The 947,778-nt window shown below is 37.2% G+C and overlaps 8 protein-coding genes, 5 non-coding genes and 6 pseudogenes across 19 annotated transcripts; 12 read left to right on the plus strand and 7 right to left on the minus strand.

Annotated features, from left to right (window-relative positions):
• Positions 1–29,385: 29,385 nt before the first annotated feature.
• CRYZ (crystallin zeta) lies at positions 29,386–54,329 on the minus strand. Its single transcript, XM_045802012.2, has 9 exons — positions 54,191–54,329; positions 49,205–49,321; positions 47,642–47,794; positions 43,699–43,862; positions 38,824–38,875; positions 34,944–35,093; positions 30,308–30,409; positions 30,110–30,205; positions 29,386–29,683 (listed from the first exon to the last, which is right to left on the minus strand). Exons 2-9 carry the CDS (start codon positions 49,313–49,315, stop codon positions 29,519–29,521), a joined length of 993 nt encoding a protein of 330 aa, XP_045657968.2. The 5' UTR covers positions 49,316–49,321; positions 54,191–54,329; the 3' UTR covers positions 29,386–29,518.
• A 10-nt stretch (positions 54,330–54,339) lies between these two features.
• Positions 54,340–68,457, plus strand: TYW3 (tRNA-yW synthesizing protein 3 homolog). Its single transcript, XM_045802013.2, has 6 exons — positions 54,340–54,627; positions 57,348–57,428; positions 59,100–59,198; positions 59,415–59,486; positions 61,840–61,973; positions 67,996–68,457. Exons 1-6 carry the CDS (start codon positions 54,454–54,456, stop codon positions 68,213–68,215), a joined length of 780 nt encoding a protein of 259 aa, XP_045657969.1. The 5' UTR covers positions 54,340–54,453; the 3' UTR covers positions 68,216–68,457.
• Positions 68,458–178,548: 110,091 nt separating this feature from the next.
• Positions 178,549–181,051, plus strand: LOC123794910 (nuclear nucleic acid-binding protein C1D pseudogene; annotated as a pseudogene).
• Positions 181,052–197,607: 16,556 nt separating this feature from the next.
• Positions 197,608–198,646, plus strand: LOC123794909 (14-3-3 protein zeta/delta pseudogene; annotated as a pseudogene).
• Positions 198,647–351,080: 152,434 nt separating this feature from the next.
• Positions 351,081–376,402, plus strand: LHX8 (LIM homeobox 8). Its single transcript, XM_045801363.2, has 9 exons — positions 351,081–351,271; positions 353,248–353,334; positions 353,739–353,900; positions 357,738–357,859; positions 359,876–360,096; positions 360,599–360,702; positions 365,279–365,374; positions 371,323–371,506; positions 375,738–376,402. Exons 1-9 carry the CDS (start codon positions 351,191–351,193, stop codon positions 375,812–375,814), a joined length of 1,134 nt encoding a protein of 377 aa, XP_045657319.2. The 5' UTR covers positions 351,081–351,190; the 3' UTR covers positions 375,815–376,402.
• A 46,558-nt stretch (positions 376,403–422,960) lies between these two features.
• On the minus strand, positions 422,961–805,724 carry SLC44A5 (solute carrier family 44 member 5). 6 transcript variants are annotated; one of them, XM_045802007.2, is made up of 24 exons: positions 805,263–805,724; positions 756,026–756,170; positions 597,504–597,539; positions 563,523–563,571; positions 521,771–521,844; positions 497,215–497,299; positions 476,828–476,912; positions 470,070–470,198; positions 469,177–469,237; positions 465,616–465,739; positions 464,167–464,250; positions 461,565–461,677; positions 453,811–453,942; positions 450,611–450,710; positions 448,418–448,510; positions 447,879–447,966; positions 446,901–447,163; positions 446,283–446,377; positions 433,673–433,776; positions 432,567–432,640; positions 431,883–431,953; positions 431,676–431,764; positions 430,294–430,378; positions 422,961–424,589 (listed from the first exon to the last, which is right to left on the minus strand). In XM_045802007.2, exons 2-24 carry the CDS (start codon positions 756,084–756,086, stop codon positions 424,483–424,485), a joined length of 2,202 nt encoding a protein of 733 aa, XP_045657963.1. In that variant the 5' UTR covers positions 756,087–756,170; positions 805,263–805,724; the 3' UTR covers positions 422,961–424,482. The 6 variants fall into 6 exon arrangements, with proteins under 6 accessions (XP_045657963.1, XP_087722133.1, XP_087722132.1 ...); XM_087866007.1 differs by lacking the exon at positions 805,263–805,724 and adding an exon at positions 695,783–695,859; XM_087866006.1 differs by lacking the exon at positions 597,504–597,539.
• Positions 524,130–525,101, minus strand: LOC148109161 (cytochrome c oxidase subunit 6A1, mitochondrial pseudogene; annotated as a pseudogene).
• LOC123795444 (U6 spliceosomal RNA) lies at positions 680,225–680,331 on the plus strand. The gene has a single exon (XR_006780493.1). It is a non-coding gene; the product is annotated as a U6 spliceosomal RNA (small nuclear RNA).
• On the plus strand, positions 727,953–728,025 carry TRNAK-UUU (transfer RNA lysine (anticodon UUU)). Its single transcript has one exon. It is a non-coding gene; the product is annotated as a tRNA-Lys (tRNA).
• On the minus strand, positions 794,539–805,256 carry LOC148109162 (small ribosomal subunit protein eS21 pseudogene; annotated as a pseudogene).
• A 131-nt stretch (positions 805,725–805,855) lies between the features above and the next one.
• On the plus strand, positions 805,856–827,942 carry ACADM (acyl-CoA dehydrogenase medium chain). Its single transcript, XM_045802004.2, has 12 exons — positions 805,856–806,012; positions 809,195–809,282; positions 811,446–811,543; positions 811,672–811,741; positions 812,343–812,443; positions 813,196–813,276; positions 815,365–815,495; positions 817,892–818,000; positions 821,734–821,874; positions 822,436–822,531; positions 825,599–825,847; positions 827,112–827,942. Exons 1-12 carry the CDS (start codon positions 805,983–805,985, stop codon positions 827,181–827,183), a joined length of 1,266 nt encoding a protein of 421 aa, XP_045657960.1. The 5' UTR covers positions 805,856–805,982; the 3' UTR covers positions 827,184–827,942.
• A 10,171-nt stretch (positions 827,943–838,113) lies between these two features.
• Positions 838,114–846,624, plus strand: RABGGTB (Rab geranylgeranyltransferase subunit beta). 2 transcript variants are annotated; one of them, XM_087866009.1, is made up of 9 exons: positions 838,114–838,209; positions 839,265–839,372; positions 840,462–840,659; positions 841,254–841,359; positions 842,207–842,259; positions 842,343–842,453; positions 843,574–843,699; positions 845,496–845,649; positions 846,029–846,624. In XM_087866009.1, exons 1-9 carry the CDS (start codon positions 838,141–838,143, stop codon positions 846,163–846,165), a joined length of 1,062 nt encoding a protein of 353 aa, XP_087722135.1. In that variant the 5' UTR covers positions 838,114–838,140; the 3' UTR covers positions 846,166–846,624. The 2 variants fall into 2 exon arrangements, with proteins under 2 accessions (XP_087722135.1, XP_087722136.1); XM_087866010.1 differs by lacking the exons at positions 838,114–838,209; positions 839,265–839,372 and adding an exon at positions 839,379–839,518.
• On the plus strand, positions 838,990–839,068 carry LOC123795472 (small nucleolar RNA SNORD45). Its single transcript, XR_006780520.1, has one exon. It is a non-coding gene; the product is annotated as a small nucleolar RNA SNORD45 (small nucleolar RNA).
• Positions 839,679–839,762, plus strand: LOC123795471 (small nucleolar RNA SNORD45). The gene has a single exon (XR_006780518.1). It is a non-coding gene; the product is annotated as a small nucleolar RNA SNORD45 (small nucleolar RNA).
• LOC123795473 (small nucleolar RNA SNORD45) lies at positions 840,811–840,882 on the plus strand. Its single transcript, XR_006780521.1, has one exon. It is a non-coding gene; the product is annotated as a small nucleolar RNA SNORD45 (small nucleolar RNA).
• Positions 846,625–848,476: 1,852 nt separating the features above from the next.
• Positions 848,477–925,892, plus strand: MSH4 (mutS homolog 4). The gene is made up of 20 exons (XM_045802001.2): positions 848,477–848,751; positions 852,085–852,267; positions 857,642–857,802; positions 859,364–859,474; positions 862,410–862,525; positions 863,548–863,721; positions 868,483–868,655; positions 881,398–881,465; positions 894,369–894,443; positions 900,739–900,803; positions 901,948–902,117; positions 903,899–904,035; positions 905,053–905,156; positions 906,684–906,808; positions 908,903–909,103; positions 912,076–912,194; positions 913,544–913,672; positions 920,752–920,926; positions 922,276–922,364; positions 925,696–925,892. Exons 1-20 carry the CDS (start codon positions 848,520–848,522, stop codon positions 925,885–925,887), a joined length of 2,799 nt encoding a protein of 932 aa, XP_045657957.2. The 5' UTR covers positions 848,477–848,519; the 3' UTR covers positions 925,888–925,892.
• Positions 915,933–918,116, minus strand: LOC123795405 (endoplasmic reticulum membrane-associated RNA degradation protein pseudogene; annotated as a pseudogene).
• LOC123795404 (reactive oxygen species modulator 1 pseudogene) lies at positions 919,136–919,375 on the minus strand (annotated as a pseudogene).
• Positions 925,893–931,098: 5,206 nt separating the features above from the next.
• Positions 931,099–947,218, minus strand: ASB17 (ankyrin repeat and SOCS box containing 17). The gene is made up of 3 exons (XM_045801362.2): positions 946,818–947,218; positions 932,602–932,881; positions 931,099–931,305 (listed from the first exon to the last, which is right to left on the minus strand). The coding sequence occupies exons 1-3, from the start codon at positions 947,216–947,218 to the stop codon at positions 931,099–931,101; spliced, it is 888 nt and encodes a 295-aa protein (XP_045657318.2).
• Between the last annotated feature and the right edge of the window lie 560 nt (positions 947,219–947,778).

Here is a 947,778-nt window from a genome sequence, read left to right on the forward strand (position 1 = left end):
TTGCCCTGGGCGCGGGTTCCCCAGGCACCTATAATCTGAAAGCAACATACGCACACACACACACACACACACACACACACACACAAACACACACTCACACACACCTATTCAGGCTGGTGTGCTTCCTAGGCCCTGGGGAAGGAAGGGCTGGTGGTGGCTGCGGGTAAGGCAATGCAAGTCCGGAGCTGCTCCACCGTGATGCATGGGTTTCCAGTCGTAAAACAGTCCCTAGACTGCAAGTTCAAGGGGGAAGAAAGAGGTCTTTCTCGATCTGGTTTGGGCTTTGATTTTGATTTTGATCTCGAAGACATGGCAATTGCTTCATTTCCTCTTTGGGAAATCTCCATCCTTGCTCCTACTGAGGACCCCACTCCTGGCAGGCAGTGCCGATAGTTCTAAAGTTCAGGAGGTGGGACGGTGCAGTTTCGCAAGGAGAAAGGCTAGACTCGTACCTGTATTTGAATCCTGCACAGAGAAGGCGGGGCTACGTGAAGAAGCCTGGATTTACAGGAGACGCTTAAAGCACTGGACTTCGATGACCTATCCCGAGTCCTGTTTTGCTTTGTCGGGTTCTTTGCTTCAGGACTTGATCTCTGGCCCCAGGACTTGGACACATCTGTGGTGACGGAGCCCTTCAAAGATCTCCATTCTAGCTCAAACACACTTACAGGTGGGATGGGCATCAGTTCACTAATGGCATTCTGCTTTCCCACACATCATAAAGACCCACGGAGCGTGTCAGAGTCCAGTTTCCTTCACATGATATTCGAGGTCCCTCATCACTGGACCCCTGCATTCCTCATCAGTCCCACCGTGACCACCTTCTCCCCCTCTGCTACCCTAAACTCCAGCAAAACCAAATCTAGCACTATCCTGTGGATGGGAACGTACTTCTTCCCTTGACCACTTGACAAACGTCATCTTTCAACACAGCTTGCACACTGCCTTCTGTGATGTCCCCAGGTGTGTTGATGATTCCCTCATCTGGGGCCCTGCTCTACATACCTCTGTTTTACACTCACACTCTGCACTTGCTGCTGGATGGCTTTCTTTCTTTCTTTCTTTCTTTCTTTCTTTCTTTCTTTCTTTCTTTCTTTTTTTTTTTTAAGATTTTATTTATTTATTTGACAGAGAGAGACAGCCAGCGAGAGAGGGAACACAAGCAGGGAGAGTGGGAGAGGAAGAAGCAGGCTCCTAGTGGAGAAGCCTGATGTGGGGCTCGATTCCAGAACGCCGGGATCATGCCCTGAGCCAAAGGCAGACGCTTAACCGCTGTGCCACCCAGGCGCCCCCAGATGGCTGCCTTTTCAACTTGAACGTGAGCTCCTCTATTTCATGTGGTACATGAATTTTATTTCTCGGTCTTAGAAGCAAACAGCAATTTAACAAACATTTGGTCTATAAGTGAAGGAAATAGATTTTTTAAATCTCTTCAAAGTGGTAGTATTTTTATTGACCGCTTACTCAATGCTCTCCTCAGCCTTTTATGAGAACTTACTAGCTGTTCATTATCTCATTTAATCCTCCCCTCTGTGAGGTAGGTTTTCTCCTCCATTTCACAGCTATCCAAACTAAGACACAGAGGAGCTAATTATGTTGCTTGAATTCTACAATAGCTCCTAAGTGGAAAACACCAGGATTCCAATCCAAGTCTGCCTGATTCCAAAGCCCACGTGTGTGTGTGTGTGTGTGTGTGTGTGTGTGTTAAACAATGACAACATTCCTTCCCCCATGATTCCTGTGAGTTGCTGCAGGAGTCAAATTCCCTCCACTATCAGAATTTTCTGACCTGAAAGATCAGAGCCATCCCAGCAGGGGGAAAACAGAGTTCTAGTTCAATAGCTTAGATCCTGAGACTGAGGACTCAAGGCTGCTTTGGGGACCAAGGCTAGAGCTAGAGAAAAGCTGTCAAACAGAAAAGATGTGAGATGTGAAAGTCATCTTATGCTTCAACAAGGAAATTCTACAGATACGTAATCACTGTGCAGCCACAAATGGGACTTGAGCCAGATCTGCCCCATAGATGTGTACTCCCACTGCCTGTGATTCCTGTTTGATGGTGTCCTAAATGCTCTCTGTTACTACACTTCACCTGGATAAAAACTGGCCAGCATGGAGGGGGTACTAGAGAAAGACATTATAATTTGCCCAAGTGCTGCCAACCCCTAAGGATGGTGTAAATAATATAATCTCATACAGGTACTAGTTGTTACGTATTAATTCATTTGTGCAAATAGAAAATGGTATTCGCTCACTGGTGGAATGAGAAAGGAAATTAAAATACACTATGTAGATACTCAGGATTCTGTGGAAAAGAATCCCTGGCACTCAGCAGACAGCAAGGTACTCTCAGCAGCATGTATTAATTCATAAATGGGGTTCGAGTTCTCCAACCCCTGTGAGCTGCACAATTTCACATCCCTGATGAAAACTGCAAGGAAGCTACTAATTTTCACTTCAGAAAATGCTCACTGTGAAATGTATTGGGAATTTAGCCAGAAAGAATTTTTATGTTAATTTCTAGCATGGAGATAGGGAAAGGGGAAAAAAGGAAAAAAACAAACAAACTAAATTAAACTGTTTCAGAGACCAAATAGTCACTGGAGTGATTTTCATTTTCTCACAGGAAAACAAGTCCCCAGATGTCCCCAGTAGAACCATAAATTTATAAAAAGATTTTTGTTTTGTAGAAAGACCTGTGGACTTGGGGTTTGGGGGCAGGAGACAAGCAGATCTCCACTTTAGTTGAACAGGAGCTAGACTTAGGAATCATGGATCTGAACTACCAGTGACCACCTCCTAGGTCAGGGGTGAGAGATCTATGGCTCAAGGGCCAAATCCAGCTCCCCACTTGTTTCTGTACAGTCCACAAGCTGAGTTGCCACATTTGTAAATGGTTCAAAAAAATCAAAAGAATAATATTATATGATACGTGAAGATTACACGAAATACACATTTCCATATCCTTAAATAAAGTCTTACTGGAAAACAGCCCCATCCATTTCTTTATGAATCATCTATGACCGCTTTGGTGCTACGAAGGCAGAAGTGAGTAGGTACAACATGAACTCATGGCCCACAAAACCGAAAATATTTACTATCTGGCCCATTACAGCAAAAGCTTACGTTGTTACTGCAATCAGAAAGGTAACTGACCTTTATGGACTCTGAGACCAGATACCGCATCTTTCACCATTTTATCCCGAGCACCTATCGCAGGGCCTCTCACAGAGCATGGTTGGGAGGAACACATCTTCCCACGGGTTTATCCTTCTCCCACAAATAAAGGTGAAGTCATCCAGACTTCCTGCCAGATATAATCAACATGCATGATGACGTGGTGTCACCCAGGGCTACTTTCTTTTATCAACCCCATATAAAACCACAGTAAGTAAGGTAAACACTTCAACAGGTCACAATTGTGCAGATGGCTCAGTTTCTAAGAGAGCTCCCTGATACCTTACAGCTTCCTGCATTAGCGTAGGTCACTCAAAGGTATAGCACTGAGGAGCTGGAGAATGAAAAACACCTGTACAAGGATTTAACTTCAAACCTGAATTGTTTTCCAGCCTTCCCTAATAAGCTTCCCTAATTAGCCTAATTCCAGTGAGACACTTAGTGAAGCATGGTGTTAGGGATAGGAAAGGCTGAGAGGGCATGTACGACAAATAGAGTGATGGACTTAAAGGGATATCCCTAATTCAGAGTTCTGAGTAACCCAGACAGGCAAGATGTCTCCAGATCCTTCTATCCCTATCTGTGAGTTGGACTGAGTCTGCAGACACATCAGTTGAATTGCAGTGAATGAACTTATTTGGTGGCCATGGGAAATCAGCGGTATTTTTTACACCCGAGGTCTCAAAGATGATCAGAACCCGTCTGCCCTCAAGCTTGAAGGCTATCGGCTCGATAGACATGTGAGCAGAGAATGGCAAAGTGCTAAGTGCTATGACGGAAGTATGCAGAAGTGCGGTAACGGTGCCTTCTGACTAATGCTCCTGCCCTATCCTCGTTCCCACCACTTCCAGTCATGTTCCCATGCTTTGTGATGCTGAATATCACTTCTCAGGAGTCACATTATTATTCGCTCTAGCCTGGACACCCTGATTCTTCCTCACCACCCTCTCCCAAGTCTTCTATACCAGGAGAGGGAAAAGATTGGCCTTGATGGAGTAGAGAAAAAAAAAGAGAGAAACATAAAGCCTATTGGGGAGGCATAATCACAAAGAAATCTGCAAGAAAAATAAAGGATTTTCATTATTTTTCGTGTTTTCAAGTAATTATATTACTGATAAATACATTCTCCATCCCTACCCTAAAAAGTTTCTCTAGGGAAGTCAGAGAAAAACTCACGGAGGAGACGGTTCTTACGGTGAGCCTTAAAAGCTGTGTAGGAGTTGGCCAGGTGGATGGGGCCTGGGGAGAAGAGGTATGCCTTCCCCAAGCTAACACCTCCCCGCTTAAGCTTCTCGAGCCAACAGTGGACTCAGTCAGTGTCTACAGACCCTGTTCTCATTTCTGTAGCCCAAACATTAATGGAGGTTGTGACTTGGAATTGAAAATAGGAAGAGGATGAAAAGAAGAAAAGGTAGGAAGGTAATGGCTTCATCAAGGAAATGGGACTTGAACAGGGCTCAAGTGTGTCAAGACACAGCCGTGGGGTCACCTCCCCTTCTGACGAGTATTGTCTGTAGGGATCATGCCACATATTCATACACAGTATTGTCTGCATGTGTGTCTTAATCTCCTGTGCCCCCAAACTAAGTTCCTGCTCTCTCCTTTAGTGCCAATCACATTGCCATGATTTTCAGAAATACTTCATACACATTTGTTGAATAAATGATATAAGAAGTGTAATCCACATTTTCCTGGACACTCCAGTTGGAGGAAAAGATGAGAAGAAGTTGACATACTAAGAGTCATAATCAATGATTTCCCGGCATGAGTGAATGTGTCAGATGTTAAGGAGCTCCCCATATCTATGCATTTGAAACCAAAGGCATGATTTGGGGACAGGAACCGAGCAGAGCCATGTCAATGGCCTGATGAAATGGAAGACTGGGTTTGGTTACTGTAGCATCGAAGCAGCTACAGATGACTGACACCACTGTCAAGAGAGCCGGGAGCATTATTGGAGGACACAGAACTCTACTTCGGCTCCACTTGGCCTAAGATCAGAGAATATCCACTGACGTTACTGTTATCAGGCTCAACGCTTAGTGCTTCACTCACTGAATCCTCGTAACTGTAAGGCAGGTGTTATTTTAATCCCTGTTTTACAGATGAGAAAGCTGAGGCTCAGAGAAGTTAAATACCAGCTGGCAAGTGTCCCAGCTGAGATTTAAATCCCATTCTCCGTGACTCCAGAACCCGCACTCTTAAACACTTTGCTCGATTCCTTCCCCCGTCCCAGAGGCAAGGAAGCATGACCACACAATGGGGAGGGCAATAACTATAAGGTCACTGATCCCAAAGGAAAACTGTTCTCAGTTGTACCAACTGTTCTTCCAACTTTCTCTAAGAACAGTAGCTCAATAACCTGACTGGCGAAAAGAAACCAAAGAGCAGGAATTTCATTTATTACCGCACATCTGTTTTCCGACAGAGCAAACAGAACATTCCAGATTCTCTAGCCTTTAAGAGCACCCATCTCTAAAAAGCTTTACAGCTTCATTTGGTTTAAATGACAATGGACTTGGCTTTTCCGCGGAAGCAGTACGCACTGGTCTTCCAGAATGCCTGCATCACAAACTGCTGACTGAATTATCTTGTCCTCCTCCCCTCTACAGCTAGAGGGAGAGGGGGAACTGTAACTCCTTGCACCGGGTCGTATAAACAAAGCTGCACTTTTTTTTTTTTAAGATTTTATTTATTTATTTGACAGAGAGAGAGACAGCCAGTGAGAGAGGGAACACAAGCAGGGGGAGTGGGAGAGGAAGAAGCAGGCTCCCAGTGGAGGAGCCCGATGTGGGTCTCGATCCCAGAACCCCGGGATCACGCCCGGAGCCGAAGGCAGATGCTTAACGACTGCGCCGCCCAGGCGCCCCAAAGCTGCACTTCTTAAACTCAGATTAGAAGTACATTCGCGGCTTTGAGCAGATGACTGGGACTGTTCACATGGGTGGTAGGTGATAGTCAAGGTCACAGAACAAATCATCTGAATGAGAGTAACTGTTTTAAAATAAAAACATAACTTTATTACTTACAAATTCATACTGTAACTCAGACTAAGAAAGTGCTACCTGATAGGGTCCTGAAGAAATATTGACTAGATAAAGATTTTTTTTGGTAATTAATGTATTAGTTTCATGGAAATAAACACCCCTAAAGGAGTTTGAGTATGCTTTCACTAATGATTGCTCAAGCCAACAGTTTCTCCCTAAGAGTACAAAAGTAAAAAAAAAGGTTTCATCATTGTTGGAGTGATCACAAATTCTGAATTAATTAGACTTCCCTCTGGTGACAAAAGAAATGGAAGTATGGATGAAGCATCAAAGAACAGGCAAACAGGAAAGCCATTCTGGAGAGGGGGCTGGAGACAAAGATTATCCACCAGTTAACTGCAGGAAAACCCAATGCGGTGAAAAAACAGCTCCTGAGCTGTAGAAATGCATTCGGAAAGAAACACTTGGTGATTCCTTGGGAGAGGTACAGTTTGGTAACACAGCCCCCACAGCTGCCCCAAGATCAGAATTGTGCGATTCCTCCCTTCCTTCAAGTTTCTTTCTTTCTTTCTTTTTTTTTAATAAGTTTTTCTCTCATTCAATAAAGGCCACTTCAGATTCCACATTTTGGTTGAGGAGGAGGAATCAGAACTGCAGGGTTGATTGTCGGCACCTGAGCAGGGCTGTCTCCACGGGGAGCTTTTATCCCTGAGCTACATGGCCAGTCGGGCAGGCATGCGGGAGAATGCTCTTTTGAGCCCAAGTTCCACAACGCTGGAAACAGAAGCACAAAATGTCATGGCCTTGTCCCTCTGATGTGCTCTATAGTCATACACAGCAACTGAGGCTATTGCCTCAGCTATAGGTCGACGGGTGGGGGGAGGGGAAGCAAAGTTGCTAACACTGGGGTCTGCCTTATGTAGGGAAGCATTAGCGAGCGGGGACAGGAAGTCAAGAGGAGGAAATGCAGCTTTACCGACTTAAAAGGCAAACAAATGACAAAGAAAGAGGCAAAGTCTTAAGTGGAAGGTACTACTTAGTTCCAGTTATCCATAATCACAAAAGGAGAAAACCCATAAACCCCCTTCAGTCTGCTCGGCATCATGCCTTTCACTTGGACTTGAATGGTCACACCTAGGTGATATTGCAAATTGTGAGAATTTTCTTTAGATGTACCAGTATGGCCATGTTATAAAGAACAGGTTTAAGAAGAGGTAAGAGGTTTCAGCTCCCCTATTTTGTCCATATTTAAGCCAGGGACCTGGCTTGGAATTGGGAATCTGTCACTGTGGAAGCTGTTCTTATTCACCAATGTCTGGTTCTTGTCCACTTCAGAATACAGGAGAGGCTGACATGTCTCCATCACCTTGAAGTTAGGCAGGACCACAGGACTTGTTCTGGCTAATGAAATGTGAGTGAAAAATGATGTGTCACTTCTGGGCAGAATATTTTAAGAGCTTGTGCCAGATTCTCTTTCTGCCCCTGGGCCCAGCAACCAGCAACCTTCCAGATGGTCTCAAGTGAGGACAGCATGGAGAAAAGCTACCCCCTCAAGCCCCAGGCGGGCAGGAACACAGATGAGCAACAAACCCTTGCTATTTAAAGCCACTGAGATCTGGGGGTTATTGGTTATCACAGCAAAGCTGGCCTGTATGATTAATAAGCTATATAATAGTTACGTGACTTTGGGAAATCTGCTGATAGTTGCTATTCCTCGGTTTTCTCATCAGAAAATGAGGGAGGCCTGGGATATGGTCAGTACTGAGAATATGGTAACTTGTTCATCCTCATAATAACCTACACTTCAAGAACTGCCTACACCGAGCCAGTCACTATCTTCTCTACACATACATCCTCTCTCATCCTCAAACCAATCTTATAAGTTGGGTGTTACTGATCTTTTTATAAATCGTGAAACCAGGCCTCAAAGAGGTTTACTAGCTCAATGAGTGTTAATCAACTTGTAAGTGGAACCAGATCTTTCTGATCCAGAGCTCTTGCTTCCTCCCCTAAAAGTAGTTATTTCACTTCTAAATAAGTGAAAACTTATTAGTATATTAGTAATTAAGATAAACGTCTTAGATGTAAAGAAACAAATAAGAAAGGAAAAAACCATTTAGAGTTTAAAATCATCATTTTCTTCAATACACATAACATCTTTCCTGCTGAATGATTCGGTTTTAATGATCCCGGCTAAAGCCATACCTGGCAATTCCTAATCTGGGGTTCCCAACTCCTATGGGTTTATTAAGGTAATAATATGGGTTTGCAAGCTATTCTCGGGATTTCCACAGGTCTAGAAGAAATAATATATTTACAGTGGGCAAGAGGACCAAAGCTAAATAAAAATAAGTTTTCCCTTTTTTTTTCTTTTTTATCAGAATTTATAATGGGTCATTTCATTGTGGTACATTTGTACATTGGTACAATCTATAATATGCTTTGGTCCATTTACGATGACCTACAAGGGCCACTATTGATGTTTATGAATCAATGAGAAAAAAAAGTAAAGAGAGCTAAAAAATGTTATGGTGTTAAGCCATAAACTCAAATCTTTGGATAATTTGGGAAAATAAATTCAAATAAAATATTTTTGTATTTATGACATTAATAAACTGCATTTTATATAGATTTCTGAATCTGTTTCAATAAATATTTCTACCAGTACAAAGTGGGAAAAAAAAGTGTACAAGAAACTCTTGGTTATATAAAGGTTGTTAAATACTGCTACATCCCAAATTTTGAACTGTGGCCAGGACAAGCCCAAATTAACCCTTTTCTCTCTCTTTGCAACTTATCTCCTAATAACCCAGGCTATCCTCTACAGTTCAGAGAGGTTCTGGGAAGCAGCACAGCAGAAACACAGATGACTTTTTAGTTAATTCAGTAAAAGAAAGAGCTGATGAATGAAGTAAAAGTGATTGAATCAAAGTAACCTTGTTACTTTGGGGGACATAGCACACCTCGAATTTTGGGGAGGATACATCTCAGAGGACTGGCAAGAGATTTTAGTAAAAAGCGTGGGTCAAAATGAATGAGAAACCAGCAAAATGGCATTCTGTGGGCGTTCCTCCCTTTACCTCCCTCTGCTGGAAATCAACCAATCATTTTCAGACTAAATTAAAGGCACGCAGTTGTCCTCAGAGCAAGCTCAGTGGTCAAGGGTGTTTCAAAGAGACCTTTTGTTCACATTTCTGGAGGACAGTTATAGGCCTTGTCATCAAAGAAAATAAGAAACCCTTATAGTTGCAGCAGTAGTGACAATTTTAAAAGTTACTGGACACGTGCCATGTTCCAGGCTCTGTGCTAAAATACTTTAAATGTCATGTCTCACCTTATACTCAAATACTATTATTTCCCCCTTTTTACAGAGAAAATTTCTGAGAAGCAAAGGATTGAAGTAATTTGCCCAGAGTCACCTGCTTGTTGAGTGGAGGCACCTCCCTAGCAATGGCTCTCAGCCCCTGTGTTATACTGTCCCCTGCAGGGTGTCTGGAAATGATACAAACTGAGGGTGTCATCTTGGAGGCAGAAGGGAACCATCTATGGAGTACTTCCAGAGTGCTAACAATACATTCACATGACTTCATTAAATTCTCATAATTCGGGGAGGGGGAGGTGAGGAGGTACCGTTACTCTCATGGCACAGATAAGAAAAACAAGGCTTAAAGAGATTAAGGGGTTCTCCAACAAAGAAGACAGTAAGATATAAACCAAGGCATTCTAAATCCACATTGAATGATCTGCCTCCGTAGCAAGCTGGTTCTGATTTAACCTCAAAAAATTATTTGCATATCTAAAATATCAAGATACCTAACTGAATTACAGTCCGCATGAGAAATACCTGGATGGTTGCTTGGAAACTCAATATAAGGCAATTTGGAGATCAAGGTGATCTCAAAACTAAAAAGATCAATGTGATACTGGTTTACACGCTCAGATGTGCAAGTTCTTCTATATTTTGCTTTGATAGGATCACATCTGGAACACTGAGCTTCCATGAGTCATAGCTCAAGATATATATCATTCCCTGCATTTTCCAAATTCAGAAGCGAAGTCGAGGCTCTCTGAGGTGTGCTCTGAAAGCCTTTCTCATCTGGTTTAAGGTAAGGGGAAAGCATTTCTCATATCCATGATAGGTAGTTGTGGGAACAGGGAGAAATAACACACTTACAGCTCTCTCCAATGAAATCCTCACCACCAGCTTCTTCCTTCTTGCAGTGAATCGTCCTTCTTACACTCTGGTAGTAAGTGATGGGCTAACACATACGTGCGTGTCCAGCCCTTCTCTCTGGGAAGCATCTAGAACTTTCATGCTGAGTCGCACAGGGTATACTTGCAGAACTCCAGGGTATACTGCTCACGTAGACCATGACGTGAATGGTGCCCCCTGCAGTTGTCCAACTTGGCAGCCCTACCGACACCTGCTGCTTTATTCTCTGCTTATGGAACCTCTGCTGAAACTAAGAGAGAAAAAGCCTGTTTCACTTACTCCTGGGTATTACAGTCAACATTTCAAAATAAAAGAGTTACATTTTTAAAAATGCAATTATCAGGAAACAACACTTGTTGGCGAGGATGCGGAGAAAGGGGAACCCTCTTACGATGTTGGTGGGAATGCAAACTGGTGCAGCCACTCTGAGAAACAGTATGGAGGTTCCTCAAAAAGCTAAAAATAAAGCTACCCTACGAGCCAGCAATTGCACTACTAGGTATTTATCCAAAGGATACAAAAATACTGATTCAAAGGAGCACATGGATGGAGCTAGAGTGCGTTATGCTAAGTGAAGCAAGTTAGCCAGAGAAAGACAAATACCACATGATTTCACTCATATGTGGAATTTAAGAAATGAAACAGAAATGAACAGCAGAAACAGAAGGGGAAAGGAAAAAAACAAGAGAGGGAGGCAAACTGTAAGAGACTCTTAACTATAGAGATCAAACTGAGGGTCGCTGGAGGGGAGGTGGGCAGGGGGATGGACTAAATGGGTGATGGGGTAGTAAGGAGGGCACCTGTCGTGATGAGCATCAGGCACTGTATGTGATGAATCACTAAATTCTACTCTGAAATTAACACTGTATGTTAACTAACTAGAATTTAAATAAAAACTTGAAACATTAAAAAAATAAATTAAAAAGCTTAAATATTTGCAGAAGGTAAAAAAATAAAAATGCACTTTTCAAGTATAAGTTTATTAAAATGGGGAACACCCCATAAGTCATTTTATAGAAGAAATCATTGAAATAACTGGTGACATCTAAATTAAGCATGATACGAATATGGAAAGCATCAGCGCCATCAAATGTTTAAAAGAGCTTGATGCAGAAGAGAGAAGAGACTGAGAAGTTTCATGGGAGATAATTAGGGGAAATTGTAAGATGATTTTTGGCTCAGTAAAAGAACTTTCTAAAAGCAAGCAACAGAAACTCTATTCCAACAACCCTATGAGTAAGGGCATACTTTACACCCATGTTATAGAGAATGTTTCCAAAAATGGAATGGGCAATGTTTGATGGTAGGCAGTTTCTTATCCTGAGAAATGAGCAAGAAGGGGAATCAAACGTCTTAGAGGAGACCTTCACATAGAGTTATATTGAACTAAATGGATTACAAGGTTTCTTCTAGGATAGAGACTGTGACAATTCACTATGAACCTCAACCAGCCCCGGAAGAAGGAAACCCTTTCACTCTCCCCCTGAAGGAGGCTGAGGCCTTATATAAGGTGCTTGATCCAACCCTTACAATGTGAAAATTTCAAATCTCCTATCAGGTCTTGTGTAGCTAAGCAAATAGCCACAGAGAATATATGGTACAGTAAAGGACCTGTTTTGTTTTTTATTCCTTCATGATCCAAGAACCACAATTTAAAAAGGGAGTGAGAATAGATATTAAAAAACCCCTAGCACTGCCCTGTATATTAATGAGTTCTGCCAATTCCACTGTGAAAGAGATGTTCAACCTAGAATGCTTTTGTTCCTCCTTATGGTTTTAAACCATGAGTCCAAAACTCAAAAAGAGAAAGAAAAGGGAGTGACAGGCCTGTGCAGATGAGACTGCATGGCAAGTCTAAGAGTCCAGTCTTACAAGGCAGCTGCTCCCGGACTCAGCTGCTCATTGCCTTCTAGAAATGCTTTCTAGAATTGCCATATCTGATTTTTCCAAAGAAGCTAAAAAGCCAGATGTTTTTTGGTGAAATTTTCTAATTTTCAGAACATTATCAGGCTGGACAAAAATTATCTGTGGGTAGAAATCTGCCCACTGGCTCCTAGCTTCTGGCTGCAGGAAGGCTGATCCTTCACCGAAAGGTGGTAGGAAGGCCGTGCTTGCATTTATGTCTCCACGTGAGCCAGCGGACATCGACTGCACAACTGAAGATAAAGAAAGTACGGACAACTATGTTGGTGGGAAGATCTAAGGGAGACTGGATGAAGCTTTCTGCCCCCACATGAGGCTGCTCAGCAGGGCCTGAAGGGTGAGAGGCTGCCCCTCTCTGTCCTGCTGGAGTTCCTGGGTGTCCCTTTCTCGGCATCATCACAGACCTGGGAAGGCCACTGGATCCTCAGGCAACTCCAGCCCCAGTAGAAGGGAGAAGATTATTCCCAAAGGGTAAACAAAAATTCTCAAAGCCAAAGAGGAAAGAGAGAGAGGCATTCTTAGAAAGGAGCAGAGATCTACGAAGTTCAGCAAAGACAGAGATGGGAAGACCACCTGAAGACCCTCATGAATGCTTTCAAGCCTCGGATTTTTCCCCTCAAACTGGGGGCAAGTCTTGTCGACTGTATACTTTTCTGTCTTTTCCTGACTAAGGTAGGAACCTTCAGTACACAGTGCATCTGACAGCAGCCCTGTTTTTAGATGCAAGCCCCGACAGCTTGTTCATACAGATTTTAGTTTTGATGTAAGTTTGGTGAAACAACAGAGCATTAGAAGCACCAGAAAAAGTGACAGGCACAGAATGATTGTTTCACTGTGTGGGGAAATGTGTTTAAAAAGAATAAATGGACAAAGAACAGAGTTTGAGATATGGTTGGATTGTAAAGGTGATGGGTGTAATATATAGATATCATAGCAATATATTTTATAATCATGTGTGTTTCCTAAAATTACAGACAAGTCACAGACAGGCAGCCTTTACAATTCTCTTAGGTGGAGAAGACATGTGATGAGGAACAGCAGGGTTTATACAGTGTGTTTTCCTTACTTAGCTAATGCCTGACACACTCTGCTGTTCAGAGAAATCCATCAAAGGGGAGAACAGCCACATGATGAAACGGCTGGCCAAATCAGGCCAGATGGCGCCCAGCCTGAACCACCCCTGCACACAAATGGGTGTCAGACAAGGTCACCAATAGGCCCTAAGCCATCCAGCTTTTCCTGCGCTGAGATGGTCAGTGATGCAACAAGAATGGTGAACACGTGGGTGAGGAAGTGCTGCTGAGCCTCCCCAGAGCTCTCTGGTCTCATCAGACGACTGGCCTCCACTAATGTCTTTGGGGGCAGGCCAGCCCTGGGTGACTGAGTGCTAATGACTGTGAACCGGAAGGTCATATACCGGAGGATGTAGACCCAGCTGTCAATCATTTCTCAAATGTGGCACCTCTGTACAGGCTGACAATTAGCCTGAATAAAGCTCAGGTGATGTTTTTAGTTGCCCCAGGCAAATCAGGCAAGCAACCAAAAATTACCATCGATGGCATGGAGTTAAAAGCCATATCCAATTCCCACTGCCTATGTAGTCCGCTCTCTAATGACAGGTCCTCTGCTCTGCTTTTCTGTGGTTCTTTGAGCAACCACCAGTAGTGCAGCTCATTATCGGAACAAGAAGTAACAACCCGTATTAATAAATCCAGCTTATTTGGGGGAACTTGACAGACAGGATTTTTGGAGATAAAGCATCTGATTACAGATAAAGACCAAAGTGCAAAGACTGCCCTGCTGTCCGGTCTCCTCGGTGGATGTGAAGTTTAGTTCATTACCATTGCCTCCTGGAAGAACATTAATTCCACTGTGCAGAAAACATCAAATAGCAACACTGGTAAACTTGTCAAGGAGTAGAGCTACTAATCAGCAATTGACATAATATTTGCCCTGCCTTTTAGTAACTGGCGATAGTTTCAGTTCAACAGTCACGGAAATAATGAAATTTTGCAGAAGTGAACAAGAAAATCTGTGGGAGTTATAATCCGTTGCATAGATTGCTAATATTCCAACAGTGTTTATGTGATACTGATCCAAACTCCTACGATTTTTTTAGGATGTAAGTTTAATTTCTTGCATTATTCGGTTTCTTTTAGCAGCAAATACCTCAAATATAACCTATTTATATAGGTTATAAAGGCTAAGGACAAATAAAAGGATCGAGTTGAGGACACATACTGCTGTAGGGTTCGCTTTCTCCACCTTAAGCTGAGTAAGATCTTGGAATTTCCTTACTCTTTCACTATTTTATTTATTTTTTTGCTACTTCTTTTTTACCCAGGCTACATGATATTCATTAGAATAATAACCCTCTTGACTCCAGTGCATCCAAAAATACGTACAGGCAAGAAAACCTATTTTGCCTGTCCAAATCCAATTATTTCTGGAATGGAAATCACAAACTACTAAACAAGTTATAATTCTGTCCATGTATTGAAACCAATAACCTTAGAAATACAGATTGCTAATATTGTCAGGTATCGGGGCTAATCTTAATTTATTTGGTAAACATTTATTGAGAGCACATCCAGGGCAAGGTTATTCCTGCTGTATCAAAGTGCTATCTTCCAAAATTGGTTTTACCCTGTAATAGAAGAAACCTTTTCAGGAAAAACAGTCTCATCTATTCACCCGATAAGGTCTAAAAGGCATATGCATTCTTGATCTGATGGCACATTCTTTTACGTCTTTTTCCTTCAAAAGAAAGCTTCCACCAGGCATTTGTTGGCAAACACAGCTAGAGCTTTCTTAGAAGCACCAATTCTAACTCAGCACCACCACAACACCTGGAAGCCAAAAACTACCAGTTCTAATAAAACTCAGCCCTTGTGAAGATGCTTCAATGTTTAGGGACGGGTAACAATAGCCATGATTTCCCTACCTAAGGGATATTTCCTGGAACAGGGTGACAGGGCCAAGAAAGAAAGGGGACATGGGCAGGAGAGGGCTGTGGCTGCAGCTCCTTGACTGGGAGAGTCTCGCTCCACTGGAAGAAATCGAAGGCGTGTTTATGTGTGTGCCCAGCACTCACCTGCCACAGGGAAACGCTCAATACACGTTACCTTCACTTCTCTCCCGTAAGCCTGCTTTACGTTAATGTAGCATTTTAAAGAACACGAATTGTGTTCACAGGCGTTATCTTATTTGACACTCACAGTGGAGATAAGCTTTATGTTTGGAAACACGGGTGGCCTGAGAGGTCAGACCTACGGGGCCCTCGGTCACACGGCTAGTACATCTTACAACCCGGATCTGCCGATTCCAATGACTCTCTACCTCTCTTATTGCTCTGAGCTGCAAGTATTCAGTGACGTAGACTTGGGCACCTTCTATCTTATTTTTAAAAAAACCTCTCTTCACTTAACGTCTTCGTACCCTCAAGAGCATTTATCACGTCCTCACGTTTCCTCTCCTGTTCGCTTCTCCGGCTCCTCCGGTTCCGTGTGTAAAAGCGCTGCGTGTGTAATGTTCACGGATCCATGATTAAGAGTCCCTTACGCAGGATCTTGAGCTCTTCAAAGTTAGAGAAGCCCTACAAACAAGGCACATTTCATTCCGGGCCTTGTTTTTCCTTTCAGCACTTTTGCTCAAATACCGAACACAATTTGCGTTTTGCTTGAGATGGAAAGAAACAGTCGTGTAGCTGTAGCTATTATCGGGCCATTACCATCCCGAGGTGTTGATTTTGTGCTTCGCATTTTTCCTGTGTTCTTCCCTTGATGCCCTATCTTGAATTTTTATTTCACTCTCATCATTTTTTAAATTTGAAGTCTTCCCTTTTACTTTGGCAATTTCAGTTGGAACGCTGGGTTTGGAAAAAAACGTTCACAGAAAAACTGAAGGTTAAATCAGTTTTATTCTGTAAACAGTGCCTAAATTATCATCTCCTTCCCATAACAACCCAATTAATATGTTAGAGCAAAGCTGGAAAGCCAAAAACGGTGCTGAAAACGTAGAGTTAGTGTGACACCTTCTGGTGAGGAACGAACTGCATATCGTCAACAGCAGCAAAAAACGGATTCAGACAAGGGCCCTCCAGAGAGCTTTTATTCCAACAAACCCATCTTTTGTGAATACCTGGTGTTGCCCCAGGCTCTGCCACAGGTCCTGGGGCTACTGACGCGGGGGGGGGGGGGGGTCCTGATTCTTACATTCAACAATCTAACCACCTCCTGGGGACGAAATCTCTCTTATCTTCACACCTATTTATAGAGATTACAATCAAGGATGTCAGCACTTCAGAGTGAGGTTGGGTGTTCCTGAAGATTCCAACCCACCCTCGTGGATCAAGGACGGCCTCACAGAGGCAGGGATGCTGAAGTCTTGAAGGCTGAGCAGTTTTTGTGAGGCAACAAGGTAGGAAGTGGGCATGCAGTGGAGACGGTGCCGCACATGGGAAAGGAAGGGGACAGCAGGTGTGCAAGGCTGAATGCGTGTTTCCTGAGCAGGGACCTGGAGAAGACAGCACAGAGAGAGCTGTGGCTAGAGACCACATGGGACCTCAACCCAAAAGGGCTTTGGAAGCTCAGCTTAAGGTGTGGGTTCGATGATCCCGGCTGCAGTTACCCACTGGAAGATGTAAGCATGACGTATGTGATAGGATCAGATTTTCCCACTAGAAAAATCAGCCTGGCTCCAGGGTGGAGGGAGGGAGGAAGACTAGTTAAAAGTTCTGGTCAAGTAGGAAGCTGTTAAAATTGAAGAGCACCTGAACTGGGCAGGGAATGTGGACGGGTGGAGTACAAAGTGTTTAGGTGAGGGCACCAGCCAGTAGGAGAGCACGTTTAAATGTGGACTCTGAAAAAAAGAGAAGGATTATGTTTTATGCTTATATGGCCCAAAATAAAAGGAATATTTCTTTTCCTTAAACAAAGAGAGAAAGCCTCACCTTTTAATGTAGATGTCTTCCTTCTCTTGGTATGTGGTCTTAGGAAAGAGTTAAAATATTTCTCAACATAGGAGAGGATAATTGCTCCACAATCCAAGCATGCAATTTTACAAACTACATTTGGAGACTTTCAAAAAATATTGATCGCACCTGAAAACATTTAATGAATGCAATTTGGAAACAAGGGCCCAGAGACACCAATTTGTATCAACAGTGCTTAAATACTCCCATAAAAACACACCCAGGGCCTTGGGAAATCTGGATCACTATAATGTGTTTTCAAAGGAAGGTTTGAAATTTTTAGATGAACAGCTATAATTATAAATTGAAATTAAATATAATGCCAAAGAGGCCATGATTTCCCTTGCTGTCAAAATAAATCTAAGGAATGCACTGTGTCCACTGACTATCAGACAAGGGCATACACTTACTCCCTGTATAAACTACATTCTGCTTTAGGTAGCAGAGCGTTTTTACTTCTGTATCCAAATGCTAATGGATACATTTTTTCCATCTAACTCAGATTTCCATCTAAACACATCCACTGATCTGCAAGGCTCCCTGTTACCTTGCTGGTGTTAACCTCTGTTACCCTCCTACTTCCTCATTCCACCGCAGTCAGAGCACCTTGCTCTTCCTGAAACACACTCCAGATGTTCCTCCCTCAAGGCTTTTGCACCTGCTACTCCTTCTGCCCGGAAAGCTGTGTCCAGATATCTATCTGCCCCACTGACTCCCTCATTTCCTTTAGGTCCCTCGTTCAAATATCACCTTCCTAGGAAGGTTTCCCTGACCACACTACATAAAATAGCACCTGCTCTCAATATTCTCTTGCCCTTTACTCTGCATTAGTTCTCTGCATAGCTCTTATCATCACTCAACAGTCCATGTACTTAACCTGTTTATCATTGCCTCTCTCCACTAAAATCCAAATGCTATGAAACCACAGGCTGTCACTGACGTAGAAGCAGGCCGTGGAACAGTACCTGGTTCAGAGTAGGGGCTTAACAAATATGTTAAATTAATGATGTTTATTTGAAGTATTTATTAGGTTTTTAGTCAGATGGGCAAGCTAGAGGTTTCTAATCAATTTACCAACCACATACTACGTGGCAGGTACTGTTCTCTACCTTTCAAGAACAGAAGACCACCCATGGATCCCTGGATAAACAGAGCAGTGGGAGTCAGACAAGTCAGCTGATAATTATTGTCAATTATAGTTCAATAAAGCTGGAAAAAACCCACAAAACTGTAATCCATCCGTTCATTCAACATATATTTATTGAGTATTTAATGGAAGGGAGCTAGGTTTCTTTGCAGGCTTTTTATATGCCAGCATCATGCAAAGCACAGAAAGATGCATCTAATATATTTTTTAGAACGACCAGTAAGGTAACTATTATCCCTGATTTAGAACCATGAAACTTGAAGCTATGAAGGCCCAAGGTTGTCATACTAGTGAAAGAGGAAGACTAGACCAGGTCTAGGTCTGTCTAACTCTGTATTACTTATTCTGCTAAAGGAACTCAGAGAAAAGCCATCTAACCTATTAGTGGGGTCAGCACAGCCTTCCAAGTAGAAGTAATGTGTTAGAATTGGGCAAGAGTGGAGGGTAGGGCGTGCTAAGCTGGATGGATAGCACGACATTGTACTTTCCATAAAGAAGGAAACTTCTGGGCCTTTCTTTTTGTTAATAAAGTAGGTTAAATTTTGGCTCTCTGGATTACTGAAATATAATAAAAAATACAAACACACACATATACACCCCACTATGAACAATAGCAAAATCAATTTAATAGGTGATATAACTCAATCATGCAATGCAAATAATCAGCATGAAGAAATAATATAAACACAAGATAGAGGGAGATCTAGTATTCCAGATTTTAACAAAAGAGATGTGATTGCCTATAAACAACATTTTCCATTTATAGCATATAATTAAATAACTTACGTGGCAATTAAATTACATGCCAATTAAACAGAATTGCAAGCTTTAATAAAACAAGTTAAAAACAAGTGGAAGTTATTACTGAAGCACATCGATTGCTTTTTTCCTACTAAGTTGAACTGACATTTAAAAATTAATACTTACCTGTGTTATGTACTTTCTATATTTAAAATATAAGTTTAAGAATTAGGCTGTTAAAGGTTTTTAAGCTAAAATCAAGTAAGGTTTAGAGGGTTGGATGCTTGTTTCATTCAAATAAAATAATAAAGGTAAACAAACGTTTTAATTGATCGGTTTTACTTTTATTTTCTTTAAAATTCCATGTTTTTTTCCTCTTAACCATCCCAAGTGAGATTTTCTTTGAAGCAAGATGGCAGGTGCCAGAGCTGAGCTTTGACAGTGTATAAAGCTTATATCAAGTTGTACGGATCCAAATGTTAAATCTGCAATTTACAGTTAACGCACCAAGATGTTTACGTATCTCTGTGCGTTCTTCCGCGATACAGTTTAAACTTCAAATTAAATAGATATCCATAATATACATTATATATATATCTGTGTGTGTGTGTGTGTGTGTGTGTGTGATACGTGGGACACAGCATTATTTGTAATAATACTTGATAAACAAGTATTATTTCTGGGAGATGTGCTCCAGTCTTGTTTGTGGTTGCCCAGGGTTATGTTGCATAACTGGGACTTCACACGCCTCAAAGAGTTTAGATAAACACTGGCCAGGATTACTGGAAGTTAAATACACACACACACACACACACACACGCACACACATTCATATGTATGTGTGTGTATACATAAATGTATATGTGTATGTGTACGTGTGTGTGTGGTATGGAAAAGCAGGCACACAGAGCACTTGAACTCCTTTGTACCTGTCTCGAGAAAAAATATAAATAGTATACTAAACCTAAGTAAGGCTATTATAGTCAGGTTGTTTGAAGTACCATTTCCCCCTCCTCCTGTCTTTTTTCCCACTTCCCAATGTACTCAGGAAACAGAAAAACTGTAATGGATCAATTTAAAATATTTTATTTTCTAAAAGCCTTTTTTGCCTGTTTTAAGGTGCAGAACCCTTCTCCTTTGATAGGAGAGACAGGTAGTTATCTGAATCCAGTTTGAAAAGGTTATGTAAAAAGAAATTGTAATGAAAGGGATACTCTGCTTTCCAAATCCTCATTTTCTCTTAATCTATATGTAAGGTATATCCAAAATAGATACGTAAAGAAAAAAAATAAAAGTTGTCTTTATGGGAAAAATAAAAACATTAAAAAATATTCATAATCAATATAAATGGCACTATCAGTAGACCCTGATATAGCCAAGTTTACAGGTAGGAAAACCTAACCTGCCACTACAGTCCTTCACACCTCAGACACTTGAATGTCTGTGCTCTACAGCATTGCGTTAGGTTTTAATTCCCCACCTCAACCTAAATTCTATTTAAGCAAAAAAGTTAAATCAAAAGATGAAAACATTCACTCCTCCTGATTAGCAACTTCTTATCACACTAAGCTTCAGCCACTCCACGTTCCTCCCCATCATGTGGTTTATAGCAATTTGCTTTCATTAATGGTTTGAGTGACATCTGATTCATTGCTGCTCCCACATTCTACCCACCTTCCAGAGGGAAAAATGCCTTGCTCATCTTCCAAATACTTCACCGGGGATATATAAAGATCATCTTATAATTAATCAAACGCTTAATTTCTGAGTGTATCTGCAGAAAGGGTAATAAATGGGGCATATATGGCATGGAGGAGTACAGGAAGAAAGTTCTGGGTTTGAAGGGCAAATGAGAGAATGCTCGGCCGCAAATGCTACATTTGACAGGCTAGAGCTTGGGTAGATGAAGTGAAGTGGTGCCTGTAAGGTTGGAAACTGGGGGCTGAGTACAGGTTTGATGCAGGGTTAGGCTTCACTGAGTGATTCTGTACAAGGACGGTGGTTCCCACCACTTCAGGGTATTCCAGTGACCACCTAGGCCTGGTGCAATGTGAGGCCTGCTTCAGGCTAAGGGCCTGAGCAACAAGGGATCAAATGAACGGAAGGACTGAATGCAGTCACAGAGCAGTATAATCAAAATTTTTACAAAAAGGACTTTAAACTACCTCTGATCACTTGAGAAAGGTGTGTTAACTTAAATGTCCCCAGTCCTCATCATAAGGGGGCTGGGAGTAAAGCAAATGAGGTCACAGTAATAGTAATAACACATATTCGATTATTTCAGTGAGTCTAATGTCTGGTCTAGGGCATCCAGCTCCCTGAAAACTCTTCCCCAATATTTCTGGGGGATCCAGAGCTGTCTAGACCATGGCTCTTTCTCTGGTCTTGTGGCTGCCACTTTTCTTCTGAGCACCCCTGTCCCCCAGTCAGCTTCTGACAGGCCTCTAGCAAAAATGGGCACAGAGCTAGGACCCACTGGTTGCAAATTCCCCATTCCTTGGTAAAACCTCAGAATTTTTACTTTACAAATGCATTCTGAATACGCTGTCATGCAGAAGTTAAGGTACATTCCACAAATCAGTGCATAATAAATATTTATTAACTTAGTCAATAAATGTTTGCTAAGTTCCCTCCACCAGTGAGGCCCAAAGACAGGTTTAGGAAATGAAAGACAGAGTCCCTTCACTCAACAAATACACACCACTCTAGTCAGGAAAGCAGGCAAATAAATAGTAAATTGCAACAGTGTGAGGTGTGCTTTTTTGTTTCTATGTTTGAGTGCTGTGTGTGTGTGTAACCCGTCTTCTTCTAAAAAGAATTTAATACCCTAAGCAGGGTGGCAAGCGTTCAGATTTATTCTAGGGGCGGAGAGGAAGGGTGCCTAACTCTGATTAGGGTGGTCAAGGAAGACTTTACTCTGGGGGGTTATCGTATTTAGTAGGGCCTGAAACTCCATGTGCTGTCTTCACACGTTTGAGACTCACGAGATCCTGAAGGCTTAGCTCTGAGCTCCCTACTCTTGGCATATATGCCCTCCCCCCCCCACCCCCTCCCCCAGTGGGAAAGGCTCCCCCTGCCGCCCCCCCCCCCCCAGCTAGTTCCTCTGCCAGCTGGACTAGCTGCAACCCATTCTGTCCTCAACTTAATCCCACACATTAGGAGATTTTAATCAGACATTTCACAAAGATCACTCTGGTACTGTGTGGCCACTTTGAATGGCCCAATGGATTCAAAGTAGGGCAAGAATAAAGGATAAGCAGCCAGTAAGAATGCCATGACGGAGACCAAGCAGGAAGCAATGAGGGCCGAGACCCAGGCACTGACATCGAGTCAGGTTCTGTAGGTACACAGACTAGATGCCATTCAAGTTTGTGGCCAACAGGTTGCAGTACTGGGGATAACGGAGACGGAAGAATCGAAAATGACCGCTGGACTTGCGTATCCAGGTCCAAGCCGTCATCATTCACTGAGGTAGGGAAGAATTCAATTCTGGACATACCAACTCTGAGATGTTTGTGGAACATGCAAGCACTGTCCAGTGGACGGTCCATATATGGGCCTCAGAACAGGGTGGAGAAAAAGGTTTGAGGATACAAAGGAGATATTGATGCCTGGGCTCTGATGCCAGTCAAGAGTAATGTACAGAGATAATGCTAAGTGAAATAAGTCAAACAGAGAAAGACAACTATCATATGGTTTCTCTCATCTATGGAACATAAGAACTAGGAAGATTGGTAGGAGAAGAAAGGGATAAAGAAAGAGGGGGTAAACAGAAGGGGGAATGAAGCATGAGAGACTATGGACTATGAGAAACAAACTGAGGGCTTCAGAGGGGAGGGGGGTGGGGGAATGGGATAGACCGGTGATGGGTAGTAAGGAGGGCACGTATTGCATGGTGCACTGGGTATTATACTCAACTAATGAATCATCAAGCCTTACATCAGAAACCAGGGATGTACTGTATGGTGACTAACAAAATATAATAAAAAATATTATTATGAAAAAAAGAGTAATGTACAGAGAAAACAAGACCAAAAGTAAGGCATGCCGACATTTTAAAGGTGAGTGGAAGAAGAGAGGTTAACATAGGAAACTAAGAAGGGAGCAGGGGTATCAGGAGAACATTGTTTTTAGAAGTCAGGATAGGAAAGAATTTGAGGTGTTTACATGTGTAGGGAGAGGATGAAGCTCCAGGATTCGGGGAATACTTGATGGAGCAAAGCTCCTGAAGAGCCCAGAGCCAAGCGACCCAGAGAAAACACAGAGGAATGAACGCTTAATAAGCAGGTGGTCATCACGTCCAATGAAACAGGAGATGAAGACAAAGGATTCAAATAAATTTGTAAGTATAAACAGCTTAGTGTTTTCTTCATTGTGAAATAAAAATTCCAGAGAAATTGCCTACCACTGGGTGGAACAAAACTGGAAAACAGGGCTCCTCATTTAGCTAACCAGCAGGCTGACGATAAACAGGCAAAGAATTCTAGCAACTTCAGAGTTTTCATTTATGTGGAAATGTAGTTTGACAGACATAAAAAAGGAACATAATCTGAGAAGCACTTAGAAGTGATAGTGATAGGTCTATAAACAAGACTATGTGAAACCAGCTAATAAACTCAAACCTACTTTAGGATAAAAGGAACTGCAAGACATGTAAAAACCCAAATTACATGGATAAACTGTGAAACAGAATTGCAGTGTTAATTCCTAAGCAAAATAATATTTCGCCAAGTAATACATGGGTACAATTTTGTTAAAATGCATTTGTCACACCTACTAAAAGTGCTTTGATTACGAGTGATGCTTCCAATTGGATTTCAAATGTGATGCTGCAAATCAAAATAAACATCCAAGACACACTGATAAGCCAAGTTCATCTTGGGTTTTTTATTAACCGTAAGTTAGATACAAGGGTTCATTACCAGACATGTACAGAGCTTTCGCAGGATCAGATAGTTCTCATCTGAAGAATAATTTTTAAAACAAAATGGAGTATTTTCTGAAGACAATTTATTACTTCAAAAACAAGAACAAAATAAATCATTATGATCCACTTAGTACAAATTTAAACACATGCACTGCCATAATTTTTTACAGAGCATGTCATAAGAATAAATCATAAATTACCAACACAGATTAAAAACTAATTCTGAATATGCAGACATACAATTGCAGAAGATTCAAGATAAGATATATATATGTACTCTGAAACTTAATTAAGTCATTTATTTTTATTTTTGATATTAAACTCTTTAGATCCTAATATTATTTAAGGAAGCATGTCTTTTAAATAAAATTTTGCTGCCGATTCCCCAGAAATAACTTTTGCTAAAAAAATTTGAAAATGTTGAAAAAATGCAAGTGTTGGGGGAAATCTTTATAACTCTACTAAATCAAAACCTCTTGGTAAGTATTTAACAGGCATCTCTTGAAAGGCACAGGTAAACACAATGAAATAGAACTGGAATTATACGTATTTTGTATCTGCTTCTCAAAGTTAATATTCTTAATACTGTGCCCTGAACATCTTCCCATGTTAGTAGCTATGTATCTACATGATATCCAATAGCTACATCATGTTGCACTGTACAAATATATCAGCTTTTTAATCACTTCATTGATGAAAATCTGGGTTGTTTCCAATATTTTACTATGATTAGCTAGGCTGCACTGAAAGCAATCTTGACATACGCCTCCACAGACATGTCCATGCCATTAGGATAAATTGCTTCAGTGGAATTAATGTGTCAAAGGGGATCCACATTTCAAACTTAAAAGACATTGTCTATCTGCTCACCAGAAGAGAAGCAATTGTATACTTCCACCAAAGTCCATGGGTGCCCATTTCTTGTATTACTAATGAGGGTGAACAATCCTTTCCCTAAGTTTGTTGGCTGTATGGATATACTTTTTTTTTTTTTAAGATTTTATTTATTATTTGTCAGAATGAGAGAGCGAGCATAAGCAGGGGGAGCAGCAGGCAGAGGGAGAAGCAGGCTCCCCACTGAGCTGGGAGCCCGATGTGGGACTTGATCCCAGGACTCTGGGATCATGACCCAAGAGCTGAAGGCAGACACTTAACCGACTGAGCCACGCAGGTGCGCCTGTATGCATCCATTCTTGCATGGATTATCCACTCATTTTCACGTCTCTGGTGGGGTGTTTATCATTTACTAATTCTAAGAATTCTTTTAAGATTATTAATCTTTATCTGTTACTACAGATCTTTTTCTACTTTTCCTATTTTGCTCTTTCTTTGGGCTTCTGAGTATTGATATCAGGGGCTGTATACCTTTCAAGATTATAAAAAAAATATTCCACCATGTTTGTGTTTTATATAATTTATTATACTTAAAATTTTGAACCACCTCAAAGTCTATTGATATTATATGTGAAGTAAGATTCCAGCTTTATTTCTTTTTTACAAACGGGCAGCCAGGTCCCTTAATAATTAACTTTTTTCCCCACTTAAAAGCCATATTTATCCCCCCCACCAAAGTGAGAAACATTTCTAGACTCTCTTTTGTCCCATTGATCTTGGACTAATATTTCAATAACTCTAACTTGGGAAAAAAATTTTCGTATCTGCTGAGACTCATTCCAACCCTTTTTTTTTTCCCTTTCTGAATTGTCTGGCGGTTTGTCCATTTTTATCCCACAAAAAAAGCTTTAGAAATATTTTTTCAAGTTTTTAAAAAGTCCTATTGAGATTTTGGTATAAATTACTTTGAATTTCCGGAGTATGAGGGGAAAATCTGTACATGAACCTGACCAAGGAATCTTTGAGTACTCCATTATATCCCCCAGGAGTTTCGCAGTTCTTTTTAAGGGTCCTGCATGTTTCTTGTAAATTTGGTCACTTATATTTCACTGCTTTTTAAATTGGTAATAGTAGCACTTCTACTGTGAATAGATTGTTTTTCCATTTTATTTTCTAACTGATCAACAGGTTTATATTAATCTTTGTGTATTTCTTATGCAATTAGCTATCTTTCTAAACCCATTAGTAGTCTTCCCATTTGTTCTCTTGAATTCTCCAGGTCTTGAATAATGTAACTGCAAATAATGATTCTTCTGTTTTATACTCCCTTCCAACATCTGTGTGACTCTTAAAAATTTTAAAGGATATGTCTTATTACTAGTTTTCATTAATTTTGCATAGACCTAATAAAAACCATCAGTAAATAAACTTAGCTCTTTGGGGTATTTCAGGAAAGTTTTAATTATTGCTTTTTTCATTTTTCTGTTTTCTTTGGGGTGGCACAGATATAATTCAAAAATTGTATTTTTCTTTCTTTTGTTTACTATATCTTAATTTTTTTTTGAGAGTGATCAAATTTATCCCTATGACCTATGAAGTTTTCAGTAGTGTCAGTTATGCTGATTTGTTCCTCCTATGGGAATTTGCTTTCTTCCTTCTTTATGGCTAATAAAAATGAAAGTAATTATTTAAACACTTCTTTGTGCAAGACAGAGCACTAAGTACTTCACAGACTTTAACCTGCTTACTTTCTATAGACACTGAGGCAGATACCACTCCCATCATGTGTGCGAGGAAACTGAAGCTCTGGATGACTAGGTAATTTGCCCAGGACGCTCCAGCTGGTCAGGAGGAGAGCCAGGATTTAAAGCCAGGCCTTCTGCCTCCATAACCCATGCTTTTAACAATCCTGTGAGGAGGTTTCACATGCCCTTGGGCCTCCTCCCTGTTCACAGGAGAGTTCAGTTCCTTCCAGATCTGTATCTGGAATGAGGTGGCCTCCTAAGGGCCTGGGTCAATTCCAGTGCCTGCTGGACTAAGGAGCATCTTCTGCTCCAATTCTTAGATAATGTGCTTAGATAATTGCTGCAGTCAGACAAATGTTCTTTGAACAAGTGTTACACACTCTCACCATTTGCTACAATCTAGGGATCCTCTACCCTCCATCCACTTGCAAGACTTCTTTGTGGTGACTGTATACCCAGGGGTGCAAAGTGCCCCTCACTTCTGAATCTCCCATTGTACCAAAAATTGAAATCTGTAGTTTCTATCATGCAGGTGAAAGAAAGGGGCTGAGGAATATTGAGGGGGTGGGCACAGATCTCAATTCTAGCTAGCTCAGAGGATGTCCAGGCAACAGGGACTTGATTTTCTAGGTTGCCCTGTGTTAGTGATTGAGTTGGGGCTTTTTCTTAACTTCTCTCCAGCTAATTTGGATCAACTAATCAAATGATGGCACTGGAGTTAATTCCCAGTGGATTTTGGCACAGGGTTCCCTCTTCAGTTTGTAGTACTGTTACAATCTTTGTGGGTATTTTTGCATGAAGCTGGGAAAGGATAACCAGGGGTTGCCAACCTCTGGCACGTTTAACAAGTTTGACAAGCATTTGTATCACACAGTGGGTTTGGGATTTAGACTCACTCTTAAGAGCATACATAAGCTGTCCCCATCAACACCTAGCAGTCTGACTCTAGGCCAAAGTGAATCTAGATTCCTTTTTATGACATAACATTTCTGGGCTCTTTTCTTGGATGGAGGAAGTTCCCAAAATACGAGCTATTCCTAAAGCCCTATGGATTAGTAAAATTATCCTACGACAATTTTCAAATGATATATTTTTTAAAAAGTCACTATGCTAAAAAATGGTAGTGTTGGAAAAAGAATTCAGGCTTGAGCTGAGGTGTTTTCCTGTTGGTGAGATATAGCTGAGGAGGCAGAGAGAGCCAGGTCAAAGCGACCTGACTGGTTTTACTATTCTTGAGTGTTATCTTGCACAGAACAAATGCTCTTGACACTGTGGATTGTGGAAGCCGCTTGGCACGCATAGAATTTCTTGCCTCAGGAAAGCTAACCTGAAGACATTATAAAATGTTACCCCCCCCCTTTTTTTCCCTCTTCAGAAGCATGCATGTTATTTTGTACTTGCATGGCCGAAGCTACTGTGGATGGAGGCACCTAACAAATGCATCAAAAATACTGAATGTGTAATTGGGAATCCCAAGCTACGCTAAGTGTCCCTCCTCTGTGTCCCTAGGTCAGCTTCTTGTGATGACTGGTTTTATGTATGAACATAATAACACCGTGTTTTGTTTATGTATTTGCAAAGATCACCGGGTGACTTTAGGCAGATTATCCTCAGTAATGCAGGTGGGCCTCAATCAATGGGTTGAAAGCCTTCGGAATGAAAGCTGAGGTTTCCCAGAGAAAGAATTCTGCAATATAGAAACCCTGCTGGCCCACCCTATAGATTGAGGCTTATCAGCCCCCATAACTATGAGAAAATTCCTTAAATCTCTTTATACCTACATGTGTGTATGTGGGTGTATGTTTGTACATACACAGCGGCGATACGCATTCGAAGAAAGACAAGAACAAAAATAACAATCAAACTTGATTCCCTTGCACATAACACTGATCGCAAGATTTCTAAGTAATCATCCCTTTATTCAGTTTCGATAAGGACTTCCAGCACAGGACCCTGTTAGAAATTAGCCAGAGGAACTATGTGCAGGAGATGTAAGGTGCGGGCTACATAAAGACCAGACAGATACACACAGGTGTTATTTTCCTACAGGATTTACTGCAGGTGACCACGTAATGAAGACAAAACCAGATCACTCTTTATGTGTCAAATGTGTTTAGTAATTTAAATAAAAGCACAGGACTCCCAACACACAGATAATTCTAAATCTACTTCGAAAATCAAATCAATCAAGAAGCATCTACTGGGAGACTACGTACCTACCTATCATATTACACCAAAAGTAAGGCTGCTCTCTTCACAGAATAAGTACATGGATAATGAGTAATCAACCATCAACACAGATGTTCTAATATTTGGGGAAATAGTGGAAAACCATTTGTTAAAAAACAAATTTCTCTGGACACTGTTTATCTTGCCCTTGCAAGGGACTTGTAGATTCAGATGAGATTAGCTTAGAAAAGGGGTCATATTTAGTCCAGAAAATCTTTAGAGTCCAAAACAGTTCTGAGCTAATCAGATGCTAAAGAACCTTTACAAGGACAGGTGGGCTTAGAAATCACACAGCCTTATTTCGTATTAGTTTGCTTTAGTCAAAGGTATAGAATTAATGATCACGTACCAGGAATTTCTGTAATGCACCCAATGCCAAATGACTACTGACATTCTATTTCCTACTATGATGACTCCTTGATTGGAGGTGGGTGGGAGGCGTAAAGACTACTGTGAGCTATAGAATAAATTGTACTCCAGTGCCCAGATCTCTAAATTATAAATCTTGTTTTTTAATATAAGAAACTCACTGAATCACATGAATGCTGATTAAAGCAAAGGTAGTGTAGGTAAAACTGGGGCAGGAAACTTCTAATTGCAGAGGAAATACATGAAAGAATTAATCATTCTAAGAGAAGAATCATTTTCCCACTAGTCCCACTGTTATGGATGATATCTTTGTGAGCCTGGGCCACCTTCTCCAGTGAATACTGAGAACCTATTACAGGTCGCAACCAACCAACTTCCATTCCAGCTTGAATGGCCGCTGCAAATTGCTTAAATTCCTCCTAAGGGAAAGAAAAGGGTCTTTTTGTAGAACACAGGACTTAATTTTCAGAAGCATTAAAAATTTTCAGATTCTAAGAGCACACAGTTCCTTACAAATACGCGGCTTTTGTCACTCGTCCAGAACTATGGAAAAAGCTGTTTTCTATAGAGGAACCATAAGGCCAATTTGTCTGAGGCAGTGTTGGTTTCCAAAAAACCCACTGACCTGAAGTAAATACTAATAGTATGTCCTTTCTCTCTCAAAAGTGTCTTGCCTTGGAAAATAAATGACATCATCCCCCTAGTTATCTTGTAGTGACTAATCCTTAACATACCCATCCAGTCAGATAACTAAGTTTAACATCTCCTGGAACTTTTAGCCTGCCTGACCAGGCAAATTGTATCAATGTTTAAGTTATCAAAATCAGAGTCACTTCTTTTCCTACCTTAGTTGATGAATAGAGAGCAACTCCAATTATACTACATTCCTTTGGTATGGTGTCCCGTGGGTCTATTTCAATAGGACCTCTGCTGCCAACAACCTAGGATGAAAAACAACTTGACTGTAGTTATAGATTACTGCAAAACAGTATTAAATTATGGTATAAAGCTTCAAAGTGGTAAGAAGAAACCAAAATACTTACCATTACTCGTCCTCCATAGGACAGAAGATTCAAATCATTACTAAGATTTACATTAGCCAACATTTCAATGATCACATCAATTCCTTTTTCACCAACAGATTTCTATGTAATAAAAAAGAATGCAGAGTAAGATAAGAAAACAAGTAAAAAAACTGTAAAACAGTTATCACAGTCCCATATATTACAGAAATGTGTTTCAAATGACATAAAATGCTACATTTTTAAGACTAATACTACAAATTTTTAAATGATCTAATTATACAGTGTTGATGTAATTCCAAGGTACCAGTTACAACATCTAAAGTGATAAAGATTTATACTAAATAAATTTCAAGTGCTTTGACTCAACTTGACTATAAAATACTTTTTCCTCAGTTGAAAATTTTCTGTCTTCAAAATGTATTTTCACAGAGACACAAACAACAAATCCCAAATCCCAAAAAAGCTTCCACTTTTGTTTAAAAAACAAAAAACAAAAGAAGAAAATCATTGGCTGTTTGGTGTTGCAGAATTTTTTTTTTTTTTTGTACACTCAGTTTTGTCCCAGGTGGTTTACAGTCAGCTTGGCACACTACTTCTTTTCTTTTGGGTTTTCAGAGATGTTGGTTTGCAACATCCAAAACTGGCTCTTCTCTTAAATAATACCCATTTTATTTAACAACAACAACAAAAAACGAACACCTGTGACAGGCATTGTTAAGTACTGGGAATTCAAAGATGGACACAGCGAGCTCAACACAAAGCTAAGCAGAAAGACGGAAACATACCGCAGTCAAAGCTGTGATGGGATGGGCTAGGGGCTGCGCTAGTGGAAACAAACTCTAGGTTATAGAGAAAAGCAAAGCTATAACTCTGATCACCTGTGATGATCAGAGGAAGTTCCACAGAGATGAGGACCCGGGCCCTGAGGAATGAACAAGAGCTCTTTAGGCAGAAAGGAAGGAAGAGCGGCCAGCAGAAGCTACTCATGAGGCGGAAGAAAGAGAAAACAGAAGAGCTATGGAATGCGAGTCCGAGTCGGGATTAGAAAGTAGCCCAGTGGGGGCGCCTGGGTGGCGCAGTCGTTAAGCGTCTGCCTTCGGCTCAGGGCGTGATCCCAGCGTTCTGGGATCGAGCCCCACATCAGGCTCCTCTGCTATGAGTCTGCTTCTTCCTCTCCCACTCCCCCTGCTTGTGTTCTCTCTCTCACTGGCTGTCTCTGTCAAATAAATAAATAAAATCTTTAAAAAAAAAAAAGAAAAAAGAAAGTAGCCCAGTGGAGCTGAGGCATGTGTTTGGGAAGCTGGGGTCGGGGGGGAGTGGGAAGAGGTAGAGAGGCGACTGTCCACTGCTATGGACTGGGCACACGCATTGAATACTATGTTAAACATTTCAACTTTTGGGGGGCAGGTGTTCATTAACAAATTTTCACGCCAAACCCTGTTTTAGACACTGAAGGTGCAGCAAAGAACAAGAAAGACAAAAATTCCTACCCTCATGGAGCTTCCATTTTGGTTATTTCTGGAGATTTTTTTTTTTTTTAAAGGATAAACAAATAACTTTGGAAACTGAAGACAGAAGGGTCTACTAGGTCACTTATAGATAACAGACAAAGCTGGAGAAGATGAGACGAACTAAGTCACAGCAGAGATGAGAACAAAGAGGGAGACATATTTGAAAGGCATGTCAGAGTCGAAACTGACAGAGGGAGGTGACTGACCTGACAGGCAGGGAGAAGAGCAGTGATTAAAAGACACGAATAAAGAATGAAACGTGGGTCTGTCTCGGGTGAGCAGATGAGTGACCACATCCAGCAGGATGACGGCATGAAGCAAGGGAACACAGGCCAGGGACAGATCAGCAGGATGCGGGCACAGACCGAAGCCATGGGCGTAGACGAGATTGACCAGGAGGAAGGTCTAGCACCAGGGAAGGTACGACCCAAGGGGAAAGCCTAAGGCACAGCAACCTTTAAGTAATATGAGGAGGCAGGGGAGTGAAAATGAAGTCAGAGAAGTAAGAAGAGAACCAGCTTCTAGGAGATGTGGTCAGGGTCAGCTGTTGCCCCAAAATCACACAGCTAATTAGGAGCTCACCAGTGACCTCCGACAAGCAAAATGCAGTGGACGCTGATGGGAGGTAAGGAAGTAAAAGGAGTAAGTACTCACTGCTTTTTCAAGAAGTGTGGTAGTAGAGGGGGTGACAGGTTTGATAAGCGGTTAAGGTAATGATTTGGAGAATGAGAGAGACTTAAGCAGAAGGAGCTAGGAGAAGAGAAAGCAGCCACAAGACCTCAGGGTCTTAAAGTTAGATTTCTGCGAAACAAAAACATATTCTTAAAACAACTGGCTGGGGCGCCTGGGTGGCATAGTGGTTAAGCGTCTGCCTTCGGCTCAGGGCGTGATCCCGGCATTATGGGATCGAGCCCCACATCAGGCTCCTCCGCTATGAGCCTGCTTCTTCCTCTCCCACTCCCCCTGCTTGTGTTCCCTCTCTCGCTGGCTGTCTCTATCTCTGTCGAATAAATAAATAAAATCTTTAAAAAAATAAATAAATAAAACAACTAGCCATTTTTCATCTTTGTAAATACTTCCAGATGATGGTATCAGGAGTGAATATTCAATTAATTCTAGGTTTCCTAGACATACACAAAGGAGTAGCTTTATCAGTTTTTTGGCAAGATGATTAAGTGCTAATAAACTCACTCATATGTTCCTCAATTTGTAATGGCTGAGGTTACACAGTAATCAGTACCTGGAAAATCCTAAGTCTTTCTCAACATAAGCAAGTGATTTGAGGTTTAGCAAACTAATCAGTGTTTAATAAATTGCTACTACAGTACGAACAGAGAACTTCAGAATCTGCTTGAATTCTGCTCTAGCAAAGGAATATATGCAACAACTAACTAAAGCCTACCTCACTGCTCTGGAAGAGGTAACGATTATTCCTCCATGGCATCCAATTAACAAATAAACTGTCTTCCCTAGGCTAGACAGATCCAGTTTGTAATCTATAGGTACCTCACCTTCCACTGAAAAATTACACCAACAGAAATTACATTAAGAAAACCTCGTGGGGGGCGCCTGGGTGGCACAGCGGTTAAGCGTCTGCCTTCGGCTCAGGGTGTGATCCCGGCGTTATGGGATCGAGCCCCACATCAGGCTCCTCCGCTATGAGCCTGCTTCTTCCTCTCCCACTCCCCCTGCTTGTGTTCCCTCTTTCGCTGGCTGTCTCTATCTCTGTCGAATAAATAAATAAAATCTTTAAAAAAAAAAAAAAGAAAACCTCGTGGGTGTCAGAGGCAAGCGGTTGGAACTGGGTGAAATGGGTAAATATAGTCAAAAGGTACAAACTTCCAGTTATAAAAAAAATACGTCATGGGGATGAAAAGTACAGCATGGCGACCATAGTTAATAATACCGTATCATAGATCTAAAAGTTGCGGAGTAGATTAAAAGTTCTTATCAGAAGGAAAAAATTTTTGTAACTATGTATAGTGATGGATGTTAATGAGACTTATTGTGGTGATCATTTCACAATGTCTACCAATATCAAAAAGAGGTGGGGGCGCCTGGATGGTACAGTCGGTTAAATGTCTGACTCTTGTCAGCTCAGGTCATGATCTCAGGGTCATGAGATCGAGCCCCATGTCCGGCTCCATGCTCAGCATGGAGTCTGCTTGAGTTTCTCTGTCCCTCTCCCTCTGCCCCTCTCACTCCTCTGCCATACTCGCTCTACCTCTAAAATAAATAAATCCATCAACAGATGAATGGATAAAGAAAATGTGGTGTATATATATACAATGGAGTATTACTCAGCCATCAAAAGAAAAGAAATCTTGCCATCTGCAACGACGTGGATAGAGATAGAGGGTATTATGCTAAGCAAAATAAGTCAGAGAAAGACAATTATCATATGATCTCACTCATATGTAGAATTTAAGAACAAAACAGAGGATCATAGCAGAAGAAAGGAAAAAATAAAACAAGACGAAACCAGAGAGGGAGACAAACCATAAGAGACTCTTAATCATAGGAAACAAACTGAGGGTTGCTGCAGGGGAGAGGGGTGAAGGGATGGGGTAACTGGGTGATGGACATTAAGGAGGGCAAGTGATGTAATGAGCACTGATACTTAAGTATTATATAAGACGGATGAATCACAAACCTATACCTCTGAAATCAATAACACATTATATGTTATTGAATTTAAATAATTAAAAAAAAGCAAAAAGCAAAAAATAAATAAATCTAAAAAAAGAAGGAACACCTCAGGACTCCAAATACAAAGCTGTGACTTTAATTAAAATGTGACTACATTAAAGAGTATCAATTTTTATAGCTGTAGGACTCTGGAAAGGCTAGGTTTTATTTGATACATATAAATATATGTAATAAACTTAAGGTTCTTCTAGGTCCTACCCTATCCTTTAAGAATTTTGAGTCTAAATGAATAGCTAACTTTCATTGAACAGATGAGCGTAAAGTTCTGAATTAGACATCTCTGCTTTTCAATTTATTAAAACTGTAAAACCCACATAAGCATAAAAAAAAGAAGAAAACTTTAAGAGAGTGGTTGATAAGAAAAAAGAACTTACAAAAAAGTAAGTCTCCAAAGCAATAAAATCTACTTTTATAATACTGTAGAATAATTTTACCTTAATTTTATCAATATAATTAAGTTCTCTGTGATTGAAGACTTCATGGGCTCCATTTTGCAAAACAAGGTTTTGTCCTTCCTCCGTACCAGCTGTGCCCAAAACCTTTAAGCCATAAGCTCTGGCAATCTGGCATGCCGCCAGTCCAACCTGAAAAACAGAATATAAACGCCTAGTTCTAGATTCTTTGCATCCCTGCAAATATTTATTAAATATATGTAATAAACTTAAGGTTCTTCTAGGTCCTACCCTATCCTTTAAGAATTTTGAGTCTAAATGAAGAAATAAGAACAATAACTTTCATTGAACATTTATAATGTGTCGAGTACCACACAAAATACTTTCTATGCATTGCTTTATTTTATCCTCACAATAAACCTAGGAGGTAGATATTATTATTGTCCATATTCCGTAGATGAGAAAACTGAAGCTTATAAAATACAAGTAACTTGCCCAGGTCACAGAGATGGGAACACAGCCAAATCACAGAGCTGGACCAATTCAGTCTGTAAAGCTTGAGCTTTTAACCACTGTATCAAAATGCTTACTTAGCATCTACTTTGAGCAGAAGGGAGAGGGTTTAAAGATATTCAAAACTTCCTCACTGATTTCATATTTTAACAGTATATATAAAATACTAAATGAAAAATGTGACACTATTTAGGCGGGATAGGTATATGAGCAAATTAATTCATTCACCTTTAGGATGACCATTTATTGAGTGTTTACTATGTGCTAGACATGGTACTTCATGTAGGAAACTTATATTCTGAGAAAGGGGGAAAATAATAAACACACAAACAAATTAAATGAATAAAGTAAGTTCTGAAAAGAAAAAGTGCTATGAAAAAAAACCCTAGCCTATTGGAGATAGGGAGAGGGACTAGTGAGGTCACCAAGAAAGGCCACTCTGAAGAGCTGAGACCTGAGCGAGTGAGGGGCGAGCCGTGTGAGGATCTGGAAAGGCTGCTGGAGAATGCTGTAGGTAGAATGGCCATGGCTCACCTGGTGACATGTGAATGAGCTTGGGGCATTCAGAGGACAGACAGAAGGTCAATGCGGCTTGAGGGCAGGGCACATGGGAGATGGTGCAATATGTGGGCAAAGGGGCGTGCAGGGCCTTGCAGGAGCTCACTCTGAAAATGCTGAGCTGTATCGCTCACTTAACTGAGGATGTGCGGCAATTAGCTGAATATGCACGTAGACTTGGGAGCGTCCAGAGTTGGAAATATAAATTTGAGATTCATCACTTTATAAATGGTATTTAAAGCCACGGATTACATGAAATCACTAGATCACTACATACACATGCTTAGGATAAAGGAGAAATAAAAGCATATAAGGAATATAGATAAAAGCAGTTATTGAAATTGCAATACTAGGAAATCTATGTTTGATCACATGCCACATGAATGGTACTGTAAGTGTCACATACATTCAGAGCAGGGCTTCTCAAACTTAGCCCTGACACTTGGGGCTGGACAATTCTATGTTGTGGGCGCTATCCTGTGCTTTGAAGGGTGTTTAGCAGCATGTCTGGTATCTTCCCACTAGACCCCAAAACCCCTCCACCTAGTGACAACCAAAAATGTCCCCAGACACTGCCCCAAATGTTCAAGGGGGAGGAGGGATGATGCCAAAACACCACTCATTGATAACCAATGATTTAGAGGAAGGTAAAATCATTATGGATTGGGAAAGATAGAAAAGAATTAAAATGAAAAATGATAGAAACTGATTAAAATTGTAACAGAATCACAGACTCCGAGGCCTGAAATAAGACTTTAAAGATTGTATGGCATATGGGAGCGATGAGCCTGAACTCAGCTGGGTTTTGGCAGGGATTTGTTTGATTTAACCAAAACAAACAAACAAACGCCTGGGACTCACTGTCTCATGAGTCAGAGAGACATTCAATTCCAGGAAATACAATATACTCCATAATATAGCACTATTGATTTTTGCTACTTTAAATTGAAAAAAAAAACAGGCCTCTAATAAAACTACATCTAAACTAAAGATTTAATGTAAGTATAGCTCCTTCTGCTCTACGTTAAAGAGGCACTTAATAGCTATTCCGAAGGTACTGTCTATGCTATTCTTGTCAACAATTATGCCCGCAACAGTGCTTCAATAGATTATATACCATTATGTGTCAACTATTTTTCTTCTATTTACTTTGCTGACACTAAAATAGGGCACTCCTCACCAACATATCTGGCTAACAGCTGTGTTCATAAATTCCACACCATTTTAAATACACAACATAATCCCAGAGGAATCTGAATTAAATGAGGACAGAAACTACAAACAGAAGCAAGACAAAACCCAGTGCTATTTCCCTCTGGTAGGGAAGGAAGGATCAGAAGCGCTTCACACACCAGGCCGCCAGCCTATCCCTGCCAGCCGAGGATTTAACAAACTCAGCCAGCTCAGAGCACAGTGTGGATTTTACCTTAAAAAAAAAAAAAAGAAATTTAAAAAATCATGGTGAAGTGACTGGGCTTTTTACAAGAGGGTAAAGGGAATAGAGAGAGATTTTCTTTAAATTCTTCTCTCCTCTTCCTACTGAAACCTCTCCCTTTTATACAGAGCACCAGGTTAGCTCTCTGAAAGCCAAAGCAATTTAAATAAATGCAAGCTTGACAGATCCTTTAGTTATTTTGGGTTAAATTTAATTTAACCCAAAAATAGCCTCTTTGGTGAAGCTAGCAATGGAATTTTTGACAAGGTATATCTGTCATATTTTCTCAAGCCCCAAAAAGACAATCTCAGCCTTTTTAGTACAGACTCTGATCTGTGAAACCCTTCAGAAACGATCTGTCTGAGGTAGAGGGGAGGCGAAGTGCGGAACCTTGTGCTTCATCTATTTGAAGTAACGGAAACACAATGGGCCGAATGCTCTGTATTACCTGGCCACCTTTAGAGGTAAATTCACATTTTCAGGATGCCACTCATTATTCCAGGAACAATGTGCCATTTAATAGGCTACTTCTTTCAACTGCTGGGCGGAATACACGATGCTCTGAAAGGGTTAACCAGCTTCCTCAAGGTGAGCCATCTCGCCCCAGGCCCTGTATTTTAAAAATGTGAAATCTCATCTCCAAAATTTCTAAAGCCTCTACATGTAGGATAGAGGTCATGCGGATTTCTTGTTAAATTCCAACCTCCGAGCTCTAACTTTCCCTCTAAGCTCCTCAGAGGCAGATTGACAGCCGGTTTCTTGAAGAAGCTTCTGACAGCCCTGTGTTGGGTTATTTCACCGAAGGGCTTATATTAAAGTTCCCAGCACCCCCCCCCACCCCCATTAGCATTTTAAGCCATGGGTTGTGGTGCTAAGGACACAGCTATACACTGTGCATCCCATGAATGCCATCAAAGCGCAGCAGGCAAGCCGTGGAAGGGAGATAGAAGGGTCTGAGAATTCAATGCGGCTTTGCAGCGCTGTCTGGGGCAACACAGGTAAAGCTTTAATGAGCCTTCGTCTCCTTATCTAAGGGAATACGGAATTAATATTAACTTTAAAAAACTGTTTAAAATTCTAAATAAATACTCTTACGACATATGCTACTTGAAGGCAAAAACAAAGCCAGTTTATTTTGGTCCGCACCCGAAACAAGTGGAACACCTAATACATGCATTTTTAATGGGGTGATCTGTTGAATTTATTATCCAAGAAATGCTAAACTAATGACAAGGCATCACCTTCACAAGATAGCATTTAAAGAAGATTTACTACAGAAAGGAATATATTTACTGAATACAAATACTGACTATATTTATTAACTTGGCTTTTAAAAATGACTGAAAAGAAATATAATGTGAAGCCCCCACACATAAGCTCCTTTAAACATAAACTTAAAAATAAAGCAATACTTACCCCTCCGCTAGCCCCATGAACCAGGACACTTTCTCCAGCCTTCACACGGGCACTGCAAAAGAAGGCAAGGTTCGTCATGTCACTCTGAAGGTAATGAAGCTCGGTGTGTGTCATTCTTCTTCAGGAAATTCTACCCTGAGGGCAGCTAACACTTCCCCAAACAGGAAACTCATTCTGCTCTACAGCCCAAAATACTCTCCAAGCTTCACAGGATCAAAGGAGGGTTCTTCAGGACCACAGACAAAAGAAAACATGAAAGTCGTCTGTTCGTTCAACAAACGTTTAATGGGACCCTATTATGTGCCAGGCACAGTGCTGGATGCTGGTAGCACATCTGGGAGGCTACAGAATTTGGAGGTACGGGAAGCGAAACAGCTGGACCTAGAGAACTGGAGTCTCTCATTCCTTCCCAGGGAGAGTGTGTCAAAACAGGCTTATGATGGCCCAGTCTTGATTCTGTGACCCAGGGTAACGCCCAAGGAAACACAGAAGTTAGATGATTTAAGAACACGTTTCCTTCTCCATGCCTTTGAACATCAGGCCGCGCAGCCTCGAAGCCCCCATTTCAGAGGGCAGTGCTGAGTCTGCAGTGGTACGAGAGCAAAAAATACAGTCAATCCTGTCACAAAGGTTTCCACGCCACACCAAAATATGTCTAGATTCTTCGGTGAGACGACATACTCTTTCTACTTCTGGTTCATCTGACTACTTTTCCATTATACTGAAAGTAAGGCATACGCAACAAGACAGATAGGAAATGCTTGATTATTCCAGATGGACAAGTGCTAATGTCCCAATCTGCAGCTCTTCTGTGATCCAGACCTGACTCTCAGGGAGGGTCTCTTACTTCCCAGAACAACAGGGGTGGACACACAGTACAGACATGATGTTCAATCTGGGAGTAAGAACACAAGGACCCAGACTCGTGCTCAAGGCTGTGTACCAACAGCGGACAAATGGCAATTATGAGCAGTAAATGAAGCTTCTTCCAATACTCGTGTGTAGAGATAAGAGGACCGAGGGCAGTGAGTTAAATGGAGACTCTGAAATGATAAACTAAGGTAACTATTACCACAACACTTTGACATTTTAAAAAGTAAAATACAAATGTAAGGGAGTAGGATTACTAATGTCATACTACGGGATATGAAATACTTTCCCCAATAACGGTTCTTTTGTTTTTTTTAAAGATTTTTTATTTATTTATTTGACAGAGATAGAGACAGCCAGCGAGAGAGGGAACACAAGCAGGGGGAGTGGGAGAGGAAGAAGCAGGCTCATAGCGGAGGAGCCTGATGTGGGGCTCGATCCCACAATGCTGGGATCACGCCCTGAGCCGAAGGCAGACGCTTAACCGCTGTGCCACCCAGGCGCCCCCCAATAACGGTTCTTTTAAGAATCTTACAAACAACCCCTCGAACACTAAGAGCACATTCTCCTAAACCACTGGGCCTGGGGTGGGTGGTGAAAAACCAAGCCAATCCTCTCCCAGACCCCACTGCTCTGATCCTTCTACCCTTGCACAGAGTCATTGTGATGGTTAAATTTTATGTGTCGACTTGGCTGGGCCATGGGGCCAGGATTTGGTGAAACATTATTCTGGATGTCTCTGTGAAGGGCCTCATCCAATCAGTTGAAGGCCTTAAGAGAACAAAAACTACTTCTGGAGAAAAGAAGGGATAATGCCAGTAGATTGGCTTTGAACTTGAACTACAACTCTTTCCTGGGTCTCCAGCCTGCCAGTTTACCCTATCAGACTTCAAACTCACCAAGCCTCCACAAATCAATCTCTCTCTCTCTCTCCCTGTACATATGTATGTATGTATGTATGTAATACGTACATAAGTACGTACACATTCTCTTGTTCCGTTCCTCTGGACAACCCTGACTAATACAGTCATCTACCCCTGGGGCTCACGGCAGGGGCTCGAGCCTTGGCCTGGCCTTCCATGCTGCTGTTCCATACTTCTTCCCAATCACTGAAGATTAGTATCTGGCACACAGGCTTTCTCTTCCACCCCAAAGCTAGCCCTAATCTAAAATATTTCAATATTCCCTGGTTAGAAAACCTTGAATCACAACTCCTGAATTCTCCCTTTTAGCCACTCTCTCCCAAGGCGGAACCTGGTTACCACCCCCAACCACTCTCCTTGAGAAATGTCAGACCCTAATAACTAGTGCTATGACAGTAATCGCCTATCCTCATTCTGTAAGCCCATATTCTCTCAAAATCGTTCCTTCAACCTCCCACAGATTGCTGTCTCTGGATTGCTCAATTTCTGCCCACTTGTTGCTGCTGGCCCCGTTTCCTACACTAACCAGCCTAGACCCCATGGTAGGTTACCCCAGCTCCTCTCTCTTCCTCTTCTGTGCTCTCATTTCCTTCACGCTACTCCATTCTGCCACTAACACTCCAGCCCTGGATTAATGTAACATCTAACTTCCTTGATAATCTACCCAAATGGCAAAGTACTAAAAAAAATAATAATAAATAAATCACGTGACCATGCATTTTGGTGCCACTTCAGTTCTCTCAAAAGATCACTTTGCCTCCCATTTAAATTATGAAAGGTGAGGCAATCTCATACGTGTTCCTTCAACACTCCACCTCACTCTACCCACAAACTTCTTCATAGTTATACCATCTTTACCTCTCCTAGGTTTAGCAGACGAGCTGTCCTTTTGATATCTGAAGCCAGTCTCTCCACATATGTCCTAAGTCTTTCCATCCCGCCATTGCCACTCCATCCTCTCTTCTAAACCTTCCATTGCTCCCTCCGCTAGATCTTTTCCTCAGCTATAAACATATTCAACTCCCGTCCAACCTTTTGTCCCCACAAACTCCTCAAGTACTCTTCTACTCCCTCCTCCCTAACTACCCCATTCGAGGAACCAAATTCTACCTCCTTCCTCAGCCCACTCCAATCAAGCTTCTGCGTCACCACTCTACTGAAAGTGACCTGACTCAAGTTACCAATCGCCTCCTAATTGCTAAGCCCAACTGTTCTTTTTCTTTCCAAACACACCTCACTGCTGCATTTGACAGCTAGCTTCCCTTCTTAGAAGCAACATCAGCTACTGCCCCTAACACTGCCAACGCCAATGCAGTACTTACTCTGCACCAGACTCTGCACTGAGCTTCACAGGTACGACCTCACTGAATTCTCACCACACCCAGGAAGGAGGTGCTATAAGCATTCACGTTTTTCAAACCAGTAAACTACAGCTGACACAGGGAAGTAACTGGACCATGGTTATACGGCTGGTAGTAGGAGACGACAGTACTGTAACCCAAGTCTTCCTGTCCTCAAAGACCATGAACTTAACAGAGGTTTAACAAACACCATGACCTCTAGATGCCCTTGGCCTTGACAAACGCTGCCTTTGGTCTCTTAGGACTCTGTCCCCTACCTCTGACTACACTCCTACATGGTGATGTTCTCTAACATTCTATTCTCGCTCCACTGTTCTTCACTCCCTGATGGCTTTTAGTCATTTTCATCCAGTCAACTCCCACGCCCAGGCTAATAGCCCCATGTTGACATCTTTAGCCTTTAGGCTTCAGATTCTTTTACCCAACAGGTTGCTAGTCTTCTCCATCATGATGCCTATCTTGGGTTCAACTCCAAAACTGGACTAAGCTTCCCTTTGAAACTTTTTCCTTCTTTTCTTTGTCACAGTTAAACGTTATCCAACCTAAAGAGCATAGAAGTCTCCATAAGTTTGTCTTCTCTCTCATTCTCCACATGCAAACAGTCACCAAACAGACCTGATTTTACCCTCTAATACCTGTCCTTCCCTTTCCGCTTTTCTACCATGGCCCTTGCTCTGGCCCTTAAGTATTTTGCCTAAAAGATACTCGTTTAAGATCTCTTTCTCCATTCCTGTCATCAAATCCATCATAGCTGATAGGTGATCTTAATAAAACACTCATATGACAGTATCACTCTGCTGAATAAAACATTTCATGACCCCAATCCCTTAAGGAACAGTGTGAGAGCTCTATCATCTTGCTTTTTACAATCTGAAACCTACCTATTTCATGTGACAGCTAATATTTATTAAAGGATTACTATATTCCAACCTAATTCTATGCAACTCTTTGCCTTGAAATCCTCTATCCAACAAAACCAAATTGCTACAGCTCTCCTTAAATATCATGATTTTCCCCCCTCTGATACCAGGCTATTCCCATTGTCTAGAATTTCCTCTCCCCTTCCAGCTATCCCCCCCAGGATAACTCCCTCATTAAAATATAGATTCTCAGGGGGGCGCCTGGAGGGCTCAGTTGGTGGAGCATGTGACTCTTGATCTTGGGGTTGTGAGTTCAAGCCCCATGTTCGGTGCAGACATTACTTAAAAATAAAACCTTTAAAAAAATATACAGATATATAAATTCTCAGATCCCAGCCATGGAAACTGACCAGTGGGTCTAGGGCAGGGCCATACATGGTATTTTTGAATTGCAGCAATTAGTTTCTAGGGCTGGATAACAAGATTTTTGAACCATGACTTTAAAATAATCCAAGCCTTACATCTTGGCAGGAAGCCCTATCTCAGCACCACTGTTACATCCCTTATGATGCCATAAATCCCTACGTGCATCTACACCACTGTACTTTCCACATTATGCATCAATTATGATTATTCTTATGTCTGTCTCTCTTACTAGACTGTCAGAATCTTAAAGACAAAGACAGTGTTTTGCTCTTCTTTGTATCCCCAGTGATTAGAATAATCTTCCAAATTAGCACAGTTTCCGCTCTATAAATGCTTAATGGTAACTAAACAGTAACCCAGTATGAGAGACATGGACGCATGGTAGGAAGGCAGGCAATACTGGCTGTATGACTGACCGACCGTGTGTGTCATTACCTGTGGAGCAGAGCTCGATAAGCAGTAAAGTATGGGATACCGATGGCAGCTCCTTGCTTAAAGTCCAGTTTTCCCGGCAGTGCGTAAACAGTGTGATCTGCTGCGAGAGCGTACTCAGCATAGCCCCCAGAGATGGTGCTGGTAGTGAAAACTCTGTCGCCTTTCTGGGGAAAGCAATCAATTGACAAATGCACCAGGGATTAAAAATGATGCCAAATGGGTATAATCCTATATAATGCAACTTTTATAACAACAAATGAGTATTTATATATTGTTTTCTACATCTTAGGGTCTCATAAAAATATCTTCAGCATACTGAACTTTTTTTTTTTTTAAAGATTTATTTATTTATTTATTAGAGAGAGACAGCCAGAGAGAGAGGGAACACAAGCAGGGGAGAGGAAGAAGCAGGCTCCCAGAGGAGGAGCCTGATGTGGGGCTCGATCCCGGAACACTGGGATCACGCCCTGAGCCAAAGGCAGACGCTTAACGACTGCGCCACCCAGGCGCCCCAACATACTGAACGTTTTTAAATATTTTATTAATAGAAACCAAGAAGAAAACTTAAGGAAAATAGAAAAAAAAAAAAGGAAAGGAAAGAGAACCTCCAGAATGGTATAATGAGAAGACAACACACCTTTATTGAGAGAGCTTACTGTGCAAGACGCTGTATTAGGTGTCTAATGAGTATTGTCTAATTTGATCTTCTCAAGAGCCTATGAGGTAACTACATTTATTATCACCACTTTAGATTAATTCCACTACACAAATGAAGAAACTGAGGGACAAAGAAGTTCAATAATTTGCTCAGATTAAGCAGTTAGTAAATGGCAGTTAATACAACTATTTTTCTCTCCAAAATACTAGGAAGAAGAAACACATAATATGTAAGGTTTCTTGCACATGTCAAATACCTGTTCTAAATCCTTCCTCTAAGTTTCTTCACCCCTGCATTCTCTCCCTCATTTTTTATGCATACACCAAGAGCAGGTAACTATGCCTGGATCCTGACAGCAAGATGAACAGGGACAGGCTTCTTCACTTGTTACAGCACCAGAAACACAATAAACTCTCAGTAAACTCTGCTGGGTCCTTGCTAGTGAAAAGCAGATGCATGACTGAAGGTGAGGTAAGGCACGAAGCAAGAGTTAGAGCCTGCCTGATACGACCTGCACGCCAGGGAAGTCAGACTGTCTCTACGAACACCTGCCCGAACTCTTCTTTCTTGAAAAAAATGTAAATATTCCTTGGAATAAGCAAAACATTAAGGCAGTAACTCTCAGGATACTTAAATATGTCCTATAAAAATATCTAAAAAAAGTAATAGCACTATATGGTGGGACAGAAACTAAAAAGATTCAAAAGGCATCCAGCAGTCCAAGACAAGCATCACTGCTAAACAGTGCCACTCGCAAATGGTCAAATATGACTGTGTTAAGATTAGTCCAGTTTTTACAGCTTAAAAAGATGTTGCACAGATTGAAATATAATTCAAACATGTTCTAAGAATTCACTATGGAAAGCAGGACTTTCAGGTCTGTGATGGATATTAATAACAAAACAACTTCCCCCATCAAAAGCACCTTAAACTCTAGAAGAGAGAAAAGGAAAGGATAAGAATAACTACAATGCAAGAAAACATGACAAACCATCAAAGATAAGTACCAGGAAGAGAAAGGAATTATTGCTAAGTTGAAGGAATCAAAAATAGCTTCATTGAGAAGCTAATATTTAAGGTAGGTCTTGAGGCATTGGACAAGATTTTGAAAACTAGAACTGAGAAAAGTCGTTATGAGTGAAGGAGACAAAGCAAACAAAGGAGCAGTGGCAGGGGTAATGCTGAGGAACCACTAGCATTTGTGCCCAATGATGAACTAGTCTGATGTGTTGAAGGTAACAGTCTCAGAGATAAAATGAAAAGGAACTAAAAGCTGGAGGGTAAAAGTCCCCGCACCTATGCTTCTAAGTTTCAGTTGAATTCTGCCGAGCAGAAGAAGCAATATGAGCAAAGACAGAGAAGGAAGTGCATGCGGTATGCGGGAAGAACAGCATTACTAAAAAATGAACTACAGGGAGAGCAGGAACGGAGATGAGAATGGAAGGACAGTAGAAAAGAGCAGGAAAGCGTCTTCTCTCACCACATAAGCACTCTCAGCAACCCTCCGACAACTAATGTGACAATTAAACTATACAACAATCAATTACATTTTAGAAAACACCCCTTCTGGAGCAAGGATAGATTCGGGGAGGAAGGAGGGCAGGGTAAGTTAAGTACCCGTTACAGACACCCAGGTAAGGGACCAGGCAGAATAACCTGAACTCCAGGCAGTGGGCACAGAACGAGAGAGAAAACCATCCTAGCGAGGGAAAGCTGAGCGAGGGGGAGTGAAACCTCAGACGTCACCAAGACAGTCACATAAGAGAGGAGCAGATCTGATATGACAAAAGGTAAGCTCGGTTTTAGACACACTGAGTATGAGGTTACCAAGCGTTGACTATGTGGGTCCCACACAACTTTCTGTGATGATGTAAATGTTCTCTATCAGCACTGTCCGGTAGGGAAGTCACTAGAAACAGGGGGCCTAGTAAGCATCTGAAATGTTGCTGGTGTGACTGAGGAACTGACTTCTTTATTTTACTTCAAGTCAATATGAATTTTAAGTAGCCACACGCGACTAGTGGCCACCTTATTAGACACACAGGTCCACAGCTATGTAGATAATTCTAAGCTGAAGGTATCACGTGATCACGGAAACCATGGGGGTGCACGAGAGCATCATGAAGAAGGCACAGAATACCAAAAGCAGAGGTCTAAAGAGGGTCTGAGAACACTGGCCAACATGGAAATTTGAGGCGCATTCTGAGAAAAAGAAGTTCGTAAAACAACGCCCAGGAGGAAGTGGGGAAGAGGACAGGAGAAAATGATGTCATAGAAGCTGAAGAAAAAAAAAATTTTTTAAGAAAAAGTAAGTGGCTGAGAGTGTCAAATGTCACCAAGAAGTCAAGAGAGATAATGACATAAAAGGGCCCATTAACTCCAGCAATAGAGAGGCCATTAGTGACATTAGCAAGAATCATTTCAGTGGAGCGATGGGGGCAGAAGCCAGACCGCCGGGGGCTGAGGAGAGCAGAGCTGTAGGAGTCTGACTGTCTTCCCGCGCAGAGGCTACGTTAATCTTCTGTCTCAGTCCAATTTTGGTAAATGTGCCGCCAAAGTGGAGCAGGTCAAGGAATTATGAGGAAATATGCTAGAACATGAATACGCTATGTTTTAGATTTCTTTTGGCATATAAATAGCAAAAGCCCCGATCATAACATTTGCATTGACTCAATCACCTTGATCCGAGTCAGAGCTCTAAAAATGTATAGTTGACCTTGCGTTTTCATCTTTTACTTATTATTCAAAAGGATTGGCCTTCCCTTTATCTTATGAAACTAAATTTATAAAAGGAATTAAACATTATGTTGGCTTATGTATTACTGAGAGTTAGAAAAGAGTATAATTTCCTTGCCTATTTTCTGTTCTTACATATTTTTGCTACATCAAAAGGATCACAGTTGAAATCTGTGAGGATGTGAAGATACGGAATTTACCCAGTGCTTGTGCCCAACAATGGAAAGGAGGAAGGCCTCTAGATAAAAGGCAATCTCTTTTTTGAATAGAGGAGTCCCCCAAGTGGCAGAAATTGTGTAATGGGACCTTTCATTTTCTTTTTAAGTTTTTATTTAAATTCCAGTTAGTTAACAGACAGTGTAATATTAGTTTCAGGTTTACAATGCAGTAATTCGACACATATGCAACAGCCAGTGTTCATCACAGCAAGGGCACTCCTATCTGTAACGGGGCCTTTTAAAGACTTAAATAACGACACATTTTAAAGCTATGTTACAATATTTTAAGAAAAATATTAAGCCAAAACGGAAATAATTTAAAATGTAATACCTTGAAAGTAGATACATTATCTCCAACAGCTTCTATTACCCCAGCCACATCTGATCCAGGAGTATAGGGGAGGGCTGGTTTTCTTCTGTAAGTACCAGAACGAATATATGTTTCCACTGGATTTACACCACATGCGTGGACTTTGATCAGAACCTGCAGTGACAACGTATTTTAGTTCACACAGAACATTTAGGCATTTATTCAGCATTATGCTAGGACTCTACTGATTATGGGAATTCTAAAAATGGAAGGGAAAACCTCGCCTTAAACGGACTCACATTATAGTTTTGCAAACCAACATATACATAAAAAAGATAAGACAGAAAGGCTTATTACGTGCTATATTAAAAACATTTTAGGAAAACAGTAGCGGAAATACTTAAGAGGATGTGGGACACAAACCTGTATGTAATGCCTCCCCCTCCCGCTACATGGGAAGAGCATTACTTCTTGGTGCCTTAGGATTGAGCCTTTGCCAACAGAATGGGAACAGAAGTGATCAGAGCCACTTTCAGGGCCCACAAAGATGTTGCAGGCTATCCACACCGTGCCTCCACCCTTTCATAGATGTGACCTCAGAAGACAGAGGCGTTGAACGTGGCCGAGCCACACGATGGAAGAAGGCTGGGTCCATAAATCACTCTTAGAGAGTTACCCACAGATGTTTTAGAATTTTGGAATTTAGTGAATGAGAAAGAGTTTTCTATTGTTGAACCATTGAGATTTTGAGGTTACATCTACCACAGAAGCTAATTTTACCTTACATAATACATAATGATTACTTTTGCTGTTAGAGTCAAAGAAGGCCTTACAAAGAAAGTAGCATTTGAGCTAGGCCCTAAAAGAAGAAGAGATGCTATTTCAGAATGGGAGAAAAGGATATTTCAGGTAGAAGGAATAGTCTGTGCAAAAACAGAAGGAATAAAAGGGCCTCTTGTGGAAACCATATAATGCTGCTTGTTACAGCACAGACGATTGAGAAGGAGCAGTAAGAAATGAATCTCTAAAGTTAGGTTATGGCCAAATTGTAAAAACTCTCAGAAGGTTGAAGGTTCGTTAAGGAAATGAGACTTGGGAGTCATGGAAGGTGCAGTAATAAAAATACATAATTTTTAATGAGAAAGTATATTGTTAAAGTCACTGGAAATGATTAAACTCTTCATTTAAATTCTCTTAAATCATATATAGAAGGGCATGTATGCAGAAGAAAATGATTTTCCTACTGTGCACAAAATAGAAATCATGAAAGTTTGTAATAGAATAACTTGTTCAAAACTACTTATGACTCCATGCAGAAAAATTCAATTATTGCACTGCACAGACGAATGTCAAGCTCAAAAATGTTCTTATAGCAAGATATTTTTCGTTCTCATAGATCTACCTCACTGTTATAATTATGCTGGCTCTCTTTGTCAGAGCTCACATATATCATCAGTATAAACTTTGTCCTAATTCAGTGTCTCTACAAATTATTGTGAGTCTGCCTCTTTTGAACAGTAACCTGATGTCCTGGAGACTCACACTCAGTGTAATTATTATCTGTTTTTAGGTAATTATTTCCACCTGATGGTCTTTCGGAATTGGTACAGCAATATCTGAGTGGAGTGTCAGCACTTCTGGTCCACCAAATTGAAAAACTCGAATTGCTCTCATCAACTTCTGTCCAGTCGCCATGATGATCTAGACACCAAGAAAAAAAAAAAATACTGTCATATGGTATCTAGGCTGTATCACTATGCTTTTTCCCCTGGAGGGGGCAGATCAAACAATTTTTCAAACAACAATTTAAATCATGAGCTTACACAGATCTCATTTCATGTTTAAGGACCTTTCATCTTACAAATCCTTCAGCTACAAAGCAAAATACTTGATATTACTTCCTGCAGGGATTCAGTGTCCTTCCACAAGGGAATCAAACATGCAAACAAAAACATCTGGCTAGACATAGCATGATACAGTATCTTAGGTTTCTTTTTGTGTAAGCTTGTGCTGCCACATCTTAGAAATTTGTTAAGTTTTATTAACATCAGAGAAATAGACCTTCTGTTAGATTATGAAATATTTCATATATAGAAAGAAACATTAAGAAGATAATGAACACATTTACCTGCCACCCTGCTTTAATAAATCTTAACATTTTAAAAACCTAGAACATTACAGGTATCATTGAAGCTTTCTGTACCCACCCTCAAACCCATCCCTGGCCCACCCTTTTAAGAGGTGATTATTACCATAACTCAGTGCTCATCATTCCCAGGCACGATGTCTTACCACTACTTCACCCAACAATATGTGCTATTGTGTTGCATATTCTCGAACTCTATTTAGATTGGATCATACTGTACTTAATTCTGCAACTTGCTTTTTCTTTTCAACATTAAGTTTTTGAGATTTATCAACGGTGAAACTCTTAGCTTTATGAAGTTCATTCATTTTAAGAAAGGAGGAAAATATTAAAAACTAAAAACACTGCTTTGTATGTCATCTTTTATAAATTACAAGGGTCATTTACAATTAATTGACTTTTCTGTCCTACCATTGTTGTTGTTGTTTTACCACTGTTATCGCTGAAATGAAAACTCAGAGTTAAAATAAACTCTAGGAAAAGATAAAGAACATTTGAATATAAAAATAGCTAATTATGGAAATGTTCCATACCTACAGTGATGTAACAAAACGGTTTTGGCTGTTATCTCCATAATTCTGCTTGTGGGTTATCACAATTTCTTGAAATTAACCACACCAAATAGTTAGCTAGACTCTTCCACCATCCAGAACATCCTTGCTAACTTCTGGAATAATCATATTCATCAACCATGAGTAGGAGAAAGATCAAAAAGAGTTGCAGAAACTAGGACTTGAGATGAAAGAATTCAGACTTTTACTATACTGAAGCTCAACACAGGGCTACTCAGAACAGAGCATGTGCGAACTATAAAATGGCACTCCAAGTACAGGGGGTAATCGAAAGCATTTTGACAGTGTTTTTAGTGGAAAGTTCCTGATATAATTAATCAAAAGTTGTATCATTTTAAAACCCTTTATTTTAAGCGATGCCATGTAGTACCCAGCACAGAGGAGAAAGTAAATTGTCCATTGCTAGAAGGCTGTTTAGCAATGACATGTCCTGAAGGGCAGACCTCAAATACAAGGGGCAGAAGCAGGCAGAAGACATAAACCTAAGGTCACTTAGAGCAGCTGGGCAGTCCCTGAGGGTGACAGCTATGTGGCATGAGGACCAGGAAAAGGCAGTTACTCCATACCTACCAGCAGTCTCACTACTGAATTTCTATCTAACTCTTCAATTAGGCTGGGTATTTTTCTTAGACAATAAAGTGAAACTATAAAGACAATAAAACAGAAAAAAATGCAGCAACAACAACAACCACAACAAAACAAGGTTGCCCAGCTCAGACTTTTCCATTCTGGAAATAAGAACACAGCTTTCTTTTCCCTTTTTGTTGTCAGTACGTTGTTATGGAAAGAGTATGGGTTTTGGAATCTGACAGCTTTTAGTATGAATTCCAGCTCTATTATTTACTAGCCAGATGGCCTTGGGCAAGGCAGTCAACTTTGTTGTGCTTCTCCATCTGAAAACTGGGCTCCCACTCAGGGCTACAGTGCTAGAGACACAGCAAGCATCGAGCACTGAACCTGACGAACGTTTACTCCTATATATAGTAGGTACCATGATTCCTTTCCCCTCTCTTTTCTCCTTTCCAATTTCTTATTCATTAAAATACTCTTGATTCTATAATTCCATAATCACTTTTGATTTTATGTAACAATATTTACAGGATTCAGATTATAAAAACAAGACCTTGGGCTCAAAGAATTCAGTATGGAGAATCATTTAAACAAAACATTACTATCAAACTTTGGTTGTTATTCACTCAGCATGTATTTTTTGAACATTAACTGTAAGTGAGGTGCTGTGCCAACCCCAGAGAACACAAAGGGCAAAGAGTAATGCCCCAGCCCCTCTCCTAGCTCCTGTTCACTCCGCGCTCTCATTCCCCCACACAGCTACACACATCAGGTAAGATCTGTAGCTCCTTTTCCACTTTCTGCCTATTTGCTACTTATTTATTTCCTCCAAGCACTTGCATCTATCTTTTCACCAGCAGACAGCATTATTATCCTCAAAGAACTGTAGCAGTAAGAAAAGCAAAATTACCCTGAAATAGGATCTGTCAAAATTATCTAACACATACACCCCTCCCCCATATTTTGATATCCGCTAAACTGGGAGAAAAGAACAAAGGAGGATTCTCATCCTTAATACTGGATTTAGAAGACCCTGCTACCTTGCCTAGTACTACCATCTTATCCTACAGAGCGTGTGAGGAAAATGGGCATAATCTTGACAGCGCTGTCTTCTACTTTGCTTCTGTCCATCTCATTTCCCACTGAGCCTTTACCACTAGATCGATCAGGCTCCAGTTTGCACAAATGGTCTTTGAAAACCCCTTCAACTACCCACAGGATCATCATCTGCTTCATAATACATAATATATAAGGTGATATGTCAAAAGGAATAATAAAAAGAATAAAATAATACAACACACTAATAGTAATTATAATTCTTAAGCCCCTAATACCTTGATTTCTTCTAGAAAGCACATCTTTTATGTCCATTGGTATAATTATTTTCACAATAGGTAGAAAAGCAACCGTTTAATCGTATGCAGAAATGGAAATAAAATCGCCATCCATTTTATGGATGCGAAAACATTCCCAGAGGTCAAGAGACTCACCAGGGTCACACAGCAGCAGAGCTAGAACCCAAGCCCTCTATCTTAAATGTTGATCGGTGATTTTTTTCCCTTACTATACAATCCTTTTCATCCTACCCTTTGAAAGGTTGGCATAGAAGACCCTTAACTTCTTAAAAATATACCTTATAATGATGATAGTGAGAGAGGCTGAGCTAGAAATATGAAATTCAACTGAACTGCAGGTAGGATTACATATTTTATGATTAATGCATCTCCTCAGAGTGTGAAATTTTCCAAATGTCTGTAAGTTAGGAGGATCCAGTAGTGATACACAGGACATGACTCTATTAGGAAAACTAGTAATTTCCTTATCTGTAAAATGGGGCCAGTACTCCCAAGCACAGGATCCTTGGGAAGATTAACTGCAACACAGGGTGGGAGTGCTTCCCAGCATGGCCAGCATGCAATACCCTCTATTATTCAGGCTAAATCTTTGCCTGTCAGCAGGCCTGCCACCTTGCTAGTGTTTTTAAACAGATTTTTCTATTCGTCAAGTATAAACTTTAAATTAGAGGCCCTGGATTAATTTTTGGTTATACTTTTGACCTATAAAAAGTTGCCAAGCATACTTTGGAAATGTAGGAAATACAGAATTTAAAATTCCTTCTCAAACAGTGATCTTTTCTATGCTTTGTTTCAATCTGTTTGGTTTAAATAAAAACTAAAGGGATAGGGAAAATGTTAGAACTATATTTTAATATAGAATGAAGAAATCAAGTCACAAAGCCAAAGCAAGGGCACCTATGAGAGAAGAGCATAAATAAAATTAAATAAGAATTTCTGGAAAGACATAAAAAAAAAAACGTGGAAAGAGAATCATCATTACGAAATGTGCTGCTGTTGATCAAGAATGACTCCTGTAAGCCTTTTTTTTTTTAGCCTTAAGCCACAAATGGGGAAAAAAGAAAAAAAACCAAAAAACTAAAAGTAGCCTAAAAAAGTCTCTTCCTGGCTGTGTGACCTTGTCAGGTTATTTCCCTGGTCTGGACCTCAGTGCCCACTTCTGATAAAAGGGGGTGGTGGAGGAGTAGTTGAATAGATAATTCTAAACCCCTCCAGGTTCTTGGATGTAAAGATTGGATGGAATTAGGCCGGCAGCTCTCCACTGCTCAGGAAGAGCTCAGAGGGATTTGCTGCTGCTGACCAGACACACGGTGCGTGCCAGCGGCTTTAGTGGGAATCGCACAACCTTTCCACTAGCAGTCCAAACTTCAGCCTTTAAATCGTTCAATCATTAACGCATTCTCTGGTCGCTGAGATAAGCTTCGTCTTGGAACTAAGTGAACAGCTAACGTGTTTACGCAGTGTTTTGTAATTTTTTTTCCTTTGAAAATTATTCTAGGTGGGGTCCCCGGGGTAGTTGTGTGTGTGGGGGGGGCGGTCAAAGAAACTAGGCCTTTCTCTCCAAAAGTAAGACAGCAACTCTGATGGCAGAGGCGACTTAAGACCGGGCGGGTGGAGCTCCGGAGCAGGCATGCCCCAGCCCAGGCTCGGCGGCGGGAGCCGGGCGCACGCGCCCTGCGGCCTGCAGCCGAAACCCAGACCTCACTGGAGACCAGGCCTGGGAGCTCGCGGCGGGCAAGTGAAGTCCCTGCGTGATTTACGGATGAGGAATTAGCAGCCCCTAGAGGGAAAGGTCTGCGGCCACGAGCTCCTTTTTCAGATTCTCCAGGAGCGAACGCGACCACAATCAAACGCAGCTGCTGTGTAGACAAGCGGCGGGGAGATCCGCTGCCTGAACAACTAAAGGGGACTTTTTAAAACCACTTACCCGGTTCTAGAGTGGAGAAGCAAAACCTGCAAGGGCTCACTCAGATTCCACAAAAAAGGGGACGGACCTGGGCCTCTTCTACATTTGCTGGCTCCGCCTCGCCTTCGCATTTCTCAACACCCTCAGGGGAGGGCACAACACACTCCCAAACGCGGAACTTAGAGGAAGTTTGGGCCTTTCCGGCCACCACCCGCTCCAAAATGGCTTCCCCCAGGGAAAGGCGAGGGCTAACGTCAAAGTATAGACTCTGAATTCTTCCTCGCATGGATCATACCGCAGAGTTCAGGAGATGGAAGGCGCAGTGTCTGAGCAAAGCGGACCTCAGCCGGAAGGGTAGTGTGGACGAGGATGTGGTAGAATTTGTGCAGCTCCTGAATGAGCGAGAACAGTACTTCACCACCAGTTCCTGCGCTGGGCGCATCATCCTCCTGGACGGGGTGAGGCCCTTTTGTTTCAGCTCTGGCCCTGTGGTGTGCAACACCAGGAGCCCTGTACCCACCCGGTGCAGCATCCCAATCCAGCCTGTGTTTGTCCTTCTGATGGGTGGTCTCGGCTTCTTTATGAAACTTAGAGGATGAATTAGACCAGTGCTTCTAAAACTTTAATGTGTCTATTAATCACCGGGTGCTCTTTTATAATACAAATTCTGATTCAGGAATTCTAGGATGGAGCTGATACTATGTATTTCTAACAAGCCCTCAAGTGATGGCGAAACTGCTGGTCTGAGAATACTCTTGAGTTGCAAGGATTAGAAAATTGGATTCTGAATACTAGGGGGATTTAAAGACTTCCCAGCAGGGCGAGGCAGCTTTTCTCTGCAATCGCCCTACGAAATCAACTACTTGACAGAATGTCTCCAGGGTTAGGGCGTTTACTGCCTCCTAATGGCCCACTCCGTTATTACAGCTCTGGTAATTTTTACATTACGCAAAGTACAATAGAATGTGATGTACGGATTAGTCTGAGATAGTGGTCAAGCCCTCAGGCTTTGGAGTGATACTGCTTAGATTCTAAGCTAATTATGGGACTTACTGGCTATGTGATTTTAGGAGGGTTATCTAAACTCAGCCCCTCCCTGTTCCGTGAACTGAGGATAATAAGAGAATTGACTTCATAGGGATTTTGTATAGTAGAAATGGGATAATTTGGAACATTTAGCATCACGCCTGGCCCATATTAAGTGCGCTATAAAAGTTAGCTGCATGTCAATTTTAACATTAGGATTGGATTCAGAGCATGAAAGAGCACACTCATAAGCTCATTTTTTAGATTCCTCATTGACTGGTAATTTGCTGGTCCCCCAGGTTAGCAGGGCCTGCATATTTTTATATTGCCACCATTGCCTCCTGAGCAGTGACACTCTAGCTGGGCTTACTCTCTCTCTTCCCCCATTTCTACTGCCCTATTTTACCTGGATTTCTGCAGCGTTTTCCTAACAGATCACTGATCTACCATTCTCTCTACCCAAACCATGTTACATACTGTTAACAGGCTCACCCTCCTAAAGACAACTCTGCACATGTCACTCATCCATGCTGAAATCTTTTATTACACATTTTTCCAACATCAGAAAATCCAGACCCCTTCTCTAGTATTCCAACCCTTCTGCTGCTCCCATATTTTCTATTTCTCTTCATGTTTATCTCTTTACTAAAACAGAACTATTCTCTTTTTCATCTTATATTTACCTGCCTTTGTCTTTGTTCGTATTTGTTTTTCCTAAAATGTTTACCCCCATCTCTGTATATTTGAGACTCTCCAAACTCCCCTCTCCCATCTGAACACAAACATACACACCCACTTATAAGTAATGACTGCTCCTTCTGAACTGCCTTAGGACTTTTTGAGAACCTCTTTTCATTTTATGTATATTATTTATTTTCATTTAGCCTTATTTCAGGAAGGATTTGCATCAACTTACAGAGAAACAATACAAGAAGAAAAACTAAAAGTGGAAAAATCTGAATGAAGGGAATATAGATCAGATGAAGCTAGAGATGGCATTAGTTCTCACACAGGCCCCTAGATTCTGTAAATTTGCTAGAGGTGAGGCACACCTTTGGCTCTAACATTTAGAGCAGCCAGCATAAGATCAGATAAATGTCACTGAGGTCATTCAATGAAAGCAAGCCAGTTATTTAGGACAGGCACAGCTCTTCCTCTTTCCAAAGCTAGACAGCCAAGTCTCCTGTGAATTCATTATAAAAATAGTTACTTTGTAGAAGTATAGTGATTTAAAAGTAAGTGTGGTTTCCTGCATCCTCTTTCCAGCCTCTTTGAGGGTAGGATCTGTTTATACCCAAAAAATCTAATAGAACTTTACAAATAAACATTTTTCCAGTTAATAAAGAAAACAAAACAAAACCCTGATGTTAAGTTACTAGCTTCTTAAAGCTTTGACCTTGCAGTCCTAGCTCTACCCTTTGGGACTGTATATAAAGTCTAATCCAGATGTTACAAATGCATTAGAGATGTAGAGATATTAGAAACTAGAGATGTATTATAAGGGTGTGAACAGCCCACCTGTCGGTGAAAAGTAATAGGTCCTGTGTGGGACTGGGACAGTGCTTTTTTACAAAGGGAATTCCAAGTTGTTTTGTTTGCTTGTATGCTTTCTTAATATTGTGCAAACCAAGGGGCACCTGGGTGGCTTAATAGGTTAAGCATCCGACTCTTGATTTCAGCTTAGGTCATGATCTCAGGGTTGTGGAGCCCGCTTTAGATTCTCTCTCCCTCTCCCTCTGCCCCCTCCACTACCCCCCCCCCCCATCACTTAGGCTCTCTCCCCTCTCTCTCTCCCTCAAAAAAACAATATTGTACAAGCCAAGTAAAACAACTAGAGTTCAACTCAGGGCTGCTAGCATAGAACCCCTTACAATAATCCCTTTTCTCCTGACAAAATCATGACCATATTTCAGAAAATATTAAGTTTTCATATCTTAATAAACAATTTGTTTTCTTTCTATCTCAAGTAATTTGGTTTCACTTCTGTTTTGGGTTAACTTTACCCAAAGCCTAGTGAATTGTTCTCAGCAAACTTAAAATTAGCACTTGGGATTATTAATCTAAGAAAGCTTACAATTATGCTATGTAATGTACTTATTATTTGTCTAAATATTATATGATTAAATTAAATTATGTTTATTTTTTATTTTAGGGTATAAATGGTTTTGAGGTTCAAAAGCAAAACCGTTGCTGGCTACTGGTTACACACAAACCTTGTGTAAAGGATGATGTGGTAAGTTTTTATATGTAAACTTAGAAATAAACTTGTAATTCACGGTCACATTAAATACATAAGAAAAGAATAGAACATTCAAGGTGGATTTATCTCCTTAGTTATAATGACTGAAGATTAGAAAGCCCGAGGAGAATTCATTACAGTGGCTTTTTTGATTTGGGAGCTAAAACTGTAAATATGAATATAAGCATTACTTATTGCTCAATGAAACACGTCCTCTTGGACATAGAGAGTTCATGGATATTAGACACATAGTAAATCGAAAACTTGAATTTCAGTTCTACCATTTGATAATTCTGTAACCTGCAATAAATTATACAAGGAAAAGGGAGCTTGTTGAAAGGGATTAGTACTATCTATATATTACCAGCATACTGATATAAATAAGTTATACATTATTTGTCTGGATTGCTTCTTGGAAATCTTCCTGTCTGTCCTGGATTATTTCGTTTCGGAAATCAAAATGTTTAGGTGAGTTCCTATAAGTTTGTATTAGTCAGGCACTTTACATTACTTGTTCAAGTGCTCAAATGTTGTCTTAGGGTACTCACTCATTCTTCATCTCCTTCTTTGGGTAGTGGTTCTTTCTGCATATTGGCCCTAATTCTCTTATGCTGCAGACAGTCTTTGTGGCAGGAAAAATAGCTGCCAGCAGCCCCAGCAGAAAAGGACTTCTTGCTAATATCCAGGTATTATTCCCAGAGGAGTCTGAGTCATCCTGCTTAGGTTAGATGTTCTCCCCCTGAGATCACTTACTTTTTCCAGTAGAATGGAATATTGTCCTTGATCAGACCTAGGCACTTGGCATCCCTGAGATTATGATAGCAGGAGTCATGAGTGATAGGGTCATGATTGACAGTCCCACCGAAATCAAATGGTGTGAAAAAGGGAGGATACAGCCCAACGATACTTGATGGACAGAAGTAACAACCACCGTGTATAAATTCTAGCACAGACATACATGCATCTCAAACTTCAATCTAGTAACAAAGCATTTAAACAGACCTTTCTTTTTTTAAAGATGTTTTATTTATTTTTGTGCGTGTGTATGGAAGCGAGAGAGAGAAGGGGGGGAGAGAGAGAGTGCAAGCTTGCTAGTGGCGCGGAGGGGCAGAGGAAGAAGCAGACTCCCCACTGAGCAGGGAGCCCATCTGGGACTGGATCCCAGGCCCCAGGATTATGAGCTGAAGGCAGATGCTTAACTGACTGAGCCACCCAGGCGCCCTAAACAGAACTTTCATACCATATTCCTTTATTTGTTTTTTAAAGTATGCTCTATGCCCAGCATGGGGCTTGAACTCATGTCCTCAGAATCGAGAGTCACGTGCTCTATGGACTGAGCAAGCCAGACACCCACATACCATATTCCTTAATGAAAATCTGTTATGAGTTAAATAGAGTGGTAGTTTACTTTCCAAGGTAGGGCTGGAAAGAATGACAAAAGAGGTTTATGGGAGAATTAGAAATTAGGTCTTTTAAAAGAATAAGCAGATTAATCAGTTTTTGGAGAAAGAGGACCAAGAAAGCAGAGTGGAAAGTTACTGCAGAAAAAAGATGCTGGATGATTGTGAATGTTTCTGGGAAAAACTGAAGTTGTATATGGTAAAGGGTCACCAGAGAAAAGGATCATATATTGGTGTCTGATGCTAACGTTTCTCCTTTATTTAGATGGCAGCTCTGAAGAAAGCAACTGGTGATGCCATTTTGAAATTTGAACCACTTGTTCTTCATGTGCAGTGTCGACAGTTGCTGGATGCACAGATTCTGGTAACATTTTATGATTATCCTTGAATTTATAGGTATGTAGGTAGATTTAATTCTAAGCTTTAAATCTACCAAAAAATAATGTGATGTTAGCTCAGTTAACTAGTTTTTTAATTTAATTATAGATTTGGGGTTATATATGTTTCTACAATTTTTAGAGCTAACCAGTGTATTTGATTAGCCAGATTATCAGAATTTAACCAATTTATTTTTTTACAGCATTCAGTGGCAATAGATTCTGGTTTCAGGAACTCCGGCATCACCGTGGGAAAGAGAGGAAAGACTATGTTGGTAAGATAACTTTTGGCAAAAAGCAATTCTTTGGGCATGAAGTGATTCAAATTATTGAAAAACCTCATTAGAGGTTTTTAGTCTTTAGTCTTTAGTCTCTTCCTACTTAAATCTTGCCATTCTGTTGCTCAGAAATCTTCAGTACTTTACTCTTTCCTACAAAGCAAAGTCTAGATTTCTTAGATTAGCCTTTGAGCTCTTATTTTATAGTATCTTCCTCTACTTACTTTCAACTGGATTCTCTGCGCCCTTCTCGTCCTAAATAGTCAAAGCTCAGTTTCATCAGCACCATGATATAGTAGAGAGACTCACAGGCAGGGGGTCTCAAGTCCTCCGCACGGACACTGGCTGCACCACAGCTGTGCTGTGTGAACTTGGGCAAGCTCCTAATCCCTCAGGGTCTCAATTTTCTTGGCCATATCAGGGGTCCAGCAAACTACTGCCCTGGGACCAAGTCCAGTCCACAGGAGGTCAGATCCCACTACTCCCACTTGATAAATTCCTGTCTCAGGTTGCTTTTGTGCTACAATGGCAAAACCGAGTAGTTAGGACAGATACTATATGGCCACAAAGTCAGAAATATTTACTGTCTATCCTTTTACAGAAAAAGTTTTCCAGCCCTGGACTAGATGATCTTTAAAGCCCTTTCTAAGCCTCCATCCTCTCTCAGTGCTTTCCTGGCTAAGTCAACTCCTAGTGATTTTGCCCTGTTATGATCTTCTATAGTATTTATTAATTGTAATGGTATGTATTCTTTGCTTTTGAACTGTTTCAGGTTTTCTTCCATTTTAGCTTCCTAGACTTTCCTATTTTCTATCTATTTTTCACAAATTGCCCATTTCCCAGATAGAGATGGCTTACAAAAGAAGACACCTATAAAGAAAAATGCCTAAATAGAAAGTCAAAGCCCACCATATTGGTTTGTGTCCCTGTCTCCTTCCCATACACTCCATCTGGTAGCCCAAGCAAGAACAGAACTGTTCATTCACTTTCCATTCCTTTGTCTTCCATATTCAGTTAGTTATAAGTCCTATCACATCTGCCTCTAATTTCGTATGCCCAACTCCACCTTTCCAAGCCCTCTGTCACTGTCCCTACTTAAGCCATCATGATCCCCAGTTTTTGCAATGGCTTCATGACTTATCTTCCTGCTATCCATCTTCTTCAGTCCCCCCAAGCCAATACTATCAGAATCCCCCTTTTAAAAAAGTCAGAGTCTCCATATATTTCCCCTGGTAGTCAAGGCTGTACCCATTTCCCTTATTTAAGTTTCCATTTACCTTATTTAAGTTCCCTTCCTGCTAGCATACTTCAGCTCTAGCCAGATAGAAAACTATTAGCTGTTTCCCAAATGTATCATGCTGTTTCATGTCTCCATGACTATAGATAAGTCGTTCTCTGGCTGGAATGTCCCCTGCCTCCATTTTTACATCTGGTGAAATTGCACTTATCCTTAAAATCCTAACTCAAATGCTACCTTTCCCATAAAGCCGAGGCCTCAGTCTCAATTAGTTGTTCCTCTTCTCTGTTTCCTTAGCACTATGTGTGTCTGTGTCTGTGTGCATGCATGGACACGTTCGCACATATGTGTGTGTCTCTCCTGGCATAGCACCTATGTTGTCTTGTCATTCTTTGTTCACTTGTTTATTTCCTGCTTTAAAGCATGAGCTCTTAAAGGCAAGGATCATATTATATTTATTCTGTGTCTTCCCACCTTTCATGGGGCCTAGAACACTGTGGACGCTCAGTAAAAGCTCACCGAAAGAATTTTTATTTCTCATACTAGTTTTTGTTGCTGTTCTTAACCAATTTCCACTGTTTGGATTGACTTGGAACACATTGACTGTTTCATCAAGAGGTTTACTAAGATTGGCAACCCTAAAGCATGGAGAAAGCAGCCACTTTGTGAGACAGAACACGATGGTTTATTCTCATAATCGCACTCTGCTCAAGCAGCACTAAGAACCTCTTCCACATCCAGTCCATTTTGATTTTCCCTTGAAGCTTCTGTTGAGATTTCATTTATTTTTTTTCTTTAAATAGTATATTAAAGCTTTCTAAGCTTTAGTGAGACTGAAACTGTTAAAGTGATTGGATTTTTGGATATTATCTGCTTTTCTGAAAGACAATGTGTAGAATGAGTTTCTTAAGAAATAACTTCACGTGATGGGAAAATCTATTTAATCTCCTTCGATTTCAGTTGTGTTTAGCTGAAGTATATAAAAGCATAAACTTAAATCCTGTAGTGGAACCAAACTGTGTTTAAACACGGCCCTGACTGGGACTTTTCTTTACTTATCTTCAGTGTCCCTAGTACATAAGTTGTCATATCTAAATTGGTTGTTCCTTGTAGGCTGTCCGGAGCACACATGGCTTAGAAGTCCCATTAAGCAATAAGGGAAAACTGATGGTGACCGAGGAATATATTGACTTCCTGTTAAAGATAGCAAATCAGAAAATGGAAGAAAACAAGAAGAGAATTGAAAGGTATATTAATTGGATATTTCTGTGCCATTCTTTATGTCTAGGTCATCTTTGAAAATACTTCATCTTCAGTTTATACTCCCAACTGCTTTTCTATTTGTAGTCTTATCACAGATTATAAAAACATGATCAAAGTAATAGATGAGAGTAGCCCAGACAGTAAAGGGAACTAAATGGAGTGTAAAGGGGAAGCTCCATGGAGGATAGTGGGACGTGACTGCCAGCTACAGGCGTAAAGGGAGAGAAACATCATCCCTCAGGTGAGAGAGCCCAACAGCAATGGGGACCATAACTGATCAAGTTGAAGGCAGCCAGGGGAGAGGTACATACTGCCCCCTGGATGTGATCTATTGGAGATTATCTAGAATTTCCTTTTGAGGAAAGCAACCTGGTTAATTTTAGCCTAATACATATTTTACATATGTGGCTGGTTCTTACGGATTAGATCTAGAATTGCCATAATTGTCCCAGGAGGAAGGATCATGACTATCAATTCACATCTTTATACTTTCTCTTCTTAAATTTTACCTCCTGGTAAATAAAATTCTTTCTTTTCAACTTTTTCATAAAAATAGAGTTTTTGACATAATGAAGTGACTATGATGCCATCTTTCTTCTATGAAAGGAATGCCGGTGATCTGCCGTCAGCAAGATGTACGCTTCTGAGTTCATCAAGGAGCGATGGCCAACTTGTTGTCATTTATGGTGTCCTTTCCCCTTCTCCCCACCTCCTTGGCTACCTCACAACGAGTCACTCACTGCCTAAATAATTCTTAAATCATTCTTCTCTCCCCATGTGTACTTTCACTTTCTTATTCAATACCAGTGCAATAGCCTTGTTAGCTAGTCTCATAGTAAAATGTTTCTAGTGTGTCTCTCCCAAGCCATTCTTTACGTCACCATCAGAATCCTGTCTGTAAGTGCAAAGGAATCCTTTTGTTTAGCTTGCCTGCTTAAGGTTCTTTAATACCTACAATTTTTTTGGAAGTAGCTAAGGCTGTAAGTGCCAGTGTAGCAGTGTACGACGGTGGAAAGAGGTAGAATTTGGCTCCAGAGGCAGAACTGAATTTGAATCCAGGTTCCACCACAACTTACTCAACGTTCTTGACTTCATTTTTCTTCTATCTTACTTGGGAGAAATACCTGTCTTAAAGAACAGTTTTAGTATAAATAGCATCTATATAAGGACTGGCCCGATCCCTGTCATGTCATGGATTCTCAGGGTAGGTAGCTCTTTTCCTTCTTCATTGACACATAGAAAATAAACCTATGATCACATCATTATAAACTATCCAGGCTTTCTTAACCAGGACTCCTCACTTGAACCACAGAATTCACAAACTTATTCAAGTGACTGTTTCTCAGTTCTTGCAACAATGGTATATATCTTGCATTCTAGATACATTGGAGAGAAGTTAACTCATTACAAACAGTGGATGTCTTAGGGCATTGGAGTTTAATTTGCTAGTAGAACCCTGGTTGAAAAAAGCTGAGGGGTTACCTGGCTACCAGGTGCTCTGAGCAAACATTCTAAACGAAGTGATCATTTCAATTAAGTACTGAGGAGCACCCAGCCACTTCACCAGACTACAGAGTTTGTACTCCATGTAGGTACTTATTGGTACCATTCCACAAGTTTACTACCGGTTCTTAGATTGTATTCTAGTGAGGCTCTTTGCTAAAATGTAGGAAGTAACAAATCAGTTTCTCTGTTTCCTTACTTGAATTTCAACAAGATTATAAATATAGCCCAAGAGCAACTAACTATACACCTGGTGAAGTTAATTGAGCCATGTTCACCAACTATAAAATCAAATTATACTTTAAATCCATTGACTCAAAAATATGTTTTGAGATTATAGTATGCATGCTGCTTTCAAGAGAGCCATGCTCATCGTATAAAATCAGTGAAAAATTAAAGAAGGGTAAAAAGTGTCTTAAGATACTGATTAGAAGATTACTTGTGAATTCAGAAAGGGGAACAAATTAGAGAGCTCCTTTGGGAACAGCTCTACATTCAACCAAATGCAGAGAAAAAGTTACCCTTCTTATGCGGAAAAGTGAAAAAAATAATAAATACTGGAGGTGATAAGTTCTGCAATCAGACTTTGAGTGCTAAAATTGGTTTGTCATAGGACCAAAGTTTCACCATTCAAATAACTATAGGAGAATTTTTAAAGTCATCCTAAACTGAAACTTTGTACCCATTAAACAATAAATCCCCATTCCCCAGACTCCCAGCCTCTGGTAACTACTATTCTGTTTTCTATTACTATGAATTTGACTATTCTAGGTCCCTCACATAAGTGGAATCATAATACTTGTCCTTTTGTGTCTGGCTTATTTCACTCAGTGTACGGTCTTCAGAGTGTATCCGTGTTGTAGCATGTATCACAATCTCATTCCTTTTTAAGGCTAAATAATATTCCACTGTATGTATATGCCACATTTTATTTATCCATTCACTCATCAATGGACGTTTGGGATTTTTCCATCTTTAAGCTATGCTGCTATGCTGCTTTGAATACATACGTACAAATGTCTGAGTCCTGCATTCACTTCTTTTGGGTGTATACCCAGAAATAGAATTGCTACATCATATGGTAGTTCCATGTTTCATTCTTTGAAGGACTGCCATGCTGTTTTCCACAGGCTCCGTGACATACCTGTTTTTTAATAAAAATGCTAGAGTTTAACCAAGTTAAAATATAAATACATGTCTATGCAAATAGGCTTCTTTGTTATTTGCGAATAATGGAAGCCTAAATGGGAATGAAATTGTGGCTGGATTTCATTAATTTTACATTCCTATTTTGGAAGTTTTAGAAATATCAGCTCTTTATTGCAAGTGGTCCTCTAACTGACCTGAAAAACAAGAATTCATTTTCCTAGAGCTGGTCTGAAAAGTTCTGTCGTGAAGAGAGCTAAGTGCAAGTTGCCCCGTGGCATGATAGTCTTGACTGCAGAAGTAGAGAACCGTAAGACAATTTGATTTTCTTTGAGGGTGGGGAAGACAGTTGCCTGCGCATACATTTCCCTATTCTGAGTTCTTTTTGTTGCCTGTGAGAGCTGAGAAAATTGCACTTTGGGAATTGGGCTTCAGAGTGCTGTGTAAAGGGGCACCGTATGAGGGGAGAGCATGTAATTGCAAAACAAATTTCTGACTTACTGAGAAAGATAGTTTCCCAAAGAACTTTTTAAAAATTCCCTTTAAAAAGGAAAAGGAAAAAGTATTTGAAGTATTTATTCTTGGCTTTCAGACAACGGGGTCTTTGTTCCATTTTACCATTGTTTTTGGTACCCCGAGGATGTAGCTTTGAATTCTTAGGTTTTTAATGGAAGATTAAAGTAAAGCACCTGCACCTGTTCCTCTTTAATTACTTTTTTTATGTGATTGACAAGATATTTTACACAAGCTATGAATTCTCTGTGACCGTAAAAGAGCAATTTAATCTTATCTTTAATTTTCTAGGAATAAAGTATAATCCAGAAAAAAGACTTGGTGACCTGAGTCTAAAGTTCAGGGTTGGGTGGAGAATGGTAGAAAATGGAGTTGCACATCATGGATAGCCTCTTATGATCAGATAGGGTGATCATACCACTTTTTGGCATAAAGTTTTAGACTTATGTTTTAGATAAAAGGAGTCATTCTATTGGGTCATTTTGTTAAGCTATTCTAAATAGGCAGTGTGGAAGATGAAAGGGAAACCAGTCATGGAAGTCACCCGGGATGATGGTAAGACCTGGAGAGAAAGATGTGCCAAGTATAGAAGTTTTCATGAATGTAGGAGACTGAACAAAATATCGGTAGACGGCATGAGGGGCAGATGAAGGTGTTAGTCTCGTGAAGTATTGGTGAGCCAGCTCAATTCGGACCTCGTCCCAACGCTGTGTTAGGTGGGATATAGAAAGAATAAGCATCTCCACTTGAGAGGAGTACAGAGCAGACAGTGTCTTTGTGGGGGAACCAGGTTTCAATGAAGTAAGGATATAAGGAAGCATTAAATTAAAAGGTTGTTACCACAGAACAGGGTCTAAAAAATTATACATCAGTATTTTTCAAAGTCTTTTGCTGTACCTCCTACTGTACTATTTTTCCTTGTACTGTACCTCCTTTTTGAGATTTATTCACCAAAGAAATATCTATTGAGTGTCTATTATTTGCCAAAGATGGTGCTGGGTATCAGGGTATCCATAACTGGTGAGTACATAAATTCTTGAAATATGGACAGGATATGTTGTAATCATGTTAGGTACATATTCGACTTGCGTGGAATATTTGGAAACAGGTGAGTATCTTGGGCTTTTTAGGGCAGTTTTAGAGCCTTTACAAGTAGAACTTAGCCTGTTCATTGAATTAAAGAAGAAAATTGATCCAAATAGCAATCTATTCCATAGGTGTCAAAAATTCCCTGCCACACTTTGCCATTATAATAGAACATAAAAGCGTGATGAGATCCCCACAGTGGTGAGGGAGTTCTCAACTTCCAGATGACTCTGCTTGGGGACCTAAGATAACACATCCATATTCACCTTTTTGTTTAGTGGTTATTTGTTCACTTATTTTTACCAAATGACTCAGCATTGTATTGCATGCTAGGAATGTAACAGAAAACAAGATAGATGGGGTCCTTGGTCTCATAGAGTTTATATTCTACATAAATGGTAATACTGAAAACGTACTTTGTGCCAGGTGCTGTGCTAGGTACTTACATATATCTCCTGTAACCTTCTGACAACCCAGCTCGGTACAGGATAATGTCCAGTTTTGTAAATGAGGAAACCGAGACCCAGTAAGGCTGGAATTAGCCTACCTTTAGCTTTCCCAGTGGAATGCGCTTGAAGCACATGCAAGACACCATGCCACCTCGCTGCCTTCCCACACGTGCTGAAGGCTACTGTGTCAGGCAGAGGATTGTATTAGGTGTAAACATGGGATTAGAAAAGACATGAAGTCCAATTTTTGGGGAACTAACAGTTTATTGTACAAGATTAACACTAAAACTAAAACAGAAAAATGAGGAAAGAAAAAGAGTAATTTACATTTAAAAAATCAAGATAGCTGATAAACACCTGAAAAACAATTTCACTTGCAAACAAAAAATGATAATTAAAATAATAAGATACCATTGTCACTTTTCAAAGTTATTTTTAATGGTAATATTCAATGTATGGGTGAAGTGGTCTTTCAAGTACTGCTATTAGAAGCATATTTTTTTGAAATTCTGGAAAACAGGTAGTATTTATCAAGAGCTTTATAATGTTTATCCCCTTTAACCAGGTAATTACATTTCTAGCGGTCTGTCCTAAATAAATAGCTAGAAACTCAGATCACTTTATTTTTAAAACTGTTTGTCACACGTTGTTTGTATTAGGGAAAGTTTGAAAATAAATTAAGGCCAACCTAGATGACATAATGTTGTACGACCATTTAAAAGTGTTATTTTGTAGTTTATTTAATGATATAGAAAATGTTTTCAATATATATTAAATTTGAGAAAACAATGTAAAACTATAATAATTCTGTAAAAGACAGTAGGTCTATGGGTACATAAATAAATACATTAATTTGGAATACATTAATAAACTGGAAAGAAAAAAAATGTTGAGAGGTTATTTCTAGGTAGTTCTGTAGAGGTAGTGTATTTTTAACCTCATATATTTGCCAAATTCTCTAAAGTGAGATTTTATTACATTTATGATTTTTTATAAAGAAAAATAATTTCTCTTCTGGTTTTTACCTTTTTTGTTTGACTCCTACATCTGAAATAGAAATTGAGGTAGAATACAAGTTGTCAAGAGGTATTTCCAACCCAGTTTTCAGGAGTGTTCTTGAAGAACCGAAAACACACTTCCTAATTAAGTGATCATATAAAAGCAAGAAGCATATTATTTCTCTGCTTCATTTTATATTTTAAGGTTAATATGGAACATTATCAAATGTATAGAATTTATAAGTTCTAGATGTATTTCAGCCATTCTGTTTGAGAACACAGATACAACAGTAGTACTTATTTCTTTACAGGTTTTACAACTGCCTACAGCGTGCTTTGGAAAAAGAAACTATTACTAACTTACATCCCAAAGAGAAAATCAAAGACAAAAATAATTCATCATATACTCGTAAGAAGAAAAGAAACCCAGAAGAAGCACATGGCAAATGTCTTACTGAAGAAAATGATAAAGAGTGTGAAAATGATGATGACCCAGGAATCAGTGTTAGTATCTTCCCTGAAGATTACTAAGATTGTGTCTTGGTAGAATAATGTTTCTAATAGATATCACAAAGCTGCTCTTTACAAGAGTATTTTAGTTTCTTGAGTGTATGAGCCATTCAGAAAAGCAAGATTTATTCTTTCTCTATATTTTAGAGAAATCCTTAGCTTTTCAAAATAGCTGTGTATAATATTTGCTCATTAAATACCATCTGTTTTAGTCACATAGAGATTAAAATTGCAAAAATAAAATAGACTTTTTAATGCCTCTCTTTTTTGAGTTTCAATTTCTACTTCTGCAAAACAGAATTATAATATTCTTTCAAGAGAACCTTAACATTGGGAATATTTGAGTAAAAATCATCACATTTTCCTTTTTTTTTTTACTTTGAAATCTCCAGCCTTTATAAGGGGATGAGTTTGCTTCTTGTCGCCGTGGAGTCCAGTAACAAGCCCTTCCCTTTCTTTTGACTTTGTGGAGAAAACAACTGCTACGCTTTTTATTCAGGACAAAATACCTGAACCCTCTTTTCTCATTATTTCTCACAAACCAGAGCTTGCCACTGGCATGGTCTCTGCCACACAGGTGGGCCTGGTTTTTCACTAAACCTGGTCAGAAATGATAACTTAAGACCTAGGAATCTTTATAGAATCTTTATATACTATTTTGGAAAGTTTCAAGGAATCAAAAGACTTGGGTCTGAGTTCTGACTGCTGCACAGAAATTGGGGAGGTCCTTGAACAAATCATTGTTTCCAAGGCTTTCCAATTCCTCTTCTGCATAATAGTTCTGACACCCGCTGTGTTTACATGACAGGAGTGCTGACAGCATCACGTTAAATAAAAATGAGAAAGTTATTAATAGACTTTTGCATATGTGTTCCTATTTATTTCTCATTTGTTTTCATTATAAAATGATGCTTTCATACTGTATTTTCAGAAAGTATCAAATCATAAAAGTTATACTTAAAGAGAAATTATTAGTCCTAGAACTAATAAACGCTAGGATAAAATTACCAGAATGTCAAGAAAAAAATTTTACAACATTGTAAACATTGAGTTGTGATTATGGCATTTCCTAATATTTTTATAATTTGTCAAAGTTTTATTGTAAATTTGTATAGATTTGCATCCCAGATGCTTGCCTTCTGACATGTCATTTTGCACTCTCATTTTAAAAACAGATGGACTTCAAAAACATCTATTATTCTGTAAATAAATTCATCAGGCATGATGTCCAAGGAGTTTTAAAGTTCTTGAGATTTTTCTTCACTCCCTTTTTCTATCATATCTCCAAACTTCTCTCTTTTAGGCCTTTATTTTTTTTTAATGATTTTTTATTATATTATGTTAGTCACCATACAGTACACCCCCGGTTTCCGATGTAAAGCTCAATGATTCATTAGTTGCGTATAACACCCAGTGTCTTTTAGGCCTTTAAAATGAGATTCTAATACTTACTTTTCTAATTTCTTTTAGCATCCCCGCAACCCTTAGGAAGTCTTCCAACACAGTCTTCTCCTTCATTATTCCAGAAAGAAGCTCTTTTGAGTCCTCAATCCCCTTGCCACCAGCAGCATTTGGTGCTGTTAATCACCTTGCACCTATGAGCATCCCAAATGCTTTCTTCTAAATTGCCCTGATTATGGCGAATCCTTCTCAAATCTTTTTCTCTCGAAACTTTTAACCCTTTTCAATATTCATTGTACCTTAGAATCACTTTAGAACTTTGGAAAAATACAGAAAGGATCTGAGACTCCAGGGAGGGGCAGTAAGCATGTGTATTTTTTTTTTTTTTAAAGCTACCAAATTGTTCTCTAATTGTAAACCAAAGGGCAAAAACGTGTAGGCATTCCCATATTTCTGTCTTTGGTTTTCTTGGTATTTCTCTCTTCATCCCAGCCATCTCATCCATTCCAGCAGCTCTGACCTCTGAGACAATAACTCCTGACTCCTGCCCTGACCTGCCTGTCTGCTAAGCTCCAGCCAACTGCGGGGCTTCTCCAGTACAGTTGTTAATTTCTAAGGTCTCTTGTTACACCGTTTCCTGGTTCCTCCGCTGGAGAGAGCAGGCTTTTACTGGGACCTCTTTTTTTTTGGTCTGAGCCCACTGACATTTCTGGTTCCCACTTTTCCAGTTCCCAGTCCAAGATACGTAAGGTAAGAAGAAACCCCAGAGAACTTACCACTGTGTTGTTCTTTAGGTCCTGAGATGCCTAGCCGGTCCACCTTCCCCTCTTCACCTTTCAGTCTTCTTATGTTTGCTTTATTTATAATGCCCAAAGTTTTTAGTTGCACTTAGTGGAAGGAATGGGAAAAAGCATATCTACTCCATCTTCCAGAATCCGAAGTCTAATGTATTTTTAAAATTATTGGTAACATCACATTGTCAGAATATTGTTGACACCTTTGGAACCTATCCCAATAGCCACGGTTCCCTTTATTTGGGGCTGTGCCTCATCTCCCAGCTCCAATGCTGTGCTGCTCCTGCTTTAGGCTTCTTGAGCCTCTCCACTCTAAGCGAAAGAAAAGGCTGGAAGTCTGTTTCCTACCCACCTCCCACCCTGCTGCCACATACACACCCACTGTCTTGTAGCCAATAATGACAAGTGCAGAGCTTCAAAGGCAACTCTGTTGCCCAGACATTGGATAAACTTGGACATGCAATTGCCATTTAAGCTCCCAGCAGTGTCAGGCTGAGGCTGGGACGTCACCTGAATCCTATCATGTTTTTCCCATTTCCTTACCCGTTTCTCCTGGGAGTGCCTGCTTAATAAATCCCTTGCACTAGAATGGTGTCTTCTGTAAGAACCTAACCTAAGACAGGTATTGAGATTACTTCAGATCTATTTTTTTTAAGTGATGACATACATTTAATATAAAGAGTTGATGTTTTACGATGTTAGACATTATATCATTGGTAGTGATTAAAACTTATGATGTAAACATGATGCAAATAAACTTATGATGTTAAGTACATAGTTTTAAAACTTATTTTGGGGGAGTATCTGACCAACAATTTTTGAAGATCACTTCTTTTTAAAAAAATTGTTTTATTTATTTGAGAAAGAGAGAGTGAGCAGGAGGAAGGGCAGGGGCGGAGGGAGAGGAAAGAATCTTAAGCAGACTCTGCGCTCAGCAGGGCAGGGCTGGATCTCACCACCCTGAGACTGTGACCTGAGCTGAAACCAAGAGTCAGACGCTTAACCCACTGAGCCACCCACGTGCCCCAAGGATCACTTCTAGAACACAGACTGGAGACAGGAATAATTGATTCTAGGTGAGGGAGCATTAGAAATCGAATTCAGGAGGATGCCATTTTGTTTAGGTCCTAAAGGTCAAGAAACAAGTTCACTTGGCTGAAAAAAATCCAAGAAAAACTCTTGAGACAGAAAGAATGTGTAATGTAATTGAGGCACTAAAGAGCATTGTATATTCAGTGATGGTGAATATTCCAGAAAGGCTGAAATGCAATATTCGGTGTGAAATGAGTCAAGTTGGTTGAAGCCCAATTGTGAAGGGCTTCTCAGTCCACCACGGACACAGACCAGTGCTGCCTAAACATGACTATGTGTCCGAAATGCCAGCCTAGCAGTGGCTTTGCGGGGCTGCTATTTATTTATTTATTTATTTATTTATTTATTTATTTATTTATTTTTAAGATTTTATTTATTTATTTGACAGAGATAGAGACAGCCAGCTAGAGAGGGAACACAAGCAGGGGGAGTGGGAGAGGAAAAAGCAGGCTCATAGCGGAGGAGCCTGATGTGGGGCTCGATCCCGGAACGCCGGGATCACGCCCTGAGCCGAAGGCAGGCGCTTAACCGCTGTGCCACCCAGGCGCCCCCAGGGCTGCTTTTTAGAACACGCACTCCCAGACTTTACTTGAGACCTTTCAAACCAGAATCATCAATCTGGAGTCCAGGAATCTATTTTTTAAACCCATGTAAGTGATCGTGATAAAATCAGCCCAACACTTTCAGAATCCACTGGTAACAGACTTAATCCTAAAGGTATTGGAGAGAAATTAAAGATTTTTTTAATGAAAAAAAGTAACATGATCAGATGTTGCAATGTACCTATGTCACAGATTTTATGTGGATACATTGTAGGAGGGTAAGCAGGAAGTTCCAATATATTAATTAAGTCACCATCCTTATCCTTAGGTATAAAGCCAGGAAGAATGACAGTATGTTCAGCTGTGCCTTTGAACTCTGTTCAACTCCAGGAGGGGGCATTCCCCACAGATGACACTATGAAGAGCACCCCTTAAAGGTGTGCAGTGCACATTCTTATCTACTAACATTATATAGCAGTCCTGCCAAAGGGGAATTTGGACAGGCAAGAAGTCTTATAGTCTCAGAATGTCTGGAACATTTCTTCTAATTTAATGAATAAAATGTGGAAATACCTGCCAGCAGGTAGATGAAAAAAGAAGAGAAACAATTAAAAAATAAGCCCTAAAATAAGATCTGTAGGAAAAAGGGGGGTGCGGGGGGAGAAACGGGGAGAGGGATCTTGCGGTAGAATAACTCTGCATTCTGTTGTTAAAAAATATCTCTAAAGAACTCATAATCCATTGGTTTTCATAATCCTTCACTCATTTAAACTGAGCCCATAGGGACTTATGTATCCAAAAATTTTATAAACTGAGTAGATATCTAGAATCAGGAAGAGAGCAGCTGCCTCCTAATCCCTTTATCGAAGGTAACAGAACAATCCTGGACCTCTTAGATTAGTAGAGAGCGTCCAGGTGCTGCCCATAAGCCCAAAAGGACATTGAATCCCACTCACTCCTTAACATGGTGTATTATTTTATATTCAATTCACATGCCCGATCAAGAATATTAATAACTGCCGCCGGGAAATTAGTAATAATTTAATATGCAAGATAACCTATTGAGAATTACCTTGTGGTTTGTCTTCATTGTTATTGATCCAACCAAAACAAAGAGAATTCTTTCTCGTCCACCAGGATGGAGGCGGGCATTTATTTCTAAGGCCTGGATTCATTTCTCCTCATCCTCTACAAGTTAACCAACCTTTTGTTCTAAAAGAGAAAAAAAAATTGTTAAGTTTACTGAGAAATAGGAAGGGAATTTTAAAAACATGCTTTTGTTTTTAATATTCTGGGCCAGAGGTCATAAGCTAGTGATGCAAGTATGGCCAAACAGATGTGTTTTGGCCTACACAGAATATATTTTTTCCTCATTGAGCCAATATTTTAAAATACAATGAGGTTTTTAAAGTACATCTCTAGTTTTTCTTAAAAAATTGGAAGATCTGACTCTACTGGGCCAGTGACAACACCTAGCAGACGCAAGGGCTGGCTGCCCAAGGCTTTCTGCTCACCGCAGTTGCAGCGCCTCCTGCTGGCTCCCCTACTCACCAGCTGCAATCTTTCCCACTGGTGCTTGTCCCTGTGGGCACCAGCATTGGTAATCCCTGGTTAGAACTTCAGGGAGAATTAACCTGCATAATGATGTTAGTTATGATATTACACAATAAACAAGAGATCGGAGCAGGACTGGCTACACAATTTGCAGAAGACAGTGCAAAAATTAAGAGGGAAAGAGGAAATCTTGTTGAAAAATATTCAATGACAAAATGGCAACTACAGAGCATAAAGTCAAGCGAAGGTACTTCCAAGCATGGGGTCCCATGCAGTTGCACAGGTTGGACACCCATGAGGCTGCCCTGGATCGAGGGTGTTTCTGGAGTTGAAGAGGGCAATGAGTGTCAGGGTGTTTATCCCGCCTCTCCCCATTAGGAAAGGGGCAGAATGCTACAGATTGTGGGATGGGCCCGCTGGAGGTGCCCGCTTTCACACAACAGCCTTAAGGTGGTGGGACCACATTAGCCATTTGGGAGCATACCAGGACTGAATACTCATCACTGATGTTTTGAAAGGCAAGGCAAAGGGCTCAGTGACTAAACTCAGATCAAGTGAAACGGAGCCTTTTCCAGAGCCACCTGATTTCAAAGGCAAAGGTGGTGAGGAGCACCATGTTCTGAAAATAAAGGCTTTCCCCATTTTGACGGGAGTTGTGGAAACTCATGGGTGAGGTGCTGAAGAACCTTGAGAACTGGCTGCTGTCATGCTTCTGTGAATACCACCCCCCCAACTGCTTGAATCTGGTTGGGGGAGGGGGAGTAAATCTAACACTACTGTTTAGGCTGTGTAATAAGGAACAGCAATTTCGTTAGGATTTTTGGCCTTTAAAAATGGGCTCTGACCCTCAAGCCTCTCTTTTCCCTACTCTACCATGCTGCCCTCAACATGCAGGTTTCTCTTAGTGCAAAAAACTGTAATACCCACAAATGCTTATGTTCTTAAACTCAACCATTTAATGTACTGGGTTTTTATGCATTCGGTTCTTGCTGAGAATTTATCTCTCAGCCCTTTTTCTTTTTGCCTTTAAAACAATTTGGTTTAAACTTTAATTTTAACTCTGCACATGTACTTATTTATTTTAATAATTACTTTTAATCAATTTATTTTAATAAATTTTATTTCTTTGGAGCAGTTTTGGGTTTACAGAAAAACGAAGAAAGTACAGGGGTGCCTGGGTGACTCAGTTAAGGGACCGACTCTTGGTTTCATCATCTTGGTTGATGATCTCAGGGCTGTGAGATTGAGCCCCTGGTCAGGCTCTGCACTCAGTGTGGATTCTGCTTAGATATTCTCTTCCTCTGCCCCTTCCTCCCTCATGCTTGCATATGCGCACGCTCTCTCTCTCTCAAATAAATAAATCTTTAAAAATTAAAAAAGAAGAAAGTACGGAGAGTTCCCATACACTCCCCTCACCCCTGGCCACCCCACTTCAGTTTCCCATTTATAAAATCTTACATTTGGGTGGTGCTTTTATTACAAGTGATGTGCCAATACTGATGCGGTATTATTAACTAGACTCCATAGTTATGCCGCTCCTCATTGCTAGTCTCTCCTTTTGAAACTGAGTCATATACCGGGCCTGCTTTATCTATCCATTCTCCATATCTTTCCGTCCACCCTCCCCTCCGTCTCCTTAGATTTCTGCACTTTATTCCATGTCATTTATTCAGATTCTCTGCCCGCAAACTCATTCTCATTTCAGCTCTGTCTGATCTGTCTAGCTGGCCTGCTGAGTTTTACATTTCAAAGACTGTATTTTATTTCTAGAAATTCTGTTTGGTTCATTTTCAAGTCAGTGGCATATTATTCAAAGGTTCCAAAAGTTTATTTCCTTTTCCATACACCCTTTCCCAGATATTTCTGTCAAAGGTATTAGCACAAACTTCTCATACATTTGTATAGCATAGAAATGACCTGCTTTCTTTAGCTATGCCAATGATGATTAAAAAGAAACTCCTTCTTCTAAATATAAGTCTTGCAAGAGGAAAGTGAAATCCTTCTCAATGGCCAATTGTTTACCTGCCCTTCATATGTGTATCCAACAATTGCACAATAGTTACTTGACAACTATGTAAGGAGTGCCTAACTATGTGTCAGTCACATAGAGACAAGACAAAGCCGCTACCTGGCAGAGCTTTCCACCTCATAACATTATGAAAGACTGTGTCGTGGACGCCTTCACACGGCTGCCTAAGCTCTTCTGTGCTAGGTTCTACTCATCAATCCAAGCCCAGTTCAAACGTGGCCTCTTCCTAGAAGTTTCCTGACAGCCCATTTCAGAATTAACTCCTTCCATCTCTGCTTTCCCATAGCACTTTCTGATGGTTATACTTACATAGCACTTTGTTTATAACTCTAGAATCATAGATATGAAGGAGTAGCTTGATATTTGTTAATTGCACACATATACATCCACCAGCATCACCCTATTAAACTTTGACGACTTGAGGAAGAAAGGTGTATTTCTATCATTTTTCTCTCTCCGATGCCTTGCCTATTGTTGGTTTCTTTTTTTTTTTTTTAAAGATTTTATTTATTTATTTGACAGAGAGACAGCCAGCGAGAGAGGGAACACAAGCAGGGGGAGTGGGAGAGGAAGAAGCAGGCTCCCAGCGGAGGAGCCTGATGTGGGGCTCGATCCCATAACGCCGGGATCACGCCGTAAGCCGAAGGCAGAAGCTTAACCGCTGTGCCACCCAGGCACCCCTATTGTTGGTTTCTAACAAGCACTTTCCTTTATTTTTTTTTTAAGATTTTATTTGAATAAGATTTATTGAATCTTATTGAATAAGAATTGTAGATTATATACTTAGGTTATATAAATTTCAGATTTCCTGATTTTTCTATTTATGTTGATATTATATGAGACTGTCCTGTTCTAAGAAAATATGCATTGAAGTATTTAAGGATAATAAAGCATGGATTATTATCCATAATAAAGGATAATAAATATCCTAAAAGTATTTAAGGATAAATAAGGCATTTAAGGATAATAAATACCATGCTTTATTGAAGATAAATAATATTATCTTCACCTAACCTTTGAATAGTTCAGAAAAACTGTTTATATTTATTCAAATTTCATCAATTGTCTCAATGATATGCTTTTTAGTCATTTGTTTTTCTGACCCAGGATCCAACTCAAGAACTTATATTGCATTTAGTTTCTATATTTCTTTAGACTCTTTTAATCATTAATAATCAGTTATCAAGTCTTTATCCTTCATAACATTCACATGTTTGAGAAATACATGAAGAGGGTTTTTAAAAATAGCTATCAGTTTATATTTTTCTCATATTTATTCACGATTAGATTCAGGTTATGCATTTTTGGCAAGAAAACTACACAATGAGGAGTTCTTGTCAGTGTATAATTTTAGGAGGCCTGTGACTTCAGGTTCTCTTATTGGTGACATTAACTTTATCATTTGGTTAATGTGGTATCTACCAACTTTCTCCGTTCTTAAGGTAATATTTTTTCCTTTTATATTTAATTAGAAATTTGTAGGATGCTATAAGAGTGTGTAAACAACCTGTTCATCAAACTTTCACACGTCGTTTTAGCATGATTCTTGTTTGAATCAGTTATTACCATGATGACTGCAAAAGCGTAATTTGTCATTCCTTTATTCCTTCTACATTTACTAGCTGATATTCTTCTTCAAGAGAAAGTTTCCCCTTCACTGTGTGTGTGTGATCTCTCTCTCTCTCTGATCGATATGGATTCAAATATTTTTATTTTAGTCAATGGATTACAATCTGTTGCTATCATTCTTTATTGTCCCAGATGTGAACAATGGGAGTCACTTCAAGTCAGCTCCGGGGCTCTTTTCACATGTTTCCATCAGGTTTTAAGTATTTCCTTATTATTTTTCACAAGAAGATGTTCCAGGTTCATTGTATGCTGCCCCCAGCCATAGAATCAGCTGAAAAGCCCCAGTTCCTTGGCATTTAGAAATTACGTTCTGAACACTAGGTGTGCTCATGACAGCAAGTTTTTTAAAAAAAAAGCACACATATAATTATGGAATGATTCATCAGTGTATAATAATCAGTTGGTAAGTGATCATTATTCAAAGGCTGGATCTTGTAGTTTACATCATCCATGAGATGTATTGACAGAAATGACATTTCAAACTGTCTACTAAGTTTATTTCCCTGTAATGTAGCGGCAGGAATGTTCACAATACTACACAGAAATGTTGTCTCGTTATATTCATTTAATGAATTCCTTTGTTTCTCAGTTTTTCATGACTTACTATGTGCCTCTACCTATTTTCCAGGGTATGGTGAGCCTTAAATAAACTATTTTTAATTCCTCGCATAAAAAAGCACTGTGCAGAAATCAAGAAATTCTGGCTAATTTCATTTCACTTAACAATTGCCAATAACTCAAACCTCCTGTTAATCTTGTGGCTAATGTGTACTGATGCTTTGAAATGAGGCAAAAGAGAATTAGTAAGTCCCTTGAACTAGCCAGTGTTTTCCACAGCAACAGGCATATTGTCAAATTGAAGTTTAATTCGTTAGTTCTATAAAGGGGAGGGTAAAGAAAGAAAAAGAAACAGACCACCCAAACACACTGTCTAGCGTTTTTACAAGTAGCCACCAGGTGGCAGAACACTACACACAGTGGACAACAGCCGCTTGGGGCTCCTTTAAAACTGAAATGGGGAGCGTGGGCTTTGGTTTGTTTCCTTTTCTTTATAAAACCAATTCCAGAATATTTTGATGTTTTTATTTTTTAAGAAAAAATAACATAAAAAATAACTCTGCCACTTATTCTTCTAAAAATGAAATCATGTAATGCCAAATGATATTTGGCATTTTAATAATAAGAGCTATGTTCTCAGAAGTTTCCACCTTTGCTGTTCTGTATGCCATTAAAATTATGTCTACAGCATAATATGAAAGAAATATTGGGAACAAGTTTTACTTCAAATTTTTAGTCTGCTTGAATCTAAAATCTACATGGTTAGAATTTTAAGACCATCTTCATAACTTTAAATATTTTTCACACACACATAAATATATGTGTAAAGAATGGATAATCAACATCACTTGGTACAAATTCAAAAGATGAATCTATATATTTATAGATGACTCTATATAGGCCTCAAAGGAAATTGCTGTGTCTCTCTGTATATTTGTATTAAATCTACAGATATCCTCGAGAAAGAGCGAGTAATTATAATTGCATTTATTTGGATTATAGATTTCCATGTCAATTTTTTTTCTTAAGTCTTTTTAATGTTACTATTCCTCATGAGGTCCTGTCTATTCTTTATGTTAAATGTAAGTTCAACACTTAGACAGCAATTAGTTACAAAATTTAAATATACAATCACCAAGTCTATAAATAATCCATTGCTATTGGTTTAGAAGAATCATTGTAAAATGGAGGTTCATTGATTCCTGATGACTTACTCTAGACAACACACTCTAGATCTTGTACAACCGTTTACAAGTTTTTTTGATCCCTTTTGTTTTGAGGGGCTTTTGTGACACTTAATTTTCTCTGTGATTGCATAGGTAAAATGTAAATAGTACACTTTCAATTTAGAATGTAGTGCAGAGGGTTTCGAAATACAGCATAACTGGGTAGTTAGGACTGTAACTGTGGTTTGGTGGTAAAAAGTAGAAATAAGAGAATCTGAAGGTAAAGCCCAGTAAGAAATAGTGTTCTTAACTCAAAGATAAAGACAATCAAGTGCTGAGAAGTCTTCAGCGATTTGTCCCCTTCCTAGTGCTATTGTTCAGACTAGTCTCAGCAATGTCTGCTTTAACCCTGTGATCTCTAGTTTACACTTCGTATTTGAAAAAACAAAGGAGCATTTTTCTTAAATATTGCATTTGCATTTTCACTTACAAACTTCTGGAGGTACTTGGCATGTGTTCTTCTGTGAACTTACATTTTTGCTTTCTTGCCTGGATCTCTTTTTTGGATGCTACACTTAACTATTTCCCCAGACTTCTCTATACTCCACTCTAAGCGAATCAATCCTCGAAGTGGGAAAATACTATTTGAGGGGACACTCTTTCACTCAAGGAGTGAAGAATAGTTCTTTAAAAGGGTTACGTTTTATCAGCCATTTCTATAGTCACTTCTTTTTTTCTGTCTTTCCATATTTTTAAAATTGTAAAGCTACACATGATGCTTTAACTCTTGGTTGGTCGGTCAGTGGACTGCTGCCCTGTTGAAGTCGAGCAGCCTAAATATAGAAATGAGCATATAGCTTGCATCAGTTCCAGTATCATGCCTTGTTTCTATGGAAAAGACACGATTCAACTTAATGACATAATCTGTCGTTCTCTAAGACAGGGCTTCCAACAGGGCCAAACAATTCTAAAGCGAGTTCGTCTCTTTTTTAAAGAGGGCTAATCAGAAGGGATTTGTGATATTGAAATCACTAAGAGGTAATTATAAATGATTTTGTGCAATTCAGAAATGAAAAATTCCTCCCCAAAGCCCGAAATCTTTGAGTCTACTTTGTTTTAAAATAATGGAAGTTTGTTTCTTCACTTACCTGTCACGCTGGTGTTGTGCATGGATTTCTTAATGCCAAACATGAAAATATGTTCCTATAAAGAAAGATGAATGGATTCCAAGTGACAATAAGCAATGACATGTAATATACTTCTGGAAGCCGAAATTTTCACAATGATGAAAGACACGGGAATTTATTCCATGAAAATAATATTAACGATGGGTTTCAACACTGTTATTTTTCATTGTTTCTTTACAATCAGAGAAGAAAAACATTTTCCAGAAAACTTTACATAGTCTGTTGACATGCACATCAAATTTTGCTATTAAAGTAGAAACTAGTAATTACATTTTTAAAAATGACATGCTGGTAATTATATATTTTAAATATGAATCCTGATGTTTAATTAGGTCATATGACTGTAATATCAGCTTGCATTAGCAGCAGATTATCAAATCCTAGCAATTCATCCCATAGGGAAATACAAGAAGAAAAGGCTGCTATAATTGTGAGATTTAAATAGAATAAACCATAATGCAGCACAATATTCTTTAAATATTTTAATGTTTACTAATGTTATTGAGTAATGAAGTTTATCATCATGGCATATTCTTTGTAGATAATTACTATGGTAGCAATAAGCACATAGGAAGAAACTTCGTGTTTTTTTTCCTCCAAGAAAGCTTTCCAATTAAGCTCAGAGCCGAATTCAAAACATATATTTGAAAATGGTTTTATATATTTTAATATGCATATGTATGTGGTATTAATTTTTTCTGAAATTAATTACATTGTGCTTGGATGTTAGGTTTAACAATTTTTATTTTTTAACCTATATCGTAAATCTGTATTTTATTAGCTCTTACTTTCACTTTTTTTTCTAATTGTCATTGATAAATAATGCAGTGCAGATAAACCCATTTTGAACAGAAGTATCTATCATTTACAATCAATAGTTTCTAAAACGCTTAACCATATGCCTATATTTTATATAATGTTTCATTTGCATTTATTACAATAAATGCAGGGTTTTTATTGATTTTTGTTCTAATCCCTGCTTGCTTCTCTGAACCACATTGACTGGTATTTACTAGTTTCATTTCTTTGCCACAAACACAAAAATCATAGGAAAGTTTAGTCATTCATTATCGAATCTTAATACAACCCTCTTTCGGTTGTGTTTTTCTTAGGAAAGAGATATCTTTACTACGTACATGTTGCACTTGGGAACTGTGGGAACTGTGTTCCTTAATGTTATATTTTCCCTCCAAAATTTGCTCTTCAAGATATAAAAATGAACTGTTAAGTGGCTACCACAAAATTCATTTGTGCAGGTTTAATGAAACAAGTGCTCTTAAATGCTTACACATTTTAGCATCTCCTTATAATGTGTCTAATGATTTACACAGCTAAAGCAACTTGAGTACTTTTCCATTTAGCCCATAAAAGCTAGGATTTCCCATATATAGGTAACTTTACTATGCAAGAAGCCTGCCTTGAAATTGTTCCACACATTGTCCTATATGATGCTACCAGAATTTTTATTAAAAAGTCTTGCCTTTTTTTCTCCTTGTAGCTACCTCTGCTCTAATTCATAGCTATAAATATGCATTTCCTAATGAGATAAAAGGTCTTTTCTGAATGACAAAAATCTAAAACTGCTTCAGTGGATCTGAGGATAAGATATTCTTTATGGGCAAGAGGAAAGAGATTACTTTATCGCACACTTTGTGTCTTTGTGTTGACTAAAGCAACACAATTGTTACTATTCCAGGCAGTGACAAAATGTGTGTGCTAAATTACTGTGTGCATAACACTATTTGGTGCTTATGATTCACCCTAAAGAATCTATTTCCTAACACTAGGGGTCATTTTAGCTTGTGTTAATATTCTAAAATATTAGTTTTAATAAAACAGAAGGTTAGGAATATGACACTTCCTAGAAGAGTGTTATCCTTGAAAAACATTTTCCTGGGCTCAGATCCTTAAGTTTTTCTCTTACTGGGACTGTGAATAGATTCTGTTACTTTATCTAACTTTAAAACTATAAAACAAAAGTATGCTTTGAGTTTCTTATCTAAAGTTCATTTTTGTTAATTCTTCAAAAATATTCAGGCTACATTGAGGGCATGGTGCTTCATCTTATGATTTTGCCTAAGGTCACTACTTTAAATTTTGTCAACTTTTGGGTTTGCTAGTCCTTTTCTTTAAGCTTTTACATTCTGATCCTACTCAGCTACAGTGAAAGTCATACTTATTTTTCACTAATTTTCAAACATCTATGAAGTATGGCAAATGCATCCATTTGAACAGGGTTTTTCCTTCCCATAACAAAATGAATACTTCCCATTATAATATCTGATTTCCCACTCTTAAAAGTTTTTAAATTCCAAGCTCCTTCCTAAAAATACTTTGCTTTTGTCTCTAGGACTTAATAATATCAATTCTTTATTTCTTTTTTTAAAAAATCACTTTCAGGTCATGGTGGTGAACATGAGAGATGACAGGAAATTTTTTTTTCAGAGTAGCATTATATATTTTAGAATGTGCTATAGATTATGTAATATGAATTACGATCCTGTTTATATTGAATGGAGTGGGTAATTGCAAGCTATAAATCATTTCTGGGTATCTGAAAAATTTAGCCTTCTTGCTCTAGTTACACACATAAATAAAGATAGTTATATTTGTTTTTCTAAATCCAATTTTTAGATCTGCTTAAAATCTGTTGTGCTTCAAACAGCATAGCATATTATGTTTAACATTTTCAATTTAAAATAAAAATATTTCCTTTGGGATATATTTTCTATCCCTAGTATTTGCTAGACATATGAAAAATACCAAAAGAAAGTTATTTTTCCACTGAAAATGAATAAATAATAAAAAATGTTCTTTATGCTTACGTTAATTCAAATGACAGGGAGTTCTAGTCTTTCTAACTTAGATTCAGAATTACCGCCTGGTTTTCCGGACATGTCAGTTGCCTCGTGTATAGTTACAACTGCAGAGACCTACAGTCCGCCCACAGAATTCTGTTGGTTGCCCACCTGAAGAGAGAAATGAAAGAACAATACTTTGTGTTGGTTCTGCTACTCATTGTCGATTCTATTGTGGGCAACTGGTCTTAATTTGGGAAATAAAAGAGAATGAAATATATTTTCAATAGGTGACATTTTAATCTTCTCATACCCAAGGACAAAAGGGTTCTAAACTACAGAGAAGTTTCATTACAAGGTTCATGGAAAGAGGTGAAACATGCAGAAACAGTGGTATTGCTCACAAAAGCATATTCTCTTACAAAAATCAACGATGTCTATACTAGATGAGGCTAACATGTCCTGTTCCTAAAAAAAGCCCCACATAACTTAAAGCCATTTGGAAGAATGGATATAATGCAAAAGGTGTGATGGTGGGAGTAAGGATATCCAGGTTTTAATTTAATTTGTCATTTACTAGCTGTGTGACCTTCAGGAAGTTACTACCCTTACCTGGTGTGTGTTTCCTCATTTGAATAATAATTAAGAGGCTGAATAGGATGGTCTCCACTATCTATTCAATATACCCTCTGTCCTAGACTCTTATCAACAAATTTTCTATTGCAGAAAGCAGCATGATCCTGACCTCTTTCATACAATATTACATTAGATATGTATGATATGTACGCTCAGCTGCTTTGTGAAGAGACTATTATATACACACACATATGTATGTGAGTGTTTTGCTCAGTAGAAAATAATTGCATTAATCTCCAAACTAGTACCTATGCTGTATATATAGATATATCTATATATATCTACATATATATATATTTCATTCTAATGTAGAAATACAAACATAAGAATGTACAAGATGACTCTATGCATTACTGTACTTTTAGTAACAGAAACCTTGCCTGAACCAAGTCCACCAACACTGCAATACTAAAGGAAAAACTCAGTGGAGCATTTAACAGTATTGTTTTTTTATGAAGTCAAATTCTTCAAAAGGTCAAAATCCCTTCTAAAACAGTGATACTCAAGGCGATTCACTCAAATGTATTTGGGAATACTATAGGTAAATGCGTACAGAAGAACTGACATCTCCACTTCCACCCTTTTTCTTTGGAGACCCATAACTTTGACCATATTAAAATATGTAGCATGGCATAAAATATCCCCATTAAAAAAAAATATTTCCAATATATATTCGTTGCTATTCTAGCATGGAAGCAATGGGATTTGATGTCATAAAAATGGTAGCCCGTAAGAGAAACACGTTACAAAAGCAACTCCTTTCTCCCCATCTCCCCTCCCCCTGAAATAATAACAATTTGCTAAATTGTTGGGAAGTTGTTATAATTCCTTTTCCAAATTATTACTCGCCCTTTAGATTAGAAATGAGGCCAGGGTTAGCAATCAGCTATAAATGGTAGGATTTTTCAAGTAAGAAGCACTTGTCTGATTGTGAAGTGGAGGCCATTACTGCCTTGATTGGGTCTTTTTTTTTTTTTTTCAGTTCGCTTGATTTGTGGTTGAGAGCGCATATTCACTCCTGTACTGCGAGCAATCAGAGCCTCTCCTCTCTCATTTTTGCTCAGCGATTTAGGGTCCACTACTTTGGCACAGCTGCCACCTTTTAGCCTCCATCATGCAGAATATATACTTTTAAAAAGGTGGGGGGGGGAGTGGAGGATGGGAGCAGGTAACTCACGTACATTTGGCTTCTTAATGTGCCTATTTTATATTTTCAGAGAAAACTTTTTCACTCAAAATAACAATCATGTTGGAACTTGGACCTCTACACTTCATAAATAAGTTTGGACAGAGACCTGAAGTTTGCGAGAGCATACTTCTCATTTCTTTATTTATCCCACCAGAAAAAAACAGGTGTAGGGGTACAAGCTGACACTAAGGCATTTAGCTTTATTTCGCACTAGCGTAGTCTTTGTTCTCTGGGAAATGATATAGAAACAAGAACTTTCTTCTTTGCCTTTGTTCTGGAAGGCACTTCACAAGTATTTCACCAAATTTAAGGTCTATAGGAAGATGCTATTAAAAGCTCTTGAAATTGGAGTCCTGTTTTGTCAGGTTTAAAATTACTTAATACATCCTCTAATTTAAGACAATCTCTTCTTGTTGTCAACAGTCAGGAAATAGTTTTGTCAGGAGTTAAGTTCAGTGCACCTTTCTCCTTGAAACTCATTAGAGGATCCCTGGAAGAAACTGGAGTTTCAAAGTTGGAATTAGCTGATCATTTTGGGCACCTTCCTGGATCCTGTCAGTCATCATCAAATAACAAGCCCATGTAAGAGCACATGTCCTATCACCCTGTTCTGCTCCTGGTTCCCCAAACCAAATGCCCAGATAACTCCCATAAAATAAATACAAAACTTGCATTTTTCTAAATACACTGACCAAGCTGGGTCTTAATAAACATGTACAATGAAGTGAAGCCCACCAAAATTAAGAATACCATCTGATAAGTGGTCGTTTCCCTCAAGATCTGGGTCAGAACTCATAATAATTTTTTTCATCAGCTTTATTGAGATATAATTTATCAACCATAAAATTCACTCACTTTAATGTACAATTCAATGAATTTTTGTGAATTTATAGAATCTGATTTTAGAATGTTGTCACCATCCTAAAAGGAAACGTTGTGTCTGTTTACAATCACCCTCAATTTCACTCCCAGCCCCATGCAACCAATAATCTACTTTTCGTCTCTAAATGTTTGCCCTTTTGGGGGGCATTTCATAGAGATAGAACTTGTGCTCTTTTATGTCAGTCTCTTTCACTGAGATGTTTTAAGATTCAGAGGCCCATCCACGTTGTAGGGTGTTATCCCTTCTTTGATGAATAGTATTCTATTATGTAGATACACTACATTTTAACTATCCATTCATCTCATGAGAGATAATTGAGCTGTTTTGACTTTTTGGATGTTATTACTGATGCTGCTACAAAAGTGTGTACAAGTTTGTACATGGATATATGTTTTCAATTTTTGTGAGTTAGAGTAGAATTACTGAGCCAGATGGTAAATCTATGATTAACTTAAGAAACTGCCAAACTGTTTTGCAAAATCACTGTATCAGTTTACATTCCCACCAGCAATGTATGAGTTCCAACTTCACCACATTCTTGCCAACACTTGTTACTGTCTGTCTTTTTTATTATAGCCATTCTAGTGGGTGAAAAATTGGTCTCACTGTGGTTTTGACTTGTATTTCCCTAATGACTAATGATGATGATGACAGTCTTTTCATGTGCTTATAGCGATTTGCATATCTTTTGGGAGAAATGTCTATTCAAATCCTTTGCCCATTTTTTAATTAGGCTGTTTTCTATTTATCGACCCATAAGAGTTGTTTATGTATTCTGAATACAAATGCTTTATTGGATATATGATTTGCAAATATTTTCTTCCAGTCTGTGGGTTGACTTTTCATTTTCTTGATAGCATCTTTGAAACCCAAAAGTTTTTAATTTTGAGCAAATTTCTTTTGAACTCTCTTTAAAAAAAAAAAGATTCTATTTATTTGACACAGAGAGAGAGAGCACAAGCAGGGGGAGCAGTAGGCAGAGAAAGAGAGGGAGAAGCCGGCTCCCCCGATGAGCAGGGACCCCAAGAGGGGCTCCATCCCAGAACCCTGGGATCATGACCTGAGCCGAAGGCAGTCACTTAACCAACTGAGCCACGCAGGTGCCCCTCTTTTGAACTCTTAAGGGAACACAGTGTTCCATCAGTTCTGAATATAATTGCTTAAAGAGTCAGAGGAAAAGGGAAATAAAAGGTTAAAAACAAAATCCTTAATTATACTTGGGTCAGTGTAAGGAAAAGAAGACATGGCTTGCTAATCCATTTTATTTTAAAATAATCTGAAACTTTTCACTTTAAAAGAACAGGTTTGTGTGTGTGTTTGTTGTTTTTAAAACCCTTCATTGCTAACTTTATGTGGGTCATTTGAATCTTTTCTTACCTAGGGTCACAGAAATTAAAAATTCAACCCTGCGCAGGTCACAAATGAGTGGGTTTGAACAATGCACATATAAAAATGAACCTGAAGCCACAAACTCGACTCTTTGTGCTTCTACCTCTGAGTAAATGAAAGAAGAAAACTCAGGATGCAAAATCAGGATGCAAGAACATTCAGGCAGGAGACCCTGAACTCTGTGCTCTCAGGCTCCCTGCATTCCTTTATTTTTGAACTGTCTTCTTCTCAGGTACACCCACAGTGGTGATTAGTGGCCACGGCAGCTTTATAACCCCGCTAAATGCCAAGTTTCCCAGACAAATTTGGGACGTGGATAAAACTTTTGGCAACAAATGTATCTGATTAGAAGTTCCTATGGGAGAGAGATAAAAAAGGAAATAAAAGAAACTTGCCTGTGAGGCATACCCAGAACGTGTTTGTAATACGCATGGCTTATCTTTAGTGTGGCAAAGGTGCACATACCTACCGTGCTTTTAGCAGTGGAAGTGGCAAGCATTTTAATACTTTTCAGGGCCTACAATTTAAAAGTACCCAGCAGCAAATGCTTTAGAAAATTAAATACTAATCAACTGTTAATAGGCCTGCTTTGCAAGTTCAGATTTTTATCTGGCATTTGTTATGTGTGATAAACAAGATACACTCCAAATGCAGTTTGGTTGCCCTAGATGTGTCACTTTTTCCCCCACCTTTGTACTGGTATGGATTTGGCCATAAATACTCAAAAAGTGCATACACTTGTACAAATATTGAGGAGTACCCTTATTTGACTTTATAGTAAACTTCAGAGTGTTTTTTAAAACTCAAACTCTGGATACATGCAACTAAGAATTCGGTAACTACCATTGTTACATTTTATCTAATAGATGGAAGAGCTGTTGCAAATATAGGGTTAAAAATCACACAAGGTCAGGCATCTAGGTGGCTCAGTCTGTTGAGTGTCTTGACTCTGATTTTGGCTCAGTTTATGATCTCAGGGTCGTGAGATCAGGCCCTGAATGGGGCTCTGTGCTCAGCGTGGAATCTGCTGGAGATTTTTTCTCTTTCTCTCCCTCTCCCCCTCCCCCTGCTCGTGTACACACTCTCTCTAAAATAAATAAATAAATAAAATCTAAAAAAAAAATTGCATATGGTTCAAGGCTTAAATATTTCCAGGAGATTCCACTGCACGGAAGTAGAGGGAAGTCATTTTCTGTATTATCTTTAGACTCAGTACTATATGTCACCTCTATTACCTTTTTTTTTTTTTTTTGGTATTACCTTTTTAAAAAGTGGCTTTCCATTGAGCCTCTGCTAATAATGTAACTGAGTCTTAGGGACACAGTTAATCCATTTTTGGATTGACTATTTAGCCATTATTAATCCATTTTTGACAGGGTTGCATACTTGTTCAAATCAGTATGCTGAAACCTGAACTGAAGGCTGGTTAAGTCAAAACTACTGATGGTAATCAACCTAGTGGAGTTGAAAGGCAGTGCTAATAAATTAATTAAGGTAGAAAAGATCTATTAAGTATAGGCAAGTTTCACCAGAAATAAAAACAGGTGAGCTGAGAATAAGACATTGTCTAGATAAGTGTCAGGTAACTAAAACAGCTCCTAGTAGCTTTTATAAAATGAAAACAGAAAAGGCCTCACACAATAAGCTGTGCTCTGGGAAAAAAAGAATGCCAAACAAAAGGAGAGAAAGACTGTTGATTTCTCCCAAGAACAAATGGAAATGTTAGTAGAACACCTGTGGTTTAGATCAATAGGACTTATACTAAAACAAGGTGAATATTCTTTGAACTCTTAAGTAAATGTGTTATATCAACTGAGCAACTTTATATGCAGAAGGAAATAAGCTTCTTTCCCTGTCATGAAAGTTCTGGAAGAAAGGAAATTGATTTGTTATAATTTATCAAAACCTGAGTTCAAGCAGGCCTCATCAATCTCTTTTATAGCTTGCATAATATTAACAGTAATCATCCGGGTATCATTGCTTTTTGCCTCCATGTGTTCTGCAAGACCTCAGAGCCCTGCAAAGTCCTCAGTACATGCTCTTGGGAGTCCCCAAAATATACTGTATTTTTATGCATAAACTGAGTGAGTGATCTTGAGATGTTTGCTGTTCTGTTCCCATGGGGTGTTAGCACATTCGATGACCTTCACTGCTGCTTCTATTAGGCATCATAGCGTACCAAACATCACTATTTCTCCTTCTCCTTCTTTCTAACTTAATCCCTCTCTGCATGGGGATTGTTTGGGCATAAATCTAAGTGCCAAGCACAATACATACAGTACTGAGATTTACTCCTCTATCCTAGTTGTGGCTCTATTTAATAGTTTCTATGCCTTTGCTTACATTTCTCATCTCTTCATGCATGTTTTTTACCTTTTCCATGAGATCCTTTAGTATTTGTATAATTGTTTTGTAAAGTTCTGGTGGGATAATTCCAACAGCTGGCTCATTTCTGAGTCTGCTTCTACTGACTGCTTCCTCTCTTAAGCACATTTTCTTGCTTTTGTATCTTATAAAATTCTATTTTATTCCAGATATTTTTTTTTTACTAAAAGAATAATAGAAAATAAATAATATTTTCCTGCCAAAATGCTTGAGTGGGGATGGGGTGCTGAGTGATTCTGAGCTGTGGTCGAGGTAGATCTGGTCTTTTTTGCAGCATCAGTTTGATTCAATTCACAACTGGCTTTAAAAGTTTTCAGGATGGGATTGAGATTTTTCCATCATTAGGAGATAGGCTCTGAGCGCTGTTGAGACTCCTGAGATCTCTTTATGCCTTACAACAATGCCTTCAGCTTTCTGAACTATGGGAGCTCTCTCTCTGCCTACAGCAAGGATGTCAGATTTTGGAATTGTTTGGAAGTTTTCTTTGTTCTCTGGTCCTGCTTCAGGATTTATGCACCTGAAATCTCTCTCCTCCCTCTTGCCCTGCTGCCAACTTCAAAGGATAGCTGCTTATACTCTCTGAAGGTCCAGAATGCCTTGGAAAGTTTTCTCTCGGCTCTCTTGCCTCACTCATCAAAACCTAACTGAAATTGTTGAATGCCTTGCATGGGTCTCTTCAGTGCTCCTGCCCTATTCCTTGTTCTCCACTGGCTGCCTGCCTTGCACGCTCCCAGCTCTCCTGCTCTGCCCTCAGGCTTTGGCACACTGCCCCCAGCAATGCCTGAAGACCTCAGAGAAGGGGAGGTGTGTGGATTCTGATTTTGTCTGAGGGTGTGGCTCCATGTAATTCCAACCTGTGATATCTGCCTATTTGTAGCCATTAAAAGTTCTTTAAAAGTTTGTTTTCTCCTTCTCCTTATCTCTGGTAAATTCTTCCTCCCCCCTGCTTTCCAAAAGGCATGAGACCAGCCATGTGTCTCTTCTCTTCTATGAAGGCATGTCATTTTCTGGAATATGGTTAATTTGGGTTTCTTTGTATTCTCAGCTCCACAGTGGTTTCTAAATCTTACCCAGCTTGTTTCTGGTAATTAGGTAGACAGCAATGGTTTCTCACAACCTTTTATATCCAAACCAGCGATCTCCCCCCCTTGGTTTTCAGAGAACAAAAAAATGCTTTATTTTCATATTTAATAGGTTTATATAATATTCACTTAAGTTAGGTCATTCCTATAACCATATAGTTGCCATGATCAGTTTGAAGACGAAACTAAATCTGAGTAAACACAGTAGTTAACTGGTAGAAAGAGAAATGCAGGAGCACTATTAGCTTCAAGTACTTATGACATGGCATCTGCAAATAAGTTTTAAACTGGGTTGTGGAGAACTCTCAAACAGCCAAAACAAAACAAAAAGAACAAAACTGTAACAAATTTGACTCTGTAGAATACTGACATAAAAGTAGTGCTTTAAATAAATGAAAACTCTCCATCAGGAATGCTAATTATGTATAGTACTCAAACTAGCAAACAAAGTATAAAATCTTTACTGGTTCAACTCAATTGTTAGTTTATACTGCAAACATATTTATACTTTCTATATTGCTCAGTCGTTCTATTTGGCTTCTCTACTGCTAGGAAATTGATTATCCATATGTTGGATTGTCTTTCTCTGTCTTGCATACCTATTAATTAGGTATGTAATTGCTTTAATCTCTTTTTTATCTGTATTTTTTATCATCTTAAATAATTCTGTTATGTTAGCAATGTAATTTTCAGCAATTATTATTCTATTCATAGTCCTTTATAGTTACCCATTGATTTCACAATAATGTTTTAATTATCACTTTCTTTCTTTAGGTAATGAATGACTCTCTTTTTGCCCTTATTCTTTAAGTTCATGACAAAATCACTTAATCTCATGACACACACACATTGATATATACACAAATACACACGTGTATATTCTGATGCTTGTCAAATTTGTATCTCTAGCTCAGACCACTTCCATATGCAACTGCTTAGTTGACTTGACAACTCTACTTCAATGTCTAATAGGTGTCTCAAACATGTCCAAAACTTAGCTTCTTATCTTTCCCACACACCTACCTAAAACTACTCTCCTATAATCCTCCCTAACTCAACTATTGGCAATTCCATATTCTCAGTTCTTCACACCAAAAGAACTTGGGATTATCCTTGACTGCATTGCTTCTCTCATACATCCAATCTTGTAGGCTCTACCTTCAAATTATATCCAAAATTTAATCATCTTTCAGGCTACCATCTACCATCTTGATCCTGATCTATCTATCTATCATCCGTCTCTCCAGTTATATTTGACCATTAGCTCTTTCCTGAGACCTTATCAAATTCCTTCCATAGAGATTACTTGGAGAGGGGATTTGCCATTCCTGTGTGAGAGACACCCTCAAGCTTTGGCTCATTACGGTTTAGTTACTGAAATGGTCTTTAAACAGGGTAGGAGGGGTGTCTGGGTGGTTCAGTCGTTAATTGTCTGCCTTTGGCTCAGGGCATGATCCCAGGATCCTGGGATTGAGCCTGCATCTGGCTCCCTGCTCTGCTGGGAGCCTGCTTGTTCCTCTCCCACTCCCTCTCCTGTGTTCCCTCTCTCGCTGGCTGTCTCTCTCTCTGTCAAATAAATAAATAAAATCTTTAAAAAACAAAAACAAAAACAGGGTAGGAGGGTGGTTGTTTGGGAACCAAGGCTTTTCAGAATGCAGTTCGTATTCACAGTTTCTAGATTTTGAAATTTACTGACCATTATATTTGGTTGTATGGTGGATTTTTTTTTCCCTTAAGGGACACATTTTTCTGGTACAGCTTTAACCTACTACCCTAAACTTGTAATCTTCCTTTGCTACACACTTTGCGTGTACTATCCTTTGAAACTTCACAGCAACCTTGTGAAATAAATAGCATTATTCTCTTTTATGAATGTAAAATTAGGCTTAGAGAAGACCCAGTACTCAAAGTTAGCTCTTCTGATCCTAAACAAGAGGGTTTTTTGCTTTTGCCATTTCTCCATACTGCATGCATGTCTAAAACATCCTTTAAAGGACCAGCTGTCTTCAATGTAGTAAGATACCTGATACACAAGCTGTAGATCCCAATAATCCTTTGTTGGTCAGAAAGGGGAGAGTATGTTCCTCAGTACGGGGGTGGGTCTGAGAAAGATGACTCTTTGAGCATGTTAAAAGTTTGGTTCAGACAGAGGGTGAGATGAGGTGGAGATTGGGGGGGGGGGAATGATATCCCAGTGTAACATCTTGTCATTCCTAGAGAAAAAAAAAATGAGATTGTCAGAAATATGGTAGAATATAAAATTTGATACTGTATGAAATCAATAATGTATATTGAGAACCATCACTTCAGATTAAAAATGGTGCCTTGAATATACACATTTGGATTCAATTCTTCCCTGAAACCTATTGAGTTGTTTGTTTTTAAATAGACAAATTGCAAAGACAGAGAGAATGGGAAAGAAGGCAGCAACAGCAACTTCAGAAGCTAGAAAACATGCTGATGAGTGGTAACTGACCTTGCAGATTTGAGAAAACAGCCCCTTAAGTTATCGGTGGGAAAAGCTGAGAAGCAACTTGATTTATGCCCAGGAAACCTGAAGAGTCTCAGGAACTGGTTAGCACCCCTACCTCTGGAAGTGGGGATGAAGGTGGGGCTAGAATTGGGGGACATAACTGAAAGCGGTGAGTTTGTCAGATTCCCTCCTGCCCTCCAGTCAGCTGAAGGACTTGAGGTTTATTCTCAGAACAGGGGGACACCAAGTACAGTTCAGGGATCCGGTGTACATTTACTCAATCTTGAGGTCTCTAAGCTTCTCCCATCTCTCAGCACCCCAAATGTGTACAGCTAAACATATGCCCTCCACACACATGATTGAAAGAGTCTTTTCTGGAACTGATCAGGGCAAGAAAATAGATCCCAAAATGCTAACAGTGGAAGGGGCATGAAAGCACCCAGTGAGATCATCTTACAGAGAAGAATCAGTAGCCAAATCCCACCCACACTCACAGAACAGTCACTCAGCTTTTTAATTCCATACTCTTAAATACAAGTCAATAGTTAATGATCATTAGATCTTGGAGGCAGGCACCTAATCTGGAAGAGTGAGACCCCAAAAAACAAATAAAAGGAACTTAGAAAAACCAAAGCTATGCAGGAAGGAGAAATATTGAAAAATATAACAATTGTTAAAATTCTTTGAGGTAAAAAGAGATAATATATCCATAATACATGCACAGAATTCTGTAAAAAGGAGAAGGAATATTCAAAGAAAAAAGGCCCTTGGATATTAAAAAATATGATGGAGCCTTAAAAAAAACTTTCTGCAATCATATTTTAATTTAAAAAATGCAAAAAATTAAATTTTAATTTTAATTAGAAATTAATGTAATATAATTTTTAAAAACTTCAATCATATGCTTAATAGCGAAGGCCTCTTTTTATTCTTTGAATGTCTTTTCCCTTTTTATAGAGTTCTGTACATTTGTTATTTGGAAAATATCATGGGTATTTTCTATTTGTCCTTCCACTTCCATTTTCTCTTGCCATTTATAGTGGACAGACCCTAGGTTGACCACCATCCAGTGCTTCACACTATATAATCCCCAGCTTTGAGTGTGAGCAGGTTGTTGACTTGCTTCTAACAAATAGAATACAGCAAAGGTGATGGGATGCTACTCCCATGATTAGAATACATCATATGGCAAGGATGATGGGCTGACACTTCCTTGAGTAAGTTAAGTAATATGGTAAAGGTAATAAGATGTCACTCCTATGTTAACTCGATAATTCGATGTCACATTATGATATAAACATACATATATATCTTCATCTTGTTAGCATGCACTAGAGAGACTCTCCTGCTGACCTTGAAGAAATCAGCTTCCATGCTGTGAATTGCCTATGGAAAGATTGACACAACAAGGAATTGCAGGTAGCCTCTTGGACCAGAGAGGCTTACACCAGCCAACGCCAGCAAAAAGCCAGATCCTTCTGTCATACAGTCGCAAAGAAATTTGGCCAACAAACCTGAAAGCCCAGAAGTGAATTCTTCCCTAGTCAAGCCTCCACACCAACACCTTTATTGTAGCCTGCTGAGATCCTGAGGCAGAGAATCCCGCAGAGAATCAGCCTGACGCCTGAGCCACAGAAACTGTGAGATAATAGATAGGTATTGTTTTAAGCCATTGAGGTTTGGTAACTTTCAAGTTATTTTCAAGTTACCTCAGCATTAGAAAACTAAGGAAGTTTTACAGACCCGCCTCAGTGTTTAAGATGCTGGTCTCTGTGAACAACTGCCTGAGTTCCAGATTCAGTTCTACCACTTACTTGAACAAGTTACTGAACCTCTTTGTTCCTCAGTTCCATCCTGTATAAAATGGGGATAATAATAGTACTTTTCTCAGTGAATATCTTTAAAGATTAAATGAAGAAATATATGTAAAGCACTAGAATAGTGCCTAGCACATAATAAGAACTATGTGTTTGCTATTATAATAATTACAATGATCAACTAATAAATATAAATAAGTAATACAAATTAACATGAAATAATAAAATGAAAGTAAATAAACATAATTAAATAGTTGTGATAACACAAAATAAAAAATAATTAATGCATTGCTATCATTATATCAATTAGGATGGATGAGGTTATGTAGTAAAAACAAAAATCTCTAAATCTGAATGACTATAAACACAAATATTTATTTCTTGCTCACATTAAATGTCCACCGCTGACAGCAGCAGTCTCTGTTTGCTGTATTCTCATAGACCCAGGCTAATGGAGCAGCTACCACTTTCAATGTTGCCAGGCACTGTATCACAGTGAATAAAGCTCTGGAGAGTCTCACCTTCATAATTAAATGCTCCAGCCTGGAAGTGACACACCCTATTTCTGCTTACAACTCATTGGCTCCATCCATCTTCTAAAGGAACCCAACACATGCAATCCTATCATGCATTCAAAAGTGGAGAAAAAAGAAATGTTTGGCAAAAAGGCTACCACTTTTGTTATTGTCAGTGTTTGACTCTTTATTCTATGAACGTGTTTTGATATATAAAAACTAAATTTAAGAAAGAAAATAATGTGCCATCTAGACTCAAAAAGGGTTATAATTATTGTTGTCCAAAGGTTGGTTCAGAAATTGGACTCCTCTAAGCCTCATTTGGATAGAAGTTATTGGAAAACAAATCACTGACTTTCAACATATTTCAAATACACAAGATACCTTTGCATCTTAGTACTACAGACATTTTACTAGACATGTTCTTTTAGAAAATTAACCTATTGCAATTCTACTTGTTCTGCTGCACACTCAAAAGCATAGATTTTTATTTCCTCAAGTTAGAGACGACAACCAGGAAAACTCCAAGGGCCATCATGTGGAAAGCTTCATCACTGCACCTGGTTGAGCTCCCCAAACTGTATAGTCATACTCTATTTCCAGAGCTTGACAACTGCTCCTCCTGCTCCAAGAAACGAGGCCTATAAACAAGGCACATACTGGCTTGAGGGAGATCCTCAGAGGCCAGGAGCAGAGCAAAGTAAGCCGAATTCATTGCACTTTTGTTGTCTTCTGTGACTAACATTGGACCTTCACAATGTGATTTTCTGAGAAAAAGCTATGTCCCTACTTTACACTGTATACTTAAATAATTCCAGACTAAATAACTCTTAAAACATATAAATAGATGAATATATATAAATAGATGATCATCAGGTGGTAAAAGCTTTTCTAAACTTGACTGTAAATAAAATAAACACATTTGACAATGTAAAAAAACTGAAAGACAAATCATAATTGAGAAGGTTTTGTTTCCTAAGAATAATGAAAACGTAGAAAAGGATATTACCACAGAAAACAAGCAAAGAAAGGAAAATTTCCAAAAGAAGAAATACAAATGAGTAATATGATGTATAATCTACTTAAAATTAAAATGAAAATTAAAATGATATTTTGTTTGGACTCTTTGCTAAAAGATAAAACGGTTTATAATAATCATCATCTGTGAGCTTATGGAAAATGGGCACTAACGTTTGTTGAGTAATGCAACTTGGTTCAACTTTTCCAGAAGATAATTTTCAATATGCTTCAAAGAACCTAAAATTATTCTTCAGCTTGGCAATTGTATTTCTATAAATTTCCACATGGAAATAACCAGAAGTGAATTGAAAACAACCTAGAAGACTCCAGGCGGAAGACTAACCTCCTTCAGGGCTCGGAGCCTAAAGTTAGTCCAACAGTGGTCCTTTGGCAGTCTTCATCCTTCAGTCTTTCTTTTAGTCAAAATGAGTGATAAGCCAGACCCTGAAGTGAAGAAGTCTGACAGATCGAAACTGAAGAAAACTAAAACTGAAGAAAAAAAGTAATTTTCCCTCAAAGGAAACTATCCAGCAGACGAAAGTGTGTTCAAACACTATAAAATGGGAATCTTCCCTCAAGAGCAAATTTCAGCATTGCCTGAGTATTTTGGTTTTTGACTTATTTTTTGTAAACCTATGTGTTTGTAGAGATTTTAGGCACCTTCTGTTGCTTTCTCACCCATACTTCCTGGTTAGGAGGTCAGAAGGAGCCAATGTTCCCTTATGTTCATTTTCAAACTTTCCTTTGGTGCATAAACTCCACCTGGCAAATACTGTCAGTAATTTCACCCTTGATGAGTTTTGTGTGAGAAGTCCTTTAACCCCCTATAGGATAAGCCACTTAAAAAAAGGGGGGGGGGGTGCCTGGGTGGCTCAGTTGTTAAGCGTCTGCCTTCGGCTCAGGGTGTGATCCCAGAGTCCTGGGATCGAGCCCCACATCAGGCTTCTCTGCTGGGAGCCTGCTTCTTCCTCTCCCACTCCCCCTGCCCGTGTTCCCTCTCTTGCTGGCTGTCTCTCTCTCTGTCAAATAAATAAAAAAAATCTTAAAAAAAAAAAAAAAGCCCCAATGTGGGGCTTGAACTCATGACCTGGATATCAAGAGTCCCATGTTCCACCCACGGAGCCAGCCAGGTGCACCTAGGTAAGATAAGCCACTTTCTACAGTGGGGGCCACAATTGCTCCATAATCATCATGAAGTGCCATGTGTTTGCACCTTCCCACAGTTAATTTTCATTTCTACTGTAGCAATAAAATAATAAATATAATTTTAAAAAAGAAAACAACCTAAATATTCTCAAGTAAGAGACTGGTAAAATAAATTGCTATAAACCAAATAATGAAACACTAGCAGACATTTTACATTATTTACTAACAAAAACATCAACTGAAATGAGAAAATTATCATGCTTATTGTTAAGTGAAAAAGGAAAACTAAAATATTAAGAATGGTATGATTGGCTTAACTAAATAATAAATAATAAAATAATATTTAAATATATACACAATATATACATGTGTATGTATATACTATATATATATATAATAATAAACATATATAAATATAGGAACAAAAGCTGGAAAGCTATAAACCAAGGTTACCAATGGTAATACATCTCTAGATGAGGAACTATGAAGTGACTTTTGTTCTCTTCTTTTAACTTAAAAACTTGTATTTATATTGAAATAGTCTTAGATTTACAGAAAAGGTATAGGTGCTGTGCAAAAATATTTTATTTCCTGGACCATTTAAGAGTTACTTGCCAACATGTTGCCCAAATACCCAGGAATACTTTAGTGTGTATTTCCTACGAATGAGAACATTCTTTTTTTTTTTTATAAAAATTTTTTATTATGTTATGTTAGTATTCTTATACATAGCTACAATAAAACTATCAAAATCATGAAAATAACATTGATGCTAACATCTAATCCTCAACCCCATTCAATTTCCACTAAATGTCTCCAAAATGCATACTATAGCAAAATAAATCTAGTTCAGAATCACATGTTGCATTTAATTCTCATGTCCCGTTAGTCTCCTTTGTTCTGCAATAGTTTTTTGGTCTTATCTTGACTTTCACGATCTTCACACTTTTAAAGTTTATAAGCCAGTGATTTTGTAGAGTGTCTCTCTATTAGTTTTTGTCTGGTATTCCCTCATGATTATATTCTGGCTAAGCATCAGTGGCAGGAATATCAAAAAGTGATTGTGTGTTCTCCTCATTGCATCACTATCAGGTAGCTCATTATTTTGTTTTGCCAGCATTACAAAGGTGTTCATTCTAATCATTTCATTAAATTTGTGTCGCTCAGGTTTGATCAATGTAAAGTTACTCTTTCCTTATTTGTAATTAAGAAGTACCTTTTTAAAAAAAGATTTTGTTTATTTATTTGACAGAGAGAGCCAGAGAGCACAAGCTGGGGTGGGGTGGGGGGGATGGCAGGGGGAGAGGGAGAAGCAGGCTCCCCTGTTGAGCAGGGATCCCGACATGGGGCTCCATTCCAGGACCCTAGGATCATGGCCTGAGCCCAAGGCAGACACTTAACCAACTGAGCCACCCAGGCGCCCTTAAGAAGTACTTTTATAGGGAGATACTTTGGGACTATGTAAACATCCTTCAATTTTTTAATCTATATCACTAAGGATTCATGGTTTCCTATTTTATTTTAACCATTAATAATATTTATTTGGGTGTTTAGTTTATCTCCTATTTGAGCAGTAGAACCTAATTCATGCTGGTTTCTGTGTGTGTTTTGGCATGCTCCCACGATTCACTGAGTACTTCTTTGATTTCTGTCACAATGTGCTCTGAGCTCATCTCTTATTTTCTTTGCCGCAGTCCTGGAATCAGTCATTTCTCCAAGAAGCCCTGGTTCTGGGGCACCTGGGTGGTTCAGCCGTTGGGTGTCTGCCTTTGGCTCAGATCGTGATCCCAGGGTCCTGGAATCGAGCCCTGCATCTGGCTCCCTGCTCGGCGGGAAGCCTTCTTCTCCCTCTCACACTCTCCTTGCTTGTGTTCCCTCTCTCACTGTCTCTGTCAAATAGATAGATAGATAGATAGATAGATAGATAGATAGATAGATAGATAAAAGAAGCCCTGGTTCCTTTTAATGGAGAACGGTACGTAAAAGCCAAGATCTTGGAGGTAGATGGGCTCCTTGTTACTGGTATGTCATTGTTCTCCAGCCCTCTCAGTGTACAGAGCTGCAGAAGACATGTACCTGCATCTATATCTACTAGTAGATCTATCTATAGTTATTGAAATCTATGAGTGTTATATAATACGAACCTAGAAAAGAATTCTGAGAGGGTGAGACAATGGAAAACTTTGTAGAGATCAAGCAAAAGAGTTTGGATTTTATAATAGCTAGTGGATGTTTACTAATTTAAAAATGGGACATGAGGAAGACTAATCCAGCAGTGATTCAGGGGATGAAAAATGAACTTAAAGCTAAGAGCTAAGAAGTGTTTGCTAGGGCCTAATTAGAATAGAAATTAGATAATAGAAACAATTAGGTCTAATACAGATGAAGGAGGACGAGTCAGTGGGACTGTATCAGCAACATACAAGGAAAACATATGGTGGGGAGAAGGGTAAGGGAGAGGAGGAAAGGAAAGACAGTAAGATACAGAGATGGCTAGGGAGTGGGGTGGGATTTTGTTAGATTCATTTACATAATGAATCTCCAAAAATATTCCCTCGACAGGCTGTAGCCACTCATGCTGAAATTTTAAAAATACTTGAGCTTAAACTGAACATCACACTTTTTGTATCAAGGAAATGAAGCGGAATAGATTTGCCTAAGACTACATTAATTTACTACATTAATTTAAAAGCCTCAAAAGCTAAAGAAGGGAACACCTGAAGGTTTGGCAAGAAATGTATTTAACAAGGTATTGACGTAATAATGAACAAGTTGGTCTCTTGCTACATTATTTCCTAGGGATCTAGGAGCATTAGCCAGCCTTAACATCTCGATACTCTTCCCATTGTTTTTCCAACTTCATATGTTTGTAGACTTCGAAGCTCTTTGGCATCACTGGTCCAGGATTCTAGCTTGTTGGTGAGAATTGCTCAAGATAAAAAGTTTGTCATTTACCTTTTCAGAACTATTCTGAAAACTGTCACAAAATTCTCAATGATCCCAAAATTGGGCGAGGAAGTTTTGGCTTATTAAAATAAATCTGTTGTAACAATGGCATGATTTGGTTTTTAATGTCAGCAAAAAATTAGTTGTGGATCCCAAGCAAAAATTATCATAATGTGGTGACATAACACTTTGAAAAAATAAATTGTTTGTTCTTTCTTTGCTATGGTTATCCCCTATCCCACCTGGAAGAGTATGGCCCTACGATGTAATCTATACCATGGAATCAATTGTCAAAATAGAACTATAACATGACAAAATCTTTTTAATACTTAAGAACAGTGAGCCCAGGTGTGAGAGAGAAAGTGTCAGAAGTAGCAGCAGAAGTGTTTTTTATCCTCTCCTGTTTCTAGTATTGGCTCCACTCCCTTCTTTAGGACAGGACATCTTTTCTTATTCCTGCTCTATTACAGGCATGGAGCACAGGGCCCAGCAATTGTAGCTGCTAAACAATGAATGAACAAATATGTGACCTCAGGTAAGTCATTTACCCTATCTGGATCTATTCTCAAGTTTCTAAGTAACATTCTTACTTTAATTTGCTGGTCTTATAAAATGAATTTGGGAGTGTTCCCTCCTTTTTAATTTTTTGGAGGAGTTTGAGAAGGATTGGTGTTAATTCTTTTTTAAGTGTTTGGTAAAATTCACCAGTGAAGCCATCTGGTCCTGGGCTTTTCTTCATTGAGAGATTTTTAGTTACTGGTTTAATATCCTTACTAGTAATTAGTCCATTCAGATTTTCTATTTCTTCCTTAGTCAGTATTGATAAGTTGTATGTTTCTAGGAATTTTTCCATTTTTTCTATGTTGTCCAGTTTCTTAGCCTATAGTTGTTCATAGCAGCTTATGATCTTTCGAATTTCTGTGCTACCAGTTGTAATGTCTCCTTTTTCATTTATAATTTTGTTGATTTGGGTCTTTTCTCTTTTTTTCCTGGTTAGTCTAGCTTTAAGTTTGTCAAATTTTATCTTTTCAAGTAACTAATTCTTAGTTTGGTTAATCCTTCTATTGTTTTTCTGTTCTTTATTTCATTTATATCTATTCTAATCTCCTCCTTCTCCTTCTTCTTCTTCTTCTTCTTCTTCTTCTTCTTCTTCTTCTTCTTCTTCTTCTTCTTCTTCTTCTTCTTCTTCTTCTTCTTCTTCTCCATCATGAACTTTGGGCTCAGTTTGTTCTTCTCTTCCTAGTTCCTTAAGGTGTAGAGTAAGGTTGTTTATTTGGGATCCTTTTTCCCTCTCAAGCTAGGTGTTTATTACTACAAACTTCCTCTTTTGCTGTATCCCATAACTTCTAGTATATTGTGTTTCCATTTTCATTCAACTCAAGGAACTTTTCTATTTCCCCGCTAATTTATTTTTTGATCCATTAGTTGTTCAGAAGAGTGTTGTTTTATTTCCATGTGTTTGTGAATTTTCCAGTTTTCCTCTCTTGTTGTTGATTTATTTTATGCCATTGTGTTCAGAGAAGATATTTGGTGTGATTTCAATATTCTTGAATGCTAAGACTTGTTTTGTGACCTAATGTATTCTATTCTAGAAAATGTTCCACATGCATCTGAGAAGAATGTGTATTCTGCCATTGTTGGATAGAATCTTCTGCATGTATCTGTTAAATACATGTGGTCTATAGCATTATTCAAATCCACTGTTCTCTTCTGATTCTCTGTCTGGATATTTTTCCATTGTTGAGAGTGTGGTATTATAGTCCTCAACTCTTATTGTATTACTATTTATTTCTCTTTTTAGTTCTGTTAGTTTTTGCTCTTTATATTTAGGTGCTCCAATGTTGGATGCAAAAATATTTACAAGTGTTATAACTTTTTGATGTATTGACCTCTTTATTATTATATAATGATCTTTTTGTTTCTTTTTACTATTTTTAGCTTAATGTCTGTTTTGTCTGATGTAAGTGTAGCTACTTCTGCTTTTTTTGGGGGGGGGAGTATTATTTCCATCCCTTGACTCATAATCTATGTGTGATTTTTAAGGCTAAAGTGAGTCTCTTATAGACAGCTTATTGTTGGATCTTTTTTTTTTTATCCATTCAACCATTCTGTGTCTTTTTATTGGAGAATTTAATGTTTATGTTTAAAATAATTATTGATAGGGAAAGATTTACTCTTACCATTTTGTTAACTGTTGTCTGGTTGTTCTGTCAATTTCTTGCTCCTTGTTTCTTATCCTGTTGTCTTTTTTTGCGTTTTGATGTCTTTTGGTAACAGTATGCTTTGCTTTCTTTATCATGTTCTCTTGTGCAATTACGACATGATTGTCCCTTATGGTTACCATTGAGGATTACATAAAATATCTTAAACTTATAATACCTTGTTTTAAACTGGTAACAACTTAACTTCAATAAAATTCATATACTTAACACTTTTACCTCTTCTCCTCCTCACATTTTAAGTTACTGCTATTACAATTTACATGTTTTTTATATTGTATAATAACAGATTATTGTAGTTATGGTTATTTTCACTATCTTTTTAAAATTTTTTCAAATTAAAGCTGTAAGTGGATTATGTACTATATTACCATATCACAGAATCTAATATATACTTACCATTATCAGTGAGATTTACACTTTTTATGTTTTTATCATATTAGTGCTCTTTAACTTCTACTTAAAAAACTCTCTTTAGCATTTCTTGTAAGGCAGATCTGGTGGAAATGAACTCACTCAGCTTTTGCTTTTTGGGGAGAAAGTCTTTACCTCTCCTTTGTTTCTGAAGGACAGCTTCACTGGATATAGAATTCTTGGTTGCCAATTATTTTCTTTCAAAATTTTGAATGCATCATCCCATTCTCTCCTGGCCTGAAAAGTTTCTGTTGAGAAATCTGCAGTTGCCTTATGGTGGTTCCCTTGTACATAACTTTTCTTCTCTCTTCCTGCTCTTAAAATTCTGTTTTTGACTTTGACAGTTTAATTATAATGTGTCTTACTATAGTCCTGTTTTGGATCCTCTTGAATCATGGATCTGGATGTCCATTTTTCTCCCAGGTTCAGGAAGTTTTCAGCCATTATCTTTTAAAATATACTTTCTGTCCCTTTCTAGTTCTCTTTTGCTTCTGGAATCTTCATAATGTGAATATTGTTTCTTTTCATTGTGTGTCATACTTCCTATAGGCTTTCTCCACTCTTTATCATTTTTTTTCTTTTTACTCCCCTGACCGGGTAATTTCCAAGGTCTTACCCTCCAGGTCACTGATTATTTCTTCTGCATGATTAAGTCTACTTTTGAAACTATTTATTGAATTCTTTAGTTCACTTATTGTATTTTTCAACTCTCAGATTTGGTTGTTTTTTTTTTTAATGTTTGCAATTCCCTTGTCAAACTTCTCATTTTGTTCACACAGCATTTTCCTAATTTTGTTTAGTTGTATATCTGTGTTTTCTTGTAGTTCACTAAACTTCCTTAAGATGGTTACTCTGCATTCTTTGTCAGACAGTTCATAGATCTCTGTTTCTTTAGGGGCAGTTATTGGAGCTTTATTTTTTTCCTTTGGTGGTGTCATATTTACCTGATTTTTCATGATCCTTGATTCCTTACATTGGTATCTGCATGTTTGAGTAATTGGGCTCCTCTTTAGACTTTACAGATTTGCTTTGGCAGAGACAGTTCTTCAGTCAGCTCCGTTTGGGTTTCTGGATGTATCTGCTAGTAATGTCCTTGGGCAAGTGGAGCCTGATATTGTTTCTTTGGGGTGAGGCAACTGGTCAAGCTCTGAGGACAGGGATGCAGATGGTGGTGCCACTGGCTGAGAATAGTTGGATAGGACTACTGGCTTGCTTCCCTACCAAAGTGAGGTTGTAGGATGGGTTCTGCAGTTGCCTAGATTCTGTGGTCAGTTTTACTAGGTTGTCAGGACTCGGTATTATATTCAGTAGCAGATGTAGCTATGAATTAGCTTCCCTGCCAACTAGGACAGCCAGGATGGGACTCAGAACCTGCACAGTTCATTGTTTGGGGACCCAAATCAGGCCACAGTGTGTACTGAATTCCCTGGTCAGGTGAGACCACCAATTTTGCTCCACAGATGGGGGAAGCCACAGGCTGTGCTTTCTTTTTAAGTGCTACTATATGTAGAGCTGTTGACTGGTCTATGCAGCTTTCCATGTGCTCTGGTTAGGTTCCCTGGTCAGACAGGCTGAAGGCTGTATTCAACAATAAACAGGGCCATGAATCAGATTCCCCGTTTGAGTGCAATGGAAGAAGCAGCTCTAAAGCCAATAAGCTCTTTTTGCCTCCACTCAAGTCTACCTCCACCTCAAGTTCCCTAACTGAAAAGGGACACTAACTGCTCTGCAAACCATCAGCTCTGCCCACCCAACTCATGGCTCAAGTGTCACTGAGTCACACTGCTTATGCAGTCAGATAGGGCTAGAAGACACTTTCCACAGTGAGTGGGGTTGTGATTCTGCTTCTTGCCTGGGTGGGGGCAAACTGGTCTCTTAAGTTGGCAGAACTCCTCATTTGAGGATCCAAATCAGGCAGATCTGCATCCCACTGAATTTCCTGGTCAGAATGCATCCCCAGCTGGGTTTTGTAGATGAACTAAACTACTGGTTGGGAATACTACTTGGGCTCTGCCAGTATGAACTCAATCTGCCAAGATCTGTATGCTTGCTGTTGTAAGCCCTTCCTCTCGTCTCTGTCACAGTCAGATTCCCAGTGGTTGACCAGGAAGATTCCCTTGCAATCCCCATGGTTGGGGATCAGAATAGGGGCTCTTAGAAAGTGACCCACAATGCTGGGGTGGGGGGCATGGTGCTGGTTGTCCTCTCTGTGTTCTTCTTTCCCACTGAAGGAACCCAAGGCTCAAGGGAGACCTGTCCATATGTTGCTGCAATAGTCTTGGGGAGGGGTAAAGTGGTCAACAATAGCTGCTTCTTTTACTCTTCTAATGCAGTCTGTCTTGGTCTCTGAAGCAGGGGGGTTCCTCAGCCTCATCCCTGTGTTCTAGAATTCTCTCAGTGGTGTCTTGTTTTTGAATAGTTTTTAGCTGTTCTTCATGAAAGGGGGAGCAAAGTCAGGAATGACCTATGTAGCCATCTCTCTCTCATTTTAATTTGATACAAAGAGATAAAATGTGCTGTATCAATATTAAGTCAAGAGTGACGTTGACTTAATGTGCTGAATAGAAAATGGTATTGTGATATCCTGAGATTTCTCTGCACATTTCTTCTTTTACATAGAAAAATATGGACCCTTGGCTATCTGGAGGAAACAGAATCAAAATGTATAAAATTCTGGAAGCAAATCTTTTTCTGTAATTTAGAGAAAGAATGATGCTCAGGTCCCAAGATAATCCCAGACCCAACATTCTTCTGGATGGAGGAAAGATGAAGGACACAAAAGGAGAAGGGTTGAAACATTCAGTTTTATGTGACAGAAGAGGCCATTAAAATTCTTCAGAAAAGGTAGGGGCAAGAATGCTAATGAACTGGCTCAGACGCTTGCTTTGATGCTTAAGTATAACAAGGAAGAGAGCCCAAGTACCCTATTCCCAGCCCTGTGATACAACTCCTTGTCGCTTATTATACATATTTCCTTTTTAATGAAGTCTAATTCAAGTGTCTATGTCAGATGGGGATGATTTGGAAACATTTTAGGGACCTGAGGCTTATCAAAGTACTTAAATGGCCATGGAATGATTAAAAGGAATGTGTGTGTTCAAATACAAATGAAGAATGATTTGAAGGTTGGGCACAAGGGATAGCAGATGGTAACTATTAATTATTAGCCAATTACGAAGGCTTCAGTCCAGTAAGAAAGAAGGTATTCTATGTCTGACTCATCATCATCTACCCCTTGTAATGCTTTGATTTCTCATAAGAACAGTAAAGGAAGACATTTCCTCCCTCTGTTGATACCAAGAGATCTCTCTGATGTTCAAAAGAGTCAAATTGTGTGGTCATTGATAGAATAATATCACATTAAATTCCTGTACATACGTATCAAGGGCTCAATAGACAAAAAAGGTCAGAGACATTATTACTAATGCATAGTTCTTGAGAAATTATTTGGTATTTCTTATTCCTAATTAATTCAGTTCTACAAGACTGAGCTGGGCACATGGGGATCTAAGACCCCTCCCCCAGCCTTGAATACATTTAGGTAGCACATAATAAGCATGCAGTCAGTTTGTGCCCTAGTCAAGAGCTTTTAATAAATCCCTACAAGCATTTCAGATCTGAAGCCAGCAAGGGTGTGTGTGGGGTAAGGCTAGACATGAGTTGAGTCCAACTTTATGAATGAAGTGCCTACATGTCATTAATGTTTCAATAGGTCTCCTAACAGGGGTAATTGGGCCTCCAGGGAGCTTCTCCAAGCCTCCAAGTTCAATCTGCCAATGGTGAGGATGCTCAGGCCTTGAAGGTAAGCGGAACCATTCCCGTTTTACCCTGAACTCAAGGGTCAAACAGGCCTAAGGGAAATAGTTTGGAACTGTCATCTAACATTATCACCGACATACACTGTGTTTCCAAGCAGCCTGCAAAGGGAGCCAGCGGCGTGCGTGCCTGCCCCGAGCTGCAGGGTGGTAGCATGTCACATGTCTGCTAACAGAAGGGGATAACCATCCCAGTACAAACTTGACATATATAAATTGATTACATAAGTGGGCAGTGGTGGTCCTTTCAAGTACACTCCTTTTGTTTGAGCTTTACAGTAAAATTACCAGCAGCAGTTTACAATTAAGGGGAATAATAATAACTGAATATGCTTTCATCTGCACATACAATTACAATGAACTGCATGCCTTAATAGGATTGTGAAAAATCTGCGTTTGACCCATACAAAAAAGTAAACATTCTTGTTCTGGATACTATATCATTATCACAACAAAGAGAAACTCCTGAAATCTGATGATTTAAACATCTGGAGAATGTTAATCACTTCAAAATGACGGATGTTTTTTATTTCAGCTTTTGACAGACACACTCCTTTCATAGATAGATGATTATTTACATAAATTACATCATCAATGTGAAAAAAATCAGAATAACTTCAAAGGACATAATGCTTAATTAAAAAGAGACTTGTATTTCTATTTTTCTCCCTTTCTCTGTTTTTCCTTTAAAGGAGGAGTAAAATATCCACTTACTTGGAAAAGCCACCAGATCCTTTGTAGGTAAATAAAAAAGAAATTGTCTTTTTGAACTGCTTCATGTAGAAGGCAATCACCTTTGAGAATAAATTACTCTGTTTTTAGTGCCCTGAAACCTATTAATTGCTTCGAGTCCACTTCTAACTTCTAAAGTTTCCCCTTTCGTAAAAATGACAATCTGGAGTTAACTCCAGCACTCCAGTGGATGAAACCAAACAGATTCAACCTCAAGCTGAGTCTGAGACTCACCCTCATTTTCCATTCAGACTCCCCATTTAGCCTTAGTAGATGGAGGGAAATAAAGTGCTTTCAAAGCAATTCAGCTCTGAAGCATTTTATTGCTGATTGGGGTTGGGTGGGGGAGAGATAAAATCCTCGAGCAGCCCAGGGAGAACGTTTGAAAGTCTCCTCTTGAGAGAGCAGCCCGGCCGTAGGGGCTGCGGTCCCTCAGGGCGGGCCTCTGACTTGCGGCGTGCTGCCTGATGCTGGTGGGTAGAGCTGGTGCAATTTGGCTGATCCACTACAATTTCCTCCTACACTCGGAGCTGATCTGCAGGCTGACCTTAGACAATTTGTCTTCTTTCAGGGAGAAATGTCACCCGAAAGGAAGCTATTAAGTCAAGAAGGTAATTCTCTCAGAACAGTCCACTGTATAAACAGAACTTGACCTCAGGTAATTTATTGCTGGTCCCTAACAAAGAGACCTAAGATATAGGCCTGATATAGTTGAGATCTGAATCTGTCAATAAAAAGGGCAAGCCAGAACCTCAGACGGTTTCTTGTGAGTGGCCGTATTTAGAGTATAAGCCACATTAATATATTCTTCGAATAAGAATTAGAGTGGCATTTGGTCGTTTAGAATGAAAAGTTTGTTTCATTAACAAATCCGAAGTTTGTGCTTGAGCAGTCAAGCCACTGATTGTCTTGTTCTTTAATATATTCTCAATCATTCGTTTGTTAGGCTAACATCTAAACATGATATAAAGGTTATATTTTCTTAAAAACACTGAGTTGGATTCAGTGCTCAAGATCCAGGTATGCCCCAGATGGCTAAGGCATTGATTTCCTGTTTTCACAGAGAGTGGAAAATGAAGAGCTAAATTTCTTTTTTTTTTTTTTAAAAAGCTAAATTTCTTAATTGAGTGGAATGAATCGTGTCACTTGGTGTCTGAGAGAACAATGGGTGACAGACAGCATCTCATGGTTTAGGAACTGAGAAGGTGGGACTACTGAGCTGTCTCTTGACAATACATCATGGACCATCTTTAGTGGAGAGTGGAGAGGCTTCTGAAAAAAGTGGGAAGGAAGGAAGAGGAGAAGAACAAGGGAAGGAGGGGAAACAAAAATATCAGAAGTGGTTAACTCACTTTAAAACTCCCTGCTTTGTGGTTACTAAGGTGAATTTTCCATTTCCAATGCCCAAAAGAGATCTTCTGCCTTTTCTATTTCAACAGTAAATACCAGCACCTTAATTAATAGTTTATTTTATGCCTCCCTCTCTAAGGTCCATATTTTCCATGCTGACATCAAGTTTCATCAGGGAAAACCTTCCCTACCTCCAGCACACCATCCAAGTACCTTCTTCCCTGAGTACCTCTCTCCTTTTTCAGTCTCACCCAATTCACCAGCCAGCTCCTCCAGGGTCTGTAGCCTGGAGACCACCCACAGCCTACAAGTGGAGAAGTGCTAAAAACCTGTCAGCCACAGCTGACACAGGGGCCATCAGGTTAGATTCTAATGCTGTGAAAAATTTTCTGAAAATTTTCCACAGAGTATTGCTTGGTGTTGACATTTTAGGTCTAAGAATAGCAGCTTATACTTTGCTTCTTGACTGGCACTAACTTCCAAAACAATGGGTACAAAATTCTGAAACTCCCTGGAATCTCCATTTGTCCAGTCTATAAAATGGAGCTAATGCCACTGCTGAATTCCCTGGACTAATTTCAGTGCTTCCCTTGAATGCATGAAGTGCTTTGAGATCCTCATGGGAAAATTCTAAAGGAGGAATTGGAAAGTATAATGATGTTTTTTTAAATTGAAAGTGACAACCAGCATTTAGTGGGGGAGTCAGAAGATAGAATTGAGGCAGGAAGCCTTATATTCATTACAACAGATGGTTTAGTTTTCACTGAATGATGAGGAAGAAGCTGAGTGAATGAACAGCGGTATGTCCTTAAAAGACTGAGCAGCCATCCAATTACCCAGGAACAATCTAACAGTGACTAAAGACTTGGACTGGTCTGTATTATGCAAAATGAAGCATCCCTACTGGGTTTGACTTTAGCTGGTTGAAGTCATAGGCACAGTGTTCCACTACTAAATAACACTGGTATAATTATCACTGGCATGGCTTTAAAAAATAAGATTTCATTCAAATTCCTAGCACAAAAATAAGTCACATAGCAAATCTGTAATAAATGCTTGTTGAAAAAAATAGGGAATGATTTTCAGTTCAAGGAATTGCTTTCTTTCGCTGCTTTGTCTTTCTTTTAACTCTTGAACACCTCTGCTTTTTTTTCCCTTTTAAAAAAATTGTCTAACATTCCATATGAAACACAAAACATGCAGAAAAGTACAGAATGCAATATAACAGACCTATTTTTTTTTGCCACCAAGATTTAGCAGACATTAGCATTTTTCAATATGCCTTTGATCTCTCTCTCTCTTTATAGACATGCAATATTATATAGATTTATCTTCACCCTTTCATCTGCATCCTTCCTCAGAGGTAAAAACTTATCTGAAATTGTTTTGCATCACTTTTGTGCATATGTTTGTACTTTTACTATATAAGTGTGTGGCCCGAACACTATGTACTACTATTTCATTGAACTATTTTCATACATGTCATTATGTTGTATTTATCCTTTTGCAACCTTCCAATTCACACGTTTTTAAGATTTATTCATATTGATACATGTAGATTTAGTTCATTCATGTAACAGTAATATAGCATTCCTTCATGTATACCTAACGCATTCCACTTCTAAGGGATCAGTTCAAGTTCAGTAACTGTTGGCTGGCCTCATTTAATAGGATGGCAGGTTGTTTTTTTCCCTAATTGAGAATTTTTATTAGCATACATATACGTATGAGAGTTCATAGAAAAATGTGACTCCTGATGGCAGGTTTTTGTTTATTTTTAACTATTACAAACAACACTGAAATGAACTTTTTTGTACATGGAGCCTTGAGGGGAAATCTAGAAGTCAAATTGCTAGATCCTATAGAATGATCATCTTTGTCCTTACCTGGTATTGCCAAATTGTACATTACCATGCTTCTAGCAGTTTACATGCCGTCAGCAATAAGGGTTGTTCTTTCTTTACATCATCACTAACCCTTGGTGTCATCTCACTAATTAATTTTTGTCAATTTAATGGTTGTGAAATTATGTCTCATTGAGGTTTTAATTTTAATTTCCCTGATTACTAATGCTATTAAGAATATTTTTATCAACTCTTTACACTCTTTCTTCTGTGAGTTGTCTGTTTATATCCTTTACCCATTTCCTTTTGGCGTGTGTGTCTTTTTCTTCTTACTGGTTTTTAAGATACAGTTTGCAAAATATGTCCCTGTCAGTCTTTTTGCTTTATTTGTGATGTCTTTTTCATGAAAATGGCTTTCACATTTACAGTGCTCAAACTTACCGATCTTTTCTTTTATGGCTTTTGCTTTTAGTATCCTGCTAAAGAAATGCTTTAAAATGCGATAAAGGTATTTTCTAATTATTCTCGAATATTTTTTTTAAAAAAAGATCTAGCTTCTCCTTTCATACTATTTTAAAAATTTATTTGTGCATAAAAATCGAATGTGGGAATCTATTTATAGCTTCCCCCTGTGCCAAGTATCAAATAATTTATCCCTTACCCTATTATTTGCAAGTCGTCTTTCTAACAGAAAGCCTAAAGCTTCCATGAAAAGCTGAAGGCCTAAGCTTCTAAATATACATGATTTTTTTTTTCTAGGTTTCTCTCCTGATAGACCTATACCAATACCATACTGTCTGATATAATGTAACTTAAAATTCAATATGTGGTGTAGTAGGCAGAAAAATGCCTCCCCAAAGATGTTCACATCCTAATCCTTGGAACCTATGAATACGTTACTTTGCATGGCAAAGGAACTTGGCAGACGTGATTAAGTGAAAGCCCTTGATATGGAGAGGTTATTCTGGATTATCTAGATGGGCCCAATCTAATGCCCAGTCCTTAAAAGGGGAGAACATTTCCCAGCTGAGATCAGAGTGAGAGAAAGATCCGACTATAGGAGATGGGGAAGGCACAACAAACATTCTTGACTTTGAAGATGGAGGAAGAAGGCCATGAGCTAGGAATGCCAGCAGTCTCCAGAATCTGGAAAAGGCAAGTAAATTACTCCTCTAGAGCCTCCAGACATGAATACAGCCCTGCTGACACTTTAATTTTAGCCTAGTGAGACCTGTGTTGGTTCTAATCTACAGAAATGTAAGAAAATAAATACATACACATAATATGTAATATATAATATAATATTTTATATCTGTCTATATGTATATCTGTATCTATATGTATAGATATCCTTTGCTACTGTTTCTTTGGAGCACTCTAACACACATGCTATATTTCTGTAATTATTTGGGTCATCTTTTCTAATGTTTCTCCATATAGATCCTTCGTTTACATCTTTGATTAGATTTAGTCTTGATTGCCATATAGGCTTATTGATATCATAAACAGTAGCTTTTTATTTCATTTTATAGTTTGATGTTTGAGTATAGTTATTACATAAGTGAATTTTGAATATGATCTTATTTTCGGCAATATAACTGAGCTCTGCTATGGCTGGGAATACTCTGTCACTTCTCTTGGATGTTCTACACAGACTACCACATTAGCAAAACTTAACCATTTTATTTCTGCTTTCCAATCTCTGTGTGCTACTTCTCAATGTTACAAAGTGTTGGTAGTGTGTATTTGTGAAAGTAGGCTGAATGATACAATAAATGTAACATTTCAGTGGCCACATAGAGAAAGAGAGCATTTACAAGGTTGTATGGAAGATTTCTTTATAGCTCAGGTCTTGAGGTGGTGAACATCACTTATTTCCACATTTCATTACCCAGAATTCATTCACATGAGTCTACCTAACTGCAAAGGAGACTGAGAGATATGAGCTGTGGTCCCAAGAAGAAAGATAAATAGCAGTTGTTAGTGGTATCCCAGTCTTCTTGGGTATCTATTTGGAATGAGAATTGCTGGGCCAAAGCAATGTTTTTATACTTTGATATTATTTTAATGCTTTATTTTTGCATACAATATGATATGGGGATATGGATACAACTTCAAGTTGGCCTCAGAAACTTTATAACAATAATTAGGATTCATTTAAAAAATTAATCTAACTCCAAAACTGCTATCTTCTATGAAGTTACAGCAACAGCCTAGTATTTCTTCTATCTAGAAACAGACTTTTAAGGGAGAACATTGCTCAGGGGCTGATAAGGAGGTCATCACTAGGGAAAAACAAAAAACAAAAAAACTGTACCACCTTCCACATTCCATTGGAAACATCTGTATATTTATTAAATCAAATGACAATAAAAATGGTGGAGAAGAAAAGTCATGAAAGAACATAGTGAAAGTCTGGGTGAAGAGGAGAATGTCTTACTGGTCACAGACATGGTAGAGGTAAGAGTGTCGGGATGCCTATGAAGTAAACAAAGGCCACCGGCTTTCTCTAGCTCCTACTGCAAGAAATTCCTCTTTCTCTTCCAACAGATGCCTCTCTGATTCTCATCCAACTCCACTGAAAGTCATCACATAAATACACAGTCTTATATATATGAAATGTTAGTACCGAGAAGAAAAGCTCTCTCTCATTGTTTTCACTTGTGCTCTTTAAGCCCTCACTTAGGCATTTCCAAGAAAGCCTCCATACTGTTGGGCAACTAGGCACTAAGTTCTTTGTGATGGGCCTCAAACACTGTTAGGCTGTAGATTTAACAAAGGAATGCTGGGCTTATAACAAGGAAGAGTTCTAGTTTCAACTTATTCTATAGAAGAATATAAACCAGGTGTGATGATGTATTTAGAGATCAAGCATCCAGATTAGAGAGAGTTAGTTGATTAGTTACCTAGGTAACAAGTTATTAACAACAGGAAAAGTAGTGACCTGATGGTTTGTATGTGACCAAATTTAGGTTACCAACCAGGACAACTGTCTACAGCCCCTATTTCAAGTTTTTCAGGTCTTCCCTGTTATTTGAGCTCTGTGGGTTAGTCAGATTAGGAAATCTACAAAAACACCAGATGGGGGTAATTTTGTCATCCTATGGCAAAGTGCTGCAGCAAAACATCTTTCTCTGAGAAAAACTGTGGTTTAGCCAACACATTGCTAGCTGAAATTCCTACCTGTGAGAAAGGGTAGCAAATTTGCTAACTAGAATTGCAAAGAAGGTAGAAACAAAGTGAGAACTGATTCTGAAGGCTAATTTAAAAATTAGGCTGTGGGGACACCTGGGTGGCTCAGTCAGTTAAGTGGCCAGCTCTTTAATATCAGCTGGTTATGATCTCAGGGTCCTGGGATTGAGCCCCATGCCGGGCTCCACACTTAGTCTACTTGAGATTCTCTCTCCCTCTGCCCTCCACCCACTCATTCTCTCTCTCCCCCTAAAATAGATAAATGAGTCTTTAAAAAAATTTAAAAATAAATAAATAAATAAATAAATAAATAAATAAATAAATAGCAGGCTATGCTAATATTCACCCTAAAATATACTTAGACCCTCCTCACATTTTTTGATTTGTCTCTGTGTAACTGTGTACCTCTTTTCCCTTTTTGCTTTCAAGTCTGCTTCCATCTTGTATTCTTATATTTCTCTCATTTTCCCCAATATTTACCTTTTCCCTCTTTTTTCTTCTTCTCCCACTCTTTCTTAACTTCTTTACCTTCTCTTTTCTCCTCCCACCTCCCACTTTCCACCTCCCACCTCCTACCTTTTTGTCATCTCCTCATAAGTAATGACTAATAAGTGGGCCTTTATCACAGGAGTAAATATATTTTTATTATTGGCCATTAATGTTAAAGACAATTCTGTTTCTTATTTCTTGGTCTTAATACAACATTCAAATTCACTGAATGTTCCAAATACAAATTCAAGTTACCTGACCTCATCTGAACACTCAGTTTAGAGTGGGACCGAGTCCTCTCCATTTTTACCAAATGCCTGCAGGTGATTCTGTGGGTGTTTTATAGATTACACTTTGTGAAATCCTGCTTTCACTCATCTTTCACTGCTCTCAATACTACCTCCCATGCTGCCATTTGAAAACCTCTGCTCTTCTTCTTAAATTCCAATGTCCTCTATTTACAGATAACCTTGCATATTACTTTACAGAGAACAAGGTAATAAGGTGAATTTTTTCAGTTTTCATCTTTTGACAATCACTAAGAATGTGTCTTTTTTCCTGAATTTGTGCAACCCTTCTTCTATCAAGGCTGACAGTGTTCCCTGCAATTCCATTGTTCAGAAGACAAGTCCCTCCATTATTCTTTCTCTTTACCTTTCTCTCTCCCCCTTTCCTCTTTTGCTCTCTCCCTTCCTCCTCTCACACTCTCTCTGCCCTAATAATTCCTTAACTTTTTTTGTCCTGTTATTTTTACTACTACTGATATAAAGATTTATCTCTTTTACAAACTTCTTGAGGATAGGGTCCACATAATCATCTTTGCATTCCTACAAAGCACCTAGTTCTATCTTTCAACAAGTATTTGTTGAACAAATGATTACTTGTTCTTTTCCCTAAAACAAAACAAAATTGAATTGGTCACTTTGTCCTCATGCATATTCCTCAACTAAGTGTTTTTCTGAAATGTGGAAGTGACAGTTCCCAGCCTTGTACTAAGGAATAGCTATTCAGAAACCAGTAACATTCAGAAAATATAATAAACTTTTTATTCATAATGGCAATTAAATCTGAAAATATTTAGAAATAACTTTCTCAAGTGTGTTATTTATAGGTAGGAAACCACATTTACTGAAACAAAATGAAACTTTGAATAAATGGAAAGACATATTTATCTCTCTGGCAATTGAAGAATGAATATTGTAACAACGTCACCTTTTCTGAAATTGCTTTATGTTTTTCTGACCCATTAAACACCCAATCCAGAATATGACAATACTTTTGATTTCTTGGCCACAGGGATGGGGCAGTTTCAGAAGCTGTCATGTGGTATTTGTCACTATGCTATCCCTTATCCCACAGGCCAAGGAACCGAGGAATCCATGGGAGGGTTCTGACAATTACTAAGCATGTATATTTCAATTATACACTTGAGACCTGGAGAGCTGGCCACTGGGTTTGTGAACACAGACAGGAGAACCACTGTGAGCAAGACCAAGATTAGGATTCTATTTAATACTGGACCCCCAATGGCTCTAATGGGAGGGGCTATGGCTATACTTCCTTTATGTCAACTTGTACAATCGTTTCAAATAATCTCTCAATGTTTCAGTACTCCCCTCTCCCCAGTGTATAGTCACCTAAGGGAAGGACCTGAGTCCCTTTGGAGAAGGATAAGGGAAATCATTACCATAAACAGCTGCTGTTCTAATTCCACCCATTTTGCTTCTGATGGTTACATGCTACCATTTTGCCTCTATTACCTCAGAATTCCTTTATCCCCATTGCTATTAGGAAGCCTAATTGTGGAACAGCCCTGGACTCCAGAGGAAGCCACCATTGATCTCAGTGATCCTAATGCCTCCTTCACCAGCATATTCCTCACTGCTTTGACAGAGTGTCTTCTGGATAAACATAGTTGACTGGTCCTCTAGCTGCTCACCTCTTTGAGCCTTTTAATCCCTTCTTCCGTCTCCCTTTTCCCCCAAGTTTTCAACAGCCATTCTAGAAGCATAGTAGTGCTGTCTTCTGGGGTCCTTGTCAGGACATTAAATCCTATGGACTGGGAAAATGCTCTTCTACAGATAAACTCCTTTCTCCAATTTTATATTCTATCTCCTTGATTCAGCATTCACAGGATCCATCCCATGTATACTTTCTTGGCTTTTATATGAAAACTGTCCCTTCAGAGAGGGTAACCTAGGGCAAGGCAGCTCTCTTTGGTAGAGGGCAATTTTAGCATCCATGGATGATTCTTGACAGAAACAATTAGCATTATGATTGCTGAAAGGATGTTTTCCACTTCCTTCATTCCTTTAGTTTGTACATCTCTAACACCCCAATAAAACAGAATAGAGAAAATAATGACAAGTACCATTTGAAAGAGAAAATATAAATGATCCCCAAAATGAAAAACATAATTACCTCTCTAATGATCAAATAAATGTGAATTATGACAAAATACAATACTACAAAGTAGTTTTATTTTTGTTTTGTTTTCTTGGTTAGTACCATACTCATTTTCTCATTTTTGGTAAGGATGCACTAAAATATGAATTCTCATTTCCTTGTAAGAAAGGAGTGTAAACTTGCACAATTTAACTCTGTGTATCAAGAAATAGGTAATTTCTTCTCTAAAAACACTCAATAATTCTTTTTGCCTCATTTTAACAGTTTTCTTAGTATCATGTCATCTGTCTTAGTCAGCCCAGGCTGCCATAAAAAAATGTCATAGACTAGGTTGCTTAAACGATAGTAATTTTTTCCCCTCACAGTTGTGGAGGCTGGAAAGTCCAAAATCAGGATGCCAGTATGGTTGATCTCTGATGAGGGCTCTCTTCTGGGCTTACAGATGGCTGCCTTCTTTCTATATCCTCATATGGCAGGAGTGGGGAAAAGAAGGGTGCGGTAGGGGTAGGAGGGGGAGGAAGAAGGAGGGAGATGGATGAGAGGGATGGAGGAGAGAGAGAGAAAGGTCTGTTTCTCCTCTTATAAGGCTACATTCCTATCTGATTAGGGCCACACTGTTATGTCCTCATTTAACTTTAAATACTTTCTAAAGATCCTACCCCAGATCCAGCCACATTGGGAATTAAAGCTGTCTACAGCATCATCTCTTAAAATAATTGTCTTTAAATATCTTCAAAACATATGTCCATTTCATCTCTTCTCTTCATTTCCTCTGTTAATGTCCTTTTCTAAGCCAGCATCATCTATCAACTGGATTCCTACAGAAGCTCTCTAACAGATCTTTCTACTTCTATTCTAGCCTCACAGCATTCTATTCTCACTGAAATTCTTTTTAATACTGTAAATAAGTAATGGTGCATTAGTGAATAAATAAATAAATGAACAACCTTAAGAGTTAGATAGGACTGATATTAATGTATACCTATTTGACAGATAAGTAAATAAAAGCACCAATCTTCATCTCAGGTTTTATACAACATTGTCTTCTTCCAAAGAAAATAGAAACAGCTTACATTACTGAGCTCTTACCAAATGCTAAGCATCCTTCTAAGCACAAAGCATATATTGTATCATTAATCCTCCCAATACTCCTATGAGGTAGGTACTATTATTTTCCTCATTTACTGATGAGGGATCTGTACAACTGAGTAACTAAGAAACTTACCCAAACTTACAAAGCTAGTAAAGAGTGGATCAGAATGTGATCTGATTTAGGAGCCTATACGCTTAAATACTACATTAAATCTATTAAGTTAATTAATAAAGGTAAACCACTTAATACAGTGTCTGGTACATAAGTGCTATGTTAACTGGATATTAGTATTATTATGTTGCTTTGTGGTGAAATGCTTGTTTAAATATTTGCCCATGTTTATTGGTTCTACCAGTTTGTGGTTTGCCTTTTTGTTTCTTAGTGAGGTTTTTCAAAGAGCAAACGTTTTACATTCTGATGAAGTACAATTTATCACATTTTTTCTTTTATGTTTTAATTTCTTTGTCTTATCTAATAAACTTTGCAATGCCAGAGCACAAAGATTTTCTATTTTATTCTAGAAATTCTAGAGATTTAAATCAATACTCATATTTTCCCTTGAAGTTATTGAGTCAATCCAGCACCATTTACTGAAAAGTTTTTCCTTTCTTCCATTGAATTGCCTTGGCTCCTTTGTGGAAAATCAGTTGACTATATTTACATTGATCTATTTCTAGACTTCTCTCTATTCCATTGATCTATAAGTCTTTCTTTTTTATAATACCAAACTGTCCTTATTAACGCAGTCTCTTATGGTATGTCTGCACTATTCAAAACAGTAGCCACTAATCTAGCTATTTAAATTTAATTAAAATAGAATGAAATTAGAATTTCAGTTTTTTAGGTTCCAAGGGCACATTTGAAATGCTTAATAGCCATATGTAACTAATGACTACTACATAGTGCAGTACACAATTATAGAACATGCCAACTGTCATAGAAAATTTTATTAATTTTCTTGAAAGTCTTGAAATTCAATAGAAGTTTTTTTCTTTTAAAAATTGCTTTGGTTGACAATTTTATATACCTGTAACAATTGTAAATACCTATGCGCCAAACACGGGAGCACCTAAATACATAAAGCAACTATTAACAAACATAAAGGAAGAAATTAGCGATAATACAATAACAGCAGGGGATTTAACACTCTGCCTGCATCAATGGATAGATCATCCAGAGAGGAAAGCACAAGGAAACAGTGGCTTTGAATGACTTATTAGACCAAATGGCCCTAACAGATATGTTCAGGACACTCCAGCCCAAAACAGCAGATTACACATTATTTTCAAATGTACATGGGACTTTCTCCAGGATAGATTTCATGTTAGGCCACAAAATAAGTCTCAGTAAATTAAAGAAGATTGAATTCATATCATGCATCTTTTCCAATCACAACATTACAAAACTAGAAATCAATCATAAGAAAAAATCTGTAAAGAACACAAATATATGGAGGCTAAATAACATGCTACTAAACAATGAATGAGTCAACCAAGAAATCAAAGAAGAAGTTAAAAAATATGTGGAAACAAATGAAAATGAAAACACAATGGACCAAAATCTTTGGGATGAAGCAAAAGCTGTTCTAAGAGGGAAGTTTATAGCAATACAGGCCCACCTCAAGAAATAAGAAAAATCTCAAACAACCTAACCTTACATCTAAAGGACCTAGAAAAAGAATAACAAAGCCCAGAAACAGTAGAAGGAAGGAAATAATAAAGAATAGAGTAGAAATAAACAAAATAGAAACAAACAAGCAAACAAAAACAATAGGACAGATCAATGAAACCAGGAGTTGGTTCTTTGAAAAGATCAACAAAATTGATAAACCTTTAGCCAGATTCATCAAGAAAAAAAGAGAGGGGACTCAAATAAATAAAATCAGAAATGAAGGAGGAGAAATAACAGCCAACACCACAGAAAATACAAAGAATTATAAGAGAATATAATTAAAAATTATATGCCAACAAATTAGACAACATAGAAGAAATGGATAAATTTCTAGAAACATATAACCTTCCAAAACTGAAGCAGGAAGAAATAATAAAATTTGAACAGACCAATTATTAGCAGTAGAATTGAATCAATAACGAAAAAGCACCCTACAAACAAAAAGTTCACAAGTGAATTTACCAAACATTTAAAGAAGAGTTAATACCCATTCTTCTCAAACTATTCCAGAAAAGGGAAGACAAAGGCAGGCTTCCAAATTCATTCCACAAGGCCAGAATTACTCTGATACCAAAAACAGATAAAGAAAGACACTACAAAAAAAGAAAACGACAGGCCAATATCACTGATGAACATACATGCAAAAATCCTCAACAAAGTGGGGCACCTGGGTAGCTCAGTTGGTTAAGTGTCTGGCTCTTGATTTTGGCTCAGGTCGTGATCTCAGGATCCTGGGATCAAGCCCAGTGTTGAACTCCGTGCTCAGCAGGGAGTCTGCTTGAGGATTCTTCCTCCCTCTCCCTCTTGTGTTCTCTCTCAAATAAATAAATCATTTTTTAAAGACTTTATTTATTTATTTGACAGAGATACAGAGATACATGAGTAGAGGGAGGGGCAGAGGAGGGATAAGCAGACTCCCCGCTGAATAGGGAGCCCATCGCAGGACTGGATCCCAGGAGCCCAAGATCATGATCTGAGCCGATGTCAGACACATAACTGACTGAGCCATGCAGTCACCCCAAATAAATAAATCTTCAAAAAAAAAAAATCCTTAACAAAGTATTAGCAAGCAGAATCCAATAGTACATTAAAAATATCATTCAACATAGTCAAGTGGCATTTATTCTAGGGATGCAGGGGTGGTTCAATATTTACAAATGAATCAAAATCACATAAATAACAGAAAATATAAAAACCATATGATCATCTCAAAAAAATGCTTTGGTTATTCTAGGGTCTTTGTACTTTCATATGAATTTTAGAATCAGTCGGTTGCTACAACAAAGCTACTAGAATTTGGTTTAGGATTGTTTTGAGTTTATTGATCAATTTTGGCAGATCTGCAAAGCTATTGAGTCTTCCAATTCACAAATATATCTCTCCATTTATATAGGTCTTCTTTAACTTCTCCCAGCGTGTTTTGTTGATTTTAGTATATAGGACTTGAACATCTTTTGTTAGATTTGTTACTTGATGTATTGTTTTTTGGCATGATTGTAAACAAAAGTTTTAATATTTTATTTCCAATTGTTTGCTGTTAGTATATAAGAATTCATTTAAAAAATTTATGTATGTATGTATGTATGTATGTATCTAAATGAGATGATGGATATTAAGTAAACTTACCGGGGGTAATAACTTCACAATATATGTAAGCCAAGTCAACATGCTGTACACTTTACATTTGAACAGTACTACATGTCAATTATATCTCAATAAAGCTGGAAGAAAAAGAAAACATTTTTTGTTGTTTTGAAGTATAATTGACATACAATGTTACATTAGTTTCAAGTGTATGACATAGTGATTCGTTAACTCTATATGTATGCTATGCTCACCCTAAGTGTAGCCACCATCTGTCACCATACAATGCTATTACAATACCACTGACAACATTCGCTATTTGTATCTTTCATCCCCATTACTTATTATTACATATATTTATATGCTTATTTTATAAGTTTTTTATTTTTGCATGTCAATCTACTATCCTTTGAATTTGTTAAATTCATCTATAAGTTCTTAACTGCTCTATAGATTTCCTAGTATTTTCTACATAAATAGCCTATCAACTGTAAATAAGGAGAGTTTTATGCTTTCCTTTCTGTGCTTTATGTCTTGTAAGTCTTTTCCCTGCCTTGTTACAAATCTGATGCCTCTAGTACAATGTGGAATAGAAGTGTGGAAACTGGGTATCCTTGTTTGTTCTCAATTTCAGGGAGGAATGCCCTTTAAGGTAGTTTAAGGAAGTTCCTTACTTTCCTATTTTGCTAAGGGTTTTTACCATGAATGAGTGTTGATGCTTTTTCTGAAAATCTTGAAGTAATCATGTGGGCTTTTTCTCCTCTATTCTGTTGAAGTGATTAATTACACTGATTGATTGTTACACATAAAACCAACATTGAGTTCCTTCTGAGATAATCCTACTTGATCACAGTGTATTGTCTTTTTAAAATATTGCTGAATTTGTTTTTGCTAATGTTTTGTTAAAAATTTTTACATCTTACTATTGAAAAATATTGGCCTATAACTTCCAGCTTTTTGTAATATCTTGTCAAGTTATGGTATTATGCTGACCTCATGAATGAGTTGGGTAGTGATCCTCCATCCTCTATTTCCTGAAAACACTGTGCAAGATGAGACTGGACTCATTACTTTATCCTTACAAACCTTAAATGTTTGCTAGAGTTCACCAGTTAAACAATATTAGGCCAGAATTTTCTTTTGGGGGAAAGGTTTTGATAATAAGTTCATTTGGTTAAATACATAAAAGTCCATTCAAATTTCTCTATTTTTTCCTTGTGTCAATATTAGTAAGTTGATTATTCAGGAAAATATTTTATAAATTAACAAATTTGTTGCAAGAGGTTATTCATATATTCACATATTATCTTTTTAATGTCTTCAGGATTTATGGTAGTAATTTCTTTTTCATTCCTGATATTGGTAAATTACGTTCTCTTTTATCTTGGTCATGCTACGTAGAGATTTGTCAATTTTGTTGATCTTTACAAAGAATCACCTTTTGGGTCTGTTAATTTTTTCTATGCTCTGCTTTCATTTTGTTGATTATTTTTCTTTATTACTTCCTTCACTCTGCTCTTTGGGTTTACTCTGTTGATTTTCATCTGGCTTCTTATAGGGAACAATAAGTCATCAATTTTAAATCTTCTTTTTAAATATAAGCATTTAAAGTGATGTTTTCCTCTAAATACTGCTTTGGCTGCATCCAACAAATTTTAATATGTTGTATTTTCTGTTGTCATTCAGTGCAAAGCATATTGTAATTTCTCTTATGACTCTTTTTTGACTCATGAATTATTGAGAAACATGTGGTTTATTTTCAACATATTTGGTGTTTTCCTAGATTCTTCTTCTTATTATTATTATTTATAAATACTTGATTTATGGTCAGAGAATACAGTGTATGTAATTTCGATGCGTAACTTTAGTGAGGCTTGTTTATGGCACAACATATCATTTATCTTGCATTTATCACAGGCACTTGAGAAGGATGTGTATTCTGCAGTTGTTGGATGTAGTATTCTATAAATATCAATTAGTTTGTTTCTGATTGTGTGGTTCACATCTTCTGTATCTTTACTGATATATCTTTCTTCGTGGTTTACACTTCCCTGATGGCTAAATGTATTGGTTCTTTTCATGTACTTATTGGTTAGGTACAGTCACTTTGGAAAACAGTGTGGAGGTCCCTCAAAAAGTTAAAAATAGAGCTACCCTGTAACCCAGCAATTGCACTACTGGGTATTTACCCCAAAGATACAGACATAGTGAAAAGAAAGGCCGTATGCACCCCAATGTGCATAGCAGCATTGTCCACAATAGCTAAACTGTGGAAAGAGACAGGATGCCCTTCAACAGATGAATGGATTAAGAAGATGTGGTCCATATATACAATGGAATATTACTCAGCCATCAGAAAGAACAATTACCCAACATTTGCAGCAACATGGACAGGACTGGAGGAGATTATGCTAAGTGAAATAAGTCAAGCAGAGAAAGACAATTATCATATGGTTTCACTCATTTGTGGAACATAAGAAGTAGTAGGGAGATCGGTAGGAGAAGGAAGGGAAGAATGAAGGGGTGGTAAACAGAAGGGGGAATGAACTACGACAGACTATGGACTCTGGGAAACAAACTTAGGGCTTCGGGGGGGGGATGGGCTAGCTCAGTGATGGGTATTAAGGAGGGCACGTATTGCATGGAGCACTGGGTGTTATACACAAACAAGGATTCATGGAACACTATGTCAAAAACAAATGATGTGGGGCGCCTGGGTGGCATAGCGGTTAAGTGTCTGCCTTCGGCTCAGGGCGTGATCCTGGCGTTATGGGATCGAGCCCCATATCAGGCTCCTCCACTATGAGCCTGCTTCTTCCTCTCCCACTCCCTCTGCTTGTGTTCCCTCTTTTGCTGGCTGTCTCTATCTCTGTCGAATAAATAAATAAAAATCTTAAAAACAAAAAAAAAACAAATGGTGTACTGTATGGTGACTAACAAAATATAATAAAAAATTAAAAAAAATAATTTTTAAATGTATGATATGAGTAAGGATTGAGGTTCTATTATTTTCCCATATACAGATTAAACTTCTCCAGCACACCGTGTTGCAAAGACTTTTCTTTCTTCGTTGAATTACACTGGCAACATGTAGAACATCAACTGATTTTATTTGGGGGTCTGGTTCTGGGTTATCCATTCTGTGCTCTTGATCTATGTTTTTTTCCTTAGGCCAATACCACACTGTTTTGAGTTGTAGCTTTACAGTATGTCTTAAGAGCAGATACTGTACATGTATCTAACTATATTCTTATTTGGTAATATTTTACATATTCTAGGTTCCTTGCATTTCTATATAGATTTAAAAAAGAAGTTTGTCAACTTCTATCAAAAACACTTGCTAGGATTTTGACTGAGATTGTGTTTAATCTATAGATGAATCTGGGGAGAAGTGACACCAATATTGAGTTCTCTAATTTACAAACAAGGTACATATTTAAATTGGCTTAGGTCTTCAATTCCATTATTATTCACTAGTTTTATTTTATAGGATTTGTACTATTTTATTAGATATAGCTCTTTATGTTTCTTATGTTTATGCTATTGTAAATGGCACTTTTTCATATTTCAATTTTAAATTCCAGGTTTTTAATCCTTGTGTATGGGAATACAATTGGTTTCTGTACGTTGACTTTGTATCCTATGGCCTTATGAAACTCATTCATAAGTTCTAGTAGCTTTTCTTTAGGTTTCTTAGGATTTTCTGTGTACCCAATCATGGTGCCTACAATAGACAGCTTTATTTCTTTCTTTCCAATCTGCATGCCTTTCCTTTCTTTTACTTGTCTTAGCATACTGAGTAGGAACTCTAGTACTATGCTGAATACAACCCTGGAGGAAAGCATTCAGTCTTTCACTCTTAAGTATGATATTACCTGTAGGTATTCCATAAATACACTTTGTCAAAGTCAGAGAGTTCCTTTCTGTTTCTAGTTTGAGGAGAGCTATATTTTTTGTTTGTTTGTTTGGTTGGTTTGGTTTTTTAAGATTTTATTTATTTATTTATTTATTTATTTATTTATTTATTTATTTGAGAGCAAGAACACAAACGGAGCGGAGGGGCAGAGGGAGAGGGAGAACTGACTCCCCGCTTAGCAGGGAGCCCGATGCAGGGCCTGATATCAGGACTCTGAGATAACGACCTGAGCCTAAAGCAGATGCTTAACTGACTAAGCCACACAGGCACCCCCTATTTTGTTGTTAAATCAGTCATGGAAATTGGATTTTGTCAAGTGCTTTTTCTTTATTTATTAAAACTATTTTTTTTTCTTTTTAAATTCAGCTAATAGGATGAATTATATGGATTGATTTTTAAATGTTAAGCCACCTAATCATGATATAGTATTTTTTATGTATTAGTTTTTAATTTGCTTATATTTATTAAGGATTTTTGAGTCTTTGTTCACAAGAGATTATGCTTTATACTGTTCACACCTTTGCCTCCTTTCAGATTCAAGGTAATACAGGCTTCCTAAAATGAGTCAGGAAATATTCACTCCTCTTTGGTTTTCTAAGAGTTTGTGTAAGATTGGTATTACTTCTTCCTTAAATTTTTGATAGTGGGGTATTGTTTTAACAGATGTCAGAAACCAATGTAATGAAATACATACTACATAAACATGTAAATGAAAAATAACATTCCAATTATATAATATAAAGTATAGATCTTATATCTTTTAATGTAGTAAAATAATTTTTATTCTCATCAGATATTTTCTGAGATCAGAATACAACTTGTTCCAATTTCTCCTATAATTAGAGGAGGCCATTCCACTAATAGGAGATACTCTTAAAAAATTACAGAAAGAGGAAGAGAAGGAAAATCAACAGACCGCATTTACTATTCCGTGGCCCTATATACATAAACAGTTATTTTTATGTGCCATTCATACCACATTCAGGTGTGAAAGGGAAGGATATTTCAGTGAAATTGTCCTAACTCCACCTCCCCATCATGCCTCCTATTTCAAATATATCAAGACTATATAAACAGAAAGATTATCATCTGTCAAAATTAATAATGAAAGCAGAACCAGGGATGCAAAAAAGGATGAACATATGATCAATATTTCTTATAGGTGATTCTTTTTCTATTTTATGCAGAAAATGAAGAAGTGTACAGAGCAATTAAGGAGGTTATATATTTGGGGTCATTATTCAAAGAAAGAAATTTTTATTATTCTAGTTTATTACAATAATTTCTCTGTCATAACTTAATACTTCTTTTGTTAATTTTTTAAATTAAGTATTGAACTTCTAACAAATTATGTCCAAATAACTAAGGCTGCTATTAATAGAGAATGAGTGCTGGGATAATGTGCTCTTGAAGAATATTTTATAATTCCATCCCAAAAGAACACTGGCTATTATTATTATTAGTTTTATTTCCTTCCCTTCCTAATATCTACAAGTAAATAAAAATTTCTTGCAGGTTTTTTTTTGGGGGGGGAGCGAATAGTGAGGCAGAGATGTAACTTTTATAAAAAAGGAAATGGCAGAACAATAAACCCAACTTCAAAATTTCCTGTCAATGTTGAGGCTTCCAGTAGGCTTCATATATTTGCTGGAAAGAAACTGACATGCTAGTTTTCAGAGCCTTAGAGCTGGCAAAGTGCTCAGATGGCAAATTTCGTGTAGAAAACTTACATCTAATTTCTGCCTGGTGTCCTGCCTCCACGATACATTGGAGCCATACAACATTATAACACAAATGTCATGCAAATAGTTAGGCCAGCAGCTCTGGGAAACAAATCCTGTCTTATAAAACAGTACACCCTGTATGCTTTGATTGTCATTCATTAACATGGTTTCCAGTGAGAGTGACATTTCCATCTGATGCAGAGCTGAAAGCAGATCCTACATGAAATCCCCTTCCCGTTCTGCACCTGGTTTCCCCTCCCCCCATCCCTGCCAGCCCCTCCACAGTGAAGGGCAGTCCAGGCCTGGTTCCTGTCACTAGCCAGGCTACAGCCTCAAATCCCAGGTCTGTGTTCTGGTTTCCCTCTGGGTCTTACTAGAAGTTTATCGACGAAACACAGGCTCCTCATAATCTGTTTGAAAAGCCCACTGCGTTCAACAGGAAGATATGATCATCCTATAGTGGTGAAGACCGTTCTGTGTGTTGTCATTGTGGAGAAAATGTTCTACAAGTGTGTGTATGGAGAGAAGAGGAATTGGGGAGGTGGGATGTTTTCACTCTACCAGTGAAACAACCTCATCTCTGCCAAAAACCTAAGATCCGGTCCCCTTTGGGGAACTCTCTCTCTAGGTTTTACTTTGGAAACCATCTGCTCTGTCCGTGAGTATTGGCTCCCCAGGGAAATTCAGGCCTCTCAAAGTTTTGGCCTCATGTCTGGGGGAATTCCATACCCAAGCCAGCCAAGACTTGGCTTGTCCTTCTAGGAGAGAAGATTTTGTGGATCTAGCATTTGCATGTGCTTATCCTTTGGGCCAAAAATTATCCAGAGATGTAACTGAGCTTTCTAATTATGCAAATAAATACCAAATATTCTTTTTTTTCTCATGCACTCTCTCTTTTTATTCAAAGAAAGTCATTATCATAGTGTGAATAGTTCCTCAATTTGTTTCAGTTCTGCTAATTACCACATAACCTGGGACAAGTTGTAGATGAAATCTAGATACTGAATGGGCTGAATTCAATAGGATATGAGCAAAAAAAACAACAACAAACCAAATGAAATGACTTTTTCTTGTTCATTGCTCTCTTCAAACTTATTCTGTGGGCTATATCTTGGCAGAAACTTTCCAGTATACTCAGATAACGCAAGTCATTTTTATGCATAATCAGAGTCTCCTCACAGGACTAAAAATGTCATAATCACCGCTCCTTATTCTTATTACTACAACCAGACCTTATCCTACCCTGCTACCTCAGCTTGCTATTGCTCTAGGCCTGGAACAATCGTGGGAGGAAATCTTAGCTTTTCTCTTTACCGTATTTTTCTCCTCCTTTCACTATTTTTAGGACTTCTCTGGGTCCATTAGGGTTCGAGGTGGAAAGTAAGAACAGGTAAGCCAAAGGAAAGATCTTACTTCACTGGCATGGATGTAATCTGTGATGGAACTCTCCGAGTGTGGCAATGTGCCAAAACTGATTCTTCTTCTAATGGGACCTTTCTGTGTGTTCCTCAATGATATCCCCAATGGATCTCTCCAACTGCAACTTCCTTGATGCTTACTTGTTGCTTGTTGCTTGCTGGCTGCTTAAAATTCTTCCCTCAGCCTCTGAACATGTGACAGTCTTCACTTTCACTGGGCTCACATCTCCATCCATGCATTTCTGTTAGGTGGAACGTGGAATTGGAGCTATCAAAGTAGCTCCATATTGCCTCACTCCCATGTGGCCTGTATCTGATCCACAGGAAAAATTCATCCATCCTTGTCCTGTCATGATGTTGGTGGAAGAGTTTTTTATTCCCAAGGTAGTCTTCTTTCACTCCGCTCTACTGTATTGGGCCAATCTACCTCCAGTTTCTCTTGCCATCCCTATGCGTCCAGACTGCATGATACTAGGTCAATCCTAGGTCGATCCCACCAAGTAATTCCCTTGAAGCCCTCTTTCTTATTTAGATTAACAGGGAGGAAAAAGTAACCCTCTTACTCCATAGGAGTGGAAATCCAAAACATGCCAACAGCTATCTCCAGAGTAATCCTCTTTCCCAGCCATTTCAGCTTCAACTCTTTATATCTTCAAGGTGGATGATGGCTCAAGATCTGAAAATCAGATCCATATAACTCCAAATCTTGTGCTCTGAATAAGCAGGTAATATATATTACATCATTAAAGATTAATAGAACTCTATAGCTCTCAGAATGGAAATTACAATTGATGGGGAACATAGCCTTATGATTAGATTCAAGTTAGGCATTTTTGGCAGGTAGGCCACAGAAGTAATACTGTATCCTTCTCATTGCATCACCTCAGGAGGCAAATGATGTCTATTTTCCCTACTATTGTGGAGGTTAACTTTGAGTCCTAAGTAATGTGGGCCAGGTTTCTTCACTATACAGTTTTATTTCTTCATCATAATTAATAAATTTCATGTGGGAGATATTCTGAAACTATGTAAATATCCAATTTCTTGTCAAACTTTCACTCGCTAATTTCAGAATCTATTGACGATTCTTGCCTAAAACCATTATTTCTGTATTAGTTGCCAAATAATGATAAATTCATATGTTTTTAATAAATTAGTATATAAAGTAAAGAAGTGACAATATAAGGGGAAAAAAGGAGAAACTGAAAAAAAAAATACCAGGAATATTTTAAAAAGAACCAAAGAGAATGACCAGAAATGGAAGATAGCATCATTAAAATTAACAAGTTAATGGATGTATTAAATACGTATTAAATACATATTAAATACAGCTGAAAAGAGAATTAACATGAATTTATTCAGAATCCACTCCATTGAGCTAAAGAGATGGAAAATTTAAAAGCAGAATAAGGAGACTTGAAGGGTAGAATGAGAAGTTACCATTTAAGTTTAGCAGATGTTTCAGAAGGAAAAAAATGTAATTTTCAAACAGACAGTGGGTGAGAATTTTCTAAAATGAGGTGAATCCTCAGATTTAGAAAATGTAAGAAGTAAAATAAATAAAATTAAACCCACACTAGATAGACCTTAGAGAAATTCAGGACATAAAAAACTAAAAGAAATTTAAAGGAAATAAACTCTTAAAAAGGGATGGGTTGGCTACAAATATTGAAAATTCAACTGACAGCAGACTTATAGGCAACAACAGAAATCAGAAGACAATGGAATAGTATTTTCCACCTGAGAGAAAATTACTGTCAACATAGAATTCTATATCTACTAAACAACCATTTAAATAAGAAGTTATGTTATATAAAGTATTTAAGTAAGAAGTGAAGTTATATAAAGACTTTAAGACAAAAAATATTACAGATTTTACTGTTTATAATTTCTCCTTTAAAAAATCTTTAAGTCTATGGAAGGCAGAATTCTAAGATGGTGCCATGATACTCTCCCTGTTGTACCTTCTACTAGTTATTCAATCAAACAATAATCTAGGAACTGCTGTGAAAAGATTTTGCTGATATATTGACCTTCCAAAATCAGTTCATCTTAAAATAGGGGGATTAGTGCATAAGTCATTTAAATCTGGGCCCAGCGGGCAGAGACAGAGGAAGTCAGAGAGAGTCAAAGTATTTGAGGGTATATAGAGAAGGCCACGTGGTAAGGGACTGTGGACAGCTTCAAGAGGCTGAGAGTGACCCCTGGTCAACATTTACCAATAGAGTTGGAATCTAAGTCCTGTAACCATGAAGAACTGAAATCCAACAATATAATGAATGACCTTAGAAGCAGATTCTTTCCTAGAGCCTCCAGAAAATAGTGCAGCCCTGATTTCAACCTTGTAACAAACAGAACAGACGTCCAAACTTTGACTTATATCTGGACTCCTAATCTACTGAAATAGATAATGTATGTTGTTTTATTTTATTTTTTTTAAGATTTTATTTATTTGAGAGAGAGAGAGAGAGATAGAGAGAGAGAGCATGAGCAGGAGGGAGAGGGAGAAGCAGGTTCCCCACTGAGCAGGGACCCCAACGTGGGGCTTGATCCCAGGATCCCAGGATCATGACCTGAGGCAAAGGGAGACGTTTAACTGACTGAGCCACGTGGGCGCCCCTGTATGTTTTTTTAAACCACTAAGTTCATAGTAATCTGTTACACTTCCATGGAATAACAATCAGTATATTTTAAGAAGATGGAAACTCAAGATATAAAAAGCAGTAACTCTAAACAAGCCCTGACTGTGTTAAGAAATATAATAGTAAAATGGAACCATAAAAAGAGGTTGGAAATAAAATATTATAAAAAATTATATTTGAAACAAAAAGATGATCAGTCAAAAGCTGGAACTAGGTTTTGGAAGAGGCCAGAGACACCGGTTAACTTCAGATTATGTAAAGTCAGGTACTCGTGTTAAAAATATAAAGCAGCCACTAAAAATCATAAATAGAATATATAACTTTTCTTTCTGCTGCATTCTAGGTAATTTCTTTCATTTATTTTTCACACTACACATTCTCTCTTTAGCTGAGTCTAATCTGCTTTTTATCCTTAAAGACGTTTATTTTGTCTTGTTCACATTTTTTCTTTGCACCATCTAATGTATTTACCAAAGAAAGATGTAGGGTGTGTTTACTATTACTCTATCATGATGTTTAATAAAGAAAACTATGGATACAGAGAAAATCACAAATAAATCAACTGCCATAATTCACCACTATTACCATTACTATATCCCTGTGTTGGCATACATATATGTTTAATATGTTTATATATATTTATACACACACACACAGACACACACACATACCCTTAAATAGATATAGAAGTATTACTTTTGTTAGGTAGTATAGTGTACTAGTTAAAAACATACACTTTGAAGTCACAGAGACTTGAGTTCAAGTTCACGTCACCATTTATAAGCTATGTGTACTTGGCTAAATTATTTAACCTTCTGAGCCTCAATTTCTTTATCTGATATATGAAGAGGATGATAATAATACTTTCCTCAGAATGGTCACTAACTATTAAATTTCAATGACTATTTTTAATTCCTAAAATGTCCTTTTTCAAATAATCTTGTTCTTATAGTGACTTGTAATTTCATAAAAATCCCTATTTCCTTATTTTGTCTCTTTAATCATTTTAAATATATTTATTTTATAGGGTCTTTTGGGTAGTTCTGACTTCTCAGGTTTTTGTGCTACAAATTCTTCTTTTTGTCGTGTTATTTCTCTACCCTCTAATGGATAGTTTCTTTGTATAGTCTGCATTTTTTTTTCATGAGTAGATTTTAGGTCCTTTTTCTAGGTACTAGATGCTAGGTACTCCTGGTGCATGGCTTCATGGGCTCACTTGAGTATCATTATGGCTACTGTTCACTTTTTTTTTCTTTTTTAAAGATTTTATTTTTTTATTTGACACAGAGAGAGAGTGCACAAGTAGGGGGAGCTGCAGAGGGAGAGGGAGAAGCAGACTCCCCACTGAGCAAGGAACTGGCTTGATCCCAAGACCCTGGGATCATGACCTGAGCTGAAGGCAGATGCTTAACTGACTGAGCCACCAAGATGCTCCTACTGTTCACTCTTAATTCCAGCATATGTAGGGTTTTTTTTTTTTTTTCTTGCTTGCTTGGCTGTATATTTAAGTTATTTTATCCTTCACTTCTATGTGTTTGTGTTATCAAAACTATAGGCAGTCATCTCCATTAGTAAAATTTTAGAAATGGCTACCAAAATTAGGAAAAAATTTAGAGTAGACACTTAACTTTGCAACACTCTCATGATATCATGTAAGCACCAATTGTTTCTATCAAAGTGAAAGGCTAGCCTCGATTCACAAACATGCTAAGTGATCAGCTCCCCTTTCCTGAATCAAAAGCGTACATGTCACTATACTAGCTAAGCAATGCGTTCTCATTTATTATAGGAGCTGCAGGGAATAATAAGGAAGGGACTCAAGATGTTTGTAGAGGGCGGGAGAGAAAGTATAGAGCACGAGCCGACTATCATTATAGAGTTCTGACTAAATCAAGAACTTGTGGGTAAATGTGCCTTTGAGCTTTAACATATGACATATTTCCCCTGACTCTTCCCCAGAGAGCAATACTTAGTGAGCTGCTAAGGGAAATGATCAAAAGTATTAGAATCATTTTGTGACAACATGCAACTTTACAAGATACTTTTGTACTAGAAATGTGTACTAGTGTAATAACTGTATTACATTACGTACTAAAGAACGACCCAACTGTTGACCAATAACAAAGCTTTCTATGATGTAGAAACAAAAAAAGTAATATAATCCACATGTACTGGACAGTTGTAATATTACAATACAGACAAATTACTAAAAAATCTTAAATCATGAATCTGAAAATTAGAGTGCAATTCAAACAGACATTTCAGGTTTACCCTGAGCCTGAAATAGTCCCTAATGGTGGTATTTTGTTCTCCAGTTTGCAAACACGCCTCATCGCATCATTACCGCATGCACATTTCAAGTTAGAAGCCCTTATCTGGAGCACAAAAATTACACTGAAGACTTTAGACAATGAATCCCAGACATCCCAGAAAGACCTTTTCTTAGGCAACATTAACATTAGACGCAATTACATAGAATCTAATTTACTTTCTAGCAAGATTGGGAAATGATCTGGCTTGGTGGAAAACTTGGCTGTTATCAGGCATACTACACTTAGTTTTATTCCCCTAAAGGGCCTTGCCAGGAGGTCAAATAGGAACAGAACGCATTTTTTACCAACATGTTAAGAGATCACTTTTTCCTCCCCTCCTGGTCTGCCAAGATTCAAACCCTAACTAATACTGGCACATTACTTAACCTCTCTATGCCTGTTTCCTCACCTAAAAATGCGAATATTACCTGTGTCATGTGCTGACTATGAGGATTCTATGAGCTAAACTATAGTTTGCTATGATCATTATACTATGATGTATATCATAGTATCATTTTATCATTTTAGAGCCTCTAGAAAATATTAGGATGATAATGGTAATAATGAAAAATTACAAGAGAGTTTCTATGAGATGCATCTATTGGGTACTTACATAGTGTCAGGCAATTTATATTCATTATATCTTGTTTTCCTAATAATACTCTAGAGGAAGTACTTTGATCTCCATTTTACATATGATGAAGGTGTGGTTCAGAGATATTAAAGAACTTAACTCTGAGCACACAGCCAGCATGTTGATTTGAAACGAAATCCTTCTGTCACCAGAAGGCCTATGCTCTTTCTACTATTTCTACGGATCCAAGGGCGACACAAACTGAATATGGAAAGGATCCTGGCCACTTCTATTGCCCTGAAAGGAAAGCAAGTCTAATTGCTTTGGAGCAGGGAACCTACATATAGCTATTTATTGGAAAGGGGACTGGAAGGAGTTTCTGCTCTGCCCCTGGCAGGCTGTGTGGTTTCTGTAGTCATCTTACCTCCTTGATCCTCATGTCCTCACCGGTGGAAAGGGGAAGTTGGGCTAGACTAGTGTACCTATCCATTTCATTTCTCTGACTCTCAGTTTCCTTGTTTATGAAACAGGAATATAAGCTTGGCTGCCCAGGGAAATTTGGGAGATAAAAGTGATTTTTAAAGTGTTTTCTAGTTATCCACTGCTGCAGAAAACACACCAAAAACAATTACTTCAAACCATAACCACTAATTATTTTGATAATGAATCTGGGTTTTGATAAGACCCAGTCAGACAATTTTTTCCTCAGGGTCTGTCATGGAGTTGAAGTCAGACAGTGACCAGGGCTTCGATCACCTCTACAGCGTCTTCACTCACAGTGCCTGGGCTGGAATGAATCCAACATCTGGTGAGTGGAGGAGATGGGGCTGTTTCTTTCTTTCCATATGTCATCACTCCATGTAGGTGCTCCACAAGGCAGCCTTGGGATAGCGGGGTTTCCTACTTGGGAGCTTAAGCTCCAACAGTTAGTATCCTAAGAAAACGACCTGGGAGCTTAAGCTCCAACGGTTAGTTTCCTAAGAAAAATTAACAGAAGAGGCACAGGCGTGTCTAACCTAAACCCCAAAGTTACATAGCATCACTTCTGCTGCACTGTATTCATTAAGGCAGTTACCAAGTCCTCCCCAGGTTCCTAGGAGGGGACACAGGCTCCACCTCTTCATAGAAAGAGTGTCAAGGAATTGCAGACATCTTTTAAAACCACCACAAATTGCTATAAAGCATAGGTATTGTTATTACTAATTTTAACCAGCTGCAGCTCATTCTCTCAGGGGATTATTAACAGCAAATGTAAAACATTTCATATCGAGCGCATTCTAAAGCTGCCTTCTCCAAATGTGAAATTGTTGTGTTCTCAGGAAACATCCACCAACTTTTATATCAGCCAAAGTAAAACACAACCTGGAAAGAAAATTCTCATAAAAATACTACTAAGTGTGATGCTATTTCAAGCCAAGTGCATTTTTTAAAGCCCATCTGCTTAAAAAAGATTATTTTCTATTTTTTCCTGTCTGTTAACATGGATAATAGAGAAGTGACTGTAATAAGCATATTGGGGCATTTGGTAACTTTTGCAAATGTTAGCAGTACTTTGATCTATGCTAAGTGATATAGGCCTTTTAGCTAGGAGGTATGCAGCCTGTGGAGCAAGAAAGGTGTTGTCTGGTTTCTCCTAAGCTAACAGAGTCTTAGAAGGATAGCAGTCCCATCACTCGTGAAAGATGAAGTCCTGCTGAGAAGTCTGAATGACTCACTCAGGCTTTCAGGGAGTTATCTGTTTATCCAATACTGAAACCCAGGTCTTTTAACTATTTCAGTGTTCATTCTATTATTATGCAGTTTCTCAAGATCACTGCGAAGCTTGTGTGATTTTCTACTTGGGTATGAAATGCGTTGAGAAATTGCATAGCTCTGAATAGTGATTACATAATAAATGCTAGGCTGATTAAGCCCATTCCTATCAAACTGACATACCTTTTCAATAGTGGCAAGTTCTTATATCTGAGAAGTAAATAAATCAATAAATATCCCCCAATTTCTTTCATTCACTACTATAATTTCCTTTATCCTAATTCATAAATTTATCTAAACCCTTCCTGAATCTATAGTTGACTCTTAAAAACATAGGGGTAAGGGGTGTCCACTCCCCACATCATTGAAAATCTGTGTATAACTTTCGATTCCCCCACAACTTAATTACTAATAGCTAATGTTGGCCGGAAGACTTGCCAATAACATAAGCTGTCCATTAATAGGTATTTTGTATGGTATATGTATTATATACTAGATTTTATAGTAAAGTGAGCTAGAGAGAAAAGGAAATGTTAAAAAAATCATAAGGAAGAGAAAATACATTTACAGTACTGTAGGTATTGAAAAAAATACATTGTTTGGGCGTCAACTGTATTTATTTTTTAAGCTTGTATAAATTCTAGGGACAATCACTAATTCTAGGACTCCATGTTCTTTAACTTAAACTATTTAAAGCTACAAGCGTACCTATAAAGTTTCTGATGGCTGACTCAGCTTCTCTCTCTCTCTAATCCATAGAGATAATATAAAAAGGTATAAGTTTCTAAATTAGAGATTCTGTGTTCTTAATTATTTCTTCAATCCATTCCAACTACAAATTTTCTTTTTACATACATCCTGTACAGAAATGTATTTTCTTTCACGTTCTACTTTTGTATACATCACGATGCATATAGAGACAGCACTACATTGCACAGGTATCACTCTTCTCCCTTCTCCCTTTCCATGCTCCATCATGTAGCCCAAACACTGTTTTACAATCCTTCTCAACACAGTGCCCTAAGTATCCACTATTAGGTGACTAGAACAAGCCCATAACGTGAAGCCCCTTTGAGACTTCTGTATTGATACTATAGAATGGCCTTGTGCTAATAGCCTCAGTCTTTGAGTCTCTGATAAAATAACAGTAAAGCAATTAAAAAAAAATACAACAGAATAATACTACAAGGATGGAGAGAAATGGTACAAAAGCCATGAACAGCTGAAACTTGTTAATAAAATTTTTGGAAAACATAAAATAGAGACGTGGTATCTGAGTATGCAGAGTAGGTGAAGTGATAGCCTAGAGTACACAGAGACAGACAGACAGTGAGAAAGCAAGTCCGTGTTCCTCCAGAACACTGGAGAGGCTCATGACTTGGGACTTGGAGCTGAAGATAAAGGGTACTGATTTAAATTCTGTGTATGATGTCTTTAACCTTCTATACCCCCATGGCACAGAACTCCCAGAAGCTAACCATTGCTCTTCTTATTCCCTTATTTTCCTTTTGTGAAATTTCAGAACACCAAGAATAAAGATCCTGAACACTTCCAGAGATAAACAAAAGAAAACTATAAACGATATGGAAAGAAACTGGCATCAGAATTCTCATCAGCAGCAACAGATACCAGAAGATATTAGATAATGCCTTTAAAAGTATATATCCAAATACAACTCAAGTCCAAAAGAACCAACGCAACAAGGGGCATCTGGGTGGCTCAATCAGTTAAGCGTCTGCCTTCAGATCAGGTTATGATCCCAGGGTCCTGGGATCAAGCCCAGCATCAGGCTCCTTGTTCAGCAAGGAGTCTGCTTCTCCCTCACCTTCTCCCTCTGCTCCTTCCCCTCCCCCTGCTTGTGCATGCTCTCTTTCTCTCTTTCTCTCTCTCTCTCTCTCAAATAAATAAATAAAATCTTAAAAAAACCCAACACAACAAAATCATAAAACAAGAGAAGAAAAATTACTCTCAACCTAGAATTCTTTACCCGAATACATCAAGTGCTAGATTAAAATAAAACACTTGAAATTAGAAGTTCAAACTATGTACTTGCCACATACCTTATCTTAAGAAGATATAATGTTCAGTTAAGTTGCAGGATACAAAACCAATAAACAAAACTCAGTTGTGTTTCTATATGCTAACAACAAACTATCAGAAAGAGGAATTTAAAAATACCATTTACAATTGCATCAAAAAGAATTAAATACCAAGGAACAAATTTAACCAAGGAGGTGCACTGTGTACTGAAAACCATAAGACATTGATAAGAGAAATTGAGTATACAAATAAATAGAAAAATATTCTGTACTCATGGACTAGAAGAATTGATATTGTTAAAATTCCCTACTACCCAAAGCAATCCACAGATTCAATGCAATCCCTATCAAAATTCCAATGGCATTTTTCACGGAAACTTTAAAAATCCTAAAATTTGGGGCACCTGGGTGGCTCAGTCAGTTACGCATCTGCCTTTGGCTCAGGTCATGATCCTGGGGTCCTGGGATCGAGTCCCACATCAGGATCCCTGCTCGGTGGGGAGCCTGCTTTTTCCTCTGCCCTCCGCCTGCTCTGCCTGCCACTCCCCCTGCTTGTGCTCTCTCTCTCTGAAATGAATAAATAAAATCCTTAAAAAATAAAAAAATTAATAAAAAAAATGAAAATCCTAAAATTTGTATGGAATCACAAAAGACCCTGCACAGCCGAACTAACCTTTAGAACAAAACTGGAACAAAACGCTTCCTGATTTTAGACTGTATTACAAATCTGTAGTAATTAAAGCAGTATGGTATTGGCAGGGAAACAGGCACATAGATCAATGAAACAATAGAAAGACCATAAATGGGTCAGGCAGTCAAGTGTCCAACTCTTGATTTCACATCAGGTCATGATCTCAGGGTCTTGGAATAGAGCTGCACATCAGGTTCCTTGCTCAGCGGGGAGTCTGCTTCTCCCTCTCCCTCTGTCTCCTCCCCCCTGCTTGTGCTCTGTTTTTATCTGTCTCTCTCTCAAATAAATAAATAAAATCTTTTAAAAGATAAATAAATAAATAAATTGTCCTGGGAAAACTGGACAGCCACAGGCAAAAGAATGAAACCGGGCCACTATCTTACACTCTATACAAAAATCAACTCAAAAGAGATTTAATATTTGAACATAAAACCTTAAACCATAAAATGCTAGAAGAAAACATAAGCAATAAGCTCCTTGACACAGGTTTTAGTGATAAATTTTTGGCTATGACACCAAAGGCAAAGGCAAGAAAACCAAAATTAAATAAGTGGGACTACATCAAACCAAAAAGCTGTTGCACAGCAAAGGAAATCATCAACAAAATGAAAAGACAGCCTATAGAATGGGAGAAAATATTTGAAATAATAATCTGATATGAGGTTAATATCCTAAATATATAAAGAACTCATACAACTCAGTTACAAAAATAAAAACAAAAAACAAACAAAAAAACCGCACCAAACAGTCTGATTAAAAATCGGCTAGAAGAACTGAATAGACCTTCTTCCACAGAAGATATACAAATGGCCAACAGATACACTAATCATTAGAGAAATGCAAATCAAAACCAGAAAATAAGATATCTACCACTCACACCTGTTAGGGTGGCTATTATTAAAAGGAAAAAAAGAAATGTTGGCAAGGATGTGCAGAAAAGAGAACTCTTGTACACTGGTGGGAATGTAAACTGATGCAGCCACTTTGGGAAACAGTATGGAGATTCCTCAAGAAATTAAAAATAGAACTACCATATGACCCAGGAATCCCACTTCTGGGTACTTATCTGAAGGAAATGAAAACAGAATATTGAAGAGATGTCTGCATTCCCAGCTTCACTGTAGCATTACTCACTACAACAAAGATAAAAACCTTTACCTCCATCCTCCACATTAATAAACTTGATTAGCTCTCGGGCTCCAGATCATTCTGATGAATGAGGATTTCCACAGTTATGCAGAGGACTGGAAGAAACATGGATTTCATCTGGATATTGCAGAGCATTAAGTTTGATAAGGAAATAAAGGTATATAAAAGTATCTGAGAAGTCTGTCTTTCGCTATTTTGGCAATTCTATCCCAGGTGTGATCAAAAGAATCAAAATAGGATCTGTCCATACAGGGTAATTCTCTAAGTATGGCAAATCCAACAATTCACAATGAGGTAGAGAAATGAAAAGTGAAAAATTATTCATATAACCCAACAAATCTCACCAAAAAGAAAAAAAAAATCCCCCACCAAACACCTTTTCTAGAGCAAAGAATGGGGTTTGCACTACATTCATTAAACCAGACTATCTTGCCACGCTCATTAACCCACCTAGGTTATTCTTCATTTCTCAGCGTTGAATATATAATATGTAGCGTGTGATAAGGTAATATGAGTAGAAAAGGCTTCATTCCAAGTTTTCGAAACTCTGATATCTTTTGTGGAAAGAACTAAGCAAATCATGCTCTCTTCTGTGCAGGGCAGAGGGAATAGTGGCCCTCACTCCTCATCATGTGCTGAAGGCTGAAATTAATCACTTCTTAGATCTACAAAGCTTGTCCAGCACTCAGACAGCCTTGCCCTGCACATATATGCACTTAATAAATATTTCTGGATGATGTTTAAAGCTCCTAAAATAAAGTGCTAAATAACAACAATCATAGACCTTGGCAGCATGCCCTGTTAGCACATCTTCAACTGTTACATGAGGAGCGCTAAGCAAAAATTAGCTCATGGGGCCCCTCTAACTACTCTGCTAAAAATAAGCTTCATCATCTCTCATTTCAATGTTTATGAGGTCACAAGCATCTCACACACTCCATCCAAGTGCTGGTCATGTCGATTCCTTTGAGCTCAGGAAGTTGGCATCTAAAATAAAATGCCAATATTTAGATCCTAATGAATTCCAGGAAATATATTAGGTTTTCCCTTCAAGACTGAAAAACACATGGAGCTTTCAGCTTTTTATGCAAAAATCCAAGTATAAATCAATATAGTAGGAAGTGTTTAGCAATGATTTTCTCTTCTGATTTTTTTAAATCGCTTGCTGGCTACCTGCTTGAAGCCTTAGAATGGAGCCTTGTGTTTGATGGAGGTTTAACACACATTTGTTGCTATTGCTATAAACGCCAGACAGACCCCATAAGCAAAAAATTAGAAAGGATCTAAGACATGCCCATCTCCTAATATAGTTTTGAGAGTTAACAGAAGTAAAATGAGTACACAGTATAACACATTATAAAGTTCAAAATATTAGCTGCTAGTACTATGACCTGTCATATCCCCAAAACACTCATCTCTCTCTTTTTTTTTAAAGATTTTATTTATTTGTGTGACAGAGAGACAGCCAGCGAGAGAGGGAACACAGCAGGCGAGTGAGAGAGGAAGAAGCAGGCTCCCAGCAGAGGAGCCCAACGCGGGACTCGATCCCAGAACGCCGGGATCACGCCCTGAGCCGAAGGCAGACGCTTTTAACGACTGCACAACCCAGGCGCCCCAAAACACTCATCTCTTAATGATACCTTTGCAGTATTTTGGTTTCTCAAAACATTTTTTTTTCTCGCGAGTAAGTCATTTAACTTTCTCCAAGTAGGACATTTTAGCTTCCCTCCAATGTCTAAATGACCACGCCTGAATTAAACTTCCTTCCCTTTTTTCTTAGAACATGCCTCCACTGTAGGGATGGCTTGGAATATCAGCCCTCAGCAACCCCAGGCAAATGCTAACCTGATTCCTTGGATGATAAGTAGACATCACTGGCACATCAGAACTCATATATGGTCACATGTCAGCATTAAGTTCAGTGGTTTGATGCCAAAGGCTTCCCAGAAAGGGAGTTAGAGTGTCTCATCTGACTCATTCCAACCATGTCACCTTCTTTCGTTAAAGTGTCCTAAGGACTTCAGTACCTTCTTTTCCATTATTAATGACCCATGATTCATCAGTCTCCAAGACCTGTTACTAAATTAATCTGAATTAAGTTAGATGCCCTTAGTTAACAGAGGTCCCGTAGGTCCAGAGCTGGTTTGAGAAAAAGTAAAATATCAATTCCACATTCTTATAAATATTCAGGTTCACATATTTTCATCTACAGTTCATCTTGTTAATGTCAGCCTTCATAATTTATTGACCACGTAAAAATATTTTAGCATGGAAAGTGGAGAAAATGAGTGAGAATAAATCATTCAGTGCTCTTCCACAAGCCACAGTCCAGTCCAGAAGACCTTCATTTTTAATTTTGCAGTCAAGTGCCATTTGGGACAAATTGGTTAACAGTTCATCATGGGAGCAATTCCAGAGCTCATTCATTTAGACTCTAAGGACTTTTCAGCATCACTAGAGGCAGCCAGCACATAGCTGGTGACCTCAGGAAGAACACAATACTTGGAGATTTAGAAAAACTACAATATATGCTTCAGTCCTTAAAATTCATCATCTAATTTCCTCTATCTCCTTTCCACTGGGTAAGAAACATCTGTCAACACATGTGCCATTGGTCTGTTATTCTTCCTAATGTGGTTATTGAGTTTGACTCTCTACACCCCGACAGAGAGGAAAGACATTCTGACACATACGCAGGCACCATGGGGTAATGTAAAATATGCACAGGTTAAACAATCACTTACCCCTTCCCCCCATCCCTATGACTCTACCTAGAGGGAAAACTATGCCTTGTTTTAAATAACACTACCCTTTCCCATAATCCTGTATACTAGGAATTTACATTATAAAAGTTCGCTTTGTTATTTTTTCTTCCTAACAGAACAACATATGTTACGCTTACATTTGAAAGCAATCTCGGAAAATAGGCCTGCATGTGAATGCAATTGGCTGCTAGTTCACGTTTCCCTTTGACAAAACTGTGAGCAAAACACATGTTTTTCCATCTAAGTTAGAAGATGGAAAATGATGCATTGTTTTTTAGGCTTTTGTGGCATGCACTTTAAAATCAATGCATATTTCTTCATGCACATTTTCACAAATGTCAATGCTGATACATCCATCAGATCTGATGTGTTCAATCCTTTCAGCACCTGGAGAACTTGCACTCTTGAAAATATTTTTTCCTCTTAACTTTTCAATTTGCTCCTGAGAATTGTAATTCTTTTTGGCGAGTGATAAGTGAGAAACAGAATCCTCCATCTTCGTGTCCTACAAAGGTGTAAGACCATTCTTACATGCTCGCTCTTAATTTCAGGTACGTCAAAGAACGACTGTTTCGCTCACTGGTACACAAAGTAATCTCACCAGGTCCTCACAAAACTCAAGAAAAAACTGAAGCTAACTTGCCACTAACATGTTATAGGTGACCGCAGATAATGTGGTACAAGCAGGAATGACCCAATCACAAATACATTGCAAATAAACCAGAAGCGATCATTATTTAGTCAGAAAAGTACTCTTTTCCCGTTGTGGTTAGTAAAAAAAAGAAAGGCTTTTTCTAAAATTCCATTTTTTTAAAAATAAAATTTAGCTAGAAGAGGGAAATTGTAGGCCCTCATTTTAGCTATACACATTTAAGAATAAGGTTACCGGGAAGCCAATCAGACACTGATTGGAAAGGAGAGAAAAAAAGGACATGCCCCACGAGTAAAGTAATCTATTCAATATTAGGAATGGCAGGATGCCAACAATAGATGTGTATAGAGTGACTTCCCCCGATTTATGAAGAAGGGATAGAGGTAAGCAGGCCGTATACTATTTGCTGTACGTAAGATGTGTGGAGTTTTATCTTTACTTTTTTCAAGTACATGATTGATTTTGAAACAGGATGGGCAGAAAAGCTATCCACTGAGCTGAGAACATAAAGAAAGTTGGAACATTTTATTCACTTACTCAATATCTGAGTAATTTAAGAAGCAGTGGCTCTTAAAATCAAGAGCAAAATTTTATTTGGTAATATGCTGTCAGAATCAATGTGCCTTTATTCAGCTCTTTCTGCATATCATTTCTCATGCCTTTGACTAAGACCAAATGTAGCATTTGTAAGTTAAATGGCATTATACACATTAGCAAGTGACTTAGCTTAGAGAGATAGGTATTATCTTGAGGCCACAGCATCAGGGTGAAGTCTCTTGACCTAAAAATATATGAAAATTTGTTCCTTCTCTACTTCAGATTAAAGGATGAATGTGCTTTCTTTTAACCACAAAATAGTATAATGCATGTAAAATAGGTAAATAAGTTAAACTTTATTTTAAAATCTATTATAACTAAAAGGAGCACTGACATAATTAAGTCTCAGTAGTGAACAGAAATAAGTAGGTTGCATAAATATAAATATTTACTCCAATGAGCAGCTTGGTCATCAGCATTTACTCCAGAGTTTTCAGAGCATGAAGTAAAATGAAGTTGGTGGTAAACTAGCATTTCAAATGATAAAGTTAATGTTAATCCTTTTTTGAGCATAAATATAGAGACTACAAATTTCAAATAAGATCAAGTATCTTTCTTTAACAATCCCCACAGGGGTTCTTTTAGCTTGAAAAATGTGTAACAAAAACAAAAAGATTAATTCAAATGACTTGAATCCTTGCTACAGAGTGAGGAATATACAGTTCACCAACATTTAACTGAAGTATAAACAATCACAATAAATTATAAATCACACACAGGCACACATTTGGTGTACCTATCGATCAATCCTCACTAGCAATTGGTGAGGCTCCAAGTCTGGGGTGACGGTACGTTCTAATTCTGTGTCTAGGAATGCTTCATTGTCCTAATGCCCTTGTTATTTTCAGAAGAGTCATGGTTTATATAACATACTTTAGAGCTACATTATCTAAGACCCAGGTGGTTGATACAGTGTCTCTTAGTAGGACTTCTCTTATTTTCTTGTTTTCTATATGTCTTGTCTCCAGCTGGGCCATACAAGTCTGGCCCTCCGGAGTAGCAATGTTAATATACTCAATACACTCAACTTTAATATACTCAATAAAGAGAATGAGAATTTCTCTGTGTATAATTGCTTGAAGCCCAATCCTTCAAAAAGTCTTTATTCTTTTCCGACAAAGAGCTCACCAAGTACACGTCTTATGCTCTTACTATTTCTGTTACTAATTGCTATCACTTAGATGTGTGTAACCTAATTTCTTCCAGATGTGAAAACCTCTGCAATGCCTTGAAGCTTCCATGATTTGGGACTGCATTTACCTGCCCGCAGACTCTCCACCATCACTCAAGATATCTTTCCTCTATTTGTGCTTTTGTTTGCAATTGTACCCCATTCCAGGGCATCAGTAGCTATATAATTATATATTGTTAAAACTGAACATGAAGGGTACAGTACAAAGCTACCCATCTAGGATAAATTGCTGCATAGATGAGGCCTTTGCTATTTACTTCCTCCTGGGCATGGTGGGTTAGTTATACCTGGGTGTCAGAGAAGATATTTGGAGGCTGAAATAATCCTTTGGACACCATGATTAAGATTTTTGGGTAGAAGGAATCAATTTGAGGGCCTCAGACCCAATTCTTGGAAATGGACCCATTCAGGGACACGAAGTATGTTCGTATACAATCCTGAGTGGTGTCTTTCATACAAAATGTACCCATCCAGCCTCTGGAAACTCCTCAGTAGAGCCCTAAAATCTAGAGTTAGGATGGCCCTCTAATCACTGTAAGGAGAGAGGTTTCCCTGGCCGAGAAGATCCAGGTGGTGGAAATACCAGGAGTCATCGTGATAAAGGCAGCAGCAAGAAGTGAAGTCTTGATGACAAATGCCATCAGCAAAGCTGACAGCAATAGCACCTGAGGCATCAGAGCTGGTCATTTCTGACAGGCTCTGACAGCAGCAACAGCTGCTACAGAATGCAGTAGCCAGGGGTGGATAGAATGGAGACTCCACCAGCAAGAGTAGCCAGAAATCATCAACTTTCACTGGTGATGGGAAGATGGCAGGGGATGGAGAGTTAGGAGGATAGAGTGTGGAGTTAAAAACCAGTGTGTCAGATCCCTATACTCTGTGGTCACCAAGCATGGTGTGACCTATAGAAATAAGGATAATTGGGATAATGATCAGTTACCTATTTCACTTACAGCTCTTAGGCAGACACAAGCTTTCGGACACTCACAGTAGCAAGGACTCCCTGCACATGGTAGCCAAGAGAATCATATGTTTCTATCTCATGATGGTTAAGCAACAACTGAAGGAAAAAATAACATCTGTTGAAAGCCTTCCCATAATTATGTAATTTAATCCTTACACCAACACTGCAAGTTCTGTAATCACAAAACCCATTTTATAGATGACTAAAATGGGTCTCGGAAAGATTTAAATGATTTGCCCAAATACATGCAAATAAGGACATAGCTGAGATGTGAACACAGACCTGACTAACTTCAAAGCCAATGCTCTTTCCATTAGACTCTGCTGCCTCCGTGGGAACCTGAGACAAACAATGGAAACAATCACCACAGACACCCAGCCCTACTCCCAGCCAGTCTACCTCCCGCCCCCTGCAGAGGGAAGCAGATGTGGAGCAAAATATCCATGGGCTCTGAAAACTTCCATTTCTGAAGCTGAAATCCAAATGCTGAGAAGTTGCTGACACTGCTGCTGCTCCCTGCCAAGTCCCTTGCTCTGAGGGCAGTTTGGTGTAAAGAATGTTGATAATCACTGTAAACGGAGGAGTATGACTCTCAACCCGGGACATGAGGGTAGTGCATAGTTTTGGCAGCAGCATCTAGACTGTGGTACTGGGAGGTACACGCTTTTCACATAGAAAATAAAAAATAAAAATAAACAGATTGTCTGGAACTTTTCCAGCAGCCCCCCATCTGACCCCCAGGGCTTATAACCCAGTGTTCTGTCCCAAATGTGGTTTTCCCTGTTAAATGCTTGCAGACACCAGGTGAGGTATTCGTTGCATGGGTAGATAGTGATTATATCCCGAGAGTACTGGTGGGACACCACGAATGATGGGATTTGGGTTGTTGCGAATCCAAAGAGGGAAACGAGGTTCTTTCTGAGGCAAACAGCACCAGCAGTTTCACATGGAAGATGGATGTCCCAAAAAGAGCTAGCCTTTCGTGGAAAGGAAGATATGGTGGAAAGTCTCGCTGATGTCTAACAACGAAGGAGAATTTGGAAGAATCATGAGCATGGGGAGAGGGTCAATTTCACTCTCTAGTTGACCAATAATTCTTTTAGATATTTGAATTGGCATCACAGTGATTTTCTCTAATGTCAACACGAACAAAGACTGATTTGTCCTTAAAATGTCATTACATTGAAACTACAGAGAATATTCCTAACAAGTGGGAATCCATTTCTCATATATATATTTTTTTGCATCTTTTCATAGTTGAGTCTGTGAAAACAGAAAATATTTCCATGTTGGCACTCACCTGTATGGAGCATCTATTCCTTTCTGTTCTCTATGCTGGGCTTTAAATGTATTATCTCAGTTACTTTTCATAAAATACATGCGAAGTATTTTACAGGTCATAGTCGACATATATTGAGCATCTACTCTGCATCACTATGCTATTTATATGTATTATTTAACCTAATCCTCCATAAAGTACACGTGATTTTCTCCATTTTATAGACAGCAATAGAAATTATAAGGAAGAAGTCTAGATATAATAATAACTTAGGGGCGCCTGGGTGACACAGTCAGTTGAGTGTTGTAGTCTTGGTTTCGGCTCAGGTCATGAACTCAGGATTTCGGGATCAGGCCCTGCATCAGGCTCCAGGTTCAGTGCAGAGTCTGCTTAAGACTTTTTCTCCTTCTCCCTCTGCCTCTCCAACCTGCACTTGCTCTCTCTCTCTCTCTCTAAAATAAATAAATCTTTAAAAATAATAATAATAACTTAAAAATTACTCTATGACTGGCATTGTTCTAAATACTTCTCCTGCGTTAAATTACTCTGTGAAATAAGTACTATTATTACACCCATTTCACACTTAAAGCATTTGGCTGAGAGAGTTTAAATAATTTGCCCCAAATTATGCAGCCACTGAGGCTTAAAATCCAGTCTGTTGGATTTCAATGTCCATCATTTTAACCTCTGCATAATATTTCCCCACCACTTAGTAAGGTGAGACTCAAGAGAAGTTCAATATCCTACATCAGATCATACATTTATAAAGAATAGACTGAGCCAGGTCCCAGGGTTGTATATGTTTGTTTTTGTTTTTTTACTTCAAAGCCCATATTTTTCCACTTCATCACCAGGCTGCCTTTGTAAATAGTATTTCTTTGGCAGTGAGATTCTACCACAAGGCCCACAACATAAACTCTTAATTATTAACACCCATTGAGTTCTTTTTGTGAGACATTCCTGGACGTGAAGACTTTGCCTGTTAGGCACACTGAAAGGTTGAAGACGGTACTTCAAAGTTAAACAATGAAACTGTGAAAAGGATTACAAACAGTGAAAATAAAGTCAACACTTCTGGCTTAGGCAAAGATAATATAGCTTGAAATAATTCCCTCTCTCTCTCTTTTTTTAAATCTAAAATTCACTGACAGGATATGAAAACAAAATCTGGTTATCCCTAAGAAACAGTATTTTCTAAGTCAGCTCTACATTTGAGCAGCCAAATATTTGATCCATCCTAAAGTAAATTTTCAAATGATTTATTCCAGGTATGTATTCCTAATGATGACAAAATGAGTGATCTGTTCTTGCACGTATTAATATGCTCATATTCATAGGCCTGGGATAGATCCAGAAAAATATATCCATTTGTATTAAAACATTTGTAAATGGGACTTTTAAACCAAAGTAGGCAACATACTGTATCACTTACACATTTTGTTTTGGCATGAATCCACAAGTCATCTTTTATTAGGGGAAGCTTATTCCAAAGTTTTATTGATTATTTACATCTCTTAAAACTGATGAGAAAATTTTCAATGTAATTTATATACCTTTATCATTTTCCTTTCAATCCTTCCATATTATTATCTGTGATGAGCTGCAGTTAGATGTAAGAGTAATTTCATACAGAATACATAAGCCGTGCCCTCACCCTATTGTGAAACAGATACAACACCAAACCTCCAAATAAACGGAGTTTTATTTTATTTTAAAGATTTTTTTATTTATTTGTCAGAGAGAGAGCAAGGACAAGCAGTGGGAGCAGGGTCCCCCCTGAGTAAGGAGCCCTGTGGGACTCAATCCCAGGACCCTGGAGTCATGACCTGAGCCAAAGGCAGACACTTAACCGACTGAGCCACCCAGGTGTCCCCTAGGTTTTATTTTAAATGAAGGCAGTCTTACTAACTCTTAATTCAATCTAGGCCAGAGCCAAATGTGAAATATAATTTTATAGATGGATTTCTTCAGAACCATACTTTCTCATCACACTACCTGTAATTGACATTGGGATAGCTCAGAGGGGGAAAAACCACACTGTGAGAGAATGAATCCCATCTATATCTGTATCTGAATATCCTGTATACTTCTTACCTGCTGTATCACTCTTAATCCATTTCCCAAGGACTTACGGGCAACCACTTACCCAGGATTATCTAGGGTGAACAAATTAAAATATTTTAGTCATGCGTGCAACTAACACACACTGCACTGTATTGTAATTATATGTGTACATATACTTATATTCCTTATTAAATTTTAAGACCTTGAAAGGTAGAGGTCAACATCCTAAGCAACTTTGCATCTTACACGGTACCTAGTGCAGTGCTTTGTACACAGTTGGTCTTCAAATGCATGTTAAATTACTGGATGGTATTCATTATTTGGAATTGGATTTGACTGGATATAATAAAATTCTAAAATTAACAGTGGCCTAAAAAAAAAAAAATAAAAAAATAAAAAATAAAAATAACAATGACCGGAAGGAGATAGATGCATATATCTTTTTCATGTTATAAAGAGTACATAGGTAGGCAGTCCAAGAATACTATAGTAGCTCTGCAGTGTCGTTTTCCTTTGTCTTGGTCCTTTATCATTTACAGTGCATTGCCTCAAGACCTGGAGTGGTTGCCTGAACTCCAACCATCATATCTGTTTTCCATGAAGCAGAAAGAAAGAAGGGAGAAAAGAATATCATGACCTCCTTTTTAAGGAGGCTTCCAAGTATTCCTGTACCACACTTTCATTTAGATCTTCCTGAACAGAACTTCGTTATATAACCACACCTAACTACAAGGAAGGCTGGCAAATGTAGCCCAATAGCTAGATGTATTAGTGTCTCAAATAAGTTTTTTTTTTTAAGATTTTATTTACTTATTTGAAAGAGAGAGAGAGAGAGAGAATGAGCACAAGCAGGGGGAGGAGCAGAGGGAGAGGGAGAAGCAAGTTCACCTGCTGAGCAGGCAGCCAGATGCAGGGCTCGATCCTGGAACTCCAGGATCATGACTTGAGCCGAAGGCAGACACTTAACTGACTGAGCCACCCAGGTGCCCTAGTGCCTCAAATAAGTTTAATTGATATATTAATGAAATGACTAAGATGGACTCTTAAGGAAGACATATATCAGTATGTCACAAGTACCCACCCAAGAAGAACAAAACCATTTCTAATGGAATATAATATTGAGATTTGGAATATGTTCTCAATATTTATATGAAAACCTCTTTCAGTTTATTGTCTTTCAGCACCAACTTATTAACCACACACTATATGACAAGCTCTCTTCTTAGCACTAGAGAGTCTTCGTTTGAGGAATTTAAAATCAGAATAGTCAAAAAATTTTCTATTGACTTTGACAGAAACCCTATTCAAATTAATGTCTGTTGACATTTTAAAAATCTATCTACCATCTATTTATCCATTCATCTAATTTATCTATATACCTCCCTATTTACTTATCTTTAAAGCAAAGAAGGGAACAGTTCCTCAGTCAAATATGCTTATGAGCTATTGAGACAAGCAAGAATGGGTCACTTATTGTGCCATTTTTATGAATTTATGCTTACATACCTGGAATAAACCACTTGAAAATTTAATTCAGGATGGATAAAATATTTGGGCATTCAGTTGTGTTGTTCACTTAGAAAATAGTATTTCTTAAAGAAAACAAGATTTCATTTTCATTTCCTAGATAGAGGTAAGTAGGTAGGTAGGTAGATTGATAAGCACAGATTTTTTTTTTAAAATAGCATGCATGCGTATTATGTAAGCATAGTTCTAAGTTCTTGGTTTAAACTCACAACAACACTATCAAATAGGTAACTACTATTCTTACTTTATAACTGGGGAATTAAGAACAAAAAGATTAGTAAATAATGAACTTGACGTCAAATTCAGATAGGCTGGCTCCAGAGTTCTCCTTTGTAATAATATGCTATTCCACTTCTTGGAATGAATACCTTCTAAGCAACATACAGTTAAAGAAAAAACAACCATCAAAATAATTCTAAATATAAAATAAAATGTAAACAAAGCCTATTATCACCTTTTATATATTACCTTTTTACACATTTTTTATTAACTTGCTTCTTTTAGGCAACTATGAATGCTTGCCCAATCCTAGATTTTACTTGTTTTGATTAATCATAATTATTATTAACTTTGTGATGCTCAGATTGACTGGTGGTAGGCCCCCATTTGGCTCCTTTATATTTTTAACACTGCTTTCCGAATCATTGCACATACACTTGGTTTTTGACAAGAGGATATTCTAGACCCATCCTGAATTTTCCAACCTTTCCGTTAAATGAAATAGGAACTTGATGGCTAGAGCTTAAGCAGCCATCTTTTGCCATGAAATATAAACTGATCTTGAGGATAGGGGAAGAACAAACTAGAAATCTTAGTGTCGTTAGCAGCTACCAAACAAGTCTTAGTCTGCTTTCCATTAGACTTAATTTATTTGAAGAAAGAGAGACATTGACCTTGTTTATGCACTCTTATTCTGATTTTCCACAATTTGCAGCTTTATCTAATTCTGTTACACTGGGGCCAGAGCAGTTGGAACTCACAGTACAAATGTGGCTGCTAAGACCTGGCCCTTCTGCAGGGCTGATGGTTAGGAGCAAGTACCAGAGAAGGGGTTTTGGATGAATCCTTTGTTTCTAAAAATCTACTATGTAAAATGATGTACCCTGAAGTGTCTTATCTTGATCAAGCATCAACTAGGTTATTATCCAGGATTAAGTATATGTCAGGATAGTTCCAAGGCAAGATTTAGAAACTACTCTGATTGTTGCATGTTGTGTTCCTATTCTGGCACATATATCACATATATATATATATCACATCTATCTATCTATATATTACATACATGCACCATATATATATACATATATATATATGTATATATATATATAATAGGCAATAGACCAAGAGTTGGCTAGTTTACACTACTACTGATAGTCATTTGCTTACTCAATCATTAATTCACCAAAAATGTGTTTAGTGACTATGGTGCACCAAGCACCATTCTAAGGATGCAGCAGTAAGTATAACAGATAAAAAATTCCTGCTCTCATGGGCTTAAATTATAGTGGAAGGAGACAGAAACTATTTAATCAAAATAAGTAAAATGTATACATGTCAGAAGGTGATAAGTACAAAGAGAAAAATAATAAAGAAGGGAAGGAGAATAAGGAGCGTCAGGTGGGTGACAATTTCAGATGGCTCGAGGAGAGAGACCTCACTAAGAAAATGGCATTTGAAGGAAGCAGGTGAAGTAGCAAGTCATTTGAAATTTGTATTAGAGCATTGTAGGTAGAGAGAAGAGCAAGTCCCCAAGTCCTTTTGGCTGCTAGGCTGTGAATAGACTAGGCACAGGGCAAGAAACACAGAGAATAGTTAATTCAGGAGAGAGGTGATGGTGGCTGGAACAGGGTGGTAACACTGGAAGTAATGAAGAGTAGCCAAATTCTGGATACCTTTCACAGACGGTACTGACAGAATTTGCTCTGAGGGGTTGGATGCAATTTATGAGTGAAAGAGAGAAATTGAGAATGACTTCAAGGTTTTTGGCCTGGACAAAACCTGGTGATATTATTTACTGAGATGGTAAAGACTTTATGAGAAAAAGGCACTGGGAAGAAGATCCCAGTGTCAGGGAAATATAGAAAATTTTCAACTTTTCTGTTGATATTGTAATTTTTTTTCTGAAGCCAACAGTCAAGTTGACCACTTAGACCCCTTCACTGTGTCCATCCTTTAGGGGGCCCTGACTTGGCCCTCCCCTGGCCATACCCCTCTTCACAGGTAAGACTTTCAAGGAACTAAGAGGATGTGTCACTCAGCCTCTTCTAGATCATTCTCCATGTAGGATTTTGGGATTCCCCATCAAATGCCTCAATCCCACTTCCACAGTCTACGTAGATGTCCATTTTCCAAGAGTGGGCCAGACTATCAAAGCATATGCACTTCTAGGCCACATGGCTGAATGTGAGTAGGAGAGGTTGTAGCTAGAGCTTGGGGTGAGGTGCCCACTCTAGAGGGGACCCTGAGAAGTAGGGTCAGGACTGCATTGCTCTACATGACATCATAACTTTCTCTTTTGTAGTAACAGGCATGGATTTATTTTTTCAGATGAGACTTTAAAAGGAGTACTCTCTGAACATGCTCCCACAGCCCTGAGCTCGGTGTTGACAATCTGTGCCACGCGTGTTGAAAAACTGCCGACCGTCTCTATTCTCAGTTTCTACACCTGTAAAATGGGGCAAACACCTCAAAGGCTGCTGTGAGGAAAAAGTGAACAAGTGAAATGTAAAGTAAATAAGAGAAATGCTAAGCATACTGCCTCACAGATAACAAGCATTTGAATGATTGTTGTTCTTTTCTGTCAAAAGAATATCTTACATTTCCATGCACTCTTAAATTCTTGAAAAATATACGTGAGGGCAGCGGTAATGGAAGAATTTATTTAAGTGTTTTTCTAATGCCCACTGAATTTTCTTTTGCTTGAAATCATGGGACAACATTTAGATGCAGATTAGTAACTCCTGTGCTCTGTTTCAGGAGCTAGTGCTGTGCTTACTTCTTGAGTCAAATACAGAATTCCCATTAGTGTTGATGGTAATTACTCCTGCAGAACAAAGCATGATGAGTGGAGCCCCTGCTGAGGAATTACTTTAATGACTGTGAACTTTAAGAAAAAAAACTTAAGAAAGCTACACATGATGACAACCTCAGGGCCTGAACTCCTGCTGCCTCCCAAACTACTATTTTCAATTGGTGGTTCTGAGTAGGTCACTTCTGGGGCATGTTGTTCTTATGACCAAATAGTGAGAAGCATGTTATAGACAAAGTGCTTTGAATTTGTAGCTCAACGTATGATGGCTGAGAGTGGTACAGGCTCATCACCTACCATAAAAAGTCCCAGCTATCAACTCAAAAGTCAATCTATATTATCATGTAGTATTAGTGATAGTGGTAGCAGTAGTAGTAGAAACTGTATTAACAGCATCCACCTATATTATTATCATCACTATAAATTTCTGATCACTAGCCTAAACTGGGGCCTCAACTCTACTTAGCATCTTTGGTATGATCTTACTGTTTCTGCTGTGATTTCATTCTCCTGCTTACAGTAAAAGTATTTCTATCTTTTATAACTTTTACACTCTTCATACCTTTTGTTGAACCACGTGGGGAAACAGACCATACAGGTATACAAACAAATTCCCAATACATTAAGTTAAATTATACTAAATAAAACTGCCAAAATTAAAAATAGAGTTATCATATTATCCACCAATTCTACTTCTGGGTGTGTGTCCAAAAGAATTGGAAGCAGAGTCTTGTATTTGCACAGTCATGTTCATAGCAACACCATTCACAATAGTCAACAAGTGGAAGAAACCCAAATGTCAGTCAGTAGGTAAACAGATAAACAAAATGTGGTATATACATACAATGGAATATTATTCAGCCTTCAAAAGGAGGGAATCCTTCATACGCTACAACATGGATAACCTTGATGACATTATGCTAGGTGAAATAAGCCAGTACAAAAAGACAGATACTGTGTAATTACACTTATATGAGATCTAAAGTAGTCCAATTCATAGAAACAGAAAGTCTAATGGTGGGTAAAAGGGACAGGTGGAGGGGGGAGGAGAGTTGTTTAATTGCTAGAGAGCTTTATGTAAGCCAGATGAAAGAGTTCTGGAGATCTATTTCATAACAATGTAAATATTGTTGATACTATTCAATTATATACTTAAAAATGGTGACGATGGTAGATTTTATATATGTTTTTACCACAATAAAAAAAAAAAACTCTGAAAAACAAATAAGCAACACACATACACACACACACAAACAAACAAAAAAACCTCCACCTTTTTGTGTTGTGTTATAGCTGTTCAACAAATATGCTCATGTGCTTATTGTATACCATACCCTGTGCAGGTTCAAAATTTTGGCAGTGTGTTTTGCCTTCCTCTCTGAAAGTACAGTGTTCCTATGAAATCTTTTATAAGCTGAAATAGGGTAAAGAGTATCCCTGGTTTTCCAAAAGTGCGTTTTACCACTTTACTTTTATGAAAGACCTACATTAATTAGTATAGTAACGGCTCTTTTCGTAAAACCAAGAATTCTCTTCGAATTACTTTTGGTACTGATGTAAGTCTTTCATGAAAGCAGAGTAGCTTAAGGAAAACCTTTGAAAAGCAAGGGATATCTGTATTTATTTGGAAATCAATATTAGGGAGTTGAGAGTGTGGCAGTATAATAAAATTTAGAAATGTAGCAACATAATTCTGGGTATTTATCCCCTAAAAAATATTATGTGAATATTATGAGATGCTCTCTATTCCTGGGGAAATCTGGTGCTGATTTCTTCCCCTTTCCTTTATGCCCACCCTCAGTTTCAACACCTTTCTTGATTCTACAAGGCCAAAGCTTCTATAAGAAGCACCAATTTTTTATATAACAAGAGGGATTTTAAATCGCCTCTCAGGCATTCCTTGGCCTAAGATCACCTGGACAATTTCTATAAGGAAAAACCAGTTTGGTGTTTACCTATGTACAAGAGCAGTTGTGTTCCTGAAAAATTGCTTTAAATGCAAAATTTTGAGTAGCAAAGTTATTTTCTCGCTTATATTTAAAAATTGGAAAATTGTTTTTCTAGAAAACGTATTCATCCCAAGACATAAGTAGTGTTCTAATTACGTCAACATAGGCAGTTTTTCAAGAATGCTTCTACTCAGTTGGCAGAGCTCTTCACAGAAAGGCACAAACTTAGAAATTCTATCAGCAAATTTGTTGGAAAAGTCATAGGATGACTGGCAAAATTCCTGGCAGACCTAAAAAGTTACCAGTGAAGTCAGAGACTCAAAATTTCTTAACTTGGACTTCAAATAACCTCACCAACTTGTGTGTGTATGTGTGTGTATGTGTGTGTGTGTGTGTGTGTGTGTGTGTGTGTGTTTAATTGCTGTTGTTTTCTTTTTTTCTTTCTTTTTTCTACTCCCAACCCCAGTACCAAGATATCACGGATCTGGGTTGGCAAACATTTTCTTAATAGGCCAGAGAGTAAATATTTTTAGGCTTTTCAGCACATACAGTCTCTGTTGCAACTATTAAATTCTGCCACTGTAGCACTAAACCAGCCATAAACAATAAGTAAATAAATGAACATGGTTGTGTTCCAATAAAACTTTATTTACAAAAACAGGTGTCAGGCTGGATTTGGCCTGTAAGCTATAGTTTGCTCACCCCTGTTTTCCGTCGTGGTCAGGAAGGTGGATTTTATTCTAATGGCAGTGAAAGCCATTGTGTAGTTTTAAAATAGAGAATGAATATGATCTTATTTACCCTTTAAAAATATCACTTTGGCTACTGAACAGAGAATGGATGGAAGAGAGTGGCAAGAATGGAAACAGGAGTTCAGGCAATATATAAGGTAGCTTGAACAGAAGTGGTGGCAGTGAAAGTGAAGTATAATTGAGTTCAGGGGAGAGACCAGGGTTGATAATAAAATTTTGGAGTCAGCAGCATATTAATGGTATTTAAAGCATCCAGTTTCTATCACAAATAGTTAACTCTGTCATTGTAGCTCAAAAGTAGCCATAGACAATATATAGATGAGTGAATGTGGCTGAGTCCCAATAAAACTTTATTTATAAAAACAGGTGGCTGGTATTCTGGCTATAGTTTGCCAACCTCTAACTTAAAATATTAATCCTCGTTCTTCTCTTTTCTAGACTTCCTTTTATATGATCCTTCCTCTTGTTAGTCAAGTTAGTTATAACAATGAAAATTGTTATAAATGGGATGCAAAGAAAAAGAAACTGACAATATTTTTTATCTGCCAAAATGGGTTCTTGAGAATTAAAACAGAAGTTTCAAAGGGAGAAAAGCAAAGAGTTTATGCCACAATGCCAGAAATAGGAAGAGAATAGAAAAAAAGCCAGATAAGCCCACATATACCTTTTTCATCTTCCTTGCCCTACTTTTACCCTTACTCCTCAAGGAAATAGATGATAATCACTGCCACTGAGGACATTAGGGAATTGGAGATGTGTTATCACCTTGGTCAGGAGGCTGGAAATAATAAACAAGGATAAACACAAGGAGAAGACAAGAGTGAGCATTAGAAGGCTCTGAGTATAGCCCAGGGCCAGTGCCAAGGAGACCAACAAAATCTGTGCTAATATCTACAGACCATGAATCACCATTTGTGGGAGCACCATTACCTACTCATTTCATATCTGTAGGGTAAAGGACTTATGTTGACAGCTTTGGTATATTATTTGACATATTATTATTATTTACTAGGACATTTACCCATTTATAGCCTTTGCTGAGCCCTATCTGCTTCATGTGGATATTCCCTTTCTTCAACAGCCAAACACTCTTAAATTGTCATCTGTCAAAATAGACAGTGGGATCCTTGTCACTTGGTAAGGGGCTAATGATATAAGGAAAGTCTTAATGGATGGTTTGGGAGAAAACTGGAACTGTTGAGACCCACTTCTATTATATAAAACTATCCCAAATAGATTCCAAATATATCCTCCAAATTTAGTAAAATAAATCTTAAAAAAAAATTTTTTTTTTGAGTGAAGTAGTACCTGACAAAGATTCAATTATGTCCCATAGATCGCCAGAATTTCAAGTTTGGATAAGGAAATACTCTTAACCAGTTGTGTGATCCACAATTGCTGATTTAGGGATTCAGTTTTCTTAAACCTTCAATGTATTTAATTTTCTGGTAGTTTAAAATGTCTTTACTATTTGCCTGAATCTGATTCTACTAGTTAGCATATTTATTTATTTATTTATTTATTTATTTATTTATTTATTTATGATTTCTTTATCTATATTAGAGAGAGAGAGAATGAGCAGGGTGAAGGGCAGAGGGAGAGAGAGAATCTCAGGCATACTCCCTGTTGAATGTGAAGCCCAACTCAGGGCTCAGTCTCACGACCCTGAGATCATGACCTGAGCTAAAACCAAGAGTTGGATGCTTAACTGACTAAGCCACCCAGGCACCCCACTAGTTAGCATTTTAATTTACACAATTAATTATTATCATTTAGACATCCTGCAAAATTTTTTATTCTATGTCAACCATCTGTGATGGCACCTTGGGAGCACTATTAGTCACAGAATGATGAGATTATGGGAGCTGCAAGAGGATGGAAACTCATCTGTTCCAACGTCCACATCTTACAGCTGAGGATACTGAGGCCCCAGTGAATGAAGTAGCATATCAAACATCACATGTATGGAATGGAGACTAGGATTAAAGGTTTTTCTGACACTACTTCATATTCTTTCCAAGATTCTATGTCACTGGTGATGTCATTTAGTGCAAAAGTCTCCTGTAAAGATTGAAATACGTCTTAATAATTATTTGAGATTTCCTAGGTGTAGGAACCCCCACTTTCAACACAAAATAATTTTGCTAAATAAATATAATCAGTGACCAACTGTGACATTCAACCAACCTATTCAGATGTTGCCAAAGACAATATAACTCAACATTCTTTTTCTTCGCGGTCAGGTCCCTTGAACTGATTTAAGAAAAAACTGAGCCCCATTTAAACTGACCTTAGTAAAAAGAGATTTATTATGAAGAATCAACCATATTCTCAAAACCCTGGGGAAAGAAACTCAGCTCACACTTTATCAAGAACTCTCTAGAATGCCATGGTTTCTCACCTCTTCCATTGATCATACCTGCCTCCATTCTTCTGTTCTGTTTTTGTTGTTGTTTGTTTGTTTGTTTTAATTAAGTGGGTGTCCTCAGGACTTGCTCTTCAATATATACAGTACAAAAATTGCTGCAGAGAAATAGCAGCCTTGGTCCCCAAGTCCACATCCCTTATAGGTAAAGTACTTCTTCTAAAAAAATTTGTGGGAGCATAATAAGTTACTGAAATTTCCAATGCAACTGAGTGTAGAAATAATACTCACTGTGAAAATTCCCTATATAGGTATAAAACTAGAATTTTTTAAATGCTTCCACATTCTCTTATGTTTACCCCACCTTAATCCCATAGAGGAGGCAGCCAATTGTCATTAATCTCATTTTACAGCTGGAAAAACAAACTCAGAGACTTTCAGTCTCTTACCCAAGCAGCAAAGTCAGATCTTGAATCCAGTTTTCTTGGCTTCTAGGCCATTTGCCCTCTCAATACCCACATCCAAAGTCACTGGCTTATGAAAGGAAGAAATAGTGGTGATACCATGGAGATAATGACAGGCCAAAGATGGGTGAACTGAGTAGCCACCTGACTATTTTAAATCTTGGTTTAGAATTCTGTCATTCTGTAAGCTGATTATTATTCTTGGACCCAACGGTACCCTTCTTTTTTCCTGCTCTTCCATGTGACTACGCCAAATTATTTAAATCTGTGTTTTCAAATTTTGCTTAATGTTTAACTTCCTGTAGTCTGACTCCTCTTCTGATAGTGAACCAGAAGTGACCTGAAATACTGGCAGAAAATAATGTGGATGATGATAATAACGGCAATAACAACCCAAGGCCAGGCATCTACAGGATTTGAGTTTCTTCTGAAACTGAAGAACAGCACACATACACAAAAAAATGTGAAGGCAAATGTTAAATATCTGCCACTAGATTAAAGAATTCCATATTCAGTGATTGGTATGAAGTCTGAGGAACGAACTCCATGTGTTAAAACAGAGCGGAAAACATGAGTACAAAGGTATTACGCAAACAAAGCACAGCATTTCCATGTGTATTAGTTTAACCGGGTCTGGCTGTAGTACGCTCTGGGGCACCTTCCCTAACACAGACAAGGGCATCTGCGATTTGTATCTAAAACATTTTGCATGGTTAGATCATTGTTTACATAAATGTAAGGTGGTAGTTTCCGGTAGGGTATCCTGAGTGAGAATCTGCTAGCGAAGAAAATATGGGCACAAATTTTAAATGTTTCCAAGACATATATAAATAAACACAAGGTTAATATAGGATGATAGCATCAGGCTACGACAAGGAAAGCAGATCACATCCCCATGGAAGGTTTGTTCCACCTAGAAGTGTGCCATCTGAGAACACCAGGGATCAAATCTCGAGGAATCAAGTTTACATTCTAAACTTAAAACAGAAAAATCTATTCCTATGGCTCATATACCCAGCCCAAAAGAAAACTGTCTGTAGCATTTTTATTCCAGTGGAAACTACGACTGATCCTGCTTGCTAAAATGTTCATCTACATACCTTTAATTGACCACTATAAAATGGATGTGTGCTTTGTGCTCCTTATAAAATGACTACAGTCTTGAGTGATGTCAATTACTACACAATACACAAGAAGAAAACAAAGTAATGTCTCCTTGTATGTGAAGAACACTCTTACAGCAACTGCTAAACTTCCTTTCATTTAAAACTTCCTCTTTCACTCCGCAGTATACATAACTCTTCCCGCTCCTGATCACTATTCCACCAAGTCTCTGTTCTCCCAATTCACCTCTCCCCAGGCTGACGCACTAGACTATAAGACTAGTGGGAAACAATGGATGAAACAACCAATCCAAGCTATGGGGATATAGGAAAATTGGTGGCCAACAGAAATCCAGTCTTTGAACCCTGAAATTCAAGGTTTAGAATTTGAAAAGAAACTGGAAGAAAGTAGTGAATCCTATGGAAGAAAACAGTGAATTGTGCAGGTGAGTGGCAATGAAAATAAGTATGGTCCTGTCCCTCCTTTACCATAAAGATCTCTGCAGGGCGTGACCAAATCACTTAATTTCTTTTTGAAAGCCAGTTTTGTCATTTGCAAAAAATACAGATGGTCCCTGACTCACAATGTTTCAACTTTGGATTTTTCAACTTTGTCATGGTGCAAAAGTGATATGCATTCAGTAGAAACTGTACTTTGAATTCTGAGTTTTGATCTTTTCCCAGGCTAGTGATGTGGTACAATTCTGTCCCGCAGTGCTGGGCAGGGGTAGTGAGCCCCAGCTCCCAGTCAGCCATGTGGTCACCAAGGTAAAGGATTGATACATTGACAAGCATTCTGTGTCTCACTTTCAGTATTCAATAAATTATATGACATATTCAACACTTTATAATAGGCTTTGTGTTAGATGACTTTGCCTAAATGTAGGCTAAGTGTACTGAGCGTGTTTAAGGTAGGCTAGGCTAAGCTATGATGTTCAGTAGATTAGGTGTATTAAATGCATTTCTGATTTACAATATTTTCAACTTACAGTGGGGTTATGAGGACATAACCCCATCGTAAGTAACGGAGGATCTATGCTTAACCCTGCCTAGTTCAAAGGGGTGTTGAAGGAATAAGTGTAAAAGTTACTTAGGAATTTATTTTGCCCTATAAAGCACTACATAAATATGAATGTAAATATAAAGGGATCATAATAAATTTTTACTGATGGGATGCCTGGGTGGCTCAGATGGTTAAGTGTCTGCCTTTGGCTCAGGTCATGATCCCAGGGTCCTGGGATCGAGTCCTAAAAGGGCTCCTTGTTCAGCGAGGAGCCTGTGGCTCCCCCTGTTTGTGCTCTCTCTCTCACTCTGACAAATAAATTAAATGTTAAAAAAAATTTGCTGTTGTTTATGCCTCTTTTCTGAATCTCACGTTTTTATTCTAACTTCTCATTAACATTGTTTCTTCTTTCTTTAGTCTGCATTTAACTCTAAAATGTGAAGGATTTTCCTTGCAGTTCATACAGAGTTGAAAGACCACTTGGCCTTACATAGTACTTCAACTCCCAGAAGTGGTGAGTTCTGCTCATGCTGGCAAGCACAGTGTCAGATCTCTGCACCAGGGGCAGGTTGAGCCTGTCTTTCACCATGTCTAGCTCATGTGCCCAGTCAAGGATAGGTAGAGTATTTTAAGCCCCTTTTCTTCTGGGTTTAGTTGGTGCTCAAAACCAACTAAAACTCCCCTGGTACTACATAAAGTACAGTTAAATCTGGAAAAAAGTGGAAATAATTATGGTTTTTGGGGTCACTTTAAAAATACAAGCATCTTTTCTATTATTTTCCTTTTCTTTTAAATAACCCAGAAGTAATGAGACTTCCCAGGGATTAACTTGCTCATCTGACCAAATCTGGCTCAACATCCTGACAATGTCTGGTTAAAAGATGTGACTACCACAAATATAGCTTCTCATCCCCTACACCATGTTTTACTCATTACCTGGCAAAGGTACAAGCCAAAATTCTTGTAAACCTCCTGATTTCCCGCTCATAATTTGGGGATGTAAACCATGGCCGAGAAACCACATGAAGCACCATTAAATGAACCTAAATAAATGATATCTCTGCAAATGAATCACTGCTTACCCAAATTCCATGCACTGCAGAGAGACAGGAATGGTCAATAAATACCAGATTCCCAATAACCACAATGCACAGACTTGATCTCAGGGACAACTCCATCCCAACTGCATATAAAGAGGAAAAAATATCCACCATTCCTGGTCACAGCTTGAAGTGTGCTGCCTTCATGGGTCTGTGAGACAACTGCCTTACGTACAGGATAAATTAGAAAAACTGAGTTGGATCATTCAAATGGATGCTGATTTTAGATACAACAAAGAAGAAAAGATTTTAAGGACTGAGGACTGCTTTGAAAAAATGCACAAAAAGCAACTTAAATTGTGCAACTTTTGCATGGTCACAATGAGGCTATTTTCTTGGCAAGGTTTATAAGATTACTCTTTATTCTTAAAACAAATGTTTCTGGAGTTCTTATTGTGTTTCAGGGGCTAGGCTACATGCTGGGGACATAACAATCAACAAGATATATTGCCTACTGTTATGGGCCAAATCCAATCCACTGCCTGTTTTTCATAAATAAAGTTGTATTAGAACACAATTATTTGATCACTTGTTGTCTACGGCTGGTTTGCTATGGCTATGCCACAATGCCAGCATCAAGTCGTTGTGACAGAAACTGTATGGCACGCAGAGCCTAAAATATTTACTATGTGTTCCTATATAGAAAATGTTTGTCAAGCTCTGGTGTGGAGGGAGAAATGGAAAAAAAATATAGGAAATTATAATACTGTTCACTAAGAGCTATGATATGGGAATTTTGCAGTTCCAAATCAGGATCTAAAGAATCAGGGAAGACTGAGGAGGTAACATTTAAACCGAGACCTAAAAATGAGCAAGTGGCTAACCAGTTGATGGGTAGAGAAAGTATCCCAAAGGAAGGTCACATGCAATGACCAGGAGGCAAAAGCGAGCATGTCTCATTCAGAGAACTGAAAGTATACTCTGTCAACTTGGCTGGAACAAGGAGAGTAAAGGGAGGAGGGAGGGAAATGATGTCAAAGAGAGAATCAGGACCCAGATCATAAATGTTCCTCTCTATCAGCCTAAAAAGTTTTGAAATTATTCTGAGGGTTTAAACTGTGAGAGGAAATAATCAAGCCATATAAATCTGTATACATTGGTATTTATGCAAGATTTATAAGTCTCCTCTCTGACATAGTCACCAGGAAAACAAAAACAATGAACTTGGAAATTGAGATTCATCAGGAAATGCTAACATTCAAATTAATCCATCCCTTCAACTGCTACCAACCCATGGCTCTGGGATTAAGTGGCTGTGTACAGTATAATACAGGCATACTTTGCTGTATGACACTTCACAGATATAGCACTTTTTACAAATTGAAGGTTTGTGGCAACTCTATATTGAGCAAGTCCATTGGCACCATTTTTTCAACAGCATTTCGTCACTTCGTGTCTCTGTACCACATTTTGGTAATTCTGGCCATATTTCAAACTTTTAGATTCATTATGCTGAATCTATGATGAGTGATCTTTGATGTTACTATTGTAACTGTTTTAGGGAACCATGAACTGCACCCAGATAAGACGGCAAATTTATCGATAAGTGCTGTGTGTGTTCTGAATGCCCCAAATGCTGTGTATGTTCTGAATGCCCCACGGACTGGCTGTCCCCTGTCTCTCCTTCTCTCCTCTGACTTCCCTATCTCTGAAACACAACAATATTGAAATTAGGCCAATTAATAAAACTACAATGGCCTCTAAGTGTTCAAGTGAAAGCGTTGCACATCTCTCAATTTAAATCAAAAGCTAGAAATGATTAAGCTTAGCGAAGAAGGCACGTCAAAAGCTAAGATAGGCTGAAAGCTAGGCCTCTTACACCAAACAGTTAGTCAAGTTTTGAATGCAAAGGAAAAGTTCTTGAAAGAAATTTCAAGTGCTACCCCTGAACACATGAATGATAAGAAAGTAAAACAGCTTCATTGCTGATGTGGAGAAAGTTTTAGTGGTCTGGATAGAAGATCAACATTCCCTTAAGCCAAAGCCTAAACCAGAGGAGGGCCCTAACTCTCTTCAAGTTATGAAGGCTGAGAGAGGTGAGGAAGCAGCAGAAGAAAAGTCTGAAGCTAGCAGAGTTTGGTTTATGAGGTTTAAGGAAAGAAATCATTCCCATAACATAAAAGTGCAAGGGGAGGAAGCAAGTGCTACAGGAGAAGCTATAGCAAGTTACCCAGAAGATCTAGCTAAGATAATTAATGAAGGCAGCTGCACTAAACTACAGATCTTCAGTGGAGACAAAACTGTCTTATATTAGAAGATGTCATCTAGTACTTTCATAGCTAAAGAGGAGAAGTCAGGCTTCAAAGCTTCAAGGGACAGGCTGACTATCTCATTACAGGTTAATGAACCTGGTGACTTTAAGTCATTTACCATTCTGAAAATCCCACAGCCCTTAAGAATTATGCTAAATCTACTCTGTCCATGCTCTATAAATGGAACAATAAAGCCTGGATGACAGTGCATCTGTTTACAACATGGTTTACTGAATATTTTAAGCCCACTGTTGAGACCTATTGCTCAGAAAAAAAAGATTCCTTTTAAAATATGACTGCTGGTTGACAATACAATTGGTCACCCAAGAACTCTGATGATGATGTACAATGAGGTTAGTACTTTTTCCATGCCTGCTAACGGAACATCCATTCGGCAGCCAAAGGATCAAGGAATAACTTTGATTTGTACGTCTTATTATTTAAGAAATATATCATAAGGCTATAGCTGCCATAAATAATGATTTCTCTGATGGATCTGTGAAAGTCAGTTGAAAATCTTCCGGAAAGGATTCACCACTCTAGATGTCATTAAAAACAGTTGTGATTCATGAAAAGAGGTCAAAACAGCAACATTTACAGGAGTTTGGAAGAAGTTGATTCCAATCTTCATGGATGACTTTGAGGGGTTAAGACTTCAATAGAGGAAGTAACTACAGCTGTGGCAGAAATAGCAAGAGAACTAGAATTAGAAGTGGACCCTGAATATATGACTGAACTGTTTCAATCTCATGATAAAACTTTCATGGAGAAGTAGCTCCTTATGGATGAGCAAAGAAAGTGATTTCTTAAGATGGAATCTATTCCTAGTGAAGATCCTATGAAGATTGTTGAAATGACAAGAAAGGATTTAGAATGTTACATAAATTTAGTTGATAAAGCAGTGACAGGGTTTGAGAGTACTTACTTCAATTTTAAAAGAAGTTTCGTTGGGGTAAAATGGTATCAAACAGCATTGCATGCTATGGAGAAATTGTTCATGAAAAGAAGAGTCAATCAATGTCGCAAACTTCATCGTTGTCTGATTTTAAGAAATTGCCACAGTCACCCCAACCTTCAGCAACCACAACCTGATCAGTCAGTAGCCATAACATTGAGGCCAAATGCTAGAGGCATCAGCAAAAAGATTATGACTTGCTAAAACCTAAGATGATGGTTAGCATTTTATAGCAAATAAAGTATTTTTAAAAGATTTTATTTATTTGAGAGAGAGAGAGCAGGAGTGGGGAGAGAGCAGACTTCCTGCTGAGCAGGGAGGCCGACTCGAGAGTCCATCCCAGGCCCCTGAGATCATGACCCGAGCCGAAATCAAGAGCTGGATGCTTAACCAACTGAGCCACACAGGAGCTCCAAGCATAAAGTATTTTTAAATTAAGGTATGTATATTGTTATTTTAGACACAATGCTATTGTACACTTACTAGACTATGCTATACTGTAAACATAACTTTAACATGCGCGGGGAAACCAAAAACTTTATTTGACTTGATTTTTTGCAATATTAACTATTGAGGCAGTCTGGGACAAAACCCACAATATCTCTGAGATATGCATGTACTACAAGTTCTTATAACACTTAGGTCAGTGCCTCACTCCAATTTGTGCTGACATTACAACGAAGGCACATCTGAAAAGATGGTCAGTGATGGTGCTGAAGAGGAAGCCAATCTTCCCTGCCTAAAAACTGAGGACAACTGAAGCAATTTAGGTCTGATTTCTGCCTTTCCTAGAAAATGACTATATTAATCAACCATAGTTTTCACCCTACCTCATTGGCTGCTCTCAGTCTTACTTCCTTGTTCTTCCTCTCCTCTTAGACCTCTTCACCTTGGCATGCCCCAGCACTCAATCTTTAGACCTAGTCTCTAACACCAGCTCATTTAGCGAATGAATACAGTCTGATTGCTTGAAATACCATCCATTAGCTAGTGATGCTCAAAAGTATCTTTAGCACAGGCTTTTCTCCTGAACTTCAGTCTTGGGTACCCTCCTGCCTATTTGACAACCCCATTTGGATGTCCAGAAGACATCACACACTCAATATGTCCCTCACCAAACTTCTTCCTCTCAAAATTACTCAGCCTGTAGTCATTTCCAACTTACTTGACAGTAACTACATTATTTCCACTCTCCAGCTCAAACATGTAGAATTCATCCTTGCGCTCTCTTTTTCTCACACCCCTCTTGCAATCTGTGAGGAAATCCTCTTGGTCCTGACATCAAAATATACACAAAATTTAATCTTTCTCAACACCTCCATTGTGGCCACTCACTAGCACTACCTCCTACTTGAACTGCTGAAATAGCTTCTAAACTGCTTTGCCTGATTCTATCCTTTTCCCTTCAAATCTATTCTCAATGTAGGAGTCAGAGATTCATTTAAAATATAAGTCAAGTTTTGTCATTCTTCTGCTTATAACCTTGTATTGACCTCCCATCTTACTCAAATGGTTGTGCTCTCCCTCCTTCCCCCATTCACCATTACTTTTCCAATCTCAACTCCTACTACTCTCCCTCTCACTCACTGCATTGTAGACCTACTTTTCTCCTTGTTGTTTCTTAAATATACCAGCGATATACCAGGGATGTTCTTGCCTTAGGATTTTTGTACTGGCTGTTTGCTCTACCTGGGATGCTATCCCCCCAGATAGGCACATGGCCAATTACTTCACCAACTGTAGTAGATTGTATTATTGACCTCAATTCTTCATCCTTCCCTACATCCACACTCTTGCCTCATGATGAGTACAGTGTGTTTCTCTGTCCCTTGACTTTAGACCTGGTCATTTGACTTCCTTTTGCTAATGGTATATGGGCAGAAACAACGGTAGGTCAGATTTTAGCCTAGCCCTGAAGAGGTCTGCTCCCTTGAATTTTTATCACCATGAAAAGTCTTTCCCCTACCAGGTAGAACTACACAGGTTATTCCCTAGAGTAAATATACATGGAACAGAACTGCTTCAGCCAATCTACAGACCATTAACCAACAATAAAGTATTGCTATTTTAAACCAGGGATTGGCAAACTTTTTCTGTAAAGGGTCAGATAGTAAATATTTGAGGCTTTATGATCCATATAGTCTCTATTATCTTAACGACACCATTGTAGCTTGAAAGCAGCCACAGACAATATGCAAATGAACATGAAACATGTCTGTGTTCCAACAGAATTTACAGAAACAGGCAATGGTGAATTAGGATTTGAACTGGGTCTCTCTTACTGTCCACTGTATCACTATAATATCATTTAATTTTATTTAGGTCAGGTGTCTGGAGAAACCTGTGGTATTTTGTTTAAGAAGTAAAAACAACAATGACCAATAAATATGGTTGGTAAAATACACATCCAGCTAGTTTAACTGTTACTTCATTTTTTTTTTTTTGCCTGACAATAATGTAGGATCACTCAACCCCTTGTTCCTTTATGTCTTGTATATGATTATTAATTTTGCCAAATTATCCTTAATTGAATTAGGTCTTTTTGGCTTGTTTCATACCCATGTTCCTGACTCAATCTATGCTTGCCTTGAAGCTATTAGACCAAACATCCCTAAATTAATCCAACATATGTAAACTCTAGCTGGTATTTGTACTTTCTTGGCCTGCTACTCCACTTGATTTTGCATTTGAATTACCTCAGCATGTACTCAATCATTGCCAGTACTCAAGAGTCCCATTCCTCTCTAACTAACGCCCATTTTTTGCGCTTGTCAGCCTTAGACCATATGCAATGCATTATCAATATCTCAATTTTTGAATGTTCACTTTCACGAGATAGAATTAGAACACTGCCAGTCACTATTAGTTTCCATCCCCTTCCCATTTGCAGTAAACTAAAAAACTTTAACCTTCAGCTTCCAGGAAACACAATTTTGGGGTCACTTTTCTATTCCTTGTAGGAGGTTAGGTAGACCTAACAGAAGCCTGAATATACCATTCATACTTGGAGGCTATCAGTGTTCTTCAATGAAAGCCTATTCTATGGAGGCAGGTAGATCTGCCTTTAGATACTGGTTTCACCATTAAATAGGTGTGTACATTTGACCAAGTTACTTAATGTCCTCAGCTTCTTTATCTCCATAATGTTTTAACGAAACTCACTTCATAGGGGTATTTTTTCTCCTTGCATTTTCTACTTTAATTTACTTTCAGGAAAGTTGATGACACCTCTACACCCATTATTGCAGGGAGGGACATGTGGTGAGGGTGAAAACAGAAAGATCTTATAAGGATGACTGGTTTTTGCTTTAAGAAAAAAACAACTTCTAAGGAAAGGGGTTCATGAGCATAGTTAGAATATCTTCAAAATACATGAAAGCAAAATGGTTTTCAGCATAAAATATAAGGATTCCCATGTGCTAGGGAAGGAGAAATAAGGAAAAAGTCTCTGAATCTCAAAGCTAAACAGGATGTATATCCTGCTTCTGGCAGTACCACTGAGATTTGGCAAGATTCCAAAATATTACATATGCCTAGTATGTCAGGTTCATGAAGGATTATAATGAGAAAAAAATCTAGGCAGGTAGCTCAGGGTCAGATTTTACCACCTTAGAGAGTTTACACTTTAACGGAGAGTGACACGTTTTAAGATGAGGTGAGACTTCATTCAAGAGCTATTTTAGGAAGATTAATCTGAGGGAAGTCAGAATTGAATGAGAGAGAAAACTGAAGGAGAGAGAAATCGGTGGCAGAGAGATTAGAGGGAGAGATAGGAATCAGGGTTTATTGTAATAGCCGGAGCCTGAGGTGATAAAATCTTAAACTTGTATTGTTTGAACCTCCCAATTCTTGGACTTTAAAGGCTGGGTGTAGAAAGCACGTTGGCCAAGATTTCAAGATGCTCTTGGCCTTGCCAGACACAATTACAGCCACCTGTGAGCTAAGCTGGAGCTTGAAACACAAAAGTGCTCAGAATCCCATTTAACCTGGCCTCTCTATGCTAGGAATATTACGGGATGGACCTTTTGTCTTCTCTTCAGCAATTCACTTAGTATAACCTCAGGTCTGAGAGGTAGGAAATTGGATGCTACTGAAAAGGGCTACTGAGAGAAGACTGAGTAGCTCACTGATTGTAATGGCTCCAAAATCAGGCTTGCTGCACTCTTAAAGTCAAAGAGAGTATGTGTATGGTGTTTTCTTTTACACAGCACTCCAGAATCTTCTTACCTATTTGAAAGATCATTATTGCCATTTAAAATACAAATTGGACTTGCGTCGGCATTAAACAACATATAGCACTAAGCTTTGACAGATGCCAGTTAGGCTTAGAGAAGCTTTTCACTGTTATTGGAGCTATTTTCTCTTCCCAATAAGAAAGTCAGAATTTCCCTGGTTATAGTAAAGCATTAACAGTAATACTACCTACTGAATCTGCCTAAACATTTAGTAACTGTTGAATATAGAAATAAATATCACCTGATCTGTTATCCGGTAACTACAGAAAGTAGTGCTGACCTAAAGATTATTTACCTAATCTCTATTTTACCTTGGAATAAAATCTATAGATAGGATTATAGTTGAACGATTTTTACTTAAGGAATAAAGGAAAAGAGAATCACATCTTTTGAGAGACTACTATGTTCCAAATACTTTACTAGGTCTTTGGCATACATTATTTCATTCAAATCTTATAACAACCCTATAAGCTAAATATTGCTAGTTCATTTTACAAATGAAAAAATAGAGCCTCAGAGAAGTAAGATCACATGACAAAAATAAAGCACATAAAAATGTATAGAGGCTGGGATTCTACTCCAAGTTTGTCTCTCGAATTTTAGAAAAGAAAGTGGATTTCTAATTTCCAAATGTAATATACAAGAATTACTGATTAGCATTAAAAGAAGAAAGGAAGAAAGGTACTTCAACATGCAAGGTACATCATATCTGCTATATCATTAATATTAGTCCCATGGTATAGGTGTAGAAATCAAAGAGCTGGAACTGAGCTCTGTAACTGCCAAACTCCTGCCATCCCACCCTGCATAGAATCATGGAATGCTGGAATAAAATTTTATCTTATCTCATCCAACATCTTCGTTGACCAGATGAGTGACTAGAGGCCAATATAACCTATTGTGATTTGTCCAAAAGCAAACAAGTTCTCAGTAATCAAGAGTTGTGTCTGCTTCTGAGGTTCTTACTGAAGCACCAAGACCCATTGTTATCCTAAATTATGAGGACTGTCACTCAAGGTCTATCTTTGTTGAACTTTCACTAAGGGTTCTGTCATCTTCAGGATTCCTCCTTTGCTACTCCGAATGCTTGTCTTTCACTACATCTTTCTTCTCAACCTCTCTAGAACAATGATCCCTAATTTCAGGTTTTTAATACTGTTTTGTTAAAACTGCTCCTGTTCCATTCTTCTCCATTTCTGTGCATCCATGTGCCTCCATCTACCTGGTTGCTCATGATAGAAAATGGAAGCCATTCTCTTTCTATCTCATCGGCTCATCCAATTCATCCCATGGTCAATATATACTGCCTTCAGAATTATGTCCCACTTCATTTTGTCTCCACTGACTGCCATTAATCTGCTCCAAATCACCATTGTCTCTCACCTAGCCCTATGTAGTAATCTTCTAATGGATATCCCCCATTGAAAAACCCCATCTCTACTTTTGTTCCTTTGTAATCTATTCTCCGCACAACCAGAAGTCAGAGAATCTTCTAAAAATACAAATCATATATATTTTTTTAGATCTCTTTAAAACCCTTCAATGACTTCCAGTGTACTTACGATCAAATTTTAAAACTGTAACATGGCCCTCAGGTGCTTGTACCATCGACCTGAGTCTACCTCTTGGTTTTGCCCTGTTCCACTCACTCCTTCTATCACTAATTCTTCAGACATACTGGCAAGCTCTTGTTTCTCAAGACACCTTCAGCTCATCCTTCCAGTATGTGACCAGTTCAATTGTAATTTCTAGAGAAGCTTTTCCTGTTCTCTCAAACTAAACTAGGCATTCCTTTAATTTTCAATTGTAGAAATCTATTTTTCTTCTATTGCACTTATCTCAATTTCTAAATACCTGCTTATTTTTGTGGTTAGTTGTTTACTGTTTTTCTTGCGTCTAAACTGTAAAGACTGTAAAGGCAGGAGCTAGGTCTATTTTGTTCTCTGCTAAATCCTTTCTCTGCCTTATCAAAGTGACTTATGCATAGTAGAAACTCATGAAAATTTGGTGAAAAGATGAATGCCTAAACACTCAAGAATGACCCAAACACTTTAAGTTTGTATTGGGATTCTCTCAAAATAAATTTATTTAAATGGATTTACTTTAATTTAAAAAAAAGTCAAAGTTTTTACACTGCTCTTGATAGTGGCAGGGCGAGAATGAAAGAAGTATTAAAAACACACAAGTATAGATAGAAATTAACAGATTATATATGCCTCAAATGTTAGGGAATTAACATTAAATATGTTTTGCTTCCTGAAAGGTATTTAATGAATGACCACTCTGTCTGCTTGGTCCAAGTTCAGTTTCTTTTAAAATAATGAAAAGTAAGAAAGATCTGGCCTTAATCAATTTTTCCCCCAATCTTACTATTCTCTGATTAAACTTCATCCTGGAGATGATAAAATATCCACAAAGTGAAAAAGGATTCCTGGCTTACATGAATAAGGGCAGATGTAGTAACCTAGTCAGAACAAAGGATATATGTATATACACAACAAGATGTGACATCGGACTGGTTTTATATACATAAAACAGAATGCACTGATTCATCAAAGGTATCTGACAAAGAAATACATGACAGCAAAGAAATTAGAAGTTCTGGTCAAGTATTTACTGACTGACAGACCTCATAATTCAGTTGTGTGCTGATGGAATATCCCTGACAAAATTGCCCGACAAATTTTTTTCTGCTACTCTTCTGTCAATGAACCACTAATACTGAGCACAGTAAACAGGAAACCATGAAATTCAGGTAATTCAAGAAAAATCACATATATATATATATATGTCAATGCTACTGACACAAAAAGAATAGTCCTTAACATCTTAAATTACACACATATTCTTCATGTACTTTTCCCTCTATAGACATAGCCACTATAATGTATATTATAGAAATTCGACTCAAAGAATACAACTAAATCAACACTTAGAGCTAATTTCACTATACTTTTGACAGCTTTCTAAGTAAAAGACTAGTTCTCAATCAAGTCTCCTACTTAACTTCTCCAGTTCTTTTATGGAATGAGGCAGAGTAGAAGTATTTAAATAAATAAAATAACCTGCTAACTTTATATTGTTTTATGAATGTTATAAATGGGGTCTCCACTAAAATGCATATATCATTCTCCCTTGTGAGTCTCAACCAGGCTTCTGTTTACCAGATGGAAGTAAAAAGTGACAGTATATGCAACATGTGCTCCAAATCCTGCTGTCAAGACTTTCAAAAAATGATATGTCTCTAAACATCCCACCATAGTCCAGATGTGTTGGGCCTGATCTTAAAAAAGTAAAATAAAATAAAATAAAACAGCCACAGGTACAGGCAGGAATCTGTTCCAGCTTCTTTAAGAAAAATGCTTGGAACTTCTCAATAATAGTTAAAATAAAAGGCCATACAGAGCACAGCTAGAGAACATCAGGGCCTGCCCTATGCTTGAAAACGGCTGGTCATTCTAAGCTTCAATCATTGTGCCCTGGAAGTTAGGTTAAAGAAAAAGTACATTCATTAGGTTACAGGAAACCTCCCGGCCAGCAGAGGGCAAGATCAAGAAAATCAGAGAGATTGCCTTTACATTAATCATTAACAAAGCACTTTGATACACTTTCTGCTATGGTTTGAATGTTTGTTTCCCCCCCAAAATTCATAGCTGGAAACTGAACCCTCAAAGTGCTGGTATTAGGAGGTGGGTTCTTTGGGAGGCTGCACCCTTATGAATGGGATTTAGTGCTCTCATAATAAAAGAGGATCAAAGAATTCCCTGGCCCTTTCTCCCAATTCAGAATACAGTAAGAAGTGTGTGCCTGGAAGAGGGCTCTCGCCTGATGGTGCTGGCACTCTGGTCTGGGACTTCCAGCCTTCAGAACCACGAGAAGCAAATTTCTGTTGTTTATAAGCCACCTAGTCTGTAGCACTTTCTTATAGCAGCCTCAACAGACTAAGACACTTTCTTCAATCTAATTCTTACTGCAACTCTATGATAGAGGTATGACTGTTCCATTTTGCATGAGGAAAATAAGACCTTGAAAACTTACACGATTTGCCCAATATCATCAATGCTGTTAACTGATAGAGTTGGCTTTTGCATACGGTTCTTCATACACAAATAGTGCTTTTCCCACAATATCACCAGCAAGTTCTCTCTACTAAGCTTAAACTCCTAAGGGGTGTTTGAATCTTGCCTTTGTTCTCACAGATTGCATTTCTTAGTTCAGATCAAGTTCAAGCATCTCTGTTAAAACTATACAGCAGTGTGAGTGTGAGTGGTGGACAGCATGGTGCCTGATAACTAATTGAATTGTCCTTTGTAGCGTCTCCAGCCCTGAGACTCTGCCACAATGGGAATATGGCCTTGAATGAATGAGTGTTATCTCCTGAACCCCTTCAGGCAGATGCAATTTTTACTTTTGTTGAATTCTCTCTTTTTTTTCTTTGACTTTCCTAGTCCTGTTCTCTTATTGCTCTTTCATTATTAAAATCTGACCTGTTTTCTTAAGAGACAACACAAGAGAAAATAAAACGAAAACCCACATTTTAGCTAATAGTGACCCACATTATTTTATTTTATTCTAATGTCACAGTCTTTATTTCAATCTGTCCTTTAGGAGTCAGATACAGTCTCAGATCTGTCACAAAACCTTTTCCCAGAACTCTGATCTTCCAAGGATTAAGGAAAAAAAAAAAAACCCATCTCTGCCTAAAGAGATGGTATCAATTGAGCATAACACCATTGCGCAAGAGAAAATATTCTTTTCTCATTACCTCTTCTAACATGTTTTGCATTATATACCATTGTGTTTATGTATTATTAAGGAATTTTTCCAAAGCTTAAAATAAAGGAAAAAGAGACGACATATTCTTTCAACGTCATGTTGCAGCGTTGTCTAGCAGGTCCCCCAACGATTATTTGGCTATCAAAGGTGCTGTAGCATCATTTGACTGTGGGTCAAGTGGCTAAATACCAAAGTTTCATGTTACTTTGCAGATTTTTTTTCCATTCTGTAACTGGAAGTTTGCACCTCTTAATCCCCATCACCTATTTTACACCTCTTAATCCCCCTCCCCTCTGGCCACCACCAGTTTGTTCTTTGTATTTATGATTCTGTTTCTGTTTATTTGTTTTGTTTTTTATATTCCACATATAAGTGAAATAATATGGAATTTGTCTTTCTCTGCCTGACTTATTTCACTTAGCATAATACCCTTTGGGTTCACCTGTGTGGTCATTCTTTTTTATGGCTGAGGAATATTGCATTACACACACACACACACACACACACACACACACACCACATTTTCCTCACCCATTCATCTATTAATGGATACTTAAGTTGCTTCCATATCTTGACTTTTGTAAATAATGCTGCAATAAATGTAGGGATGTACTTATCTTTTCAAATTAATGTTTTCATTTTCCATAGGTAAATACCCAGTAGTGGAATTACTGGATCATATGGTACTCCTATTTTTAATTTTCTGAGGAACCTCCATACTGTTTTTCACAATGGTTGCACCAATTTACATTCTCATTTTCTCTGACACAGGACCAAAGAGTAGCAGAAGGGGAGTGAATATCCATAAGCAAGGTGCTCTTTGTTACTATGGGTTCATATAACATGGACTATTCATTCAAATATTCACTCAATAAATACTTATTTATTGAGCATCTACAAAGTGTCAAGTCCTTTGTTGACTGGGAGATGATAAGCAATCAGTGGTAAAATGGTAAATCAGGCACAGATTCTATTCTTAAGGAAATTATACTCATGAATAAAAATCACTTCAGAGCATCTCCTACTCTATGTGCCTTGAGGACATCTCATTATGTCTCATTATGCCCTTTATCCCTGTTTAGCTAAATCACCACAAGAAACTCAAGACTCCTAATTCATCCTGTATCCCCCAGACTTTCAATACTTTTGGCTTTGTTAATTTTTGTATCTGGCTCTATTTCATGCCTTTACCCAGCTCTGGAGAGATTTGTCCAATCAAATGTCAAAACATACACAAAGTAACAGTAATTAAGAATTGCAGTATACAAAAAAAAAAAAAAGAATTGTAGTATAATTCAAGTTAGAAAAACATTAGAAAAATTGATCAATAAAAAGTGCAGAAGCAAATCCACACGCCCATGAAAAGAGATATATTACATAGATGCCCTTGTAGATACATCATTAAGGTAGTTATTAATATTATTCAATAAATATGTCTTTATTTTCCTTCTAGGTACATGAAAGAATTGCAGTTTCCCCCACTCTTTGATGATGGGTGTGAACTTGTGACTTACGATGGTAAAAAAAAATGTGAGTATAAGTATGTCACTTCTTGAAAAAGCTTCAAAAAGCAGTCACTAATTTGTCTTTCTCTTTCTCTTTCAAAGTAATTCTAGAAGCTTATGTCAGAACAGAGCCTCCATAAGCATGGGGACCTGAGTGGCAATGATGAGCAGAGTCCATGTTGATTTGTCCCATACACATAACATGAACCGAGAAATAGACTATGACCATGTTATGTCACAGGAATTTTTGGGTTGTTTGTTATAACAACATAACTGAGTTTACCTAACTGATGCAGTGGGGACAAGATGAATTGTTTAATAACTTATTCTTGGTCAAGTGAGTATTCATATAGGAAAAAAAACGAAGTGTGTTCCTTACCCCACAGCATACACAAAAATCAATTCCATGTGAATAAAAAATTTAAGTTAAAAGCTTTAAAACTTACAACAAAAATGTAAGATGACGTATTTATGACATCAGACTTGGAATTATATCTTAAACCAAACACAAAAAGTCTTAGCCATAAAAGAAACATCGGTAAATTTGACATTAAAATACATGTTATAGATACAACACCAAAATCCTGATGCATAAAAGAAAAAATAATAAATTGGACTTCATCTAAGTTAAAAACTACTTTATGAAAGAGAATAAAGACAAGCCATAGACTGGGAGAAAACATTTGCAAATCATCCACCTGATAAAGGACTTGTATCCACAACATATAAATAACTCTCAAAATTCAATTATAAGAAAACACAGAGTGGGAATGCATTATTTACAGTAGCCAAGATATGGAAGCAATCTAAGTGTTCATCAATAGATGAATGGATAAAGAAGATGTGATATACTTTATCTAATATATACATAATGGAACATTACTCAGTTGTGAAAAAGAATGAGATCTTGCCATTTGTGACAGCATGAATGGACCAAGAGGATATTATGCTAAGTGAAATGAGTCAGACAGAGAAAGACAAATTCCATATGATTTCACTTATATGTGGAATCTAAAAAAACAAAACAAATGGACAAAAAAAAAAGCAGAAACAGACCCATAAATACAGAAAACAAACTGGCGGCTGCCGGAGTGGAAGGGGGTAAGGGACAGTAAAAATGGGTGAAGGGGAGTGGGAGATACAGGTTTCCAGTCATGGAATGAATAAGTTACAGGGATGAAAGGTACAACATAGTGAATATAATCAATGGTATTGTAACAGCATTATATGGTGATAGATGGTAGCTACAATTGTGGTGAGCATAGCATAACGTATAGAGTTGTCCAATCACTATGTTGTACACTTGAAAAGAATGTAACATTGTGTATCAACCATACATCAATAAATAAATAAATAAATAAATAAATAAATAAATAAATAAATAAAATAAGGAAACAACACAACTCAATTTTTTAAATGGGCAAAGATTTTTTAAAAGATTTTATCTATTTGAGAGAGAGAGAGTGAGCAAAAGAAAGAGCACAAGTGGGTGGTGGGGGGAGCAGAAGAGGGAGAAGCAGACTTCCCACTGAGCAGGGAGCCTGATGTGAGGCTTGATTCCAGGCCCCGGGGATCATAACCTGAGCTGAAGGCAGACCCTTAAGTGACTGAGCCACCCAGGCACCCCTAAATGGGCAAAGATTTAAATTGACACTTCACCAAAGAAGATATATAGATTGCAAATAAGCTATGAAAAAGTGCTCAGCATTAATTATGATTAGTAGCAGTTTTTGTTATTACAAATTAAAACTAAATTGAGATGCCATTACACACTGTTACAATAGATAAAATAAAATAAAAACTCAGATTATACTAAGTGTTGGCAAGAATATGGGACAACTAGAACTCTCATACAATACCAGTGAGAATCTAAAATGGTATTATCAGTTTGACAGTTTGTCAGTCTTATGAAGTTAAACATATCAACCATGTGATTCAGTCATTCTATTATTAGGTATCTAACCCAAGAAAAATGAAAGCATATGTACACACAAACACCTGTACATGAATGTTAATAGCAGCTTTATTTGTAAGTGGTAAAATCTGGAAACAGTACAAAGTATGCAAACAAATAAATAAACTGGTATATTGGTATAGAACACCACTCAGTAATAAAAAGAACAATTATTAATATGTATAATATGGTTGAGTCTCAAAATAATTATGCTGAGTGAAAGAAACCTAGAATTCTATCCCCTAAAACAGAGTATGTACTTTTTATTTCATTTATACAAAACTCTAGAAAATGCAAACTAATCTATAAAGGCAGAAAATAGATAGAAGTGGTTGCCTGGAAGTGGAAGGTGAGTGAAGGGATAGGAAGGGGAATTACAAAGTTACAAGAGGAAACATTTGGGGGTAATTAATTGTCTTAGTTGTGGAAATGTTTTGCAGGAATACATAAGTCAAAATGTATCAAATTGGGTATCTAAGTATGGGTTGTTTTCTTTATGTCAATTATACATCCACACAGGTTTTAAAAAATTAAATTACAAAGAAAGCCAGAGTCTGTCTTTGCTTGCATGTTCCTTGATACTGATATCTAGTTCTTCCTCTGTCTGCAGAGCCACATGGCCCATGCTACTCCTGATTGCTCACCTGCTCTGGACACCATCCTCCTAATCAACTGCTACAAGGTATGTACTGATAGGGAGTCTCAATCCTTGAAAGAGTGAAGAGTGAAGCCGGAGGCCCTTGTCAGTGTTCTCCTGGATAACATCCCTAAGAGGTAAACCTTCTCATGTCAAACACACACCATACAACAGTTAGCTCAGGGTAAATCTGACTTGATGCTCCTGGAGATTTCAGGCTTCAGTGAATAACTGAAATCAGAAAGTGCTGAGGATCCAAGATAGAATCCTTTGGTGGCATGGTATGAGATGCCCCTCTGCCAAGGCACTCCTGACCTGGCAGAAGGAAAACACCTGTAAACCAAAAGAATGCATATACTTTAGTGTCCATATGATGAGGCAAAACTATGGATGAAGTGAAACAGATCATAAATCTCAAAAAGTTGTAAAATATTCATCTCAGATATTGAAGCCAATGTTGCTAAAGCCAAGACAAAGTTTAGGGCAATCCTGAAAATTGTGGGCAACCCTTTGGTTCTGCCCTGGGGTAGTGGTCCTACCTACACTGTTTCCTGTCCCTGCCTCCAGTATATGTTATTAACAGACTTGAAGAAGGGATGTCGGAAGAAAGATCTCCCTGAGTGCTACAGAAAATTCCTTTTGGAGAGGAAAGAAAACAAAACTGACCTTCAAAATGATGGTGCGTGAAGGGGTAAAGCAACCTTTCTCTAATGAAAAGTTGAGAATTAACTATAACACATTTTAGGAAGTTTCTTTCATGCTGTAACTGGTGAGGAAAATAATTTATCTAGTTCCACCTCTTTCTCCCCAAAAATAATACAAGCAGCAAGACAAGGGAGAAGATATCTTTAACAACTATGATCAACAAAGGAATAAGAATTATTATATATTTAAAACAGAATCTTTCAACAATAAGAAGACACAAAACCTAATAGGTAAATGGGCCGAATACATAAACATGCATCTCATACAGAGGAAATAAAACTGGCAAATAAGTATGTAGTAAAAAGCTTAATCTCATTAGTAATTTTGGAAACTAAATTAAGACAACAATAAGATGTCATTTTATACCTACTAGATTGGCAAAACAAAACAAAACAAAAGCAAAAAACAAACAAGAAGTCTGACAATACCATATAGGTGAAGATAGGAAATAACAGGAACTTTTCCATATTATTAGCTAGAGTGTATTGATTTAATCACTTTGGAAAACAATTTGGAATTTTCTTAAGTTTGACATGAGCAATTTCACTTCTAAGTGCATTCTCTAGAGAACCCCTTGCATCTGTCTGCCAGCATTGATTCCAACAGAAAAAAAAAAAACCACAAAATAATCCGCAGCAGAATAGGATGATACATATTCCTACAATGGAACAGTATGTAACAGTGAAAATAAATGAACTATATCCTCAAAAACATAGATTCACTTTAGAAACCAAACTTTAGATTTTTAGGACTAGCAAGTCCAAAAGACTTAGTATGAAGTTACCTTATAAAGTTGAAAAGTTATGTAAAACTAAAAAAATATGTAATAAAACAATTTTTTAAAGCAAGGAGAAGATGATCCAGGATGCTGGTTCTCTCAGGGAGTGGGGAGGGACAAGAGAAAGGAAGAGCAAAGCGTGATTCTGTAGCATGGGCAATGTCTAGTTCTTAAGCAGGGTAGTATATTTACAGATGCTCATTTTTAGCATTTTAGTATGAATAAAATGCAAAAACTAGATAGGAGAAAATATTTTTAAAAAGCAATAGCTGAGAATTTTCCATAACATAAAAAAAATTTCTCAGATTAAAAAATGTACTTTCCAGAGACAGGAGTAGAAGACCCGTAAATTGGTCATAATAGCAAGTAAAGAAATTAATGAAGACTATCCAATAGAAATTCATGAGTATTGGGGTGCCTGGGTGGCTCAGTTGGTTAAGTGGCTGACTCTTGGTTTCAGCTCAGGTCATGGTCTCAGGGTCCTGGAATCAAGCCTTGTGTCAGGCTCTGCACTCAGCAGGGAGTTTGTTCAAGGATTCCCTCTCCCTCTCCCTCTGCCCCTCCTCCCGCTAAGGCTCTCCCTCTCTCTCAAATAAATAAATCTTTAAAAGAATTCATGAGTATTTATCAACATTTGAGAATTCTGTTGGTGCTATGGATGAGATGCTGAAGACCATGATGTAGGTTTCTAGAAATGAGTTGTTGCAGAAGTTTCATTTCTTTGAACAAGCAAAAGTTGATTTAGTTTCTGCTTACACATTAAATTCAATGCTTTGGGTTTATTTGGCAACTCAGGGAGTTAATCCTCAGGAACATCCAGTAAAGCAGGAATTGGAAAGAATCAGAGTGTACATGAACAGAGGCAAGGAAATAACACACAAGAAAAAGGCTGGCAAGCTGGCCAGAGGGGCAGCTTCAAGATTTGTAAAAAATGCCCTTTGGGAACCAAAACCTAAAAATGCATCCAAAGTTGCCAATAAACGAAAAAGTAAACATTAAAAAATGCACTCTCCAAAAGTAATGCAGTATAAAAGTAAAAATAAATAAGTAAATACACACACATATGAAACTTGTAATTTTTTAGAAGCTTCCAAACAGAAAAGACAAATTTTAGACACTCTTCAGGCGAAAGATGAAAGATGTGGGGGCACCTGGCTGCCTCAGTCAGCAAAGCACACGACTCTTGACTGCGGGTTGTTAGTTCAAGCCCATGCTGGGCATGGGGCCCACTTAAAAAAAATTTAAAAATTTAAAAATTTTATTTATTTATTTTTTAAAGATTTTATTTTATTTATTTGACAGAGAGAGACAGCCAGCAAGAGAGGGAACACAAGCAGGGGGAGTGGGAGAGGAAGAAGCAGGCTCCCAGCAGAGGAGCCTGATGTGGGGCTCGATCCCAGAACGCTGGGATCACGCCCTGAGCCGAAGGCAGATGCTTAACGACTGTGCCACCCAGGCGCCCCAAAATTTAAAAATTTTAAAAAAAGATGAAAGATGAGACATACAGGAAAGAATGAAAAATAAAGTAGTAAATACAAAGTAACTTTGCTATATAAAGCAATAATTATAATAGCATGTGGACATTTTAAAAATTGAAAATTCACCACACTAATAAACTACAACAGCAGTAAATAAGTTGAGAGTGAGATACTGAAGTTAAAGTGTCTTAAGGCCCTCAGCTCTCTAGGAGAATAATAAAAATACTGACTTTAAACACTGATTAGTTAAGAAATCATGTAATAACTTCCATGGTAACCACTAAAAGACTAGACACACTGTGTATAGGTTCTAAACTAACCAAAGGAAATACAAATTGAATTTTTAAAAATTTAATCTAAAAGACAGCAAGAAAAGAGAAAAAAAGAAACAAGAGAAGCAAATGCTGTTTACAAAAGATCTCTCTAAAATATGGAGGCACAGAAAAATTGGAAGTAAAAGTATGAAAGTATGCCATGGCAACATTCATGAATAGAAAGCTGGTATAGCTATATTACTATCAGTTAAATAGGCTTTAAGTTAAAAGCCTTCCCACGGTATAAAGAAAGCTATGTAACAATTCTCAATTCTTATATACTGAACATAGCCTCAGAATAAATAAGGGGGAAAATGTGACAGAACAAAAGAAAGAACTTCATAATCATAGTGGGAGACTGTAAAACGATTTTTTCAATTATTGAAAGAATAAGCAGACAAAAAATTAGTAAAGATACAGATTTCAACAAAATAATTACTAAAAGTGACCTAAGGGGCAAATATTGGATACTGCACAAAAGAAGTGTAAAATATACATTTTTTCCAAACATTTGCAGAAATTAACCATTTAATGGCATATAAGACATATCTCAGGTCATTTCAAAGGAATGAAATTATATAGACTGTGTAAGTAAACACAAATAAAATTTTTAAGAAGTAGAAAAAAAACTATGTTTAGAAATTAAGGTACTTCTAAATAATGCATTATTAAAAGAAAGAATTATAAACATAAGAAAATACTTTGTATTGAGCAGTAATAAAAGTACTGGATGCCAAAATGTGTGAGATGCAGCTAATTAAATACATATATGTATCAATATGAAGTATTGATAGTTAATGAGCCAAGCATGTATTATAAGAAGTCTGAAAGATTCATCAGTATTCTGGTGCCACTATAATCCACTGTTCACTATAATACACGGTTTGAAGATACCAAAAATATAGTTACCTATTCCCTTTCAGGGAACATTTGGGATTTTTCAAGCTTTTTCTGTTATTATGTAGCTACAGACTTTACTATAAATATTTCTGCAGTGAAAGCTTGAGTTTCTCTTGGGTAAATATTTAAGAAAAGAACTGTTGAAATGTTGAGTTTATGAACAACTGAAGTTGTTATAATAATTTATATTCCAATGATGAGTAAAAGATATTCCACATCCTCTCCAGCACTTAGGTTATTTGACTTGTTAGTATTTGCTGTTCAAGTGAACGTGAAATGGTATCTCACTGGGGCTTTGAATTGCATTTTCCTATCACTGCTGAGGTTTGAATACCTCTTCAAGTGTTTATCAGCCACGGTTTCTCCTGTTCATGGTTTCTATTCATTCTTCTATTGAGTGGTTTATCCTTTCCTTACAGTTCTGTTTTTTTTAAGATTTTATTTATTTATTTATTTATTTACTTATTTATTTATTTATTTATTTGAGAGAGCGATCAAGAGCACAAGCAGGGGGAGGGGCAGAGGGAGAAGGAGAGGTAGGCTCCCCTCTGGGCAGGGAGCCCAACACGGGGCTCAATCCCGGGATCCTGAAATCATGACCTGAGCCGAAGGCAAATGGTTAACCGACTGAGTGACCCAGGCTCCCTTAGGTCTTTTATATTCTTGAGTTATAGTTGCTATAAATACTGCCTAGTTTATACCATGTATTTTTTAATATTGTGGTAAATTACACATAACAACTATTTTTAAGCGTACAATTCAGTAGCATTACATATATTCACACAGTTGTGCCAGCATCACCACTATTCATCTCCAAGACTTTTTCATTATCTCAAATTGAAATTCTGAACTCATTAAACAGTAACTCCTCATGCTCTCCTCCCCTCTGCTTCTCCTAACCACTATTCTCCTTTCTGTCACTATGAATTTGCCTATAAATTTATCTCATATGAGTGGAATCACATAATGTTTTTGACTACCTTTTTTCACTTACCATGTTTTCAAGGCTCATCCACAGTGTACAGTAATATACCATTGTATGTACAGACCACATTTTGTTTATCCATTCATCTGCTGATGGCCATTTGGGTTGTTTTCCCCCTTTTAGCTATCTTGAATAATGCTGCTTTAAACATTGGCATACAAATATCTGTTCAAGTCCCTACTTTCTGTAATATTTTTTTACCATATTAAAAGTTTCTTTGATGAAAAGAGATACTAATTTTATATAGTCTTAATAAAAATCATTCCCTACACCAAGATCAAGAAGGTATTCTCCCATGTTTTCTTTCCACAGTAATAAGAATGAAGTAATGCAATATTGGTTATAAGTACAAGAATATTATATATGATATAATATCTTTTATACAATTAAAAGAAATTTAAATGAAAATATTCTTTTAAAGGAATACATATGTGTGTTAAAACAATATCTTGAAACATTAAATAAATTATTAAAAACAAGACACAGGGGAGTAGCTTGAGAGGGGATGGGGCAGAGAGATGGATTAGAATAGAAAGACACAGAAAGGTACATGTTAAAGGGATTGGCATGACCTCGTAAGATAATTGAAAAAAAAATCTAAAAAAAAGTTGGAATTAATTAGCGTTTACAAGGTTAGTAAATTTAAAAAAATCCATAAACAAAAATCAGTTAGGTTTTATACTGGCAACAAAGTTAGAGAATGATATTTATAATAAATACCACTTAGCACGATACAAAAATATGACATACATAGGAAGATGTGCAAGACCTTTACATAAAAATTACAAACTTTACTGAAAAACAATAAAAAGACTCTAAATAAGTGGAAAGACATACTGTGGTCATGGATTAGAAAAACAAATTATTTTAAAGATGTCAGTTCTCTCCCAATTGATCCATAGACTCAAAGCAATCTTAGTCAAAATCTTAGACTGTGTGTGTGTGTGTGTGTGTGTGTGCACGTGTGCACGTGAATGCACAAATGCAGGACTAGAATAACATATTCAATAGTGTATGGAAATTCATAGGACCAACAATAGTCAAGATCTACCAAAAATGAAAATGTATTATAAAGCTATAAGTAAGACTGTATAGGATTATTGCTTAAGGAGTTAATTATATGTTAAGAGATGATACAAAAAATACAAGCTATTCAACTTCTGTCTTATTTCTATATGCTCTTTAATGTATCTTGATTTTTCATACGGCATTCAGCTATTTTCCTGTTCAATAATGATTAAACAAGTAAGACAAAAAGTGTTGATATCGGATATCAATTTAAAAGGAAGTTATGCTGTAGGACTCTGTCCCTGTGCTTTTTACATTTAATATTCTTTATAAAAAACATGAAATAATGAAAGTCTTAGGTTTCAAAATTATCTCAATAATTATTTTCTTTAAATTTGCATGTACTATGCATTTTATAAAACACATTTTGTAGACATTATTATATTTAATCTTCATAGCGAACCTATGAAACAGAGAATTTAATTTTGGGTGGAATAAGTTGGAACCCATTATTGCCTAAAGCCAACAGGATTTAAAGGCCTTATTTATTTATTTTTAAATACTTTATTAATCTATTTGATGGGGAAAGAGAGAGAAGAACACAAGCAGAGGAGTGGCAGGCAGAGGGAGAAGCAGGCTCCCTGCTGAGCTGGGAGCCCATTGTGGGGCTAGATCCCAGGACCCCGGGATTATGACCTGAGCTGAAGGCAGACACTTAACCAACTGAGCCACCCAGGCACCCAGGCCTGAATTAATTTTAAAAAATGACTTATGAAAATATGGATGGAGGGGATCTAGTTTAATGGCAGTTTTTAAATGGAGTTGTAAAGGAGTCTTAATATGAGAAAAGATAATACTAAACAGAACCAAAAATGTTTTAGTCTGTTTAATAGTAGCAAAATATAATTTCAAGGGAAGTGATGGCAAGTTGTACTCTGCATTGGTCAGATAATACTAGGAATCTGTGTTCAGTTCTAGGTACCATATTTTGAACAACATTAATAAACTAGAGAACATCTGCTGAGGAAAGACCAAGACAATTAAAAAATTAGAACTGTCATGAGAGCAATGGTTGAGATTTGCCTGGAACATGAAAGCTCTCATCAAATATTTTAAAAAGCATCCTGTAAAAAAAAAAAAGGAATTATTTATAGTTGGCTCAGAGAATAGATATATGGCCAACAGATGAAAATTATAGGAGTGCATATTTCAACTAAGTATAGGAAGAACTTTTCTAATCATTCAAAATGTTCTACATAACCTCAAGGTTTGGTGTTGTGCAGATTAAATTCCAGCTAAGTGCTGATTTTTTGTTCTTATTTATTGAGGCATACATAATCTGCATAGAATCTGCATCGATCTTAGTGGGGTTTTTCAAAAAAAATTTTGAAGATTTATTTATTTATTTTAGAGGGGGGGAGGGGCAGAGGGAGAGGGAGAGAGTGTCTTAATGGCACACTCTGCACAGAGCGCAGAGCCCCAATGCAGGGCTCAACCCCACTACCCTGAGTTCACAACCTGGGCCAAAATCAAGAGTAGGGTGCTTAACCAACTGTGCTACCCAGTTAACCAACTGTGCCACCCAGGTGCCCCTTTTTAAAAATTTTTATGTAGGTAAACCACCATCCAGATCAAGACAGAGTACATTTTCCAGAACCCCAGAGATAAGAGCTATGTGGTCACGGAGTTTGCAATCTAGAGAAGACAAACATTAGATAAGAACAATATAGTGTGACAATGGGGAAGTTCTGAAGCTGCTCTAAGAGCATCTAATGGGGAATGGAGCCTAATCTAGGGGTAAGGGAAGATATCTCAAGGATATGACATTTAAATTGACTAGAGATGAAGAGAAGTTAACCTGAAAAAGGATGAGTTTGTTGGGGAACTTTCTGTAAGGGGTACAGTATGTGCAAAGTTCTACCCTTCAAAAAGCAAAAGAGAGCATGGAGTATTCAAGAAACAGAGACAACTATGAAGGGAAACAATAAAAATTCAGATAAGCAAGCACCAAGCAACTGCATTATTTTCCTTTAGCTGATCCAAAATAACTTCTACCATCTTCATATAATATTGATGAGAAATAAACCAACTGACTTGAACAAACAAACAAAAAATATGGTAATTTTTCTCCTCTTGTCTGAGGTTCCCAGAGCCTTCTGTTTAGGCCAAAGGTCCCTTTCCTAAGCCTGGTCCTCTTACTTTCAGCCCAGGCTTCCTGTGTTTTATTTCTTACATTTTGTGGTCTTCTTACATCTCCTGATCTTTCCAGTTGCTTATTATATAAATGTTTCTCTTGGGATTCAGTATATTTTAAGGCAAAAGACTTGACTCTTACCTCCTCAAGGATGAGAAAAAAAATGAAAGAAGCAACTAATACTTTGTTAGGAAATATCTTTATGGAATAAAAAGTACTAAATTATATCATGTGTCCCAATCTAGAAAAAAAGTCTCATTATAGTGCTACTAACTATAAAGCAAAAAAAGTCCTTATTAAGAAAAATATTAATAATTACTATAAATTAAAACATCAAAAGTTTGGGGTAGTCTTTTCAATTATGTCCATGCTTTTTGTGGCATGCCCTGATTATACTTTTCTGTGAATTGTAATAATATCTAAATTCATTGAAAGCTTACTCTATTCTAAGATCTTTACATGTATTTATTTATGTAATTCTTGCAACAACATATGAGGTAGCTACTATTATTATGACCATTTAACAGAAGAGGAAATTACCCAGAGTCACATAGCTAGTAAGAAACAGAGTCTAACCCAGGCAATCTGGCTTCAGATCCTTCAGCCCTAAAAGAGTGCTTGTTAATGATGATGATGAAAAAATTTAACTGAAAGAAATACATGGTTGGCAGAGATTCTCCTATACGTCATTGAGGCCACTCACAAAGTACTGGTAGAGTGCCATATATCTTTTCTTTCGCCTAAATAAGTCCCATGAAGAATTACTAGAAAAGGTAAAAGTCTAAATCCCCTTTCTCAACAAACCTGTATTTCTCAACATAGAAGAATGGTATTTGGAAAATATCATGGAGCCCCTTAGGAGCTGTGGCAAGAGGAGACTTACTGTTCTTATAGCCATGAGCAATCTTAAAGAGTAAGGTTGGTCATAAGATTTCTACCTCTGTTTTTGCTAACTTGCTTCCTTTTAATTGGTTCCATCTCTCTCCTCAACTCCTCCCCTACCCAACCCTGGGTGCCCAGTGTGCTTGACTGCCTCCCTCTTCACCTTGACCTAAAGCACCTTTTCAACCTCTCCCAACACTGATCCACTAGCCTGCCAAACTATCCCGTGTATTAACTAGTGAGCCAGTAGTCTGTTCTAGCCTTGCTGTAATGCAATAATAAAAACATTAGATTTGGAGTCAGAGGTTTCCACCTGCCATTAGCCATGACCCTAAGCAAGTTATATAATTTCTCTTAGCCTCAGTTCCTCATTGCTAATAGGAAAATGACAGTGGCCCACAAAATTATCTCTAAAGAACTTTGTAAATTATAAAGTATTGGGGGAAATACTAAATTATTGACATGTGAATCAAAAACTCTCTAAGGGAGTTTTATTTCTAGATATACTGTCTAAACTCATAGGGTGAATTTTTATGATAATGTCAGGTGATGCAGGTAACTCAAACAGGGGTTAATTTGGGAGCTGAGAGGATCTTTCTGTGTCCTTTGAACAAACATCAAAAGCAGGTGTCTTGTCTTCCCACATAACTCCATATAGTACTCAGGTGCACAATTTAAAGTATATATATCTCCCATAATGAACATTTATCCTCCAGTCTATTAGCAGGGTGAATTATTGGGACATGCAAAGGACTAGGCTATTCGTGACTGCTTTGGTTTTGTACTATCCTAACCAGACCCCTGAATAGTAAATTGTTCTGCATGCACATCCTAATGAGCACCAAGCTTCAAAGAGGTCCCACAGACATTTCAGCAAGAGGCCTTCATTCGGTACAAACTCCAGATTACTGCTGGAAGGCTGTTTTGTGTTTTTGAATGGCTGGAAAATATACTACCTTTTAAAACTGTAATTAACTATTGTTTTCTTAAGCATAAGTCATTGAATTTGGTCATATGCCACCTCTGGATTTGTTGATATAAATTTGTATGTGGGAATATTAATAGCAAAATATAATCTACAATCCTTGTCCACACAAATTGCAGTAAATTACAGTTCACCAAATTGCTGTACTAAGAGGAAAACAGAAATGGTTGTGGATTTCATAAAGCAAACATAGTATTCCAAAAATAATTACAGAGTTGTCACCTTAAAATATCCAGTTGTTCCTCAAAAGTGATCAGTATTAAGTAAAGACACTTTCATCCATGTTAGATTTCATTGACTTTACAGTTACCAATCCTTCCCCTTCTCCATCTATTTTTTGGTATTTATTTTAGAAAAGTTGGTCCTTTTTCTTTGTTTTTCTGAGGAGAAAAAGGTAATGTATAAAAAAGAATACAAAAACATTTACATGGATACACAAATTTCATTTGCAAAAAATTACATGCCACGGATGTTATGTGACTTATTATCTAATATTGTAATTCATTAACTATAGAGAATTTGCTGTATTTTAAAAGCCTAGAAAGCAAAGTCAGTTTTTTATTTGTTTTATTTTGCTTTTGAAGTAAAGCTCTTTAGAGCAAACTGAAGTTATTAGGAAACAGGCCTTTGCAGCTTCCACTGTCCTATGCAAACTTTGGTTTTAAATAAATTACTCCATGTATATATAAAGCATATGTAAATGCTCACATAATCACAAGTTTCTTATATATTAAGTTTATATTTGAAAAAAAAAAGAAACACATCCACTTCTCAACATAAAACTAAAAAAAACAACTTTAAAATCTATGTTTAGTCCTGAATAACAATGAAAAAAAAGATGACTGAGGAGATCTTGGAACCCAACAAGTACACAAACATGGAAATTAAGAATTGTCCTCTAAAATAAAATTGTAATCAAAATGTTTATCAATAAAAGTCTACAGGTCTCTATGTTTTAATGACTTTCAGAGCTCAGAAGTGATTCAAGTTTGATTCCAAATCTTTTACAACCATTTCATACCATTATACAACCAAAATAAAAGTTCACCAAAAGCTGATGAATCCTATAGTATAAGCGATTGTTTTACGTAAGATCAACTCAGAGGGGAAAAGTCACAAGGGGTTGATTTTTAATGCTAATTTTGATTTCTAATGCTTACAATAAATTAAGTCAACCACTTTCTAAGTTCCGGACTGCCACACATGATCTAAACTGCTCTATGGGGATAAAACACTTTAGAAGCTTATAATTCCTACAGAGTGTTTTGATTATTTTATACAAACTAAACTCAAACAGCAAAAAATTTCACAAGGGAAATTGTTGTGTGGTTTAAGGCCACATAATCTGGTTTCAACCCTTGTCTTTGCCTTGAGTTAAAGGCATACTCATTAACTTGAAACAATAAACTCAAACCTTAACATTTCTGGAAAGAATTCAATTCAGGACTTTGGCAGTATCAATGGCAAATATTATACACAGGCTCAACGTGATCTTATACAGATATACAGGACATGTAGATAATGTAGGCAATGCCAAAGTTGTAAATGAGCAACAGATATATTACATATAATTGCCTTATATGTGGGCATTGTCCCTTCACACACACGCAAAATTTTCTAGCTTTCTCATACTGAATTAGAAGCTGAGGTTATAATTTAAGTATTTATTTAGAGAGGAAATGCAGAATGGAACTGGCGTGGTATTAATTATATATCACATTAGAAAAGCTGATCAATAATAAATTTGAAAAAGAAAGAAAAGTTTGGGCCACGCAAAAATAGACTAAAAAAATAACTACCCACTTAGGGTTTATAGTCAAAAAGGAATGACATATGCTAAGTAAGCAACATCCTAACACCTTAGCTAAATGTGATGGAATTGGATTAGGCATTAACACAGAGAAAAGAGAAAAAATGGATATTTTAAATGGGTAATAGGGTTTTTTTTCTTGTTTCTTTTTTTCTTTTTAACTCTTTGTGAGTTAAATTTAGGTGGAAGAAATAACAGGATGCAGCACATTAAAAAGAGAAGGAAACATTGTAGGAATAAGTAGAGAAAAAAAGAAAAGACCTAGAAGGCAGAGAAGCTCAAGAAGGAAGAATTATGTACACATGTCAGAACAGTCTATATCTTAGCACATATTTCACTATGAAGTGTCTAAAACAATCAGATAGTTTAACTCACTCAAACATAAAATAAGACTCTGAACAGGCAAGAAAATAATGGAATGTGGTGGTTCCAATCAATTTTTCAAAGTCATAACTCTCCCACACTAGCTATGCATTTGCCTTTGTAACAGCAAGGTTGGAAATCACCAATTCATATGGAACTAGCCACCACATATTTTTTGAAGAATTGTCCTATATATTCACCCTTTGTTTTAAAAGTTGGAGTACTATAACAAAGTAAAGCCATGACAAAGAAAATTCCATTTAATTAAAAATAGGTTTGCCGAAGAGAAGACCATCATCACTCTATCTTCCCAAATTTTACAGACTATTTTCAAAATTTTACTGGAGTGTAAACAAAATATCCACTGCTGCCTCTACCCTCCACCATGCTAGCCCCAACCCCAACACTATGAACTTTGAGAATATTTGCAGAGTAAGCTCTATCTATATTATCCAAATATGGTATACCTTATACCACATATGTACCATAAGTTGCACTATCTATTCAAAGCCTTCTACCTTCTACTTCTGTACTATAGTTTCATTTACTTACTCATTTAGTTAATCAGGATTTACTGAGTTCTAGACACTGGCACTGTCCTATGTATTATGTTCCAGACACTGGCACTACAATTAAAACATTCATGAAATCCGATCTTGAGGAATCAAAAGCCTAGCAGGGTATTTCGACAAGTTTCAATATAATATGGTAAGTGCTAGGATAAGGGAAGTGCATATTATTATAGGAACACATAAGAGAAATACCCAAATGTTGTGGTATAAGACAGAGAATCAAGATAGGCTTCCTGAAAGCTGAAACCTAGAGGCTCAGCTCCACCTATGTAGAAGACAAGTGAAAGTTAATTTCTAACTTATTTCCTATACCTTTGTAAAATCTTATGTTACTAAAAGACTCTTCACATATTCCTTTTGCTTAATTAAATCTTTTCATGGTACATTCTGCTTTAAACCCTTGCTATTCTGGTCATTATCTCAATGCTCTTTATCCATCTAAAAAAGTTTACCATTGTCCTTTGTCTTTTTAATTTAATTAATTAATTTATTTATTTACTTACTTAATTTTTGAAGGAAAATTATTTATTTATTTGAGAGAGAGACAGAGAAAGAGAGTGAGTGAGCTGGGAAGAGGAGCAGAGGAAGAGAAAGAATCAAAAGCAGTTTCCACCCCAGCATGGAGCCTGACTCAGGGCTTGATCTCATGATCCTAAGATAATGACCCGAGCCAAAATCAAGACTAAGTTGCTTAATGTACTGAGTCACCCAGGCACCCCCTTTTGCCTTTTTTAAAAAGTAATATCTAACATTTATTAAATGCTTACTGAGGGCTGGGCACTCATTCTATGTATTTTAACCTTTTTATCTCAATAATCTTCTTGACAACTTTATGAGACAGATAATATTACTGTCTTCATTTCACAAATGAGAAGACTGAGGCTTAGGGCATTTTAGTAATTTACTCATGGTCAGCTAGCCAGTCAGTTGTAGAGCCACAACTTCTATCTGGGTCTCATTTGAATCCTTGGCCTGCATTCTTGGCCGCTATCATCTACTGCCTTCTTCTCTTTTACTACTTCAAAGCCCAAGTTAATCCCATCTCCACTGCGCATCTCCTTTCTGCAGAAGTTGAAGTGGAATACTTCCAGGCACAGGAAGAAAATAACACTTTTCAACCAAAACAAAGTGAAAGAGCCCTACACTAGCATCACCCTCCTACCAAAACCAGACAAAAATATAAGAAAACTAAAAATACAGACCAATAGAATTAATAAGATTGATAAACCTCTGACCAGACTTATCAAAAAGAAAAAAGACCCAAAAAAATAAAATCATGAATGAAAGAGGAGAGATCAAAACCAACACCGAAGAAATACAAACAATTATAAGAACATTTTATGAGCAACTATATGCCAACAAATTAGGCAATCTGGAAGAAATGGATGAATTCTTAGAGATGTATAAACTACCAAAACTGAAACAGGAAGAAACAGAAAACCTGAACAGACCCATAACCAGCAAGGAAACTGAAGCCCCAATATTGCTAGAACTCATAGAGCAGTTCAGCAAAGTGGCAGGATATAAAATCAATGCACAGAAATCAGTTGCATTTCTATACACTAACAATCAGACAGAAGAAAGAGAAATTAAGGAGTTGATCCCATTTACAACTGCACCAAACCCCATAAGATACCTAGGAATAAACCTAACCAAAGAGGCAAAGGATCTGTACTCAGAAAACGATAGAACACTCATGGAAGAAATTGAGGAAGACACAAAGAAATGGAAAAATGTTCCATGCTCATGGACTGGAAGGACAAATATTGTTAAACTATCTATGCTCCCTAGAGTGATCTATACATTCAATGCAATCCCTATCAAAGTACAGTCCACTTTTTTCACAGAACTGGAACAAATAATTCTAAAATTTGTATGGAACCAGAAAAGACCTCGAAAAGCCAAAGGAATGATGAAAAAGGAAAACCAAAGCTGGTGGCATCAGAATCCCAGACTTCAAGCTATATTACACAAAGCTGTGATCATCAAGACAGCATGGTACTGGCACAAAAACAGACACACAGATCAATGGAACTGAATAGAGAGCCCAGAAATGGACCCTGAACTCTATGGTCAACTAATTTTCAACAAAACAAGAAAGAATATCTATAGGAAAAAAGACAGTCCCTTCAACAAATGGTATTGGGAAAATCAGACAACCATATGCAAAATAATGAAACTGGACCACTTCCTTACACCATACACAAAAATAGACTCAAGATGGATGAACGATATAAATGTGAGACAGGAATCCATTAAAATCCTATAGGAGAACACAGGTAGCAGCCTCTAAGACCTCGGCCACAGCAACTTCTTGCTAGACACGTCTCCAAAGGCAAGGGAAACAAAGGCAAAAATGAACTATTGGGACTTCATCAAGATAAAAAGCTTTAACACAGCAAAGGAAACAGTCAACAAAGCCAAAAGATAATCTACAGAATGGGAGAAGATATTTGCAAATGTCTCATCAGAGAAAGGGCTAGTATCCAAAACCTATAAAGAACTTATCAAACTCAACATCCAAAGAACAAATAATCTAATCAAGAAATGTGCAGAAGACAGGAACAGACATTTCTCCAAAGAAGGCATACAAATGGCCAACAGACATATGAAAAAATACTCAACATCACTTGGCATTCGGGAAATACAAATCAAAACCACAATGAGATACCACCTCACACGGGTCAGAATGGCTAAAATTAACATGTCAGGAAATCACAGATGTTGGCAAGGATGTGGAGAAAGGGGAACCCTCTTACATTGTTGGTGAGAATGCAAGCTGGTGCAGCCACTCTGGAAAACAGTATAGAGGTTCCTCAAAAGGTTGAAAGTAGAGCTACCCTATGACCCAGCAATTGCACTACTAGGTATTTAACGCAAAGATACAAATGTAGTGATCCAAAGGAGCACCTGCACCCCAATGTTTATAGCAGCAATGTCCACAATAGCCAAATTATGGAAAGAGCCCAGATGTCCATCGACAGATGAATGAATAAAGAAGATGTGGTATGTATATATACAATGTAATACTACAGCCATCAAAAAAAAAAAAAAAAAGAAATCTAGCCATTTGTAATGACATGGATGGAACTAGAGGGTATTATGCTAAGTTTAATAAGTCAATCAGAGAAAGACAGTTATCATATGATCTCACTCATATGTGGAATTGAAACAAAACAGAGGATCATAGGGGAAGAGAGGAAAAAATAAAACAAGATGAAATCAGAGAGGGAGACAAACCATAAGAGACTCTTAATCATAAAAAACAAACTGAGGGTTGCTGGAGGGAAGGGGTATGGGGGGATAGTACAACTAGGTGGTGGGCAGTAAGAAGGGCATGTGATGTAATGAGCACTGGGTACTATATAAGACTGATGAATCTCTGAACTCTATCTCTGAAACTAATAATACACTATATGGTAATCAATTGAATTTAAATAAAAAATAATAGAAAAAAATACAGACCAATATCTCCCATGCAGATAGATGCAAAAATCCTCCAATAATGTATAAAAAGAACTATATACCATGACCAAGTGGGATTTATTCTAGGCATGTAAGATTGGTTCAACATTCAAAAATTCATGTTAATACATTACCTTAACAGGCTAAGGAAGAAAAATCACATGCTCATATCTCATATGATTGTAGATGCAAACAAAACAAAACAAAACAAAACCTCTCAGCAAACTCGAGAGGGAAACTTCCTCAATTTGATAAAGAACATCTACAAAAAAACCTCCTGCTAACATAATGCCTAATGGTGAAAAATTAGAAGCTTTCCCACTAAGACTAAGAACAGGGCAAGGATGTTCCCTCTCACCGTTGCTTTTCAACAGTACTGGAAATAATGGAAGTCCTAGCTAATGTAATTAGAGAAGAAAAAAAAAGGCATACAGATTAAGAAGAAAGAAATAAAACTGTCTTTTTTTACAGATGACATGATGGTCAGTGTGGAAAATTCCAAAGAATCAATAAAAAACTCCTGGAACTAATAAGTGATTACAACAAGGTGGCAAGATAGAAAGTTAACATACAAAAGTCATTTACTCTCCTATATACTAGCCGTGAGCAATTGGAATTTGAAATTAAAAACACTATATCATTAGCAGTTCCCAAAATGAAATACTTAGGTATAAATCTAACAAAATACATATAAAATATATATAAGGAAAATTACAAAGCTGTGATGAAATAAATAAAAGAACTAAAAATTGGATAGATATTCCATATTCATGGATAGGAAGACTCAATATTGTCACAATGTCAATTCTTCCTAAATTGATAAATAGATTAAATGCAATTCCAATAAAAATCCCAGCAAATTATTTTATAAATATCTGACTTATGACATCAAATAACCAACACAATATTGAAGGAGAAGAACAAATTCAGAGGACTGACACTGTCCAAGTTTGAGACTTACTATAAAGTTACTATAAAGTTAATTAGTGAAAAATAGGCAAACAAACCAGCAGAACAGAATAGAAAGCCCAGAAATACACCCTCACAAATATAGTCAACTGATCTTTGACAAAGGAGCAAATGCACAAAACAAAATGCAGCAAAAATTCTCTTTTTAACACTTGGTGCTGGAACAACTGGACAACCACATGCAAAAAATGAATCTATACACAGACCTTGCATTCTTCGAAAAAATTAACTCAAAATGGCTGATAGATTTACATGCAAAATGCAAAACTATAAAACTTCTAGAAGATAACATAGGAAAAAATCTAGATGACCTTGGGTTTGCTGATGACTTTTTAGATAAATCCCAAAGGCCAGATCCGTGAGAGAAATAATTGATGAACTAGACTTCATTAAAATTAAAAACTTCTGCTCTCTGAGAGACACTGTTAGGAAAATGAAAAGACAAGGCACAGAATGGGAAAAAATATTTGTAAACAATATGTCTGATAATGAACTGATACGCAAATATAGAAAAAATTCTTAAAACTCAACAAGAAGTAAAAAAACCTATATAAAAATGGGATCTTAATAGAAACCATACCAAAGAACAAAAACAGATGCCAAATAAGCATATGAAAAGATAGTCTACATCATATGTCATCAGAGAAATGCAAATTAAAACAACAATGAGGTATTATTACACACCCATAGAATGGCCAAAACCTGAAACCCTGACAAAAGCAAATGCTGGTGAGGACGTGGAGCAATAGGAATTGTTATTCATTGCTGGTGGGAATGCAAAATGGAACAGCCACTTTGGAAGACAGTTTGGTAGTTTCTTTTAAAATTAAACATACTCTCTTACCATATATTCCATCAATGTGCTCCTTGCTATTTACCCAAATGAGTTGAAAACTTTGTACACACAAAAGCCTTCACACAGCTATTTATAGATGTTTTATTCACAACTGCCACAATTTGAAAGCAACCAAAATGTCCTTCAGTGGGTGAATGGATAAATGAATTGGTAAATCCATACAATGGGATATTATTCAACAGTGAAAAGAAATGAGCTAAGCCCCGAAAAGACATGGAAGAATCTTAAATGTATACTCTAAGTGGAAGAGCCAATCAGATACATACTGTATGATTCCAATTATATGACATTCTGGAAAAGGCAAAAATATGGAGATTACAAACATCAGTGTTTGCCAGAGGTTGGGGGGTAGAGGGTAGAATAGGCAGAGCACAGGGGATTTTTAGGGCAGTGCAAGTATTCTGTATGATACTACAGTGGTGGATACATGTCACTGTACACTTGTTGAAACCTGAAAATGTACAACTCAAGAGTGAACTCTAGTGTAAACTATGGACTTCGGGTGATAATGATGTGTCAATGTAGATTACCAATGATAGCAAACCCACCACTCTGTTGAGTGTTGGGGAAGCTGTGAATGTGTGGGAGAAGGGGACACATGAAAACTCTGTACTTTCTGCTTAATTTTGCTGTGAACCTAAAACTACTCTAAAAAATTAAGTCTATTTTTTAAAGGTATAAACTCCTGAGAGTCTCAGCCTCATCGCTACTGCTCAGAGAATGCCAAGCCCCCATCCATCCAGCACCCTCCCCTCCAAAACAGAACATCCAGTCATGGGTAGAAAGGAGCTGGTGCAGAAGGCCAAACTGGCTGAGCGCGCTGAGCGTTATGATTACATGGCAGCCTGCATGAAGTCTGTAACTGAGCAAAAAGCTGAATTATTCAATGAGGAGAGGAATCTTCTCTCATTTGCTTATAAAAATGTTGTAGGAGCCCATAGGTCTTCTTGGAGATTTGTCTCAGGAATTTAGCAAAAGATGGAAGGTGATGAGAAAAAACAAAAGACGGCTTGAGAATACAGAGAGAAAATTGAGACCAAGCCAAAAGATGTCTGCAATGACGTACGGTCTCTTTTGGGAAGTTTTTGATCCCCAGTGCTTCACAGGTGAGCAAAGTCATCTATTTGAAAATGAATGGAGATGACTACTGTTACTTGGCCGGGGTTTCTGCTGGTGATGATAAGAAGGACATTATGGACCAGTCACCACAGCGATACCAAGAAACTCCTGAAGTCGGCAAAAAGGAAATGCAACCAATACATCCTATCAGGTTGGGTCTGGCCCTTAACTTCTCTGTGTTCTATTATAAGATTCTGAACTCCCTGAAGAAAGCCTGCTCTCTTGCAAAGACACCTTTTGATAAAGCCATTGCTGAACTTGATACATTAAGTGAAGAGTCATACCAAGACAGCCCTTTTGTAGTGTCTGGGTGGCTCAGTCGGTTAAGCAGCTGACTTTGGCTCAGGTCATGATCTTGGGGTCCTGGGCTCCATCCCTGTATCAGGCTCCCCACTCAGCAAGGAGTCTGTTGTCCCTCTCCCTCTGCCCCTCCCCCCACTTGTGCACGCACGCATGCTCTCTCTCTCTCTCTCTCAAATAAATAAATATCTTTTAAAAAAAAGAAAAAGACAACACGCTAATAATGCAATTACTCAGAGACAATGTGACATTGTGCACATCAGATACCCAAGGAGATGGAGTTGAACTGAAACAAGAGAAGGAGGGGAAAATTAGCTGGCTTTCCAACTTTTGTATTCCTCATTCTAAAATTTACACAGTGGACCATTTGTCATTCATGCTGTCCCACAAATAGTTTTTTGTGTACGATTTATGACAGGTTTATGTTACTTCTTTTTGAATTCCTATTCTTCTCATGAGAAGAGATCTGTCTTGAGATCTGTCTTTTTATGTTTAATATTAGGGAAGTAGAGCTAGCTAACATTTAGGGAGTTACCTGTTTTCATCTTGGGGTGGCCAATATGGGGATGTGGAACTTTTATACTAGTTATAAATGTTTGGCATAGTAATTGTGGCTTCACAAAGGCCAGAGTTGAAACTGGTCCCATGTCTAAGCAGAGAAAACTGCCTACATATTGGTTTGTCCTGGTGGGGAATAAAAGGAATAACTGGTTGCAGACACAGGTACAGTTATTGTGGATATTATAAGTCTGGAGCACTTACAAGGCTGCAGTAGAAATGGGTATCCTGTGGATATTACAGGTTGAACCACGTGTATCTGTGGAATACTCACTCTCAATGTGCACACCTTTGACTACAGTTGCAGAAGTGTTCCTTTCATTGTGACCCAATTTCCTCTGGATAAGGGCAGAAATGGTTCATAATCCATTATTTGTAAAGTTCCCTGCTGTTTGCTTTCATTATTTTTGCAACACTCATTTTATTTGTATGTAAATGTTTTAGGCAACCTGAGAACTAACGTACAAGTAAAAATGCAGTAAAGATGAATTGCTTGATACCCATTACTTTATGTTTATTAAGCACAACAGCAAAACAAAAATCCCATCGATTTAACTTTTTTTTGGTTCTTTTTGTTTTTTGCTTTTGTGATTTTTTTTTTTGATACTTGCCTAACATGCATGTAGTATAAATATAGTTAACAGGGAAATAACTGGAGATGATGACTAGCTTTGTTTAATGTCTTACAAAATTTTCATGAACAAGCCAAGCATAATTGTAGAGTGCATGTATTAAGTTCATGTAAGTTGAATAAAGGCTCGTGAATGGAATTTTCAACTACTTGCTCTATAGTTTTTTATGTAAATTAGTCCTTTGGTTCTGAAACTTCTCTAAAAGAAATTGTACATTTTTAGAAATTTATTCCTTATTCTCTCTTGGCAGCTAATGGGCTCTTATCAAGTTTAAATACAAAGTTATTGTAATAACAACAACAACAACAAGGTATAAACTTCTCAGGACAAAGAGAACAGGAAAGTTTTGAAAGATAGAAAAAAGATGAAACAAATAGCAACTGGCTCAGTAAGTCAGAGAAAGTTAAAGCCCAACTACCTAGAAAGGGAAATGCCAATGAAAAACCAACACATTTGTTCTACTAAACTCTAGAAAGATTCAGGAATTAGAGGTACTAGGTGACTTTGAAGACTAAAGGGCGAGATAGGGTGAACACAAGAGGATTGATTTTTGAGTCTGTAATGGGAGCATTCAGAGTTTAGATGTCCTCTCCCAGCCTACATCCTCTGCCACCAAGAAAAAATAAGACATTACTGTAGGTGGAGATTGACTCAGAAAGGCTCCAGTTTGGGGAACATTATGAGAAAAACATGCAATCCAGGATATAGGAAGTCTAAAACAAAAGAAAGTATCACCAGGATAGGGATGAAGACAGATCTCAAGAAAACTATGGTATAGTTGATTTAGAAAGCAGTCAGTTGTATTGGATTGGGAAAATGGAGAATTCAGGAGAGATGTTTTTAAGGGAAAAAAGTGGAACTTATCTATTACCTGTGAGGTTTGACAATAACAAGAGGAGCTTCAGTGCTTGGAAAGAAAGCTTGGGCTGAATGAGCAACACGTGCAAAGAAAACTAAGCAAAAATAAACAACATGATAGCTGCCTCCAGGAGAAACAGTGAGTTGTTTTATTAAATGCAACAGATTATTATATGTGGATCAACTGTGATCAAATTTATACAGTCCTAATAATTAAATATAAAATTATGTAACCAATAAATTAGGAGAACGAAAGTAGGAAAAATTTTAGTCACAAAGTATAATAAAGTTAAAGCCTGAATTCCATAGTAAAAATCAATAGCTAATATATAAAGTCAATATATTGAGAAATTAAATCAATATAAATATCTAAATCAATATGATGGAGGTGCCTGGGTGGCACAGTAGGTTAAACATCTGCCTTCAGCTCAGGTCATGATCCCAGGATCCTGGGATTGAGCCCCATGTCAGGCTCCCTGCTCAGCAGGGAGCCGGCTTCTCCCTCTCCCTTTGCTCCTACCCCCTGTTCATGTGCTCTCTCTCTCAAATACATAAAATCTTTAAAAAATAAATCAATATGGTAAATATCAAAATCAATATAATATCTAAAATTGAAAAATAAAACATTTACAGGATACATGCTATTTGGATAAATAGTTCTTAATACAATTCCTGAAAAAGGAGCTCACAAATACAAAATACAAAATGAAAACCAAAAAAGCAGCAAAAAGAGTAAAATTGCCTCTAAGGAGCAGGAACTGGGGAGCAAAAGATACTGAAAACAAGGAAGGAATGCTCTTTTTCATCATAAATCAGGTAACCATATATCCCATTTTTCTCAGAAATGTCCTGTTTTATTCCTGTTTTCCCAGTGTCCTATCCAGTTAGCAAGCCTTTTTCATTTTCTAAAGTGCGTGACAAATTAAATGTTCAACCTAATTACAAGATTTATAGAATTACTTTACTTCTAAACTATACACATTTATTACTATTATAAATAAAAAATTTTAAGTGCGGCTTTGAGTTGAAGTTGAAATAAGTAGGTTTATGTACTATTTATGCCTCCTAATACTTGATGATTAGTGGCTAGTTCTGTAACCTCTCTGTGCCTTCTTTTGTATCGCATCTACAAAGTAAGGATTATAAAAATTACCATCACATAGATTTGTTATAAAGATTGAATAGGCCACTTTGCACAGTGTTTTGCACTTACCTGATGCTCAATAAACATATTATTGTGTTAAATGTCTATGAAATTTGAGTTGATTCAGAATGAATCTATTTCCTCATAGTGGATTCTCATCTAGGCCTTGAATGTTATAATTGAAAATTAGTGAAAAGTTTAAAGTTACATTCCTTTTTCTTAAATCAATGGAACATATTGAATAGGCTGTCTGCATGATTGTTTGAAGAAAAGGCCAAATTTGGAACTTTTGATTACAAAGTAAAGAGCCAATAAAACTACAGCCATTTAGTTCTTGTTTTTTTAAATCTTCAGATCATAATTGGAAAAATAAATACGTCGCTTGTTTTCAGATCATAATTTTCCCTATATATTTGTCTATTAATTTTCATTTACTACTTGGGAGTACTTTTTGGACAAATAACTGTGTATAATCACAGACGTCTAGCTATTTTGGAAGTCTGGCTGACTTTCCACATGCTATGGGATCCTGGGAATACAGCACCATAAGGGATCTACAGTCTATGAGGTAATCAGACATGTAAACAGTCTCAAGAAAATCCATCTAAATGCCCTAGGCAATGTTTCCAACATTATTTCATGAGCCTCCTATCAAGAGCTAGCACTTTTTTATAGGTCAAATGAAGATTAAATAGGTCATTTTTGTAACGTTGGTTAGAGGACTTTTGTAACATCACCCAATATCCTTATGGTTATTTCAATAAATTGCTTAATTTAAAGATAATGTTTAATTAAGCTGCTCCTGTGCTTTAAACCTTACATTCTAATTTTTTATGTTCCAGTTTCCCAAATTTTATTCATTTGAAGTCTCACTTCCCCATAGTCTTTTGCAGGAATTCCAGTTTATACAAATCTCCCTTCCTTGAACTCAACTACCATTTTAATAGTTGGGGATTTTTTTTTTTTTTTGGTTGTATAATAGATTCTTTCATAAACTTTTTCCAGTTTTATTGAAGCACAACTTACAAATAAAGTTGTAATATAACTGAAGTATACAACGTAATGATTTGATATATGTATATATTAGGAAACAACTTTCACAATCAAGTTAATTAACACATGCACCATTTCACATAGTTACCTTTTTTTTTTTTGGTACAAATTTTTTTTTCTTTTTTTTTAAGATTTATTTATTCATTTGAGAGAGAGAGAGCGAGCACAGGGCAGGGAGGGTCAAAGGGAGAGAGAGAGAGAAACTTCAGCAGACTCTGTGCTCAATGCTAACTGAAGCAGGGCTTGATCTCATGACCCTGAGATCATAACCTGAGCAGAAACCAAGAGCTGGACGCTTAACAGACTGTGCCAACCAGATGCTCCTTGGTACAAATTCTTAAGATCTATTCTCTTTTAGCAGATTTCAATGATACAAAAAGTATTATTAAATACAGTCACTACACTATCAATTGGATCCTCAGGACTTATTCATTTTATAACTGCAAGTTTGTGCCCTTTTACCAACCTCTCCCTAGTTCCCCCACCCTTCAGCCCCTGGCAACCCCAATTCTTATCCCCTGTTTCTTCAAGTTTGACTTTTTTTTTTAGGTTCTACATATAAGTGACACCATGCAATATTTCTCTTGTTATAATATAATATATATAATAAACATAAATATATAGTATACATAATATAATAAACAATATTTGGTTTATTTCACTTAGCATATAATGCCCTTCAGATTCAACCATATCCCAAATGGCAGTGTTCTTTTTAGAGCCTGAATAATAACCCATTGTGACACATACACAGCACACTGACAATTTTTTTATTCTGACTTCAGTCTTTCTTTAAAAGTTTTATATGTATGATTTTAATTTTAATTTTAACCTAATGTCAGTGGCCTTGTGTTCATAGCATAAACATAAAATAATGCAACTTTATTTTTGAACAAGCATTCAAAAACTTAATACTCACAGATGAAAGTTATGTTCTTTAGTCATGTTGGGATTCAGTCCCTGTTCAATATTGTTGCCATTTTTAGTACTATACAACCTATAATACATTCTTTTGTATAGTGACAGTAATAATGAATTTTCTTTCTCTGAAGATGAAATGTATTTTGCAAATCAGCAGTTATTTGTCACTGAATCTAGCACCAAAGCAAATAAGTAGAGTAGTATTCAGACTGTCTTATAACTTAAATAGTTTTGAATATAATTCCTGAAATAGGAGCTCCTCAATTTTTTTAAATGTAGTAAGCTTAAGTCTACTATTGTTTTTGACATTGTCGTAGTCCTTACTTATTTTTATATATCATTTTAGGATTGTTTATTTGGTTTTAGTCTCGTATCCCCCCCTACACTTCTCAGTATTATGTAAAATGAAGACACATGATGGGCACTCAACCAATGTCTATAATATTGAAACTTCTCTGCCCTTCGTTCTGCAGGAGGCAACCAGCAATCAGAAAGAGACATAATAAAAACCACCTGGGCAACTCCAACCAACTCAGAGCCCCCAGACTGAAATTAGTGGTTCCATTTCCATCAAAAAATTCTGTTTGTTTCTTTTCTTCCATTTTTAGAAGCAAAGACACCCATTCAAATACCTGGGGAAAAAAAATTCTAGACAGGTCTGGGTTTCCAGTTCCAGAAAACTAAGATAGAGCTGCTGGAATATTACGCCCAAATTCTCTTGGCTTTACCTCCTATACAAATAAATCCATCCACTGCTGTGCTTGGCGAGGTGACAAAAACAGCTGCAGGGGAGGCAAAACCTCTCATGGCACAGGCTCTGGGCCGATTTCCTTCGTTAAGGACTCTCATCTTTCTAGCACGTGGGCCCTCTCGGCTGACAGGACAAAGCAAGGCAGCAGTGGGTGGAAGGAGAGGCGAGTCAGGCTCACTGACCCTTGATTGAGCTTGGCTTCCTGGCTTCCAGCTGTCCCCAACTTCTGTAAGATGCTAACCTTTTCTACTCTTGCCCCAGAGATTCCTGTGGAATGGTAGAGTTCCTGAGCCACAGTCCTACAGATGAGAAGAGATGTTATAGGCTCAAATAACTCAGAGATGGGGGGGAGGGAGGAAGAGAAGGGAAAGAGAAGAAAAAGAGGTCAAGAAAAATGAAAAGAAAAAGAATCAGATAAAAGAGGCTATAAAGGACAGATCTGAGATCAGGTAACTAGAAATGAGGTAGGTGTGTGTGTGTGTGTGTGTATGTGTGTGTGTGTGTGTGTGTGTGTGTGTGTGTGTGTTTTAATTGGGAAAATGTCTGAAAATTCTGGAGAATTCTGCCAGTCACAAGAAGATTTTTCCAACCATCTTTTATTCTCAGCTACTCTCAGGGTAATGTGTCCACACCTGTGCCTACGTTAGGGCTTAAGAGCACAGACTTTGGAGCCAGATTTCCCTAGATCTACTATTTCCCAGACTTATGACAATTATTTAATACCTCTGTTTATAAGTTTCCTCCTCTGTAAAATGGGGATGCTTACAGTGCCTACCAAATAGATTATGAAAACTAAAAAGATTAATGCATTTAATACAGGTGTTTTCTGCAGTATATGACATATAGTGCACACTCAAATTTCCTTTTGACTGTACCAATGAATAGCTTCTGACCATTAAGTCACTTGGTGGAGGCGACCCTACTCACCAGGCATATTCATTTGTTTATACATATTCATTATAAGTATTTATTTATAAGTATTGCTCACTTTTGCTATCTTGAAATACCTGGGTTTACCTCTTTATCTCAACCTATCTTTAAGCACTATCAGTTTCACAAATACTTACTGAACCTCCTCCATGTAACCATTCCTGATCTCACCTGTGAACTCTTACAACATTTAACATCTGTAAGTTTGACACTTAGCGGTTCACATACCAGCATAACATACACAGTATCTTTCGTAAAGCAGCGACAGTTCACTGGTAATAGCTACTGATTAGCTTCTCACAGCTTGCCTTGTATTAGGAAGGGAAAAAGAGAATGGTCAAAGAATATATGTAGTGACTCCACGCCAAAGTATTTCTTATGTCTTTGTCCAATGCAAATTATACAGGTCTCCAGTGCTGAAAGACCCTCCCTTTTTTGAGAATCTCTTGAGGTATGAATGAACTCTCTGAATGGTGGTGGGAAAAGGACTAAGTGATCTGGTACAAGTTGCTGAGGAAGGCAGAAATATCCAGAATAACTCAACTGTATCCTTAGTCTGTAATTATAACTTAAAAGATGTCACCAAATGGGCTTTGAAGTCAGAACAGGGGTTCTTCCTTGGCCTTCTATTTACTAGCTGCACAATTCTGGAAAATTTATGAAGCTATATATATACTTTCCTCACCTGTAAAGTTAGGGTAACAATATCTTCTTCATAAGGTAGCTGTGACTTTTGAAGAACTTACTACGGTGCCTGGTCAAGTATGCATTCTACAAATGTCATTTCCTCTTTCCAAGGGTCAGTCGAGGCAGAAAACACCAAACCATTCTTGAACCAAGTTATGTCAACTATTCTATAGTTAGTTTTTCACAGTGTGTCTTTGTAAATTCAAAGAGCCACAAAAGTCACATTAGTCATAGCTGTGACTAAATTAGATAATATTCTGAAGGATCATGGTCCCAAGAGCATATTATCTCAGCAGGCAGAATTAAAAATCACACCCACAATAGGTTGGAGGAATAAAAGAAATAGGTCACAAATAGCTTTATTTTCTCTTTTTAAGCTGTTGTCATAGTTTGTTTGCTTACTTGATTTTTAGTTGTTTGCCAAGCCTTCGATGAGTTTGGTCAATTTTCATCTGTTCCTTTTTGCTGTAAGTGTATCTTAAGTATAATGGAAGAGAAATTAAAAATTTGAAGTTCTAAAACATATTTTTCTAATGGGAGGTTCTTTCTGAGCTGGAATTTATTTCTCACGTCATTTATTGCAAGACACTTGTGAACTAGAGAAACACAAGAAACTCTTTAAATACAGTGTTAATGTTTCCTGTGGAAATACTATTCATTATAACTTTCTGTTAGAAAGCTAATACTTTATCATCCAAAATGAGGGTGGTATATGCATGGTCTTTTCCATCTGTAGATGGACAAAGTTAATACTTGTGGTCAAACTTAGAGAAAACTGTGTTTAATAAAACTAGTAAGTTTCAAGATATGTGAAAGTCAGTGCATGGCCAGCATAGCCCTGTAATCAGACTGACAAGTATGAACCCTATAGCCAGAGTGGTCAATGTGAGCAAAATAAAATGGTTAAATGATTGAGACTGCGGCCAGGCAAAGGTCCCTTAGAAGGGACCTGTGATCTATGCTTACGGGGTATGTATCTGAAAAAGATACAACCTTGACAGTGGAAGGGAATGAAAAGGGATCTATAAACATAATGCATAAATGTGTGGATACTGAGACAAATGAAAGAAGCATAGTAAATGTGGGCCAGAAACAAGAGCAGCCACACAAGTGCTGCAGGAACAGAAAAGACTCAGAGAAGTGTTGGCCCTATAAGAAGAGAACTTTCACTCACCCATTCATTCATTCATTTATTCATTCACCAAATATGTATTGAGCACCACCCTTGTGTTAATGTAAATAAGGCTACAGAGATGAAAAGACAATCCCTCAATGATGTACTATATGGTGACTAACATAACAATAAAAAATAAAAAAAGAAAAAAGAAAAGACAATCCTTGCCTACAGTGAGGAGAGAAACACATCTAGTGTGGATTAGAAGGAAGGAACCCTAGTCTGCCTAGGCTAACGTTGTATTTTTACAGACACTAGATGTCTAAGGAGTTTTCTTGGCAGACAATAGAGAGGTGGGCTCTAGCAAGAAAGAACAATATGTTCACAGTTTCAAAAATGTAAAAACGTCATCGATTTGAGGAGAACTTAAGTTGGTACATAATGGCTAGAATATGATAGTCAGAGGAGTTATAGTAGATATTAAGGCTAGACTGAAACATAAGGGCTATAATCTGAAGAGCCTTAAAGGCCAAGCAGAGAAGTTTAGGTTTTATTCTATAGGTATTGAGGAACAATTAAAATTTTCAAGCAGAGGAGCAATAAGATCAGATTTTTATGGTAGAAATGTCATTCTGGTAGAAGTGGACATAAAAAAAGAACAAGGAGGCCAACAAGGAGGTTATAACAATAGTAGAGGGATGCTAGGTATAGAAATGTTGAGTTGAACCCAATAAAAAGTAGAGGGATGAGGATGAAAAAGATAGATTTTAGGCAACAGATGATAGTGTATATGTGTAAAGGAGAGTGAAGGATCTACAAAAAAGTCCACATTTTAGGCATGGGCAAATGGTGGCAGCTGGGGCTGTTCCCCAAAGTAGGAAATACTGGAGAAAATGCAGGTTTCAGGAAAGGCAATGTACAAGTTTAATTTTCAATACACTGTATTTACATGCTTTTGTGACAACTAAGTGGAAAGGGCATATAATTAGGTCTATGCAAAAATAAATCTATAAGCCCCCTATATGATACAGAGAGGGGTGAGAATTGAAGGGAACCAGATAATGAAGATACTAAGGATTGAAAAGAGGATAGAAATAGATTTATCTATACAAAGTCAGAGTTCTTACTAAAAATGAAACAAAACAAAATGAACAAACAAAAACAAAATTCACTAAATGCACTCTGACTAGATAACACTGACGGGGGACTTAATAGGTTATTAGGTGAAGGATGCTCAAGGCTGAAGAACAAAGCCTGCCAGTTTCTCCATCAAACTCAACCACCACATGGAACTTGACTCTACTGCAATCACTGGTACCACCATTGCCAGTGCTACTCATGCCTCCGAAACACAACCCTACAAATACTAGAAAATCGTCACCACTCCTGCTCCTACCACTTCACCAGCAAAACTGGAAACTTCATTTACAGCATTTTCACCAAAGAGCCTAAATCAAAGGTAACGAGCGCAAGGGAAACTTGGAATTTGAGTTGTGACATATCCCTCGGGGAAGAGGGAAAAAAGGGGCTCAATCTGGACCAAAACGAACAATAGAATAAATGCTTCAGAGACAGAACAAAGGGATTGCATCTCCAAGACTAGAAAGAGATTTTTAACTCTATGGAGAGGAATTAGTGAATATAACAATAAAAACAATCTATTCAATCTATTCAATTTGATTCAATCTAATCAAATCTATTATTAGTTTAGCAACTATTATATGCCACACACTGTATATACACTACTTCTAAACTTCATAATAACCCTCTATGGCAGGTATTACTATCTCCATGTTATAAATGACAAAACAAGAATCCAGATGTGAAATAACCAGTCTCACAGAGCAAGTACAGGAGTTCAAGGCTTGAGTGCAAGTCAGCCTAATTCCTTACCCTCCCCATGCTCTTCTTTCAAATGCTATCAACATACAATACCTATAGTTAGGTAAGCATTTCTCTATGAGTAGTATAATAAATTTATTTATACTTTAACCGTTAATTTTTGTTTTTTTTTTCTGAATAATTGCTTTGATTCTAAAAACCACAGTCAATGACATCTGTCTCAGGTACTGCTGTAAAAATGTCTAAGCCCAAGTGAATGCTAATGAACAAGAAGTCAACAAATGTTACCCTGGCTACAGGGTACAGAATGTTACACAGGTGACTCTAGACATGGAGGAACATGGAGATTTGGCCTAGGAAGGCTATGGATGTACATCCTGCAATAAATGGGAACACTGGATCAGGCCATCATCCCACCCTTTTGTTCTCCTACAACAAAGAAGGTTTTTTAATATAGGGAAGTGTTGAATATATGGTTTTTTAATACATGGAAGTGTTGAAACACTATATTATACACCCAAATCTAATATAACACTGTATGTTAACTACCCTGGAATTAAAATTAAAAAAAAATAAAAGCATACCAGAGTAATATATTTAAAAGGTAAATTGGATCATGTGACTCCCTACTTAAATCCCTTCCATTGCTTTTTTAAAAAGAATCCAAACTCCTTGCCACAGTGAAAAAGGCCCTGCATGATCTGGCTCCTGCTGACCTCCCTAACCTCTTCTGGTATCCCACCATGCTTTAGCTATATAGGTCTCCTTCTGATTTCTCAAATGCAGCAGGCCCTTCCCCACTCTAGGCTTTTATACTTATTGTCCCCCCGCTTAGAGTGCTCTTATCCACTTCTCAGCATGGCTGCCTTTTTCTTAGCCTTTGGGATTCATCTCAGATGCTGCCTGCTCAAAAAGCCCTTTCCTTATCACCTTATCCCTAATGATCTACTCCGTGTCCCTTAGACATTTCTTACACTCTCCATCACTTAGACATTTCAGCAATACCTGGATGTTTCTCCTGCAGTACATATCTCAATAGATTTATTTGTGTGTTTATCCATTTATCGTCTGTCTCACCAAGTAGAACATGGATCCATGAGGACAGGGATATCATGTGTTTCTACTGCTGTATCCTCAGTATGCCTGGCAGGTAGCTGTTACTCAATAAAGTTTAACTCATGGAATAAATGAAGCAGTGGTGGAATAGGATCAGTGTGGCCTGTGCCATCCACCCTTCCTTAAAGTTTTATAGCTTTTTCTTTAAAGATTTTATTTATTCATTTGACAGAGTCAGAGAGAGAGGGAACACAAGCAGGGGGAGTGGGAGAGGGAGAAGGAGGCTTCCTGCCGAAGCGGGGCTCGATCCCAAGGTCCTGGGATCATGACCTGAGCCGAAGGCAGACATTTAATGACTGAGCCACCCAGGCGCCCGAGTTTTATAGCTTTTTATTCCATGTCACAGCTTGTTGTCCTAGTCATATATAACAAATTCTCTTATAGATCTTGGTCGGTTTTTAAGCCCAGCTTTTCCAATCAACAAGAACATCTGTACCTGGTTTGACTCCCTTTTCTTCAAGGCTTTCAGCTCAAAAGCTACTGAGTCCCTATGCCATCCTCAGTTGTTCAGAGAATTGGAAGCTTATTCTATGGCCCATCCTTTATGCCAGCTAGAATGTAATGCAATCTGTGATGTGATCTCTTACTTCAAGGTGGCTATTGTTAGTCATTAGCAAAGCAGTAAGTCTTACCCAAAGTCATGGCATACGTGGCCTTGGTGCCAGAAATATGTCTCAGGAATACTGAGGAATGATTTTAGAGGCTCCTGAAAGCCATAGATTTGGGAGTACCTTGTTTATTTATTCTGAATAAATTCGTTCCTTAGGATATGAAATTATCTAACAATGAAAATAAAGATTTATTCATATAGGTAAGGATTTTTTTTTCAATAGCTGGGCAAGGAAATTCCATTTCCTAAGTCCCACTCCCTTAAAAATTAACCACTGTGCCCACAATACCAGCTGTGAAAATTCCCATCAGGTAATTATAGCTTTAAAAACAAAAACAAAAACAAAAACAAAAACAAAAAACCTCAAATGTGATGAGAGAGTGGCTAAACAGTGCAGAGCAGAGATTGGCGAGTGTTTGAGCATTCTTGTGCATGTGCTTAAAGGCACTAGGGACCTTGCTTTTCATGTAGTATAAAGCTTATTTCCAAAATAATTTCTTTAATTGTACTTCTACGTGAAGGGATAAATTCTATTTGATAAATGATCTTCTTGTGCAAAAATCCCGGGATAGGTATTCAATATCGTATAACACTCACTCTCACTCTCATGGCACGCACTCTTTCCAAAATAGACTAAAACAGTATTTGAAGGAAACACTTCCTCATCATGGCTAAGAGTGATTTTAAAATGGCTATCAGACAACTGAAATCTCTCCTTTCCAAAGAAACTCAGGTTTTCTGCATTAATCTATATGATAAACACTAAAAGTTAATGAGAGGCTACATGTTCTTCAAATACATACAATCCACATTTTTACTGAAGTATGTTTGTAGTGGATAACAAGTGTTATATATTTTACTGTTAAAATATACAAAAATGATTTCCAGTGCTGTCACTCCAAAACATTCCTGTCCTTAGTCTAGCTTCTGTGAAAACCCAACATATACCTCGTCTAAAAACTAAAAAATCCCCTAAGGCCTTTTGTTCCTCAACCCCCACATGTCCCCAATCATTTACTGACCCCTTAATCTTCCAAATGCAGTTGTAATTCTGAGCAGAGTGTGTGTGTGTGTGTGTGTGTGTGTGTGTGTGTGTGTGTGTGTGGTGTCTGGCTGGATAATGATGAGCTAAGCTTAATTACATCATTAGGCAGGAGGCCGCAGATCTCCTGCTGCCTTAAGGGACTGATTGGAATTTTAAAATATTATTTTCACTTAGTGGAATCTAAATTAAATAAATAAGTTCCATTAAAAAGAATGGTGGTACATTTGCTGTTGATTTTTGTCCATTTACAATTGTGCTAGAGGCTGAGGTGCCCAGAGGGGTATACAGTCATCTTCTTGCAAACTCCTAATTACACCATTTAAAATATAACTGACAAGACTTTTTCTGTTGTACCAGAATATACTTATTTTTTTAAAGTATCTTCCTTTTTTTGCACCTCTAATATAGTTCCCTAACAACTATTCTATACCTCTCAAATTATTGTTTAATGTAAGTCATTACTGTATGATGAATAAGCTTATGTTTTTTTACATTTTTATATATTTATTTCATGGTGCCATTTATAGCTCCACCCAGCCAACCACTGCAATATGAGGAACAGAGACCTAATTTCTTTGCTCTGAGTTACTCCTACCTAAGCTATGAGGAAGGTGAAAAGATAGGAGAACTTAGAAATCTGATTTTTGGTCCTGAAAAGCCGAAAGCATAAGTTCCCTTAGCACTCCTATTCAGAGCCAGGCTACTTCTCCTTCATGTAAGCAAGGTTATAAGATTGTCTCTATCCTTCCTAATTAAAGACCTGAGAAACATGAATTTTAGGTTACTCAGAGTCAGGGTCGGGTTTTGAGGCACCACAGGCCACCCAAGGAAAATCCAGCTGCATCGCATTTGAAGCTGTCCTATCATAGTCTGGAAAAAATGTTCCAATCTTAAAAATACGTCTAGACCACTTTATTTCACTCCTGTGTGACTCTTAGGTGAAGTGGGAGGTGGGGTGGGGGTTGATGGGTAGGATGAGGGTGGCAAATGGGCATTCTACATGAAAAGTCTTTTCTAAAAAGAACCCATCAGGAAGCTGATTTACAGTAAAAAAAACTGACATTGCAGATCCTGTGTGTAAGCCCTTCATCAGTCTGCGGTAGGGAGTTTCAGGCACTGCCTACAAATAAAGAGCACGCAAACTGTCCTCCTGTATCTCATAGACTCAAGGCATGGCTCCAGGCATGTCAGGGGCTGAATGTCTTTACAATGGCCTCACTTCCTGTAGGCATGCCCCTCCTTTCCAATCCCTGTGCTCCTCTGATCCTCAGATCTTTAGATTCTACTGTGCAGCGTTTGCCTGGGTCTGGTCTCCACAGCAAAACCACCCCCAATTTAGGATACAGCCATTCTAGAACTATGATCTCTTAGGAAAACTTAACTGCATTCATTTGTGACCCTACTTAGATAAATTTTTAACATTTCTGTTTAGGGGCAAAAATGGGTCTTAGCTAAAAATACTTTAGGATCTTGGATTTTTGTGGAATAGGGCCTCCAAGGTTATTTTACAGATGATAAAGCCAAATTCCCAGAGAAATTGTCTAATTTCCCCAAGGTCACACAGCTACTTAATAATTTAGCTGGGACTAACACCTCTGTTTGTCAATTTCTGATCCACTGTTTTTAATCCATGGCACCAAGCTGCTTAATGTTTCAGCCTTCTAAAGAAATCTTATCATCTAGACAGCTTTTCTAATTCCTTGACCAAATGAATAAGTGAGATGGGAGATTTAGGCTCTGATACACACTCTTAAGAGATAATATAACCAACCCTCTGAGAATTGTCTTTCTTAAACAAATCTTCACACCCCACAGCTTACTTAAATGAATTGGTTTGCCTTCCTGCTCATTTGTGGCTGGCAATGACATCCCTTAATCACAGGAAAGGAGGGACTGCAGGAGTTTCTTCTAGAAATACTGGCAAAAGTCACTCCCCTGAAAAGAAGGAAAGAAACACTGACTCTGGTCTTTGGTTAAGTGGGTCCCTTAATGGAGGAGGTAGGGACTGCCTAGATATCCCATTAACACACAAGAGTGTGCATGAGTGCGGGAGGGTGTCATTAGGGTAAATGAACGGGGTTTGGGGATTAATGCTGTTAACACTGCTGCCTGCTGATAGTAAGAGAAGGCAATCTCAACCTGTTAAACAGCCTACCACCTGGGAAGTTGAACTGCCCACAGTCAGCAGAGACCGGCATGGCATCAAGAATGAGTTTCAAAAAAAATTCTGAGCCACAGGGATAAAGAAAGGGATGTAGAGAGATTTTAAAGGAAGAAAGAAAAGATGGGAAAACCAACAGAATTAACATGTTAAGCTATTTTATGAGATTTAGGAGTAATGTGGTGTGATTGATTTGGTCCTAAAGAAAGTTTTGGGTGCAGATGTGAAGTATTTTGGCTTTTCTATTTCTATTATATGATTTTCTAAGGTCAACCCCTTGTTTAGGGGTTTTAAGTAATTTTTAATTAGCAATTAATTCCAAAATATCTTTGTACTACCACTCTTATGAATATATTCATAAAATATACTTGTGGCTTCCCAACAAGATAATATACCAGGAGAGTGTGAGGTCCTTTCCCCAAAATCAACCCTGGAGAAACTGCAGAGCCAAACAGGGGTCAGAGCAAGTATTATAAAAACAATAAGGAAACTCCCAGGGAGAAAGCTATAGAAACTAGTGTATAGGGTTGCAGCAGCCTGGGGCAAAGGCTACTGTGTCACTGCATTAAGGACTGGTTTAGGGAGAGTTTTAAAACCGTTTCTTATCTTTGGATCGTCATCATCTGCCCCGTCACCAAAGAATCCACAACAACAGTTCAGGTCACTGCCACGGGATAATATAAGGGCAAGATAAAAGTCCTGCTGGAGTGAAACTATATTCCCACCAACCAGTCCCATGCCACGAATCACTCCTACTTCTCCCCTGTCTAAACTCCCTAAGGGGATTGTCCCTGCCCAGGAATATAAAGCAGATGCATGGTGGAGTACCAGTTAACCAAAATGATCTGTGAAAATAAATCCTAATATAATAGTGATTATAATAAATTTAAGTGGGTTTGATACTACTTGAAAGACAAGAGATTCTCATACTAGTTTTTAAATTAAAAAAAATTTAATAACGTGCTGTTTATCAGAAGTACCATTTAAACAAAATGACACAAAAAGGATGGCAAAAAGTAATCTGGAAATTGTTCAAAATTCCAAAGAAAACTGGAATTGCACTCTTAACATCCAACAAGATAAAAGTTCATGGGGAAAAAAAATCATAACAAAGAGAATAATTATACCTTGATATTGGAATAATAGAGCAAGAAGATTTAGTCATCATGAACATAAATGCACCTAACAGTATAGGTAGATAGCACTGGGGGGTAAAATAGGTAAATCAAAAATTGTAGCTGAAGACTTTAACACACACCTCCTAAAACTGGTCGATCAAAAAAAAAAAAAAGATTAACTCCTTGCTTCTTAATCAGATTGCAATAAAACTAGAAGTTAATAAAATTTTCAATCCCATTTGTCTTAAATTTACAAGATATATACTAAATAGCCTGTGGAAATCATAAGAGAGATGACAAAGTATTTAGAATTGAACAATGAAATTCATACTATATGTCAAAATTTGTGGGGCACACCTGAAGCAGTATTTATGGAGAAATCTGTAATTCTGAATACACTTATTAGGGCACAAGAAAGATTGAAGAAAAATACAGCTAAGCAAGAAGATGAAAAAAAGAAAGAACATGTCCTCCAAAAGGAAAGAAATAATTTTCTAAAAAGTAGCAGCAGAATTCAACTAAATAGAAAATTTAAAAGAAAATAGAGTGGATTGGTGCCTGGGTGGCTCAATTGGTTAAGTGTCTGCCTTCGGCTCAGGTCATGATCCCAGGGTCCTGAGATCGAGTCCCCACATCAGGCTGTCTGCTCAACGAGGAGTCTGCTTCTCCCTCTCCCTCTGCCCCTCCCCCCTGCTTACACACACTCTCTCTCAAATAAATAAATAAAATCTTTCAACAAAATGGATAAGCATCTGAAGAAATATAAAATGCAAAAGTATATACAAGAAGAAATAGAAAATGTGAATACACAAATTGGTATTAAAGAAATGTAAGTGGTGAGCAAAGACTTTCCAAAAAAGTCTCAGGCCCATGTTTACAGTTGAGTTCTACCAAACTTGCAAAGATTAAAGTTACTCCTGTAAATAGAAAGGGAAAGAAGACTGATCAGTTCATTTTATGAGGCCAGTACAATCTTTATTCAAAACCTGGGTAAGAATAATATAAGAAAAGAAAATTATATATCATTCCACTTTTAAGTATGGATGGAAAAATTCAAAATAAAGTATTAATTCATGAATCCAACATAGTATTATTTAAGTGCAGCATTATCAGGTAGAGTTTACTCCAAGAATGCAGTGATGCTTAACAGAAAAAAAAAAATCTATCAGTGATATACATAAACCACGTTAATAGACTAAAAAATACAATAATGGATTTTTAAACAAAAAAAAATGAAGGTTCAACACCTTGAAAAAGGAATTAGCAGAAACTTCCTTAACTAGGTAAAGGTTATGTACACAAACCCTTCAACTTTCAACACATTCCCTTGAAGTTCAGAAAAAAGACCAAAATACCTATTGTCTCTGCTACTGTTTAACATAGTACAGTAAAGTATTCAAAGGGAAGAGATAAAACTCTCACTATTTGAAGATTTTCTATATAGGAATAACAACAAAATGAACATATAGATGATACTCTTGAGGGATTTCAGCAAAGTGGCCAGATTTAAACTCAATCTACACAAAATCAATAGCATTTCTCTATATCAGCAATAAGCATCTAGAAAATATAATAAAATGAAGATACCATAAAAGTAATAAAATCTATAAAATTTATATGCATTAAAAAATATCCAAGATTTTCAGAGATAAATTTAGACTCTATTGAAAACCATTAAAAATAGAGAGATAATTCTATACACTTGGAAGAGATAATAGTTTAAGGATCCAGTTCTCTTTCATGGTAATTCAGAAATTCAGTACAACTCCAGTCAAAATTCTAAGTAGATTTTTTAAGGCAAAACATTTTAAAATTGGTTTCAAGGAATAAAAATCTTTAATTAGTTTAAGGCAACTGTGAAAAATTAGACTAAATTAAAAAAAACAGTATGATACAGTATGGGACAAATAGACCAATGGAATATAATAGAAAACTCAAGACAGACACAGAAAGACTCAAGACAGAACGTTATACATGATAAAGTTGAGCCTACAAATTGTGGTTATAAAAATGCATAGATCAGAATTTCTATTGCAGAAACATAGCTGATTGATGATCCCAGATGCTCTCCCTCTGCATCCACAACCACATTCATACCAAGGCCACTTCCTGCAGGGTGTTCCCAGCCAATGACTGAGCACATGGGGGTATTAATTCCCACAAGATGTGATACTCCTAGGACAGCAACTTTGGTTTGAGGATTCCTCACTGGCCTGGCCAAAACTTTCTTAGAACTGCACTGTAGTTTGAGATTCTTCCTATCCAATCCACCTTCTGTCCTTCTCTCCTTCACAGGTGTCAGATGTATAGGAGTGGTCTTTTAGGCACCTCCTATATCCTTCACAGGTGTTTCCCCCAATTAATCTCTTGCGTGTCTAAATCCATTTTGACATCTGCTTATAGGATGACCTGAGTAACATACAAAAAAATGATGAAAAGATAGATTGTTGCATAGACATTATTGGGAAAATTGCCTCCAATATTAAGAAAAATATAATTGCATCCCTCTCTCATACCATAATTGCAGGTGAATTCCAGATAGATCTAAAATTGTATAAGAAACATATAACTAAAAAGTAAAAGAAGATAGTCATCCAGTGGTAGATTACTTAAACAAAACTCCAAAAGCACAAATAAGGCAAAAGTAATAATCTGAGAATATTGAAAGTTAGGATTTCTGTTCAGTGAAGGCCAACGTGGTATGATGGACTGCTGTCTCCCAAATTCACTCTATCACTACACGTAACAGAATTCCTTAATTTTTGGTGGGAGCATGGTCACCTAGGTAAAAGATTACATTGCTTAGCCTTCCTTATATCTAAATATGGCCCTGTGACTGCTTTCTAGCCAATGAAATGTGATCAAACTTCCAACAAATGCGTGTGGCATCTATGTCATGCCCTTAAAACAAAGGGACTTACTACACTCTTACCCTTTTTGTCTCCTTCACAATGGCTGACAAGAACCACCTTGCTGAGAAAGGCAATACCCTTGAAATGGTGGAAGTAAGACAGAAGGATCACCTCCTCCAAACTGCTACTTGAGAGAGAAATAAACCTTTCTTGTTTGAGCCATTGTTAATATGGTGCTCTATCACAGATGCCAAAGTTACCTCCTAATTAATATAAACACCATGAACAAATTAGTGGACAGAGGACAAATTGGGAAAATACATTGGCAATGTTTAAAATCAAAGAGGTATTTTAACTAAGATATAAAAAAAAAAAACTTCATTCAACTAAGCAAGCAAAAAATGAAAATCAGAAGTGTTCAAAGCTATTAACATGCACTAAGGGGACACTCAAAACACTAAAAAGTGTATTAGGAGATAATAAATCTTATTAGTAAATAGAGAAATTAAAATTAAAATAATTACATCACTTACACTCATCAAATTGGCCAATATTGAGCAATGCCAAGGATTACGGATATAGGTAAATAATATAAGGATATAGAGATATTCCTGCACTCTTGGTAGGAATGTAAATATACCCATTCTGAAAAGCAGTTTGATAGAGGTTAGTTAAATTAGATATATACACATGTCCTTTGGTTCAGCAACCTTGCTCCTAGGTAGGTAATCAACAAATCCTTATGCAGATCCAGAAAAAAATACATAAAGGACCGGTTCATTACAGGCATTTCTGGTGGTAGGGAAATGGAGATATTGTAGCTCTCCTAAAGCCAATAGGAACAAGGCATATCTAATACATACAGCACATAGATACTAAAAGCAGAGTGCTGAGTAAAACAAGGAAGAAACAATGAGAGTTATAGCGCTAGAACATTATATAAATAAAAATGTAGGAAAATAAAAATAATCTAAATAATACACATTTATAATAAATAGATAATAAAATAAATATATATTTTATAAACACACACACACAACAAACCACATTAGAATGGATAAGGAATAAGGTTGAAGAGGAGAATAAATAAATAATATGAGAGAGTATTGGCATAGACTGGTGATAGAGCAATGGTATAGACTGGTGATGACAGTGTACCATGAACTAATATAACTAACTCGTAGTCTTCTACAATCTAAGTACCAAAAAACAATAATAAAACAATACAAAATGTATACAAATATTTTGCTACAAAATTAAGTCTGCCTTTCTTTATTACGCATATTATTGCTACCTTTGTATACTCTTCGAAGTATTTTTCTAATATAATAAGCAATCCTGTGAATCTTGTGAAAATTAATTTTCACAGGTATATAATTTAGGAAGTTGACCAGAGTAGGAATATGTGGGATATAGAAGAAGGAACTTTAAATGTTATCCATGTTACTCTGAAAATTTGAGTTATTCTAATACTAGGTCCTGGTATTATCTTCCTTCATTATCTTAGGCTCAGTAATACAAATCTTTGTTTCTAGTGAACCTCTCCCTATTCATAATTATCAAGTCAAAAAAGAAATGGAAATGAGGTTGGGAGGAGAATAAGAAGAGAACCGGAAGAGATGAAAAAAAATATATGACTAGTGAAATAAGTATCTGGTTCTTCCATTCAATGTAGATTCCTTCGTGTTCAGGGTTGGGAGAATAAAAGTAAAGAACTGAGTGCAGAGCTTGATCTTTCCATCAATGAGACACCCAACCATTTAACAGAATCCCTTTATGTTCTATCACCTTAGCCAGCTAACTCTTCTGCTCTGTAAATTCTCAATGGCTCCAAGCCAAAATTGGTTGACTTCCTCCATGTTCAACAGTACTATTGCTACTTGTACTTATTTCCTATCAGAAATGAGTCCACAGTTGTATTTTCAAAAATAGATTTGGCCTTATTTGCATTTCACTTTGTTAATTTCTTACTCCAAAAAACTGAGCTTTGGCCTGTTAACAGGACACCCTCTAGGGGATCTGTGTTCTCCTACAGTGAAAATCAGTTCTCCTATAGTGAAAAGTGTTCTATCTGCCATCTTGTAAAAAGAAATTAACTAACGCATGCTTCAGGTGAGCAAGCACTAATGTTCACTCTACTACAGCAAATGTAAAAAGTAAACAACTACGACAACAACAACAACAACAACAAATGTTTAGGGAAAGAAGGTCAAGGCCACAGTGTGATATAAAGGTCTAGTATATTTTCTTTAATAAAATATATCCTACATCCAGGACCAGCTTCATGGATCTGCAACTCATGCAATCTCATAGGGTCTCATGCTCAGAAGGGCCCTGCTTGGGTTTAATATTCTGTGCTTAGGTTTAAAGCTCTGGGGTAGCTGTCTTAAAATTCTCCCAGCTCTGGCCCTCCACCACTGCCACCCTCTGTCTGGGGTACAGTTTGAGTTGGCTGAGGGAGGTCACATGTCCAATCACCCTCCCTGCTCCTTTGCATGGAGTTAGGTTCAGGATGGGTCTGGATCAAGTGTGCACTTGCTGAGTCTTGGGCTGGCAGAGAGGCAGTGCCTTTAGTGGGTGACTCCGTGGGATCTCTTTCCCAATCCCACAGAAGTATCAAGGAGGCCTGGTGCTGGACCCCAACTGCAATAAATTGGGCAGCAGCAAGTCTGTGTGAGGGGGAGATTGGCTTTCCTGCCCCTGGCTGGGGCCCCGCATTTTCATTTTGCCCCCACATTTTGCCATTTTCCCTGGGTGCTGCAACTTACATAGCCAGCTCTGCCTTAATCTTTCCAGGATCAGTACTGAAAAGAAACTTTCCTGCTGGGAAAAAGCAGCTTACCAAGTAATATGACCCTGTTCCTCTGCATCTGACCTGGGTGAGGGTCTCTCACGTGGGGTCCTGGTGTCACCATCACACTGGCCTCTGGGGTGCACTTCTCACTTAACTACTCTGCAGATTCAAGTAATCCTCTTTATGCCACTTTATGCAGCTGAACCAAGCCAGAAATTTCAGATAGTATTTATTAAATAGTAAAGAAAACAAGAAGGAAAATAAACACATGGCATACAAGGAATAGAAATAACTCATCTGACAGAATAAAGAATCTGGTCACAGTAGAGCAGACTTACTCTTAGGAAGCTAATGACTCAACCATCCCAGTCCTTTCTACTCCCTTTACCTCCCAAACTTTCCCTTTAAATAGTTTTTACATCTTTCAGACAGTCTTCGTTTCCTTTTAGAGAGACCTACCTCTTCCCTGGCTGACTAATACCAGGAATTAAGTCATACTTGAAAGGAAATGCTACCTTCTCCACAAAAAAGAAAAAAAAAAAAGTAGGCCTACCAGAATGGCCAAATCTTAATAAAATATATAAAATTATTTCATTCCTATGCTGGGAAATAAGTGATATAGTAGCAGGGACATCTTTTTCTTTTTCTTTCTTTTTTTTTTTTTTTTGAGATTATTTATTTATCTATTTATTTGACAGAGAAAGACAGCCAGCAAGAGAGGGAACACAAGCAGGTGGAGTGGGAGAGGAAGAAGCAGGCTTCCCAGCAGAACACGGAGCCTGATGCGGGGCTAAATCCTAGGACCTTGGTATCACACCCTGGGCTGAAGGCAGATGCTTAACGACTAAGCCACCCAGGCGCCCCAGGGGACATAGTTTTCCAATGTTGAAAATGTTAGGACATTTTTTTTTTCACTTTAAATCCTTTCTATTCAAACACTGATGTGTTCTATAGGTTTCACTAAAAAAGTAACATGGATTATTAGTGGTGATGGAAAGAAAGTAACACGTTTAAGCTTCTCTCTAGAACTCTGACATTCACTGTTTCTAAAAGTTTCATCCTATTGTTTTAATTTCTGATTATTTTTTTTTCTAAAATGTATGACATAATTCTAAGAGCATTTGATGATTGTTTTCTTTTGGGTGTCACAGCTTGCTAATTTCCACCCCCATATTTCTTCCTCATGTAATTGGTTGACTTACAGCTCTCATAGATTTTTTGTACCAGTTTAGAGAATAAAAGAAAAGTTCTGCTGACTAATTTCTAAATTCTCTTAAGCTAGCAGATGCTTAACTTTTGGATCTCACGGGATACTTTTAAAATGAAAGTGAAACCCATAAATGATTGCCAATTTTTTTTGTTTTATCAAGTAAAGATCTTTAAAAGTAAAACATACTAACCGTATTATTTCATAAAAGAAAGAACATTTTGATTCTAAAGAAAGTCCTTTACCTGAACAAACTGAGCAATGAGCTCACTATATTCTCTTTTCTCCGCGGAACACTTAAGAAGAACATCAAGATCATTACCCGGTAACCTCCTGAATTAGAGGTTGGCTAAATTTTAAAATCCTTAATAAATATTTCCCTGCAAATTTTTCAACTATTTTGAGTATTTCTATGAGTTTTATGAACTTTTATGTATGACAATATATTGAGATTCAACAGTATGCACTCTGTGGCTTTTCAAAGTCACCCTAAATTTAAAAACCTTTGAAGCAAGCATTTCATCATGCTTTTTTTTATGACTAAGAAAACTAAAGAGAAACCATTGCAAAGTGCCATTGTCTTCTCTTGAATTGCTCTTTACACCCGAACTTCCATTTATAAAACAACAGAATGCCACATATACCATGGGTTATTTTTAACACCAAGGACGTTACTTTATAACTGATAGCCTGTAGGCCTACATTAGTAGTCTTGTCACTTGATATCAATATAAACATCTTTACTCTTACAAAGCTCTCTTCTGTATCTACTTCCTCTTGGAAAACACGCTTTAGATGCATTCACATAGATAAAAATGTGTTAGGAATTTAAAAAATTCTGACGAAGATCTTTGCTTAATAAATGTTGCATTCCTACATGTAGTTTAAGCATGGCTGTTTAGAATGTTTTCATTACCTGCACAGAAAGCAGAACACTATATAGAATTAATAAACTCGAACTTGACCCTCACCCTTCGTTGCATAATAATCAATGTAAGGATGTTATAAGGAAGTATTTATTATACTAAAACAAAGGACATTCTTCTGATAGCTGTTGGGTCTAAAATGTAACATTTGACTTTCAAAGCAAGTAAATCAGCAGAGTTCCAAATAGGGGGACTCAACCAACAAAGGATCATAAAGTTAAAAAGTCTCTGTTAATCAATGACAAATTTAGTACTTGTTGCTACAATTACAAAGATAATAGTTCCTTTATGTCAGTGCCTTTGGTTTTGCAGCTGTAAAATAGCTTTGAAATTCAGCATTTCAAGGAATAGAAATTAATAGGAGGTCATTTCTACCAGAGAAATTTTAGGGGCCCATCCTCTCTAATCATCATTAAAAACTAAATCCGTAGGAGAAGAGGCACTTTACTGATTGTCAAGTGGAAGCTATTATTCATTTGATGAAGCTCTTGGCACCGTGCCATTGATTCTGCACTACAGCCTGCTGCTTGTTCTCCTTCATCTCGTGCAATCAGAGTTGTTTCTGCCTGCCAGGAGCTATTTATAGAGTGGGGGGGGGGGGCAGAAAAGCTGATATGTTCTCCGTCTTGAAAAACAACTTTCAAACTTTATAAGTACAAATCTGTTTTTCTTGTCATCAGACTGTCTGCTTTTTCCGTCAATGCAGAAGATAAGGAAGCTGACTTCAAGACAACTGCCCTTCCTAATAATGACTATGAATTTGGTGGAGTCACAGGCTACAATCACACTGCGTCTGACTCCCCTGGATTAATAGTCCTCAAAATTACATATACTGTCATATGTCTATAGTGTAATTTTCTCATTTCTAGACTTCTAAGTCCATTCCAGTTCTGTATCTTAAAATTTTCTAAGAGATACTCCCTGCTTTCCTATACATATTAAAAGCAAATATACCTTGCAAAAAAAAAAAATCCAAAAAACACTAAAAAGAAAAACTTCAAAATATAAGTATAGGAAAATATTTGGAGGGCTCAATTATTTAGGAGTTGGTTCAACAATTCACTGTTGGTGAAATTGTTTTTCTTACAATTCCAAAAGAAGTTGGATTTTCATAAATTTTACTTAAAAGATTGGTCATCCCAAGACAATAAAAATCTTTATGTTAAAAATTATCCACGTGATATGAACATGGCATTCTCAAATTTATCTGCAACTCTTAATGTCTTGAGTTGCAGCTGTGAACATATTTCAAAACCCAAACTATTCAGAATCTTTATTTTTGGAAAAATTTCAGACTTTATCTCAGTACTTGCAAAATCCACTTAAAATGTTTTATCCTCTAAAATAATAGAGAAAATAAAAATAAAATAATAGCATATATTTAAAATCTTAAGGATAGCAAGAGCAATACTTCTGGTTGCTAGAATTTAATATAATGGAAAGGAATTCTATTTGTTGGAATACAAAACAACAAAACCAAAACCTGAGCCTTAAAAAAAAAAGAAAAAAAAAAGGAAATAAAATCATATGGCTGTGAATCGCCTGCTGTAATTTTTTTTGAGAATTTTACTTCATGATCCAATCAAATGTTGTTTTAATAAAGTGCAGTTTTTTAAAAGTAACCATAGAGCTAGAGCATTGCCAATGAATGTTTGGTCATAAATAGAACATCAAAATACAACCATAATCATTTGAAAATACAATAAAGGTCAGCTAAAGTAGTTACTTAACAGAACAACTTGAGTTAGCAGAGTGGAAAAAAGACCATGGATTCGTTTGTTTTGTTTTGCTTTAATTTCATAGAGGACCTACTTTTCAGCACAGCTTTTGGACTGTGGTATTTTCAGAGCCCTGGCTTGCAGCAGAAACCAGAAAGGTATACTTACTAGGGAGTCTATAGTATCTTTTCTCCTGAAAGCTACATGCCTTACCGCCAAGACATTTACCTAGAAGAAGTTAAGATTAGATGAAATGCTCTGTTTCAGACAAAAGCTATAGAATACGAAGTGAAATTAAGTATCATGGATCCAGGTATTTTAGAAAGTCAAGTAAGAAAATTAAAAGTCCATTTGGTTCTGAATTGCCCAGAATAACTCTGCATAGTCTGACCTTCTAGATAATTCAGATTTTCCTCCCCTTCACTTTTAGCTTTCACAACTTTCTTCATATGGTTTTTCATTCCGAACAGTGAAAAAATTGAGGCATTTGTAGAATAGTATTTTGAAATCTCTGCCATTAATTTAACAGATTACCACTGGGCTCAGAAAGATAGGTTTGTGTAGCTTATCCCCATCTTAAACATTCACTAGTTAACTCAACAAATATTTATTGAGTACCTATTACATGCTGGCACCATCCCAGTTGTCAAGATACATTGAGGAATGAGAAACATGCCAAGTTCCTATCTTTGTTTAATTTGTATTCCAATGGAGCTTCAGCGAAAACAAAACAGAGATCAACATCAAAAAACATCTTTCTTTCATGAACATAGTCTTATATTTCTCAAAATTGCACAACATTAAATTGAAGGGCAGCAACTTCTTAAGTTACAATTTCAATGCTTGAGCACTGACCATATATGCCAGATACTGTGTTGAACACTTGTTCGTGCATTATCCCATTTAATTAGTGCCTATCAATCTTAATCTTCAAAAACATCCCCATAATACAGATAAATGCATACTTGGAAAGGTTAGGTAACTTATTAAGTTTACACAGATAAAAAGTGGCAAATTAAACATAGGTCTCTTCCAACTATAAAAATAGTAATTTCAGACAAGTCTACTGAGGACTTGGTAGCATTCATTCATTATTCATTTGGCATTTATTCAACAAATATTAAGAGTGTCTCATATGTGTCAGGCACTGTTTTAAATACATGGGATATATTAATGAGCCAAAGAGGCAAAGATCCTTGCCTTTGGGGAGCTTAAATCTCTGTGAGAGGAGACAGACAATAAAAATAAACATAATAAATAAGGAAATACATAATAAATTAGGTTAACATCAATTCATTGGAAAAAATAGAAAGTCTAACATTTTTCCTAACAATTTGAACTCTTAAGTTAGAGGAAATGCTACAGCCTAACAGTGTTGAAGAACTGACTTCATACTGGGGAAAATGACACCTGTTTGCCACCACTGTAGAGAGTTGAATTTGTTGTAAGTCTTTGTGATTTTGGTCATGAGATGCTTGGAAATAAAGGGCAGAGCAGGGCATCAGTAATTGCCCATCTGGAGTACAACAAACACACGTAAATCACTGGAAAATCACGTGCGGTTTGATGACATTTATCCACTTTGGTTTCCACTGACTGGTATGCCAAACCCCAGACACCAAAATGACTAAGGTTGGGGAATAAATACCCATCATTAAATTTCCAGTGGTTTAATAATTATCCCTCTTCCTGGGGACATGATTAAACCTCACACAGCAGCAAAACAAGAAACTAAGTTGCTGGGCATCAGAAGTGAAGAGAAAGTAAATGAGAAAAAGAAAGAGAGTGAGGGTAACAAGGGAAATGAGAGAAGAAAGGGGGAGAGGAAGAGAGAGCACAGAAGGGAAAAATCTCTTTGGTGGTTACTCTCAACCATCCTTGGGCTTAAGACAACCACCCACAGGCACTAAACAAGTGATTAAGCTGCAATCTGGATGTGTACCTCAGTCTCATAATTCCAGGGGATGGGGCAATTTGCTCCAGTGGGAGCAGAAAGTACAGTAACACAGGAAACGTAATCCCACCCAAGGCCATGCTTTTCTTCTAGCGGGATGGCTGAGCAAGATCCCTCGAACACAGAAATGGTGAGTCTTCTCTCTTTTGGGAGTACTAACTGGCTTTGGTCAATATCGCTTTCTTAAGAGGGAAAAAATGGAATCTTTCTTTTAATAACATGTTAAGTGGTCCCAGAGTTATAACTGACCTAAACCTTAGTCAAAATTCCTTGTAATGGCTGAAAAACCCAGCATACCTTCCTATCCATGGAGTTTCCAGGCGCAGCCTAAGAAAAAATTCCCAATTACTGACTGGAACTAAGGGAAGTAAATTGGCTACAAGATGATGATAAATCCCATTTGAGATATAATACCTAGGATTATATGTTAACTGAGATCAAAGTCAATATTCCTTAAGTAGTTTCCTTCCTAATTTTTCCTATTTATGAACTGAAAATATTCTAGCAGGCCAGCTCCAGAAACCGTGTCTATATTACTCACCTCGTATCTCCTGTACCTGTACAGTACTTAGTAAATAATAGCACTCAATAAACATTTTGACCAAAAAAAAAACCAAAACGAATGAATGTATTGATGAATGTATTATAAATACATGTATTAATATATTAATATTATTAAATAATATTAATGTATTATTATTTTTGATAAATGAATGTATTAATATTATTTTTTAATTGAAGTATAATTGACACACAATGTTACATTAGTTTCAGGTGTACAACAGTCATTTGATGACTCTATACATTATGCTATGCTCACAAGTGTAGCTACCATCTGTTACCATATAATGTTGTTACAATACCGTTGACTATCTTCCCTATGCTATACCTTTCATCCCTGTGAATTATTCATTCCATGACTGAAAGCCTGTACCTCCCACTCCCTTTCACCTTTTGCCCATCCTCCACCCCTCTCCCCTCTGGCAGCCATCAGTTTGTTCTCCATATTTATGGGTCTGCTTCTGCTTTTTTTGGTTTATTCATTTGGTTTTTTTTTTTTAGATTCCACATATAAGTGAAGTTATATGAATATTTGTCTTTCTCTGTCTGGTTTATTTCACTTAGCATAATATCCTCTAGGTTCATCCATATTGTTGTAAACGGCAAGACCTCATTCCTTTTTATGGCTAAGTAATATTCCATTGTATATTTAGGTACCACTTCTTCTTTATCCATTCGTCTATCAATGGACACTTGGGTTGCTTCCATAGTATAGCTATTGTAAATAATGCTGCAGTAAACACAGGAGTGTTTACACAAATATCTTTTCTAATTAAAGTTTTTTATTTCTCTGGGTAAGTATCCAGTAGTACAATTACTTTTCTTTTTTCTTTTTTTTTTTTTTTTTAGGAATCCTCAAACTGTTTTCCACAGTGGCTGCACCAAGATACATCCCCACCAAGAATGCACAAGGTTTCCTTTTTTTGCACATCCTTGCCAGCACTTGTTATTTCTTGTCTTTTTGATACTAGCCATTCTGACTGGTGTGAGGTGGTATCTCATTGTGGTTTTGATTTGCATTTCTCTAATGATTAGTGATGTTGAGCATCTTCTCCTGTGTCTGCTGGCCATCTGTATGTCTTCTTTGGAAAAAAGTCTATTTGTTCTTCAGTTTTGAGTTATATAAGTTCTTGATATAGTTTGGCTATTAACCCCTTATGAGACAAATCACTTAAAATATCTTCTTCCATTCAGTAGGCAGCCTTGTCATTTTGTTGATCATTGCCTTTGCTGTGCAGAAGATTTTTGTTTTGGCATAGTCCCAATAGTTTGATTTTGCTTTTGTTCCTATTTTTCTATCTTACAAGAACATGGTAGCAATTTATATAAAATTACTGGGTTCCCTGACTTAATTAGGTACCCTACAAAGTACAAAATTACTCTTAAAAATTATTATACTTGTATGCTTCATTATTTACTTTTATATATTATTTTATTTTATCTTATTAAACCAAAATACCAAATTACTCTCTGGCTGACATATGACAGGAAGGAAAAGTAACTAATATTTAGTAAGGATTCATTGAGATTGACCTGTGCAACATGTCTTTATTTGCATTGTCTCATGTATTTCTTATGGCAGTCTGATAAATTAGACATTATTAATCTCCTTTAGCAGTGAAAGAAGTATAGACTTAGAAATGTCAATTAATTTGCCTAAGGTCATACAACCAGTAAGCAGCAGAATGCAGATTCAAACCTAGGCCCTTTGACTTGAAAGTCTATGCTCCTTCTTTCTATTATATCAAACTGCCAAAAGAAAACATACTCAGGGGCGCCTGGGTGGCATAGCGGTTGAGCGTCTGCCTTCAGCTCAGGGCGTGATCCTGGCGTTGTGGGATCGAGCCCCACATCAGGCTCCTCCACTATGAGCCTGCTTCTTCCTCTCCCACTCCCCCTGCTTGTGTTCCCTCTCTCGCTGGCTGTCTCTATCTCTGTCAAATAAATAAAATATTAAAAAAAAAAAAAAAAGAAAGAAAACATACTCAAACTGCAAAAGCAAGCATCTATCTGTCAAAAGATAAAGAACATTCTCTTCAAGCTTGGGGTGTGCCCATACTAGCATGGGTGTGTTTTCATTATGATAAACAATTTTTTAAATAAAGATTTTACTTATTTATTTGTCAGGGAGAGAGAGAGAGAGCACAAGCAGGGGGAATAGCAGGCAGAGGGAGAATCAAGATCCCCACTGAGGAGGGAGCCTGACGCAAGACTCAATCCCAGGACCCTGGGATCATGACCTGAGCCAAAGGCAGTTGCTTAACCAATTGAGCCACTCAGGTGCCCCTATAAACAATTTCAATAAAGGAGAAAAGTGTCAATTGAGTCCAAACACCAAAATATCTTTTATTTAGAGATTTTATGTTACAATCATAGGTTAAGAAGTTATTCTTCTTTTTAAGGAGTTATTTCATTAAAAAATATTTATCTCCCTCATGTGTTCTAGCTTGATTTACCCTTAGTCAGATCAATCAGGAAAAATGTAATTCAAAGAAAGTCACAGATGGAAGCAAAAAACACAGAAGAGAATTGGGAGAGACCTGAGCATCCCAATAAATTCACTGATGTCCACCAGGAAAGACATGAAAAGCAAACCTTTCTTGATGGATACCAGTTTCCTGGAAGGGGGCAATTATGCTCTTCTCTTCCAGAAAGTTACTTAGAAAAGCCAGCATGACCTTTGCATAAGTCTCCTGTGAATAAGCTCTGGAAGACATCCATGAAGTGCAATCCTATATAAAGCTGAACAATCCTATGGCAATTAGATTGATAGTGAATTTGGTCTTAGGGGAAAGTGTCATACACCAGTAAGTGAAGTAAACAGTGCTGGTGTCTTAACCACTCATATTACCTGCACATGTACACTGCACGCACCACTGAATTAATAATTACCAGAGTTCAAAACTAAGGACTTCAGTCTGCATATGTCTGTGTATGTCTCGAAAAGAGAAAAACAATCCTGAGGGAGGAAAAATGGCTCATTTTTCAACTGACTTAATATGGAAAACTCCCTGCAGTAAACATGTGTTGAGTTAAATAGGAAATCATTCAGCAAAATTTATAAAGAAAAAACAGTTCCAGAAACTTCTGGCAGCCTCAAATTCAAAGTACTCTGATTATCTAATCAAAGTTTCAGCACTGAGTATTGGAAATCCCTATAAGTGAGACTGTCAAAAGCAGATATTAGGCCATAAACATGAATAATCAGAATCATAGCCTACCAAAAATTGGCTTATGTTTTCATGTATTATACTAGTACCTCAGTCTGCCCTCACCCTAAAATAGAGTTTGTAACAGGTAATTCCTGTATAAAAGAGGATATAAACAGCATCAGTTTTATGCATAAGAACTGATTATGCATATCCTTATCTTGAAGGCTAGCAAAAGGTTCACATGTCCCCAAAATGTATCATCCTTTCTCACACACTATTGGTCTCAAACTAAGAAATTCACCATTAATGACACTTCTTTGGACTAGAACATAACATGTTAATTATCCATACACAAACATACCCTTTCCTTTAAGAGTAGAGTTTGAAGGAATAGATGGAAATGAGGTTTATTTTATAGGGGAAAGAGAACAATTTGGAACATCTATGGAAAAAAAACCAGACCACTAAATGCCAATAAGCAAAGGTGCCAGAAGATATGACAATAGAAAGTTAGAGTGAAGGTAAATTTTTCTAACATAATAACATAATTCCTCTAGCTCACCTTACTCAGGAAGATTAAATAATGTATGCAGAGCTCTCTGAACTCCTTGAAAAAGAAGCACAGACATACGGAGAATAATTATAGCTGCATTTTCTAGTGCCTAAACAAGTCTTGGCTGAATGCCCCATTAGGTCATGCATATCATCAGACTACCATTAAGTAAGCCAAAAGAAAAACTCCTACATGCTAGTCAGGGAGCCAAAGAGTGAAATGCAGCCTTCAACAGCTCTGATTCCAACTAGAATTCAACTTGGGCTCCAAGTATAAGAATCTGGTTTACATATTTTTAATGGGCATCTTTCAGATACTTAAGGAAGAAAGAAATTAATAAATTCTCCCCAAACCTTATCCCTAACATGTAAGGAATGAAAACTGCCACCTGTCTAGGATTTGAGTTTCATAGGCATGTTCACTACATCAAAGCATCAAGGGACAGGCTTTGAGTAAAGGCAGACAAGATCAAGAGACTTGCATATTTTAAATAAGACACAAAAATTACAACATAAAAAAAGATCAGAACCCCTCTTTATTCATCCAGAAATCTGAGGGCCCTTACTGGGTTAGGCTTAAATTTACTATATGTCCTAGAAAAGGTACCCTGTTTAAAAGGAAGTTTAAGGGGGAACAAATGTATTTCATGGGGTTTTATAAATTAATGAAAGTATTCTGCAAGGTGCTTTGAGATTCAGAGATTAAAGAAAACTGTGAAGCAATATAAAGCATTCACTTTCCCCAATGCTGTGAGAATATGAGTAGCTTTTCTCAGCTGTTGTCAAAGAATTTTTCCATATTTATTCTTTCCCGATGCTATCTATACCAGTAGCTATACCAACAGCAATAACATCTTATATTTAATTAAGATTTAAAAATTGAAAAGGAACACTAAATATGGCATCTTTTTTTGATTCTTAGATATATTCTGGAGACAGTTATTTTTATCTCAATTTTACAGATAAAGCAACTAAGTTTAAAAAAGAAATTAGTGATTTACTCAAGGCTACACAAGAGCTAAGTAGTAGAACTGATTGTTAAATCCATGTCTTTCGACTCCAAATCCATGACATCTCCTCCCACCAAGCTAGATTTTCCTACCAGCTAATGATATAGACAACTCTTTTTTTTTCCACTGCTAATTTTGCAAAGAAGACCTTCTAGTCAGACCTGTTAAAATAGTTAATCTTATTATTAAGGCAATATTATGTTAATTTATATCACTGAGTATAGCGAGGGTGCAGACTACAACTCTTCTACATGATCCACACTAAACAAATAGACTGGAGACTTCAAATTGTTCTTGGATCAACCTAAATGTGGCCATCTTGCTGATACAAGGGGATTTCTTTATTATGGACCTTAACTTGTGAAACTGAGTCTCCTAAGTGTTGATGCAATCCACATGTAGTGTTATGAAAGTCTGCCTGAGCCATGCCCCAGGGGCAGGTGGTTCGTTTGATCTTTATAGTTGTAAAGCAAACATTTGGTAATCAGACTAAAAAACTACCCTAGAGAAAAACAGGAAGGCATTTGTACAATGACATGAAATTCTTCTTTTTCTGCCTAAATCTCATTCTGCCTGCAGTAAAAGAATCTGAAGAAGAAACCTAGGAGAATAGAAAGAGCTTTAGAAGCAATTTTTCGAGTGGTTCTGGCAATAGCAATAAAAATAGAGGTAAAGGAAAAAATCAAGAGTAGCTCTTTTTTGACATTGCTTATTACAGAAAGGCTACATAATAGTGTACTTCAGTTAGACTTTGCTGGGTAACAAACCACCCCTAAACTTAATGGCTTAAAAATTTTTTATTACTTTTCTCTATTTTTAGGTGGTTCCTATTCTGACCTCACCTGCACTTATTCATGTGCTGTATTCACCTACAGCATCAGCCATAGTCCAGGTGGGGAAAGACTCCATCTGTTGATAAGAGAAGTCACACTGCAAAAGTTTATGGACACAGGGAGGCATAATTCTTTAGGATCCATTATGACCCTAATCAATTACTCTGGGGTCTTTAATCCCAGTTGTACACAGTATCATCTGGAATATTTTTAAACAAATACAACTGACTAGGTCTCCTAGAAATTCTGATTTAAGTGGTTGGAGGTAAAGCCCGGTCACCAGCATTTCTTAAAACCTTTCCAGGTGATTAAAATTTAGCAAGATTTAAGAACGACTATTTTGGGGGCATCTGGGTGGCTCAGTCTATTAAACATCTGACTCTTGGTTTCAGCTCAGGTCATGATATCATGGGTCGTAAGATCGAGCCCTTCATAGGGCTTCACACTCTGCATGGAATCGGCTTGAGATTCTCTTCCTCTGTCCCTCCCCCAACTCACACGCACGTGTACACTCTCTCTCATTTAAATAAATTTAAAAATCTTTCAAAAAAAGACTTTCTATTCCTATGATTGAATTATAGTAGTTGCAGAATGAGTAAGTGAGAGTACTTTGTAATAAGAATTTCATACTAAGGTAAATGATAGGGGTAATATAAAATAGAAAACAAAAATAGAAGACAAAAAAGTATTGGATCACAGTCAATAACAGAACCAGAACAAAGACACTAACTCAGCAGAAACTAGCTATGGGTTTTTCATCAATACCCTAATGAAGGGAGATTGGTAATTAACAGCAGAAAAAAAAAAAACCTTGATGAACTATTTAACTGTTTTGTATCTGTAATTTGTTGTATACATATTTATAAATATGCTTAACTATTTAAAACTCAGTACACAGTTTACTCATTGGTATTGTTTTAGTCTTCCCCAATTGACTCTTTGCATTTTTCTTCTAACACACTGCTTCTCAACACAAATTGAAGCTAGAATGGTTTTAAAGAATGATGCCCAAACCCGAGTATTCTGATTTAATTGTCCTGGAACAGGACCAGGCATCAGATACCCAGGTGATTATAAGGTGAAACCAAGCTTGAGAACTATTTCTCTAAGATTTATTTATTTATTTATTTATTTATTTATTTATTTATTTATTTATTTATTTATTTAAATAAGATGTCATTTTAAACAAAACTTTACAAGTATTGTTAAGGAGAGTTTGGCATTAACTCTGAAGCAACCAGTCAATACATTAGTCTCCCTTAGGGTTGAAATTAATTCTCTGAGGGCAAGACCTACATCTTGTTCAACTCTGTATACAATCAACAGCATGGTACATGTGTGGTATAAGACATGGACTCGTAACTCTCTTACAGAATGAGCACCCCAACCTACTGTTGTGTGAATTTGGGTGAGAGCTAAATACACTATAGTTTCTAGGAACATCAAATACCTTGAATTCATTAAAAAAATATAAATACACAGTGGAAAAGCACTGTATATATATTCATTGTATTAATACCAGGGCATTGAAAAGATTTTTTAATGCAACTGGCAGTTATATCTAGGGTAAGCTAGTAACTAGAAAACCTCATATTGTTTTAATATCCCCAAGGATTATCTGAAATAGTCCTCTCTATCAGAGACAGAACTTAAAACAGAGCCAATTAACAGTCAATATTCTTACATTCCAGAGCCTCTAATACAGTAGATTGGCATCCCCAGAGACAACAGACTTGGCACCTCTACTTAATAGTGGACAATTATCTTTTAAACTTCTGATACTCCTATCTCCAGTCCTTGCTCTTCACTCCCCTCTGTTCCTGCATTTATCCAACTTCTAAATCTTCCTAGCTTAACCCTCTTTCCTGACTAAACATTTTGCCTTTGGAGTTTGACTTTTCTAGTTTCAACCCTCCATCCTCTCTAGAACACAACTTAGACTGTCTCTGACTTTTCTTATTCTTACCCAATACCAAAAAATCATGTCAGTGGAGCTTCAGCCATGGGCTATCATCCATGATGTTCCACTGGCCTATGCCACATGTAGGCTTCTCTCTCCTTCCCAATCCACATGCTTTCAGGTCAACCACACACTGGGACTGGCCCTCATTCTACTGGTTGGATGTCAAGAGTCTTCAGGATATGTGGACTGAGGGGACTTCAGAAATCAGAGATCATAAACTAATATTGGGCCCTATCTTAGAGAGAAAAAAATTATATAAATATGAGAAATGCTGGGTTTAGCAAAATCAAATAGATTTCTTTAGTATAAGTCTTCATAAAGCTTTTATGTACACTCTATTTCTAGCACTGGTAACTTGAAAAATTCTGATAATTCTCACTAACCATCCCAAATTTAGAGACAAGTAAATTGAGATGAGATGATACCACTCCTCTCTCTCTCTTTCTGTCTCTCTCACTCTCTCTCTCTTTTTTTTTTTTCAAGATTCATTTATTTATTTAAGTAATCTCTATAACCATGTGGGGCTCAAACTCATGACCCCAAGACCAAGAGTCACATGCTGTACTAAGCCAGCCGGGCACCCCTCTTCTCTCTCTTCTGATTAGCTTGGAAGAAAGGCACGGAGAGGGATGGATTAGAGACTGGTGAAATCAGAGAAATTTTTAGGGCTATCTATTAGAAACAAAGGCTCTGGAGCTCGACACTGAATTAAGAGAGTTACTTAAAGCCCTAAGATATCTCCTCACCATGGGAATGGGATAGGTTCATAATAAGGTAAAGTGAATTTTGATACAGTATAGTTTACAATGTCTCAGGAGAGTAAAGCTCAGATTATTACAGTAAAACTTCATACAATTTTGTCTCACTTCTACCAAATTCCAAACACAACCCCATACTCTTAAGCTACAGAAAAGTAGATGGAATACAAATTTCCCATCCCCAAAATTTAGCTTAGAGGGAATGATGAACCAAATCAAGGGAAATTCATCATATTATATCAAAGCAAATAGAATGTCTGGAAAAGTCATACCTATGTTAAACATAAACAACATTTTAGGGAGGAAAATGGTATAGCAACTATAGATACTATAGAAATAAAACTGGATAATAATAAGGGTGTACAAAATGGGATTCACTAGCCTGTTCTGAACAAAAATGTAAATAATGGAAAAAATTCATTATGAATGCATTGTCTAGAAGAGCATAATAAAAAGATTAAATTTAATAAAGTAAGCTCTTCATCAACCTAAAAATGAAGCAAATACAATGATCAACAAAAAGATATACCTGGTAGTTACTGAATTTCAAAAATAAAGAAAAAATTCTTCAGGAGTTCCCTGCAGGGGAGAAAAAAGTCACATTGGCTTCAGGTTTCCCCAAAACAATGATTTCCAAAAGCTGTTGGAGTAATATCTCTAACGTTTTGAGAGAAACAAAGTATGATCCAAAAATATTGTATCCAGCTAAGATATCTTTCAAAAATTCAAAAAGATAAATATTTTGAAAATGAAAAGCTCAGAGAATACAGCATCCATGAACTATTTTTTTAAAAGAAAACAAAAAATCTAGATCATTAGGATAGAAATATTAGAATAAATATGTAAATAAATACACAGACTAACTAAATAAATAGAAATATTTATTTGAAGTTGAGGGGGCAATAGCATACAGTTGTGCAGAATTTTCACAGCCCAAATTCAGGGAGCACCATTCATATTATAAATTGAACAACTGAATGTGGTGGCTCTAGAGTTTCAACTTAGATTTTCTTTCATGAAAATCAAGTAAGACCAAAGTAAATTATCTTATTTATAAAAACATGATATTTATGACCATTTTATTTACCAAATTATTTCCATCTGTCTGGCTATCTATGCCTTTATCAATAAATATGCATAAGATCTATCCTTATGTTCACCACTCTTAAAGATTATTATTAAAGAATAGCTGGATTTAACTATTCAATAATGATTAATTTAATCACATATAGATATGTAGCAATTTACAAGTAATATTTGGTAGTAAGAAGAAATGATGTGATTGTCCTAGTCCTGGATTTCATAACATATCCTTTTTATTTTATAACATATCCTGATTATTTGTCATCCATTTTACCCTTTTAACATTCCATTCTGTCCACATCTGTCTTAATCCTGGGAATAACCCAGCCTAGATAGGTGTTCTGAAGACATCAAGTCCCACACATCTAATTCTTTTTTCTGGATTTAATTTCCCTCTGAGAGAGCCTGGAAGGATCGTCCCTATATACCATATGATCCTACCACCATGGCCACATCTTGTTAGAGAAGAATGGACACCAGTTCCAAGACCAGTGCTTTGCTCAGCCACAAGTAAATGAAGAATAAATAGAGACTATATAATTAGTGATAGGACTTGAATTAGACAATCAGGGCCAGGACAGTCATATTGGACCATATAAAAAATTAATAAGAGAAAAACTTGGTTGCTACAAAGAGGAAATAATTAATTAAACACACTTAGAGAAGCAAATAGAAGTATATGCCATTGCTCTAGAATTAAAGATTCCACCTTCAATTTGGGGGAAAGAAAATAAAAGGAATAGATAAGGATTTAGAAAATAGATGAGGACTTAAGAAAAGGCAGCAAGGGGCCTCATTTTGGCCTTAGCCTCAGCCAGGTGCCCCAGCTTGGTTCAACCTGTATTTAGGGGTACATAGTACTTACAGAGAAATCAATGTATTCATACTTTATTCCTCACTGAAGTGTTATTAACTCTGTATAATTCCTTTGGAGAGAAGAATAAATAAGCAATAGGCTTCAGGTAACTGAATCCTTTAATAAGAAATAGCCATGGCCCCTGACATTTAGGGGGTCTAAAAATTGGTATGCACAAAATTAAAGCCTTCCTAAATTAAAAAAAAAAAAAAACAAGGGGTGCCTGGGTGGCACAGCGGTTAAGCGTCTGCCTTTGGCTCAGGGCGTGATCCCAGCGTTATGGGATCGAGCCCCACATCAGGCTCCTCTGCTATGAGCCTGCTTTTTCCTCTCCCACTCCCCCTGCTTGTGTTCCCTCTCTCGCTGGCTGTCTCTGTCTCTGTCAAATAAATAAATAAAATCTTTAAAAAAAAAAACAAACTATGGTATAAGAAAGAGGAAAAGGGGTGCCTGGATGGCTCAGTCAGTTAAGCGTCTGCCTTTGGCTCAGGTGTGACCCCAGGGTTCTGGGATCCAGCCCCCATTGGGCTCCCTGCTCAGAGGGGAGTCTGCTTCTCCTTCTGTCCCTCCTCCTGCTTGTGCTCTCTCTCTCTCACTCACTTACTCTCTCTCAAATAAATAAACAAAATCTTAAAAAAAAAAAAAGAGGAAAAGTGTAAACTGCATTTTCCCCCTATGTAAACTGAGAAACCACAAAAAAGAAAAAAAAGAGAGAGAGAATATGTGCATACAGAGATAAAAAGAATACCTCTACCAATGCTAAGACATATGAAAGCAGGCTGTTTTTCATTTCTTGTTACTAAATGTTCCTAGAATTACCTGCTATATCCTCACAACAACTCTCCTTTACTTGGGCTAGCTTGAATGGGTTTGTTTCTTTACAAACAAAAGAGTTTTGTTTGGACAAGTAAAGCATCAATCAAGAAAGTCTATTGTGGGGGCTCCTGGGTGGCACAGCGGTTAAGCGTCTGCCTTCGGCTCAGGGCGTGATCCTGGTGTTCCGGGATCGAGCCCCGCATCAGGCTCCTCCACTATGAGCCTGCTTCTTCCTCTCCCACTCCCCCGGCTTGTGTTCCCTCTCTCGCTGGCTGTCTCTCTCTCTGTCAAATAAATAAATAAATAAAATCTTTAAAAAAGAAAAAGAAAGTCTATTGTGGTGTTTGGGTTCTAAAAAGGCCTGTGATGATTAGGATTACTACTAAAGGCAGTGAGGAATAAGTAAAACAGAGACGTGAATCCAAGCCAAAGATTTTAGGAAGTGTGAAGATTAAACCAGGAAAACCAAGATGAGTAGACAAGATTCAAGTGCAAGGACAGGCCTAAATATGAGAGGGAGTTAAAGAGCAGGACTGGGACTAGGCAGAACTGAGTTATACTTATAGCAACAGCTGACCAGGCTGCTTAGGTCAACCTTACTGCCAAGAACAGCTAGAAAAGAGGGAAACAATTTTTAATATCCATTAGAGAAGAGACATCCAGTTTCTAGTTTCAAATGTAAGGAGTGTGGAACTTACCACTCTGTCCTAACAACAATAAAGGCTGAATGGACTGAAAAATCAACAACTTCTTGGATCCCCACAGAGGGGAAAACACAGAACAAACTCTTGTCCCAAGACTGAAGAGACAGGCAAATACAGGTAATCACAGTTTACCAGAGCAGAACTCACAAGCAGAAACTGCCTCAGGAACCAGTATGAGGGTAGGAAACCTGAACTGTAATTGATGAACTATTGAAGGCTAACTATAGACAGCTCTGAGAGTTAAAAACCCAGGGGGACGCAGTCATAGGAGGGCCCCCACAATATTGTGAGATTTACCTCCAAGAGTTCAACCAGATTCCCACAGTAAATATTAGAAAAATTCCCTTGGGTTCTGGCAGGGGAAGGGGAAAAGGAACCGTTTTGGAATACACCAGAGTCCTTCGTTCTCAACAAGGCCTGCCCTCTGGAAACTAGTTAAGCAGAGCCTCACCTGATGGGGTATTATCAGAGCCTAAATGACCTGGGAGAAGGGAAATACCCAACTCCAACTTATTGTAATCATCCTGTCTTACCTAAAGGGGAAGAAAAAAGCAGAAGCATGTGGTGTTCACAGTCCAGAAGCACAGAATCACTGAAAAATTGAGACTTAATCATAAAACTATAGAATGCTTCTCTCCCCCCACACCTCACCACTAAATTACTAACGGCCTATTTATAAAAGTTCCTTTTACCCAATACATGTCTGGCTACCCGAAAGAAATTAAAGGCCTATCAAAGGGCAGAAGACAGAGTTGCAAGAGACAGAGCAAGCATCAGAGCCAGACATGGCAGGATGCAGGAATTATCGGGCTGAGAATTTAAGCAACTATGATTAATATGCTAAAGGCTCTAATGTATAAAGTAGAGAGCATGCAAAAACAGATGGGCAATATAAACAGAGAAATAGAAATTCTAAGAAAGAACCAAAAAGAAATGCTAGACACCAAAAACACTATAACAAAAATGGAGAAGAACTCTGATGGGCTTATTAGTATACTGGACAGAGCTGAGGAAAGAATCTCTGAGCTTGAGGATGTATCATAGAAACCTCCAAAACCAAAAATCAAACAGAACAAAGACTGGAAAAAAAATAACAGAATATCCAGGGACTATGGGACTACAAAAAAGGTAAAATATTCATATAATGGAAAAACCGGGAGAAGAAATACAGAAAGAAACAGAAGAAATAACTGCAATAATAATAACTGAGAATTTCTCCAAATTAATATCAGAAACCAATATATTCAGGAAGCCCAGAGAATACCAAGCAGGATAAATGTAAAAACAAAACAAAATAAAAAAACTACACCTAGGAATATAATTTTCAAACTATACAAAACCAAAGAAAAAAAAATCCTTAAATTAGCCAGAGGAAAATAAACAATAAACACCTTACCTACAGCAAAACAAAGATAAAAATAATATCCAACCTCTCAGAAACCAAGTAAGAAGAAAGTAGAGTGGAATATTTAAAGTGTGGAGAGGAAACAAAAAAAACCCACCAGCCTAGAAATCTTCACTCTCTGAATTTATCCTTCAAAATGAAGGAGAAATAAAGGCTTTCTCAGACAGACAGAAATTGAGGAAATCTGTCACCAGTCGACCTGCCTTTCAAGAAATGTTAAAAGAAGTTCTTTAGAAAGAAGGAAAATAATATAGATCAGACACTAAGATCTACATAAAGAAAGGAAGAACATTAGAAAAGGATTGATAAGTGAAGATAAAAGAAAAACTTACTTCTCTTATTCTTAATTGATCTGACAAATGAGTTTGTTCAAAATAATCATAGCAACAGTGTATTTGATTATGTGTGCATACACACACACGCACATTAAGATATACATGTAAATATATTTATATCCTAAGATAGATATAGGTATAGATATATGCAATGATACAAATGGCAGGAGGGAGAAATTAGGATTATTTTGTTAATAAGGTACTCACACTACCCACTAAGTGGTACACTGTTATTCAAAAATATCATTGCATTAGTCATAAATATATATTGCAAACTCTAGGGCAACCACTAAAAAAGGTTAAAAAAATAAAAGAAGTGATATGCTAAGAAATATGATAACTGATATACTAAGAAGAGAAAATGGAATCACTTTAAATTCTCAATTAAATATCAGTTAGACAGTATTAGAGACCAAGGCAGTGAGGATTTGTGGGACAATATCAAGAAGAAGAGCGAAGCCAAGAAAACGGAGCACAAATATGAGAGCTGCTTATTCTCTGAGGTGAATATTAATATCAAACAGCAGCACAGTGGCTGAAAGGCTAAGAAGCTGAGCAAAGATTTCAGCAGTTTCATGACTCACATGGCCAAGTAATAGTTCAAGGACTTTCAAAGAAGCGCAGCCCTATTAAAACACCTCTAGCGTTTGGTTAGGAATCTGAAGGGCCACATGGTAAAGAGTAAGAGGTAGATCAGTCCTCAAAAAAAGCCCAGCTTTGAATCATTTCAGTTTTTGCTGGATTATGGTGATCTTCCCAGAACTTGATTGTCTGTCAGAAGTAAAATTAAACTGTATCTGGAAGAAGATATCATCTAGAGATTAAACTATGTTTGTAATTTTTCATGCACAAACAAACAGAAAATAGAAACATACCCATAGGATATGTAGATACTGATATGTTAGATACATGCTATAAAATCACTATGATTAATATGTTCAAGTAATTTACTAATATGGTGGAGAATTCCATGAGATAAATGGAAATTATGAAAAAAGAATCAAAAAATTCTAGAACAAAAATTAAGCATTGGAAAACTTGGTGATGGGCTTCAACATAGCTGAAGAGAGTTTCAGTGAATGACATAACATGGCATAAGAAAAAAATCCAGTCTGAAACACTGAGGGGAAAAAAAGAGACATGAAATACAGTATAAAAATCTAATATACCTGTGACTGGAACCTCAGAAGAAGAGAAAGGGAGAGAATGGGAGCAAGTGAGAGAAGAGAAAGGGAAGAGATAAAAGCAATATTTCTAGACATAATGTTCAAGAATTTTTTTGAAATTGATTGAAGATATCAAGTTACTGATCAAGAAGCAATCCAAAATCTATTCAGAATAAAGAAAACCACATCCAAGTCTATCTTACTAAAAACCAAACATTAGAAGAAAATCTTAAAGGCAAATGAGAAAAAAAAAATGTTATTACTTTAAACAGCAACCATAAGACTTAAAATAGAACTTTTAAATGGAAATAATGTTCAGTTGTTTGTGTTTTCTTGTAATTCACTGGATTTCTTTAAGAGGAATATTCTGAACTCTCCGTTAGACAGTTCATATATCTCCATTTCTTTAGGGTCTGTCATCAAAACTGTATTAGATTACTTTGTTGATATCACCTTTCTTCAGTTATTCATGATCCTTGTAGCCAGAGGCCACAGGAGCCAGCCTGGAGTCTAAGTCTGTGGGGCATGCTGCTGGGGCTTGCCACAAGACTGGGGCCACAACAACTGGCTGGGTGCGAGGGTGAGGAGCTCACAATAGCTAGTTTGGAGTGTAGGTCCATGGGGGCCAGCCTGGCACTGGAGTGGGCTGGAAGCCTGGAGCCATGAGAGCTGCCTATGACTACAGGAGGCAGTCATGCATTGGTGTGGACCAATGCTGTTAGGCACTTACTTCACTCTCCAATCCCCCCATGGAGAGGTCATTCCTCTCCACACTGGGCTGCCCAGGCTTGGGGGAAGTGTGATGGGGTAATAAGAAACTGTCTTTTCTACCTTCTTCAATGCATCTTGTCTTACTTCTATATTCCATCCAGCTTCTGTTAACCCTCACCTGGAATCATTAGCTCTTGTGAAGGTGTTTTCATGCCTGGAGAGTTATTCAAATTGATGTTTCTGGTAGGGGAAGAGCTCTAGAAACTCCTACACCATCATCTTGCTGATGTCACTCTCAATGACTAAATAATTTAAGAAGAACTAGGACTCAATTCTAGAGAAAGTGGCTCACTGAAACCCAATGAGGAAGTTAGAATCTCCAGCCTCCTGGCTAGGATTTAAGGTTAGACTTCGTATTCCATGAAAGAAGAAGCAAAGGGAAAGTTGGTAGAATATCCAATTACCAGAGCCCTAGCAAGGGTCAATTAAGCAGACTAGTCATAAGTGATGGAGGTTATGGAAGAGACTTCTAATGCATTAATCACTCTCCATGTCCTTACATAACTGTAAAAAAAAAGGCTAGAATAATCTCTTTTCAGGTCCTATTAGTAAGTGGACAGAGAGACTCTAAATCTCATTGGACTGTGAACAGCCTGCAAATGACGTACCTAATTATAGACCATGGGTGGAAGTAGGGCAGGCAGGTCCTGACCAAAGTAGTATTTCTTCTGGGCTAAGTGCTACCTGGAAGACTTTCTCCTCAGAACTTGAAATTCTTTTTTTCTAAGGTGGTTTCTTGCCTCTTATTTTCAAGTTTTTCTTAACCACCTCATCCCCAGCTGAGCTCTCTTCTTTTTAACCACTTCATGTCCACAACTTATAGGCTACAGAATTTGTCTGTGTTAAGGCTGAGAAAGGAGGAAAAAAGAGAGCTGAACAGGCTGTAAGCATAAGAATACAGAGTCCAGAGAGAAACACAGATTAATTAGCAATCAGAATTGGATAGAAAGAAAAATAGGAAGTGACCACAAGGGGATGAGGTGGTGGAAAGCTTGACTATGGAAAGGTGACAGATACTGGAGATATAAGTGCATATCATAAGCTCTAAGAATTTAGCAACTGGTGGTTTATTTTGGAAGAATGATCAAGAAAAGGAAAGAATGCGAAAATTGTCTGGACTTATACCAGTAAGTCTAATAAGAATCAAGAACTTTCACATACTATTTAGGAATCCATGGTTATGTGGTTAGAGAAATCTTAAAATGCTACATGTCAGTCATGTGAAATTTTGGATAATTTTTTCCTGTGGGTAGGGAATTTAAGTTCAAGCTGAACTTTTGTGAGGAGAAATTGGCTGGAATTCTTTACCCTGCAGCCAAGAGAGGAACTTCAAATATGCTACTCAGTGATATATTTGTGAAAAATATGAATCTAAGGAATTTTAGCCTATCATCATATGCTGAAGTCACAGATAGAGCTTAGCTTGAACAAAAAGGTAAGATTTTGTGTTTTACAACCTCTCACTTCTTGTATGTCTGTACCCTATCTCCCATTACATTTCTTCTCTATCCTGGAGACCCAGGCATTTCATACTTCAGTTCAAAGCTGAATTTTATAAAGGCCTGGATTCCTTTCCAAGTGTCTTATAAACTTAGGTTCTTATCTCTGCTTTTCAGGTGAAAAAGAATGCTCAGAGTAGTTAGTGACTAGCAGAAGAAAATACAGATTAAAGTTGTAGAGCTAATTTCTCAGTATTTTGACTTCTTTCCATCTTTGGTGAATCCATTATTTTGTTTATTTATTTCTTTAACAAATATTTACAGAGAGCATTCTATGCACAAAACACCTAACTTTTACACAAAATGTCATAACTTTTCATCTATACTTTTCACTTAATCTCCACCGTAACTCTCTAAGACAGGTAAGTTATTAACCCCATTTTACAGATGACATGGTTAAGGTTCAAAGAGGCCAAGTAATATGTCTTAGTTTACCAGGTTTATTAAGTGTCAGTGCTATGACTTTCATACAAAGTTCAGTGAATTTCCCCTTAAATAGTGCTAATGACATAAAGATGCTAAAAGAATATTTTTCCTACCTTCACAAATTTTATCTAGTTGAAAACGAATAACAGAATAAAGAACAACATAAAAATATAGTTACTACAAAACAGTGTATTAAGTGCCAACTAAACTACGTAGGCATTAAGTGCCAAAGATTCATAGAAGGATCACTGATAACAGGAATCCTGGAAAGCTTCACTGAGGTGGCCTTGAAAGTTTAAGAGGATTTTAGGACTCTGCAGAAATCTTCTCAGGCCACTTCAGGTCTCCTTCCACAGGGAACCAGCAAGAACCTTGCTAGTCCCATGAGCCCCGCCCCTGAACTCTCCTGTGGACTCACCTACCCCTCTAATACGCCCTTGGTGGAGCCCATCTAAAGCAGTACCACAAACCTGGCAGTGTGCCACAAGCTGTAACAGTGGCCAGCACAACTCCAAAGTGACTCCTGCCCTAAGAAGAGAGGAAGATAACCACAAGCACCAGTCTGACTATAGCCCGTACAGCATGCTGGGGGTAGACTTAGGATCTGAATGCAGGCCCTGCTCACCAACAAAAGCTTCTCAGGGGACAATATAGGGAAAATGCCCTGAAATTCCATGGTACTGCATTTTCATCAAATGCCTGTCTGATTCAACTCGAGCCCAGGGTGGCACCAGACTGGCCTACAAACCAAACCCTGCCCACAATAGGTAAAGAGAGCCATTGCAGACAACTGGACAGAAGCCAAACATGGCTCAGCCACAATAGTAGGACGTACCCAACACATATAGGAGACACCCCTGAAACACCAGGTTCTGGTGTATAGGGGACATCACATTGCAGGGCACAACAGGACCTCTTCTTCATAAGGCCATTACTTCTAAGAGCAACAGACATAGCTGATTTTCCTAATACATAGAAACAGACACAGAGAGTTACACAAAATGAGGAGACAGAAGAACTTGCTCCAAACAAAAGAATGAGACAAAATCACAGCAAGAGAGCTAACTGTAACAGAGATGAGAAATATATATTCCTGATAGAGAATTTAAACTAATGGTCATAAAAATACTTACTGGACTTGAGAAAAGACTAGAGAACTTCAGGGAGACCCTTAACAAAGAGACATAAAACATAAAAAAGAACCAATCAGAGATGAAGAACTTAATAGCCAAAATTAAAAATACACTAGAGGGAATAAATAGTAGCCTAGAGGAGGGACACCTGTATGGCTCAGTCAGTTAAGCATCTGACTCTTGATTTCAGCTCAGGTCATGGTCTCATCATGAGATCAGGCTCATGCTCAGGCTCCATGCTTAGGAGGGAATCTACTTGAGATTCTCTCCCTCTGCCTCCACCCCACTCTCTTTCTCTCTCCCTCTCCCTCTAAAATAAATAAATAAATTTTTAAAAAAATAGTAGACAAGAGGAAGCAAAAGAATGGATCAGTAATCTGGAACACAGAGTAATGGAAAGCAATCAAGGTGCAAATAATAAACAATGAAAATAGACTAAGGGAACTCAGTGACACCATCAAGCATAATAACATTTGCATATCAGGATCCCAGAAAGAGAAGAGAGAGAAGAAAGCACAGAAATTTTATTTGAAGAAAGAATAGCTAAAAACTTCCTGAATCTGGAGAAGAAAACAGAAATCTAGATCCAGGAGACACAAAGAGCCCTCAACAAAATCAACTCAAGGAGGTCCACACCAAGACACATAGTAATCAAAATGGCAAAAAAATAGTGATAAAGAAAGAATTTTAAAGGCTACAAGAGAAAGAAAGACACTTATATACCAGGGAAAGCCCATAAGGTTATCAGCTGATTGTTCAGCAGAGCCTCTGCAGGCCAGAAGAGAGTGGCATGATATATTCAATAGGATGAAAGAAAAAAACCTGCAACCAAAAATACCTATCTAGCAAGGGTATCATTCAGAATAGAAGGAGAGAGAGTTTCCCAGACAAACAAACGTTAAAGAACCACTAAATCAGCTGTACAAGAAATGTTAAAGGGGACTCTTTGAGTGGAAAGGAAAGACCATAAGTAGGAGTAAGAAAAGTAGGAAGCACAAAGCAGTAAAGTATATCTATAAACATCAGTCAAGGGATCCACACAATAAAAGGATGTATATAAAAAAAAAAACAACAACAATCATATACCTAAAATGTGGGGAGGAGAGGAGTAAAGCATGGGTTCAAACTTAAGTGACCATCAGCTTAATATAGACTGCTATATGCATAACACATTATATACCTAGTGGTATATACCTAAAGGTAACCATACATATACAAAAAAGTTAAAACATGAAAAAAATAAAGAAAATGGAATCCAAGTGTATCCCTAAAGAAAGCCAACAAACCATAAAAGAGAGCAAAAGAAGAAAGGAACAGAGAAGAACTACAAAAACAAACATAAAACAAGTGACAAAATGGCAATAATTACATACCTATCAATATTTACTTTGAATGTAAATGGACTAAATGCTCCAATCAAAAACATAGGGTAATGGAATGGATAAAAAAGGAAGATCCATTTATATACTTCCCACAAAAGACTCATTCCAGACCTAAAGACACAAGCAGATTGAAAGAGAAGGCATGGAAAAGTAGTCATCATGCAAATGGAAATGAAAAGAAAGCCAGGGTATCAATACATGTATTATCAAAATAGACTTTCTGAGAGACTGTAAGCTAGAGACAAAGAAGGACACTATATAATCATAAAGGGAACAATTTAATAAGAAGATATAACAATTGTAAATATTTATACACCTGACATGGGAGCACCCAAATACATAAAGCAGCTAATAACAAACATACAGAAAAGAATCACTACTAATACAATAATAGTAGGGGACTTTAATACCCCAGTTACATCAATGAATAGATCATTCAAACAGAAAATCAGCAAGGAAACAGTGGCTTTGAATGATACATTAGACTAGATGGATCTAACAGATTTATTCAGAATGAATAAAAAACCTTAAACCAGCAGAATACATGTTCTTCTCAAGTACACATGAAACATTCTCCAGAATGGATCACATATTAGACCACAAAATAAGTCTCAACAAACTCAAAAAGATTGCAGTCATGCCATGCATCTATTCTAACCACAACACTACGAAACTGAAAATAAACCAAGAAAAAATCTGGAAAGAACACAAATACATAGAAGTTAGATAACACAACCCAACAAATGGGTCAACCAAGAAACCAAAGAGGAAATAAAAAAATACACAAAGACAACTGAAAATGAAAACACAATGGTCCAAAATCTTTGGGATACAGCAAAAGCTGTTCTAAGAGGCACATTTATAGCAATACAGGCCTACCTCCAGAAGTGAGAAAAACATCAAATAAACAACCTAAGCTTATATCTATAGGAACTAGAAAAAGAAAAACAAAGCTTAAAATAAGAAGGAAATAATAAAGATTAGATCAGAAATAAACAAAATAGAAACTAAAAACAAAACCAAAAACCAAAAAACAATAGAACAGATCAGTGAAACCAGGAGCTGGTTCTTTGAAAAGATCAACAAAATGGACTCATTTTGGACTTAGCCAGACTCATCCAAAAAAAGTGAGGGAACTCAAGAAAAATCACAAATGAAAGAGAAGAAATAACAACTGACATCACAGAAATACAAAGGATTATAAGAGAATATTATGAAAAATTATACTCCAATAAATTGGACAGCCAAAAAGATATGGATAAGTTCCTAGAAACATATAACCTCCCAAAACCAAATCAAGAAGAAATAGAAATTTTGAACAGACCAATTACCAGCAAGGAAAATGAATCAATAATCAAAAAACTCCCCAAAACCAAAAGTCCAGAAGCAGAGAGCTTCAGAGGTGAATTCTGGCAAACATTTAAAGAAGATTTAATACCTATTCTTCTCAAACTGTTCCAAAAAATAGAAGATGAAGGAAAGTTTCCAAATTCATTCTATGAAGCTAGCATTACCTGATACCAAAACAGATAAAGACACTACAAAAAGAGAGAGAGAGAGAGAGAGAGAGAGTACTACTGGCCAATATCTCTAAGGAACATATAGATGCAAGTATCCTCAACAAAATATTAGCAAACCAAATCCAACAATAAATTAAAAAACTCATTCACCATGATCAAGTAGAACTTATTCCCGGGATGCAAGGGTGGTTCAATATTTGCAAATCAATCAATGTGATACACCACATTGAGAGAAAAGATCAAAACCATATCATCGTTTCAGTAGATACAAAAAAGCATTTGACAAAGTACAACATGCACTCATGATAAAAATCCTCACTAACATAGGTTTAAAGGAAACATACCTCAACATAACAAACTCCTAGACTATGGAATTCATATAGAATATATGAAAAACCCACAGCTAACATCATACTCAATGGTGAAAAACTGAGAGCTTTTCCCCTAATATCAGGAACAAGACAAAGATGTCCACTCAGCACTTTTATTGAACATAGTATTAGAAGTCCTAGCCACAGCAACAAACAAGAAAAAGAAAAAAAAAAAACATTTGAATTGGTAAACTTTCACTATTTGCAGATGACATGATAGTATATATAGAAAACCCTAAAGACTCCACCAAAAAACGAGTAGAACTAATAAATGAATTCCATAGGTGACAGGATACACAATCAATATACAAAATCTGCTGCATTTCTATACAGTGAAGTAGCAGAAAAAGAAATTAAGAGAACAATCCCATTTTAAATTACATCAAAAATAATAAAATGCCTAGGAATAAACCTAACCAAGGAAATGAAAAACCTGTAGGGGAAGAAAAAGAAAGAAAAGATGAAGAGGACTTGGATAGAAAAGGACAAAGAACTTTCCTGGAATAGTGGATGATATGAATATTAGCAAGGAGGTAGAAATATGCATAACACGTTAAAGGACAGTAAATAGAGTATTAACACAATAGTTGCCATTTATTGAAAGGTAACATTGTTTAGTGATTCAACGTATGGCCTCCAAAGACAGACTTCCTGGGTTTGAAATACACTACCACTTATTAGCTGTTAACATGGTAAGTTAATTAATTTCCCTATATCTTAGTGATCTCTTCTCTAAAATTAAGATAATGATATTACCTATTTTGGAGGCTTGTAACAAGGATCAAATGAGCTTACAAAGTGTTTAGAACACTGTCTAAACACTATGTAAGATGTTGAATTAGCTAAGTGAAATAATAAAAGTATTGTAAATATACTGTTCTCCAGGCACTGTACTAAGCACATTATGCTATTTCATTTAATCTTCATCATCTTATAAGGTATATATTATTATCTCTGTGTTATTGGTGAGAAAAATAGAACTAAGATAGTTAAATTTTTTAGGATCACACATCTGGTAGTTTTTAAAGCTAGGATTCAAGCACAAATACAAAGCCTGTGCTCTTAACCACTAAACTATACTTTCTGAGTTTAGGAAGCAGTGGGAAAATAAAGAAAAGCAGGGTGAGGCCAAATTATGGAAACCTTGAAATCATCAGGCTAAAACAATTAAATCATATACTATAGGCAGTGAGAAGCTGCTGAAGGTTTTTGGGCAGTGGTGTGTTTTAGAAAAATTTATTTGACCACAGAATTCTGGGTGGATTAGAAATCTCTGGGCCATAGGAGCATCAAGTAGACACAAATATACCTCACGTGAACCTGCAGAAAGTAGGTCAATTTTTCTTGTTCTTCAAACTCATCCTTAGAGATTCATCCATATATGCAACCCTATTTGATCTCTAAACTATAATCAATAATAGCTTCAGCACCAAATAATGAAAGAAAAGTTGGGACTTCTATTGGCTGATTCCCAAATCCACCCAAACCCAACAATAGTGTTCCATTCTACTGCCTAAATGTAGGTGCAGACATTCATGTATATCCATAGTCTCTTTGTAATCTACAACTGAAAGGAATTTAACAACTAGAAAATGAATCACACGTGTAATGCCTCTTGATTTAAGAGCCCAATTCAATCCCCCAGATGCTATTCCCAACTATAAAGCATTGCTGGAGAAAATCACAAAGCCAGGGGTGCTGCTACTACAAATTCATGATCTTCAACCTTAGCTGGGCCTGAAATACTGCCAGGCAGCCTTAGTCAGACATCTCTTCTATTCCCCTCAGTGGCTATTCCAAACTTTCACCACTCTTAAGCCTTTTACACCTCTCCCCCATACTACCATCACCAGCACCTTCTATTCCACACACACGCTCAACAGATGATTTTTTCTGTATTTTACTGAGAAAATAAATTTAAATGCAATCATGTAGGAATTCCTCAGCTCCTCACTTGCCACCACCATGAATTTGTCTGTAAACCCACTTATTTCTATGTCTTTCCCTCCTAGATCAGTAAAATGTGTCCTTCCCTGTGTCCAGAGCTAACTGTTTCATCTGTACTCTGGATTCCCTGACAACTCGTCGATATCATTCTGCCAACCTGTTCCTCTCATTTCTAAATGTTCAACCTCCCTTCTCTACTGGTTCTTCTCCTTTAGCACATTCCCACAAGCAGCTCTATTATTTAAAATTCTCTTTTAATCCATGTCCTCCCTCACCAAACCCTCCTTCTCTTTGTCCTTTCAAAGTCAGGCTACTTGAAAAAGGAACTATGAGTTCTTTCCTCTCTTCACCCACTCTTCTGATGTTTCTTGGACCACATGTTCATAGAATAGGATTAGTCATAACCTTTGGTTCATGACACACTCATTACTGCTTCTTGCACGGTCCACTTTTAATAATTTAGTTGGTCAGACTACCTGTTCTCTTCCCTTCTCTATACTGCTTCACACTTTCCCTTACAGGTTTTTTCTGAAGAAGAGCATTCCCTTAAAGAAACTCATGACCTGAAACATCACCGAAAACACAGCTCCTAGGAAACCTGACTGAAGACACTAAGGATCATAGATCAGAAAGATTAAAAAGAGACTGAAGTGCCAGTGAAATCATGGAACTATCACACTAGTCCTGAACTACTTTACTCTGGACTCTTGTTACTTAAAAAAAGAACTATTTTGGTTAAGTTCCTGTAGCTGAGTTTGTTAGACTTGCACTTGAGAATAGTCCCTAAATGATCCACTCCTAAACCTAGCTTCTCCAGTCCAGATCATTGTCCAAATTCCAGATACACACATCTACATACTTTAGTAACCTCTCCACTTAGTACCTAAATCCCAACCTGCCCAAAACTGGACTTCTAAATTTCTCCCAAAATAGATACTTCTTTCTGTATCTCAAACAGTGAATGTCACCTCTAACTGTTCATTTACCCCAAACAAAATTCTGAATGACAAACAGAGCCCTGCATCCCCTACCAATCTTTTCACACCTCTCCATTATCATGTTCCCCTGTACCATTGCCCCAGATTGATTTAGTCACTGAGTCCAGTCCCGTGGATTCCCTCTCTTAAATATATCTCAAATATATTCTTTTCTCACCATTCTTACCGCCAATGCCATTGCCTTACCTCAGGTCTTCAGCATTTTGCTCTCTGATAATAGCTTCCTACCTGGTCTACTTGTTTCCTATCTTGATGATTTCCAATTTATTACTTACCCACACTTCCAGCAGACAGACTTTGTTTTTGCAAGAGGCAAAAAATATTTTCCTGTCTCCTCACAAGTAGTTTTCATGGCAGAATAGGATAAATTTAAAATGGTTGTTCCCTGAAAGAGAAAAAAAACAAAAGGATAAAAGTAACTAAGTTCTACATCTGGTTTTACACAATAAAGATTAAGGAAATGTGCAGGATAAGAAGAGAATCCATACATTAAGCTAATTCAGCAGATGCAGACACTTTGAACCAGAAAGGGCTATGAAATCCGACAGCCCCCTTCTCTTCCCTGGTCTTCAACCAAATCTATAGAGACTGAGAAGCACAGTTGTGGTTTGAACTTCAAGCAAACTTCATTTTACCCTCAAATGTCCTTGTACCTCGCTGACTGCCGAGTTACTGCCCAAATCTGGTATCATTCCTCTTCTTAGAATTTTTCAATGATTTTCTACTACCATCAAGAAAAATGTGAACTTCAAAGTCAAGTCTTATGATCTGGCTGTATTAAACTACCCAGAGTTTGCGACACCAAACTATCCAAGTGACTATTTTCATGCTTCCATGCCTTTTTGCATGCTGTTCCCTCTCCCTGTCACACCATTTTGTTCTAACCTTTCCTCTTTACTGGTAAGATCTATTTACCCTAGATGATGCAGTTCAAGCCTTTCCTAACCTACTAAGTCTAAATACCCTACAGCTGGACTTCAATATCACTCTAGGTGAACTTTTGTTGAAGCATTTCTAAAACTATATAGTAATAATGATGAATTCCTTAGGGGCAGAGACTATAACTCTGTAACCCCAGAATGAATCTGGGCCTCATACATAGTAAGAACCCCCTCTCAAAGTGTGTTTAGTGTGATATTTTGTTGTTTTGTTGTTGCCGTTGCCACCATTAACTAAGAACTTACTATTTTTAGGTTCTGTAATAGGAGATATTTGTGCATTTTTAAAATCCTCCTCAAACCCTATGAATTATGTACTATTATTAATCTCTGTTTTATAGATGAGGGAAGTGCTCACATAGAGCTTTAGTGATATATCCAAGTTCACGCAGCTAGTGACTAAGCATGTGATGGCAATCTACATCTCTATTAACAATAAGCATTTGCAAATGCTTGAGGTAGAAATGGCTATATGAGAACACATACATGTAAGCTAAAAACTATGCTCATTCATTTATTCAACAAATATTTAATGAGGAAAGAGGGGTAGGAGCTGGAAAGTCATGCAACTATACTTCAGTTTCTCTAAGCAAGTGTCTTAACCATTTAAAACAAATTCACAAAATAAGTAAAATTATTAAACTCCTTTTCCCCTCTAACATCCGTCTGATGTCTTTCTTACTTCCCCCCTCCTTCCTTTTTCTTTCTTTGTCTTTCTTTCTTTCTTTCTTTCTTTCTTTCTTTCTTTCTTTCTTTCTTTCTTTCTTTCTTTCTTTCTTCTTCTTTGCAGGGTGTATCGCCTAATTTCCTTTGGACTACCACGATTTTACCCAGTCTCTGGGCATACAGGTGAAAGATAATGCACATATCTCAACTGATGTTCTGCATAGTTTTTTGGAAATGAGATAATCTTGTTTATTTAAAAAATATAAGATGCTTGATCAAGAAAAGGATGAAAAAGGGAAAAATACAAAAAGAATTCATCATGCATGAAATATTTGAAAAAAATAAGTAACCATGTTAGTTTACTAACAAAGAGAGCTAGAATAAATTAAAACCGAAAATAATTGTACCAAAATAAAAACCAGGTAAAATTGAAGCTTCAGGACCCTAAATCCACTACTAAAAATAGCCCGACACCAACTGAAATGGATGTCCAGTCCAAATATACGGCAAGAAGTAGGTGTATTCAAATAGCATTTAGTCTAAAGCTGAGTGTTCATTTGCCAGGCAGACAGGCCATTAAAAAACTGTGGTTTTGGGTGTTTTCGACTGAACCTGAATTTTCAGATGTATAAATTAGTTTACCTCCTTGGAAAGACATGATTTCCTGTTTTCAGGAGAAATGCAGGCTTCTAAAAGCTTATTTAAAAGGTTCAAAAGGCTACTTAGGCATCAAATAACTATTAAAAACAATATTTTGACTATTTAAGTGTAAACGAATCAGAAACATATGGATTAAATTTCCCTTAAATTGCACATGCTCCAAACTGAAGAATATAAGCATGGGTGAAACCTGTTTTGGATTTCAGTGAGCCCAAAACATTTGAAAAATCATCTGAGATGTTCAGTGAACTCAAGAGTACAGCTGGATTCACCCATCCCTAATTCATCCCTAACCTATGCTTCTGGTCTTAATATAAGGAAAGGTGTAAGTACACAAGTAGCTTACAGGTAAAATGTCTATATCTAAATTTAGAGGTGATTAAAAAAGATCTTTATAAATCTTTTAAAATCCTGTGTTTTAAAAGAAAGTCTTCCACTTTTAAAGAAAATCTAAACTAGTCTTTAGACTCTTCGTATAATTTTCTTTTGAGTCTCTTCCTAATTAATGACAATTTATATGAGTCTAGGATTGAGAATTAAAAAAACAAAAATTTTTTGAGCTTCCACTATGTGCCAAGCACTGTGCTTGGTATTTTTACACACATTATTTCTTTATTCAATCCGCAAACCAGTTTCAGTGGCTTATGCACAAAGACAACGCATCTGTATTTCACTCAGTTTTATATTCTTCATCTTGATAAGTCAGCCTGTTTACAATAAACAGCCTGAGTCTAATAAGTCAACTAAAAAAATACTATATTTTCTCATCGAATTAAACTGATAATATTAAGAATTAAAGTCCTTAGCTACCAGATGAACTACATAAAATTAGGAGGCAGCAGAAAAAGTGATTAAGAGCACATGTTTTTGGATAAAAAATTACTTTGTCTTTTTGTACCTTCTTTGTATAACGGGTAATAAAACCTACCTTATAACATCATTGTGAATATAAAGTATGAAGTTGTATGTAATAGGCCTGAGAGTAAAGAGTGCTCAATAAATATTACTAAGAAATATATGTATACTGTTGTATGTGCTCAAAACTTCTTTTCTCCAACAACCAGTCAGGTCCAGATTGTGACTGCCTATAACCATTACCAAAATGAATCACTCTGATCTCTCTCCAGACTCTCTGTGATAAACACGTCACCATTCACCCAGTAGATAATGAATGGTCCCCATACATCCTGAAGAGGGTGCTTGGAAGCACCTCTGTCATGAGTTACAACTCTTCACAACATGGGTGGACCTAGAGGGTAGTGTGCTATGTGAAATAAGTCAGACTGCAAAAGATAAATACCATATGATTTCACTTATATGTGGAGTCTAAAAAACAAAACAAACAAACAAGCAAACAGAAATAGACTCACAAATACAGAGGACAAACTGGTGGTTGCCAGAAGGGAGGGGGTTGGAAGGATGGGTGAAATAGGTGAAGGGGATAAAGAGGTACTAACTTCTAGTTATAAAATAAATAAGTCACAAGAGTGAAAACACAGTACAGGGAATATAGTTGATAACACTGTGATAACTCTGTATGGTTGCAGATATAACTAAACTTATTGTGGTACATAATTGTTGAATCACTGTGTTATACACCTGAAATGAATACAATATTATATGTGAACTATACATCAATAAAAAGTGAAAAGTAAAACAAAACAAAACAAAAAAACAAACGAGTTACAGCTCTCCACCTCATAGTGCCCTGTAAAATGCCATGCCAGCTACTTGAGGATTGAGGCTATCCCCACACTTATCAGAAGTTACCTGTGTCAAATAGCATGAACTGCCATGACCCAGCCCCTGCTAACTGAGGTGTATCACACCGTTACAGGAAACTCCCTTTCCCCATCAAAATCCAGGGGCTCCTCTACCATTAGTTCAGGGAGTTTACTGGGCTCCAAGAAGTCATAGTTCTTTCTTGGGTATACCTCAGCTCCAGCACTCTGGCAACCACTCTGTCACCACTGGAGAAGCTAGCACAACCCAACGTGCAGGCTCATTCAGTGTAGCTCCAATGTTCAGATACACTACCTTTGCGAAAGAGAAGATATATTGACAGTCCCCTTCCCACCCACCGCTCATGCTTTCTTATCTGAGGGTCATGCCCCTGCCTCCCTATGACTTCAATTTTTGCTCAGAGAAATGGAAATGGGGTGGCTAGGAAGAGTTCCCAGAACCATACCACAGTTCCACATAGGAAAAATGACCATAAGACATTTTTCTTTGACTGTTCCCCCCACCTCCTTGCATGCTTTTTCCCCTCCTTGGGAAAAGTCTGATTTGCCACTATGGCAGCCTATAAGGTTTTCAAAAAGTCTCTGTGAAGATTTTAAACTTCTGAGTTATATCAAACTTTGTCAGATTTGCTGGTTATTCAACTTTCCATTGTCTGTCAGCAGTGAAAACCTGACCAGAAGAGGTGTTCTGGCCAGCAGGGATCTATGAGTCACTTATCTCCATGAGGTTTTAATGAGCTGCATTAAGTCAAGCACTCTGACAAATCTGTACATAAAGTAATTGGTTTTAAATGCTCTGTGAGAGGCTGCACATGGAGCAAAGGTACTGAATGTTGTGTACTCACCACAGGTAAGAATTTTAAGAGGCAACCTAATGGCTTAAGAGCCTTCTAATTCTCATTAGGTCTCTCTTTGGTTGGGTTGCTCTTTGTTTTAAGTGTACAGGACCAAGAACTAGCTTCAGACCATAGCTAAAGTGAAAGTGACTGGTACTTAATCGAGGGCTCACCTTTCAGCTATGTGAGAGAGAGAAGGGAAATAATGGGAAAGTACAGTAATCCTCCCTTATCTGTGGTTTTGTTTTCCATGGTTTCAGTTATTCATGGCCAACTGTAGTCCAGAAGCAAATGACTCTCCTTCTGACATATCACCAGAAGGTTAATAGTAGTCTAAAGCTACATCATAATGCCTACATAATTCACCTCATTTCATCTCATCACATAGGCATTTTATCATCTCACATCTTCATCATCATAAGAAGGGTGAGTACAGTACATTAAGATATTGTGGAGAGAAACTACATTCACATAACTTTTATTACAATATATTCTTACAATTGCTCTATTTTATTATTAGCATTGCCATTAATCTCTTACCATGCCTAATTTATAAATTAAACTTTGTCATAGTTATGTATGCATAGGAAAAAAAACAATATATATAGTGTTCAGTGCCATCCACAGTTTCAAGCATTCACTGGGGGTCTTGGAATGTATCATTTGGAGATAAAGGGACTACTGTATACTCTTCCTTATTGCACCTCCAGTGATATTCCATTTTAGTTCATCTGCCAAAGGTGGGGATAAAGCTGGCAAAGTAGAATTTTGGGTGCTGCTTGAGCTTCCATGCCCCTTTATCCACAATGTTGTCACTCATGCCAGTTTGGGACAAAGCTGCAGGGTTGTTGGCAATACTAGGTTACCAAGGAAGGAAAAATTCATTACTGGAGATGCTGGCCTGCTAATAGAAGGTAACTGAGTGAAGACATAGGTCAAGGTCATGCAACATTAGGCATAAGACTGTCAGTACCAGGGGTACATTTGTCAGACTTAGCATTGCAGAAAGGTATCTCAGCAGGAATTTACACTGATGTCCTAGTGTGTTGTAACTGTGATCCAAGGAATTCTATCCATATTGGAGAGGTCTCCAACCAATGGAGGTGGGGACTATGGGCTTGTTTCCAGGGGCACAATTCTAGCCATCAAGGAGACAAATGAGATTTTCAGAACACTGCAACAGTCTGAGTTCAGGGGGGATGTTAGATCTCTAGGAGACCTGACTGGAATACTAGGAAGGATAACCACACAGGCTACCAAGTAGGAGATGAAAGCTCCCAGACTCCTCTTTTCCCCATATTTCCCTCTCTTGTCACTGGCCCTAATATCTCACTCAAATGCCCAAGTCAGAAACCTAGGCACTATGCATGATACTTCCCTCTCCCATCTCTTCATATCCAAATCAAACACCAACCCTTTGTTCCACATTCTTAATGTCTTTTGTCACTTCTCTCTATCCCCACTGTCATTACCTTAGTTCAGGATACCATCATCTTTCCTCTAGATTACTATAGTAGCCTCCTAACTATTCTTCTTGCCTTCCTACCAATTCCCATTTCCTACCACTACATCCCTTCTACTCATGCTCTGGCCGTCCCTAATTACTTGCAGCTCCTTACATGTGCCATGCTCTCTCTTGTTTCTAAGCTTTGTATGTCTTCATTTGGCGAAGTCTTACACTTCCATTTCTCAAAGAGGATTCCCAATTCTCCAGGACTGGGCTCAGTGCCCCACCCCCATGGTACTACAGAACCCTATAAAAAGGGCTATGAATACCGTATCACAGCGCCTCTTTTCTTGCTTTGGTCTTTTTGATCACCTTTGTACTCCAGCTTTTAGTGCATTACCTAACACACAATATGCAATCAATGAATCTTTAATTAGTGGACTGGATTCTGTAACTTGGGGGCTACATTCATCACATACCAGATTGTGAATCTAAATGATATTATAAAAAAGAATTAGACAAAATATTAAAAATAGAACTACCATATGATCCAGCAATCCCTCTTCTATACATATAATATATATTATATATATTACATTCATATAATACATATTATATACATATAATTATATATATTTTTATATATAATTTATATATATATATCCCAAGGAAATTAAATCACTACCTTGGAACTCTCTGCACCCCATGTTCACTGCAGCATTATTCACTATAGCCAAGACATGAAAACAACCTGTGTCCATTGACATATGAATAGATAAGAAAAATGTGGTGTGTATGCAATGGAATATGATTTATCCATAAAAAAGAAGGGAATCCTACCTTTTGCAACAACACAGATGGCCTTTGAAGGCATTACACTAAGTAAAATAAGTCAGAAAAAGATAAATACTTCATGATATCACTTATATGTGAAATCTTAAAAAGTCAAACCCATAGAAATAAAACAGCATGATGGTTGCCAGGGGTTAGGGGTTGGGGAAAATGAGATGTTGGTCAAAGGGTATAAACTTTCATTTATAAGATAAACAAATTCTGGTCATATAAAGTACAACATGGTGACTATAGCTAACAATATAGTATTACATACTTGAAAGTTGCTAAGAGAGTAGATCTTAAATGTTCTCACCACACACACAAGAATAATTATATGAGGTGACAGATATATTAATTAATCTTATGTGGTGATCATTTCACAATATATACATGTATCAAATCATCATGTTGTATACCTTAAAGTTACATAATGTTAAACATCAATTATATCTCAATAAAACTGGGGGGGAATTTAAAAATTTCAAACAGACATCTAAGGAACATACTAAATCCCAGGAATTGCAGCTATGTCTCCAGATTCTGAATCTGAGGAGTGTGACTATACCTAATGAAGACATTAATCTTCTATTAATTTTGGTAGAGGGGCTACATGAGTAGTTCATTGATCCGAGAATGGACAACTAAAGAAGCAAAGAAAAAAGCAAAATAAAACCAAACCACCAGGCAGAGGTAAAAATACCTCCACATCTAAAAAAGAGCTCCTTGAACTTCCTTTGGTGACAGGAAATAGTAATTTTTCAGGAAAATCCTCCTATTAGTCATTCTAACACTGAGTCTAGACCAGTATTTGCTCCAAGCTGATCATAAATTCTCTTTGCATTCCCACCTCCATATATAAATCTCACCTATCCCAAATTGAGGCTACCCCAGACACAAGGAAAACCAACACCCAAACTTGATAACAAGTATTAAGATGTTATTTTGCTAAAATGAAAGCAAACATTTCTTGCACATACCCCCTTTTGTATAGAAAGTTGAACAAGTTGAAATAAAACAGCAATTTTAAATGATAATGTGGAAAAAAAGGCAAGGATCAGGGCACAATAATGTTGCATCTAAGATTGGTCAGAAAGTAAGGCTTCCTAATTCTGTCTTCATTAGTTAGCTAATCAAAATACTTTCTCTCGATGCACTTGATACTCTCACACATTGAGATTTGCCAAAATCTGCTAATCATGGTCAATTTCATGTACTCTCTGTAAAGCCTGGGCGTTATCCTGTATGGGTGCACAGGTTGCTCACCAGATAAAAAGGCCCACCTAAAACAATGACTAGAGTCTGAAATCAAGCCTGAACTCTGCTCAACAAGCTTTGTGCCCTCACTTGGGGCTTGTATCACCAAGAGGACAGGATACATTTTCCTAATCCATACAAAAGTACTATATGGGTAGTAGGGATCTTGCTTGAAAGGGTTAAGACTCAGCATTGTCACAGCTCTCAAGTAACCCTAGAAGATCAAACTTCTGAATTATATGTTCCAGAGATCCCAAAGGCCTTCATCAATCTCAGGATATACCATTCTGCCCTCTAATCATCATGACTTTGAGCCTGAACCATTAAATGAATCCACTCAACTTCTGCCCATCAGGACTTCTGCTTATAGTAGAAACTGCCAGACCTTTAAACCATGCAGAACAAACAAAGGCTATAAAAGTCAGCTTGAGGCTAGGGAGTAAGCAAAATCCAGCCTTCTGTTTATATTTCAGACCTGCTTGATTCCAAGTGCTTTGAGCACACTTGTGTCTTTGGCTGGTAGTACAATATCTCAACTTTCTTGGAACCCCATCTTTCCTGGGACTCAGCCCCCTAGATATCAGTCTTCTGACTGACTTCCTGGATAGGGTTTAGGCCCCTGGCTCTGCCTTTCCAATCCTACTCTCCTCTGAGGCTGACCACCCTTTCCACTAGTGATGAATGAGATCCCAGGCCCAGAATTCAGCCCAATATAGATATTGATATGGCCCAAGTGATGAGGTTAACAATATGGTATATTTCATGGGCTCCAAAATACCAAACTGCACAAAAGTGGGAGTTTTCCACATATTATTTCTTTGTCTTCCTTCACTACTCATCATAAATATCTCATCCGGTAAGACCAAAATGTCTCATCTTATCTTTATCTTTATCGGCAACAATAAAAAAACAACAAACGTCCACTCTGGTGAAGACCACAGAGCTAAATTCTAGAGCATAAAATTTTATGAAACCCAGACCATATTCTTGAATGCTGCCCATCAATACCATATTGTGTCTCAGAATAGCTCTTATCAGTGGAAAGTTCTGGTCATAACCAGGATGCCAGAGGAACTGCAGGAGGACAGCAAGATTGAGAAAGCAAGGGTAGGGTTCCTGGTACCTGTTGAGAGCAGGATAGCAGACTTAATTCTTTAGGCCCTAGTTTTTCTGAAGGCTGGCTCTGTTGCTGAATCCTCTTCTTCCCTTAGTATACCTCATCTAAAATCAACCTAATCTCTTCCTTACTGTCCGCAATCTTCCCTCTCCCACATCTCTCTGTATTCTCCTCTAAATGCCACATTTGGTCTCTATGCATGCCTTTAAACTGACCCTTTTTTAACCACAACTCTCTTCCTTAAGACCCAGAACGATTTATTTTATTCAGGATCAGGCTCTAAAGTCTCTACAAGCTTTTCTGGGACCCTTTAACAAACCAAGAGTTTTCTAGAGATGATGACCAAAACTCAATGAATTCTTATTACAAGTATAGGCTTGCACTACTCTGGTGGGGCCCAGGAAGGTCTGAGTTTTCTGCCACTACAGCCCTGCTGTCCTTCCAGACAAACCTAGGCTGACACTGGTTGATGTGTCTCTGGAAACCAAAATCCACACTGACATGACTTACTTTTCTTGACGTCACTATTTTTGGCTGTGATCTCCATGTCAATATCATTCCTCTTCCCCTCCTGTGATTCTGTTGGTCTCATAACTCAGTTACAGTTTTTGTCATCTGAGGGAGGAGGATGAGGAAGGTAGAAATAGCTTTACAATAAAGTTGGTGCTGTGGACAGCAAAGTGAAAGAAGGGAAAAAACCTGGGTCTTTGATGACTTTTTTTTTATTATTGTGGTAAAATACACGTAACAAAAAAATTGGCCATTTTAACCATTCTTTTTTTTTAATTGGTATAGGGTCTTTATTTTTTAAAAAGATTTTATTTATTTACTTATTTGTCAGAGAGAGAGGGAGAGAGAGAGCACAAGAAGGAGGAGCAGCAAGCAGAGGGAGAGGGAGAAGCAGGCTCCTCACTGAGCAGGGAGCCCGATGAGGGACTCGATCCCAGGACCCCGGGATCATGACCTGAGCCAAAGGCAGACACCCAACCGACTGAGCCACCCAGGCACCCCAGGCACTTAACCATTCTTAAGTGTACAATTCAGTGGCATTAATTATATTCATGATGTTGTGCCACCATCACCACTATCTATTTCCAAAACTTTTTCATCACGCAAACAGGGACTTTGTAACCATTCAGCAATAGCTCCCATTCCCCAGTCTCCCCTGGCCCTGTGACCTCTAATCTACTTTCTGTATTGATAAATTTGCCTATTCCAGATATTTCAAATAAGTAGAATCACATAATATTTGTTCTATTGTGTCTGGTTTATTTCACTTGGCATAATGTTTTCAAGGTTGAAGGTTTGTGAAGTATGGCACCCATTTTCAACAGTGTACTCATGATTCAGTTCATATTTTGTGTATATGGTTATAAATTTTACACAGCATTTATCTTATTGCTTAATATAAATCCATTTGATTTGAATAAACACGCACAACTTATTTTATTGCATTTGGCTTTATTGCATTTCACAGATAATGCATTTTTTACAAATTGAAAGTTGGTGGCAACCCTGTGTCAAGCAAGTCTATTGGCACCATTTTTCTAACAGCATTTGCTCACTTTCTGTCTCTGTGTCACATTTTGATAATTCTCACAATATTTTAAACTTCTTCATTTTTATTATGTTTGAATTGCTGCAGTCTCATGATAAAACTTTAATGAATGAGGAGTTGCTTCTTATGGATGAGCAAAGAAAGTGGTTTCTTGAGATGAAATCTATTGAAGATTCTGTGAAGATTATTGAAATGACAACAAAGGATTCAGAATATTACATAAACTTAGTTGACAGAACAGTGGCGAGGTTTGGGAGGATTGATTCCAATTTTGAAAGAAGTTCTACTGTAGGTAAAAGGCTATCAAACAGCATCAAAGGCCAGAGAGAAATCATTTGTAAAAGACAGTCAATCAATGTGGCAAACTTCATTGTTGTCTTATTTCAGGAAATTGCTGCAGCCACCCCAACCTTCAGGAACCACACCCCGGTCAGTCAGCAACCATCAACACTGAGGCAAGACCTTCCACCAGCAAAAAGATTATGACTCACTGAAAACTCAGATGATAGTTAGCATTTTTTAACAATAAAGTATTTTCTAATTCAGGTATATACATATTTTTTAGACAATGCTATTGCACATTTAATGAACTATAATATAGTAAAAACAATTTTTGTATGCACTTGGAAACCAAAAAAATCATTTGACTCACTCCATTGCAACACTTGCTTTATTGTGGTGGTCTGGAACTGAATCAGCATTATCTCCAAGGTACATCTGCAATGAAGGGTAGTATGTGTATGTGGTGTGTGCAGACTTTAGTTCCATGAACCTTGGGAAACTGGTTCTACAAATGTCATAGAGAGAGAGACCTAAATGTATAGCCTTCTTTTTTTGCAAAGTGATGCTATTCCTCTTATTTATAAAATGACTGGCTTCAGTGTTATGCAGACCTATTTGCAGATCAATTTCAGAAAAGAATAAAAATATTGTGAAAATTTCAGTTTCATAAATATTTATATTAAAAACTTCAGAATTTTGTTCCTTTTTATTGCTGAATAGTATTCCATTCCAAATATACAATATTTGTTTATCCATTCATCTGTTGTTGAACACTTGGATTATTTGCACCTTTTGGCTATTGCTAATAATGTTGCAATGAATACTGACATACAAAGTATCTGAGTCCCTGTTTTCTACTCTTCTGGTTATATACTTAGGAGTAAAATTGCTGGCTACGGTAATTCTGTCAAGCTTTTGGAGGAACTGCCAAACTCTTTCACAGGGGCTGCATTTTAGATTCCCCTGGCAACACAAGAAGATTCCAATTCCTCTACATCCTTGCCAATATTAGCTATTTTTTTTAAAGAAGTATATTATTATAGTCCTCCCAGGAGATACAAAGTTGTATTTCACTGTAGATTTGTAGTTTGGGTGTGCATTTCCCTAATTCCGAATGATGCTGGTATTTCCCTAATTTCTAATGATGTTGAGCATTTTTTCATGTACTTATTGGTCATTTGTATTTCTTCTTTGGAGAAATGTCCATTCAAGTCCTTGCTCATATTTTAATTAAGTTGTTTGTGTTGTTAAGTTGTAGTAGCTCTTTATATATTCTGGATATAGACTTTTATCACAGATATGATTTACAAATATTTTGTAGATTTTCTTTTCACTTTCTTAACAATGTCCTTTGACATACAAAAGTTTTTAATTTTGTTGTGGTCCAGTTTACCTATTTTTTCCTCTTATTATTCTTGCTTTTGGTGTCATACCTAAGAATCTATTGCCAAATCCAAGGTCACGAAGCATGCTCCTATGTTTTCTTCTAAAAGTTTTATGGCATCAACTCTTACATTTAGGTTGTTGACCCAATTTAAGTTAATTTTTGTATATGTTGTGAGGTAGAGATCCAACTCATTCCTCCGCATGTGGAAATCCAGTTGTTCTAGCGCCTCTGTTGAAGAGAAAATGCTTTCTTTATTGAATGGACTTGGTACTCATGTCAAAAATCAAGAGGGCATGAATATATGGGTTTGCTTATGTAATCTCAGCTCCATTCTATTGGTCTATATGTCTATCTTCATGCCTTTCATGACTTTTTGAGTTGCTTGATTACAGAAGGTTACTTCATTATCTATTGCTGCTATAACAAATTATTACAAATTTGGTGGCTTAAACAAAAACAAATTTATTATCTTAAAGCTCTAGAGGACAGAGTTCCACAGTGGGTTTCACTGACATAAAACCAAGGTTCCAGCAAGGCTACATTTTTTTCTGGCAACTCTAGGAAAGAATCCATTTCCTTATCGTTTCAAGATTCTAGAAGCCACCCACATTCCTTAGCTTATGGCCTTCTTCCATCTTCAGAGACAGCAGTGGTAGGTTGAGTCCTTCTTACATTGAATCACTCTGACTTTTGCTTCATCATCACGTTTCTGTCTCTGTCTCTGACCCCTCTTTTGCCTACCTCTTTTACTCTTGTGATTATATCAGACCCACTCAAACAACCCAAGATAATCACCCTATTTTAAGTTCAGTTGATTAGCAAATTAAATTTCCCTTGACATGTAATATATTCACCAGTTTCAGGAATTAGGACATGGACACAGTTAGGGAACTATTGTACTGCCTTCCACAGCCATTTTAGTTCTGGACTCGTAGTCATTTGATACAATAAATTTCCCTATAGTTAAAGCCTATATAATTTGAGGCTGGGCCTGATGTACTCACTGGAGTCTCCCTATCACCACTCACCACAGTGCCTGGAATATAGTATATGATTACTATACTATTGAAAAATATATTTATTGATGCTAAATATATTTATTGGGGCGCCTGGGTGGCAGAGCGGTTAGGCGTCTGCCTTCGGCTCAGGGCATGATCCCAGCGTTATGGGATCGAGCCCCACATCAGGCTCCTCCGCTGTGAGCCTGCTTCTTCCTCTCCCACTCCCCCTGCCTGTGTTCCTTCTCTCGCTGGCTGTCTCTATCTCTGTCGAATAAATAAATAAAATCTTTAAAATATATATATATATATTTATTGATATATTTAGCGCCCAGATCATTTGTGCCAGTGATTTTCAAACTAGGGCCCGTAGAATTCTAAAGTTTCATTCCTGTGCTTTAGGAATCACTTGAGGTGGGAAGGAGAAACTGCTGAGGAAGGAGTTGAACCTTGCTTCAATCTAAGCAGTTTGCCTTTGTCTATTTCATATTTTGAGGTTCTATATAAAATTATATTTATAAGAAGTCTACTGATACAGGAAGTTAAAAAAGAAAACACTGGGATTAGGTCATTGACAATACAGCACAATTCCAAAATGTTTGCTTCATGAAGATGTTGATTTTATAAGATAAGCTGAACCAGCTGTCTAGGTGAGTTACCCTTGTAGAGAGAAGGACGTGCTTCACGTGGTGCCCAGCTGAAACTGGGCTGAGTAGAACTGGAGCATGAGAGAGTCTCTTTACAACTCAGCATTCTAAATATAGTTTCCTGTTCAATCCCCAAATATTTTCTTCCAATTAAGCAATTCCCTTGGCCCTATAATTTCAGAAAACTCCTTGGAATTCAGTTGGAAATGAAGAACTGCCTTTTCCAAGCTACTGAGAAAAGAAAAGCAATAGTGAGCATGATTAAGTGCTTACTCACTCTGTGCCAAGCACCATGCTAAACCATTTACACACATTATTCCTCATGTGTATGCAATCTTTGCCATAATTCTGCAAAGTACACAGTATCTCCATTTTACTGATAATAAAACTAGGACAGATAAATATTAATCTGCCCAAGGCCATAAAACTTGGTAGGAGATCTTTTAATATTTCCCTCATACACTGGACTCAAAGACACCCATAAGAATAGGGGTCCTTTTTCCTTGCTGTCCTTAAATGACCCTTTCATTTACACAGTGTCCAGGGCATTCACAGAGATTTCAGATGTAGAGTTATGTTTAAGTGAAAAGTAAGCTATATGCAGTGGGAAATCTGCCTAAGACCACACCTTCACTAAGACACACATTTCTGGTTGATTTAGGAATAACTAGGAAGTTATCTGTTGAAATCTCCACAAGAAGTTTAATATGCTTCCTGAGTGAAGCACAGTAAGCAGTTGAGTAGAGGCCATTTAGCAAAGATTAACAGCCTACTCTGAAGGCAGCCAAACTTGGGTTTGGGTTTGAACCGTGGCTTCAACTGACTGCATGCCTGTGCGCAATTCTTCACTCTGGTAAGCTTATGTGTTCTCATACTTTAAATGGGGGTGGTAATAGAGGCATGGAGAGGATTAAGCAAAATAATGACAATTGGAGTAGTTGAAATAGTCCCAGTTATAAAGTAAACAGTAAATACTGGCTTTATGAAGCTTTTGGATATGAATTTTACATATCGGTTTTCATGTAGTAGCAATAATAATTAGCAGCAATGATAATGAATCAGTAAAATAACAATAATAACTGCTCCCTCCCTTCCCTGATGGTCTATTTTTCCCTCTACAGGAATGGTCCTGCCAACATCAAATCTGCTGTAATACATGTCATCATAAAAAACAACTCTCCTGTGTATCACATTTCCCTCTAGCTATCACCCAATTGTTATGCTCCCAATAAAACAAAAATTTTCCAAATCATGTTGATACTCACTGTCTGTACTTCCTTTTCTTCTATTCTCTTTCAAAACCACACTAATTAGGTTTCCTTTCCAACACCTCTTTGAAAACCTCTTTTGTCAAGATCACCAATGACCTCCTCATTGCCGAATCCAATCCTTATCTTATTTGTCCTCTAAGCAGCATGTGACACAGATGATCACTTCTTCCTTTTTGAATCATTTTCTGCACTTGGCAACCATACCAGCACTGTGTTTCTTCTATTCTCTCAGTTCTTCTTTTCAGTCTGATCTTCTGGTATCTTCCAGAATTCTTTTACTAGAATGCCCTTGGCATCAGGTCTCTCTGTCCTTTAGCTAACCCCACTTTCCAGTGATCTTATCCTGTTCCATGCTTTAAATATCATATATAGGCTAAAAGCTTTTAACTGTATCTCTCTAACTGCAGGCTCTCCTTTGAATTCCAGATTTGTATTCTAATTGCCCATTGGACATTTCCATTTGGATGCCTAATAGGTATCTCGTATATAACATTTCCCAATCTGAACTCTATTTTCCTATTTCTACTCTCCACCTCCACCCTTCCTTAACTCTATAAATGGCAACTCCATTTTTTTTTTTCAGTTGCTCAGGTCAAAAACTTTTTTGACAGCCTCCCCCCATGATTCTCAGCCACACCCAATCCAAGCAAGTCCTATTACCTCTACCTCCAATCTGACCCCAGTCTAATAATTTATCCTAAAATCTAAAAACAATCAGAGTGTTCCTTATTTTAAAATTTACACAGGGTAGTGTCACTCCTTTGCTTGAACATCCTATAATGGCTCCCATCTCATTCAGAATAAAATACAAAGTTCTTACTATGGTCTACAAGGCCCTTCATGATGTTATCCCTATTATTCTGATTTCATCTTCCAGTATTTTCCTTCTGTCTCACTCCACTCTAGCCAAACAGAACCCCTTAGCATTCTTGAATATTCCAAAGCTTTGCACTAACTTTTCTTTCTACTTGAACCGTTCTTCCCACTTATTTCTATGTACCTTGTTCCTTCATTTACTTGTCTGTTCAAATGTCACCTTATCAGAGAAATCTTGAAATAGTCATCCCATCTCTATCACTCTCTATTCCTTGCCTTGCCTCATTTTTCTTCATAGCAGTCATCACTACTTAGAATATAAAATTTTTTTAATATGTGTCTTCCTCATTGTAATATAATTTTCGTAAGTCCATGGACTTTGTCTTTATTATTCATTGCTATAGCCTAAATGCATAGAACAGTACACAGCACATTGTAGAAACATTCCTAAATATTTATTGAATTAACAAATCATTTGTTAAGGCCCTACTATGTAACCATTATCTTAGTCAATCCTTACAACCCCCTGGGGTTAAATGCTTGGGTGCTATGTCAGAATGTCACAAGTCTGATGTTCTACTAGTTGTATCAAATTGGACAAGTTACTTTGCCTCCCTAAACCTGTTTCCTCATCTGTATAATAGGAAATAATATCCATTTCAAGGTATATTGTGAAGATATAAAGGAATAATATGTGAAGAGTTTTGCATAATGCCTAAAAGATGTCTAATATTAATATAGGTAAGAAAAGTAAGAAACAGAAAGGTTAAAATCTACATATGTTATAAAATCCACAGACAGATTATAAAAATAGAAGCAGAGGGCTGGATAAGGAATCTAGAGCTCTGATGCTGGAAAATTTGTGTTTACTTTACTGTTCTTGAAACTAAATCTAGACAAACAGTTTTTCCCTTCCCATTTGTTGCTAAATCTAAAGAGCAAAGTGAAGCCTTTGGGGTTTTTTTTTTTGGTTTTTTTGTGTGGTTTTTTTTGTTTTTTAAAGATTTTATTTATTTATTTATTTGACAGAGATAGAGACAGCCAGCAAGAGAGGGAACACAAGCAGGGGGAGTGGGAGAGGAAGAAGCAGGCTCATAGCGGAGGAGCCTGACATGGGGCTCGATCCCATAACGCCGGGATCACGCCCTGAGCCAAAGGCAGACACTTAACCGCTGTGCCACCCAGGCGCCCCCAAAGTGAAGCCTTTGTTTTCAAGTTTTATGAGATCCTGCTGAGGTGTCCTGTTTTCTGTAATAAGTATTAACATTTTTCTATTTTTATTTATTCACACAACAAACATGAATCAGAATTTATAATCTACTTGGGAATATAAGCCACATGTTTTGATGACAAGGAAATTAGGAGAACTGAGGGAGTGCTAAGGAAATTCAGGGTAAGAGGCATACCTTTATTTCTTTGTAGGTGAGGACTCTCCTATTCCTTCCCTCACTCCCAATCCATAGGTCAGTTTCTTTGTAAACTCCTTGCTATGTAAACACAATACATGAGACATACATACATACTTTTCTCCTAAGTGTTAAGGATTCCTGTTTAAGTCCTAATATCAATTTCTTGAAACAAAAATGCACAGATAATTTTTGGGGGAGTTAACCAAAGTGTTTTCTATTCCTCTCATCTGGTTTGCACACATAAATGGTGCCTCTGGGTACATCATAAAAAGAGCTTTAATTAAGAGCAAACACACTTGGGTTTTACTTATCTTGGGTCCACTAATCAGATTCAAGATAAAGAGTTCCTTGCAGGGAGAGGGTTGTGGGGCAGATACTTGTTTTTCCCAAAACTTTCTGTCTACTTCTGCAGTTATATTTAAAAAAAAAAAAAAAACCACATATATTCTGTAGGATTATTTACGACCTCTGGAGACAATGAACACGCAGCATTAGTGTGCATGGATACTGTCATGTGTTAAAAGAAACACACGTGCAGTGGGCCTGTAACTACAGAATTCTGAGGTTGAATTTCAGGGTTTATTGGGGTAAGGGAGTGATTCATAGGGATGTTGATATTTTAGCATTTTCTATTCAACATGGGAATTCAGAGATTATCCTAGGAGAAATGAAGGGGAAAGCTATATGTCTCAACTCTTATTTTTAATGAGGATGAATTTGCAGGGATGTCAAAAATTGGATAGTCTATCTGCCAAATCTCTGTTTTACATATGCACTTTTTTTTTTTTTTTGCCATCTTATTCATGTCAAAAGGTATTGCCAAGAATCATTCCTGTCATGGTGTTTTGTGCCAGCACCGTCCGAATAAGAAGCTGTTCAATGTGAGAAAGAACTGGCTTCAGAGGCACAGATGCTGTATTAGTGTTGGAAGTATTCCTGTGTGGAAGCTTCTCCCCTTCACACTGAATAAAACTGTATGATATTTACCACCATTTAATCCAGAGACACCCCTCCCTCCTTCTACTTATAGTAACTGCACTGTGTTGTTGTTTTTTTTAACTACATCTGGACTGCAAATACAAAAAATGCATCAGCTGCAAGTAGAGTTGTGACAATAAGACAAAATTCTTGCCATTACTGCTTTCACTCAAAGCCCTGAAACTCTTGCTTATGATTCTATCTCCTAAAGTGAAACCCCTCAGCAAACCTCTCTAAGCCTCAGCATCCACACTGGAAAATTAGAAATTATAATACCCTCCACTCACAGAAAAAAGTTGCCAAGACTTAAAATTATAACCTTCATATGCCATTTAGCACACACAGCACAGGAGACATAAACAATAAATGCTATTGGAAGGGAAGTAGGGTGCAGAGGTTTGTCAGCAAACACACCTAATTTCTATCCTGCTCTACTACTTATAAACTGTGTAACCTTAACCTTAAACTGGCCGACATAATTTCTCTGAGCCTCAGTTTCTCAGAATGAATCAGAATGATATATTACCTATCTCATAGACGTGGGATAATGAAATGTGATAATACATCTAAAGTGCTTACCACAGTGCCGACACATTCTAAATGCTCTGTACATTAGCCATTATTATTAATTCATTACTTCTTGAATGTTTGGATAAATAACATATTTTAGCATACTTTCAGTAAAATCTTTGTGAAATAAGTGCATTCATAAAGACTGATATGGGACCTTCTATATATAAGTAGAGAATTATACAGCTCTAAAAAAGAGTAAATTATAGAGTACTCCTAACTTGATTAGATCATTTTAAAATCTTTCAGTCTGGATATATCCATCCTTGCATAGAGGTATACATACATTCCTGGTCCAAGTCCTATTGAGAAGTCCATAGGCTTTCTGAGCTTCCAGCTGTGTCTTCCCCTGGAACAAGCTAGATATCCAAAGGACAAGTAGCTCTTATCTGGCCCTCTGGAGTCTCGGCCTCAGCTAAACTGATCTCCTAAATCAGTTCTTTTGGCTCCTTGCTCAACAGCTCTTTGGATCCCAAATTTCATGAACTTAATCTCCTGCTAGAGCTAGGCTTTTGGTCTCTAGTTCTCCTGGAATCCAGAGTCATTTTGTCTTATATACATGCTTGTTTTCCTATTTCCAGTTAACTCTGAATAAAAAACTACAGACATACAAAAACTATCCATCATTCAATACAAATACACAGAGACACTCCCACCAAAAAGACCTAATGAATGCAGTCAAAGCAATGAGAAGTCAGTCACTGAAAATGCAGTTGGAATCACAAACCTTTCAGCACCAACAGGGTTTTATGGTTGTTCCCATGTTCAGTGAAGGATGTGACATTCTGAAATTTAAATAAATTATATATATATGTTTTTGCATACACATATATTTAATAAATTTAATTTAATAAATTAAATATATATATATATATGTTTTTGCATACACTACCACATGAAAATCAATCCAGAAATATTTAAGTTCTAAAAAAAAGAAATATTTAACTTCTAAAAATTTTTTAAAAGACATTTGGTTCGTTAATTCACTTTTTCAAAAAATGTATAGAAAAGTAAGAACACTGGATAACATTTATTGAGCATTTTCTGTGTCAGATACTGTTCTAAGCACTGAATAATGATAATCATAATAGGAAGTTAATAATCACAAGATCTCCTCCACCTTACTAAATAAACTGAAGCACGGAGGGGTTAAATAATTTGGCCAAAGTTCCAATGGCTAGTAAGTGATAAAACCAGGTACTTACCATGTGCAAGGCACTTTGCCAGAGGCAGAGCGTACAAAAGTAATAATATCTAGTCTCTGCTTTCACGAAGTTTATGTTCAAGTGAAAAAGTCAGACAAAAAGAGTAGACAAAATAATTTCAAATAAGCACTATAAAGGGAATAGAAAGTAGGACTATGCTATGTTATGAACTGAATGGAGTCTCTCCAAAATTCCTATATTGGAATTCCCTAGTACCTCCAAATGTGACTGCATTTGGAGATGGGGCATTTAAAGAGATCTCTAAGACTAAATGAGGTCATATCATTGGGGCCCTAATCCAACATGACTGGTGTTGTTATGAGAAGAGAGGTTGGGATACAATCAGACATAGGGAAAAGAGTACGTGGAGACATCTGAAGAAGACAGCCATCTACAAACCAAGGAAAGAGGACTTCAAAAGAATCCTACCCTGCTGACACCTTGATCTCAGACTTCCAGCCTCCAGAACTGTGAGAAAATAAATTTCTGTTGTTTAAGTCACCCAGTCTGGGGTCCCTTTGCTATAGGAGCCTTAGAAAATAATATAGCAATCAAAGAAGGCCTCTCTCTGAAGTGAGAATATTTAAAATTAGGATTCGCAGAATAGAAGAAAGTCCCAGACAAAGGAAAAAGAGCAGAGGCCTTCAGGGGAGAATTAAACACTTTGAACATTCTTCTGGTCTCAGAAGTCATCATAGCCACTTCATTAAGTGATTACTCACAAAACACTTTATAATTTGGGAAGTGTTTTACAGCATTATTCTCAATTAATCATCATAACAGTCATAGGAGGCAGATATTAATAGATTCATTTTGCAGATGGAAACTAAGGCACCAGAGATGCCAAGTGACTAGAACTTGCACCTAGTTCCTTTGATGTCAAAACCAATATTCTTTTCATTATACTGAGGTTTCCTCTTAACCAAGACCATTCCAATTTTGTATAAAAGGCTCTAGTAATCGTAAGGCCATATCTCACAGGGAAAGACGGATTAAGAGTTGAGAAATTATAAACAGGGTAGAGTTCTTCTTCATCTCTTCATGTTTCGCATCCCAACCCCCACACCCTCTTCTTATTGTCCTCAATAATGATGGTGTTATATTATGGGTTTTATTGGTTTTTAAAATCTGTTTTCATGAATAAGATATTTTAATTGCTTTAATTGCCCCCTTCACTTAGACTGGGTAGACCCATGAATTCTCTTCAAAATGGCTTTGAGTTTAACTGTAGCCTTTGCAAAATGGAACCTCAACAACTACCTACAGTGCCTGCCAGCAGGACATGGGGAAGTAGTGCAGGCAAGGGAGATTTCCATATAACACATGTGTTCTAAGTACAAAATTACAATAATTAGAGATGGCAAAGACTGAGAAGTCTATCTCCAGGAAGGTCAATGAAAGATTATAAAAATGTTTAGTCTAGGCTGGTCCCATTCTCTTAATGGTACATGAAGTGAGCAAACCATATATGCTTTCTCTAGCAGACTATTACATGATCTAATCAAATGTAGTTTTAACATATTTGTACAATGTCATGACCCATAACTCTATCATATTTCACAATTAGTTTTTCCCACTGAAGCTTGTGGGAGTCAGAAAGTATAAACAAAACACACTGATTATCTATTAAAAGTTATTCAATAAATATTTTTGAGGATCTATTTTGGAGAAGACCCTCCATTGGTACTGTGAAGGTCATAAAAATAGTTAAGATTAAGACAAGCTCGCAAAATGAATGTAAAACTCTAACAGAAAGATGTCATCCTTACTTATACCTATAATTCAAAGGCGGAATTTGTAAATGGTAGAGGAAGCATTGAGAAGGGAAAGAGGAATTCACATCTGATTGTGAACATTAGGGAGCCCTTTATGGAAGAGAAAGTATTTAAACTGGGCCTTGAAAGGTGGTTGGGATTTCAACTGGTACAGATGATAAAGGGCCAACTTTCAGGTAAAGGGAAAAAAACACGAGCAGAAATAAGAAAAAGCAAAGCCAGGGGCACCTGGGTGGCTCAGTCAGTTAAGCATCGGTCTTTTAATTTCAGCTCGGGTCATGATTTCAGAGGTGTGGAGCCGGCCTAACATTCTCTCTCTCCTTCTCCCTTTCTCTTTCTCCCCACCTCCAAAAAAAAAAAAAAAAAAAAGCAAAGCCATGTCAGGGGATAATTTGATGAGAGTTGGTGTATGGGAATGATTATTTGTAAACAATATAGAGACAGCACAAGCGTTTAAGTAAGGGGGGATCTAACAGTGAATGCCTACCATGTACCAGGCCACAATCTGGACTATTACATATGAGAGTTTATACTTCAGCCCCCAAACCCAAACACAACACACTAATGTGGAGAAACCGAGGCTTAGGGGATTCAAACAGAGTCAGCAATGGGAATGACATGAATAGAACTGTGCTCCAGATGATGAGTCTTACAACCATTTAGGAAGAATACCTATTTATTATCAGAAACAAGGAAGTGAAGAAAAGATGATTTAGGATCAGGATAATGACATCCTGACTTTGAAATAAGTAAAAGACAGGTAAGTAGAGATTTCCAAATAGTAATTTTAAACTTAAGTATGGAACTGATTTGAGAGGTCAGAGCTAGATATAGATTTGAAATTCAATCTTACAGAGACAATAGTTTAAGTCATGGAAAGCACAAGATAGCAAAAGGAAAAATTAAAGATGATGGAAGACACAACCTTGGGAAACACACTACTGGGGGCAAGAGGAAGAAGGCATGCCAGTGAAGCAGAGAAAAATGAAAAAATGAAAGAAATACTAAGGTGGAGAATAGCAAAGCTCAAATTCTCATCATATAATAATCATAAATCTCTCCACAAAATTGGAGATGAAGATGAAAGGGATGAAGGAAGAGGAAAGGAGAGTAAAGAGGCTTGAGAAAAACACAGAAGATTTTGAAAGGTGTGGGAAATGGAACAGGGAGTCAATCTGACAGGAATGAAAATATTGCCAAAAGCAGCAATGAGTTCCAGCTAATGTTAAAGCAAGGATTTGTGGTGGAGTCAAGAGAGGGGATACCGGGACTTTGTCTAGGAATACGGATAGCCTATGAACAAAAACAAGTCATGAAATAACAAGAAGTCAAGGGGAAAGGAAAATAGATGGTTGTAGAACCCATCGTGGAGCCCAGAATGAGAAGAGAGACAAGTAAATTCTGCTTTTTCCCTTTGTCTCTGACATTCCCAATTGTGGCTGAAATGATTTTTTTAAATGCAAAGATCAATGACATTCAAACTTTAAATATTCAAAATAAGCCTCTGAACCAACTTTGTTTCCTTTGGGAAAACAGGTACATCAGCCATACTAAAGGAAATAAAATATCTATACCGTTCAACAGTGTTGAATTTGACCAAATTACCCCTTGTGATTATCAAATTCTGACTTCATATAAGGCCTAGTGGCCTTCACATTTTTCTGTATGGAAGGCGGCATGATCAGGTAGAAAGAACTCAAGTTTGGAGTCAGAAAGATTCATAAGGAGATTCTTTGCATTATCATTTACTAGTAATGTAACATGAGGAAGTTATGTTTCCACTGTGAGTTCATTTACTTAGAGATAGGATTTAAAGGTGCACTCACTAGATATATACAAACTGAACAAATATGTACTCCAATGATATTGATTAAGTGCCTTTAATATGCCAGATTTATGTAAGAAACTGGGATTTAAAAAGATGAATAAGACATCAAAGAACAATTCTACATACAAGGAACTAGCAGTCTACAGAACAGGTATTTAAATAAATACAATGCAGTAACAATAAAAATATGCAGAAGATGCAGATGAAATATAGAGGTGGGAATGAATATCTATTTTAAAAGGTGTGCAGGAGGTCAGGTGTTTAGGAAAACTTCCTGGAGAAAGTGACAGCTGGCATTTCCAAGTACTCCATAGATAAATGTTCCCTCCTCCTTGTATACAAATTTATAGATAGGCCTTGAAAACCTAAAGACCATTACTTCCAAAAGATTATTTTGTGTTGCTTGAAAGCTGATCATAATCTTCATGTGTTTTTCTCCTCTTTAATCTCCTCTAGACTCCTGGAATTTAATTTAATTTTATTTTTATTTTATTTTTTTTTAAGATTTTATTTATTCATTTGACAGAGATAGAGACAGCCAGCGAGAGAGGGAACACAAGCAGGGGGAGTGGGAGAGGAAGAAGCAGGCTTCCAGTGGAGGAGCCTGATGTGGGGCTCGATCCCAGAACTCCTGGATCACGCCCTGAGCCAAAGGCAGATGCTTAACGACTGAGCTACCCAGGCGCCCCTAGACTCCTGGAATTTTAAAGATGGAAAGGGCCATAGAGATCCCAATCCAAATCTCTAATTTTATAGGTGAGAAAACCAGAGCCCAGAGAGCTCCAGTGACATATTTGTCCATAATTACACAGGCGGCAGGGCTGAGCCCAAACTAAGATCTCTCTTGTTTCCACTTCATAAACCCAGAATCAAGTGCAAAAAAAATCTCTTTAGAAATGTTTTTGACACCAAATGATAATTATCTTTGGAGTAGTGATAGCACTGCTTCTCTCCCTCCGAAGGGTTGCCAGGCCTTTCTTTTACTAAAATCTTGTTATTGTCCACTCCCAATGATATCTCATCTACTCTGAACTCCTTCTTTCCTCTGTCAATTATCCCTCAGTTTTCTAAGGGATTAGGTTAAATAATACCAATAGGAAATGATGCATTATCAATCTTCGTTAATACTGATGATAACTACTGTCTTCAGATTATGTTCCCTTTTTTTCATAAATCCTAAACATGTTCTAGGCAGTACAGCAAATGGCACAAATAATACCTTGACCTGTAACTGACATAACATAAGGAGCAATGGAAGCACTTTCCGTGCAACATTCATATATTTTTAAAGCATAGGAAAGTGCTGAAGCCACTTAGATTTTGAAGCCTGACACATGGGGAAAAGAGACTGTTTCCGTCAATCATTTGATATCTGAGATACCTATCTCATTAAAATCCAGGCTTCTTTGATGATCCTATTCACTGAGTGAAAACATACCCATGGTACTCTTAGGGAATTAATATGAACCAAGAATGTTTTTCATTTGGTCTTTAAACTTTGCTTTCTAGATATGCAAAATATCTTCCTTAAAGTCTTCTTACTTTTGTCATCTTCTTCAAGCACAGTCTTTAATGAAAATAGAAAAAGGCTTATTCTGATTTTGCAAAGAGATATGAGGGAATCAGGTAAAAGAATTCTAGAATTTTAATTAAGTTAAATAAAGTGTGTGTTTTTTTACGTATTTGAATGACTGACGTTTTTGTTTTTGAACCTGGCCAACACTGGTTTTGATAGTCTGCAAAGATCCAATTTTCTAGATATTTGCCAACTCCACAATTCACTTTATGTAATAAATATTTACCTAAAATCACACATATAAGTCTTCTGAATTTGCATGACATATGTATTTTTGAACAGTGTAGATTCATGATTGAAAAAAAAAAAAGAAGAAACCACTTGTGCTCACATTGGTCAACAGCTCTCCTTCCATCTTTCTATAAGAAAGGCCTGAAAACTTGAACATCCACTTTATACTTATCTCAAGAATTATTTTAGAATAACTACTTACAAACCCCCTAGTACAAGGAATATACAAATTTATATATTTCCAAAAGGGATGGGAAGGATCAGAAAATGATCTTGCTATCCTCTTGCATGTTTGTAAATGTTCTTTCCTAACTGCATATGTCAAACAGTATTCAAAGCATTATAATAAAGTGCTCCTTTACCTATTTTATACGGAATGATAGTTGCTTACCATATCCTAATTGTTTCCAAACATCCCACCAGTTTGCCATCCAGTAATTCACTAAAAAGAATTAATGGAGAAGAAAAAATCTGGTGCTCAGTTACTTAAAACACAAGCCACGTTATCAAGAATGATGAAAGATGGCTAAGAGAAAGTAAGACATGCAAATGTCCTCTATTAGTACAAAAGAAAAAGAATGCATATTTCCTCAATAAGGGGGACAGTCAGCTACACTCAGTACTGTCTAATTCAGGGCTATCTGAACTTTTTGGTCCTTTTTCCTACTCTCATCCCACTTCTGGAAAAGAATCTATTCATAGTGGAGGATAAAGGTTACTGAATAAGACTATTATAGAAAGTATATAATTTAGAGTCATTATATCCTACATCTGTATAATTTCTATAACTGTTTAGTATAAATAATAGAAAACACTTCAGTATGTTGGCTCTGTGTGTTTCCCCATTATACCATTTGTAAGTTACAATCATTCATTTTTAGCCTAAACTTTTCTTTGTACATGGTATTAAAAGCCACAGTCAAGTTAGATTGTTGGGATATACTTTATGCAAGGGTCATCTAGAAGATTAAGTACACAAACACAACCAACCCTCAGAAGCTAACTCATGTAATTATTACTTTTCTAGCTTCCATAACTTGTGACTGGCATGCTATTTCTTATCTCAAAATTCTGCTAAAATCACTTGTTTAGCAACAAGAAAATCTAACAGATGTTTTAAGTTCTGCAAGCGTACTGTTCACATTCCTATTCCTCAAAGACAGATCTACAGCCAATGAAATTTAAATACACTGTAAAAAGCCTAGCAATGTGGAATGTGATTTGTCACCATTACATTCCATATGACAGGCAAGCTGACTGCATGGTGAATTTTGCATCAGCCAAGCAAGAGACTAATTGAGAGAATACATCAAGTTTTAAAAGTCTACTACAAATGCATATGTTTGTCAGTCATATTCTAAGTGGAGCTTAACTCAGAGAGAATGACATGGCTATTAGGCTTTATTGGGCTGGATTACATAATGCAAAGAGAGCTGGATCTACAGCCAAAATAATTGAGTTTGAGTCCCTCACCATTGATGTGCTGTGTGGCCTAAAGTAAAACTTAACTCTTAACCTCTCTGTATCCTAATTCTTCATCTGTTTTTTTTTAATTATCAAATGAAACTAACTTACAAATAAAATAAGGTAGGTGGAGAGCACTTGGAAAATTTGGACACTCCATATACACACAGATAATTGCTATTGTTATTATCCAGACATTTCAAGAAAAGGATTCTTGGCTTGTGTTGTAGCTATTGGCTACATACATATTTATAGACAATTCAATAATTTGCTCATTTGGGATTTGGAGTTTGAATCATCTGAATAATGACAGACTTTCACTCTTCTAAGACCAGTCTGTACAACACAAAACAGCATGGAGCATTTGTGCATGGGAACCTCTAGATAGCCAAACTCAAGCCAAGCTAGAAAATCTCACTGTCAAGTAGCAATGACTCTGAAAGTTTAAGTTCTTTGATCATTGCTTCAAATATCCCATTAGTTTAAGAAACCTGGCCATAATTGTTCTGGTAATTCTCATCCTGATTCATTTATTACTGGGAAACTTGGCTATTGTCTTAGTCCACGCAAGCTGCTATAGCAAAATGCCACAGACTAAGTGGATTATAAACAATAAAAACTTATTTCTCTATAGTTCTGGAGACTGGAAGTCCAAGATCAGGGTGCCAGCATGGTTAGGTTCTGGTAAAAGAACTCTTCTGGGTTGCATATTACTGACTTCTCTCTGTATCCTCACATGGTGGAAGAGGCTAGAGAGTTCTGTGGGTCTCTTCTTATAGCCCCATTCATGAGGGCTCCACCCTCAAGACCTAATCACTTCACAAAGTCCCTACTTCCTAATACCATCACAGTGAGTATTAGGATTTCAATGTATGAAATTTGGGGAGACACAAACATTTAGACCACAACACTTTCCAAATAAATTGTAGTCCTAATGAAAAGAAAAAAACTGAATGTCAAAATTTATAAAAATTGAGTAACTTAGAACAAGAGACATAGCTAAAGATGCTGTCCCCTCTTCTTCCTATTCCTAATATCATCTGCTAGCCAATTTTTCCAAAACTCAGTGTCTGGTCGTATTCCACCATCCAACTACCCAGCAGAGAAAACACCTGCTATGGTTTTACAAATACAATACAAAGGAAAATTAAGAGGTTGTAACTAGCCAGAATATCTTATTAGAAACAGAAAACATTTTGATATCCCAGGAGGTACTTCAGTGTTCTTCACTGCTGAATAAACCACAGTAATAGCCCCATATTATTAGTTATATATATATATATATATATATATATATATATATATATATATATATATATATATATAAATATATATAAAATATATATATATTTATATATATATAATATATATATATTTATATATATATAAAAATACTGGTAGGTCTTCAGTGGAAGCTCCATATATGATTAAAACCCCAAGAGAAGTATGAGGCCTCAAGCCCAGTGTAATATCAAAGTACTGCTCCAAATTCTAGAATGCTAGAAGTAAGCTAACTGGCTTCTCACACAAAGCTAAAAAAAGAAGGTTACAACCTCTTCTAGAACAGCAAGCATTCTGCTTCTTCTGTTTGCCTCCTTACACCTAATCTGGAGGTATATTACAAATTTACTAAATGGCTATTGCTCTGGCCTGAATGTTTGTGTCCCCCCAACATTCACATGGTAGAATCCTAATGCCCAATGTGATGATGTTATGAGGTGTGGCCTTGGGAGGTGATAAGGTAATGAGTGCATAGCCCTTATAAAGGGATTAGTGTTCTTATAAAAGAGAACCCAGAGAGCTCTCTAGCCCCTTCCACCATGTGAAGATATATGAGAAGTCTGCAACCCAGAGAGGAGCTCCCATTGACTATGCTGGCACCCAGATCTCAAACTTCCAGCCTCCTGAACACAAGATAAATTTCTGTTTTTTATATATGATATTTTGTTACAGCAGCTGAAGTGAACTAAGATAGTTATTGTTTGACTAAAGGTTATAGTAAACAAGATTTCTATACATATTAGAATTAACGTCATCTGAAATGGAGTATTCTTTTTAAAAAATTTTTTTTATTAGTATGTTCAATTAGCCAGCATATAGTACATCATTGGTTTTTGAGGTAGTGTTCAACAATTCATAAGTTGTGTGTAACACCCAGTGTTCACCACTACAAGTGCCCTCCTTAATACCCATCACCCGATTACCCCATCCCTCCACCATCCTCCCTTCTGTAACCCTCAGTGTTTCCCAGAGTCCAGAGTCTCTTGTGTTTTGTCTCCCTTTCTGATTTCTTCCCATTCAGTTTTCCCTCCCTCCCCCTATGGTCCTCCACACTATTCCTTATGTTACACTTATGAGTGAAACCATATGACAATTGTCTTTCTCTGCTTGACTTACTTCACTTAGCATAATCCCCTCCAGTTCCATCCATGTCAATGCAGATGGTGGGTATTCCTCCTTTTGATGGCTGAGTAATATTCCATTGTGTATATGAACCACATCTTCTTTATCCACTCATCTGTTAAAGGGCATCTCAGCTCCTTCCACAGTTTGGCTATTGTGGACATTGCTGCTATGAACATTGGGGTGCAGGTGCCCCTTTTTTCACTACATCTGTATCTTTGGAGTAAATACCTATTAGTGTAATTGCGGGTCATAGGGAAGCTCTACTTTTAAGGCCTTGGGGAATCTCAAAACTGTTTTCCAGAGTGGCTGTAACAGTTTGCATTCCCACCAACAGTGTAAGAGGGTTTCCCTTCCTCCACATCCTCGCCAACACTTGTTTCCTGTCTTGTTAATTTTGCCATGGAATGGAGTATTCTGATTAATCAACAGCTTGGACACAAAGTGAGATGTATCTCATATAGTTAACACCATTTGTCAAATATTAGAATATGTTAGAACTTTCCAGAACAAATTGAATTTTTATTTGCCAGATACTATGTTAAACCCTTTATATGCATTAACTAGCTTAAATCTTTTTACAACCTGTGAGAAAGATACTACTATCCCTGTTTACAGATGAGAGAACTAGTCAATAACACTTGTAGGTATTGAAACTGGGATTCAAATCCAGATTGGCCTAACTTTGCAGCTGATAATTCTATTATACTACAACCTCCTGCTTTTATGAACCAATGTCTTTGAACACCAATTACTATTTCAATGTCTTGAAATGCACAGCAGAAAAACACCTGAAATTGACCTGAGGGAGTACACTTTACTGTTCCAGAGTCTGTCCCCAGAGTTCAAAGGCTGGTGCAACACCCACAGGAAAAATCTCTGGTTAAATCTGGCTAAATGAGGCAAAGTCTGAAGCACCTGACAAGGCTGCAATCCAGAAAAATGTTGATCCAATAACCTGCCTAACAGTCTATAGCAGCTAATCTTCCAGCAGGATTAGCAGACTGCAACTCTGATGTGAAGCAGCTGTGTAAGGTTGCTTCTGGGTAGCCAGATTTCTATTATCTCCCTTTTATGGAGGGCAGCAGTAAACCGCCCCATGCTCTAAGGTCAACAGCAGTCCTCAAAGATATTTCTAGCCACTTCCAGGCCAACTGGCTGGGGACACATGACTAAGAGCTCAAACTAAGCAACTTGAACACAGGCTTAAGAGCTAGAATTTGTTGCTAAAAGAATGCACATCCACCAGACTTCCAAAACAGATGTGTAAGCACAAGACCATAATACAAGGATTGTTTCCCTCTGTTCTGCATGGTGGCCAGGCAGAAGAGCATGGTTGCCAACAACAAGCCAGCTACCACAGGTGGAACGTCCAGTTACTCTAATCTGAAGAAATATTTCAGAACATTTCTTTCACTGTTTGGTCCCTTTCCATTAGTTATTTAGAAGCTGCTTGGCTAAATCTTCATGGATGCCTTAAAGAAAATGTTATTAATACCTTCATCCATGATAAACTGAACATGACCTTAAAATCTCTGAGTGTGATTTACCTTTCAAGTGGAAGGAAAAATAAGGACATCAACAGGATAAAAAATTTAATTCAAAATACCACTCTTTAAAATGTTAAGTACAGCTACATGATATCAATGCTCTCATTAACGAAGAGAATATAAGTTTGTTTGTTTCAAGAATATCAGTGTGTACATACATATAATAAGAAATAAAATTTGCATTCTTAAAATTTTTATTTATTTGTGAGAGAGAGAGAGCACAAGCAGGGGGAGCAGCAGGCAGAGGGAGAAGCAGGCTCCCTGCTGAGCAAGGAGCCGGATGCAGGACTCAAATTCAGATCATGACCTGAGCTGAAGGCAGACGCTTAACCAGCTGAGCCACCCAGGCATCCCTTTTTTTACTTTCTTGAGCTTGGAAAATATGTTTCAATTCAGTTCTCCAAGCTATGTAAGTTAACTTTATTTCTTTAAAATGAATAAAAACATCATATGTACATAAATATTTTTATATGGCTCCCAGAGTACAGCATTTTTACCTAAAAAATTTAAATATGATTGCATTTAACACAATAATTTCAAGCTGAGAAATCTGTGATTATAAACATCACTAAAAAAAATCATAATTTTCTCAGGGAAAATAAACAACTTAGTTATAACCATTCCAACACAAAATCCAGAAAAATATATTTACCTTGATTTTTAAAAATTGATTGTTTAAAATATAAACTCCCTATAAAACATTTCTCATTCTTTCATCCAGTATACTGTTATGTAAAAGGCATATATGTGGCATTTTAATTCTCTTTATCCAAAAATCACTATAATTATTCTACGCAATAGAAATATTCTCAGCCTACAAATTCCTCTTACTTTCATCTTTACATTTAAATCTCAAAAATAACTTAATATGACATTCTGTGTTCCAGAATGTCTGCTTTCCCTCTAACTGGTTAGCTTAACAAAGCAGCTCCAATTCTCATAATTTCTCATAGTGGTACTGAATAAAGGATCAGCAAAGGTGAAGAATATACACTCATGGTGCCAAAAATGTCTCCACCAAGAAAGTCCCTCAAGATTAATTTAGTCTGCCTCCACATTCCAAACTCTTCCATTTTCTCATTCTCTGTGAGGTAGAAATGAGCAGAATGTAGTCACTGCACATGTCTCCACAGGGAGACTTCCTGGGTACCAGGTTTGCTACTTACTAGCTGAGTGACCTTGGACAAGTTGCTTGACCTTTCCAACTTCAGTTTCCTCTGCTGCAAAATAGGGCTATCAAAAGTACCAACAACATAAAGTTTTTGTGAACATCAAATAAAATAATGCAAGTTAAGCACTTAATAAAATTGCTGACTAGTAAATAGTGACAACACTTGGATTTTATTATCTCTATAAGATGGCCCAGGTGGGTTAAGCAAGGCATATTTACATTAGTGAGAACTAAAGCAGTTCTCACAAGTTCTAACGTTTCTAATGACATACAGTAAGTACTCTTGAATAATGTCATACAAATATGAATTCAAAATAAAATTCTCTGCTCACAAGAAGACAATCTGATGTTCAGATCCACAAACTTTAAAAGCATTTCTGGAAAAAAATGATGTGAGGCAAATGGAGCTAGGAATCCTCAGGGGGGTGCATTTTTCCATTAGTCTTGGTAAAACTTAACAGAAAATAATGCAAAAGCAAGCACTTCTGGAATGGTGAGGAAAGACCTCAGAAAATCCACTCCCCTGTAAAAGAAATGCAAATACTGGCAACAATTGCCAAAATCAACTTTTTCAGAACTCTGGATATTAACCAAAGTCTTGTAACAATTCGAAGAGAGTTAATTTTTTTAAAAAGACAAAACTGGATTTCCTTGACTGTTAACCCAACTGAACAGAGATGTGAGTGGCCGCATATAATAAATAAAACAGATTTTAGAGAATTCTTTCCAGAAAGTCACTTAGCAAACAGAGATAACAATAACCAACAGCAACAACAAGTCCTGGACAGGAGAGAATCTGATCTCAAGAGTTGTCAGGTTGTATCATTTAAAATATCTAGTACTGAGGAAAAAAAATTATGAGATATACAAAGAAAGAAAGTATGGCCCATATAAATGGGAAAAAAGCAATCAATAGGAATTATGCCTGAGGAAGTTTAGATATTGGACTTACTGAAAAAAGACTTTTAAAAAACAATCATAAATATGTTCAAGGATCTAAAAGAATGGTGCCTAAAGAATTAAATAAAACTATGAGAACAATCCCTTACAAGTAGAGAATATCAGCAAAGAGATAGAAATGATTAAAAAGAAGCAAATAGAAATTCTGGAGTTTAAAAATATAATAACTGAAATTAAAAAATCCATTAAAGGGTCTCCGTAGAAGACCAAGCATACTAGTCACAGAAAGAATCAGCAAACTTAAAGACAGGTCAATTGAGATTATCTAGTCTGAAGAACAGAAAGAAAAAGAATGAGGAAAAATGCACAGAACCTCAGAAACATATAGGACATCATCAAGCATACCAAGATATGTATAATGTGAGGAGAAACAGAAAGCAACAGAAAGAATATTTGAAGAAAAAGTGGCCGAACTTCCCAATTTGATAAAAAACATTCATCTAAACAACCAAGAAGTTCAATGAAGTCCAATAAAATAAACTCAAGGAGATCGGGGCCTAAACACACCATGGTCAAAATGTTGAAAACTGGAAAAAAAAAAAAAAGGAGAGAGAGACTATTCAAAGCAACAAGAAAAAAAACAACTCATCATATCCAAGGGATTCTCAATAAAATTAACAGCTGACTTCTCATCAGTAACTATGTAGCCCAGGAGGGGACATATACAAGGACATATATAAGAAGGACATATACAAAGTACTGAAACAAAAGGAAAGGAATGCCAACCCAAAATTCTATAAATACCAAAGCTATCATTCAAAATGCAGAAGAAATTAAGACACACCAGATTAAGAAAAAAAAATATATTTTGTCACCAGCCCTACAAGAAATAGTAAAAAGAGTCTTTTGGGCTAAAATAAACGCATGCTAAACAGTAACTCAGATGTACACAAAGAAATAAAGTACACTAGTAAAGGCTAACTACATAGGTATATATAAAAGACCATAAAAATATATGTTTGTAACTCTCTCCTTATCTTATTCAAAGGACAACTGTATTAAGCGATAGTTATGTGCTGATGAGCTTATGTATAAAAATGCAATCTGTATGATAAATAGCACAAAGGAGCAGGAGGGAATGGAGCACTATTGGAACAAAGTTTTTGTATACTACTAAAATTAACTTGGTGTTAGTCTGAACTAGATTGTTCTACGTTAAAATGAGAATTATAATTTCCAGGGCAACAACTATGACAATAACTCAAAAATATATAAATAAAAGAAACAAGTAAATTAAATTGGAATACTAAAAAAAAAAATCTATTTAACACAAAAGAAGGTACAAATAAAAAAAATAGAGAAATAAAAGAGGACACAAAACAGAGAGCACAAATAGCAAAATGTCAGGCATAAATACTATTGTAGCATAAATTACATTAAATACATGTAATTGAATTAAACACTCCCATCAAAAGGCAGAGATCAGCATAATGGTTTTAAAAAAAATCCAAATACATGCTGCTTAGAAGACACATTCTTTAAATTTACAGACACAAATAAATTGCACCTATAATGACTGAAAATTATATAACATGCAAACAGTAACCAAAATAAAACTAGAGTGACTAAACCAAGATCAGACAAAACAAACTTTAAGATAAAAATGGGATAAACTCTACTTGCTGATTTTTAACAAAGAAATCCTCATAAATGCATCAAAAAAACTATGGAACTAAAAAGAAATTTCAGTAAGTTATTAAGTACGTGATCAATATATAAAAATCCTTAATTTCTAACAGTAAGCAATAAAAAGTCCAAACATGAAATTCAGAAAACAATTCCATTTACAATAGCATCAAAAAGAATTAAATACTTAAGAATAGATTTAATAAGAGAAGTGCAAGACTTGTATACTGAAAACTATTAAACACCGCTGAAAGAAATCAAAGAAAATCTTAAGAAATGGAAAATCATCCATGTTCATGGATCTGAGGATTTAATATTATGATGGCAATATTTGGTAAATTGATCTATAAGCTGATCTACCTATCAAATCCCCAGCTGCTTTTTTGCAGAAATTAGCAGACCCATCCTAAAATTTATATGGAAATGCAAGGGACCGAAAATAGCCCAAACAATCTTAAATAAGAACCAAGTTAGAGAATTTATACTTCTTAATTTCAAAACTTACTACAAAGCTATAGAAACTGAGACAGCATGGTACTGGCAAAAGAACAGACAATAGATTAATAAAATAGAATTGAGAGTTAAGAAATAAACCCAGACTTTATGGTCAACTGATGTTCGACAAGGGAGCCAAGACTATTCAATGGGGGAAAAGAATGGTCTTTTCAACAAATGGTGCTGGGTCAACTGGCAATCCAGATACAAAAGAATAAAGTTGAACTCCTATCACATGCCATATACAAAAATTAACTGGAAGTGCCTGGATGGCTTAGTGGGTTAAGTGTCTGCCTTCGGCTCAGGTCATGATCTCAGGGTTCTGGGATGAAGTCCCACATCGGGTTCTGTGCTCAGCGGGGATCCTGCTTCTGCCTCTCCTGCTCCCCCTGCTTGTGCTTGCCCTCTCTCTGTGTCAAATAAATAAATAAATAAATAAATAAATAAATAAATAAATAAATTCTTTAAAAAAATTAACTGAAGATGGATTATAGACCTAAATGTATGATCTAAAACTATAAAATCCTTAGAAGAAAATTTAGAAGTATTTCTTCATGACTTTATGTTAGGCAATGGTTTAAGAAAAAATACATAAATTAGAAAAAACAAATCAAACACTTTTCTCTAAAGGACACTACCAAGCAAACAGTCCACAGACTGGAAGAAAATATTTGCAAAGCGTATATCTGATAAGGGACTTGTACCAAGAATATATAAAGAACTCTTACAAATCAATATAAACAACCCAAGTGAAAAAAATGGACAAAGGATTTAAATAAACATTTTTTTCAAGAAGATATGCAAATGGCAAAAAAAAAAAACACATGACAAGATGCTCAACATAATTTCTGTCATTAGGGAAATGAATGTCAAAACCATGAAAAACATTGCACACCAACTAGAATGGCTAGTATAAAAACTGAAAAAGACATACTAGTGTTTAGAAGGACTATAGAGAAATTGAAACCCTTGTGCATTGCTGGTGAGATTATAAAACAGTCCCGCCTCTTTGGAAAACAGCTTGACAGTTGCTCAAGATGTTAAACATAGAGTTACTATATGGCCCAACAATTCCAGTCCTAGGAATATATCCAAGAGAAGTAAAAATATATGTCCACACAAACACTTGCACATAAATGTTCATAGTAATAATATTCATAATAACCAAAATACCGAAACAAGCCAAATGGCCATCAGTTGATAAAAGGACAAACAAAATTTGATATATCCATACAGTGGAATATTACTCAGCAATAAAAACAAATGAGTACATGTTATAATGCATGCTACCACATGCATGCTACAATATGAAATATGCATTCTACAACATGGATGAACTTTGAAAACACTATGCCAAGTGAAAGAAGCCAGTAATAAAGACCACATATTTTATAATCCATGTATATGAAATATCCAGAATAGGTAAATCCATAAAGACAGAAGTAGATTACTGGTTGCCAGAGGCTGGAGGAGGGATATGAAAAATGACTGCTAATGGATGCTGGTTTCTTTTCAGACTGATGAAAATATTCTAAAATTTGATGGTGGTAATGGTTGTACAACTTTGTGAATATACTAAAAACCACTGGATTGTACAATTTAAGAGTGTGAATTTTATAGGATATAAATTTTACAGGATATAAATTATATATATAAAGCTTAATAACACTATTATAAAAATAATACAATGAAGAAATGTAGCTGTCATAATAATTTCTTTAAAAACCGAATAGGCACAATAAGATATCACCTCACACCTATTAAAATGGCTATTATCAAAAAGACAAGAAATAACAAGTGCTGGAAAAGATGTGGAGAAAAGGGAATCCTTGTGCATTACTGGTGGGAATGTAAATTGGTGCAACCACTATGGAAACAGTTGGAACCTTCCTCAGCAAATTAAAAACAGAACCACCATATAATCTAGCAATTCCACTTCTGGGTTTTTATCTGAAGAAAGTAAAAACACTAACTCAAAAAGATACATGCACCCCTACGTTCACTGCAGGATTATTAATAATAGCCAAGACATGAAAACAACCTGTATCCAGTGATGGATGAATGAATAAAGAAAATGTGGTAGAAAAAAAAAATATATATATATATACACACACACACACATATATAGACAGATATCTATATCTATTTATATCTGTGTATAAAAAAGTGTGTGTATGCATGTTAGGCAATGGTTTCCTTATGAGAAAAAATAGATAAATTAGTCATATACAAATAAACACTTTTCTTCAAAGGACACTACCAGGAATAAAAATATAGCCTATATAATATATATAATGGGATATTATTCAGCCATACAAAAGAATGAAATCTAGCCATTTGCACCAACATGCATGGACCTTGAGGACATTGTGCTAAGTGAAGTAAGTCAAAGAAAGACAAATACTGTATGATCTTACTTACGTGCAGGATTTAAAAACATACCAAGCTCATAGATGCTGGGAAAAGATTGGTGGTTGCTAGAGATGGGAGGTAGGGATGGGAAAGATGGGTAAAGGGGGTCAAAAGATACAAACTTTACTGGGGCACCTGGGTCGCTCAGTTAGTTAAGCGTCTGCCTTTGGCTCAGGTTATGATCCCAGAATCCTGGGATCAAGTCCCTCATCGGGCTCCCTACTTGGCAGGAAGACTGCTTCTCCCTCTGCCACTCCCCTTGCTTGTGTTCCCTCTCTTGCTGTCTTTCTCTGTCAAATAAATAAAAAACATCTTTAAAAAAAAAAGATACAAACTTACAGTTATAAAATAAATAAGTCATAGGGATATAATGTATAGTGTGGTGACCATAGTTAATAATATTGCATTGTATATGTGAAAGTTGCCAAGAGAATAGATCTTAAAAGTTCTCATCACAAGAAAAAAATTTTCACCATAGATGGTGATATGTTAACTAAACTTACTGTGGTGATAATTTTACAATGTATACAAATATGGAATTATTATGTTGTACACTTGAAATTATGTTATATATCAATTATATCCCAGTTTTTTTAAAAAAAAAGTGAATAGAGTGTGGTTTGCCTTTGAAAGCGTGAATAGATGCCACAGTTTGTTTTCATTCTTGGCCCTCTTTGACAAATAGACCTATGTAAGTCAGGTCCTAACTTGACAAAAACAAGCAGAGAGAAGGAAAGTAGGAGGGTTGCACTTGAACGAACCGCCAAAAGCATCTCCAGCCAAAATCTCAATCATTAGGAGCACTCAACAGATTCAGAAAACAATTTCTGGATCCATCCAAAAACCTGGAACTGTCATGAGAAAAATTTATCCCCTTTACCTTTTCCTAAGAGAAGTTCTGAATGCAAGAAAACCAGATTGTTCCATACCAGAAGAGGTAAACAGACTGTCCTAAAAAACAAGATTGAAAGTAGCTCTAAAAACAGATCCAGGTTGTCCGGAAAGGTTTAGTGCTTCTGCTTACTTCAAAAATCTCCTTAGCATCCATTTTCCGATTTGAACTTATTGGACCCTCTTTTCTTAGCTCTGTTAGTGTGTGACTAACACAGCTGTGTGACTAGCAGAAGTCTTTCAACCTCTCTGGACCTCAATTTCTTCATACCTAAAATAAGGATACACAAGGTCTGGTCTGCCTGTGAAACCAGGTGGTTTAAAATTAAAAGACAATATATGGGAAATAACTCTATAAATTATTAAATTCCACATAAAACAAAGTAACTAATACGAGCAGTAGAATTAGGCTGTAGCTAAGGTATCTTGTGAAATTCTGCACTTTGCTTTAGCGAACAAAGAGGAGAAGAGGAAGGAAATTTTGCTAATCCTGAAAGAAACAGTAATAGAGGAGAGAGAAGAAGGCAGCAAGGAAGCTCCTTATGGAATTATTACCACTAAACACTGATGTAAAAATTTTCCCCCTGAGATTCAAAAGTCATATTCTTCCATTCCAAAAGTCAGGATGTTTAATTGTACATCTCTGAACTCCTTTATATTACTAGGGAGGATATAAATCTAAAATATTAATAATTGTTTGATTTAGAATTTCTAAATCTATGTTTTCATAGATTATCCAGTCAGCCAAAATGGACTTCATAGTCCTTTAGACTCCTACATGTATCATGAACCTGTGACTCCTCATTTTACAGTGAGATGTTCTAAGAAGGAGAAGGCCATGGTTGAAGGAACTAGATGACGAGAGGAGACAGGGAAATGTGATCATAATTTGCTCTCCAACCTTGGGTGAATCACATAATCTCTTTGTTTGAGTGGCATTACTTGTATGACAGTAGCAATTCTATCTGCCTTATCTGCCTCACAAAGTTAGGGTAAAAGCCATGTGAGATTTTATGTGAAAATAAGTTCTTTAGAAGAGGCAAATAATTAGGAAAATGCTATGAACTAGTATTGTATGGTTTGTAAGTAAGTGAATGAGTGAATGAATGAATGAAATGGCAAATATCAAACATCACTCTGTATAAGTTCTACCCATGCATTCTTTCCAGGGCAATACAAAATACGGTATCTTCCACATGATAGCTTTTTATTAATTTGCTGTTCAGACTTTTATTAAGACATGCAAGATATGTTCCTTTATAGAAAATGGAAACAATGAGCTTTGAGAGAAAAGTACCCCAGTGAGCTGGAATTTCAGACGTGCCATTGTGTGACTTTGAATCAATAACAGAATGTCCGTCACGGTTACCTCTACTGAAAAGTGGAAGGAATACCACCCATTTTGCAAGACTGTTGTTGCATCCTAAAGGAGATACTACATATAAAATTGCCTACTAGAGCACTGTAGCTATAGAACAGTTCACTAAAAGTGGTTCTTATTATTATTTAAAGCATGTTTTTCCATTTCCTCCAACTCAAGAATTCTTAATCTAGATTCCATGAACCATGAACCTTTTGCAATTTCATACAAAATTTTACATATATATATATACAGTGTATATTCTTCCAGGAGAAAGCTCATAGCTTTCATCAAATTCTAAAAACGGTAAAAACAGTTACTACAATGTAACCCTTCAAAATGGCGATATCCAGCATAGAACACAATATTGTGAAAGGTGACCTACCAGTGGGTAAGGCTGATGTTGTTATCTCTCTTGGTACCACTCCCTCCCACACTCATATAATGCTAATCAATTATTAAACTATTTTCCATCGAGCACCAAAGCAGATTCACAATTCTCAAAAAATAGCCCTAGGCAGATACTACCATTATAACAGAAGAATCTCTAAAGGTGAAATTAACCTGATATCTGATCTGGAATCCACCTAGACTTTTCTCTTCTTTTCTTTCATTTAGTTCATTTTGGGCTTATGGTCATCTAAAACCCTTGTGTCTTTATAAGGAATTGCCATGCCTTATAGCCCCCCCAAACTTGTCCTTCATCCTATTACTTGGTATTAACTTTTTAAACACTTATTAAAATGTCAAAGTTGGCTTGAGTCTTTTGAGATCTTGTTAAATGATAATATAGTTATCCATTCACTTAACTATTCATCCAACAAATATTTACAGGAATAACTACTGTGTGCCATTACTCACTGTGTCACTCTTAGCCAGCTCTTCCAGCTTTAAGTCATACATAAATTTTATTTATATGCCTCCAAGTCATTGATAAAAATATTAAAATAAAATATTTATTGTAATCAGTATGTAGGTGTGAGGCAAGACACCCACAAAATTTCTAATTCAGGTTACTTACTCAATGTAGAATTAATAGAAATAAATATGTAATGGTTGGCTTCCAGTTACCAATTTATTGCCTCTCAGCTCCAAATCCACCCTCCACTGTCTGCTCTGCAACCTGTAAATATTTCTCCTTTCTCAGGTGGCGCAGTTTAAACTTTGTCAGCAGAAGACACTAAAGGAGTTTCTGTATCTGGTTCCAGTGTACTTCTCTTGGAAGGGTCTGCAGTGTGCAGCGTGAGCAGCCACTGTAGCATCCAGAGACTGGTACCATGGGACACATCCCCATGAATGGCTTCCTTCAGCGCCCTCTAAGGTGACTTCCACAGTGCTTAGCTCCTGAAGGACATGAGGCTCAGCAGTACCTGGAGCCAACAGCACTTGGCACCACCTATAATGGCAACCTCCTAGGTACCTCCTTGGATGGCTTTGCAATGATTTCTAAAGTATGAGACATCTCTTTGGAAGGCTTTCTTTGGCATCTTTTGGGAAGCTCTGCAGTAGGTTCTGGGGTGCACCACCTCTCCACAGATAGCCTTCTCCAACAACCAGAAAGCATATCCTCAGTGTGAACTGCTGGCACTGTACCTTGGCAAACTCCTCCATTACCCAGTGAACTGCACCCTTTCTAATAAGATCTGGATCTCAGCCCAGAGTGGTGGGGGGGGGCTCTTCGTTGATGTTCTACCGCAGTCTTAGAGGTAGTAGCTATTCCCTAAGCCTGCTGTTCCAGTGTCTTTAGAGTTCTCTTTACTGAATTCTAGTCATTACTCCAACTGCGTGTTAGAATTATTAATTCCTTATGTGAAATGTCCCCTGTTCACCATGTGGTTTTGGTCTCCCGACTGGACCCTGCCTGATATATAAGTGAAATCACAATTGGTCCAGGAGATAGACCTACACAGATGAAACTTAAAAAAAAAAAAAAAAAAATCTCACACAGCTCATAATGAACAGGCACAATATTTGGTGGGTTACCTTGGGTTCTGAAGGTAATACGTCCCATATCTGGGTGTGATTTTCTAACACAGTCACCAAATAACCCATAAGGTTGCAAACTGGAGTAGGTCCCTTAACACTTCTGGGCTGGTGCAAACTTTTCAACCATCACATATTTATTTCTATTAATTCTATATTGAGGAAATAACCTGAATTAGAAATTTAAGCCACTTGGGCTTTTTGACTCCACGTATCCAATGGTATTTGAAGTATCTACGTTAGATATACGCATATTTTATTATTCCTCATGACTCTGAGTCAGAAATTTACAGGGCATAACTGGAAAGGCTCATTTCTGTTCCACTTTATGTCTGTTGGGGCTGGCATGTCCAAGATGGCTTCTTCATATATATTATCTGGTGCCTCAGCTAGAATGATTCAAACAGACTGAGAGTAGATAGAATGACTCAAGTGAGATTATTCGTCTGGGGCCATGGTTCTCACAGTCACCTAAGGTAATCACTTTTCTTCCATATAGTCTCAGGACCTCTTCTTCCCATGAGACGTTTCCAATAGGGCAGCTAAAGTTCTTATGTAGCAACTCGAGGCTCCCAAATATTTAAAACTAGGGACTGCCAAATCTTCTTAATGACTAAACTTGGAAGTCTTAGACTGCTAACCCACACTATAGTCTTCAAAGCAATCTTTAAGCCAATCTATAGTCAAAAGTGTGAATACCAGATGGCCTGGTCCATTGCTGACCAACAATGTAACAGACTACTAACTCAACCTCTCTGCCCTGATGATTCCTCTTCCTCCCACAAGTAAAATACACTCACTCACTTCCATTACTTCCAAAATCTCACCCCTTACAGAATTGGGCTCTAATTTGAAGTCCAGGATCTTATCACTTAAATCAGGTCCAGGTGTAAACAGGGATCTTCACTACAATTCTTTCAATCTGAAGACCTAGGAACTTAAAAAAAAAATTATCTTCTTTTGCATACATGTATATACTTCCTTGTATAACTGTATACACCCATATACGAGAGAGAGAGAGAGAGAGAGAGAGAGAGAGAGAGAGAGAGAAGACGACCACCATAGACACTCTAATTCAAAAAGGAGGATAAAAATGAGAGGTATAAGACTTTCAGTTTCCAAGTCCACATGTCAGGGTCTTAGAAGTAGCCGCTCCATCCTAATAAGAAGTAAAAGCTCAACATACTAAAAATTCAAAAACTCTTTTTTAATCCCTGGGAGAGGGAAGACCCAGGGAAATCTGCTGCCCCAAGACTAGAGACATAGATAAGCTAATACAGGAAGGCACAGCTTATCAAAGCAGAGACTCACAAACAGAAACCACTACAGGAACCAGTGCCAGGGTAGGAAAACCTGAACTGTAATTGATTAATTCCTGGATGCTCACTGCAGACAACTGTGAGAAGTAAAAACTCCAGGGGGACCCCATCATAGAGGTGGCCTCACAATATTATAAGATTTTCCTCCAGGAAATATCAGAAAAAAGTTCCCTCAGGCTTTCAGCAAGGGGAGGGAAAAGGAACCATTCTGAAATGTATCAGAGTAGTTTTTTCTTCTCAACAAGGCCTGCCCTCAGTGGAAACTAGTTAACCAGAGCTTAACTGACCTGGGAGAAAGGAAATACCCAACTCCTATCAGCTCTAGCCCTTCTTGTAGAAGGGAAATACCCAACTGCAACCCACTCTACCATCCTGCCCTTCTTCAGTGGGGGAAAACAAAAACAGAATTATGCATGATGTTCACAGTCCAGAAGCACAGAATCACTAAAAAACTGAGACCTAACCATACGACTATAGAACTCTTCCCTCTCACCACACCTAACCACTGCATTACTAACGGCCTATTTACAGCAGTTCCTTTTACCTGATACATAATGTCTGACTATCCAGAAGAAATTACAAGGCCCAGCAAAAGGCAAAAGACACAGGTGCAAGAGACAGAGCAAGCATCAGAACCAGACATGGCAGGATGCAGGAATTATCAGGCTGGGAATTTAATCAATTATGATTAATATGCTAAAGGTTGTAATGTATAAAGTAGACAGCATGCAAAAACAGATGGGTAATATAAGCAGTGAAATGGAAATCCTGAGAACCAAAAAGAAATGCCAGAGATTTAAAAAAAAAAGACTATAACAGAAATGAAGAATGCTTCTAATGGGCTTATTAGTAAACTGGACAGGGCTGAGGAAAGAATCTCTGACCTTGTGGATGTATTATAGAAACCTCCAGGGGCGCCTGGGTGGCACAGTCGTTAAGCGTCTGCCTTCGGCTCAGGGCATGGTCCCGGCGTTCTGGGATCAAGCCCCACATCAGGCTCCTCCACTGGGAGCCTGCTTCTTCCTCTCCCACTCCCCCTGCTTGTGTTCCCTCTCTCACTGGCTGTCTCTCTGTCAATTAAATAAATAAAATCTTTAAAAAAAAAAAAAAAAGAAAAGAAACCTCCAAAACCAAAAATCAAAGAGAACGAAGACTGAAAAAAAACAGAACAGAATATCAAGGGACTATGGAACAACTACAAAAAAAGGTGTGACATACACGTAATGGAAATACCAGGAGAAGAAAGAGAGAAAGGAACAGAAGAAATATTTGAAATAATAATGACTGAGAATTTCCCCCAAATTAGTGTCAGACACCAAACCAGAGATCCAGGAAGCTCAGAGAAAACCAAGCAGGATAAATGCCAACAAAAACTAAACTTAGACATGTCATTTTCAAATTACAGAAATTCCAAAATAAAGAAAAAATCCTGGAAGAAGCCAGAGGAAAATAATATTTTACCTATAGAGGAACGAAGATAAGAATTACATCCAACTTCTCCTCAGAAACCACACAAACAAGTAAAGAACAGCATGAAATACTTAAAGTGTTGAAAGAAAAAAACCCACCAACCTACAATTATGTCTCCTGTGAAAGTATCCCTCAAAAGTGAAGGCAAAATAAAGGTTTTCTTAAACAGACAAAAATTGAGGGAATTTGTTGCCAGTAGTCCTGCCTTTTAAGAAATCGTAAAAGTTGGGGCGCCTGGCTGGCTCAGTCGTTAAGTGTCTGCCTTCAGCTCAGGGTGTGATCCCAGCGTTCTGGAATCGAGCCCCACATCAGGCTCCTCTGCTGGGAGCCTGCTTCTTCCTCTCCCACTCCCCCTGCTTGTGTTCCCTCTCTCGCTGCCTGTCTCTCTCTCTCTGTCAAATAAATAAAATCTTAAAAAAAAAAAAAAAAGAAATGGTAAAAGTTCTTCAGAGAGACAGAAAATAATATAGATCAGAAACTCAGATCTACATAAACGAAGAGCATCAAAGAAGGAATAAGTGAAGGTAAACAAAAAACTTTTCTTTCTCTTACTCTGTATAATTGGTCTAACAGATAACAGTTCGTTCAAAATAACAATAGCAATAATGTATTTGTTAGATATGTTTATATATATATCTCTTCTGTATGTGTGTATGTGTGTTTATGTATATATGCTTTTGTATGCTTCTATATTAGTGAAATGAATGACGGCAATGAGACAAATGAGGGGAGGAAGGAATTAGGATTATTTTGTTGATAAAGTACTCAAAATGCTCAATTAAAACCACAAAAAGCAGAAAATGAGTGGAAGGCAAAAATAAGAATAAAAACAGGGGCAACAAGTAGAAAACAGTAATGAAAATGATAGATACTAATCCGATCCAATTACACTAATAATCACTTTGAAAGTGAAGTAAAATAAATCATTCTGAGAAAGACAAATACCATATGATTTTACTCATATGTGGAATTTAAGAAACAAAACAAATGAACAAAGAAAAAAGAAAAAGGCATACCAAAAAACAGACTCTTAACTATGGAGAAAACACGGATGGTTACCAGAGGGGAGGTGGGTGGGAGTGGGTGAAATAGGTGAAGGGGATTAAGAGCACACTTACCATGATGAGCGCTGAGTAATGTACAGAATTGTTGAGTCACTATATTGTACATCCGAAACTAATATAACACTGTATGTTAACTATATTGGAATTAAAACTTTTTTAAAAGGCCCAGATGCATACATACGGGTAATTAATTTATGACAGAGGCAACACTACAAACCAGTGGGAAAAGAATGAAGAAACAGCTATCCATATGAAAAAAGACAGGTTTTTTTAAAAAAAGCTTTCTTTCTTTCTTTCTTTCTTTCTTTTTCTTTCTTTCTTTCTTTCTTTCTCTCTCTCTCTCTCTCTCTTTCCTTCCTTCCTTCCTTCCTTCCTTCCTTCCTTCTTTCTTTCTTTCTTTCTTTCTTTCTTTCTTTCTTTCTTTCTTTCTTTCTTTCTTTGACAGAGAGAGAGAGCCAGGCGAGAGAGGGGAACACAAGCAGGGGGAGTGGGAGAGGAAGAAGCAGGCTCCCATCAGAGCAGGGAGCCCGATGCGGGGCTCGATCCCAGAACGCTACGATCATGCCCTGAGCCAAAGGCAGACGCTTAACGACTGAGCCACCCAGGTGCCCTAAGATAGATTTTTATGTATGCAACTTGCCACACAAATAAATTTTGGATGGACTAATATCTAAATATGAAAAATAAATATTATAAAAGCCTATAGAAGACTTTCTTCCAGGCAGAAAATGCTGTATCAGTCAGGGTTTCAATCAGAGAAGCATTAGGATACACACACACACACACACACACACACAAATATTTGTTACATAAATTTGGCTTTGGGTAATTGTGGAAGTCATGTAAATCTGCTATCTTCCCACGTGATGTTGGAGCGTTAAGCTGGAAGGGCAGAAGGCAACATAAACGTGAACTGGGAACAGAAAGAACAACCTGGAACTCAAAAGCATGAGCTGGAGCCAACTCGGAACAGGCTAAAATCTCTTTTATTTCGTGGTGCCTCTGACCTTGTTGGAAAACATGCCCTGCAGAAACCAGGGCTCTTCTTCACAGAGCTAAAACCCACACATCCGGCCAAGGTGTTAGAGAAGCTAAAGAAGGATCCAGGAAAACATATAGCAATTACAGCCTGACAGCTGCTTCCTGCCAATGAAGTGATCTATCAGATAAATGATAAAAATGTATGGGCTACAAAACTGTTGTTTAACTTCAGCCCTTTAAATCTCACAGAAGAATCTCTCTCTTGGCCTACCTAGCCACAGAAACATGCAGAAGGAAATTCTGGGAAGTATAGTTCAGCCTAGCAGAACTGACATATTAGAAAGCCACCACAATTAGGTAAGAATTTCCTATGACCACCAAAGAAGGGCATAAATCATATGAGAAAAGACAGATCAACATGAAAATTATAAGTTCCATATGTCAACAGATATAATAAACAAAATGAAAAGACAATCTTCATCCTGGTAAAAGAAATTTTAAATATTTTTAATGATAAAAATATTCATATTCAGAATATTTTAAAATTTCCTTCAAATCAGTAAGAAAAATGCAAGCAACCCAATAGATAAATAGACAATTCAGAAAAGGAAAATCTATAATGGACAATGTAAGGATGATGAATCTCACTAATAAATCAGAAAATAAAAATTAAATAACAATACTCTCCAGATGGGCAAAATGTAATAAATCTGAAAACACCAAGCATTAGTGATGATCGGGGAAAGTATAGTTCTTACAGATTGCTATTAAAGTACATAATGGTACAAGCAGTGTGAAGAGGTTGTAATTTAATGCTATGTAGTATATGTGAAGGCATATATACTAGAGAACACAGCAATTTCACTTCTAGTTTCTATAAAAGAAACTTGTGCATATATGCAAGAAGACATGAAAAGGGATGTTTATTGTACAATAAAAAGTGACATCAATCTAATTAGTCTCTCAGTTAGGGACAGAAAATAAATTGTGTTTATTCATACAATGAAATACTATTGTTAAATTAATTAAGCAAGGAGGCCATTAGTCTGAAGTGGCTTTAATACTTTAGCAACATACTAAGCAAACCAAAACCTAAGCCTGAAATGCCTTAAGGTTAAGAAATAAAAAAAGGGTAACCAATCACAAACACTCAAATAAAGCAACCACTTAAGCTATAGCCAGTCAAAAAATTTCCTTGCTTTGCTTCTGCCTTTTCTCTATAAAAGTCTTTGCCCTAGCACCTATTGGTGGAGAGTTCCTAACCACTCTGGCCTGATTCAAATCAATTTTTGCTTTAATAAATTCATAACAATTTTAATGTGCTTCAGTTTATCTTTTAACACTATATAGCAATCAAAATAAATTAACTGTAGCTAACTGGATAATTTTTTAAATAATATTAATAAAGTTTCAAAAGGGTATACAGAGCAGAATAATATAAAATTCTGGGTATGTATCAATAGCAGATATATGCATAATATCTGCATGTATGCATATATATTCTGGATACATACATATGTAGTGGAAAATATGCATAGAAATGATAAATTCCAACCTCAGAACAGTACTGTAATTTCCTCTGGTGCAAGAGAGAAAAGAAAGTGCTAAGGAGAGGAGAACTTTCTGCCTGGTTCCCTCATTAAGTGAGTTAAATTTTTAATACGTGTTCATTTTTATATCTATAAGAATCATAACTTTAGGGGCGCCTGGGTGGCGCAGTCATTAAGCATCTGCCTTCAGCTCAGGGTGTGATCCTGGCGTTCTGGGATTGAGCCCCACATCAGGCTTCTCTGCTGGGAGCCTGCTTCTTCCTCTCCCACTCCCTCTGCTTGTGCTCCCTCTCTCGCGGGCTGTCTCTCTCTGTCAAATAAATAAATAAAATCTTAAAAAAAAAAAAGAATCATAATTTGATTTTTGTTAATTATCTTTTAGGACATTGTAGAGGGGTATGTCAAAAGAGCAGGAGAAACAATTCCTTTAGGGCAAACTTCACTTACTGTAATATTTTACTTGATAGGAAGATTTCCTGCCCTGCTATTCCAAGGAATATTCTAGCAGTGTAGAAAGCTCAAGTGTCAAGTTCAAAGACTTTCTTTTTTAAATATATCAACATGAATGAAGGGGAGATATCTGAGCAGCAATCTGGAGAATAATCAAAATTAAAATTCAAAATCTTTTCTCTTGGCCACAGGGGCACTGTCCAGTTGATCCAAATACTAGTTATATAATATTCACAGGCACAACCTAAAAGCATGTTTTCTTTTCAAATTCTGAAATCTTAACAGCATTTGTTTTCTTTTAAGATTTTTGAAACCTTGGCTCATTTTTAGGAGGTTCCTTCCAGATCAGCTTTCGCTGTACAGCTTAGCATCCATTCACAGGATTTGGGGGGCAGGCTGTGTATAGCAGACTTTCCAACTGGGAAGGTTTATGTATGCCATCAAATACCTTCACCCTACACTCCCTACCCAAGCCACCTACTCCCAAGCCACCAGCCCCACCCCCACCACCAAATTCAAGAATCTTGTTTCTATACCAAGGGAATAACAAAGGCATGGGGTGTTTCTTTGGTTTCATACTAGTATGGCAGTATGACAAAGAACCCACTCCCATAAACATCGTTAACTAAGTCACAATTTTATTTAACACTGACCTAGCTGCTTAAGATAAGAGAGTAAAAGATACCTCAAAATAATTTTTAAAGAAATATATAAACGATGCTAGTCCCTGGGTCTCACAAAGTAGGTATCTAATTAAAGTTTTTTTAAGACTCCTCACACTCCCATCCCAAACCTACTTTGTAGAGTTACTTTTTAACTGCAGAGCTTTCACAGCGAATAGAAAAGAGAAAGGAAGAGAGGATTTGTAAATACACAACCACAAAAGTCTGAGCTCATCCTCAGTGACTCCTGGGCACACTCTTGGAGAGGGGCTGGGCCAATTAAGGTGATTGTGGAGGTCATAATCACTATGAGCTTGTTGGGAAGTTCTTGTGAATATTTGAATATCAATGCATGTAATATATGCAGAATGAATTTTCAGAAGCCAGACTACATTGTTTACATAGCACTAGAAATCTCCTCACTGCCTAGCTTGTGTGCACGCAGTTCTGAATTCAGAAACAAAAGGAACAGTTAAGATCATATTTAATGGGGTCCTAAAGGCAAATTTTCAATGTGAAGCAGTCATGATAAGAAAATTAGCAATTTGCTCTTGGTATAAGTAATATTTTTTGCTTTTAGATTCTCTTTATCTCCCCTTTCAGCTACTCATTCTCAGAGATCATTTGGCTTTTGAAGTTATTTATTGTTCTTTTTAAAACTAAACAAAATTAACTTGGTACCAGGAGTATCAGGTGCTTTCACATTTTATTCACTTCATGTTTTGGATGAGAAAATTGACCCAGAGAAGGTAAATCACAGGTTGGTCCAAGGTCACAAATGACAGGGGTAAGGTTTGAATTTACATATCCTGACTTGGTTTTGTCTGTCAGACAATTCCCTAAAGTAATTTTGTTGGAATATCTTCCGTATTCTCCTTTTAGAGGTATTTGTATTTGGAGACTCCTACGCATTGCAGTTTAGTATCTTTCCACGCCTACACACAGGCAGCTGCATATTGCTCCAAAATACATCTCAAATTACCTTATTTCAAGATAAAATCATCTTATCTGAACTACTACAACAGATTTTTAACTAGTCTCCCTGTTTCACTTTTCCCTTCCCTTCATGGTTTTTTTCTTTACCTTAAATTGGATTCTGTAATGCTACTGGTAAATTCCTTCATGGATTTTCCACGGCGCTGAAAATAAAATTCAAATTCGTGACCAAGACTTACGTGATTTGACTCCTGACCCCCTTCTGTATTACACCCTACTTTGTATTACTCCCACCAGCTATTTATACTGCAGTCATACTGCCCTTCTTTCTACTCAGTAAATCATTAAATCAACTCTGTCTCAGGGCCTTTGCACTAGCTGCTTCAATTTCTTGCCAATTCAAGTTTTAGGTCAAATGTCACCTCAAGGATGTCTTCCTCTCTACCAGAGTTCCTTATTCTAGTTTCTTCATGGTGCTTATTACTATGAAATCTCATTCATTTGTTGCTAATTTATTTTTTGTCCTCCCCTTTTAGAAATCTGTCTTCACTGTATCCCTTGCTGATGGGAAATTCAATAAATATCTGTTAAATACATGAATGTGTGAATAAATGAAATTAACTTGTCAAGGCCCAACTGGTTAACATTGCACAAATAGTCATATCTATTGGTGGGGGATGGACATCAAGGAAGAGATTTTTATTTTTAACTAGGAGAGTGGCTTGTCAGAACCCTCTGAGAATCTGTTTATGTACAAAATTTTCACAGACAATTCTCTGAATTCTCTCATCCATGACTCCCTACAAGGCCATGGAACCCAAGTTTAGAACTCCTGTTTCAGTGTATTGTTCAAATACATTATCTTGACTTATATGATACGAACAATTTGACTTTTGTTTAATGCTCCCCACCCTCTTCCTTCAAGCTACACTGGATTATTTTTAGTTCTAGGCTCTTACTAGGATTGCACTTGCCTCTAGACTTTGCTCTCTATCTGGAATCATCTCCAAATCCCCAGCCCTCACTTTCATCTAACTTTCACTCATTTTAGATCACTACTTGATGTCATTTTCTCTGGGAAGTCCTCCCTGATCACTATGTAGGAGTTGGGAGCCTTAAAGAGCTCCCACAGTTTATTCTGTACTTCTCTTATTGAAACACTTCCACAAACTACTATGATTGTCAGTTTACATTATGCATACCTACAAGTTCAGGGTATATGTCTGTTTTATTCACCATGGTATCAACAGCGCCCAGTATAATACCTCACATGATGAAGAGCCCAACTAATATCAGGGTTAAAATAAACTCATTTTTCTTGACCTCCTATTTATTTCTTATAAATGGTGGTTGTTTCATATCAGAAAATAGATGTTATTAACAATCACATTTTCTAGGACTTTCAAATTAGAGGTTCCAAATATGCTCACAAATTTTCTTTCTGACTTTAAGGAAAATCCTTTCAGAGACTAATACAGGCTGTGTCAAGGTTTAAATTGTGTCTTTCAAATGTTTTGAAATAAGAAAATAAAAGGTAGTAAAACAACTAGTATGTTTAGTTGCAATAGAACATAAGTTTCTCCACTATCACATTCATATTAATAGCAAATTTTCCTGCCTGTGGGATATCTATTGCCATTTAACAAAAACCTAAGAGGCTGTATAAATTACTCAGTCTGCCTCTAAACTCAACTAGCTTAAAGATTTTTTGTGTGAAAGTTGAAATAAAGCAATACTATAGCATGAATGTATACTGGATGAGGCCAATGATCCTAATGAATTAACAGTGTGATCAGAAGGTAGAACTAGCAAGGAATTTAGGGCCATAGTAAATGTTGGTACTAATCTCTACGTGGCTTCCTCTGTGTTTTCATAGCAGCAAAAACACTTTTAAAGGCAAAGGATTTTAATACTCCAACTAAGAAAAACTCCTAATAATACTACACTCTTCTAGCCCCATTCATCTCCAGACAGGCATAAATATACTCCCCTTTTCTCTTTCATATATCCATGGGGACCTCGACCAAATAGTGACTCACAATTCCCAATGCAAAAGTTCTAGTATTATGGAGGGGAACCATCATTTTGGAAAAACATGTGTGATTCCTAAAACAACTCGTTTTTTAGTTTATATGAGAACAGAGATGAAATATGAATATGAGCAAAATAAGCAAAATCACAATTCAGAGATATGGCTTGGAAAAACAAAATAAAAGGATGTGTTTACATAAATTATAAGCACTCCAGGGCTGGGATATTATTCTTTCTCCAGCACTGTCAACCATTTATATAGCATTGTGTACACTTGTGGCAATATAGAATGAATAATAATAATTAATACAGTATGTTTATCCTGAATCCCACAGACTTTTTCTTATCGGATTCTTGCAGCCTACTTTTTTTTTTAAAGTCAATTCATAATTGACCATATGTATTTCTCAATCCTTGCCTGTTAGGCTTCTTTCTCTCTTATAAACCCACTAGTGATTATTTTGGACAAATATCTGCTATATCATTACTAGTAAGGCATGGACTTCAAAGAGTTCAACTTGGATAGTGTTGAAATGATTGGAATGTTGGCCAAGAGCTTTAACCTCAAAGGGGTGTGATTTCAGTGATTTCTGGTTTCAGAGGGCTCAGAAATAGAGAAAAGAAAATGGAGAATGGGGTAGGGGAGTAAGGAGAAAGAAAGGTTAGAGAAATTAATCATGAAGCCATACCAGTATTATTTAAAATACCGAGAGATCAAAATTCAAAGGTATCTATTTTGACCTTAGGCATGTATCTGTTGAAGGAATCAACAAATGAATGTGGAGAGTCCCTAACGAAACAGCTTTTTAGCTGGTTTCCTGACCGAAATCTTTTCCCCCCTTCAATCTATCCCACGCACTTCTGCCAGAATAATCTTCCAAAAGTATAGTTCTAGCAATAATCTTTCTTTAATTTTTAAAGAAAAACAAGCTAATCACTGCCTGTACAGTAACTCCTTGGCATGACCCTCAAAGTGCCAGGACGACTTTTCCAGCCTGATCTCCTTCCACTGCCCTCCATACATCCTACGTGCCCACAATATTAATCCTCCCTGAGTTCCCACAAACACCCCCACTCCTCAGTAACCAGTGCCTTTGTTTCTGTTACTTTATAACACTCCTCCTAACTTTGTGAACCTAGAAAATTTAGCACTTAAGATGCAGAATAAACGTCACTACCTCCATGTTATCTTTCCTGACTCTCCTCTTATTAAGATAGTTGCTTCCTCCTTATCAACTCTTAGCCCACGTTACAAGCCACTAAGCACATTTGCATGTTATATGCTTTATGTGGTAGTCTCCTTCAATAGGCCAAATTTATGGGCAGAGATCATCTTTTTGAGCCCTGAGTAGAGTTGATCTGATTCAGCCCTGGGTCAAGCATAGCGTCTGACACATGGTAAGTACTCAGTAAATATTTGTTTAATAAAAACACGGAAATAAAATACGAAAATTATATTTTCTTAGCAGGTAATACAATGAAGTTTCTGGCAATGCAAAGTACTCACTGTCCTTAGCATTTGCCTTTAATCAGAATAGTAAACAAAAAATGTCTGGTAGAAACAATTAGCTTTATAGCAGGTGTTGGCTCAATCCCTCCACAAGCTCTATATAGCGGTTCCATTCTGGGTTTCATTTAGTTTGTGAAGCCCAGAAACGGACTGCCACCCCCACTGCAGCAGTAGGCATAAACAATACCAAGAGCTAAATCCAGCAGCCTCTAAGTGCACTTAAGTCTCATTCAAAGTCAAGGGAAATTATGCATACATGAGAAGTAGAAGGGGAGGGGAGGTAAGAAAGATGGCTTGCTGCTTCTTGGAAAACAGTCAGGAAAAAAGACCACAAAGGTTCAGTTCCTGAGAAAATTGTCACCTATTTGCTGTTGCTTTTTCATCTTCATAGGAATTTATTGGATTAGGAAAGACCTTTGCTACTTCACATTATCCCAAGCTCCCAGTTGCCTTTGCATTAGTTAATATCTGAGCTTCCTGGTTAATTGTGGCAGGCGAGCAGCAGGCTGCACAGATGTCAGATGTCATACTCTATCAGATGAAGAGGTTCCTGCCTCAGGCTGTTTATATATGACCTACCAGGATTTCCTGCTGCATGATGAAATAATTAGGGGGCCGCCATGCAGGGAATAATGTTGCAGCTAAGTTGTAACAGCATTACATTAAAAAATGAAAATGAAACATTTGTCCTTATCTGCATCAGAATCTTCCTAAGGTTTGCTGTGAACATGTTGTTCCTTATTTTTATAATATTCACATGGGTACTAATTTTAATGTTCACTGGAGAACACAATGAGTTTAGTAAGGCTTTCTTTAATGCTTGTACTGCAATTTGAGTCAAGAGTAAACAGAGTTGGGAGATGTCTTTTTTTGTGTTTTTCTAAATAAAGTTTGTCTTTTGCCTCTTATAACAAGCCAATTTTACAGACTTAACAAAGTCTGGATGATCTTTATAAGAAAATAGTAATATTTTCTAAATTGATTAATTCTTAAGTCTTACTAAATTCTAACTTCTGACTTTCTGACCCAGAGAATAAATGTACATCCTGTTTATAATGTAATATTTTAAAATATTTTTATCCATAAGAGTATATTATAAGACTATAAGCTCTTATCCACATACGGTTTCCATGAGTCAAGGGAATTATCACATATACAAAGATGATTCAAGATTAAGAACAAAAATTCTAGGGGCGCCTGGGTGGCTCGGTCAGTTAAGCATCTGACTCTTGATTTCAGCTCAGGTCATGATCTCGGGGTCATAAGATCGAGCCCCATGTCGGACTCTGTGCTCAGCAGGGTGTCTGCTTGAAATTCTCTCTCTCACTCTCCCTTTACCTCTCACCATACCTCCCCACCCCCACTCTCTTTCTCTAAAATAATAAATAAATAAACCTTTTTTTAAAAAGAAGAAAAATTCTAAGTGGCTTTGATTGTTAAAAGATTAGCAATGCTCTCCTGAATTCTAGCAACACAGCTAGATAAACAGGACCATTCAGACCAAGCTATATTAGCATATGTTCCACTAACATCCTATGCATCCCACCGCTTTAGTTCTTAACACCTTCCCTAATAAGATTGTTAATTCCTTGAAGGCTGTTTTCTTCATGCATTTTTTTATTTCCTGTTCCTAATACAGTACTTAACACAAGTAAGTACTCAGTAAAATTTTGTTAAACTGAATTATATTGTGTATAGTGAGAAATGGAGAACAAGGGATTAAGAAAAAGATAATGATCATGATGATTCCTCACCTGTCCATATTGTTTTTCTGTGTAGGCATGATATCATCATTCTTCTCCTCAACATTCCCCCTGCTGCAATCCTTCTAAAGAAGTTAATGATTCCGAGCTCCCTCATCTGAATAGTGGAATTCATACTATCTGCTTATACACAGAAATATAATTAATATCATAAAGTACTAAAGAAAATGAAAATCCATCTGACCATCATTGCTTAAAGATCATATACACCTGAAGGTGGCCCAGGTGGATTCATGGGGAACCCAGGGCACACAGTTTTAGAGCTGAAGGAAGGTTTCACCTCTAAAAGAAAAGGTTTAAGAAAAACAAGAGACCTCTGTGTGATGTACAAGAACAGCAAATAGTTTTCGTCCCACGTGTCAACTCTGATCCATTAATAATAGCTACCATGTAAAGAGGTGGCATCCAGGTTGTGTAAGAAAGTGCAGTCATTGACTAATTGTGTCTGCCTTGGCCTTGGAACAAGTGACAATGTAAGTACTAGCTATCTTTCATAGCAGCACCTCTTCTTATTAACCCAGAAGGTTGTGGTTATTTGGGGGGAAAACTGGGGAACAAAGAGACATTTGAACAAGGATCTTTGAAGCAAAGCAAATGTTCATTTAGGTACCACTATACCCAAGTGTTACCCTCTTTGTCTTGTTTAATAAACATTTATCAGGCATTTATTTGTCCAGTAATGTTCTCTAACCTCAAGGAATTAATGGCCACCTGTAGGAGGCAGACAAATAAATAGGAAATTTTAATGCTATGTGACTAATAACATAAAAGGCTACAAATAATGTTAAAGGAGTTCAAATTGAAATGGATAACCCCGGCTGAGTTGAGGGTAAGGATGGGGATGTCAGGAAATGTTTCCCAGAGGAAGGGATCATCTGAACAAGCCTTTAAGGATAAGTAACAATTAACCAGGCCAAAAAAGAAGGAAGAAGGAAGAAAAAGAGGAGGAGGAGGGGGGAAGAGGTAATGGTCATAAAGGAAAGGCATTTGGGGCAGCACATACAATGACATTCAAGTAAATGTCCAATGTTGCACAGCATAGTTCAAGTTCAGGTAGAAGATGATTAGAGATAAAGCTGGAGAAGTAAAGAACAGTCAGAACTCAAAAGATTTTGTATGTCAAGCCAAAGAGACCGGAGAATTTTGGGCAGGACAGTGGCTTGCATCTCTTTCTTGGACTGTATCTACTATCCCTTTTTTACGTCTCTGTTCCCTCAATATATAAACATACCAATGTCTTTCCTCCTTGAAGAAGAAAGTCGCTCTTGACCCTATATTTCTGTGTCTTTTCCTCTATCTTTCCCTCTCTTCCAAACCAAGTAGCCAAGCTCCTGAAAATAAGAATCTATACTTCCGGTCTCCACTTCACATTTACTGCTAAAATCTACTGCAGTATGTCTCTTGTCCACCAGACTTCATGAGAAGTCTTCAATTAACTCTGTTGTCTCTTCTAATAGACCTGAGCTTTAAGTAGTGACATCTGACATGGCTTATGAGCCCTCCACTGAAGCTGTCTTTCTTAGCTTCCAGGACTCTGGACTCTCTTGTTTTCCCCCTTACCTCTCAGAACTCCTTGAGCCTCCATCATGAGCTCTGCTTCCTCTACACGGGCCAGATGTTGATAACCCCCAGAGCTTCAACCTGTTCCCTCTCTCAGTACAGACTGCTCTTTACTGAATTCCTTTCCATTCTTTAAGATCCAAAATGCCATCTCCTCTGTAAAGCCTGTTCCTGAAGGTCTTTGTCTACAACATTTATCACGTTTTGTACATATTGTATGTCAACCCCTCCCAGTAAACAGGAAGACTTTTGAGGGCAAAGGCCATACGTTATTCAGTTTATATCTATAGTGCCTGACTCTTGATATGTCTACAATCTTTCCTTTTTACAGGAAGGAAAGGAGAGTTAGTCAGTGGTAACTTTTGCGTAGAATTTTCATCTCTTAGACCTCTAAAGGGTAGTAACCCCTCATGCTACAAATGAGGAAAATGAGATTCAGAATGGCCAAGTAGTTGACCTAAAATTGCAGAGCTCATCAAGGACAGAATTTCAAAATTCTACTTTCTAGCTCTTTCGCGGCTTGTCTGCTCCATTTAAAAAATATATATATATATATATATTTGGGGGGGGAGGCAGAGGGAGAGGGAGAACCCCAAGCAGACTCCCTGCCTGATGCGGAGTTCGATCTCAAGACCCTGAGGTCGTGACCTGAGCCCAAATCAAGAGTCAGTTACTTAACCAACTGAGCCACCCAAGCACCCCTTGTCTGCTCCATTTTAAGTAAAACACACAAATGAACAGTTTGAGAATTAGGAAAAGAGTATGAACGTGACCGTTCTGAATTTATGAATGACAGAATCACAGAGGAAATGAGAACAATTACTTTGTGTAGACTGCGGTGGCTTTTGTTTCTCAGGAGTGTTAAAGCTGAGTAATATCCTACCCTGATACAAGTTTCTATAAGGAACATTCCCAGGAGCTGCAGAAGCCTCTGCGAAATGTGTTTAAAGCAGTCAGGAGATCCTCAGAAATGCAAATTGCCCTCTTGAAATAAGAAGGCACCTATAGTTTAGCCCTGATTGCCTCTGCAGGCCTCCAGGCGAGGGGAAAAAAATCCTCGAAGGAGGAGGCAGTCTAAGTAAACTGCACACATAGAGGAAAAATAAAAATGAAGCCAAACTCCAACAGGGCTTCCATTTATCATCTGCTAAGCAAGCAGGGCTTATAGAGCAAAAACCATTTAAGGTTCTGAATTCTTTATAACTTCACTTTCTGTGTTCCTTTTTGGTTTCCCCTATTTTCTCATAGATGTTGATAAATCTGAAATCTTTAATGTGTCCTGTAAGCCCTACCTCACCATCAATGAATGCATAGATGAGAACAATTAGAGATTTCCTTTAGTAATATAAAATACTTTATACCAAGAGAATATACTTACAGCAATGGGGGAACTAACAGCTTTCACTTTTTTCCTTCATTTAGACATGTCCTTGTTTAGATTTTTTGTTCCTAACTTGCTTCTGCAAGTTCTGTTCTTTTGCTTTGGAGGGAAATATGCTGATTTTTAAATTTTATTCCTAACTTAATTTCTTTTTGTAGGAAAAGGCTTAGTCACAAAGAGAAAAGAAAAAAAAAAGAAAGCATTAAAACTTTCAAAGTCTGAGTTTAAAACAATGAATCTTTCAGGAGAAAATAAACAAGGTGCCATTTTTTAAAAAATAATCTTCATCTAACCTGTTTTCCAGCTGAGAAATAAAAGACGTGGTATTTAAATTTGGAACTTTCTTCATCTCTTTATCCCATCTCCTTTTCATCTTTATAAACAGAAGAAAGTCTATAATTACTATACTAACAAAGAATACAGCTGAACTGTACACAGGTTAAACCATTCTAAATAAAGTCGAGAATAATAAATAATAGAATAGTCAAAGGAGCTAGCATAATAAACACACGAAGAGTAACACCACATCCTACAATGTAAGATGTCTCCCATTTCTATGTATTTTAAACTTTCAGAGTGGAAAGTGACCTTAAAAAGCATAAGCTAACAGTCTATTCTCATAGAAACTAGAGAGATCATAAAGTCCAGCTTCTTAGCTAACTTTAAAATTCCCATTAATAATAGTAATGACAATAATTGGTGATGGAGGCGATGGTGGTTGTGGTAGTATCAACAATTACCATTCATCAAATATTTACATGGTGTAAGGCACCAGGCTGAGTGCCATACCCACATTATCTCATTTAATCTGTATAACAATCCAGTCGAATGATTATTAGCTCCACTTTACATGGGAATATACAGGGACATTTCTGATTAGCGGTGAGCTAGCTTCTGCTGGAATATTTTTAGTGTTAGGAAGTTTATTACCCAATAAGACAGCCCTTTCTATTTTAAAACAGTTGTGGTTGAAAACTTTTCCTCATATGGAGCCCAAATTGCCTTCATGAAAGCTCCAGTCATTCATCTTAGTTCTATCTTATAGAAATAAATGAGTTCAATAGTTCTTCCAACTGACAACTCTTCAGATCTTTTAAAACTGCCATCATGAGGTCATTTCGGCTACCAACCTGTTCGGTGCCCCTGCAGCTAGAACTATCCCCAGAGCTACTCTAACCACCTGAGTCCTCACTTGAAAGCTCAGTTTTGAGCCAAATTATGAGACAAAACTAGCTAACAAGCAGAGGTGAGGTATAGAGAATGCCACAGCCCTTCCCCTTTATCGCAGCCAGTTAACCCTAACACTGCCCTTTCTCCAGTTTACCGCTCTGGGGCCTAGGACAAATCCGCTGCCTTAATTTCATTCTACTCTGAATCCTGGAGTGATTTCTAATAAGAAATGTAAGGCATTAGTCAACTCTACAGGGCAAATAATTTGAGGTATTACTCTTAAACTCTTTAAATAGTTTCTTGCAGGTGACGCTCACTGTATTTTAAAAGAACTGGAGGGCTTACTATTCTAAGCATTTTTCATATATTAACTCATTTAATCCTAGCAACCACCCTATGAGACAAGTACTGTTATTATCATCACCTTCATTGTGAGGAAACTGAGGCACAGAAAGACATTAGCTATCTTACCCAAAGCCTTATGGTCCTGTGGGAGTTGGAACACAAATCCAGAAAATCAGATTTTAGTACTTTTAATCACTATGTTATGCTGTCTTGCAGTAGAGGCTAAACTCTTCCCAGGCTGGGATCTGGGAATTGTTTCCTGTAGTTTCCCATGTTTCCTATGTTTTAGCAATTTTCCAGAGAAAAGAGAAAGAGCAGCAAAGTGCTTTTCCTGGGCCTTACCACTTCCTCTTTTGTGAACTAATGCGTCTTTCTGCTTATAAGGGTGGCGCTGAGTGGGCTGGGAGCAAGGACACTGACTCAGCATTCAGCAATCAGGAATGCAGGCCGACCAACAAAAGACTCGGCAGGAACCACGCCTTCATGAGAAGTAGAAGAGGAGGGATGCCACAGCTTCCTGTGGTACTAAAGACACTAAAGACATAGTTTATAATATATACTACTGTGGCCACCACGGCCACAAGCAGCTAGGCTCCGAAATGAAAACCCATTGGCCAACTGTATCTGTATTTGGTTCAATCTGTATCTTTTTAGATCTGTCTCCTGTCAGTTGTAACCAGGAGATTAGGTCTGCTTTGCAAACTCATTGTTCTGGATCTGAACATTAAAAAAAAGCCAGTTTTGCTTGGAATGATGCCCACTTGAGTTCTATAGCCTTGTTCCAAGCCCAAAACTAGAGGGAGTAGAGTTGTATAAACTGGAGATATTTAACCTTATGGCCTTTCTTATCTCAACTGTGAGGATATGATATAAGAAGATAAACTCTGCCTTTCATATTCAACACAGATATGGAAATTGAAGAAAAGAAAAATGACTCTTTATAGGGATTTGTCTGTTCATTGTAGGCAAAAAAAAAAGTAAATGAAAAATAAGACTATTTTTAAGGTATTTCTCCTTCTCTTTAAGTATAATTTTGTATCACACTCAAATGTCCCCACAATTATAATAACACAGTATAATAACAATCTATCTGTATAGTTAAAACTCAAAGAAAAAACTTAATCTACTTTGATCAACCTAATTATAACTGAATGACTGGTTCAGCTCTCTCAAGAGAAAGTTTATAGTGAGCTATCCCACATACAGGCAATTTTAGCATAAACCTTCTCTCAACTCAACAAAGCAGTGGAGATACTTATTTTAGAATGGAATGAATCTTCCAGATCTTGGCTCTGTTTTTCCTTCTTGGCTCCCTCCTAACTATTTGCAGCCTGTTGTTGGTTACTCTCCCCCCTTCACATCCTTTTCTCCACTCCCACTCAACTCTAACCCCAAAAATACAAATCTTTCTTATACATCAGTCTCCATTTGGCAAGCTAGATTACAGATTTAGGGTTTTTTTTTTCATGACTTGAAAAATCACTTATCAGTTATTTTTCTGTCCCTAGATCACTATGCTGTGATAGGGAAAATAAGGAAACTTTATTCTTCCATTATCTTTTTAAAGAAAACCATGCCTAGTTATCCTACATGTGTATGTATGTACACACACACACGGCACACCCTAAATCCCACAATCTGCTCAAGTTTCAAATGGACAATGATTTATTTCTTGAACAATACAAATATATCTTCACTTTAAGAAGAGATATGGACAATTTAACCACATGTATCTTTGCTGCTGGTGAAAAGAAGATGAAGTATATTGAGAATTCAAGAACTTTCTCCATTTTTGTTATGTGATAATTCTTAGTCCCCAAACAGTGACTTTTTCTCCATACACATCTGTGTCCTAGCTCTGGCTACATATGTTCTTATATTTTTTTCATTCAATATATCATCTTCCCAAATAGTTTCTCATAACCTATTAGCACTTCTCCACAAATTTTAGCAGCCCACAGCCCACAGCCCACAAAATATTCCTAACCATCACAGTAGTTGGGTTTTTTACCCAGTGTATACAAGGCTTACTCATCAGCATTTCACCTTCTGGGAAACAGAAAATAGAACAATTTCTCTGACCTGTAGGATAGAATTACGTTTATGAAAACCTGTCAAGATAAATCCACCAGCTTTATGGGAAAAGGCACTTAGTAGTGGACAGTATCAATGTTCACCTTCCCAGCTTCTCCATTCTCTGGTATACGCAACTTTATTTGGAAATGGAGCTTGCTTTATTCAAAAATCCAGAAAAAGTTTCGGTCCCTTTTTCAAAGTAGAGAGATGTGCTGAAGGTCCTAACTGCGAAAACCATCATTTTGGCTACAAAATAATCTTGAGACAAAGCAGGGCATCTGCCTATAGCTGTACAACTGTGCACAATTGTGCCCAGCTAAAGGAGAAGTGGGGCTCAAATCCAGCTTTATTCAGCTGGACAAACCCTGTGTCCCCAGACTGTGACAGCTGAAAGGAGGCACTTTTTACTAATTTCTGCAAAGGTACTCTAGAGAAAAGACTCTATCTGCCTCATCTACGGCCATATCTTCAGCATTTAAAATAATGCATAGCAGATAAAAGCAACTTAATAACTATCTGAGGAATGAAGGGAGGGAAAGGAAAGAATTGTCTATGTGAAGTGCCAGTAAGTGCAAAACTCAAGCAAAGAATCTGAAATAAGTGCTCCTTTCTTTGGCTCTAGAAGGAAAGTCAGACAGAAAAGAAAAATGAACATCATACATCGCTGTTATGTTCTTATTCACAGATCCAAAAAATCATGACAAACATAAATTGTATTGAGGTAAATTAAATTACAACCTAGTTTTTATCATCCTGACACATTTGCTAATCTAGCCAAATTTTTTTTATGCCAAGAGTATATAAGACTCTTCATTATTTAAAAAAATTGAGAACATATAACCTTACAAGCCTATAATGCATTTCATCAAAGGCACAACTGTATACTTTCCACCTGTAACCCAATACTGAAAGAAGTACCAAGACTTTTAAGTTGGGGAGGAAAATAAAACTTCTGCAAACCTATACCTACTGTATTAGTTTCCTGTGACTTTTGCAACACATTTTGCAAACTTAGTGGCTGAAACAACAGGAATTTATTCTCTCGTAGTTCTGGAGGTCAGAAGTCCAAATCCAGGTGTCAGAAGGCTGCACTGTCTCTGCAGGCTCTGTGGAGAAACCACTCCTCGCCTCTTGCAGCTTCTGGTGGCTGCTGGCATTCTCCAGTTTGCGGCTGCATCTCTATCTCTGCTCTGCCTTCGCATTGCCTGTCCTCAGTGTGTGTCTTTTCCCTCTCTGTTTAATTCCCTTCTGCCTCTTACAAGGACATGTGATTGCATTCAGGGTCTACCCGATAATTCAGGATAAGCATTTCCTGTCAAGATAATTAATTTAATCACATCTTTCACCAAATAAGATAATATTCAAGAGTCTGAGAATTATGAAGTGAATATATCTTTTTCTGTCTGCCACACCAAATGTTATATTTTACTGTATATATATTTTTTACTGTATATATTTTTATATATATTACTGTAAATACTGTATATATTTACTGAATATATCTTTGGTGAGTATATCTTTTTCTGTCTACCACACCAAATGTTATATTTTACTGTGATTATATTATCTGAGTAAATATTTACATTCATCCTAGTTTTCATAGTACTGGAAATAAATTACAATAGTTTTAGGGACTCTTGAAATAGCAAGGATTCCTTATCTAAGATATCAGAATTTCTCATCCAAAACCTGAGAGTCCAAATTCAATTACAATGCTTAAAGAATGTTTCACTTACATACCGGGAATCTCCTCTACACATTCTGAACTAAGACAACTTTGTACAATTCTGAAATATTTTCTTTATAGATGCTATCATAAATTGCTTTGTTACACAGTTATTGTTGAGCCAATGACTCCAAAATACTAGGCAAATACACAATTTGACAAGCCAGCCCTTGCTTTGTCAAATTCAGCTCACATCTCAGAAAATTTTTATGAGCTGAATCAACTAGTACTTTGCTATTGCTAAAACTGTGTGTTCAAATTAAAATTTTATCAAATAATGGTGATGGTAATAACTATCTACTCACTGTATTGACAACTATAGTATAATGCTTTCCAATGTTTAGAATAAAGTTAAATGAGAGATTAGGGAGGTGTTAGCTGTCCACAGATATTTTTAAAGGGCTTATCATGGAGCGCCTGGGTGGCTCAGTCACTTAAGCACCAGCTCTTGGTTTGGGCTCTGGTCATGATCTCAGGGTCCTGGAATCCAGCCCCACACGGGCTCCGTACTCAGCACAGGGTCTGCTTGAAATTCTCTCTCTCCCTTTCCCTCTGCCCTACCCCCTGACTCATGCTCACTCTAAATAACAAAATAAATCTTTTTTAAAAAATAAAAAAAATGAAAGGGCTAATCACACCTGTATCTTTACACCTGAAAAGGTTATTGCTTGGTATTGTTTTCAGCGCACTAAAAGTTGAATAGGCTAGCTAAACTCAGAGGCTGATTCATAAAGCAACCCATTAATTTACAATGAGGAATATGTTTTTTCCAGTGACCATGGACACAGGTCTGTCTCTTACTCAGAGAAATTGATCTTGCAGGTCAAAATACCTGAAAGACTGACTTATTAACTGGAAAGTATCTCTGTAAGCCAGGAATCTGAGCAAATTGAGTTTGGAAGGATATTTTATCTAAACTATGGGTAACTTCAAACACACAGTAACAGTTTTTACAGATGGCTAATCTCTTGACAATTCTTACTTGCCTTACATTTAGAAAGTAGTCTTATTTTCAAGTTATAGGGGATCCTCACTTTGCTCTAATATACTGATGACACCTGAATTAGTTGGGCTGCAATCAAATAATGGAGTTGGGACTTTCTTATGCAAGAAATGGCAGCATTAACAATAGTTCCTCAATGACCAGAACAAGTAAGTAGATTCCACTGAAGGTTAACATCAAAGCTAAAATCACCTCACACAATAAATAGCTTCAATGTAAAGTAAATCTTTTATCTTTAACATTCATTCTGTCAGTTACTACAAGCTTAATAAAATGAGGCTAAACCTACCTATACAATAAACAGTTTTAATAAATTCCAGAAAGTACGCAGATGATGTAGTAAGAAGTCCTCATTCTGAACCAGACCTAAATCTAATGATTCCCATATGGAAAAAAGAGGTGGTGTTTTGTTTTGTTTGCAAGAAGAATTACCCAATTCTATGGCTGACTTTTATAAGAATAAGAATAAAGAGGCTATCCTTGTCATGGGGTCTTTTTTTTCAGTTCATAGGATTGTTTTTGCTCCACTTTCCTTTCCCACTGGACACAACATACTTTTCCTTTTCATGATTTAAAAAAATGCCCAAGGCATTAGAGTAGCGCTCGTTCAACGAAAGACACACATTGTCAAGTGGCATAGGGATGGTTCACTAATTTGTTCACAAATTTTTTTTTCAAATTTTTGTTTAAATTCTAGTCAGTTAACATATAGGGTAATATTGGTTTCAGGAGTAGAATTTAGTGATTCATCACTTACATACAACACCCAGTGCTCATCAGAACAAGTGCCCATCTAGCCCACCCCCCCCACCTCTTACGGTTTGCTTCTCTTTTTTTTTCCCCCTTCCTCTCTGTTCATCTGCTTTCATAAAATATTCGAAGTGTTGGGATACATTTTAAAAAATAAAAAGTATTGGGGGTGCCTGAGTGGCTCAGTTGGTTAAGCGCTGACTCTTGGTTTCAGCTCAGGTCATGGTCTCAGGGTCATGGGACTGTGCCCCACTTAGGGCTTGGTGCTCAGTGCAGAGTCTGCCTGAGATTCTTTCCCCTTCCTCCTCCTCCCCCTCTGCTCCTTGTGAGCTCTCCCCCTCTCTAAAAATAAATAAGTAAAATCTTTAAAAATAAATAAATAAATAAATAAATAAAATAAAAGTATTATTTTCCACTGGTAAGGTAAACTTGCAATTTTAAGAAAGGAACAAATCCAGGATCTAGCAAAAAAGATATATATGCTGAATTGAGCCATATTCATTCATTCATTCATTCATTCTTCATTCAACAAATATTATGTGCTATGCAATTTCCCAGGTGCTAGGGATATAATGTGAGTAAAAATATATAAAAATATATAGCGCCTGCCTTCATGAAGTTTATAGTCTAGTTAAGGATTAAATTCAAATTCTATCAGCTTGAGTTTTATCTGTATTTCCAAGTCATATTTTGGGACTGCTTTTACAATAGCACAGTAAGGCAAAATGAAGTCCTAAAGAAGTAGATAGTGGCAATGAATACTTTCTGTGAATAGCCTGGATCTCAGTATATATGACATGGAGAAGGCAAGATGAAGGTAGATATTTAAGGACTGCTATGTAGAAGTAAAAGTAGATTAACTATTTGGTACTCTAAAGGCAGAAATAGATGGATTACAAAATGCTGTATTTTGACTCAACATAAAGAAAATTAAAAAACTAGAATTGCCCAACAACAAAAATATTCAAGTAAAAGGTAGACAGCTACTAAAAAACTGTAACATTATTGTATAGGATAGAAGACTATCTCACTGCCAAAGTATCTTTCAGTTTTAATGTGCTAGGCTTCCATTGATTCACTTTGTTTTTGTGGATGAATCAACAAAGGAAAATAGTTACTCAAAAATAATAACATTTTTTGTAATACCTGTATATTCCAGATTGACTATATTATAAACCCATTTCATCCACCAGAAAATACCTAAACTCTACCTCACTTTTGTGTAGATTCATACTATGTGCATTAACTCACTGTTAAAGCTTTTTAAAATGGCTTCAAGTTCCTTTTCATGCTCAGTTTTCTGCCTAAATTAATCTTTGATGGAGAATTTTTTTAACCCAAAGATGAATTTTTCTTAACATACTCTTTCACTAAAATACTAAAATCCAACTTAATTTCTTCACGCACCATTAAGCTATTCTTCATCATTCATGATTTTTAGTAAAAAACAGAATGTTTTCTTCCAAAAAGAATATAAACCTTGTTTTCCACAGCTACCCATACCCTTATGTCTCAAGATCTAAGGCTATATATCAATGAAACTTATTTTCATTCTATGGCAGTTTTGGTTCAATATTCTGTCAGATTCCATTATTGTCAACCTATTTCTAACGGTCACTTCTTTTCTTTTTTTAATATTTCATTTATTTGAGAGAGAGCGAGAACGAGTAGTGGGGAAGGGCAGAGGGAGAGAGAGAGAGACAAAGAAGCAGACTCCCTGCTGAGCAGGAAGCCAGATTCGGGGCTCAATCCCAGGACCTCAAGATCATGACCTGAGCTGAAGGCAGATCCTTAACCAACTGAGCCACCCAGGCACCCCTCTAATGGTCATTTCTATTATTCTATTAGAATTCAGCAAAGGTGATTTATATCATTAAACTGGAGTTGACCTGGATGATATTGAAGAAGTAATAGTATGTAACTTCTGATGCTAAGTCATAAAAAGCATTACAGCTTCCACTTTAGGTCCTTGGCTCATTAGCTGTGGGGAAAGCCAGTCATCATGTCCTAAGAACAGTTGTCCAGCCCTGTAGAGAGGACCAGGAGGGGAGGAACTGAGTTCTCCTACCAATAAGTAGGACTAACTTGTCAGCCTTTTAAATAAGTCACCTGGGAAGTGAATACACCTTAGTAAAGTCTTCAGACATCTTAACTACAACCTCATGACAGAGCAGGAGCCAGAACCACCAAGCTAAGCTGCTTCTAAATTCTTGTTTGGGAATAATCATGGGGGATAATAAATGTTTATTGTTATTTATGTTTTGGGGTGATTTGTTTCATAGCAATAGATAGCTAATACACAACATAATCCATATCCCACATATATTTGTGCCATCATTAATACACAGAGGAACAAACATTGCTCACTTTGTAAAGTCTATTTTATGATTTTTTAAGTTTTTATTAAATTATCTTTTTGTTTTTATAAAATCCAAATTTTGAAAATTAATTGCGTGAGGAAATAATTCAAGATGACTAAAATCAACATAATATGATCAAGAAACAATACTAGAAGAATTTCACATCAGAAATGAAGCATAAATGGGTGGCTCGGTCAGTTAAGCATCTGACTCTTGATTTTGGCTCAGGTCCTGGTCTCAAGGTTGTGAGATCAAGCCCCACTTCAGACTGTGTGCTGGGCATGGGGCCTGCTTGGGATTCTCTCTCTTCCTCTGCCCCTCCACATCCTGCCCCAATCTCTCTCTCTCTCCCTCTCTAAAAAGAAAGGAAGAAGGAAGAAGGAGGAAGGAAGGAAGGAAGGAAGGAAGGAAGGAAGGAAAGAAGGAAAGAAGGAAAGAAGAAGGGAGGGAGGGAGAGAAGGAGGGAGGGAAGGAGAAGGGAAGGGGGTAGGAAGGGGATGACTGGGTGGCTCACTTGGACTAAGCATAGGAGGTTATACTTTTTTTAAATTATGAAATGTTAGGAATTAAAAAGCTTAGAATAAAGTAATCATTAGAAATAGAACAATGGTGGCCACCATTTACTGAACTCCTGCATATATCATTTATCACTCTAGGCACTATAACTACATTATCTATGAATTTAATGAGGAAGATATTACTATAACCCTTGTCCCCTTTATATATAAAGAAACTGTTTAAGTGACTTTCCCAAAGTCATCCAGGTTGTTAGTGGTACAGCTGGGATTCCAGCTTAATCAGAGCTCTTTCCGTTTATGCTATTTAATACCTTCTTAATTTAAATAAACAACTCTCTCAAAAAGCAACCTATTTGATATAAACAACTATTTTAGACATATAAATCAATCTGACATTCTAAATTATTCTATTGGTTTTTCGGGCATATATAAATTGTCATCATCCTGAGAAGTTTTCTACATTTCAGATAGATAATGACACAAACAACTTAGCTAAGTTCTTCTACCTGATATTTCTTGGTCATCATCAATACTGTTTGTTTTGCAACCATTCCTATAAGACAAAAGGTATCAACTGAAATTTATTGATTGAATGCATAAATTCTATCTTCAGCTTTTTAGTAAATAGTATCAAATTAGAGTATCCCATAAATATTAGTGATTATTGTAATTACTTCAATTAAAAAATGCCAAAAGAACTAATGAGGTTTGGGGAGCTTTTTCAAGTCTAAAGGTTTTCAAACCTTAACTTCAAGCCTGTTACAAATATTTTTGAGTTGCATATTGCTGATATCTTTCTATCTCTATATTCAGAATTTTTTTACTAAAGCTATAGGGCTCTTAAATGTATTCATTCTCCAAGTACACTTGAAATTCTCAGCCCATGTTTTCTTATTAGATTAAAACTATGACTTTTTTTAAACTTCTTTACATTATGATTTACATATTTTATTGACTGAATCTGAGGAATAGTGAGTTCAAGAGATAAACTTGCTAGAAATTACATTTAAAACTACTAAAAACAGCGGTGAGAGAGTAAATCCAAGAGATTTTTCCAGGTCATAGAATTGATTTGACCAAAATGTTGGAGGAAATCTATTCCTAGTGGTCCAATTAATAAAATAAATTTAAAGACTAATACTTGATATGTCAAGGGCAGGCGAGGGTAAAAAAAAAAAAAAGAAAGAAAGAAAGAAAACTAGCCTAGAGGGATTGAGTCCTCTTCTTTTTCTAGCCCCCTTTAAGTTATTTCTGGGAGTCCATTACATCCCAGATTTTGTTTGAGTTTGTCTCAGCTTGCTTCATTCAGTATATCTCCAAGTCTTTCCTTGATAATAATTTTATTCCCCTGTCTGCCTTCTCTTGGCAACAGCTGACCTGGCTATAAGCCCAAAACATGGTAAATGACAAATCACTACCAGATGAATCTGCAAGTTTTACATAGAGTGCTTCCTCCAGGCTCAGAACACTTTGAGGCCCAATAAAATTACTGGAATGATTCAGAATCACAGTGAGATCCATTTTTTCGTGGAAATCCTCTAGTTCTGCTAGACAATAAAGCACTAATGAAGAGTCCCATTAATTTTCAAAATCAGAATATAGAAAATAAGTTATGACAGTCCAAGAAAAATTGTAATGGTGACTAGAAAGAAAGTTACTAAACAAATGATATCATGATGAATTATCAGCTTTTAAATTATTTTCCTAAGCAGTTGGTTTATATTTTTAAAAAATCACTGTAAAAAATTATGCATGATAATTTTTTATTGAAAGAGTAGAAACTGACTTCTCAAAAAAAGATCCCACAATCTGACCATTAAAATGTTTGACTATATATATGTTTTAAATATTTGTGATGATGCAGCATTGGTACATCATATGAGTTTTTAGTTTTTTAATTTATTCTTTCATGATACTACTTTTTAAAGTTTTACTTTTTAAGACTTCATCATTGGGTTTATGGATGAGTTTTTAAGGAAAATTTTTCTAGGATGTAATGAATTAAAAATAAACTAAAATAGAAAATTCAGTCTATAACTGAATCCACAATAAAACCTATGCATTTAAATCACAAAGTAACTCTTCTGGATATTTATAATATGTAATTTTTCATTTCTTAGGACTCTTAAGAATCTAACTTTCTTAGTCCCCAGCCATAAATTTCAGATTTAAAATTTTACTTTATCCCTCATGCTACAAAACTTGTTCTGAAAAATAGCGGGAAACCACCTCTTAAACATATGTGGTATAATTTGGGGGAAATGTTTATGACATATTGATGGTTATGTATACAAGTAAAAATGGCAAGATCTATCAAAACTGAACACCTATAAAATGGTTTGTAAGAGAACATTAAAAAAAAGTTATAAATCAATTTGTGGGTGTTTAAAACAATGCTTCCTTGCCTTGTGCTTCACAGATTTGATCTGTTCTCAGACTTGATGCTTACAATAGGTTTAGCCATTGGCAAATCTCAAGAAACCAAATAATGCCCTTCTCCCTGAGGTATCCTCATTAAATTTTGGTCTACTGGCAAGATCCTGCAATCAGAAGGCGTAGGTTTTAATCCTTTGCCTTTTACTAACTATGTACATTAAGAATGTTAGGAAGCAGAAGCCTCAGCTTTTGTACCTTGAAAAATGGGAATTTGGTAATGGCTACTTATGATTGCCTATTTAAGGATTATTTTTAGGAACAAAATTGAAGTGAGATTATATATAGGCAAAATGCTGTTTTAAACTATGCAGTACTCCATGTGATCAGGAGTACTATTCCTCGGAGTGTTCTCTCTGGCCTAGCAATATTTACGCTGCACCATCACTTCCGTTTTCATGCCCCTTTGATAGGAGTTAATCCAAAATATCATCCTCCTAAATACTGGAACTCAATTCAACTATGTGATCATAAGAGACCTAGAGCATTACCTGAGAAATGTAGGTGCTTTTCTTGGGGCTTTCTAAAATCCCTTTTCCCACCATGTTGTCTAACTTATTAGAAAGTTTCCCCATTGGAATTGAGGCAGAAGAACTGTAAAGCCCTACCCTCAAAAGACTTCTGCAAACTGACTACTTCCATATTTTCCCTGAAACTATAACTCAGACAAAGCAGATGTGAATTTAAAGTGAATAGACCTTTTTCCTGCAGCTGGAGGAACAAATGCAGGAGAGTTGCTGACTTAAAACAACAAAATGGGCATGTAAAGTGAAACACTGAAGTTTATCTTATTACCAGTAAAAGAAAAAATCTAGAATTACAATGCCACTCCAACTCTATCCCCATCTTCCTTAACCCTCTCAAACAGTACAGGCTGTGAGACTAACTCCTAAAAACTGTCATTTTTTTCTAGGTGAAAGTCTGAAAGAGTTTCAGGGTTTATTAAGGTTATCATTTCTTTAATGTTGTACTTAAAATGTACAAACCAAAGAAGATGTTAAACACAGAAATATCAACCCCTTTTCCACGATCTACTATATCAATTGGAAGAAGTGGGTACATTACAGGGATGAGCATTTTTCCTAAAGTGACAATATTTTTTGAAACTTTGCCCAATGTACTAATATCAAGAGAATTTAAATATATTGTTTTATGGGGGCAATGTAAAAAGAATAAAGCTAAAACAATGCACACTTTTTAAATTAGTTAAGAAACTGGTTGAAGCATCCTTCTTTTCTGTCATTATTGATTATTAACAGGTTTAAACTGCAAATTTGTAATGAATGCTCTGTTCCTCAGAAAAACAAAACAAAAAAATTACTTTTGCATGACTGAGATAAACTCCCTTGGACCTTCCCAATTTGCAAAGTTCTCTTCCTAGCTTCTCCCTGTCTTCCTCCCTGGCTTGAAGCCATTGCCTGGGTACGGGCCACCCAACGCTGACACCGAATGAATTCCAGGCAAATTTCATAGGCCAGGCTGACTTTTTCTCCAGTACAGTGTACAAGAGTAAATCGTTATAATAACTAAAGCAGCATTGTCCACAGGCTCTGAGTGTTTAAGGTTGATGACCCTCCAAAATGAAATTTCAGTGAGCTAAAGATGGAAGTAAAAGAAACTTCAAAGGGTCACGTCTAGACGACACCTTCCTGTCTCAGGGAATTGCCTGCAACCTCCACTCAGATACAGATGAGAGAGAAGGAAAGCCTGTCAAACCTCATTGACCATAGGTAATGGTACAGGGTAATTTCTTCTGATAATGTCACCCAAAAAGGAAATCCTACAGACTAAACCGATTAAGACCTCAAGGGAAATATCATATGAACAAAATTGTTTTTTGTTTTTCGCTTTTGGGGGATTGTGGGGAGGCAAAGGGGGTTGTGGATGGGATTTTTAAATTGACTGGGGTCTTTTTATGTAGTTGGAAAGAAAACGGAACTAAATTTGAGAAAGAAATTATTGTGATATGTAACAACAAATACATCTTTTACAAGTTCCCCCATTAGGTATTTATGAACTCTTAAATCTTTGGCTCTCCACAATCAGAAACCACGTGCTTTTTCTAAGACAGTTATTACTTTTAAAAGAAATAAAGTTGATTTTGGTAAGATGGGTAATTTAAATCTTACTGTGTGTTTCTGAAATGAGATAGGAAGATATGACTTGTGAATGAACTGGTTTTATGTGAATATATATTTAATATGAACACGTGTTTATAGTATACATGTATTCATCTACGAACAGAGTGACCAAAGAAATTAGTAGGAATATGGGACGCTGGGTGGCTCAGTCTGTTAAGTGTCTGCCTTTGGCTCAGGTCATACTGCCAGGGTCCTGGGATTGAGTCCTACATCAGACTCCTTGCTCAGCTAGGAGCCTGCTTCTCCCTCTGCTTCTGCTCCTCCCTGCTTGTGCTCACTTTCTCTCTCTGACAAATAAATAAATAAAATATTTTAAAAAATAAGTAAGAACATTTAATTCTAGTATTTTCAAATTATTATGTCTTACATGAGTAGAGGTCTTAGCGTATTATGGTATTATGCATTTGTATGTGAAATTGATTTTTTAAAAGAAGACAAAAACTTTGTTTTAAATTATTTCATACTCTCCTTTTGTCCAAATTTCCCTTCTAAAAATAGTTGTGACTATCATATGTAGGTCTTATTTTACAGAGAAGTACAGTCTCCTGGGGGAGGTGTAGAGGTGGCTATTTCACTGTCCTAGGATAACACATGGATGGTACCTATTGCAGTGTCAAACTGAGTGAGAAGAAAGGTACACCAAAGCCTGTTTTCAAACAAGGCAGGATAGTGTGGGGCCCACCCTGGGGAACAGTTAGGAAGACAGACCCACCTGACTAACTACCATAGGTCGTAGCTAGCCACAGAGTCTGAAAAATGTAGATGATTCTCTGGAACTGTGATGTAGTGAGAAGCATGAAACCATACTGTCAGTCACATTTGCTAGCCTTTTTGATCTGGTTTTCTGCTTTTCTTTGAGTATGTTTTAGAACAATGTGATTCAGGTATCAACATTTTAATAGACCATCAGTTATTTGTTACTAATGAAATTACATGTTTAACCTCCTTAATTCAGGTTAAAAGAAGAGTTATTGCCACTGGTAAAAATCTGATTGGAAACTTCAAAGCTGTTATTATTTTTAAGTTACTACTTTTCTAGCTATTGCTTAAGTTATAAGTAATATATGTTATTAACTAATTACTTCAAGGTTAACAAATTTTACCCAGGAGAAATCTCTTAAAAACTTGCTTATTAAAAATTCCTGTTTTCCTGACTGTAAAAAATAATTTGGGACACATTTTGAAAAAATTTGAAAAATGGAAAAACATTTGAAGAAGAAAATAAAAATCATTTGACACATTTTATTCTATTCTTTTTTTCTTTCCATAAATTATTTTGCATATGGTTGAGATCACACTTTATATACGACATTTTTAAACTTATTACATAATTTTTTCATTTGAAAATCTCTTCAGAAAAATTACTTTAATAACATACTATATTTTAATGATTCACCTATTTTTAATATCTTGCTTGTTCCAAATAGCATGCTCTTAAAAGCAACAAAAAAAGTTGCACTCCTTTTGCACAAATCTGCATACATATTTAAAATTATTTCTTCAGGATACATTTCTAGACAGACAGCTGAGGGAAAGGGTATGGATTATTTTTTTAAGGTCCCTCTTCCCTAATTCAAAAAATAAGATAATGCTCTTTGTCAGTAGTAACAAATAAAAAAGCAGTAGGAAAAAAATACCCATAACTTCCTCCTTGTGCAACCACATTCTTCCATATTTCCTTCCAGTCTTTTTTCTTTCATTTGAACATACTTGAAATTATTTTCTATATATACTTTTGTATCCAGCTCTTCTAATCAAATGTATCAGAAGTATTTTCATGTAGCATTAAAATCATTTACACTTATTATTAATGATTGCATTATGCTCCATCATTTGAGGGAAGCATGATTTACCTAACCACATCCCTGAGAATGTAGATTATTTACAATTTTTCTTTGTTATAAAAAAGGTCATGCCAAATACCTTTGAGTATAAACCTCAGTGAAAATTTTATATTATTTCCTTGCATAGATCATTTAAAAAGAAATACTGCCTTATAAACATTTTATAAAGCTTTTTTGCTACATATTGTTAAAAGCTGAACCAGTTTTTACTCCCAGCAAGGGTACAGATGACCTTCACCCTCACCAGCATTAGTATCTTTTATGATTTGCTAACCTGATTTGAGTAATGAATAATCTCATTACTCTATTATTTGTATGCTTTCAGAAACTATTGTGGTTGAAAAATCTTTTCATATGTTTCTTAGCCATTTGTAATTCCCCTTTTATAAAACAGTCATGCTTTTTGCCTATTTATTTATGAGATTTCATATTTATCTTATTGAGTTGTAGGAGCTCTTTAAGAACAAAGTTATCAATTCTTTGTCATATTTATTGCAAATTTATTTCATCCTGTTACAAAATTTATTGCTTAAATAATACACAAGACAATTTTATTTAACATGTCATAGTTTATATATAATACATAAAAATTCTCTGAAATATTTTAAATATTACTAAAATAATATTATGCAAATTATTCATGTGTATTCTTTTTTAAGAAAGGCTAACTTCCATTTATATGATTATCAACTCTAAATAATCAGCGTTTAATTAATAAGGCTTTTCTGAAAGTAAGTTAAGTGTACTACCTATCTTTTGTTACTTTAAAGACGAGGGATGATTACAAAATAAACGATAATTTACACGCTTGCTTGTTTGTTTTTCTACATAGGAAAGCTGGTGAATGTACAGAGATACTACCAAATCTGAACACTCCTACAGGGATTTCTTTTACAGATATTCCTTTACCTTTTCTTTCTTTCTTTCTTTCTTTCTTTCTTTCTTTTTCTTTCTTTATGTGGGAAACTTTAGACTTGGGTACATCAAATAAAACCAATTTCTGAGGGAAAAAATAAAAATCCGTAATACGAAAAAAGAAAAGGTTAATACTATCTGTTTAAGAGAACCCAGAGATTATATTCTTTTAATTGAAAAATTCTAGGTGTTCCATAATTGGCCTTTTGATACAAAATGACCTATTAAATTAGCAATTTGTGGTTCTCAGTGTTGAGGTCTGTAGGACAGCTAGGAAGGAGCATAAACGTATTTCCATAAGGTAAAAAACAATGTAGATATAGCATCAACTTCAGGTCCTCCACTGTATCCTTAATTATGAAAGAGGAAAATAAGCAAACAAGTTTTCACATAATGATTTTTTTTAAGTGGAGAAAAATCTAAACAAATTTGGCAAAGCTCTTCCTTTCATTACATTAATAGTAGGAAATAAATTTCACAAAAATACTATTTAATTCACTCAAGATTATAAAGAAAGTTATTTTAATCAAAAACATAGATATTAGGTCAATATAGGCATTTATCATGATTCAACAAAATTCTCAAGTAACAGATTGTTTTTCTAGCTTCACAAAGTCTTTTTGAATATCTTTACTTAATTGTATCATACATTTTGAAAACTATTTTGTAAATTCTAGAGAGCTAATCGAATTATTATTATGCTTCTTATTTTGATGTTTTGGGGGGTTTACCAAATTTTGAGTAAAAAAATTACATTTTAAAATCTACTTGGGAAAGGAGTTTGAATCATTCATTTTATAAGTAAAATATACTTATTTCATTTTATTAGGACCTAAGCTGGCCAATGAATGAGTTTAACCAAGCATACATATTAGAATGCATTAGGTAAAACCTTGCGAAAATAATCTAGATTATATTCAGAAATAAAGCAATTCCAAATTGATTTACATCCTTTTCCTAATTGGAAAAAAATACGATGCAAATTAAAGCTAATTCAGATATTCTCTATCAGTAATAAATTGGAGGAAGGGGAATGGTAAAAGGTCAGCACACATATAATCTAGTTTCAAGATATGGATCTCCCTAATTTCAAAAAAGATTGGAAAACATCCATGTTTTTCCCTCACAAATACGCTCATATATTAACATTTTACTGACTGAAAGCACAGCCATTTTTCTCATTAACAATGAAATCAATGATATGCATCTTAAGAATCTATACTTTTTCCATAGGATACAACAAAGGAAACAAACAACCTTTTACTATTTAAAATGCATCCCAGTCTGCATGTGAAATACTGTGTAGGTTTTTTTATTTGTATGTTTAATATTTTAATTTCACAATGAATATATATATATATTTATAGTTAGAAAAATAGTATTAATTTTTAATTAGCCCCAAAACATTTTTTTCTGATTTACTTTTGTGAATAAATAAATAAAATGTTTCTTAACACAGCACTACATGTTTATATCTAATAGGGGAGAAAATGTTAGCAGTCCTAAAAATGAACCCATGAAGTCATCATATCTACTGTTATAATTAATCGAATCAAATAGTTAAGAAATAACAATCTGGCTCAAAATTACACTTTTTTTGAACAATTGCTATAACTAGGGATCCATGTATGGCTTTCTCTTCAAGCATATTTGAATTATCTAAGCACTTCATGATCATTGCTGTTCTTTCCTCCAAAGTAAGTCAAACATAAAACAAATCTACCCTGATTCACATACATACAAGAGCTTTGTGTCTAATGATTTGGATATCATGAAACTGCTTGAGTCATGCCTTTGACAAAACAGATGGAATGCAGCTAAGAAAATAAAAAGTAGTTTCCAACTCTGAATACACTGTTACTTTGTCTAAACATAACTCATTATTTCAAATTATAAATGTAAAAATATATCTAGTGTTGGCATACCTTATGAAATGCAAAAGAAAACAAAATAACCTAGGCTCTTCATTGCAGTGTCTTTGTAGTTTGATTGAACACATCAATTATTTCAAAATGCCTTTGTCAAGGTTTTTAAGTTTTTGTTTTTTTTTCCTTCACACTGGCTTTGAACATTTTGGAGCAGATTCATTTCTTATTTGTGGTCACACAGAAGAATTCATGTAAAAGTAATGCCTAAATTGTGACCCAAAATTTTAATGCCAAGATGTTGATAATGACCTATAATCTTCATTATTGAATATGTGTTATATTTTTGTTAACCAGATATAAATATAATTAACAAAGATTAAAAATATTATCTTTATAATTCCACCTACATTAAATATTTTGTAATCTTATACAACTTAATTATAATTATTTAAGTATATTGATTATGAAGAATGAAACTGCGTCTTCTAATAATTTTTTAAATATAAAGTAGTATTTTAATTTTTATTGTTACTTAAGAAAAGTTTAAATTTAAGAGCATTGTTTCCTTAACTGTTCAATGTTGCTTATCAGAAGAGAAATAAACTGCTATGATTTCTACTAAGTCTTTATTTCTTTTTATTTTTTATTTTTTGCAATTTCATTTTAGTAATGACTTCAACAGTCTATACACAAAATATCCAAAGAAATACATGACTATTTTTAAATGGTTGTTTTAATATCCTTTTTTCCTGAAAACATTTTACTATGCCAGCTCAGTAAAACGTTAGTCCTCAAGACCTAATACTGTATTTCCCTTCACTATAATAACAGTTTAACAAAGAATAAAGATGTTAAGAAAACAACAAAAAATACTAACTCCCCTTGCTATTTCATCTTGAATAATGGCTCACTTTCCAAATTCTTTATCAAAAATAAAGAATAAGAATGTACTTGGAACAAAGAGTCAATTAAAATCTACCTTATTTACACTGTAATTCTGATCAATTATTTTTATACTCATAGATAACAAAGTTAAGGTATTACTAATCAATCTTGTAAAAACACTTTAATATATTTCCTACAACGTTGTTGTTTTGAAAACCTTTTCCAAATAGAATATCAACCCTTCATTTGGGTAATTTAAATGAAATTTCAGTTATTCCTGCTATCATTTTAGTCATTCATAAATCTCTACCTAGCATTTCTCTTTGATAATTTAAGATGTTTTCTGAACAATATTATTTTAAACATTTTCTTGTTTTCCAAGGAGAAGAGAGAGAAAAAAAAAAGCCCTAAATGAGAGATGTTTTACTTGAAATTTAAATTTTGCTGAGACTTTGGGCTTAGTGCTCTCTTAAAAACAAAACAAAATAAAACAAGGCATAAAACAAACCAGCTACATTTACCAACAGATACAACAGCAAGGCAATCAAAATAAGTTATACTTCAGTATTAAGAGTGTTTTTTTATTTCCCCTTTCCAGCAGACGCCTAGAAGTCCTTTCTAAAGACAAAATGTTGATTAAACTATAATATCCTAGGTGGATCTAACAGTAGCATTGGCTGAAAGATATATAATGAGACTTTACCCATTACATTTTTATTGAACATAAAAGATACAAACTGGGTTCTTGTGAACATTTTAAATGCATTAGATAGCATATGTACATAAAAACTGCTAGATTTGTAATGAAGCATTTTCTTACACTTAAAGATTAACGAGGAAAAAATGAAAGGATACTAGAGCTCTAAACTAAAAAGATTAGCAGTGAACATGTTTAAAATTGCATGTACTATACATTAACAGCTTACTTTAAAGCCACCAATATTCTGGAAATATTACTAATTACTAATACATAGGCCTTTAGTCAATTACCTGTTGCCACTATGACTGCTGACCATCAGAGAGACTAAGAGGCTGCCAATTGGTAAACCTTACAGGAGCAAATAGTGAAAAGAACCTGAGCCTAAATAAATAAATAAATAAATAAATAAATAAATAAATAAAATGTGCCATATAAGTCCAGAAAAGTTCTCTACCCTAATTGTGTGCTCTAGAACTCAGTCCTCATACTAGAAAACTATAGACTTTTCCACTTAACCCGACCATTAAAGATTTTTCAAAAACCAGAGTTCAAGCCAAAAAGAGGCAAACACCTGAAAATAGAGGCATTTGTTATAAAGTTTCTTAAATGCATTTCCCCCGCAATTAAAATAATGAGAAAGGTCTAGATGAATGAATATATAATTGTTAGAAAGTTTCAACTATCAGAGCTGAAGCATAACTCATTCTAAATTTTTGGCTGGCAAATATCAGCAAAATATATTTACCTCCAGGATTTCATCATTTTCAAAAGTGCTCAAGTGAGTTTTTAATTTCCTCTTGGTTCTGTTTAGGGCAGATGTACATGTTAAGACACATGCACAAAAATAAGAGATTACTACGCTTTACTTTAAAACACAAATGTCCGTGACTTTTCTCTTTACAACACTAAAATTTATGAACACGTCAAAATTTATTTTAATATATCCTTTATTTCTTAAAAACTAGGAGAAAGGAACCAATGAGGAGTATTTGCCCCATGTAAATCCACAAACTGAGAAATATAAGCAAAACAAGTGAACAGTAACTCAATAGAGAGAGGAGAGGCTATATACCCCAAAGCAAACTCCCAAAAGCATTTCGGAAACAGTTTACAGTCCAGCAAAACAGAAAGACTAAATTCTTTATCAGACACTGAATTAACGACTGAGCTGCATACCCAACAGCTTAAAATTATTTTGTAAAGTAAAAAATGGTGCAATTGCTTACTTGATGAAAGTACTTTAGGAAGTACTTTCCTAAAACTGGAAGCTTCAGATGCATCATGATAAACAAGCCAGTTGGACTATTTATTTTTCTCTGATCTAAATGACTAGATGAGCTAGTAGCCAGAAATAATTGAAAGATGTGAAAAACCTCTTTGCAAAACAGCTTGGTAAACAGCATGTTTGTGCTGAAAGCGAGATAAGTAGTAAATACTTAAGATTAAGCATTCTGAGATTTACAACTGACTCTCAAACCAGCAACTTCTAAATAGTGTTTATTTGCCTTTGAGGTTTTTTTGGGGTTTTGTTTTGTTTTTGTTTTTGTTTTTTTAAATTCATCCTGCCCTGTAGACTGTAAGGTTTTGATATTACTGTTCGTTCTTTAAACTACACTCATCAGCTCTATAGGGTCATGGCCTGTAGGAGGGAAGTAAAATTGCATTTTTTTCTCACTGCATTTCCACATTCTTCAGGATCTGACCATGAATTTATTCATTTATATAATAAATAGTTATTGAGTACCTACTAAAAGTGAGATAAATAAGAATAAGAAATAAGTAACAAGAATTATGTTTTAGTGGACTTTTTACCTTTAAAAAATCCACTAAGATTTAAACTCAAAAATTTGTAAGAGTGTTTATAGTTAAACTATTTATTATAACTTGGCTTTGTTTAAAAAAAAAGTAAAAAAAAAAACTTGGCTTTGTTCTTAGTTCTTTTGCTTTTTAATTATTTGCTTTATTTACTTGGAGATATTGGAGAATTTTCCTGTCTACTTTCAGGGTTGAATTAAATTTTAAATCCTTAAGCACTCAGACTTAGTAGTAACCTTGAAGAAGAAAAAGAAGTACTTTAAAATTTATTTTGAAAGATGTAACAAAATTCGTTTGGAGAGAAAAGATTGGAAGGACTATACTACTCTACATTAGAGAATAGGTTCCTAAGTATTTTCCTATTATCATCTATTCCCAGGTATGGGAAAAATTATTTGCAAATTGTTTAATGTCTTCATCAGCAACCTGACTGTAAGCATCAAGGGATCAGGAAGGACTATGCCTGTTTTGTTCATCAGTATGTCCCCAGTGTCTGTCACAGTGCTCGGCACCCAGCACGTACTCAATAAATATTTTGATAGAATATCTGCAGGCCGTTCTTACCGTTCTCCTGCTGCCAGAACCCAAGGTCTACTGCTGCTCTGCTCATCACTTAGGTTATCTATACTCTGTTTTTAAAAACAAGTTCTATCTATCTACTTCCCCTTGGGGGAAGAAGAACCTAAGTGCCACAGCTTTTTCCTTTCCCATAGAAGAGTTTTAGGCTTTACCTTCCTAAGAGCCTGGCTGTGAAGGGAAGACCAACAATCTGCACAAATCTGGGGGGAGAAATGTAGTTAACCCTTAGGTATGTAAGCTTCTAATTCAAGCAGAGTCTGAATGCATTTGCTATTCCACCAGGACTTCCCAATGAGTTTTCTCTTAATAGGAAGTCTTTTTGGACCTCATCTTATGAACTCTTTAGAAAGTCCCAAGTAGTTTCAAATCCTTAGGTTGCACACCAAGTACCAAAATCAAGTCATTTGAATTTAGATATGAATTCCAATAGAAACCACTATCAGACTTCTTTGTTTATGTTCCCTAAGTGCTAATGAGCCCTTATCACTGTGGCTCTTTTTATTTGCACTCAGAATATCCCTCATAATATATGCTTCTACAAATTCATAGGGTTACCTAAGAATTGTTTATTGCTATACATTTTTTTTGAAATCTCTGATACATTATCTTCCCAATGACCCTACAAGTTAGTCAAAGAAGTTATTATCTTCACTTTCTAAATAAAAAACAGGCATAGAAAGGTCACAAGGCTAGCAAGTAGTAGAGCTGTCTTTTAACTCCAAGTTCAGATTTTTTTAAAAGATGATCTAATGCAGGGATCCCAAACTAGCAATCTTCTTAAGTATCTTGACACTCAGTTTTTAAAATGAAAATTAATTTCTATGTGCCTAAGCAACGTTATGTCACAGGCCTACCACTCCTTTTCCACATTCATGTTACTACCCAGTCACTGAAGTTATTTGCATTGAGATCTCATCAAAAAGAACAGCCATTCATTTATTCAATGATCCATCCAATTGTCTTCACAGTACAGCCATTATTTGAAATACTAGGAATCTCAAGTTTCATAAGACATGATCACCGCCCTCAAAAATTTTCAAGCTAGTGAGGAACTCAGATAAGCCCACGTGGACAACTGGGTAGCAAACAGAGGAATGGACAAAGTGCCAGGCCAGCACAAAGATCAGGTATTTAAATCAGAATGTGGGGATCAGATCATGGAAGGTAATCACTGTATGGCTAGTATAAGTCTCCATTATCTCTCTCACTTAGGTTTTCAAGTGGCAATCCAGACTGCAACTTTTAAAATTTAAATTCTCAGTATTTATTAACATTCTGTCATATAGAATGAAAACTACAGACATAGCTTTAACCTAAAGCTAAAGTTCAAATCGTTACAGATTCTTGTTAAATTTTGGTAATGTTTTGGAGGAGAGCCCAAGGCTACAGTTCTACCATAGATACAGAAATTTTAAAAATAGATCTTCAAAATACAATGAAAAGACAGGTAAGAGACATGCCTTATTTCTGATCAATAAAGGAAATTATATTCAATATTGTTGCTAGCTTAAAGCCACCTTAAATGTTTCATCTAGCACTATGTATACCACTGTGTTCTAAGTACATATGATCTTATACCAAATTTAGGGAAGGTAAAAAGCCACATAACCAAAATTTACCTAAAAGGAACATATCCAGTTTTCTATGTATTATTACCTAATACTCGCTAAGCTCCTGGATACAGAAAAACTAAATTATATTTTTAAAACTATTTGTTGATTTGTTAAAAAGGGCTCTGGCCCAACCACAACATGAAAACTGTTTAGATTCCACATATCTTGGAATTTTTACCAAAAACCCTAATTCAGTCAAAGATTGTCATGTGATAGTTTTATATTCAAGTCTTTAAACTCTTAGCTTCAAGAATCAGTATGTATAGAGAGAGAGCTAAAAAATATGCTAACTGTTCTTTGCTATAGACCTTGAACCATTCTCAATGTATCATTTTGGATGCCCTTGGTTGAACCAAAAACACCCAATTCAAGATAAACCACAGGAGTAATATAGAGGCACAGATTAACACAGAAGCTGTTTCTCACTCATTTTCCGAGTTTTGCCCCCATCTCTCCTCCCTGTGTCAGTTTCATCCTTAGGCGTTTCCTTCATGGCCACAAAATGAATACATTTGCTATATGCTTCCTTGTTTATATCTACAGAAAATAGGGACACTCTACTAGTCTAAGGATCAAACAAAATTCCCAAGGATCATTTTGATCAATCTTGTTTCATTCATTCAACAAATATTTATTGATCACCTACTGTATGTCGGGTACTATTCTTGGTACTGGGAATATAGCAATGAACAAAACATATTCCCTATTTTCGTGAAGCTTAAGTTCCTGTAACCATCCCTGAATCAATCACAGTGAGGACTGGTTTACCCCCATTAGTTTGGCACTTGTGGACTTAGGGTTAGGATCAATCCTAATCAAAGCACATGGCTACAACACAATGCTCCAAGGAACAGATGTTGGTAAGACAATTGCAATGTTCATCACTCAACCTGGTAATATTTGGCAATGGATATTAAAAATATTGAGATAAACTAATACACAATTCTGTATGAGTTGAAAAATACATATACAGAATTACTTTATATGGAAATAATCTATACCTTGAGGAGAATGGAAGTAATCTCCTGCAGTTGTGAAATGTGTTGCAAATCCCATCCCCAGGATGAGACTTCTGTTTTACCCAGTTACTACCAAGATGTCGGCCACCTAAAAGAAAACATTAGCCATGCTAGTGTTTTTACCACCATGATTAATGTCAGGAACTATATAGTAAAACTTTTTTAAAAAATGTGTATTTTTACGGGGGCGCCTGGCTGGCACAGCGGTTAAGCGTCTGCCTTCGGCTCAGGGCGTGATCCCGGAGTTATGGGATCGAGCCCCACATCAGGCTCCTCTGCTATGAGCCTGCTTCTTCCTCTCCCACTGCCCCTGCTTGTGTTCCCTCTCTCGCTGGCTGTCTCTCTCTCTGGCAAATAAATAAATAAAATCTTTTTAAAAAAATGTGTATTTTTAGTAAGTAAAATATCACCATGCTCCAGACCAAGCCTACAGTGTTCTAGTTCCCCCTTCAGTTTCTTCCATGGCCACAGTCTTCATCCTTGTCCTCCCCCTGAGGGGCCTGAAGAGAGGATGGCCAAATTCATTATAACCACCAAAAAAACCAACAAAAAAGTTAGTGTGTGACATGATGGGTAAGAAGTCTTCTTGAAATAAAGGACACAAAGAAGAATATGTTGAGCTTATTAGCAAGTGACCTATCAGATCATGTTACCAATTTTTAGCTCTGCCTCATCTGCATCATTAGCAGGGTTTACTTACAACAAACTCTAAGGCTGAATCACCAAAAATAAGATGTCAGAGCTATAACATCAGAAAAATCACATTCAGCTGTGCCTGTAGTGGACGTTCATGAAACAACCTAGCAACTGCCCAACTTGATGAATATGGTTACTCCAAGAAAAATCACCTCCAGTTGGGATGGAAATGCTTGAGAAGGCAGCATTTAAGCTAGGCTTTAAAGATTGAGGGAGGAGCACTGGGAGACGAAAGCCTGTTTGGGAACAATCTCATTTTGTTAGATCTGGATTCATACTCTTGGCTGGAGTCAGCTAACTTTTCCTAAGATAATTCTGCCTAGCTTTGGAGAAGGAACTGCTGTTGGTTAGAGATCAGAGTTTAGTCTCAGTAAATAAACTATAATATGATGGTACTCTTAAACAGAGGTATAACCTGAAGAAAAGTTTCCCTCTGAAGGACAGTCATAACTAAGATTTCAAAGCTGTTTTGAGAAAAGCTCTTGAAAATCTGTGAACAGTAATTTACCATTAAAAACTAGAAAGATTTTCAATGATAAGTTAGTCTTATGACCCTTATGCCCCCCCCACCAAACTGGTGAAACTTGGCTCAGAAAGGTAAGTGATTTGCCCAAGGTCATCACACAGCTAAAAAATCAAAGGGGCTGAAAGTGAACTACAGGTCAGCAGACTGTAACTGTAAGAGCTTTCACTTCTGCTGGAGTGGAAGCAAGGGACTGAGGAAAATGGAAAGAATCAGAAATGAAATGTGTGACAAAACCCAGTAGGAATCAACTGATCACATAAACAGATCTGTGATTATGGTGAGGCAAAATGAGATGCAATATCCTCTAAAAGGAAAGCATAATACAGACTTACTCCAAAAACCATGATTAAACAGAAGACAATTAAAATGCAACGTCTCCTCAAGGGTAAAAGGCATTCAATTAATTCAATCAAATGATTGCTCCTTTCTCTCCTGATATTTTTCATCAATGTATATAAAAGAAGAAAATTATACTCTAAAATTATACTCTAAAAATTAATCTCTAAAAGTATTACAGAGTAATTAAATTTAACTTGGCTTTAATTCTTGTAAGTGCTAAAGAAACTTTAAATATCACTTTTTACTCTAAATTCCCAATAAATCTTTTTATAAACAAAACTTTTTTAAAAGTCTGCTAAACAGTTAATCCTCGTTTTGTTTGTGTGAAAAATAAACCCAGCCTTGTAGTTCTAAGATAATTAATTCTCAAAGTTAGCAAATATATGTTGGAAAGGATAGCAAATTGACTTAAATGATAGTCTTTGCAGAATCCTCCTTTCCTTTCCCAACTACCTATAAAAGTTTACAGTGATGAAAATATAAAATTATTTTGTAGGAGAGAGAGAAGTGGTAAGAGGAAAAGAACTATTTAAGAATTAAACAAAATAAAAAATTTCTAGCTCAATACAGTGCCCCACCACTATTCTTTCCACAGATTTTACAACAGACCCAAGAAATAATTGTGATGCAAGACTCAAAATAATTGAGATGTCTCAGGAACAAGAAGTTAATACAGTCTCCTTCCTATACCTGAAAAAGTACAGAAGATATAAGTTATCTCAGAAGCCATACAGCCTTCAGGGGATAGTTTACATTTGTTCCACACAAATGAAAGCCTTAAAAATGTTTTAAACATATACAAAGTGTTGTGATGGGATCATCTACTTTACCAATTCAGAGCCCAAGGAGTAGATAGAAATCATTATAGAATCGTAGGAATGATTTAATTATATTTTTGTCAGTCTCCTTAATAGGTTGGAAATTTTCTGAGAGCAAGGACCACCCATGTCTTTCTCTTCTTTATACCCCCAGCACTGGTACATTGTCGGTGTTTGATAAATTGAACTCACAAAGATGTATACAGTGTTCTTTCAATAATTATTGACATCCATTTTGAGATCATCTCCCTTTTATACTGCTGTAACTGCAGAAAAATTTTAAGGAAATATATCTAATTATTCTTCTAATCCCGGGTTTTATATGAGTATAACTATGAACTAAATATGTGTAGGAAAAGGCATCAGACCTTAAAGAAGCACATAGAAAATTGGTGATGCAAAACTCCAAATTGACTAAATCAGGTTTGTTATTTTATCCATTAAATAGTCTAAGCAGATTAACTGGAACCAGACATGTGAAGATTCATAAGGTTTGCTTTTTTCATAACATCAGTTATTAAAAACAAAATTATAGGTTGCTTTTAGCGCATCTAACTTAATAGTTTAAGGAAAATACAGATCTTGATAAATAATTTTCTAGAAGTGTACATAGGCAGAAATGCTATAAGAATGGTGCCTTTTTCTACAACCAAGTGACAAAGTACTGAATTCCAGCAATCTTAACATAAATAATGCCAATTACTGATATCACCACAGATATATTTCATATGCAAATTACTGATATCACCACAGATATATTTTATATGCAAATTAAGTCCAAAACAAAGATTCGTTTTCCTAAAAAACCAACTAGAAAGAGACTATATACCTCTAAGCAGTTATCTAATAGGCATAACTTTAATCATAGCATCTGCAATAAAAGCAGTCTCTCCAGGTAACGACTGAAAGAATGTGACAACCTGTTTTGGGTAGATTTCAGTCAAAGAAACTTCTCTGTCAATTGAAGAATACTGATTTCCCAGAATGAATGTCAGAAGCTTATTAACCCAAATGTCAAGACATATATTTCTGGGCTTATAACTAAAATACCATGTGAAACTATCTTTAAAGCTTTACACTAGGATATACACATTCAGTGTAAATAAAATAGGTAATGTATCAATAGAAACGTTACATTTTAGAAAAGATTTTGAAAACATGCAGCCAGTATTCACATTTTCAAGCCAATTCCAGTCTTGTAATTGTGCCATTATTAACTATATATGCTTAGCCAGCAAATATGATACTTGAATACTTTTTGAATTGTCACAAATAGCTCTACTTTCAAATATTTCAGAAGTGGGTAACATTGCCTGTTAGCTTTTGATAATGCTGTGTAAAACCTGTATGAGTGGCCACAGGATAAAAAGAAAAAAACACCACTCTAGTTAGGCTCAATGATTGTTTATCTGCATGTGTCACACTTAATATATATTTGATACAGTCACATTACAATGTTATTCTACTTTATTATTTAAACCAGTTTACACCCTTGGTAATAGTGTCAAGAACACAAATTCCTAGATTTTATATATATATATATATATACATATATATATATATGTATATATATATATAGTGAAACATGTATATATATATATTTCAGAAATACATAAATCATCAAAACTATACATTAACTCTCAATAGCCACTGTGTCCAAATGTGTGTGTGTGTGTATGTGTGTATAGCAGTTGTTTATTTTGGTGATTATTTGATTTTAATTTAATAGTTTTGTTTCCAAATATTTTTGTTTTTAACTTCTTTACTATTTTAATATTGTTCTTCCTACCCAACATTTAGCTAAACTGCTGTTGACCTGCATAAATGTGTTTCTGATGTCTGTCAGCAAGTATAAAAGCATAATTTCATTAAAGTGCATTATATATGCTCAGGACTGAGAGAACATTATAAAATGAAGAAGTTTGGCTAAAGTTCAACTGGGCATCAAATAGCACTGGCAAGAATTTTCTTAAACAGATGGTGTAAAATCTTGCTAACACAATAGTGTGTGCTTAACACAGGAACGATATCAGAAACAGATGTGCCGCAAATGACCAAAGTACCAAACAGAAACAATAAACATGGATATATATTAAAAACGCTGCCCTTGCCAACTTAAAAAAAAAGAAAAAAGAAAAAAGAAAAGAAAAAGAAAAACAGTGAACAAATGCATTTCCTTGTCAAATAAGAAATGCTACCGATATTTTTCCACACCAAGGTTGGCACACACATACTTCTTGCTTTGGTTTTCCCTTATGCATTGATATTTTACCTACTGTCAGGGTGGCCAAAATTAAGAACATAATTTTATTAGACACATTAAAAAACCTAATCATATTAAAAGAAAATAAGAGAAATTTAGCAGATCTGTGGCTCCTAGCCATCATTTGAAACTGAAAATATTCTCATCAGTCCAGAAATCTCTCTCCTTCTCTCTCTCTCTTACACACACACACACACACACACACACACACCCCTTTTGGAAGAGTGTATACAAGTGCCTGGTCAGTTAAAATTATTTGTCCAAGCGTTACACAACAGTATTAAAAGTACTAAGGGCCAAGCAACCACGACTGGCACAGAAACTAAAGCCAAGTAGAAGAAACTCGAATCCCTGCACAGGCCTTCTGAGGCTGTAATCATTTCCCCACTGGGTTCAGGTCAGGCCTAGTGCCCCTAGGACCTGGAGAGCCAGGCCTGCCTGAGTAACCTCCGAGCCTGGAGGCAGGCTCGTCCACAAGGTGACCTGGAATCCGCAGCAGGTCTCGACCCCGATGCGGATCCCTGTGTCTCCCGCTCCAGCCTGCGTAACTGACTGGGCGTCCTCAGCCTGCCCACTTTACTGAACAGCTCAGACAAACGTTGTTCTGGCCTAGTCAGGCCTTGTCCCATTACTTTCTTTGTTGTTGGCTTGGGGTTTTGGTTTTACCTTTTCATTTCACAGCTTTCTGTGGGGGTACTAAGATGAGCACTCGGGGCTTTTGAAGGCTTGAGCAAGAGTTACCTACCTATTTACAGGCAGATACGGTGAGGGGAAGAAGGGCTTGGGCCTTGGGTCTCCTCCAGACGCTGACTTTCTCAGAAAAGTCCTAACATCCTCTGGAAGCCAGAACTGATTTCAGGAGACGAATGTTTCGCATTTGAAACCCAAGCCTCCGCCCTAGGGTCGCCCACGGTAAAGGGCGCGAGGAGGGCAGTGGGCAAACCCACCAGGGCGATGAGACTGCCTCGGAGGCTGGCCTGGGCCAGGCATTCTGGCGCTCAGAGCCGCGGCCACCCTCCGCCCCAGTTTGGATTAGTGAGGTGGGGGTTCACGTAGGGTCCCCGCCTGCCTTTCGGAGCAGAGCACGTTTCTGGGCGTTTGCCCCTGGCGGCGCGCTGCGCCCACACGCCGCGGCGCTTCCCGGAGTGCACCGCGCGCAGAGGACGCTCCCGGCCAGTCCCGGGCTGCAGGCGGCCTGGGACCGAGACCCAGGGGGCTGAAGGACCGGGTCCTGAACGCCGTGAGGACCTGCATGGGAAGGTCGCCTCCAAAGGCCGCCGCCGGCGGGAAGGGCCTCACCCCCACAGGAGGCAGCCTGCAGGCCTCCGCCTCAGGCCGGGGGGTTACCAAGGAAATACAACAATATTTATGACCAGCAGGCGATGAGAAAGTGTTTTCCCAGCACGCGATCTACCCCCATCCTCCGTCAACTTCTCATCCCTCTAGTCCGTTTTCCCCACGGGCTCCACACGTGCGTCTGAGCCTTACATAACTGACCACAGGCAGAGGTCAGGTTCCTCCAGCCGTGTCCCCCCTCCCCCGCTCCTAAGAGAAATCCAGCTTCCAGAACTCCAGGAGAAAGGGAGGAGCCACACATCCAACCAGCCTGGAGTGAGGACTTCACTTTATACTCTGCAAGGCTCACACAATATCCTTTATATAAAGCACAATGGTTAAGACCTTGGAATAGGTTTGCATCCATACCCTGTCTCTAATTTGCCTGACAACTTGGCCCTTCTGTCTGAGCTTTGAGTTCCCCATCTGTGAATTGGGCATACGAATATATACCTCATAGAAAATTGTGAGGAATATACTTTACAACATATTTGAAATCTGGACGATGTGAAACAATAAATGGTATTTCTTATAAAAGGGTAGTACATGCATATACACATTCATCTCTAAAAATTCAAAGTCTTTTTAGGAAAAAAGATATCTCAGCTGCGAGGCGAGCAGTGCAAATAATCAGATGTTATGACTTCCTTTACTAACTGCTTTTTTCCCCCCACACTGACCTTTAAAAGACAGATTTACGTGGGCTGATGCGGATTTTTTTTTTTAATACCAGAGGTTTTCCCCACAATATCCCTAAAATTAATTATTGAGGCAGGGCAGAAGTATTCTGAAAGGACAACGAGGAGGAAACCTTGAAAAGAGACCACGTGTATTAAAAACCTCCAAGAAACTGCTGCCCATTGTGTCCAGTGACTTTGAAACTCAGTAACAAAGGCAAACTATAAAGCGCTGAGGCAGGTCAAGGCATTATTCCTGAAAGATGGTGCAACATGAAGGTGCCCTTTCTAAAAATGACCCTCTGAGTCCCTCCAGAGGAAGGGGTGGCTACTCAAAGGAAATTGGTAGGATTACACTCTTTTAAAATGATTTTTGACACATTGGTATACCTGTAGCAGCTGTGACTCAGTTGGCAAACTGTCTTGGTGTGTCTGGCAAGAGACTCAAGTCTTCAAGATAAAGCCCTAGCGTTTTCCTCCCTTAGAGTCCAGGTAAATTCAAGACCAAGGGGGACAGTGCAACCATCCCAGGTCTAGAGACCTCTTCCAGCTTTTTTCCAGGACTCCGGGCTAATTTCTGAGTCCTGGGGCTACTGTTCCTGCTCAGGACCTGTTCCTGCTTGAAACAGGGTAGCACTGGGGAGAGACTAGGCCAAGCCACTCAAGTACCCAAACACATGGTTATGACCTGGCACAGAGACTGGATCAGTCCTGTTTCAGACTCCACCTACAGCCCACACGTCTCCTCCATGTTCTTCTGCCTTGTTGCAGTCTGAAAACAGGCATGCATCTTCTTTCCAGGCCAGGGAAGTCTGAGAGCACCAGTATCTGGCTCCGCATGACCTCAGCTCCCATCCTGACTGTCCACCCAGGCCCCCTTCTGGTTCCACGGCAAGCCCAAACTTATGCTGACTTATGTCTGGCCAACACGCACAGCGTTTCCATGTGTGCAATCAGAATGGGTCCATGGAAGCTTACCCGGCCACTTTCACAATATTCAGAAGTTTGCACAAACTGACAGGAGTCGGGATGTCATGGAGACTTCTGAGGTCTAAGTCGTTCCAGCTCTGACTCCCAATAGCCTCCTTCTCTATAACTGAGGTTCAGACCTGGATGGTCTCTTAGGCACCCAGAGTAGTTTTCCAATTTAACTGAAAACATTGAGGTCTGAAGGACCCTCAAGTAGGGTCAAAATGAACCACCATGCCATAAGATCCAATGGAGGCTGCAAGTCCTTCACCCTAAAAGAAAAGTGAAGTTCAGGAATTCGCTTAATTTAAATTATCAGGATCTCCACCCCTTCCTTGCCTCACTCTTCTAAGGGACTAAAATATTTGAGTTCTGGACAAGAAAGTGCCAATGTGAAGAAGTAGCAAGCTTGAACTAAAAATACACAGAAAAGCTTGAAACCCTCCGTACCTGCCAGCACATACTTTCGTTCAAAAAGCCATATTTATTGCCCAGTGCCATGCACTGAACTAAGTTCCAGAGCCAGGAACAGCCCAAGGACCTGCCTCCAGGGTGCTTACAGCCTGCTGGAAGATCTGGTGGGGTCAACTTTATTCACCCATTTTGTGTCCAGGAAAACTATTTCCAAAGACTTCTCTGAAGTGGTGAGAGAGGGAGCGAGAGGGTGCATCGAGATGACCTGTGCACAGCCAGAGCCGTGCACCATGGCCTCTGCCAGACTCCATGCAGTGACCTGAACTGTGGTCCAAGCCAAAGGAAAGTTCCAGAAGCGAGTGCGGGCCTTTGCAATGCAGGCGATACAGAGAGCCATGTTCACATGTTTAATCCAGGCTTTGATCCACTCGTTGATGATTAGTCACTGGATTCTGTAATTCGCAAGAAGAGAGAGGTTTTACCACCAAGTTAAAGGCTCCGTGGGCTCCCTTTCCCGCTTTGGGCTGGTTTGACACTTCAAATCCCTATGCTATTTAACCTCCGCACAACGAGAGTGGAGGTAGAAAGGGGGCGCTCTTTCCCACTGGATACCAGCAGGGGAAAGCCTGAAGCTCGGCTGGAAGCCGGTGCCAGCAAGAGGCCTGTAGCTGGACCACCTGTGCTGAAGCTGCAACCCAGGTCAACTGGTCTACCTAAAGAACCATTTGAGATGGGTAAATGAATCCATTAACTGAAGGTGTCTGTTTTTTAACTCACCGCAAATAGGGCAACACGGGAATGGTTAAAAGGCAGCCTCAAGTCTGGCCTCTGGGTTTGAATTTCAACCCACTTCCCACTTTGGTGAAATGGCCACAGGCAAGTTACTGAAGTAGGGTTTTACACCTCAGCACCAGAGGGGCATTTGACAAGTAATAAGCAACAACTATGATTACTGCCACTTTCACAATATTCAGAAGTTTGCACAAACTGACAAGAGTCAGGGTGCCAAGCATTTAAATGTGCCAGATTAACCCCCAAATAAACTAGTGACAAAAGAGGAGGAAAAGGTTTTCATTGTGCCTCCTTGAAACAAACTGCCATGGTAGAATAGCTCCCAGCTTCGAGCTCTTCTCCAGTCTCTGCAGCTCTGGGAGGCTTATCTGGCACTGGCCACCGGATCTGTTGAATTCCCAGAAATAGCCAACTGGAAGCCAGGTCGGTGCTGAGGAGGAACATTGGCCTGTCCCCTTCAGCTAGGGAATGAGGCCTTTGGTGACGCCTTTTCATCTAGACCTCTCTTTGAGCAGCAAAGGAGGACGCAGGAGGAGCGTAAGATTGAGAATCTGCGCATCAGTGAACGCATTTCAACATCAGTGCTGTCATCTCCATTTTCTGGATGAAAAAACCGAGGTGTTAAGTTGTTAAATTGCTCTGAAATCCATTACAGGTTTGACTAATTTCAAATCTCATACTCTTACTCTAATAGCACGTTGCCTAGCTTCTTAAACCTTGAGTTCCCTCTAAGGCAGACAGGCAGTCAGGCTAGTAGGGAAGAAGGAAAGGAGGAAGGGAAAGGGGAAGGAGAAGAAGGAAAGGAAAACACTGCCAAAGTTACAAGAATCAGTCTCCTGAAGCGGAAATCCATATAAAAAGTTATTTAACTTTTTTTTAAAAAAATTATGTTTCAACATTATTCTGCAGACTTTTTTTTTTTTTTTAAGCATCATTTTACAGGATACATCGGTAAAGCAACGACACATCATCGGTAAAGCAACGACGGGATGTGTCAGTGTTGCCGGGAAGATGTTACCGAGATTGTGGGCGGGACGACCCAGGTTTGCTTGGGGCACATTCACACCGGCTAATAACCCGAGCTGTGTGTTCCCTTATCAAAACCGGATTGAAGCCGGCGAATAGGAGGCTCACACAGCTCCCCGCCACCACCACCACCCCTCCCCACTCCACCCGACAAACACTCTCAGGCGCCCGTGTTTTTACACTCAAATCAAATTTGGCTTTTTTGCCTCCCTGGCCGGGTTTTAGTGCGCCTCTCAGGGATTCCTGCGGAAGAGAAGGGTGGAGGAGGGGAAGTCCGCGGGGCTAGAGTTTCCGTCCTCCTTCTAGATTAGTGAGCTCCACTATAGATCCGCCCTGTGAGCCTAGTAGGATGTGTAGAAAAACCCAGGGCGGGGGGAATTGGGGTTAAGGAACCGTCGGGTTTTGAGTTGTTTCCCAACAACCATCCACCTCCTAGTTCGGTTTTTACGGAGTTGTGTGGGCCGAGGTCTGCAGAAACAGGTTAGAATCAGGTTTCTCCTGGTCCTGCCGCGTTGCTTATTCGTAACGATAAAATGCATATAAAATTAGCAGCTCTAAACCACAAGTGTGCTTAAGGCGAAGATTGTGGGCTTGGAAATGTCACAATGGGTAGATAGTGTAGTGGACTTTCGCGCTTTGCGCAGTAGCATTTAGTCTGGAGCGTCCCAGACTGCGTCTTGACTAATTTCGGGCTCCATAGGGCTCCCAATTCTGTCATTCGTACTACCCGTCCTATCAGGCGAGAAACGCTTCCCCCTTCTCCTTTTGCAGAGGACTGGGCAAGTTTACTCGCGTTCTGGCGGGACAAGCGCACCCGCTGAAAAGAGACACCGAACCCACACGTACGGCTTTCTCGGGCAGGCGCAGAACGTGGTTTTCGGTTGTTGGGTCTCTAGAACCGCTGGAGACCGCTGGCCCCAACAGACGCGCACCACTGCAGCTAGCGCAACAGACGCCCGGCGGGGCGGCATAGGCCAGGCGGTGCCTGCGCGCCAGTGCGTTCCCGGCTGTCCCACGCTGAGCACGGTAGCCTCGCCCGGAAGTTTAGTGAGCCTCGGCTCGGCCCGCAGTGGGGCAAGAGACCGGGAGGTCCCAGGCGGAGGCCCTCGCCACCTTTGGGCGTCCTCCACTGGCGTGAATAAACACGTCCCTCCTTTTCCCTCAGAAACTGAGAAGGAGCCTGGGACCGGTAAGTCCCAAGGTGAGCGCGTTTCCCGCTGCGCTCTGAGGGGTGACGCGGGTTCTGAGCGGGCAAGTTGGCGGGAGAAAGCCTCTGGAAGCTATCTCCTTCAGTCTCTTTCCAAATTAGTATTAGTAATGGTTAGACGGGGTGGGCAAAAATCAAAGGACACACTCATAACCCTGAACCAAGTGTGACCTTCGCAGTTTCAGGGCGCTCTTGGCTGAGATTTTACCTTCATGCGTAAAGAGGCCGCCACAAGAATCAGCCAGAAGTTGCGCTTTTTTTTTTTTTTTTTTTTAATCCGCGCGGAGGTCTCCCCTGCCTCACCTTCCGACTGGGCTCTGGCCGGCCCCCGGCGCGGGGGTCGCTGGCTGGGGGAGGGGGGGGCGTAGCGGTGCCGCGGCTGGCGCTGACCCTGAGCCTGCGGCCCCAGCTGTCCTCGCCCAGGTCTCCACAGGTCTGACCCGAGCGGGTCCTCGAAGGCTCGTGAAAGGGCTGGGAGCCAGGGCGCGCGGATTCAGGAAGCGAGATTCCGGAGGTTACTTGAGTATTGCGGAAACTCCAGGTTAAGTTCCCTCAAACATGTGGTTACTCACCGCGAGGAGCTCAGAGGCAAAGGGTTCAATAGTCAAGTTGGTGGAGACTTTCCCTACTTAAAGTAATAATTTGCTAATTCGGATCTATTGCTTTTAAATATCGAGTTCCAGAGACCTTTGTCAATGCAGGCTTAATTTCATCCTACTGATGAAGGATGTTTATAAACGGCTCCTGTGGAGGAAGCCGAGTGTGAAAATATCAGTTTTATGCCTTTTGATAAGAATTACCGAGGTGGAAGGCTTATTAGGCGATTACAAATCTCGCAGCTGCTCGCAGCCCAATTAGGCAGCTCTTCGCGGTGAGTGGAAACTGGAGGGGTCAGAGCGGGTTGGTGTTCCCGCTCTCCGTCCCTGGACCTCCAATCAAGGCCTGGCCCCAGGGGACCCAGACCCCTTCCCTGACCTCCTCCGGCTTTAGGGAGACACACCCAGAGCCTCCTAACTTGCCAGGCCGCCCTCCCAAGTCTCTCTGGGTTTCTTCCTCGGGCCCTGCAAAGAGCCTTTGCAGTCCAGGGGTGTTGGTTAGTCCCCTGGGTGGGCTTGCGGTCTTCGATTTTCATTTAAGGAAAGATGACCATCTAGAAATTTCAAGTTAGTAGGTAGGAATCGACCCGACGTGGGCGATTCCTCTCCCACCTGCAGAAACACAAGATGATGTTTTTTGGTATCTCCTCCTTCGACCAGAATTGGTTTCAATTGGAGTTTGGGCCAAAAACCCTTATTACAAAGACAAAAAGAGCCCTGATTTTTAGCACAGGAACCCAACTCTGCGAAGCAGCGGGTGGACTTTTCCTTTGCCCTAGCGGAGGAGGAGCGTGGGTAAGAGGTGTGACGCGAGCTCCAAGAAGCCGGGCCACGTTCAGGAGCAACCCCTCGGCGTGCTCGCCCCTGACAAAGGGTCAGGAGGTCCTTGGGCCCAGCACCAACGGGACGCTCAGCCCCGACACTCACAGCAAATACCTGCACAACCCCCTCCTCCCACCTCCGCACACGACCGCAGCCAAAGGCTTACAATGCAGAGGATACAGAAACAGACTCACCGCCGGGAGGCCTACAGAGCAAGGCTGTGTGCGCACAATCACACCCCGGGAAAAGGTCCGCGTCCGGCAGTGCGTCAGCAGTAAAGCGAACGCCAGACCAGTGTTTTAGTTCTGAGGTCTGACGACCATTCTTCTTCCCCATGCCCAGAAGCCTCTAAAAATGATCATTTCCTCCACTGATGCAGAGATAGGGGCTCTTAGATCAAGATTAGTATTTTGAAAACCTGATTGAGAGCCGAGCCGACTGATTAGCCGAGGGTGGGTGAAAAGACCGCATAAACGCACGCGCCCCCGCCCTACTTTCCCAAAGCAGTTCCTGCGCTCTCCGGATCTCCAAATGACCCGAGCGATTAATTCTCCCGGAGAGTAGCTAAGCAGTACCCCAGATTATTTTGCAGACCCTAATGAATAGTAACTAAATCTCTGAACTGGATCCTTATTTTTAATTCCACTTTCAATCCTGCTCTCTATAAACACCCTGATAGGACCAATGTTCTGACGATTCTTTCCATTCGGAAGAGCCATCTCAACACCAATGCTATTTCATGGAAAATGCATTATGTGAATTTCCCCCCAAATACTAATTTTTGCACTTGATGAAAAACACAAGACTTTCTGTTCTCCACGCACAGGTCAGCTTTTCGAGAAGTAGGTCCGCCCCAAGCCTTCAGCTGTGTAAGAGGGCACAGATCCCAGCGTCCCCTACCCCCCCACTTAATAAATTTAAGCGAGATCTCCCAGAAAGGACCGGAAGGGGGATGGCTAATATTAATGTGTGCGCAGCTGCGCGAAAAAGAAAACAATGGCAATAGGAAAATGCTCTGGGGACCCTCGTGTTTATGGGAGAAAAATGTACTTGAGGGAAAACTAAATTTGCAGTCGTTGCTCGGTCCCAGACTGTTACACAGACTCACTTCATTACAGGAAAGGCTACCTATCTCTGCTCACCGCCCTTCCTCTAGTCTGCTGTTGACCTGTCTGGGCGAGAGCCCTTCGATCTTACTCTAATAGACAAACGAGGCAAGGAGATAAGAATATATAAGATTATAGATAGATATGTAGATATATATATCCGTCTAATTGGAGCAACATCACATGATTTTACTAAAGGCCTTCAGGAAACAGACTCCCAGGTATTCTTAAATTGTGTTTTGCTTTGTTTCGTTTCTTTAAAAAAGGGAAAATTGGAAATAAAAATATTGTTAAATAGTCTCTTACTAAATTCCCCTTTACACACTAAATAAGGAAGTAAAATTTGCACCATAAAGAAGCTATTTAAGCAAACACACCCTCCAATCCTAATCAAAATTACGGTATTCTGAGAACACCGCCCCCCTCCACAAACCGGCAGCCAACATTTGAGGCAGGAACTGGCCCCTTCTAGGGCTTAAATTTTGTCTAGGACGAGATGAAAGAGTAATACTATTAGCAACATACTTTTTGTCTTTCTTGTAGCCTTGGTTTCAAATCTAGTCGCAAATCATAAGCTTTTGTGCTGCTCAGATGTTCCTTCTTTATCTTAATGAGAAAACTTTTCGCAAAGGGAGCGCGAATCGTTAGATAAATCAGCCCCCAGGCTGCCAGGGAGCGGTCGAGTTCCTCGGCTAGACAGGAGAGTTGCGTGTTTCAGGAGAATGACTAAAAAGTTTAAGTCACTCAGACCGCTGCTTCCCCTTCTGCTTGCTGCAGAAAGAGATGTAACCTGAATCTTTGTTTAGGTTTTGGTTGGGGAGCGAGAATTAAAAAGCCACGGCAAATGCAGAGAGCAGACTTTTTTTTTTTTTAAGTCAAAAGTTAACAGGCCATTCCCAGTGTTGTTTTTTTTTTTTTTTCACTCTTTAATACTAAATCTGGAGTAAGTTGGCTTGCTCTGATAAAGATCTTAACATGTACAGAAGGCGGGTTTTCCTTAAGGAGGTGAGGCTATTCCTCCAGGAGAGGACTCCCCCCGCACACACACCCCCTTCCCTCCCTTTATGTAAGGTTCCACCCTCTGGAAAACAAAACTTTTTTTTTTTTTCTTTTCCTGGAGGGACAGACCTCAGTGAAGTTGGGATAAGAATCTTAAGAACAGTTCACCAGAGTGGTAACGGCCACAGCGGCCTCTTTGGACGAAGACTTGCTTGTAGCATTCTCACTCTTCTCGGTGTCAGCTTTTATTAGTGCTTTGGGGCGGGGGAGGGGGGAAGATCGGCAGACACGGACGGCCGCTGACCCTCCGGAGTTGGTATGTGATAAGCAGCCCTAGCAGTGCCATGTATTGGAAAAGCGATCAGATGTTTGTGTGTAAACTAGAAGAAAAGGACGTGCCGGAGCTGGCAGTTCCCCCTGAGAAGGTGAGCGAGCCGACGCCTGGCCAGACCAGCTGAATTGCAGTTTCCTTGAAACGCGAGCTGTTTGGGCTCCTAAACGAGGTTCAGAAATTACCTGTAACGGCCTCATCTTCAGACCTGGCATTTTTTTTTTTTATTACGTAGTAGCGTTAGTCAGTAATCATTGCCTCCCCTCCCCACAAGCTCACTTAACCTGAGGCATGGAGACTGTAATTTGGGAGACGAAGCCTCGAGCCTAAGGCGTTCTCGGGTACATGTGAGTCGTGCTTTTGTTCTTTTTGCCGTGGTGATCGTGGCGGTGGGGAAGAGCGAGTCGGGAGGTCCGGGCGGCTGTCGGGTGGGATCGGGGGCTTGGCTCCTGGTGTCCAGCAGCTCGCGGGCGCTTGCCGGCCCGGAGGCGGCGCCGCGGGCCCACCGCGGAACGGAGGGAGTGGTGGCTCCTGGAAGGCCTCGGGGGATTCCAGGGCCGGCCAGGAGGGCCATTTTACTTATAATACAAAAAAAAAAAAAAAAAAAAGGCAAAACCCAGGGCGAGCGAGTCACACCTTTCGTCGAGTAGATGGGGAAAACTGACAAGCGCTCACCTCACTCTGGAGGCAGGACCCGTTGGTGTCTCGCGTTTTAAGTTTGAAAATCTTCGGCAGCCTGTTTGAGCGCCTCAGAGGGACCCGCGTTGAGTACCGCTGACTTTGTCGGACGCTGGCGGGGAATACCCAGCTAACGCGGGACTTTTCTGCTTAAACCCTCTTTGTGTCTGAGAGGATGCGGCCTCTGAGCGGCGGCGCTGGGACCAGCTTAGAGAGCGCAGTGGAGGGTCCCCCTTTAGGGCCGGGCGGCGAGGGGGTCTCCGGGGTTTGGACGGTATCTCGCCTGGCGCAGCCAGAAGGAGGGAGATGAAGAGTCAGAACCGCAGGTGTGGGCTGCTCGAGTTCGGCACTCCCTCCCCCCAAACTAGAGTTTTCGTAAACGAAGACAGAAAAAGCCTACAGAGGCTGCGTTTTCGTTTAAGAACAAAACTCCAGCAAAGGCTTGGAAACACTTGAGTAATGCGCGCTGTTGCTTTAAAACATTTTGACCGAGGTTGGGTGAGTTTTAATGGCACAAATTAAATTCAGCTGGATATTTTCCATTATTCGTCCCGCTTTTTGCGCTGGTTAAAAATAATCCTTTAGTAGCTCAAATGTTGACTTACTGAGCAATAAGTGGCAATTTACACCTTAAAGAAACGAGTGTAAATCACTCGCAGCTCTAATTGCTGTAAGTTTACGAAAGAGCTGCTAGCTTGGTTTAATCTGAAGCATTTTCATTCAAATTGTCATCGGAACAAACACCAGGCTTCTTAAATCCCGCTGTAATTAGCTTTCAAGTATCCTATTAAACCTCTTCACCTTTCGTGCTATCCAATTCAAAAAGCTCCCTTTTAAAAATATATATGTGTCTTGCTCTTTTAATTGAGGTTATTAAAGAAATCAAGTTTCTTCTCCCACCCCCTCCTCAATCCTCTTTTCTTCTCTCCCACTCCCCCCCTCCCCGCCCCTTGCACCCGCTTTAGCCTGGTGATCCCCGCTCCGCCGTGATTGACGTCTAGAAAGAAAATGCTTTGTGCTGGGATGATTGTTATTAACTTGTTACCCCCGGCAGGGGGGCGGGGAACCGACTTGCTCCGGTGAGCTCTAGGGACCCGCGCCCCCGAGAGCGCCGCAGCGCGCCGGTCGAGCCCTCAGCGCTGCGGTGGCCGACTTGCCCCGCGCTCCGGCAGCGCTGCCGCGGCTCGTGGCCGACAAGGGAGGCTGCGCTCCCGCCGTTTTGCCCGCGGCGCCGGGGCCCTGAAGCCTTGACGGCTGCACGCGCGGCCCGGCGCCCTGGGGGCCTTCATTAGCCCGCTCCGCGTGCCAGAAGCCGAGGCTCTGGGCTGAACGCGCCGGCTCTGAACTTCTACTCTCCGTTTTCCCCCATTTTCCCCTCCTCCCGCCCCGCAGTGCCAGGGTCTCATGTCGGAGGAGTGCGGGCGGATTGCAGCCCTGGCGGCCGGGAGGACTCGGAAAGGCGCCGGGGAAGAGGGACTGGTGAGTGGGGAGGGACACAGCTATTGGCAAGACTGGACGTGTGGAGGCAGCCAAGGACGAAGCGCCGCTGTCCCCGAGCTCCTTCGTGGGCCCAGCTGGCCCCTCGGGGAGCGGGTAGAAGGAGGGCTGGGGCAGGGCGGGGTGGAAAGCTGAGCTGGCGAGACGGGCTGGGCAAGGCTGTAAGGGCTTCCAGGGTCCTTGAGGTCAGGGGTCCACAGCCCCAGTGGGTGCGTGGCGGGAGCTTGGACCGAGGGGGGGGGAGAGCCGGGAGCGAGACCTCACGAACTGGGGGTGGCCCGGGGGAAAGGAGGGGAAGGGGTGAGGGAGCCCCGGTGGTTCTGTGGGATAAGGAGAGGAGGAGGGGTCTAGAACCGCGTGCGACTGCGCCTCACGGCTTCCTTCAGGTGAGCCCCGAGGGAGCGGGGGACGAGGACTCGTGCTCCTCCTCGGCCCCGCTGTCCCCGTCGTCCTCGCCCCGGTCCATGGCCTCGGGCTCTGTCTGCCCCCCTGGCAAGTGTGTGTGCAACAGCTGCGGTCTGGAGATCGTGGACAAGTACCTTCTCAAGGTAGGGTGGAGCCGAGAGGCCCAAGGGGAGCGGGGTTACCTTGGGAACTCTGGGAAAAGAGAAAAGTTTCCTCCCCCCTTTTTTCCTTTCAAGTTCTCGTGCAGGTTGTAGGCTTTCTCAGCAAATCAGCCCAGTCTAGGGCAAGTCGAAAGAGTGGGAGAAGAAGTCATAGAATCTCCCACGTTGCAAAACAGCTTGTGTATATGACACGTCTGGTCTAGAAGTGCCGATACCCCGGGGTGGTTGCACTAGAGTCAGCCACCGACTTGTAGAGGAGCAAAAGTGGGTTAATCCTTTAACTCCTTTTGAAACAGGGTCCTGCCTGATTATTTTTACCGAGCCTGGGTTATGGTCCCTCCACCCCCAATAACACCCCTACACCTGCCTTCTTCTAAGAGTTCCTGGTCAGTATATGTTGGCTGATTCCCCTTTGCAGTGTCTCCTTTGGTAAGGACCACTGTAAAGTGCCTTAAAGGGTGTTTTCTGGACAGAATTTTTACGTAGTTCCACGTTAGTAACAGTCACTCGAGGCTTTTTCAAAGTAAGAGGTTGTGGGACCATTTACATGAAAACCATTTTCAGAACCTCCTTCCCCTTATTAATATTTGGAGGCCACCCAATGCTTTTTTAATGTCCCCTCCAGTTCTTGTGAAAAAAAAAATGGAAATCAATGTAAAGCTAGCCCCCCCCCCAAAAAAGAAGGAAGGCAAGAGGGAAAGAAGGCAGGAAGGGAAGCTAAAAGAAAGAAGAAAGAGAGATGGATAGGTGGATCCTGGGATGAAGTGCTAGTTTGAGAATTGACTGTCTTAATTTGTTTCACTTCTCTCAAAATATTGTACGGGAATTTTGGAGTAGAAATTCTGGCAGGCCACAGTGAAACATGTCACTGAGTGCAGGGTCATGGTCCCATCTGTCTTAATCCTAATATCATGGGTTTTCAACTTCAACAGCTCTTTAAAACCACTATTTAAAATAATGATCTCTCCTACACTGAATTAATAGCAAACCAGTTCACTTTCTATTCCCTCCTCATCAGTCTCCCCCACCACCCCCTCCCCCCATTTTTTCAAAAGATTTAATTATGGAGAGTATGAGTTCAAAAAGCAAGTTATTGGGCTTCTTTAAATTTCTACCTCAATGTATAAAGCTGTTTAATCTGTAAAGTGGGAATAATACCCTATAGATACAACCCAGATAAAGCACCAAAAGAAGTTTTGGTGAAAAATTGAAAAGTAACTAAATTAATTTTAATTGAGGATTGAGTGTTACAGCTGGCAAATTAACATGGCTCTCTCTTTAAATCTACATTCTTAAGATACCCTTTTCACTGTTCTAGACCTGAACCTTTTTGGATATCTCAAAATCATCTTTTGGATCAAAACTAGTTTGTTATTTTCAATGAGCCCTTTCAATAATTAGCATAATCTTTAAGAATGTTTCTGAATGGGTCTATAAAGGCTTTTAACACTTCACACCAGCGAGGATTTAGAAAAAAAAGGGCATTATAAAGTGACTCTTAACACACCTCTGAAATAGTTTCTAGTATTCACTTTTAGAATATATTTGTATATTATATTTACTTCTATTATATAAAATACCTAAGTTATCTGAGTAACTTACATAAAGCTTTTTGTTGTAGGACTGCAGTCCTCCCAGTGAAGTCTTCTATGTACCGTCTTATTCTATCGCTTTTTGTACATATTAGTATATTAGCTCTAACTAAAGTTTGACATTATATGAGTATATAAAAATTTTGAGTTTTTTTTTTTCATTTGAGTACTTATTCTAAAAGAGAAGTTTAAATTCAATTTGAGACACTGGTGAAAAATAATTGTTAGACCTAGTAGAGTTTTTGAGTGTACAACTGCTTAATATAGAAAATATAGAAACCATTTAATATAGAAAAACACCATCTCATGAGGCAAGTAAAATGAAGTTAAAACCAGAAAGTAGGAGAGGAATTAGATGTGTCTTTTGCCTCATCTAAAATTTCAGTGCCCTGTTGTTTGGATGGTTTTTCTGGCTTGGTCGCATATACATAGACAGATTGGATCGATAACAGCCATCAGGAAAGGTCTATATTCTCTAGAATTTTCTCTCTTTACCTTTCTTTCCTCCCTGGAAAAAAATGGAAGACAAATATATTTTTTCTTTTTTAAGTAAACTTTAAGGGAAGGTGGCAAACCAGGCATTAGGTTTGGTTTTAGGGAGTTAGAAGATAGCCATGACTCTGCTCTGAAGCCTGAATTTACACTTGCTTGGAGAGAGTGGAGAAAAAAAAAAAAGAGCCTGGATAAGATCAAAATGTAGAAGTCCCTAAACATTGGAATGCTAAAGGAAGCCTGTATTTTTAAATTTTAATTGGCCCATTTTAGGAAAAAATAGAAGGAAAATACATATTTATTTCTGGGTTGTATTAACCATTGTTAATATATTTTTATTCTGATTTCATGTTTGTTTGTTTCTTTCTTCCAAGTTTTCTTATGTAGTAAGCATGTAGTCCAAGACCAAAATTTAAAATTTTAAAAATTTCACCAAATTGATATTCTTCATTAATGCTTTGGAAAGAGGCCCATAACTGCAATTAGAAGCAAGTGAAACTTTTTCCTTCAGCTTCAAAGTACCTTTTATATTTTGTATCACAAACATTTTGAAAAAAAAATTTTGAACAGTAGTGCTAATCTGATAGAATCGTTGGACAGATAGGGCTTTTGCTACACTATTTCATAATAAAGACTATTTCACAATTTCCCCTTTTCACAGTTTCCTAATTACTATTTTAGATGTTAGATCCATTTGTAGGGTGTAACTGGTGTTTTTGCATCATTGCTGTTCTTTTACATGAAATGAAATTATGCTTAATTGGTTAAACATAAACTCAATTCTTGTGTCCATTTAACAAGAGCAAACGTTGGGAGCCTGTGTTATAAGCAAGTTCAATCCAATACACATCTTCATTCTTGAAGGCTGAAGTGGTGGTGCTTATAGTATTATGGCAACAGTTTAAGGTGAGGGTTATTATGATTTGTTCCCTGAGTTGACAATATTTCATGTGCCTATTTAGAAAATATAAAGTGTGATTTACTAGACACTATTTTATGCCTTACTACTTGGAGTATAAATGGCAAACAATGCTTGGCTGCCTTTTTAGAACCACTTATAATCAGATTAATTTTTTTCTCCATTAGCTAAATCATTAGGGTTTCAATAATTTACTCCTTAATTCTATTATTTAATGTTAGAAGGTAGCCAGGGTTTCTGCCATATCAACATTTAAATCTACTTTAGCAATTTCTGTTTGGTAAGGGAAATGGATTGCCTGGCTTCTTTATAAGGGTAAGTATCTTACAAAGCTGCTTTTTCACTTTCTTTCTCTCTCACTTCAACTACTGCACCATTTATAATTGGCCAAAAAATAGATTGAGAAGGTGTGTGGCTTGACTTCTTTAGCTACCAGTTTTCCTGCTGGGAAGAATTTCGTGAAAGAAAAAATAAAACAAGCCTGTATGTAGGACTTGAAAGTGACCAACATTTTCCGTGTTCATAGAAGTTCAATTTCAAAAAGAAAGAAAAGGACACGCCCTGAATTCTTCAAAGGAATAAACAATTTAACACACAATGTAAAATATGCTGTTGTGATTTTTCTGGTTGGGGTCTGAAAGAGAATATATCTAGACACATATTTGTGTAAATGACATCTTTTAGATAGAAACATTCAGAGCATGTGTTAAAATATTAAGGACAGTTTTTAAAATTGCTTAATGCACAAAACCAATGAATGATACTGTGAGTGTGGTATTAAAATTGTTTCTTATCCTGCCCCTTTTTCCTTTACAGGTGAATGACCTGTGCTGGCATGTTCGGTGTCTCTCCTGCAGTGTCTGCAGGACCTCGTTAGGAAGGCATACCAGCTGTTATATTAAAGACAAAGACATTTTCTGCAAACTTGATTATTTCAGGTACACTGTGGAACATTTTTTAGTAGACACTCCACGATAATACGGAAAGAGAATTTTGTAAACAAGCTTTCTTGTCCTGTTTTATGTATTGAAACCCAGCTTTTCTTATATAATGGATTTCAAAATGAGAATGCTTCACATTTTTGAGGTATCACTTATATCAAAACAAATAAAATAAGCATGTTTATGTGTTTTAGAAATTCAGTGTACAAAAACTAATTTAAGATAATTATTTCCTCTTTGGGAATGAAAGGTTTAGATATTAAAAACAGGGAAACTTCTCCTTGCTGTGCATAGGTAAAGTATAAAATATCAGATGACTTATTGTGACAAAGTCTGGTATTTGCAGGGGATGCTAAGATGAAATGAAATAATTATGGTGGGAAAAAATCAAGGTTTTGTTAAGTGTGTACCAGTTTACTATAGAATGATCCCTAGTTATACCTACAAAATGTCAGCAGTTTGGAGACTGTGATAAACCATATAATTTATAGAGTATTCCAGTTTCAGAAATATACCAAGTCTGATTATTCTATTTTAAAATTCTGTTTCTTTTTGTCTGTTCTTTGATCTTTGTTTTGTGAGATTGTATTTGCCTAAGATATTAAATGTAACATTTTTTCTGTGATCTCTTTATAAACTGTTTAAATGTACAGTTTCTTCAAAGATATAATTCAATTGTTAATGGATAGCTGTCTAGAAATTGAAATTATTTCTAAGCATGACTTTTTAAAATTACCATATTTTTTCTTTATTTGCATTTCCAAATGAAGAAATATGTTCATCATGAAATTGGGAAATTAACACTATATAATGAAGTTTGTAGTACTAATTATGTTGTTTATACTCAGTTTCAAAAACTGGTTTCAGAGAGTTTAGTGATTGATTTGAATAAAATTGCTAATTAAAAGCACTTCATAAAACCCAAATCCTTTATTTTATAAAGTCACAGAATTTTATAATTACCAAAAACATATATTTCTCATTAGGTTTAGTCTCCATTTCCTCAAAAATCATAGCAATTTGTCTCCTCTTTGACTTAAGATATGCAAGTCTTAATTTTTTTAAGATAATTTAAAGCTTTTTGAAAGGTTTAGTTTCAGCAAGTTATTGAAAGTCTAGTTTTTCAGGATTTTTTTTATACTTCATATTATATTCTGAAATTTAGTTTTAGGATTCACTTTTTCAGATTAGCTTAAAACTGGCAATACCTCTAAAGATATGATGATGAATAGAAACAGACACATATCTAGTTGATGTGGATATGCAAGTCCATGACTGTGATTATGATAGGAGACATTGCAAAGAATGTCCTGTTACTCAGGTCAGGAGAAAAAAGAAATATTTACATCTGGCATTTTGTTACAATTAACGTGCATTTAATGTCCAGGTAGGTCTCTGAAAGTTTTAGATAATATTTCTCCCCCTCCTGTGACTAGCAATGCAATAGCTTTTTCACCAATGGAAACATATCTGAGTTTTCATTCCTCACTCTCAGAGTGAACAGTTTCTGTTCTACCCATTCTTTGATAATATCAATTTTAAATGTTTAAATATTTTAACTTAAAAAATCATATTTAAAACATTTTGAATTATCTCAATTTGTTTTTAAGGAGTCATTATATTTTCACTGTATGCTTTTGCACTTTTAGGTTTCAATCTGGAGTATATGTGTGTTTGTGTCTTGAATCTCTAATTCATAAAGGCGTTGATATTTGTTACAAAAGGGATATTGAAACTCATATTGCTTTTATTTTAAAAGAAAAAATCCAGTCTTCCTTTAAAGTAACAATGAGAAGTTTTTGTCTTATGAACAGATTTGAAGTATGGCTCTATCTCAAGTCTTGATTGCTTACCATATTGACTTTTAGAAAAATAATTGATTCCTGTTTCATTTTCAAAAGATTTAAATACTTAGGTTAATCCAATGAGTAATATAATATTTTAGTTTACTCAGGCTGATGAATATCTCACCAAATATTAAAATCTTCATCTCCTGCTCTTCTGTTTATGTAGAAGGTATGGAACTCGCTGCTCTCGTTGTGGGAGGCACATCCATTCTACTGACTGGGTCCGGAGGGCCAAGGGGAATGTCTATCACTTGGCGTGCTTTGCCTGCTTTTCTTGCAAAAGGCAGCTTTCCACCGGAGAGGAGTTTGCTTTGGTGGAAGAGAAAGTCCTCTGCAGAGTGCATTATGACTGTATGCTGGATAATTTAAAAAGAGAAGTGGAAAATGGTAAATATATACTTAAAATACTTTGGAGTCTTTTGGGACAGTGAATACAGGGAATAAAAATGATTTTTCCTAAGGTCATTTTAATGCATTATTTTGTGCAGTGTAATTGTGGTAAAACTCATTAAGCATTCTACTGTTAGTGATGATCTCCATGTGTTTATATGCAGGCAAAGCCATGGCATGTGTATTAGCCTGTACCATATTCTCAGGCAGCAGCCTTGAATTTAAGGTTCTGTTTTGCTTTTTGTAACCAGTTGTTTTCCTGTATTTGCCTTCTAAGGATGAACCTTAGATGTGTGATCTTCTAACTTTTTGCACTTTTGAGTAAATATTCAAGCCTGTATATTGTTTCCACAGAATGTTTCTAGTGTGTTTCAAAACTTAACTGACAGATTTGGACAATCTACAATTTCACATGAAGCCAAGAGATGCAGGAAACATTGCTTGATCAGTGGACCCGTTTGAGTTACCAACATGTATGCTGTTGTTTTTTAAAATGCAGGCAATGGGATTAGTGTTGAAGGCGCCCTCCTCACAGAGCAAGATGTTAATCATCCAAAACCAGCAAAAAGAGCTCGGACCAGCTTTACAGCAGATCAGCTCCAGGTAGACATGACAATGAATTTATGATTTTTTTGAAGTCAGTCCTGACCAAAACAAATAAACAACACAAACAACAAAAAAAGCCAATTCCCCTGCCCCATCCCCAAAACGCCCCAGACAATTTCGTGCTGCCTAAAAACATTTCCATGTTTTCAAAAAGGTTTAGCCTGTGCTTTTAGTGAATGCTAACTTGGCGAATGTATGAACACATACTTATAGCCATGACCTGGTATGAACTAGTCATTCAAGCTTTGTTTCCCTGGGTTTTATTGGCATTAATGTCACAATGCAAACAAAATACTAATCGGTCCTGATTTCCTGATAAAGTCAGTTTAACCTGGGCATTTATTTACGTTACTACATATAGTGGGGATAGAAGACAAAATATTTTAAGACTATAAACAGAAAGAGATCTACAGTATATGGGCCTATGGGACACTAATGTGTTCACATTTTTAACAAATTACAATGAGCCTTTTATTGGCTAAGTTTGTATAATTTTCTGAATAGGAAAGACTTGAATATGCCTTACCATAAACAACAGGAATCTAGTTACTGACTCCACACCAAGTAAACTTTTTCTTGTTTTTAAAAGGGATAATGGGAGCTAATTCTATAGTTTGATGCTAAAGGTTATGTTCTCTGAAAAAGGAGAGATTATTTTCAGTTTAGTTGCCCTAAATATAATTGTTATATGTTCAATTCATGTCAATTGTCAAGAAAATAATTAAATAATTACTCCTTGCTTTATCTTTAAGTCTACACATATAATGATTCTTTCTGGCATTTTTTCAGATAAAGAAATCACGTTTTCTAAAAGATTAATGTGGATGAGGTATTTGTTTTATGTTAAGGTAAAGTAACATTTATTGAGCGCCTACCATGTACTACTGGGTGCTTTACACATAGGATGTATCTTAGCTCAAACTTTAAAGGACATTCATACAATATTAACAAATGAGTAAAAGTAATATTCTGAAAATCACGTATGGTATCTAAGACTTGCCAGTGTTTAAGATGAATACGGTAAAGGGGTTTCAAGAGAGAATTTTTACTTGGGGAATGATTAAGAAAGAAACCTTGATATGGTACAAATATTTCAAGAGAACTTAGATCACATAAAGTCCTAAATTAGGAGATATGAATACCTTTCGGAGACCTGGCAGCAAAATATGCAGTAGCTAAAGGATGTCTGAGTTAAAATAGAATTTCTAGTATAAATATATTGTTTACAAAATGGGCTGTTTCCATGAAGGACTGGCTATAATTTTAATAATTATAAGGCTGACAGTAAAAGTTTATATGAAATTAAAATTATTGAAATTATAATAGTGAAAGCTTGAAACAACTTTAGGTAGATATACAATTTCATATAGGAAGATAATTACAGGTACTAATTAAATAAAGAGGTAATAATATTTGTGATGGTTTTTGTGTATCAAATCCTATGCTAGGCATTTATCTACATTCTCTCCTTTAATTCTTAACAATAATTCCTTGATGTAGGTAGCCTCGTCCAAGAGGTGCAGGAACTCCCCTCAAGGCAGACAACAAGGGAATGGCCGAGAAGAGATTTGGAAACTTCCCCAATCCTCTGGTCTTTTCATTTTGCTTGGCCATCAGACTATGAGTGGAATAAAAGCTCCACTTAATGGCAGTAGCAGCTAAAACAAGAGTGAGATTCCAAATCTTGCAGATAGCTTTATAGTTTCAAATTGCAAACATCCATAAGCTATTCGCATCCTCATATGCATTATTATATGAAAATGTGATCTGAATCATAAGTTTTTAAAGATGTATATTGAAATCATAGGTTTTAGAAACGACCACAGAAAAAATGAAAATAGAAGTGATATGCCTTTAACGCATATACTCAGTTTTTCAGTATTTATTAGTATCTATCTTATACCAGGGATGGCTGAAACAAATGAGACACAATCTTTGTTCTCAAGTGGTTCTTTATACTCTAGGAATCTGGAAAACATAGCTGTCAGTTTTTTAAAAACTTAAATCATTATATTTTGCTAGAACCTCTAATAAATCAGGCAGTGTACCGTCATGGCCAAATTGTCCTTTCGGAAAACTGAGTATGTTCAAGCAGTGCTTGAATTCAGCAAAATAATAAAATATTATAGGTGATCAATAAGTCCAGGCTATTCATGAGTACTGCTTTGGACGAGGAGAGTTAAGATGGGAAGAATAAACAAGATAATTTCCCAAAATTATTTAGAAATTTACGGGAAGAAAAAATAGTTTAAGGCTCACAACAGAATAACATTTTGTGTTGGCAAGAAAATTTCAAATATTGTCCCATTTGTAGAAATGGTATTTAAGAAGTTCCTGCCAATATTGTGGTTTGCTTATTGTAGTTGGAAGCTCTTGCTCAATGATTATTAATATTAAACACGCCAAGGTTAGCACCTATTTTAATCTTTCAGATTGCCTTGCTCAGCTGCTACCATGCAGATACCTGTCATTTCTGGGATTTCCTGGCCTTAAAATGATGAGTGTCTACAAAGGCTCACTCTTTGACCATGTTTAAAAAAAAAAACTCAGAAAAGAAGTGGGGTGGTTTCAACATCATTAGTGACTGGAGAACAACGAAATTAAGTTGAAACTAAAAGGCTTTTTGTGTGTGTGTGAGATTAAACATTGATAAGCACGTCTTACGTTTCCTTCAGCATATACTGATTCTAAATCATCAGTGTTCATTTAAGGTTTTTTTTTAAGTTTTATTCCTCGATGAGAAATTGCTTTATTAAGTATAACTTAGTTTCATTATTAAACTTGTGAATTTGAAATGCATTTGTGAAAGAGCATGCTGGTTTTTGTTTTATAAATTATCAATAATGGCCTAACAAGCAAATCCTTAATTATCTGTTTAGCTTTTCCTCTTGAAATATTAAAAAAGCAAAGATCATTAATTTGCTCATTCTTTTTTTTTCTTTGGGATATTACATGCTAAACTACATATGAACACAACTATTTGTACATGACAAATTTGAAGTAACACATTTGGAATAAGAAAGGAAGAATAAGGTGAACTGAGCAAAATTATAAACTTTTAGGCCACTTCTGCCTGTTTTTTAAAGTAAAAATACATGTGCCGTTTACAGTGAGTGTGTGAACAAACATGGTTGGACAGGAAGCCAGGAATACCTTATTCTAGAAGTCATTAATCAGAGAGAACTTAACTGAAAAAATTACATAATTTGTAAACTTCATAAGGTTTCCTGGAACAACATTGATCTTTCTTCTTCACAATATCTTCAACTTTTCCTCACATTGTCCGGGTTCATTGTGTTACAAACCCTTAAGTACATATTATGTGATAGGAAAGGATATTAGCTCCTGGGGATATGAAGAATAAGACATTCCCTTTGCCCTCAAAAAGCTTACTTTCTGCTATGGAGAGCTAGACTTGCCAGTGAATTATTTAGCTGCCTTGTGATGTGTGCTGTGGCAGAAGACTGTCTTGTATGAGGAACATAGTGGAGAATGCAATTAATTTTGCCAATGGAAAATGCTGCTGAGGCCAGTGGTGGCTTAAGGTCTTCAGGTGGATTTGTTATCCCCATCCCACACCCATAGACATGTACAATTATGTTGGATGACAAACTCCCCTCTCCCATTTTTTATAATACTTTTTAAAATATTTTATACTGCTTCCCTCAGTTGACTGACTTTTAAGTAATAAAATTCAAATATCCCTCTTGATTCCCATGATTTCCTCTTCAGTTAGAATCCAAAGCCTTTGGCTTGTGATTTATTCTGGTATTCCCTCCACTCTGTGCTTCTCCCTTTACCTCGTATTGTAATTATCAGCATGTCCATATCTTTGTCTCAAAAAGTTGAGACCAGGGACAATTTTTTCATGTATCACTGTCTCAAGGCACTTAGCACAGTGATTCTAATCCAAAGGTTCATATCAAATCACCTGAAGGCTTTTTCAGAATACAGATGTTTCGATCCCAGGAAATTCTTATTCACTGGGCTGATTGATATCTTTTTTAAGATCCCTGATTTTGTTTTGCATGGAGCAAGTGCTCAAAACAATTGATGTTGGATTATTACAACTAAATGGAATCCATGTGTTGCACTGTATACTATTTGCTGACTGATAAAATTGTAGTATGGGCCTATTTAGCTCAGCAGAGGTTGGAGGTAAATTTGATAGGATTTTTGTATTTTTAGAAGTTTTCTAATGCAAGAAATTTTTAACAAAATGGAAGAAATAGTAAATAGACATACTGTTTGTTCATTTCATTTGTGTGTAGAGGAATGGAAGAAGAGCAAAGGTGAGCTCATTTTTAGCAGCATAGTTGAGAGACAAGTTTTATGTTGAAATGGATTATTTTTTTTAAGATCTCAATGTAGTGACTTGTTTGTAAATTTATAACATACACTTTCTTTTCATTTGTACATATTCATCCATATTGATTTTCAAGTAATAAAATACAAGTATCTTATTTTCTTGAGCATGTCTTATCTCTCCTGTCATTGAAATGCAGAAGATTGAGTTTCTTATATTTAGCTGCTTACTACCTTTATTTTATTATTATTTTTTTAATAAAAACAGGTTATGCAAGCACAATTTGCTCAGGACAACAACCCAGATGCACAGACCCTCCAGAAACTGGCAGAAAGGACAGGCTTGAGCAGACGTGTGATACAGGTGATTATTTTAAAGGTTAATCAGGAGATACTAAAAGGTCTATTCTAGGTCTTTATGAATGTGCATTGTGTGTGTGTCTGTCTGTGTGTGTGTAGAAATATCAAAGCATTCGCTTCCCATTTTAGGTCTCTACACTCTATATCAATTTTTTTTTTTAACCTGATAATTAGCCTGCTTGGGCTGGGCTATCAATTGTTAAATGACTTTGTGTACAAGTTACTTCATTCAGTGCTCACAGCAACCCTAAGATCCTCAAGCTAAAAAAGACAGCTGTGGTTCCAAGCTAGATCTGATTCTGAAAACAGTAATTTTTTTCCCACTTTTCTGTGATTGTATATGTGAGTGTGTGTGTGTGAGTGTGTGTGTGTGTGTGTGTGTGTGTGTGTGTGTGTGTGTGTGTAGAGGGACTTGATGACCTTTGTTAAAGATCCAGGCAGAAGGAGTGGTGGGAACAAAGCTAGGGAAGGATAATTAGAGCAAATTCATTGAAATGTTAATTTTATATCTGCAAATTGTGAGAGATGAAATTGTTGGAGCTGAACTTATAGGGGCCTGTGAGTATAGAGTTCTGTCCTGAGCAGGTGAAAGCCATGTAGCTGGAGGCACTAGATGGCAAGAATTAGGGTTGAAAGAGGCTAGAATAGAGATATAAAGATTAGTTGGGATACCCAGCAAAGTAGTGATTTTTTTAAAAAGAGATTTAAATGGGATAGTGACCTAGGATTCATTGAGAAACATTTTATTACGTGCATGCTGGTGGCAGAGACACAAGAGAAGGACCTGGCCATATAATGCGGAAGGAGAGAGAAGTGAAGGATGACTCTTAAATTTGAAGTCAGAGTATCCACAGGAATAATGCTACTGACAGGAATATTCAAGTCAAAGAAAGGTGATTTAGTAATTGGGAGGGAGATGAATTTCCTTTTAGCTCTGCCAAACATGCAGCGATGGTGGCAGTTGGGCGTATAAACAGGTGTTTTAAAAGATGAACAGGACTCAAACAAAAAGATCCAATGCCATGAAATTAGTAAGATCCTTTAGAATGAGATCATAGACAGTAAAAAGAGAAAAATGGACTTTAGGGAGAGAGAAGGATAAGTGATGCTATTTGAAAGGGACATAGTAACGGCCGGGATCAAGGACTGAGTCTGGTAGAAAAGCATCATGGAAGCCAAAGGAATGTGTTCAAGCTGGAGCTGGCCAACTATGTCAAGATCTTATAGAGAAATCAGGGAAATGGAAAATAATTTTAAATTACATTCAAGGTTCAAAAAAGTTTGTGGAATTAATGCAAGTAACCATAACCAGCAAGGTGAAATTTAGTTGGTGGGAGGCGAGGTAAAATCCAACGTTGTATATATGTTTTATTTCTTAAATTGGGTGGCTGATATTTCTTAAATAGGGTGCTCATTCTTCAATTTATTATTAAGCCTGAGGTATTTAATAATTAAATTATCTATACAAAGAAGCTGATGGGACAAGACCTGATGGTACTGCAGTTTCTCTAAAGACTTAGATTCCCAGTAGATTTGGCTGATTCCAGTATAATGGGGATCTCTGAGGAGTTGGGTCATACGACCTCAGTGCTTTTCACATGTCCAGGGTATTGTGTTTATTTCAGAGTGCAAAATTTTAAAAAGAGGTCTAACAAGAAACCAATCTGAACAGACTGCTTCCTTTAGAGACAGGCTAATAAGGTCATGAAAGAACTAGAAATCATGTGCTAATATTAACAGCAATAGGAATATCTGTCTGGAGATGAGATGGTAAGGGAAGGAATAGTATAAACAGAGTAAGTATCTTTAAACATATGTGGAAGGCTGTCCTGCAGATAACAGAATCAGGTCTTTGCAAGGGAATGAAGGAAAAGGCAGATTTCACTCATGATGAAGAAATTTCTCAGCATAAAAGTCTACAAAAATGACATGGGCTGCCATTGGAGGTGGTAAGTTTCCTGAGCCTGGAAATGGAGCTTCTTTTGTTGTGATAGTACAGACTCAATGGGCTGAGGGTTCCTTCTAATCTAAGAGTCTATGCATTCAATGACAATGACTGCTCCAACCAAGTCAATTCATGACTAGTATGTTTTAGATTATTTTGAAGTTGGAAGTAAAGGAAAATGATGCATTTTCTGAGAGCTTTTCTTATTATGTGAATAAATAAGGACCCCAGACAATGTCACAAAATTTCCAAGTATTTAGGTCACCAGTAGTATGGGCAAGTTATCTTGATTCCAAGTACTGGAACTTGGAGAATATATTGTTGGATGGTGGTTTTTAATATGCAAGGATTGAATTTAAATATTTTTGGTTGGATGGCAAAGGAAGGAGTACTAGCATGCAAATATATATTATTTGTATATATACATATAGTCCTTCATGGTATTTTTGAAGAATCAATTGCTGTGATATCAGATAATAATCATAACCTCTTTGTCCAGTCTACTTCCTGGCATTGGGCACACTTTAGAAAAATTCTCTTACTAGGCCTTGACTCTAATGTGCAAACTAGGTTACCCAAATATTAGGTAGAAACAGTGGTCTGATACACAGAGACAATCTCGCCTTCACTGGCTAAATTTGGCTTAGTGAGAAATTAGTAACAGAGCAGATCATTGTCATAACTGAAATCACAAAATAAAGGTGGATGATTTTACTTTTCACGCTGCTTCCAGATACGGTCACTTTTCACATGCCCTTTCTGATAGGTGAATTACGAGTTGTGTATCTTACAGAAACAGGATAAAACATTGTTCTTTCTTCCTATCAGTGTCCTGGGAGTACATGTCCATATTAAGATTTATGTCATTTTTATTGCTGCACATCTTAAGCACGACACAATTTATTTTATTTCCAATTTTTCATTGTCCTAAAAATGCTGCAATGAATAACACTGTATGTACACCCTGCTCGCTTGTTCCTTATGATAAATTTCCAGAAGTGGGGTTGTTGAGTCAAAAGATAAAACATTTTAAACGTTTTCAGGGCCTTTAGCTGATTAACTGATAGTACAAAAATGACCTTCCAGAAAGTTCGTACCAGTTTATTCTGCCAGGAGCTACATATGCAAGTACCCTTTCACCAACCCATGCAAATCCTGAATACTGTCATTCTTTTTACGTTCTTTCCAATTTTGGTAGAAAATAATTTTTGTTTATATTTCTTTGATTGTCAATGAACTTTAACATGTTTGCTTATTTTGTAATTTTAGAAATTGTATGTTTTTAGTCCTTTTTTCTATTGGGTGGTTCCTTTTCTCTCCATCTTACTGATTTTTATTCTATTTACCATGTTAAACTTATATAGTTCAGTTTCTTTTTCATTTATTTTCTCTGCATTGAACTTTTGTATATATATATTTTAAAGACTTTAGTTATTTTAGAGAGAGAGTGAGCATGAGTGGAGGGAGGAGCAGAAGGGAAGGGAGAAGGAAGGGGAAAGAATCTCAAGGAGACTTCTCCCTGAGTATGGGGCTCCATGTGGGGGTCGATCTCACAACCCTGAGATCATGACCTGAGCCAAAATGAAGAGTCAGATGCTTAACTGACTTGAGCCACCCAGGCGCCCCAGAACTTTTATATTTTTATGTGTTCAAATCTCTCAATATTTATTTCTTTTAGCTTTGGCCCTTTTTATGCTTCTTCACCTAGAGAGTTTATCAATATTGACTCGTTTCCTTAAATGTTTATGGTTCTAATTATTTACACCTAATCTTTAATTTATCTGGAATTAACTTTTGGTTGTTAGTGAGGTAGGAATGTTACCATTTTTTTTCTCAGAAATGATTAGCCAGGTTTCTCTACATCAGTATTACGCCATGCTTTCCCAATAATTTGAAATTCCGTCTTTTTTGTACGTAAAAGTCTGATATTTGGCTCTTCGGGCTTTCTTAGAGATCCATCTTATGGATTAGTCTTTTCTTTTTATGAATGTCTATATAGGCTGCTCTTACCTTACGTAGTTTACAATTTGTAACTCCAAAAATTTTAAAGTATGTTGCTCAAAAGAAATTTTAACTCTTCTCGGAGGTTTGTAAAACAGAAGAAATTTTAAGTCAGTGAGGAGGGTCAAAAGGACTTGTATTTGAATCTGAAGTTGGGTAGCCCCCATGCCAGAAGTTATTTTCTGATGTCTGGAATTGTCAACTATATTTTTCTGTGCAAGTTACATGACATTTTGTGTTTATAAACCCCTCTCTGCTGGATTACCTATTGATGATCGTTCCAAGGAGCTATTTGAATCAGCATTAGGGTAGTGTTTTTGCTGACAAGTCATGCCTTTTTCATATTTCCAAAGTCTGGATTTTTTTTTTTAAACAACCAAGTAGTTTCCATCCAGTATATAATTTATTGGAGACATAAGATACTTTGGAGAAACTCTGGGAACCATAGTGCCATGTTCATTAGGTTATACGTAGCCCACTGGGGTGCCTGTCTTCTGGGTACTGTTGGGGAAAAGGCTGGTGGCAGTAGTTCTCTTTTACAAGTTGGAGAACATGTGAGTATATCTTCTTGACTGGGTGAGTGACAGTAGCGACACCTATTAAGGAGCCTGTGGAGAGAACTGTGACTGAAGACTTTGGGTTTGGTCTCTGTGTAAGTATCTAAGAGTCTAATACTCCAGAAATGGAGGAGAAGGCTGTGACTCTCTACTCCTTTTCCTTTATATATGCCTCTGTCTTGTTCCTGAAACATTTCTTGGGTGCTACCTTTCAGCCACGTGCCCCGGGCTGCATACCCCATTACATGATCCCTTTTTGTTACTTTAGTTTTAACCCCTAGAGTTTATACTTTGCCAGCCCTCTACTTTTGAGTCCCAAGGGCAGGATGTGTCTTTGAAATCAGGTCAGCTTTTTTTGTACAAATTCTTTTGCAGATTCCCTCTGTTCTACATTATTCAGCCCTGATTCCCTTTTGCTATCAAGTAACTTCCTACCAGCCTTGAGCAGAGGCTTATGCCCCTGATCTCTCCCTGGACTTCTCCTCTGACACTAAAATGTTATCTTTATTTCCTTAAACTTTTTATTCCTTCACTTCTTTTTCTCCTCATGACAGACTTGTTTGGAGTGATAGCAAATAAGTGCTGTGATATTTTAATATTTTAATAGAGTAACAGTCTGTAGTCAAGTTTTATCTAACAATAGAGAGTTAAAACACAGGCAGAATAATTACTGGGAACATTCTGGGCAGCCTAGCCTCCCTCACCCTGACCTGGATACAAAGCTATGCTTGCTTTAAATATGTTTCCTTTATATCTGTGATAAGAGTAGACAACAGGATGATTAGCTCTTTACATTTTGTGAACTGTTTTTACCAGTCGATGTTTATTCTGCTTAAGTATTACTCATTTTTTCTTATTGTAAGCCTGACTTTAACATACTTCTTAGGGAATAAGTCTATGTATTCACTAAGAGAAATTCAACTCAGCAGGTTAAAATGTGATTGGAATAACTGAATCAAGAGGTTTGTAGAAAGCTTTAAGTTCTCAGTAGGATTTTAGTCATTTGGAAAAGGATTTGCAATAAGTCCAGCAGGTGTCTAAGAATAAATTTAGTTGAGGTTTTTGTTGTTGTTGTTGTTGTTGTTAAGTTCTGATTTAAAGAGCTTTTTTCCATTTTTCTTCTTGTCCCAAATGCCAGTAGTTAAAGCCAAGGAAACTTTTCTGGAATTCTTGAACTTCTTCCCACCCTTTTTATTTTGGAAGATGCTGGTGTAGTATAGAATTGGCTTTTAAGCGAATCACCAGATAGTTATTTGAGCAAAGAAAATGACCATTGATATTTGTGCAAATGTTTTTCTTCTGTCTACAGAACTGTTTTATAAGCTTGGTTAGATTTGTACCATGTCTATATGGTAGAGAGATTGAGGATTCATTTCTTTTTAAACTGAGTTGATAATGTACTCAGAAGCTGACAGGTGACGTACCTACATTGCTTTTCTCCTCCCTCAGGTGTGGTTTCAGAATTGTCGAGCACGCCACAAGAAACACGTCAGTCCTAATCACTCCTCCTCTGCCCCAGTCACAGCGGTCCCGCCCTCCAGGCTGTCTCCACCCATGTTAGAAGAAATGGCTTATTCTGCCTATGTGCCCCAGGATGGGACGATGCTAACTGCGCTGCATAGTTACATGGATGGTAGGTATCCCAACCTTTAACAGCTGTTGCCCAAGCACAATAACTGATAACTGCTAATTTTAGCTGATTGATTGGATTCATATTTTGAAATATTACCTCAGTCGTAGCTGAAAAATTGTGCGTGGGGGGTGCAGTAGGGAGTAGAAATATCCAAACATTCTTATTTCTGTGACTGCATTTTAAGGGACAAGTTTAACACCCACTTCACAGCTAAAATACAAATATTGATAATGACTGTTAGTGCTTGATTTTTTACTTAGGAAAACAACTTTTTTTTTCCTTGGTTTTCACCTGATATTTAAATAATTTATTTTCCTATGGTCAGAGAAAGTATTCAGACTCAGAGTTTTATTTTTTTTTTAATTTAAATACAATTAATTAACATATAGTGTATTATTAGTTTCAGAGGTGGAGTTCAGTGATTCATCAGTCTTGTATAATACCCAGTGCTCATTACATCACGTGGCCTCCTAAATGCCTATCATCCGGTTACCCCATCCTTCCACCTCCAACCCCTGCAGCAACCCTCAGTTTGTTTCCCATAGTTAAGAGTCTCTTATGGTTTATCTCCCTCTCTGATTTCGTCTTATTTTATTTTTCCCTCCCTTCCACTATGATCCTCTTTTTTTCCCCCTTAAATTCCACATATGAGTGAGATCATATGATAATTGTCTTTCTGATTGACTTATTTCACTTAGCATAATACCCTCTAGTTCCATCCATGTCATTGCAAATGGCACACTCAGTTTTAGATTGGAGTTAGTATACTGAGTTTTGTTAAAGAAACTTTTTTATTGAAGCAGAACATACATACAGAAAAGTGCACACATAACAAGTATCCAGCTTGATGAATTATTAAAGTGAACATATCCATGTAAATACTGACCAGATGAAGTAGTAGAACATAATTAACACCCCAGAAACCTCTCTTATGTTCCCTTACAGTTATTATCCTCTTCCTCCAGAGTAACATAGCTTTGACTTCTAAAATCATGTTTTAGTTTTGCCTGTTTTTTGAGCTTTATATAAACTGAACCGTATGGAATGTATTCTTGTGTATCTCACTTCTTTCAACTACATTGTTCGTGAGATTCACTTGTATTTGTTGCAAGAATCAGTGATTTGTTTTATTGTTATATAGAATTCCACTGTGGGGCTATCTCACAATTTAACCATTTTATGGTGCCTCACCATTTGTGTTTGAGCATGTTTAGGCTTTTATGAATATGCTGCTGTGGACTTTATTGCACATGCCTTTTGATGTACATTAATTCACACTTCTGTTTGGTGTGTACCTGGGAGTGGAACTTAGGGTCATAGGCTACCCATACGCTCAATTTCAGCTGGTTCTGCCAGTTTGCCATAGTGGTTGAACCAGTTTACACTTGGCCCAGCACTATGTGAGAGTTCAAGGTGCTCTACATCCTTGCCAACACTTGGTATGGTGTGACTTCTTAATTTTAACCAATGTGATGGTTGGGTAGTGCTCATTATTTTAATTTGCTTTTCCCTCACGACTGATGAGATTGAGCATGTTTTTACTGGGCATTTGTATTTTTTTTTTTTTTTTTTTTGCGAAGAGCCTGTTCATGTCTTTCGTCTGTTGGTCTGTTGGCTGTTGGCCTGTCGTTTTGGTTTTTTTCCTTGATTTATCTTAGTTTTTACTATATTTTGAATATAAGAAAGTTTTTTTGATGATTATGTGTGTTGTAGATATCTCCTATTCAGTGGCTTGCCTTTTCTATTTTCTTAAGGGTATGTTTTGTTGAGCACAAGATCCTAATTTTAATGTAGTTCATCAGTTTTTTTTTTTTCCTTCATGGACAGTGCTTTCTTTGTGACCTATTCAAGACATTGTTTCTCCTCAAAGATAGTGACATATTCCTCTTATCTTCTAGAAACTCATCTTACCTTTAACATTTAGATTTACAGTACATCTGGAGTTGAATTTCGTATGTGGTATGAGATAGGAGGCAAAGCTCTTTTGTTGTACTGATAAAAAAACCAATTTCCCAGCTGTTTTGTAGTGCCACATTTCTCATAAATCAACTGTTCATATAATGTAGGTGTTAATTTCTGTACACTCTAATGGACTATTTTCATTTATTTTGTATACCTAATTGTTTCAATTATGCAATTTTTACAATTCTTGATAGCCAGTAGAAAAAGTTGTCTTACTTTCTTGTAAGTTTGTATTGCCTATTCTTGACCCTTGCATTTCCATAAGCTTTACCAGCTTGTCAATTTCCACTGAAAAATAAATTGAAATTTTGATATAGTCTATTAGATCACATTGTAAGAAACTGCCATCTTACTAATATCACCTTCCATCCTATGAACTTTTTCTATTTATTTAGACCATCTTTAAATACTTTTTTATATTCTAGATTTTTTGGCTCAGTAATCTTGCACATCTAAAGTTCATTCATAAGTATTTGTTTTAATGCAGTTGTTAATGGTATTTCCTGTGTATGTGGAAATCTAGGTTGGCAGCTATTTTTTTTTTTCCAGCCCTTTGAAGGTAAGATAACATTGGCTTCCGGCTTCCGTTGTTTCTATTGTTTAGAATATGGATAGTTACTCTGATGCTACTTATTGTTGAAATCAGCTCTTGGTCTTATTCTTGTTCTTTTGAAAGTAAATATTGTTTTATCCCATCTTTTCTCTTTCTGTTTGGTTTTCAGTTTTATTGTAATGATATGCTTCTTGAGTATGTAGTTTGATGTATTTCATCATGGAGAAGTCTCAGTTTTGTCTCTACAAATATTGTTTCTGCCCCTTATGAAAAAATTCCATACTTTCCAGCCTTTTGACCTTCCATGCTTTAGTCTGGGTATTTTCTTCTAACTTATCTCCAGGTCACTAAGTCTCTATCTAATATGGTGTAAAACTCACCCACTGAGTTCTTACTTTCGGTTATTTTATCTTCAGTTTTAGAATTTCCATTTCATTCTTTTATATAGTTTTCACTTTTATGCTGAAATCTTCTATTTTTGCCACTTAATTCCTTAATAAAATTATTCTTATATTAATTTTGGTTATACTAAAGTTTATATCTAATAACTCCAATATCTGGATCTTTGTTTTCAGTCAAGTCGTGTCTTCTTATTTGCCTTTTTATTTTTTATTGCACTTCAGATGTTGGGTTGGGTATGAAAACCTAGAAAGAATTTGAAGCTCTGGATGGTCTCCACCAGAGAGGATTTGGTTTTGGCTCTGGCAGGAAGTTAGGCTAGGGTAAGATCAACTTAATCCAATTAGCATGAATCCTCATGAATGCTGGTATATTTCTGGGTCACTACTTGGATTTCGCCTTTTGGGATCCCAGACAAAGCTTGCGTTTTGTTGTGTTTTGTTTCTGTTGTTTTAAACCAGGCCTTCTCTTCAGTGGTCCCTGATCTTCTGTGTTTGTTCCCCATCTCCCAGCCAAAGTCAAACTCCTGAAAGTCTGCTCAAATTCTCAGCCTCTCAGACAGCCCTTTTCTTTTAAAATTGTCACTAAATGTGGGGCGTAGATGGTGGAAAGTAGCCTCTTTTATTTCCATTCTCTTCTGGGATTGCTTTGCAACTTCTCATTGTCTTGGTATCTTTCAGATGCCTTCCAACAGATTTTTAAAAATTTTGGCCAGCTTTCCTAGTTGCTCTCAGAGGGAGGTTTGGTTTGAAGCATCATAGACCTTGCTGAGAATGGAAACTTCATTTTAAGTGTTGGTTAAATAAAAAACCAGAGCCTATACCATTGTTGCTATTATACTAGCATTAAAATTGTGTTCACATGAATGACTATTGTGTTGCCTGGGTTAAATGTGCTTTGATGTATGTTTAGGGAAGAGGCGGTTAAGCATTCATAAAGGAGAATGTGAGGGGGAGGTCATCCTATAGACACCTTTATATGGAAGCTAGCAGCATCTCTGCAGACAAAGCTTTTGTGTTTTCTAGCTGCAGGATAAAGTGCAGTGAATGGGGTATGGATGGAGGACATTAAAGTGTCAAAAGCTTGTGGCCCCAAAAAAGGTTTTGGGGTAAACTATTCCTGGACTCTCATTTAATACTGTACTCGCTATGCTGAATAAGTTAATGCTTCTGCTGAGGTTAGTGGAATGAGTGTAGCTTGGTGCCCTCAGCTATAATGAATAATGAAAACGCATTGCCTTGGATTGTTTTTGTTTGTTTTTAAATCAGTTTTATTCACCCTACAAAACTGATCCACAAATTTCTTTCTATTTTATAGCTCATTCACCAACAACTCTTGGACTCCAGCCCTTGTTACCCCATTCAATGACACAACTGCCAATAAGTCATACCTAATTCCTTTTTTCAGGGATAGAAATGATTAAGGATATAATCTTGTCATTTATTATGTATAATTAACCATTGAAAAGATATTAATGTTAATTTTTTATTTAACACTCAAAGCATTTTCAACATCACTTTGCTAACCAGGTATGTATCTATAGTTGGCCTGCAAGACACTTTTACTGATTCTTCATTTTTTGTAAAATTTATGTTTACAAGAAGAAAACAAATCAAAACTTTTTTTTGTATTGTCTGGAAATAGTTCACTCTAGTGTGTATCTGTTAATTTATTTGTCATCAAAAGAGCACTTTGCCTAAAAGAAAGGACTGACAAGTGTGCAAAATGTTTACAATCCTTTGTGAAATCGTAGTTTATCATTAGTTTGTATCTGTAAGTTATTGTTATAAATATTACCTGTATTTTTTTGTTATATATCAACTTTATACTTTGAGGCTTGTATCTGTGAATTTGCAACTGAAATTTATTTGGCCAATGTTTTCTGAATGAAATGAATAAAGCTTCTGTTGTAGCATGCCATGCAAACACATTATTGTGTTTGTGGTTGATGAATTATGGCTGTAAATAACACTATAGTTTAATAAGCCCACCACTCTAAGTTTATTAAACATTTTCCATTCTTGTGAAAGTTTCAACCGATTTGTCCTTTTTTGTGCGTGTTTTCAGCATTAAGTCGACGTTAGTCTCAAATATAACAACTCTTAATTTTAGAGAATCATTTTGTTTTGAGCTGTTTTGAGTACATTTTAGTAGGAAGCTTATTTGTAGATGATTGCACTTAACAAAAGAACACGTGAAAACATCTAATTTGGCAAATTATCCCTTTTAGTCTAGTTAATAAAATTAATGTGGAAGAAAAGACAGAGCATTTTTCAAAATGACCTTTTTGGGTATCCCGAATCAGAAATGAAATATGGGCCATGAGAATATATATCTTCAGGGGTGAAAAAGGAGAACTAAAGTATTTGGAGTTTATGAGCAATGTTTCTAGAGCAGACTCTTTACTTTTTCTTCCTAGTGAACACTCTTTAGGGATTGTGGTTCTGAGAGCTGAAATCTAAACCCCAGGACTTTATCCTATGTAGCAGTGGACGCTTGTCTTGGAATTACAAAAGTAAGTGGTGCCACCCTCACTCATTTTTGGATTTAAAGAACTTAATCAGTACTCACTTCTTGTTTTTCATATACCAGTAAGGAGAAAAAAAAAAAAAAAGAGGTAATGGAAAAAAAAATCCCAAGAATCTTAAGTTTAAGTCTTTGTTTAACTTAACAGATTCACATCTGGCTGAGGACTGGAAGTAATAGTGGAGTATTTGTAATTCTATTCTAGTAATCATAAATGCAACCAGAAAGCAATCACGTGGGTGTAAGTAACTCACTATCTGCCTCAACCCAGAGGCAGTAAGCCTAAGTTTCACTATGGGAGAAAGGAGGAAAAAAAGCTTATTTTCCTCTTCTTTTTAAACCTACTACTCCAGTTAGAGGTGTGTTTGTTTTGTTTTGGTTTTTGGATTTTTTTGGCCAAAAGCAAAGAATGAAGCCAATAGTCTACACTCTATCTGATCTTGTGCGATTGATGCTAATCTCCTTGGGTTTCTGTCTACCTGTCCCAGGCACAAAGTGGTGAGGTCAGCTTTACCTCTACCAGATGTCGAGGAAAACTCTTGTAGTCTAGCCAAGCTCTGCACTGTTAGCAGCTTATAGCATTTCCCAGCTGGATATAATTGGCATCATTTAGCTTGGGAGGTGCTTGATTGTGAGTGTTCTCCTCTCTTGTCATTTTCCTGTGCTCACCACCCTCTAACTGTTGAGAGAGTTTTTACAAACCACATCACTACACTTTTTAGTTCTGAAGATGAATGCCCAAAGTTGAAGTAAAACTTCCATAACAAAGAGGTTCAAAGCTGTCAAAGTAAATGAGATGTATGTATCCTGCATATAAAGTTAATATTAATAATGAAATGAGATAGATATGAAAGTACTAAAAAATTCCGTGTGATACAAACATAGGCCTATGTTTCCATTTCTATTGGTGGAAGTCATAGGTCTTAATTTTATAACCTTAACAAAGAATTGAAGTATTTCCATATTAGTAATAGAGTACACATGTAGGCACTGTACTTATTTGCTTGAAATTGGGGGTGATCAAACAACTTTTGTGAGGACTGGAGGGAGGCTTTTTATCATTGGATTAGCAAAGACCTGAGTAACAAATAGTTATCTCTTAGGGATTCAGAGATTCATAATCTGTGAGAGAGTAAGGATAAATTTTTGTTATGTAAGTCAATTGAATCACCAATTCAAACACTGAAACTGGAGTCATGCGAAATCAGTACCTTTAAGTGAATCTTGTTAGTTGGACAAGGTAGCATTAATATTTAGCAGTACTTTTATATTATGCAAATGTCTTTCTTAAAATCCCACATTATTGTAAATTATATCTAAGTATCTCATAATAAACATTATTAGAATCATAGTTCTTGCTTTTAAAAATTGTTATAGGAACTTGAATGCTGGTAGCTAGAGTATTTCTTGACTTGGTAAATTATGTATATGATTACTCTAGCAGCATTATGACACTAGGTAGTATCTTGGGACTTTGTTATGGCATGGACGACTTCACCTGTTAGTAAAAGAAATACTTCTACTTTATTATTAGGAGTCATTTGGATTGCAGCACACTAAGTACCAAAAGTATATTAGCCCAGGAAAAATTCTTTTTTTTTTTTTTTTTTTAAGATTTTATTTATTTGACAGAGATAGAGACAGCCATCAAGGGAGGGAACACAGGCAGGGGGAGTGGGAGAGGAAGAAGCAGCCTCCCAGTGGAGGAGCCTGATGTGGGGCTTGATCCCAGGACCCCGGGATCACGCCCTCAGCCGAAGGCAGATGCTTAACGACTGAGCCACCCAGGCACCCCTGCCCAGGAAAAATTCTTATTGACCCCCACCTCAGGAGGTAAAGGAACTGAAATTAGCACTATTTGATTTTTGCCCTTGTGAAATACAACTAAATTTTTAGAGACATAAATACATTTGAATTCAAAACAAGTTCAGGTACACTAGATAATGTCTGATAAACATCTGCTTGGATTCAGTCACATAGTAAATACTATTTTATAGCCTTCTTTTCCCCTTTAACATAATAATTATCTTTCTAAGTCAAATATTCACCTACAGTTTCATTTTAATTGATATATAGCACTACAATGCTAGGATTAAACAATTTATTAGATATGTAGATTGTTTCTAGTTGTTCATTATAATGAACATAATCCAACACCATGAGCACTTTGTCCTAAGTGTCTTAGATGTAAATCGTTAAGTATGTTAAGTATTTATGTTATGTTATGTTAGGTAATTATAGCCACCTCATGAAACAGGTTCTATTATTATCAGCTTTATTTTATAAATGTAGAAGTTAAAAAGTGATATATCTAGAATCTCAGTAAGAAATAACAAAACCAGGGTTTGAATCTTGCAGCTCAGTGATACCAGGTACCATATTCTTAACTTCTGTATTTTAAGCACTATTTTAAGTAATACCATGATGAGTGTCTCATAGCTACCTTTTTATTCACATTCGTATTTCCCAAGTATTAATTCTTAGAAGTGGAATGGATGTGCATGCACATTTTAAAGACTCTTGAAAATCATTAATTGTCCCCAAATGCTGCACTAATTTACATCTCCACCAGCAGTGTCTGAGGTATTTTCCAGAGCACTTGTCTCTCCTGCCTACCAGTGGAATTAATATCTTAATTATTTTTCCAATTTGAAAGAAAGATAATTTTTAAAGTCTTATATTTCATTTATTTCTTCATACGAAATTTTAATTTACATTTCAGAGAACTAGTTTCTTATAAAAGGGGTAAAGTTAAACACAAGCTACCACTTTTGTGACCTTTCTTCCTTTAGGTATTCTGCATACCTAGCTAAATGAACCTTCCATGGGATTTGTTCAGCTGAGGTTTCATTACTTGATACCAAATTTTTTACTTTAGTACTTGGCACTCTTTATACTATACTATTTTATTAGCTTTATTGATCATTACATTGGTACCTTCATTTACATGGTCCTTCACAACTTTCTAATGCTTTTCTGTACATCACGTCAAATGGGGACCTGAAATTTAAGGAACGTTAACATAATTAGGCCTTTGGTTTTAATATGCAAGAGTTCTCCAGAGCACCAGATTATTTTTATAAATCTGTAGATATCTCAGGAGAATAAATTTGTAAGAACTTTCCAGTTGTTTGGGTTTCATAAGCAACTCCAAAGAAGATAGACTTCCAGAGGCTCAGAGGATGTGAAGCCCCTTTCTAAATTGCCTCAACATTTACAATACGTACCAAGGATCTACCTAGACTCTGTAGCTGGTGGGGGCTGAGAGCAGAGTTTAGGGGTGGACAGTGTGGGTGGGTGTGGGTGTTGGGTGTGTGTGTGTTGAGGGGGGGGATATCACAACAAGAGAAAAGATGTTAAGAAATAAAGGATAGTGAGCCCTGGAAGGGACTTGCTTTCCATTGTATTCCAGTGTGTAATATGGTAAACACTAGATAAATACTGTTAATTGAATGAGGTTGAAAGGATAATAATCAGAATAATACACTTGAACATCCTAAGAAAACTTCAAATTCCAAAAGAGCTCTCTTAAATTCTCAAAATATCCCTCCTTTTTTCAGCAAATACCTTTTCTATACCTGTGGCATTTTACATATTTATATATCGCTTAGTATGAGATAAGGACACCTGGATTTTAGCTCATTCTTTGACACCAATAAACTGTGTAAAAAGGATCCACTAACCTCAGTGGAAGCCGGTTTCCTCAACAGTAGAAGGAAGATTTTTATGAGGCAAAAGTGAGATGATGAATGAGAAACACATAGTAAAAACATGATCTATTAATTTAGAAGGGTGGAGCTAGTGGCAGGAGATCAGGCAAGGCCAGGCTGGGCTGTTGGAGCACCAGAAGTCTGGCAAGCACTGCCCTACCCCAGGCAACCCCAGGAGGAGAGTGCTTTATCCATTTCTTTAAATAAAGTCAGAGGTGGAGTATCTATGCTGGTAATGAGTTCCATGTTCTCTTATGAAGTTCTTCTATTATCCCAACCTCAGCACAAATGGAAAACATCTATTTGCTTCCCACATAAACTCACTTCTTAATCTTAAAGAGTTTTTCAGACTAGTAGAGGTGTCACCTTCTGTAATTTAGGTGTAGAAAATCTCTGTGCAATTTAGACTGCAGAGGTGATTTGAATGTTTGCAAAAATATTTTTTAAAACCCAAAGGAGTTATGATGCTGTATTTGAAAATGGAAACCATTGTTACAGATTCAATTTCAAAATATTTATTTCCCGGAACCAGAGTGAAGTCTCTAGAGAACCACTACTAGTTATTAGCTCATTTCTTTCAGATGCACTGGGAATGAGTCTGCTACTTTGCCAGTATGGTTCTGAACCACAAAATTTCATCTTTGGTTGAAACTCCTCCAAACGAGACCATGTGCAATTCTCCTAGTTCATCATTTATCTTTCAGAACATGGCCAAGTGCATTTTATGACAACTGTAAAAACATGTCTCATGAGTCTTGGTGGGCAAAGCTAGCTTCATAGGCTCCTCAGAGCCTGGCACTTGCAGGAGATCAGTAATGGAAGGAAGGTGGGAGAGGGATCAAGAAAACTCTAACAAAGACATGAATCCCACCCTCTGGCAGGCTTGCCCTCCTGTTATGATGGAAGGAGGGAGGCTGTGGTGGAACTAAGTGAAGGCAGTCAGAGTCTACAGGGAACTCATGGAATCCAAGGAGCACATTGAGCTCACATGGGGCTGGGAACAAGGTGCCACGTACCGAAGAGGGCAGAGTCCAGGTAGTGTTGAGCTGACTCAGGAGCAGGCAGGCCATTTGGCTGCGAGATTTCTACTCTAAGAGCAGATTTTTGGCCTCTGAAACATGAGTTTATTCTGATCTGTCATAGACATGTCTGGAAACTGCATGGCTGTACCCAGGGCTACAAAAGCCGCATTACTGACAAAATCAAAACTGAAAAACTCTGAAGTCCTACAGTCTGAAGTCCTGATTTTGCCACACCCCACTGGTGTGATTGTAGGCAAATCATTGAACTGTGCCTCAGTTTTTTCATAAGCAAAACAGAATAATAATAGCCCCATTTCCAATTGGTTATTGTGAAGATGCAGTAATATAATGCCTAAAAGTGCTTAGTTAGATGTCGTGGGCATAATAAAGCCTGAATATTATCTATTAATTATTATTCTTTGGTAATCTAACTTTTTACCACCAGTGGGGAAAAATGCCACCAACCTACACACTAGCTTTCACTCTCCCTTCCCCATCTCTCTTTTCTTGGCTAATAACTACTCATCTTCTGGGACCCACCTCAGGCATCATCTCCTCCAGAAAGTCCTCCCTAGCTGTTCCCCACCTCTACCCCATCCCAGTGTGTGTCAGTTGTCCCCTTTGTGTTCCCTTCTTTTCTTCAAAGAATATCTCTATATTTCACACATTTTTTTATAATTATCTTTTCTCAAGTTTGTTTCAAGACTAGACTTTGAGAAACATCAGAAGAAGGATTGTTCATTTTTGGGTCTCTAGAACCTAGCAGAGGACACCAACAGAGCACTCCACCAGGGCTGACTACCTCATGCCAGCCGGAAGGCAGGTTCCTGGGGGCAGCCTTTCCCCTGCTGGCTCCTCAGCCTGGGCTGCACCACGGCCCATGGAAGGTCTCCAACTCAGATGGACCTGTTTCTTGTTCTCTTCAGCTAAGCAAAACAGACAGTTGGGCCATTATCGAGTAATTCAGGCAAGAGAAGCAGCCAAAGCACATGTTTTTATCTGAGTTACCCAAATTGGCTGACTCCCCAGCCTGCAGTTACTAGGTAATTGCTCAATCTTCCACTTGGCTTTTGCTGTGTAAATGTGGCCACAGAGTCTTTTCATTTGTTGAGTGGCTCCTCCCATCCTAACTGAATACAGCTTAAAACATAAAATTTACCTTTCACCATGACCACGGTAGCTGTTCTAGGTTGTAGCTGACCTCCATTAATCTTCAAAGTAGGCTGACATGTTTGGTTTATGGGGTTGGTAATTGGTTTTTTAATCCGTGTTTTGGATAATCTGCTGTCAACTCTCCTTTTTTTTTGGTACGAGGGGAGAAGATCCAGGGACATACAGGATATATACACATGCATACACACAAACACAAACAACTCAGTCATAAGCGTTACACACTGGAAACTGTCTATATTTTGGCCTCAGGTTTGGGAAATCCCATTCTCAGTAACCTGTGACCATGACTTGTTGTAGTCAGGGAAAGATCACAGGGTTGGGTTTCAGATAGTCAGAGCCTTGTTCTGAAACAGGCCTAGTCCAACCTTATTACCTGTGTGACCTTGGACATATCTATCATTTACCAATTCATCACATGCTGTTTGTTGTACACTTGAAATGTTTCTAGCATCTACCTCCCTCCCTATATCTTTAACAGTGCAAGCCACCATCTCTCATCAGGGCTATTAAGATAGCTACACAATTATTTTCCTGGCTTCCACCTCTTCTCCCTTAAAATATGTTCACACAGATCTATTTGAAACCTAGGTTAATACATTTCTGTTCAAAATTCTCTCATGGCTTCCCTTCATATTCAGAAGAAAATCCAACATCCTCCATGGCCTTGAAAGGCATTTATCACCAGGTGGCTGCCCCCAGTTCCAGCCCATTACTTTTTGACCTTGTCTTTTTCCCTTGTACCCACTCACTTAACTCCCTTGCTCTCTTGCTTCCAGCCACACTGGCCTCCTGGGCTTCAGACAAGTAGGCAGGATAAAATAGTGCTTCAAGATTAGAAGACACATTGGGTCTGCCACTTTGACTCTGTGACCCTAGAAAAGTTGCTTAGGCTTTTGGAGTCTGTTTTCTCTTCTATAAATGAGCATGCCACTACCCACATTGTAGGGCTGCACAATGAAGATTAAATAAACGAGAAAGGACAGATAAAGCAGTTAGCCCAGTATCTGGCATATTGTCAGCCCTGAAACAGGAACTGGTGGCTCCTGGAGTGAGAGGTGAGGCAGAGGGGAGAGGGTGCTCTGAAGCAGGAAAGCAACACTAGAGCTTTCTCTAAAACACTAAAAACAGAATAACACTCTCCCTTGTGACCAGGTCTTCAATTTCAAGCCCAATTTCTGCTGAAGTTCGGCCCAAGCTGCTTCTTTTGATGTTGTTATTAGAAACATTTACAGTCCTAACTATCAGTTAGCCATCTAAATGCACTGTTAATCTCCTCTGCACAGCCACCCTCCCAGCCCAGAACTCCTTGCTCTGGTCTAAAGGAAGCCAATCCTTCCAAGAATGTATTCCTCTGAAGCCTGATTGATCTTGATTGCCTTTCGTGGCCTCTCTCCAAGTTCTCCATATCTCTTCAACTTTGGGTCCCATTCAGTACAGGCTTCACTAATGCTGAGGGGGAGCTTCCAGTCTTTGCCAGGGAAATTGGCTCATATTTCAGGCTTCATGGGGCTTCCTTGGTTTCACTGCTATGTGAACACTGGTAATCTGACACCTCTGCCAACTTCATTTTTGCTTTTTTCAACAGATACCCTAGGGCCACACTTTATTGCCAAAGGACTGGCCAGTGTTTGCTGTTCAGACTCTTACCTTAGTGCTAACATGTATCCACCCTAGCCCAATGTCTCCTGTCTGCTGAATAATTTTCTCTACTGAACTGTAAAGTCAAGACTTCAGTGCTCCAGGTCAAGGGTTCCTTTTGGACTATTGAGTGTAAGAGTAAGTGGATTTGAGACCAAGTGTCTTCTATAGCAGTTGGAGTTTTATTAAGCTAAATGAACAAATAATATAAAATTGTGTTTAATAGCCCAGGGAATTGAGTAAGTGCTATCTATTGGGCCTTAAAAATAGCACAGAATTACTCAGTTGGCCAGCAAATCAAGGAAAAATAAAAAGACAGCTTTCCTACAAAGTACCTTGACTGGCTTTTGAAACTTTCCCAAAATGACAATATTATCTAATCTTTCGGACCTGTGGATCTCAGGACTCAGAGAGCGCTTTAAATCATTGAAACATATGACCTATCTATGTCTTTACAAACAAATGACTAAAAAGGATAATAGGTTTTAGCTAGTGCTCTAATTCAGTGGTCTTCAAATTTAAGGTACTCAAGTGTCATCTGGAGATTGGGGCGCTGGGCGGGGTGTTAGAAATGGTGATACCCAGAGATCCTGATTTACCATATCTGGGATGGGGATCAGAAACCTCTGTGTCTTACAAACACCCTGAGGGTTTCTACAGCAAATGGTCAGAGATCACACTTTTGAGAAACCCTGAGGCAGTAGGAGAGGATTTAAACAGTGAAATGATTCTGCCCTGTGCCAGTACTCATTCACACTGTTTGCCCTTCCTAAGCTGTTATTTACTTATCAAGAGTCTGCTGTAAACTGGGGGCTTAAAGTACCTTATGTTTACTCCTCACAACAATATCACAGAGTAAGTTATTCTCATTCCCACTTTACAGATGATACAACTGAGGTTCAGGATAACTAGAAATGTTCCTAATAAACTGGAATTTGAACCCAGGTCTTAGATTTTTTTCCATTGCATATGTCACAGTAAAGGTTGACAAAAGTGAGACAGGTAGCCAGGGAACAAACCAACCAAGGCACATTCAGAGCTAAATCAACCGTGGGGGTTCAAAAAATTGTAGCAAACAACTGAGTCTATTTTGTTTACAACAAATATTCCTTTTGCTGATTTTTTTTTTTAATTCCACGAAATTTTTGACCGAGATGCTATTTGGCATTACCCAGTTGCCAAAATGTGAGTCAGTCCTTTGGATGACTGCACTTGGTACCCTACATCCACATATTTTTAAATATTCAGACATTTTGGCTAGTCACAGAGATACTGGCTTGAGACTAGTTTTCTAATTTTCAGGTAGGAAATCTGAGTCACTGAGTGACCAAGAGATGGGGCCATTATTTATTTATTTACTTTCTGGGTACATTTTCTCTACCTGGTGTGCATGAATATAGCTACTTATTCCAAAAACGGTAAGGTCCCAATATGCTCAGTGTTGTTGGAGGTCATTCCCATATGAGAATCCCTTTCCCAAAGAGGCTGACAGCTGGAGATAAAAGGAATCAGTGTTAACAGGCGTGTCTTCTATGTCTCAAGAAAAGTTTGCCCAAGCTGGAGTCGTAACAGGAATGGTTTGCTTTGCTTTTTAAAATTGTGCTATGCTTTTAAGACAGTGAAACTTGGTGTGAGCAGGAAGACGCTGTCTCGTCTCAGATTTCAGCTGATGCTTTTTAACATTTCTCTTTCCTTCCCTTCTTCTTTCCTCCAAAGAAAGAATGATAAGCAGGGTGACAAAGGCCACATTAGAGACTCAATGGCTAAGAGAGAAGGAGCATGGTGAATCTGAGGTTTTGCTGAGCAACTGAATAGAGTGGCTGCAGCTCCTACACTGAATGTGGAGTCAACATCTTGGCAGAATGATTGGTGGTTTTGTAGGTCAAGAGATCATGGACTGGAAACTTCAGGGATGCTCTGGTAAACTAATAGCATAGAGATTTGTACAGCAGCTGCTTGTCTCATCCCTGGACTTGCCAAAGCTTCCCCCATCTTTCATCTCTTGAAGCACCAGAATTCCTCTCTTGCAACAATACTTTAATTCCATTTTAATATCCTTATCCATCAAACAGTCTAATTTCATGACCTTATAGCACACAAAGTATACTGCATATCACAACTATTTGGACTGCTTCTTAGAGACATGTGGGACCATTACAGTAGTCCTGAGATCTTCAGACAGTCACAATTGAATATAATTTGTGAATTATTTTACCCTTGTACGTCTGGACCCAACAACCATTGCTTAAACAGGAGATTTTAAAACAGAATAGGGATAATTTGTATGGAGCCACTGTTGAACTTGTCCATCCAAATCCTTTTAAATTTTTCTTTGACAAAACATAACTTCTAGTCATGGTGAAATGAGACTGGCTGGAAAAGAGGCTTACCTCTTGCCAATGTACAACTTCCCCAACCTTTTCTGCTTCATTTTATTTTCCGTAACTCTGGGTATGAAACTCATGTCATTTCCCTTACCAGGGTATTCTGAGGCTCAGCAGGAATTTGGTTGGGACATATTTTCCTGAGCATCTGCCTGAATTCTCCTGCCTTGAATATTTTTTAATCCCCTTTCTTTTAGTCATGCTCAGAGACTCAGTGCCTTGCAGAATGCTGGAACAGTCTTTCGAGATCATCCCATCCAATACCCTCATTTTATTCTCTGAATCCAAATGCCCCTCCCTTCCAGTTTCTCTTTGGAAATGGAAACAAAAATAATCCAGTTCGGGGCCCCTGCCCGAATCTCCAAGGACCACCCTGGGCTCTGCTAAATGATTTGTTTGCCAGTGGTGTGTCTCTGTGGAATCACTGAGCTGCTCCCAAGTCTTCATGACACTACCTGTTTGTACCTTAAAATAACTCTTAGCCAGAAACCCTAACGTCGAACTCTGAATTTTGTCATTCTGACTCTTTTCAGCCCAGTCTCTTCCTTTTGAAGAAAGGCTCCATCATTGAGAGTTGATTATGAGTGTGTTCAGCCTGTTCTGGGAGGCTTTTGGGGAACCTCCATTTCCATGAGGGAAGGAAGATCTCTAAGGAAAAAACAAGACTATATTACTACCTGACATTCAGTGAACATTTATTATGTGCCAGACACTGTGCCAAATGCTTACATGTGTTAACTTTCTTTAATCATCCCTATATCCCATGAGTTAGTTACTAGGATCCTTATTTCACATTTGAGGAAACTGAAGCATAGGTCATAAAGTTTGTAAGTAGCAGAGCCAGGCTTTAAATGCAGACAGTTTAACTCCAGATTTTATTTATTTATATATATATAAATTATATAGAGAACACTCAGATACATGAATATATATATATTTTTTTAATTTTTTTTTTAGAGAGAGAGAGAACATGCATGTGAGTTAGTGGGGAGGGGCAAAGAGAGAATCTCAAGCAGGCTCTATGCCTGGTTCAGAGCCCAACACTGGGCTGGATCTCAGGACCTGAGATCATGACCTGAGCTGAAATCAAGAGTCGGCCACTCAACCAACTGAGCCACCCAGGTGCCCCCAGAATATATATTCTTTTTAAGGTTTTATTTATTTATTTATTAGAGACAGAACAGAAGCAGGGGGAGCAGCAGGCAGAGGGAAAGGGAGAAGCAGGCTCCCCACTGAGTAGGGAGCCTGATGCAGGACTCCATTCCAGGACTCTGAGATCATGACCTGAGCTGAAAGCAGGCACTTAACCGACTAAGCTGCTCAGGCACCCCAGAATATATATATTTCAATTATGCTATCCTGCTTCCAAAATACTAAGATACAAACAAGAAATCATCTTAAGTTACCAACACAGGGAATTACAAAAGGACCTGATCTTTCAAGTATTCTAACGAAATAACTCTAAGACCTCCTTCTAATATCAACAAGGGTGTCTTTCTTCCTTCCTATTGTAGTAGCTTCTAGACTCCCAACTATAGTTCCTCAGTCTAAGAAGGTCTCTATATTGTTATGGTCCTGAAAAGAGAACACTTTTTGTTCTGTTGAAGACTCCCATTCTTCATATAGTATTATTGAAACATTGGTAGCCTAGAGATTTGGTTATGAATCCTCACCCCACAGCCAGGAAATCCTGGAGCCTGGTATAATCCCTGTCCACTGAAGAAGGGCGGTGACAAGAGGCGTGTTCTGTCCCTGGTGTAGCTGGGTGTAGGTACAGAGAAGAGGATACCTCTTTGCTGATTCCCCACCCTGGGTACTCTCACTTATAGAATCTCCTTACCCCCATAACCCCAAGTTCTCAAACATTTTATACCCTTGATTCTGTAACTACTCTATTTAACACACACACACACACACACACACACACACACGCACGCACGCACACACACACACACACAGTCTGCAGCCATTTTCCCCAAGATAGGTCTGCAAGGGCTTAGAGTCTGAACCAACTCCTTCCTCTAATTCTGTACTCTAGCCCTGAACTCCACCCTCAAAATCCATCCTATTTCCTGTTTCAGGATTAGTGACATTTCCTCTAGAGAAATCCCCTCAACCCCACCCCAACAACTTTTTATTCAAGGTAGGACATGATAAAGTGTTACGAAGCAGGGTAGCAGAGGGAATATGTCTTCACTCCTGGTCTTTGTGAAAAGGCACTTTCTCTAAACACTGCCGGCTGATTGGCCCATCCTTCACACCTCCCAACTGAAACAGAGATACCAGATGAGTGAGGTTAGGAGGAATGCTGGGAATGCCCCCTTCATTCCTCTCTCACTTGGGGGCCATCTGCCCTTAGGGAATCGGCATTCTGCTCTGCTGATCTTACAACATGTGGTTTATGTGCACAGCAGCAACAGGCTTGGCCCCAGAGTTAGACAGATGAAGTCATTTGGTCACTGGCAGCCTTGGAAAGCTTTAGCGCCTGCTCCATGTGGGCTGCCCCATGCACTTTCTATAGAGCGTAGCAACATAGTTGTCATTCATTAAAAGCATCCCCAAGAGTTGTGCATTATCCCATCCAACCCTCAAAACATTCCTACAGAGAAAATACTCTTATGGTTTCCATATTAAAGATGAGGAAATTGGAGCTTAGATTGGTCAAATGATTTACTAAGGTCATACAGCTAGTGTCTTAGCCCAGGTCTTTTGAAGACAAAAATTAGAAAAAACGTAAGTGCCAACACTTTGGTTTAGGGGAGTGGGTATGCAATTCCAGGGGATCATAAATGAAGGAAAAGTGAGGCAGAAGAAGGGATAGCAAATTCAAAATGGTGCTTTACTATGAGCTTTTCTCTACAGCTGTCTACTAAGTCACATGGGCTTCTCTAAGGTGTCTAACCATCCATGTGGAGCCATTCTATCTCAGAACAACACATCTTTGAGAGGGAAAGTAACAGTTCTCTGTTGGCTCCTTCCTATCTCCAGTCTTTCTTTTTATCAGTATCTATCTCGGGTGACATTAATTTTCCTGCACTTGCAGTTTGTGTCACCTATTCCCTCTTGGCAACCTCACTGGGAAGACAGTCTCCATGAGTCCTGTCAGTTGGGCTTTGGTGCTGAAGTCATTGTGACTTCTGCCATGAAGGGCTTAATGTGGGCAGAGACCACATTAGGGAGTGACCTAGGCTACATGTGGCTGAGCTGCCAAAAAGATGTAGCGCTGAGCTAAAGATGAGTCTGATACAGGTAGTAAATGGCAGGGCAGAGTCGAACCCGGAGCAGCACTTTTCCAGATAGAGTTTAGACACTTATGTTATACTCCATGTTCAAAGAATAAAGAACTTCTCCCAAGGGGCGCCTGGGTGGCACAGCGGTTAAGCGTCTGCCTTCGGCTCAGGGCGTGATCCTGGCGTTACGGGATCGAGCCCCACATCAGGCTCCTCCGCTATGAGCCTGCTTCTTCCTCTCCCACTCCCCCTGCTTGTGTTCTCCCTCTCGCTGGCTGTCTCTATCTCTGTCAGATAAATAAATAAAATCTTTAAAAAAAAAAAAAAAAAAAAAAAACTTCTCCCAAGAAAAGCCAGTTCAGCACTGTGCTGGATACTGTAAGAAGTGCAAGATGGGCTCTCTATCAGTCATGGTCCTCCAGAGGAATGACCAATCAGATATATGCAAATATAGAAAGAGAACTTTATTTTAAGCAACTGGCACATGTGGTTTTTGGGGCTGACAAGTCTGAAATATGTACAGGAGGCCAGAAGGCTGGAAATGAAAGTAAGAGTTGATGTTGCAGTCTGAGTCCGAAATCTATCTGTAGGGCAAGTCAGGCAGGCTGGAAACTCAGGCAAGGTTTCTATATTACAGTCTTGAGACCAAATTTCTTCCTCTCCAAGAAACCAGTTTTTGTTCTTAAGGCCTTGGAATGATTGGATGAGGCCCACCCCCATTTATTCAAGGTCTACCGATTAAATATTAATCACATGCAAAAATACTTTCACAGCAACATCTAAGCCAAACAACTGGGCCCTATAGCCTAGCCAAGTTGACATGTAAAATTAGCCATCACAGGATCCATTCTTCATTTGGAATTTATGGTATTGGGAATTACTCTTTGGGGACACTAAGCGATATGGGGAATTAGCAGACTAGAGGTGACTGCAATTTCCAAGTAGAATCTGTAACAGTTGTTAATTCTTTTATCATAAAGCTTCCTTCTAATGCCTTGGGGCTGGTCTGCAATCAAGTTGGGAAGGACATTTCTGGGCTACCAGTAATGAGGTTTGCTCAGGTTTCTGTTTAGGAACAGCTGCCCCGGTGGGCTCTTTGTGCATGTACCCATGATAAAAGTCTCCAAGGAAACTCTCTGAGAAGTTTAAATCTCTCATTTAGGGAACAGGAGAAGGAAATGTTTTGAGAGGACATGGTGTCCCCTTGGCACAGGTATCACCAGGGCAAAGTCCTTCAAACTGATAATATAGTAGAGGATGGTTTCTGGAAACACAGCTCAGTGACTTCCCAGGCAGCTTTGAAAGGGCCATATAACTGCTTTCCTGAATACCAGCAATGATTATGACATCGTGTTAGGTACTCAACAGACAGGATTCAAAACATTTTACCAGATCGGTTTTTAACAGATGAGAAAGGTAAGATTTAGAGAATTCCAGTAACTCATCCAAGTTCCCCCAGCAAGTAAATGGCCTAACTAAAAAGAGGTCTTTTTCATTATAATTAGAATTGAAAACAGTTGATTAGCTGTAGCTTAAGAGCAGAGTAAACTTGCCTGAACTTCTGTTTTGCTTAGAGTGGGCAAATAAGTGAATGAGTCGTCAGTCAAGATGTTTTTAGCAGGTAAGCCACCTTTTATTTGGCAGCATAACCCTCTTCCAATGAAATCTTACACAAAACCTCAATATATCAGAAATATAATAGTGAAGATGCTCCAGTTGATGCAAGGGTTAAGGAGCCAGAGCGGCATTTGAAACATTCCTCTTTTTTTCACCTGAGGCACTGCCATAAAACCATAAAACAAGGCCAAAATGAAGTTTGGAAAGTACCAACTGACCCCAGTCCCCAACTCAGCATGATAGCGTACTACATATCTAGAAAAGTCCTGTCTTTTTTTTATTAAGGTGTGAATATGGAACTCTTCTTACTTCAGTTTCTGTTGACAATAAACACCAAATTCCAAAGCGAATTGTGAGACAGACTGCTATGGCTGAGGAATTGCTGGAGGACTTGTCTGCAACATATAGGGTATACCAGGGTCAAGTCCTTAGAAATTGGAAAGGATCTTGTGGAAGAAAGTCCAGAGAGTCTCCTCCTTACCATCATCTCAATTCAAGGGAAATGGGCGTCAGTGGTCCACTTGCCTCTTCCAGCTGGCAGGTGCAGGGTGTTAAAGTCCCTTCCTATTATTGTATTACTCTTGATCATTTCCTTTATATTTGTTATTAGCTGCTTTATGTATTTGGATGCAAAAATATTTACAATTGTTGTATCTTCTTGTTGGATTGTTCTCTTTGTGATTATATGGTGTGGTTCTTTATCTTTGTTAGTCTTTGTTAAAAAGTTTATTTTTCTGTGGTGTGAGTATTGCTACCTCAGCTTTTCACTTCTATTTGCATGATAAATGCATTTCCCTACCTTCCCTTTCAATGTACATAACATTTTAGGTCTGAAATGAGTCTCTTGTAGGCAGCCTATAGATGGGTCTTGCTTTTTTTCCTTTCCATTACCCTATGTCTTTTGATTGGCGCTCTTAGTCCATTTATATTCAAAGTAATTATTGATAGGTATGTCCTTATTGCCATTTTGTTACTTGTATCGTTTTTGTAGTTCTTCTCTGTTCCTTTCTTCTCTTGCTTTCTTTAATGGTTTGCTGGCTTTCTTTAGTGATATACTTGGATTCCTTTCTCTTTATTTTTTGCATATCTATTACTGGATTTTGATTTCTGGTTACCATTAGGTTTGGTATAGCAGTTTATACTAAGTTGACAGTAGTTTAAGTTTGAATTCATTCTTCCCTCTTCTCACTCCCACCATGTTTTATGTATATGGTGCCATATATGACGTCCTTTCATTTTGTGAATCTCTTGACTGATTTTTATAGATATACTTAATTTTACTGCTTTTATATTTCCTAATTTTCTTCCTCCTACTTACAGTCTTTCTTTTTGACTCAAGGAGTCCCATTTAATATTTCTTGTAGGTCTGGTTCAGTGACCATGAATTTATTAAACTTTGTCTGGATTCTTTTTATCTCTCCTATTCTGAATGATAGCCTTGCTGCATAGTGTATTCTTGGTTGCAGGGTGGGGTTTTTGTTTGTTTGTTTGTTTTTTGGTTTAGTTTTTTCTACAGCTCTTTGAATATATCATGGCAGTCCCTTTTGGCCTGCAAAGTTTCTGCTGAAAAATCAGTTGATAGGGTTCTGGGGTTCCCCTTGGTCTGTCTTCTTTTGCAACCTTTAAGATTCTTTCTTTATCACTATTTTTTGCCATTTTAATTACTATGTGTCTTGGTGTCGACCTCCTTGGGTTGATTTTGTTGGGGGATCTCTGTGCTTTCTAGATCTGAATTTCTCTTTCCTTCCCCAGATTTGGGAACTTTTCAGCTATTATTTCCTCAAATGAATTTTTTGCTCTCTTTTTTCTCTGTTTTCCTTCTGGGATCCTTGTAGTGCAAATGTTACTATGCTTGATAGTGTCACTGAGGTCCCCAAGTTTATTTTCATTTATTATTATTTTTTTCCTCTCTCATGTTCATCTTGATTGCTTTCCATCACTCTGTCCTCTAGGTCACTAATTCATTCTTCTGCTTCCTCTTGTCTACTATTTAGCCCATCTAGGGTATTTTTAATTTCACTTATTGATTTCTTCATCTCTAATTGGTTCTTTTTTAGGTTTTTTATCTCTTTGTTAAGGGTCTTACTGAGGTCCTCCACTCTTTCTCAAGTTCAGTGAGTATCTTTATGACCATTACTTTAAATCCTCTATCAAACATATTCCTTATCTCTATTTCATTTAGTTCTCTTGCTGTGATTTTGTCCTATTCTTTCATTTGGGACGTATTCCTCTGTCTCTTTATTTTGTTTAATTTTCTGTGTCTGTTTCTATGTGTTAGGAGAGTCAGCTACATCTCCTGTTCTTGAAAGTAGTGGCCTTATGAAGAAGAGGTCCTGTAGTGCCCTGCAGTGCACTGTCCCCTGTTTCTCAGAACTTGGCACCTCTGGGGTTTCTCCTATATGTATTGTGTGCACCCTGATGTTGTGGCTGAGCCACTTTTGCCTTTAGTCCAGGTATCTTCAGTGGTCTGTTGTGGGCAGTGCTTGGCCCTGTGTTGTTAGTAATCCAGCCCAGGGCAGCGTTGGGCTTGAGTTGAGTCAGATCTGGTGTTTGCCAGAGATTCAGTAGCACTGAACTGTAGGAGACCATGGGGGTGGGGTGCACAATGCTAGCAGGGTCTGCACTAGCTGGGGGCACCTGAAGCTGTCAGGACAAGGTGGGCCTGTTAGGAGGTGGTGAATCTATAGAAGTGTGCAGGGGCAAGATGCATGGTGTTAGCAAGGTTTGCACAGGTTTGCACAGGTATGGGGCCTGGAGCTGAGGCCCAGCTAGAAGGAGCTTTGTCTGCAGGAGAATGCAAGGGCATGGCGCATTCTTAGCAAGTTAGGTACTGGGTATGGTGCCGCACAGGTGTCTGTGTGTTTATGCTAAGGGACAAGGGAGGGAAATGGTGCCCATCAACTCCTTTGTTCCTGGCTCTGAGATTAGTAAAAAAATCTCCCTCCCATATATTTCAGGTGTTTTTCAAACTACTGCTTCTATGCTGTATCTCCATAAGGCTGTTGTAATATCTTTTTAAGGGTGGGGACTTTATTTCCTTTTACCTTCCCAGCTCTCCCATGAGCCTGTTAATTTTTAAGTTCTAGGTGTTAAGCCCCACTGATTTTAGAAACTCATGAAATTCGGCCCCTCTGATTTTCAAAGCCAAATGTTATGGGCATTTGTCTTCCTTGAGTGGATTCCCTGGTGTCAGAGTCAGTTTCTCTCCAGCTCTCCATGTCCACAGCATCTCTCTCTCCTGTGGACAGTCCCATGGGTCCGTTTAGCTCAGGACACCAATCTCTGCCCTTCCTACCCACCTTGATGTGGTCTCTTCTCTATATTTAGCTGTGGAGAGTCTGTTCTGCCAGTCTTCACATATTTTTCTGTATTATTTATACCGTCATGTGTGTTATCTAGTTGTACCTATGGGACAAGGTGAGCTTAGGGTCCTCCTATTCTGCCATCTTCCCTGGACCCCGTTATTTCTAATTACTTGTTTAGGCTGTGTTTTGTTTTGTTTTGTTTTTTATGTTATGTTAGCAACCATACAGTACATCATTTATTTTTGATGTAGTGTTCCATGATTCATTATTTGCATATAACACCCAGTGCTCATTGCAACACATGCCCTCCTTAATACCCATCACTGGGCTAACCCAGCCCCCCAACTGCCCCCCTCTGAAACCCTCAGATAGTTTCCCAGAGTCCATAGTCTCTCATGGTTCATCTCCCCCTCTGATTTCCCCCCCTTCAGTCTTCCCTTCCTTCGCCTCATGTACTCTATGCTATTCCTTATGTTCCACATATGAGTGAAACTATATGATAATTGACTTTCTCTGCTTGACTTATTTCACTTAGCATAACCCCCTCCAGTTCCATCTATGTCAATGCAAATGGTGGGTATTTATCCTCTCTCATTGCTGAGTAATATTCCATTGTTTATATGAACCACATCTTCTTTATCCATTCATCTTTGTCCATCCATTTTGAGTTGATTATTGGTTTTTTGGGTGTTGAGTTTGAGAAGATCTTGGATACCACTCCTTTTATATATATATATATAATATATATAATATTGGATATATATTGGATATATATATACATATATATAATAATTTTTTATTATGTTATGTTAGTCACCATACAGTATATCCTTAGTTTTTGATGTAATGTTCCATGATTCATTATTTGCGTATAACACCCAGTGCACCATGCAATATGTGCCCTCCTTAATACCCATCACCGGCCTATCCCAGTCCCCCACCCCCTCCCCTCTGAAGCCCTCAGTTTGTTTCCCAGAGTCTATAGTCTCTCATGGTTCATTCCCCCTTCTGTTTACCCCCTCTTCATTCTTCCTTTCCTTCTCCTACTGATCTTCCTGCTATTTCTTATGTTCCATAAATGAGTGAAACCATATGATAATTGTCTTTCTCTGCTTGACTTATTTTGCTCAGCATTATCTCCTCCAGTCCCGTCCATGTTGCAGCAAATGTTGAGAAATCATTCTTTTTGATGGCTGAGTAATATTCCATTGTATATATGGACCACATCTTCTTAATCCAGTCATCTGTTGAAGGGCATCTCGGATCCTTCCACAATTTAGCTATTGTGGACAATGCTGCTGTGAATGTTGGGGTGCATATGGCCCTTCTCTTCACTACGTCTGTATCTTTGGGGTAAATACCCTGTAGCACAATTGCTGGATCATAGGGTAGCTCTATTTTTAACTTTTTAAGGGACCTTCACACTGTTTTCCAAAGTGGCTGTACCAACTTGCATTCCCACCAACAGTGTAAGAGGGATCCCCTTTCTTCACATCCTCTCCAACATTTGTTGTTTCTTGCCTTGTCCATTTTTGCCATTCTAACTGGCGTAAGGTGGTATCTTAGTGTGGTTTTGATTTGAATTTCCCTGATGGCTAATGATTTTGAACATTTTTTCATGTATCTGTTAGCCATTTGTATGTCTTCATTGGAGAAGTGTCTGTTCCTATCTTCTGTCCATTTTTTGATTTGATTATTTGTTTCTTATGTATTGAGTTTGAGAAGTTCTTCATAGATCTTGGAAACCAGTCCTTTATCTGAAGTGTCATTTACAAATATCTTCTCCCATTCTGTGGGTTGCCTCTTAGTTCTTTTGACTGTTTCCTTGGCTATGCAGAAACTTTTTATCTTGATGAAGTCCCAAATGTTCATTTTTGCCTTTGTTTCCCTTGCTTTTGGAGACGTGTCATGAAAAAAGTTGCTATGGCCGATGTCGAAGAGGTTACTGCCTATGTTCTCCTCTAGGATTTTGATGGATTCCTGTCTCACATTGAGGTCTTTCATCCATTTTGAGTTTATCTTTGTGTATGGTGTAAGAGAATGGTCCAGTTTCATTCTTCTGCATGTGGCTGTCCAATTTTCCCAACACCATTTATTGAAGAGACTGTCTTTTTTCCATTGGATATCCTTTCCTGATTTGTCAAAGATTAGTTGACCATAGAGTTGAGGGTACATTTCTGGAGACTCTATTCTGTTCCATTGATTTTTGTGTCTGTTTTGTGCCAATACCATGCTGTCTTGATAACCACAGCTTTGTAATACAGTATGAAATCAGGCAACGTGATGCCCCCAGCTTTGTTTTTCTTTTTCAACATTTCCTTGGAGATTCGGGGTCTTGTCTGGTTCCATACAAATTTTAGGATTTTTGTTCCAGCTCTTTGAAAAATGCCAATGGTATTTTAATAGGGATTGAATTGAAAGTGTAGATTGCTCTGAGCAACATAGATATTTTAACAATGTTTATTCTTCCAATCTATGAGCATGGAATGTTTTTCCATCTTTTTGTGTCTTCCTCAATTTCTTTCATAAGTGTTCTGTAGTTTCTAGAGTACAATCCTTTACCTCTTTGGTTAGGTTTATTCCAAGGTATCTTATGGTTTTTGGTGCTATTGTAAATGGAATCAATTCTCTAATTTCTCTTTCTACAGTTACATTGTTAGTGTATAGTAAAGCAACTGTGCATTGATTTTGTGTCCTGCCACATTGCTGAATTGCTGTATGGGTTCTAGTAATTTGGGGGTGGAGTCTTTTGGGTTTTCCACATAATGTATCATGTCATCTGTGAAGAGAGAGAGTTTGACTTCTTTGCCAATTTGAATACCTTTTATTTCTTTTTGTTGTCTGATTGCTGATGTTAGGACATCTATGTTAAACAATAGTGGTGAGAGTGGGCATTTCTGTTGTTTTCCTGATCTTAAGCTAAAAGCTTTCAGTTTTTCCCCATTGAGAATGATATTCACTGTGGGCTTTTCATAGTTGGTTTTTATGAAATTGAGGAATGTTCCCTTTATCCCTACAGTCTGAAGAGTTTTAATCAGGAAAGGATGTTGTATTTTGTCAAATGCTTTTTCTGTATCAGTTGAGAGGATCATATATGGTTCTTGTCTTTTCTTTTAGTAATGTGTTCTATCACACTGATTGATTTGCGAATGTTGAACCACCCTTGCATCCTAGGAATAAATCCCATCCGGTCGTGATGATATTCCTTTTAATGTACTGTTGGACCCTAATGGCTAGTATCTTGGTGAGAATTTTGCCATCCATGTTCATCAGGGATATTGCTATGTAATTCTCCTTTTTGGTGGGGTCTTTGTCTGGTTTTGGGATCAAGGCAATGTTGGCCTCATAGAACAAGTTTGGAAGTTTTCCTTCTGTTTCTATTTTTCAAAACAGCTTCAGAAGAATAGGTATTATTTCTTCTTTAAATGTTTGGTAGAATTCCCCTGGAAATCCATCTGGTGCTGGACTTTTGTTTTTTGGGAGGTTTTTGATTATTGGTTCAATTTCGTTACTGGTTATTGGTCTATTTCAAATTGTCAGTTTCTTCCTCTTTCAGTCTTGGTAGTTCATAAGTTTCCAGGAAGGTATCCGTTTCTTCCAGGTTGCTAATTTGTTGGCATATAGTTGCTGATAATAATTTCTAATGATTGTTTCTTTTTCCATGGTGTTAGTCATGATCTCTCCCCTTTCATTCGTAATTTTATGAATTCGGGTCCTTTCTCTTTTCTTTTGGAGAAGTCTGGCCAGAAGCTTATCAATCTTATTAATTCTTTCAAAGAACCAGCTTCTAGTTTTATTGATCTGCTATACTGTTTTTCTGGTTTCTATTTCATAGATCTCTGCTCTAATCTTTATTATTTCTCTTCTCCTGCTCGGTTTAGGTTTTATTTGCTGTTCTTTCTCCAGTTCCTTTAGGTATAATGTTAGCTTGTACATTTGGGATTTTTCTACTTTTTTGAGTGAGGCTTGGATTTCCCCTTTAGGACTGCCTTTGCAGTATCCCATAGGTTTTGGACTGATGTGTTTTCATTCTCATTGGTTTCCATGAATTGTTTAAGTTCTTCTTTAATTTCCTGGTTGACCTAAACATTCTTTAGCAGGATGGTCTTTAGCTTCCAAGTGTTTGAATTCCTTCTAAATTTTTCCTTGTGATAGAGCTCCACTTCCAAAGTATTGTGATGTGAGAATATGCAGGGAATAATCTCAGTATTTTGGTATCAGTTGAGACCTGATTTGTGATGCAGTATATGGTCTATTCTGGAGAAAGTTCTGTGTGCTTTTGAGAAGAATGAGTGTTCTGTTGTTTTAGGGTGGAATGTTCTGTATATATCTGAAGTCCCTCTGGTCCAATGTGTCATTCAAGCTCTTGTTTCTTTGTTGATCTTCTGATTAGATGATCTGTCTATTGCTGAAAGTGGAGTGTTGAGGTCTCCTACTATTAAAGTATTACTATCAATATGATTCTTTATTTTGGTTAACAGTTGACTTATGTAGTTGGCTGCTCCCATGTTGGGGGCATAGGTATTTACAATTGTTAGATCCTCTTGTTGGATAGACCCTTTAAGAATGATGTAGCATCCCTCTGTATCTCTTACTACAGTCTTTAGCTTAAAATCTAATTTGTCTGATGTGAGAATTGCTACCCCAACTTTCTTTTGAGGTCCGTTGGCAAGAAAACTGGTTCTCCATCCCTTCACTTTCAGTCTGGATGTATCTTTAGGTTCAAAATTAGTCTCTTGCAGACAGCATATGGATGGGTCATGTCTTTTTATCCAGTCTGCAAACCTGTGCCATTTCATGGGAGCATTTAGACCATTCACATTGAGAATGATTATTGAGAAATATGATTTTAATGCCGCCCTGTTCCCTGTGAAGTCCCTGTTTCTATAGATTGTCTCTGTTTCTTTCTGGTCTATGGTACTCTTGGGGCCTTTCTCCTTTTATGGAACCCCTCTTAATATTTCTTGCAGGGCTCACTTGGTGGTCACAAATTCTTTCAGTTTCTGTTGGTCCTGGAAACTCCTTGTCTCTCCATCCATTCTGAATGACAGCCTTGCTGGATAAAGTATCCTTGGCTGCATGTTCTTCTCATTTAGTACCCTGAATATGTCTTGACAGCCCTTTCAGGCTTGCCAGGTCTCTGTGGACAGGTCTGACATTGTTCTGATGTTCTCCCTCCGTATGTAAGAAATCTCTTCCCCCTAGCTGCTTTCAGGATTGCTTCCTTGGTTCTAAGATTTGCAAGTTTCACTATTATATGTTGAGGCATTGATCTGTTCTCTCTGAACTTGGGAGGGGTCCTCTCTGCCTCTTGGACATGAATGCTTGTTTCCTTCCCCAGATTAGGGAAGTTCTCAGCTGTGATTTGCTCAGATATATTTTCCAGTCCTCTCTCCCTCTCTCCAGCCCCTCAGGGATCCCAATAATTCTGATACTGGAATGTTTTATGGCATCATTAATCTCTCTCAGTCTCATCTCTTGGGCTTTCAGGATTTTATCCCCGGCCTCCTTGGCATCCTTCTTTTCTATCATCTTATCTTCTAGCTCACTAATTCATTCTTCAGTCTTATTTACCCTGGCTGTCAGAGTTTCCAGTTTAGACTGAATCTCATTCATAGCATTTTTAAATTCGGTCTGATTAGATACCATTTCTGCCCTTAGAGATTCTGTATTGTTGCTAATATTTTTCTCAGGCCACATATCGATTCCTAATTGCTACTCTGAAGTCTATCTCTGACATCTTGTTTATATCCATATCTATTAGATCTGTGGCAGAAGCCATAGTCTTTGGTTCTTTTCTTTTTTGGGGGTTCCTCCTCTTAGTCATTCTGTTGAGGTGACTGAAGGAATGTACAGAGTCCAAAGTATTAACCACAACCCAAGCAAGACGCATCTGTTTTATAGGGACCCTAGGGTTGTCATCCTCTTGTTCTTCCAACCTGTCTTCTGGGGGGCGGGGGCCTCCCACACTGTTACTCAGACAACCCTGCTTGGGCAGAGTTGCCCTGCTCCCTGCACCGGGGCGGGGGGGAACTCAGGGAAAACTGGTTTTTTTGAGCTTTTGTTCTCTTGCACCTTTCCACATCTCTTCCGTCTCTTCTGAGAGTCAGAGCAGAAATGACTGCACCCAAACCTATGACCCAGAGCAGAGAATCATATTCCACTCTTCACTGAGCTCTCCAGGACACACAGTCTCTGTTTCTGTCTACGCTGCTAAAAACTGCAGCCTCCTTGGTGGTACAACCCACAACAACTCTCCCAGAGGTCGATCCCAGTGCCGGAGTGTCTCTGCCCTTTGTGCTTCTAAAACTGGGAGCTCCCCCCAGTTTGGGCGGGCACACCCGCAACTCCTGGATCCTGTTTGGGTGCTGCACTAAAGTCCTTTCCCCACCGCTATGGGTCTGTGAGTCTGTGCCTGGTCCCCAGCGTGGGATGCTTTTGCACTCCAGTGTTATATCACTTTCCTGGTGCCAGCTTATGGCAGCTCCCTATACCTTCTGTTTATCTTCCGATATCTGCCTGCAGAATCACGTGTCCACCCTTCATACCTGGTGACTGCCGGAGATTTTCTGCTTGTAGAGATCCAGATATATATTCTTACATCTCAGGCTGATTTCGTGGGTATTCAGAATGGTTTGGTAGATATCCAGCTAAATTCAGGGGACCAGTTGAAATAGGGCCCCCTAATCCTCTGCCATTTTGCCTCTCCTCTCCCTGAGGCTGTGTTTTTTACTTTAAGTAGCTGTAGAACTCTTTTTTACCTAAAAGAGAACAGAAAAATCATGGAATTGCCCAAGTTTTCAACCAGGATAGAGAAAGACTACTCTCAAAGAGCAGGTTTAAAGAGATAGTGTGAGGTGAAAGTCAACTTTCATTTGTGTTTATGTCCCTACACTTTGCTTATCCAACTACTGGTTAAACTTATGTTCAGATGAATTATACACGTTGTGACTCCTTTGTATGGCTTCTAGCCCAGCCTCCAGGAATTCACAGACCAAGACTGTATATGACAGCTCTTAAAACATTTGATGGAAACTTGTCCTGTTTCTCCTCAACCCCTTGTCTCTCTGTTCCATTTCTCATGGACCTTAGCTTCACAGTTCCCTCTCCCCGGGGCTCCCTTTTCCGGAACTGCTGCCATCATTTGTCTTGCCTGTCATCCAATTGGATCCCAGGCCTGGGTCCAGTACTGCATATGTGGAAGGTTGATTCTTCTTTGGTGACTGTGAGGAGAATTCTTAATGTTCTTCAGTGGAAGATCAACCCAGGTAAAATAACTTAGTCCCAATCATGTGAAGACTTCTGGGCTTTGCTTTCTCTTTCCTCCATCATCAAAATCAGTTCCCTAACCTCCATTCTGGAAACATCTGCTACAGTCTGGCACCAGTGACTGGGCCACAGCTTTTTCACTTTCAGTCCCACTATTAGACAGTTTTACCAGCCCCCCTTTCAACACACTTTGTGGGCATTGCCTGCTTTTAACCATCTTCTGAACCATTCCTCTGTCCTTCAAAGATGACTTTATGTTCCTCACTACTTATTTGGCATTGGCTTTGGCATCAGCACATATATTCCTGACATCTTGGTCTGTTCTATAGAAAACCCTCTTACTATGCTTCAGCAGGGACTACCCCTTAGAAATGGTATCATATAGCATCTGCCATTGTAGACAACACTACTGTCATTTCCTAAGATATGTTTATGGTAAACAGCTGCCCCCTGCCTGCACAGGCACATCGGCACATCTGACAGGTAAATAGCATTATCAAAACATAAGAAGGCTGCTTCTTTTTTGGGATGAAGGAAAACAAAACACCAGTGAGTAAACAGAAAATTAGGATGCTTTCTTTCCCCTTGCTTCCTTGTATTTAATCAAACCATTTTCTAAAAACAAAGTTGCCATCGACATTTGGCTGATTTGAATGCAAGTTACTAGATCAGCCAAGGAAACCACTAGTTTATAAAAATACCATCATAAATATAACTCAAGCCTTTTGAAGAGAAAGGCACTAGCATCCTATTCTATTGATGTCACTATATTCAGCACACGCCGCTGTGGCTATTATGTAATGTATGGATTGCGTCTCAAAGGCAAGTTTTCAACATCAAGCTTGTCATACCTCAACCTTCCAGAGATTTTCAAATTTCACCAGAATTTATAGAGTAAATAGGTTGAGGTAGTAGTTTTATTTTTTCACTTGCACTCATGTAAGTCTGATTTAGTGTTAAATTCCAGTATGGAACAAAAATATAAGTTAAAGGCTCTCTGGTGGTTAAAGCTTGTTTTTTTTCCTCCCACCTGCTTTACCAAGAAACCCCACCTGACAGGTGTACCTTCTCCACTGAATGACCTGTTTGAAGGCCATCATTTATCCACTGATGCTAACAACATTAATGCTTAGAGCATTTCTATATGATACAGTCTCAAGATGAAAGTTTCTTAAAACCTTGAAGAATAAGTTATAATTTCCTCTGAGTCTATATGCAGTAGGGATTCCTAACTCAAAGTGGGCAATCCCTTCAACTGTGGGCATTGTGAATAATGTCAAGAAGTATCTCAAAACTCTCCTGCGAGAACTAAAAGTATAAATTAAAATAGAAAACTAAATGCCATTTGGACTTTTGCTGTCCTCTCCTCTTTTTCCCAAATAAGTTGTAGTTAATTCTAAAAAAAAATATAGAATCAAACTCCTTTTCCTTTCTCTCTACAGAGTAGCTCCTTTCTCCAGATTCCTCATCTATGTTAACTGGGCCAGTGTGCCTAACAGAGAAGACACTCAATAAATACTCCCTTGCTTGAACTGGATAACTTATCAAAAATTTGCAATATCATTGTATTTTTAAATTTATTAGATTTTACAGTTTTTATCTGGGCCTCATAACATCCTTTTTTAGAGCTCTGTATGTTGAGAAGAGAGAGATCTATTAACATTTAAGGACCCAGAGTTGCTTAGTAGCAGACCTGGAGTTAGAATTGTCATCTCCTAATTTGAATTCTTTGTTCTCTTTACCAGATTCCATTAATATTAAATACATAAAACTTTATATATTGTAACTTATTAACTCAAACAAGAAAACCCAAGAAATAAAAACACCCATATATTTTCTGATTATTTTAGTGTCATATTTAGTATCCCTTTGCTGAAACTAAATTCTCATCAGAGTAATATCAAAACTTAGTAGTGCTATAAAAATGATAATGCAAATTATATTAACTCACTTCATTTAAAATGCATTCTACCAATCATAAAAAAAAAACACCCTCTCTAAAATTGATGATACGTATTTAGTTCTTCTCCCTCACCAGATTGTAAGCTCCACAAGGGGAAGGACCAAGATAATTTTTTTGTTCATCATTGTATTCCCAACATCTTGCTGTGCCTAACTAAAAATACTGATTTGAATGAGTATGAATATTGGCCATTTAATCAACTTATCAGTGGTATTTATTCATTCGTTTTTCATTCATTAACAAGTGGGTTCTTTGCTAGGACTCTGTTGAAACAAGGGTGAATAAGCCACGGCCCCTTACTCATGGAGTTCACAGCTCACAGAGGAAGACAGGTTTATAAATAGAGGTTTATTGTACATGATGGTTATTTCTAGAAGATGTTTGAGCTGAGCACAGATGAGAGAATGGCTAATTCCACCCTGAGGAATCAGAAACGCTTTTCAGAGAAAGATTTCTTGCAGCTAGGTCTTGGAGAATGAGAAGCAGGAGAGAGAAATGGATGGAGTATACCAAGATTCTTCAATAAAGAAATCTAAAGAAAAAATATTTTTTCTCAAGAACTTAAAAGTCAAGACTAAGTAGACTTTCTGAGCCTTTGTTTTGTTTTGCCATTCAGAATCATACAGATTATTCTCCATTAATCAAATTCTTTTTTCCCCTATATTTTTTGGCTTCAGATACAAAGCTGAAAACAGATTGTTCCCCTTAGCCACATTCTCACGTGATGATTACTTTTCCCCAAATCTGGAAATTGTGATTTGAAGTGAGAGTCAAATTTGACTACATTTGTGTCCCTTATTTTGTTTTCACAGCATTGTTTTTTACATTATGAGATGTAAGCATCATTTCTCAGCTGGATGAGATTTATTTATCTTGCTCTAAATAACTAACTGCTCAAAGTAATAAAAGGAAAAAGCAAAAGTAAAAAAAGCAAAAGTAAAAAAAAAAAAGCAAAATTAAAACAAATCATCAAAACACCATTCATATTAAGTAGTCCAAGAAATTTAAAGGTACACTTCGTAGAATCAATTATATTAGACCATAAAAGTGTTAATCTTGTTTATTTATATCTGTATATTCAGGAACTAGAAGTTCCTCTTAAAGAGAAACAAAACATTGCAATATTTAAAATGTCTTGAATAACAATCTTTATGGAAAGAAAAGCCACAAGTCTTATGCTAATAATAGTTTTATTATGTTATGGAGTATTAGCATGTTTGTTTAATATTTTGTTCCAAGAGTTGGAGTTAAAAAAAAAAAAGAATTGATTATGCTGGTGGTTACATAACTCTACATTTGTTCAAATTCATAGAATCGTAGATTTAAAAGGTCAATTTTATTGTATATAAATTTAATTTTTTTAAATTAAGATGAGAGGGAGAAAGGGAAGATAATAGACTTTGTTTTATAATTTGGAGAAACTAAACTTTGGGTCCTTCTCCTGACACTGCTTTGGACTCTTTTCCAGAAGGCAAACACTTGGTACATTTCAAGCAGAATAATTAAAATCAATCACCCACACAGCCAGGCCAAGAATGAAGAGCAGAAAACTTGGGATTTGACAAGAAGGAAAGAGATCCAAGACAGGAAATTGACTTGGTCAGACGTGTGGAAAATCAAGGCAACCCACAAGGCCATTAATGAAGGTCCCCATAAGACAGTCTCTGCTTCTGCACCCCGCCCTCAGCCCAGGCTCTCTCTCCAGCTGAGAGGATTTATTTTGGGGAAGCTGTGCCAGCATCTTCCAAGGGAAACACAGTCGGAGCACGGTTACCAAACAGTGCTGCAAAGGAGGCACAGGTGGCACGCTGGAAGAATCTTCCTCAGGATCGAAAGAAGGAGCCAACCACAGCCAGTGCCCCTGGTCTCAATCTAAGGAAACTCAACTCCGCTGAACAGATATCTCAACTCCAAAGCTGAAGGAGGGAAAACCCAGTTAAGAAGGCTTTGTCCATGGAAAATAGAAGCAGTCCTGTTACCGAAGCACAATGAGAGGCAAACACATTAAGGTGGTCACCAGAAATGACCTAAAAATAATGGGACTGAAAAGCGTTAAAAAGGATATGGAAGTGGATTAACATCACTGGATAGAAGCCAGTGTTAGATCAGCACTGCACACGGATTAACCAAAGAGGATATAGACTAATGCATGACCCCAAGCCAAGCACTTCTGTTAGCCCAACAGCCTGTGGAGTCAGAACTGAGTGTTGCTGAAAGTTCTACAGTTTTACATGAAAAAGAGGAAAAACATATGATCACCTCCTAAGCTGTTGCATGTTTGAATCCTAGCTGCACCACTTACTGGTTGTGTGACCATGGATAGGTTATTTCATGTGTTTGTGCCTCAGATTCTCTATCTGTAATATGGGGGAGAATGTCAGTGCCTATTTCATGTAGTTGTTGTATTAAGTGAGTTAATATTTTATTTATATATATAAAGTCCCAGGCACATAGTAAGTGCTATATAATGCTAGTTAGTATGATTATCATATAATAAATATTTCAGATTAGAGTTGGTCTTCATATGCCAATACTAAGTATGCTCTGAAATAACCCGAAAACCTGACCAAAGTGTGAACCATACAAAGTGGCTAATTTACAAAATTCCTGACGTTTTCTTGCTGAGGTACTTGCTAAGACTTCTATTGATTCTCTTGGGATTTCTAGCCATATCTTCCTTGAAGCCAGTTTCAGCATTCCTAGTTCCCAACGCTGGTATTTTTAGAGTCACGGTGAAGTGGAAAACACCCTGGGTTGACAGTCAGATGACAAGTATCTGGGTGAGGTGTTTTTCTGAGTCACTTGTCAAAATCACTTCCCCTTCCTGGGCCTACAACTCCTCCTGTTACAAGACAGGGTTGGACTAGATAACATCTGTGTTTCCTTTGAGTTGTGACATTTTCTTATTTTATTCCAACACTTCTGGTCACTTCGTGATCTAATGTGCTCCAAATACCTTCTGGGCATCTATACCTAGGTATTCCCTGCAGGCTCCTCCACCTCCGTACGTGAAGGCAAAATTTCCCCTTTCCTGTCACGCCATGAGCTCTGCATCCTTTCCTTCCTGAGATTCCTGAGAATGACCCCACCATTCTCTTGGTCCCAGTGCAAACCTTCAGATACCCTAGACGCCCCGCATTGCATCTCCACATCTCTTCTCTGTCTCCTCTGTCATCTTTGAGCAGCTACTTATGTTCAGTCTCCCCTCAGTCCTCCTTTGACCAGTTCTTCATATGTTTTAACGAACATGCCAATCACCTGGGGATCCTGTTCAAATACAGATTCTGATTCTGTAGGTCTGGGACAACACTTTCCACATTTCTAACAAACTCCAGGTGGTGCCAAAACTGCTGGTTACCTACCACACTCTTGGGAGCAAGGCGCTCTGTCTTCTAGTGAGAGCCCCAGAATCCAGATGTTTTCTTTTTTAATCTAATTTTCAGGTTAGTATTCCTAAACTTTGATCCTTTTCTTCCTGCTAAAATATTATGGCTTACATAATTGAATAGTAAATAAAATCTCTTCACAATAAAACCTCAACCTGTGCTTCGGCCTTAACTCCTACAATCGCCAGCCTACATTTAACCTAATTTATCTAACTAGCCTACATCTAATCGGACTAGTTGCTTGCAGGATGTGTTCTTCCCTTTCTCCCTTCATGCCTTGCTCAGGCTTTATAATTTGCTTAAGATGTCATCTTCTTCCTTCTATTTCTGTTACTCAAAATCTTGACACAAATACCGCTCAGTCCACGAAACATTTCTGTTTCCTTGAACGTCACCCTCTCCTTTAAATATTCATGGTGCTTTGCTTACTTTTTTATGATTCACATTCTGCTCTGTAATTTCTGTTTATGCATCTGCTACCTCTCCCATCAGACCCAGGGCTTCTTGAGGAGATGCTTCAAAGCAGGAAAGAACTGTTCAAAACAAATGAATGGAAGCACTCTGTCACTAATTATCTAAACTCATATAGGCTGAAAATATGAAACATTTTAAAAACTCTTAGATAGCTTCATACTGCATTGCACTGCTAGCCGTTACTGAGGGTGACTAGGACTTTTGGGGCATGCCTCCTACCTTTTATTCATTTACCCTGCGTTTCTGAGTGCTGTCTCTATGTAAGACCCCATCCTGAGAGGGCTGTGGCACGACCCAAAGAATAAGGCCAGCATCATGAAAGTCATCATTATCTGGCAGGAGGGACTGTAGGGGCCAGACACTGAGGCATTTCACCATGGGTTGCTTGGGCCCCTGCCTGAGGCAGAGTCCTGGGATGGGGCAGGGGGTGGTGGTGAGCAGTAAGTCTGATTCGTGACATAATTGTTATGTTCTGAAAACCTATGACTCTGGAGATAGTATACTTACTAAACAGACACCATGAGGATTTGTGTAGAAATGTGCTTTCAATGTAATGCCGTCTCTGCATTTGATATCCTTCCTCCCCAGCATTTATAGCCACCACCTGTGCTTTCATTATTCACTCCAGTGTCTCTGTCTGAGCCTGACACACTTAACTTTACAGTGTCTCAAGGGAAGGCAGGGAGTTTCTCTCACGGACTTAAGTCCTTCTATTCACTCATGGGTGATTCTTCTAAGAATTAAGTCTCATGGACACATGCATTGCCTGTGTGACGAAGAAGATCAGAAAGTGCTGTCACGGCGTCCTTAAAGCTTATTGAAGAGGCTAAGAGAAGGCTAGTTATTTTGTAATTTCTGCCTCTCTTGAGAAATCACATTGTTAAAAAAGCTTAAAATAGTGATCCCCAACCATTCCTCCTTATATTCTGGGAATTAGGGAATTTTAGAGCTTGAAGGTAGTTTCAAGATAGACCATCCTATTCCCTCATGTTTCCTCAGTGAGGAAACTGAGGCACGTGATCACACATTAACTTAGTGGCCAAGTGAGGCCTTAAACTTGTCTTCTGATACTAGGACTAAGTGGTTAAGTGGGAGAAAGAAAATGATATTTGTATCTATATTTATATGTATTTTATATTTATGTCTATACCTATATCTGTCTGTCTATCTATCTATCTATCTATCTATCTATCTATCTATCTATCATCTATCTATCATTGGTCTCTTCTGTGATATGTCAGGTACTGTGTGTTTGATGCTTCAGATACCTTATCATGTTTAATTTCAACAGTTTTATCCCAATTCCAAGAGGCTGGTGTCATCCCAACTTGACTGAGAAATCTGAATTTCAGAGTGGTGAAGTAACTAGTCCAAGAGTGAGTGTGCAGATGTTGTACCATGCCCCCAAGCCCCTTCTCAAGGGAAGACTTTGCCTGGTAGCCAGCAGTAAGGGGCCCTGCCAGCTGGTGATATGAGAGGGAGATAAACAGTCTTTATCCTTAAATGATAAGGATGTCTTTATTCTACCTTTTGGGTTACTCTCTCTCTTTCTCTCTTCTGGTCCCTGAATCTTATTGCTGAGTCTTTGTGGACTCCGTGCCAAGGCACTTCCCCAGTCCTCATGCCTCCGCCTGACACCCACTCTCTGAGATGGTATCTACTCCTGGGGCTTCAGCGGTTCCCTTGCCTCAAATACTTGTTATGCTATACTTCAAGCCCCTATAGTCATTCATCAACAATTGTCTGCTACGCCTGCCCCAACAGGGCACAAACCCATGTTCAAAATGTGGAATTCATTTTTCTCTCTCCGTATCCCTTTTGGAATTCCTATTTTCTTTTTATCTATAGCATCTTTCTTCATTATCTTATACCTATGCTCAATATCCTTCCAAAGACAATGCAAGTGCTACTTTTTCCATGAAGTCTTCTCCCATCTCATTCACTTATTAAAGAAACATCTAACGAGCAGCTATAAATGACAGGACCGGGAGAGAGTAGAGAACAAGACAGATGCAGTCTGTGCCCTCATTGAGCTTATAATCTAGTAGGGGCTACAAATAAGTACTTGTAATGACTGCTCTGGAGGGAAAGCATAGGGCAGGGACAGTTTAATATACTTTTAAATCTTCTACATTACTTCCATCCAGAAAGAGTTTAACTATCAAGTTGAACTTTTTTCAAAGCTGGGAAAGATCTTGTGGCAGGATCTATCCCCATGCATTTGCCGCGGGGTCCTGTGAAGACCATTGCCAGTACTCTGGGGTCTTTGAGGACTGGGACACCTCATGGATGCTTGATATTCAAGTGGTCAGTGCCAGGTGGGAAAAATTCTTGGAGCAGTTCTGTACAGATATAAGCACATCCTGGATCAAGCAGCTGCTTCTTCAGGAGCTTACTGGGTGGTACTGGCAGAAATTCCAATTCTCCGGAGCTTGAATGAAATACACATGGCACACTTTAATGCGAATTCAGCTAAAAGCTGGCTGGAGAACAAATGACAGCGAAATAGCTGGCGCTGCCATCGTTGTGAATCTTCCCTTTGAAGATCGTGTCAGTACTGTTCTTCCCTCCAAAATCACCATGTTCTAAACCTAATGAGGGTTTCCAGTGGCTTGGGGAGAGATAGCAGAGCATAATAGGAAACATTTTAGGTCGGCTCTTATTTCTGTTCTTAATCTTAAGGTAATTTTGGTATCTGGCTAAGCTTCTTATAGAGATTGTTTTAGTATTTCTGAGACACTAGCAATAGATGAGATGGACTCACATGCTCTTCTGTATGCCAGACACACACCATACCACTCTCTCAATACACACACATTTGCCCATCTTGCACACGTGCAAGCACACACACTGCAGGCCCAGTGCTCTGAGGCAATCAAGGCCCATCAAGGGGCCTCCCTAGTTGTGGTTTATTTTCTGCTTTTAAGTTCCATTAAGTATCATTTGAGAGTACTATTTCATAATGGCCCACACTTGATAAAAACCAGCTCAAGAATAGTTTATATGCCCAAGACTAACATATGCAAAACAACAACAAGGACAATAGATTGTGTCACGAACAAATGAAAACTATTTAAAAAAGAAGTTCCAAATAGCAAAAATAAAACAACTTTGTTTTCCAAAAAAATTCAAATTAAAAATTCAAGAAATAATTTAATTTTAAAATTATAAATTAGGAAAATGTGGGAACATTCTTAACATTTAGTATGTTTTGTACCAAAGTTTTTGTTCCTTTGACATGTACTTTTTGGATTAGGAAACATTTTGTGCTCAGATATTCTCTGACCTCTTTCTATCATATAAATGCTAAATTAGCAGTCTAAAAATAAGGGTATTTTACTTCAGCAAGCCTTATTAAAAAGAACACGATTGTACAATTTCCAAAATCTTTTAGTAGTTTGATTTCTCTTGATGCCATGTTCCAACAACACACTGATATTTAAGGTTCCATGTTATAGATGGCAAAATGATTTGCCTATTCATCAGTTCACATGGCGTATTGAAATAAACACTGCTAATTATTTAAATGACATGGCATAAAATGATTTTTGGCCACTCCTTTTTTTTTTTTAAATGGCCACAAAAGCTAATTAGGACCTGCCAAAAGAAAAGGAATATTTGCTTTTAAGCATGATTTCTTTTTTTTTTTTTAAGATTTTATTTATTTATTTGACAGAGACAGCCAGCGAGAGAGGGAACACAAGCAGGGGAAGTGGGAGAGGAAGAAGCAGGCTCCCAGCGGAGGAGCCTGATGGGGGGCTCGATCCCAGAACGCTGGGATCACGCCCTGAGCCAAAGGCAGACGCTTAAAGACTGCGCCACCCAGGCGCCCCAAAGCATGATTTCTTTCTCAGCTGATTTTATTTAAGATTTGTGGGGCCATATTGTTCTGCCTCAGGAAAACTGAAGCCCTCAAAGAAGCCTGAAACAGTCCCTAAGAAAGGCTTAAAACCTGCAGTTTATTGAAGGCTTCCTGCCTAGGAACCCAATGTAGGGAAGCACAATGAAAGATCTTCCATAGATCTACAGAAACTCATGGAGCAACGTCTGCAGAGAAAAGCCACCAACCAGACATATGAAGTGTAGATCTATGGCCCCAATTTTGAAGGCCGCAATTGCTCAGTTGTGCAACATTAAATTGAAATGTTACCGGTTTTCAGCATTACCTAAAGAACAAATAAAGTTTAAGAGACCATAGAAATGCCATCCAATTTGCCAACTTTGCAAACCTGGTTTAATGCTAGAATTTAGAATAAAAGAGGAAGGTGATAGTGACAAAGTATGAATCAGAAGAGCTGAAATCTCAGTGAAATTTCCCTCGGCTACTCAAAAAGGGTCTGCATTAGTGAGCCAAGAATTCAAGCTTTGTTAAGAACATCTCGTGTGGGATTTGGAATGAAGCTCCAGGAAAGGATTGAGAGCCACCCATGGACTAAGGACATTTACTCTGGCCTGGCTGTGGGGTTGGCGATGGGAAGAGGCCCCCGCTGCTATGATGCCCTTCACCAGCTTCTCAGAGAGGCTCAAATAAGCTGCCTGCTGGATAGAAGGGAGTGGTAAAGTCAAATAATCAAGGGCATGGAAAGTCCTCAGTCAGGAGAACATCATTAATGGCTACTAGGCAGGGGGTGTTTCTGTGTACCAGGCCCTCTCAATCAGAGGCACAATGCACATGATGCCATTTTCAGCTAAGAAAGCTTCTGAGCAGGGGCGCCTGGGTGGCGCAGCGGTTAAGCGTCTGCCTTCAGCTCAGGGCGTGATCCCGGCAATCTGGGATCGAGCCCCACATCAGGCTCTTCCGCTATGAGCCTGCTTCTTCCTCTCCCACTCCCCCTGCTTGTGTTCCCTCTCTCGCTGCCTGTCTCTATCTCTGTCGAATAAATAAATAAAATCTTTAAAAAAAAAAAAAAAGCTTCTGAGCAGTTAAACACTGTTCATGGTCATGTAATAACAGGGTAACTTAGAATCAAAGCGTATCTGATTCTAAAGCCCATCCTAACAGCCTGTGCCCTACTCCTGGTCTCTGTCATTTGCCATCCCTGGTGCCCTCGTGCTCAGAACTCATTCCATGAACCTGATACTTTATAGCACAACCCAGGCTTCTAGTGGAAGTCTTTACTTTTATTCTTTCCTTTCCTCTCCCAACCCCGTTGCTTTTCAAAGACTTCAATTTCTTATAGGCAAGGAGAAATGAGATAGAGGGAGACAGTGAGTTGGAGTGAAGAGAAAAATACACCAGCTTATCATAATAACAAAACTTTGGCTAACATACAGGAGCAATGAGAAAAAGAGGCAGATGTTCTTTAATCCCTTAATCATAAATCATGTTGGGACATCATTTTTTTTCCTTTGTTTGCTTGAGCTAAAAACATCTATGTGATAGGTTTTATTATGTTTCAGTGTTGTTTATCGGAAGATGAAAAATTTTATTATTAGCTACTGATTTGTTATTGAGCTTCTTTTTCAATAGATTTATGAATCGCATTCAGAAGGCACCCCACTTTCTGTAATGTTGCCTTCTTGAATCCTATTAGAGCCTTTTAAAATCTATCCTTAACTTTTTTCTATTCTCTCCTTGGATACCAATGCTTTTCCTAACATCTTCCTTTCATTTCCTTTTCTGTACAGACACCATTGCAGCAGCACACATTCATCTGGCTGGAAAAATGTAGATTTCAAGGTTAACCTAACAATGAATCAAGTCTGGGCTCCCTTGAATTTACATGCAAAACGGAACATTTTTTCTTGATAAGCTTCTCCTGTCCCTTTTAAAATACAGTGATTTTTATTTTTATTTTTTTAAGATTTATTTATTTGAGAGAGAGAGCATGTGAGCAAGCACAAGCGGGGGTAAGGGGCAGAGGAAGAAGCAGACTCCCTGCTGAGCAGGGAGCCTGACTTGGGGCTCGATCCCAGGACCCCGGGTTCAGGGACTAAGCTGAAGGCAGACACTTAAGTGACTGAGCCACCCAGGTCCCCCAAACACAGTGCTTTTTAATAGCAAAGGGTCAGAATATTAACATGCCCATATTTGCAAGCCTTCAGTAGAAGGGCACTTTACTTCGTTCACAGGATTGTTTTCTCCACTTACTTAAATTATTCCCAATCATATAGTAGATATAAAGGACTAGGAAAAAAGAAATAAGACATTAAAAAAAAAAAGGTAGTGACTTCAAATAGTAAAATTGAATTGATTGCTTTTTAAAATTTTTCATTATGTATAGTTAACATACAGTGTTATATTAGTTTCGGGTGTAAAATATAGTGATTCAACAATTCTATATATGACTTGGTGCTCACCATGATGCGTGTGCTCTTAGTCCCCTTCACCTATTTCATCCATCCCTCCACCTACCTCCCGTCTGGTAACCTCGGTTTGTTCTTCATTGCTTAGCGTCTGGTTTTTTGGTTTGTCTCTCTCTCTTTTTTTTCTCTTTAATTTCACATATGAGTGAAATTATATGGTATCTTTCTCTTATTTCACTGAGCAGTATATTGTGTATGGAATATTACTAGGCCATAAAAAGAATGAAATCTTGCCATTTGCAATGATATGCACAGATGTAGGCAGTATACTACTAAATGAAATAAGTAGACATATGCCACTTCTTTAACCACTCATCTATCAATTGTCACTTGAGCTGCTTCCATAATTTGGCTATTGTAAATAATGCTGCAACAAACATAGGGATGCATATATTTTTTTCAAATTAGTGTTTTTGTATTCTTTGGGTAAATACACAGTAGTGGAATTACTGGGTCACATGGTAATTCTATTTTAAGATTTTTTGAGGAATACTCCTTTCCACAGTGGCTGTACCAGTTTGCATTCCCATCAATAGTGCATGAGGGTTCCTGTTTCTCCACATCCTCATCAACACTTGTTTCTTGTGTTTTTGATTTTAGCCATTCTGACAGGTGAGGGGTAGCATCTCATTTTGGTTTTGATTTGCATTTCTCTGATACTGAGTGATACTGAGCATCTTTTCATGTGTCTGTTGGCCATCTGTATATTTTCTTTAGAGAAATGTCTGTTCATGTCTTCTGTCCATTTTTAAATTGGATTATTTTGAGTCGTGTAAGTTCTTTATATATTTTGGAGACTAACTCATCATTGGATATGTCATTTGCAAATATCTTCTCCCATTCATAGGTTGTCTTAGTTTTGTTGATTGCTTCCTTTGCTGCACAGAAACTTTTTATTTTGACATATTCCCAATAGTTTATTTTTGCTTTTATTTCCCTTGCCTCAGGAGGCATATCTAGAAAAATGTTGCTACGGAGATATTACAGCTTGTACTCTCTTCTAGCATTTTTATGGTTTTAGGTCTACATTTAATCCTTAATCCATTTTGAGTTTGTGTATGGTGTAAGCCAGTGGTCCAGTTTTATTCTTCTGCATGCAGCTGTCCAGCTTTTCCAACACCATTTGTTGAAGAGACTTTTTTTACCATTGCATATTATTTTCTCCTTTGTCAAAGATTAATTGACCATAAAACTGTGGGTTTATTTCTGGACTTTCTATTCCATTGATCCGTGGGTCTACTTCTGTGCCAGAACTATACCCTTTTGATTACTACAACTTTATAGTATATCTTGAATTCTAGAATTGTGATACCTCCAGTTTTGTTTTTCTTTTTCAAGATTTCTTTGGCTATTTGGGATCTTTTGTGGTTCCACACAAATTTTAGCATTGTTTGTTCAGTTCTGTGAAAAATGTTGTCGGGATTTTGACAGAGATTGCATTAAATCTGTAGATTGCTTTCTGTAGTATGGACATTTTAACATTTGTCCTTCTAATCCATGAGCATGGAATATCTTTTCACTTGTTTGTTTCTTCTTCCATTTCTTTCATCAGTGTATTATAGTTTTCAGAGTACAGGTCTTTACCTCCTTGGCTAAGTTTATTCCTAGATATTTTATTACTGTTGGTGCAATTGTAAATGGGATTGCTTTCTTAATATCGCTTTCTGTTGCTTCATTATTAGTATATAAAAATGGCACAGATTTCTTTACATTGATTTTTACCCTGAAACCTTGCTGAATTCATTTATCAATTCTAGAGTTTTTTGGTGAAATTTTTAGGGCTTTCTGTATATATTATTATGTTAGGTGCAAATAGTGTGAGTTTTACTTCTTCCCTACCAGTTTGGATGTCTTTTATTTCTTTTTGTTATCTGATTGCTGTGGCTAGGACTTCTAGTACTATGTTAAATAACAGTGGTAAGAGTGGACATCTCTGTCTTATTCATAACCTTAGGGGAAATCCTCTGAGTTTTTCAACATTGAGTATGATGTTAGCTGTGGGTTTTTCATAGACGTCCTTTATTATGTTGAGGTGTGTTCACTCTGTCCTACTTTGTTGAGAGTTTTTATCATGAATGGATTTCGTACTTTGTCAAATGCTTTTTCTGCATCTATTGAAATGATCATATGGTTTTTGTCCTTTTATTGATATGATGTCTCCCACTGATTGACTTGCGAATATTAAATCACCATTGCATCCCACAGCTAAATCCCACTTGATCATGGTGAATGATTGTTTTAATATATTGTTGGATTCGATTTGCTAATTTTTTTTTTTGAGAAATCTTGCACCTATGTTCATCAGAGATATTGACCTGTAGTCTTCTCTTTTTGTAGTGTCTTTATCAGGTTTTAGTATTAGGGTAATCTTGGCTTTAGAGAATGAATTAGGAAGTTTTCCTTCCTCTTCTATTTTTTGGAATAGTTTGATAAGAATAGGTATTAACTTTTCTTTACATGTTTGGTAGAATTCACCTGTGAGGCTGTCTGGCTCTGGACTTCTGTTTGCTGGTAGTTTTGTGATTATTGATTCAAATTCATTGCTGGTAAATTGATCTGTTCATATTTTCTGTTTTTACCTGATTCGATTTTGGGAGGTTATATATTTCTAGGACTTTATCCATTTCTTCTAGGTTGCCAATTTGTTGGCATGTATTTTTTCATAATACTCTCTTACAATCTTTTGTATTTCTGTGGTATCAATTGTTATTTCTCCCCTTTTGTTCATGATTTTGAGTCCTCTTTTTGTTTTTGTATTAGTCTAGTTAAAACCTTATTGATTTTTGTTGATCTTTTCAAAGAAGCAGCTCCTCATTTCATTGATCTGTTTTATTGTTTTGTTTTTTAGTTTCTATTTTGTTCATTTTGGCTCTGATCTTTATTATTTCCTTCCTTCTGCTGGTTTTGGACTATTTTGGTCTTCTTTTTCTCATTCCTTTATGTGTGTTATTTGTACGTAGGTTATTTATTATATTCAGGTTATTTATTTGTGATTTTTCTTGCTTCTTGAGGTAGGCCTGTCATCCTAACAACTTCCTTCTTAGAACACCCTTCGCCGCATCCCAAAGATTTGGAACAGTTGTGTTTTCTTTCTTTCGTTTTTATTTTATTTTATTTATTTATTTGAGAGAGAGCACATGAGTGGAAAAAGAAGAAGAGAGAGAGAATATCCAAGCAGATTCCTGCTGAGCCCAAGCCTAATGTGGGGCTCAATCTCATGACCCGTGAGATCAGGACCTGAGCCAAAACCAAGAGTTGGACACTTAACCGATAGAGCCAGCCAGGTGCCCCAGGACTGTTGTGTCTTCATTTTCACTTGTCTCCATATATTTTTTTATTCCCTCTTTGTTTGACCCATTCGTTGTTTAGTAGCATTTTATTTAACCTCCTTGTGTTTGTGTTCCTTCCATATTTTTTCTTGTGGTTGATTTCTAGTTTCATAGTGTTGTAGTCAGAAAAGACACATGGCATGACTTTTATCTTTTTGAATTTTTTGAGACTTGTTTTGTGGCCTAACATGTGATCTCTTCTGGAGAATGTTCTCCATGAGCACTTGAGAAGAATGGGTACTCTGTTGTTTAGGATGCAGTGTTCTGAACATATCTGTTAGATCCATCTTAAATATTGTGTCACTCAAAGCCACTGTTTCCTTGCTGATTTTCTGTTTGGAATGATCTATCCATTGATGTAAATGGGGTGTTAAAGTCCCCTCTTATTATTGTATTACTATTGACCATTTCCTTTATGTTTGTTATTAGCTGCTTTACGTATTTGGGTGCTCCCATGTTGGGTGCATAAATATTTATAATTGTTATATCTTCTTGTTGGATTGCACCATTTATGATTATGTAGTGTCCTTCTTTGTTCCTTATTACCATCTTTGTTTTAAGTTTATTTTGTCCAATATAAATGTTGGTAACCCAGCTTTCTCTTACATTTTCACGATAAATGTTTTTCCATCCCTTCACTTTCAATCTATAAGTGTGTTAGGTCTGAAGCGAGTCTCTTGTAGGCAGCATATGGATGGATCTAGCTTTTTTATCCATTCTGTCACCCTATATCTTTTGATTGGAGTATTTAGTCCATTTACATTCAAAGTAATTATTAATATGTGTGTTTATTGCCTTTTTGTTACTTGTTTTATGGTTGTTTTTGTAGTTCCTCTCTGTTCCTTTCTTCTCTTGCTGTCTCCTCCCATGATCAGTTGGTTTTCTTTAGCAAAATACTTGGATTCCTTGCTCTTTATTTTTTGTATGTCTATACTATTTTTTGATTTGTGGTTACCATTCATTTTATATTTAACACCTTCTGAATACAGCAGTGTATATTAAGCTGATGGTCGTTTCATTTTGAACTCATTCCTTACTCTTCTCCCCTCCATGTTTTGGATATTTGGTATCATATTTTACATCTTTTTGTGTTTCTCTTGACTGATTTTTACAGATGTACTTAATTTTTTTTTTTTGCTTTTGTGCTTCATATTTTTCTTACTCTTACTTATGGCTTTTGTTTTCCACTTTCAGAGTCCCCTTAACATTTCTTGTAGGGATCATTTAGTGGTCATGAATGCCTTTCATTATGTTTGTCTGGGAAACTCTTTATCTCTCCTTCTATCCTGAATGATAGCCTTCTGCATAGTGTATTCTTGGCTGCAGATTCTTCCCTTGCAGCACTTTGAATACATCATGGCACTCCCTTCTGGCCTGCAGTTCCTGCTAAAAAATCAGCTGATTGCCTTATGAGGTTTCCCTTGTATGTAACTGTTTTCTCTTACTGCTTTAAAAATTCTTTATCACTACTTTTTACCACTTTAATTACTATGTTTCTTGGTGTAGACCTCCTTGTGTTGATTTTGTTGGGTGCTCTCTGTGTCTTTTGGATCTGGATTTCTGTTTCCTTCTCCAGATTGGGGAATTTTTCAGCTATTATATCTTGAAATACATTTTCTGCCCCCTTTTCTCTCTCTTCTCTTTCGGGGTTTTGTATAATGCAAATGTTATTATGCTTGATAGTGTCACTGAGGTCCCTAAGCCTATTTTTATTTATTATTATTTTCTCTCTTTTCAGCTTGATTGCTTCCCATAACTCAGTCCTCTAGGTCACTGATCAATTCTGTTTCCTCTATTTTACTACATACTCCATTTATTGTATTGTTAATTTTACTTTTGAGTCTTCATCTCTGATTTGTTAATTTTTGTTTTCTCTTTATTAAGTGTCTCACTGGGGTCCTCCACTCTTTTCTCAAATCCAAGAAGTATCTTTGTGACCATTACTTTAAATTCTCTAGCAGGCATATTACTTACCTCCATTTTGTTTAGGTCTCTTGCTGTGATTTTGTCCTGTTCTTTTATCTGAGATATATTCTTCTGTCTCATTTTGTTTAGCTGTGTCTGTTTCCTTGTGTTAGGAAAATCAGCTATATCTCCTGCTCTTGAAAGTAGTGACCTGCAGTGCAATGTCACCCATTCCCAGAATCTGGTGCTTCAGAAGTATCTTGTGTGTTGTGTGCATCCTGCCGTCGTGGCTGAGCTGCATTTGCCTTTAGCCCAGTCATTTGCAATAGCTCCCTTTCCTTGTTGTGGGCAGGGTTTGGATCCTGTGTCATTAGTGGACCAGTCTGGAGCTGCCTTGGGCTTGAGTTGCATCAGACTAGTCATTTGCCAGAGATGTCGTAGCACTAAACTGCAGGGTGCTTTTCCTTGTTCTCCCCTGAGAAGCTGTTGTTGGTGGGGGGTCCACAGTTGGATCAGAAGTCTGCCCCCAGCCCCTTGCTAGGGCTGCAGTTGGAATGGTGGTTATTGTCCCCTGTCCCTGTGGCAGGAATCACTTTGATGTGCTTCTGACCCCTGTTGGGGTGCACACTGCCAGGCTTTAGCACTGCTTTAGATGGGCTTCAGCAAATGATGTAATGGAGGGGGCAGGTCTGCAGGAGAATGCAGGGGCAGAGTGCACAGTGTTAGCCAGGTTTGCACAGATCTGCTGTGGGAGGGGACCTGGAGCTGCTTTAGAAACTCCTGGCACAGGGCTAGAGGGGGCGACTCCACAGGAGAGTGTGGGAGCAGGGTGCATGGTGCCAGCAAGGTATATAGGTTTGCTATGGGAGGGGACCTGCAACTGTCAGACAAAACTCTTGCTGAGTTGGAGGAAGTGAATCCGCAGAAGTGTGCAGTGGTGGGGCACACTGTTAGTAAGCTAGGTAGTGTGTGGACACTATGCTTATTCCTGCAGGTGTCTGTGTATCTAGACTGGGAATTGGGGAAGGGAAATGGCACCCTCCAGCAATTTTGTTCGCAACATCTCTCAAAGATCACCTGCCCCTCTAGCACATGTTCTGCGATTAGTCAGCAAATCTCCTTCCTGCATAGCCCAGACTTTTTCAAACTGCAGCATCTGTGCCGTATCTCTGTGGGCTATTTGTTGTGCTGTCTCTTTAAAGGTAGGGACTCAGATTCTTATTGCCCTTCTAGCTCTCCCAGAGGCCAGCCTGCTGATTTTTAAAGTTCCAGGTTTTAAGCTCCACTGACTGTAAGACTCACAAAATCTGCGGCTCTGGTTTTCAAAGCTGAATGTTATAGGGATTCCTCTTCCTTGTGCAGGTTCCCCATGCATGGTGTGCCTGGTGTGAAGGTCTACTCCTCTCCCCCTCTACACCCAGGGCTTCCCTCCCTCCTGCACACAGTTCTGTGGGTCTGTTTAGCTCCCAACCGCATCTCTACCCTCCCTACCCTCTTTGATGTGGCCTCTTCTCTACATTTAGTTGTAGAGAGTCTGTTCTGCCAGTCTTTGGGTTCTTTTCTGGGTTGTTTACACTGAGGTAGGTGTTATCTGGTTATATCCCTTGGAGGAGGTGAGCTTAGGATCTTCGTACTCTCACCTTCCCCAGAACTCTTGATTTGATTGCTTTCAAGTGTGTCACACAACAGTCCCCATTCTTCCCAGCACAGAAAACGTTAGAGAAGATATTTCCAAATACTGTGCTGTTTTAGCTACCTTTTATTCTTAGAAAGCTGTGGAGAAGTTGGTTAATTTGACCTGATAAATTTAAGAGGGTCCATGACCTTGACATTATCCTGATGTCCAAGACTTGTATAATGTGGTACTCAATTTTCATGAGTGAATCAATCACGTTTGTTTTAATGGGGGATAACTTTGTTTTCTGGGAGATGACAGACTCACTAAGGGCCAGAAGTAACTCAGGTCCTGAGAGACGTCTTCAATATCCATGTTAGTTCTAGTAGAAAAAACATGATATATGGAAAGTTACTTTGGAAAAGTAAATTATTCCTGCTATATTGGTAAGCTATTTCATCTGTGATTTATTGAATTGTAGTCTTATAATCGTATAGCTATATTTTAAAAACAAATATTTAAGGATAATATTTGCAAGAAACTGGGAAAAAAACGTCAAGACACCGTTTCATATACCATCGTCTGCAATAATAATTTTAGTTCAATTTTGTCCCATCTTATGCCAACAAAGACTAATTTATAAAGCATGTTCCCCAGTCCAGAACCAGATAATACTGGAGATAATTGTTGTGCCTGGTTAGAGTTTAAGAGCAATTTCCTGAGGCACCACTTGTAAAAGTGAAAGAACATACATTGGAATGAGTGCTGTTCAGCTGTACAGTAAAAGAAGAATACTGAATTGTTACACAGAGCCTGTTTTCCAATATTCAAATAATAACCGCATTATGCCTGGTGATTCCCCAGAACCTTTAATAGTGTAATTTTAGTGTATGGATTCACAAACTTTTTAAATTTTGTAGGCAACACAGAAAAATCTAATCATAGTCCAATTTCAAACACTTTAGAAATAGGATTAGTGCTTTATCATCTAAAAGTAAGAGTTACTAAAATCTAAAGCAGAATTTAGATTTCTTCTGGAAACCAAACTATATTTTTATTTTAAATAAGAATCATTAATTGTATTAACATCCAATTAGATTTGGAACATTTTAAAAGAACACTGAAAACTGCAAGAATATTGTTTTATGTTTTCATTGAAAGAAATCTATTAAATTTTAAAGAAAAATTAATTTAGAAGATTTAACATAATTCAATTAAAAAACAGATTCTTACACATTTGTTAAGGAAGAGCTCAATGTAAGAAAACTTTTAGCTTAAGATAAGCCAGTGATAGTGTTCACATTTTTCAAAGGTTCTCTAAATTCATTCCTGACTTTAAAATAATGAGATTTGCTTCTTCCAATGTTGGTAAAACCAAATGAGGGACTGAGCAAACCTTTGGTAAATTAAAACAAAAACCAACTAATTTGGGTTTTAAAAATCCATCTCTTATCCATTTAGTTTTGACTTATTTACTTCATATAAATTATCAGTTAAAATTATCAGTTTCAGTTATTTGACAATGTGCAGCTAGAGAAAAATGGAAATTTTTTAAGAGATATATCTAGATATTAAAAAAAAAAAAACCTTAGTTGATACAGAGAAGATTCTGTCAGCTTATGGTAGGTTTTAAAAACTAAAGCTTTTCTCCTTTTCTAGCTTAAAGAAATAAAAAGACAGTTTTTTTTATCTAAATCTTTATTAGAAGAAAAAAAACCAGATTTAAAATGATGAGTAACAACAAATTCATTAAATATTAAACATTTTAGTTATCAAAGATATTTAGACAATATGTTCCTAATATTTCTGCACAGCAGAAGCAGATTGATTATAGAGCTCAGACTATCATGTGCTCATGTGAGTTTGTTTTTGGCATAAAAGAATATCTAAAGTCACATTTAAACCAATGTGATCATGATTCTCAAAGCTTTCACAAATTATCCTATCTGACTGACATTCCCTAGGGGTGAATATTCTCACACTGAACAACAAACTGAATTCATTTTCTTTAAAGTTAGTAGTACTAGCAAAATTACTTAAAATTGAATTAGAAATTATGTTCCTCTTTATATTAGCACAATAGAAGTTAACATTATAAATAAACTGATTTCATATCAAAAGTTAAAAAATGAAATACATACAACACTTCTCGATGATCATAAACAATCATTTAAAACAGAAAGATTCAGTACATGACACCTGTGAGCACCCTTTCCAGGGGTAAATTTTCCCTTTGTAATTTCTCAAAGTGTCCCTTTCCAAACTGTAAAACACTGAGAAATGTAGTCTTATACCTATTTTCAAAGATCTACTATAGAAAAGATTAGATTTTTAAACTTCTTACATTTAGTAAAAAAAATTAACAAGCATCCTTTCACTTTTTTTTTCTTGCGTGTAGTACACATTCATGAATGTCCACTAGGCGCAAGGGAAATTGTTTATGCTGCAAAATGTACTCTCTACAGTGAGGATATCAAACATACTGAAATGACAAGTGGTTTCCAACCAGTGAGCTAAGAGGAAAACAAATTCTTGAAGACTTGTTTCAATCACTAAACATTGCAGGTTTTTTTGTTTTTTTTGTTTTTTAAACAAGGTTTGTAAACTTGCCCACAAAAGCTGGGTAGTATTAAACAGCCAGTAAGGCACTTTGTCAGAGAGGACTAAGTAGTAAAGGCTGGATGATTGGCAATTTGTTTAATAGGAAACATTCTATACTTAAAGAGAACAAAATCTGGAGCAGGCAGTCCTTTTACCAATTTACTGTCAAACAGGAGTGGGGAAAACTTTAAAATTTTCTATTTCACTTTGTTGACCAATTTTCCCTGCAGAAGTCTTTTAGTTGTAATTTAAAAAATATATTAGGAGCTATCGATTTAAATAACGTTTCATTTTTCAATGTAATATTTAAAAGAATATGACCATATTCACTAGTGTTTTCAAAGCATCCTAGCCACTATATTTGAAAATGAATTCCAAAACAAAAGATCCTTAGTATAAAAATGTACCATGTTATTAACAATTCCCTTGCGACTTCTGATGGCTTCACATATTACAGTATAAGCTTTGGTATTAAACATGCAAATAAAAGCCAACAAGGTGGTGAATACAGTGTTCCGAACACAAAGCACTTTTGAAACGTGTGTTGTGCGGACACAGCAGATGAAGATTAGGTAACACACCGCTGCAGGATGACCACAGTTTGTACTTCTAATGCTTCTTAGTTTGCATACTTGGCTCGTTCAGAATCTTCAGCAGAGACTGACTCATGTAATAGGGCCTTTCAGCAGAGCCATCGTTTCTTTCTACATCTTCCACTAGGAGGAAGAACGGCACAGAGTAAATATCAAAGCAAAACTGTAAGAGAAGTAACGTCGCCATCTGCTGCACACTTGCTTTACAGCAGTTCAAAACTTTTTTTTTTTTCTTTTTTAAAGAGCATAGTTTGGCATTATTGTAAACATACCTATGAGAAAACAAGCAGCCCTTATCAATACGTTAGTAGAGTATTATCTCATTCTGTGTACCGGGTCATATTCTGCCAATAGTGCATGCCTCTCAGATGCATGATTGAGGAAATAACTTTTACCTTCTTTCGGATAGCAAACTTACTAAAAACAAAACAAAACACAACCTCATCCGGTGTTTCCAAATTCACCTTTAAATTCCTGAAAAGTAGTATATACTCAATTCACTTTCTAAATTATTGTATTTGTTCAAAATTGCTTTTGTTTTGCCAATTTAGTTAGCATCGTTTTAAAAAATAAGATTTGTAAAATTTCAATGTATTTCGAAGCCTTAAACTGCAAGTTTTGAGAAAGACTGTTTTGTAGTTACTTTAATCGCTTTGTAAGATAATAGCGTCTATTTTTTTCCCTCAAAAACAATGCTCATTTTTACTCTCTTCTACACAAAGAAGTAACGAGTGGGAAAAACTTTTTCTGACTAGAACTAAGTCCATAATATAGTTAAAACTTCTATACTTAGAGATTCTTCCTTTAAGTACTAAGGAAGTTATTTAAAAACACTGAACCAAATAGCATTTCTTTTCCTATGATTTTGTACCTGTGGGTTAGATCCTTAAAATCTAGCCAGCTATAGAATATGCCTCCATATAGTTCAGTGAACACTTTTCCTCTAGTGAATTTTTTGGTCTGATCACCTGTATAATGTTAAACACGTAATACATGGGCCCCTTTTAGTCTAAGAATCTAAAATACAGAAGAAGTTATGATTATTAGAAGTCTCCAAATTAATCTTTGTCTTAATTTTCTGACTCCTGGAACAGCCAAGAATATAAGAATATAGGCAACCAGTTTCTTGCATGTTGATTTATATTTTATTCAAGTGATTTTCCAACTTTTATGTATCAGAATCAACTAGAGAACTTTATAATAATTCACAAGCTGCCCCACACCCAAATACAACATATCAGAATCTCTTAGGGAAGGGGACAGGTGTCTATTAGAAGTTCTCAGAGTGATTCTGATGCCTACAAAAAAAAAATTAGAACTGTGTTGTTTCATCAGTATGTATCATCATCCAACTACTCCTGGAGGGGATGTACTCCCTATCATTTTTTAACACTTAAGAGAGAGGTAACTGGGACACCTGGGGGCTCAGATGGCTAAGCCTTTCACTCTTGATTTTGGCTCAGGTCATGATCTCAGGGTTGTGAGATCCAGCCCTATATTGGGCTCTGCGTTGGGTGTGGAACCTGTTTAAGATTCTTTTCCTCTCCCCCTTTCCTGCTGCTTGCATGTGCAAATGCACACTTGCTCTCTCTCTCTCAAAAAAAAAAAAAAAAAAAGAAAGAAAGAAAAAAAAAAGAGAGGTAACTATTTACTAGCTCTTGGTTTTGACCTCTGTATTGTTGGATAATAATAACCATCCAGAAAGATACATTATCACTCTTCTCTGAATTATACTTCAAGGAGAATGAGAGTGAAGAAGGCCCTTTGCCACGAGGTGAAGCCAAGTGACGCTTTTGACTATAACAATCTCAAGAAAATAAGCCAAGAACAAGACGGTGGCCATTATAAAAACCACTATTTTGTAGAATGAAGTCAAACAAGCTCTATAATCTAGAAAAACAGGTATGCTTGTGAAAGACAGAATCACTCTTCTGAAATAAATCCATTCCAATTTTCTGTATGGTGGGAATAGGAAAATAGGAATTTGTCTCTGAGTTAGAGACAAAAGGCATGAGTTATGTAGCCATTTCAGTTTTGTTCAGAATATTTTCACAGTGGCTAGAGGTTCGTATTATTGGAAATCATATCCCAAAACTCAGATTCAACTTTACTATGAATATAATTTCACTAAAACAAAGTGGGCTATGAGGTTCCCCAGTAATTTTTACCTAGCAGTGTTCTCCATGGAACTTGTATAACATTAACATCTCTGTTTGTTATGGTCTCGAATCACATACTGAAACAAAGGATACTTCCTAAGGAAACATTTATACAAGCTTAATCACAGTTGAGAAAGCTGTCCACTAGCTGGAGCAGCTGTGTAGCCATAGCACCATATTTACAAATGTAGTACCATATGCTGGTTAACTATAGCAATCTTTCTTATGGCTAATTGACTATACATTTATAGTACTTTCAAAAATTGCCTGAATATCCTTTACAAATATACATTTATAAAAAGAAAGGCGATCAAAGTGCTGCAATAGGGAACAGCACTCTGAGTTATAAAAGTCTCATTTAAAACACTTTTGGCTATAGGCTTTAAAAATATGTTTGCCGTTTACACCTTGCTCTTCAGCTGGGACCGCAGTCTATAAAGTATCCTAGTTTACAGAGGCTACTGGTACCTCAGGTGGTACCAGGTTCTGGCTTTTTAGGAATAAGCACAGAAATTTCACATTACTCAAAAGCATCATTTTCAAGTTACAAATGATCTAATTTACAAAAGTTCTATTTAAAAATGAATGTCACTGTTTGAGCTTTTCTACTCTTTCTGCTTCTGGGAAACTAGTTCCATCCTGTTCAGAGTTCCGTGCAGGGTAGGGGCTATGAAGTAGGGTTTTTCTGTGGATCCATCATTTCTTTCCAGATCTTCACCTGTATATGCAGCAGCCAAAGCAGGCAAAAGCAGCACGCGGCAGCAGAATTAAATGTATTTTTATAAATTGGAGAGTCAAACAGGGAAAAATCAGAGAAATTAGTGTTAGAAAGTCAAATATAAGACAGTTAGTACCGTTAAATTGCTGATGCTGGACAAAGTAAGAAACTTCAAACTCTGCCAGGAGGCACTGAAACTTCCTAAATCCCACCAATGCCCAAAGAGGTTTATTTTGATAGTTTAAAGGTTAATAAGGTCTGTCATGTCCTTTCAAAACTATGATCTCTAAATCTGTGACTCTTCATTTCAGAAAGGTAAAACACCACATCTTCTGAGATGAAGCCGAATAAAAAGTCTGTGATAAATGTAGAACAATAATTTAATTTCAGAGTTCAGAGTCCACACCCATAACATTACAGATGAGAAAACGGAGACCCAGGTATGTGAAATGATTCTCCTGAAGTCAAAAGCTCTGGGGCAATCAGAATGAGGTGAGGACACAGCCTCTTGACATGTCATTCGGCTCTTGTCCTACTTAACTATAAGGCATCCTGGCTTAATCTCCTCAGGTTGCATTAGAAAACTAGTGGCAGTGTTTTCTGACTTCATGTAATACGTGCAGTTACCTTCCTGCTTTGCCTCGGCTAATAAGAAAATGGTGGAGTGTTCACTGTGCACACACCTCTCGGGTGATACGGGGAAAGCACCAGAACGATGCTGAGGAGCAAGAAGCTGGCACAGAATTAAGCTTCCTAAAGATAGAATTCACAGCAGATAATATCTTTCAATAAGCATTCAAGTACAACTGAACTCTGTGTTTTCACTAGCGTATTAAAAAAGATTTTGTTATTCATAGCCTTTATTATGACAAAGGTAAGAAATATTATATAAAAACATAGGACAATCATAGATTTATGGAATACATCTAAATTATTTTTCATACTTTTTTGGGAATGGTTGGATTATTGATTTAGATTTTTACATTAGCCCTCACAGTGACCTTCCTCAGACTTTTGCTAAGGAGAGAATATGCTGGACACTGAACATTTTTGTTCTTTCTTCCTTAACCATATTTCTATATCATGTATAGTATATCTATACTGTTATTACCCTTGAAGCATTATTAGGAAGCCTGGTATGGATCACATTAATAATCATCTGCAACACTACTTTTTTCTCATACTGGGACCAGAATTCTCATTGCCTTGTAATATTAAAAATATGCCATGTTTCTATAAATGCAGTGTTTGCAAATGGTTTGCATTTTTAAAAACATCAGTTGTCTGGCAGCCAAGAGAATAGGTATAAAAAGATATACATATGTATGTATAAAGGTATAGTTCCACACAATCAGAATTTGGCTTACAGCACCATTTAAGAAGAATGTTTTCTGAAGTAAGATGTTGCGCATAGTAAAAGTTGGGGAGAGAGGAGAAATATAATTTGGTATCCCTTGTTCTTTATTCTCAAAGACAAGAGTCTCCAGAAGGAAACTACTCATGTTCTACACACAATGTATTGAATAAAGCTGGAATTACACCTGGTTTTCAAGAAGTTGGCAATTATTAATATAAGAGGGTAGAAAACATTTCTTACTGCTCAAATTTAAAATCCACTGTCAATTTAAAAATCCATAAGATTTTCCTGAAGCTTCCGAAGACTGGAAGCTAGTAGCTTCCATGCATTTCCTGAGATACACCTTGAGAAACATTTTCAGTTATAAGAATGAGGAAGATCCTAAAGGGGCCTCCCACTATTGCTATGATTAGCGTCTGAGATGAAAAAAGAGATCTTTGAATATTTGAGACCTCTGTTTCAGGCACTATCATATTTCTATGCACCTTCCTCCATCTCCAACATGAGCTGAAGTTTGTTCATGTGGCATTTTGTGGATGGCTTTTCCTAATAAACCACTGACAGTGGCATTAGAAGGTAATTAAACATTTCTGTTCCATTTATAGCCAGAGAGAGAGCTAACTCGTACGCACAGTTCTCCTGATTTCTGAATTGTCCAGTTATTGAAAATAATTTTTAAATGTTAAGAAAAAAAAAGTCAAACCACTTTCTAGTTTGTTTCCTTGAATATGTCTCCTGACCCCAGTGTAAAGTTGGTGCTGTGAGTTATGCCAAAAAATAAACTGTTAATTTTATACAAGTGGATCACTCAGTAATGCCCTGTCATAGAATGTTTTCTCTGCTTCTCTTAAGAGCAATGTACCAGAGAAATAATCTCTTGGAGGGTACAGCTGGAAGGCTAACAATTTGTTCTTTCATCTGCTGAGCCTACTTTCTCTAGACTGAAGGTAAGGGCCAGGTCAAGCTCCTAGGGCACTAGCTTCTCCAAGGCTTTTAAGATGAGCTACTAATAGAAAACCTATCCATTAGGAGTTACACATGCCACATAGAGGCACAGCAAATAAGTCAGTGATGGAAGCTCTTAAGAAGTATTTTAACTCTACGCATCACAATTGATGGAGCTGTTTCCTAGACATTCTCCTCAATGAATCTAGTGTGAATTGGCCCTATGTGTCTGAAACCATTGCCAGCTTGGCTTTATCAGAACTATAAAGGCTCTCCTCAAAGAGTTCCTGAAGTCCAGTCTCAAAGCCCAGTTTCGTCCTCAGTTCTGTTAATGATTAGATTCTGTGTGCTTTATTATTAAAATTTGAAAATACTAAGAAATGAAAAAATAGTTTCATGCTAACACCATGCCAGGGAGCCTGACGGTCATTTCAGTAGCTGACTCTCCTGTGTTTTGCAAACTCCATTCTCTCAGCTGTTAAGGTTTAAAGAGCATCTACCTAACATGAGTCTCTTTCCTAATAAACACTATTTGGCAGTTGCAGCCAGGCCATAGCAAATCCACAAGCCAGCTAAGGACATGGGTCTTAACCTTCTTATCTTTTAGTTACTCTCCAAACGGGGAAAACACATATACTGAAAACTTACAGAAGCAGATGAAAATTGTATCAATGCACATTGCATAGACGCTGAAGAACCCATGTGCAACTAGGTAAGATCCAATAATGACTGTCTGTAAATGAGTAAAGAACAAAAGAAAATGTCATTAACTTGTCCAGAAGAACAATAATGCAGCTTTAAATGAAAGTCATGATGAGAAACGTACCCTTAGAAAAGATTTCAATATAGAGACCAAAAAAATCCAGTGATAACACTTTTGGGTGCTTTGTACTGGGATTTAAATGTATTATATTACCTGCCAATTTTCTTACCACTATCCCCAATGCATACCAAAAATATCCCAGATTTAGGATTCTATACACTGAGGCAGGAAAGCACGGGAGTTAAGATCACACACTGCCTAGGCTTGAGTCACATGTTAGGCACTCACTCAACACGTTACTTAATCTCACTGTGCCTCCTGCCTCCTATAAAAAATTACTGGTGGGCAAGAGGAGAATGTGAATAATAATAGTATTTATCACATATGGATTGAATGAGTTAATTAAATCCTATAGATACTGCAGGGCTCCTACCAGGTCCTCTCCAGCTGCTACATCTATCCTCCCCTTGTTGGGAATGTAGGCTGCTGGTGACTGAGCGGCTTCCCTCACTAGGAATCGCCCTTGTCGCAGGGAACCGCCTCCCCCAAGGATGCACTCCCATCCAGGGGGCAACCCCTGGCCAACGGCTGCCTGATGCAGCATACAGAGGCCTAATTCTGCCTTCAGAACTTCCTGTCAATATGTCTGAGGCCTCCACTATAACTGCAGCTTTTTCCTTTGCCCATGCCTGCCCTCCTCACTTCGTTGTTACAACGGTATCTCAGGAGAACAATTCTAATAAACCTTCTGCATGCAATCCTGTCTCAGAGGTTGTTTCTAAGGAATCCAATCTAAAGCAGAATAAGGCCTGGCACAAAGTAGGACCAATGATGTTAGCTATTATTATTTTCTTATTCCTTTTATTTTATTCTCTGATAAATCAGTCAATATTACCCAGTTGCTATGAATGAATTGTGTCCTTTCAAAATGCATTTGTTGAAACCTAATCCCCAATGTGATGAATCTGGAGGTGAGGTTCAGGGGAGGTAATTAGGTCATGAGGGTGGAGCCCTCATGAATGGGATTAGTGCCCTTAAAGGAGGAGACAGGAGAGATGATGAGCTCTCTCCACCAAGTTAGGATACAGTGAGAAGGGGTCCCTTTGAAAACCAGGAAGAGAGCTCTCACCAGGAACTGAATCTGTGGGCACCTTGCTCTTGGACTTCTCAGCCTTCAGAACTGTGAGGAATAAATTCTTGTTTAAGCCACCCAATCTATGATATTTTTGTTATAGAAGGCTGAACTGACCAAGACACCAACTCTTACCAGCAAAGGTATCCAGTAGTAATTTAAAGATGTTGGTCCTTCTATCATTGTTGGCAATCTGTGTGTGAAGAGTAGGAAGGCCAGCACACCTACGTTGGAAAGACAGAACATGTGTATTATGTATTTACAAAGGAATATAGTTTTTTTGTAGCAAAGAAGTTTTTCCAAGTACCTTCTAAACTTATTATGTTTATTATTATTACTTACCTATACATCCAGCAACTAGAATTTTCCCCAGGATTAGTACAAAGTCTGTAACTTTATCCATAACTGCAACTCTGAGAATCAGAAAAAAGTAAGTATAATTTTGTGTTTAAATTACATTTGTCACTTGAAATTTATGAAAGTAAATAATTCATGAGCTCATTATGATGTGTCTTCCCTGGAAATTTTATTTGGCCTTTGTTAAATGCAGGAAATGAAGGTAGACCCCAGGAATGAAGTTCTGATTTATTTCTGATGAAGTGAACAGAAGATGGCATTGTGGGGCTATCAGGCTCTATTAGTTATGTCAGCCTCTGTTTCAAAGTTTAAGACACCCTGAATTTTGAGGAGGTTTCATTTCTTCCCTGCTTTTGCTCACTCAGACTCTGTCAATTTGTGGAGGGGGAAAATGGTAAGAGACATGCTGTTTGTGTGGAGAATTTCTTGAGCAGAAGGGATAATTAAAATCAATAAAATGCCAGTGAGTGTGAAGATGTAGACAGATGATGGAAGCAACATTCTAAGATATAAAAAGACATGGTGTGAGAGAGAAGATTTAAATCTATCCAATTGAAAGATAATATTCATGTCTGATAAGGCTACCATCAATTTAAATCACAACATGTGAAGTATGTGGTGCTCAAGGTTCACCAAATTGTCTTTTGCAAATTCAACCTGATTACTTACTTTAAAACATTTCTCATCAGCAGATTGAAAGCATCTCTTGCTGACCTGCAGAAGTTTTTGCCATATATTGCAATCTGAGGGAAAGAGTTGTTAATATTCTGGAGTCAGTAACATACCCTAACAAGACCAATAGACAATCCAATGACAGGAAAATGAATTAATTCTCTTATCACCCAAACAGCTATTGTCATTCCTCTTTCCATCATTTGGGTATGTGGGAGACCCGGGAACTGTATATTCTCAACTCTGCACAGCTGTTAGGGGCGTTGACAAAAAGGTGTGCTTCAGATGCTATATGCCTGTAAACTCCGTGGGAATTCACACAGAGGGAGATCTTTTTCTCAAATCCCAGGATATGGCTTCTGTCTTTGAAGTGTTTTGGTTAGGGTCTGTTGTGAATGGGATAAATGTTGCAGCATTCACATTAAAAATCATTCTCAGGAAACCAGCACCTTTCAATACATTGATTTGCTGATTAAAAGGCTCAGTATGGTATTCTCATTGGAGGTAAATTAATGACTATTTAAATCTTCATGACTATTTGAATCACCCCTGCAGACTCTGTGTCATGGTGAAAACAAGCAAGTATCTTAAGGCTGTAGTTACTAAATTTTAGAAGAGTTATGTTTTTAGAACCCCTACTTTAAAAAAATCTCCATATTCCCCGTAGGAAATAAGTAACACATTCAGTTAGGCCTTGTCAATTCCCACACATTTCAACATAAGATTTATAAAAAGAAACAGACCATTCCCTAGAAATATGTAAATCCCAGAAAGATATTTTTCTCACAGAGTGAAATATAGACTAACCTCTCCTTCTACCAAACTATATCAAAGACACACAAAATCTTTTCAATCTAGCATATTTAAAAATTTCTAAGGTAAATAATATTTTCCCTCTTTAAAAAGATATTAACAGTAATAATGAAGATATTATCTCAACCAGGAAAGCATAGCCCTGAATCATGCATGGGATTCACAAATCCTTATATCAACATGGTGATAAATTCAACTGCATGATGTAAAAATTGTTAGAGATGGAAATGGACACATGGGGTTTGGGTTTGCAAAGAAGAAATTTAGTAAATAAAAAATAATCTACTTACCATAACATAGGCATTTCTGTTAAAAAACTTTACCATTTTTTCCACACACCAGAAACAGCATTTCAGGCAGCATTGTAGAAATTTAGAAATGTTGTTCTGGGCCTCTATGAAAATGAAATATTCAAATCTATTAGTGATTTGTAACTAAACTCTATGATAAAAAAAATAGATCTTTTATTTTTTTTTTAATTTTGGTAAAATATACAGTTACCATTTTAACCATTTTAAGTGTACAATTCAATTATGTACAATACTGTACAATTCAATTCAATCCATTAAGTGCATTCACAGTGTTGTGCAACCATCATCACTATCCATTTCTAGAACTTTTCATCATCTCAAATAGAAACTCTGTACCTATTAAACAATAACTTCTCATTCTCCTCTTCCCCAAGCCCATGGTAACTTTTATTGTAGTTTGTATGAATATGCCTCTTCTGGACACCTCCTTTAAGTGAAATGATACAATATTAATCCTTTTGTGTCTTGTGTATTTCACTTAACAAAGTTTTCAAGTTTCATCATCTCATTCCTTTTTAGAACTGAAAAACATTCCATCATGCATATATAAATATATATATATATATCACATTTTGATGATCCTTTTATCTGTTCATGGAAATTGGGGTTGATTCAACCTTTTAGCTACAATGAATAATGCTAATGTGAATACTTGAAAGTATCTGAGTCCCTGTTTTCAATTCTTTTGAGTATATATCTATAGAAGTGAAATTGCTGGATCATATGGCAATCCTATTTTTAATTTTCTGAAGAATCACCATAATGTTCTCCATAATGGCTATACCACTTTACATTCCCACCAACAATACACAGAGGTTCCCAGTTTATCCTCATCCTACAGATACTTGTTATTTTTCATTTTTTAAAGTAGTAGCCATTATAATGGATGTGAAATGGTAACCTTATTACAATTTTGATTTGAATTTCCTTAATGAATACTACTGAGTATCTTTCCATGTGCTTATTCACCATTTGTGTATCTTCTTTGGAGCAATGTATATGCCAGTCCTTTGTAGAAGGGACCAAGGTGGTGACATAGGAGGCCCCTGAACTTCCCCCCTTCCACAGATGCACCTAAAGTACTGCTACAAATGGAACAATTTCCTCTGTGAAAGAAACAGAAACTAGCTGAGTGACTCCTACCACATCAGGCAACTAAAAAAATAACCACAGTGAAATGGGTAGGAAAGGATGAGACAAACATATTGTAAACCCCATTTCTGGCACAGAACCATACTATAAGGAAGATAGCCTCAACTCTCAGCCTCTTTCTGAGAAGTAAAGCATTTGTACAGTACATATAGGATTCCGGCTTTTAAGGCTCCCACCCAAGGGACAGGACCCCAAAATCCGTACCTCTGAAAGCCGGTGGAGTTTATAACCACAAGTCCTACAGCACTACAGAAAACAAAGCTAGTTCTTTACATGCTAGCACTCACTGTGGCTGTCCTCCCCAGGGCTTAGCACAGAGAAAACAGGGGAAAAATGTCCATTTTCCAGTCTTTTCCTGGAAGGGTCTGGACTACATAACAACCCACTGCCTAAGGGTCTGGCTTATAATTTGTAGGTGCTAGCTGCAATCCTTCATGGAATTGTCCAGGGGAGCTAGTGGGCACTTCTACTACTTTCTCCCTCTAGCTAACTCCAATTATATAATTAGGCCACAAACATCTGTTTGGAAGATTTTAAACATACCTACTGCCCTAGTTTTTGCAGCTGTTGCCCAAGGGATGATCCACACCTTCCCCGGCTCTGACAGCTAATGGGTTGTACTGAAAAGTCCCATGGGACTATAATGAACAAATAAGCAGTTTATAAATGGTTCAGGGGCACCCTCCTACAATCCCAGTATAGATGTACACCCTGGCTCAGTTCAGAAGGAATAGGCAAGAATACCCACTTTCCAGTTTCTCTGTGAAGAGGCTTAACTACATATTTTCCCACCTGCTGGCTGAGGGTCTGGCTTCTAATCAGCTTGCATATAGGTTCTGACTGTGATCCTTCTCTTTGGAACACTGGTAGGTCTTGACACATTGTGGACCATTAAGAATAACTGGTGGCTAGGACAATCACAAATACTTGAGAGACCAGAAGCTTGAGCTGGGCTGATTGATGAAATTCATCTCCTGTATGAGATCAGTCTGTCAACACCGGGAGAAGTGACTGTTTTATCTAATACAATGAATCCACCATAGAGAGTCAAGAAAAAATGGAGAAAGAGGGGAATATGTTCCAAACAAAAAACCAAGATAAATCTCCAGAAACTGATATTTCAGAAGTAAGTGGTCTACCGGATAGAGTTTGAAATAATGGCCATAAAGATGTTCATCAAGGTCAGGGGAACAATGCATGAACATTGAGAATTTTAACAAAGGGACAGAAAATATAAAAAAGCATTAAACAGAATTCATAGAACCAAAGAATATGGTAACAGACTTAGAGAATTCAATAGAGAGTTTTAATGGCAGACCAGATCAAGCAGAGGAAGGGATCAACAAACTCAAAGACAGAGCAGTGGAATTCATCCAATTAGAGAAGCAAAAGGGAAAAAGAATGGAAAGAGTGATGGATTTACTGGACACCATCAAGCAGACCAAAATGGAGATCCCAGAAGGAGAAGAGAGAAAGAGAGAAAAGGACAGAAAGCTTACTCGAAGAAATAATGGCTAAAGACTTTCCTAATCTAGAGAAACAAATGGACATTCAGATCCAGAAAGTCTAAAGAATCCCAAAAAAGATGAATCTAAAGAGAACCACGCTGAAACACATACAATTAAATTTTCAAAAGTTGAAAAGCAGTTAAAGGTAGCAGGAGAAAAGTGACTTTTAACTTTTTCAGGGTAAAAAAAAAGTCACAGAAAAGTGACTTTTTCAGCAGAAATTTTATAGGCCAGAATAGAGTGTAATGATATATTCAAAGTGATGAAAGAAAAAAATTGCCAAGCAAGAAACTCTATGGGGCAAAGTTGTCCTTAAAAATTGAAGGATAAAGTTTTCCAGACAAATAAAAGCTGAAGAATTCATCCTCACTAGACAGACTTACAAGAAATGTTAAAGAGAGTTTTTTAAGCTGAAACAAAAGGATGCTAATTGGTAACATGAAAATACGTGGAAGTATAAAATTCACTGGTAAAAGGCAAATATATAGTTAAATTCAGAATACTCTAAAAATAATGGTAGCAGGTAAATCACAATTCTAGTATAAAGATTAAAATATAAAGTGTTAAAGATAACTATAATGACAATAAGTTGTTAATGGATACACAATGTAAAAAGATGTAAATTGTGTCATCAAAAATGTAGCATAAATGTGGGGAAAGTGTAAAAATGTAGAGCTTTTGTACACATTTGAAATTAAGTTACCAGCTTAAAATAGATTGATATAACTGTAAGATATTTTGTGTAAGATATAAAACAGCCAGAAAACAATTAACAAAATGGCAATACTAAGTCCATAAGTGTAATATAAATGAACTAAATTCTCCAATCAAAAGACACAGAGTGGCTGAGTGTATTAGAAAAGAAGCAGCAGCAGCAGCAGCAGCTCTCAACTATAAGCTATCTATAAGTCTCACTTTACCTGTAAAAACACATATAGAATGAAAGTGAAGGTTTGGAAAAAGATTTTTCATGCAAATGGAAACCAAAGTGGGAATAGTTATACTTATATCAGACAAGATAGACTTTAAGCCAAAAACTGTAACACTAAGGTCATTATACTGTGATAAAGGGGTCTATTCATCAAAAGAATATAAAAATTGTAAATATTTATGTACCCAACATTGGAACACCTAAATATACAAAGCAAATATAAACAGATATGAAGGGAGAAATATACAGCAATATAATAGTAGAGGATTTCAATACCCCACTTTCAACAATAGATCATCCAGATAGAAGATCAAACCGAAGTACTGGACTTAAACTATACAGTGACCAGACAGATTGGACATTTACAATACAGTCCTTCCAAACATAGCAGAATACACATTCTTCTCAAGCGCATATGGAACACTGTCCAGGATAGATCATATGCTAGATCACAAAACAGTTCTTAATAAATGTAAGAAGACTGAAATCATATCAAGCATCTTTTACAACCACAATGGTATGAAACTAGACATCAATTACAGGAAGAAAATTGGAAAATTCACCAGTGTGTGGAAATTATACAACATGCTATTGAACAACCAATGAGCCAAAGAGGAAATCAAAAAGGAAATCAAAGAGTATCTTGAGACAAAACTCAACACAACATGCCAACATATGGAATGCAGCAAAGTAGTTCTAAGAAGGAAGTTCATATCAATGAAGATCTATATTAAGAAAAACAAAAGATATCAATCTGACTTTACACCTTAAGGAAGTAGAAAAAGAAGAACAAACTAAGCACAAAATTAGTGGAAGGAAAGATATGGCAAAACTCAGAGTGGAAGTGAAAGAAACAGAGATTAAGAAGACCACAGGAAACATCAGTGGAACTAACAGTTTGTTTTTTTTTTTTGAAAAGATAAACAAAATTAATAAACCTTTAGCTAGACTAAGGAGCAAAGAAATAAATACAGAAATGAAAGAGAAGATATTACAATCAATACCTCAGAAATACAAAGGATCATAAGAAACTACTATGAACAACTGTACACAAATTAGATAACCTAGAATAAATGGATAAATTCCTACAGACATACAACCTACCAAGACTGAATTATGCTGAAATAGAAAATCTGTAAAGATCAATTACTAGTAAGGATTTTGAATCAATAATCAAAAACTTCCCAACAAACAAAAGGCTACAACCAGATGGCTTTACTGGTAAATCCTATCAAACATTTAAAGAATTAATACCAATCCTTCTCAAACTCTTCTAAAAAACAGAGGAGGAGAAACATTTCCAAATTCATTTTACAAGGCGAGCATCACCCTGATAACCAAAGCAAGAAAAGGACACTACACAAAGAGAAAATTATAGGCCAATATCCCTAATGAACATAAATGCAAAAATCCTCAACAAAGTATTAGCAAACTGAATTCAGCAGTACAGTAAAAGGATCATACACCAAGATCAAGTGGATTTATCCAAGAGATGCAAGGATGGTTCAATATACGCAAATTAATAAATAGGATGTACCACATTAACAAAATGAAGGATCAAAATCATGGTCATCTTGGTAGATGCAGAAAATTTACTTGACAAAATTCAACCTCCTTTCATGATAAAAAAATCTCTCAATAAATTGATTATAGAATGCCTTAACATAATAAAAGCCACATATGACAAGGCCACAACTAACATGATACTCACTGGTAAAAAGCTGAAAGCTTTTCCTCTAAAATCAGGAATAAGACAAGGATGTCAACTCCTGCCATTTTTATTCAACATAGTACTAGAAGTCCTAGTCGGAGCAATTAGGCAAGAAAAACAAAATAAAAGGGATTAAAACTGGAAAAGAAGAAGTAAAATTGTCTTCGCAGATCACATGATATTATTTATAGAAAACCCTACAGTGCACCAAAAACAAAACAAACAAACAAAAAACTCCAACCTATTAGAACTAATAAGTGAATTCAGTGAAGTTGCAGGAAAGAAAATCAATGTACAAACTCAGCTGCATTTCTGTATATTAACTAACTAATGAAAAGAGAAATTAAGAAAACAATCCCATTTACAATTGCATCAAAAACAAGAAAATACCTAGAAAGAAAATTAACTAAGGTGGGGAATTACTTGTGCATTGAAAACTGTAAGCCATTGATGAAATAAAGACAAGTAAATGAAAAATATCCTATGATCATGGTTTGGAAAAATTAATATTGTTAAATGTCCATAATACCCAAAGCAATTTACAAAATCAATGTAATTCCTATCAAAATTCCAATGGTATTTTTCACAGAAATAGAAAAAACAGCCCTAAAATTTGTTTGGAACCACAAAAGACTCTGAATAGCCAAAGCAATTGTGAAAAGAATAAAGCTGAAGGCATTACATTTCCTGATTTCAAACTATTACAAAGCATGGTAATCAAAATACTATAGCATTGGGAAAGAAAAGACACATAGATGAATGGAACAGAATAGAGAACCCAGAAATACACCCATGTATATATGGTCAATTAATTTTCAAAAAAGAAGTCAAGAATATACAATGGAGAAAGGTTAGTCTCTTGAATTCAATGGTTCTGGGGAAACAATGCCCACATGCAAATGCATAAAATTGGACTCTTACATCACACAAAACAATTCAAAATGGATTAAATATTTGAATGGAGACCTGAAACCATAAAACTCCTAGAAGAAAACACAGGGGCAAGCTCTTTGACATTCTTCTTGGCAATGATTATTTGGAACTGATGCCAAAAGCAAGGGCAATAAAAGCAAAAATAAACAAGTGAGACTGCATCAAATTAAAAAGCTTCTGCACAGCAAAGGAAACCATCAACAAAATGAAAAGGCAACCTATGGAATGGGAGAAGATATTTGCAAGCAATGTATGTGATGATGAGTTAATATCCAAAATGTACAAGGAACTCATAGAATTCAATAGGAACAACACCAATAACCCAATTAAAAAAATGGGTAAAGGACCTGAAAAGACATTTTTCCAAAGAAGACATACAGATGGCCAATAAGTACACGAAATTGTGCTCAACATTACTACTCATCAGAGAAATGCAAATCAAAACCACAATGAGGTAGAGGATAGGATGTCTATTATCCAAAGACAAAAGATAAGGATGTGCAGGTGAAGATGTGGAGAAAAGGGAACTCTTGTATACTGTTGGTGAGAATGTAAATTGGTGCGTTCACTATGGAAAACAGTATGGAAATTCCTCAAAAATTTAAAAATAGAACTACCATATGATCCAGAAATTCCACTTTTGCATATATTTCCAAAGAAAATGAAATCACTATCTCAAACAGATATCTGTACTCCTATGTTCACTGCAGCATCATTTACGATATCAAATGTATGAAAACGTGTCATTCAATGGAACAATGGGTAAAGAAAATGTGGTATAGATACACAATGGAACATTATTCAACTTTTAAAAAGAAGGAAATACTGCTTTTGCAACAACACAGATGAACTTGAAGAGCATGATACTAAGCAAAATAAGCCAGATAGAGAAAGACAAATACACATGATATCACTTACATGCAGCATTTTAAAAAATATTGAACTCATAGAAAGAGCAGAATGGTGGTCACTACAGTCTGGGGGAGGGTAGGGGAAATAGGAGAGGCTTGTAAAATGGTATCCATTTTAAGTATAAGATGAGTAAGGTCTTTTGATCCAATGTGTAACAGTGATTATAGTGATAATACTACATTGTATAATTTAAATTTGCTTATAGAGAACTTAAGCTATTCTCATAGAAGGAAGGAAGGGAGGGAAAGAAAGAAAAGAGGAAAAGAGAAATATATGAGGTAATGGACATGTTTATTACCTTGAATGGGGGACTCCTTTCACAATGTATGTGTATATCAAAAAACCTGTTGTACACTTGAAATATATTACAGTTTTGTCAATTATACCTCAATAAAGCTGAAAAAATTTTCCATAATTTAAAAAATCCTTTGTTCATGTTGAATCATATTGTTTATTGTTGAGTTGTGGAGGCTCTTTTTTAAATTTAAATTCAATTATCCAACATATAGTACTTCATTGGTTTGGTTTTTTTTTTTTTTTACCATAAAATGTTGTGCTATTTTTTTATTATAATATTTTTTATTATATTATGTTGCAGTGCTCAGTGATTCATTAGTTGTGTATAATACCTAGTGTTCACAACATGTGCCCTCCTTAATACCCATCACCCGGTTACCCCATTCCCCCCACCTTCTGTAACCCTCAGCTTGTTTCCTGGAGTCCAGAGTGTCTCATGTTTTGTCTCCCTCTCTGATTTCTTCCCATTCAGTTTTCCTTCCCTTCCCCTGTGATTTTCTCTGGTATTTCTTATATTCCACCTAATGAGTGAAACCATACGATAATTGTCTTTCTCTGACTGACTCACCTGACTCAGCATAATGCCCTGGAGTTCTGTTCATGTCGATGTAAATGGTAGGTATTCATCCTGATGGCTGAGTAATATTCCATTGTATATATGAACCACATCATCTTTATCAATTCATCTATTGAAGGGCATCTGGACTCCACCCACAGTTTGGCTATTGTGGACATTGCTTCTATGAACATTGGGGTGCAGGTACCCCTTCTTTTCACTACATCTGTATCTTTAGAGTAAATACCCAGTAGAGCAGCTGCCAGGTTGTAGAGTAGCTCTATTTTTAACTTCTTGAGGAACCTTCATACTGTTTTCCAGAGTGGCTGCACCAGCTTGCATTCCCAACAGTGTAAGAGGGTTACCCTTTCTCTGCATCCTCAGCAACATTTGTTGTTTCCTGTCTTGTTAATTTTAGCCATCCTAACTGGTATAAGGTGGTATCTCATTATGGTTTTGATTTGTACTTCCCTGATGACAAGTGATGTGGAGCATTTTCTCATTTATCTGCCAGCCATCCATTGGAGAAGTGTCTGTTCAAGTCTTCTGCCCATTTCTTGACTAAATTATTTGCTTTTTGGGTGTTGAGTTTGATAAATTCTTTATAGATCTTGGATACCAGTCCTTTATCTAATATGTCATTTGCAAATATCTTCTCCCATTCTGTGGGTTGCCTTTTAGCATTGTTAACTGTTTCCTTTGCTATGCAGAAGCTTTTTATCTTGATGAAGTCCCAAAAGTTCATTTTTGCCTTTGTTTCCCTTGCCTTTGGAGAGGTGTTTTGCAAGAAGTTGCTGCAGCCAAGGTTGAAGAACTTACTGCCTATGTTCTCCTCTAGGATTTTGATGGATTCCTATCTCAAATTTAGGTCTTTCATCCATTTTGAGTTTACCTTGTGTATGGTGTAAGAGAATAGTCGTTTCATTCTTTTGCATGTGGCTGTCCAATTTTCCCAACACCATTTATTGAAGAGACTGTCTTTTTCACATTGGATATTCTTTCCCAATTTGCCAAAGATTAGTTGACCATAGAGTTGAGGGTCCGTTTCTGGGCTCTCTACTCTGTTCCAATAATCTATGTGTCTGTTTTTGTGCCAGTACCATGCTGTCTTGATCACAGCTTTGTAATATAGCTTGATGTCCAGGATTGTGATGCCACTAGCTTTGGTTTTCTTTTCCAAGTTTGCTTTGGCTACTTGGGGTCTTTGTGGTTCCATACAAATTTTAGGATTGGTTGTTCCAGCTCTTTGAAAAATGTTGATGGTATTTTGATAGGGATTGCACTGAATCTGTAGATTGCTCTGGGCAGCATAGACATTTTAATAATGTTTATTCTTCCAATCCATGAGCATAGAATGTTTTTCCATTTCTTTGTGTCTTCCTCAATTTCTTTCATAAGTGTTCTGTAGTTTTTAGAGTACAGATCCTTTACCTCTTTGGTTAGGTTTATCTCTTTATCTCTCCTTCCATTCTGAATGACAGCCTTGCTGGAAAAAGAATTCTTGGTTGCATGTTCTTCTCATTTAGTACCCTGAATATATAGTGCCAGCCCTTTCTGGCCTGCCAGGTTTCTGTGGATAGGCCTGATGTTAATCTGATGTTCCTTTCTCTGTAGATAAGGAACCCCCTTGTCTCAAGCTGGTCTCAGGATTCTCTCTTTTTCTCTAAAATCTGCAAGCTTCACTATTATATGTCAAGGTGTTTATCTATTTTTATTGATTTTGGGAGGGGTCCTCTCTGCCTCTTGGACATGAACACTTGTTTCTTTCCTCAGATCAGGGAGGTCTCAGCTATGATTTGCTCAAATATATTTCTGGCTCGCTCTCTCTCTCTTCCCCCTCAGGCACACCAATAATTCTGACATTTGTTCATTTCAAAGCATCATTAATTCTTGAGGTGTTTCTTCGTGGGCTCTGAGTTGTCTTTCTCAGACTACTCTTTCTCTGTTCCTTTCTATAAGCCTGCCTTCTAGATCACTTACTCTCTCTTCTGCCTCATTCACCCTAGCTGTTAGAGCATCCAACTTAGACTGCATCTCAGCTATAGCATTTTTAAGTTTGGCCTGATTAGATCTCACTTCTACACTTAGAGATTCTCTACTGTCTTTTATGCTTTTTTTCTAGCCTGATTATTAACTTTATAATTGCTGTGTGTTAGAAGACAGTACCTCCCAAAACTGCAAAGAAAGGAAAACTTATCTATATACAAAAATAAAATTGAATAGTGAAAAAAAGGACTAAAATGAAGCATATATCTATTAAATGTATATGTAAAAACTAAGTTAAAAAGCAATTTAAAAACATAAGTTGGTTAAATAAACTAGTTGAAATGGGGAAAAGGTAAAAAAAAAAAAAAGAAGAAGAAGAAGAAGAAGAAGAAATGGAAAATTTTAGACTGAAAGATAACCAAATCGTGAGAATAAACCTCAAGCTCAATATACTATTTTCCCCTGGTGCTGGAATTTTAGTCCTGTGGGATCGGTGAACCTAGTTTGCACCTGTTCTTCCAGATTATTTTCTAGGGGAGGGGCCTGCTGTGCTGCTTCTCAGGTCTTTGCCTGGTTGGAGTTGCACCTCCCCTTGCCAGAGGGCTGGGCTCAGTAGAAGCTGGTCCTCTGTGTGGCTTTTGTTCCCTGGAGGCTTTCTGCACCTCTTTAGAGGATCAAAATAAAAATGGCCGTACCAATCCCCAGCCCCAGAGCTGAAAGATCGCAGTCCCCCCTCTTCAATAAACCCTCTGGGTCAAATAGTCTTCACTTTTGTTTGTGCCAGTCTCCACAGTCTCCTCCAGTGCGGGGGCCCACTGTAATCCTTCAGTGGGTGGCCAAGGGACCTGTGTCGCTGCCTCTGTGTGCCCAGGGACTGAGAGTGGTTGTGGGCTCGTGCGCATACCATGCTCCACTGCTCTCGGGACTGCTGGGTGTTACCTTAGTGTCCTTTCCAGGGCCACTGCCCTGAGAGCTGTTGCTCAGTCGTGGGCGCACCCTTTCGCCTTTCCTGGGATATGGCAAATGGCCATGTGTTCCAATCCTTTTCAGGGTGCTCAGGCAGAGCGGTCACCCGACCAGCTCAGCTCATGGTTTATGGCAACATGGGCTGAGAGTCCCTTCTGGGCTCACCGACCATAATAAATTTCCCCGCTCCACTGCTTGGGCACCCCCATTCTTTCTGTGTCTCCTGGGATCCTGAGACCACAATGACCCACCCAGAATTCTGCTCTTTCCATCCCCTGTACCCCTTTAAGAAGGGGATGTCTCTCACTGGGGCAGATTTCTAAGGGTTCCAATCTTGCGCTCCAGTGTTATATCTCATTTTCCAGTAGCTAGCTTATGGAAGCTCCCTCCCCCTCCGTTTATCTTCCGACATCTCCCCACAGATTCATGTCTCTGCACCTCCTACCTTGCAAAAAAAAAAAACCCAGTTCCTTTTCTACTTGTAGAGTTCCAGATATATTTTCTTACATCTCAGGCTGAATTCATGGGTGTTCAGAATGGTTTGATAGACATTCAGCTAAATTCAAGGGACCAGATGAAATAAGGTCCCCTATTTTTCTACCATCTTGCCACCGTGGAAGCTCTTTATATATTCTGAATATTAGTTGCTTATCTGGTAGATGACTTGCAAATATTTTTTCCTATTCTATGGGTTGTCTTTTCAGTCTCTTAGTAGTGTCCTTTGATGCACAAACTTTGTGTGTGCGTGTGTGTATGAAGTCTATTTAATCTTTTTTCTTTTGTTATCCGTGCTAAGAAATCTTCATCAAATACAACATCCATGAAGATTTCCTCTTTTGCTTTCTTCTAAGAGTTTTACTTTTATTTTAGCTTTTAAGTATTTGATCCATTTTGAATTAATTTTTGTTTATTGTGTAAGGGTCCAATTTCATTCTTTTGCAGGTAGATATTCATTTTTCTAGTAATGTTAGTTGAAAAAACTGTCCTTTCCCCATTGAATGGCCTTATATGTGAGGGTTAATTTTGGGGCGTCTATTCTAGTCCAGGTCTACGTGTCTGTCCTTACGCTAGCACCACACTGTTTTGATTACTGTAGCTTTATATTAAGTTTTAAAATCAGGTAACTGGGAATGTTCAACTTAGTTGTTCTGTTTGAAGACTGTTTTGGCAATTAATAATAAAATGCATTCAAAATAGAGTTTGTCAACTATATGTGTTATGTGTAAAGATTTATGCTGATGACACCCATTTATATTTTAAGCCTGTCTCATCCTGAGCTTCAGACTTAAACTGCCAGACGTCTCCACCATGCTTCTCAATATTAATACGCCAAAAACATGGTTTTTCATTTCTTCTTTGAAATTTGCTTCCGCCGGTTTCTACATCTTAGTAAATGGAATCACACACTTTTTCTTTTTTTCACCACTGCTTCTCTTTCCATCCTCTCCTGTCCCATATCCTATCTCTCAGCAAGTCCTGTTGGCTTTTCCTTCCAAACATATTCCCAATCTGACCACCTCCATCCTTATTATCCTAGTCCAACTTGTAGTCATCACATTTCCCTTAACTCCTTGCCCCAATCCATTCTCTTTACGGAAGTGAGGAAGTCTGAGAAAAGATGAATTCTGGAGTCTTACCTTTAAGACGGCGGTCCAAGTATTCTAGGACGAATTTAAACATTTGAACTAATGCAAGAATTAAAGATCCAAATGCTAGGGATCCTGTGTGATATCTGGGCAAAGATAAAATGAGAATCAGAGTTAAAATATCGTTGCTACTAACTAAAAGGATGCTAAACAATTTTAATAGGTAGAAAGGATCTGCAGAAAGACGGGAAAGAGTTTATTACACTTTCTTATTCAGGTTGAGAAAGGTCTTCTTAGAGGATTTTAAATGATACACATCTATATTGCCCTTCATCTACAAAAATGATACCAGTAGCTTGTCATCATAAAATAAAATGTTTGGGCTAAGCAATGGGAGACAGAGCCAAGTTAAGTCTTAATTTTTATTTTGGTGCCCTCCCCTACTACTTATCTTCAGCAACCTATGGCTTTTAGAAGGATGTTGGCCTCGATAGGGATTGTAAACCTGTGGCTATAAAACCAGACATAGCCAATGGACATCCATGAATCTTAAATCATACCTTGACCTCATTTGTACTTTGCCACTTGAATTATATAAGCATAAGACTGAATTATAAGCACGCTAAACATAACTGGGAAGATAGATGTAGGATTCAACATGGAACTTACCGTATGGCTCGTCCAAATGCAGTAAAAAGTGGATACGGTGGGATGTCATCAGGTTTTTTCAAGGCCCAGTAATAAGAAGCAAAGGCACCAGCAAGGGCACACTGACCCAGGGCAATGACAAAGTTTATAAGCCAGAGAAAGACAAACAGATTGAACATCTGGAAGGTAGGGACATACTGATGGTACAGGCTCTTTCCACCATAGAAAGCAAAGTTACACTGAGCCCCAGGGCAAGCTTTGGCAATTTCAGTTGTATTAAAAATCTGCACTCAGAAAAAAAAAAAATACAGATAATATAGTATGAAATGCCATTCCAAGATAACCATTCCTGCCTTCTCTTCTTGTGAAACCCCCCAACTGCATGTCCTACTCTTTTCCCATTAACTTCTGTTTGTCCTATTTTCTTTTTTTGAATATATAGGGTTTTTTTTTTTTTTAAAGATTTGAGAATGAGCGAGCATGAGAGAGAGCATGAGCACAAGTGCAGAGAAAGGCAGAGGGAGAGGAAGAAGCAGACTCCCCGCTAAGCAGGAAGCCCGACAAGAGGCTCCATCCCAAGACCCTGGAATCATGACCTGAGTCAAAGGCAGATGCTTAATCCACCAAGCCACCCAGGTGCCTCTGTTATTCCTATATTCTATCCCATCACTTTATATTCCTTAATGAGTGCTGTAAAGTATTTCATTTTCTATCATATGTTTACCACTCTACACCCACTAAAATTTCACATTAATGTTGTTGACCATTCCTGCTTCTTGGGCATATGACAGAACAAATGGGCTCAGGAAATAATAGTGCTTTCTCTCTATTCTGCCCACCATTTCAGTGCTCACTTGTTAACACCTGATCCACCATTCCCTTCTTAACAGTGATCCCCGTTAAGGTCTCTATTTCTGAATGATTTTTACAACTGCTAGGTGAAATTTAGTAGAGTTCTGTATTGAAGTAAGTAAAAGAGAGAGAGTTGCTTTGACTTACCTCTGGGTCACAGGTTGTATTTTCATGTTTACATTTCCCTTCTGGGGATATGACTTTGTATACAGGTACCCCTGATGTAGCCAAGTAACTGGGTTAACCTATTAAGGATAAACTATTTGCTGGTAGATGGAAAGTAAATGGACAAGAAAATAATACAAATAACTCAAAAGTCTACAGAGAGATTAACTTCAAAAAACTTCAAATCTTTTAATAATTCATACATTTTTTCAGACCTGAAATAATATAACATGGGTCAGCTATACTGAGTGGCCCCTTAACAGAATACAAAGGAATTTTCTTAAATTATTGCCAAGAAGTAGTACTGTGAAGACAAAATAAAATCTACCATATGACCTACCTGGGGGGGGGAAATTCAATCAGTAGACAAAGGTTCTTAGAGCTTAGCAAAAAAACAGAAAAACAGAAAACCTTTAGAATGTTCCTAGTCTTCCTAGGATGGAAAGCACTGGACACAAACTCCTGGTTCTTGAATAGTAGTGTGGACCTGAGGTTTAAAGATGTCAATTACCAAAGGATACATTGCTGTCACTGCCCAGTAGGCAATACATATGGAGAGGAAAATGAAAGTTAAAACTGGATAAATTAATGTAGTAGGGAGGTATCCAATAGCTCTGAAATAAAGCAAATAGTTGAAATTCAAAACGATTCAGAGATACAATCTCTCAATTAAATCTTTATCTGTTAAAACTAGAAATAAGCTTTAGACTTAATCCATTCTAAGAATGGTAGTAATAACCATTGACTCTTTTTTTGCTGATTATTCTGGCATTTTCTTTAAAATTTTTGAATTTTTCAATTGGTTTTTAAGTTTTACTTAAATGTTATTTGTTTTTAGTAATTAGAGGCCTTCTTTTAATGTTCATATTTGATTCCTGTCAAAAGTTCCCCAAAGCTCCCCCAAGGTTCTGTATGACTCAAAGATTTGATACCCTAAACCTTCTCCTCTTTGGTTATTTCTGTATGATTCATAAAGATTTGCTACATTATAATCATAGTTCTTCCTTTTGTTTAGAGTCTTACTCTCAAAATTGGAGCGGACCTTGAGATCATATGATCAAATGTGAGAATCCCTTCCTAATTCAGGAATCCCTTCTATACTATCTTTTAAATACGTCCATTAGTTCTGGTGACCATATAGAGCGATAAAAACTTACTTTGTATGACAGCGCTTATTCTATTAACAACCAAAATATTAGAAAGTTCTTCCTTATCTGCTAGCCTGTTACTCATATACATTACATTTTGGAGGAGAAATGATCACCTTTTCCATATAGCAGCCCTTCAAGGAACTCCTTATTCTTTTATACTCCAGTATAATCACTCCTTTAATATTTCCTCATTAAGTCATGGTGTGTGAAATGTTCACCATCCCAGTTGCCCTGTTACTACTTTTGAATAATCTTTTCAGCATATGACACTGGCAACCCAATACTGTTTGATATAGCCACTGAGAACTATAATGGAACTATTTCCACTTCTAATGCAATGCCCTGGCATATCTTAGATGCCTTTTGCATTTGTTACCTCGTTCACCTCACTATTTGAGCTAAGTTCTCTCCTTTCTCCAAATACTGCTATTAAGTGAATCATTGAACATCTCTATGTTTACCCTGTATTCTCACGCCAATTTATTCCAGCTGCTACTTTCCCTTGAAAAAAATTATCAACCTGTCACAGTTGGACTGGCCCTTTCACACACACACACACACACACACACACACACACACACACACACACACTAGTGGGGCAAGTTAGAGTGAACTGTACAATATCATATTATTTAAGAAATAAACCCAGCAAATCTGGAGTTTTCAGTGGCTAATGATAGGGTTTCAGTTATGGGAAGGAGAGAGAGTTAACAAAAACTGCTTGTTAACTGTTTAAACCATTAGATTCAAGTGGCACTCTTACTATTATAGATGACAATTTTGTTAAAATAATCCTTACAGACTATTTAAAATAATTTGGTCTTTGGTCGTTAATAACTTAGTTTTTCATCATTCTAAATAGAATGCATGGTCTGTTGGCTTTATAGTAATGCTTTTCTTGTTTCTTCCATGCATTATTCAAAAGTTTAAAGTATTATCCTCAAGTGACCTTTGGAATAGTTTAGAAACTGTAGGTATTATTATCTCCCAGCATGAATTTTAGTGTTTATTTTATAGCCTTTTTTTTAACAAAAATGGCTCTGGGTATAAAGTGTTCTGAATTAAGAGCTGTAGATAGAAAATGTATAGTCTGGTGCTCCTAGGATCAATTATTCTGTCTATTAGCAAATTTTGCCACTCGTATAGAAATGGCAATAGCACATAATTGACTTTATAGAATTATGGTGATTTAAAGTTTTGCAAATGATCTCAACCATCAATATTAACGTATGATTCAGCAGGGGAATAATACAATATATAATACAAGTTACTTTCATATAGCAATTTTCACTTACTTTCACACATTATTCTAACATACATTTGGTGTTCAAAAAGTGCTAATACATACACCACACAGGTTTGAACCTTAGTTCACACTATGATAATTGAGGTTTGGGGACACTGAAGGATTTGTTAGCATGACCTTTCTAATAAGTGCCAAAGTCTGAACTTCAGTCTTAACAAGTCTTAAAGGGGAAGTCATCTGGGGGCATCTATACAATAGGCAGTGACCGATTTGAGTGACTGATATACATTATGGGAGTTTCTCCATCAGGGCCTTACTTGCTCCCTTCCTTCAGCAGGGCAACAGAGATGCGGATTCGTTCCCTGAGGAAGATCAGCATGAGGATGATAAACACTTCAAGAAGGCAGAGTATTATCACTTGAAACAGGAAAAAAAAAAATTAGTGTATGATACAAATCAACCCAAAAAAACAAACTTTCTCTCAAAAGTTTAGGACTGAGTTTCATGATTTTTCTCTGCCAATTCTGACACTCCATAATTCAAGCAGTACTACCTCTCCCAAAATGCTAATCTTAGAAATTCACTTTCAAAACCTCCAAGAAATGCTAAGAAATCTAGATTAAAACATTTAGCTAGAGTTTGAGCAACTCAATTGGTCAGGCTTCATTTTATCTACAGAAATATTTCACACCATTTGTAGAAATGAGAGAAGGAAGGACTGCTGTAGGCAGCTCTATTTTAGATATTTTCACGTTCACTTCTTTGAGTAAGAGAATCATTACAGAAGACACTTTTTGAACTGTTCACCCTGTTCACAATCCCTCTTCATTAAGTGACCTTGCTGACTGGCAGGGCAGGCTCTTGGCTGCCACATTTTTATTTTGTGACTCTACCCACCGTGGCTACCATTGATGGAATCAGGATGTAAACCCAGCGCCAGTTGTCTAATAAAAGTCTCAGGATTAGAGCTAAGGGAGTCTATTTCAGTTTTGAATGGAAGGTTATGAACTTCATGAACTTCAAGTTATACAGGCTTAATGAACTGTGTCACCTTTATGTGAAATAAGTGAATTTGCAAAGACAGAATAAAGTGTATGTGTATTGAAGACACAGAGCAGAGAGGCAGTTTTGAGTTCTTTTGGCTTTCTGTTTCCTGGATCCGAGTACACTTGAAAGTCCAAGGGCTTTTCTGCTTTTTTGAGTTTGGTGAGACACTTCTATATTCTTATAATAAGTACCAATGCCTTACCCCCAGCTTGTTCCAATTTGCTTTTCTTTTTGGCTACCGTCAATTAGTTTCTTTTTACTTTAAGCCAAATGGTCCTAATTACTATATTTTCTCAATTCCAAGACACATCTTTAATTTAGTAATAACTTTTCAGGAAAAATAAAATCCTTCATTAAACATCTTTTCATTGATTATAAGATGCATTCCTGACTTCAGAGATGCTAAAAAGTGAAAAGTTTCAGTCTTAAAATTAAGGAAATATAGTACTGCTAATCATAGAATCTGAAATTATAGAAGAAACTTAATGGAAATTTAAATTCCCACCTGTGAAAGAATCTGTTCTATTTCATCCTTCGCTAGACAGTTATTCTGCTCATGTCTGAGCAGTTTGAGTGGTAGGGCACTCATTATCTCATTCAGTTGTTACACCACTAAGATTCTGATGTCACAGCACACATCATCAGTTAACACCTCCTAGTAGAATCAGTTAACCCAGAGATGTGAGAGGATCTAAGTATCATCTTGCCACCTCGTCTTCTTTTAGTAACTTATGTATGTATGTTGTCCTGCATATTTGATTCTCTTAAAACAATAAACTGAGTCCAAAATTACGGGGTATGGCCATATTAAGCTAAAATCATTATCTTTGGACAAACCTAAGAATACGAGATATACCAAGAATCACTTTATATTCTGAGATTGCGTTGATAAACAGCATTGCATATGAAACTTATACCTTCACAAAAGTGCATATCCAAAATGATTAGAGAAATTTTATTGTCTTTTGAATTTATGTATTATATTCCTTTCTTGTGTTTGAATAAGAGCTAACAATGGAAATCTATTTTTTGAGACCCTGTAGAGAAGTTGGTATGACTCTTACTTTTCAGAGGAGGAGACTGGGATAACTAATAGCAGAAATGAGAACAGAACCATCTCATAACAAATCCGAGACTCATAAAAATGATAGTTTGTGTATATTTAACTCTGCTTATTTTCAGTGTTTCCATCAATGAGTATAATTTCACATGTTGCCCTTCTCTCTGATACCTAGAATTGTGTCCAAACACAGAGCAAGTAATCAATTAATGTCCAATAAATGGGTTGTGAAAGTGGGGGTTCATTTGGGGAGAGACTGGTATTGCTAGACTTGAAAATAAAAGCAAACTCTATATTTTCCTCAAAGGACATCCCTTAAATTCTCCAGTGGCGGATTCTGATCATGTCAATAATTTTTGTGTTGAAAGCCCTTAAGAGACAGCAGTGGAATGACCACAGAACCTGTAATTAAGAGCCCCTTGAGAATAAAACTAGAGGTTTCGATACATAATGGATGAGATTCATCATCTTTAGACATGATAGATGATTGCAAGTGGATTGGTGAGAAGGTATGGAATCACTCAAATTCAGGAAAAGTGATGAGGATACAAAGTCCCAAGATGCGTGATAGAAACAACTAAAATGGCACACTGGTTACATAACATGAACCTGTCCTTGAAAGCCTGAAGACTTCTGGGGGAAGTGGCAAAAACAAGTTTTCACATTTATGGAGATGGGACCCATACCTGGACCCATGATGCCCCCATCAAGATAATGCTCACCCCTGAGGCTATCTCTGGGATTCTTACCAGGCCTCCTCGAACATGCCTTGTGTGGCTCTCTAACTTAAACAATCTGAAGAATTTTTTTTTAAACAACATGTAGGTAGAGATTATTTTTAAATCTTGATTAAAGAACATGAAATGGAAGGAATATTATAATAAAACCATTTTAGGAATATGAAATTAAAGCATCTCTGAAATCATCTTGCTATAAAAATTTTGTTAATATACCCTTAACTAATAACCGGAATAAACACTTCAAAAATGTAAATTTATTTTATTACTCATTATTCCAATTCCTGTAATAGTTTAGAAGTCTTGTTATGAAAAAACTTGGTCATTCTTTTTCTGTTTTTAAAACAATTTTGAAAAATCAAACTTTTTTTCCTTTTAAAACACCTTTCTTGGATATCAAGGTAATGGCTATAAACATCCACATCCAAACCATTTTAAGGTGAATGCAAATAGCATGACATCATTGTAAAGTACTATTTTCTTAGATTATATAATAAATTCCCCTCAATGACTTCGCCATTTACTGTAGCTATTAAGATTATAGACGTATTTACTTTAATGACATTAGTGATAAGTGTATCTAACAGGTTATACCAACCCAAGATTTCCTTTAGACAAAGATTCTCTTTCATTATTATTACTTTAAAAAAAACAGTTTTTAAAATCCACTCACTAAATGCGAACCATGTTTGTTTCAGTTGGAAGTACATGCTTATATCAGTCTGAATCCCGATGTCATATATAGTTAAGTGAGAATTTGGCCGTCCCTGAAGATTGCTATGTTCCTGGTAACAGTGCCATATTCCTTGAAAAGAAAAGAAAAGTAGACTAATATAAAATGCTATTTCCTGAAATATATGCTATACACTTATACATATCTACATGAAATTGAACAGCATGGTCATTTCTACAAAGGCAAGATTCCTGTTTACATAGTAAACATTTTATATGGATCTAATATTCTAAATGTACTATATATTCAAAACAAATGCTATCAATATTTGCCTGGCTGACTATGACAACATCTAGCTTTAAATGTCCTTTTGACTAGAAACAACCTCAGTGTCCATCAACAGGGTTAAATAAATTATGATATATTTGTACAGAATACTAGCTTTTCATATAAAGAGAAAGTACACTGATATTCAATGATCACTAAGCTATTTTGTTAAGTGAAAAAAGCAAGGTACAAAATGACATAAAAAGTATGCTGTAATTCACATAATAAGAATACTCTATATATATTTTTTCTTACACACATAAAGTGTCTCTGGAAGGGTACACAGCAATGTATTTTTTACTTCCAGGGAAGGAAACTTAACCGACCAAGGAATAGAACAAGAAGGAAATTTCACTGTATAGACGTTATACCTTTTAAAATCTGAAGCACAATATACAGTCAATGTAAAAAGCAAATTTGTAAAAATCATTTAAGTTGAAAAAATGCTTTTGAATTAAAAAAATGTTTTTGGTAAAGTCATGTCTTCATGGAATTACCTAATGCATGTTCTTATCAAAGACTGTGTCCTGCTAAAGTAAATACGGACTAACTAGATTTCCCCAGGACACTACATTTCAGACTGTATAATGAATTTTTTAAAAAGATTAATTTATGAGAGAGAGAGAAAGAGGGAGAGGGAGAACAAGTGGGGGGAGGGACAGAGGGACCGAGAGAATCCCAAGCAGACTCCCTCCTGAAGGAGAGCCTGATGCAGGGCTCAATCTCACGACCCTGAGACCAAGAGTCGGATGCCCATCAGACTGCATAGTGACTTTTCACATGATCTAGACAAAGTGAGAGTAAAGAAAAAAAAACAAAAATTAAGGAGTTTATTTTTATGACCAATGAGTCTGCAAATGAGAATAATGAGAAAAACTGCTTTTTAAACCCCAACTATAAACTAACAGGTTTTTTCCCTAGAAAAAGATAAGAGAGTGAGGTCCATGGAGAAAGGCAAGACTAGATTAGAAGGGACATTTGTTTCTCAAAGAGATATAAGACAAATCTCTTTCAGGCCCTGCTTTTTCAGCGTACTTTTTAAAATGCTTTTGGGAGGCACCTGGGTGGCTCAGTCAGTTAAGTGGCCAACTCTTGATTTCGGCTCAGGTCATGATCTCAGGGTCCTGGGATAGAGCCCATATTGGGCTCTGTGCTCTGCGGGGAGTTTGCTTGAGGATTCTCTCTCTCCTCGTCCCTCTGCCCCTCCTATCACTCACTCTCTAAAATAAATACATCTTTAAAACAAAAATGCTTTTGGAATATTTGATACATACAAAATTATATGTAATAACAGATTTAAGTTTTAAAACATATAGTCAAATCAACACATATGGATGCATCACCTAGTTTAAGATTTTATGATCTTAAGTTTGCTCTAATTAAGCAAAATAAATTTTTTTCTTTTTATCATACCTCCCTGCCTCTGTTCACCAAAGAGTAATTATTCTGAATTTTGTGCCTATGATTTTCTTATTTTAACAGAAAGATTTGTTGAAATCTCCCCTAAGGGAGAGTTATAACTCATAGAAGTTTTTTAAATGATTTATCCTTATATTTTTATGAATTTTGAGTCTATTTTATTAGATGTATATAATCTATTTTATTAGATTCATATATGTTTAGAATTGGTATACCTTTTAAGCAAATTAAATCCCTTCTAGCTCTAATAATGCTTTTTATATTAAAGTCTGTTTTGTCTGATTAACATAGCAACTGCAGCTTTCTTTTGGTTAATGATTTTAAATAAATTTATATCCCCTTCACCAATTTCTTCCACCCACCCCCCCAACCTCTCACCTCTGACAACTACTCATCTGTTCTCTGTATCTATGAGCTTAGTTTTTAAATTTTATATTCTTAATTTTTAATTGAAATATAGTTGACATACAATATAATATTAGCACAACAGTGATTTGACAATTCTATACATTACAAAACACTCAAGGGAAAGTATAGTTCCCATCTGTCATTGTATATAGTTATTACAAAATTATTGATTATATTTCTTATGCTGTACTTTGCATCCCCATGACTTGTTTTGTAACTGGAAGTTTGTACCTCTTAATCTCTTTCACCTATTTCACCCAGCTCCCCCACTCCCTGCCCCTCTGGAAACCACCAATTTGTTCTTTATATTTATGGGTCTGTTTCTGTGCTTGTTTGTTTTTTAGATTCCACACATAAGTAAAATCATATGGTATTTTTCTTTGTCTGACTTACTTCATTTAGGATAATACTCTAGAGATTCATGTCACAAATGGCAAGGTTTCATTCTTTTAAATCCATTTGTTAAATCAATTTCTTTATCCATTCATCCATTGATGGTTGTTTCCATATCTTGGCTATTGTAAATAATACTACGATGAACACGGGAGTGCATATACCTTTTTGAGTTGGTGTTTTCATTTTCTTCAGGTAAATACCCAAAAGTGGACTTGTTGAATCAGATGGTATTTCTATTTTTAAGTTTTTGAGGAACTTCCATACTGTTTTCCATCGTGGCTGAACCAATTTACATTCCTGCCAATTGTGCACAGGGGTTCATTTTTCTCTACATCCTTGCCAACACTTAATTCTTGTCTTTTTGATAATAGGTATTTTAACAGGTATGAGGTGCTATCATATTGTGGTTTTGGTTTGCATTTCCTTGATGAATAGTGATGTTGAGTACCTTTCATCTAACTGTTGGCCATCTATAGGTTTTCTTTGAGAAAATGTCTGTTCAGATTTTCTGCCCATTTTTAAGTTGGGTTGTTTGATTTTTTTTTAATTTTACCTTTTTTCTACTAAGTTGTGTGAATTCTTTATATTAGCTCCTTATCAGATACCTGATTTGCAAATATTTTTTCCCATCCAATAGGTTGTCTTTTCATTTTGTTGAGGGATTTCCTTGCTGTTGAGAAGCTTTGTAGATTATGTAGCTCCACTTATTTAGTTTTGCTTTTATTGCTTGTGATTTGTAGGTCATATTAAAAGAAATCATTGCCAAGAACTGTATGAAGGAGCTTACTGCCTCTGTTTTCTTCTAGGAGTTTTATGGCTTCAGGTCTTACATTCAAGTATTTAATCCATTTTGAGTCATACACTATGCTGTAAGATAGTGGTCCAGTTTCATTCTTTCTCATGTGCCTCTCCAGTTTTCCCAACACAACTTATTGAAGAGACTGTCCTTTCCATTGTTTATCTTGGCTCCTTTGTCATAAATTGATATATGAATGGGTTTATTTTTGGGCTCTCTATTCCATTCCATTGATCAATGTGTCTGTTTTTATGCCAGTGCCATACTGTTTTAATTACTATAGCTTTGTAATATAGTTTGAAATCAGGGCCTATGATACCTCCAGTTTTGTTCTCCTTTCTCAAGATTGCTTTGGCTTTTTGGTTTTGTTTTGTGGTTTTTTTTGGTTTTTTTTTTTTTTTTTTTTTTTTTTTGTGGTTCCATACAAATTTTAGGATTTTCTGTTCTACTTATTTTAAAAGTGCAATTTGAATTTTGATAGGGATTGTACTGAATCTGTAGATTACTTTGGGTAGTATACAGATTTTAATAATATTTATTCTCCTAATCCATGAGCACAGCATATCTTTCCATTTATTTGTGTCTTCTCCAATCTCTTTTATTAGTGTTTTATAGTTTTCAACACATAGGACTTTCACCTCCTTTGTTAAATTTATTCCTAGTTATTTTATTCTTCTGATGCAACCGTAAATGTTATTATAAATGGATAGACCACCCAGACAGAAAATCAGTTAGGAAACATCAGCCTTAAACAACACATTAGACCAGGTGAACTTAACAGATGTATATAGAACATTCCATCCAAAACCAACATAATACATATTCTTCTCAAGTGCACATGGAGTATTTTCAAGGACAGATCATATGTTAGGCCACAAAACAAGTCTTAATAAATTTAAGAGAAATGAAATCATATTGAGTATCTTCTTTGACCACAATGGATGAAACTAGAAATTAATTACATATGGAAAACTGGAAAATTCACAAATATGTGGAGATTAAACAACATGTTACTGAGCAACCAATAGGTCAAAGAAGAAATCAAAAGGGAAATAATACCTTGAGACAAATGAAAATGAAAATATACCAAAATTTGAGGTACACAGTATAAGCAGTTCAAGAGGGAAGTTCATAAGGACACAGGTTTACCTCAAGAAACAAGAAAAGTCTCAAACAACCTAACTTTATACCTCCCTTGAAGTATAAAGAAAAGAACAAATGAAAGCCAAAGTTAGAAGGAAGGAAATTACAAAGATTAGAACAGAAATAAATGAGATAGAGACTAAAAAGACAATACAGAAGATCAATGAGACTAAGAGCTGGTTCTTTGAAAAGACAAAAAAAACGGACAAGTGTTTAGCTAGACTCACCAAGAAAGAGAAGACTCAAAATCAGAAGTGAAAGATGAGAGGTCACAACTGATACTACAGAAATACAAAGGATAAGAGACTATAGTCAATCCTTAAACAACAGGGGTTTTGGGCTGCCCACTCCAACGCAGTCAAAAACCCATATATAAATTTTGACTCCCCAAAATTTTAACTATTTATAGCCAACTGTTGACCAGAAGCCTTACTGATACCTCAAGCAGTTAACACTTAACAATAACGCTTACTACTTAGTATGCTATATGTATTATGTATTCTTATAAAAAAGTAAGCTACAGAAAAGAAAATATTAAGAACATAAGAAAAATAAAATTTACAGTACTGTATTTAATTTTTAAAAATCTGCATATAAGTGGACATATGCAGTTCAAACCCATGGTGTTCAAGGTTCAACTATACCATGCCAACAAATTCAACAACTTAGAAGAAATGGATAAATTCCAAGAAAGATACCACCTACCAAGACTGAATCATGATAAAATAGAATATCTGAACAGACCAATTACTAGTAAGAAGATTGAATCAGTAATCAAAAATCTCCCAACAAACAAAAAGCCAGGACCAGAGAGCTTCACTGGAGAAGTCTACCAAAATTCAAAGAATTAATACCATCCTTCTCAAGCTCTTCCAAAAAAAAACAGAAGTGGAGGGAACATTTCCAAACTCATTCTACAAGGCCAGCGTTGCCCTGATACCAAAATCAGACAAGGAAACCACAAGAAAAGAGAACTACAGTCCAATACCCACGATGAACATAGATGTACAAATCCTCAACAAAATATTAGCAAACTGAATTCAACAGTACATTAAAAATATCATACACCATGGGATTTATTCCAGGGATGCAAGGATGGTTCAGCATCCACAAATCAATAAACGTGATACATCACATTAATGAAATGAAAGATAAAAATCATATAATAATCTCAAGAGATGCAGGACAAGCATTTGAGAAAATTCAACATCCATTCCTGTGTTAACAACTACAACCGAGACTTTTTACTGAACAATTACTAGGTGCTAGGTAGCTTTCAAAGGTCTTTATGTACATTATTTAAAAAAATATTCATAGAATCCTATTGTATAGTTGAAGAAACTATTAGACTGCGTGCTTGCAGAGGATCACACAGTTAATATGCAATGAATCTGTGTCTTTTCAATCTCCAAATCCATGCATGTAACCCCACTGTTCTATGATCTCTCCTTTATAAATCTTAACTTGTTCTTGTCAATAAGAATTGTTCCACTGATGTTCAAGGCCACTTGCCCACAAACAGCCTGGCTGTTTCTCTGCTCAGTGTGTCGTTTTCCCTAGTAACTAAGCTGCTATTAGTAGGAAATGATTGGTCTTCCATGATATGGAGGAAGTCAGTTGTCCAAGATAGTAGCAGAGGTCAGTTATACAGTGTTATAATTCTCAATCTAACTGGACATTTCCCCACCCAATGAATGGCTTTAAGCTGACTTGCCACACCATTAACCGCTGAGTTAGCACTACCTAGAGAGTCAACAGGGAGCTGAAATTGGTTTTTTCACCTGTATTTGTGATATATTAACCATCTCTCTCCCTCTTGCCACTGTCAAACTTGCACTATAGCCAATCTCACATTTTTTTTGCTCCTTATGACAAGTCACTGAAATCAATAGCAGACTTTACTGTCTTTCCCTTCTTGATGACAATAAGAGAGTGGCTGAATCACATGCCCAGGCTCGACAGTAGTAAAGGGCAGAGTTTATTTCAAGCTCCAAGCAGAAACATACACAAAAGACTTTTAAACAAAAAGCTTTCTTGGGAGTCTTCGATTAAGCAGTAGCAGCTCTTATGTTCCCCCACCAGACTGACCCAACCTTTTCACATGCAGCTGCACAGAAGGAGCCAGTAAGGAGACCCTGAAGAGACCTGAAACTGTCTAGAAACCTATTGAGGATAACAAGGGGGATAGTAACAATAAACCAACACATATTGAGTGTTTATTGTTTTTCAGATACTGTTCTAAGAGCTTTATACTCATTGTCTCAGTTAATCCTCACAATCTTGTGAGATGGGGATATATACCATTACTGTGCTGATGTTATGGATAAGGAAACTGGGTCTTCTAATCATTAGGAAGCATTTCCAAAGTGCCTCAGTTACATGTTACGGAGCTGGGATTAGAGTTCAGGCTAACTCAGAACCTGGGGATTCAACTGCATCCTTACGCTGATATATGTGTAAAGCTCTTCTTCAAAGGGTGACAATAATAGGAAATTGCTATTTTTGGTGTCTGCTACCATAAAACTGCATTGTCAATCCAAATAGTACTGAAGGGGAAATTACTCTGGAATAGAAACCTCACAAACATTCAAATATTGTCCCCTATGTTTATTAGCACTCTGAAGGAAGCTGCCATAAATGCTATACTGTTCCTTGAGAGAAACTTTAGTTCCTTTTTTGGTGCTCGCACTGTATCTGTACTGCTTTTGAGGGAACTGGGTTACTGGTTAGATTTCAACCTGGATATAAAGTAACTCTCCACCCAAAGAGTGTAATTCAGAATACTTGCCGCTAGAGGGTGATGTCTCATTATGGAGTACTGGTCAGTTATAAGAAAGTGTGACAGGACCTGGATTAAAATTACTAAATTGAAAGAGAAAAATAGATCACACTTCTGTAACTATACAGATCCAGCCTTTGATCAGACAGAAAAGTTAAAGGAATAAAATAAGTTTTCTGAAATGTTTTTCATTAACCTAAATGGTGTTCTTTTTACCTCCTTCTTAATAACCATGAGGCATGGGAGCAAAGGTCAGTAAGGAAAGAGGGTAGAACATTTGGATAGCACTTTTTCTTCAAGATAAAGAAGGTAAAAGTTGGAGAAATAATATACGCAAAATTAAATAATTTTTCTCAATTTAACACTTTGGGGGGGGAAGTAAATAAATTCACCACAAGTTAAACGGTTTTGGGTAATTGATAATGGCAACTGAAAAGAAAAGGACTATTTTTATATTTAGTAATTTTAAAGAAGGGCAATACCTACCATAACCTATAATTCCAATCACACCCACCATGAAGACCCAGAAGAGGACTCCGGCTATGAACCTCAGGAGTATCACAAACATCCAACTAAGGAGCATGGCGACAGTCAGGCCACTGGAGGAAAGAGCATACGACACACGCAGGGGTCAAGTGTGTTAAACGTAACATAAAGTGAACAGCAAGACAACATTTTCTGTTCAAAATAATTCTCAGATTATTTTATTTTAGCTGGCTATAGAAATATTGATAATATTAAAAAGTACAAACAATAGTTCCTATTAAGGCTTTCATATGAAAGAGTAGGACCATTGGGAACTTCATACCTGAGTCAGTATTTGTGTACCTGGGTAAACAGAAGGCCGGTAGCAACTACTGTTCAAAGAAAAACACAATTCTTCCAATCTACAATTTTGGCCTATCTGCCACAGTTGCCATGCCATATTTCTTTTTTCCCTCCACATGTCTAAGTGATAAATTATTAAACATATCCATGATATTAACAGAAGGAAACCTTATACAACAGAACTATCTAGAAGTAAGTGAGCAGTCTTAGGGCAGAAAAGAAAAATAATTGCCCCACATAGTTCCTGAATCCATGATTTTGTAGTCATTATTATGGTCTAATTACCTTTAATAATTTGTGCTGTCTGACATCACCAGACATCTATTTCAGGTCCTCAGTGATCTGTGGGCCATTGTATGGAGCCATGATACAGCTTCTGTATCTCCTGGGCCATATGACTTTATCAAGCAATCAGCAGCATGACTGTTTTTTTTGTTGTTGTTTTAATTTTTTCCTGGAGTTTGACTGAGATACTGGAGATACTTCTCCCCCCAGCCCATATATCCAGGTTAAATCCATATTGAATTCTTCTAGGTAATTTCATTAAACAGAATTCATTAAGATTAGAAATTTAGACACTTCCATTAAGAAATGATACCTCCAATGCTCTAAGTTTCCAAACAGAAACATTGCCTGGTATATTTACTAAGTTTATAGTCTCTAAGTATTATCTTTATTTAAAAAAAAATCTTAATTGCTGTCAATGGATAGATGACAGCATTGTATGAAAGTAACTTTTTTTTTTTTAAGATTTTATTTATTTATTTGACAGAGATAGAGACAGCCAGCGGGGAACACAAGCAGGGGGAGTGGGAGAGGAAGAAGCAGGCTCATAGCAGAAGAGCCTGATGCGGGGCTCGATCCCAGAACGCTGGGATCACGCCCTGAGCCGAAGGCAGACGCTTAACCGCTGTGCCACCCAGGCGCCCCAAAAGTAACTTCTAAGGTCACATTCTTGCAGAGCCTATGCTTTCAACTCCAGAAGCCATTCCCTACTAAAATCACAGACACTTTAATGCTTAAATATTCAATATGGTTGAAGGATTATTCTATGGCACAGTCCAAGAGGAATATTCAAAAAGGTCAGAGGGAAGAAAAGAAATACAGCTGTTCATTCTCTGTGTTTTTAATTCCTGCATAAAATTCTAACTGAATAAATTAAGTCACAGCATATTAGTCTTGGCTTTATATTTATGGGATAGATGGAGAACAGAAGAGTCGAAAATAAAGAGAGTGTTTATATTCTAGTGGTGTGAGTGGTGCCAGGGTGGAGAGGGTTTCATTGTGTGTTGGGAGTGAGGTAAACAGGAAGGTCTATCATAATGTATACTTTTTCAAATAATAGCTTAAAAGCCAAAATAAAGAAGAAATGTGCAAGTTATCTAATGATATTTGAGTTTGACAATAGGGGAACCAGTTTGACTACTGTCAGGTGTAGACTACAATCTCTGGTGTGGAGAGAGATCCTGAAATACTGATATGCACTGAAAATAATTATTGTGTTTAAGACAAAGCATCGAAATGAGTAAAATCTCAAAAAACACTATTTAGTTTTACAGCTCTACAAACTAGTCACTGGTATTTTACACACAAAATAATTTTGACTTTATTAAGCATCATACAGTTGAATATATCTATCTTGTTCCCCTAGTGGTTTTATTACTGTTCCTTGAACCCACATTTTCTATGCATCTTCTATGTTTCAAGGACCACACTAGGAGTTACAAAAATAGAGATGAGTTAGACATAGTTACCATGGCAAAGAATTCATGGTTTATCAGAGAAAAAGAGCCAGGTGAATAACATATAAAATTCTAGGTGCTATATAGATGATAGGTCTGTGTGTATATATACAGGTGTATTAGTGTGTGTGTGTGTGTGTGTGCGTGTGTGCACGTGTGTATACACATGTGGGTAGGAGGAACACAGAGGGAAAAAGTAATTATATCTGGAGAAGTCAAGAAAGTCTTCATAAATTACACAAAAGCTGATTTTATTCTTATTTTTTTAAAGACTTTATTTATTTGAGAGAAAGAGAGAGAGAGCACAAGGCAGGGGGGCAGAGGGAAAGGGAGAAGCAGGCTCCCCACTGAGCAGGGAGCCTGATGCAGGCTGGATCCCAGGACCCCTGGGATCACAACCTGAGCTGAAGGCAGAGGCTTAACCAACTGAGCCACCCAGGCGCCTTGAATGGGGAATTTGAAGAAAGTGTTCTACAAGGATAAAATGGGGCTGGAGAAGAAATAACGTTTGCACTTACATGAGAATCCAATACCAAGTTGTTGCATAGTCTTCAAATACTTTCATTCCAATTGCCCTTGCATCAAGGATTTTATTGACACGACTGAATTCAAAGAAGGAAAAATCAATTATTTTAACTATCACTAAACAGAAATGTTCTTGTTATGATAAAAGGGGTTTTGCAAGCTGCTGTTCAAAACATATTTTTAGAAACCATTTATCAAGAGTCACTCTTTCCCCAGCCACAACAACATGTGAGATGTCACTCTGGTAGACTACCAAGGCGGCTATAGCTACACACACAGAGAACGTGGCTTTCAAGAATGGTGAACAGATCCCTTTTCAATGAATGTGACATGTCCTCAATATTGCAGAAATCTCACTGTAAGAAATGAATTTAAATAAGATCAGTTTTTAGCTTACAAAAATCCATAGAGTCAAGAAAGAACATCATCCTTAATTCCCGTTTCTAATCCTCTGACAGCTGGGTAGCAGGAAGGCACCACGGGGCACATACAGAACAGTGCAGGAATCACTAGTGTCCAGTTTGGTGAATTATCAAAGTGAGGGCACTATGTAGCTACAGCACTGTTGTCCCTTTCCCCATGTGCCCCAGTTACGACAGCCCCTCCTCCCCAAGGTAACCACAATCCTGACTTTTGTGATAATAATTTCCTAGTTTTTTCAGGTTTACCACTTACACATGCATCACAGGCTAATTTAATTTAGTTGTGCTTGGTTTTGAATTTTTCTAGCAATGGAACTGCACTTGTACTATTATTCTGTAGTTTCACATAGCTTTATATTTGTGAAATCCATCCATGTTGTTATTATATTTTAAATATGCAGGACCTGTAGTATTCTCCTTCGACTGCTAAACTCAAGGAAGAGAAAAACGTTATTAGAATGTCTTTATGTGTCACTTTTAATTCAACAGCTGAGCTACACAACGATACTCTGTTTGTTCACACATGTGAGCGTACCCATCCACATCATGATGTGTACACCGAGAGAGAGTAAATGGACTTCACTGTAGTTAGTACGCAGAAACTGATACGGTCCTGAGACAGCATTACCATGCTTGTCTCACCTTTCTTAAGGCCTTCTTCCCTTTAAGACATCTGGCAGTTTCATTTTTTTTTTGAATGGTGATTTAAAAAGCATCTTTTTATTGTGTTCATTCAACAATTAAGGTCTTTCAGTATGTTTACTGAGATCCCATTTCTATACCTGTTGATAATGAAAGTTTTAACCATTTTAAAAGAACATCATTGCACTTTCTAATTCACTTTGGTTTCTCCTTTACCTGTTTCTCTTCACAAACACACACCAAGTTCTTCAATCCACGGTGACATGTATATTTCATAACAGTGCATAATTCTTCCTCTATAACTCTCAACCTAATGAAGCTTTAGTTTGTGTACAGTAATAGGATGCATCCAAACTGAAAATAAGAATGTAAACATACTTTGCAGCTGTCCTGAGTTCTATAGCATTTCTTGTCTTTCCATTTCCATCTTCAAATGTTGTCTTATTTCCTACTGTCAAAGTGCCATTTTTAGTAGTGAAGTCAGGGAAACATCTCTGGAGAACTGTAAAAAATAAAATTATGGTAATCATTTTTCTACTTCTTCCTATGTGATATTCTCCCTTTCTTAAGCTTTTTATTTATAATAAAATTCTTGCTAGACAATGTATAAACATATTGCTCAACATAGATAATTGCCCATTACTTGATGGTTAGAAGATTTTCTGATGGTTCTAAGACAGATGTAGAAAGCAAGTATGATCACAATCTGAAGCTATACTCTGAACTTGTTGATTATTTTACACTTAGGTATATTCATCAAGTAGCCAGTAAGTAAGATGCACAGCACAGATTTTAAAAGAGTAACACTGATAACATATCTCACGTGGTAAAAACATTTTAATAAAAAGGCTACATTTACTTGTATGACTGAGTTTACTTTCTTTTTTTAAGATTTTATTTATTTATTTGAAGGTGAGAGAGGAGAGAGGGAGGGCATATGAGCAGTGAGGAGGGGCAGAAAAATGGGAGAAGCAAACTCCCTGCTGAGCAGGGAGCCTGATGCGGGGCTCCATCCCAGGACTCAGGGATCACGACCTAAGCTGAAGGCAGACACTTAACCGACTGAGCCACCAGGAGCCCTGAATTTACTTTCGAAAAACAAAAAATCTTAGATACTCTTTGAGTGAAACCTTGAAAACTGGAAATTAGTGAATAATTCCTTGAAAAATAAGAACAAGCTCAAAGTTCAGGCTACTAAGAGAACTGAATTTTTATTTGTGAAGTCTTAATAATTTGTCTCCCTTCCAGCATTCTCATTTACCTGGTTTTTTGGAGGGGCTGGAAATTGAAATTCTAAAGTTATCAAACGGCCCACATTTTGTAGACTAGTATAATTTCTCAGAAGAGTTACCTCACTGTTCAATCTTCTACGCACTTATTTTTATTAAATAGAATCCTTGTCTCTTCACAAATCTGTATTACTAAAAGTATTTTAAAACCCCAATTTTAAATCAAGAGGGAAGAGAAATCAGAAGTGGATCATTTTTATATTTTTTCTTATAAGAAGCATCACAGATTTGCATGGGTTTTCAGGGAATTTAAACTTGAGAATATTAAACCAGTTGATATAGGGAAAGAAGAAATAGGTCTTTACCAAGCCTTTCCTTTTTGGGCTTAAAATGATCTCCTGTCTACCTACCTCCATCTTCTGTAGCACTTAAAATATGGCTGGTTCCTCCAGTATCTTCCTCATCTTTTTCTGGTTCTTCCCTGGCAAATTTGACAAAGTCGTCTCTACCAGCTGCTTCTATTCCCTCTCAATCCAATCACATGCTGCTCCCAACACTCCAAGGAAACTGTCTCCCAGTGACCCCAATAATCTTCTAACAGCCAAAACCTCCAAGTATCGTTTAGTCCATCCTGCTTGAACCCATTACCTAGCACAGTGTTTGGTACATGGAACTCAGTAAATATTTGCTGTTAATTGAGTTAACTTTTCTGAGTCTTTGACATGGTGGACAACCCCTCCCTTTTGAAACTCTCTTCCTTTGGCTTACATGCCCAGGTTCTCTCCTACCCTCCCTTTAGCTTTCCTGTGCGTTCTTTCCCTTGCCACTTCTTAAGGACTGTTTCCACCTACAGAGTCCTCCAACCTTGTTCTGGGCAATTTCATCCAATCAGTTAGTTCCAATGACTAAATATGTTCATTATATATTTGGAAAGTAGAGAAAAGAAGGAAGATACAAAACAATACATAGTCCTATCACCCACAATGAACTCTAACATTTTAGATAAATTACCTTCTAGTCTTTCTTCTACAAGAAATTTTTGAGCATCATAACCATAAAATAAACGCAGGGTTTTCCCTCGTTTCTTTCTTTTAATATTACTTATTTCCTTTGGTAAACTATTTAATAAGTGAATTTTATTAGCTGAATACTAGTCCATTAAGTAGTAAACTTAATCACCTAATGGGGGAATGAATACAAGTTGATTGTTATGTTTACCGTAATGTCTCCTTTACTATACTGTGAGGGACTGTGCCTTATTCATTTTTGTATCCCCAGTGTACGTTTTATATTGTGTGATTTAACCAAAGTATACTGGTAAGGGCAGGGATGTCTTATATTCTTATGCCTATTATATCTTCAGTGACTAAGGAATCATTTTTATCTTTTTGTAACATTGCTCTTGGCTATTGACATTGGTTACCCAGGGCTTCCTGGCAAAATGCAGTTGCTTGCAAGATGTACATCTTTACTTCAGGGTCCTCGATGACCCAAAGAAAAGGGAGAGAGGCACGTAAGGCATTGTGTTTCGTGGTAGCTACTTCAATGGTACCCGACTTTCTACTCAAATAGAAAATGGTATCCGGCTTTCTACTCCAATAGAAAAAAGAAGAAAGAAGAGAGAAAATGTCCACAGTCTTGCCATCTCCAAAACATCCATACTATTTTGGCATATTTCTTTGCAATATTTTTCTTTGAATAGCTTTTTTTGTTTAATTTATACATGCTGGTCAATATAATGCATATAGCTTTTTATTTAACATTATACTATCTAATACTTCTATTTAATATTCTAAAATATTTCATTTAGTGAATACATCATAATTTATTTAAGCACTTTCTTGCTCTTGGACATGAGAGTGTTTCTTTTTCCTTTCTTTTTTTCTTTCTTTTTGGTTCTTCTGAATAGCATTGTGATGGGCATATTTATGTAAAGTTATTTCTCTGGAGTTAGGATTAAATTTGTAGGAATGGGAAATTAGTGATTATTTCATTTTCTTTTTTAAAAAGTTAAAGTTTATGGGGTGCCTGGGTGGCACAGTGGTTAAGCGTCTGCCTTCGGCTCAGGGTGTGATCCCGGCGTTGTGGGATCGAGCCCCACATCAGGCTCCTCTGCTATGAGCCTGCTTCTTCCTCTCCCACTCCCCCTGCTTGTGTTCCCTCTCTCGCTGGCTGTCTCTATCCTGTCGAATAAATAAATAGAATCTTTAAAAAAAAAAAAAAGTTAAAGTTTATGTAAACTTTAAGTAAAATTTATAACTCTTAAAAATATAAAATACTGATTCCTTTAAGAGATACATAAGTATTTCAAATTATAAGACAAGTTTATGTCCCACCATCATGCCCCAGGCAACTTCTGAACAAACTCTTTGGCTGAATTCAGGGGTAAGTGTGCAAGATTATGTCTGTGTGTGCTTACGTGTGCTCATAGAGCACCAAATAATCAATCTGGGCTTTTAAAATCAATCTTTAATCTTTTCTGTGCATCTTGATGCAGCAAAAGCTCAAAACTAACAGAGCTCCAGTGGAAATATCTTTGGCTGAAGTCAGGAGAATGGGCTTTAGCTTTGGCTTCCTCTTAATTAACTCTGGGACACTGGGCCAGTCGTTCAACTCTTCTTAGCTTCAATTTTGTCAATAGTGAAATAAGAGAACTGAATTAAGTAACTTCTTATGATTATACGTTCTAAGATAAGTAATAACCACTTACATGGTTTGCTTGGAAAAATTGCTGTTGGACAATCATCATCCAGTAAGACTTGTGCGAGAGTCTAAAATTGAAGGAAGAGTATGTTAACACTTCAACAAAGTTCAAACAACTTCTACTCTCAGTATAAAAATTGTGTCCTTTGAAAATCTAAATCCATAATTATCCCATTATTTCATATTACTGCCCTAATAAGAGTGATTTTAAGATTATCCCACACACTTATTTGACAAATGCTCTAAAATATCCTAACTGTAATTCAATCAAATCAACAATAAAACCAGACCCAATGAAGCCAAGACACACCTTTGAAAGTGTGTATCTATGTCTTAGTCACATTCTGAATCTCTAATTCTTCAAATTTTTTTTTTTGTGGAAAAATAGCATCTTCTCTTAGAAACCATTAATACTTTTTAACATAATGGGGCTTTAGAATTCCTTTATAAGTCTCAAACCTAGGTAGGGTTTGAGGATTTTTAAAAAATGAATAATTATCAAGTTGGGTTTGGAAGTAAAATTCTACTTGTTACTAAGTAGCCATGGATTTTCACCTCCACATTAATGAAATGGTAACATTAATAAAATGAAATGATATTAGCTCCTAGATCTTGATATTAAAAAAATTCAGCCAAGAAGAGAATTTGTTGGTTTCAGGGAATAGTTAAAGCTAACTTACCAGACTTAAGAGCCTTGCAAAACACCTGAAGTCTATACAATGATATGCTATAAATGGTACATGTAAGTTTGTATGTACCTGTGCATTTGTGTTTTAATGGAATAACACATAATCATTTCCTAGATGATTTGGGAGCTTGTCCATTACAAATGCTCACATTACACTTGAGATTGAAACAAAAGTTAAATTATTCTCTAGTTTTAAGCTTAAACACACATACCTTTGCAGGCTTAACAAAAGGGGATTTGCAGAACTGACTGTAGTATGTCCAATAGTGTTTGTTTGTTCTGTACGCAAACTGTATTTCCATGTAGGTTAAAAATTTTTCTGGGCACTTGGAGACACAGATCTATGAAGAAAAGGAAAACACAGTGGTGGGGACTCAACTGAGTTGAACAAACCAAGGAACTAGCTGTAAGATTAGACTTCTAAGTTATCTACCACTATAAAGAGCAAAGCACCATTTTCCATCTAAGAAACATCAATTTTCTAATGTAAAAAATAAAATTTCATGTACTAGTTATCAATCTCTACTCCTTGCCCTTTGATAATGATTTGTGTTAAGACAAGAAGATGTTGTACAATGACAAACTTGTTTTTAACTTCTGATTTTGAGATAATTGTAGATCTATTTGCAGCTGTGAGAAATAACGTATTCCCCCCAGTTTTATCCAATGGTAATAACTTGCACAATTACAGAACAACATCACAACAAAAAATTGATATTGTTACCATCCACTAACCTTGTTTAGCATTCGCCAGTCTTACATACACTCATTTATGTATGTGTGTGCATGCACGCATGTACAGGTCTATGCAATTTTAGCATGTGTAGATTCATGTGATCACTACCTCAGGACAGTGATGGATTTTTAATAAATTATTTCCTTATTAGTTCCTGAGTTAGTAGATGAGAGTATAATGCAAGATTAATTTTTGCAAGATTAATTTTGCCCATGTAGTTTATGTATTTTCAGGACTAGAATCTTGCTTCCTTTCTGATATATGAATAAAATGATCATTAAAAATGCTCTAAATATTGATAATTTATGCCACTAATAACTATTAGTGCCAGTGAATTCTCAACAATTCTCAAAATGTAATTGGGGATTTATTACTATAAGAAACTAACAAAATTGGGGCTATTTGTGGCAGTCAATCATTATTATCATCTTTTACCAACAACACCCGCCAAACGTGGACAGAGAGGTCACCAATAGTATTATTTTACATTAATGACCTGAGGGGGCCTATTAATGCCAAACCAGATCACTGTGCTAGTAGTCCACAGAGCCACTGTGGAGTGACTGAATTCCAATGAGGAACTGCGCAGAGAGAAAGCAGGATCCGAGAAGATACACTCTATTAGTTTTGTTTTTGTTTGTAATTAAAAACAAAAACAAAGATCCTGTTAAGCCATGAGAGTTGCAGTCCTTATGCATTCTCTCCCCCACCTTCAGTTCCTCTTTACGAAAGCCTTCTCAGCTCTGACTTGCTCCATCTCCCTTCTGTACTTTGTTAACTTCTCACTGGCCAGATTCTAGCTCGATCCATTGGCAGCTAGGTGAAAACACCGCCACCGAGCTGACATCTCTTTCCTATTCTTTGGGTCATGCTTACACTGTACACAAAAATATTTGGCGTCAACTCCACAGTTAAGGTAGCAGGGGATAACTAAAAGGATACGTCAAATCTCACAGTTAATACTGCTTTGTAGGAGCATCAGCAGCAACCCAATTTCTTCTAGAAGTTCTGACAAGGCAAACAACCTGTCTCCACATTCACGCCTCTATATGTATTTTCTCTTTGTCAGTTTCTCATATAACATAGGCATTCTCTCTCTCTCACACACACACGCCTCTAGAGGAAATATTGAAATTTCACAGGTATCTTTCTACAAAAGCCAAAGAACTGTTTAGGGACATTCAAAGTCCCCAACATGCTCACATTTTTTAAAAGAAGGCTAAGGTTATCATCAATGCAAATGTCAAAATTTCACTCTGATTTGAGCTAAGCTGATTGAGTAAACCTTTAACATATTGGAAGATATTTTACATTTAGACTTTGGCAGTTATATGGCTTTGAAAGATAACTTCACTAGTTCCCCTCTTGGGTGCATTTAAATGGATTTATAAAACGAATACTGAAAGTACTAATGCTCTCACAGGCCTTAAATGACAGTAGGAACTACTGAGTTGGGACCACAATTTCTGTATTCCTAAATACACACACATACAATGTATACTACATATTAAAAGTGCTGTGTATGCAGCATATACAAGAAAGTAATTAAAATGGCAAAAAGTGGTTTGTGAAAGAGAAGCACATCAAATTTTATTCCAGACACAAATGAGCTGTTAAAATACAATATAGCAACTGCTCTTTACTCTCTCCCTCTATCAGACCAATTTGTTCATTTCAAATACGATGCTGATTAGTAGCAATCAACATATAATTAGCGAAAAATGAAGGTCACATTGAGGTAGGATATCCTAATTGATCACAGTCTGTCCTTTAAATGCTTGTGACACATGTCTGGACTATGCTGGCAGTTAACAAAAAACATAATGCATAAAAATATGGCTTGGATCAGTAGATACATTAGTATGCCTGGCAACTTAAAAGCAAGTCTCCATTACTGGCAGCTAAAATATATTCTGACTCATTTCTGATTCTTTATGTAACCACAAAGGGGGAGCTTTGAGTGTAGTTCTTCATCATTATTTTTATGTCTTCAATTCATACAGCTTTTTTAATATAAATCAGAATTTGGTGAGTAGAAGGGCTATACTGTAGGTTAAAACACTACATTTGCTATGAGAAAAGCATAATCTAGTAAGTAATCTATGGTGTACTTTACATAAATGTAAATAACATGTACATGGGTACATAAAAACATGATGTACAAAGATATTTTTGTTTCATCATGGGAATGATGCATTTGTACAGTGGAAAATTTCCTAGCCTGGGAGTAGGAAGATATTAATTCACTCATTTATTCCTTCAACAAATACTTATTGATTACCTACTCTGAGCCTGTTCTAGGCACTGAAAACACAGTAGTGAATACAACAGATAAAAACCCTTGCCCTTAAGCTGTTTACTTTCTAGTAGAGGAGAGAGGGATAACAACAAATAAGTAAAATTGTTTGTTATAAGATGGTAATAAGTGCTATGGAGAAAAATAAGGCTAGAAACAAGGCTAGAGGCTAAAAGGTAGCTGAGTAGGATTCCAGTTTTAAATGGGTAATCAAGGAAGGCCTCCCTAAAAAGGTAACATTTGAGGAAAGATGTGAAGACTATTGATCAAGCCATAGTCATTTGGAGAAAGAGCACTCTAGGAAAAGAGAATTGCAAAGACTAGGCTCTGAGGCAGGGGCACTCCTAGATCCTTCACAGAAACAGATGGGTAATATAACCCGAGTGCAGTGAGCAGAGAGAGAATAACAGCACATGTAGTCAAAGTCGGACAGTGAAGGATCCTGTAAGGCCATTGTTAAGACTTTGCTTTTAGGGGCGCCTGGGTGGCGCAGTCGTTGAGCGTCTGCCTTCGGCTCAGGGCGTGATCCTGGCATTATGGGATCGAGCCCCACATCAGGCTCCTCCGCTATGAGCCTGCTTCTTCCTCTCCCACTCCCCCTGCTTGTGTTCCCTCTCTCGCTGGCTGTCTCTATCTCTGTCAAATAAATAAATGAAATCTTAAAAAAAAAAAAAAAGACTTTGCTTTTAATCTCAGTAACTTGGAAGCTATGGGGGAAGGGCTGAACAAAGGAGAAACATAAATGTGACATATTTAATAGGATCATACTGGCTGCTGGGTAGAAAAGAGCCTGTAAGTGGAAGAAATTAGGGCAAGGATAGACTCAGAGAGACCAGTCAGAGGTCATTGAACTAATCTAGAAAAGAGACGATGGTTTTTTGAAAAAAAGGAAGAGATGGTGAAAAGTAGTTTGGTCCAGGTATATTTTGAATGGAGACCAGAGGAATTAGCTGAAGATTCACACATGAATGCAAGAGAAAAAGAGGACTGAAGGATGATTCCATGGTATTTGGAGCTGGCTTTAACTGAAAGAGGGAAGACCGCTAGGTTGGAGAATAATTTAAAGGATGAAGTCAGAGGTTAGGAATTGAGTTTTGGAGATGTTAAATTTGAGATGTTAACTAAATATCCACGTAGAGACATTGCATAGGTGTTTGGTTATCAAGATCAGGAGTGCAGGGAGCAGACCTATCTGGAGATATACATTAGGGAGGGCAGCATGTAGATCATGTTGAAACCATAAGACTAGATGAGATCGCCAAAAGAGTAACTGTAGATTTTGAAAAGAACTAAACTTGGTGATGGGAGGGAACGCCAACATTTACAAGATGTTGGAAAGATGAAGAAAAACCAGCAAAGGAGACTAACAAGGAATAGTGAGAGAGTTGGGAGGAAACATAGAAGAATGTTGTGTCTTAGAAGCCAAGAAAGTGTTTTAAGGAGGAGGGCTTGAATAAACAGTGCTGTTAGATCAAATAAATGTTGACATAAGAATTGGCCATTGGTTTAATAATATGGAGGTCAATGGTATCATTTGGAGAAAACTGGAATAGGAGTAAAAGCCTGAATGAGAAGAGAGGATTTAGACACATTGAATATAGACTATTCTATCGAGGACTTCTGCAAAAAAGAGGTACAGAGATATGGAGCAGTACCTGGAGGGTGGGGTGTGTGGGATCAAGGAGAGAATTTTTTGAGATAGAAGAAATAACAGCATGTTTGTATACTGATGGGGATGATATAGTAAAGAGGGAAAAAATGGTAAAACAAACAAACAAACAAAAAAAAAACCCAGAAAATTCCTGGAATGATGTGCTTGAGTGCATGAGAGATTGGAATGCCCAAATGGATGGGCTGACCTTCGGAGCACAGGCAGTTCGTCCACATTATAACCAGGAAAGGCTGAACAAATATATGAACATAAATGGTGACAGGTAGGCAAAAGGATGTTACTGTAGGAGCTTTTAAAAGTTGTCTTCTGAATGCTTATACTTTCTCAGTGAAATAGAAAGCAAAGTCAGAGGATGACAAAGAGATTGGGAAGGAGTTCTTAGAGGTTTAAGAGGAAAAGGTGTGAAACTGTTTTCTAGAAGGTTAGGCTAGTAAAGAGACAAGGGTTTTGTAGCGTGGCTGTGGGACAGCACTAAGGGCCCACTGAGATTAGTGGTTCTGAATCGAAAGAACTATTATATATGTTTTCTCCAACAACTCACAGCTGCCTGAGTTCAGGCATGGAAGAGACAGAGAGTTGCACTTAGCTAGGGATGAAGTTTTGCCAGGGAAGTATACCTATGTGGGATTGGGCAAAGGAATTGAGGGCTCATATAAGGGAGTGAATTTAAAGAAGTGTCATGAAATCTAAGTCAGACAGAGAGGGAAATGAAAACATGAGGGAACTGAGGGATACTGTGAAGGGGTTAACATTAGGGGTTTGTAGGTCCTGGTGAGGTGGAATGATTGTAATTGGAATGTTAGAGGGATTGAGATCGTCAGACACTGGGATGCTTGAAATTGAGATTACGAAGGGTGGTAATTACTGGTATGACAAGGACAAGGATTTGATCTTGGGAGTGGGTGGCTGTGGTAGAAAACAAAGTCTTATGGTAGACGTAGTCACAGAACTAAGATGCCGATATCTCAAGTTGGCTTATTCTCAGCAGGAAGTAAGGTCTTTGAGACAGATGAGGAAGAGAGCAAGCAAGCAGATTTACAAACTAGATCAGAGATCTTTGAGTGTGGTTTACTAGAATATGGAACAAAGAGGAAGCAAATAAGTTAGAAGCCTATTACATTTTTGAGGCAGTTGTGCTGCCGAAGAATTCATGACCTAATCTGAAAAGGTCTTTGACATTAAAATAATCTTTGAGGTGCTAAATCTGCAGCACAGAAAGGGAGCTTCAAAGTTCTATGGCCCTCAGAAGAGCCTAGATCTCCAATGTTCAGCAATGATGTGGTCTGAGCCTAGCAGACAGGAAATAACCTCCCAGGTGGCTGAGTAAAGGCCCATAGGATGAAACAGGGAATACAATCCAGGTCAAATAAGAATGTTTTCCAGTGCCACAAGAAACCACTGTGCCTTTATCACTCCTCCCTTTCTGAACTGGAGTTTGTATTCTAATAGTCCTAGCCTCATTACCATTGTGCATTCAATATAAAGACCTGATGAGAGAGGATGTATCACCCAAAGATCCTTGGACTTTGGGTTAACGATAGCACTACATGGGATGCTGGGTTGTCCCCCTTGGGAAGAAGGGTATTCTGGAGGACAGAGGGATAGACTATGGAAGATCCAACTAACTGCCCACTGAAGTCTATGCCTTATCCCACAATGGCACTGCTTTAGTCCTTCCTTCTTGCATCTAGGTGTGAACATATAAAAATAATAGGCATGTTGTATCAGTAGAAATGTAATGTGTGAACACTTCTAATCCAAGGCTTTTTAAGAGAAGAGATATTTATTCATCTTCTGTTTCCTTCTGGCAGGTGGATGCAAATGATGAGAAGGACTTAAGGCAGAGCCACCAGATGAAAGGAGCCTGGAGAAGAGTTGTCCACTGAGCACAAACGCCAGCCTTATACTGTTACGTGACCAGAAATAAACTTTATTGTGTTAAGTCACTGAAAACCTCGAGTTTATAGTTATAGTAGCTAGCTTTGCTCTTCCTAATACTGATCTTGAGAAAAATACCATTTCTCGGGGCTGCAGTTTGTTCATTTTATAAAAATAGGTGGTTCAACAAAATCACTAAGATTCTTTAGTGATGCTACAATGATTAACCCCCCTTCATTTCGATTGTATGTGAACAAACATGAGCTCATGCTTATGTCTTCCCACCTTCCATAAATTCATCATTAACTGTACACACACAGAATTCAAATGGAATTGCTGATTCTTTTATCCAAGAATGTTCAAGATTGCAAAGCATTTTTTGCCTTACCTGTGTGGTAGGGCACTGTAGGTTCACCACCACAGAGGGACTGGTACAGCTGAACAAGTTAAAGTAAAACAATACGGTCTTGTTCCTGTTAAGAAAACAACATGTTTTTAGTGACTGTGGAAATATTCCATATCATTTCAGACCTGTAAACTTTTAATATAATGACTTCATTTTCCCTAGACACCTACAATATAGTCCCCAACTCCCTTTTAAGCTGCCTAACATTCAAAGCTCCTTTTTGTAATAGTAAAAACTTGAAATAATCAAATTGTCCATCAACAACAGATTGGTTAAAGAATTTTACGTCCACAAAGACAACTATATTACCATTGAAAATAGTGTTGAAGAAAATGTTTAATGGATGGATAAATTCACAATACATTAATTTTAGGAAGGTTATTAAAAAGTATTAAAATATAATTAGATTTTAATTTTTCAAAAACAGGGAAAACATATACAAAACAAATTAATATATATGAATGGTGGGATATATGTTTAGTTAATTTTTGTACCTTTATGGATTTTCTAAAATAAATTTATCACTTTGGTTAACTAAAAAAAGATAAATTGAGTGATATTTTCTGCTTGAAATTGTGGTCAGTAGCATAGTAATGAGGCAGGGTGATATTCACCATCACTAGCATTGAGTGGAGTATTACTCTGCCATTTAGCAATCCATGATTCTCTTTTGAATCTCGATTTCATCTGTACAATGGGGAGAATACCAGCCCTACTACTTAACAGTGGTGTTGGGAGGACATAAGAGAATATGTAGTGAACTCAAGACAAGTGGCTGTCCAACTTCAATATGTATCTCTAAAATTTGAGAGTGTTTGTTGAAAATCGTGATTCTTGATGACTCCTCTACGCTCGAGAGTCCAAATCTCAGGCCACGGGGCCTAGGAATTCACATTTTCCCCCTGTTATCCCCAACAGATTGATTTTTGTATTTATTTTTATATAAATTCAATTAGCCAACATATAGTTCATCATTAGTTTCAGATATAGAGTTCAATAATTCATCAGGTACGTGTAACACCCAGTGCTCATCATATCACGTGGCCTCCTTAATGCCTATCACCCAGTTACCCCATCCCCCCACTCTCCTTCCCTCCAACAACCCTCAGTTTGTTTCCTATAGTTAAGAGTCTCTCAAGGTTTTTCTCCCTCTCTGATGACTTCCCATTCAGTTTTCCCTCCCTTCCCCTATGATCCTCTATGTTGTTTCTCATATTCCACATGAGTGAAACCATATAATTGTCTTTCTCTGACTTATTTCACTCAGCATAACACCCTCCAGTTCCATCCATGTCATGTAAATGGTAAGTATTCATCCTTTCTTATGGCTGAGTAATAATCCATAGTATGTGTGTGTGTGTGTATGTGTGTGTGTATATATATATATATATGTGTAAATATATATGTGTGTATATATATGTGTGTAAATATATATGTGTGTATATATATATGTGTGTATATATGTGTGTATATATGTGTAAATATATATGTGTGTGTAAATATATATATGTGTGTGTGTATATGTGTGTGTATATATATGTGTGTAAATATATATGTGTGTGTATATATATGTGTGTAAATATATATATGTGTGTATATATTCATTCTTTAATAGGATACACTATTTTATATATATATATATATATATATATATATATATATATATATATATATATATATATATATATCACATCTTCTTTATCTGTCAATGGACATCTCAGCTCTTTCCATAGTTTGGCTATTGTGGACATTGCTGCTATAAACATTGGGGTGAACGTGCCCCTTCAGATTACTACATTTGTACCCTTGTGCTTAATACCTAGTAGTGCGATTGCTGGGTCTAGGGTAGGTCTATTTTTAACTTCTTGAGGAACTTCCATACTGTTTTCCAGACTGACTATACCAGCATGCATTCACACCAACAGTGTAAGAAGGTACCCCCCTTTCTCTGCATCCTAGCCAACATTTGTTGTTTCCTGACTTAATTTTAGCCATTTGACTGTGACCCAGTATGTGTGAGGTGGTATCTCATTGTGGTTTTGATTTCCCTGATGCCAAGTGATGTTGAGCATTTTTTCATGTGTCTCTTGGCCATTTGTATGTCTTCTTTGGAGACGTGTCTGTTCAGTCTTCTGCCCATTTCTTGATGGATTATTTGTTCTTTGGGTGTTGAGTTTGATAAGTTCTTTATAGATCTTGGATACTAGCCCTTATCTACTATGTCATTTGCAAAAATCTGTATTAGTTAATATTAATGTAGTGTATCACATTGATTTGCAGATGTTGAATCACCCTTGCAGCCCAGGGATAAATCCCACTTTGGTCATGGTGAATAATCCTTTTAATGTACTGTTAGATCCTATTGGCTAATATCTTGGTGAGAATTTTTACACCCATGTTCATCAGGGGCTTTGGTCTGTAATTTTCCTTTTTGATGGGATCTTTGTCTGGTTTTGAGATCAAGGTAATGCTGGCCTCATAGAGTTTGGAAGTTGTCCTTCCATTTCTGTTTTTTGAAACAGCTTCAGAAGAATAGGTATTAATTCTTCTTTAAACGTTTGGTAGAATTTCCCCAGAAAGCCTTCCGGTCCTGGACTTTTGTTTTTTGGGAGATTTTTTATTAAGTCTTCAATTTCCTTGCTGGTTATGTTTCTGTTCAGGTTTTCTGTTTCTTCCTGTTTCAGTTTTGGTACTTTATACGTCTCTAAGAATGCATCTATTTCTTCCAGATTGCCTAATTTGTTGGTATACAGATGCTCATAATATGTTCTTATAATTGCCTGTGTTTTTTTGGTGTTTGTCATGATCTCTCCTCTTTCATTCATGATTTTATTAATTTGGGTTTTTTTTCTTTTTGATATGTCTTAATTTGGGTCTTTTTTCTTTTTGATAAGTCTGGCTAGGGGTTTATCGATCTTATTAATTCTTTCAAAAAACCAGCTTCTAGTTTTGTTGATCTGTTCTACTGTTCTTTTGGTTTCAGTTTGATTGATTTCTGCTCTAATCTTCATTATTTCTCATCTCCTGCTTGGGTTAGGCTCTATTTGCTATTCTTTATCCAGCTCCTTTAGGTGTAAGGTTAGCTTGTGTATTTGAGACTTTTCTAATTTCTTGAGAAAGGATGTATTGCTATGTACTTTCATCTTAGGGCTGCCTTTGCTGCATCCCAAGAGTTTTGAACAGCTGTGTTCTCATTTTCATTTATTCCCACGAATTTTTTAAATTCCTCTTTAATTTCCTGGTTGACCCATTCATTCTTTAATAGGATACACTTTAACCTCCAAGTATTTGAGTTCCTTCCAAATTTCCTCTTGTGATTGAGTTCAAGTTTCAAAGCCCTGTGGTCAGAAAACATGCAGGGAATAATCTCAATCTTTTGGTATCAGTTGCGACCTGATTTGTGACCCAGTATGTGATCTATTCTAGAGAAAGTTCCATGTGCACTCAAGAAGAATATGTATTCTGTTGCTTTAGAATGGAATGTTCTGTATATACCTGTGAAGTCCATCTGTTTCTGTGTATCATCTTTGTTCCTTTCTGGTCAATGCTACTTTTGGGCTCTCTCTTCGCTTACAAGATCCCCTTTAATATTTCTTGCAGGGCTGGTTTAATGATCACAAATTCTTTTAGTTTCTGTTTGTCCTAGAAGCTCTTTATCTCTCCTTCCATTCTGAATGACAGCCTTGCTGGATAAAGTATTCTTGGCTTCATGTTTTTCTCATTTAGTACCCTGAATATGTCATGTCAGCCCTTTCTGGCCTGCCAGATCTCTGTGGATAGGTCTTCTGCCAATCTAATGTTCCTACCTTTGTAGGTTAAGGATCTCTTATCTCAAGATGCTTTCAGGATTTTCTCTTTATCTCTGAAATTTGCAAGCTGCATTATTATATGTTGGGGTGTTGATCTATATTGATTGATTTTGAGGGAGATTCTCTGTGCCTCCTGGACTTGAATGCCTATTTCCTTCCCCAGACTAGGGATGTTCTCAGCTATAATTTGCTCAAAAAACAAAAACAAAAACAAACAAACAAACAAACAAAAAACTACTGCCCCTCTCTTTCTTCTTCCTCTGGAACCCCAATAATTCTAATCTTGTTTTGCTTTACATTATCACTGATCCCTCGAATCCTCCCCTCATGGTCCAGTAATTGTTTCTCTCTCTTTTGCTCAGTTTCTTTATTCTCTGTAATTTTGTCTTCTATATCACTTATTTTCTCTTCTGCCTCATCTATCCTAGCAGTAAGAGCCTCCATTGTTGATTGCAGCTCAGCAATAACCTTTTTGATTTCAATCTGATTAGGTCTTAGTTTTTTTATTTCTCCAAAAGGGATTCTCTTGTGTCTTCTATGCTTTTTTAAGCCCAGCTAGTATCTTTATAATCATTGTTCTTAATTCTAGCTCTGACATTTTACCAATATCCATATTTATTAAGTCTCTCACAGTGATTACTACCTCTTGTTCTTTTTTGCTGGGAATTTTCCCTTCTGTCATTTTGTCCAGAGAAGAATAGATGAACAAGAGAATAAAAAAGAAATTAAAAAAAATATCAACCACAACCCCAGCAAAATATACACTAGGCAAATCAGAGGAGATCAGAAACCAAAAAAGAAAAAAAGGGGAGGGCAAGAGAGAATATAATCAAACAGGTAGACAGAACAGGGTGATACACTTGGTTCTGGGTATATTTTTGTCTGTTAGAAAACACTTGATCCCAAAATTGTAAAGAAAGAAAAACATATATATATATACAAAAATAAAATTGAATACAGTGAAAGGAAACCAAAAATGAAGAATATACCTATCAAATATAAATGTAAAAATGAAAATTAAAAAAAGACTTAAAGAGTTGATAAAAGAAGCTAGTTAAAAAGGAAAAAAAGAAAAAAGTTAAAATTGAAAGACTAAAGAATCATGAGAAAAAAACCTCAAATTCTATATACTATTTTCCCCTAGTGCAGAAGTTCTTCAGTTCTGTGTGACCCATAAACTTGGTATTTGCCTGATGTTCCTGCTGATCTTCTGTGGGAGGAGCCTGCTGTGCTGATTCTCAGGTGTCTTTGCCTGGGCGGACTTGCACCACCTCTTGCCAGGGGGCCTGGCTCAGTGTAAGCTGTTTCTGGTTGCTCTAAGTGGCTTCTGTTCCCTGAAGGATTTTCATGCCACTTTAGAGGATGAAAAAAAATAAAAACAAAAATGGTGGCACCCTGATCTCCAGCCCCGGAGCTGAATGATTGTGGCCCCCACTCTTCAGTGCACCCTCAGGGAGAAGTAGGCAATCACTTTTGTGTGCGCCAAACTCCACAGAATCCTGCAGTACACACCCTCGCCCATCCTCCCAGGGGAGGGTGGGGGGTTCTCCCCATGGCCCCACTGCTTTCTGGGCCCTTGCTCCAGGAGCTGTTGCCCAATCCTGTATGTACCCACACAGCTCCTCCCACTGGAAAGAGTAGGGTCTCGCAGTGGTTTTGCTGCTTGCTGGGCCCCTGCCTGGTGAGCAGCCACCTGACTGTGCTGCACTTTGAGCTTTATGGCAACACCTAGCGGAGAGGCCCCTGTGGGGCTCGCTAACTGTAGCTGGCTTTCCCACTCCAATGCTTGGGAACTCTGCTGCACTCAGGTACCCCTGTTCTTTCTGAGAACCTGAGGATCCTGAGATCACACTGTCCTACCTAACTTTCTGCCCCACTTCACCACCTGAACACCTCTTTAGGCAGAGATGTCACTCATCCGAAAAGACTTCTAAAAGTTCCGATTTTATGCTCTGCTGCTATATCACTTTCCAGTTGCCGGTTCACAGAGTCTCCCTCTCCCTGCAGTTTATCTTCCAATGTAACGCCTCTGATTCACTTCTCTGCATCTCCACGCTTCTTCTTGCAGAAAGTGGCCAATTTTCTATTTGTAGAATTGCAGCCATTCTTTTCTTAGATCTCAGGTTGAGTTTGCAGGTGTTCAGAATGATTTGATAGATATCTAGCTGAATTCAAGGGACCAGATGAAACAAGGGCCCCCTACTTCTCTGCCATCTTCCCTCCTCTTCCTCCCCAGAAGATTTAAATACAGGTCATTTATAAACCACACCTTGAGAAAATACAGCCCTAAATATTCAAGCATTTGTTAAGTCCCCAATTAATTAATGTGACTACATATATAGCAGAATGTATAATAGACTGTTGACTCAATCACCAAGTAGGATCCAAATGTAAAAATAAAGCAAGCTCTCCACAAAAAAAAAAAAAAAAAAAAAAAAATGCTGGCTAGATTCTTGCATCATTTCTACCCTCTCCCAGACCCTGAATGGGTGAATTTTTTTCCCAATTCCAAATTGCAGAGGGTTCTGAAAGAATTTCTCATAAAGACTGAGGGTACCTATAGGAAGGGCGGACCAGCATTTCATTTTCAATTGTACATCTCTTCTGTGGCAGACTTATTCATCGACCTTCTGTGCCCATTTTAGAAGTGAGAAATGAAACTCAAAGAGACCACAGAAGGTTAGAAAAACCAATGGCACAGAAAGAGTGGAGCCCTGAAGCAGCCTCTTATGGGAGGATATAGAATCAAGTAAATGGGCTTGCACTTCCCTGGTGATACCTCATCTGACACCAAGAGACTGGAGGTGAGTCACCAGGGATGGAGCTGAAGGGGTTTGGAGGGGGGCAAGCCAAAGCTGATCTCTCAAATCAAAGGACTACTTAATAAGGACTTCCCCCAGAGAATCTCTTTTTGTACACCATGAGAGAGCCAACTTTTGGATGCTTACCCCCAAAGAGGGTGTTGATGCCTAGTTAATCATGTCTTAGCTGCAGGAGCAACAACCACAGGGGACTAGGGCAGTGGCCAGGCACTCCTCCTCCTTCCATCCCGCACACCACAAAGAAAGAGCCAGAACCAAAAGAGAGGGAAGAGAAGGGAAACAACACAACCAGGCACTCTCTTCCTCTCTCAGTAACCTTGCAGAGTTCAAACTTGAGCTGGGGGATTGGAAGAAATGAGATTCAAATTTTAAATTGGACTACACGAAGCTCTATAACAATAGAAAGGGTCTGGAAAAATACAGAATCTACCTGAGATGTTAGTGAGAAGAAGACAGACTTGCAAGAACTTTGTTAAAGGCAATGATATGGGGAAAAAAAAAAAAAACATTTCATGTTTGTAATCCTATCAAGTTCAGATGGCTCAAGAATATGGCCATCAACTTATATACAGTATGCACACAGGTACTTCACAATTCCGCAAGAGCCAACTTTGCTCTTTCACCACTCAAACAGCCCTATCATCTACACAGTCTTGCAGTACATGTGATTTGAATTTGTACCTATGTAAATGAATAAATTATTTCATGTCATGAATCACTGGAGTTCCTTGGGAGTAGTTAAAACTGTGAATGGTAAATCACTAAGTGTCAAGAGTCCCCCATAGCTAAAATTGATTTATAAACTGCAAAATGCTACATAAACTCAAGTTATTCACCAGATTATGCTATTGTCAAGGGTAAGGTTTATACCTTTTTCACCTTTATATCCCACTTTTCCAACACTTATCCTAGTACTTGGCCCATTCTAGATATTTATTAAATGTTGCAGAATGAATGAGAACAATTTCAGAGTAAGTTGTTGTTGTTTAATCTTAGAATCCTCCTTAGTTTCCCAGTACAAATCTATAATCACTCAATCGCAGTCTGTCTGATATCCTTAAACTTCAGTGAACCTCATGGGGCACCCTGGTAGCTCAGTCGGTTAAGTGTCCGACTCTTGATTTCGTCTCAGTGTCACAACTTAGGGTTCTGGGATAGAACCCCACATTGGGTTTCATGCTCTCCCTCTGCACTTTCCCCCACACATGTACTCTTTCTCTAAAACAAATAAATCTTAAACAAGAACAAACTTCAATGAACCTTAAATTCCTCAGGTACAGCATTGGTGGTGATGGTTGCAACTGAGCAATTTTGTGGGAGTGACTGAGGGAGTAACTATTTAACTTAAACTGTATTTCCATCAAGAAACAACAAAGTAAAATCAACTGCAAACTACTAGTTCAAAACGATGTACCATGCACTTAAGCCTTTCCTCCTCTTCCCTAAGACTCATCGAAATAAAAGAATAGAAGTAGAAAAAGGAGTATACCTCACCACACCATCTAAGGGTGAAAAGACAGGATCTGTTCACAACTGTATGAGAGTTCAACAATTTCTGGAAGCTGGAATGCATGTGAGAATATGTTGAGTGATGAATGTACCACAGAGGGGTAGGGAAAGGGTGAGATACAACTTGCCTGTTAGAAATCATGAGATGCTGGATTCAGAGTTGAAAGTGAAACATGTGGCTGAACAGAAGATTAAATGAAGGTTTACGTACAGAGCTACAGTACACACCTCTTTTTCCCATACCCCAGCACTTGGGATTCCAATGTCCAAGAAAAACATGCAAAACTGAGGCCTCCTTTGTGGAATGAACCTTCTGGGATTAGCAAAGGCTTTTATGGAATTTGGTGCCCCGGCTTACAAGCCTTCATATTGGGCATTTTGCAAGCACATGTCTGACAGCCAGCTTCCCATCAGTTCATGCGGTAGTGAAATCTGACAGCAAACATGGCCTCATCACACTACACAGGGCAGAGGTCTCACAGGAAAACCGACCTACAAACATAGTTGTGGGACAAATTCATACAAGTGACTTAGTTCAGTCTTTAATAATAATGGGTAATCAAGTAGAATCAGGAATGTAAGGAAGAATCAGAATATGAAAAGAAAGACTAAAGTAAACAAAAACCGATGCTGGATGAAACACAATAATTTAGGGCATAGGATGGACCTTTAAAAAATATCCAGTATTTTCAAAATAATTCAAGCAGACTGTCCATAAAATAGAAATACTATAACATTACAAAGGAATAATAAGAGGGTAAGAGGGCTTTTAAAGATGAAAAATATGAAGAAGATAGAAGAGTAGGAGGACCCTAAGCTCACCTCATCCCATGGATACAACTAGATAACACCCACATCAGTATAAATAACCCAGAAAATGACCCAAAGACTGACAGAACAGATTCTCCGCAGCTAAACATAGAGAAGAGGCCACGTTGAAGAGGGTAGGAAGGGCAGAGGCACAGACAGGAGTTAAACAGACCCACAGGATTGTCCCCAGGAGGGACAATGCAAGTACAGAGAGGGAAAAGAAACACACCCTCACACCAGGCACACCACACATGGAGAACCTGCATGGGGAAAATAAACCCCCATAACATTTGGCTTCGAAAACCAGAGGGGCCGAATTGTGAGCCTTTACAATCACCGGGGCTTAGTGCCTAGAACTTTAAAAGTCAGCAGGCTGGACTCTAGAAGAGCTGGGAGAGCCTGGAGGACAGGAGGATACCAAGTCCCCACCCTTAAAAAGATAGTGCAAGAAACAGCCCCACTAAGATACAGCATAGAGGCAGCAGTTTGAAAAACACCTGGCTTGTAGAGGATGGAGATTTGTTTACTATCTCAGAATGAAGGCTGGAGGGGCAGGGATTTGGGGGAGATATCTCCAAGAACAAAAGAGCTGACAGGTGTCATTTCCCCCCCACCCTGCCCCCCAGCTTAGACACAGGAACACCTGTGGGGACCAACACAGTGCCAACACTTGATATCTCACTTGCTAACACTGTACCCTGCCCCCGCATTCTCCAATAGACATGGCCCTCCATAGACAAGCCTCCATTATAGGCCCCTCCCAAGCAGACCTGAGCAGAGCTTCCTGACCTAGGGCACCTCACCCCTGTGTTCTCCTGCGGACCTGCCCCCTCTAATACAACCCTGGAGAGGCCATCCAAAGTACTACCATGAGCCTGGCAGTGCACAAGCAGCACTGAGAGAGGCCAGCACAACTCCAGAGTGACTCCTGCCCAGGGGAGACGAGGTGATAACCACACACAGCAGATCGAATTTGGCCACAAAGGTGGGCTGGGGACAAACAATCCTGCAGTTCAATGCTACTGCATCTCTGGCAAACATTTAGTCTGACTCAACTCAAGTGCAAGGTGGCTGCAGACTGTCCACTAACATAGGGAACAAATGCTGCCCACAAGGAAAGAGAGCCATTGCATACAACTGGACTATTGGTAAATACAACTCAGCCACCACAGCAGGGCACACACAACATACATAAGAGACATTCCTAAAGTGCCAGGTTCTGGTAAACAGGGAACATTGCACTGCAGGACACTGCAGGACCTCCTCTTTATAAGGCCATTAGTTTCAAGAGCAGGAAGTGTAGCTGATTTTCCTAACACATAAAAACAGACACAGATTTACAAAATGAGGAGACAGAGGACTTTGTTCCAAATAAAAGAACAGGACAAAATTACAGAAAGAGCACTAAATGTAATGAAGTAATATATATACCTGATAGAGAATTTAAAGCAATGGTCACAAAAAAACTCAGTGGACTTGAGAAAAGAGTGGAGGACCTCAATGAGACCCTTAACAGACAGAAAACACGAAAAAGAACCAATCGGAGATGAAGAAATAATAACGAAAATTAAAAATACACTAAATGGAATAAATAGTGGACTAGAGGAAGCAGAGAAACAGATTAATGATCTGGAGGACAGAATAATGGAAACCAATCAACCTGAACAGGAGAGAGAAAAAAATAATACAAAATGAGAATAGACTTAGGGGGTGCCTGGGTGGCTCAGTTTGTTAAGCGACTGCCTTCGCCTCAGGTCATGATCCTAGAGTCCTAGGATCGGGTCCCGCATCCGGTTCCCTGCTTGGCGGGGAGTCTGCTTCTCCCTCTGACCCTCCCCTCTTGTGCTCTCTCACTCTCAAATAAATAAAATCTTCAATAAAATAAAATAAAATAAAATAAAATAAAATAAAATAAAATAAAAAAAGAAGATAGACTTAGGGACCTCAGTGACACCATCAAGTGCTTGCATTCACATTGTACAGATCCTAGAAAGAGAAGAGAGAAAAAAGGGAGTAGAAAACTTATTTGAAGAAATAATAGGTGAAAACTTCCCAAATCTGGGGAAGGAAACAGAAATCCAGATCCAAGACACACAGAGAACCCCCAACAAAATCAACCCAGGAAGGTCCACACCAAGACACATAGTAATTAAAATGGCAAAAAGCAGTGATAAGGAGAGAATTTTAAAAGCAGCAAAAGAAAACAGGTGATTACGAGGGAAATCCCGTAAGGCTATCAGCTGATTTTTCAGCAGAAATTCTGTAGGCCTGAAGAGGGTGGCATGATATAGTCAAAATACTGAAAGAAAAAAACCTGCAACCAAGAATACTCTATCCAGCAAGGCAAACATTCAGAATAGAAGGAGAGATAAAGAATTTCCCAAACAAAAATTAAAGGAATTCATGACCACTAAACCAGCCCTACAAAAAATATTAAAGGGGACTCTTTGAGTGTTTAGGAAAGACAAGCAATCCTGTTTACTGGACCACTTTCCTACACCATATACAAAAATAAAAATGGATTAAAGACCTAAATGTGAGACAGGAAACCATCAAACTCCTCTTTGATGATGACCTCTGACATCAGTTGTAGCAGCTTTTTACTAGACACATCACCGGAGGCAAGGGAAACGAAAGCAAAAATCAACTTTATCAGTCCCAAAAATGGGACTTTATCAAGATAAAAAGCTTCTGCACAGTGAAGGAAACAATCAACAACGACTATAAGGCAATCTATGGAATGGGGGAAGATATTAGCAAATGACATATCTGATAAAGTGTTGGTATCCAAAAATCTAAAAAGAACTTATCAAACTCAACACTCAGAAAATAAGTAACCCAATTAAAAAAAGGGCTGAAGACACAAATAGACATTTTTCCAAAGAAGACTTCCAGATGGCCAACAGACACATGAAAGATGCTCAACATCACTGATTATCAGAAAAATGCAAATCAGAACTACAGTGAGATATCACCTCAGACCTGTCAGAATGGCTAAAAATAACAATACAGGAAATAACAGGTGTTAGCAAGAATGTGGAGAAAAGGGGAACCCTCTTCACTGTTGGTGGGAATACACTCTGGTGCAGTCACTCTGGAAAAGAGTATGGAGGTCCCTCCAAAAGTTAAAAATAGAGCTAGTCTATGTCCCAGCAATTGTACTACTAGGTATTCACCCAAAAGATGCAAAAATACTCATTTGAAGGGATTCATGCACCCTGATGTTTATAGCAGCATTATCAACAATAGCCAAGTTATGGAAAGAGCCCAAATGTCCATCAACTGATGAATGGATAAAGAATATTTGGGGTGTGTGTATACACACACACACACACACAGGAATATTACTCAGCCATTAAAAATAATGAAATCTTGCCATTTGCAACAAAGTGGATGAAACTAGAGAGTATTATCCTAAGTGAAATAATTCAGTAAGAGAAAGAAAAACACTGTATGAGTTCACTCCTACGTGGAATTTAAGAAACAAAACATATGAACATAAAGGGAAAAAGAGAGATAACCCATAAAACAGACTCTTAACTATAGAGAACAAACTGAGGGTTGCTGGAGAGGAGGTTGGGTGGGGTAGATGGGTTAAATGGGCACTGGTTGTGAGCAGCACTGAGTATATAGGAAGTGATGAATCACCAAATTCTATACCTGAAACTAACATTACATTGTATGTTAACCAACTGGAATTTAAATAAAAATGTGAAACTAAAAAAAAAAAAAAAAAAAAATGAATCCAGGAAGTCCAAGGTATGAAAAACAGAATTCCAAAGAGACAATCAATAAATGGGAAGAATAAAAACAGCAAAGAAATAACTGAAGAAAATTTTCCAGGGCTAATAAGAATCCTAGTTTTTTCAAAATTAAAGGACTCAGGACTGAACAAAAAGAATTTAAGAAGAGAAAAAGACCTGAGGTGCCTGGGTGGCTCAGTTGTTAAGGGTCTGCCTTCGGCTCAGGTCATGATCCTGGGGTCCTGAGATCGAGCCCCACATCAAGCTCCCTGCTCAGGGGAAAGCCTGCTTCTCCCCCTCCCACTCCCCCTGCTTGTGTTCCCTCTCTCGTTGTGTCTCTCTGTCAAATAAAATCTTTATTTAAAAAAAAAAAAGAAGAGAAAAAGACCTATGTCTCATTGTGAGATTTCAAAACACTAAGAATAAAGAAATGATTTTAAATGCCTTTTCCAAAAGAAAAAAAGTCACTGCAAAGTATGTGAATCAGACTGACATTAGCCACACTGGATGCCAAAAACAACGAAATAATGGCTTCAAATTCCTGACAAAAAATGTCTTTCAAGGTACACATCTATCAGTAGGCCATCAATCAACTATAAAGAGAGAGAAGAAAAGTATTTCTAGGGACTCAGGAAATTACTTGCTGTGCTTCCTTTTCTTAGGAAAATCATTGAGAATGTTCTCCATCAAAACAAGGGTGTCAGCAAGGAAAACAAATTGGCAAACAGGAAACAGTACATGGGACATGCACATACTTTAAAAAGTGTCTGTTGTTTATCTGAAATTAAAATTTAAGTGGGCATTGTGTTTTTGTTTGCTAAATTGGACAACTCTGGAATCAGGATCCAATCTAATGGGGTAGACAAGTCCCAAAATTAAAGCTATGCAGTAGATCTAAAATTTACCCGGTCCTGAGTGAAACAAAAGGACAAAGGCTCAGAGAAAAGGGCCTCTGAAAAAAATGGGGTGATTAGGTAGAAAAACTTGTGGTCCTGATAAAGGCTATTCACAAAAAACTTAGCATAATACCTTCTAAGTCCATCCATGTTGTTGCAAATGGCAAGATTTCATTCTTTTTTATGGCTAATGTTCCATTATGCTTATATGCCACAAAACAAGTGAACAAATGAATACAATAACAAAAGAGAAACAGAATCATAAATAGAATAAACTGGTGGTTGCCGGAGGGGCAGGGGCAGAGAGACAGGCAAAATAGGTGGATGCAGATTAAAAGGTACTCACTTCCAATTATAAAATCAATAGGTCACAGGGATGAGAAGGACAACATAGGGAATATAGTCAATAATAATGCAATAACTTTCTGTGATGACAGATGGTAACTACCCCTGACATGGCGAGCATATTGAAATGTATGTATACAGTTGTTCAATTACTATGTTGTACACCTGAAACATTGTAAATCAACATTATATATAATTACATACTACATTACATATGAGGTGATATTAAAAGTCAACTACAGGCCAATTAAAAAAACGTTTAAAGAAAAAAACCTTGTTGGCAAACAAAATATAATTAAAATGTTAATGCCCTATGTTGAAGCAAACTAAAATGTGGGATGATACTAAGCCATAATAAAGCATAAGATTTGACATTGATATCAGTGACCTAGAAGACATGAAAATGGAATGCCCTGGGATTGAATAAAGTTTACAAAGCTATAACAAAGTAAAAGTTTGTTTCCAACTTCTAGAATCAAACTACGAGTAGAACATGAAAGGTTCTGTTAAAGTTTCGGAACTGAACTTCGTAACACATTTGATTATGTAAGAGGTAAGTACAGAAAGTGGAAGGAGAAATGAAAAGAAAGAGGGAGAGAAGGGTAGCAGGAAAATATCCTCCTTTAAATGGAGAGGAGTCAAAACACTGACAGAAGTTAATGGAACAAGAAGTAGAGGTGTTAGTATACCATTTAAAGTCATAGGAATAACTGTATGAAAATCTAAAGGTAATAATTATTCTAACTGCAAACAAGGGAGGAGGAGGGGATCAGGCAAAGAGATCATGTAAAGGAGTTAAATCTTCATTTTTCATAGCAGGCTGGCAATGGATACTTTTTTTTAATGGATACTTTCTAACATTAATAAAGCACAAAAGAATAAGCCTATTACTTAAAGTATGAAATAAACCACCAGAGAATTAAGGCCAGTGTTACAGACTGAATGTTTGTGGCCACCTGCAAATTCGTATGTTGAAATCCTAACCCTCAATGTGGAACTTTTGGGAGGTGATTGGGTCTTGCGGGTGAAGCCCCCATGAACAGGATTAGTGCTCTTATAAGAGACCCCAGAGAGCTCTCTAGCCCCTTCTTCCATTTGAAGATGCAGAGTGAGGACTGCTGTCTGCACACCGGGGAACAGGCCCTCACCAAGAGCCTGACCACACTGGCACCCTGATCTTGGACTTCCAGTCCCTAGAACTGTAAGAAATGAATTTCTGTCATTCACAAGCCCCCCAGTCTATGTATTCTGTTATAGCAGCCTGAACTTACTAAGAGAACCAGTGAGAGAAGAGAGGGTCTCTGTGGAATGAAATTGTCAGTAAGGAGTCCTAGGATAGAAGACCATTGCTTTTATTGTCTTCATAAGCTCTTCACTAATGTTTGGTATACTTTCACGTGTACATATTATATCGATATAGATTTTAAAAATTAAGTCAAGTAGTACATCTAGGCTTGTAGTGTGTTCAAACAAATTCGTGAGACCTCCTTGCTGTTTTATGAGAGGTTCTTCAGTAAACTGAAGACAAGTTTTCTTGCTTGACTTAGATGCGAAATTGATACAAAACTTAAGTGGAAGAATTTTGTCCTCTTAATCTTACCTGTTTCTCTAACTGAATCTTAAACCAGGGACAGGTATTTTCGTCTAATTTGTAACTGTGCTGCATCAATGTTCAAAACACCCCTATAAGCTGAAGTTTTCGTAGTAGCCAGAAGGTGGCATCAAAATCAATGGAGTGGAAATCCAAAGACCAGGACCATACTCAAGTATCAGGAATAACTTCCCTGAAACTCGGTGGGCAAAGAAAGTTACATCAACAGAGCACTCCGTTTTCCTTTGAGGTCTCTGTTTTATCCGGTGCTTCTCCTAGTGTCCTTTCGGTTAGGCATAGATAAACAAAGCATAAAACGGCCAAACTCTACATCCCAAATATTATCACACCATCTCTAAACACGAAATTTAAACTTAGTTATAAGGAAGGTCTTTGTGAATTGAGAATCTAAGGGCTGCTGTTAAGTACATCATGACAGTAACAAATACAAATACTCTGTTACAATGTAACAACTATTTCCTGGACTGTATTGTTTGGGGGGGCTTAAATTAATTACACATCCTTACATAGATGCATTTCATTTTAAAACAGAAGTTTCTGTGTGTGTGTGTGTGTGTGTGTTTTAATTAATGATATTTTTACCAGTTTATGTTTAAGATTTTTAGGACTGATAAACATGCACCATTTTACCATAGGACTATACTGTAATTTATTTAATTAATTTCTATTGATAGCCATGTAGGCTGTTTCCATCTTATTACTATTTCATAGTACCTGTATCACTATAATATTAGAGAATTTTATGCAAATTTCCACTAGATAAGTTTCTAGGAGGAAAACTGCTGAATCAGAAAGAATATACAAATTTCCTAAGTATTTTGTAGAAGCCACTTTTAGACAACAGGCTCGAGCAGTGGAAACTTAATCAAGGCAGAAAGTCCCAAAGTGACCCTGGCTGAATGAATACAGACAGGCCCATCAGGGGACCCACCTCAAAAGATCCATAGCTTAGAGGTAACCCATGGGCTACTTACCACCAGGCAGTTACCAAAACAGGGGAAGTTCGCATGTTGCCATACCTCCTCACCTTTCCCCTTTAAAAACAGCCCCCACTCACGACCTCCTTGCAGATCACCTCTCCTCTACTGTCTGGCCTGCAGCTCCCATGACGTGTATTCAATAAACTTCTATCTCTTTTGTTCCATCTCAGGTGAATTCTTGTCACTGCCTGCGCCACTGGCTTTTACCCAATAGTTGTCCCACATTTGGGGGCTCCCCATCTTATCAGGAGAGACACCACATTTGATACCACAGTTTCAATAAATATTATATTTCATTACCACAGTAGAAAATGAGATGCTTTTCCCCCCCTCACTCTGATCAACAGTATAAAATTTTAATGTTTTTAATTTGACAACCTAATAAGCAAAAAAAAAAGTATTAATTTGCATTTCTTTAACTATGGTTGAACAGTGCCTTGTATTATTGTTGGCCATTATGTTATTTTCTGTTTATGACTTTTTCCAACTTTGATACTGAATTATTCTTTTCCTCTTTGATTTTGTAACAGCAGTTCATATAATAAAGCTATTGACCCATTGTCAGATACATAAGTTGGAAATATTTTTTTCTGGATTGCCACTTATCTTTTAACTTTGTATACAGTGAGTTAAGTAGTAACATAGTAGCAATATATTTTCAAATAAAGACTTCTTTACCCCATAATTCTAAAAATATACCTCTGTTCTTTCATCTGCTATTTCTTATTGAATATTTTATATATAAAATCTTCAGTGTTTGCTATTCATTTTGGTGTAAGGTAGGAGATAAATATCTAATTTTATTTTATATTCATGAACAGCATTTCAGTTAATTCAGTACCATTCAATAATTCATCTTTTTGCTACTGATTCAAAATCCACCTTTATCACATTCCAAATTTATATTTATAATTGTATTTACTTCTTTCTGCCCATTTCTATGATAGTAGAAATCACTGTTTAAGTGATTGATATCTGACATTCTAATATTTTCACTTACTATTAAAAACTCTAACCATCATTAAACTTTCTTGTTAAATTTTCAAATTAATATACATTTATTATAGGAATTAAAACAATTGAGAAGCTTAAAAATATAAACTTTTTATATATTACATAATTATTACATGATAATTATGGTATCAGAAATCAGTGGGGAAAAGAGCATATTATTCAACCAACTATTCTGAGATAATTGCATGGGCAGTTGGAAAAAAATTTGATTCCTACTTCAGTCCATATACAAAAAAGAAATTCCAACTAGATTAGAAATTTAAATATAAAAAAGGGAACCATAAAAATATTAGAGAAATACAGGTGGATGTTATTTTCAAGAGTAGGAAAGCAATTATAATCATGACACAAAATCCAGTAACTACAAAGGAAAATCAACAGAATCACCTCTTGCAAGTATAAACATAATTTTTAATGGCTCCATTATATTAGAGGCATCATAATTTACCATCATCCACATATTGTTGGATATCTGTATAGTTTCCAATATATTGTTATTATAAATAATACATGAATGAACATGTCTGTTACCCTAGGATTACCTCTGAATGATCTTGTACTGAGATTTGTAGTATCCCATTTTTGCTGGAAATAAGTAGGTCATTGGCTTAGGTCTAGAAAACTTACTGTTATAAAGGCCCTTTTAAAAATAGCCTATTTTAAGAACTAGAGATTTAGACATTTGTAGGATTTTTTTTTACACCACCTGCTGCTTTCTTTGTCCTTCATAGTATAAAAGTTTTGTTGGCAATGTCTAGGATTTTCTGAGTTACTGAGGTTAAAATAAGAATTACCACTCTAGATGAGGATTTAGTCCAGTCTCCAATGGGCAACAAGGACCTTTTGTAGGAATCCACTCGACTATCATAAACTCAATCTGATTATGATTAAGGATTTGATTCTCATCCACCCCACTGCCCAAATTTCTAGTTTCTCTTGATCATCTGTAATAACTCTACTCTGTGAATTTTATTAACCCTTTCCTGAATCTATTTTTTTAGATTTGTATCTCTTGGAATAATAAGCTCGAAAGTTATGGGTGGGCAACATACTGAACACAACAAATGTTCATACAAAAACATACACACAAAAAAGTTCTGAGCCTTGTTTTTTTGTTGTTTTTGGTAGTAGTGAAGGCTGCTGTTTTTGTTTTTTTCCCATTCAATGCCAACTTTTATAGAAACTGAACTGGTTATGGAGAACCAGGAGATCTAGTAAAAACCCAGGTATTGCCAGAAAAGAAATGGACCAGTGAGAAAGGAGAGTAAATTTTCTAAAAATGTGAAATTTATGTTTTTGTTTTAAGGTAAAGAAATAAGAAAAACTTGCCTTCAGAAATTGGAAATTTTTGTTATGATTAACATTAGAATGGAATTTGATAGAACATTCTCCCTTGTTTGTTTCAGCTAGTCAGAGCCATTGTCTGTAGCAACCAAGTAGCCTTAAAAAGCCTACCCCTCACTGAAGATTTCTGGGTGGCACACACTTTCAAAAGTGAAGTGATTTGTCAGTAGGCACTGTGGCAAAAACAATTCTAACTGCAATGTTTAGCTACTCAGAACTCAGCCTTCCAAAAGCCCATTTCATAAGGCATTTTAAAACATGGCTTCTGATAAAATCACTCGTCCAATTCATCCACTATAATTATACTTTTACTAAGCAGAGTCTTCATGCATTCTAATAAGATGATGCATAACAATGACAACTTGTCCTAAGTCATATAGTATGAAATTTCCCAACTGCTTATACACGGTCTCTAGGAAGATCAGGAGGGACCTCCTTTTTGAATTTCAATCTTCTTATGAAGCCTAGTAGGATTAATGTAAAAATGATTTTGTCACCAGCTAGACCCCGAGACCTGGCCATTATAGCTGACCTGCTTGGACCCACCAACATTTGTCCCACATTTTCCTTAAGCTCTTCTTCCCAAATTATCTTTTTTTTTTAAATTATGTTATGTTAGACACCATACAGTACATCATTAGTTTTTGATGTAGTGTCCCATGATTCATTGTTTGCTTATAACACCCAGTGCTCCATGCAACATGTGCCCTCCTTAATACCCATCACCAGCCTACCCCAATCCCCCACCTCCCTCCCCTCTGAAGCTCTCAGTTTGTTTCCCAGAGTGCATAGTCTCTCATGGTTCATTCCCCCTTCTGTTTACCCTCCCTTCATTCTTGCCTTCCTTCTCCTACCGATCTCCCTGCTATTTCTTATGTTCCATAAATGAGTACCCAACTTATCTCTTAACTCAGGAAAAGGACCTTAGGGCATAACATCCCATGATGGAACCTGAAACTACTCCTCAAGCAATAATGACTGCCTGAGGAAGAGCTCCAGTGGCCCAGACCACCAAACCAGTTTGAGCTAAACCCTCGACTCACTTCTGCACAGATGGACCACAGAGTCACCTCTGGAATGACCAACAATTAGCTTACCTCATCCTAATACTAAAATCTCCGCCCAAGATGGAGCACAAGCCTCATTTACATACCATACTATATATATCTATAGGCATGTTTCTTTAAGGTACATGCATGACCTTATACCTACCTGTGCATACAATGACAAGGCTTTCATATGTAAATATGCATTCTAACCTTAAATAAAAGGAACTCATTCACCCTTGCTCAGAGAGTCACAACTTCAGAAGTTATTTCCTGTGATCAACTTATTTGGTGTAAATAAAGTTTCCTTTTGTGACAACTCACCTGGTGTAGTCCTACCTGTGACTCACCAAGGAGCAAACTCATGCTGATTCAGTTACAGTTTCTAGGTTCCAGCTTAGACAGTAAAATTAGACAAAGGAAAGGTGGCCATACTCACTCATTGGGGGTGCCCTTCTGGCCACAAAAGTGGCCCTTGCTGTCTGTAGGGTAGGCCACTCTCCGGGGGTCTCCATGTACCCAGGCTGCAGGAACAAGAAAGGACAAAAACTCTATCAGCACCAGCTGACTAAAAGCAGTCTGATTTGAGAAATTAGAATGCACCACTGCAACGCACTAACCTCTCCCCTCAGTCACAGGAGATTATTGATTTTCTTCAAAGAGTAATTTCTTAATGAAAAGTGAAATAAAATATGGATGAATCAGTCAGAAAACACATTTCTCTTAATCTCTCAGGACTCATCTGGGTTGTAGCCAAAACCTGAGGTAATGCACTTAGAAAATGACATTAGAATGTGAATTAGAGGGCACACTACAAATGCTTGGTTGGCTAGAAGTCACTTTTTTCCTAGGGCTTAAAACTAAATGACTTCATAGCAGAGCTAATAAATTTACGGTAAATATTATGATGTAATTCTTTTGGGTTATACATAAGTGAAAACCACTTAAAAATTCAACCAAATGAAAGTGTAATACCCAATGCACATTGACTTGTTCTTTATGACCTCATGTGCCATTATGAAAGCAAACATCAGCAACTTTAGTGGCAATATATAATAAAGATCTGCTGGACATTTTGTTGGATAATCTCAAAGCTTAGTATAAATATCAAGTGTTCTCAAACTTCACGAAAACTGGACTTGATTCTGTTTTCTCAGAAGATGCTGGGCTTTACCTCATATAAACTCATCACCTTTATTTTCCAAGAATTATAAACTTGACTGACAGCTAGAATATAGAATAACAGAAAATAACATGCATTAGCTAAATAATACCCCCTATTCTAACTGAATGTTTCTAACTTTTTCAGTTTGATTAATATAGTTGCCAAAAATCTAGAAAACACATTGGCCATCTGATAACACTTGCCTCTGCATATGGAAAACGTATCTCTTTGTCCCTTGCTTCCTTTAACAGTTGCCCAGCTATCTCCTTACCCATATTTATTGGATCTGAAGTTCATGTAATAATTCAATCACCCTTACGTACATGGTCTGTGAGACTCAGGAAGATAAAAAGAAATCAATTCTGAATGAGAATTTAAATATGGAATAGAAATTTTTCTCAATAATTTTTCTCATCCATCCAAGTCTTTCCTTTTAGTATCTAAGTACCCAGAAAAGTCTCCTTTGTCTCATAATTTCTTCTATGTCATAGAGGCCAAATAGGTTTCATTTTCTAATACAGTCTTATAAAATCTGACTCATTCAGCAGTCCTCTGCTATCTTATCTTCTTATATTTTTTTCCCAGAATAAAGATAGTGGACTATAAAGAAAGCATTAAAATGCCATCTAACCGTTCAGTGGACAATGTCTCTGGATACTATCTTATTATATTCTACTTTTGTGAAAAAGGGGTCACATTTTGGCTAAAACTAAGAGATCCACTTTTACCTGTTTCCTGCAATATTTTTCTTTTACCCTGAAATATTTTATTCCTTTTCCATACAAATATTGACTCAGAAATGGCACATAAAGAAGCATTTAGATTGCTAGGTTGGCTTCTTACTATATTTATGACCCTGAACAAGTCATTTAATTATTTTAGTTTTGGCTTTCTAATTTGTTACTACAAAATGGGTATAAAAATACCAAACCCCGTAAGAATTTTGAGAATATGAAAGAAGATAATAAAGTAGAATGCCATGCAACATGGACTTGGTAATGTTAGTTCCTTTCTTATTTAGGTTTCCCCAACACAAAACCCTGAGACAAGGACTTTGCTATGGGTAGGGTGATTTGGGAGATAATTCTAGGAAGCTTAAGTGGGAATGAAGATAGGGAAGGAAGCAAAGTCAACAAAAGGCATGTTAACAAGTGGGATACCGCTGGTGATACAGGGGTGACTCCATCCTTTTGGGAACCTTTTGAGAAACCATACAGAACATGCTCATGGGGGGGGCATGGTGAAACAGTCTACCATAGCTACAAGCAAACCCAGAAGGACTGAGGAGATGTGGGGTAGGACATTAGCAGAATCTGCTATAGTGTTCTTTCCCTTTTTATCAATTAACCAAAGAATTTACTAAGAGACCAGTATGTGTCCTGTACTAGAAGTCAACACCAGTATAGTTTATATCAGACTTCTCAAAGAAAACATGAAAAGGAGACAACAAAATTTGCAGAAGCAGGCACCTGAGTTAGCTCAGCTGGGTAAGAGCCTGACTCAAATTCTGCTCAGGTCATGATCTAGGGTAGGGAGATTGAACCTCAAGTCGGGCTCTACGCTCAACAGGGAGTCTGCTTGAGATTTTCTCTCTCCCCTCTCCTTTTGCCACTCCTCACACCCATGCACACTCGTGCACTTTCTCTCAAATAAATAAATAAAATCTTTAAAGTTTACAGAAGCCATAGGGAAGAGGCGAGACCTGGCAATACTGAAAAATGACTAGAACTTGGACCAGGTGGCCAGGAGCAGGGATGAAAGTACAGAATGAGGAAATAGTATAATAGAGCTTCAAGGTATTAATTACTCACAGTGTGTCAAGTTCTATGCTAAATGCATTGCATCCATTGTCTCATTTGAGTCTCACAATAATTCTATAAGGTAGATATTATTTTTACCCAAAATTTATAGGTTCACAAAAAAACTGAGCTGCAGTTAAGAAATGATGGGAAGGGCAAATGGAGAGGGAGAGAGAGAATCCTAAGCAGGCTCCGTGCCCAGTGTCGGAGCCCAATTGCACAACCCCAAGATCGTGACCTGAGCCAAAAACAAGAGTCAGACGCTTAACCTGCTGAGCCACCCAGACGCCCCTCAGAATTTTATTTACTTCTCAGGGTCACAGTTTTTCAGCCGCATAAACAAGGCTTGAACTTAGGCTTGTTGCCGTCTAAGGCTCAAGTTTTAACCACGGGGCTCAAAAGCTGTCATGCTGCCGCTAGAGGATAAATTAGGAAGAGCTTGTTGCAGTGGGAAATAACATGGGTATCAGCTGCACGAGGGTCAGCAGGATGTTGGACACATATGGTAGGAAAGGAGAGGACACAGGTAATTGTGGAATCTTTGTCATTTGAAAAGAAAAACTTTACACTTGGCAGGAGAGGACAAGTATCTGGCTGGGAGGGATCTGATGCCTGGGGACAGAGGAGAAAGAGCCAAAGATTTAACTGGCAAGGGAAGAATGCTCTTCCTTGGTTCCGTAGTTCTAAAGCGCGGCAGGTGGCTGCGATTACGAAGCTGCCGCCCCACCTCTCTATGCAGTCTCTGGCCCAGAAGCTGTGTTGCAGATCACCCGTGCTTGAGCTGGAACGTCAAATCTTTGAGCTAAGAGTTGCAAGGGCTAGTCCAACCCAGTCACCTCAGTCAAGGATACCTAGTTTTTAATCTTCTCCATCAAGTCACCGTCTTGCCACACCTCCACTGGAGGAATTTGATGGGGGGGGGGGGAAGAAATGAAGATGTGCAGCAACAGTGTTTTGTCTGTTAATAAACTAAGAGACTGCTCACATTTTACGCCCTTTCTTGGAATTTCTCTGTTCATGGCACTTCTAGGAATGTGCTGTCCAATATGGTGGCCACCAGCCGCTCGTGTTCACTGAACACTTAAATGTGGCTTGCCTGAACTGAGACATGTTGTAAGTACAAAATACACAACAGATTTTAAAGACAGTATGCAGGAAAAAAGAATATAAAAATTTCAATAATTTTTATATTGATCATATCTAAAATAATATAGTTAAATAAAATATATTATTAAAATTAATTTCACTTGTCTCTTTTTATTCTCTTAACTATGGCTACTGGAAAACTTGGCACTACAAGTGACTCACATTTTGTTGCTCCTGGATAGATCTGCTCAAAAATACTTCCCCACAAATGTCAAGGACTTGTCATATTAGGTGATTAATAGTGCCATAACATCACAGATTTGTCAGGGCGTCTGGGTGGCTCATTTGGCTGTGTCCAACTCTGATTTCAGCTCAGGTTATGACCTTGGGGTCGTGAGCTTGAACCCTGCGTCAGGCTCCATGCTTGGCGGGGAGCCTGCTTGAGATTCTCTCTTTCCCTCTCTTTTTACCTCTCCCCCCACTTCTCTCTCTAAAAAATAAACTAATTTTAAAAATCTTTAAAAAAAATAGTGCCTTAATTTCACAGATTTGTAGGTCAGTCCTTCTCCAACCATATCATACCCAATCCATCTTCTTTTTTTTTTTTTTTTTAAGATTTTATTTATTTATTCGACAGAGATAGAGACAGCCAGCGAGAGAGGGAACACAAGCAGGGGGAGTGGAAGAGGAAGAAGCAGACTCATAGCAGAAGAGCCTGATGTGGGGCTCGATCCCAGAACGCTGGGATCACGCCCTGAGCCGAAGGCAGACGCTTAACCGCTGTGCCACCCAGGTGCCCCAATCCATCTTCTTTATAATAAACATTTTGCCATGCTCCTTTTATAATCTTGAAATAATACAGATAACATGACTCACTCATGTACATAATTTCTTTTAAAATATCAATAACATGTCCTCATGTAATGTAAATGAGAAAATAGTTTATAATTAAATAGTGTGCATATTAATATACAAATGCTCACAAGAGACTAAACCAAAAGACAGTGAATTAAGCCAGGTGCATGCACCTATAGATAGAATCACTGAATATAACAGGTATAACTGCAAGAAGATGTAGGTATATTGTGTCGGAGATTTAAATAACACAAGTGTGTTGTCAACAATATGATTTTCCTAAGCGAAGAAATTTTAGTGAATTCTAACAAAAAAGTACACTTTTTCTTCAAATTCCCTTGGTATTCATTGAAACCATGCAAAAATAACATTCATAATTTTAAAACAGAAGTTCTAGATTCAAATACTTAAAAATGAGTTGTCACCTACATGAATGCGACATGGGAAAGTCAGGTAGGAAGTGAGACAATTCTTGGTTGTATAGAACTGTCCCAGATATTGCAAAATATCTACCTTTCCTGGCTCCCATCCACTAAATGCCAGTAGTACTCCCCCTCAAACACTATAACAATCAAAAAGTCAACTCAAACTTTTTGAATGACCCCCCTGGCAGTGGTACTGCTTCACTTGAGATCCATTGGTTTATATGTTCATTCACATTCTCAAAAAATCTCCAAAAAATACATACATACATATATATGTATATCCCAGATTATCTTTTTTGCTTCCCGATTTTATGGGGGGTGAACATGCTATCATGGAGTTCTTTCTTATAATTTAATACCATTTACTTTTATTCAGCTGATCACCATCTATGATGACTTTCAAATATGTCCATAAATTATTTGACGTTTTTCCTTCTACAGGTGGTGCATAATTCCCCATCTCTTCAGTGTGGACTAGACTTAGTGACTTGCTTCTAATGAATAGAATGTGGCGGAAATTACATTTGGGTGACTTTCAAAAGTAGGTCATAAAAGGCATTACAGCTTCAATCTTTGCTCTCCTTTAGATCACTAGCTCTAGGGCTTGAGATAGTCCCATAGAAAAGCCCACATGATTGTCAGCAGTTGGTGAGAACTGAAGCTTCCTGCCAACATTTATGTAAGTGAGCCATCTTGAAGGCTCCTCCACCTTAGCCAAGCCTTCAGCTGACTGTAGCCTTGGCTTAAATCTTGACTGCAACCTCAAGACGCCATGAACTTGGAGCCAGAGCCACCTGGCTAAGCTGTTCCCAACTCTTGACCACAGAAACTGTGAAATAAGAAACACTCTTTGCTTCATGTTGTCAATTTTTGAAATAATTTGCTATTTAATGAACTAATTATTATACAGCTTTTAAAAATATTTTATATACTTGAAGGATTCAGTTAAATCATTTTTATCTTCTCCAATCTAAATATTCATAATAATTAAATCCTCTTTTCTATTTTATTTGTTTTGTTATTTTTTTTAACTCATAGCTGCAATTGCTAGGATTTTAGTAACTTTTGTTTCTTTACTATATGATTTAATACATGGAGTCCTTAACTTGATTTAGATATTCCCTAGGGCCTAACCAATTATACAGTATCTGATACCTATTAACCTTAATTCTTAAAAGTTAACATAAAAAGCTTTAAAATGCCGGACTAGAATATGATCAAACTCCCATTCGCTCATTCATTCATATGAATTATCAATTATCATATTTCTATCCATTTAGTCATTCATTCATTGGGCCTTACTTATTGTGGTAGGCTGATAAATATTCTTAGAATACAGAGATGAACATATTCATATTTAGTATAATATTATTTCATAATTAATACATTCTCCCTAAGGAAACTGTATTTCATCCTGATTGGTCAGTGTAGAGAGAGGATTGCTTCTGAAGAATGATAACGAATTCTCTTTAGCTTAACTAAGTCATGAGCTTAATTTTAATTGTTCTTCAAGTTATAGTCTTTACTAAAATCAAAGTGGCCTCTGCCACCTTGGATGCAGCAGCTGATCTAACAAAAACTTTCCACCTTTCCCAATAAGTAAAAAACACCAAGGGAATTTGTTCCCACCTGGCAGAGAATATTGCATCCTCACTATCTTCCTTCAAGGCTATATGACTTCTTAGCTCTTTGCCACAATTTAGTCTGCAGAGTTTTGATAATATCCTTACTCCACAGGATACCATGCAAATTCCTTACATTTGATGGCACCCTGAAGATAATATCTGGAGAATATTGGAAAGTATGTAATCTCGATGCCTTTGAAAGTCTTATGTATGCTAACGGATGGGAAATAAATCTCAGGAAAATGCAAGAGTCTTATAATAGAGACCTGAGGAGTCCAGTAGAGATATCTCCTCCAAAGTGAAAGATAAGTGGCTGCACCTTGCATTCTCTGTTAAGAAAGAGGCACAACTCTAATCACCTATAAGATTTGAGTAAAGCCCAGAGAAATAAAATGCTTTTCAAGATAATCCAGGCTACCGTATAAGTAGATCTGCCAGTAGGTATGGCATAATGTACTCAGAACAGGATGCTGTAGAGGACCTATAGAAAATGTCTTTTAGAGAATCACAGTTGGAGGTCCCTAGGGTTTTGGAGAAAACTCATGTGTTTTCAAGCAAATAACTGTTCTTTTGAGAAGTTGCTCCTGGACCCTGAATGATCACTCAGGGACATAAGAAGCCCATCAAAAACTAGATGTTATCTGATCCATCAAGCCTAAAGTTAGCTGTGCCCAACAGCACTCCATTATTGAGTAGGAGTAGTATATTCATACAGTGCTTGAGAAGGTCATGAAGACACAAGAAAGTTACATAAAATACCGCTTACAATAGTGTGCTGACTCCTGAGGCGCTGTCTTAACATGGACCTATGACTCATGAAAGAAGCCTTATGATAGTTGACTGGGAAAAAAAATTAAACTAGATTTATAGATGGCTGAGGAGGCTCTGTCGGCACTGATCAGGGGAAATGTTCCTGGCTATCTACTTCGACTGGAAGAGATGACCTGAATCGTTTATTTATTCATAAACAGAAGCCAACGATTTGGCCACATTATCATGGAATTGAAAATAAAAACATTAGACAATCAGTAGCAAGGAAGTTTGAGAAATAACTAGAAGGACTGAACTCAAAATGGACCTAGAATATGAAGATGTTGATGTTTCATATGGTTACTTAGTAAAGACCCTTTTTAAATGGTAAGACACATATTTAATGATTTTGTGAAAAAGTAATCATGAAACAGGGATGAAGAGTATGTGGGGATTTTGATAACATGGAGTTTTACCCAAAAGGCTGACTTGGCTCCTAACAATACTTACGTGACGAATTTGCCAGCAGCGGATGACCAACCCTGAACCAGCATGCCTTATGAACAGCTGACCACCCTATGGAAGATCCATTTAAAGTACTACTTGGGAAGCAATACCTTGCAAGGTTGGGTTGGGTTTTTGTTTTTGTTTTAAGAATATGGCAGGATCCTGGCAGGAAATACATGTTATACTCACACAGAAAAATTGTAGAGAGTTTAGTAAATATTTATAAAGATACAGGTAGAGTTATGGGAAATAAGAGCTGATGCAAAACCTAGAGGCTATTAACAATTGGGAGCCATTTTCACCTCTATGACTGAAGTGGCAAAAGGGGGAAGAGGTTACCCAAATCCAGAAAGAGAAGCCAAATGGAAAAGCTGACTGACAAGACTTGAAGCCTTAGGGAGAGAGGTATAGCTAACCTGAGGTGACTTGCCAGGAAGAGAGCCAGAAGAATACATTTCAGAAACTTCTTCTCCTACCTTCCAATCTATTATTGATACCTCCCCACTGGCCAAACCATATCGGAAGCTGCAGGACAAGAGAACCTATTGATGTAATCCTTTGGGTTATATGCTAGTTTCTCAGGGGACAGAGCAGGGTGAAGAGCAGGTAGAGAAGGAACCCAGAGGGGAAAAAGAAAAACACTCAGCCTGTATTCTGAACAAGTAACCAGCCTACCCAAGGGTGGAACTTTAGGTATATTCAGCAAGACATTTAGAACTTCATTAAAAACAAAAGAGTAAACAAAATAACCAGAGGTATAAGATTTCAGATTCTCTTTTATCAGAATTTACTGCCACACAGGGCAACAACAGAAAAGAGCAGAAAGACACACATTCTAAATTTCAGAGTCTGAAATGCAAGGGGTGACTGTAGGAGGTATAAGGGGGGAAATGCATATTTGAGAAAGATTTGTTAAAAAAAATAGACAAAGAATGGAAAGAAAATAGAAAAACAACCAAATATCCAAGAAACTAAATTAACCTTTTCACATCTTTGTTTTATTAGCAAGACTGACTCTATGCTGTTTAATATACTTTTTCTAGTTATTCTAGATAATGTTGGTCTATCACATTCATAACCTGTTTAAAGGTTTTGATTCACACTGGAAAATAAGGGTGGTTTTTTTTTATGGTAAAGAAGTACGTGGAAATAATAAGGACAGAAATTTATTCATTTTTTTCTTCATTCATTCTACAAATATTTTTTGAGTGCCTACTATGTGTCAGCACTATACCAGACCCTGGGTATAGAAAGGTCCTTGCTCTCTGAGCCTAGAGTCTATTGGGCGAAAGAGATCTTCATGAATAAATGGCACAAACATGAAATTTCAATTCTGACAAGCACTGCAAGGGAGGAAAAATGGTACAAAGAGAGGGATTCGTAGAAGACAATGACCAAATGAGAGATCAGGGATGAGGTCTTTGTAGAGGTACTGTAGGAGTGGAGACCTGGAAAATGAATGGAGGCACAAAGAGGCTTCCATTAGATCAGCACATGGACAGAGGCCCTGTGAGGGGTTGGGCATGATGGGTACTGGAAAGGAAAAAGCAGTGTGGTGCATACACAGGCTGACTCATGGTTCCAGATGCGGTGGACAGGCAGTATCTTCAGTTATTTTCTAAAACGAACTAGAGAGAGATGGTTTTAGCATAATATGGTCGCAGTGCCAGCCTGTGATCACAGCAGAGGCTGTTCTCTTCCTATTCAAATTTTCCTTGAAAAATTCAAGGTCACACACAGTCAGTGTCACTCATCTTGGTGTTTGCTTATTTGTAGCGCCATAATTGGCAACACCCCCCCTGCTTTATATGAAGGAAGAGCTCTCATCATTCCTGAAAATTGGTGTAATTTATTACATCTGAAAATGCTACATGTAATATTCATTAATACCTACTAATAAATACATCTTTTTTGAAAGATCCATGAAATCATTTGAGGTCTTCCTGGCCAAAAAATCCTAAAGAATGAGATACTGTCTGACATAGTGATTGTCCTATAGAGTAAATAAAACTAACTGAAGAAAAAAAACCAAGCCTATATTAATAGGTGTCTATTAGCATAAAGACTGTGCTCCTCTCTTTAGTGTGTACTTAATAGAGGCTAATTTTGCAAACAAACATTGAATACAAACAATGGCACTGCAGTGAAGGGAACACACACTCAGTCCCACAGGGGTAAGACCGAAGCTGTTAGATTATTCATGGTTTTTGCTTGCAAAAGAATGCCTGCTTTCCACTTACTCCTCTGACACTTGCTGTTTTAAGCCCAACTCTGTGTGTGTGAAATTAGGAGGGGAAGAGAAGGAGAGAGAGAAAAGCATTAGGAGAATCTCATGGGGTTCTAGTCTGCTCCCTGTCTTAGCAACCTTTATTACTTAAAGAATCCTTATCTTCTTCATTAAATAAAAGTTGCTATAGTATGGTGGTTAAGAGCACAGGCTCTAGAATTAAACTGTCTGGGTTGTACTGGTGAATAAAACTAAATGACAAAGTGACACCGCAATTGATATAAATCTAGATCAATCACCTATTCCCCTTAATTTTCTCACTGTTTTAGAAATAACTTTGAAAGACCACTTTAAGCAAAATTGGTGCATTTGTGTGTGTGTGTGTGTGTGTGTGTGTGTGTGTGTGTGTGGTGCATGTAAGAGAAAGTTATTTGTAAAACATTCCTATTTGGGTAATTCATAGCAGATAAGCAAAGACTGGTAAGAGATGGGTAAAAACTTTATTCAGGCAAATTATCCTTTCACTCCTATCAAGGAAATGCACGTTACTGAGGTACCAGGAGCAAGCATTATTATCTAGTATTATCTCTCATTTTCAACAGTTGCAAAGCACGTGCCTGTTGTGCTCTCGGGTTGAGTCAGAAGTTGCAGCCATTAAAAAGCCCTCTGTCAAGGAGAAAATGTGATTAGACCAACTGCTTGCACTGACACTTAAAAATTAACTGCAAATCTGTTTGGGGCAGCTAAGGCATTCCCTAAACACTTGCTGGTTGGGAATGTTGGCTTTCAAATCATTATTTTGTATCCCTTAAAGGTACATTTTAACTGTTTTAATATGTGAGAAACAGGCCTGCCAAATTGTGCTTATGGCTTTTTAACACAAGCAATTTACAAACGCAATGAAGCAGATAATAGGACACATGATACCGAATTCGAAAATCTGTGTTGATGACACTTCTGCTGTAGAAACATTTTTGGAAGCAGTCCTATATCCAGTTGCCCGGATAAGAAAAATGTTGTTTATCATCTCACCGGTGGCCTCCTCCACCCAATGGTGAGCTTAGGGTCATGTCCTTGAGCACAAATCAGTCTCTCTCATGCTAACAATATTCTACTTGAAAAGATCTAGAATGCATGCATTCAGCAAAATAGAACAGAAAAAAACATCTCCCTCAACACTAAAAAAATCTGTTCAAGTAACAGTTAAAACTAAATGCTATCTTTCTTAAAATGAAGACTTCCAAAACAAGAGGAAGTGTAGGTATCTAGATTAATTTATAAATGTTACATATTTGTAAAGAATGAAAAAGGACATTTAATACTGGTTTTGATTATAAAAGTAACAAAATTTCATTAATAAAAGCTTACTTGACTTCTAGGAAAAAGAATGGGGAGGACCGTAAGCTCACCTTGTCCCATGGATACAACTAGATAACATCCACATCAGTGTAAACATCCAGAAAACAACCCAAAGACCGGAAAAATAGACTCTCCACAGCTGCATATAGAAAAGAGAACACATCCAGAGTATAGGAAGGGTGGAAATGCAGTTGGGTACCGTCACTGGGAGAGAGAGATGCCACAGGCATAGGGTGGGGAAAGAAACAGAACCTTGCATTCCAGACCAGGGGCCTGCCCTTGGAATACAAACACCCATAATATTTGGCTTTGAAAATCAAAGGGGTCTAACTTTGCAAGTTCTTATAATCATGGGACTTAAAACCTAGCTTTAAAATCAGCACCTTGGCTCTAGGAAAGCTGAAGGGCCCCAAAACAGAGTTCCCGCCCTTAAAGAGACAGCACAACAAACAGCCTCACTCAGATACAACGTAGAATCAGCATTTTTTTTTTAAGATTTTTATTTTTAAGTAATCTCTACACCCAACATGGGGCTTGAACTCAGAACATGGAGATCAAGCTGCATGCTCTACCAACTGAGCCAGCCAGGTGCCCCTAGAAGCAAGACTTTTAAAAATGCCTGGGGTATAGGGTTTGGAGACATAGTCACTAATCTCAGAGCATGTGCTAGAGGGGCAGGGATCTTCAGGAGACTTCAAGAACAAAGAGCTGGCCAGATGCCATTTCCCTCCTCCACTCCCAAACTAGATACACAGACACCTGCAGGAACAAGTGCAGCCTGAACACGTTCCACCTAGCTTGATAACAGTGTGCCCGCCCCACGGGCTCCTGTAGATCTCCCCCTCCATCCCCAACAGCCTCAGCAGAAATTCTCCCAGGCAGCTGCAGGCCCACTCCCAAAGTAGACCAGTGAGGACGCTGCTGACACCAAATGCTCTGCCCCCGCATTCGCCTGTGGACCTGTGCTTTCCAATACACCCTTGGCCAGAGAACATCCAAGGCAGTGCCACAAACCTAGCAGTGTGCAAGCAGCCCTGACAGAGGCCGGTACAACTCCAAAGTGACTCCTAACCCAGGAAGAGGGGAAGATAACCACGTGCACCAGACTGAATGGGGCCCCAGTAGGGGGCTGGGGGCAGACACCTGATCTGACTGCAGTCCCACCCACCAATAAAAACTTCTCAGGGGATGCGACCAGGAAAGTATGCTGCATTTGCTGTTACCTCAGCTCTAGCAAACACCTGGTCTAACTCAACTCAAGCACAAGGTGGTCCCAGAATGGCCCATTAACACAGGTACCAAATGCTGCCCACAACAAAAAGCCACTGCAGACAAGTAGCCCAAAGGCAAATGCAGTCACAGTAATAGGGTGCATGCAACACACATAGGAGACACCCCTGAAGCACCAGGCTCTGGTGAACAGGGAACATCACACTGCAAGGCACTATAGGACCGCTTCTTCATAACGCAATGGCTTTCAAGAGCAGGAGACGTAGCTGACTTTCCTAACACATAGAAACAGACACAGAAAGTTACACAAAATGAGGAGACAGTGGAACTTGTCCCAAATAGAACAACAGGACAAAAATCACAGCCAGAGAGCTAAATGTAATGGAGTGAATTAATATATACGCCTGATAGAGAGTTTAAAGTAATGGTCACAAAAATACTCAATGGACTTGAGAAAAGACCTCAGTAAGACCCTCAACAAAGAGACAAAAAGAACCAATCAGAGATGAAGAAACAATAGCTAAAATTAAAAATATACTAGATGGAATAAATAGTAGACTAGAGGAACAGGAGAAAGAGAAAAAAAAATACAAAATGAAAATAGACTTAGGGAACTCAGTGACACCATCAAGCATACTAACATTTACATTCTATAGATCCCAGAAAGAGAAGAGAGAAAAAAGGGGGCAGAAAATTTGAGGAATAGGTGAAAATTTCCCAAATCTTGGGGCTAAAGCAGAAATCCAGATGCAAGAGGCAGAGAAGCCCCAACAAAATCAACCCAAGTGGGTCCACACCAGGACACATAGTAATTAAAATGGCAAAACAACAACAACAACAAAAAAGTAGTGAAAGAATTTTAAAGGTTGAAAGAGAAAAAAAAGACAATTACATATTAGGGGAACCCCAGAAGCCTATTAGCTGATTTTTTCAGCAGAAATTTTGCAGGCCAGAAGAGAGCGCCATGATATATTCAAAATGCTGAAAGAAAAAGACCTGCAACCAACAATACTCTATCCAGCAAAGCTGTCATTCAAAATAGAAGGAGAGATAAAGAGTTTCCCAGACAAACAAAAGTTAAAGGAATTCATGACCACTAAACCAGACCCACAAGAAATGTTAAAGGGGACTCTTTGAATGGAAAGGAAAGACCATAAAAGTAGGAGAAAGTGTAGAAAAGTAGGAAGCACAAAAGCAGTAAAATTAAGTATACCTATAAAAATCAGTCAAAGGATTCACAAAATTAGAGAATATAAAGTATGACATCATACACCTAAAATGTAGGGGCAGGGTAAAGGAGTAAAGAACTGATTCAAAATTAATCCATCAACTTAATAGGGACTACTATATGCATAAGATGAGCCTAATGGCAACCATAAATAAAAACCTGCAATAAAGAAGCAAAAAACAAACAGGAATCCAAGTATATCACCAAAACAGCAAATAAACCATGAAAGAGAGTAAGAGAAGAAAGGAACAGAGAAGAACTACAAAAACAGCCATAAAGCAGGCAGCAAAATGGCAATAAGTACATACTTAATTATTTTGAATGTAAATGGACTAAATGCTCTAATCAAGAGACATAGGGTGACAAAATGGATAAAAAAGCAAGACCCATTTATATGCTGCCTACAACTCATTTCACACATGCAGATTAAAAGTTAAGAGATAAGAAGCACTGAATATGCAAATAGAAGTGAAAAGAAAGCTGGGGTAGCAATACTTATATTGGACCAAATAGACTTTAAAACAAAGACTGTAACAGGAGACAAAGAAGGACAGTATATAATCATAAAGGTAACAATCCAACACAAAGATATAGCAATTGTAAATATTTATGCACCCAATATGGGAGCACTGAAACACATAGAGCAGCTAATAACAAAGAAAATGATCAATAGTAATACAATAGTAGGGGTTTTAACACCCCAATTATATCAATGGATAGATCATCCAAACAGAAAATCAGCAAGGAAACAGTGGCTTTGAATGACACCCTGGACCAGACGGTTGGATCTAAACCATGTATCAGAACAGTCCATCCTAAAACAGCAGACTACACATTCTTTTCAAGTGCAGGTGGAACATTCTCCAGAATAGATCACATATTAGGCCACAAAACAATTCCCAACAAATTCAAAAAGATGGAAGCCATAACATGCTTTTTCCAACAGCAATGCTGTGGAACTAGAAGTCAGCCACAATAAAAAAGCTAGAAAGAATACAAATTCAGAGAGGATAAATAACATGCTACTAAACAATGAATGGGTCAACCAAGAAATCAATGAGGTCATCAAACAATATATGGAGATGAATGAAGATGAAAACACAATGGTTCAAAATCTTTGCGATGCAGCAAAAGCCATTCTAGGAGACAAGTTTATAGCAATACAGGCCTACCTCCAGAAGAAAGAAAGAAAAATCTCAAACAACCTAACCTTACATCTAAAAGAGCTAGAAAAAGAAAAAGAAAAAGAAAAAGAAAGCCGCAAGCCAGAAGGAAATAAAGATAAGATCAGAAATAAGTAAATAAACAAAATAGAAACTGAAACAAAACAAAAACCCCAGAACAAATCTTGAAACCAGGAGCTGGTTCTTCGAAAGATCAATAAAATGGATAAACCTTTACCCAGACTCATCCAAAGTGGGGGGAGGAAGGGAGGACTTAAAAATAATCAGAAATGAAAGAGAAATAACCAATCCCACAGAAATACAAAAGATTATATTACGAAAAATTATATATCAACAGATTGGACAACCTAGAAGAAAAGGATAAATTCCTAGAAACATATAAAACTAAATCAGGAAGAAATAGAACATCTAAATAGACTGATTACCAGCAATGAAATTGAATCAGTAATCAAAAAAGTCCCAATAAACAAAAGTCCAAGACCAGATGGCTTCAGTGAATTCTACCAAACATTTAAAGAAGAGGCAATACTTATTCTTCTCAAACCATTTCAAAAAACAGAAGAGGAAGGAAAGCTTCCAAATTCATTCTGAGACCAGATTTACCCTGATACAAAACCAGATAAAGACACTCCAATGAGAACTACTAGCCAGTATTTCTGAGGAACATAGATGCAAAATCCTCAACAAATATTAGCAAACTGAATTCAAGAATACATTTAAAAAGGCATTCACCATGATCAAAGAGGATTTGTTGGGGCGCCTGGGTGGCTCAGTCGGTTAAGCATCTGCCTTCAGCTCAGGTCATGATCCCAGGGTCCTGGAATTGAGCCTTGTATCAGGCTCCCTGCTCAACGGGAAGTCTGCTTCTTCCTCTCCCTCTGCCCTTCCGCTCTGCTCATGCTCTCTCATGCTCTCTCAAATAAATAAGACATAAAAAAAAAAAAAAAATAGAGGATTTGTTCCTGGGATGCAGTGTGGTTCACAGTTGTAAATCAATCAACATGATATATAAATCACATCAAGGAAAGATAAAAACCATATGATCATTTCAATAGATGCAGAAAAAGATGTGACATATACAACACCCATTCATGTAAAAATCTTCAAAGAAGTAGGTTTAGGGGGGGAACATACCTTAACATAATAAAGGCCATAAATGAAAAACCCACAGCTAACATCATACTCAATGCTGAAAAACAGAAAGCTTTTCCCCTAAGATCAGGAACAAGACAAGGATGTCCACTCACCACTTTTATTCAACACAGTACTAGAAATCCTAGCACAGAAATCAGACAAGAAATAAAAGGCATCCAAAATGGTAAGGAAGAAGTAAAACTTTCACTATTTGCAGATAATAGGATACTTTAAATAGAGCAAACCATGAAGACTCCACCAAAAACTACTAGAACTGATTAATGAATTTAGTAAGGTCAGAGGTTACAAAATCAATATAGAAATATGTTGCATTTCTATACACAAATAATGAAGTAAAGAGAAATTAAAAGAACAATCCCATTTACAATTTCACCAACAATAAAATACCTAGGAATAAGCTTAACCAAGCAGGTGAAAGACCTATACTCTGAAAACTATAAAATACTGAGGAAAGAAATTGAAGACAGTACAAACAAATGGAAATCTATTTCATGTTCATGGACTGGAACAATAAATATTGCTAAAAAGTCTATACTACCCTAAACAATCTACAGATTTAATGCAATCCCTACAAAACTACCAAGAGCATTTTTTATAGAACTAGAACAAACAATCCTAAGATTTGTATGGAACCACAAAAGACCCCCAATAGCCAAAGCAATCTTGAAAAAGAACAAAAAAGCTGGAGGTAACACAACCCCAGATTTCAAGATACACTACAAAGCTGTAGCATCAAAACAGTATGAGACTAGCATGAAAATAAGCACATAGATCAATGAAACAGAATAGAGCACCAGAAATAAACCCATGATTACATGGTCAAATCTTTGATAAAGGAGGCAAGAATATGCAATGAGAAGAGTCTCTTCAACAAGTAGCTTGGAAAGGCTGGTCAGTCATATGCAAAAGAATGAAACTGGACCACTTTCTTACACCACACACAAAACTAAACTCAAAATGGATTAAGGACCTAAATGTGAAATCTGAAACTGTAAAAATCCTAGAAGAGAGAACAAGCAGTAGTTTCCTTGACATTGGCCATAGCAACATTGTCCTAGATAAGTCTCCTAAGGGGAAAAAAAAGCAAAAAACAAAAAAAAAAAACAAAAAAAAAAACAAAAAAAAACTATTGGGACTTTGTCAAAATAAAAAGCTTCTGCACAGCAAAGGGAACAATCAACAAAACTAAAAGGCAATCTACTGAATGGGAGAAGATATTTGCAAATGACATATCCAATAAAGGGTTAGTATCCAAAGTACATGAAGATCTCGTACAACTCATCACCCCCAAAAAACAATCCAATTAAAAAAATGAGAAGACATGAACAGACTTTTCCCCAAGGAAGATGTACAGATGCCTACAGACACATGAAAGGATGCTGAACATAGCTAATCATCAGGAAAAATGCAAATCAAACCCACAATGAGATATCGCCTCACACCTGTCAGAATGGCTAAAATCAAAAACATAAGAAACAACAAGTTTCTTGGCCAGGATGTGGAGAAACAAGAACCCTCATGCACCGTTGGTGGGAATGCAAACTGGTGCAGTCACTGTGGAAAACAGTATGGAGGTTCCTCAAAAAATTAAAAATAGAACTACCCCATGATCCAGCAATTCCACTACTGGGTATTTACCCAAAGAATATGAAAACACTAGTTTGAAAAGATAATATGTATCCCTATGTTTACTGCAGCATTATTTCCAATAGCCAAATCATGGAAGCAGCCTAATTATCCATGAATGAATGGATAAGGTGGGGTGTATGCGTGTGTGTGCACGCACGCACCCGCACGTGCACACACAAAATGGAATACTACTCAGCCATAATAAATAATGAAATGTTGCCATTTGTAACAATATGAGTGTAGAAAGGAGACTGCTAAGTGAAATAAGTCAGTCAGAGAAAGACAAATATGATTTCCCTCACATGTGGAATTTAAGAAAACATAAAAAAATAAAAAATAGACAAACCAAGAAATAGACAACTATAGAGAACAAACATGGTTACCAAGGGGGAGGTGGGAGGGAGGATGGGTGAAATAAGTGAGGGGGATTAAGGGGACACTTACAATGAGCACTGAGTCATGCATAGAACTGTTGAACCACTATATTGTACACCCAAAACTAATATAACACTGTATGTTAACTATACTGGAATTAAAATTTGAAAAAGAAAAACTTTTTTTAAATTATTATGGTCAGTTAGCCACTGTATAGTACATCATTAGTTTTTGATGTCGTGTTCAATGATTCATTAGTTATGAATAACACCCAGTGCACATCACAACACAAAAAACTTTAAAAAAAAAAAAAGAAAAATCTTACTAGAACAATTTTAAAAATAAAGGAACAAGAACTCTTTAAATTTCTTACTTTTTTATTGGAAGAAATAGTTTTTCTTTGCTAAAACGAGGTTTCCAAGCTGTGCTCTGATAGGAAGGCACGTTTTAGTTTCAAACTAAAAGCATAGTAGGATGTCCCATCAGAGCCACTGTCCATCACCAGTTTTCCCCTACCGTGAACAATAAGATCATACCATCAAGATCACAAAGTATAACAAGATGCTTGGTGAGGCATAACTTATCTTTTATATTATATTTATTAGTAAGATAAACTGTTCACTATTTCTGTGTATAGACAGAATCAAAGTCACCTTGGAATTATCTTTGCTCTTCAGATGGTCACCTGAGTGATCTCTCTGTTATAAAAACATGGTTTCTCCTTTTTTTGTACTCCTTGGGATGGGGAAGATCAATTTTCTTTATGAGAAACGGACAAGAACTCAAACTTTGCTGAGATTTCAATTTAGTACAGGTAAGAATGACCCTGAATTAGGTCTTAAGGCCAAAAGGAATACAGATACTCCAAAAGGGAACTTGCCATGAAGGCAGTGACTGAGCTGGTCCCCTAGGCTGAATACCAGGGCCTAAGAGTAGGGGCTGCAATCAGACCCTAGTAGTGCTTTGGGGAGAAATGGCTGAGCACTGCATAAAGACTTAAAAGCTATGTTTTGGATCCTAGTGTAGGAAACCACTGCAGTAGTGGAAGGATCCAGATGAGCAATTAACTAAAGGATATCAAATGACAGCAGCCGAATGTTAGACTATAAGGTCTCTCTTTCCACCTAGACACCAGAAGACAGACTTCACTCTCCTTGGCATTTGGGGGCAGCTCAAGTCAGGGAAGAAAACAATATGCTGGATTTCCTGAAGCAATGAATAGAAAAGTACACATATGACCATATTATTATCCCACACCAGAAATGATGGAGTCAAGTTTGACTACATTTAATTATTAATTTAGCTCCTTTGTTTATTCTCTACCTCATTCTATGAGGGATTTAAGACAGCATTATGCAAAGCCTCCTCCTTTCTGTACTTGGTACTTCCAGTCTACTGAAAAGTGCAGTGGCTCCATGATGGCCTTCCATTAATCCTCTGCCACTGATCTGTAAATCACTTGCACATCAAGGCCCTTAACTAGTCTTATTTGGCTTAGTTCATTTCTCTACTGAAGAAGCTTCACCAGCTTGGGATTCCATACCCCTCAGCAGAAAGAAGGGCAAAGAGTCACAGCCATGTGTTAAAACAACCTTAGTCCAGCCTCTGGCCACACATTTTTACATTTCTGCCACAATCAAATGTTTATACCCTCCCAAGATCCACAGAAGCCTCATCCAATTAAAGCATCAGGCTCAGGTTCAAAGTCTGGATCTCATCACCGAAGTCAGGGCCAGGTGTGGATGAGGCTTTTCAGGGTTGGTTCCTCTCCTAAGCATGATCTTTAGCTAGATCGCTGAATTCATCACGCACATTTCCTACTTCCCACATTACCATCTGCAGCAGTGTTGCCGAACTGTCACCGCTATGTAGCAAAGTGACCCTCTCTTCTGTTTCTAATTGCATTTTTCTCACTTTCTTTCAAACTCTAACAGTTTCCTCCAAACCCATTGGGCTTCTGAACATGCTCTGGTTTAAAAACCAATGGCTGTGGGGCGCCTGGGTGGCACAGCGGTTAAGCGTCTGCCTTCGGCTCAGGGCGTGACCCTGGCGTTATGGGATCGAGCCCCACATCAGGCTCCTCTGCTGTGAGCCTGCTTCTTTCTCTCCCACTCCCCCTGCTTGTGTTCCCTCTCTCGCTGGCTGTCTCTATCTCTGTCAAATAAATAAATAAAATTAAAAAAAAAAAAACAAACAAAAAACCAATGGCTGCGTTTCAGGTTTTGTTAAGCAGCATCCTGCTTCCAGGTACAAAATTTGTTCTCCTTATCTATTTTTACACCTCCAAACCCACTGGCTTAATACAACCATTTTATTTTGCTAGTAATTTTGGCAGTCAGAAATCTGGGGAAGGCTCAGCTGGGGCCCACGCAGTCCCGTGTTGACAAAGGCTTCAATCATCTGAAAACCCTATGAAGCGGATAGTAAATACTATTCCTAGGAGCTCAGCTGAGCCTGAGGATCAGGACCCCTACACACGGCTTCTCCACACGGTCTGGGCCCCTCACAGCACGGTGAGAGTTCTCAGGGTTTATTGCATCATTTTACTTTTGTATGAATGTCCTATCATCTCAACTAATAGGAATAATTATTCCTAAGACTGAAAAGCAAAACCAAAAACAAACTTTGGACCCTAATTCCAAGTGCTTCATATGTAAATATAACTATGAACTGACACGCTCAACTGGAAATACATTTGAAAAGAAAAATATGGCAAATGCCATATGATTTCATTCATATGTAGAATTTAAGAAGCAAAACAAACAGGAAATATGAAGAGACAAATCAAAATACAGACACCTATTGAGAAATTGAGGGTGGGGGGATGGGTGAAATAGGTGAAAGGGATTAAGAAGAGTACACTTATGAGCACTGAGTAATGTACAGAATTGTTGAATCATATTGTATACCTGAAATTCATTCAACACTGTATTTAACTATACTGGAATTAAAATTCTTTTAAAAAGAAGAAATAAAGAAATATAAAAATTTATTAAATGCTAAAATTGTGCTATTGTATAATGTTAGCACAAGGATAACAAAGGACGATTTGCATAATAAATATTCCTATTCATTTTTCTAGTTAGTACAATAATTGGATAGCAACCATCAGTGAAGTGGGACAAAAGAGAGCTATTATCATAAACGTTAGTTTGATCTTTCAAGGAGATGTGATTACCTTCCACCCAGACTCCACTTTACTCACTTGAACAGAGGTTCTGCTTTTCATTAGCCGAATGTCAAGTGCCTTTGTTGCATCCCAGTGATACCCTAGCTGGCCACATTCCACATAAACGGCATAGAACAGGTTTTTTTCCTCAGCAGAATTTGCAAGAAACATGGCTCTTTCATGGTAAAACTTCTTACGAAAAGAAATGGACAAAAGATACACCTTAGAAGGTCCTGATCTGACAAAATGGCAAAAAATGCCAAACTACGATGAACCTTAAAAATAAAACTGCCAGTTGTTTCACCAGCAAAAATGGGTTTAACTCGGAATAACAGAGCAAGCTACAACAAAACTGCGCAAAGGAGATGAGCACGGGTTTATAAGGCGGGAGAAAGGAAGCTGAGAGGGCTATTATAAACAAAAAGTCAATTGGAGTAACCTGGAATTTGAAGTATAGTGGTTTCTCATTGGCTGAGTTAATGATTGTCTCTCATTGGTCATTGGCTGGGCTGTTGCTGGGGAAGAGAACTTTTCTTCCTCCTTCTGGGATAGTAAAGTAGCCGCAAAAGTAGTATTGACCTTGTTGAATCACTATATTGTACATCTGAAACTAAAATAACACTGTATGCTAACTATACTGGAATTAAAATTTGAAAATAAAAACAATTATACTTTGTTTGATAAGTAAATAAATAAATATGTAAATAAATAAATAAAGTAGTATTGACTTGGGGGTACGTCTCTTCCTGTTAGATTTGCAATCAATGAGGAGTGGCAGGTGGGAGAGCCACTTTAAACAAGGTTTCCTTTTACTGATTTTCACACTCACTACTTATAACACATCAGTGAAACTGAGTTAGCCTCATCTTTCATCAGGTGAAGGTATCTATTCTTTCATGTCAAAAAATTTTTCACACTCCTAGTAACCTCGGCTAATCGTTTCTCTTCATTCTTTTTTTAATCCAACATGGGACATAACTGAAGAGTTAAGTTTATCTTAGACTAGACTATTTGTAGTTCAGGAATGAGAGACGTGTGTGTGTGTGTGTGTGTGTGTGTGTGTGTGTATAAAGTAAATTTTATGAGTCATTCATTTTAATCAGTGGCATCAGGATTAATTTGGAAGAATCACTAAATCCAATATTGAACACAGTTTTTCGGTGAGGAACACTTATCCTTCAATTTCTTCATGTGAATTAAGGTATCTATAAACCGAATCTGGAGATCTTAAACAAAGAGGCAAAGTTCTTATCTTGCTCCAGAGGCAATGATGGGGTGTACTCCCATTACTTTTCTCTACTGTGTCAACAGAAGACAGAGTGGGAGTGGCTTTCCCAGCTCTGTGTAAGGAGGACACATTTCTCTGTGGATTACAAGACACTGACTCTGAGAAATGGAGAAGACTTATTTGTCATACATGCCATAAGATCTCCTGACAGAAAGATTCCAGGCACAGTATGAGATCCTCATGAAGTTCCTGTGTACATTCAAACTTTAATAACCAAAATTATGGGTTACCATAGAAACAATATAGTAAATTACATTTAAAAGCAATTAAAATTCAGAACAACTAGATTACACAAGGACAGCAAATGAAATACTGCCTAGCAGTATTATGTACCATTACTGGTGTACCTGGATATCACTTCATTTACTCCTCATAGCAGCCCTGCACAGTGGTGTTTCTATACTTCACAGATGAGAAAACTGAGCTTAACAAACTAGCACTAATTATATTTAATTAATATAATAATATTAATTAAACTGAGCTTAACAAACTGAGGAAACCCTGGGTCAACTTGACTCCAAGTCTTCTTTGTCTTATGCAACCAATTATAATTCTCTGAAAAAAAGTAAAAACAACTGAAAAAAAAAAATTAGAGACAAGAAAGATGTGTCCCAAAGTTAGAGAAGCTAAAATTCTTTTAATTGCGTAAGAAAATTAATGTTATTATAATATTCAACATATAGACTCTTATTGTGCTACAACTGCCTTAATGTTGAGAAGTTAAAATGCTTGGAGAAATACCAAGGGAATCTTTGGAAGGTCTTAGAGAACATTATTTAGTGTTGTGCTTTATTCTCCTTTATTCTTCCCTCCCTACTTTTCTTCCTGCCTTACTTTTTTTAATTCTCCAATTCTGTATAGTTTTTGCATGGTATTACTGAGATGATCTTTTGAAAATTACTTTCAGCTGCTATTCTCAAAGTATTTCTCTTATTGGGAGATAAAACTGAGGAACATTTTCCACTGTTCCTCTGGTAGGCACCGCCTTCTTTCTGCTTATGCATTCTGTCCACACTAACTCCAGCACATTCATTTCTGGTACTAGAATTACTCAAGTTTTCTAGCCCCTGCTCTCATAATAATATATTAAAGTTTCCTAAGTCAGTATCTCAGGGACAGGACTTCAGTCTCAGAGGGAAAAAGTGATACATTCACATGCAATTCTGAAAGCTTTTTACAGAAAATATTCACAATCCCTTGGTAGATTTTAAAACATGTAAATAATTTGTGTATTTTTCCTCTTTATTTTCATCTTTTTAGAAAAATCTTTAACCTAACAGTAAATAACAGAATAACTCTTCCTGGTTGATAAAGACAATAAGACTTCTTAAACATCAATGAATTAGATGGTGAAATTCTTAATAATTGTTCCTTCCTTTTAATTTGCTTATAAAAAGAAAACTTTATGTATTACCTCGACTAATCTGGACCATCATGCATACTAGTAAATAGAAACGTGAACATAATTAGCTGCCTAACAGAATTTCACAAGTAAAAATGATTAAAAAGAAACCATGTTTTGGGGTGTTTTTAAAGATTTCATTTATCTATTTGAGAGAGCACAGGGAAAAGGAGAAGCAAGCTCCCTGCTGAGCGGGGACTTGATCGCAGAACCCTGGGATCATGATCCGGGCTGAAGGCAGCCGCTTAACCGACTGAGCCACCCAGGCGCCCCAAAACCATAAGCTTTTTTCTTCCTTCTTTATAATTGGATGTACGTAAGTAATTTGGGCTTGCCTTTGAATGAGCTACTTTGTGTTTATTATGCTTTGAGTCTGCTCCCAGTGAGTACCTGTGAGGCACATTCGCTCCAGAAAAGACAATAATCAATAATAACAAGGCTTTGGGAAGAAAATGATTAATATTAAAAATGTGGCATTGATTTAGGTATTATTCCAGTAGCAAATTTTACCTCTCTTCTATACCTGTATTTACTCACCCACAAGTCCTAAAAGAATGTAGGCAATGATGAACAGTATGAAGATGATGCAGCAGAGGACATCAGTACAACTCCTAGAGACAAGAGGAATACAGAATTAAAGGGGGTCCCAAACGCCATCTTACCTCGTAAACAAATACAGGAAAGGGGAAAAACGGTAACAGTCATATGCCACTTTATACCCAATAATTCCAAAAGATATATCAGATGTATTTCTGCAATCAAAGACTTTGGCAGCAATGGAATGGCCATAGTTCCAGGATTAAAGAAGCTCCCTCAGAATTCTTAGTATTTATTCTCTCTTGGTTCTTTATTTGTATGGTTTCTAGAGATGAGTCCAGCAACATCAAGCAAATATTTTTTTCTTTGAAATTGTAATTTAAGTTATTTGAAATTATGATTTTCCTCATTGTGCCTCCCCACTGCATGGTATAGTAAAAAAAAAAAAAAGCCATTTTCCATTTCTCCCTCTCCACATTCTCTTTCTACAAGCACATTTATAGGGTACTACTTAGTGGGGCAGCTGTATGATTTGGTCAGTTAAGCATCTGACTCTTGATTTCGGCTCAGGCCATGACTTCGGGATTGTGAGATCAAGCCCCAGGCTGGGCATGGAACCTGCTTAAGATTCTCTCTCTCCCACTCCCTCTGCCCCTCCCCTACCTCTCTCCTTCTCTTAAAAAAAAAAAAATGGTACTATTTATTAAGTAAAGGATTGACTGCATAAACTTTCTATGGGGACTGGATTTGCAACTATACTCACGATAGTATAGTGCATTAAAAAATGAAATGACTCAAATTTAATTTTATCAGCCATTCCATAAACTAGATATTGTCAAACTAGGTTCAGAGAAAAACTGGCTTGATAGAGACTCAGTGATTTGCCAAGGATCACAAATCAAGCTGAGGTCCAGCAGCAATACTCAAGGCTTCCAACTAATGTATTTCCTAGTCCTAATATTATATCTCGTTCAGCTTGTAAGTGGTCTGGAAGGCCAAAACTATACCTCAAAAGTGAAAAACAATCCAACCATTCTCTATTTGAAACTTAATGAAATATTTATTAGTAAAGAAAAAAGATCAAACTATTTGAGAGGATTAAAATTTGCACATGAGAACTTTCATAGCAAAAACTTGCTCTTGAGAGCATAAGGATATATGCTCTGTTTTAGTGCAGCCTGGTTCAAGTTACACACTATTTTTTGTGATGGTGGAAGTAATAATAATGAATAATAGCTGTATAGTAAACGGACACGGTAATACTTTCCATTGATAAAGCCCAGCTATACCTTTACTTCTTTCACAAGCCTTGTGAGTTTCTTTTTTTTTTTTTTTTAAGATTTCATTTATTTATTTGACAGAGAGAGAGACAGCTAGTGAGAGAGGGAACACAAGCAGGGGGAGTGGGAGAGGAAGAAGCAGGCTCCCAGCAGAGGAGCCCGATGTGGGGCTCGATCCCAGAACACCAGGATCACGCCCTGAGCTGAAGGCAGACGCTTAACGACTGAGCCACCCAGGCGCCCCAAGTTTCTTAAGAATACTTTTAGGTTTTTAGGGGTAGTAAGGTGAGTTGACTTATTTAAGGTCCATGAGACAGAGGTAGAGAGAGGGTAAAGTAGAACAAATAATTAGATCTCCAATGCCTAACCCTTTCATTTAGTAGTTATTCTAGTATTATTTGAATATTCTGTAATGCCTCAAATTGGCCATGTCTAAAATTTCACACACATACCTATTACTCTACCCGACAATCAGAAGTGAACCTTTCATAGAGAAAATTAATCATGCTCAACCCACAAACTATCATTTGCTTAAATCCAATTTCGATTCAGGAATTTTAAATTTCACTTGGATTTAAGAACTATGAGAATGATAATAAAAACAGAAGAAAACAGGTGCTTTAGATTTCTTTGGTTGACAGTCACTGAAAAGCAAAAACCTGCCAGGAGGTGAGGAGAGTATCTGGTTCACATGCATTCTGACACACCCTACTCAAGATCACGTTCTCATCCTATCAGAGAGGTTGTTAAATTGAGAGCAGTAGTTAAATAGGGTGAAATCTAATAAATGCCTGCAGGTAAGGAATTAAAGGAGAGAAAACTAGAACACTGGTGTGCCTTAATTAGAAATCCTGAAGTTGTTAAAGCCCTTGTGTTTAATCAAAACCATCAAGAAGAGGAAGATGAGGTGTGACCAGAAGTGCCAGTCAGATTGGCCAGCATCCTAGAATTACATACTTATGTTTATACCTATATATTTACATTATATATAATTATATACTATAATTCTTATTTATAATAATCTAATATCACATAGTGTTATAATGTTATGTATTTATAACTTTATATAGCAAGCACAGGGAGAGGTAAACAGGTACTAGCAATGATTGAAAGAAACTTACCAATCTCAAAGGACAGGACACAAGGAAAGTAGCAGAGCCCAGAAGGAAACTTTTTAAAAACTAAAACCCACACTCCACTTCTCGGCTACTGGCCCTGATGAATAAGCATCAGCTGGAGTTTTGGTTCCATATATGGGGTTTTACACTATGGTTTCTCTCTCTCTCTCTCTCTCTCTCTGGTGCCAAGGACCGGCTACAGCACCTGGCACTACTCCATGCCCACACAACCATCCCCCCAGCAGTCTCTCACCATAGTGGGATAGCATTTCTCAATAATTCACACTTTGATGTGTGTGGGGATTCTATTCTGGGACCAGGCAGGATAATGTATTCAAGTCTGCTTTTCTGGCACACTGCTCTGGAGGAATAGTAGACCATACCCCCTGGCCAGACCAGTGAATTTTCTCCTGCCTAAAGCAAAGGGGTGGAAGATCAGTAAACTGGTTGTCATTTGATACAAGTAAGGAAGGTGACTTTATGTTATATCTTTTCTGGTCCATACAATTTTCTGGTCTGTGTGCAGTGCAAACCAGTGCTGTGGTCCCCACTGGGTAGTGGCCCAGATTCTCTTTATTCATCTTTATAGCCAGGCGGGAAGTGGCTTCACATGAGAGTTACGGAATAAAGTACGGTTACCATCTCCCCAGGGAAAGGGCCTGGCCTTGATGCAGAGATGGGGGTAGGGAACTTGGGTCTCTCATGCTCCCCATGGTGCAACCTCAGGAACATGTTCGGCATGCTCACTTGCACGCCGAGGAGCACGAGAAGTAGGTGAGGGCCTTCCACATGCGAGTTGAGCCCTCCTTCTCGTGGGTGCCACTTGACTGCCCCAGCTGTGCCCCCAGACCAACCTAGCAGCCCTGAAACCAGCAAGTCAGCTACCCCTTCCTTTTTCGACCTGGATCTCTTTGTTATTTCAGGAACTCCCTCTTAAAAACAGGGGGCGCAGTGGCTGGGTGGTACAATGGGTTCAGGGTGGGACTCTTGGTTTCGGCTAAGGTCATGAGATCTAGCCAGTAGGGGCTCTGTACTCTAGTGCAGAGATTTTTCTCTCCCTCTGCCCCTCCCCGTTCACACACCTGCACGCGCGCGCACTCTCTCTCTCTATATATATATATAATAAATCTTAAAAAAAAAAAAAAAAAGAAGTGATGCCTGAGTGGCTCAGTTGGCTGAGCATCTGACTCTTAGTTTCGGCTCAGGTCATGATCTCAGGGTTAAGAGATACAGCCCCACAGGCTCCACACTCAATAGGACTCTGCTTGAAATTCTTTCCCTCTTCCTCTGCACCCACGTGCCCACCATTTATTTAAAAATAAATCTTTTTAAAAATGGGGGGCTGTGTGTGTGTGTGTGCTTTCAGGTAATTACAATTACCTGTTATTTTTTCCCCATTAATTCATCTGTTTGTCTTCCTTTCCTCAAACATATTCCCACCAGAAAGAAAAAATTACCATTAGGAAACCATTGGAAAATTGAATTTGGACAAAATATCGAATATAGATTGGGCACCATTTTGTGAGTCAGGAACAAAGCCGAAGCTTAATTCAAATTTTTACAACTTGTAGCATCTTATTTTTTCCTTCTTCTGGATTTCAAGGCATCTGTCACAATTCTAAGTATACTGTGGGAAATAAGTTATTTTTATTTTTCTTCAAGTTTTTATTTAAATTTCAGTTAGTTAATATATAGAGTTTCAGATGTAGAATTTTGTGGTTCATTACTTACATACAAAAACTCAGTGCTCATCACAAGTGCCCTCCTTAATACCCATAGCCCTTTTAACTCATTCCACCAGCCCCCTCCCCTCCAGTAACCCTGTTTGTTCTCTATAGTTAAGAGTCTGTTTTCTGATTTGCCTCTCTCTTTTCCCCTCTATGTTCATCTGTTTTGTTTTTTAAATTCCACATAAGGGTGAAATCTTATGGTATTTGTCTTTCTCTGACTGACTTATTTCACTTAGCATAATACCCTGTAGTTCCATCCACCTCATTGCAAATGGCAAGATTTCATTCTTTTTTATGGTCGAGTAAAAAAAATATATATATATATGTGTGTGTGTGTGTATATATGTATGTATATATGTATATATATATATACACACACGCACACATATATACCACTTCTTTATCCATTCATCAGTTGAGGAGCATTTGGGCTCTTTCCATAATTTGGCTATTGTTGATAATGCTGCTATAAACATCGAGGTGCATGTATCCCTTAAAATATGTATTTTTGTATCCTTTCAGTAAATACATAGTAGTGTAATTGCTGGGACATAGACTAGTCCTATTTTTAATTTTTTGAGGAACCTCAAACTGTTTTGTTTTTAGAGAAAGAGAGAGAAAGAGCATGTGTGAGCAGGGATGGGGGCAGAGGGAGAGGGAGAGAGAGACTCTTAAGCAGGCTCCATGCCCAGCACAGAGTCCCATGTGGGGCTTGATCTGACAACCTTGAGATTATGTCCCAAGCTGAAATCAAGAGTCAGATGCTTAACCGACTGAACTACCCAGGTGTCCCTACATGTAAACTTTGTTTAAACTAAAATTCCATCCTTCAAATCAGTTCAAATATCACTTCCTTCATGAAGTTTTGAACTAGGAGAGATCCCTTTAATCTTTGTAGACTTATAGACATTTTGTTTGTACATCCTCAAGGCAACTATCTTCCATTTATTATAACTTAGACCAGGGGTTTAGACTAGCTCAAATCTGGCCTACTGCCTGTTTTATATAGCTTGTGAATTAAGAATGTTTTTTACAATTTTAATGGTTTAAAAAATCAAAAAATATTCTGTGCCATACAAATTATATGAAATTCAAATTTCAGTTTCCATAAATAAAGATTGTTGGAAAATAGCCATACTCATTCACATATATATTTTCTAAGGCTACTTTTGTGCTACAATGTCTGAGTTGAATAGTTGCAGTAGAAACCATCTGGCCCACACAACCTAAAATATTTACTACCCGGACCTTTATAGAAATTTTGACCTAGACCCTAAAGTCCTCTGTGGTAGCATTGGGTACAGAGCCTTGCATGCTACAGTCATACAATTCCATGAATGATCAGTAAGACACACGTCTTACTGCTGACAGACTAATGTATCATAAGCAGGCTCTTATGAAATTAAAAGTGCTGTGTTTCAAACTGCAGGGTTTTGTGGGAGGAGGAGCCCTATATAGAGAATATGTTGTCTAGGAATTCAACTTTGTGGTCAAGCTTAAGCTTATGACCTGAGCATTACTATCTCCACTAAAATAAATCAATCTCTCTCTCCTTCTCCCTTTCCGCCTCTCTCTCCCTCCCTCCTCTACCCCACACAACCCCATGAGATTAATTCAGGAGGTCATAAGAGAGTTTTGTTTGTTAAATGCATATTTCCGTTCCACACTAGTTCTTATTCTCCAACAACTGTCATTCTGCTTCCTTTTCAGGGACAGTTTCATACCTTCATTCAGAAACTGATTAATTTACTGGTTTTCTTTCTTTGTAGCAGATGAAATTCCAGTGATATCAACATTTCTGAAAGGTCATTAATATCAAGCATTAGAGCGAGAATGAAAGTCCTAAAAGTCATTATTCTCTGACAGATCATCCATTTGTGTTTAATGAGTCAGTTTAGGGACTGTCTGCTGCTTGTAATTCCAGTCGGATGATCACCTCCCATGCTTAAGTTCTTAGTGTCACCTGGATACATCTGTCTACAACATGGCTGCATCTATAACTTACAGTTTAGAAGCATTGCTCCTCTGCGGTTCTGCTGGCACCTGCACGATGCCATTAAAGTCATCTGTTACCTCTCAGATTCTCCCTGCAGAAGTCTGTTCCAGGAAATAGAATGACTGCTTCACTTCCTAGAGGCTTCATTACAGGACAATGCACTTTGGGGCCACCCTCCAAGCTTCACTGAGATACACTTGGCGACTATGGAGTGTGGCTTGAATTGGACAGATCATCTGAATTAATGCTAATAAGTCAGCAAACTCAAAATTTGGGGCTATTTTAGGGTAAAGTTTTATGTAAGTTAAATATGTTTTAGCTTCATTCCTCCACTCTTCAGTATTAGTGGAAAATTTGGTAATTTTGTGAGAAACATTCTCTAAGAGCTTGTGTTTGAGGGGGTTAATTATATCATTTCCACTTGCACTTACCATTTCTACATGGATAATAAGAGGTTAAAAGAGTATCTTGAAGAATTCCACTTTTCTGGAATCAGAAACTTAACAGGAAGCTCCAAATGAGTTTTTAATTACATCAACTTGTTTTTTCAGGTGTTCAATCTTAGTGCAAGCTTTTCAAATCCAAAAAACTTTAAGTATGACTTGAAGTTAACATCTACCTTAAAATATAATTCCAGCATACAATCATTAAGGAGTGTTAGTTTCGTGAGATTATTTTCTAGCACATTTTAAACTTGCTAAAAAATAAAATATACCAAATTATTTGATATCCTAAGAAATTATAGGATGATGATAATGTCTTTCAAATTTGTTAGATCATATAAGATGATATTTGGATCTAAAAAGCTTCTCTATCCTCTATGGTTAATCTTTTCTTCTATCCCATTTGCATTTGGGTTTCCATTGCCTTTTTCTCAATTTCCATTGAGAGAGTTGCTTTAACTGGATGTGGTTTATATTTTCTACTTGTAAAGGGAAAATAAAACCTCATTTTCTTATACAGAGAGGTTAAGCAATGCCTATATAAATGTCTCTTTTGTTTAAAATTGGACAAGGTCAGACATAATTGGTCTATGTTATTCATCATCTTCGTAAAACTTGCATAATATTCAAGAATCTGTCAGTAGGTGGAAACCACTCAATAAATTGCTAGTAGAGTGAGAGCCAGATCATAGTCATTGCCTATATTCCATGTGGCATTATGGATACAACGTATGACATAGAAGAGGTGCTATGAGATCCAGCTTAGAACAAACAGTTTTGGAACATGAGTCCAAAGTTATCAACTAATTTTAGGGGGAATCCATATCAGTTTAGAATGCTCTTTAATCTTCTTGGAATAGGTTAGAGTCCCTTCTACATAGGAATACAGAGTAGGTGCTCAATGTATTTGCTGAAACAATGAACATTTTCATGACTGGGATGGCTACTGAAATTCAGCTATTAAAATTTATTTAAAGCTTCATACCTTCTAATAATTACATGATAAATAGCTAATGTTTTTAATAACTAAAGGCATGAACATTAAATAGAGAAGATTACTATCTGTCACCAAAACTTCTAATAATAAAAATCATTGCTTACTGATGATAGGAGACTTAGAAAATTGTATGCCCTTTGAGCTAATTTCTTTTTTAGTAATTTATACCATGAAACACATATAGGAGAAGTAAGGATTTGTAAGGATTTAAAACACTGCACTCCTTATAATAAAGAAAAGCGGGGAATAATTTTTAGAACAATAATTATATGAAAACACATTCATAATATATTCAGTAAAAAGTAGATTATAGAACATGTTAGTATGGTTGTAAGTGTTTATAAAATGTATGTAAATGCTTAACAAGACAAAAATATGAAAAAAAATTAGTGGTCATTATCTCTGGGGGGTACAGTTTTGTGTGATTCTGTTTTTCTTCTTTTGCTTTATTTGTTTTTTTCAAAACTTCCACAATGGACACCAATTGCATTTGTAATAGAGACACAAACTACATTTGACAACTACAAATAGATTGTTGGCTTATCTCATTATACTAATTTCTTTCTGATCCCCTCGAAATATGTTTAAAAATTGATCTTCTGCTTTCACTTTTTTCTTTATCATTATTGATTAAAATTCAAAACACGCACCTTTTTGTTGTAGTCTTTAAACAAAAATTGCTACTAAAAGTGTGTGAGGGGATGAGGGATTGTTTTCTGATTAATCTTTCTTAATGCTCAAACATTCATAAGTGGGAATGGAATTGAAAATATGCATCCATAAATGCCTCATTAAAACATCTTACAAATCACAACTTCGTCAACCAGTGAACATAATAATCTCATGAGCTTTCTAAGATACAGACCCCTAGTTTTTGTTTGAAGCATGGCATAAAATGAAAACAGAGTTGGCCTTTAAACTTTCATTAATCAAGTCTTTATGATTTGATGTTATGTCTATCTTTTGTCATTTCCCCTATGTATAGTTAGCAAAGCTGAATAATAAAAACACCTCTATTAATTATCTTAAGATGATATTTATTCAGTGGTGATCTTAGAACTTTGCCTCTGCTTAGAATGTTTATTACCTCCACACTAACCTTTAACAGAGTGTCCTATGATCATCCTAGTGCTTTCAGAACATGAAATAAAACCTCAGTTTAGAAATTAATTTAGCAAGTCAATCACCTCAGTCGTAAAACATTTTTATACTTATAATTGTTTCAGTGTCCATTAGGTAAAGGAGTAAAATTAAAATAATTTTAGTTAAGACTACACAAGGAACTGGGAATAGTAGATGCCTTAAGAAGGAGAACAGTGTCTGGGAAGAAACAAGGGAGACCTACTTTTCACATTTGTTCTTTTGTAACTTTTAAAGTGTATATCAAACACAAATCAAAAACCTAATTAAAATAATTAAATTTTAAAACAAAATCATTTGAGTATGAATTTGGTATTATTTTAGAATAGAAATAACCTGAGAAATAATGTCTACTATTAACCATTAAAATGAATGGGGGGAGAGAAATAAACTTAATAGAAATTAAACTAAAAACTGTATCACTATAAAGTCATTAGGAATATACTCCAGCTAAAATCCTTTATTGGGATTATAGATCTACCCACCATCTTGATTGAGAGATTAAATTTTGGCCATTAATGATTTAAATCACACACATAGAAAACAAGGTTTCTTCATTATAAAATTTTTTACTTGTTTGTTTTGGAAATTATTTCAGTTTTAAGAGGATAACAATAAATGTAACATGACAAATTTGGCTTGAGTAATTTTGGACATTATAGCTGCATGCCATTGGTAAATTTTAACTGTGAAGTGGGAGGTCTCTATCAGTTTTAGGAAAAAAAATTAACAGATTTGTGAGATGATAGAATAAGAAATACAGAGTTTTCATGACACAGCCATAGAAAAGAAACACAGGCATTCAACACATGTCTATTGAATGAATGAGTAAAGATCTACCTGAACATTAGACATTAATACATTGTAGGCATTTTCAAAAATGTATAAAAATGCTGTGTCCCCCTGTTCTCAGCTTGTTCAGCAAAATGGGCAATTCCAACCATTTGTCTAGAGCCTGAAGTGGTATATAAATTGTTCATTCTTTTCTGCAAAAATCTAATACATTTCATTCTACAAGTTGTGTATACTATAGCAAAACATTACTAGGAAGAATAGGGTCATAGTTATTAATTTTAAACAGGACTTAACCTTTTTAGGGTGTTTAAGATAAAACAATATTTTCTAAATAATTATTGAAGTTATTAAATGCAGTCTCTGTGTAATCTTGTTTAAATTTGAGCCTAAGTGTATCAGTTAAGAATGTGTTCAGTTGCAAATAACAGAAAATTTATACTAGAAACCATGGTTTGATTCCAAGGAATTTATTTGTTTCACACAACAAGAAATCCCGCAGTTGGCAGTCCTGAGCTGGTATGATGTGTCATTCACTGATGCCATTAGAGACCTAACTCATTTCATCTTTCTACCCCTTCATCCTTAGCTTGTAGACATTTAGCTTCGTGCTGTACCTCATGTCACAAGTTGACTGCTGCACTGAAGATACCTCAATCTATTCAATAAGACTTTGTCTTTTTATGTAGAAAAGAAGGTCCTTCCTGACTTCCCTTTTGGCTTCTTGGCCAGAATTGTGTCTCATGGCCATTCCTGCCTGGAAGGTGGTAGGGAAAATTGAGTGTCTAGCTTTTTAGCTTCTGTAATAGAGGAAGCAAGAGAGAAGATGATTTGGAGTGGATGTTCAGGGAGACAGATTACAGAATATACCACAGCTACTAGTGAGATTTATTTAAATAACCATAAAAAATAATAAGATTTCCCCATTCTAATAATTTGTAGTCAACTCAAATGGATTATGCTAAAGAATGTGTGTTTTTCTCCACAAGTATTATTAAATATTATACATATTTTATATGGTTGACAAAGAAAAACTGGATATTGTATATTCTCACAGAATTTAAGTCAAACCAAGATTAATTTTGTAGCAAAGTATACTCTAGAGCTGATATTAATAACAACAAAATAGCAAGTTGTTAGATCTTATCTCTGAATAATTTTATATTTCATATTTCATAATTAATTCTTGACATTCATGTTCAATGGAATGGAGTTTGAAATTTAAATCCAGTTACAGTAAACATATGCAAATGCAGTCCTAAGCCAAAAATTAAAATAAAAACCTTCCTTAAGTTAATATACGTCACATACTATGCCAGTAAGTCTCTTTTATTTCAACATAAGATATTCAGAGTAGCATCTTAATAGTAAGTCTGGGAGTCATTAGGTAATCTTATACTTAACTTTGTCCAAGAATGTTCCCAGTTTTCTTACAACAAAGCACTAAAATGCATCATACATAATGGGTTTTAGTTCCTATTACAATCCTCTTTCCTGGCATTTTGAAATGTAAGTTCATGGAGGACCCATATTTTCCAAGGCTTCCCTAAATATAAGTCCTTCCTCCTTAGGGTTTCACAAACCTCCCTAGCAATTTTTTTTCAATGGCTATTTGTTAAGTGTCTATTATTTGCTACTATGTTGAGATGTGTATATGCATGTGAGCATGTGTGTCTGTGTGTGTGTGTGTGAGAGAGAGAGAGAGAGGAAGAGAGAGAGAGAGAGAGAGGGAGAGGGGCAGGACGGAGATGAAGGGAAGCCAAGACTGTTAGGGGGGAGGAGATATAAAGCAGAAAAATAATATGATCCTACTCTCAAATAGTCTAATTTCATGATTTAAAAATAAAAGATTAATGTACCTAAAAGATTAACATTAGAAAATACGCACAGTTTAAAATGTAGAGGTAAAAATAACTACTATGGGTAGAAAGGATCTAGACGGTTAGAGTGGAAAAAACGCAGTGTGGCTTAGAGTATGTGAGACACTTTAATCACAAAAGATGGGTTAAGGTTTTGATTTACGGAGATTTTTGACTGGTGGAGAAGAGAGGTCTCTTCTAGGCAAAAAACAAGTACAGGAGCAAAGATGTCAAATTAAGAACGGCTGACAGGATTAAGAAAACCAGACTGGCTGATATTCTCATTGGTAGAAATTACAAAACAGACTACATTGTATCAGGGAACCAAAAAATAGACTCATTCTTTTACTTATGTAAAAGTAAAACAAAACAGAACAAAACATACTGTAGCTCTCTTAGAAGAAAACATAAGGGAAAATCTCCTGGCATTGCTCTATAGCAATTTATAGCTATTATATATATTTTTAGCAATATATATATATAATATGATAGCTATATATATATGTACATGTATAACTACATATATATATAGCAATTTATAGCTATTATATATATTTTTAGCATTATATATATATAATATGATAGCTATATATATATATGTACATGTATAACTACATATATATATATATATATATATATATATAGTGCCAAAAGCATAGGCAACAAATAAGTGGGACTACATCAAATTAAAAAGCTGCTGCACAGCAATAGAAATCACCAACTAAAGGCAACTTACAGAATGGGAGAAAACATTTGCAAATCATGTATCTGATAAGGGATTAATATTCAAATAAAGGGATTAATATTCAAAATATATAATATTCGAAATATATAAAAAATTCAACACAACTCAATAGCAGCAAGCAACTTGATTAAAAAATTAGCAGAGGATAAATATATATCTCACATACATACATACATCAATGGAACACCATTCAGCCATCAGAAAGAAGGAAATCCTGCCATTTGCAACAACATACATGGAACTTGAAGGCATTATGCTAAGTGCAGTAAGTCAGAGAAAGACACATACTGTATGATATCACTTATGTGTGGAATCTAAAAAAGCCAAACTTGTGGAAACCAAGTAGAATGGTGGGGAAATGGGGAGATATAGGTCAAAGAGTACAAACTTGCAGTTAGAAGATGAATGCACAGTGTAGTGATTATAGTCAACAATAATGTATTACATACTTCCAAGTAGCTAGGAAACTAGGAAACTAGTCTTAAATGTTCTCACCACAAAAAAATAAAATAAAAATAAAAATAAAGTAGATGAAGAAGAAATGGTTATTATGTGATGGGATGGAGGTGTTAGCTAACACTACAGTGGTAATCAATTTGCAAGACATGCGTATCAAACGAACACACTGCACATCTTAACTTACACAATGGTATATGTCAATTACATCTCAGTAAAGCTGGGCGGGTGAAATAAAGAGGCGGTGGGGGCTGGGTTTGAGGCAGAGGAGAAAACAAATGCAAAGGCCTCGAGAACAGGTGAGACTAGGGTTGTCCTGGGAGCTGACAGACAGTATGAACACAACATAGAGGAGAAAGGGATATGGCAGTAGGTGAGGAGGTTGGTACAACGGAATGACTGAGTAGTCCTCAGTTTGGACTTGTCTATCAGGGGAATCCAGGTACAATATTTTATACATCAAAGGACTTGACAGCTCAGAGCTCATTTTGAGATATATTATTTCATTTGGATCATTACAACAACTCTATCAAGTTGATATGAGAGCTGCCCTAACACATCATTTTATAAATTAGGTAACTCCAGACTGCAATTTCAGTTCATTTTCTACTGAAAATTCTTGAATAGGAGAGTAATATACCAAAAGCAGTATTTTAGTTAGATTTATTTGGCACCAGGATGAAGAATGAACTGGGATGAAGGGGCGAGTGCAGAAGGATGAGAATTAGGGAAATGAGGGCTGAGCTAGGAGGTAGCAGGACAGAAGAGGATGAGACCAGAGCCCATTCTGCTTCGTCAGCATCACCAGCCTTGTATGCATGTCTGTTTTCCTGGGTCATCAGGATATTGTGAAGATAAATGCCACAGCATGGAGACAGTTTACAACTCCACAAAGATGCCTCATGGGCAGGAATAGATGTGAGCGGATTTCTCCCTAATGGTTTTTAACACAGAGAGAGAAAGGGAAGCTCACAAATCTTTCAACACCATCTTCTATTTATCTCTCCTACGGTCTTCAGAGCACTCTGTTTGACTTTTTTATTAGATCAACTTGATAAAAATATTTTTTGTCTGAGCTTTTGGATATCAAAGATCTTATTTTTCAGTTTTCTGTTGTGAATGTGGTTAGCTGACATCTGTCTTTTTCTTTTCTGTAATGGACATAAAGAGTTGCTCTTCCGTTGGTTTTAGTCCCCAAGGGCCGCATCAAAAGAGAGCTGACCCTGAACGCTCCTGGACGTAGACTGTCCATTACTAACAATACATGTGACAAGTTATTGAATTGTGTTGTTTCTAGCTCTTGTAAACTGCATATAAGTGGGCAAAGACAGGGGAAAGGACAGGAAGGAAAAGAGAAAAGTGACATCTGAGGGCAAGACAAAACCAAGAGGGAAATAAGCTGAAAAGAGATTTAAGGGGGGAAAAAAAAGAGAAAAAAAGTAGAGCTCCTGATGAAAATCAGATGAACTAAGGTAAAGGCTGAGAAGGAAAAACCAAAAGAGAAGAAATCAGAGAAACAAGATCAAGAAAAATGCAGAGAAGAGACTAATATGGCATAAGAAAAAAAATGTAGAGAGGCGGTGCATAAGGAAGCTTCCTGAAATCTGTTTGGGTTTGGAGAAGATCTAAAAAGCAGGTCCACACATCCAATTATATGAGTAGTATTTTATATGTATGCAAAAGAAAATAATGAAGTGGATCATGGTTATTAAATTACCTGTAATTTAATTTCTCTACTTCTACTTTATAGTTTAAGTGATTCTAACAGTCAAATAATAAAGGTTGTACACTAGAGCAAAGTTCAAGGGCATGTGTTCTTTGTATCCAGTGTTCCCCTCCTCAAAACATTTATAGCTAATTCCTTTCTGATACAACTCTCATGTGTCGATGACCAAAAAGCCAATCAACAGACCTGCATTTCTGTCTCTCCCATTAATTCGCTTGGAGAATCTTCGTATCTGTGCAGCCTGGTCCCAGAAGGGTTGCTAATTAATGCTGGGTAACAGGAAACATGCCAGCATCTTCTTTCATACTTTGGTGTAAAAACTATGTGCATTCCATAGTAGTTTATTATTAAAGCTGGAGTATTTGTAGACTTTCCCCCTTACTTCATCTTTGTTACTTTTAGCCAAATGTGCCCAAGTGGGTGGAGATCAACCTCTCTTTAGATTTTAATTGACTCTAGGGTTGTGGTATCAAAAACAACCACAGCTTAGATACTGTCTAAAGTCTTAAGAAAGCCAAAATGAAATATGCTGGGTACAGAAAGAACTTAAGTTTAATTTAATACATGCAAGTATTTGGTAGGGTAACTGGGACTCCTAGAACTCTCTTGTCATGGAATCATCACATAACTGAGCCATCCCCGACTCTTGATGAACACTACTGTTGAGCTCACTGGTAACTTTTCAGAATTTTAATGCATCAAATTTGATCTTAAATTTAGACAAGCAAATTAATATGCGTGTTTCGTCTTAGTTTATGTTCACCAAGAGTTTTCGCAGAAGAATAAAGTCTTAATTTTTAGTAGCTGAATTACAGCTTTTAGTAATTCTTCTCTGCCTCACTTGCTGTAAACAGAAGGGGAAGATACTCAAAAAATAATCACTTCTCAGTCTGGGTTTTCTCCTTGAGGTAAAGATCGCCTTGAGGATCCTAGTCTGGGAATTTACGCTCTATCTAAAGTTAACACCTGGTGAGTCTCTTAGCACCCATTTACTTTAGCTTTGAGTACCAAGTTATTTCTTTTTTTAAAGATTTATTTATTTACTTATTTATTTGGGAGAGAGAAACAGCATGAGTGTTATTATTTCTATCAACAACAGAGAGTAGAGGGTTGGAAACAGAATTATGCAACATGTGCAAAGCATGTAGGACTCCCCATAGAAAAAGATGAGTTAGGAGTGTGTGCCCATGAATGTATGTTTAGGAAAGCACATGAAGGGGCACCTTGATGGCTGAGTCAGTTAAGCATCTGCCTTTAGCTCAGGTCATGATCCCAGGGTGCTGGGATCGAGCCCCATGTTGGGCTCCCTGCTCAGTGGGGAACTTGTTTCTCCCTCTGCCCTTCTCCCTGCTCGTGCTCTCTCTCTCTCTTACCTGCTCTCTCTCTCAAATAAATAAATAAAATCTTTTTTAAAAAATAGGAAAGCACATGGAGAAGCAGAAAACTGAAACTTTGACATAGATTGAACTATAAATCATTACCACCATTATATATAAATCCATATGCAAAAGTTTAAATTAATAAAGATTTAAGGCTGGAAAGAGTTTGTACCAGTCTAAAAAATATCTTCATTTTTTTAACATCTAAGGTCTGAAACCTCCCAATAATATTTAATATTGGTTCTCATTTTACTAGGCAGAACATCACAATACATGATTACTTTCAGTGTACTGACAAACATGAATTTCCCAGGAAATCACAATTATTAACTACTCCATCCTTGAAATCCTCTTACCTGATCTTCCAGAAAAACTCTCTCACATGCATACTTCTTTCATCTCTTAGGCTCCTTCTCAGTCTTCATGGACTGTTCTTTCTCTGCCTGCATCTTAATGTCGGCGTAATCTCAAGATTCTGATCCACCTCACCTTCCAACTCTACCTGATAATCTAAGGTGATCTCATCTATATCTACGTGGTTTCCAAAACTTCATCCATGAACAGCCCTAACCTTTCTCCTGAACACCAAGCCCTTACTTTTAAATTGAAATGTCCAAAATTGAACTCACTATCTATTGCTCTCAGAGGTCCAAAAATTTTCTTTCTTTTCATTGTCTATTTCTATCACCCACTCTTAACCCCCAAATCGTACCATTCTTGACTCCTCCCTCATCCTCCACATCAAGTTGATGACAAGTCCTACTGATTCTCCATCCTATAATGTTCTGCTTCATTTTCTCCAATCTCACTGCCAGTGGCTAGGTTGGGGCCTCGTCATCTCCTATCAGGACTGATACCACAGCCTCCAAATAGCATCTTGCTCTCTCTGACCTATCATACACACTTTATAAAACACAGAACCTGACATATAAATCCATTGGTCAAAACCTTTAAGATTCTCAACTGCTTACAAAATAAAACCCAAACTTCTTAGTCTGGCCCTTACTAAGCTGCTCAAAATTACTTTCTATCTTCTATCCACTCTCGCAAATAACCTATGCTCTCTCAAATCTTAGTGGCTTTGTATTTGGTTGAACCATATGAAATAGCTGATATTTAACTGGTTTTGACCTTAAAAATGGTAATTTCATATGGCTCAACTAATAATGTTTTTTCTCTGCCTCGAACGCCCTTTCACCCTTACCTGTCAAAACATCAAGAACCAGCTCAAATGTCACCTCTTCTGGGAAGTAATTATTGGTCACACTAAGTTAAAGAGCAGACCCCTCTTCTATGCCCCCTTAACACGTTGTCATACCTCTGCCACAGCACTGTGTTTAATTTGTACATACTTGTCTCTGCCACTAGAATATGGGAAACTTAAGGGTAGAAACTGGGACTTCATTATATCTATATCATTACTTCCAGAACAATATCTAACAGTAGTTAATAAATATTTGTTGAATGATTGAATGAATGAATGAATGAATGAATTTGTTATACAAAAAAGCTGGTAATATCTGGTTAAAAATGAGAGGCAAGATAGTGATTTTATATATTGTAGAATGCTTCTTTCCTCTTTTTATATCACATTCCCCTTTTTGCTTCTTAGTGGACAATGTATTTGTTCTTACCAGATGGATTTAATGTCACTATGAAATTAGTGATGATACAAAACCAGACCACATGGTCACAATGAGCCCTGTTATATGTATGTAATCCACAGGAAAGCAGACATACATGGTTCAACCAGCAAAACTCCAGGAGGCAGCAAGCAGACTTAGGCAGCAGCTTACAATGTGAATACGATTCTTAAGCAATTCTAAGAGTGTTTCTGGTAACATTCAAACAAAAGTTGTTTTCTACTCACCAAAAGCTACAGAGATCAATAAAAGCCCTCCCTGACAATGCATGAAGGACATTCATAGGCTTTGCAAGATGTACAGGAGGCATTTTATAGCAGACATTTTTGCAGAGCCTATTTGCATTGAAAGAAGGTACACTTTCAGCATTTTACAAATCTGTCAATTAGTGATTAAGAAAAGAAAATCCTGATAACAATGGAAATAGAAAAACTGAAGTCTATACTTTAAAGACTGTACTGCATATATGACTACAATATTAGATCTTCTCAGACCATAGACTATTCTATATTCAAAAAGTATGATTTTAGACTGAGAGCCTATGAATGCTCCAATTTTTCAATCATCTCCAACAACAAGAAGGTGGCTACTTAGCTCGGACTGATCTATGAATAGACAAGATGTACAGGACAAAAGCAGATCAGTGCAAGACCCAGGAAAGGCCAACACTACAGCCAGATTGAGACTAAGGAAGGACTTAACGGGGACTAGGACAGAGACCCTTCCCCAGACAGTTTTCCCACATATTAATGAAACAGAATTGGGAATTAATACCAGAATCAGAGTGCTCTGATGCCTATGTATAGCTTGCTGCTGAAACTGATAAGATTTGTTGAAAAATTATACACAGCAAATTCCTTAGTTGGGTTCAGATATGCATGCTCAATTAACATTTCTGTGGTTATAAAATTTCTTTCACACATAACTAAGGATAGATTCTTAAACAAAGGAGGTGCAAACATCATTTAAAAACACTATCTTAGTTGAGTACTTACTCTGATGTTTACGTATATTGTGTTCAATAAAAGAGAGTTGATAGTCAAAATTAAAAAAAATAATAAAAGCACTATCCTGGTAGGCAGAATGAACATCCTATGCATCTTCGCTCAGGCTGGTATGACAAAATATCATAGATGGGGTGGCTTAAATAACAGACATTTATTTTTCACAGTTCTAGAGGTTGGGAAGTCTGGGTTCACAATGCCTGTATGGTCAGATTCTGGTGAGAGCTCTCTTCTGACTTACAGTTGACTGCCAACTTGTATCCTCCTATCGCCATATGGCAGAGAGAAAGTGCTGGCTTTCTCATTTCTTCTTATAAGGGCACTAATTCCATCATACGGACCCCACATTCATAACCTCCTCAGCACCTCATTACCTTCAAAGTCCCTACCTCCAAATACCACTGGGGGACTAGGGCTTTAACATATGCATTTGGGGGGACATAAACATTCAGTCCATAACATCAGGTAACATCTCCTACAGTGTGGTATCAGTGTAGAACCTAGTCCAGATTGGGTATGCCATCTATTTTTTTTAATACATTAAAACCCCTCTCTAAAAATAGAGTTGAAGGAGATCATTTAAATTTTCAAAGAAACCATCATAGAAACCAAAAGTAAACGTAATGCTTAAACATTCAACTTTTGTGAGTATATATTTAATTTCAAGCAAATGAGCTTGTCTGTTTTATCCCAAATCACAGATAAATAAGTTATATAAAGTGGAATTTTATGACATGTACATATGGGTTTCATATACTGACTTGAGGTTTCATGTCCTTGAATCTTAGGATACATAAAACCCTGGAAGAGACAGAAGAATACCAGATACAAATGCCAGCTTGATCCACGTTGTCTTCTGGCTTTCAGTGCAGAAGCATCATCCTTGGCTGGCTCTTTAATATTCTACTCTAAGCTTCATTTTTGGTCCAGAGCTTTTGGCCAGCATCAGTCTTTGTGGCTCCCCTGTTACATGGTCTCCTTGGTATTCTTGGCAGCTGTCTTATATGGAGAGGTGAGCATGAGAATAAAGTGAAGGGCAAAGCCAGCTTCCTATTCTTCAGAGCCAGTATTCAAAGGTAATCTAGCATTCTTCATTCCAAATATCCAGTCCAAATCTCACATGCAACACACATCTCCCTATTCCATATTTCCAAGGCCTTTCTGGATCTGCAAATCTTCAGAGATGTGTGCTTAGTTAACAAAAGCACCTCGAGATTATCAAATAAGAAGGCCCCACAAAATTCTAGCCAAGCTGACATTTAGATGTTAGGCTGGTAAACAGTACATTATGTTGATTTTTATTTAGCTCCATATGATTCTGTAGAGACTTCTGTGTGCTTTGGGATACATTAATATTTGTATAAAAGAGAAATATAATCTTTCCTTCCCCTCTCCACCCCAAAACCCCAGGCAAATACATCCTCTCTGAATATATGAGCAGCAGACAAGAAATAGCATTTGTCCTACATGCCATATCAATTCAGATGATAGAAAAATTTATAAATATAATTGGTGGCTCATAGTTTTTTTGGAATTTGTTATAAAGCATTTTTAATTTGGTTTTCATGCAGCATGGACCTCAATCTACTCTTTCTCAGAGGTAGTACTAAAAGGTGAAAAAAAATTCTTAGCTCTATTAAAATATGTTTATTATTGGTTTATTTAAGTCATTACCAATTCTTCTGAAAGCAGTAAAGGAAAAGGATCTTAGGTCCAAGACCCAGGATCTGCCCTTTATTCTCCAGAACTTTATTCTGTAGACCCCCAAAGAGGTAAGTCTACCAGGGCATTCCTGCCTCCCTGCTATCATCCTCCTGCAAGGAGAGACAAAGATGTTTCTGTTCAATTCTAGTAACAGGTTCAGTGTGGACTGTCTTGGGTCATGAATGTCCTAGCTTTCTTAGGTTAGCATGGATCGTATTGGGAACACAACATAAAATGATTACATATTATAATAAGATAGACTAGGTAACATAATAATATATCCTAGACAAGGGAAGAAGATACACTTTAATAAAGGAAACAAATGATAAAATAAATGACTTAAATTTAGAATACACTGTAAAGTTCTCTAATTTCATTGTCCCAGTAAGTTTGTTAAATGCTTGGCTTTTGTGCCTGGGTTAGAAAACCTGTTATCCTTCACTGCCCAAATCTCCCTCCCTGCCTCATTTTTACTGATCCTTTTCAAAGATTTTAGACCCTTTTAGCATATAGAAGGGCCTATATATGTAATTACTTAAAAAAGAAAATGAAAGGTAATATTTGTAATTCAAATATGCTGGAAAGTCAAGAATGTATGGCATCTAAGTCTCAAGTGGAATAGGGTTTACATAAAAGCTTATACTTAAATTTAGTAAAAGTTACCGACCAGCAGCCTCAAAAAGAAATATATCTTTGAAAACAGTAATAGAGAATGCCATCAAGCTATATCTGACCAGGAAAAAAAAACAAACCCTAAGAGCAATCAAAGAAATTCGTAGGAAGAAAAAGGAACAATAAAAGATAAGGGAATTCTTCAAACAAAACCTATAAATGAAAGATATTTTAAAAGCATGATTTTATAACTCATCTGCCCTGTAGCAAATATCAAAATTATGTGAAAAGTCTTTAGAGACTGAATACAACATGACATTAATTTGTATGGAAAGAAATACCAACCTTTTGTGCTCTCAGAGACTTAACATAGCCCAAGAAAAAGACACAAAAATGTACATAGCCTTTCTTGTAAGTCGAGGGAGGTTAAATCCATTCTATATGCCTAAGGATATAAATTCATCTTTAAGCTATAGCCTAAAGGGCTGAATATTAATAGTCACCACCATTCCCTAATGGGAGCAATATTTTGAATGACAAATAGATATTCATTAAATAGTACGGATCATTTAATTATATGTGTGTCTTCCTAACTGCTTAATATTAGAGAGGTATGTGACCTAAATAATGGTTTTGGTTAGGTGACCTTGTTCTTAAGGTTCTCTTTCTGTCCAATTACCAAGCAAGCTTTTCAAATGCACTTGGAGATTTAATTCACAAATCCCTTAAGAGCCTTCTGGTAAAAGGCTGGGGCAGCACAAGTAAGCTAGTGATACATGACCTTGTTTCAGAAAATCAGGCTGGGATTCTAAGTGAGTATGCTTATTTGTCATTGTTGCATTGCTACCAAAGACAAAAAGCAAAGAAATATGAGTTTTCTATCATAAATATATAGGAGAAAATGCAAATTGGAATTTAGTATCATATTACAATAAGAGGTTTATTTTCATCTTTATGAAATCAGTAAAAGCATTTATTTCTCAGAAATTTCTATCTATATATAATTACAGATATCTCAATTTTAATAAAGCAAGTGAACTTGCCTTTTTTATTCGTATTTTGTCTCTAGTGAATATATGCTCCATTCTCAAGTTTACGGTTTTCCATTTCATCATCTTAAGAACTAACAAATCCTATCTTTCTAAAAATACTAATTTGATAATTGGATTATTTGAAGGGAAAAGGCCAGAGACAATACTATATAACTAATATTACAGCCCCAAATGTATGACAAGTTCCTTCCCAGTGAGAAGATTAAAATTGAGGAGGGGCAGGTGCGCCTGGGTGGCTTAGTTAATTAAACCTCTGACTCTTGGTTTCAGCTCCGGTCATGATCTCAGGGTCATGAGATGGAGCCCCACATCAGGCTCCGGGCTCAGCATGGAGCCTGCTTGTCCCTCTCCCTCTGTTCCTCCCATTGCATTCTCTCTCATAAATAAACAAAAGCTTTAAAAAAATAATAATAAACAGATAAGTAATAAAAACAGGGGGAGGGATCAATCAAAATATAATGAAGTAGATAAAATAATTAAAGATCCATTTATGTATTTGATTTAAAAGTTTATTTACACATGTATATGTAAAATCATACATTAAATAAATATAAATGATATATTAACTTGGTATTAGTAAGTTTTTCTTTTAAAATTTCACCAAAAAATTATTTAATTCATCTTCAACATCCACATCTTTGTCATCACTAGATTTCTTAGTCATACAGTCTAGTTGCCCAGACCACACATCACCTTCACGAACTCTAAGATGCCCGGGATACAGTTTTTCAATCTATTGGTGATACTTCCACAGGAAATTTAATTCCAGATTTTCCATTTGTGGTCTCCACAATGGAATACTACTTTAAAAACTGATCTTTAATAGAGTGTTTTTACAATAACATCCAATATTTCTTACGGCCAGAAGTAATAAATCTATATTACTCGTCCACTCTCTTTAAAATCTCATTTCATCAGCTGATCTCTAGCACAATCCCAAAGTAGCTCTCTGTTACTCACTAGTGTGTCTTCCCCAAATATTACTTAATTCTTCTAAATAAAGTAATTGAGAAATCACTCAGTAATTGGGAGATAGTCTTAAGACTCAAGAAGAATTCAGCAACAAGGAAAAACTAGAAATTTGGAGTGTTTTTGAGGAAAATCTGGATTTAGAACCATCTTCCTAGTCTGATTAATTGCTTCAATAAAGCATAATATGTTGCAGCCATGAGCAACCCTCTGAAGTAAACTGCAGCTATTGCAGGAAAAAAATTCTCCTTACTGGGCAGTACAGAATGTTTGTTAGGTTGAGTTGCAGTCTTCTTCATAGTTTCTTTGCAAAGCAACAGACTCTTTAACTCCTAGTGAGGTCCTGATCCATATATCCTGTTTTTATTAGGGCCCTGTTTGTAGGATCTTGAAGACCAAGGCTATTTAGAGAAGCACGATGAAAGACTGACTTTTGATGCCAGTTAGCCCTACCACTTTTTCAATATAGCAGCTTTGCCACTAATGAGTTGTGTGCTTTGCTCTCCCCAACTCTCAGCTCCTAATTTGTAAATGGTAGTTAGGAATAAAAACCTTGTGGAGTTGTCCTGAGATTAAACTGTCCTCGGGATCAAGTGTCTGATACATAGCCATTGTGAGGAAGGAATCACCTTATATTTGAGTTCTAACAGATTCCAACAAACTTATTGTGCATGCACTATATGCCAGGCAACGTACTTGGTACTGAAGATACAAAAGTGAACAGGCAGACCCATGGCTTACTCATGTAGTGCTCATACTTTTAGAAAAGAGATCTAATCAAATTATCCCACAAATAAATACATAAGAGCCCAGTGACAAGCTGGGCTCTTAACCCCATCTACCCCAAGGGTATCCTCAGCATTTTAATCACATCCATCAAAATGGATCCGGCTCTCCAATAAAGTTGAGGAATAGAAGTTTGCTGAAGAGGTCATGGTGGGGAAGGTAAGAGGACACATACTGTATGCCATATGTCAGAAACATGAAAATATTCTCCAATAGGCATTTTTGTTCTCCAAAATCTCCTCCCCTCTGCCACCCAGTTTAAATTCCTTCCTCTTCCTCCATCCATTGCATAGATAGGATTTTCCTCTCACTCTCAGCTTGCTTCTCCACTCACCAAAAAAGAAAAACAAACAAGAGGCTGCCATGAAATGAAAAGTGACAGACTTACCAAAAAATGATCTCAGAAAAATACAGAGAAAAGAACTCTAGACTCATAACCTGGAGACCTGGGATCAAGCCCCACCTTTGCCATCAAGTCATCAGGTAATCTTGGTTAATCAAGCCTTTCCATTTCTCCAGGCTTTTGTTTCCCACCCCAAAACAGAATGCTGAACCAAATAAACTCTCAAGTTGTTTTAAAAGTAAATGGATAATAATGATTCTGTTTCAACAAAAGTATTAAATGATACTATATTTTTTAAATTCTATAGTTGAATTCAATGGATAATTAAATTCTATATTTGAATTCAATGGATAAATATCCATTAAAAATGGATAGTTGAATTCAATTGGCTAATTCTTCCTGCTCTTACTCTCCTGCTTAACCTATTAACATCTATATGTTTATCTGTAAGATTAGTCTTTCCACAAAATCAGCTAAGTTTAGGGGCTCCTGGGTGGCTCCGACGGTTAAGCATCTGACTCTTGATAGCAGCTCAGGTCATGATCTCAGGGTCGTGAGATTGAGCCTCATGTAGGGCTCCACACTTAGCAGGGGGTCTGCTTGGGATTCTCTCTCTCCTCCCTCTGCCTCTCCCCTGGCTCATGTGCCTGCCCCCCTCCCTGCTCTCTATAAATAAATAGATAAATAAATAAATAAGTAAATAAAGTCTTTCTAAAAAATCAGCTAATTTTATTTGGGGTAAAAAAAATGACTATTGAATCATTCAGCATGCTAGTATTTCAAAGCAACCAGACAAAAACTGCCATTAGCATTGTCTATTTCTCATGTCAGGCTAAGAAGAATGAAATTTACTGATGTTTTCCTAACCCAAGCTTCCCTACTGTGCAAAATGAATAGTTAAGCAGAACATTAGCAGAACAGTTTCATTTGTAACTCTAGCAGTGAAGACTTCTCACCACTGTGACACAGAAGGATGCACACTTAAAGACAATACATTTATTTAGTGGATATGAACGTCTTTTGACTAGAAAAAGAAATAACAATCATCTGCAGTACTTTAAATAGAAAACATCTGTTTTTCTTCACATACTTCAAATACTTTGAATTTCCTGATTAGTTGTTACATGAGAACTGTATTTCTGAAAGACGTAATGAGGCAGTTTAAAGATGAGTCTTAAATGATCTTCAAAGCAATGTGAAGAAAAATGCTCATGCTCTGAGTAAGGATAGTTGGAGCAGACCCAAACGCTCCGTAATATGAACAAATACAAAATAATTCTTTTAACTATTTGCACTTACGTCAAAAGTTCTATTAAATATTGCAAGCAAAGGAGGGTGATATAAATGAGTAGAGCATGGTGCTATATGAATGGAACTACAGGTCTGTAGTCTTACAGCATGGCGACAAAATCTAAGATGCTATGAAAGCAGTTTGTGCTTGACTAAGCCAAACATGAAGATTTTCAAAGCAATGACATGAAGCGTCTTTGTGAGCATTACACAAATGTGTGCGTACATAACCGAGTAGGTTCAAGAAGGCTATCTATGCAAACACGTCTATGGGTAATTACTCCAAGCTGAAGGGTGTGTATTTATTTTAGCCACATCAGCCTTTCCTCAGCAATCTGTAACACAAAATGGGGAGGATCATCTGTTTTTCTCATAAAAGTTTTTATAAGATGCATTGTATAAATATTTGCAGGTGACTTCTTTGTTTTATTTTTCACCCATAATTCTTTTCCTGCTCCATAGCAAGCAAACAAACAAACGAAAAAAGCAGTTATCATTGGGAAACAAGTATTTCAAATCAAATGCCAAAGGATAACAACAAAGAAACAAAAATATGGAATTTATGAACAGTAAAGGGTAAGGGCCTCACACTTTTTAAAAATCAGGCAAACATGTATTGAGCACCTATTATATACCAGACTCTATACTAGGGAATAAGGATCCAGAGAGAAAAGGAAAGCTTCAAGGAACTCACAATCTATTCATGGATAAAAACAGATAAAAAAGCAAACAAAAAACCTTCAATATGATCAGGGTCACAAATGGAGTATGTATAATGTATAAAAGATTTAGAGAACACAGACAAAAGAGCAATTGATTCTGCCAGGGAGGAACTAGGGCTACTAGTTAGACAAGAAACATGTGGATTTTACCTTTATATGTGAGTAGAAGACAAAGAAGGTATTGAGGACATTATTTCTTCAAACTGTATGGATAATAATAAAATTTTAAGAATCTAATACATTTCCTTCAAGACCTCTCTTCAAACTCCTATGACTTCTCTGTATGTACTGATGAATTGATTTCCGAGATGTAATGTTAGGTTAAAAACAATAGAGAAAAAAAAAGCATAGAAAACTATTATGCCATGCCATTATTCTTTATATAAAGAAAGGGGTATACAAGATATATATGTATATATATATATATATATATATATGTATATAGGTATATACATACAAATATATACTTTTACATGCATACATTTATTCGAAAGGCTACACAAGTCATTGATAGTGCTTGCTGTCTCTGAGGCAGGATTCTGAGGTGCTAGGGACTCTATGCTTTTTTTGTACTGTTTGAAATGTTTATGCACATGTATTACCTACTTCAATAAATGAATAAACTCCTTAAAACAAAACACTTTCTATGGCTGTTCCAACTAAGAAAAAACATATTCTTATTTTACTCTGCATATTCACAGGCATATAAAACTATTCAGCATGGGTCATACCAGCTTCTGACTTTTAAGGGAATTAAAACTGGACTCTCAAACCATAAGATTGTATCCAAAGGGCTCCTCACATGTTAGCACACTCAGGCAACAAAAGTTAGAAATATTAAGAGAAAATACTGTGCTCCTTGTTAAAGAGGCTGAGATTTTATCTACTCAATATCAAGACAATTAGTCAGTATGACCATTCCAATGAAAAAAGGCCAGTTCAAAGAGGGTACAAGTCAAATAAGTTTCAATAGTTGGGCTGAGCTCCTCATGCAAACTGGACTTCGGGATAGCTACTAGAGATGAAGCCCTATTTTCAGGATAGTATTCCAAATGCTGAATGAAGACTTTTTGCCTTTACAGATTTTTTTTTTTTTAACTTGGAATACTTCATCCTTTTTTTTTTTCCCAAAATACTCATCCAACCCATCTTTCCAGGCTCAGTTCAAAATCTCTCTTGTACATTAAATCTATCTTTATCACTTGGCTGAGCTCTTTCTTTTATAACTGGAAATTCTATTGCCCTTACAATCATCATCATGGTTTAGCACTTAACAACTGGCTTAAGTTTATATGTGTTAGTTTTCACTACCCCATGGAACTGTAAGTGATGCAGACAGCATATCAGGTTAGGGAAGTAGACATGGTCTACTAATCCAAAACAGATCACAAAGTCAATAAACAGCACACCAAAACTATAATAACGTAGTTTAGGGAACCATGAATATTAAATCAATTTATAAATTTCACACAAATATTATGCACACATATCAAAGTCAGAGTTTTAGGGAAGAAGGTGATGGCAGTGGGATGGGAAATGAAACCTCTTCCAGAAAAGAAGAGATGGAGTTTTATTCTCTATTTTATTGGACAAAACTAAATTAAATTATGGATAATGCATATGGAGGAGGTGGCTTATGTGGTTGTAGCTTTGCTTTCCTAAATCTGAAAAAAACAAGTTGTGATATCAAATGCACAAATGTAAACTAACAGTACCTTCCACACTTCTTCTATACTTATTGCAGAGTACAAGGGGGACCTATAAAATGTAAATGCACATTACAATGGAATGTTTTTAGGAGGGAAACATGGAGAATACGGCACATGGAGACCATCAACTCTAGTGTGAATTATTTTACTTTAAATTTTGAGCAAACAATAATTTTCTTTCAATTTTCAGCATTGAGACTTTTTTTTTTTTAAGATTTTATTTATTTATTTAACAGAGAGAGAGACAGCCATTGAGAGAGGAAACACAGGCAGGGGAAGTGGGTGAGGGAGAAGCAGGCTCCCAGCAGAGGAGCCTGATGTGGGGCTGGATCCCAGGACCCTGGGATCACGCCCTGAGCCGAAGGCAGATGCTTAACGACTGAGCCACCCAGGCGCCCTGAGCCTTTTTTTTTTTTTTTTACATGTCTGACAAAAAGCATCCTATGAAGAATAGATGACAAATTACCAAAAAACATAAGATAAATAATAATTTACAGGGCCACAACTTTACCAATGTGAAGGAATTAATTCTTGAAGACATTTCACTAAATAAATAGGAGACTTCCAGCTTGAAATAAATACATAATGATCTGAATTCAAAAGTCGGGAGCACATAAAGTGATATCTATACTTGTAAATCATGAAACACAATGACATCTTGGATAAATTTTCAACAAGTAACTTAAATCAAAATGACAATATGACATGTGCTGGGAAGTTTTAGTCTAATTTTATCATGTCCCGACTTTGAAAATACACAGCTGTGAGGTTTGTTGTCACTTTGTCCAATTGGGTTTATAAGGTTAGCAATAAAAAGCTGTTGTTTTGTTTTGTTTTTTTCTCTAAGAGGCTATATATAGGATTTGGACAAACTCATATTAAGTGAAGGGTCATGCCTGAGTGATGGTTTCATTACCAAAATAGAAAGGCATTTCAAGTAATGCTTAACTGACATTTCATATGCTATTTATTTACTAACTCCTTACTTAACTAACCAAGCAAAATAATCATCTAAAAAAACTAATGCACAATTTGGGAAAGATTTAAATTAAATGCCAATACCTAGATAAAGTTTGATATACTTCTTCACTAATTTTTCCTCACAGATCTAACTGGAAAATAACCTTCATATCAAACACTTGCGTAGTCATTACATTAAGAAAAGCAATTAAGGTCACCTGCTATTGAGTGGAGAAAATGCTACTAGGCCTTGCTTTTCTGCCTCCTGATATGCTCTTTCTACTCCTGGGTCTTCTGTGGTTCGATTAAAACTTAGTAACCTGGCTCCATACTGCTTGTGTCTGAATGACTTAGAAATTCCATAATGAGATGCTGTTACTAGGATTGCCTCCAGAGGCTTCATTTCACATTATCCAGCCCAGTCACAGAATGACTGCCACAGCCCTGGGCCCAAGCCCTTGGAAGCTGCTTGCGGCCTTCACCCCTACTGGCTTCTCAACTGTGACCACTCACTGGTCTCCTGCTCCAACTGGACACAAAGTACTTCTAATTTTTAACAGAAAAAATAGTTTCTCTCCCCATTGTCCTGCCGAAAGAATTCAGACTTACAGTATTATAATGGTTGAGAACAACAACATTTGCAGCAACATGGACGAGACTGGAGGAGATTATGCTAAGTGAAATAAGTCAAGCAGAGAAAGACAATTATCATATGGTTTCACTCATTTATGGAATATAAGAAATAGGAAGATCGGGGGCGCCTGGGTGGCACAGCGGTTAAGCGTCTGCCTTTGGCTCAGGGCGTGATCCCGGTGTTATGGGATCGAGCCCCACATCAGGCTCCTCCGCTATGAGCCTGCTTCTTCCTCTCCCACTCCCCCTGCTTGTGTTCCCTCTCTCGCTGGCTGTCTCTATATCTGTCGAATAAATAAATAAAAAATCTTTAAAAAAAAAAAAAAAAGAAATAGGAAGATCGGTAGGAGAAGGAAGGGAAGAATGAAGGGGGGGTAAACAGAAGGGGGAATGAACCATGACAGACTGTGGACTCTGGGAAACAAACTGAGGGCTTCAGAGGGGAGGGGGGCGGGGGATTGGGATAGGCCGGTGATGGGTACTAAGGAGGGCCCATATTGCATGGTGCACTGGGTGTTATATGCAAGTAATGAATCATGGAACATTGCATCAAGAACTGAGGATGTACTGTATGGTGACTAATATAACAAAATAATTATTATTTTTTTAATGTTTTTTATTATATTATGTTAGTCACCATACGGTACATCCCTGGTTTCTGATGTAAAGTTTGATGATTCATTAGTTGCGTATAACACCCAGTGCACCATGCAATATGTGCCCTCCCCACCACCCATCACCAGCCTATCCCATTCCCCACCCCCCTCCCCTCTGAAGCCCTCAGTTTGTTTCTCAGAGTCCATAGTCTCTCATGCTTCATTCCCCCTTCTGATTACCCCCCTTTCTTTATCCCTTTCTTCCCCTACCGATCTTCCTAGTTCTTATGTTCCATAGATGAGAGAAATCATATGATAATAAATATTATTTAAAAAAATGGTTGAGAACAAATGAAAAACAAATCCATTCAGTTGCAAAACAGCCTGAATACAACAATATTTGAAGAATAGTAAATTCTTCTGGCACAGGTATATGGTAATATGGTGTATGGTATACAGGTGTATAGTAATAAAAACAAGCATTAGCTTCTCCAAGAAAAGAAGCTATGGGTCTATGAGAAACATTTTAGTTGTAATCATAGTAAAGGTGAAAAGTCAAATGTCTGTGGTGAATGAAACATCAAGGATATTATTATCCAAGAATAAGAGACCAGATGAAAATGGACACAATATATAGTCTATCTCCGTCCCCCCACACACAAGTTCATTAAGCAGCCGTGTTCTATGGCAACTCTTACTTCTAAGAGGTGCTGTTGCCCTAGCTTCACTATTTGGGGTTCTCTCCTGAAAGCAGAGCATTACACAATCACACAGTCCTACATAACTCCCTTAACAAATCCCTAAAGGAAAAAGAGTCCTACATCCTCATCATGCCCTTTAAACTTCTCCATAATCCCAAATATGCTTCTCAGTTTCACTCCCAAGGTGTGTTTTGCCCTAGTCTTTGTTCCAGTCCCTCTGGAACATGGAACACACGTCCCCATGGAACACACCATGCACTCACATTCTGTGGTCCCCTTGGAGATGCACCACCCGGGTTCCCTTCAAGAACGACTTAACTGTCTGACTGCAGCAAGTGTGGCCATAAATAGCCTCTACATGCCAGAACCTTCACAGTCCGCCTCAGCCACTTCACACCAGGTCATGCCCTCCCAGGACAGCTAACAAACCAGGAACTGAGCCAAGTGGGCTCATAAAGATGTAGCCATTTCAGAGTTACTCCAGACTCCTGGGAGGGACAGTACTCACTCTGGAGCTCCTTACTGGGTGGGCTGAGGCTTTGTGGTAGCAGTTTGACATCTCCCTCTGTTCAATCCCACTTCCTTCTCCTTCTTTTCACTGGTGTTGATCCCTAATAAAGAGCTTGCACCTGAAATTCCAGCTCACCATCTGCTTCTGGAGAACCCAATCGGCAACATAGGCCTCCATGTGTCTGATTCTGTTCTGCATTCTCTATCAAAATCATTCTTCTCTTCCAAGGTCCAGCTCAAAGGATCCCTTCAAGAAACACTTCTTCATCCTTCCAAATGGGAATAATTATTCATTTCACTCACTTTACTCTATCCCCCTGAATTATGCCTGTATCTCTGTGTATCAAGGCAGTAACTTTTTATATTAAAGTTGGTAGTTTCAATTTTAAGTTTATTGAGAGCATAGTCTATGTCTTATTCATTTCTGTATGCCCATGGTGCATAACAGATAAGAGTTATGAATGAAAGAAAAGACTAATGCATGATCTGGAATCTACCTAAACCTCTTATTTTTTCCTTCTCCATTATAACTTAAAAAAAAAATGCTGCCAGTATTTCATCTCCAATATTTCATACATATGCCTAGCCCCCTTTATTTTTCAGCTATGTAATATATATAGCCCCTGCTTTCCACACTAGCTAAGCACATCTGCCTGGTACAGAACATGCTTATCATGTGTTTAAGACATCACATAAAAGAAGCCTCTTTTAATTGCATGATCCTTTGCTCAAAATATTATTCAAGACCTTCTTAGTATGTGAAGTACCCCAAGGTACTGCCATCCAATTCCATCTACCTCAGGATCTTCCTTTTTGTTTTTAAGATTTTATTTATTTTTTTTTAAGAGAGAGAGTGAGAGGGGGGAGGGGCAGAAGGAGAGGGTGAGAATCTCAAGCTGACTCCACAATGAGAATGGAGCTTGATGCAAGGCTCAATCTCACAACCCTGAGATCGTGACCTGAGCCAAAACCAAGAGTCGGTCACTTACCCTACTGAGATACCCAGGTGTACCAAGGATCTTCTTGTTCACATAATTTAGGTATCTAATATGTGTCTAAAAATCATTATGCTCCATTAGAACAGTGGCCAGATTTTGGGTTCCCTTAAATCTTTGTAAGACTAGAATAATAAACTCTACGTGGGAAATTCAAAATACATGTATTCTGGACTAATAATATATCATGTTCATCTCTTCACTTTCCAAAATGATTACTTCATACGTTCTCCTCTCAATCCTCATACACATGGGCCTGCTACCACCTCTACTGCCACCACCACCCCATCCCTGTCTAATGACCTCATAATTCATTGAGAAATGAAAAGCAAGAAATAAGAATATCCCTCTTTTCATCATCAAAACTATTGACACCCAATTCCCTGCTTACCATCTTGCAGTATGGATTAGGAATCTCTTTTCCTACAAAAGGCCACTCTCTGATCATGTTCTAGATTCCATCTTCAGGACTTTGTTTCTATAATTTCCCCTTTCTCTTGCGTCATCAATGCCCTGGATCATCTCCAGCACTACACACTGCCATGTTCTAGGATCTTCTATCTTTAGAAAACTCTGCTTTGATACCAGATTCTCCTCATCCTTCAATAAAACTTATTGGAAGAGTTGTCTCTAGTGGCCCCCTCCAGGTTTTCATCTGATATTCTCTAATTAACTCTCCCCAATCAGACTTAAGTGTCCACTACATCACTGAGATGGAGTAGATGAGGTCACTAATGACTTTTGTATTGCCAAATCCAATGGTTACTTCTTAGTTTTTATCTTGCTTGATCTCCCAAAGCAATCAACACAGTTGATTCACATCCATCCATCCATCCATCCATCCATCTCTTCTTGTAACACTACTTTTAGCTTCTAAAAAGTTGCATTCTTCATGCTTTTCTGCTAACCCATAGGTGCTTTTTCTGTCTCCTTTGCTGGCTCCTCCACCTCTGCTTGACCCTCAAATGTGGTCAAGTTCAGAGTTTGTCCTTAGGTCTCTTCTTCACCCTCCTACATGATCTCATCCAGACACTTGGCTTTAAATATTATCTCCCTGCCAATGACCCCCCAACTCTCAATATCCAGCCCTCACTTTATTCTTCACTGAGCTCCAGACTCATATATAGCTTCACTGCGAGAATATCTATTATTCTGCAACTCAAACTTAACCATAGCTAAAATAGAAGTCCTACAATACAAACTTGCTCCTCCCCTAATATTTTTATTCTTCATATAGAGGGTCATCATCCACTTAGTTGTTCAAGTTAAAAATCTAGCAGTTATCCTCGACTCCTTTCTTTCCCTCATCTCTCACACCAATAAGTACTGTCACCTCTACTACCAAAAAATATATTGAATCTATTCACATCTATCCATCTTCCCTACCACGACCCTAGTCCAAGTCACTGACTCCTTCATTTAGATGACTGCAAAGGCTTCCTATTGATCTTCTTGCTGCTGCTTTTGGACTCTTAAAAGCCATTCTCCACACAGCAGTAAAAATGAGTTTTAAGAACATGTATTAGATTAATTCATTCCCCTAAAACCCTCCAATGTCTTTCCATCACACTTATACACACAGGCTGTAATGGGCTTGCAAGAATCACCTACCAACCCATCCCCAACCCCATCCCCCTTCCATCATACTGCACTCACACCAGCCTTCATTCTGCTCTTTGAACATACTAAGCTTATTCCTGCTTTAAAGACTTTATGTTCTGCTATTCCTCTGTCTGAAGTGCCACGTCCTCAATCTTTGTATGGCTAGTTCCTCCTTACCATTCAAGTCTCATTTCAATTGTCAGCTCTATAAAGAGGTCTACGGTGGCCACAGTTTAAATTAGAGCCCACCCCCATCCTCAGCTACGCATTATCACATCACCCTGTTTTGTTTTCTTCTTCGTAGTTTTCACTTTGTGATGTTGTCATGTTCATGTCTCAGGTGTTGTCTGCCCTGTCTCTTCCCTCTTCCAAAAGACAGGTGCCTTGTCTATCTTGCTCATAACTATATCTTTAATGCCTAGAGGATACTGGACAAATAACAGATGACCAATAGATATTTGTTGAATGAAAACAAATGAATACTAATCTTTGGAAAAGCAACCACATAAGACATCCACAGCTAAGAGGTCCTTTGTTCTCTTCCACAGCTTGTACTTCCTACATTGAACCATAACGTTTTTTCAGTTGTCTGTTTCTTCTATTATCTAATTCTTTGAGGACAAGGACATCCTATCTTTATATTATCACCAACTACATAACAGAGTTAGATGTATTATAAATATATTTGTTCAAGGAGTAAAGAAAACAAGGCTGGGGAGGAAGCAGAGTGACATAGAACCTACGGATAAACACAAGGGTGAATCACAAAAGGCTGAATAATGGCCATAGCACTATTATATTTGAGGCAAAACAGGCACCATATATAAGTAAAGCCATACTTACAGGTTTGAACTCTAGGACTTTAAAGTCATATTTAAAGTTCTTGCTGAGAAGCTATCCAAACTCTGTACCATTTTCAGATGACATTGGTGTGTTATGGGGGTTCAAATTCCTAAATGCAACTCTCAGCTAATAGGAAAACAGCACCTGAGTTCTCTGAACTATTCACATTACTAGGGATTGTGGAATACACCTCAGACCAATTTTCAATTCAATTAGTTTTTATGAAGTGTCCACAGAGGGCATGACACTGTATGCAGCGCAGATCCAAGTATACTACGTCAAGACAGGTCAAAGATTTATAGGTCCCATCGTAAAAAGTTCAGTTTATTTTGTTTATCTCATTCATTTTATGTTAGAGCAAAGCCATTAAAATGTTATGACCATTTGCTTGACCTGCGGTCCAAGTCTGAAAAAATAAAGTCCAAATTGTTACAATTGGCATCCTATGATAAAGGTCATATATTATCTTCTCAGGACATGGAGATGGAATTTGTTTATTTTATTTATTTTTTAATAGAAAAGCTCACCTGAAAGATCAGATTAAAAGAATCTTAAGATTTATAAGCACAGCCATGAAAGAAATAACCCCATTCTTTATAAACAGAGGTGCCATCCAAGGAGTAGATGCTCTAGCTAGTGGCATATTGAGGGGGGGGAAAGCCAGCCCTCACCATTAATTACTCACATATACACTGAATGCAAATCTCTGTCCTTCAATGGAATTATAAGCCAGACGACAAAATAATACATGAGTACAAAAGTTAAAAAGCAATCATAAGTAGAATGTACTGAATATCATTCACAGCAAAAGCTGAGGATTTCAATGGCGGGAAGGTTTTCTGAGACTGGGGTCAGAAGGGGTGGATCCTGAGAAGGACCATTAAGCAAGGAAGACTACCACTTTAACAGTAAGGTGCTTCCCCAAAACTTGACAGAATAGAAAATAATGCTGCTTTCTGAGGGTTAAACTATAAATCAACACATAATTAAAGCAGAGAGGTACACAGTCACGTCAAGGATACTATAAGCCTCCCAGTCCAGCAAGCCTGATTTAAACTTATTGACTTTATTAACATATATAAAGAGAATTGCAAATAATGATCAAACAGCTCTGCCCTTCCAAGCACTCTCCAGGTTAGGGCACCAAATCAAACTCATGTGAGGATCCCACTCATAGATAGACACCATAGGCAGCTAGCACCTGATGCCATTAGACATTCTACTCATACAATTCCCTGGTTCAAACTATACATTCATCAAGCAACCTTTTAATAATTAGGTTTCTCATGTAGTTTGCTTAAAGGGAGCAATGTGCTGGTCAGGCCAACATGAACACCAGGTCTGCTCAGCAATTAAATTTCTTAATGTAAATTACTGCATTGGTATTCTGGTTTTATACGTCAGTCTCCTGTGAGCTTTGTTAGTGCCAGTCATCATCCCTGAGTTGCTGTAATTCTAGGACACTGACATAATAAATTTTCAGACCCTGCAGAAGTATACAGGACTGGTTTGGTTTTTAACAGAAAGTTCATTCAAGGGTTTAGAAACCCCAGAGAGAGAGAGAGAGAGACAGAGAGACAGAGCAGGGGGAGGAAGGGTAGTTTAGACAGATATAGTAAGACAAATTTGTGTAGGGATTTGAATATAATATTAAGGCATGGGAGTTAATGTTCAGCAGTGGGTACTCACTGGTGAAATTGGAGTAGGGGATGCCACATGATCAAAACTGTTACTACTTAGCAGAACTCATGGCTTAATTGAAGAATTAGCCAAGCAAACAACTAATCACAACACAGTATTATAAGCACACAGAGTATTCTGAGTGCGCCAAAGAAAGTACCTACAGTTTACTCTAGGGATGATCAGGGAGTATTTCTCAGAAGAGAAAACTTGCAGTTCTTTTTTTTAAGGTTTTATTTTTTATTTTTATTTATTTTTTTAAGATTTTATTTATTTCTTTGACAAGGAGAGAGAGAGAGAGCTCAAGCAGGGGGAGAGGAGAGGGAGAAGCAGGTTCCCTGCTGAATAGGCAGCCCAATGTGGGGCTCGAACCCAGGACCCTGGGACCATGACCTGAGCCGAAGGCAGACGCTTAACTGACTGAGGCACCCAGGCACCCCCCCTTACAGTTTTTTATTACACTTTAATATTCTTTCAAATTTTCCTCTTTATTTACATACTTTTTTAGTTAAAAGAAATATATCAATATTTCAAAAAGCCTTGGAAGTTTATTTCTGACTTTCTACAAAATATTCCTACCTGGATATGCCACAGGAATCCCAAACTCATTTCAAAATCTAAACTGATGGTTTTCTCTGCCCTTCATAACCATCCTGCTACTCCTCATGCATTCCCTTCTTTGGCGATCATACCCACAGTCCACCTGACTATCAGGCACAGCCATGCTAAATTCTCTTTTCTACCCCCAACATACAGTCAGTCCGAAAGCCTTAAAGATTTTGCCTTTTCGTTACCTCTTAAACTTCTCGCCCAGGGCCACTGCCTTAGTCTTTAATCATTTCTCAGCTAGATTACTGAAATATTTTTCTAAATGGTACCCTGCCTTCATTCCAACTAGCTTCTATCCTTTCCAGTTTTGAAGCTAGGTTGATAGTTCATTTAGTCATCCAACAAATACAGGTGTCAGGGACTTTCTAAACCCAGGGGATAGAATGATGAACAAGGCAGACAACGTTCTTGCTTTTCATTGACCTGATACTCTAGACAGGGCATTAATTATGTAAGCAAAGAAATGACCAAAGCAGATTTTCAGTAGTGATAAATATTATAAAATAAATACAATTAAATGATGTGGCAATGAGTGACTATGTTAACTAACTGGAATTTAAATAAAAAGTTGAAACTACTAAAAAAAAAAAGAGAGAGTGACTGGGGACTGGGTTGTCATTAAGGCCTCTTGGGCAATGGGAGCAGGATAAGAAGGAGCCAGCCATATAAAGGTCTGGGGGCAAAACATTTCAGGCAGAGGAATAACAAACACAAAGTCTCCAAGATGGATGTAAGTTTAGAATGTTCAAAAATTGGGAAGAAAGCAAGTGTAGCTACAATGAGAGGATAAAGAGAGAAAGAGTGGTAGAGGATAGGTCAGTAAATTACACAAAGGGTACTCACGTAAGGCCCAGTAAGTTTGAGTTTTAATCAAAGTGCTATGGGAAGCTATTGAAAATGTAAATTAAAGAGCTGCATAATTTCATCTATGATTTGAAAGTTCACTCAGGGTCTTGTGTGGGTAATGGATTTAAGAAAAGCAGGAGTGTAAGAAGGAAGACCATTCTGAGTCCAGGGCAGAAAAGTAGAGGCAGGATGTATAGGGCCATGGATGAAGGTGGTAGTGGAAAGATGGCGAAGAAGTTGGCTTGGTGATATATTGTGGAGCGAAAGCAATAAGACTTCCTAGTGGAGTGAATGTGGGAGATGAGAAAAAAAATAAGAAACCCAGGAACTGTAACCTGATGGATATTGGTGTCATTTTCTGAGATGGAGAAGACTGAAGAGAGAGGTTTTAGAACTTTGGGGTGAGAGTAGGGATCAAGAGCTCGGTTGGGCCACATTAAGTGAGAATAAATATTCAGAATTCAAAGAGACATGTCAAGTAGGCAGCTAAATCGAGAAATATGGAGGTCAATGGAAGAGTCATTGGTAACAATACAAGCTTGAGAGTGATTGACATACAGATAATACTTAAAGTTATTGGCTTAGTCTAAAAGTAGACTAGAGACAGAGAAGAGTAGAAGGCCAAGGACCAAGTCCTGTGGCATTTGAACATTTGGAGATCAAGCAAAGATTGAGGAAACTGAAAAGTAGAGGCCAATGAGGTAATAGAAACTTCAGGTGTGCATGAGGTCAAAAAAGCCAAGAGAAGAGTGTTTCAAAAAGTAGAGAGTGGTCACCTTTGTCAAAAGTTGCTGCGAAACCAAAGACACCACCCACTGCACTTGGAAAGATGGAAATCATTGGTAACCTTCTCAAAATCAGTATGAGGAGAGTGCTAGAGAATAAATCTCTACTGGAGAGAATGTGAGGGAAGAGAGGAAGTTACAAGCCATTTTGACTTGTAAAATAGTTCGAAATAAAAAGCCTATATCCATAGCACTCCCTTTGAAAACTTTTAAATAGTCTCCAAATGTGAAAGGAAATGGAAGGAAATAAATGATGTTATAATTGGTATAACAAAGAAAGCACACCAGCTATTTCAACAAGTAGCCAATATGAGAACTGCATAAATTTAAGAGACAGCATTGTATTCTCACAATAACTTGAGATGTCTACTTGATAATGGCACTGTAGAATTCACAAGAGGGCAGCAGTGCGGTACTTTCTATGTGTATCACTTAGGCTAGAAGCTGGACTCTTCCTTTTGTGCTTTGGCATTAAGAGTTGAATTAGTCACGAAACTTCAAGGTTGGAAAGGACTTAGAGGTCATTTAATCCAACTTCTTTGTGTGAATGTATCCCCTCTACCACATCCCTAATAAACACTGCTTCTTTCTCTTCTTGAACCCTTTTCGTGATAGTGGATTTTCCACGTCCTCCCAATGCTTCAGGTAGAAATAAATGCAGCTTATTACATTTCAGACAGATTTTCTGCCCTTTATAATAATAATAGTTATTTTCAGCATTGTGAAACCTACCAATTTGATTAGTATGAGTCACATGTCCCTCAATTGTTTTGTGTATAAAGGAAAAAAGGCAATTACGGAACATGTAGGCCTTTTTATTTCTATTTACATGTCTACTTACATGCTGCCTCTTTCCAGGAAAAAATCCTAATTGAAATGACTTAAAACACCTGGGTGCAATATTTATTAAAATAGAAATAGAAATTCAAACTCCCGAAAAGAAATTCTTGACTCAAAGGCTAATGTAGCCGCTGGCATTGAAATTAAATTTATCAGTGGGCTTTCTAGAATTCAGAACAAAAGGAGAAATATAGTGGATTACACAGTTCTCCTTATCTAACAGAAGAAAGTGTATTAATTCTCCATTAAATGAAAAAATTTTCTTAGTTCTAAATTACAAGAGGAATTTCTCATGTAGCATCTTACGAAAGAGCCTTATTTTTGTTTTCTGTTTGCATTCATTTTCACTACCATTTCATTTTTACCAAGCTCACAGTCTCAATCCAGTGTTTAAAAAAACTTTCAAAAAAATCTGTTGAATATAGGGGACAAAGCCTGAGCACTGGATAACTACTTTTCAAAAGGGATTGGAAAAACACCTTAAACTATCAAAATCACCCTTGGCGGGGGATCAATATTTTGTAGCATTGATTCTCATAGGTCCAATTCTTAGTAGATGGGAACAAATGAGAAACTGAGTTACTATCTCCTATGGCACTCTATTATCCCTTCATCTCTCCTAGAAATAACTATCTACAGCTGGGTGATCACTGGGTACAAATATGATATCCTTATGAGCTGAGAGAGGTGTACAGAACGTGGTCAACTGAGAAGCAGAGAATGCTGGAAGGACTGGCCTGAATATCTGATAATAATTTGGATCTTTCAGAAGGGAAGTGATATCTGTAAGCAAAAGGTATTATTAAAGCTGGTCCTGCTGCTAGAGGTAATGTGAAGAATTCGGGCTTTCTCATTTGCTCATTAAACACTCCAATTATTTTCCCAGGAAGGGCATTATAGAAAAGTTACAAATGGGTCAACTGTGTCTTCCTATAGTTAAGCCCCCTTTACAATACTTTCCCCTGTTCTTGGATTGAAGAGTGGGGGAGGTATGCCCACATAATGACCATTTCACCTTTGAAGGCCTCTGTGGTGCTGAAGACCTCACAAAAGGCCCTTAGCGAAAATAAATTACTTTCCTCATAGTGATTATCACAGTTGGTTAGACTTTACCTGGACTACCTGCTTCCATCATTAAACTCTAAATAACTAAAGACAGATCTCAACTCCTTCCCCACACCTAAAGCCAGCCAAGCATAACTCTGCTTTCTTCTCTCTGGCTAGAAAAGTAACACCTTGGGGTGCCTGGGTGGCACAGCGGTTAAACTTCTGCCTTCGGCTCAGGGCGTGATCCCGGCGTTGTGGGATCGAGCCCCACATCAAGCTCCTCCGCTATGAGCCTGCTTCTTCCTCTCCCACTCCCCCTGCTTGTGTTCCCTCTCTCGCTGGCTGTCTCTATCTCTGTCAAATAAATAAATAAAATCTTAAAAAAAAAAGAAAAGAAAAGTAACACCTTTAATCTGTATTTTGTTCGTCCAAATGTGCAGAACATTATATTATTATTATTATTATTACTATTATTACTGCTACTACCACTACTATTGTTGAACCTGTATTGTATCTAGAGGTCCCTTAAGGCCCATAAACTAGATTCAATTCTCACAAATTAGTTATTGTAAAATCAATGCAGGTGCAGTAAAAGTAACCTACATAGTGAATGAGGCTGATTGTATACTGGACAACAGAATGTATGTATGGTGTTGCCACAGGAAGAATGAGAGATTTCAGACTTAATCTAAAGAAGGCATTGGTTCACCTTCAAAAAAGAAACCCCAAACGAACGACTTGGCTTTTTACAGAATTAGAATGAACGAAACACATATTTGTTTAAAGCTGGGATATTGTAGGCACATAACAGTAAATGCTAATGTGCATGCTGATGGTTGGCAAGAGCAAACAAGCATGCTGATCATTATTTCATCTAGCAGTTTATTATGACATACAAATGCCAGAAATCAGAGTCAAAGCTAAGCAAAACCCAGCTACCAACAGCATAATTTTCTCCTCATTTTTGCCTATTCTACCCTGCAAACCCCTTTCTGATTAGCAGGCAGCCTGGGAATAGAGGGTAAAAGTTACAATAAAAGAGGCCTGTGAATTACTGGATAGGTTTTAAAAGCCATACAACTTTGGGGGAGAAGCACCAGTTGAGACAAGTACATATTTCCCTAGAGCAGTCTAAAATATCTGAAAGCTTACACGATGCAATGGTGAATGGTTGTCTCTAAGAAAGCTCTCTGCTTTTGGACGCTGAGTAGCACGAATACCTGGTGTGGAAGAAGTTGGCATAGCAACTCTGCATTTGCAATGGTGAATCACAGAGTAAACAGGTGCACAAAACAACTACTCAAATGTGTTTGCTTCTCTACAAAGTGGTTACATCTTGTAGAACATTTTTAGGCCTTTCTTTTTGAGAAATACAAACTCCTTGTCTAATAATTTAAGGCGTTTCATTTGCTGAATAGGAGAGGATATTTGTGAGTCATGGAAAGATTTATTCTCTGTATTTTCTCTATATAAATAAGGTGACATTTAGGCTAAAAATAAGTCACTCCCCCTTCATAGCAGATACAATTCTCCATTGACCAGAAAATGGTACCAAAAGTAAGCTTTCTGTGTTCATTAAAAAATATATTTCCAAGAAAAGAATTGCTTACCTTTTGGCAACAGGCCCCTTGAAATTCGGATCAAATGTCCTTGGATAACCTGCATTTAAAACAAAGAACTTTTTAAGCATATATGCCAAGTGGCAGATAAATACATATAAAATAAGAAAAATCTGCATCTTGGCCACTGCCCAGTGCAATGTTGAATTCATTCTTTGGTCCAGGGAAACATCAGTTATGCCTTGGCTATATCTGCCAATCCTTTCCCTCTCTCCAATAAGAAGCAAGACTGGGAAGAGTTAAGGACCATATTCTATGCATACCGTACATGTATCTCCCACTCTTCTGTGTGGCAACATTATAGATTCCATCCAGGGTAGCAAAACTTGGAGCTCTTCTGGTCTGCAAAGCCGTTCTACCACCTGCATCACCAAGTATTGCTGAGTGCTCATGAAGTGCACAGTATAATAGAGATGCCTGCTTATCAGGTTCTCCTTTTTCTCTCAGATTAGGCTTTCCTTCAAGAAGTTGGAATATTTTTTGGTCTCTGCCACATTGTCTCTATGGTATATACAAGTCATTGTTACGTTATAGAAATATTATTTTTAATTGATTTTAATTAAATTTTTAAAGATCCTATTGGCAGGCTTCATGCCATCTGGGGAGATGATTGTGATATATTACCCCTGTTTTTAAACAGGACAAAGTACACACAGAATGGCCTTTTCCCACAACATGTACTGTGTAATCAGACCTAAGACCAAGTTCTGTAAAATCATTTCTGATCAGTGATCTGTATTTTGCAATCCCAAAAACTGGATGCTTCTCCCCCAACCTAAGCATTCTCACCACTTCCTCTAGGGATTTGTCCCTGTGAGAAGGCCTAGTCCGGAAATTAAAGAGCTTTTCAAAAGGGACTAACAAAAAAACCCCATGTGTCAGCAACCTGACTCTGCCTGTATATGGGGACATGAGTTCTGAGGACTCACAGGCCTCTTTAGTGTAATCACAGGCTAAGAACAAAACAACAGGAAGGTAAGGACACACACAGAACAGAAATCTAAGAGCCAGTCCATCAGTGAATATTCATAATGCACCTATGATATGCCGAGAGCTCCAAGGGCACAGAAGACATGGTCTTCTTGGAGACCTTAACAATTGGTGAGACAAGATCAATATTTGATTCGTTCAACAAATACTTCCTGAGAATCTTTATTTACCAGGCCCTGTCTTGTAACATATGAACACTGAATATACCATATAAAACAATTAATCAAGAACTAAATTGTGGGGTTATATGCCTTAAGTATTACAAGAGTTCTGAGAAAGTGGTTTCATCAAGGACTAGAACAGCCAAGAGGGTCTCATTCAAGAAGTGAGCGTTTTGTGAAAGATTAGAATAAAACAAGAGGAAAAGAGAAACATTTTGGGTGGATGAAACCAGAATTCTGTCAAATTCAGTAACTATTTATTGATCACCTGTTATGTGTTCTGCATTGAAAGATGCATTGCAAGGGATATAAGATTTACTGAAACAGTCTCTGTCTTCAACAAGCTAACGAACTGATAAGCAGGGAGAGAAATAAGAAAAGTACAAAAATTACTACAATACAAAGCAGAACATGATATCATAAGAGGGGTACAAAGAAAGTATTACGAGAGTTCCAGGGAAGGAAAGGTCGCTTTCAGTTGAGATTAGTAAGGAAGGGTTCCTAGAGCAACAACATTTCGGGATGGACAGGTGAAGTTTAGACCTGTAGCAATGAATGAAGTCACAGAGGTAGAGATGATTAGCATGGTTGTGGGGTTGGTGAAAAACTCAGTCTGATTGGAGTAATGGATAATAGGATAAGAGGATAGATAAAGCTGAATAGATACTGTAGGATCAGACTACAGGAAGCCTAAAAAATTAGGATGGAATTTATTTTATACATCCTAGGCCACAGGGAGCCATAGAAGGATTTTGAACAAAGATATGACATGGTAAAAGCGGTGCTTAAGGAAGAGCAATGGAGCAGCAGTATACAAGTTGTATGGCAAAATGCAAAGTCAAGGAGATCAGCTTAGGAGTCTGTTGTAATAATAGAGGTTAAGTAATGGGAGTCACTGCCCAAGTGGTGGTGGAAGTGATGGAAAGAGAGATTCAAGATTCATCACAGAGCAGTAGAGTGGCATAAAGGTTAGGAGCGATTGTTTCACCTCTGAGTCTTGGTTTCCATATTTGTAAATGGAGATAACAACAGTACCAATGCCATAAAGTTATGAGGATTCAATGAATCAATACCTGTAAAAGTGCTTAGAACAGTATCTGGCACTTAGTAAGTGCCCAGTGAATATTCATTATTTCAATGTAATTACATGAAAAAAGTAAACAGATCTTGATGAATAACTGGGGTATAAGAGAGAGAAGTTAAAGCTGGCTCCAAATCAAGTGACTACAGACCTAGAACCCATAATTCTCAATCAGTTTTAGTCTTTTGCCTAGGCTTAAGGAAAGACTGATGCTACTGAAACAGTTTGAGAACATTAGTAGATGGAAGAAATTATAAAGGGTTACAAGAAAAAGAACATGAGGTTGATTATGAAGTGACATCTGATGGTAAGTCCAGAGTTAAGAAACTGGAGTCTTGGGTCAAGTCTTGATATAAATATGTGGAAGTCACAAAGTTTATATCATGAAGTGATAAACTCCATAAAGAAGAACTTTAGGATCTATCAGTTACAATGTTATTATAACATCAAGAACAACAGCATTTAACATGTTTTTAGCATTAAATCCCAAGTGCTATACCAAGTGGTTCATTTGCATTGTTTTGCTTGCTTTGATACAATAGCCTTATTATGTAGGTGGATTTAAATCATTATTAGCCTCGCTTTACATATTAAAAAAACAAGGCATAGAGAGGCTAAGAACGTGCCCCACCTGGGATCCCCGCTCTATCTAGTCTTACTGTGGCAGAACAGATCCCACTGGCCATACCCTACGATGCCAACACTGGTTTCTACTCCAAGGGGAAGTGTGTTATATATTTCCTGTTTGAGAAAGTCTGTATATACTTCAGTGTTGAGTTCTCTTATACACCGTCAACTTCTCTTTTTGTGACTGCTTGTCTGACTGAGCAACTGGGAACTGACCTTCTCATAATTAAGGGTAAAATGTAAAATTAAACAGTTATAGGAAAAGAAACAGAAAAGCGATATTGAGGAAAGCTAAAAAAATTCCAAAAAAGAGGGAAGATTGTAAATTCCACAGAAAAATGATTACTAAATGAATGCTTATTTGTATCTGGGACTGCTATAAGTACTTTGCACATAAGTCTGCCATTTTGCACAATTCCACAGAGAACACAATGTGAATTGTACCCCCTTGCACCGTACAATTCAATACCCCAAAGATATTTAGTATGTTATTTAATGCTCCATAATTCTGTGAGGCGTGCCATTGTTATTTCATTTTACAAATGAGAAGTTGAGGTACAGAGGGTGAGCTAATTTGACCTAATCCTTCAACTAATGAGAGATGGAGGTGGGATTAGAAGGCACATGGTCTGACCCCAAAGCCTATGTTGAGCCACTTGGCAGGAAGTTGTTCATTGGTGATCTCAAAGAAATTCCACAGATGAGTGGGGAGAGGAGGCAGATGAAAAGGGATTAGCAATTTACATTGATCTTTAATTATTCACTTTTTACATTAAAGATAGGCAAAACTGCTTTAAAAGTATCTAGGCTGGAGGGGCATCTAGCTGGCTCAGTCAGGAGAGCATGTGACTCAATCTCAGGGGTCATGAGTTCGAGCCCCACGTTGGGTGAAGAGATTACTTTAAAAAAGAAAAGTATCTAGGCTGGCTTTCAATTTTGGTGTGATTTGTACCTTACAAACTGAAAAAGTGGATCACGGTGTAAACGAAATGCTATTGTCAAACCTGTCTGAAAAGCTGACACTTTCTGATTGTAAATCCTGGCTGCCTTATATTGCAGTTGAAAATATACTAACACCACAGTCAAATGATAAGATTTAGCTGATTCCATATAGTAATGACAGCTGGAAAGTGATGACTTCAGCCTGTCCCATGTGCTGGCAGAATTTGTATTGTCATGCAAATTTTTTATTTCCTGAAATCAATACAGGCCCTTGCTTTTTCAGAGGCCCTCACATGCTCTAATTGCATCTCTGGAATAAATAGACCGAAAGGCCAGCTAAGTGAAAAGAGCCACAATGCTGAACTATCACATGGCTTAGCTAGCTGAATATAATTCATTTTTCTAATTTACAGAAAAAATAATTATAATTAGGTAATCATTTTAAGAACTTCTTAAGTTCATGTGATTTTCGGATCACCAAAATTATTATGACAACAGAATCAGTAAAAAAATATTCATTATAGAAGTTACACACTTGTTATTATAGGTAACAATTTGTATTGCGCTTACACAATGCAATTTTTGTTACTAGAAATCATTCATGAGGATTAAGGAAAATAGTCCCGGTAATTAATTCAACTCATGGGTGCAGATTTCACATGACTCTGTTGAATGCAAATGGTAAGATAAAGCAGACAGACATGTTTGGAAAGACTCTTTTCTTTAAAAGCAGTCTGTTTCTCAGAGAAAAATGGCAATATAACTACCACTGATCAGTTATAAATTCCAAAAATCTGAGACCTTTAATTTTATTCCTTGAGGTATATTCTTTAGAGAATGTAATGTAGTTTAGACAGCAAAAAGGGAACTCTAAAGTGGGGAAAAGTACACTTAGAACTGTTATGAATGACCAAGTCAGATAGCTTTCCAAAAAGCAAGAAAAAATGGTATACTACAAAATTAAGTCTTGCGTTAATATTCAACAACAGCTACCAGAAAATTGTGAATAATCAAATACTTGTTTTACATTTGATTTTTACAAACATGTCTATGGTTCTGTCTATAAATGAAGGCCTGCCACTTCATCCAGGGAAAGGAGTCCCTTTCCTCCAGTTCTCAACAAAGGATAAGGAGTCATGTTCTTTGCCATTTCTTACAGGAAGATGTTCCTACTTTTCAGCCCAGTACACACGGCCTCCCACAAACAGGCCCATCTCACCAGCCTCATCTCCTACCATCCCTCACTTCAAACTTGATCTTCTAGCAATTCTGTACTGGTATGATTCCAGCCCAAATCAGGTGTTTTGCAGAATGCCCTTTGAACAATATGCCTTTCCCCTCTTTGTTCTGTTGACAATGGCTAAAGAAGTCCTACAGTTCTGACAAATTCCCCATTCATCCTCTAGGAGAAGGACAAGGACCAAAACATTCTACTGGCTACTGTGCCAGTGGGTGGGGCCCACTTTGACTACAGACCAATGCTGAGAACTTTTAAATAACCCCATTCCAAAGTAGCTAATTCCATTCATCTCTGAGACATACGTACTTCTATTATTTGCATTGTTGCACTTGGTACACTATGCCTTAAGGCATGTGCTGAGGTAGACAGATGCCCACATCTGAATCTCCCAAATTTGTTAATATTTTACTTCCCATGGCAAAAGGGACTTTGTGGGTATGATTAAGTTGATAACTGTGAGATGGGGAGATTCTCCTGGATTATCTGGTTGAGCCCAATATAATTACAACAGTCCATACACAGGGAAGAAGGAGACAAAAACATCAAAGAAGGAGATGTGACTATGGAAACAAGGTCAGAGTGATATGACAGAAGAAAAACTCAACTGGTCATTGTTGGCTTTGAAGAAGGTGGGAGTCACGAGCCAAGCAATGTGGCAGCCTCTAGAAGCTGGAAAAAGTAAGAAAATGGATTCTTCCCTAGAGCCTCTAGAAAGAAATGCAGCTGGACTTTTCTTTTCATTTTAGAAACCTATATTGAAACACTGAAACCTATATGGACATCTGACCTCCAGAATTATAAGATAACAAATTTGTGTGATCATAAGCCACTACATTTGTGGTAATCATTACAGCAGCAAGAGGAAGCTAATACACATGACTGTTTCTCCTACTGGATTAATAGCTCCTTTAGGGTGGACACAAGGTCTTGGTTATTATTCTAATGCTATTACCTATTTTTGTGTCTCATATATACATATAAAACAGGCACTCAATAGATGTTTCTGGAGTAAATTTTTATTAAATTTCAATGTAATTTTGAATTTATCTTTAATTTAGGTTATAAAAATAATAGGAGATCAATCTTGACAATTACCAGCTAATCATTGTAGATAGAGCTCAACCTGAATTAAAGGCAAATTAATAGATTCCTAGAATTGCACTGATGTGAAAAATTACTCTCTCTCTTAACTCAGCATCCAATTTGTAATGTCAAGACCAGTAGGAGTTAACAAAGGAAGTAATGGAGACAGCATCCCATACTGGTGAATAAAAATTGGGCATCAAATTTCTTGGTATCAAATGTCATCTCTGCATCTACAAACTGTATGATCTTGGGAAAATTACTGTTTTTCTCTGTGAACTTCCATTTTGTCATCTATTAAATGATAGTAGCAAAAAAAATTCAATAACAAAAGAAGGAAACAATTTCTGCCTTTGGGATGATCATCAGAAGCAGTAAAATATATGTAAATTACCCTCAAAACCAAAGTAGATCAGTGTAGAATCAATGCAACCCAACTTAAGTTGAATTGTCACCCTGACTATAAGCGACACCAACAATTCTAGAAAGGTTTTCATGACTAAGCTAGATGTGACATTTTGGAATAACTTTTTGGAGAAGAGGAATTTTGAGGATGCTTAGAGGGGAGAATGTGCCATGTGGGAAAGCTGGAAAAGCACATGCTCAGCAAAGAGCTATTCCTGGAAGAGGAAACATGAGAGCAGTTAGAAGAATGACACACATCATCCGGAGTTGGAGCAGGATTTACAAAGCCCCTCAAGTCTTCTGAGAAAGTAATACAATTGACATGTGTTTGTGTATCTGTATGATGCAGAAGAAATAGGAAAGTTAAGGCAGAGGGACTGACAAAAAATTGGCTGTCATATTTCAGAGATAAGATGGTAGGTGCCTGACTGAGACTGCAGCAGTGAGAGAGGATGAGGCAATTCCAAAAGCATTACAGAGGAATACATTTGGTGGGGGTGAAGGAAAGGGCAGGGTGCCATGCTTCATCACCTAATGACGGCAATGCCTCATGCAGAAAATGATGTGCATTCCAGAAACTCATCTAGGGCAGAAACATGACCCCACACTGGACATGGCAAGATTAATGAAAATGCAAATGAGACTTCTTCAGCACTGATTCATGCCAAGCAATACTGTGGTACCATGACCTTACGATGGTTGTTTTTCTCCCAGTCTGAGTAACTTCCTAAACACGGAATGATAAATCGCCATATGTTACATCAAGAATGTCAAATCTCCTGCTTTAATAAAAGGTTTTCTAATCACGGGGTTGATTTCTAAATAGTTTGCATCATCTTTTGAAATAATTCACCCTATATGAACACAAGTCATTAACATTCAGTTAAAATGTCAACCTTAGAAGTATTATCTAAAAGAAACAACCTCCACTTCCACTGAACAGGCAAAAGAAAACATTCATAAAGCACTCAGGCTGCTTCTTCATAGACTGATTTTATAGGCAATGCTGAAAGATGCACGTTTAGGGGGGCATTGGAAATGCACTTCTGAAAAAATGATTTTTCTTGACTACTGTGACAAAGCAGTGAATTTGTGCTATAGAACAGCCATGAATTATTGGATAATCACATATCTTCTCAGAATAAATAAAATTCTGAATCAATATTGATTTAAAAAGAGAGTCTGGAAGCAAACAAGAACATGAATTGAGTTTGAAGGTTATCAGCTTGGGGTTTCTAATATTTCTTTCTAGCCATATTTGTATTTATTGCCCAACATGGGGCACTCAAAAAAAAAAAAAGCAATGACATACTCTAATTGCACTGGAACAATTCCCTATTTTCTTCCAGTATCATAGGTTATGCATTTCATTATAACACAAGACCCTATTTCCTTGCCTCCCCCAAAATATAACAATTTCACAATCAGAGATAGGAAATGAAGAGTATATTTACTTGCCCTGAATATAAAAATAAGTGACTTCATCTTGCCTTTCCATCTGCAGAATTCAAGCAGTAACACAGTAAATGAATAAAGGTTTTTTTTTTCCTTTATTTTTTTATAAATGAATAAAGTTTGGGGGAAATGATAGTTTTCATCATTATACAGATACAAAAGTGAACTTTTGTAAAGAAGGAGATAATCTTTTAAAGTTATAGTTGAGTAAAAGACTTTCTGTTGAACTTAAAAATAAATACTACTAGAGAAAAATAGCAAGCATTTATCAATTTATCACAAATGCATAAAGCAGCTTGCTAGCTAGTGATAACATCTCTCCTACTTCTTCCTATTGTTCACAGGTTATTGATGAGAACAAAATTAAACTGTGCATCAACTCTGACTTTTGCCACAACTCAACAAGTTGGAAGATAATGTTATCACTGGAAAAACATCCCTATTCCTGGGCCTCACTGTAGGGAAGAAAACACGCTTTAGTGAGTACTTTCTACACGCAAGGCATCATGACCCAACAAAAAAAAACTACAGGTGGAATACACTATTAGAATCTGTATTAGATGAATGCCTCTACTTACAGGATAATTGGGAGAAAATTGTGGTTAACTATGGTCTTTCACCAACGGGTCAGACTAGTCACTTAGAATGACAAACAGGGGAAGAGCAGGCAACAGGGATTACACACAACCTACTGGATGACCCACCCTAAACTGTTCTGTGCATTCAGAGAGGAGAAAGAGAAAGAGCGATTAAGATTCTTCTTTCTCAAGGCTGGGATAGGGGGAGTGGGTGTGTGCTACAGAACAAGATAATCACTTGGAATGGATGCCTGGGGATTTACCTCACTTCCTCCTATAGTCAGTCTGGTCTTCTTGGATTGAGTCAAAGATAAAATAGCCTGGATTTTATACTTGTAAATTCTATAAAGCATCTGTGAGGCAGAAATGCTCATGAATATTTTTTCCTCACAAAATGGATTTTCCACAAAGAGACTGCACATATTGTGAGTTCGTTGTCAAAAGAAAACTTCGGTCTTACTTCTTTTACATTCTATATAGATTTGGAGGTGGGAGTGAAAGACTAGGGAAGAAAAATCTAGCACTCCAGACAAGGGTTTGCCTCATAATCCGCCATGATGGTAGTAATACAAAACTGTGAAGATAAATCTGTAAGTAAAAGTTTACTTGTCAGCTCTAATTTCAAAAGTATGAGAGGTTCAACTCTCTCCATCCTCATAAAAACAACTATAAATTCTGGATATAAAGCTTAAAGAATATCTTCTAAAGCACACTGGAAAGCTGACAAAGCAGTGAAGAAATACCAGGCCAAAATCTAAGTGAAAGTAGGAACCCAGAGAGAGAAAGATACTATTAAAGCTAGTATAGCCTCAAAGATATTTACCAACTTAGCAAATTCAAGGAGCAAGGGGAACACAAGACACAGGGCAGAGGTTGCCCAAGATAAGGAGTCAAATAGGAAAATATCCCTCCATTTAGTTAGAACTCCAAAGGGATACACCCTCAGAATGAAACCCATCACACCCTTAACAAAATCACCTGACACTCAGCAGAAAGATGGGGGAAACACCTTCATTTGCATTTGCTGTGTCTGTGAAGTAATCTCAAGTGGGTTCAATCTGTAGGTATTCCTAGGCAGCTGACAAACAAACAACAGACTTCTGATGGAATGTATCTTATTCTAAGAATTCTTACAAATAATTTTCCAAAGAAAATATGGAGCAAACAATAAAAAAATAACAAGTTATATAAAGAAACAAGATACCATGAAAGAACTAGATATGCACAGACAACAGAAATAGACACATAAAGTCTTCAGATACTTGCATGATTAGTCCCAAATTATAAAACAACTATGCTTACTGGGTTTTTTTTTTTCCAGAAATAAAAGACAAACTTGAAAATAAATGTGATGAACTGTTTTTTTAAAACTACTTAGCAGATTCAAAAATGAAGCAAATTGAATCTGGAAGTGAAAAACACAATAAATAAAATGTACAATCCCATGGATAAGTTTGATAGCAGATTAGACACAGCTGAAGAGGCATCTGGCAAACAAGAAATAAGTCAAAATAAATTATTCAGAATGTAGCAGAAAAAAACTAAGAATGGAAAATATCAAAGACTAGTTGATAAAATGAGCATGGGGTGAAAAGTTTTAATATATATCAAATCAGATTTCCAGAAAGGGAGAATAAACATGATAGAGAGAGGCAATGAAAGAAAATAACCACCAACACAGAATATTTAGTATCTAGTGATAAGTTGTTCAAGAAAAAAGAATGAAATAAAGAAATTAGGCAAAAAAAAAAAAAAAGAAAAAGAAAAAAAGAATTTGCCATCAGTAGAGTCTCACTAACATATACTAAGTACACATTTCTTTAAATAAAAAAAAAGATTTATTTATTTATTTTAGAAGGAGGGAGAGAGTACATGCATGTGCAAGAGGGAGGAGGGGAAGAGAGAGAGAATCTTCAAGCAGACTCCTCACTGAGCATGGATCCCAACTTGGGGCTCAATCCCATGACCCACGAGATCATGACCTAAGCCGAAACCAAGAGTCGGATGTTCAACCAACTGAGCCACCCAGGTGCCCCTTAAGTAGATATTTCTGAGAGAAGAAAAAGTTACCCAGATGGAAGGTCTTTGATGGAAGAAGAAATGAAGAATGAAAAACTATGGGGGGAAAAAGAAATGATCACTGCCTGTATAAAACAATAATAATAAAGTCTTGTGGGGTTAAATAAAATGAGAGAAAATTATTGCAATAAAGTATGCATGCTTCAGTTTTTAAGAGTAGAACCAGCATATATTTCTTTGAAAATAGTGGAGGAAGGAAAATGGAATAAGAAAAATTAGTGAATCCAAAATCAAATAAGAAAGAGAAGAAAAATAAACAAAGAACAATCAGAGGAATAAGAAAGTACAGTATAACCTGATGTATATTGTTATGGAGCAAACGTTTGTGTCCTCCCTATATCATATGTTGAAAGTCCTAACCTCCAATATAGTGGTATTTGGAGATAGGGTCTTTGGGCGGTAATTAGGTTTAAATAAGATCCTAAGAGTGGGATTAGTGTCCTTACAAGAAAAGGAAGAGAGACCAGAGCTAGCTCTCTCTGCCATGTGTGGACCCAGTGGGAACCAAATTAACTGGTACCTTGATCTTGGACTTCCTAGCCTCCAGAATTGCAAGAAATAAATATCCATTGTTTAAACCACCCATCTATGACATTTTGTTAGAGCAAACTAAGTCATATATAAACTCAGATATATTGATGACTACATTAAATATAAAGGACTAAATGTGCCTATGAAAGATAAAAATTGTCATACTGGGAAAAAAAAAAAACCCAAAATCAAACTATATGTTGTATGTGTATCCGCCAGTGAAAGATAGAAAAAGGTTAAAGCAAACGGATGAAAAAGAAATAGTATGTAAATTTTAACAAAAAGAAAGGAATTATAGGTAATCTCTGAATACAGAAATTAAGGTAGAAAGTATTAGTAGCAATAAAGAGGATCACTTCATAATGATAAAGTCCAATTAACAAAGAAGATACAATAATTTTAAATACATGCACTTGACAAAATTTAAAATGTAAATGTATAGAACTATAGGGAGAAATAGACAAATCCACAATCATAGTAGGAAATTTTAACATACTCAGTATTTCTATTATAAAACATCAAAAAATCAGTAAATGTACATTCTCCTCAATAAATGATGATGGGACAATGGATATCCATAAAGAAAAAAAATAATAAACGTGGAGCCCTACTCACATCAGACACAAAAATCAATTCTAGATAGAAAGCCCTAAAGTAAAGGGTAAAATTATAAAGACTCTTTTTTTTTTTAAGATTTTTTGTTTATTTATTTGACAGAGAGAGACAGCCAACAAGAGAGGGAACACAAGCAGGGGGAGTGGAAGAGGAAGAAGCAGGCTTCCCAGAGGAGCAGGGAGCCCGATGCAGGGCTCGATCCCAGGACCCTGGGATCACGCCCTGGGCCGAAGGCAGATGCTTAATGACTGAGCCACCCAGGCGCCCCTATGAAGACTTTCTGACCTCAGAGAGAGGATTTATTAAGGAACAGTACAAAAAGTATTAGTCATAAAGGAAATAAGTGGTAAACTTAACTATGACAAAAATAAGAAATTCTGTTCATCGAAAGACTCAATAAGAAGAGGACATGACATCCATAGAGGGTAGTAGTAACAGGATGACATTTAATTATTAATACCAAGGATATATAAAGAACTACAGATCAAAGAGAAAAAGGTTGGTGGCAATAAAAAAGGGAGCAAAAGACTTAAGTAGGAACTTCAGAGGAGGAAACCCAAATGGTGAATAAATAATAAAGTACCATTCAATCTCATTAATAATTAGGCATATGTAAATGAAAACCACAAAAAAGAAGTAACTATCTACCCTCCAAACGTTTACTTGCAAAAAAGAGAAAAGTTCGATACTAGGATGTGTAGACAAAGACGTGTAATAGTGAAAACTCGTATGCTGCCCGTGAACATAAAATCAGTAGAACTGCTTTGGAAAAGTTTGGCATGATCTGACACTACAACAGAGCAATTTCAGTCCCAAGTTTTATCCCAAACTACTGCATATGTGTATAAAGATACAGAGACAATAATGTTCATGGCAGCATTGTTTATAATAGCCAAAAACTCAAAACAACTCAATGGCCATTAAATTTAGGTAGAGAAGACAAATTACAGTACAGTCCCAATGGAATACTAAGCCGTTACCTCCTTGCTAGAGGTAACCATTGCCCTGAGTTTTGTGATCATTGTTTCCCTATTTTTATTGTAGTTTATCATCTCTTAAGTATTCCTAAATCATATAACTTAGTTTTGGTTAGTTTTGGTTGTACACAAATGGAATGTGGGGTGGTTTGGGGTTTTTGTGGGGGTTTTTGTCTTTCCTTCTTATCATTATGTTTGTGAGTTTCATGCACCTGTATGTGAGCTTTCTCTCTCTTTCTCAGACACGCGCAGAAACACACACATATTCGTGAACATGGAAGAAAGTAAAATTCTACTTTTTCCAAGCAAAAAGTCTCACAGAGGATATTCCTATTACTTCAGAGATTCAGGTAGTCCAAGTTCAGAGATTCCAAGAGTCCATTTAGTGAACCGAGTGAGAAACCAGCTAGCTCTCATTTTGATTATAGCAGCAAAGCCTGTCTCACCTTAGCAAGTCACTTCTCTCACTCAAAGTACATAATATTACTATATATTATCTTCAATACTGTTATTTATTTATCGTCTGTTTTCTCCACTAGCATTGAAGTTCTAAGAGGACAGGGGCTTTGTTCTGTTTGCTGCTGTATGCTCCACCACCCAGAAGAGCAATTCTGGTCCAGAGTAGCTGCTGATTCGATATCTGTTATGAACATAGAATGGAGAGTCTCTTAGAGCTGTCCTTTTAAAGTTATTTGTGCTACTACTTTATACTTACTCTCCTACATAGGCTGATGCCAGTTTTAGAGTTTTCATAATGTTGTGCATGCAAATATTGGCCAGAATGCCTCGTAACATAGACTGAAGAAGTGAGGCACCTTCTCATTTTAAAAGTCTGACAAGCCCTCCAGATTTCCAACTTGCTTTCTAGAGAGGGATAATGAAGATGACGTTGCAAGGCGGGAGTACTTCTCAAGCACATTTTAGTCACTTGGGTGATGTTTCTTCCAATAGTTGTTCCTTAGGGCTGAGGCGGCCAAGGATGGGTGGCATTCCAGCCTTAGGCTCACAAAGAAGAAATAACATGGGGTAAGAGTCTCAGCACTCTTCTAACGGTGATTCTTCTTTCACATTTTATTGACCCCAAAGGCCTGCAAATTAACATGTTACCTTCCCTCTCACTACTATTTTTTAAATGAGTAAAATATTTTAGAGCGATTTTAGAGCAGTTTCCACCTCTTAAAAAAACATTGATTCTGCCTGTAGAATCACTGTAGTTCTGTTTCGTCAGCCACAGATTCCCCTGTTGATTTCCGTGCCCTAGGAAAAAGTTCTCAGAGGACTGAGGTGGCATCCTTTAGAGCAGCTTTACAGAAAGGTCCATACAGGGGTGCCTGAGTGGCTCAGTCGGTTAAACATCTGCCTTTGGCTCAGGTCATGATCCCTGGGTACTGGGATCGAGGCCCGCACTGGGCTCCCTGCTCAGCTGAGAGTTGGTTTCTCCCTCTCCCTCTGCTGTTCTCCCTGCCTGCACACACACATACTTTCTTTCTCTCTCTCACTCTCTCTGTGTCAAATAAATAAATAAATAAAATCTAAAAAATAAAATTAAAAAAAAAAAAGAAAGGTCCATACAGCTGTGTACAGGTGGGTACTTTAGGCTGAAGATAACTCAGGTTATAGCCCAATCCCAATCGTTCTCAAGGCTTCCTAATTGGTGGGATACCTGAATTAAGGTAGCTAAATGAGTTTACAAAATCAAATGATCCAGCGAATGGAACCAACCAATCAAGTGGTCCAACCAACACTTGAGCTCTTAACTCCTGGGTCTTCTCATTCTTGCCAGAACCTCCAGAATTTCCTAGACATTTGTTTTTGACTCAAGCCTAGTATGTAGCCATATGTTCTCAAGTAAAGAGCAGCTCTGGCATCTTTTTCTATGCCAAGATGTTACCTATCCAAGGAAAGTTCAATACTGTCTTCCACTTAGGCCAAGATTAGAATCAGAAGACTGAGAAACATTTCTCCATCAACTCTGAAATTTATACCTATTTCTTAAGGTTCAGTTTTCCCCCACTTTTAGTAAGATGTGCTTATTTAGCAATATATAGTCAAAACTTTTAAATTATGGTATTCTCTGTTTAACAAACAAAAATTTACCATGCACATTCTAATTCATGAAAGTTTTACAACAAAATATAACCAGTGTTGACGTACATGAAGAAATAAAAATCTCTTAACAGATTAAAAAGATGACTATAAAAAATTATAAAACTGCATTGAGTTTATACCACATAAAGATATAGTAGAAAGAGAGTGAAACAATACAGTTTGTATTTGAGTCCTATGTCTTTGACTCAATATGTAACCTTCAACAAATCATCTTACCTTTTGATGTTTTAGTTTCTGTTAAAAGAAAGATATAACCCATACACTACTCATGTCATAGATGGGGAAATCAAAGGAGATCATGATGGGAAATCATTTATAAAAAGTACATTTCCATGAATGTGAGAAAGTATGACGATGATCATTATTACTGTTTTACAGTAAATAACATATGTACAAGTTTTGACACATCATAGGTTCTCAATAAAAATGTTCCCTTCTCCTCCCTCACCATTTTCCTAAGAAGCCAGCTCAATTTTAATCCCCACACCCAGGCCACCCACTCTTCTTTTATCTTATTAGTGAGATTTAGAGACAAGAAAGGATCACCTTTACATCTTCTTTTCTTGGCTTTAGCTTCTGGTGCTTTTCCAGCCTTACCAGGCTAAAAGTGCTTTCACACACCCCTTCTCCAAGAGCTCTTAAACTTAGAGGCTCAGGCAAACTGTGATACTGTTCACGGACTGAAAGACCTTAAAATATAAACATATCCTGACCAAAAATTCCCCTTTCAGTTGATTTCAACCTCTGAACAGTTTTCTCCGAGTATCAAGCAGAATTGATTTTATTTCACTGAGCACTTAACACTGTGAAGCACGACGAGGGTCAGAAAGATGAGTCAGAAACAAGTCCTCTCGGGGCGCCTGGGTGGCACAGCGGTTAAGCGTCTGCCTTCGGCTCAGGGTGTGATCCCGGAGTTCTGGGATCGAGCCCCATGTCAGGCTCTTCTGCTATGAGCCTGCTTCTTCCTCTCCCACTCCCCCTGCTTGTGTTCCCGCTCTCGCTGGCTGTCTCTCTCTCTGTCGAATAAATAAATAAAATCTTTAAAAAAAAAAAAGAAACAAGTCCTCTCATGAACAGCATTGCAGGGTAGGGGTGGGACTGCTCACACACACAAATGACGCCAGAAGAACTGAGCCCTTGAGAGAGGAATGGGAGGGATTTAGCTGAAGAAACCAGGAAAGCTTTTAAATTGAGGAGGTGTCATTTGAGCTGGTCTGTGAAAGATGAGTGAAAGACCAGGCCCAGTGGAAGAAAGGAAAATTTAGGATGGGGGAATTCAGTGTGTCAGGAAATAGTGAATTACACAAGAAGAAAATGTGTAAACATGGTCATGGCTAGCTTAAATTAAAGATGTATTCAGATCAGCTAGTTTTACCTTTCTTATTAATTTGAATTTAACCTTGTTCTCAAACCTCATGGGAAAAACAAACAAGTAAGAGATTCAATAAATAATATGTCACACGTTGCTTCCAGAAAACCTGTTCTGAACTTCAGAAATTTCAAACAATAATTTCCCTTTAAAAGTTAACATGGTTTTTGCACCAGTCTGTTTCCAGTCTTCCACTTCTTTGATGTCACTTAGAAAAAAAATTATTCTACACTTTTCCTTAGAAAAGCTTTTTACTCTATAAGTTACTTTACTTCATAATAGAAACTGTACCTGATTCATAGTTTAAGTATTTAGTAAACATATAAAGAATAGGAAACAGACATGTTTGAGCACTCGTTTCTTCAACACATACTTAATTTTTTTTTTAAGATCTTATTTATTTATTTATTTGACACAGGGAGAGAGAGAAAGAGAGAGAGAGAACCTAAGCAGGCAGGGCGGCATGCAGAAGAAGAGGGAGAGAAGCAGGCGCCCCACTGAGCAGAGACCCTGACATGGGACTCGATCCCAGGACCCTGGGGTCATGACCTGAGCCGAAGGCAGACACTTAACTAACTGAGCCACCCAGGTGTCCCTTCAACATATACTTTAGAAAAAAAAAATGCTTGAAATGATGTAAATCAGGATGCACTGAATATGTGAAGCACAGGGGGAATGTTAAGAATTGCAGAAGCGTGATTAGCATGCATGCTGTGTTTGGTACATTTAAATGATTGTTAGCAATTGTGCTAATGCTATACCTTCTATATTTTAGACTCAGTTTAATATGTTCGTTATATGAAAAGCCAACCTTTTGCGTTGCATTTTTACATCATATTCCCTATGCTTAAGGAATATATTAGTTTGTATTTTTGCAAAAGAGCATTTAGCTATGCTTATAAAAGTTTAACAAATAACTAACAATTTTTTGTCAATGTTTATTCAGGCTGGTATCACATCACTAAGCCAAGTATTGGAATAAAATATCAGTATTATCAAGAAATTTTACTTTACCAGAATTATTTGACGGAGTAACCAATCAAGAAAAACAAAAAGTCTCTGCTAGGTATCACATTTAACAAGATCAACTGACCAATCAGGACAAGGTCCTTGTCACAATCACTGACTTGAGTAAGTATGTGTTCTGTAGATCCTAATGGGATCTGACATAGCTCATATAAACTCAGTGTTTTTTAGAAGATGCGTTTGTAAAATCTGGTTTAAGTGGGTACCTTGATAAAGCAATAAAATCAATTTTGGCTCTTCCTCTCTCTTTTAAACTGTACACACACACACACACACAACACCCACAAACTCAGAACAAATGCTCAAAATCAAGCATTGGTGTCCTGCAAAATGTGTTCCAAAGAATGTCTATTATTGTCAAAAGGAACTCTGCTCCCTGAGGCGTATGCAACTATGAGAATGTTCTGTATGTTTACTGTTTCCACACTCTGCCAAAATCTATTGCGGGACGTGGAAGTTTCCTTATGGAACATTAAATACTAACCAGTTAGATAAACATTAAGATTTGTCAACAATACTAAACTATGGTCCAATGGAAATTTTCTCTGCAGGCAAACATCTTTCTTATTCTTACAGTTTTATGAAAGACATCCAAAGAAAGCCAAAGTAATTAATTCCATCCCTTCTTACTATTTACAAACTTTGGTATAAAACAATCTGTTAAGTATCATAACAGAAATATTTTTAAATAATGTTACTTTTTGTATTTTTGGTTTTAAGGATGATTAAAACTTTTAGGAATTCCTGAGGTAAGGAGAAGATAATTACTTGTTCTTTTCAATGCAATGATTAAAATTGAGAAAACAGTGATTTACAGAAAGAATCTGCCATGATAGAACTTTCTGTTTTACGATATATTATTAATTTATTTTTAAGACAATTTAAATCAGTCTCCAGAGGTTGATTTTTAATTTTGTAATAATAATTTCAGCACACAAATTACTACTTAAAATCATTCTTTTTTCACATTTCCAATTAAATGCCATTCTGTTGTTTCATCAATACAAAAAACAAATAGCTTTCTTTTTTTAAAATTTTTTATTATGTTATGTTAGTCATCATATAGTACATCATTAGTTTTTGATGTAGTGTTTCATGATTCATTGTTTGTGTATAACACCCAGTGCTCCATGCAATACGTGCCCTCCTTAATACCCATCACTGGCCTATCCCAATCCCCCATCCTCCTCCCCGCTGAAACTCTCAGTTTGTTTCCCAGAGTCCATAGTCTCTCATGGTTCATTCCCCTTTCTGTTTACCCCCCCCCATTCTTCCTTTCCTTCTCCTACCCATCTCCCTGCTATTTCTTATGTTCTCATTATAAATGAGTGAAACCATATGATAATTGTCTTTCTCTGCTTGACTTATTTCACTTAGCATTATCTCCTCCAGTCCCATCCATGTTGCTGCAAATGTTGGGTAATCGTTCTTTCTAATGGCTGAGTAATATTCCATTGTATATATGGACCACATCTTCTTTAACCAGTCATCTGTTGAAGGGCATCTCGGCTCCTTCCACAATTTGGCTATTGTGGACAATGCTGCTATGAACACTGGGGTGCATATGGCCCTTCTCTTCACTACGTCTGTGTCTTTGGGGTAAATACCCAGTAGTGCAATTGCTGGATCATAGGGTAGCTCTATTTTTAACTTTTTGAGGGACCTCCACACTGTTTTCCAAAGTGGCTGTACCAACGTGCATTCCCACCAACAGTGTAAGAGGGTTCCCCTTTCTCCACATCCTCTCCAACAATTGTTGTTTCTTGCCTCGTCCATTTTTGCCATTCTAACTGGCGAAGGTGGTATCTCAGTGTGGTTTTGATTTGAATTTCCCTGATGGCTAATGATTTTGAACATTTTTTCATGTGTCTGTTAGCCATTTGTATGTCTTCATCGGAGAAGTGTCTGTTCATATCTTCTGTCCATTTTTTGATTTGATTATTTGTTTCTCATGTATCGAGTTTGAGAAGTTCTTTATAGATTGTGGATACCAGACTTTTATCTGTAGTGTCATTTGCAAATATCTTCTCCCATTCTGTGGGTTGCCTCTTTGTTTTGATGACTGTTTCCTTTGCTGTGCAGAAACTTTTTATCTTGATGAAGTCCCACAAGTTAATTTTTCTTTTGTTTCTCTTGCCTTTGGAGATGTGTCATGAAAAAGGTTGCTGTGGACGATGTCAAAGAGGGTATAGCCTATGTTCTCTTCTAGGATTTTGATGGATTCCTGTCTCACATTGAGGTCTTTCATCCATTTTGAGTTTATCTTTGTGTATGGTGTGAGAGAGTGGTCAAGTTTCATTCTTTTGCATATAGCTGTCCAATTTTCCCAGCACCATTTATTGAAGTGGCTTTTTTCTACTGGGTGTTTTTTCCTGCTTTGTTAAAGATTAGTTGACCATAGGGCTGAGGGTCCATTTCTGGAGTCTCTATTCTTTTCCATTGGTCTATTTGTCTGTTTTTGTGCCAGTACCATGCTGTCTTGGTGATCACAGCTTTGTAGTATAGCTTGAAATCAGGCAACATGATGCCCCGGCTTTGTTTTTCCTTTTCAACATTTCCTTGGTGATTCAGGGTCTTTCCTGGTTCCACACAAATTTAAGGAATGTTTGTTCTAGCTCTTTGAAAACTGGCATTGGTGTTTTGATCAGGATGGCATTGAAAGTGTAGATTGCTCTGGATAGCATAGACATTTTAACTATGTTTATTCTTCTGATCCATGAGCATGGAATGTTTACAAATAGCTTTCTTTTTCAATAACTGAAGAAGTTAGCTAAGTTTATAAACAAAGGAAAAATAAAACTTTACTGGAAGAGTAGAAAATAAAAGTGAACCAGATTAACCAAACACCAGGTTTCTGGTTAAACTTTTCCTTGGTTAAACTTTTCCTCTGGTTAAACTTAGCCATGTTACTGCTTTCAGCTCATAGCCTCAAGCCCCAATCATACTTTCCCATTTAAACAATTCCATTTTCTCAGCAAGCTCTGAGCTGCTAAGAAATCATATATGTTTAAAAGTGAAATTGAGTAGCTTGACTCTTTTCCACTAATGGTGGTTCTGACTGGATGATACACTTTCTTCAATGATTAGGAAAATCATATTTGTCAATGCTTCACCCTCTAGCTTTATAAGCCAGACCTGGTAACCTGGCAAAGAATGTCAAGTTCCTAAAATTCACGTTATAGGCTTTCCTTTGGTTCTAGGAGGAAAGAAAACATTTCTGGGCTCTTCGTATTCATAGGTTATAACATATACTTATACCTACCCACATCTGAAATAACTATTTTAGAAAGAAGAGTATCACTTTAATGATTTGTTTATTGGAATTTCTTTTACTTAAAACAATCCCACTATTGTATAATTCCTTTCATCTCTCCAACTACTAGAACTGACTCAGGCAGAGTATTGATCAGAATGTTCCCAAGCATTGTTTCCTATTGCAAAGATGGCCAAGGGTTTGTGTATATAGATGCCTATAGGTGACCTCTTCCAAGCAATTTATATGGAATAAGTATTTCTGACCTCTTGCCCTTGTACTAAAGTGTTCTGTTCCCAACCTAGTCTATAAAAGCACACCAAACTGTGATAAATATGTAGCTATAGAAGTAGAGAGAAATAAATGCATGGGGACTCTTGTTAATATGCAAACATGTATCATGAATCTCTGGAAACATAAGGTAGGGTTCTGGATCCATTTTGCAAAGCAAGGCATCCTTGTTATCTAGTGACAAAAGCATGGGGATATTTGTTAACATTTTTAAGTTTTTAGGGGAAATTTAAGACTATTATGCAAGTCTAGGTACAACTCAAAACCACAGATTAGAAGTATAAGCACAAAAAAGCCCATGTTCTAAGATCCAAGCCTAAGCCTAGCCCAGCACTAACAATCTTAGTGACCTGGGGCAAGTTCTTTAAGTCTTCTGAGGCTCAACCTCCTAACCTTGAAACAAAGGGATTGAAGATGATCCCGATTCCTTCAGGCTCTAAAACAACTGGCATATGGTTGCTTAAGTGCTTGTTGAATACAAACACCTATAACTGCCAAAGATCAAGAGATAGAGAATTCAGGATACAGCCTACCCAGACTGTTCTGTTCTAAAGTGGTGAAAGTGGAAAACAAGGACACTTCAGAGTCGGTCTCATAGGCTGTAGAGAGGGGACAGAATCAAAATTCCTGGAGCAGAAACCCGAGCAACTTTAGTAGAGATTATATACAGATTGTATTCAGAACATTCAGGGGAGGGGCGCCTGGGTGGCTCAGTCAATTTCAGGGCAGACTCTTGGTTTCACGCAGGTTCTGATCTGATGGGTCCCTGGATTGAGCCCCACCTCAGCTCCTCTGTGCTCAGTGGGGAGTCTGCCCCCTCCCCCCACACCCACACACTCTCTCTCTCTCCCCCAAATAAATAAACAAACAAACAAACAAACAAATAAATAAATAAATCTGAGGGGGAAAAAAACATTCAAGAGAAATTCAGAAGTGTATCTTGGTTTTCTGCAATGATCAGACAGGAAGTTGAGTAGTACACCAAAGCTTTGATACAGGATCAGAGTGGGAATGAGGTAGGCTAGTGAGAGGTATCAGTGCTTTCAGAGACAGAAAAGCAGGAATGGGAGGGAAAATGGAATTTCCCTGTTTAAGTAACAGGAAACTGAGAATTTAATAAATCTCATCTGAATGTAGTTTGTCTCCACTTGAGGACATTAATTATATGTCCATTAATATGACCATTTTTGCTGGTTATATGAAATACCATGCCTGTGCTAGAGGGAAGAATTAAACTAAGAAGCCTGTTGGGGCCTCTGGGTGGCACAGCGGTTAAGCGTCTGCCTTCGGCTCAGGGCGTGATCCCGGCGTTATGGGATCGAGCCCCACATCAGGCTCTTCCGCTATGAGCCTGCTTCTTCCTCTCCCACTCCCCCTGCTTGTGTTCCCTCTCTCGCTGGCTGTCTCTATCTCTGTCAAATACATAAATAAAATCTTAAAAAAAAAAAAAAAACTAAGAAGCCTGTTAGGAAAGAGGAGTGAGTAGGCAGATTGGGGCTGTGAGCTCAGTCTGAAATGGAGAAATCACTTCAGTTTCCCTGGTGCACGTGGTTGCCACCCAACAAGTGGAGGGGCTGAACAGAGTTTTACCAAATACTTTAAATTTCATGCTCTATCTGTCTAGGGGCAGCAAGGATAGGTAAATGGGAAATCACAGGTTCACCCCATTTCCTAAGGGAGAGAATCAAGTTTCTTTTAATCGAGAAAAAGTCTTTTGAAAAGTAGAAAACTATATGCAGTTTGTCAGATATTTATTGTGCTTATTTGCACAACTCTCTATGCCTGTTTTCTCATCTATAAAATGGAAACATAGAACGAACTTCAAAGAGTCCTTGGGTAGATTGAGTAAATTAGCATAAGTAAAACAATTTAGAATGTATACAACAAATAATAAGTGCCATATACACAAATATTTTGTTATTGTTGTTGTCATATCATCACACCCAAAGACCAGATAGCTTAACAATCAGCCTTCCTGATTCAAGAAAAATAAAAAATAAGAAACATTTGGGGAATAAAATGAATTCCATTCCAGAATAATCAATTTCATCTGGTTTATTTTCTTTCAAGATTTTATTTAAATTCGGGTTAGTTCACATATAATGTAGTATTAGTTTTAGGGGTAGAATTTAGTGATTCATCAGTTGCATATAACATCCAGTGCTCATTATATCAAGTGCCCTCCTTAATGCCCACCCAATTATCCCATCCCCCTGCCTGCTCCCCTCCAGCAACACCCAGTTTTTTTTTCCTATATTTAAGAGTCTCTTATGGTTTGCCTCCCTGTCTTTATCTTATTTTATTTATCCTTCCCTTCCCCTGTGATCATTTATTTTGCTTCTTAAATTCCACATATGAGTGAAATCATGTGGTATTTGTCCTTCTCTGACTGACTTATTTCCCTTAACATAATACCCTCTAGTTCCATCCACATCACTGCAAATGGCAAGATTTCATTCTTTTTGATGATTAAGTAATATTCCATTGTACATATATACCACATCTTCTTTATTCATTCATCAGTAGATGGACATTTGAGTTCTCTCCATTGTTTGGCTATTGTGAATAGTGCTGCTATAAATATTGGGGTGCAGGTGCCCCTTCGAATCACTATTTTTGTATCCTTTGGAAAAATACCTAGTAGTGCAATTACTGGGTCTTAGGGTAGTTTTATTATGCTGTTCTCCAGAGTGACTGTACCAGTTTGCATTCCCATCAACAGTGTAAGAGGGTTCCCCTTTCTCTGCATCCTGTTTCCTAAGTTGTTAATTTTAGCCATTCTGACAGGTGTGAGGTGGAATCTCATTGTGGTTTTGATTTGTATTTCCCTGATGATGAGTGATGTTGAGCATTTTTTCATGTGTCTGTTAGCTATCTGTATGTCTTCATTAGAGAAATGTCTGTTCATGCCTTCTGTCCATTTCCTAACTGGATTTTTTATATTTGGGGTGTTGAGTTTGATAAGTTCTTTATAGATTTTGGATACCAGCCCTTTATCTGATATGTCATTTGCAAATATCATTTCTCATTCTGGGTTACCTTTTAGTTTTGTTGATTGTTTCCTTCATTGTGCAGAAGCTTTTTATGTTGATGAAGTCTCAATAGTTCATTTATGCTTTTGTTTCCCTTGCCTCTGGAGATGTGTCTAGTAAGAAGTTGCTGCAGCCAAGCTCAAAGAGGTAGGATTTTGATGTATTCCTGTCTCACATGTAGGTCTTTTGAATTTATTTTTGTGTATGCTATAAGAAAGTAATCCACTTTCATTCATCTACATATTGCTGGCCAATTTTCCCAACACCACTTGTTGAAGAGATGGTCTTTTTTCCATTGGATATTCTTTCTTGCTTTGTGGAAGATTAGTTGACCATATAGTTGTGGTTCCATTTCTGGGTTCTCCATTCTGTTCCATTGATCTATGTGTCTGTTTTTGTGCCTGTACCATACTGTCTTGATATAGCTTCATAATACAGCATGGAGTCCAGAATTGTGATGCATCCAGGTTTGCTTTCCTTTTTTTAAGATTACTTTGGCTATTTGGGGTCTTTTCTGGTTTCATACAAATTTTAGAATTGCTTGTTCTAGCTCTGTGAAAAATGCTGGTGGTATTTTGATAGGGATTGCATTAAATGGGTAGATTGCTCTGGGTAGTATAGACATTTTAACAATATTTGTTCTTCCAACCCATGAGCATGGAATGTTTTTCCATTTCTTTGTCTCTTCCTCAATTTCTTTCATAAGAATTCTATAGTTTTCAGAATATATATTTTTTACCTCTTTGGTTAGGTTTATCTCTAGGTATCTTATGGTTTTGGTGCAATTGTAAATGGGATTGATTCCTTAATTTCTCCTTCTGCTGCTTCATTATTGTTGTATAGAAATGCAACAGTTTTCTGTACATTGATTTTTTATCTTGCAACTTTGCTGAATTCCTGTATCAGTTCTAGGAACTTTTTAGTGGAGTCTTTTGGGTTTTCTACATAGAGTATCATGTCATTTGCAAAGAGTGAAAGTTTGACTTCTTCCTTGACAATCTGGATGCTTTTTATTTCTTTTTGTTGTCTGATTGCTGAGGCTAGGACTTTCAGTACTATGTTGAACAACAGCGGTCAGAGTGGACATCCCTGTCTTGTTCCTGACCTTAGGGGAAATGTTCTTAGCTTTTTCCCATTAAGGATGATATCAGCTGTGGGTCTTTCATATATGGCCTTTATGATGTTGAAGTATGTTCCTCTTATGCCTACTCTTTTGAGGGTTTTATCAAGAAACGATGCTGTATTTTGTCAAATGCTTTTTCTGCATCTATTGAGAAGATCATATGGTTCTTATATTTTCTTTTATTAATGTGGTGTATCACGTTGATTTATTTGGGTGTATCGAACCACCCCTGCAGCCCAAGAATAAACCCACTTGGTTGTGGCGAATAATTCTTTTAATGTACTTTTGGATTCAATTTGCTAGTATCTTGTTAAGAATTTTTGGAATCATGTTCATCAGGAATTTTGGCCTATAATTCTCCTTTATAGTGGGGTCTTTGTTTGATTTTGGAATCAGGGTAATGCTGGCCTCATGGAATGAGTTTGGAAGTTTTCCGTCCATGTCTATTTTTTGGAACAGTTTGAGAAGAATAGGTATTAACTCTTCTTTAAATGTCTGGTAAAATTCCCCTGGGAAGCCAACTGGCCCTGGACTCTTGTTTGTTGGGAGATTTTTGATTACTGATTCAGTTTCTTTCCTAGTTATGGGTCCATTCAGATTTTTTATTTCTTCCTGCCTCAATTTTGATAGTTTATGTTTCTAGGAATTTATCCATTTCTTCCAGATTGCCTAATTTGTTGGTAAAAAATCGATCATAATATTTTTTTATATTGTGTTTCTGCAGTGTTGGTTGTAATCTCTCCTCTTTCATTCATGATTTAATTCATTTGGGTCCTTTCTGTTTTCTTTTTGATAAATCTGGCTGGGGGTTATCAATTTTGTTAATTCTTTTGAAGAACCAGCTCTTAGTTTTGTTGATCAATTTTACTGTGTTTTTTTTTTAATTCTGTATCATTTATTTCTGCTCTAATCTTTATTATTTCCTTTCTCCTGCTGGATTTGGGCTTTATTTGCTGTTCTTTTTCCAGCTTCTTTAGGTTTAAGAGTAGTTTGTGTATTTAAGACTTTTCTTGCTTCTTGAAAAGGGTCTGTATTGTTACATATTTTCCTCTTAAGACCACTTTTGCTGCATCCCAAAGCTTTTGGACTGTCATGTTTTCATTTTCATTTGCTCTCATGTATTTTTTTATTTCTTCTTTAATTTCCTGGTTAACCCATTCGTTCTTTAATAGGATGTTCTTTAACTTCCATGTATTTGTGGTCTCTCCAAATTTTTTCTTGTGGTTGACTTCAAGTTTCACAGCATTGTGGTCTGAAAATGTGCATGGCATGATCTCAATCTTTCTGTACCTGCTGAGGCCTAATTTGTGACCCACTATGTGATCTATTCTGACGAATGTTCCATGTACACTTGAAAAGAATGTTTTTCTTCTGCTGCTTTAGGATGAAATTCTCCGAATATATCTGTGAAGTCCATAGGGTCCAGTGTGTTATTCAAAGCCCTTGTTTCCTTGTTGATCTTTTACTTAGATGATCTGTCCATTGCTGTGAGTAGGTGTTAAAGTCCTCTACTATTACTGGATTATTATCTTTAATTTTGCTATTAATTGATTTATATATTTAACTGCTCCCAATATAGGGGCATAGATATTTACAATTGTTAGATCCTCATGTTGGATAGACCTTTTTCTTATTATATAGTGCCCTTCTTCATTTCTTATTACAGTCTTTGGTTTAAAATATAGTTTGTCTGGTATAAGTATGCCTACTCTAGCTTTCTTTTGATGTCCATTAGCATGATAAAAATTTCTCTACCCCCTCACTTTCAACCTAGAGGTGTCTTTGAGTCTAAAATGAGTCTCTTGTAAGCAGCATATCGATGGGTCTTGGGTTTTTATCCATTCTGATACCCTATGTCTTTTGATTGGAGCATTTAGTCCATTTACATTCCAAGTAATTATTGAAAGATATGAATTTAGTGCCATTGTAATACCTGTAAAATTGCTGTTCCTATAGATTCTCTCTGTTCCTTTCTAGTCTTTGCTTTTGGTCTCTCTTTCCACTCAAAGGTCCCCTATAATATTTCTTGCAAAGCTGGTTTAGTTTTCACAAATTCCTTTAATTTTTGCTTGTCTTGGAAAGTCTTTATCTCTCCTTCTATTCTGAATGACAGCCTTGCTAGATAAAGTATTCTTGGCTGCATATTTTTCCCATTTAGCACGTTGAATATCCCTTTCCACTCCTTTCTGGAGGGAAGGCACTTTCCTCCTTGCTTGCAGTGGGACGTGTCTGGACATTTAACTGGCCTTCTGAGGACAGGTCTGCTGCTAACCTTATGTGTTTACCCTTGTAGGTGAAGTACCTTTCGTCCCTAGCTGCTTTCAGAATTCTCTCTTTATCTTTGTATTTTGTGAGTTTCACTATGATATGTCATGGTGTTGACCTGTTTTTGTTGATTTTGAGGGGAGTTCTCTGTGCTTCCTGGACTTGAATGTCTGTTTCCTTCCCCAGATTAGGGAAGTTCTCGGCTAAAATTTGTTCAAATAAGCCTTCTGCCCCTTTTTCCTGCTCTTCTTCTTCTGGGATTCTTATGATACGGATATTATTTTGCTTTATGGAATTTCTGAGTTCACTACATCTACATTCATGATCTAATAGTTTTCTTTCCCTCTTCTTTCCAGCTTCGTTATTTTATCTTCTGTATCACTTGTCCTCTCCTCTGCTTCTTCAATCATCATTGTGATTATATCTAGTCAGTTTTGCATCTCTTATAGCATTTTTTAATTTTAGCCTGACTATTTTTAGGTCCTTTATCTCTGCAACAAAGGTTTCTCTGATGTCCTCTATGCTTTTTTTCTTTTTTAAAAAAGATCTATTTATTTATTTGTGAGAGAGAGAGAGAGAGAGAGAGAGAGTGGGGGGAGGGGCAGAGGGAGAGGGGAGAATCTCAAGCAGACTCCCCATTGCGCCTGATGCAGGGCCTAATCCCACAACCCATGAATCATGACCTGAGCCGAAACCAAGAGTCAATCGACTAAGCTACCCAGGAACCCCAACTTCTATGTTTTTTCAAGCCCAGCAGTAGTCTTAAGACTGTTGTTCTAAATTCTTATTCAGATATATTGCTTTTATCTGTTTTGAGCAAGTCCCTGCTGTGATTTCTTCTTGAACTTTCTTTTGGGGAGAGTTCCTCCATCTTGTCATTTTGGCTAAGGTTTTGACTTTTGTGTGTTATGAAAGCTTGTTATGTTTCCTGCACTTGAGAGTAATGGTAAATTAAAAAGGGGTCATACACTGTCCAGGACCTGGCACTTCAGGAAGTGTCTCTGGTGTATGCTGTGTGCACTCTGCTGTTGCGTTTTGGCGGCTCTTTCCCACTGGTCAGTCCTCTGCAGGTTTCCTCCTTGCTTGCAGTGGGACGTGTCTGGACATTTAACTAGGTGTGTTTTGCTTTATTTGTTGAAATATGACCAGAAAAAAAAAAAGAAAGAAAGAAAGAAAAGAAAAAGCCTGATCCAAAATTGGGAGAGAGAGAGAAAAGGAAAAGGAATGGAAAAAAGAAAAAAAAAAAAAAACCCAAAGCTACAATTAAAAAAATATAAGCCTGATTCCAAAGAAAAAGAAAGGGAAAAAAAAGAAAAGAAAAGGAAAGAAAAGAAAAGAAAACCTGATCCAAAAAAAGAGAAAAGGAAATGAAAAAATTAGCTAAAAAAAACCCCCCACAAAAACCTAGAAGCCTGATTCCAAAGGGAAGAAGAAGAAGGAAGAGGAGGAGGAAAAGAAGAAAATTACAGCTTTGTCCCATTTCTATCAGAACTGCAGGTCAGGCTTTGAAGCACTGTATGACCAGTAGACTTGGTGTATGTGGTGTGCTCCCTGTGCTGGTCTTCTCAGGGGGAAAGGCCCCCTGTGTCGGCTCAGAGTCAGTTCTGCCTGGTAAATATGCACTTCCCAGACACAGGGTTTGGTGTAAGTAGCTCCCACATCCACCGGGGGTCACTATGCTGTTCTCTGAAGTCCTACCGTGTTGATGGTGAGGGGCAAATGGAGCCACTTGACTCTCAGCCATGGACAGAAGATCTCATACCCCCTGCTGTTCAGGAAGACCCCACAGAAAAGCAAGGGCCATCAGCATTCCTGGCACCACAGCTCTCTTGTGTTTTATCTTCGGACTGTGGCTGGGGTTCAAAACTCCAAATCTTAAAGGACTGAGCACCACCTGGATCCACTCCTTCTTCTGGAATAGAGCCTCCCCACCATGCTCTGCCTAGTGTCCTTTGTCCCAGAAAAACAGTCCCATGCCTGCTCAGTGCACAGAATGTATGTTGTAGCACCGGGAAAAGCATCAAACAAGTTATCCACCTTGTGCGGGCACCTCTGTCCGCTGCCCATGAAACTCTGTTTGCTGGTGCCTGCAGGGTCTTTAGTCCTTCAAGACACAATAGGGAACGTTCTCTCCCAGTGCAACCCAGAAGATCTCTACACCACTTTGTGCACTCTCCAGCTGGCACCCTCCTTCTCCCCAGGAGCACGAGCCACAGCTCTGCTCCACTGAAAGTCACACACTTCCAAAACCTGTGATACTCAGAGGATACCCTCGCTCACCAGTCTGTGGTGCAGAAAGGTTTTCTTGTGCAGACCCAACACCGTATTCTCTCAACCCCTTTCTCTTTCTCTCTCTTTTGTCTCCCTGCAGAAAGGGTTCCCTCCCCTCTGCAGCATGGAAGTTTTTCTCTCCCCCAGTTCACTTCCATGCACCTCACACCTGTCATGCTGCCTCCCTCAAATCGTGGAGATCCTTCCTCCAAAACTCATAATGATTTCCTGGGTGTTCCCAGTGATCTGACCTCAATATAGCTGTGTTTGAGGAATGAGGAAAGCCCACGGTCCCCCTACTTCTCTGCCATCTTAACTCTCCCCTATGTTGTACCCCAACTTTATCTGTTTTTAAAAATTTTGAGGAGTAGGCAGGCAAAATCCAAACCATTTCAAGAATTATTAATGAGAGATATACACACCGCAGCTACTTAAAGTTAACTATCGAAACTAAAATGAAGGGAGTCCTATTTAACAGTGTAAGGAGACCGTATATTTTAATCATTCCTTCTTCTAAAGGCTCTTGTTCACACAGATAAAGAATAGCTGATTGCAATATTTTGTGCCAAGAGGCAGCCAATGCTATCCAGAAAGAGAAATAAAAGCTTCAAGGTAAGGAAAGAGCTCTTTCCCAGGGAATGAGAAGTCAACTTTACATAACATGTTTTGCCAAAAAGGAAATGTGTCCTTTTCCCTTAAATTTACATTTGCTGCCCTCAAGATCTCTCTAGGCTCTCTGGAATTTCTATTCAGAGTCAAACCTATTTTAGCAGTAATTTTCAATTGTTATAGCTCTAGCTAACACTGATGGTCTAAGAGAAAAAATAAGGAGCAATTAAGATTATAGAAGAGTATTTTAACCCTGGCATTTTGACCCTGAGGACACCTAACACAAAACACAATCTGACCCAAGTAAAATTAGATTAAGTAAAAATTATAATGACAAAAGAAAGCTAGCAATGCTAAGAAAATATATAGTGAACATTTTTTCTTTTTTAATAAAAATAGTTTGAAGAATCACATATTATTAACAACAAAAACTGCAAAAATTGACCTTAGAAGAAATTAAACTTTTAGAGAAATGACTAACAAAAAATAAAATTGGCAACTAACTAAAACTTATGGTAAAAATTGACCAAAAACTGATAAAGAATCATATCATCTTGTAAAAATTTGATGTGGAAAAACAAAAATATTTAATGAAGTTGAGGAAACTTAATGTAGATAAAAACATAATCAATGAATCAAATCTTTATTTTAAAATTGATACAGAAAATATGGAGTCTAATTAAAATAAGCTTAGTAGAATAAAAAAAGGATAAAACCATAAATAGTTTAACACTGTTACACAAAAAATTAAGTAATCAAATTAACTAATAGAATTTACTCTCCCCCACCAAGTGAAAGAATTGTTTACTGACCCAAATTCATAAATGTTGATATAAATCTTATTTAAATGTTGGTGTACAGAAACCGTCAAAATAACCTCAGGTTTAAATTGGGTCAAAATGTCAGAAGCAAATTACAAGGGTCAAAAAGGCAAGGTCAAAATAGCCAATATCCAAAATAATGCGCTGTCCACTGGGCTAATATAATATTTGCTTTTATGATTCCTACATTTATGTACTAAGAATTCTAACACTGACTAAATTGGTACATTAAATAAAGTGTGATTAGAGGAAAAGAGTAATATTAACTCATTAGTATTTGTGCTTCAAAAATTTAAAAGGCAGTTGATTATTTGCTCAGTTCACTACTTGATTTTGAGAACAGAAATGTAGTTATAAACAGATTCTTCTGTAGAGAATGGGCTTATGTTAAAGAAAGCGTATCTGTGTTTAGAGCAATAGCTAAAGCATAAAAACCAGTGAGGAGGCTACTGTAAGTATGTAATGACAAAGGACAATTGTTTGAACCAAGTGATGCAGTGGAGATGGTAAGACTAGAGGACTAGGGATGGAAGATAGGTAGACAGCGGATTTGTAGGACGTGAAGCTGAATTAACGAGTCTGGAGCAAGATAGAGCAATTGGGGCCAGCCATATAAATTTAGGAGTAAGCAGCATGTTTATGGTCTTTAAAACTGTGGGACAAGATGAAATCACCTAGAAGAATACAAAAAGAGAAAATGTACCTTGGGGATTCTCCAACATTCAGACTCTAAATGTTAGAGATTGGGCAGAGGAAGAGAAAACATTAGAGAGAAAGGAGGAAAACCAGGAGAGTGTGGTATCATGGAAGACAATATAGCAAAAAAGAGAGTGGCTACATGGGCTGAAGGAGAATAAGGTAAGAAAGAGAATAATTCTCTACTGCAGGAGCAAGATATATGTTCTCAGAAATGTGGCTAAGGAGGTGTTTCCCAGATGTAGTGTAGTTACAATTCCAGTTGGTGTAGGGTAATAAGAGGATAGGCAGGAACAAAGTGGAGTCAGTGCCTAAAGACAACTCTAATGAGGAGTTTCTACGAGAAAAAGCAAAGAAATAGAGTGGTATGTGGAAGATGATAAGAGCGTCAATGGAGGCTTCACCAGTTTTTTTCACAGGTATGTTTAACATATTTAGGTATGTTTATATGTAGGTGGGAATGGTGGAAGAGGAATAGGGGATAATTTCATAGCAGGGTCCTCGAGGAGCTACTAGCCACAGAGAAGACAAGGATTCCCCTTCCCTGTGAAAGCAGAGGACGTGGAGCCCATGGGATAAAGTCACCAGCTTCTCTGGGTCTCAGCTTCTTTGGAACAGGAGGCTGCTGAAGAAGGTTTTCTATGGGCTAACCTCAACACTACTCAAATTCTCCCAAGCTCACCTACATTATTAAACACAGTTAAGCTTTCTTTAACATAAGACTCTTAAAAAGAAGTGTAAATGTTGAGTGAATGGGTCAAAGAGAAAAGACAAAAATGGCATCCAATTCATCTGCCATGCCTATTCACCCATTCAACCCCAGTTCCTGGGTGTCACACTCTCAGGATCTGGAGGTGTTTCCTCAAATATAGCTGCACTTTCAGGCGATGCAAAACCAACAGTTCCTCCTGGGCCATGGTTCAGCAGTGAGTCCCCCTAGATATATCTTCTCTGGGAGGATGGAAATTGCAAAGGGTCTCAAGGCAATATTCTACATTGGAGTTTTTCCCTTTCTTTGAAAATTCCTATTCATCCTAGCAGAATCAGTGCTCTGTGGTCCCTCTCTCCTTAGTCTATTAAATCAGAAGTGGAGACTTATTCTTCTTTGGCTCATTTATGTCACAAATCTTGTCAGAAAAATGATGATTTTATTATAGCTCTAATTACTTTATCCTCATTAAGACAAGGTTTATGAATGAAAATATAACTGATCATACTGAGCAGTAAAATATCATTTTGAATCATGATACATTTTGAGTTAAAATAACTCACTAACAGAGATCTGATAGCCCAAAAGACTTGGCATCTATTTTTTTCCAAAATAGGGGGAAAAAATATCTGCTGATACATTTTCCCTCCCTAAGGTTAGAAAATCACAAATGGAAATTTACAAAATAGCTTCTACAAGTGATTATATTACCTACCTTTCCATCTTATAGGATCATATGTGATCAAATTAAATCTGTGCGATGGAACTTTAAAGACCATAAAATGCTATTATATGTGTAAGAACAAACCTTAGAATATCTACCTAGGTACAATGAAACCTAACAAGCTTCAATAAAGAGGCTTTGAGAACAGAGATAGGAAAATGCATACATGATAACCCTTTCAGTTGAGGATTTGGGATCCAGGTACTGTTGGAAGTCACAGCAGAAAAGTACTTATTTGTGTATCTCAGGGGCAATGAGAGCACATCGGGGAAGAACAACTCTTGAAACCAGTGCTGCTCAAACTTTCAATTGCACATGAATGACTTGAGGATCTTGTGAAAATGCAGATTCTGATTCTGTAAGACTGGTGCAGGGCCTGACATTCTGCCTTTCTAGAAGAGCTCCCAGGCAATACCCCTGATGTTGGTCCACAGACCATACTTTGAGTAGCAAGACTCAACTCTAAGGGGCTAGCTGAGGAGTGAGCCAGGTGTCACAAAAAGAGGACTGGGTAAGATTTAGTGTTATGAAACAGCCAAGAAGCTCGACAATAGAGATCTTTATCAGAAAGAGAAATTTAAATAACACATGAGTTAAGGTCATAAGCTGAGATTCAAGGATGGGAAGAAAGCAAGATGTATGGGGTGGCCTGGGTTAATGAAGCATCAGCAGCTATATGACGTTCTTCCTAAAGGATTTTTTTTTTTTTATAACTCTAAAGAGAGGAAATCCCTTTAGGAGGAAGAAATCAGCCACTTGAAAGAAGGACCAAACAAGCCATGAGCAATTAGTCTTTATCAACCAAATATTTAGGTGTTCCTAGATTTTGAAAGAATCATGTATTTCTTAAATGACTGTCATGAAGAATTCTTAGACTAACTTATCACTTAACACTCAGACTATGACTTACCATAGGTCTTGTCCTCTAAGAAAGTGTCTGGTAGTTCTAGGAAAAAACATAAAGGGCAAACAAATCTTTATTTGTAGGAACTGGTGATTCTGAAGCTCTACACCCATCTCTCTCTGACATAAAAATTCTAGTTCTTAGACTTTAACACACAGAGTAATAGAAGGTCAGTCAGACGAGCTGAACAGATACTTAATACCCAAAGTCACTAATCACGGGCATTTAATCTTAGGAAGTCCAAAACAAGTTGCACGAAAGTACTGGAGGTAAAAGGTTTGGGGTGGGAGAATAAAGCTGCTAACGCTTCCATTTTCTTCCATGCCCTGTACAAGGTGACACGCACAGTCTCAGAAAATTCAGCACCAAGAAATAAGGTGCTTTGTTTACTTTCACTTTATGTTTCTGCTTTGACCTCAGAAGATGCATGAGTCATGAAAAACTTAACATGCATTAAATACTCTCAATTACATGCAGAATAGCCAGTAAGACTAGAGAAAAAAGATGTAACCCGAATTCTGCAGCCACACTTGAACCACATTACATGTGACCTTTTGCTTTAACGGTAGCTTGCACATGATAACTATTAATGTAGCCTATTCAATTTGGAAGATACAGTTTATGGGGTTTTGGGGGGAAGAGGGAGAAGGGGGGTGGATATGGCAAGTTCCATAATGAACAATGATAGCACACTAAGGTTTTACTCTTCAAATAATCCCATACATATGTGAAACCAAAACATTAATACTTTCTTTTCTTTTAATGTTTTTTTATTATATTATGTTAGTTACCATACAGTGCATCCCTGGTTTTTGATGTAAAGTTCAATGATTCATTAGTTGCATATAACACCCAATGCACCACGCAATACGTGCCCTCCTTACTACCCATCACCAGCCTATCCCATTCCCCCAGCCCCCTCCCCTCTGAAGCCCTCAGTTTGTTTCTCAGAGTCCATAGTCTCTCATGCTTCATTCCCCCTTCTGATTACCCCTCCTTTCTTTATCCCTTTCTTCCCCTACTGATCTTCCTAGTTCTTATGCTCCATAGATGAGAGAAACTATATGATAATTGTCTTTCTCTGCTTGACTTATTTCACTTAGCATTATCTCCTCCAGTGCCGTCCATGTTGCTACAAATGTTGAGAACTCATTCTTTTTGATAGCTGAGTAATATTCTATTGTATATATGGACCACATCTTCTTAATCCAATCATCTGTTGAAGGGCATCTCGGCTCCTTCTACGATTTAGCTATTGTGGACAATGCTGCTACGAACATTGGGGTGCACATGGCCCTTCTCTTCACTATGTCTGTATCTTTGGGGTAAATACCCAGTAGTGCAATGGCTGGATCATAGGGTAGCTCAATTTTTAACTTTTTAAGGGACCTCCACAGTTTTCCAGAGTGGCTGTACCAACTTGCATTCCCACCAACAATGTAGGAAGGATCCCCTTTTTCCACATCCTCTCCAGCAATTGTTGTTTCTTGCCTTGTCAATTTTTGCCATTCTAACTGGCATAAGGTGGTATCTTAGTGTGGTTTTGATTTGAATTTCCCTGATGGCTAATGATTTTGAACACCGTTTCATGTGTCTGTTAGCCATTTGTATGTCTTCATTGGAAAAGTGTCTGTTCATATCTTCTGCCCATTTTAAGATTTATTTGTTTCTCGCATATTGTGTTTGAGAAGTTCTTTATAGATCTTGAATACCAGTTTTTTATCTGTAGTATCATTTGCAAATATATTCTCCCATTCCATGGGCTGCCTCTTAGTTTTTTTGACTGTTTCCTTGGCTGTGCAAAAACTTTTTATCTTGATGAAGTCCCACAAGTTCATTTTTTCTTTTGTTTCTCTTGCCTTTGGAGATGTGTCATGAAAAAGGTTGCTGTGGCCGATGTCGTAGAGGTTGCTGCCTATGTTCTCCTCTAGGATTTTGATGGATTCCTGTCTCACATTGAGGTCTTTCATCCATTTGGAGTTTATCTTTGTGTATGGTGTGAGAGAGTGGTCAGGTTTCATTCTTTTGCATGTAGCTGTCCAATTTTCCCAGCACCATTTATTGAAGAGACTGTCTTCTTTCCACCGGATGTTTTTTTCCTGCTTTATCAAATATTAGTTGCCCAAAGAGCCGAGGGTCCATTTCTGGGCTCTCTATTCTGTTCCATTGGTCTATGTATCTGTTTTTGTGCCAGTACCATGCTGTCTTTGTGATCACAGCTTTGTAGTACAGCTTGAAACCCGGCAACGTGATGCCTCCAGCTTTTTTTTTCCTTTTCAACACTTCCTTGGCGATTCGGGGCCTTTTCTGGTTCCGTACAAATTTAAGGACTATTTGTTCCAGCTCTTTGAAAAATGTCATTGGTATTTTGATCGGGATAGCATTGAAAGTGTAGATTGCTCTGGGTAGCATGGACATTTTAACTATGTTAATTCTTCCGATCCATGAGCATGGAATATCTTTCCATCTTTTTGTGTCTTCTTCAATGTCTTTCAAAAGTGATTTGTAGTTTTTAGAATATAGGTCCTTTACGTCTCTGGTTAAGTTAATTCCAAGGTAACATATGATTTTTGGTGCTATTTTAAATGGAATTGATTCCCTAATTTCTCTTTCTTCAGTCTCATTGTTCGTGTATAGAAATGCAACTGATTTCTGAGCATTGATTTTGTATCCTGCCACATTACTGAATTGCTCTATAACTCCTAATAGTTTGGGAGTGGCTTCTTTTGGGTTTTCCATATAGAGTATCATGTCATCTGTGAAGAGAGACAGTTTGACTTCTTCTTTGCCAATTTGGATACCTTTTATCCCTTTTTGTTGCCTGATTGCTGTTGCAAAGACTTCTAGTACTATGTTGAATAATAATGGCGAGAGTGGGCATCCTTGTCGTGTTCCTGATCTTAAGGGAAAGGCTTCCAGCTTTTCCCCATTGAGAATGATATTTGCTGTAGGCTTTTCATAGATGGTTTTTATGAGATTGAGGAATGTACCCTCTATCCCTACACTCTGAAGGGTTTTAATCAGGAAAGGATGCTGTATTCTGTCAAATGCTTTTTCTGCATCTATTGAGAGAATCATATGATTTTTGGCTTTTTCCTTCTGGATAAAATCTATGACACTTATCGATTTGCGAATGTTGAACCACGCTTGCATCCCAGGGATGAATCCCACTTGGTCATGATGGATAATCCTTTTAATGTACTGTTGGATTCTATTAGCCAGGATCTAGTTGAGAATTTTGGCGTCCATATTCATTAGGGAAATTGGTCTGTAATTCTCCTTTTTGATGGGGTCTTTGCCTGGTTTGGGGATCAAGGTAATATTGGCCTCATAGAATGAGTTTGGTAGCTTTCCTTCTGTTTCCATTTTTTGAAATAGCTTTAGGAGAATAGGTATTATTTCTTCTTTGAATGTTTGGTAGAATTCCCCAGGAAAACCGTCCAGTCCTGGAGTTTTGTTTTTTGGAAGGTTTTTTTAATCACTGTTTCAATCTCTACATAATTAATTGGCCTGTTTAAAAAATCAATTTCTTCCTGTTTCAGTCTTGGTAGCTTATAGGTTTCCAGGAAGGCCTCCATCTCTTCCAGATTGCTTAATTTATTGGCATAAAGCTGTCGATAAAAGTTTCTAATAATCCTTCCAATTTCATTGGTGTTGGTTGTGACCTCTCTCTTTTCATTCATAATTTTATTAATTTGGGTCCTTTATTCTTTTGGATAAGTCTTGCCAGCAGTCTGTCAATTTTATTGATTCTCTCAATGAACCAGCTTCTAGTTCTGTTGATCTGCTCTACTGTGCTTCTGGTTTCTAATTCGTTGATTTCTGCTCTAATCTTGATCAACTGCTTTCTCGTGTGCGGATTAGGCCTGTTCCTCTGTTGCTGTTCCAGCTTCTTGAGGTGAGAATATAAGAACTGCATTTTGGATTTTTCTATTCTTTTGAGTGAGGCTTAGATGGCTATGTATTTTCCCCTTAGGACTGCCTTTGCAGTATCCCATAGGTTTTGGACTGATGTGTTTTCATTCTCGTTGGTCTCCAAAACATTAATACTTTCTATGAACACTCCATTCTCTGGTACTTTATCACGCTTGTGAAGCCATTTAAAAAGAATTCTCACTATAGAGCCAATGGGCAGAAATTACAACACTTGGTCTAAGCATTGATGCTTCTCATCGATGTAACAATAGTAAATCATGGAGAGTCAGAGTTGGGGTAAAGACTCTAGGGAAAACGAGCATTTGTAAACTGTGTTCACTTGGGAAAGATAATGATAATTAAAATAGCAACCGATTTTTGAATACTTACTATGCACCAGGTGTCATGCTTCACTTACATATTTTTTTTAATATTCACAACATCTCTTGCTGTAGTCTAATAATCAATTCTCCTCTAAAAATGAAAAGTTGAGGTTCCCAGAGGCAATGTGAACTTTAGGGTCTAATCTTTGCTTAGAGTCACCACCCTGCTAGTAAGCGATGGATCTGAAATTCAAACAGGTTTATGTAGCTCCCATGTCCACTCATAACCAAGCACAACTTCCAGCCTCTGATACTAACAAATGTATCACAAAAATAAAGATAATTCATAAAGTATTTAGGACACTCCCCGCAACCCAACCACACCCCCTTTAAAATAGCAATTCTGGACCAGATTCATTAGAATGATAAGCATTATCTGATTTCCCAGCTTTTGCCTCATGGGCATATAGGTTTCAGAGTTAACATTTGAGAAGCCAAATAAAGCTTCCCAAATGCGGTAAGAATGGCCGTCCCTCACTGGTTTCATTAGACTTAAAAGCATGTATGTTCAGGCTGAGTACTTGAGAGAGAAAATAACATGTCAAAATCCAATATCAACTGTTTCATTCCTATTCCTGGGCCCTAAGAAACTAGACTTGCCTTTCATATGCCAAAAATAAAAAAACAATAAAATTTGAGGTTTGTAGTCTTATTTTAAAATCACATCACAGTGGTTTTTGTAAACGGCCCATGAGTGTACTGCTCTAATCAAATGCTAGCTCATGCAATAAGGGCCTAGCCTCTGCCTCAAGCTCTGTACTCTGATCTTCCCCAACTCCTCCAGTTATATATACTAATGAACTCCATCTGTAGGCTCAGGCCCATTGGAACCTGTGCTGGGTAGGGCAGGAAGCACATCAGTAATCTCAGCCCCAGCAGATGAAGGAGAAGGGAACTGGCTACCCACTGTAATATAGGTGCTTTACAGACACCATTAAATCCTCAGCAACTATACACCGTAAGTGTGATTATTCCCATTTTACAGATAAGGAATATGGAAAATCAGAGTGTTTAAAGTACCACGTTTGTATAGTCTTATTGTTTAAAACAAAACAAAGCAAAGCAAACAAACGACTAACATAACATAATAAAAAAAATTATTATTAAAAAAAAAAAGCAAACAAACAAAGCCGGACCTAGGTGCTCGTCTCCCATTACCCAGACTGAATATCATACAATATAATTTTGACTCCTTCCTCGAATTTGCATAATGAGTTAAAATATCCAAGTTCTCACTCTCTCTCTCTCTCTCTTTCTCTCTCTCTCTCTCAGTGTGATCAGTTCATAAGATGGTTGAGCCAGCTTTCTATATAACCTTATGTCTTTTTCAAAAGCTGTGAGAAAGTTGTGAAAACATTCATATATCATGCAGACTGCCTTATGGTGTATACAAACACTAAAGCCAAACTATTTTGACCCTGGTAATTGCTGGGAAGACTGGAATCTCCAATGAGGTGAGCTCCTGGATATGCATGCTGCCCACTTCTGTCTAGTTCTGTAGCATCAGTATATAGTTGGAGATGGGAGCAATTGGACTATACTTCCCAGTCTGATGGCTGTGTCTTTTACCACCTTCATTCCCCTGTCTTTCTTGCTTGAAAGGTGCTTAAGGGGATAAAGATGAAGATTGGTTGGAGATAGGGATAGAGGAGGGAGTAGCAATGAGTGGAGCCAGGTTGGAAATTGGTGAGAGTCATGTTCTTGCTGTGTCTGGAACCTTAAAAAGAACTAGGGCGCCTGGGTGGCTCAGTCGGATGAAGGTCACCTCTTGATTTCATCTCACATCATGATCTCAGGGTCATGGGATACAGCCCTGCATTGGGCTCTGTGCTCAGCAGGGAGTCTACTGCAGATTCTCTCTCTCCCTCTCCCTTTACCTCTCCCTGCCCCTGCTTGCACTCTCTCTCTTTCTCTCAAACAAACAAATAAACCTTAAAAAGAAGGGGGGGGAAGAGAAGGAGGAAAAGGAGGAGAAGGAGGAGGAGAAGGAGAAGAAGAAGAAAAAGAAGAAGAAGAAGAAGAAGAAGAAGAAGAAGAAGAAGAAGAAGAACAACAACAACAACAACAACAACAACAACAACAACAACAAAGACCCTAGTCCTACATTCAAGCTCAGCATCACTAACAATGAAGAAACCGATATTATGTTTCTCCTGATGTGATACAATGGAGATCATTACAGCATATCTAGAATGTATTCTGGTCCAAAAATGTTTAACAGGAATCCACCAATTATTTAGGTTTAAAACCTAAGCTACACTTTATAGGATATATAGGAAATAAAGAAACAATGTAAATGATACCCCTGGGAAGGAACCAAACAAATCCAGAAACTGAGATACTCTGCAGAACAACTGGAATGACATGTCAATATTAGGAGAAAAAGGGACCTTGCTAATTAAAAGATTAGAGACTTAAGTGATGTAACCACCAGATACAAGGTTTGGCCCTGGATTAGATCCTGATTTGGACAAAATGCTATAAAGACATTTATGGGGCACAACTGGAGAAATCTGAATATAGAATGAATATTAGATAAAATTAACATTTGTTGAACTGGAAAAATGGAAACTGTTTGACGAAAGAAAGCAGGTAGCAAACAACATGTAAAGCAAATTCTTATAAAAAAATATAGATCTGGAAGGAAATAGGAGAAAGGTTGTATATATGGTTGATTGTATATGTGATTATATCTGTGGTACTTTATTTAGTTTAATTTTACTTTGCTATATTTTCTAACTCTACAATGTCCACTAAACTGCTTTTATAGTAATAAAAATATTTTAATTTAAAAAAGAATTAGGTATTAAAATGGAAGTGCATGGTCCCTCCCACAGAGTCGATTATTTAATACTCATAATACACATCTAGTCAGTAGATAATCAGGAACAAAACCCAAAGGCTGACATTTTTCAGTATGACCTTAACTTCTGTCTACCCCCTGGGTTTCAAGTACTAGGAAAGTATCCCAGCATTCATGCAGCCTTAGCATTTCTGCTAGTATCCTGTGCTTATCCATCAAATGTGTGTGGGGCCCATCAGATGGAGAACCTGGGCTTCTGCCTTAGATTCTTAGCCCAAGGCTGCATTTCTTTTCCTGAGCTCACCTGGCTGGCTTTGGCCCTGAGGTCCTGCCTTACTCCTGCCAGCCCCAAAGACTGGATCCTGTTCTCAGTACTCCAACTCTTTGGCTTGGATAGGTCTGAATATAAAAAATGCTTAGAGTCACAATGCTGCCATTTATCTGAATTTCCAACACCTTCTGGTGGCTGGAACCTTCACTGCTGAGTCCTGCCTGCCAACCTCTGGGGCTATTGCCTACTTAGACGGCACCTGAACTTGTCATGCTCAGTATACTGCAAAGAACCACGTGGCTGGCCATGTAGAGTCAGCCACTCTAGCTGACATCATTTCTCCCTCTGTCCTGGCTTCACTAATCCCAGCTACAGAGACCTGGCAGTCTGCAAACCCAAGACAGATGTGATACTAAGCCTGCAGCATCTGAGAAAGAGCCAGACTTGTTGAAAGGGAGAGCTAGAACCAGGGTGTGTGCACAACTATGTCCATAGGGTCATTATTTCCTCCCTCCCCTAATTTAGTCATTCGTTTCACAAGGATTTATTGACCTCTTCCTTGCTATCAAATACTATGCTAGGCACTGAGACTACATGGGTGACTAAAAGAATCCCTGCCCTCATGGAGTTGTTTGTAATACATCAGGATGAGAGACTTTAAGCAAATAAGCACACCAATAGTTATTCACTTCCAACAGATATGATAGGCGCTATGAAGGAGAAGTGTAACGTATGAGGACAAGAAAAAAATTTAAAGGATGAGTAACAGTTGGCATGATGGTCGGCAGTCTTGGCAAAGGATACAGGATGGGCAAAGACCCTAAGATAGGAAGGAGCTTAGGCTACTCTGAGGAACAGAATCAAAGCCAGCAAGGCTGGAAGACACTGAGTGAGAGGCTGTGACGTGAGGTGAGGCTAGAGAAGCAGGAAGGGAGGCAAATGGATACACTTGACTGCCATATAAAAGGGCCAGATTATGCCCCACTTAGATGCCCTTGTAGAAATGCTTGAGCACCTGAGGTCTGAGTTGGACCTGAAGCCGCTGAGTATCATCTGTAACCTTTTATGTTCTTCAAAAGAACTGCAGTTGTCTAAATAGATAACAATATTCTGGGTATCATGGTCAAGGACTGGAAACAAAATAAAAATCATTATCCTATTCATGAGTAACCTTTTTTGCAGTTCTAGTAGCCACAAAGAGAACTGTAGTGGAGCAAGGGAAGGCCCAGGGAAAGTCAAGAGAGAAAGGACCTGAAAATGTGGTCCAGCACCTTTCACAAAAGATGACGGTGCTGAAGAGGGTGCAGGCCTGGGGGTCCCAGGCGCCCCTCACAGGGACAGCCTTGGCAGGACAGGTAACGCTGAACAGGTGCAGGCTGGGTGTAAAATGACCGAGGTCTATGAAATCAAAAGCAACACAAGGTTACAGAGAAGAGGAAATTGAACACTTTTAGTAATTAGAAATGGTGTAGGGGCGCCTGGGTGGCACAGCGGTTAAGCGTCTGCCTTCGGCTCAGGGTGTGATCCCGGCGTTGTGGGATCGAGCCCCACATCAGGCTCCTCTGCTATGAGCCTGCTTCTTCCTCTCCCACTCCCCCTGCTTGTGTTCCCTCTCTCGCTGGCTGTCTCTATCTCTGTCGAATAAATAAATAAAAAATCTAAAAAAAAAAAAGAAATGGTGTATGTTTTTATGGAATGTAGAAGGTTTGAAAACTCATAGCCTGAAAAAAATACATTTCAGACCAATGAGATCAAGTTCTGCTTTCTGCTTGGCCACGGCTCAGTCAGAGAAACCCTCAGTCCCTCTGTGGCCTGTGTCCCTTTTGCTGTGTCTGTCTCCTCATCTGTAAAATGGGACAAAGTGTCATCATGGGGCTGTTGTAAGAAATAAATGACATGATACAGAAATGCTCACTACAGTGTCTGTCACTTAACAGTCCGTGAATGTTAATACCTTTTCTTATAGAAACGGGAGCTCTGAAAGATGCTGGCCCATGAAAATAAAATAGGTAGTAAGTTGTGATTAATAAAGAAGAACTTATTTTCTAAATCACTGATATTTCTTAAAATAACCTGAACTATGAAGAAAATTTATGTACCTCAAAATGCACCCAATTGTATCCCTTCCAAAACCACAATATTTCAGTAGATGATCATTGATATTTATATATGGCAGGAGTCTCACAACACTCTTTTAAAAATCACGACCCAGACAATTTTGGCCCAAGGCTGTTTCAGTGTTTATCCACTTGATTGTCAAGGGCTTTTACCACTATGATAGACATCCTCCTCCGCATACATACACATATTTTCCAGGATTCTTGAACTTACGTTTTTTCACCTGTTCCTCCCTTTTGATCTTCTCCTCAATTAACTCATCCTTGTTCCAGATATTCAGATATAACCTGTCCTACTTTTAAATTCTCTCTTAACAGATGTCTTGAGTGCTATAGTGTAAATTAGTGTAATGTGCTACATATTTTAGAATAAAACTGAATATCCATATTTGTACTAACTACATTTTTAAAGACCCAAAGAAAAGAAATTTGAAGCACAAATTCCTTGCAGAAGTTGTGGTATTCAAGTGGTGTATGGCAGACAAAGGGAAGTAAAGAATAGGTTCGAAAATAATTGTGCCATTTCTGAGTTCATCATACAATCACCTGCTATACCTATTTATAAGTCATGTCACATTTCCCAACATATACAACTGTCTCTTTTCATTTGTGATTTTTTTAAAAAAAAGCCAATCCTTCTGTGCCCCAAGAAAGACCAAGTTCATTGAATAAAAAAGATCCATATCATATCATGTCAAGCAATGTCATCCTAAATATATCCATGCCTCTAGGATTCATCTCCTTTGTCCAGATCAACACCATCCTTTGAATGAGGAAAGGTGCAATCTCTTTCCATATCAGGTGAGAAAAGGAAAGATAAAAATTAAGTAGAAGACAGAATCTAACAGCTGCATATAGAAACACAAACTTGAGGGGTGCCTGGGTGGCTCAGTCGGTTAAGGGTTTGACTCTTGATTTCAGCTCAGGTCGTGATCTGGTTGTGAGATCGAGGCCTACATGGGGCTCCATGGTCGGGGCAGGGTCTGCTTGAGATTCTCTCTCTCCTCTCCCCCTGCCCCTCCCCCTGTTTGTGTGCTCTCTGTCTCAAATAAATAAATAAATAAATAAATAAATAAATAAATAAATAAATAAAATCTTTAAAAAAAACCCACAAACTTGAAAATCTCAAGTTTGTGGAAAATTAACATCATTGATTTTACAAATTTTTGCACTGTGTTTTGGGAGAGGGAGGTTGTAGAAGTGGTGCTGGTAATATTTATGTACTATTTTAAAATAAAATAGTTTTGTATTGTTATTATTCATTCAACCAAATTTCTTGAGCACCTGCTCTGTGCTAATAGTGTAGCACTAGGGCCACAAAGAAATAGCAAGACCCTGTCTCTGTCTTTGAATAGTTTATGCTCCAGTGAAGATGAGAATTTTACTATATCCCTTGAGGCAATGACAATAAGATACGGGGAATTTAGGTATTTGAAGTATAGAGTCTGGAAGTTAGCAACTTTGGGGATTCAAATTGGACTATTGGCATAATGGTGTAACCCATGTTTGAATGTCAGCATAGTCAATGCCAGAATTGTATTCAGGTCCATGAAACTAGAAAGCTGATTAGATAAAGAAATGGCATTCAACAAACCAACTCATTCCATTCCATTACCTTAAGCATCTTTAGAGAGGAAGGGGGGGTTCTCGAGAGCAATGACGCAGAGTTAAATTTGCCCCATGAAGCAGGTTAAGCAAATTTGTCTGGTACCAAAATACTAGTCAATTCCCCAACCTTCGAGAGACATCTGAAGGTTGGTCTACAGATCGCTTCACATAGACTCATCTGCCTTTGGAGAATATCCAATAATGCTTCCCCTTGTAAAGGTCAGAAGTAAAAACAAGAGCTATACTCCAGTCCAGGTAATGGACAAAGAAGAAACAGAGCCATACTCCAGTCCAGATAATGGACAAAGAAATAAGCATAAGCTACCAAGGATGTGATGTATTGAATATAGGAAAAGATTAAATAGTCACAAAAAAGAATGTGAGTGGTTCTTCCTTTGACAGTCATTGACCCATAACAGAATCCAATCACCACACACAGAGGGAACAGAACCATGATCCTCAATGAGAAACAAGAAAACTCTGGTATGATTGGTGTGGGGGGAAGGAGGGGAGAAGGAGGAAAATACAGTCAAAGAAATACAGAGAGATCATTATATATGCACAGATAATACTCTTAATAGGAGTTTTTTGGAATATTTTTCCATCTTTATTCTAAACAGCTGTCACACCACAATGCTATATTTCATTGTTGTTGTTGCCATGGGGTTTAGAATGTGTGCCAAAATACAATTGTTAGTTCAGTGTAGCCCATATCCTTAGATGGAAATATTCTTTGTTGGATGACAATTCACTATGATTTGTGAATTTTGCAAGATTTTTCATCTCAAACTCCAAATGAGTTCAGAATGACAGTTTTCAGCCTACCTTCAGTATTTAATTAACTCGAGCAAATTTTATTCACTAGGATTTGATGAGGGGAAAAAAACAGAAAGAAAATGTAACATTTTGTAATACTGTTCAAACACAGAGACATGGCATTTTCTATGCAATAACATCGTAGTTTTATTTTACTTGACTGTAAGTTAAGTGTAAAGAATCTGTCCTTTTATGTTTGTATCTCCCATGCATAGCACAGTGCCAGGCACATCTAATATTCAACATATATCGAATGAATAAATAAAAGAATCAATTTCAGTTAGTGGGAGGGAAGGGTGCATGAGTTCTGTTACCACATAGAATAAGGAGAACCAATTTGTAACACAGCTGCTTCCATAACTACATCCCGGGCCCATTTCAAATATTTCAATCACAGTGCTCTATACCTTAAGCCTAGACATGCCTCAGAATCCTTCTCAACACAATACTCCAGGCAGGAACACTCCACTAAATCAAAGTTAGCTTTTAGAGTGAGATCTATTCCTATCACTGCAATAAAGGTCTCCATCAGCCAAGCCATAAGAAGGAAAGATTTTTCCAAATTTTCTCCTCTGGTATCAACATACATATTAACAATTCCAATAATTGTCATATCCATGAACATATATACTTTAGAATATGTTATTCTGTCTTCTTTCTCTCTTACAAGTTACTATGCACACCCATAAGTCTTGAGCAGACCACAGACCCAGCACAAGGCAGCTTTTGTTGATATACTTGTTGTAAGTAAAATAAATGTGTGCACTTAGACTATTATGATATTTATAAAATTTGACATTGATTTTTCTGTTATCTGAGATCTTACCTATTTATTTAATGTGTCTAGATCACCATGGAATCACTAGTACCTGGGGCATATGAAGTGCTTAATAGATATTTATTGATCAACTGGATAATAAAATTTTCAGGTCCTACGACTTCCTTTCTCCCTACTGTAAACATTTACCATGCTGAGCATGGGTATCTGGGACAGTTTCTGCCTATCCTGACCCTCACAGAATAGACCACAATAAAATGTGCTATCCACAAATTACAAATTTTACTCTAGCCAGGTCTCTGGGTTACTGTGGCATAAGTTCAGTGGTACATTTTTTAGGAATCCCTTTTCCACTAGTATGGTGGCAGGTTGATTGTGAGAATACCCTGTGGCCCCATGCTAAAAAAAACCAAAAACAAAAACAAAAAAAACCCAAACAATAAAAACCATATAGCTAGGAATAAACAGAGTCCCAGGCACCCTACAGGAGCTGGAAGCTATGCTCTCCTTAGCTTCCTACCTTATGTGGCCCGTCTTACTTTTCTTTCTTTATCTGTTGTCTTAGTGTCTTCTTTGTGCTCAATTTCTCATGCTCTCCATTTTGAATATGGATAATGAAGCTCCATAATCAGAAGGGAGCCCTGATTCTTTCCCCTTTTTTCCACCAGGTTCTTTTCTGCTGGGACTAGATCTTGATTCATTACCCCCTCACCCTCCTGTCTTTTAACTAAAACTTGAGTTATCAAAAACATCCTGTGCTAAACATGTCCATGCTTTGCCGAATTGTCCTTGAACCCACTACTCTCTTTTCTAAATCAGATTCACATTGACCAATGACCTGGTCAAGATCAGGTTTGAAACAAACAAAACAAAAGTTTGGGCTCTTTGTTTTAGATTGCCTTTTCCTCTCTGTGAAGGCAGGATTACACTAGCAAACCTTTCAAAGGATCTCTTAATCCAAAAATATTTACTGAGTACCTACTTTATTCAAAACTGTCCAGGCGCCAGAGCTAACAATAAGATAGACAGAGGCTTGGCTCTCATGAAGCTTACACTCTGGTACGTGAAGTACGTAACCCTCAATTTACCGTTAACCATCAAGTTACAACCGTGTTGAGGTGCCATAAGAAGAGGTCTGAGGTGCTATAAAAGCATAAAACAAGAAAACCTGACTTTGCTTTGAGAGTCAAGAAAAGCTTAGTTAGGTGTTGAAAGACAGGCAGGAGTTAAATAGGCCATAGTTTAGGAGAACGAGTGTTCAAGGCAGACGGAACAGCACCTATGAAGCCTATGAGAAAGAAAAGAGCATGCGCGTTAGAGGACCTGGTAAAAGTCTAGCGTAATTGGAAAGAAGAAAAAAAGTGAAAGAAAAAGAGAAGGCTGAAATAATAGGTGGAAGGCTTTATGTGGGGCCTTGTAGGCTAGAATTTTTATCTTTACTCCAACATCAGTGGGAAGCCATTGAAGAGTCATAGGTAGTGGAATAATGTGTATTTTTCAAAGATTAGTCTGGCTGCCATGTGGAGAAAAGAAGGCAGGGAAATAAGAATGATGCAAGGAGACCAGTCAGGGGAGTGGAGCAGTATTCTAGATGAAACATGATTGCAGCCCAGTCAAGAAAATGCCAGTGGAGCCGCAGAGACATAGACTGACATAAAAGGTATTTGATTTGTAAAAGTGATAGAATTTGGCCAGAGTTATGAGAAGGGGGAAAGATGGTTGTACCAGACACTAGGCCAGGACACAATAGGCAGACTGGTGATGAATTTTTTTCTGGACTTATGTTAGATTGCTAAGTAGAGGTATTATGTTGACATTGGATATATGAGGCTGCAGCCCAGAGGAAACACTGGAATTAAAAATGTGCATTTGACAGAGATGCTGTGGGCAAGGGGAAGAAACACTTAAGGAAAGAGTCCCAAGAGGACAGAAGCAAGCCAAGGCTAATCTAAAGCCGAGACAGAAAACATGGGTAGAGGGCGATGAACCCACAAGGGAGACAAAGAGATACCAGAAAAATTTTTCTTTAGTTTCCAAAGTTTCTATAATTAGAATGTCTCATAATAACCAAAGCAATAGTCATTATTTGGAAGTGAGAAAATGAACTAGGATATTCATGGCAGATCATCTGTGTTATACAGTTAAAACCATAGGATTATAGCAACTAACAGTAATAAGCACAAAAAGCACAAAAAATACCACAAAGTGGCATTTCCCTTTGCTTTTCCCTCACACCCGTCTTCTTGTGGCACTTAAAATACAGTAGAGGAGCTGTGACATTTAGGTATCTTCTTGGAATTGACATTTTCCTAATAATGATCCCTATTCCTATCCCATGCCCCCCAAAGTGTAGAACTCACTATTACTCAGCTTGTACAACCATCCATCAACAAATACCTGTTGAGTGTCTGCTATGTTCCAGACCCTAAAATACAAGGTCATACAAAACAGCCACAGACCTTTCCCTCTTGGAGCTCATAATCCACCAGGTAGATGACAATTAAATATAAGCACACAAATAAAAATATAACTACAAATTACGTTCAGCGCTGTGGAGGGAATCTACAGGGTGCTATGATACAATGTAAGAAGGAATCCTAATTTTTTTTTGCACACATGGGTGATGAAGGATCAGGGAAAGAATCACTCTGAATAAGTGGCATTGAAGCTTATGTACAAAAGATGAGTAAGACGTACCCAAGAAATGATTGAGGGAAGCATGCCAGGCAGAGGCATGAGCATGCATGGTGGATCTGAGGAATAAAAAGATTTAACTAGTATCATTGGAGGGTTTGAGGGGAGGAAAGAGTAGTAGAGTACACCTACAAAGGACAGAAGGGTCCAGATTACACAGAGCCTCTAAACCAAGGAAAGGATTCAGGATTTTTTTCTAATTGCAATATACTTTTCCAGGAGATTCATATTTATATTTTGAAGTGATCAATTATTTTTTAAAAACCTATGAATTGATTAAAAATAAAGCAGGGGAAATTTTGCTTCTGACCTTGAAGGATTAAATACTAAGGATATTGCATTCCCACCATAAATAACTAGAATAGAAAGATAAAAATAAAACAATAGATTTCAGAGCATGGGCCTGCAATCTCTGAGGGAAGGGAAACAAACCAGGTGAGTCTTCCAGTTGCCCCAGATTGTTATCTGGAAGCATGTCCAGGCCACAGCTCAGAGAAGGAAACCTAGCCCGAGTTCAGTGATTTCCCAAAAGATCAGAGTTTGAAAAGGCAGAGATGCCTAACATTTTTAGGTAATATATCAAGAATATCACAATGTCAAGCAGTCTGATACTTATGTAATTAGAATTCCAGAAAGAGGGAGAGGGGCAGAAAAATATTTGAAGAAATAATGGATGAGATTTTTCCAAATTTAATGAAGACTATAAACCCAGAGAGCCAAGAATCTCAATAAACCACAAGCAGAATAAACACGAAGAAAGCCACACCAGAGAACATCACATTCAGATGAACAAAAAAGAGCAAAATAGAAAATAAAATCTTAAAAGCAGTGAGAGAAAGACAACATATGTACAGAAGAAGAAAGAATGAATGACAGCGGACTTTTTATCAGAGATCTAAGAAAATGAATGACATCTTTAAAGTGCCAAGGTGGGGGGGAAGTACTGTTGGCATGAAAGAAAAAAATGTTTCAAACATGGAGATGAAATAACGACTTTTTTCAAACAAGCAAAAGGTGAGAGAATTCATTGCCAAAAGATCTGTATATTAGGTTAAAGGAAGTTCTTTAGGCAGAAGGAAAATGATAACAGGTAAAAAGTTGAATCTATTTGAAGGAATGAAGAACAGCAGAAATGCTAAATATAAAGTAAACATAAAATAATTTTCCTCATTTTTTAAAAATCTTTTAAATTGGTAATAGACTGTTTATAGCAAAATAATAGCAGTGTATTTTGGGGTTTATAACACGAGGAATTTAAATGAGCAACATTAATCAGACCAAGGACAGGGGGGAGGGTGATGGAAGCATATAGGTGTAAGATTCTTATACTGTACAGGGAGTGGCATAATATTATTTAAAGGTATACTGTTGTAAGTTAAAGATGTGTACTGTAAACCCTAGTGCAACCACTAAGAAATAAAACAAAGAAGGATAGCTATTAAATCATTGGTGGAGATAAAATGGAATAACGTGAAATAATCAAAAGAAGAAAAGTAAAGAGGGAAGAAGGAACACCGAACAGATGGGACAAATAAAAACAAATAGCAAGATATTGCATTAAAAACCAGCCCTATTGATAGTTAGACTAAAAGTAAATTGTCTAAATACTTCAATTAAAAGACAGAGGCTGTCAATTTAGATAAATAAAAAGCACAAGACTCAACTACCTGTTGTCCAAAGAAACACAAATCCCAGGTGTGACTATTTTTTCAATACAGGTTCCTCAAATTCTTAGGCTTTGAGTGCTTTGAGTAAACCCTAGGTCTTTAGATTATTGTGGTGTGTATAGTTTTCTTCACTCAATCAAGGAAAATGCTTTTTTGTTGATAAATTAACATAATAATAACCATATCTTGATAGCTGTATAGACTGGTTTGTAAAGGAATCTACAAAATGCAAGCATATCTGACACTAAAATTCCTCATGCTTAGCTTTCATCTATCATTTTTCATCAAGTGAAAAAGAGTTTAGAGCCCATAGCTGCAGTATTGCTTTCACAATACTGGCACTTAGAAGTTTCTTCCCTGACTTGCATGTTATGAGCCATACTTGATAATGGCTATAGAGTAAGTTCATGCATTTCACAAAAATGAAAATAGCAAGCATTTAGACTTCTAAGAAATTATCTTTTTGGAATTTACTATAATTTTACTGTTTCAGACAGGCAATTGCTTTATTTTACTCACAGGACTATTCTCAAATATAGTATGGTCCATTTCAAATATTGTCCTTATAAAATATAACAGTTACTAACCATGAAATAGTTTTTTACATGGTAATCATATGCTGTTAGTATAAAAAATACCTACGTATTAGAAAATCATTGTACATAATTTTAATTAGCATAGAGAGAATGTAGTATATACAACCTATCTAGGACTTGTGACCCTGCAAGTGCTTAACATGGCCACCATTTTTAAGACATTCTATTTGGCCCAAGGACTGTAAACTTGAGGAGGAAGTAACAGAACTGCTTCTTATTCTACGTGAAGAAGAATAAAGACTGGCTAGAGATTTTGTGCATATGTGCCAAAAATTATTGGATGACAGACTAGTTATTCTTCTCATTTTAATTTTTCTTTCAACAGGAAGGGATTGCCAATGACCCACTGCACTGCAGTGTGCTGGACTTCATTTTGCTGACTGCATGGAAACATTGTTTCAGAATTGTACTCAAGAGTGCCCTTGTGATCTGAGAAATTTACGAAGGCTCTCCTCTTCTTTCATTAAGACCACCATTTTGCATATAGCTCTTGAAGGGCTAATTACCAGTTATTTTATATATGTCATTAGTTCATTGCTGTGTTGCTAAGGGGGATCAAAACATAATAGGAGAAAGGGAAACATGTAGCTGAAAAGAAGCTTTGGTTATGCAAACTCTGTCTATAACTCATAAAATCTCGTGGGATAAGAAGTTGAAAATTTTATTTGCCAGAAACCCTCTTCAAAAGAACACTGCTATTTCTTTGGGGAAAAGCACTCTGGTGAGTGATTTGAGTTGTGGAGCACAGATCGAGGATTATCAGTGGAACTGCTATCTGTGTGACAAGGAGAGGGATTAGGGGAGAAAGATGTGATCATACAACGTGGCCACACTGTAGCAGCTCCTCAGGTATTCAGTACAATTACTAAACTCGGGAAATATTTGGTGAAAAAGAACTCTGTGTGTGTGTGTGTGTGTGTGTGAGAGAGAGAGAGAGAGAGAGAGAGAGGGAGGGAGGAATAAGAGACTGGGCTGTTGTTTTTTTTTTAAGATTATTTATTTATTTATTTGACAGAGGTAGACAGCCAGCGAGAGAGGGAACACAAGCAGGGGGAGCGGGAGAGGAAGAAGGAGGCTCCCAGCAGAGGAGCCCGTCCCGGAAGGCCGGGATCACGCCCTGAGCCGAAGGCAGATGCCTAACGACTGTGCTACTCAGGCACCCGAGACTGAGTTTTTTACCAGAGTGATGTGATAGAAAGTTTGGACAGCATGTGAGGAAAAGTAAGTGCCGTTTCTGGAGTAAATACTGCTAGGAACCAATGCTTCCAAGTAAGAGGGACCCAACAGATCTTCTAAGAGCTGTGCTTCGTGTATCAGGGTTAGTTAGGGACACAGCTCAACCCTTCACTAAGCTGCCAGCTCAGTGAAGGCCAGGAGAGAGTCTTATCCTTGTCCTTATGTAGCTGCCCGGAGTGCGCAGCATGGTCTTGCACTTAGCAGGCTGTTAGTGATAAGCCGTGCAACAAACAAATGAAAACCGTGGTCTTATGACAAACTAGCTTTGTCTTACCTAAAAGTATTTGTAAAGATAAAAACTTAAAAAATAAGATTTAGTTTAGGCAAATAATCAGTATCCCCAACTAACTGATACCACACACAACAGTAGTGATTAGAGATGCTTTGGCTGGGAGAAATATCAGTGTCACCATCAGATAATGGTAAAGTTGGAAATAGAACCTTCAAGTGTGAACCAGCTTCATGTGTTAAGATGCTATTAGAAGACCTGGCAGTTGTATAACACCTTGAGGGTGAGGGACACCTTATTTGTTCCATTTGCCAGCAAGGGCTACGTGAATCTCTCCACGAAGCAAGGTGATTAAATGGCCAGACTGAAATTTGGGTCTACATTTGGACTGTAGGTCTAGTGCTCTTTCTACTACCCGTAGCTGCTTTCTAGTCTAGACCCAGACTAAATAGAAACCAGCCCTCTTCCATTCCTGCTGCTTTTATGTGCTTTAAAAAAAAAAAAAAAAAGTAAAATCTTCCTTCCATTTTCTCTGTTCCAAAAATTCTCAAAGCTCAAGCTACTTCCATTCATTGACACTAAAACCTGATTCTCAAATGCATCTTTTGTAAGAATTGGGAAAAAGGCATTCTCTGGGGTGGGCTGCATTATTCCAACTGTCTGAAAGAGAGCAGAAAGCTACAGTACTCTCTGTGGGATGAACACCGACAGCCATTTCTCACACACATAGCAATTTCATATGTACACCATATAACCATGCTCACAATCTGCTTAGTAAGGTCAAGCTTCCTCAGCAAACAATGAAACATGAACAGCTTCTGCTGCAGTTTCCTCCAGCGACTAGAATTAAATTAGATAGTTGTCTGCTTGTTACATGGATCTTCTACCAACTCAGCTGGAGCCAAAGGAAGCATTGACCTAACACAGAGCAAGGAAGCTAATATCTTTGAACAATTGCTTGACCGTTGGTTATTATATAAAAATGTGTATTTTTAATAATTCACTTCTAATCTTAAATTCCTAATGAGAGTTTGTGAGTTAGGAATTTTAAGAAATAAAGCTCTTGCATCATGTTTTGCTACGTTACTAACATTCAGTTCAAGAAAGAAGCAGCATGGAAGTTCAATGTTTGCTGTGTTAATATGCTCCTGGCTCTGTTTGTCCTGCCCTCTTTAGGATATTGCTACTGGTTCCATGCTCCCTGCTCCCAAGAAAGACTTATCTGTTTTCTAGCCATCAAAGCAAATTTACAGTGCTGAGTGACACCATTAGAAAGCTTGGGACTGGCCTTGCTGAGCAGACACGGACACACTTGCAGATCCGTTAAGTTGAAATTTTGCCAAGAACCTATTAACCAATCCTAATGAACTGCTGTTTTCCATTTAAAACACCATTAGTTTCCTATGGTTTGTTGCTCAGGGTGGAAGCAGCAGAGACACCATCAAGTGGTTAGAAAAGGGGTTGCTTTGCTGGAAGCCCATATGTCTGTGGAGAACTCGAATTTGGCTTTGCTATGTGTCACTTTCTTTCCACTTCTGGAAATAACCAGGCATTCCAAATCTTTAAGACCACCTCCCAGAATACAGAAGGATTTTTTTTTTTAAACACATCTCCTCGCTTAAAGGTTCTGGATCATTTATTTTGCTGTCTGCTGTGCAGAGGCTTGCTTTGTTTCTGAAGAGTATTCAACCGTATAGAACCAACAACTCGTCTATACCTCTACATCAATAGATTAACAAAGAGGCCCCCTCAGTGTTTCTGAAGGTCTTCCCTAAGGTAGTTTTAAATATTTGATACATTATCATACTTTTTTTAGAGAGAGAAAGAGCATGCACACTCAAGGGGGAGGGACAGAGGGAGAGGGAAAGAGAGAATCTTAAGCAGGCTCCACGCTGAGCGTGAAGCCCACACAAGACCCAATTTCACAACCCTGAGATCATGACCTGAGCCGAAATCAAGAGTCCAATGCTTAATCGACTGAGCCACCCAGGCACACCCGTTATCATACATTTTAATAGCAAAGCCCTTAGTAGTAACAAAAATCTGAGTTTTATTGATAGTGAAAATAATGCGTAAGTAGAAAAAAAGCTTCTTATTTTGTGAGGGTTGCTTTCAGTTTAAACATCTAAGAAGAGATGAAATATTAAGATGTCAAGAAAGTTGCTTTGTTGTTTTATTTCAAATAATACATTCTCTGCATCAATTGTATCTCAATATAGTTCTTTTCTTATAAAGAAGATGCAGAATGAAAAATTTAGTGAGCCAATTACATCCTCAACACAGCAGGTAACAAAAACATTTATGAACAATTCCTTTAAAAAGTATAAGCAACACAAGAAATAGTAAATACATTTCTAGAACAACAGGAACTATTTCGTGGTAGGAAGCATTGAAAACAATAGCACTAGGACACCTGGGTGGCTCAGTAGGTTAAGTGTCTGCCTTTGGCTCATGATCCCAGGGTCCTAAAATCGAGCCCCCATCAGCATCCCTGCTCATGCTCTCTCTTGTTATCTCTGTCACTATCTCTGTCTCTCCCTCTCTCTCAAATAAATTATTTAAAAGTAAATAAGTAAAAATAAAAACAATAGCATTGTTCCACTGAGTTTGTTTTTTTATATCACTTTCAGCTTCCTTTCCAGGTTGTTAAAAATTTATGTTTATTATCTTGTAGCACTTTCAACACAACCTGTCCAAAAATCGAGACAAGATAGTAAAACTAACCAAGTGTATTCTCCACGTGGAGGGTGAAAGCAAAAAGGAGACAGAGCATTGTGCACGTGCCACCCACCCTAGGCCCACATCTCCCTGCGGCTGCCGGCACAGCATTCGGCACGGGTTCTGGATGTCAGTAAGCATTTGGTGGTTGATTGATCGAATAGTAAAAGACTTGTGGATAGTAAAGAACTTTGTAAACTGGAACAATTACAATCAGAGAGAAAGGGCAAACTAACTGTGGGAGAGTGGCAGATGGTCGATAAAGCTGTAGAGACCTGGAGTCTGAAAACTTGCAGAAGCATTACATTTTGAAGCAACACTGTCAGCAACCAAGGGGCGGAGGCCTAGAGGAAGGGACAGAGGCTGCACCGATGATTCTCTTCTCAGGAACCCCCACGCTGTCAAGGACATAGGCCAATTTAATTAAGAAACTTGTTTGAGGTCTACAAAGTTTGTCCTAATCTTTCTCCTAGAGAGTGAAGACCATGGGTAGTAGCAGCCCCTGTCTGGATTCCTCCAGGAATCAGAGCACTGTATTCTGAATTGTTTGAACATGCCATGCTATTGGCCCTCGTCCGCCTTGGACCTCATGGTTTTACCAACCCTGCAGAACATTAGCAGCAGCGTGGATAGAAAATACCAGGACAAGGCTACCCAAGGACAGGTCTCATTGCTTGCACCCTTCCTTCCGTTTTCTGTTTCCTTCGGTGAGTTTCCCCATGCTCTCACCTCTATTTGACCTTATTAATCTCTAAGAAATGGCCCTTGACTGTTCACAAGAAAGGAAAGCGTCTGAGGGAGTTGACTGGTTTTATTGGCCAGGGATGCCCAGACGCTTAACTTCCTCCTGAGTCCACCTCCGCAGAAAGAATAAATGCTCTAAGATGAATGATAAAGGATTGTGAGATTCAGATGCTCTAAGCAGGGCTACACTGAGGAGGACAGAAGCTAGGTAGGTTCTTTCTGGTAAGCTTTAGAAGTCAAGCTAAACTGAAGGAGGATGTGTAGTAAATTTAGGGTGGGAAAATCTGACTCCAAAAGTCACCCATGTGTGGACTGGTGATTTTGCTTTCCTTTTTCTTAAATTTTTCTCTTATATATTTATTTAACTTTTTTCTTTTACTTACGTTTCATTGTTGTGTTAAAGTTCATTGAAACGCAGCACAAAAAAACAGAGGCTGTTGGTGAAAAGACGAGTTTGAATGCTAGGTCTGCCCATTACTTCTCTAATCCCCAATTTCTTCATACTGAAAGTGATCCAAGGCTTGCTTGGCAAGGTTGTGATAAAGACTGGAAATAAGGCATGAAAAATGCTTGGTATATAACAGGCAGTCAAAAATGGTAGCATGGTACTGTATGGTGACTAACATAATATAATAAAAAATCTTTAAAAAAAAAAAAATGGTAGCATGTTACTATCTATTTGGGGGGGGGGGTCCTAACCTTAAGTCAGAAGAGCTAATGAAAAAGATTAGTTTTTTAGAGCTAGCAAGGTCCAAAAATGTGGTATTGAGGAAAGGGCTGACCTAGTTTACCAATCTCGCCGTTTCTCTCTCTCTCTCTCTCTCTCTCTCTCTCTCTCTTTCTCAGACTGGCTACGGTTGGCCCTTATTAGGAACCTCTTTCTCATTATGGTGACCACATACCAAAAAAAATGCCTTTCTTAGCTACAATATCTGGAATATTTCTCACATATAAGTCCCTTCTCTATTCTCAATTCTATCAACTTCTTTTAGGGTCTTAATATCTCTGTCCTGGATTATATGATTTTTTAAGTAATTTTTCTGCCTCTGGTTTCTTTTTCTGTTAATTCTATATATTATTGCTAGATTGATTTTCCTAAATTGCAGCCCGATTTCTGTCACTCTCTTTGCTCAAAAACCCTTAATAGTTCCCTAGTACCTGTGAACTAAAACTCAAGCTTCCCAGTGAATAATTCAAACACATCCATAATCTAGGCCTGACTTATCTTTCCTGCTTTATCTCTATGGTCATCAGTCAAACAACTTGTTCCCTCAATACAACCACACTATCTCTTTTCTCGTCTTTCCCCCATGTGAAATGTCTGTCCTCCATCTCTGTATGTATATTTTTCAGTTCAGATGCCCTTTTTCCTCGAAGTCTTTCCTTGTCTGTTTTTATGAACTGTCTCTCCATCCTCTGAATTTACATACCACCTCCTCACCCCTTCCTGACTCAATCTGAGCAAAAGACAGGCAGGGTCTATATCTTTTTTTGTTTTTGTAATTTTCCCAGTGCCTAGAATAAGGCTTCACATGTTACAGGAAATCAATAACTATTTTTAACTACATAAGTAAACAAGCAAATTAAAAGTCTTTCAGAGGCAAGTCTCTATGAAAGAAAATGACAAAATAGACAAGAGAACAAGGATACATTTTCCTGATTAATCATATAAAATAATATTGCAGAAAGTTAGACCCAACCAGTAATAGTGAACATTTGTCTTTTCCTTTTTTCTTACTGGCTACTCAGCATCTGAACTCCCATTCTGGGTTTGGAGAAGGCCCCACGTAGGAGGAAGACTCTACTGCCCACTACAAAACTGAAAAGGAGACTCACTTTTCCAGTCTTTCTAGCAACTAGAGTGTAGCACCTGACCTAGGCCTGGCCCAACAGTTAAAGCCACTTGGGACTCTGAATGTGGAGCTGAGGGCACAGAAAAGCAGGGATGGGGAGAATCCATCCCGGTGGTGCTAAGGTCAGTGGCAATGCAGAGTTTCCATGTGCAGCCATGGCATCTCTGCCAGTAAGACAAACGGCAGCATCTAGTGTTCGTGCCCTCACAGGCCTGATACTGGGCTCCCAGCTCCACTTCATTCTATCTCTTTTCTAGGGTTGGTTCGTCAGCATTCCCAGCAGCTCTCTCAGCTACACAGATTCCTTTCAAGAAATCTATTTCCCACTTAAGTCAACCAGGGTATCAGGTCTGCTGCTTGTCACCCCTTGCCCTTGACTGATGCACCAGGCTTGCCAAGTTGTTGGGGGACCTTCTACACCACAGCCAGATTCTCTCTGCTATGTTTGCACCCTCATTATTTCTCATCGTTAAAAGTTAACAGCCCTACATGCTATCTACATTAATTTTTAGGCAACCATGTTTTAAAGTCAGATTGCATGTTGATCTCTATAAATAACCTATCATTTGTTTCTCCTAAAGAAATCAGTCTAAATTAGAGCTTGCCATCAGGATACCAGCCATGCATTGAAATTTCAAAGTATACCAGAATCATAAAATGCCTCCTATAATAAGTGCTCTCAGGATTGGGCTACTTCTACTTTTTGTAGACTTCCAAAATACTACCAGTAGTTTGATTTTACTCCTCTGATATACCTATAAACTCAGAGTTTTCCTAACAAATGTGTCATTAATTAATCATGTCTCAGGGAAACTACATAATTTATAGATAATCCAGATATAGGACATGGCTTTGTGGTTAAGAGCATGGACTCTCTTGCCTGGGGGTCAAATCCCAGGCTGCAGTGGAATCTTGGACAAATTACCATTAAAGCCCTTATGCTTCAGTTTTCTCTTCTTTAAAATGGGAATAACAAGGAGCTGTTGTGAGGATTAAATGAGATATGGTACTCACAAAATGATGAAAACAGTACCTGATGCAGTAAACACCATTGAAATGTATGCTTTTGTTATATTCTGGAAATGTGTCTGTACAGGAAAACTATTAGAATGCATGACAGTCATTTGTGCTATTCATCAAGTAAAATTCTCTTTCCTTAGCGCATGGCATTCCCTCCCTCCCTATGCTTGGGTGGAGCCATGTTTCTATCTCTGGCCAATGAACAAGTAGAGTAAATTAGAGTGTTTAAATGGCAGCATGAGATTCTCCAGAGCACTCTTTTCCCTCTGCCATGGCAGCTAGGAATGTTTGACAGGGTGGAGACTAAGGAACTGAGTAATTAACATGAGCACAGCCACCCTGCTGCCCTGAGATGGATATGTTTACATGAGCACAAGATAAACCTTTGTTGTTTTAAGACACTGGCCTTTTGGGGAGTGCTTATTATATAGCATAACTTTGACTCCCCTGTGTAATGTAGAAAGAAAGGCAATTATCTGGATATTTCAATTAAATATTATTCTCTATTCCAGTGAGTGACATCCTTAGGAATACACCTTGAGTGGCATATTACCAGTAAAGAATAAGTTAGGATGCTGCCTAGCTCAATGATGTCCCCAAATATCTGCCTTGTCTCAGCCTTTCCTTTGGGTTCTGAAATTTCATCCTGAAGATATTTTGGAAATAATTCTCAAGTTGTCTCTTAAAATAAGCATAAAACCCTGGGGTAAGAAACACATAATCACCAGATCTTTATGCACTCAAGTAAATGCATTTATCCAATCCATTTCCAGGAAGAATCAGGGCAGCATCAGTTATTTTGGGGATAAACTTGGAAGGTCTTTCTGATATGTAAGTCAGAAAAGAATTATGTATATGGGAGAAAAGCATGGAAACTATTTAATTATGGAAATAGTTATCTAAGATCCATGCTCGCTTTATATTAAGACAGAGCCAACCAACTGCTCGGGCTACTGTAAGTACAGCTTCAGTGACCTGCTTAAGGCTACTTGGTAAGTTATTGTGAAGTTCACATCTGACTCCCGGTTTAAGACTTTACCCACCATATCCTGCTGTTACTTTGTCAGTTCTAACGCAAGGGGTCAAGATGGTTGAAGAGAAAGAGGCAACAAAACAGACACATAGGAAAGAGAAGAAATGAGGACAAGAAAGGTGGAGAGTAAATCCCTTCCTGATCCCGAGTCTCATTCGTTTCAATAGGTTACACCAGAGAGCCCTGTATCCCTCCTTTAGTACAGGCAGGCTTAGGTTGATTTCTTTCACCTACCATCTTTTACCTACCTAACTCACTTATGTGCTTCATTACTAAATCCACCACTTACTAGCTATTAGAATCGAGGCAATTTTACCTAACATCTTTGTGCCTTAGGTTTCTTCTCTGTAACATGATAATAGGAGTTACTGTTAGAATTAAATAAAACAATGAATGCCAAGCATTTAGCCCTGTGCCTAGCATGCAGCATGCATGCGATAAATGTTAGCTGCTATCATTATGTTCATCATCTCATTTTCAACTATAATGGGGTCTTTTTGCCAGAGCACCCCACAGTACTGACTGCATTGTCTCTAAAAGTGCATGAAAATTAGTCATAGAATTTCCAAATCAAGGAGAACAAGTCTCTGTGCTTTTTATAATTCTGTTGGAATGCCAAGGTAACATATCAGTTACTCACCTAAGCTGCTGCTAGATTTTTAGATCTTCCAACCAGTTAACCTCCTTCTCTTCTCTGAAAACCAAAGATTGGACATAAACTGGGCCCACTGCAGAGGAGCACCATACCATGTTTCCAATGAGTCTAGAAACCCTGGGTTGTTTTTCTCTCTGCATAAACTGTATCATTACATAGTTAGTAAGCTATTTGTGTCCTGCAAATCCTCTCAGATGTCCTAGTACCTACATCTCTATGATTTCCAAGTGCAAGATGAAATGAAATGCATGTTTTTCCACATCTTTTCTTTTTTCATTCTAAAACTCACCTCCAGTCAAAGCCACTTTCTCAATGCCCAATCTTCCTTAAAAAACAAACTGACCTATGTAGTCTCTATCCTTCAGAATCTTAGCCCCAGATTATAAGATTTGGTTATAGCTGGAGGAAAAACCCAGAAATATAGTGACCTCAGGTGAAAACAAGAAAATTAAAAGTCATCAGTTTTCTATTATGGGCAATCACCCTGTTTACACCATCCCTATTTACGCATTATCCTTGTTAGCAATTCAAGGACAGTAACTATATCATATTAATCTCTGTATCTCAGAATTAAGCACAGTGCATGATATACTAGTTGGAACTCAGGAAATGTTTGCTTACCCAAATTAAACTTTAAGAGTGTAAAATGTGATTCGATCAGATATTCTCATTGTGGAAGTTGTTAGTCCATGTAACTTTGGAAGCTAAATTAGCTTATCCAAGAGGGTACTAAATAGCATAATAAACTAAACCTGACAGGCATTCCCAGTGCAAGAACCAATTTATAATGATTTATTTAGGAAAAAATAAATGACAGCTGCCACACACTACTTTACCACCTGCGCAACTCTGCCATCTCAGTGTCTGATCAGACTTGGCTTACAATTATAAGAGTATGGAAGCATAGAATTGTCAAGAATCTGAGAGATTATCTACCCAACACCTACCTCAGTTTAAAGATAACAGAACTAAAGTCCTGAGCAATAAATAATTGGCCTCAGGCACAAAGCTAGTTAGTGCCAGTGATTAAGACTCAGTTTTCCTTTCTTCCCAAAATGTCCAGTAGTTTACAGAATACACATTTAATAGATGGTCACTAAGGACATTATTTTGCATGTAGTCTAAGCAGTAGTTCAACTCTGGTTGAATGATAGAATTTTCTCTGTAGCTTTTAAAGAGATGGATGCCTGGGCCATCTCCTTAGAGATTCTGACAGTAAAGCTGGGGCTTGGTGACAGTTGCATTCACTGCCGATTTCAGCAATAACTATTTCTAATATTGCAAATTAACCACTTCTAATATAATATCCTAAATTGTTGTTGGTGGTGGTGTTGGTGTTGTTCTTAGGGGGTGGTTCTCATTAGAGGAATATGTTCTAACAAACCAAAGAGAGTCCAGATTCAGTAGACCTAGATCTTAACGGTCACAAACTAGCTTCATGTTAAAACTATGTCCAAAAGAAAAGACAGGGCAGTAGATGATTACATCTTTCTTGAGCAAAGGAGGGATATGGTGTCCAAGCACTGATGCATTCTAAGTACTTACTGAGTACCTACTATATGCTAGTACTGCACTAGGTACTAAGGTTACAACTGTGGAAATAGACAAGGTCATGGCCCTCATGGAACATACTGTTTTGTGGAACCCTCTGATATAAAGTGTCTATAAGAATTGTCAAGTGAGCAATTCTCAGCAAAGTCTCATACAAAGACAGGATCCTAAATTGTATGATGTGAAGAGAAATGCATGCATTTCCCTACTGATAACTGTTAGTGTCTGGGAATTGTGAGAGATGATAGCACTTTGGAGAGGGCTGACTTTATTGTGTGTGCAAAGAAACTTAAACTTGAAGGTCAAGTTCCCAGATTTTAAAGTATGAAGTCCTGAATCTTGTTAAAAATGCAACTTTGCAGACACCATTCCCAGAGAGTCTGATACAATAGGTTGAGATGGAGCCGTTGCTTGAATCTGCCTTTTTTTAACCAGCACATCAGGAAATCTCAGACAGGTGGTGAGAAACTCTGCCGCAGATGATGTAAGCTGTCTCAAGAGCTACACATTTCAGAAAGATCACTGGTCTTGAGTTCAGGCCTCTAGACCCCTGCCAGATTTAGCTCCCTCTCTACTGTCCCCCACCACTTCTCTTGTAACTCTTGTCCAAGCACAGAATTCCATTCAAACACCCTGAACTCATGCCAGCTGCAGCAGCAGCCACAATAACAAAAATTAAATGAATTCTTACCAGTGATTACAAAGTGGCTTGTCTATACTATGAAGTCAAGTCAGGAGAGAATTGGGGTATAACTGGACAATTCCATAGGAAAAAAATTCAGACCTATTTCACTGAATGGAAAAATCCAGTGAAAAGAGTTGACCCAACTACCATAGCTACATACTGGCTTAAATAAAAAGTATTGCAGTTGAATACATTAGTTCCTATCAAGGAAGAAACAAAGCAAATACTTGGAAAGCCAATGAAGCCATTAAAAATTCTGGTCACTTCTATAAAACCTCAATGGTGTTTTGTTTTTTTTTTCCCCCTCAAGCTATCATGATTACTACCCAAACCAGCGAACTGTGTTTCTAACCATTAGAAAATCAGCAGCCTACGGTGGCATACTGTGTGTGGGATTGATCGGGTTACAATATTTTAAATGAATGTGAGGTACCAAGTCATTATTTCAATATTGTTTAAATATTAATTAGAACTTTTCAGAATGGTTTCAGAATGTCAAGGTTTAATTAACATATTTATTTAATAGATCCTTAATGTGACCTTCTTTGCAGAAAGCCTGTAGATTTTTTTAGCATTTAATAGTCTAGTGGGGAAGAGGAAGAGTGGGTTTTTGTTTTTATTGGAGAGCTGAAATACACTCATTGTCTTTTTATCATGTTAGTAACTCTTTGTGTTGCAGGTAAAGCATTATTAATTCATGCCCAATGAGAAATATAGAAGACTTTTGATGATGTAGCAAAAACTGAACAATAAAAACCGCCATCTGAAGGGAAGGGGAGGAACAGATCAGTCCTTTACATGAAAAGATAGAATTCAAGTAATTGGTCAAAATTATAGCTTATTTCCTAATACTCAAAAAGAAATGCCTGTTTTAAATTTCATTCCTTTTGGGGGGAGGAGTTATTTTAAAATGTAGAATTTTTAAAGCATTTCTGCCTTCGTTTTATTCTTGCCTATGTGTAGACAGTTGCCATTTAGGATATGTGAATGTCAAGCCAGTTCTTGTCAATAATGAAAACAGAATTCCCTCTTAACCCCTCCCCATTCATTTTAGTGAACCGTTTTTATAATGCATTAAACATTAAACCAACGTTAAGTTTTCTTGTCGATTCTGATCTCTCTTCGGTTGCTCTACACTCTCAGAATCCATTTCCCATGCTGCTTGGCAAACCTTCCTAAGATGATTCTTTATTAAACAACACCTTAGCAGCAAAAGCAGGTTTGATGCAAAGTGAATTGAAGTGAGAATATTCTTTATAACAAACCCAGCATCTTTTCTCCCACAATAATAGCGTCTCAGTTAATCCCCTGCAGACACTTTCTGCAGCTCACATGGGGGAAATAGTCACCCCTGCCTCAAAATGTAAACAAAGAAAAGCTCTTTAGGCTCTTCCTCTGTAAGACTATTATATGCACCAAACACTCTCCTGTGTTGATGAACAAAAACATAGTTCCTAAAGCTCTCAAAAATGTTTAAATATTATGTATATCATCACACATTCAGACGCTGACACTGCTATTATTTCACATGACCACCAATTGACTCCAATAGGAGTCATTTCCAGAGAATGGCTGTTATTATCTACATAGCAGTCAATGACTGCTTGGAAGACACTGTTTCCGTGTGGCTGCACTACTGGAAATTACACCCAGCTCCACCTTGTAGTAGTGTCTTAAATAACCAGGTGGAGTCCCTACAACACTGTGTCCCTAGTAATATTTCAAATGGTGTTCAGAGAGCTCTGTTCACCTGATAAAAGTGAAGATCCAGCCCAAAGAAAAATACTATTATTATGCCATTTTGCAAACATCATCACAAACAATAACATGCAGCAAAGAAATCAATTGTTAGTGTAGATTGACACTGAGAGCTCTGACTGTGGAGCTTTGGTTCAACCTCACCATTTTCCCACCCACCTGAACATTCCCTAGGCCACAGTAAACCACTACACCTAGGAGCTCATCCCCTCCTACCTGTTAGCATCTTGGCTCTGTTATTTCTTCTTCATCTTTTAGCCTCCATCTCTCCCTCTGCACTGCTTCCTTTCCCTCTACTAGAGACTTTTCCCATTAAAAAAATAATCTTTCTTTGACCCTGATTTTCCCTTTAAATGACTATCCCACCTCCCCCCTTACCCTCACTTCACAAATGAGAGGCAAATGCTCAATAAATATTTATGGATTAAACGAGTGAAAAGAAATCTATTTCCCTATGGCTTCATCTCACATTTACTCCTCATTCCATTGCAATCTAATGAAACTACTGAGCCCACTCCTCTACTAAAACCAGTCTCCAGAGATAGCCGATAATTTTCTAATTTAAAAAATCCATGAGCTCTCCTTGCCCTTCATTCTACTTGACCTCTACTCACATTGCTAACCAACCTCTATTATTACTATTCCCTTTCTCAAGTTTCCTAACAATATCATAAGATTCCCCATCCTTACATTACCAATCCTCCCAAACTCGTTGGTGACCCATTTTTCTAACCCTTTCCTCTGCTTACTATATGCTCTTCCAACAGGATTTCTCAACCACTGACCCAAATTCAACTACCTTCTCTGTCAGCATCTTTCAAACTTATAATTCTGGTTCTCATTTTCTTCTATCTCTCAGACTCTCACCTTTCTAAATTCTTTTTGTACCTCTCTTCACAGATGTCATGTTGGCATCTCAAACTTAGTAGACCCAAAACAGAACTCAATCTGCCCGCCCTCCCATTCTTTAGCCTCTTTTCTTCTGTGTTCCCACCTTAATGAATAGAAGAACCATCCTCCTCGTTGCATAGGTAGAAACTTTTGAGTTTTTTTGAGGCTGCCATCTCCCTTACCTGCAACTTCACTCACCTTCAAGTCCTGTTGATGCTGTCTCTGAAATGTCTCTTGATTCTTCTCCATACTTTCCATTCCCGTTGCAACTGTCTTACTTCAAATTTTTATAATCTTTCAACTAGACCATTACAGAAGCCTATTAAGTGATCTCTCTGCCACCAGTCTCATCCTTCTCCAACTCATTTCTTCCTAGTAATAGACTAAGCTCTCCGAGAGTAGGAATGTCTTTGTCACCTTTGTATTTTCCGGCACAAGCATTCAATACATATTTTTGGAACTGAACTCTCACTGCCAACAATTATCCTAATCTAAAACACAAATCTGATCCTGTAGATTCACTGCTCCCAAATCTTCAGTGACTCTTGCTACAGAAAAAACAAAAACTCAGTGTGACATTCCGAGTCCTCTGTGACTTGCTCTGAACCTACTGCTTTATCTGATCTCCAACTGTATATCTCCTATCACTTGCCACTCCAGCCACACATACCATAACACTATATACTCTTTCTACTTATTCCTAGAATCCACTCTTTATTAACTCCTTCTATTGTTTGGGATACCCGTTTTCTTTTCTTTTTTTTTTCTTTTGGATTTATTTACTTATTTTAGAGAGACAGAATGTGAGAGTGAATCGGGGGAGAGGCAGAGGGAGAGACTCCTTGAGGCAGGCTCCCCACTGACCAGGGAGCCCGATGCTGGGATCCATCGCATGGCCCATGAGATCATGACCTGAACCCAAACCAAAAGCAGGACACTCAACGGACTGAGCCACCCAGGCGGCCCAGGGATATCTGTTTTCTATCTCTGCCTATCGAAATCCTACTCAAATTTTAAGGTCGAACTAAAATTCCACCTCTTCAATAACGTTTTCTCCAATTCTTCCCAAAAGAAATAATTGTTCCCCACTCTGTGTACCCTAGCACTCTGTACTTCTTTCTGGCACACAGTGAACTACATCCTCCATCACAGGCGGGGACATGAAAGTTTCCTCAGCCAGACTGAAGCACGCTCCTCAAGGTCATCACGAATCCCCCACTACACTTATGCCAGTGCGTCACAACAGTAATAACGTCCAAAGTGCAGAAGGGCCTCTGGGAAATCACAGCAATGATAAAGTAGGGTGGCACAAAAACACCAAAATGATTAGCATTGTTTCTAATGCCAGCTGCTATTAATAGGTGGGCAAGTACTTTTGTGAAGTTCCTGAAATTTTTTCAGAATCATTGCTAGGGAACAGTAATTTTTTTTCTTACCCCTCTACTTCTGAGGGAAGAATATCCAAAGAATATCACCTTCCTTGTTAAAAGATTGTCTTAGCTAACAGGAAAGATAAATTGTGTATGAGTGTAGTGGCTTTTGATTCATGCATGTTTCTTTAAGATTTATTTATTTTAGAGATAGAGCGAGAGTGGGCTCGTGGAGCGGAGGGGCAGAGGGAGAAAGAGAGAGAATCCCAAGCACACTCTGCACTGAGCACAGAGCCCTTCATGGGGCTCTATCTCATGACCCTGAGATCATAACCTGAGCCGAAACCAAGAGTCCAACTGACTGTGCCACCCAGGTGCCCCAGTGTATGTTTCTTTTGATTTATTGTTAGCACTATATTTTCCTTTGAATTACTGAACTGTGTGCCACAGTGATCCTGAGTAGGATTAGCCTCCAGAGTGGGGCACTGTTGAAGACCCACTTATCTATCTTCTTATTTGCTTTAATACAAAAGATGCATATCAGGAATCAAGCAATTCAAAGCCTAGCTATCCAACGGGTTATGTTAAGGGATGTTAAAGTTGTCATTCAAGTGCTACTAAGAGATGAAGAGAAATGAGAACTGATCACTGGATTCAGAAATCTGGAGCTCAGTGATAATCTTGATGAGTTTGGTTTTACTGAAAGGATGGGAAAGAACGCCTGATTGGAGTGGCTTCAAGACACAATGATGGCTTCCACAGAATGGTAAACCAGATTTTCTAAAAGAGCCTTTTTCCTACAAACCAAGTAAATCATGAATAATACATACTGTTTTTAAGAACTGCTGGGTTTGCACGAACTAAGAAAAATATCCAAGCATCTCTACCGCCACAACTGAAAATTAAAACAAAAAACCCCAGAGCTGAAACCTAAGTAGGCAGCACTGTGCAATACCAAATAAGAGGAGGAAATGGGATAAGTGGAATGCAAACAAATGCAGATACCATCATTACTAACTAAGACTAAGCCATGGGTTAGCTGCAAGACAGAGCACCCTAGCCTCAAACCCCTACATCATCCAAATGCCTCAAAGGGACTTAAGTGGTCCCAGGTTGAGAGTACCCTGGGCCCTGAGCAGAAGCAAATGTCAATCTTTTCTGGAGAAAAGCACCCCAATTTAGGCCTGCAGTACTCCCACTAGTTAAGATCAAACAAATATGAACTTACAATTAAATAAAGTTAAATTAAAAATTAAATTAAAAAATCACCAAACACATAAGCAAGAACCAACCAAAAGAATAAACAATAGCTTTAGACTCTTCAAAGACTTCAGATATTGAAACTAATAGTTAAAAACACAAGGGGAAAAATTGTATGTGAAAAAAAAAAGACATAATAGATGAAAGCATAAAATAAGCAGGCAGTAAGAGCTAATAAAAATGACCAAGCAGATTGAAAAATTAACTAACAAAACTTTTAGAAAGTAAAAACATTATTGTTGATATTGAAAACTCAAATGGATGAATAACAACATTTTAACAAAACTGAAGAAAGGACCGGTAACTAGAAGACAGACATGAATAGATTATCTAGAATGCCGCACAGAAAAGGTAAGATGTATAATAGTAAAGAGATATAAGAGAAATGAAAGATAGAATACAAAGATCAAACAACCCTCTATTCAAAGGCCAGAAGGAAAGAATGAGAGAATGGAGGAAAGACAACGCTGGAAGGAGTAATGACATAGAATATTCCAAAATTGACAAAAAACATCAATCCACAGGTATAGGAGGCACAATGTCTACCCCACAGGTGAAAGAAACACATCCATGCCAAATTACACTAAAGTGAAAACTGAAGACGTGAAAACAAGGAGACAATCTAAGGCCAGTCAGAAAGAACACAGATGTTACTAAAACTTGACGGCCATCTTCTTAACAGAAAAATGGAAGCCAAGAAGAGAGGAAGGAAAATGTATTTTAAAAAGCACTGAAAAAAACATTCAATATAGATTATTCATCTACTCATTCATTTATATTTATTGAGCAGCCACTGTGTCAGGAACAGACAAAAATCACTGCCTTCATGGAATTTACATTGTAGTAGTGGGGACAGATAATAACTTAATTAAATATGTTAGGTGATACGGAGAAAAATAAAGCAGAAAAGAAGATGGTAGTACCAAGGGAAGGGAGAGTTTGTAATTTTTAATATGGTGGTCTGGGAAGGTATCACTGAAAAAATGATACTGAGACAAAGACCTGAGGACGTGGGAGTGGGGGGAGCTAAGTGGATGGCTATGAAGAAAGTGTTAAAGCAAGAAATGGCAAGTTGAAAGGCATGTGGCAGCTCCAAGGCATGTTTAAGGAACAGCAAGAATGTCAACGTGGCTACAGCAGTGGAAGTGAGTGGGAATGGTAGGAAATGAGGTTGGAGAGACAGCAGAGCTAGGGGAAAGACAATACATGGACCCTTCCAGATGACTGTTAGAACTAGGGCTTTTACTCCACATCAAATGAGAAGCTCGTAAAGAGTTTTGAACAGAGCCATCTCATGATCTGATTTGCATTTTGAAAAGATGGCTTGAGTCAAAACAGATTATAGGAAGGCAAAGGGAGAATCAGGAAAACCCAGCTGGGAAGCTACTGCAATAATCAAGGTGAAAGAGCACGGTGCCAGGTACAAAGGTAGTAGCAATGAAAATGGTGAGAAGTGGTCAGATCTGAAGTGTCAAAAAAGATTTGTTGTGGTTTTGAAGTGGTTTATAACATAGAGGAATTGTAGATGGACAACTGGAAGGATGCAGTTGACATTTACTCTAAAGAGGAAAACTGTGACCAGAGCAGGCTTGGAGGGAAGACCAGGAGCTCAGTTTGGAACATGTTAAGTTTGAAATGTGTATTACTCACATGGAGATGTCGGAGGATACAGGAGTGTGGAATTCATTTTTAAGGTTTGAACTGGAGACATAAATTTGGGAGTCAGCAGTAAATAAACAGGGCCAAACGAAGACGTTTTCAGATAAATGACATCTGAGCTTACTAGCAATAGTCCTTCATTAAAGGAATTTCAGGAAGCAAGGAAATAATTCCTGAAGAAAATTCTGAGATTTAAGAAGAAATAGTAGGCAGTGATACTGGGAAATTTTCCTATAAACAAACATCATCAATATAAAATAGTGATAATGATAATAATACATAATCTCTGGGGTTCAAAATTTAAAATGGCAAAGCTAAAATTCCGGACGATAGCATATATGACATAAGCAGGTTAATTAGAATACAAATGTAGGATCCTTGAACTGTTGAAGAGGGAATTAAGATCTTAAATTATTTTAGATTAAGTGTCTGTGGCAACATTTCAAGGGTAAGTAGAAGGACAGAAATAGAGTATGCTTCAAACCAGTATAGCAAGTTTTCTCAGAGAGTGCAAGTGGTATTTTGTATGGGACAATTGCTCACTGTACAGAACTGTCCTGCCCATTTCAAGATACTCAGCATCCTCGAACTCTGCCTTCCAAATACGAGAATCACCCAGTCCAGTCCCTGTGACAACAACAACAACAACAACAAGCACCTCCATATATTTAAATAAGAAGGGTGCTATATCAGCCTTACACGAAAACCACTGAAGTTCATGGAGAAAACAAGCAAATTAATTTAAAAGTTTAGCCACACACCAAAATAAAAGGCAAGAGAAAAAAGAGGAGGAAAAAGGAACGGATAAAGAGCACAAAGAAGGAAAAACAAGTCCAAATATATATTTAATCATGATAAATGTAATTGAACTAAATTTGCCAGTTACAATGTTATTTGGATATGTTTTTATTATCCATTTTACAATGACACTGTTTATAAGAGACATACCTAAACTTAAGAACATAGAAAGATTGAAAATTTTAAATCTTAGTATTACCCAAAAGAAAGTTAGGTTAGTTTTATAATTACATATGTTAGAAGATACATATATTATTAGAAAATATATATCAGAAGATTTCAATGTGCATCAGTTATTGCTTGGTCAAGCACACAAAAACCACAAAATATGCTATATGTGATTTGAACAACTCAATTAATGAATTTGAATATATATATAGTTGTAGATGTATATATTTTTATTATATATACAATGCATGTATATATTTGTACATGTATATATGTGTGTATGTGTGTGTGTGTGTATATACTCCTACCCTTAACAATTGAAGAACACCTTCTTTTTGCAATCATCATAATCCAGCTAATTTCTTTACTGAGTGATTATTATGTGCCAAGGTTTAATATAGGTACTTGATGAGTATTACTGAATTCATTTAATCTTCATAAAACTAAGGTCTATAAGAGATAGGTCTATATGAGATAGGTCTATATGAGATAGGTCTATAAGTGCAAAGCTGAGATGTGACCCTCTGTAATCCCATTCTAGTGTCTGTTGTTAACCATCACAAAATATTCTCCAATGAAACATTTGCAAAACGTAATCACTTATAAAGCCATAATGCAAATTTCATAATCCAGCTAATTTCTTTACTGAGTGATTATTATGTGCCAAGGTTTAATATAGGTACTTGATGAGTATTACTGAATTCATTTAATCTTCATAAAACTAAGGTCTATAAGAGATAGGTCTATAAGAGATAGGTCTATATGAGATAGGTCTATAAGTGCAAAGCTGAGATGTGACCCTCTGTAATCCCATTCTAGTGTCTGTTGTTAACCATCACAAAATATTCTCCAATGAAACATTTGCAAAACGTAATCACTTATAAAGCCATAATGCAAATTTCTACAAATTTAACAAATCGATCATACAGTGGCTAAAGAAAAAAATTACTCACAGCAATTGTTAAAGAAGGTAAGGAAGACTTGATTCAAGGCTACTGCAGCGGAGTTGTGCAGTAGAGAGGTTGGGCTCACTCCCTAACGAAGATGCTCTCCTTGATCAAGATCCTCTGAGACCTCTTCTCCATCACGCCCACATGTTGGGCTCTGCCCTTGGCCCACTTGGTCCAGTTTTAGCAAGAATACTGCTGGGTCAATTTAGCAAGAACCCCCCACCCCAATATCTGATCACCTTAGCCTGCCTTCAGCAAGAATCCTGTCAAGCTGGTTCAGTCAGGATCCCCCTTACTTCTTACTAATGCATCCACTGATCCCTGCCCTGCTCCTTGTCTATAAATCCCCACTAGTCCCTGTCTGTATTCAGAGTTGAGTCCAGTCTCTGTCCCTTATTGCAAAAGCCCATTGCAGTTTGTCCCCTTCTTGAATAAAGTCTTCCTTACTGTCTTTAATAAGTTTTAAATAATTATTTTCTTTAACACAGTTCGCATTCTCCTAATACAGTGCAACTCAGAAGTTAACATCATATAACAGGAAAAGATAGTTTTAAATCTCCATAAGTTTGGGTATTTAAGCATACATGTATAATCCCACACATTTTAAATAATTCATGAATCAAAAAAATCATAATAAAAAATTTTAAAACTTGGCTCTGATTAATAAAATTTGCATAATGGAAGTTGTGGGCATTATGAAAATAATACTTTGATGGAAACATTAAGTTTGCCATTGACTATAAATCAATAGTAGTGCAATCTTAGCAATTTCCTATGGTTTAATCTAAATCTGTAGCCTCAAATCCTTAAATGAGAAAAAAAGAAAAGCTAAAAATTAATAGGTAAAGCCTCCTACTGAAAAAAATCAGAAAACAACAGAAAAACTCCAAGAAAATAAAAGTAAATGAAGATAAAATCTTAAATAAACAGAAAAAAAATCTGCCTCTGAAAAGACTAAAAGAATTAAGAGAACTCTAGTTGATATGATTAAGGAAAAGGAAACACAAATAAATAATACTCAGTTTGAAAGGGATGTATAATTACATATATAAGGTAGGTTTGAAAGATAATAAAATAGTATGAATAATTTTATGACAATATTTGAAAACTTACACAAAATATGTCAATTCACAGAAAAATGTAACTCACCCAAACTGATTTAATAGGAAGCTAGAAGAGTAACTATTAAAGTATTTAAATGACTAATCAAAGATCCATATTTTTAAAAAGACACATTATTTGTAAAAAAAAATTTTTTTTTTTTTAATTTGAGAGAGAGAGAGCATGAGTGGGGCGGTGGGGAGGGGCAGAGGGACAGAATTTCAAGCAGACTGCACTGAGCACTGAGCCTAATGCAGGGCTCCATCCCAGGACCTGAGATCATGACTTGAGCTGAAATCAAGAGTCAGTCCTCAACCGAGTGAGCCACTCAGGTTCCCCAAGACTCACATTATTTTACAGGCAAGTTCTACCAAAGTTTTGAGGAACACATTTCAATATCCAAAAGTTTCCAAAGAGCAAAATATTAGAAAATACTCCTAAATTCCATGTATGACCTAGCATAACCTAGTATAATCTTGATTCCAAAAGCACACAAAGTCAATTTGTAAAAAAAAAAAAAAACTTTATTTTTTCTCTATCACACACATAGATACAAAAATTTCAAATTAAATATTTATAAAATAAATCTACAAATGCAGAAAAAAAGACTGTGACGAGGAATGAAAGGATGGTTAAAAATAGAAAAATTTAAGAGCGCCTGGGTGGCTTAGTCAGTTAAGCATCTGCCTTCAGCTCAGGTCATGATCCTGGGTCCTGGGATCAAGCCCCACGTTGGGCTCCCCGCTCAGCACAGAGACTGCTTCTCCCTCTGTCCCCTGCTCACGCCCTTACTTGCTCTGTCTCTCTCAAATGAAAAAATAAAAAATCTTTTAAAAAAATAGAAAAATTTATAAATGAGATTTCTACAATAAGCAATTAAAGGAGAAAATCATAGGATCATCTGAATAAATTCTGTAAAAAGAACAAAAACAAACATGAATTCATAATTTTTAAAAATTTTAGCAAACAAGGAATAAAAGTCAATTTTCTTAATTCAATAATAGCTATCTACCAAAAAATCTACAGCAAACTCACCCTTAATGATAAAACCTTAGAAGCATTCCCTTTAAAATAAAGAACAATGGTGTCCATTATCATTGCTTATATTGAACACTTACTGACATCCTAACCAGCAGAGCAAATACAAAAAGGAAATAAAGGCTATGATTACTGGAAAAGAAAAAACAAAATTGTATATATTTTCAGATGATGATATTGTCTGTTTAGAAAACAAAGAGAATTTATAGATAAATGATTATAATCAATAAGAAAGTTTAGCATAGTAACTGAACCTGTGATCATTCCATAAATATCAACTGCATTTCTACATACAAGCAACAGTTAGAAAATGTTAATATAGGGGCGCCTGGATGGCACAGCGGTTAAGTGCCTGCCTTCGGCTCAGGGCGTGATCCCGGCGTTCTGGGATCGAGCCCCACATCAGGCTCCTCTGCTATGAGCCTGCTTCTTCCTCTCCCGCTCCCCCTGCTTGTGTTCCCTCTCTCGCTGGCTGTTTCTATCTCTGTCAAATAAATAAATAAAATCTTTTAAAAAAATGTTAATATAAAAAGATAACGCTTGTATAGGCAAAGATAAGACATTGGGAAGCCCTAAGTTAATAAAAACATATAATTTCATGGATAAAGAGACTCAATATCATAAAGATGGCAATTCTCCCCTAATTTTATTAAAAAATCCAATACAATTTCAATAAGACTTTGGAAGGATTGTGAAACATATGAAAGAGCATGAAGCCCAAGAATATCTCTCATATCTAGAAAGAATAAGTGGAAATTTGTGCTATCATATGTTAAGACATTATAAAGCTATAGAAATTAAGTATGTTTGTTGCAGCTAGTTAAGCATCTGCCTTCAGCCTCAGGTCATGATCCTGGCGTCCTGGGATCAAGCCCTGCATCAGGCTCCCTGCTCCGTGGGGAGCCTGCTTCTTCCTCTCCCACTCCCCCTGCTTGTGCTCCCTCTCTCACTGGCTGTCTCTATCTTGTTAAATAAATAAATAAAATCTTTAAAATAAATAAATAAATAAATATATTCACAAAATGTAAACACAGCTTTTGGGGCTTTAAACATCTGCTCTGAAAATAAAACTTTTACAAACATACAGTCATGGGCAAAATGAAACCTTTCTTCCAAGACCTTTTTTTTATGAAACTGAAAGGTCTCAAACACAAATAATGGTCTCCTCCCAAACCCAGTATGCAGCTTTAACTAATTCACATGTGATGCTGTCAATTATGAGCCTTTATATAGCTGCAGGGCACTCGCAGAGTCCTTTGGACTGCTTTGGATACAATTGGTCAATGGGCCTAAAACTCTACATTCAAGATTTCAGTTCTAACAAGATCTAGATATTGAAATATCCAGAAGATCTGTTGGTTTTATTACTATTTTATTGCCAATGTGCTCACAATAGGAACAACCTCATGTGAACATTTGGTAGCTCTTTGCCCTGTTTATCTTTTTTGCCCTAGAAATGCAAGACAGATGAGAAACTGCTTATATTCAACTACCTCCTATTGGATCATTTGTTCAGTTTTAGCCAGGAATTTGAATGGTTTTTCCATGCCTACATAACTCATTATCTACTTCAAAATCAGTTGGACATCCTTAGAAAATTGCCCAAAATATGGAAAGAGTTCTACAGATATTTATCACCACATCATTAATAATAGAGGGGGAAGAAAACTAAAGCGATCCAGTGCCCAAGAATAAGGGAATGATTACATAAAGGCTAATATATTGATTAAATAAAATATAACACACCATTTAAAAGGATGGTTACACAGATTACATAGCTACATACCAATGCTGCTGGCATGACAAGTCTTCACATAAACCAAAAGAAGTCTATTGTCATACATTCATTGAATCCATAGTTAACAGAGCACATTACTACTAAATATCATGTTTGAAAATAATTTTTATATTGTTCCCTGACAGTCTTCACCTGCACCCTTCTCTCCATAAGGTAGTATTATTTAGGCCACCACTTTCCACATATTATCTTACTGAATCCTCCAAAAACCCAAAGAGGTAAATCATATTCATAGTTCACTAGAGTCATTATTATTATTAATAGTATTGTGAGTGGTTTATCCCAAGACATTAGGGATATTTAATTGCCTTTGGGGGATCCCATTCCTACAAGTCAACCAGTTACCAAGTTTTAATTGCTAAGTGACTAAATACCTCCTTTCCTAGCAAAAGAAAACAAAAGTCTTCATTATTTAGACACTGGCTAGACCAGCACTGTAGAATAGAAATATAACACAAGGCATACATGTAAGCCATGTATGTCATTTTCAGTTTTCTATGGCTGCATTTAAAAAGTAAAAAGAAACAAATGAAATTAATTTTAATAGTATCTTTTATTAAGCCTGATATACCCCAAATATCATTAGTTATAATCAACATCAAAATTATTAGAATCAACATAAAAATTATTCATGAAGTATTTTAAAATATTTTTTTACTAAGATTTTGAAGTCTAGCCTGTGTTTTACATTTATAGCTCATCTCAATTCATATTAGCCATATTTCAGGTGCTCAGTAGCTACCCAGCTCAGTGGCTGGGAGCTACTGTCTTGGATAATGCAGATAGAAGAGTGAGTGATTGCTGAGAGAATGTTGAAAATACTTGTGTAAGATAAATTATGACATAATAAGCATGGTTTTTTAACACTATGTGCCTGCCATTTAAGACAATAAAATTATGCAATTCAGAAGTAGATTTTATTACCATCCTTAGCTGAAAGCTTTTTTTTTTTTTTTCTTTTTCCTTTTGGTATATCATTCTGAAACCAGTATGTATACAACTTAGTGAAAAAACACTAGCAAATGTTATGGAGCATAATAGAATAAAAATATTGTGTCATTGGAGTAAGATGCCCTGGTTATGAGACAAATGAAAAGTAGTCAATGTATCTTGCCTCTCATAATGAAAAACTGCTGTTCAGAGGGAGGAGGCCTTCAGGGATGACTTGCATATTTCCTAAGCACGAAAAACTTTCTTTAGAGGCAAGTACTTATCACCACTACTTCACTTAATCACATTGGAGGTATTCCCACAGTTTAGGTGTTTTTGCAAGAGCAACAAAGGAATAACCCTGGAAAGATAAAAGCTTTTGATAAAAACCAACACCAAGAAACTCCTGAATGAGGTCCAGAAGTGAAACTAAAACCTCCATTTTTTTCAAAACCCCAGGTTTATCCTTTACAACTCTCATTTAAAAAAAAAAAAGTGTGTGTGTGTATAATACACACACACACACACACACACACACACACACACACACATAATTATCCATCCAAAGATGGGAAAGAAAACAGTGACTGTATAGTTGGTATCCCCTTAGAAATGTTCCTTACTTGCTGCCATAACTAAAATTAAGCCTCCAAGTTGAAATAATCCTTCCACAAAAGCTAGTTTATAAGAACTCTTCTGGATAGTCCAGTGAGGACAACCACAGTGAAGTAAATAGGCATCTAAACTATCACATAGTGTGATGACTGGCAAAACATGGAAGGTGGGGTGGAAGCACATCCCTGGGGCCGTAACTGGAGGGGAAGGGTGTGTGTGATTGGGGTTCAGCTTCCTGGACAGAGTGAAGCCTAAGCTAAAGCTATACCATGGGTAGGTGTTAGCCTGGTGAAAGGAATGTAAAGAAGAGGAAACAGGGTGTTCCAAGGCCAGGGGTGGGAGAGGGATGGCATGTCAGAACAGTGAGAGAAGTATGGGTGGGGCAGGCACAGATAGAGAAATAAAGGTAAAGGATGAAGTAAGAGTAAACTTGTAAACGAAGAGCACGGGCTTCATCTTCAAAACAGTGGAGAGCTCCTAAAGTCTTTTGAGTAACTGTTTCTGCTTTGACCTCCTCCCTTCTTGGGGCTTCTAGCTCCCTAATTCCTTAGAAACACTAGCACTACTAAAGCATTTTACAAGAGGTTCAGGGGAAAAGGCAAAACTAAGCACAATGCTTCAACTGCAACAGAGAAAGGAAAAAGAAAAAAAAAAAGAAAGCGCAATCAAATTCATTCACTGAACTTGGAAAGTTAGTATCTTCTCAGTGATTCCTATAAGATCTATTTTTCCCCCTTTTTAATGGCCTGGTTGTGGTTTCTTTGGAGTTTCATAAAATTAATGGCTTGTAACATTTCATTACAGGGCAAGGCTAAAGGCACCTTTCTCATCGTTGCTTGAATCTCTGCCTTAAATGGGATCCCCAGGATAGAAATTTTTCCGAAAGAGGGACTGTCATTCTATTTGACACCTTCCTTTCAACAAGGGAAAGTTATTTCAAATCCCTCTCTAGATCTAATACATGCAGAAACACACACACACTGAACTACATCAGAACAAGGACAAAAGAAAGGGAGGGAAAAGGGAGGGAGGACTGGCATAGGTAGCTTTCAGAATCACTGCCTCTACCTGACCATATCCTTTGTCCCCCAGTGACGGCCCGGAGAACACAATCTCTCAATCAAGCAATCATCCTCTTGAGAGAATACAGACACAGCTAATGTCTCTTTTTCAGATATCAGTTTTTTTTGGTTTTCCTTTTCTAATTTGTTCAAGTTGTTTCCTCTCTCTGGCATTCCACTACCCTCTATTTCTTATGAATTTTCTTCTGCTGACTGTCTTAGACAGGCAGCTTTTTCTTAGCTCAGTAGCTCAGTCTCTAAACCCTTAGAGTCATTGCTTAAGGTCACTTATTCTTACTCTATTCACAGGGAAGATTAAAAAAAAAAAGCTGCTTAACATCCTCTGTCCAAAAATTTTGCACATTCTTAAGAATCATAACCAAGGAACCACTAAGGCTTTTTTTCTCTGTTCTGTATTTGTAATGCCACCTCCTAATCATTCTTATTTTCCAGCCCTTGATCTGTTTTGTGGCGTGTCCTGGAGAGTCCGCTCAGATTCTTCACACCCCCACGAAGCAGACTGGGAGAGATTAGACACCACATTCGAGGAGAGCAATGGCTACTCGGGACAATAGGCAGAGCACGTATCCCTGGGTTTAAAAAATAGTGAAATCCAACATAATGCCAAAGGGAACTGAATCACGAGCCTCACGGGTATTTATTCTTCATACGCCCATGCCACTGGGAATAGAGCTCTCAAAACAAGACCAAAGAGCAAAACTAGAATAAAGAGTCTTTGTGGCAAAATTACGGTACTTTTAGGGTGAGCCATGCAGGAGAATATGTGCTCAGCACCTGTCTCTAGTACATTTCTGGCTCAGTCATGAGTATCAACTTAATTCATTCTTCTGAGAAGAAAGCCAAGACATTTTTAAATGCAGAGCTGTTTAGACTTGGTACTCATTCTGCAAAGTTAATAACATTTTTGAGGGTTCATTAATCTCAACAAGGCTGAAAAAAATACATTTTCATGTTCTTACTCTCCAACTATCATCTCTTTTTTCCAACTATCATCTTCACAGTATATTTTTACATAAATAATTGGTTATGGCTCAAATTAAAATAACTTTGACAAATTATCAGGCAGGGTAAGGGTTTTTGAGCCTGCGCTGGGACGTGAGATATCAGCACTCCTGGGTGCCTCAGGACCATGTGTTATCTTATGATAACATTCAACTCACTTTTTTCTAGGCTCATAAAATACAAGTTTTTCATCTAACAGCTGAAATGGCTGTGTTCTGTTTAGATAATATTCCCTCACTGAAAGGTTACTCTCGATTAAAGTATAAATGTGGTGTGTATGAGGACTAGGATTCGTGTCCCTGGCAACCCGGGTGTCCTCAAAAGCATTTCAATCCTGTCCTCATCTTGCAATCCCTATAACGCTTCGCAGACCACAGTGTCCTCTATATTAAAATCCTTCTCCTTATAGATTAACAAGTGGCAAGCCTTCATTCCTACACATATTACAATCTTTCTTTGTGGCATGCACTAAAGACCTCTGGTGTGATGAATTGTCATCTCCTCAACCTCAAAGGTAACTGGCTATAAAATTGTTTTATGTTCCTAGTATTCCTAGTCCTCAAGCAAAAATACTAGTTGTAATTCAATGTCGGCAATGTGGTATTATTCATAAAGCATTCAAACTGTACTTTCCAGTTTTAGAATGCCATCAGAACTTCCCGAATGAATTACAGTTGAGCATTCAGCTGGGTGTCCTTTTTTCTGCCTGAAAATTACTCACAAGCATTTCCCAACATCTCCAGGGACTACAGGGAAGTTCCAAACCGAGCAGCGCTTTGCGTAATCCTTCAAAAACTTCTTCATGGACATGGGGGAGAGGGTCTTGTTCTGTGCTATTCTTTGCTAACAACACTTACCTATATGCCCCGATCAAAATCCATCTGCACATATATGTTTCATTAATCTCTCTTCCTTGGTTTGGAAACATCTCTATGTTTACTTTCAAGAGATGATAATTGTGCAGATGACTATATTCAGCTTCTCTGATTCGAACACATCACCAACAACTTGTTTTATAAGCTCTTTCTGTTGGTCTTAGCCTTATTTTTTTCTCACAGGCTTCCCATAATTTTATAAATTACCTTCCTTTTTAACAAGATGATCTTTTTTCTTTATAGTAGCCCTTTCAGACTTTTCCCAACGACAATATGTCCAAACCAGCTGTCAGTGGAATATTTAGTATGAGGTAATGTAACCAATCTTCTAAGTACAAGGTCTATGGCTCTGCTATGTGGCTGTGTCATAGAAAATCGGAGAGGCCAAATACTTCAGTCCGTAAAACATGACCTTATTTTATGCCTATATCTCAGACTCTAAGTCTTTTCTTTAGACTTGTTTTGTTTCTTCAAAATTATATGCTAATAAAAATGTGAGCAGTTTTGCTGCCTTGTTGAATATTTAACACTCCTTCATTAAATCAGTTCAGTCAATAGCAGATTTTATTCTAGGATCCAGGGGGAGAAAAATGGCAACAATCTGATAAAAAAAAGGCAAAAGCCTCTCACAATATTTATTTTTATTTCATCATACATTCTGCACCTACCATTTCCAACGCACTCATTGTCTATAGTAAATTTGTCCAGTCTAGACCTACTAGATTCATTCGGTATTGTATTGTTAAATAAAATCATTTAACACTGCATAATAAAGCTAAGTTAAATGTGCCCCAGGATAATTATCTTTATATATATTTATAGTCACCTATTAGAACACATAATTTCAATCTTATAATACTAATCCTTTCAAATAGACACCTTAATACTAATATTCACCTCTGACTTTAACGTTTCCTGGTTTGGTAATTAGCAAACTGGAGTTATTGTCATTCATAAAATTAAGATATAGACCACTGACTAATCTTGATAGTAAGACACTAAGTGTAAATTTTGACTACTATGTTTTGTCTTGTTATTGCCAATTAGGAGGCCAAGTTAATTAATTGTTTGCTTTCTTGGGTTTAGGATTATGTGGCTGAAGCACATTTTCCAAATGACAATACAAGAGAGAACCATAATCAATGGAATTTTATACCCTGAATTTCTCTCACTTAAATACATCAAATTCATGATCTTAGTGTGTTTCTTTAAAACAACAACAACCACCCAGAAACTTCTGCCTTGTACTGACCTTATGGTAAACAATATAAGTGTTCCTTTCATATAATTTGGTTTATAAGGCACCCCTTGGTTAACTGGACTTTTCAAATACTTCTGAATTCTTCCCTAGTGCTTCTCTACTAAGAAGGTCCTACTACGACCTCTGGTAAGAGATCTCCAGCAATTCAACTGCTTGCATGAAATAACAAATGGTATTAAACGAAAACGCTGTGCACCACCCCTGAATTATTTACATGTCAGCAGGAAACTAAATGAGGAGTCTAAATTCTTTGTCCTTTCCTACTTGCCCTCTGTGTCATTTATGAAAGAACCCCTCATAAGGCAAAATAACATCAATAGTGATGATTTTACGCCTCATCTCTTAAATATTCACACCTCAGCAAGAAGCCAAATGAAGAGAGTGGCCTTTATGTCCTCTGTCTAGGTGTCCTTCCAGGATCATTTGAGGGATCCTTTCAAAAGACAAATAACAATCACAATAGCAAATTTATCTCAGAAGAGGGAAAGGCACGATGAGGAAGATATCAAATAGAGATTCCCATAGATGAGCTTTGCAATTACCTGTCACTTTGCTCCTCCTCTTGGGAAGAACCACCCCTCCAACAGCAAGGAAATCTGTTTAAATTCCTCTGAACAAATAACATTTCACTGGCTACTCAGAAAGATCTATTTTCTTCCAATGATATTTTATGATTACTGGTCCATTCAGAATTGCACACCACCGTTCCTCCTCCTAAGAGATCTCTGGTATCCTATTGTCATTTCACCAGCTTTCTTTCATTACTGTTTCCATTTTTGCCCTAATATCTCGTCCTCACTAAGGACACTCAGCCATCTCTAAACTTTTCAGAGAATAGGGAAACATTAGAGGCTTAGGAATCGGGGCTCAGAACATATCGGCTCTAATCAGAGAGGCAATACAGCATATGCATTAAAAGTGAGGCTCGGAGAGGTTAAATACATTGATCCAAATCCCAGCTTTACCACTTACTAGCTGTGTGAGGGTGAGGGGCTCATTTAACCTGCTAGGGCTTCTTTTTCTCATTGACAGACAAAACATACCTCAACAGGGAGTTATCAGGATTAACAAGGTAATACGTGAAAAGCATTTCAAATCATACTCAGTAGCCTAAGTGTAGAATACGTGTTAGTTATTATTGTTAGTCCCTATATACATACACTGTGCTAATGGCAACAATCTCTCATGTTTCCATTTCCTTGTCTGAAAAATGAAAAGACTAGATTGAACTATTTCTGAAATTCCTTTTGGTCCTTAATATTTGGTGTAGATATCAAGAGTTTGAGTCTAATACAATTTCTTTTCTTTAAAACTCTAAAACTTTAATAGCAATCTTCTCTTTAACTTGAATAGTGGATGAAAACAGGAGATCATTAAATAAACCTATGGCATAGTCCCTGCCTTTAAGAACCATAAAATCTTTTGTTTTAAAGCATAAGGACAAGTTTCATTTTTCCCTTTCAGGCATATTTCCTTTTCTTCCTATATTACTTCACCAGATTTTCAGGGAAATCCGACACACTAAAAAAAATCATTTATAGAATAAATGGTACGATATAAAGTAATATAAAGTCACATGAATTTGTTAAGTTTAGCAGCTAGATAAACTTGAAAATTGAATAACTAACATTCATGGGAAAATATAATCAACTACAATTTCATTCACGTTCAACTAATATTTACTGAACATCTACTATTTGCTGGGCATAATAAATTAGGAAAGCTCCTAATGTAACCATTTAGAAAAGAGTAAAGGAGAGATGGGATGAATGGCTTGTCACCTCAGGACAGAGGGAAAACTGTGCCGGCCACCCCACCTGAGAGAAAGAGTAATGTGTGGTCCCAGAGGCAGATTACTCAATCTGAAATTACGATGTATAGAGGGTCCTTAAGTGTGATTAAAAAGTTAGCAAGCTTTGATATCAAAATCAGCATGTCCTTTATAACTACTGCTACTATTATTATTATCAACATCCTTAACCTCAAAAGAAGGTTAAAGACATCTTGTTCCCTAAACTCACAAATTATCTACTAGCATATGGGATAATTTATGTATTAAAATGTCCTCACAAATTGAAAAAAGATGAAACAGATATTCTCTACCTAGGGTTTAGAAAATATGAAAAGAAACATACGAATGCAGACATAAGTATGATCTTGGAATCAAAAGTTGATAAAATGTTAAGGAGATTAAATTCCCTCTCTATTTTAAGAGGGAAGAAAATTTTTAAATATTCTTTATTTAGAAACTCTAATGCACAAGTTTTTTATCTCAAATACATTTCAAAAAAGAATTATGTAAATACAAGTTAATTTTGTTACTATTTAAAAATAATAAATAATAAATGATGGTATTGGACCAGATTATCTCTAGGGAACCTTCTAATTGTAAAATTATATAAATTGCTTTATCTAGTAATAACATAGTAATATGAAAATGCTGGTACATTTTAAGGGGTGCCTGGGTGGCTCAGTCAGTTAAGCGTCCAACTCTTGATTTCAGCTCAGGTCATGATCTCAGGGTCGTGAGATTGAGCCCCATATGGGACTCAGTGCTCAGCACGGAGTCTGCTTGTCCGTCTCCCTCAGCTCTTCCTCCCACTCACGCTCTCTCTATCTCTAAAATACATATATACATACATACATACATATATAATCTTTTTTTTTAAAAGGGGAAAAATGCTGGTACATTTTCAAATATGCTATTTCCTCCACAAAGGAAATTTCAGAAGGCTCTACTCAAGACAGCAAATGAACTGACTGCTGCTAAGAGAATCTGAAAAAATTTGACGTATCTGTCCCTGATACAGACAAGAAAATTATTTCACACCTAAGTCAATCAAGTAAGCCTCCAGGATAATTTGTGCTTGAAAAAAATGCAGGATGGGCTTCTGTGTCTGTACATGTCTGTGCACATGCGTTTGTATAAGGTATGGTAATGAATAATCAGTTTGGGTTTGTTTGGGGGTTTTTTTGATGAAAATAAACATGGCTTAGTAAGGCTGAATTCCATAGAAATAAAGCCTATTTTTATGCTTTTCCTATCAATTTGCCAAAATTCAGAGGTTAAAAAAAAACACAAATGATTTATCTTTGAAGAAGGTAGCTTTTGACTTCAGAGTCGATCAGGCTTTTTGAAAAGCAGAAGCTTTTCAGCTGTCAAAAGAAACTGTCAGTTTTTGTTCAGCATCCTACTATTCTTGATGTATTACACATCAATAATACACAGAGGGAGGTCTCAGTTGTTTGTTGCTTTTATGCTTCCCAGATATAACATGGAAATGAGATGTTGGTTGAATTTAGGCCATGTGGAGACTTACTTCATTTACGGAGAAAAGGCAAAATAATTCCATAAATTTTGTGGTAGAAGTGTGCAGTGGCTGAAGTAGAACAAGTAGAATTCTGGAGATGTGGGTTCAGTTCCAGCCCTGATACCAGCCTCATGCATTCAGTCAAGTATTTATTAAACACCTACTATGTGTGTCTATCCCTTTGGAATCTACAGTCCCTGAGAGGTCACAATAGGGGAGAGACAAAGATAAAATAAATCCACAATTATAAACTGTGACAAGTAAAATGAAGGAAGAGACAAGTTTAATGAGAACTAATAACAGAAAGAGGGACTTTGATGGAATAGTCAAAAAATGGCCTTTCAGAAGTGATGATACTTGGCTGCAACTTGAAGTATGAGAGTGGAAAACCATGCAAACCAGACAAAGAAAATAGCTCTGGGCAGAGGAAAATGCATGTGTAGTGGCCATGAAGCAAGATAAAGTTTCGTACTTTCAAAGAACCTGAAGAAGAAAGTGTGAATCACACATACTGAGTAGAAAAGGATGTCCTAGGACTAGTAAATTATCCAGAGCCTCAAGGCATAATCCATATAAGCTACCTGCAGAGCTGATTCAGATCTCACTGGACTACGATCGCTTCCATGAGGTCCTTGGGGCAAGATACTCCATTGATTTTTGGCAAAGTCTAAAAAAAAGTAACAAAGTATGGAGCAATTTCTATCTGGATTTGGAAAGGACTGTTTAAATAATCTGGATTTTTAGAAAACCATTCTCATCTCTCATATTTAATCCTCCAGATTCATTCCTATTCAATTATGCATTAAGGTGTTGGCAGTACCCAGAAATACTTGAACTTTATCCTTTCCTTAGAATGAAATTACTTATTTCTCTAAGACAAATTCTGCCATGTGATAATGAGATGCATGTGACATTTCCCTGTAATTATAGGACTAATTTATATGTTCTATGGTGAAATGCTCTGATGACATATGTACAGCTTGCTAAAAATGTGTATAATTAAGTTGAACATCAATGATAGCTGAGACCAATTCTAAAACTGTGATATTCTCCAATCCTGCTATTCTCCAATCCAAAGTGAAAGGAGCCTTCATTAGTGAAAATAAGCCCAAGATTTGTTCTGTGAATTTAGAGAGTAGATATAACAAACAATAAAAATTCATGTGTGTACGGAAGAGAAGGGTCAGAGAGCTTTAGTGAACTAAAAATAGAGATGCTCCAAATTTCTGCTCCATAACTCTTGCCTCACTGACGAAAGTGTGTTGACAACCAAAACAATTGGATGGAAAACCGAAACATCCTGCTGGCTCCCAGATGCTCTATCATCGATGGTGCACAGCGAATGACCGTGGCTATAGAATACAAGGCCTATAGCTAGGTTGTTTGTTTTTATTCAGGGATTCTTCAAGCTTAAGCCCTTGAAAAATCAGAAGCAGCATTAAAGTGGCAAGGAGAAGCATCAAACTGAGTGGTTTGTTTGTGCCAGCAGAGTCTGGGTCACATTGCCTTTTGTGATCAAGTGAATGAATGAATGAACTACACTGGCCAGGCGAGAAAACAAAAGATAACAAAACAATTTTTCAAAGAAGCTGACATAAAATAAGTAGATTTTAATATTCAAGAAAAGTTATTTAAGAACCAGTAACTTAAGTCACCAACTTTTTGAACAGCAAATTTGCTCACTTTTAATAAGCAAGGCAAATTATTTATAACTACTAAAGAAAGAATATTAATTCCTTACTCAGTTTCATTATGCACTAACCCATATGAAAAATTAAGGAAAGAACAAGATGCCACATAATTTATTACATGCTGAATCCCCCTTAGGGTATTTGATTTCTAATAAGGATACTAAAATTCACACCCATTAGAACCTCAACTCCGCATGAAAACATTACAGTGTAAAACGTTAAAAAAACAGAATAATAAAGAAGATTAATAAAACATCACAAAAAACAAACAGTGAGGCAACAATGCCTCCATTTAATATTTATCTAAATAATCTATTCTTCCTTTAAATCTATATAAAACCTAGAATCGGCCTGATTCTCTCATATCTCAGCCAAAGGAGGAATGACAAATGCATTAGATATTTAAGAATATGAAAAATCATTATCATTTATAGTAATTACTAATTTAAGTAAACAGAATGTTACATTTAAACACTGATATTAATGTATTTGTTCATTTAAAATTGGTTATGTCTTTAATGAAGGCATTTGGGGTATCTTTGTGAGAATTACATGATTTCTTGTATTTATCACCTCCGGTGGCTTCTTTTTTCTGGCCTTTCCATTAAAAACACATTGGGATAAAAACTTTTTTTAAGTTAGTAGGACTGGTCTCTCTATAGAAGTATTATTTACTATTTATGAAAAGACCATTTTTCTCCAAACTATTCCTTGTCACATCGCAGGTCAACATCTGAAGGATAATTATTGAGACCATTTACTCAGTTCTTGCTTTATTACCACAGTCTTCATCTGATCTTGCCACTATTGCTCTTCAAAGAGAAAACAATTTGCAAGAGAGGCTTTAAAATAATGTTAGAGTTTTATTCTCTCCCAAAACTAAGTCGTGTGTCAACATGTTAGACAAACTTTTCTGCCTCTCAGATTCCATTGTTTTTTATCCACCCTTCAACACTCCTGACTATATCCGCTCCACTACTCTGGTATGTTCACAATAGGCAGAAGGTGGAGGTCAGAGAGATGGGATGGAACAGCATCTAATATTGAGATTTTAGAGGTATATTTTCAAAAGCAGCAAAGAAAGTGTTGTTACTGATGTAGGGATGTAGCTATCAGAAATCATACTGCAATAGTTTTAAATGTTCATGTCTGTTTTGGTGTGATGGAACCCTCATCTTGTCCAACAAAGGTAGCATGGGTTATAAATGGGGTGTAATATTATGGTAAGCTTCAAATTAAATGTTAAGAGTAATTTCTTTTAAGTGCAAATAACAGAAACAAAATGCTCATTCAAGTTTGCACTAGGAGCATAGAAAAGAAAGATTAATTTTACCTCAAGTGGTCAGGGAGAGGCATGTTCTAGGTGAGCATAGCCAACACCAAGGCTGATCAGCCTGGTATCCAATTCTCCTTTCTTTCCCATTGGAGAATCCTGGTTTTGTCCAGGATCCACCCTTCCCTCTTATACCTCAGAAGTAAATACTGTTAATCCAAGGCAATCATATTAATCCCATTTCCTTTTCTAGAGGTTGGTTTAGTCAGAGCAAATGAGCTATGCTGGGAAGTCAGCTAGGGCTTATAGGGAAGATTTTCCCACTCTGAAAAATAGACACATGGGAAAAGATGTATCCTTTTCAGCAGGTCATTGTGACTGGTGGTGATGCTATCTTGCAAACACAAAATAAATTTGCCTGATGTCAAAACTGATAAACTGAGAATCAAAGACTTTTAAAATGGAAAACACCTAGGTTCTCAATGATGTCAATAAGATTTGAACTAACCAACCCTGGAAATGGTAGGTCCCATAATAGATTTTCTTATTAATTCATGTGAGTTACGGATTTCCTGTTACTTTCAGTTGAAGGAAGAGTATGAATTTGATACATAGAAGGAGAAGAGCCATACAGGTATAAGAAACAAGATGCATAAAGTAAAAAAAAAAAAAAAAAAAAAAAAAGGTGAGAAAGAACACCTCTATGGGATAAAACTGGATGAGTAAGTATATTTTCTACTTTTTAGGGCACTTCCAGATTCTATGATGCTTTATCTCCGCCCCCCCCCCCACACACAAATAACACACAGTTGTTCTCAGAAAATCTCTAGAGCTTAGGGTGCCACAGATCTTAACAAACTCATACACATGGATGTGCATACACACATGCATGCACACGCACACACACACTGTGTGAATTAAGTTTTTAGTAACGTCACAGGGTCTCCAGGAAATGGGAAAAATCGTTGTTTATTTCTTTTTTTTTAAGATTTTATTTACCTATTTACTTGTTTATTTGAGAGAGAGGGAAAGAGTGCAAGCAGGGGGAGGAGCAGAGGGAGAAGGGAGAAGGACAAGCAGACTCCCAGTTGAGTGCAGAGCCCAATGCAGGGCTTGATCCCACCACCCCAAGATCATGACCTGAGCCAAAACCAAGAGTTGACGATGTTCAACCAACTGAGCCACCCAGGCGTCCCTAGTTGCTTATTTCTAAAGAAAAGTGCTTTTTTCTTAGAAAAAGAAACAGCTCTAATATGCTTTTTATGATGATGACAAGTGTATCAGAAGGTAGAATATGGGGTTTTCATTTCTTCTATTTTTTTTAATTTTACCATTTGTTTTATTTGGTGCTACCGTGAGAAGCACTGGAATTTATTTTAGTGACTTTATAGTATTAAAAAGTATCTTCAAATGGCCTGTAGCTGACTGAACGCTATGGGTATGTTCCCTGTTTTAATGAAAACAGAGATGTATCAGGCCTGCGGTTCATCTCTCCGTGGAGACAACTTTTGGCCTGCTTTGCTCTTTTGCCGCATCCCTGAAGTATCACATCTTAAAACACAGTGAGGAGGTTGGTGTGCCAAGCCAAATTTTTTCCCCTTGAAATGTACATCATGTGTAACATTTCAAAGGTCATTCTCTAGACTTCGTGCTTTTAAATTACAACAACAGGAAAATGAAACGAAAGCATCTAGCCTGTCAAAACCTTAGTAGCATAACAAATGTTTTTTCAGGATGTACAGAAAGCTTTATTCAGGAAGGGATTTATGGAGTGTCCAATATTTGCCCAGTGGCTATCATAGTGCCTGGCACAAAGGAGCCACTCCGTAAGTATTATTTGAATGAATGAATAAATGAAGATCACAAAAATGAAAAGGAAACAATTTCTCACCAAAAAGAGATTAAAGCCTAATAAGGGAGACATACACAGATATAACTATTAAGCAAAGCGATACATTCCATAAAGGAAACACAGCTAAGAAGACATATAAAGAAGTAATTAAATACACATAGTGAAGACAAAGGAAGGCTTAGTCATAAAAGCATATATTGATAGAACAGGATTAAAATTAAGGATGGGTCATGTTCCTAGTATGGAAAAGTAGAAAAACAGGGTGTAGTAACTACTGTTTTTATCTTCTCAGCACCCCTTCCCCCTTCGTTTGGTAAAAAATCCCACCTCCACTCTGCCTGACCATAGTGTCAGCCTATCAAACAGACTGGGTCCATCATGCTACCTATCCACTTGGGCACAGTATATTAGACAAAGGATGGGCAAATATCCAGAGTTGGGAGGATCAAAACCCTTCCCTACGGCGTATGTACATGGAGCTCACAAAGTAGTTCCCTTTGTCATACGATTGCAAAGCTCTTCATTTATAAGCCCTGAGGTGCCAAAGAGCATGACCTTATCATATGAAGAGGCCCATCTACAGCAGAAGAAAAAAATGCCAAATGCAGAGAAGTGGAAGGAGTGTTATAGAAGCATTTAGGTTCCTGATTTCGTACACATCCAGCTTCATCCTTGCCCTTTGCAATTACTTGAGCTAATAAATTCCTTTTTGTTTAAGCTAATTTGTGTTAGATTTCTGATTTTCAAAACTGAAAGAACAATAATATATAGAGACTACCAGAGGATCTCAGGCTTTTGGCTTTATCTGACGATTTTTCCCCCCAAATTAACCCTGGATAGCATTTAAACTTTACGTGTTCAAGCCAGCTGTCAAAAAGGACAAAGGTATATTTATATCCCAGTTAGTACATATGCACTATCAACATATATGCACTTCATACAAGCCTCAAAATACATTATGCAACAACTCATATAATTGTATGAATAAATGATAAATCAGTGACAAAGAGGAAAGCTGTCAGAGGGGAAAAAAAACCACATTAACCACAAAAGGAGAGCAATTCAATGAACAACAGAATCATTGATCGTGAGAAAGACCAAAACACAATGTAACAGCATCTTCAAAATCCTGAGGAAATATATGTATAAAGAAAAATAAAATACTGACATCTTCAGATATATAATGATTAATGGAGTATAAAGCAAACCATCCATTAAAAAAAATCACTTGAGGATATAATCTATCTAGAAAAAAAAAACACCGAGGAAAAGTGTGGTTCATAAGAAATAATGATAACCATAGAAATTTATTTTTGAGTGTTGCTAAATTATTACTGACTAACAAAAAAGTAGCTTACGTATATGTTTATAAAATGAAAAACCAGGGGCGCCTGCGTGGCTCAGTTGGTTGGGTCTTTGACTCTTGGTTTCGGCTCAGGTCATGATCACAGGGTGGTGAGATCAAGCCCAGCACCGGGCTCCCTGCTCAGCTGAGAGTCTGCCTGAGATCCTCTCATGAGCACTTTCTCTCAAATAAATAATAAAATAAATCTTTAAAAAGACGAAAAACTAAAATTCTAGACAACAAAAACTAGAGAGAAATATGAGAAGGAACTAATAAATGGCTACTTAAAAGAGCTAAGGTTCTTGTCATGTTTGGATTAGATAAGAATACAATCTAACTTTAAAACTGTTAGAAAAAAATCACGATGTTGGGGGCGTGTGAGTGGCTCAGTCAGTTGAGCCTCCGACTCTTGGTTTCAGCTCAGGTCATGATCTCATCAATGGTGAGATCAAGCCCTGCATTGGTCTTTGCGTTCAGCTGGGAGTCTGCTCAAAGAGTCTCTCCCTCTGCCCCTCCCTCAACGCACACATTAATGCTCTCTCTCTCTCTCTGTCTCTCTCAAATAAATAAATAAATTTCTTTAAAAAAAAGGAAAGAAAATGTCATGATTATGCATAAATTAAGACTTCTATTTCTGACAATGTGTCATAGCCTGAAAATATACCATTCATTCATTCAAACAATGTTTCTTAAAACCTAGTTTCAGGCCCATGGTTCTCAAAAGGTCACACATAATAAAACACTATACCACACATGCTCAGTGTCAGCTTTCTCTTTTCATACGTCTAGTCTTAAATATATATAAGTCAAGGAGCCAGCAATAAACTCTCATAATAAAACTACTGAAATAGCACCATATTACTAAAATTTGATGTTATTTAAGTCAATTTAATTATGATTTCCTCTTTCCTCTTTATAAGTTTGAACCTTATGCTGCGTTTTTAAGATATGCATAGGAAAATAGAGCATTCATTCTACTATCTTAAATCTCTATCATCTTTAAAATAATAACAGTTTTCAAGTTTGACGCTAACATTTGCATGCTGAATAGTTATTTTGACTTTAGTTTTAAAAATATTTTCTGTTTTAATAATACAGTAGAGCCGTACAATCAGTCTGTTTTTCTCAGCAAAGGGATTAAAGTGAGATATGGTCAGTGGTAGAAAGTACGTACTATTATTAAAATCATATTCTTTAAATCCGCAGGTGTGTAAATTTTCTATGAAATGAATTTAATCTAGTTACAAATATGGATTAATTTCAAGATGAGAGAACTCATTTATAGTTCTGCAAATACACTTCCTCTCTCAAATGACAAAATTATACACAGTACTTTGTAAGTCAAATTTTTACTATCAGCAAATATAATCAAACAGGTTTGCCTAGTGTTTTGTATATTTGGCAATACATCTTATTCACTCAATTGAGACACAGGAGCTTTCAACTATAGGTAGGTAGGTTTTTACTGTTCTACCTCTCATTCTCTTATGTGATGACAGGAATATTTTTCAATACTTGTTCAGTTCATGTGAACATACTCAGTTCTTTGTCAAATGCATAGATTTAGCCAATGTAAATATACTTTAAAAATTATTATCCACTATGGAAGAGAATAGCTTTTCACCAAACCACTGCAACCTTCTCCCTGGGCACACAGCTATACCAGACTTTCCAACCTCCCTTGCAGTTAGATGTAGCCATGTGGCTTAGTTCTGCCTAATGTAATGTGAGCAAAAGTGATCGGCTCCCCTACTAGGCCCTCCCATAAAACCTTCCCATCTACTATCTGGCTGTCAATGCCCAAGTGATCTTGGAAGGTGTCTGTTAAAAGTGGAAAACCAATGAATACCAGGATGTTCAAATGACTGGTGTAGAGCACAGTCCCCCAACCCTGATTTCCATCACCCCCAACATACAAATATGCCATTGTGGACCCACATTGTTATTATGTGGGCAAGAACTAAACTTCTACTGTGTTAAACCATGACAGTTCTAAGGTTTACTTGGTAGAGAAATTAGTCTATTATAATCAATACAGAAAATCATTCCTTCAAATCGGGAACTGTTGTAAGAAAAACCTAAAATTTATGCCATTGGTTTTGCGGCCAAGAAGTGGTTAATAAGGAATTAATGTCAGAGGCTGGAAAGATGGAGGTCCGTGGTATACAGTAGCAAAACATTTGGTAAAACTATCCCCTACAAAAACCTGCAAGATAGATCATGTGCCCACTGACCCAATGGCTCTCCCAAGCCAGAGATTACCCTTCCCAGTCCCCTTGCGATTAAGCAGGGTCATATGGCTAGCTCTCACCACAACTAGAACAGAAGGGATCTTTGTCACCACTATTTCCCTGTTTATATCCTTTCTACCAGCAGAACTTGGAAACCATATATTTAAGATGGAGGATCCACCAAATGGGAGGCACCCAGGTGCCTGAGTCACTGCTTGGAAAACAGCCAACTCCACTAAGTTTAAGTATGGGTTTTTTAAACTTTACATGAAAGAAAAATAAACTTCTATCATATTAGAACCATAACACAATTTTAGACTTGTCCCAACAGCTACCTTAACTGATAAAACAGTCTAAGCTCACTTGTAAAAATGAACCAAATCATTTCTGTCCATCAACACAATTATTGGTAAAGTCAGAGAAAAGTACCTTGGTGAAAGAACCTTGAAAACATCAAATCAATAAGCATTTCATTTCAAAGTCAATATGCTAGGTACAAGGTTAAAAGCATGGTTAAGGAGTTCTGAGAACATAGTCTTAAATGCCAGCTCTACCATTTACTAGCTGTAGAGCCTAGAATAAACAGATTTATCATCTTGGAGCCTCCTTGTTCCCAAATATAAATGGAGAGAACCCACCCTACTTTGTAGAGTTGTTTCGACAATTATTGTAACATATACAACATGCTTAGGGCACAGTTGGGCCTTGAGGAAAGTGCCCAATTATTCTCTTTCCTCATCCTATACTAAGTTCAGGATATTAAGTGAACCTTAGAAAATTGGTAGTTTGTATTGGTATATTTAATTTAATTTAGTAAAAGTCTCCAATCACTGACTCCAGTGGAAATTAGAAAACACAATACAAGTTCAGAATAATAGGGTGAAAGAGAGACAAAGATCCAGTCTTTCTATCACATCTCAGCAAAAGTCTCTCGGGAAATTATTTCCCTCTTATCTCTTGATTTTTCTGACCCTCCTCAGTTGCATTTTCTTTTGTCAAGCGCTGAAAGCCTAAAAAGCAGTAAAAAATACATATAATAAATCAGATATTTCTTTGCAAGCTTAGATTTTGTTACTACATTCCCCTAACCAGAACAAAACTGAAGATACTAGCTCTTGCTCCTTTTTCAAGTTAGTCTTGAATTATTAGGATGAGCATTCTGATAGGCATAACAAATAATAATAACAATAGTTGAATGTTTGCTAAGCATTCTATAAAGTCCAAAGAACTTTCGCATCCATTTTCTCATTATAATGAAAGAAACATGATCAAGTAATACCTAGGAGAAGTAAAACCTTGCAGCCATGAATTTCATAAGCCAAGGAGAGATTATAGTGGTTTTGTTAGTCATCAGTAAGCTGCCACATCACTCCAAAAGATAGACAAAATAGTTTATATTCCAGGTTCTTACACAGGATATTCTTTTTGAATAGGTGTGCCTCTCTGATGAATTGTTATGTGAATTAAAACTTCAGGCATAGAGAAATGACAGATGTCAATGAATAATACCAAAGCCAAATGCCTAATAAAACAGCATTATATAGCAAAGTAATTACTTCTGTTGTTCTTTTTAAAAACATGCTTTCTCTCTAGGCACATATGCGCTAAAAATGGATATAACAACACCAAAACACACATACAAAGGTGATCATTCAAATATAAGGTGAACAAAATTACTAAAGATCTTTGTGATGAAACAATGCATAAGATAGAGTCAAGTCATAAAAGTAAGTATAAAAATCAATGCATGGTACCCAGTGAAGTGCCACCAATAGTTTTTATTAACAAAAGCAACAGAGGAAAAGCAGCAATTTTATGTACCAAATAAATGGCCAAATCCCACACTACACATGCACACACGCGCATATGCAGACAAACCCGTGGAGCTTCTCTGAGTACAGAGCTTCTTTTAATTAAGTGGCAGCTCTGTGCCTACTATGTCTTGCTTGCCTGCAGAGGGAGGCAAAAATTTAGTTCAATAACCCTAAGCAACACTGATCAAAGAACAGGAAAATATTTTTGCCTGTATATCTGACAGCATGTTTTTAGCCAGCAGCATTTTACTTTATCATTGCCTCATGGGAAGTCTGAACTCACATGAAATTAGTCAATTACAGTGCCAACCACCCTGTGCACCCTGAATTAATATTCATGAATGAAGAGGATAAAGATAAATTTCAAGAGCTATACTTTCTAAAATAGAAATTTTTTTGGCCTGTAAACTGACATACAAAGAATTACTCTTCTTTAGAAGTGGCTCAAATTGGGCTTTAGCATATATTTTTTTAACAAATCCAAGTGCTGTGATAGCATGAGCCTGGCACTAGAAGCTCAGGAGGGGAGCTCTAGTCTTTGCTTGGCCAGCAATTTGTTCTGTTCATCCTCAATCCATTCAACCTCTCCTGAGCCTTAATTTCCTTATCTGGCTCATAATCTTCTTGCCTATCTCACAGGGTTATTCTGAGAATTAAATGATATTAAAGTTAGAAGTGTTATATGAACAAAAGATATCACTGATTCTATGTTTTATTCAAAGTAACATTCACAGGCAGTGGTCCAAGATGGTGGCATAGGTAGACCCTAAACTCACCACCTCCCACAGACACAGCAAATCTACACCTACATCTAGAGCAATTCCTCTGGAAGAACGGAAGTTTGATTGAACAGCTTCTGCACAACAAAGAATACGGAGACCACACAGAGAAGGGTAGCAGAAACAGAGACATGGTAATGATGGGAACCCCACTCCTGATGCAACTACCTGAAGTAGGGAGGGATATTACCAAGGGACCTGCACACAGACTTGCCTACCCTGGAGCACAGCAAAACAAAATAAAACCAAATAAAATGAAACAGCAGTTTAAAGGGCAACTAGACTATAAGTGAAGGAAATCCATTTAATCACCCTGAAGTCTGCAAAATAGTGGGGGAACTGCTGGAACTTTCTCCATGGTCAGAGGCACCAGTAAACACCATTGTTTATGTACCACTCCACCTGGATAGCACAGATGGGAGCAGGGTTTTGGAGCTCTAGCTGGTCTGCTAGAGCCACCCTGGTAAGCCCCACACCCCAAGCCCACACCAGCTCCAGCCATCCTAAGGAGCCATCCCAGCATGGTAAACCCCAGAACTCCCGCTCCCTGACCAGCACTCAACCCAACCATGCTGCCAAGATTATCCCAGTGCAGTGTGCCCCAGGACGCACCGGCACATGCATGCTCTAGCTTCACCTGTCCCACCAGGGCAGCCCCAGTGAGGAACACCCCACGACCCCAGCCCTGTGCTCACTCCAGCTCCAGCTGGCCAGCCAAAGCCACCAGGTACAAATAGTCTGCAATGGGCACATTCCTACTTAAGGCCACTTCTTCAAGACAGGGATAGATAGCTGTTCTGCCTAATGCATTGACAAAAACTCAGACAAAATGAGAAGACAGAAGAATATGTTTCAAATGAAAGAATAAGATAAAACTCCAGAAAAAAAAAAACTTAATGAAACAGAGATACGTAGTTTAAATGATAAATAGTTCAAAGTAGTGGTCATAAAGATGCTCACTGAACTTGGAAGAAGAATAAAGAAACACAGTGAGAACTTAAACAATGAGACAGAAAATATAATAACCAAACAGAAGCCATAGAGCTAAAGAATACAATAATTAAGCTGAAAAATACACTACAAGGAATCAACAGCAGATTAGATGATACAGAAAAATGGATCCGTGATCTGGAAGACAAAACAGTGGCAATTACCCAATCAGAACAGCAAGAAGAGGGGCGCCTGGGTGGCACAGTGGTTAAGCGTCTGCCTTCGGCTCAGGGCGTGATCCCGGCATTATGGGATCGAGCTCCGCTAGAAGCCTGCTTCTTCCTCTCCCACTCCCCCTGCTTGTGTTCCCTCTCTCGCTGGCTGTCTCTATCTCTGTCGAATAAATAAATAAAATCTTAAAAAAAAAAAAACAGCAAGAAGAAAAAAACAAATTTTTAAAAATAAGAATAGTTCAAGGGACCTCTGGGACAACATCAAACATACAAACATTTGCCTTATAAAGGTCCTAAAAACAGAAGAGAGAAATGGGCAGACAACTTACTTGAAGAAATAATGACTGAAACCTTTCTTAACCTGAGGAAGGGGACAGACATCCAGGTCCAGAAAACACAGAGAATCCTAAACAAGATGAACCCAAAGAGATCCACTCAAAGACATATTATAATTAAAATGTCAAAAGTCAAAGAGAAAATCTTAAAGGAAGAGGAAAAACAGAGAGTTGCATAGAAAAGAAACCCCATAAGGCTATCAGCTAGTTTTTCAGCAGAAATGATGCAAGTCAGAAGAAAGTGGCAAGACATATTTAAAGTGCTAAAAGGGAAAACCTGAGACAAGCTAAAGCTAAAGTTCATCACCACTAAACCAGCCTTACAAGAAATGCTAAAGGGTGAGGGGAGCCTGGGTGGCTCAGTCAGTTAAGTGGCCAACTCTTGGTTCCAGCTCAGGTTATGATCTCAGGGTCCTGGGATCAAGCCCCACATCATGCTCCACACTCGACAGGGAGTCTGCTTGAGGATTCTCTCTCTCCATCTCCCTTTGCTCCTCCCCCTGCTCACGCTCTCTCTCTTTAAAATAAATAAATCTTTAAAAAAAAAAAAGAAAGAAAGAAATGCTAAAAGGTCTTTTTTAAATTGAAAAAAAGTCATAACTGAAATAAGAAAAATCTCACTGCATAAAGGAAAATATATAGTAAAGGCAGTAAATGAGCCACTTAAAAAGTTAGTATAAAAGACAAAAATAATAAAATCAACTATAACTACAATAAGAAGTTAAGGGATACACACAGAAAAAGATGTAAAATAAGACATCAAAAACATAAAACATGGAGGGGGACTGGTAAAAATATACTGCTTTTAGAATGCACTTACACTTAACCAATTATTAGCTTAAAATAGACTGATTATATATATGTGTATATGTCAATATATATGAGCCTGATAGTAACCACAAACTAAAAATTTACAATAGATACACAAAAAATAAAGAGAAAGGAACCCAAATACAACATTAAAGAATACCATCTAACCACATGGAAGAGACCAATACAAGAAGGGAACAGAACTACGAAACAATCAGAAACCAATTAACACAACTGCAATAAGTACATACCTATCGGGCACCTGGGTGACTCAGTCGGTTAAGCGTCTGCCTTCGGTTCAGGTCATGATCCCAAGGCCCTGGGATCGAGTCCCACATTGGGCTTCCTTCTCCCTCTACTTTGCCCCCTGCTCATGATCTCTCTCTCTCTCTCTCTCTCTCTCAAATAAATAAATAAAATCTTAAAGAAAAAGTACATACCTATCAATAATTACTTTAAGTGTAAATGGACTAAATGTTGCAATAAATAAAAAACAAAGCCCATCTATATGCTTTCTATAAGAGGCACATTTCATATGTAAAGACAGAGACTGAAAGTAAAGAAAGAAAAAGATATTCCATGAAAATGGAAACAAAAAAGGAAAAGAAACCCGATGTAACAATAATTATAACAGACAAAGCAAATTTTAAAACACAGCCTGTAACAAAAGACAAAAAAGGACACTACATGATGATAAAGGGGTCAATCCAAAAAAAGGATATAACATTCTAAATATTTATGCTTTCAACATGGAGTATGCATATATATCAAACATTAACAGACATAAAGGGAGAAATTGACAGTAATACAATCATAGGAGACTTTAATACCCTATTTGCATCAATGGGTAGATCTTCCAAACAGAAAATTAATAAGGAAACATTAGCTTTAAACAATACATTAGACCAGACAGACTTACTAGATACATACTAATCACTTCATCCAAAAACTACAGAATGCATTCTTTTCAAGTGTACATGGAACATTCTCCAGGATAGATAACATATTAGACCACAAAAACGCTTCAATAAATTCAAGAAGATTGAAATCTATCAGGCATTTTTTCCCAGACCACAGCAGTATGAAACTAGGAATGCAAACTGGTATAGCACTCTGGAAAACAGTATGAAGTTTCCTCAAAAAAATTAGAAATAGAACTATCATATGACTCAGCAATTCCACTTCTAGGTGTTTATCCAAAGAAAATGAAAACACCAATCCAAAGAGAAAATGTACCCCTAAGCTCAATGCAGCATTATTTTCAGTAACCAAGCTATGGAAGCAACCCAAGTATCCACTGATAGATGAATGGATAATGCAAGTGTGGTATATAAATGTGTATATAAATATATACAGTGGAATATTACTCAGCTATAAAAAGAAATTAAATCTTGCCATTTGTGACAACATGGATGGACTAGAGGACATCATGTTAAGTGATATAAGTCAGATGGAGAAAGACAAATTTCATATGATTTCATTTAAATGTGGAATCTAAAAAAACAAAAACAAAAACAGACTCATAGATGCAGGAAACTGTTGATTACTAGAATGAAGAGGGGTTGGAGGGCAGGCAAAATAAGTAAAGGGTATTAAAAGATACAAACTTCCAGTTATAAGATAAATAAGTCATGTAGATGAAATGTACAACATAGGAAATGTAGTCAATAATACAGTAATAACTTTGTATGGTGAGGGATGGTAACTAGATTTATCATGGGGATCATTTCATAATATACAGAAGTATTAAATCACTATGGTATATACCTGAAACTCATAGGACATTGTATGTCAAGTATACTTCAATAAATCTATATATGTAAAAATAAAAAAACAAGTGACACTCACAGCCAGAGGAATAGTTACAAAAACATATCAGCATTCCTGAGTAGTTTCACATTATCTCAACCCTTTCTCAACATCTCCTCTCAAATAATGTCAATTAATTTCTCTCCTTGGGGCGCCTGGGTGGCACAGTGGTTAAGTGTCTGCCTTCGGCTCAGGGCGTGATCCCAGCGTTATGGGATCGAGCCCCACATCAGCCTCCTCCGCTATGAGCCTGCTTCTTCCTCTCCCACTCCCCCTGCTTGTGTTCCCTCTCTCGCTGGCTGTCTCTATCCTGTCGAATAAAAAAAAATCTTTAAAAAAAATTCATTTCTCTCCTTAATAATGTTAATACATATTAATAATTTGTATTTGTGGACTCAAAATCTCAGTACCTGAATCACATTCTCTGAAAAAAGTGTATTAACCTTATGAACCTCTGATGTAATACATGTCTGTCCAAATTGTCCATTCGCAATAACAAGTTCTCACATGCTGACAGAATTATTGACCTGTCATAATATTTAGGTTGCAATGGAAGAAAGAGTATGTCTATGTAAACAGCCATAGGACTAGTAATAATGTTCAGCCAGTCTAATCTACCATGGGTCATGGCATAGCAGGATTCTGAGTGACCAAGGTAAGAGCTGGAAAAGGTCTCTAATGTGTCCACATCAGTAGGCTAGAGATGCAAAATCTGAGAGAATGTACAAACTTTAAAAAAAGAAAGAAGGTTTTTTTTTTTAATCCCAAATTTTGTTTCCAGAGTGTTAGATATTTTTTTTCCCGTATGCTGAAGGGAAAATTTTGGTTCCAATTCTTTTCATTTCTTATCTCCCAATGATTCATTTTTAATATTTCCATGAGCCAACAGAGCCATACAGAACATTTTTATGACCCTAAGATGACAAAGTGACTTCATGTATGTGTGTGCATGTGTGTAATAAAGTTGTCTTAAGATAAATTAATATATAAAATTTCCATTTCCCCCAAGTCTTATCTTGTTCTACAAATGGGTAATTCTCACTTTTACAATTTTAATCTTAGTCTATAAAAAATAGACAAATAATAACTGGTATTAGAAGTTAAAATAATAGTTACCTTTAGGGGAAGTGGTAGTGATTGGGAGGGGCCACTGAAGGGATTCTAAGGGGGCTGAAAATGCATATTTCTTGATGTTGGTGGTGATTACAAGAATGTAAGAATCGATATGTTTGCCAAGAAATTTACAGCTTTGACCAAGAAGGCTTTAAATGGGAAATGAAAGTGGTGAGGTAAAAATGCTCAGTTAAAACTGTAAAAATAGAATGGTTACTTTGGAGGACATGAATGATATTGGAAGAAGATTCGCAATAGAGGAAATATTCAATAATTTACATGAGAAATCCATTTATAAAGGAGAGGCAGGAATAAGAGTTATGATCTGAGATGTCTATACTCCAAAGCACAATGGGTAATAAATTTAAGATACTAACACAAGAAAGTAAATGCAACTTTATTTATAGAATCAGTAAATATCGAATGCTGATCACGTGCTAAGCTCTGGGTTACAGAGATGAAATACAGTGATGAGAACCTCATTGGCTGAGACCTACAGCCTAGTGGATGAAGAAGATTAGGAAGCTAGCAATTATAATATTTTAAATACTAATAGCGATACATATGTGGTTTTATTACATAAGAGATGAGGGACATCTAAATCAAAGCAGAGGGTTAGGGAAAGCTTATTAGAGTAGCTGGTCCTTAAATAAGAGGTTGGAAAAGCAGAAAGAGCAAGGGCATTCAAGACAAAGGAAATAATGTATTTCTCAAACTTGACAGGATAAACTTGCAGCTAGATTTCAGAGATGACAATGCATATTTCAGTGAAAAGAAACCTGGACTGGAAAAAAACCAGTACTATGCATAGAATCTTGTAAGAGGATTAAAAGAGAAAGAAAGAGACCTGAGACTTCTCCGGGCATATACCACAGGCCACTTGACCATTTGAAGGATGTAAATGTCACAGTCCTGATACAGATGTTCTAAAGGCAAAAAGGGAATGAAAACAGATTTACTGAACATCTATATGTTGCTACTAGACATTGTGTTAAACACATTCACATATACCATCTCAAGATATGGTAATTATGGAGGGCTTCAAATAGCTATGCATTTCAAATTAGTCTATTTGCTAAAATCAGTGCATCTGATAAATTCTTGGTGTGCCTTGATAAGAATTCGTGTTTGAGGAATTAAAAGGAAGAATAAAGATACCTGCTCTCTGAACCCAATTTTGGTCAAGATCAGAAAATTAGTGAAACAGAAGTGGTAAAAACATTGGGGAAAATCCAAAATGTTACCTTAAATCTGTTACAGTCAGGGACAGGAATGCTAAATGTAGCCAGACTTGCATTCTAAATATACTCAGACTTGTTATTGGATAGTACTTTCTAAACTTTTCAAGTATGAGGACTTCTTTTATAACATGGTAGTTAAATCAGTTAATTTTAAAAACACCTTTTAATTTAAAAAATGAAGACTTCATGCGTGGGCGGTGATTGAACAAGCATTGCTATGACAAAAGCAAATATGATTTTTTGCTTGAACATTTTTTCCCAAGAAAATAATTAGGAATACAAAATAACATAAATTTCAAGTACAGCAGAGTGTTTCCCGTTTGAACAAATGTTACCTACCTATAAAATCCACTTTAATATATTCGCAGTACAATCTCGCCATTATTTTTATAAAGTATTAACAAAGTGATGTGACTAATATGCACATTTATGAAACCCATTCCTGGAGAATAATATACAAGCTTGAATGCCTGCTCCTGCCAGCAAGAAGTGAACAATTTCTCACTTTGGAGAAGTGCATTACATCTTTGAGGCTAACCTAGGGTCATTTAGTAAATTATCTTTTCCAAGCACTAAATAGCTACCAGCTTCAAAGAGTTAATGAACCCCATAAAAAGCAAGTGATTTACTTCTTTCTTACCAGTAGGGTCAAGCCAGTCTATTCATTAATCCTCTCACCATTCAAGTGAGGCAGGGAAGAGACACATATTATAATCCCAATTACATGACTGGGACATTAAAGTCCAGAAGTGCTTACTGACTGGCACAAGGCCACAGAGAAGTTATGTGCCGAGGTGTGACAGGAACTCATAAGCCTCTGGGTCCAGTGCTAAGCTCACAATCTTGTTGATGTGCTGTGGCATGGCCTCAATAAATCTGAAAACATGCCCATGTAAATAAGCACAGCTCAAGTAGAAAACAAAACCCTTAAGATATGGATTTCTCTCTGAAAATGTAATCCTACTTAAAGGAATCATTTTATAAATGAATAATGAAAAATTGACTCAAAATTTATTTACAACCAGAAGATTTTAACATCTAAGATGACTGAATGCAGTTCAACAAATAGTACTAAAAACTGAAATCCCTTTCATATGACATTAAAAGAATTGAATTTACTTTGAACCTAGGGCCTCAAAGATGGCAATCTACATCTGGACTTAAAGCAAGCATAATTAATGCAAGTTCAAGTAGAATGACTGACTATTCCTTCATTTCTGCAGATTATTGTATTGACTTTTTGAGCAATCCTGAATCCAATTTTTGGTTAGTGACTCAAATTGATTTAGATAAACATATTAACAGCTGAAACTTTTATCCAGCAATCATGCAATGATGATTTAGTGCCACACACTGTTCAGGTATGTGAACAGAACAACTTCACACCCTCATGAAGCTTATGATCTAATGGAAGAGACAATCAAATATGCACAGAAGTAGACATTACAGAAGGGGGTATATGCTATGTAGAAGTCTAGGGAGTATTGGGTTGTATAATGGGGGTAGTGCATAATTACCTATTGTAATGGGGTATAAGTGAAGGATAAAGCAGTTGGGTAAGATTCTTCTTTGTTTTTTTTTTTTTTACAATTTTTATTTTGTTATATTAGTCACCATACAGTACATCCCCACTTTTGATGCAATGTTCTATGATTCATTATTTGCATATAACACCCAATGCACCATGCAATATGTGCCCTCCTTACTACCCATCACCGGCCTATCCCAATCCCCCACCCCCCTCCCCTCTGAAGCCCTCAGTTTGTTTCCCAGAGTCCACAGTCTCTCATGGTTCATTCCCCCTTCTGTTTACCCCCCCTTCATTCTTCCCTGAGAAAGTTTGAGTAAAGTTAACTAGCAAAGAGGGATGAGGAAGGAAATGGACATCCATGGGATCATATTCCATATTTATGTTTCCCTTATATATTTTACGCCAGAAAAATTTCACTTTGTGTTATTAAAAAAATAATATTTTCTATTAAAAGTATTTGGTAAATTTGTCTATCTTATTTTTATTATTAATTTACTTGGGGTGATTACAGTATTCAGAGTTCTTTTGTCCACTCTCTTACTTAGTTCTATTTGATCCTCATACCAACTCTATCAATTAGGTAGATTAATAGGGTTAGGCTCATCTCACCTATGAGAACCTTGAGCCCAAGATAAAAGGATTTACTCATTGTCACATGCTTAGTCATCAGTGAAGCCAGAATTGAAATCTAGACCTTCTGACTCCGGACACAGTGCTGTTAGAGGAAGACTCAGATCTGAACCACACAAATAGCATTAAACAGAAGGAAGAAATTCTATAGTGACTTGTGTAGATGGCCATCATTTATAATTTTGATGCAAATCTCATCTTAGAGCTTGAATTAGATGAACTGGCACAACACATTTCTCAAATGTGCTTGCCAATATATGATTTTAATGGAGGAATCATGTTTACCAGAATCCAATCATTTGACTTCTCAAATTCAGATTATTGTTATATAATTTATTCATAGAACTCATAATCTAAGGATGCTGTAAAGTGCATCTTTGCCTGTAACTTTATCCATTTTTACTAGATAATGGGTGACATAAACCACTCTATAAAGCTTAAAAATAAAACATGCTGAGTTTATAGAAGAAATATAACAGAGTGCTATTAGTAAACTTAAAGCTTATCTTAAACAGCATATACAAACAAAAATATATGTCTCCTTGCATACGTCTAAAACAATTCTAGTTATATTAAAATTCCTAACGATTGCCAACTGATCTCTTGAAAATGAATGCTATTCAACAATACTGATCAGTAGTAACTGGAAATGCACAAGAAGGTCTGATCCAGCACACAAAGGGGAGCCTTTGAAGGGAAAATTGTACTTTTATTGCCTCTTCTCTTTATTGCATGATGAGTAGATTGAATCTTACTCTAATTTTTAAATCAAAAATATGTAAAGGGCCACTAATCTATCATTTTTCTATTCAGATTATACCTTGCCACTATTAAAATGAAAAAAATCTATTTAACCTGCTGGGATTCTTGTTTACAGTCTTATATTTACAAGAACCCAATAGCCCTAGCTAAAACTTGATAATAGCTCTATACTTCTTTGAGTCCAACCTCTGAGCCCTACAAAGCTAACCCATATTCTTCTACACTGGTCTTTCACCCAACATGTTTCTGTCACACCAAGATCCTGAGGGTGACGACAACTATAAAAATGTGTTACATTTACAGGTGAGTTAATGCAGCCGCCCTGTGAAGGATCACATACTCTACATGTGCTGGAGGAAATGCTGACATAGTGTCCAAGTGAAAAATGAGACACAGGCATCAAATGAATGAGCTTCTTTTCTATTTGGACTCCTTCCCCTCCAACCTGAGATAATTGTTTTAATCTTTCTCCTTTACCAACAAAAATTTGGAACAGGATTATTTTTTAGTACTTAATTAGGTAATTAGTATTTCCAAACACACGTCGTCCGAAAACATACTGATTGCATCAACTACGTAATTTGTTTCAGACTCTGCAAAGGTAACGACAGACTTTTTATTTAAGTATTCAATTATGAATAAAGGTGAATTATTTTGACATAGTTACTCAAGGCCAGAGAATTACACTGATTTATGAGGACAAGCCCAGACCTTATGCCCAGTACTATTTGAGGGCACCTGTTATAACTGAAAAGAAAATATGATGTTTGGGTAGAAAAACTATTTTACCTTGTCTGAGTTATGCAAAGGTCTTTCAGGTATATGAGTCTTACAGATGGAAAGCAATTTATTAATAAAATTTATCATAAAACAGACATTAATAAATTCAGGAAACATGTTTTTCAATAACTGAAAGGGGCCTTAGAAATTATCCAGTCCAATCTTTCAATGTAATAGGGTCACTATGAAAAGCTCTTGGTTATTTCAAAAATTTTGTATCAATCCAAAATCTGAAATTTTGTGTCAATATGAAATATTACATAGCATACTACATACTATTCTTTTTATACATAAAATGTGAGTTCCTTATCTAAAGCATGAGTCCCATGGACAGTAAGCAACAGTTTGGCTGTGAACTAGTTAAATCAACATCTAAAACTGTTCATTTGTGTGGCATAAATATATGAATGATCTGATAGATGAGTGTGAGTTCTCCATTAGACTGTGACCAGGGCAGGTACCACGTATGCCTAGTTTCCGGCATCCAGCACAAGATACGGCGCGTAGTTGACCCACAATAAGTTTTGTCAGACTGACTCTTTGACCCTTCTTTTTGCAAGCTAGGTTAAGACTTCTTGAATAACCTTTTTGTCATATGGAGTATTGAAGCATATCATGTGTGTGGAATTTTTTTTTGAAATTTTCAAAATCTATTTCGAAGTGGTTCTAAGAAGTTGCTTCTTAGAATTATCTCTCCAATTGCAAGTCTCTAAAATAGTTCTGTTCATGGGAAGAATCGGGTGTGGCTCCATAAATACTCATATTTGGAGGACCAGCCTATTCTTAGAGATCTTCTTTGAAAACAATAAGGAATCTCTGGACTGAGCCAGGGAACATTTTTTTATTTAATAATAATTAATATATAAACTAATATAACACTGTATGTCACAAACTAATATAATGCTATATGTTAACTATACTGGAATTTAAAATAAGTGTTTAAAATAAATTTTTAAAAAATAACTAACATACGATATTATTTTTTAGTGTACCACATAGTAATTCCATATTTAAATATATTATGAAATGGTCACAACAATAAGCCTAGTTATTGCCTATCACCAAACAAAATTGTTAACAATATTATTGACTATATTCTCCATGGCTTATTTATTTTATAACTTCACCCATTTCATCCAACCCCTCCCCTCTAGCAACCATCAGTTTGTTCTCTGTATCTATAAATCTGGGGTTTTTTGTTTTGTTTGTTCATTTATTATGTTTTTTAGATTCACATATAAGTGAAATTATATTTGTCTTTCTCTAGTTGACTTATTTCACTTAGCACAGTACCCTCTAGGTCTACGTATGTTGTTGCAACTGACAAGACTTCATTCTTTTTATGGCTGAGTAATATACCATTGTGTATATATGTAGGTCTATATATACATACACACATACACATACATATATACACAATCCATTTCTCTATCAATGGACACGTAGGTTGCTTCCATATCTTGGCTACTGTAAATAAAGCTGCCATGAACATAAGAATGCATATGTCTTTTCAAATTAGCGTTTTTGTCTTCTTTGGTTAAATACTTAGGAGTGGAATTGCTGGGTCCTATGGTATTTCTACTTCTAATTTTTTTGAGGAACCTCTATATTGTTTTCCATAGTGGCTTTACCAGTTTACATTTCCACTAATATTGTACAAGGGTTCCCTATTCTCCACATCCTCGCCGATACTTCTTACTTCTTGTCTTTTGATAATAGCCATTCTGATAGGCGTGAGATGATATCTCACTGTGGTTTTGAATTGCATTTCCCTGATGGTTAGTGAAGCTGAGCAAATTTTCACATCCCTATTGGCCATCTGTATGTCTTCTTTGAAAAAATGTCTAGTCAGGTCTTCTGCTCATCTTTTAATTTGATCATTTTTTTTTTTGTGATTAAGCTGTATGAGTTTTTTATATATTTTGGATTTTGACCACATACCAGATTTATTATTTGCAAATATCTTCTCCCATTCTGTAGGTTGCCTTTTTGTTTTGTTGATGGTTTCCTTCACCGTGCAAAAGCTTTCTAGTGTGACACAGTCTCAGCCAGGGAACTTCTTAATAGGAGAAACATATTAGGGAAATTTCCTTCTTCAGTTAGTCCCTTTCCTAAGTGAATCTGCATTTGGAGCTGCTGTTCCATTAGTGACTACAACAACTGTCCTGTCCCTTTCCTTTCCCTGAGTCTACACAGGATGTATGAGAAGCTGTTGCAGGGATTCAGAAGCACAAACGAGCAGAGCCAAGGTGAAATACATATTAAATACACAGAGAGGAAGGGGAAGAAGAGAGAGGCAGCACAGAATACCAAAGCACAGTAGTATAAAAAGAAGCAGCTATATCACTGAGTGTAAAAGAGAACTCATGACCCAACAAAGTCAAGGAGGAATGGAGGTGGGACAAGTAGCTCAAGAAAACAAAAGAAGGAATGCAAAAGTGGGGAAGAAAATGGCAACACACAAAGAGGAGGGGGAAAGTAAGAGAGCAAAAAAGGAGATTTATTGTGGATGACTTTCACCCCAGTGAGACATCTGACAATATGTCTGACCCACACACAAAAGAAATGATCTCAGATAAATAGAAGCCATGTCATACAAAACAAGATGGGGCACCCAAGAACACACTAAAACAAGGAGAACAAAAAATTAGGAAAGAAAAAATAAAAAGCAAGTAGATTCATAAATAAATATCAAAGAAAATGCTTTCCAAACGTCAATAATTGTGGAGTCACCATCTCTTCAAAAAGTTTATTTTCAACAATATCTGTTCCTGTCCCCAAGTTCCCCATAATCAGTTAAGTACCTACACTAAGTCTAGAAAGAGCTCTCAATCTGGAGTCCAGAAGAGCCATGAGAGCTCAGCCGTCATTTTGCCAACCCTTCTATTTTAATTCTCTGAGATTTCCCAAATATCATAAAGCAGTGACAGTGAGGTTATTAAAGCAAGGAGTGCTATAACTACCTTTTTATCTCCAGGACCCATAAATCCTAAGTCCTGATTCTAGAGACCTTTTAAAGCAAAAGGTAGAAGGCAGACATAATTGAATTAATTAGTAGTTCTTGGTTACAAATTCATATACTTTCACGTGTGAGCTTTTTGTCATTAAAAACCTCAGGATGAATGCCACTTGTGAGCAGCCTAAATTCCAGGAAATATTCCAATTTCTAATAAATTTGGTATATACATCCAGTAGAAAATTATGGAGCCCTTAAAAATAGCACTCTATGGGGTGCTTGGGTGTCTCAGTTGGTTAAGTGTCAGACTCTTGATTTCGGCTCAGGTCATGATCTCACGGTCATGAGATTGAGCCCTGTGTTGGGGAATCTGCGCTCAGTGGTGAGTCTGCTTGGGATTCTCTTTCTCCCTCTTCCTCTACCACTCCCCATCCCTTGAAATAAATAAATAAATCTTTTAACAAATAGCATTCTCAAAGAATATTTTAAAAAATGGGAAAATATTCATAATATAGTTTTAAGAAAAAATATGCTAAACTTTATATATCATATGATCCCAATTATTTAAAATACATATACATAGGCATATATTAAATAATTTCTTTAGAAAAACTAAATTAGGTCCACACTGTACAGTACAGCAGCCTACACTTCTCATTTGTAGCACTCACTACAATGGTTATGATTACCTATTCTTTTTTTTTTAAGATGTATTTATCTGAGAGAGAGAGAGTGGGGGGGGTCAGTGGGAGAGGGAGAGAATCTCAAGCAGACTCCATGCTAATTACAGAGCCCGACTCAGGGCTTGATCCCAGACCCTGAAATCATGACCTGAGCTGAAACCAAGAGTCTCATGCTTAACCAGCCAAGCCACCTATTCTATCAACAACACTTAAGCTGCTTATCTTGTATACCTCAATATGTCCAGTGCCCAGCACTGTGATTGGTCCATATTATGAACTCAATAAATATTTCTTAAAGAAATTAAGGAATAAAATAACAAACAAATATACAGAGAAAGACTGGAAAGAAACAGACAAAAAATGATTTAAAGTTGTTTTCTTAGGAGTTATTTGACAGAAGTTTTTTCTTCTTTAAAAAAATCATATGTTAAAAAAATTAGAAAACAATTATCTTCTATAACCACAAGAAGTTATTGGTAAAACATGTCAATCTCCAAAAAGCACATATTGTATGATTCTATTTATGTAAGATGTGCAGAACAGGCAAATCAATAAAAAAAAAGACAGATTAGTGATTGCCTAGGGCTGGGGCATGGGGCGTGAAGGCTAAAGAGATTTCTTACTGGTGAGATGAAAATATTCCAAGATTAGATTATAGTGATGGTTAGACAATCCTGTAAATATGCTAAGACCACTGAGCTGTATACTCTACACAGAATTATATAAAATGAAAGTACATCTCAATAAAGCTGTTTAAGATATTCAGATATTTTAAATATTAGTAAAGATTATTTCAACACAAGATTTTTTTTTTTAATTTGAACCTACAATCAGCCTTCAGGGCTGTAGCTCTGGATATATCCTTAAATTTTCTTTTTTTTTTTTTCTCATCATATTTCAACAAAAGACAGTAGAGAACTTTAGAACAAAGTGTGAAAATAAGATATATTTCTTAGCTCATAAACTAGGTAGAAATTCTTCTGAATTTACTACATTATTATTTCTACCCTCCTCCCCAATGCACACACAAATTTTCCTATAATAAAACACAAGAAGCCCTATTTTATATTGGAAAATATGAAGTTTTTCACAAATAATAAACATGTGAATACTGAAGCTGTTGTTTTTTCTTACTTCCTTTAGTTAACATGACCCTCTTCTCCTAAAAATAATATGCCTTTATAATGTAATAATTCTCCAATCACTTAGCTCTGAGTTATCTAAATTCATCATAATGCCTTTTGTAAGATGGAAATTGTAGGTAGAGTTTTCTCTTAGGAAGTAAGACATTTCTTTGGACTGCTGAAACTCTCTGGCCACCTGCCAATTTCCTTCAGAGACTGGAGTGTGAAGTAATCTTCAAGTGACTGATGAAAATGCCAAAGACTGGGGGTCATGATGCATGAAGCCAGCAGGACTGCCACCATCCTGTGGGGGAGGGGGACGTGGAGGGAAGTGGGAGGAGACATCGAAATGGCTCAGCCACTGAAATCATAAAGATCAATTACTGCAACATACTAGGATGGACACTGAAAGCCATTTTTATCTACACTCCAAATTTTAACTTTAAATTCTATAAATTTAAATTCTTTAAATTTTATACTCTAATTTTCACTTCAAATTTCAACCTCTTAAGCTTCTTTATGTGATACCACATAAAGTCAATAAATTATGAGCACTTCGTTATATGATTATACTTAAGGGATAATAATACTGTCATGATGAAACACTTTCAAAATAGGAGTGAACAAATAAATTTCAAACTCACTTAAACTTGCTTAATTTAAGAATATTTTTAAACTTAAAATTCTGAAATTGTGCTGCTTTGGCTTTGATGCATGATAACCATGAGCTTCCTCTACTAAGAGATAGAGATAGATGGACGGATAAATGGATGAACGGATGGACGGGTAGATGGATGGATGGATGGATGGATGGATGGATGGATGGACAGGTGATAATAGAAAAAGGAAATGAGAAAAAGGGAGGGAGAAATAAAACACTGGGAATTTCAACTGGCTGCAATTGAAGACTATTTAGGACAGAAGGTAATTTGGGTCTGAAAGACTTATAAAATAAAATAATTAAGAGTTAGAAGTTAACTGGGGATGTACTGTATGGTGACTAATATAACAAAATAAATATTATTAAATAAAATAAAATAAAATAAATCCTAAAAAAAAGAGTTAGAAGTTAAAATAGCACCATGATCTGAAAAGATATATGCACCCTTATTTTACTACAGCATTATTTCCAAAAGCCAAATTATGGAAGCAGCCTGAGTGTCCATAGGTAGGTGAGTGGATAAGGAAGAAGTGACATATACATGAAATGGAAAGTTACTCAGCCATTAAGAAAGAATGAAATCTTGCCATTTGTAACAATATGGATGGATCTAGAGGGTATAATTTTAAGTGAAATAAGTCATCAGAGAAAGACAAATACCATGTGATTTCATTCATATTTAAGAAACAAAACAAACAAAGAAAAATAAAGAGACAACCAGAAAACTGACTCTTAACTATAGAGAACAACCTGATGGTTACCAGAGGGGAGGTGAGTGGAGGGATGGGTGAAAAAGGTGAAGGGGATTAAGAGTACACTTATCATGATGAGCACCGAGTAATGTACAGAATTGTTGAATCACTGTATTGTACCCCTGAAACTAATATAACACTGTATGTTAACTACACTGGAATTAAAATTTTTAAAAAGTAACTAAGACATAAGTGCTTGATGTTATTCTTTTATTTCCAGAAAACAAAATATGGTAAGATTTTTTTTAATAGCACCATGATAACTAAAAGAGATCATTTCCCACTTTGTATTATGCTTTCATACATTGTGACCAATCTAAAAGAGGGAAGGGGGAGAGAGATAGAGCACACATGCTATTTTAAGCATATGCTGTTTTTCAAATATTCATCATTTACTGAAAAAGAAATCCTAACTCTGTCCTATTGAAGACAACACTGTCTTATGTTCAAGTTTGTTTGACAGGGAGAAGGGCCAAGGGTTTTAAAATTACAACTCAGCAATATATCCCCAAGCTGAATTGTCCTGACATAGGGTCACAGAGGTTGAAACACAATAATATCCAATCCATTAAGAGAAAGCTATCATAAATTCAAAATGTGATAGATGTATAGCAATAAACTCTGCTCAGCCTTAAACGAGGACACAAAAGAGGATAACAAAAACAGAGAGTAGGAGTAGCACCCAAATTTCAGACAACATGGTAAGCACACTCTGAAATGCTGCACTGAAGTTGGGGGAGGCAACAACATAATCATTCTTTTAACAACTATTCACAAATGGACTAGTTTAGAAAGCCAGCAAAACAAAACAAAACAAAAAAGTCTAAGAGCAGAGAAATCATGTAAGCTCTGGAACTATGTAAGCATTGGGGTGGATTGCAGACCACACTGATGTAGGCGTCAAGGATCCCCTGTCATTTCTAATTCTGTAAAACTGGGGAAAATCACAACTTTTCCATGTTTCATTTCTTCTTCTGAAATGTGGACATCTACAATAGCTAAATCATGGAAGGAGCTGAGATGCCCTTCAACAGATGACTGGATTAAGAAGTTGTGGTCCATATATACAATGGAATATTACTCAGCTATCAGAGAGAATGAGTTCTCAACATTTGCTACAACATGGACGGCACTGGAGGAGATAATGCTAAGTGAAATAAGTCAAGCAGAGAAAGACAACTATCATATGATCTCTCTCATCTATGGAACATAAGAACTAGGATGATCGGTAGGGGAAGAAAGGGATAAAGAGGAGGGGTAATCAGAAGGGGGAATGAAATATGAGAGACTATGGACTATGAGAAACAAACTGAGGGCCTCAGAGGGGAGGGGGGTGGGGGAATGGGATAGACCGGTGATGGGTAGTAAGGAGGGCACGTATTGCATGGTGCACTGGGTGTTATACGCAACTAATGAATCATCGAGCTTTACATCGGAAACCGGGGATGTACTGTATGGTGACTAACATAATATAATAAAAAATCATTAAAAAAAATTGAAATATGGACATCTGCCTGACTTGCCTCTTGAGGCCATGTTACAATGGTCAGAGTTAATATTTGTGAAAATGTTTTAAAAACCATAGAATACTATAAAGCCTAAAGTATCACACTTTGATGTTAAGAATAGGTTAAGAATAGATGAGAACTTCCTGTATTTCACATCCAGTCTCTTTTTTCTTTCCTGGGCTAGTATCTTCTAGGGGAAACGTGATTCTGTCATAGTGCCTCTCTGCTTTTTCTTTCAGGAAGAAACCTCCACAATCAGCAGTGTCCACTATTTAGAATAAGAGAAACCTAAATAAAACTAGCTTTAGTTCACCCATGCTTCCTGAAATGATCATAGTTTAGGATCTAAGTTGAGTTTAGCTGCTAAACTCCAGCCAAACCTTCTCCTGTGTTAGGAGAGAAGAGTCGGCCAGATTCCATCTACCATTCCCACCGTCCCTCAGACTTAATTGGCAGTAGTGGTGGAGGGACTCTGGCAAATATCTACGGATGATATTCTCCTCAGTCTGTCTTCACCCCACTCACTAGTCCTATGTTTGCGAGTTAAAACTTGTCCCCAAACAAGCCGGAACTAAGCCACATATGCAGTGTTCTATTCCCAGAGCCTGAAGGTGGCTTTCTTATTCTGAACAAACAGCTTTTGAAACAGAAGACAAGAAGAGGGATCGACATTACTTCCGGTGACTTAAATTGTGCTCCCTTCACTTGTCAATGCCCTGGAGTCTGACTCCTCTTCCCTTCTTCAATGTGTGAGTCACCAACAGTGAGGGAAAGCAGAGAGAGCAGCTTTGGAAAGTAGAAAGAGGGAAAGGTAATCAGTCCCCTTTGTTTGCTTCTCCTTTAAGCCCTGCACAGACCCATTAGCAGATGGTTATGATAACCCAATGTAAGTACAGGTGGAAACCAGTACATATTGAGCACCTACTGTGTACCAGGACCTAAACTGCATGTTTCGATACATTGATTTCACACAGCCAATCCCATTTACAGATGATAAAAATAAATAAGAATTGCCTTGGTAACAAACAGATCCCAAATGATTACCAAAAACTCACCAGAGAGAAAACACTTCTTTTCCCATTGTTTGCCTGTTTAGCAACAGTGAGTACATGATGGCAGTACTTACATGAGGCAGCAGGACACATGGATAAGACTGAAGACAGACAGACCTAGGTTCAAATTCCTATTCAACTGTTTTTGGTCGTGTCATCTTGAACAAGAAACTTTTACCATTTGCTATTCACAGTAGGCTAAATAAGCAATTCTTTGTCAAAAACTCACAGCTTAAGATGAATAAGCTAGATAAGGAGGATGTTGCTATAACTACTCTATACATTTATTATTTCTAAGCCAGTGGTTCTCAACTGAGAGCTATTCTGCCTCCCAGGGGACATCTGGCAATATCTAGAGATTTTACTGATTGTCACAACTCGGGTCGGCGGTGCCATTGGCAGGTAGTGGGTAAAGGACGAAGGTGCTACTACAATGCACAGACAGCCCTCTACAAAAAGAACCTTCTGGGCTAAAATGTTAATACTGCCAATGTTGATAAATCCTTCCCAAAGGGAAGGCAAAGCAGATAAATTTGTTGGGTCCAGTTTAACGGTACAGTGTTTTACTTATTTAACAGAAATACGAACAAGGCAATACTTAGAACCTTAAAAATATTCATACACTTTGATCCAGTCACTTCACTTTTAGAAATTTATCCTCATGAAATAATAAGAAATGCACTCGAAGATTTACACAAGAGTAAATAGATTAGAAAATTAAAAACAGCAAATGGTCAATTGCAGGTACAGTGATGATAGGGTGACTATATAATTTGTCTTCCAAACTGAGATGACTCCAGGAGTAAAAGGGGGTGCTTTAATAATTTTGCAAAGACAACAGTCATAAATAAGAACTGCTCTGGACAAACCAGGATATATGCCCCCCTGGTTGTAAGGGAATAAGGAAATAAAGTATGCCACATCCTAATTATGAAGTGGCAGACAGCCAGCAAAAATACTTTAAAGAATATTTAACAGCATAGTAAAGTGATAATGATATAATACTAACTATAAAAGTCTGGATATAAAACTTCTGTATCAAATTTTGTAATATATATACTTATAGGCTTTGAAAGAAGAATGCAAAGAAACACACCAAATAGTTAACACTGGTTTACTAGCTGTTGAGATTACAGCTGGGTTTGTTTTTCTCTATATTCAAAATTGCTATAATCATTTTTTTAAATTATGATGGTGTCCTTGCTTCTTTAGAGAGAAATACAAGTACCAGTTGATGAGGGAAACTTATTCTTCACAGAAGATGCCAGCTAATAAATATAGAAGAAATTATATATAAATCAGAAAATCACAACTTTTGCAATTCCTAATGATATAATTGTTTCAGGCAACGAGTATTGTTGGACACTAAGATCTTTATTTTTTTTTTTTAAGATTTTACCCATTTATTTGACAGAGAGACAGCCAGCGAGAGAGGGAACACAAGCAGGGGGAGTGGGAGAGGAAGAAGCAGGCTCCCAGCGGAGCCCAATGCGGGGCTCGATCCCAGAATGCCGGGACCACGCCCCGAGCCGAAGGCAGACACCCAACGACTGCGCCACCCAGGCGCCCCTGGACACTAAGATCTTTAAACGAGTGCTCGCTTCGGCAGCACATATATTAAAACTGGAACGATACAGGGATTATTAGCACAACCTCTGCAGAAGGATGACACAAAAATTTGTGAAGCATTCCATATTTTTAAAAAAAATAATAAAATAAAACAATATCTTTAGGTTATTGGTTGCTTATTCACAAAGTTTCAGGGTATTATCCCACAGAGTCCTTGCTAATTGTAAAGAGAAAAAAAATATGCCTTCACAATGAAATGATCTGGTTATTATCATATTAACCAAATTATCAAACAACATAATTTTAGTGGAAACTCTGGCATTACATGCCTTTTATAGTAACATAATATGAAATAAGGATATCTTCTGTGCAATATTCTTGCTAAAAAATGTTTAGCTTCAATCTATTCAAGCTATTGGATCTACTTTGATTTTGCAGGAAATCCAGAGAATATAAGAACTAGGAAAACAACACTATATGGGAGAAATCAGATAAACGCAGAATGCGGGAACTTCCAAAAGACGACTGTCCTGCAATGTCTTCAAAAAGTGAAAGTTATAAAGAAAGAAATAGAGACTTCTAGATTAAAAGACACTGGAGAGACATAAAAGTCAAATATAATCTCTGAATCTTATTTGAATCCTGGCTTTTAAAGAAAGAGATCTAAAAAGCATTTGTTGGCGCACCTGGGTGGCTCAGTCGGTTAAGCATCTGCTTCAGCTCAGGTCATGATCCCAGCGTCCTGGGATGGAGCCTCGTGTCAGGTTCCCTGCTCAACGGGGATCCTGCTTCTCCCTCTCCCTCTGCCCTTCCCCCCGCCCATGCTCTCTCTCTCTCTCAAATAAATAGATAAAATCTTTTAAAAAAATAAAAACCATTTCTGGACAATTGGAAAAATTTGAAAATAACTCGGTTATTTTCATTATATATATATATATATATATATATATATATATATATATATATTTAATTCTCTTCAATGTGTTGATAATACTGTGGTTATATAAAACATTTATGGTGAAGATCACAATGTCTGCAGCTTATTTTCTAGACATTCAGAAAAAAATAGACATACTTACAAATAGTGATATAAAGCAAATATGGCAAAATGTGAACAATTGTTGAATCAAGGTAATGAATATACAAGTGTTCATATTGTATTATTCTTTCAACCTTTCTGGATATTTGGAAAATGATCGAATATAAAATTAAGGAAAAACTTGAAAGTTAGAGAGGTCATATAATTACATTTAAAATAGCATAATTAGCAATCCCAGAGTTGACCATTGTCTTTCCAGGACCAGATACATAATAGTTGCATGGAATTGGAGAACCCACAAGCCCTCCTGAGGGCTCAGAATCCTCTGCATTGCTTCGGACCAGCTCATCGTGTTCCACTGTCATTGAGTCCCTCAGTTCCTGTGATTTATTTCAGTTGCCTTCTGTTCACCCTCAGGTGCTACCACCTTCTCTACCTGCTCCATCTTTTGTGGTCCTTTTTCCCAAAGCATCATGGGAAGAGAGGATAAATTAATTAGGCACACCCATTCTTTGAATCCTGCCTTTAACATACAATTTTAAAAGAATAATTGCTCTCTCTTTGGAAAATTTCTGTCTCTGAGAATGCTGTGGACTGAATGCTCCTGTCCTCTCCAAATTTATATGTTGAAACCCTAATCTCCAAAGTGATGGTGTTTGGAGATGAAGCCTTTGAGAGGTAATTAGGTCATGAAAGTGAAGCCCTCATGATGGGGTTAGTCTGTGTGTCTATCTGTCTGTCTGCCTGCCTGTCTGTCTGCCTCTCTCTCTCTCTCACCCCCACACCCCCCCACACACACAAACACAAATAAAACTATAAGGCAAGAAGCCAAGAAACAGGCAAAACAGGCTTCTGGCAAAACTTGAACTTTCTAGGCTCCAGAACTGTGAGGAATAAATTTTGTTGTTTAAACCAACCAGGCTATGATATTTTTGTTATAGCAGCCCAAAGGGATTAAGACAAAGGATTTCCAGAGTGAGCAATTCCCATTCCTCCAATTCTACACTTCACACACACAATCACATAATGAGCACATTTTCCCTCCTCTCATCCCCCCCAAAAGTTTAAGAGGTTGGAAGCTCTTTGGCTAGGATTTCTGTACATTCTCTTGATGTTTTCCTTTGTTTTACCTGGTAAGGGACAGGTGTGTCATACTCTGACACATAGAAAGCCAAGGAAGCATTAAAAATGGCCTACATTGGGTGACTTGGGAACAAAATACACAAAAGTAACATACTTTTTTATAAAGGAGTTCTAAAGGCCTTGGACATCACTAATCCTAAAAGAAAGCATATCTGGTCCTATATGAGAATTCAAATTTCTCAATTTCTTTGCCACTTACTGGTTGGTAACATTTCCAAATTTTACTTCTTTCATTTTAAATTGATTTCTCTGTTTAGCACGACTGAGCTTTTTGAGAGTTCTGAGACAAAGAATTCATTTAATTTTACTTTTTAAAATAAATGTCTGCAAGACCCTCTCAGTCAATGATTCACCCTTGCTATCCATTAGACACCTTTCCAGGCTGTTCCTTGACCTGTTGTGTCCTGTGTAATACTGTTGCAATATTGTAGCACTTTTAGTTAGTCTTATATGAAATGTTTTTGTCACTTGCCACCTTTGGTCCTTCTGTCATTTTTAAACTCTGAACTTCACTCTGTAATTTCTCAGCTTCTGTTTTGTACTTGACATTTAGTATGTGCTTTTTGTGCCCTTAATTACTTTTTGCACTTTGAGGTTGATCCATGTTGGTCTTTCCTAATTCTACTATATTGATTGCTGTACAGCAAACCTCTTCCCCTTCAAGAACAGTGTTTGTCTTTAAACTGTATTTTTTCTTTCCAGCACTCAAAAACCACGGAAATTTTTTCTACTTGTCCTTTTCAAGAAATCTCAGGCTATCCCTAGTTGTGGCAACTGTAATCTATTCACTAGAATCATAATTACTTTTTTCTCATCATTAACTCTGTACTCAAGTTTGAAAAAGAAACACAAAGAGAAAGGAAGGAAGGAAGGGAGGAAGGAAGGAAAGAAGAGAGAGAAAGGAGTCACAATGACAAAAGGTGGAAAATACATGTCAAGAGCAGAAAAGACATTTACAGGAGAATATTCAGGAAGCAACAGACATGATAATTAACAAAGATAAAGAAAGAAGAAATAAGAATGTTTTCTTAAAGAATTATAAAACGGGAAATAGAAAGTTAAAAATAACGAACACTTTTATCTTATAAAAGTAAGAATAAATAACTTTACTATCTAGTGTGCCAGATACAAAAGCAACAGCTATTAAGAATGCCATCATTTGTGAAATACAGGCTACCATCTTCTCGAATATAAACTTCTGCCACAGTCTCCCCATTGGTCTCATTCTCTCCAGTATTCTCTCCCTCTGGTCTATTCTCTAGAATGCCACCAGAATCATTGCCTTAAAATACATATCAAATTATTTCTCTGTTGGAAAACCTTTCAATGGCACTCTACTCCATCTATAATAAAGCCCAAATGTTTATAAAACCCTATCAGGACTCTGTTTACTTTTCTAACCTCATTTTTACCATTTCTCCTTTTGTATGGTCCAGATGAAACATTCTTTATGATCTTCCTCTGAGCTTTTGTTTTTTTTTTTTTTTTTTTTTACCCTGCCCAGAATGCCAGAATGCTTCTTCCTGCCCAACTCCTTTTGGTCCATCCAATGCTTAGCTATCCTTCATGTAGATGCCTCTGCCTCTATGGTTCCTTAACTAAAAGCTAAGTATCCCCTTCTGTATACTACCACAGTTCCCTGTTATTTCTCCTATCGTGGCATATTACTGTGTTATATCATTTTGTTTACTTATCTGCATCACATGCTAGTCAGCAAGAAATGTGATGGCAACGGTAACATTTATCTTTTCCTTGCCCTGGCATTCTAGCACTTAGCACAGAACATGACACCTAGCGATACTTGATAAATACTTTATTGGATTGATGTTGTACAAATATTTAGGTGATAGGATTGTCCAGTAACCCAAGGCCTAATTTGAACCCCTATTTCCAATGCTTGTTGAAAATCTTTCTAGGATAAGTATTTGGCAACCCTCAGCATATATATTAAATAAAGATCATTAGTAAATTACCTTTGGCATGTGGGACAATTGCTGCCTCTATTATCTCTTTCCTACCACTGTAAGGGCTTGTAGTTGGTACAAGCCACTCGTGCTGTCCAAAATTCAGTAGCTGGTGTTCTCATAGCACCCATCCAGCCCTCTCCACCTGTTCAGAGGCTGTCACTCAGCTGCTACAATATCTCTTGTCCCACTCCACTGAAGAGGCAAAATTGCATAGTAAACATCGTCTCCCACCATTGTTATCCTGCCAATAGGACAGATCAAGCATCTTAGCATTCCTTCCAAAGGCTGCCATTATGTAATGCCTCCATCTGCTTTTCTGTCTTAGTAAACCTAGTAAAATAAGAAAAACTGAATTTCTTTGGGATGACTTAATAGCTTATAAAATCTCAGATCACTGTTCTAGTCATAGTGTTGTGGGAACTGTAGATTTTAGACATGGAGAAAAGTGGGTTGAAACTACACCAACATCCTCTAGTAGTTTCTGAAACCAAATTAATTCAATATATTCTGCTTGATTTTTCAAAAATTTTCTTCCTTTCTCTTTAAAATTTTTTCCGAAAGTGCAGGAAATTGTGTCAACTAAGGGTAAAATAAAGAGAAACCGAGTTGAATCAGGCTTAAAATGTTTACATATCCAGAGGCGTCTGGGTGGCTCAGTCAGTTAAGCATCCCACTCTTGATTTCAGCTCAGGTCGTGATCTCAGGGTTGTGAGATCGTGCGGTACGTTAGTTCCACACTGGGCGTGGAGTCTGCTTAAGATTCTCTTTCTTCCTCTCCCTCTGCCCCTCCCCCTCCCTCTCTAAAAAACAACAACAAAAAGGTTTACATAGCCAAATTTATCCGTTAAAGTAATATCAAAATTTTTAAGAGAAAAATTCCTAAGAAAAAGTATACTGATGTCATAAGTAGAAATAACAGTATGCAAGAAATGACATTTTTTAATGTCAGGAAAAGGAAATAAAAAGTAAAGCTTTTGAAAGGACAGATCCAAATAAAAAATACTTTCCATTGGTTTATTAACAGAAATTAACAGAATTGGTTAATAACAAAATAAACAGAAAAAAATTAAAAGTGATATTGCTACTGCCCACAGTAAGAGTATCATTCAGAAAATATTTTCATTCCTTTTACCATGAAGAGCAGCGAGTATACTGCTATCAAAAAAAGAAAGAAAAAGAAAAAGTGAAGCATCATATCAAGGATATATAAAAGCAAAACAAAGCAGTATCCAAAATATAGGTAGTTTATTGGTGAGTGTGATTTAAAATCAAAAGCTTCCTGAGTGTGATTTAAAATCAAAAGCTTTCTGAGTTAAAAAATGTGGGATAATCAACATGTCAGTGCCATAATTTCCAAAAGAGGCATCAATGAAAATAAACTGTGAAAAACCAATTTTGAACAGTCCTAAATCTAAAATAACCTTCATTCTCAAATGTATCTGTTCATCTGCTTCTTTTTATTTTTGACTATAAATCTGCTGACAGATGTTGTGGCTCATAATTGCCAACCAAATTTCTTTCTATCTTCCTTGTTCACCCAGTAATCACTCACAGTCATACCCCCTTATTTCACTGCTATCACAAACTAAACTTCAGTATGTTACCAGTGACCCTAACATTTTCCAGTGTCTCCTCCTCGTTTCCATCAGACACCGTAACCAGCAACTAACTCTTTAAAATTTTCCCAGACCAGCACTGACAGAACCCACAAATCTATCCCATGACTCTGTCCAAATAGGCTTCAGTCAATCAAAGTGAGTCAGAAGTGAAAGCACATACCTGGACCACTGGTAGAAAGGTTGGGCATTTGGACAGATAAAAAACGGATATTAAATTTAGGAAATGTAAGATCATAGCCTGCCCAGGGGCTAGAATAGCTTATGTCTGAGACCCTAAATATCACAAAGGGCATATTACAACTTTACCGAGAGGTGCTACACAAAGTAGTAACGTGGAAAGATGCCCCGCAAACTGGCAGCCACGATCAGTAAGTGTAGAAGCAGCTACTAGTAGTTTTTTCTAGGAGACTCAGAAAGTACATTAGCATATTAAAAGTTCAAAGAAGTCCAGCCATAAAGAAACTTGTTTAGCTTTGTTTAACCTGGTATTTGCTGAATCTTTTTGACCACTGAATACCTATTAAGATCCCAGAGAATCAGTAATGTCAAGGAATAAGCTAATGGAAAAGCTGACCCGACCAGCCATTCATATTTACTGGGTTTTTTTGATCCCCTAGGGCAACCCCGTAAGTCCAGCATCGGTCATGGGATGTCCTAGAACAGTGCTTCTTAAACTTGTATGTGTACGCATCTCATTGGGGATCTTGTAAAAACGTAGATTCGGTGGGGCTGGAGAGTATGCGTTGCTAACAAGGCTTCAGGTGATACTGACGCTGCTGGTCTCTACCACATGTTGAGTAGCAAGGCTCTACAGAACTACTGCGGAGAGATCATCGCATCTGCAATCTCCTTATCTTATCCTAATAACAAAGCGTCCTAAAATATTACTTTCAGGGTGCCTAGCTGGCTCAGTGAGTGGAGCCTGGGACTGTTGGTCTCAGGGCTGTAAGTTTGAGCCCCACATTGGGTGTAGACATTACTTAAAGTCTTTATGGGGTGTCTGGGTGGCTCAGTCGGTTAAGCGTCCAACTTGTGATTTCAGCTCAGGTCATGATCTCGTGGGTCATGAGGTCAAACCTGGCGTCAAGCTCCACACTCAACAGGGAGTCTGCTTGAGATTCTTTCTCTCCCTCACTCTCTCTCCCTCCCCCACTATCTCCCCCCTCTCTCAATATAAATAAATAAATCTGTAAAAAATAAAATTTTTATAATAAATAAATAAATGAAATACCACTTTCAATATATATCACTTTGCTGGTCAAGAAATTTTAGTGGTCCCTCATTCCCTTCAACATTAGTAACTCAACAGTAGACATTTATTAAACCTTTACGGTGTGTTAAATAGATACAGAGCCCCTGACTTTATACAGTTGTACCAAGTAGGTGAGTAAGAAACAATGTGCAAAATGCTAGGAGCCAAAAAAGAAGGGAAGAGCTACTTTCTTGAGACCTCAATTTCCTTATCTGTAAAATGAGGGTCAAACCAGACCAGTGGTATTTAATCCTCCATGTATATTGCAGTCACTGACATCATTCTACTACAGAGTCTCAGCCCAGATAAGTGATTGTAAGGTGCAGCCAAGTTTGAGAACCACTGGACTAAATGATTCCTGAAGTACTGCCCAGCTATCAGCATTACCTGGAAACTTGTTAGAATGAGAATTCTCAGGCCTCACCCCAGACCTACTGAGTCAGACTCTGGTGACTGGATAATGAAACCTGGGTTGTGGTTTTTTGTTTTTGTTTTTGTTTTTTTGCAGATTTATTTATTTATTTTTAGAGAGAGACAGAGACAGAGAGAATACGGGGAGGAGCAGAAGGAGAGAATCTTCAAGCAGACTCCTCACGGAGCAGAAGCCCAACACAGGGCTCGAGCTCACAACCCATGAGATCATGACCTGAGCTGAAACCAAGAGTCAGTCGCCTAACCAACTAAGCCACCCAGGCACCCCAGAAACCTGGGTTTTAACCAGCTCTCCAGGTGATTCTGAAACACTTTGAAAACCAGTGGATTAGACATTCAGTAAATTTCTCTCCAGCTCTAAAATAGTATCATTTTTGGACCTCAAGTAGCCTTTTCAAGGACATTTGTTATCAAATCATACAGACTAACAGTATAAACTCTTCCCAGATTTAAATCCCAGCTCTTACACTTAATTGCTGTGCACTCTTAAGGAATTATTTTAGCTGTCTGTGTTTCAGGTTCTCATCTATAAAATGAGGATAATAATAGTGCCTATTCTCACAGAGTCGCTATGAAAATTAAATGATTTTGTGTATGTAACTCACTTAGCAGAATGCCTGAGGTATATTTCAGGTCGTTATTCAATCATCACTCTCTCAGTGAGGACTTCGTGGCCACTCTGTCCAAAATTGCAACCCACCCCTACCATTCCCTTCCCCCCCCAGTCTATTTTTCTCCTTTGCAATCATTACTAACATATAACATATTTTCATTTATTGCTTTGTTTATTATCTGTCTTCTTCCACTAGGATGTAAGTTCTATAAAATCAAGGATTTTTGCCCATTTTGCTAAGAGCTGTATCCCCGGTGTCTGGTCAAGGTCTGGCACATTGGAAGTACTCCATTGGTGGGATAAAGGAATGAATGAATGTTAATGCTCATCGATATTAATATTATAGCAATCCAAATTTTTTTATTGAAGCCCAATAGTTTATACTTCCTGTTTGCTGTTCCAAATTGTGCTTATGTCTTATTACAAGCTTTAGTCAAATTCTGTCCCATAGCTAACAATGCCTTTTTATTCAACTTCTGCTCATTTTAGGCCCACTCAAGTTCTATTTCTTTAATATTCCCTGACAATTCTGATGACTAACTCTCTGAATGTCTACAGTGTTACTGTCCATACTATACAATTTAACACTTACCTTAAGTAACTATCAATGGAAAGAGTAACTTTACTGAAATTAAATTTACTGCAAGAGGCTGCATCCATCATGCAATAAAGCATTCATGAAAACTTAGAGAGGAAGGGGTCCTCAAAGGAATCACGGAAAAACTTACCATAATCAGCCATGTAGTCCTCAAATAACAAAAGCAGTGCTCTATGTTTTTGTTGCCTTTAAGTACATCAGTCTCGTTTTGACTAGATGATCTCAAAGACCATGTCTCCTTGCTGTCAAATTTTCAAAATATTTTCAGGTATGGGGAGACCATTTTCTTGAAGTTAAAAATTAAGAATAAATCATGAAAGTCAAAATTGAAGCAGATAATGACCCAAGAAGTTGTTGAGTTCAGGAAATGCAAATTAGTGGCTTTCTTGCCCCCAGTCCTCCCGTCAGCTAGGTCTGGAAGAGGCCCACCATCATCCCCAAAGTGGCCCTCGAGACAGCCAATATCAATTGATCAGACCTAGCAGACAAGAGGACACCTATTTCCATCCTAACTTAGTCTAACCCTCTTGGTTCTAAAAGCAAAGAAAACTTATGCTAAGAAATTTAAAGTGACTTGTCCAGGTACATACAGGGTAGCTGACCAAGACCAGAACCAGCCTTCTGACTCCTCTCCAGGATTCTCCCCACTGCCCCTCCTCATTCATTTCTGAAATGCAGGATTTAAGTTTCCATCCTAAAGCAATCAAAACACAGACAGCAAACCTTTGACAGAGAGTTTTCATATTAATGCTCATGAATATAACGTTGAAATGAAAAATGACAGTTTTAAGTCAAGTGATAGAGCTGGTTAGTCTGTTATTTTTCAGTTGGATTTATTTACTTAAGCCTAGAATGTGTCATGACTGGAAATAGACAAACCAGATTATTTTAATTCCACTGTCCGAGAAAAAGAAAAGGGAAATAGTTTTCATTTAAGAACTGGGCTCAAATTCAGTCCCAAAATAACTTACACTACTGAATTGACTTTTTAAAGATGACATTTCTCTCATTAATGGTGATGCATTATTATAAGTATAGCTTAATCACTGAAATTTAAATTACAAGAAAAACGTATTTAAAGGAATATGAAAAAAAGAGATAATGGAGAGAAATAAACATCTATTTTAATATAAATAATGACCATTTCCTCATCACAGAAAATATGCTCACATTTCAGAATTATAATTTCCCAGATCCTCTCCCTAAAGCACAGTTTCCAAATATTGCAATCACCTTTGCAACTCAGTTGGGATGAAACTGACTTGTCAAACTTTACCTAGCCAATTGATAATTCTGTCTTGATTAACCTTCATTTTTACGTATACTATAATTGAAGCTGATTTTGGGGGAGAACGCATCATCTAACACAGTTAGAAATTGCCTCTGGCACTGTCTGCTTTACCCAAGGAAACCAGGATGACAACTGGAGTTCTGTTACTTTGCAGAGGTAATCCATTTTAGCAACTATGTTACTTAGTTGCAAGTATCAGCAGTTGGTCCCATAGCCACTCCTTCCATGCTGAGAAAGTGAGTCCAACTCATATTTGAGGGCAGGATGAGGAAAGGAGCAAACATACAGAATATCTTCTCTTCAGCATGGACCCTGCCACCACACCAGAGGGGGAGGAGTGTATGCTGAAACACACAGAGGAAGTCCAAGGCCTGTCCTGCCCCTGCTCCACAAAAAAAGGGCAGTCAGTTCGAGGGCTCTCCTTGGGTCTAGATATACACATGAACAATCCAAATGGGCCTCAGAGAAATCTAGACACAAATTGATGCTGACTAAGAGCGCCCTGCAGCTGGAGTGATTTTCACCTCAACCCCCTTTGTCAACTGAGATCACTGGTGGCCCATGAATTTGGTCAAAACAAGAATGAAACCAAGAGCTCTGGTCAGACCCCATCACCATAGCCCACGCATGGATCCTGAAGGCAAACAGGATAGCCAAAACAAATCGCGACTTCTAGAAACTAGAACAGTAGTTCCCCAGGCGTGTTTGTGAAATACCGGAGCACTCTGCTTTCTGGCCTAGGCATTCCAAAAAATTCAGAAATCACTTCCCCTGCAGCACATTACTGAATTGTTTTTTTCAATCAACTCACTTACTCATCTGGAAAAGGGGACAAGTACCCCACCTAACTTAGAAGAAATTAGTTTCTAAGACATCATTCACAACATGGAAAACCCTTTAAAACACTATTTACATAATTAAAACCCAAATTCCTTGAAAACTTACAGTATGCTGGCTAATCCAACACAGTAAGCAGAGAATAAATTTGAGCTGGAAACACTTGCCTTGTTAGTTTTGTCATTCCTAGCTGAGCCCTTGTTTTCTTTTTTATAAAATAATCATAATAAAATGTATTGCACAGCTTATTCTGAAGATTACATGGAAAACATTGGAAAAGGCATAAAAATGCCTGGCCCATGAAAGAAACGAAGTAAATAATTTTCTTCCCCCATTTCCTTTTTTCTTATAAAGAAGATATCCATGTTAAAATACTTTTGAATGTTGGGTATTATAATTCAGTGAATAACTCTGCAGTCCTCTAGCTGAACAATTCAAATTGGTAGCATAATCTGGATCCCTTTTTCCAGAAATATATTGCAATTTTATTTTTCTTTCAGTCAATCCCACTATGCTGGAAGAGAAAGAAGGAGGATCTACCCCTATTCAGTTGAATAACAGCAATATTTTATGGCCTCTCTTCCATGGAGTCCTCTTCTTTTGTGTTAAGATTAACATGCACCTCTCAAAATATTTCTGCTACTCTGTCTTCCAGAGTCTGCTTGTGGGCCTCTGACATTACAAATAGAGCAAGGCAGTGTTAGGAGCAAATACGTATAGTCCTGCAAAAGAAATTAATAGAAAGAGGGGAAGCCAGACATGTTTGATGCCTCTAAGAGAATAAGAAGTAACAGTCTCATGGCCAAGAACAACAGCAGGCTTGTCCATCTGTCCATCGTGAAATTGAGTATGCCTACTAGTTATCAACAGGAGGTGGCCATGTGGGAATCACACTAAAATAGAAATTCTGTCATCAGGAAGACAAGGTGAGGAGGGAAGAAAAGGATTAACTGTTTCAGAATCAATTTCTGGGTGAGCATGATGAATACAAAGAATTGCTGTGTGTTTCTTATTCACAGACTATGAAATTTTGATTCATTCTTTTATTCATTCATTAAAGATTTTCAGGGTGCTTTCTAGAAGCCAGACACTATGCTAGCCATTATGGAGCCAAAGAATAATTTCCTGGGGTGCTGGGCTGGCTCAGTTGGTAGAGCATGTGACTCTTGATTTGGGGGCCATGAATTTGAGCCCCACGTGGGGTATAAAATTTTTTTTAATTAAAAAAGGAATAATTTCCTTCTTTTGGGAATTGTTTCATGAGCGAGACAGAGAAGTAAACAAAAAATTATAATACGGGAGGATGACAGCCAATGTGTATACAATATGCGGTGAGAACCCAAAGAAAGAAGTCATTAACTATGCAAAAATATGCCAACTTTACAAAATCTGTGAGTCATCTTGGCATGGGGACGGGCTATGCTAATCTCTGTAATATTTCAGTGTTGTTATATGTGCTATAGAAGTGAGGTCAACCAGAGAAGTAGAATAGAAAATCTAAGACCAAACAGATGGGTCTTGATCAACTATGTTTGCCTTAGGGTGGAAGAAAACGTGTTATTGCCTTCACCTTCAATTATCGCAATCCTTTTTTCTTAAGAATGAGTATATGCTTAATTTTTATCTGATTCTTAATTTTATTAACTCTGTCTAAACACGTCCATTTCTATTTTCTCTAATATTTTTGAGAGTGTGACCACTGAACAACAGACAGATACAGAGACAGATATAGGTGTAGATGTATGTCTAGATGCATCTGTCGGTGTAGACATATATGCAGAAATGGCATCTTGGCTTCTGGAAATACGAGTTACGATATAATTCTTAAATTTTACAATAAAACATTTTCTTTAAGGCAATTTCTAACAGAAGAGTGACTCTAAGGCATAGCATTTATTGGCATTTAGCAAAACTGAGATGTTAATAAAAATAAATCCTCAGTGTGCTGTAAGGCCTACTATAAAGGCTTCCTTTCAGTTGCAGACTTGAATAAGGAATGAATTGAGGGACTCCCATTTAAGCTAATGTAGAAATACTGAGCAAACTGTCAGCTTAAAAATCTGATTTAAATGTTTGCTGGCTTCATTGCTAACGTGCACTTGGAAACATAAAATCCACATCAGTTTCACATCAGATGAAATTTATTATTCCTCTCTGAGGCAATTTTTGGTGCTGGATCATTTGCCCTTTGGTTATCTCTGGCATCGGCATTCCTCTATGTTGTCCCTGAAACCATGCACTGCCTACAGCTACATGCATAAAAATACTGGCACTCCCCTCCGTGACCCCTCCCCCAGTCACAGGAGCCAATGGCACATTCTGGAAATGCAGCATGAGGCATGAGCACCAGATACTAGCAACAGGCCTATCCAGAGTCCGGGTCCTCCTTGAAGAACCCACTCCGAAGAGTGACAGCCATCACTCTCCATGTCTCGTCCTGATATCCTGTCCTGGTGGCCACCAAAACTGAAATGCCCTATCCCCTGACAAACTCAAAAGGAAAAAGTCACATTGCTACTGATATACATACAACAATCTGACAAACACAAAAGTCTTAAATGTTATCTCTAACCTTGACTTCAGTCACCTAATTAGGCTGTGCGACATGCCAAAATTTCATTTGTACCTTACTTGTGTATCATGAAAACTACAGTGCCGTATAGAGATATTTGTTTAATGTTTTTATTCTGTCCATCTATCAATTCTGTATAAGTAATTCCTGGTCACTGTTCTCGATGTGCTTCTCTTATGACACCTAGCACAACTTCCCAGGTAATTTTGTTTACAGAATATTTTGTACTGATGGCGGTGGTGGTAGTGAGGCTGCAGCTTCTCTGCTCTACTCTGACAAGTGTACAAGTATTATCCTCTGAATGGACAAGTTTTTGCCAGGATCTGTGCTATTTCCTATGACTTTTGTTACAGATTTCTAATCATCATAGCTTTTTTTTCATTTATTATATGTTAAAACTTCCCCCAGAATGGGATTAAAAAATAAAAAGTAAATATCCCTACAGAGTGAGTTGAGTAATAACTCAAGCCCAAGGAGTTTGACTTATAAATGCTATAGAGAAAGTCATTTATTAATTTATAGTCTAAAGCCTGGAGGCAATTTGACATCAAATGGAGGCCAACAGAAGCATCGATTAGTGGAAGTGAAAAAAAGCGGTTATTACAATGAATGAAATGGTTTCTTACTGACGGTGGAAGTTATGTTATCTCTTCTAGACTATCAGTAGCCAATATTGAGAGAAGAGAGATAAATATTAAATGAGCAACCAGGGAAAGGGCTAGGTAACACTCAACATACTCCAGATGTCCAGGAGCATACCAATCGTAGAGCTTCGAGAAATTATTTTCCTTAAAGCATTGTTAGACATGGTAGCAATGCTTTGCTCTTGGCTCACATAAACCAATCTACACTACAATGTAGCTGAAGTAAAATACAGCCCTAGTAATTCTATTTCAAACACACTCAACCATTTGTAACACACTTCTGCATTACAATTTGTGAACAATCGTAAAAACCACCATTTCTTCGGCATATACATACCACCTCTCAGGCCCTGTGCCAATTTAATCTCATACACCTTGGTCCGTGAGACAACTACTGTTATTCTCTTTTACAGATGAGCAAACAGGCCTAAAAGACTAAAGTCATCTGCCCCAGACCCGAGAATGTTAGTAACACTGTATATCAGCATAGAAGAAAATGTCCTGTGAGCTGGCTATTTCCCAGTTTTCATACTTGAGGAACAACTGTAATACCCACTCGCAGGACAGAATCTCTGGAGCACAACCCCAGGCACACGTTCATGGGAGCAGGGGTCCCTGTCGGTGGCCAGCCAGATAGTACAATGCATTTGCAGCCTTCAGGAACCTATATAGATTTAGACACGTTCGTGGGCCCTTTCTAAGCATCTTGTTAGATCTTTAGATCCTATTTTTAATAACCCTTTTAATCTTTTCAAAATACTCAGCCAAAGATCAAAGCTGCGGCTTAGCTTTAAGCTACACATTGTAGATCTTCCATTTTAATTTGTACTCCGGCAACATTTTACTTTTTTTTTCATAGCTAGGAATAGATTTTCTTTCATGAAGGAATAAAATGTGCCCTTAAGGAAAACAGTATTCATTTTCAATAAACATTTACTAAATAACTACCTTTTCAAAAGTAAAAGGCTAGGCCTGAAGAGGGTAAAAAGATAGATGAAACCTGGTCTGTGCCCGCCAGGGACTTAAAACCTAATTATGGAGATAGAATTAGGAGGAATCGGGGTTAAAATCTGAAGTGGAGCCCAGTGGTCCCTCTCCAAGGAACAAGTGACAGCATGTTGCTTTTCTAAGGAGCAAGACCTGGCTGTGTCACAATATGAAAAGGGGGCTGATAATAACAATCCTCTAAAATAAAGGTTAAAGATTCCGGTTCTAGCAATAACTCTTAAGGTAGGGGGAACAATGCAGGAAAAAAGGAGCAGTTTCAGAAGTGACTTGAGGATGCTTGGGGGTGTGCTTTTACAAACTATATAGCCCAGGCTCCCGACACCTGCCCCAGAATCCCTGGGGCACTAGGACCCAGGCACAGAAGAGAGGGGGTCATGCATCTCAGAGGGCTTGAGATAGGAAAAGATGGAGAGCTGGAATGTCTAACACGCTGCAGTTTTTCAGGGGAAGCTCCTAACAACACCATAGTGTAGATTCATTTTTCTATTGTCCTTATTTAATATTGAACAAATAATATTTTACACAAAAGTCCCGAGCAAGAGGGACTTAATTGGAGCAGGTGATTACCTTCGTCACTCATTAAGAGGCTGTCTCTTCAGGAGGAGGCCTGAGTCACTCCAAAGTTGAGTTGCTTAGAAAGGAGTCTGTGATAAAAACAAGTATGAAGAGGATTATCTAAAGCAAATGGTTTTAACTTATTAAAAACCTACATTTGGGGAATGCTCTCACAACCATAATGTACACTCCCTAAAAACCTGGAGAATTAGCCTAATTCTCTGACACATAAAATGCCGCAGGTAGCTACTCTCTTTGAAGGAAACTGTGTTCTCCTCTTTACTACTAAAATAAAATTCTCCCTGCCACAGCCTCCTAAATCTTGGTCCTTATTTTTATTATCTACTCTCACACTTCACATCCACCTGTAAGACGCATTCCTAACCAGTTGATTTCTCTATCCTGTCTTCTACTTTTATGGACCTTTTTTTCAGCACTCCCATTTATGTTTTTATGTTTAGCTACCATGCTGATCAACAAATTGGTTGTACTGGGTGGCATTTTTCTTTTGAGTTCTTCTTTCCCTAATTTTAGGCTAAGTATTTTTAATGATTATACAACACATAACTCATTGTGAAAATTTATTACAAAAAAGCATTTTTTAATGAAATGGAAAAGCTAATTTTGCCAGGAAGAAATCACTACTAAAATTTGGTCATTTTTCCTATCTGTCCTTTTTCTATGTATGTCTCTTAACTTTTTATTTTGAAATAATTTTAGACTTACAGGAAAGTTGCAAAAATAGTACAGACATTTCTGTGTACTCTTCACCCAGCTTCTCCTACTGTTAACATCTCGCATTATCCTATAGTATAATTATCAACATCTTCTATGCATATTTTGACAAGATCTATATACCATTTTTATCTAACATATGGTCATTTTTCTCCAATTGTCTCAATAATGTCCTTTACAGGATTTTTCTCTCATCCAGATCCAAGATCACACATTACATGTAGTTGGCATATCTTGTTAGTCCCCAGTTCTTCCCACTTTTCTTTTCATGACAATTTTCCGGGAGTACCAGAGTAGTTATTTTGAAGAATATGCCTTTGGGTCTGTCTAATCTGTTTCCACATGGTTAGATTCAGGTTATAAATTTGGATAAGAATACTACATAAGCCGTGTTTTAACTTTCTCAGTGCATCACATCAGGAATCAAATCTCAGTGTTTCTGTCACTGGTGATATTAATTTTGATCACCCAGTAAGGTGGTGTCAGTCAGGTTTCTTTTCTACAGACTACCATTTTTCACTTTGCAATTAATAAGTAATCTCTGCAGAGGTTTCTGATTACATATATCACATATATTATATATATATGTAATATATATGTTATATATATAACGTTATATATATAGCATTCTATTATATATGTAATTTATATTACATATATATATAACATTCTTCTTCAGACTTTTATCACCCATTGATTATTATTCTGAGTCAATTGTTTGCACAGTCGTTCCAAAATAGTGATTTTTTTCTACTTCTATTATTCCTTCTATGTCTATTAGTTGATGTAACCATTCCTTTCTCTTAAAGTTCTCCTGATTCATATTTGTATTCTTGTAAGTATGTCCAAATTCAAGACTTTTCAAGTTATTTTTAAATCTATTTTTAATGTCATCACATTTTTTTAAATTTTACATTCTCAGTCTTACATGTTAAGAAGCCCAGAACTGACATTTCATATTGCTCCATTTAACCCTTTTCCTACTTCATAAAACTTTGCTTGAAATTTCTAAGTCTTCCTTCAAACTTCTAATTATAATCCAAGACTAGCCCTGCCTCATGACAGTGCTACCTAATTAGTCCTGGAAAATGTCTAACTCCTATCCAAGAATCTCGCTAATATGTCTCTGGGTTTGTTCAAACTAATTCTCATTTTTATCACGTTTCATTCATCACACTGTGAAAAATAAGGAAGACTTAGCCCAATCCCATAATTTAAGGACCAGGAACTTTCTAGTCCACTAGTTCAATTTTGTGTTCGGACAAGAATCAAAATGTAATCATCAGAAAATGGATTGATTCAATAACCTCAGCGAAGAAAAATGCTTAGGATGTTAACTGTCTGAAATTCAATAATCTTTTAAAATGTTAACTATTAAGCAACTAAACAATTAAAAGTTCATTCATATTTCTATAATGTAATTTCGGGTTTGTCAAGCCCTGCCAAATTCCCCATCATTTGCATCCTTCCCCTCCCAAAAGCTATGGCTGCAATTTTAGTCCCAGCCTCGTTTCTAGAAGCAATCCTGATTTTAGACAAGTGAAATTTAGCTAGCCTCTCTAGAACTGACATCAAATTAAATATCCTCTTTTTTCTTAACTTTTACTTTACATTAAGAGGTTCGGCTCTTGATTCCTTGACCAAATTTCCCCATCTTGAACCAACGATTGTCCTTCCCTATCTGTTGACTTACCCCCTGCCTAGGTCTTTAAATATGAGTGTAACTGAAAATTCTCCACCATCTTGCTCTTCCTTCTTGTTGGTATAGCTCCGCCACTACATGTTGAATTACTCTCTCATTTCCCACCTGTGATCTTTCTCATTCATTCAACAAACACTTATGAAGTACCTCTTCCATGTCAAATATTTTGCTAAACACATGCGCAGATAGTAGTGCTTTAAAAAGGGGGGGGGGTATCCTTTAACTCCCAAGCTTAAGGAACTGTATTCCTCCGAGGGCAACAGCGAATGGGTTCACAAAGAAACAATAATATAATTACAATATAATATAATAATATAGCACTTAGCACAAGGTATGAATAGTATTAGGAAACAAATAGGAAATAATGGAGTTTAATCAGGGAAAGTGTCTCTGAAAAATTAACATTGAGGATGGAGATTTGAAGGATGAAAGAATCAGCCATGAAAGGCACTGGAAATAGCATTTCAGGCCAAACTGTAGCAAATGCGAATACCCTAAAAACTTAGGGAGTTGGAGGAGCCAAATGGAAGCCAGTGGGGCTGGAATATATTGAGGGAAAAGGAAAAATGCTTACATGAGAAAGGAGAGGCAGACCATGCAATCCCTTGTGGGCCATGGAAAGGAATTTAGATTATAATATAATTCTAATGAGAAGCTATTCAAGGCTTGTAAGTAGGAAAACCACATGGTTTTCATTTTTAAAAGATTACTCTGGCAAGTTGAAAACAGGCTTTCAAACAAAAAAATGTACACAAACATTCATAGCACCATTTCTCATAATAGCCAAAAGTGGAAGGAACCTAAATGTCCATCAACAGATGAATAAATAAACAATCTGTGATGTATCCATACAAGGGAATATTATTCAGCCATAAAAAATGAAGTACCAATACATGCTACATCATGGATGAACCTTGAAAACATTATGCCGAGTCAAAGAAGCCAGACACAAAAGGTCACAAATGCACAATTCCATTTATATGAAATGTCTAGAATAGGCAAATTCATAGAAACAGAAAGTAGATCAGTGGTTTCCATAACTGCACTAGAGCAGTGACAATAGAGATGGTGGAAAGGGGAAAGACCCATTGCATATTTTGAAAGTAAAATTTACAGGATTTGCTGATGTCAGGAACCGAGGCAGAGAGAGGGAGAGAGGGAAGGCGGGAACAAGGGAGAGCAGGATCTAGAAGTATTCAGGAGCTTTAGACTTAGAGGATGAACATGTTTTAAGAAGAAATGAAGGACTCAGCTTTGGACTTATTAACCCTGAGATGTCCCCAACCCCATCTGGACTACCCTATGTTAAGAAATTTTTACTTTCTAGTTATTTAACTTTTCTAGACTTCAATTTCTTCATCTATAAAACAGGAATACTAATGCTATTTACCTTAAATGGTTGCTCTGAGAATTAAATTAGGTAATTGTTATAAAGTTCTTAGCACAACTTCTAACACATAATAAATCTTCAATCACTATTAAGAGATTACTGTTATTGTTATAATCTTTGTCCTGATTACTATACTTATTCCATATGCTCCCTCTCTGTTCCTCCTTCCAGCACCTGCAGAAGCTTGGCCCGCTCTGGTTTTGAACAATCTCAGACTCTCCCAATCTGCTCTGTCTTGCTGCAGCTGAGGCTACAACTGGCCATTTTTGGAGATATATTGAGAGAGGGATCTGACTGAAAATCATATTCAAATCCCTTAGCCAGGCAAGTACATTCCTATGGTGGAGAAGGCACACTGGGCTCAAATAACAGCATAACAATTTCCTTATTAAAAGCATCCAACTCATTTGCATCTAATTTTATACTTCCTTGGCATCTTCCTATCCTTAATTTTATTTTCCAAGTTTCCTTTCCCATGGGGAATAAAATGTGCTGAAAAACTGGCATGAGTATTCTAGACTACTTGGCAGTTAATTTCCTCATAGGGACTTGTAAATTGATGTTCTGGTTTATAATCAGACTCTTGTAAGTTTAGCTAGAGGGAATCAATTTGCCTGGGCCTATTAACCTCTGGGTAACCACATAATAACCCAGTTTCTGAACCTGAAAGCTGTGTGTCAGACTCTGGGCAATGACAGTCACTATGACACGTACATTGTAACACCAGGCTGAAACAGCCATCCAGATTTAAGAATACAATATTTCACAGAGTGCTGGTAAATATTAAATGATTTAATATATATTAAAGTGCCTGGCACATGTTAGGCTCTCAATAAACGTTGGTTTATGTTTTATTTTTTATATGAAATATATTACATATTTTTATATGCAAACCATATGCAATCCAGTAGGGGGAAAAATCCAAGTTTGAAAAATTTCCAGATGAACTGAAATGAAACAAAGTTTTTTTTCCCACTTCATCCCAATCTATCCCTAAATCTCCCCCTTCTAATTTCCTTTTTCATGTTTTCTCATTTGTGTAACTACTTTTGCAACTGGCTGTTTTCACAATTTATCATTCGGTAATGCTTGGAGGCTTAATGCCAATAAAAGCAGTATCTGAAAATAATCTTATATATTCTGAGGAATAATTTACTCACAAGCTCTGTTACCTTGCACAAGTCAATTAGCCTATATATATGACTGTGTCTCATTAATTAGTAACTATGCCATGTCTCATATTCATAAACTATAGTTACTACTGAATCCTCAGCACTTAGCACAAAGTAGGTGTGATTGACATTTATGTTGATGACTGGATGGATGCTAAGACTATATTTTGTTCAAAAATCTGATAAATAAGCCCATTTTTTATAATAAAGAAGATGGAAATCAGGCACTAGTTATCCATAAAAGTTTAAAGTTCTTGTTTAAAGAAAAATTATTGACAAAAAAATCCATTGATTGATGGTAAAGAACAGACTCTCATGTAGGCTTTCTATGTGCCAACCTCAACACCATTATAATGGGTGAGTGAGCGAGGGAGTGGATTGATGCATCAGTCAATAAGCAAAATATTTTATACAAAATAAATAAAGAAGTAAACTTTAAAAATATACTTTTTAACGCATAAATTTCCTGACCAGGTTTTTTCATTTGGGTTTTTCCCCCAATCTCAGAATGCCCAGAAAACCTTGCTCACAATAGCTATCCCTCTGGAGTTTCTGTCACTTTTAGGAAATAATGACACAATTCAGTATTGATTATAATAACAGGATGTAAGAGGAGCTTCCAACTCTTCGATTTTGTAGTGGCATATTTACTTTCCAGAAGTTATCTTTAGCTCTCTAACTCACCTGTTCCACACTTGTGACTGTGAAGTAATTATAAATGATAACTTTCCCATCCCTTTCACCTTTGTTAATGAACAAGTTAAAGAATGTAGGAGATTTTTTAATTTAAATTCAATTAGCCAACATATAGTACATCATTAGTTTCTGACATAGTGTTCAATGATTCATCAATTGTGTATAACACTCAGTGTTCATCCCATCATGTGCCATCCATAGTGCCCATCACCTGGTTACCCCATCTCCCCACTGACCTCCCCTCAGTTTTTCCCAGACTCAAGAGTCTGTCATGGTTTGTCTCCCTCTCTGATTTCTTCCTATTCAGCCTTCCCTCCCTTCCCCTATGATTTTCTGTGCTATTTTTTATATTCCATATATGCAATTGTCTTTCTCTGACTGACATATTTCACTTAGCATAATACCCTCCAGTTCCAACCACGTCGATATAAATGGTAGGTATTCATTCTTTCTGCTGAGTAATATTCCATTGAATATATGTAGGGGATTTTTAAAAATTCAATTTAAATCTATTACTGCTGGTATACAGGGAAAAAAAACAAAACAGGACAACAGTTTGAAAATTAGCATACCAAGTCAAGAATGAAAAAACACACTTGCAGAAGAAGTTTTATCATCTTTTCTAATAAACCTCACATTTCCAGGAAAAGTATTAGAACTATATTTCCGTTTTCTTTCTTCTTTTTCCATAATCATTGTAGCCTAAGTAAAATCATATTTTCTAGACTTCAGTGCCCCTCAGTTCAATTTAGTTCAATTTAACAAACATTACTGACTACCTGCTGGGGACCAGCCACTATACCAGGTTCTTAGGAGTCAAAGATTAATAAGACATATTTTCTAACTCATGAAGTTCACAGCTTAATTAGTACATTGTTTTTTTGTTTTTCAAAGCCTCTGTTCCATTCTAATTTCAATCAGAATTGCTCTCCTTTTACCAGTTCTGTGTTTTGGGGGTTGATATAAGATATTATTGTTTTGATATGTATAAAAAGGTCACTGGTCTAGAGGAGGCAACAGACATTTAAATAAATACAATACAGTGTTCTACAAGTAATAATTGTATTTTCTCAGCCTGGGTCCCCCAGAATACAGAGCCTAAGACAAAGGAGTGTGATTTGGGAAATAAGAATTAGGAAAGAGGGAGTAAACCAGAGAACGAAGGAGAGTCAAAAAAAGATTCATTATTGAGTTGACTAGCTACCCATACAGATGGCTGGATACTCAGTCTTATAGAACACCCTGATAACCTCCCAGGGGGGGAAAAAAGAAAGCAGGAAGCATTTATACATTTATACATTTATACTCTGCTCTTCACTAGTCAAGGGTGTTCCCCTAGGGCATTAACTCCCCATCACTCCTGAGTTGCACATGCATGAGTACTGAGCAAAATCCCAGAGGTGTCCCATGCTACCTCACCATCAAGTAAAGAATCCATGGGGGATGCTGGAGGAGGTGGGGGGAATCAGTGAGAGGTAAAACTGCAGAGGCAAGGCACTGTCAAACTGTTCCTGCATGAAGATGGACAGCATCTTCACAGAAATTGTCACTGCAGTCATGGGCTGGAATAAAAGAGCCAGGAAAATTTGAAAGGGTGCACAAGAAGCATCTGAACAAGTACACATAATACACAGAAGTAGAACAGAGTAGAGAATGATTAATTCTGCCTGGAAAGAGAGGGGCCAGGAAAAGTTTCACAGGCATACAATTCCTCAGAAAAATTCTTCCAATGGCAAAAGGGGATAGGTATTCCAAACAGAAGGAACAATATATATAAGACCCAGAGGTTTGAAATGGCAAGCTGTGTTTGAAGAACTGTAGAAAAAATCAGTATTCCTGGAGGTAAAGCGGCAGCAAAAGTCGTTAGAGATATGGACAAGGCCCAAAACATAATGGATTTGTTAAGAGTTTAAATTTTGTAACAGAAAAGAATGGACAGTCATTTGAGTGGTTTTAAATGAAAAAGTGAATTTGGGAGAGGGTATAAATGGAATAATAATAACATTTTATATTTGTGAAATGAGAAGTGGGATATGTGAAAAGGAAGTAGGAAATATGAAAAGGTAGAATATTGCTTTAAATAGACTATGCCATGTTAAGGATACATACTGTAAGCCCTAAAACAAGCATTTAAAAAATAATAATAAGGGTGCCTGGGTGGCTGGTTAAATGTCTGACTCTTGATTTCAGCTCAGGTTGTGATCTCAGGGTCGTGAGATCAAGCCCCACACTGGGCCCTGCACTGGGGGTGGAGTCTGCTTAAGATTCTCTGTCTCCCTCTGCCCTTCCCCCCTTTAAAATAATAATAATAATAATAATAATAATAATAATAATAATAATAAAATGTATAGCTAAGAAGCCAATAGAGGAAATAAAGTGGGACACAAAAAAATATTCGATTAACCCAAAGAAGTCAAGAAAAGAAGAAAACACAGAAGAAACAGAATGGGAAAAAAAGCAATAGAGTATACTTAAACTTTATTATTTCCATAATTATAGTAAATGTAAATGGACTAAACATCCCCAATGAAAAGAACAAATCAGCACAATATGGTTGAACCTCACAAACATTATGCTGGGTGAAAGAAATGAACCAAAAGAGTGCATACTGAATAATTTAAATCATATGAAAGTTTAAATCAGACAAAAACATTTCATATTGATAGATAGCAGATCAGTGGCTGCCTAGAACAAAGAGTTAGTGCAAGAGACTGAACATTTCAGTCAGTCTTACACAGTCAAAGGTACAAAAGCAAACCCTTTGAGGAGATGAAATGTTCTATATCAAATGGGTTGGTGGTTATATAGGTCCATACATTTTTCAAAGTCACTGATCTGTATACTTAGAATGGATGAGTATTATTGTACATAACTTACACTTAAACAAAGTAGATTTTTTAAAAAGTAGCAAACATCTCTCAAGTTTCTGACTTGAACGAATCAATAAAGGGTGATAATGGAGACAGTACAGGAGGAAGAAAAAGCTTGGGCTTCACTGAAGAAAGCTGCTTATATGGAATGCCAGTTTGCAGCTCCACCACTCACTATGCAAGAGGCTGGAAGAGCAAGGAAGAATAAGATACAGTTCCCCAATCCTGAAGGATAAGCACAAGCCTAATGGAGGGCATATGGAAACAACTTAGTTTAATATACTCTGAGATATGTTCCGCTAGAGTTATGAGCAAAGTATTGTGAGAAAGAAGCTTATTATATCAAAATAGTTAAAAATACTACAAATTTCCCATCAACAGGTGAAAACCAAATGTTTGTATATCCACACAATGGAATACTATTCAACAATTTTTTTTAAAAACTAACTATTGAACATGTAAAAACATGGATGAATTTCAAAATTACTATGTTGAATAAAAAGAAGTCAGACCCATCTTCCTTTAAAAAGATGACATATTGTAAGATTCCATTCATTTAAAACTCCAGAAAATGAAAACTAATCTTAGTGACAGGAAGCAGATGAGGGGTGGTCTTAGGGACAGGGGGATGGGAAGAGATGAAGAGATTACAAGGGGAAATGAAAAAGTCATTGCATATATTCATTATCTTTTTTTTTAAGATTTTATTTATTTATTTGATACAGAGAGACGGCCAGCGAGAGAGGGAACACAAGCAGGGGGAGTGGGAGAGGAAGAAGCAGGCTTCCAGTGGAGCAGGAGCCTGATGCGGGGCTTGATCCCAGGACCTTGGGATCACGTCCTGAGCCGAAGGCAGATGCTTAACGACTGAGCCACCCAGGCGCCCCTGAATATATTCATTATCCTAATGGTGGTGAGGGTCTGAAACCTTTTCTGACCCCTCTCCTACCAGGCAGAATGAATCATGCTCTATCCTGTTCTACTTCTATGCATTATATTGGTTTTACAGGTAATACATATGTCAAAACTTCTCAAACTGACTACTTTAAATATGTGCAGTTTAGTCAATTATATCTCAACAAAACTATGATAAAAAAGTACTAAAAACAATCTTGGGAGAGGAGATAGATAAAATGTTATAGCTATACCAAGTAGCATATGTTCTGTATTTACAGCATAAATTTCTAGCACTAAATATAATGAAAAAAATATTCAAGTTGGAACAGTGATATTGACTAATGCTTATTGTTTACTCCGAGCCAAGCACTTTGCTATGTCTGTCACTTGATCCTCGTATCAATCCTATGAAGTAGATAGTATTAATATCCCCAAGTTATAAATGAGGAAACCAAAGGCACAGAATTAGAAATGTGTTCAACTGTGAGTAGCAGAAAAACCAACTTCAATGGCTTAGAAAAAAATGGTTGCTGCTATTACTAAAAACATATACAAACAAAAATACCAAGAGGGGGGTGCCTGGGTGGCTCAGTTGATTAAGTATCTGCCTTCGGCTCAGGTCATGATCTCAGGGTCCTGGGATGGAGCCCCGTGTCAGGCTCCCTGCTCTGCAGAGAGCCTGCTTCTCCCTCTCCCTCTGCTGTTCCCCTGCTTGTGTGTGCGCGCTCCTCTCTCTGTCGGATAAATAAATAAAATCTTTTTTAAAAATGCCAAGAGGGCTGTAGATAGGCAATGCAGGTTTGTTTTCGCTGCTAAGCAATGTAGCCAAAGATAAGAAGGCTCTCTGTCTTTCTGCTCCAGCAGGGGCAGCACACTAATTGTCTCAGAGTTACATAGGAGCTGCTGTGCTTTCAGGCATCACAGGACTCCAGGCAGAGAGAATGGAGAAAGAGTGACACCAGCTCAATCTCCTAGCTTTCCCAGCAGCCCCACCCAGCAACGTTTTGTTTATATACGATTGGCCAGAATTATGTCACTGGGCCACCCCTAACTGGAAGGCGGCTAGGAAGAAGAGGACTGTAGATGGAGGCCAGAGGAGCAAACCAGTAATTTCTGCCACAATTACTAACAGGTGGAGTCAGGATTTGATCTAGATTTATTTCCCAGACCTGAGCTATTAACCATGATGCTATATGAATAAAGTTTTCCATAAATTCTTCCAAAACGCATCTTAATATGCCAAACAAGGGGAAGAAATTTAATCCTGAGAAACATGGACTTGATACAGTTTGAGTGTTACAGGGAACTTGTAGGTATTTAAGTGACAGACTACTTTCTTATCTTTTGGGAGAGCAAGCGTGATTAAGGAAAAAGCAGAAGAGAAAGGAAGGAGTGAATATGACAGGGGATTGGTGGAACACGGTGATCTACAGCTTAACTTGACACATTTTCTATCCAATAGCTTTGCTTCTTCTTTTTTTTTTTTTTAAGGTTTTGTTTATTTATTTGACAGAGAGGGAGAGAATACAAGCAGGGGGGAGATGGAGAGGGAGAAGAAGGCTCCCCACTGAGCAGGGAGCCCAATGTGGGGCTCAGTCGCAGGACCCTGGGATCATGACCTGACCTGAAGGCAGATGCTTACCCGACTGAGCCACCCAGGTGCCCCCAATAGCTTTGCATCTTGTGTTGCCCTGTGACACAGTACCAGTTCCTGAATGGTCTAGATCTAGAAAATTCTGTGATGTTCTGTCAGGGTAATTTTTACAAGTGTGGAAGTTCTACAAGTGTAATCTGGGTGTGAAGAGGCAAAATAGGCAGAACATCATATCTAAGAAAATGAATTTTTTTAATGAGGAAAGAGAAAAAGCATGGTTCACTTTTAGAAGGCTTAAATGTTTCCACAATGCCTGAAATCCAAGCAACACTCTATTCATTCCTAACTATGATGTCAAGCCTGGGTACATTTATTGTGTACACTGTGTACCCAGTATTCTGCTCAATTAGAAGGGATGTCATCCATTTGCTCAAGAATTCAGTAGACGTGAAAAGCATTTTTTCAAGTATGAAATATGAGTGAGTGTTGCTTCTTATGAATCTATTAATATATAATATTTGGTCAGTGAGTCAAACATTAAGAATTCACTTTTTCAGTCTAAATTATTAAAGCTTATATATTAGCTAACTCCAAAAACATACGGAAAAAATCAGCAAACATCTATTACTAAGCACCTACTATGAGTCATGCATGCATTGTGCTAGGTTCAGAAATAAAATAAAGCATAGTCCCTGCCCTCAAAAAAAAAAAAAAATCACAATCTAATAATGACAGTTTGATACATGCTATAGTAGGTGTATGTAACAGGCACAGCAAATGTCCCTCTAATTTTGATTTCTGTTGCCTTCACATTTTTCATTTTTGATATTTCTTTAGAAGTAACAACAGCAAGATAGCTGAGCAAGAACCTCAAGTAATAATAAGAGCACTGTGGAGTTTACGCCTGAGAAACATGCTATCTAAAACTTCTAGCACCTGATAAAATGTAACACAAAATTTCAAATTACTTTGCCAAAGATCAAGTGCGCTGGTTACGGAGACATATCAGTTCTTTTCTGTTGGAGATTTCAGACTGCTGCCAAGAAACTAGCACAGAAATTACATTGTACTAAAACCAATAGAAGTGGGTATTCAAAATGGGCACAGTTCCCTGCCCTTTGTCATGTATGAGCATGGCAATTGCACATTGTTGATTCACTATTCCACTCAGAGAAAAGGAAACACTCATATATAAATGCTGCCTTAATACTGTTGGTTGGTTAGCCGCTTTTTAAAAAGAAAATAAATAAATAAATAAATAAATAAATAAATAAATAAAGATCATATTCAGAAAATCCCCAAAATAAAGATCATATTCAGAAAATCCCCAAGTTTTCATATAGAACTACAGGACATGAGCTGTATGTAATTTTCTTCTATTATGATCAACAATTTTGTGATATTTTTGATGTAGGTCTTGAGACCTCAGTATTGAGTCACTATCATAAAACCAACACTATCTGATCTGAGAAACACATATTCACGTGGACTCAAACTCACCCAAAGGGAAGAATAGTGCAGAGTGATCTCAGTCACACATTTTCCTCCCAAAATCAACAAAAAAATAAAAGAGCTTCTCTTTCCCTCCTCCCCTCGTCCATCTCCTCATCTTCCTCCACCCTCTCCTTCTCCTCCTCTTTCTCCTTCTTCTTGTTCTTCTTCTTATACTATTATTACTTATTATAATTATTATTATTAAATAAAACTCATAATCTCACTGACAGAGATTCAAGATTCCCAAAGGGATCAAGGAGTCAGTATATAAATGTTAAGCGCTTACTGACCATCTGCCAGTTCAGGCAACAATACCGACCACGGGATAGATGTGTAGACACTGACTGGCTCACAAGAAGCCAGCTGTCTACTTTAAAGAAGTCTTACAAACACAACACCATGAGGAAATAAGACTGTATTCTTAAAGTGTTAAACTGAACTGTACAGAGTATTAGAAACCAGAATAAATAAATAACTCCTAATAAGTATTAATTATCTGGCTCAAACAAGAGTAATTGGAAATAGTAATGGGCAGTCAAGGAAAATAAAGCAGAACTGGAATAGTGTTTTTAAATGATAGACAAAATATGAATCACAAAGGAGAACCACCATCTAAATGCCAGGAACCACATAAGCTAAAGCACAAGCTGGAAACACACACACAGGTTGCAGGAGTTGTCTGGGTCACAAAAAGATAGCACTGGCTTTCACGGTCAGTTGGCACCAAGCACTGGGTGTTGGACAGTTAAGTTAGGAGCACTGAGTATTCTATGGAGAAGTACGAATCTGATCTAATGAACAGGAGGAAGCAACTAGATGTTATAAAGATGAAATGAGTGGTCAAGATACAGATGAAGACATCTAGCAGAATAATAGTAAGTCTCAAGTTTGAGGGGAAGGCTGTAACCAAAATGCTAAAGCCTTGATGGGCATGAGAGAGTCACCAGTGTGCCAGTAAATTACAGTTAACAGAAGAGACAGGGAGTGATTTCCAGAAAGCATGCAACTCAAATGAGATTTCTGGGATCTATGATACACAGAGCATGAGAGAATGAGCAGCACCCGCTCCAGGAAGCTCCATGGGAAACTGTCCTTGTGGAAGAATTAGTTTCCTGAAACAGCAGGGAAATGGTAGAGGAAACATCCTGTGGAGTGAGGAATTGGAGAAGTTGGTCATGGGATCCAACGAAAATTAAATGAGTAACTTAGATAAAGTGCATGACACATAAATGATTTAATGACACATCCAGGGCCAGTGCTAAACCTCACCCTTACAATCTTACAAGGAAGGGAATCTTCTTAGTACTCATAAAAATACTACCTCATTGCATTCCCATCCATACGTCTACCAAGTGGCTTGATCAGGCCACTTCAAATTATAGTACTTTTACAAACATTTATCTCCTTATCACAAAACATCCTCTGAAATATAATGAAATTATTCATTATTATTTATGATGTAACTTCAGAAAAGTTGCCAATCCCTGTATTTACCCATGCTTAGCACTTTGTATAGTGCTTAGCATAAAGTAGATGCTTACTACACATTCAAATGCTTATTACATGAAATCAAAAGCACAAGCGAAAAAAGAAAAACTAGATAAATTAGATTTCATCTAATTTTTTTTGTTTTTTTAGAGAGCGAGAGCAAGAAGGAGGGGCAGGAGGAGAGGCAGACAATCATAAGCAGGCTCCAAGCCCAGCATGGAGCCCAGCGCAGGGCTCAGTCTCAGGACCCTGAGATCATGACCTGAGCCAAAATCAAGAGTTGTTGCTTAACCAACTGAGCCACCCAGCTGAGCTGCCCTTCAACTAAATTTAATTTTTTGCACTGCAAATGATACAATCAAGGAAGTGAAAGACATTGTAGGTCAACTATACTTCAATTAAAAAAAAAAGAAAGTGAAAAGATGACCCACAGAATGGGCAAAAATATTTGCAAATCTTATATCTGATAAAGGATTTGTATCCAGAATATATAAAGACCTTTACAACTCTACAATAAAAAGACAGCCCAATTTAAAAAATGGACAAATACTTGAATATTTATCCACGAAGATATACATATGGCCAATAAGCATATGAAATGATGTCCAACATTATTAGTAATTAGGGAAATGTAAATCAAAAACACAATGAGATATCACTTCACATCTTGGGTGGCTATAATAAAAAAAGACAATAACAAAAGCTAGTGAGGATATGGAGAAATTGGAACCCTTAGACATTGCTGATAAGAATGTAAAATGGGGAATGCCTGGCTGCCTCAGTCAGTAGAGCATGCAACTCTTGATCTCATGGTCATGAGTTCAAGCCCCACATTTTTTAAAAAAAAGAAGAAAGATTGTAAAATGGTGCAGCCATCTTAGAAAACATTTTGAAAGTCTTCAAAAAGGTAAATATATAGTTACCATATAACCCAGCAATTCCACTCCTAGTTACATTTTAGATATATACTTCAAGTGACCAAAACCTAAACCAGGTTGATAATTAGTTATGTACTCAATCCTATTTAGCTACACCAGTAAAAATGTTCTAATAGGGTTAAAAATCACCTCTGATTAAAACTATTTCAAGACCCCTGTACATCCGTCCACAGGCTAATTCAGTACTCTGCTAGCTATTTGATTGTGGCTTTTGGCAGCAAGCAAGACGTCAGTCTACATTTTCATGGATCATTTTTATCTAAAATCTTTTCTCTTCATGATCCAAACTTCCTAGAATCATGACCTGTTCTTTGTCACATGTGAAAAAGTGGAGAAATCAATTATGTGTAATTAGACATGGAGTGTCACAGTATACTATTAGTGCTTATTAGTAGTAAATTTCTTGACAATAGAAAAGGCAAAAATAGAAATATTTTATTACAGTAAAGTTATGCTAGGGTAACTTATTCAAATTACTCTTACTGCACTTAATTTTTTTCCCAGCAGTATTCAGTGCAAATTGGCATACCTTACATGCATTTGTCATTTCATTTTATTGTCTTTCTTCTCCCAGGAGTATTTGTAAATAGTACAAGAACAGTGACTTTGGTATTTTTCACTACTATATCTTCAGCACCTATAACATCCAATACTTTAGGGGTCAATATTCCAATATTGTAGGTGATCAGTAAATATTTAATTAATTTATCACTTAGAAAGAAAAGCATTGAAAGAGTCCTATGATCCTTGGTTGAATAAAAATAAAAACAGAAAATCAAATGCTTTTAAATTTTAACTATTTTATGTCACAAAATCTCTCCAACTTCCTAAGGACCTCATCTTTACTGTGTCCAGAATAAAATTTGGCATTTTCAACACAGTGAACAAAAATGATTTGAGATTATCATTTACTGTCATACTATGGTTATTTTAAATTTATTGCTTATTATTGTTATAATTTACCATGAAGTGATGGCTGTAATCTGATTTGCATTGAAATAAGGGGAACAAGAAAATTTTATTTGCAGATACAGGTTACTTCTTAACAAGAACCTCATTAATGTAATATTTTTCATGATAACAAATACAACTTTAGGATCTTTAAATAAAATGTTGATTAATATCCTCCTTGTAAATGGTTGTATCAGACTCTAATATTTCCCAATTTTTATTATTTATATTTTCTTTCTCCTTTGCCCCACTTCCATTGTCACCCTTTTATAGAAAATGTTTTCAATTCTTAAACATAAAAATAAATCCAAAAAATACATCACCATTTTTGCATAATTGTTTTTTAAATTATTTTTATAAAACAGATTTTTAAAGTAATTGCTATAATTATAATTTTTGTCCTCCTAATCTTTATGAAAGTTTCCATTAATCTTTACCTTTTGCCAACTTAGGATCTGCATCCTCCCCCCAAACTATCTTTCTCTATCAAATAAGTGACACCACCCACTTTGCTTAGTTGTCTATTTTTTGCCCCTACACTTTGTTCTAGCTATCATGACATCAAAGTAGTCTTCAAGATGTGAGACAAGTCTTAGTCCACAGTTAAACACCATGAAGTTTTTCCAAATATAATTGTATCTTACTTTTACAATTTTTGTCTGTTTTGAGATTATTTAGTTTGGGTTCCTTTCAACTACTGAAACTTCTATTTGCTCTTTTCTCCTCTTTGGTAGATAATAATTAGATTCCATGGAACTTAAGATATAGATTACATATATCTTAAGATCATTAGGATAGTGTAGTTTGGTTTAGATATTTAGCATAGTATCGTTTTACATAAGAATATTTTAGGAGCATCTGACTCTTGATTTCAGCTCAGGTCATGATCTCAAGGTCGTGAGATGGAGCTCTGCACAGGGCTCTGTGTTCAGCGTGGCGTCTGCTTGAGATTCTCTCTCCCTGTCCCTCTGCCCCTCCCCCATTCATGCACTCTCTTTCTCTCTCAATAAATAAAATCTTTAAAAAAAAAGAAATTAAAAAAAAGAACATTTTATAAAAGTATGCAAATAAAAGAATCCTTGTTTTGGTAGGAAAATAAAAGGATTTTGGATGTAAATAAAGTTTCAAAGTAAAATCTCAGGTATGGTTTTGTTGCAGATGTAAAACTAAGTTAAGCATTTACTGAGGTTAACAGTATGGGATCAATTGCCTTATCAACTCATTAACAATGAAGAAAACTATATGATGATGATAAGTGTAGATGAGTATTTTTTTTAAAAGAGTAAACATGGCACACTGGAACAAGAAAGGGCCTTATTCAGAAACCATTCTGTAAAAGAAAATTTTTATCTGTTCTATGTAGTCTGGACTCCAAAAGCTTGAATGAAATGTTCTACTGTCATTCCAGTTCAGAAACTATCTTTAATACTATTTAGAAATAATATTTTTATATAATATTTTTTAAAGAAGTAGAAACATACTTGAGATAATTTGTCTGTTTTCCTTTTTTTTTTTAAGATTTTATTTATTTATTTGACAGAGAGACAGCCAACAAGAGAGGGAACACAGCAGAGGAGTGGGAGAGGAAGAAGCAGGCTCCCAGCGGAGGAGCCCGATGTGGGACTGGATCCCGGAACGCCGGGATCATGCCCTGAGCCGAAGGCAGACGCTTAAGGACTGCGCTACCCAGGCACCCTCTATATAATATTTTAAATGATAGCCAAAGGATTAGTTAAGAACAGTTAAACAAATGCTTTAAGATGAATTGTGTCTATATGTTTAATTTACAGCATAATATCTATATATAGATATAAATATAGATATAAATAATTTAGAGCATTTATATATGGGTATGGAGGAATTTTAAAGTCTCCCCTAATAAGACAAGCCAGAGTCATGGTCTTGGTTTCAAATGTAAGAGAAATGGTTGTATTTCTGTGAACTCATCATCCTATACCATATAATAACTGAAAATAACATAACTGTTCCATTGTATTATTTATCAAGGCATTTGACCATTTCAGTTTTCATACAGGTATCTGAAAATTATACAAACAGCTTATGATTTCCAACTCTGTTTCAAACCAAATCATAAGAACTTTTCTTTGAAAAGTTTGATTGGAAATATTCAGATTAGTAATAGAGAACATAAGGCAAAAATCTGAATTATACTGCTTAAATTTAGAATCTGTACCCTATAGTATATAGAAGAAAAAAAAAAAAAGACTGGTTTATACCCCTGTCTCTACATATTTAAATGGCATAAAGTTATATTTAAAGATTCTTGCCATCAAAGACATCAAAACATATTTTCATCTCACACAGCAGAATACTATCTAAATACATGCTGGCTTCTTGTTATAAGTTGTAATATGCCAGTTGACGATCTTGACCCAGGAGTAACACGGGAAGTACTGTAATCGACTCACCCTAGACCCAAAGAAGCACTGATGGCCTCTACAGGAAAATTAGACCTGTTTCTCCTCTGGGGAGAATTAATTTCAAATTAGGCATTCTAATTTTATGCTGAAGTGATCCACTGGGGTGGGGGGAAGAGCAAACCAGATTTACCAGCATCAATAAGCACTATTGGAAGCTTATCAGCTTGGCTATGAGGATTTCATGGATCCTCACCTTCCTCTCATAATAACCCCAGCAGAATTTCTGTATCTGCAATTGACCTGGAATCATTAATTTTGAGAATGAGAGAATAAATGATTAGAAATTGTTTATAAATTGTTGCCCACTACAAACATTTATCTGAAATCTCTACTCCAGGTTAAATCTTAACGAGGTGACCTACCCATCAGCATCACTAAGCCGGCCAGTTTTCCCAGACCATAACTGGTGAAGAGCATCTTTCCATCTATTTCCACCTAAATAGTCTCACATTAAATTATGCCCAAAAAAACAAGCATTCATATTATTGAAAGGATGCAAAACACTGATTAGTTCATCCTCAAAATGTTTAACAAGATCTCAGCAGGAGATTAGGGGAAGTCTAGAGAGAACAATCAAGCTCATGCTAAATAGGAAAATTCATCTAGTCTTACAAAATCGCCATTCATGTACAAAGTTACAACAGCAATAATTATGGCCAATGCTGTGCCTTCGTGTATGGGAACAAAACTCAGAACTAAAATTTACATCAGAGTGTTTCATAGGAACTGGGATCGTTCTGTAAATGGGTGCAACTTTATGTTAATGTCTGCTATAACAAGGTCCAGCACTTTTCATATTAGAACTTGGCAGAACTATCCTTCCAGATGGTCATAGCCATTTGCATTTTTACTACCACATTTCTTTCTCCTTCACTCAAGGCGGTAGAGTGGAAAGATGTCAGATCCAGGTTCAAGTCCTAGCTATGCATTTACTACTTTTGCAAATCATTTTACCTCTTTGACTCCCAGTTTCCTCCTCCATAAAATGAGGTAATGATTCCTACCTCCAGGAGCTATTATGAGAATAAAATAACATAATTTATCCAAAGTGCCTGGCACTTGAAAGCTACTAAATAAATATGAGATGCTTTCCCTACCTGGTATGGAGAGAGCTTTATAAGAAGTAAAGTAGCATTTGAGACACAGACTTTTGAAATTTTGCACAATTCAATTTTTCTTCCAAAACTTAATATCGAAGGTGCTATTTTTCACACTGATGCATTATTCAAATGTAAAAAAAGAAAAACACCGCTATCTTTAAATAGCATGCATTCTACTTCAGGCTATCTGTTCATGACAATGATCTGGGAACATTAATGCAGTAATGAGGCACTTCTGAAATCAATGTTTGGGGCCTGTGAGAACCAGGAGAAAACAGAATGTCAGCAGAAGTTACTGAAACTCAGTGCCTGGTGATTAGAACACAAACTCATACAAAATTAAAAGGGGCAGAAGTTATTCCAGTTATTCCTAGTTATATTAGGATAAAAACACATGCGATAGTCACCTCGAGTCTACTTGTAACAACTAAAGTTCTTCTATGAGATTCAGAAATCATTTGATAGAATCAAATAATTAATAAAAATGTCTTTATTTTTCAAAGGCCTGAGGCCGAGTCTATGGAAAAAAGGTCAATGCCAGGTATAGTTAAAGCAGTTTTTCTCAGTGTAATCTTAAACAGTCATACAAAATTGCACTGGTGCAAAGCCCTAACACCGGTGTGAAAATAAATCATGCTGCTAAAAGGTAAATATTTTACCATCTCTAACAACCTTTTTATTAAAACTTTTGTGAAAACATAGCTAGATTTTTAAAAAACAACTCAAAGATGCAGATACATGTGAATATGTAAATCATGTTATTAAGTTAGTTTGATACAATGCAGAACACAGCATAAAAGATTTCATTCAAAAAGTTGGACTGACAATGCATTTCTTTAATAAATCATATAAGATTTTAGCATGAACTTAAAGAAAAGGCCCTTACATGTTCTGAAAGTAACAAATAACAACAGTTAACATTTATTTAATAGTTAAGATATTATAGGTCCCTCACTTAATCTCAATGATTCTATGGTGTAGGTATTATTAATAACCATAGTCTACTGTTGAGAGGATTTAGACAAAAAGAGGTTAATTAACCTGTCCAAAATCATATATTTCTAAGTGAAAGATCTGGATTTCAATGTCTCACTCCAGAATCCACACTTCAGCTACTGTTATGTTGTCCTGTCTCTACCTGATATTTTCATTGGCCAAGTACTGGATGGGAATATTGAATGGAAGCAAAGGTGGCTACTCAAATCTACATGGTCTCTTCTTTCAGGTTCCTTAGCCTAATGATTAAATGAACTTGGAAGTGGACAAGTTCAGGCAGAGTCACACAACTTCTGCAAGTATTCAGGTATCCCTGGTTCCTTCAGGGTGTTGCACTTTTTTTCAAAACTAAATATGAAACAGAAAAGATGCTACCTTCTTAAGCACAGCTCTACACCATATATATCACAATATTAGAAGTTTCCCAGAAGATGTACATCCTGCTCTAGTATTAGAACCTTTCTCATAGCGTGTGACTCTTAATCTTAGGGTTGTGAGTTCAAGCCCCTTGTTGTGCTTGGAGCCTACTTCAAAAAAAAATAAAAATAAAAAAAGAACCTTTCTCATAATTTGCTAAGCAGAAATATCTGACAGTAACTAAGCAGCAATATTCTATTACAGTATATTACAAGCAATGATATATTTGTTAAAAGAATAGGTGAAATCAGGGGTGCCTGGGTGGCTCAGTCGGTTGAGCATCAGACTCTTAATTTCTGCTTGGTCGTGATCTCAGAATCTTGGAATCAAGCCCCCCTAGGGGCTCTGTGATGAGTGGGGAATCTGCTTTTCTATCTCCCTCCCCTTATACCCCTCCCCTTCTGCTCCTCCCCCGCCCATGCTCACTATCTATCTAAAATAAATAAATGAATAAAATCTTTAAAAAAAAAATAGGTGAAATTGATAGCTAAATCATGGAAGGAGCCGAGATGCCCTTCAACAGATGACTGGATTAAGAAGTTGTGGTCCATATATACAATGGAATATTACTCAGCTATCAAAAAGAACGATTTCTCAACATTTGCTGCAACATGAACGGCACTGGAGGAGATAATGCTAAGTGAAATAAGTCAAGCAGAGCAAGACAATTATCATATGGTTTCTCTCCTCTATGGAACATAAGAACTAGGAAGATCGGAGAAGAAAGGGATAAAGAAAGGGGGGGTAATCAGAAGGGGGAATGAAGCATGAGAGACTATGGACACTGAGAAACAAACTGAGGGTTCAGAGGGGAGGGGGGAGGAGGATTGGGATAGGCTGGTGATGGGTATTAAGGAGGGCACGTACTGCGTGGTGCACTGGGTGTTATATGCAACTAATGAATCATCGAACTTTACATAAAAAACCAGGGATGTACTGTATGGTGACTAACATAATATAATAAAAAAAAAACATTAAAAAAATAATAATAAAATAAATAAAATAAAATAAAATAAAATAAAATTAAATTAAATTAAATTAAATTAAATTAAATTAAATTAAAAAATAGGTGAAATTGAAAGAAAGGTGTTCTTAGTGTACCCAGGGGCTTTTGAGAAATTGTTTGTTCCAAAATCCTAAGAAAAGAGCAGAATTCCTATAGTGTAGTCTGCTTCCATGTTGTTGGATGTAAGAAGAAAGGAAAAGAATCTTCAGAGTAAATTACTGATAGGTCAAAAAGAAAACTAGAAGAGTGTGATAACACTTCTACCAGTTGCTAACAGAAAAAGTAGTGGGAGATAACCTTGAAGGGACATTTGAACTAAAAGAAATGCTTACAGTTTAGGGTCTGAAAGAACATCTAATAGGCTAGAATAATTCCAAATGCAGCTTAATAAGGTTGGGGAAGGGTAGCAAAAGTGGGTTTGGGGATGATTTAAGCTTTCCCGCTTCTTTGAGATTGTTTTCTCTTTTTTTCTTATTTTCTTTTTTTTTAAGATTTTATTTATTTATTCGACAGAGAGAGAGACAGCCAGCAAGAGAGGGAACACAAGCAGGGGGAGTGAGAGAGGAAGAAGCAGGCTCCCAGCCGATCAGGGAGCCTGACACGGGGCTCGATCCCAGGACCTTGGGATCACGCCCTGAGCCAAAGGTAGACGCTTAACGACAGCCACCCAGGCACCCCTCAGATTGTTTTCTGAATTAATTTTATTCCATACAGATATTCAAGGGATAAGGAAAATAGAATACAGGCTACTTATTATTGGTGGAGCGATTTCTCTGAAATAGTAGCTCATAACTTATTAACAGAGCTACCCTATAGCTGCAATAATGAGCACATCTTTTCAGCATATAATTAAATACATGTAGCTAGACAGGGTGTCCATTCCCACTAATAACACTAATTTATGGATTGATGCCTAAGAAATTGACATTGTGGGAAAGCAGTAGATTCTGTTTCGTACTTGTTCTCTGTACAGGCAGGCTTCACATGGATATCAGCAAAATAACTGTTGTGACTACAGCAGTAAATAAGTTTAAATAGAAACTCAAGTGTTCAATTTAAAGGCTCTAAGAGTCTTTCACTTAAGCTCAAGACTTTATTATCAGTGAAGAATACATTACTTTCTATTTTTAAAAATTGTTCTCATTGAAACCCCTTTAGAGGACAGGTAACAACAACAAAAAAAGGTTTTTTGTTTTGTTTTGTTTTGTTTTTTTCAAAATAAACCCAAGCTTAACCTTCAGTTGGTTTATACACTTCCTCACCATCTCTTCTGGAGGGCATAAATGGTTAGAAATAGTGACAGGGTAAATGGAAAGTAAAGCAGAAAGAGTTCATGCCAACCAGCTCTCCAGCTCACCTTCTACATTCTAACTGGTCCAGATACAGGCCTTTCTCTCTTTTTTTTTCTTTTAAGATTTTATTTATTTATATGAGAGAGAGAGAGAGAGAATGCACACAAGCCAGGGGAGGAGCAGAGAAGCAGACTTCCCACTGAGCAAGAAGCCTGCCATGGAACTGGATCTCAGGAATCTAGGATCATGACCTGGGCCAAAGAGAGAGCCACTCAGGCGCCTGGCCTTTCTTTCTTTTGCTCTCTCTACTATCCTTACTGCTTTGAGAGATTCCCTAAGAGCTTGACCTCTTCCTTTGACTTTTTCCTTGCTTTCCCATTCTCCGTGCTTCTTTGTTCTTTTTCTCCCTCCGGCTTTCTCCTCCATATTTCTCAAATTAGCCCCTAGTTTCTAGTCACAGTCCCCCACGATGATGCACCCACCTGCAATAGCCTCTTCCTCGCCTCCATTCAATCTATGCCTCGCAAGAATAAAACATCCTGTATCACAACATTCTCCCTTAAAAGATATTTTTAATTTCCCTGCACAGACAAATCTGATGCCTCCCACTTGTTTCCCACATCATATCCAAACTCTTAATAATATAAATCATTTATCACCAACCTCCAGCAATATTCGTATGAGCATCTCCCTACAATTTTAATTAATTACATATATGTTTACATACACATATGTGTGTGTGTTTATACGGATTCATGTTTGTTTTACATGATTTTGTCCTCTTCTAAAGACGGAAGGTTTCTCTTGAGTCAGCCATTCCTCTTCACGTGCATCTGGAAGAGGATTTGTGTTCATTCTGTTTTCTCCCCTAGCAATGCCCAGTCCCATCATTGTCTTTTCTTCTCTTTTTTTTTTTTTTTTTTAGTAAAATCTCAAATCCCAGGATTTGAGTAATCCCAGTAAAATCCCAGGATTACCCCAACACAGGACTACAACTCATGACCCCAAGATCAAGGGTCACATGCTCTACCAACTGAGCCAGCCAGGTGCCCCCCCCATCATTCTGTTTTCCTCTTTACCGAATTCAAATATCACCTTCCTCTAAAGTCATCTCTGATCACACATCTGCAAATAACTTCTCATGCCTGCTAAACCCCATGATATGTACATCTTAACCTCTCTTAACAACACTTAAAACATTCTGTGTGGATTATCTCCTCGGTAGAACACAAACTCCCTGTATGTAGAATTCATGTTGAATTTACTGTTTTACCCTCCATGAATAATGCCTGGTCCATAGTAAATGTTCAATATAATATCAGTTCATTGGATTCAGATTCAATATAAAAAATAGGTACTCAAAGTTATCTGCTCTTCTGAGATCTCATTAAAATTATAATAATCATTTAAAAAAACTAACCCACAGTATCTCCATCTGGGTTCCTCAGAAGCAGACTCTAAAAAAGGATTTGAATCAAGAATTTATGTGAGAGGTAATCCCAGGAAATTTAGGGAGAGGGAAAGCGAGTCATGGAATAGAGAAGAACCAACAAAGTGTTCATTATCAAGCAAGAGATTAGAACCTGTGTCTCAGTCCTGCTAGGCAACTCTGGAGCCAGTACAGAACATGCACCTTTGCTAAGCGAAATAAGTCAAGCAGAGAAAGACAATTATCATATGGTTTCACTCATTTATGGAACATAAGAAATAGCAGGAAGATCAGTAGGAGAAGGAAGGGAAGAATGAAGGGAGGGTAAACAGAAGGGGGAATGAACCACGAGAGACTATGGACTCTGGGAAACAAACTGAGGGTTCAGAGGGGAGGGGGGAGGAGTATTGGGATAGGCTGGTGATGGGTATTAAGTAGGGCACATATTGCATGGAGCCCTGGGTGTTATACAAAAATAATGAATCATGGAACACTACATCAAAAACTAAGGATGTACTATATGGTGACTAACATAACATAATACAAAATTATTTAAAAAAAAAAAAAGAACATGCACCTCAGAGTTATCCCAGCAGTAGCAGGAGGGAGCTGTGGTATTTACTCATTAATTCTCGTTAGACATCCGTTGAGGGCTGATGGGAAAAGACACTCTCTGGCCCCTCCAGCCTGCCGCATGGCCAGGCAGAGAAAACTCTTACAGCCAGATAGAACCCTCTAAGAGTTGAAGGTGCTGGCAGTTGAAAATGGGATAGCTGCTGGGAAACTGGAAGTGAAGAGGGGATATAGGTACCAACAGCATCTACTATCCATAATAACAAAAAGAATGGTGAGGGAGCCATAAGTGGGCATGAATTTTCAACAGATTCTTGGAAGACAGAAAGCAGATGGAAGGCTAGTGACTGAGAAAAAACAGAGCTCAGAATACACAGGGAGAAAGATTTAAGCTCAGAAAAGTGGGGAGGAAGGCTCAATCTGGAGCTCAATCTACTTTACGGAATCCCAGTCTCAGAATTGAACCCAAAGTTGAGAAGGAAACATAGGGCTGAAAACAGGAATTAACTGCAAGTCTGTTTTGAGGGAGTGGCAGACTATAACTACCACCTGTTTTTGTATATCCAGTGAGCTAAGATAGTTTTTACATTTTTTAAGCATTGCTTTAGAAAAAAAAAAAAAAGACTATTTAACTGAAACTGTATGAAGTCCATAAAGTCTAAATATTATCATCAGGTCGTTACAGAAAACATTTACTGATCCTCAGTTTATAGAACAGTCAATAGACATACAAACCCTTCCCCCATCCCAGGAATTAAGACTGCCTGAAGTCAGTCACTTACCCTGCACAAAAAATCTGAACTGTCTTCTCTGATCATTTTAGCTCCTCAGTGCCCTTTCTCAAGAAGTTAACTTGAGGATGTAAGCCAGAAAGAAACATACTATCCAAGAAACAGAGAATGCTATTCAGGAGAGAAAGAAAGTCAGTCTCAGGACCACTGCTTTGGAAAGACTCTAGAGAAGAGCCAATACAGACTGGACCCAAGGGATGCAGTGTCCCAGGAGGAATGAAAAAGAGGGAACTGAATGGATTGAGAACTCTGAAAAAGATAAGGATATGACTAAGTCTATTGGTAGACGGTTTAAATAGTTCATTCCCTGGGATTTGAAACTGAGTGGCAGAGAAGTCCCAACATTAGACCCATAGAGAAGAAAGTGTAATACCAACACGCTATATATGACTCTGCAGTAAATATTTATCTGGGCATATTAATGAAAATGTTGAATATTGACTTGGAAGATTGGGAAGTGGAAGAAATTGGAGAATTAGAGTTACAGTGTGTTCATCTTATAAAGTGGGTAGTTAAAAGCACTGTCCACAGTTAATGGAATAAGAAATGAAGATTTAATTATGTTTTTCAGGTACCAAAGGTGATCTGTATGGAAACAGACTACTATTATTGTATGTACATAAAGAACAATGAGGAGGTAAAGAGCAGTTCAGTCCTAATCTAGCATACCAAGAAGGAAACAAAATTTGTAAAAATTAAATCTATCTATCTATCTATCTATCTATCTATCTATCTATCTATCTATCGGCACAATACCCAGCCACCCTCTTCCCAACCCCCAGAGGTGACTCGCTTTAAACAGTTTCTGTTTTGACTCTTCTAGTAATTACCACTGTACCTCTGAGACAGTGTAGCTTGTGTAAATTCTTCTGTATTGTTGGAATTTCTTTAACCACATAAATTTATTATTTCAATAAAATCTAATGTTTGTCAGTGTATGGAGAAATGACAATATTCCTCAGAATGCTCCCCTCACAGGTAATGTAAAACTAATGTGCTTAAACATTTCTGAGTCTCATTCTGACCACTGAAGGTAACGCAAGATGAGTGGCCCCACCCCAAACAAGCCCTACGGCCACAAAATGATGCGGGTTTATTTTGTGAAACAAACAGAGGCTGCCCTAATCAATATCATGTAAATTAGCACAAAACAAAACAAAATGGAGTGTAATTCAAGCAATGAAGCCAGGAAAAAGTTTCCTTCTGATTCCTATGAGATTACTTGCTGCCTAGAGAAATATGCCTATGTTTTCACCATACTGAAGTTCAAATAGAGTGCTTGCATCTTCTACCTAAGTCCAGTATTTATGGTAAAGATATTATGCACCCCATGTACTGGTACACCTGAAGCATCAGCAAACATGGCCAATCTAGAGAATGTCAGCAAAAGTCTCAACTCATTTCAGTCTCAGCTGAATAAACTTCATGAGGCGGCATTTGGAAAAAGCTAACAAGCAAAGAAAGCAGAATACATCAAAACCAACACCCTGAATTGCACCTAGGAGTGAACAGCGGAACTAGAGGACAAGAACAATGTTCTCCCCGTGACTTAACCTAGTGAGAAATCAGGCTTCACTCATTTTCTGAGCTGCATTTTCAAAAGTTGTTCCAGATGGACTACACTGCAGCAAACTAATCTCAAGGAAGCCTGGACAGAAAATACACATTGATACTGTTTAGTAAGTGATGTAAACGGTGCCGCTTGGCTTTGGTGTACCTCCTAATAGTAAGTTACTATCTGTGACTAAACTTGAGAACTTTTCTTCTTCTGTACAACCTGAAATGTATGCAGTTTTAAATAACAGATAAACAGGTAAATCTTGATGAAATATTGAAAATAATAAATATTCCTGATAATAAACTATGACCCAGCAGTGTTGATAAAGCAAACTGCTTAATAACGTAAGAGCAGAAACAAATCTGGCTCTTAGGCAAAACTGTGGAATAAGTAACCTTCAGTGACCCATCTCTACTGGAGCCCCTCACTCCTACAAACACCCCATAATCCAACACCTGCGCCCCTCAAGATCAGCCCAATGCTGTCACTACCTTATAAAACACATCTCACCTAGATGTGGCTCTGTCCTCTCCTAGAGCCAGGCATCAGCAGAAGCATTAAGACCATTTTGTAGGAATCTAAGTAATACAAGCAAATTACTTAAACAGTAAAAGATACAGAAGGAGGGGTGCCTGGGTGGCACAGTAGGTGAAGTATCTGACTCTTGGTTTCAGTTCAGGTAGGATCTCAGGGTTGTGAGATGGAGCCCACATCCGCTCCACGTTCAGTGCAGGGTCTGCTTGAGTTTCTCTCTCCCTCTCCCTCTGCTTTTCTCCCCTTCTCTAAAATAAATAAATCTTAAAAAAAAAAAAAAGATACAGAAGGAGGATTGATTACGCTTTTATGAATATTTATATGCAACATGCCTGAGAACTAATAGGAGTCAAACACAAAATGCAGCACTACACATGACTTTGAGGTAATAAACAAGGACAATGAAGAACGAGGGAAGTCTTAGGGAAGGGGACTCAGAAAAGAGTAGTCCAGGAAAGAAGGATGCTATTATTCCCATTTTCTAGAGAAAATTTGTGACACATTAAATGCTTATTAATGTTTATACAAGAAGAAAATCCAAAAATCATATTCTTTTCCTAAAACTACTTCATTTCTGTACCCAACACATTTTCAATAATTAATCAAGCTTAACACCAAGCCATACATTGCTTCAATACAGTATAAGATTAAATTCCCTCAATAAATTACATTGTTTCACTAAGTGCTTCCAGCCACATGTATTTTTATTTGTAGGTATGAAATATAATGAGTTCAGACTTTAATGCTTTGGTTTAATCATGCAGGAACACAGCATACAATGCAGGAAAGAAAAAATTTAGCATTTTATAATATTGTACTTATTCTGATGGGACCAGATGCCAAGTGACAAATGATTCATATTATTGACTATGCACTACATTTGTATTGATTTGGTGAATGTATTGCTGAATAGTTAATGGCATGTCAGCCATTCATTTACAAATACATATTTCCAGGGATATTATGCCAAGATATAAAACATTTCCTAAGAGCTAGTACAAAACAGGCTGGGTCATAAGTAATTCTTTAAAAACTAAAATTTTTCAACTCCATAATTTTTGTACAAATAATATATAGTCCATATTAATGCTATCCTACTTAATACAGAGGGTATATATTAAAATTGTAGTAATTTGTTTTGCTGAATTATGCACAATGCAACACAGGTTATCTGGGCTGGGCTAGGCTTGTATGGAGAGATTAATTTACAAAAGGATACCTAAACAGCTGCCATGTGGTAAGTTGAACAATGATGAGCACACTGGGCCACATGGAACCATAAGGATATACTAGCCCTGAACAATGCCATTAGCTATGGACTTCTAGGAAATCAGAATGTTGGGTCAACCAACATTCAGGAAGTAATCAGGAACCGCTGGAGCTTCTCTGAATCTAAGATACTGGAATGCTTGAGATTAAGAGGCAAGACACAAACAGTGACAGAAATAGAGTGATCAAAATAGGAACTATTGCCACAGTTAAAGTTATGTAGTATGGAAAACTTTCCCACTCCAGCTAAACAGATATAGAGAACTAGCTCTCTGGGATAAAGGTGAAGAGTGATAGAGATAGACATAGACACAGACACAGACAGAGATAGAGCAAACCACTTAAGTTTTTATAAATGGTCCTTTAAAAAGAGTCATCTATACAGCCAGATGCCCTGGATCTCATGGGTGGTAGGACTTTTCCACGTATGATTTTATATAACTCGACATGACCATACTCATTTCTAAATTCCTCCAAAGTAGATACCTCAGTGTTTAAAATCAAGATCTGTGGTGTCAGACTGCCTGGGTTTGAATCCTACCCCTATTACTTTCTGAGTGAATAAAGAGAAATTAACCTTTCTAGATTGATACCTTGTCTGCAGAAAAGGGACAATAATACTAACTACCTCATAGGACTGTAGTAGTGAGGATTCATCTCTACTTGGATATCTAACAAGCATCTCAAATTGACTATATCCAACATGAATGCCTGATCTCCCCCTTCCAAACCTGCTATTTCCATAGTCTCCACATCTCCACCATAATTTTTTTTTTCTATTGTGCAGGGCAAAAGCCTTGAGTCATAATTGATTCTTCTTTTCCTCTCAGACAGCACATTCTTATTGGCTCTACCTTCCAAACCATCTAGAATCCAGCCACTTCTCACTATACGCCACACTACAGAATTCCATTCCAAGAACCATAATCTCTGCTTAGGCTACAACAGCTTCCTAACTGACTTCCTCTTCTGATTTTTGCTCCCCACAGTCTATTCTCAACACAGCAGTCAGAGGAATCCTGTTAGAATGTAAGTCAGGTTGTGTCACTTCACTGCTCAAACCCTTCATATATCCCCCAAAATAAAAGGCCAAGCCAGGGAGCCCCTGGGGCCCAGTCGGTTGGGCGACTGACTCTTGGTTTCTGCTCAGGTTGTGATCTCAGAGTCATGGAATCTCAGAGCTTCGTGCTCAGTGCAGAGTCTGCCTACGTTTCTCTCTTCCCCTCCCTCTGCCCCTCTCCCCCCACTCTAAAATAAACAAATCCTTAAAAAATAATAAAATAGGGGGTGCCTGGGTGGCTCAGATGGTTGGGCATCTGCCTTGGCTCAGGTCATGATTCCAGGGTCCTGGAATCGAGCCCTGCATGGAGCTCCCTGCTCAGAGTGTGCCTGCTTCTCCCTCTCCTTCTACTGCTCCCCTTGCTGTGCTCTTTCGCTCTGTCAAATACATAAATAAAATCAATCAATCAATAAATAAATAAATAAATAAAATGAAATAAAAGCCTAAGTCTATATGGTCAGGTCCCTCATTTCTCCTTAACTTCATCTCCTGTTAGTCTCCTCCTTGCTTGCTCTGTTCCTGCTCCCTGGGCTTCTCTGATATACCAGGAATGAACGTGCAAAACTACTCCTACCTCTGGGCCTTTGCATCTGTTCCTGTTTCTTAGCCTTTCTTCTTCCAACTATCCAGATGTCTTTGGCACCTATTTCAGATCTTTGCTCAATTGTCATGGTCTTAATGAGGGCTTCCCTGACTAACCTTTTTAAAATTAAAGAACTCCCACATTCACTTACACACCGTTTCTTCCTCTCCTCCTTTTTTTTTTAACCAAAAAACTTATCACCATGTAACACATGCTGTTTTACTTATTAATTTTAATTATTGTGTGTCTTCTCCCACTATAATACAAATTACCAGAGAGCAGAGGATTTTTTTTATTATCTAGTATATATCCCCCAGAGTCTAAACTAATACACATCAGAGACGTTTCACGATAAGTATTTATTAAATAATTCAATTTAATAATTTAATAAGTACAAAATATTTAAAAATGTGTCTGATACATACTAGGTATATAATAAGTATTAGCTATTGTTTATTCAGTGTATTCATTTATGTAATAACTTCTAGTTTTTTAAGTCTCCTCAGTATATACTTTGATCATAGATTGTTTTAGCTTCAAAGCAGTTTATTATTCCTTAATGTTTTGGGGTTTTTTTGTTCTCAATATGTAATTAATCTAACATTAAAAAACTCATGATTATAAACGTTCAAAGACATTCCGTACAAGGATGATCGGTTAAAAACTAGTTTCTAATAGCCATTAAATACATATTTTATCCCCTTTAAACAGTCTCTAAATACATTTGACCTAAGTATATTTTAAGTAAGGAGAATTACAAAAATTCCTAGTGATATATAATTTGTATATATTTCTCTAATCATTTTCTATGATTTCTTAAAGGTTATGAGTTAAGTGAGTTTAAACAATTACTTAGAAGAATTTTACACAAGCTCTGAAATAAATTACAGAAAGAGCAAAGAAAACAATCTAGCATGCCATTATCTTCTTCTATCATTCTCTTTGCTTTTTTTAAATTCCATACAAAACAGGATCATAAGTCAAAAATATGAACAGTACTCAGGTGACTGTTTGGAATCCAACACTGCTAGAGTTCTTTTAATTAGCACCTCTCCATATCAATAGCACAATGATAGCAAATGTTCATGCCATTTATTCTGACTCACTATTAGAAAGCCTTGATTGTTTTGCATAACTCTGGTGGTATAGGCATTTTGTTGTAATATAATTTTTGCTAACTCAGTTACTAATTTATAATATATAGGTGCCTAGCTGGCTCAGTTGGTAGAGCATGTGACTTTTGATCTAAGGGTTGTGAGTTCAAGCCCCACATTGGGCATGGAGCCTTCTCACAAAAAAAAAAAAAAAAAAAAAAAAAAATGGCCCTGACTTATAATATATACATAATAATCTTTAATTACCCAAGATTTTATGTATCAAATGCCTCATTCTCCTACCTAACCAATAAATACAAGTATATTGTACCATATACATTTTTACAAAGTAATTTAAGTTTCAAAAAAAATCCATGTTGCCAAATATAGCATTTGAAATATAAAAACATTAACATACAAAATCTACATGTGGACTAAAATGGTACATATTATCATAAATATTCTAATCAATAACAGTATTCTTGATTAAAAACTGGGATCTCTGAGCTTTAAATGCTCATTATAAACCAAAGAATTAAAATCTGCAGTTTAAATCCTGAAGGTAGGGATTTCAGTCAGGAAATGAAATGGACTCTGAATTATGACCATTAACTTACCAGGAAAGAGTTGGCTGTAATCAGGAATGTGTCACACTTGGGAAACTACAGAAAGTAACTCAGAATGAAGGGAAATGTCCTGACAAATCAGCTAGATTTGGCCAAAATATATAAATTTAAGTCAAGTCAGAAGATTTAGAATAAGAATAAATTCTAAGCCCAAGCAAAATACTTTAAAAAGATCGTCTTCACTCTTTTCCCTACACCAATATATTCCTCTTGATCAGGAATTCTAAATGGATGCCATTCTTTTCATTGACCCAATGAATTTAAGAGATGACTTTCTTACTAATTACACCTCTTGTCAAGAGTCATATATAATGGGTTAAGACCTTGGAATGTCTTTGAAATGACAGAAGATGAAAATAGTTTTCTCAATAGATAGGGTTTGGAGAAGCCAGAACAAATATACATAAAAGAACAAATCTAAAATGACTCTAGACATTCCTTTAGCAAAGAGAAAATTTTGGGAAGCCAAAATTTAATTATCTACACTAATAAAGGTAGTCAGCCTATCTCAATCTGCCAAACAGGAGGGGGAGAAAGAGGAATTCAGGGAAGAAACACAAAAGGCTAGCTTTTAAAATCTCAAATCAAGCTTCTGTATGTTAATATTTCAGCTTGTAAAGAGTGAGTATTGCATTTGGCGTGTTTATTTTTAACTGTTTGAAAATTGGAAACAATCTGGTGAGCAAGTCTCTAGGGTTGTACTCACATTACGTAAGCATCTATTGATAAGATGTTAAAAGCAGAGTCTTACTCAGGCACTTCCCAAAATAATAAACAACAACAAAAAACTACCTACAGCATAGAGTAAAAAGATTATATTTCTAGGGTCAAAAATGCAAATCTAAGTCCCAGATATACTATTTTTATAAGATGCAAAAAATAAAATGGCAAAATGCAAAGTTAAGCTTTAAAGAATATTTTTGGACGGTTGTAGGATTTATGAGCCTAGACAATAAGAAGCAAAATTTGCAGCATCCTGAACAATAAATTACCACCCTGTAAAACAGATAGGGTGCGCTTCTCACATGACTGCTCTAAAACTTGCAATTTGAGAGTCAGATGCAAGTTTTTGTGTTTTCTTACGTTGCCCCTCAACTTTTTGTCGTTTATAGTCATCTGTTCATGGAGAAGAAACAGGGTAAGCACTAGATAACCAGGCTTATTAGCAGAAAGGACCATGACACCCTACGAGTTATTCTGCTTAAGGATTTGTTGGGCCTAGAGAGAATAATGTGTTAGGATCAGTAACTTAGAATATTTCAGAGAGTATTTTTTTTTAATCAAAATCTAAAATTGCCTATGGGGAGAAAAGGTTTTTTCAGATACCTACTACCCATGATGGCTAGCTCTAAGTACATGTCAAAAAGTTAGAAATATCCTAAGGCAATGAAAGTTTTAAAAACAAATGGTATTGTTCAATTTTGCCCATTTAAAACTCAGACAGGCCAGACCCTGAAGGCTGATGAAAACAGCCACATTCAACATATAATGACTCCAATGATTTAATTCTCTCATTACCTAAAGAGACCATTAGCATTAGTAGACAGAGGCTTAAAACAGAAATTGGAAGAGAACCTAGCACTTTACATTACAATATATGATCAAGTTTTTCAAAAACCAATGCTCATTGTCTAAAAACCGGTCATGAGATCTATCTGTTAAAATTGTTCCATGGTGTATCTTGGCTTTAAAGAAATGATGGAGCCAGGTAATGAACTGGCCTATATTCAAAAGGCTTGAGTCATTTTGAACCACTGGCATAAAATAATAAAAATGCCAACTAGTTAATACCACTATTAGGACCAACAATTTAAAAGCTGCACTGTCAGCAATAAAGAATATAATTTCAGAATTTATAATGAAATCTCTCCTCTAATAACTCAAAAAAATGATGTATATGGGATGCAATCATATGGGAAAGGTAGACAGTATTCCAAAAAGAATATTTGAGCTCCACTTATAGCATATTTGGAGCTGACAAATTATTTTGGCACAACCCACAGCCCATTAAAAAGTCACACACACACCCCAAAAAGGCATAGATTTTTGAAGTTTGAGGGTATCATGGAAATGATCTAATTCAGCCTCTCATTTAAATGAAGTGTTCCTATACATTAATTTTCTAAATAGTTTATAATTCAGGACGTAGAATCCTCTTCTATCTTTTTCCTTTCCTTACAAGTATCTGTTAATGAAAGCAGGACCTTCCTTATCCATTTTTGCATGAACTAGATGGAGTAGCAATCAAGAAAGAGTTTCATTTTTCTCTGATCACTTCATCCAAACACTCTCTGTCAGGTCTCCCCTCCTCTACACTTGACAGCATCTCTTTTAGATATCTTTTCATAACAGTTTCGCTATCAGGTATTTTTAAAAAGATTGGTCTTGTCTAAATCAAAGCATTAATCTCATACAAGATTTGGAGCTTCTCCCTTCCCTCCAACTCAGAAATGACTCCTGGTGTGTGGGAAGAGAAGCAGTAGGAGGATAAGGAGGAGGGCTCTGTTCTGTTCTGTTATGCTCCTTTCTTCCTTCCTCACCCCACCCCCATCCTTGCCCCATTCATTTCTGGATCCTGGGAGATGCAACATCAAAAACCAAAGTCTTGTTTAGGGTTATCATTTGACTATCGAATGCACTCTGCGTGATTGTCTTCTAAATATCTCACAAGATGCATCTGTGGAGTTTTGGGAGATCCTCAACAAAGTTATATTGTTTACATGTTTCCTGCAACAGTGAACTCTTCAACTGACCTGTTTTATCCAGCCCCTCTCAGCTTTGCCACAGTACGCAGCCCTCTTTGATGGGGTTCACTTGGTTCACAGGAATTACAATGCTAGTGCAGTTTGAGGAATTGCAGACCCCTTCCTCCTGGCCCTGCAGTCAAGGGCTCTACTTAGTTTCCTATCTTTAGTCTTCTCCAGAGGAGAAGCAGAGAGCTGTTATGATCATACTTTGCTCCAAATTATGGGGGTCCACATGTCAGATTCTTTTAAGAAAATGCTCACAATCTCCTAAGGTAGAGGCATGGGAAAAGACCTCTAGTCTCTGCCATTTTGCAAACATCCAGCCAGAGCCTGAGATGGCCAATCCACCATTTCACAGATAACTCTAACTTTTTTTTTTAAGATTTTATTCATTTATCTGACACACAGAGAGAGAGAGCACAAGCAAAGGGAAGCGGTAGAGGGAGAGGGAGAAGCAGGCTCCCGGCTGAGCAGGGAGCCCTGACATGGGACTCGATCCCAGGACCCTGGGATCATGACCTCAGCGGAAGGCAGATGCTTAACCAACTGGGCCGGCCAGGCGCCCCCACCCCCATAACTCTAACTTTTATAAGCAGTACTCTTGCACTCCCTAGCACTTGACTTGAGGATGAGGGAAACATCTCCCTTCCTTCCCTGTAAAAGAATAAAAGGAAATGCCATATTGTTTTCAAATCCTATGAATTCCCTTCAAAGGATCTTAAATGAATGTCTCTTCTAAATAGACCAGAGACAGATGACAGGATTAGTGATCTGACCCACTTTCAGTAATTCCTGTGGGGTTGTGTCTAGCACTTCTTCTTTGAAGTGTGGCGGTAACTGTCACCCAGTGTCCTAAGCTTTGAGTTCTCAAATATTTAAAACAACAGAACATCTTCCATTCTTTATGTTGTTATAGATGTAAAGTGATTTTTGAATAAAACTCTTATAATGCTATGACGTCGTCTTTCTGAATTGCCATCCAACTACCTCGAAAGGAGAAATCCAAAATAAGGGGCTGAAGGTCCTCACTCTAAATGGCTCTGTTTCTTTAGAAACTGTCCTTTTATTGAACTGTTTTATGATTCAGCCCAGGTAGAAAGGGCATAAGGCAAAGGTAATTAAAAGGTCAATAGAAAGAACAGCACATTATCCTAACTGCACTCTTCCTGGTGTAAATAAACCCATCTGCTTCAATTGCTACACTGGCAAACTAGTCCAGGTACCATATCAACTAGAATATAAAATCCATACCATAATAAAATTGGCAAATGTATTCTGCACTAGCAATGAATTAGGACACTACCAGTATATCTATTAGCAAATTTAAAAAGCTACAGTCCTCATATTTAGAAGATGGATAATTCACAGACGTTTTCTTTAAGATTTGGGAAAATAAAATCCAAATATAGACACTATGTTACTTTTATTTTGTTTACAATTTCTAAGTAAACTTAATGATCAGGAAGATAAACTATCCTGTAACTGTCATGTAACTAACTTCCTTATTCTAGTTTTATACATAAAAATGCAATTAAGTAGAATTGGGGAAAAGCTGAAATCCAGAGGGGGAAAAGCTGAAATCCAGAGTCAGAAAATCTGGATTCACACTCTTGGCCCCGGGGATTTACTAACTGCGTAATTTTAGGCAAATCGCTTATACTCACTCAGTCTTGGTTTCCAATTTATAACAGCAATGATAACAACATTGGGATGCTTTGTCATGGAACTGTAAATCACTTTGCAAATATTAGCTTTCTCTCTCTTTAAAAAAAATATTTTTTTTCTGGTAGATTACATAAGAAGAATTTATTTGAATGATTAGGAGCACAGTCTTTGAAGTCAGTCTCAGCAATCGTTCAATGTCAGTAGGTATTTGCTGAGCAAATAATGTAATATTTGTTCAGCCTCATCCTATGTCAGAACCCTAGTCAAATTGTATATTATCTCCAAACCTCGATTTTCATGTATGTAAAATATACAAATAAGAATACCTACTTCAGTGATTCTCAATCACAATACAAATGAGAAACTCTAGTCTCTGACTCAGTGGGTATGAGGCAAGGTCTAGACAAATAGTACTTGTATGCTTCACAGGTATTTGGAAGCTAACCCAGAAGTGAGAGCCACTAAGTTTCTCAGAGCTATTGTGAAGATTAAATGAGATAATGTATAAAGATACTGAGCACGTGCATAATTCATATAAATATATAGATGATATCCTGCTTTTAAAAACACTATTTTATGCATATTTATAAAAAATACTTTATAGAACATATAGGAAATAATATGTGAATTATTATAGCAGTGGTTCTCAAATTTGACATGATTCTAGTGGGAAGAAGAGATTGCTGGGCCCTATCCCCAGAGCTTCCAATTCAGTAGGCTTGAGGTGGGGCCCAAGAATTTGCATTTCTAGCTAGTTCCCAGATGCCGCTGATGCTGCTGTTCCAGGTAATGACACTTTGAGAAAACACTGCATTAGAGAAACATCAGTCACACCCAAAAATTATGTACATATAAAGAAAACAAACAATAGACAGGAAATACACTATCGAAATTTTATAGTTTAGACATCAGTGAGGTTAATTTTGTTTGATGATTTGAAATATAGTCTTATACCATAACACCTTTCTCAACGAATCGTCAACTAACTCCCTAGGGTGAATGGGAAGGTCGCATCTCTGCAGTCCTATTGCAATTTGTATTAATTTGCCAAGTATCATTGCACTTAGCTTTGTATGGAAATGAACTGCTAAAGCATTACTTTTCCCCTTTAGTAGAAAGCAAGCTCCTTGGAGGTAGAGATCAAGTCATACTTATCTATGTACACTCAGAGTCCAGCACAGTGCCTGCAGACATTCAATAAAATGTTTAACGAATGAATGGAAACTCAATTTGGAATAGAGTAATTTTGTGATTATGTTATTATAGTCTCATGGTAACTCCATGGGCAAGTCTAGAGGTATAGAGACAACCATCTCCCTGTCATATCTCTTTCATTAGAGCAGAGGTTCTCAAAGGAGGTAAACTCTCCAACCACCCTCCTAAACAAAAATTTGGCCTTAAACCAAAGAAATAATATCAATAGCAACAATTTGCAAGCATGTAACAGTTTGTTTTACCAATAGATTTTGCAACCTGAGGGCTCAAAGTCACAAAGTTAGTCAGTGGTAGATTAGAAAAAAAATTGTCTCACCCTGAGCCAAACACTCTTGAAGACGTTCTTCTTTACTCTTGGTCACCTGGTCTACTATTTAATCCAAACCTCATCAGTAGTTGCTTCGCTTCTGGTAGCTTACTTTCTGCCCTGAGGCAAGATGGCCTGTGTCAGGAGAGCCCTTTCCTTCAGATGGTGTTTTGATAATTAACATATTTTTATGATTTTTTGTCTTCATTCAGTTATGTGGCTCAGCTCTTCTGTTCAGGCTAGGCTTGTTTTAAATATTAATTCAAATGCTGGTTAGACATACACTGCAACATAGCCTGATTGAAAGACAATGAAAGAGCATCCTTAATAGTCAAGAGCAAGAAAAACAAACAGCTGTGACCTTCCCCTTTTTCTTTTTTAAAAGTGCTCTGAATGTCATTCCAAAGACTCTGCTCCTGGAACAACCATCTGCAATCAACACAATCTCTTGGAGTTTTTACTGCCTCTGGCACTCGCAGGTTTGCCTGTTCTCACTCTCTTCCTTTTTTGCTACCTTGCTACAGAATACATGTTGACCATCAGGCATATGGCAGCATAATTGGATTTCAGGCAAGCTAGTGTGGGAAACTGAATGTAAACATAGTCAGATGTGGGAACAAACAGGGCAGAGGAAAGGGAGTATGAAAAAAAAGGCTGACACAGAAGCAAACTGGGGAGAGCACCTTTGCTTTAAGAAAAAGCTTGCCTTGACTATGATTCTAATTTTCTGTAGTTCTCCCATTTCCAGAAAAAAGGAACTAGGGGAAGGCAGGGAGGAAGAAAGGAAGGAGGGAGAGGGAAGCAGCAGAGAGAAATCAATGAAGGAGAAAAGGAAAAAGGGAAATGAAATGAGCATTTATTGAATTCGTATTACATGATGCTATACACTTTGCCATTTGTTATGTTCTCTTTTTTTTAAACAGTTTTTTTAAAGATTTTATTTATTTATTTGACAGAGAGAGAGGCAGCAAGAGAGGGAACACAAGCAGGGGGAGTGGGAGAGGAAGAAGCAGGCTCCCAGCAGAGGAGACCGATGAGGGGCTCGATCCCAGGACTCTGGGATCACGCCCTGAGCTAAAGGCAGAGGTTTAACGACTGAGCCACCTAGGCACCCCCATTTGTTATGTTCTTTAATCCTCACAATAGTCCTGTGAGGTAGGTATTATTGTCTTCATTTTTCACATAAGGAAAGTAAAGTTCAACAAGGTTAAGTTTAGCTCAAAATCCTATAGCTGGAATTTTAACACATATCTGTCTCACCCCAAAGCCAGAAAGAAAGAAAGCAGGTAGGATCTGAGAAATGTTTAAAATATTTTAAAAAACCATTTCCAGGGGCACCTGGGCGACACAGTTGAGTGTCAGACTCCTGGTTTCAGCTCAGATCATGATCTCAGGGTCGTGGGATCAAACCCCAAATCAGGCTCCACGTTCAGCAGGGAGCCTGCCTGGAATTCTCTCTCCCTCTCCCTCTGCCCCCCTCAATCTCTCACTCTCAAATAAATAAATCTTAAAAAAGAAAGAAAGAACGAAAGAAAGAACGAAAGAAAGAACGAAAGAACGAAAGAAAGAAAGAAAGAAAGAAAGAAAAGAAAAGGAAAGAAAAATCATTTTGGGAACATGTGACCAGGCATAATAGGAAACTGAATTAAGATGTGGGATTGTTCTTTCTAAAATAAGATATCCGATCCCCATATGTACTCCATAATGTCTTTCTTATTAAAAAAATATTCATTTATTTCCTCAACAAATTATTGTGAAGCACTAAGTGTGAGTAAGACACTTTGCTAGTAGCCATCAAAGGTACACCTGTGAACAAGGCATGAAATTTATGGTCTAGCAGGGAAGAAAAATAAGCATACATACAATTAAAATGGTTTGATAAATGTTATAACAAGTGAAAGCCCAAGGAGGTATAGAAAGACTTAAAGCATGAGTAAGTAGAATTAAAGCACCTTTCTTCTACTTTCTTGTACTGTGTATATGTGTGTGCATGCACACACACACACACACACACCACTCTAATTACAGGCTATAAATGAAAGAACTCTCTAGCTCCATCTGCCATGTCATCCATAGACAATAGAGCCAATTCCAGAGCACATGTTGAAAGCAACATTGAACTAAAAGTCATTTTAATCTAGACCTGTCCAAGTTCTGGCTGTGTAACTTGGGAAAGTAATTTCAACCTCTCTGAGCCTAAGTTTATTTATGCAAAAAGAAATTAAGCTAACCCATTTGTAAAATCTTCCATTTTTAACACATCCTGGGGTTTTAACTCTGATGACTTATAAATACATATCATAGCTTGCTAATCAGAAATTGGTGGAAAACTATCTTAAAACTTTAGACCTTAATATTGATGAGTATTTCAAGGTACATTATTTTTAAAATGTGCTGGACCCCAGTCACATGAATTTCACAATCAATATTAAAGAAGGTAAGAAAAACTGACATCACAAATGGAAATACATCAGCTTTTGAAAAATTGAAATGAAAAACGAAGTTCTAAAAGGGAAGAAAATACCATGTTTAAATATAGCACAAGAGTCTCTAAGTCAGATCCAAATGTCATTAGTGTCTTCAAATGAAAAGAAATGTTAAAAGAATTCTCCTCATTTGTATCATAATATCTGACTATCTACAGAGTAGAAAAATAATAAGACTAAAAGTTAGGAAAGCTGAACCTCAGTATTAATAATATTCCATTTGTAGGTCAACCTTTTTTAAAAGTGCCCATGTGTCAAATGTAAACTGACATTCAAAATTATAATGAAATCATCAAGTGATATGTGTAGATTGATAATAAGGAACACAAATTCTTTGGTAAAGGTGCTTTCATATCTTTAGATATGGGGAAAATAATATCTACAAATTTTCTCTGCCTCCTGAAGATTAATGAGTTAACACTAAAAAGGTTTTATACCTTGGAAGAACGCTAATTATGCAACAGAGGTAGGCGGGGCATATGGTACCTTTTTCTTTTAAATCATTTTAATAAGAAAAGGAAGATTAAAATCACAATGTTAAATAATAACAACCTGCATGTCAAGTTAGTTTTTCAAGAAATATATTTAGCTCCAGATTTTAGTGAAACATACAAGGTTAAACACAAATATATAAATTAATTTGATAATCCTTAAAATCATACTTGGTATTAAATAGCTGCAGTTTTTAATGAAACCGTTTTCAATAAATTACTTTTTGTTAACCAAGACTAACCCAAAATAAGAAAATAATTATACCAAAGGAAGAAAGGGAGGGAAGGAGAGAGGGAGGGAAGATGGAAGGGAGGGAGGGAAGAGAAAAAAATATTTCTCCAGGTATTTCAGAAATAATTCTAGAGTAATGAGATTTAAAGACTCCAAATGTGGAAAAGTCATTTATTAGAAACTAACTAAAGAGTGTTTCTAGGTGACAGTGATGTATCCTCTGGAAAAGACACTGCCTAAGGGCAGTCTTTCATGCCTTGTTCACCACCCTCGTCCCATTGTCTATATTTTTAAATCAGAATTTTCCTGTCTAAACATACCAGACTTCAGTGTTTCAAAAACATCTCAAAGGCCCTGACCCAGAAGTTTTTTATTCCCTGTAGATCATGAAACCAACTTTTTCTGCAGTAAAAATCTTCAGATGAGTTAAACAGTTCCCTATTTGAAGTCTTCAAGAAGTAAAAACAGTAGGGGTGCCTGGGTGGTTCAGTCAGTTTCTCCCTTTGGCTCAGGTCCTAGGATCAAGCCCCTCATAGGGCTCCCTGCTCAGCCAAAGAGTCTGCTTCTCCCTCTCCTGCTACCCCTCCCCCTGCTCATGCTCTCTCTTTCCCTCAAATAAATAAATTAAATAAGGAAGGAAGGAAGGAAGGAAGGAAGGAAGGAAGGAAGGAAGGAAGAAAGAAAGAAAGAAAGAAAGAAAGAAAGAAAGAAAGAAAGAAAGAAAGAAAGAAAGAAAGAAAGAAAGAAAAACAGGAACAGCTCCCGATTATCCAGAAATAGATTCACATTGTGGATTATTCAGACATGGTCTGGGGAACTCGTCCTGCTATGGGAAGAAGCAACACCTGCTCTGAGCTCTATCTATGGGTCTCAGTTTAGTGGCACATGGCACACATGAGTACTCTATTCCATTCACTGCAAAAGAACTACAACCTAAAATTCACTCATATATTCATTCAACTACTTATTATTGAACACTTACGGTTAGGCACCAAGATAAAGATTTAGTAGTCTCTACTTTAAGGCATTTACAGTTTAATTTCATTTTCATGTGAAAATATACTGTCAATAAAGGAAGAATAGGACAAAAAGAAAAATGAATATAAAAACCTTAGGAGTTCCAGTTAAAGGAAATGATTTAGCATCACTTTCTTCTGTACATTTTTTCTTAGAACTCAAGCTATTATTACATACCAGACCTTGGAATAACTTTCTAGCTAACTTTCTGATAATTTATAACATTATTAAAATACTGTTAGAATTTGGAACTAACATCAGATTTTGGTACTATCCAATGAGTATAATTTCCGAGATATATTAATAACAAACTCACTTTCCCTTTAACAGGCCACACTTAACTTTTAGGCTCAGATACTACTGGATCTCTTTAACCTAAAGAGATAGTTCAACACAGTAAACACACACGCACATACACACACAGGGACAGATGTTTATTAAACCATTGTATTTGCAGAGAAAACCTAGAAAATTCAGTTAATTATGGTGTTTATGTTAAAACAATGCAACTGATTATCATTAAACCATTAAAATTATGAAGAATATAGAGAAATATGTATGTTTGATTTATGCAAAGATACAGTCATTTAGTATTTGTGACATGCCCAGAATTATACAGACATTTTGAATTATAGGATAAATACCACACAATCAGGACCCTCAAGGAGCTCCTAGCCTAGTAGTGGACATCTATAGAGGGCCCTAGAGAAGTGGATAGCAAATGGGCACATGCAAACCCAGGCAGTGTGAGGCAGCAGTCCTTTGTTGCAATCCAATAAAACACAAGTCCAAATCGGGGCATATGACAACCTACACAAAGCCAGGTTTGATCCAAGAAAACTAAGTCAAGATACCGAAAGACTGAAAGCAGCCCTAGGAAAGAGCAGAAAGCTTTTAGACAACTGGCTTGGGAATAGGGTGCTGTTCTCTCAGGCACCAAGCACAGACTGGCTGGCCTGAAACTGCCTGATAGTGTCACCAGAACAGTGATTTATATACCTTTTGTGCCACCAGAACAGTGGGAGGCAGGGGTCAGCTATGATAGTGTCACCAGAACAGTGTCACCAGAACAGTGGGAGGCAGGGGTCAGCTATGGTGCTGGTGCCATTTGGACCCTGGGATGTTAAGGCACTGACTGATTTTGTCAGATTTTTTTGGTTCCTTTTGCTTCAGGGCAGTGGCAAAATTGAAGACCCACAGAAGGACTGAGAAAGGAGATGGACTCAACATTTTAAATCATCTAAGAGCACTAATAGAAGCATGTGCAAGTCTGGGAGCCCCAAAGAGGAAGCGCTTAACTGGGCCTGTAGGGTAGGGGGGCAGGGCCGGAGTGCCAGAAGGGAAGATGGGGAAAGTTTCATAGAGAAAGTAGGGACATTTGTGTTGAGGCTGGAAAGATAAAAAGGGACTTTCAGCATTACCAAAAAATCCAGTGTCACAAAGACCGAGAAGCATAAAAGAATGTGTGTAGTCCCCAGTGTCAGAATGGTAGGATCATTAACCTTAGGATAGATGTGAGAAGTGGTGGGAGATGAAACAGAAAAGGTAATCATCGGTCAGATCTTAGAGAGCTTTGTATGCCTTGTTGTGGAATTTTGATTTTTACACTGGGGTGGTAATGGAGAGCCATTATTGGATTTTAAGGATATAAAGTAGTCAGATTTGCCTTGTAGGAGTATCATATTTCCCATAGAGTGAAAAAATTAATTGGAGGTGATGTAAGTCTAATCCAAGAAAACCCGTTAGTGTATAGGTGGTTCAAGCCATACTAGAAATAATGAGTGCTCAGTTCCACCTCTGAATTAGAGAAAAGTAGATACTTAGGATTGATAGTAGTGACTGACTGGATCAGGGCAGAGCAGAGGCATGGGAAAAGAATCAAGGATAACTTCAGATTCTCAATTTGTGAAACCATGTGGATAAAGATGCCATAAAATAAAATAACAGCTACGGAGAACTATACATGAACAAAGACTAGATGCAAAAAGGGGGGGGAGGGTTAGAACAGTAGGATGATTTGTTTCCCAAAACCTTTTCAGTGTTCTATTATATGTACAAAATTGTTTGGGGCTACATCTAGGTTTAAACAAAAGCTCTGCAAATTACTAGTTTGTAATTGAGCAGATTAGTTAACTTCTATGGGTTTAGTCTCAGCCAATATTAATTTCTTTATAATTCCACTTGTTTCAAAGAAGATTTAAAATATTTTCTAGAGATACCTACCATTCAACAAAACGAAGTATATAAAGAGAGACAATGAGAAACAAAATAAATCCACAAGTGCGTGATTTACAAGTCTTGAGCAAAATCTCAGACTCAATTCTGAGCTTCCCAGCTGTCTGCCCATAGTGGGAGACACCATGAGTTCTGTTTATCCATAGTTGGCTAGTGACATTTCTGAGAAACTTCTCCATCAGGTTCTCATAACACAAATACTCTGTGAAATAGTGATCAGCACAAGAAATAACATCTGCGAACTTAATATGATGTCAAGTATCTCGATATCAGTCAGTGTTACAACAGCTAAGCACCAATCAGCAAAAGTACTTCTATTGGGGCCAAAATAGCACAAGCTGGGTAAGGTGCTATTTCAGGGTCTGGCTGATTTCAAGAAAAAGTTTTAGCATATCTAAAGGAATCAAAAGACTGCATGTTTATTCAGGAAATCCTTCATAAAGAGCCCTCCTATAAAGTTACTTAAGAACACAATCTCACCATCTTCCCCTCCCCACCGACTTGATTATTGAACCACTGGCCTAACAATGGCAATTCTCAAGATTTTTCTGCTTTGATACATTTAAAAAAAAAAAAAAAACACTTTTCAGAAATACAAGATGAAGCATAAAACCCCTTTAAATAGGACCAACTGCAGGAAAGGAAGTCTAGACTCACAAAAATTCTAAACACTCAAAAGATATTTCAGTCCTTTTAATATAAGCAATTAGCTTTAAAATGTCCATAAGAATTCCTTAAAGACTTGCTTTAGTAAGTTGTTTCTAATTTATATGATTTCCTACCATTTAATGCTGCCCAAAACTTGAAATTGTGCTTCCCAAGTAGGTTAAACAGGTTACAGGCCTTTCTTGACCCATATAAACTTGTGTATAATCTATTAATTTGCTTACTCTCCACCACGCCTAGGACATTAACTCGGAATCAGGCAGTGAGAATTTAGAGGTTAAAACATAAGGAGTCTTGATCTTAGAATTAGGCATGTGAAGCATATGTCCTTCTTTTGTCTCTGTGTTGTTTTTATAGATTACTAAATACAAGCTTAGTGTGTGAGAAGTGTGATAATTATTCAGTGCAGAGTTTCCATAAAGGTTTACAAAGTACACATTTCAATGTAAGATTTTCTTAGTGGTTAAGAACGACGAGGGAAGAGGTAGGTTTCAATACTATTCTTTATCACTTCAAGTCTGTCCTACCCCATTCAGCTAAGATGCGTTTGGACATATTTATTTATGACCAGAGATTTTTTTTTAACAACATAATGGTTCTTCTTTAGTCACTGATACTCTTGCACTAGAGTAAAGGTGTTACATCAGCAGAATCAATGTCATTGCCATGGGAAAAGAATGTGATGACATTTTTGTGCAGCCAAACAAAAGAACTGTGAAGAAGAGGCTGAGAACAGTGACTGAGAAGAAAAAAGAGCTTAATTCAAACTGAAAAATACTGCTAATACTTGAATTTGTGAAGTATATATTTTTATAGTGTTTTTTTCATTTTATGACTTTTGATATTTTTTAACTAATACTTACAAAATGTACATGATCATAGGTTAACTTTAAGATAACCTTTTGAGTTTTTTGTAAGGCAAACCTGAAGGGATAATAAATTTTTAATAAAATTTTACTGTCAATTTCAAAATCTTTTTTTTTTTTGGTCTCTGGATTTGAACACTGAAACACAAACTAATGATCTACAAAATTTACACCAAAAAAACCCATCCTTTAAGATCTTAAAATGTACACATTTTAAATTGCTTCTTATAAAACTGAATTTTGGGAAAAAATTTTGCTCTGAATATGGCAATTCTTTTTTTTTAATTATTTTTATTTTATTATTTTTTGAATTCCAATCTAATTAACATATAGTGTTGTATTAGTTTTGTTCCTACAGGCAAATTGCTCAAGCTCTTAGGACCAGTCCTGACTTTGGTCAGTCTTCCTTCTATGATAAGGTTAGTAAGAGGGCAGCTCTCCGCTAAAGTCCTCGTGGCCAAAAGAAGCCACAGAAAAGTAGTCTGGGGGGCTACTCATCCTCTCACATTAAAGAGATATAGAGCCAGAGCTTAACAAAGCATTGTGTTCCTGATCCTTTCTTTCACAAAACATGCAGACAGATGCAGACCAGGAGTCAGCAATGTGAAATTGTGGTTCCTCGATTGAACCAGGGATTTTTCACTGTGACTTTAATGTTCCTCTAATATCACAAGCCCTAATGAGAAACCTAAGTTTATTAAAAAGCCGTACTATCCAATGGCAAACAAGAGACCAAAAGAGAAAGGAGGGGGCAAAGAGAAAGCAAAGCAAAGAAAGAAATGTTTTTATTTTGAACCCTAATTGTTAAAAAGTTGTGCCTCGTCTAAACAGAGAATGGGATAGGTAAAGCCAACTCTTTTGGATTCCTTTTTCAGAAGTAGCTTCCTAGCTTCTCTCTGGAAGAATGGGAAAATGATGGGGCTCATCAGAATTGCTCAACCTCAGCGCTACTGACAATTCAAACCAGATCATTCTTTGCTGTAGGGACTGTCCAGGGCATTACGGAATGTTCAGCAGCCTTACTGGTCTCTACCCTCTAGAGCCCAAGAGCACTACCCCAATTATGACACTGCAAGACTGCCTCCAGACACTGCAAAAGTGCCTCCAGTCAAGAACTATAGTATTTTTCAATTTTTCTTTAGTTCCTTTGAGCTTTCCTCCTGAGAGAATAGACTACTACAGCCAGAAACATGATGTCTGGTAAACCTTTCTCTCCTGGCAACTTTCTCCTATTGTGGCCTATTTTATTAAATATTTTGCCCAGAGGTCCATTTATATACCTCTTTTAATGCTATATTTAATATTTTTAAAGATACTTTATTTAAAGAAATAAAGATAAAACGAAACATAGTTCAGCTATAGAAAATCATTCTACACGAATTCTTCCTTATCTCCCCAGGGAACTGTCATAAAAAGCAGCCAAAATGTAAAATAGTAAAAGAGAGGTTAAAGACCACCTCAAAAAGCAAAGAGTAACACACCACAAGGAATGAAACCTATTATTTCTCCCATCTCAAAAAAATCAAATCCTCTTCTTTACTGCTTCTCCCACTTCCAGCCACAACACCTTTTCTTTGCTCCTTTTGCAACAACACTCTTCAAAGGAGTGAACTAAGCTGTCTCTAACCCTCCTCCCATCTCTCTTAACCTGATCCCTTCAGACCATCACTGCCACCACTACAATGAAAGCACCCCTGTCAGGGTTTGCAGTCATCTTCACATTAATCAGTCCAGTGGCCATTTCTAAGCCCTCATCTTCCTGCAGCATTCAACGCAGTTGATTATTCCTCTCTTCCTCCACACGCTTTCCCCCTTAGCTCCAGGACCCCACGGTCTCTTGATTTCCCCCTTACTCACTAGTTACTCTTCTTCAATCTCCTTTACTGGTTTCCTTCTCTTCTCCCCTTCTTTTTAATAACGCAGCAATCCTGGGCTCAGGGCATTTATCTCAATCTGCACTCACTTCCTAGTGAGTCATCCAGTCTGTGGTCTTAAATCCCACCTCTGTGCTGATGACTCCCAAATTGCCTCTCTCCCAGACTCCAGACTCATATATCCAACTTCCTACTTGTCACCTCCACTTGAATATCAAATAAAAGTTTCAAACCCAAATGCGTCTAAAAGTGAACTCCCAGTCCTTCCCGCTAAACTTGCCCCATCTACAATTTTCTAATACCATTGATGGCAACTCCATCCTATTAGTCACTCAGGCCAAAAACTGTGCAGTCATCCATGATGCCTATCTTTCTCTCACCCTACACACACTGTTCATTCAGAAAACCACATTAGCTTCACCTTCAAAATACATTCAGTGTCCTTCCATTTCTCATGTCCTTCACTGCTTTCACCCTAATGGATGCCACCAGAATCTCTCAACTGAAATACTGCAAACATCTCCTTACTGGTCTTCCAGTTTTTCTCCTTGCACCTATAGGATATTCTCAACGGAGCTGCCACAACAATTCTATTAAGATATAAGTCATGGGACATTTGGATGGCACAGTTGGTTGAGTGGCTGATTCTTGGTTTTAGCTCAGGTCGTGATCTTGGGGTCCTGAGATTGAGTCCCATTGTGTTGGCGGGCTCCCCACTGGGTGTGGAGCCTGCTTAAGATTCTTTCCCTCCCCCCACCCCTCCCACTCCTGCTCATGCTCTCTAAAATAAATAAATAAATCTTAAAAAAATAAAATGTTAAGTCATATCATATTACTCTTCTCTTAAAAACCTGCAGCGGTGCCCATTTCATTCAAGGTTAAAGTCAAAGTCATTTATTTTACTTTATTAACAAGCTAGTGATTTTTTTAAAAGTAATCTCTATGCCCAATGTGGGGCTTGAACTCACAACCCCAAGATCAAGAGGGCTCCACTGACTGAACCAACCAGGCACCCCCAAGGTAAAGTCCTTTAAATTGTCTAAAGGGCCTAATGGAATCTGGTCCTCCCTCATCTTGCTGATCCCCTTTCCTATTTCTATTCTCCTTTCTAAATCCACTCAGCCTGCTCTCTGTTTATCAAACATTCCAGGTAGACTCCAATCTTCGGGTCTTTGCACTGGCTTTTCTCTCCTTCTGGAAGGTTATTCCCCTGCCACGAATAACTACTTAACCCTCTCCAATATTACCTTTCAATTAGGTCTTCCCTAAGCATCCTATTACTACCTACAGCTGACCCGTTCCATCATCCCCTTGCCAGTGTTCCAAATCCCCCTCACTGTGCTCTATTTTTTTTTTACAACGCTTTTCAATTAATATCAACGATTTGTTTATTAAGTTTATTATTCATTGTCTGTCTCTCCTATCTAGAATGGAAACCTCAAAAAGTCTCCATTTTCTTCTCTGGTAAGTCCCTCGGAATTACACCTAGTACAGAGTAAGTGTTCAGCTAATATTTGTCAAATGAATGAGTGAAATAAAGTGGACTGATATCCTACCCTGAAATAGAAGGGATGGCAGCCTTCTTTTTTTTTCTCTATCCTTTTTCTCACTTTCCTGGTTACACATCAAAGCACTAGTTGGGCTGGGAGGGAGAAGGGATTCTTTGGTAGGAAGGAGTAGATAAATATAACTGGAGAGGATTTTACCAGAAGATTTTAGGTTTTAAGGGACTTCTTGTCTTTTCAGTTTCAGCTGTGAAGTCTCGGGCTGTTTGGGGGATTTTAGGACTTCTATGTTCTCTTTACCACTCTGATATTTAATTCAGTGGGGCTTCTACTTGGAAGGTACCTTCTAAACTAAGAGAAACAAAGGGGCTAGGGATAAAGATAGAAAAAAAAAAAAAAGGGAGAGGAAACAGGCTGCTAAAAGAAACTCCAGGAAAACAGGAAAAGAGAACTTTAGGTTTTCTGCCCAATTCACTGAAGTAGGAAAGAGGGCTAAAATTCAAGGCCAGTGCTGAGATTAGTAAGGAAGATTGTGAACTAGTGTTCTTTTTATTTCCAGGAGACTGCAAGTGGCAGATAGGGTTCAAGATAACTGTATAAATACGTAAATTAATCCCATTGTAGTGGAGGGTTTTTTTTAAAAAAATATTCTTCCCCAGTATCTCCCCTAATACTTATATAACTGATGGGGTCTCTATCTCCCAAGATAGAGATGCAAAAATAATAAATTAGAGATATATTCATTATCTAATGTTATGCAACAAATTATCCCAGAATTTAGTGGCCTAACACAACAGTAACTGTTCATTATCTCTCACAGTTCTTGTGATACAGGAATCTGGAACCAGCTTGGTTGGGCTGTTCTGGGTTAGGGTTTCTCATGAAGTTTAGTCAGATGTTGACTGAGGCAATGGACAACTGAAGGCTTAACTGGCCTGGAGGAGCTGTTTGCAAGGCAGTTCGCTCATACAGCTGGCAAGCTGGTTCTTAGGAGGAGGCCTCAGCTCCTTCTCACGTGGGCGTCTCTAAAGGGATATTTGAATGTTTTCACAATACGGCACCTGGTTTTCCCCAAAGTAAGCAAAATAAGAGAGCAAAGGCTACAGAAGAGCAAGGCAGAATCTGCAATGCCTTTATGTAGCCTTCTACTATACTTTACTGGTCACACAGGTCAGCCCAGATTCGGTGCGAGAGGAGAAAATTTTAAGGTTGTGAATACCAGTAGACAAAAGACATTAAGGCCATCTTGAAGACTGGCTACCACAACAGTCAAATGGCTCGTCACACGAATAGCAAAATCATCTCAATTCATCTCAGAGTTGACTTGGATGCATCTTCTCCTACTTATACCACTCCAAAAAGTGTGATCATTTGTTCACCTTGTTTTGCCTCCCCATCTCTAGAGAGCCCTAAAACCATTATACAACATTACCTCAGCATCTGTGAGCACATTTTTTGTTAACGGATGTTTAATTTTAAAAGTGGATCGCCAACAATAAGGTTGTGACATTTCTTAGGAAGTATAAGAAGATATATCATCCTCTTGATTCAGCAGGAAAAAAACATGATGATCTACCTTTCTATGTTAGACTTGATGAACCTCAAGGGAAATGAACAGATATTAAAATATTGGATGTAGTCAAAGTAAAAAGAGTCACTGGAGTTGGTTAAGCCTCTATCCACTGTACACAATTTACTCTTAGACCTCAGGAAAGCACTTAATGTCTTTGTATCTCAATTTCCTCATATGTAAAATGCAAATAATATTCATTCACATGTATAAAGAGTGAAGTGTGAATATAAATTGGGAACTGAGCTCTATTTTGTATATGTAAATATATATAATGTATAAAGATGCAGATATAGATATAGATAGATATAGATCTGCACTTACACAGAATATGTTTTTACCAAGAGTAAACTTGGGGCACCTGGGTGGCGCAGTTGGTGAAGTGTCTGACTTGGGCTCAGCCTTGCATCAAGCTGCATGTTCAGCCCCACCTTGAGCCCCGCTTCCTCAGGCTCCACACTCAGTGGGGAGTTTGCTTCTCCCTCTCTCTCTCTGCCCCTCCCCCATCTCATGATCACAGGCTCGCTCTCTCTCTCTCTCCTCAAATAAATAAGTGAAAAATACTTTAAAAAAAAAGAATAAACTTGACCAAATTTAAAATGTATATATGCACACATGTATATATAATATATAATTGCATGTATACATGTACACACACACACACACACATATATACACACAATCGAGATATAAATCTTGGCTTATATCGAATATGTATTTACAAATAATAACCTTGACCAAATTCCTTACAGACGTACACTATTCCTATGTGGCAGCATCACTCACCTCTATCATTCCTCTAGTAACTCTATGAGCACTGAGCATTCCTTCTAACTCTAACATACTATGACTCTCAATAGTATGAAAAAGAGCTGATGTCACAAACACATTGTGTTACAGTATCACTAAGGGCCAGATCCATTCTCAGTTACATAATCCCTGAGGTCCTACCAGCCTTGCTAGCCTCAAAATGGAGACTTGGAGTACAAAGAAAGGGAGGGAAGAGACTAAACAAAGCCCTGATGCGACAAAAATTCTTAGTATATTCTCAGTATTAATTCTTGGCAAAGAAGCAGACAGTTTGGAGGTGGAAGAAGGCAGTGGAGAGCTTTAAAATAATTATTATTTATATCTTCCCTAAATACCATAGCACTTTCTAGTCACAAATGCTTAGGGAGCAGAAAATCATCCAAAACACCCCATTCCCCCCTCCCCCTGCCAATATCTCCACGGGAAGATCAGAGATCCAAGAACATAGTTTCCCTGCTAACTAGCTGTCAAGCAGCTCCCTCCAACAAATGGCAGTTTTTATCATTAATTCTTTCATGCCGCTTTCATCTGTGAGGTCTGTAATCCATAAGAACAACCTAATAATGATTAAGTAAAATCAAAGTGATCTTTTAAAAGCCTGTATGCTTTTATTGTTATAAATGCTTCACAAGTAAAAGATCAGTCAAAAGCATAAAGGTACCCTGATTTGAACTTCCTTTGTGCTTGAATTAGAGTGTTTCTTTTGGAACACTGTCACATCAGGCTTCCGCTTCTCTTGGCAAAATCATGAATTGGCTGATGTTGTCTTAGAGGCTTTCCTATGTCCCCTTTCCCACCATCACTCTTCTTTCATGGACTCCTTTCCGTTACCTAGGAGTCCCTCCTGCTGCCTTCCGCATTCCGCCTACCGCACACTCACATTCCAGACTCTTTATAATTCTCCTAACATTACAGTATGTTTTTCCAAAGACTCAATTTCTTTGAGAGTCTTGCTAGGTGGCTAGCTAACCTGATAATCTTTACCACAATGTTGAATTAGTACTCATTCTCTTTAGAATTGTTTTTCAAGTAGAAATTTCTAGAAACTCTATCAACATCTCAGTCCAAAATATTATAGGTATATTTTAGTAAGCAGTAGGAGAGGACACTTGACTAAAACGAGGCCTTTTAGAAAAGTGAAGTCCGTTGTGTTGCTTTACATGGCCTAAGGAGTTGATATATGTGTAGGGTCTTTCCCAGAATAAGAGTCATTAACAGACATAAATTTTATCTGAGTGACCCATCTATATGGCACGGCAAACGTCTAATTACCAAACATCTGCTCTCCTTATTGCCCTGTGAAATGTATTTCTTTCCTCTGAAATTCCAGACCCCTAGCCCCTTCTCCTTAGTTCAGAATGACATATATTCCTCATTTTGCCCATCTTTGGAATTTCCATATCTATGTGGAGTCTCTCTATGTACACCTATTAAATTTGATTTTTTCCTGTTAATCTGTATCATGTTAATTTGTTTCATTTGTTAAAGATTTTATTTTTAAGTAAACTCTGTACCCAACATGGGGCTTGAACCCACAACCTTGAGCTCAAGAGTCGCATGCTCCACCAACTGAGCCAGCCAGGCACCCCCATGTCAATTATTTCTTTGTCCTGCTAGAAGGACCTTTGAGGGAACAGGAATTCTTGCTGCCTGACATATGAAAGCTGTTCTCTCTGAAATCATCCTCAAGGACAAGAATGTAATACCAAACATCTAATGAGTATCTATCCAGTTGGCTTCCCACTGCACCTAAAATTAAACCTATTCTCCTGTTTAGGGTCAAAAAGATCTGGCCTCTCCGTACCTGTCTCTACCTCATACACTACACTCCAGCCAAAATGGCCTTCGTTTCATACTTGAACATGCCAAGCTGCAACATCATTTCTGCCTTAAGACCTGCATTGCTATGTTCCAGTTCTTGGCATGCAAATTAATCTTCATTTGGTTCTCACCTCAAACGCCACCTCTTCAGACAATCTAAAGTAATCCTACAATCACTTTCTAGCACATCATCCTATTTTCTTTTTTTCCACGGGTAAGTGTACTCTTTAATCCCCGTCACCTATCTCCTCTATCCCCCCATCCACCTTCCCTCTGATAACCATCAGCTTGTTCTCTATAGTTAAGAGTCTGTTTCTTGGTTTGTCTCTCTTTCTTTTTCTTTTCCTTTGTTTGTTGGTCCTATTTTACTTTCTTCATGGTATCATAACCGTGAAATTCTTTTGTTCGTGTGTGTTTGCCCTCTTCTCCTAGGCCCCCCACTAATGTACTTGCTGTTCATTGTCTATCATGCTCATCACTGTGTCCCTCATGTTTTGCACAGAACCTGATATGTGTTCAGTGATCAATAAATATGTGCTGAATGAATGCATGAAGATGAATCCAAGCGTAACTTAACCTTTAAATTTAAATAATTGAGAAATCCTGTACTAATATTGGAGGGGGGCAGTGGTTAATATCACCATAATTAATGTAACTAACCTGTGTGTATAAGACCTTTATTGAGCATGGACTACAGCATTTTTTCAATAAAACAGTATAAATATTGGATTGATAAATATTCCACTTGCCTTTTTGAAAAGCTGTCCTTTTGATGAGGTATCACAAATGAATGCCTGCATTCCTTGAGAAATACTGCCAACTCATCTTATTCTTCTGTCAGTGTTAAGAAACTACATTTGCCTTTGGCCAATTTCTAGCTGCTCGAGGTATGTAGTATCTATTGCTAGGACTTCAGAAGCCAATGAGCAACTTGCTTGTCACACGCTCCAACAAATGATCTCTTCCCCTATGCAGTGTATCTAAGCAGAGAAGGAGCTCTCCTGAGATGATAACCAACACAGCATAGAATATTGTTAAACCTATGGTTTATTATCCTGCAAAGTTTACCCCAGCAGGCTGCCAAAAGAAAAAAAAAAAAGCCTAGCAATTTAGCAATTTGGTTTTCTACCAGGCAGTCCCCATTTAGCTAGTTGTAGCTTAAAAGCAGATGTCTGAGAACAAGCAGTTCAGCAAGCCTGCAGTCAGATGCTTTTATAGAGCTTTTTTCTTAAAAGGAAAAATCGAGGCAGGTCAATGGATTACAACTTCCTGGGCTTGCTTTTGTTATCTATAAAGTATCACCACTAAACCTGCTTTGCTAAAGTGAAACTCCAAGGCTTAAAAAAGAAAAACAAGCATCTTTCCTTCTAAGAATTAAATAAACTGGTTTAAAAAAAAAAAAAGAAACTTAACATTAGTAGAGAGGGAGAAAACACCTACAAGTCAGTAAGAGCTAAATAACATACCTTTCCCTTTAAGGAAAACATGTAGCATAAGGAACCTTATTTTTAAAAAACTGCAAAGAAATTTCTTGAAACCACTCATTTTAGGAAAGCTTGATTATTGAGTCTTCCAGAGGAACTGTTAACACTTAAATGACAAAACTCTATTAATCACTATTCTTCAATTATTTCACTATCAAATTAAATGTAAGGAAATACACACATTCCTGTCCTGGCATCCAAAACAAAAATTTCTTGGTGTTTTTTTGGGGGTTGGGGAGACTAAAGAGGAGGTATCTTTTTCATCAAACCTCTAATACTAGTTTACTTCTCATTAATTTGGTCTCCTTTGTAGTGTGTGTGTGTGCGCATGTGTGTGTATGTGTGTGTGCACATGTGTGCTTCTGCCCAGGTTAATTTCAAGAGTAAGGTTGTCTCTAAGCATGTACTGTAAAACTGTGAAATTTTTTCCACTATTCACGGACCATTTACAATCTGCAAGGTTTGGGGTGGATATGAAATGTATTCCTGCCAATGGATACCCACATCAGCAGTGCTGAAAACCAGTCCTTCTGTTTTGCTCATTGGGCCATATGGTTCCATAAAAAAGGAGCTAAACAAAAGTGCAACTAATGCACCTTGTCAATCTGGGTTTAGAGTAATTATCTGATATTATGGTAAAGAAGCTGTAAATGAATACATTCTCTCATTCTTCAGTAGTCTACCACTATAAACATATACTAATTCATTGGAAGAGCAAAAAATCAGGTAATAAGGTCTTTTCTATTTTACAGGAACTATATTTTAAAGAAAACACATTGCAATAAAATTATATATGTATGTATATATGGATATATATGGATATGACATATATGTGTATATATATGTATATATGTGTATATATATATATATGTGTGTGTGTGTGTGTGTGTGTGTATAAAAGACAGTTTGAAAAACAGAATACCGGTGTTTTGTAGTAACATCTTCCAAAAGATTAAGGATCATGATTTAAAACCCTTTCCAATAAGTGATTTGAGTACCCCAGAACAATTAACAAGCAAGCTGAAGCACCAAGATAAAGTTGTGTCCCCCTAGTGACCTCTAGAGTGGCGCTAAGCTCCCACAAGCAGGACTTGGGGGGGAAGCAAGAAGCATGTCAAAGCCGAGCGCGCTGCTGTAACCTCGTCGTTATATTCAATAATGTACCCGTTCCCATCTCAGAGGGGCAGCCCTATTTTATAAAACCCTAAGGCACATTAAGTCTCCGCCTCCTGGGCCAAGAGGCTCATTGGGTCGAAATCCAACTTCAAGCACTGTCCCTTCCTCCTCCCCAAGTTGCTGAGGTCCGGTCCCCCACCCCCAGGCGCACAACCATCCTCCGCATGAGCGGCATGGAGCTGACTTCCACCTCTCTGCAGTGCTGCAGGCAATCTCACGGCCACTGCCGGTTGCCCAACGAGAGTGCGGGAGCGGGAGGGAGCCGGCGACCTGCGACCTCTACGAGTCCCCGCTTCAGGCGCCCGAGGCCGGTACACCAGCTCCCAGTGCGCAGCGCTCTGCGAGTCCTGGGGACGCACCCCTCCGCCCCCCGCCCCGCCAAGCCCGATGCTGCTGCCCACAAGGCTCCCTCCCGAGTGCCCTGGACCATCCCAGCAACAAGCTCTTCCCTGTCCTTTGTGTCATCGCTTCTCCTCCCCTGAACTTTCCAACTTTGGAACCCCCGGTTCCAAAGGAGCAACAGGGGGGCCTGCCGGCCAGAGTCACTGTCCGCCTACCCAGGTCGGGAAGGGGGAAATAGCCTTGCAGGGACCCGACCGGTAGCAACTCCTCTTGACCGTTGGGCAAAAGGAGAGGCAGACAGCTACCACCTCCTCAGGATGGAGGTTGGGAAAATGGATGCAGAACTTGTCACCCTAGGGATGAAGGGGCGGTGGGAGGGGGGAGGTTGGGAGGAGGGAATAGGAGAGGCCAAGGAAAAAACTCACTCTCTCTGGCACACACACGCGCGCGCGCGCGCACACACACACACACACACACACACGCACACACATGCAGCCTGTTTCCTAAAAGGACGAGACGCTACGAGCCAGGAGTCTCTTTTCTCCCCCCTGCCCTCAGGGAGGAAAGCGCAACAGATACCCAAGCTCTCGGAGTAGGAAAGGGGTGGGGTGAGAGAAAGAATCTCCAGGTTTCCCCAGGTTAGAAAAAGGGGACAAACTCCTGTCAGAGTCTCCCCGGAGGCAAAGGGAGGTGCAGCACTGCTGAGGTCCCTCCACCTCCCGGAGAAGGCAAACTCTTCCCCTGCAGGCAACCTTCCACCTGGCAGAGTGTAGACGTAAACAGGCAGGACCGAGGGGGCGGACCGCGGGTGGGAGGTGGGATGGGCCGAGGTGAGAACGGAGCGGAACTCACCCTTGATGCTGGGGGGCCCTCTCTTCTTGGCCATCTTCTGCCCCCGCCCCTCCCCCAGACCCCCCGCGCGTTTCCTCCGGCTGCCGCCCAGCTCGCGGAGCCCGCTCCGCGGTTTCCAGGCGAGCTCTCGCCTCGGCTCTCGGCTCAGCAAGCTCTTTGTTGCTGTGATGGCATCTGCGAGCGGCGGCGGCGGCCAGGCTGCGCGCTCGGCTCGGCTCGGCTCTGCTGGCGCGGGCGCCGCCGCCCCTCCGCTCTCCGCCGCGCAGCGCTGCGAGCCTCGCGCTGGCGCTGCTGTGGCCGCTGTGGCTGCGGCGGCGACTGTTGATGCTGCTGTGCGGCTCCAGCTGCTTGAGGGGGCAGCGCAGGGTCCCCGGAGCGCCCGCCCAGAGTGACCTCCCCCTTGCCCACACCCCCCCTCCCCCACTCCCCCACCCCGGTGTCCCGTCTGAGCCGCCAGCTCCAATCCAACCAGTGACGGCGCAGTCATCTAGCAGCCGCTGCTGGGGAAGGCGGCGGTGGCGGCCGCGGGGGGCTGCTGGGGGAAGCTAGAAGCCCTCCGCTCTCTGGGGCCAGGAAGTGGAAAGCCAGGCAGTCCGACTCTGGTGAAGCCCTCATTCTGCCTGCCTGCTTTCCTCCAGGTCTCCGAAACCCCCGTCCCAGGCGGCAGGACGCGGTGGGGGGCGGGGGGGCCGGGGTGTGGGCGCGAAAGACACCGGTCTCCATAGGCCAACAAGAACTCTCGCCAACTGCAAGAGAACGAGCACGGGCCCTAGCGACCCGGCCCAGCCACCGACCTCCCCAAAAGCCTCCTCCTGGGCACCAATTCCGAATGAGCCCCGGGGCGCGCGAACGCCTCTGCCCCTCCAGAACCAAGAAGAGAAGAGGAAAACTGGAAGCCAGCGGAGAGGGGAAATTTAATTCCAGAGGCAGCCCACCCCCAGACACTTGGAAGAATGACCTAGTTCACGCCCTAAACCTCTTTATAACGAGGACTCAAGACAGTTCCCTTGGGGCTGTGGGAATAGAGGGAAGAAAGTTCAAGCTCTCAGATGTTGGAGGGACGGAGATGGATGGGTGGGGGTGGGGCGATTTTTTGGCCTCCGGTACAAATTTTGTCCCGGTGGCTGCATTCTTTCTCTCTGGGGGTTTGGAAAGTTTTCATTTTCCTGGAGGAGCTGTCCTGCTCTCTCGTGCTGATCAGAGAAGGAATCTTCCTAGTGTCCCAGGACTGCAAGGGCATACGAAAGTTTGAAAAACGTCTGAGAATGTAAAGGTAGTAACCAGGCTTTAAAAGAAGGGCAAAAGGGGTAGAGTGGTGAGGGGGTTACCAGTGTGGAAAAAGAATACAAAGTCTTTTTTTTTCCTTTGCAGGAGCTGTTTACCCTTAAACCTACTTAATAATTCACAGTGATCTTATTAACACTTCTCCTTCCCTTTCCCTCCCTACATTTCCAACCTAATCTGATTATCTAAATATCCAACGATTCCATTCAGTACCACTAGCCAGAAGTTGCCCCAGCATCAGTGGTGTGTGTAGCAGAAAGAACATTGGAGTCCAAACCCCTGGTTTTGAGTTCTGGCTCTGGAACTTCATGGCTCTGAAAACTTGCAGAAGTCCTTTATTCTTCTGTTTTGTGGTTTGTAAAATATCATCTCAAAGATTCCTTCCAGCTCTAATAAATGTCCTGAGATTTTTTGTATCACAAAATCATAACACGTTTTTTGCACTCTTTTTGAATTTAACTTTACATCATGTATTATATTGAAGTAAGTAATCTGAAGAACATGTGAAATACCCAATCCCTCTCACAACAAAGGCATGCTCCGGATATAAAACACAAATTGCAAGCTTATTTTAATTAGCAAAATAGGCCCAGTCTCTGATTTAATTCAAAACTACTCTGTCAGGGTGCCTGGCTGTCTCACTCAGTAAAGCATGCCACCCTAGATGTCAAGGATGGTGTGTTTGAGTCCCACCTTGGGGACAGAGTTAACTTAAAAAAAAAAAAAAAAAAAACTACTTTGTCATCTCTTCAGACTCTTAAAGTGTGCAAATATTAGGCTTGTAAATATTCTTAGTCCACTTTATGTGTTCATATTTTATCACTAAGCACTTATTATTGCCTTCATTAGAATAATGTCTTATCATTTACTAATTATTTTTATATCCTGTATTTCATTTAATCCTGACCACACACCTGTGAGTTTAGATTGCAGGTCCCGTCTTCCATGTTTTGTAGGTAAGAAAATGAGATTCATGAAGGTTCACTGACTTGTACACAGCTTCCAGGACGTCGATGCAGCACTTCTAACTCAATACCAGGCTCTTCCCATGATACCGGCCTATGAAACAAAATATTTCTGCTTCAGACCAAGGAGAGGTTCCTTTTTTTCTATTTACTCCTTCCGTGGTGTCAATACTATTCTCTCAGCAGAGAGAACTCAAAAATTGAGTTGACAAATTATGTCTATTTTTTATATATATATGGATATAATTAACATGTTTTTACAATTGTAGCAACTCAAAGTGTTTTTCCATGCATGTTCTCAGTTGGAAATCACAACTATCACAGGAGAGCATCAAAAGAGATTTATTCAGCCCCACTGAACAGATGAGGAAACAGACTCAGGGACTTTACAGTCACAACACCTTCCAGGTCATGTGTTGCCTGACTAGCCCGCACTGCATATTTGTGTTGAACAGTTGCAAATAGAATGCCTTAAAATACGTGACACAAGCATGTATACTGTACTTGAGTGAAGGGTAGGGACTGTGCAACAGCCTCAGGTTACCTTGTAGGAATGGAAACCTAGAGATGTAAGGGTTTTAACTTTTCAATAGGAGTCAGGAATCCAGATTTCCAGTTAAAATATCTTTGTTGATGTTGGTTAACACATAAAACAAAGCAAAACATGGCAGGCCTAATGGGCCACATCTGCCAGTAATACTGCAGCCTATGGGCTGTGTCTCTGTGTCTGTTTTTACATCTCATCAATTGAGTTTTATCATCAGAGAGCAGAGATTGAACTGAATCCTTGGGTATAGTTCTGAATCTGATGGTATCTGCATGCCCTCCGAACTAGAGATGATCAAGATTTTGAGTTCAATCAATCATGATTTCTAAAGAGAGTTTTCCAGAGAATGGTGTTTCTTAAATTTCTGGCTGTTCTTGGAGCCACCAATGAGAATAAGTACAGTAAATCAAATAATTTTCAAGTTACATGTGATTCTGCCAGACACGAGGAAACCTACATATTTTATTTGATGATGATGATGATGACGTTGATGAAAAGGAGGACAAAATTGGCCTAATCTCTGTTTCCCTCATAGAAATGTTCTGAATGAATCCTTTCAAAAAATAGCCACAGCGCTAAAAGGTAACTTTAGTTAGGTGTAGTATAATCATTCTTCTTAGATCATTCTAGCCCTGTCAGGACTCCCTATAGAGTAAAAGACAATCGGAATAGAGGAATGGAATACATGTTCCTCATGTGAAAGTAGCAAGTGAGTTCAACAGGGAAAATGAACTTGTCATACATATTATACTAAAGACAAAAATGAAAATATAATTCATACTACACAAAGCATAATTGTCATTAATTGTATGTTATTGCAATTGCAGTAAAAAGGTTGAAAAATATAACCATCAGAAGAATGTTTCTTGCTGAAATATTCTATATTGAATGCCTAACTATAAATTAACTATTACAGTTTAGGGGAAATGAAAAGGGAAAACAAAAGCCCCAATGATTTTAATCACGTTAATACCAAATGATGTCAAAAGAATCCGAACTTGCTCCACTTTTGAACAAAACATCTTGTATTTTTTAAATCGACATGCAAAAAGAAAAAATAATACTCACCTTAGCTGAGGTTTTAAGGGAACCTACAATTCTGTGACTAGAACTAAAAAAAGGTAAAAAACAAAACAAAACAAATGAATGAACAAAAAACCGGTGGGAAGAGAGTAGGAGAGTCAATAAGTAAATTAAAAAAAAAAAAATCCTGAGCAATTTCATGCTCAAAATCCACTATATGAAGGAGTGGGGATACTGAGTCTGTCTTCCTACCCTTTCCCGCATACCACAATGGATGCATAAAGCCTTAAACAACTCTTCTTCCCTTTATCTCTGGTAACCAGGCTTACATGGATTCATTATAATAAAATTTCACCTGAATTTAAATGGAGGGTCCCTGGAGTGAGGGCTTATATAATCTTTGTCTCTTTATTCTAATTCTCCCATTGATGACCCTGACCACAAGAAATGTATTTTGACTTACATATTTTTGAATTGCACAGAAAGACATGAAATTCAGAGACATCAGTTAGGGGGCTTAAATGTAAATTCTAGGTTTCTTAGGAAAACCTTCACAAAAAGATTCCTTAACACCACTAATTTCAGAGCAAACCTCTCCTACAGAGATAGCTGACTTACCCATGACACTACTATCACTACTAGCAATTGAAAATTTGCTGAATCTGTGTGGAAGAAAATTTTATTTAATTTTGCTAAGCTCATTTTACTGTCGCCTAACCTCTAGAACCATGCCCCTCTAAAATGAAGTTAACAGGGAGCATTTTTGCACCCACAATGAGACGTTTGCTTATTATAATTCAATCCCACAGAAACCCAAAAGAAACAAAAGAAAACATTTGGGAGGGCCAAGAAACCCTAAAGTTAGGTCTTTGCTCAAATTACCCAGAAATTCCTCCGAGAGAAGTGCAACAGATCTGGCCTAAATACGGTGGAGTATGGACGCAAGGATAGTCAGATATTACGTAGAGATAGTCTGCTATGTATGATACACAGCTAAACCATCAAGATTTTATGGAATATACATAAACAATTAAAATAGTTTTGATACTCCAGTTGGCCTACTCAAGGACAGAATGTTCAACCTGACCTCTTCTAGTTTCTAATTAATCTATTTACCCCTAAAATATTCTAAAACTGCAGTAACTCCCTCCATGGTAATTCCTGTTTATTACATTGTTCTTTTTTTCAGCCTACCAGTTGCCTACCAGCTGATTTGCTCATGTGGTAGTAGTATGTGAGTGAGTAGTTCACATGTGAAATAAATGGCATATAAAAATAATTGTTTTTGCAATATTTTTGTCAATGGGCCAAATTGTGTTTCCCATCCTTTTCTCTTTTCTATTTATTCTATTCAATACTTATTTGACAAATATGTATTGAGTAATACCATGTGCTAGTCACTATTCTAGGTGATGGTTTATACAATGAAGAAGTAAAACAACATGGTCCATACATGCATGGTATTCACAATTTTATAGGAGAGACAAAATTAACTTGTAAATTACTTATGGAAACAGCATGTCCAAAGGCCCCCAGGAGAAAATTCAGGATTAGAGTAGTGGTTTTCAAATTCCAAAGTGATCAGGCATGTCATCAATTAAATTTTTTTTGCTCACACAACTCCAACTATATTTATTTGGTTATATTTACATTGTGTGTACTAGCATATTACCATTTTATGTGCATTATAAAATATACACAAAAAGTTGAAAGTTTTAAAGTATAAGGTTTTTAAAAATGGACTATCTTGAACACCTCCAGAAACTAAGACCAATGTGGCTGCAGTTTACTATGTGATGATTTTAAGCAGGGAAAATCTGGTCTAGTTTACATTTTAAAGTACCACTCTGATTACTGTATGAGTAATTGGAATAAGCCTAAAAATATAGTTTTAGGGTTGGGTGAGAGTTAAATTTGCACGCTAAGACTCAGGTGTGCTCTGGAGCCCATCTATGCATAGAAGCAATGCACTCCATAGCAATAAACACAACTAGCACCAAGATCTTGGTTTCTAAATACTACTGTCCACTAAAAAGAGAAAATGATCCTTTGAGAAATGACTCCAGGTCTGTAGCATCCAAAGTACTAGGTCAACCTGGAACATGTTGATATGCCAGAAAGCAAGGAAATGCTCAAAGACTAATGAGATCATACCAAGAGGACAAAGGAGCCAGCTTGAAGTGGTTGCCTACCGATCAAATATATGAAAATTTGAACCCCACAGATGTCTGGATCGCTCAGTTGGTTAAGCGTCTGCCTTGGCCTCAAGTCATGATCCCAGTATCCTGGGATCAAGTCCCACATCAGGCTCCTTGCTCAGCGGGGAGCCTCCTTCTCCCTCTGCCTGCTGCTCCCCCTGCTTGTGCTCTCTTTCTCTCTCTGACAAATAAATAAAATATTAAAAAAAAAGAAAATTTGAACCTCAAAAAAAATAATGATGATAACAGATTATAATACATAGAATAAAATGAAACAAAATTTATGAATCCAAAGTGAAATTCAAAAGAGAAAGAGAAAACTTGAGCTATTTCCTTTTTTTTAAAGAATTGAGCTAGTAAGTATGGAAGAAATGATAGAATTAGAAAATCATCATTTGGCAATGTCCAATATAATAGCTAAGGATCATCAACAGATGCTAAAGCTTTTGCGTAAAAGGTTGTTAGAAACATGATATTCATATGGTCTCAAAATATTATTCCATATATTAGTTATTAATTGAAAAGGGGAAAATGTATCTGTATAATGGAAAGTTTGTGTGGTCACCACCTTAATCAACTAAATAATCAAATTTACCATCAGCAATAGTTGAACAATGTGTCATTTGCCTTGTAGTGAGACTCAGTAAGTATGCAATTGTCACCTACGTAGTTTTCTTATCAAAAACATCTAACCTAGAACTATGGGGCACCTGGCTGGGTCAGTCAGAAGTTGGAGCCCCACGATGGAGTTGGAGCCGCACATTGAGAGTAGAGATTAATGTAAATAAATAAATAGATAAATAAATAAATAAACTTTAAAAAATATACTTAACCTAAAACTAATCATGAGGAAACAACTTAAATAAATCCAAAGTGTGCAATTCTATGATACTGGGCTGGACTTTTTTTTTTAATGTTCAGTTAGCCACTGTATAGTACATCATTAGTTTTTGACGAAGTATTCAATGATTCATTACTTATGTAAAACACCCAGTGCTCATCACAAAACATCCAGTCCTCAATACCCATCTCCCTGTTACCCCCCTCCCCACACCCTCCTCCCCTCTGAAACCCTCTGTTTGTTTCCTGGGGTCCATAGTCTTCCATGGTTCATCTCCCTCTCCAGTTTCTCCCCCTTTAGGTTTCCCTCTCTTCCCCTACAGTCCTTCATATGTGGACTTTTATTTTTTTTTAAATCAATATCATGAAAATGTAGACAAAGAATTATTCTATAGACTAAAGATGTATAAATACCAAATGCAATGGATGAACTTCAGCTAGATCTTAGACCAGGGTGGGGAAGGTAAATCACTTATAAAAGACATTTTAGACAACTGGGAAAAGTTAAATATGGACTGTTTGTTAGATATTACAGAATTTATTGAACTTTCTTACATGTAGTGGTAGTATTATTGTTGTATGGAAGAATGTCCTTATTCTTAGGAGATGGATACTGAAGTATTGAGTTGAACATACAAAAATGACTAAACAAGCAATTTCACAAGGTTAAACATAATATTAAAACATGAATGCCATGATGTCTACAACTTGCTTTCAACGGTTAGGCAAAAAAAATTAATAGATGATATATAAGTAGGTAGCTAGCTATCTAAATAAGACAATCAAATAAGGCAAAATGTTAAAAATTGGTGAATGTTGGTGAAAAAACAGGAATGTTCATTGTAAAAATCTTTCCGCTTTTTTATTGGTTTGAAAATTTTCAAAATACAAAGTTGAAAATGGAGGAAAAAAGTGAAAAACTCAGGCTTTCCCAATTAAAGGTTTATTTGGGAGGCACCTGGCTGGCTCGGTCAGTGGAGCATGTGACTCTTGATCTCAGGGTTGTGACTTTGAGCCCCATGTTGGGTGTAGAGGTTACTTAAAAATCTTAAAAACAAAACAAAGCAAAACAAAAAAACATCTTATTTAGGATAAATTCAGTCTCTTATAGAGGACCAATGCTCAATTTTTCAAGGTTTTTTCCCCCCTCTGATCTTTTGAGATCTGGGCACAGAAGTTTATAATATTTTAGTGATAACACACTGGGTTGTTGTCTGATCTACATGTTGTCCTCTCCAGGTATGCATATGATGTCTGGCTGATGCATAGCTCACCTCACCTGGGCTCTGGGCATTGGGCTATATGTTCACTCTGACCCCTGCTAAAGAGACCAAGAGTCTGATCTCTTGGCATAGGCAATGCATGGTGATTGTTGTCAAGAAACTCAGCCATCTCCTCCTGCAGCCCAGGCTGTCTACACTGATTTTCACTGCTGGTGATGCTGCTGATCATCTGAGACTTCTCAATATCCTCCATCTGGACCTCAACTCGGAGTTGCCTACTCATAGTTACCACTGTGATATTATTTGAACAGAGACCTCTACTGAGATCTCCTCTGCTGTGACTTTCTGGCAAATATATTAATGCTTATTTCTAAATTACCCTTTATATCTCCTCAGAATTGCTCAAGAACCTTTAGATTTTTTCTGTAACGTGCACCAGCTATAAGAAAGCAGCTACTCTTCTGCCTAACATACCATGCCATTTTTTGTTTCTGTAGCTACCCATGTTAGCAAAGGGCTTCTCTCTGAGGCTTCTAACCTCTCCACCAGTGATGCTCCCCAGTTTCCCCCAAAACTATCAAACCACTGAGTTCCACTGTGAGTAAAGGACACTGTCTCATCTCTTGCTGGTTTGTCTCTCACACACACCCCTTAACTCTTCCTCTAGTACTTTCTACTTTTCATATGGTGGGACTTCCTTGGATAGTATCTTCCTTCCTTTCTCCATAATTGCTTATTATAAAACTCTATTTTCAAATAACTAAACTTTCCTCTTGGTTTGCAAAGGGACACTTTTGGAATTCAGATGCCTCTTTTACCTTTCAAAAAGTCTGGATTTCAAGACATTGCTTCACAAGGGACTTGAGAAAGTTGGCTTTGAGGTTCAAAACTAAGCAAAGAGTCCTTTTCTCTACATGGGTTATCCTTCCCAGAAGCAATGAACTTCACAGATTCACTGTGTAAGGAGCCACGGGGCAAATGGTTTACAAAGAATTAAATACGCATTGGTTTCCTAGATCAAAAACATTATCCTTATTAGGGTTACCAAAGGACATTAAATAGGGATTGCGGAACCTGGCTGGCTTATTAGTAGAGCATGCTACTCTTGATTTTAGGGTTCTGAGTTTGAACCCAGTGTAGACATGAAAGAAAGAAAGAAAGAAAGAAAGAAAGAAAGAAAGAAAGAAAGAAAGAAAGAAAGAAAGAAAGAAAGAAAGAAAGAAAGAAAGAAAAAACAAAATACATTGATTTGACAAATGTGGGTTCTAATTACAACTTGTCTACTGATATGATTCGTGACTTTGGATGACTAACATGATAAAAAAAAAAAAGCAGTAACAATTACTGATCTTCTGTTATCATGGCCAGTGATGCTGGGTCTTTCATTTATTTTCAGTACTCCTGTCCCAGTCCCCCAGTAACTACTCTAAGTCTTCACCATTACCCTCTAGTCTCTGGCCCCAAACTTTTTATGTGAGAAAGCATGAACTCTTAGAGTTTAAACTGCTGATGTGCTTTCTGACATATACTGTCACTTTCCTAACTGATACAGGTGGGAAGGGGAAAAAAGAGAGGAGAGAGGGGGTGGCAAACCATAAGAAACTCTTAAGGATAGAAAACAAACCTTTTCTCTGTTATTAGCAACCCCACTATTGATTTGTTTCCTTTTCTTTTCTAGTGGAAGCTTAATTGGTCTCTCTGCCTCCATTGTTTCACTTCTCCGATCCATGTTCACATTCACAGATGCCCTTGGTCATCTTCTTATTACAGACAGCAAAGCACATTACTCTTCTAGTCAGAAAGTTCATACAACAGAGGCACAAGCTCCTTATGTCATGCAAAGTTTTCCACTGTTTGGCCTCTGCTTACCTTACCAGCTTCCCTTCTTCTAACTTTTGCCCTTAACACGCTATGTTCTAGTCAAACTAGACTCATCACAATTCCTTAAATATGTCAGGTATGTTGATATTTTCATTTTTGTTCACATTGCTCCTTCTACAGATTTTTTTTTCACTTTCCATCTCCACCTGTTAAAGTCTGATTCAAAGTCTTAAAGGCCTGGAATACATGATATTCACTGCAATCTTCTGCTAAGAAGTAGTTACTCCTTTTGTACATTACATAGCATGTTGTTTGTGTCTTTATCATTAATATTTATTTTATTTACCTTATATCTTAGTAAATTCTGTGGATGTCTATCTCCTTATTGACCAGATGGTTGACATTTTTGTCTTAGCCATTATAATGGGACCTTAGCTCCTAATTTACAGATAAGTAGCTCTTTGGCTAGAGCACTTATGGATGGTACTGAAAGATAGGGTGGTTTGGGATTAGGTCAGGGAGCCCCTGAATGTCAAGTTATGAAGAAGAAAGGACATTAGTATACAATAGGTATTTAATGAATTCCTTTTAATTAAGAGTGGTTAATAATGCAAATATCTTCCTTTTCATTCCAGAGATTCTAACAAGTTTGCCCATCTACATAGGGAAGGGCATTTTTTTTTTCTTCTTTAGAATGTCATTCATTCATTCTGTTTTTCTTGAGGTCTGCTATGCTGAATCAGAATGGTGAGAGTGGGCATTCTTGTCTTATTCCTGATCTTAGAGGAAAAGCTTTCAGCTTTCATCACTGGGTATGATGTGAGCTGTGGGCTTGTCATACATGGCATTTATTATGTTAAGGGATATTTCTTCTATGCCAAATTTGTTGAGAGTTTTTATCATGCAATTATGTTGTATTCTGTCAAATTTTTTTCAGCATCTATTGAGAAGATTTTTATCTTCCATTCTATTAATGTGGTATATTACATTTATTGATTTGCATGTGTTGAACCATCCTTGCATCCCAGGGATAAATCTCACTTGATCGTGGTGTATGATCTTTTTAATGTGTTGTTGAATTTGGGTTGATCATATTTCATTGAGAATCTCATAGAGATATTGGCCTATAGTTTTCTTTTCTTATAGTATCTTTATATGGTTTCGGTATCAAGGGTAATTCTTGCCTCCCAAAAAGAGTTTGGGAGTGTTTTCTCCTCTTCATCTTTTGGAAGAGCTTGAGGTTGGCATCAGTTCTTTAAATATTTGGTAGAATTCACCAGTAAAGCCTTCTGCTCCTGGGCTTTTCTGCATTGGGAGGTTTTTGATTACTGATTCAATCTTCTTACTTGCTATTTGTTCAGATTTTCTATTTCTTCATGATTCAGTCTTAGTAGATTGTATGTTTCTAGTAATGTATCCATTTCTTCTAGATTATCCAATTTGTTGGCATATAATTATTTGTAGTAGTCTTTTCTGATGCTATGTAGTTCTGTAGTATCAGTTACAGTATCTCCTCTTTCATTTCTGAGTTTGAGTCTTCTCTTCTTATTCAGCTAAGCAATTTTGTATATCTTTTAACACTGTATTTTTAAGTAATCTCTACACCCAACATGGGGCTCGAACTCACAACCCCAAAATCAAAAGTCACCTGTTCTACTGACTGAGTCATCCATGTGCCTTTTTATTTTCAAAAAACTAGCTCTTAGTTTCATTGATCTTTCGTTTTGTTGTTGTTGTTGTTGTTGTTGTTTTGGTCTCTATTTAATTTACTTCCACTCTGATCTCTGTTATTTTCTTCCTTCTGCTAAGTTTAAGCTTAGTTTGTCCTTCCTTTTCTAGTTCCTGGAGGTATAAAGTTATATTGTTTATTGGAGATCTTTCTATTTTGTTAACATATGCAGTTATAACTACGAACTTTCCTTTCAAAACTGCCCTTGCATTGTCTATAGGTTTAGGTGTGTTGTGTTTCCATTTTCATTTGTTTCAAGTTTTGTTTTTTTTTTTAATTTCTTCTGGGACCCATTGGTTGTTCAAGAGTGTGTTGTTTAGTCTTCACATGCTTGTAGATTTTCCAACTCTCCCTTGTTCATTTCTACTTTCATACTATTGTGGTTGAAAAAGATACTTGGTATGATTTCAATTTTCTTAAATTTGCAAAGACTTGTTTCATAGCTTATCATATGGTTTATCCTGGAGAATGTTCTCTGTGTACTTGAGAAAACTGTATTCTGCTGCTGTTGGATGAAATGTTCTCTATATGTCTGTTAGGTCCATTTGGTCTAATATATGGTTGAAATCAATGTTCGCTTGCTGATTTTGTCTGGATGATCTATCCATTGATGAAAGTAGGATACTGAACTCCCTCCTTATTATTGTATTGTTGTCCATTTCTCCCTTCAGATCTGTTAGTATTAGCTTAATATATCCCGGTGCTCCAATGTCAGATTGTATATATTTACCATTGTTATATCTTTTTGATGAACTGACCCCTTAACATTGTATAATGATCTTCTTTCTCTCTTGTTATTATTTTTGGCCTAAAGTCTATTTTGTCTGATATAAATATAGCTACTCCCACTTTCTTTTGATTCCACTTGCCTGAAATATCTTTTTCCGTCCCTTTATTTTGAGCCTCTGTCCTCAAATCTGAAGTGACTCTCTTATAGGTTGTATTCAGCTGGTCTTGTTCTTTTTATCTGTCCAGCCAGTCTCTGCCTTTTAATTGGTGAATTCAATCCATTTACACTTATTTATTTATGATTATTAATTATTGATACTCAAGGACTTACTAATACCATCTAATTAATTGCTTTCTAGTTGTTTTATATTTTAATTATTTCTCTTCCCTCTCTTTCTTCATATCATTGAGAATTATAATTTTCTGTGGTGGAAAACTCCCCTCTCTTTACCTTTTGTTAATCTACTATAGGTTTTTGCATTGTGGTTACCATGAAGCTTACATCATAAAACATCTTATAGATAAATGAGTTCATTTTAAGCCAACAGCAACTTAACTTTGATTGTATATGAAGGCTCCAGCCCTTAACTCCCCTCTTTTATGTTTTTGATGTCACAATTTACATCTTTTTATATCATACATTTGTTAAATTGTGGTGGCTATAGTTATTTTAATAATCATTTGTTTAACATTTATACTAGGGTTAAATGGTTAACACATTCTCATACAGAATTAGGGTTTCTAAGTCTGACTGCATATTTACCTTTTCAGTGTGTTGTATATTTTCATATGTTTTCATGTTACTCATCAGCATCTTTTCATTTCTGCTTAAAGAACTCCTTACAGCATTTCTTGCAAAGCAGGTCTAGTGGTAATGAACTCTCTCAGTGTTTTGTTTGTTTGTTGTTTTTTCCTGAAGAAGTTTTTATTTCTCCTTCATATCTGAAGAATAACTTTGCCAAATAGAGTATTCTTGGCTGCAAATTTTTTTCTTTTAAACCTTTTGAACATATTCCATCCTCTTCTGGCCTATAGGGTTTCTGCTGAAAAATCCACTGATACCCTAATGGGAATTCTTTGTAAGTTACAATCTTTTTTTTCTCTTGTTGCTTTTAGATTCTCTCTTTGTCTTTGATTTTGACAGTTTCAACATACTGTGTCTTGGAGAAAGTCATTTTACATTAAGGTAATGGAGTGATCTATTAACTTAGTGAACGGATATGTCCAAATCTCTCCCCTGGTTTGGACAATTCTCAGCTATTATTTCTTTAAATAGACTCTCTGCCCATTCCCCTCTTTTCGCCTTCTGGAACTCCAGTTACTCTACTATGTGTACATTTAAAGGTGTCCAATAGATCATGTAGGCTATCTTCACTCTTTCCTTTTTTTTTTTCTTTGTTCTGTTCTGACTGGATTATTTCAAAGTTCTTATCCTTTAGATCACTGTTTCTATCATCTGTTTGATCTATTCTGCTGTAGATGCTCTCTATTGCATTTCTCATTTCATTCACTGAATTTTTCAGTTCCAGAATTTCTATTTGGTCCTTTTTTATGATTTCTATCTCTTTGCTAGATTTTTCATTTTGTTCATGAATTATTTTCCTGATTTCATTTAATTGACTTTCTTCATTTTCTTGTATCTCATTGAGTTTCCTCAAAACAACTATTTTGAAGTCTTTATCAGCCGAATTGCAACATTTCATGCCTTTGAATTTAGATATTGTAGGATTATTGTTATCTTTTGGTGATGACTTGTTTCCTTGATTCCTCATGCTCCTCGGAGTTTTGCATTGCTATTTCAGCATTTGAACAGCAGACACCTCCTCAAATCTTTACTTATTATTTTCTGATGGCAGATTTTTTTTGTTGGTTCACCTTATATCTGGTAATTTCTCCAGCCTTGTATGGATACACCTGTTCCACACTTCTTGCTCCATCTTGTGGCATAATTATTAAGATTATATGTTTTACCTGGTTCTTACAACTCACCGGGCTAACTACTGGAAACTTCTCTTTTGTTTTCCAGAAGGTGAAGCTATAGATCAAATTTGTGGTTTTTCCCTGGCCCATGGACACTGGCTTATTTTCTGAAAACAACTCTGTTTATGGGAGCTTGGTCCCATGCTGCACTCAGGAGCAGGCACAAAGTGCTGGCTGTGGATTTGGCACTCAGAGCACTGGAGATGCATGTGGGCCAGTGGGAGTATCCTCAGGTAAGGTTTCATGGATAGGTAAGCCTCATGGATAGGCTTTCTGCTGGAGTCCTGGAGGCAGTCAGCAGAAACTGCATTCCTTTAATGCCCTTTTGATATTCTTACCTGTCTCTTTCCTGATCTCTCTTCCCCCATTATGGAGGCCCTGCCTCAATACTCTGGGTGCTGCAGGAAAGAAATGGGCTTCTCCAGCAGTGTCCTGCACAGCTGAAGTAGCTGAACACAAATTCATTGCTCTCCTTCCCCCCTAGATCCTCCAGGGTAGGTCACTGTTGCTGGCTAGTTCAGCCCTACACTGTGTTGCCCTGGGGGAGGGGTGACACTGGCAAAGTTACTCTTACCCTTTCTAATGCATCTGATTTTGTATTCTTTTTTGTTTGATTGGAATGCTAGAATCTTTCCTTGGGAAGGCTGAACTTCCATAAAGTCTCTCTTGTCCATGGGTATCTCCCAAGTCAGGATTCTCCTGATTTTCCTCAACCAGGGGAGAGAGTGGCTATGACCAGTTTACAAGGTCCTGCTGGTTCCACAGACCATACCAAGATCTGTTTGCCCATTACCTGATGCACAGGTGGGCAAGACTCCTCCTGGGTACCTTGGTATACAGTGCTAGATCCCACTTTTACAGAGGTACTTTTGTTCATGGATGAATGCCGAATTAGTGATTTAAGTGGGGAGAAGGCAGAAAGGAGAGATATATTATGATACTGGCATCACTCCCCTGCTTCTGAGTGTTTATTATGAACTGGAAGGGAACTGATAGTCCACCCAACTAAATTTCCCCAGTTTAAACACAAGGAACCTGAGGCCCAGCAAATTGAAATGATTTGGTGTAGGTTTTATACAACAGTATATGGCAAAAAAAAAAAAAAAAGACTAGAAGCTAATCTAGTCTAACCCAAAGGGTTAGCCTCCTAACCCAAAGCTTTCCAATGTTAATACAAAATTCTTACACATTTGAGTATGTGATAGATGAACTGATGGCACTTTAGAAACATATAAGGAAAAGGGCCCTGATTACCAAATTCAAAATTCTAAAATATGAAAGAGGTTCCTCTTTATCTCAGGTCCTCATTACTTTTATATCTGATTTTATAAAACCTTCCTAACTTAGTTCATTGCTTTCATAGTTCCCTCTCTGAAAATTCATATCTCTCTCAGACCTCATGCCAGCTCCCAAACCTAAAATGAATGTTTCATTTCATTAGCCACCTTTTTAAAAATCCTGACTGTTCTCCATTGATTATAGAATAGAATATTGATTACAGGATAAAAGACAGGTCTAGATTCAAATCATGACTCATCTCTGCCACTTTCTTTGATAAGCTGTGTTTCAAGCAAATCAAACATTATGACCTTTAATTTCTACAACTAGTAAATGAGAATAAGAGAGCTCAAGGCTTAGGGGCTCCTGGCTGGCTCAGTCGGAGGAGCACTGAACTCTTGATCTCAGGGTCATGAGTTAAAGCTCCATGTTGGGTATAAAGATTACCAAAAAGATTTAAAAAAAAATTTTTTTAAGAGAGTTCAAGGTTTGGATATTAGATTTCAACCAAATCTAAAAATCTCCCTTCTTCACATAACCTAATTATATGAATGGCAAATGGGGAAAAAATTTTAAAGCAGCAAAAACATATCAACAGCAATCAAAGAAGGAGAAAGGTTGTGTCATAACCTTAAAAAATTGGTGGCTATCAAGCAAGGAAAGACACAGGAGCTTCCAAGAATTTCCCAAACAATGTTCAGAGCAGTATGGCGAGGCTCTTAACATCATCCTCCAAAGCAGCACTGTGTAGCGAAGACGCACAAGCACAATCCTGAAAACTCTAAAGCACGCGCCGACAGCCTGCACCACAACATGGGAAGAGAGATGCGGATGAGATATGGGTAGCTCTTGGAAGAGAAGGAATTTTGCCTGGGAAGAGAAGTCCCATCCCAACTACCTCAGAAAGTCCCATCCCTTCCTCAGAAAAGGGAGCTATTGAGACCTTCTATTTTAGGATCTTCCAGCTGTGAGAAAAATGGACAGGATAGCAGAACGATCATAAACATCCAGAGTTAATTATCTCCAACAATAAATAGTGATTTGGCAGAAAGGAAGAAAAAAGAATAATTAGGACAAGAGTCTCTGAGGAAAAGAAAGTAGAGAAGAAGCATGCTTAATGCCTGAAAGGAAGTAACCTACACATGTATTATTGATACAGGGGCAAAAAAAGTATTATTTATGTTTTCCCCAGGAAGAAAGAGCCAGGGTTGGGAGGAAGAGAAATTGCTGTTGGGGAGAAATAGGTGAATACAGAAAGGGAAAATTGGTGACATTGAAGTAGAGAACCCAATAAACAAAAGTTTAGATTACTTGCTCTAAAGGAAGCAAAGAACCCAGGGCTTGATGATCATTAGAGGGTATAATCCAAAGCTCAGTGATATTTCTTAGTGTGATGAAGGCAAAACTCAACAAATGGACTGAGTTTAGCACAACACATTTAATAAACCCAAGCAAACAGAGCCACAGGTCCTCCAACTTAAGCTGTATACAGCCACAGTTGAACTCTTCCCTTCTCCCTGAACTTAAGGTAATAGAAATGCAAGTAGAATTCACCCAAACTATAGCAGAGCAAATAGAAGGTGTAAACAATGCTGCTCATGTGCAATAAGAAAAAGATTAAAAAGGTACAACTTTGCATATACATATCAGCAAAAATAAATGTGAGAAAGGAGAATACAGATAAAGACACCATTCTAAAAGTTAGCAGAGCCCCCCCCCCCACACACACACAAACACAAAATCCTGCAAGTGCTTCATGATATGGATGTTAAAGAGAACATAAAATCCGTTTTTAAAAAATAAGATGTAAAGCACTATTAAAGAAAAAAGGGGGGAATGCAACACTAAGAAAACAAAGAATCATACAGAACTATTATAGAACTAAAAAAAATTAGAAAGCACAGAAACAGCTCTATCAAATATAATTTCAAACTGCAAACACATTCAAATTTAAATCCTCTATCCCCTAACCTATGTGGGATAATGGGTCAAAATTAACTTCTCTCTCCTTCTGGTTGTGTCTCTCCAATTTGCCAATCACTATTTCTGATATCTGGGGTGTAGGACGGTAGGTGTTGAGCAAATGGGGCAGTTTTTCAGATTCCATTATAATCCACCCCCCAGGGACCTCTAGGTGACCATGTACAAGTGGTGACTCTATAAGGTATCCTTGTGGCTCCCTCATGAATATCCTGTGGTTGCCTGGTCTGCCTCTTTTCTGTCTGGCTCCTAGATTTCTGGGACCCACCCTCTGTTCATGTCCCTCAGTGAGCACACTTGGTTAGAATCATTTCCTCAAAAACATGCACCTTTATCCTTCCATGGGAGGAAGTACAGCCCAGTCCCGAAGCACCTGTGTGTTTTGCCACAAGACAGGGTAATTCCAGCCACCATCTCACCTCTACAATATTTACTGGTGAGACCTTCAAGTCCCTAGAGACAAGCATAAAGCTTTACAAGTGGTTCCCTAGAAAAGCTTTCCCTTGACTTGAGAGGAGGGGGCATCTACCATATTCTGCCTTTTAGTAGTAGTAGTAGTAATAGTAGTAGTAGTAGTAGGGGCTATTTGTCAGATTCAAGTTCAAGGACAGATGAAAAGGTAACTGGACCTCTATACAATGTTGCTTTTACTTCTTTTTATTCCCAAAGCAGTAAATAAACTGCCATTGGTAAAAATAAAATAAGAAGAGGTCAGTGGAGGCAGCTCCCCATGCTTCATGTACATTCCATAGAAGCACATCTGAAGTTCAGTGAAATTGGCAGCCTGCCAATTTTCCAGGTCAAAGAAGGATATGGACTCACTGTCCTTCACGTTGGTTACATCAATACCCAGAAATAACTTAGAACACCAACAGAAGGCTATAATTCTGCTAGGCAAGGAGCCATATTCTCCAGGCTCTGAAATTCTTGCTGTGTCCACACTGAGGCAATCTCCTCTTCTCTGAGGAAGCTGTGTGGTACCTAGGAGTTTCGATTTATGTTTATTTAGGGGATTGCTACCATAGAGGAACACGCCTTCCTCCTTCCACATCAGTGGGGGGTAGTACGGTGAGTGAAATGCCAATACTCTGTCACCTCCTCTCTAAAGAAATCTCTTTCTCTTCAACTTCAGCTTCCTATATAGCTGGAGATGAGTGAACAGCTAAAGCAGTCAGAACTACTTTAGGACCATGAACTTAGAAAGTTCCATGTGATTGATCTGGTAACTCTCTTTAGAATGAGGAGCATGTATCATTTTGTTGTTAGATTTTGGGGACTCCAATACAGAATCGTTATTCGTCTACCATATCCTGACTTATGTTATAACTTCTGGGGTATTTGTGACTTCCTTCAGGCAGAAACTGTGTCACGCATCTTTATTTTTTCTGCAGTGCCTGAGATGGCACCCTCTTACTCAAGACAGTTCATAAATGCTTGGGAAATTGAATTTAATTTTAAAGAAAAACCAACTTTCCCCTTCCTTTATACCTATGCACATACTACCCCTTCTCACCCTCTTTAGTACTGGAACAAGCTACCTTTTCCATGAAATTCGCCCATTCCATTTCAGCCCCATTAATTTCTCCTTGTCTCTGAACTCCTCCAAAGCTTTGTTAATATGCTGTTTTATATCACTATTTAAATTGTTATTTATCTTGCCACTTCGGTAAGACCCTGAACTCTTGAAGAATATAGGCCATCTTGCACTTACTTCTTTAGAGAAGTTCTTAGCATTCAATAAATACTGATATGAATACCCTGTTAAGTCAGATAAAAATCATCTCTCCTACACATATTTGAGAAGGAACAATTCCATTTCTTTTGCTTGTGTTTTATATTGCACTGAACTAATGAAATTCAGACAAGTATCACCATAGCATGTTAGAGCAAGAGGTCTTCAGAGATTACTAATTCTGCACGGTTTACCCCATTTTAATGTAGCAGTGCATTATGAATGCTGCCTCCCTTCACCCTCTGCTGACCATTCTAATAACTGCATCTTCTTGAATCTCATTTCAGAATGGATACCATCTCTCCAAGTCCCTAAAATTGACTAAAGCCAGTTTTTTAATGCACCAAATATGGTATATTTACTCCAGGAAAATTGAAATTCTATTACCCATAGGTAATATTCATTTAGGTACGTGGGTTCTGGAGCCAGAATGTCTGTGTTCCTAAGCCAATTCTCCCACTTTGTAGCTTAGACAACATCTCTGCTACCCAGATTTCTGATCTGAAAATGAGAATAATAAGAATGATGACCTTATAAGGTTGTTGTCAGCCTAAATGAATTAATGCCTGCAAAATACTTAGAATAGCATTTGGGAAATAGCAAGTCCTCATTATTCATGGTTTGGTGGTGGTGGTAGTTGTATTTAATAACTTTCATACCAATGACAAGATTTTTTATTTGGTTCTTTCTAGTAGACTAACCTCCTAGAAAAGACTGCTCTATTTATCTTTAAATCCCTAGCACTGTACACAGTTCTTGGCACATAACAATCACTCAGCAAAAGTTTATTAAATGCAATTCATAAATAATATGATTATTAAGAATACAAGCTCTGGATTCAGACTACTTCAGTTCAAATTTTGGCCCTGCCATTTACTAGCTAACTTAACTTGGACTTCACTTTCCTGTACCATTATCATCTACATAAAACGATGGTGATTACAACCACTACTTCACAAGATTGTCGAAAGAATTAAATTATTATATACCTGGAAAACACAATAAGACCTCGCACATAGTAAACAATCAATATATGTTAAATTATATTATTTGTAAGGATTTCCCAAAGCAATGTTTATAAAGTGATGTAAGTAGGCATGCAAGAGCATCTGACAGACCCGAGTTTGAATCCCACTGTAGGCAGGATGCAGCAATGCAAGAGCACCTGGCTCCTGGGGGCCCAAGCAGACCAGCTTCAGCCACTTGCTACTGGCAAAATCCAAAGGCAGAAAGACAAGTGGTGGTGAAATGAGAAAGGAATTTATTTCAGTGAGTCCAACACTGAGAAGACAGCAGACTAGCATCTCAAAGACTGTCTCCAAAATGATGAAAATACTTCCAGGTTTATATAAGGAAAATGTGGGACATGCAGGTAGGCAGTGAAAGATTGATCACTGCTTAGGAATCAAGCACAGAAGTTGCTGGCTTAGCACAGTCCTTATTGCTTGAGTGGGTATTTCCGTTCCCATCATGGGATGGTTTGCCTCAGGGTCTTCCACACAAGCCAAGAGACAAGCTGGAGAGAACCCAACTAAAAAGTTTGAGGTCAAAAATGAGGCAGCTGAAGTCCTCTTTCAAAGCCCCACTGTCAAAACACAATTTCATTTCTGTATAAGGAAAACGGACCACGTCATTTCTTCTGTAGCTACTTCCTGCTGACCAGGGATGACTAGGGATTTTGCAATGGAAGTTTGACAGAGTGGGAGAATTTTGTTTCTGGTGTTCCCACGGCAGAGAACAGTAAGAGCACCTCCAAGCTAGTCGAAATACTATGGGCTCCTGTTTGACACGTAGAGAAAGTCAAACAACCAAAGAGAAGGAGAACAAGAAATACAAGGATGCTTAGCAAAGTATATTTACATTTGAAAGGAATCAAATTTAGCCAACAGCCAAAAGGGTCTAGAGCTAGGGCATCCGTAGCAGTGACGTGTTTGTTTCAATCTTTCATGGCTTCAGTTAACATTTTTTTAATAATTTGGAACATAATATGTAACATTCTGGGTTTTGTTTGTTTTTTTTTAAGATTTTATTCTTAAGTAATCTCTACACCCAACACGAGGCTTGAATTTACAACCCTGAGATTAAGCCTTGCATGCTCCACCAACTAAGCCAGCCAGACACCCTGCAATATTCTGTTTTAATGGGAGCATAGGGCCCTCCTTGGCCTTGTCAAGATATCAAAGGCCATTCAGTTTTGAAAGACCACCTTTTGAATTTGTGTAGTCTTACCACTTAGTGGGGATATTAACAGGACCCCATGGGCATATGATTATTTGAACAACTGAACAGAGGTTGGCCTTGAATATGGTAACAGCAGCTCAAGGAAGAACTCATGCTTCCCCCCACCCCCCATGTGGTTCTTCAAGTATTTTTTTTTACAAGTTTTTATTAAAATTCCAGTTAGCTAACATACAGTGTGATTAGTTTCAGGTGTAGAATTTAGTGATTCATCACTTACATACAACAACCAGTGCTCATCACAAGTGCCCTCATCACTCATTTAGCCCTTCCCCCACCCACCTCCCATCTGGTAACCATCAGTTTGTTCTGTATGGTTAAGAGTCTATCTATGGTTTACCTCTCTTTTTTATTCCCCCATGTTCCTCTGTTTTATTTCTTAAATTCCACATATGATTGATATCATATGGTATTTGGCTTTCTCAGACTGACTTATTTTGCTTAGCATAACGCTCTCTAGCTCCATCCACATCCTAGTAAGTGGCAAGATTTCATCCTTTTTGATGGTTGCATAATATTCCTGTGTGTGTGTGTGTGTGTGTGTGTGTGTGTGTGTGTGTGTGTGTACCACCTCTTTAGCTATTCATCAAGTGATAGACATTTGGGCTCTTTCCATAATTTGGCTATTGTTTATAATGCTGCTATAAATATTGGGGTGCCCTTTCCCTGCATCCCCGCCAACATCTGTTGTCTCTTGCATTGTTGGAAAGATAAAAATCCCATAGCAAAGCGATGAAACAGGGAAACTGGAGGAACCTTATGAAGGACTGCTTCTTTTGGTCCTTTTCCTTCCTCTATTCCTGTTAGGACCTACACTTGGCCTTACACATGCCTTATACTATGTCCTCCTTGTAAAGGTCAAGGAATTAATGATTTCTTCAGAGTCTTCCAACACAATAGAGTAACATCTTAGGAGTGACCAAGCAAGGTTGTAATGTATGTTTTCCAGACCACTGATTCAGGAAGACCCCTGACTCCAGAGCATAAGTGACTTAGGGAGGATATCTAAATACTCGCTTTTGTTTTAACCAGTTCCTGGATGTCTGAGGAGACATGTACACTAGACCACAATCCTCAATAAAAACCCCAAACCCTGAGGAAAGAAGAGGCTGACTCTTCTTTCCTTTCTGAGTCTCCCAGACATTTTGTCTGTATCTGCACCCTCTCTGTATCTTCAATAAACTCTGCTCTCACTCACTCCCAGATTGTGTTTGATTTCTATCCTGCGCAAGGCCAAGGACCCTCTTGGCTGGTCCTGCAGGACCCCCTCTGAGCCCTTGGATCCAGCCAGCCTACTATCACTGATGTTACTATTCATTAGAAATATGGTCTTGAACATGTTATGTTACCTCTAACCCTTAAGCTCTGATCTAGAATTCAGATAATACTACTTCCTTTCCTAAATCTATTGTAAGGATTAAGTGGAGTGTATACAATGATTAACACTATCCCTGAGGTGTTGTAATCATTTAACAAATGGTCAGCATTGTTTTGCTGATGTAGTTCTTGTTTTTATGATTAATATCTTTCCCACTATGGAATTTTAAATCTAGATAAGAAATTAAGAAATACATAAATAACTATAATGCAAAGTAAAAGTCACAGAAATTAAAAGTTAACAAATGATTTGGTAATTTATAAGAAGAGATCAATGTGGGCTGCAGTGATAGTTCCTAAAAGAGATAACATTTCCAAAGGGAAAATAGGAAACAGGTAGATATCCCAGGCAAAAAGGAGTATGACACAAGGAAAGGTGAACAAAAGCACAAAAGCAGGAAGCATAAAGCTTATTTGGGCAATAGAGAAAGAGAGGCACAATTGGTAGATCTATTATGAAGTTATTCACCAAACTATTGAGTGTTTGTAATGTTCTAATCTAGACCTGCATAGTCTAACAGGGTGGTCGCTAGCCATATGTGCTGTTAAGTTCTTGAAATATGGTTATTGCGACTAAGAAGCACAATTTTTAATTTACTATAATTTTAATTAATTTAAAATTAAAAACTGAAGGGGCATCTGGCTGGCCCAGTCAGTAGAGCATGACACTCTTGATCTTGGGGGTTGTACGTTTGAGCCCTATGTTGGGTATAGAGATTACTTAAAAATAAAATCTTAATAAAAAATTAAAAGCTCAAGCATTCCATATGAGCCAGCAATTCCACTCCTAGATCTATACCCCGAAAGACTGAAGACAAGAACTCAGACACTTGTATACAAATGTTTGTTACAGCATTACTCTCAATAGCTAAAGGGTAAAAGCAAGCCAAGTATACTTGGAATGTGTTTATTTCAATATTTTATCAACAAATGAATAGATATTGTCAGGGAGCAAGAATGCTTCATACCCTTAACAGGAAGCAAGAACTCTTGTGCCCTTCAAGGTCCTTCTAGCTGGACTAAGAATCAAATCAACATGAGACAATAAACAGGAGAAAATCAAATTTAATAGGCATACACACGGGGACGCCACAGAGACATGGAAATTCCAAAGTCAGGCAAAATGAGGTATATATGGCACTCTGAACTAAGGAGAAGGGGGTAGGGGTCTGGGATTTCAGAGAGCAGGAATGCATTTCACAGGATGATAAAAAGAGCAGATGTTTGGTAATTAGATGTTTGTCCTACCATACAGATGGATCACTCAGATAAAATCTATCTCTGTTAATAACCCTTATTCTGGGAAAGACCCCTAATTTAGATTCTTTTGTGTGGTTAAGGGAGGCACAAAAGTTTCTTTTGAGACTGCAGGGTTTCAAATGCCTTCAGCTCAAATTAATCCACATGCCAAAGTGGCACATTGTAGGGTTGGGGTCTGTTCTGAACCCCTTCAGTATCAACAAATGAATAAACAAAATGTGATATATACATGCAATGACATATAAATCAACTATAAAAAGAAATGGTTCTGATACAACATGAAAAGATTAGGCTAAGTGAAATAAGCCAGACACAAAGGGAAAATATTTGAGGATTCCACCTATATGAAATATAAAAAATAGGCAAATTCATCAAGACTGAAAGTAGACTAGGGTTGCCCAGAGCTAAAGTGAATAATGAATGAGGAGTTACTGCTTAATAGGTACAGAGTTTCTGTGTGGATGAAGAAAAAGTTTGGATATAGAGAGGGGTATGGTTATACAACATTGTAAATGTAATCAATGCCATTGAACTGCACCCCTAAAATGGTTAAAATAGCAAATGTTATGTATATATTTTTTATTACATTAAAAAATTAAACAGTGTAAAATATTTTTCTGTTAAACATATTTTCATTGTTTTGGTAGCTCTACATTTCACTTTAACTGTCACAGTGTATAAGATGTTATTATAAGCAGAAAAGGCTAGGGGTCCTAAACAAAAAGACAAGGCATAGCTTTCTTGACATAAGAAAAGTCTTTTTTAGGCCCTTGGCCATCTTGTGATCTATGCCTGACCTGCACTACCTGCACAAAGCACATTTCTTGCAAAATTTCCTGGGGTATGTTGAAACTGCAGAAGAATAGACCCCAGTAGATAATGATTTTAAGGTAACAAAAAAATGTAAGAACAAACAGTCGCTATCGGGCCAGGAGACAGCCTAATCATATCACGGATGATAAATCAGTGGTAAAACTCCCAGCACCAATTCAAAAGTAGAGATATTGTGTTATCATTGCAGGATCTAAACCCCTTTGAGCACTTGATACTAGACCAACTAGAGCCAGAGAACTGATGATGCTGACCCTTACTGTCCTGTGACTTTGACCTGGAATTAGTCACTTACAGATGACTTTTGCCCCAATTCCATGCTGTATTCCCCATTGCACAAACCCCTTCAGAATACGTATGCATCCTTACCTTAAAGCTTCCCTAATTTTGTTGTTGGAGAGACATTGCTTTGGGAAAGATCCCTGGTGTTCTCCTTTACTTGTAGCAAGTAAAACCCTTCCTTTTCCTATTCTTTGCCTTGGTTGTGTCTTTTACCTTGACACCAACCAAAAGGCGAACCCAAGTTCTGGTAACACTCTCAACTGTTTAAAAAAAAAATTTAATAAAATCAAACCACATTTGACATCAATCAAATGTCCAACAAATATTGTGTTAATAACTTATAACAGGATCTGAGTTTTTAACTTTGGCCAGTCATAAACTGGATTGGATTTTTGCAAACACAAATGAAATTTATATACAAAGATAATAAAAGAATAATTATTTCAGTCATGAAAATTAGATTGGAAAGTTTTAAGGAAAAGATTAAAAATGAAAATGGTATTTTACAAAAAGTGGAAGATCTTCAATTAAGACACCAAACAACTGGCTCTAGAATACAAGACCTCTCAAACAATATCCAAGACCAGTAAGTTCAAATACTGAAAAATTATAAACTTTTTTTTTTGCTTTAGATTAGTCATACAAAATGAGACACTGTCACAACTGTATATCCATGCAAAAGAATGAAGCTGGATCCCTATCTCGCACCACACACAAAAGTAATTTAAGATGGATCATAGACTTAAATGTAAGACATAAAAATATAAAACTCTTAAAAGAAAACATAAGAGTAAATTTTTATAACTGTGGATTAGGCCAAGCGTTCTTAGATATGATGATAAACGCACAAGCAACAAAAGAAAAACAGACAAATCAGACTTAAGCAAAATTAAAAACTTCTTTGCTCAAAAGACACCATCACAAAAAAGAAAAAAATAACCCACAGAAAGGGAGAAAATATTTGTAAATAATATATCTAACGAGGGACTTACAACATATGAAGAACTCTTACAATTCAATAATAAAAAGATAAATAGCCAAATTTTAAAATGGGCAAAGGCCCTAAGTGGCCATTTCTTTAAAGAACACATACAAATGATCAATGCGCACATGAAAAGATGCTTGACATCTTTAGTTACCAGGGAAACACAAATCTGAACCACAATGAAATATCATTTCACATCCCCTAGACCAGTAATCATCAAAAGGACAGTAACAAGTATTGGGGAGGATGTAGAGAAATTAGACCCTTCATACATTGCCGGTGGGAATGTGAAATGATGCAGCTTCTTTGGAAAACAATTTGAGAGCTCCTCAGATGTTAAACATAGTCACCACATGACCCCACAATTCCAGTCCTAGGTATATCTCCAAGAGAAATTAACATATGCATTCATATAAAAATATGTACATTGATGTTTATAACAGCATTATTCCTAATAGCTAAAAAGAAACAATCCAAGTTTCCATCAACTGATAAGTATAAATAAAATGTGGTACATAGCTATATACTAGAATATTCAACCATAAAAAGGAATGAAGTACTGATACATGCAACAACACGGATAAGCCTTGAAAACATGATATTAACTGGAAGAAGACAGTCACAAAAGACCGCATGTTCTATTATTTCATTTATATGAAATGAACAGATTAGGCAAAATCTATAGAAAAAGTTAGATGAATGGCTGCCAGGGCCTGGGAGGAGTGGGAATGTGGAGTGACTGCTAATGAGTATGGAGTTTCTTTTTGGGATGACGAAATGCTCGACATTTCATCAATTAGACAATTGTGATGGTTGCACAATTCTGTAAATATACTAAAAACCATTACATTGTGCATTTTAAAAGTGTGTATTTGAAGGTACATGCATTATATCTCAATAAAGTCATAAAGGAAAAGAAAGAGAGAAGGGGAGGAAAAGAAAGGGGATGGAAGAGAGGAAGGTGGTATAGAGAAGAGAGTAAAGAAGATGAGAAAATGAGAAGAACAGGACCTGCACATATGGGTTTTCCCCTCAATAAGAAATAAAGAGTAAAGGGAAGGATAGAGAGAGATTTGAACACAGTCTCAGAATTAAAGACAATACATCATTGGAAAAAAGGGGGGGGGATTAAACAGATCATCGCCGTGGATTATAAATTGAATCTTAAATTTTTGGAGAGATGAAAGTAAAATACTACAATTCCTCCTATTGAATAATTTTATTACCATATGATGATTTCTATTATATAGCTGTGTAGAGATTGAGCCATGTAGGGCCCTAGCCTTTTATCGAGTTTATATTATAAAAGAGGATTGTCCAAAGAGCACACAGGTGAAAATACTTGATTTGACAAGCAGTTTTGGGAATTTCACCAATGGTGACATCTGAGCTGCCTCTCACAGGATGAGTAATAATCAGAGGTGATCCAACAGGCAGAGTATTGTATGTAGAGGGATCAGTTCATGGAGAGGCATGTTGATATGAAAGAGCGTGGCATAGAAGAGAAATATGAGGGAGAGGTGCAGAGAAGTCTCAAGGGGTTGGTTAGGAAGTAAATGTTCTTTTATATTATGGAATGAAGTTTTAAATTTATCCTATAAATAACAAGGCAGGGTAGGTGTAATTAATACTGGGGAGCTCTGCCCAGATTTCCTCTTCCCGGCCCATGCACCCATTCCCACACTGTACGATTCTAGCTCCTGCTCCTCTTTTAAAATTGCCTTAGCTGGGGGGAACTGCCTCACCCAATGACAGGCTCTCGCAGGGATATACATTCAAATCTTTTGCCTCAATTTGGGGTAACTCTGAAGGGCCATCCCAGCTCCAGAGTAGAATTGGCTGAGGCTTCAGTTCCAACCACACTGAGTCAGCTTCTTCTGCCCAACACTATCTTCCTTACTTCCTTAGAAGTGTAACTCCTATGCATGCTCCCCAATAAACAGTCTGCATACAATTCCCCATCTCCAGAGAGCCCAATCCAAGATATGGTGTATATTATGTGACATCAACAATTAAAAGGCAACAAAGAGAAACCAACCAGGAAAGGAGACTTAAGAATATCAGTGTAAGAGAGAATGGAGAACAAGAAAAGAATAATAATATCAAAGTCAATGAAAAATCAATTTAAAAGGAAAGAGTGGTCACCAGTGTTGAGTGCCATTGAAAATAAAATAAGGACTTATCAATCAGGCTTTTTACCTTCTCAATTGCCTTTCAATTTTTGAAGATTTTATTTATTTATTTATTTATTTATTTATTTATTTATTTATTTATTTATGAGAGCACAACCATGCGAGAGTAAGAGCACGGCGAGGGGTTGAGGGAGAGGGAAAAGCAAACTCCCCCTGAGAACCAAGCCCAATGAGCCCCAATGCGGGGCTCCATCTCCAGATTCTGAGATCACGACCTGAGCTGAAATCAAGAGTTGGGTGCCCAACCAACTGAGACAACCAGGCACTGCCCCCCCCCTTTCAATTTTTCGATTGATTTTTAGATTAGATTTTTACAGATAAGTCTTGATCATTTTTTTCTCCTATGAAGTTATAATATAAATAAGTTTGCTCCTATAGTTATTACAAATGAGAAATTAAAATTGATCATAAAGACAATTGAAGAACTGACTTAAGAATTTAGGAAAAAGAATTATATTAAGAAAGTGTAAAGCAAATGAATGGGATCTTAATGTTTGGCATAGAATAAGCACTATGTGTATTAGCTTTATTTTTATTTGTGTTTCCTAACAGTGTGTTCATCTTAGCGCATTTTCCACTTGACAGCATCATTTGATGTTTTAAAGCTGGGAAAAATGTGAACAGATGGATTAGAATTATATATGAAAAACATTTCTCTTGATTTTCTTTTATTCATCAATTCACTTGACATGTATAGTGATTTTGAAAAATGATTCTAAAGTCAGAATGTCTGGATCTAAAACCCAGTACTGGCACTTACTAATTGTGTAGCTAGGAACATATTATACTAATTTCTCTGAATCTCAGTTTCTTCGCCTATAAAATTGGAATACTAAGAGTATGTATTTTATAGGACTGTTGTGAAGAATTCCTTACTTACATGTGAAAGAAATTCTGAACAGTGTCTGGCACATAGTAAGAGCTCAATGAATATTTGTTAGAATTATTATTTATAAAGCTAATGAACTTCAACTATGAATGCCAGGTACTCTCTTAGGTTCTGGCAGTATAAAATTAAATAAATCATAGTGCTTACTTATAAGGAAATGAATATCTAGATGGAAAATAGATATGTAAATAATCATGATAATACAGAGTACTAAGTACTAATAAAGATAAGGAAAACTTGCTTTGAGATACAAACAAAAAGGGAATTTAGGGCATGATAAGGTGTTTCATTTTGTTTTTTTAAATTTTATTTTTAAGTAATCTCTACTCTCAATGTGGGGTTCCAAGCTCCAACCCTGCGATCAGGAGTTGCATGCTCTACCAACTGAGCCAGCGAGGTGCTCCATGATAAGGCATTTGAACTTGATTTATAAGGGACTAGGAAACTTGGAAGGTTTCAAGAAAGGAAGCAGAATTTCTAGACCTATGTTTGAGAGAGAAAACTCTAGAAGCAATGTAGAGAATACATTAAAGAAGACATGAATTTTGTGATTATTGTAGCACAGCAGGCAAGAGAGGCTTACAGACCTAAACCAACACAGAGGAAATAGGAATGGAGAAGAAACGTGCTGGAGAGCACAACCAGTGAACCCACCTAATGACTGTTAGATGAGGCTATAAGGGAGAAGTGTGAATCAACGAGGATGACAAGGTCTCTAGGTTTGGATGATATCCCAGATAATCATACTATTAATAAACAGGAGTATAGAAAGAAAAACACGCTTAGGGGGGAAGTTTCTGTGGTACTCACAGGTGTTCATCGAGGTGCTTATGATATACCTAGGTAAGTATTTGAAGTACAAATCCAGAGATCAGAAGACCATTATGTATTTAAGATTTATCAATAGTGGGGTGTCTGGGTGGCTCAGTCAGCTAACTCAGCTCAGTCAGCTAAGCATCTGCCTTCAGCTCAGGGTCCTGGGATCAATCCCCGCATCAGGCTCCCTGCTCAGTGGAGAGCCTGCTTCTCCCTCTCCTCTGCCCTGCACTGCCTCCCCCTGCCAGCTTGTGCTATCTTAAATAAGTAAATAAGTGAATAAATAAAACCTTTAAAAAAAGATTTACCAGTAGTATCTAAAATTGAGGGAACAGATGAGACTGATCAAAAAAAAAGAGAGAATTTTGTGGGGAAATTTGTAAGAATTAAAACACAACAAGGTACACAGGCATGCCTTTAAATGGACAAGCCATTAGATCCTCTTGAATTAGTTTTTTCCAAAAAGACATTAGAACAGTGTTGGCATTTTTATTCAAGGCATAGTGAATTACCTTTCTTCCATTATCTAGTACCACAGTGGTATACTTATAATTCAGCCTACATATTTCATATAGTCTTGCCAAATTATTGTACACACTCCTGACCTCCCTTTTATAATGTTTCTCACAATTATATAATAATCGTTAATATGTAGCAATTATTCTAGTAACTCACTTTACTATTACAACATCTCTATGATGTAAATATGATTAAAAAATGAAAAGGTTTTAAAGACTATGACACCATATTTATTATCTTCTTTCATCATAATATTAGAGGTCAATAGTTATAATTAAAGCAATTATTATGTGACAGGTATAATGACTATGATATCCACCATTGTTTCAAAACCACACAAGTGAAGCACAGAAGTACCTGTGATTAAAACATAGCAAGTGGGCTCTAGTTCTAATCATTATTTTATAAGCTTTAAGAGTATTTGATGAGGAAGAAAGCACTGAAGTGGGTTCCTGAGAACTATAAAACTTTTAACCAAAATTCACTCTATCAACTTACCAATCAAACATGCATAGAATATTGACATTGTGAAGATACTCACTAGACAGATGAATACAGTGGAGTCACATCAACAGCCTGACCTCAGAACACAACCACCTCAACCTTTATGTCCATGATATTTCTAATCTTTGTCATTATAATGACAAACAAGCCATTATAATGTAATGTAAGCTATAATATGTATATAGAGTCTTAATATGAAAATGAGATGAAATAAACCCCGCAGACAGCAGGAAAACTTCAGAATTCTGCCCTGTGGATTTACGATGCAGGAAATGGAGGCTTAACTAAGGTGGAAAAGCTGAAGAAAGATCTAAACTCTTTTACACAGAGATAGCGATCAAACGTACTCCACAGCTGAAATCATAATTTTTCTCAGATAACCCATAAGTAACTGAATTTGCTTTCCCTAATATTAATCTTGCTATCCTGCTCCTGGGCAAATTGTTCTTCTTTGGCTCGGTGTTAGCCAATTAACTTGTCCAAGGACAGCAAAGAAGATTCATTGATCTACTGCTAGTCTATGGTTCTTGTTTTAATAAATTGCCTTATTTTTCTTCCAATGACATCCAGTCTATGGTTGATTATCTCTCTCATATCTAAGTAAACTCAGCTGTTTGCTTTGCTTGCTTGTTTGTTGGTGTGTTTTCCAGCTGTTTTTAAGCCAACTAAATGACTCTAAGCTATCAGAAGCCTACTGAGTCATCAGAAGCACGCAGCCTAAGCAAGCACCTCATCCAGATCCCGCAAGTCCTATCTTCTTTTCTCACTTCTCCTGTGAGTGTTATTGTTCAGGGATCAAACTTGTTGGCTCTTGCATGCCTGAACCTGGGTGTTGCCAAATCTGATTTTTGTCCACAAAAATTGCTGTTAAAATAATGCTGAGTAGTTGTTTTCATGGAGGTCTCACAGGTGTTAGGAGACTGGGGAATTTGGTTGTTCTTTATGTGTCTTGTTTGCTTGTCTGTCTTAGAAATTCTGGTATCTCCTGATATCTGTTTGCTACCAGATTATGAGGTAATATAGTCAAACTTGGCTGGTCTGAACCTTGGAGTTGAAAAACTGCCCCTGTGACATCCTACCTCCCTGATTCGTCAACTCTTCCAACTACTGCCAGAACTTCATGTTGTTTGTCTTATGCTCTATATTTTCTTTTGTCAGTTCTTTGTAGGTCTTTGTATTGAAAGAAAGAGAAAAGCCCTTTCCTTTCTTTGGAAAAGAAAGACATGTAAATTATCTGTTACTGTGTAACAAACCACACAAAACGTAGTGGATTGAAACAATTTATTATTTCTCCACATTTTTGTTGAGGTTCTTCTGCTGATCTCACCAAGGCTCACTCATGCAGTTGCAATCATCTGTGACTTCACTGGGGCTGGATAGTCTAAGACAACTTCTCAGTCATGTCTGGGGTCTCAGCAGGGACTGGACTCCTAGGCCAGCTGGGCCTTTCTCCACGTGTTTCATGCTGGCTTCTTCACACTGTGGCAGTAGCGTTCAGAAAGGGTAAGACTCAACGCACAAATGCTTATCAAACCACTGCTTGTGTGGATTTGCTGATATCTATCAGGAACAAGTCACACAGCCAAGTCCAGTGTCAATGTGGAAGAGATACATAAGACATACACAGAAGTGTGATACAGAAGGGTAAGGCAAGGAAATGAGTCTTTTATAACACTCTGCTTATATTGGCAGCTCTTTTTGTAGCTGGACTGATTCCCTCTCGTTATCTCCCTTTCTCTTTCGGGAACCTTCTCAAGATTGGTTGGTAATAGAGATCTATCGCCTGTGCACACTATAGGGATATTCAGTACAAAAAGAGTGATCTTCAAAGGGAAGAGAACACGGAAAAATTAAAACTGGTTTTGTACAGCTTGTAAAATAGAGCTGGGCTTCTAAAATAGCTTTGCTTGGTGTGCATTTCAATTTTGTGAACAAGCTTGAATGTCATTGGAATGAGAATGACTGCTTCTGGCTTCTCTGGGGCGTTGTGACAATCTGAGAACTCAAGGATTCAACATTCATGGCTTTTGTTTTATTTTGTTTTGTTTCCTTCCTCTTGGAAAAGAAATAAGAAAGTCCCATGGAAATATACACGAATGAGCCAAGTAAAGATGTGAGGGAGAGCTTTCTGTAAACTATAATGAGGTGTTACAAAATCCTACAGAACTTATAAGTTGACCCTGTCCAGAAAGTTCTCTCCAAAAAGCACATCATAAAATATGAGGAAAAGCAACCTTACATTCTTCCAGAGTTCCCTCCCTTGCTCAGGGGTTTATAAGATTCGTCTACTAAATATGAAATATTTTCTAAACAAATGGCACATTTTTGTCTATTTCTCAAGAAAATTTTACAATGTAATTATAAAGTCTTAAATTTAAAGGAACTCCTGTTCTCGTCGACTTATAAAGACTAATAAGACATTCAATAACCTTTAGAAAGCAGATGAATGCTTTCAGTGTGCTGACAATTTATAAAAGCCTCAGAGGCTTGTTGATACTTTGTTAACACAATGACAGAGAAGAAAACAGTATAAAGTAGAGAAGGAAGAGGAGAAGGAGTTGCTTAACTGTAAATTAAATTCATGGTCTTGGTTACAAAGTTTTAAGAAAAGGGCCAGAGAAATACCAGTGGTTATCAGGTTAGAAAACAGTGGGGAGAAAATTATTTAAAAAAACAATACTTTTAAACAAATGTTTTAAACTTTAGATAGTCATATAAATACAGGGGAAATTATATAAGGATAAGTTTTGGTTATATTTCTATCAAGATGAATCCTTGAGCAAATTAATGGGCTTGATAATTGGGGTTTAAAAATAGTTATACTTTCTCCCTGATTTTAATATAGTGTAAAACATGTTAGCATAATATTATTTTCTCATGGAAAGCCTAATTAATTATAACTTTCTTGATTTCCTATACTGATCTTTTACTGCCATTAAATGTATAAAGTTACAAACATATAAAAATTATGGTTCAACTATCTTTTGAAAGATTCACCCTTATAAACTTCAGACAACCACAAATCATACAGTCCTAGTAGCTTTGCTCATACTACCTATAAAAATTTTTAAATATCGTAGTTCTCTGAAGAATTAGACTGTGTTTAAGTTCAACCTCAAACAAGATTTCCAAAATCCCTGAGAACATAGACTAGTGTATAAATTAATTTAATTAAGTTAAAATAATCTTAGACTACCTGGACAATTCCTAAGTAGATCTAAATTCATAAAATACAGAAAACAAAAACAAGCAAACGTAGTTTTATCATACATGTGTCTATCTCTTATTTGTATACATTCTATATCGATCATTAGTTCATAGTTTAAAAGAGATATGCAAATAACTTTAGGTCCTGCTACTATACATGGTCATGTTTGCACTTATACTTCACAAATATAAAAGAGATGTAGAAAGGTACTCATAGAATATAAGCAACTTTCACTGGAGTCCTATCAGGGCGAAATGCTGGTCTATGATAGATCATTCTCAGTTACCTATCTCCTAGTTCTTCTGTGAGAATTCCAAAGTTAATTGCTTTGGTTAAAGATGTAGCTAAAATGGGTGATATACTCATTACAAAGAAATATGAATATAAAGAGGATGAACGTGTTTTATCCATTTGTTTATCAAGGGAACTGTTGAAATTGTATTAAGTTGATGAATTAATGTAGCATATATAATATCTTACATATTAATAAGGCAAGTATATTTTAAAGCTGAAGTTAAAAGTTTTAAATTTGTCATTTAACCATATGTGTATTTAAGTATGTTTCAAAAATGTACATCTCAAGGTAATAAATTATTAAACAAAAAAAATTTTTTAAGATTTTATTTATTTATTTGAGAAAGACAAGTGAGCAAGAGAGAGAGCACAAGCCAGGGGGTGGAGAGGCAGAGGGAGAAGCAGGTTCCTTGCCGTGGAGGAAGCCTGACTTGAGGCTCAATCCCAGGACCCTGGGATCACGACCTGAGCCTAAGGCAGAAGCTTAACCGACTGAGCCACCAGGTGCCCCTAAATAAAATTATTTTTTAAAGTGTTAATAATTCAGATACTTGGTCTCTGACTATATTTTCTGGGTTTTTTCTCCATCTTTACTCAGCTATAATTGGCATACATTATTGTGTAAGTTTAAGGTATGCAACATGTTGATTTGGTAAACATATATTGCAAAATGAGTACTACCATAGTGTTAGCTAACACCTCCATCATGTCAAATAATACAAATTTCTTTTTGTGGTGAGAACATTTAAGATCTACTCTCTTAGCAACTTTCAAGTGTATAATAAAGTATTCTAACTCTAATCACCAGGTTATACATTAGATCCTCAGATCTTATTCATGTTATACCTGGAAATTATACGCTTTAACCAACATCTCCCATTTCCTCCAACCGCCAGGCCCTGGAAACAGTGTAGTCTCTGTTTCTGTGAGTTCACCTTTTTTTAGATCGCATATGTAAGTGATATCATGCAATATGTATCTTTCTCTGACTGACTTCATTTAGAATAATACCTTCAAGTTCCTTCTCTATTGTTACAAATGGTAGGATTTCCTTCTTTTTCATGGCTAAAAAAATATATGAATACATCTTTTATATCCATTCACCTGTTGACCGGTACTTAAGTTGTTTCGACATCTTGGCTATTGTGAATAACACTGTGATGAACATGGGAGTACAGACATCTGCTTGAGATCCTGTTTTCATTAAATTGAACATATACCCAGAAGTGGGATTACTGGATCATATGGTAGTCTTATTCTTAATTTTTTGAAAGAACTCCATACTGTTTCCCATAGTGGCTGCACCAATTTACAATCTTACCAATAGTGCACAAGGTTTCCCTTTTCTTCACAACACTTAACTTTTGTCTTTGCAGGAAGGCCATTCTAACAGGTTTGAGGTGACACGTCATTGTGGTTTTGATCTGCATTTCCCTGATGATTAGTGATGTTTGGCACTTTTTCATGTACCCGCCGGGCATTTGTGTGACTTCTTTGGGAAAATATTTTTTCAGTTCTTCTGTCCATTTTTTAATCAAAATGTTTTTTTTATTGAGTTGTAGAAGTTCTTTATATATTTTGGATATTAACCCCTTATCAGTTTTATGATTTCTAGATATTTTCTCCCATTCCATAGGTTGCCTCTTCATTTTGTTTTCCTTCACTGCATAGCAGCTTTTTTAGTTTGATGTAGTAACACTATTTTTGCTTTTGTTGCCTTAGCTTTGGGTGTCAAATCCAAAGACCAATGTTAAGGAGCTTCCATCTATGTTTTGTTCTAGGAATTTTATGGTTTCAGGTCTTATGTTCAAATATTAATCCATTTTCTGTTTATTTTTGTATATGGTGTAAGACAGGGCTCCTGTTTCATTCTTTTACATGTGACTATCCAGTTTCCCAAACACATTTGTTGAAGAGACTATCTTTTCCCCATAGTATATTTTCTTTTGTTGTAAATTAATTGACCATATAAGCATGGGCTTATTTCCAGGCTCTTCTATCTGTTCCATTGATTGATGTGTCTGTTTTTATGCCAAGGCCATATTGTTTTATTATAGCTTTTGTAATAGATTTGAAATCAGGAAGTATGATACCTCCAGCTTTGACCTTCTTTCTTAAGATTGCTTTGGCTATTCAGTCTTTCATGGTGCCACACAAATTTGAGTATTGTTTATTTTTGTGGAAAAATTCCTCTGGAATTTTAATAGGGATTGTGTTGAATCTACAAATCACTTTGCATTGTACAGACATGCTATTTTACATTGTACATCATGCTATTTTAATATTAATTTTCCAGTACAGGATCACAGAATTATTGTTCCATTTATTTGTGTCTTCTTCAGTTTCTTTCATCAATGTCTCATAGTTTTCATTGGATAAACCTTTTGCTTCCTTGGTTAAATTTATTCCTAATATTTTAGTCTTTTTGATGCTTTGTAAATGGGGTTATTTTCTTAATTTCTCTTTCCAATAGATCGTTGTTAGTGTATAAAAACACAACTGATTTCCATGTATTGATTTTGTATCCTGAATCTTTACTGAATTCTGGTAGAATTTTTAAGATTTTCTATATATAATTGTATCAGGAAAACTTGGTTCAGTTTACTTTCACACAAAACACACTTCTAATCACAAATATATATATTATATATATATAGTCTAGTTAAAGGTTTGTCAATTTTTATTATCTTTTCAAAAAAAGAACAGCTCTTGGGAGTCCCGGGTGGCTCAGTCGGTTAAATGTCTGCCTTCAGCTCAGGTCACTATCCCAGGGTCCTGGGATGGAGTTCTCTATTGTGCTTCTTGCTCAGCAGGGAGTCTGCTTCTCCCTCTGCCTGCCACTCTTCCTGCTTGTGTTCTCTCTCTCTCTCTCTCTCTGACAAATAAATGAAATCTTTAAAAAAAACAAAATAAAAAAAAAGGAACAGCTCTTAATTTCATTGATCTTTTCTATTATCTTTTTTGTCTCTATTTATTTCTACTCTGTCTTTGCTATTTCTTTCCTTCTACCAATTTAGGCTTAGTTTTTTCTTTTCTACACCTTGAGGTATAAAGCTAGGTTGTTTATTTGAACTCTTTCTTTTGCCTTAATGAGGCATTTATTGCCATGAACTTCTCTTAACAACTGCTTTTGCTACATCCCCTAATTTTGGTATGTTCCGTTTGCACTGTCATCTGTCTCAGTATATTTCTGGGGATTTCTCTTTTGATTTATTCTTTGATCCATTGGTTGTTCAGTAGCATGTGGTTTGATCTCTACATACTCATGAATTTTCCAGGTTTTTCTTATAACTGATTTCTAGCTTCATACCACTGAATTTGGAAAAAATGCTTGATTTGATTTCAATCTTCTTAAATTTATTGAGACTTCTTTTGTGACCCAATATATAATCCACCCTGGAGAATGTTCCATGTGCACTTGAGAAGAATGTATATTCTGTTGCTGTTGAATGGAATATTCTGTAAAAGTCTGTTAAGTCCACCTGATCTAACATGTAATTCAAGACCTATGTTTTCATTGATATGCTGTCTGGATGATCTATCCATTGTTGAAAGTGGGATACTGAATCCTCCTACTATTGTTATACTGCTATTTCTCCATTCAGATCTGTTTTGCTTTATATTTTTAAGTGCTCCTATGTTGTGTGCTTAATTATTTACAAATTTTATATCCTCCTGATGAATTGACCCATATACCATATAAAATGACCTTTTTTGTCTCTTGTCTGATATAAGTATAGCTACCCCTGCTTTCTTTTGGTTTCCATTAACATGGAATATCTTTTTCCATTCTTTCAATTTCAGTCTATGTGTGTTCTTAAAGGTGAAATTTGTCTTATTTTTTTAATCCATCAGCCACTGAATTGGAGAATTTCATCCATTTACATTTAAAATAATTGACAGATATAGATTTTTTTCCAAACTTTCCTATTTACCCTTCTATAGATGAAAGGACATCTAACTTTCAATGAAGAAAAGACCAATATAGAAGTATAAGGTCTTAAACACAATCTTTTTCTTTAAAGATTTATTTGTTTGAGAGAGAGAAAGAGAGAGAGAGAGACAGCACCAGCAGGCGCAGCAGAGGGAGAGAGAGAGAGAGAGAATCCCAAGCAAACCCATGCTAAGTGCAGAGCCCAACACGGGGCTCGATCCCAGGACCCTGAGATCATGACCTGAGCTGAAACCAGGAGTCAGACCCTTAACCAACTGTGCCACCCAGGGGCCCCTTAAACATAATCTTTTAAATTAAATTTCCTATCCAATTTGTTCCTGTTTTCTCGAGTGTTTGCACACTGGCAGGTAAAATACTGTCAATCAGGTGATGCTTCCTTAAATTTCATTTCTACTGGGGCACCTGGGTGGCTCAGTCAGTTGAGCATCCAACTCTTGATTTCGGCTCACATCATTATTTCAGGGTTGTGAGATGGAGCCCCGAATCCTGCTCTGTGCTCAGCGGGGAGTCTGCTTAAGATTCTCTCTCTCCTCTCCCTCTGCCCCTCCCCCGCTCTCTCCCTCAAATAAATAAATAAAATCTTTTTAAAATGTTCATTTCTAGGGCACCTGAGTGGCTCAGTTGGTTAAAGTGTCTGCCTTTGGCTCATGTCATGATCCCAGGGTCCTGGGATCGAGCCCCGAGTCGGGCTCCCTGCTCAGTGGGGAGCCTGCTTCTCCCGCTCCCTCTCTGTTCCCCCTGCTTGTGTGCACATGCTCTCTCTCACTCGCTCTCAAATAAAATCTTTAAAATAAATAAATCAATAAATTTTTCATTTCTATTGATGTCCCAGTCCTTAATCTTGACCCAGTCTCCTTTCTGAATCCACAAGCTTGGTAGTTGGATTCCCTATACCTTAGGGCACTGTATTGATTACCTGCTTATGGTCTATTCTCTCTACATCTAGTTTCCCATCTGGCTTTTCATATACACTCCAACAAACTTTGCTACAAGACCTGCTACTCTGTCTCCTGGGGCAGCCCCTAGAGTTTCTCACTTTTAACTGGAGAGCCTCATCCAATGTAGGACAAAAATGAGATCCTATGTCAAACCATCACGTTGCCCCAACATAGGAGGTGATGGCTGAGATAGATAGAATCCCTAGAAGCCAATATTTGGGAAATCTTGTCAATCTGAATAATGAAAGTTTCTCTCTCTTGCTTTCAGAATCCCGATGTCATTATAAATCCTCCCATTATATTTCCTACACCCCCAAAACATACACACACACCCTTTTGCTGACACTCAGCCTTAACTGCTTGAGCAATTTCTTCACTGTCTTGAGAACAGGAATAGAATCTCAAATATACCAGGAACTTTCCTAACCTCCCTACAAATCACCTCACCTTCCACCTTCATAGATGAGCAAAAGGGTCTATGCTGTACCTCAGTAAAGAGTAGAAGCTACAGATCTCTTTATTGAAGGTTAAACTATCAGGAGAAAAAAAAAAAAAACAACAGCAAACCTATATAAAAATGTACAGCAAGAAATGAGAGCAATGTTCTGATGATTAAGAAAGAAGAGGATAAAATTTCACACAACTAATTTTTGTGCCAAAAGCAAAAGAAAATCTTAGAAAATATTTACTTTGTGTTCTCAAGAATATTTAGAGGACACTAGATTAAACAAGAGTAATTGGATAAGAAGATGCCAGGGCAATCAAGTTTCTGTTAACCCATACAGTATGTTTAGCAAATTACAAAAAAAAAAAAAAAAAAAAAAAAAGTGTCCCTTCCTTCCCTGCACCAGGTTGCAGATCTTAACTAGCAGAACCTAGACTCAATTTTAGCTTCCAGACCCACCTTTAGTTAGAGGCATTTTTGCAAAGAAAAATTTTTGCACTGGGATGGCAACCAATGGTATTTGGAGGTGGGGCCTTTGGGAGATAATTAGATTTAGATGAGGTCCTGGGACCCCCATAATGGGATTAGTGTCCTTATAAGAAGAGGAGAAAAGGGGGCACCTGGGTAGCTCAGTTGGTTAAGCATCTGATTCTTTTTTTTTTTTTTTTTTTTGAGATTTTATTTATTTATTTGACAGAGATAGAGACAGCCAGCAAGAGAGGGAACACAAACAGGGGGAGTGGGAGAGGAAGAAGCAGGCTCATAGCAGAGGAGCCTGATGTGGGGCTCGATCCCAGAACGCTGCGATCACGCCCTGAGCCCAAGGCAGACGCTTAACCGCTGTGCCACCCAGGCGCCCCAAGCGTCTGATTCTTGATTTCAGTTCAGGTCATGATCTCAGGGCTGTGGGTTAGAGCCCTGACTTGGGCTCCACACTCAGGGCATCTGCATGAGATTCTCTCCCACTCCTTCTCCCTCTCCCTCTGCCCCTTGCCCTACATGCACTTTCTCTCTCTCTCAAAAAAAAAAAAAATAAATAAATCTTAAAAAAAAAAAAAAAAAGAGGAGAGAAGATGATGCTGGGACATAACAAGAAGGTGGTTGTCTGCAAGGGAGGAGGTGTCACCAAAATCCAACCATGCTGACACCCTGATCTCAAACTTCCTAGCCTCCAGAACTATGAGAAAATAAATGTCTTATTTAAGCCACTCAATCTGTGGTATTTTGTTATAGTAGCCTAACTTAAAACAGTTTATAGCCATCTAGTTGGGGATTAGAACTGGTCTCTAGTTTTCTGAGGGAACAAACTCTGAGGGGATGGTCAAACACTAGGGATTCAAGCGAAAGTAAGAAATTCAGCTCCAGGGACAGAGGAAGACACGTTAGATAGGATTTCTACCCATACACAATGAAAGCAATTAGGAGGTCATACTTCAATGCCATCCTCTAGACATTCAGAGACAAGGTATAGACAGATTATCTTTAGCCTCCACAATCAGGCAAAGGGTTAACTCCAAATGTATCTCTAGGCTTTGTTCTCTTTTTTTTTTTTTAAAAAGGATTTTATTTATTATTGTTTATTTATCTGAGAGAGAAAGAGAGCAAGCATGAGGGGCGGAGGAGCAGAGGGAAAGGGAGAAGCAGACTCCCCGCTGAGCAGGGAGCCTGATGTGGGGCTCAATTCCAGGACCCTGGAATCATGACCTGAGCTGAGAGCAGTCACTTAACTGACTGAGCCACTCAGGTGTCCTCCATGTGCACTTTAATACAAAAATTTATTTTCTCTATTTGTTGTACACTAACGTATATATGATCATACATGCTAATTTTGTTGTTAATCTATTTTATTCATGATTTTCTGATTTAGCTACTAATTTCTAATGGTGTAGGGGCACCTGGGTGGCTCAGAGCTGACTTAAGTGGCTGATTCTTGGTTTCAGGTCAGGGCACAATCTCAGGGTCGTGAGATGGAACCCTGCATTGGGTGCCACACTCAGCAGGAAGTCTGCTGGAGATTCTCTTTCCCTCCCTCGCTTCCTCTCCCCCCACTCTCTTGCATGTGCTCTAAAATAAACAAATTTTTTTTTAAAATTACTAATGGGGACACCTGGGTGGCTCAGTCATTAAGCATCTGCCTTCAGCTCAGGTCATGATCCCAGGTTCCTGGGACTGAGTCCCACATCACGCTCCTTGCTCAGCAGGGAGCCTGCTTCTCCCTCTGCCTGCTGCTCCCCCTGCTTGTGCTCTCTGACAAATAAATAAATAAAATCATTTAAAAAAAATTTCTAATGGTGGTATGTTAAAATTTCCTAGTGAGATTATAGATTTGTCAGCTTTCCAATATATCTATTATTTTTGCCCCTTATGGGTGTAGGTTCTGTTGTTAACTACATACAAGTATTTTCCATCTCTTTATTTTTATTCCTTCTGTATGGTTTTGTCTTATGTATATCTCTTGCAAGTAACAAATCTGATAATCTTTCAGAAGATGATTTCATGATTAGTGATATATTTATCTCATTTCTGTCATATTATCTTCATGTCCTGTTTACCAATCTTTTCTCTTTTTCTGTTCCTTTTTCCTCTCTTCTATTGGATTGATAAAATACCTTGTTTCTTTTTCTTCCTAACTGCCAGTTGCTGCCCACAGCTTCTAATACATGTGGAATGTTTCTCAATTGGCAAGCTTCTCTCTATATCTCAGTTACAGCTTTTCTGGAGGATGGCAGCTTACATCTTTATGGTGCCTCCTGGGATCCCTTAAATAAATTTTATGTCTGCTACCAATTGTATATGTTCAGGCAGACTATTCCAGACATACTTTCAAATTTTGGTGAGAATCTGACCAGTTTTTTTCACATCATGTGGTAACAGAAAACTGATCACATTTTTAATATGTATATATAGAAAATAATGTTTATAATGATGGAACCTTTCTAAACATAGCCAATGAAAAACCAATAAAAGGTTCTTTCCGCCTTAACTTGATAATCATCTACAATGTTATTATGAAAGCCCTAACCTCTTGCCATTGTTCTGAAACCTGAAAAATACTACATGTAAGGGGTTTCCAAATATATGCCTGGAGAACAGAACAGAAATATCAAAAGAAAGATATTACTCCAATGGAAAAATATCAAAAGGCTGGACAGATTAATACACACAGAAATCTAATATAATCATTAATCAAAACATGCACATTAAAACCAGCTACAAATTTTCACCTATTAATTTGTCAAAGACTAAAAATAAGTAAGACTGGGAAAAAATTGCTAATTTAGTAACAAATTATTTGACATGTGGTTGGCACATAGTAATTATTTAATAGATGTTTGCTATTATTACTCTCAATAATATTATATTTGTTTCTGACAAGGCTAGGCTAGTGGGAATGTAAACTGATAAAACATTATATATATATGAAATTATATCAAAATTCTTAAAAATGTTTATTAGTCCCTTTGACCTGGGAAGTACATGAATTCCAGTAATATATACTAAGGAAATAATTAGACAAATACACAGAGATGCCAGTTTAAAATGGCTATTATGCCAGTGCTTATAAAAATAAAAATATTAATCTACATGTCCAACAATACGAAATTGGAAAATTAAGTTATATTTATGGAAACATTAAAATGATGACAATTATATATTCATACAAAAATATTCATTTTTAAATGCAGATACAAAATTATTTATGTAGGAAAATCCAACTTTGTAAAAAGATTATGAATATAAATGTGTTCTATGCACAGAGAAAAATCTAAAGGCCATATACCAAAATATTAACTTTAACCATTGCTTATTTTCTTCTTTATGCATACCTTTATTTGTGAGATATTTAAATAGTGAGTACTTATAATCAGATGAATCATTCTTATTTCGAATATAAGTCAGTTAAGACCTTGTCAAAACAACTGACCATCGTGCCAGTCCACTATCTTCCTTGTTCCTTGTACTTTGCCTATGCCTGCCTAAACTTGCCTTTGTTAATCTTTGATCTTGAGGCTTTCTTGCACTATGATTCTGACATACTAGTAACTCAATCACTTACAGCCCTAATCTCAGAGTTTTAACTTTGAACCCATGAGACTTTCCTGGTTACAGTCAATGACTCTTCATCTCTATAACTAAATATACATAGCTTTCTGGCAAGTAAAACTGATTCTCAGTTGAAGACTCTGGTTATACTTTTACAATTGCTGTGTCAGCTACATCCAATTAACTCACTGATAATCCCCTTGACAGGTAATCTCCTTGACAAGTGTTGACCTTCTATAACAACTCAGCTCAGCTGTGGACTCTATAGGCCCTATGTTCCAAACTAAAGGCAATATTCCACCTACAACCAGCTGGCCTTGCTCTAGTTTCCTCCCCAGGAGGCTGCTGGTAACACTTTGGATCCTAGCTCCTTAAACTAGATAAAATATCAGATAAACAGTAAATGCTGAGATTTTGACTATTGAAAATCTATTTTAATAAATAAATTTTGGGGGGCACCTAGGTTGCTCAGTCGATTAAACGTCTCCCTCAACTCAGGTCATGATCCCGGGGTCCTGGGATTGAGCCCCACATTGGGCTCCCTGCAGTGGGAGCCTGCTTCTCTCTATCCTCTGCCACTCCCCCTGCTTATGCTCTCTATATCAAATAATAAAATCTTTTTTAAAATTAATTAATTGATTTTTTAAAAATATATAATATTTAGAAAGATTAGACTTATGGGAACTACCTGTTGAATCATATGTTGAATTACAGATTCAAAATATTCACACAGCAAAGAATTATCACAAACCTTCTGGAGGTAGGATAGTTGGCAGGTTAGTTAACGCTTTATTTTATTCCAGGTATTTCTTTCTTTCCTCTTGATACAATTTTTCTTCTTGATTTCTACATAATTCTAGAAAAGTATGTCTCGTCTGTTTCTAAATTTATTGACATAAAACTCTTTTGGGGAGGGGGTGGGTTACTACTTATTTATGACAACTATCCCACAGCCGTGATCCTCTCCACTCAGAAGTTCTTTGAAATGATCCCACGGGCCTTAGTCAATCAGAGGATGGAGTCATTTGACTCACCCATCCTGCAAATGGCCCCACAGATAGCGGAGGTTTCTGACATTGAGCCTGCCTGTCACCTTGTCAACCTCAGCCACATTCATCTGGATGCATGCGTGGCCCTTGGTGCCAATGATGCGGTTGCTGGAGGAGCATTTCCAGGCCAGGAACAGGTGCAGGAGCTCATGGGCGTCATTCTGCATGTCACGAGGGTGCACCTGCTACCACTCACCCAGAAAAGAGGCATAAAACTCTTTATAGCATTTGCCTGTGATATTTTAAAATTTCCACTAAAAATTTTTTTAAATCTCCCTAAATCATACTATCTCTTATAATTTATAAAACTGTTTAAACATTTCTTATCTGTATCAGCCTTGCCAGAGGCATGTCTATTTTATTACTTTTTTCAAGAATCAGCTTTTATCGATTCTACCGCTTATTTTCTACTACATTAATGTCTGCTTTTGCACATAAATGTTTACAGCAGCTTTATTTATAACAGCCCCAGATTGGAAACAATGTAAATGTCTATCAACAAATTGTGCTATACCCAATGGAATACTACTCAGCAAAAAAGGCACAAACCAGTGATACTCTAAATATGAATGAATCTCAAAATTGTGGTAAATGAAAGAAGTCAGCCAGGAAAGAATACATACTGTATGATTCCATTTATATGAAATTCAAAAATAATATAAATAATATAAACTGAGGTACAGTGTCAGAAAACAGATCAGTGGTTGCCTGGAAACAGGAATAAAGAGAAGGATGGATTACAAAGGGGCATGAGGAAACTTTGGAGTGATGAAAATGTTAAATTAATCGTGTGATGGTTTCATAGGTATATAAATATGTCAAAACTCATCAAATCGTATAATTTAAATGTGAGTTAATTGTACATCAATTTACTTTAATAAAGCTGCTAAATAAGAGCTCCAATATATAGAAACAGATGAGTTTATATAATAAGAATACAAGTAGGTACAATTTAGCTTGATTAGCATAGCTCTCTGGAAAAAGAGAAATGGTTTCTGCTTTTTCTGGTTACAAGGACCTATAAGACCTGCTCAACCGGGGTTGAGCCTGTGTGGCTCATTCGTTAAACGTCTGCCTTTGGCTCAGGTCATGATCCCAGCGTTCTGGGATCGAGCCCCGCATTGAGCCCCGCATCAGCTCCCCACTCATCAGGAAGACTGCTTCTCTCTCTCCCACTACCCCTGCTTGTGTTCCCTCTTTCACTGTCTCTGTCAAATAAATAAATAAAATCTTAAAAAAAAAAAAAAAAAAAGACCTGCTCAACTGATTTTAAGCTTTCCTGGACAGATACAACTGGACTTTATGGAACTTGGACAAGGCACCTAAGCACAATAGGACCTAATGACAACTGAACTGGAAGGCAGGTCCTGGAAAGAACTAATCATCTCCATTTGAAGATGTGAGGGTTTGCTTCTTTTTAAAAGATTATTTATTTGAGAGACAGAAAGCACAAGAAGGGGGGAGGAACAGAATGAGAGGCACAGAGAAAGTCAAGTGGATTCTAAGCTTAGTCTGACGATGCTAGGCTTGACCTCATGACCTTGAGATCATGACCTGAACCAAAACCAAGAGTCAGGCACTTTAACCGACTGTGCCACCCAGGCGCCCCGAAGATGTGAGGCTTTCATCTGCCTCCCTTTCGTGGTAATTCCATTTTCCTCTACCCACTGGCTTCCAATGCTCATAGTTTCTGTTCTTCTATAACTTCTAACTTGCATAACTTTGAACATAATGAGCTGTTTAATTGGTGGGTTGACAGTTGCCCCACTACCAACAGATACCTCTTGCACTTTCTTTGATTCAAATTCCCAAGACAGGCAACCTGACTAGCTAAATTCATCTTTTTGTCACGCCACTGGTAAATTGCTGATCAGCTCATGAACTGACTTCCCTTATGTCAGACTGCCCATCCTTTAGTCCAAACAGCTGTGGTCAAGAGGCAGGAAGGTTCACATAGATCAGGACACAACTCCTTTGAAACCACAAACTGTAGGCAGAGCAGATTTCCACAAAAGGGTATGAGAGAAGCCAGTGCTTGACGTCTCTAGTAGACTAATTTCATGCTGAAATTAGCTCACAAGCCAGGTACCTATATGCAGCCCTTGTTGATATTGATAATCACTTTATGCGTGATCACCTTTTATGACCATGCTACTCTGACTTCTGGCCTAAGTAAGAATTCTATTATTACTGCTGCTCAGGCTGAGGTAGTTTCAGCTTCTTTTTAGAATCTGTCAAGGATAGTCCTCTCCCTCTGGCTCTGGACTGTGCTCTCTCTACTCCTTGGTTTCTAAAGGACCTTTCCCTGTGAAGGTAACATTTACTAAGCACTATGCACCTAATCTGATCTCATAAGCATTCTCTTCATCCTTTTATCAGTTCCTAGGACCCAGGAAATCCTGCCCCTGTCCCTAACATGCTCCTCTCTGTTTTCTGGCTTAAAGTAAAGACTGGTTTTACCTTTCAGTGAAACATAGTTCCTTTACCTATTGTGGTCCAAACTAGAATCTGAATTTACACTCTGCTCTTATTTGGGAAAAACTGATCGTTTGAAGTTCCTGAGCCAGCAAGTTAAAAAAACAAAAACGAACACAACCCCCCCCCCTCCACGAATACACAGATTAATCCTTCACGTGTAAAAGAGGTCTTCAGAAGAAAAATTCACCATAAAGATTAGTTCCTGGGATCTAAGCCAAACAGCTACATCTAGTGTTTAAAGTGGGATCAACAATTTTTAAGTAAGATCTTTGCTCTAAAAACAAAAGTGTCACGGAAAGAGAAACTGGTTTTTCAAAGTCAAGATTAGCAAAGCCTTAAGTGACTCCCAGAAGCCTGATAGAGGTACTAATGTAAGTTCCTTTTCTAGGGGCACCTGGGTAGCTCAGTCAGTTGAGCGTCCAACTCCTGATCTAGGATTAGGTCATGATCTCAGGGTCATGAGGTCGGCCTCGGTGCTGGGCATGGACCCGCTTAAGATTCTCCCCCACTAGAAGGAAGGGAAAAATGAAGGGGGAAAATCAGACGGGGAGATGAACCATGAGAGACTATGGACTCCGGGAAACAAACTGAGGGTTTCAGAGGGGAGGAGGGAGGGGAATGGGTTAGCCCGGTGATGGGTATTAAGGAGGTCATGTACTGCATGGGGCACTGGGTGTTATAAGCAAACAATGAATCATGGAACACTACATCAAAAACTAATGATGTACTGTATGGTGACTAAGATAACTTTAAAAAAAAAAAGACTCACCCCCTCTGACCATCCTCCCCCCTTAAAAAAAAATCCCTTTTCTATTAAATAATTTTTCCTACTAATATAATGCAGTATGTGTGGCTTTATTACTATTTCTAGAAAAACAGAGTAAGAGTTCTATTTGAAAAAGGCAAGAGAAAAAAAATCAGGTACCCAAAAGCTTAATGGTGTTGTTTCCCACCAAACACATTAGATTATTACAGTTCTATCATCATTTTTTCTTATTTAACTGAGAGAGAGAAAAAATATAAATACTACCGAGAGTTTTGCACTTGGCTCAAAGTCACTTTATCTCAAACTTTGGTCATAACTCTTAATAATTTATTTTTTTAAGTAACCTCTACCCTCAACGTGGGGCTTGAACTCATGACCCCAAGATCAAGAGTTGCACGCTCTATCAACTGAGCCAGCCAGATGACCCAGGTTTTACTAATTTCAGTACCCATACAGATGATCCTTCCATTAAGTTGGCCTCTTAGTTCTTTGACTTCTTTTCCTACAATAACTTTGTTCTCTGTTCTGTTTCAACTACTTATTTCCATGATGATAACCTAGACCTTGTCTTTGTGACTGTACTCCTCTACCTGACAACCCTCAATCTTTTCAGCTCATTCTCTCCAATGTTTCATTTTCATTAATTTTTCAAACCTACTAGGCATGCCAATCCATCGAACCCACCCCTCCGCACTGGCCCTCATCCCCTCACATCCTAATTTCCAGAAACTCTGAAGAAAGAGGAGTCTGTACTATCAATTTTTCACTTTCTTCTTTCCTCAAATTTCCAACACTTCCTCACTCTCTACCGATAACTTCTCCCTATTTGATCAAGAAACAAAAACAACCTGAAGAAAACCTCCAACTACTCCCTCCATCACATCTACCACACTATCAGCATCTGAACGCATATTCTTACTTTACCTGTGCGAGGATTTTCTCCTCAGAAATGTATGCATACATAGCAAATTTTCATTTAACGCCAAAGGATTTTCACATCTATCTAAAGCTTATTCAAGGGTCCCAGGTTAAGAACCACATAACCACTGGGGTTAAGAATGACCTCTCTTTATGTCATATTCCCATCAGTTAGGGGGAGATGGCAAGGGATGAAGTAACACCGGGAAGCTATTTGAATTATTTCACCTAAAAATATAGTAAAAGTTTTGTGGAACAGAATCCAACTAAAAAAGTGTTCATTGAGAGCTGATTCCATGTTTACCATGGAGCAAAATTTAGAAATACTGTTTGACATGATATCATCCTATACATTACTTAACTGCAAAGGGAAAAATATACCTTTACAACAGAACTGCCTGTTACTACCTTAATCAAACAATCAAACTTACCAGTAACAGTGAGATAAACCTGACATTACACAGTATGACCTAATAAGTAGTCCTGCAAAATACGTTTAATGTAAACTACTCAAGCCTCCAGGAACTTGCAGTTTATAGGAGATACGAGGTTTAGAAGCAAAAATGAATACAATCAGACAACTTAGAAATACGGGATTCTTCAGGACAACTGGCTTTGTTTCTTTAAAAATATCAAAATTATTGGGGGGAGGTATTAGTAAAGAGATTAGATTAAAATTTTATGGTTAAAAGAGACCAAAGAAAGTTAAAACCCACTGCAATACGTAATTATTGATAGGATCCTGGTTCAAAAACAAACTACATACAAAAGGCATTTAGAGGACTACTGGGGAGATCTAAATATTGACTGGATATTAAATGATATTAGAGAATAATAGTTCATTTTCTTAGGTGTGATAAAAGTTTTGTAGTTATATAGGACAACGTCCTCACAGGAGATGTACAGCTAACATACTGGGAAGTGAAGTATCTTACGGTTTCAACTTAGGGCTCTGACAAAAACAAAATGACACCAAACACACACACACATAAGTAAGACAATAATAATTCTTTCCCTATGTTCATCTGTTTTGTTTCTTAAATTCCATATGAGTGGACAATAACAATTTTTAAATCTATGTGATGGGCATAAGGGTGATTTTGTATTTTTTGTTCATCTTCCTTGTTGTTTAAAACGTTCAGAATAAAATTGAAAAAATTAGGGGTGCATTAGTCAAATCCTACACATCTTTTTTTTTTCCCACTAAATCCTACCCATCTTTAACAGTCCACTTTGTGTTTTACTTCAAGCCCTCTTAGAAGGCTTTCTTAATGACTCCAGGACAAACTATGTTCTCTCTGTTCCGAATTTGCCTGGTACTTCGACTTTGAATTTGGCACATAATTAACATTCTGCCTTATGCCCAGTCTCAATAAATACATCATAAATCCCCAGAGGACAAAGTGGAAGGTTCCTGTAGGAAACTACAATAACAGGATATAGGAATGAAAAAGCTAAATTAGAACGAGATCATGGCCGGCCTTTACCAGGCAAAAAAGATTATTTAGCAAGTTAACAAGATGTAGTGGTGACTGATGAGAGCCTAAACTAGCATGGTAGCGATAAAAATGAAAAATCCTAGTTCCACCTGGGTGGCGCACTGGATTAAGGTTAAGCGTCTGCCTTAGGCTGGGGTCATGATCCCACATCCGCGGATCAAGCCCCACACCCCGCTCCCCGCCAGGCAGGGAGCCAGCTTCCCCCACTCCCTCTGCCGGGGCTCCCCCTGCTTGTGCTCTCTCTGTCAAAAAAAATAAATAAAATCTTTAAAAAAACAAGAAAAAAAAAAGAAAAGAAAGAAAAGTCCTGGGAATTATGGGGAACATTACATTCCCCTTGCTCTGGGGCTCTTACTAGCTTTCACAAAATGCTATCCAAACCTGCACAGTTCTATAAATCCCGCCAGCACTGTTAATGTTACAACTTCCGTCTCTGAACTCAGGGTCTAACTGGAAGAGAGAGTGACTTTAAGTAGAATTCTTCAGGCGAACATTCACTTGCGACATTCATTCGCTGAACCAGGAGCTTTAGATAGGTTCATCTTATTTCCAAGGACACTGCACAACCACACACGTGGGAAGTAATAGCCTTGGGAGTATTAGAAAAGGTCAACTTTACCTAAGAGATTGAATTCTCCTGTTTTCTGAAGTACAGCACATCCTTTGGTCTTCGAACCAGAGTCTAATAGTAAAGCGTACTTTGGTTACTTAAAGCAGAAACGATGTGGGTCTGACCGGTTTTCCGGACAGCTGTCAAGGCGGCGGGCAAGGGAGGTTATCTCTCCGCCAGCCGTTGGCGCACACCGCGCAGAGGTCCCTCGCCGCGCCCTCTCACCCAGATTCCCAGCTTGCCCCGCGCCGCCCGCTCCCCCTCCCGCGGCGCCTGCCCGCCCTCTGGCTCCAGCCACGGAACGCGAATCTGGGACCCCTCTCTGCACGGCCCTCCACTGCCTTCGAGAAGTCGCGTCGTGTAAACTCAGGGCTCGAGGGAAACGAAGCCTTTTCGTGGATCACCCCTCCTCGGGACCCCTTAGGCCCCAGATCGTTAGAGACCCCTCCCCCACCTGCCCAAGGTCGTTCGAACGCTGCCGAAAAGGCCTCTCACTACATCGCGCACGCACAACCTTCCCACCATCCTTTTCCCCTTCCTCCCCCTTTCGGTGCAAACGGCTCGCTTTCCTTCTCCAGCCCCATCCACGCTGTGGGTGGGACCAGGGTATTGGCGCGACCAGGGTGTGGGCGGGGCCGGACGGGTCTCGCGCCTAGCGCCAAGGAGGACCCTGGCAGTATCGGCGCGACGCAGTGAATTAGAGACTGAGTATCCGGACCGCGAGTCAACATGGCTGCGGTGTTTAGGCGTAGCTGTGGGGTGAGAGAGAGCAAGGCTCGGTGGGGGTGGGAAATGAAGGTTGTGGTGTTTGGAGGGGGTGGGAGGGAGGATAGCATGGGATGAAAATAGGTGCTGTCCTGGGGTGGGGTGGGGGGACCCCCCCCGTATCAATATAGGCGGCAGTCACTTTGAGAATGCCCTTTTTTTTTCCCCTCCCTCTGGCCCGGGAACTTTCCAAATATTTCCCCCAGAAATCTCACCCTTTCCCGAACGTGAAACTGACTCTGAATTGGGCGGAGATCTCAGAACGAGCGAAGTCCTTGTTTTTGCAGTATGTTTTTGAGAAAACTACTGGCTTTATATCTCCAGCCCAGGAAGAAATCGTAAAGTAAATTTCATCGTGCAATTGATACGTGCTAGAAAGTGTAGATTTCAGACATTATCTTGGGTGCCTGCAAAATTACCAGGAAAAGGAAAATGAAGCTGCTGCTTCTTGGGATACTTAATGTGTATAATAAACGCTTTTGATTTTGGTCTGTGGAGGAGAACGCTTATGTTCCGTACATTACAAAGCAAAAAGAAGAACCTACCGCAGAATTTTGCTCGAAGTTTGTCTATACTAGTCTTGTGGCTCACAGATTCTAACTTGCCTCGCTTAGATGCTCTTTATCTTAACACAAGACTGCCATTTAAATGTTATTTATAATTGAGTTAAGAAATTAATGTTCTTGGCCAAAAAGAGTAGAAGTTTTAGAATTTATAAGAATTCTAATGGATTCTTGCCCAATATTTATTATTGATACGCAAGTTAAGGGGCCCTGAACGCAGAAATTGGGGATTTTAAAGATGTTGAATTTTAACTCTGACACCAGGGGGAAAAAAAAAAAAAGACTCGATTTCCAAATCTCTCCAAGGATAAATGTAGAAGAACCTGATCCAGAAAACTTAACATCTCTGTATCTCTTCTTTGACACTCCCATAAAATGTAAGATTCTTTTATTCCTAAGAAATACACAAAAGCGTTTGATTATAGTTGTGCTATTATTGCAGAATTGAGGCTTGATTGAAGACGCTGTCTTTTGGAGATTTGGAATCGCTTGTTCTGGGCAGAGAGCCCAAAGTAAAAAAAATAAATATTTATATGGCATTATGCCTCCAGGACTCTTATTTTAATCATCTCGACAAATTATCCAGTAGGAAAAGCCTCATTTTCTAGATTTGAAAAGAAGCTACAGTAAGTTTGTAATTGGCCCAAGGTCTTAAAAATACTTGTGGAGTCTAGACTTAAATTAAACCATTCTAAGTCCAAATAATCTATTTCTATATTTCGTATCTACCAAGCCACCTCTCTAAATGGCTAACATTATATATCATTAGCAGATATATGGGGATTGTTCCTGGGCTGTAGCTACTTTTGTATTTTGTTTTATATAACATTTTCCTGAAAAATATGTGAACTTTTTATAAATTATTTTAAATCCACTAATAATTCCCTATTTAAAGTCTCGGCAGACTATTTTACCTGTTTTGTGAGGTCTGATTTTTGTGCACTGGTGTCTAAACACAGATTTAGAAGAGCCAAGATTTTTGGTCTGATTTTTGTGGGATGTTTTTCTTTATTGAATGTAATGACCAATTAGGAGACTGAAATTGAGAGAGCAGTGTAACAAGGTGGTTGATAGTATGGCTTCTCTATAGTAAATGTTAGAATTAGAATCCTGGTTCCACTACCTAATATCAGAGTGTCTTCGGCCAATTTTACTTGAACTTTCTGAGCCTCAGTTTCTTCATATGCAACATAGGAATAAAAATAGTGTCTTAATCCTAGGCTTGACTTGGAGATTCAGTGAATTAATATGTGGAATGTGACTGTAAACCAGTATAGGTTTGGTCTATGATGACTGAACAATAAGGATTAGAGAAACCATGTTTTACTTCCAAAATAAATGTAATGGAAATTGCAAAGAAAATATGAATTTTCATACTCTGGTTATTTTTTTCACAATTGTATAAAGTGTTATTTTGAAAGAGCTATTTGAGATATTTGACAATCTTTATTGTCACTTTAAATGTAGGTGATTCTCTGTATAAGCTGAAGTTGTCATCTACAAAATGGACAGTTTCTTTTTATGGTTTTCAAAAAACATAAGTTTGGTTCTTGGTCTTCTGGTATATTGTTCAGTTTCTTTTCTTAAGAATATTAGAATTGCATAGGGATATTTCCGTCAAATCCTTTGAAGTATGAACTGTGATTTTGTTTTCCTCAAACATTGGAAGGAGTTACAGTATGGTTTCCATTAATTTTAGTAAATGCAAATGGTTACTTTTGCGTACATTAAATTGTCATGAGTATAACAATAGATTGCAAAAGAACAATATATATCTGATACTTTTTTATATATCTTTTTGAAGAAACAGGAGTATATTGCAGATAATAAGAAATGTAGCATAGCAATTGTTTAGAACAGGGTTGGCAAACTTTTTCGTAAAAGGACGGTAAATATTTTCAGCTTTGTGAACCACATGGTTTCTGGCAACTGTACAACTCTGCTGGAAAAGCAACAATAGACAATATGGTGTTCCAATGAAATTTTATTTACAAAACTGGTGCCTGCCATAGTGTGCTGACCACTGTCTTAGAATGTTCTAAGAAAGCCTATAGACAACAGCCCAAAATATAGAACATAGTTTTAGGCTAATTTGTTTTGTTAAATAAAGTGAGGTATCATAGAAAAGAGAATCCTACAAGGGGAAGATTCCCAGAGGCATACCTGTGAGAGTGACAGGGACAGAGTATCAAAGTTAATAGACTAGGAAACTCTTGAACACAGTACTATACCGTCCTATTTTTGCCCCCACCCCAACTTCTCAATCACGAATGTCCTAAAGGTTGTAGGTGAGATTTCCAGAATAGAAGTCCTAAGTGTGGTACTACCCCCGACTATTGTTTGTCTTGGAGACACTCTACTTGAGTAATACAAATACTGCTGATTAGTGTTATTTTCATTGCTTTAAAAAAAATTTCCTTCGTAGTAAGTGTTCACACATCTAGTACTTGGCTTATTTAATATAGTAATTGTTGAAGGCATTTAAGTAATGACTTAAAAACCTATGCTCTTGAGTAAAGTCAAACAAGTTGCTGTACTCACTTGTAATTGCCAGTATTCTCTTATTTGATGTTTAATTTATCAAATTTATTTTAATAAAATTGTCCTTTACAGGTCCTAAAAAGTCTTTCTCGTTTTAACTGGAGATCGCAACATACAAAAGCTGCCCTACAGCATGAACCAAGATTGGGATTTAATTTTGGTATATTTTTTGTTCTTTTGACTTTAAACATATTTGTTATATATATATATACATTTATATTGCACTGTGTATGTATTTGTCTGGAATATATTTATAAATCATCTGTCAATGAATAGAACCAATTACCATCCACAGATTTCCAGTCACACCCATTCTTCCTGGTCTTTTTTATTTCTGCATAATATCCTATGTAGAGATCTGTGTTAGCAGCAGACATAAATATCTGTGCCCTTTTTACTAAGTATGTAACCCTAAAATAAATAACAAATTTACTGATACGTACAGTCTTCAAGTTAGAAATTTGAGTGCAGGGGCGCCTGGGGGGCTCAGTCGTTAAGCATCTGCCTTCGGCTCAGGGTGTGATCCCGGCGTTCTGGGATCGAGCCCCACATCAGGCTCCTCCACTGGGAGCCTGCTTCTTCCTCTCCCACTCCACCTGCTTGTCTCTCTCTCACTGGCTGTCTCTGTGTCAAATAAATAAATAAAATCTTAAAAAAAAAAAAATTTGAGTGCAAAAAATACGTTTTGAACACTTAGATACACCTGCTAATAAGCCAAAGCCTGTTTTGACCCTAAAATATCAGAACTGCAGTTTTGGTACTAATGGATAGGGTTTAAAGTCCTGGGATGAAGGAGTCATGTGGTATTGGAAGGAAAAGGAATAAGATCTCCCTTCCTCTTTGCTCTCTAAAATGAGATCCTGAGCAAAAAAAAATAAAATAATAATCCCTATTTTTAGCATCTGTTGCCTCCTAAAATGCTTCTTGCTTCAAAATTATTACCTTTCCTTTAGTTAAAAATCCATTTTCTCTGGTTTCTTGGTCTCAGAAAATAGTTACAAGGCAGGTCAGATAATTAACTCATACCCAGATACAAATGACAAACTAAAAGCTCTCTAGGGTTATCATTTTTGTTTTTTTATCTTATTTTTTAAGATTGTTAGCTTCTTTACAGTTTTTTAAAGAGAATTAAAGGGAAAATTTCAGGCCATGTGAGGATAACAGCTTAGGGCATTGGATTTTTTCTTATTGTGTTATTAACATAGGTTAGATATAATTGCTATTTAGTTTCAGTTTGTCACATACAGATTCATATTTAGTACTAGGAAACCAGCCGGAGAAATCTGGTGGTTTGTTGAGTAACAGGATGAGATAGATACAGGTGTTGAGGAGGGAGGTTGTAAAGCTTAAGTAAAGGACTAGGGATAACATCTGTGAGCAGTTGTATCTGGCTCTTTTAAAGTGGAGATAACTTTTACGTTTTATTTCTCACATCCCTATACAAATGATTATTACAGTCTTGAGTATGCTTGCTCATTCTTATCTCTGCTTTTGTTCTTATTGTTCTTACCCAAAATACCCTGTATCTCTTTTAAATCTTACCTGTCCTTTGATGTTGGACGTGACCACATTAAAACCCTATGATAGTGTGGATTTGAAAACAATCCAAGTGATCTGCACCTGTCCTCCGTCCGCCACCGTATTCATTTCATTAGTTTTATAACAACAGCACCTCGTATTTTATGTAATAGAATTAGAGTTTAACTTTCTTTTTAACTGTTTAACTTTTTTAACTTTTTTTTTTAACTGTTAACTTTTGAGAAACCCTCCCACCACTTTTACCAGTTGCTTTGTGCTAATTTATAACCTTAAATTAGCTGAGTTTAAAGGAAGAGTAAAATTGTAGTATTGGTATTCTTATATAATATTTGGTAATAAGTTTTATTGGTTTATGGTCACTTGGCATGTCTCATCTCCCTAGGTAGACCGCTTCTTGAGATCAGGGAGTGTCTTATATTTAGTTTCATTTCAGTATGACTAAACATTTGATAAATCTCCTTAGGAACTAATAACAAGTAAAAACAATTTTTTTTTTACTCTCACCAATTGGAAGAGAAAAACGAGTTTATGTCTGTTACTCATTTGTAAAAGCTAGAAATCTTACCTACCTCCTTTGGTACTTGTATTGACATAAGTTTATTTATATTGTACAGTGAAATCTTGCCTAGTCCAAAAGTGTATGGTGGTCTTTGTGGTTTATTTTTGGACTTTCTGGTTAATCAAAAGTTAAAGACTCCATTATAAGTTTCACGTACTGATTTCATAGGACTTTTTCCTCAGTTCATTATCTTGGTTTAATGTTTTCTAAATGACTTTCTATTAGAGCTCACTGAACAGCAGAAAGAGTTTCAAGCTACTGCTCGTAAATTTGCCAGGGAAGAAATAATCCCAGTTGCCGCAGAATATGATAAAACTGGCGAGGTAGGTATATGCATTTTAAGGGGAAAAATTTTTTTTACATATTTTATAAGATTATATAATTGAACTATGTAGATTTTAATATAATTGGTTTTTCTTTTTTATTTTTTTTACTTTTTCTTTCCTTTTAGTACCCTGTCCCCCTAATTAAAAGAGCATGGGAACTTGGTTTAATGAATACACACATTCCAGAGAATTGTGGTAAGCTTTTTTAATATTTTTTAATCCTTGCAGTGTATATGAACGAGGAAAATGGTAAAACCCTACTCAGTCATTCTTTCAAATATTAACTACCATTTTTATAAGTCATTTATGATAAAGGGCTTTCTACCTTTATCTTTCTGTTCAGACTTCAGCGTTTGCCTATTTTTAGAAGCCTTGTATTAACACTTGGAGGCATTTTTCCTTTAAAGCTTGTTTCAACCTTAACTTCATCCTTGATGTTAATTTCTCTTTAGAGTTAGTCAGTTTGTTACATTTTGATTCTACCTTGACTTTACATTTTGTCAAGACTTTTTGTGTGTGAGATTGTCACTCCTTCAGGTGAAAGAGTCAAAGTTTCAGCACAGTTAAATCAAAAATTTTTACAAAATCAAGTTGAAACAGGAAGACAGGTCCAGATTACAAATAGAAAATTTTTTGAAATATTTAAAACTTATTTTAGAGAAGTATAATTTATTACTGTATTAACCAGAACCCAGAACACTTTTTTAGTTTCTTGTTAATTAAAATAGTTCACCTTTATTTCTAATGAGATATACTACATATTATAATGGGATCTTAAAACATTTCAATACTATAGGAGGTCTTGGACTTGGAACTTTTGATGCTTGTTTAATTACTGAAGAATTGGCTTATGGATGTACGGGGGTTCAGACTGCTATTGAAGCAAATTCTTTGGGGGTAAGTTTCTTAGAAAATCAATTGCCTAAGTGAGCCATTAATGAGACAGTACTGCTAGGTTAGGTTAGTTGGTGCAACACAATTTTCTTTAAAAAGAACACAAAAGGGGCGCCTGGGTGGCTCAGTCGGTTAAGTGTCTGCCTTCAGCTCCGGTCATGATCTCCCTCTGCCTGCTTAATGCTCTCTCTCTCTGTGTCAAATAAATAAAATCTTTTAAAAATAAATAAAAGGAACACAAGATTCTACAGTGAAGCCTAGAGTTCTTATTGCGTAAGTTGATCATTCTGTTCCTGTTGTCTCTAGTAATTGGAGTCCTTGCTGTCCTTGTAGGGAAACTGTATACTTTGGCTGCTACTTCAGTGGCAGTTCTTAGATAAGGGCAAGGCCAAAAACTAGCATTCAGCAGAGAAGGATCAGGATGGCTGCGGGCAGTGCTGAATTTAGTGAGCAATTCTTAAGAGGCCTGATCATATATACATCATCATTTGTCCAAAATTTAATTCTTTGTGCATGTTACTACAGTGGATGTTTACATATTGCCAACAAGTCCTATATAACTTAATTTTTGAAAATACTGGATTCCCAGATTTATTTCCTCATGGTTTTAGCTCTCTTAAAGGAAGAATAAAGGCCAATTCTTTGGACTTACCCCTTGGGAGAAAGTAGTTCTCTTGTTTTGAATTATAGTATCTCTGAATTTACATACCTAATAAAAATATCTTGCTTTTTCCAATGTCACTTTTCTTTGGTAGCAAATGCCTCTTCTTATTGCTGGAAATGACCAACAACAAAAGAAGTATTTGGGGAGGCTGACTGAGGAGCCATTGATGTGTGTGAGTATGTGCAGCTGCTGCTTGGGAACAAGGGTGCTCTCTCTTCTTTCAGTGCAAATGTGTACACTGGGCTATAACACATGAAGACAAAAGTTAGCAACATATTTAGGTATCATGGTGTTTCTGGGGTACCAGACAAATGTCATAATCTCCTAGCTTATTTCCGAGGAAGAAATATTTGCTATTTAATGGAGCACTCTGCAGTTTAAGACCTGAGTGATTGTGTCAGGAAGTTCAGATTGAATGTATGACAGTAGGTGTTTGAACTGGTAGTCTTTTGAACTAATAAGAAATTAATGTGACTGAAAAGTTATCATTCTATTTGTTGAATGAATGACTTGGGAAGAATAGTTAACAGATTTTATTTAATTCCCTGAGCACTACTCAACAAATATTTAAATTGGATTTTAAAAAGATAGTTATAGGGGCCCCCTCCTGGCTCATTCAGTAGAGCAAGTGACTCTTGATCTCTGGATCAAGAGTTCAAGCCCCACATTGGGCATGGAGCCTACTTAAAAAAATATATATATATATACACATACACACACACATACTGAGGATCTATTCTGAAAGTGTTTTTACATAAGGATTTTGACTTCTTTTGTTTATCAGTTGAACAGATTTTAAGTTAGGGTGTGATTGTGATACCAAAATACAGTAAATTGTTACTAGTTTTGAACTAATTGTGAAAATTGGTCTGAAAGAGTAGAAAGTAATAGTTAAAAATCAAGGTTTCTTATTTCAGGTACCTAAATTTTAAACAAACTGCTTAATAAAAACATTTATACAGATTTCTTAGTTAATTGGTCACTTTTCAACAAATGAGTTTAGTAGGCTAATTCTCAATATTGTCTAAGAATGTGTGACACATTTAGATTGTTTTCCTGTAGCATATATAATACCTAGAAATAGGTTAAAAAATTTTAGCGTAGAGATGCTTAGGAGAACCAACCTTAATCAACTGATAAGAATATTTATAATTATTGCTTAAAAATAGGTATTTCCAAGATAAAAGCCTTTAAAACGTTCAGGTATTTTAAACATTTTTTGTCTGTTTGTTATCAATACCTTCAGTGTATATAAAAAAAAATGTACTGTAGTCCCTAAGTTATTCTAACTTCTGAATTAATAAAAGCTTACTACATATTTTCCCCCTTCTAATGCATAATAGCAGTAAATGTACCCAAAATAGGAAGTCAGGAATAAAAATGAGAATAGTCAATGCCCTTACATGCACGGAATTTACATGTTATGGAACTCTGCTACTTTGGAATTACAAATGCTGGGTAACCCTGCATTTATCTCAGTATCATTTGCATATGTTATTCTGCCTGGAATACACATTCCTTCTTTATCCCCAAAGAATTGCTTCTTCTTTTTGAGACTTGATATGAGCATCACCTTTAGGAAGCTTTTCCTGACACCCTAAAGCTAATCTAGTTTCACAAGACCGTTGTGTATGACTTTAGTACTTAGATATGTAATTACAATATAGTTAGTACTCATCTCCACTTTTGTGGAAATCTTGAAGATAGGATGTCTTTTATCTCTGGTTTTTCCGTCTCCTGGTTTATAACCTGGTACGTAGTAGATACTAAATAAACATTTGAATGAATGATTATGTGTGAATGAATTTAACTTGGTTGAAGATATCTAACATTTTAATTGATACGGTTTATTGATATCCTACATCTGGTTTTAAATTATATATTAAATGTTTCTACATTTGAGTAGCTTATTTGATTCTCTGAGAACATTCTATTTTTAAGCATTTAAAAATATTTAGAATACTGGCTTAAAAAATAAAATATACTCCTGGTTCTAAACATTCATAATTTAGGGATGCCTGGGTGGCGCAGTCGTTAAGCGTCTGCCTTCGGCTCAGGGCGTGATCCCAGCATTCCGGGATCGAGCCCCACATCAGGCTCCTCCGCTGGAAGCCTGCTTCTTCCTCTCCCACTCCCCCTGCTTGTGTTCCCTCTCTCACTGGCTGTCTCTCTCTCTGTCAAATAAATAAAATTTTAAAAATAAAATAAACATTCATAAAATTAAAATTTAAATTATTTTTATTGTTTCCATATACTTAAGGCTTACTGTGTAACAGAACCTGTAGCTGGCTCTGATGTAGCTGGTATAAAGACCAAAGCAGAAAGGAAAGGAGATGAGTATATTATTAATGGTCAGAAGATGTGGATAACCAATGGAGGAAAAGCTAATTGGTATGTTGTTTAAAACATCTCTGTATATTGCTTGTTAATTACTTCATATCAGAATCTTCCTTCTCTCCTTTATTATTAAAACACCACAATTAAGGTAAGTTTTAGGGGTGCCTGGGGTGGCTCAGTGGGTTAAGCACCTGCCTCCAGCTCAGGTCATGATCCCAGGATCCTGGTATCGAGCCCCACGTCAGGCTCCCTGGGCAGTGGGGAGCCTGCTGCTCCCTCTCTCATTCCCCCTGCTTATGCACTGGATCTTGTGTGGTCTCTGTCAAATAAATAAATAAAATCTTAAAAAAAAAAAAAGATAAGGTAAGTTTTATTCATAGAACTAGAATGTCCATAAAAGATCATAAAGAGTTCAGTTATTTTTAAAAACTATTTTTAAGCCCTGAATTATTTCTTCAAATTAACTCTTGTGAAGTTTAATTTGTAAAAGAAAATAAAACAAAAACACCTGCTCTGGTTGAATGTGAATCCTTCTACTTGGCTTACTGTCTCCACTGTCTGTACCCTATACTAGCATCTCCTTGGAACTGTTCCCTGAAAACTGAGGAAAAAGGAAAACCATTGGTATAGGACACTTCCCTGGTTCTGAACAACAGGCAAAGACAGTCTTGAAACTCAGATTATCTTTTAGAGAAGACAGAATATTACTTTAGTAGAATCTAAAGGTCCAAACATAATGACATCAAGTTCAACAAAGGATCATAAAATCACTTGCATAAATATAAAATGTTGAAGAACTTATTTATACCATTATTTGTGTAACAGTAAAAAAGAAGAAGAAAGTAAAATGTATACCTCTAGATTCAGTAGGAATCAACAGTGTGATGTACTGTCTTTAAGAAGGTAATGTAATTTCTTACTGAAATGATAGAAGTATAACTCAAACGAGGGAAGAAGTGGTAATAGTTCTGCAGAACACATTTTAAGACATGCATTGATGAAATGGAATAAATTCAGAAGCAAGTAAGTATCCTTCATTAGAAAGAGTCTAGAAAACATGTCCTGTGAAGAGTAAAGGAATTAAGTTTGGTTATTTTGGAAGTTTTGAAATAATGTTCCGCAGGAACAAGAGCGGGCTTGTACATTTGCTTCTGGAAGCCAGTTTAGAATTAATGGGTCAGAGTTAGAAAAGTGTAGACTATAGCTCAACATAAGAACAAGCTTTCCAACAACAGTGCTGTCCAATGTGTGTTGAGTTGTCATGGGAAATAATGTATTTATCTATCACTGCAAGTGTATAGAGACTTCCTAGGACAAGGATTCTCTGGTGATTGGAATAATGAACTAAATGGGCTGTCCCTCCTTGTCTGCAAAAGTTCCAATTCAATATATATGTGTGCTCTGCAGTGCGGTTTTCTGGCAGGTAAAGCATTATTCCTGGGATTGAGCCTACCAGGAAATTATTTGTTTATTTTAAACACACCTATCAACCCCTTTATGACTATCCAGTATTAAGGAGGGCTAGATCGTTATCTTTAAGTCAGTCATCATAATATCAGAAAGTAATAGAAAAATGAAGAAACTATTAAAATTTAGCAAGTTGAGAGAAATCTAACAGTGCAATTAGAAGTTTTCATAATTTTAAGAACTCATTAAGTATAACTCCCATGTAGTAAAACAAATAAGGTAATATATGAAACTAGAAAACAATTTTTACTATTTTTTACTATTATCAAGTGAAATTGTAGAGTGAATGATAATTTATTTGTGTTAAGCCTAGAAAATAATTTATTGTTTAAGGAATTTTTAAAAAATTCTCCTGTATCAGGCTATTTAGAACATGGGTTACAGTTCAGTGTTTTTGCATGCCTCCTGTTTCATTTTAAAATCTATCTGGGAAAAGTTCTGGAGAGAAAAACCTAGCAAATATTCATAGTAATTCAACTATAACAAAAAACACTGATTTTGCTGCAAAAAGAGGACAATAGGCAGAATATAGGGGTCGTTATCTCATATATTATTCCTTTCACAGGCAGCCCTATTTGTTGTCCTTTTCCAGATAGATTGTTCTTTAAAGAATCATAGGTTTGGGAAAGAAAAAAATGCCATTTCCAATATGGCACGTACTTTTCTTTTTATATTGTATAATTTTGATATGAGGAATTTTTACTTACAACTCAGACTCCTAAAAAAAAATTTAAATACCAGGTTAGTTAAGAAGTAGACCTGGGTTAAAATATTAGTTCTGCCACATCATAAGAATGGGACTTGGGCAACCTTTTGAGCCTCAGATTCTTTATTTCCTCATCTGGAAAATGGGAGAGTAATAATTCTCAGGATTCTTGCAACAACAGGATTGTTGGGAGGGTTAAATGAGATAGCCATCACCACGTGTTATCTGTTGATGTCATTATCTTTGTCATCATATCTATATTATATATATATATTAGGTATTTCTTATTGGCTCGTTCTGATCCGGATCCAAAGGCTCCTGCTAATAGAGCCTTTACTGGATTTATTGTGGAAGCAGATACCCCAGGAGTGCAGATTGGAAGAAAGGTAAAGTGTATATTTATCAGTGATTAAGTCCTCAAATACTATTTTAACTATAAATTTCAAAATTACTACTTCAGTTTCCTTTATTGAAAACATTTTCTTTGTAGTAAGTTGCAGTAAAAATAAAGCTTTTTTTTCCTTTTTTCTTTCTTTTAAGTTTTTATTTTAATTCCAGTTATCATACAGTGTTATATTAGTTTCAGGTGTGCATTATAGCATTCAACACTTCCATACATCGCACTGTGCTCATCAAGACAGGTGCACTCCTGAATCCCCATCACCTATTTAACCCATCCCTAAAAATAAAGCTATGTTTTGATATTAGGTGAAATAGTCTATTTGTTACAGCTAAGATTTTAAGTTGAGAATAATCCTTTTGATTCATTATTTGAAAAAGTGGTTGTTCATGGTGCCAGTCTGTAAAGAATGCTAATAAACAGCTGTGGGGGATAATGAAGCAGAAATCAAGCTGTCATTTATGTGTCCTGCCCAATAATAAAGTCTTAGATATTTCAGAAGACTTTCCCACTCTTTTTCCTTCCTCACAGCAGCCTGTTAGGTAGGATAACTGGCGTTATGCCCATTGTATTGATTAAAACAATACCCCAGATCATATAACAACAGTAAGAGAAAAATCCATGCCTGAGGAAAGTATGGGAATGGTAAAGAACCTTGAATGTGGGAAGGGGAGAAATTTTATTTAAATAAAAAAAGGTAACATATTTGAGAATGGTGGTAAAGTGAATGTGTGGAAATAATTTAGCACTAGCATTTAAAGAGAAGAGTTTAAAATTTAGCAAATCAAAGAAAGAATAAATGAAGTCATTAAAGTCATTTTAGTGAGATCTAAGGAAATAGGATTAAGATTATAACTTTGAGACTAGGAAGAGGAGATTCAATTTTAGAACCGTAAAACTCTTCTTTGCAAAATGAATTTGTAAAAAAGAAAACCTATTAATGACCAAATGATGTCTATATTGAAGGGAAAGGAGAAATTATGGAAGTCTATTAATAGTTAGCAAAGGTTACATGAATAAATTTTCTTCCTCCCAGATGGGGAATGGGACAGATTATCTGGCGAGATGTGAGATACTAGACTACGGGTGGCATAACCTGACCTGGAAAGGCTAATGTGGATTGACCAACTTGCAAAGTTCTACACCAGTCATGTGTATTCATATAATCCTGTTTTATTAAAAGCCATCGGAATCCCTCTGTTGTATTCAAGCCTCACTTAATTTCACTATAGTGAAATTATAGTAAGGTGGTTGTATATAACAAAATAAAAGTTGTAAGAATGGATGTGCTTCTTCCAAGCAAATGATTTGTTTTTATTTATGTTCTATTCATGTTTCCTTTTTAGGGATGGTTGCTGGAAAACTTAAGGCTAAATTTATGGCCATCTCTGAAAAGTATAAAGGACCTAACAGCTTATACTGTTTTTAGGAGTAGACCCACTTGTGATTTTATGTTATTTCTAGTCTCTTTTTTCCCAATTTTCTCACTTAAAAAATATCTCTAATTCAATAAATACTTATTACTAAGTTCATCCTATATACTAGGCAGTATTCTGGTATTGGGGATGTCATATAGATCAATACAGACAAAAATCCCTGCCCTTGGGAGCTTACTTTCTAGTGAGAGACACAGGTAATTATACTGTATATATTTAAACCTCCTTAAATCTTTTTTTTTGAAATATATGGGCATTTTTTAAATTTGTGAAATTTGATGTTTTTAAAAATGTTTTGTGTTTTAGAAATCTGGCTTGAGAGGAGTACAGGAAGCATTTTGGTTTAAATGTTTTACGTCATGATCTCAGGGTCCTGGGATTGAGCCCAACCAGCTCTGCACTCAGCTGGGAGTCTGCTTGGGATTCTCTCTCTGCCTCTACCTCCCCCCCCCCCCCACTCGCAGGAGCACAGGCTCGTGCTCTCTCTCTCTTTAAAATCTTTTTTAAAAAATGTTCTGGTATTTGGAGTGAGTCTGGGAAACAGCCTAGAGTAAACCATTTTTGTAAACAGTGTTTTCTCATTATATTGAGTGAGGGTCTAAGGCACTAGAGTTTATTGACTTATAGAGATGTTGGTTTCTTTCTTGGTAAAACTATATATTATTTTTACTATTTCTTCAAGCCTAGAAGCAGACTCTTACGATGAAGGCAAGCAAGTGAAAGAGTTTGTTTACAACTCTGACCTCCCATTTCCTCTGCTTCTCACACTGCTGATTAAAAACGAGATTAAAATTTTTTTTCCTTAAGGAGAAGAATCACCATATCTGCACTTCCTTTCAAATAATTCAGCAAATAATGCTAATAGTTACACACACAAAACACAGAAATAAAGCAAATGTGACAAAATGATAATTGGTGAATTGAAGTAAAGGGTACATAGGTATTTGTTATAATACCCTTATAGCTCTTCCGTTGGTTTGAAAATTTTCAAAATAAAAAGTTGAGGGAATATAGCTACTTTGGCAGTTTCTTATAAAATTAAATGTGCACTTACCACATACCCAGCACTCCTAGGTATTTATCCAAGAGAAATGAAAATAAAGGCCTATACATAAACATTTATAGCAACTTTATATAATTTCTAAAAACTGGAGTGAGAAGGGAATGTCTATCTGTGGTGAACAGATAATGGATAAATGGTACCTCCCCATAGTAAATACTACTCAGCAGTAAAAGAAATAAATTACTGAGCAGCAGCACTATACCTGGATCTTAAAAGCACTCTGCTAAGTGAAAAGTTAGACACAGAAGGCACTTATTACTTGTTACTATCATTCTACTTAACATGACATTCTGGAAAAGGAAAAACTATATGGACAAAAGTCAGATCAGTGGTTGCTTCAGGTTAGGAGTAAAGTAAAGGAATTGACTTAAAAGGGGCACAAGGGAGTTTTTGGGGGTGCTGAAATATTCTGTATCTTGGTTGTGGTAGTGGTTCCACACATATATTTGTCAAAACTGTTAGATTTATATGTAAAGAGGGTTAATTTTTCTGTATGTAAATTCCACTTCAGTAAACCTGATTTTAAGAAAGAGTTGGTACATTACTTTGCTAGCTCCATTAAGCTAAATTAAGCATCCTAAATCAGAATATGTTTGCTAAATGCTTTTCCTGACATTCATGGTAAAAAAGATAGCCTTCCAACATAAAATCTGTCTTTGTAGTGTAATATATATATATGTAGACCTTTAGACTATTGTTGGTTTCAAAGTTTGTGAAACATTGTTTTAGACTAGGCGTCTAAAACAAACTTGTTTTGTAAAGATCCAGTTTATAACTATTTTAGATTTTGAGGGCCACAGATTTCTGTCCCTAACTCTCAGTTATGCTATTGTAGCAAGAAAGTAGCCATAGATGATATGTATACAAATAGGTATTGACTCTAGTCCAACAGAGCTTTCTTTACAAAACAGGTATTAGAAGCCATCATTTGTTGATCCCTGTTTTAGATAATTGCAGGAAACCTAGGGGCACCTGGGTGGCTCACTCGTTAAGCATCTGCCTTCAGCTCAGGGCATGATCCCAGTGTTCTGGGATCGAGCCCCACATCAGGCTCCTCCGCTATGAGCCTGCTTCTTCCTCTCCCACTCCCCCTGCTTGTGTTCCCTCTCTCGCTGCCTGTCTCTCTCTCTGTCAAATAAATAAATAAAATCTTAAAAAAAAAAAAAAAACTTCATGCTAGCTCAAAAATGTTCCTTAATATATATTGTTTTCCTTATTAGGAATTAAATATGGGTCAGCGATGTTCAGATACAAGAGGAATTACCTTTGAGGATGTGAGAGTGCCTAAAGAAAATGTTTTAATTGGTGAGGGAGCTGGTTTCAAAATTGCAATGGGAGCTTTTGATAAAACCAGACCTCCAGTAAGTAATATCAATGACTTGACAATCTTTAAAGGATCTTTTATTTATTACGTTGAGTAGTTTTATTTTAATGTGGTATATTTTGTATATATTTCTTTTTTTTTGGTGTGTATTTCCTTTTTAATATCTACTTTTATTAAGGATGGAGAGATACTGTCATTTTTCTTTATTTTTTAGAATTCTTCAACTGTCTTGCTGCCTGTTACAGAAATTATTTTAGCAAATACAAAATTACAGAGAGGCAGTCCATACTTAATCATTCCTGCTGATATGTTCTCATTTCCTCTTCCCTTACTCATTAGGAATATTTCCCCTAAGAAGCTTTCCCTTGTTAAACAGAAGGAATGACTTTCTAGGCTATGATCCTCTGCCTCACAAATGCCTTTATTTCATAAAAAATATAAATTGAAATGCTTGTTATTCCCCAACTTTTTGTTGCCTGAAGGTAATAGGTCATCTTCTCTTTGTATAATTCTTAACTTGGAATTTTAGGCAAATAGTCATTGAACTGTGTTTTAAAGACAACATGAACTTATGCTTTGTAAAATGTTAAAATACTAGGTAGCAGCGGGTGCTGTGGGACTAGCACAAAGAGCTTTGGATGAAGCTACCAAGTATGCCTTGGAGAGGAAAACTTTTGGAAAGCTACTTGTAGAGGTAATTTTAATACTGTACTTGCTGTGTTCAGATTACACTCAGATTAAAATCCAGAGTCTTTACAGTGGACTTCTGTCAGCCACGCTGGCCTTTTGTGGTTGTCTTTACCTTTACTCTTCTCCCCCAAATATCCACTTCCTCATTCATTTCACTAATGAATCTACCTTCATAATCCAATGTAAAATAATACCTCCCAACACTCTATATAACTAATCCCACTTGGGTTTTTTTCCCATAGTTCTTACTACCACTCAACGTTATATCATGTATGTGTTTGTTTATTATAAGTCTCTCCTTACTCTCTCGTTTGAATGTAAGTGCCATACAGGCTATGAATTTCTGTTTTGGTAACCCTTATACTCCTAGCACTTAGAATACATTTCCACTATGAACTTCTATTTCATCCATTCAATGAACAGTAAATGAACACCTACCATATTAAAATACTAATAATTGGATACTTTCTCTGTTCCAAGCACTGTTCTAGGGATTTTACATGTATTAACTCATTTAATCTTCATATTACTGTGGAGTGGGAACTCTTAGTCCCATTTATTGCATGTAAAACATTAGTTCCGCCTAATATATAATGAAACCAAGATTTGAACCCAGATAGTCACTTAAAAAATCTGTCCTTTTGCACACGACATGTACTATTTCCAAGAACAGCAAAGAAGTTTGGCATAGCCTCTTACTGGGGAACCTTTAACCTTACTTTGGAGATAGGATATCTTAAGACAAATATTAAGAAATAATATAGAGCCATATAAGATCAAGTCCCTAAGTGAGAGCTTACAGACAGGGTTAGAGAAACCAAAAGGAGAAGCTGTCATGGGTGGGCCAGAGACATTACAGGGATTCTGAGCTGTGTTTAGCACAGGATTTCTCAAAAGCATGGGCTAAAAAGAAACTGAATGAGACTCGGGATTTTTTCATCAAAATCTCACGGGAGAAGCATGAACATCTTACACCAGGTTGCCAAAGCTGTGGTGATGTGAGTGCTTCTATTTATTGCCAGTGGGACTATAATTCACTGTAACTTTTGTGAACCACATTTTGGCACTATATATCAAAAGTGGTTATTCTACACCTGTTTTTCATATGCATATTTCAGGTTTACTCCCATATGTGTAGTATGACATATCAATAACTTAATTCATTTCAGCATTGTGTAGAAACAGCCAAATATAGGAACAACCAAAATGTGGATCATCCACTCAGTGGAATATTTTGCAGCTATAAAAAAAGTATAAAGAAGTTCTTCATGTATTACTATAGAAAGCACTCAGATTTATTGATAAGCAAAGCAAAATGAAGAATCGTCAACATGGTAGGCCAGCATATGTGGAAAAAAGGGAGAGACTATAGATGTATTTCTTTATATGTGTATGTAATATCTCTGAGAAGATGAAAAGCAGTTAACCTGGTTACCTCCAGGAAGGGGAATTAAATGGAGTTGGGACAGCAGGGATGATAGAAGGAGGAAAGTTTGAACTTCAAACTGGTGGAAGTATTACCTATTCAAAAAATAGAGTAAAAACAAAAAACAAAACAACTTGAAAGAATCATTGGCTTAGAAGAATGGGTACAATCAGAAATAAAGGAGCATATTACTCTCCTTGTTCCATGTAGGAATTATTTATATTGGTTAATAATTGCCCCCTCTTAAGATATAATTACCCCATGATGTACTAACAACGTAAAAAATTATTATAAAAAAAAGACATAATTACCCTGCTACTCTCAAGCAACTTGTCACATTCTAAAGTAGTGTGTGTTTTTTTTAAGTACAGTAAATATATGAAATTGAACATCTCAGTTTTTTGTTTTATGTGGCCTTTGGTGCATATTAGTCTGTACACAGTCATAACTTACGTGGTTTTTATAAGCTCTTAGTCTTCAGAACCCATTTTGATGTTGCCTATGATACAAAGCATCTTTTTAATAATATTGTTTCTAAATGTCTAAAACCCTTCTTTTAATGTGTATTATTTTAAAGCATATGTTCCATTCCGAGTTCATTGTAGAATAATTTATGTGATACAGCGTAAGTAAAATAAGGTAATAAAACTGCTCCATAATCCCATTGTCCAGAAATAATTAGAGTGACCATTTTGCTCTGTATTCTTTTTTTCCATGAATATATTTTTCCAAAGCTGTAACCATACTATATATTTGAAATGTTCACTTACCAATACATGGTGAATGTATTTCTATCCTATAATATTTTGGCTGTACAACTGATAGAAGACTTACTGTCTTTTATTGAAGGTGTTTGTCTTATGTCTCCTCTTTGTTTAAGAACTTCTAGAGGGAGGATACGAAGCATTTTTTGTCTGTCCTTGTCATGGTGCTTACTTTCCTCTGTCAGCATCTGATACAGTATCACATTATTTTTCACTGTATCTGTCTATAATAATTTTCTTTATAAAGTCGCAGCAGGAGTGTCTGGCTAGCTTAGTCGGTAGAGCATGTAACTCTTGATCTTGCGGTTGTGAGTTCGGGCCCCACGTTGGGTGTAGAGTTTACTTAAAAATACATACATACATTTAAAAAAAAAAAAAAGTTCCCAGCAGATACCCAGGAGGATACATGTAGTTTTTATGGTATTTTTGCCAAAAATGCATAACTTCATTCCAGCTCTGAAAAAACATCACACAAACCTGAATTGAAAGACATTCTACAAAAAAAAATAACCACTCAGTGTTCTTCGGCAGCGCCAAGGTCGTAAAAGACTAGGAGAAACTGAAGAATCTAACAGCCTGGGGAACATTAAGAAGAAATAACAGTTGAAATCTTGGATGGGATCTTTGAACAGAAAAAGGACGTTAGTGGAAAACTTGGCCAAATTTGAATAAAGTTTATAGTTTCATTGATAATACTATAGTAATGTTAATGTCCTATTCTTGGTCAGTATACTGTGGTTATGTAATATGTGAACATTGGAGGAAGCAGAGTGTAACTTTTTAAGTCTAAAATTAGTTTTAAAGTTCAAAGAAAAGTTATAGGAGAAAAACTTTTAAATAGTTAATAGATAATCCTTAAACTTTTTTCTTTTTAATTCTAGCACCAAGGAATATCATTTTTGCTGGCTGAAATGGCAATGAAAGTTGAACTAGCTAGATTGAGTTACCAGAGAGCTGCTTGGGAGGTTGATTCTGGTCGCCGAAATACCTACTATGCCTCTATAGCAAAGGCATTTGCTGCAGATATTGCAAATCAGTTAGCTACTGATGCTGTGCAGATTTTTGGAGGCAACGGATTTAATACAGAATATCCTGTAGAAAAACTAATGAGGGATGCTAAGATCTATCAGGTAAGGTTAAAAATGATTTTTGTTGTTTTTTAGGTAAAAGAATATTCATAGATGACAGATTTCTAATTATTTAGGGATTTTATGCCATCAGGAATAATAAACTGTCATAGGGGTGCCTGGGTGGCTCAGTTAAGTGTCCGACTCTGATTTTAGCTCAGGTTATGATCTCAGGGTCATGGGATCGAGCCCCGTATTGGGCTTCACACAGGGCATGGAGTCTACTTGAGATTCTCTCTCTTCCTCCCCCTCTGCCCCTCCCCACCCCCTGCTCATGTGTTCTCTCTAAATAAATAAATAAAATCTTAAAAATAATAGCAAACTATCATATATTGCTGTAAACCAAAGTTTGTAAAACTAATTAACACAGAAGAATGTTACCTTTAAGTATATGCCTTAAGAGAGCACAGGCTAACAAACTAAATGGCACAGACATGTACCTATATGTCTGGATCAGCCATATTTGAGTCTTAACATCCTAGCTAATTGTAATGCACCCTTTGCTCTCCTAAAAGTATACATATCATTTAAAATAAATTATTAAAAATATAAAATAAATAAGAACAAAAATAAATTATTTTATTATTTATTTTTTTATTTTATTTTGAATCTTGCTTAATATAAAGTATATTTGTTTTGTTATGTTAACCACTTAAAGTATTAATTAATTAAAACCATATTTGGGAGTAAAACAACATGAAGAGACAGTGATAAAGTGGTACTAACCATTTGATAGAAGTTCATCTGAGAAGATGAACTATATATAACAAATTGCTAGGGTTAGAGGTTTAAACTGGAAGTAAGGACTGCTACTAGGAATGTCTAAGTTAAAACCAAATCCTTCGAGCATCTTTTTCTTTAGCAACTCTGTTCCTTAGTCAGCAAGAGAGAAAATCAGGTGTAAAAGTAAAAATGGAAAATGACTGAAGGTTACAACTAGCTAAAAACAGTTCAGAAAAGTTGGATGAATATTTTTGCAACATTAAACTTTAGATTTCCCAAACTTTTTGAAATGTTGATATCCTTTGATTTTTTGAGACTTCCAAAATTTTGGTAAATGACTTTTTATAATTTAATCTTTAGAGAATTGTATTTTCGTGGTTTCACAAAATTAGGTTTTGGAATCTCTATAGATTATAGACCCTATATGTGGTTTGATTCAATTTGGTATTACAATTGAGCTCATAATACTGTCCAAAATATTGAGTAACTTGAAGTATTTATGTACTGAAGATATTTCACCTACATATATTCTTTTTTCTTGCAGATTTATGAAGGTACAGCACAAATTCAAAGACTTATTATAGCCCGTGAACACATTGGCAGGTATAAAAATTAAAGAGCTAGCTATAGAAACATGATTAATTGTTGAGTGATTAGAACACGATCTACTGTTTTAAGCTCCAAAGAAGAGAAAGAGCTTTAAGATTTTTTCTGGTAAAACTTTAAAATAAGTACTCTTACAAAAACCCATGCAGCTGATTCTAATACTAGTTTTCCACTTTTGTTTAACTTTATGACTTGCTTTCACTCAAAAAGATTAGGTTTCATTAAAATGATGTGCTATCTCTAGTACTACTGTACTTGAATTACATTAACCTAGAAAAGTACATTTGTTTTGTTAACCACTTAAAGTAACAGAAGTTCTTTGGATTTCGGTATTTTTCCACTGACATTTTTGAAAAGTGGGCTTATAAAAGTATTCAGAATGTTCCAAAATTTACATTGAGAAAGCATTACAGGATTTGGATGCCATCAAATAACTCGCTAGTGTCTTTATAGACTTAATGGTATTTATTATATTGAGGGAATTCATTTTGTTACAATTTGGAAAGCATTTGTTTTCAGTTTTGTACAATAATACTCAAAAATTTGATGTTCATATTCTCTCACCATACAATGACCAGAAGTTATTGAAAATCTTGTTTAACTCAATCTACGTTTCACTTGCCTTATTTAGAAATAAATCAATAAAATTTGCCTTAAAATGTTTTTATATGAGTCCTGGTATCTGGGTAGGCTTTGGTCTATTGTATACAATCTCATTTCACGTGCATACATTATAAAAAGAAATAAAATCGTTGAGTGCCTATTAGTATATCTGTTTGTATTCTTTCCAGAAAGTTTGATTACTTCATGTAATAGTGTATGCTTAATTTATTTACTATGATGAAAAAAAGTCATGTTCTGATTTTGAACTGTATAAAGTTATCTTCTCATTTTTCACTAGATGATATTGTTCGACATCTCAAAATATATAAATATGATAGTGTAAGAAACAAAGTTTGTGAATTTAATATTTCTTTGTAATCTTAAATATCAAATACTGCCAAAATATGTTCTACTAAATGGTGTTTCTGACACCATTTGGATTCTGACACCGAGTGAGCAGCATCTGGTTCAAACCTATTCTTACTGTAACTCCAAATAGTTAGCATCAGATTCCACAGGTTTAAGGGCTCAGTCCCACCACACAGAACTCACTTCAGGTACCAGTCACAAGTCCTGGCTATCCACATTTCTGTCTAATTTAGCTACAAATTGGGTGTTTCCATGAGCCCACTCTTAGATTCAGTATTTTTCAAGTATGGTGCACAGAACTCAGGAAAAACACTTGACATACTTTACTGGTTTATTATAAAGGCTACAACTGAGGAACAGGCAAATGAAACAGATAGATGTACAGGGGAAGGTGGTATAGGGGGAGACACAGAGCTTTCGCACCTGCTCTTAATGCACCACCCTCCTAATGCCTCAGTGTGCTCCCCAGCCTGGAAACTCCTGAATCTCTTATTCAAGAGTTTTTATGCAGAATCTTCAGCCCTTATCTCCTCAGAGGTCAAGTGTGGGGCTAAAATTTCCTACCTGTGTTAGTGGGCTGCCATAATAAAATGTTGCAGGGTCGGTGGCTAAACAGCAGTTTAGTTTCTTACAGTTCTGGAGGCTCGAAGTCTAAGATTAAGGTGCTATCTAGGTTGGTTTCTGGTGAGCTCTTTTCCTGGCTTGTAAAGTGCCACCTTCTTACTGTGTTCTCACGTGGCCTCTTGTCTGCACATGCATGGTGAGAGAGAAAGCTCTGGTGTTTTTCTCTTCGTATAAGGACACCAGTCAACACCCAAAAAACAAATAATCCAATTAAGAAATGGGCAGAAGACATGATAGATATTTCTCCAAAGAAGACATCCAAATGACTTAACAGACATGAAAAGATTCTCAACATCACTAATTATCAGGGAGATGCAAATCAAAACCATGGAGATACCACTGCACACCTGTCAGAATGGCTAAAATTAACAACACAGGAAACAGCGGATGTTGGCAAGGATGCAGAGAAAGGGGAACCAGCCCTCTTATACTGTTGGTAGGAATGCAAACTGGTGCAGCCACTGTGGACGACAGTATGTAGTTTCCTCAAAAAGTTAAAAATAGAACTTCCCTACAATCCAGCAATTACATTACTAGGTATTTACCCAAGGATACAAAAATAGAGATTTGAAGGGCTACGTTCACCCTGATGTTTATAGCAGCATTATCAACAATAGCCAAACTATGGAGAGCCCAAGTGTCCATCGACATGAATGGATAAAGATGTGGTATATATATACAATGTAATATTACTCAGCCATTAAAAAAGAATGAAACCTTGCCATTTGCAAGGATGTGGATGGAACTAGAGTGTATTATGCCAAGCAAAATAAGTCAGAGAAAGACAAATACCATACAATTTCACTCATAGGTGGAATTTAAGAAACAAAACAGATGAACATATGGGAAGGAAAAAAAAAGATAATGGGAAGCACACCGTAAGAGACTCTTAAGGATAAAAAACAAACTGAGGGTTGATGGAGGTGGGTGGGGGATGAGTGAAATGGGTGATGGATATTAAGAAGGGCATTTGTTATGATGAACACTGGGTGTTGTACATAGTGATGAATCACTAAATTCTACTGAAACCAATATTATATGATATGTTAACTAATTAGAATTTATATAAAAATTTGAAAAGAAAAAAATTAAGAGTATTACACAGAAATTACAAGTTAAATAGAATATTTTCCAAATGCAGATTTGAACTTCCAATACATAACTCCAAAAATTTACCTACGAATTCTAAACATAAGGCTTCTAGACATATACATGTATTCCAAAGTCATATGATGATGAAAATAATTATTAAAGTACCCTTGATTATAAGTATTAAGCAATTTTGTAACTATCAAATAAGACTTTTTAGTCGCAAAGAACACAAATGAACTTAAGCTACTTTATGAAAAAAGTGAACAAATGTCTTTTGAGTGTATTGAAGTGCCTCATGGATCCTAAGGGCAGGAATGGAGTCAGTTTTAGGAAGTGTCTAGGACCCAAATAGTCTTTAGAAATCCATGAAATACTGTTTTTCTACCTTTCAACTCTACTTCTCACTGGCATGTTTCATTTTTTCTCGTTCTGTAGCCTAGCTTTCTCTGCTTCTTTGATCCAATGATAGAATAAGACTTAATATTTATGTATTTGATTTCTCGTGACTTACATAACTGGCTAGGGCCATTACGGACAGCATGGGGAGAGTCCTAGACTACAAACATGATTCTTAGTTGCCTACATCTGTGAATTGATGGTTGTAACATAGCTGGTATGTTTCCGGCAATTTTAATGACTATTTAAGGAATGTGCCATAGTCACCAATTTGCATAAAAAGGTAGAGATCATTCCAAGACTCCTCTGGATTTAAAAACTGGCTGTTTATATGGCCTCTGGAATGATGTCCATTAATTTGAATGCATTACCCATGATCAAATACTACAAAAGGTCTTTGGAGACCGAAGATTAAATCCTACAGGAAGCACTTAAAAAAAAAAAAAAAAAAAAACATGTGTTGAAGATTTCATTTAACTCACTAATGAATGAGGGAACTAATAGGATGTTAAAACTGATATAAGGGAGAATTTGAAGAACAGATATATAGGCAATCAAATACTTAAAAGAATTTGCTAATAGATATAAAACTTTAATAACTCATAGGGCAAAAAAATCTACAGGGGTCATCTTTTCCTTGGAGCAAAATTCAACTGTACTTCATTGTTCATTTGCATTACTATCCATTTTCTATAATTTAACTTTTAAGTTTACAGAGTTGTAAAACAGCCTAGCCAATAGAAAGACAATCACAGGTATATACCCCTTCAGGTAATACCCTCAGGGTCCATTAGATAATACCTAGCCCTCCACTGAAAGAACACTCAGTCATTCCTTTTATTCATTTCTGTGTTTTTGACAATGTTTCTTGACAGCCTCTTCCTTGTGATCGTAAATAACCTGCCAAGATTACTCTTGATACAAAAAGACAGGTTTCATTATGTTTGGCCAGATTATTGCCACAGTGTTAATTAACCATATAAGCCTCTTTGAATTTACTCTGCAAATCCAGAGACATACTGTGCTGAACAATTACCAAAACTGCAGGATTAACTTCTGTCTGAAAGTTTTCATAAGAACACTCAAATTAGACTTTTAAAAGCCTCTATAGACACCTGTGTGGCTCAGTAGGTTAAGCATCTGACTCTTGGTTTCAGCTCAGGTCATGATTGCATGGATAGTCTCTCCCTTTGCCCCTTTCCCTGCTCTCACTCTCTCTTCAATCAATCAATCAATCAATCAATCTTTAAAAAATTAAAAAAAAAAGCCTCTCTAATTTGCTATCTCAAGGCTATGGAACCAAGCCCAAGAAACTCTGTACCAGAGTTCTCTAGTAGTACCTAAGAATTTGGGTGAATTTCTCTCCTCAGCATCTCCAAAATTTTCTACAGTTCCTGGCTTGCTAAAAAGGGCCCTTCCTTACCACCTGTAAGACTGGAACCCTGTACCATTCCAGTTTTACTGGGACAGCATCTAAAGCAGTGACTCAATATACACAACTTGTTTTCTTAATGTACTTTTCAAACCTGATTACATGAGAATTATTCTCAAATATGACACTCCAGGAATAGCCTTGGGTACACAATCAATTTGTTTAATTATATCCTGGTAAACAGGAGTACAGATTCATTTTGAATATTGCCATAAAGTGTAAGGAGACTCAGAAAATGCTTCTCAATTCTAGGGACTCAGTGAGTACCAGACACCAATTTCCAGTTTACAAAAACACAGTCCACTAAATTGAGGAGAGCCTAAGAATTAAAAAGGGCTTCCTCATATATCCATAGAAACAGAACATTATAACTGCATGAACAATATTCCAAATAAGTAACTATGATTAAGTTCCCCTCATTGGCTCATTCAGTTCTCTGTAATTTTTCTGCTGGATTTTGAGTCAGTAAACTGCTTTCAAGAAGCCTCTCCTTCCAGACTAAAGAGTCCTAGAAATCCTGACTCAGTCTAATGGTATGCTGTGAAATTTGTCTAAGCTATGTCCACTTGGAAGTCTGTACCCAAAAGACTATTCTTGAAAGTATCTACAATAGTTTAAAGTACCTGATACTTTCCATGAGGCTTTGAGACTGTCCCTGAACGTGCAAACTTTGGCCTACAGCTTATAAGAGAGCCTTCAAGCTAGCATCAGAGAAAAACAGAAACGATCTGTAAATGACTGTCCTAGCTCAGGCTGCTGTAACAAAGCAATAGACTGGATTAAACCACCAACTTTGCTTTCTCAAAATTCTGGAGGCTGGAAAGTCCAATATCAAAGCACCTGCCCACTTCTGTGTTATAGACTGTTAACTTCTTATATCCTCCCATGGCAGAAATAGGGTCAGAGAGCCCTCTGGGGTCCCTTTTTACAGGGCATTAATCCCATCCATGAGGACTCCACTTTAATGTGACTTAATTACCTCCCCAAACCCTCACTTCCTAATACCATCACACTGGGGACTAAGATTTCGACATTAAAAATTTGGGGGGGGACAGAAATATTCACTCCATTGCAATGACTAAGACTGAAGGTTATAGGTAATTACTATATCCAATAATAGAATGAAAGTAAAAAAAATCTCTGTGAAAACACAGTGCATAACTGTTTCACAAGAATTTAACAATTATTTCCCCTGGGGGAAACAACAGTGGCAAATCTCCATGTCCTTTTCATAAAGTACACAATTTTGGCCATGTTTATGTTAATAACATTTTAACTAAACAAATTTAAGCTAAAGAAGGCTGAGTTGATTTATTTACCAACTTTTCCTATAAAGCTCACACAATAGTGTTGATAATTAAGAAATACGGAGCACATAAAGTAAACTTAATTATTTCTAATATCTTTTTATTTTTTAATTTTTTAAAAGATTTTATTTATTTGACAGAGAGAGAGAGAGAGACAGCACAAGCAGCCACTAGTGGCAGAGGGAGAGGGAGAAGCAGGCTCCCCACTGAGCAGGGAGCCTGATGCAGGGTTCGATCCCGATGCAGGGCTTGATCCCAGGATCCCACGGTCTTGGGGTCATGACCTGAGCCTAAGGTGGACACTTAACCAACTGAGCCACCCAGGTGCCCCTAATACCTTTCTTTTTATAAAGTGAAAGAATAGATTCCTCCATCCTGGTCCTCCCTCCCGCAGGAAATTTCACAGATACATTTAGGTGTAAAATAGATCCTGAAATTTTTATTTTTCTTTGTTCAAGGTTTGACCTTGGGAAGGCAAAATTAAAAGAGATGTCAGAGATAATTTGATCATTTGATTAAGATAGGATTATAGGTGCCTGAAAAAGAAGGCTTGGTTATCTATTTAATTAAAGGGACAATACACAAAAATGAATACAGAAGAATGTACTGTAGCATGATTATAAGAACTTAAGACATTTCTCAAATGAGGAATGTTTGCTCCTTTTTCTTTTTAATAATTAAAGATATGATAAAGTCAACATATAGAGCATAGAAGATTTATTCTGGTAAGACAAAATCTCTGCTATCTAAGCAGAAGGTAAAGACGAACCTTTTACTTTCGGGATTGGTGAGTGAGCCAAGGAAGCAAGCCCGTTAAAACAGACTGAACTTTGCCAAAATTGTAGCATAGCCCAGTATCTTTTCAGACTCTGGGATTACACACCAAGACAGACAAAATCCACTTCCCTCAAATTTTGTCTTTCACAATGCCGTTCCATATTCTAGAACAAACTGATAATTTGAAACATACTATTATTTTCTCTTGAAAAATAAAAACACGTACATAGTTGTATTTCTCTGTCATTATTGCAGGCGCCCCAAAGTTCATGAATATTAACACAATTTTATACAGCTGTACCTGTCCTTTTATACCTTAAAGTGGCAAAAAGAACCATTTATTAACTTAACTCAAAGATATCACTTAATCCATAGCATATTGAAATAAGAACCAAAAGTATATTATGCTCAGTAATCAAGGTTTTAATATTCTATCCAAGAAACAATCTAGGCTTGCCATGATTATTAATTAAGTAACTCAAACTAATTAAATTTCCTAAAGTTCTTGAAAATTATCTTTAATCTGACACAATTGAAAACATACGTATTGTTGGAAAAGAATGTTTGTTAGAATTATGATTCAATTTAGTGGAAGCCAAATTTTATTTTAATGTACAGAGCTTTAAGAAAGAAAATTAATTGGCCATATTTTTATTAGATTGTAATAACCAAGTAATAGTGCGTGAAATCACATATCACAAAAATATAAACCGTATATATAACTGAGCTGTCTCAGAAGATTTTAATGATAGTGTATATTTATACCATGTCATAGACCCAATTACCAAGAGAAAAACACAAGTGAACAACAGGGAAATGGCAATTCACTATGAAACAGAGTAAATTATAATGTATTCTGAACAAATATCAACTCTTGCTGGAAATAAAGATACTGTTTTGTACCTAAAAGAAGCAGTCGACTCTTGATTTCGGTTCAGGTCATGATCTCAGGGTCCTGAGATTGAGCCCCAAGTTGGCTCTGAGCTCGGCATGGATTCTACTTGTCCCTCTCCCTCTGCTCTTCCTCCTGCTTCTCTCAAATAAATAAATAAATAAATAAAATCTTAAAAAATAAATGGCTTCAGAATTCTATTCCTTCTATACCCACATCTTACCTATCCAGTTCCTTTTGATACTACTTAGTTAGGAAGGCATACAATCCTAAGACTGTAGACAAGATTTCATTTGCTTGAATGGAATAAAAAAATGGAAGAGTAGAGATATCAGAAATGTCATACAATGTATAGAAAGTAATATCCTTTTACAAGTGGGATATGGGGCATGGAACATATAATATTGTGCTTCTACATTTGATATTTCAGAATGACTCAGTTATTATATTTCATTGATTCCAAAATGCACATTTTTTCATATTTAACATCTCAAAAATCTGGATAAGGTTTAGGTTGATAGCCATTGGTTGTTTTTTTCCACATTTGTTATCTTTTCAATTGGGATGTATCTTATAATCAATGGCATCTTAGGTAAAATATGGTATTGTTTGTCCTGGATATGCTATTCCATGACATAAAGATGTTAGACTAGAAACAGCTTAGATGCCAAATGCTAAGGAAACTATGTTCATAGTCACAATGTGGGCTTTGAACAAAATTGTAGGTAAAGAAAAACTTTTTTCATTCACAGAATATGTAATGGTGAACAAAGCAGACACAGCTCCCATAAAGCTCAGTGACTACAGCAGCATTGTCCAACAGAAATATAATATGATCTATCTCATGTAATCACAAATTTTCTAATAGTCAAAATTAAAAAAAGTAAAAAGAGGGACACCTGGCTGGCTTGGTTGGTAAAGCATGACACTCTTGATCTCAGTGTTGTGAGTTTGAGCCCCACGTTAGGTGTAGAGGTTACTTTAAAAAAGGTAAAGAAAAAGAGGGGAAAAGTAAAAAGCAATAGATGAAATTAATGTTAAGAATATAGTTTTATTTATCCCTATATGGCCAAATATTATTTCAACAATCAATACTTTTTAAATTGTTAATGAGATATTATAGTTTATTTTTCCCACTAAGTCTTTGAAATAGGGTGTGTGTTTTATACTTTGCAACACATCTCAGTTTAGATTGGCCGTTATCGGAAGTGTCCCATTTAGCTATATTACACAGCACACAGCACAGGTCTAGAGGCAGAGATGAACTTTTTACTTTTTTTAATATTTATTTTAGAGAAAGAGAGAGTGTGAGGAAGGCGGAGGGAAAGGAAAAGAGGGAGAGAGAGATAGAGGGTGAGCACAAGTGGGGGGAGGGAGGGAGAGAATCCTCAAGCAGACTCCCCGCTAAGTATTGAGCCCAACGGGGCTTGATCCAGGACCTGGAGACTATGACCAGAGCTGAAACCAAGAGCCAGATGCCCAATCGACTGAGTCACCTAGGTGCACCAAGGTGAACTTCTTTTTTTAATTAATACTGTTTTTTTTGGTTTGTTTTTGTAGCTACTTTTCCTTGGATGGGGGGATATTTTTATTTTTTGAAGAGGTAAAATTTACCAAATTTCAAAAGTACAAAGGTATTCAGTGAAAAATAAGCCTTCCTTTAATCCTGTCCCCAGCCAACCTCCTCCTGTAGGCAACTGCTTTTAGTAATTCTGTGCATTTGCAAATATATCCATATATTTTTCTTCTTTGTTTTCCACACAAATAGTAGCACACTATACACAGCTTGGCACTTTCTGTTTTTGTTTTCACTTAATATATTTTGGAGATTTTTCCATAGCAATGTATGCAGAGCTTCCTCATTCCCTTTCACAGCTGCATAACGAATACAATATAGTTTAACTTTTTAATGGTAATTAAGATATTTGTAATCTTTTGTTATTATAAAGTTGCACTATGAATATTCATGCACATAAGTCACTTCATACTCAAAGGACTGTATTTGTAGGATAAATACATAGAAACAGAATTGCTGAACGTAATTATAAGAATTGCTAGAACATATGCTTCCTATACAGATTTCCATTTTGCTCACCATTGTACCCCTAGAACCTATAATAATATTTGGCACATTCTAGAGTTTCACTATGTATTTGTTGAATGAATTTATAAAGTAGGAAGTGAGGCTTGTTTTTCATTCTTTCAGCAGTTACTGACTCAATCTGAATGGTACTTTTTGGATCTGATGCTTGTATTATTACTACTTTGAGCATTGCTTTTCCTAGAAGTCCTCTCTCCCTTGGTTTTCCTCCCTCTACCACATCACTCCCCCATCTGATTTAGAGGCAAAACAAAGCTGGGGAAATTACATTATATTTAGGACAGAGGGTTTTTTTTGTTTTTTTATTTTAAGACTTTATTTGAGAGAGAGAGAGAGCGCGCGCACACACACAAGCAGGGGGAGGACAAAAGGAGAGGGACAAGCGGACTCCCAGCTTAGCTCGGCTCAGCGCAGAGCCTGACAGGGACCTCAAGGCAGGGCTTCATCCCAGGACCCTGAGATCCTGACCTGAGCCAAAGTCAGAGACTTAACCCGCTGAGACCCCCAGGCATTTAGCGCAGACTTTTTAAGACAAAAAGTATTAGGGCTAGAGACAGTCATCACTTAATGGTAAAAGGATCAACTCACCAGAAATAGATACCAAACTTACATGCATTTAATAAAGTAGCCTCACACTATAAACGGGAATATCAACGGAATTACAGGGAGAAAAAAATGAAATCTATCATCATAACAGATTCAACACTCTTAATTATTGATAGCCCATATATGTCAGTGTGTCAGGAACACTTCTCCAAATCGTTACTGAATGTAATAATACATTGTAAGGGTATGGGGTGACAGTATTTTCTAATGGGTGCTCAAAATACTTAAGTATGAAAGACCTAAGGAAGCACAAATGAAAATAGCTGTAATAACAGCCCTAGCAAATCTGAATTTCACGGAACGCTTGTGAAAAGAACATGGATGTTTCTTCTTCAAAAGTAATTGACAAAACTTCCAGCTAGTAGCACTTGCTGAGGAAGTGAAGGGAGTGAGAGAGTCACATCCAGAACCGAGAAGGCAAACAGGAAGGAAATGTGAACATTTTATTAACATTCACTCAAAAACATTTATTGAACACTTCCTACATGCAAGAATTCTACTAATTACCATCCACTTCAGATCTTCAAAGAGCCTCAAGAACAAATCACTTTTTAAAAATAATTCAGATATTTACATATTACTTAAAAATTTTAGACAAATCAAGGTCATTACAGGACGAGAAAATGGGCGCCAGAGAATTTAGGCTCAGGCAGCGAGGACAGCTATGAACAGTCGGCGGGGTCCTAGGACAGCCAAGCGGCTGCTCCTTCCTACAGGCGGGACTGTGGTCAGCTATGCCTGTGCTAGGAAGGGACCTGGGGGGAGCTTATGCGCAGGCGCGTGCCGCCTAACTCTGCCGAGGAACGAACCAAAGTTCTCTTTTCGGTCTCAGACATGGTGAGTGAGGTGGTTCTTTGCTGTGGCTGCCCGGGTGGCGTCTAGGTCGAGTAATACTGGGCAGCTCAGTCACCCTAATTGCTTAACAAGTCATTGGAGAACGGTTGGGTTAAGACACCGGCTTTGGAAGGTTTCTTTAGGCTCAGAGAGGGTGAAGAATTACTCAGCGTTTTCTGCAGACTTCGGGAGCGCACGTATGGCTTCTGATTTTATCTAGGCTTTCTCCTAAGAGGCAGGCCTCAAGATTCAACGGCCCGATTTCTTCATTCCTCAAAAAAGCCGGGCCAGTCGGTGGTTCTTTTTTCCTTTCTACGTTTTATGGCTGAAAATCTGTAATGTCATTACTGGTATGGTCTTTGAAGATGCAGTGTATTTTAAGTGGTGGGATCTGATGGAAATTCTCAATTCTTTTCGGTAATCGTCATGGCCTACTTACAGTGAGTTTAATGCTGTCTCGATTACAATAAGAAATGCGGAAACTAGAGCAGCATCCATTTCCTGAGGGCTTGCTGCAAATGAGGAAACTAAGACTAAAGCTGGAGAAGATGAGGCTAGAGGAACTTACTGATAAATAACCTAGGATTAATAAAATTTCGTTAAAGAATTTTACTGCAAAGTATGCGCTAGCTATATTTTATATATAAATATTTAATATTTTTATTTTAATGCTTCAGCTTTCTGCTGCATGTAAACTAAGTTCTGAATTGGCAAGATTGGCTGGCTGTTCTGTGGTGTTTAAGTGAAAGATAAGCAACATCAGATGAGGGTAATAATTTTTCGGGTCAATGATGAGCTGGCATGTATTCTGAATCTGAAGTTGATTATTACTACTTTAGCTCTAGAATTACTCTGAGACCTGAAAAATACCCGAATCTTTACAAGGGCTTTAGTGCTTAAGTTCTTTCTGGTTAAGATACTTAGCAGTTTTTATATAGAAAATTTCTGTGTGGCAAGATGGAATGAGAGTGTAAAGTTCAGATGAATATTGAATATACACTGGGGTCAAGCATTAAAAAATGAACAGTTACAAAGTCACTGCTTTTTTATTTTGAAAGGGCACACCGCAGAAGGATGTTACTATCAAGTCAGATGCACCTGACACGCTATTGTTAGAGAAGCATGCAGATTATATTGCGTCCTATGGCTCAAAGAAAGATGATTATGTATGTATGATTTGATGTTGAAAGTTTGTTTTATTTTGAAGAAATGAGACTGTTAATGCGTAAACAGTAAGTAGGTCAGTATTTGTGGCCCATTAAAAATGGTAACTCTTGCATGCCAAGGACTGAAGATCTCTCCATGAAGTGCAGTGAGTGTACCTTTTGCTATCTTAGGTTGAGGTCTATCAGAATTAACCGTAGTTCTCAGAGGCTTTGACAGACCAAATAGATTCCCCATCTGCCCAGATTTTTAAGAGGTTTGAGGTACAGAAGGAATGTGTATTTTTGTACTTGAGGTATTATTTTCAAGGTCAGTGATGTGTTGGCATGTATTACCTGAATTTATGGCTGATATGTAGTAACACTTTAGCTCTAGAATTACGCTGAGACCTTGAAAAGGTTTTACCTTAAGTTTCAAACCTTGAAGAATAGTTTTCCTCTCTGGGACAATCTTAGAAAAAAGTAATGAAACTGGAAGTAAATATTTTTCCCTGTAGTGTCCAAACAACTGAATTAATTTACCATCTTGGGAAACATCTAGTATTGATGAATTTCCCTAAGACTACTCACCTGATTTAGAACCTTAACATGTAATGCATTGGTGACTAGCATAAATTTATTTACTAGTCTCTGTACCAGTTTTTATGTCTCTTTGATTAGCCACTGTTAGCTGTTTTATCTTTAGCATGCCTTGGCCATTTTGGTTTTCAAGTAGTTGTACCACTTAACTAATAGGGAGTAGATAGGCTTTGTACACAGTCCGTATATTAATAGAATGGATGTCTGAATAAGTATGTAGGTACTCTGAAAGAAATACTCTGTCCCCAAGCTTAAAAAAAGTTGGTAAATTTTTGACTTAACCTTGTGGTTGGCTCTAAGGAGAGATTAAAGTCCTATTTGTATTGTTAGTCACAGATGAGTTTATCATATGCATCTCAGATACTACCCCCTCCCGAGCCACAAATTTAAAATAGATACTGACGTTAGGATCAATTGAATTAAACAGTGTGGCTAGTTAGTTCTGTGTGTTCTATCACTTTAATAACCCTGCATCAATTCAAACTGGCACATTAAAATAATTGTGTATTTTAGGAATACTGTATGTCTGAGTATTTGAGAATGAGTGGTATCTATTGGGGTCTGACTGTAATGGATCTCATGGGACAACTACATCGGATGAATAGAGAAGAAATTCTGACATTTATTAAGTCGTGTCAGCACGAGTGTGGTGGAATAAGTGCTAGTATCGGACATGACCCTCATCTTTTGTACACTCTAAGTGCTGTCCAGGTAAATACTTAATAATTATTTAACAATCTTGGTAGTGTATTCTCTTACCTGAGAATGGAGAAAGTGAATTGGGTATTAAGAACATGACAAACTTGGTATCTATGTCAAAAAAGTTTTCCTAATCTTTTCAAAAAAAGTGTGTTTTCTACAAGGTCTATGATGTGATGGCATGTATTAGCTGAATCCAAAGTTGATGTAAATTGTAAAATTACACTGAGACCTTGAGTGGTAAAGTGTTTATTTTCAGTATATGTAAATAACTTGAAAATCACCAAGTAGGGTAAATGTTTTAATTTTGGTAATAGTGAAGATTCACAATTACGGCTTTAAAGTCTACTTTTGTATATGTAAGCTAATATATTTAAAAGTTTCAGAATGCTAAGTTACAATTTATATGTAGGAAATAAATTCTTTACTACGTTACTGGTTTGGGTTTGTTGATAATGCCTGTGGCATAGTAGAAGATAGCGAAAAGGTCACAATATGCATAGACAAAAGGACATGGTTGCTTGACAATTTAAAAGGTAGTTGAGGAAGAACATCATTAGAGCAAACTTAGTGTTGAAGTATTTACTTGTTTTGTTTTTGTTACAGATTCTTACTCTTTACGATAGTATTAATGTTATTGATGTAGATAAAGTTGTGGAATATGTTCAGAGTCTACAAAAAGAAGATGGTTCTTTTGCTGGAGATATTTGGGGTAATGTCCATCTAATCCATGCTACCCAAAATACCAATATTAAAATCTCTGTTTTGTGTATATTGTAGTGATAAGGTTTGTTGAAAGTTTTTAAGTACAATAAATTGGAGGCTTTGCTAATAATTATAAGGAAATTTTTAAGTTTTTGATCTTTTCAGGTCCCACTAAGCAGCTGGTCTTAACTGAAGTTAACTGGTCTGCTGGAAGTTCCAGCATGCACTGTGCTAGTTATATCGAACTGGATATACTGGAACAGAGGGGGCCAGACTAAAATTTGAGGTAGGTGAAATTTTTTCCCCCAGTATTTGGTGGCTTTGTAAAGTTTTTTTTTTTTTTTTTTTTTTAAATAAACTATTTACTGGAGAGGGAGAAATATTCAAAAAACTTTACAAACTTACTGGATATTTGAGTGGAGGGAGGGAATAGTACTATACTTGATAAATGTAGATAATCTTTGCTTTAGGGCTGAATACAGTGCAGGCCGGAGAGACCAGCTGCTTCATGGGATGTGAAAATCTACTTTTATATAATAGGGTAAGTTTATTGTCATTATTAGAAATTGAATAGTCCTTTTGGTTCTGTGTTACCTTCCCTTTCTGGGTGATCTAAGCAACGTAAGATAATTTTGCTGTATTTTTGACAAAACAATTATCTAGTTCTTGGATTCCTTAAAAGTGATTTTACTTCAAATTCAGCTTTCCTGGTGATTTAAAAGTAAATGTTAAGCTTGAACTCATGGAAATTTAAACATGGTAGTTGTACAGTTTGTTTTTAGTTAACTGGTAATTATATATTAGGGTCAGATGCCTCTGGTAACAGTTTTGTTTAGATTTCCTTTTTCTTTTAGGAGAAATTGATACAAGATTCTCTTTTTGTGCGGTGGCAACCTTGGCCCTGTTGGTAAGTTTTAAATATTGTATTGGAATAATTAAGTGCTCATGATGATTCTGGAATTCAATAGGCATATTTTTTTCTGTTTGTAGGGGAAGCTAGATGCTATTAATGTGGAAAAGGCAATCGAATTTGTTTTATCGTGTATGAACTTCGATGGTGGATTTGGTTGCAGGCCAGGTTCTGAATCCCATGCTGGGCAGGTAATTTATTAATGCAGATTAAAATAACGTCAGTTTGTCAGTTTTGAAGGGATAAGTGTAATAAACTGGGAAAATATATTAATAGCAGTTTCAGTGCCTGTTACATATGACTGAAGTTAATTTAAATGTAATGTGGAATGTTACATAAGAATTGCTTAAATGCAGATAAAGGCATTTTTACAGTAGTTTTATATACATTCCTTGTTGGTGGAAGCCCCTGGCCGAGGCAAGCATAAGTAGGTTTGTTACCGTGAAAGATAGATTTTTATTTTCCATTATCCCCCCTCCCCCCCACACACGAAGTTTTTTTTTTTTTAAGTAATCTTTATACCCAGTGTGGGGCTCAAACTCACAACCCCAGGATCAGGAGTTGGATATTCTTCCAATTGACCCCTATTTTCCATTAGTTTTTAAGTAGTTGGAAACATTCCTTTCCCTACCTATCCTGAACACCTATTTGCTTGTGCCAGAGAGGCAAATTGTATTTGTAAGTAGTATTTGTACTGTTGTACATTGTATCTGTAAATAGTTGTCCAATAAAATTTGCTTTTAGAGCCACCTGGCTGGCTCTTTTGGTAGAGCATAAGACTCTTGATCTTGGGGGGCGCCTGGGTGGCACGGCGGTTAAGCGTCTGCCTTCGGCTCAGGGCGTGATCCGGGCGTTGTGGGATCGAGCCCCACATCAGGCTCCTCCGCTGTGAGCCTGCTTCTTCATCTCCCACTCCCCCTGCTTGTGTTCCCTCTCTCACTGGCTGTCTCTATCTCTGTCGAATAAATAAATAAAATCTTAAAAAAAAAAAAAGACTCTTGATCTTGGGGTTGTGAGTTTGAGCCCCATGTTGGGTGTAGAGATTACTTAAAAATAAAATCTTTTAGAAAAATTTTTGCTTTTAGCCATGAACAAATGTTGGTAATAGTATTTCATTGCAGAATTGGATCCCAGAATTAGTATGTTTGGATTCGTTCAGATATTTATGTGATATTTACATGTTTGCAATTCTGACTTGTTAATAGAAAGCAAGTTTTTAGACATAAAATGGTGTTTTAATTGAGTAGTTTTTATCACTACATTACTGTTGAAAAATTATTATACACATGTACTTTATGTCTGTAATTTTAGATCTATTGTTGCACAGGATTTCTGGCTATTACTAGCCAGTTGCATCAAGTAAATTCTGATTTACTCGGTTGGTGGCTTTGTGAACGACAGTTACCATCAGGTGGACTCAATGGAAGGCCAGAGAAGGTATTGTTTCATAAGATATACTGTGTTCTAATAGCTTTATAACTACTATAGCTTCTTGTAAATTGATAATGTGCTATTATCCCTTCCGCCATTGTAATTTTTCATTTGTACTTCCTAAAAAAAATGCTCTTGGCAAAAGTAAAACAGCTGGAGTGAAGATACTTATTAATTATGGTATCCATTTAAAAGGCTCTTGAGGAAAAGATGTGTATGCTACCTTCTGATGATCTTTTTATGACAAACCTGTCTTCTGGTCTTTCCTGTCCTGAAGTGCATTCTGGAGTTACCTGAAGGAAAACAAAAAAATGACAAATATCTTAGCTTTGAAATGTATTTGTATTCAGACATAGTATGTATTCTTAAAGCGTCTTTTTCCCTATCCTGAAGTTCTCGTATTTTTCAGGCATTGAAATGAAGCTATTTCCTTAAGCTTTTAGTTCTAGACTTACGCCAGGGAAAATCAGTCCTGCATTAAAAGCTTTCTTTATATCTGGGACCCGAAGAGTACTGTTAATGAACACGTGTATCTTGTACAGAAATTTCTGAGTCTGATTATGGGTGTGAAAGGACAATTAATTTGTCAAATCAATGATTTTTAGAAATTATGTTACAAACTTTTTATTTAAAATCTTTATTAATTTTTTTAAGAAAAACCCAATTTTTGACAGATTGATTTGGAGAAAAGGGAATCAAATTTTCCTTTGCATGTCCACAGTTCTCGTTAGCTCTCACACATTATGTTCTAAATTGGGACTGTAAGGGCCAGGTAGTAAATATTTTCAGTTCTGTAGAATATACAGTCTTGTTTGCAAGTACATAACTACCCTAAAGAGCAGATAGTGCCATAGACCATAAGAAACCAGTGGGCATGGCAGTGTTTCAGTAAAATAACAGTGGTTACATTTGAATTTCATATGATTTTCCTATCACAAGACTATGTTTTTTGTTTTCCTGGTTTTGGGGGGGTTGATTTGTTTTTTTAAGACTGTGTATTTTAAAAGACAATTTACACATAGAAAAACTTATTTGGTTGTAGTGTAGTCTAGTTTTGACTCAGGGGCTGTAGCTTGCTGGATCCTTGACAGAAAATATGATAGGGCGTGGTGGTGCTTTTGTCTGAGTCATTCTATTTTTGTCTTAGCTTTGCTTGGTCAATGAGTAAGTTGGGTAGGGAAATACCCACAGGTGGTTTCTAGCTAGTTATAGTCCAATGAAAAACCTGCGCAACTTTGACAGTTAGAAAATGGGTCAGGGTTGGGATTGCCAGGAATCTGCACTTAGAGTGTAGGACAGTTTTTTATGTGCCTATGAATCACCAAGTGATGTTGTTGAAATGGTTCTTCAGTTGAAGATGAGATATTCTGCATTCTTTAAACCCAGATGACCCATGTTTTGAGGATCCAGGCTTTTTAGGTTGTTTTAAGCAAGTATATACCTACCTGGACAGCACTTGTTGAAAATGCTCTACCTAGGGAAATAGAACATATATCACCATGGATTTCATGAGCGTTAACCACCAGCTTCTTGGATAAGGGGCGTTCATTGCAGATAAAATAAAAGTACAGGGATAGTTGTCACTGAGTACCTAAACTCTGAAACATTTAGCATAGGTGTCTGTGGATTGAAATGTTTGGTCTTTATGCCAGTGATTATCTTTAATTCTAAGCAATTGTATTTGTGGATTTTAGCATCTCTTAACTGCATGTCGGTCTATCCCTTAATCTCCACCACCCCATGTTTGGACTAGAGAATAAAATTGTGGCAACTGCTTGTGTTTTTTTTTTTTTCCCTGCTAGTTACCAGATGTATGCTATTCATGGTGGGTGTTGGCTTCCCTAAAGATAATTGGAAGACTTCATTGGATTGATGGAGAGAAACTTCGAAGTTTCATTTTAGCATGTCAAGATGAAGAAACAGGAGGATTCGCAGACCGACCAGGAGATATGGCAAGTATATTTCTAACCTGTTAATGTAATTCATTGCTTTGAGTTACTTTTATGGCATTGCCAGGCTTAGAAATGGATGATATTCAAAGTGTAGCTTTTAAAGCAGGGTACTTTTTTGGTAATTTTTATTTGAGAATATATGAAGACTATAGAACAAATTTACAGAAATTTGTATCCCTTAATTGTCAGAAAAATAGTGTATGGTAAAAAGTCCTATGTTAAAAAACCCCACAATTTGAAGCCATCATTTTTATTTTAGAAAACTAAGCATTTATTCAAGTAAAGAAAATAACAGTGGAATCCAATATAACTTGTTCAGAGGTAGGGTTTTAGAAGTTTTCATTTTTGTAATGCTCTATAATTCTTATTTTTTAAATAGGTAGATCCTTTTCATACTTTATTTGGAATTGCTGGATTGTCACTTTTGGGAGAAGAACAGATTAAACCTGTTAGTCCTGTTTTTTGCATGCCTGAAGAAGTACTTCGGAGAGTGAATGTTCAGCCTGAGCTAGTGAGCTAGACATTGATGGAGACGTGAGACATTGCTTAGTATAGTTTTGCCATCTTAACATTTCTGTAAAATGCTTATCAAACTTAAAAATGACTACTGTGTTACTATTTTGTATATGAATTATATTAATTTTAATAAATTATGTAATTATACATAATGTAAAATAAAGATCTTTATCTTCAGCTTTAGATTTTCTTCTGCAATGCTGTTATTCTGAGTACACTATTTTGTTTCTGCTTCGTTGTATTTATTTGTATGTTTCCTTAACAGCAAACGCAATTTAAGGAACTATTGAGTTAAAGAAGTCTTGTGTTCTACTTGTTTTTTCCATGTGCTTCTTTCATGTTATATAATAATGGCTAATGTAAATTGGTCTCTATCAGTGAGAATGTTAACTGATGAAAATTGATAAATCCATCCATATATGAATTTAAAAGATGCACCAGAATAAATGGCTGTTGAAATTTGGGACTGTTTCGTAAGTTTATGGTTACTCTGAATCGATGACAGTAATTTAGGTAAATGACGCATTTCACTGTCTTAGAATAGGACTGCATTCTGGACTACATTCTTATTTTTTAAACATTTTTATGTCAGAATGCCAGCCACGTACCCAAGGAATTGTTGGCCTTTAAAGGAAATAAAGCTGATAGTTTCCAGAAAGTTTTTTGTAACTGTTTCCCAAAAGACGAAAATGAACACAAGTATTCCTGGGACTTTTAGATTCTTGATGAAAATAAAGTATTTCAGTGAACATTTTTCTTGAAATGGAAGTTGAAATTTTCTCAAACATGTTGGCAATACTCTAGTAGTTTTTTTTTTTTTTTAAGATTTTATTTATTTATTTGATAGAGATAGAGACAGCCAGCGAGAGAGGGAACACAAGCAGGGGGAGTGGGAGAGGAAGAAGCAGGCTCATAGCGGGGAGCCTGATGTGGGGCTTGATCCCATAACACTGGGATCACACCCTGAGCCGAAGGCAGACACTTAACTGCTGTGCCACCCAGGCGCCCCAATACTCTAGTAGTTTTAAGAATGATGATTAGTGGGGCTCTTGGCTGGCTCAGTTGGTAGAGCATGTCACTTTTGATCTTAGGGTGGTCAGTTCAAGCCCCATAGTGGGCGTAGAGTTTACTCAAGAATGAGTAGTTTACTCAAGAATGGTTCACTTAAACATCATTCACCAATGCAGATTTTAACATCTTGAAAAAGAGCAGATGCTTGAAATTTATACCATTCTTTTGACAGTTCACTAAAGAGTTCAGGCTGAATTGTCACTATTTTTCTGAAAGTTTGGGATTGGTTGGAACATAATCTTATTAAAATGGTATCGCTGAAAGTATTTGAAGGAATTTTGAGGATTCCAGTCATTGCATATGGGTGAACTGTGCTGTTAGACACCTGACATATTGAGGTAATTTAGCAATTGCATGAATTCAGTTTTGTTTTACTGAACTATGGTTGACACACAGTGTTGCATTAGTTTCAGGTGTACAACATAGTGATTTCACAAGTCTGTTAAATTATGCTCAGTAATGTTTGAGTATCTTCCAATAGAGGTATCCAGAGTATTTTCTCAATCCTAGTTTCTCTGTGAAGTTGGTACTATTTCTATATTCAAGAAAATAGGCACAGAATTTAGTTTCATGGAGGTCATTTGTTGCAAAGCTAGAGTTTGGATTTGTATAGTCTGTTCTTAACTAATTTGGACCTGCGGTACAAGAAATTGGGAACTGTCCAAGAGAGAGCTCATCCATTCTTGACCTAGTTCTTAGGGTACTGTGCAAACTGTCATGTGTTTAATGGATGAATATTATCTCATGATAATGACAACAGCCTTGTGGATATTTAAGCTGTAGGAGGTTAATGTCTCCTGTGTTTCTCCATAAGAGCAATGTTAGGTGGGCTGAACGCTGAAATTTGTTTACACCATCATAGGCATTCGGTGTCCAGTGATGGACAGTTTGTAAATTTAAAAAGCTCAGTGTATTTGGGGGTGTGGGAAATGTTCAAAAGCACCAAACACCTTTAGTAAAATACAGTGCTGTGAGTATAATGGGGCTACCAAATTAGATGGTCATTGATAGGCTCTGAAGAATTCCGTTCAGAGGATCTATGCAGATTGAGGAGAGCTGCACTTCAGATTAAGCTCTTAGGTGAAGGGTGGCGGGTGAAAGAACTGGGCACCGGTGGGAGAAAGGACTCGGGCGTGGACTGACGAAGCTGGGGCTCGCTGCGCCTGCGCACTGGGACTCCGTGAGACTGCGCGCGGTGCTCGGGCCTTTTTCTGCGACGCTTCTGTACTTGGCTCCGTGAAGGGGCGCTCAGCAATCTCAGACTTCTGCCTGGGAAGATTTGTGAGAATGCTGAGGCCTGAGGTCTCGTCAGTCTTGCCTTCTGTTGCTGCGGCTTCCCCCGCATTGGGAGAGCCTCGGTCTCAGGGTCCTCGCTATAATTTCGGACTCCAGGAGACTCCTCAGAGCCGCTCTTCAGCGCAGGCCTCTGCGTCCACTCCTGGCACGTCTGGAGCCGCCGGCGACCGGAGCAGCAGCCCAAGTCTGCCTGGCCACCCGCCTCGTGCCCGGTCAGCCCCAGGCAAGGAGTGGGTTGGGTGGATTCACCGGTCAGCTAGAGGTCGGCCGCTCCCGGGGGTTTTGAGGAGCAGCGGTGGCGGGTGGTTACCTCAGAAGTTTCAGTTGTGATGTGGTTGAGAGGATGAGAATGGGGTGCTCTAGGAATTTGATGGGTCCGAGTGAGTGAAAGGCTGGACTCTTCAAATTGTTTATTACAAGGCGGCGTTGGTAAATGGCTCAGTTCTGTGGAAGGCTGCAGTAACATCCGGTGTACTGCCCCTCTTCCTCCCTCCCAAAAGTATGACAAATGGCAGAATTTGTGCAGGAGTTTGGCGATAGGAGTGGTTCCTCTTGGCTCCTGAACTAGGATGGGATGAAAATAGATTAAATTGAGCATTTCATCTAATTCAGTTGGATAATATGTTAAGACATACATAAAAATGTATGTCTTTCAATTCGAGTTCAACCCTTTTATTTCATATTTGGACAACTCTCTCTTCATGGAAAAACTACCTCTTCTTTTACACACCATTGCAGCACAATAGTAAGGTAACATGCCAAATCCAGTGGTCACTTTTTAGTTCACCTGTGTTTAATGTTCTTGACCAGTCTTCTCTTGAACTCTTAATTTGGTTTCCCTAATTCTACTCTCCCCTGTTTTTATCCTGTCTTTCAGAGAACTGCTTTGCTCACCTTTATCAGTTCCCAAATTATGGTTTGTCCTTAGAGTTTTGGGATTTTTTTTTCTAGGCCACTTCTTGGATGTGATTATCACTGCTCAGATCTCCCCTATGCTCCAGATTCCTATTTCAGACTGTCTTCTGAAGTTTCTAGTGGGAGACCAATGGACACCTCAGACTAACTATATGATTAATTGAATTCATCTCTCTACAGTTCCTTGACCTGTTTCTTTTACTTAACTCAATCACTGGATTGTCTTAATCTTAAACCTGTAAGACTTCAACAGTTTCCTCACTCACAACATCCAAACAGTTAATAAGTCCTGTCTTTATCTTTTAAATAATTCTTTTCCTTTCTGTCTCCGTGCCATTATAGGCTCTCATTATTTTATGTGTGAACTATTGCATCAAACTCTGGCTTTGATGACTGGGTAAATGGTAGTACTATTTCTTGATAAAGTGAGTTTTGTAGGAGAAGCAACTTTTAGAAGGAAAATGAGTTCTGTATGGACATGTTAAATGTGAACAACCTCTAGGATCTCCCTATGGTCACACTGAGGCAATTGAATATATGGATCTTGGATTAAGAAGAGAAATTTAGGGAGATTCAGATTTGAAGGTTACCAGTATATTTGGGGCCAGAGGGGAGAAGATAAAGAAGATACAGCAAAATAGAGGTCAAGGAAATTGGAGGGCAACTAAGACAAGTGAGTAAGTTTCCAGAAGGAGCTTAGAGTCTAAAAATAGCCTGAGGACAAGAAACAGCCCTCTCTGTCTCTAGCTCCTGGTAACCACTCCCTTCCTTAGTTCCTTTAAGTCTACATAGTGGAGCACACAGGTTCTATACACTTCTTTATGATGATATCCTATACCTTATCCACGCCTTTGCAAGTATTTATCAAACTTCTTAAAGTATTCTAGTTTGAATGTGTCATCAAATCCTACTGGTACCTGTGTAAAGGAGTCTGATTATATCCTGTGGTGGGTGTGGGGAGACACTGAGGAACTGTGAGAAAGGAGATACATGATGAAATTTCTTTTTCAGAAAGATCACTAGTGATGATGCATGGATTAGAGAGGCATAATACTAGAGGCATAAGGAGAACAATTAAGAGACTTGCAGAAGGTCTGAAGAAGATGTGGGCTTAAAATAGGCTAATAGGAGTAGAGATAGAAATTTTAGTAGTTTTAAAAAAATTTTTTTTACTAGACTTACTGATCAGGTGTTAAGATTGATGAAAGGGGAATTAAGAGTGATTCCTGAGTTTATGACTTGAGTGACAAGGTACAAGATGTTATAGTTGGCCACAAGTGGTAATAAATAAGTTTTGAGGGAAACATAATGAGCATATTTTTGAACATTTAAAAGTTCTGGAAAGATATCTAAAAGTTTATATCCAAAAGGTAGTTTCATTTAGGGACCTAGAGCCACACTGATAGAACTTTCTGTGATGATAGAAATATTTCATATCTGTGCTAATATGGTAGCCAACAGCCAAATGTGGCTTTTGAGCGTTTAAAATGTAGCTAGTGTGGCGAACAGAATTTTTAATTTTAGTTATATTTTTATATTTAAATAGTCACATGTGTTCAGCAGCTACTATATTGAACAATGGAGGAATAGACCTAAAAATGGTTCTTGCATTTTTAAAGGGCTGAAAAGTAAAAGAATATTTTGTGATATGTGAAAATTATGTGAAATTCAGATTTCAGTGTCTGGAAGTAAAGTTTTATTGAAACATAGCCATGCTCATTCATTTACTATTGTCTATGGCAGCTTTCCCAATATGGTGTCTGAGTTGAGTAATTATGACAGACGGTATGGCCCACAAAGCCTAAAATATGTACCATCTGGCCCTTTATTTTAAAAGTTTGCCAAATTGCTTTACAGTTTAAGAGAAGTTAGGGCTGTATATGAAGGTTGAGGGTTATAGATAACTAGAAATAGATATTAATAGAGACCAATATAATAGATGAGATGCCCAGAGAAGATGTATAATGCTAATTTGTGAGAAAAGGTAAAAAAATGTGGAACCTTGGGAAGCCAACAGTTAAGAGGCAGACAGAGGAAAAAGAAACTGGCAAAGTAAACTAAAAGCAAGTGGTTTAAGGAGAATCAGAGTTGTCATGGAAGTGAAGGGGAATAGGAGAAAAGAGCCCCAATATATATTTTTAGGAACTTTTATGTGCCAGGACACTAAGCTAGGCTGTTCATATATATTCTTTCTAATTTTATAGCAATTCTGTTAAGTAGGTATTATATCAATAAGAAAGTGCCCGAACAGGGAAATGAATCCAAGTGGATCTAAAACTCTTTTTATACTACTTGCATGGAAGAAAGGAGTGTCAATGAAGTTAAATCAAATGAGGAAAAGAAGTCTTGTAATTGCTATACAAAGTAAACATATATGGTATATTTGAAGATTAGAAGGTAATTTATAATTTTACCAAGAGTAGTCTCCACTTGTAGAAGCATATTAGCAAGCACTTTTCCTTATATTTTAGCACAAGAATATTCATCAATAATGCCATTAAATTTGTCATAATTTGCTGTATTTTTAAAGGTTATCAGATAAAGTTTTATAGAAAGTGAACATGATATAAATTATAGTGATTAAAATATCATTGCTTAATTCTGAATCTGTAAGAACTGATATTTAATTTTTTGAATTTAGGTTCATACTTTGGAAACAAAAAATCTAATGCAGAAAACACATTTGCATCAAATTTTACTTTTGGTACAAGCTCATCTTCTGCACGAGGTAATGATTATCCTCAAATACTGAAAACTCCATTGTCTGCTGGAAATCCCCAAAGATCAGGTTATAAAAGTTGGACACCACAAATGGGATATTCAGGTAAAATGAAAATGAGTGGAATGTTGACCTAGATGACTTTGAAGTTAAGTTCATTTGAAGTTATTTGTAACTGATACAGATTACTGAAAGAAAAATACTTCAGTTTACCCATATCCATAATCTGAGGTTAAGTTAATGCTACATAGTTTCTGATATTATTTGTTAATAAATGCAGGTCTGCATTATTTTAACTATTCTGACAAAAAAATAAAAGAAAGAGAAAACTCTCCCTTTTATACATGATGTTTATTTAAATCTGGAAGTTGGTCCTAATAGTACTATTATGCAGGGCTTTTTTCTTTTTTTTATACTTAAATTTTAGTTTTTATCTAAATCTAGATTTTCTTGAGGGGAAAATGGATGAAATAGTTCTTCATGTGTAAGTATTCTCTAAGGTACATGCAGTGGAATTTCTTGGATACAGGATATGTGAATATATGCATTTACAAGATAATAAATTGTTTTTCTAAGTGCGTCTGCTAGTGTACACTATTACTAGCAACATATGAGAGTTCTTGTTGATGTGCATCCTCTCCAACAGTTGGTATTGACAGACTTCTTAATATTTACCAGTCTAGCAGTTGTAAGATACTAACTGTAGTCTGAATTCGCATTTTCCTGGTTATTAATGAGGTTGATTACCTTTTGTGTGCTTTTTGACCATATAGCTTTCATTTTTTTGTGAAATGACTGTTCATGTGTTTTACCTATTTTTCTTTAGGTTTATTTTTCTGAATTTGTAGAAATTCTTTTTTCTGAATATATATTAATATATATTCAGAGTATATATTCTTTCGATGAGTACATATATTGTGTATATCTTCTCTAGGTTTGTGGCTTGCCTTCCTCCTTTTTTTAATGATGTTCTTTGATGAACAGAAGTTCTAGTTTTATACATTTTTCGTAAATGTTCTGTTAACACTTTTTTTTAAAACTTTTACAGTTGTGTTTTATATATGTCTATTTGGTCTTTTTCTTTCTTTTTCTTTTTCTTTTTTCTTTTCTTTTCTTTTCTTTTCTTTTCTTTTCTTTTCTTTTCTTTTCTTTTCTTTTCTCTTCTTTTCTTTCTTTTTTAATAAACTAGGCCCATTGTGGGTCTTAAACTCGTGACCCTGAGATTAAGAGTCACATGCTCTACCCACTGAGCCAACCAGGTACCCTATTAGGTCATTTCTTTGTGTTGTTTAAGTCTGTATCACTAAAGATTTTTTTGTAGAGGCATATTAAAAACTCCTGTTGTGATTGTGGACTTGTGTATTTCTCTAGTAGTTCTTCTAATCTTTTGTTTTACATGTTTTGAAGCTATTTTAGTAGAAGCCTAAAAATTTAACATTGTTATGTTGTAGTATGAAATGACTCTCTTCATCTCTAAATAAACTTTTTGCTTTAAAGTTTGTCTGCTATTAATATAGCAATTCCTTTTCTTTAGGTTAGTGTTTATATGATATATATTTTTAAAATTTTTGATTTCCAAACTTTTACCCTCAGGGCTTTGTACATGGTATTTCCTATGCTTAGGAACACTTTCTTCCCCTCTTCATACAGTCAACTCTTATTTATTCCTCAAGTCTAAGCTTAAATGTTACACCTTTCAGAAAGCTTTCTGTAATCCTATTAAGTCTAGGTTGCGTTTCTCTGCTATGTGCTCCCATTTCACTTTTCATTTTACTAATAATATTGGTATTTTAATTGTCTTTCTTCTCTGCTGCACTGTAAACTCCATGAAGGCAGAGACTGTAGCAGTCTGGATTTAATTTGAGGATAGATTATAATGAGGATAGATTATATAATGATTTAAACAAGGGATATTTAATATAAAGAATTATTAAACTGTGATAAAAGAGTCACTGTAGGATATAAGAAAACTCTGTAAGGTATTCTAGAACTGAAGGGAGGCCCAAGAGGTCATACTTGGAAGCAGGCTCTTTTCGGGACTCATCTCCAAGGCTGGGGTATAGATTTCCTTGGGGAAAGTGAAGTTGAACCTACTAAATGGCAGAGGCTGCAGGTTTGCCAGGCAGGGATTGGTCCACTGTCCGCCTGGGAAGTGGTGCTATATGGGGCATTTAATATTGACCTCTGCTGTTGGCAGGTTAGGTTCTCAGAGTGTGGTTGACCAGGTCTTCCTTGGTAAGAAGAGGTTCATGATATTGAGCCCATGCATATCCTTGTCACCATGGCTGCTTTGTTCATAGGTCTACTAAAGAAGCACTGGGGTGGCTGGGAAAAGAGGCTAGTTGACATCCGCAGAGTGTATCATTTTGTCTATTAAGAGTCCCCTCTATGGTAGTTGTCCTTTAGCGGGCATTCACATGAGACACAAATATTTTCAAAGTTTATGCCCATTTAAAGAGGTCCATCTGCATACTTTCTCCCCAGCTTTCCTTGTTATTATCTTCCAATCCCGTTTCTTCCAAGTCCCTGACTGTCTGGCTGGACAATTACCAACTGCTTCTGAATGAGTCTAAATCTGTACTTCTGGTACAGTACGACCTCATTACAGACATGCTAGATAACCAAAGGTACTGCTCAAAGTTCTGCTCAACAGAAGATCAAAGTGAACAAAACAGCTAAAAAAATTAGAATAAAATAGTAATGCATATCAAATATCTCAGTGAAAGAGGAGTTTCATAGCAGAAAAAGCAATGGAAGAAATTATAAAGGAAAAAGATTGTCTATACAAAAGCAGAAATCTTCGAGATATCAGATCAAGATTGGTAGCAACTATAAATCATTTTTATTGATTTAAAAATTTTTCATAAACAGATGGAAAACATTAAACTTAGTAAAAACTGTATAAAAAGACATGAACATCTCAAAAGAAAATCTAGAAAACAAATAGATATGTTAAATTCTGTTTAATTTTGATAGTAGTTTTCAAAAATACGAATTTAAGTGTCAGTACATTAAATTAGGACCACAGGGGAAGGGAGGGAAAACTGGGAAGAAATCAGAGAGGGAGACAAACCATGAGAGACTCTGGACTCAGGGAACCAAACAGAGGATTATAGAAGGGAGGGGGGTAGGGGGTTGGGGTAACCGGGTGATGGGTCTTAAGGAGGGCATGTGTGGTGATGAGCACTGGGTGTTACATGCAACTAATGAATCATTGAACATAATAATAAGAAAATAACTTAAAAATAACTTAAAAATAAAATTAAAAAAGGAATTAAAAAAAGAAAAAATAATTAGTAATAATATAATACATTTCGGAAGTTAGTAATGGTAAAGACACAGTAAAATTGGTTTTTCCTCATATACTACTGATGGAATAAAAAATTGGGAAGAAAAGAATTGATACAGGGGCACCTGGCTGGCTCAATCAGTAGAGCATGTGTCTTTTAATCTCAGGGTTGTGGGTTTGAGTCCCACGTTGGATATAGAGATTACTTAAATAAACTTTAAAAAAAATTGGTACAATTCTGAAAGAAATTTGGCAATACATATGAGATCCCTAACAAATGGTGGTTTTCCTTTGTTCCAGTAATTGATTTCTAAGGATCTACTTTAAGGAAATAACAGACCCACAAAAAAGCTTTAGGCACTAGAATGTTCATTATATTATTACTTACAACAGAGATAACAGTATAAGCGTTCTTTAAGAAGTTTAAGGGAGTTATCTTCTGAATGTACTGAATTTCCACTGGAACTTGGTATTTATTTTCCAATTAAAAGTAGGAAGGTCATATTTTATTGCAGAATTTAAACTGCCTTCATAGATGTAATATAAACTCAATCCTAATATATAAATAAGAGGGCTTTCAGGGCAAAGAGAGTTTGGAGATCTAGACATAATACATTTTAAATGAACTCTTAAATTGACTACTAAGATTACATAATTGTTTAATTTTGTAGGTATTATAATAGAAGAGTAGAAAAAAGTGAATCTAGGTCAGGGAGGGAAAAGAGAGGAAATGGATTCTATTGAAAGATTGACAAGAGAATCAAAAATAAGTTTGCTTTTCGACAATAAAACTTTAGATATTTTTAGCCTGACTTTTTTTTCATCCGCGAATAATGCCTCATCTTTAAATAATTTCATATACTTTACAAAAAACACCCCTTTTATATTATTGCATTTAATTCTTATAACAACTTTGTGAAAAATTTGGTATTTCCACTTTCAAGATGAATAAATGGTACCTTAATAAAGGTTAAACAACTTACCTGAATATTCATTGTTTATAAGGCACAGATCTCAAAATCAGTAATAATATGTAAAGGTTAGGAGCACCAGATCTGGAGTCGGGCTGCCTGTGTACAAATTCTGATTTTACTAGTTCCATCCATGCATGCTTCAGTCCCCTTGTAGGTAAATGGAGTAAATAATGATCTCTATTTAATAGAATTGTGACAATTAAATGAGTTAATTCAAATAAAGAATTTAGAACATTCTTGGCACATTACTAAAGTACCCAACATTACACATATAGTTACATATAATTGGAGTTTATAGTTATATAATATTTTACTCTTTTTTTAAACATTTTATTTATTTATTCATTTTTATTTATTTATTCATAAGAGAACAGGTAGCCATGGAGCAGGGAGCTGGATGCAGGACTCAATCCCAGGATTCCAGGATCAGAACCTGAGCCAAAGGCAGATGCTTAACCCACTGAGCCACCCAGGCGTCCCTATAATATTTTATTCTTTGTAAAATGCATTCATATATATAATCCCATTTGATCGTGTCATACCAGCTCTTGAGTTAGGCAGGGCAGTTATTACATTTTGTGATTTTTGATTATTTATTATGAAGTAATTTGCTCAAATTCATGTAGCTTTTAGATGATAAAGTAGGATAAATAATGTAGGTTTTCTCATCCCAAATTCAGTGTTCCTTCATAACTCCATTCCAATAAAATGCAAAATAGGACAATGTATAAATTATTTCTAATTTTGAAGTTAAGTTTTGGCAAAATACTTTGAGAATTAACATTTTTATTTGATCTGGATATGAAAAGTTGTTTTTTGATGAGTAAAAAAAGATTATTTCCTTGGCTATTAAAAGCCATGTCCTAAACTTGGTGCTTTGAAATTTTATTAGAAAGAACACAGGGGAAGGGAGGGAAAACTGAATGGGAAGAAATCAGAGAGGGAGACAAGCCATGAGAGACTCTGGACTCCGGGAAACAAACTGAGGGGTGTGAAGGGGAGGGGTGTTAGGGGGATGGGATGACAGGGTGACGGGTATTAAGGAGGGCACCTTTGTGATGAGCATGGGGTGTTATATGGAACTAATGAATCATTGAACACTGCATCAAAAACTAATGATGTACTTACTATATGTTGGCTAATTGAACCAAAAAAAAAAAAGTGGGAACATACCATTATTAATGTTTATGCATTTTCTTTTAAAAAAATTTAACAGCTACATCATCATCTGCAGTTTCAACACACTCCCCATCCGTTATTGTAGCTGTTGTAGAAGGTAGAGGACTTGCCAGAGGTGAAATAGGAATGGCAAGTATTGATTTAAAAAGCCCACAAATTATATTATCTCAGTTTGCAGACAATACAACATATGCAAAGGTAAGTATTTATGCTCTTAAAAAATGGTTGACCTAGTGAGCACTATGTAGATTTTCAAGTCACTGCTTTCCTAATTAGTTTACTTTTTCGTGGAATAAAGGTTATTCACAATTGCATTAATATAGGCTACTCTGAATTAAAATTGTTTTACATCTGATTTTAATTTTTTTAATGTATTTTGTCCTAAAAATAATGTGTTTTGCTGTTATATGAAAATTTCAGATTACTGTCAATTTCTAAAATTAACCTCTTCAAATTAATAGTTCCTGGACTCATTCCAAAGATTATATATTAATAATGCTATTGCCAAAGGATTGTTTCCACTGAACAGTATTTGAATTTTATTTTACAGAGTACAGGGAAACTGGTCTTTTAGGTCAGTCATAGTTTAGCCTGTTCTTGCTTTCACTTCCTATCACTTATCATTGATTTGGGCCCCTGGCCTATTGTAATGGAAATTTCTGTCACTTACCAGGTAGAAGTAATCTGCTTCTAATCTCTATACTCTAAAAAGTTATTTGTTCCAATTTCTATTATTAAATATACATATGCTATGTTATTTTTAGCATTTTATTGTTCTTTTTTCCTTTTCCTAATTCCTCTTTATGGTTTCTCAGTATATAGGTTTCCTTTTCCTACCTAATAATTAGTTTTTTAGCATAGCTAACAACTGCATGATACTAATACTGCATGTGACTTTATCTCTGGGTATTTCACATTTTTATGCAATTTAAAAAAATAGGACAAAGCTTTTTTAAAAACAGAAACGTTTGGCAAATTGATTAAGAATTTCTGTGTCTGGGGGTGCTGGGTGGCTTAGTTGTTAAAGCGTCTGCCTTCAGCTCAGGTCATGATCCCAGGACCCTAGGATTGGCTCAGGTCATGATCCCAGGACCCTGGGATCGAGCCCTACATAGGGCTCCCTGCTCAGCGGGGTGTCTGCTTCTCCTCCTTCTGCCCCTCTCCCTCATTCGTGTTCGCGCTCTCTCTCTCAAATAAAGAAAATCTTAAAAAAAAAAAAAAGAATTTCTGTGTCTGGGATAGTTCTAAGAAATGCACCTATATTATGAAAAGAATAAGTTGTAAAACATGTGTTTCTCATCTGTGTTTCTATACTGTTCAACTTGTAATCTGTACCAGTTGGTCATATTGATTGAATCACCATAGTTACACTTTTGAATGTGTTTATGTTTTTTATGGAGATGGATAAAATACCAAATAGAAGAATTTATTTTAAAACATCTCATTTTAGGAATATATATCTGCAGTTCAAATTAATTTTTGAGCTTAGAGCTGTTACAAATTATTGTGAGGTAAAATAGAGCCTATGTTTATGGTATTTTATATATATGATATATATTTATATATACATATAGAATATATGTTTAATATATCACTGTTAGAAATATATTTTAATTGACATATATAATTAGAACCGTTGTAATTTTGTGTATCTGTGAATTAATTTTAAGTACTTATCTCTCAGAAAAAGCTGCTACTTGTTTGGTTTTAGGGAATCCTAAGCTTACATTTAAGAAATTATGTATTCAAATGATTTTAGGTGATCACTAAACTCAAAATTTTATCACCTTTGGAAATAATAATGTCAAATACTGCTTGTGTTGTGGGGAATTCAACTAAGTTGTTTACTTTGATCACAGAAAATTTCAAGGTAAGTGATTTTTATTCTCAATAGTAACATTCAAATCTTACCTTATTTAAAATCCATTCTATAATAGCATTCTGGAGAACAATAATTTGAGCAACTTTATATTTACCCTAACATACTCACTAAATACAAGTCCTAATCTAATGGACAATTAATATATAAAATAAAAATGACAGGGTATCCAATTATTTGATTTGGCACCCTTGATCTACCTTAAACAAAAGGGAAACTGTTACAGATAATAAGGAGGCTTCTCAGAGTATACAGGAGGCAGACCCTTAGAGAAAACAGATTTCCTTAGGTATAGCTGTGTGGAAACTAGTTATTGTGCTGCCAGACAAGTTGAAATTGAAGTTCTCGTTCTAGGGGATAGCACTATCAGTAAGTACTTTTTCTTTAGAGAGCTTGATCTGTATTACAGAATTGTTGTATCTTCCCCTGGTAGCATGTACTCTTCACAGTTAGCCTATACTCTAAGCCTCCATATGTGGGACTGTGGAAGGTTAAGTGTTCTGGAACTTTATCTAACGAATGCTCTCCCTGTAAGAGAGAGCTTTTCCAACATGCACTTCTTTCCTCTAGAAAATGTTTTGTGGAATGGGGGCTGTAGTTCCAAACCATGTAGGCTGCATTGCAGTTGGAATAACTCCAGAGGAGTGCAACTTATTTTCAGAATATACCATACTTTGTTATGTTTATAGCCTTATCTTTAACACATTTGGTATCAAGCTGAGATTTAGAATCCAATGAGTTCTTTATTTTTCTTAATATATTCAGCATCTGCAATTATATAAGATTTCTTGTCGTGCTCTTAGACATCCTGCATAGCTCAGCTGTCTTTGACTTATTGCTAAAAATAAGTCAATCTGTTGTTTCTATTATACAAGTCTCTTTATCTGTTACCTCTTTTATTCATTACTTCAAACTTCTTTTTTTTTTTTTAAGATTTTATTTATTTGTCAGAGAGAGAGAGAGAGCAGAAGCAGGGGGAGCAGCAGGCACAACAGGCAGAGGGAGAAGCGGGTTCCTCATTGAGCAAGGAGCCTGATGCGGGACTCGATCCCAGGACTCTGAGATCATGACCTGAGCCGAAGGCAGTTGCTTAACCAACTGAGCCACCCAGGCATCCCCATTACTTCAAACTTCTTTTCATCACCTTTATTTATGTATACTTTTTCAACTTTTGTTATTTTGCTCTGCTTAAGCATTCTAAGTCTTTGGGTTGTAACAGTAATTCAATTTAAACTAGCTTAAGTAACACACACACACACACACACACACACACACACAGAAATTTATTGGCTTATGTAACTGAGAAGCCAAATGGTTGGATAAATCTTATCCCTACTCTCATCCCCACCACCTTTTTTTTTTTTTTAATTGTAGGTAGGTTACTTCTATGAGGTTTAAGATAATTATGATGGTTACAGATTGATGTGATCTCAGCTTATCTAATTCAGAGAAAAAATATGTTCTTTCGTTCAGTGTCCATATATAAATTCCAGGGAAGGACCCCAGTGGGTCCTGCTTTGTTCATATTCCCACATGTTAGGCTAATCACTATTTCTCAGGGTAGAAGCACTATGATTCATCCCTGGTCATTTGCTTTCTGTGGGGCAGAGAGCTCTGTAATTGACAGTTACCAAAACCACATGGAATGTAAAATAGAGGAGTCCTTCAAAGGCAAAAACAGTGTATATTCACTACACTTGAGATGTAGGGCAGTATGGCATAGTGCTTAAGAATAGAGGAGTGAGACTGTGCTTGTTTCAGATCTTGACTCTAAGTGATCTTGTGCAAGTTAAGTTACTTAAGTTTTTTTTTTTTTGTCAGTAAAATAAGGACAATAATCTACCTCCTAGAGAATTGGTATTTTATATAACTTAATTAGAGACATGACCTCATTGATTAAGGTTACTTTTGGTCAAAGTCCTAAAGGAAGTGAGAGACATAGTCATAGAAGTATTTAGGGTAGAAGTATTATAAGCAGAGGAGAAAAAAACAATACTATTATTACCACACTTACCATAAAAAAAACCAAAAAACAAAAAACCTTTCATTAAAAGAGAAGCACGATGAAGTGAAAGGACTCTAGCCAGAGAAATCTAAATTCAAGTCTCAGCTCTGGCACATATCAAATGCATGTTGGAAAAGCAACTTGACTTTTTAGAATTTTACTTGTAATAAAATTGTAGTTAAAACAAGACTTAACTCATAGAGTTATTGTGAAGATTAACTGAGATAAAACAATCTTGGTGCATAACAAATTCCCCACTTCCTCATGAGGTTTTTTTCTTTTTTTCTTCTGTTTTACAGCTCTTTCATAGTCCATTGTTATTATCTTTTCTTAGATATTGTTTTTATTCAGAGTAGATAAACCTTTTACTCTACAACTTCATGCTTTTTTTCTCACTCTTTTTTTTTTCACTCTTTTAAGAAAGTTCCATTATCTCCTTTTCTTCTAAGTAAATTCACCTCATGTATATAGTATCTCATAGATTTGGTAGCTGGAATTGATGTTTTCTTCCTCTGCAGCTAATACATTGTAAAGATCTACTCTATCTCAATTATGGCAGAATATGTAACACCAAATGTAAAACCTGGGTGGTGAGTTGCTGTAGAATAAAATTAGTAGAAGGCAGAGACTCTCATGTTTATTTTTTATTATTGTACCTACCACATTCAGTTAAATGTCATGTGAATATGGTCTAATAAGAGCTATAGACTGCTGTAATTGACTTAGCAAAACAGATAATTATTCTCTTCGTAAATCACTAAGAAAATATTCTGTTTAACTCTGGAAAATAATGAATAACAAAAAATAAACTTTATGTGACATTGAAGCCACCTACCTACATACCTGCATGTGTTTAAGAAAGCATTTTTGGGCAACTGCATGAAGCTTAAAATTTATTTTGAAATTAAAACTTCTTTTCAGAATGTTAATTTTACTACTGTCCAAAGGAAATACTTCAATGAAACAAAAGGACTAGAGTACATTGAACAGTTATGCGTAACAGAATTCAGCACTGTCCTAATGGAGGTTCAGTCCAAGTAAGTTATAACTTAAGGAAAGTAATAACTCAGTAGTGTGAGTTCCATGGGGGCAAGGTCTTTTGTCTGTTTTGTTCTCTGCTGTATCCCTAGAAAAGTGCCTGGCTTATAATACACACTCAGTAATTACTGAAATAGTAAAATAGTTAACTGAAATTTATATACAAGGCATATTTTGCTAACTTAATTTATATATAATTTTCCCAAATTGGTCATCATCTGTTGCCATTATGGTTGCTGCTCACTTTACTTTGGGGTGAATTGCTCAAGTAGCTATAGTACCTAGAAATGTGAGACACAGGGCTGTAGTCCTGTTATTTCATACATGGACTCCTAAAAGATTCAGCTAGGTCAGGGAATGATATTTTTAGAAAGGATATATTTTTTAAAAGATTTTAGTTATTTATTTGACACAGAGAGAGAGAGCGAGCACAAGCAGGGACAGCAGCAGGCAGAGGGAGAGGGAGAAGCAGACTCCCTGCTGATCCCAGAACGTTGAGATCATGACCTGAGCTGAAGGCAGATGCTTAAGGGACTGAGCCACCCAGGCACCCTAGAAAGGATATTTTTTAGAACATACTAAATAGATACTTTCTTTGAGCTAGATTGGACTAGTTGTTTATTTGGTTAATCACAGTGACCAAGCTCACCAAGATCGTAACATATTTTTCTATGCATAGGAACCTCCTAACTCTCTCAGACCTTTTCGACATGAGTGGAATTCTTAGAATGGTACATTGACTAAATTACCATTGAATATTGTCTTCCAACATGTGATTTATTAGAGTACTTAAGTGTCAGACTTCAGAAAATTGTCTGTTTCTATCAACTTTTATGTTTTAGAGATTATTTAGCTAGTTTTCAAAATAAAGAGCACTGGTGTGCTTTTTCCCTTTGAATTTAAGCAATGTTATACAAATATTTATGATTTTCCTAATAATGAGGTGAAATAAATGTTTTCTTTTATAGCAATACTTTTTATTCTAAAGATTTATAGCGATGTATCATTGGTCACCTTTCAGGTATTACTGCCTTGCAGCTGTTGCAGCTTTATTAAAATATGTTGAATTTATTCAAAATTCAGTTTATGCACCAAAATCGCTGAAGATTTGTTTCCAGGGTAGTGAACAGACAGCCATGATAGATTCATCATCAGCCCAAAACCTTGAATTACTAATTAATAATCAGGACTGTAGGTAAGATCATCCAATTTTTTTCTTACAAAATGTATCAGTGTATTTTATTATATCCTATTTCTCTATGAATAATTATAGTTCTTTAAATTGCTTGATGTAGAAATATTGAATAAACATACCTTTAATCATTGTACCCTTTTTGCTGAGCTGCTCAGATGTTTCACAAAAGTTAAATTTTAAAAAGATATTTGTATGAAACAACAAAAAACAAACAATCCATTTCAAAACTAGGCAAAGAACTTGAATGGACATTTCTGCAAAGAAGTTATACAAATGGCCAATAAGCACAGTCATTATGGAAATGCAAATCAAAACCACAATTACCACTTCACACTCATTAAGATGGTTATTATCAAATAAGTAGAAAATAAGGTTGACAAAGATGTGGAGAAATTGGAAACCTGGTACATTTACCACGAGAATGTAAAATGGTACAGTCATTTTTGGAAGCAGTATGGTGATTCCTCAAGAAAGTTAAACATGGAATTACCATATGACTCAGCATTCCACTTCTAGGTGTATATACCAAAAAGAATTGAAAGCAGAGACTCAAAGAGATACTTGCACACAAGTGTTCACAGCAACATTATTCACAGTAGCCAAAAGGTGTATATAAACCAAATGTCCATCAATGAGTGACTGACTAGATAAACAAAATAAGGTATATACATAATGTACAATGGAATATCATTCAGCCTTAAAAAATGAGTGAAATTCTGATATATGCCACAAGATGTATGAACCTTGAAAACATTGTATAAGTGAAATAAACCAAACACAAAAGGAAAAATATTTTATAATTCCACTTAGATACCTAGACTAGACAAATTCATAGAGACAGAAGTTAGATAAAAATTATCAGGTACTTGAAACAGTAGGGAATGGGTAGTTATTATTTGGTGGATTCAGAGTTTCTGCTTGGGATGATGAAAAAGTCTGGAAATGGGTAATGGCAGTGGTTGTACAATATTGCAGGTGTATCCAACAACACTGAATTGTATGCTTAAAATGATTAAAATGGTAAAATTTATGTTATGTGTGTTTTACCACAATAAAAAGAAGATATTATATCCAGATTATGACAAAATTAGAATAACCAGCTTTAAAAGCATCAAGTACAGGAAATTTAAGGGGCTCTGTAATTATTTGAGAAGGTAAAAATAGTTGAATGAACTTGATCTATGGTATATGACTGGTTTGCTGGTTTTATTGGTTTATTATTAACTTTAGTTAGAATACCAGGAATATTGATGGTGAGCATGAGAGAGAGAGAGAGATAGGGAGAGGCACAGACACACACACAGTGTTTATAGATTTCATAGTGGGATACTTAAACTAGAATTAACACATTAATAGAAAATAATGTAATCAACATGGTGATGGTGAGGCAGGAATGCATTAATACAGGGTTGGTTTGGGACAAAGAATTAATGAGCCATGGGTTTTTTGTTTTGTTTTGTTTTTTTAAGATTTCATTTATTTGACAGAGAGCACAAGCAGGGGGAGCAGCAGGCAGAGGGAAAGGGAGAAGCAGGCTCCTCACTGAGCAGGCAGCCCAATGTGGGGCTCCATCCCAGGACCCTGGGATCATGATCTGGGCCAAAGGCAGACGCTTAACGACGGAGTCACCAGGCGCCCCAAGCCATGGTTTTTCTCCTTGAGGAATTACAGTCTAGAGGAGGAAACACATAGACAGTATTATTAACATGTACTAAGTATGGTGGTAAAATTTGCATAAAAATGATGGGATCATAGCAGAGAGAGAGTTAATTGGGCTTAGGTTAAGGGTAAAAGGGAAGTAATTAGGAGAGGCTTTCTAGGGGAGATAATACCTGAGGTAAGTCTTGAAATATAAATAGAAGTTATCCAGATGAAGTAGAAAAGGTGGTAAGACAGTAAAAAACCATGTCTTGAAAGTATGATTTTCATTATAACAATATGGTATGTGCAAGGAAACTAAAGCTATTTAGTATTACTGATTGGTAAAGTGCAAGTTCGGAGTAAGGAAGCTTAGAGTAGTTAAATAATTAGCTTTTGGTAATTAAATATAACATTAGACATCAATGAAAGGGATAAACTTAAAATGATTATGATTTTTAGTATTAAAAGAGTATTGAAGGGAATAAAGAGTACTTTAGACAATTGAAACCTTAAGTGCTCAGTGCAAATTTAGAGCCATACTTGTTTAAATATCTCTATTACTGTGTATATTCTTATCTTGGGTTCAGTTTCCATTATGTGAAATTGCCAGACATTATTTGCTGTTGCAAACTTAGAAACATAGGCTGTCTAATTTTGTTAATTACGTATACTCTGATCATCAAGAGCAGTTTATCTAGGTACTGTTGATACTACTTTTAGTAAGAGTAGTACTGTATTTAATACCTTTAGTTATCCATCAGGATAGTCGCCTCGGTTCCTTTGCAGTTCCATTGACTAATGATGGTCTAAAATCATTAAAGAATTTATAGTTAATTGTAGCTATTATTCCTTTTCAGCTTAGTGAATAAGTAATATTTTTTCTTCTTGCTACTTAAAAGTATTAAAATAATATCTGGAAAAATTACTCTGTCATTTACTTTCTATGTTATAATAACATAGAGTAACATAGAGTCAATAACCAAGGCTGGTAATTACTACAAAGTGTTTTATACTTTGTCACATTTCATAGTTCATCATTATTTATCATTATCATTGTCAAACATTGCTTGAGGTCCTGCTGTATATTACATGATAGGATATTTGACCTCTAGGAGTTCATATTATAGTTGAAGAGGAGAAATTGAGAAGTCTTTTTACAGACTTGAACCAAAGAATATCAGGTTAAAAGATGGATATTCTACTTGCTGAACTATCTGAATAGCTCTAATGCTTCTGTAGACTTGTCACCTGTTCAGAGCAGTTTCACCCTTTAATTTCTATAGCAAATGGCAGGTTTGGTTTGCTGCTCACTTCCTTGGTTCCTATAGAAGCCCAGTTCTCAAAAAGTAAATGCCTGTGATGACCCACCCCCACCCCTGGCCAGGACTTGATTTGAGTAGTTCTCTAAAAATTTGTTTAAATTGATATACTGGGGCACCTGGCTGGCTCAGTTGGTAGAGCATATGACTCTTGGTCTCAAGGTTGTGAGTTCGAGCCCTACACTGGGGATAAAGTTTACTTTAAAAAAATTAATATACTAGAAATATGCTAGTCTGGTGACTAAGTTAAGAGTCATTCTTGTTTTCTACCCTCTCTCAACCCAGATTCAGTCCACTAGTAAATCCCTTTGACTCAATCTTTGGAATACATACCAATTCTGGATCATATCTTACCATTTCCAAGGCTACAACCCTAACCATTGCCTCCATCATTTTGGCCTGAACTACTATAATAGCTCCTGACTTGTTTCTCTGCCTTCTTTTTACCCTCCTACACTTAGTCTATTCTTGATTTAGTGGGCAGACTGTGATCCTTTAAACTTGAAATCAGATGTTGGAAGTCTGCTGCTGAAAATCTTCCAGTGGCTCCCATTACATTTAAAATAGAGTCCAGGGGCGCCTGAGTGGCTCAGTCGTTAAACGTCTGCCTTCGGCTCAGGTCATGATCCCAGCGTTCTGGGATCGAGCCGCGCATCGGGCTCCCTGCTCGGCGGGAAGCCTGCTTCTCGCTCTCCCACTCCCCCTGCTTGTGTTCCCTCTCTTACTGCCTCTCACTGTCTGTCAAATAAATAAATAAAAATCTTTAAAAATAAAAATAAAATAAAATGGAGTCCAGACTCTTTACTATGGCCCACAAGGACTTCTTTGTCCTGGCCTCCCTCAGCTTCTTCATCTCCCTCCATTTTCTTTCATTTGCAAAGTTCACCAACCTTGATCTTTTTGGTTCTAGATCCAAAAAGGCTTCCTGAGCTTGAATTACTGTTCTACTTGGCCCTTTTTAACTGATAACTCTTTTCTTGTTATTTAATTATTAGGAAACCTTGGACAAGTTAGTTAATTTCTTTGCACTTCAGTTCCTTCCCTTGTAAAATGTGGTTACATATAGCATCTACTTCATACTATGATTATTAGAATTAAATAAGTTAATATATGTAAAGTGCTTAGAATATTGCCTGGCATATACTTAGTGTTCATTTCTCACCACCACTGTCAATATCATCTGCATCCCATCATCATCTTTGCATGGATAACTTTTGAATTCAACTATGCACATATAGGTCTCTCTCAACCAACTTAACTAAAGCAGCCCTCCTGGTCATTCTCTATGCAGTCCTGTTCTGTTTGTTTTTAACACTTTCTGTACCTGAAATTATTTTCTTTCTCTTTTATTTGCAATTCTCTAACTTCTTAATTAGAACAAAGTGATTATATTAAATACTCATTTTTATCAATGTGAAAGCTCTTTTCCCCTGTAAAGGATATATTACTGATATCTTGCTATTATTGATGGAATACCATGGACTGGAACATTTTTATTAGTCTGAATATTCTAGCTGACCTATGAAAAAAGTCATTAAATACAAGAAGATATTGTCTACCCCTTGTTAATTAAAGCATTGCTCATTGATAGCATACTTGGGATCTTATTAAAAAATATATTCTCAGGCCTCATCTCAGACTTACTTATCTCAGACTTAGAATTCTCTGTGTGATTTGTATGCACATTAAAGTTTGAGAATCACTACTGTAGATTATAGGATTATTTAGAAAGTTAAATGGTAACTTTTTTGGATTTTCCCTTGTATACTTAATGAAATTTTCCTAATTTGTGTTTTCAAAGGAATAATCACACACTCTTTGGTGTTCTAAATTATACTAAGACTCCTGGAGGGAGTAGAAGACTTCGTTCTAATATATTAGAACCTCTAGTTGATATTGAAACCATTAACATGAGATTAGATTGTGTTCAAGAACTACTTCAAGATGAGGAACTCTTTTTTGGACTTCAGTCAGGTAAATGAATATCATCTAATTTTATGAATACAAATTATTAAAAAAATACATTGTCTTTTTATAAAAATACTGGTCATATGGGATTAAGGCTCATCCTAATAACATTATCTTAACTTGATTACATCTGTAAAGGTCTAATTTCCAATAAGATCACAGATACCAGGGTTTAGGACTTCAAAATATCTTTCTGGGGGGCACAATTTAATCCTCATAGCATAAGGTAAGAGAATTGCCAGGGATGAAAAAAGATGGCAGAGGAGTAGGGGACCCTATTTCAGCCAGTCCCCTGAATTGAGCTGTGTATCTACCAGACCATTCTGACCACCCACGAAATCAGCCTGAGATGTAAAAAGACACATCTGGATCTCTACAAACAGAATATCTCCGGTAGTTGGTCTCGAGGTATGAATCAGGAAGCCATGATTCTGCAGTCAGATATCAGAAGATAAATGGAAGAGGGAGGGAGCGTCCATGAACTTACACTGGGAAGGCAAAAACCTCCCGCTCTGGGGATGGGGCACACACTTGCAGACCACTAGCCGTGGGGAAAGGATTTTAGGACAGTCCCCCAATACTGAAACCTGGGGGCACGTGGGCAAACCAGGGGCAGCTGGTGGTTTTAGAAGCACAAAGGGCAGAGACATGCCCGGCCCTGGGAGTGAGGACTGGGAGAGCTGCTGTGGGACGCACAACCCAGGACGCTGTGGGTTTTTAGCAGTGCAGACAGAAATGGAGACAGTGTGGCCTGGAGAGCTCAGTGGAAAGCCGATTGCGATCTCTCTGTTCTGAGACAGAGGTTTGGGTACAGGCACTTCTGCTCTGACTCTCGGAAGAGACAAGGAAAGCCACCAGAGAACAAAAGCCCCAAAAAACCGGTTTTCACTGAGCCCATCCCCTGCCCAAACAGGGTTGCTTGAATAACAGTGTGGCAGGCCCCTCCCCCAGAAGACAGGCTGGAAGAACAAGAGGCCAACAACCCTAAGGTCCATATAAAACAGGTGCATCTTGCTTGGGTTGTGGTCAATAATTTGGACTCCGTACATTCCCTCAACCACCCCTCAACAGAATGACTAAGAGGAGGAACCCCCAATAAAGGAAAGAATCAGAGACTGTGGCCTCTGCCACAGAACTAATGGATATGGATATAACCAAGATATCAGAGATAGACTTCAGAGTAACAATTTTCAAGGCAATATCTAGGCTTGAGAAAAATATTAACGACAATATAGAATCTCTAAGAGCAGAAATGAGATCCAATCAGGCCAAACTTAAAAATGCTATGAATGAAATGCAGTCTAAACTGGATGCCCTGACTGCCAGGATAGACGAGGCAGAAGAACGAATTAGTGAGTTAGAGGATAAGATGATAGAAAAGAAGGAAAACAAGGTAGCATGGGAAAAACAAGTTAGAAGCCTAGTCTCAAACTGAGAGAGATTAGTGACTCAATGAAACATTGCAGTATCAGAATTATTGGGATCCCCAAGGGGTGGAGAAAGATATCTAGAAGATATATTTGAGCAAATTGTAGCTAAGAACTTCCCTAATCTGGGGAAGGGAACAAGCATTTGTGTCCAAGAGGCAGAGAGGACCCCTTGCAAGATCAATGAGAATAGACTGACACTAGATATAGAATAGTACAATTTGCAAATCTTAGATCTAAGGAGATGATTTTGCAAGCAGCGAGGGGGAAGGGATTTCTTACATACAGAGGGAGGAACATCAGAATGAGGTCAGACCTGTCCACAGAGACCTGGCAAGCCAGAAAGGGCTGACAAGACATACTCAGGGTACTAAATGAGAAGAGCATGCAGCCAAGGATACTTTATCCAGCAAGGTTGTCATACAGAATGGATGGAGAGACAAGGAGCTTCCAAGACCAGCAGAAACTGAAAGAATATGTGACCACCAAGCCAGCCCTACAAGAAATATTAAGGGGGGTTCTATAAAAGGAGAAAGACTGCAAGAGTGATATAGAACAGAAATTTACGGAGACAATCTATAGAAACAAGGACTTCACAGGCAACATGATGATGTTAAAATCATATCTTTCAATAATCACTCTTAACATGAATGGCCTAAATGCTCCCATAAAACACCACAGGGTTGCAGATTGGATAAAAAGACATGACCCATCCACATGCTGTCTACAAGAGACTCATTTTGAACCTAAAGATACATCCAGACTGAAAGTGAAGGGATGGAGAACCATTTTTCATGCCAACAGACCTCAAAAGAAAGCTGGGGTAGCAATTCTCATATCAGACAAATTAGATTTTAAGCTAAAGACTGTAGTTAGAGATACAGAAGGATGCTATATTATTCTTAAAGGATGTATCCAACAAGAGGATATGGCAATTATAAATATCTATGCCCCCAGCATGGGAGCAGCCAATTACATAAGCCAACTGTTAGCCAAAATAAAGAGACATATTGATAATAATACGTTAATAGTAGGGGACCTCAACACTCCACTCTCAGCAATAGACAGATCATCTAAGCAGAAAATTAACAAAGAAACAAGAGCTTTGAATGACACACTGGACCAGATGGACCTCATAGATATATACAGAACATTCCACCGTAAAACAACAGAATACTCATTCTTCTCAAATGCACATGGAACTTTCTCCAGAATAGACCACATACTGGGTCACAAATAAGATCTCAACAGATACCAAAGATTGAGATTATTCCCTGCATATTCTCACACCACAATGCTTTGAAACTGGAACTCAATCACAAGAAAAAATTTGGAAGAAATTCAAACACTTGGAAGCTAAAGACCATCCTGCTTAAGAATGTTTGGGCCAACCAGGAAATCAAAGAAGAACTCAAACAATTTATGGAAAGCAATGAGAATGAAAACACATCAGTCCAAAATCTATGGTATACTGCAAAGGCGGTCCTAAGGGGGGGAAATACATAGCTATCCAAGCCTCTCTCAAAAAAATAGAGAAATCTAGAATACACAATCTATATTTCCACCTTAAAGAATTGGAGAGGGACAACAAAGAAGGCCTAAGCCACATATGAGAAAAGAAATAATTAAGATTAGAGCAGAGATCAATGAATTAGAAACCAGAAATACAGTAGAGCAGATCAACCAAACTAGAAGCTGGTTCTTTAAAAAAAGTAATAAGATCAATAAACCACTGGCCAGACTTATCCAAAGAAAAGAGGAAGTTCCCAAATTAATAAAATTACAAATGAAAGGGGAGAGATCATGACTAACACCCAGGAAATAGAAACAATTATTATATATCATATGTATATTGTATATGATATATTATAGAATATATAGAATATTATATATTATGTATTATATATTATAGAATATATAGAATATAGAACATATTCTAGAATAATATTATATTTCTATATTATGGAATAATATAGAAATTATTATCAACTACTATATGCCAATAAATTAAGCAACCTGAAAGAAATGGATGCCTTCCTGGAAACCTATAAACTACCAAGACAGAAACAGGAAGAAATTGACAACCTGAATAGACCAATAACCAGTAAGGAGATTGAAGCAGTGATCAAAAACCTCCCAAAAAACAAGAGTCCAGGGCTTGATGGATTCCCTGGGGAATTCTACCAAACATTCAAAGAAGAAATAATACCTATTCTCCTGAAGCTGTTTCAAAAAGTAGAAACAGAAGGAAAACTTCCAAACTCATTCTATGAGTCCAGCATTACCTTGATCCCCAAACCAGGCAAAGACCCCATCAAAAAGGAGAATTACAGACCAATATCCTTGATGAATATGGATGCCAAAATTCTCAACAAGATCCTAGCTAATAGGATCCAACAGTACATTAAAAGGATTATCCATCACAACCAGGTAGGATTCATCCCTGGGATGCAAGCGTGGTTCAACATTTGCAAATCAATCGGTGTGATAGAACACATTAATAAGAGAAGAGACAAGAACCATGTGGTCCTCTCAATTGATGCAGAAAAAGCATTTGACAAAATACAGCATTCTTTCCTGATTAAAACTCTGCAAAGTGTAGGGATAAAGGGTACATTCCTCAATTTCATAAAAACCCACAATTTCTATGAAAAGCCCACAAGGAATATCATTCCCAATGGGGAAAAGCTGAGAGCCTTTCCCTTAAGATCAGGAGCACGAAAGGATACCCACTTTTGCCAATATTGTTCAACCTAGTACTAGAAGTCCTACCAACAGCAATCAGACAACAGAAAGAAATAAAAAGTATTCACATTGGAAAAGAAGAAGTCAAACTCTCTCTTTTCACAGGTGACATGATACTTTATGTGGAAAACCCAAAAGACTCCACCCCAAATTACTAGAACTCATAGAACAATTCAGTAACAAAATCAATGCAGAGAAATCAGTTGCTCTCCTATATACGAACAATATAACCCTAGAAAGAGAAATTAGGGAATTGATTCCATTTATAATAGCACTAAAAACCATAAAATACCTTGGAATAAACCCAACCAAAGAGGTAAAGGATATATACTCTAGAAACTACAGAACACTTATGAAAGAAATTGAAGAAGACACACAAAGATGGAAAAACATTCCATGCTCATGGATTGGAAGAATAAACATTGTTAAAATGTCTATGCTACCCAGAGCAATCTATACTTACAATGCCATCCTGATCAAAATACCAATGCCATTTTTCAAAGTGCTGGAACAAACAATCCTGAAATTTGTGTGGAACCAGAAAAGACCCCGAATCACCAAGGAAATGTTGGAAAAGAAAAAGCTGGGAGCATCACAATGCCTCACTTCAAGCTATATTACAAAGCTGTGATCACCAAGACACTATGGTACTGGCACAAAAACAGACACATAGATCAATGGAACAGAATAGAGAGCCCAGATATGGACCCTCAACTGTATGGTCGACTAATCTTCGATGAAGCAGGAAAAGACATCCAATAGAAAAAAGACAGTCTCTTCAATAAATGGTGCTGGGAAGATTGGACAGCTACATGCAAAAGAATGAATCTTGACCACTCTCTCACACCATACACAAAGATAAACTCCAAATGGATGAAAGACCTCGATGTGAGACAGGAATCCATCAAAATCCTAGAGGAGAACATAGGCAGCAACCTCTTTGACATCGGCCACAGCAACTTTTTTCATGACACATCTCCAAAGGCAAGGGAAACAAAAGAAAAAATGAACTTGTGGGACTTCATCAAGATAAAAAGTTTTTGCACAGCCAAGGAAACAGTAAAAAAAAACTAAGAGGCAGCCCATGGAATGGGAGAAGATATTTGCAAATGACACTACAGATAAAAGATTAGTATCCAAGATCTACAAAGAACTTCTCAAACTCAATACACGTGAAACAAATAATCAAATCAAAAAATGGGCAGAAGATATGAATGGACACTATTCCAATGAAGACATACAAATGGCTAACAGACACATGAAAAGATGTTCAAAATCATTAGCCATCAGGGAAATTCAAATCAAAACCACACTGAGATACCACCTTACGCCAGTTAGAATGGCAAAAATTGACAAGGCAGGAAACAACAGTTATTGGAGAGGATGTGTAGAAAGGGGATCCCTCTTACACTGTTGGTGGGAATGCAAGTTGGTACAGCTGCTTTGGAAAACAGTGTGGAGGTCCCTTAAAAAGTTAAAAATTGAGCTACCCTATGATCCAGCAATTGCACTACTGGGTATTTACCCCATCGATACAAACGTAGTGAAGAGAAGGGCCATATGCACCCCAATGTTCATAGCAGCTTTGTCCACAATAGCTAAATTGTGGAAGGAGCCGAGATGTCCTTCAACAGATGACTGGATTAAGAAGATGTAGTCCATATGTACAATGGAATATTACTCAGCCATCAGAAAGAACGATTACACAACATTTGCAGCAACATGGATGGGACTGGAGGAGATTATGCTAAGTGAAATAAGTCAAGCAGAGAAAGACAATTATATGGTTTCACTCATTTATGGAACATAAGAAATAGGAAGATTGGTAGGAGAAGGAAGGGAAGAATGAGGGGGGTAAACAGAAGGAGAATGAACCATGAGAGACTATGGACTCTGGGAAACAGACTGAGGGCTTCAGAGGGGAGGGGGCTGGGGGATTGGGATAGGACAGTGATGGGTATTAAGGAGGGCACATATTGCATGGTGCACTGGGTGTTATATGCAAATAATGAATCATGGAACATTGCATCAAAAACTGGGGATGTACTGTATGGTGACTAATATAACAAATAAAAAATAAAAAAAAAAAGGACTAGTATCCAAAATCTTTAAAGAACTTATCAAACTCAACACCCAAAAACCAAAAAATCCAGTCAAGAAGTGGGCAGAAGACATGAACAGACATTTCTCCAAAGAAGACATCCAAATGGCCAACAACAGACACATGAAAAAATGTTCAACATCTCTTATCATCAGGGAAATACAAATCAAAACCACAATGAGATAAAACCTTGTTCTTTTTATATTGGTTTGGTGAAAACCCTGAATATAACTTGAAGTCCAGAATTCTATAGGATCAGTTGAAGTTACATTCCATAGGACTTTGCCTGAGATTATTTTTCCCTTCCCTGTCCTTCTCTCTTTTCCTGTTTTCTCTTGGAAGCATGTTTTTAAAAAATTATTTAAATTTTAATGAACATACAGTGCAGATTGATTTCAGGAGTAGAATTCAGTGATTCATCACTTACATACAACACCCAGTGCTCATCACAAGTGCCCTCTTTAATACCCATCACCTATCTAGCCCATCCCCCCGCCTCCCTCCCTCCAACAACCCTCAGTTTTTCTCTATTGTTAAGAATCTCTTGGGTGCTTGGGTGGCTCAGTCGGTTAAGTGTCTTGGCTCAGGTCTTGATCTCGGGGTCATGGGATGGAGCCCTGCGTCATGGTCCCTGCTCATCACTCCCTGCTTCTCCCTCTCCCTCTGCTGCTCCACCACCCCCCCTGCCCCCACTTCTGCTCTGTCTGTCTCTCAAATAAATAAATAAAATCTGTAAAAGAATCTCTTATGGTTGGTTTTCCTCTCTCTCTTTCCCCCCTCCCATATGTTCATCTATTTTGTTTCTTAAATTTGGAAGCACAGTTTTGTTTTGTTTTTTTCCCCTAAGTAGGCTCCACATCCTGTGGATCCCAGTGCAGGGCTTGAACTTACGACCCTGAGATCAAGACCTGAGCTGAGATCAAGAGTTGGACGCTTAACCAACTGAGCCACCCAGATACACCTGGAACCACATTCTTAATAAATCACTTGGACATCAGTCCTCATGTCAGGATCTGCTTCTGAAGAACCAGTCTAAGACAGTCACCTACAGGTTCATTGTTGTTAAATTTAATGGACACATATTAGTTCTCTTATTTGAACTCCAACTTATGTGATACTGCTAAATATCTCTTCTTATTGAATTACTGCCTTTCTTTGTTTTTGCAATTATACAATCTCCTGATTTTCTTCCTACTTCTTTGGAGTTTCCTTCTTTTTTAGCTCTGAAACTCATTTCTTTAAAAAGTTTACATGACAGGAAACAACAAATGTTGGCGAGGATGTGGAGAAAGGGGAACCCTCTTACACTCTTGGTGGGAATGCAAGCTGGTACAGCCACTCTGGAAAACAGTATGGAGGTTCCTCAAAACGTTAAAAATAGAGCTACCCTATGACCCAGAAATTGTACTACTAGGTATTTACCCCAAAGATACAGATGTAGTGAAAAGAAGGGGCACATGCACCCCAATGTTCATAGCAGCAATGTCCACAATAGCTAAACTGGAAGGAGCTGAGATGCCCTTCAACAGATGAATGGATAAAGATGTGGTCTGTATATACAATGGAACATTACTCAGCCATCAGAAAGGATGATTAACAAACATTTGCATCAACATGGATGGAACTGGAGGAGATTATGCTAAGTGAAATAAGTCAAGCAGGGAAAGTCAATTGTCATATGGTTTCACTTATTTGTGGAACATAATAACGCAGAGGACCATAGGGGGAGGGAGGGAAAACTGAATGGGAAAAAATCAGAGAGGGAGACAAACCATGAGACTCTGGACTCTGGAAAACAAACTGAGGGTTACAGAAGGGAGAGGGGGTTGGGGGGATGGGGAACAGGGTGATGGGTATTAAGGAGGGCACGTGTTGTAATGAGCACTGGGTGTTATACACAACTAATGAATCACTGAACACTAACTACATCAAAAACTAATGATGTACTATGTGTTGGCTAATTGAACATAAAAAAAAAAGGTTATATGAATATCCAGTCAGAACCCACTGGTTATTTCCCTTGAAATGTTATCTATATGGATTTCCAAATAGACCTCAGGACCATATACTATCTTGGAATGTCCTCAGAAAGCCCTGTCGTTGATCAGGTAACAGACTAAAAACATCAGAGTCCTTTCTTTCTAATGGAAAAGGGAAAGACTTCTGAGTCTTTTTTTTTTTTCTGAGTCTTCTTTATAGGTTTCTATTCCTTTGCTCATTCCGTAAAAGCTAAGCCTCTTCAAGGATACATCCTCAGTTGTCTTTTTACCCTGTATCTTCTTATATGACTTACCTTTCTGGTTTTATAATTATTACTCGCATATAACTTCCTAATCTACATATCATACCCAGGTATCTCTACAGACCTTTAGCCCCATCTATCTTATTGCCTACTGAACACTTATTAGATGTTCCTCAATCATTTCAAATTCAGTGTGCCCAAACTGTGCTATTTTCCCTTTTAAGTCAGTCTTCCTGACTTCAGTGAAGAGCTCTATAGCCAACCTCTTTACCAAGTCAGATACCTGGAAGTCATTCTTTTTTTTTTTTTTTAATTTTTAAAAAGATTTTATTTATTTGACAAAGAGAGAGAACACAAGCAGGGGGAGTGGCAGGCAGAGGCAGAGGGAGAAGCAGGCTCTCGGCTGAGCAGGGAGCCTGACGTGGGATTCAATCCCAGGACCCTGAGATCATGACCTGAGCCAAAGGCAGGAGCTTAACCGACTGAGCCACCCGTGCACCCCCCTGAAAGTCATTCTTAACACTTCTCTTTCCTGAAATCAGTCATCAAATTCTGCAGAGTCCTTTCAATATATCTCTCGAATGTGTTGCTTCTATTCCCCGTGCTGCTGTGCTGCCATTTAACCACATTTTGATGTACTGCAACAACCTCCTGTTTGATCTCCCTCCTCCAGTCTTTTTTTAAATAGTGTCTTCTCTATGCTACAGCCTGAATGATCTTTTGAAAATATAATTCTGAGCATGTAACTCTGTATTCATTTCTTATTGTTGATATAACAAATTACCACAAATTTAGTGGCACAACATGAATTTATTATCTTAAAGTTCTGGAAGTCAGAAATCAGTTTTATTGGGCTAAAATCAGTATGTTAGCAGTCCACATTCCTTCTGGAGTCTATGGACAAATCTGTTTCCTTGCCTTTTCCAGTTTCTAGAGGCTGTGTAGATGGGTAGATGGCTCGTGGGCCTTTCTCCATCTTCAAAGCCAGCCATATAGTATCTTTCCTCCTTTCTGACCTCTGCTTCTGTTCTTGTATCTTCTCTTTCTCAATGATCTTTCTACAACCCTGTTCTAAGGACTCTTGTGATTACTTGGGGACCAAAAATAATCCAGAATAATCTCTCCATTTCAAGATGCTTAACTTAATTCCATCTTCAAAGTTTCTTTTACCAGGTAACATATTTGCACATTCCAGGAATTAGGAGGTAGACCTCTTTGGGGGCTACCACTTATGCACTTGCATCAAATTCTTCAACCTCTTCTCATTACTTTTCGGATAAAATCCAGACTTTTCTATATGACTCTTTCCTTATCATCTCCTACTGCATCTCTTGCTACTCCTCACTTTCCATTCTGCCTTTTAATATAATTGAACTTCTTTTAGTTACTTGAACAGATTTTCTCTTATGTTTTGGTCTTTGTACTCTGTACTATTTGCCTAGACTCTTTTTCCTTCCCTGTGACCCCTCCTCCCAAGCACTCCTTAGCTAACTACAGTTCATCCTTTACCATTCCAGTTTATATATCACTTATGCGAGAAGCCTCTCTGACTCCCCAAGTCTGTTTAGGCACCTTTCCTACATGTTTCCTGTAGTACCTTGTTATGGTACTTAATCTTACTGGATTGTGAGTGCATGCTTTGTTGGAGGATTCCTGTACAAGGCTAGGATATAACAACTATTCATATTTGATAAACTATTGATTTATCGTTGAACCTCTTGAAAATTGTATTCTGTTGTTCCCAAAATTATGTTTTATAAGATGTGATATTAATGAAAAACTTGAATTTTCTTTGAAACTTCGATATATTTTGTTTTATAGTTTCTTATAACTGGAAGCCTTAAGTTTGCATCTACAAATGTTAAACACTTCTATGTTTTTATATCTTGACAGTTTATAATTTATCTTAACATGCAGTGAAGTAGGGAAGCAGGAACAGAGCAAGGTGGGAAGGTAATTTTTATAGCTTATTAAAATAGGAAAATCTGAATCTCATTAAAACAACAACAACCTAGGGGCACCTGGGTGGTTCGGTCAGTTAAGCATCTGACTCTTGGTTTTGGCTCAGGTCATAATCTCATGGGTCTTGAGATGGAGCCCCATGTTGGGCTTGGAGCTCAATGGAGAGTTTACTTCTCTCTCCCTCTCCCTTTGCCCCTCCCCCTGCTTGTGTGCATTCTCTCTCTCTCTCTCTCTCTCTCTCGCTCTGTCTCTCTGGAATAAATCTTTAACAACAACAAAACAAAAAATAACAACCTAGTACTTACTTTATTGTAGGCATTCTATAGGTATTGGCGATAAAAAGATGAGGAAGATTAAGTTGTAAGCTTCTGTCCTCAAGGATCTTCCACTCATGTTAGAGAAACAGAATTCTAAGTAAACAATTTTGATACAGTGCAATCAATGCAATAATAATTGAGTATTTTATGGGAACACAGAGGAGTGAGCTGGAATAAAGGCAGAATACAGGGTCCATAAATAATATTTCAGTTCTTTTTTTTTAACATTTATTTATTATTTAGGAAATCTCTACACTCAATGTGGGGCTTGAACTCATGACCCCAAGATCAAGAGACGCATGCTCTGCCGACTGAGGCAGCTGGGTGCCCTGATAATATTTCAGTTCTATATTAAGGGAATGGGTAGGATTTACAACAGGAGAATCCTAAAAATGATATTCAAGACAAAGGGAACATGCCTTTGCAAGGTGTACTGATGCACATAGTGCGACAACAATATTTTTTTGGATGTAGTGGCTGGGATAAATATCTGATATGAGTGCCATTGGCTGTGATGTTGGGCAGTCATTGCTTTCTAGGCAACACTTGTTTTTCTGGGAAGTTGGGGAAGATAGAGTTAACATAAGCTTCTGCAGTTGTATTTAATGTTGATATGAAAGAGCTTGCTGTATTTAAGGCATGGCCAGTAGTTACTTATGACCTGAAGCCTTGAGGAATGGCAGAAAATGAGGATTGGGGCTAGCTTGTGAAGGGCTTTTGTATAATGGTAAGAAATTTGGTATTTTATCTGCAAGCAATAGGGAGCTGATGATTTTAAATCAGGAGAGTAATATGATCAAACCCTTATTTTAGAAACATAATTTTGGTTGTTATGATAGACTTAGGGAAAGGAAGAAGAGACCAAAAAAGAAAGGCCAATCTATATGAGGGCTTAAGAGAGTCTGGTTAGTGGAATCACATGTAAAATGTCATAATAGTATTATGTCTTATTGAACAGTATAATATTAGTATTACTCAGTCTATTTACTGTGATTTTTTAAAGCATAGTTTTAACATAGCTAATTACTATAGAAGCAGCAAATTAGAAAGGGACAGAGTTCTAGAGGTAGGCAAACTGAAAAATACCACAAGATACTTGGCAGTTTGAACAGGAAGAAAGTGACATAAAATTTTTGTCTTTTGGGTTTTTTTTTTAAAGTATAGCAGGTTGGATCCATGTTGTGAAAATATCAGTAAGTCTACACAAAAGCTTTGAGGTCACACATTTCAGTGTCGATAATAGTCACGAGTTATTAAGAAACAGTTAACCATAGTTTACTGTATTTTAAGTATGAGGAAATGAGTTCATCCTTAAAAGGTCTGTTAAATGGCAAGATTAAGAAAACTGGAGATATTTAAAAGGGATAGATTACAATAATCTATGAATTTATTTTTATAGAATACTTTAAGCTGAAACATGAGTTGAGAAGAACAAAAGAACAGTTTTGAGCTGTAGTGTGTGCAAGGTACTTAACACATAATATCTCACTTATTCCTCACAACAACCCTAGGAGGTAGATGTTACTGTCCACATTTAAAAAATGAAAACAACCAAAGTTCAGAGAAGATAGGTAAATTCTGGTAGGTTACATGCTTAGGGGTTGAACTGGGTTTTTAAACTAATCGTACGTATCAGGAAGAAAAGTTACAGATCAAAAAGGTGGGAAGAAAATTATAACAACATCTAAAAGCCAGAGAAGTATAGTTTTTAGAAGGAAAGGGTAATCAACAGTGTCAGATTTTGAAGACAGATTATAACTAATAAAATTAAGAAAAGACCATTAGAATTTATTGTTTTATTCCTGACATATGTAAGATAGATAAAGACGATTAAAACAAGTAATGTTTGTAGGTAAAACTGTTCTATTATTTGAGCATAATACTTTACATAAACATAATGTATATTTTGAACTGTAAAACAAGGTTTAAATGTACATGTTTTTGTTTGTTTCAGTTATATCAAGATTTCTTGATACAGAGCAGCTTCTTTCTGTTTTAGTCCAAATTCCAAAGCAAGACACGGTATGTATACATATATTATGTGCTATATTATTATACTTTATATAATTTGTCTTAATGTAATATAGCAATTGGAAAATATAAAAATATTTTTAAAAAGTACTTCATTATTAATATCTGGAACATTTTCATGCCTTTTAAAGGAAACATTTTTTCCCAATTTCCTATTCTATGTTATAGTAAAAATTGAAAGTTTCTTACTTGAGGAATTGGCATATTTTCATTAATCAAATATTTACTTTAAAAGTTTGTAATCTTTTTAAAACTTAGGCTATAATATTTGCTTAATAAATAAATAGATAAAAGTTATGTTAGATCCAAAGATTATGGGTGATTCTTAAAGGTGAACATTATGTGAAGTTTGATTAACCTTCAAATATGCTTAAACTTTAAGATGAAACAATGTCTTTGGATATTTTTCAAAATTAAATACTTTGTGCTTATAGGCGCATCCTATAAAGAAAGTGATAGATGGTTTTTATTCTTCTCTTTAAGGTGAATTAAAAATTATTTACTTTAATTAAATACATGCATGTTTTTGCTCATATGGTTAAAAAGGAAAAGAGTTTTGTACATCAGTAGAGTTTGATTTAAAATTTGATTACTTTGCAAATCCTTTGAAATCTAACTAATCTTTGTTTCAGAAATCTTTCTTTATTGTAGAGATAACACTCTTTAGGTTCATTTATAATAAAAACATCATCCAATGGATGGAAAAGCTCTGGCTGTTGGATAGGCACAGAACTAGAGTTTTCTTAAATAATTGAAATACCTTATAATAATTGAATATATACAAGTGGGAAGTAGCCAAGAATAACTGATGTCTGGAACAAAATTAGTTACGTTCGTAACATGAGTTTGAAAGTATTCCCTCCTCTTTAACTTTCTAGTACAGTTTCTGTAGAACTGATGTTATTTCTACCTTAAATATTTGGTACAATTCACAAGTGAAGCCCTTAGAAACTGGTATTTTTTTTCTAGGAAGGTTTTTGACTATAAATTCAACTTATTAAACAGATATGGTGCTATTCAGATTACCTGTTTCTTGTTGAATGAGCTTTGGTAGAAAATTTGTCTTTCAAAGAATTTATCATTTCACCCAACTTGCTGAATTTATTAGCATTACATTGTTCATAATGACCTCCTTATTATCCTTTTTATATTTGTAAAGTTTGCATTGATATACCTCTCTTATTCTTGATGTTGTTAATTGAATATTATCTTTTTTTTTTCTTAGTCATTCTGGCTAGACGTTATCAATTTTATTGGTGTTTTCAAGAAACCAATTTTTGACTTAATTGATTTCATCTTTTTTTTTCTTGTTCTCTATTTCGTGGATTTCTGCTTTTATTAGTCTTTTTTTTTTTTTGAGCGAATATTTGTTTGCTTGGTTTCTTCCAAGTTTTTATTTCAATTTTAGTTAGTTAATATACAGTGTAATATTAGTTTCAGGGGTGCAATATAATGATTCAACACCTCTAGATAACACCCGGTGCTCATCACAAGTGCACTCCTTAATCCCCATCACCCATTTAACCCATCCCCCACCAACCTCCCCTCCAGTAATCCTCAGTTCTCTATAGTTAAGAGTCTGTTGTACGGTTTGCTTCTTTCTTTCTTTCTCTTTTTTTCTTTCTTCTGCTTACTCTGTGCTTAGTTTACCCTTCTTTCTCAGGATTCTGAAGGTAGAAGCTGAGATGATGGATTTGAGACCTTTGTTTTTTCTAATAAAGTCATTTAGTGCTATAAATTTCCCTCTGAGTAATGCTTTAGCTATATTTCACAATTTTTAAAAAAGATTTTATTTATTTGAGAGTGAGTAAGTGAAAGAGAGAAAGAGAGAGAGAGCACAAATGGGGAGAGGGAGAAGCAGACTCCTACTGAGCAGGGAGCCCGATGTGGGGCTCAGTCTGATGACCCTGGGATCATGACCTGAGCCGAAGGCAGACGCTTAACTGACTGAGCCACCCAGGTGCCCCTATATGTCACAGTTTTTGATATGTTGTGTTTTTTATTCAAAAAAGTTAAAAATACCTTCTAATTTCCTTTTAATTTCTTCTTTGACATGGGTTATTTAGAAGTGTGTTATTTAGTTTCCAGTACTTGGGAATTTTCCAGATATATTTCTGTTAAAGATCTCTAATTTAATTCCATTGTGGTCAAGGACATATATTGTCTGATATGGATCCTTTGAGCTTTACTGACTCTTGTTTTTATGGCCCAGAATATGATCTATCTTGGAAATGTTCCATGTATACTTGAAAACAATGTATATTTTACTGTTGTTGGATGAAATTTTCCATGAATGTCAGTTAGTTCAAGTTGATTGATAGTATTCTTCAAGTCTTTTTATTTCTTTTAAGATTTATTTATTTATTTAATTTTTTAAAAAGACTTATTTATTTAGTTTAGAGAGGGGAGCAGAAAGAGAGTGCATGAGTTGGGGGAGAGGGAGTGAAGCAGACTCCCTACTGAGCACAGAGCCTGATGAGGGGCTCAGTTCCATAACCCCAAGATCATGACCTGAGCCGAAATCAAGAGTTGGTCACTTAACCAACTGAGCCACCCAGGAGCCCCTATTTATTTATTTTAGATAGAGAGAGAGCAAGAGAGTACAAATGGGGGGAGGGGCAGAAGGAGAGGGAGAGAGAATCTCAAGGAGACTTCCTGCTGAGCGCAGAGCCTGTTGTGGGGCTCAATCTGATGAACCTGAGATCATGACCCAAGCCAAAATCAAGAATTGGACGCTCAACTGGCCTACCCACGCAGATACCCCACCTTTTCCAAATTTTAATTGGGTTGTCTTTTTAGTACTGAGTGGTGAGAATTCTTTATGTATTCTAGATACAGTCCCTTATTTTGGATATATGATTTGCAGATATTTTCTGTCATTCTTTAGGTTGTTTTTTTATTTTCTTGTTGATATCCTTTGACATTATGTGTTAATTTCCTGGCAGGAAGATGAATATTTAGCTCTCTTTCTTCTCTTCTCCCATAAACACGGACATTTTCTTACTTCTAGTCACCCAGTAGGGTTACAACATAGTTTTAGTTAGATCAAAATTATTGTGATTATTCATGCTACAGAGTTGAGCTTGCACAACTTTTTGTGTGTTTGTTCCCTGGAATTAATAACTGTTTTTCTGTTTGTATGGTTTACTGTGTGTTTTCACTAATTCAGGCATAGATATTTCTACCAATTATCTAAATATGCTGTCAGTATATTTATTCACCCACAGATAATCAAATTCAACCTCTTGAAGATGTCTCCGCCATAAGCTTCTGACCTGTTCCAATCTGGACTGGTTGCCTCTCTTTGTTTAGCATACAGCTGTGACCCCAGGTTTCTCTTCAGCATTTTTCTTTGTCTCTCTTATGTTGGATCTCTTATTTTTTGTGTCCCTAGTCATCTTCTGTTTTGGCTTACTCTCTCCTTTTTGTGGAGCACATTTTCTAGTAACTTTCTGAGAAGGAGTAAGACTGCATTTCTGAAATGTTTTATTATTCTCTCATAATTGATTGATAGCTTAGCTGAAAATAGAATTCTGGTCAGGAAAGAATTTTCCTTTAGAATTTGGGAGGCACTTCTCCACTGTCTTGTAGCTTTTAATGTTCCTCTGGAGAAGTTGAAACCATTGAGATTTCCAGAATTTTAGATACGTCTGACTTCTCCCCTTCCATTCTCTGGAAGCATGTAAGATCTTTTGGTTTCAACCTTTTAAAAAAGTGAAAATAAAAATTAATTAAAAATCTCAAAACTTCAGAAAACTTTTTAATTTTAAGAATAAGTTGCCAACCTGATGCTCTGTCACTCCCAAATACATTACTATTTCTTACAAACAAGTATATTCTTCTATTCAACCACAATAAACCTTCAAAGTAAGGAAATTAACAATGATAATACCAATTAATCCTCATATCCTATGCAAGCTTTGCCAGTTGTGCCAATAGTCCTTTATAGCAAAAGGATTCAATTGAGAATCAAGCATTACCTTTAGTTTTTTTGTCTATTTAGTCTTCAGTCATGACCTTGACATTTGAAAAGTATAGGTCTGTGTATTTTCTTTCAGTATGGGTTTATCTCATGTTTTTCCTCATCATTATATGCTGGTAATATATCTTTCGTAGGAATATCACACGAGACAGTGTTTTTATTACATCTTATCAAATGGCTCATGATTTTGATTTGCCCCATTATGATGGTAACTTTGTGCCCTTGATTAAAGTCGGGTTCTCTAAGCTTCTCCACTGTAAAATTACTATTTTCCTTATGTAATAATAAGTATTCTCTGGGGAGGTAGTTTGAGACCATGTAAATAATACTATTTCTTATCAAATTTTCATTTTATTTGTTTAATCTCTATGGACTCCTGGTTTCATATTTTATTCAGTTGGTTTTAATCCTTTTCTATCAACATTTATTTTGATTCTCAAATTATTTCAGATTTGACCAGCACAAACCCCTTTTAATTGGTCTTTCAGTCCTTTGGAAATACACCCATCATTCCTTGAGAACTTTATCACTTTCTGGCTCAGGAAAATGAACCAGGCTTTCCTTGTACTTTCTCTGCCTAGCCTTTGAGTCAGCCATTTCTCCCAGGAGCCCTGGTTCATTTTAATGGCATATGGTATTTAGAAATCAAGATCTGGGCACTGGGCACACTCTTTACTGTTGTAGTGTCACTGCTTCCAGGCCTTCTCATGGCTAAGGAATAAGTATATGTATATGAGTAAATGGGTAAATACATTTTATCTCCATATTTATATTTAATTATATTTTATATATTTTTATATACATATGTGCAGTTGAAAACTACGAGTCTCCACCAGTACCTTCAATTTCAGTTCAACATCCCAGGGTTCATATCAGTGTTCTTACCTTCAATTTTAGTATCTCCCTTCTCTGACAATGAGATACCTGGCTCTCAGTATCCTTAATTTATTAGCATATTTGACCCATCCTCCCCACCATGTGACCAGTCTCTGACTACTGCCACTCTCTATCTTATGCAGATGTCATCCTCACTCTTGCCCATGCTCCAGCATTCCCTGCTAAACCATCTTCCTGTCCTCACTTGTCTCAGTCTCTGATACTCTGCATTAGAGTGCCCTCCTACACAGAGACTTTCCTTAGCCTACATGGGGTCTAAAACCTTGTCTCCCAGGCTGCGTTGTCTCCCCTTGCCTGGATACCCTCTTGACCTTGTTTAGGTTCATATGATCTGTGCTGAGAAGCCCTCCTTCCTTATGGTGCCTTCCTTATCCTTCTGTGTTGTACCACCTCTCCATTCTCACCCTGTTCTGGTTTTGCTTCTCTCATACCAGTGATGCTCTCTCCTTCCAATTTGGGCCCTGATAACTAATATTAATCAGTGTTCATATTAAAATAAAATTATTTCTGAATATATAGGAAGTGTTCATTTTACTTCTGGATATGCTTTTGCTAATGTGTGTCATTAACCTTTCTTTTTTACTTTGTACTTGTTTAGTAGTCTTTTTGGAGCCATTAAATGTTTTAGGACTTTGAATGCTCGATTATGAATATAAACATAAAGAACACTACAGTTAGCCTTTATGATCTTTTGCCAAATTCCACTGCTTTGGCTGATATTTTCAAATGAAAATTATCTTAAATAACTTGAACAGTTTTATTTATGAATGACATGTTCTACACAGAAAAATGCAGCACACTATAGGAATAGGACATGGCCACAATGTACCGATAATTAGTATGTGTAATAATTCCCTATTGCTTCTTTTTTTTTTAAGATTTTATTTATTTATTTGACAGAGAGAGAGACAGCCAGTGAGAGAGGGAACATAAGCAGGGGGAGTGGGAGAGGAAGAAGCAGGTTCCCAGCGGAGCAGGGAGCCCGAAGCGGGGCTCAATCCCAGGACCCTGGGATCACACCCTGAGCCGAAGGCAGACGCTTAACAACTGAGCCACCTAGGCACCCTTTCCCTATTGCTTCTGAAACAAAATACTATACATTGTGTGGCTTAAGACAAGATAGATATATTGTCTCACCGTTCTGGATGCTAGAAGTCTGAAATCAAGATTTGATAGGGCCATGTTTCCTCTGAAACCTTTAGGGGCGTTCTTTCTTGCTTCTTCCTAGCTTTTGGTGGTTTGTTGGCAGTCTTTAGTGTTCCTTGGCTTGCTGCTGCATAACATGCATTCTCCCTGTGTGTCTCTGTCTTCACGTGGCTATCTTTTACATGACACTAGGCATATTGAATTAGGAGTCTACCCTACTACGATATGGTATCATCTTAACTAACTGTCTCTACAATGACCCTATTTGCAAATAAGATCACATTTTGAAGTACTGAGTGTTTAGACTTCAACAAATATTTTTGGGGGGATATAGTTCAACCCTTAACAGTATGTTAAGACTTTGTTTCACTTTTATTATAGGAAAGAATCATGAGATTATACTTGAGAGCAGATTCTTTGTTGTCAACTTGTGTAATGTTTAGTATTACATAGTCATACAGCTTCATAATTTATGTCACTAGCTATAAGAATTAGTAACATACATATTTTTGCATTAGACTTTTTCTGGTTATATTGAAACAAAACAGTTTGGCCAACCTACCTCTCTCAGAAATATCTGTAATTAGCCAGTTTCTGTAATTACTTTGGCTCTCAGACTTTAGAAAAGTTATCTGATCCAGATTTAAGATAATTCTATAAGCTGAGAATCTGGAATCCTTTTTTCCTGTCCAGAAAAGGCAATCTATAGCTAGTTCCATAAGGTTTTTAAGGATCAGTCATAACTGATCCATAGCTGGTAGTTTGTTAACTTCCTATCCTTTTTAGTTTTGGAAGGACTATTACATTACATGGCTGTAAATACCTTCCTAGTTAGCACATCTGTCCTTTGTGAAGGCTTTTAAAATACTTTTCAAATTTACTAACTTTTGAGGAACCCTAAGCAATATATTGACTTCATACATGATTCATGAATTTCAAAATTCCCTATACTGTTTCTTAGTTGCTGTTTTCTTAACCATCTGGAGATATACATTAAATTAGGCCCTTTCCTCATTTGATACAAACATGTATCTCTTAATTAAACACAATATTTAGTAAATTAGACTTGTGCTGGTTAAATTGCATGATTTGCCAAACTTTTGAATGAACTAAATGTTCTGTTGGCTGAATTATATGATTATCTTAAACTTCTAAATGAACTAAATTTTCCCTGAAAATTTCCAGTGTGGAGTTGTTTGCCTAGGATAAGTTCTTATACTTTCTTCTTAAAAATATTGATTTTAGGAAATGTTTTTTTCTAGATCATAAATATTCTCTGAGAATAAAACTTAAATTTCTTATTTTGATTAACCTGAATGTCTTTTCTTTCTGTATAATATTTATATTACTTTTAATATATTGTATTAAGAATATTTGTGTTTTCTATTATGAACATTGAAAATACTTCCTTCAACATTTGAAAATTTTGATATTAAACAGGTTTTTCTGGGGCATCTGCCTGGCTCAGTCAGAGCATACCACTCTTGATCTCAGGGTTATGAGTTCAAGCCCCACATTGGGCATAGAGCTCACCTAATTAAAAAAAAAAAAAAAGACTACTTAAACCCTTTTAAAACAAAACACAAAAACAAGTTTTTCTCAGTATTACCCAAATTTCTTTGCTTTATTTTTTAAAAAGATTTATTTATTTTAGAGAGAGAGGGAGAGAGAGTACACATGCAAGTGGGGAGGGGCAGAGGGAGAGAATCTTCAAGCAGATGACTACCTGCTGAACATGGAGCCCACCATGGGGCTTGGTCTCACCACTCATGAAATCGTGACCTGAATCGAAACCAAGAGTTGGTCACTCAAACAGCTGAGCTACCCAGGTGCCCCTCTTTGCTTTATTTTGAATAACTTTTCATTTTTTCCCCATTGATTTCAGACTGCCATGTAGAGTATCTAGTACATGGCTTTTTCTTTAATTCATTTAACAAGTTATTTTACTAAGCATTGCAACAAGTGGTAAGGATATGGTAAGAAAGAAGTCTTTAATCCAAAGGAATTTATAATCCAATGTGAGATTTGGGTAAAAAAAAAAAAAAAGCAATTACAGCATAGTATTGTCCGAAACTCCAAGGGATCTTATATTCTACCCTAATTGCAAGCTATCAAGTTAGCCTGCCAATTTCATAGATGTGGATAGAAGACACAAGACTCCTGGGTCAGAGAGACAGGACTTTAGTATTTAGAACAAGCAATAGCTAGAATATTAACATTTTCTTAGACTGATTCCCCAAACTCCATTTCCCACAGTGTGATGTGAAGAGGACCAGGTGAAATCTTGCACATGTAGTGTGTTGTAGGAGAGAATTGCAGAGCTTAGGAAACTTGAATCTTTTACATTGGACAATAAGTATGTTTGCCTACTGTCCTGAAGGGAGATGCCGTCTTAATCTTCCAAAATTGTAAGCATACTCGCCATTTGCTCTAGGAGATACCATATTTTCCAAGGCTAGTCATTATACAAACATCTTTGAAAAGACTGTCCAGAACAAAGGCAGTCCGTGCCTCTGCTCAGAAGATGTGCATAAATGCAAAAGACCAATAGAGAATTGCCTCCCAAATTGCTTGGAAGAAGCAAGTTGCAGAGATTCTGTATTAGTTGTCTGTTGCTGCATAACAAAGAACCATGACCATAGCAGCTTAAAACTGCACATATTTATTATCTCACAGTTCCCATGAGTCAGGAGTCTGTGAACATTCTAACTTGATTCTCTGCTTAGGATCTCTCAAGGTGCAGTTAAAATGTTATCCAGGGCTGAATACTCATGTGGAGTACTCAGCTAGGAAAGGATCTGCCTCCCCACTCATGGTTTTGGCAACATTTAGTTTCTTGCAACTGTAGAATTTGTGGCAGCTTATTTCTTCAAAGATGGCAAGGTATAGAGAGATTGGAGAGGGATACAGAGAAGGAACAAATAGGGAGGAAATCACCAGTGATGTAAGAGGGTAAGTGAGTACCTATATACTTGTAGCAAGACAGCTCCTTTACAGCAGAATTTCTCAACCTAGGCATGATTGACCTTCGGGCTGGATAATTCTTTCACTGGCCTCTGTATTCTAGGATTTTTAGCAGCAACCTTGGCTTCTACCCACTAGATGCCAATAAAATTTCCCCAGTTATAACCAAAAATGTCTTCAGGTGTTGCCAAAGTGAACATCCATGTAATGACCACTCAGGTAAAGAAATAGGTGTTTCCAATAGTTTAGATACTCCTCTTTTGCTCCTTTCTGTTCATGATTCTTTACCTCCCTCCAAAAAGAAACTACTTTTTTATAATGGTGTTCTTGTTTTTCTTTCTAATCTAGTTTTACCTGTTCTTTTTAAAATTTAACATATAAGGAATCATTCATGTGCGTTTTTTTATTTTAATTTTTATTTTTTAAAAAACATTTTATTTATTTGTCAGAGAGAGAGAGAGAAACAGAGAGCATGAGTGCACAAACACGGGGGAGTGGCAAGCAGAGGGGGAAGCAGGCTCCCCACTGAGCAAGGAGCCCGATGCAGCACTTGATCTCAGGACCCTGGGATCATGACCTGAGCTGAAGGCAGCCACTTAACCAACTGAGCCACTCAGGTGTCCCTCACGTGTATTTTTTATATGGCTTCGTCTCACCAACATTGTTTGTGAGATTTAATTATATTGTTGCATTTAGCTGTAGCTCATTTGTTTCTATTGGTATATAATATTTACTGTATGAATATGCCATTATTCATTTCACTGTTAGACTTTTGAGTTGTTGACAGTGCATATGTTTTTATTGGACATGTAGTTAGGAGTGGAATTTCCCAGTCATGAGGAATGCATATCTTCAACTTGAATAGATAATGACAAAATATTTGTGAGAATGTTTTTCAAAATTATCATTACAATTTATACTCCCATCAGCAGTGTATGAGAATTCCCATTACTCTTCCTCCAAACCTAATATCAGTTTTAAAATTTTAGCCATGGTAAAATTTTTGTGAGCTTATGGTATTTCACTGTGGTCTTAATTTTGCATTTTTCTGTTAATGAGTTTGAAATCCTTTCAAATGTATATTGACTATTTGAATACCTTCTTTTGTGAAAGTCTCATTCTACTCTCTTGCCCGGTTTTCTATTGGGTTATCTTCTTTTTTGATTTGTAGAAATTTTTGTAACTCCTTGATTTGTAGAGCTTTTTATGACTTCTTTATGGTTCTGTGTGTTGCACATATCTTTTCCCACTTCGTAGTTGGATTTTTTACTCAGTATTGTGGAGCAGATGCTGTTGCTGTACCACCCGCATCCCTTGGCATTCACTTTTGTACAGGGAAGGCTTCTTACTGCAAGCAGTTGAAACTCTCTGCCTGAGGACTTTATCTAGCCACATGAGGAACTGGAGGGTAATCAGGAAGTGACTGCCCAGCAATAGGTCTTAACCAATACCAAACTGGAGTCGGTTAATAAATACACCATTTTCCTTACCTCTGGAGATAGCTTCTGAAGTTTACTCTACACCATCTCTGAGAGGTCTCCAGCAGGAATGAGCTATAGGACCAAGCAGCGATACCCTGATAATCAGTGTATCCTGTATTGCTGCCCTTTCCTATTCTCTTGCCTGTACTTCCTGGAATTACTTTTCAAATAAATTATGTGTCTTCAAATTCTAATTTCTCCGAGTTGACTTTTGGAGAACCTGTCCTAGGTCAGTGGTGCCTTTCGATGAATAGAAATTCTTTTTTTTATGATTTGGTATTTGTATGTATTGCAAAATGATCACCACAGTAAGTCTAGTGAACATCCATCCCCATACATACTTAATTTTTTTCCCCTAGTGATTGAGGACTTTTAAAATCTACTCTCTTAGCAACTTTCTAATATGCAATACGGTATTATTAACTGTACTCACCATGCTGTCCATTGCATCCTCATGACATATTTATTTTATAACTCAAGGTTTGACCTACTTCTTCCATTTGACCCACCCCCCACCCCCTGCTTCTGGCAGCCCCCATTTGTTCTCTGTATCTATGAGTTTGGTTTTTTGTTCTTAGATTCTATATATAAGTGAGATCCTCATTGTCTTTCTCTGACTTATTAGAAATTCTTAATTTAAATGTAGCCTAGTTTATGTTTTTTCTTTTATAGTGGTTGTTGTATCCTGCATAAGAAGTCTTTACCTACCCTAATGTCTTGATTGTATCCTTGGGATTTTAATTTATGGAAACGACTAAGTGATGACATGGAGAGGCTGAGGCCATTAAAAGATTTTTCTTACTTACAACATCTGAGAGGAGAGATCATGCCACGCAGGGTCGCATGGTCAGGAGCCAGAAGGAGTGAGGGGAAAACATCACAAAAGCCTTCATTATCACAGTAAGGGTAGTTGTTAGGTGGAAATGTCCCCTACTGCGTAGGAAGCAAAACACAGATGTTGGAGTTTGTAGTTGCAGGGTTTGTAATATGATAATCTGTGCACCCACAAAAGTTAGACCATGGGAGAGACATAAACAACTTTGGCCATTAGTTTGGCTCTGTGATTAATGTATGTCAGATCATTAATTATCAAATTTATAAAAGTTGGTTAGAACACTCAGGGTAGTGAAGATACTCTTCTTTGTTATATTCCACATGTTTTATTGTTTTACTTCTTGTATTTAGACCTATAATCCATATGGAATTGATATTTGTATGTGGTATGAAGAAGGGGCCACATTTCCTTTTTTTCATACAGATTCATAATCTTGCTAACATCATTTATAGAAAAAACTTTATAGAAAAAACTCCCTATTACTCTATAGTCAACCTTTGTCATAAATGAAATATTTGGGTTAAATCATATGTGTGAGTCTGTTTCTAGACTCCTTATTCTGTTCTATTGGTTGCTCTGTCTGTCCTTGTGCTGATACTACAGTTTCTTAATTACTCTAGCTTTATTATAGGTGGATATTCATTAGAGTTAGTCCTTCTACCTTGTTCTTCTTCAAGGGTAAATTGGTATTTTTGTAAGATGTTCTCCTTTGGTAATAGGGATGATAGTTGTCTTCTGTTTGGTGAATATTATTAATTTTTAATCTTCCAGTTTCAGAGATCCATTGTAAGAGAGCCTGCAGTAACTTGTTTTGGGGCTAACAACATTCATTTTGGTATTTCTTCTAAATTGGCTCATATAATCACCAAACAGTCCATGTATTATGCAATAGGGATATAGGTCAGGAGACTTCAAAAAGAAAGAACACTGTATCAAGTACGTTATATCATAATGTATCTCCTAAAACTCCTTGTCAGTATTGGTAAATTGCCCATTCACAAAATATTCTTCATTTCCCAAGTTTTAATACCACTTTTTGGTTCTAGACATAATACAATTTAATTTTAAAAAGTTCATTTATAAAATTTTGAATGTTAATGTTGCTTTATTTTGAAAAACTATAATTAATTTGGATGACTGGAATTATGAAAATTGTTTTACTTGCACAAACAGGAACCAATGAGGGAAATTTGTGTCATTCTGTAACTACCTGGGAGGTTCAGATTCAGCTTTTCAAATATCATCTTTCACAAATACCTTTGTGCCTTTTTCAATTAATGTTAGTCTCTTAGTACTGCTCAGGATTGAACTGTATCTCCTATCACTACTGTAGATTAAGCTGGACCCGAGGGGCTGAAGTAGAAATGGAAATTGGACAGAATGAGGTGAACTCTTCTCATTGTCAGACTCTCAGGAAACTAGTGCACTAGGCTTATTATGATGGGTCAGTAATTGTAACTATTGTCTATGCTGGCATACTGGGTAGATTGATAAATAAAAATGTATGAATATGGTAAGTGTAGAATGTTCAAGAGAAAATCCATTCTTGTATGTTTATGGTATCCACATTTGGGTCTTTATTTTAATAGGTTAATGCAGCTGAATCAAAGATAACAAATTTAATATACCTAAAACATACCTTGGAACTTGTGGATCCTTTAAAGGTAATTTATATGGGTGCACATTGTACAAAACATGTCTAGCATTAATTTTTTAAAAACTTTTTGTTTCAGAAAATTTTAAATTTAGATAAAGTGACAAGAATAATATAATGAACTCCCAAATTCTCTGTATACACACAGCACACACTACGTATTATATCCTTAATATTACTCTTACTGAACTATTTGAAAATTGCAATACCTAAATACTAACGTGTGTGTATGCTAAGAACAAAGGTGTTCTTTTACATAACCACAATATAATTTAAAAATTTTAAGATATTTAACATTGATCCAATACTATTATGTGTAGTCCATACTCAAAATTTTCTGATTGTTTTACTAATGTTTTTTATGGATTTTTTTTCCTTGATACAGGGTCCAGTCCAGGACCATGAATTGTATTTAAAGTCATTCTTTAAAAATATTTTATTTATTTTTTTGAGAGATAAGAGTGAGCAAGAGAGAACATATGCAGGGGGAGGGGCAAAGGGAGAGGGAGAAGCAGACTCCCTGCTGAGCAGGAAGTTGGACGTGGGACTCAATCCCAGGACCCTGGGATCATGACCTGAGCGGAAAGCAGATGTTTAACTGACTGAGCCACCCTGGCACCCCTAATGTCATGTTTCCTTATACTGCTTTTCAACTTGAAGTTTCTCATCCATTCTTTGTCTTTCACGATATTAACATTTTGAAGAGTGTCTGTTGTTTTATAGAACATTCCTCAATTTGTGTGGTTATTTTCTCATGATTAACTTCAGCTGATATATATTTAGCAGTGATACTCTACGAGCAATATTGTACCTTTCTCAGTACATCACATCAGGAGACACATGATGTCATTTGCCATTCTGATGATATTAACTTTGATCAATTTCTTCACTGTAAAGTTACCAGGTAATCTGTGGAGAGATACTTTGAGACTATGTAAATATCCTGTTCCTCATTAAACTTTCAGTCAGTGATTTAAGTATTCATTGATGATTTTTACCTGAAATATCTCTGATGTGATTTTCTAATATATTTTTAAATACTCTACTGTGCAAAACCTTTTTTAAACATTTATTTGTTTAAGTAATCTCTATACCCAACATGGGCTCCAACTTACAACCCTAAGATCAAGAGTCCCATGCTCTGCTGACTGAGTCAGCCAGGAACCCCTGTGCAAAACATTTTTAAAACTTAAGGTGACAAGGAAGAACTGCTTTTTTAAAAGGAAAAGGTAATGAAAAATCTGGAAGAATTTTGTTATAGAGTTCATTCTAATAAATATATATGATGAAAGAAATTTGGCAAAAGATGTAAAAAATGTCATCTTTCTTAGAATGAAAGAGGTATAATAAATCATGCCCCCAAATTGATAGATTTGATAAAATACAAATTTCAAGCTTTGATATGTCAGAGGCAAAGTAAAGGCCAAAGAAAGGAAAAATTTATAGCATTTGACAGATAAAATATTAATTTCTGTCATAAAATTCATATAATTTCATAAGAGAATATTGGAATACCAATAGAAATATGGAAAATGCCCCCAAAATGGAAATCAAAGAGGTTAATAAATAGTACCAAAAATGTTCAACCTTATTACTCAAAGAAATACAACTTAAAGCCTTTTTTTTATATATAAAAGAAGCAAAGTTCCCCCCCGCCCAAGGGATGCAACTTACTGCTAATGAGAGAACAGTGAGACAGACAACTTCATAGACAGCTGGTAGGAGTACAAATTGCACGTACTTCACAGGGAAGTTTTACAACATCTATCTTTTGATGGTGTTATACTACTTTATCCTACTAGAAATATGTCCAAAAGAACTCTTAAGAAATACTGACCAAGATTTATGCCCAGATTTGGTCATTATTGCAGTGTTATTTATATTAGTGAGAAATTCTAAGTAGTATAGACCTCTAATAAATAGGGGAAGAGACTGTTAGTTTTCTTGAGGGTAAAATATTATGACTTATTAAAAATTTATACCATTAAAAGTTTCTTTTTTTCCCGACTTTATTTTTTTAGTTTATTTGACAGAGAGAGACAGCGAGAGAGGGAACACAAGCAAGGGGAGTGTGAGAGGGAGAAGCAGGCTTCCCGCCGAGCGGGGAGCCCGATGCCCCCATGCGGGGCTCGATCCCAAGACCCTGGGATCATGACCTGAGCCAAAGGCAGATGCTTGACGGCTGAGCCACCCAGGTGCCCCTACCATTAAAAGTTTCTAATGCTTGTGATATAGTATTAAGTAGGAGAGAAAAGGAATATACAATGATAAAAAATTTTTTTTGATTTGAGGAAATGACAAAAAATATATCATAATATTTAGATAATTTATTTGGTAATAAACAATAGAAATGATCCCTGAAAGTATAGTAGTTTTTTCTTATTATAAATTTTTAGAATATAAAATCCTTTTTTTTTTTTTAAAGATTTTATTTATTTATTTGAGACAGCCAGCGAGAGAGGGAACACAAGCAGGGGGAGTGGGGAAGGAAGAAGCAGGCTCCTAGCAGAGGAGCCTGATGTGGGGCTCGATTCCAGAACGCTGGGATCATGCCCTGAGCCGAAGGCAGACGCTTAATGACTGTGCCACCCAGGCACCCCTAAAATCCTTTATTTTAAGTAAAGTAAATCCTTTAAGTAAAGGAAGAAACTATAGATACTTCAAGTTTTCACTTAGGGTAAAAAACATTTGATCAGAATTAATAAAGATATAATCATATTATTGGTGATTAAAATAAAGAGAACTGAAACATGAAAATGAGATTATTTTCATACACAAATGAAGCATCACTCCCACGGATGACTCAGGTAATTAGTCACATCTTTTAAAAAAACATACTTGGGAAAACTCACATTTTTTCCCCCTGAGAATTCTTACATATGAAATATTTTTCTTCATTTAGTAGTATTACTAACTTTAGAATCTGCTGGCTGAATTGTCATTTCTAAGATGTCATCAACATTATGTTCAAATAAATTTTGAGATGATCAGTAATTTTTAAGAAAAAACTTATGGGAGTATAAACTAAAGAATGAATTTATGATCTTTTCTGCTTCTAAATAAATTAAAAAATTTAAAAAGCAAAAAAAAAGATAATTTATTTGGAAGGGTGGTAGAATTATAAGCAATTTGAATGTTTTTCTTATGCTTTTATGAATTTTGTAGTTTTTATTAGTATTTATTTTCTATTTATAAGCAAAAAAATATTATTGCCATTGCCTCATAGCAAACTAAAATAGCAGATAAAAGTCAGGTCAACTGTATATATGAAAAACCCACAGTGAATATCATTCACAGGGAAAAACTGAGAGCTTTTCCCTTAAGGTCAGCAACGTGACAGGGATGTCTACTCTCATTACTATTGTTCAATATGGTCCTGGAAGTCCTAGCCTCAGCTAGGACAACAGAAAGAAGTAACAGGCATCCAAATCAGCAAAGAAGAAGTCAAATTTTCACTCTTTGCAGATGACATGATACTCTATGTTGAAAACCCAGGAGACTCCACCCAAAAATTACTAGAACTCATACAGGAATTCAGCAATGTGGCAGGATATAAAATCAATGCACAGAAGTCAGCTGCATTTCTATACACTAATAATGAGTCAGAAGAAAGAGAAATCAAGGAACTGATCCCATTTACAATTGTACCAAAAACCATAAGATACTTAGGGATAAACCTAACCAAAGAGGTAAAGGATCTGTATTCTGAAAACTATAGAACACTTATGAAAGAAATTGAAGATACAAAGAAATGGAAAAACATTCCACATTCATGGATTGGAAGAACAAATATTGTTGAAATGTCTGTGCTACCCAAAGTAATCTATACATTCAGTGCAATCCCTATCAAAATACTATCAACATTTTTCACAGAGCTGGAACAAATAATCCTAAAATTTGTATGTAACCAAAAAGGCCCCAAATAGCCAAAGGCGTGTTGAAAAAGAAAACCAAAGCTGGTAGCATTATATTTCTGGACTTTAAGCTGTATTACAAAACCGTAATCATCAAGACAGTATGGAACTGGCACAAAAACAGACACATACATCAGTAGAACAGACTAGAGAACATAAACGTGGACCCTCAATTCTATGGTTAACTAATCTTCGACAAAGCAGGAAAGAATATCCAATGGAGAAAAGACAGGCTCTTCAAAAATGGTGCTGGGAAAATTGGACAGCTACATGCAAAACAATGAAACTGGACTGCTTTCTCACACCATACACAAAAATAAACTCAAAATGGATGAAAGACCTAAGTGTAAGATAGGAATCCATCAAAATCCTAGGGGAGAACACAGGCAGCAGTCTCTTTGACTTTGGCTGCAGCAACCTCTTGCCTCAAAGGCAAGGAAAACAAAGGCAAAAATGAAGTATTGGGACTTCATCAAGACAAAACCTTTTTTTAAAAAATTTTTTATTATGCTATGTTAGTCACCATATAGTACATCATTAGCTTTTGATGTAGTGTTCCATGATTCATTGTTTGCATATAACACCCAGTACTCCATGCAATACGTGCCCTCCTTAATACCCATCACCGGCCTAGCCCAGTCCCCCACTCCCCTCCCCTCTGAAGCCCTCGGTTTGTTTCCCATAGTCCATAGTCTCTTGTGGTTCATTCCCCCTTCTGTTTACCCCCCTTCATTCTTCCCTTCCTTCTACCGATCTCCCTGCTATTCCTTATGTTCTGTAAATGAGTGAAACCATATGATAATTGTCTTTCTCTGCTAAGACAAAAACTTATGCACAGCAAAGGAAACAGTCAACAGAACTAAAAGACAACCTATGGAATGGGAGAAGATATTTGCAAATGATGTATTGGATAAAGGGCTAGTATCCAAGATCTATAAAGAACTTAACAAACTCAACACCCAAAACTCAAATAATCCAGTCAGAAAATGGGCAAAAGACATGAACAGACATCTCCAAAGGAGACATACAAATGGCCAACACACATGAAAAAATGCTCCACATCACTTGGCATCAGGGAAATACAAATCAAAACCACAATGACATATCACCTCACACCAGTTAGAATGGCTAAAATTAACAACACAGGAAACAACAGATGTTGGCGAGGATGCAGAGAAAGGGGAACCCTCTTACGCTGTTGGTGGGAATGCAAGCTGGTGCAGCCACTCTGGAAAAGAGTATGGAGGTCCCTCAAAAAGTTAAAAATAGAGCTACCCTATGAGCTACCAACAATTGTACTAGTAGGTATTTTTCCAAAGGATACAAACATAGTGATTCGAAGGGGCACATGCACCCTGATGTTTATAGCAGCAATGTTCACAATAACCAAACTATGGAAAGAGCCCAGATGTCCATTGACAGATGAATGGTTAAAGAAGGTGTGGTATATATCTACAATGGAATAATACTTAGCCATCGAAATGAATGAAATCTTGCCATTTGCAACCATGTGGATGGAATTAGAGGGTATTACACTAAGTGAAATAAGTCAGAGAAGGACAAATATATAATTTCACTCATATATGGAATTTAAGAAACAAAACAGATGAGCATAGGGGAAGGGAAGGAAAAATAAAGGAGAGCGAAGCAAACCATAGGAGACTCTTAACTATAGGAAACAAACCGAGGGTTACTGGAGGGGAGGTGGGAGGAAGGGATAAATTGGGTGATGGGCATTAAGGAGGGCACTTGATGTAATGAGCACTGAGTTGTTACATGCACATGAAGAATCACTAAACTCTACCTCTGAAACTAATAATACACTGTATATTAATTGATTTTAAGTAAATGAAAAAAAATTTTTAGTTAAAAAAAGTCAGGTTAACTGTGTTTTCCTCTTGTTTCTATTTATTCAAATAGTGACCACTCATAGTTTCCATTAAGCAAAATTAAACTTCTACTTTTGCCATATAAAAATGGAGAAATTATTCTATTTATAAATATGTGAAGCACTTTTTTAGTTTAATGCATATTTAAAACCCAAATTTTGGAATGATAGGTAGAGTACTCTAAATGTACAATGATAGCTATTTAAGTACCTACCTTTAATAAGTAGTTGAATGCTAACAATTAGGTGAGAGACAAGAAAAATTAAAGTCATAATAGTGAAGCAGTGGATGCCCTTTATTAGTCAGGTGCTTTTTATCTGGAAAATGGGAAAGGTACCATCTGTCCTCACCTGCATACCTAAAATATCTTTTATGAGTATACAAATGAGAAGGTGAAGCAAGAAAACCCTTGGTAAACTGTGAAGTATTAAATGTAAAATACCATGTTTGAATATTGTTATGATTTATTATTTTTAACTAACTTTATTTTATTTTTTAACAGATTGCTTTGAGGAACTGTAGCACACCTTTATTAAGAGCTTACTGTGGTTCCTTGGAAGATGAGAGGTCTTTGTCATTCAACTGTTAATAAAATATCTGTGCTAATTATTCCTTTCTTCCTGATCATAAATGATTTTAAGGACTCTAACTGTAATCAATAGAACAATTACTTGACCTCTGGTTAACAACCTTTAAACTATTCATCAAAGCCCTAATTATATATTACATCTTATAAGTACCCATAAATAGGGTAACAGCACATTGAGTTTTTGTGTTAATAGGCAATTAGAATAGTATTAAAAATTGAAATCATACACAATTTTAATATTTCTTTTTTTAGCCATTTCCCATGGAAAGACTTGTAAATATAAAAGTACATATTTCTCTTTTGTAAATCATAAAGGGCCTAACGTAACAAAAAATAGTAGGTATAAATATTGAATAAGAGATCTAAGTACAGTTTAATTTTAATATTGTTCTTGGCAATGGCCCTTTGATTCGTGACCAAAAAGACTTGTGATGCTTAAGAACTGTTATTTTATTGATTCAGGATTCACATCTTTTGTGAGCCACAAATTGAGGTTAGTGATAAAACAGAATTACAAATAAAATACAGAACAGAATAAAACAGAAGGTTAGGAAAATAGGTGTTACCAGACTTTTGGTTTGCATGATCACTGTACTTAATTACTGATTATTGTGAGGTTTCTGTTACACTGTCTTACAATGTGTTTGGTGTATCTGGCCCCACCTGAAGGCAAGGACCATACATTTAATCCTTCTTTGGATCTGTGCACCTAATACAGTGATCATACGTGGTATAAGTAAATGTTGATTGAGTCAGTGAACATGAAACCAGAATTTTTATAATAGTTCTTCAGGGATATATTTTATACTCATAGACACAGAGCGTATAATTTGGGAGATCTTTTTATTAGCAGTTATAGAATTGTTCTTGGTGGCTTCATGTTACTCTAAGAGACTAGTCCTGATTGACAAAATATTTTAAAATTGTTATAGTTACAGTTCTAATTTATGTAATATATACATATAGCTAAATTATTTATTTTCAAAATAATTTTCAGTAGATTTCAAGAAAATATTGTTATATTTAAAATTATATTATTCTAAGAAAATATATCATTAACTGTGACTCAAATTACAAATTAAAATAATTGTTTGCCTTATTGCCTATAATGTTCTATTTTAGGTTTGGAATTATACTTGAAAAGATTAAGACTATAATTAATGATGACGCAAGATACATGAAAGGATGCCTGAACATGCGGACTCAGAAGTGCTATGCAGTGAGATCCAACATAAATGAATTTCTTGACATAGCTAGAAGAACATATACAGAGATTGTAGATGACATAGCAGGTAATTTAATTGCTTCAGTGTGTTTTTCTGTTTTTTTTTTAATTAAAACCTTTTTAGAAATGCGCTTTTCTGCTGATGATAACTAGCCATGCATATTTTTAATTAAATTTTTGTTACCAAAAGAGATAAGGTTAACACATACTGTCATTTAAAAATATATTAAAATATTTTAAAAATAAATATCTCCAAGTGTTACAATGTGTTTGTTTTTTTCTCTAAACTTAAACATAGAGTTTCTTCAAACTTAGAGTTACCTGAAGACCAGGAGATGTTTGTTTACCTTCATATAACATTGTGTATAAATTAGATGAAAAATGCAGGGTATCAGTACTAAGTGATTTCAGAGGAAGAGATATATTTGTCGAGAAGAGGTAGCATTTGAGCAAGTACAGTAATTCATTCAACAAATTTATGGAGTTTCTTGTAAACATAGACACTGCTTTGGGTACTAGGAGTATATAGTGAACAAGACAAAGTTCCCATCCTCATGGAGCTTGTGTTATAGTAGTGAAGACAGGCAAGAAAGAAATGCGTGTGTGTGTGTGTGTGTGTGTTTATATGTATGGATAGGTAGGTAGATAGATGTGTGTATCAACCACTTGATCATATAATATCACATGGGTATAAGATATATGGTGAAAAATATAGCAGGTTATAGGGGTCAGAGAGTGATTGGGTGAGGAAGCATAGTGGATGGGAATGTTTTCAGTAGATACAATAGCCTAGAAAGGAACTCCACATACTCGCAGTGGTACAAACTGAAGCACAAAGGTTAAGGAAACCTCAAGGGATGAAGAGGGAAATTGGTTAGGATGCAATAGGGCATTCCCTGACAGAATTTGTAAGAGGTAAGATTGGAAATGTAGAGTGGGGACAAAAATACAGTCTTTGAAGGCTGGGAGTTTGGATTTTCCCCTAAGAGAATGCAGAGGCACTGAGACAGTTTTGCTCTGTGGAGTGAAATTGATCATGAAGATTGGTTGAATGAATTTGAGTAGAGCAATGGAGACAGGGAAACCATTTTAAACTACTACAAGTTAAAGCATTTGAGTGATAGCAATGTATACAAGAAGAGAGATGCAAAGGTTGAAGGAAGAAATGATGAGTTAATAACTGAGTAGTTATGGCCATGGTAAAGGGAAATGTAGCTATTGGTGCTAATTGAAATTTCTAGCCTGAGAGTGGTGATATCACTGAGAGAAGCAGGAAAATTGTTGGAGGAACTATTTTGAGGAATAAAGATGTTAATTTTCACAAGTAATGTTCAAAGTATTAATGACCATCAAGTTAAAAATAAAAACTCAAAACTCTGGGGTAAGTTTGAAGTTGATAGGAAAAATTGGATTTTTTAGGTATTTGTTGTATCACCATTTTCTTTTTGGAATATTTTGTTTTGCAAAATATGTTTTGTAGAGAGAATTTCTTATGGTGAACTAATGGTTATAATTATATGATTATTCACTTTTCAAAAAAATTGAATGAATAACAAATGAAAACTAATATTCTAATAGAGTATAAAGTAGTCTTAGTTTAGTTTAATTTTTACAATTTTTTACTTTCAAACCACCTATCAAAATGACTATCTTTTTACTACGAATTTTTTTCTTAAATGAATACTTGACCACAATATGTGTTAGACATTAAAAATCTTTATAGTTTAAAAGAGTAGCAAGACCTTCCTATTTATATATAAAATAACAACAACAAAAAATGTAATTTTTTTTAAACAGAGTAATTTTCTCATTAAAATTCTTTTTGTTTTTCTTGTTTCTGGTCACTAGGAATGATATCACAACTTGCAGAAAAATACAGTCTTCCTTTAAGAACAAGTTTTAGCTCTGCTCGAGGATTTTTCATCCAGATGACTACAGATTGTATAGCCCTACCCAATAATCAACTTCCTTCAGAATTTATTAAGGTTCATTTTATAGTTTTGGTTTGGAAATTATTATTTCTGAATTACATTTTATAGTTTTTCAGACATTCCTTGAATTTTACATGCCAAATTTCTGAATGTTCTGTATATTGCTTTCCTACTCTCGTCAACCCACCTAACAGTTATACTAATCTAAGAGTGAGGTAGAAACTTTTTGTTTTTTTATTTTTTTATTCTTTTATTTTTTTGGAGAAACACCAAACAGTGCATAACACAGTTCTGGAAGCTTGGTATGTGTAAAAAGAAGGAAATGAAAGGAAAAAAAAGTCCAAAAGTTATTTTTGATAAAAGGAATTTGGTAAATACTGTACCATCTCCTGTTTTAGGTAGTTCTCAATGCACATTTGCCTATTAAAGGTTTAAAAATCCTGAAATAAAGAAATCTGCTAACTTTTTTAAAACCCAATATTGCCAAACCTTTGGACTAGGGAAATATTTTTTCCTAAATACATGTTAACGTCTCCATGATATACCAGTTTGGGAAAGTCTACCCCACTCTTAATTTTGCTTTCTCTGCTCTCAGGGGTACCTTTCGACAAAAACAAACCATTTAACTTTTAGGGTCTGACTACGCACTGTATTACCAGGTAATGGGGGATGGAAAAAGAAAAGAATCGGTTAAGACATAGTAATAGGATTGGAAATTGAGTGAGGTTCAGATATGGGACAAGGGCTACCATGGGTCAGAGATGGAGTGATACTGATATCTGTCATGCATATTACTGGGTAATGAGATGTACTGTCTGATATTTCTACAGAGCTATTTTAAGACCTGTTCAAATAGTTGTGCCAGAATACTGTAGGTTAACTTTAAGTTAAATGCTTTAACTTTAGAAGTGATCTGTTCTTTTTTACAGACATTGAGACTTTATTTGTGATGCTTTATCTACAAAATTAATTAACCTAAATATCTATAGTGTTTAAATCTGTATCTTTTATTTTATAGGAGTGTACACAATCTTGACATTTTGTTAATTTTGTTTGTTAATTTCTGGGCAGATATCTAAAGTGAAAAGTTCTTATACCTTTACATCAGCAGACTTAATTAAAATGAATGAAAGATGTCAAGAATCTTTGAGAGAAATCTACCACATGACTTATATGTAAGCACATTTGAAATTTTTGAATATTAAATTAAATTGGTTCAGTTTGAAGCATTATAATAAATTTCATTAATTGGCTTTCTATCTGATTGCAGAAAATTGTAAAATAATGGATGTTAGCAAAGAAAGAACATTTCCTGAAAGAACAATTAAAGCTTTTAAAGTCTGTCATTGTGATTGGGATCGCTCAGCTTCACAGAAGATTCAGGGCAAATCTAATTGCAAAAACAAAAACAAAAAAACATCATTATACCTGATACTTCTGTAGTATGCATTTCACCATGATGTAGAATTTGGCACATCATGGGCTTATCTTGGGCTTCATTCAGTTTATTTTTTTCTTATGGTATGTAAGCCCTCAACTTCTCATGGCATGTATCTCATTACAATAGTGCCAGTCTTCTGCTGTTTGTGAAACAGTAACATTACAGCTGGAAATAAGAAATACATCATTCATGGGGAGGGTGAGGGGGGCCCGGCAAAAAAAAAAAAAAAAAAAAGATCATTCATAATCGATGAACTGAGATGATAAAGACAAATGTTGGACTTTCAAAACAATTTCAGGGCATAGACCACAGAGATTATGAGATATAATAGGTTTGGGAAACATATGTCTCCTTGTAAGGGAAAAACCAAGACCTTGAGCTAGGATCAAGAGTCAGATGCTTAACCAGCTGAGCCACCCAGGTGCCCCTTAAGATTTTATTTTTAAGTAATCTCTACACCCAACGGGGGGGCTTGAACTCACAACCCAGAGACCAAGAGTCACATGTTCTACCAACTGAGCCAACCAAGTGCTCCAAGGAAAACCTTTTATATTATGTCACAGTGTAATACCTCTGCTACATAAAAGCTTAAATAATTATGTTGTTAGGGTGTGTGTGTGTGTGAGAGAGAGAGAGATAAAGAGAGAGAGAGAATACAGTAACTTTTGTGTTGAATTTAACATTTGCAAAAACCACAAAATTATTAGTAGATGGGATCTGTTGAAGTATAGTGAGGTCTTGTTTGACCTATAAAAGGATTTTATTAATGAAAATAAATTTTATTAGTATTTAATAAAAGCAATAATTTCAAAAACATGGTGTTAACATACCAGAAGATGCATTCTTGCTACAAGTTCCTTGAACTCAAGGAACTTCAATTTCCTAATCTCTAAAATGAGGCAAAAGAACAGTAGACTTTACCTGTACAATATAACGGAACTGTGAATGTTATTTTACCTCAGCAATGAATTTGATGTTGTTTTTACAATTATATTGTATGTCCCTTTTTAAAAGCATTGCCTGGGGCGCCTGGGTGGCACAGCGGTTAAGCGTCTGCCTTCGGCTCAGGGCGTGATCCCGGCGTTATGGGATCGAGCCCCACATCAGGCTCCTCTGCTGTGAGCCTGCTTCTTCCTCTCCCACTCCCCCTGCTTGTGTTCCCTCTCTCGCTGGCTGTCTCTCTCTGTCAAATAAATAAATAAAATCTTTAAAAAAAAAAAAAATTAAAAGCATTGCCTAACTTCCAAACATATACTTTCAGGATAGTGTGCAAACTGCTTAGTGAGATTTATGAACATATTCATTGCTTATATAAACTGTCTGACACTGTGTCAATGCTGGATATGCTACTGTCATTTGCTCATGCCTGCACTCTTTCTGACTATGGTAAGTTACTTTCTTTGGAATAAATATGTTGCATACTGAAATTTGTATTCCATCCAAGCAATTTTATATAACAATTATGAATGCTTTACATTTTTTTACCTGAAATATGGTCTCTTGCCTATGGTTTTAGACTAAGACTTGAAATAGAAAAAGTAAAATTACTCTTAAAATTTATTTTAAAAGTCAGAAAATTGTTTACCGAGAAATTGACAAATGAGAAAGAAAATACTGCAGGAAACTTTAAAGGTTTCCCAAATAGGAAGGACTGAAAAGCTGCCTCCTTGGTGGAAATGACAATAACCCAAATTGATGAAGTTCAAATCTGGAGACTCATTAGAAGCAGTGTGACAGAAGCAGATGAGAGAAATGAATCTCCAAAGTGAACATTTTCTAAACTAGCTCCTTAGATGTGACCATCTCAAGATCAGGGATTATATCATGTATTTTTGTATCCTAAGTCTTTTGCAACCCAAAGTCTTAAATATAAATGTTAAGTAATTTTCTAATATTAAGTGAAGTGAATACTTCAGATTAACCCCTTGAAGTTTCTTCTCCAACTTATCAGTAATAACCATACTCCTATATACAAATTTATGGAACTAGTATGTGGTAATTAAGGTTGAATAATTGTGGGCTTAATGTCATTAATAACATTGAAATTTCTAGTTAAAATCACCAGTAACATTTCCCAAATACTATGTAAATTTATTTTTTTGATGGGAAATAAGTATTTTACGAAGATTTTTTTCATATTTTTATATTTATTATGGAAATGTTAACTCTTTCAATTGGTATTTTATAAGCCAAAAGCTTTCAATCTTTTAGATCTCCTTTGGGATCAAAACCTTACCTTAGGGATCAACTATTTTAATAGTTTTCTTAGCTATTAAGATAATTGATGTTGCTCCATTTTAATTTGAGATGGATCATCCTGAAACTCCAAACCTTTAAATACTGACTTTTTGTGTTAAAAGTACTTTTTTTTTTTAAAGATTTTATTTATTTATGTGACAGAGAGACAGCCAGCGAGAGAGGGAACACAGCAGGGGGAGTGGGAGAGGAAGAAGCAGGCTCCCAGCGGAGGAACCTGATGTGGGACTCGATCCCGGAATGCCAGGATCACTCCCTGAGCTGAAGGCAGACGCTTTAACGACTGCGCTACCCAGGCGCCCCCTAAAAGTACTTTTAAAGTAGTTTAGAAATTATTTTCTAACCAACCTGTCTTTTATGATGAATGCTTTTGAGTTTATCCATATGTTTCCTCTAGGGGCATGTAGGATTTTAGTGTTTACTTGTCCCCATGCCCTGTCTTCCTCCCTTTACCTTGGAAGGTATTCATAGAGATCTGATCATTATTTGTTTCTATAAATTAACAAATATATTTTGTGTCTGATTTGTTTATCATCTGTGTATTCTTTTTAGACAAAATTTATTTAAGTTTCTGGACATAAAATTATGTTTATATTTGGTTCTAATGTATATCCATATGTCACTTGAAAAGCTAAGTATGCCAAATTTGAAATAAAGCTTAAGGTGGGAATTAAGTAAATGTGAAATTTTGTAGTACTGGTAATTGTTATTTTAAAAGTATTATCGGGGTGCCTGGGTGGCTCAGTTGTTAAGCGTCCGACTCTTGCTTTTGGCTCAGACCAAGATCTTAGGGTCATGAGATTGAGCCCCATGTTGGGCTCCACACTGAGTGGGGAGTCTGCTTGAGATTCTCTTTATCCCTCTACCCCTCCCCCCACCTCACACTCTCCCTCCTTCTCTCAAAAAAAAAAAAAAAAGGCATTACCAATGGCTGGTTGACTCTTTAATCTGTATAAATCTGAAAATGCTACAGAGTGTTTTGGAGCTCAGGACAAATGACAAAGAACTAAATCCTAGAGTTCCCTGAAAGTGAATAAAAGTTGTGATGGTGATTAGAATGCATCAGTTACAATCTAGAGGGATTTTGGTAGGGATTTAGGATAACATAATACCTTAATGCTTTGTCCCAAATTGACCCTAGTAAAATCACACATGCACACCACACAGACCATTAAACTTAAATATATTAATCTTACAAAACCATTCTTTCTTTTTCTCTTTTAGTTCGGCCAGAATTTACTGATACTTTAGCAATCAAACAGGGGTGGCATCCCATTCTTGAAAAAATATCTGTGGAAAAACCTATTGCCAACAATACCTATATTACAGAAGGAAGTAATTTTTTGATCATAACTGGGCCTAATATGAGTGGGAAATCCACATATTTAAAACAGATTGCTCTTTGTCAGATTATGGCCCAGATTGGTAAGTTACGGCTTTACCTTATACTTAGCAATTCTGCTCCCCATTTAAAATGTTTTGTGCCGAGTATTTTAGATCCAGGTGCCTAATTAACCCCAAAACAGTTTGGAGTAGGTTTTCTTACCTAAAAGTATAATAGTGTCTGTTATGTAGATCATAACTTTTACTATTTGGTATTAATTAAGCTCCATCCAATTTGGATTGCATTGTAGTAAAAATTTTGTAGGATGTAACAGAAATAAAAACTACCTTACTATAGCTATTAAAGTTGTATCAATTATTACTAAACTGAATCATATCATTATTCTGATTCAAAACCAAACTTTGTTGTGAGAAAAAGTGAAATAAGTAGGATAAGCTGCCACCTTTAATAACTTATGTAAGATTTTCCCCAAATTATAACATTGGGGAAAGAAACATCTTTTACTTAATTTAAGGGCTACCAGTAACTCAGGCACAGCACTTGATACAGTAACACATTATGTGTGCATATATACGCACATAAATAGCTCTCATTGGCCCAACGATGTCATGTTATTTCTTGGTGTAGAGGCACAACTTAGCTCTGAAAACTAGGTTTCCTTGGGAACTCCATGAATCAGAAATGAGATGATTTGCCCTAATGCAGTAGTTCTCAACCAGGGATGATATTTTTCCCTCCCCCACTCCACTCCTGGCCCCCAAATTTGGCAATGTCTGGAGACATTTTTGGTTGTCACACCCGAGGGGAGTGTAGAGTCCAGAGATGTTGCTGAATATCCTGCAATGCACAAGACATTCCTCCCTCCCCCTGACACATGTAAGGAAGGTTATCCAGCCCAAGATGTTAGTCGTGTGGTGGTTGAGAAACCCTGGCCTAATACAATAAATTGAAGGGAAATACAGCAGTAATAATATTGGTGATACAGTGCAGATTTACCCTTACTACTGGGAAACAAAATCCGAAGTGAATGGGTGGAGAATAAATATTTTATTGGGTTTATAGTTGTATTAGAATGAAAAGGACATCTTAGCTAATTTCCCTCCTTTTATAAAGAAACTGATTCATGTGTGATAATAATCTTATTTCTTTTTTGAATAGTTACGAGGAGCTCTATCCTTTAAAAAAAACAGGCTGTGCAATTGTTGGACATCTGTAATTGTTAGAAGATTCATTATGCTGACTTGAAATCTGACTTTCTGTAACTTTTACTCATTAGTCCTAATTCTTCTATGCATCACAGAATAACCTAATCTCTTTTGATAATAGCCCCTCAAATATTAGAAGAAAATTATTCTACCTGTCACTCATTTTAAACCTCTAAAATACCTTAAAGTATATACAGTATGTGATATAATCTGATCATAAAGAAACCAGTAGAATTTGAAAGGCATGGAAATTAAGAACATAGGCTTTGGAGCTAGACCTAGCTTGTCTAGTTACTAGCTCTGTGATCTTAGGCAAATTACTTAACTTCCTTGGTTTTCTTCTCTGTAAATGAAAATTATAATAGTACCTAATTGTTGTAAAGATTAAGTGAGATAATGTATATAAAGGGTATGCGAAAGAAGGAGACTATCCAGGCAAAGGTAAGAACATATTCTAAAGAAAGAAACAAACAAAAAACAAAAAAACCAGTATGATGTGCCCAAAGAAGTACAAGAAGTCTGGATTCCTTCGTAGAGCAAACAGTGGCTGTGAGGAGTGGTAGGATATAAAGCCCAGAGAGTGGGCAAGAGCCAGATCATGAAGGGCCTTAGGTACTTCACTGAAGAGATTAAACTTTATCCAGAAATCTGTAGGGAGCTATTGAAATTTAAGTAAGAGAATCATATGGTTGGAGTTGCCTTTCACATAGGTTATTCTGGCTGATGTTGTTAGAGGAGAGCCAGACGGGAAGCAAAATATCAGTGGGGGGCTTCTATAATAATTTTTAGATTTAAAAATATCGGAGAGCCTTTTTGATGGAGGTGGATACAAATGAACTAAAGAGAAAGTACGAACATATACCATATATGCTATATCCTGTCGTTGGTACTTTCACATTTATTTTCCCATTTAATCCTTTCAGAAATCCTGTGAGAAAGTTGTATTTAAGAGACTTGCTTTTGAGGAGCGATCATTATAATTACTATTGTTATATTGTTACTTTTATTTTTATTAGTATTATCCTGACTTTTGCTTTCTTTTCCTGCTAGTCCTTTTTCTTGGAGATTGATACTGTTCTTTATCCTTATCTTGGTTTTAAACACTGGAATAATCAAGGGTTTGTTTCTTCACTCCCATTATTTCACCATTTTGTTCTGTATGCCTTATACTTTTCCCATTCAACTATTTGTATATTTTTATCCTCCTATGATTTTAGAATGCCTTTTATGTCCCATTCTGTATAGAGGTAGTTGCATTAATCAGATTGATTTGCTTTCAAAAGGTGAATATTTTAGACTATTTAGCATGATAACTTCTCAGGCAGAAAAAGTCTCAGGGATGAAAACTCACCTTTTAAAAAAATTAAATGTTTTGCTTTCATTCTAATTCTGGGTATTTCTATACATTTCTAAGAACAGATATTTCCTAATATATCTTTCTGTAACAGTTTTATCAACCTTGAGCTTCATAACCATCTCCTTCAAATTTTCCTATTTTGAATTTTTTTAATCTAACTATATTATTTAACATTTTTGTGAAGTTTATAATAAATCTTTCTAATGTACTTGAATTTATGCTGTCTTATTTGAACTTCCAGGTAACTTTGTACAATAGTTAAGGCAAGTATTTCCATTTATATGTGAGAAAGATGAGACTAAGTGCTGCCCAAGGATATATGATAAGTGACAGAGCTGGGGCCATGTTGTCTAACTGTATATCCAGTGATCTTTCCACCACATAATCCTTAGCTAGGCTAATAAATAATCTGAGTTGGTGAAAAGTACAAAATATTAGTACTTATATTTTATAAAAGCACTTCGATTTACATTGACCTTATATTTTACAGGATCATATGTTCCAGCAGAATATTCTTCCTTTAGAATTGCTGAACAGATTTTTACAAGAATCAGTACTGATGATGATATTGAAACAAATTCATCAACATTCATGAAGGAAATGAAAGAGGTACCCAAACTAAAGTTTCCTTATGGTCAATTATAACGTAAGAAAGTATTCTTATACTAAAACATGCAGATGTGCTTATATTCCTCTACAAGAGCCAGAGGGCAGTCAAAGACAACTTCTAATTTCTGTCTTATGTGGAAACGGAAGAGAAAGTTTTATTGAAAAATTCAGTTTTAAGAAAAAAGCTAGTATTATTGAACAAAAAAACATGCTTTCATGTTTTTATATGGGATGCATAAAGAAAGACTTTCAGAAACCAATGACCTGTTCAGGACCATTTTGCATTGTATCTATTGTTCCTATTAGGTTTGATTTTAAAATAATAAATCACCGTGTTAGAATGCTTTTAAAAATCATCCTCTTGTGTGCCCCTTTAGAATTTTTACTTTCTATAACAAAGTATGCGTCATCACCTTTTTCTGATCTGAGCAAATATCAAGTAGACTTGAAGGGCTAAATGTATTTAGTATAGCTCTTGGGCTATCTTCAGTGTAGGTAAATTAATGGATCACTGTAGAGTTGGATAACTTTTTGTAGATGGGGGGAGAATAGTTATTATTTGTGCTACTGTATATGACTTTTACATAATTATTTAGTATGTATTGAGTATCTGTGGGAGAATATAGCAATGTACTAGATGCTCGAGGTGTATTTTTAAATGGTCCCAGCTCTCAAGAAGCTTAGTCCTATAAAAAGGTAAAAGGCCATGAAATTTACTATTGTGTCAGAAAATAATTTTTGAGAAAGAGGTTTATACTCTTCAGTGGAGAAAGAGCATTTCTGTCAATTAGAGTCTTGGTCTTTGTTGAGCATGGATTTACATTTATTTGTTTAAATAGGAATCAATGGACTTGGATACTTTTCCCTCAATTTTTCTATCTATACTGGCTACCTAGATGTTAAAATAAACTTGAGAAAGAGTTTTGAATATTTTATGACAACTGATTAGTCATTTGTGGAGAAGAAAATGACCATCTTTGTGCATTATTTAAACATTTAATTCATTGCTAAGTTTTATTTCACTGTATCTAAAACATTAATATTTTAGATAATATTTATTCTTTGTTGTTTCATACAGATATGCATGTGTCTGTTTATATACATATTAGCTATTCTATCGAAATTATTAGTCATGAGATTTTTTTTATAATAATATTTTTTTATTGTATTATGTTAGTCACCATACAGTACATCCCTGTTTTTTGTGTTAGTTTCTCTATTCAGCTGGCTATCTTTATAAAAATACGTTTTGGATGAACTAATAAAGAGACTGGATTTTTCCTCATTTTTTAAAATGGTAGTGACAGCTGTTTGGTTACAATGAATAATATTAAAATTATATTTTTCAGATAGCTTACATTCTACATAATGCTAATAACAAATCACTTATATTAATTGATGAACTTGGCAGAGGTACTAATACAGAAGAAGGTATTGGCATTTGTTATGCTGTTTGTGAATATCTGCTGAGCTTAAAGGTATTCTTCTCTTTCTTTTAAGTGTATTAATTTTGAGTCTTTTTTTTTAAGATTTATTTATTTGAGAGAGAGAGAGAGAGCAAGAGAGAGAGCTCACATACTCGTGAGCAGGAGGAGGGGCAGAGGGAAAAGGAGAGGGAGAGAGAAATCTCCTGTAGACTCCCCCCAGAGCACAGAACTAATATATGGGGCTTAATCTCACAACTGTGAGATCATGACCTGAGTGGAAACCAAGAGTCCAATGCTAAACTAACTGAACCACCCAGGCACCCCTTGATGTATCCTTTATATATTTATCATGATTGGATTTTACAAGCACCTACAAATAGCTCTTTAAACAATTTTAAGTAATAAAAGCATACCATAGCATTTATTGTTTTGTTAGTTCATTTCTGATGGAAACAGGAACAGCTAGGATGATACTCCTGATGTAGACAAGGAAAGGAGGAAATAAAAAATACAAATAATATCAAAACTAGTCACTTGGCTTTAATTTAATCAAATTAAAAGGCAAAACATGAAAGCATTTCAATAATTGTCTCCATGGATAATAACATTGACTATGATGTCACAACATGAAATGAAAAACTAGGCATCTGAGGTCACTTAATGGAAAATTATTTTACTTACCCAACTAAGATTTCATTCCTTTAAATAAAACAGGTTTTCACAAATCAAGTAAAACAGACTATGATTTTTGTTATATTATTAAGCTAATTTGTAAAATATCTTTTTAGGTGATCACTCAAAATATATACAGGTATGAAAGAACTTAAAAATACTTTTCCATATTTAAAGTACCTTGAAATATCCTTAAGATGATGTTCTTTACCTTAAATGACAGTCCATAATGATTAATTACAAAGGAAGAGAAAAATCTTATTTTTGTGATAGGTAGGTGATAAATCAAAAGTAATGTTAAGAGATAACATTAATCTTTGTAATATTGAATCTATGTCAGTTGATCAGAATTTCTCATAAAAATAAGATACATGTATTACTTGTTAGGATTAAAAGCTAATTAGTATCTCTGTTGGTTAATTTTGTATGTCAGCCTCACTGGACTACAGAGTACTGGACATTTGGTCAAGCAGTATTTTGGGTGTATATATGAGGGTTTCTGGATGAGATTTGTATTTGAACTGGTAGACTAAGTAAAGCAAATTGCCCTCACTAGTGTGGCTGGGTCCCATCCAATCAGTTTTTTTGTTTTGTTTTTTTGCATGGGCTTGGTAAATATCAATTCTTTTATTTCCTCTGTTCCATTCCAGTTCCAATATAAGGAGGGTTAAGAGTAGTTAATCCTATAAATCATCATTTAAATTAGAGTCCAAGGGAGGCACTGCAAAAGAACATGTCCCCGGAGTAGAAACACGACATGTGAGAATGTCTACACTTGCATGAGAGAAGTCTGCATCACAGGGGCAGAAGCTCAGTTTTCTGTTTTTACCCAGGAGTTTAGTTTAAAAGGGGGTAGTGGTAGTATTGAGCTGGCAAAGGGATGGATGGAATGTGCTAGAATGTCTGTAATCCCACAGCACCACCCCTTCCCTTTGAGGTCTCCTTGGCACTGTTCTCTGATGGCAGAGAAGCCAGAAACACACATGGTGAATGTTCTTCCTTGGAGGGCTGAGGGCTAGAACCTGTCAGGGAGGTTTGGAAGGTGAAGAAGGGGCCATAATTCACTGTGTGCAGCCTAGTGCGTACATAGACCTGGGGTCCAGGACAGTCTCAGTGGGGTTCCTGAGAGCTGCTAGCTTCGCTGCTGCCACCTGAGACAGATGTCAGGGGTTTCCCAGATGTTCCAGACAATTGCAATGGCCCAGTGAACTCTTTAGAATCACAAACTTCAGCTCTCCAAGCTGGACTGGGGCAGCTGCTCCCCTGACCCTCACTCCTCCAGCTCTCCCTGGTCCCATACAAAACCCTCCATATCCAGACACATGTTAGGGCTCCTGCTTTCCTGGCTACATACTGACCAGCAAAGCTGCTGCCTGGCACCGTGTCTGCCCACCATACCTTCCAGGAGCTGTTCCTCTTCAACTCTGTCCCATGGGATCTGGATCATCCAATCTTATTCTCAGCTCCAGGGATGATGCCAAACTGATCCAAGCTGTCTCTCTGTGCCCCAATGGTGGCTCAGGAGTGGATGCCTACCCAGCCTGGCCAGTGAATACAGGAGGCAGGGTCCTGGCTACAGTGACAGTTCTCAAAGCTTTCTGGGTGACATCTTGGTGAAGAGTTGCCCCTCCTCTGGACACTATGTCATGGTAGAGGGACCAGACTGCTGTGGCCACTTGGTTTCAGGATGGGACCCAGCCTGAGGTTCACACAAACTCCGGAACAGCAAATCAGAAGGCTGCAGAGAAACAGAACTCGATCCTTGGTCAAACAGACCTTTGTAAGCCACCAGGTTCTCCATGTACTGCAAGAATAACTTAAAGAACTTTAAATACTCATAAGAATTTTTTCCATGAACCACATGAATGTTGACCAATTCCAGTGCAATCAGTGATAAAATTGGGTAAAGCACAGGAGACAGAAGCTTAATACTACTTTCTTTGCCTGGAGGACAACCTTCTTTCTACCTACTGCTGTGTCTCAACTCCATGGAGGCAACAACCTGTCTGGACATGCGGGTGCAGTGTGTGCTGATGTTTTGAAGCATGATGAGTACTTCCAGAATGGTTCTGGGACAGAACAGAGTTAGGATGGGGGTGCCATAGAGTTCACAGATTACTTGGGACCACTTCTCAGCGGGAAGACTGTCCAGGTCACCAACAACAGTGATTCTCAGGCATGTGATAATGGTGCTCATACAGGATTTTTGTGATTAAAAGCTGTAGGCATTTGTTTCAGAATTACTTCTAATCTGGCTACTTCCTCAGCTTCTCCAGGCAAAGGCAGGAGCGGCCAAATCCTTATGATGCTCTTCTCACAGCTCAGCAGGTTTTTTTTTAAGCTGAGAAACTGGATGGAAGAGAAGACTGTACCCTTCTGCAAGACCAATCAATGATTTTATCACTGCTTTTTCCTTAAACATTGATAACAGATCTTCATCAACGAATCTGAGTAAAAGTACAATGAAAAATGCAAGGGATTGGTTTGTTACTTCTTTTGGAAATTTGGATAAGTTGATTTCCCCATGGCTTAAATGATCTCCTATGGGGACTGTCCTGCTGGTTCAGGAAATCCCAAAGAAATTCTATTGCAGGCTTTCCAAGGAAAAGAGGAATTTGATTGATTTTTACCATCATTCAAGTGTTTTGCCAATATTTCCTCACAGGTGGTATAAAGAGCTGTTGACTCAGCAGTCAGAAGTCTTTGTGGACATTTGTTAATGGCAAAACTCTCCTAAGTCCTGTCTCTAGCTGTGTTAATAACAACATGGCAAACTATGTGACTTGAACTTGATTAATGCAACTTCTCAGTGTGGGAACATGACTTGTAATATAACAGTGTATTTCTTCATCACGTCTTCTAACACTGAAAGTACCTCAGAAGCAACATCAGGGAAAACAGCCAAATCCTCAAGGTTTGTAAGAGCTATGAAAGGCCAGTATGCCAATGCAAATTTAGTTTGTTGCAAGTAACTCTTCAGCAGCTGACCCAATCCTGCTGTCAACAGTATCATCATTGAACAATAGTTTGGAGGAATTTCTTGAGGGGACACAAACCCGTGCCATAAGATTTTATGTAGATTGAGTCCACATGGAGATCCAATGAAGACTTTTAGTACGTCTGCCACATACTAGCAAGCTCCTTAGATGCAAGCAGATCTCTTAAAAGAAAGGGGCTTTCCTGGGGTACCTGGGTCAGTTGAGCATCTGACTTGATTTTGGCTCAGGTCATGATCTTAAGGTTCTGGGATAGAAACCCACATGGGGCTCTGCACTCAGGGCAGAATCTGCTTGGGATTCTCTCCCTCTCCCTCTGCCTCTACTCCCCTCCTCCCCATGCCCCATTGCACACCCTCTCTCTCTTAAAAAAAAATAAAATAAAAGGGGCATTCCTTCCCATTCAGTAAAAATATATCACCCGATGCCTGTTCTAGACATGCTGTCAGTTTCATTAAGCTAAAAGAAATAGCAGGAGACTGAAGGTTTTCCAAGGCATCACATATTTCAGGAAATAACTGCAAAAGCTGTCCACTGCAGCCATGGTATATATTGAATTTCAAACTGCCCCTTGGTCAGAGATAACAAATGTGAGTGGACAGCCTCACACACAGGGTCCAGCAGCCTCACGCTGCCCTGGTAATCCAGACTCTGGGCTGATTCTGTAATAAATCACACAGTCTGTGATTGTCTTCCAGCATACTTCACCCCTCTGAGTTACAGTGCCATTGATATCGGAGTTTTCTCTGACTTCAAACCTGAGTTTACAGATCATATCATCAGACTGAGGGAGAAAGACAAGTGATAATAGGATCCTCTGTTGGCATACTATGTATTTAGGAATTTCAGCCTGGGACCTGGGGGGTAAGGCAACTGGCCCCTGGAACAATCTGGGGGTGGGTACAGCACCAAGGAGAGCGGGGGCAAGTGGTGTGTCTTTGGGGTCAGGGTCAGGTGCCTATCTTCTCTAGTTGCCCACTAGCAGCTGGTAAGGCTGACCTGCTTCTGCAGTGACGCAGTCACAATGGAGACCCAGGAATGGTGGCCTAGAGTCCACATCAGGGCTTGCCTTCCAGTCCACGGCCAGGGCTGCCCTGCTGGAAGGGTGTGGCCAATGCTGCACCTCCTGAAGCCCTTACCGTAGTGGGCCTGAGAACACCAGGAGTGTGCTCATGTGTGCATAGGTACCCTGGCTCCCATCTGCTCTACCTCCATGACTTTCAGCTCCTCCCGTCCAATTAGTTTTGAGTGGGGCCCAGTTGAATACCTGAATAGAACAAAAAGGCTGACCCTCCTGGGAGTGAGAGGGTTACTTCCTGTCTGACTGCCTTCAATCTAGAATCATTCTTCCTGCCTTTGGACTAGAATTGAAACATCAGCTCTTTCTGGATCTTGAGCCTGCCAGCATTTGGGCTGGAACTATACCATTTGCTCTCCTGGTTCTCAGGCCTTTAGACTCAGACTGGAACTACAGCATCAGCTCTCTGAGTCTCCAGCTTGCTGATTACAGACCTGGGGATTCTTCAGTCTCCATAATCATATGAGCCAATTCCTAATAGTAAATCAATCTCTCTCTCTCTTTCTCTACACACACACACATACACCCATTCTGTTTCTCTGGAGAAGCCTGACTATTATAGATTTTGGTATTGAGAGTGGTTCTAGAGCAACAGAATTTTAAGGATGAGTTTTCTGAATCGGTTCTGGGGTTCTGGAATTCACTCTTTAATCTGATTAGATTTATTTTATTTTATTTTTATTATTTAACTCAAAGACTTGTTTTATTATAGTACATGGGCTGGGACTGATGGGAAGGGGTAGATGTAGTGGGCAGCCATGGCCCTAATTAGTATTGGATGCCCATCCTGATGGCCATGAATGTGCTAAAGATGACATCACTCTGCATCGTGATTTTTCTGATGCTACCCATCAGCTTCCAACCCCACATTCCAATTCTGAGACAGGAAAAAGTACCCAAGAGCACCTCAGCTGCCGTGCACACTGCATAACCCATCATAAAGCTCATCTTCATGTGGTTGAAGCAGGTTGGCTAGGACTGTCTATAGGGCCCCACAGCCACTGGCATCCTCTTAGCGTTTCAGGTGCTGGCATTATGGTGTCCCCACCTCACCTCTAATCTGATGAGATTTAAAGATACTAATGACTCTATTTCTAGTAGTAAAGAGTAATAGGTTGGTTTGATAAATTTTGAGGATGTTAATGTTATTATGAACATGGTTCTTAGCTTCTAAATAGTTTACTGGATTTCTAAATATTTTTCTGTTGCTTTATAAATTTGGTTTTATACCCCTTTTGATTATTGAGTAAGTAGTTGAATTTTTTCATTTTTCTGTCCTATACCTCTTGCCACCCCCCTTACATGGCTGATGCCATATGCCAGCCCAGATATTTTCTTTTTAATGTCTTAACATTTTATTTTTCTACTAATCACATATTTACAGTTTTTCCTGCTTATATCTTTTTTTTTTTTAAAGATTTTATTTATTTATTTATTTGACAGAGATAGAGACAGCCAGCGAGAGAGGGAACACAAGCAGGGGGAGTGGGAGAGGAAGAAGCAGGCTCACAGTGGAGGAGCCTGACGTGGGGCTCGATCCCGTAACGCCGGGATCACGCCCTGAGCCGAAGGCAGACGCTTAACTGCTGTGCCACCCAGGCGCCCCTTCCTGCTTATATCTTAAAACATAACCAATTATTCAAATCTCTATCTAGTTTAGTAACGCAGGACTGGAAACCATGTACTGGTCATAAATCACTTGAACCATCTGCATCAATATCACCTAAAATACTTCTGGAAAATGGGGTTTCCTGGGATTCCACATTACAACTACTGATTGAAAATTTTGGGGGGATAAGTACCAAGAATTTGCATCTTTAACAAGCTCCCCAGGGGATTACTAAAGTATGAGAATCATTGTCTTAAGCATTATTCTTCATCTTTTCTTTCTTTCCTTTAAGTACCTAACCCAAACACAATGGAAATCTAAAAACCAAAAAACTTTGCAATTTCAAATACCTAAGACAATCCATTGATTCCACTTTCCAAAAAACAGTTATATGGAGGGAAGCTACTTTTAAAGTACAGTTTTTTTAAAAGTTGAGAGAATTGTTATGATTTTGTTTGTAGATTACTTTTCTAATAAATGATTACTTCACTTAACAGCTTTATTTCTGGTAAACCTCATCTTTTGAATAGCTTCAGATATTTTTTTAGGATTTTATTTTTAAATTTGTTCTCTTTCCTGTAATGTAACATACATGTGATATGTAAACATAATAAACATGTTTCTTTCATTGAATATAAATTTGCAAAACATTTTGAAATGAATTGACCATTACTAGTTTCAGTCCTACACCTCTGCCAACCTACTTGGAATATCAAACAAAATTTTTTTTCTAGTTCATTTAAAAAATACTGACATTCATTTTTATATATTCTAGGCATTTACACTATTTGCTACACATTTTCTGGAACTATGTCATATAGAGGTCCTGTATCCTAATGTAGAAAACATGCATTTTGAAGTTCAGCATGTAAAGAACACTTCGAGAAATAAAGAAGCAATCTTGTATACCTACAAACTTTGTAAGGGACTCACAGAAGAAAAAAACTATGGTATTGCATATGGAAATTATATCTATATAATATCTGTTTAAACACTACATATTCTCATAATTCTTCTTCCTTTTACTTAGCTGTCAGTCTAAGCAACTTTTCCTGTCATTCTTTTGAGTGCTTATGCTCTAAGACTGTATTTTCTGTGTCAAGCTCACATTTTATGTGTATTAAGCTATATTAATCAGTACTATGTAGAATTACAACACATGAAAGTCCTAGAAGTATTAGTTTCTATTCTTAGAAAAATGCAATTTAGGTTATATTTGCAAGTTATAAGTGAATTGAAAATTGTATATTTCTTACACACTTTTTCAGTAACATCTTTTTTCTTCAGATGCAGGGAACTTGATAATCTAAAGTCTTAAAAGGGAATGTATTATCAAACCATATGATACTTGTAAACTTGATTAGATATTTTCTATCTAAATCATTATGTGACATGTAAAATCTCATGGATACAGAAAAATTTTCATTGACCTATAGATATAAAAGTTCCTAAAATTATTTTAGCTATGAATGTGACCTTTGAGGGAAAAGCATCTTTGTTTTGCTATTTGAAATGAGAAATCAACTGCATAACTTAATTTGTATCAGATATTTAATTTTTATAAGCGTTACTTTCATCTATTAAATGGGGATAATTTTCCATATATGTAGGCTTATGAAGATTAAATGAATTATCAAATGTGAATTGTTCAACATAGTGCCTAGCAATTAGTAACTTCTCAATAAATGTGTTAGTGTTGTTTCTATTGCCTCTAAAGTAGTATATACAATAAACTATTAGCACACAGTAGAAAGCCTATGTGGCATTTATACAATAAAATTAGGCTCAGAGAACATGAGAATACTACATAGTACTTTGAATTTGCATGAAGAATAGTCATCTATAGTTATATCTTGTGAGAAATCCCTCTCTCAGTGATCTGCTAGACAGATGAACATTTAGCTTTAGGATTATCTCTGTGACTAGGGTTATCCCTCCTCCCTTGCAGAGCTCATATCCTTTGACCTTCTGTTAACCAACTGCATTTGTAGTTGGAATTTCATTATTAATCAGTTTTCTAGTTACCCTTTTTCTTTTCCCTATCATGTTTTCCTGACTGTCTCAGAGGTGTGTTGAGAGGTAATTGATACTCTGATTTGTCATATGTCTTGGACAACTAATTAAATCTTTTAATTGGTAAATTGTCATCCAGAACTTTAGAAAATTTAATTTTGAGAATTGCTAAGTTGTTCAGAAATGCCTGTAGAATGGAAGTTTAAATCTGTGAATAAAAGATTATTACTGCTTAAAATAAATACCTGCCGTAACAAGGTTGAAGCCCCATTGTATATAATTTTAGGATTAAAAGCTGCAGAAGTGTCATCACTCCCACCATCAATTGTCTTGGATGCCAAAGAAATCACAACTCAAATTACCAGACAAATTTTGGTAAGAAACTTTTTAGCAGTAAGAATTGGTTTTCCAATTCAAGAAAATATTTTTAGTTTACATTTTTATAATGGTGTTGTGTCGCATATATAATAATGTTAATAATTAAAACATTTATTTATTTTTATTTTTATTTTGTTATATTAGTCACCATACAGTACATCCCAGTTTTTGATGCAATGTTCCATGATTCACTATTTGCGTATAACACCGAGTGCACCATGCAGTATGTGCCCTCCTTAATACCCATCACCAGCCTATCCCAATCCCCCAGCCCCCTCCCCTCTGAAGCCCTCAGTTTGTTTCCCAGAGTCCACAGTCTCTCATGGTTCATTCCCCCTTCTGTTTACCCCCCCTTCCTTCTTCCCTTCCTTCTCCTACCGATCTTCCTATTTCTTATGTTCCATAAATGAGTGAAACCATACGATAATTGTCTTTCTCTGCTTGACTTATTTCACTTAGCATAATCTCCTCCAGGCCCGTCCATGTTGCTGCAAATGTTGTGTAATCATTCTTTCTGATGGCTGAGTAATATTCCATTGTATATATGGATCGCATCTTCTTAGCTATTGTGGACAATGCTGCTATGAACATTGGGATGCATATGGCCCTTCTCTTCACTATGTCTGTATCTTTGGGGTAAATACCCAGTAGTGCAATGGCTGGGTCATAGGGTAGCTCTATTTTTCACTTTTTGAGGGACCTCCGCACTGTTTTCCAAAGTGGCTGTACCAACTTGCATTCCCACCAACAGTGTAAGAGGGTTCCCCTTTCTCCACATCCTCTCCAACATTTGTTGTTTCTTGCCTTGTCCATTATGCCATTCTAACTGGCATAAGGTGGTATCTCAATGTAGTTTTGATTTGAATTTCCCTGATGGCTAATGATTTTGAACATTTTTTCATGTGTCTGTTAGCCATTTGTATGTCTTCATTGGAAAAGTGTCTGTTCCTATCTTCTGTCCATTTTATGATTTGATTTTTGTTTCACGTGTATCGAGTTTGAGAAGTTCTTTATAGATCTTGGATGCCAGTCTTTTATCTGTAGTGTCATTTGCAAATATCTTCTCCCATTCTGTGGGTTGCCTCTTTGTTTTGTTAACTGTTTTCTTTGCTGTGCAGAAACTTTTTATCTTGATGAAGTCCCACAAGTTCATTTTTTCTTTTGTTTCTCTTGCCTTTGGAGATGTGTCATGAAAGAAGTTGCTGTGGCCGATGTCAAAGAGGTTGCTGCCTATGTTCTCCTCTAGGATTTTGATGGATTCCTGTCTCACGTCGAGGTCTTTCATCCATTTGGAGTTTATCTTTGTGTATGGTGTGAGAGAGTGGTCAAGTTTCATTCTTTTGCATGTAGCTGTCCAATTTTCCCAGCACCATTTATTGAAGAGACTGTCTTTTTTCCACTGGATGTTTTTTCCTGCTTTGTCAAAGATTAGTTGACCATAGAGCCAAGGGTCCATTTCTGGGTTCTCTATTCCGTTCCATTTGTCTATGTGTCTGTTTTTGTGCCAGTACCATGCTGTCTTGGTGATCACAGCTTTGTAGTATAGCTTGAAATCAGGCAACGTGATGCCCATTTTGAATCATTCTTAATCTTCTCTCATTAGGACTATGCAGTAGTTTCTCTCTGTTTTTCAATCCATCCTACATACTTCTACCAGATTGTCTCCTAAGCATCACTTTTATCATGTTTCCCTGTTCAGAAACTTTTGGTTGTTTCTTACCAAATTAAAGTGAAACCCCTTAGCCTAGTGTTAAATGTTTTCTATGATTATTTCTCAAAATATAGTCTTAGAATTACCTACATTAGAATCACCCATTATACCAGGGAGCATCCTAGATTTTTGGAGATTTCCTGTGGCTTGGGAATTTATATTTTTAACGAGTCTTTAAATGATTCTTAAACACACTGAAGTTTGTTTACTGCTGCTTTATTACCTCCCTTTATTTACTACCCCAAACTTAGATAACATTTCTCAGTTTAACTATAACCTACATTTGTGCCACATTGAATTACTTGTCATTTTGTCATTTTAACCTGTGTACCAGAATTTCTAATGTGTCTGCTCTAGCTGTTTCTCCCATTCACAATGCCCTTACCTCAATTTTTCTATCCATCAAGAGTCATTCCAAATATTTCATCCTACTTAAGCTTTTCTTGACCTGAGCTGGAAATGAGTTCTCCTTCCTCTGAGAATTTTAAATCTCTCTCATGAGACTTATCATAATTACCTAAATCAATTGCTTATGAATATTTCTCTTTCACTATAATAATATTTCTCTTTCATTGAGCCTCTTGAGTTCCATTGTGATGTCAGGTAGACATTTTTGTATCCTCCTATAGACATACACAGGGTTTGGGGCCTGGAATATAGATGATAATAGATATTCCGTGTTTGTTATTTAGATAATAAATTGATAGTTGATCATTCAGTGTATCAAATAGATAGATGCGTGAACATATGATAATCTTACTTTACCTCATGGAGTTGAATTCATTTTTCTTACAGTGAAAGAAGAAAAAATATCTTGAATTGCTTTGTACTGAGAAAGAGTTGGAGGGATTTTATTTCCCTTAGTAAGGGGAAACTCACTAACTTTACATTAACAGTTAAGATTGAAAATGCTAATTCTTCTTCTAGCTCAGTAAATGAGGTGGATGAAGAATTTTCCAGGTGTATTCACATCCCTGAAGTACTATTCAAAGACTGAATATCTAAAGGCCTTTTAAAGTATTAGAAAATTCCTGTTTTAAACCTTATTTCTTGGACATCCTAACAATAGTTTGTTAAGAATTGGCATAATTTCAAGTAGCTATTTATGACACTTATTTTCAAAATGTAATTTACCCCTCAGGCAATATATTTTCTTAGACTCTAGCAGTTTCTGTATATGAAATCTCTTGAGGGACAAACAATTTACTGTTGAAGCGTTCTGTCTACCAGTTTATCTATTAGGGAATTAAAGTAGGAGATAGCAGAGTAGTACTCTTGGGTGACATTTAAAATGAATACTGCATAGCAATGAGCAGTTATGTTGAGTGAGAAATTTGACCTATTTAGCAGATTTTTTTCATTGAAAAGTGATTTTCAAGAATATAAGAATCTGTCATAAAGTAGTAAATACTCATGAAAAATTTTATTCTTTCAAAACAATATTTCTTTATTTTTTCTGGTGTATTCTTTACTAGTTGAATGGAATTAACTTACCCAAAGGAATTAGTTACCTTTGCATTCTATATTTCTATGAAAGGAAAGAGAAAATTGCCAAAATTTTAAAGCAGAGTTATAGTAAGCATATTTTAATTTTTATCTATATTTTTTCAATAACAGCAAAACCAAAGGAGTACCCCTGAGATGGAAAGACAGAGAGCTGTGTACCATCTAGCTACTAGGCTTGTTCAAACTGCTCGAAACTCTCAATTGGATCCAGACAGTTTACGAATGTATTTAAGTAATCTCAAAAAGAAGTATGAAACAGATTTTTCCAGGGCTGAACAAGTTTCAGGAAAGACTGAAGAATAATAACAATTCACATCATGTACTAATAAAATAATGTATTTTAATATGGGGAAACTAGAATTCATTTTTCCTAAGAGCAAAAGAAAATATTTGCTAAATTTTATATCTTAATGGAAAATTACATTATACTAACCTCAGAATTATCGTCTATATATTATATATAAGAAAATATTTGTTATAGATTAACATATGAAAACCATTGAAAGGACTGTTTTTTATGTTAGAAAAATGTCAGCGTAACATTACAGTTTTTTCTCATTTATGAAAATTCATGTTATTAAATCTTAAGTATATTTATACTTACAAGTTATGGTTTAAAATGTTATTGTAAATACCTTAGTTTTTGAAAAAAACTGTTTTTTTTTCCAGTCTGGAAATTTATGTGAGTTCTTTAACATTCTTTTCTGAAGCAATAAGACCCTATGGCTCAATAATTGCTTAATTAGTACCCCCAAATTCCAACATTGGATGCTTATGGAGTGTGTTAGAATGATATTGGAAATTTTAAAGTTTTTTTTTTTGACATTGAGTATAGTTCTAAAGTGTTAAAATAAACAAATAGATATTTTGTTTTTGTTTTTTTTTCATAATAATATTTTTATTATGTTATTCACCATACAGTACATCCCTGGTTTTTGATGTAAAGTTCGATGATTCATTAGTTGCGTATAACACCCAGTGCACCATGCAATATGTGCCCTCCTTACTACCCATCACCAGCCTATCTCATTCCCCCACTCCCCTCCCCTCTGAAGCCCTCAAGTTTCAGGTAGGAGAAGAAAGGGATAAAGAAAGGGGGGGGGTAATCAGAAGGGGGAATGAAGCATGAGAGACTATGGACTCTGAAAAACAAATAGATATTTTGTAATGCAGAGAATGTTTTTGGAAGGGGGAGTTGCCATCACCCATCCTTTCATTTTTCCAAATATCAGGCATTCCATTTTCTACTCACCAACCTCTTTTCCAAGTTTCATTTTTGGCCATCTTTTTTAGGTGAGTAACCAAAGCAGCAGAAAGGTAATATTGATTCATTTGCCTCAGGGAGGATTTTATAGAACTGTTTTTCCATAGGCATGTGGCTTACACCATCATTTCAGAGTTTACCTGAAGGTCATTCTTGTTTCATAAATGGACAAAAAAAAGGAAGACAATCAGTTGGTCAGTAACTGTAAAGAGCAGGGCTGTTGTCTTCTCAAATACCTTATTTCTACAATTCCATTTCACTAGATGACTGACTTACATAATCTCAGCACAAAGGCCCAAGATGGAGAAGTTATTCTTTTCTCGGACAATTAAGTATCTGAAACTCAGGGTATACATTCAATAAGCTGCAGAATTGATAGTAATTTGGCCAAAAAGATATATTCATAGACTGGTTAGGGCCCTATTTTTGTTAATGCATGCGTATTTTATAAAATCTAATATTTTTTTACTTTATTAAATTCTAAGTAGTAGTCAGATATATTGAAAAAGTTATAATTTGAATGACATACATACTTTTTGAAATGTAAATGTAAATTAGTGTTAGTATTTTAATTTGATACATGTTAAACATCCCATTAGACTACTTATATTCCCTATTGTCATGTTTTAGAAAGAGAGTACCACAATATTTGAATTTGACCATTAGCCATGTTTTAATTCACAGTCTTTGAAGTGAATTATATTTTATGTAGTCATTCCTAAAAGCAGTTAGATAATTTAGGTTTGCGGCAAATTTCTAAAAGGCACTGAGGATGAAAAGGGTGTGGCAGATTGGGAAGAAAAAGGAAGAATGGGAGTATGTAGTGGGAGAAAAACAGGCAAACAGAGATAAGTGCAAAGTTTTAAATATGCAGAATATCATTTCCTTAAATATATTAATTTCCCTTTAGATTTAACCCTAATATTAGATTCCACCAGACTTTTAAGAAATCTTTCATGATTTAGATCTTTTGTGCAGGAACTATAGCCAACTGATTAATCCCTTTTATTTAATGTTTAGAATACTGAAGTAAAAATAGGTTTATATCTTCTTTAAATTATTTTTTCTTCAATTGTTTTGTGTGTAGCTGAAACACAAAAAAGCAAATTAAATGAAGATATAATTATTATGTTATGGCACTATAGAAATGAATACTAGAGAGACAATTCATTCTTTAATTTTAAGGTCTGTTTGCTCTTCTCTTCAGTACCTTTTGCTTTGCCTTTCTCTAAAATTATAGATCATTATCTCATAATCCAGCCTTTTAAGATAAATGTTCATAATGTTGTAGCAAACTCCTTTAGTTTCCACCTCAAAGCCATTCTTTTAGTCTGTTCCACCTTTCTCTTCACATAAAGTAGTCTTTTTCAAGTTTAGGCTTAAGATACATGGGAGTAGAAGAAAAAGGCAGTTTATGCTCGTGCTTAGGAAGTAGTGCTTTTGTTTATTTTAAAGTTTGCATACAGTAAAATTAACTCTTTTTTTGATGTTAAATTTTATGAATTTAGCACATTTATAGATTCATGGAACCACTGTGACAGTTTCTTCACCAAATACCAAACAGTTCCTTTACCTTCACATCATTCCCTTAGTACTGTCCCTTTGTTGTCAAATCCTTCCCTGACCCCTAACTTTAACCCAGCAATCACTGGAAATTAAGCATTCCATCCCTATAGTTTTGTTTTTTCCATTATGTCCAACAAATGGAATCATATAGCACAGAATCTTTTGAAACTGGCTTCTTTTACTCAGCATAATACTTTGTAGAGTTTGTCCAAGTTGTTGTGTCCTTTTATTGCTGACTAGTATTTCATTGTTTGTATGTACCATAGTTTACCCATACACTCACTGACAGACAATTGGGTTTCCAGTTTTTGGTGATTATGAATGAAGCTGTTATAAATATTCTTGCATAGATTTTTGTGTGAGTGTTGTTTTAATTTACCTAGGTTAAATAAGAGTGGAATGGCTCTGTCATCTTGTAAGTATATGTTTAACTTCATAAGAATTCGCCAAGCTTTTCTGAAGTGGCTCTTACATTTTGCATTCCCATCAGCCATGGATGAAAATGTCCCACATGTTCTCTAGCACTTGGTATTATCAGGTTTTTTTTAAATTTTAGCCATTATAATAAGTATGTTGTGAGTAATGCATTTTTAAATTTTAAAGCTATGCTACTAATTCTTTAGCAAGCAAAAGCTATTCTGATTTTTTTAACCAAATTATATTACTATCTCATATGCTAGTGTTAAAAAATATTCAAATGTTAATAAATTGTGTGTAGTATGAACTTCCATATATACAAATGTTGAGTAACTATGTTGTATACCTGAAACTAATATAATGTTTTATGTCAATTATACCTCAATTTAAAAAAAAAACCAAACTGTGAAGGGCCTGAGATTTTTACCTTACTTGCAAACTAGCAGTTTAGCTTATCACAGTTTCATGTGTGCTGTCGGAAGACAAAAGATTCTTGGGTCAGAAACAAAAAACTTTGTTGCTTTGGCACATCAAGCAGCACGAGCTTCATGTTTTGTGTTGGTTTTAGGTGTCCCAATCCTCTAAGGTATGGAGTGCTCCAGTTAGATATGTAACTATAGCTGAGGAACCCCAAGCTAGGGAAACCCTTTTATAATGAGCTTCTAGCAAATCTGCTTGACCTTTTTTTCCAGAAGAAGACATTACCTTTATTATACTAGATCCTGAACAAACCTGCCTCTGCTCAGAGGGAGATACTATCTCTGTCTTCCAAGGCTGTTCATTATACAAACATCCTTAAAAAGGTAGTCAAATATAAGAGAGTTCTTGCCTCTGCTCAAAAGACATGCAAAAATGTAAGAGATGTGTGGAAAATTGTCTCCCAGTTCTCTTCTGTGTATTGCAGCAGTTTGACCACCTTGTTATATAGAGAAAAGTCTAATACCCTACATACTCAAAAAGAAAAGACCTAAAAAATTTCACTGGAATAAATTTTATTTTTTTAAGATAATAAATTTCTTTGTAACTAAACATACAGATTTAATTAATATTTTCATTTTGATGTTATGTTGGATCAGAACTATTCTTTGCTTTCTTTGTATCAAAATCCATATAGTTTGGGGGTGGGTGAAATGAGTAAAGGTAGTAAACAGGTACAAATTTCCAGTTATAAAATAAGTTCTGGGGATGTAATGTACAGCATGGTGACTATAGTTAATTATACTGTGTTGCATGTTTGAAAGTGGCTGAGAGTAGATTTTAAGTGTTCTCATCACAAGAAAAAAAATTATAACTATGTGTGATGATGGATGTTAACTTGACTTATTACAGTGATCATCTTGCAATATATACATATATTGAATCATGTTATATACCAGAAAGTAATATAATATTATATATCAATTATATCTTAATTTAAAAAGTACTATTTATTTGGTATTTAGAAGTATCACACACCAAAACACTGAAGTTCCATATTGTTATTTGGGGCTAATTATTTCCAAACATTATCTATTTCTGTCCTCTTACTACTGACCCCCACCCTTTAGTTGACTAATTCTTCACCTTGTATTATTTGTGACTTTGGCTTCTCAAGGAAGGGATCATATCTTAATTTCCTTGACTATTCCTCACCACCAAGCACAATGTTTTATTTGCAAAAGAACTCAAATACTTGTTAATAGGAATACACAGTAGAAAATAATATTAACCTAGCTTAGAACATATAAATAATAGGAGCTTCAGAACATTAATATGACCAAAATTTCCACAGGTAACAATAATGCTCTAACACAAAACAACTTTTAAGAGCAGATTAAAAAGGTAAATCTAAAATATAACAAAAATCATATAATTTGTTCCATTGTATAGAAAGGTAATGGGCAAAGTCATATTGATTTAAAATTGATTCATTTAGGGTGTCATGTGAAATTATATTTTCTTTTTTTTTAAGATTTATTTATTTATTTGAGAGAGCAAGAGAGAGCATGAGCAGGAGGGCCAGAGAGAGAGAGGGAGAGAGAATGTCAAGCGGACTCCCACTGAGCATGCAGCCTGATGAGGAGCTCAATCACATGACCCTGAGATCACAACCTGAGCTGAAACCAAGAGTCGGACACTTAACCAACTGTGCCACCCAAGCACCCCTGAAATTATATTTTCTAATGAAATATTCAATGCAATAAAAATTTGCATGAAGTCAATCATTTATTAACTTCTAAACCATACAATGGTGAGTATCCTTAAAGAACTCAGGACAAAGATGTGTATTAACTTTCTAAATTCAGGTAGTTCTGTAGACGAACTGGTGTTAAAAGTGAAAATATTCCATTTGGGAGCATATTGTTGGTCAGCAGTTGAGCCCTGATGGTTATTCTGCAAAGATGTAATAGTTCACATGGATCTTTGTATCTTGTTGAAGGAATATAGTCCGGCCAATCAGAAATAATTGGACGTCTTCCTAAACTTAGCTGCGTCTGAAGGAAGTGGAAACATTTTAATTTTATAATATTAATCACTGGTTAGTCCAAATAATTAGCATTTTTATTTTGCATTTAAATTCAGAAAATAAATCTTAAATTTACATAACCCTTATAGTATTTTTTACAAAGCTTTTTTACCTGAGGCAAGTATTTTTATTCCCCTTTTATTCTGACAATGATATATAAAATTTAAATAATATGTCTAAGGACACAAAACATTATTTCTTACAGCTATGAATCTGTATATGTTTTTCATTTTAGATCACACACTTTGTTTTATCAGCCACTCCTTCCAGAGTAGTGTTGTCAACTTGGCTATACAACAGAATTATCCAGGGGACTTTAAAATATGCTGAGGTTTTATTCCAGAAATTTTGATTCACTTCATCTGAGGTTAGGTACAGACCACAAAAACCTTAAAAATCTCCCCAGGTGATTCCAAACATTGTAGAATAAAATTTCATATTGCTAAACCATGAGAAGTCTTAATAGGAGACCTGTCTATATGAAAAGAAAAATTTTTAGGTTTTAGTTAAGGTACCCCTTTTAAAGATTTAATTCTAGAAGCTAGGTGTTAAGTTGATTTAAGAATAAAAGACACTGCTGTATTACAGAGCTATTTCTCCAATAGAACCTATAATCTATAGACTATATGGTGCTTTTGCTTAAATGATATATAACTTTTTATTATTTATTCAATACTCAGCTACTCAAAGAATATCTGGTATATGTTTAGCACCTTAGCACCAAGCATTTAGCTCATTGCTTGGGATCATTGCTTGGGTATGCAAAATAGTCTCTGCTCACATAACTGAGGGATAGATATTTTCAATTGCACAAGTATTTTAAGCCTTTATATTTTTATTTCTTGGCATGTGATTGTATCTGTGAGGAGAAATGTAACTCATTTTAAAATATTCTACTGTAAAGAATTGTGTTAAATTTTTAGTTTATGGTGTTCTTAAGACATAAAAATCCTAATAAACATTGGTTATTGTGTAATTAGAATATAATAATAACATACATCTACTTAGTAACTACTAAAATAAACTATAACTTTTAAAATGATTTATTTAGAAGGCAAAATTATGAAATAAAGGCTAATAAAGGACTAATGTTCAAGATAATTTAGATTATACCTATTTTTAATTTGTAAGTCTACACTCAATTATTAATTTTTCACTGGATATATAATTCATAGATTAAAAATCAAATTCATTCTTGTCACACAGTTTTATCTTAAACTTGATCAATATTTGAGCCCAAACCAAAGAACAATATTTTGCTTACCTCTATTTCCCTGACTGAAATGGTAGAAAGCACTCTGGAACATAGCACTAAGCATGTTTTGGCATCTTCCTGGATGTCTACCAATTCATGATCAACCATTATTCTCACTCTTGAGGGGTAGAGCAATATTGTTATCACAATGTTGATGGGGGTTTTTTCTCTTTCTAAGATTCCATATTGCAGGAGTATTTTCAAGATGTTAGATTGTCTTGTCTGAGCTACATAGAGTAGAGGTGTGATCCCACTTAGTGGGCTTGGACAGTATACTGGTGTGAAAGTTCTGTGAATCAAACAAACAAAAGTTTCACTGAATACAGAATTAAGAATTGTGGTAAACACTTTGTCTTAATAGTAATGGGAGAATAATAGTATTATCTTAAATGTCTTAAATGACTTTTAATGTAGCTTTACCTTTGTATATATCTTAAAAAGTTTTCTATTCTATGAATCTAGACCAAACTGAAAGTTAAAAAATAAGAAAATTCCTATTATACCTTTAAACTTTGCACTTGTAAAAACAAACAAACAAAAAGACTTAAATATATGGAAAGTTTACTTTTAGTAATAGTAATTTTTTCTCACTGGACAAATCCTATTGTTATCAGAACCAGTGTTATATAAAAAAAAAATCTAAAAAAAAAAAAGAAAAGGTAAAGGGCTCTTTTTAATTTCAGTTCATTAATAGAATAATGTTATGTGACCATTTTGATACCTTTTTGATTGTTTTCTTCTTGGTCAGTCATGAATTGGAGATTAGATGAGAAAGGAATAATTGCAACTCCCTTAATTTTTTTTTTAAACTTTAATAAGATTAGAATTGGTATTTGTAGGTTTGAGCAATGAAAAAAATTTTTTTCTTATTTTATGTAGTCCTTGCAATTGAAATAGATATTTAGGTTTGCTAATGAACTGGTCTCCATATGTAGATAGGACATGGTATAACCAACCACTGGGGATTTTATATTATAAAGCCTTGATTTGGCCAAATAATAATGGCTTTTAGGACTAAGGAAAGGGAAATTTTATTCATGATCCTTTGTCTCTGGAATTCTCTTGATTGGCCTAATAAAACACTAGTATGTTTTGTAGAACAGCATACAAACTATAAATACTGGTTTTGGACAACTGTGCAGAACAAGGAAAGCATTCTTCAAAAAGAGGAATTTTAAGATTGCATATATTTAATTAATGATGGAGGCAACACTGTATAATGCTATAAACAATGGGGATTTAAGGATTCTAGATTCAAAGTTTGGTTTCCCCTGACTAGCTCTGTGATGTTGGGTTAGTCAGCCTCTTTGAGTCTTAGTTTCTTTATGCATTTATGTATTCATTAATTAATTGAACACTTGCTTGTCCAGAGTGTTCTGAGTACTAGACACAGAGAGATGAAGGACACAGTCCTTTATATCAAGATGGTTATTATAGTGTAGTAGAGGAAATGGAAAAATAATTCAATAATACAATACAAAATGATAATTGCTATGATAGACATACGCTTGGTGTACTATAGAAGCACTGAGGAGAGGCATTTAACTCTTCCTGGAATAACCATTGTTTGTAGGTTACCCTGGAGCTAAGATTTGAAGGATTAGTAGGTGTTTATCAATAAAAGATTAGAAGTAATGTTTCATTTACAAGCATAAAGTAACATTGGAGGATTGTTATACCTGAACTACCTATAAAAAAAGAATGTTTTATATTAGATATGTTCTCTGTTGAAGTGTATTTAGAAGTCCCATGGGGCGCCTGGGTGGCGCAGTCGTTAAGCGTCTGCTTTCAGCTCAGGGCATGATCCCGGCATTGTGGGATCGAGCCCCACATCAGGCTCCACCGCTATGAGCCTGCTTCTTCCTCTCCCACTCCCCCTGCTTGTGTTCCCTCTCTTGCTGGCTGTCTCTATCTCTGTTAAATAAATAAAATAAAATAAATAAAATAAAATAAAATAAAATAAAATAAAATAAAATAAAATAAAAAAGAAGTCCTAAAAACCTCCCCTGTAGTGATTACCTTGTCAGATGCTCCAAAGAGAACCGTTTGAAAATTACTAGAACAACTAGTTTATCTACAAAGCTTCATCAAGTGTTGAAATGCCCAGATTTTGTGATTAAAAAAAAAAGTGTGGTGTAGTACAGAGTAGCATCTTAGAAATTAAGAAGTTGAGTTTTTGTTGTAATTCTGCCATTGTTACTATATGTATCCTTCTTAGTTCTGTATATAAATATACACATTCTCTGTTAGAATCATCTCCAGATCAGTATTGTCCCAAACATCTCATCTTTTTCATATATACTTCCAATATATATCCCAAATTGAACTCCTAAACTCTCCTTCTGCATTCCCTGTCCCGCTTATAGGTATTCACTTCCCCAAAGCACCATTGCGCCCAAATTTTTCACAGTTCTCTGATTTGTGTATGTCCTTCCCCTCCCTCTTCAATTCTGGCAAGCCTTGCTCATCATATAAGACTCTATCTAATAAACTCTTTTGTAAAGACTTCTTTGATGACCTGAACTTTCTCTTCTCATGACACTTTGTATATTCCTCTGTTAAGCCCATATCATTTTGGACAACTAAACACCTCTAATCTTTTATTTTCTCATCTTCAAAATAAATGCATGATCAAGATGTGCAATAAAAATTTGAGCTCCACAGGGCAATATAATCTGCTATTATATCCCTAAATGCCTAGAATAATGCTTAGCCCAGAGTAGACACTCAAGTATTTGTTGACTTTTTTTACTATTCTCCAGAAAAAAACTATGTATGTAATTAAATTTATTTTGCAGCTTTTGGACCTAACAAGAATATTAGTGAAGTGCAATCATTTAAATTTTTCAAAGGCAATCTAATTTATTCTTCCTGCTCATTCTTTTTTTTTTTTAATCAGGTAGTTCTTTTTAATTGAAGTATAATTGATAAACATTATTTTAGTTTCAGGTGTACAACACAATGATTCAATATTTGTATACATTGTGAAGTGATTAACATAAGTCTAATTACCATCTGTCCGCATAAAAAGTTAGAAAAAAATTTTTTCTTGTGATGAGAACTTTCAAGATTTACTCTCAGCACCTTTCAAACATGCAGTAAAATATTATTGATTATAGTAATCATGCTGTATTTTACATTACCATGAGTTATTTATTTTACAACTGGAAGTTTGTACTTGTTGACCCCCTTACCCATTTGACTTACCCCAGACCCTCCTTCACTCTGACAACCATCTTTTCTCTATGTCTATGAGTTTTTTGTTTACTTGTTTGTTTTGTTTTTTAGATATAAGTCAAATCATGTTATTTGTCTTTCTCTGTCTGCCTTAACTTGTCTTTCTCTGTCTGCCTTAACAACATTCCATGTTGTCATGAATGACAAAGTTTCATTCTTTTTTCATGTTGGAGTCATATTCAGTATGTTGTCTTTTCATTTTGTTGATTGTTTTTTTCACTGTGCAGAAGCTTTTTAGTTTATTTTTCCTTTTGTTGTCATTGTCTTTGGAGTCAGATAATAAAAAATATTGCCAAGAACAATGTCAGGGAGCTTACTGCCTATGTTTTCTTCTAGGAGTTTTATTGTTTCTAGTCTTGCATTCATGCCTTTAATCAATTTTGAGTTAATTTTTGTATGTGGTATAAGATAATGGTCTAGTTTCATTCTTTTGCATCTGACCAGTTTTCCCAACATCATTTATTGAAGAGACTGTCCTTTCCCTATTATATATTCTTGTCCTTTTTTCCCATAATATTAATTAACCATATATGCATGGGTTTATTTCTGGGCTCCCTATTTTGTTCCATTGATCCATGTGTCTGTTTTTATGCCATACTGTTGTTATTACTATCTTTTTAATATAGTTTGAAATCTGGGAGCATGATGCCTCCAGCTTTGTTCTTTTTCAAGACTGCTTTCGTTATTCAACATCTTTTCTGTTTCAACAAAAATTTTAGGATTGTTCTAATTCTGTGAAAAATGCCATTCAAATTTTGATAGAGATTGCATTGAATCTGTAGATTGCTTTGGGTGATATGGACATTTTAATAATAGTGATTCTTTTAATCCATGAGCACAAAATATCTTTCCATTTATTTGTGTCTTCTTTACTTTCTTTCATCAATGTCTTATAGTTTTCAGAGTACAGATCTATCACCTCCTTGGTTAAATTTATTTCTAGGTATTTTATTCTTTTTGATGCAATTATAAATGAGATTGTTTTCTTAATTTATTTTGCTTATAGTTCATTGTTAGTATATAAAAACACAACAGATTTTTGTATATTGATTTTATACCCTGAAACTTTACTGAATTTATTTATTTTAACTATTTCGATGGAGTCTTTAGGGCTTTCTATATATAAAATTATGTCATCTATATATATAGCGGCAGTTTTACTTTTTCCTTTCCATTTGGATGTATTTTATTTTAAAATTTATTTTGATTTATATTTTATTTGCCTAATTGCTCTGTCTAGGACTTCTAATACTATGTTGAATAAAAGTAGTGAGAGTGGGCATCCTTGTCTTGTTCCTAATCTTAAAGCAGTGGGTATAATGTTAGTTGTGGGTTTGTCATATATAGTATTTATGATGTTGAAGTACCTTGCATCTGTACCCATCATGTTGATGGTTTTTATCATAAATGGATAATGACAAAATGAAATTTGTCAAATGCATCATCTTCATCTATTAAGATGATCATATAATTTTTATCCTTCATTTTTTAATGTGAATTATGGTGATCAATTTGCAGGGATTGAACCATCCTTACATCCCTATAATAAATCCTACTTGATCATGGTATATGATCCTTTTGATGTATTGCTGAATTTGGCTTGCTAATATTTTGTTGAGGATTTTTGCATCTATAATTATCAAGGATATTGGCCTATAATTTTATTTTATTTATTTTTTACAGTGTCCATGTCTGGTTTTGCCACTAGGGTAACTCTGGCCTTGTAAAATGAGTTTGGAAGTGTTCCCTCCTTTTCAGTTTTTGGAAGGGTTTGAGAAGGATAGGCATTAAATCTTCTTCGAATAATTGGTAGAACTCACCAGTGAAGCTGTCTGGTCCTGGACTTTTGTTTGTTGGGAAGTTTTTGATTACTGATTCAATCTCTTTACTAGTAATTGGTTTATTCAGACTGTATTTCTTCACAAATCAGTCTTGGAGGATTGTATGTTTCTGGGAACTTACCCATTTCTTTTAGGTTGTTGAATTTTTGGTGTATAATTGTTTATAATTGTCTCTAATGATCCTATTGTATTTCTTTGTATCAGTTGTAATTTTTCTTTATTTTCTGATTTTTTTATTTGGACTCTTTTTCTTGATGAATCTGGCTAAAGGTTTGTCAGTTTTGTTTATCTTCTCAAAGAACCAGTTCTTAGTCTCATTGATATTTTCTATTTTTAGCTTGTATTTCATTTATTTCTGCTCTGATCTTATTTCTTTCCTTCTACTAACTGAGCTTCATTTGTTTTTCTTTTTCTAGTTCCTTTTGGTGTACAGTTAGTTTTTTTTTCAGTATTTTAATTGCTTATTAATTAGAGAGGGGGAGAGGGAGCATAAGCAGGGGGAGGGGTGGAGGGAGAAGCAGACTTCTGGCTGAGCAGGGAGCCTAATGTGAGGCTCTATCCTGGGTCCCTGGGATCATGACCTGAGCCGAAGGCAGACACTTAACCAACTGAACCACCCCGGCACCCTAGTAATCTTCCCTATTAGAACTGCTTTTGCTGTATCTCATTGATTTTAGTAAATTGTATTTCTATTTTCATTTATTTCAAGGTATTTTTTTAATTTCTCCTTTCATTTCTTTGTTGACACATTGGTTGTTCAGTAGCACATTTTTTAATCTCCACATATTTATGATTTTTCCAGTGTTGTTCTTATAATTTATTTCTAGTGTCATACCATTGTGGTTGGAAAAGATACTTGATATGATTTCAGTCTTGGATTTATTGTGACTTGTTTTGTGGTCTAACATATAATCTATTCTGGAGAATATTCCATGTGCACTTGAGAAGAATGTATATTTTGCTGTTTTTGTATGCAGTGTTCTCTCTCTCTCTCTCTCTCCATATATATATATATAGTCCATCTGATCTAATGTATCAACTAAGGTTGATATTTTCTTATTAATTTTCTTCTTGAATGGTCAATCCATTGATATAGGTAGTATATTAAATACCCTTTCTATTGTTTTATTGCTGTCAATTTCTCCCTTTAGGTCTGTTAATACTTGCTTTATATATTTAGATGCTTCTATGTTGGGTGCATAAATATTTACAAATGTTGTATCTTATTGTTGGATTGACCCTTTTATTTTTATATAATCTCATTTTTTTGTCTTTTATTACAGTCTTTATTTTAAAGTCTATTTTATCTGATATAACTACTCTAGCATTTTTTGGTGGGGAGAGTTTCCATTTGCATGCAACATCTTCTTCCATCCCTTCACTTTCAGTCTGTGTGTGCCCTTACATGCAAAGTAAGTTTCTTGTAGGCAGTAAGGTAGAGGGATAGTGCAAAGATGGTACCTACCTGTGCCAACACTAGCAAAGTAGAGGGAGAATGCTGAAAAGAAGTCCACTGGTGCCTTTATTCCTGGAAAGTCTCAACAGGCTCTGCCCTTCTGGCAGATACTTTAAGGTTAACAAATGAATCTCTTTCACATATGGTCTGGCACTTTTCAATCTGTCACTTTTGTCCGTGGTCCCAAAGTGAATGTGTCTGCTTGTGGATCCTCTAAGAGTGGAATCTCCATTTCCTACAGTGCTATTTCTCCTGAATGTAAGTCCTGTTGGTTTTAAAGCCAGGTGTTTTGGGGGCTCATCTCTCCAGTGCAGGGCCCAAGGGTTGGAGTGTCTGATGTGGGGCACAAACCCCTTGCTTCTCAGGGAGAAGCTCTGTATTTGTGAGATCCCTCTTGACTCCTCCTGTTTGTGGGTTGGCATGCCAAGGGTGGGGTTTTTGGCAAGACCATGGCTTTGCTTCCCCTACCCATCTAACATGGTCTGTTAATCTTTTTTTTTTTTTTTTTGAGGTGGAGGGAGAGGAGCAAAGGAAGAGGGAGGGAGAGAATCATAAGCAGGCTCCAGGCCCAGCATGGAGCCCGATGCAGGGGGGCTCTATCTCACCTGAGATCATGACCTGAGCCAAATCAAAAGTTGGACACTTAACTGACTGAGCCACCCAGGTACCCCAATCTGTTAATCTTTTGCTCTGGAGGATCTGTTCAGCTAGTTTGGTTTTTTGTTTGCTTGTTTGTTTGGTTTTTAGGGGGAATTGTTACATATATAGATACAGATGTAGATTTGTTGTGTCCATTGGAGGAAATGAGTTTAGGATTCTCCTATACTATCATCTTGAGCCTCCTCTGATCTTGCTTACTCTTAAGATATTAGACTAAGAATATTGTTAAGTATAGGAATTCAGGAGACTTGGGGGACAAAGATACCACAACTGGTCCTTGGTAAGATTTGGAGAATTTAGTCAATTTTAAAATATTAAAATTGATATTACCTTTAGAAGTAATTTTGGACCAAAAATGTTGAAAACATAACTAAAACTCAAATAGGCTTAAAATGAGATTTAAAAGTCTAATCTGTACCCAAATGACATGATTAATCCTCATGTTTAAAGAGCATGTTACTGTAAACCAAAATTTGCTTAATCTGTACTGACAGTTAATTATAACAGTACTTATATGGATGGAATAAGGCAAGCACAGCAAGAATTAGTTTTTAAATGTAAAGTTAATGAGCTGAACCCTCTATATCTGAAAACCTGTCATATATGCTTATGAAATGGGGCATAATATTTCCATATAGACATGCAGAGAATGATTCAGTTTTGTAGCTATACTAATTATTTCTATTTTTTCTACTCCTTCTCTTTTAGTTTTAAGCCACCAAATTTAAGAGATGCTTCTCCATAATTTTATTTCTGATACTTAAGGCAGTTGACTTTCTTGGAACTGTGTTTTATCCTAACTTAGTAGGGCTGTTTTCTCCAAGTTATCCACCTACCTCTTTGGCTGTTCCTTTTCAACCATCTTTTACTGGTTTCTCTTTTTTTCTGTCCTTAACATCTAAGTAAAGAAGATTTGGCCTTTTGACTAATTTTCTTTTGACTTATTGCTCTCAGGCAATTTCATCCATGACTGTAATTTCAATTACTGTCTATTGATTTATTCAACAAATATTTATTGAATGCATACTGTATGCCAAGCACTGTTTTAGGTGTTTGGGATATGTGAGTGAACGTAACAAAGATGGCTGCTTGTATTGTAGTGAGGGAAAACAGCACAGAATGAACATACCAAAAAATTTTTTTTTATAATATGTTAGAAGATTTGATAAGAAAAAAGAAAAAGTAGAGTGGTATAGGAAGTATGGAAGTGCTAGGGGGTTGTATGAGGGCATTTTCCAGTTTTAAATAGGATGATAGGAGAGGGCATTACTGAAAGGTGACATTTGAATAAAAAAGAAGAAGATGACGAAGTTAACTTTTAGATATTTAAGGATCCTAAGGCAGAAGTGTTCCTGGAGTGGTGAGGGAAGAGTAGGGGAGCCATTGTGGCTGAGAGAGTGAAAAGAGTGAGGAGTAATAGGAAACAAGGACAGAGATAATGGGATGCCACATCATGTAGAGCCTCATAGATCACTGAAAGGACTTCCATCTTTTACTCAAAATGGAATGGAGGAACCATTGGAGATTTTGAATAGAAAAACAATGTGATCTTACCTCTGCTGAGAATTTGTTATGGGATAGGAGGAAGAAAATTACTTAGTACGAAGGAATAACAGTAGAGATGGTCAGATTCTGTATATTGTTTCAAGTTAGAACTAACAGATATCCAGACAGATAAGATGTGGAATGTAAGAGAAAGACACATCAAGGATGATGCTATCTAGCTGTCTGCTGTACCTGGATATCCCTTAGGTAATGCAAACTCTTATGTCCCAAACTAAATTTTTATGTCCTTGGTAATAATCTTGATAGATTTGTGGCATGACCATTGTGGTAGGCTGGATAATGGCCTCTCAAATTGTCAAAAGGGATTTTGCAGATGTAATTAAGGTAAGGATCTTGAGATGGGAGATTATGCAGGTGGACCCAGTGAAATCACAGGGGCCCTTATAAGACGTGCCAGGAAGAAAAATAGAATCAGGGTCAGTAAAGAAGCTATGACTCTACAATGCTGTCTTTGAAGATGGAGGAAGAGGCCATGAACCAAGGAGTGCAGGAAGCCTCTAGAAGCTGGCAAGGAAACCCAGTCTCCTACAGAGCTTCTAGAAAGAACCAGCCCTGATGACCTCTTGATTTTAGCCCCGTAGCTTCACTTTGGACTTCTGACTTCCAAAACTAAAAAAATAATACATTTGTATCATTTTAAGCCACTAAGTTTGTGGCAATTTGTTACAACAAAAGGAAACTAATACAACCATCAATGAGTCTTAAAATTTAGAAATTTGAAATTAACTCTTGTCTTTCTCTGATGCTCTGCTTCTAATCACTCGCTATGTTTTGTTATTCTATTTAATAATATCTCTTCTTTCTCCTGTTGCTATTTAGTTTAAGGTCTCGTTGTGTTTTACCTGGACAGTTGTGGTATCAAAGAATAGCCTGAAGTTGGAGAAGATGGTGGCAGAGTAGAATTAGTTCTTTCCCTAAAACTGTTATAGATACACAGGGAAGCTGAGTTAGCACAGAGTGCCTACTATGCAAATTCAGTTTCAAGGAACTTCTCCAGTCACCTACCTCTTTTCAATGATTGTTTCCCACAACCCTTTGTCTGTAGACGTTCTGGAGCTGCCACTGTTATCTGGAGTGTTTGAGCAGTCTATTGACTGGTCTCCCTGCCTCTAGTCCCAGCCTCTCTTCCTAGTCTAGTCTTCAAGTGGGAGCTGATGAATCTTTTCATACCACTAATCTGACCTTCACTGGTTAGGCATCACTCATGGTGTAAATTTCAAATTCCTTAACATGGCCTACAAAGTACTTTCGGCTGTCACTTCTAGGCTTCATCTTTCACTATTACCCGATTTCCTGTCTTACTTTCTAGCAATTGCAGAATTATCTAGACAATTGTTATAGACAATTCTTATAATCACTGGATGCAACATGTTGTTTGTATCTCCTTTGGTTTTAATCATGCTGCCTCTGCCTAGATTATATTTCTTCAAGGGCTAAAGGAAGAGAAAACTTCCTTTCATCCTTTAAAAATCAATATAAGACATCCTCTCTTCTATAGAGCTTCCTCAGGTATCTGCTCCTTCCCAATAGTGTTAACTTCTTTCTCTGTTCTTTCTACCTGCACATGCTTCTATTTTTGCATTTATAGTATGATTATAATTGCAATGGTTCACTTACTAGTGTGTGAGCTCTCCAAAATCAGGAAATATGGCTATTTGGTTTTGTATTCCCCCCAAAATACCACACTGTTTGGCACTTAAGAAAATGCTTAATAAATGATTATTGTTATTTTAGCTGAATGGTATCATCTCTCTTTAACCACTTATGGTCTGTCATACAGTGGCGTTTAGATTACTATTGCAGGTTTGTTGTAAAAATGAACAAACTTAAGTTCCTTTCCCTCATTAGTTCCATCTCCTCCCCTCCAGAGACCTATTTCGACACTTCATTATTATAATGGGGAAAATTATCATATTGAAGTGTATCCGGGTAGTGTGACCAAAAAATGATGTTGCTATAAGAATAAAGAACAACAGATAGTAGGGAATTTAAGGTATTCACTCTGGGGACATAATAGCTGTGTTCAAATATTTGAGAGGTTTTTACTTAGGAGAGAAAATAAATAGACTTTGTTCTCCATAGCTCTGGGGGCAGAATTGGAGAAATGGAGACAGATTTTAGTGCATGATGAGTAAGAAGAATCTAATAAAGCTGCATAAAAATTCACTTTTTCTTTCAACGAAATCTTGATTGAGCTCTTGGAATATATCTACATAGTTCTAGGAACTGAGGATTCAATGTTGAGAAAGTAGTCAGGGTTTTTCCTCTCACAGAGCTTACTTTTAATGACAGTGGATAGTGAATAAACAAATCAATGAAAAAAAAAACAACAGCAAATGAACATATAGTGATCGATGTTGTGCAGAGAATTTAAATAGTGTTATGATAGTGAGTGAGTGGTTTCTTTAGATAGTGAGACCAGAGAAGGCCTCTCTGAAGAGATGACATTTATACTGTGTTCCACCTGATAAAAAGGAATTAGTCATAGGAAGATCTGAGTGAGATTTCCAGGCAGAGGGAACAGTTATTATTATTTCATTATTTTTAAAATGTTGGTTTTTAAATTTGAGTATAGTTGACATACAATGTTACATTAGTTTCAGGTGTACAACCCAATGACTCAATAAGTTTATACATTATGCTGTGCTCACAAGTGTAGCTACCATCTGTCACCATTCAATGTTGTTACAATATCATTAACTACATTCCCTGTGCTGTGCCTTTTATTCCTGTAACTTATTCATTCCATAACTGGAGGCTTCTATCTCCTATTCCCCTTCACTCATTTTGCCCATCTCCTTACCCCCTTTCCCTCCGGCAACCAACAGTTTGCTCTCTGTATTTATAGGTCTGTTTCTGCTTTTTTCTTTCTTTTTTTTTTTTTTTTTAAAGATTTTATTTATTTATTTGACAGAGATAGAGACAGCCAGCGAGAGAGGGAACACAAGCGGGGGGAGCGGGAGAGGAAGAAGCAGGCTCATAGCGGAGGAGCCTGATGTGGGGCTCGATCCCGTAACGCCGGGATCACGCCCTGAGCCGAAGGCAGGTGCTTAACCGCTGTGCCACCCAGGCGCCCCTGTTTCTGCTTTTTTCTATTTATTCATTTGTTTTGCTCTTAAGATTCCACTAATGAATGAAATCATATGATATTTGTCTTTCTCAGTCTGACTTAATTTCACTTGGAAGTAACAGTCATTATAGAACTTTCAGGCAGAAATGAAAATTGAAGATGTTCAAGAAACAGAAAGGTCTGGGTGGCTGGGATATAGTGTTCAAGGGGGAGAATGACAGGAGATTGGATTTGGTTGATAAAGTGAGAGACCAAATCATGTAGGACTTTTAAAAAATGGGTATTGAGTTTGAATTTTATTTCACTTGTAGTGGGAAAGATTTGGAGGATTTTAAGCATGAGTGATATAACATATTTCACATTTTTATAAGGTTGTTCAGGCTTCTGAGTCATGAATAGATTAAAGGGTTGAGAGGGAAGAGTGGAAGCTGAAAGACTCTTTGGCAGTCTATAGAAGTTGTGCAGGCAAGAGATGAATGTGGCTTCACCTGGGTTAGAAATGAAGGAAATGAAAAGTATAATTGGGATATGTTTTAGAGACATATCAAGAGGACTTACTAATGTGTTGATGCAAGAAAGAGAAGAACCAAGAATAAATCCTGGATTTCTGTCTTGTGCAAGAGGATAGAAAAAAAGGGACCATTGGTCAGGTAGGGAATTCAGGGGAAGGAGCAGGTTGACAGGGAGAGAGTGAATTAGATTAATATTGTTTTATTTCTGTTGAGTTTGAGATGCTTTGTGGAGATGTTGAGTAGACGACTTTATATAGAAGGAATCTGGAGCTCAGAGGAAAGGTCAGGGCTGGAGAGAAAGACTGGAGAGTCATTGGCATACACATAATATTTAAAGTCATGGGACTGGGTAAAATCTTTGAGGGAAACAGAAGAGGTATCGCTGGGAAACAGAGGGGTCCCTGGGCAAAGGAATGGTTTACCTCACAAAATAGTTAACTACTACTAGCGTTGTTCAAGCAGAGACCATAGAGCATCAGCCAGGGATGTTCAACATAGGATTGCTGACCAGGGTGGAAGTTTGCTAATGAATTCATAGATCCCATCCGAATCTAAATAAAATGCTATGATTCTGAAAGACCCAGATCATGTTGTGGTACATAGAATTGGCTAGTAATGTATTTTACCTTGTGGATATATTTAAATGAAAATTTCTCGATTTTGAAACAGTCGCTTAAGACAATTGTTAATGGCACTGCATCATATCCCACTGTGTGTTTCTCTTTGTTTCATTTTCCTTCCCCTCCTTTCAGTTTTCCCCTTTTGCGTCCCACTTAAAATTTTAAAAATTTATCTTCTCTCCCTCTGCTTTACTCCATTTTTCTTTTCCATGGGCCTGCCAGGACACACATAGGTGTTAAACTTAGCCCAGCTTGGGACACTATTGGGTACTATTTGGGGGTTCTATTTACTGATATTCCAGAATGCAGCTATTAGTTCACGTACTTGGGTGATCATTAAGGAAAGCAATCTAGTGGTACTCCAATATCACAATGATACACAATCAAGAGAACAACTGCTTCAGGCAGAATCTAGATTGGTTTAACCTTTAACTGATCTTGTCTGTCTTGTTTTTTTTACTGTATTCTTTCTCCTGTCATGGTGCCTAGCTAGTATAGTGCCTTATCCACAGTAAGGTGGTATATAAATAATTTGTTGAATGAGTGAACAAATGCACATTGGTTCTAATCAAACCAGTACCCAAAACTGTAGAGTGAGTTAGGAGTTACTGCAAACTAAGTAACATTACAATCTATATTATGGACTTTACAAAGAGGTCACATTGAATACTTTATTCTATAAGATCCTCAGTAGTATTCATTAGCTAGTTTGACATTTTAGACTATGTGAAAATTTGGTTCTATAACAGACTTAATCAGGTATTTGGCTTCATTGTGCTCAATCTTGGAGAATTTGGAGTTGAATTTATCAATGTTTAACATACAAAAAGGGAATTATTATGTTTAATAACTATTATTAAGTGAATATGTGTGAATATTCTGAATTATACCTTGAAAGTCATTTTATATACGTACTATAGATAAACATTATTGGTATTCTCAAGAAGAGATCATGGTATTACCCAAAATAATGTCTTTGTCTAGTTAGAGAAATCTAAGTTGGTGAACATGCCATTACCTTGACCACCAACATGTAAACTTTATAGAACGGAACCGCTAGAAATATATTGGTACATAATAATGTATGTATAAGGGAGCATTTATTGAATAAATAATGAAGGAGTGAACAAATGAATGAGCAATCAATTCAGGATTCCTTATCCATATATAGCCACTATGCGTATTCATTTTAGAAAAAAAGAAGTAATATAATCTCCTAATGAGAAATTTACTCCTTTTATGGTGAAAACATGAGATTATTACCTCCATATCAGTGCCAGGTTACAACTTCTGTCTTGAACATAGTCCTTTGTCTTCTTGAGAAGCAGTTCCACAAAGTCAGGATTACCTTTTCTGGCGAAAACCCAGTACAGAATTGTATTCACACATATTTCAGTAAATTCAAGATTAAAATTTAGTTCGAAACGGTATCCTGATTTTTCCACAAATGCAATATAATCTGAGAGTAGTATGTCAAACCCATCCAAGTCGACACACCTCAGAATTTTTGCCAGGGTTCTGTAAATCCTAGGTTCATAACAGTGATATCCCCACTGACCCAAAAACTGCAAGGATGGTCGTTTAACAATTTTGTCAATGAGATTGCAGAATATATTGCTTCTTGGACAAGAAGTCTTACGACATATTTTAGAAGATTTACTCATTGCTATTTATGGCAACAACATAGAAATAAAATCACAGGAAGTCATACTGTAATCCTTCAGTTACATATTTTGATAATGTGGTAGGCTTTACTCCATAGACAGGAAGTGCCCTTTAAACTGTAGCCAGAAAAAATATCATATGAAATATTACCATAAAGTACTGGGTGACATCACAATAGATGGTGATCTGTCATCAGCATAGGTCAGAAATTTGGGATATTATATGTAACTGGTGACATTTGAGAGAGACATATTGGACATAAATGGCATGCATAACAGCTAAGAGCTAATATTTTTAAGTCTAAAACTTCAGCTCAAGCAAGAATGTATTTTTGTGAAGTACTGAAAGCACAGTCTATACATTAGACAAAATAATATTAAAATCAGGTTGATGATTCCTTTTAGGCTGTCATGTTCTGCATGAGTACTGCATGTTCTCACTTAAACCTCTTCGGATATTTTCCCTACTTTATAGCTGAGGAGACTGAGACTTAAAAAGTTTATGACATCTGCCAAAAGGCACTGTATTCATTCTCAGAAAAGCTGCCATTCAATATTAA

This window comes from Ursus americanus, chromosome 12, assembly GCF_024610735.1.
Source record: "Ursus americanus isolate L20-20 chromosome 12, mUrsAme1.1.p, whole genome shotgun sequence".
In the NCBI taxonomy this organism is placed as follows: Eukaryota; Metazoa; Chordata; class Mammalia; order Carnivora; family Ursidae; genus Ursus; species Ursus americanus.

What these genes read in the sequence shown, in the direction of transcription:
- CRYZ (XM_045802012.2), bottom strand. Translation starts at nt 49,315, where the DNA reads ATGGCGACTGGACAGAAGTTGATGAGAGCAATTCGAGTTTTTCAATTT. An exon ending in ATAATGTATCTACTTTCAAG is followed by an intron (nt 43,863 to 47,641) that starts GTATTACATTTT and finishes TGCTTTCCCCAG; the next exon opens with AAAGGCGACAGAGTTTTCAC. An exon ending in CTCTCTATTCATCAACTAAG is followed by an intron (nt 29,684 to 30,109) that starts GTAGGAAAAGAA and finishes TCTTTCCCTTAG; the next exon opens with GAGGAATTTAAGCAATTTGC.
- TYW3 (XM_045802013.2), top strand. Translation starts at nt 54,454, where the DNA reads ATGGATCATACCGCAGAGTTCAGGAGATGGAAGGCGCAGTGTCTGAGC. An exon ending in TGCTGGATGCACAGATTCTG is followed by an intron (nt 59,199 to 59,414) that starts GTAACATTTTAT and finishes ATTTTTTTACAG; the next exon opens with CATTCAGTGGCAATAGATTC. An exon ending in AACAAGAAGAGAATTGAAAG is followed by an intron (nt 61,974 to 67,995) that starts GTATATTAATTG and finishes ATTTCTTTACAG; the next exon opens with GTTTTACAACTGCCTACAGC.
- LHX8 (XM_045801363.2), top strand. Translation starts at nt 351,191, where the DNA reads ATGTATTGGAAAAGCGATCAGATGTTTGTGTGTAAACTAGAAGAAAAG. An exon ending in GCGCCGGGGAAGAGGGACTG is followed by an intron (nt 353,335 to 353,738) that starts GTGAGTGGGGAG and finishes GGCTTCCTTCAG; the next exon opens with GTGAGCCCCGAGGGAGCGGG. An exon ending in TGCAAACTTGATTATTTCAG is followed by an intron (nt 357,860 to 359,875) that starts GTACACTGTGGA and finishes CTGTTTATGTAG; the next exon opens with AAGGTATGGAACTCGCTGCT.
- SLC44A5 (XM_087866004.1), bottom strand. Translation starts at nt 754,314, where the DNA reads ATGACTGCGCCGTCACTGGTTGGATTGGAGCTGGCGGCTCAGACGGGA. An exon ending in CTTGGACCGCCGTCTTAAAG is followed by an intron (nt 433,777 to 446,282) that starts GTAAGACTCCAG and finishes TCATTTTCATAG; the next exon opens with AGGCCCAGAACAACATTTCT. An exon ending in CTGATGAGAAATGTTTTAAA is followed by an intron (nt 431,954 to 432,566) that starts GTAAGTAATCAG and finishes TCTGATTCTCAG; the next exon opens with AGTTGCAGTTATGGATAAAG.
- ACADM (XM_045802004.2), top strand. Translation starts at nt 805,983, where the DNA reads ATGGCTGCGGTGTTTAGGCGTAGCTGTGGG. An exon ending in TGTTTAGGCGTAGCTGTGGG is followed by an intron (nt 806,013 to 809,194) that starts GTGAGAGAGAGC and finishes TGTCCTTTACAG; the next exon opens with GTCCTAAAAAGTCTTTCTCG. An exon ending in GGGATGCTAAGATCTATCAG is followed by an intron (nt 825,848 to 827,111) that starts GTAAGGTTAAAA and finishes TTTTTCTTGCAG; the next exon opens with ATTTATGAAGGTACAGCACA.
- RABGGTB (XM_087866009.1), top strand. Translation starts at nt 838,141, where the DNA reads ATGCGCAGGCGCGTGCCGCCTAACTCTGCCGAGGAACGAACCAAAGTT. An exon ending in CTGAATCCCATGCTGGGCAG is followed by an intron (nt 842,454 to 843,573) that starts GTAATTTATTAA and finishes CTGTAATTTTAG; the next exon opens with ATCTATTGTTGCACAGGATT. An exon ending in CCGACCAGGAGATATGGCAA is followed by an intron (nt 845,650 to 846,028) that starts GTATATTTCTAA and finishes TTAAATAGGTAG; the next exon opens with ATCCTTTTCATACTTTATTT.
- MSH4 (XM_045802001.2), top strand. Translation starts at nt 848,520, where the DNA reads ATGCTGAGGCCTGAGGTCTCGTCAGTCTTGCCTTCTGTTGCTGCGGCT. An exon ending in ATCTACCACATGACTTATAT is followed by an intron (nt 905,157 to 906,683) that starts GTAAGCACATTT and finishes ATATACTTTCAG; the next exon opens with GATAGTGTGCAAACTGCTTA. An exon ending in CACAGAAGAAAAAAACTATG is followed by an intron (nt 920,927 to 922,275) that starts GTATTGCATATG and finishes ATATAATTTTAG; the next exon opens with GATTAAAAGCTGCAGAAGTG.
- ASB17 (XM_045801362.2), bottom strand. Translation starts at nt 947,218, where the DNA reads ATGAGTAAATCTTCTAAAATATGTCGTAAGACTTCTTGTCCAAGAAGC. An exon ending in AACCTGGCACTGATATGGAG is followed by an intron (nt 932,882 to 946,817) that starts GTAATAATCTCA and finishes TTTGATTCACAG; the next exon opens with AACTTTCACACCAGTATACT. An exon ending in TTTCAGTCAGGGAAATAGAG is followed by an intron (nt 931,306 to 932,601) that starts GTAAGCAAAATA and finishes CACTTCCTTCAG; the next exon opens with ACGCAGCTAAGTTTAGGAAG.